The sequence below is a fragment of the Pogoniulus pusillus genome, chromosome 23 (genome assembly GCF_015220805.1).
Source record: "Pogoniulus pusillus isolate bPogPus1 chromosome 23, bPogPus1.pri, whole genome shotgun sequence".
NCBI classification, from domain to species: domain Eukaryota; kingdom Metazoa; phylum Chordata; class Aves; order Piciformes; family Lybiidae; genus Pogoniulus; species Pogoniulus pusillus.
This window is the reverse complement of record NC_087286.1, coordinates 19,350,765-20,171,195: the sequence shown is the minus strand read 5'-3', so window position 1 is coordinate 20,171,195 and position 820,431 is coordinate 19,350,765. Positions and strand designations below refer to the sequence as shown.

Below are 820,431 nucleotides of genomic sequence, written 5' to 3'. Positions count from 1 at the left end.
ACATGGTGAATTCTTCTGGTGATTGCTGCAGCAATGACTGCTTCATTTGCTGCCCTTGATGCAGGGACAATTGTCATCTCAAAGGGCTTTTTCCTTGCTTCCTATGAGATCTCCTGAATGTACCTGCTGTGAGATACTCCTCCTGTCCTTCCAGGCAGCTAAAAGCTGTTGCCATGTAGCAGTGCCACAGGTAACTGCCTCAGAGAGATCATACAGCCAGCTTTAAAACAAAACACCAAACCCAAACCAGCAAAGTGAAAGATAAACCCCAAATAAAACAGAATCATAGAATCAAGCAGGTTGGAAGAGACCTCCAAGCTCAGCCAGCCCAACCTAGCACCCAGCCCTGGCCAATCAACCAGACCATGGCACTAAGTGCCTCAGCCAGGCTTGGCTTCAACACCTCCAGGCACAGCAACTCCACCACCTGCCTGGGCAGCCCATTCCAATGCCAATCACTCTCTCTGGCAACAACTTCCTCCTAACATCCAGCCTAGACCTGCCCTGGCACAACTTCAGACTGTGTCCCCTTCTTCTGTTCCTGCTTGCCTGGCAAAAGAGACCAGTCCCACCTGGCTGCAGCCTCCCTTCAGGTAGCTGTAGACAGCAATGAGCTCTGCCCTGAGCCTCCTCTGCTGCAGGCTGCACACCCCCAGCTCCCTCAGCCTTTCCTCACAGGGCTGTGCTCCAGGCCCCTCACCAGCTTCATCGCCCTTCTCTGGGCACCTTCCAGCACCTCAGCATCTCTCTTGAATGGAGGAGCCCAGAACTGGACACAGCACTCAAGGTGTGGCCTGAGCAGTGCTGAGTACAGGGGCAGAATAAGTACAGGGGCAGAAGAACCTCCCTTGTCCTGCTGGCCCCTCTGCTCCTGAGCCAGGCCAGAGAACACACAAGGGCTGACATGCCCTGGTGAATGGGACATGTCATGCTGTGCCCTTTCACTATACTTTCTTTTGCAGGAGTCTGGCAGCCCTTGGCAGCAGGCTTTGTAGACACTGCTAACATGGAGTGAATTGGGAGGTGCTCGAAGGTCCCAGCTCACTGTTGATGGAAAGGTTTGCCTAAGGCACATACAATCTAAAGGACATTGCAGTCAAATGTTTTTGGATGGGCCACAGACTGGCCCAAATCACCAGGCCCTTCCCTGAGGCTGGTTGGGTTGCTCACAGGTGGGGTGAGATGGAGATTGCCCCTGAAGAGCAGAGGGAGGGAGGGGTAGTCAGGTTAGGTGAGTCTAAAGGATGAGCTCTGAATATGAGGTGAAGCAGAATGTGCTAAGAGCAGCATTTAACCAGACCGTAGCTACTATGCAGTTGAAACCAGGCTTTGGTCGGAAAACACAGACCATGAGCTGCACAAGAGAGCCTTGTTGAGTGGATGAACAGCCAAATCTTTCTACCACAGGCTGTCCTTCAACTCTTCTGAGGCTAGCCCTGAAACTCAAGCAGCAGAAAATCTTCTGAGAATTGAACATGAACCATATGGGACAAAAATAGTTTTGCTGGTGTGAAAATTGGCTCATCCCAGCTGCCTTGCAGAGCCTACCTTTGAGGTCCAGCATCACAATACAGAGCAGGAGCTGCAGTCCTCTGTTAGAAGCATCCCAATTCTATCTGCTTGCACAGTAGTCACCCATCAAAGATCACATTCTGTGATGCTGTCATCCACAGCCTCCCTGGGCAACCTGTGCCAGTGTCTCACCACCCTCACTGCAAACAACCCTTTCCTAACAGCTACTTTGAATCTCCCCTCTGCCAGTTCAAACCCATTACTTCTGCTTCTGTCATTACCAGACCTTGTCAATAGTCCCTCCCCAGCCTTCCTGTAGCCCCCTTCAGATACTGCAAGGCCGCTCTAAGGCCTCCTGGAAGCCTTCTCTTCTCAAATATTTGACTTTAAAATGTTTCAAGTTCTCTCTCTTCCCCCCTCCCCCCCTTTTCCCCCCTGCCTTGTGAAGGTTGAAAGCCAAGGAGCAGTCTTCACATGGACTTCACAGGGGGCTGTCACTGACTAACCAATGGGCAAGTGTACATGTGTGCAGTGTTGTTCTGATGGAGTCAAAAGAGTATTTGACATCAAATTGTATGATCTTAGAGCTTGGGGTTAAAAAAGCCTTTGAATCAGTTCATTTTTAAACCTGCTCTTCCAGGACAAGAACGGGAGGATAAATAGAGGGTGCCCAGGGAGGTGGTGGAGTCGCCGTCTCTGGAGGTGTTGAGGCAAAGCCTGGCTGGGGCACTGAGTGCCATGGTCTGGTTGATTGCACAGGGCTGGGTGCTAGGTTGGGCTGGCTGAGCTTGGAGATCTCTTCCAACCTGGTTGATTCTATGATTCTATGACAGCTCTGGGTGCTAGGTTGGACTGGATGAGCTTGGAGCTCTCTTCCAACCTGATTGATTCTATGATTCTATGACAGCTCTGGGTGCTAGGTTGGACTGGATGAGCTTGGAGCTCTCTTCCAACCTGATTGATTCTATGATTCTATGACAGCTCTGGGTGCTAGGTTGGACTGGATGAGCTTGGAGCTCTCTTCCAACCTGATTGATTCTATGATTCTATGACAGCTCTGGGTGCTAGGTTGGACTGGATGAGCTTGGAGCTCTCTTCCAACCTGATTGATTCTATGATTCTATGACAGCTCTGGGTGCTAGGTTGGGCTGGATGAGCTTGGAGCTCTCTTCCAACCTGATTGATTCTATGATTCTATGACAGCTCTGGGTGCTAGGTTGGACTGGCTGAGCTTGGAGCTTTCTTCCAACCTGATTGATTCTATGATTCTATGACAGCTCTGGGTGCTAGGTTGGACTGGATGAGCTTGGAGCTCTCTTCCAACCTGATTGATTCTATGATTCTATGACAGCTCTGGGTGCTAGGTTGGACTGGATGAGCTTGGAGCTCTCTTCCAACCTGGTTGATGATATGATTCTAAAGTCCCTTCAAACCAGAAGGGACTACCCAGAGAGAGGTATGGGGAACTCTGCTTCCTGGGGGACTGTGGTACAGACCACTGCATTAGTGCAGGCTGATAGATCATAGATTGCTCATCCTTCACTTGATTTCCACAGCAGGTTGACCAAATAAACACTTTAAATGTTTCAGAATTCAGAAGCTGCTGTTTGATGTCTTCACCACCCCAGTGCAAGTGTTCTTGACAGCACCTGTTTTTAGGGAGTGAGAGCTCAAGGCCCAGCACTTTGTGAAAATGAGGAAGGTCTTTCAAGTCAGCTGTCCAGTAACTGAAGCATTCAGAATAACTCATTTGGCTTCCAGAACCTTGGCCTAAAACATCTTCTTGCTATTACTTTTGCATCTAAGCACAGAGCTTAGTCGCCTCGGGGGTACTCTGTGTCTGTGTTGCACATCCTTCACGCTAAAAAGTAGTTCACACAGACCAAAAATGAGAGCTGAGTCTGCCTGGGAATTTTCCATCCCAACTGACCATCAAAAAAAGTACTGTGTTTTCAGTTCAATGAGGGCAGCATGGATTTCTTCACCTCCTCAAAGATAAAAGCAAACTTGTTTTCCTTAAGAGGGTGCAGGAAGACTTTAATGTGTTTTGCTGGGAAGTTTCAATGGTCTGGTTGCAAAATATTACTGTATTTACCAAAAAATCTGATCTGGTGGATCCAGGCCTCCTTATCACTGGGTGCTAGGTTGGGCTGGATGAGCTTGGAGGTCTCTTCCAACCTGGTTGATTCTATGTTTCCCCCTTTCTTTGATATTTAGGATCTGCAGAGGGGTTGAAGACTCCATGCTAGGTTTCCTGCTGCTTCTCCAAAAGACAACTGCTGTGAAGAGCAACTGGGAAGTCCATGGAAATGGATTTGAATTACTACTCCTGTGAGCAACTCTGTGGTAGCCTTTCCAACTACTATTAATTCTTTTTTTCTGAGATCCTACAGATCTTGAAATTTTCATGATTTAGAAAGAGAAAACCAAACTGATTTATTTTTCTATTTGTATTTTCCTCTTTGCACAAATCTTCCTTTCTGAGCAGAAAAATCTCCCTTTGGTTTGCTTGAAAGAAAAAATGTCTCTGAAGAATCATAGAATGGTTTAGTTTGGAAGGGAGCTCAAAGCTCAGCCAGTTATAACCCCCTGCCATAGGCAGGGACACCTCCCACTAGAAGAGGTCACTCAAAACCTCATCCAACCTGGCCTTGAACACCTCCAGGAAGGTTGTGGAGCACAGAAGCATCCAATGTGAGCAAAGAAACACCTCAGCAGTGACCAGTGGCATCCTGGTCTGGCTCAGGAGCAGTGTGGCCAGCAGGACAAGGGAGGTTCTTCTGCCCCTGTGCTCAGCACTGCTCAGGCCACACCTTGAGTGCTGTTCCAGTTCTGGGCTCCTCCATTCAAGAGAGATGTTGAGATGCTGGAAGGTGTCCAGGGAAGGACAATGAAGCTGGTGAGGGGCCTGGAGCAGAGCCCTGTGAGGAGAGGCTGAGGGAGCTGGGGGTGTGCAGCCTGCAGAAGAGGAGGCTCAGGGCAGAGCTCATTGATGCCTGCAGCTACCTGAAGGGAGGTTGTAGCCAGCTGGGGTTGGGCTCTTCTGCCAGGCAAGCAGCAAAAGAACAAGGGGACACAGTCTCAAGCTGTGCCAGGGGAGGTCTAGGCTGGATGTTAGGAGGAAGTTGTTGTCAGAGAGAGTGATTGGCATTGGAATAGGCTGCCCAGGGAGGTGGTGGAGTCTCTATGCCTGGAGGTGTTGAAGCCAAGCCTGGCTGGGGCACTCGGTGCCATGGTCTGGTTGCTTGGCCAGGGCTGGGTGCTAGGATGGCCTGGATGATCATGGAGTTCTCTTCCAACCTGGTTGATTCTATGACCAGTGATGCCCTTTGAAGGTATCACCCAACTTGTGCCTAGCCAGAATGTTTCACCACCTCGTGGTCAGCAGGGTTATGGTGCCGCTGCACTCCTGCTCAGAGGAGGAAGGCAGTGCTGGAGCTTTAGCTGGACAGACACCCTTCATTTTCAATACCTCTGCTTCGGCCAGCTTGCTTCTCCTGTAAAGGTGAGCTCTGCACACAGCTATCATTCCTTGATCCACTAAATGAAAAGGCCTCGTGTAGCTGCAGTCCAGGCTCAAGAACATCTGATGGGAGAGCTTATTGGATGATTTTCCTTCTGTTTGTATAAATTATGCAATGTTTTTGTAACATGTCAGGTTTCATGATGTGATTTAATATCTCATATATATTCTTGTGCCTGAAAGTAATGTGGAGAGATGTCTTTGAAAGGCCATTAAGTATAAATAAATTAGAGTCAGAGCTAGAGTGATACTGATGAATAACACTCCCCGATAAGGAGACCTCGTAGACTAAATGGAATGAGTAAATTATGACTTAATAATGTTATGCTTAAAGCATTCCTAATAGTTAGGGCATTCACCTGGGAGTGTTCATGCATCTGGCCAAAGATCTGTTTACCCAGAAGCTGTGGAACAGAAAACAGAATGCAGCTCTAGAAGCAGGTATGAGCCCCAGCAATACTAAGAGCCCTTATCAGCAGCCTGTAGATGCTGTGCACCTTGCACATATGCCCTCTAGCCTTATAAGCCCTGGTTTTCCTGATAAGGGTCAGAGACCCCAATGTGTGCCAGTGGGTTCCAACTTGTATTGCCACTATAGAGACTAAAAGATGCTGTGAACCTCCTCTGCATTGCTGTCATGAGAAGAAGTGTAACAATCAAGCCAAACTCTGCATTAACTGTGTCCACTTGAGTGGATACAAAAAGCTCAGCCAGGCTCCTGGCTATGACTAAATCATCTAATTATAGCCTCCCCGTGCTGTGCTCTTTGCATTCGTTCCCCATCCATCACTGCATTGATTTTCAGAATTGTGTTCTTTAGCACTCCATGGTCTCAGTTTTCACATCCTGTGTCTCCTGTGCTCTCAACTTCTCAGCACTCACTGCAGGTTGACTACTTGTCTTTCTAAGCCTTTTCCTTGAACCAAGCTTTTAATTACAGTTCTCTTCCAAGGTGAACCCTGATCATTGCTACAACTCTTTGACCTTTGTGGTTCACGCTGGACTTTCTGCAGCCCTGTAGTCTGGCTTCTGACCTGTACAAAATGGATATAGCTTTCTGTTTAGGTCACAAGTGATGTCAAACATTGCAGTGTGTTGGAGTATCTCAGTCAGCTTTCTTCTCTAAGGATTGGAAAAGGAAATCAGAAGTGTTGCATCTTTCATAGAATCATAGAACCAACCAGGTTGGAAGAGACCTCCAAGCTCAGCCAGCCCAACCTAGCACCCAGCCCTGGCCAGTCAACCAGACCATGGCACCAAGTACCTCATCCAGGCTTGGCTTCAACCCCTCCAGGGACAGAGACTCCACCACCTCCCTGGGCAGCCCATTCCAATGCCAATCACTCTCTCTGGCAACAACTTCCTCCTAACATCCAGCCTAGACCTCCCCTGGCACAGCTTGAGACTGTGTCCCCTTGTTCTGTTGCTGGTTGTCTGGGAGCAGAGCCCAACCCCACCTGGCTACAGCCTCCCTTCAGGTAGTTGTAGACAGCAATGAGCTCTGCCCTGAGCCTCCTCCTCTGCAGGCCGCACCCCAGAGCTCCCTCAGCCTCTCCTCACAGGGCTGTGCTCCAGGCCCCTCCCCAGCTTCGTTGCCCTTCTCTGGACACCTTCCAGCACCTCCACGTCTCTCTTGAATGGAGGAGCCCAGAACTGGACCCAGCACTCAAGGTACTTTGCCGTATTATCGTGAGAACCCCTGGAGTTCCCAGAGCAGTGATATCCTTCTGCAGACAGCTCAAATTCAGGACAAAACAGGCCTCTGGGAAGAAGTTCTAAACACAAGGAGAGAGTTGGAAGATCCTGGCCTAAGTCTGAGCTGCAACTTGAACCGAGCTGAGTCTAACAGCGTCAGCAGTTGCGAGCTTAGCCACGCTGGATGTTTCTCCAGAAGCCAAATATGCAAAGCTCTTGATTTTGGTTTCCCCTCGATTTCACAGACTTCACCTGTGAAGCATAGATTTGAAGACATGGGAAAAGAAAAGCACTCAACTTGTGGTTTGATTTTAGGGCACAACTTTGGCCTCTAATTTTTGCTTTGCTTTTACATCTCGTGTCACGGTTGCAGTCCTTCAGTGCTGGGCCCAGTCCTGTTCAATATCTTTATTGATGATCTGAACGAGGGCATTGAGTCCAGCATCAGTAAGTTTGCAGATGACACCAAGCTAGGAGCAGCTGTGGAGCTGTTGGAGGGGAGGAGAGCCCTGCAGAGGGACCTGGCCAGGCTGGATGGGTGGGCAGAGGCCAATGGGATGAGATTGAACAAGGCCAAGTGCAGGGTTCTGCACTTTGGCCACAACAACCCCAAGCAGCACTAGAGGCTGGGGACAGAGTGGCTGAGAGCAGCCAGGAGGAAAGGGACCTGGGGGTACTGATAGATAGTAAGCTGAAGATGAGGCAGCAGTGTGCCCAGGTGGCCAAGAGAGCCAATGGCATTCTTGGCTGGCTCAGGAGCAGTGTGGGCAGCAGGACAAGGGAGGTTCTTCTGCCCCTGTACTCAACACTGCTCAGGCCACACCTTGAGTGCTGTGTCCAGTTCTGGGCCCCTCAATTCAAGAGAGATGTTGAGGTGCTGGAAGGTGTCCAGAGAAGGCCAACGAAGCTGGTGAGGGGCCTGGAACACAAATCCTATGAGGAGAGGCTGAGGGAGCTGGGCCTGTTTAGCCTGGAGGAGGCTCAGGGGTGATCTTATTACTGTCTACAACTACCTGAAGGGGCATTGTAGCCAGGTGGGGGGTGGCCTCTTCTGCCAGGCAACCAGCAATAGAACAAGGGGACACAGTCTCAAGTTGTGCCAGGGTAGGTATAGGCTGGATGTTAGGAAGAAGTTCTTCACAGAGAGAGTGATTGGCATTGGAATGGGCTGCCCAGGGAGGTGGTGGAGGCACCGTCCCTGGGGGTCTTCAAGAAAAGACTGGATGGGGCACTTAGTGCCATGGTCTGGTTGATTGGCTAGGGCTGGGTGCTAGGTTGGACTGGATGATCTTGGAGGTCTCTTCCAACCTGGTTGATTCTATGATTCTATGACTTCCCTTGCATCCCTTCTGCATAGCTTTAGCTCAGCTCCAAAGGCAGATTAGCTCTCTTCCTAAATGTTCCCAAAAAGATGACTGAGATTCCTTTTTAATACTCTTCTCAGCTGAGCTTATGGATAATCCTTTTCAAAGTGTAAAATGCCAAGGGATGTTCCTATGGTACAGCTTATATGACAGTGTATTGTTGTCCCTTCACACTTCACTGAACAGCCTGCAGATGCTAATCTACAAATCACTTTTCTCACAGGCACTTGAGAACTTTGTGCTGGTTGTGGCATTGTCTGTTCTTTCTTGGAGCAGGAAAGGCACTGAAAAGCAAAGGAAGGTGGCAGTGGTTTTCCCCCTAAGATCCTATAGAGAGACCTTGGCACAGTTTGGAATTGAATCAAATTGAACCAAAATTGAACCAGATTTCAAGGACTGCACTTCCACTATACATTTAGCAGACTGCTTTCAAGGGCTGGTAGACTTCAATGTGCTTACTCATCTCTTTGGATGTGAAAAACTTGTCCTGCAAACCATCCATAGGCTGGATGTTAGGAGGAAGTTCTTCACAGAGACAGTGATTTCCCATTGGAATGGGCTGCCCAGGGAGGTGGTGGAGGCACTGTCCCTGAAGGTGTTGAAGCAAAGCCTGGATGAGGCACTTAGTGCCATGGTCTGGTTGACTGGCTAGGGCTGGGTGCTAGGTTGGCCTGGATGTGCTTGGAGGTCTCTTCCAATCTGATTGATTCTGTGATTCTATCCCCACTACCCCTGTTGGAAACTGCTCTTTCCTACACAGAAGAGAAGTCCAATGCCATAAGCTTTGCCTGGTTTAGGGGAGAATGGAGATTCCCATTAATGATGTGGACATTAAGTGGAAAGAGGACAGGAAGCAGGACATTTTCCCTGGCTCTTTCCTGCCAGAATAGAAGACAAAATGTGCCTGCTCTAACAGACTGACTGGAGAATGAAAAGGAGACTTCTCAGAAAGAGCAGTGAAATCCTGTCTTTCATGTTAGGGGAGGGTTCTTTGCAGTGACACTGGCACAGGTTGCCCAGGGAGGTTGTGGAGCACAGAAGCACCCAATGTGATCAAAGATCAAAGATCACACTGGGTGCTTCTGTGCTCCACAACTTCCCTGGAGGTGCTGAAGGCCAGGTTGGATGAGGCCTTAAGAAACCTGTTCCAGTGGGAGGTGTCCCTGCCCATGGCAGGGGGTTGGAACTGCCTGAGCTTTGAGCTCCCTTCCAACCTAAACCATTTTATGATTCTATAATTCCAAACCTAAGCCATGTTATGAGTCTATAATTCTACAATCTTCCTTTCTTCAGGACTAAACCTGTGATAAGGCAGCATGAAGCAGCATTCCCATGACCAGTCCAGGTAATGCAAAGAGTTTGTGGTGCAAGAAGAACAGAATGTGTAGGCAGGAGTACTTTTTTCCCCCTTTTTCCCCCTGAGGAATTTGCCTTTAGAGATGGAAAAAAAGTACAGACTTTTCACCCACTCCATGGAGTGCCCAGAAGGGTTTGCTATGGATTTTAAATCTCTTTGGGTGGTTTTGCTTGCCTACCTCTTTTTGGAGGGGAAAAAAATTTGTTCAGCATGTTTTTACAACTTGAAATAATTCCAGGGACTTTTGCATGCCTGGTTTCAACAAACCAGGCTGAGAGAATCTAATGCAGCCAGGGATGCTCATATCTGCAACTCAGAGTATGCTGCTGGATTTATTAGATATGAAAACCAAACCACTGAACAGAGTAGTTGAAGTAGGAAACTTCAAATCTTAATCAGTAAAAAAAAAAAGGTAAAAAGCATCAAAGGGCTGCAGCAAGGACTGGCAATAATGTGGTGTCTGGGGCTGTGTGTGCTTGATAGCTCAGTCAGAGTGCCAGCACTCTGCTCATGGAGGTTGCAGGGACACTCATGGCTGAGGGGGGCTTAGTGGCAGCGCTTCTGAGCTAAACACCTTGCTTTAGCCAGGCAAGGGGAGAAGACACTGCAAGGTTAAGGAGCAAAGGGTGGTCCTTACAACACGAGAGCTCCTTGGAGGAGGACTGCCCCTTTTACAAGACACATTTTTTTCCTCAGAGACCTCTTCTCAAAGCAGGCATTAGTTGTCTGCTCTTTCCTCAAAATCAGTGTGCCCTGCTACCAGCAAGGGATGTTTGACCACGAGGTGCAGCTTTGGGGTCCTCTCTCCTGTCTCAGAGGTAACAGGCCAGTAGCTCTAACCACATCTTTTCTGCTAACTGCCTACATGATGGGCCCTTGAAATCCATTGTAGCCAAAGGGCTGGAAGATGCAGTTCAGTTAAGTATGTGTAGGAGATGTACTCTTCAGAAATGAAGGAGCTGGGATTCTCCAAAGCCATGTTGGCATCATGAGCAATCAGAGCATTTCTGTTCTTACCTGGAAAAGGATCAACATCCAGAAAGGATTTTACTTATTTAAAGGTTCTAAAATATGCTGTGTAAATGTAGTAAAAACACTCAAAACAATCTGTTCTGACAGGCTAATCCCTAGGGAAAAAAAAACCAACACAATTTGATAAGACTTAGTGCCATGGTCTACTTGATGGGAGAGGGCTGGGTGATAAGGCTGGACTGGATGATCTTGGGGGTCTCTTCTGACCTGGTTGATTCTATGATTCTATGAAGTGTGGATGCTTGCAGCCTTAGCTACCTTGCCCTTCCCACTCAGACAGAGGTGATGTTGTATTTTTGGGGGGGGGGGATTGTGGCTTCTTTTGGCGACTCTGGCAATAGAATCTCACAGAGTCTGCAAGAACAGACGAGGCAGCCTCTGGTCTCACGGGGTGAAGTGGAGAGGTGGAACGGGGATAGGAGACAATATGTGAATAATGACTCATCATGTGGGGTTGTTGTTGTTGTTAAAAACCCAAATAAACTAAATCTTAAACACCATTGGTTTTTTTTTTATCAGCAGAGCACAGCCAGTTGTGCAGCCTTTATTTCAGCAAAGCAAACCCAAACCCAAAAGCCCTGGACTCCGGCACACCTGGAAGAACACTCACGCAAAAAGAGCGAGATGCGAGTGCTGCTGCAGCGCGGTGGTAAGTAAACATCTGTCAATCAGAACACAACCCAGCATCTATCTCACTGGAAACATCTGGGCTCAGCAGCCCAAGCGTCAGCGGGGCAAAACTCAGCCCTGGTAGAAGGCTTGAGGGGTTTAACGCTATTGCCACTGCCCACGCCGGGGGAGGCGGAGTGCGAACAAAAATACGGCTGGAGTAGTGAGAGCTCCCGGGGAGCGCAGGGCTCGCTGCGGGGCAGCCGGGGGCCAGCCCGGGCCGGCGTGGGACGGCAGGGCCCGCGGAGCGGCGCGGAGGGGCCGGCGCGGAACCGGAGGGAGCCGAGCCAGCCGTGCCAGCCCTCCCTGCTGCCGCGGCGGCCCCGGAGGGCGGGGGGCGGGCAGAACCGGGCTCGCCTCGCCTCCGCTCGGAAGGGCGGGGGAGGAAAGGCTGCCGCGGACAGGGGGTGGCGGTGGCGGGGTGCTCGGGATTTTGTTTTGGAGCCGGGCAGCCGGGAAAGTCGCCAGCGCGCAGACCCCGGCGGACGGGGGCGAAGTGGCCCCGGTGGAGCGGGGCCAGCTCGTCCTCTGCCTCCCTGCCCCCGTTCCGCCGCTCCGTGGGTGCGCGGCGAGGCTGCGCGGGGTGCCGCGCCTGGAGTCCAACTTTGCTGCCCGCTCGCCGGTCCCAGCATGAACCAGACGGCCGGGGTGAGCAACCACGTCCGCTGCTCCAGCGGCAAAGGCTCCAAGGTAAGAGCGGCCGCGGGGGCTCCGCGGAGCGCGCAGCCCGGTGGCAGGGGGCTCCGCGGGAACGGGGCTGCCCGGCTTCTCCCTCCTCTGCTCTCAGCCCCTAAACCTGTAGCTGAGAGCATCCTCCCCTGCCCCGGGCAGCAGCCTCTGCGCTCCCTCCTTGACCATCACTTCACGAAGTTCAGCATCTCTCGCTGGGTCTCTGCTGCCCCAGTCCCGGAGCTCCTCTTCGCAGCGCTCCTCGGGGACCTGTCCCCGCGCCCCTCCGCCCAGGGATGAACCTGTTTAGGCTGCGACTTGGGGGTTGCTGGACGAGGTGCTTTAGGGATGCAGAATGCTGTGGCCTCGCAGCCTCAAGTGCTGGAACGGGCCAAACTTGTGCTCCTGCTTCCAACGGGTTTAAATGAGTTGAAGATAAAGATTTGTATGTACGTACCATGGGGTCAGGTATATCTGTATCTGCTGCTTTTGCTTCTTTCCGTGGCAGCATTAAAAAAACAAACAAAAACACTCCTGAAGAAATTGTGCACTCTGCTGAATTCAACAGAAAGGTAATTGGGTGCTGGCACTTGCTCCAGATCACATTTTCATTAACCTTTTCTGCTTGGCATTGAACATGACCCTTGCATTTGCCTTTCCAACACTGATGGAGTGCAATATAGGGTCAGGTAAATGTATCTGCCCTTGTGTAGACAGTTGTGTTGATGCTTCTTCTGTGACTCTTTGAAGTGTTTCTCCATGTTTCTGTTTTGTGGTGGATGCCTCCTCCCCCCCACACCCCCAAGACTTCAAATTCCCTTTTGAGGTTAGCATTTTGTAATGTGACAGGTTTTCATATCAGCAGTGGGATACATGTTGAAGAAATGCAAGATACATATTTCACCACAAATAGTGCAGTGCTAACTTCTTTTTTATCCCACCTCTTGATATTGGCTTCATGTTGCATCTTCTGGGGTTGATGTTGTGTTGCTGTTTGAAATGCTGGTGCTGCTGCTCACCTGGTTGGGTTACTTCATGTCTAGTCAGTGCAGACCTGATTCTAGAAACTCAGGCACACAGATTTGCCTCCTCCCTCTACTTCTGCAAAGTGGACACAGTTATTCCTCCTTCTCTCATACGATCTTTTTAGCATTAAATCCACTCATCATAAAGCTGCGCGAGTATTAAAAGATGCAACACGATGAGGGCTGGGGAAGTACACAAACAGATTAGACGAGTCTGCTGAAATTATTAACTTAGCTCCATGACTAATCATATATTTGAAGTTAAACCCAGCCATAAGCTCTTTGCATAATTCAGGGGCCTTAAACTGAAGATCTTGCATGGATCTTGCCTGTGATCACAACGTTGGGCCTTCTTTCTTTGCACTTTCTGGCTTTCTTTGACTTTTGGGTTGAGCAGCTAAGGCTATGGCACAGCAGTAATAATTTATTACATCAGGCTGCTGACCTAACATTTTAATGCAGAGGGAAGAGATGAGGTTCAAACATGTATATCCTGAGCAGATGATAACTGGTACATTTGTATTTGTCTGGAATGCATCTTATTTTCAAATGCTGGAGGACATGGAGATTTTTTTCTCTTAGAAATTAATACCTTTTTTTTCCTTTTTCAAGTCATCAGATTGAAATGATTGATTGTTCTGGGGTTTTAATTACATATAGGGAAAGCTCCATGCATGACTGATTCAGCTGCAAGGAAATCTTACGGAGTTGAGAAATCAAATATGGCTGGAAAAACACTAACTGGTCTGTAAGAGCTCTGTGATGGGGTAAACAAGAGGCAGGACAGCCAAGATTTTGATGGTGCTGACTTGTAAAGCACAGAAATGCTTGTGAAGTGTTCAGTAATTTTCTCCTGAACAAAACACACCCCCCCAACAGCCAAACAGCAAACTCAAACAACAAACCCTCAGTCAAAACCAAATCAGCAAAGCCACAAATTTTGTTTGACTTCCCTAATCTAACTCCTGAATTCCCTGTTCTGTGCTAAGCAAAACTGACAGAACAAGAGGGGCATTCTGAATATCAACTTTCTACAGTTCTTGCAGAAATCTGTCACAGAATATAATATTGAATACCCAAGAAGAAGAAGCAAGGAGAAATCTGACCATAGCTGCTTCTCTTATCCCAGCAACCCAGTCAGGACATGGCTGTGCTTACATCATGGGCTGTTCTTTGCCCATCAAGGGCTGTGTAAAGATTGGGGGAGGGGGATGGGAGAAAGGAAGGAATATAGAAGGAATTTTCAAAAGAACTGGGAGTTTGTAGTGGAAAAGAGACAGCCATGGATGAGGGCTGAGGTATTTGCAAGAGGGAGAGGGTTGAGCAAGTAATCCAGGGGAAAAAATAAATGCTAAACCAGACACTGCTGCTTCTGCTGCTCATAAAACAACTTGTTTTGGTTTTTTTCTCCCCTCTCCCCCAAAAGTTAACACTTTGTGTTGGCTCAAAGTGTGGTAGTTGCCAACTGACTGGGGCAAGGTCGCTCATCTCCCTGGCTTCGCTCTGAGTTTTCCTCTACGCAGGCGATGGGCACTTAGACTTCACATCACCTGTGCCAGATTCACAGCTTTGCACGGCTGTGATGGGTGAAGGAGGTAACACTTCAAAGGAGGGATACAATTAAATCCCTGAAGTAGATAGCCTGGTAATAAATCCAAATTCTGGTAACTAAAACATGTTTTGGTATTTCTCTGCAATGCTTTTTAGCTGCTCTTAAGGAAGCTCCAGCTCCGAGTGACTCGTGAGTGCTACTGAAAGGCAGTGATTTATTGGCTAGAGAGAACTACTTTTGTTTCAGAAATAGTTTGTGTACACACAGCTTTGAATGCTCTTTTTTCCCCCCTGCCTGTGACTAATCCCATTGCCTTTCCCTAAGACAGTTTGTGGGAGGAAGGCAAGAGGATTCACCCCAGTGCCATAATGAAAAGCTGCACGGTGGGAACTTTCCTGATGTGCTGGGGATGAGAACCCTGCGGCCACTGGGTGTCTGTAGGAACCAGCCATCTCTATTGTGTGGGCTGGGAGCAGGCTTTGGCTGACCAGAATGTGTGCTTTATTGGGAAGTTGTGCAGATCCTGCTCTAAGAATCCAGGGTCAGTTCTGAGCTGTCACAGTTGGACAGGTTTCTTGAAGGCTTTAATGAGGGCTAACTTCATCTGGGGACTCAGGCTTTTCAGCACTGCTTGTTGCAGCTCCTGGCTTTTAGCTTTTATTCAGCAATCCAGAGCCCCATGGCAGCCAAGGCAAGGCATAGACATTTTGTCTTAGATTTCACTGATTTTATTAGATTAGTACCAGGGAAGATACTGTGAGGAAGCATTTTTGTTTCTTGTTGAGACTCACAATTTCATCTATCTTGTGGGAGGACAATCTACATAAACCATTGAGAGTAATTTCTCTCTTTACAAACAACTCTATTTGGGGTCCTATATCTGGGTATAATGAGCAAGAAGGTATCCCACAGAGCAGGATTTGTGGATCTGAAGTCCTTCTAAGTGTTCATGAGGACTCAGAGACCTACCAGCTCTCATCCTTTGGTGGACTGTACTATCCAACAGCAGACAGGTTGATCCACAAAAGGAGCCCACCTATCCTCTTGGAGAGGGGCCAGCACAGAGTGCAGGGCTGTTCTTCAGAGTGGGGAAGATGGAAAGCCACAGTGCCTCTTGGGAAGAGAGGGAAGCATGGTTTCTCTATGTGATATAGAAACCCATTTAGCCAAACCATTGGCTGACATGGACAGTCCAGAGGGTACAGTCTCAACTTCCAGCTTTGTACAGCAGCCTCAGCTGTACATTGATCCATACTGGTCAGCATAAGAGCATGCTGATTTGGTCTCTTCTGGCTTCTCTCTAGCCATGTTTTTCAGTGAATGTAGCTGTTGTAGCTGTTTCCTACGGAGCTCAGTCTTGGACATGGTTAGTGTGTATCTTCTGGACCAGCTTTCCTTACTCAGAGTCCCACTGTCCTGTGAGCGGCCACTACAGCTCCTTTGGCATATACTCACATGCCACCTATGGCCCCAGCAGTGCATCACTGATGAGTACCCAAACAACCTATGTGTGTTTTGAGGGTATTGCAGTCATTAGCTGCTGAAGTAATTTTGTGCATCTAAGCATTAAACTCCTCCTGATTCTGAAGCTAACGTGTGGGTAGGAGACAAGTGTTTTCCTGTCCCAGCAGGAGCGGTGAGAACTGCTCGGGCTGTATGGTAAAAGAAAACAATACTGAGCTAAGCCTGAGCAAAGGATGCAAGTTTCCATCATGGATTTGCTGGATGTGGTCTACAGGACACAGTTTGGACTAGAGCAGGTACTAGGCATCTACCCTTCGCCTCTCAGCTTTAAGTGTGGAAACATTAAGAAGAGCTTGTTGGGTCAGGATCCTGAGGTTAGGACATCTGCCTTTTAATCAGCAATAATTAATGCTTCATAGCAACAGCAAACCAGTTGGATAGAGTTTTATTTTTGTTTTCTCTTGTATGAGAGACAATTGTACTAATTAGCAATATTGGTATGTAAGAAAGTGGGTGTGAAAACAGCTCAAGTGTTTTTAAGTCTTTGTTAAAGGACACTTAATTAAGCTGAGCTGAAAATGCAGCTTTGATTGTGCCATTGTTTGCTCTCCATTGTTCTGAAATGGCAAAATGAACCTACAAGAAAAGCAAATTACTGGTGTGGAGTGTTCCTTCACAACTGGGTCATCGAGGGGATTGCCCTTGTCTAAAGGGGCAGTGCAGTGTTCATATAGCCATGGTCAACAGGTCAATAATGTCCTTCAAGCAGGAGAGGAGGGGGTTTGATTTGTATAGTGGTCTGTTCTTTAAATAAGGGATCAGTGCATCTAACACAGGGTGAATCTAATTGTCTTGCATTTTACATGAACTGTTCCCCTCATGTGGATTGCAGTGATTTTAGCTGAATTACTGCTTATTTATGTTGGTTTAATTGCAGTGAGTTTCAGAACCTCTAAAGTTATGGAAGCAACAGGGCCACAGTATTTCTAGCCCTCTTGGATGCAGAAAATGAAGATGAAGAAGCTATGGTTGCTCCTCTGTATTACCACTGAAGTGGAAATGAGTTCAATCTTACTGTTTGTGGTATATGGGCACAGCTAAGTAGTATATTTTGGAGTTGCCCAATTTTAATACTCTAATGGGAATGCAAGGTTGGCTTCCATGCCTAATAAGTATTAAAGTAGGACTTGTTGTAGCTGCCAGGGCTTTAAAACACGATCAGTCAGCTGTTGTTAAAACCCAGGGCAGGCCCTTAGAAATTGCACTTCCACCTCAGAACATTAACCTTTCAGGGTAGCCTAACACAGCATTGCATGAGAGACGCAGCCATCCTCAAGGCACAGTCTTGCTGGATGCTGCAGCCCCACAGAGGCAGAAATGGCTTTGCCTTCAGAGCGTTTGCAGTTCAAAGCTGACAGTAAGAGGCAAAAAGCTGGGAGAAGTGGAGACAGAAATGGCTGTGCCTTCAAGACTGTTTATGGTTTAAACTGACAGTAAGAGGCAAAAAGCTGGGAGAAGGGAAGAATTAGTCCAGTTTAATTGACAATGAAGTAAGGCGCTGCGTGTAAACCAGCAAACCTCCCAAGCTTAACAGAGCAACAATGACCTCATATTCTGTGAAGATTGCAGGCTAGGTAGAAAGGATAGACTGAAGTTGAGCTTCTCCACCATGGAAAATGAAGCCAATAGTAGCCATTGGCCATTTAACAGCCAGCTAGCTCATCAGCGTGTGCTTCTGACAGCCAACAAGCACAGCCTTCTCGGTGAACCATTTTACTTCTTGCTCACTGTAAGTGTCAGATAGGAAAAGTTGTGGTTGAAGGGCAAGGAAATTGTAGAGTTGGATGTTCTGTGCATTAGGAAGCCAGGTGTCAGTTTGGCTTCTTGGGAACACAGTTTTGATTTGACTAGAACTGTGTAGTGATGATTTACTGTGTGCAGTTCTGGAGCTCCCAGCACAAGCAGGACATGGAAGTGTTGGAGCCAGTGCAGAGGAGGCCACCAAGATGCTGAGAGGGCTGCAGCAGCTGTGCTATGAGGACAGGCTGAGAGAGTTGGGGCTGTGCAGCCTGGAGAAGAGAAGGCTTTGAGGAGACCTTGGAGTGGCCTTTCAGTATCTGAAGTGGGCTACAGGAAGGCTGGGGAGGGACTACTGAGAAGGTCTGGTAATGACAGGATGAGGAGGAAGGGGTTTAAAGTGGCAGAGGGGAGATTGAAAGTGGATGTTAGGAAAGGGTTGTTTGCAGTGAGGGTGGTGAGACACTGGCACAGGTTGCCCAGGGAGGTTGTGCAGCACAGAAGCACCCAATGTGATCTTTGATCTTTGATCACATTGGGTGCTTCTGTGCTGCACAACCTCCCTGGAGGTGTTGAAGGCCAGGTTTGAGTGACCTGTTCTAGTGGGAGGTGTCCCTGCCTATGATTCTGTCTAATCTAATTTCTCTCACCAGAATATTCCAGCTTGCCTCAAACCAGCACAGCCCTAAATCTGAATGAACGCTGGGGTCAGTGTTGCCAGAGCCATCCTGCTCCCTGTTCATTCATGGGTGCTGCTCCCTGCGGCTGTTTTTCATCTTTAATGAGAGCTGAACACACCATAAAATTTTATTGGGTGTTTGTGCTAACAAAATTAACTAACAGTTGGTGCTTCAAAGATGCAGCCAGAGCTCTGAGTGCTGTAACTGGAGTCTGCAATGGCTTTTTAACTGGTGTAGGACAGCAAACGTGTGAGTGCCGATGTCATTTAACAGCAAACCATTTCATATTAGCTTTTTATTGGCCAGAAGTGATTCATCAGAACTGGGGGAGGGGGAAATAATCTTAGAACAATATGTGCTTAAGCAAACCCATGTTTTCAGGTACTAAATAGCTAGAAGCTGTGTCAAAATTGTGGTGCTGATCTATAATACCAATACCAATGGGCTGATAATCCAAATAAATTGTTATAGCCAGTTCAATACTTAAGTCAAATAATAGGAATAAGAGTTATTTTTTTGCATCTCAGTTATATCTCCTTTTATCTGTGTCTATCTGATGTCATTCTGTGAATGCTGGATGGATCACCTGAGGCCATGACTTCAGTGACAGTACAAAGGGCTCTCTACTCCACTCTGGTCAGACCCCATCGGGAGTACTGCATCCAGTTCTGGAGCCCTCATTGCAAGAGACGTGGAGATGCTGGAGTGTGTCCAGAGCAGGGCCAGGAGGATGCTCAGAGGCTGCAGCAGCTCTGCTGTGAGCACAGACTGAAAGAGTTGGGGCTGTGCAGGCTGGAGAAGAGGAGGCTCCCAGGTGACCTTCTTGTGGCCTTCCAGCATCTGAAAGGGGCTACAAAAAAGCTGGGGAGGGACTTTTGAGGCTCTTGGGGAGTGACAGGAGTGGGGGGAATGGAGTAAAGCTGGAGGTGAGGAGATTGAGGCTGGAGGTGAGGAGGAAGTTGTTGAGCATGAGAGTGGTGAGAGGCTGGAATGGGTTGCCCAGGGAGGTGGTTGAGGCCCCATGGCTGGAGGTGTTTCAGGCCAGGCTGGCTGAGGCTGTGTGCAGCCTGCTCTAGGGTAGGGTGTCCCTGGGCATGGCAGGGGGATTGGGACTGGCTGATCCTTGTGGTCCCTTCCAACCTTGCCTGATGATGTGATTCTATAGAAAAAAAGAAAAAGGCTTAACTTTAGACTCAGTTTCTTGTTCACTTGAATGCATTTGGCTTATTTCTACATTAGTGCTGTTCAATAAACGCAGCAAAGTAATTTGCTTTCATTCATTTATTTATTTAGTGGTTTTATTTGTTTTCATGTGGTTTTCTCATGCATAGCCTGGACAGATTTTGCTGTTTATGGTCTTTATGTTATGCTGAGGACCTTTATGCTGGTTTTAAACCAAAAGAGGCAGATTGATGTGCTGGAGCATTCCTTTATTTCAGTCTAGTCACCTAGGTGTATGTAGAGCTGATTCCTGTTTCATGGCATTGCCAGAAACCAGGTTTGGCTAAAAGACTTGTGCTAGTGCTCAGAGGGAATGTTTTGATGCCTGCATTAAGCCCCCAGCCACAGTGGGATAGTGGCCAAGTGATTTAGGCTTTTCATTTGTCATGCTGTCACATTATGGTATCATAGAGTCCAGCTGATTTCCTAGGCCTTTGACTACATTCTCCACTCTGCTTTAGCCTCCTTGTGTAAACATGGTCTTGGAGGTCTAATGTGAACTCCCAGAATCATAGAATCAACCAGGCTGGAAGAGACCTCCAAGATCATCCAGTCCAACCAAGTCAGCAGTAGTTGCACATCACAGACTGGGGCAAATGTTGTGACCATGCTTTAGTTTTTTCTACTGGTTGCAGTCAGGATGAGTGCTCCTCTTGCATCATCTGTGAGCTCTTTGGTAGTGGGTGATAGCCTGGTAACCCATTAAGTGGGGCTCTTGTCCTTACTGTTGGCCTTACATTATTGTGCTTAAAATCTGAGAATTTAACAAATGTTCCTGTTAAGAACTTAATCTCATTAAGAATGAAGGATGAAAAATTCCAGGAGGGACAGAGATTATTGGAGGTTGCATAGAGCCTATAATGTGATGTGCAAACTCTTCTTCAGAAGAGAAGCATACCCAAAGGAGTGAGTTGTGTTGCAAGCACAGAGAATGTGGAGGTAGAGAGGAGAGCACACGAGTATTTCAGCTCCTTTGAAAGGAGGTTTGTACAGAAAAGCCCTGTGAGGAGAGGCTGAGGGAGCTGGGGGGGTGCAGCCTGCAGAAGAGGAGGCTCAGGGCAGAGCTCATTGCTGTCCACAACTACCTGAAGGGAGGTTGTAGCCAGGTGGAGTTGGGCTCTGCTGCCAGACAACCAGCAACAGAAGAAGGGGACACAGTCTCAAGCTGTGCCAGGGGAGGTCTAGGCTGGATGTCAGGAGGAAGTTGTTGCCAGAGAGAGTGACTGGCATTGGAATGAGCTGCCCAGGGAGGTGGTGGAGTCACTGTCCCTGGAGGTGTTGAAGCCAAGCCTGGCTGGGGCACTTAGTGCCATGGTCTGGTTGCTTGGCTAGGGCTGGGTGCTAGGTTGGACTGCATGATCTTGGAGGTCTCTTCCAACCTGGCTGATTCTATGCTCCTATGAAATTCTAAAGCCTTGGGCAATTTAAAGAGTGAGCAGGTGCATCACTCTTAGGTGCTGTGCCTTCAAGTAGGCAGAATGAAATATGCTGCAGCAAAGCCAAGGCTTGTCCTCAACGAGAGCCCCAGGGTTAGGTCTGGGGCCTGACAAAGGTTGAAAAGAGGCACAACATCAACTCTCTGAGGTCAGCTAACTTGCATGGTTGCAGATGGCATCTAAAATTGGAATGCCAGGAATAGGCTGAAATGATGGCAGACACATGTGTGCTGCTTGCAGTTTACTGCTGCTCAGGGCAGTGGATACACCATATGCTTTTTAACATTATTTTCCTTCCTTTTTAAAATTATAGTTTATACTTCTAGACTTTTGACTTTCCTTAGACCTCCTTAGCATCCCAACATCCTAATGTTTTGCAAGTTTTCAGTGCAGTTTTTATTCAAGTCAGGTTTTGCTGGATAATGACTTCACGCAGAGCCTTTGCCACTGCTTTAACTCTGTTCTCCTAAGTGGAGGATCAGATAGTTTTTCATAACTAACAAGTCCAGGAAAGGTCCAGCAGCAGGGGCTCACATCAGTGTTATTTCTATTGCTGCACTCTGTAGGAACCCTTGTTACATATTGGGATTCAATTGAACAAGAGGCTTTCCAGCCAGAGAGCATAATAATGCTCCCTGCATCAAAGAAGTTACACTTTAAATTTGTTCCCTGCTTTGTGGCCGTCCCTCGAACTATAGGATTTTGGTCTTCACTTTATGTTCCTGCCACTGGGCAATGATTTCTGTCTGCAATCCCATTGATTGCTGTGGGGCTTCCCTCACACTGCTGAACAGGGATCAGGACTGCAGGTGGGACCCACTGAAAGCACACAATGTAATCACATCTTCTTTGACAGGCTGCATCGCCTCGCTGCCAGACCTCCCATTGCACAACTCATCTACTAGCAGAGGCCACCAAAGTTTTTCAGTCACTCCCCCCAAGTTTAGCTATTCCTTATTGCCACTATGACCTCCAGCAGGTCAGGATTATCCATGAAGTCCTGAGGTTCTTCTCTCGGCATGTTTTTTGCACCTCCCTAATCTCTGATTTGCCCCAACAGGATGTTGTGGTTGGAAGAGACCACATTAGAGTCCTACCCTCCTGCCAGAGCAGGACCATAGAATCCAGCACATGTTGCAAGGTTGCTGTGGCCTGGCAGCTCCCTTGTGTTCCACTGGCTTTTTTTTTCACTAGATCCCTGTTGGCTATAAGAGGAGTTTAGACACCTGGCACTCATAAAAACACCTAAATCATAGGATGGGTTAGGTTGGAAGAGACCTAAAAGCTCATCCACTTCCAACCCCCTGCCATAGGCAGGGACATTTCCCACTAGAACAGGTCACTCAAGGCCTCATCCAACCTGGCCTTCAACACCTCAGGGAGGTTGTGGAGCACAGAAGCACCCAATGTGATCAAAGATCATATTGGGTGCTTCTGTGCTCCACAACCTCCCTGGGCAACCTGTGCCAGTGTCTCACCACCCTCACTGCAAACAACTCTTTCCTAACATCCACTTTGAATCTCCCCTCTGCCACTTCAAACCCATTTCTCCTCATCCTATCATTACAAGACCTTGTCAGTAGTCCCTCCCCAGCCTTCCTATAGCCCCCTTCAGATCCTGCAAGGCCACTCCAAGGTCTCCTCAAAGCCTTCTCTTCTCCAGGCTGCACAGCCCCAACTCTCTCAGCCTGTCCTCATAGCAGAGCTGCTGCAGCCCTCTCAGCATCTTGGTGGCCTCCTCTGGACTGGCTCCAACACTTCCATGTCCTTCTTGTGCTGGGGGCTCCAGAACTGCACCCAGAACTGCAGGTGGGGTCTGAGGAGAGCAGAGGAAAGAGGCAGAATCCCCTCCCTTGCCCTGCTGCCCACACTGCTCTTGCTGCAGCTCAGCACAGGGTAAAGCATCCTGATCTGAAATTGCATCCTTCTTTTAGCATCAGCCTTGTCAAATATGTTATTAGTTGTCAGTGTGGAGGAAAAAAAAAAACAAAGAAAGAATTATGGGATTAAATTCTTGCCTGCCATCTCCCAAGGGACAGGACATTTCTTGTGGGTCAGGACAGAGGACTGAATGCTGGAGTGTAATCAGTATACCTGAGACTGATTTGTCTGTAATAATAGAAAGCACAGCGGTCAGAGCTTGTGGGGAAAATGACCAGCTTTATTTTCCTAAGATTCAGGGTTCAGAAAAGCTTGGGTTATTCTGATCAGGGTAACTGTGGCAGCAAACTTAGGTTGATGAATCAGTCTTGATGAATCCTCGGGGAGGCAGCCTGCTATCTGGATCAAGAGAAAAAAGGATGCTTACATGGATTGGGAGATATCTTTCTTCCTTCTCTCTTAAAGGTTAGTCCAGTCAAGCCAATCCTTTTGAAATGGATGAATAAGGGTTGCAGAAATGCTGATATCAGTGTGCAGGAGATTTATGAATCTCTCTGTAGAGTGGAAGGCAGATGCAGATAAAGCAGACAAGATGAAATCATGCTTTGCCTGTAATTGTGAGTGCGATGCCAACCTCGGCGTCTTTTGCTGCCAGGTCCCTTGGGACCGCTGCGAGGCAGAGCACAAACCTTAGCTGGTCAGACACTGCTCAGGACATGTCTTGCTTTGTAAATGTTGCTTCAAATAAATGTAATCAATAATGAGATCTTGCATTGAAAAATGCACTGTTGCTGTTCACACCATCAGTTTTTGGTGTGAACAAATTCTCCTTCTCTTACTGCTCTAGGAACCAAAGTGCTCAAAATGAGGGCCAAGGCTTATTCTCCACACCCTCAACATGGATTTCATTGCTGGCTACAGCTACCTGAAGGGAGGCTGTAGTCAGGTGGGGTTGGGCTCTTCTGCCAGGCAACCAGCAACAGAACAAGGGGACACAGTCTCAAGTTGTTCTGGGGGAGGTCTAGGCTGGATGTTAGGAGAAAGGTCTTGACTGAGAGATGGTGATTGGCATTGGAATGGGCTGCCCAGGGAGGTGGTGGAGTCACCATCCCTGGAGGTGTTGAAGCCAAGCCTGGCTGAGGCACTTAGTGCCATGGTCTAGTTGCTTGGCTAGGGCTGGGTGCTAGGTTGGGCTGGCTGAGCTTGGAGGTCTCTTCCAAACTGGTTGCTTCTGTGATTTTCCTTATCTTGTCACAGGCTCAGTGGGCTTAATACAGCCCTTGGCTGATGGTAAAGAAAACTCAAGCTGTGTCAGTACAGCCAGGAGCTCTTGTCACATTTATGGTCTGCCTCTTACATATCTAGGAAATAAAACCTAAATTATTTAGGCCTTTGAGATGAGCAAATATTTGGAAGATAATTTTTGAGGAAATATAGCTGGGTTTGGGGTGTTTTTTTTCCCCTGGTAGCTAACTTTGGCTCGTAACATTCCGAGGGGGATGTTTATTTAGTTGTGCTTCTAAAGAAGATGTATGTTTCCATTTAGAAATAACTCTGTGGCTAAGTGACAGAATCATTTGTAATGATCAGTGGGGAAAACATCATCTCCTAGGGAAAACCACAGACATGTTAGAAAGTTATTCTCCAAACTCTGCCAGAATGTAGTAAACTGTGTTTTGGAGACATTCTGCTCAGAGGGGAGGAGATGAGGAGTGAAGGGAGAGGCAGCCATGGGCTAGGATGTTTCTGCAGACTCCATTGCTGTAGTGTTTCAGCTCCTCAAAACCTCTAATGAGATTTTCTTCAGATAACTACTGGTTGCTGTTAGATTGGATTGGATTACATGAGATTAGTGTTACTCAAGTCTTACAGACAGTAGAACTGAGAAGCAAGGCCAGCAGAGACTGGATTCTTCAAGACACTCATGTATTAAATGGCTTAATGGTTTAATGCTCATGTGTTAAACCATTACATGTGGTGGACTCTGCACAAGTGTCTGCTCTTCTGTGGGAGGTGGGACCTGCTTGGAGAGGTTTGGGTTCTTTCTATTTTGAGTGTCCCTAGAGTGCTTTCCTGGAACTTAGGTCATGTAATTTTGAAGCCCACCTAAGTCTCCTGGGTTCCTGTGGGCAGTCTGTGGAAGGGCAAAAGAAAGGAGTCAGAGCTCCACTGTTGTCTACCAATAATTCAACCACTCAATTACTTTACCTGGCAGGAGAAGGATATTTGTACTCAGGTGGTATAATGGCATCCCTGGAGGCAACTGGCCATTGCTAGTGGCCTGTGTACCTCTGGAAATGGAGGTTTCTAGCTGTCAGTGGTTTCAGTAGGCTTATGTGTCTAAATGCTTCAACTACTCTAGCCCTTAAAAGCTGTTCCAAGATGATGATTCTGATTTAGGAGTATCCACTGCCATCAGGAAAGAGTTTGAGGTGCAGTTACACAAGGGCACAGAATGGCAGGCACTGGAGGGGAGCTTTTGAGGTCGTCCATTCTGCTGCTGTCTTCTGACTACTAAAAATGAGCTCGTGCAAATGAAACACTTAGGCCATGGCTCTAGGTAAGGTTAAATTTGCCCTTTGAGTTCTTTTTGCCTTAACTCAGGCAAATGGATGGCATTGGTAAATGTTGATTTGGTGCGGTCAGAACTGGGGACCGCATACAGTAATGGGAGGATGCTCCACAGTGGCACTGAGGTGGAATTTTGCAAGCCAGGGCTAAAAGTACCATTAGCTTCACTGCCACTAGGTCTGGAAAGAACTGAGGTTCATCACCAATGAGCTATGAGACTTCAGTAATACACAGAGCTTTATAATCATAGATGCACAGAATCAGAATCATTGGGGTTGGAATCATAAGCAGTCATCCTGTGCTTCCTGTGTGACATAAAATGCTATTTATATCACCCAGGTAAGGAACACTGCTGCCCAGGACTCCTCTGGGCTGACTGCAGAATAGCAACCACTGTTTATTATTTATGAGGCAACAATCTTAGAAATGTTCTCTGGGATCTTCTCTTTCATCTGGTCAGGACTGATGGCTTTCTGCACTGCATGACCATGGTATGTGAAAAGAAGTACATCCTTCACTGGGCTTCTGCTGAGCAGAACTCCTCCACAGTGTTTAATTAGCTTCAGTTTGAAAAGCCTTGAGCAAAAGTCACTGTGAATCTCCCTCCTTCACTTTCTGCCAGTGCTTGCTGCATGCAGAGAACAGGAGCAGAGGACTGTGTAGTAGCTGCAGAGAGTTTTGAGCTACTTTTTTTTTGGGGGGTGGGCTGAATATTACTCGTCAGCTTTTGATCTGTGTTTCCCAAAACACACTATGGGTGAGGAAGCAGAGCTCCCTGTTTGGAGTGAAGCTTTGAGGTCTCCTCTTTCAAGCCTAGGTTCACACCATGCTAATCACCAGATTGTTCTGCTGCTCCTTCAAATATGTTGCTCATGAGATTTTGGCATTTCCCCCCTCCTTTTTTTTTTTTTGTAGCATCCCTGTGTTCCCATTTCCTTTCCATTACATGAAGGCAAAAGAGCAGTGAAAGCTTTTGGAATAGATGCTTGGTTCATTTTCTGTAAGATGGCTTACACCCTTCTGCCTTCTCAGTGGCTTGCAATGAATTTCAGGTTTTTTTAGAGCAGTGATCTACACCCTTAAAGAGTCTTCTTGTCTAACCAGGCACAGTGCTTCTGCAAAGCTGCCTCTTCCTCCAAGTAAAGAGCAGAAAGCAAGCAGACTGGGACTACCACACTGCTGAGGAAGGAAGAGCATGTTTTACTAACCAGAACAAGGGGGCTGCAGTGCTGTACCACTGCTGTGCATCATCTTCACTTGGGAGTTGCTTGCACTCATGGATGGACAGCTGGAAATGGTTGGTTGCTAGTTTAGGATCATGCCCAGTGCTTGAGGGTCAAGTTTCATTAGAAAGTGTGAGAGTTGTGTGAGCAGTTACAGCATATCCTGACTTTGATCTTCAGGTGTAGCTAGAACGATTCAGGCAAGCAGAGAGGACAGAGATGGCCTTTAGGCTGCTCAAGCAGGCACTAGCTTCCAGCATCCCAAGAAGCTATTGCAACAGAAGTAATGGACCAGAAAAACCCCAACGCTGCCCCGATGCTGACATGTCTAAGTTAGTTTGGGGCAGAGGGAACTTAACTCTGGCATGCCATTCCCAGGAGAAAGCTGTCCTCTCTCCTCTCCTCTGGGGTGACACTTGTGTGTGAAGCCTTGAGGCTGCAGAGCAATCACAGCGTTGTGTTTTTGTAGCCAACATGGTTCATCTCAGCAGACCCTGCTTGCTCTCTGGGTGACTGCCAAACAGTGCAATCCTCTCCTGCCACAGCACATTGCACAATGCATGTCTGTGCATGTCCAGTGTAGCAAGATCCCTTCTGCTCTTTGCCCTTCTCAGCACCCCAGTGACGGAGATCCTGATCTTGGGGGGGTCAAGTCAAGAATTCTTCACATGCCAGTGGCAAGTAGAGGCTGTTGCATCATGTGCAGTATTTAGCAGTCCTTCCACCTCCTATGCTACTTTCAAGGCACCTTCTTTCCACCTGCTCTGAGGAGATCTGAAGCCTGGCTCAGAATCAGGACTCTTCAGTCTAATTTGGGTTTGTCTCTCAGCTACAGCAGATTAACTGTTTTTAAATAAACCTGGGATGTTATTGTAAGTTGCATACTGAATTCTGTGCATAGAATCGTAGAATCAGAGAACCAACCAGGTTGGAAGAGACCTCCAAGCTCAGCCAGTCCAACCTAGCACCCAGCCCTATCCAGTCAACCAGACCATGGCACTAAGTGCCTCATCCAGGCTTTTCTTGAACACCTCCAGGGATGGTGACTCCACCACCTCCCTGGGCAGCCCATTCCAATGCAAATCACTCTCTTTGTGAAGAAACTCCTCCTAACATCCAGCCTATACTTTCCCCGGATCTGAGCTCTTGCTGCGTTAGGGAGAACCCACATGATGCTTTTCCCCTAGGGAAAACAAGCACTGATGATCCTGGCTCTTTCTTTTTTTGCTTGTCCCTTGATTTGTAGGCTGTGCCATCGCTTCAGGTCACTTTGTGCTGATGCATGAGCAAGAGAAGAACTGGTGTCAAGCTATATTGTTCTTTATTCTCTCCAGCTTCTCAACTCAGACCTTGGCTTTTCTTTGGTGGGTCAGATGGTCAAGATTTGCACTCACTGGCTGCTGTCTTGGCATCCAAGGGGCTTAGATGCCCATCCTGAGATTCCCTCTGTGAGAGAACTGTTTACAGAAGGGTGCCAGCCTCCTGCAGGAGAAGAATGAGGTCATTTATTCAGCAAGATTAGGTAGCTGCATATCACTTAAAAAAAAATCTAATCAAAGTATACATATTTTTTTTCACTGTGGAGTTCATCTACTTAGGCATTAAAAACAACTGCCTCTTCATAAGAGGAGAGATTTTATATGCTAAGAAGGCTGCTTCAGACAGAGGCAATTAACTGGTGTTGTACAGCTCACACAGGAGAATCAGGAGATGTGAACTGAAGTTTGGTCTTTGAAAGCCTGGCTAACAGGCAGAGCTTGAAAGACTCCTGCTGCAGCAGACCAGGCTAAGGGTGTAGTGATTTGATCCTGGGTCCTAAAAGGTTTCGTTACTGCAAATTGAGTTCAGAACCTTGGTTCCTTCCATCCTCAGATTGATAGCTATGGGGTCACTGGGATGCCCAGCAGGGTGGTGGAGTCGCTGTCCCTGAAGGTGTTGAAGCCAAGCCTGGCTTGGGCACTTAGTGCCATGGTCTGGTTCATTGGCTAGGGCTGGGTGCTAGGTTGGGCTGGATGAGCTTGGAGGTCTCTTCCAACCTGGGTGATTCTATGATCTTGCCCCGTGCTGGATCAAAGCAGCCCAGAAATCTCTTACATAAAGGTTGTCTGTTGCCCTACAGAATGCCTGCAGGTCAAGATCACAGTGGTCATCTCCAAGGGTAAATGTAAGAGTTACAAACCTCCAAACCACAGATAAACCTTGGGCTTCTCTGTCCTTTATCATGATGTATAGGCTCTATTGAAAATCAATAGCTGGGGTTCCCACTACTCTCTTCTCACTTTCCTAATTAGTATGGTTCTGCAGGTTAATTACAGAGACTTGTGGCTGTTAATTACATGAGTTACTTGTTCGGTAGTTGTTGACCTGGAGACTTAATTGGTAGAGACTGAGCCTTGTATTTTTTTGACAGCTGCCTTTTAATCTCTCCTGTATTACCTATGGGCTGCTGACAGGCTCAGCTCTGGTGATATCAAGGCTTGCTTCTCCTACTTCTGTTAGCCAACTTGCCCTCCTTGTTCCTAGAGATGGGCTCTGTGATTGGGAACTAAAGGCTGTGCTTTCAGAGCCACCTTTTCTAGAAGCTTCTCTAGTTTCTACTGTGTTTCAGTCAGATATTTAGATAGATTCAGGGATTGATTTCAGTGCCTGTTTGAAAGCCACAGAACAAAGTCAAGCATTGTGGCATTTGAACCTGTACTACAGGCTGGCCAAGAACAGAGGCTCTGCATCGCTCAGTAACGATGCAAGCATCACCCTGTGGTGCAGTGCTAAGATGGCACAGTTTGCTTGAAATCATAGAATGCTTTAGGCTGAAAGGGACCTCAAAGCTCAGCCAGTTCCAAGCCCCCTGCCATAGGCAGGGACACCTCCCACTAGAACAGGTCCCTCAATGCCTCATCCAACCTGGCCTTGAACACCTCCAGGGAGGGAGCAGCCACAACCTCCCTGGGCAACCTGTGCCAGTGTCTCACCACCCTCACTGCACACAACCCTTTCCTAACATCCACTTTCAATCTCCTCTCTGCCAGTTCAAACCCATTCCTCCTCACCCTGTCATTACCAGAGCTTGTCAATAGTCCCTCCCCAGCCTTCCTCTAGGTCTCCTTCAGATACTGGAAGGCCACTCCAAGGTCTCCTCAAAGCCTTCTCTTCTCCAGGCTGCACAGCCCCAACTCTCTCAGCCTGTCCTCAGAGCAGAGCTGCTGCAGCCCTCTCAGCATCTTGGTGGCCTCCTCTGGACTGGCTCCAACACTTCCATGTCCTGCTTGTGCTGGGGGCTTCAGAACTGCCCCCAGGACTGCAGGTGGGGTGTGAGGAGAGCAGAGCCAAGGGGCAGAATCCCCTCCCTTGCCCTGCTGCCCACACTGCTCTTGCTGCAGCCCAGCACAGGGTTGTGTCTGGGCTGCACTCACACTGCAGGCTCCTGTGGAGCTTTTCATCACCCCAGACCCCCAGGTCCTGTTCCTCAGGGCTGCTCTCAGCCATTCCCCACCCAGCCTGGAGTTGTGCTTGGGACTGCACCCACCCAGGTGCAGGACCTTACACTTGGCCTTGTTGAATGTCATGAGGTTGGCCTGGGCACACCTCTGCAGTCTGTGCAGGTCCCTCTGGATGGATCCCTGCCTTCTAGCAGGTTGACTGTCCCACACAGCTTGGTGCCACCTGCACACTTGCTGAGGGTGCACTGATTCCTTTGTCCATGTCACTGATTGGAATGGTTAAAGGTAGAGCTCTGTTGACTAATCTTGAACTCTCCTCCTGCCTTCATCAGGTTGATACACATGGAAGCAACCCATACCCCTGCCATACACACAACTGTAGTGCAGTCATAACCTAGGAGGGTTTTTGCCCTTGTCACATCCACAAAGACTCACTTCAAGTCTCCTACCAGCAGATTGCAGAAGTGATTCATGCTGTGATTGGATCCAGCTCTTTTTTTCTGCTCAACCAAGTTTTTCTATGTGAGGAGCCAGAATATATACAAACCGGGAAAGGTTGAGGTTTCAATTCTCTACTTTTTTTCAGGTGCTTGAGTCAAGTGCTGAGCCTGATTAAAACCAGAACTTCCCTTTCCTCCAAAATTTTCATCAAAATCCACTTGGATGTGTAAACAGAGTTGGTTTTCTCAGTCTGGCTTTTCCTGATGGAAATCTGTTGCAGTGGAAATCTTCTGCCAGGTCTTGTTCAAGAACATATGGATCCTAAGATTGCTGTGACTGAGGAATGAGGCAGTTGTCTGCTGCTGCATTAAAGATACATAAGTAAATAAGTAAATAAATGCCAAATCCATAACAACAACAGCACTGCTCAGGCCACCCCTTGAGTGCTGTGTCCAGTTCTGGGCTCCTCCATTCAAGAGAGATGTTGAGGTGCTGGAAGGTGTCCAGAGAAAGGCAACAAAGGCTGATGAGGGGCCTGGAGCACAGCCCTGTGAGGAGAGGCTGAGGGAGCTGGGGGTGTGCAGCCTGCAGAAGAGGAGGCTCAGGGCAGAGCTCATTGCTCTCTACAACTACCTGAAGGGAGGCTGTAGCCAGGTGGGGTTGGGCTCTGCTGCCAGGCAAGCAGCCACAGAACAAGGTGACACAGTCTCAAGCTGTGCCAGGGCAGGTCTAGGCTGGATGTTGTTAGGAAGTTGTTGTCAGAGAGAGTGATTGGCATTGGAATGGGCTGCCCAGGGAGGTGGTGGAGTTGCTGTGCCTGGAGGTGTTGAAGCCAAGCCTGGCTGGGACACTTAGTGCCATGGTCTGGTTGATTGTCTAGGGCTGGGTGCTAGGTTGGGCTGGATGATGTTGGAGGTCTCTTCCAACCTGGCTGATTCTATGATTCCGTGAACAGGAGGAACTGCTGTTCTGGAACATAACATCCCTCTCCAGTGTAGCTCTCAGTGTGAGCAGAAGTCCTGAGCAGTGGTATTTACTCTGGGAAAACAGCTTTAGCACGTTTGAAGCCACAAACCTCTCTCTGGAGCAAACAAAACAGTAGACAGGACTAGATAGAATAAAAAAGTAAAGTAAAACACGTATTTTGCATGTGATGGAAAGCTGTAGGTGTGTGACAGAGGCATATTCAATCTCAAGAGGCAAAGCCTGCTACCAGGGAGTGCTGTCAGGTAAACAGAGAACACTGCAGAAGGCAGAACATTCAGAGTAAACATTCAGAGAGGTAATAAACTCCAGGAAAGAAAGCAACCAACAAACCATAAAAAGCATCCTGATATATATGCTTGGATTGCCTAAGCCAGGTTAAATCATGGCAGTGTACTTATGCCAAATATGTATATATAGATGGATAGATAGATATCTAGACAGATAGATGGATGTCTTCTAACAGCAGTGCTGAGTTAGGGTTATCGTCTCCATTCCATTCTTACCTGTTCATAGAGATAACTGACTAAGCAGTTTAGAGTTTATGGACTTTCCCACTTTCTACAGCCTTTCTCCCACCACAAATGGTCTCTGGCTGACAATCCTGCAAGGAGGGCAAAGTGCTGGCAGGAAGAGGTCACAGTTCCCACGGATTCCTGACTAGAGCCTCAAGTTGAAATGGAACCAACCCTGTGCTGGGCTGCAGCAAGAGCTGTGTGGGCAGCAGGGCAAGATACTCCCCTTTTACTTTGCTCTCCTCAGACCCCACCTGCAGTCCTGGGGGCAGTTCTGGAGCCCTCAACACAAGCAGGACATGGAAGTGTTGGAGTCAGTCCAGAGGAGGCCACCAAGATGCTGAGAGGGCTGCAGCAGCTCTGCTGTGAGGACAGGCTGAGAGCGTTGGGGCTGTGCAGCCTGGAGAAGAGAAGGCTTTGAGGGGACCTCGTAGCAGGCTTTCATTATCTGAAAGAGGCTAGAGGAGGGCTGGAGAGGGACTATTGGGAAGGTCTTGTAATGACAGGATGAGGAGTAATGGGTTTAAAGTGGCAGAGGAGAGATTGAAAGTAGCTGTTAGGAAAGGGTTGTTTGCAGTGAGGGTGGTGAGACACTGGCACAGGTTGCCCAGGGAGGTGTTCAAGGCCAGGTTGGATGAGGCCTTGAGGAACCTGTTCTAGTGGGAGGTGTCCCTGCCTTTGGCAGGGGGTTGGAACTGGCTGAGCTTTGAGGTCCCTTCCAACCTAAACCATTCCATGCAATGTCATTGGTTTGCTGCATTAAAGAAGCAAAGATTCTTTTTTTCCCAATTCTGTCATCCCAGATGCACTTCCCACATTATTTGGCTTTCATGGAAATTAGGTATTTATAGCACCATGCTCATTAATTCAAATAGAAATGGATGCCCAAATAGCAAGCAAATGTTTTCAACTTCCATGAGCTCAGTTCATCAGCCTATTCTTAGCTTATTCATTCCAGGTTGTGATCTAACTAGATCAAGACATATGTTCCTTTGTAGTGACAAGGCTGACACAATGCCTTGAGAGCTGGAAGGATAGAACCAGGTTGGAAGAGTCCTCCAAGCTCATCCAGTCCAACCTAGCACCCAGCCCTAGCCAAGCAACCAGACCATGGCACTAAGTGCCCCAGCCAGGCTTGGCTTCAACACCTCCAGGGACAGTGACTCCACCATGTCGCTCTGCAGCCCATTCCAATGCCAATCACTCTCTCGGTGAAGAATTTCTTCCTAACATCCAGCTTAAATCTGCTCTAGCACAGCTTGAGACTGTGTCCCCTTGTTCTGTTGCTGGTTGCCTGGCAGAAGAGGCCAATCCCAGGTGGCTACAGCCTCCCTTCAGGATAGTTAGCTGATTTCCTTGTCCATCAGCCCCAAGCACAAGGAACATGTGAAATGAGGAATCAGAGAGGTGAAGTGTTTTGTTCAGTATCTTGTGCAGAAGGTGAAGGGAGAGTTGCAGATCTGCAGCTCACACTGCTTAGGTATCACTGGTTCTTCTCAGTAGCTGCTCCCTGGAAGTGAGTAGGCAGAGCCCCAGATGGCTTTCCTGGGGTGTTTTTGATCCCAAGAGCTCCTGGCAGTGAATGGCAGGGATGATCCAGGTGCAGTGCCTCTGGGTGCAGTGTCTGAACTCAGAAACGTCAGGGAGATGTAGCTTGGAGCATTTGAGCCTTCTTTTACAAGGGATGGACATGTGCTTTGTAGCCTGGAGGACAAGCTCCAGACAGCTCCTTAGGGCAGGTCTTACACAGCTGCCTGCTAATTGTGGTAGGAGGTTTTAGGGTGCCAGAAGAGGACTGTCTCCAGCTGACCATGAATAGGAGGGGGAGATGTCCACCTGAGTGTGCAGAGCAGATTTCAGCTGCACTCTGGAGAAACATGGATTCTGCTCCCAGCACTGGTGCAACTGAGGGCTCTGGCATGGGCCAGTAAGGTGGAGGGCCCTGCTTCGAGACTGCAGGGTATTGGGCAAGATGATGATCATCACCTTAAAAGAGTTCTGATCTCTCCTGGACCAAGTCTGCTCATTCTCTGTCAACAGAAGATGGAGCTGTCTGGTGTGGCCTGAAACTTGGGTGCCAGCAGCCGACTGTACCAGCATGGTACAACTTGTTCCTTTCCTTGCTGCATTCCTCAAGTTAAAGCACTCTTCAAATTACTACTCCGTAGTCTGCCAGCAGTAGCTTTTGGACCCAGTACTAGTAGGATGGATTCAATTGTCTGTGGTATCCTCAAGCACAGTGCTCCCTTCTTTGCCACTGCTTTGCTGTGTGGTCCAGTCCTTATGGAGTGGCAGCAGGAGAAGGGTATGTGATGTCCCCATGCAGAACAGCCTGCACATTCCTGTTCCCTTAGAGTGATAGGCTGCTGTGACTCCAGTAGATTGAATGTGCCTTGGACAGTTCTCAGACACTGAAGCCATCTGGCATCTCTGCTGCTAACCTCTTGGAGCCTCCCCAGAAAGATGCCAGTTGCTTCTCAGCGATGTGCCAGCACCCATGTGAGTTCCAAACTGCACCTAGGGGTTGCTCGGGGAAGCAGCAGGTGGCAAAGGTCAAACCCATGGTAACAATCTCAGTGATTTAACTCATAAAGACCTCTGTGTGAGTGACCATGGTGCCTGTCCTTGATGTATCAGAGTGACACATGGCCCTTTCCCTTGTTGCTTTCAAGGGACCAGCCCCACAGGCATGCCCAGGGCTGCACAAGGGGCGGGAAGATGCCAGCATCTCAAAGATAGAACTGGTAGAGAGGAGCTGAAGATGAGGCAGCAGTGTGCCCAGGTGGGCAGCAGAGCCAATGGCATCCTGGGCTGGCTCAGGAGCAGTGTGGGCAGCAGGACAAGGGAGGTTCTTCTGCCCCTGTGCTCAGCACTGCTCAGGCCACCCTTTGAGTGCTGTGTCCAGTTCTGGGCTCCTCCATTCAAGAGAGATGTTGAGATGCTGGAAGGTGTCCAGAGAAGGGCAGCAAGGCTGGGGAGGTACCTGGAGCAGAGCCCTGTGAGGAGAGGCTGAGGGAGCTGGGGGTGTGCAGCCTGCAGCAGAGGAGACTCAGGGCAGACCTCATTGCTGTCTACAGCTATCTGAAGGGAAGTTGTAGCCAGGTGGGGTTGGGCTCTGCTGCCAGGCAAGCAGCAATAGAACAAGGGGACACAGTCTCAAGTTGTGCCAGGGCAGGTCTAGGCTGGATGTTGTTAGGAAGTTGTTGTCAGAGAGAGTGATTGGCATTGGAATGGGCTGCCCAGGGAGGTGGTGGAGTCTCTGTGGCTGGAGGTGTTGAAGCCAAGCCTGGCTGGGGCACTTAGTGCCATGGTCTGGTTGACTGGATAGGGCTGGGTGCTAGGTTGGGCTGGCTGAGCTTGGAGGTCTCTTCCAAGCTGGTTAATTCTCTGATTCTATGAACACTGTGAGGCTGCAGTGAGGAGAACAATCTTTCCAATCTTTTCTTTCAGGAAATCATGCCAGTTCTTGATTTCCTTGTTTGACACTGAGCCAGAGGGAAAACTCTCCTGAAATGTTTGCCTTACTCTCACAAGTCAGTAAGTAGTTTCATGGCATCTTTAGGAAATGGCACAATGAAAGGAGTGAGGAGGAACAGCAGCATCCCAAAGGCACCTTGGCTTGTTTTCTGTGTGTTTTCAAAGTAGCCATTCTATTAGTCAGACACTGGAGGCACTTGGGCACAGCTTCTTCTTTAAAGACCCATGGATGTGTCAAAATGCAATTTAGAAATAAGAAAAGGCACACAATAAAAACAATCTCATTCCATAACTCTCAGTACCATTAAACCAGTCAGCAGGGGACTTAGAAGTCACCCAGGGAAGAAAAAAGCATGATCTTTTCTTTTTTCTTAAGGAGAACATAGGCTGCTAAATTACTTTGCAGCTTCCAACCATCTGGGGAGAAAAATAAAGTGTGTTCATCCCTGCTTGAACTGATGGATTGGAACTGCAAAAAAAGCCTGGGCTTTTGCATTGCTGGTCTGCATGTTAATGCAGAGCCTGGACCTGGTGGAGGCTGCACTGGCCAAGCAGAGCTAGCACAGTGTGCCTGTGGAGAGCTTACCTCTGCCACACAGTCTGAATGATTTCCTGCTGGAAAGGGATGCTCAGTGCCTTGTACAGAGAGCAAGGCCTTTAGTCCAGCATCCTGGAGGAATGAGATCAACCAGCTTGGAAGAGACCTCCAATCACATCCAGTCCAACCTAGCACCCAGTCCTATCCAGTCAACCAGACCATGGCACTAAGTGCCCCAGCCAGGCTTGGCTTCAACACCTCCAGAGATGGTGACTCCAGCACCCCCCTGGGCAGCCCACTCCAATGCCAATCACTATCTCTCGGTCAAGACCTTTCTCCTAACATCCAGCCTAGACCTCCCCCAGAACAACTTGAGACTGTGTCCCCTTGTTCTGTTGCTGGTTGCATGGGAGAAGAGCCCAACCCCACCTGGCTACAGCCTCCCTTCAGGTAGTTGTAGACAGCAATGAGCTCTGCCCTGAGCCTCCTCTTGTCCAGGCTGCACACACACCCAGCAACAGAACAAGGGGACAGAGTCTCAAGCTGTGCCAGGGGAGGTCTAGGCTGGATGTGAGGAGGAAGTTGTTGTCAGAGAGAGTGATTGGCATTGGAATGGGCTGCCCAGGGAGGTGGTGGAGTCGCTGTGCCTGGAGGTGTTGAAGCAAAGCCTGGATGAGGCACTTAGTGCCATGCTCTTGTTGACTAGATAGGGCTGGGTGCTAGGTTGGACTGGATGAGCTTGGAGGTCTCTTCCAACCTGCCTGATTCTATGACTCTATGATTCGTGCCCTACCAGGACAGTCTTCTGCTGTTTGTGGATTTCTCATGCCCACACTGTTTTGCAGTTAGCAGTTTAGGTTTTGCAGGCTTGCTGTTCACTTTGCTTCGCTCTGCACTGCATTCCTTGGAGAAGCGTGGGAGCTTTCCTCGCTGCCACAGCCAAGGCTAGGTATGATATACCCAGAGAGGGCTTAGCACTTCCTTCCAGTCTATTGCAATTGTAGGAGAGCTTTTCATTTATGTTATATCCCCCTAGCAACCACACATTTTGTTTCCTGTCTTCATTTCAGCTGCACATTGCACTAAAAGCGTTGGGATTTTCTTCCCACAGTAGAAAATCCTTAATCTACTAAACAGCTCCAAATCACTTTCCTGGTCACTGTGCTAAAACTTCCCATTTTTATCATGCTTTTTTATTTTCATGACTGTTACTGTTTTGTTGTGTGTAGGCTTTTTTTTCCCCTGCCCTGTTACTTTGTTATTCCCTTTTTGCATCAGCTTTAAGCTTGAATGCTTTAGTGATTTAATATCTGGCTGTACATTTTCTTTTAGATTTGAGAGGTTGCTATAGGTTTCCTCCAAATTGACATTGGTGAGGTGGAAGTTGTTCAGCATGAGAGTGGTGAGAGCCTGGAATGGGTTGCACAGGGAGGTGGTTGAGGTCCCATCCTTGGAAGTGTTTAAGGCCAGGCTGGATGAGGCTGTGGGCATCCTGCTCTAGGGTAGGGTGTCCCTGGGCATGGCAGGGGGGTTGGAACTGGCTGATCCTTCTGGTGCCTTCCAACCCTGACTGATCTATGATCCTGTGATTTGCAATCTTACCAACTCTATCTAAGCCTTTTGTGAAACTGTGAAGTATCTTCTCCATCCACAATACCTCCACTGTTCGTGCTGCTGTTGAACTTGCGCCGTGAATGCCTTCGAGGGAAAATAGCATCTTCTCCCTCCTGCTCTCCACTGGGAAGAGAAAAACCACTCTAAAGAGTTCATGTCTGTTGGGTGGGTGTTCATTTATGATGATGTTCTAAATTTATGTATAAACAACTGTGAATTTGAGACCAGGTGGCTTTTACAGCGACAGAGCCATCTGTAGGGGATTGATTCTAATTGAATTTCTTTACTTCTGTTTCTATTTCTAGACCACAGCTACCATTCCATCCCCAGGCAGTGCAAAGGCAGGTGGGAGCAGCCACAGGCAGGACCCAGGGAGTGCTGGGATGCAGCCTGGCTGGTGTTAATGTGGGAGCAGTTATCTCACATGAATTGCTCCAAACACACCTCTTCCAGTCCTCTGCACACTGTAGTTAATGTCCATAGGCTTAAACCCAAAGGTTCCATTGTGACAATATTATCTTTGGTCACATTGGGTGATTCTGTGCTCCACAACCTCCCTGGGCAACCTGTGCCAGTGTCTCACCACCCTCACTGCAAACAACCCTTTCCTGACATCTACTTTCAATCTCCTCTCTGCCATTTTAAACCCATTCCTCCTCCTTCTGTCATTACAAGACCTTGTCAATAGTCCCTCCCCAGCCTTCCTGTAGCCCCTTTCAGATACTGGAAGGCTTCTACCCATTTAGTCATTTCTGCTGCCCTGTTCCTCAATCATTAGGGAAAAAACATGGATTTCTTAAGCATTTGAGTATGCTCATCTCCAGAGTAAGTCAATGTCTCTCAAGGGCCAGGAGTCCTCAGGGCTTTTTAACTCATGCTGTGTCCTGGTGCATTGGAAGGATGATAACACAAGGTGATCACTGCTAGCAAGGCAGTGACTGTTAGGTAACTGAAGTGAGTTTGCCCTTGGCAAGAGCCACATCACATCAATGGTACTTTTGAAGATGCCACCCTCTGTCTGTGCAAGGCACAGCCTTCAGGTGTCCCTGTCACAGGCAGATAAAGATAATCCTGACTATTACAAAGCACAGATCATCTATGCTACCATGCATTTTTCATGTTCATCTTTATAATGTCTGTGTTTGGGTGGTTCCATGAAGTGTGAGCAGTTTGTGACAGTTGTGCTTGGTGAGTGCTGCTGGGAGGTTCCAAGCACATACTTGAGGAGAAGTTTGAGTTAGTCACATTGACTATATAAATTACCCAGTCAGACTTGAAGTCAGGAGATGGGCTGGAAGGAGCAATGATGGATGAACTCTCACCCCTGCTTTGGAAAGAAGCAGACTCATTCCCAGTTCTGGACCTTCTGCAATGCTCAGCAGAGCTGACACTGCTGTTTGCTGTCCTACTGGGGGATGGTGGCAGCAGGCCAGGAAAATACTTTGTAATGATTGATGCTTTTCTTTGAGCACTGTGCACAGCCTGCCCCTGCCCTCTCTGGATTTCCACAGCGCAGTGCTTTCATCCTCTCCCTGCAAAACTCAACTCAGTTGTCCCACGATGAGGCTGCTCCTTCCACTGGCAGCCTCGATGTCAGCTCTGAACTCTGTCTAGTTTGGGAGCTGGCTAAACACAGGCAGCAGCCTGGCAAAAATTAGACCTGTAGGAAACTTTCTGTTCTCCTTGGGAACTCTTCCGTGTTGTAGTGCTGATGAATTACCTGTCCTCCTCTCCATTTCCCCTAGGAGAAAACACCTTATCACTGTGACCTCTGCAAAACACTCCCTTCTGCTGCACAAGTGCAGACTGCTTTTTCTCTCAGAGGCTCTGACTGAGCAAGATAAATTCACCAACCTCTGAACAGCTGTTCTTACCTGGCATTTGCTTTGGAAGATTGCTGCTTCTGTGTCAGACCTGGAGAAGGTCTTTGTGTGTCCAAAAACCTGACAGTTTTTCCAACTCTATCAGTCAGTCTGCTAAAAGATAACCTCTCTCTGCAAACACAGAGACAGAAATGAAGCTGGTGGGAGGCCTGGAGCACAGCCCTGTGAGGAGAGGCTGAGGGAGCTGGGGATGTGCAGCCTGCAGAAGAGAAGACTCAGGGCTGACCTCATTGCTGTCTACAGCTGCCTGAAGGGAGGCTGTAGCCAGGTGGGGTTGGGCTCTTCTGCCAGGCAAGCAGCAACAGAAGAAGGGGACAGAGTCTCAAGTTGTGCCAGGGGAGGTCTAGGCTGGATGTTAGGAGGAAGTTGTTGGCAGAGAGAGTGATTGGCATTGGAATGGGCTGCCCAGGGAGGTGGTGGAGTTGCTGTGCCTGGAGGTGTTGAAGCCAAGCCTGGCTGGGGCACTTAGTGCTCGATTGCCTAGGGCTGGGTGCTAGGCTGGACTGGATGATCTTGGAGGCCTCTTCCAACCTTCTTGATTCTATGATTCTATGAAAACTGGAGGCTTGTAAATAACAGGTAGTCTTCTGCCCATGGCAATCTGCGAACAGTCTGCCACTTCAAGTCCCTTTCCTAAGCATTTTGCTAGGTGTAAATGGTGCAGTGCAATTTCTGACACACATCCAAAACAACCCTCTCTAAAAAAAAGAAAAAGCCATGCTTTCCCATCCCTTGGGAGGGCTGTGCCATCTTTGCTGCAAATGATGCAGGCTTGATGGCTTGATGTATTCAGTACTTCTCACCTCTTTTACTGCAACATACTTTATCTGACCTTCAAAAGAATTATGCTTTTAAGCCCGGGAAAAAAAAGTCATCTGGTTCAGAATGGAGCTGTGAGCCTCCTCAGCAACATGGATTACTGAAATCACATCACCTCTGTGCTCTGCTCACTCCACTGACTGCCTATATAGAGCAGCAAAAGGATTATGCAAGTCTCTAATAGATTGGCTGTCACAACAAGACCCCAAATCAGGTGAGTCTGGTCTAAATTTGGGTTGTTGTGAATGTTTTTCAGATAGCTCTGTATCCAGCTCCAGGTCCTTCAGGCTGAGAAAAAGGGAGATTCATTAAAACTCAGCATCAGGCTTTCTGATCTGTTTGTAGTGGTTACATTGCAGATAATTACTTTCAGACTTGAAATCCCTCACAGAGCCTCTTTTACAGTTTGTCTTAATTAGCATTGATTTGGACACTGAGCAAAAGCTAAAATTTGGTCTTTGCCTCGTTCCATTCTTCCCTTTACTGGAGTAGTTTAAAGGATCAACTTGTCAGAAAGAATCAAAGACTCCCTCATGTTGAGAGTTCTCATAAAAGCCCCTAAGAGCTTCCACAGAGCCATTACTGTCTATTGTGCACAGCAGATCTGTACAACACCGACATGGGGCTCTGTTTAATGCGCTGCTCTCCGTTAGCAAGATTGGGAATCAGCATGTTTTCCTGTGGAATTGGGCACCTTTAGCCCCTTGTCTCCAAGCATGCCCTGCTATTTTGTGCTTGCCGTTGCTTACTTTATTGCTTTGGGGATGAATAAAAGCATGTAAAGATGTGGGGGGAGGCAGGAGACACTGGCATTAAAAGTAGGAGCGAGCTTTGTGCTGTGACAGCGTACATATTAAAAAGGCAGCTTAAGGAAGATTCAGTTCTATTAAGAGTGAAAGAACTGACTGTGAAGAGACCTGGATGGGATGCACAAACCCACCAGAGATGCAGGAAATAGAGGGTGTCACAAAACTGCATCAGGCTGAAAGGAAATGCACAGAAGGGGATACTGAAACTTTGGAGAAAGACTGATGTGACAACAGCTGTAGTAAAATACTGCAGGAGAAAAGTCCTTTCTGCACAAGGCACTGCAACCCTCAGCTGTTAAATCAGTTTACAATAGCAGGAATATGTTGGGCTCTTCTGCCAGGCAACCAGCAGCAGAACAAGGGGACACAAGGGGTGTGCAGCCTGCAGAAGAGGAGGCTCAGGGCAGAGCTCATTGCTCTCTACAACTACCTGAAGGGAGGCTGTAGCCAGGTGGGGTTGGGCTCTGCTGCCAGGCTGCCAGCAATGGAACAAGGGGACAGAGTCTCAAGCTGTGCCAGGGCAGGTCTAGGCTGGATGTTAGGAGGAAGTTGTTGGCAGAGAGAGTGATTGACATTGGAATGGGCTGCCCAGGGAGGTGGTGGAGTTGCTGTGCCTGGAGGTGTTGAAGCCAAGCCTGTCTGGGGCACTTAGTGCCATGGTCTGGTTGCTTGGCCAGGGCTGGGTGCTAGGTTGGACTGGATGTGATTGGAGGTCTCTTCCAACCTGGTTGATTCTATGATTCTATGATTAAGAGTTTTGCCATTGCCAGTTTTTAAAGTTGTGTTCCAACATGGTGTGAAGGAAAAAAAAAAATTACTAAAATAGATAACTGGAACTAGTCAAGCTTAAAACAAGGAGTAGTTTTTTATGTGACTAATGGAAATATCCACTGTTAACACAGGAAACCTCAGAAGCATCTTGTTTGTTTCCCATTTCTTTGCTTGTTTAGGGTGCAATTAGTTTTTCCTAACTGAGAGCCACGAGAGTTAATTTCCATGAGCAAACAAACTACTTACCAAGGGGATGATATTCAGGAAGAGAGAGACACCTCTCAAGGACTACTTATCACTACCTGAGACATTTAGATGAAAGCTGCTGGAAATGCCCATTCCTCTCCATTGACAATGTCCAACATTGATGTCTGTGGTTAGCTTGTCAGAGGCAATGAGATGGATGCCAACATCAGCCTTCATATTTCATCTTAGCCATCAAAATGTGGCAATTATGAACATTTATGCTGCAATTTATACTGCTTTGTATGGACCTTACTCAAGCCAGGTTCATGCCTGCACAACACTGGCTAAACTTGAATGATTTGTAAACCTTCCCATTCATCCCTACAGCTTTTCTCATACCTTTATGCTTCCTTCTCATCTGCTTTGGATGCCACCATAGTGCTGTGCTGAGGACTTACTTCCAAAGGTGTACTTACATAGTGGGAGTGACACATGTTGCAGCTGATGTATGAACTGCCTGCCCTGCAGCCAGGCTGGCCAAAGGGAGATCCTGATTTAGCAAAGGCTGAAGAGGTGGAGGGAGTCAGGCAAATAGACTGACTGCAAAGGCAAGAGTGTGGGCATAGCTGCTAGTGCAGCATCTGTCCAGTGTCCAGAGGCAGGCACAGAATAGGAGAAGAGACCACAGCATGTCCCTAATGAAAACAAAAACCCATCAGGCTCTGCCATAATCATTTGGGTTTTTCTTTCACCAAAAGGGGAGCTGCATAAAACTCTTCCTTTGAGTTGTATTCCAGGACATTCCCTTCCCACTGTGTTCAGGGAAAAGTGATGTTTTATTCTGTGCCTAAGTAGAATTACATCAGGGAAATACCTGACTGTCATACAAAAAGGATCCAGAGAAACAGAACTCACCAAACCAACCAACCAACAAAACCCCCCAATAAACCCAGTCAGAGATTGTCTCAATAGCTGGATGAAGAATGATTTCAAATGTTTGGTCTTAAAAACTTTCCTAATTGGTTTCTGATGGGTTTTATCATTCTTACCTGAACTTCCCTCTTCTGCAGTCCTGTCATTTGTCTCCCTGGGTTGTTGAACTTGAAAATCAGGTGATAGCTCCTAGTGTAACAGCTCAGCTTTATTCATTTCATGCACCAGTCACTCTGTTGCTTGAATATGAGTGGGAAAGCAGCTCATGCTGTTTTCTGAACACACTCACCTATAGCATCAAGAATTTGTTCCTTATGCTTCTTTTAATATATGATCAATTTGTGTGTGTAAGTAAGTGCTTTCTGCCCTGCTCAGAAAACTTGGTCTGCTTACCTCATAGAATCAGAGAATCAACCAGGTTGGAAGAGACCTCCAAGATAATGCAGTCCAACCTGGCACCCAGCCCTAGGCAATCAACCAGACCATGGCACTAAGTGCCCCAGCCAGGCTTGGCTTCAACACCTCCAGGGATGGCAACTCCACCACCTCCCTGGGCAGCCCATTCCAATGCCAATCACTCTCTCTGCCAACAACTTCCTCCTAACATCCAGCCTAGACCTGCCCTGGCACAGCTTGAGACTGTGTCCCCTTCTTCTGTTGCTGGTAGCCTAGGAGAAGAGCCCAACCCCACCTGGCTACAGCCTCCCTTCAGGTAGCTGTAGAGAGCAATGAGCTCTGCCCTGAGCCTCCTCTTCTGCAGGCTCCCTCAGCCTCTCCTCACAGGTAGTAAAAGTATGAAGTAAGAAGGAAGTTAAGTGATAAGGGTATGCTACCATTTGCTTCCCTCAAAAAGGGCCATGGACTTTCACAAGGATGATGAGCTCACAGGCTCACAGGATGCCAGGGCTGGAAGGGACCCAAAGAGATCGTCGAGTCCAACCTCTCCTGCCCATGCAGGACCACACAATCAATCTAGCTCAGGTCACATAGGAACACATCCAGAAAGTCTCCAGAGAAGAAGTCTCCACAACCTCTCTGGGCAGCCTGTGCCAGTGCTCTGTGACTCTTACAGTAAAGAAGTTCCCTCTTGTGCTGAGCTGGAACCTTCTGTTCTGCAGCTTCCATCCATTGCTCCTTGTCCTATCCCAGGGAGCAGTGAGCAGAGCCTTTCCCCACCCTGTCCTGACCCCCAGCCCTCAGATAGTTATAAACATTTATTAAATCCCCTCTAGGGCTTCTCTTCTCAAGGGAAAACAGCCTCAGGTCCCTCAGCCTCTCCTCATCAGGCAGTGCTCAGTCCTCCAGTCCCCTAATCATCCTTGTAGCCCTCCAGTGGACCTTCTCCAGCAGATCCCTGTCCCTCTTAAACTGGGGAGCCCAAAACTGAACACAGTACTCAAAACAAAGTCTCACCAGGGCAGAGTAGAGGGCAAGGAGGAGAACCTCCCTTGTTCTGCTGGGCACACTCTTCCTAATACATCCTAGGGTCCCATTGGCCTTGGCTTTACTTTTGTCTTTCACCTCTGATCATCTCAGCACCACAGCACTTCGCTTGCTCTCATGAGCTCAGCTGTTTGTGTATAAAAGTATAGCTCCATGCAGGCAGCTTTTGTTGGTGCTTGGAAGGTAACAGGCACATCAGTGGCACCGCACCAAAAAAAGAGTGAGATTGGATTTGTCAACCACTGTTCAATAAGAAATTGAGTTAGCACCTCAGAACACCTAGGAGTGGGGAGCTGTAAAGGATATCTGAGGCTGAGGCCAGCTCCCTGCTATGGCCAGCCTCAGTCAGACAAACCCTTTCATAAACTAATTAACAGATCCGTCTTAGAGCAAATCAGGTCATTTGCCTCCATTACTCCCACTGGGAAACTGTTCAAGAGCCTCACTTACTTGTTGCTTTGAAATGTTCTTCTAATTTTCAGCCTCAATTTGTTCATGGCCAGTTTGGATCCATTTGTTCTCGTGCCAGTGTTGTCCTTTGGCTTAAATAGCTCTCCTTCCTCTCTGCTTGCGTTCCTTGATGTATTTATAGACAACATTCATGTCCCCTCTGAGATTTTGTTTTACTAGGCTGAACAAGGCAAGCTCGGTGCTGGTGTGCTCATCCTCATTGCTCTCCTCAGCACCTGCTCTTAGTTGAATTTGATTCACCTCTATGTGTTTGATAGCAAGTAAAAATAAGTGACAATAAAAGCAGGCATCTCCAGGCAAGGTTCAGTAATGGAGAAACAAATAGGACACGGTACCTGCCGTAGAGAAAGTGGCTGCATTTCTTCTTTGGTAGTGTTCATCAACTTTGGAGCTCATTTCAAACACAGAGGAAAACCAATAACATGCTCTAGGAACTTTACATTTTGCTTTCCTCCACTATCTGGTCTGGGTGATAGGTTGGACTGGATGATCTTGGAGGTCTCTTCCAACCTGGTCAATTCTATTCTATTCTACTCTATTCTGTTCTGTTCTACTCCACTCTACTCCTATTCTATTCTATTCTATTCTATTCTATTCTATTCTATTCTACTCCACTCTATTCTGTTCTGTTCTATTTTGTTCTACTCCACGCTATTCTATTCTACTCTATTCTATTCTACTCTATTCTACTCTATTCTGTTCTGTTCTGTTCTACTCCACTCTATTCTGTTCTGTTCTATTTTGTTCTATTCCACTCTATTCTGTTCTACTCTACTCTACTCTATTCTACTCTATTCTATTCTATTCTACTCTATTCTGTTCTGTTCTATTCTGTTCTACTCTATCCTGTTCTATTTTATTTTAGTCTATTCTATTCTGCTCTATTCTGTTCTGTTCTATTCTGTTCTACTCTATCCTGTTCTATTCTATTCTATTCTATTCTATTCTATTCTATTCTATTCTATTCTATTCTATTCTATTCTATTCTATTCTATTCTATTCTATCTGCATCTAATAGTATGGAATTCTTTAGCCACACTTGACTAATGATTTTTTTTCCCCTGCCAGGCACTTTTCCAGGACATGAATTTCTACTTAGTGTCTGAGGTAGATGCAAAGAGAGGACTGGGAGAACTGTGCATCTGTAAGGCCACTTGAGTAGATTTTGAGTATGGCCACTTGAGTAGACTTCTTATAGAAGCATAGAATGGTTTAGGTTGGAAGGGACTTCAAAGCTCATCCCAGTTCCAACCCCTCACCATAGGCAGGGACACCTCTGACTAGAACAGGTTGCTCACACGATCTCCTCTTTATAGTGAGAAATGTGACATTTAAGGGTCTCACTGGTGCAGTAGGACTCTATTTGGGACTTCAAACCTGGTGCTTCAGGGGTGGGAGATCATGTAATGTGTAGGAGCTGTAGGAGCACATACATGTGTTACTGCTTTCCATACTCCCCACAGATGCTGTCAGCACATGGCCAATTCCCATACCCAGCATCTACTCACACCTCTGTTTCTTATCTAAAATACTTTCTTGTGCTGAGCAGTTTCTAGCCTTTAAGAAGGCTCTCAATTAGAGATGATCAAAACCACTTCCAATTTAGCAACCATCAGAAATGCAGCTTAATCAAAGGAGGCAGATTTTTCAGGAGCAAACTGGGCTCAGTTTTGATACAATTTTAAATGAAGAATGAATGTCAATGAACCATGTCAGCTTTGTTTCATTTAAATATAGGAACCATTTCAGTTTTGCTTGACTGTTTTGATTCATTTTGCTTCAGCTGTCATCCTGTCAGTCAAAATACTGTTCATATTGCTGTTCACTGTGGACTCATTTATATTTAATAGCAAATTAAATTATGTGGAGTTGGAGCTTTGCTGGGTGGCGATGGGGTGTGCTAGTCTGAGCCTAGCTAGGATGTTTGGGTGAGAAGAATTGGATGCTAGGCTGTGAAAAGGAAACAGTGGTGATGGCTGCTGCACTCATAGACTTGCTGAGATGGATAAGAACAAGAACATAAATACAGATAAGGGAGTTGCTCTCTGGGCTCTGGGGCTGCATGAACTTCTCTCTCTAACCTAACTTGCTGCCTGACTAATCCATCTGCTTCCTAACTCCCCTGGCCAACCCTCCAAACTCACCTTGAACACAAGGCAAAGTCTGGGGTAAGGTAGAGGGGTGGGAAAAAGGTGGAAGGGTGGTTGGGAGCCCCTCCTGGGCACTCTGGTTTCTGGGAGGGCTGCTGTGTTTCTGCATTACTTTTGACTTGTATATTGCTGTCTGTACTGTAATTTAGACTTCCCTACTTCCAGCAGTGGACTTGCAGTGATTCCCTTCTTCATATTTCTTATGCTGTGTGGGGAATACAGCTTCCCTAGATTTTGATTTTATTACAGAACTATCCACATAAGTCCTGCTCAGACAGCTTTTTTTTTTTTTTTTTTTTTAACTAGAGGCTTCATCCAGATCTCAGTGAGTACTAAAAACTGGCTTGGCAGTTACACCTTCTCCAGATGATTCATTGCGTGGAGGACAGCAGAGGCTTTTGGAGAAGGCAGTTCAAAGGTTCTCTCCAAGAAGCAAAGGGTACAGAGACTGGAGGAGGGCATGCTGAAGGAGCTTAGATGAGCCACAATGAGGAGAGGCTGAGGGAGCTGGGGGTGTGCAGCCTGCAGAAGAGGAGGCTCAAGGCAGAGCTCATTGCTGTCTGCAGCTGCCTGCAGGGAGGCTGTAGCCAGCTGGGGTTGGGCTCTTCTGCCAGGCAACCAGCAACAGAACAAGGGGACACAGTCTGAAGTTGTGCCAGGGCAGGTCTAGACTGGATGTGAGGAGGAAGTTGTTGTCAGAGAGAGTGATTGGCATTGGAATGGGCTGCCCAGGGAGGTGGTGGAGTCGCCATGCCTGGAGGTGTTGAAGCCAAGCCTGGCTGGGGCACTTAGTGCCATGGTCTGGTTGATTGGCCAGGGCTGGGTGCTAGATTGGACTGGCTGAGCTTGGAGGTCTCTTCCAACCTGCCTAATTCTGATTCTATGATCAGACAGCACATTTAACAAGAAAAGCAGCTATTTTGGATCATAAGTTTTGTAGCCCAGACCACAGCATGGAAGGCTGGGACAGCACTACCCAGGTCTGGGTACTTAGAACATGGATTTAGCTATCTTTGTCATGCAGTGCCCTGTGAGCAGTTTATTATCTGGAAAGTTGGAGAGTCCTGTATTTCACTGGTGGCTATGCATCAAGTGTTGCCTTGTTCCCAGGCTGTGCTCAGACAGCTTTCAAAATTATGGTAAATATTGATGTAGTGCTCTGCTTAAACATGCATCTCTGGCAGAGACTCTTCAGCGAGCCTGCCTGTGTCAAAGAGAGGAGTTAAATTCACAGCCAGAGTTCACTGTAAGAGCTGCTTTATTCCTTCTTGGAAAGCACCACGCTGGCATGTGTGTCTATGAAGAATATGAATTAAAGAAATGTATTAACAAGTTAAAATGTTGACAGTGAAATGGTCCCAGCCCCTTAATCCTGGGAAAGTCACCTTGGAAAAGTGACTGCAGAAATGATGTGGTAGGGCTCTGTGTGTCTTGGCTTCTAAGGGAGAGGCTTGCAGCATCCCTTCCTCCATTCTCACTCCAGGAGAGTGGTGAGAGCCTGGAATGGGTTGCACATGGAAGTGGTTGAGGCCTCACCCCTGGGGGTGCTTAAGGCCAGACTGGATGAGTCTGTGGGCAGCCTGACCTAGGGTAGGGTGTCCCTGCCCATAGCAGGAGGGTTGGAACAGGATGATCCTTGTGGTCCCTTCCAACCCTGACTGATTCTATGTTTCTAAATTGTACTTTCTTTAGTTTCTAGTCCAGTACGTTCAGCTCAAGAAGTTTGGGTGTTACTCTTAAGTAAAATCACCCAGACTAGACTCAGCCAATGTGGAGATTAAAATGGAGCTTCATATTCACAGCTTAGCACAATATACAGGCAGAGGTTTACAATCCATACAGCTATAGACAGAAATGTACCAGTGCAAAAGTAATACAGAAGCACAGCAGCCCTCCCAGAAACCAGAGTGCCCAGGAGGGGCTCCCAACCACCCTTCCACCTTCTCCCCACCCCTCTGCCTTATCCCAGACTTTGCCTTACATGCAAGGTGAGTTTGGAGAATCAGCCAGGGGGGTTAGGAAGCAGAGGGATTAGTTACACAGACAGTAGGTTAGGGAGAGAAGGGAGGCAGCCAGAGCCAGAGAGCAACTCTGTTATCTATGACTGTGTTCTTGTTTTTACCCATCTCAGCAGACATCACCACTCTTTCCTTTTCACAGCCTATCATCTAATTCCTCTCATCAAAATATTCCAGCTAGCTTCAAACTAGCAGAAGACTGTTTCCTCTCACTCTGTATCAGAAGTAAAACAGACATCCTTAGAGGAAATGGTGTTCTTGGGTTCTCCATGATGTCCAGAGAATATGTGGTGGAATAAGTTGGATGTTCTCTGGTATGTGATGCCTAATGTGGAATGCTTTTCACCAGTGATGGGACAACATCTGATGGCAGCTAAGCTTTGCTGCTGAGATGGACAGAGCATTCTGCAGTGATTTATGTGAGTGGTGGTCTTCATGGAGAGCTTCTGCATGACCCCTTGAGAAGTGCTCTGATTTTACTAAACTAGGGTCTTTGCTAACTCAGTCCAACACTAAAATGAATCATAGAATCATAGAATCAAACAGCTTGGAAGAGACCTCCAAGATCATCTAGTCCAACCTAGCACCCAGCCCTGGCCAATCAACCAGACCATGGCACTAAGTGCCTCAGCCAAGCTTTGCTTGAACGCCTCCAGGGACGGCGACTCCACCACCTCCCTGGGCAGCCCATTCCAATGCCAATCACTCTCTCTGCCAACAACTTCCTCCTCACATCCAGCCTAGACCTCCTCCAGCACAACTTGAGACTTGTTCTGTTGATGCTTGCCTGGCAGAAGAGCCCAACCCCACCTGGCTACAGCCTCCCTTCAGGTAGCTGTAGACAGCAATGAAATCCATGTTAAGCTATTGTGCTGCTGTGTATTATTAAGAGCAGGGAGGTGACTTCTTTCTCTGTAGTACATATATGGGCAACCTCCAGAAACCACTGCTTAATCAAATATTGGAATTAATGGGCTCAAACAGTGCATTGATGGAAAATATTCCAATCTGACATGGTTCCTTATCAGTTTGTTGATTTTGTAATAGCTATTGATTAGGCTGGAGAGCCACTGGGTGATGTAGGACTGGTGCTGTTTAATCTGCGAGCTCTGCTGCTGTAGCTTGCTGCAGATCTTTATGGGTTATGGAATGAAAGATAAACATGTCCGAACATCTGCCTTGGCTGTCTTAGGAACACTTCGAGAATATATAGGCTAAGTTTGCCCTCTACTGGATTGCAGAATTACATCACTGCCTTTATGACCAGGCAGAGATGTTCTGTTCATGTCAGGCGCAAGGAGGCTTCCCCTTGGGTGACGTAGTGCATACATGCTTCTGCCTCATGACTCTAGTATCTTGTGTCATCTTGCCAGGCAATTACCTTTGCTGTGTGAGCTGTTCTCTGCATTATCTTGGTAAATCCTTTAAACACATTGCTGCATTTCCCCCTCTCCTTCCACCCCTTTTATTTTTCCTTTGGATGAAAAATGTCTGCAGTGGGAGTAAAATCTGAACATCAGGAATAGACTAAACAACTGATTGACAGGAGCCATCTGCACAAACAGATCTGACAGCTTGTTTCTAGCAAGGCCTGGGGTCTCCAGCAAGCTGTATTAACAGCCAGGGAAAGGCCTCTGAGGGTCTGCAGCTCCTGCTCTTTCTCTGCCAGTCAGGCTGCCTGCATAGATTTACTGAACTCTTTAAGTCTGGATATAGCCACCTGCAGTCAAGGCATGGAATGATGCTGCATCTTGTCTCAAAGTAGCTAGTGGGATTTTGAGGCTCATTTGGTTTCTTGCTTGTAATGCTAGCAACAAACATATACACCTGTGACAGGCTGCACTGACTTTAGCTCTACAAAACCGATCCCAGAGTTATGAGATCCTACCCACGAGAGCCAATTCTGCTGCAGTGCATCACAAGGTGCATGGGGCCAGATGCTTATCTAATGTAAATCAGTGGGAGTTCCCAGACCCAAACAGGGTTGTGTTCACTTGTCCTGGCTAAAGATTTGCCTCACTTTTAGTGTCATCTCTCATTTTCTCATTTTCCTCTGTTGGATGGGCTTGCAATGAGGGTGCATTTGCCACATCATGCCGCTTCATAGTGTTGTCCTTGGCCATCATGTTTTGGCCTGTCAGGTGCTGTGCACTGCCAGAAATGGTGTGTCAAACGTAAGAATGTCAGAAAGAAAAGCAATGATTGACTGGACAATGCTCAGTAGATCTTCATGTTGACCCTGCGCCCAGATTGTGTTGGTACTGAATAGTACTGTCCAGCTCAATAGGGCACTACTGTCATAGAATCATAGAATCAAGCAGGTTGGAAGAGATCTCCAAGCTCAGCCAGTCCAACCTAGCACCCAGCCCTAGACAATCAACCAGACCATGGCACTAAGTGCCCCAGACAGGCTTGGCTTCAACACCTCCAGGCACGGTGACTCCACCACCTCCCTGGGCAGCCCATTCCAATGCCAATCACTCTCTCTGCCAACAACTTCCTCCTAACATCCAGCCTGTACGTCCCCTGGCACAACTTCAGACTGTGTCCCCTTGTTCTATTGCTGCTTGCCTGGCAGCAGAGCCCAACCCCAGCTGGCTACAGCCTGCCTTCAGGTAGCTGCAGACAGCAATGAGCTCTGCCCTGAGCCTCCTCTTCTCCAGGCTAAAAAACCCCACTCAAAAAAGGACTGGATGAGGCACTTAGTGCCACGGTCTAGTTGACTGGACAGGGCTGAGTGCTGGGTTGGACTAGATGATCTTAGAGGTCTCTTCCAACCTGGTTGATTCTGTGATTCTCCAGGGCAGTGTCAATAACATATTATGAGTAGCTGGTGACAGTTTGTAAGGCTCCTTTTAACATTTTCCTCTAGTCTTCCTTCATGACCCCAACAGGAGAGTGAACCAGAAGGCCATGACAAGAGCTGCTGTGCGGACAGAGCTCAGCTATTTTTGCTGTGAAGTTGTGTATCTGCATCCTGGTACTCTGGAAGGTTATGGTGAAGAGCCCTGAAGCTGAAAAAGCTCTTTCCAATAGCAGTATAGATTTTTAAGAGGCAGCAGGTTGCACTTTTTTGTCATCAGATTTTTATATATTGGTAACCAGAAAGAGGCATGGAGATTTAATATTATCCAAGCTACCCACCAGTCAAGACTAAATCTGGAGGTGAGGGGGAAACCAGCATATCTTAGAGCATCAGGTAATAGAAGGGGAGATATTTCTGGCTGGCTGATTTATTTGTCTATTTATTTCACCATCAATTTTGGACTTAAAGTTAAGTCCCTGGGAAAATGAGGTAGGCAACAAATGATCAGTGGTGAAAGGTGTATGATAAATTAAGGCGCCTGTGGCTCTGCAGTTCATCTTGGGGGCAGTGCCTACAAAGCAGGCAGAGTCGAGTCAGCTTCTTGTCTTTGGGAAGAAATACATTTGAAAAAGAAGCCCAACAAAATCCCAAACCAACCAAAAAAATAAAAGGAAAGGGGCAAAAAACTCCTTTTTAACATTCAGATTCTCTCTAGGTAGAAAAAAGGAGGACCATCATACCAGTAATTGCTCTGACCAGGGAGGCACCTCAAAGTCTAGGGAGGGTCAACCACATCAGCCTTTGATTTCTGAATCTCCTTAGGAAAAGTCAAAGCTTGGCATTTGTCCCAGTAATTCAGGTCTTGTAGGTTGCAGCCACTCAGTCTCTCTGAGAACTTTCTCCTGTGGTTTCTTAGGCTGGACAAATTCTAATTGCATTGGAAAAATGTCTCTGAAAGCAGAAATGGGCCCAAACTCTTCAAATGAAGAGGTGTAACTGCACAAAGAATACCTCTGCTGAGCAAGGAGTTTCTGGGATTTAAGGACTGGGCTTTTTCCCAGTAATTCCCAACTAGCACCTCTGTGCTGAAGTGGAACTGCATGGAGGTCCCATTCAGTCCTGAAATTTGAGGTTCCAAGATTCTGAGTGGCACAGTGTGATGGTTTGGGAGTTACCCCACCCCCCCACACTTTTGTATTTGCCCCAGCTAACTCAGACGGACCCTGGGAATATAGATGAAGCAATTTATTTACAGCTAGCAGAATTTACAAGCAGCTATTTACAATATATACAGTTATATACAATTATATACAGAAATATACAAAGGATAAACAATACAAAAGCACAACTCCCCTCCCAGAAACCTAAGTCCCCAGGAGGGGCTCTCAAACCACCCCAACACCTCCCCCCGGCCCCTCTCAACCTTACCCCAGTTCTCAGGAAGAAAAGAGGTGCAGCCAAGAGGTTAGGGAGCAGGGTTAGTAGGAGCAGGGTTAATGAGATGTGACCAGGTCTAAGGCAAAAGCAAGAGTGAGAGACAAAATGGAGAAAGTTTTCTTCTTCTTCCCAGAGTTCTCAGCGAGACTATGAGAGAAGTTGACATCAATTGTTTTTCATTTCACTGCCCGTTATCTAGTTCTGTTACCAAAACATTCTAGCTTGCTTCAAACTAGCACAATCCACCCCTGTCTACTTCGCTCAGAGTATCGCTGAGAATTATCTAATCTAATCTAAACCAATATTTACACTAAAACAATATATACAAGTTCAGTTCACACTTCAATCAGATATAGGTGATTCAAAAGCTCAGAACAGGGACTCCCAGGTGATGTTGGGTTCGTGCTCACGTACTGTAGATTCTATTGTAGATTCTCTCAGTGTTGGGCGCCGATGTTACCTAGAACAGAAAACTCCTAACAGCTTGGATTTAAACTCTCTCAGCTAAGGTTAAATTTCTCTGTGGAATACACTGGATTTCACCATTCTCCTGCATTACCCAGTATGTATGACCAGGACCTTCAGCAGATACCACCCCTCGGACAGGTTTCCCTTCACCCGAAGGAGAAAATACCCAAACAGTTTTCCCTAACAGATTCTTTTCATGTACAACAGGAACTTTATCACCGTCTACTGTTTGGACCAAATCTGATTGTGCAGGTCCTGCTCTGTTTACTGAACCTCTACTATTTACCAACCAGGTAGCTTGTGCTAAATGTTTGTCCCAGTTTTTCAGAGTTCCACCCCCCATGGCTTTGAGGGTGGTTTTCAGCAAACCATTGTAGCGTTCAATCTTCCCTGAAGCTGGTGCATAGTAGGGTATGTGATAGATCCATTCAATACCATGCTCTTTGGCCCAGTTTTTTACAAGATTATTCTTGAAATGAGTGCCATTGTCTGACTCGATTCTTTCTGGAGTTCCATGTCTCCACAAGATCTGTCTCTCCAAACCAACAATGGTGTTACGTGCAGTAGCATGTGGAACTGGATAGGTTTCCAACCATCCAGTGCTGGCTTCTACCATCGTTAGCACATACTGCTTGCCAGAACGAGATCTAGGTAAAGTGATGTAGTCAATCTGCCAGGCTTCACCATACTTGTACTTTGACCATCTCTCACCATACCATAAGGGCTTGATTCGCTTAGCCTGCTTAATAGCAGCACAAATGTCACAGTCATAGATGACTTGGGTGATAGCGTCCATGGACAAGTCAATTGACCTATCGCGAGCCCATCGGTATGTTCCATCTCTGCCTTGATGTCCAGATGAATCATGGGCCCACCGAGCTAAGAACAGCTCACCTCGGTGTTTCCAATCAAGGTCAATGTCAAGATCAGAGTTGGTATCAACTTGAGCAATCTTAGCAGCTTGGTCTGCCTTCTGGTTATGTTGATGTTCCTCAGTTGCTCTGCTCTTAGGCATGTGTGCGTCTACGTGCCGCACCTTCACTGGAATTTTCTCCAGCCGTGCATCAATGTCCTGCCATAGATCAGCACACCAAATAGGCTTTCCTTTCCTCTGCCAACCATGCTTCTTCCAGTCCTTCAGCCAACCCCATAGAGCATTGGCTACCATCCACGAGTCGGTGTAGAGGTAAAGGATAGGCCAATTCTCACGTTCAGCCACATCAAGAGCAAGTTGAACAGCTTTTACCTCAGCGAACTGACTGGATTCTCCTTCTCCATCTTTCGTTTCGGTAACTCTCCTGGTTGGACTCCAAACTGCTGACTTCCATATTCGCTTGTTCCCAACAAGACGACAGGAACCGTCTGTGAACAAAGCATAATTCTTTTCCTGATCAGAGAGACTACCATAGGGAGGAGCTTCCTCAGCACGAGTTATTTTCTCCTCTGGAGGTTTGGAACAGTCTGTGCCTTCCGGCCAGTTGGTGATCACTTCCACCAGACCAGGTCGGTCAAGATTACCCATTCGTGCTCGTTGGGTTATCAAAGCCATCCATTTAGACCAGGTTGCATCTGTGGCATGATGTGGTGATGAACCTTTGCCCTTGAACATCCAGTTCAGAACTGGCAGTCTAGGAGCTAAAAGCAATTGTGACTCAGTTCCAATCACTTCAGAAGCTGCTTTCACTCCCTCATAGGCTGCTAGAATCTCTTTCTCAGTTGCAGTATAATTGGTCTCTGAACCTCTGTAACAACGTCCCCAGAAACCAAGTGGACGACCACGTGTCTCATTTGGAGCTCTCTGCCAGAGACTCCAAGTTGGACCATTATCACTGGCAGCCGTGTACAGAATGTTCTTAATGTCCGGACCAGATCTCACAGGTCCCAGGCCCACTGCATGGACTATTTCTCGCTTAATCTGATCAAAGGCTGCTTGTTGTTCAGGTCCCCACTCGAAATTGTTTCTCTTACGAGTCACATCATGCAGAGGTTTGACAATCTGACTGAAACCAGGAATGTGTAGTCTCCAAAATCCCACCACACCAAGAAAAGAAAGTGTGTCCTTCTTACTGGTGGGAACTGCCATGGTAGAGACTTTGTTGATCACATCCTGAGGAATGTAACGGCGACCATCTTGCCACCGCACTCCCAGAAACTGAATTTCTCTGGCAGGTCCTTTGACCTTGTCTCTCTTAATGGCAAAACCTGCTTGCAACAGAATGCCAATGATTTTGTTACCTTTCTCGAAGACTTCCTCAGCAGTTTGGCCCCACACAATGATGTCGTCGATGTACTGGATGTGCTCTGGAGCTTTACCTTTCTCCAGTGCATTGTGGATGACTGAGTGACAGATGGTTGAGCTGTGTTTCCACCCCTGAGGCAAACGATTGAACTGGTACTGGATTCCTCTCCAGGTGAATGCAAACTGAGGCCTGCACTCCTTTGCTATGGGAATAGAGAAGAAAGCATTAGCAATGTCTATGGTTGCATACCATTTAGCCTCCTTCGATTCCAGCTCGTACTGGAGTTCCAGCATGTCCGGCACAGCTGCACTCATGGGTGGCGTCACCTCGTTGAGGGCACGAAAGTCAACTGTCAGTCTCCAGTCGCCCGTAGGTTTGCGCACAGGCCAGATGGGACTGTTGAAAGGTGAATGAGCTTTCTCGATGACAGCCTGACTCTCCAGTTGACGAATCAGCTGATGAATGGGCAACAAAGAGTCACGGTTAGTTCTGTACTGCCTATGATGAACAGTTTGAGTTGCAATTGGCACTTCCAGGTCCTCTATGTCATGATGTCCCACAACTGCAGATTCATCAGAAAGTTCAGGTCTAATAGACAATTTCAATTTATCATCCTCAATCTCTACAGATGCTATTCCAAAAGCCCATTTATGACCCTTAGGATCTTTGAAACAACCTTGTCTCAAAAAGTCAATTCCCAGAATGCAAGGCGCATCAGGACCAGTTACAATAGTATGTGTCTTCCACTCTTTACCAGTTAAACTGATCTCAGCCTGCAACTTAGTTAACTCTTGAGATCCACCAGTGATTCCAAAAATAGAAATGGACTCTGTCCCTTTACAATTAGATGGCAATAAAGTACACTGAGCACCTGTGTCAACTAAAGCCCTGTATTTCCGAACTCTTGAACTGCCAGGCCACCTAATGAATACATTCCAATAGATTCGGTTCTCTCCACTATCCCTTTCCTCCTCCTGGCTGGAGACAGGACACCCCTAATGCTGAACATGGCATGTGGGGTGTACACAGTGATTGGTGTTGTTGTGAGAGGAACCGCAACTGTTGGAACAATTGCAGTTGCTCTCGGGAGCTGAAGAAGTGACAGCTACTTTCCTGGCATTATTGCCTCTGTTTCTGCCACTCTGCAGATCCCTGACCCTCTTTGAAAGAGCTGAAGTAGGTTTACCATCCCATTTGTTCATGTTCTCCCCGTATGTGTCACGCAGAAGTATCCACAGTGACGCACGTGATTGCTGCTGTCTGGGTGGAATTTGTCTCCTCCTAGGCTGGAATTGCCTTGCAGGAGGTGGGCGTCTGTTCCTGATGGCAGAAACATTCACCCATTCAGATGATGCAGGAACGGTATCTTTTACCAGATTGGTAATGTTTTTGAGATCCTCCTTCAGTTCTTTCATGCTCTCCTTAATGCCATCTCTAATACCATCTTTAAGCTCTGTAGTCATAGTCTTTATGGCACAGATTATACCAGAATGTGACAAGCTGTCCTCAATCTGCCTGAGCTGATCAGTGAATTCACCAACAGTGAAAGATCTTCCATTATCACTCCTTGCTAGAAATTTACTGGCCAAGATGTTAGCATAGGATGAAGGAGCAAGCTTAATAAGCTTCTTCATGAGACCTGTTCCCAAAGGAATATCATCGGGCTCATGAGTGCCATGATCTCCATAAAGCACTTCCTTCACAGCAAACTCCTTCAGAAGCTTAATTCCCTGCTCAACGGTGTTCCACTTCTTGGCAGCCCATGGCAAATCATCTCGGGAAGGATATCTCATAGCCACAGCCAACAGAAGGCGTGTCCACAAGCTAACCCTACCAAGAGGACTTGCCAGGTGTTTGTCCACTCCACTCTCCTTAGTGAGTGGTCCCAGCTGCTTGGCAGACTTGTCTCCTACCTGCAGGGCATTAGCACCAATGCCACGGCATCTCACTAGCCAGCTTAAGATTGGCTCACCTGATTCCCTTGTGTATTCCTTCCTAACTTCCCTGACCTCTCTGAGTGGATCCTTGGAGCCTTGGATGTCATCTTCCTCCTCCTCTTCCTGTTCTTCTGGTGGTGCCGGGCCTAACACAATTTTCCTCATAGCATTCCTAAACTCATTGGAACCATCCTCTCTCCTGGCAGCTAACCTCACAGCACTCCTCTCACTTGAGTATTGTTGTCTCAGCACATCTACAAGGTCTCGCAGACTAACTGCCTCCTCTTCCTCCTCTTGCTGCTGATCACCAGATGTCCCCTGTCTTACATCCTCCTGCGAACCACTCTTTGTCTTAGCTTTTGCCTTAGCAGGTGCCAGAAGGGCCTGAGCAGCAACAGACTTGGATGTGTCTGCTGGAGGGTTTGTATCCTTAGGGGTCTGACTTGGAGCATTTGTATCCTTAGGGGTCTGACCTGGAGCTTGTGAGTTCAAGTCTGCCTTGCTTTTAACAGGAGGATTTTGGTTCTGGTCTGCTGGCTGGGGGTTCGAATTGGCTGAGCTGGTGTCATTAGGATTTGGACTGACTGGGCTAGCGTTACCAGCACTAGTAGTATTATTAACATTAGTGGGATTATTTGCCTGTCCTCCTGGGATGCCTGCCAACCCTGATTTGTTTTCATTTTTACTAGGAACATTCTGATTTTGGGTACCTGCCTGTCCTCCTGAGGCTCCTGCTGAACTCTGTGGCTTGTTTTGGTTATCCTTATCATTGTTTACGTTAGTGGCGGGAACGCTGGCTGTGTTCCCAGAACCTATAGAGGAGGGTGGAGAGGCTGGCAAGGGGGAAGCCGATAACTGTGTTCCCTTGTTTTGCTGTGAAAGAGACTGCTTCTGAGACACAGAATTTTTCCTAGCTCTTACAGAAACTGGTTTTGAATTTTTCACCAATAATGCCAAAATTAATATGAATATTAAAATCATAAGAGCCAGATTACTGCAGACCAAACCCGTGACAATCTCTTTTCTGTAAAAATCCTTGCATGGACTTGGCATTTCAGTTTGGGGCTGGATGACCCTCATGAGAGCAGTAGATAAAGCAGCATTTTGACTGATCGTCACATTATTGACAAAAACTCTTGTAATATCACTAGTAATATTCTCAGTGACACTAAAACCAGCATAACCAAGAATGAAATCACCCCAGCTCCAGAACATGTTTGAAAGCTTAACTTTAGCCTTCTTAAAAACTACATGAAGCAAGAAATAACCAATTTGATCTTTGATCCAGTTGTACACAAAAAACCAGAAAACAGGCCACACAGCAATCCCCACCAAGTACAATAGCTGCTTGATTAGCTTCATCTTAATTCCCAGAGCTAATTTCCACTCACTGAAATATCTAGCCCCACGTTGGGAAAGCCAATTAAAAATGTGATGGTTTGGGAGTTACCCCACCCCCCCCACACTTTTGTATTTGCCCCAGCTAACTCAGACGGACCCTGGGAATATAGATGAAGCAATTTATTTACAGCTAGCAGAATTTACAAGCAGCTATTTACAATATATACAGTTATATACAATTATATACAGAAATATACAAAGGATAAACAATACAAAAGCACAACTCCCCTCCCAGAAACCTAAGTCCCCAGGAGGGGCTCTCAAACCACCCCAACACCTCCCCCCGGCCCCTCTCAACCTTACCCCAGTTCTCAGGAAGAAAAGAGGTGCAGCCAAGAGGTTAGGGAGCAGGGTTAGTAGGAGCAGGGTTAATGAGATGTGACCAGGTCTAAGGCAAAAGCAAGAGTGAGAGACAAAATGGAGAAAGTTTTCTTCTTCTTCCCAGAGTTCTCAGCGAGACTATGAGAGAAGTTGACATCAATTGTTTTTCATTTCACTGCCCGTTATCTAGTTCTGTTACCAAAACATTCTAGCTTGCTTCAAACTAGCACACACAGAACATCTCTGCAGGAATTGTAGAATCCTAGAATCAGTCAGGGTTGGAAGGGACCACAAGGATCAGCCAGTTCCAACCCCCTGCCTTGGGCAGGGGCACCCTACCCTAGAGCAGGCTGCCCACAGCCTCATCCAGCCTGGCCATGAACACCTCCAGGGATGGGGCCTCAACCACCTCCCTGTGCAACCCATTCCAGCCTCTCACCACTCTCACGGTGAAGAAAGCTGATTCAGCTCTGCTTTGTAAGCCTCGTGAGATCACATTGGGTGCTTCTGTGCTCCACAGCCTCCCTGGAGGTGTTCAAGGCCAGATTGGATGAGGCCTTGAGTGACCTGTTCTAGTGGGAGGTGTCCCTGCCTATTGCAGGAGGGCTGAACTGGCTGAGCTTTGAGGTCCCTTCCAACCTAAACCATTCCATGATTCTATGATTCTATCTGAAGAGAGTGAAAAGAGAAGAGGACCTGGATCATGAGTGCAACGCACAGAAATGGTCAAGGTGTTGTCCAGTGCCTCTCATACAGGACTCAGAACCACTCATTTTTCTGTGATCTGCTAGAAGGAAGCAGACACAACTACATTGCTTTTATTTATGCAGGGGTCTGGCTCTGAATTCAGTTCTCTGGGTGCCACAGAGCTAACTCAGCTGGGAGTCTTCCAGTTTTATGTTTAAAAACAGTAGCTATGGCATTAGAATGAAGAGGAAAGAAAAGAAAGTAATAAAGAGGAAAAAAAATAAAGAGAAAACAAAATAATTTCTCTTACTTTCTGTCATCTCAGCTCATACCTAATTTATTCACTTCATAGATGCATAAATTCACACAGAAGTCAGACTCAGCTGAAAACAAGAGTACATGGAGTATTTATTGCACAGGCAAAACTCAGCCTGACGAACAGCAGGGAAAAGAGAACACCAAAATACAGGCTCTGAACTGCTATCTCACAGCACCTTTGATTGCAGATTCTCTTATGAGGAGGACAACTGTACCAGGACAATTGCTTTAACAGCCTTTGTGGTGCAGCTGACTAGGGAACAGTGTCTCCTCTTGCACTAAGAAGTGCCTGCTTTGTGTTTAATTAAAAGGATGGCAGTGATTTTAAGAGGGAGGAAGGCAGAGCAACTCTAATGGTAAAGTCTCATGCAGCACCTGGAGTTGCAGCAGATTGCTCTGCTCTGACTTTTGCCCAGGTCTCTAGGACTTGCTTGCAGTTGAGCAGTTATTTTCTTTGCATGCTGTTTAATGGTAGCAAGCATTTGCACAGGGGTGAACGGGAGGCAGAAGCAAGAGTGAGGAGCTGCCCAAAGTAAGGCTCTCAATCCACTCTGAAATACAGTACCAGATGTAAGAAAATATCTTCTGTCTCTCAGTAAAGTTTTCACCCTAAAAACTGCTTCCAAACCCTCCTTCTCCCCAGCTTTTCAGGACATCTGTACACATCTTGCAGCTGTTGTCCCTAGCTGACTTTGGCACCCAGGTTGTCGGTTTGCAGGCAACTGCAGCACACAGGCAAGCTTTGGAGCACCAAGGCTACTCAAAACTAGGACACCTGTGTGTAGGAGCCTAGGTGTATATGAGCCCAGACCACCTTCCCAGACCACAGAGCTAAAGAGACTGGGATTGTTCAGCCTGGAAAAGAGATGGCTTTGGGGAGACCTTGCTGCAGTCTCTCAATACTTAGAAGTGGCCTGTAAGAAAGCTGAGGGCAGACTTTTTAATAGGGTCTGTAGTGATAAGAGGGTGGATTTAGCCAAGATATCAGGAAGAAACAGTGAGGGGGGTGTGTGTGAAACACTGGCACAAGTTGCCTAGAGAGGTAGTAGAAGCCCCATCCCTGGAAACACTCAAGATCTGGTTGGACAGAGCTCAGAGAATCCTGATCTACTGGAAGCTGTCCCTGCTTGCTGCAGGGACCTTGGTCTAGATGAACTTTAAAGGTCCCTTCCAACTCAAATCATTCTGATTCTGTGTTTCTGGTTAAGATTCTCTGAGAAAAGCACTTTGTCTGTATCCAAGATGGTAAAACATACTGCAGCTGTAAACAAATGTCATTTAGGAGCCAGGCTTATAGACAGAGTTAATGGTAACCAAACTCCCATGATGCAAACCAGTTTCACTTTGAAACCAAGTTTAATTTAGCCAGAATAATTTTTTTTAATGTAAAAAATTCAGAATAAAAATATATCCTTGGCTGTAAGAGAAGGCAAGAATCAGCTCTACTTCAGAATCAGAGAATCACAGAAGTTCCAACCCCCTGGCATAGGCAGGGGCACCTCCCACTAGAACAGGTCACTCAAGGCCTCATCCAACCTGTCCTTGAACACTTCAAGGGAGGTTGTGGAGCACAGAAGCACAGAATCTGATCAAAGATCACCTTGGGTGCTTCTGTGCTCCACAACCTCCCTGGGCAACCTGTGCCAGTGTCTCACCATCCTCACTGCAAACAACCCTTTCCTAACATGCACTTTCAGTCTCCCCTCTGCCAGTTCAAACCCATTCCTCCTCATCCTGTCATTACCAGACCTTGTCAATAGTCCCTCCACAGCCTTCCTGTAGCCCCCTTCAGATCCTGGAAGGCCACTCCAAGGTCTCCTCAAAGCCTTCTCTTCTCCAGGCTGCACAGCCCCAACTCTCTCAGCCTGTCCTCATGGCAGAGCTGCTGCAGCCCTCTCAGCATCTTGGTGGCCTCCTCTGGACTGGCTCCAACACTTCCATGTCCTTCTTGTGCTGGGGGCTCCAGAACTGCCCCCAGGACTGCAGGTGGGGTGTGAGGAGAGCAGAGCCAAGGGGCAGAATCCCCTCCCTTGCCCTGTGCCCACACTGCTCTTGCTGCAGCCCAGCACAGGGTTGCTGTCTGGGCTGCACTCACACTGCAGGCTCATGTTGAGCTTTTCATCACCCCAGACCCCCAGGTCCTTTCCTCATGGCTGCTCTCAGCCATTCCAGATACTGGAAGGCTACTCCAAAGTCTCCTCAAAACCTTCTCTTGTCCAGGCTGCAGACTCCCAACTCTTGTAGCCTGTCTTCATAGCAGAGCTGCTGCAGCCCTCTGAGCATCTGGACTGGCTCCAACAGTTCCATGTGTTTTCTCTTGCTGTGTTCCAGACACTGAACTTCATAGTTTCACTTGTACTGATACTTAACAAATTGGTTTTGTTTCTCAGCCATGGCAAGGCAAGATGAATTTGTGGAAAAGGACTGTCTGATGGAGAAGTGGTGTATAATTTGGATGATGAATTATCAGAGACACAGAGTAGCCTGTGTTGTGGTCATTTTATTGTTCAATGCAGTAACAGAGTCATGTTTACATTTTCTAATTATATTTTGTTATACAAGAAAAAAATTATTATATGTAAATATCCTCTTGCCAAATCAACCACTGAACTCTATTCCTCTCTCAGGAAAAAAAATGAAGGAAAAAAAAAAGGCATGAGAACAGTTAAGACTGAAATAGAAAAGAAAATAGATAATTAAAGCCTGCTGAAATTGCAGAGAGGCTCTGTACTGCATACCAGACAAGCCTCCTGCTTTTCATCACAGTCATGGCCTTCATTTGTCCACCAAGGCCACAGCTCAAAGTCTTGTCCTGCCAACAGCCTCGACCAGAATCCCTCACTCACTGCTGCTTTGGGAAACAGAGGCCCCACTCATGTTCCTGTAATGAGCTGGATTCCCAAACCCCATTACAGTCGATGGATTTGCTTTACCCATTTATACCTACAGGTCTCTGCAAGTGAAGGACACTACAATCCTTATTCTTCTTGATGGGACTCCCAGAGCTTGCTCTTTGCTGCTTTACAGGCATTTGTTGCAATGGCCATAATTTTTCTTAGTTAACTGTTTCCCCACATCTAAGTGACTGTGTTTAATTTAAACACAACAGGATGCATTCATAGAAAACAAATCACTAAGATGTATTAACTCCTGATTGATCAGGGAGTGTAGAGCTAGGATGGGGGATAACAGTTCCAACCTGCAAGAGAGCAGATTCAGATGAAGAGATTCTTTACTGAAAGGGTGGTGGGATACTGGAACAGGATGCCTAGAAAAATCATGGATGTCCCTTCCCTGGAAGTGGTCAAGGCCAGGTTGGATGGGGCTTTTGAGCATCCTGGTCTAGCAGGAGGTGTTACTGCCTGTAGCTGGGCAGTTGGAACTTGATGATCTTTAAGGTCAACACAAACCATTGTATGATTCCAAATAACTGGTTCACACCAGTAGACAATAGAGACTGTTCACTGGCATGATAGCCACTTCTGTGAGAAAACTTAGGCAGCTAACCTCAAATAACTGAGAATTTCATAGAATCAACCAGCCTGGGAGAGACCTCCAAGATCATCCAGCCAACCTATAGGGCTGGGTGCTGGGTTGGACTGGATGATCTCGGAGGTCTCTTCCAAGCTGGTTGATTCTATGATTCCATCACCCAGCCCTATCCAATCAACCAGACCATGGCACTAAGTGCCCCAGCCAGGCTTTTCTTCAACACCTCCCTGGGTAGCCCATTCCAATGCCAATCACTCTCTCTGCCAACAACTTCCTCCTCACATCCAGCCTAGGCCTGCCCCAACACAACTTGAGACTGTCCCCCCCTCATTCTGTTGCTGCTTGCCTGGGAGAAGAGACCAACCTCGACCTGGCTACAACCTCCCTTCAGGTAGTTCTAGACAGCAATGAGGTCTGCCCTGAGCCTCATCTTTTCCAGGCTAAATAACCCCATTTGAGTTTAATTTACTACATATATCTAGGAAGGAAAAAAAATGTGTGTAACAACACCTGTGTTGCATGATTGGGTCATGCACTACCATGAAATTCCACTGAAAAGTAGAGTGAAAAATATTTCCAGATGTGATAGGAACATCAAGAAGCATTAACATCGCCCTTAGGGTGGAGAAGTCAAAGTGAATTGCCAGGTTTATACAATCCTTCATCATCATCATCAAAAAAAAAGCAGCACAATGCAATTAAATGTAGTCTTATTTTGCTGAAATATTTTTGCCAGGCCCAGGGTGTTCTGAGGTGATACAGATAATTAGCAGGGAAATGTAATCATCCATATCACAATGAAAGAAAAAAAATCACAGTATCTTCAGGGTTGGAAGAGACCTCACAGATCATCAAGTCCAACCCTTTACCACAGAGCTCAAGGCCAGACCATGGCACCAAGTGCCACGTCCAATCCTGCCTTGAACAGCCCCAGGGACGGCGACTCCACCACCTCCCCGGGCAGCCCATTCCAGTGTCCAATGACTCTCTCAGTGAAGAACTTTCTCCTCACCTCGAGCCTAATGGCTCTTTAATCAAAACACAGACCCACCTAATCTGAAATGAGAATGTTTCAGTATGTCTTCTAGACTAGAAAGTCTAATTAAAAATGAATGGAAGTTGGCCAGCATTAAATTATCTACCTAAAAAAGCCTATACAATTTAATAAGTTCAATAGAAGTACATTGATATTCACAAAAATAAGTTACCTGCCAGAGTGAAAGAGCAGAGACCAAGGACAGAATGCCTTCTGAGCAACGTGCCACTGCTAGGGCATGGACTAGGGAGAAGGGTCGTTCATGAGTCCAGATTGTCTGCTTGGCTGAAGTGGAACTGTACTGGTTTACACCCTCATGGTGGTGTTCCACACTGAACCACAGAATCACAGAATTAGTGAGTCTGGAAGAGACCTCTGAGATCAACAACTCCAGCCTATGATCTAACACCACCACAGCAACCAAACTGTGGCACTAAGTGCCACGTCCAAGCTCGCCTTAAACACCTCCAGGGAGGGCGACTCCACCACTTTCCTGGGCACTCCACTCCAGTGCCTAATTACCCTTTCCATAAGGAAGTGCTTCCTAATGTCCAAACTAAACCTGCCCTGATGCAGCTTCAGGCCATGCCACAAGTTGCCACAAATTGCCACAAGTTGCCCAGGAGAAGAGCCTGACCTTACTACACCTTACTACAGCTTCCCTTAGATAGTTGTAGAGAGTGATAAGGCCCCCCACTGAGTCTCCTCTTCTCTAGGCTAACCCACCCCAGCTCCCTCAGCCCCTCCTTATCAGCTTTCCCCTCCAGTCCCTTTCCCAGTCTTCTTCAGTAGTTTCAACACAGAATTAATATTACAAAGAAAAGTTTGTCCTACTACTTCAGTCATGTATCAGCCTTTTTTGACTCCACTACTGGTTAAACTGGTCACTTTGCTCCCATCTTCACCTCTTTTCTTCCCCTTTCACATCCTGACTGAAACCCCAGCTACCAGAGCAAGCAAGCAATAGCACAATACGCCTCAGAAGTAGAAATGACAAATCCTTGTGCTGCACTGAAGGGACATTTATGGCTAGACCCTGGCTGTAGCTGTGGAATTCAATGGCAGGACTTCCCAGTTCAATGGGATGAGTTGCTTGGCTCTTAACACCTGGCATTTTTTTGGCACTGTGTGAGATTCTTCTTGGTTCCAGGGCTTGTGGTTTTGACATCTTTCCAAGTTGGCTGGAATCACTGTCAGGAGTGAACACTTGAGTGAAGGGGACTTTGACAGTTTTGCTTTCTCAACATAATTGGCATTTAAAAATGTAACTGTTGGAATGGCACCGAAACAAGATTGAAATTGCTGTAGAGGATAAAAATCTGTTGCATAACAAACTTTCAAATGTTTAACACAAGCCTGTCTATCTGTTCAATGCAGTGTTGATGAAAAACACTTAGCACATATGTTGCTTTCAGTATTGCTATCATTCAGTTATGCTTTTATGTATTTTTATGTCTGTCTTAGAGCTTCTCAGAACTCTGCTGTACCCACTTCTACTGGGAGAAGCTGGGTTGCACCTCACTGCTGTCTACAACTACCTGAAGGGACATTGTAGCCAGGTGGGGGTTGGTCTCTTCTGCCAGGCAAGCAGCAATAGAACAAGGGGACACAGGCTCAAGTTGTGCCAGGACAAGTCTAGGCTGGATGTTAGGAGGAAGTTGTTGTCAGAGAGAGTGATTGGCATTGGAATGGGCTGCCCAGGGAGGTGGTGGAGTCACCGTGCCTGGATGTGTTGAAGCAAAGACTGGATGAGGCACTTAGTGCCATGCTCTAGTTGACTAGATAGGGCTGGGTGCTAGGTTGGACTGGATGATCTTGGAGGTCTCTTCCAACCTGGTTGATTCTATGATTCTGTGAACACAGAGTACCCAATCTAGCACAGAGAAAGACTGGTTAGGCACTGCAGTTTGTGAAGCCCATCTGGAAACAGAAATTAGAGTCAAGGATGAGGAGTCTTGCTAGAAGAGATTAACAAGCTGTATGTCGTTTCTACTACAGGGCTTGTGGTTTTTCAAGTGTAAAAAAATATTAGCTCTTACTAAACACAAGCAGTGCCTGCCTGAAAAGTAAGCTCTGGTAGTGCTCCTTGTCTGTGTTTGGCTGTTGCAAGCAGTGAGTCTAGTTAGTGGTTTGCCCCAGATTTTGCTAACATTGCTGTATATTTAAATGTCATACACCTCACCATTATGCTGAGTGCTTTTCCTCCTACAGTGAATGCCTTAGCAACCTCTACTATTTCATTCATGGAAAAATAATTATTTGAATTCTGAGTATTTTTATCTTTTATTAATGGGAGTTTAGAAGCTTATGATGTAGTAAAACAGAAGCTTTAAGGAGGAAACTATACTTCTGGCAGGAGTCCTCCACATTTTACCCTCCTATTCTACCTGCAGCTGTCAACGTTGCCTTATGCCCAGGCTGCACTATGGAATATGTCTGTTACCTGGTTTATGAAGAAACCTCATGTACTTGGTGTGGACAGAGACTCTCAAGTTGTGCTGGGGTAGGTATAGGCTGGATGTTAGGAGGAAATTCTTCACAGAGGGAGTGATTTCCCATTGGAATGGGTTGCCCAGGGAGGTGGTGGAGGCACCGTCCCTTGAGGTCTTCAAGAAAAGCCTGGATGAGGCACTTAGTGCCATGGTCTAGTTGACTGGATAGGGCTGGGGGATAGGTTGGACTGGCTGAGCTTGGAGGTCTCTTCCAACCTGGTTGATTCTATGATTCATATGACACCCAGAATTTGACCATTCTACCTGCAGTGTGAAAATACAGCACAGACTTTAGTGCTATGGATCTTGGTATGAGACCTCCCATTTGATCAGCTTTTATGAGAGCAGAGTGGAAGTTTCTCTCCAGGCTAGTTGAGATTCCAGCATAATATGAAGCCAGTGCCCTTTTTGAGAGCTTGCAAGCTCTTGGGTTTCACATTGGCTACATGAAAACTGTTTGGGGATCCCTCTATCAGTTTTATGATCTATTTGCAGCTGAATAATTCACTCACAGATAATGGGGACTTGACTGCATTCCAGGTAGCTGTCCAGAGGTGATGTGCCTGAAGCCAAACTCCTGATGAATCCAACAAGTCACCATGTTTTGGAAGAACTCAATGTCCAAGCACGTGTATGGGCATTCCTTGACTAAGTAGTACCAGGAGAAATCAGATGTATTGAGATCCCCAATGCTTCCCCACCCCAGGATGAGCTGGCACATGACAAATTGTCCTGTTACACCTTTGGGAAAATGAATTCCTGTTTGTGCTAGTTTGAAGCTAGCTAGAATGTTTTGGTGAGAAGGAGTAGATCACAGGCTGTGAAAGGAGAACAGTGGTGATGTCTACTTCACTGATAGGCTTGCTGAGATGTGTGAGAACAAGGGACACATAGAACACAGATAAGGCATTTGGCACTGCCTGGGCTTTGAGCTGCATTTCTCTCTAACCTCACCTTCTGTCTCTCTGATTAATCCACTTTGCTTCCTAACTCCCCTGTCTGATCCTCCATTCTTTCTTGGGGCACGAGGCAATGTCTGGGGTAAGGTAGAGGGGTGGGAGAAGGTGGAAGGGCGGTTGGGAGCCCCTCCTGAGGACTCAGGTTTCTGGGAGGGCTGCTGTGTTTCTATATTACCTTTTACCTTGTCTATTCCTGTCTATAACTGTATCTACTGTAAATATCTGCTTGTATATTGTGCCAGCTGTAAATATAACTTCATTGAATTTCCAGAGCTGGCTGAGTCCAGTCTGGGTGATTTCCAAAGTGTGTGGGACAGGTAACACCCAAACCATCACACTGGTGGTATAATGGGAACACATCCTGAGGAAGGCAAGGCCTTTCTCAAAGGCAAAGCATGTCAGCTATGCCACTGCAAATTCCCTGGCTGTGTAAAGTTGCTAAGCCCTGCATTTGACTGAGGAGTGAACGGCCATGCTTGTAAGGTAAAAAGGTGAAGAACATGAGGAGAGGAGGAGAATGTCTCCATGGAGGGACAGGGTTGACAGAAAGCCACCCAAATGTAGGTAAGAGTTAAAAAAAGGAAATAAAAATTAATGGTCCCAAGACAAAATGAATCTAAAATTCAGTGATTCCTGTCATAGTCCTTTGTTCCTCAGGCAACAAAAGATGCTGTCTGAGATACTGAGATATTGCTCATGTAGTAAGTTAAGAGCAATTATTAACTTTTAGACAGCACTGCTCTGTCATTATTCTAATCTCTTGATGGATTGGTGATCCTCAGAAGGAATTCTAAACCTGTGCATTGGCTTTACCTCTCCATTTTCTTCTCTAGAAGACAAAGCTAGACTTCTCTGGAAGACAAGGCCAGGATTGCTCACTATAGGTGTAGGTTTTTCAGAACAGCCATGGAGCATGGCTTTAGTAGCAGAAGTCTTAAAATCTGTCCACTTCTTAGGAAGAAAGAAAGAAAGGAAGGAAGGAAGGAAGGAAGGAAGGAAGGAAGGAAGGAAGGAAGGAAGGAAGGAAGGAAGGAAGGAAGGAAGGAAGGAAGGAAGGAAGGAAGGAAGGAAGACAGGCTGCTTGCTCTAACTTTTTTTCCCCCCTGTGTTGTATTACTAAACTTCAGTATGCAATATAGTTCCTACTACTAAAGCTCTGCTCCTGACTTCCCTTAGGTGTGCACAATGCAACACTCAATTTAATTTGGGATTATCACCAAATCCATTCCTCCTGAGTACTATAAATTAATAACAAAGGAAGTGCTACAGATGACATCCATCAGGAATAGTCAGCATGGATTTACCAAGGGGAAGTTGTGCTTAACTGACCTGATAGCATTTTATGATGGCATAACTGAATGGGTAGATTCAGGGAAACCAGTGGATGTAGTCTACCTTGACCTTAGCAAGGCCTTAGGCTACGAGGATGATGAAGGGGACTGGAGGGCATGGCTTATGAGGAGAGGCTGAGGGACCTGGGGCTGCTTAGCCTGGGGAAGAGAAGACTTAGAGGGGATTTGATAAATGTTTATAAGTATCTGAGGGCTGCCAGGAGTGGGGGACAGGCTCTGCTCACTGCTCCCCAGGATAGGACAAGGAGCAATGGGTGTAAGTTGCAGGACAAGAGGTTCTGCCTCAACACAAGGGGGAATTTCTTTACTGTAAGTGTCCCAGAGCACTGGCACAGGCTGCCCAGAGAGGCTGTGGAGTCTCCTTCTCTGGAGCCTTTCAAGGCCTGTCTGGATGTGTTCCTCTGTGATCTGTGTTAGACAGGATTGTCCTGCTCTGGCAGGAGAGGTTGGACTGGATGATCTCCTTGGGGCCCTTCCAACCCTAATTAATATCCTGTGAGCCTGTGATCTCCCTCAGCAATAATATTCTTCTCTTGGTACTCATTAGACCACATATGTGGTCCAGTTTTAGGTCCTTGGTACAAGACTTTTCCCTGTGAGAACAGTCAATGAGCAGGACAGGCTACCTTGTGAGGCTGTGTGATCCCCGTTCTCAGAGGATTTCAAGACTTAGAATCACAGAATCACAGAATCAATCAGGTTGGAAGAGACCTCCAAGCTCATCCAGTCCAACCTAGCACCCAGCCCTAGCCAGTCAACCAGACCACGGCACTGAGTGCCTTATCCAGTCTTCAACACCTCTAGGGACAGTGACTCCACCACCTCCCTGGGCAGCCTGTGCTTGGCACGTGGCTTGGCAAAGCCCTAAATACTTTAGTCTAACATTGGAGCTGACCCTGCTTGAGCAGGAGGTTAGGCTAGAGACCTCCTGAGGTCCTCCCAATGAGATTGATCTTCTGATCTCAAGCATTTGGGTTGGGCTTCTCTTTGGCATTTCTACCAAAAAGCACTGGCCTTCTGGTTACTTGCCAGAAACTGCAAATCAGAGTCTGATGATGCTCAGCTGAACCCAATGACCCAGTGAAGGGAAGAAGATGTGGGCTACATGACAAAACAAAGTGCTATGGGGTTGGATTTGATGTGATGCATGTTATGGGGAGAATACAGAGTGAAGGTGTAGTATGACTCAGCCTGATATTTGAAAGCACAGTCAAAATCAGGCTGGAGAGAATCCTGAGCACAAGCTTGTGGCATGAGGCTGAAAGGAAAATAGATGAGATCCTCACAAAAGAGTCTGACTGAGAAGAAAAACCCATTTATTATATTTTGAAAACAAATTCTTTTGCTGGAGAGAATAAAATGTAACCTTAAATTAAGGAGAGGAAGTGAAATCTTGATACTCTTAGAGCTGTTAAATTTGTTTGTGGTCTTACATCCTTAAAATATTTCTCTTTCAAGATACTAAATAAATAAATCTTTGTGCAGGCAGCTAATCCTAGGTGAAATTAATTCTTTCCTTCTATTCAGGACTGTTCCCAGGCTTGTTTGGCTAGTGAGAAGGAGAGCCAGCATCAAATGCACTGAATGGGTTTTATTTGATAAAGTAAATTCTCCCACTCTCTTATCACCATAGCTTTAAATAAAGTATTGTGAATAGGATGTAAGCATTGTAGCCTGTGTTCCTTTACAGATAAAGAAAGTCAGCCTCAGAGTACTGCAACCCACAAAGAATACAATATCTAGGAGCCTTCCTGCTTCTTTTTTTCTTTCTCATCTATCTCATTCTGTGAGGGATGTGAGACGTGCATTTCCTTAAAACAGCCTATGAAAATGTTGGTGGATGAAGATGCCATGCTGGTTTTGTCATAGCACCTGAGATAGGGAGCATATCTCTAGATCTGATAGAAAATGAAGCCTGTCTGGGTCTTCCTCCTGCTGTGCTCCTTGGATACAAAGAGAGAGATTGCAGAAAAAACAAACAAAGAACAAAAAGCCCTTTCCTTATACAAAGGTTCAACTTAAAATCTTGCTGTTAAGATGCTGTGGGTGGGCAGAGGCCAATGGGATGAGATTGAACAAGGCCAAGTGCAGGGTTCTACACTTTGGCCACAACAATATTAGGCAGCACTACAGGCTGGGGACAGAGTGGCTGAGAGCAGCCAGGCAGAGAGGGAGCTGGGGGTGCTGGTAGAGAGTAGCTGAAGATGAGGCAGCAGTGTGCCCAGGTGGGCAGCAGAGCCAATGGCATCCTGGGCTGGCTCAGGAGCAGTGTGGGCAGCAGGACAAGAGAGGTTCTTCTGCCCCTGTACTCAGCACTGCTCAGGCCAACCCTTGAGTGCTGTGTCCAGTTCTGGGCTCCTCCATTCAAGAGAGATGTTGAGGTACTGGAAGGTGTCCAGAGAAGGGCAATGAAGCTGGTGAGGGGCCTGGAACACAAACCCTATCAGGAGAGGCTGAGGGAGCTGGGAGTGTGCAGCCTGCAGAAGAGAAGGCTCAGGGCAGAGCTCATTGCTGTCTACAACCACCTGAAGGGAGGCTGTAGCCAGCTGGGGTTGGTCTCTTCTGCCAGGCAAGCAGCAGCAGAACAAAGGGATACAGCCTCAAGCTGTGCCAGGGGAGGTCTAGGCTGGATGTTAAGAGGAAGTTGTTGGCAGAGAGAGTGATTGGCATTGGAATGGGCTGCCCAGGGAGGTGGTGGAGTCTGTGTGCCTGGAGATGTTGAAGCCAAGCCTGGCTGGGGCACTTAGTGCCATGGTCTGGTTGATTGTCTAGGGCTGGGTGCTAGGTTGGACTGGATGATCTTGGAGGTCTCTTCCAACCTGCTTGATTCTATGATTCTATGTAGTTGAACCTGGGCTGAACTTCCCCATGTTTATATCAAAAGTAACTCTACTGACAAAGGAGGTGCACTTAAGACTAAACCAGTGAGTGTAAAAGTAATGAATTTTGACAAATGCCTCTTATAAAAAAGCCTGAGACAATGAAGAAATATTCTGATGGTTTAGTGAGGTTTCCTGAGCAGATCTTTGTCCTTAACTACAGCATAACCACCAGCAAGCTTTTTAGTTACATGCATTATACTATCCTGGGTCCCAAGGTAGTCCATCTGTTCACATCTGATAGAGTTGGAGTTATTCGTCTTGGAGAAGCAGCAGCTCTGGGAAGACCTTATAGCAGCCTTCCAGTACCTGAAGGGGACCTACAGGAATGATGGAGATGGACTCTGTATAGGATGAGAAGTAACAGTTTCATAGAATCATAGAATCAGTCAGGGTTGGAAGGGACCACAAGGATCATCTAGTTCCAACCCTCCTGCCATGGGCAGGGACACCCTACCCTAGAGCAGGCTGGCTACAGCCTCATCCAGCTTAGCCCAACTTCCTGCTTAGAGCAGGATGAGCTTTGAAATCAGACCAGGTTGACTGAGGCTTTACTAAGCTGGCTTTTGGAACCCCCAAAAAAACCAACTCAAACCTAAACAACAACAAAACCCAACAGAATGGATGGAGTTTTTTTGCCCCGATGTAATTGTTTTGCACAGCACTGCAAAACACTGACTTTTGTTTCTTTTTTGCCTCCAAATCTTTGGATTGTGAAGATGGGAGCATAGTTCACAGCAGACATGGAAACACCTTAATGTACAAGCAGACCCTGGTTGGTGTTTAATAACAATGAAAACAACTAGACACCGTTGAAGGCGAAGCTAAGCATTTTGCCTGTAGTCTCAGCTTCAAACAAAGCTGTTTTAATCAAGGCAATTGCTACAGTTATGCCAATAGCACATAAATTAAACATTAAATAAATGTAAGCACACAAACCAAGTAACTGCATTATGACAAAGCTGAGGGGGAAAAAAACTCCAAAGCCCTGCTACTGCCAGAGTTCAGTATATGATAAGTAATTCTATCAGTGTATAAAGTAATGCAGGAGGCAAATGAGACTACTAACGGTGAAGCAGATAACAAATACTTTGTATTCATACATAATTAAAGCACCTGAGGGTAAAATAATGCGATGCAACAGGAACTGCCTGCTAAAATATCAAAACTGGAATAAAGCAAGCAAGAGATGAGAGTTTGAGGAACATCATGAAGAACTTCCTGCTCGATGCATCACGTGTGAGCAGTTCCCAAATGAAGGCAAGGGGAGGAAATAATCAAGGCCTGCAATCATAGAATCATAGAATCAAGCAGGTTGGAAGAGACCTCCAAGCTCATCCAGGCCAACCTAGCACCCAGCCCTGGCCAGTCAACCAGACCATGGCACCAAGTGCCTCAGCCAGGCTTTTCTTGAACACCTCCAGGGACAGCAACTCCACCACCTCCCTGGGCAGCCCATTCCAATGCCAATCACTCTCTCTGCCAACAACTTCCTCCTAACATCCAGCCTAGACTTGTCCTGGCACAACTTGAGCCTGTGTCCCCTTGTTCTATTGCTGGTTGCCTGGCAGAATAGACCAACCCCCACCTGGCTACAGCCTCCCTTCAGGTAGTTGTAGCCCCTGAGCCTCCTCTTCTCTAGGCCAAACAACCCCAGCTCCCTCAGCCTCTCCTCATAGGGTTTGTGTTCCATGACATTTCTGTAGCATTAAAGCTCCCACAGACAATCCTGAGGGGCACCAGCACCTTCTGTTGTGGGCACTTCCCACAAGTGTCTTGGGGGTCTTGCTTCCCCATTGCTGCTGGTTTCAAGATGCACACTTAGGTGAGAATTCTGTGCCTTTTTAATAGCTGGGTGGCTTAAAGAAAGGTGCAATGGGAGCAGCACTACGGGGTGGCTCATTGTTGTGTCCTATTATTAGTGAGTAGCCATGCTGCCGTGCTGCAGGCTGTGAAGGCGAAGCTCAAGGTGCTCCAGACAGACCTAAGAAAAGGAGCCATAGAAGGGTATTGCGCTTCTGCTGCTGACAAAGAGACAACTTTTGCCTTAGCCATTGGCTTAAACCTCTACTTTTTCTTCTTGCTTTCCCTTTCTCAGCTATTAAGCGAATTACTGCTTCTTCTCTCCTTTTGATTAGGCAACATCTGAAGCAGCCCAGCTCATGCCAAATAAAATCGATGGGCACCTAATTTTCCTGGAGATGGCTGTAATCACTTCTGGTGCATCATCAGAGGAGGACAAAAGAGCCAGCTCATTGCAAGGATATTGCTCATGCGTGCAGTCTGAGGTGTAAGCCTTCAGGATGGGTGACAAGGCTGTGTTCCTGGAACGCTGCACCAAGGCTAGGAGGGGCTGCGTTCTCAAAGGGTCATCAGGAGAGGCCACACCTTGAGTACTATGTCCAGTGCTGGGCTCCACAATTCAAGAGAGATATTGAGGTACTGGAATACCTGGATTGAGATGCTTGAACGTGTCCAGAGAAGGGCAACGAGGCTGGGGAGAGGCCTCAAGCACAGTCCTACGAGGAGAGGCTGAGGGAGCTGGGATTGGTTAGCCTGGAGAAGAGGAGGCTCAGGGGAGACCTTATTGCTGTCTACAAATACCTGAGGGGAGGTTGTGGCCAGGAGGAGGTTGCTCTCTTCTCTCAGGTGGCCAGCACCAGAACAAGAGGACACAGCCCCAAGCTACAGCAGGGGAAATTTAGGCTTGAGGTGAGGAGAAAGTTCTTCACTGAGAGAGTCATTGGGCACTGGAATGGGCTGCCCGGGGAGGTGGTGGAGTTGCTGTCCCTGCAGGTGTTGAAGCCAAGCCTGGCTGGGGCACTTAGTGCCATAAATTGGTTGATTGGCTACAGCTGGGTGCTAGGTTGGGCTGGCTGAGCTTGGAGGTTTCTTCCAACCTGGTTGATTCTAGAATATTCCAGCAGCTGCTCCAACCACCTGTGGGGCAGCTCAGCTGAGGGCGTGGAGCTCACAGTGCTGCAAGACCTCACAGACTACCTGCGGACACGGCAGGAAAGGAGCGCAGGGCACGGCCGCAGGTCACCCGCAGGCGCCCCCGGCCTGTGCCTTCGCGGGGCGAAGCTCGAGCGTTCACCTGCCCGGTCCTGCGGCGTGTGGAAGGCTTCACCCCAACATCCTGACGTCGGGGCAGAGCTCTGTAAGTGTCCCCTCCCCGCCACTTCACCCCGCTCATTCTGCGAGCAGCGGGGTCGGGGGCTGTGGGCAGAAGGGCTGTGGGCAGAGGGGCGGCGGGGCCGGGTGGCTGGGGCGGGCAGGCCGGGGCGCAGCCATGGAAACGCGGCGTAGGGCCCCGCAGCAGCGCGGTTCCCATTCCCGCCCTCCCTGCATCAGACGTGGCCTGGCCGGGGCCGCGCCGGCTCTAGCCGGTGAACGGTTAACGCCGGGAGGGGCGGCTCCTCTTCCCCCCACCCTCCCTGGCTCCCGTTTGTAAAAAGCGTGTGCATCCCCTTGAGAGAGCAACAAGGAAGCACAGCCAAGGGAGGGGGGCATCAGTGACGACCACCCCTCCGCCCTCTCCAGCTGCCTTTATTTATTACGCGCCCCCCGAGCCCCCATTTTGCTACTGCTTTCCTGAGGTGGCCTCAGGTCGGCGGGACCGCCGGGTCCGGGGCGGCGGCCGGGCATGGCCGGGGCAGGGGGCGTGTGTGCGGCTCCCTCCCGAGCGTTCCACCCTCCCTTGGCTTCTGCAGGGCAAAAACTGAATCTGGGTGGTGACTGAGCTTGGCTGCCCCCCGCAGCTCCTGCGTTCCCCCTCCTCCCCTCATTGACAGGGGCTCTTTTATTGTCTTTTGAGGTTTGAGGCTTTGGTTTTCTTGGGGGGCAAAAGGAAAATTGCATAGGGAAAGGCTGGGGAAGGAAAAAAAAAAAAGGAAGCCAAGCAGACACCCTCCCCCTCTGCTGCTCGTAGTCCCCTCCACTCCACACCAAAAAGAGCCATCGCAAGTGCACGCCGGTTCTTCACCGAAGTGATCCAGCTGCTGGATTAAGTAACTCCAGGGAGAGTAGCACACGCACACACACCGCAAAAATGAAGGAAAAGGCAATGTTTCAAACGGCTAAAATGCAAGGGAACGTGATGGTAAGTGGCTGCTGCTGGCGCCTCCGGTGACCGTGAGTAAGTGCGGGGCTCCCCGCCCGGGCTCGGTGCTCCCAGACCCCGCTTAGCGCCCGCACGGACGCTGCGGAGCCCCCGCTGCTGGGGTTGAGCTGCTCGGGGAAACAGGCGAGGCTGCATCTTTGTTTAGCGTCTGTCTCCCACCTCCTGAAGAGGGTCGCCGATGATGCGGAGGTTGCTGGGGCGTCCCCTTTTCCAAGGGGAGCTGAAGCGCAGCGGGGGCGGGGGGCGTTGGGGCTGAGGCTCGGTGGCGCTGGGGCGGGCACCGCGCTCTGGCACGGCCAACTTCGCCAAGTTGATGACCACGATGTGTGTGTGCGTGAGCTGCAGGGTGGGGTGGGGTGGGGGTACCGTACCTTGCCTTGCCGCCGCCGTGAATGCTGGAAACGTTTGCCTTGGTGCCGTTTTTTAACATGAAAAGCTACTCGGGATGCCTTTTGCATCACCCCCCGAGGGAAAAAAAGAACGAAAAGAGAGCTGCTTTCCGGGAAGAAGTGCTGGTTGCCATCTTGTGCTGATGGAAATACATTCGTGTGGTTTTTTCTGCTGCTTTAACCCGGTGAGGGTGGTGGGTGCGGGGTGCCCCGCATGCGGCTGCGAGGCAGCTCGGCGCAGGAGGTGGGCGAGTGTGCATCGTGGGGTGGGAAACGTGATGGCTTCAGGGCTCTCGGCTTTAGAAACAACTTCTTTCCGATAACGTGAAGCTCGGAAAGGGTACCTGTTGGTCTCCTATCCCCTCCCTCTTCTCCAGGGAAGCACTCGTATTTGTATTTTGCCTCCCCTGTGAGGGGAAATGCCCATATTGACTACAAAGGTAGTATCTGCCTCTCTCATACCTTGTGTTGATGTGTTCAAGAAGCAGTCGAAGTGTTCTCCATCCTTTAATTAAGTTCCATAGTAAAACGCTTTGGTGGCTTTTTAGGGAATGCCTCCTTTTCCAGTTCCAGCAGGAATTGCTTTTTCCAGCAGTAGTTTTTAGGAGAAGGTGCAATGCTATGTGACCTGTGAATTCAACTAAGGGAACTGAACAGGAACTTCTGCAAGCATGCTTCCAGGAGAGCTGCACAGCCTGTGTGACTGCATCACACTCCTTTCCCTCCTGCCTTTTAAATGCCTGAGAAATATCTACTGCTAGAGCTTTTGTAATATGGGGAAATTTAGGTTACTGTTCGCTCAAGCTACTGATCCTTGAGGTCATTATAGTCTTTGATTAAGATGTTCTCTCTCAATAAGAAAAATAATTAACCACCTGAGATGGCATTGGTAGATTAAACTATGGGATTTAAACTGATTTACATACACAATGTCATGGATTTAATAAAGCCCTCTTGTACAATTTCCTTGCTGGTCTCTGAAGTCTAGGGATGATGAGCAGGAAGGGATTCCCCCACTGCCACTCAGCAAAGGGCTAGAGCTGGGCTGGGATTTTTGTGTAGCGCTTCTGAGCGTGGCAAAATGGATCCATCCTCACATCCACACCTCTGCGAGATGAACAAAGGTTGGAGGGATCGATCTGCACACAGAGCTGTGTAGCAGGGGCTGTCTACAATTCAAAGCCTTCTGCTAGAGGCAAACAGTAGTTTTAGCCTCTGATTCAAATGGGAGCAGAATCTGCCCTCCCAGGCTGCTAAGTCACAGTTGTTATTTGGGGCAGTCTCCCTGGACCTGAATGCAAAGTCTGTCTGTGAAGGACTCTTGTTTGAGCCTCTGTCAATGGAATTTGAAGAGAAGGAAACTGTTAGCACAGGTGATTCTTATAATTACTGTCTGGTTTTATGGGGCACCTAAACCACACGCAGCTGGTTTCTGTGTTAACCTGCTCTCTGATTGCAACTGATCTGCAGGTGATTTATATTAGGTGTGTATTTGAACTTTCAGGTGTTTGGATGTATTTTTATATTCCTTCAGGATAATTAGTGAGCATAATCCTGAAACCTTGGATACTCTTTTGCTGGAAGTTCTAGCAAGTTAGGACTAGTACTTTCTCAATCCTTTCCCTTATCTATTGCCTAAAAAAAAATAGTGCTTTTATTTATTTCTTGCTTTCAATTAAAATTAGAATACTGAACTAGTGGCAGCAAAAGCTAATGCTATGAGTGTCCTCTCTCACATGGCTGGCAACCCTGGAGAATGCAGGCCTGGTGGTGTGTGGAGTCCCAAGAGGTGCCCTACAGTGTGCACTACATTAATTTGTTAGCAGGATGTGAAATACCATTGAAAATTCCAAGCCCCACTGTGGTTTATTTATTTCATTATTTGTTGATTTCCTGGCAGTTTTGCTGTTGCTTGCAACCCTGACAAGCTTCTAACTATGTATTGATTTTTCTTCTCTTTAAAAATCTTCTTTAAATTGAGCTATTTCATCCTTAAGATAATGTGACAGCAAGTGATAATACTGACACACTGGCCCCTGGCCATGCAGTGGGTGCTTTTTAAGTGCAGTGATAGCTCATGGAGTCACTGCACCTGTGATTTCTTTATTACCTAATTAGACCAGCAAAACCAAAGCCATTCTTGTGACACCGAGATAAATGTTTTCATCCCTGTAACAGTATTTCACCAGGGCTTTGTTCTGGCTTTTTTAAACAACAACATTTACCTGGAAAGGTGCCTAGTTTTGTTTTACTGCTCTATTTCCCATTCATCATGTGAGCTGAGGGAATGTAACTTAGAGAAATAGTTCAAGCTCTTACAATGGGATTTCTCCTGATCCTACATAAATACTCTAGGGAGTGATTAATATACAGTGGTTTCTTCTGGTAAAAACTGACATACCCTGTGAGTTTTCCAGGCTTTTTCACGTTAATAAGCAACAGTAGGATGTGGAGAGAGATGTTTATCACTTCTGGAGATAAATTCAATGCACTTAACACTGGATTCTAACCTTGGGGTTTTATTTCATTAAAACATTCCCGTCTTTTCCCTCACACATTCAGTTGTCAGGTCAAGGACATAATACACTATGTTCTGCTCTTGCCTGTGTCTTCCTAGGCACTGATCTATCATGTACATATTCATGGTTTTTTTTTATTATTATTTTTTTTCCTAATGGGTTTTCATCTAAATACATCCAAAAGAGCTGTTTTTGAAGAGGGCCTGATTCTTCTCTTGTGTACACCCATGGAAATTCTGAGAAGCCAATTTAGTAGAGATACAGGTAGAATAAAGATAAAAAGGAGGTGCTACCTTCAGATGTAGATAATGAGGTGAGTGGAACCAGTGGGCTTAGTAAGAGGGCATATGGCTATTGCAGGCAAAGTTTAATATGCTGTCTGTGAGCATGCTGTTATTTTGGCATGTATAGCTGTCAGTGGAAGGAGCAAGCACTGTGCTGTAGCCATCTCTCTTAGACACATACTGCTGTGGAACTCTTGTTCTGAATTCCAGTCTAGCCAGCAGCTGCTGCAACGTTTGGAAACTACCAAGCGAAGTTGTGCTGCATGTGTTACTTTTCTGCGTAAGTACTCTGATCAATAAGGTATGAATGGGGCAAAAGAGGCGGTTGTGGTTCATTAGAAGGACATGTAGATTGGTAGCAAGTGCTGTCCTCTAGTGCTTCTGAGACCTTGGAGACCTCAAGGGAACAGATAGAGTGAAGCCTAAGCTACCCTGTTGTCCTTGGAGTACTCCAGCCAGATACAAACTGGACAGGAGCAAGACTGGATCTTCTGTTTCTGGCACCTCTCGTGAGCGGTAAATTCATATCAAAACCATAAAAGGCTGAAGTTGCATTGTGATTTGCCTTATTTGCTGTAATTACATGTTGGGGTTGGTTTTGCTTGCACTGATCATTCACATTGCACGGAAGCTTGGTGTAGTGCTACTCAGCCAAGAATACAGCTGTCCTACTGTGGAATAAAGAAGCTGCATAAAGATTAAATTTCCTTGAAACTCTCACACCAAAGTAGGTGGTGGAGTTTCTCATCCAATGTAGGTAGGCTTCCTGCTACTTTATTTTTGCCTCTGTCTCAGATTCCTCTTGACTTAGAAGCCAAATGTACCCAAGCTTTTGTGTGCTATTCATTAGCTGCCTGTTGCCTCAGCTGAAACACAGGGATCTTCAGAGCTGAAGGTAGGGGAGCTGTGGTAGTAGTACCCAGAAGAGCTATCATGACTCCAGCTGCAGTTCAAAGCCAAGCAGAAATTTAATTGCCAAGCTATGGCAAGAGCTGCAGTAGAAGATCTTTAGTCTGCTGGTACTTAGTGAAAGGCAAGTTGTGTTTTTAAGGACTAACAGTCTGGTGTCCTTTCTGGGTCAGAAAGAGTTGCCCTTTGTTAGGATAATGCACATAGTAGGGGGTACACAACGCGAAGGAAGTAGTGGAAATGCTGCATTTTAACCCAGTGGGAAAGCTGTTAAGATGTGCTGAGGCGGTTCTAAATGTCGTGTTGCAAGTGATGGAAATGAAGAAGCTTTTGTGCATTTAAGGTGGGATGTCAGGGAGCTTCACAAGGAAATATCCAGTAGAATCTCAGCATTTTCCAGTTAGTGGAGAGGGTCTCTCTCGATTTAGTGGAGAGTGTCTCTGTGGATACATCCTTACTTGGGGCATAGAAGTGCAGAGTGCTCACAATGTATTGCAAAATGATAAGGGATCCACTGAAGTTGCAAATCACAGGAGAAATACATGGGGCCAGGCTGTCTCAGAGTAACTTTGGCAGTCATCTGAAGTAGTCCCCATTGCTAGCTCACTGTTTAGCAGTGTAGTGCTAGTAATTTGGAAGGTTCAAAATGTTAACTCTGGTGGTCTCCCACCTGCATCTCTCTTCAGTATTACCCTGCTGTTCCTCTGCTTCTTCTTGTTTACAAAGGAACACTGTCATGTTAATTTCTCCCTCATCTGGATCGTCTGACTATTCACAGGATAGTCTCTCACCTCCCTTCTTTCTCAATCTCTTCACTGCTTTCCCAGACAGTAAGAGATGAAAAGTTGAAGAGGCTATTACGATTTTACTGCTACCGACTCAGCTGTCTTTCAGTAGAGCCCTGAGCAGCAGCAGAGCCACAGTTTGTGCAGTCAGGAGGACAGCATTGCAGTATTTGAGCAGGTACTTCTATTCATAGATGAAGTCTGGATTTGCTTGGGGTTTTTTTTTCTGAAGATTAATGCCTAAAATAGAAGTTTGAAGGTGGGGCTGGCCTGAGTCTTTATTTGATGGGGAGAGCTCCCCTCTCTGCACTGTAGAACAAGTCTTTCCAGTGGTGGAGGATACTTCATAGCATGTTCCCTTGCATCCCATGTCAGTTCTGTGTATCTTGGAGGTTGTGTTTCTTGGCACAGCTTTGTGTTCTCTTGGTGTTGGTCTAGCTGACTATAAAGGGGACAGCAGTAGAGAATCAAGCTGAAGAACACCTGCAGTTGGTAGAAAATCTCTATGAACATCAGGCTCTTTAATGGAGCTGATAAAGGCAGAACAAAATTCAAAGCTGGAAGTTGGAGCGTTTTGGAGTAGAAGGTAAAGTGCCTGATTTTAGCACTGAAGGTGAGAGAGCTACTGGAGCAGTCTGTGGTATTGTGGTAGTTTCTCTGCATCTTGAAATTCTTCATTAGAACAAGATGGGGATAGACTGGCTAAATCTTGGCTGCTCCAAGATAGGAGCCATTTGTCTTCTTCAAAAGAAATTAGTTAGCCTGTGTTGTCTTTATAATATAGCCAGTGGAGTCTGGGGCATGACTCCTGCCATCCTAATGTTGAAGTGTAAAATGGGCCAGAGGCCCTGCACTTCTAGATACCAGTTTCTCTTAATTTCTTTCCACTTCAGGAAATATGGGATACTAACTGAACCATACCCATCTGTCCTGTGCATATCTAAGTCTTGAGTCTGTTGCCTAAACATAGTCACAGATATTCCAGAGCATCTCATACGACACTAGGTACACTACTGGGCCTCTGCTGTTGTGTGAGACATGTACTACTCTGCACATCTATCCAGGCTTTGTCAACCACGTCTGCAGTGGGATGTGAAGATGCATGAGTTCCCTGTTTGGAGCGTTACTCTTTCCAGGTGCCAGCATGCTTGTGCAGAAGCAGGTTGGGTCTCCTAGCACCACAATCCTTTTCTAGAAGAGGAGCTCCATCTCAGCTAGATGCCATCTTGCTGCAGCAATCACTTGGCCCATGCTTTGCATATATACAGAGCTGCCCCAGAACGTTACAGTGGACCTTCAGCTTTAAAAGGATTCAATCCAAACAGTTTAATGTCATATCAAGTGCAATATATGCATTTATTCTTCTAGTTCTGTGTGTTTGCATGTGTGTTGTCTCTGCAGTGTTGTACCGAACAGTGACCCGTGTGAGATTAACAAGCAAAACCTGTTCATTAAATTATGTGCTGTAAACCTTGTGTAATCCACCAATGCATAACTGTGTCACTTAGGAATCCTGGCATTCCCTCCCAATGGAGCATCACATTTAGCAGGCTCCCACAGTAGTCATTTGTAAAAGGCTGCAGTTGAGAATACAATTTAAAGAAGAAATCTGATTTACAGAGTAAATCCAAGTCATTAGAGCCTGAATGCTCACAAAACACTGATAACTCTCCTAGCCATAGCCTGAAGTAATCTCTAGATTTTCTACCCTCTACCAGGATGCTGTAGCATGCAGAGTTTGCATTTGTAGTGTCCTGGGTGCTCTTGACTTGGTTTAGCAAAGTTATGTTGAAATTCTGCTGTTGCAGCAGCTGCCTTTGTGCATCCATGGTAATATGGGTAAGGACTTGGGAATTCCTGGAGCACCTATGTTGTAACACTTCTGCTGTGCACTGGGAAGAAGAGTGTGCCTTACAGATAGCTTCCAAGCACAAACTGTTCCCTGCAGAATCTGTATGTCCAGTGATGTCCTCTTCATTACCACAGAAGCAACAGGTAGAATGAGGAGCAGTGGAATTGCCCGTGGTATTTGGTTGGAGGGAGGATTATTGCCTGTATAGCTGAGTCTGGGTTCAACATAGCTGCAAATAAGAGCTTACCAGCTTGTACACTTAGAAGGCAGAGTAGAGGAACTCCAAAACCAGTGCACATCCAGCAACCAGTACAGGAGTTTTTCTGATAAGGCTACTTTCCATGTGTGATTCAATGTTTATTTGCTTTATTACCAACTATGAAGTATTCCCACCATCTCATCCCTAAGTACTACTGAATATTTGCTTTAGAGGTTACTTCTGCAATGCACCCAAAGCAATTAGGAGAAAACCAACCATTCAAGACAACGGGATTAGCTGTTTGGGTGAATGTTGCATGACTGGGGGCAGCACTGGAGGCTAAGCAAGAGTGGTAGATGCTGGGAAGAATCCCTCAAGTTGAGGGGTATACTGGCCAGAGATTTTGCCAACTCAGGCATGTGCAGACACTTAGACCTGGCATGAATTCCAGTCACACATTAGGTGGCCTCATTCTGTAGTCATTATTCAGCGCTTACTCAAGCAAAACTTTTGCTGAACTTAACAGGTTTACTACGGCTGCTGAAATGAGTAAGAATTTTGTTGAGGCTCAGGTGCCTTCAGACCTGAGTCTCAACAAAAAACCCACCATGTTCTGTGTCACTAAGGACTTGAAGTGGAAAGAAAAGTAAGGCAGAGTAAGAAAGCAAGTAGAAGCAGAATGGTTATCCCAGAGGATGCTGAAGGTTAAGTACAATTCTTCCTCTCTGTGATGGTTTGGCAATTACCTGCCCCCCACCCCCCCCACCTTGTGAAATCACCCAGTCTAGACTCAGCTGGCTGGCAGTTAGGGAATGAAGCTTTATAGTCACAGTTTAGCACAAGAGACAAGCAGAGAGTTACAATGTATATATCTACAGCTCTAGACAGAAATAGACAAGTTAAAAGCAATACAGAAACACAGCAGCCCTCCCAGAAATCGGAGTGCCCAGGAGGGGCTCCCAACCACCCTTCCACCTTTTCACCCCTCTACCACCCAGAGGTGGGTGCAAGGTGAGTTTGGAGGATGGGTGATAGGGATGAGAAGCAGAATTAGTTGGGTTACACAACCAAAGCTCAGGGAGAAAAACACAAGCACTGACTCTGACAGATAGAGCCTCTCCTTCTGCCTTATCTCTGTTTGTGTCCTTGCTTTTATACCTCTCAGCAAGCCTGTGAGAGTGCAGCAGGCATCACCACTGTTTCCTTTTCACAGCCCAGAACCTAATTTCTCTCATTAAAATATTTCAATTAGCCTCAAACCAGCACACTCTCTTTTTAAAAGTTGTCCCCCACAGAGAGCCCCCTTCAGTCTTCTGGCAGATGTTTCACAGAGCATGATAAATACCTGCACATTTGCCTATGTTTTTCACTGATGATGGTAAAGTGGAAGAAATGCTGGAAATAACATTTTTTGTGTATCATTTGGGACTGAAGTTACTAAAAGTGAGGAGAAAAATGGATAGTTTGTCATGTTTTCTGTAAATACTGAATAGTTCTGCAGTGTATGATATAACCAAAGCAACTGAGAAATAAGCTTGTGCTGCTCTTTTCCTGTGCCTAATTACAAGGATGTGAGAAATAAGCTCATATTAATGCCTCCTCATCCGGCTGTGAGGGGGCTGGAAGTACCTCTTATGAGGATCTGGTTTGTAAAGTGAGTGATTGTAATGCAGGAGTGTTACTGTTCATGAACTCTATCAACTCTGTTAAAAACTGGATCTGTAGTCCACATGAAGGATATGGAAAATGCTGTGGGAAGAGCACAACTCCAGGTTGGGTGGCAAATGGCTGAGAGCAGCCTGGAGGAAAAGGACCTGGGGGTCTGGGGTGAGGAAAAGCTCAACAGGAGCCTGCAGTGTGAGTGCAGCCCAGACACAACCCTGTGCTGGGCTGCAGCAAGAGCATTGTGGGCAGCAGGGCAAGGGAGGGGATTCTGCCCCTTGGCTCTGCTCTCCTCAGACCCCACCTGCAGTCCTGGGTGCAGTTCTGGAGCCCCCAGCACAAGCAGGACATAGAAGTGTTGGAGTCAGTCCAGAGGAGGGCTATGAAGATGCTCAGAGGGTTGCAGCAGCTCTGCTATGAGGACAGGCTGCTGGGGCTGTGCAGCCTGGAGAAGAGAAGGCTTTGAGGAGACCTTGGAGTGGCCTTCCAGTATCTGAAGGGGGCTCCAGGAAGGCTGTGGGGAAGGACTATTGATAAGGCCTTGTAATGACAGGATGAGGAGGAATGGGTTTAAAGTGGCAGAGGGGAGATTTAAACTGAATGTTAGGAAGAAGTTGTTTGCAGTGAGGGTGGTGAGACACTGGTGCAGGTTGCCCAGTGTCTGCTCCCTCCCTGGAGGTGTTCAAGGCCAGGTTGGATGAGACTGTTCTAGTGGGAGGTGTCTCTGCCTGTGGCAGGGGGTTGAAATTGGATGATCCTTGAGGTCTCTCCCAACCTAAACCATTTTATGATATAGAAAGTAGTTGTAGTTCATATCAGTATGACTGAACCTTTCCTGCTCTCAGTTTTTCAAAGGGAAAGCAATGCTCATGCTACATATCCTGTTGCTTTTAGTTACTGTGTTAATTTTGTTTCACTTGCTTTGAGCATGTACACTTACATTTCATGAAAGAAGGAGCTAGTCAGTTGGATTTGGATGTTATTTTAGAAATCAATCTATAAAATATTCCATAAAGCAAAAAAAACCCAAACAAAACACTTGTCTCTGGTTTCGTTCCAGCATTTTGGGTCCTACAAAGAGTATTAGAGTCATAGAATCAACCAAATTCAAAGAGACCTTCAAGCTCATCCAGTCCAACCTAGCCCTAGCCAATCAACCAGGGCAGGGCAGAATGTGCCCCAGCCAGGCTTTTCATGAACACCTCCAGGCACAGCAACTCCACCACATCCCTGGGCAGCCCATTCCAATGCCAATCACTCTCTCTGACAACAACTTCCTTCTAACATCCAGCCTAGACCTTTCCTGGCACAACCTGAGACTGTGTCCCCTTGTTCTGTTGCTGGTTGCCTGGCAGAAGAGACCAACCCCACCTGGCTGCCACCTCCCTTTGGGTAGTTGTAGACAGCAATGAGGTCTGCCCTGAGGCTTCTATTCTGCAGGCTGCACACCCCCAGCTCCCTCAGCCTCTCTTCACAGGGCTGTGTTCCAGGATCCTCACCAGCTTCCTTGTCCTTGAGGTCCCTTCCAGCCTGGCACTCTGAATTCTGTGAATACACACCTTGTTTTCTTATGAGGATATAATCTCTCACAGTTTTCTGACTTGAGTTTTAACATAACTCTGGGTCAGGGTAGGAGAAGGAGGTGGATGGTGACACCTGAGGACAGCAAATAAACAAACCCTGCACATGTGCATGAGCAATCACAGCAAAACTCGCATACTCCAGAGGCATGCTCCTTATTTTGTTCCCTGTTCAGCAGTATACTTAAGCACCTGTTTAACATTAATGGTAAGCATATGCTTAAATGTTTCAGCTGACTTGGGAGTTATGAGGAGTCTGCCTTGCACACCCAGTAAACAGCCTGTTTTCCATCTGTGTGTCGGCCCAGAGCATGGTGCTAGCCGAGCATTTTCCAGGTTAATTAGACTGGCATAACGAGATCCCTGGCGGACTCTGCAGTCATCAGCTCTTCTGCACTCTCTGCCTGTGGGGAGCTCTGCTGAAAGATGTGTATCTTTTGCTGGGAACTGAAACAGTATATTGCACTGTATTTCACAAGTGTGTTCAAATGGAAAGAGAATTGAATGGATTCTGAGTACACCATAAATATCAATTTGGCTCCATATTGCTACCGTGAATACGGTGCATCCTTCAAATGCACAGTGTCTACCAGGGGCTATTTATTCTACAGAGCTACCAATAATGGCAGTGCTTTCATGAATTATGCATGTATTTGTCCCTAAACCTCACCTGAGTGTGATTTGGAGTGTTTAAGATTTGAAGCTGGCTGCAAGTATAAATTGCAGGTATTTTTCATAAAATAGAATGTCCTTACAAGACTCAATGTTAGCCTGAGTCCATCATGCCTGTGTCTACAATAAAAAATGAAAAAATACTGGAATCAAAAGAATTCTAATTCAGTAGAGAAAGAAAAAGCAAGCTCAATGCTCAGAAGTTTTGCAAGGAAAGGCAGAATAACGAAGTCACAGGTGATCTAGCCATCTATTCACCACAGCAAGTGAAATGAGATGGAGTCCCATTGTAGGAATAAGGGGGTTATTATTTACCAAATGAAGACAAGAAAATGACCCAGCAGTGTGCCTAGCAGCACTTGCTGAAGTGTAAGGACATAGCATTGAGAAGCATGCCAGCCATTCACTGCTTTTGATGAGTTAAAATGAGGAGGAAAAGCACACGCTTTTAGGAGAGATTAAAGAGATGAGGAGAAGTGGGATCATTTTGTCTGCATTCAGTGGCAACAAGGAAACTAGTTCTCTGCTATTTTCAGGGGGAGCCTCCCATGGTTTCTTAGAATCATAGAATCAACCAGATTCAAAGAGACCTCCAAGCTCATCCAATCCAACCTAGCACCAAGCCCTCGCCAGGCAACCAGACCATGGCACTAAGTGCCTCATCCAGGCTTTGCTTCAACACCTCCAGGCACAGAGACTCCACCACCTCCCCTGCCACAACTTCACACTGTGTCCCTTTGTTCTGTTGCTGGTTGCTTGGCAAAAGAGCCCAACCCCACCTGGCTACAGCCTCCCTTCAGGTAGTTGTAGACAGCAATGAGGTCTGCCCTGAGCCTCCTCTTCTGCAGGCTGCACACCCCCAGCTCCCTCAGCCTCTCCTCACAGGGCTGTGCTCCTGGCCCCTCACCAGCTTTGTTGCCCTTCTCTGGACACATTCTAGTGCCTCAACGTCTCTCTTGAATCGAGTAGCCCAGAACTGGACACAGCACTCGAGGTGGGGCCTGACCACTCAGCCAGCCCACCTGAGCTCACACCTCCTGGTGCCTGTGCCGTTGTGTGGAAGTGGACAGCACTAGCATGTTTACATTTTATTAGCAAGTATCTTCTTCTTTCCTAAGGTCTTGCACTGGGACTTGTTACACTCATCTCAGACACACTCATGAATTTGCCTTTCATGTGCTGCACGCTAGCAGCAAGCATCTCTGGGTTGTGATAGGCCACATGAGACATGAGAGTGGGGGAAGATCATATGTCCTCACCTCCCCAACCCTGCAATGGCAACCGTGCCAGTGAATCACTTAATGGAAAAGGTGTTGGCAGAGGGGCTGGGGACTGTCACAGTCTAGTGACAGAATCTGTTCAAATAATGAAGCCATGTGCATTTCCAAATGGTGAAGTCTATTACACTTAACACAATTACCTTTATCAATCAAGTCTGTAAGTTCATCAAGAAATGAGGTTTGACAAGACCTATTTCCCAGAAACATGTATAGACTGATATTAATTATCCTCTGATCTTTTAGGTCTGTGGTATTTGACTCCCATATCAGCTTAATTACTTTGCCATTCTTTAGAGGAGGCCTTTTTAGGGGAGACTGGCCCAGCTGTATTGTGTCTGTGGGGAAAGAAAACGTGAGTTGTGAAACTGCTGGTTGCAAACGCTGTAAGTCAGGAGAGTACAATCAGCAAGGGTGGAAAAGATGCAGGGAGCTTCTTTGTGATGCAAGACAAAGCACCGTTAGCCAGAGGGTCCATTCAAGATTCTGTAGCATCAGTAAAACGTATGCTGAAGGTGTGAGGAAAGGCAAAATTGATACAGATGATTCTGTAGAGAAACAACTTTATGATGAGAAGAAAGGCACTAACAATCCTCAGCTATAATGAGGACAGACTGAGGTGAGAAGCAGCAGAATACTGATGCAGTTCCATGTGTGCTGTGCTGGCGTGGCAGCATGTGCCACACAGTCTGACTGAAAAGTCTGTGCCACATTGCTATGATATGGCACAACTTAAGAAGTTGTTAATGCAAATGTGTCCTGCCATGGGGAGAAAAGCAAGTCTAGAGATTTGACTGTAAACCAGAGGAAGGACTAACCTATGGTAATGAAATGCAAAGTGTCTGATCAAAATTCAGCATGTTAATCTGAAGAGTAAATCTTTTATATAAATGTGTCACTTGAGCCCCATCGTCTGTGAGGTTTGCTTCTTGCAGGATGTGTTGCCCTAGATGTCCATTTTGATTGCAGACTGCAGTAACGTTTCACTGTTGTTGTTTCATTTACCTGCTGGAGCTGCGTGGGGTCAAATGGTTTCGTAGGTTTGCTGGCTACACAAGGCTCCAGGATGTGTAAGACAGCTGTGATTTGTTAAAATAGAAATTGTAGGGCCTTTGCATGTGGTGGGAAGAGTGTGATAGTTAACCTGTGGGTATTGCACCTGGTCCTGTCAAAAAGGGAAATTGAAATCAAACCCTGTGTTTAAATGCCAGTAAGTGTAGTGTTGCCGCGAAGCCACGCTGAGCAGCCGCTGTTGTGGTAGCCTCATCGCATCTCCTTCGCGCAGGCTTTGACAGGTTGTATGGTTTCTGAGAAGAAACACTGTCCTGCAGTGGATACATTTGGATTGGCATGCCACAGATTGGAATTCAGAGGAATATGGTACTGATTTCTTGCAAGACCTTTGGCAAATCTCATCATATAGGTAGCTGTGTCAGTGCAGGGCAGCTCCACCACCTCCTTCTGCGGCAACCACACTCTGTGTGGAGCTCCTCACTGCTGTGCTCCCTGCCTGTAAAGTAGGAATAACAATCTCCTCTTCTTTGTGTATTTTGATTGAGGCATTTTAAGCTCCTGTACTATTCACTTGTATTTGTTCAGTATGTAAACAATTTCTTCTTGTGCTGTGTTCAAGTACTTGTCTGTAAGTGGGGTCGTATTACGTGATGCAAAGGTGATCAATGTTTTGAAGATACAACATCAGAGAATCATAGAATCAAGGAGGTTGGAAGAGACTTCCAAGCTCATCCAGTCCAACCTAACACCCAGCCCTAGCCAGTCAACCAGACCATGGCACCAAGTGCCTTGTCCAGGCTTTGCTTCAACACCTCCAGGCACAGCAACTCCACTACCTCCCTGGGCAGCCCATTCCAATGCCAATCACTCTCTCTGCCAACAACTTCCTCCTAATATCCAGCCTAGACCTGCCCTACCACAGCTTGAGGCTGTGTCCTCTTGTTCTGTTGCTGCTTGCCTGGCAGCAGAGCCCAACCCCACCTGGCTACAGCCTCCCTTCAGGTAGTTGTGGACAGCAATGAGGTCTGCCCTGAGCCTCCTCTTCTGCAGGCTGCACACCCCCAGCTCCCTCAGCCTCTGCTCACAGGGCTGTGCTCCAGGCCCCTCACCAGCTTCATTGCCCTTCTCTGGACACATTCCCGTACCTAAACATCTCTCTTGATTTGAGTAGTCCAGAACTGGACACAGCACTCAAGGTAAGAAGTGATAGGAGAGTTTAGATCTATCCAATAGCAGTTGAGCTGCACTTTGAGAACAGGTTGATTCTCAGTTATTCTCAGTTTTCTTTGTAATGTCTTCTATTTGTATCCACTTTGGTGTTTGAATCAGGATTTCATTATGAATCTAAGTATTTGTCACGTAGGGTGCACAGGAAGTAACTTTTTGTACTTCATCAAGCAATATCCTGTGCATTAACAACTTTGGTAATATTTCACTTGGTGAGCAAGTTCTTACAGATAGTGGCATCTAGTAGAACATTTTTCAGATCAAATATTTCTTTCAGTATTTGCATCATTAACTTCATGTAAAAAGTCATGGGTTTGATAATGTTTTGTTTGGTAAAAGTGGAATTGAAGCTCTCTGCCAAAGTCTGACATCTGGGAGAAAAAACTGAAATATGATGCTTGATGGTGGCTTGCTTTTATGATATATAAATAATAATTATCTCTGTTTTAATAAAATGAAGGATTTTGATGATGGGAACTGAAATTTTGTTTACTGGGAAGTTTTCTGCCGTCCTTGTGTTTCATCTTGCTTGGGAAGGAAAACAAACATTGAAATAATTTTTCTGCCAAATGGAGATTTAATTTCCTTTCCTCACTTTGGTTTTTGCTTTTTAGCACATAATTTCCCCATCCATCTACAGCCTGTCAATACCATTACAAATGTATTGTAAATTGAACTGACTGAAGAAGGGTTATTTAGACATAACTGTTATTCAGTGCTTAATTAATACTTTGCTTCTCAAGTTGTGCTGGGGAAAGTATAGGCTGGATGTTAGGAGGAAGTTCTTCCCAGAGAGAGTGATTGGCATTGGAATGGGCTGCCCAGGGAGGTGGTGGAGCTGCCATCCCTGAAGGTCTTCAAGAAAAGCCTGGATGAGGCACTTAATGCCATGGTCTGGTTGACTGGCTAGGGCTGGGTGCTAGGTTGGACTGGATGAGCTTGGAGGTCTCTTCCAACCTGTTGATTCTATGATTCTGCAAGACCACAGGCTTCATGCACAACTCCTTTTTGAAATCCAGTATGAGTTTAAATTGGAATAGGGGAGATTCAAAGTAGATGTTAGGAAAGGGTTCTTTAGAGTTAGGATAGTGAGACACTGCCACAGGTTGCCCAGGGAGGTTGTGGATGCTCCCTCCCTGAAGATGTCCAAGGCCAGATTGGATGAGCCTTGAGTGACCTGTTCTAGTGGGAGGTGTCCCTGCCTATAGTGGGGGGTTGGACTGGCTGAGCTTTGAGGTCGCTTCCAACCCACACCATTCTATGATTCTATGATTTCAAATATGAATTGACTCAGTTTAGGTTGTGTAAATAAAGTGAGGAGGATTTGGTCTAGAACTGTCTACAGGATGGAACTCTTATATCTTGTTTCTCTGTTTTCATCAGAAAGACATCTGCTGCTTGAGATCTGTAATGGGTTTTGTTTTGTCTGAATGCCTCACTTGATCTGAGATGATTCTGTAGGAGTCATTTCAGTTTTTACAATCAGAATGAAGTAGCTGCTTTGCAGCCATGAGTGTAAAATCTTTCAAGGTGCTACATGTGCACTGCTGAATATTGAAGGGCATCCCAAAGTCCTTGGTGTATGGGTTGATTCCAGGCAGACCATCCTAAGACCTCAAACAGAAAACTTCCAACCCTCTAAATCTATACCATTTAGATCTTGGTTCTCCATGCATATCATGTGCACCTTTGTCTTTCAAGAGGAGCACTGGAAAAGAAATGCTGCCCAGGGTGAAACCGCAAGGCATTAGACACTTTTCATCCTGTTTTCAAGTAGTCAGTCTGGGTGAGGCAGCTGCTCCAAGCACTATGTTCCCATTAGTCTAATACCATCCCAGACCTGGCTGTACAGATCTATCAGAGTTGCTGTCACACCCTGCCTGCACTTAAGCTTGCCCTTGATCACAATCCTACCTCCATTCATTTGTTCCAAGTGCAGTTTATTCTGTTGCTGTTCATCTTGCCAAATTTGCTGAGATTCGTGTGTTGGCTTTAGACAAACAGCTCCTAGAGAAATGTTAGCACTTCAGGTAATCCTTGTTCTATAGCAGGTTTGCACAGCTGGTAGAGTGTAGTGTATTCTCAGGAGTGTGAGCCTCTGGCAAGAGATCCCAGTGTCCCAGAGTAGCTGGCAGCTATTTGTAAGAATGATGCTAAATGGCTCAGAAAAGTTATGCACAAAAGCTGGCTCGGTGGTTTTCATCGAATCGTAGAATCAGCCAGGTTGGAAGAGATTTCCAAGCTTATCCACTCCAGCCTAGCACCCAGCCCTAGCCAGCCAACCAGACCACGGCACTAAGTGCCCCAGCCAGGCTTTTCTTCCTGGCACCACTTGAGACTGTGTCCCCTTGTTCTGCTGCTGGGTGCCTGGCAGAAGAGACCAACCCCACCTGGCTACAGCCTCCCTTCAGGTAGTTGTGGACAGCAATGAGGTCAGCCCTGAGCCTCTTCTTCTGCAGGCTGCACACCCCCAGCTCCCTCAGCCTCTCCTCACAGGGCTGTGCTCCAGGCCCCTCACCAGCTTCGTTGCCCTTCTCTGGACACCTTCCAGTACCTCAACATCTCTCTGAGGAGCCCAGAACTGGACACAGCACTCAAGATGTGGCCTGAGCAGTGCTGAGCACAGGGGCAGAATAGCCTCCCTTGTCCTGCTGGCCACACTGCTTTGTTGGTTTTTACCTCAAAGGTTGCACTGCAAGTCTTGTGAGCTTTTTTGGAAGGAAGTAAAAGAAGAACACTGCCAAAGGATGGCAGTTAATGAATTCTTTGGGACTAATTTGCAAAATATTCAAAACATACCTTTTACAGTGTTGTTACTCCTCCCATGGACTGCATGATTCTGGATCAGTAACAGTTTCTAACTGCAGTGCTAAGCTGGTTGATGTTCTTTTCCAGCCTGGCAGAGCTAGCTACCACCCTCTCCACTTTCAGGCTTTCCTTGTGATTGCCTTGTGTGTGGTGTGATGGAAGCCATGCCTGCCTCAGAATTTATTCCTCTGTGCCTTCACAAGGTTATGGTGCAGATCTGGGTCATGCTCTTGTTTTGCTGTGATGTACAGGAGAGGCAGACGGTATTTGAGCTTCACCAGGAGTGTGTGGACATTACACTGCAGTCTTATTTCTTACTGTGTTTCCACTTGGCAATGTGGCAAGGAGCACTTTTATTTATGTAATGACTTCTTTTTCCCTTCCAAGAAGTAATTGATAAATATTGAATCTAAAGCACTGGGCTTGGCTGATGGTGGAATAGTTGCATATTTCTTTACACAAAAGCTGTCGTGGAGCTTGGATGCCAACTGCTATTGAGAATAAAGTGATGCAGCTTTTTAAAGCAAACCCAATACTTCACCCCAGAGCTGCAGGGCATCAGGACCATGTCTTTCTAGCCATGGCATCTGCTGTCTTCTATGTTGTAATGGTAAAAAAATGTGGTTGTTAGAAAACTGACCCAAATAGATCAAGGAACGTTTTGGTTGCAAGGGATATTTTTGTTTGCTTTCCACTTGCTCTGCCCCAACACTGCACAGCAGAGACTTGTGGAGCTCTTAGTAGGATGAAGTGATCCTGTAAATGACCCTGACTACCACTTTCAAAAATGGCTCTGCATTTTCTAACCAAATGACCAATGAAGCAAAAGACATTGAACAAGAATTCTGATGATAACAAATGGAATCTGTGGCCTCTAATCAGATTGTTGCATGGGTGACTGTTATTCATTGATCAAAGTTAAACTTCAAGTAGTCATTAGGCAGATCCTATCAAAGAATCACTTCATTTGAGGGTTTGGGTGGGTTTGGGTTTGTATTGGTTTGTTTAGCTATTTTCCTTAGTGGAAACTCATAGTATATTGAGGTTTTAAATCTGTCTAAAGGTGAGGTGTTGAGACAGCTGCTGCAGGCATTATGTTATAGACTTGCAAACCTGAACCAGTTTAATCCTGGTTCCCCATTTTGTGAGATAACAAAGACAGTAGAAGGTGGTTTAAGATTTTGTATTCTATTTAAATTTTCATCTTAGAGTGTCTTTCTTTATCTGCATTTCCTAACTCTGAGCTGACTTTACTATGACCTTTCCCTCTTTTTTTTCACATGTGTTAAAGCTGGCTGCTTCCCTGTCAGACAAGGTTGGAAGTGGGATCTGTTTTGGAGGCTAGAGTATTCTTGAGCAACACTGAGAGTGGATGTGGTCTACTTAGTTCAAGGTGCAGCTTGTTACTGATTCAGTATGATACTGTTTTGAAGACTAAGGCATAACATTAATGTGTAACATACTTGTGCCAGGGATTTGCACTGGTGCAGCTACTTTGGTGCAAAAAAAAGTCTGTCTCAGCAAACTGTAATGGGCCACATTATATCTGTGCTTGCCCATTTGTGAATTGGGCAACTTAACATTTGTCTGTCACATGGATTGCTGAGGAATAATTTTCAGAGCATTTGGAGGTCCTTAGATGACAGACACTGTAGAAAACCCCCACTGATTCTGTACACTATTTTGCTTTGTTTTTTTTCCATTTGAAGTCCAGCTCAGCACTTACAGCAGTGCTTCAGTGCTCTTCTCCTCTACAAAAGCAGGCTTGCTCACTTCTTGTTGAGAAGTGTTTGTATTCCTCATGCATGCACACACAATGCCTTCAGAAATTACAGTAAAGCCACCTAATTTCAAGTAGATTTAACTCACAGCAGGGCATGCCAGGAAGGTGCTTCTACACTGAAGTTGAATGTTGCCAGAATTCCTCAGCAGGATATAGTAACAGATGTTAGGAAGAAAATGGTCTGTAGGTTGATATCTGTTTCCTTCAGGCCTGGTCATTTGGAATCACAGAATTAGTTAGTTACTTAAGTGAGCTTTGAGTGATGTTAGGAACATCCTTCTTAGAGGATAAAAGTTAGAATCATAAACTCATAGAATTGTTGAAGTTGAAAAAGACCTTTGGGATCCTTGAGTCCAACCATAAATCTAACACTGTCACTAAATCATGTCCCTAAGTCCCACATCTACACATCTTTTAGATACCTCCAGGGGTAGCGACTCAGCCACTTCACTGGGGCAATCTGTTTGGGTGCTTTGCAACCCTCTTGGCGAAGAAGCTTCTCCTAATGTGTAATCTAAGGTTCTGATGGCACAATTTGAGGCCATTTTCTCTTATCCTATTTCTTGTCTCTTGGGAGAAGAGCTCAACACCCACCTTGCTGGAAGTGGACACTTTCCAGTGAGTTTTGAACGCCTGGTTCTCAGGAAACAGTCCTCTACGTGGCCTCAACCCCCCCCCCCCTGAGGACTGCACCTGCAAAATGACCTCTGCTTTGTTACCTCTAGCTTCCAGAACCCGTTTCAGAGGGATTTCTGTGGATGGGCTTTTTGCAGAGCTTAAAAGTGATGGCAGAGGGAGCAGGCTGAAGCTGCCTGCGGCTGGAGCTGTCCAGTCTGGAGCATCCATGATGCTGAACGCTGCATTGATTTGTCTCCTACAAAGGATTATTAAAAGATGAGAATCGTAGGATAAAAATGGCCTCTGCTTAAAATATGGTCACAGCCATTCAGGAGCCAGTCTGAAAATACAACACTAATGTTCTCTGCCTTAGAGGCATAGAATGGTAGGGGTTGGAGTTGACCTCTAGAAATCGAGTCCTGCCAAAGCAGGTGGAACACATCCAGACAGGTCTTGAAAGTCTCTAGAGGAGACTCCACAACCACTCTGGGCATCCTCTTCCAGTGCCCATTCAGCCATACAGTGAAGAAGTTTTTCCTCACATTGAGGTGGAGCTGCCTGTGTTCCAGTTCGTATCCATTGCCCCTTGTCTTATCACGGGGCACCACTGAAAAGAGACTAGCACCTTCTTTTTGACACCCACCCTTCAGATCTTTGCAAACATTGATAAGATCACCTCTGGATCTTCTGTTGTCCAGCTTCGGGTCTCTCAGGCTTTCTACTCATCAGGCAGTTCCTTAATCATCCTCAAAGCTCTCTCTTCAGCACTCTCTAGTATATCCCTGTCCCTCTTGAACTGGGGAGTCCAGAGTTGGACACAGTACTCCAGATGTGGTCTCACTAGGGCAGAGCAGAGTGAGAGAAGAACCTTCTTTGTCCCATAGCATCATGTTGAAGATGAGAGGTATATCTGTGCAAGAACACACCTGTTCTGATTTCTGTTTGGACATTGCCAGAACCCAGCTACTTGGGGGTGCTTTATCTGGGAGCCTTCAGCAGGGTTTACCTGCATTAACTAAATAGTTGTCAGTTGGCTGTTCAAGTTGAGAGAGTTAAGTGAGAGTTCCCATGGAACTCTCACTCAGAATTTAAGTAGCCCTCACTTAATTTTATTTATTTAACTCAGGAAGTGGATTAAGCTAAATTAAATGAAAGCTGTAATAATTCCATATGGGGCTATACTCTCAGATACTTAATGAGGCATAAGTCATCCATCTCCCAAGTAAATCTACATGTGTCTTTCTGTGAATCTCAGTATAAACAGGTCCCTAATCCTTACCAAGCAAACCTTTATTTGCTGTTAAAAAGTATACTTTGGAAACATTTAAAGTTCTCATGGACAAGGGCACCAAGTGTTCATGTGGGAAACTGGCATGGAACAGCAAGGGGACTATAAATTCACATTGGAATTCAATTCGTAGTACTTCTCTCTGTATAGACAGGACAGGCTCTGGTGAGGTCTATAAGCATTTTCCTGTGGAATTTATGACCTTAGATTCTAATTAGAAGCATGATAATCACAGATTCATAAAATGAAGTTGGAATCTGAGGCCTGATTCTGCAGGGAACAGTGTGCTCGTTCTCAGCTTTAAATACAGAGATAGTTTGATTGACTGGGGAAGAATTGTACTGAATTGGAGCCAAAGTGCTGTGGCTTTTTGTGACATTTATATGGCTTCAGGATATGGATGGTCAATGAAAACTTCAATGACAGCCTTCCTTAATAATTCAACAGTCCCAATTTGTCTTCAGAATTAATATCAGTCTGGATGGTACAATCATTCTGCAAATCTGAGTCCTGGCTGTATAGGGACTTGTTTGCAGGAAGCAGCTTCCTGGTTCCAGCTTTATTACAGGTAGCAGGAGCATTGGGCTGTAACCTCTTTTGCAGTTAAGGCTATTTATGAAGGCTTGATTTTATTAAGGCTATATTAAAACTATGTTTAAGTTTCCTGGGAAAACTGGTGGTATGCTTTCCAGCACTTTGCATTTAGTTACATTTCTATGTGCACAGCTTCATCATTAGGAGGTGCAAAAGATTACTTCATCCTAGTGTTACTATTAAAGTAAAGCTATGGATGTACTTTATTACAGTCAGAGATGAATATTCCCTGGAGAAATAATGATACAAAAGGAATCATTGGGAATGGCTATGGGAAATCATACAGTAGCTTGTAATTGCTATGAAATCCACACATTTTTGGCACTCTAAAGAAATCCTCTACAACTAATCCTTTTTATTTTCATTTTACAGCTAAAATTAACATTTTTAAATTAAAAAAGAACATCTTTAGAAATTAAGAAAAAAATAATTGAATGAGTAACTGTAAGAAGTTACCTTGGCAGCTCAAAATGTCTAATATGAATGTCTGCTTCTCTTCAGTGTCATTGGACTAGCACAGAAAACATCTGGTTTATAGAATCATAGAATCAACCAGGTTGGAAGAGACCTCCAACATCATCCAGGTCAACCTAGCACCCAGCCCTAGACAAGCAACCAGACCATGCCACTGAGTGCCTCGTCCAGTCTTTTCTTGAACACCTCCAGGGACGGTGACTCCACCACCTCCCTGGGCAGCCCATTCCAATGCCAATCACTCTCTCTGCCAACAACTTCCTCCTCACATCCAGCCTCGACCTCCCCTGGCACAGCTTGAGGTGTATTATATATTTATATATATATGTATAAAATCTATAAAAAGCAATTTGCTTGCTCACTGGAAAATTAAATATGCAGTTGAAAGAATTTGGCTCTCACCAGGCATTTTTTCTTCTCTGAGGCCTATGTGAGAGCCAGGGCATTGAATCTGCAAATGCTCAAGTACATGAGCAATCTGTGTTTGGCACTTGGAACTGACTGCAGAATGTGTCATGTTTAAAGGAGCCCATGTGGGTAAGCACTTGCAGTCCACCAGAGCAGGTCTTGCAATTGATCATAGAATGGTTTAGGTTGGAAGAGACCTCAAAGCTCATCCAGTTCAAATTCCCTGCCATAGGCAGGGACACCTCCCACTAGAACAGGTCACTCAAGGCCTTATCCAACCTGGCCTTGAACACCTCCAGGGAGGGAGCATCCACAATGATTTTTGGAGCCACACTACTGCAACTCAATCTCTCTTCTACCTTCAGGCATTGTGGATCTGCCACAACTGCCTGTGTTTAAGGTCTTACTCCAAAGTGCTTTGGGTGATTTATCAAATCACTTTTAATTGCTTGTAACCTTGTAAAAGTAGAGCAAGTGACTTCACTTATGGATTTCAAGAAGCAGGAAGCAAAGCAATAGAGATGGAGGTAAGGCAGGACCTCAAGGTGAGGCAGAGGTGAACTTGGGATTAATGTAGAATTGTGCCTGTAAATTTCACTTAATGCCCTGTAAGGTCAACCCTACCCCACAACCTCTTCTAGTATTTTAAGTAACTTGAGGAAACATCCTTCCTATAAAGAAAATTCTACCATGGGAACTGTAACAGCTTTTTTCCTTTAACTACTTTATTCTGTGTTTTAGTACAGGGATATTTTAAATTAATTATCCTCTAATTTGCAGCTGAGGCTCTCAGTGGCTCTGAGACTTACCTCTCCACAGTGTAGTTAATGTTATGCTTCTTTGTATATATAAATACTTCACAATTGCATTTTTTTTCTGATGTAAATTGAATTTTTATACATTAAACAGGGTAATTTCTGTATAGTGCTCAGCAATGAATTCCAGGTGCTTGAAAGCAATTTTAGAGAGGGGGAAAAAAACCATTTCCACAAATTGTTCATACATTAGAACTTGTCTCAGTTTATCCTGGAGATGTAACTCTCAGTTAATAGGACACATCAAAATGGGTTTTGGATATGAATTTAGCTGTTTGGGTGGAAAGACAGTGAAGTAATTTGGATTTTCTGGATTTTTGACTGAGATTTGTAATGCAGGTTCAGTTGAGAAACTCTGATGAAAGCCTTTTTAAAGGTAAGAAAAAATGAAGGCATGATTTTTTTTATGTTCTAATAGATGGCTTTTTGACTTAATGATGTAAGAGCAGTGAGAATACGGAGGGTCCTCTACTCCACTCTGCTGAGACCCCACCTGGAGTACTGCATCCAGTTCTGGAGGCCCCATTACAAGAAGGATGTGGAGATGCTGGACTGCGTCCAGAGCAGGGCCAGGAGGATGCTCAGAGGGCTGCAGCAGCTCTGCTGTGAGCACAGACTGAAAGAGTTGGGGCTGTGCAGGCGGGAGCAGAGGAGGCTCCCAGGTGACCTTCTTGTGGCCTTCCAGGATCTGAAGTGGGCTGCAAAAAATCTGGGGAGGGACTTCTGAGGCTGTCAGGGAGTGGCAGGACTGGGGGGAATGGAGCAAAGCTGGAGGTGGGGAGAGTCAGGCTGGAGGTGAGGAGGAAGTTGTTGAGCATGAGAGTGGTGAGAGGCTGGACTGGGTTGCCCAGGGAGGTGGTTGAGGCCCCATGGCTGGAGGTGTTTAAGGCCAGGCTGGCTGAGGCTGTGTGCAGCCTGCTCTAGGGTAGGGTGTCCCTGGGCATGGCAGGGGGGTTGGAACTGGCTGCTCCCTGTGGTCCCTTCCAACCCTGACTGATTCTATGAGTCTGCGAATTACAGGAGTGATTTCTGTAGGAGGCTTTTGTTTTTCTAGTGTTCCAAGAGCCATTTTAAAGTTTCTTTGTGGAGAATCTCTGCTTTTTTGGGAAATAGGCCCCAGTAAAGGGTGTTTTGTACTGGAGAAAAACATTATGAGATGTCTGGAAGTCTTGGTATTTGGATTTACAATCTTCCATTAGAAAATAAATAACAATAATAATAAAAGAATGGCAAAAGATTTAGCATTTACTGGGATTCAAAAGAGCTGTGTGTTAAACAAATACCAGAGAGTAAATAGGTATTTGTGCTGTTAGTACATTGTTCATCTTATTAATCCATCCACAAGGAGCAAAACCTAAATAAATATATGATTACTAGATGAGTTTTTGCTCTTTCAGATAACCCCCTAGATTTTAAACTCTCTCTGAGACATTTTCATGCATGTCTTGGTTGTTATCCCTCCATCATTTATTCTGTAATGCATTACTGGAAGATCTGGAGTAAATTTAATTTCCTTACCAGCTGCAGACTTTTCCTTTTGGCACAGTGATTATGTTTAGCTGTCTTTAGAATGAGAATAGGAAAATCTTTCTGTGGGGCTTCTCAGGTCCATGGTACTGTGCAAAGAAAGGAAGTAGGAACTTGTCATGGTAGTGACCCTGCAAGATGGGGAATTCTGCTGTAGCAGCAGAGGTCCTGTTCTCTAGTGATGGTGCAAGAACTCTGAAGGGAATAGCTTCTTTTTGCCAGTACTCAGAATAAAGAACATATTAATACTGCAGGCAAGATTGCTGAAACTTTACAAGTGGGAGGTGGATTTGGGATGTTTTTTATCAGGTCTTCATCCAGACTGATGTAGTTAAAAGGCAGCAAAAGGGCTGCTCAGCAGTTCAGTGTTATGGATGCAATTACCCAAGTGTCAGGCTTAGCAGTGCTCTTGTTGAAGTCAGCGGGCCTTTTCTCAATGACATTATGGCTGTGGGGAACTCATATGTTTTAAATAAGCAGTTTGCAAATGCATGTCCCATGGGTGCACTTCAGAATCTCATTGCATGAGCTTTATTATCTTGCCCTTCCCATAACACTGCGCTAATGTGGGCTCTTCTAATATGTGGGGTAGGTACCGCTCCAGCGTTGCTACTAAGTCTCTTTTGTTACTAGTAAGCATTTACTCCCCAGTATGACTGCATCTTCAGGAGTGACTTTGCACCAAGGATATTTGTTCCCCTGACCTTTAGATACTGTTAAAAAGGCAAAAAAAGCCTTAGAAAACAGGAAAATAGGAACCCAGCATGGCACCAGCAACAACTCAGCAAGCCTCAGTCTTTCCTAAATGCAAATCAGCACAAACTTGGACTAATTAAATTCTGCAGTTGATGACAGACTGTACAAGGCTGATTTGGCAAATCCTCTAATGAGACCCATGGGACTTTGAAAGTAGAAGAATGCTGCCCTTTGAGGTTATTAAGGCACAGCATCACCCTCACCTAAGATTATGGAGCTGCTGCCAGGAGTGGGAGGCCAGGGCATTCAAGATCACCAACTCAGATTTCCTAGAGCATATAAAAGCCAAAAAAAGAGTAGAAGGGAAGCACAGCACCTTGTTGCCTGTTACTCAGTCTGAGAGAAGGTCTTCAAGAAAGAGCAAAAGGGTTGAGCCTCTCACAGTATGTTGTGCAACAAGAGAGTCTTGCTTTCCACCTGTTTTCAGAAGGCCAAAACCAACTCTGGTTTCATTTGCATTTCTGGGCCCGATCTGGTTCTATACCTTTATTGATAACCTGGACCAGGGGATTGAGTCCAGCATCAGTAAGTTTGCTCATGACACCAAGCTAGGAGCAGCTGTGGAGCTGTTGGAGGGTAGGAGAGCCCTGCAGAGGGACCTTGACAGGCTGGATGGGAGGGCAGAGGCCAACGGGATGAGACTGAGCAAGGCCAAGTGCAGGGTTCTACACTTTGGCCACAACAATATTAGGCAGCACTACAGGCTGGGGAGAGAGTGGCTGGAGAGCAGCCAGGCAGAGAGGGACGTGGGGGTGATGGTAGAGAGGAGCTGAAGGTGAGGCAGCAGTGCCCAGGTGGACAGCAGAGCCAATGGCATCCTGGGCTGGCTCAGGAGCAGTGTGGCCAGCAGGACAAGGGAGGTTCTTCTGCCCCTGTGCTCAGCACTGCACAGGCCACACCTTGAGTTCTGTGTGCAGTTCTGGGCTCCTCAATTCGAGAGAGATGTTGAGGTGCTGGAAGGTGTCCAGAGAAGGGCAATGAGGCTGGTGAGGGGCCTGGAGCAGAGCCCTGTGAGGAGAGGCTGAGGGAGCTGGGGGTGTGCAGCCTGGAGAAAGGGATGCTCAGGGCAGACCTTATTGCTATCTACAGCTACCTGAAGGGAGGTTGTAGCCAGATGGGTTTTGTCTGTTCTACCAGGCAAACAGCACCAGAACAAGGGGACACAGTCTCAAGTTGTGCCAGGAGAGGTTCAGGCTGGATGTTAGGAGGAAGTTGTTGTCAGAGAGAGTGATTGGCATTGGAATGGGCTGCCCAGGGAGGTGGTGGAGTTGCTGTGCCTGGAGGTGTTGAAGCAATGCCTGGATGAGGCACTTAGTGCCATGGTCTGGTTGATTGTCTAGGGCTTGATGCTAGGTTGGACTGGGTGATCTTGGAGGTCTCTTCCAACCTCCTTGATTCTATGTTTCTATGAACTTTAAAAATGACTAAAGAAGGAATATAAATGTGAGTAAGACTCAGTAATTATTTAAGTACTTTCCTCTTTTACTCTGTGTGCTTCGTTTTGGAGGTCGGTTTAAGTAATGCTTTGTTCTGAAGTCCTAGAGTCATTTTAATCAACTTGCTGTTCAGATGTCCCCTGAGCGAAAGAGCTTTAAGATGTCAAATGCAGTTACTTTCCTTGTGTTAAGATGGCTCAAGATGGAGGTGCACAGAGAGGTAGTGTCTGATCCCAACGTGGTTGCAGCAGGTGGTTCTGCTCCAAATGTAGCAGAGAAATCCCAGTCTGTCATCTTAAATATAAATTACAGAAAGATTCCTGAGGCTCTCTGGCACAGGTCTCCTAGGGGCAGGGCACTGTCTGTGTCTAATAAAAGCCCGTCCCCAGCAGAGTGAGTGACAACTCATTTCCATGCTTTTTTATTAACTAGGCTCCCTTAGCCTGGTATCTTCGTTCATTAGAGGCTGCAGAATTTAGGGGAGGAACAAATCTGGGTTTTATTTTTACATCAGAAGTGACTAAAAGGTCATCAGGCTTCCCTTTGTGATTGCAGCAATTCAGAGATCTTGCTGAACTTTGCTGCTTTCCAGCAGGAGTTGCTCAGCTCTTGGAGTATGCTGATTACGGTAGAAACAACTCTGAAATGTGCTGTGGGCAAAAGGTCTCTGGACTCCCAATTTATGAAAGCCATTTAAATCATTCCTGTGAGGAATTCAGCTCAAATTTCACAAAATTAGTTTCTTCTGACTAGATACAATTAATTTTAGCCCCTTTAGTAAAACATAAAAGATAATTTCTTAAAAGCATTTAACTTCTGTGATATTTCTTGTCTGTAGATGTAGAACTGATTTTCAGAGGAGAATAAATAACTTCACTCCAGTTATTAAACAGGGAAGCTAAGTTGCCAAAGAGGTGACCTGAGCAAGACAAATACCAACGAGTCATCTGCAGTATGAATGTCTCAATTTGTGGTAGTTATTCTGGGCTACCTTTAAAGTCAGTGAAGAGACAGTGGCATGTTTAGGGTACAGTTCTTCTGACCTATTTTCGATATCTACATTAGGAAGAGCAGAATCATAGAATCAACCAGGTTGGAGAGACCTCTAAGATCATCCAGTCCAACCTAGCACCCAGCCTGATCCAGTCAACTGAACCATGGCACTAAGTGCCCCAGCCAAGCTTTGCTTCAACACCTCCAGGGACAGCAACTCCATCACCTCCCTGGGCAGCCCATTCCAATGCCAATCACTCTCTGCCAACAACTTCCTTCTAGCATCCAGCCTCGACCTCCCCCAGCACAACTTGAGACTCTGTCCTCTTGTTCTATTGCTGGGTGCCTGGCAGCAGAGCCCAACCCCATCTGGCTACAGCTTCCCTTCAGCTTCAGGTAGTTGTAGACAGCAGTGAGCTCTGCCCTGAGTCTCCTCTTCTCCAGGCTAAACAACCCCTGCTCCCTCAGCCTCTCCTCATAGGAGCCTATTGGCTGTCAAGGATGTTACGAAAGACCAGCTTGGAAGTCTCCAGTGTCTGCATTTGATCAGATAATTCCCACCCTTGATCAGTATTTAATTCTCTGGAGTGATTTGTTGCAGTGTCTTAGTTTCCTGTTGTGGATAGTGAGCACTCATCCAAGGCACACTGAAATCTCATGTGGAGGAGAGCTGAAAAGAATATGTGGTAAACAGGTACCTGCCAATTAGCTGTAAGCTGGGGAATGGTTCTACTGTCTGTCTCTGCTGCCCTTGGCTGTATCATGCAACTGTGATACAGCTGATCGCTGCATGAACTGTAAGGTGTCCCTCTGGCAGGAGCACTAGGCAGTAGCTGCTTTATCAGTTATCATTTTCACATGCAGTTGTCATTTGCCATTTTTATCCTCTTCAGAAGTGCCCATTCCCTGCAGCAGGACCTGACCATCTTTGTTTCATAGCCCTCTTGAAGGTTCTGTTCAGTGTTTGCTGCAAGACGGGGAACGCTGGGAGAAGCAGAGGTGGTGATGGTGACTGTGTGGTCATCTGTGTTCTCTGTTTCTGGTGCACCCACATGCTTTTCTTCCCTGCCACTTCTTCCCTCCTCCATCCCACATGTGAAGTTTGTTTCCTGAGAAGCTGTTTCAAGGACTGTACTCTCAGCAGGCAATTTTGCAGTCCAAGCCAGTCAAAAGCTATCACCCATGCTCCCGTCCCTGCTCCCATGCCTGCATGCCTCTTTGCCTTCCCTTACTCAGCTGTGGTGCTCATGCCTGGTGAGATCAGCTCATTGATCCAGTTGAAACTGGATCTTAGTTTCTTTTGCTGAGGCTGGCTGGTCGAATGACCTAATTTGATTCGTTGAGCCATAGCATGACATCTGGGCCAACAAGGAGCATGCAGCAAAGGGCATGAGGCAAGGACTTCTCTGTTTGGTGCTAGATTAACTTAAACATGTTTTACCAGAAAGAGAGAGAAACCTTATGGGTTTAAAGATACATTTTTGTTTGTTTTTCGACTGTACTTGACTAATGAACTAGTAGTTGTACTTGCAGTGTTAATATCAACAGACAGAACTGGTGCAGTTCATGGTAGCTCACCCTGCATGTATGCTGTAGAGTACTGCAGTGTGGCAGCAGCCTGGGGAGCTGTGTGTACTACCTGTGCACATGCCTCCATTTCCTGCCTGTTTCTCAGATAAAGGGTGTTCAACAGGAGAAGAAAATAGAAAGCAGGAGCTGCCAAATTAGTGAGTGGTGTGGCTGCCCTGGAACCAAGCACGGTGGAGTCTGACACATGCATCAGTTTTTAATTGGTCAGCGTAAGCAGTGCAGCAATGCTGCAAGAGCTTTCATTGCTTTGCAAAGGAAAAGCAATCTGACTATAAAAGTAATTATACTTCTGTTGCTGTGTAGGTTCTGTTGCTTGTAGGTCTGCAGCACAGCCCTATGAGGAGAGGCTGAGGGAGCTGGGGTTGTTCAGCCTGGAGAAGAGGAGGCTCAGGGGAGACCTCATTGCTGTCTACAACTACCAGAAAGGAAGTTGCAGCCAGGTGGGGTTGGTCTCTTCTCCCAGGCGTCCAGTGACAGAAGAGGACACAGTCTCAGACTGTGCCAGGGCAGGTTTAGGCTGGACATTAGGAAGAAATTCTTCATGGAAAGAGTGATTGGCATTGGAATGGGCTGCCTGGGGAGCTGGTGGAGTAACCATCCCTGGAGATGTTCAAGAGGAGGCTGGATGAGGCACTTAGTGCTGTGGTTTAGTTAATTAGAAGGGTTAGGTGATAGGTAGGACTCAGTGACCCTAGAGGTCTCTTCCAACCTGGTTAATTCTGTGATTCTGTCTTAATTTCAGAATCAGTATTATTTCAGAATATTTAATTCCAGATGAGAGTGCATGCACTGGAGCAATATTAACTTACCTGTAGCTATGTAGTCTTTTTTTTCCCCTGCTTCATAGCCACAGCAGTTAATTTCCTCACGTAGCTGAATATTTGAAGCCTGAATTCAGCTGTAAGTGAGATGTGATGCGGTGTGAAAATTGATCTGAATGTTACAGCTTGTAATGTAGAGGACACAGGTAGCTGTTAGTACCTGTAATGTCCTACTTCTCAGCCTTGGGCATGATGGAGTAATCACACTGAAAATTATCCAGAGTAGAGGGCCATCTCAATTTGCTGAAAATCAGTTCCTGTGTAGGTGTTGCTGCTAAGCAAGTACCTCATTTAAGCTTCATGCTGATTAAGGAGGTCTTTCTATATACCAAGATATTAAAATGAGGTTGTTTATTTTCTCCTTGTAGATTTAACACATATTTTGTCCCTGGGGAAGAACTTTATTATTGTCAGTTTCATTTCTTAGTGAGTAATAAAGTTGCATTTATTACTAGGTAACCAAGGAGAGAGCCCTGCTATCTTAGAGACTAGGCAGCTCCTTCCCTAAAAGCATGTGGGCTGTGGGAGAGAGATTGGTGGGGAATAGGTCAGGAGTCCACATTTTAGACCATGCAAGCATTAAGATAGTCTTACGTGCACAGAACAGGGCAGTGCACTTTGATAATAGCTTCTGGGACATTTTGCAGTGGTGCTGCTTGTTCAGCTGAGACTCAGCTAAAAGCAAAGCAATGGAGCAGGTGTGAAGTGAAGCCTGGGGGCACAAAATGTGAGAGGCAGAGGGGGAGAGAGATGGAGTGCAGAGAGTATTAAAACACTGTGGAGGAAGTCCGGACAGCACTGTGGATGGTTCTGTGAGCAGTCCAAGACTCCTCCTGTATTTGCTCCCACAATTGTTTCTGTTTTCTGGGGTGTCTGGAAGACTCTCTGCAGCTTTTCCAGACGTTCTCTGATGGAGCAGAGACACTGGAAGGACTACACAGCAAATAAAACATCCTCTGCTCAGTTTCTGGATCAGAGGAGAGGGAAGTTATCCTCACTGGACATCACATTACTGTCTGTATCCTTCTCTAATTCACTTGCTCACTTGAGGATAATCATCAGAAAGTCTCAAGTAGTGTTGCTGCTGGCTTACTGTAAAATAATCATTTGCTTCTTGTTCACTACAGGAGTATTTCTGTCATTTCAGCTTTCACTAGATGTTGCAGGGATTTTATGGAATATAAAGACATTGGTAATGTTGACAATATTAGTTCTATGGGCATCATCCTCTTTATAGGGATAGCAGATGAAAGAGGGATTTAGGAGAACACCTCCAGGGATGGGCACTCCACCACCTCCCTGGGCAGCCCATTCCAATCACTAATCACTCTCTCTGGCAACAACTTTCTCCTAACATCCAGCCTAGACCTCCCCTGGCACAGCTTGAGACTGTGTCCCCTTGTTCTGTTGCTGGGTGCCTGGCAGAAGAGACCAACCCCACCTGGCTACAGCTTCCTCTTCTGCAGGCTGCACACCCCCAGCTCCCTCAGCCTCTCCTCATAGGGTTTGTGTTCCAGGCCTCTCACCAGCTTTGTCTCCCTTCCCTGGACATGTTCTGATATCTCAACAGCACTCTTGAATTGAGGAGCCCAGAACTGGACACAGTACCCATGGTGTGGCCTGAGCAGTACTGAGTACAAGGGAAGAATAAGCTCCCTTGGCTTGCTTTCTTATTGTCGGGAGTCTATGATATAGAAGAGATGTTCCTTGTTCCTCTATACAGATGCTTCTTTGCTGAAGGGTGTAGGCCTGGGGTTGAATTTCACCATTTGTGTTTGAGAAAATTTGTCTGAAAAAAAAAGATGCAGTGGTCAAATATTTAGTCTTGTAATGAAACAGACCTCTCAGTGATAAACCTCTTTGCTGTTAACGAGGGATATCCTTTAGAAGAGTGTGTTGAGAATGAAGCAAACATTTGCTTAGCACAGCCTTCTACCACTGCCTTGGAAGTTCTTATTAAACTCTGCAATTTCTGTAGGCCAATTCAGAGACAATAGACATGTACATTTAGTGGTAATTATGGAGCTGGAGGTTTAGATAGACATTAGCTGGTAATTGGAAGGGATTAGAAATGAATATGTAAATGGCTTTTACATCAGTATTTTACTCTGAGAGTGTGTATAAGTAACCTCCGTGCTGAGGAGGCTGCACAAAGAGCAATTCCTCTTTTTTATGAGTGAATTTTAAATTTGTATTTTCTTAATTAGTACATACTGGCCAAATTATGACTGTCTTAGTTCTGCCTTGACAGGCTGCAGGGGTGGGCACAAGCCAACCTCATGAGGTTCAACAAGACCAAGTGCAGTGTCCTGCATATGGGTTGAGACAATTCCAAGCACAAATCCAGGCTGGGCAGTGAGTGGCTGGAGAGCAGCCCTGAGGAGAGGGACTTGGGGGTGCTGGTGGATGAGAAGCTCAACAGGAGCCAGCAGTGTGCACTGGCAGCCAGAAAGCCAAGCAGAGCCTGGGCTGCAGCAGGAGAAGTGTGGCCAGCAGGGCCAGGGAGGTGATTCTCCCCCTCTAGTCTGCTCTGGTGAGACCCCATCTAGAGTACTGCATCCAGTTCTGGAGCCCCCATTACAAGAGGGATGGAGATGCTGGAGCATGTCCAGAGCAGGGCCAGGAGGATGCTCAGAGGCTGCAGCAGCTCTGCTGTGAGCACAGACTGAAAGAGTTGGGGCTGTGCAGGCTGGAGAAGAGGAGGCTCCCAGGTGACCTTCTTGTGACCTTCCAGGATCTGAAGGGGGCTACAAAAATGTTGGGGAGGGACTTTGTAGGCTGTCAGGGAGTGGGGGGAATGGAGCAAAGCTGGAGGTGGGGAGGTTCAGCCTGGCTGTGAGGAGGAAGTTGTTCAGCATGAGAGTGGAGGTGGTTGAGCCCCCACGGCTGGAGGTGTTTAAGGCCAGGCTGGCTGAGGCTGTGTGCAGCCTACTCTAGGGTAGGGTGTCCCTGGGCATGGCAGGGGGGTTGGAACTGGCTGATCCTTGTGGTCCCTTTCAACACTGGCTGATTCTGTGACTGTGCCTCTTCAAGTACAAAATAATTGTGTCAATGCAAACCAGTTGTGACTCTTGACTTGACCAGTTTTCCCTAGGCAAGCTGGGAAAAAGAAGTATCTACATACTACACTTAGAACTCTTTATAAAGAACTCTTCATTTATCTGTTTGGTGCTGTAAGCAGATCCTATGCTACAGCCAATGGTAAAATTGCAATGGTTCCTCTTACAGAATGCAATGCTCAGTAAAACACAAATAGACAGGTCTGGCATGCCTGGGGTATTACAGAGTAAGTGGTTTGAACTTGAAGAGCTTAACAGTGCCTTTGAGTTGCACATGTGCTGAACAGAATAATTAGGTCAGTAATCAAGAGCTGAAACTCTGCTGATGGATAATAATCCATTCCTGGTAAGAGTTGACCCCTGTGAAGGGGCAGCATGGGTTGCAGTGATTAACAAGATGAGAGACCACAGCATGATAGCAACTTTCACTTATATAGACTTACTGTAACTTGCAGACTCCCAGGACCTTTTCCTCAGGGCTGCTCTCAGCCTTTCCCCACCCAGCCTGGAGCTGTGCTTGGGATTGCACCCATCCAGGTGGCCTTGTTGAATGTCATGAGGTTGGCCTGGGCACACCTCTGCAGTCTGTGCAGGTCCCTCTGGATGGATCCCTGCCTTCTAGCAGGTTGACTGTGCCACACAGCTTGGTGCCACCTGCACACTTGCTGAGGGTGCACTGATTCCTCTGTCTGTATCACTGAGAAAGATGTTTCACAGCACTGGTGCCAGCACTGACCCCTAAAGGAAGCTGTGATTGTCCATGGTACACATTAGTACCTAAGTTATTAGTCTACATAAATAATCTATGGCAAAGATCTGCAGTGGTGACACAAGACATAAGTAATGTGCTTGGTAAGCAATTGACCTCCAGAAGCAGATAAGAAAATCAATAAGCTGTAGCCAGTAATATTATATACATGCTTAGCTTATGAAAATTATATTCAGGGCCTCCTTCACATGAAGCCTTCTCTTTGAGAAGCTCCATGCTAGTTTCCCCTGTTCTCAGAGGTGTGCATTGTATCTGTTACTGTATATTGTAGCTGCTAGCAAAACCTGCCAGGAGGTTTGGAGCAGCCCTAAAGCTGTCAGGTCACTTCCCTGAGTGCTGCCTTGCATCATTGACCCTTTCCTAGCTACAACTGGATCACATCCCTGTGTCAAACATGTGCCAGAGGGGGCAGGGTCACACTACCTTGATGCTTTGATCCAGAGAAAGTTCTTTGGTGTAAGATGTGGGGTTGGAACCTCATACTTGTAATGACTTTTAGGGGGGAAAAAAGGTGTGGTTTTTTTTCCTCAGGCTCTATTTCTTGACTCTAATCATAGAGGAAATTTCAGAAGCAAACAAAATACTGATTATGGGGGAAAAAAAACCACATACATTACCCAACTTTGTACTGTTTTGTAATTGGAACAAGCCAATTCCAGGAGGGAAAATCCAATCAGGAAAGCACAACAACAGCAACAATTATAAACGAAAGCAAACAAGAATAAAAAATGTCAGAGAAAATTTTGCAACAAAGCAAAATGTTTGCATTCCTGATGGAAACCTCCTGCTGACTTCAGAGAAAGAGGGCTAGGAGCAAAGGCTGACAAAAGATCTTACTTAAACTGTCAAGGCAATTCTGATGAGCCTGTCAACACTGCCTGGATCCCTGGTCTCATATGTGATGCTAGGGCTATAAATGTGAGCTAATTTATTCATGGAGAATTAATCTGCTAGTGCCAAATGTTTGTTGTGAGAGCTCACTTAATGGTATGTGGCCTTAGAACAAAACACAGAAATCTACTCAGTGAAACTCTTTTTGGCAGAAAATGTCTACATTTGTTTCATTTGTTGTTATTCAAGTAGTAGCTCCTCAACAATTAGATGTCTAAGATACTGATCCATGATTCAAGTATAGATCAGCAGAATTAAGACACAGGGTTTACTACCCACTGAACTGCCCAGTTTCAAAAGCTTTCTGAAGTTGTCAAGTTAAAGAGGGGCCTCTGTTGCTTAGATAAGCAGTGTCAGCCCAGGATATTACAATGATTATTTGCTCTTAAAAAGTCTAAGGCAAAGAGAAGTAAATCTCAAAGCCTCAAGAAAACAACTGTTTCTCCTCTGTAAGGGTTCTGTATACTTTCTGTGGGGTTGGTCTCCCAGGCAAGCAGCAACAGAACAAGGGGACACAGTCTCAAGCTGTGCCAGGGGAGGTCTAGGCTGGATGTTAGGAGGAAGTTGTTGTCAGAGAGAGTGATTGGCATTGGAATGGGCTGCCCAGGGAGGTGGTGGAGTTGCTGTGCCTGGAGGTGTTGAAGCAATGCCTGGATGAGGCACTTAGTGCCACGGTCTGGTTGAATGTCTAAAGCTGGGTGCTAGGTTGGATGGGATAAGGTTGGAGATCTCTTCCAACCTGCTTGATTCTATGATTCAATGTTGCTTGCATATGTAGCACCTCCTTCAGTGTGTAGCTTAGGTGGGGTCCTGAGCCTGGATTGCCTTTCAGAGATAGAAGAGGCCATGTAACTCAATTAGTAATTGCAGAGTAGTGGTAGTCCATTATGCTACCTCTCAACACTCTTTGCATGGTTAGTTCTTTCTACTTTATAAGTAGCAAGAGATGCAGAAAGCTACCAGTATTTGCACAAGGTCACTGAGATGACTGCCAGAGAAGAGAAATCAGAGCACTTCACTAGAGGTTATTTGCTCTTTCTGAATAATGCTGAATTTGTGACTTCTCTCCAATTCCTATTTGGAACAGACTAAAGTGACAGAAATATGGTTAAGGATTCTTAAGTTAGATCAGGTGTGGAGAGATGGCTTTTAAAGTATATGCTGTGGATAAAGATTAAACAATGGAGGATTTTAGAGAGATGCTTAAAGAAGTAAATTGCTTTTGCATTTGTTCATCCCAAATTCATTTTTCTGCTATATAAAACTCCTCCAGAAGTTGAGCTGCTGCTTTTTCTGAGTGCTTTTATTGTTGCAAAAATAGCTCAGGTTAACTAAGAAGTTCCCTGGCCTGAGGGATGTTTACATTCATTTAGTTTTTCTTCTGGCAAGCACAGTTTATTACCTGGGTCTTTAGGACAGGTATGCTATTTAAAAAGACAATGAAACAAGGCACCCAATGTCAGTTTGAAGGACTCAGAGTTATAAGCAAGAACTGTTTAATTTAAAATACATAAACAGGCACAGAAGCAGCAGTAAGAACCCAAGACTGGCCAGTGGGTCTCGTGGTGTCCCTTGTCCCATGAATCCTAAATTGCATGCAAGGCAGCATTTTAAAGGATTGTGATGGTTTGGGTGTTCTACTCCCCCCCCCCCCCCCCCGAGAAAAATCACCCAGACTAGGCCCAGATAATCTGGAAAGTGAATGAAGCTTTATATTTACAGCTTAGCACAAGATACAAGCAGGTAGTTACAAGGGGACACAGTCTTAAGCTGTGCCAGGGGAGGTCTAGGCTGGATGTTGTTAGGAAGTTGTTGGCAGAGAGAGTGATTGGCATTGGAATGGGCTGCCCAGGGAGGTGGTGGAGTCTCTGTGCCTGGAGGTGTTCAAGCCTGGCTGGGGCACTTAGTGGCATGGTCTGGTTGACTGGATAGGGCTGGGTGCTAGATTGGCCTGGATGATCTTTGAGGTCTCTTCCAACCTGGTTGATTCTATGATAAGTTCTTAATATTTAAATTCTACCAATTCAGCTTGCATACATTGATTTTCCAGAAGTCCAGGGTTCATCTGGTGAGTCGTGTGATTGTGTGCTCAGTTCTTGGGCAAGAGCTGATATGCTCTGCAATATCACTAAAAGCTTTGTTTATTTATTTAAAAACACAACTTCAGGTCTGACATCACATCTCTGGTGAGTTTCTCTTACCTACAATGAAAAGTACTTGCCATCTCTTCATAGCAGTTGGAAACTGTAACTTTAAACACCTTTTCCTGGGCAGCACCTGTGACTTGGAACTACTATCTCCTTGTGCTTCTACACACTAATCAAACTCCCCCAGGGAACCAGGACTGGACCTCTTCCACTGCTGCTGCTGCCAAATGACCATAACATCCATGTGATGTGTTCCTCTGTGATCTGGGTTAGATAGTATTGCCCTGCTCTGGCAGGGGGGTTAGACTCCATGATCTCCTTGGGTCCTTTCTAACCCCTAACATACTGTGATCCACAAAGCTTTATTATGCCTGCAGTTACTCTCCCCAAACCATAACTGGGCGTTTATCTGTCACATTATCCTTTGCTTCATCTTTTGTCACAAAGATGCTCAGAGGGCTGGAGCACCTCTGCTATGAGGACAGGCTACTTCAAGGTCTGGCACTCTTCAGCCTGGAGAAGGCTTTGAAGAGACCTTATAGTGACCTTCCAGTGTCTGAAGGGGACCTACAGAAAGGCTGGGGAGGGGCTATTGACAAGGTCTTGTAATGACAGGACAAAGAGGAGTGGGTTTGAATTGGCAGAGGGGAGATTCAAAGTGGATGTTAGGAAAGGGTTGTTTGCAGTGAGGGTGGTGAGACACTGGCACAGGTTGCCCAGGGAGGTTGGGGATCACAGAAGCACCCAATGTGATCACACTGGGTGCTTCTGTGCTCCCCAACCTCCCTGGAGGTGTTCAAGGCCAGGTTGGATGAGGCCTTGAGCAACCTGTTCTAGTGGGAGGTGTCCCTGCCTATGGCAGGGGGCTGGAACTGGCTGAGCTTTGAGGTCCCTTCCAATCCAAACCATTCTATGTTTTCATTCATCTTTTGCCTCTTCTTGTCCATCAGGAATGTCCTGTCCAGTGTGTGTCTGCCACGCTGGACCCTTTCTTCTGCATGCAAAGCCCACAGGTGCTCCTGGAGTATAAACACATAAACCATCAGTTCTCAAACCTCAGCAGGACACATTATTCTGCTCTTGTCTGCAGCTCTTAATTTGCTTCTGCCTTTGCCATTACTTATGATTAAAAGCCCTGACTGTTACTTAACTCCATGGAGGTTGTACGAGATGGTGTGCAATGCGAGCTGAAGCTTACAGCTTGAGACACTTCATTATATTAAAAAGAGCATTATGATTAATTTTGGTTTCAAGCCACCACATGAAACAGTCTAAAGCCATCATAAACGTTTTTCTCGCAGTGGGAAACAGAATAAACCAACAAACCAAACTAAACATTATAATCAACCCAATTATTACTTTCTATTAGCCCAGTGTTTAAGGGATGAAAACCAGCAGCGTTTTCAGCCAGTGGAGCATGACTGAAGCATTATTCTGGGAAATGCTTTCCCCCCTACTTTGAGCCTAATCCTCAAAACAGATTTGCCGTTCTCTTAAGGGCATTCGGGTGATCGATCTTAGAGATGTGCAGGTGATGAATCTTATCTTGGGACTAGCTTTGGGTTCAGTGGTCTTCACACCTCTCCCAGAGGAGTGGCGGCAAGAAATATGAGGAATGATGCCTAACAGTTCTTTTAATGATAAAAAACTGCGCTCATAGACTAATTGAAATGCACGGAGCCAAAATCTGTCAACAGGATGGGACGGCTGAAAGGAGTGCGAGCCAAAACCAAGATCCATCCAGCACCTGAAGAACTAGCCGACCTTGCCTCGCACTGTGCGCAGCTCCAGGGCGCTGCCTGGGAACAAAACTGCCTCTTCCTCCTGCACGGGTTGTAGAGGAGTGTGCTTGTGTGAGAGCCGGGCGCAGCCCTGCACGCTGCTCGTCGGGAGAGCCGAGGGGTCGTGTAGCCTCAGCTCCCGCATCACCAGGCCCCGGGACCACGTCCTCCTCCTCCTCCTCGGGGCTTTTTCTTCCTTTTCACATGATGCTAGCGGGCAGCGGCGGCAGCCCCGCTGAGGGCGCAGCTCAGCCAGCCCTCCCCGCCCCTTTCCGCTGGCTCCGCTCTCCCGCCCGCCCTGAACCGGGAGGGATGGAGGCGAGCAGAACACTTCCCATGGTAATCTGTAGCTCGCTGAAAGAGTGAAATCGCACCGCGGGGATTAATCTACACCGTGCAGTTGGCGCCGGGCGCTGCCCGCGGCCGTATCTAAACGCGACTGCGCTTCACCTAACTGGAGCTGTGCGCCGCTGCTTCTGCCGCGGGGTCTCGCATGCCCCAGAGCCGCACCTGGAGCTTTCCCAAACTCAAAACGCTGTAGGTTTTTCTTTTGTGTGGTCAAACGAGAGGATTTTCTGTCGAAAAATCTCAGATAAGAAACCTCTCTGAAGTTTTGAGTTGAAAAATTGGTGTCTGTTGAACCGTTTAAAGGGCTGCAGTTGTTGAGCAGAGCATTTCCCTCCTACGTAGGTAGGAGTGAGAGGGTTAACCATGTCGGTCGAGAAGTCATCTGGCTGTGAGGCGTTTCCCCCTCTGGTGCCCAGTATGGTGCAGGAGCCGTAGCTAACAGTTGAGGATTAAGAACTCATCACACACTGATCCTACACACAGCAGTTTCCCAGAAGCATAGAATCATAGAATCAACCAGGTTGGAAGAGACTTCCAAGCTCATCCAGTCCAACCTAGCACCCAGCCCTAGCCAGTCAACCAGACCATGGCACTAATTGCCTCAGCCAGGCTTTTCTTGAAGACCTCCAGGCACACAGACTCCACCACCTCCCTGGGCAGCCCATTCCAATGCCAATCACCCTCTCTGACAACAGCTTCCTCCTCACATCCAGCCTAGACCTTCCCTGGCACAGCTTGAGACTGTGTCCCCTTGTTCTATTGGTGTGCTTTTGTTCACCCAGCGCTTCAGTTAGCCAGAGGTATGCAGAACAACATGGGCTATTTGCAAGCCAGTTTCAGTGGCTTGTTTTGAAGCAGTGCTTGGTGTCCACTGAAACTCTCCATGTGTTGGTCGTTGTCCTTCTGTCGGTAAAAGCAACTAGGGCTGGGTGCTGCTGCTTGTACTGAGCTAGGAGAGGGACTTGGGTGCTGTGCCAGAGAAGTATGCTGAGAGTAGGTTGTCAGGCTGAGACTAGATGCTTGATTTTAGCTGCTCCTCCTGTGTTGATGAGAAGGGGAAGGAGCTCTAGCTGGTCTCCTCTGGTCTATGTCTGAAAAAAAAAAGAGGTGACTTTTCTTTCTGGACTCTTTTTTCTTAATGGATGCTTTGGCCAAAAAAACAGCACTATGCAGTGCCTCACCCTCATTTACCTTCCAAGCCTGATGTGCTGAGGTGAGTCAGAAGAGATTGTCAAAGACATTTGTCCATGGTAAGGATCCTTATAGATGGACATTTAGAATAATCTAAGAGTAAAACTGAGATGAAGATTAAAATGTATCCTTAAATGAGTTGATAAAAGGAGTGGGTCAGGGAAAGCTGGTGTCTGTTCCTATGTTGGAGGAGGTTAAAGTACATCATAGAGGCTTTTCTCTTGGATTTGTTAATAAAGCAGTAAGGTTTTTAAGTGCAACTATTAGCTAATGGCAATTAGACCAAAGAAATCTCCCAGGAATTCAGCTGTTTGACTAAGCAAATAGACTGGATACTTTCCTGGAGTTCTGCAAATACTACAGTCTGTTACTGAGGCAGTAGGTACACATCAGGACTCTTAGGAACTGATTTTAGTGTTCAGAGCATTGACTGCAAAGTGATCTGAGTTTCTCTAATGTTGACATCAGTTTGCAGGATTGTTTCAGATAGTGTGCTAATTCAGACTATGGAAAGAACTGTGGGTTCTGTGGCCTAAAAGGGATCATTATGGGAACCTAATCAGAGCTTCCAAGCAACACAAGACCACAGGGGACCCAGTAGAGTTCTTTGCTAGTTTGTTTGACAGGCTTTACTCACAGAGGATAATGTCTCTTACCTTATATATGACTGGGATGTTTTCTGGCTGTGTGCTTGTACTGGGCTCCAATATATGACACACTCCCTGTTCATTCCAGTGGTTCAGGGAATCTCATGAGTAAAGAGAAGTAAGATTGCAGATGACACCAAGTAGGAGCAGGTGTGGATCTGTTGGAGGGTAGGAGAGCCCTGCAGAGGGACCTTGACAGGCTGGATGGGAGGGCAGAGGCCAACGGGATGAGACTGAGCAAGGCCAAGTGCAGAGTTCTACACCTTGGCCACAACAATATTAGGCAGCACTACAGGCTGGGGAGAGAGTGGCTGGAGAGCAGCCAGGCAGAGAGGGACCTGGGGGTGATGGTAGAGAGGAGCTGAAGATGAGGCAGCAGTGTGCCCAGGTGGACAGCAGAGCCAATGGCATCCTGGGCTGGCTCAGGAGCAGTGTGGCCAGCAGGACAAGGGAGGTTCTTGTGCCCCTGTGCTCAGCACTGGTCAGGCCACACCTTGAGTGCTGTGTGCAGTTCTGGGGTCCTCAATTCGAGAGAGATGTTGAGGTGCTGGAAGGTGTCCAGAGAAGGGCAATGAAGCTGGTGAGGGGCATGGAGCAGAGCCCTGTGAGGAGAGGCTGAGGGAGCTGGGGGTGTGCAGCCTGCAGAAGAGGAGGCTCAGGGCAGAGCTCATTGCTGTCTGCAGCTACTTGAAGGGAGGCTGTAGCCAGGTGGAGTTGGTCTCTTCTGCCAGGCACCCAGCAACAGAACAAGGGGACACAGTCTCAAGTTGTGGCAAGGGAGGTCTAGGCTGGATGTTAGGAGGAAGTTGTTGTCAGAGAGAGAGATTGGCATTGGAATGGGCTGCCTAGGGAGGTGGTGGAGTCTGTGTGCCTGGAGGTGTTGAAGCCAAGCCTGGATGGGCACTTAGTGCAAATTCCATGTCTGCTGTTTGAACAGTTTTGAGCACACCTTGAGTCCAGCAAGCAGGACACAGTTTTGTTAGTGAACACCTATCTAGCCAAAGCATGGGGTGATCTTGAGAAGATTAGTTCCCAGACCTAGCCAATAGGCAAGTTTATTTTGTCAGTTGATTTTGCCATGGCTTTGCTCTCCCAGTTTCAGTCCTGTGCCGTTTTCCCCAGTTTCCTGTGCAGGAAAGAGCTATGAACTTCTGATTGATGCCAACAGAAGTGGGTTTTACATTCTTTTCTGAGCAGCTTCTTGCAGCTCTAATTTGGAAATCGTTTCCAAGCTGTGGTTTTGCTGCACACACAGTTCCACTTACACTGCTTAAGGCAGCATAGCCTTCACGCATACCCAAACAGGTTTACTCAACAGCTACTTGCCAACAGCATTTCTCTTGCTCCAGGCTGTTATGAGTAGGATATGTCACTCAAACCCAGGTCGTTCTAGCAAGGGAGTTATGTGAATATCGTTAGTCATGCGTGCAGGACACCTCCCCATTAATTAGGTGCTTGTTTCTCTAAGGTGATTAACAAAATAATTTATTCTGCTAATTGCCCGAAGATTTGACCTGTGACCTGCAGAATTATCACAGGTCCGAGACAGGACAATGATCAAGAAGTCTTCTGTGACTAGCTGATGAGAGATCCCAGCTGTTGACATCTGCACAAGCAGGGTAACAGTACTCTTGAAATGACTTCCCATCAGTGGTGCACTGTGTGAGGAACAGCAGGAGCTCTTTCACGGGGAGGAGAAGCAAATCGTTTCCTCTGGAGTGCTTATCTTGATTGATGATCCACAGAAGTGTTCATGGCTCCCCAGTTAACCTCAGCTCTGGAGCTGAGATTGGTTTCGAAATGCTGGGGTTTATGGCCTTGCATCCTTTTTAGGCACTTTCTACTTCTCATTTAAGATTCCAGGATCTTCTGCTTATATTTTGTGCAAAAATCAGAAAGTCTCTTTCATAAAGGTCACCATAAGAACTTTTCTTATGAGAGTCTGGATGAGAGAGGATGATCTTGGAGGTCTCTTCCAACCTGGTTGATTCTGTGATTCTATGATCTAGTATTTTACTCTTGAATGTAATTTTGGAAGACACAGTAGAATGTAGTTTCAGAGTATTTTCAGTTCAGTTGAACTTGTAGGTTGTTACATTTTTTGTATGCTTCTATGAGCATTTCCTCAGATCCAACCTGTAGGTAAAATATTGAGTTGCTGAGGCTTTTGTCTAGAGGTGGACGGAGGTGTGGAAAGAGCCCCAGAGTCTCAGTATCCCTTACTTTGTGCTGCTGCATTCATGAGCTCAGAAATGCACCTTGCTGGCATGCACAGTCACAGTGGAAAAGGGAGCTGTTGGAGCAAGCTTGCCTTACTCTCTGAGCATTTTCTTACAATGAAATGAATATATTCAGTCACTCCCATTGTTTTTTAACCAGGCTGCTGTATTCAGCAACTTGCTGAAGAGCTTTTCATGTTACCTGTACTTAAGAGCCGCTGGATTGAGTTACAGATCAATCAAGCCCCAGCTGCAGGCTTCTGCAGGGGTTCATCTGTCTTTCCGTGCTTATGGAAGCAAGTGGTGTCTTAACCAAATAGATTCATGCCCCTGCCATCAAAGGGACACTTTATAGGCATAAATGAAGCCTGGAGGAGAGTAGTAAATTGCAAAAAAAGCCCCAGAACATTAAGATCTTGTAATCCCAAATCTATTTTACTACTTGAGGGCTGGGTCTATTCCCATTTAGTGTAGTGTTAAAACAGGAGGAATAATAGTATTGAAATCAGCAGGAGCGATGCCTGCTAAAGCAAGAATAGAATCAGAACATAATCAAGTGAGAGATATGTAGTATAATGAACAGCATCTTAAAAATAGCTGCTCTGACACAGAATGGTGTGAAGGCTCTGAAGATAAGACTTTTTGCAGAATTGTGTCATTTCAATCTAAAGATTTTCTTCCCTACATTTAAGCCCTGAAATCTCCCATGAGGATTTGAAACCCATACTTTGGACATTCTATCTTGTTCGTCCACGGGAGAACCAAAACAGACAAGGAACAAAGCTCACCACGAACAGCAACAACAAAAAGGAAACATGGGGCTAAAAGGGAATGGTTTTAGCTAGTTCATTGCCCAGCTCCAAGTAAAGGTCAGCTCTGCTTTAGTCACTCTTGGAATGAGCCTGTTTATGAGAAGTATCATGGGATAGATTTCACAGTCTTCCTGGGTGATACTTAAGCACTTGCCTATCCTTACAAAAGTTTTCTTACTTTCCTAACTTGTACTATATCCACAGACAGCAATTTTTGCCACTTCTTTTATAACTGGCTGTTTAAAAGCTGTTGACCTGTTTGGTTCTTTTAACCTCCCTCAATTAAAGAGCTACTTTTCCTTCTGTGCAAGTTTTTCTCCTTGGTTTCCTCCATGCTCTCCTCAAACCCATCCCTTTTTTGGTGGTTGTTTTGGTCGGTTTTGTTTCAAAATGAGCACAGACCCCCAAATGCTGAGCCAAGTGAAAATCTTACTGGACATGTATTAAAAGCTTTTCTTTCCTTCATTGGTCCCAGGATAATATTTGCATTACCCAAAAGCTTGATGGTTTTGTCTCATACCGAGTTTGAAATTGATTTTAATACAAGATCCTTTCCCTCAGAGCTTCCATCTGTGCTTTCCCCAGCTTCTGTTTGTGTACTTCATTTTTGTCACAGAAATGCAATTTCTTGCCCTTACTGAATCTAGATTATTTGTGCAGTTTTAAAGCTGTCTGAATTCTGGCAGCTCTGGTGTTGACCTGTGCAATAGTGTGTTGATCATCTTATCCAAATTAAGACATACCTGTGCACTGAAGTGATCTGTAGAGGTATATGTATGAAGAATGCACTCCAATCTGTTGACTTTGTGGTGAGTAGGAGTACAGTTGTACCCTTCTTATGACTAAGTAGATGCTAATTGCATAAGGGCTGTAGATCTATCTGCTCTGTGATGGTAACATCACCTTTCCAAGCCATACCTTAGAATCATAGAATGGTTTAGGTTGGAAGGGACCTCAAAGTTCATCCAATTCCAACCCTCTGCCATAGGCAGGGACACCTCCCACTAGAACAGGTCACTCAAGGCCTCATCCAGCCTGGCCTTCAACACCTCCCTTCAACACCAGGGAGGAAGCAGCCTCAACCTCCCTGGGCAACCTGTGCCAGTGTCTCACCACCCTCACTGCAAACAACCTTTTCCTAACATCCAGTTTCAATCTCCCCTCTGCCACTTCCAACCCATTAGCCTTTGTCCTGTCATCACAAGACCTTGTCAGTAGTCCCTCCCAGCCTTCCTATAGCCCCCTTTGGATACTGGCAGGCCACTCCAAGGTCTCCTCAAAGCCTTTTCTTCTCCAGGCTGCACAGCCCCAACTCTCTCAGCCTGTCTTCATAGCAGAGCTGCTGCAGCCCTCTCAGCATCTTGGTGCCCTCCTCTGGACTGGCTCAAACACTTCCATGTCCTTCTTGTGTTCGGGGCTGCAGAACTGCCCCCAGGACTGCAGGTGGGGTGTGAGGAGAGCAGAGCCAAGGGGCAGAATCCCCTCCCTTGCCCTGCTGCCCACACTGCTCTTGCTGCAGCCCAACCTTAGTGGTCCATGGATGTAAACTGCAGAGTGAGACAAGCAATCTGCTCAGCTCCTGATGTAGAGGAATTCATTGCTTTGCAGAGTTATCCCCAGTTATATTTTATAAATAATGAGATCCTACAGCATTTCCCAAACATCTATTAATATCCAGGAGATGTGAGTGCTGGTGATAAAAATCACTGCAGCATTACCAGTTTCTTCACAGGGAGAATGTTGCTGTCATTCTCAGGCTGAAAGCAAAGCAGAAGATATGTAGTTTTTCTGTAATGTTTTTACTCTCCAAAGGAAATCAAGGTGAAATTAAACCCATCATATCTATGCTAACAAATCTAATTTACAGGAGGAGAATATGACTGCAGTTTGTGACCAGACTGTTTTCTACCTCTAGGAAATACAAAGAAAATACTTCCCAGCTGGCTGAGCGTTGCGTTGTGAGTGTTTTTTTAAGGCTGTAGGCAGACCTGACAAGTCTCACACAAAGCAGATAATGCATTTGGCTTCCACCTCACACTCCAAGGCACTTGCCTTGTGCATCTTGCATTTGAAATATGCAGGGTTTCTCCTCTGTGCTATGACCCTGTAGGATGGGAGCTCTCCAACAGCAGCCTGGCTTCACAGGTCTTTTCTTTCATCAGGCTGTGATGCATGGGGACATAGCCACATCTGCCAGAAGAGAGACTCCACAGCTCAGTATCTCTACATTTAATCCTGGCTTCTCCATGCACTTGATTCTGAGTTGAGCAGACACTGCTGAGTGTTTTTCAGCAGGCTGCTGGTGGAAGTCTTAAGTACATAGATGCTTGCCTGTGCTTGGAGCAGTTTGGGGATAGGTGTACAGGGACTGTTCTTTGTGGCTTTTTCTTTATTAACTTAATCCACTGCAGCAGGGGGGTAAACTAGGCAACAGCACATACTAACTCAGAAGTGTTCTTTATATTCTGTTCTTTGTATTCTCTAAGGGTCTCTGCAGTTTTCACCACCCTCAAGTCAACTGGCCAGTACATCTCAGGTTCAAAAGAGAGGCAATGATGGAAGACCAAAGGCCTTTGTGCTCTGAAATCAGAATTTGAGCTGAGGCTAAGCAACCTAGATAGCCTGGGGCTTTGCAACCATTAAAAATGAGTATTTGTTCATGTGCTGGTTTGAGGCTAATTGGAATATTTTAATGAGAAAAATAGGTCCTAGGCTGTGAAGAGGAACCAATGGTGATGGCTGCTGCACTCATAGGCTTGCTGAGATGGATAAAAACAAGAACACAAACACAGATAAGACTCTGTGTGTGTGTCTCTGTCTCTTGGAGCCTGTGCTTTTCTCTCTGGGCTGTGGCTGTGTAACCCAGATAATTCTGCTTCTAACCTCCCTTGCCAATCCTGCAAACTCACTACTCATGTAAGGCAAACTCTGGGATAAGGTAGAGGGCTGGAAAGAAGGTGGAAGGGTGGTTGAGAGCCCCTCCTGGGGATTCTTGATTTCTGGGAGGGCTGTTGTGTTTCTGCATTACTTTTAACTTGTGTATTTCTGCACATAGCTGTAAATATTGTAACTCTCTGCTTGTCTGTTGTGCTAAGCTGTGAATATAAAGCTTCATTCCTTAACTTCCATATGGCTGAGTGTAGTCTGGGTGATTTTATAAGAGTGGGAGGGCAGGTAACTTCCAAACCATCACAGTTCACATTCTTAAGTGTTTGCAGTACCTTTATTTATGGAGTTTCCATATATACTACAGAAGTATTTATACATGCAGCTAAGAAACCTTTCTTGGTTTATTCTGGTTTTGATGTATTTTGAAGTGTTGTCATTCATGTAGAAGTGTTGCACAGAGCACTGGCTACATTCAGTTTGGGTTAGGGTCCAGAGTAGCCTTTGTTTAACAGCTGTGGTGTCTCCTTTGCTGTGCCTTAACGTTGGAAAAGCTTCTCTCCTTTACCTAAATTCTCCCCAAGAAGTTGTGAGACTCCATGGTTATTGAGGGCCATTTGGTGCCCTTCTGTGGCCACAGTGCCATAATAGCCACATAAAAGAGTCTTGAATGCCTTTTTCTTCACTGTATCTTTATGAGAGGGCAGTGTTATGGTTCACTTAGGAACCAGACAGAGGCCAGAATTAATTAATGATTGATTCAGGAGTCTTGATTAAATGTAGACATATTACCTCTGAGCTGGTCATGGCAGTTCCCTGCTGAGATTTGTGGGGATCTAGCGAGTGTATGTACTGAGGCTTGTGCAGGGCTCATTGCTGTATGAAGTAGATGCTGAAATGAAAGATCCCTAACCTAAAGCCATTCATACTTTTAAAGAGAGCTTAGGTATAAATATTTGAATTGAAGGTGCTTAAAGGTGTGAATGCAAGCTCAGCTTACACAGTGAGGGTGCAGAATGGCCAACAGCTCAGGTGAGAAGAAAAGGGTGGATGCCACCCTTGGGTTCTGGGGAAAGTATGCCCCACTGTTGGCTGGAGAACCTTCTCTATCGTTGTGTCATTGCAGATGTCACTGAAGAGGGAGGCTGAAAATGGTGCATTGGAGCTGTGTGACTGTGTGCACTCCTCTAAATGTCACAAATGGGAATCTTTGCTATCCAGGAGCAAATCCACAGAAGAGTGCGTGTCTGGGTAGCATGCTTTATGCTGGCCTGTCTGTCCTGCTTCCACAGCAGAGCACAACCTAGAAGGGGAACATTTGTGCTGCTGTATTGAAATGGAGGAATCCTGTGCTTGCAGAATGCTTTATTGCATTCCCTTAGTGGAGTTACATGAATAAGGAAGACTTAGTGTGTTGCTATCTGGAAACTCTGAGGCTGGGACTCAGTATTGATTTAGTCATTGTCCACAAGAACCGGAAGAGTTATGCCTGCTGTGATTGTTATGCTTTCGTTGTAAAGCCTTTATTGAGCAGCCTTGGCCTGTAATACTAATGGTGGAGCACTGTTAAGCTCCCTGCTCTTGTAGGTTAAATGAAGTCTCAGAATTTAGTAGATATTAAGTGTGTCCTTTCTCTGTCAGTGATCCTCTTCATAGGGTTTTTTTTTCTGTATGGAGCATACTGGAATGGGCTGCCCAGGGAGGTGGTGGAGTCACCATTCCAGGAGGTCTTCAAGAAAAGCCTGGCTGAGGCACTTAGTGCCATGGTCTGGTTGATTGGCCAGGGCTGGGTGCTAGGTTGGACTGGCTGAGCTTGGAGGTCTCTTCCAACCTGGTTGATTCTATGATTCTATGATATTGCAACAACTATATTTTGTGGAAAATCTGGTTCTTCAAATAGTGCTGCTTCAAAGACATGAGGAACCTGTTCTGCCAATTCCTTGGTGTCATTAGGAGCTCTCAGATACACTGAGAGAGGATCTTAACCTCTTCTCCTAACTCTGAGATAAGAACTGTGTTCCAGTCCCAGATATAATTGAAGTAGGGACTTGAGCAGAGTTTCTGCTATCAGCACTGTATTAGCAGCTACTCTATAGTAAATATTGTTTTTCATCAAAGTTTTCAGAGTGTGGAAAAACCATTTGCCAGCTGTTGTAAATTGCAAAATTAATGGGTCAGATAATTGCATAACTGTGTCATTTGGCATTATTAACAAGTGGTTTTAAGAGCTTGAAATTTCCTGTGGATCTCATACAAACTCCAGGTCAGCAAACCCTACAAAATACAGTTGAGTTGCCTTTGATTTCTGTGGAATCAGATCTCAGCATAGCTAGGTGCCTAATTCATCTTAGAATCATAGAATCAACCAGATTGGAAGAGACCTCTGAGCTCATCCAGTCCAACCTAGCACCCAGCCCTATCCAGTCAACCAGACCATGGCCCAGGGAGGTGGTGGAGTCCCCATCCCTGGAGGTGTTCCAGCAAAGCCTGGCTGGGGCACTTAGTGCCATGGTCTAGTTGATTGGCTTGGGCTGGGTGCTAGGTTGAACTGGATGAGCTTGGAGGTCTCTTCCAACCTGGTTGATTCTATGATTAATATTGAGTTGTCTTATGTGAAGAAATGTCCTGAGAAAAAGCATCTATTGTGGGTAACTTGTGATGGTGTGAACTGGGCCCTCTGGAATGATTGCAAAGAGAAAGCAGTTAAAAAGACACAAAATAAGAGTACCATTGGGGAAAAGGGAAAGTGCTTGATTTTGTTATCTGCAAAACCCTTTTATTATAGGTGTGTTCAGGATTTAAATTTCTGTCTGATTCACTAGTTGGGGCTTTTATGTTCTCAAGAGCAACTTATTAAAATGTAATCAAGCATCATATGTGAAGAATCATTGTGACTGAGAGCCCTTTAAGAGGTTAGCAAAGGCCAGACTGCCATGGTGCTTGTAAATCATGAGTTTGATATAAACATGTGCCTAAGAGCAGAGCGAGGTCTGAGGCAGGTAGAAAAGCACATTCATGGCCTTGTGTTAAGTCCAGTGAATTAAAATTCTTAAATGAAATTAGTCTCTGACCTTTTACCACCCTTGGACTATGCTGAAATGTTTTACTGGACAACTCACTGTCAAGAGTTCGTCTTTCTTCACTGTAGATTTCATCCTGCTTGCTTTTGAGATATGCCATAGAAGCCTAACAAAGGCATTTGTCTATTCTTAGAAGTCAGTGATGAACCTTGTAGTCATTCCCATACTTCTTTCAGTGGAGAGGATCATGCACACAGAGGAATAAATCTCCTTTATGCTTTCATAGTGTTATGGCTTCATACTTCAGGAGATGAGGTGACCTACTTAGGAAAAAGGAAAAAAAAAGGTAGTAAATGAGAAGTAAAGGACAAAGGAGCAATAACCTACTGTGGGTTCCTGAAGAGTTATAGCAGACAAACTGATCATTTGGGCTTCTGGAGTTGTGATTCAGCTTGCTTTCTGCTTGGGGCTCCTCTGAGCTTAGCATGCAGGGATCCTGTGGAAAGGGAATGCATTCAGGATGTCAGACTGGTTTGATTAGAAGGCAGTGTGACAGACGGGAGAGGGGAGAGGCTTCGACTGTTAGAGCGAGGCAGTTTTTCTCTTAGCTTTGTGGCTGATTTTGCTCTGTGTTAGTTCTCTCTGTTTCTTTTCTCACCTTCTGCCTGTCTTGCCTCTGAACGACTGTAAGCTCTTCAGAGCCAAATTTGGCTTCCACTCTGTGTTTGTATGTTGTCTGGCACACTGTGACTCGGATCACAGTTGAGGTTTCTACACGGTACCGTAGCATAAATAATAAACCTCCTCTTTCTTTGGCTCATTCTAGTTCTGCATCTCTGGATGTTTCCCCAGTTGTGCTCAGTTGTTTGACAAGATTGCTGAGACATTTCAGGGCATGCAGACAGCCTTTGCTTACCAGTTACCCTACTGCTGTCAGAACTGAACTCCAGTGATTGCAGGTGAGCTTGGGAAGGAGCATTACCAGAAATGAAGTACAAGATATGGTCCCAAATGGCCTTTCAGTAGTGACCTGAGCAGGAATGGGTGATGACTTTTCTGTACATGTGATGCAGTTAGGGTTTTGTGTTCATAGAACTGATACAGGAGAAGATTGTTTTGGCCCAGTGCAGCTTCCTTCTCTTGCTGAGACAGTACTCACATTACACCACATCTTAATAGGCTTTCATACCTATGCCACGACAGTCTCACAAAGCTCCATACCTTTGAAATCTTGCCTCTCCTTTAATCATAGAATCAACCAGGTTGGAAGAGACCTCCAAGATCATCCAGTCCAACATAAGCAACCCAGTTACTCCTTTCTCTTCAGAAAAATCCTTCAGAGGGATTTTCTTTCCAGAAAGGTCCTTCAGAATGATTTGCACCACATAGTGCTTGTGGGGCTGCTCACAGACAGGTTGATATTTGGAGGGCATTGAAACCTGACAATCACACTTCAAAGGAAGCTCTATTGATCCAGGAAGGGGAATGCTTTGGGGGATTTACCAGATCCACAGAGCTTTTTCTCTCAAATTTACCACCTTAAGACATAGTCATTCTGTTCAGGTGCCTTAGGGAGATATCTGGGTTCTCTGTAGTCAGTGGAGAGAAGGATGTTCAGTGCTTGTAAGTTTTAAGCATACTTAATGACAGGGGTTGAAAGCCCCTGCTGCAGGTAGTATTTTTTCCCTAAAGCACTGCCTTGGTTTTGGGTTGTCCTTTCTTTCTCCCAAGGCAAGGCATTCACAGTCATGCTTCTGTGTTTCTGTCTTACTTTCTCTTTTTTCAGTCATTTTGTGACCAGCTGTGGTAAAGCTGTGTGAAAGTAGGTCTGTATTGCCACAGTTTTCTTCAAGAACAGGCAGTCTGGTAAGAAAAGAGACAATTCATAGACCCTCGAAGGGAGAGGAGAGCTCAGTGTAATTTTCAGTCCTAGCAAGCACTGGAGGCTTTCTAAAAGCAGAGCTGTTCTGCAATGCCCCACCTGCAGGACGGACTTCAGCAGGAGCCGATACCTCATTAGACACCAGGAATCTAACCATTAGCTATGCCTCAGCAGAAAAGTTTGCTTTGCTGGTTCTGATGCTCTGCAAAAATTCCTGTAGGATCCTTATCCCCTGCTTTTATTGCTGCTTTTAGGCCAGTTGTTTGTTACGTGACTGACGAATCCAAGTGCTGCAGCACTGCAAAATACCATCTGCTGTGAATGGCTCATATTGCTGTGTACCCATTACAACACCACAAAAGACATATGTTAAGATGCAAGGGAAGGCTGCAGGAGACAGAAGTGCAACTGAAGCAACATTTTGCTCCATACATGATGCCACTGACGCCAGCAGGATTGTCTGAAGTGTTAAATACCATATAACCTGACCTCCAGTCCTTAACATTAAGCAGCAGGGACAAATCGATTTCCATGAATCATGGTGATGGTGGATGTAAAATGTCTGCATTAAGTCACTGAGCTAAGCTAAGAAGGCAGGGGTTGCTGTTCTGATTTGAGGCAGTGAGAACTAGTAAGGTCTTGTAATGACAGGACAAGGGGTAATGGGTTTAAAGTGGCAGAGGGGAGATTGACAGTGGATGTTAGGAAAGGGTTGTGTGCAGTGAGGGTGGTGAGACACTGGCGCTGGTTGCCCAGGGAGGTTGTGGCTGCTCCCTCCCTGGAGGTGTTGAAGGCCAGGTTGGATGAGGCCTTGAGTAACTTGTTCTGGTGGGAGGTGTCCCTGCCTATGGCAGGGGTTGGAACTGGCTGAGCTTTGAGGTCCCTTCCAACCTAAACCATTCCATGATTCTGTGATTGTATTCTATGAAACAGACCTGATGTCTGAGCCCTGGGAAAGCACTGCCATGGTCTTCAGTAGGCTTTGTGTCAAGCCTTGGTGCCAGCTTCATCCTGTCGAGAGTTTGGAAGTCCTGCATGTCTGCTGCCTGAGTTGAGGTTTCAGTCTTTGCCAAGCCAGTGCTTTGTGTGCATCTATGTGCACATGTCCCCACATGTGTGTGTCTAAGCACTGACATATTTGCTGGCATTCTCAAAGGCAATCTGTAGTGCTGGAGGTCAGCAAGTCAGTGACTCTCTGCAGGCATGTCTGGGTGTGGATGAAGGTGAGCCACTTGAACTTCATCTACAGCGACAGTGGAGGTCTGGAAGGTAGGATGAGACTGCAGGTATCACCTGTGCCCTGGAAGGAAATTGCATCTTATCCCCTTTGGACAATGCCTGCTGACAATGTCTCTGCTTGGTTATCTGTAGCCAGGCTATTGTCACACCCTCACAGGCCAACTACAGAGATTGTCTGTCAGAGGAAAACGTTTTTCTTGGCCTGGCCAGCCCAGAATGGCCATTTTCAGACCATGGGTGGTACAGAAGATGTTAGCTATGATCTACTGTGCTTGGAGCTGGTCCAGTACAAGGATCACACTTGCATCATCGGGCTGAGATCAGAAGGGAATCTGACCCATACTCTTGTTAAAGGCAATTAGCAGGATGTTCTCCAGGACACTGGAATGTGTTTCTAATCACAGATCTGCAATAGCCTGTATTGAAAGAATTGGGCTGTGTTGCAAAAGACAGAGAGGACTTTGGTTTTCTTTCTTCTTCAGTGAAGCCAGTGCTAGCTGTGAAAGAGCCTGGCTACTGGGTTTCTGTAAAACTGCTTTAAAGATGTTGAAATTTTATTGAGTGGTTAATGATGTTAGGGCACTGAGACTCAGAGAGAGGTAAATTTGTTTGTCGTTTTAAATCTAAATAAAGAAGTCACAGCACATGTAGGATTCCCATTCTGTTCTTTGGGAATTAGCTTTTCCTACAGAACTCCTCTTTGCTCAGTGCTGCAGACAGAAAACATCACATTGAGGCAATGGATTTAAAAATTGGGTGTGAGTCATTCCACCCTTCCTCAGCTCACTAGTAGTCCCAGAAACATGAAAGCAGCTGGGCATGGAAACACTGCTTCTGGGCTACTGCCTTGCTGTGCTGCATTGCCTGCATGCAGATAGAGCCTGGAAGCAAGAGTATGCCATGCTTCTTGTAGGAGAGAAATGAGAGGTGCCTCACTTGCTATTAGCTACAGAGCCTGCTCATCTGCTGCCTAAAGACCCAGAGAAGGGAAGCCTCCCTCCCCTCTGTCCTTGTGCTGATTGATACATGATAAATCAGAATCACTGTCTGTAAAGGTGAAGTACAGGCATCTTCCTCTGCTTTGCCCTGAAGCTTGGCACAGCTCTGGAAGAGATATGTAAATGGCAGGCAATGATGAGCAGCACTTTTTCCACACAGCATCAGCAGTGTGTAGGTTCTTGCCTAGCAAGCAGTACTCCCTGACACAGCAAACCACAATATTAGCAGCAAACTGTCTCAAAGCATAAGTAAGCCCTTGTGTATAAACAGGGGAGCACAGGGAGAATCCCTCCAGAGCATGGCAAGATGCTAAATGAGATGAGAAGAGAGATGATGTAGGGCAGTGCCTGGGGCAGCAAGGAAAGAAGGATGGATTAGCTTCAGCTTTTTTTTTTCTAGAGGTCCTGAATTAAAACACAGCATTGTTGATATGTCTTAATTCCATTCTGCATGCTTTTCACTCCCCCTGAGGAGCAGTGGAAGCTACTAAACAATGGGAAGGGAAGTGATGGAGTTGCTATCTCTGGAGGTGTTGAAGCAAAGCCTGGATGAGGCACTTAGTGCCATGGTCTGGTTGATTGGCCAGGGCTGGGTGCTAGGTTGGACTGGCTGAGCTTGGAGGTCTCTTCCAACCTGGTTGATTCTGTGATTCTAAGCAGTCAAGATTTATTCTTAACAGAAAGTGAATGACAGAGCTGGAGAGAGCAGGGAGTGAAAGAAGTGTTGTTGCTTCTCACAGAGTAAAGGTAAGGGTTCTGGTTCTGGAGGTGATTGCCCAGAGTGTTGCCACCACAATACAAAGTCATAGCCCTGCAGAGATTTCTGTGCAGACTGAGCTCCATGTCTCACAGGACTCGATCATCTGATCATGTTATTGGGATCAGTCATTTCTAAGAATGAGCATTTCAGATTTGGTGTGCAGTTCTACAACTACCTGGAGGAAGGCTGTAACCAGGTGAGGGGTGGCCTCTTCTGCCAGGCAAGCAGCAACAGAACAAGGGGACACAGTCTCAAGTTGTGCCGGGGAAAGTATAGGCTGGATGTTAGGAGGAAGTTGTTGTCAGAGAGAGTGATTGACATTGGAATGGGCTGCCCAGGGAGGTGGTGGAGTTGCTGTCCCTGGAGGTGTTGAAGTAAAGACTGGATGAGGCACTTAGTGCCATGGTCTGGTTGACTGGCTAGGGCTGGGTGCTAGGGCTAGGATGATCTTGGAAGTCTCTTCTAACCTGGTTGATTCTGTGATTCTATGATTTCATGATTCCTGATGTCTTTCCTCATGTAAGGTAGGTGCTTGAGCAAAGGGTATAATGCATGAGCATGTTTTCCTGTGAAAATTGGAAAGGAGATTGCAGTTCTGGAGTCTGTTCTAGCTCCTTGCTTCCCCTCCCCTCCAGCTGTTAATTATTCTTCTGCTGTAGATCTTACGGGAGGAATTATTTATCTTTTGCTATTTGTGTTTCAGAGAAACATTAACAATCTCTAACTAATTGCCTGTGCTAATCATCTCAACGGCAGCAGTATTCCTGCTCATCTAGTGAAGCATTTTCCTTCTGTGGACGGAAAATGCAAAGAAAGAATAACAAAATCACTTTGTTGTCCCTTTTCTGTGCATGCTGTACAGGAGTAAAGCCATGGGTAAATCATAGAATCAAGCAGGGTGGAAGAGACCTCCAAGATCAGCCAGTCCAACCTAGCACCCAGCCCTAGCCAAGCAACCAGACCATGGCACTAAGTGCCCCAGCCAGGCTTTGCTTCAACACCTCCAGGGACAGTGACTCCACCACCTCCCTGGGCAGCCCATTCCAATGCCAATCACTCTCTTTGGCAGGAACTTCCTACTAACATCCAGCCTAGACCTGCCCTGGCACAGCTTGAGACTGTGTCCCCTTGTTCTGTTGCTGGGTGCCTGGCAGAAAAGCCCAACCCCACCTGGCTACAGCCTCCCTTCAGGTAGTTGCAGACAGCAATGAGGTCTGCCCTGAGCCTCCTCTTCTCTAGGCTAAACCCCCCCTAGCTCCCTCAGCCTCTCCTCACAGGGCTGTGCTCCAGGCCTTTCATGAGCCTTGTTGCCCTTCTCTGGACACCTTCCAGCACCTCAACATCTCTCTTGAATGAAGGAGCCCAGAACTGGACACAGCACTCAAGGTGTGGCCTGAGCAGTGCTGAGCACAGGGGCAGAAGAACCTCCCTTGTCCTGCTGGTCACACTGCTCCTGATACCTGCTATGCACCAAACACAGATCTGGAGACCTGCCTGTAGGAGGGTGGATGTTTTGAAATGCTTCTATGGAGAAGTTGGGGATGGATTGCAGTATGCCATAATTCAGTGTTTACACAGCTGTCACTATCTCCTGTGTACACTGACACAAAGCAGCCACATGCTCCTCTGAATGAAATAGTTCAGCCCAAAGATTGGAATGGTTTAAAAACATTTGTGCAGAGCATACCACAGTGGCTTGATGAGAGTGACAAGCATTCCTCATTTGTAATGAGTGCTTACAGGCATTTGCTATGATACCAGTTATTTACAGGAGGAAAATTAGTGATGTTACCCAGAGCCTTGCTGGTGGAATTAAACAGAATGAAATATAAGGTAGGAGGGTGCAGTAAATAATAGAATTATTTATGGAAAACACTTAAGTGCCTCTAGAAGTTATGTAATAGAAAAGATGTTGCAGTGGCAGGGTTCATAAAGATGCCTTTTCCTTGGTGCTGTTTCCCACAGAACATAAATCCTTTTTGTTAAAGGAGATGACAGAAAGCAAGCAGAGAGCTGTGGAAGTACATGACTGATGAAGAGAAGGCAATGGGAGTTACTCTAATGCAAAAGGCTGTCTCACATCTCTAATGCTGACCTTTCCCCGGCGAAACACACTCCTGGTGTTAGACGCTGCTTGTTAATGATTCCAGCTATTCTGCTTGAGTTCACAACTCTTAGCTTGACTAGGGATTTTAAAGTAACTGGAGCCATATTCTGAGAGATGAAAGAGCCTGATCGTTTGTCATATGGAGACATAAGTAGGACAAATGTCTGTCCTTGGCATCCAGGTACTTTCCTACCATTAATCTTCACAGCCTCCTCTGGGGTAGATGGAGGTTAGTATGCACACATTTTAGTCCTGGGGTAACTTAAACAGAAGCAAAGCATCTTGCCCAGAATTTATTCCTAGTCTGACTAAAGTTAACAGGAGGTAAATGCATCACTTTTCTGGAGCCATAATCTCCCATGTAGTAAATAAGCAAGTCAATAATCAGGAGCTCCTGTCATAGAATCGTAGAATCAACCAGGTTGGAAGATAACTCCATGATCATCCAGCCCAACCTACCACCCAGCCCTGGCCAACCAGACCATGGCACTAAGTGCCCCAGCCAGGCTTGGCTTCAACACCTCCAGGGATGGCAACTCCACCATCTCCCTGGGCAGCCCATTCCAATGCCAATCACTCTCTCTGCCAACAACTTCCTCCTAACATCCAGCCTAGACCTCCCCTGCCACAACTTGAGACTGTGTCCCCTTGTTCTGTTGCTGCTTGCCTGGCAGAAGAGCCCAACCCCACCTGGCTACAGCCTCCCTGTTGGATGTGTCTGTGCATCCAGTGTCCAGAACACTTGGCTGTGGCCTGTTTGACTCTTCCCATAGGTACAGGCCTATCTGGAGCTCTGCATAAACCCGTGTGAGATGGACTTATGCTTTAAACAAGGCCAAGATGGTGTTCTACCTTCTTCTGTTATTTTTGTCTTTCAAAACTGCCCTCACAGCAGTTCTCAAACTTGTGTAATTGACACCTGTCTTTTCTTTGGCTCACTGGACTTGCTCTTCTGGTATTTGCAACCTTGGTATGGGGACGTTTGTAGGTCTTGTGCTAATGTTAATCACAAGTAAAGACATTTATAAAGGTGTTGAAAAGGTTACCATTCTCAGAGGAATAATCAGGGCACTGCCTGCAACATAATGAACATGTAAAAATAACTGGTTGAACAATGTGCTGCAGGAATGAATAGGCTGCAGAAAACCCCTTGCAATGCCAAGACTGTCTGCCTGTTTCTAACACAGTTTGTAAAGAAAGGGAATATTGAGAAGCAGGCTTGAATTTCAGGTGCCCTCATGCAATAATGTTTTGCTCCATAGGCTCAGGGATTGCCCCTGTCTCTGTAAAGCATCCACAGGAGCTTTTACTCTCTTTTATTTTTAGATGCAGAGTATTGTAATACAGAAGCCAAATGAGTCCTGTTTTTTGGAAGGCTAAAGCCAAAGAAGAAGTGTGTAGCTAGTAAAATAATACCCCAAAATGATTTTTTGGCTTGTGCACACATCTTCCTGGTGCTTTCACCCTCGTCTCATTGTTTTTTCTCTGTCATCTTTAGCTGGAAAAGTGAGTGCAAGCATCTGCTGAGCTGTGCATATATATTGCAGAAAGTTGTTCATTTACGAAATCACAGAATTAACCAGGTTGGAAAAGACCTCTGAGAGTGAGTCCAACCTATCACCTAACCCTTCTAATTAACTAAACCATGGCACTAAGTGCCTCATCCAGCCTCCTCAACACTTCCAGGGACGGGGAATCCACCGCCTCCCTGGGCAGCCTATTCCAATGCCAATCACTCTTGCTGTGAAGAACTTCTTTCTAACATCCAGCCTGAACCTGGCACTGCTTGAGGCTGTCCCCTCCTGTTCTGTTGCTGGTTGCCTGGGTGCAGAGCCCAACCCCACTTGGAAACAACCTCCCTTCAAGTAGTTGTAGAGAGCAATGAGGTCGGCCCTGAACCTCCTCCAGGCTGCACACTCCTAGCTCCCTCTACCTGAAGGGAGGTTAGCCAGATGGGGTTGGTCTCTTCTGCCAGGCAAGCAGCAACAGAACAAGGGAACACAGTCTCAAGTTGTGCTGGGGGAGGTCGAGGCTGGATGTGAGGAGGAAGTTGTTGTCAGAGAGAGTGATTGGCATTGGAATGGGCTGCCCAGGGAGGTGGTGGAGTTGCCATGCCTGGAGGTGTTGAAGCCAAACCTGGGGCACTTAGTGGCATGGTCTGGTTGCTTGTCTAGGGCTGGGTGCTAGGTTGGACTGGATGAGCTTGGAGGTCTCTTCCAACCTGGTTGATTCTATGATTCAATATGTATGTCCTGCAGAGACTAGTTCTGTGTGTTTCCTGTAGTGAAGACTATTCAGATGGAGTATAATCCTGTAACAGTTTATAGCCAAATCAATTTGCTATGCCTGGGAAAACATTTGCTCATGGTACAGTCAAAGCAAATCTGTGTGCAGAGCTGGGAGTTTGTACTCGTAATGAAGTTTTTGAAGCTGGAAATTCATGTGCTTGCATAATTGAGAGTCCTTTTGTTCTACTGTTTTTCTGTCTCTTTTTAAGGAGAATCCTCTTGCATCACCTTAGTTATCTAGGCAAGTTTTAGGATTTAAGCAGATGATCTCCTGTTCAGCTGTAGGGTTTGTTTGAGGATTTAGCTCTGAATGTTCCGAGTGCCTTCATGGAAGCAATTAGGTGAATCATTGCTGCGTAGCTCTGTGTACAATACCTGCCTGGTAGCACATCTTTGAGTTAATATTTAAGAACTACTGCAGCACCCTCAAGTGGTGATGTTGATCTGGATTTACAGTGGGTTTTAAAATGTTGTTTTTTTTCCCTATGGTTATGAATAATTTTAATGGTTTGGGTTAACCTGCTCAGATATAGTCAGACGTTGCAGTCCTTACTCAAGTAAAGCTCTCACTGAGTACAATTAATCACATTGGAATCTGAACCACAGTCTCAGGGAAGTTTTCCTTGGATTGTCAAATGATTTTATAGAGAGCATAAAGCATTCTCTGTGCCTGCAGTAACTCTGCCTTTTCTATCAGCTGGGCTGGAATAAATAACCTGAGAACCCTACAAAAAGCAAACCCAGCGCTTTAGGGTCATGACTGAAGCCACAAACACGACACAGCAGTGGCATAAGAAACACCATTGCTTGAGTGAACACACACCAGTGACATCTTTAGTAGTGACATAAGAAGAATGTTGTTTCTCAAGGAAGTTTTACTACCTTGAGTAGTGGTGTAGTTCTCTGACTTCAACTTTTTGTATCATGTTAGCTGAAGGGAAAAAAAAATGCCAGAGTGGCCATATTTTGGGGCTCCTTGCTTCCACAATTAGTAAGCAACATTTGTCCTGATGCTCCCCCTCCTCCTAATTCTGCTGATCTTTCCTAGTACTTGATGTAGAGAGAATTGTTGGAGGATAAATGGCCATGGGATGAATCTGTGCACTCCCCTACCCCCGGTACAGACCTGCATGAACAAATCACTTAACTCCACTAGTCTCATCTGTAAAACACCAACAGGAGTTTTATTTCAGAACTTTACTGTAAGTCCTAATGGATGTTATCTCCACTCTAAGGGCCTTAAGTGAAAACAGGTATAAAAATACTTAGCCTTTTGTCACGTCTAACAGCATGTGCTGGGCGGAGGGCATAGGCTGGTGGGAGTCGAAGTGCTTCCTCGCCACCAGTGCTGCTTTGTGCAGTGTGTGCTAATGCTGTAGGTCAGCAGAACAGCACAGCTGCTTGTTTACTACTGAAACTTCTAGCAGAGCCAGCATCTCTTCTGTACTGAATGCAGACAACAGGCTTGACACAATCATGGACTCATATAGCAACCAGGTTGGAAGAGACCTCCAAGCTCAGCCAGTCCAACCTATCCCCCAGCCCTAGCCAAGCAACCAGACCATGGCACCAAGTGCCCCAGCCAGGCTTTGCTGGAACACCTCCAGGGATGGTGACTCCTCAATAAACAAAACTATCTTACATATGAAGGACAGAAGCTGCTCCAGGTGAAAATCAATTATATTCAGATTGCCAAGACATTTAATTGGTGAAGAAAACCTTTAATTGTTAAGGAATCCTGATATTTAAATGTTAAGAAACCCTGCTATTTCCTAGGTTCTCTTTTTGTCCTCTCTCCCAGTTGTTTGACATAGGAGATAGGAATCATGAGCATTTTAGGCTTTGTCCTCGCATCTTTCCTTTTTCTTTTTGCCTCTCTTCCCATAAAAGACTCCTCTCATTTGAAGCTTGCCATTTAGGTTGTCATCTATATAACAGACTGCATTGTGTTCACAAGAGAAGCATGTCAGCAGAGGGCAGGGTCCAACAGTAGTCAGCTTCCAAAGGGATCTGATAAAGAAATGACAACTATTTTCTAATCCGAACTAGATAATAGCCAAAAATCATGTGTGATGGGGCATATTAAATATAATGTCTGTGCTCTCATCTTAAAGGCTTCCCGACAGCTTAGGAACCGCACTGTGAACGTAGCAGTAGCTCTTTTAGTTTTTTTTCCTGTGGAAAAGCACTATCAGTAACACAAAAGAGAGAGATTACTTTGTAAACTTGCCTTAGGCTGCTCCTAAAATAAGCAGCAAGATGCAATCAGAGCTCTCCTGCCATGCCTGCGGTGCTAAGCTGGGATGTGCTGGCAGCCCACACTGCGCCTGACCCACAAACCTACTTCAGAGTATTTTGGGGCACATGTGGGGCCGGCGAGGTGGCAGGACCCGCGGCTCCTGCTCTCTCTTAAACTAGGTGGCCTGGTTAGAGAATTGCCTGCGATGGAGGCAGCCAGGAAAAGCCATGAAGCTCAGCGTCAGAATCCCAACCAAGAGGCAGCCAGGAGAACAGGAGCCCCTCGGCCCTGGGTCATACACTCCACAGGCAGGGACACCTCCCACTAGAACAGGTCACTCAAGGTCTCACCCAACCTGGCCTTGAACACCTCCAGGCAGGGAGCAGCCACAACCTCCCTGGGCAACCTGTGCCAGTGTCTCACCACCCTCACTGCAAACAACCCTTTCCTAACATCCACTTTCAATCTCCCCTCTGCCACTTTAAACCCATTCCTCCTCGTCCTGTCATTACAGGACCTTGTCAGTAGTCCCTCCCCAGCCTTCCTGTAGCCCCCTTCAGATACTGGAAGGCCACTCCAAGGTCTCCTCAAAGCCTTCTCTTCTCCTGCTCTCGTAGCCTGTCCTCATAGCAGAGCTGCTGCAGCCCTCTCAGCATCTTGGTGGTCTCCTCTGCACTGTCTCAAACACTTCCATGTCCTGCTTGTGTTGGGGGCTGCAGAACTGCACCTAGGACTGCAGATGGGGTCTGAGCAGAGCCAAAGGGCAGAATCCCCTCCCTTGCCCTGCTGCCCACACTGCTCTTGCTGCAGCCCAGCACAGGGTTGCTGTCTGTGCTTCACTCACACTGCAGGCTCATGTTGAGGGATGGCTGTCCCACTTTCTGGTTATGTCATGCCTGTTTATCCAGGAAATGTTCCCACCTCTAACAAGCTGTTACCTTCATTTGTCATAATGTGCTGCAAATGTCAGTGCTGTGTGTGCTTTGTCTTGAAGGACCTGTATGTTTCTGGGTGACACAACTAGGCCATGCTAATCGATTCTGAGGTGTCATCCACTTTCAAAGATAGCAAGTAATACCAACACAAGGGCATGCTCCTTTGAATGGGGATAGTCTTTTCTCAGTAAAGGATGGTGTCAAGAAATGTATTATCCCCAGAATCAGTAGTGAATTCTGGTTTACTGAGTTACTGGATAGGCAAAGACACTTTTAAATTGGTGACTAATGGCTAAAATAAACAATTCTCACAGAAAAATGGTAAACTTTGCTTGGTCTCATGAAATTGAAGAAGGTTTTAGTGCAGTTATTTATATGGAATCGTTGAAGATGTAGTGTTGAGAAGCAATTTAATGATCATCCAGAACCTTAAATTCCAGATAAATTGTGGTGCTTGTTCTGTTTCCTCGCTGCCAGTACTGTTCCTGCAGGGGAGGCATCAGCTCTTGTAGCAAGGAGTGCTTCATAGGAAATTGTTACTGCCTTAAGTCAAGATGTCTTCATCTTTCCACAGTTGCTTTCAGTGCTGGTGCTTTTACAAAACACAGCCCTGGCTCTGTTCACGGCGTCACACAGGCTCACAGGATGTCAGGGGTTGGAAGGGACTCAAAGAGATCATTGAGTTCAACCCCCCCTGCCAGAGCAGGACCAGACAATCTAGCTCAGGGCACCCAGGAATACATCCAGACAGACCTTGAAAGTCTTCAGAGAAGGAGACTCCACAACCTCTCTGGGGGAGCCTGTGCCAGTGCTCTGGGACCCTTCCAGAAAAGAACTTCCCCCTTGTTTTGAGCTGGAACCTCCTGTGCTGCATCTTCCATCCATTGCTCCTTGTCCTACCCCAGGGAGCAAGTGAGCAAAGCCCGTGCCTCCACTCCTGACCCCCAGCCCTCAGATAGTTATAGACATTGATTAAATCCCCTCTCAGTCTTCTCTTCTCCAGACTAAGCAGCCCCAAGTCTCTCAGCCTCTCCTCAACAGGCAGTGCTTCAGTCCCCTCATCATCCTCATGTTACTCAAATGTTGTTGATGTCATCATTGCAGAACCAGTGATGGACTCAAAGGTTGGCTCTTAGAGTCCTGTTGTGACATTTTTAGCTGCGTAGTTGCTGCTTGCCTTCTTTGTGGAGAGGAACAAAAGGATCTGAATGCTGCTGTGTGCCTGCATAACTTGGAGGGAATTAGATTCTTTTTCTCTGGAAGAGCAAATCAGACTTCTTTCAGAGAGCTGAAATTATCAGTTACAGTCAAGATTTCACAGGATTGCCTTTGTTGCTGTGCTATTCAGATCACGATGAAGCAGCTTGCATTTTCCTGCCTAGTGGGGTATTGGATTGCTTTTGGCTCTGTGGTGAAATTATTGAACACCCTAAAGGTAGTTTTCAGACTTTGTTTGGTTTGCTTGGCATGTTTTTATGACTCCTTGGCATAGGCAAGTAAACATATCTAAAGATATATCCCTAAGTCAGGATGGGCTAGAAATATGCATATCTTTGTTTCACAATGCTGTGGGTTTGTCTTTTAAGGGTATTGCTCAGCATCCAATAAGATCTATATTGCCTTAACTAGTAATGAGAAATCAAATGCCCTTAAATTTAGGTACATCCAGTGAATGTGTCAATATGCTTGTGAATATCTCCTGGAATTTTCCAAAGCAGCAGTTTGTACAGATTATGTCATCACTGATCTGATTCTGATAATTCCAGTACCTCACATTGCCAAATGCCTTTGCAAATCTGGCCTTAGTGCTTCTGTTTGACGTGGTTTGAAAGTGTATGTTAAGGTTACAAGGAAGCACATATGTTGAGGAATTAAATCAAGGCACATCTTAAGAGGCATTTAAAATGGAAATATCTCTTTGGTTGGCTTGTTTGATCCTAAATAACTGTGCTCCTACACCTCTGTTAAATCATTAAACCCACAATTTATTCATCTCTCTGTATTCCATTCTTGTCTCTTGTGTTTCTCACCTCTTGAAAAACGAACACTCTGCTTGGACAGGCATTTATAATCCTGTGCATTTGCTGTTCCGTAGTGACAATTGACTGAAAGCATTAACAAACCTTTGGAATAGCTTCCCAGAGCCTGAGTCGTTTTAGGCCTTGTGTTACTAAGACAGGTGAATTGGATGGATGGGGTAATTTGCACTTAGGAAACTAGAAATGAACTGGTAGGCTTTTTTTCTAATCAGCCTATGAAGACAAACAGGCAGAAAAGAGCAGGCACCAGCACTGACAGTGACACAGCTCAAGCAGCTACCAATTCAAATTAGTGCCCAATACAACAAGGCATTCTTTACTTTTAGAGCATTTCAGGGGACTTCAGACAGCTAATCTAGAGCTGTTCCACTGAGTCCCTGCTTATAGCCCACTTACCTCCAAGGGACTGGAATTCATTAGATGCTTTTCTGTTTAGCCTAAAACTTTCTGAAATACCTACAGGGGCAGTTCTGTGCGTTCAAACCTGCCCTAAAATGACATCTCAAGACAACTCCTCACCTGTCTGTAGTTCTAGTGGGAGGCAGAATTGTACCTGCAGTCTCCAGGATTTCCAGGTGCAGTATTTGTTCCTAGAGAATACCCAACGTGCTCTCTCACAAGGTAGGTTATTTTATAGACCTCCATCATTGCTCCTTTCTTTGTAAAAGGCTACAAGTGAAGAATATTTAAACATGCTGAAGCTGTGCCAAATTGGATGAAGAAATGTGTGTTTGGCAGGGCCAGGAGAGCAAAGGAGTAGGAGGATATTTTTGTTATCTTGATGGCAGTTAGCCTTTTTTAGATGTCCATCTCTCTATGCTTTTTTTTTCTCTGCATATTCATATTCTCCCTAGAGTTTTCCTTCAGCTGTAGGGTTCCAAAACCTAAAATTGTGTCATTTTATCCCCTGGGTCTTTTATGAAATCTAGTTTTTAGCTCCCTTACAAGCGACATGAAAGCTGTCAATTTAGTGACAGCCAGTCCAAGGAGTCACAGAGTTGTTTAAAGAAAGCCTCTATGTTATAAAGAAGCCTTTAAATGAAACTACTTCATCTCGTCTGCTCCCTTTGAAGTCGGTGGCATGCATTTGGAATGCTGACTGGTTAAATCCCTTCTCTTTCTCTAAGGCTCTGCATGAGCAAGTTCTTTTCAGCAAGTGGAAATTCAGAGTTTCTCCAAGGTATGTTGCTTCTGTATGCCACCAGTTTTATAGTGCTGAGGGAGAGAGAAATCACATCTGCTCCTCTCAGTGTGGACAGTTAAGAATGTGCAGTTGTGGCTCAGACACTTAGGGTGGAGCAGGAGCCTTGCACGTCCCTCTTGCATACAGAGCTGAGCATAATCTCTTGCCTCAAGACAGAGTCCAACTGAAGTAGCTGACTGAAGTGCCAGTACAAGATGATTGCCTTTCCAACAGACCTGAAACAGCCTCCTTTGCTTTTCTGAACAAGAATTTATTTCCTCTTCTTGCTGAAAAGCCCCATGAGAGATCATATTAATCAGGCAAACTGGTTGTTGTCATGGCTTATCTGACTTGAGCATCAAATACTGGCAGGGTACAAAGCAGAGAAGAACACACATAGTGGAGAACAGTTCAGCAGCACTAGCCAAGTCTTACATGGCTGCCAACAGCTCCTGGCATCCATGGGAAAAAATATTTGCCTGTAACTCTAGTGCTTAACTTCCTGGCTTCTCTTGAAGACATGGAATTGGGATCTCATCCTAACTTCTCTCAGCTAAAGCTTCCAAATACAGAACATTAATTATGACAATAAGGACAGTCTTCAGTGCAAATTCCTGTTGACACGTGTGGCACTACTGGGTACAGCAGTAGGCCAGGACCTCATGTGGTCTACAGCTGTACAAACACATGTGCTCCTGCACCTCCTTTTGCTTGGGCTTTGCAGTTTTCAGGCAGCAAAATTGCACCGCTGTTGTTCCTGAGTGCTGTCATCTGTGTTGTTTTTTCCTGCCTTCAATCACTCCTGTGCCGGTTGCAAAATCATCAGAAATTATGTGGGGAAGACCTTCTTGGTCATGTGGTCTATCCTTTTGCCAGTTGGCAGGATTATGCCTTACAGCACAATTTCCAGTGCTTCATACAGGCTATTTATAAATGTCCTCAGCATTAGGACTTTCACACATTTCCTTTGGGAACAGTCCTGCTCAGACTGCTGAGAAGTACTTGCTGGTGTTTAGTTCTGTATTCTTGATTTCATTTAATTAGACCTAGGTGTGTATCAAGACTGGGGTGATAAAATCACCTGTCTGCTGACCACTGAGTGAGCATTTATCCACCAAGTGTGGGAAGTGCCTTCTGAAGCTGCTGACCTCCTTGGCTTTGAAAATCTTCCCCTTGTGTGGCTCCAATTAACCTTGTACCACTCCAGCCTGTCTCCCCTCTCTCCAAGCATGTTGGTGCTTTCCATCTCTGACAGTTTTGGGTCCATTTCTTCCCTGCCTTTTTCACCTCACTTGCCTTCATCTCCTTTCTCTCTCAACTCTCCTGATACTTCACCGAGTCCCTGCCTCTTCTATTATTTATTTATTTATTTACTTATTTATTCACTACTTCCTCTGGGTTCATTTCTTCCCCATAAGAAACTTTTTGTTCAGACTGTTTTCTTTCCTTCTCAGCAAACTTGTCTCCTTTGCCTATTATTCCAGTATCTCAGTATCACTGTTTTCCTTTCCTTCAAGAAGCCTTCATTCAGCTGTTATGGAAGATTGACTCATTCTTGCAATGCCCAGAAAACTAATTTTTCTGATGCCTCTCTCAGTCCAGCTGGGAAAGCCAGCTTGTTTGTTTAGAAGTTTGGGTTTCTTTGAATCATGGTGATGCCTGCAAGATTTCTTTTTGTTTTTTTTTTTTTTTTCTTCAGTAATATGTGTGATGCCAGAGAGAAATATGCCTCTCTTGGTCCCGTGCTCACTCACTGTCCAATGCTGCACTTGTACAGAATCTGCTCTGAGAGGCTGCTGGCACAAATAATGGCACAAGAAAGCGAACAGGTTGGCGTACCAATTCCACAGGATATAATACCCCTCAGTCTTCAGCAGCTCTACTGTCTCTGTCTTGACACAATGGTTATACTCCCCCCAATGCACACATTAGATCAAAGTGAACGATCAAGTCTATCCTGAGGGGCTGCTGAATCGGTGCATTTGACATAGGAAAGAGGATTTCTGTTCTCTTTTGGGTTTATTGGGGTTTTAGATGACACCAGGCAGCAGATGTACGGGTGGTGTAACCCTGGGGCCACAGGAGATTCATGAGCTGGACGTTTTTATCTCGGCTAACAATAGGAATAGGAGTTTTAGAAGTGTATCTTTGTTTCTGCAGATCCTGGAGAGTTGCTGTTATAAAAAAAAATCAGAGGGATTCTATTAACTACAGCTGTTGAGTTGCTATTATAAAAAAAATTAAAGGGATTCTATTAACTACAGCTGTTAGAAGAGCAAATATTAATTTGGGGGTTGTGGAGTAATGTGGAAAGATAACAAGGAATTTTAAGAACTTAGCAGTTCATTGGAAAAGAAAAATGCAGGAAGGCTGGACCAGATGATCTTTCGAGGTCCCTTCCAGCCCCTGACTTTGTATGATTGTATGATTTAAATAATGATAGGGGGGGGGGGGGGGGGGGGGGGGATTTATTGAAAAAAAATTAGGGTTTAGATAAAAAAAAAAATCCCTAATCAGCTGCTTGGAACTGTCACCACATGAAAAAACAGAAACATGTTTAGCTCTGCAACCAACTCTGTATTATTTAGGTGACAAGCTCAAAGTTTAGGCAAACATAAATTGCTTAGTCAGAACAGCAGAATGGAACATGAATAACAATGCATGAATTCCATGACAGAGGGGAGTAAATCTAAGAGAAATATTACTGGCTGGTTTCTTTGCCAGTGTTCCACTGACAAGTCTTGTCCAAAAAAGGAATCTTTGATGTATAGTTTTAAAGGCAGTAGGGCTTGAGTTTGACCTGCCTTTGGTGGTGTTGAATTAGTAGCAGCGAAATGCAAGGATGCTGTTTATTTATGCAGCATGGAAAAACCAAGTGTCATTTTTATCTGTATGCTTAAAAAATGTCAGTGAAACATAATTACTTGGCTGCTGCAGGGGAAATATCTGAAGCTAGCACACTTTATTTGGATGGAAATGTCACCTTCTTGTGAAACTTTGGGTACTGAATTAAATATACGACTAAGAGATGCTGGAGGGACACTGTTTTGAAATGCCTTGATTTTTATCTTGGGATCTGTTTGCAGGATTTAAGGAAAGGATCTTTCTTACATGTGTGTTTAAAGACAAAAATCTTACATTTGTATTTCTGAAATATTTTGCCTCTTTAAATATATCTGGTAGTGCAAGTTGCTTTTTTTGCCTTAAAGCTTGCTGTAGGCTGAGAAGGTCTTTTGCTGTGATGAAACGCTGGTTACTGATAGCAGTGTTTGTTTATTGCCACTTTGCTGTCATGTCTCAGTGATGCCTTTCATTTGACTCTATCCTGTTTTCTGTGCCCTGTTGCTGTGCATACTGTATGACAGAATCTGATCATAGAATTGAGACATTGTAGAGGACTCTGGGCTTCAAGCCTCACACGGGTGAACAGCAAATTAACCATGGGATTGCAAGCAGAGAGTGGAGGGTTTTCCAGCACTGAGCTGTGACTCAGGAGCACTGGGTTGTGTCCCTCCTTGAGAGGCAGACAGGGCTTCCCTAATATGAGCTTGTAGGGAACAGGCTACTTTATGAGCTAGCTTGTGCACAGGCAGACTGAAGTGCTCTCCATAGCCCCTGATAAGATCATTTAGGTCCCCTGTGACTCAGAAAAATCCTCCTGCTTTCAATAACGGCATCAACAAACCGACTCTGGCGAATCTTAGTGCAGGTGAGTATGCAAGACATTTCTGCCTCCAGCTGCCTGCTCAGCCCTTCTACACAAGGTCACTCTCACTGTGGCTACAGAAATGTACCTTGCAGTTCCTAACTGGTGCAAACCATCTCCCTTTGCCCACTGTGACACCCAGAGCATGACGTGATTCTGCTTCTGTCATTGTTGGTCTGTCATGGAGTAGAGCTGGAATCCGGGAGGCCTTTAAATAGCTGTAATTATTTATTTCAGGGCAAATGAATCACATCCTGAAGCTGCATGATCAGGGTTTTTTGGTGGATGAGGACCATTTGGCTGGTTGGTTTTCACTGAGCTTTAGAAGTATTTGACATTGCAATTTTGTGTTCCCTGAATAAAATATTCCGTGGAGTTGTGCACACACACACATGCACAATGTGCGTGTGCATCACTGGACAAACCTGATTATGTGAAGTCTTGGTTCCTAAGGATTAAAGCCACAAACTGAGTGTATTTGGAACTGAATTCATTCTTGGTGGTTCTTTCAGTTTTGAAATGAGCAAATTCTTTGTTTATCCCTGTGCTTTCCCTGAGACTTTTTAAATCAGACTTTTAATCTTTGGTGGATTTTTTTTCTGCGCTGTGGTTTTGGTTTTTTTGATGGCTTTCTTTGATTATTCCTTTGTACCCTAATGTGATGATTTGGGAGTTACCTGCACCCCCCCCCCCTTATGAAATCACCCAGACTAGACTCAGCCAGCTGGAAGTTAAGGAATGAAGCTTTATATTCACAGCTTAGCACCACAGACAAGCAGAGAGTTACAATATATATTACAAATATTTACAGCCATGGACAGCAATATACAAGTTAAAAGTAATACAGAAAAGCAACACCCTTTCCAGAAACCAGAGTCTTCAGGAAGGGTTCCCAACCACCCTTTCACCTTCTTTCCACCCCTCTACCTTACCCCAGAGTCTGCCTCACATGCAAGGTGAGTTTGGAGGATTGGCAAGGGGGGTTAGAAGCAGAAGTATTAGATACACGGGAGAAGCCAGGGAGAAACGCAGACTCCGACAGACAGACACACATGCTCTGTATTACCTGTGTTTGTGTCCTTGTTTTCATACAGCTCAGCAAGCCTATGAGTGAAGTAGACATCACCATTGTTTCCTTTTCACAGCCTATCATCTATTTTCTCTGGCCAGCCTGATCTAGGGAAGGGAGTCCCAACCCATGGCAGCGGGGTTGGAACTAGATGATGCTTGTGTTCCCTTCCAACCCTGACTGATTCTATGATTCTATGAATTTCTCTCATTAAAATAGTCCAGTTAGCCTCAAACCAGCACACCTAGTTTTTCTTAGCAGTCAAAACGGTATTATTTCTTTAATTTCATTATTTTCTTCCTTTTATACATTATTTTTTTTCAGAGCTAGTTTTCACTAATTCCAAACAATCATGAGGTCACTCTCAATGCAGTTCCAGACTGAATTTAGCTAAGCTAACTGTCTGGAGTTTTGGTTCTGTGTGGTCAGTTGTGTCCAGGACATGACTTAGGAGTGGTCCAGGTGGCTTCTGGAAAGTTACCTCTGTTATGATCTGTGTTGCTGTGGCTTAGAATATAGACCTTTGCTTCAGCACATGGTGTGCTCATCTCGTTTTGTGATTAAATGTCAGCATCTCAGTTGTGAAGATCAAAATGATTCCTTCTTTCAAGTTCCTTCAGGAAGGAGGCAGAGCAGTAGTTTTTGTTTTCTGTCTTGATAAGGTTCCCTTTTCATCTCAGAGTTATGACTTTTCATCCCTGACTTTGAAGACACAAATAAAAAGCAGCAGATGAAACTATTCAAATATGAGGAGATTTTTGATCAGAGAGTTGTTGAAATCATGGGGTGGAGGATAGCTGCACGTTAGAATATCATATGCATGATCTGTTGAGGTGTGGGTTTGTTTGTTTGTTTTTAAAGACTGATGGAATTATATATATCAAAGATAGCATTTTCTTAACAGACAAGGCTTCAAGCAAGAACTGTGATTAGAAATATCTCAGCGCATCAAATCCACTTTCTAAAGTAGAATCAAGTTTGTGAGCTCTTCAGCAGCATGTCCCTCAATGGGAACAGAAAATCTCTGATACGTTTGGTGTGTTTCCCTTAAGATGATGCCAGGTAATCCCAAGAGCCCTGGCAAACTTAGAGGTCAAAGAAGAGGACAGTTTCGGGGAACAGAGAAGGGGACAGCAAGTCTATCACTCTCCTTTAAACCTAAGCATCTGTTGCTATGGAAACCCCGGAGCTTGATGCTGAAGCAACACGAATCGTCCCCTCCTGTCCCAGTACAGCTCTGATGGGAGCGGCTGGTCACCCGCTAGCACCTACCCCGGTGCCTCCCCGAACGCAAGTCCGTGTTCTCCCCCGGGAGCGGGAATTAACGGCCGCGGGTCTCTGGGCCGAGGTAGCGCAGCCCCCCCAAGCCCAATGGGCAAAGGCCACTCAAGGGTGGCGGGTGGGCCCCGGGCACGGTTCCCGGACCGGCTCTTGCTTCGGCCTCAACCCTTCCCAGCCGGCCACCCCCGGCGCCGAGACCGCGTTTGTTTATCCCCGGCCGGTGCTAGCGGGAGCCACTTCGGGCGGATTTCCACGGAGGGGCGCTGGAGCACGTTTTAATGCAGCAAAAATGAATTAATACAAAAATAACAAGAGAGACAATTTACCGGATTCTTTTGAAAAGCCACAGCACCCGTCTCCGAAAACCCGGAACCCCTTCCCTTCTCCCCGGCCACGAGGAGGCAGGAGACGGAGGAGAAGGATGGGCAGGGGGCGGAGGACCGGGCACTTCCCCGCTGGCCGGGCAGAGGCGTGCCCGCGGCCGGCTGGGGCAGGGCAGGGCGGCGAAGAGGCTTCGCCCTCCCTCCTCCTGCCCCTTCCCCGAGACCAAGCCGCTCCGAGCACACCGGCATCCAGGCACCCCTCCAGTGCCGGTCCCGCCTCCCTCCTCCCCGCCTCTCCTTTCCCCTCCCCACCTCTCTTTCTCCCGGCTGACGATCAGGTGTCTGTTTTTTTTTCTTCTTCTTCTCCTTATTTTTTTTTTTCTCTTAAATTTTAAGTTTTGCCCCCGGGAAAAAAAAAAAATACTGGGAAGACAAAAAAAGGAGGCACAGAAAAGATGATTGTGGAAGAGCCCTCCCTCCCCAGAAGAGCAACGTGCTTTGAATGAGGTTTCCCAGCCGCTTCCACTCCGTCTCACACACTCTGTCACTCTGCTCTCGCTTGTGCACACTGTTGGTATGCGACCTCGGAGGCGACTGCTCCTCCACCTCTGCCTGGGGAGCCGCTGACAGCCAGCGACTGAGCTACACCCCCTTCCCTGCTTCCATTTCCCCCTCCCCTGCTTTTCCAAACACACATACACACCCCCAAAGCACATTTAATGCTGATCCACTCAGGCGCCATTATCGGGGGTACGTCTTCGTGGAGTGTTTTGGGTCTTTTTGGGTTTTTTGGTCTTTTTTTTTTTGTGTGTGTTTGTGGGTTTTTTTCCCCCTTATTTTTTTTCCTTCCCAGCACTGGATGGTGCAGCATTCCCGCGGCCTGCGGTGTTACGGCTCGATTGCGTTTTATTATTTATTTATCTATCTTCTTTCCTCTCCCCCCACCACTCCCCCCGTCTGCTCTCTCGATTTCCCCTCACTCCCCCCCCCCTTCCCCTTCTCTCCTGGTGCTGGTGCGGAGGAGCGGCAAGCAGGATCCCTCGCTCTCCCTTCCTCTGATGTGGGACTGAGCCTCATCCGCTTGTAGCATGCTGTAGCCAAAAGAGAAGAGAGGGAGAAAAAAAGAGAGGGAGAAGCATCTCTCTTTCCCTCCCTCCCCCTCGTTTCCCGCGGATTGACTTCATGGCTTCACTGTACCAGCGGTTCAGCGGGAAGATCAACACCTCCCGCTCTTTCCCGGTTCCTCCCGAAGCGAGTCACCTCCTGGGCGCCCAGAGCAGCGAGGAGGACGGAGCTGCCGGCAAGACCTCGCGTCCATTGCAACAGGAAAGCAGCCGGCCCCGGTTCCAGTACCAGCCGCGAAGTGACTGCGAGGAGGAGGATGTAAGCGCCTTGCCTTTCGCGTTGGGCTGGGTTTTGGGTGCCCCCCTCCTCCTTCGCCCCCCACCCCCTCGTCCTGTCGGATGCCCGTGTGCCCCTCTAGGCTGGCGTTGATTTCTTGCGGTTTTTCTGCTCTTCCAAGCGGGTCTTTGCACTCGCTTCTTCCCTCGAGGTGCCGGGGACAGGACGGGATAGAGTCCGCACGGAGCGGAGCCAGGACTCGGCCATCTCTGCGCTGCCCTCGTTCCTCTCCCCGTTACCTGGCTCCTTGCGTGGCTCTGCGCTGCCCGCGGAGCAGGGCTGAGGGGAGCGGATCAGCACGTTTGGAAACAGCAAGTGCATGCTCCTGTTGTCTTCCTCCAAGCGAGGCACAAGGCTTTCCTCCGCCTTTCGTTTTTTCTGCTTTTACGGTTATTCCATGTTTTACTCTTTAAGACTCCCTGGGGCAAAAGTCTTCACCTTGCCCCTCCCTCCTTGCCTTCCCGCCAGCCTCCCCCCAGCCTAGCAGCGGGGAAACTTTTTAACCCCTGAGCAGCTGTTTCTAAACCTCTCTTCCCTCCCCGCGGCCCCCGGGCGAGCCCCTGCGGTGAAGTCGCAAACTCGGGCCGCGCACCTTTCGCTCCCGCGCTGCCTCCGAGAGCAGCGACTTCAAAGGGTGCATCTGCATATTGCCGTAGTAACGAGTGACTCATCCAGGCCCGCGGCTCTCTGCTGCGCCTGATGGAGTTAAACCGGCTTGGGTCGATCGCGACTGATTCTTTCGTGTGAGAGCCAGGGTCGGGGGGGCTGAAGAGAGATTTGGAGAGCGAGGGAGACGAAGGAGGCTCGTTGATAAATCAAACCGGGTGGTTGCCCCTCGCTGGGTGATGCGAGGTTTGCAGAGGGATTTGAGTGTGTTTTGCCTCTGTGGAACCAGACACAAGGGGAGGCAAATGGCTGCAGTTGGGAATAATGGTTGTGTCAGTTAAAAATACTTCTTGCTCGGCTGGGACGCGGGAGCTTTGCGGCAGGGTTCGGCTCTGGCTCTGGGAGCTTCCCGGGGAAGGCAATGCTTCAAGCCGAGACAGCAGGTCTGCCTCAGTCGGAGGGAGCTGTGTTCACAGGCAAACTTTCTCGAGTTTTAATTCCTTATCGTTTACCCTGCCCCTTCATAAAGAACCCTCATGGTCTGTAGAGCCAGTGCCAAGTACACTTTGGTCAGCGAAGAGGCAAATTGACCTAAACCTCCCTGAGCTGATTGTCACCCTGGCAGTGCCCAGCGTCCGGCAGTGACAGGACCCTGAATTAACTCTTCCTTGTGACCGGCTCCCCGGCAACGGCGTCGGTGCTGCTCCTCCTTGGCCCTGGACAACTGCGGGAGAGGATGCGTCCCCGCGCCCGGTTGCCTGCACCCACCCGTGGCCCATCCCCGGCGTGGCTGAGGACACGGGGCCCTTGCCGGCGGCGTGCTGGGCTCTAGGTGTCGCTGCGGGACAGCGGAGAGCCGCTGGGGCTGCGCTCGGGCACTTTCCCCTCCGTACTTGACCAGCTTAATTTCACTTTCCTGGCTTTGGAGGCGGCAGATGTCTGGAGCCGCTTCTCTGGTCCCCAGAAGCGCTGAGGCCGAAAGCAAAGGGCACACTTTAACATATTCGAGTGATTTGTGCTGACAGACAGGCTCCTAAATAGTATTAGTAAGAGTAACATTAAACTACTGCTAAAAGGAGAGAGGTTATTTTCTTTTTGTCCCTCTCTTTATTTTTTTTCGCTGCCCTCAGGATCTGTGTGTGAGTGGAGAGCCGTGTTGGGCAATGCTGTCTGTGGAGGGAAGGGTGCCGGTCTAGGTGTCTCCTGCAGTGAGGTGCAAGAAGCGTGGCCAGAAACAGAAGTCTGGGGTGTCTTCTAAAGGCACATTGTGTAGGTGATTGTTAAAGGCGGCAACGCGTCTGAGAAAGTGCAGTGCATCAGGTCGGGTGGTTCAAAGCTGCTCTCTTCCGACAGACTGCTCTGGGGGTCTCTGGTGCAGGGTCTTTCGGGTCAGAGGGATGAAGTTGTAAGGAAGCCAGTGGAAACGGCCTTTACATCGTGGGGTGCAGGAGAAGGGCTCTGCCCGCGGGGAGGGCGGAGGCAGAGGACAAGAGGAGCAGGATCGGTGCAGCTGTCTGCGGTGCTGAAGCTCACGGAGGGGAGCACAGCGGAGCTGTCCGCGGCTCTGAACCCACGCCTATCCCAGTGCTTGGGAGAGCTGTCCGCCGTGCTGCTGTCGCTTGTCCCGGACCAGGGTGGGGCTGTCTGCGGTGCTGAACCCTCCGGGTACCGGCACCCTGGCGAGTTGGCCGTGGCGTCTTGCCCTTGGCCATGGCGACGTCTCGGTGGCGAGATGGAGATTTCAGTCCCGCCGCCGCTGGCAGCAGGCAGGCTTGCCCAGGACGAGGAACTGCCGCCCTGGGCATGAAATCCCCGAGGCAAAAGGAGAAGCGAGGCAGGCAGCCGGCAGGGACTGTGGGAGAAGTGCAAGGAGGGCGGTCTGTGCCTGCAGGGTGCCAGGAGCATGTACTGTTGTTTATCATGGGCAAGGGCTTAACGATACAGCATTGGAAGCCCCTTCTAAGATGACTTCTCTGTTCTGTTTCTCGCAGCTACTGTAAAGAGGCATTCATACCGTCTTCTGCCCTTCAGCATAGATCCGCTGTGAAAAGCCAGAGTTTAAACATATAAAAACAAAATTCTGTTGTCTGGCTGCACTTAGGAGTACCAAAACAAACCTAAGAATGAGGCTGGTCTGTCCCTAACTTAATCATTTGATTAATAGTTAGAAGAGAACTGTTTAGTTGTTGTTGTTGTTGTTAATAGGTTAGTTGCACTCAGTGTTACATCTTTAAGCACCGGTGCAGACCTCAATGCAGTACAAAACAGAAAGACAGGATCTTGCCTGTGAAGGTCAGAGTATTGTTAGTAAGTGTTTTGTCCACTGGAAGTACTACTTGTGGAAAAATAATAGGTAAAACCTATACAAGGCTGAAGAGAAAGCAGCAGTTTTGCAACAAATGACATTTAAAGCAATAACAAATACTATTTTCCACGTAACATAAAAGTGTTTTTCTTGTGACATGAAAGGTTAGCAAAGCAGAATTCACAATGTTCTTTAGTATTTGAACAACTTCTTACTACATTTTAACTTGTGGTAGCAACTGAGACTATATATGAGACACCAAATGTGGGAACACAAGCTGGGTTAAATATGGCAGCTTTTTCAAGCTAGTGAAGCAGTCCTATTCTTTATGGGAGGAGTAATGAGAAAACTATGTCCTGTATAAACGACCCCAGAAAGCCACTTCCCAATCAACTCCACAGAAGTATTGATAGCAAAGTTAATTATTGCAACAGCTGTAAGCAAAACTCTGGAGGCGTTTTTGCTTTGCTACAGGATTACCTTTTCACTGCATCCATTTAGATATGAGGAAATACATGTGAAAGACTCTTAGGGCAATCTAATGTAGGGGTGGTGGCATGGCAGATGATGAATTTTGGTCACATAGTTCTGCTGTTTTAAATGGATGAGGTTGATGTGTTCTGTATTGTAGCATGGAAGGGATTTTCTCCTAGGTGTTGACTTGAGAATTTTTTCCCCATAAAGTGCTGCTTCATCTTTTCCAAGCTTTTTCTTCTTTGGCATCACAGTGATTAATGAGTTTAATTTTTGCAGGCAACTGCCAGGAGGTGCTGAGTAAGATGTATCATGTTGATTGTGTATAACCCTGCTCCTTTTAATTACTGGGATGATAACAACACATTAATCAGGTACATACAAAATTCAGCACTTTTGTTGTAACACAGAATATTGATTTATTTTATAAGGCACTAGCCATAAAATGATGGTCACAGACTTCCTTTTAAAATCAAATTTTATATAATCAGTTCTGTGTTAAAAATATTGAATGTCCACTGAAACATCATAAAACTTTGCTCTGCAAAAAGCCATACGCTGCATTCTTACAGGTTCATTACTCAGCCAAAGCTCTATTTGCTTTCACAGGAAATCCAACCATGTAGAAATGAGTAAACTTAGAGCACAGGAGTTTTAATTATTGTGAATATCCTTTTCCACAACTGAATTCTGAGTATTTATTTCTTTCCTGGATCTATTTAAAGCTATTCTTGAGCCTCTATTATACTTTGCTACTTTTGCAATTGATTCTTCAGACTGATTTACATTTGGAGAAGTTTTTTGTTTAGATATTTTGGTGAGCTGGGGGTCAGTCTCTTCTGCCAGGCAAGCAGCAACAAAACAAAGGGACACAGTCTCAAGTTGTGCCAGGGAAAGTATAGGATGGATGTTAGGAGGAAGTTGTTGGCAGAGGGAGTGATTAGCATTGGAATGGGCTGCCCAGGGAGGTGGTGGAGTCACAATCCCTGGAGGTGTTGAAGCCAATCCTGTCTGGGGCACTTAGTGCCCTGGTCTGGTTGATTGGCCAGGGCTGGTTGCTAGGTTGGCCTGGATGATCTTAGAGTTCTCTTCCAATCAGGTTGATTCTATGATTCAATATAAACAGTGACCATTTTGAAATGCTTCAGCAAAACTGCATTTCCTGATGGAATAAATTAAGGATTAAGTATATCAAATATTGGTTGTTAATTGAGTGAGCCTGAGAATGTGAGAATTAAAGCCATAAGCAGTAAAAAGAAGAATGGTTATTTTGCATGTCAAAATTGCTGTTGCATGTAATTGAAAGTGTTAATTTTCACTTCATTATTTGTCTAATGGAAAGAGATTTTGCCTCCTAGGAATGTATGTCAAGGACAGTGTTTCAGAAAGGTTGAGGCCTGAGCTGCAGAGAAGAAGCATTTCAGAAGTGATGTGGGTCCTTCCCACAGGAAATGAGTGATTTGATTGTGTGGAAGGGTTTGTAGGACTTCAGAAGTCTTCACTGTGTTGCAAGATATGTAGTAATTTGGACTGTAACCAGAAGTCTGCCTACAGCTTCAAACTACTGTGCTTATTGAGAGAAACTGCTGGTCAGGTCTATACAAATCTATTCTTCTACCTCATTTTAGTGAGTTATTTGATGCTGAGCCCAGTTGTCCCACAGCCATTAGGATGTGAAGAGCTGGAACCATCTCTTTCATCAGTGGAAATAGACCCTACTGTGAGCTCACTTTTTGAAATGAGTAAGACTGCAGCCTAGTTCCTTCAAAGGAAATAGGCATAAACTTTATAGAGCCATAGAATCAACCAGGTTGGAAGAGACCTCCAGGCTCATCCAGGCCAACCTAGCACCCAGCCCTAGCCAGTCAACCAGACCATGCCATTAAGTGCCCCAGTCAGTCTTTTCTTCAACACCTCCAGGGACGGCGACTCCACCACCTCCCTGGGCAGCCCATTCCAGTGCCAATCACTCTCTCTGCCAACAACTTCCTCCTGACATCCAGCCTAGACCTCCCCTGGCACAGCTTGAGACTCTGTCCCCTTGTTGTATAAAAAGCCTCTCTTTTATTTGACGATTACTGAGTAGTGGACACTGATCTGGAGGTGATCTATTTATTGTACTTTATAACTGTGTTTAGAATTAACCTACCTTGTGATATTTGCTGCCAGCTTAAAATCAGCCTCTGTTTCTGCAGTTCTTACTAGCCATGGTGATGATGCATGAACTAAAAAGAAAAGTCTGCCAGAGAAAATGTATTTTTAACTATTCAGGAATAACAGTGTGAAGAGACTGAATCATCTTTCAAATAGTAGTGAATTGTGCCATAAGTTGGGATACCACACGTTGAGTACCCAGCTTGTGTTATTTCTCTTGAGCTAATAGCTCCAGTGCAGAAAGAAGACACTGAGGGCAGGGTTAGAGCAGCTCTGGTTGGTTTCTGAGGGACTTTCAAAGACACAGGAGGTGGGAAAGACATCTAGGAGTATTTGCTGCACTCTGGTTCTCTCTTTTGTGTCAGACAAGACCAGATACAAAACAGATCTCAGGATCTCCACCACAACTTTGAAAATGCTTTTTGGGTGTCAGAAGATTTTGTCCCTTGAAATAACACTGCCCTGCATTAATCTGGGCTAACATATGTATGCTTGTGGTTGTCCAGCAAAATCTCCCATTAAAGTTCGTTAACTGCAGGTTGATTTTCCTGGGATTTTTGCCTGGTGTGCTGGATGACTCCCAGCACGTTGTCATGATGTAGCTGCTTTTTCATCCTGTCACCAAGGGGTGGTAGCGTTTCTTGATTGCACTGTTGCTGTAGAGTCCTTGGCATTTCATGGCTTTTATAGCAAAGCACCAACCAAACATTTGTTTACAACCTTATACCTACTCATCAGGAGTACATTCAATTCTTTACTGCTTTTTGGGGTTTCATAGACTTGAGGATGGTTCTGTACCTCCCTTATGCTACCAGGGAGAACTACTTGTCAGAGCTCATAAAAAAAGGTTCAACAACAGTTTAAAATAATCCTGTTTTGAAGCATGGGGAATGAAGGGAGAAGAGAATCTTTCACCTATAGAAATGTAGGTCCTGCACCTGGATGGGTGTAGTCCCAAGCACAACTCCAGGCTGGGTGGAGAATGGCTGAGAGCAGCCCTGAGGAAACAGACCTGGGGGTCTGGGGTGATGAAAAGCTCAACAGGAGCCTGCAGTGTGAGTGCAGTCCAGACAGCAACCCTGTGCTGGGCTGCAGCAAGAGCAGTGTGGGCAGCAGGGCAAGGGAGGGGATTCTGCCCCTTGGCTCTGCTCTCCTCACACCCCACCTGCAGTCCTGGGGGCAGTTCTGGAGCCCCCAGCACAAGCAGGACATGGAAGTGTTGGAGCCAGTGCAGAGGAGGCCACAAAGATGCTGAGAGGGCTGCAGCAGCTCTGCTGTGAGGGCAGGCTACAAGAGTTGGGGCTGTGCAGCCTGGAGAAGAGAAGGCTTTGAAGAGACCTTGGAGTGGCCTTCCAATATCTGAAGGGGGCTACAGGAAGGCTATGGAGGGACTATTGACAAGGTCTTGTGATGACAGGACAAGGGGTAGTGGGTTTTAAGAGGCAGAGGGGAGACTGAAAGTAGATGTTAGGAAAGGGTTGTTTGCAGTGAGGGTGGTGAGACACTGGCACAGGTTGCCCAGGGAGGTTGTGTCTGCTCCCTCCCTGGAGGTGTTCAAGGCCAGATTGGATGAGGCCCTGAGCGACGTGTTCTAGTGGGAGGTGTCCCTGCCTATGGCAGGGGTTGGAACTGGCTGAGCTTTGAGGTCCCTTCCAACCTAAACCATTCTATGATTCTGTGAATTTTACTCTCTTCTCTCTCAAAGGAAAACAGAAAGAAAAGCTTTTCCCCCAAGTTCTTTTGTGCTCAGTCTGGGCTGTGATACAGTGCAGATTCGCAGAAGTACACACAGGTCATTCAGGTTTGTAAATTTAGGGTTCTTTGGAAAGAGATTTGTGGTCAAATGCAGAAGTAAGTATTGATTTCCTGGTTAGGTGCATAAGTACCCATTTTGGATCATGCTCATGCGCCTCTGAAAATGTTATCTGTATTCATTAAGCTGCGGGTGTGTGGTGATGATGAGGTTCTGTGTGGGTGAGTTAACTGAGTTAAAAACATATTTTGAGTCTGCATTAGTCTGTATGAAAAGATCTACTGTGCCATAGCCTTTATGCCAAGAAAAACAAGAGCAAGATGCAGGCATTCGGCATGGGTACGCTTTGCAGCACAGAGCACTGCAGAAGGGAGCAGAGGGAGAGAGCAGTGGTACAATCTGGTGAGGTGTGTTGAAGGGTGGATGGACTCTGGGGTGTGCATAGTGTAAACACAAGCCCTTCTCAGCTTTCTCTCAGGAAATGAGTGATTTGATTGTGTGGAAGGGTTTGTAGGACTTCAGAAATCTTCACTGTGTTGCAAGATATGTAGTAATTTGGACAGTAACCAGAAGTCTATTCTCAGGTTCAAACTACTGTGCTTATTGAGAGAAACTACAGGTTAGGTCTATACAAATCTCTTCTCTCTTTTAGTGAATTATTTGATGCTAAGCCCAGTTATCCCACAGCCATTAAGATGTGAAGAGCTGGGACTGTCTCTTTCATCAGTGGAAATAGTTAGACCCTACTGTGACACTCTATGAGCTCTCCTTTTGAAATGAATAAGACTGCAGCCTAGTTCCTTCAAAGGAAATTGTTACAAACCTTATAGAACCATAGAATCAACCAGGTTGGAAGAGACCTCCAAGATCATCCAGTCCAACCTAGCACCCAGCCCTAGCCAGTCAAGCAAACCATGGCACTGAGTGCCCCAGTCTTTTCTTCAACACCTCCAGGGACGGTGACTCCACCACCTCCCTGGGCAGCCTATTCCAATGCCAATCTCTCTCTGTGAAGAACTTCCTCCTAACATCCAACCCTGACCTCCCCTGGCACAGCTTGAGACTGTGTCCCCTTGTTGTATAAAATGCCTCTCTTTCATTTGATGATTACTGGATAGTGGACACTGATCTGGAGGTGATCTATTTATTGTACTTTATAACTGTATTTAGAATTAACCTACCTTGTGATATTTGCTGCTAGCTTTTCCCTTTGTAGAGTGCTGGGTAACCTTCATTTCCCACATTCCACCACAGCTTTAGTCACTTCTCATCTCTGAAACACTTCAATATAGGGATGTTTTAAACTTAATTTTGTTACAATAGCACTTGAAGGTCTTCTCAAAGACCAGAGCAATGATTAACACAGAGTTTAAGCCTCAGGGAACTTGTAACATGAAGCTAGGTAGAAAGGCAGAGAAGGGTCTGACACACATCCACACTGTAAGCAGTAAGTTTAAGCAAAGCTAATGCAGTGTGTGGGGTAAGGTGAAAGAAAGGCTGTTGTGGTGAGTCCCTGCTGGTGAAATCTTACCTGGTTTCTAATGAGTGTATTTTTTAATTGTTCATCACTTGCATTGTATAAATTAATTTCCTCTAAACAAGGTGCTTGTTCCTAGAATTCAGCTATTAGATGCATTCAAGGAGTTGCTGTCTCTGTGCCTTTTAGAACTGCATTTATGGTCATCTTCACTGTGCAGGTTGAAAATCTGAGGCTGAATACTTCTATAGACACTGCATCTGAGTGCTGTGGCGTTGTGAGCTAGAGCAGTTTCTGATCCTGGGCTGCAGGGATTTCAAGACTGGAAAATATTCCAGTTACCACCAAGGATTTTCTGAGAGGTGTAAAACTAATTGTGAAGTCTGGCAGATTTAATTCTTTGCTGTATCTAGCACTCGCTGCTGACAGTTTTCAGGTGACATTTCCAATGTCTGGTGTTTAGCTGCTCATGGGTTTGGAGCTTGCTTGGAGAGAAGGGAGATTTAAAGCATGCCAAAGGAAGTATAGGAGTATCTTACCACTTGCATTCTGTATTATTCTGGGTGTGTGTTGGGGTGGGTTATTTTCTATTTTCTTTTCTGTCTTTTGTCAGTAGTGTCTGCTGCAGCACTTTAAGTACATTTCACTCTAGGCAGACCTCAAAAAGCAAATGCATATTTCTCCCCAGGCTTGCTATCTTGGATGTACAGAGCTACACGAGGTGGAAAAGCAGCAGTGGGAAATGCCTGCTAACCTCAGCTCTAGTTGTAGCACAGTCACTGATTTTAAAGTGTTTATGACAAAAGTATGTGTGTGTTCTCTGTTTTCCATTAAAATGAGCTCCAGTTCTCTCTAAAAAGAAGTAGCTGTGGTATTTTGGTCAGAGGAGAAATGAAACTCATGGAGACTGAGTAATTACAGATGTTAGTGCAGTCTCCAAGCTGTAGATCTGAAGACATTTGGTGAGCATAGCCAGTAGCAGGTTTACAGAGGATCCTTGTGCCTGCTGCTTTCCTCTCATCCTAGCAGAGGGTAATGCCCAACGTCTGGGCAGCAACAGGAGGCTTGTTACTGCCTTCTCAAGGATATAAGCAGTGGTTTGCAGAGCCCAGTCATGTAGAGCTTGTGTCTGTGAAGGTGAGCTTGTGTCCTGCAATGTCTCTTGCTAAGGGGGACTAAAAAACGCTTTCAAAGGTGGCCTTGGCAAATGGAGAAGAAATGAAGTGCTGATGGTGGCAAACCAGACAGCTATGCTCGTGTCGTAGAAAAGCACTCTGGTGGCAGCTGCTGCTGCTCTCGGTGGATAGGGTGATGTGGGAGGTGGCTCTGGTTGGATGACTCTTCCCATTTGCTTCCAAGGCTTTCCAGTACCTTAAAAGAAGCTGCAAGCACAGCTCAGCTGTTTCTCCCTTCATATCCCCAGGCCTACCTCATGGAGAAAAACTCAGTTTCATTTGTGCTGCCGGGAAGCCATGAGTCAGTTCTTCCTCTCTAACAGGTGGCTGCTGGCAACCTTATCTCTCTGCCTTGGTGCCTAAAGATGAATCTCCCAGCAAAAACCTCAGCTGGCTTCTCTCTGTCTTCCTCACAGTGACATGCCCTCTGGCATTACAAAATGCAAGTTTCAGCTGCTGCCTCTCTGCTCTGCTCTGCTCTGCTCTGCTCTCCTCTCCTCTCCTCTCACGACAGGCAGGTCGGGTTATCTTGTGTTCCAGAGGGACACCAGGAGCCTTGAGCAGAGAGGGAAGAGGATGTTGGGATCTGATTTAAATAGTGCTTGACCTCTTGTGTAAGAGACTGTTTGTCCCAAGAAATGTTTATTGCATGCACAGCTCTGAGATTTGCACAGATTGCTCATGGGATTATCTTTCATGTGACTATCGAATCCTTCTTTATTTGTTTGTCCTTTATTGCAAAATCCCTCCCCATGTTTCTGAGTGATCTTTGTTAAATAGAGTTTGTCTTTGGTTTTGTTGTTCCTATTTCCTTTAGGTGCTAGAAAAGAAAGGTAACACTCAAAAGATCAAACATTTATCACGTGGTTGATGGGGAAGCTGTAGAAATCAACAGCAATGCTCCAATGAGACCTAACTACTTCTTAGTGAGCCAAGGGTTTCCCCTTTTGCTAGTCTTCCTGATAGGCACTTTATGGATACAATTCCTCTGCCTGTCCTGTAGCAATGTGATTTTTGTTGTTGTTTTTCTTTGTTTGCTTAATTTGGGTGTTTGTAATCCCCAGTACAAGAGGAGGCACTGGGGGAGAGCACCTAAGGTATGGTAGTGCTTCACAATAGCGTCTCTAATAACCTGGCTGCTGTTAAAGCAGCTTCCTCCTTCTGCTGCGAATTGCTGCACGAACACTTGTCAAAACACATACAATGGTTCATTGCAAACAAGAGTAATTAATGAAGACTGACATAGCTTTGGCTGAGGATCACAATAACCCCATCTATTGTACTTGCCTTGTTTGTACTCTCTGTGTTTGAGTTCAGTGGGCTTGGAAGAGGCTTCTTCAAGGAGCAGGTAATTCTCACTGATTTATGGACACGTTTCTTTGTCTTCTATTTGAGGTGGCAGGGATCTGTGGTAGAGCATTGGAGTGACAGTTAAGGAGCTCTTGCCATTCCTAGGTCTTCCAATGACCTGCTGCATTTGTTATTTACTTCTGTAGTAAGTCTTGCAGGGCAGGACCTGCATTTCTTGGATGCCATAGAGGAATCAAGGCCATGACTTCACCTGTGACTTTGCTGTCATGGTGCAGAATCACATAATTTCTGCTCTTGGCCTAAAGCTCTGGGCTAAAAGAACCCATAGAAACATGAGATTATTATTAATTAGCAATGTGGTCATTAGTTCTGACATTTGTGTGAGCATTGCTAATAACCCAAACAGACCTGATTGTGCTTGTTTGTGGTGGGCTAAAGGTCTCCCTCATTAGAATGCTTCACAGGCAGCTCCAGGAGCTGATAATCACTGTAATGTACATTTTTCTTTCAGCTAAGGAAAGCTAATAAGCATCTGTAGTTTGGAAAACGTCAGATTGAGCCAAAGTGCATGCAATTAGATAAGGATAATGTAGCACATAATAAGAAGATACATGGTGCTGGATGAGCAGTTATCAGAGTACTGTGCCTTGGCTGCTGAAGTGCTGTGTGTCATGAAAGAAAGTTGTTGTTGGGTGAGGGAAAACATGCCGCAAGTTGTCAAGAGATGGAGATGTCAGCCAATGCTGGGAAGTGACAAGGTTGGTCCTGGGGGAGTACAAGCATGCATGTCAGGCTCTTGATAGAAGGAGGGGTTGTCTGAGTGAAAAGCCATGCACTTGGGAAGGTGGGAAAGGCCACTGAGCAAAAAGAAAAACCAAAAAAAGAAGCAAATGTGGAAAGGAGGATGAGCAGAATGGAAGCAGTTGTGGTTGCTGTCTCTAAGGCTTCTTCTTTCCCTCCTTTCAAAGGCTCTGTGTGATCTCTGGGCTATTCCGTCTGGTTTTGTGTGTTGGAACCTTTCTGAGACAACTCCTTTGCCCAGAGGGAGATACAGCCACAATACACTGATTAAGAGGCTGAATCTGAATTTTCAAGCACTGTCCTCAGCTTAATTTGCCACTGGGGGAAAGAATAAGGCAGGCTCCAAAAGCAAGAGGTTGAAAAACAGACAAGGGAGAATGAAAGGCCAGAAGAAAGAGGAAAGCTGTTATGTGCAGAACTGGGTGCCAGTTCTGAGACTGGAAACAGAGACATTTTGGTTCTAAAATACTTTCTCCTTTAGGGCAACAGATTTCTGTGGCTGAGACAGAGTATTTCAAATCTGCCCTTTTCTCCTACTTAGCCTAATCCAGGAGCTAGCTCTGGGCAGGAGAACAGATTGTCCCTAATCTGGGAGAAGAGGATTTTTTGTCTCCTATTTTTCCAGCAATGCATTTCCCACCCTTTCCCCATCTCTGCTGAAGTGCTCTGATGTCCCCAGAGGGGAGAGATTGGAAGCCACTTCTCCCATATTTGGGTCCTATGATAGCTTCTACCAAGTCTATTTTTTTTCTCTTTATAATGTACTGAATATTTCACATCTTTATAAGCTACCTAACAGAAAAGCTGCTTGTGCAAAGTTCTTATCCTCTCCTCTTCTGTAATGCCTTTAGGCAGATATTCTGCAAGTACTTAATTAATGACCAATTATGTAGTCTTGCAGCTGCAATTCCAGGAAAAAAAATTAGCCTTATGAAATGTTTGCATTGTGGATAACAAATTCAGAGCACATTTTAGTACTTACAAAACATTTCCCCTTTCCTTTTTGATGTAGAGCAGAATATATCCCTGTTAGGTATGGCTTCAGCCTAGATTAAGTGTTTGTATTACAAGCATTTACTTGGTGCATGTATTTGGAGACCTCTGAAGGAGAATCTCTTTATATCTTCAGGCTTCCACTTACAGGTAAGAGTTGAGTTTCTCATGCTATCACCATCCAGTGCAGTTTGTATTCCTGCATCTTGTGACATGATTGCAGTTATGTGGCTTTTCAGGCTGAGTGAGCCTCATCTTTGCTGGCCCTTCACCATAATGCATGGCTGCTCAGCTAGGAGATTCTTCACTGAGAGAGTCATTGGACACTGGAATGGGCTGCCCAGAAAGGTGGTGGAGTCGCTGTCCCTGGAGCTGTTCAAGGCAGGATTGGACATGGCACTTGGTGCCATGGTCTAGCCTTGAGCTCTGTGGTAAAGGGTTGGACTTGATGATCTGTGATGTCTCTTCCAACCTTGGTGATACTGTGATCTGTCTGTGCAGACACTTGATCTGTACCTCTTTCTGTGACACTCTTACCCAGATCTTGGACTGTGGGTTCACAAGATGGAGTTGATGAACGTGGCCAAAAGGGTTAGTTTTGTGTTTGGTGTTACAGTTCAGCCAGTAGCAAATTATATGCTGCTCAATAAGCTGTTACTCTCCAGGAGCTGGGCAAGCTTTGTATTAGAAGAGAGGGAGAAGTGGAAATCAGATGTCTTCTCTCCTGTTGGGGCATAAGGGAACACTTGCTCTCTCTCCCGGTGGCAAGGAAGCTCATGCCAGCTGCACAGCTCCCTTGTGGCTCTTTCTTCTTTGGATGAGCTAGAAAGAAGTGCCTTATGGCCCTAGAGAGAGAAGGTGAAGGTTAAGAGCAAGGTGAAAGCCAATTTAATCCCACTCTGCAAACCTACTGTGAAATCCCTCCAATTACAACCATGTTCCTTCACTGTTTCTTCCTGTCTGTACTAAGCTGAAGCCCTTCTGGAAGAGGGCTTTTGGCAGCTAGCACAATGCTATTGGGCTGCAAAGATACGTGAGAATGCCACAGTCAGCTTTTTAACTGTGCAATTTAGTATCGAATGTAGGGAGCAGCAGTGTGAATCAGAGGACTGAATTTGCTCTAAAAGTTCCACAATAGGCTCCTCTTTTGCTAAAGACAGATTGTGCCAGTCCAACCTGAAAAACTGTAATTTAATGTGAAAGCACTGTTCTGCATTCCTTTCACCTGATCTCAAATGGTGACGAGCCATAAAATTCCTCTGTGGTCCACTGGAGTTGGATAGATGAGAATTTCCTAACTTCATAATATGATTAAAAGCACTCTAGATGTGTGTTATTGGCAAGGCTTCTGGGAGAAAACTCAATCCTGGGGCTTTTATGAAAGGTTTAGTGGGCATTATTTGAGACATAAAATCACAGAGTGGAGTTGGAAGAGATTTACAAAGGTCATCTAGTCCAACCTTCCTGCAACATCTTCAATTAGGAAAGAGTTCTTTGCAGTGAGGGTGGTGAGACACTGGCACAGGTTGCACAGGGAGGTTGTGGGGCACAGGAGCACCCAATGTGATATTCGATCACAACAAATGATCCACAGAGGAGCCCAGTTCTGGGCTCCTCAATTCAAGAGAGATGTTGAGGTGCTGGAAGGTGTCCAGAGAAGGGCAACGAAGCTGGTGAGGGGCCTGGAGCACAGCCCTGTGAGGAGAGGCTGAGGGAGCTGGGGGTGTGCAGCCTGCAGCAGAGGAGGCTCAGGGCTGACCTCATTGCTGTCTACAGCTATGTGAAAGGAGGCTGTAGCCAGGTGGGGTTGGTCTCTTCTCCCAGGCACCCAGCAACAGAGAAAGGGGACACAGTCTCAAGTTGTGGCAGGGGAGGTCTAGGCAGGACTTTAGGAGGAAGTTGTTGTCAGAGAGTGTGATTGGCATTGGAATGGGCTGCCCAGGGAGGTGGTGGAGTCACCATCCCTGGAGATGTTGAAGCCAAGCCTGGCTGGGGCACTTAGTACCATGGTCTAATTGATTGTCTAGGGCTGGGTGCTAGGTTGGACTGGATGATCCTGGAGATCTCTTCCAGTGTGGTTGATTCTATGATTCTCTGATCCCTCAAGAGCAGTGATGTTTGCATGACAGAATTGTCTAGCTGTAAGCATCCAAGTCTGTCAAAGTCTCTGTGTATCAGCAAGAGGCAGAGCAAGAGTTCACTTCATCTAGGAACATGCCTGCTGCTCTTCAGTGCCTCATTTCATGAGGTGGGCTCAGCCTGGGTTTAACATTCATTGGAAGGTTTTGACTCCATTTTAAAACATTTTTAGGAACTCTGCTTGGGAGAGGCAAAATTGCCCACTTGCTGCACGATGCTTTGGCACCTGAGGTATTCATCTAGTGAAAAGTCTGTCTTTGGTCCTCAGCTTTGTTCCAAACTTCATCTCCCAGCATGAGCTCCTGGCTGTTGCTGCAGATTCAGAAGGACTCTCCTCTGTCTTGTCCTTTTAAAACACAGGAGGGATGGATGGATTGGAAAGAAAACTGAGGGAAAGTGAGCATAGCTGAGTGGTGGCAGGGAGAGATCTGAGATGTAGGGCTGTGATCCTTAGCAGATGGTGAGTGTGAAAAATGCCCAAGAAGGGTTATGACACATAAAACGCTGTTGGTTTCTTTCCCTCAGCACCCCTAATGCTGATTTTTCAACCTTGTAGTGGGCTCAGAATGTTAAGAGCATAAGAAGGGCAGTGCCTGACTTGTAAGCAGCTGTGTTCCTTGTTGTATCTGGCCCTGGGCACTTCTGAAACTCTGACCTATGGCACAGACTTGTTTGGAACTATTGCAGCCACTTCACCTAACACAATTGGAGGCTTATGTACAGAGATGTTTGGCATAGCAAGAGTGCAGAAGAGAATTATTCCAGCACTGGCAGGTGAGAAGGACTCTGCCTTTTTGGACAGTGCAGGTGGGGAACAGCAGAATCAGTGCTTTCTGGAATGGGTGTTGAGGGAGAGGTGGTGATGCTGTATCAATGTGGCTAGAGGCAGGGGTGTAGATGGCAGCTTCTGACGAGTGTGAACAGAACAGTGGGGGTCTTTATGTGGTGCAGGCTGCCAAAACAATCTCCAGCTGCCTTAGAGCAGCAACAGAGGGAAGGCATGCTGTATGTGAACAGTCAGCCAGCAAGCACTGTGGCTCCAGCCTGTGACTGGGAGGTAGGAAACTGGCTTCTGCTCCTATAGCCTGTTTAATTTTTCAGGAGCTCTTAAATCCCTGTGCAGTATTGGGCAGCTTCTCCAGAAGATCTTGGTTATGCAGAAAAGCCAGCTGATACTGTTTCTACACTGCTGTTAAAATGAAGCATTCTTATTATATCCCATAATCTTGCTTGTGCTTACTATTCTTGATGGCTTTTCCAAGCCCTAGGCTAAAAGGCATAGTGATAAAAAATGATTCACCCAAGAAAATGTCCAAACCATGAGGCACTAAAACTCCTGCCTCTTTTTCTGCTGCTCAACACAGCGAAGATCACACAGTGCAGCTTACACTGCTTGAAATTGCTAATATACATTGAAGTGTCAGGATTTGCATGGTTGGTTGAGCTGAAGTTTCACATGCCACCAAACACACAGTTGATCTAAATTGGTACCTCCCCAGGGCCATGCCTGCCCAAGGGATGAGCTTCCCTTGTGCCAAAGCTATATGCTCATGGCCCACTGCTGAGGGCACTGCAAGCCCTGTGTTGTGCTGATGCACTGCCAGCTTTCAGCTCTGCTCAGTTGTGTTACTCAGACCTAGTTTATCTACTGATTGCTTACAGGGCTGTGAGCTTCCAGGCACTGGTAGAGGTTGTTCAGGGCTCCTTTAGGTGTCCCTTCATGGTATTACAATGTACATCAGAGAAATTATCACCACATCTGGCACTCCAAAAATGTCAGAAGTGATGGACTTGAAGTTGCTAGTGAGTCCCTTTTCTTGTTTTCATTACTCCAGTCTTTGTGTGTGCCTTGTGGTAGTCTTTAATTTGATTTCATGTCATTGTGGGGTTTAGTTCATTCGTTTGCTTATTTATTTATTTCTCCCCAGAACCCCTCTTCCCATACTCACAGTGATTTAATGAAAAGCTCTTCAGCATTTCATTTCCCCCCCATTGTTTAATGTATTGCCCTAGGCCTTCATCTGCACTTTGTTCAGCTGCTATTTAATTCTCTTACAGGCTCTCCACTAGCATTTATTGCTGCAGTGTTTGAATGAATCTCAGAACCTACTGAATTTGTTTTCACAGGACATCTGCCTCATTCCCATTCTATAGATAGCAAATTGAGGACAATTCTTGATGTATCAAGAACACCTTGATGTGGGGACTGGCCAAAACACAAGTCTGTGATCTCATTGACAATGCTGACCCTTCCCACTTCTATGAGTAGTACCAAGAGCCCCAGAGGTAAACTTTAGTGACATAAGTAACTGCAGTGCTCACTTAACAGAATTTGGCTTGCTTTTTTTTCCCAGCTTCACAGAATCTGGTTGTGTGAGAGACAGGAAAATGCCCATCTCCAGAGTGTCAGTCTTCTTGCTTAGTTGTAAAGTTGTGCTTCCTCCTCCTTTCCATCTCAGTGCTACGCATACTGCATTCTGTTCCTTCCCAGCTGTGCTTGTCACCATGGGCTCTGCTAACTGCCCCTCGAGAGGCAATGGCTTCTATAGTGGGAACCCCTCTGTGCTCAAAGACAGGGCTAAATTGAGTTTACATTAGTTTGTGTCACTTCTATATTGGTATTGAGCCATACTTAGTTTGAAAGCAAAGCTTTCAGAGAGAAGTAAAAGCTTAATTGACCTCAATCTAACTGACCTTGTGGGTAAACAAACGTTCAGGTTCATGAGACTTTCAGATGTGAAGCCTTTTCTCTTACATCAATTGACTTAGCATACTTCTGCTACAAACCCATGTCTTTTTATGTCCTCATACCACCAAGTCTGCAGAAGCAGTCCCAGCTTGAAAAAACAAGCAGAAAAATAAGAGATGACATTGAGAGAGACAGGGAAGTACTTGAGAGAGTCACAGAAGCACAGAATTAACCAGGTTGGAGGAAACCTCTAGGATCATCTAGTCCAACATATCACCTAACCCTTCTAATTAACAAACTATGGTACTAAGTGCCACATCCAGCCTACTTTTAAACACCTCCAGGGGTGGTGACTCCACCACCTCCCCAGGCAGCCCATTCTAATGCCAGTCACCCTTTCTGTGAAGAGTTTCTTCCTAATGTCCAGCCTAAACCTGCCCTGGTGCAGTCCAATGTGAGGATGATGCTTCACCTAAATACAAGGAGAAGCTTCTTTACTTTGGGGTTGATGGAGCAGTGGAGCAGGCTGCCCAGAGAGGTTATGCAGTCTCCTTCTCTGGGGATTTTCAAAACCTGTCTGTTTTGTTCTAGAAGACACACCATTAGGTAGAGATGATTAAACATTGCCTGAAGCAAAGTTTTAAACCCAGGTACCCAATTTCCCAAGAGACCATGTTCTCTCTCCATGGTGGAGAACTGTTACTGTTCTCTGACCTACATAATCATTTAGGTATTTCATGCAAAGTGGATCTGCTTAGATAGAAAAGAATGACAGTGTCCTCTCCCAGTGTATTTCCAAAGTCTTTAGCCTGGGATGTGCAAAAATACAATTGAAGGAGGTCAAGAAATAGAACAGAAAACAACTGAGCAGAGTCCTCAAAAACATAAGGTGCAACTATTTTGTCATGATCTTCCCTGTTCTCATGCATGTTCCTAGAATCATAGAGTCACAGAATCAAACAGGTTGGAAGAGACCTCCAAGCTCAGCCAGTCCAACCTAGCACCCAGCCCTAGCCAAGCAACCAGACCATGGCACTAAGTGCCCCAGCCAGGCTTTGCTTCAACACCTCCAGGGTCAGTGACTCCACCACCTCCCTGGGCAGCCCATTCCAATGCCAATCACTCTCTCTGGAATGTTCTTCTGGAATGTTAGCTTATCCAAGCTCCTACTGCACACAGTTTATTTCTACTGAAGCATTGCAAGAGATGTTTATCTTTTGTGTCTTCAGTGTTTTTTATTCCTGAGAAAGACTAATTGAAATCTGTCTCCTATTCATCTTCCTGCTCTGTGGGATATCACGTATGAGTTAAATTTAGGTAGAACTTCAGAGCTGATGTAATACACCTGGAGGATTTTCCTACTTTTAATAAAACAGAGCATCCTTTGGGTTTTAGAACTGTTCCTGGAGGAGTCAATAGAAAGAAATGTTCATCATTGCTTAATGGAAAACAGTAGTCCTCCTGCTAAGAGAGAAATGCAGCACCACAGGATTTTTTTCCGTTGCTTTATGTGACAAAAGACCTGCTTCCAAATTCTCTGAGGCTGTAGAAACTCCATGTACCTGGAAAATAGAAATGATCCTCCTCAAAGGACTAAGATTGAGGAGGAAAATGAAAAGAAACAAATGCAGGTTTATGTATGAACACAGAATAAATGATTCCTCTGAGGACATAAACAGCTTTGAGGAAAAAAGGGTGGGCCACAAAGAGGAAAGCAAGTTTGAAGTCTTCTCTGTTTGGCAGGAAAGCTCAGTTGAAGGTGAGGTTTCTGAGAATTTTAAGAAGTCTTTCTGGACATTATGGTCGGCTTCAGTTTGTGGTGTGTAAATATTTAGTTCCTTGTGTTCAGAAACAAGAAATTATAGATTTAACATCAAATAGAACAGTCCTTGGTGCTATGCCCTATGCTAAAAGGAGGAGTTCTGACTACCTGGAGGAATAGATTGGATCTATTGGTTTCCATTATTTCATTTAGTTTATCTGAGCTTCAGGCTACAAGATTCTGCTGCATTAGGGCTGTGGGTTTGGGTATGGATAATGAACCAGCCAGGAATTTGTAGCTCTGAGAGCATCAGACAACATTCAGTATTCCCCAGTCATCCTGAATCATAGAATCAAGCAGGTTGGAAGAGACCTCCAAGATCATCCAGTCCAACCTAGCATCCAGCCCTAGCCAAGCAACCAGACCATGGCACTAAGTGCCCCAGCCAGGCTTGGCTTCAACACCTCCAGGCACAGAGGCTCCACCACCTCCCTGGGCAGCCCATTCCAATGCCAATCACTCTCTCTGCCAACAACTTCCTCCTAACATCCAGCCTGGACCTGCCCTTGCACAGCTTGAGTCTGTGTCCCCTTCTTCTATTGCTGGTTGCCTGGTAGAAGAGCCCAACCCCACCTGGCTACAGCCTCTCTTCAGGTAGCTGTAGACAGCAGTGAGTTCTACCCTGAGCCTCCTCTTCTGCAGGCTGCACACCCCCTGCTCCCTCAGCCTCTCCTCACAGGGCTGTGCTCCAGGCCCTCACCAGCTTTGTCACCCTTCTCTGGACATGTTCCATGTGAGCTCTGGTATGGAGAAGAACAGCAGCTTGCTGCAGTGCAGGAACAGTTCTGGCATACTTCACATAGACAAGGGCAGCTCACATGCCTGCTGCATGCAACAGAGAGGAAGATGCTGAGGAAAAAATCACAGAGTTTAGTGAGAGGAGATGCTGCTGGCCAGGCTGTGGCAGATGGGGATGAAGCCAAAGCCATGTCTCATCCTGTCTAGCTGCAGCCCAGCAGTGTGCGGAGTGTTGCTGCTGGTTGTGGCTGAGAGGCATCTGTTTCAAACTGCAAAATGCTGCCTGAGGTTGGCTTGTTCTGAAGTTACCTGACTGACACCTTCCTTCTGCAGGTCATGAGCTTCCATGAATTATAGCTGCTTTGAGGTGAGGAGCTGTTTGAGATAGAGTGTAATCCAAGAGAAGTGTCCAGTTGGAGCTGAGCATGCCCCAGTGACAGGGAATCCATCGAGGTGTTTAAGCCATGCAGTCGTTGATCACTTTGCTCTTAACTATGTGCCTCATTTTTCACTTGAATTTGTCTGAATGTCTGGTGTCAAATTGCAAGCATTGATCTCTGCTGGAAGGCTGAAAAACATCCTACCATTCAACATGTGTGCTGGGGGAAAAACTCCTGCTTGATAAACACAGGTCTGTGCTAACGTCGCTTCCTTTTTGTTCTGCTATTCCTACCTTTGGCATTTAATGTCTGAAAAACAATTTGCCCTCCTGCTGCAGAGGTTTGGAATGGATTTACTGCTGCTCTGAAGGCAGAGCTTCTGTAGGTGTGGCTATGTCTGATAAAAAGGCTATTTTGACCGGGTGCCTCTAGGAGTTCAGTCCTGGCAGCGCTGCAGGCTCCTTGGCTGTCAGAGGCAGCAAGTTTGTGCTTGCATGGCTGACCTTGCTGAACTTGCTGTGGGGACTTAACTGCTTCAGGGATCTGAACCTACTAGAACAAAGCAAGTGTTGGCTGCAGTCTCTGATCACCAGCTATGAAGATATATTGTGTTTCTTAATTTAGTTTCCCCGATCCATATCTCTTGTCATGAAATTCAAATTCATTCTTACCACTTAGGAGCCAGCAAATTGCCTGTTTATTGTCTATGGAACTGATCAGAATGGCAGTTCTGTGGGGTGATAGTACTGAAGCTGGAATAAACAAGTTGACTTGGGGGAGTATCTGTCGTGGCTTTAACAGAAAAGCCAGGTGTAAAATGCACTCCTCTTTTAAATCATCATCATAAAGCATTAGAGAAAGTAAGGATCATCTGCTTGAACCTTAGAGTCTGGTTATGTGAAAGAACCGAGCTCTGCAGGGCTTTGGCATTTACCTGTCTCTGTGGAGCTGGCCTAGAATCCTGTACCTTGGGCACCAAAATGATGGATTAATGGCTTCTGTGTGCAGAGTCCAAATGAAATTCAAGGATAAAAGGAAGAAAAACTGAGAGGAGAACAAGTAAGGAGGGGAACAGGCAGTTCTGAAGGGAGGTTGTAGTCATGTGGGGTTGGTCTCTTCTCTCAGGCAACCACCCCTGGCACAGTCTCAAGTTGTGCCAGGGGATGTACAGCCTGGATGTTAGGAGGAAGTTCTTCACAGAGAGAGTGATTGGAATTGGAATGGGCTGCCCAGGGAGGTGGTGGAGTTGCTTTTGCTGGAGGTGTTGAAGCAAAGGCTGACTGAGGCACTTAGTGCCATGGTGTGGTTGATTGGCTAAGGCTGGGTGCTAGGTTGGGTTGGATGACCTTGTAGGTCTCTTCCAACCTCCTTGATTCTATGATTCGATGATTCTCTTGCTTAGAATATACTGTAGAAGTGTGATGAAACCAAACAGCCTATTGAGAGAAAAAACAGCAGCAAAAGTACAATTGTGGTGGCAAAAGGACAAAGAGAATAGACTGGGAATGTGTGCAGAAAAAACTGTGGCAGGAGCCACTAGTGATGCAGAGGGAGACTAATTCCTTCTTCATGTTGAGAGGTTATGAGGCTAGATGGTAAACTAACCTGGATCACTTTGGGTACAGTTAAATTTAAAGCCACAGCTGCTGGAGAAGTTGATTTGCAGAGATCTGCTGCTTCACCAGACACACCTGTGGGTCCTCAGCACTGCAGCTAAGTTGTTTTTCCTTTTGTGCTTAGGGCTTCTTTATGAACAGAAACATCACAGGATGATCCTAATGTTACTCCAGTGGGCAAAATGCTTTCCATCTTAAGTTCTTTGTATAGTGGGACTGATGAAGAGAGAAATGAGACTAAGGAGGCTGTCTCCAGTGCAGGCTTTTTTCCCGTAACAGTCTCATGTTTGTCCAGTTTGACTTTAAATTATTCCAAGTATGGGCATCTCCAAGGTATCCCAGCTTTGTAACTAGAATCTCAATGAGCCCTCAGTTCATGGACTAAAACCTGCTGCATGCCTCTGGGAGCTGTGTGTGCTGAATTGGGATAGGCCATGGACCATGGCATATAAATTGTTCATGGCCAGCCACAGAGATTGAGCATGACCCCGTGCTCTGAGCTGTGGATCTCAGCTTAAAGCAAGCCAGCTGCTGATGTGTGCTTTAGTTTTGAATTACCATTCTGTGAGGGCCACGGGGAGGATTGGTTTCAATGAAGCCAAGCTTATAGCTGCTGTATTTAGATACTGTTAATGGGATTATGCATGATCTGTGATTTGGCATTCCTCTCAAATGGCAGTTTCCAGATCAATGTAGAGAGTAGTGAACTCCTTCCCTTTAAGGAGCTAAGCCAATGGAAATCCCCAAAGAAGTATTGGACTCAGTACTGATCAGTTAGTGGTAACAGGTCATCAGGGCTGCTTTTGCAGCTTCAACTGTGTATGTCTGTTTTACCATCAAGAGCAGTCTTGCACAGCTTTCCTTCCCAGTTTTCTTCCCTTCCTAGAATCATAGAATGACCAGGTTGGAAGAGACCTCCAAGCTCAGCCAACTCAACCTAGCACCCAGCCCTAGCCAAGCAACCAGACCATGGCACTAAGTGCCCCAGCCAGGCTTGGCTGCAACACCTCCAGGGACAGTGACTCCACCACCTCCCTGGGCAGCCCATTCCAATGCCAATCACTCTCTCTGACAACAACTTCCTCCTAACATCCAGCCTAGACCTCCCCTGCCACAGCTTGACACTGTGTCCCCTTCCTCTGTTGCTGGATGCCTGGCAGAAGAGCCCAACCCCTACCTGGCTACAACCTCCCTTTAGGTAGTTGTAGACAGCAATGATCTGCCCTGAGACTCCTCTTCTCCAGGCTTTCTTTCCTCCCTGGGAGTGAACATGAAGTGTGGCTGAACTTTGCCAAATTGTACTTTTCTGCTCCTGTGTTGTTGCTGAGGAGCTGCACAGTTTGTGGAAGCCCTGGGAAGATTTGCATCATGATCCTTGCTGCCCCACAAGGTTTGTCATGTGGCAGGACATGCATGTCCTGTTCTATATTATGTATCACAAACACATGTGCTGGAAGGAGCTTTCAGAGCAATGTGTGGAATCATAGAACAGCCAAACCCCTCCATTGCTGGGGCCTCTCTGATTCTTCCTTTCACAGGACAGCAGAAGAAAATATCTGTAAGAGATGAGCAATTCGCTGTCCTGGAGAAGTGAAACAGGTGAGTACTGAAACAGATGTCCAGCACCAATACTGCTGACTCCCAGCATCTCTAAACTCAAGCTTCAACAGTCTGAGGTTTGCTGGAGATTATCAGTAGAGTAAACATTTCAAAGTGTCCTTAAGGCTTTTTAAGCTTTGCTTCTATGATTCTAGGCATTGGGGTTCTGCAAGAAAGCTGAAAGTAAATTCCAGTACTAAAACAGAACAAAAATGCATACTAGATCACACCAAAGGTCAAAATAGTTTCTTTTCTTTTCCATCATCCCTTTGCCAGTTGTCAGCAGCAGCTGCCTAGAGCAAGAGTGTGAGCAGTTTCATAGCTCCTCCTTCATGTCTTCCATCAGCCTGTGGCTGAGAGCATATCTGTGCTCAAGGCTGTGTCAGTGGACTTTCCATACAGACCTCTGGCACCCACAGTATCCTGGGGCAGTGAGCTTCACTCTTTAGCTGTCTGCTGTTAGGGAGAAGAAAGAACAAAATAAAGAGATTTCTTTGTAGGAAGAAGAGAGCATAACAGCAGCATTGCTGTTCCGGCACACTTGAGCCCTGGCATCGCCTGTCACTGCTTGCCTTACCCCTCTGCTGAAGCCATGAGTCTGTAATTCCACACAGGACCAGATCAGCCTCCTGTCCTCTGTCTTTCCAGTGCATCATTAAGTTACCCTTTTCTTTTCTTTTGCTTGTGTGTTTGTTTTGCTTTGTTTGTTTGTTTGACAGTGGAGTAGTTTCCCTTATGTCCTGTCTCAGTATAGCAAGAATCAGGGCTCCCCTCTGTGCTGTAAATCACTGCCTAGTACAGGGGGAGAAACAGGCTTTGACAGAGGCTGACCTTGTGTCCAAGCAGAGCAGTCCGTGGGCACAGGGCAACCAATTGGCTGAACTATTCTAAGCAAGAAGTGTATTATTATGCAGTAGTGAGGTGAAGAACTCAGTCTGTTTTGCGGTGAAGGTGAGCAGCAAATATTCTGGAAGTGTCTGGCTTGCATTAGCAGTGCATTTGAGATACCTGTCGTGAGAAGTAGAGCTGAGGAGGGCAGATGAGATTACTGTGAAGTTAAGGTGCTGCTTCCCTAGACTATGTATGTGAACCCAGCTTGGCTGCTTCTCTTGCCCTCATGCTGTGAGTTTCTGCTGGAGTGGAGAGAGCAGTCTCTCCAGAGCAGTGTGATGCAGACTTGACTTTGATTTTTAACTCCCAGGTGAGAATTGTGTAAAACTCGTTTGAATTTCAAGCTGCTGTAGAAGTTCTCCAAGTTTCCAGGAAGAGAGGAAGACAGAAGAAAGGCAGCACGAACAGAAAGAGAGAGGAAGTGACAGTGCACACAAAAAGGAAAACTGAATAGATGTCTGTCCCTGCTTTTCATCCAAGAGGTTTTGCCACCAGGCTGCCATGCTTGTGCATTGCAATGCAGTTATCAAGCTGTATGGTGGTTTGAAACCATGTCTGCTGTTGGAGACAAAGTGGTGTCACCTGGGTATCAGTGCTGAGCCTGGGCCTGTTCAGTATCTTTACTGATGATCTGGACCAGGAGATTGAGTCCAGCAGCAGTAAGTTTGCAGATGACACGAGGTAGGAGCAGCTCTGGAGCTGCTGGAGAGTAGGAGAGCCCTGCAGAGGGACCTCGACAGGCTGGATGGGTGGGCAGAGGCCAATGGGATGAGATTGAACAAGGCCAAGTGCAGGGTTCTGCACTTTAACTACAACAACCCCAAGCAGCACTACAGGATGGGGACAGAGTGGCTGAGAGCAGCCAGGCAGAGAGGGAGCTGAGGGTGCTGGTAGAGAGTAGCTGAAGATGAGGCAGCAGTGTGCCCAGGTGGGCAGCAGAGCCAATGGCATCCTGGGCTGGCTCAGGAGCAGTGTGGGCAGCAGGGAGGTTCTTGTGCCCCTGTGCTCAGCACTGGTCAGGCCAAACCTTGAGTGCTGTGTCCAGTTCTGGGCTCCTCAATTCGAGAGAGATGTTGAGGTGCTGGAAGGTGTCCAGAGAAGGGCAGCAAGGCTGGGGAGGGGCCTGGAACACAAACCCTGTGAGGAGAGGCTGAGGGAGCTGGGGGTGTGCAGCCTGCAGCAGAGGAGGCTCAGGGCAGAGCTCATTGCTGTCTGCAGCTACCTGAAGGGAGGCTGTAGCCAGGTGGGGTTGGGCTCTGCTACCAGGCAACCAAGACCAGAACAAGGGGACACAGTGTGAAGTTGTGGCAGGGGAGGTCTAAGCTGGATGTTAGGAGGAAGTTGTTGTCAGAGAGAGTGATTGGCATTGGAATGGGCTGCCCAGGGAGGTGGTGGAGTCGCTGTGCCTGGAGGTGTTGAAGCAAAGCCTGGCTGGGGCACTTAGTGCCATGGTCTGTTTGATTGTCTAGGGCTGGGTACTAGGTTGGGCTGGATGATCTTGGAGGTCTCTTCCAACCTGCTTGATTCTATGGTTCTTTGATTCATAGCAGACCTGAGCCTCTTCAGTATCAGACTGAGTTGAGTCAGTGCCTACATATTCCTTATGCATATGCCACTTGTGCCTACAGTTCCAGAGACCTACCTGATCTTGGTGTTGCATGTGCAGCTGCTGGCAGTCAGCTTACACTCTGTCCCCCAGGCTCAGGGGCAGGACCTCTGGTCACTCTTCATGGGACACTTGTCTCAGCAAAAGATCCTTATTCTCATACTGTAATGGCTTAAGCATGTGCTTAAAACTGAGCACATCTAAGGGCTCTGCTGAGTCAGGGAAAGTGAGAGCAAACTGTTGTGCCATGAATAACAATGAAAGCTAGAAAAGACTTTTAAGGACATCATCAGCTTGAAAATCACACTCTGCCTGAAAATTGTATCTGTTCTAATTAGCAGTAGCCCTGTGACTGAGGGAAAGTAGCAGAGCATAAAATGGCTCTCCTCTTGGGTGGATAATTGTTCTCTTGATTGTGCTTTGAGGTCTGTTGTTCTTACTGCTTTATTTGGTGGGGTTTGTGCCTGCTTTGCCTTCATCTGGTGCACTAACAAGATGGCCTTGTTCTTACTTGTGGCAGGCTCTTTGCCTTAGGCTGTGCAGAGAGCCACATCCCCAAGCGGCAGCAGGAGGGCTCACACTGCTCTTGCAGTGCTGGCTTTCTGCAGGTGTCTCACTTCCCTGGTGAGTTCTCTGAGGGCTGAGGAACTTGTGTGCCAGACAGGTAGCTCTGGCTTCCCTGAGCAGTGGTGGTTTTCTCTGTGTAGCCCATCCACTGGATGGGGGTGAAGAGATTTTGATTTTGTTCTGTCTCTCATGGCAATGATGGGGACCAAAATCAATGCACTCAGCTCTGGTTCTAGGCTGGGAGCAGAGGGCAAGTTCTGGTCTTCCATAGAGTCATAGAACTGTTTCAGTTGGAAAAGACCTCTGAGATCATAGAGCCCAAGCACCAATGGGGGCTGCTTCTGGGTTCCTTACCATATATTGTCATGTGGCCCCACAGGCATTTGTGTCACTGGCAGAGGATGGGTGAGGCAGGACATCTTTTGACTGTGGTGTCTGATTAATGCCTCTCAAGCATCTTTGTAGCTGCTGTGGTAGCACTTAGGGGCAAGTGGGTGGTGCTGTAATGAGCACAAAGGCAATGCAGTTAACCAGTTTGCTCAGCTGCTTCAAGTCTTTCAGCTACCTTCCAGCCCCAGGTGAGTGCTCTGTGGGTCTTGTGGAGCCTGTATTTAAGAGTCCTCTGTAACTTCATGCTCAACTCTGCCTCTATGATGCAGCTTCCAGCCTGGGACTGGAAGTTTGTGGCGTGGAGCCATTGGACAGGGAAGAAATCGTGATTTAGGGGTCTCTCCTCTACCTTTCTACCTGCCTGTGCAGATGTGCCTCAGCATGACAGGCTTTGTGCCAGGCCTTACTGCTGCCTAGCAATCTGCAGGGGAAAAGGAAAAAAAGCCTCACAACCCACTGAAAACTCTAATAACTCCTCAGCTTTCAAAGATAAATGCAGTGTGTGCACCCAGCAGCTCTTGGCAGTGTTGTCAGGACATCAACAATTTCTGGCCACTGCTCTGAAAATCTGGTGACCTGCTGGTTTCTGCCTCCCCAGTGCTGTCTTGGTTTTGGTGAATGCTTGGGTTTTGGGTTATAGCAGTTGTAAAGGCATATATGCTACAGCCATGTGAATGTTTGCAGGGTGGGAGGGAGGCATGCACTGTTTGTATAGTCCAGAGAGAAACTGATGTTTGTGCTAACCCCTTTGGGAAAATGGCTTTAGATGTAGCTGCTGAAAATGAAGGTTTTAAAAGGATGTTTTCTAAGGCCTGGAAAAGAGCAGGCTCAGGGCAGACCTCATTGCTGCCTACAACTACCTGAAGGGAGGCTGTAGCCAGGTGGGGCTGGGCTCTGCTGCCAGGCAACCAACAACAGAAGAAGGGGACACAGCCTCAAATTGTGCCAGGGCAGGTCTAGGCTGGATGTGAGGAGGAAGTTGTTGTCAGAGAGAGTGATTGGCATTGGAATGGGCTGCCCAGGGAGGTGGTGGAGTCTCTGTGCCTGGAGGTGTTGCAGCCAAGCCTGGCTGGGGCACCTAGTGCCATGGTCTGGTTGGTTGGCCAGGGCTGGGTGCTAGGTTGGGCTGGCTGATCTTGGAGGTCTCTTCCAACCTGGTTGATTCTATGATCAAGTGCCTGTCTGGATTGCAGTTTTCCCATTGTCTGAGGAAGATTTCAGTTGTACAAACATGGTAAGTTTAGGACCCTGATCATGCCAGTCATTTGCATATCTTTGCTTTTTGCCAGTATGGCCTGGTGAGTTCAGAGTAGCACAGCCCAGACTGTGACATGTGTATCTCAACTTTGCAGATATCTCTCTCTTTTTTCCCCCTCCCCCCAACAGCATAGGAGGTGTGATGGTTTGGGAGGTACCCACCCTCCTACTCCTATGAAATCACCCAGACTAGACTCAGCCAGCTGGAGGTTAAGGAATGAAGCTTTATAGTCACAACTTAGCACAATAGACAAGCAGAGAGTTACAGCTCTATGCAGAAATCTACAAGTTAAAGGTAATACTGAAACACAGCAGCCCTCCCAGGAATCAAAGTGCCCAGGAGGAGCTCCCAACCACCCTTCCACTTCTTTCCACCCCCCACTATTATCCCAGAATCGTGCAAGGTAAGGATTGGCAAGAGGGGTTAGAAGGAGATGAATAGTTGAGTTACACAGATCCAAGCAGAGCAGCAGAAGCCCAGGGAGTAAACACAGACACCAAACTCTGACAGATAGAGACTCTCTTATCTATGTTTATGTTCTTGCTTTTATCCATCTCAGCAAGCCTTTGAGTGCAGCAGACATCAGCATTGGTTCATTTCACAGCCTATAATCTAAATCCTCTCGCTAAAATATTCCAATTAGCTTCAAACCAGCACAGGAGGGAATAAATAAAGTTGAAAGCATGCAGAGGAATTGATCTTCACTTGCACTTTTTGTTGCAATCTATGTGCAAATAGGCGACCCCCCCATGTGCATATGTGTATGACACTAATGGCATTCAGTCAGCAGAGGGCAGGGTTTGCTGAGCAGAAATCCTTTCTACGAGAGATAAGACTCGGGAGAGCTACAGAGCCCCCGAAGGTGGGATCTGGAGATGTCAGTGCATCCATCCTTACGCTGCTATCACTCTGCCCTCCCCCTCCCCGCTTCGATTCAGCTCTTCTTAGTTTCACTGTTGCCTTTCTTACCTAAACCTCCTTGAAAGGAAAAAATCTTTCTGTGCCTCCACCTACAACACAGCACTAACTCTGCTTCAGGTAAGCTACTTGGGATGCATTTATAAGCATTGGACCTGCAGGGAATATGTTTTCTTTTTCCAAAACAGAGGTTTGGTAAATGGTTACTGACCATGTTATATCTGTGGCCAGCAGGACAGGGAGGCTCTTCTGCCCCTGTGCTCAGCACTGCTCAGGCCACACCTTGAGTGCTGTGTCCAGTTCTGGGCCCCTCAATTCAAGAGAGGTGTTGAGGTGCTGAAAGGTGTCCAGAGAAGGGCAGCAAGGCTGGGGAGGGGCCTGGAGCAGAGCCCTGTGAGGAGAGGCTGAGGGAGCTGGGGGTGTGCAGCCTGCAGAAGAGGAGGCTCAGGGCAGAGCTCATTGCTGTCTGCAGCTGCCTGCAGGGAGGCTGTAGCCAGGTGGGGTTGGGCTCTGCTGCCAGGCAGCCAGCAGCAGAAGAAGGGGACACAGCCTCAAGTTGTGCCAGGGGAGGTCTAGGCTGGATGTTAGGAGGAAGTTGTTGTCAGAGAGAGTGATTGGCATTGGAATGGGCTGCCCAGGGAGGTGGTGGAGTCACCGTCCCTGGAGGTGTTGAAGCAAAGCCTGGCTGAGGCACTTAGTGCCATGGTCTGGTTGCTTGGCTAGGGCTGGGTGCTAGGTTGGGCTGGCTGAGCTTGGAGGTCTCTTCCAACTTGGTTGATTCTGTGATTTTGTGATTCTGATTTGAGGAACTATTTAAGAAGTGGTGGAGTCCAAGAAAGTAAAATTGAGACACAGAGAGAACTGTGGGAAGTTCTTTCTGAGCTGTAGAAACTTGCAGGAAGGAGTTTCAATTCAGTGATCAAGAGTAAATTCTGGAATTTCTTGCTTTAGCATTGTAATAAGGACCAGACAAAGCAGGTTATGAAGTCTTCTTTGCTGGCAGCCTTTTATCTGAAGCAATGATCATAGAAGCATAGAATCACAAAGGCTTGGAATGGTTTAGGTTGGAAGAGACCTCAAAGATCATCCAGTTCAGGCACACCTCCTACTAGAACAGGTCATGATAAAGACATTTGAGGCTTTAAAATTCCCAGACTGTGTATGGCAAATTACTGAACTGTTTGTGTTACCTGACAGCAATAGGCAATATCAGTGAGCAGTGTTCTAGTGGGCAAGTTTGCTGAAGCACATAAACACTCTCCCTCCCCACAATGCTTCCCCTTCTTTTTAGCATTAAGATGAACAGCACGATGCAAGGACTCCCAGGCACTGAATGGGATGACTGATTCCTTTTACAAGTCCTAGAAAGAAAAGCTGATTATATATAAGAAGACTCAGATCTGGACCTGCTAGCTTTGAAAGTTTCCCTTTAGCTGCTCTCCTCTGTATCTGAATGTTGATCAGCTTTATATGTGATTGCATGTGTGAAATGCGTGCAAGGTGGTTTGGAGGAAAATGTCACTGGGGAAAAAAAAGTGACAGTGACCACTGGGAAGATGTTTGTAGTCTCTCAGGTAATTGAGAGTTTGTTTTTGTGTTAGCCTGGATCTGCATTCATTGCACTCTGGAGTTCCTCTTGCTGTTCAAAGGGCTTTGGCCAGTTGTTGAAGTGGTTAAGTGCTGCGGGAATGTAAGGATGCCTCATGCAGAAGGGAGGAGAGAATTAGCTGCTGGAGCTGACTCGGTTTTCTCTCTGGTTCTGATAAGAGCTGCTCCACTGAGGTGCCATTGCTCAGCTTCAAATAAATGACAAGAACTGTGGGAATAGGCAGATCCTTGGAAAGGAATGAGTGTTTAGGAGTAGTCACGTCCCCAGGGGCAATGAATATTTGGTGGGGGAGAGGCTAGTCGTTTTCAAAGAGCTTCTCAAAGTGAGACCTTCAGCCAATGAAGTTCTTTCACTCAACCCAAAAATACAGAAGAATCTGGGTAGGAAGATGTTAATGGAGTTGTCATTAATAGTTGTTTCTTTTGCTTCCTTAAAGCAAAACCAAAAGGGAGAGTCTGATGTCTCAGCAGAGAATTGGTCAGATGTGCCACATGGTGACAGTCTGGAGTTCTGAAAAGGCCCACAGCTCCTACCTCCCAACTGCCCTGGTGTGCCTTGTTACCTTAATGCCTGAGAAGATCACTGGAGAACTTAGTCTGTCAAATAGAGAGGGCTCCAAATACCATTGTATAGGTGGTGAATGGAGGGAAGAGGAGACTGAGAGCTTTGCCTGTGCTGGGTGTGGGAACCTGTCACAATGGATGGAATTACCCCCAAATTCAGGCTAATGCTTCCTGGCCATGCTCCCTCCTCCTTTCCTGCAGCTTTTACCATTTATTACAGCTTTACCTCTAATTATAGATAAAATTGTTTTGGTTTTTCATTCCCTGCCAGTCTCTCTAAGCAGTGAGACTCTTGCAGAGATCTGCTCTTGGCTTTGCTGTTCATCCCCACAGTATTTCAGAGAGATAGAAGTAGGTAAAATCTGAGCTAAAAAAATACACTATTTTTTTTTTCTTCTTTTAGAACCAAACTTTGCTGGAAAGTTGATTTCAGAAGTAAGTTGTGGATTTGTTAGACGTGTTCAGATTAATGTGCACTGCAGTGCAGTGAATATTAAAGGAACTGTCAAGAAGCAAAGTCTGTGTACAGGATAAATTAGGACTCTCTAGGGATTAAAAAGATGTAGGATTTTTTTTTTAAGTAGCTAGCCTACTATTGAAAAATAATGAGTAGTTCCCATAGCAACCTCACTTTCACATGGAGCACACATAGCAGAGCACCACAGAAAAGAACAGTATCAAAGAAGGAATAAAACTCAGCTGTGCTGTTTGGATTTAAAACAGAAAATATTCCTCCATCCTAACCTCTCTGTTTACAAATGCAAGGATCAGTAAACCAGCTATAAATTAGTGTAATTTTCCTGCAAGTGCTTGGAAGAAAAAGGAAACAAAGTGAGAAACACTGCAGAAAAGAGGACTGGGGAAGATTATGGTGCCCTCTTGGCCATGATGCACTTTGAACAAAGATAAAGGTATTTGAAGTGTTCAGCATCTTAGAATCATAGAATCCACCAGGTTGGAAGAGACCTCCAAGCTCATCCAGGCCAACCTAGCACCCAGCCCTGGCCAAGCAACCAGACCATGGCACTAAGTGCCCCAGCCAGGCTTGGCTTCAACACCTCCAGGCACAGCGACTCCACCACCTCCCTGGGCAGTCCATTCCAATGCCAGTCACTCTCTCTGACAACAACTTCCTCATAACATCCAGCCTAGACCTCCCCTGGCACAACCTGAGACTGTGCCCCCTTCTGTTGCTGGTTGCCTGGGAGAAGAGACCAACCCCACCTGGCTACAACCTCCCTTCAGGTAGCTGCAGACAGCAATGAGCTCTGCCCTGAGCCTCCTCTGCTGCAGGCTGCACACCCCCAGCTCCCTCAGCCTCTCCTCACAGGGCTGTGCTCCAGGCCCCTCCCCAGCCTTGCTGCCCTTCTCTGGACACCTTCCAGCACCTCAACATCTCTCTTGAATTGAGGGGCCCAGAACTGGACACAGCACTCAAGGTGTGGCCTGAGCAGTGCTGAGCACAGGGGCAGAATAACCTCCCTTGTCCTGCTGCCCACACCGCTCCTGATAAGACAAATTAGGCGCCTTAACCTTTTATTACTAGATACCCAATGCTTCTAGTTGTGCTGTTTGAGCTATGGAAGCCTTCTTGATAAAACACTTCTTAATGCCAGATGCTAATTATGCATGGGAATATGCTTTGCTGTAGCCCCAGGCCCTTGCACAAAATGACAGCTTTTGATATGACTAAATAAAATAACACATTGTTTCTGCTGTGGCATTTTAGTGAAAATGCAGATTTTTAAGGTCATTCCATTAGTAATGAACCCAAAATGGGTTTTTTTGGGTGTTGTATTTTCCTGTAGTAGGCTTGAAAACAAATTTCTGAGTATGTTTTCTTTACTGTGAAGTTCATTGGAGTTTCTTGAACTTTGAAAGTCTCTTTGCTGATGATAAAGTAAATCTCATATGCTCGCTAGGAGGAAACAGAAGAAGGGGACACAGTCTCAAGTTGGGCAGGTCTAGGCTGGATGTGAGGAGGAAGTTGTTGGCAGAGAGAGTGATTGGCATTGGAATGGGCTGCCCAGGGAGGTGGTGGAGTCTCCATCCATGGAGGTGTTGAAGAAAAGCCTGGCTGGGGCACTTAGTGCCATGGTCTGGTTGCTTGGCCAGGGCTGGGTGCTAGGTTGGGCTGGATGAGCTTGGAGGTCTCTTCCAACCTGGTTGATTCTGTGACTCTATGAAATCTGTGATGAGAAAGCCGAGAAAGATTTCAACTCCTTTTGTATCTGGGAAGATCTAAGTGCATTTACCCTTCGTTGGTTATGACTCTTCATCCCACATCACTTTTCAATTAACAGTGCTTTTTCCAATTCCATGCTCTTTGGGGAACATGTTTTTATTACTTCAGGAATTCTCTGCTGCTTTTTACAACTACTTAGATGATTTTAAATACTTGCCTTGTGAGTTGTGGAAACCTCTAGCCACTACAGCCTGACCTAATCTTCCCCAAAGAGTTATTTTAACTCACACCTGCAGGCCTGATCCTCACCCATGAGAATGAGCAGGGAATTTTGCCAGTGAAAAAATCAGTTTGCTTTAGGACATGGTTTAATGGCCATGGTGGTGTTAGCTCAATGGTTGGGCTCAAGGATCTATGAGGTAATAGAATCAACCAGGATGGAAGAGACCTCTAAGCTTATCCAGTCCAACCTAGCACCCAGCCCCGGCCAATCAACCAGACCATGGCACTAAATGCCCCAGCCAGGCTTGGCTTCAACACCTCCAGGCATGGCGACTCCACCACCTCCCTGGGCAGCCCATTCCAATGCCAATCACTCTCTCTGCCAACAACTTCCTCCTCACATCCAGCCTAGACCTCCCCTGGCACAACTTGAGACTGTGTCCCCTTGTTCTGTTGCTGGTTGCCTGGCAGAAGAGACCAACCCCACCTGGCTACAGCCTCCCTTCAGGTCTTTTTCATCCAAAGCAGTTTCATGTTTCTGTTATTCCATCACACTATGGAGATACATCCCAGCCACATGAGCTTAGCCTCTGGTGTTTGTGCAGATGAAGACAAGGCAGTGCTTGAAATTCTGATAGGTATTTCATCCCTTTGGACTAAGTTGAAGCCATTGACCTTTGCAGGGTTATGAATGCTGGAGCTTTTTAGTCTGGAGAAGACTGAGAGGATTTTTAATCAATGTCTATAACTATCTAAGTGCTGGGGTCAGGAAAGGGGCACAGGCACTGCTCCCTGGGATAGGATGAGGAGCAATGGATGGAAGCTGCAGTGCAGGAGGTTCCGCCTTAACACAAGGGGGAACTTTGTTACTGTAAGGGTCAGAGCACACTGGAACAGGCTGCCCAGAGAGGTTGTGTGGTCTCCTCCTCTAGAGCCTTCCAAGGAGGCCTGTCTGGATGTGTTCCTGTGTGCCCTGAGCTAGAATGTATGATCCTGCTCTGGCAGGGGGTTTGGACTCAGTGATCTCTTTGGGTCCCTTCCATCCCCTAATATCTTGTGATCCTGTGTTGGCCCAAGCTCAGCCTTTGCAAAGCCCGTCCTCATTTGATGTACCATTACAGGATGCCTCAGTCTTAGTTCTTCCGTTTCCTGTTGCTCCAGAGGAACATTTGCTCTCCCAACAGCTCCTCCAAATGCCACTAAAGCACCAAACCGGTTAAATACCAGCCCCTTTTTCGGTACCACTACTAGCAAAAAGCACCTCCTGCTCTTGGATTAGCTTCAAGCCAAAGCACATCCCCAGCTAGCTGCAGGTGTGTCTTCTTCAAGGGATGGCTGCCATCCTTGCTTACTTCTGTGCAGAGAGGAAGAGCCCTTTGGAAGTCCCTTCTGCCTCGCCTGAGTAGCGAGCGCTGGGCTAGGAAAGGGCAGCCGCAGCCTGGGCGCGAGACTCAGCTCAGCGGTGCTGAGTTCTGCCGGATCCTCTGTAATTAATTAAGCTCTTTTTGAGCGTTGGTTGCTCTGCCAGTCTGTGTATCTAGGTTGTGCCAGTTTCCAGGATTCCCCTCCACCCCCATCCCCGCCCCTCGCCCCGGTTCCTTGCACAGACGTGAGCAGCTGCAGCCATGGAAGACTTCTTTGTAGAGGAGGCAGCTCCAGTGGAACAGGTAGGCGGCTGGGGTGGGCGCTCAGCAGCCTGGGCATGCTGCTGTGCCTGGCACTATTTGAAGCCAGTAGACCTAAGCTCCGACCAGTTTGCAGGCTTTGCTACCTGCTAACAGGCAGGGATGATAAAGTCTTCCAACCCCTGACATCCTGGGATCTGTTGGAGGCACACCAGGTGTGGCTGAGAGCAGCCTCTAGTCCTGGCTGAAGACGCCCTAGTGTCTGCCAGGAGAAGATGAAAAACTTCCTCGGGTGACCAGAAACCTCCGTGCTGATCGGGTGGGCACTAGTGTAGGCAGAGCTTTCTCTTCCAGGGAGGTGGGAGTTCAGCAGAAGTAGTGCTGAGCAAAGGAGCTCTGAAGCCTTGTGGGACAGGCAAAGGAGAGCATGCTGGAGCTCTCCTGCTCAGGCCTGAGTGCTCTGAGTGTTTCAGGGCTCCCTGCTCAGGCAGGTCGGTTGGCATCATTCTTGCTTCTCTGACTTCTCCATTTCACCTTGTGTTGGAGCTGGATAACTGAGGACATTGTTGCAGCACAGCTTACTGCACTGAGTTGTCAGGACCTAACTTGCCTTTCCTGCCTTATCTTGCCATGCAGTGTTTTCTTTGTATGCCATTGTTTGCTGCTTCTCTTTGTGGTGTGTTGGTTAGGCTCCAGCTATTTCCACCTCTGCTAACACTCTTGCTTCACTTGTGCTGTAGGTGAGTGTATTCCTGGGCAAGAGATGCCCTTGGACAAAATGATTTATAGTGGTTGTTGTGTGAGGAAGAAATGTGAGGCTGGTTAATGTCACAGAGTTTGACCAAAAGGAAGCAGTGCAGCAGTTAATTTGCCACTGCTGCAGGTCCATTAGGTCAAACATGATCTGAGCAACATTTTCTTCATTAGGAGATATAACACAGCAGAAGTTACCCATTTTATTTCTCTCTTTCCACTACAGTGCTGGAAGAATTGTACACTGGTGGTGATCTGGGTTGTCTAATGTGTAACTCTACAAACTGAGGTTCCTAAGGTGGAACATAATGTTGAATAAATGCTAATTATTTCACCTAGCTCTATAAGTGAGGGGCATGCTTTGAAATGGGCTGTTCCCTTTGGCCACACTGGGAATGTGGTCTGACTTTTGCTGCTGTTTGAATAACTCCTAAAAGCCTTGTCTGCGTTAGCAGCATCAGAACTCATTGCACCTTCCTAGTGATCTTAATCCAGAAGGGAGCAGAGAGGAAATACTAGCTGAGAGCACACGATATTCTATGCTGACAGATACATCTTTAAATGTGGGAGAAGTCTCTACAGTGGATGGGAGTCACTGAACCCTGATCTAGGGTAGGGTGTCCCTGCCCATGGCAGGGGGGTTGGAACTAGATAATCCTTGTGGTCCCTTCCAACCCTGACTGATTCTCTGATTCTGTGACTCTATGACCCAGTGCTGCTGATGCATGCTGTGGTGGTGCAAGGCCTGGTTATCAATGCAGGATGCTGTGCTCAAGTGATGGTTGGCCCTGAAATGCATTTCTCAGCTGACTCCTGGGCAGGCTCAGGATGCACCAACATAGGAACTCATTATTCTGAAGGCTTTGAGGAGACCTTACAGTGGCCTGGATGATCTTGGAGGTCTCTTCCAACCTGGGTGATTCTATGATTCAATAATTCTATTATTGTGGCCTTCCAGTATCTGAAGGGATATACAGGAAGGCTGGGGAGGGACTATTGACAAGGTCTTGTAAAGACAGGATGAGGAGGAATGGATTTGAAGTGGCAGAGAGGAGATTGAAAGTGGATGTTAGGAAAGGGTTGTTTGCAGTGAGGGTGGTGAGACACTGGCACAGGTTGCCCAGGGAGGTTGTGTCTGCTCCCTGCCTGGAGGTGTTCAAGGCCAGGTTGGATGAGGTCTTGAGCGACCTGTTCTAGTGGGAGGTGTCCCTGCCTATGGCAGGGGGTTGGAACTGGCTGAGCTTTGAGGTCCTTTCCAACCTAAGCCATTCCATGTTTCTGCTGCATGGATACACAGCTATTCACCTGTTGGGCTTTCAGTCCTTCATCATGAAGGGCTGATAACTGCCTTCCTTACCTCCTGAGCATGTGGTGAGGCTTAATACTTCACAAGTCTCCCAGATGCTGTGGGTATGCTATGCTGGGTGGGTGTTAAATGGATAGCTTATGTTCAGTTCATGCCTAAAGTGGTGTTTTGGGCCTGATGAAGTCTGTGTCTCTGATTAGAGAAATTAAAGAATTGAAGCCTTCTCAGTAGCTTCAGAAGAACTGTTCAGGATATTATCACCCCATGATAATATTTTGAAGTGGAAGATGAATGTTTTTCAGAGTCATGTCATGTTTCATGACTTCTTTGGAGTGAAAGCCCATTGTTTCTGAACTAATTTGGCAAGTAAATGTACATTGAGCTTGGCATTTTTCTTTATGGATAGCTGATGGTATCTATGGGAAGAGTGAGGAGTTTTATTCCTGTGTTAAATAATGAAGTAGGCACATCAGTAATAGGCTACCACTCCTTTAAGCAGATTTATTTGAGTGATTTAGCTATAACTCACTCTGCATGGGCAGAATCAAGCAGATTGGAAGAGACCTCCAACATCATCCAGCCCAACCAAGCACCCAGCCCTATCCAGTCAATCAACCAGACCATGGCACTAAGTGCCCCAGCCAGGCTTTGCTTCAACACCTCCAGGCACAGCGACTCCACCACCTCCCTGGGCAGCCCATTCCAATGCCAATCACTCTCTGACAACAACTCCCTCCTAACATCCAGCCTACACTTCCCCTGGCACAGCTTGAGACTGTGTCCCCTTGTTCTGTTGCTTTATAAAACTAGATGACTTTAAGAAAGATTAAGGAGCACTTTGCTGTAAATGGAATGACTCAGGACAGAGAAGGCAAATGTCTGTCAGTGGTAGTTGGGAAACAAAGAGTGCTGAAAGAACCTGGAAGTTCTCCTGGGCTTTCTTCAACTGTCTTCCTATGGACTTTATTGCTGTGGGAAGTACATGCCATGTGCTGTGGAAGACAAACAACAGCTTTGTTGTGTGCTTCACTTAGGTCTTGCTATGGAGTATCTCTTCTATGCTTCTATCTGCATGCTACTGATAAGGTCCCATGGAGTCAGTTCCAGGGCACAGCGTATTGAGCTGCTCTTACTGTTTCTCTGAAGCCCCTTTGGGTTAAGTGCCAAGGAGGCATTCAGCTGCAGACAAACAGCTCATGGGCAAAACATGAGTTTATAACTGTCCTTTTGGTAGGAATTCTGGTTCTTTAAGTGATAAAAGTGATTGATTCTGCATTGCTTGGCACCATCCTCTATCGTCGTAACTACTCTTCCCTACTGCAAAATTGCCTGCTGAAGTGCCAGGGGAGGTGATTGTTATTTCAGAGCTCCCCCAGCTTTTGACCAAAAGGAGGATATTTCACTGTGGTTTATGTTAATACAAGAATAAGAGGGTGAGTTACAGAAAGTTTTGCTGGTAGCTGCTATGATTGCTTTCCCAGAAGAAGTCCATTTACTGCTTGGCTGGCAGAGGAAGACCTGAGCAGAAAATGTTTTCCCTGTGGGTTCCTGTAAACAAAATCAGAGATCAAGATCTGTTATCTGCCCAGCCACTTCTAGGAAAAGACCTATAGCTCCTGTGCAGAAGGGAAGAGGTTTTTCTGCTTGGTGAGTCAGTGTCTAACAAAACCTTTAAATGAAAAGAAGTAAATGAGGGTGCTGTTGATAGCTTCATGTTCTTGGATTTCTAAGTGGTGATATTTACCAAGATTATAATGCAAAACATGTACAACTCATAGTGCTGTCTGCTGGGGAAGGAGGTGGTTGCAGCTTAAGTATGATTTAACAGAGCTAACTGACATTTGAAGAAGCACACTGGTAAGTCATGCATGTTTTGATCACTTTGATGGACTTCTGGATAATCTGCTGCTGTGACAATCCAAAGCTTGAAAAGGTCTAAAGCTGTTAGAATATATTCAGCAAACTTCTTTTCCTGAAGTAAAAAAAGACCCCTCCAATCTTATCAACAACTCATTTCCTGGGTGATGATGATGACAGTGCATCAGACCATGTGAGTTTCCATGATAAATTGTGAGGACACAGGGGCTGCTGTACCATGGTATCACTAGAGTTGGATCAATGAGCAATTAAAAGAAATGTATCCAATTAACTTGACCCTTTCATCTGTTCTTAAGCCATTTGCAGCTCAGCCTTCTCTCCTGTGTATTTGCCTTTTCTGTTTGAGCACAAAACTCATTTCAGCATCTTAATCCTCTGCAAATTCTGATCATGGTGTTTTTCCTATTCTGGACCTCAATAACTAATACATTTTAAAAAGGATAATGTGGAAGCAACACAGTCCCTTCTGATTTGGTTCTTTAGCTAACCAAACAGCTTGAAATTCATAGATTTTCAGGATTCAGGAACAGCTTTTTAGCCTGCAGTGATTTAATGTGCCAGAGCACTCAGTGCATTTGGTAGTCCTAAATGATTTTATTTTCTATGAATGTATTCAATACCTTTTGAATCCATGGAATCTTTTAGGCCATTTTGTGTGATGTTGCATAGTTGTTCTGTTGGAATGTGGAATAAACAGGCATTGCTGCTCAACCTCTCCATTCCTCATTGTGCTGTAGTGACCCCTGTCTTGTCGCTCTTTAGGCTAAAGAGTCTGAGTTCATATAGTGATTCTTTGTCTAGAGGCCACTATCTTTTCTTACCCTTGTCTGTGTGTTACTCATTTCTGTGACATCCTTTTAGGGATGTGGGGCCAGCCTGGGAGCAGCACTCTGATTTCAGGATGAGCACCTCCCATAGATTTATACACTTCATAGAATCAGCCAGATTAGAAGAGACCTGCAAGCTCATCCACTCCAACCTTCTCTGGCCACAGTGTAGAACCCTGCACTTGGCCTTGTTCAGTCTCATCCCATTGGCCTTTGCCCACCCATCCAGCCTGGCAAGGTCTCTCTCCAGGGCTCTCCTACCCTCCAACAGATCCACAGCTGCTTGGTGTCATCAGCAAACTTACTGATGCTGGACTCAGTCCCCTGGTCCAGATTGTCAGTAAAGATATTGAACAGAACTGGGCCCATCCCTGGAGGACAGCACTAGTGCCAGCTGCCAGCTGGATGTGGCACCATTCACCACAGTTTTGGTTTTCTGGTTTGTTGCCTATTTCTTTCCTAATAATTCTCAGTATTTGGTTTGCATCCTTGACTGCTCCTGATTGCTCAAAATTCATCACTGTCTGTGTAAAACTTGAGTTTCTCCTTTGTGCATCACTTTACATTGGGCTTGTTGGCTCTTTTGTCACTCAGTGACCAGTGAGGGTTTGATCTCAAGATATTTGATAGCCACTTGAGCAAGTCTCAGTGTCATTCCTATCCCTCCTTGACATTTTGTCTCTTCTGTCTTGTTATTAGAGCCACTTATTGGCATTAATCCTACTTTCACTGAAGCTGCTGGACACATTCACAGGGATGTCACTGGGAGAGATGTGTCCCCCTGCACACTCCAGGCTAAATTCCCTTTCCTTGTGGTCTCTGAGGTCTTGGTTGGATTTAGCAGTTGATTCATTTTCTTCCTGGCAGCATGATCAGTGGTGCAGTCATTTTGGTCAGCAAGATGATAATTTTCTTAGAAATTCTATGATAAATGATAAAATAAACTAAGATTTAGGAGTTCATCTTGTGGTTCTTGCACTTTTGCCATTAGAACATGGGAGGTGATACTATCTAAAAAAACAGACACTCTGTTGGGATGATTTGTCAGTGGTTTGGCAATTTGACATGCTAGATTGATGGTTCTGGCAAACTAATGATCTCTTTTATTCAGCTCTCAGAGCCTGATGTGCTGCCCTTAAGCCCATCTAAGCCTTGGTGCCTGTAAGGGAATGTGTTTTGGTGGTTAATAAGGTCTCATTTGACACCTTGAGTGCTGTGTCCAGTTCTGGGCTCCTCAATTCAAGAGAGATGTTGAGGTGCTGGAAGGTGTCCAGAGAAGGGCACAAAGCTGGTGAGGGGCCTGGAGCACAGCCCTGTGAGGAGAGGCTGAGGGAGCTGGGGGTGTGCAGCCTGCAGAAGAGGAGGCTCTGGGCAGAGCTCATTGCTGTCTACAACTATCTGAAGGGAAGTTGTAACCAGCTGGGGTTGGTCTCTTCTGTCAGGCAGCCAGCAACAGGAGAAGGGGACAGTCTGAAGTCGTGCCAAGGGAGGTCTATGCTGGATGTGAGGAGGAAGTTGTTGTCAGAGAGAGTGATTGGCATTGGAATGGGCTGCCCAGGGAGGTGTGGAGTTGGTGTCCCTGGAGATGTTCAGGCAAAGCCTGGATGAGGCACTTAGTGCCAAGGTCTCTGCTTGGCTAGGGCTGGGTGCTAGGTTGGGCTGGATGATGTTGGAGGTCTCTTCCAACCTGGCTGATTCTATGATTCTATGATTTTCATCATATATTTATTGCACTGAATCTTGTCATATCAACTCTGATGCAACACGTTAATTAGACTGTGTGTCTTTATGCTGTTGATGCTCCTGTGATAGCCTCCTGAGTCTGGCAGCACTGAAATAATCCCAATCATAATAAAAACCCAGCTGAAGAGCAATGTATATATTTGCATAGCTTGCTGGGAAAGGTGTCAGGTAAAATATTGCTGTGTTTTTATGCCTTGAGTTGCAACCTTCTGCCAACTGATACATTCTCTAGGTCAGGTACGGCTGAATGAGTTTTTTACCTTGGTTAGTCAAAATAAAGATGTGTGAGTGGTTGTTTGGAGAATTCACAAGGTGAAAGGAATATGAGAGTTAATGGCTGTGGGAAATGAAGTGAAGGTGGGCGAGTGCACAGGCTTCCAGAGCTTGGAACCATTCACACTTGTTTAGGTTGCATCTGGGATGTGATGTGAACAGAGATTAATTTCTTGCTGAGAAGCACACAAGAAAGCTCCCTTTCTTTTAAGGCTTCAGTAACTCCAGGCCATAGCTGTGTTGCCTTTTCTGTGCATTTGATGCAAGTTGCATTAATGCTTATTGCTCACTTGATCTTGTTGCTAATAAATATGGCACCCCTGTAGAATGCTCTGCTAGGATTTAAAAGTACTTTAAGGGAGGATTTTCAGCAGCCTCATGGGCTTTGAAAGTCAGCAGAAATAGCACTTTGCCACATATAATCCCAGACCAAAAAGGCTTATGGTGCAGTGCCTGGTTCTGGGTTTGCACCACTGTGCTTTGGAAGCATCCCACTGCCACTCTGCACGTGAAACCGAATTCCTTCTAGCTTTGAATGAAAGCTTCGTTTCCTCCTTTGAGCATTACTGCCCCACATTGTGCTTTACCTGCCAGGACATGAGGCTTTGAGCACCTGAAGGGAGAATCAAAGTAGATGTTAGGAAAGGATTCTTTCCAGTGAGGGTGGTGAGACACTGGCACAGGTTGCCCAGGGAGGTTGTGGAGCGCAGAAGCACCCAATGTGATCTTTGATCACATTGGGTGCTTCTGCGCTCCACAACCTCCCTGGAGGTGTTGAAGGCCAGGTTGGATGGGACCTTGAGCGACCTGTTCTAGTGGGAGGTGTCCCTGCCTATTGCAGGGGTTTGGAACTGGCTGATCCTTGAGGTCCTTTCCAACTCAAACCATTCTATGACTTTCATAGAACGAATACATTTTTGTGTCATATACTCCCCTCCACCCCTGGCAGATCTTCTTGCCATTTTTTTGTGGTGCATCTGATAAACATGTTTGTCCTTCTGGCTCCCCAGTTATTTGCAGACTGCAAGTTTATTTAGCAATTAAAGCCCACTTGCTAATTGGGATCTAAGAAACTTTGCAGTCATTTCCTGAGCCCTTCAGAACAGAGAAGCACACAGTGTGTGAAAGGACACTGTTTTCTCTGGCTTCTTGGAGCACTTCCATACTACAAGAGCTTTATAACAAAGGTCTCTTGGAAGAATCCTGCTGCCTAGAACAGATTAAAATGCAGCAGGAGTTTTTTGCAAGTGTAGCTCGCTGACCTTTCCCATTAGCAGAGGATATACTGAGTCCTTACAGAAGGCACAGAGACTTGTGGGTGTAGGTATGTCAGCAGGAGGGGTGAGAAGGTCACCCTGAGGGGAAAAGTGGTGACTCCTTTATCTTGCCTTGCTGTGCCAGCAACAACCTTTGCCAGTGTATACCTTTGCCTTAGCAAAGGGCTGCAGTGTGGCCTCTGATGCACAAGGCACAGATGTGACTGGGTAATGTGTTTAAAGCTTCCCTTGATGCAGCTGAATGCTGGTGGAAATGGTGGAGGCTCGAAGCAGACTTCCTCGTGGTGGGAGGCTGCAGGAAGGTGAGTCTCAGTGAGGGCATGTATTGTACAATGACACAACTGTGGGATGAGTTGGGTGGGAAGAGATGGGAATCCTTGGGGTTTAATTCCAACCTCCCTCTCATGGGCAGAGACACTTTGCACTAGACCAGGCTGATCAAAACCCCATCCAACCTGATCTTGAACACTTCCAGGGAGGAGGCATCCACAGCCTTTGTGGGTGACCTGTTCCAGCATCTCACCACCCTCACAATAAAGAATTTTTGCTTTAAGGGAAATCTCTTTCAGTTTGAAACTGTTACCCTTCATCCTATCACTGTGCTCCCTCATAAGGAGTCACTGTCTGTCTTTCCAACTCTCTCAACCTGTCCTCAAAGGAGAAGTGCTCCAGACTCTTGACCATCTTTGTGTCCCTCCCCTGGACCCACTAAAGCAGGTTCATGTCTGTCTTCTGCTGGTCGATTGCACCTGCTGTAATCAAATTCAGGCACCTACTCCATGCTGTCCCTGCTGTGACACCCCTTCCCTTTCAAGTCTCAGTTTAATCCTAGGAGCTGATGCTTATTACTGTTTCACAAGCCAAAGGTTTCCTTTGAAGAGACATTTTTAAAGACTTGTGAAGACTAATGCAGTCTTCAAATCTTTCTCCTGCAATCAGCTCCTTGCCAGTGACCTCCTGCCTGTTCTTCTGAGGGAAGACTCTGTGTCCTCCATCAGCCTAGCACAGGCTCTACAGCATGTGGCAAGGCTCCCTGTCCTGTCTCCATTGTGTGCAAGGATTCATCTGGCTGTTGGAGTCCTGTAGCCATTAACACTGAACTCAAGATAGAGTAGGAGTTACCCGAGAGACATTTCAGGAGACAATGTATACCACTTAGCTTAGGGAGGAGTAATTCCTGGGATCAAGATTCATATGGCAATGAGGTAAATAGGAGTTTTAGGTACACACCATATGGAGTTTTAGGTACTCATGGCATGCAACTCAGCTGTAGGGTGGCACTGCAGGTAGTGACTGTTCCTTATTAAACAGCAAAGGCCAAGCAAGACCTCGAGCCCCATAGGTGTTTCTGTAGCATTCATGCTGGAGCGTGAGTTGTGGCTGTAGCTGTCAGGACAGGCTGTGCTCCTAAAAGCACTGCTACAGCTATTTATTCATTCAGCTTTGCAGAACTGTCAGGAAAATGTCTCAGCCCCACCACAAAGACTCCAGCAGGATGGAAATACTAATGACATTTTATTCGTCCATCAAAAAGAATTACTTGTCCCAGCTGAGTGGGCAAGGAGAATGGGGAAGACTCAATTACATACCAGTCCAACCTAGCACCCAGCCCTATCCAGTCAACCAGACCATGGCACTAAGTGCCCCAGACAGTCTTTTCTGGAACACCTCCAGGCACAGTGACTCCACCACCTCCCTGGGCAGCCCATTCCAATGCCAATCACTCTCTTTGTGAAGAACTTCCTCCTAAACATTTCCTTCTTAGAAAGTGAGAAAGCTTCCATTTATGTTTGAACCTATAGACCATCCACCAGGTAATTATGCCTACAGCAGCACAATGACCATTCAGCAGCACAGAGCCTCTGAATTAGGTTGCAGATTTGCTTAGCGAGTCAGTGGCATTAAATAGCCATACATACATAACCTCTGCTAGTCAATAAATCAAAGCTACACAAAATCATTACTCCCTTCCATGTTCTTTCTTCTCTGAGATTTCTGCTTCCTTTCCAACAACTGTGCACATTAAAGGCTTTCCCAGGGAGCCTGTTGGAAGGAGATCCAGCTAAGATGGATAAGGAGAGGAAACAAGTACTGAGACTCAAAGGAATGGTCTGTTCAGGATCCTTTCCTGCGAGAAGATGCTGACAGCTCAAATGTAACTAAATGCAATCATAGAACCAACCAGGTGGGAAGAGACCTCCAAGCTTATCCAATCCAACCTAGCACCCAGCCCTAGCCAATCAACCAGACCATGGCACTAAGTGCCCCAGCCAGTCTTGTTCTTCAACACCTCCAGGGACAGTGCCATATAGGAGTGCTCCTGGGGGCTGGGCAGCTGCTAGTTATGTTTGTTAGTACTTTGGTGCTTGTGCTCAATTGCAATGTTTTCATGGACATTTGCTCAATGCACTTAGTTTCTCATTGTCTTCTGCCTCCTGGGATGTGTATCACACTGAGGTCATCTTACTGTTCCTTGGTTTTCTGTGTCTTAAAGACTAGAAGTTGCCTTGTGTTGTCACAGGTTGTATAATGTAAATCTTTGTTGTCTGAGCATGTTTAGGTCATGCCTTCAGACCAGACAGTGAAGTTGCCACCATGGAAAACTAGGTTACTAACCAGATAGCTACTAGGAGGTGAGCTGTGGCCTGGAGAATTGTCTTTGCCAGGAGATTTTTTGTTCTCCATAAATCATGCGTTTACTCCTAAGCCTTTCCTTGAGCAGATGTCAGTGGAGGTTGTGTGCTGGTGTGTGAAGTGTGAGCTGACCATGTCTTACAATGTCCTCAGGGAAAAAAAGAAAACAAAACCAGGAGAATATTTCCAGACAGCTCTACTGAAACTCTGGAATGGACTCCTAGAACTAGTGACCTGTTCTAGCGGGAGGTGTCCCTGCCTATAGCAAGGGGTTAGAACTGGAAGATCCTTGAGGTCCCTTCCAACCTAAACCATTCTGTGATTCTAACTTCTGCTGATTTCTATGGGACTCTAAGATAGTAAGAACTGCAAAGAGCTCCGTTTTGGATGTTAGGTCCAAAGAACTGCAAAGTGCATCTCTCACTCAGGCTCCATCCAGCATCAGCTGGATTTGAGTCTCTGGCAAATCTCTTTAGGCAGGAGCGGTATCTGCACAGAACCCTGGCTGAACAGGTTTGCAGCACAGACCCAAAATGAGTTTGTCACTCTTTCAAATTTCCACATACACTGGTGGAAAATTGCTGGGGAATTAAATGAAGAAGTGGCAGAAGTAGTTTAGTTTTCTGTCAGCTACAAGGTGCAGACATCCCTCCGTGAACATGCTCTTGTCAGCGGCGCCTGGGCAGGCACACTGGCGTAAGGAGAAGGTGCTCAGGTATGAATAGACAATGGCTGAAGTTCTGTTCCTGAGTCTCAAAGGTCTCATCACAGCAGTGGGCCTCTCTTTTGGCTTTCCTCACCCTTTGCTTCTCAGGTAGGCTGAGTTCAAGCTGCTCGTCCTGTAGCTGACCATGCACATAGGAAACCAGCAGGAACCTGCCAGACTCCTGGAGAGGCATACCCATGCCAGCAGTGCAGTGCTGGAGCTCAGTTTCTCATGCCACACAATAGATGCTAAATCTAACTTTGTGTGCATGTGAGCCCAGCAGATTGTGGCAGTGACCTTTCCTGGGCCTCAGGGCACAGTCTAGGTTCTGGTTATGGATTTTGCAAAAGAAGAAGAGATGAATTGCAATCAGTCAGTCCTTTTTCTGCTTACTGTCCAGTTAGGTGGTGCTGTTCACTTTCAAAGGTAGTCCAGGAGCCTCACCTTGAGACATCCTTTGCATGTAGAAGACTTTGCCCATGGTGAATTATTTGGGATGGCTTCTCTAGAACTGCCATTTTAAGAGTAATTTCTCTTTTAAACAAGCCTGTGTTACTTGTTAGTTTAACTCTGCCAAGCCCACTCCTATCTTTCCTCTAGGCTGCTTCTAGAAGTCAGTTAGAGTTGTGGAGCCAATTAGAGATGAGGAGTCCAAAAGACATTGCAAATACTCAGTGTTAATGCTGAGCTGTGTTCTAGCCTTAGGTACTGGGGAAAAAACAGGGAGCAGAAAGTGTACAGAATGTGTTTGTGTATCAGAAGCTTCCTCCTGAGAAGTGCTGGTGTATTCTTTATTATTTAAATCCAGGGAATATACTGAGAGGCAAAAGATGGGAAGTTTCTTAAAAGATCAGGCCCTCAGTAAGTATCAGCAACCCCCCTGTGACCCCAAAGATCAGCAACCCCATTGTGACACACAAACTGGAGCAGGGTGTGGGGTCATGGCTGGGTATGGCAGCAAGAGGCTTATATAAGGAGACCCCTGTGATTACAAACAGGTGCCACATCACTTTTTCTATTAGAGGGATCAAATGGGTTGAAATCTCCAGAGCTGCTCTTATTGAGGTTTGTGCTTGGGGCTATGTAGCCCAATTGCCTGCAATCTCAGGGGAGGGGAAGCTTTGCTTGGGAAATGAACTCTGGTCAGCTGAAATGTCTTTAATAATTGCCTCAAAGTCTATTATGTGTGCACCACATCAAATAATTACAGGTCCCCTTCTTTCTTTTTAACCTGTCACCTAGAACTGTTTGGTTTGGAAAATCAAAGCCAGCTATCTGCTCCTTGAACTGTTTCTACCTCAGATTCAGGGGTTTAGCATTGGGCACAGTAAAACCTCCCGAAGGAATAGTAGTCTCAAAATCACAGTGATGCATGAATTGGCCAAACAGGGTAGAGAGCACTGATGCCAGGCTGCTGTGTCTTGCAGTTTCTTATTCCACTGATGTGGGGAACAAAGCAATTTTGGGTGTTCACAGAGATGACAGACTGTTTCTTTGAGCCACTTTCAAGCTCAGCTTTTGTTTTGCATAGGGCAAAGGTGTTTACTGAAAGCAAAGTAGTTTGTGTTTTGGTAATGAATTGTAACTCAGTGCTTTTGTCCTGTGCAACCAGCAGATATTGGTGATTTTTAGGGGATTTCTTTTACTTCTTCATGCTGTTCCTCTAGACCTCTCCTTCAACAGGCTTCCATCTGCCTTGTTATTGAAGGTCCTGGTTACGTGGTTTAATATTCTACTTATGGCTCAAAACTAATGGAACCCAGGAGGAATTTTAAAGGTAGGAGACGCCCTGCAAGGTGCCAGTGCCCTTGAGTGACCACACAGTTTTGTGAAAGCCCAGCTACTAAGCAAATGCTACCCTTGAAAGCAATTGTAGGCAGCAGCTTACATTAAGCAGTGGGTGGTAAATCAGGCGCTGATTCACAGCTCTCCTTGGTGCTATTGCTCTGGTACCAAAGGATGGGAAATAGCAGACAAGCACAGGATTTCCCTTTGCAATCAAACACTTTCTGACTCTCTCTCTGATGGGTACATGCAGGTGCAGTGAAGCACAGGGATACTTGGAGGGAGCTTTGAATTTCAGTTTCTCTTTCAGGCTGGGTGTTCGGTTGGAGCATCTAGCCCTGGTAGATTGAAAGCCATAGCCACCTGAATTGGTCAGAATGATTTCTTTTCCTTGGAGCAACACTCATCTTCCTGTGTCAGGTCACATCCCAGCTTTCCATGAATGCCCAGTCTTAATTCCCTTGTAATTAAGCTATTGCACTTCAGCTGTAAATACAGAATCTGGTATTTTGTAGCACTGCAGCCACTGGAGTACAGTCCTGCAGGTGTGCTGCAGTAAGCCATGGAAATGCAGCTGCCATGAAAGCCTCTGGGAAAGCAGGGCCCAAATGCCTCCTGCTGCATAGCAATCAGGCTCAATTGCTGTCAGTGTGATTGAAAGGACAAATAGGTTGACAATAACAGAGGATGGTATTGACAGGCAGCCTCTCACAAAAGCTGTATCAGCTGAATAGAAAAAAGGTAGGAGAGGACTTCAGTGTGCAGCACAACAATTAGATTGCCCATTTCTGTTTTATTTCTCTGCTAGATGCTATTGCATTTGACATTTGAGTGTGCTCATTGCTATAATTTTAAATTACATTACTGAAATAAAGAATAGTATGTAAAGGCTACAAATGACAGCTCTTTCACTGCTTTCCTTGTGGCTTTGCCTCAGCCTGGGTTTTGGCTTACAAAGGACTTGGCAACTGGACAAGTGGGGACACCAGGAAAAGGAATACACACATTTTGGAGCAGATTTTTAAATGAGTTGACTCTTCTTTTCCTGTGGTCTGGTAGGGCAGGTTTACAGGTGGAGTGTTTCTGGGGCTGCAGGTGCTTGTGCAGCCAAGCAGGCAGCTGGCAGTGTGCTGTGGGGGAAACTGTGTGACGTGAGCCTGCAGTGTGAGTGCAGCCCAGACACAACCCTGTGCTGGGCTGCAGCAAGAGCAGTGTGGGCAGCAGGGCAAGGGAGGGGATTCTGCCCCTTGGCTCTGCTCTCCTCAGATCCCACCTGCAGTCCTGGGAGCAGTTCTGGAGCCCCCAGCACAAGAAGGACATGGAAGTGTTGGAGCCAGTCCAGAGGAGGGCCATGAAGTTGCTGAGAGGGCTGCAGCAGCTCTGCTGTGAGGACAGGCTACATGAACTGGGGCTGTGCAGCCTGGAGAAGAGAAGGCTTTGAGGAGACCTTGGAGTGGCCTTCCAGTATCTGAAGGGATATACAGGAAGGCTGGGGAGGGACTATTGACAAGGTCTTGTAAAGACAGGATGAGGAGGAATGGATTTGAAGTGGCAGAGAGGAGATTGAAAATGGATGTTAGGAAAGGGTTGTTTGCAGTGAGGGTGGTGAGACACTGGCACAGGTTGCCCAGGGAGGTTGTGTCTGCTCCCTGCCTGGAGGTGTTCAAGGCCAGGTTGGATGAGGCCTTGAGTGACCTGTTCTAGTGGGAGGTGTCCCTGCCTATGGCAGGGGGTTGGAACTGGCTGAGCTTTGAGGTCACTTCCAACCTAAACCATTCTGTGATGATTTTCAGGTACATCCTAGTGTAGGCAACAAGTTGCATAAGGTTCAGCTCTCAGAGGCTTGACTGTTTCAAAGGGCTACTTAGAAAGCCAGACAGGAAGGGATAGCACAAGAAGTTGGAAAGAAAAGAAACAGAACTGAGGCACAGAATAACTTGAAGTGAGTGAGCCACTTAAAATACTATAAGGAAAGGTACTCTAAATACATTAGAAGATGTTTAAGGCAAAAGAAAGTAAAAGGCAATGACTTAATGTGGAAAGAAGACAAAACAAGTGGGCTGAGATAAATCTGAAATGTTTCATTTTCCTTGGATTTGTTTTTCTGAAAATAATTCAGAAATGTCCCTAGAGGTGTTTAAAAGGAGGCTAAATGAGGCACTTAATTTCATGGTTTAGTTAATTAGAAGGGTTAGGTGATAGCTTGGACTCAATGATCTCAAAGATGTTTTCCAACCTGGTTAATTCTATGATAATTTGTGACCTTAGAATTAATGTAACCTTAACAAGCAGAGGGCTGAGCACTTGGAAACAGAGAAGGAGAAAAGGCTACAAAAGATGTAGACAAACACATTTAATTCAAAACTGCCTAAAATTACCTCTGAGTGCTGGGAGAATGAACCTCAAGAAGGAGAGAAGCAGCCTGGGAAAATCATAGTCATAGAATCATCAAATCAAGCAGGTTGGAAGAGACCTCCAAGCTCAGCCAGCCCAACCTAGCACCCAACCCTGGCTAATCAACCAGACCATGGCACTAAGTGCCCCAGCCAGGCTTGGCTTCAACACCTCCAGGCACAGCCACTCCACCACCTCCCTGGGCAGCCCATTCCAATGCCAATCACTCTCTCTGACAACAACTTCCTCCTAACATCCAGCCTATACTTCCCCCAGCACAACTTGAGACTGTGTCCCCTTGTTCTGTTGCTGGTAGCCTGACAGAAGAGATCAACCCCACCTGGCTACAGCCTCCCTTCAGGTAGCTGTAGACAGCAATGAGCTCTGCCCTGAGCCTCCTCTTCTGCAGGCTGCACACCCCCAGCTCCCTCAGTGAGCTTTGTGCAAGTGAGGGAGTTTTAGGCATTTGAAAGAAAGGAAACTAATTCAATTTGTAGACTGTCACTTTTTAAACAGTCCTACTTATGAGCAAACAAATACCTAATGCAGCATAGGTCTTTGTGTGGTGCAAATTGTGGCTGAGATTGAAGTGCCTTCCAGTTCAGAAATTGTATGCTGTTCTGAAAAGTTAAATATGGGCTGGGAAATGTGGAAATAAATTAGGTCTTTTCATTTGCTGACTAGTAAACTTTAACAAATAAAATGTAATACCCTTGAAGGACAAATGATTCAGAGCACTGAAAGCAGAAAGCCTCCATGGATTTGGGTCATGCACTCAATCATTGCTTCTAAACTTAAGCACAGCTAAGAGAAACACCCTTAGTTCGTTATACATTAAAGCCTGGATCTAAACTCCCTACTGTTGTCAAAATCTGATGCTGAGATATAAATCACTAAACAGAAATCTCCATGAAGACTCATTATAGAAGGGGCTTCTGTCTGTAGCATTGATTGATCTGCTGATTTTCTGCATGCTCGTTGTTGATCAGATGAAGGAGAGTGTATTCCATGCACATCCAGTGAAACTGATGCTTATGAAATCAACCCCACTGCAACTCAGACAGTTCTGCCTTTCCCAAGTGTAGCTTGAGCTTGCTACATCATGACTTTGTGACGTGTACTTGTAATCATAAGCCCAATTAAGGCAATTATTTCTGGAAATGGGCTTCCATCCCATTGGAATCTGCAGGATTTAAGCTTCTGCTTAATTGTATTAGGTCTTGGCCTTTGGTTTTCCTGAATCATAGAATCAACCAGGTTGGAAGAGACCTCCAAGCTCATCCAGGCCAACCTAGCACCCAGCCCTAGCCAATCAACCAGACCATGGCACTAAGTGCCTCAGCCAGGAATGCTCCTCTTTTGCTTCTTGTAGGACAGGAAAGGATGAAGCTCAGCTGCCAACTTTTTAGGAACCAGCAGCCCAAGAGGCAGCAGGAATCCAGAGAGCTCTGCAGCATTCTCCAAGGCATGGCTGCAGCCTTGGGTCACTTCCCATGGACTGTAAATCCATAGGGTACATCTGGGAGGCAACAGTCTTCCCTGGGGAGAGATCCTAAAGAAGTTGAAGTTTTGCTGCCACTCAGCAAGGAAAGAATTTGTGCCCCAGGCTTAATATGTGTGGTTTGGTATCTAAAAAGGGTACTTGATTATGTTTAGTGCACACAGTTAAGCTTTTGGCTTCCCATTTATTAAGTAAATAATTACAACAAAGCTTTTCATTTAGATGCTTGGGGTTTATTATCATTACATTAGTAGTAGTAGTTGTGGAATTGGAGCTGTAGGCAAGTGGTTGGCCTTGGTGATCTCAGAGGTCACTTCCAACCTCAACAGTTCTGTATTTGCCATTGGCATGGGCTGCCCAGGGAGGTGGTGGAGTTGCCTGGGGGTGTTCAAGAGGAGACTGGATGAGGCACTTAGTGCCATGGTCTGGTTGATTGGCTAGCGCTGGGTGCTAGGTTGGCCTGGATGAGCTTGGGGGTCTCTTCCAACCTGGTTGGTTCTGTGATTCTGTGATTTCACAAGTTGGAAGCACTTTGGTCACAGTGATGGGTTTATTTCTGCTGAGGGTTGACTGTCCTAGTTCATATCTTTCAGTAGAAGCAAAATGGAGAAAGCTTAGGAAAAGGTGAAGGAGGAAAAGCCTATTGTGAGTTCAGACTTGGAGTCCTTTCTTCTGGCACAAAATTCTTACTGTGGTTTGGACAGGAGGAGTAGTTTGTGCCTTCTGCAAAATAAGGAGAGATTTTGTTTGTTTGTTTGCAATCACTTTTGTCACTTCAGGTTTGTCACTCTTGCCATAGAGGACGTTCTTAGATCATTTTTATGTAACACTTAACAGCCAACCTACTGAAGTGATTGCAGCACTACTAGAAAAACACAGCTCTGAATTCTGATGTTTGCATTCAGAGTATGAGCTCAACAAAAAGCCAAATGCAATCAAACCCACAGAATTTGGCAGATCCTTAATTTGGAGCACATACTTCATGCCTCATAGCTTAATGATGAGGACATATTTTGTCGGAAAGGTTATAGTGTAGTCTTGCTCCAGCAAGAATAAATAATTCCCTCTAGGGGAAGAAAACAGCTGGGAAAACCACAAGAAACTACATCAGATTTAACTTCAGAGAAGCAGGCATTCAGAAAAATCTCCTAAAACTTTTGCAGCAGACACTGATGTGGGTAACCAAAATACGTGTGATAGGCTCATCTTCATGCACTACACACCTAGCAGTTTGGTTAGCCTCCCTCCATCTGATGAAGTAATTACCCTGAGACACAGATGATGTGCTATTTTAAGCCTGCCATTGCTGATGGCTTATTATTTTGTCTACTTCAAGTTTAAAAGGTGCAAAGAATGTGAAACCAGATTGGCACTAACCTCTGGTCCCACTGGCAGGAAGTCTGAGTTACCAAATTTCCTCTAAGTATTGTGAGAAGTGATCTATTAAAAGCAGAACTACTCATTGCTTTACTGGAGAATCCTACAGCTTTATCCCTTGTGCCACGGGGCACAAGTGGGACTTGCACTGAGAAAGTGAAGGGGATGTTCAAGAGATAAAACCTTTAGTCCCAGTTCTGTGTAAGTGCTCTTGGTGAGTTCATCAAAAAAGCTGCAAAGTAGATAAAAGCATCTCGGACTATACAACCCTTTGGTTTTTCTTCTGTGATTCACAGATGTCAGATCTTGTTCCTTTGATGTTTTTCTTCTTGCTCTCTCCACCTCTGGTACTAACAGCTGAGAAAGATGAAATCTGCAGTTTGTTCATAGTCAATCAAGGTACTTAGGCATTGGTAGTTGAATTAGAATTAAAGGAGGCAATAACACCGTTGTGCTTTGGGTTGTATTGTTATGGAGCATTAAGGTCCCAGTAAATGGCACTTGCTTTGGTGAAATGCTGATGTTTCCAGGACAGGAAAATCTTGGCTGCCAGGACCATGAATTCATACTTCATTGGCATGCTAACTTAAAGCAGTGAAAGACCTGTCTGTATTCCCAAAATGCAGCCTCTGCATTCTCTTCAACTGAAAAAACAATGTTACTGTAAAAGATTGGGTTTAGACCTCACTCATCTTGGTTCTGTACTAATGCAGTGGAGACAGATGGTCCCTGTCCTAGCTTCCTGCTCTCTCTTAATAGACTGTAGAGAACCAAAGTGCAGAAAGACCATTCCACACTCCTGTGTGTGTCTGAATTAAATGCAGAGTGTCATTTCTCTGGGACAGGTGCTGCATCATTTGATTTATGTTGGTATCACACTCAACACAGTGGGATGAGTTAAAGCCACGATGGTGCTTGTCAGTCTTTTTCTTTATAACTCATTGCTCTTCTGAACTTTTGTGTCTCCCCTATCTTTCCCTAGTTTCTATTTCTCCAACACTGCCCACTTTTCTGAGTGCTTAGGTTTTCTCTCTGCCTGCTCACTTCTTCTGCACTTCTTGTATCTGCTGCCTCCTTTGATTCATCTGTCCCCAGAAGACAACTTCCTTCCATGCTTGACCTTCCCATCTTTCCTTCTAGCCTAAGTCACAGATCTGCCTGTGCTGTGGTGGCCTCCCCAGGGAGCAGCACGAATCATGGCTGTGGTGCTGAAGTCATCAGCACTTGTACACACCGATAATTAAAGAGTTAGTAAAATAAGGCAATGCTAAGTGTAAAAGATGTCAGAGTAAAGGTTATGTAATGAATGCAATTAAACTGACAGCAGAGAGCTGGGCAAGCAAAGGTTCAGTTTCTTATCCCAGCTGGCAGTTATTTTACTTCCCTAACTATCATTAAAAAAAGCTAAACCCTGGAAATATCCCTAACTGCCAGAGCAGATATCCTCATAAAAGCACAATAAAATCCTCAGCATGTTCATCTCCTTACATCTCCTAAGCAGTGTACTTGACAGCTCTTAATCCTGTTGACTTAAGGCATGCTCTGAATATTCTTTTTACATGTCTGTAAGTATGGCTGAAAAGTGGGCCAGGAGATTTTCTGTTAAAAATGGTATATAAGCATCAAATCCATTTGCTGCTTGCAGATGTAGATCATCCTGGAAGTAAACGGAGGGAGGGGGTTTGAAAATAACAGGAAGTGTCTTAGATCCAATTACATATAAGAAAGGGAATGCCAAAGTCAGCTGGTGTTGGTAGTCCCAAAACAGTGTACCACAGAATCACAGAAGTAATCAGGTTGGAAAAAACCTTCAAGACCATTGCTGTCTACAACTACCTGAAGGGAGGCTGTAGCCAGGTGGGGTTGGGCTCTTCTCCCAGGCAACCAGCAGCAGAACAAGGGGACACAGTCTCCAGTTGTTTTTGGGAAGGTCTAGGCTGGATGTGAGGAGGAAGTTGTTGGCAGAGAGAGTGATTGGCATTGGAATGGGCTGCCCAGGGAGGTGGTGGAGTCACTGTCCCTGAAGGTGTTGAAGCCAAGCCTGGCTGGGGCACTTAGTGCCATGGTCTGGTTGACTGGATAGGGCTGGGAGCTAGGTTGGCCTGGCTGAGCTTGGAGAACTCTTCCGACCTGGTTGATTGTATGATTCTAAGGAAGGTTCAGTAGGAATAGATTGTGCTTTAGGCTTCTGAAGAGTTAACAGAAATGCTGTTAGAAAGAAAGAAGTGTTATAAATCCAGCATGTTTATTTACATAGGGTAAGAAGAAAGGATATGGTGAAGACGAGCATTTGGGTTGCAGGAGTCATGTGGTCTGCAGCTGTCCTTGGGAAGTCATTTCATTCCATGTCCCTTTGGTCTTCTCCAGACCTTTGTATGGCTTTTATCTTTCTTTAATGGTGGTGCTTAATGGCAAGGAGTGTCTCCTGGTAGGTGTTTGCATGACAACTGGTCCTCAGGCTCTAATCTCAGAAAGGGCTGTGGGCAGAATTATAAGGGTCATTAATTTTCTCTTCTGTTGGTAATTGTGTTTTTTTGGATGAGTAGCTTGTTTGCAGAACTATCAGTCAGACAAATAATAGCACCTTTGCATATTAGCACATTTAAAGAACAAGAAGTGGCCCTGCCCTGAAGCTTCTGAGGGATGCAGTAGCTAATGTAAGACCCTCCTTGTTCTGTATTGCTGTTGCTACGTTTTTTAGGCACTGCTGACTCAAGTGGAAGCACAACATGTCCTCAGCTTGGTTCAGTTTCAGACTTGCAGCTCATGGTGATACTCATCTCCCTCATCCTAAATTCATTGCACCCCTTCAGGAAAGTGTGCAGGGAGTCTAGCAAAATGAGAGGGTTTCGGGAAGCCTGAGGCTCAGGGCAGAGCTCATTGCTGTCTACAACTAATTGAAGGGAAGCTGTAGCCAGGTGGGGTTGGGCTCTTCTGCCAGGCAAGCAGCAACAGAACAAGGGGACACAGTCTCAAGTTGTGCCAGGGGAGGTCTAGGCTGGATGTTAGGAGGAAGTTGTTGGCAGAGAGAGTGATTGGCATTGGAATGGGCTGCCCAGGGAGGTGGTGGAGTCACTGTGCCTGGAGGTGTTGAAGCCAAGCCTGTCTGGGGCACTTAGTGCCATGGTCTGGTTGCTTGGCCAGGGCTGGGTGCTAGGTTGGGCTGGCTGAGCTTGGAGGTCTCTTCCCACCTGGTTGATTGTATGATGCTATGAATCTAAGACATTTCCACATCTGCATGAAAAAGGCACATTCACAGCCACATTGTGTGGTGTCGACCCTCAGTGGTAGTGGTGGCTCCAGCCAGCTGAGAGGGATGCAGAGATCAACCTTTTTCTATTCTCCAAGTTAAAGACTTTAGGAAAGCAATGATATGCAGAATAAAAACTATGCTAGAAATGCAGACTTATTTTCTGATGAGCCTGTTATAAAAGCCTCAGTTGTTCACTGCAAAGTGAAACCTTTTCTTCTCTGCTTGGACAGGGAGAAATGAGAGGTGATATCAAGCTCAGGTTGTTCTGAACTGAAACAGGAAATCCTTCCTTGAAGTTCCCAGTGTTGCCTTTGTTGAGAGGGGCTGGAGTTGAGACAGAAGGCCTTTGTTTTTAGGTATTTTTGAATTCACAATGACTCTGTGCTGGCCTTTCTTACTCAACACAAACCATTGTGTCTGTGGAGGGGAGAAAAGAAACTGGAAAGTTCTGTGCTTCCAAGTAAGCTGCTGACAGTAGCAATGAATAGCAACAGAAAGTACTTTTCTTGTAGCACTGATAAGAAAGAGAAGCTTGGTATGGAGCTGACAGAGCTCCCCTCCTCAGTCTGGGAAGTCAGAGCTTGTAAGAACTTAGAAATGAGCATGAGAAAAGTGCTACCTGCAAGAAGAGGCAGAGGTTGCATGGGCAGCTGATGGCCAGGGAGTGGGGATGGCAGCTAATCCTCTCATCTTGGCCATGCCTCTGTCATTCTCTCTGCTCTTAGGACCAAGTGGGACAGCAAAGCAGTTGTCCCAGCTCTGGTCCTCCTGGAGCTGAGAGGATAGAGAAGAGGACAGGCCAGAGAGAAGCTTTTGCTTAACCATTTGAAAACACTAATGACAACAGCAAGCAGAGCTTGGCCTCAGGAGAACCTCAGCACAGTAACAGAGCAATGCTTTCTAGGCAGCTGAGCACTCTGCAGACCACCCCACCTTTTTCCTAGGGCTGAGCCATCAGACATACTCCATCAGGGCTTTCAGCTGGTGTGGCTTTGCAGCTGCTGGCAGGACACATGCCCAGAGCTCCCCAACAGCTAGCATAGGGGGCAAATGTAGGAGAAGAGAGGACATTTCCAAATCAGACTCCAAACTCTCAGAGAGATGTGCAGCTGTGCTGTTAGGAGAGTTTGCTCTATTAAGCTTAGCAAAGCTAAGGCTGGAAGAGATCTGAGTGCTGACTGTAGGAGCATTCCTAGGGTAAAACAAAAAGGAGAGAAGAGGACACTTTAAGCCAAAGATTACTGTTGGCTCCAAAACTAAAGAGAATATGAAAATCACAAGGATTTCCAGTAGCAGAAGAACTCAGAGAGCAGCAGAGAAAAGCAAGGGCAGACTTGCAGGATCAGAAACCAGATGATGCTTGCTGTATGTTTTCTACTGTAGGGTCAGGGGATCAATGAGGGTGTGCAAGAAAACAGCCACAGGGATGTGCTGCAGAGCTCTCAAGCTTGCTCTGCAGCCTTGCAGTGCAGGGTTATGGCTCGGACTCGGTGATCCCCAGAGTCTTTTCCAACCCCAACATTTCTGTGGCTCTGTGGTTCTGCAGAGAGCAGAGCAGTGCACAAACACTGTGTCAGGCTTCAGAATGACCACATCAGAACCATTGAACTGTTGTTAATGAATTAAGAGATTGTGCCATGGTCTAACAGTAAAACAGTCCCAACCCCTAGCTTGGCTTGGTGATTTTATGAGCGGTTTCTGGTTGGAGAGGATGATTGTAAGTAGCAGAGAACCAGGTAGCAGAGAAGGTAAGGTAGCTGGCCAGGAGCTCTCAGATTTGTGATCAGAGGTTGGAAGTCTTCTTACTGTGTCTGCAACCTGTCACCCTGGAACAGGCTGTTACGCTGTCAACCTTGTTAAAACCCCAGCGTAAGCAGTGTTGTGTTTGCAGGTTGTTTGCAAGTCATATTTGTCCTTATTTTGTATCTGCAAGGGTTTAGGAGCTCCTATTTTTGGTAGGATTTGAATTCATAATAGGCCATGGCATCATGTCACCTTTAAAAACAATTTACATCAGCTGTCTCTGGGGCAAAGCCTGCAATTTGTGCAGTTTGTCAGCCAGGAAGACATCCTGCTTCACCTGGAGGTAGGAAGACTGGAGAAACTTGCCACTCTTTCAGCAGCAACAGCAGGCTGACAAGTCAGAACCTCTGATAGCTCTGATTTGACATGCCAGATATTTTGTTTGGCTGAAAGGAAGTAGTCTCAGTGGCCTTAAACCAGTTTAAATTCAGATGCTTAAGTGAAATATGATGAGTGCACAAGAAGGGCATGGAAGTGTTGGAGCCAGTCCAGAGGAGGCCACCAAGATGCTGAGAGGGCTGCAGCAGCTCTGATATGAGAACAGGCTGAGAGACTTAGGGCTTTGCAGCCTGGAGAAGAGAAGGCTTCAAGGAGATCTTGGTGTGGCCTTCCAGTGTCTGAAGTGGGCTCCAGGAAGGCTGTGGAGGGACTATTGACAAGGTCTTGTAATGACAGGAAGAGGAGGAATGGGTTTGAACTGGCAGAGGGGAGATTCAAAGTGGATGTTAGGAAAGGGTTGTTTGCAGTGAGGGTGGTGAGACACTGGCACAGGTTGCCCAGGGAGGTTGTGTCTGCTCCCTCCCAGGCAACCAGCAATGGAATAAGGGGACACAGTCTCAAATTGTGCCAGGGGAGGTCTAGGCTGGATGTGAGGAGGAAGTTGTTGTCAGAGAGAGTGATTGGCATTGGAATGGGCTGCCCAGGGAGGTGGTGGAGTCTCTGTGCCTGGAGGTGTTGAAGCCAATCTGGCTGGGGCACTTAGTGCCATGGTCTGATTGGTTGGCCAGGGCTGGGTGCTAAGTTGGACTGGATGAGCTTGGAGGTCTCTTCCAACCTGGTTGATTCTATGATTCTATGATCCTGTGATTCTAAGACAAACAATGGTGTGCTTAACCCTCGTGAAGATGTTTACATTTTGACAAACAGAAACTTGTTTTTCAGTGGTGCTGCTGCAAAACTCTGAAGTGTGTGAGCTGAAGTCTTGTGTGGGAAATGTTAATTTTTCTGGAAATCATGTTTTCTACTGCAGGGAAAAAAGAAGAAGTTGAGTGGTGTATTCCCAACCCACTCCAACACAGAGTCTGTCTAAATCTTAGTATCGCCATCTGGCACCCAGTTGGAGAACCAAAACAGCATATGCTTCTTTTATGTTACTATTTGATATTTATGAGTAAGACAACTTGGTAATATATTTGCCTAATTACTTTTTAAAATTCCATGTCCAGAAAATTCATGGGAAATGTGGTGTAAAACTTGGTTGAACAGAAGTGAGCAGAAAACTGCTTTCAACCTGAAATAAAGAGGGAATCTAAAGCAAAGCTACAGCACAGAAGCACGCTGCAGAGGAGAGCTCTTCTTTATGGCATGCTGGGGGGATCGTGCAAGGTTTCAGTTCCCAGGTGTGAAGTGAGGAGCAGTCAGGCGACATCTTGGGCTCTCACATCAGAGAGGTCTGTGAGGAGAGGCTGAGGGAGCTGGGGTTGCTTAGTCTGGAAAAGAGGAGGCTCAGGGGTGATCTTGTTGCTGTCTACAACTACCTGAAGGGAGGCTGTAGCCAGGTGGGGTTGGGCTCTTCTGCCAGGCAAGCAGCAACAGAACAAGGGGACACTGTCTCCAGTTGTTTTTGGGGAGGTCTAGGCTGGATGTGAGGAGGAAGTTGTTGTCAGAGAGAGTGATTGGCATTGGAATGGGCTGCCCAGGGAGGTGGTGGAGTTGCTGTGCATGGAGGTGTTGAAGCCAAGCCTGTCTGGGGCACTTAGTGCCATGGTCTGGTTGACTGGCTAGGGCTGGGTGCTAGCTTGGACTGGATGAGCTTGGAGGTCTCTTCCAACCTGCTTTGATTCTATGATTGTATGATTCTAACCTCACTGTAAGCTGACTTGGATTCTGAGCAACTGCCTGAGACTATGCATTACTTTAATAGAGCCACATTTCACACTGCAACACAATTTAGCAGATTTAAATTGCCCAACAAAGGATGCACTATTTTCTAAGAGCAGTATAAAAAGCAGAGCTACCTTCAGCAGTGTGTGTGCAGAGAAAATGAGAAAGGAACAGATGGGGAAGCATTTCCATAGGAGATGGCAGGCTATTTCATTTTTTCCATTGGCATGCTAATTAATGATCTTTCCAAAGAAGGAATGCTGTATAAATCTCCTAAAGGAAGGATAATAGCAAGGTCAGATGTATCTACTAAACCATGCAGGGATTTGAATGCACAAGTATTGCAAAATCCTGTGTCAGATTAATAGTCTGTTAGAAAGGAAGAAATGAAGTGCTGGGTAAATACAATTTGAAATGCAGATAAGAGCTAGAAAGGGATTTCAAGCTGCAGAACGTGGACTACTGAGCTGTCCTGGATCCTGCAATTTGTTTGAATCTGTTGCACAAGTAAAATGTTGAAAAACTCAAATCTGTCATTTTTTTTTCTCCCCTTCCCTGGGTCTGTAGATGGCTTTGAAGGTCTGCATAGTTTTGCTGAGAAATAAGGATTCAAAGACTTCAAAGCATTCATTTCAGCTGAGATAAACATTTGAAGCAGGGAAAGCTTTTCTATAGCTTAGAATAATAACCATAGTATTTGCAGTGCTTGATGTAACTAAAAGCTGTGCAGTGCTGCTCTGTAGAACCACTGAGTTTTCAGTTATTCTCTGGGCCAGGAGGAGGACAGGTCACAACTCCCAGGTACTCTGCACTGCAGTGTCCGGGGTGCTGCTCAGCTCAGGAGTGTCACAGTGCTTTGTGCACACCACACCCGTGGCAGAGGAGGTGGTTTTTAATGAAATAAGTGGTGAAATTGTCTAAAGTCACTCAGACAAGGGATGGCAGAGAACACTAGCCCAGGACCTTCCATCCTCAGTGAGAGCAGTGAGGCTGCAGCACTTGAGTGTGTTTCTGCAGGCTCTCCAGCCTCATCTACAGCTACCTGAAGGGAGGCTGTAGCCAGATGGGGTTGGGTGATTCTGCCAGGCAACCAGCAACAGAAGAAGGGGACACAGTCTTTAATTGTGGCAGGGCAGGTCTAGGCTGGATGTTAGGAGGAAGTTGTTGTCAGAGAGAGTGATTGGCATTGGAATGGGCTGCCCAGGGAGGTGGTGGAGTCTCTGTGCCTGGAGGTGTTGAAGCCAAGCCTGGCTGGGGCACTTAGTGCCATGGTCTGGTTGCTTGGCTAGGGCTGGGTGCTAGGTTGGCCTGGATGATCTTGGAGGTTGCTTCCAACCTGGTTGATTCTATGATTCTATCTCTGTCCTTATCTCATAGTCTCTGACATTATTTGCTCTCTTCCTCTGTCATCTCTGCTGACTTTCTCTCCCTGCAGTCAAGTGCCTGAGAATTCAGGGTTTCAGCAGCTCTGGCTGTGCAGAATTATGTTTTTTTAACACCTGGAGATTATAAACCAAAATTACACTGTGGCTGGAGGCCACTTAGAAAATATTTTGAGTAGCATGATTGTGAGGGAAGCCAAAGGATGCCTTTCAGGGGAAGGACCACAGGGTCATGCTGTGCCTAACAGTCTTGCTCAGGACTGCAATTCTGGGAAGAGTTTGATCCTTAATGTGTGTAGGAAATCTCTGCTTGCTCAGCACCCAAAGTGCTGGCTGTTAAACTCAGCAAGGAACTGCTTGTTCAGAGCAAGCATTTGATCCTCACTTTGGATCAGTTCCACCTGTAAGTAGCTCCAGGCTAAATTCACAAGGAAGCCTGGGATAAGCTCCAGAGTCCAAAACGTTGAGTAGGAACAGCCCTCTGACAGCCTCCTTAGAAGCCCTGCTGCTAGGCTTGAGCAGAGTGATGGATGCCTTGGCAGCACAGAGCTACCTGGTCTGTGTACCTCACATTGCAGGGCTCCTTGGTTCTATCCATCCTGCTCCTTTTCTTGCTGTTTTCTAGCTGGTGCTTTTCTGCAGAGAGAAGTTTTATTGACTTTTCATCAGCCTTTCATGGGAAACTGAGGAAGTGGATTTCATATCCAGAAATCACCTTTGTAGCACTGGGGCAAAACTCCTTGGTACATCTGTGAGTAAACAGAAAGACTGAATGAGGCACTTAGTGCCATGGTCTGGTTGATTGGCTAGGGCTGGGTGCTAGGGTGGACTGGGTGAGCTTGGAGGTCTCTTCCAACCTGCTTAATTCTATGATTAGGGAAATAAAGAGAAAGAAAGGTACCGAGCTGAAAATAAAGACCCTGAAAAAGAGTAGCAGAAAAGTGATTGTCAGAAGTAGCAGTTGACAGAGTACTACAACAGACTCTGCTAATGAGTATTCACACAGCATCAGGTGGAAAATAGTCCCCATTTCAGCATTTACAGAGAAAGAATTAAGATGGAAGAAATTAGCATCATGATTTTGTTCTGTACTTTGAGATGCATTAACAGAATGCAACTTAGAGAACTTGACAGGAGGGTAGGATTCAGAGGAGTTTGCCTGCACTGCAGAGCTGAGTGGATGCAGTGACACATAGGGGAAGGCAACCAGGGAGAAATAACTTGGGATGGCAGAAAATGTTGCGGGTTGTATAGTGTTATATTTGCCTGGAAAGGTGTGAAGGTTACTCAGCACTGCTCAGGCCACACCTTGAGTGCTGTGTCCAGTTCTGGGCCCCTCAATTCAAGAGAGATGTTGAGGTGCTGGAAGGTGTCCAGAGAAGGGTGACAAAGCTGGTGAGGGGCCTGGAGCACAGCCCTGTGAGGAGAGGCTGAGGGAGCTGGGGGTGTGCAGCCTGCAGAAGAGGAGGCTCAGGGCAGACCTCATTGCTGTCTGCAGCTACTTGAAGGGAGGCTGTAGCCAGGTGGGGTTGGGCTCTGCTGCCAGGCAACCAGCAACAGAACAAGGGGACACAGTGTGAAGTTGTGCCAGGGGAGCTCTAGGCTGGATGTGAGGAGGAAGTTGTTGTCAGAGAGAGTGATTGACATTGGAATGGGCTGCCCAGGGAGGTGGTGGAGTCGCTGTGCCTGGAGGTGTTGAAGCCAAGCCTGGCTGGGGCACTTAGTGCCATGGTCTGGTTGATTGTCTAGGGCTGGGTGCTAGGTTGGACTGGATGAGCTTGAAGGTCTCTTCCAACCTGGTTGATTCTATGATTCTAAGAGGCTAAAATCAGGAGCAATAAAGTTTCTGCAAGAGTTTTTTGGGAAAAAAAATATTTAGAGGTAGGAGTGGCCATTAGCTGAGCTGGGTTAGCATCTAACTTAATAGAAAATGAGGCACTGGCAATAAAATAAATAATGCTGCTTAATTACACTCATGGCCTTTAGTAATTGCTTCATTATTACTTTGTATTCTAAGAGATTTATTGTATTTACTGAACAATTTGGGGTTTTTTCCTCTGCCAAAGCCATCAAGCATTGGAATTGGAAGGTATCTATTGGATTATCTGGGGTTTGTGTCCTCTGCTGCACAGTGTCTTGTCCTCTTCTGCTGCAAATATCTGGGGTTTTGGGTTGGGTTTTTTTTGGTGGGTGGGAAGGAAGCATAGAAGCATAGAATCAGGGTTGGAAGGGACCACCAGGATCATCCAGTTCCAACCCCTCTGCCATGGGCAGAGACACCTCACAGTAGATCAGTCTGTCTAGAGCCTCATCCAGCCTGGCCTTAAACACCCCCAAGGATGAGGCTGCCACCACGTCCCTGGGGATCCCCTTCTAGGATCTCACCACCCTCATGCTGAAGAACTTCCAGCCTGAATCTACCCATTCCTATTATAAAAACAAGGGTCAAAGGTCTGGGATGAATTTATTCTGCTTGAAGGCCAAGGCAGTATATAGATGCCAGCGAATTTCAATACTGAAATGGGAGCAGGTAGAACAAGAGGTTAATTGCCAGTTTTTGGAACACAAAAGTGTGCTCAAAAAGTCAGTATTGAAGGGACCTGCATAGCATAGAATCACAACACCAACCAGGTTGGAAGAGACCTCCAAGCTCATCCAGTCCAGCCTAGCACCCAGCCCTAGACAATCAACCAGACCATGGCACTAAGTGCCCCAGCCAGGCTTGGCTTCAACACCTCCAGGCACTGTGACTCCACCACCTCTCTGGGCAGCCTGTTGCTGATCTTTGAGGTGTTTTCCAACCATGCCAATTCCATGTGAATGGTTCCTCTGCACCCTCTGCTGTCATTCTTCTGCAGCTTGCTGTGCCTCAGTTTCCCTTCAGCTCTGCCTTCTCACTGAGTCCTTCTGAGGCCTGTGTGAATGAGTGAGGACAAGGGTCATTATCATTTGTAGAGCAGAAGCCATATCCTGGCCTTAGTGGAAGCTGAACATCGTGAAGGGACTTGAAATGAAGTAATTTACCCCTATGAATAAAACATTGAGTGCTATTTTTAGCAGCTTGACTGTTCTGACAGACCTGATAATTTTTCAGCTAATCTCACCACTGGTCCTCCTGAGCCTGTTCCCTCTTCTCCTGGATTCAGAAAGTGCCATCATTAATGACAGTGCTGTGATTTCGATGGGCTCTGCTGCCTTTTAGCCAAGCACCACTCCTCTGGGGCCTGGAGGCTCGTTTCAGGCTCCCTTAGATAAGCTACCTTGGCCAAACTTTCAGAAACTCATTCAGGTTATTTAATTGAACTTTTGCTCTCACAAAGAGGTATTGCTTAGACTCAAAGACTTAATAAGCCTCCTGGTCTAGGCAGTTCCCCCCTCTGACCATTCCAAGAGGCAAGATTGTTAGTATCAGCTTTTCAAGCCTTGCTGCCCTGGTGGATTTTCCTTCTTTTCATTTGACATGAAGTGTTATCCTAGCACAGTGATTCCAAAGATGGGGTTTTTTGCCTGATTTTCCTCCTGTTCATTAGCCCATTGTAGCAACAAGGCTTTTATTTCATTCTCAATGGATGGGGAACACAATTCAGCTATGGTAGCTGCCACTGGGGTCCAACCAATGTAGCCAGACCTGCAAATTCTTCTTGTGCCCCATTTCTTAAATCTAGGTCTTGTACTGATTCCTGCCACTGCACTGAGCTGAGCTTGGGAGATCACAGCACCACACCTCCAGGCTTCCTAAGGCCACGTTGCCATGAGGCAACTAACATCATCTTCCTGTACCTGAGTAGGGCATTTGACTCTGTCCCACAGGACATCCTGGTCACCAAACTGGAAGAACACAGACTGGGTGGGTGGAGCACTGCTGAGTAAGGAGCTGGCTGGATGGTGGCAGGCAGAGAGTGGTGATCAAGGGCACAAAGTCCACCTGCAGACCAGTGCCAAGTGGCACCCTCAGGGGTCAGTGCTGGCACCAGAGCTGTGTAACATCTTTCTCAGTGACATGGACAGAGGAATCAGTGCACCCTCAGCAAGTGTGCAGATGGCACCAAGCTGTGTGGCACAGTCGACTTGCTAGAGGGCAGGGATCCATCCAGAGGGAGCTGCACAGACTGCAGAGCTGTGCCCAGGCCAACCTCGGGACATTCAACAAGGCCAAGGGTAAGGTCCTGCACCTGGGTGGGAAATCCCAAGCACAAATACAGGCTGGACAGTGACTGGCTGAAGAGCAGCCCTGAGGAGAAGGACTTGGGGGTCTGGGGTGAGGAAAAGCTCAACAGGAGCCTGCAGTGTGAGTGCAGCCCAGACAGCAACCCTGTGCTGGGCTGCAGCAAGAGCAGTGTGGGCAGCAGGGCAAGGGAGGGGATTCTGCCCCTTGCCTCTGCTCTCCTCACACCCCACCTGCAGTCCTGGGGGCAGTTCTGGAGCCTCCAGCACAAGCAGGACATGGAAGTGTTGGAGCCAGTGCAGAGGAGGCCACCAAGATGCTGAGAGGGCTGCAGCAGCTGTGCTATGAGGACAGGCTGAGAGAGTTGGGGCTGTGCAGCCTGGAGAAGAGAAGGCTTGGAGGAGACCTTAGAGTGGCCTTGCAGTATCTGAAGGGGGCTACAGGAAGGCTGTGGAGGGACTATTGACAAGGTCTTGTAATGACAGGATGAGGAGGAATGGGTTTAAAGTGGCAAAGGGGAGACTGAAAGTGGATGTTAGGAAAGGGTTGTTTGCAGTGAGGGTGGTGAGACACTGGCACAGGTTAACTTTGCCAGCTGATGTTTGCTCCAGGTTTCTGCAGGTGAAAAAGGCCTTTGGAGAAGCCCATGTTACTTTCTCCTAACAGACTCCAGGATCTACCTGACAATCCAATCTGAGCACACATTTGCTTGTCCAGTGGGCTGTATGCAGTATGAGTTTGGAGTTTAAGTAGTACACATGACTCTTGCATCACCTTTTGAGTTGTTTTGAGAGTGCAGTGTGAGCTGTAGTTCCCAATGACAAAAATGATCTCCCTGTGATCCTCTTTCCCAGTGCTTGGATTAGTGATACCACTTGAATTTCATCTCTGGTGGACACATAAGAGGCTGCCAAAATCTTGTACTATCTGACTGAATTCCAGGGGCAGCAGAAGAGTGTCAGCTTTGAAGAAACAAACTGCCCAAGAGCTCTAACAAGGAAACTTTTTTGACTCATTCCACTTAGGTACTGAGTAGATTTGATCTGCCTTTTGGCACTTGGAAGGAAACAACAGAAGTGGTAAAAAGTGCCCAGCAATGCTTCTGATATTATCTCTTAAGAAAAATGCAGTCTCTGTCCTTTCAGCACACTCAGCAGGGTGTTGCTTTTGCTTTGTTCCCCTCATTCTTCGTTGCATTTGGGATGGAATTAATGATTTTCCTCTAAGGCTTATTCCCTTTCAGAAATCAGTTTAGAAAAACAATCTGCCTTGGCATGAGTCAGAAGCCTCCCAAAGCCAGGCCCTTCTGGCAAATGGATTGCTGCCTGAGCTTCAGTGCCCTTCACCTGCACTGCAGCGCTGAGGAGGAGGCTCTCACTGCCCAGCAGTGCACCCAGCGTGCAGGCGAGGCAGGCTTCCACGTGTGCCTCACCTCCTCGCAGAGGATGAGCTTTCACATCTGAGTGTTAGCACACTCTTGGAGTTGCTTATTGCAACTTCAAACAGCAGTGGAAGCAGCAGGGGGGGAAAGGGAAAAAAAGTGTTGAAACATAAGTGTAGATAGGAATCACCATCTCCTACTCTAACCAGGGGAGAGGATTCTGTTCTATTTTGAGAGCTGCTCTGTCCCAGATAACAACACTTCTTCTGCCTGTCCTCACTTTGTCAGGACTGGGTATCTTTCCTCTTGGCACCTCTCTTTGCTTTTCACCAACCTCCCCCTCCTCTAACCTTTGCTTATTCATAATCTTCTCACCAGGCTGCTTTATCACTGCTTCCTTGAGGTTCTGTATTTCTTTGTACCCTGCCCTTCAATCTCCTCAGATGTGCTCTAGGAGGATCTTTCTTATCCCATATCTTTCAACTCCAGGCTTGCCTACCTATTCCTCCTCATAAATTCCTTCTCACTCAGCCTTCCTTCCCTCCTCACTCTGTGGGAAGGCTCAGCTAGAGGCAGCCATTCACCATGTGGTCCTGTGCCCACAGAAGGCACTGAGCACATCCCAACCACCAACAATTTTGATCTCAGGAGCAGCACTTTTGGCAAGTCACTTTCTGCCCTCTGGCAGAGCAGCCCCATGCCACTGCCCTGATTGGCCTTCCCTGTGTGTTTGCAATTTGATGCTGCTGCAGTGATGATTTGGGGAAGGTGTGGGGCGGCCTGGCCAGGTGGGGTTGGTCTCTTCTGCCAGGCAACCAGCAGCAGAACAAGGGGACACAGTCTCAAGCTGTGCCAGGGCAGGTCTAGGCTGGATGTGAGGAGGAAGTTGTTGGCAGAGAGAGTGATTGGCATTGGAATGGGCTGCCCAGGGAGGTGGTGGAGTCTCTGTGCCTGGAGGTGTTGAAGCCAAGCCTGTCTGGGGCACTTAGTGCCATGGTCTGGTTGCTTGGCTAGGGCTGGGTGCTAGGTTGGGCTGGCTGAGCTTGGAGGTCTCTTCCAACCTGGCTGATTCTGTGACTGTATTGTGTTCTGTGGCAAGGGAGTGGACAGCTCATGTGCTGTTTTGAAGGAAGTCCTAGCACTGAATTTTCCATATCCCTCACTGGGAATGTTTCCTTTTGCCAAACACAGGCTCTGTGTCTGTGCATACTCTGCTCCTTCCCTGTCCCCAGGTGTTTCTACTGCTGCAGCAGCTGATTTGTGGGCTTGCTATGGAGTCTGTGCACCAACTGTGTGGGGCTACTTGTTCAGGCCTTTATCTCAAGCTGCTGTAATACTTTATGTGAAATAATGCAGTCAAAATATTCAATTCAGTGCAAATCAGAGACTTGGCTATTCAGGTAACACACAGGAAGTCTCCAAGTGACATTTCTGAGATAAACAGTCTCTTGGATGCCATTCCTCTGCCCACGACTGCCTGTGCAGATGCACTCTCACAAGACTGAGCTTAATCCAATTGGTCTCTATTGTGAAGCAGAAAAAACAATTCTGGCAAATGCTTATTCTGGAAGAGAGGCCAGACAGATGTGAGGGTTGGGCTGGAAGAGAGGCATTTCAGCAAGATAATATGCCCACTCTGAGCTCTCTTGGTAATCAGTCCCTCCTTCATGAGGTGTACAGAAATGGCAGGACTCTTGCTTGGCATCTCCAGGCTCTGGTTGTCAGTTGCAAGGGTAGGATTTGCCTCTAGTTGCTCCAGACTGCGCCCTGATGTACCTCTGCAGCACCAACTGGGAAGTACAGCTGCATGTCTGGCAGCCCTTGATAGTGCCAGGTGGGGTTGGGCTCTTCTGCCAGGCAACCAGCAACAGAACAAGGGGACACAGTCTCAAGTTGTGCCAGGGGAGGTCTAGGCTGGATGTCAGGAGGAAGTTGATGGCAGAGAGAGTGATTGGCATTGGAATGGGCTGCTCAGGGAGGTGGTGGAGTCTCTGTCCCTGTAGATGTTGAAGCCAAGCCTGGCTGGGACACTTAGTGCCATGGTCTGGTAGCTTGGCTAGGGCTGGGTGCTAGGTTGGACTGGATGATGTTGGAGGTCTCTTCCAGCCTGGCTGATTCTGTGATTCTATGATGCAGTTTTGTGTCTCTCCACTCCATGCACTGCCTTATTGCTATAAACCCACCCCAAAGTAAAGGAATGCAGCAAACTGCATTTACCTAGTGATGGATGCAGTTCCAGCACCTCAACATCTCTCTTGGATGGAGGAGCCCAGAACTGGACACAGCACTCAAGGGGTGGCCTGAGCAGTGCTGAGTACAGGGGCAGAATAACCTCACTTGCCCTGCTGGCCACACTGCTCCTGATACTGCCAGCACTTCAACATCCTGCATCCTCTGACCAGGTTTGGATGTCTGCCTTAGGAGGCAGTGACTCCCATGACTGAACTGCATTGCCTGCAGAAGGAGCCCAGGCTGAGCAGCTCAGATGAAGACATCTACACTGCTGCTGTCTGTTCCTCCTTTGGTAGCAGAGCTAATGTTTTTAGAATGATAAGGGCTGCTCAAGAACTGAGATCCAAACCAGTTAAGGCACCTGGGGACATATTTCAGTCCTCCCCTCTCCTTAGTCTCCCTTATCGCCTGGCAGTAATTGCATCTAAGAGTTTAGATGATAATGGGGGTGGGATAAGGAGATTTTTACTTCTAACCAGCAGCCCAGATGATCTGTCTTCATAATGACCAAAAGGTGTTAGCAGTAGAGGGCCATGAATGGGTTGATTGCATCACTAATGGTTGATCACACAAAATGCCCTCTGGATTAACATTAATTGGTCACCTTGGTGGAGGCTTCAGATGAAAGATCTGTCTGAACAGAGGTAGTGTTTGTCCTTTAAAGGAGGTAAAAAAGCCCTGGAGGGCTGTTTGCACAACCAGTGGATGTACAGAGTTACCTGCCTTCTCCAAATGTTGTATCTGCCAAAGTCACTACGTCCCTGTCTGTCCTAACTGCTCCCTGTTTCTGGTTAATAATGCAATATTTGGTTATCTAAAATGCAGGTTATGTTCTTAGGGGTAGGAACTAGCTTATTGTGTGTTTCCTTTAAGTCTGTTGTGTTGGTATTTCATTTTGTAAGTTTTTGACTCCCACCTGGAGTCCTGTGTGCAGTTCTGGAGCCCTCAGCACAAGAAAGACATGGAACTGTTGGGGCCAGTCCAGAGGAGGGCCATGAAGATGCTCAGAGGGCTGCAGCAGCTCTGCTATGAGGACAGGCTACAGGAGCTGGGGCTGTGCAGCCTGGAGAAGAGAAGGCTTTGAGGAGACCTTGGAGTGGCCTTCCAGTATCTGAAGGGGGCTACAGGGAGGCTGTGGAAGGACTATTGACAAGGTCTTGTGATGACAGGATGAGGAGGAATGGGTTTGAAGTGGCAGAGAGGAGATTGAATGTGGATGTTAGGAAAGGGTTGTTTGCAGTGAGAGTGGTGAGACACTGGCACAAGTTGCCCAGGGAGGTTGTGGAGCACAGGTTGTGCTCCACAACCTCTCTGGAGGTGTTCAAGGCCAGGTTGAATGAAGCCTTGAGCAACCTGTTCTAGTGGGAGGTGTCCCTGCCTATGGCAGGGGTTTGGAACTGTCTGAGCTTTGAGGTCCCTTCCAACCTAAACCATTCTAAGATTCTATAGTTGGAGACTCTAGGTGGCTTAGCAACTCTAATGGAAAGACTACCAGGACTGGAAACCCACTGTGGTTCCAAACAACCTAGGGCTACACAGGAGCTATAAGCAAAAGCAGAAAGCTGCACAAGGTTGTATCACCAGCCACTGACAGAGAGCAACATCATAGAGAAAGACAAAGCAGGCTCCTTCCAAGAGAATCACACCATTAAATCCCGTGTAGGAATTGTTATCTGCACTTAAGAAGGGAGAGAAACTAAAAGTGCCTCTATAAAAGAACACATTATGAGGTCGGAGAATGAATACTGCACCGTGAATGGGAAATTAATCTGTGAGGTGTAGAAGTCATTGTTTGATGCCTTCCCTCGCAAGGACATGCTGTGACAGCTTTTATTTATCTCAGGAGGAATTACAAGGAGGGAAAAATCTATCCTTAGGTCTTGTGCTGGCATAGCATAGGATATAATGGGCTTTAACAATTAGCTGTCTAGGTGTAGAAGCTGGCATAGACTGCCCAGTGATGATGTCATCAGCGAGAGTGATTGGCATTGGAATGGGCTGCCCAGGGAGGTGATGGAGTCACCGTGCCTGGAGGTGTTCAAACAAAGCCTGGCTGAGGCACTTAGTGCCATGGACTGGTTGATTGGCTAGGGCTGGGTGCTAAGTTAGCCTGGATGATCTTAGAGGTCTCTTCCAACCTGCTTGATTCTATGCTTCAATATATGCTGAGATGCAGAACATATGCAAAGCAGGGCAGGATGCCCTATTAAACGCCTCCTACTGGAGCTCTGCAATCTGTGTAGCTGCACTTGATGAAGACAGTGCTTGCAGAAAGGTGTAACATCTCTAACAAGTGGGGCATTTTGTGACAGACAGTGGTGATGGCAGGCTGTCTCAGAGTGTTTCGTTCCACCCAGAGCACATGCTGCTTTCAAGGCTTCTCTCCTACATCTCTTGCAGATTGGAAATCAGCCACTGAGCATGGCTTTGAATGACTAAACAATAGATGCTGCTTCCTCCAAAGGCTCTGTGCCTGTGAGTGTGCACACTCGTATATGAGGAAGGACTTTTCCCCTTCCCTTCATGTTTCTGTAGCACAGTGTGTGGATTGTAGAATCACAGAATGGTTTAGTTTTCTGGGTTTTGGCCAAAAGCTGCTGTCAACTTCTGGAACAAGAAGAAGCAACTCAGGGTGGAGGGATGGGAAAAGGTCTAGCTATGAAAATTTTTCACTTCAGGCTTCTAACCATGAGTCACAAGGGTCTGTTCACAAGGCTAGACACAACATCTAGCTGTCACTGCAGCATCAGGTGTTTGCACCGTAGTGCAAATGTGCTGGAAAACACTTTCAAGCACATGGCAATGTCAGAAGCCCTTAAATTAGTGAAAGCATTTTGAATTACTTTAGATTAGGTTTAATTCAGATGAAATATTTTTTCTTGGCTTCTAACTATGACAATGAAAACACAAAGAAGAAAGCCACAAGGTAGAGGTGTGTTTGGCTTGACCCCAAGGTTGTTTATGCAGTGTTATTTATAAGCCCTGATCATGCCAAGCAAAAGGAATGTCATGGACAGTCTCATTTATCATACTGTGCATCGTCAGCAGCTCATGTCCATTGTCTGAGGACAAAGAAAATACAAAGCAGATTCTTCTACTGCTTAGAGGAACCATTTCAAGGAATGGCTCCATTTTCTTTTGTGAAGCCCTGGGAAAATGCACCTTCAGTTGTAGGTGCATAGGCAAAGAGAGGAAAGAGGAGAGTGGCCTAAGATAGAATCATAGAATCAGTCAGGGTTGGAAGGGGCCACAAGCATTATCCAGTTCCAACTCCCCTGCCATGGGCAGGGAAACCCTACCCTAGAGCAGGCTGGCCAGAGCCTCATCCAGCCTGGCTTTAAACACCTCCAGGGACAGGCCCTCAGCCACCTTCCTGGGCAACCCATTCCAGGCTCTCCCCACTCTCATGCTGAACAACTTCCTCCTCACCTCCAGCCTGAACCTTCCCAACTCCAGCATCGCTCCATTCCCCCTAGTCCCTGCCACTCCCTGATAGCCTGAAAAGTCCTTCCCCAGCTTTTTTGTAGGCCCCCTTCAGATACTGACCCAGCACTTAGCAGGCAGGCATGTGTTAGCCTAAGGCTCTCAGTCTCATTTTGGTCAGAGGTACAGTGTGTGGGGTGGCAGGAATGGTACCTGCAGTCAGTGCGTTTGCTCCCGTTGCAGTCAGCGTGTTTGCTCCTATAACAGCTCTGGTCTCCATTTAACTTCACTCCAAGTGCTTGGTGCCCCAGTGCTAGTTCAGCATAGCATCAAGAAGTGTTTCTAGATGTTCTCTTCCATCTGACTAATCACAACCTGCTCTACCTTACAATAAACACTCAGGAATAGGAGATATTCTTCTGTCTTTTCCGTGGCAGGCAGATCAAGAGCACTCTGTCAGACTTAAAATTAAGTCTGAAAAATGAAAGCTTGGAATGCTGTTGTTAGTTAATTGAGAAGCTGATTAATAAGAGAGGATGAAGTGCTTGCAGAACTGTAATGAGGTAGAGCTAGTCCTGTTAGATAAAAATGAGACATGAGTCACTTTTTTTCCCCCCTTTATTAAACAAAGGACAGATTCTGCTGCCATTAAAATAGATGGGAATGCTCCTGGTGGAGCAGCTTTGCATTTACTGAACATCTCATAACCATTAGAAAGCTTGGGTCAGCTCTTCAGTTACTGGAGAGTGCACATCTCCAGAAGGATTTTGCTGTACTGTGTAAGTAATGAAACCTTGGATGAGCAGAACCTGGCACCTTCAGACCCACAGCACTTTTGTCTAGCAGAGAGAAAAGAGGGGGACTTCCATAAGGGCTGCCAAAGTATCTGTGATGGTTTGGGAGTTACCCACCCCCATGCACAATGAAATCACCCAGACTAGACTCAGCCAGCTGGAAGTTAAGGAATGAAGCTGTATTTACAGCTTAGCACAGTTTACCAGCAGATACATACACAAATATTTAGAGTCACATACAAGTTAAAAGTAATACAGAAACACAATACCCCTCCCAGAGCAGAGTGCCCAGGAGGCTCCAGACCCAAACCTCCTACCTCCTCTTTCCCTCCCTTCAGAAATAAGCAGATCAATCCCTTTATATCTCATAGAGTCGCAGAATCAACCAGGTTGGAAGAGACCTCCAAGCTCATCCAGTCCAACCTAGCACCCAGCCCTAGCCAAGCAACCAGACCATGGCACTAAGTGCCCCAGCCAGGCTTGGCTTCAACACCTCCAGGCACAGAGACTCCACCACCTCCCTGGGCAGCCCATTCCAATGCCAATCACTCTCTCTGACAACAACTTCCTCCTAACATCCAGCCTAGACCTCCCCTGGCACAGCTTGAGACTGTGTCCCCTGGTTTTGTTGCTGCTTGCCTGGGAGAAGAGACCAACCTCAGCTGGCTACAACTTCCCTTCTGGCAGTTGCAGACAGCAATGAGCTCTGCCCTGATCCTCCTCTTCTGCAGGCTGCTCACCCCCAGCTCCCTCAGCCTCTCCTCACAGGACTGTGCTCCAGGCCCCTCACCAGCTTCATTGCCCTTCTGCAGACCTCTTCCAGCACCTCAACATCTCTCTTGAATCGAGGGGCCCAGAACTGCACAGAATAACTAAAGCAGAAAAGACTGCATGAGGTATTTCTCAGCATCATCCCACTGCAGACATTTTTGCTGTGTGATGCAAACTTCCACGCTTCCTAAGTAGCTGCCAGGTTTTGTGATAGAGGATTAAAACAATCCCGTTGTAAAGACTCATCATGACAGTGCTTTAAAGTGCCATGGCTGTCAGCTCACAAGGCTTCTTAAAGTTGGATGGCTGACACAGTATCATCCTTTCTCTTTCTTTTTTTTTTCACTGACCTACATCAAGTATTGGATGGCTCAAGACTTCTCCCTCTATGCTCTCAAAGGAGGGATTCTGTTGGTTTTTTTTTGATGTCATGTTCAGCTATTGGTTACTTTATGCTGAGCTGTGAACTGTGTGGTTCTTGGGAGCAGCATTAAAAGCCAGAGAGTGCCTCTGTTTTCAAGAATCTCTATCACTCCACTGTTTTAGGCACTCGACTGGTTGTAGGATACATTTACAGCCACACAGGATACGTATCTGACCTGCAGACATCAGTGATGAACAAATCCAAATTGTCCACAGTGAAGAGATTAAAAAAATTCTGGAGGGTGAGTGAAAAATCTGCATTAGTCTGTGCTCTAGCAGAGAGATGACAAGCAGAGAGTGTTGGTGTTTGAGGAGTGAAAATCTGCATTAGGCTGTGCTCTAGCAGAGAGATGACAAGAAGAGAGTGTTGGTGTTTGAGGAGAGCCTGTCCTGCTGCATGCCTGGTATCTGGTCTGAGTTTTCATTGCAGGATGTCACTGTGTGTTTGTTGTTTTGCGTCTTAGTTGCATCTTTGCAGGTTTCTGGAGACTTTAAACATTCAGGTTAATGTGGCTTGGAGAAAAGTTGTGGGGAATTGGAAAGAAGACCAGCATCTATGCAGGAAAAACTCTTGAGGAAACTAAGCTATTTGATGGTGGAGGAACATAAAGAAAGTATTGCCAAAAACCCAAACCCAAAAGAAAAGAAAAGAAAAGAAAAGCCTCTTGTCCTCTTAGGCTGCATTTTCTTGTCCTCTTAGGCTGCATTTTCTTGTCCTCTTAGGCTGCATTTTCTTGTCCTCTTAGGCTGCATTTTCTTGTCCTCTTGGGCTGTATTTTCTTATCCTCTTAGGCTGTATTTTTCTTGTCCTCTTAGGCTGCATTTTCTTGTCCTCTTGGGCTGTATTTTCTTGTCCTCTTAGGCTGTATTTTTCTTGTCCTCTTAGGCTGTATTTTCTTGTCCTCTTAGGCTGCATTTTCTTGTCCTCTTAGGCTGTGTTTTCTTGTCCTCTTAGGCTGTATTTTCAAGCTATGATATATTGTAGAGCTGATCTGCATGGGACTTGCCCAAAGCCTGTGTAGCACTGGAATCTAATGTGGTGGTCAAATGAATTAAAGAGTAGTATCAGGGCATGTTTATTTATAAACAACTGCATCTGTTGTAGGTTGGAAATATGACCACAGAGAAACCGAACAGATGATTATGATTCTTTACCAAACATGGCATTAATTTGCTGCAACAAGTAAAAGGAGCATCTCTCTGACACCTCAGAGACTGGCTTTATTTTTTTTCCTCTGAGTTTTCTTGAGACATTTAGGGTCAGTTTTCCCTGACATTATATGATACCAGTAGCAGTCATTTGAGAGGCAGTTTTAAAGTTGTTGAATAGATTTGCTTGGATGCTTTCAGAAAATGGGGCTTTGGCAGCAGTTAATTAAGCAGCGTAGATTGGTTTGTGTTATCAGTTACAGGTGTTAGTAGTATACATAGATTGATTTGTGTTATCAGTTACAGGTGTTATTAGTATTATGTATTATTAGTATACATAGATTAGTTTGTGTTATCAGTTAAAGGTGTTAGTAGTATTGTGGATTATTAGTATACATAGACTGGTTTGTGTTATTAGTTAAATGTTATTAGTATTATGTATTATTAGTATATGTAGATTGGTTTGTGCTACTAGTTAAATGTGTTATTAGTTAAATGTGATATTAGTATATGTAGATTGATTTGTGTTATCAGTTAAATGTGTTATTAGTATTATTTATTATTATACATAGATTGGTTTCTATTATTAGTTAAATGTGTTATTAGTATACATAGATTGGTTTGTGCTACTAGTTAAATGTGTTATTAGTGTTATGTATTATTAGTCTACATAGATTGGTTTGTATTGTCAGTTAAATGTGTTATTAGTATATAGATTGGTTTGTGCTACTAGTTAAATGTGTTATTAGTGTTATGTATTATTAGTCCACATAGATTGGTTTGTGTTATTAGTTAAATGTGTTATTAGTATACATCAATTGGTTTGTGCTACTAGTTAAATGTGTTATTAGTATTATTTATTATTAGTCTACATAGATTGGTTTGTATTGTCAGTTAAATGTGTTATTAGTATACATAGATTGGTTTGTGCTACTAGTTAAATGTGTTATTAGTATTATTTATTATTAGTCTACATAAATTGGTTTGTGTAATCAGTTAAATGCGTTATTAGTATACATCAATTGGTTTGTGCTACTAGTTAAATGTGTTATTAGTCTACATAGATTGGTTTGTATTGTCAGTTAAATGTGTTATTAGTCTACATAGATTGGTTTGTGTTATTAGTTAAATGTGTTATTAGTATTATTTATTATTAGTCTACATAGATTGGTTTGTGTAATTAGTTAAATGTGTTATTAGTGTATGTAGATTGGTTTGTGCTACTGGTTAAATGTGTTGTTAGTATTATGTATTATTAGTATCCATGAATTGGTTTGTCTTGTCAGTTAATTGTGTTATTAGTGTGATGTATTATTAGTTAATGTGTGGTTTCCCCCTGATCTGTTAACTTGCTTTCTGGTAGTGTTGCCTTGAGTATTTAAAAGTAGCTGTGAGCCGCGATTGCATCGGCGATGAGAAGTGATTGATTCCCTCAATCCCAGCAACTTTCAGTCAGGGCATTGAACAGTAGAGGAGTTCCCTATCTTTGAGTCTGTCTTCAGATGGAGGCAATGTCTCTGCGTAGGGTTTTGTTTGCTGAGAAGTGTTATTGCCTGAGTGAAAATTGTGTTTTAATCATCACCCAAGTTTCATTTCTGCAAAGAGGCGCAGTTCCCTTAGAAATTAAAACATACCCATTAAGCCTAAGTAGATCTTCTATCACATTAAGTGACAGGAGATAATCACCACAGTCAAAGCGTGGTGCTTAAATGGACTTAGGGAGCAGTTTAGTTTTAAGAAGCAAAATGTCCTTCTTGGATAGGAATATTTTATTTGCATATAGCTGAGTGTTTCACCGTGCAGCTGAATGTTTTGTCCTTTACCTCCGGTTTGTAAAAGCGATTCTACTGCAGGCTGTTAAGCATCCTTTAATTGACAGGTTTTCTGTTGTATCCCTGAAGCATTTCCTTCTATTCCATCATTTGGGTACCTGATATTTCAGAGTAATATAGCTCAAAATCACATTTCTGCATAGAAGCATAGAATCATAGAATCAGCCAGGTTGGAAGAGACCTCCAAGATCATCCAGTCCAACCTATCCCCCACCCCTAGCCAGTCAACCAGACCATGGCACTAAGTGCCTCATCCAGTCTTTTCTTGAACACCTCCCTGGGCAGCCCATTCCAATGCCAATCACTCTCTCTGTGAAGAACTTCCTCCTAACATCCAGCCTATACTTCCCATGGCACAACTTGAGACTGTGTCCCCTTGTTCTATTGCTGGTTGCCTGGGAGAAGAGGCCACCCCCTACCTGGCTACAGTGTCCCTTCAGGTAGTTGTAGACAGCAATGAGGTCACCCCAAAGCCTCCTCTTCTCCAGGCTAAACAACCCCAGAATAGAATCCTAGATTCAGTCAGAGTTGGAAGGGACCACAAGGATCAGCCAGTTCCAACCCCCCTGCCATACCCAGGGACACCCTACCCTAGAGCAGGCTGTCCACAGCCTCAGCCAGCCTGGCCTTAAGCCCCTCCAGGGATGAGGCATCAACCACCTCCCTGGGAAACCATTCCAGCCTCTCCCCACTCTCATGCTGAAGAATGCTTTCAATGCTGCTGTTTCTTTTTTCCTGCTTCAAACTCATCTGTACAGAAGGATGTCAGAATCTCAAAGAGGGCTTTTATGACCGGAATTAAACCCAAAAGGGTAGACCTTTTATTGGGCAGAGTGTGCATTTCTAATAAGCCATAATATATTGATGCAGGAGATTATAAGTCTCTGATATGGCACACACTCCCTTCCTCCACTTAACTCTCAGCATTAACTTGCTCAGTATTTATGGATATATCAAAATGATGATTTACACTGTACTTATCATTAACATCCCTGGCAATATCTCTCCATAGTTCTCGCCATCCTTCAGAATCCAGTCATAAAATGAAGAGATTAACAGATAATTAAATTAAATCCTTAATTATTTGGGGATGATGAATTCACTTTGTGATTCCAGAAAGGTATAGAGAGCTTTTTTTTTCTTCACAGGCTGTATAAATTGAAACCAGTGGAGCTATGATGATCTATGCCTGCTTGAGGATCTGACTCATACTGTTAATTATCTACTCCTCTTTTAAAAACATATTAATAAGAACTGGATGTAGGAACTGTTTAGTAAATTATGAAGCTTTGAGGATATTTTTGCAACATTATATACATCTGAAGATAGCATTGCTGGAGAAGTGGCAGTATTTTTGAGTACAAAATGGAATGTCCTTCAGCAAAAGCTGGGGAAGCTTCACTTCTCTTTCTCCAGTGGTTTCTGACATCCATGGGAAACCTCTCATTGTTTTCAATTAATTCTTGAGCTGACCTCTGCTTCATGCAGCTCTCCAAAGTGGTGGCATATAGGGTGACAAAGCTGGTGAGGGGCCTGGAGCACAGCCCTGTGAGGAGAGGCTGAGGGAGCTGGGGGTGTGCAGCTGGAGAAGAGGAGGCTCAGGGCAGATCTCACTGCTGTCTACAGCTACCTGGTGGGAGGCTGTAGCCAGGTGGGATTGGGCTCTTCATCCAGGCAAGCAGCAACAGAACAAGGGGACACAGTCTCAAGCTGTGCCAGGGGAGGTTCAGGATGGATGTCAGGAGGAAGTTGTTGTCAGAGAGAGTGATTGGCATTGGAATGGGCTGCCCAGGGAGGTGGTGGAGTCTCTGTCCCTGGAGGTGTTGAAGCAAAGCCTGGCTGAGGCACTTAGTGCCATGGTCTGGTTGATTGTCTAGGGCTGGGTGCTAGGTTGGACTGGCTGAGCTTGGAGGTCTCTTCCAACCTGGCTGAGGCTATGATTCTGTGTTTAACTTACATACTGAGCTGTTCCGAGAGCTCATTAGTAACGGTTGTTAATGATGCAGAGGTGTTTGGTTAGCAGTTGCACCAAGCTGGGGAGGAAGGAACACTGTGCCAGGCTTTGTGAGTAATGGCAAAGTGAAGTGATCCTCATGGAGACACAAAAATTGATATGAAAGTGTATAATGGCTACTTGAAATGCAGCCAGTCTCTTGTGTAAACCTCTCTTTAGAAGCTACGTAGAGTGCACATTATTTACTCAATAGTGCACTCCATTGTGATCCATCATACCTGCAAGTATTTAAGCATCATATATTTTTAATGGATTTTTGGACCAATAGAGTATGACAACTGTAAAACCCTGTTGTAGTCTTCCATGCCAAGTATTTGAAGTGATGTATGGAGTAAGTGTGCCTTAACTGGAAAAAAATCTCTATAATATACTCTGGAAAATGCTTATGAAGGAGGGCTGAAGCAATTTGTTCTCTTTGGGAACAACAGCTGGAATTTTCACTGATTCCATCAGGAGGCTGTAGTTTCCTATTTCCTAATCTGTGTATTTTAAGCCATAAATTGGTATGGAAACACTGATCCTGGAGCATTTCTCCTTGTCTTGCTACTTCATAAGTAGTGGTTTAGGTGGCTTGTGTTAGTATGCACAGGGACTGAGGTGTAAAAAGAAAGTCTTATTGTAGTGCTTGTAAAATACATCCTCACTTTGAGGAATTGTAGGCTGACCTCCCAGCCCCCAAAGCAGCAAGGCTGAAATGTTTAAACTTGTTAACAAGGATGGATATCCACTCTTGCAATCCTAAGGCTTTCACCCTCCCTTGAGTGGCAGTTTCAGTGCTGAGGCACAGGCTATGAGTGCAAGTTCAAGACAGTGTATCCTCATGTATTCTCATTGCTCTCAGTAACACATCCATCAGGTAGCAATATGGTCTAGCTTTAAAGCTTTTTGAAGGATGCCATTTCTTCTTTGCAGTGTGCAGGGCTGAAACTCTGGGTCATGCTGTGTCCTAACAACGTGCAGGGGCTCTGCCTGTTCTGACCAAGAAAGCATAGGCACATAGTAAATGCTTATGGCACAAGTTCTGAATGAGTGAAGATGGATTTAGGAAGGGAGCATGCATCTCAGATAATTGCTCAATGGCTTCTTTTCTGCCTGTCTTTCTTGTAGCTTTTAACAGGAGACTAATGAGAGCAAAAGCCCATCAGTCAGCATCCCTTCCACCCTTTCATTTCTCATCCTGTGCAGCCAACACTAATGGGAGAAGGATGGCTGGGGGAACAGTGGGAAAGAGGGAGGAGGCATCTGAAAGTCTTCAGATGACCTTCAGCACAGGCTGGCAAGGAAGGGCTTGGGCAGCCTCTGGCCCCTGGGCTGAACACCTCCTCCTTCCTGCAGTGGAGAATGAGCCTGCAGCACCCTTGGATGCCTGCTCAGGGAGAGCTGGAACAGCCCTCCCACAACACGAGCAGCGGGGACCTGCCCGATGATGATCTGGTTAGTGCTGGCAGGTAGGAGTGGAGGACTGGGAGGCACAAGGTGACTGAGACCCCCGGATTCTGAGGTACAGAGGTGGGAGGTGAGTTGGGAGAACTGCATACTGAGTTGGCACAGGGCAGCAGAGGGTTTAGGATCTCTGGTTTTATTAGGTAGTCCTCCCTTTGCTTCTTCCTCTCCTAACCTTTGATGGCTTTTTGATCAGCTGGTGGAGGAAAGCAGGAGGAGGGAGGAATTTGGATAGCAGCTCACAAGACCACTACTTCAGGTGGGATTGACTCCTGCCCTTCAGTTCCCTTTGTTCTCAGGTAAGGAGCTGTAGTAATTTATGCATCTTGTAGTCCCCATGGTCGATGAAAGATTTGGCCATCTCCACCTCAACTCTCCTGATGTCAAAGACTTCCCATGGCTGAGTCAGGAGGTTCTGTTGTTTTACCCTCAAGAATGATGGCTCAGGTCTGAGCCACACTGAAAGGACTTGCTTGGGAAGGGCTCAAGCAGCAGAAACCAGAAAACTATTAAGCATCAACCACTATTAAGCATCAACCAACTGCGCTTTAAGTTGCATCAATCACATTACTTTTGGTTATGAAAGTGAAAACTTCCAAATGTCCATGTTGAGGAGGTGCTGCTGCTGTGTTTGTGATGCATGTTTCTGCTGAGGATGGCTGAAAACAAACTGCATTGATTGAGTCAGAATGGTAATAATGGGAAACATTTTAGTGGGTACTTAGGCATGGCAATTAGTGCTGCGGAGGTCTTCCTTGCTAAGCCAGGTTTGCTTCAGCTCATCTTGGTAATTGAGGGCCTGTCCTCTGTGTTGGGAAACAAACTGTAAATCAGTAGGAATGTAGATTGCAGGCATTGCTGTGTACTGCTCTAACTCTTGTGCTGTTTCTAATTGCACTGAACTGGTACTATCTGGTGTATTGGTTCAGAGTGGGAACTACTTCATTTACTACATGTGTAAGTGTCTGTCACTGCTTATTTGCCATGGTCAGTAAGGGACTCCCAGCTGCAGTAAAGCTGTTAAAGGTAAACTGGATGTAGGAATTTACACACACTTGCAAACCTTGCAACACTGCTCAGGCCACACCTTGAGTGCTGTATCCAGTTCTGGGCTCCTCCATTCAAGAGAGGTGTTGAGGTACTGGAACATGTCCAGAGAAGGGCAATGAAGCTGGTGAGGGTCCTGGAGCACAGCCCTGTGAGGAGAGGCTGAGGAAGCTGGGGGAGTGCAGCCTGCAGCAGAGGAAGCTCAGGGCAGAGCTCATTGCTGTCTGCAGCTACCTGAAGGGAGGCTGTAGCCAGGTGGGGTTGGGCTCTTCTGCCAGGCAGCCAGCAACAGAAGAAGGGGACACAGCCTCAAGCTGTGCTGGGGGAGGTCTAGACTGGATGTTAGGAGGAAGTTCCTGGCAGAGAAAGTGATTGGCATTGGAATGAGCTGCCCAGGGAGGTGGTGGAGTCTCTGTGGCTGGAGGTGTTGAAGCCTGGATGGGGCACCTGGACAGGGCAACCTGTGCCAGTGGCTCACCACCCTCACTGCAAAGAACTCTTTCCTAAGATCTAGTGTGAATCTCCTCTTGTCAATAGTCCCTTCCCAGCCTTCCTGTAGCCCCCTTCAGATATTGGAAGGCTACTATGAGGTCTCCTCGAAGCCTTCTCTTCTCCAGGCTGCAGAGCCCCAGCTCTTGTAGCCTGTCCTCATAGCAGAGCTGCTGCAGCCCTCTGAGCATCTTGTGTGTTTAAAACTTGTTTTGTTTCACTTGTCTGGGCAATGGCTTTTCACCTGTGACTCTCATTCCAGGGGCTGGCTGCAGCTCTGCCTGGAGGTCAGTCTTGCTGATGCTGTGCTAAGAGCTCTTTGTCATCACTGTTAGCATGCCCTGCAGAGTTCACTTTAGCATTTCTAGTTGGCATTTGCATCATGAATGATGAGATCTGTGGTTTCTGGAGTAAAACCTTGGCCCACTTAATGTCTCTGGAAGACCTCCATCAACTTTAATAGGTCAAGAGTGAGATGCTGAGGGTCTTCTGGGTGAAAGCATCTCATTTAACAAGGCATGTGGCACAGGGTCTTAGGTGCATTGCTTGTAGAGCTGCATATATTCAGTTCTTGTTTAAATGAGTTTCAGCTTGTTATTAAGTGACTAATGACAAAGAGAGGTGTTAGGAGAAGAACAGCACTGCAGTCCAGCTCGCCTGTTCAGGGACAACATGAGCAGCTTCTCTGATTTTGCATTATTTACCTCCAGGGTGCAGGGGTTTCTTCCTTCCACAGCCTAATCCTGTGTTATTTCCTGACAGTGCCCACATGAGCTTCACCAGCATGTGTTTGGCTCCCACAGAATGAACTTCTCAGCACTAACAAACCAATGACAGGGAGCCAGTGTTTTGCCTTTGACTGGTTTTATAAAATCACACTGATCTTCCTCCTGGAGTGCTGGGATTTGTTAAAGTACAGGGTCCAGATGCCCCTGTTGGATACAGGAACTGGAGTGTGGTCCCCCAGCTTAAGTTCCTAAATAGAATCTCAGCTTTTCCTTCCAAGCAGAAGAAAAAAAAGGAGGAAAGCTGTAAACAGTTTAGTGTTCCCAAAAGTATTAATGGGGAGAAGCTGAAATGCAGCTTGTATTCAGCAAAACCAGTTTCCTATGCCAAAAAAAGGTACTTTTTATTGCTTGTATTCAAAGCACTGACAAAATGCTAACAGAAAAGAAGAGCTCACATCTCACACGTTTTTAGTGCTACAAATCACTTCCTCACCAGTGGGATTTGAAGGTTTCTCTGCCTTCTACACTACCTGAAGGGAGGCTGTAGCCAGGTGGGGTTGGGCTCTTCTCCCAGGCAAGCAGCAACAGAACAAGGGGACACAGTCTCAGGTTGTGGCAGGGGAGGTCTAGGCTGGATGTTAGGAGGAAGTTGTTGGCAGAGAGAGTGATTGGCATTGGAATGGGCTGCCCAGGGAGGTGGTGGAGTTGCTGTGCCTGGAGGTGTTGAAGAAAAGCCTGGATCAGGCACTTAGTGCCATGGTCTGGTTGGTTGGCTAGGGCTGGGTGCTAGATTGAACTGGCTGAGCTTGGAGGTCTCTTCCAACCTGGTTGATTCTCCGGCTGTAATGGCTTGCTCCCTTTGCTATTAAGTGTTTCTCTAGGCACTCTGGGAGCAGAGGGGTTCTTTTCCTTGCAACAGTTCATATCTTCAGGCAGGAGGACTGGCTTTTGCCCATGCTTCATGACAGAAAGAGTGATCTCCAGCCTAGGCTAAAGACGTCCTAAAGTAGAGGACTGATCACTGAGGTGGTCAGGGAATTTTGGACAGTTTTATACAGGTTATTTGATCTCAATACTAGAGCAAGCAGATGCTTGAGACATAGCAATGTATTTATGCTCATTTTTCTCCTTCTGTTGCTCTTGGCTTTTCAGTAGCTCGTGTGTGAGGCAAGGGGGAGAAGTATTTCTGTGTGTTGACTCAGTTCTCCAATATGACCAAGGGGGAAGTAGGGGCTCTTGCACTGAGATCAGTCTTAATTTTGTCATTCTTGCCCACTGGTGAGAAGGAAGTACCCTTTCCATTTTCTGCACAAAGGACTATGTTGGGAGCTGAGTGATGCCAGCAGGCACCCTTGTGTTAGTAGAAAGCCTGAAGGCATATTTAACCAGAGGATGGATGGATATCTGCTAGGGCACATTTGAGAACGTGTAGCTTAATTCATTCAGCCTCGGGGGAGAAAAAAGGTCTTTGTTGATGTGCTGACTGTCTCAACTATCTGGGAAAGCCATTTCTGATACAGAGAGCTCTCTGTCATTCAGTGTACACATTTGTTTTGAGCATCTCTCTTGCGTTAATGTACTGAAGTAGCTGAGCTGTATTAAGCGTAGTAAAGCTGCATGTTCTCAGAGATGCACTCAGAGAATGAAGAGGCCAGTGCAGAAGAGGGTACACTGAGTTACCCCAAGGTAGTCCTTACATCCAGGCTTTGGACTTGTGCAGTGCTGTGGCCTTAGAGGCTACTTTGTTGGCCACTTGGGAATGTGGCCAGACTCCTAGGCTGTATAGTTGGTAGTGTGACAGAATTTATGATGCTGGTTTGAAGCAGGGATCTGATCTGTACAGAGTGTAATCAGGATTTTCAGTCAGCATTTCCTGCTGTTCCTTCTTGTGTCCTGTTGCTTTTCCTCTTAAAGCTCAGAGCAAGCACTTGCTGGACCACCTGAGTGAAGCAGGTTTATAGTTGCCTGCTGCATTTCACTGCTTTTATTGCTTCTGTGGAACTGTTTCTGAAACCTGAGCATCTCTCAAATAGTGACTTGATTGACAATAAGTGGATGGGACTCTCTTCAACGACTGCAACAGTTTGGGGCTATGTATAGCCATTGATAGGGCAAGAAGTCCTCTTGCAGAAGGATATCATTGCACTGCCTTTCTTGCGGTGAAGAGCAATCCCTCCTGCAGCATATCAAGACTGATAGATAGCTGCAAGTAAAAGCCACAGGCTGAAGGTTTTTGACACTTTGTTCTCCACAGAGGTACTGCAGAGAACTGTGACAGATTTCCAGCTCTCCACTTCGATTGTGTTCCCTGTCAGCTCTGCCAGAACCATTTGTTTGCTCAGCAACTGAAGCGGTAGTGGCATCTATTACTGAGAACAAACTCATCTTATTTTAAAAGCCATAAATTAATAAAGTGAAGCTGAGCTCTTTTTTTGGAAGACACATAGAAGTCTCCTCAGAAATCATAGAATTTGTGGTGACTCATAAATGCTTCATGGATTCTTCTTCAGCAGCCTTTTGCCTTTCAAACATGAACGAGCTTTTGTTGGTTTATTACTGTTTGGTTTAGTCATTTTGATACTACCAAAGATGATACACGAGTACTGTAGAGATGAAGTATGGCAAATGCCTCTGCTTTCCCAGTCCACTCCTCTAGGGCTTGATAATTGCCTCATAATTTGCATTTTAGGTATGTGTACACATTAATTCTGACCACTGCAGACTTGGTTTTGCAGTGGGATTGCATACAGGGTGTCCACTGAGCATATCTGTGATGCTCTCTGCGTGCAAAGTCTGTGCAGGTTGCTGTAGCTGTTCTGTGCATGGAGCTCCTCTGGGTGACAACCTCAACCAGACTCTAGTACCTGAATTTTGCAGCAGCTATGCCCTGTTGACAGAACTACCCACAACTCAGGGATCACAATTCCTTCAGCAAGACTCAGCCTGCTGCTCAGGCCAGCTATTAGATTCTGTGGAAGGTCCTCTTCTTGGACTCATTTCTTCTCTCTGCTTCTAGCTACGCCTCTGTATAAACTGATGATGGTTTTATTGTTTCTGTGTATAAGCACTTTAAAACCACTGATCTGTTCCAAGAGCCATGTCTGGATGTGAGGAGGAAGTTCTTCACAGAGAGGGTGATTTGCCATTGGAATGGGCTGCCCAGGGAGGTGGTGGAGTCACCGTCCTGGAAGTGTTCAAGAAAATACTGGATGAGGCACTTAATGCCATGGTCTGGTTGACTGGATAGGGCTGGGTGCTAGGTTGGACTGGATGAGCTTGGAGGTCTCTCTCTTCCAACCTGCTTGATTCTATGAGTAGCCAGATGTGGCTTGCAGAGGTTTTGAGCAATTCATTACTAAAACCTCTCGGGTTCTTTCTTTCTTTCCCTTGCTGTTGCATCTGTTCCCCATCACTGAGAGTGCAGGGACCCGTAGAAGTTCCCTGAGGAGTTTGCTCCTTGCCATGGCATGCAGAAAGTCTGGGCACAACCTCATGCCCAGGGTGCTCTGCCTCATAGGGGATGTGTGTGTGTTGCTCCTGCTGCCCTTCAGATCTGTGCAGACTGTGCCTATTTTCCTTCCTCATTCTCTCCACGCCTAATTTCATGTCTGCTTGTTGGACACAGGGCAGTGCAAAAGGTACTCTGCCTCCTTTTCATGATAAGAATATTTGTAAGAGTATCTTGAAGAGGTCCCTTTGACCTCTCCCTACCATACCAAATCCAGAAATCATATTTTCCTTGCCCTTATTTGTTTGGCCTCCTGCTAGGGATTGGTTTGTTGCCTTCAGCACTCTTTCACAAAGCAAGAGGAAATGCTCAAAGGATTGCAACAATTAGGGTAAAGATGAATGTTAAAACACGTATAAAGTGCTTTGATTCAATGATGAGTAATGTGGAGATGAGTTTATAGCAGTCTACATATTTATGAAGGATGTAAACATGAGGGAAATGAGAAAATATTTGTCATAACACTTTGGAGTTTAATTCATATGTAGGGAATGGAAGTTTAAATGGAATAATGTATGCTGAATCTAAAGCAAATCCTTCCTCCCTGCAGCATTTCTTCAGCTATGGAATAGTTCCCAGGGATGCAGCTAAATCCCTTTGCCATTACATGAAAATTTTCAACTGACCTAGAGGAAGCACTAAAATATTGATTTAGGAGAGCAGCCTTGCATCAGTAAAGAGGTGGTCTGAATGATCTAATGGTTGGGGTTGTTTTCCATCACTGATTCCCCAGATCAAATCATCTTCGGATTTGGCAAGATCTGCAGAGGGTAAACAACCTCAGAGACGTAGTTTCTAGTTTTTGTGCTATGCAGTGAGGATAAACAGCAACTGCTGCAGTAAGCCTTCATGAGGCTGTGATAGTATCACATCTAATTGTTCTGCAGACTCTGTTGTGTTTTAGCTTGATGCTGCTGAGAGGGGAAAGCAAAACTTTCTTACTTCCTTTTGAGCCAGCAGCGCTCAAAGTGAGGGTGCTGAAGTTGTTCTGGAAGCAGCAGTGCCTGTGAGCATGGTTGATATGGGTCCAGAGAAAACAATCTGTTAGGCTGCCTAGAGCAAAATTTATTCCTCAGCCCTGCTGCAGTACTTAGACATTTCACAGGACAACTCAAACAGTAATTAATTCCTGAGCAGCCCTCTGATGCAGGCAGACATCAGTCACCTCATTTTACAGGCTGGGTTCCTCAGGAAGGTGTAAATCTCTCACTGAATGTGAATATGTACTGGAGTTACTGGGCACTGTCAATACCAGCTTACTTAGCAGGGTCTACAGAGGAGTTGAGCTGCCTGGCACTGGTTGTCTGGATTAGAAAACTGTCTCTTTATGCAGCAGCTCACAGGAGTTGATGGCAAAGTCACCCTTACAAAGTTCTAGCTTTGTCATCTGCTCCAAATCTGTTCCTAGTTGCATCCCCCATTGCAGTGCTAGAGGTTGCTTCAGAGGGTTGTTAGCAGCATCTGCCCAGATGAAGCTCTCCTTGCTGGATGTGCACTGGGCAGATAAGGGAGATGGGCTGAATCTGGAGATCCGTGCAGCACCATCACACAGTCAGGAGCTGTCATGAGAGCTTCTGAGAGCTCAAGTCTGTCCCTTCCCAGAAGTCCAGCACTGGCAATCATTTGGAGTAGCATTTCAGTGTACAACTACCTGAAGGGAGGCTGTAGCCAGGTGGGGTTGGGCTCTTCTGCCAGGCAAGCAGCAACAGAACAAGGGGACACAGTCTCAAGTTGTGCTGGGGGAGGTCTAGGCTGGATGTTAGGAGGAAGTTGTTGCCAGAGAGAGTGATTGGCATTGGAATGGGCTGCCCAGGGAGGTGGTGGAGTTGCTGTGCCTGGAGGTGTTGAAGCCAAGCCTGTCTGGGGCACTTAGTGCCATGGTCTGGTTGACTGGCTGGGGCTGGGTGCTAGGTTGGACTGGATGATCTTGGAGGTCTCTTCCACTCTGGTTAGTTCTTTGATTGTGTAAGTTCTGTGATGGAAGCACAGAGATGTAACACCTGTGGAAGGCTTTCAGAACCTAACAATGTTTTTCTTTATCAAAGTACATACAGAATTATAGACTCATTGCATGGTTTGGGTTGGAAGGGATCTTAGAGATCATCTAGTTCCAGCCCCACTGCTATGGGGAGGGACACATTCCACTCAGATTGCTCAAAGCCCCTTCCAGCCTGGCTTTGAATACTTGCAATAATGGAGTATCCATAACCTGCAAGTGCTGGCACCAGTGCTGTGTAACATCTTTCTTAGTGACATGGACAGAGGAATTGGTACACCCTCAGCAAGTGTGCAGGTGGCACCAAGCTGTGTGGCACAGTTGACTGCTAGAGGGCAGGGATCCATTCAGAGGGAGCTGAACAGACTGCAGAGCTGTGCCCAGGCCAACCTCGGGACATTCAACAAGGCCAAGGGTAAGGTCCTGCATCTGTGTGGAAACAATCCAAAGTACAACTCCAGCCTGAGAACAGCCCTGAGGAAAACACCATGGGGGTCTGGGGTGATGAAAGTCAGAGTTCTGAAAAGACCTGGAGTCCTGTGTGCAGTTCTGGAGCCCCCAGCAAAAGAAGGACATGGAAGTGTTGGAGCCAGTGCAGAGGGGGCCACAAAGATGCTCAGAGGGCTGCAGCAGCTCTGCTGTGAGGACAGGCTGAGAGAGTTGGGGCTGTGCAGCCTGGAGAAGAGAAGGCTTTGAGGAGACCTTAGAGTGGCCTGACAGGATCTGAAGGGGACCTGCAGGAAGCCTGGGGAGGGACTATTGACAGGGGCTTGTGATGACAGGACAAGGGGTAATGGGTTTGAACCGGCAGAGTGGAGATTGAATGTGGATGTTAGGAAAGGGTTGTTTGCAGTGAGGGTGGTGAGACACTGGCACAGGTTGCCCAGGGAGGTTGTGTCTGCTCCCTGCCTGGAGGTGTTCAAGGCCAGGCTAGATGAGTCCTGGAGCAACCTGTTCTAGTGGGAGGTGTCCCCACCCATGTCAGGGGGTTGGAAGTGGCTGAGCTTCGAGGTCCCTTCCAACCTAAACCATTCTGTGGTTCTCTGTGGAGGTGAGTGTCTGGGAAGAGGCACCAGCTGGCGTAGCACACCCAGGTGCAGTTGTCTGTATAGACTGAGGATGTGGGTTGGGACACTGTTTCAAAGGAACACCATTTTCCAACTCCATCTCCAAAGAGATGGAGCTCTTATGGTGCTAAACACAAGCCATTTTACTCTGAATTTAGACACTTGGTCATACAGAGACAATGTGACATTAGTGCATTACAGTCACACAGGGTACATGAATGTTTGATTATGTGGACAGGAAGTGATGAAGAAAATAAGTCTTGCAAGGAAGAGAATTTGTTAAAATCAAGACAATAAAAGCACAGCAACTGGCAGGTAACCTAAGTGGGAAGAAAATCTTCCCTGACTTAGTTCAGAGATAAATATCAAGATTCAGGAGAGGTTTCAGGCCATCTGCTAATGTAAAGCAGGTTCAGTGCCAAGAAACACCATCTTGGTACAAAACTAATCTGCCTTTTATGATCCTGTAACTTGTAATAAGTCAGATGAATTTCTCTAAGGCAACTAAATATGGCATTGTTAAATTGTCTTAATATGAGCATGGTAAGCAAGCATCCAGGCAGCTTATCTTAGAGTGAAATAAGTTCATATATAATGAACATGGTTATTCACTTTGCCTTTCTGACTTCTGCCCATAGAAAGCTCCAGGCCACTTTGGAATCTCTTCTCTTGTTTTCTAGAGTTCCTTTGTTAGTAGCATAGCTAAAGAGAAGGGATGAAGCCTACAGTTGTTATCACCTGTGCTAAGCTCCTTCCTGCTTGCTGTGTTCTCCTGATTATCTTACATTTCCTCCTTATATTTCCTTCCCTCAGTAATGCCTATAGGACTACAGACAGACTCAAGATTAAATGATAGGACTGCACTTAGCTTAGTCTTTCTGACATTCTTCCCTGCTACTTAGGATTGAGGTCAGTCATCTAAGGATCCATCTCCTAATGAGCAGAAAGGTTTGCTTTGAATCATTAAGTCTCACAGGTCTCTTCTTCCTGCATCTCTGAAGCGGTTGACAAGAGGCCCTTTCATTTATAAGCTCCTGGCATGCTCAGATAACTTTCTTACATGGCTTGACTCAGTATCAAAGACCATTATTTACTTACCAAGTGTAATCCTTCTCTGGCCTCCCTGCAGTGGAATACAGCTGAGGTACCGGCCTGTCTGGGGCTCAGCTGAACGCTGGCTGAAGGGTGCTTCGTGCAGAAGAGCTTTTCATGACTGGCAAAATCCCCTCACCTGCAAGCCCAGTCCCAATGGCAACATTTTATCTTCACCTCTCCCTCCTTTCTTCTCCATCTTTTATTTCCCCTCATCTTCCTCTTTTCCTCTCCAGCTCCTCTTTCCCCATCTTCTTTCTTTCCTCTCCATCTTCTCTTTCCCCATCTTATCATAGAATCAACCAGGTTGGAAGAGACCTCCAAGATCATCCAGTCCAACCTAGCACCCAGCCCTATCCAGTCATCTAGACCATGGCACTAAATGCTTCATCCAGTCTTTTCTTCAGCATTTCCAGGGCCAGTGACTCCACCACCTCCCTGAGTAGTCATCTTCCTTCTTTTCTTTCCATCTCCTTACTTTCCCCCCTACCTTCCTCTTTTCCTTTCCCTCCTTACAGCACCACCTACCTCCCCTTTTCACCGTACTTGCTGCTTTCCCACCCCACACCACGTTTTGCCCTTTTATCCCCCAAACCCAACCCAGAGCACCTGGGTTCTATTGGAGTCTCCTCCCACCCCAGGTGTGGCCACTTTGCCCTCCCTGCCCACTCCCCTTTATAATGAGCCCCAGGACGGGCAGAAGCCTCAAGTTTGCCCAACTGGGCAGAGGGATCCTCCTCCCATCATCACTGGTGAGTCCCCAAGGGTGCATCACTGGGTGAATGGTGGAGGTGATCTAAAGGCCGGGGGGCCTGCTTGGCCCCCCGGCTAGGTAGGGTAGGGAGCTGCTCATTACTTGAACATCAACTCACTGGCACTGGCTGGGGCTCCTCACTTAGGCTGAGCTCTTCTGTGTTTGCTTGCAAGGAGACACAGAGATGAGAGCACCATGGATGCCATAGTCTCCCTACAGGTGGCTGTGGCTGTCCTTGGGAAGAAGAGAGGTATTGCTTCACCAGAAGAACTCAGAGCACCGCACTGGTAAAACCATTCCAGCAGTACAAACTTGGGGAAGATGAACCTCTCCTAACTTAAATGAACTCTGTGTAGGTTGGAAAACCTCTTTTCAACACTGCCAAATCTTTGAGGTGGAAATGTGCCTGTTGTGAGGGAATGATTGAAGTGTGAAAGCCACCTATCTGTGAGAAGCCTGTAACAGATACCCACCTGCACGGATCAGTGGGACTGTGTAACACCAGCTACTGCTGCATGCTGATCTCTTTTTAGAGCCTCTTTTCCTCCAGTCCCAGTGTCAGTCTACAGCTAATGCTGTAGCACCATGGAGTTGTCTATCAAATACCATCTCACAAGGCCATCCTGATAATGTAAAGGCCCATAGGATGTAGAACTGGAGCAGCCAGCTTTGCTGATGGGCTGAAGCAGGGTAAGAAGATAAAAAGCTTCAAAGGGATGCAAAGGAAAGTCTTGCAGTGAGCAGAGATTAGGCATCCTGGTTTGGGTTGCATGGAAAGGCCAAAATTCATAGGGGACTTAATTGGGAAGAAACATTGATTCAAATAAAGATTTCTTGGCTTTGAGTTTAAGGGACAGAAGCTCTCTTGTTCTGCTTTTCACTCGAGTGGGGCCCCTGCAATCCCTTCAACCAAGGGAACAGCACCTTCTTGCTTCCATCTCCATAGGCAAAAGACAGAATCATAGACTCAGGTAGTTTGGAAGAGAGCTCCAAGCTCATCCAGTCCAACCTAGCACCCAGCCCTATCCAGTCAACCAGACCATGGCACTAAGTGCCCCAGCCAGGCTTGGCTTCAACACCTCCAGGGATGGTGATTCCACCACCTCCCTGGGCAGCCTATTCCAATGACAGTGGCACTTAGAAGAGTTCCATACTAAAGCATCAAGGTTGTGCTTGGGACCTAAGGCTCCATTTCCTAGGATTGTGCAAACCTTGTCTTGTCCCTGGGATTTGTCTCAGCCTTTCATCTGTTCTGGACAGCAGTCACAAGGCAGAGCTCAGAAAATCTAAGGAAGATGGAAGGATGGTGGCAGGCTGCTCAAATTGTGTGGTGCCTGAGAAGACAGTAGAATAATACTTGGGTAGAGATCCTGTTAAGCACTTGTGGTAGACACATTTTTTTCTGTAGGAAGAATATAATCCTTCAATTTTACTTCTTCTTTTCTTTTTCAGTACCCTCATGCTTCAACTGTTGCAAGCACTGTGTATGTGTAAAATGCAAGGCACATTATGCTGGCTGTTTGGAGAGTCTGACAATGTGACTGGTTCAATGTCCTTTAACTTCTGAATGGTGAATGATCTATAAATATTTTAACACTCCTGCTTCAACTATAACCTCACTGAAATCCATACTGAGGTTTCATTTCCCTGACAGATGCCTTCAGAGCTGCAATTTCTTCTGGTCTTACTGTTGCAAATCTTCAGCAAGAAAAGCAAGGCACTGCTGGCTCAAGCCTACTCTTGAAGTCTTTGGCTTAAGATTGCATTGCAGTCATTGTCACCTTCTTGCATTTCCCCAGACCACTGGGCCCTAGCAAATCTTCACAACACCGATGGGTGCAGTCCCCAGCATAGCTCCAGGCTGGGTGGAGAATGCCTGAGAGCAGCCCTGAGGAACAGGCCCTGGGGGTCTGGGGTAATGCAAAGTTCAACAGGAGCCTGCAGGGTGAGTGCAGCCCAGACGCAACCCTGTGCTGGGCTGCAGCAAGAGCAGTGTGGGCAGCAGGGCAAGGGAAGGGATTCTGCCCCTTGGCTCTGCTCTCCTCAGACCCCCCCGGGGCACTGTGTGCAATTCTGGAGCCCCCAGCACAAGAAGGACATGGAAGTGTTGGAGCCAGTGCAGAGGAGGGACATGAAGTTGCTGAGAGGGCTGCAGCAGCTCTGCTCTGAGGACAGGCTGAGAGAGTTGGGGCTGTGCAGCCTGGAGAAGAGAAGGCTTTGAGGAGACCTTGGAGTGGCCTTCCAGTGTCTGAAGGGGGCTCTAGGAAGGCTGGGGAGGGACTGTGGACAAGGTCCTGTAATGACAGGACAAGAGATAATGGGTTTAAAGTGGCAGAGGGGAGATTGAAAGTGGATGTTAGGAAAGGGTTGTTTGCAGTGAGGGTGGTGAGACACTGGCACAGGTTGCCCAGGGAGGTTGTGTCTGCTCCCTGCCTGGAGGTGTTCAAGGCCAGGTTGGATGAGGCCTTGAGTGACCTGTTCTAGTGGGAGGTGTCCCTGCCTATGGCAGGGGGTTGGAAGTGGCTGAGCTTTGAGGTCCCTCCCAACCCAAACCTGTGACTCCGTATATTGTCAGGGATTAGCTGCACCCTGGCTTTGCTCTGAGGTGCAGTTACCTGGAGTTTACAGCCCCCTGCTATAAATGATGCCTCATCCACCCCTTCGTTTCTCTCGGGGTATGTTATCTGCAGTGTCCTCCTTGCCTCAGACCTCAGATTCTGTGGGAAGAGGTCAAGAAGGAAAGTCCCCTGCACAGGCTGTGGCTGGAGAGTCAGACCCAGTTCTCTCCATGGTCGGAGATGCTTTGACAAGAATTCCCTCTTACCTATTGAATAAAGCAATAAAACAATGTAGTGGTTGCAATACCATTTCCACACTGTGCAGGCATACTGGGAAGATAATATCTACTGAGGAGGGAGAAATGTTCAGACACAGCAGTGCTTAGGATTGCATTTGTGCATATATCAATGGCAGTGAAACATCCTTGAATAATCTCTGCCTCAAAGCAAAATTTGACTTGCCTAATGATCTCATTTTGTCTTGTTGGGTGACTAGAAGGTTATGATAATCTCAAGGGATCCTCTGCTGAAGACTATGTGCAGCAGTGCTGCTTTTTCTATGCAAGCATGAAGGAGATCAAAAAGGACCATGAAGATGCTCAGAAGGCTGCAGCAGCTCTGCTATGAGGACAGGCTACAAGAGTGTGGGCTCTGGAGCCTGGAGAAGACTTGGAGGGGACCTTGGAGTGGCCTTCAAGTGTCTGAAGGGGGCTACAGTAAGGCTGGGTGCAGGATGAGGAGTAATGGAGGTTTAAAGTGGCAGAGGGGAGATTCAAGTAGCTGTTAGGAAAGGGTTGTTGCAGTGAGGGTGGTGAGACACTGGCACAGGTTGCCCAGGGAGGTTGTGGAGGACAGAAGCACCCAATGTGATCTTCAGTCACATTGGGTGCTTCTGTGCTCCACAACCTCCCTGGAGGTGTTCAGGACCAGGCTGGATGAGTCCTTGAGCAACCTATTGTAGTGGGAGGTGTCCCTGCCTATGGCAGGGGTTTGGAACTGGCTGAGCTTTGAGGTCCCTTCCAACCTAAACCATTCTGTGATTGTAAATTTAGAGTTTCAGGGCTTGGTGGCTAAAGGAACTACCATATCAGGCTGGTGCCATGCTTGTCTTCCTCAGCAGCAGAGCAGGGAACCAGCATGACAGTGCCTCACATCAATATGATGTGTAGGGTCAGTGCTGTTTGTTGAAGCTAAGAGTGATGCTTACCTAGTGGCTAACACAAGGTGTTTAATCCTGTTAGGTTACATAGCAGAACATGGGCTGTCTACATGCATAGAGGCAGAGCTGACCAACTGACCCCTTCCTAAATCCCCCTCACGCAGCTAACTGCAGATAACAACTTCTCTGCTGGCCACCTTCAAGGATGCTCTTCTCCTGCAGCTGTGCCTCCTTATCAGAATGACCTAATGTTACCCTTCCTACTCTCCTTAGTTCAGACTGCTCAATTCTGCCCGAACCCTGCCAGGCTGAAGCACGAAAGGAAGATTGTCTTTTCAGTGAGGGTCACTGACAGGGAGGAGTGTAAAACCATCCCAGCCTGTGTAGCACATCAGTGGGTACCACTGTGTGCCACCACAGCAGGGTTGACAGAAAGGTGTTTCTCTAAGAAAACTACTCTGGCATTCAGTTTTCTGCTTGCCTTACTTGTGGTGCTCACACCTACCTATTAGTTATAAATACTCACTAAAAAGCTCCTAGACTAAGGCTGCAGACATATATTTTACTATTAACTGATGTTCTGAGCTATGCACCTGGCTTTTACTTCTGCAAACCCAGAGTCTTCCATCATCACCCAAAGGCTGCACCTTTCAAAAGAACCCTAGAGCCCTCCCTGACTGCCTCAATGAAACATACCAGAGAGTCACTCTGCTTGTGGCTTGTTTCCTGCACTCTCTAATGAATACTGAGCAATGAGTCTGTGGTTATGTAATTTGTAAAATTGATCTGCTCCCTACAAGTCTGATTCAGTGGCAAAGAAAAAGTGAAGGCAGATGAAATGTCTGCTGTAAAGGTTAAGTGCATCTTTTATTTTCCATAGAGGACTACATCTCTTCCTAGAGGAGTTTTGTGTATCTGAACGACCTTGTGGAAGTGAGTTTTCTTTATTCAAAATCCATAGTTCCATCAGGAATTTCTTCAATGATGTTATGGACACGTTCAGAGATTTAGGAGGTCAGGAAATAGAAAAGGCTAAGCTATAAGCACAGCTTTACCCCTGCTATCAAATCAGGCTGAGGAGGGAATTAAGGGAACAGCAGGTTTTACTCACGGAGGTGAGATAGGCATTTGGCAGTGATGTCTCGCTGGATTTCTCTGTTCTCAGCTGCCTCCTGACATTGCAAGCAGTATCCAATAATGGGATAGAAGCCCAAGGCGAGTGGCAAAGCTGCCACACTCAGAAATGCCTTGAGACACAGCTGGCACAAAACAGGGATTTGTGGAACTGATGCTGCTTTTGCAGTGGCAGGGGAGAGCCAAACTTGGTCTGAGCATAACCAGTTCCGGGTGCCACCAGCAGCCCTCCCTCAGCTGGACCCCAGGACTTGTCAGGCTTTCAAGTTTGCACTGAATGGTGTAAAAGTGGGGAGATCCTTCCAAAGGCAGGGATGGTGTGAAACTGAGAGCCACCCAAAAATGTAGGAGCTGTCCAAAAGTGAGGACAGTCCAAAAGGGGAATTCTGCCATGGCAGGAACCTCTCCTGTTGGGCACTCTGTCAAGGCAGGAGCTCTTTTCAAGGCAGGAACTTCTTTTGTTTTCTCTGTTGCTCTGTTTATCCTTTTCTAGGCAAAGTGTCCCTTTACCACTTTATGCTGGGTGTGAAACCCCAGCCAGCCACCAGCCTGACTCCAGGGAGGGCTGCCACACGGCTCAGCACATGTGCAGAAAGGTGCCTCCTGTGTTCCCCATTCAAGCCTGAAAGCATTTCTTCTCCCCATTCAAACCTGGGGGGGTAGGACAAGGAAAGAATTTGGAGTGCTCCAGAACAAAAACTTCTGGGACTTTTAATATGTTTGTTGAACTTTGCTGAATTTTGTTGAGTAACCCAAGTCCAAAAATGAACTGAGCACACACACACATGTAAAGCACAGTCACAGCAGAGCTGTTTCCTTAGCCAGCCAGCTTTACAACATCCCATTAAAAATAAGCAGCCAGGGAATCTTTGCAGTTAAAAGAAGTTGTTGTCCATGTCACCTGAGATTCTAGAGACAGGAATCCTGTTTTGAGCAGCCTTCTGCTTGGGAGCCAACCTGTAAACCAGCAGCACTAAATTAAGCATCATTCTAGAAGAAGATGGAGCAATGTTTAAGCCACCAGTTAATGGGTGATTAGTGCACACCATTGCTCATTACTCCATCAAGGAACTTGCTCTCAGTCAAATGACAAGCAATGAGAAATGCTTTAATTGTTCCTAAATTATTTGGTGGTAATTAGTCGGCCAAGGCAGTATTTCCTGAAGAAATATGTGTACCCAGCAGTGATTAACTAAAAGCATGTTGGTGTTTTTCTGGCCTCTGTGTGGCTGGGAGGATCTGTGCCTATGCCAGAGTGCTCAGGCTTTGCTGCATGATGACTGCTTGTCAGCTGAGCCAAATAAATGCAACCATTCTGCCTCACTTTACATCTTGGTTCATACCTCACACAGAATCTCTTAGATTGGAAAAGACCTTCAAGCTCCTCGAGTCCAATCATCAGTTTCACACTGACAAGTCCTTGACTAAACCAAAGCCCTCAGCACAGCATCTAATCACTGTGAATTGCTATGGCTGGAAAGGGCCACCAGGAGCATCCAGCCCAACCTTCATCACCAGACCGTAGCCTCAAGCACCACATCCACTCTCCTTTTAAACACCTCCAGGGGTGGCGACTCCACCACCTCCCTGGGCAGCCTGTTCCAGTGCCTGACCACCCGCTCAGGAAAGAACTTCCTCCCAACAGCCAACCTAAACCTCCCCTGGTGCAACTTGAGACCATTTCCTCTTGTCCTATCATTAGTAATTTGGGAGGAGAGACCAGCTTCAGCCTCACTACAACCTCCTTTCAAGTAGTTGTAGAGGGCAATAAGGTCTCCTCCCAGCCTCCTCTTCTCCAGACTAAACACCCCCAGCTCCCTCAGCTGCTCCTCATAGGCCATGTTTGCCAGACCTCTGCCCAGCCTTGTTGGCTTTCTCTGCCCCTGCTCCAACACTCTTTCTCCAGGACTTAATAATTACCAAAAGCATAAATGAGGGAACTTTATATATGTTTCAGGCTGTGTGACCTCGATCATCAGGTTTAGTGGTGTAACTGCTGTTGTCCACCTCCTTGCCCTCCATCTGTATTACTGACTTGGTCCTTCTGCCATGAGTGGTTGTTAACTGTTGCAGCATGGCTCTTGCTTGAAGGATTCTTGGCAAAAGTTGAAACCCACAGAAGCTGCTGTGATTTGTGGCTGCTGCCATTTAGGGATGGGTTTTAGCGCGGAAGTGAAAACCACCTTGAAAATTGGCTGTGTGCAGCTACCTCTGTGAACGAGAGAAGCTTTTTGTGCTTGTACATCTACAGACTTGTTCACACACTTGGATGTTATTTTGTTCATGGTGATGAGCCAGAAATTGGGAAAGGCATGACTCAGCAAATTGTTTAGAATCAGAGCAGTCCATAGCATCATAGAATCATAGAACGGTTTAGGTTGGAAGGGACCTTGAAGCTCAGCCAGTTCCAACCCCCTGCCATAGGCAGGGACACCTCCCACTGGAACAGATTGCTCAAGGCCTTGTTCAACCTGGCCTTGAACACCTCCAGGTAGGGAGCAGCCACAACCTCCCTGGGCAACCTGTGCCAGTGTCTCACCACCCTCACTGCAAACAACCCTTTCCTAACATCTACTTTCAATCTCCTTTCTGCTACTTCAAACCCATTCCTCCTCATCCTGCCATTACAAGACCTTGTCAATAGTCCCTCCCCAGCTTTGCTGTAGCCCCCTTCAGATACTGCAAGGCCACTCCAAGGTCTCCTCAAAGCCTTCTCTTCTCCAGGCTGCACAGCCCCAACTCTTGTAGCCTGTCCTCATAGCAGAGCTGCTGCAGCTCTCTGAGTACCTTTATGGCCCTCCTCTGCACTGGCTCCAACAGTTCCATGTCCTTCTTGTGCTGGGGGCTCCAGAACTACACACAGGACTCCAGGTCTTTTCAGAACTGTGACTTTCAACACCCTGGACCCCCATGACCTTTTCCTCAGAGCTGCTGCAGCCCTCTGAGCATCTTGGTGGCCTCCTCTGGACTGGCTCCAACAGTTCAAAGTCCTGCTGTGGATACTTCTCTCTCTCTTTCTCTCTTTGGTTTCTGTGGGTTTTAAATCTCCTTTTATTTCCCCATACAAGTGTGAAGTTTTGCTGCATGTTAATGAGAGTTATATTTGCCAACCAAGGGAGGAGTGACCCTCCCTAGCCCCCAGCTGCTGTAAGGACTTCTTCCTAACACCTACTTTGAATCTCCCTTTTAGTTTAAACCCATTACCCCTTGTCCTGTCATTACAAGACCTTGTCAGTAGTCCTTGCTGTAGGCCCCCTTCAGATACTGGAGCATCCTTGATAACTTCTGTATCTCTGGGCATGGAACATATAATTTCTCCTGTAAGCATCATTTTGGGCTACTTCCAGAACATCCATGTTAATGTAACACAGATGTGTTTGCTTTATCTAGTGCTGAATACTAGGTGAGTCAAACATACCTTTTTGGTGAGGAGTTTTAGAGCAGAGGTGTCAGTGAAAGAGAGTCTGTTCTGGACAGATAATTGAACAGCTGGCAATGAGTACAAAAGGCACCACAGAAGGAAAGCAGGCAGCTTTTCTTCTGTAGCTGTAACCTGCACAGTGCATCCTGGTTTTTCCTTCTGTCTAAAGCAGGCAGCTGTACAGCAATTAACATCAGCGTGAATTGAGCAAGCTTGCACATTGTCTTCAAAGTCATCCAAGAAAGCATCTGCATCCTTCAAAGTAGCTGAAACACCATCTTGATATGATGTGCAGTTATTCAGAGCATTTGTAAGTTTTCTTTGGGGCAAGTTAAGTGCACTTTATATGTTTTATCTGGGTGACTTCTAGTGCATGGGAATGTGAATTATTCATACCTTGCTTTTTGGGTCTGGGAGTCTTTATACAGCTTGTGTTTGCTAATGCATTTGATAGGCTGTTTTGTGCACTCATACTTTATATAGGTAATGGCAGCAATAAAATGTGTGCTAAATTATCCATTCTGTAGCAAGAGCTGGTACAGGCTGCTTCATCACTTCTCTCTTCTCCTTCACAAAGCTAAAGGTAGTTGACACGATGAAGCTATCATCTAACTCATCAGAACTGTTACTTGGTATGTTGATGTAGGACTGGGATTGTTGTCCAATTTGTTGAAGCAATGAAAACTCAGATATCTGCTCTGGAAGCTTCAGTACAATACCCAGAGTCCATTTGGGGCTTCTTAAATTTGTGGTATGAACAAACAGAATCAATAGTTGTCATCTGAAGATAATAACTGATAGTAGTCTTGAGTGCTTGTGTGTGACTGTAGCCTCTGGCTAAACTCATGTCCTGTTTTCACAAAGAAAAAGGAGAAGAGGGCAACCTCTGTAATTTCTCACCCCAAGTGACACAAGATCTGAAGGACTACGAAGGTCTCTTTCTTCCCCTTGTATTACAGAAGATTTCTTACAGGTGAAAACATTGCCAGGGCAATATCCATAAAAGTCTTTCATTGCATTCCATGGTGACTCTTCCCAGGGAAGCTGCTGGGTTTGGTCAGTATGGTTCCTTGAGGCTGCTGAGTAGACCAGAGCTTCATTTTGCTAGCATCAAAAGGTGGTTCCTGCTGGACATCACTTTCCTGTTCACAGTATGAACAAGCCAAGGTGATTTAAGGAAGGGTTTGCAAACAGAGTCTTAGATGTAGCTGGCTCCGACTACCTCCTGGAATTGGCAGCTACCTCCGGGAATTAGCATCTGCCTCATGATCTGGGGCACTTTGCAGTGTTGGATCTCCATGGCTCTTAGGCAGGGCTAAGTCCTTTGCTTTGGGTCGTTTGTGCTGTCCTTGGAAACAACTGCCAACAAGTTAACGTTGCTCAAGGTCATTTTTTCATGGGCAAGGTCTCCTTAACAGACTTCTGCAGTCTCTCAGGTCTTTAGTAGGATTTCTCTCCTCTCTCCTGGCCATCCTGATCTAGGATTGCTGTTGAATTGTAGGTCTGCACAGCTAGACTGAGTGTATCTCTCCCCTCAAAGGTTGGCATTCAAAAGAACTGTAGAATGACTTAAACCTCGCTGCAGTCTTCCTCTGCACTTGGCAGTGCTAACTGCTCCAGTGTATAAAGTGCACTCTCGTGGGTTTGAACACTTTAGGACCACATCATTCATTGCCCTGAAAGCTCCAATTATCAAAAGGTGGCTGCAGTGGCACATATGTATGCCTCAGATAGGCTGAAGACATCTTTTACTGGAAAAGGATATTTGAGCAGAGACAGAAAAACAAGCAGTAACCCCAGCAGACAAACACCAGACACAACCCTCCCTGAATTAACAACAGGCAGGTGCAGGAGCTGTCTTCTCAGGTAGTGAGATTGCCTCTTATATGGAACTTTAGCCCAGCACCTTGGACATTTCTGTAACCATTTGGATCCTCAAGTCAGACTTTGTCATGTAAGGAAAATTTCCTCACAGCTCTCTGAGCCCCTTGTAGTGCTAGTACCATATGCTGCCTTGGTGCTGCTGTCGAGGTGTCTGTCCTGTTGGATTTTATTGCAGGAGGAAACAGTCACCAATTGCATTATTACACAGCTTGTGTTCCCCTTGAGCCTGGCTCCAGATCCATGTTCCAACTCATAGAATCACAGAATCAATCAGTTTGGAAGAGATCTCCAAGCTCAGCCAGTCCAACCTAGCACCCAGCCCTGGCCAAGCAACCAGACCGTGGCACTAAGTGCCCCAGCCAGGCTTGGCTTCAACACCTCCAGGCACAGTGACTCCACCACCTCCTTGGGCAGCCCATTCCAATGCCAATCACTCTCTCTGCCAACAACTTCCTCCTAACATCCAGCCTAGACCTGCCCTGGCACAACTTGAGACTGTGTCCCCTTCTTCTGTTGCTGGTTCCCATCAGGTAGTTGTAGACCGCAATGAGCTTTGCTCTGAGCCTCCTCTTCTGCAGGCTGCACACCCCCAGCTCCCTCAGCCTCTCCTTGTAGGGTTTGTGTTCCAGGCCCCTCACCAGCTTTGTTGCCCTTCTCTGGACACCTTCCAGCACCTCAACCTCTCTCTTGAATTGAGTGGCCCAGAACTGAACACAGCACTCAAGGTGTGACCTGAGCAGTGCTGAGTACAGGGACACTATAACCTCCCTTGTCCTGCTGGCCACACTGCTCCTGAGCCAGGCCCAGTCTGAGTCCTGCTTAGTGTCTGGTTTGAGTATTCCTTTCAAAAAAGTGTTCATCTGTGAGGGTTTTGCCTTGCCTCTGGCAATGATCAATATGTAATGTTTCATAAAAGAGATTAAATGGGGGAAGAAAAAAACTACCCAAACCATTTTGCACTAAAGCAGTTGTACAGCACTGTTAATTCATTCTCAGTGCCCTGTAAGCATTTTGGGGAATTCTTAAGCCTAAACTGAGTCTGGCCTCAGGTTGCATGAATAAAAAATAATTACTGCTAATGAGCATTTTTATCATCTGGATTCAAAGCAGCCTGTCTTAATTAACTCAGAGCTGCTTTTACTTAGGGTTCTTTTTTAAAGGAGAAGGCTAAAACAACAAGTGAAAGCCAAAGAGGGTTTGCAGTGCATATTTCTCCAAGTTCCTACACATCACCTGAATTCTTATTCCATTGGCACTCTACAGCCTCATTTGTTAAACTTTTCCCATTCCTCTTGCATGGATTCCCATACTTCCCACTCTGATATGAACTAAATGAATCATAGAATCAGCCAGGTTGGAAGAGACCTCCAATATCATCCAGTCCAACCTAGCACCCAGCCCTGTCCAATCAACTAGAACATGGCACTAAGTGCCTCAGCCAGTCTTCTCTTCAACATCTCCAGGGATGGTGACTCCATCACCTCCCTGGTCGAACCTAGCACCCAGCCCTGTCAAATCAACCAGATTGTGCCCCAGCCAGGCTTTTCATGAACACCTCCAGGCACAGCAACTCCACCACCTCCCTGGGCAGCCCATTCCAATGCCAATCACTCTCTCTGACAACAACTTCCTCTTAACATCCAGCCTGAACCTGCCCTGGCACAGCTTGAGACTGTGTCCCCTTGTTCTGTTGCTGGGTGCCTGGCAGCAGAGCCCAACCCCACCTGGCTACAGCCTTCCTTAAGTTAGTTGTAGACATCACTGAGGTCTGCCCTGAGCCTCCTGTTCTCCAGGCCAGGTAGTTGTAGACAGCAATGAGCTCTGCCCTGAGCCTCCTCTGCTGCAGGCTGCACACCCCCAGCTCCCTCAGCCTCTCCTCACAGGGCTCTGCTCCAGGCCCCTCCCCAGCCTTGCTGCCCTTCTCTGGACACCTTCCAGCACCTCAACATCTCTCTTGAATTGAGGAGCTCAGAATTTGTATAAGTGGTTCTAGCATCCCTTAACTTAATAAAAGCACAAAATAAGTGTGGTCATCCTGAGGAGAAGAGAGAATATTAATGAGGCAATCATAAGGTCTGATTTCCAGAAATATGTGATTAGTTTTTAACAGGGCAATGAGAAGAGAAGGAATCACATCTTACTGATTTCATTTCCTGTAGCCTGTATAAGGACCTAAACATGATCAAAAGAAAAGGTCTATGTGGAATACTGATTCAGGTACATCTTCTTATGTCCCCTACTTAAATGTTGTGTTCATCATTACTCTCTGTGTATTGCAGTGCTTTACAGCTGAGATTTCTCAGCTACACACTTCCCACTGACGTTAATGGGAGTGGTAGATCAACATCCAGTAGGTGGCTTGCAAAATCTCAGCTATATTTTCACTGTGCTGTAGAAATAGTGCTGAATTTATCCTCACACCACACCTCAGAGACAGGTAAATATCTTTTAAACATATTTTATTGAAGTTGAAGTGTGCAGAACAGAGATGAGAGAGACATAATGGGCCTAATCCTATTGCCTTAATCTGGCATTGGAGGCCGTGATCAGGAGCCAAAACCATTAAGCATTCATCAGCAGAACTAGCCTGATGTTGTGTTTGCCTAATGGTGTTTGGAAGGATGAGCTGGGAGGAAAATCTGCCCTCGTGAGGAGGACAGGTAACACCCAAACCATCACAGCTGCCATCAGTGCTGCAGGTGTTGATCTGTTGGAGGGTAGAAGAGCCCTGCAGAGGGATCTAGACAGGCTGGATGGGTGGGCAGAGGCCAATGGGATGAGATTGAACAAGGCCAAGTGCAGGGTTCTGCACTTCAACTACAACAACCCCAAGCAGCACTACAGGCTGGGGCCTGAGTGGCTGAGAGCAGCCAGGGAGAAAGGGACCTGGGGGTGCTGGGAGAGAGTAGCTGGAGATGAGGCAGCAGTGCCCAGGTGGGCAGCAGAGCCAATGGCATCCTGGCCTGGCTCAGAAGCAGTGTGGGCAGCAGGACAAGGGAGGTTCTTCTGCCCCTGTGCTCAGCACTGCTCAGGCCACACCTTGAGTGCTGTGTCCAGTTCTGGGCTCCTCAATTCAAGAGAGATGTTGAGGTGCTGGAAGGTGTCCAGAGAAGGGCAACAAAGCTGGTGAGGGGCCTGGAGCAGAGCCCTGTGAGGAGAGGCTGAGGGAGCTGGGGGTGTGCAGCCTGCAGAAGAGGAGGCTCAGGGCAGAGCTCATTGCTGTCTGCAACTACCCAAAGGGAGGCTGTAGCCAGGTGGGGTTGGGCTCTGCTGCCAGGCAGCCACCAATAGAACAAGGGGACACAGCCTCAAGTTGTGCCAGGGCAGGTCTAGTCTGGACGTTAGGAGGAAGTTGTTGTCAGAGAGAGTGATTGGCATTGGAATGGGCTGCCCAGGGAGGTGGTGGAGTCGCTGTGCCTGGAGGTGTTGAAGCCAAGCCTGGCTGGGGCACTTAGTGCCATGGTCTGGTTGATTGGCTAGGGCTGGGTGCTAGGTTGGCCTGGATGATGTTGGAGGTCTCTTCCAGCCTGGTTGATTCTATGATCAGCACTGCTGCTTTATGCAGCAGTAGAGATGATCTCTGCAGCTCTGCTGGGTTTTGCAGGGTTTGCTGAGGCCTGAGGGCAAACCACATTATGTGACTTTTATATTAAAAAATCTAATATTTAATTCATCCAAGAAACCACAGGACAGGGCTGGAGAGTGCTTCACCTTCAGGTGAACGCTATTTTCTCTCAGCAAGTGAAGGCACACACAGGCAGTGAGTCAGGAGATGATTGTGCTGTTGGAACAGCCTGTCACAGGCTGATGCATGATGTCACGGCAGGACACTGTCTCCTAGCAACTGCCCAGAGTTGCTGTCTTTACATTTAACCCTTCCACATTCCCATGCATGCCAGGATGCCACCAGGATGTGCTTGCAGGGCAGCTGCTGCTGCAGTTTAATCAATACTGTTCTTCCACTCCTCTTGGAACAAAGCAGGGGCAGGGCAGAGGGCTCCGACAAATTGACTTGGCTAAATGGGGTGGATCAATCTGTGATGCCAAGGCAATGCCATGGAATTTATCCTCCTTCTTTTACCTTCCCATTCCTATTCCTTGTGCTTTTTAGAGGTGGGATTGTTTGTACTTTATCAAGTGTATGGTAACTCCTGTGTTCCTGCTGAAGCATGCTTCTCTGCAAGGCTCTGAGTTCGTGGTACCCAATCCAGAAACAGTCTGAACTTGAGCCAGCAGTGTGCCCAGGTGGGCAGCAGAGCCACTGGCATCCTGGGCTGGCTCAGGAGCAGTGTGGGCAGTAGGACAAGGGAGGATATTCTGCCCCTGTACTCAGCACTGCTCAGTCCACACCTTAAGTGCTGTGTCCAGTTCTGGGCTCCTCAGTTCAAGAGAGATGTTGAGGTGCTGGAAGGTGTCCAGAGAAGGGCAACAAAGCTGGTGAGGGGCCTGGAGCACAGCCCTGTGAGGAGAGGCTGAGGGAGCTGGGGGTGTGCAGCCTGCAGCAGAGAAGGCTCAGGGCAGAGCTCATTGCTGTCTACAACTACCTGAAGGGAGGCTGTAGCCAGGTGGGGTTGGGCTCTTCTGCCAGGCAACCAGCAACAGAACAAGGGGATACAGTGTGAAGTTGTGGCAGGGGAGGTTTAGGCTGGGTGTGAGGAGGAAGTTGTTGGCAGAGAGAGTGGTTGGCATTGGAATGGGCTGCCCAGGGAGGTGGTGGAGTCTCTGTGGCTGGAGGTGTTGAAGCCAAGCCTGGCTGGGGCACTTAGTGCCATGGTCTGGTTGCTTGGCTAGGGCTGGGTGCTAGGTTGGACTGGATGAGCTTGGAGATCTCTTCCAAGCTGGTTGATTCTGTGGCTTTTCACTTTGTTATGGACTTCTATACAGACAGTGCATCTCCATGGTGCAGCAGCTCTGCACCATTCCTGTTTCCTGCCATACATGACAGCAGGAAAGATGTCGCTATCTGGAGAGGGAAATTGGTGATGAAGCTCTCAGTAAAAGCTTTCCTTACAGTACTCTACACTAAGGAAAAAAGGGCTTAGAAGGATTTTCTGGACCTAATTCAATCTCAGCAAGCTAAGCAAAGGAAATCCTGGTGCCATTGATTTTGAGATACAGAAGAGTTAACAAGGTGAAGGAAGGTGCTTATTGGTTGTGTAATGGCTCATGCCCAAGTCACTGTATTTAGTGAGCTGCCTTTGGTCTCAGGTGGTGGCAGAAAGGAGCTAGGGGCTTTGTTTAGTTCCTTTTGTATCTCTGCATTTACCTTCAAAACCAGTTAGATGAACCAAAATAAGACTCATTTTTTTTGCCTTGGGTCTGCTTTTTGGTTCATTTAGGCATTCTTTTGAGCAGCATTAGGGAAGCTGGCTGAGCTCAGCTCTGTTGGAAGGGTGCTGTTTGTACCAGTGGGGAGCTGTTTGTATTGCTGTGCTCTGCTCTTAAGAATCCACGTGTTCCTTGGCTGTCCCAGCTCAACCCATACATGGCATTTTAGACCGTTGTAATCAGAGCTGGTGGGAGAAGAACAACAGGCACCTGCTGAGCACATGCAGCTTGGAGAAGCAATCTGAAATGTTCAGATTCAGACCAAATTGAATCCTCATCCCTCATGTTGTTTCCAAGAGCCCAGATGAGGTTGCAAATGAATGAGGGCGAGGTCGCAGAATCACAGAATATTAGAGGTTGGAAGGGACCTCCAGAGTCCAACCACCCTGCCAAAACAAAGTCACCTAGGATAGCCTGCACAGGAGCACATCCAGGAGGCTCTTGTAGGTCTCCAGAGAAGGAGATTCCACAGCTTCTCTGGGCAGCCTGTTCCAGTGCCATGTCACCCTCAATGCAAAGTGTTTTCTTCTCCTGGTGAGGTGAAACCTTCTATAGTCAAGTTTGTACCTGTTGCTCCTGGTGCACAGAGACAGGGTGCACAGGCTGCTTCTCTGCCCAGTGTAACCTCATGAAAGTCCTGTGATCAAAGGCCCTTAGAATCAGCCAGGTTGGAAGAGATCTCCAAGATCATCCAGTCCAACCCAGCACCCAGCCCTAGCCAAGCAACTAATACATGCAGTGCCCCATTCAGTCTTCTCTTGAACACCTCCAGGCACAGCCACTCCACCACCTCCTGGGCAGCCCATTCCAATGCCAATCACTCTCTCTGACAACAACTTCCTCCTAACACCCAGCCTAGACCTCCCCTGCCACAACTTCACACTGTGTCCCCTTTTTCCATTGCTGGTTGCCTGAAAGAAGAGCCCAACCCCACCTGGCTACAGCCTCCCTTTGGGTAGTTGCAGGCAGCAATGAGCTCTGCCCTGAGCCTCCTCTGCTGCAGGCTGCACACCCCCAGCTCCCTCAGCCTCTCCTCACAGGGCTGTGCTCCAGGCCCCTCCCCAGCCTTGCTGCCCTTCTCTGGACACCTTCCAGCACCTCAGCCTCTCTCTTGAATTGAGGAGCCCAGAACTGGACACAGCACTCAAGCTCCTTTGTCTCAGCTTAGCAGCACTACAATCCCTCTTGCCAATCACTTTGGTAGTAGCTGTCATTATTTCATGTGATGTCTGCCCCACCCCAGTGCAGCAGCAGCGCTGCTGAGCAGCAGTGCTTGGTGCTAGTGCAGTCTGTGTTCATTAAAGGGAAAAGTTTCAGGCTCCTCACAGGTCTCTAATATTGCAAATCTTTCAGCATCGATTAGAGCTGAAGCTTGGGGCTTGAACACTAATGGTAGTGGAGCTTAACACTAAGGTGATCTGACAAAGTCGCCTAAGGAGGTTTTCATAAACCTTTGGTACAATATCTCTGCTTCTTTGCCAGTGAGAATTAACCTCTCCTTCCACAAAAGGGAAACTTCACCTAACTCATTTAGAAATAGCAGAGGGAAAGAGAAAATCAATCCATAATGAACAGCATCACATTAAGAAAATCTAATTAGAAATGGCTTCTCTTTTATTGCAGTGGTAATGGTTAGCCTTAGCAATGACATCACTGCAGGAGCCAGGAGCTTGTAACTGAGTGAAGTATTTTAAAGGTGCTTGAACTACCAGATCAATAACTGCACACATAACACCATTCAATTGTACAGAGGCTCTCAATAAACACTGATGTTAGAAGTGTGGCACTCTTTGAAAATAAATTCTGTGTTATCTTGTGCCACCTGTGCTGCTGCAAGTTCTCCTGATGCTGCTGGAGACTGAGAGTCTCTCCACGCAGCACACAGAGGACAAAGTCTTCTCTACTGCACAATCCCAAACACAGCTCCAGGCTGGGTGGGGAACGGATGAGAGCAGCCCTGAGGAAAAGGACCTGGGGGTCTGGGGTGATGAAAAGCTCCACAGGAGCTGCAGTGTGAGTGTAGCCCAGACAGCAACCCTGTGCTGGGCTGCAGCAAGAGCAGTGTGGGCAGCAGGGCAAGGGAGGGGATTCTGCCCTTGACTCTGCTCTCCTCACACCCCACCTGCAGTCCTGGGGGCAGTTCTGGAGCCCCCAGCACAAGCAGGACATGGAAGTGTTGGAGCCAGTCCAGAGGAGGCCACCAAGATGCTGAGAGGGCTGCAGCAGCTCTGCTGTGAGGACAGGGCTGGGTGCTAGGTTGGCCTGACTGAGCTTGGAGATCTCTTCCAGCCTGGTTGATTCTATGAATTTGTGTGGCCAGATATTTGTCTATAACAACAGCAAGAGATAAATTAATACACTACATAGAGAGAACTTTAGCCATGAAAATAAAGAGGAACAAGATAAACATCAATCCTGTCTTCTTTTGAAGTAGTCAAGTGTTGCAGGAGTTTCAGAAAGAGCAGGGAAAAGGTTTCAAAGTTGCCCAAGAAAAGAATTTCTCTGGCATGGAACTTGCAGATAAGAAACAATGTGCTGCACATAATACTTCTGAGCTTTGAATTAGAGCTGCCAGGGATCTTGGCAGTGGAGATGAGCACTGTGATGCACTGTTCTGCAGAAGGAGTTCATTGCTGGTAACAGAATTTGAATTATGCTTTACTAGATTTCCTCAGTATGTCAAAAATAAGTAATTGCCAATTATCCTGCTCAAAAGAGCTGCTGGGATACAATCATTTCACTTAAGCAGAAGTGCAGAGCTGCAGAGCACTGAGGAAAAAAAGCTCTGCAGAGGGAAAGCTCCAAGAAGCAGCTGCTGATAAATGGAGATAACTTGAGCTAAGTGAAAGGCTAACTTTGACTGCATCCTAGCATACAGATGTTCAATAGTGCTTAACCTGCAAATCAGCCAACTAAAGCAATGGGTTAATTCCAACAGTGCACTTGCTCAGTAAAGCAGTACCTGACTCTTCAGGGAAGAAATAACCACAGAGTATGTGGCTTACACAAAGTAATTGTGAAGGACCGAGAATGAACCTGGATCTCTTAGGCGTATCAGAGAATCATGGAATCAACCAGATTGGAAGAGACTGGAGAAAAGACCAACCCCCTTCTGGCTACAGCCTCCCCTCAGGTAGTTGTGGACAGCAATGAGGTTACCTCTGAGCTTCCTCTGCTGCAGGCTGCACACCCCCAGCTCCCTCAGCCTCTCCTCACAGGGCTGTGCTCCAGGCCCCTCACCAGCTTTGCTGCCCTTCTCTGGACACCTTCCAGCATCTCAACATCTCTCCTGAACTGAGTGGCCCAGAACTGGACACAGCACTCAAGGTGTGGCCTGAGCAGTGCTGAGCACAGGGACACTATAACCTCCCTTGTCCTGCTGGCCACACTGCTCCTGAGCCAGGCCAGGATGCCATTGGCTCTGCTGCCCACCTGGGCACTCACCTGCCTCATCTTTAACTACTATCTGCCAGCACCCCCAGGTCCTTTTCTCCCTGGCTGCTTATTAGTCTATCCACTGGAGTCTGCCTTCTCTGGATGACCAAGAGTGACCTAATGAGAAAATGCAGGTCTTTATACAACAGACTTCCCCTCCACACCCCTTTCCTTCTGCAAAATTCGTTGAATCCATGTAAGAACAGGAATATTTAATGATTAGGTAAGAAATCAGAGTCAGAGCTCCAGATTTCTATTCCAGGCTCTTCTGCTCCTTCATTTTAGGCAGGTCACTTGTTACCATCCCTAGTGGCTGAAATGGAAGTAGTTATATGGACTTCATAGTAGTGCTGTGAAAGAAACTTGTTGCTTTAGCTTGCTTTGGGGTCTGTGCAAGAAAGTTTATGTATGTCAAGGGTTGAAGCACTGCAGTCTTTTCAGTGCCAGAAAAGATCCTTCTGAAGCTGCACACAGCAAAAAAAAAAAGGATAGAACAAAAAATATTCTATAACCATATCATAATTGTATAGGTTTGTCTATAAACAGACAATGCTTGGTATGACTAAACTCCTTCTGGCACAGGTGTGTGTGAGTTTGTCTCCAGATGTCAAGCACTTCTGGTTTTGCAGGGGTTTGGGTTTCTGGGGATGGCTGTGTGATAAATGTGTTGGATTAAGAAGAGATTTGATAAGTAAATTTAGGTGAGTCAGGCTTGATTGCAGCTTAGAAGTGTTGGTAAATCTCTCCAATATATCCCCCTGACCCTTGGTGCCCACACATAAATTCTTGAGGCCTGAGGATTGCAAATGGAACCCATAGTAATTGTGTGAGGACAGCCAGGGAATTCCACAGGAGCCTGGCAGATGGTGTCCTGGGGTAGCAACGTGGGTGTTGTCATCCTCTCAACAGGAGAAATTGTCACCCAAACCTCACCAAGCCTGCTGCAGGGATGATGCAGTTAAATTAGACATGATTAAATAGTGTCAGTAAAATACCTGTGCAGAGCACCAGATGGATCTACTCCAGGTGACCCTCTTTGGCAGCTCAGCATCCTGGGGTAGTTTTCTTTCTTCCCTGAGGGCAGAAGAACAGCTGTCAGCAGATTGTGTTGGTACCTTTAAGAATGGGATTTCTGACTTTGGTCTTCCCCTGGAATGTCCTGGCAGATAGCTGCTGACAAGAAAGCAGTTAATCATATAGGGAACTCAGGTGTTGACTATCTTCCTCTAGTCAGATGAAGCCCAGGCCCAGGAGCTTCATAGAATCAACCAGGGTGGAAGAAACCTCCAAGCTCATCCAGTCCAACCTGTCACTTAGCCCTGTCCAATCAACCAGACCATGGCACTGAGTGCCCCAGCCAGGCTTCGCTTCAACACCTCCAGGCACAGCGACTCCACCACCTCCCTGGGCAGCCCATTCCAATGGCTGAGGCAGCCCTCTCGTTTTAGGATCTTTGGCATCACCCTGCAGAGTGCCAAGAAGAAATGCACATCTAATACTTTGCTTTCTTTCTGAGAGTGTGACAGAAGTCTGCTCCCCTCCCTCCCAGGGTTATTCTCTGAGTATCAGCCTGAGGGCAGTCTGTTTGGAAAGTCCTTTTGGAAATCCACTCTTGTTCTTCAGCTTTGTTTTGGTAAAGCCTGTTCTGAGAAAGAGCAACACATTTGGAGGCTTGACCCCAGCTTCCCCTTCTCACCTTCTTTGGCTCAGTTGCTCAAGCAAAGACTACAGTGGTTTATGGACTTGGTCATATCTGCCTGTTCTTATAGCAAGCACTGAATTGCTTTTTCCCATCCTTTCCATTCAGTGTCCCCTCTGCCTTTTCCTGTTCCTGAGGCAAGATTGGATAACAAATAGCTCTGGGCCCTCTCTCACACTCTAGCATCTGTTTTAACAGCCAGAATTTGCTTTGGCCACCCCCTCCCACTCCAAAGCTGTGGTTCAAATGACACAATACTGTAACACACATTAACATTAGTCACTCACCTTCATTTCTTCTGCAGTCCCGGAATGATGCCAAGCAGCCTGAGTGATTTACTGCATTTTAATCCACTGCACTGTTCTTTCACCTCTTCCCTCAACACATCCATGCCTTTGCCACTGCCTCAGCTTCATTACCTGTAAATTGTCACCTTGGGATGGATATTTCCCCTTTGCTTTCTGAAGGGAAAGAGAACTGAAAAGAACTCCATTTAGTTACTCTGCTCTGGGATGGAATCATTTACCTGCTCATTCTTTTTGATCCACACTTTTACACCACGGTGCTGCTGCTGCTAAAGAACTTTTGTGTGGGCTCCCTGCTGCTGGCAAACTGGGAGCTGGCTTATTCTCCTCATCTTCAGAGTCTTGGTTAATTCATCTTCACCTCTCTATCAGCTCCTCTTTAGCAGGAGGTTTGCAGCAGACCTGGAAGATGAAGGTGTGCACATGTGTGAGTTGACTTTATTACTTGCCTCTCTTTGCCTAAATGTGTTTCTGGCCTGGTCTCATCTGTCTTGCTGGATAATTGCATTTGGGGGGGAAAAAAGGTGAGCTCCCTGGGAATTTGCTTCTCTGATTTCCTTCTTGGTGGACTTTCCAGGATTCTTCCAAGTTGGACATTGTTAAGCTGCACACAGATTTTGTGGGGTTTTTTTTCAAGGATGCCTGAGGGGGGAAAAAAGAAAGAAAAAAGAAAAAGGATTTGAAATAAGTTGCTATGACTTTGTCTGTTATTTAGAAGCACCTTAAAAGGAAAAAAAAACAAAAAGTATCTTAAGTCAGCATGGCAGTAGCTAAGGAACACCTTGCTGGAGTACCTGGAGGGGCAAGCTGATAAACAAAAGTAGAAGTTGTGCATGTGCAGAAATGGTGCAGCCCCTGCAGCCTGTGGCTTTAGACCACTTGGAAAAGATGGATGCTTGCAGGAGATCTTTGATCACATTGGATGCTTCTGTGCTCCACAACCTCCCTGGAGGTGTTCAAGGCCAGGTTGGACGAGTCCTTGAGCAACCTGTTCTAGTGAGAGGTGTGGTGTCCCTGCCTATTGCAGAGGGTTGGAACTGGCTGAGCTTTGAGATCCCTTCCAACCTAACCCATTCTATGATTCTACTTTCCCAGACACAAGAATGAATTATATCAAGAGCAGTATTTCTGCTGCTTCTAGCAGAATCTAACTTGAACACTGAACTGTTTAAGATGTGGCTGCTCTGACTTGTTGACTCAGTCATCTCTAATTGCAGAGGCAGTACTTGTATCATGCTGGAATTTATGTAATTTCCTCATTTTTGCTTTTACAGATTTTATTTATTCTCATTTTACATTCTATTCTTGGCAGCAAAATGCTCAGCTCCTTTCCATTCAGAAGAAATGGGTATTTATAGACATGGAGCAGTTTCTGATTTAAATTAAACATCTAATTTCTTCCATGGTTTAGACATCAGGATCAGCTACACTGTATTTAGCAGCACTAGGCTTCACTTTTCCTATCAGACTGCTCAGATTTGTCCTTGTTAGACTATGATTCCTTCCTCCTCCCTGCCAACATCTAAACCACCCTTATCTGATCCCTATAAATAGGGCAGCAAGGCTGGTGAAGGGCCTGGAACACAAACCCTATGAGGAGAGGCTGAGGGAGCTGGGGTTGGTTAGCCTAGAGAATGGCGTTCAATAAGTCCAAGTGCAGGGTGCTGCACTTTGGGCACAGCAACCCCATGCAGAGCTACAGGCTGGGGTTGGAGTGGCTGAGAGCAGCCAGACAGAGAGGGATCTGGGGGTGCTGATTGATACCTGCCTGAACATGAGCCAGCAGTGTGCCCAGGTGGCAAAGAGAGCCAGTGGCATCCTGGCCTGCATCAGGAATGGTGTGGTCAGCAGGAGCAGGGAGGTCATTCTGCCCCTGTACTCTGCACTGGTCAGACCACACCTTGAGTGCTGTGTTCAGTTCTGGGCCCCCCAGTTTAGGAGGGACATTGAGATGCTTGAGCGTGTCCAGAGAAGGGCGACGAGGCTGGGGAGAGGCCTCGAGCACAGCCCTACGAGGAGAGGCTTAGGGAGCTGGGATTGGGTAGCCTGGAGAAGAGGAGGCTCAGGGGAGACCTTATTGCTATCTACAACTACCTGAGAGGTGGTTGTGGCCAGGAGGAGGTTGCTCTCTTCTCTCAGGTGGCCAGCACCAGAACGAGAGGACACAGCCTCAGGCTGTGCCAGGGGAAATTTAGGCTTGAGGTGAGGAGAAAGTTCTTCACTGAGAGAGTCATTGGACACTGGAATGGGCTGCCCGGGGAGGTGGTGGAGTCGCCGTCCCTGGAGCTGTTCAAGGCAGGATTGGACGTGGCACTTGGTGCCATGGTCTGGCCTTGAGCTCTGTGCTAAAGGGTTGGACTTGATGATCTATGAGGTCTCTCCCAACCTTGGTGATACTGATACTGATAATCTAGTTGATTAGATAGGGCTGGGTGCTAGGTTGGACTGGATGATCTTGGAGGTCTCTTCCAACCTGGTTGATTCTATGATTCTGTGAGAAGAGGAGGCTCAGGGCAGAGCTCATTGCTGCCTACAACTACCTGAAGAGAGGCTGTAGCTAAGTGAGGTTGGTCTCTTCTGCCAGGCAAGCAGCAACAGAAGAAGGGGACACAGTCTCAAGATGTGCCAGGGGAGCTCTAGGCTGGATGTGAGGAGGAAGTTGTTGGCAGAGAGAGTGATTGGCATTGGAATGGGCTGCCCAGGGAGGTGGTGGAGTCACCGCAACGGAAACTGGGCAGTGTAGATGAGGCTGCAGAGCAAGGGCTGTAGCATCTGGGAACCAGCAGCAGGTGGGAAAGGAGGATTTTTTGCTTGCTAATGTGGATGTTGAAAGCTCTGCATTGAATTTGCCCTGCTTTTACTTCAAAGACTTGTCACTTTGAAGATCCTTGCAAAAGATAAACAGTTCACAATTGGAAGAGCTTTGATTCTTCCCCACTAGAAATGTCTTCCAATTCTCATTAGGAACAAAAAGAAAACCCCTGTTTCTGAATCACCTGGGTGCCCAGGATGCCTTGGAAGTGAAAAGAGCCTAAAGAACAGAACTTGCTCAAGAAAAGTTGCCATTTCAAAAGAAGATGAGAAGGGAAATGCCAGGTCTGGGTTTACACAGAAAATCTTCTGCAAGGCATAGATTAATGCAAACAATTCCAGATTCAACATCCAGTACCTCCTCCTGGGTATCTAAATGAGCAGATAAATAAATAACTAGAGCAAAGCCAATTGTTGCAGCTCTGAGAGCTTCACAATGGAGAACTAAACACTAGAGATGGGGATGAGGGGAGGTAATTAAAACAAATTAGAAATCTTAATAGGTGGAAATAAAAACAGGGAACTTTCTATCAATGAGGAACCTCAGTTGCTGAAGCACTTGCAGATGGCTTTCAGCCTGGAGGATTTCAGCTGGGAGGATCCTCAGCAGCAGAATGAGCTCTGTGAGTGCTGACCCATAGTAAGTATCAAAACTAATCTTCATTTAAGACAACTGGGGAATTGGGAAACAACTGACTTTTAGCCTAGCCCTTCTCTGGCGTGTTTTGCAGGAGGCTCCCAGCAGACAGAACGGAGCTGCTCACAAAGGCAGCAGTAATCTTCCCAGCCTCATCTGTTCTCCTACAGACTGGTATTAAAAATGAAAGAGCCAGGGTGAAATTAATGCAAAATACAGTTGGGAACATAATGAAAAACTCTTTTCTGACAGTCTTTAGGCTACTGCAAGCATCCCTCACTTCTCTGTTCCAAAAGGGATATTATAGTCCCCGTTAGTGCTTTGTTATATTTGAAAGAGGAGCACAGAAGTATTTTCTGCAGTTGATTTTAGTAACCTGGAATGCAAATTGGGTGAGGACAGCATATAATGTCCTCACTTAATGATGATGATGATTTTTTTTGGGTGGTTGTTTTTTTTTTCCTGCAGAAAAGATATGTTCAGTGTTTTTAATAGCACCATCTGTCAGAGTAGCAAGTGCCAAGCTGCAATATTGATCTTGTCACTTTGGGGAATGGTGTGATATTTAGGATTATAAATAACATTTTTCTTTGCTCTGTTCATATGTTTAGTTTTTATATAGAAGCCAAACTCAAGCACCCCCTGTCATCCCCTAATAAGACAAGTGCTTCCTCAGAATCCACAGCAGAATGTCAGTAGGACCTGGAGCAAGAGCTGTATTAAGAGCTGCTATAGCTCAGCATTCTGAATAACCTCACTGGGCTATGCAAGAGACAACTGCACTCACAAGTACTGATTTCTAGTGACCATAAGTTTGGCTGAGGGAGCTGGGGGTGTGCAGCCTGGAGGAGGCTCAGGGCAGACCTCATTGCTGTCTACAACTACCTGAAGGGAGGTTGTAGCCAAGTGGGGTTGGTCTCTTCTGCCAGGCAACCAACAACCAGATCTTTTAAGTCACAGTTTCCATGAACTGATGGGATATGTAATGGCAAAAATGCAGAAAGGCTTAAGAGGTCTGAGTTGTGGCTGCAAACAGAGTCTGTGAAAACTTGACCTGCTGTTGAGCTGTTCTTGAATCAAGGATAAAATTATCCCAGCTATAAGGAGGTGTTGCCTGTAGCAGTTGTGTGAACCTGATCTTGTGTAATAAATCTGTGCTGTAAAATAGAGGCTCAAATGGGGCATAATCACTTTGTTGTCAAATAAAGGCTCTGATGTTCCCTTTCTGTAGCTGGCTGCCTGCAGACTCAGCAGAGATCCCAGGAACGTGTGAGGGAGGAAGCAGGTAGCATCACACAGCTCTGCAGCACCTTAACAGAACAAGGGGACACAGTCTCAAGCTGTGCCAGGGGAGGTCTAGGCTGGATGTGAGGAGGAAGTTGTTGGCAGAGAGAGTGAATGGCATTGGAATGGGCTGCCCAGGGAGGTGGTGGAGTCACTGTCCCTGGAGGTCTTCAAGAAAAGCCTGGATGGGTCACTTAGTGCCATGGTCTGGTTGACTGGCTAGGGCTGGGTGCTAGGTTGGCCTGGCTGAGCTTGGAGGTCTCTTCCAACCTGTTTGATTCTATGATTCTATGTGGCTCGTTCCTTATCTTTAGAGGCTGGGTTGGTAGGATCAGGTCAAGGTTATCATGAACCTGGAGAGGTTTGGGTGTGCTGAGCTGCTTGATTCAGACAGACTTCTCGTGGCAGGTTGCTGGCAAAGGGGAGACAGTTACTCTGTTGTTGTAAAAGCAGAGGCAGTTACTCTGTTGATGTAAAAGCTGAGGGTGTTTCCTTCCCTGTTTGCATCCTGGGTGTAGGTGGATTTGTCAGCACATTGGGCAAAACTCCTAAGTCGTTGAACAAAAAGATGCTTGGGCAGAGGTAAAGGGTAATGAAGTTTCCAGAGTGATAATGAGAGCTTCCAGAATGTACAGGGTTGAGTATTTCTGCCTGTAGTACTTTGTTGGCTGTGATTAACATGTTAATAACATGGCAGCATATTTTCCTTCTTACCTCCATAAACTTCTTTCAGCTGGGTTGGATATTAGTTGAGTTTTATGCCTTATGGTAAATTTCATCTGAGATTGGTAGTGTTAAATTGTTAGAATGGAGACACTTTAATACTGTTTCTTCTCTTGGTAGTTCTCCTGCTGCTGAACATATATTTCTCCTCTGCATGCAGTTTCACTTACAACTTCAAGGCAGCACACGATGCTCCTAAGTACTGCATGTTACAGATTTGCAGCAGTTGTCATTAAACATCTCCCTTGGGAGGGGAAAAAAAAAGCATTTACACAAAGCATCAAAATCTTGTACTAAAATAATCCACTATAATCCTATTCTTCATTTCTCACAGCCTGTGCAAATTGATTGTAGCTCAGATATTGCCTGACTCTATTCAAGGTTGGAGTATCCTTTTATCTGTTTAATTCCCTTTAACTCACAGAGATTAACAAAGTGCAGTATTTTTACTGAAGAAAAAGATCTAGCAAATAGTTTTCTGGATGCTGGGATCTGGATAATCCATTCTCTAACCCATTGCTTGGGATTTTTTGGCTGTTTGATTTGCTCAGAGACTGGTTCAGCAGTTTCTGAGTGTTAGCGATAGCTGGTGCGGAGGACAGCCAGGCTGTGGCCAGGGATGCAGTAGATAGGGATGCAGATGACACACTGAGCTGCTTAGAGAAGCTGCTGTCTATAGGTTTACAAGCAGTTTGCAGTGGAAATCGAGCAACCACTGCAGGAAGTTTCCCTTAGAAGTGTCTGGGGGTGTGTGCGTTTATAAAACACGGGAGAAGGACAATTGCCAGTCTGCAGAGTGGGCTTAGCACTGCCTTTGGATACCAAATGTGATTCCTTTCCTAGTGGCTCTTTTGCAAAGCAAATGCGAGTTCTGGGCAGCCTTTAGCCCTTGTGTGAGGCTCTGGCAAGAGAGAATTGGCAGCTTTCAAAGCCATGGGAAGTCTGGTCAGGTGCTGTGCAGCCTGTGATTTGTGGGAACTCATCCTGCTCTCCACAGACCTTAGCAGTGCGCTCTGGCAGTGTGCAGGGTACTCCAGAAGGAAACTATTGATCAGAATAGGAATGGGCATTATCTGGCAGAGTGCAGTCACACATTGTACATTATTTTGCATATTACATATTTATAGAGATTTTTTTTTTTCTCTCCTGGAAAAAAATAGATGATTTCTTTCTTTTTTTCCCAAGCAAGAGGCAATATCTACCTCAGCTGCTTCCTGCGCTCTGGCAAAGAGCCACAGAGTGCTGCCTCCGTTACTGTGTGTCTGTAATTAGTCGGTGCTAGTGTGTCCCTATATGTGGGTCACTGCTTACAGGTGCCAATTGCTCAGCTGACCTCCTTTGCTGATGCCCCACAAGCTCTCAGAGCCAGCAGTGGCTGGCTGCAGGTGGGAAAGGAGACAGCATAGCTCTGAGCTTTTCCTCTGTCTTTTGGTGGCAGAGGGCAGCTGTGGAGCTGTTAGCAGGCAGCAGAGTGTTGCAGGGGATGGGTCTTCACAGTGCATCAGGAATGGTGTGGTCAGCAGGAGCAGGGAGGTCATTCTGCCCCTGTACCCTGCACTGGTTAGACCTCACCTTGAGTCCTGCGTTCAGTTCTGGGCCCCCCCAGTTTAGGAGGGACATTGAGATGCTTGAGCATGTCCAGAGAAGGGCAACGAGGCTGGGGAGAGGCCTTGAGCACAGCCCTACGAGGAGAGGCTGAGGGAGCTGGGATTGGTTAGCCTGGAGAAGAGGAGGCTCAGGGGAGACCTCATTGCTGTCTACAACTACCTGAGGGGTGGTTGTGGCCAGGAGGAGGTTGCTCTCTTCTCTCAGGTGGCCAGCACCAGAACGAGAGGACACAGCCTCAGGCTGTGCTGGGGGAAATTTAGGCTGGAGGTGAGGAGAAAGTTCTTCCCTGAGAGAGTCATTGGACACTGGAATGGGCTGCCCGGGGAGGTGGTGGAGTCGCCGTCCCTGGAGCTGTTCAAGGCAGGATTGGACGTGGCACTTGGTGCCATGGTCTGGCCTTGAGCTCTGTGGTAAAGGGTTGGACTTGATGATCTGTGAGGTCTCTTCCAACCCTGATGATACTGTGATACAGCAAGTTCAACTTCCCTGCTGCTTTCCCAGGTGAGGAATTGAAGGAGGCACTGGGATGTCTGGGCCAGCAGAAGCTGAGCTGTTGGGTAGAAAAGTGAAGTGGTGATAGTCCCTGCTGTTCCATGGAAATGTGAGGGGACCTGCCTGGCCAGGGGACTCCATAGGAACCAGCTCCTGCGGAGAGTGAAGGCCAGGGGGAGAGCTGCGAGAGGCTGCAGCCAGCCTGAGCTAGGGTAGGGTGTCCCTGCCCATGGCAGGGGGTTGGAACTGGCTGATCCTTGTGGTGCCGTCCAAGCCTGTGATTCTGTGATTCTGAGAGCTGAAGGGGATGGGGTGAGGTGTGATGGGTTCTAGGTAAATGAGAAGAGGGAATGGAGCACAGAGTTATGTGAAACTGTGACCAAAGAAAGGGATTTGTGCAGGTATTTCACCACAAGCAGTGTCTCCTTTCTGGCCTGGGTTACACAACTCCTTCTCAGAGAGTTTTAAAGCAAACTTAGGTAGATTTTCCTTTTTGATGGTCAAACAGGAGTTCCAACCCCCCTGCCATGGGCAGGGACACCCTACCCTAGAGCAGGCTGGCCAGAGCCTCATCCAGCCTGGCCTTAAACACCTCCAGCCATGGGGCCTCAACCACCTCCCTGGGCAACCCATTCCAGCCTCTCACCACTCTCATGGTGAAGAAGGGAATGGTTAGTAGTGTAAAAAATGGCAGTAACATAACTGCATCAGGACTTGAGGCATAGCCTGCCTCAGGCAAGGGCAAACAGAAGCAGGCATCACCACTGCAAAGAATTTTCCTGTCATTAGTGGGCCACTGAGCTCTACCTTTCCAGCAATGATTCACTGCCTGTTGGGTGCCTGCCTTCCCTGGCACAGGTGTCTCAGTGGTGCTCTCTGATGCTTACTCGAAGGACGTTCACCTTGTCCTTATTACAGTGCTTGTTGAATTTCCTGCCCTTGAAGTGCAGATTTGGCAGGGAACTGAGCACCTGCTGCCTCAGCCACCAGATCCAAGGGGAGATGCAATCGTCGAGCAGTGGTGGATGTGGTTTGGGTCTAAAATGGGAGGCTGAAGGCTGCAGGGATTCTGGCTGTGATGGCTGCTGCCTGTAAGAGAATTTTGGGCAGGCGACCTGTGCAATCACAGCATCAGAGAGAAGAGAAATGGAAAGGCTCTCTAAAGGTCATCTACTTGACTCTTCTGTCCAAAGGCAGGTTTAATTATACCCACGCTGCTCCTGAGAGATGTTACAGCTCCTCAGCCTCTGCCTCCCCAGATGAACCCATCTGAATTCTTTCCATTTCTCCCTCAGATATGATGTATTTTTGGAAATCTGTGAGCCTCTTTTGGACTCCCTCCAGCTGATTTGTGCCCTTCAACAGCTCAGAGTCGAATGCACCTGGTGCCTTATCCACAGCCTCTCTGACTCTGGGGACAATCAAACATGACCAATTTTGTTTCATGGCATTCAATAGATGTATTCAGCTTCTGTTACCAGTTTGGAGCAAACACCTGTAGATCAGTTGAATACCTTGAAGATCTCTTGGTTTTGTGTTACAGGCTTTTTTTCCCCCCTAACTTGTGAAGGTAAAATAAGGGGCCAAGCCTAAATCTGGAAACTTGTAGCAATTGCCTCCATGTCAACAATTTTGAGTGGACTGAGCATTAGCACAAAGGTTTTTGATGAATGGCAAAGACTCTGTGTACAAGGAAGTGCTTATTGCAGCTGTCTGTGTTAGGTCAGGTCCCATTTAGCATCTTCATTTAATGATCCCGAAGAGGGAGTAAATAACCTGCTAATGAAGTTGTGTGTGAAGCTATATAGGGAGGAGCTCTGAGTAATGGGCAGAAAAGAGACTTCAAGAGGACATCAAGATGATAAACACTCACAGCTAATGGAGTTAATTTCATCTCTGTGTAACACAAATTAATGTCTTTGGGTGGAGCCTGGGAATAGAATCATAGAATCAAGCAGGTTGGAAGAGACCTCCAAGCTCATCCAGTCCAATGTGATGGTGGAGTCACTGTCTCTGGAGGTGTTCAGGAAAAGCCTGCATGAGGCACTTAGTGCCATGGTCTAGTTGACTGGCTAGGGCTGGGTGCTAGGGTGGACTGGATGAGCTTGGAGATCTCTTCCAACCTGCTTGATTCTATGATTCTATGAAAATGTATTTCAGGATGGGGAAGCTGGCAGCAACAACAAGGCACTTGAGCTGACCATATGTGATGGGTAGTTTAGCCTGGTGCTCAGAAAAGTCTATGTGGTATATAGAGAAAACACAATAGGGAAAAGATTAATTGCTGGTTAAAAAAAGCATAGAGGATAAGGAGTGTCAGCCTCATTCTTGTTTAAATTTACCTCCCCCTCACCTTGCCCTGACAAGAGTATCCCAGCAGGAAGCTCACTGTGAATGAGAGCCTGTCCCAAAGATTCTCTGCTGAGAGCGGATTCCCTCCAGCACTTTAGCTCTTCGGCCCCTGCTGCAAAGAGAGGTGAACACAAGGAACACACACACTAGGGAGATTTGGATGTAAAGGCTCAGAGAGTTTCATTTCAAATGATGTCCTCTTTTACCTTTGTGACTGTCCCAATGTGCTGGAGGTCTGTGAAGAAAATTGCCTGTCCAAACTGGAACACATTGAAAACGAAGTCTCAAATGAACATAGAATCAAAGAATCAGGCAGGTTGGAAGAGACCTCCAAGCTCATCCAGTCCAACCTAGCACCCAGCCCTAGCCAATCAATTAGACCATGGCACTAGAGCAAGCATAGAAGCATAAAATCAGCCAGCTTGGAAGAGACCTCCAAGCTCATCCAGTCCAATCTATCACCCAGACCTATCCAATCAACTAGACCATAGTACTAGAGCAATCATAGAAGCATGAAATCAGCCAGCTTGGAAGGGACCTCCAAGCTCATCCAGTCCAACCTATCACCCAGCCCTATGCAGTCACCTAGACCATGGCACTAAGTGCCCTAGCCAGGCTTTTCTTGAGTGTGTGTGTGTGTGCACATGTGTATAAAGAGAGTGAGAGGATGTTTCATTGTAACTTTCCCTCAGTAAAAGAAACTGGAAGTCCTCTGTTCAATGCAGCTGTCATCTTGCCACATCATTAAAAAAGATAATGATTATCCAAAGGTATCCATAGATAAAAGAAAAAGCCATTAAAAATTAAGCTGGACTGGTTGGGCAGTAACAGGATTATGGTTAAACAGCAGCAAGGTCCTTAAATATCACAGAAAACAAGGTAGCAATGCAGAGGTCAGGGTCAGCACTAAGAAATGTGGGTAGGGAGTGACAAATGAAGTTGTCATTAGAGCTTTCAAGAGTTGTTTGCTATTAGTGTTAAGAAGAAAAGCTGAAGGTCACATCAGAGACTGGAACAGATTTTCCTGGGGGCAATAAGAATTGCTAAAAGGTTTTACAATTATGCCAGAACAGATCGTTAGGCAATTAGAGCTGTTAAAATCTGACATGGCACTGGCTCCAGATGAGTTACATCTGAGAACTGAGATGGAAGTAGCAAGTGGAAATGAAGGCTGATATTTTTTTGACCCATTTCCAAGAGCAGGGTGGTTCAAGAGAGCTGGGCAGAGGAGGTGAAGGCAGTTGCAATGTTCATGAGAAAGATCCATTGGCAGTGCAATTCTTTGGTAAGGTTATAACTGATAGGGGAGAAATATGTTGCACTGCTTCAAGCACATGATAGAGGATTGTTTGCTTGGACTCAACAAAAGGGAGTCCTTGGCTTACGAGTTTACTTGAGTTTCTGAAACACATTACTGCACCAAAAGGCAAATGTCAAGTGAAGTCCATAATTGATCTGACTTCTCTGAAAGCATAGCATGCAGAATATTGATCTGCTTCATAAACACAGATTATCTCCTGAAAATGATTAAAAAGTAGCTAAGGAAGAGGAAATAGTGTCAGTAACATTGCAGAGGATAATAGAGCTGGAGCAGAGCCCTGTGAGGAGAGGCTGAGGGAGCTGGGGGTGTGCAGCCTGCAGAAGAGGAGGCTCAGGGAAGACCTCATTGCTCTCTCTACAGCTACCTAAAGGGAGGCTGTAGCCAGGTGGTGCTGGTCTCTTCTTCCAGGCAGAAGAAGGGGACACAGTCTCAAGTTGTGCCAGGGGAGATCTAAACTGGATGTTAGGAGGAAGTTGTTGGCAGAGAGAGTGATTGGCATTGGAATGGGCTGCCCAGGCTGGTGGTGGAGTTGCCATCCCTGGAGGTGTTGAAGCCAAGCCTGGCTGGGGCACTTAGTGCCATGGTCTGGTTGCTTGGCTAGGGCTGGGTGCTAGGTTGGACTGGTCTTGGAGGTCTCTTCCAACCTGGTTGATTCTATGATTCTATGAGTGGTGTATTACCTACTAGTATTTGGTGGGCTTTTATATGTCCTTGAGCAAAACTGTCATTGTTTTGGGCAGCAGACTTGAAATAATGTAGAGGGAAAGGGAAAATGTTGTCCTTCCCTGTGCTGCAGCTCAGGTTGGATAAGGGGCAGAACCAGGACAAGCCATTCAAGGCTGTGCTTGATAACCTTCTGTCTGTGTGAGAGCTGCTGCCTGCCGCTGACAGAGGCTGCCCTTCAGGCACAATTCCGTATTCGAGGCAGCTCAGCTCTGTCGGGAGTGATGATTTGCCTTATAAGTATTAATGATGCCAAAGTAGATTGTTCCAAGCACAGCTGAATGTGATGTCAGGAGATATTTAACCCTAGCTGAAGAGTGCAGCAGGATAGTTTCTCTCTGCACTGGACTCCTTCCCCAGAAAGGATTCCCACTTGTTTGGAGACAGCAGCCTCCAGAAACAACAGCAATGGGCACTGCTCCTTCCATGTCTGGTGTGTGATGTTCTGCTTGTGTCCTCATGTCTCAAAGTGATCGAGTCTGTGTTGCAGCAATCCCACTGTGTCCCGAGGGAGGCATATAAATGGACTGGAGGGACAATCTTCTCTCCCCACCCTTTTGGCTATGTGCATTTCTTTCTCCAGACAGTTTATTTTCTCTTGCAGACAGAAAAGGCTGTAAAAGGTTGGGTTTTTTTGGTGTGGAAATAATTTCTTTGTTCAAAGCAGATGGAACTCCAGTGAGGTGATGAGGTGATGACAGTGTGGGATCTGTCCCATGGTGTAAAAGGAGCATGCTTTTCCTGCGTGCCTCTGCTGCAGTCTGCAATGCTGTGTTGCACTCTGCCATGCCAGAGTAGCCCTCTTGTACTGACCCACGAGGAATTTACATAGGAATTATTAGGTACTCAGCACCTTCAGAGATGTGGCATTGTGGTAATCTTCTCCTCTGGCATAATCTTCAGAGCTGAACCACTCTTAACATGTTTGCTATTTTTCTGGTCTAGTATATAAATAGTAATTATTAGTGGCATATTCTTTTGGGTGAGGAGCCTAAAGCTGCAGTGGCATAGTCTGACCTTGAGTTTTTCTGTAGACAATGGAAATTAGTTGATAATGGACAACAGTAATTGCTTGGATGACAGTGTACCTCTGGAGCTGCATCACCACAATACATCACTGAAGCCAGGAGCTTAATGGGATTTGGGGGGAAAAAAGAACTCAGGAAATGCCAACAAGATGTTAAAATGCATAAAAAATGGGATGGAGGATAATAGAGAGGGTAATCATCATGTAATTATACAAATCTAATTCTATAAGTAAGCACTGTAGCTTCCTTGGGAAGGAACACTGCCTGCAGGACTGGGCTCGGGGGGCCTAAGGAGAATGTTTTGAGGCTTGAGCCAGTCTGGCACGCAGGGAAATTGTTACAGTTTGGCACCAGTTAGTTTTGGAAAGAGAATCCACAAAGATGTCAGCAAACTGCACCACTGGGATCTCTCACAGCTGTCAGTCTGTGGGATAGAGCTGGTCCATGAAGGGCAAGTGTCATGCCAGGAACTGCCATCCTGAATTTTACCCCCTCTATGAGGAGAGCTGAAACTGGCAGATGAGGAGCACATTGGGTGTCTGTGCTCCACAGCCTCCCTGGGCAACCTGTGCCAGTGTCTCACCACCCTCACTGCAAACAACTTCTTCCTAATACCTAGTTTGAATCTTCCCTCTGCCAGTTCAAATCCATTCCTCCTCATCCTCTCATTACAGGACCTTGTCAATAGTCCCTCCCCAGCCTTCCTGTAGCCCCCTTCAGATCCTGGAAGGCCACACTAAGGTCTCCTCCAAGCCTTCTCTTCTCCAGGCTGCACAGCCCCAACTCTCTCAGCCTGTCCTCACAGCAGAGCTGCTGCAGCCCTCTCAGCATCTTGGTGGCCTCCTCTGCACTGGCTCCAAGACTTCCATGTCCTGCTTGTGCAGGGGGCTCCAGAACTGTCCCCAGGACTGCAGGTGGGGTCTGAGGAGAGCAGAGCAAAGAGGAGAATCATGAGAGTTGAAAATGGGTAATATTTCTGTGTATCTCCCATTCCATGGTTTTATTGCAGGGACAATGTTGTTTCTGTTATGGCTAGTGAGCAGTGCTTTGTATCTCCTCTTAAACACCCCTGATGCATGAAATGATGATGTTGCTGTGCTTTCACAGGCTTTGAAGGTGTTGGAGCTGAGTATTGTCAAGTTTGCTAAACATTTGGGTGGAGGAGCTGCTGTGCTGCCAGACCTGAGTGTTCAAGAAGTAATAATCCGTACTAAAAGGAGAGTATTGGCATTTAAGATAAGGAAAGAGAGTATTGACATTTCCAAAAGAATGGATTTTGGGGCCTCTTCAGCTCTGTTCTGGGTTTTGCACTTTTTGTGCTTGTGAAGTCAAGCTTTTCCTTCTCTTCAGGAGGGCCAGAAATTGGTTGTTTTCTTCTTTTTAATGGAGTGTGGGCTTCTCACAAGCCTCCCTGAGCGAGGAGCTTAGAGAAATCTCCATACATCATTCTTCACAGAAGATTCAGTTGCACCTCTTCCTGACCCCTCCAAACGTGCCTCTCTGCACTACCCTTTATCACAACACCTTCTCTCTTTGCAAATGTGTTTTTGCCCTGAGGAAAAGGCTGATAGCTGAGGGAAAACCTGGGGAGGGGGGGAAAAAAACCTGCCCAGTGCCATTGCTTAGTTGCTGACTAACTGGTCATTAGGGGCTGCTGTGATTTGGGAAGAGCTGCTTCACTTCAGCTCAGCACTGCCTGCATTTCTGTAGTGGGTGAAGCAATTATTGTCAGTTTGTCTTGTAAACGTTGAAAGGCATCTGCTGTTCCTCTGAGCTGAGTGGTGAAATGGAAACTGATGCTGATAATAAGCATAATTAGGAAGGAGACTGCTGGAAAGACTCCTGATCTGTAAGGGAAAAGGGACATTTTAAGAGCTGTGCTCTGGTACTGGCTTCTAAACCATCACAGTGAGGCTGGAATGATGTGTCTGATAGAGTCACACCCATTATCTCACAAAAAGGCCTTGATACATCAAATGTCCATAATGGCACAGTGAGTTAGGTTGGAAATTCTTTCCCCCTGTATCTCATCTTAAAAAAAATCTGAGTCTGGGTTTTGGTTGTGTTTTTAATATAGAAGGGAATGGAGCCAAAGGCATTCCCTTTGAAACCTTTCCTGTGATGGTTTGGGAGTTACTCACCCCACACACACAATGAATTCACCCAGATTAGTCTCAGATGGCTGGAAGTTAAGGAGTGAAGCTTTATGTTCACAGCTTAGCACAATAGACAAGCAGAGAGTTACAATATATATATACAGCTTTAGACAGCAATAGACAAGTTAAAAGTGATACAGAAACACAGCAGCCCTCCCAGAAACCAGAGCCCCCAGGAGGGGCTCCCAACCACCCTTCCACCTTCTTTCCACCCCTCTACCTTATCCCAGAGTCTGCCTTAGGTGCAAGGTGAACTGTGAGGTTCAGCAAGGTGGGTTAGAAGGAAATAATTAGTTGGGTTACATAGATCCAAGCAGAGCAGCAGCAGCCCAGGGAGAAAACACAGACACTAAACTCTGACAGAGACTCTCTTATGGTTCTATAATTCTATGATCTATGTTTATGTCCTTGTTTTTATACATTTCAGCAAGCCTGTGAGTGCAGCAGACATCAGCATTGGTTCCTTTTCACAGCCCAGCATCCAATTTCTCTCATTAAAATATTCCAATTAGCCTCAAACCAGCAGATTTTCTTAGTTCACTAAATCTTGGACTGGCGAATCCAGAGCAGTGTCAAGGACCTGCAGGGCTGCAAAATACAAAAGAAAAAACCCACAAATGTCTAAGTTTGGTAAAAAGCCTATGTAGGATCTAGTCTTGCACAGAGTGGAGTAAAATAGAATAGAATAGAATCAACCAGGTTGGAAGAGAGCTCCAAGCTCATCCAGTCCAACCTAGCACCCAGCCCTGGCCAACCAACCAGACCATGGCACTAAGTACCTCATCCAGGCTTGGCTTCAACACCTCCAGGGATGGCAACTCCACCACCTCCCTGGGCAGCCCATTCCAATGCCAATCACTCTCTTTGCCAACAACTTCCTCCTCACATCCAGCCTAGACCTGCCCTGGCACAACTTGAGGCTGTGTCCCCTTCTTCTGTTGCTGGGCTGCCCAGGGAGGTGGTGGAGTCACCGTCCCTGGAGCTGTTCAAGGCAGGATTGGACGTGGCACTTGGTGCCATGGTCTAGCCTTGAGCTCTGTGGTAAAGGGTTGGACTTGATGATCTGTGAGGTCTCTTCCAACCTTGGTGATACTGTGATACTGTGGTTGCCTGGAGAAGAGGCTGACCCCCACCTGGCTACAGCCTCCCTTCAGGTAGCTGTAGACAGCAATGAGGTCTGCCCTGAGCCTCCTCTTCTCCAGGCTGCACACTCCAGTAATGTTGAAGAGGAAGAGAATGAGACCTGTGATTACTCTAGAAGATCTGTTCTCCTTGGTAGTTAACACAGCAGGTATCTAGACCGAGCTTGCAAAGTACCAACCTTTAAGTCAGAGACAGCTTTGTGCAAATGTCAATAGCAAAAAGAGTCGAGTTGAAAATAACATCAAATAATTATTGTGAAATTAAAAGGCTGTTTTGAAGTTGTAATCGAGTTTGATGCATGATGATTGTGTTACTGGTAGCAGTCCATGGCTCATCCAATGTTATTATCCTACAGTCAATGCTTTCATTTAGTGTTTACTGGATCATTGTAATCTTCTGTGGTGCTTAATTGAATAAAATGCAGGATTCACTTTAAATAGATGCAGATACAAAGTAGTAAATTTCTCAGAGGAAGAATGTTTTCACTTTGTTTAACACAAAGCATTAGTTTATTTGCAAGTGTAATTGATACTGGCTTGAAGAGCATTCCTAGAGTGCATTAAATGGGAGAGGCACAACAGTGGTATGAGATTTATGGCAGATGAGTGCATATAGTGCAATATTAGCTGTAATGGATTCTGGACTCTCAATATGCTATCCTGGCCCACTGTGGATGGATCAGGAGTCTGGATGTGCATTGTATGGAAGCCAAAGAGCCCTGTGTGATTGAATTCTCAAGTTGTGCCAGGGGAACTATAGGCTGGATGTTGGGAGGAAGTTCTTCACAGAGTGATTGCCATTGGAATGGGCTGCCCAGGGAGGTGGTGGAGTCACCATCCCTGGGGGTGCTCAAGAAAAGCCTGGCTGGGGCACTTAGTGCCATGGTCTGGTTGACTGGGTAGGGCTGGGTGCTAGGTTGGGCTGGATGAGCTTGGAGCTCTCTTCCAACCTGCTTGATTCTGTGATTCTGTGAGTCTGTGAATTGTCTCCTGGTAGTTAACACCAAGCTGTGCATTTCTGTGACACTCAACTGCAGGGTAAATTTAAAGGTCCCAATCCTCCAGCAAGGCTTAGTCTTGGTGTCCAAACCCAACACTGCAAGCAAAAATGTGATGTTGAGTTCAGGGAAGAGTGTCTCAAACCCCTGGCTGACAGTGAAGGACTATCAGAGCCTGGAAACTTGGACAGGGAGCTGCACCTTTGAAGTCGTTGCTCAACCCAAACAGGGAGAGCATCAACGAAAGCCACTGAAGGGTGATGTGAACAGTTCCAGCTTTTTGTGTGTTGGAAGGGTACTTTGAAATAGTCTATGAAAGGATGGGGAGTGATGCAATGCTGCACACACAGAAAGAGCCTTTTAACAGGGTGCCTTAGAAGTGAGTGCTGGAAAAGAAAATGTCTGTCCTCTGTGGACAAGAGAACCTCACTAATAGTAAAAATGATCTCTTTAGGAGTAGGCAGCAGTGTGCTGGGCAGATGGCAGGCAGAGTACTCTTCTTGGGACTTTCAGAAGGGCCTTTTGTTCTGTTGCACTCATCTCTAGCCCAAAGCAGAGGGAACTCTGTGCTCTGCATCTCCTCGGACCTGGTGTAATACAAATAATTATGAAGAGATGTAGATTTAATCTCATTTCATTGTAATGAATTCCTAATATATGGACTACATTGACTGCATGCAACTGTACTAGAGAGCTCTCTTTTGAATAGGTGCCTTTTGGTTTTGACTTTAGCACACCAAAATGGATTTTCATTTTTACTGTACCCGCATCCCTCTCCTGTGACTGTGTGAGGAGGCTTTAAAATTGATGTGCATTGCACTTACAGCCACTTATAGCCACTTTACAGAACCAGAGTAATGTCAAGGAGCTTTAATGCCTGGGAGAAGAAGATGCACAGGATTTTGCCAGGATGGAAGCTCCAGCAGCCTTTTTAAGCAATTGAGTGTCTTTGATTACAGAAATTTAAACCTAATATAGAGGAATCTACTCACATGTCTGACTGCCATTAAAAGATTGGTCCCAGATTTGTTCCTTTTTCCTCTTGGAAGAAAAGTCCAAGAGAAGAAGCATTCTGGTACCTTGCTCCACTCTTTCAGCAGAGACCATCATATAGCATAAGGGTTTGTGGAGAGGATTTAAGTCCCTCTCTTGACATTTAGCGTGGCTACTCCTGCAGGATAACTGGCTGAGGCACTTAGTGCCATGGTCTGGTTGACTGGCTAGGGCTGGGTGCTAGGTTGGACTGGATGAGCTTGGAGGTCTCTTCTAACCTGGTTGTTTCTGTGATTTATTCTACCATCTGTGTTTGTGTTCACTTCTGTTAATATGCCATATTCATACTGGTGGGGGAAGTTGTATCACAGTATCACAGTTATCTTTAAAATAGTTTTTTTCTAAGGGGTCTGCTTGAATCCTCTAACTGTGTTGCTAAATTATTTATCTCTATCAAAGAAAATTATATTAGAGATTTTGTTTATCACTGAGATAGACAGGAGTTCATTTTTATTCGAATTCCTGGCATCCTAATGGACCAGCTGATAAAGAAGTGTTAAAATCTAGTGATAGGTAGGCTCTAAATAAATAGGAAAAGGGCCTGGGGGTCTGGGGTGAGGAAAAACTCAACCTGAGCCTGCAGTGTGAGCGCAGCCCAGACACAACCCTGTGCTGGGCTGCAGCAAGAGCAGTGTGGGCAGCAGGGCAAGGGAGGGGAATCTGCCCCTTGGCTCTGCTCTCCTCAGACCCCACCTGCAGTCCTGGGGGCAGTTCTGGAGCCCCCAGCACAAGCAGGACATGGAAGTGTTGGAGCCAGTGCAGAGGAGGCCACCAAGATGCTGAGAGGGCTGCAGCAGCTCTGCTGTGAGGACAGGCTGAGAGAGTTGGGGCTCTTCACCCTAGAGAGAGAAGGCTTTGAGGAGACCTTGGAGTGGCCTTGCAGTATCTGAAGGGGGCTACAGGAAGGCTGGGGAGGGACTATTGACAAGGTCTGGTAGTGACAGGACGAGGAGTAATGGGTTTGAACTGGCAGAGGGGAGATTGAAAGTGGATGTTAGGAAAGGGTTGTTTGCAGTGAGGGTGGTGAGACACTGGCACAGGTTGCCCAGGGAGGCTGTGGCTGCTCCCTCCCTGGAGGTGTTCAAGGTCAGGTTGGATGAGACATTGAGAGACCTGTTCTGGTGGGAGGTGTCCCTGCCACGAATGGAACTGAGGTCCCTCCCAACCTAAACCATTCTATGATTTGTTTGCCTGCTACAACTGTCACATGAGTACACAGCAATCTCAGGCTGGTAAGACAGAGCAGTGGGTCAGGGGTATGGCACTGTGCTGCCAATGCTGGCTGAACTGAGATCAGTTTGAAGAAAATACAGAGTTAAAATACCTCTTCAAGACTCCAGCTGATTGTTTGGCTGGTTTTGTAACTTTTAATCACATGCAGCCTGTCTCTGGCATCTATCAAGGGGGGAAATATTGAAAGCAGATTAATGTTTTGGAAAGCTTGTCTCCTGACTTCATTTCTGGACATAATTAAAAGCCTGATCTGTTGGCTAGAATTCTCTAATTTACTTTGACTGCTGGGAGGAGTGAAGCCACCAGGTGAAATGCTGCTGAACGATCCTGTCCATTAAAGCTCTGTACAATAGTTTCCCTTTCATCCTGAGCTCCAGTTAATGCAAGCATGAATGTGTGTACTTTCCTCATTGGTCTGCTGTGCCTTCTCCTCATAGTAATCCTTCCACAGAAACATTTAGGCTGGAAAAGCCCCCCAGAGCAGCTGTTGTTTGTTCTGATATCTCCAAACTGCAGCACAGAATCACAGAATTAACCAGGCTGGAAAAGATCTCTTAGATAATCAAGTCCAACCTGTCACCTAACACCTTCTAATTAACTAAACCGTGGCACTCAGTGTCTCATCCAGGCTCCTTTTAAACACCTCTGGGGATGGTGACTCCACCACCTCCCTGGGCAGCCCATTCCAATGCCAATCACTCTTGCTGTGATGACCTTCCTAAGGTCCAGCCTAAACCTGCCCTGGTGCAGTTTGAGTCTGTGTCCTCTTTTTCTATTGCTGGATACCTGGCAGCAGAGCCCAACCCCACCTGGTTGTTCAGCCTGCAGCAGAGGAGGCTCAGGGCAGAGCTCACTGCTGTCTGCAGCTACCTGAAAGGAGGCTGTAGCCAGGTGGGGTTGGGCTCTGCTGCCAGGCAAGCAGCCACCAATAGAACAAGGGGACACAGCCTCAATCTGTGCCAGGGGAGGTCTAGGCTGGATGTGAGGAGGAAGTCGTTGTCAGAGAGAGTGATTGGCATTGGAATGGGCTGCCCAGGGAGGTGGAGTTGCTGTGCCTGGAGGTGTTCAAGAGAAGACTGGCTGAGGCACTTAGTGCCATGGTCTGTTTGACTGGATAGGGCTGGATGCTAAGTTGGGCTGGATGATCTTTGAGGTCTCTTCCAACCTGGCTGATTCTATGAGTCTATGATTCTATATTACTTGATTTTTATTGCTAGCCAGCTTCTGTTTCCACCCTTGTAGCTCAAGCCTCTGAATGCCCTGTTCTGCAGCCACTTCCCACCCCAGCAGAAGTCTTGATCTATAGAGGAGAGCAGTAGAAATGAAGGCTGCTGGTTCCATGAATAAATAGAAGCCCTAAGCTGTGTTATTCTCCTTGGGAAATATGTCCAGAAGACTGCCTTTGAGTAATATTCACAGTAAAAGGCTGATAGTGTTCTCAAGTGTGATGAAAGCTGCCCCTTCTTGCTTTAAAAGGTCTGATTTGCTCAGCAGAGCATGCCATGATGGATGTTGCAGCTTTTTTCCTGTGTGAGTTCATGTATGAAGGTGAGGCTTTAGTTGCAGATATTTCACAGGTTGAGCTGGGCAATGACCTATTGTTTAGAGCAAAGCCTGACCTTAGCACATGGTACTGATGTGATATTGCCTCCTACTGCAGACATTTAGCTGATGGGTTTGAAGTCCTTCTGTATTTCTTGTATCTAGTCCAAAGGTTGGGGTGACAGAAGGTTTTGCTGACAAAAGGGATGTGTTTCACTGGGACAGAGTTGCAGCCCAGCCTTGGTCTGCAGGCTGTCAGCAGTCTGGAGTCAGCAGGGAGAGTTGCCCGGCCCTGGCTCACAGGTGTACCCTGCACCATAAATGCCAGGCTCAGTGTAAAGAGGGAAGCTTGCTGACTGTAGGATGGCCTCCTGCTCTTGCCTTCCATTTACCATGATTACTGTACAGATGCTGCTCTGGGTAGAGCTGTGCATGTTTGGTGTTGCCATTGCTATTAGTTTGTCTGGTTCATTGAATTAGTCTGGAGGTGAGGAAGCTGAGAGAAGACCTCATTGTCTGCTACAGGTACCTGAAAGGAGGTTGTAGTGAGGTGAGAGTCAGTCTCTGCCTTACCAGGTAGTAGAAGAAGAGGAAATAGCTGGAAATTGTGCCAGAGGAGGTTTAGGTTAGATGGTAGGGAAAGTTTATTTACTGAAAGAGTGATCAGGCATCGGAATAGGTTGCTCTGGAGTCACTGTCCCTGGAGATGTTCAAGAAACACATGGACATGTCAGACTGCTTGGAAACAGGGCATTATTTCTCTATTATATGTCATTACTGCAGAACATAGTGCACTGGAAATGTCACAGATACCATATCAGACAATAATTTGGTGCAAGCCATGGCACTGGAGGCAAACTCACTTGTGAGTGCTATGGAAAGGAAGCGTTTGTTGGCTGGGGCTGCGTGGGGGGAGGTAGGATCAACTGCATCACAGTGAGCAGCTGTCTAATGTTTTGGGGAAGCTGTAACATATTTGATTCATGTTTGCCAAGCCCAGTGAGTGAAGCCCTGCAAACTGTAGTGGGATGATCTCAAAGTCATACTGAGCTACTCTCTTATGCAGAGGTCCTTGGTCTCTTCGTGAGTGTTGCTCATGGCTCTTGAGACCCTATGGCAGCAGGTAGACACCCAGAGCAAGTACATGTGCCCATATAGCTGCTGCTTACTGTGACTGCTTCACCCTTCCTGTGCCTCCAAGGAACAAACATTTCAGATGGAAAGACACAGGGTGTAGCCTTGAACCCTGTCAAGAGACTTTTAGTGCTCCCAGTACGTTTTGGACATCCTATCACTGCTGCTGCTTTCTTGCCGCTGGCAGTTGCAGCCTTTTAAAACCTTCTTCTTGCTTCCAGTATGGACAGGTGGGGGCAAAGTTGAGGCACTCTTTGTCATTCCAAGCAGAGATATGAGGTCTTTCACACCTTCCCTGCTTGCAGCACATCGGGTGCTGTGCAAACTGTCCTCGTTCCAGCTCTGCCTGAGTGCCCGAGGTGGCGTTGCTGAATGCCTGCTATATCTCTGTAATTAATGAACATTATCAATGCTAAGTAAAGGGTGGCTTATCACCTTGTAGATGTCTTCTGCTGTGCTCAGAGCCCTACTCTTCTCCAGAAGGTTACAGTAAAATGTATAGGTCTTCTGCATCAATTCCCTTGTCTTACAAGCAGGTCAAATAAATGGATGGGAGCAGGACCTTGCTGCTCCAGTGCTTGAATTCCTTATGCTGAAGTTTGCATTTGGACAGCTGTGTATCGTGTACATGTGCACATCATGCACTTCCTTTGCTGTGTCCTCTGGTTTCAAGTGAGCTAGGAATCCAGTTTGGTGCAGTAGGGTTTTCCACTTGGCCCATTTTCCACGGGCAGTGCTTCACTAAAGGGCATACAGGGAAGTTGATAACAAGTTTTAGCTGTCCTCTTCGTGTATGTCTACCATGGAAGACCTTCAGTCCACAAAGGTGAATGCTGAGCAGGGGGAGAATGAGTGAAGGGACGTGCCCAAGTGTTGCTTTCTTCCTCTCCTTACACCTTCAAAGACTTGAGTACAGGGACATGGAGACCTTCTGAGTTTGCCTTCTCCAAAACTAAATACATGAAGCAGACAGGAGGCACTTTGGATCCCCTTGTGCCTCTTTTTAGAGAAGGCAAGCATCTGCAGTGCTTTCACTGTTCAGGCTACCAAAAAGGCTCTTTTAGGCTGGTGGAAAAGCTCATCTTCCACTCAGCTAGCAGGAATGGATCAACATGGTCACCTTAACAGATTTAATCTCAAGAGATCTAGAAAACCTTGAGCCAAACCACACCAGTATAGGAGCACTTGAGGCCACCACAGCCCCCTGTGTAATGGAGGGCAATGACCACCACAAGCCATCCCCCTCCAGTGAACGTTTTGGGGTGGTAGTACACACCAGTGAAAACACTACTGCAGCTGCCAGAGCTGACACCTTTGCCCATCTTGGTAGTGCTTGGGAGCACTTGTGAGATGTTTCCATGAGGCTGCCATGGTGTTCAGTGCGGGTGCTCACTGGGCTCTCACACCCTTTGCTGCAGGTGGTAGCAGTACCAAGGAGATCCTCTCCATTGTGTTAAGCTGGGCTCAGTCCTGACCAGCCTACAGGATCCAATGCAGAGGTTTTACATTCTTAGATTGAGGACATTCAGCCTTTATTCCTGCATCACTTGTGAGACCTCCTCAGTTGTCATTGGTATACCTGCCACCTAAATATGACATCTTCATGATGAATTTATGTTGTGTTCATCTACCTGCCTTAAAAGTGTCAGCATTTTGTATAGCTTCACTACTGAAAAGTGTACAGATCATGTTATAAATTCAAGGATGTTGCTGTTGTTAAATCTGATCTCAATGTAAATGAAAAATAACCACCACTGCTAAGAAAAGTGTACTTCATAAAACAAATGCTCTAAAAATCCACTTGCTCCAGCTGTGGCTTTTATGTGCAAGGATCTCTCAGGCAATTGTATGTGCTTACAGAAGAAGTCTTTCACAACATTTACATTTAAACCAGTCATCATCTTATATGCAGATCATTTACTCGTCCTATAAATCACTGTTACAGCTGAAAATGAAGATGAGGCTCTCCCTTTTCCAAGCAGTAGGCTGCTTAATAGCCTAATATGTTTGCAGCTGTTTTGAAGGTGGGAATTCTCTGTTTAACATTAATTTGAGGGGGTTATTTTGTTAGCTTTGTTTTCTTGTTAGGGGTGGCCTCTTATATTTTCTGTCCTAGATATTTGACTTTTACAAAGTGGATATTGTGGATAATTTCTGAAACTTACATTTAAGTAAAGGAGAAAGGAGGAGAGAAATAAATCCTAAAGCAACAGTCAGAAAGACCAAATACGGAGTCATTGGAATGGGCTGCCCAGGGAGGTGGTGGAGTCGCCGTGCCTGGAGGTGTTCAAGAACAGACTGGATGAGGCACTTAGTGCCATGGTCTGGTTGATTGGCCAGGGCTGGGTGCTAGGTTTGCCTGGATGATGTTGGAGATCTCTTCCAACCTGGTTGATTCTATGATTCTGTGATTAATGAGGAAGATATTCAGCTGCTACTCAGCGATAACCAGCAGTGTGCCCAGGTGGGCAAAAGAGCCAGTGGCATCCTGGCCTGCATCAGGAATGGTGTGGCCAGCAGGAGCAGGGAGGTCATTCTGCCCCTGTACTCTGCACTGGTTAGACCACACCTTGAGTACTGTGTTCAGTTCTGGGCCCCCCAGTTTAGGAGGGACATTGAGATGCTTGAGCGTGTCCAGAGAAGGGCGACGAGGCTGGGGAGAGGCCTTGAGCACAGCCCTACGAGGAGAGGCTGAGGGAGCTGGGATAGGCTTGAGGTGAGGAGAAAGTTCTTCACTGAGAGAGTCATTGGGCACTGGAATGGGCTGCCCGGGGAGGTGGTGGAGTCGCCGTCCCTGGGGCAGTTCAAGGCAAGGTTGGACGTGGCACTTGGTGCCATGGTCTAGTCTTGAGCTCTGTGGTAAAGGGTTGGACTTGATGATCTGTGAGGTCTCTTCCAACCCTGATGATACTGTGATACTGTGATAACCAGAGAGGCAGGGGGAAATACGTCAGTGACTCCTGAGATTGAGGGAAGCAGAAGTACTAAGCCAGACTGTGAGGAGGCAAACTTTGCAAAAGCAATTTGGAGACAATTCACAGCTGGCAGTGAAGCTGAGGCCTCAGAAGTCTCTCTTGCACAGATAAACAAGCAAGAAAGAGGCATCTGTTGCATTGCAGCTGCCAAGGTTACACCGGCAGGAACAGGCAGAGGCTGGGGAAAAATGCCAGCGGTATGGTCCACGTTCCTTGTGGAGCAAGCACAGCGCCAAACAACAATGGCACTGCTAATCATGTGCCTTTCAGGCTAGAATGATCTGTTAAAATATATATTTACTGACTGAAAAGAAAGGATCAGAGTGGATCAAATGTAGTGTTTTGGAAAAAAAAAATGTAATCCACTTAAATAGGAAAGGCTTTATTAGCATACACACTCGATCTTTAGGATAAGCAAACCAAAGTGGATGCATAATCCAGAAGTGAGAAGGGCACAAGTACCTCCTGTGTTCCCCAGAGTCATGCTCCAATTTAGGCAGGGAAGTGCTATGCAAAGCAGCTGTAGCCATGCATGAGCAAGCAGACTTCTTCACAGCTTGCAGCCCACTGTTGTCTTACTTGTTTACCGTGAACCGTGGGGTCCTGGAGCTTGGCGCAACAGTAAGAAACATTGCTGCAGTGAGCAGAGGGCTTGAAATATAACTCTTAAAATCACTTTGAACCACTTTCTCATGCTTGAGGTGTGAAATAAATAGATAAAACCCCAACTTCCTCCTAGCATCCAGCCTAGACCTCCCCTGGCACAGCTTGAGAGTGTCTCCCCTTCTGTTGCTGGTTGCCTGGTAGAAAAGAGCAACCCCACCTGGCTGCAGCCTCTTTTCAGGGCACTGTAGACAGCAATGAGCTCTGCCCTGAGCCTCCTCTTCTGCAGGCTGCACACCCCCAGCTCCCTCAGCCTGTCCTCATAGGGTTTGTGTTCACCCAACTCCCTCACCCTCTCCTCATAAGGTTTGTGTTCCAGGTCTTTCACCAACTCAGTTGCCCTTCTCTGGACACATTCCAGCATCTCCAGCAACTGGAACACTTTCCAGCACCTTAGTGAGGCTTGGGTAATGCACAAATAGCAGCAACACCATGGGGTTGTTGGACAGAGCTCCAGGTTGTTCTGCAGTGCCCCTATCTCTGCATCTCCTGCTGCACACCCCTGCTGTCCCAGAGAGTAGGAGTTCTCATGCCTGTAGAGCATTTTGAAGTGTATCCCCTGTAGGAACAGATAGTAGTGCAAACAACTAATTAATGGCATTGACTAAATAAAGTGGGTTTGATCTGTTAAATGAAAATATCACACCAAATTGCTTTCCTAATGAACTTGGTCATAGGCAATGGAAATGTGATTTATTTGCTTTTCCATCTGTATCTATATTCATAATCTATTATTGCCTCTAGAGTGTTCACAGAACCTTTGAAATACAGAAAATCATCTGAGTGGAACCCTAAGCCAATGAGGTCCCCAGTAGAGGTTCTGAGTCATTCATCTGGACTTAGGAGACTCCTCTGGGGCTGATCTGTGGTAGCACTAATGTGGTGGCCACAGCCAGGCAGGGGCAACAGTTCTGAGGGTGGTGCAAGATCAAGTCAGTTACTACATTCCCTAAAAGGTTTTTCCCCCTTTTGTAATACAGTTGTTTTAGGGATGCTGTTGGACAAGCTGAGAAGTCTTGCCAAAGACAGGAATTAATTTGAAGCGAGCTGAAGTGGTTTTGTGATCTCCTAAGAGGAAGGAGAAGGTTGAAAAGCAGTGCTGGGAGCGGTGTATAAGCAGTGGAGATGCTCTGCAGGCTTTGTAGAAGCCAGGCTGACGTCAGCTGATCTCCCACCCGAGTGTTCCCAATTCCAACTGGGGACATTGCTGTGCAGCAGTGTGATATTATTGTTGTCACATTCTTGGAAAGGGGCAGGGCACAAACTGTGCTTTCAGAACAAAGCAAAATGAAATTCTCCCTCTCCAGAGCTCATTCAGATGAGCATACAACAGGGATCTGTAGGATGAACAGCCACTATGTCTGGCTGCTTTTTCAGCATCAAAACTCATAAACTCCTAAAGAGAGAGGTTTTAACCATGCAGCCCTCACAGTCCTACAGCCCTCTGTTCTTTTCTGACCTCCCCTATATCAGAGGCAGGATCTGCAGTGGAGGAACACAGGTTCCTCTTGCTCACTGTGCATGTGCCATAGAGGCCTAGAGAGAAGAGATGCTGTGCAATTACTTTCTGAGTGGGTAAGATGTTGGCACTGGAAGAGTGAATGAGTCACCAGCACACCTTGACACCTCTGTAGGACAATGTTGGTGCCATGAACAGCCTGCTTTGTATAGACCCTTCCCTCGTGTTTCCCTCTGAATTTCTCTAGGAAGTATGGAATGGTGGGGAAATAAGGTAGCTGCAAGTGTATTAAATCTGAGTTGGGGATTGAATGGATTTATCTTTTTGGGAGTATGTCCCCAGCCTTAGAAAAGCACGGGTTAGGCAGACCCTCTTCTGAGATGGCTGCTGCAGGAGCTGTCAGCCTTGAGGCCCCACCCTGGAAGGGCAACACCAGTGCATAGTGCACTCTGGTCCTCTTGCATCCTATCGAGCTGTTAGGACCCAAGCATCACTCACCTTTCAAATGACTGAATGCTGAAAGCCATGGCTTTCATTTTTACAGGCTCCTCTCACCTGCCTTAGAGTGGATGTCTCTGTTGGTAGACTGTTCCTTTTCCTGAGTTACCTTACTAACATGGACTACCTACACAACAATGTATCCTAAAACAGAAGGTAGCCCTTGGAACTCTCTCTTTGTAACTGTGATGCTTTCAGAGTTACCTGCCTCCCCCCTCTTATGAAATCACCCAGACTAGACTCAGCCAGCTGGAAGTTAAGGAATGAAGCTTTACACTCACAGCTTAGCACAATAGATAAGTAGAGAGTTACAATATATACAGCTACATACAGCAATATACAAGTTAAAGGTAATACAGAAACACAGCAGCCCTCCCAGAAACCAGAGTCCCCAGGAGGGGCTCCCGACCACCCTTCCGCCTTCTTTCCACCCCTCTGCCTTACCCTAGAGTCTGCTTTACATGCAGGGTGAGTTGGGAGGATCAGCAAGGGTGGGTAGAAGCAGAAGGATTAGTTACACAGATCCAAGCAGAAGGGCAGCACACACTCCAAGAGACAGAGACGCACACTCTGTCTTCTCTATGTTCGTGTTCTTGCTTTTATCCATCTCAGCAAGCCTAGGAGTGCAGCAGCCATCAGCATTGTTTCCTTTTCACAGCTAATTTTTCTCATTAAAATATTGCAGTTAGCCTCAAACCAGCAGGGTAACTCACCTGTGAGGAGGGTTTCCCTGTTGTCACAGCTTGGCAGAGGCGGCGCTTGCCTGCGCCGTGTCTCATCCCCACGCTGACAGCAAACCAGCCCAACCGATGGGAGCTGTAGTGAGTGTGAGGCTCAGAGGGACTGGCTGTACCAAAGCAGACCATGTGGCGTGTTCTGCCAGAGGGAGCACATAACTGCACCCCAGGTGCTAATGGTTAGACCCACTGAAAATGTCAGATAAGTAGCTCTCCGTGGGATCTGGTCTTTATCTGGAGAGAGGTGAACATTAGCAGGCTGTGCAAAGGCAAAGTTAATCAAGTAGAATTAATTTCTACCCTCTCTGCCCACTGGCTTTGACTTCTTCATGTTGGATTCCCCCTAATAAAGGTGAATAAACAGCCCAATGTAGTACAGCCAGAACCCCAGCTGGCAAAGAAGCAGAAGGGTTCTGCATCCAGTGTCTACCTGCTGCTGCTGTAGGCTTTTTATTCTCACTGCTCAGTCTATACTCTCTTGAGCAGATGTGTGCAGCTGGAGGGCTCCTTGTGAGCACAGGCTGCTGTTGGATCTGGCCTCTGCAGCATGCAGGAGGTGGAAATGCTCTCCACTGATTCCTGGGAGCCCATAGCTGCTGCCCACTGCATCTACAGACAGCAGAGATCTCTGTCTACATAGAGAAAGAGAATCAAGAGCAATCTTGGTAAACTGCTCTGCTTAAAAATGTTTGGAAGCAATAACAAACTGCTGCTTTCCCCAGCACATGAGAGTTCTTGTGCTTTAGCCCCCTGGATTTGATAGGCCTTCATGGCAATGAGTCCTGAAGGTTCTAGTTCACCTTGTCCCCCAAAGCTTTGTGGTGGTGGTTAGAGATGCTCTCCAAGAATGCCACAGTCTGCTTTGAGAATGTTCCCAGAACACAATCCTGTTCCTACCAGGCTCTGGAAAATGAAGCACTTCCCTTCTAAGAGGAAGTGCTCTAGGATATGTGTGACTAATTTGTTAGGAGGTAATTAAACATTATCTGTCCAAGTGAAGCACTGCATGGTTTAGTTGAAACAAGCACTCTGAGTGAAGATGACTTGAGAAGCTAGGAACAGTTCCTTTCAGCTGTTGCCAGTTCCTCTCCTGATGGGAGGAAAATGTCTGCCTGTCCTGCCATGATGCTCAGGGAACTAATTGGTGTCAAGTGTGGGGATGCCATTCACGTGGCTGTAGCTGGCATGCTGAACATGCATCCTGGTTAACAGGGAGAGCTGTCTGTACTCGTAGCAATACTCGTCAGCTGCTCCAGTGGTGGCATGGCTGAACAGAGGATAGTTGTGATGGGAGCACAGTTTGTGTGGCAGGGCAAAGGCCTGAAATGCCCTGCACACAGCCTGAGCAGCCAGAGGAAACAAACATGCTTGAAATTATGAGTGACAGGGGATGCATTTTCAAACCTGGCAGAGAGGAGCAATGTGCTGCCTGTATCTCTGTGATCAGCTGAGATGGGTGGGAAGGTCGTATTCCCAGGGTCCTTATCTGCCAGTGCCCCCTGCAATGTCCTCAGTGATGCTCTCTGTGTTAAGTCCTTCTGCCTGGGCAGCTGCTGGGGTTGGCAGATACTTATTCATTTCCCATGATAGGGATATATTAATCTTTCATAAGTGATGACTCAGCCAAGAAATCAAGTTGGTACCCTAGCATAGCAAGAGTTCAGGATGGATGGTCTCAGCCCTGCTCATATGGGAGCAGATTATTCTGTGCCTGTTAGTAATGAGTATTTCTGAATGGCAACAGCCACTGTTCTGAATGGCAATGGCCTCTGGCACCAATTTGGGGGGTGTTTGGGAACCTCTGAGCCCCTTGTATCAAGGAAGGATGAAGGTTGAGAGCTGGAGGACATGGCTGTCCTCTGCTTCCACATCCTACTGGCAGTGAGCTGCAGCTCGTGGCCATCTGATGGGCTGAAGCCCTTGCACAGGAAAGGAGTGTCAGAGAGATACTGCTGGGTATCTCAGTGGCATCAGGGTGCCTGTGCCAAAGCACAAGGAGGTGCAGCAAGAACAGTCAGCATCATGATTCACCTTGTAATGAAGCTGAGCCATGAGCATTTGCAATTGACTTCTTGTGTCCAGCAACATGCTTCTTGGAAGACTACATTGTGAGGAAGAGCAGGGTCTATTTCCAGAGCTAGTAAAAACTGTGTCTTGTTTACTGTGAAACAGTTGAATGCACATGGGGAGGGCATGCAAGTGTAGTCAGAGAGGTACAAATGCATTTATTTTCACGAACAATTCAGTTAAGTTCAGTGACTGAGGGGTCAAGACACAGTGGATAGGATAGACACAGTGAGAGGGATCAACTTAGAATCAACCAGGTTGGAAGAGACATCCAAGCTCATCCAGTCCAATCTAACACCCAGCCCTATCCAGTCAAATAGACCATGGCACTAAGTGCCTCATCCAGGCTTTGCTTCAACACCTCCACGAAGTGAAAAAAAAACAAGAAAACCCACAAACAAACAAACAAACAAAAATAGGAAACCACCAAAGCCAAACAAAGCAACTAAAAAAAAACCCCAAACCACCAAACCCAAAACCCCAAGACAACAAATGAAACACACACACGAAACACACACACAGTAAACCCCAGAAAAAAAACCTCCACTAAACCCCACCAAAACCAACACACAAAACCCCACCAAAATCAGACAGAGTTTTGTTTCATTTGAATTCCTCTTGGAAAGCAAAGCAGCAGCAGTGTGGAGCAAAGCAAGCCCTCATTACTACCCACAACAGGTAGAAACTGAGAGCAAGCCAATTGGAGAATTCAGACTGCTCCACTTCTGTGAGACCTTGAGAACAACTCTGTTCTGATGGCTGGGGAGGAAATGTATGAGCAAGGGTAATGTCACTATGAACACACACAAAATATTGTGGCTAAAACTGTTGGAATTAGAGATGAAACTGCAGGGTAAGCTAGGGCTGTATCATAGTATAACCCAGCAAGAAGTTGACACAGGCTGTTAGATTTAAATGTTAATTACTGTTTCTGCCATTCACTTGCTTTTAATGACCTCTTTCCTGACTCCTGGCACCTGGGACAAGGCAAGGTTGCCCAGTTTTCTGCCAGCACAATTTCAGAGAATCATAGAATAGACCAGGTTGGAAGAGACCTCCAAGCTCATCCAGCCCAACCTAGCACCCAGCCCTATCCAGTCAACCAGACCATGGCACTAAGTGACCCATCCAGGCTTTTCTTGAACACCTCCAGGCACAGCAACTCCACCACCTCCCTGGGCAGCCCATTCCAATGCCAATCACTCTCTCTGCCAACAACTTCCTCCTCACATCCAGCCTAGACCTGCCCTGGCACAACTTGAGACTGTGTCCCCTTGTTCTGTGAAGGTGCTGCAGAGCTGTGTGATGCTACCTGCTTCCTCCCTCACACGCTCCTGGGATCTCTGCTGAGTCTGCAGGCAGCCAGCTACAGAAAGGGAACATCAGAGCCTTTATTTGACAACAAAGTGATTATGCCCCATTTGAGCCTCTATTTTACAGCACAGATTTATTACACAAGACCAGGTTCACACAACTGCTACAGGCAACACCTCCTTATAGCTGGGATAATGTTATCCTTGGTTCAGGAACAGCTCAACAGCAGGTTGAGTTTTCACAGACTCTGTTTGCAGCCACCACTCAGACCTCCTAAGCCTTTCTGCATTTTTGCCATTACATATCCCATCAGTTCATGGAAACTGTGACTTAAAAGATCTTCAAGACTTTGAGTGCTGTGCCCAGTTCTGGGCTCCTCAATTCAAGAGAGATGTTGAGGTGCTGGAAGGTGTCCAGAGAAGGGCAACAAAGGCTGGTGAGGGGCCTGGAGCACAGCCCTGTGAGGAGAGGCTGAGGAAGCTGGGGGTGTGCAGCCTGCAGCAGAGGAGGCTCAGGGCAGAGCTCATTGCTGTCTGCAGCTCCCTGAAGGGAGGCTGTAGCCAGGTGGGGTTGGGCTCTTCTGCCAGGCAATCAGCAACAGAAGAAGGGGACACAGTCTCAAGTTGTGCCAGGGGAGGTCTAGGCTGGATGTGAGGAGGAAGTTGTTGGCAGAGAGAGTGATTGGCATTGGAATGGGCTGCCCAGGGAGGTGGTGGAGTTGCTGTGCCTGGAGGTGTTCAAGAAAAGCCTGGCTGGGGCACTTAGTGCCAAGGTCTGGTTGATTGACTAGGGCTGGGTGCTAGGTTGGCCTGGCTGATCCTGGAGGTCTCTTCCAGCCTGCTTGATTCTATTCTATCCTATCCTATCCTAACCCAGACAAGCTTTGGGCCCAATCCAGCCCAGTATGTTAGGTGCACTGGGAAGCAGCTGAGGAGGGGGAAAGCATCAACGTGGCAGCTTTGTGCTGCCTGATGTTGAGGTGAGCCAGGGCTTGCATCAGTTCTGAGCAAACTGAGCTCCCTTCGTGCTGCTCTAAGTTTTGCCTGACTATGTGAGGTCTCCCGAGGGTTACTGGAGAGTGGTGCTTGCTTTATGCCTCGCACTCAGACACACTCCATGCTCCCCAGTCCTGGCAGCAGGGTGGGTGAGAGGGCTAGGAGGGCTCGTTTGACAGCTCTGCTGTGTTTGAGAGGTCTCCACTGCGGCGGGGAGTCTACTGGGAGTGAACTACAGCAGAGTGGGGCAGGCAGCACACACTGCTATGTCACCTCCAGCGTGGCAGCTGCAAGTGTGCAGGAGGCAGCCACGATTCCAGACATGCAAAGTGGTCTCTGTCACATCAGGGACGTGGAGAGAGCTGGGGGAGGCTGGAGGCTTGCCTTACCCCAGTGAACGTGCCACCCTTTGCAGTGAGGCAAGCGGCTCCCTGGGGAGCATCAATGCTCTCCTTGTCCCATCGGTGGGAACCGGCTTCCCTGGCATTGCACACTGCAGCCTCCAAACCCGCCCTGGCACAGCCTTCCTTCGTAGCCGGGGACCGCCAGGGCATGGAAAGCTCCGCAGGCTGGGAGGCGACACACGCCCGTCTGCCAGAAACTCGCCCTCCGCGGGGCTGCCTTGGCTGGCGTGGCAGGAGCGCAGGGCTCCATTCGGGAGCCGTCCGCGCTGCGGCCCCTCACCCGGCTGCGGGAGGGGAGCTGCCTGGCGAGCGGCTCTGCACATCAGCAGCCAGCGGCACTTCGTGCTCCCAGGCTGCCGGGGCATGCGCAGCGCAGCGGCTGCCGCCGTGGAGGTGGGGAGCCAGGACCACATCGCTGCCTCCCGGCTCGGAGCTGCCAGTTGCTGGTTGCCAAGCAGTTATCATTGTTTCTGTGACGATTGCAGAGGCTGTTGCTAATTGAAGAAGCCCCCACAGCATCCTTCTCTCTGCTCCTGCTCCTGCTTTTATTTTGGGGGCTCAGGCAGGAAGGCAGCTAGACTAGTGGCTTCTTACATTGCCTTTTTATTTCTTTTTGTGGGGGTGGGCAATTTCTCAGCTGATGATTTAGTGATGGACTAGTTACTCATCCTTATCCCTTTAGTCTTTGTGTGTGTATATGTCTGAACACACACAGACAAGCTTACACACACACACACACTGTAAAATCCTGTTTGCCACTGCAGTGGGCACAAATAGGTGAGCATGACTACAGCCAAGGAGCAAAATGCATCAGGGAAACAAGCCCAACAACAGGAACAGGTAATGCTTCTTTTCCTCAATTTCAGACAAATACAAATTTGCATTGTATAGCTCTGTGCTTCTTGTAGGATTTTTCCTTTCTCTCCCTCTCTCTCTCTCTCTCTCTCTCTTTCTCTTTCTTTCTTTCTTATTTTTAATCTTGGTGTGCGTTCCTAAAATTGACAACTGAGTCACCAGCCAGTGGCAGGAGGAGAGTGCTGTGTAGCTGGGTTCAAGGTCTGCTTTCTCTGTGTGTGTGGAGGCTGGAGGGGGAAGCTGAAATTGTGCTATTTTTAACAGCCTGCACCTCTCGCTGAAGGCTGTGGAGGTTTGCTCTCTAACTTGTTCCTTACCTAGTGGTGGTGGGGTGGGGGGAAGATGTTGGGACAGAAGCCCCCTCCTGCTGAAGGGAGAGGGTAAGGCTCTTTTGCAGCCCCTCTGCAGATGGAGGTAAAACCTGCAGAAGTGGATTTCAGCTTCTTACTTTGAAATGCACTTTTCAGGGATGTTTTTGGGTCTGGCGTTTTCTTGGGGGGACACTTTCTGGGACAGGGTTTGCTCAGGCTGTGCATGTGCAAGCAATGATTGGGGGGGTGGGCAAAAAGCATTTGTAAGTATCTCTAACTCCCACTGACTTGGGGGAAAATTGCAATGCTCACACCATATCTGAACTGGATTTGTTTATTTCTCTTGGTAAGTGCTTTATGTGTGCCAGTAGAGGTGGAACGTTAGAGTTAATTTTGGCTGTCATTCCTGGGTTTTGGAGGCTATTCTTATCTGGGTGCACTCACCAGGGCAGAATGAAGTCAAAACTTTCCCTGTCAAAAAAGCAGAGGGTGAAAAAAAAGAGGGCTGGGGGGCTGGGGTGTGTGTGTGTTTGGAGGCATTTCCTCAGCTGTAGATAGGCATAGGTAAAAAAGGATGGCATAAGGGAAAGTCTGGTTGCAACCTCTGAGCTCCAGCTGAGGATGCTACAGGCTCCTGGCACAGTGGCAGATCAGCAGCTCCATCCTCCTCAGCAGCAGCTTCCCCTCTCTGTGTCCTCCCCATGCCTGGGGGAACCACGGAGGAGCCTGTATGCTCCAGTTCTTCAGCTGTCATCATCTCCTTAAGACAGGGGAAGTTCAGCACTTCAATCTTTGGTTAGGACAGCGCAGGAGGATAATTTAAACAGATCTCTCAGGACAGAAATTAATTCTTAAAATAGTTCCTTCTGGCTTGATAGGCTGAGAGCCTCACCAGTTGTTTATCTTTCACCTCTTTATTTTTCCCCCTAGTCCTTCATTTTATAGAATTGGGGGAGGGAAAAGCAGGAGAAGGCAGCAGGCACCACAAGTAGCATCACATAATCTGCCTTTTCAGGGTGACATTTTACTAACGGCTGAAACAGGCTCAGTGGTTCAATGAAAACAAGAGGAAAGCAACTTTGACACTGAGGGTAAAGGAACTGTGCCTTTCTCTACCCTTCCATCTGCTGGGCTTCTGTGCTTCTCTGTCCACTGCTTTTGGAATAGGTATTTTTGTCACTGTGTGCTGCAGATTAAAATGAGCGTAGCTTTGTTTCTGGGCAGCAGGGGTGTGTGAGTGAACAAAGAGAGCTGGGGAGCTCTCCCATTCTTCTCCAAGCTGTGTGGAAGTGTTGGGGTTTGCAAGTCAAAGACGTGTAAGTCAGTTGCCTTTCGCAGAGGAGCAGTGGGTTTAAGTAGTGCTCCCTGCCTGGTGCCATTTTTGCTGCTGGCACACTCTGCCTTTGCTATTTTGCTTTTCCCATGTGAAGTAGAAAATGCCCAGAATAGCTCTTTTAGTACGCTGCAGAGTCTTGACTGAATGTGTGCTCTTACTGATGGAGTTGCAGCTATACCCGTATGGTATGCTTAAATACTCTCCAAGTACCTGCTCCCTCTGCTCTGCTCCAGTGTGACCATGGAACAGAAATATTGAGCATGTATCAGTGATATTGATGAATATTGCTCTCTGAGTCTGTGAGGAGTTTTGCTCACTCCCATGTTTTTTTCCAGTTTGGTTGGTTTGCTTTCACAATGCATTGTTAGTAAAATGGCTTGACACTGGAGGGTTGAATCCAGTCCATGGGTTTGAATGCACTTTCATCTTCCAACACCAAAAAGCAGATCTAAAACCTTGCTTAGAGCAGTCCCTCGATGAAAAAGGACTCAATCCAAGTTCTGTTTCCAGCTGAAGTTCTATTTCCAGGCTTGTGCATATTAAGAATTTCTGAGATTTATTTGTTTTTTTTTTTTCTTGCTTAAAATTGATCAAGAGACTGAAAATTGTAGCTGGGGGAACATCGAAGTCCAAGTGCTGCTCTGTCTGTAGAAGACTGAGTCTTTTTCAGATGCAGCAGCTGCTGCTGTCATAAGAGATTGTGACCGTTCCTTTTCCACGTTCCTTGCAGTGACATTCCCTGGATCCAGAGGCAGGCAAATGACACAGTTGGCTTAAGTCTATGCTGCCTCCTACCATGCTAACCCAAACAGAAGCTGGGCACAAAAAGACACTGCAGGAGGAGGGTGGGGAAAGTTTGCAAACATCTGCAGAAGCTTTGTGAGCATGAACTGAACAATCTCATTCAGAGCTGTGTGTCTGAAGTGAACTGAACATGCAAATGAAGGCATGTTCTGTCTTGAGACTTACAGAGATCATCATTAGCCAATGACTGGGACACGCAGGTAAGCAATTCACTGCTTACCTGCTTGAAGCCAGGCATCAGGTGTCCCTTTCTTCCCTTTTAAATCTGTTTCTAAGCAGTTTCCTTCTGATAGACCATGTTCACCTCCATGCCAGTTAAACTACTCTGAGTTTGAAGCCTTTATCTCCTTGCTTGTCTGTTTCATGAGTCTGAATGTTAACTCTTTTGGGCATCACGTGCAAAAAGCCTGCTGTCTCTCACTGTGCAGTTGTGACTGCTTGATCAAGATGTAAGTTGAATGTGGCTGCCTCTGTACCCTTAGCACACTGTGCTCTGGCACTTGTATGGTTTCTTGTTCTAATGGCTGGAGCTGGGTACCATGCAGTGAGTGTGCTGGTTTGAGCCTAGCTGGGATATTTGAGTGAGAAGAATTGGATGCTAGGCTGTGAAGAGGAAACAGTGGTGATGGCTGCTGCACTCATAGGCTTGCTGAGATGGCTAAGGACAAGAACATAAATGTAGGTAAGGGAGTTGCTCTCTGTCTCTGGACTGTATGAACTTCTCTTTCTAACCTGACTAATCCATCTGCTTCTTAACCCCCCTGGCTGACCCTCCAAACTACCTCGAGCATAAGGCAAAGTCTGGGGTAAGGCAGAGGGGTGGGAGAAGGTGGAAGGGTGGTTGGGAGCCCCTCCTGGGCACTCTGGTTTCTGGGAGGGCTGCTGTGCTTCTGTATCACTTTTGCACTGGTATGTTTCTGTCTGTAGCTGCAGAGATTGTAAATCTCTGCCTGTATCTTGAGCTAAGCTGTGAATATGAAGCTTCATTCAAAGGTCCAGAGACGCTGAGTCTACTCCGGGTGATTGTCTTAAATGGGGCAGGGGGCAGGTAACACCCAAACCATCACAGTGAGCAATGATTACAGTTGTCTTTTTGCTAGACTCGGGGCTCAGAATGCTGTAGAACATCCTGAAGACACTATTAGACTTGAGATCTTCCTTAAGAGGGCTGCTGAATCTTGTTCTCTGTCTTGGGGCTTGCTAGCTGCATGTGTGAATATGCCACTGAAACCACTCCCTTGAAAAAGGAGAAGAAAACAGCAGCAACAGGTCAAGTGCTGGGTCAACGTGCTTTAGTAATTTACACTGACTGAGTAGCTTTGTGTTTTAACATAAGCCTGACCATTTGTCATCTCAGTTTAGCCCAACTCTTGTTCCTGTTAATGGCCTTTGGAGTGCCAATAGCACTGCAGTCGTATGTGGAAATAAGGAGGCTGATTTCTTCACAAAGATGTGGTAATAGGCATAATCCTAAAATGAGACTTTTTAGCTATTCTGGAAAATGAGTCAGCACATGGAGGACAGCAGGATCACTGATTCTCAAAGAACACCTTTTATAAAGCATAGTTAAAGGGTTGATTGGTTAATTGGGTACTTGAGCGCTTAGAATAGATGATTGTTCCTCTTTCCTTTGCTGTGCAGAGAAGAACCATCATGGACTTACAGAGGGTGAGATGTGCAGGTGTCCTAGACAGGGTTGTTAGAGATTTTTCACATGTAAAAGACCACAAATTAAGTAAGGAGGCAAAAAAGCTCGAGGGCTGCCTTTTGTTCAGGTGGGCTCTGTGGGGGAGTGGAGTCAGAGCAGTAGGACAGTCCCACTTTTAACTGTCATTAAGGCAATACAGTTTGAATTTGGCAGAAGAGATGGAATTCCAAATAATAGGTGTCTTCAGGGGGAGAAAGAAGACATTTAACTTGGAAAACCTAGCTTGGACTCAGGAATAAAGTGATGGAAGGATGAATATTTCATGCTCCTAATGTTCCTCTACCAATCTACTTTGCACAAATAGGTTGTAGTACCTTGAAGAGTGGCTGAGAGCAGCCAGGAAGAAAGGGATCTGGGGCTGATGGTAGAGAGTAGCTGAACATGAGCCAGCAGTATGCCCAGGTGGGCAGGAGAGCCAGTGGCATCCTGGGCTGGCTCAGGAGCAGTGTGGCCAGCAGGACAAGGGAAGTTATTCTACCCCTGTGCTCAGGCCACACCTTGAGTACTGTGTCAGTTCTGGGCTCCTGAATTCAAGAGAGATGTTGAGGTGCTGGAAGGTGTCCAGAGAAGGGCAACAAAGCTGGTGAGGGGCCTGGAACACAGCCCTGTGAGGAGAGGCTGAGGGAGCTGGGGGTGTGCAGCCTGCAGAAGAGGAGGCTCAGGGCAGAGCTCATTGCTGTCTGCAACTACCTGAAGGGAGGCTGTAGCCAGGTGGGGTTGGGCTCTGCTGCCAGGCACCCAGCAATAGAACAAGGGGACACAGTCTCAAGTTTTGCCAGGGGAGGTCTAGGCTGGATGTTAGGAGGAAGTTGTTGTCAGAGAGAGTGATTTGCATTGGAATGGGCTGCCCAGGAAGGTGGTGGAGTGGCCGTGCCTGGAGGTGTTCAAAAAGAGCCTGGCTGGGGCAGTTAGTGCCATGGTCTGGTTGATTGGCTAGGGCTGGGGGATAGGTTGGGCTGGATGATGTTGGAGGTCCCTTCCAACCTGGTTGATTCCATGATTCTATGATAAGAGTGGGTGCTGTTGGAGTACCTAACATACCATCTGGAAGTGTGCCTCTGTTGGAGTAGATTTCTCCAAATAAGAGAAACAGGCTGCACTTCAGGCTCATTATGCTTACTCTCCCCCCACATGGGTGTAATTCTGGTAATTCTGGGATTCCTGTAGCAAAGCACATCAATCCCTGTGCTCTCTGCTGTCTGTATTCAAGGTCATAAATATCCTCAATCATTATGAGCTCAGTCCTGTGCTGTTATTTCATCCCCAGAGTAGATTAAACTAAAAAATACAGATGTGCTTAGAGTGGGAATTAGTGTGGGGCCACCCCATGAGGGTGAGATAGTTTTGAGGTCCCAAATATCCATTTTGAACAGAGAGTTATTTCAAACTGGTTCCAGATTGATGTAAATGTCCATTAATGCTTGAGCAGCATCTTCTCCCTTAGCTTCATCCAGAAGGAGAGCAGTCTGTGTGCTCTGAGGACAGCATGAAACATGAGCTGGAGCATGGTAGATAGGTGCAACTGAAGGATTTGGTCAGTAGTGCAGCTGTGAATTGAGCAGAGGTTCTGGAGGTGCATCACTTCTCTTGAGTAGGGCTGAGGGAGATGCAGTCAAATAAATGTAACTGAATGCAGGCTGGGTTCCTATACCTGAAGATGCTCTTAAATTGGTTTTATTGTCTTATCCTGTAAAATGTGACTCAAAGTCCTTGCAGGTCTGCTCTGCTTACCTGAGTGCTGCCCAGAAAATAATCATCTCTGTGTGCCAGATGTCATGGTTGGTTCAACATGCTTTACCCAGAGGATTGCAACAGTACTGTTTCTTTCTGACACTAAAGCCTGCTTACATCACAGGAGCATTACAAATTGGCTCCAAGTAGTGCAGGATCCCTTTCTGTTGTGAACAGGCTGTGGTGTACAGCAGGTTCAAGGTGCACTTTTTATCTGTTGAAATAGGGGAGGGATTTGCTTGTCAGTACCATTCCTGGTGTGTGCTGGAGCACAAAGAGCCTCTACTCTACATTTTCCTAGCAAGGTTTGAGATTACACTTTGGAGTTTTACATTCAGAAGCAGATTGAGCTGTTGATGTGCTACAAAAGATGCTCCTGATGTGTGGTGCCATAGGCTGGCACAGTCAGTCTCCCCACTGCAGTACCCCAGTGGCATCAAATCCACGCAGAGGAATTAAAGAGCGTTGTGTCATACCTCTGCAGTACCCAGACTGAGCAGTGGGCTGAAAGAAGCTTGGCCTGGAGCTGTTGAAGAGGTGGGAGGGAGTCTCCCAGGAGATGAACTAATTTAGCTTATTAACTCAGTGACTTGTGATAGCAGAGCTCCTACAGTCTTGGCTGGAGCTGAGAACTGTCATATCCCAAAGGTGAGTGCCTCCTGGTGAGAATCCCTTCTCCTCCCTGTTTTGCCACACTGTTCTGGCTCTCATCATTACAGCTGTGCAGAGATCAGGGAGCAATGTCCACTTCTGAAAGAGGAGAAATCTAACTCTGACTTGAATCAAAAGCAAAGGAATCCCAGAATCATAGAATCAGCGAGCTTGGAAGTAACCTCCAAGCTCATCCAGTGCAACCTAGCACCCAGCCCTGGCCAGTCAACCAGACCATGGCACTAAGTGCCTCATCCAGGCTTTGCTTCAACACCTCCAGGCATGACAACTCCACCACCTTCCTGGGCAGCCCATTCCAAAGGAGCTTTACTACTTTTCCTGGAGCTGTTTAGTGTTAGTTAATTCAGTGCATTTTGTTTTAAACAGAATTGTGCACACAAGGCAGTGCTGCTTTTTCTGGAGGACAGCTCTCTAAATTACCTCTTAGTGTAGGCTCAGCACAGGCTTTCCCCAGGAAGTCACAGGGAACATTTGTGCTTCGTTCTGTTAATGGTATCTGATCTGTTTCCCCAGAGATTAAATTTCCTTAATAGTGCTCCTGAGAACACTGTATTCAAGGACATGAAATTGCATCAAACTGTCAGTCTTTCCCAACTGCTAATTTGCCATGAGGAATGCAGGCAACTAAGCTACGGGAAGGGGTGATACATGGAGCATATGTGGCGTAGAAGTGGAATCACAAAAGCAGACTAGAAGAGCTCTTTTTGGTGGTCAGTTCTGGAATGGGAGTGCTTCTGTAAGACTTCAGATGTGTCAGGACTGTGTAATAGGAGATGAGCTTCTAAGCACACTGCTTCTAAGGATTGTTATCATGGAATCATAGAATCAGCCAGGTCTGAAGAGAGCTCCAAGCTCATCCAGTCCAACCTAGCACCCAGCCCTGGCCAAGCAACCAGACCATGGCACTAAGTGCCCCAGCCAGGCTTGGCTTCAACACCTCCAGGCACAGAGACTCCAGCACCTCCCTGGGCAGCCCATTGCAATGCCAATCACTCTCTCTGCCAACAGCTTCCTCCTAACATCCAGCCTAGACCTCCCCTGCCACAACCGCAGGCTGTGTCCCCTTCTTCTGGTGCTTGTTGGCTGACAACAGAGCCCAACCCCACTGGCTACAGCCTCTCTTCAGGTAGCTGCAGACAGCAATGAGCCTCCTCTTCTGCAGGCTGCACACCCCCAGCTCCCTCAGCCTCTCCTCACAGGGCTGTGCTCCAGGCCCCACAGGCTTCCACAGGATGCTCATTGAGATTGTGTACCCTTTACTCTTCACCTGCCCCTTTACTGGTGAGATGGGATGTGCTCTGCCTGCTGCTCCCTCCATTCCTAGCAGGGCTACTTTGTTTTGCCATCTTCCTTGTTGAGTCTTTACTTGGCTGGTGGAACAGAACAGAATAATTTGTCTCTGAAGCTCAGCAGTTATCTAGGAGTCATCAGTGTGCTTGAACTCCACAAGAAAAACATCTTTCTTTATTTACTTGATTTTTATGAAGGAACATTCCTCCTAAGCATCTTAGACCTTGTTGGAGGTGTGGGCCATTAGCAGTGCTCCGGCAGCTTTGTGAACAATGCTGTTCCCTGCCTTTGCTTCTTAGGCCTTTAGTGCTGCTGCTTTGTGATCTTTGTGGTGCAGTAAGCTGTGGTGAAGCATTGTCACTCTGGACGATGTGAGAGGAGGTTGCCCTTTTTAAACAGCGCAGAGTGCAGTGATATTTATTGCTGATGCAGTTTAGGCTCTATGCTTTGTGTTCAGGTCTTTTGTTCTTTTGCCCTTCCTTTTTATCCCCTTCTTTTCATCCTCTCTTTTATCCTTTTGTTCTGCCTTCTCTGATTCTTGAGTGGAATTTAAGTGAAATAAATTAAGAGAAAGGACTGTGCCAGCAGCAACAGCAGAGGAAAGCTGAGTGTGCTCCTTCTCTGAAAGGGTGCTGCAAATGGGGAGGTCTCCTCACTGCTGAAGTGAGAGGAGTTCCTTTATTAGTCAAATTTGGAGAGGGATCTATGCTTGAAAGCAATGAATGTGGGGAAGAATGGAGAGGTGAGCATCAATTTCTGATTGAAGAGGAAAGTTTGGGCTGGATTAGCAGGTAGGTTCCAGTAATACCTCAGCAGCTGGAGCGTGTGGTTTAGTGCTTCTTGTGCTGCAGACTTCCACTGTGGCTCTGAGCAAACGTATTGGATCCTCAGTGAGTAGCTGCTGTCCTGCTGAGGTAGCTCATTGTCACCTTAAAGTGGGGGGGCAGAGGGGGAAGGGAAGGTAGTGGTCTTCTGAGGACAAGTGCATGAAGTATGAAGTTCTGAGAGGCTGTGGTAACTCAGGCTGCACAGGTGCCTGAGATATCAGAGCGATGTACTGCTTGACATTAAGAGAAACGTAGGGAAAGGATTGCAGGAGAAAACCTCAGAGTTAAAACTCATTCTGAAGACTTAGATAGGACTAAAGAATTCCAGCAGAAAAAGATCAAGATACAGGGAAATCCTGGCAGGACTTCAGGTAGTTCTAAGCAAACTTGCAAATGAGAGGGAGATAATGTATAGAATATTGAGGCTTTATCTGATTCTAAGATTTGGGGAGCTTGAAGCAATTCTGTATTTTGAGGTGAGAGATTCATCTTTCAGCTCTCTTGCATAATGCAAAGAGACCTTTCCTGAGAAAGAGTCATTCTCTTTTTCTTTGTTTGTTATTTTTATTTCCCAGGAGGAATGCTGTGCTGTAATTGGGAGCCCTAGAATCATAGAATCAAACAGCTTGGAAGAGACCTCCAAGCTCATCCAGCCCAACCTAGCACCCAGCCCTATCCAGTCAACCAGACCATGGCACTAAGTGTCCCAGCCAGGCTTGGCTTCAACACCTCCAGGCACAGAGACTCCCCCACCTCCCTGGGCAGCCCATTCCAATGCCAATCACTCTGTCTGCCAGGAACTTCCTCCTAACATCCAGCTTAGACCTCCCCTGGCACAACTTGAGACTGTGTCCCCCTGTTCTGTTGCTGCTTGCCTGGCAGCAGAGCCCAACCCCAGCTGGCTACAGCCTCCCTTCAGGTAGCTGCAGACAGCAATGAGCTCTGCCCTGAGCCTCCTCTTCTGCAAGCTGCACACCCCCAGCTCCCTCAGCCTCTCCGCATAGGGCTGTGCTCCAGGCCCCTCCCCAGCTTTGTTGCCCTTCCCTGGATGCTTTCCAGCACCTCAACATCTCTCTTGAATTGAGGAGCCCACCGAGATGAAATAGAAAAGTAAATGGAGGGTTGGTGAGCCCAGGATAGGTGTGGTCAAGAGTAAAGCCAAAACCTTTCAGAAGTGCATGCCAAATGCTGAAGCTCAGGGCCCAGGAGGCTGATGAAAAACATCTTCCTGAAAATCAGTTTGGAGGCTCTGAGCCAAGGCTGAAGCCCAGAGCCTGCAGTTAGAGAGAAAGCCCTGACAGAAGGTGTGGAGAGATCTTTAAGTGTGATGGCAGTGGAGAAGTTCTGGCTATTTCCCACAGACATTTGCAGAAGTCCTTCATAGATTAAGAATAATGAGAGGAGAGTGGGACAGTGACTGTGAGCAGTCTGGGGAGTAATGGGAATTACAGCAGAAGTGTGATTTGATTTGGTGGTGAAAGGTGCTTGTGGAGGAAGCAGCAGCAGATAGGCAAGGCAAGGCAGGCAGGCATAAGGAAGCAGAGTACACATGGCAGCATCCTTCATCCTCCCACAGGGAGAAAGCAGCAGGAACAGTGAGGTGGGATGAGGAAGAAAATCACCTCTGGATGTGTTTACAGGGTTATGCTTGGCATGATGATCTGTACAGCAGCCAAGGTGTGCAGAGAAGCAATGACACTTGTCATTCCCAGGAATGCATTCAGTGCAACATCTCAGCAGGTCTTGCCACCTTCCTGAGGGCTCACAGTGAGAGAGTAGCTGCTCTCTGTGCAGCATGAGCATGCTGTGATGCCACCAACAGAGAAATAAGCTGCAAGGTGAGCACTTGCTGCAAGTCTTGTGTGGCAGAGGGACTTCAGGGCAAAGCTCATTGCTGTCTACAGCTACCTGAAGGGAGGCTGTAGCCAGGTGGGGTTGGGCTCTGCTGCCAGGAAAGCAGCAACAGAAGAAGGGGACACAGTCTCCAGTTGTTCTGGGGGAGGTCTAGGCTGGATGTTAGGAGGAAGTTGTTGTCAGAGAGAGTGATTGGCATTGGAATGGGCTGCCCAGGGGGTGATGGAGTCAGTATCCCTGTAGGTGTTGAAGCCAAGCCTGTCTGGGGCACTTAGTGCCATGGTCTGGTTGATTGGCTAGGGCTGGGTGCTAGGTTAGCCTGGATGAGCTTGGAGGTCTCTTCCATCCTGGCTGATTCTATGATTGCCTCTTCTCTTGCCTTTGCTGGGCAGTCGTGTTGTGGCCTTGGGCAATACACTGTCTCAGTATCTCTCTCCATCCTGCTGCACACTGCCTTGAGGGAAGCAGTGAAGATGACTGTTGTTGCCAGCACTCAGATATGCTGCCTTCAGAAATACTTTGTCTCCCAGAGAAGTGCTTAAATAATGCATTCACTACAGACACTGGCTTCTGTCCCCTGGCTTGTCATGAGAAAGAAACAACAGCTGTCTTTGCTGGAGTTCTCAGAGGAACAAGAGGAAATGAATTAAGGTCCTCTTCTTGCCCAGGAAAAGGTCTCTGTTTCCATCATTGTGCCTTGTGTTACCTATCCCTGAGTGCCCTGATTGCCTCTCTTTGAGACAGCCTGTGTGCTCTGCACAGGAGCTACACTCCCTGGCAAGGCATGGCTGTTTCTGTTAGGAGAGTCATAGAATGGTTTAGCTTGGAAGGGACCTCAAGGATCAGCCAGTTCCAAGCCCCTGCCATAGGCAGGGACACCTCCCAGTAGAACAGGTCGCTCAAGGCCTCATCCAACCTGGTCCTGAGCACCTCTAGGGAGGTTGTGGAGCACAGGAGCACCCAATGTGATCTTTGATCACATTGGGTGCTCCTGTGCTCCACGACCTCCCTGGGCAACCTGTGCCAGTGTCTCAGCACCCTCACTGCAAACAACCCTTTCCTAACATCCAGTTTCAGTCTGCCCTCTGCCAGTTTAAACCAGTTACCTCTCATCCTGTCATCACAAGACCTTGTCAATAGTCCCTCCCCAGCCTTCCTGTAGCCCCCTTCAGATGCTGGAAGGTCATCTTGGAGCCTCCTCTTCTCCAGACTCAACAGCCCCAACTCCTTCAGTCTGTGCTCACAGCAGAGATGCTGCAGCCCTCTGAGCATCCTCCTGGCCCTGCTCTGGACACACTCCAGCATCTCCACATCCCTCTTGTCCCAAGGCCTCCAGAACTGGATGCAGTAGTCCAGGTGGGGTCTCACCAGAGCAGACTAGATGGGGAGAATCACCTCCCTGGCCTTGCTGGCCACACTTCTCCTGCTGCAGCCCAGGCTCTGGTTGGCTTTCTGAGCTGCAAGTGCACACTGCTGGCTCCTGTTGAGCTTCTCATCCAGAAGCACCCCCAAGTCCCTCTCCTCAGGGCTGCTCTGCAGCCACTCTCTGCCCAGCCTGCATTGTGCTTGGCACTGCCTCGACCCAGCTGCAGGACCTTGTGCTTACTTCAGAAGAGTTAAACTTTAACATTCAGAAACCTGTTAGAAAGGGCAAGAGGAAGATTTTGAGTGAAACAGTAAAAAGAAACAAATCTGAAGGCTAAAGTGTTGGTTGCATTGGGTTTTTTTTCCCCCTCCAGCTTACTTCCTTACCTTTGTCAGTCTCAAAACAAATTGCTCTTGCTTTTGTGGTATGTATAAAACTAAGAGAGAGAGAAATAGAAGTCAGTTTGATATAAAGATTCACAGTGCTTTGAGTAAAGTAGTTCATATTACTGTTGAACTGCTGCAGAGCTTGAAATTGGAAGAGATAATAAGCTTTCATCTGGAGCAATTAGTCTGCAGTTTTTGACTCCATTACCTTCACTTGTATCTGTGGCTGAATAGTTACATGCAGGTACTTAAAGCTTAGTTGCAGTATATTATAGTCAAAAGTGAAATCACAACTTAGGCATTAATTCATTGTTAATTTAGCTTGTCAGAGGTGCCATAATAAACATATAATTGGCTGGGGGTGAAATACATACAGTAGCATATTACATGCAATGCATTTGTGTCTTTAATTTAGCTTAATAGCAGACCATGAGCAACCTCTGAACTCTTTTTTTGGTGTAGGGTTTAAAGGGCTCTGAAACTTAATGTGGTTGTCTTAATTAATGAATGGTACATTAAATTATAGCCATCCCCAAGCATGCTGACAGCTTTACACTTTGGGCTTTCTGTTTTCATGGCCAGGATCAAATGGGTTATTCTCAAGTGCATATACAACCTTTTGTGAGTACTGGGAGAGAGCTCAGGGATGGACAGAGAAAATGGATTGCAGCTGAGCCCGTGTTAAAATGAGAGGGAAAAGAGGCATAAAGCCCTGAGTTTTGGATTGCACAAAGTCTATAACAAAGCAGGTGGCAAAGCTTGAAGGACACAGTAAGCAAAAACTTGAGGTTTTCATTATTCTGAGACAGTGCTAATAGATAATAAGGGAGAAGTTGCTCAAGGTGGGGAAGGATCATAAAACTTATTTTTGTCATTGCCTAGCTTTCAGGTTCTGTAGATTGTACTGAGTGTAATAAGCACTGACTCATAGAATCCTAGAATCAGGCAGGGTTGGAAGGGACCACAAGGAGCAGCCAGTTCCAACCCCCCCTGCCATGCCCAGGGACACCTTACCCTAGATCAGGCTGCACACAGCCTCAGCCAGCCTGGCCTTAAACACCTCCAGCCATGGGGCCTCAACCACCTCCCTGGGCAACCCATTCCAGCCTCTCACCACTTTCATGCTCAACTTCCTCCTCATGGCCAGGCTGGTTTGCTCATCATTTGTTTCAAAATATCACTTTTTATGCCAGCAGGCTTCCAGCCTCTTGCTTGTGAGGGAATAATTTTTACCAGGAGGCCAGCAGGACAAGGGAGGTTCTTCTGCCCCTGTGCTCAGCAATGCTCAGGCCAACCCTTGAGTGCTGTGTCCAGTTCTGGGCTCCTCAATTCAAGAGAGATGTGAAGATGCTGGAAGGTGTCCAGAGAAGGGCAGCAAGGCTGGTGAGGGGCCTGGAGCAGAGCCCTGTGAGGAGAGGCTGAGGGAGCTGGGGGTGTGCAGCCTGCAGAAGAGGAGGCTCAGGGCAGAGCTCATTGCTGTCTGCAGCTCCCTGAAGGGAGGCTGTAGCCAGGTGGGGTTGGGCTCTGCTGCCAGACAACCAGCAACAGAACAAGGGGACACAGTGTGAAGTTGTGGCAGGGGAGGTCTAGGCTGGATGTGAGGAGGAAGTTGTTGTCAGAGAGAGTGATTGGCATTGGAATGGGCTGCCCAGGGAGGTGGTGGAGTCACTGTGCCTGGAGGTGTTGAAGCCAAGCCTGGCTGGGGCACTTAGTGCTGTGGTCTGGTTGCTTGGCCAGGGCTGGGTGCTAGGTTGGCTGGTCTTGGAGGTCTCTTCCAAGCTGACTGATTCTATGATTCTATGAATGTTCACACTGGTTGTCTCCTGCCCTTGAGGTGAGAAGTGCCTCGAATGGATCCAAGTCAGCCCAGTGGCAAACCTCATGCTAGGTAGTATTCTTCCTGTAAATTCCTCTTGCTTCATATAAATTCCTGTAAGTTCCTAGAACCTTTAGAACTTTTCCAGTCAGTTGCAAGGCTCTTAGCATCTAAGTAAATAAATTGTCATCTTGGGTGCCATGCCAGAAAGGAGCAATTTTGCTTTTTGCTCTTCAGCATCCTAATGTGAGTTCTAGAGACTACAGCAAAGAGTTGCTGTCACAAGCTAAGATCAGATTTGAGTTTTCACTCTTCACTCTGCTGTCAATTTGAGCTGTTTGATGCATTGGCTTTTTCTTTCTGCAAAATGCAGTTCACTCATGCAGGGATATTCCCACTAAATCTTCTAACTCCAAGTGTAGTTCATTTATGTGCATCTTCAGTAGAACAGAAAACCAAAAAGGATTTAAATCAAGATTTTAGGGGATAGAGAATTACAAAATGATGGTCAAAAAAAGCCTGGATGGAGCATTTAGTGTCATGGTCTAGTTGATTGGCTAGGGCTGAGTGCTAGGTTGGACTGGATGAGCTTGGAGGTCTCAGTGCCATGGTCTAGTTGATTGGCCAGGGCTGGGTGCTAGGTTGGACTGGATGAGCTTGGAGGTCTCAGTGCCATTGTCCAGTTGATTGGCCAGGGCTGGGTGCTAGGTTGGACTGGATGAGCTTGGAGGTCTCAGTGCCATTGTCCAGTTGATTGGCCAGGGCTGGGTGCTAGGTTGGACTGGATGAGCTTGGAGGTCTCTTCTAACCTGCTTGATTGATTCTGTGATTCTATGAAAACAAGCAGTGCCATTGTTCTCTAAGTTGTTTCTGCTGCTAAAATGTGCAATAAGCTTCTGGTTTAAGCCTTAAAGGTTTAAAATATCTGAAAGCTGAAACTTTTTGTCCCCATTTGTGATCCAACTGGAGGTAATTACTCCCCCAGTTAATATCAGAAAGCTCTTTCCTATCTTACCCTAGAAGGAGTTGGCTTGGCTGGTTGCACAGTCTGCAATAAAAGCTTCTGGAGATACTGGTTTATATACACAAAGAGATGAAGTAATTGAGCTCCACAGGCCATGTAAAATCCACATGAGAAATAACTCATGGATTTGAGGCTAAAAATACATGCCTAAATGAATCCTAGTGGGATGCTTGGTGCTAGTCCTGTCACTGAAACTAGAGTTTATTTCTCTTTGCTTTGTTTCCATAATAGCTGCTTTGTCATCTTGCCTTGACCTCTAGAATGAAGGTTTGAGCAAGAATCAGTCCCTTCTTTGGCTCTGTTGCTCTGGCATGATCTGCTGTAAGGCACAGTTGTGTGTAAATACTGCAGAGAAGAATAGAGGTGGCAGAGGTTTGGGGGGGCAGTTGATAGGAGAATGTAACAAAACTACACAAGAGTGCTCTGTCTCTGGGCAGCCCCTGTGTGGAAAGACAATGATATACATTCTTCATACCATGCTCCAGATAAGGTTTCATTCCATTCTATCCAGGCTCTCATATTTTTCATCACAAATGCCTATGGATTGCAAGAAACACAGACTCTAATATGCCCTGAGCCTATGTGGTGTCTTTCCTTGACCCATTTCATAGAATCAGTCAGCTTGGAAGAGACCTCCAAGCTCATCCAGCCCAACCTAGCACCCAGCCCTAGACAATCAGACCATGGCAGTAAGTGCCCCAGCCAGGCTTGGCTTCAACACCTCCAGGCACAGTGACACCACCACCTCCCTGGGCAGCCCATTCCAATGCCAATCACTCTCTCTGCCAACAACTTCCTCCTAACATCCAGCCTAGACCTCCCTTGGCACAGCTTGAGACTGTGTCCACTTGTTCTGTTGCTTCTTGCCTGGGAGAAGAGCCCAGTCCCAGATGGCTGCAGCCTTCCTTCAGGTAGCTGTAGACAGCAATGAGGTGGTGGAGTCGCTGTGCCTGGAGGTGTTGAAGCCAAGCCTGGCTGGGGCACTTAGTGCCATGGTCTGGTTGATTGGCTAGGGCTGGGTGCTAGGTTGGACTGGCTGAGCTTGGAGGTCTCTTCCAACCTGGTTGATTCTATGACTCTATGATGTCCAGGTCCATCTGAACACGTGAGTCTGAAAAGTTTCAGCTCTCTGTGTAGCATAGAGTTGGTAAATAATGCCCGGGGGGGAAATAGTTGAGTCATGATAAATTGTTGAGCATCCAAAAGCTATTGTGGTTCTCACTGGGGACCACTGAAAGCTCAGTGCTCTTGAAACCCCAGCCAATTATGTAGGTGCTTATGCACAGGCTGTGAAGGCTCATTTTCCTTGTGTATTGAAAATGATAGGCTTTCAAAAGCTTCCTCTTTTTCGTAGCCTTTTATGTATTCCCTCTCTTTTCTTCTGAAAACACCTAAAAAGGCTGCATACTTGAAGCAAACACACTTGAACTGCTGTGTCCTCTAATTATGGGGTTTAATTTCAGGAACCTGAGGGTGGCCTGCTGGTCAGTATTAAGGAGGAGGTAGCAGTTCCTCAGATTTTAGGGCAGTAGGTAATCCTGTTGAGTTTTGCCTCCTGCTTTGCATTCAAGAGATTACAGTGGAGCTGAGTGGTTGTGTGTAGTTTGGTTTCTGTTATAATTGGAATCTAACAGATCCTGAAAGACCTCAGGACAGCAGATACTCTAAAGTATCTCTTACTCTTTTGCTTTCTTTTTACTCTAAAGTAGCTATTTATTCTATTAACAGTAATGGAATGTAATTCTAGGGTGTGGTTATTTAAATACAGCCTCCTTGCAGAAGGCTGTGTGGTGCTAAACCATTGCTTTCCACCTGTAATATTAATACCCAGTGTGTTCTTTGTGCTTTGTGTCTTCAATTTCATGTTAAAAATGTTCTTCCTGACGTCTCAGTGATGTTTTAGCCTGCAGAAGAGGATGCTCAGGGCAGAGCTCATTGCTGTCTACAACTATCTGAATGGAGGCTGTAGCCAGGTGGGGTTGGGCTCTGCTGCCAGGCAACCAGCAACAGAACAAGGGGACACAGTCTCAAGTTGTGCCAGGAGAGGTTCAGGATGGATGTTAGGAGGAAGCTGTTGTCAGAGAGAGTGATTGGCATTGGAATGGGCTGCCCAGGGAGGTGGTGGAGTCACCATCCCTGGAGGTGTTGAAGCCAAGCCTGGCTGGGGCACTTAGTGCCATGGTCTGGTTGACTGGATAGGGCTGGGTGCTAGGTTGGAGTGGATGAGCTTGGAGGTCTCTTCCAACCTGGTTCATTCTTTGAAAGCAAACAAAAAGGCAGGCTGGTGCAGCACTCTCAAAACATGCCGTATCTGTAGAGCATAGAAGAGTGCCCTTCCCCTGCAGATGGGTTTAAATTGGAAGTGGTTTGCTGTTTGTTCCTGAAAGAAGGAGAATTTCATGATACCTGCTGCTTTGCATCAGAAAAACTTCTAAGTGCCCCAGATGCATGCTTTGCAGTGCCAGGAGGAAATGAACCCCAGAACTGCTGGTTGGGTGCACTGAGCTAACCTCCTCTCACACCCAAGTGCATCTCAACCCTTAATGAATTTAACCTCCATGGCAGGGATGCTGGCAGAGCTTCTGAAGCCTGCTTACTCTTCCTAACTATCACAGGCTACACACTTACCTTTAATTTGTGATTCTCCTTTCACAGAGAGAGGGTGCAGGCACAAGGAGATGGTCCAGCTCTGTTTCAGACCCAGTGCTTACTCCCTGCCTCCCAGGTCTTCAGTGCTTTCACCAATGAATCATAGAATCATGGAATCATAGAATCAGTCAGGGTTGGAAGGGACCACAAAGATCATCTAATTCCAGCCCCCCTGTCATGGGCAGGGACACCCTACCGTAGAGCAGTCTGTTCAGAGCCTCATAGAATCAGTCAGGGTTGGAAGGGACCACAAGGATCCTCTAATTCCAGCCCCCCTGTCATGGGCAGGGACACCCTACCCTAGAGCAGTCTGTTCAGAGCCTCATAGAATCAGTCAGGGTTGGAAGGGACCACAAGGATCATCTAATTCCAGCCCCCCTGTCATGGGCAGGGACACCCTACCCTAGAGCAGGCTGCCCACAGCCTCATCCAGCCTGGCCTTAAACACCTGGGAATTAGTCTTCCTCCTAGAAAATTCAGTATCTCCTGTGCTCACCCAGGAGTGACAGGAGTATTTTATCACCTACAAGGAGTATTTTATAACCTACAGATGTATTTGCTTCCCTTGAGGGGCAGAATGTATCTCATTCCTTAGTGGGCAGATGTGAGCAGGGCTGCCTTTAGATGTCCTGCTAGACAGATGATTCTGCAGCCACAAGTCACTGGTCTGGGAAAAAGATACATGAGAAGGCTTCCAGGAAAATCCCTGACATTTCTCTCTTCCTGGTCTTCATAGCATGGCAAAGCAACTGCACTTTCAGTGAGCTACAACTAATGAGGACAAGGAGGGCCTGGACAAAGCGTGGAGGCTGGAGGAAAGGGAGCCTGCCCTTGGAAATAGATGTGGTGTGTTAAGAATCTGCATGTGGAGGAGAGGAGAAATCATGAGTGAAATTATCCATCACCACCCCCTGTTCCTTGTTCTCTCTGGCAATCCTGCATCTGAAACCACAGGCAGCTTCTATCCTGCAGTACTCTGGGGGGTTCCTCTCCCCTGCAGCTCTAGCAGTGCTACCAGCACAGAGCAGGCTGGGCAGCCCTGCAGCTTCCAAAGGATGAGGATTCTGGCCCTTGGCTGCCTGCACTAAATGCTCCTTTGGAGAAATCTTTCCCAATTAAGTGAGATAATCCTTTGCTGTAATGATTCCAAAGGACTCTTCTTTCTTGGCTTAACAGTTCAGTTGTCCTGTAGGACAGTTCAGATGTAGCTGTAGGACAGCTGGTTTGGCTTCTCATTGACTAACTTTGAGTCCTTCATAAAGGTTCATCATGTGAAAAGCACACAAGATACCCTTTTGTTTTCAGTGCATCTAGGTAATGGCAACCAGTGCAGACCAACAGGCCCACATAAATGGACATACACACCTAAAATCATATAACTATAGAATAACCATAGAATCATAGAATCAACCAGGTTGGAAGAGACCTCCAGGATCAGCCAGTCCAACCTAGCACCCAGCCCTGGCCAGTCAACCAGACCATGGCACTAAGTGCCCCAGCCAGGCTTGGCTTCAACACCTCCATGCACAGTGACTCCACCACCTCCCTGGGCAGCCCATTCCAATGCCAATCACTCTCTCTGCCAGGAACTTCCTCCTAACATCCAGCCTAGACCTCCTCTGGCACAGCTTGAGACTGTGTCCCCTTCTTCTGTTGCTGGTTGGCTGACAGCAGAGCCCAACCCCACCTGGCCACAGCCTCCCTTCAGGGAGCTGAAGACAGCAATGAGCTCTGCCCTGAGCCTCCTCTTCTGCAGGCTGCACACCCCCAGCTCCCTCAGCCTCTCCTCACAGGGCTGTGCTCCAGGCCCCTCCCCATCTTTGTTGCCCTTCTCTGGACACCTTCCAGCACCTCAACATCTCTCTTGAATGGAGTGGCCCAGCACTCAAGGTGTGGCCTGAGCAGTGCTGAGCACAGGAGCAGAAGAACCTCCCTTGTCCTGCTGGCCACACTGCTGCTGAGCCAGCCCAGGATGCCATTGGCTCTCCTGGACAAAATAAGATTTGGGTCAAATTTTGAGGAAACCTGAGTAAAAACAAAGCCCACATATCTAATTCAGAGTTGCAGTGAAGCAGTCTGTGATATTCTGGTGGATTATGGATGAGAATGATTTTGAAGTGCAATACTGATGAGTTTGCCATCTAGGACTTGGTTTCAGTTGCAGAGGGTATCCAAAAGGGCATAAGCACTGAGAAAGTTTCTGTGTGCTGCTGAGTGAGCGCCTTAGCCAAAACTTCCCCAGGTTCCATAGTTCTCATTTGCCCCATGTCTCACCCCAGAGCCCAGCTGGGTGTATTTCCTCAGCATGGCTCTGAATTCTAGATTCCTTTACTCTTTGTTCTGCCTTTCAGAAGTGCTAGATATTTCTTGCTGCAGTTGAACTAGATAGGAGCTATACTTAACTATAGACAGTTATGATAATTACTCTGGAAAAAACCCTCTGATCTCAACTGTCTGAAATTGGGCATCTTAAATTAGCAAAATGTTTGACCTTAATCATTCCCTGACTCCTACTCCCCATCTGTGCAATGGGATCATTTCTTTTCACCACACAGAGGTGCTCTTCAAGGGGAGTAAAAAGTACTTGAAGCACTGACTTACTGAGTCTTGAGCTCCATGAAACCACTGGGAGCAGGTCAGTACCTCTGCCTTTAAAACATGCTGGGAGTCTGCACTCCAGGTAACTTCATAGATGCAATGGTGAGGACCAGATCAAATATTGTTCACTGTGAGGGTGACAGAGCACTGGAACAGGCTGCCCAGGGGCATTGTAGAGTCTCCCTCTCTGTGCCATTCAAAACCCAACTAGATGTATTCCTGTGTGATCTGGTCTAGGTGATCTTGCTCTGGCAGGGGGGGTTGGACTCGATGAGCTTTTGAGGTCCCTTCCAGCCCCTGACATTCCATGATTCTATGACTGATTCTGTGATTGATTCTATGATCCTATGGTTCCATGATTCCATGGTTCTATGGTTGATTCTATGATCCTATGGTTCTATGATTCCATGGTTCTGTGATTGATTCTATGATCCTATGGTTCTAGGATTCCATGGTTCTGTGATTGATTCTATGATCCTATGGTTCTATGATTCCATGGTTCTGTGATTGATTCTATGATCCTATGGTTCTATGATTCCATGGTTCTATGGTTGATTCTATGATCCTATGGTTCTATGATTCCATGGTTCTATGATTGATTCTATGATCCTATGGTTCTATGATTCCATGGTTCTGTGATTGATTCTATGATCCTATGGTTCTATGATTCCATGGTTCTGTGATTGATTCTATGATCCTATGGTTCTATGATTCCATGGTTCTGTGATTGATTCTATGATCCTATGGTTCTATGATTCCATGGTTCTATGATTGATTCTATGATACTATGTTTCTATGATCCTAAGATTCTAATATTGATTCTATGATTGATTTTATGGTTCTATGGTTCTATGATTGATTCCATAGTTCTATGATCCTATGATTCTATGATTGACTCTATGGTTCTATGATTCTATGATCCTATGAATGATTCTATGATCCTATGATTGATTCTATGATTCTACGATTGATTCTGTGGTTCTATGATTGATTTTGTGGTTCTATGATCCTATGATTGATTCTATGGTTCTGTAATTCTATGATTCTATGATTAATTCTATGGTTCTATGAATGATTCTATGATCCTATGCTTGATTCTATGATTAATTCTGTGCTTCTATAATTGATTCTATGAGTCTATGATTGATTCTGTGGTTCTATGATCCTATGATTGATTCTATGGTTCTATGATTGATTCTGTGGTTCTATGATTCTATGATAGATTCTATGATTCTATGATTGATTCTATGGTTCTGTAATTCTATGATTCTATGATTAATTCTATGGTTCTATGAATGATTCTATGATCCTATGCTTGATTCTATGATTAATTCTGTGCTTCTATAATTGATTCTATGAGTCTATGATTGATTCTGTGGTTCTATGATTCTATGATCCTATGATTGATTCTATGGTTCTATGATTCTATGATTGATTCTATGACTGAAGAGGCCTCATTATGTGTGAGCAGCAGCAGCTTGGTGCAATAGGAGGTGGCTGTAAGAGTGTGAGGGGTGTAACTAGTCTCCAGCACAACCCATATGCACAAAAGGCTGTGTTACACTTTATGGCCCCAAGGGCTTAAATCTGACGTTTCCCAATTAACTGCCTGTGGATGAACCATAACCTTAAGGGAGGGCTGGGTTTTTTTTCTGTTGTTGTTGTATAGAGGTGAGATATTCAAAGGCATTTGTCTCTTTCCTGTCTCTCTTGCCATTAATGAGAGCAGAATTGCCTGGATCGCTTTAGTGGGAGCAGAGTTAGAGCAGTATTGAATACTTCCCTCTTATAAATCATGATTTATGATGCTAATTGCTTGAAAAATACACTGGGAAAAATGCAGTACTTGAACTCAGCAAAGCTCTTGCCATTCCTTAGGGCTGCTAGCTTTCTCTGTTTAGAACAACCTTGTATGTCAGGTGCTAAAATGAGGTGTAGGCAGTGTGTATTGTTCTTTGCTAGTGCATAACATGAGTATGTACAAATTCTCTTCTTAACCTTGAATGGAGAATTTCACTGACCCAATTCTCAACAGCAGAAACCTTGAGGCAACCTAGAGAGGTTTCTTTTTAATCTGCTGTTCACTTAGTGGTATTGAAATGACCCAGAGTCAAGTTTTAGTATTATTTCTATCGCAGCAAGCAGCAGAGATCAAAACCTTATTGTGTCAGGGCTTTATCAGGCAGTGCCATGAAGATCTGGTAGTGTAAACTGACAGGTGGGAGTTTTCCCATTGCTGTGTCACACACAGGAGGCAGAATCTGGGCTGCAGGGAGCAGAACTTTTGTTTGCACTCAGGAAGAGGAGAGATTTTCTCAATCTCAGACCTAAGATCTTTAGTAGCCACTAGCAAAATCCAGAGCTATTGGGTCAGAGCTGTAATTTCAGCAGCATTCCCTCATTTCTCCTTTGCAGATACACATTTCTAGTTTGCATGCAGAGATCTGGCTTGGGTTTTTTCCCTTCATGACCCTTTTAAGACTACTTCTATCCCTTACATGTGCAATGTCTTATGTTAATAGCAGGGCTGTACTCCAGGCCCCTCACCAGCTTCATCACCCTTCTCTGGACACATTCTAGTATCTCAACATCTCTCTTGAATTGAGGAGCCCAGAACTGGACTCAGCACTCAAGTGGTGGCCTGAGCAGTGCTGAGCACAGGGGCAGAAGAACCTCCCTTGTCCTGCTGCCCACACTGCTCCTGTGTCAGCCCAGGATGCCATTGGCTCTGCTGCCCACCTGGGCACACTGCTGCCTCATCTTCAGCTCCTCTCTCCCAGCACCCCCAGGTCCCTCTCTGCCTGGCTGCTCTCAGCCACTCTGTCCCCAGCCTGTAGCACTGCTTGGGGTTGTTGTGGTCAAAGTGTAGAACCTTGCACTTAGCATCCAGGGTACTCCTGTCCTACTCAGATGTTTTATTGTAACACATTAATATGCATCTTGAAATACCACCTGAGGGTTGGGAGCAACTTAAGCTGTATTGTGCTGGGCAGAAATAGGAAATAACAGCAACAGTCATGTCCCCCAAAAACCTGTTGTCTGAAAGAAAATCTGGACCATGTGGAAGAAATGAGTAGGAGCTACTGGAAGAGAAGCAGATGACTACTTATGAGATAAATATAAGCAGAATGAAGACAAATGTGGAATAATTCCAGACAAAACTAGAATTTACTCAGTAACAAATATTATTATCTTGATGAGCTGCTCTCTCCAAAAAGAGAAGTGTGGTGGGGTGGAGAGAGCTGTTTTAATGTGCATCATTGTGAGTCTGTGTGCATGGCAGTGCTTCTGATTTCTTCCAACTGCAGCTGAGACAAAGGACTTACAGCTAGCTTGGAGCTAGATAAAAGTGCCACCAGAAAGCTCAGTTTCTCAAGGTGTCTTAAGGATAGGCATGATTTAAGTTGTAGACCATTGCACTGATCAAAGTGAAGCTGCTCTCTGCCCCCTTTTTCATCCATACCCTTTGTGTTTCTTCTCATCCCTACTAACATAAATGCATCAATTATGTATCTGTAATGAATAAGATATAAGTTGTTATTGCAGTTACTGCTTTCTCAAGGCTTTCTGTTGCTGGTCCTGTCAGATTTATAGGAAAATCCTGCACACCTGACTCATGCAAGAAGATCCATTGAGTTTAGGGGTGGTATAATTAAATACTGTTCATGTAATAATGACAGGTCACAGAATCATAGAATCATAGGATCAGCCAGGTTGGAAGAGAGCTCCAAGCTCATCCAGTCCAACCTAGCACCCAGCCCTAGCCAGTCATCTAGACCATGGCACTAAGTGCCTCATCCAGTCAAGTGTAATCTTCATGTAATAATGACAGGTCATAGAATCATAGAATCAACCAGGTTGGAAGAGACCTCCAAGCTCATTCAGTCCAACCTAGCACCCAGCCCTAGCCAGTCAACCAGACCATGGCACTAAGTGCCTCATTCAGTCAAATGTAATCCTCATGTAATAATGAGAGGGCTGCTCCTCAGCTGAGACTTTGTCCAGCAGCATTCACTCAATTTTAGCAGTACCCATAAAAGTGCATTGTGTTTTCTCTGCATTTCCTCCTTGTGTGAGAGAAGAGAGAGCCATAAAATGGTGGAACTTTTCAGTCCTGCATTACTGTTGGGATATCACAGTCTGCATTCTTTGTACAAGGATTCCCTGCTGTGTGCAACCCAAGGGAGGCAATTCACTGCAGGAAAGGCAAACCTAATTTGGAAGCATAAAAGATCATTTATTTTGTGCATATCTATGCTTGCATTGTTTGTAGTTTTAACAGATGCTTGAATTATAGAATCATAGAATCAACCAGGTTGGAAGAGACCTCCAACATCATCCAGGCTGACCTAGCACCCAGCCCTAGCCAATCAACCAGACCATGGCACTAAGTGCCCCAGCCAGGCTTGGCTTCAACACCTCCAGGCACAGAGACTCCACCACCTCCCTGGGCAGCCCATTCCAATGCCAATCACTCTCTCTGCCAACAACTTCCTCCTCACATCTAGCCTAGACCTCCCCTGGCACAGCTTGAGACTGTGTTCCCTTGTTCTATTGCTGCTTGCCTGGCAGAAGAGACCATTTTAAGCCTCTGTTTGTCAGAAAGGAGCATCACTGAAGCGTGGAGGTAAAATGACAATGCCTTGGTGTGTACAAGGCTTCAGGGCTGTGTGTCTGTGTCTGTGTATGGAGATCCATTTACCTGTATGTTTTGCATGGGGCATTATAGAAATCTTCTCTCTGATTTCCCCTCTATTATACACAAGACTTTCTTTTTCATTCTGCAGAGAGAATTTTCAGTCACATTAACACAGGTTATTATTTAAACTTGTTCTCAGTACTTTGCTCTGTGCTTGGGGCATCTGTTTGAAATGCTCTGCTACTAATTTGCTTCTTGTTCAATAGGTTTGTTTGGGGTAAAGTCCCTTTGTAAGCTGTATTTTGATTCAAGAGGGAAGCTCTTGGTAGCTTGGGTTTCCTTCACTGAGGCAGCAGGTGTTGGCTGCAGGGCACTCATGGAGCTGGTGGCAGCAAGTGGCTTGTGGTTAGGTATGGTAAGAATGGTAATTTGCAGCTCTGTGTGCAGAATTTAGTTGCAGATTGCTCCTTTCCTCCCAGCACATTTCAGAATCCCAGAATCAAGCAGGTTGGAAGAGACCTCCAAGATCATCCAATCCAATCTATCACCCAGCCCTGGCCAATTAACTAGACAGGACAGGGCTGGGTGATAAGTTGCATTGGATGATCTTGGAGGTCTCTTCCAACCTCAAAGGCACTTAGATAGGAGTCCCTTTTGTTTGTTTGGTTGGTTGTTTTGGGGTTTCTTTGTTAATCTAAGGCAGTGGTCTCCTTTCTCACTGCTGGCATTTTATTCTTCCCTTCTGCACAGTTGTGACTGTCCTATGCCATCTCTTAGCCAATCTATTCTCTGCTGTCACTCTCAGTTGCTGAATTATCTCTTGATCAAGCAAATCAACATTATGGAAGATGAAATTTTGTCCTAGTTTACCAAAAGCAAGCAAGGGGACAGCACATAGCCTTAAATTGCTGAACTGCTAACCTTCATACACAAAGATAAATACACATAACTGCAGAAGGGAGATTAATGAGGACACATCTCTGACCTGAGATAGTCCTTAACTTCCATCACACACTCAGAACTGAAATGATGGACATGGCCTAATGTGCTAGTTTGGGGCTAGCTGGCATATTTTGGTGAGAGGAATTAGAGGATAGGCTGTGAAAAGGAACCAATGGTCATGGCTGCTGCACTCATAGGCTTGCTGAGATGGATAAAAACAAGAACACCAACACAGATAACAGAGTTGCTCTCTGGCTCTGGCTGCCTCCCTTCTCTCCCTAACCTACTGTCTGTGTAACTAATCCTTCTGCTTCCCAACCCTCCTGGCTGATTTTCCAAACTCACCTTGAACATGAGGCAAAGTCTGGGATAAGGCAGAGGAGTGCAAAGGAGGTGGAAGGGTGGTTGGGAAGCCCCTCCTGGGCACTCTGGTTTCTGGGAGGGCTGCTGTGTTTCTGTCACTTTTAACTTGTATTTTGCTATCTATATTGTAACCATCTGCTTGTATCTTGTGCTAAACTGTAAATACAGCTTCATTCATTCATTCACTTTCCAGATCACCTGAGCCTAGTCTGGGTGATTTTCTTAAGGGAGGGTGAGGGGTGAAACACCCAAACCATCACAGCTTATCTGGTTCATATGAAGGATCAGGGATTTTGCTTCTACTTGCAGGTAGTTCTGCATTTGCAGACTCCTGATTCATTGCTCATGTTGATACATGGCATGAGCTGGTTGCTGAAATGTGTTTCAAATCCCATTACATTTGAAACATCTTCTAAGTACAGAGCTTAACGCAGGGTTTCATAGAGCTTCAGAATAGATGCAAGGGCCTCAGAATCAGGGATAAGTGACTAAATTATTTTGACTGCTCCTGAAGGCATTTCTGTCATAAGGAGATATTGGTGAAGGATGTGAATATTTCATCAGAAGGATACAAATTTAAGTCAGAGGAAAAGGGAGTGTGGCAATGAAGAGTATTGATGCTCTGGATCAGATGGAAGATAAGAAGCCTGTAGAAGAGATAAATGCCAGTGCTGGGTGTGCTCCAACAGACTGCTTGGAGAAATGGAAACTAAAACTTCAGAGTTTTTAAGGAATAAAGAATTTAGAGAGCAGGACTTATGAAGGAATTTTGATAGGGAAAGGCATTAATAGTTTGTCTGTGAGGACAGAAATAGCTCATTTGATAGAAACTCTTGCTGATTTTGAAGTTTATATAGCATGGATCAAGAACCTGTTTGATGTAAATTCGGTTCTGTGTCCTTTCTTAGCACTTGAAGTGTGGCATGAACTGTAACAATACTTTTAAAGTTGCCTCTTTTTCTTTTCACCTTTTTTTTTCCTTGTGTCCTCTTGATAAATTATTTCATTTTGAAGCAGAACTTCTGTTGAATTCTGGTGGAAGCCTCCACGAATGATGTTTAAGGTTGCACTTAATTGGTCCTTTGGTCTTTCCATTGTCTACTGAATTCACTTTATTTCCTGGCTGAATTTAATGAACTTGCTTTAAGGAACAAGGGGACACAGTCTCCAGTTGTGCCAGGGAAGGTCTAGGCTGGATGTTAGGAGGAAGTTGTTGGTAGAGAGAGTGATAGGCACTGGAATGGGCTGCCCAGGGAGGTGGTGGAGTCACTGTGCCTGGAGGTGTTGAAGCCAAGCCTGGCTGAGGCACTTAGTGCCATGGACTGGTTGATTGGCTAGGGCTGGGTGCTAGGTTGGACTGGATGATCTTGGAGGTCTCTTCCAACCTGCTTGTTTCTATGATTCCTCTGTCCATGTCACTGCAAAGATGTCAAACAGCACTGGTGCTGGCACTGACCCCTGAGGGAGCCACTTGGCACTGGTCTGCAGGTGGACACTGTGCCCTTGATCACCACTCTCTGCCTGCCACCATCCAGCCAATTCCTTGTCCAGCAGTGCTCCACCCAACAAGTCTGTGTTATTTCCAGTTTGGTGACCAGGATGTCCTGTGGGACAGAGTCAAATGCCCTACTCAGGTACAGGTAGATGATGTCAGTTGCCCTTTCCTTATCCACTGTTGCTGTGACTTCATCATAAAAAGACACTAAATTAGTCAGGCATCATCTGCCCTTGGTGAAGCCATTGCTGGGTACCAATCACCTCTGCTGTGTTTTCCACTTGCCTCAGCAGAGCCTTCATGAGGATCTGCTCCATGATCTTGCCAGGCACAGGGGTGAGACTGACTGGCCTGTAGTTTCCAGGTTCATCCTTCTCTCCCTTATGCTTGCCCTTTTCCAGTCAGCAGGAACTTCACCAGTCTACCATGACCTTTGATACTCCACCATTAGTTCTCTGGATGTATGATGAGTGAACAAAAGACCTCGCAGGATGCAATCAGGCAAACACAAAGATGGAACCGATCTGCAGGCAGAATTAATCTTCATTAAATGATTATTTTTAATGACAAATTAATTTTAATAGCATTGTTTCTATTAGGAGATCTGACTGCCACAGTCAGTCATTGTAATCACCTCTGCAACACAGCTGCAGAGAGAGAGAGGCACTCTGCCAAGATTAAGGCATGAAAATTGGGCCGTCAGTGTTCCCATTTCCACTTTCATCTCTGAGACTTGGAGACTTGCTGAAATCTCTTCTTCACCCTGCACCTTCTTGCACTTCTTTTTTTTCCCCTCTACAAGAACTCTGTAGAGGAGCTTATTGTTCACAGGGGTAATGTAGGTTAAGCTTTGCCAAGTATTATTAAGTGTTTTGAAATTACTGGATGGAAACAGGTTATCAGTGTAGGGTATTGTTCAATTAGTTCACTGCCAAATGACTCATCCTGAGCAGTTAAAAATAGAGTGCCAATGGCTCTTGTTTTTCAGTTGTGTCATGGATTTAGAGTTCTCTTATCACAGCTGCATGGTCAGCCCCAAGCCATGTCACCTTCCTGTAAAATAGACTTGATAAGCATCCTCCTGCAGGTGGAATCATAGAATCAGACAGGGTTGGAAAGGACCACAAGGATCAGCCAGTTCCAAACCCCCTGCCATGGGCAGGGACACCCTACCCTAGAGCAGGCTGCTCACAGCCTCATCCAGCCTGGCCTTAAACACCTCCAGCCATGGGGCCTCAACCACCTCCCTGGGCAACCCATTCCAGCCTCTCACCACTCTTCATGCTCAACAACTTCCTCCTCACCTCCAGGCTGAACCTCCCCACCTCCAGCTTTGCTCCATTCCCCCCAGTCCTCCCTGGTAGCCTAGAAAGTCCTTCCCCAGCTTTTTTGTAGCCCACTTCAGATCCTGGAAGACCACAAGAAGGTCACCTGGGAGCCTCCTCTTCTCTGGACTGCGCAGCCCCAACTCTTTCACTCTGTGCTCACAGCAGAGCTGCTTGAGTTGTGTCTGGGGTGGATATTTGCAAGAAACTTCCCACGTGAGTGTGAGGGAATTGATACAACAGACAGAAGTTTGCCATGCTGCTGGGGGAAAAGATCCCAAATTCCACCAGCTCTTGTCTTGCACACGAAAAGGCATTCTGTGACTCTGGGCACTGCAGCTGGAAGCTTCCCAGAGCACACTTTGCACACTTTGCAGTGCCTTTCTGCTTCCCTGCCTCAACGGATCAGATTGATTCCATCCAGGCTAAGCAGTTGCAGTGTGTTCCACACTCAGATGCACTAACAATGGTTATGGGAAATGGACAGCTCCTTTTTCATTTTTGATTGCTTCTTGTCTTTGGGTTGTTGAGGCAGATGAGAGCCACAGGAAGGCAAAAAGGGGAAGTGTCTGTGTGACTTCCCACTGTAATCTCTGTTGTTTGGTTTTGCTTATCTGAGGTCAGACAATGACATTTATCCCTTTTTGGTTTAGAGAGGGCTGTTAAAACCCATCAGTGAGTGTTTTCTCACTTGCCACCAGCACAAAGTTAGCTCAAGTTTCTGTGTGATGGGAGAGGTGAATGCAGCCTTTTCCTGCCCTTCCCTCCTCCGGATCACCGTGACATTGAGTCACCAGATTCATAGTCCTGGTGGGTGCCACCCACATCCTCGAATTTTCCATGCCTACAATGACTTAGGAGGTGCCAAGAAAGAAGTTCTAACTGTTTGGATCTGAAAGAGATCAAGTCTCTGTGGAACTTGTCCAAGGATGCTCCAGAGTGGCTTTCCAGTGAGCTTTGCTCAGGACCATCCTTTTCAATTGTGCAGAGGCAAAGTGACTCTCCTGGGAGCTGCTTGCTGATGCTTTCTATGCTTCAGCCTCTGTCTTTTATTTCCTGGGTCTTTTCTCAGTTCAGCATAAGTAGGATATACATAAAATACTCTTTTCAAATGTCCTGCTCCCAGGAAATGGGATCTTTAGAATGAAGCCCTTATGCTGTCTGAGGTTCTGGAGCCCACGAGCCTCTCCTGGGCTTTATGCCTGACCTTTACAGCTCACTTTCTGAACAGGTTTACAGAAGATGTGAGTTTTCTTTTCATGCTTTCTGGTTTTTCAGTGGCAGTTCTGATTGCTTACTATTTGTGATGAGGCCTAGAAACTAATTTCCCTTACTCTCAGTTTTCACATTCCTGACCAGTGACAGGTCAGGGAGTGCTTTGGTTCTATATAGAATAGCATCTGGAATGTGAGCTCTGTTATTTAATACAGTAGGGCTTGAAGTAAGGTGGGGACCTCACCCACCTCTGTAAGGTGGCCTGGGAGGGGCTGGCAACCAGTGGATTTATTCATTTGAGAATGAACTGTGGTCAGTCAGGTTGGTTCAGCCTTTTGGGCACTGAGTCTCCCTTAGGAGACTTCCGAGTAGCTACAACATGTGGATTGTGATGGGAGAGTGTAAACCAGACTGGAATAATAGACCTGTCTAAGTAGGAGCAAGGCAAGAGCATCTCAGCGTGGCACAACCTGGCTGCATGTCAGAAGTTACAGACTTCTCAAGGGCTCACCTGGCATTTTTGGAAAGCAGTTGTACTTTGAGTATTTTGTGGTCTTTCTCAGAGCCAGAGTTGGCCATAAATCTACAACCTGCTTCGTTATCCTGATGGCTGTAAGATCTCCAGCCTGCCCTGAATGCAGTTCTCAGGTGATAGCCCCAGGCTTGCCTGGGCATCTTTTTTTCCTTGCTGTGAGATACAAGAGGTGCTTGACTGAAGGGCTGTAATACTAAAACACAGCTGGAGAGCCTGCAAGGGAGCTGAGCTGCTCTGAACATGTGGCAGATCCTGTTGTGCCAGGGGAAGTATAGGCTGGATATTAGGAGCACAGCTCTGTGAGGAGAGGCTGAGGGAGCTGGGGGTGTGCAGCCTGCAGAAGAGGAGGCTCAGGGCAGAGCTCATTGCTGTCTGCAGCTCCCTGAAGGGAGGCTGTAGCCAGCTGGGGTTGGGCTCTGCTGTCTGCCAACCAGCACCAGAAGAAGGGGACACAGTCTGAAGTTGTGCCAGAGGAGGTCTAGGCTGGATGTTAGGAAGAAGTTGCTGGCAGAGAGAGTGATTGGCATTGGAATGGGCTGCCCAGGGAGGTGGTGGAGTTGCTGTGCCTGGAGGTGTTGAAGCCAAGCCTGGCTGGGGCACTTAGTGCCATGGTCTGGTTGCTTGGCCAGGGCTGGGTGCTAGGTTGGACTGACTGATCCTGGAGGTCTCTTCCAACCTTCTTCATTCTATGATTCTAAGAAGTGTGAGAGAGGATGCAGAGCTGCAAAAGGCTGTCAGCAGGGAAGTGTGAGGAAGGACACAATAATGTGGTCTCAGACTGAATGTGCTGAACTTAACAGGTCTGATAACCCTTTTGGCTACAGCTGAGTCATGCAGAAGAGTGGTTTGGTGGGACATTTTGCAGCTTCTGGGGACTCTTGGGTGGCTTGCTGGGCATTCTGAGTACCAGTCTGAAGACCAATTAGGTGCCTCACAGAAATGTGTATTTCTAAGCCAAGCAAGAGGTGTGTGGTGAACTGAAAATATGTTTGTGTAACCTTGACAGGTCTATGTAATAATTAGCTTTTACATCTGGCAAATAAAAGACTGTGTAAACTTTCTGTGACCAAAAGATGACATTAACACAAAATGAGTTGTAATTAATCTTAGTTGACTGTTAATTACCTGTAAAATCTGATTAAATGGAAAACTAAATTTGCCTGCAGTAATTAGGGTTTCAATATGAAGTCTGTGTCCATGTAAATATGCCTAGTTCTGTGTTAATTTATCACCACTGTTTATGAGCTGGTTTTTTTCCTTCCTGCAAAGGTTACAGAGAATGAAGGACAAAATTAGAGTAATGAATCTTTGTTTATTAACCCAGCAACAGAACAAATAATGTATAGACATTTTACAGACTCCAAGATTATGATGCTGTCAGAGAAGCAGTGATTCAAACCTATTAGCATAGAAATAAGTTCATTTCCTATTCATGGAATCATAGAATCAAGCAGGTTGGAAGAGACCTCCAAGCTCATCCAGCCCAACCTAGCACCCAGCCCTGGCCAATCAACCAGACCATGGCACTAAGTGCCCCAGCCAGGCTTGGCTTCAACACCTCTAGGCACAGCCACTCCACCACCTCCCTGGGCAGCCCATTCCAATGCCAATCACTCTCTCTGCCAACAACTTCCTCCTAACATCCAGCCTAGACCTCCCCTGGCACAGCTTGAGACTGTGTCCCCTTCTTCTGCTGCTGGTTGCCTGGAAGCAGAGCCCAACCCCACCTGGCATTTAGTGCCAAGGTCTGGTTGATTGGATAAGGCTGCACTGGAGGATCTTGGTTGGATAGGTTGGACTGGATGGATAGGTTGGATAGGGTGGATTGGATGATCTTGGTTGAATAGGTTGGACTGGAGGATCTTGGTTGGATAGGTTGGACTGGATGGATAGGTTGGATAGGGTGGATTGGATGATCTTGGTTGAATAGGTTGGACTGGAGGATCTTGGTTGGATAGGGTGGATTGGATGATCTTGGTTGGATAGGTTGGACTGGATGATCTTGGTTGGATAGTTTGGACAGGATGAATAGGTTGAATAGGGTGGCCTGGATGATCTTGATTGGATAGGTTGGACTGGATGGATAGGTTGGATAGTTTGGACAGGATGGATAGGTTGGATAGGGTGGCCTGGATGGATAGGTTGGATAGGGTGGATTGGATGATCTTGGTTGAATAGGTTGGACTGGAGGATCTTGGTTGGATAGGGTGGACTGGATGATCTTGGTTGGATAGTTTGGACAGGATGGATAGGTTGGATAGGGTGGCCTGGATGGATAGGTTGGATAGGGTGGCCTGGATGATCTTGGGTGTCTCTTCCAACCTGGTTGATTCTACAGCTCCATGGTTCTGCGATTCTACCCTGTCCCCCATCAAATCCTCTGACGAATATTCATGTAGCAGGGAAACTTTGCAGGTATCTTACTTGACAACAAAAAAAGAAGAGCAATCTATGAAGTATTCTCCATAGAAAACTCACAAACCTTCTCTCTTACTGCTACAGAAGCTGTTACTCAAACCACACCCCAGGCTTGTGATGCAGTTGGATGTTGCTGTGCCTGCACTGAAAGGAGAATGCACATAGCACATCTCTGCCATCTAAGTACAACTTCCACCCAGCAAGATCCTTTTCTCTGGAAGTAATTCCACCTTTGAATAAAGCCCCTGAGGAACACACTTCAGCACACTACTAGAAAATGCCTAGGGGCTTTATGCCACTGCCCTGTGTGGGATGCAGAACATCACTCCACGATTACCTCCTGCATTGGAACAATAACATAATCTGATCCTCTCCCTTCCATACTCTAAGCTCTCCTCCAAACCTAACCAAACTGATTTTCAGAGGTGTTACAGGGTCAGGTCGTGTGAGAACAACAAATATCAAAGCTGCCAAAATATTTCCAATACCTCCACCAGAAAACTGTGCTCAACAACCAAATCACCACACATGGGAACCTTAGAGCCTGAGGTACCAGAAGCCACAAAGGTGTTTCCATTGGCTGAGGCTGAGGAGGACAAGGCCATGCAGGACAGGTGGGAAAGCAGACCAGACCTGCCTGCTTCCTGCCTGCAGCCTTCATGCTTACCTCGAGTGTCTGAAGCCAGGGAACTGCTGCTCTTCAGCATGCCCCACACCCTCTGCAGCAGCCAGCACACTGCAGTACCCTCTGCCCGAGCATCAGGGCTGCTCCTGGGCTGCAGTGTCCAAAGCCCAGTGTTGAAGTGCACCCCTGAGGTGCACCCCCAAAGCAGCAGCAGTAGGAGTAGTCTCTCTAGCACACCAAATACTCTCTTGGAGTTATGCAAGTGAAACAGTGACTTTGCACCAAACTGCTTCTGCACTGCTAATGGGAATAGAAGAGAAAAGGCAGTTCTTAGAGAAGAACATTTCTTGCAAGCAACTACTTTGTCTCTGACTTGCTGAACCATCTTCTCAAGGGAGATGTACAAAATACCTTTGAGGGAAGCTGCTGGGGATAAAATGCACAACTCTGCTGGATACTAGAAATATAGGACATAACAGATTCATTTTTATTTGGAATGACAATTCTTTTTAAGCCTTTCTTCTTGATAACCCCTTTCTGTTCCACCCTCTGTCCAACCGATAAGGAAATGAGCTTTATCACCTCTCCCCTTGGCTGCCCTTCATGAGTCTCTTCCCTCAAGTTGTTTAGCTGATTAACATAACTAAATGAAGCTCAGAACAGTGTGCCCCATTTTGGGCTGAGGCTCTATGTGCTTCTACCCAAACTGTATCAATTGCCCTATAAAAGACAAGCTCTTCAATCTTTCCAGTCTGACACGGATCAAGTATGGTATGTAGGTGTTTACAGCAAGGCTACTGCTAACTCTGCCCTGAAGTTGCCCATTCCAATGCCAGTCACTCTCTCTGCCAACAGCTTCCTCCTAACATCCAGCCTAGACCTCCCCCAGCACAGCTTGAGACTGTGTCCCCTTCTTCTGTTGCTGCTTGCCTGGCAGCAGAGCCCAACCCCATCTGGCTACAGCCTCCCTTCAGGGAGCTGCAGGCAGCAGTGAGCTCTGCCCTGAGCCTCCTCTGCTGCAGGCTGCACACCCCCAGCTCCCTCAGCCTCTCCTCACAGGGCTGTGCTCCAGACCCCTCCCCAGCCTTGCTGCCCTTCTCTGGCCACATTTTTGTTTTGTCAGAAACTCTCTAACTCTCTCTGTTGTTGCTATTATTAACATAGTCTCTCAGGTGGCCAGCACCAGAACAAGAGGACACAGCCTCAGGCTGCGCCAGGGGAGATTTAGGCTGGAGGTGAGGAGAAAGTTCTTCCCTGAGAGAGTCATTGGACACTGGAATGGGCTGCCCGGGGAGGTGGTGGAGTCGCTGTCCCTGGAGCTGTTCAAGGCAGGACTGGACGTGGCACTTGGTGCCATGGTCTGGCCTTGAGCTCTGTGCTAAAGGGTTGGACTTGATGATCTATGAGGTCTCTTCCAACATTGGTGATACTGTGATACTGTGATACTGTCCCTCAAGTTTTGGTTGACTCAAGGTCCTCTTTGCTCTTATCCCCTGGGACTGGAGCTTTGGCCCACCCTAGTCAATGCCAAGGGTGCATTGGACTGGATGATCTTGGAGGTCTCTTCCAACCTGGTTGATTCTATGATAAGGGTTTGCAAGTGCCTGCACCATATAAAAGGGCAGGAGGCTTGGACAAGCTGCCTTGTTTATTTTCCCACCACAGCCTACAATTACAAGGTATTTAGGCTGCCTCTCATTAACAAAGGTTTCCTGCAGTCCTCCCTGTTGTTATTCCAGCAGCTTCATAAGCTGATGTTCTAGGTTAGAAAATGAAGTTACTGCAGTGTCAGATACCTGAGATCAAAGCTAAAATGCTGTTTGAATGCTTTTGTGTGGTGTTGTGAGTGTAGATGGGTTGAACAACCACATCTCTCTCTCTCTCTAATCACATACCTGCTGCTTGAATCAATAAAGTTAAGCACATGGAGATCTATTTCAAATACAAATCCAGGGAAAAGCAATTTTCTCTTATCTGGGACCAATACTTCTATAGAATTTGTTTCATTAGTATATTATCTCTGAAAGGTAACTGGGTTTGTCTGAGCTGGAATTAGATTAAATGGATCAGCTGTTGTAGTTCATCTGTTCAATCACAGCACTTTGCTCTCCATTTTTAGGAGAGCCTCCAGACTAATGAAGCAGGGTCAGTCAGATGTGGTTTTGCTGCAACCAAATTGCCATTAATTGTCACAGCTATGGAGAGGTCAGTAAATGCTGTCGTTGTGTGCTGACTGCTGCAGTGCCAGGGGAGAAGCCATTGCTTCGCTGTGTGCTGCAGTCAGTGTCCGAGCTCAGCACCATAGGAGCTCCCCACACAGCTTCTGCTTCCTGCAGAAGGAACTGGCTGGGTGGTGGCAGGCAGAGTGGTGACCAAGGGCACAATGTCCACCTAGACCTCCCCTGGCACAGCTTGAGACTGTGTCTCCTTCTGTTGCTGGTTGCCTGGCAGCAGAGCCCAACCCCACCTGGCTACAGCCTCCCTTCAGGCAGCTGCAGACAGCAATGAGCTCTGCCCTGAGCCTCCTCTTCTGCAGGCTGCACCCCCCCAGCTCTCTCAGCCTCTCCTCACAGGGCTCTGCTCCAGGCCCCTCCCCAGCCTTGCTGCCCTTCTCTGGACACCTTCCAGCACCTCAGCATCTCTCTTGAATGGAGGAGCCCAGAACTGGACACAGCACTCAAGGTGTGGCTGAGCAGTGCTGAGCACAGGGGCAGAAGAACCTCCCTTGTCCTGCTGCCCACACTGCTCCTGAGCCAGCCCAGGATGCCATTGGCTCTGCTGCCCACCTGGGCACACTGCTTCCTCCTCTTCAGCTTCTCTCTCCCAGCACCCCCAGGTTCCTTTCTTCCTGGCTGCTCTCAGCCACTATGTCTGCAGCCTGTAATGGTGCTTGGGGTTGTTGTAGCCAAAATGTAGACCCCTGCACTTGGCCTTGTTCAATCTCATCCCATTGGATGAGATTACATTCCCACTGCAGTGGAAACTACTTTAAGAGTATTGCTCAGAGGACTCTTGACTAATATTCTTATATTTCACTTGTTTTGAGCTTGAAATTTATCTCTTTGGGTCCCAAAACTTACAAATCAATTCTGATATTTTGGATGCTGTTGTGTCCTCAGTTTCTATCTCCTTCTTCTTCTGAAGAAGACTTAGCAGTGGTGCTCTCAATTGAGATGGCATGTTTTGAAAACCAGGATTAATTGTTCTCTGTTTCCTCTGCATCATCTTTGAAGTCAGCAGGGCTGGCGTGGGAAGAGCAGCATTTCACTCCTGCTTTTGCTGCCTGCTACAGCTCCTCTTAGAACTTTAAACTAAGGCACTAGGGAATTTCTTTGGAGATCCCAGTTGTGAAATGGGCATGAGACTCTCAGTAACTCTCAAAGAGCTTGGATTCATCTTCTTGTTGTTTTTGATGCCATTGCAAGAGTGTTCTGTATGTGTCTGTTGCATCAGCTTTGCATGTTGTTAAATACAGGCCAGCAGGCTTTGCTGGAAGTCATTACCCAGTGAGGCAAATAAAGTATTTGTGCTAGTTTGAGGCTAATTAGAGTATTTTAATGAGAAAAATTAGAGTGTAGGCTGTTAAAAGGAAACAATGCTGATGTCTACTGCACTCCTAGGCTTGCTGAGATGGATAAAAGCAAGGACACAAACATAGATAAGACTCAGTGTGTCTCTGTCTCTTGGAGGCTGTGCATTTCTCCCTGGGCTTTTTGCTGTGTAGCCCAACTAATTCTGCTTCTAACCCCCTTGCCCATCCTCCAGACTCACCTTGCATGTAAGGCAAAGTCTGGGATAAGGTAGAGGGGTGGAAAGGAGGTGGAAGGGTGGTTGGGAGCTCCTCCTGGGCACTCTGGTTTCTGGGAGGGCTGCTGTGTTTCTGTATTAGCTTTAACTTGTAGATTTCTGTATATAGTTGCATCTGAAAGGGGGCTACAAAAAAGCTGGGGAGGGACTTTGTCGGCTGTCAGGGAGTGACAGGCCTGGGGGGAATGGAGCAAAGCTGGAGGTGGAGAGAGTCAGCCTGGAGGTGAGGAGGAAGTTGTTGAGCATGAAAGTGGTGAGAGGCTGGAATGGGTTGCCCAGGGAGGTGGTTGAGGCCCCATGGCTGGAGGTGTTTAAGGCCAGGCTGGCTGAGGCTGTGTGCAACCTGCTCTAGCCTGGGCATGGCAGGGGGGTTGGAACTGGCTGCTCCTTGTGGTCCCTTCCAACCCTGACTGATTCTATGATTCTTTGATTCTAAGTTTTGTAAGTCCCTGCTTGTCTGTTGTGCTAAGCTGTGAATACAAAGCTTCATTCCTTAACCTCCAGCCAGCTGCATCTAGTCTGGGTGATTTCTTAAGAGTGGGGGTGCAGGTAACTCCCAAACCATCACAGTATGAGAGAGAGTGTGTTCTGTTTTGGTTTTCCTTCTTAACAAATCAAATGATTACAAGCCCAGCCACATAGGCTCCTGTTGGAGCTATTTCAGTCAGTAAACCTGCAGAAGCCAAGGTGTTACTGGGGCATCTGTTGCTGGAGGATGGAAATGATCGCAGAGGGGGTTGAGCTGTACAAGCAGGGATTTAAGGGGAAGGGGCAATCTGTTTCTCAAAGCTGTCAGTGTTCAGAGCTGCTTCCCAGCCCTGCATTTGGCTCTTGTCACTGGAGCTATATTAAAGGACACCAAGGCAAACTGTATTAGCTGGGGATCTGCTCTGATTTCGTCACCCTGCTGCTCTTTTGCATTAGGAGAGTGTGACTTTGCCAGCAGCACAGCATTAAGGACAAAGCCTCCAAAAGCTGCAAGTCATTCACATGCACACTTGTCTTTCCTTTGTCCTACTTGTGCTTATGAGCAGTGCATGACAATTTCCAGAGGGCTCCAAGGAAGTTCAGCTGCTGGGCTGGTGACCAGAGATGAGAGCTGATTTGAACGTTGTGCCTCGCGCTGCACTCAGCAGACCCACAGACTGCAGCAGTGCTGCTGGGAACTGATATTGTTGCATGTGAGGTTGCTTTTTTTCCCCCACGTTGTTGCCCCAGCAAAGAAAGGCAGCAGAGTATTCACTGGCAGGTGCCTTGAGGTATCACTGCATGTTTACTGTGCCAGTCAGCTACCGCAAGGCAGGGCTTTGGCTAGGGCTGGGTGCTAGGTTGGACTGGATGAGCTTGGAGGTCTCTTCCAACCTGGTTAATTCTATGATTCTTTGTTGACATCAGGGATTTAGAAAGCATGACCTGAGTTCTAAGGAAATTAATGATAGAGGTTGTGAGTTTTTAATTCAAGATAACATAACAGCTACTCTTTGGTTTTCTGAACCTCTAAGGGATCATGCCAGTCATGTTAACAAAATATCTCTGCACCATAAAAACCTTCCCCCCTGCACCCCCTAAAAGAAGCACTCTTATTAATATCGTGATAGCATGACTAAAGGAATGGAGTATTAAAGAACTATCATAGAATCAGCCAGCTTGGAAGAGACCTCCAAGCTCATCCAGTCCAACCTAGCACCCAGCCCTGGCCAATCAACCAGACCATGGCACTAAGTGCCCCAGCCAGGCTTGGCTTCAACACCTCCAGGCACAGAGACTCCACCACCTCCCTGGGCAGCCCATTCCAATGCCAATCACTCTCTCTGCCAACAACTTCCTCCTAACATCCAGCCTAGACATGCCCTGGCACAATTAAAGACTGTGTCCCCTTCTTCTGTTGGAGAATGAATGAAGCTATATTTACAGCTCAGCACAATATGCAAGCAGATAGTTACAGTATCTACAGCTATAGACAGCAATAGACAAGTTAAAGGTAGTACAGAAACACAGCAGCCCTACCAGAGTCCCCAGGAGGGGCTCCCAACCACCCTTCCACCTTCTCCCCCAGACTTTGCCTTATGCTCAAGGTGAGTTTGGAGGGTTGGCCAGGGGGCGTCAGGCAGCAAGTTAGGAAGAGAGAAGTTCATGCAGCTCCAGACGCAGAGAGAGACTCAACTCTGCTATCTGTGTTTATGTTCTCGTTCTTATCCAGCTCAGCAAGCCTATGAGTGCAGCATCCATCACCATTGGTTCCTTTTCACAGCCTATAACCTAATTCTTCTCACCAGAGTATCCCAGCTAGGCTCAAACTGGCACAATGGTAAAAAGTTGTAGTTTCACTGCTGTGGCCTCTTTCTTATCAATTCCCTGTTGCTCCTGGTCCTTACTCATCTCATTACAATCCTGACCACACACAGCTACTACAAATACTGCAGCCTCTCTCTCCTGCTGTCAAGGATGTTCTATAGCCACCAGTGTCTTCCCAGGTTTCAAGTGAGATTTGGAGAGAAGCAGATCTGAGACCCACTTGGCTTCCTCTAGCAAAAGATGGGTGGAGGGGGAGGCTTAGCTGGACTGTAAAGCACAAGTTTGATCACAGTTCTCACTGTATTTGGCAATTGTCTTAATGTCTCTACTTCAGGAGGCAGGTGGCTACATAGCAAGGCAAGGAAAAGAGCTGCAGTTGTACAAGTTACAAAGATAAGGTAGAAGGAGAAGAAAGACGGAAGAAGGAGAAGGTAGGAGAAGGTAGAAGGGAGAAGGAGAAGGTAGGAGAAAGAAGGGGAAGGTAGAAGGAAGAAGGAGAAGGTAGAAGGGAGAAGGAGAAGGAAGGAGAAGGTAGGAGAAAGAAGGAGAAGGTAGAAGGAAGAAGGAGAAGAAAGATGGAAGGAGAAGGTAGGAGAAGGTAGAAGGGAGAAGGAGAAGGTAGGAGAAAGAAGGAGAAGGTAGAAGGAAGAAGGAGAAGGTAGAAGAAAGAAGAACAAAGTAGAAGGGAGAAGGCAGAAGGCAGGAGGTAGAAGGAGAAGGTAGAAGAAAGAAGAACAAAGTAGAAGGGAGAAGGCAGAAGGCAGGAGGTAGAAGGAGAAGGTAGAAGAAAGAAGAACAAAGTAGAAGGGAGAAGGAGAAGGAGAAGGAGAAGATAGAAGAAAGAAGGAGAAAGTAGAAGGTAGAAGGAGAAGGTAGAAGGAGAAGGTAGAAGGAGAAAGAGAAGGTAGAATAAAGAAGAAGGTAGAAGGAAGAAGAAGGTAGAAGTAAGAAGGAGAAGGTAGAAGGAGAAGGTAGAATAAAGAAGAAGGTAGAAGGAAGAAGGAGAAGGTAGAAGCAGAAGGTAGAAGGTAGTTACAACGAGAAGGTAGAATCGCACAGCACAGCAGAGCTTCTCCCATACCATACAGCTAATGTTTTGGCTGTGCTCTGAGTAAAATCCCAGCCCAATCACTTCTCTGTGCTGGTGAATCAGTGGGAATGCTCTGTGCATACTCATTAGGCTTAAAAATCCTCCTGCATAAAGAAGAGCTCACAGCCTGGGCAAGTGATGGTGTTAAACCAGCTGCATTCTTACTGAATTTCTTTTGTGTCCAGTGATGAGAAATGTTGCACTTTAAACTGCAGTTTAGGTTGTTGTTGAGTTTGGGTTTTTTTTTCCTTGGGTGTTGTTTGTTGCTGGGTTTTTTTTTTGTTGTTGTTGCTGTTGTTGTTGTTGTTGCTTTTTTGTTGTGTTTTTTTTTCTCCCTCTTGGCATATGTTTTCCCACATGGGGAATCTTGCACTGCTTGGTTAGATGTTAAGCAATTAATAAAATGACATATTTTGCATCCTGTTATGTGGACAGAATGACAGAGCTCTTCTTGTGCATAGACATAATGGCAGCGACAACAAATGCTCAGTGCACTGCTAAAATGTGCCTGTTCTGTGCTAGACTGGCACTGTGCTGCTGTTGCAGGGTGGTGAGTTTGTGACTCTTCTGTTCACTGAAATAATCTGACACTGTGTGCTCTTGTAGAGGAATTCTGTGTCATTGTTCCCAGCTGGCAGCAAAGGATTTTTGCATGATGTCTCTTAGTTTTCTTTACAGTCTTAGAAATCTGATATCATGGAATCATAGAGTCATAGAATCATAGAACCAGGTTGGAAGAGACCTCCAAGATCATCCAGCCCAACCTAGCACCCAGCCCTAGCCAGTCAACTAGACCATGGCACTAAGTGCCTCAGCCAGGCTTGGCTTCAACACCTCCAGGCACAGCGACTCCACCACCTCCCTGGGCAGCCCATTCCAATGCCAATCACTCTCTCTGCCAACAACTTCCTCCTAACATCCAGCCTAGACCTCCCCTGGCACAACTTGAGGCTGTCCTCTTGTTCTGTTGCTGGCTGCCTGGCAGCAGAGCCCAACTCCACCTGCCTACAGCCTCCCTTCATGTAGTTGTAGACAGCAATGAGGTCTGCCCTGAGCCTCCTCTGCTGCAGGCTGCACACCCCCAGCTCCCTCAGCCTCTCCTCACAGGGCTGTGCTCCAGGCCCAGCTTTGTCACCCTTCTCTGGACACCTTCCAGCACCTCAACATCTCTCTTGAATGGAGGAGCCCAGAACTGGACACAGCACTCAAGGTGTGGCTGAGCAGCGCTGAGCACAGGGGCAGAAGAACCTCCCTTGCCCTGCTGCCCACACTGCTCCTGATCCAGCCCAGGATGCCACTGACATGATCTGATCCTCTCCTGAGATGATCTGCCCAGGACTTTTGTTGCACAGTAAACCACTAATCAAGCAAGCATATGCTGAAATTGATAATTAATCTGAAATAGCCCTCATTTCCCCTCACAAGAGTGGAATAGGAATGGGAATAATGTCATATTTTGCATTTAATTAGGAAAAATGAGCTGAGAGGATGTGTCATTTTCTTTCATATGACAATTATGGAAACGCCAAAACTTCCAGTCTGGAATTTATGTGCAGCTCTCCTTTGCAATTAGTCATCTCATTTACTGCCAAAGAAATGTGTTTTTATCAGAATTCCTGTGAAACTGCAATTACATCCAGAGAAGGAGTAGATGAATTCCATCTGGATGTTCCCTGTGGATCCGTCTGCAGTCGCTCTGCGTCTCATCCCCACATGCTCGGTTTGTGGGTGACTTTCTAAGTCTAATAAGATGGGAAGGAAAATATCTCCTCTCCCCTTTGCTCTTCTCAGACCCCACCTGGAGTGCAGTGTGCAGTTCTGGAGCCCCCAGCACAAGCAGGACATGGAAGTGTTGGAGCCAGTGCAGAGGAGGCCACCAAGATGCTCAGAGGGCTGCAGCAGCTCTGCTGTGAGGACAGTCTCAGAGAGTTGGGGCTGTGCAGCCTGGAGAAGAGAAGGCTTTGAGGAGACCTTGGAGTGGCCTTCCAGTATCTGAAGAGGGCTACAGGAAGGCTGTGGAGGGACTATTGACAAGGTCTTGGAATAAGAGTATGAGGAGGAATGGGTTTAAAGTGGCAGAGGGGAGACTGAAAGTAGCTGTTAGGAAAGGGTTGTTTGCAGTGAGGGTGGTGAGACACTGGCACAGGTTGCCCAGGGACGTTATGGAGCACAGAAGCACTGAATGAGCACAGAAGCACTGAATTTGATCTTTGATCACGTTGGGTGCTTCTGTGCTCCACAACCTCCCTGGAGGTGTTCAAGGCCAGGTTGGATGAGGCTTTGAGCAACCTGTTCTTGTGGGAGGTGTCTATGGCAGGGGGTTGGAACTGGCTGAGTTTGAGGTCCCTTCCAAGCTAAACCATTCTATGATTCTGTGAAATGAAAAACTGAAGCACTGAAACTTAACCTTCTTTGCCAATGAAGTATTAACATTTTCCTGTGCCACCTCCTGTGGCATTTCTGAGCAGACACTTAGTGCCATGGTCTGGTTGATTGGCCAGGGTTGGGTGCTAGGTTGGACTGGATGAGCTTGGAGGTCTCTTCCAACCTCATTGATCTATAATTCTATAGATGCTCTCAATCCAAAGTTGCAGACTTCTCCCTGTTGAGTTCTGTGAAGGTGATGTGGTCCTCAATTAATGCCTGTAGGATTAGGTTTGGGCTTCCTCCCTCCCCCCCCAGAATGATGATTCTATCATCATGTTGCTTTGAGGAGAATATTGTTTGGAGGTCAGGACCTAATCCTGCAGCTCTTCCCCCTTTGCTCAGCAGATCATTTTCTGATGCATGTGTTGGCCTCGTGTTTGCATACCCTGGAAGGGCTTCCCAGTGTCTCAAAGAGGAGTCATTAGAAAGAGTCACTATCAGTAGTGGTAAATCAGTTAACTCTGTAAGCTTTTTTGTTCAGCTACTGTCTGAAAAAGAGGAATATATGAAGCAAACCTCTGACATTTTCCTGCTGCCTTTCACTATCCCTGCCCAATCACAGGCTCCCTTTGCCTCTGCAGCTTAATATTTCTGCAGACATTGCTGTTTGAATGTGTCTTAGGAGTTAAACTGTGCCCATCTGATGATTACAGCTATTTGCTAGACCATCTGCCTTTCAGGGCTGTGGGAAGGTCTAGATGGATGAGACCAGAATTTGGAACAAGGCATTAGGTTCCCTTGAACTTAGTTCTGTCAGACAGAGTATAGCTCACTGCTGTTTCCAGTGATGGCAGCCTAATTGCCCCAGCCAAACTGTGGCATCTCACTGGGAATTTACACTCGTGATGCTTGCTCAGTCCTGGGGAGATAGATCATGCATAAATAACCTCTCAGACATGAGTATGGTCGTACAGTACTCAGTGGCAGTGGGGAGAAGTCTCTGTACCCCCCACACACTATTCAGTGAAACTGTGTAGAGACTCAGACTGGAGGGAGTGCTGCAGAGGCTGCAGCAGCTCTGCTGTGAGCACAGACTGCAAGAGTTGGGGCTGTGCAGTCCAGAGAAGAGGAGGCTCCCAGGTGACCTTCTTGTGGCCTTCCAGCATCTGAAAGGGGCTACAAAAAAGCTGGGGAGGGACTTTTCAGGGTATCAGGGAGTGACAGGACTGGGGAGAATGGAGCAAAGCTGGAGGTGGGGAGAGTCAGGCTGGAGGTGAGGAGGAAGTTGTTGAGCATGAGAGTGGTGAGAGGCTGGAATGGGTTGCCCAGGGAGGTGGTTGAGGCCCCATGGCTGGAGGTGTTTGAGGCTAGGCTGGCTGAGGCTTTGTGCAGCCTGCTCTAGGGTAGGGTGTCCCTGGGCATGGCAGGGGGGTTGGAACTGGCTGCTCCTTGTGGTCCCTTCCAACCCTGACTGATTCTATGATTGTACCTCCAGGAGGATGCTTATCAAGTCCTCTGCACTGGCTCCAACACTTCCATGTTCTGCTTGTGCTGGGGGCTCCAGAACTGCACCCAGGACTGCAGGTGGGGTCTGAGGAGAGCAGAGCCAAGGGGCAGAATCCCCTCCCTTGCCCTGCTGCCCACACTGCTCTTGCTGCAGCCCAGCACAGGATTGCTGTCTGGGCTGCACTCACACAGCTCAAGGCTTGGCTTTTTCTCCTTCACAAGACTTGACTTTGCACTCCAGCTCATTTAGGACATTCCCTTTAAAGCATTTAATATGATTTGTATTAAAGCATCCAAAATTGGGCCAGTGTTTTTAGAGGCTGGAGACATTAGCATTCATCTGTAACAAACATGTTGCCTATTCAGATTACTCACATGGTGCTTTGGAGTATCAGTGGGAATGGGTATTTTGTAGGACATGTGGAGATTTGTGATTTGTGGTGAAGGACAGCCCAGCCATGGGGGTGAGCAGATGGTGGTCATTACTTGTGCCAACATGTGGCTGCTTTTAATGATGGCAGAAGTGCTGAGGCAGATTCCTTTGCTGGGCTCTTTGCATATATCTTCTCTTACCAAAGGCTTTCGTTTGCTATTTGTCTCTTCATGTGAAATACCTTTTTATCAGCTGATATTCAACATTCTATTACCATGCTCTGCTCTCTGCCTGTAGTCTACTGTGCTTACATTTCAGAGGTATCATGACTGGCATACAGGCATGGGTGAAAACCAACAGGTATTCTCCCAGGCAGCCAGCAACAGAACAAGGGGACAATCTCAAGCTATGCCAGGGGAGGTCTAGGCTGGATGTTAGGAGGAAATTGTTGTCAGAGAGAGTGATTGGCATTGGAATGGGCTGCCCAGGGAGGTGGTGGAGTCACTGTGCCTGGAGGTGTTGAAGCCAAGCCTGTCTGGGGCACTTAGTGCCATGGTCTGGTTGATTGGCCAGGGCTGGGTGCTAGGTTGGACTGGCTGAGCTTGGAGGTCTCTTCCAACCTGGCTGGTTCTATGATTCATAGCAAAGGGAGGAAGCACTCAAGAAAACATTGGATGGGAAGGATCAGAACTGATCAGAACTGATCAGATTCATTTTAATCATTACTATATGACACAATGTCTCATATTAACAAACTCATGGTCTCAAATACGTTTCCAGGTAGACCTTGCACTTGCAAGCAGTAGACCACTTAATGCAGTTCAGTTGAATGGAAAGTACCTTTTGCCTTGAATTCATGAAGCAATAGGGGTAACCTGGCTGCAGATAACAAGTATTGTCTGTGCACCTTAAAATGCAACTCCAGCTTGCCATTTCAAACCACATTCTCTGGAGTTATCTGTAATGCAATATGATTCTGTCCTGGGGAACACACTCCTTGCTGTTTATGCACTCTGGCTGGGTCATATTCTCCAGTTTTATGGGTCATTTTATTATTGTTTTGCTAATGGCACTCAAACCTCTTTCTCCCTCATAATGCATCTCCAGCAACAGAGAGTGTGGTCTCTTGGCTGTGAGTTTGTGGTTGTGGAATCATTGTTAGCAATTAAACACTTTATTGATTAAACACTTCCTCCTGCTCCGTGATTCATGTCACCAGGCACTGCATGGAGAATAAAAAGCAGATGGAAAGAGAGCAAAGTATAGAGAGGAGGAGGAATCACAGAATGATTTAGGTTGGAAGGGACCTCAAGGATCAGCTGGTTCCAAACCCCTGCCATAGGCAGGGACACCTCCCACTAGAACAGGTTGCTCAAGATCCCATCCAAACTGGACTTGAACAGCTCCAGGGAGGTTGTGGAGCACAGAATCAAAGATCACATTGGGTGCTTCTGTGCCTCACAACCTCCCTGGGCAACCTGTGCCAGTGTCTCACCACCCTCACTGCAAACAACCCTTTCCTAGCATCCACTTTGAATCTCTTCTCTCTGCTACTTTAAACCCATTCCTCCTCATCCTGTTATTACAAGACCTTCTCAATAGTCCCTCCACAGCCTTCCTGTAGCCCCCTTCAGATCCTGTCAGGCCACTCCAAGGTCTCCTCAAAGCCTTCCCCTCTCCAGGCTGCACAGCCCCAACTCTCTCAGCCTGTCCTCACAGCAGAGCTGCTGCAGCCCTCTCAGCATCTTGGTGGCCTCCTGTGGGCTGGCTCCAACACTTCCATGTCCTGCTTGTGCTGGAGGCTCCAGAACTGCCCCCAGGACTGCAGGTGGGGTGTGAGGAGAGCAGAGCCAAGGGGCAGAATCCCCTCCCTTGCCCTGCTGCCCACACTGCTCTTGCTGCAGCCCAGCACAGGGTTGTGTCTGGGCTGCACTCACCCTGCAGGCTCCTGTTGAGCTTTCCCTCACCCCAGACCCCCAGGTCCTGTTCCTCAGGGCTGCTCTTCAGCCATTCCCCACCCAGCCTGTATGGGAGGAAGGTCGTTTAGGATTCTTCCTCATCAGCCCCAGCTTTTACAGCTGACTTTCAGCCTCAACAACATCTTGCAGCCAACAATCCACGCTGAAGTGCTCCAGTAGAATACCACATAGCACCTGCAGAAGTAGCAGGTAAGGCAGGTGTTGCTGGAAGCAATGCTGACATTGCCTACATGCTTTGGAACCTCCTCTGGAAGTGTGGCAAAGGGCTGGTTACAGCTTTAGCAGCCTTAGCTTAGCCCTTGTGTTGTCTACCCTGGCTTCTGCAGCTTGGGGATAGGCTTGCAGAAGCAGCTGTGTGGGGTTTTTTACCCCTTAGAGAAAGCCTTTTTCAGCTATCTCACCTTTACCTGTGTTTAGATCCCATATTGTCCTCATTTTATCCTCTGGCTTGAACTTCCCTGGAGCAGCAGCCAGTTTCAGTGTCAAAGGAATTGTGATGAAAATAGCTAAAAGCATTTGCACACATTTCTTTATGAGTGTAAAAAGCAGTGCAAATAAGCTTCTTTCTTCAGTCATAAAATCTTCTCTGTGCTGCCATATGGCTCAGTTTGCTGCCTGCAGTAGCTGGACCATCTCCTAAACCCAGCTCCTACCTGCCTGCTGGTATTGCTGCTGGTGCCCACTGCTGCTGTAGGCTCCTTTCTGTTCTTTTCAGTTGTTGCCATGTGTCTTTTGATGGGCTTCTAAATCAGCAGTTCTAAACTTGCCTGTACCAGCACCCTGCTTGTCACAGTAAACTTCTTAATATCCTGGGAGATATATGAGATATAAATGAGAGAGGTTTCTGCTTCATCCATCCTGTGACACAGAGGCCTTTTGAGGTTGGTTCTTAGAATCATAGAATTAACCATGTTGGAAGAGACCTCCAACATCATCCAGTCCAGCCTAGCACCCAGCCCTGTCCTGTCAACCAGACCATGGCACTAAGTGCCTTATCCAGGCTTGGCTTGAGCATGTCCAGGGATGGTGACTCCACCACCTCCCTGGGCAGCCCATTCCAATGCCAATCACTCTCTCTGACAACAACTTCCTCCTAACACCCAGCCTAGACCTGCCCTGGCTTAGCTTGAGGCTGTGTCCCCTTTTTCTGTTGCTGGTTGCCTGGCAGCAGAGCCCAACCCCAGCTGGCTACAGCCTCCCTTCAGGGAGTTGTAGACAGCAATGAGCTCTGCCCTGAGCCTCCTCTTCTGCAGGCTGCACACCCCCAGCTCCCTCAGCCTCTCCTCACAGGGTTTGTGTTCCAGGCCCTTCATCAGCCTTGTTGCCCTTCTCTGGGCACCTTCCAGCACCTCAACATCTCTCTTGAGCTGAGGGTTCTTGGGCTGTTCCTTTATATTTAGGGAATTTGAGTTGCTTGAGATTAGGGTCTCAGACACCTTTAGTGTATATGGGGTTGATGCAGAGTAAGGAATCAGAGAATCATGGAATGCTTTGGGTTGGAAAGGACATTTGATAGTCACCTAGTCCAAAACCCCTGCAGTGAGCAGGGACATCTGCAACTAGAGCAGGTTGCTCAGAGCCCAGTCCAACTTGACATGGAATGGTTCCAGGGATGAGGCATCTACCACTCCTCTGAGCAACCTGTGCCAGTGTTTCACCACCCTCAGTGCAAAAGCTTTCTTCTATGAAATCTACACCTGCCCTCCTTTAGTTTCAAAGATCACCCTTGTCCTGTCACAACAGGCTTTTAGCCCAGTGGTGGGGAGAGCCATGGTCTCCTGGAGAGATGGAGCTAGAGGCATGACAAAATCTTGCCATTCGTTCTGTGAAGCTTTGTATGCAGCTGACCTTCACTTAAGCTTTTTATGCTGTAGGAATATTCCAAGGGAGCCATGAATCAAGATTAATGCATTAGGTGACTACCAAATCATTAGCAGTGCAGGATGTAATAAAGTTGGTGCCAGGGCTTTATTAAACAGGGCGTGTAAGTCATTAAAGTAAAGTAATGGTGTTGTGTAAATGTGAGAGCAGAGCCCCATTTCCTCTGGGTGTCTTCTCTTCAACAGGTGGGAATGCTAGGAACAGCAAGCTAGGGACACTGGCAAGGTTTAAACAACATTGTGGTGACCAAATTCAGATTAACTTGTTTGCTGCATCTCTCCTCACACTGAGGGTGCTACAGTAGCTCATGCTCTGTTTGGCTGCAAAGGCATCATCTGAGCAGTGTGGAGAGAGCTGGTTTGTCAGAGTGAAGAACAAGTGCTGCAAAGAACACAGCTGGAGGGGAAGGCAAGGCTTGTACTTTACAGCAACTAGACAGATGTCATAGGATCATAGAATCAGCCAGGCTGGAAGAGACCTCCAAGCTCATCCAGCCCAACCTAGCACCCAGCCCTGGCCAATCAACCAGACCATGGCACTAAGTGCCCCAGCCAGGCTTGGCTGCAACACCTCCAGGGATGGCAACTCCACCACCTCCCTGGGCAGCCCATTCCAATGCCAATCACCCTCTCTGCCAACAATTTCCTCCTAACATCCAGCCTAGACCTGCCCTGGCACAGGTTGAGACTGTGTACCCTTCTTCTGTTACTGGTTGCCTGGCAGCAGAGTCCAACCCCACCTGGCTACAGCCTCTCTTCAGGGAGTTGCAGACAGCAATGAGCTCTGCCCTGAGCCTCCTCTTCTGCAGGCTGCACACCCCCAGCTCCCTCAGCCTCTCCTCACAGGGCTCTGCTCCAGGCCCCTCCCCAGCCTTGCTGCCCTTCTCTGGACACCTTCCAGTACCTCAACATCTCTCTTGAATGGAGGAGCCCAGAACTGGACACAGCACTCAAGGTGTGGCCTGAGAAGTGCTGAGCACAGGGGCAGAAGAACCTCCCTTGTCCTGCTGCCCACACTGCTCCTGATCCAGCCCAGGATGCCATTGGCTCTGCTGCCCACCTGGGCACTGCTGCCTCATCTTCAGCTACTCTCTACCAGTACCCCCAGGTCCGTTTCTGCCTGGCTGCTCTCAGCCACTCAGTCCCCAGCCTGCAGCACTGCTTGGGATTGTTGTGGGCCAAGTGCAGAACTCTGCACTTGGCCTTGTTAAATCTCATCCCATTGCTCACATATATATATATATATATATATAAAAAAAACCATCTTGTCCTTATCTGAAGTAAAGATATTTTTTGCATTCATCATTTCCATTGGTAACTAAAATGTGATTTACAGGATCAGTTTTTAGCTATTTGAGGTTTACACCTTATGGTGAATTTATTTTTGTGTAGACTGTGCCTTCCCCACAAGTGACTTCTCCATCATGTCCTGCAGTCTCTGGAGTCCTTGAAGCATTTCCAAGCAGTGATCCTGCTGGAGTTTAAGCTAGTTTGGATATCTGTCTGTTGGGTTGATGGATTACAGCCCATGTAGTGAGCACTCAGCCTCCACAAAGTTCATGGCTTCGTCACCTTTAAGTGTCTAATTTATGTAGAAATGCCAATCAATTATTTAGAAGGGCATCCTTGCTGATCTCAGCAGTTCTGGAGCAATTAAACATTACATGACTTTGAAAATCATTGGAAATGTTGGCAGATCTTCAACAATTCTTTATGGGCTGCAGTTGTTAATATCAGTGAAGAAAAAGACCTGTTTGGAGTCTTCTTCCCAAGATCTCCTTCTCATTTCTTTGTGAGTTGAAGAGGTTGTTCCTGGAATCAATTCCCACATTTATTGTAGAGAATTTGTGCATCCAAAAATGTGTGAGGGGAGAGCAGATGTTCACTATAACAGATGTATAACAGCCCTGCCTTTCTCCCTGGCTCATTAAGGATTTGTTCCTAAGTTTGGAGGAGCCTCACACCTATACCAATCAGCTAAACACTCTGATGGCTCATTCTGTGATGGCAAGACATGCTCTGACACTCCTCACTGTTCAGCTCTTCTGCACTGCAGATCAAGCTTGCCACGTGTTGCTCCTGGGCTGAACTGAGCCCTGTGGTATGGACAACTTAGCTGGTGAAAGGCCTGGAACATAAACCCTGTGAGGAGAGGCTGAGGGAGCTGGGGGTGTGCAGCCTGCAGCAGAGGAGGCTCAGGAGTGACCTCATGGCTGGCTACAAGTACCTGAAGGGAGGCTGTAGCCAGGTGGGGTTGGGCTCTTCTGCCAGGCACCCAGCAACAGAACAAGGGGACACAGTCTCAAGCTGTGCCAGGGGAGGTCTAGGCTGGATGTGAAGAGGAAGTTGTTGGCAGAGAGAGTGATTGGCATTGGAATGGGCTGCCCAGGCAGGTGGTGGAGTCTCTGTGCCTGGAGGTGTTGAAGTCAAGCCTGGCTGGGGCACTTAGTGCCATGGTCTGGTTGACTGGCTAGGGCTGGGTGCTAGGTTGGCCTGGATTATCTTGGAGGTCTCTTCCAACCTGCTTGATTCTATGATTCTCTGATTGAACAGAGTCCCACTGCACGGCCCAGGCCATGTTTAATTGGCACTTCCATAGAGACCAGGCAAAGATCCAAGTTAGCACAAAATGCAATGGATCTGGTAATGCAGAAGTTTGCCCTGAGTAATCCTGCTGGAGAACTGCAAATGTTGACTCTTCAGGTTAAATAGCTAAACCTGTCTGCAGGTGTCTGTCTACACAGCAGCCTTTCTGCCAGTGCTGAGCACCAAAGTCCTCTGTTGAATCAACAGCAGGTTGAAACCACCTTGTAGACACAGTGGGAGAAAATGAACATTTATGAATGTATGGACTTACAAGAGTCTGCTTTACAAGAGAGGGCAATTCCCAGTTGTGCCACCTCTACACTTGGTGGTTCTAAGATACCACCAGTCAGAGGAACGTTTGCCAGCTCTAATGCTCTCTCCTTCCCCTGCCCCAAACTTCTCTGCCCTCCCTGGGATACCCCTGAAAGCAAACCAGGTAGGGAAAGCAAAGACAGTAAGTCAAAAATAGCTTGACTAAGCTGTGCACAGTTGAAATGACAGTTGCTGTTGCACTGCTATGAGGTGTCCAGTGAGAGGCAGGTGCTGCTCTGCTACCTCTCCTTTCAGAGGCCGTTCAGACACAGAACTTCAGCCTCCTGAGACATTCCAAAGAGCCAGGGCATTACCTAGGCTGCTCTTACAGAAAGAAACATGCTTGTCTGGAAGGTGAATCACAGAATCATAGAATGGGTTAGCTTGGAAGGGACATCAAGGATCAGCCAGTTCCAACCCCATGCCATAGGCAGGGACACCTCCCACTAGAACAGGTTGCTCAAGGACTCATCCAACCTGGTCCTGAACAGCTCCAGAGAGGTTGTGGAGCACAGAAGCACCCAATGTGATCAAAGATCAAATTCAATGCTTCTGTGCTCCACAACCTCCCTGGGCAACCTGTGCCAGTGTCTCACCACCCTCACTCTTTCCTTATATCTACTTTCAATCTCCTCTCTGCCAGTTCAAACCCATTCCACCTCCTCCTGTCATTACAAGACCTTGTCAATAGTCCCTCCCCAGCCCTCCTGTAGCCCCCTTCAGGTCCTGGAAGGCCCCTCCAAGGTCTCCTCGAAGCCTTCCCCTCTCCAGGCTGCACAGCCCCAACTCTCTCAGCCTGTCCTCGGAGCAGAGCTGCTGCAGCCCTCTCAGCATCTTAGTGGCCTCCTCTGCACTGGCTCCAACACTTCCATGTGCTGCTTGTGCTGGGGGCTCCAGAACTGCCCCCAGGACTGCAGGTGGGGTGTGAGGAGAGCAGAGCCAAGGGGCAGAATCCCCTCCCTTGCCCTGCTGCCCACACTGCTCTTGCTGCAGCCCAGCACAGGGTTGTGTCTGGGCTGCACTCAACACTGCAGGCTCCTGTGGAGCTTTTCCTCAGCCCAGACTCCCAGGGCCTTTACCTCAGGGCTGCTCTTCAGCCATTCCCCACCCAGCCTGGAGCTGTGCTTGGGATTGCACTCACCCAGGTGCAGGACCTTACACTTGGCCTTGTTGAACTTCATGTTTCTGTGATAACAGGCACTGAAAACTGGGTTTACATATCAAGCTCATGCAGAAGTGAGGAACCAAGCTGCACTGCAGGTAGTGTGTTACAGCACTATGACACAGCACATCAGTTTTAATGCTGAGGTTCCCTGGAGTAGGAGTACAGCTTTGCTCTTAGCTTAGAACTCTTTATCTATAACTTAAATCACTAATTGTTTTTTTTTCCTGTGTGTTCTAATTGAATTTTACAAACAGGATTAGATCTTTAACCCCTGAAGTGTATCTGGGCATGATTATGGCAGACCAGAGCAAAGCAGGTTTCTGTCATTGGTGGTGACAGCATGGCAAGCTGCTCTCGAAGGGCATCATGTGCAAACAGCTGTTAGCTTAGCATGGATCTGGCATGTGGTCATAGCAATTGGGCAAGCTAGTGGCTTTGCACCTGAAGAAGTAACTTTGGGCCACAGAGCCTGATTTCTCTGTGTGAACACATGCTGCTAAGCTGAGGAGCAATGTGCATCAGCACAGTAGTTAGCAGGTAGTGCCACCTGCTTGGACTTTGGTGCTTGTGATGGTTTGGGAGTTACCTGCCCCCCACTCTCATGAAATCACCCAGACTAGACTCAGCAGCTGGAGGTTAAGGAATGAAGCTTTACATTCACATCTTAGCACAACAGACAAGCAGATGGTTGCAAAATGTACAGCTATGTACAGAAATCTACAAGTTGAAGGTAATACAGAAACACAGCAGCCCTCCCAGAAACCAGAGTGCCCAGGAGGGGCTCTCAATCACCCTTGCACCTTCTTTCCACCCCTCTGCCTTATCCCAGAGCCTGCCTTATGTGCAAAGTGAGTTTAGAGAATCAGCAAGGGGAGTTAGAAGCAGAATTAGTTGGGTCACACAGCCAAATCCCAAGGAGAAAAACACAGACACCTACCCCAACAGATAGAGATTCTCACACTGTCTAATCTCTGTATGTGTTCTTGTTTTTAAACACCTCAGCAAGCCTGTGAGTGCAGCAGACATCACCACTGTTGCCTTTTCACAGCCTAGAATCTAACTTTCTCCCATTAAAATATTCCAATTAACCTCAAACCAGCACAAAGCAGTACTTACTGCTACTAACTTCTGTGTCCGTGTGGTAGCTCATTGCCTGTGGCAGTGCACATCTGTGCAAGAGCCTTATTTTAACCAGTAAATAAATGGTGGAGATAAGTGGGTTTTACTGTGGCTAGAATAATGCAGGTTTAGGTGTCAGTCTGCTGCAGGACAGTGTTCTGAGACAGGATGCAATAGCAAAAGGTAGACCTTCAAATAGATCCTAATTCACATCAATTTGTTTCATAGTGGCAAAAGAACTCTCTGAAATTGTGTCAATACATAGAATCATTGAATCAGAGAATCAGAGTCAACCAGGCTGGAAGGGACCTCCAAGCTCATGCAGTCCAACCTAGCACCCAGCACTATCCAGTCAACCAGACCATGGCACTAAATGTCTCATCCAGGCTTTTCTTGTACACCTCCAGGGAGGGTGACTCCACCACCTCCCTGGGTAGTCCATTCCAATGGCAGCCCATTCCAATGGCAGCCCATTCCAGTGGCAGCCCATTCCAATGGCAGCCCATTCCAATGGCAGCCCATTCCAGTGGCAGCCCATTCCAATGGCAGCCCATTCCAGTGGCAGCCCATTCCAATGGCAGCCCATTCCAGTGGCAGCCCATTCCAGTGGCAGCCCATTCCAGTGGCAGCCCATTCCAATGGCAGCCCATTCCAATGGCAGCCCGTTCCAGTGGCAGCCCATTCCAATGGCAGCCCGTTCCAGTGGCAGCCCATTCCAATGGCAGCCCGTTCCAGTGGCAGCCCATTCCGGTGGCAGCCCGTTCCAGTGGCAGCCCGTTCCAGTGGCAGCCCATTCCAGTGGCAGCCCATTCCAGTGGCAGCCCATTCCAATGGCAGCCCATTCCAATGGCAGCCCGTTCCAGTGGCAGCCCATTCCAATGGCAGCCCGTTCCAGTGGCAGCCCATTCCAATGGCAGCCCGTTCCAGTGGCAGCCCATTCCGGTGGCAGCCCGTTCCAGTGGCAGCCCGTTCCAGTGGCAGCCCATTCCAATGGCAGCCCATTCCAGTGGCAGCCCATTCCAGTGGCAGCCCATTCCAATGGCAGCCCATTCCAGTGGCAGCCCATTCTGATGGCAGCCTATTCCAGTGGCAGCCCATTCCAGTGGCAGCCCATTCCAGTGGCAGCCCATTCCAATGGCAGCCCATTCCAGTGGCAGCCCATTCCAGTGGCAGCCCATTCCAATGGCAGCCCATTCCAGTGGCAGCCCATTCCAGTGGCAGCCCATTCCAGTGGCAGCCCATTCCAATGGCAGCCCATTCCAATGGCAGCCCATTCCAGTGGCAGCCCATTCCAGTGGCAGCCCATTCCAGTGGCAGCCCATTCCGATGGCAGCCCATTCCAGTGGCAGCCCATTCCAGTGGCAGCCCATTCCGATGGCAGCCCATTCCAGTGGCAGCCCATTCCAGTGGCAGCCCATTCCAGTGGCAGCCCATTCCAACAGAGTGTGGATTGCAGTGAAGAAGTCAGGAGGAAAACGAAAGGAGGAGGTTTAATTTTGAATCACTATCAAGTCCATTAGAGGATTGCAAACAGAGCTTGATCAGTTGATCTAAAAGTACTTTGCCCAAAGACATTACTGTTTTCATCCTGGAGCAGCACCTGCCACTGCATCAGAAGTTATTAAATTGTATGTGCATGAAGTAATATCCATAGAAGTTGGATGAATAACCCCTAATAAATCACACACCACAAGGGTATGCAGTTGATATCAAGATTAATGATGTGCTGATGTGTAAGTCATTATATCACAGATAGCCATGTGGAGATTTAATTTTTCTCTGAAAGCAGGTGAGTTCTGAAATAGCTCTTTAACTATTTATGAGCACCCTTGAGATGCAGGCTAAAGCAAGGCAGGAAAGCAGAACTGCTGTTTCATTGCCTTGCTGTGTAGAATGGAGTGGATGAATCCACACTGTCAGCCAGGCTGGGTGGGGAATGGCTCAGAGAAGCCCTGAGGAACAGGACCTGGGGGTCTGGGGTGATGGAAAGCTCAACAGGAGCCTGCAGGGTGAGTGCAGCCCAGACACAGCCCTGTGCTGGGCTGCAGCAAGAGCAGTGTGGGCAGCAGGGCAAGGGAGGGGATTCTGCCCCTTGGCTCTGCTCTCCTCACACCCCACCTGCAGTCCTGGGTGCAGTTCTGGAGCCCCCAGCACAAGCAGGACATGGAAGTGTTGGAGCCAGTGCAGAGGAGGCCACCAAGATGCTGAGAGGGCTGCAGCAGCTCTGCTCCAAGGACAGGCTGAGAGAGTTGGGGCTGTGCAGCCTGGAGAGGGGAAGGCTTTGAGGAGACCTTGGAGTGGCCTTCCAGTATCTGAAGTGGGCTACAGGAGGGCTGTGAAGGGACTATTGACAAGGTCTGGTAATGACAGGAGGAGGAGGAATGGGTTTGAAGCGACAGAGAGGAGATTCAAAGTGGATGTTAGGAAGAAGTTGTTTGCAGTGAGGGTGGTGAGACACTGGCACAGGTTGCCCAGGGAGGTCGTGGAGCACAGAAGCATTGAATTTGATCTTTGATCACATTGGGTGATTCTGTGCTCCACAACCTCCCTGGAGCTGTTCAAGGCCAGGTTGGATGGGACCTTGAGTGACCTGTTCTAGCGGGAGGTGTCTATGGCAGGGGGTTGGAACTGGCTGGGCTTTGAGATCCCTCCTAACTGAAACCATTCCTTGATTCTACCATTCTGTATAGAAACCTAATTAGAGTTTCTGTTTCCTGACCCAACTTTGTAAGCATCTTGTTGTGTTTTGTCTTTCAAAGTGTATAGTAGCAGGCTTCTTATGTTTCACACTCCTGGTAGTCTTTCCTTGCCATGGTTGCAGTGTGGCATAGATTTTATCTGATTTATTGAAGTTATTAAGAAGCAGGAAAACACAGGATGTGTTCTGCCATGCTGATGGAGTTTTATGAGATGTTCAATATGTTGTCTCAAGTATAATTTCTATCCTTGGCTGCTCAGAATATGAAACATTGTAACATTTATCTCCTTTTCCTGATTAGGGACCAAATCCACTTAGACACAGACACCTGAGAGCTGGGCATAGAGAGGGCTGAGTGCTGAAGTGATGTGATGCAGGAGTTTGTGCACAGAGCAGATAGAAGGATACCACTCTTATAGACACCCAGAGTGTATCTTAGGTCTTTCTCCTCAGAGTAAGCATCTCTGTTGGTAAATCACAACCCAAAATACCTGGGAAGTGCCTAGAGACTCCTGTCTCCATCCCACTGAAGTCCCTGGAACTCAAGCACACATCTTCCCAACACACCACAGACCATCTCTCTGAGCTCAGAGCTGAAATGCTGTTCAGAGGGTGATGGATAGGTGGGCAGAGGCCAACAGGATGAGATTTAACAAGGCCAAGTGCAGGGTTCTGCACTTTGGTCACAACAACCCCAATCAGTGCTACAGGCTGGGGTCAGAGTGGCTGAGAGCAGCCAGGAGGAAAGGGACCTGGGGGTGCTGATATATAGTAGGATGAAGATGAGGCAGCAGTGTGTCCAGATAGCCAAGAGAGCCAATGGCATCCTGGCCTGCACCAGGAGCAGTGTGGCCAGCAGGACAAGGGAGGTTATTCTGCCCCTGTACTCAGCACTGCTCAGGCCACACCTTGAGTGCTGTGTCCAGTTCTGGGCTCCTGAATTCAAGAGAGATGTTGAGGTGCTGGAAGGTGTCCAGAGAAGGGCAACAAAGCTGGTGAGGGGCCTGGAACACAAACCCTGTGAGGAGAGGCTGAGGGAGCTGGGGGTGTGCAGCCTGCAGCAGAGGAGGCTCAGGGCAGAGCTCATTGCTGTCTGCAACTCCCTGAAGGGAGGCTGTAGCCAGGTGGGATTGGTCTCTTCTGCCAGGCAACCAGCAACAGAACAAGGGGACACAGCCTCAGGTTCCTTCCTCCTAACATCCAGCCTAGACCTGTCCTGGCACAACTTGAGACTGTGTCCCCTTGTTCTGTTGCTGTTTGCCTGGCAGCAGAGCCCAACCCCACTTAGCTAATATGCCTTACATCCATGCAAAGTTCTGTTCACCGGAGGGAAGATGGAGATAGCTCCACAGGAAAACTTCATTCTCTGTTTCTGCCAAAGTTTACTTCATTGCCATTCTCTTGTGCCACAGCAAGTGAAGAAGGTAGCAGTAAAAGCCTCACTAAAATATCTCTTCCTTCATTAGAGCCATTGCCTGGCAGCAGATCCTAACCCCGCCTGGCTACAGCCTCCCTTCAGGGAGCTGCAGACAGCAATGAGCTCTGGCCTGAGCCTCCTCTGCTGCAGGCTGCACACCCCCAGCTCCCTCAGCCTCTCCTCACAGGGCTTGTGTTCAAGCTCTGCATGAGCTCAAGCATGGCTATTTTGTAGACTGATCTTTGAGTATATGGGCTCTGAAACCTTGTTGTCAAAGGATCAGGATTCTATCAAGACATCTTTCATTCCCATGGGGGATAATGGCTTCCTGCCTGGATGGCAAATGCTCTCATTTCCCATGACAAATGTTGGGACAAAGGTTAAGCACCTCCTGTAATTCCACAAAGAAATGTGATGCAAGCCTCTAGCTGCCTTTTCTCTCTGTGCCTGGCATTTTTGTGTTGTTCTAGAAGCTGACTGCACGGTACAGTTTGTAACACAGGGACTCATTAGGACCTTGTCAGATTGATTGTCTTACACTTCATGTCTGCAGCCTGTAAAGGGGATGTGCTGTGTGACTGCATGACTTGCACTGAGACTCTGAGCATCGCTGGAATTGTGTTACCATACCCCAGGGAACAAAGTGGAACTGAGCTTGTTCCCTGCAAGGGAATTATTTTTGTTAATGTGTTTTTTACAGGAGCCCAACAGGAGCAGACAGATTCCAGCTCCTTGTCCTATTACCCAGAAGAGTTTTTTCTTTCTCTCCCAGGAGGGGAAAAAAAAAGGCACTGAGATCACAAGTAGATAGTGATGAAGCCATTAAACAAAATGGAAATGAAGGGAAAAGTGGAAATGAGATTCTACTGATGTGAATTTAAAGTCTTTTGCAGAGAGTTATGTAAGAGAATGAACTAGATTCTGATTTTTTGTTTGAATTCATACCAAGAAAGAAAGAAAGAGAGAGTCCAAGGTTTGTAACACCCTATTAGTTTGCTGGGAGGTTTCCTGAATATGGTATGATTGATTTTCCATTCCAAGGCTGGGATGGGAATATTCTGCAAAGGCACAATACAAAACACAAGCCCCCAATGCTTTCACTTTCCTGCTTCACATCAGCAAACATTGGTGGGTACTAAGGCACAGCCTTACCATATTTCTTGCTAGCAGTGAGAGGACAGAACTCATACAGTTCTTCTTCATCCTCCTCCTCCTAAAAAAGTGAATGAGGTCATGTCTGCTTTGCAGTCACTGTTCCAAGTCCTAGCTTTAAATTTGCTCCTTCAGGTGCCAAGAGTGTGGGACTCCTGTGTGCAGTTCTGGAGCCCCCAGCACAAGCAGGACATGGAACTGTTAGAGCGGGACCAGAGGAGGCCACCAAGATGCTGAGAGGGCTGCAGCAGCTCTGCTATGAGGACAGGCTGAGAGAGTTGGGGCTGTGCAGCCTGGAGAAGAGAAGGCTTGGAGGAGACCTTGGAGTGGCCTTGCAGGATCTGAAGGGGGCTACAGGAAGGTTGTGGAGGGACTACTGACAAGGTCTTGTAATGACAGGATGAAGGGTAATGGGTTTAAACTGGCAGAGGGGAGACTGAAAGTGGATGTTAGGAAGAAGTTGTCTGCAGTGAGGGTGGTGAGACACTGGCACAGGTTGCCCAGGGAGGTTGTGGAGCACAGAAGCATTGAATTTGATCTTTGATCACATTGGGTGCTTCTGTGCTCCACAACCTCCCTGGAGCTGTTCAAAGCCAGGCCAACCTAAACCATTCTGTGATTCTATGACTACAAGAACCTGAAGCCTACATACTGACTGGCCCAACATTTATCCCAGCTTCCCAGGCAGGTACTGTAGAGCCATGTTTCAAGTGTAGCTTGGTTCAAGGTGCCCAGTGAGCTACTGGAGACAGAGGGTGGCTGCTGTGTTTTATCCTGGCAACTGAAAGATTAGCACTTGCCACTCCTTTCATTGATAGCTCAAACCAGCTGTAAGAGGAGGGAGTCATAGAATCACAGAATCAAGCAGGTTGGAAGAGACCTCCAAGCTCAGCCAGTCCAACCTAGCACCCAGCCCTATCCAGTCAACCAGACCATGGCACTAAGTGCCCCAGCCAGGCTTGGCTTCAACACCTCCAGGCACAGTGACTCCACCACCTCCCTGGGCAGCCCATTCCAATGCCAATCACTCTCTCTGCCAACAACTTCCTCCTGACATCTGGAAAGAGGTAGGAAATCTCACAGTATTGTGAAGGGGCAGACAGGGCTGTGCAGGGCCTGATCAACGATATGGGAGACATTGGAGGAGTAAAGAAATGCCATGAGCATTGGCCTCTTTTCCTGGAGGCAGCATTTGACAATGGTTGAAGGTTCATCTGTCTTGCTAAATGGGTGAGATTCTTCCCACTGACACTTACCTGTTCTCTGTGGAGGGAGGATTTAGTGATGGAGCAGATGAACTACACAACATGTATTCAGTACACAAGGGGAACAATCTGGCTATTTATGTCAATGAAGTGGATGGAAAACAGTGCAGCTGATCTACCTGGAGTAGCTCATAGGACCTGTCTGTGCCTTTGTTGTGCTGCTGCTATCTTTTTGGCAGTCAGTGTATGAGCAGTTGTGTCATATTCTTTCTTCACTGCACTGGCACAGAAAGTGTCATCAAATCTTCCTGTCCTCAGCATCACCCTGCAGTTCCTGAGTTTGGTGACAGCAAATGTCACTTGAGTAAAGCACAAGGGCTAGGACTGGTGAGAGGTTTTGGAACCATTGTGTGGAGCTGTGTCACTTGGAGGACATGTTCTCATTGTGGTTTGGAGTGTGAATGTCACTGTGCTGCTGGGTGTCATCTTCTTTTCATGTAAAGAGGTTGTCCTGTGTCTGGTTGTTGTGAGAGGGAGAGGAGCCTTTATCTTGCATATCAAATAATGGGGAATGCAGAGCCTGTGACAGTGCTGCAGTGTGAACTGGTTTAGCCCAAAAAAGCCTCCTGAAAAAGTAGGATTTCAGCAGAGGTTCACTCTCCAGACAGTGAAAGGTAGTTGAGACCTGAAAACTTTCTTTCAGGTCTTCTGTACAGGTACTGTGGGTCTAAAACATTCATGGGTTTTGCCCTTTATTTCCTTTATGTCTTCAGCTGCAGCTAACCCAATGTGAGATGTGGCTGAGTGGGAAATCTGGAGTGCAGAAACCAAAACTTGCTTTTCTGAGCATGCAGAAGTGTGTGCAGAGGCAGAGGAGTCAGTCTGGTGCACCAGAGGAGAGCTCACAAATGAGATTCCTGACCAAAGTTACTTCATACTGCACTACAGAAACTCTGCAGGCTGGCAGGAGGGAGAGTTCTGCTTCTAATTATGAGTCAACATTACCTTTGACTGATGAGAGCCTTTTTGTAATCAAAGAAGGTGAAAATTAATTTCATAGCATCACAGAATCAAGCAGCTTGGAAGAGACCTCCAAGCTCATCCAGTCCAACCTAGCACCCAGCCCTAGCCAGTCAACCAGACCATGGCACTAAGTGCCCCAGCCAGGCTTGGCTTCAGCACCTCCAGGGATGGCAACTCCACCACCTCCCTGGGCAGCCCATTCCAATGCCAATCACTCTCCCTGCCAACAACTTCCTCCTAACATCCAGCCTAGACCTCCCCCAGCACAGCTTCAGGCTCTGTCCCCTTGTTCTGTTGCTGCTTGCCTGGCAGCAGAGCCCAACCCCACCTGGCTACAGCCTCCCTTCAGGTAGTTGTAGACAGCAATGAGCTCTGCCCTGAGCCTCCTCTTGTGCAGGCTGCACACCCCCAGCTCCCTCAGCATCTCAAACTGCACCAGGGCAGGTTCAGGCTGGATGTTAGGAAGAAGTTCTTCACAACAAGAATGATTACCTGGATGCATTCCTATGTGAACTACCCTAGGGGATCCTGCCTTGGCAGGGAGGTTGGACTTGATGATCTCTGGAGGTCTCTTCCAACCACTAAGGTTCTATCATTCTGTAATTCTGAGTGGGCTGCCTGGGGAGGTGGTGGAGTCCCCATCTGTGAAGGTGTTTAAGAGGAGGCTGGATGAGGCACTTAGTGCCATGGGTTAGTTAATTAGAAGGGTTAGGTGATAGGTGGGACTGGATGATCCTAGAGGTGTTTTCCAGCCTGGTGAATCCTGTGAACACCTCAGAGAACATTGGCCTGGGCATGGTGCACTGTGCTGGTTGAGGCACCACATGACAGGGCTAAACAGGGGGCTTGGTGGGGAAATTGATCTTGGAAAGCTCTTTATAGCATCAGATGAGTTTATGATGTCTTTAAGTCTTTTAACGTGAGTGAAGTGGACAGAGACATGAAGACAGAGAATCTTTTGAAGTGTGCTTAGGTCAGGAGTTGATTTGAAGCTCCAGTGGGCTGTGTAGGGAAATATCAATGTCTTGCTCTCTCTGCTGGGTCTGTTAAGACTTCTTAATTTCAGAAGCCAACCCCTGCTTCTCAAGGGAATAACAGGTTGGTGAGGTGTGGAAAAGAATCTCCTTGCTTGGACACTTGCCTTTTTCTCTCCTGTCTCTGGAGCAGTTTTTCATGGCACACAGTGAAGCTGCCACACACAAGTCATTGTGTCTGCTTGGCTGCTTTTCCTCTTCAAACTCCTCATGTTTCAGCCAGTGTGACATCTCTACCTTTAAATGCAGTTTCAAATATGAAGGGGACCTTTCTAACACACTCCCTTACTTCATAGAGTCACAGAATCAGTCAGGGTTGGAAGGGAGCACAAGGAGCAGCCAGTTCCAACCCCCCTGCCATGCCCAGGGACACCCTACCCTAGAGCAGGCTGCACACAGCCACAGCCAGCCTGGCCTTAAACACCTCCAGGGATGGAGCCTCAACCACCTCCCTGGGCAACCCATTCCAGGCTCTCACCACTCTCATGCTCAACAACTTCCTCCTCACCTCCAGCCTGACTCTCCCCACCTCCAGCTTTGCTCCATTCCCCCCAGTCCTGGCACTCCCTCATAGCCTAAAAAGGGTATCCTAAAGGATAGCCTAAAAAGGGTATGGGGAAGAAGGTTTGCATCTTGCTTTCTCTAGGTAAACAAATCAAAGCTGGCTGTTTCCTGGTGGCCTTTGCTGCTGCTCAGAAAGCTTTGACAACACAAATAGATGACTTAGCAAAGCTCTTTCTAGTGTACTGTGAACACCCCTAGTAAAAATAGAAATCAATTAGAACAGACCAAGCATAAGACTTGGAAACCTTTGGAGACCTTGGAGTCACTTTGCCTGACAGCAGCACTTGGTGCTGAGCCAGCCTGGCTGGCATCTCACACCAAAGCCTGAGGACCCTTTTGAGAGCTGCAGTTCTTCATGCTATGGTTTTCCTAAACTAGATCTGGATTAAGGAGCAGGAGAGATCCTGTGGCTCCTTAACTGCACAAATATCAAATCAAGATTTCCATGTGTGATGGTTTGGGAGTTACCTGCCCCCCCTGCACCCATGAAATCACCCAGGCTAGACTCAGCCAGCTGGAGGTCAAGGAATGAAGCTTTCTATTCACAGCTTAGCACAAGAGACAAGCAGAGAGTTACAATATACAGAGCTATGGACAGCAATATACAAGTTAAAAGTAATACAGAACACAGCAGCCCTCCCAGAAATCAGTCCCCAGGAGGGGCTCCCAACCACCCATCCGCCTTCTTCCCACCCTTCTGCCTTATCCCAGAGTCTGCTGTACGTGCAAGGTGAGTGTAGAGGATCAGCAAGGGGGGCTAGAAGCAGAAGGATTAGTTACACAGATCCAGGCAGAGCAGCAAAAGCCCAGGGAGAAAAAAAGCAGACACCAACCCCAACAGATAGAGACTCTCACACTGTTTTATCTGTTTGTGTCCTTGGTTTTATCCATCTCAGCAAGGCTATGAGTGCAGCAGACATCAGCATTGTTTCCTTTTCATACCCTAGCATCTAATTTATCTCATTAAAGTATTCCACTTAGCCTCAAACCAGCACACCATGGATTGATTTATGGTTAAAAAAATATCTGAGGAAAGCCCAAGCAAATGGCACTATGAACTGAGATGTCTCCAAGATAGTCTCATAGCCTGTGGACTCTGCTCCTTGTGTCATCATGCAATCAACACTCTTGGAAGTCATCACAGGTTGTTGCTAGGCAGGAAAAATCATAGAATGGTTTAGCTTGGAAGGGACCTCAAGGATCAGCCAGATCCAACTCCCCCACCATGGGCAGGGACACCTCCCACTAGAACAGGTTGCTCAAAGACTCATCCAGCCTGGCCTTGAACACCTCCAGGGAGGTTGAGGATCACAGAATCACAGAATGTGATCAAAGATCATATTGGGTGCTTCTGTGCTCCACAACCTCCCTGGGCAACCTGTGCCAGTGTCTCACCACCCTCACTGCAAACAACCCTTTCCTAACATCCACTTTCAGTCTCCCCTCTGCCACTTTAAACCCATTACCCTTCATCCTGTCATCACAAGACCTTGTCAATAGTCCCTCCACAACCTTCCTGTAGGCCCCCTTCAGATCCTGGAAAGCCACTCCAAGGTCTCCTGGAAGCCTTCTCTTCTCCAGGCTGCACAGCCCCAACTCTCTCAGCCTGTCCTCAGAGCAGAGCTGCTGCAGCCCTCTGAGCATCTTGGTGGCCTCCTCTGCACTGGCTCCAACACTTCCATGTCCTGCTGAGGATACTTCTCTCTCTTTCTCTCTCTTTCTTTCTTTCTTTCTCTCTCTTTCTTTCTTTCTTTCTCTTTCTTTCTTTCTTTCTTTCTTTCTTTCTTTCTTTCTTTCTTTCTTTCTTTCTTTCTTTCTTTCTTTCTTTCTTTCTTTCTTTCTCTCTCTCTCTCTCTTTCTCTCTTTCTCTCTTTCTCTCTTTCTCTCTTTCTCTCTTTCTCTCTTTCTCTCTCTCTTTCTCTCTCTCTTTCTCTCTCTCTTTCTTTCTCTCTTTCTTTCTCTCTTCGGTTTCTGTGGGTTTTAAATCTCCTTTTATTTCCCCATACAAGTGTGAAGTTTTGCTTCATGTTAATGAGAGTTATGTTTGCCAACCAAGGGAGGAGTGACCCTCCCTAGCCCCCAGCTGCTGCAATTCACACATGGATTCATACAATAATTGCTGTATCACAGAAGCGTTTGCAAGCAACCTGGCAAGGTGATTTTTTTGCTTCCTTTAGCATGCAGTGCAATTTCTGCATCTTGAGCTTGATGGACACCTCAGGAGAGTGCAAAATGAAACTGATAAACCTGTTTTCTTCCCCCCTGCTGTACACTCCCTTTTGTTATTCCTCTTCCCACTGCCTCTGCAACGCAGCAGCCTCCAAATCCGCCTGCCTGCACGGCTCTTGCTCACTTTGTTGCCAAACAGATTATTTAGGGATTAAATATTATTCACCTCGTGTTTTCCTTCCTCTAGCATTCAGAAACAAATTATTTGCAAACTAGATTACAGAGAGGGAAAAAGAGAGGGAAATGCCAAGGAGTTAGCAAGATAATCATATTGCAGGGTTTCTGATGAGGTGTTTCTGCCCAGGGAGATTAAACACCTGGCCACTGCCCTGGCTGCAAATTCTTCCCTGGTGTTCAGGGTTGGAAATGGAATGATTTGGGGTTTTTTTGTTGTGTTGCTGAAATAGAGTTTCACTAAAAGTTGTAATTGCCTTATACAAATGGAAGCATCATGGCCACACCTTGAGTGCTGTGTCCAGTTCTGGGCTACTCAATTCAAGAGAGATGTGGAGGTGCTGGAAGGTGTCCAGAGAAGGGCAGCAAGGCTGGTGAGGAGCCTGGAGCACAGCCCTGTGAGGAGAGGCTGAGGGAGCTGGGGGTGTGCAGCCTGCAGAAGAGGAGGCTCAGGGCAGAGCTCATTGCTGTCTGCAGCTCCCTGAAGGGAGGCTGTAGCCAGCTGGGGTTGGGCTCTGCTGCCAGGCAAGCAGCAGCAGAACAAGGGGACGCAGCCTCAAGTAGTGCCAGGGGAGGTCTAGGCTGGATGTTAGGAGGAAGTTGTTGGCAGAGAGAGTGATTGGCATTGGAATGGGCTGCCCAGGGAGGTGGTGGAGTTGGTATCCCTGAAGGTGTTGAAGCCAAGCCTGGCTGGGGCACTTAGTGCCATGGTCTGGTTGATTGGCTAGGGCTGGGCGCTAGGTTGGCCTGGATGATGTTGGAGTTCTCTTCCAAGCTGTCTGGTTCTATGATTCTGTGTAAGCCTGAAAGCCCTATCAAAGCACAAAACACTCCTGGCTTGTTTTTTCAAAAGCTGGGTGTTTTTCCTTGCTCACTCTCCAACACACTATTAATGCCCAACCTCAAAGCATTTGCATACATGTAGTTGCAGAAAACTGTGAGAGGAGATGGAGCTACAGGGCCAGGAAGGAGAGGCTTTGGGGCATTTAGGAAAGAGGCTCCCAGAAAGGCAAGGCTTGTGGTGTGTGCAGGGTAAAAGGGGTTTCTCACAGTGCTGGGGGGTAAACAGGGATATTAATGGGACAGGGCTGGGTGCTAGGTTGGCCTCGATGATCTTGGAGGTCTCTTCCAACCTGGTTGATTCTGTGGTTCTGTTAAGTCACAGTTTCCTATTAGTAAATGTATCATCAACAGAAGATGAAGGTAAGCATGACCAACTTGTCTTTCACCACTGCAAGAGGCAGGACTGCTGCTTTTATCCCTCTCAATGTCTGTGTTGGGGTGTTTGCAGGAAAGCCTGCATCCATGCCATGCCTCACTGGGGGAAGCAGAGCAGTTTTTCATTCCTCTCACTCTTAAGTATTACCTTCAACAGCTGAGTTTACTGTAGCTTCAGTCTGAGGCTCTCAGAGTCTATCTGCAAACCCATTGGTATTCAGCATCATGCTTCAGCCAGAGCGCAGCTCAAGGGAGTCTGCAGCAGCAAGAAGGGAGGGATGCGAGTGGAGGGAAGAAAAGGAAAGGGAAAAAACCCAACCACCAAATAACCAACAACAATAAAAGCAAAAATAACCCAAACAAAAGCAACTCAGCTTGAATTCAGGGATGACAAGGATGAGGTTAGGTGCTTGTTATTGTTTGTTTGTATTATGATGCTGCCTAAGCTCTTTAGTGAGTGAGGTTTCCACTGTGCCAGGCAGGGTACCAAAGATTATTCCTGCCCACAAAACAAACCTCCATCCCAAATTGAAGCCAGGAGAGCAGCAGAGGATCCAGACAAGTGGAGGAGTACAATGAGACAGTAAGGCAGTATTGATCAGCAGTGTAAGCAGAGGTCTCAGCAAACCTCCTGCTGTAGCCACCACAATGAATCTATTTTACTGATGCTATCACTGCTATTGTTTCTTGCTTGCCACACAAGGTTAATGATCTAACTGCATGAGTTACTCCTTAGCTAATTTGTTGTACTGTTTAGCAGGTATAATCTGCAGCAATGTTGTATTATAAAGAGCTAATTAGCACCAAGAATACTTCTCCACTGAACATCACAGGTGGGTTTTTTCTTCCAGAGGTGACAGTTTTCCCATAACTTCATTCCTCAGCCAAGTTTTTAATGTGGGCCATGTTCTGAAGTTGGTGAGCTGAGTTACAAGAGACACTGCACTTGCTGTTAAGTCATCAGGCAGAAGGTTTTAATTCAGAACAGGGGAGCCCAGGGTGAAGGCAGGATGCACATTCCTCCATTAATTGTGTGCCAGCTAAAAGGTTTTTCATGGAGTCTGCTTATCAGTAGAGTAGTTCAGGTGGTTTGGTTAACATTGGCAAGCAAAACATTAAAAGCAAGCAAAAATGGCAAGTATGGATGGGACAGGGCTGGGTGCTAGGCTGGACTGGATGAGCTTGGAGGTCTCTCCCAACCTGGTTGAGTCTGTGATTCTATGATGGGATGAGGGATGAAGGTTGGACTGGATGAGCTTGGAGGTCTCTCCCAATCTGGTTGAGTCTGTGATTCTATGATGGGATGAGGGATGAAGGTTGGACTGGATGAGCTTGGAGGTCTCTCCCAACCTGGTTGAGTCTGTGATTCTGTGATGGGATGAAGGTTGGACTGGATGCTCCTGGTGGTCCTTTCCAACCATAGCGGTTCATAGTGATCAGATGTTGTGCTGAGGGATTTGGTTTAGTCAAGGACTTCTCAGTGTGAAACTGATGATTGGACTCAGTGATCTTGAAGGTGTTTTCCAATCTAAGAGATTCTGTGATTCTATGGAACCCATACAAAACCATAAGTCCTACTACCTCAGAAGCCAGTGAAACATCTTGCACCTGCTTTGGTTTCTTGCTATGAACTTTTGGACATTTCAGATGGTTTAGGTTGGAAGGGACCTCAAAGCTCAGCCAGTTCCAACCTTCTGTCATAGGCAGGGACACCTCCCACTAGAACAGGTTGCTCAAGTCCTTGTCCAACCTGGCCTTGAACAGCTCCAGGGAGGTTGTGGAGCACAGAAGCACCCAATGTGATCAAAGATCAAAGATCACATTGGGTGCTTCTGTGCTCCACAACTTCCCTGGGCAACCTGTGCCAGTGTCTCACCACCCTCACTGCAAACAACCCTTTCCTAGCATCCACTTTGAATCTCTCCTCTGCCACTTTAAACCCATTCCTCCTCATCCTGTCATTACAAGACCTTGTCAATAGTCCCTCCACAGCCTTCCTGTAGCCCCCTTCAGATACTGGAAGGCCACTCCAAGGTCTCCTCAAAGCCTTCTCTCTCAGCCCCAGCTCTCTCAGCCTGTCCTCAGAGCAGAGCTGCTGCAGCCCTCTCAGCATTTTGGTGGCCTCCTCTGCACTGGCTCCAACACTTCCATGTCCTGCTTTTGTTGGGGGCTCCAGAACTGCCCCCAGGACTGCAGGTGGGGTGTGAGGAGAGCAGAGCCAAGGGGCAGAATCCCCCCCCTTGCCCTGCTGCCCACACTGCCCTTGCTGCAGCCCAGTTTGTGAAATAACAGCAATGGTTTACAAGTGATTTGTATCTATACACATGACTATTTAAGGAAGAAGAAAAAAGAATCTGTAACTGACGAATTAGTGCTTTGAGAACCTGTTCCATCATTGTAGCATGGCCACTGTGCTGGCAGAGTTTGGGCACACTTCCTGCCAAACATGATGCTGTTGACAGCACCTTGGCTTAGAGCATATCCAGCCTCCATCCCTAATGTGACAGCACAGTGATTCTTTCAGAGGCAGGAAGCTATGTCATCACAGATCTGTGTTTTAGAGTCTTGAAGTGCTGTGGATGTCTGTATTTATGGCTTCAAAGTCAGCTCCACAGGTGGAAACTGCTGTTTTTCCATCATAAATTCCGATGAAGGTGATAACAGTTACAGTTTTCAGGAGGCAGCATCAGTGCAGTGTGCTTAGCTGAAAAGCTGTGGCAACATCTGTTTTACTTTGCTAACCAAAAACCAGTTTAGGTTTTGTGTAAGAGAGAGAGGAGAGTGGGAAACAAACAGCAAAGGAAGCTAGGAGAGAAAACAGGCTGCGAGGCTTTAGCTTGCCTTCAGAAGGTCACACAGGGACCTGCTGAGAGCAGGTGACTCCTACCCATGAGTGGCTTTGTTTTACTCTCTCCTTGTGTGCTGTTTTCAGTGGAGTCATTTGGTCAGAGCAGGAACAGTGCATGCTTGACTTATGTCCATTTGTTCACCAGACCCAGATTGCAGTAGCAAAACTGAAGGAGTATCTTTAGGCTTAGCAGCCATGGTTCATGAAGGGTATCTGCTGCTGGTGGGTTTAGATCTCTCTGTTCACAGGGGCAAGCTGAGACCTTGCAGGCAAAGGCAAATTATAGCTTAGTGCTGTGTGTTGGGAATCAACCCTTTGAGGTGCCACTTCAAGAACATTATTTGTGTGCTTGAATGTGTACCTGCCTGGGGCTTAATTAAACACCTTCCTGGCTTTGATCTCAAGAGCAGAGGCTTTCCTGAGCGTACAATCATGGAGTCATGGAATCATAGAATCAGTCAGGGTTGGAAGGGACCACAAGGATCATCTAGTTCCACCCCCCCTGCCATGGGCAGGGACACCTCACACTAGATCAGTCTGTCTAGAGCCTCATCCAGCCTGGACATAAACACCTCCAGGTATGAGGCTTCCACAACCTCCCTGGGCAACCCCTTCTGGGCTCTCACCAGCCTCATGCTGAAGAACTTCTTCCTAACATCCACTCTGAATCTACCCATTTCTACCTTTGTACCATTCACCTCAGTCCCTATCACTACCTGACAGCCTAAAAAAGTCCCTCCCCAGCTTTCTTGTAGCCCCCCTTAAGATAGTGAAAGGTCACAGTGCCAATGCGGACGGATGTTATATAGCTGCTTGTGGGAAGTCCTGCTGAAGGTTTGCTGCCAAGGGCATGAGGTATCATGGACCAGTGGTGAGGCTGTAATCTCCTGCATGTAAAAGCTGGCCACATCTCTGTCAAAGTAGCAGAAATGTGGATAGGGAGATCTGAGGCAGCAGTGCTGCTGCGTACGTGGTAGGATGTGCTCGCAGCAGCTCTTTCACTGTGACCCTCATTGAAAGAGACTTCAAACGACAGAGAGGAGCAAGAAAGCTGCTTTCCAGACCCGTGCTGAGTAAAGCTTACCTTGCTTTCAAATGTCATTTGTCTTTTCAGGGAAGTTTCCTGATGGAATTTTGCAGAGAAAGTGAAACCTTCTCCTTCTGCTTTCTTGGAACGTATCAACCCCCAAAGTTTTGTTTGTGTGCTCCTCCTCTTGGTGCTCTGGAAGTTCCCAGGGTTTCTGCTTGTGCTTTTGCTCAGATACAAAATGGGTGACTGGAGAATGAAGTTAATGGTGTGAGGATGTGATAATGGATACAGTGGATGTATTGATGTCCTGAAAGCTGAAGTGTGTGCATGGATTTCTGTCTCCCTGGGACTCATGTACAAAGAAACCTCACTTAATGCAAGGTTTTCTTCAGCTTTTAAGCTGCCTCTGGCTTTGTGGATCTAATTCAAGTTTTGTGTCCTTTTTTGTTTTTTAATTTATTTTAAAAGCCCTGACCATTCAGATGGGAGAGAGCTCTTAGAATGGACTCAGGACTCTGATTATTTCCTTCAGCCCTGTAGTGCCACCTCTGTCTTATCTCTGTGCAGCTCTTACAGCTTGGCTGTGGTCCTCAGCTCCTTCTCCCCAGTCCTGCTGTTATATCTCTCCAGGTCCCACTCTTGTGAAAGGAAGAATATTTCTGACACTTATTTAGAAGCCCTGGATTATTTTCCTGGCTGTATTTCTCAGTTTGCATGTCATGGAATCATAGAATGAACCAGATTGGAAGAGAGCTCCAAGCTCATCCAGTCCAACCTAGCACCCAGCCCTGGCCAATCAACCAGACCATGGCACTAAGTGCCTCAGCCAGGCTTGGCTTCAACACCTCCAGGCACAGCAACTCCACCAGCTCCCTGGGCAGCCCATTCCAATGCCAGTCACTCTCTCTGGCAGGAACTTCCTCCTGACATCCAGCCTAGACCTGCCCTGGCACTACTTGAGGCTGTGTCCCCTTGTTCTATTGGTGGCTGCTTGCCTGGCAGCAGAGCCCAACCCCACCTGGCTACAGCCTCCTTTCAGGTAGTTGTAGACAGCAATGAGCTCTGCCCTGAGCCTCTTCTTCTGCAGGCTGCACACCCCCAGCTCCCTCAGCCTGTCCTCACAGGGCTGTGCTCCAGGCCCCTCCCCAGCTTTGTTGCCCTTCTCTGGACACCTTCCAGCACCTCAACATCTCTCTTGAACTGAGGAGCCCAGAACTGGACACAACACACATGGTGTGGCCTGAGAAGTGCTGAGTACAGGGGCAGAAGAACCTCCTTGTCTGAGTGCTATGTTGGACTGGATGATCTGGGAGGTCTCCTCCAAGCTGGTTGATTCTATGTTTCTATACTTGTCTTAGACTCATCATCCCTCCTAACAAAGGGAATGAGGCAGAAATTCTAAAGCAGTGAGGCTGAGGAGGAGGAGCACCAGAGTTGTTCTGGCTGTAAGGCCAGATCACTTGAGTGAAATCAGTCTTCCAGCAAAGTGAAGTGCACTGATACTTCCCAAAGCTCCTGGGGAGATGCTTCACTGCATGCATGAAATCACCTTTAATGCACAGTGCTAAAGGGAATCCAACAAAAAGCATGGAAGAGATAAAGTGCAATAAATATTTAAGATCTTGTGAATGCCAACACAACACTTGATAAAAACCTGTCTTGTGAGCAGGGGTGCTGAGTGCATCACAGATAGAACCTATGGTACAGCCCCAGTGAGGTCAGAGCTAATCAGTGAACAGTGATGGAGCTTTTACTGTGAAATGTGATGGATGTGATTATATTTAATGGATTTACTGGGCACAGAATCATGGAATGGTTTAGGTTGGAAGGCATCTCAAAGATCAGCCAGTTCCAACCCCCTGCCAGGGACATCTCCCACTAGAACAGGTTGCTTAAGGCTTCATCCAGCCTGGTCTTGAGCACCTCCAGGGAGGTTGTGAAGCATAGAAGCACCCAATGTGATCTTCGATGTTTGATCACATTGGGTGCTTCTGTGCTCCACAACCTCCCTGGGCAACCTGTGCCAGTGTCTCACCACCTCACTGCAAACAACCCTTTCCTAACATCTGCTTTGAATCTCCTCTCTGCCACTCTTCCATGAATCCTGTCTTTGTATCCTTTGACCTGCCAACCTGGAAATGTGTGCAGGGTGACCTGAGGAGAGGAGATGTTTTCTGGGAAGACAGCAAAAGGAAAGTTCACCATGGGAATAGCTTTATTGATTTGTGTCTCCATACATCTCCCTGTGAATTATTTATCCTCTCTAGCATTTCATTAGAGAAGTCTCTTGAAAGCTACTGTACAGCTCTTTATTCCCAGCCTTAATGAGAATTGGTAGGAAGCTGGTTTTGATAAGTGAGTTTGTATGAGTGCTGGTGTGGGCAGCTGCTGTCTCTATGTGAGGAGGCAGTAGGAAGTCTGAGTTACACCACTGAGCATCCTATGGATGCATTGAATGTATTCATTATATACTCTGACTTGAAATGAGTTCAGTTAATACCCAATCCATTAGAATGGCAGGAATTGTGTTTGGATTACAGGCTTCACCTGCTGTGGTCGCAGGGGGCATGAGGTGGTTCTGCATTGCTGTTTGGATTCTGCTGCTTGCTTCCTTCTGCAAGAAACTTCTCTCAATGTTTGCTTTCCTTTGATGTTTCTAGGAGCTGGTGGGAAGTAATCCTCCACAAAGGAACTGGAAAGGAATTGCAATTGCCTTACTTGTTATCCTCGTGATCTGCTCCCTGATTGTCACCTCTGTAATACTCCTGACACCAGGTATTTATCACCTTTAACTCACTTCCATTTCAGTTCTCTTCTGTAATTTTACACTTCCAAGGGTAAAGGGATGCCAAACTGACTGCAAAGTCAACTTCAAAGGAATAATCCTTCTTGTCCTTTATCTTGATGTGAGGCTGAGTTCAAGGCCATTCTCAGGTAGACTATTTGAGAGTTTTACATTTCAATTCAAAGATCCAGGCTGCTGAGCTGAAGATAGAAGCCTGAAGCGTGGTTATCTGAACAGACCAGGAGTGGCACTGTAGATGTGCCAGGACATGAGAGACATCTGCACAGAGCAGTCAGTTGGAGGACAGGACCTATAGAATCATAGGATGGTTAAGGTTGAGGGAGCCCAAAGCTCATCCAGTTCCAACCCCTTGCCATAGGCAGGGACACCTCCCACTAGAACAGGTTGCTCAAGGCCTCATCCAACCTGGTCCTGAACACCTCCAGGGAGGTTGAGGATCAGAGAATATTATCAGGTTATAGGTAGTATAAAGTGGGAATGTGAAAGTGATTCTCTCTCTCTGCTCCACTCTGCTGAGACGCTACCTGGGGTACTGCATCCAGTTCTGGAGCCCTCATTACAAGAGGGATGTGGAGATGCTGGAGTGTGTCCAGAGCAGGGCCAGGAGGATGCTCAGAGGGCTGCAGCAGCTCTGCTGTGAGCACAGACTGAAAGAGTTGGGGCTGTGCAGTCTGGAGCAGAGGAGGCTCCCAGGTGACCTTCTTGTGGCCTTCCAGGATCTGAAGGGGGCTACAAAAAAGCTGGGGAGGGACTTTTTAGGATGTCAGGAAGTGACAGGACTGGGGGAAATGGAGCAAAGCTGGAGGTGGGGAGAGTCAGGCTGGCCGTGGGGAGGAAGTTGTTCATCATGAGAATGGTGAGAGCCTGGAATGGGTTGCCCAGGTTGAGGCTCCATCCTTGAAGGTGTTTGAGGCCAGGCTGGCTGAGGCTGTGTGCAGCCTGCTCTAGGGTAGGGTGTCCCTGGGCATGGCAGGGAGGTTGGAACTGGCTGCTCCTTGTGGTCCCTTCCAACCCTGCCTGATTCTATGAAATACCCTGATTCAATTATACATAAACCTCCCCGGGGTGTTTGTGTGCTGCTGCCTGTATGTGCATGCAGACAGAGATTCTGTGGCTGTGCACACACACCTGCAAACACAACAATCACACAGTTGTGGGTCTGCACTTAGCAGCAGTACCACACAGAGTGCTGAGAGAGTCTCTGTGCTTGAAACTTTGACATAGTAAAGTCACTGCCAATGCCAAGTCTCTCATTCACATGTTTGGAGACTTGCAGTTAGCTGATTTGCTGCTGAGCTGGGCCTGGCTTATTTCTTTTCCTTTGCTGATGTTTCAGAGCTGTGTCTTACATACAAATAAAGAGCTCTGAGCTCAGTACTGCTTCTGTTTTTATTATGGATTCAGGCTGCATCATGGTGAGGCTCTGCCAAGGGTAAAATCAGATAGCTTGGGTTGCTGCTGTGGCTTGGCAGCAGCTAGGTCTTCTCTTGGGCCACTGGCCCTGGAGCTCATTACAAGGATTCACCATGTCAGAGGGTAGCAGGAGGCTCATTTCACAGACATTTCCCACCAGCCAGTGCTAAGTGAGACATTGAGACTGGCTTGACAAATGTAGGAAGTGCTACCCTGGTAATTCTGCCTAGGGATAGCACTTCCCAGTAAGGTAGGAGTGGTGAAGATGGAGGAGCCTGTCCAAAATAAGAAGCAGAGTCTGCATTTTCCTGCCATAAAATAGTTCACTGGAAGGAGAAACATTTATGCTTTGGTAGCCAAACCTAAAAAGAAGTGACAGATTTTTGAACAAGAGGCAAGGAAGGGGCAGGAGAGTAGTGAAGGAAGCAGGCAAAGCAATCTTGTGGTTGTTCTTGGGAAGCTGCTGCCAAATGTGGGACTGGCATCTTCCCTGAAAGTGTGTCAAGTGGGTGATGCAGTCTGGCATGGACCTCTGTGCTTCTGAATGCTTCAAGTATGTTTAAGTCTCCCTCCTGATGATGAAATTGGAGGCCAGCCTGACTCTGCAATACTACTACAAAAGACCTTTTGCATTGTGCCTCTGAGTTCCTTACTTTTTCCTGTGTCTCTTGGCCCTTCTCTGGCTGCTGTTGGTTCAAAGGCTTCTTTTGCACTGCAGTACCAAGGCATGCAACGTGCAGAAGCTCTAAACCCAGTGCTGAATGTCCTGTGATGCTGTCAAGGTCCAGAGAACAGAGATCAACGTTATCTCTGTCCAGAGGAGCAAGATCTGTTCTGATAGATTTCCGTGTTGTGAAATTAAGGTGCAAGCGAGAGCAGAGAGCACCACAAAGCTATTTACTAAAGGATAAAGGCAAACAAAACAGAGGCAGAGGGAGAAGAGGACACAGAGAGCAATGGAGAAAAAGAGAAGCAGCAGGGAAAGAAAAGAGCAGGGATTGTATTACCATCAGCCACAGATGGGGGGAGAGAGAGATAGGTGTGTGGCCCAGGGATGGTCTTCTGTGGAGTTCATCAGGAACTCTGGTGGAGGTGTAGCTCTGGTGGTGCTCTGGTGGATGTGCTGCTCTGGTGCTGCTCTGGTGCTGCTCTGGTGGAGGTGTAGCTCTGGTGGTGCTCTGGTGGAGGTGTAGCTCTGGTGGTGCTCTGGTGGAGGTGTAGCTCTGGTGGTGCTCTGGTGGATGTGCTGCTCTGGTGGTGCTCTCGTGGAGGCGTAGCTCTGGTGGTGCTCTGGTGGAGGTGTAGCTCTGGTGGTGCTCTGGTGGAGGTGCTGCTCTGGTGGTGCTCTGGTGGATGTGCTGCTCTGGTGGTGCTCTGGTGGAGGTGTAGCTCTGGTGGTGCTCTGGTGGTGCTCTGGTGGAGGCGTAGCTCTGGTGGTACTCTGGTGGAGGTGTAGCTCTGGTGGTGCTCTGGTGGATGTGCTGCTCTGGTGCTGCTCTGGTGGTGCTCTGGTGGAGGCGTAGCTCTGGTGGTGCTCTGGTGGATGTGCTGCTCTGGTGGTGCTCTGGTGGAGGTGTAGCTCTGGTGGTGCTCTGGTGGATGTGCTGCTCTGGTGGTGCTCTGGTGGAGGCGTAGCTCTGGTGGTGCTCTGGTGGATGTGCTGCTCTGGTGGTGCTCTGGTGGAGGCGTAGCTCTGGTGGTGCTCTGGTGGAGGTGTAGCTCTGGTGGTGCTCTGGTGGAGGTGTAGCTCTGGTGGTGCTCTGGTGGAGGTGTAGCTCTGGTGGTGCTCTGGTGGATGTGCTGCTCTGGTGGTGCTCTGGTGGATGTGCTGCTCTGGTGGTGGTCTGGTGGATGTGCTGCTCTGGTGGAGGTCCACACCTTGGCAGGCATTGCTCATGTCTTTTTATACAGTTTTTTAGCTCGGTGTCCAGGTGCAGCTCTCCAGGAAATCTCTCTGTGTGTTCATGCCTTTGCAGGGATCCAGCAGCAGCCCCAGGGGAGAACCTCTGCCCCCTCCCTGCACTGCTTACCTGTCCATTCCCTGAATACACAGAAGCCTTTTCTCTTCAGAGTAGCTGACATAAGATGCACGCATCCTGAGCATTCAAGCCAGGCTGAGGGCCAGGAATTTCCTCCAAGGCACCCCCTGTGGATTTGCATCCCTGAGCTTTTGGCCAAGCACCTCCTCTGAGCCCAGGAGGTTAACAAAGGCAATCTTTATCTTTGTTGATTGTGGAGAGATGATGCAATCTTTGTCTTTGTTGATGAATGAGAGAGAGAGGATTTAGACTCTCACAGATGCCTACACAGAGTTCTTTGGGACATACATGGCATAGAATCATAGAATCAACCAGGTTGGAAGAGACCTCCAAGCTCATCCAGTCCAACCTAGCACCCAGCCCTATCCAGTCAACCAGACCATGGCACTAAGTGCCCCAGCCAGGCTTTGCTTGAACACCTCCAGGGACGGTGCCTCCACCACCTCCCTGGGCAGCCCATTCCAATGCCAATCACTCTCTCTGTGAAGAACTTCCTCCTAGAGTGTAGTTCATGTTGAAAGAGAAGTGGTCAGCTAGGCCCATGACTTGCATCATGATGCATTTCTCAGTATTTGGAAAATGGCAGCAGTGTGCTGGGTGGTCTCCTGCAAAACCAAGAGTGGTAGAGTGAGGAATGGGCTGCCCAGGGAGGTGGTGGAGTTGCTGTCCATGGAGGTGTCGAAGAAGAGACTGGATGAGGCACTTAGTGCCATGGTCTGGTTGACTGGCTAGGGCTGGGTGCTAGGTTGGACTGGCTGAGCTTGGAGGTCTCTTCCAACCTGCTTGATTCTGATTCCATAAATATATGTGTGGTGCCACAGAACTCTATAGTGGGTACTTAATTAAGATGAAAATGTATTTTAATTTGCTCCAAGATGAATTTTGTGTAGAGGCAAACTGAAGCCAGCACTTTTGATGAATATATTCCTTCTTTCCCCCCCCCCAGCTGTGGCTTTTTCCTTGCTGTGATAAGCAGTCACCTTCCATGAATAATTCGTTTCCAACATTCCATTTTGGCTGAAAAAATATTTGCATAGAAACCTTTCAGTGAGCTTTAAACACATTTGATCTTTAAAGGAACCTGTGAGAGCACACTCTGAGTTTTTCCACAGCAGGGATCTGCTTCAGCATCCCTCCTCACTACAGCATTCTCGTGCCTGGGGTCTGTTGGTATCGTAGAGTCTAAGCTGTCTCTAGTGTTATTTAGCACTGAACTTCCTAGGCTGAACACATTGGTGATTAGAAGCAGTGGAGTCAGACTCTGTGCCATTTATTAGAGGGGCAAAAAAAGTCTTTATTGCACTAAAAGTCTTCTTTATTGCACTAAATTGAAGCCTCTGAGGTACTTGGAACCATTGAAAGTTACCTAGGCAAATTCCCTGTGAAACACTCCGAGTTGTTTTGATGCCAACTCTCCTTTGTACCCAAGCAAATTATAGTCACCAATTTTCATCTTTTCCCAAGTCTGACTGAGGTTTCAATCACACTGCTCAGTGTGGTGGCTTCCAAGACACATTAATGCAAGTCCTCAGCCAAATCTCTGTGGGTGTTTTATGCCAAGGCTGGTTTTTTTTGCATGGTTTTATTTATTGCAGTGGGAAATGTAGGCCAGTGGAACTTCAGAGAAACGTTCCAGTTAGTCCTCACCATGGTGCAAGGTCCCAGCACAGGATACCTTGGTGTCAAGTTTGCTGATGACACCGAGCTGGGAGGCTTGGCTGATGCAGCTGCAGGCTGTGCAGCCATCCAGAGAGACCTGGACAGACAGAGCTGGGTACAGAGGAACCAGATGAAGTTCAACAAGGACAAGTGCAGAGTCCTGCATCTAGGGAGGGATAATAAACTGCAGCAGTACAGGCTGGGAGGTGATCTGCTGGAGAGCAGCCCGGTGCAGAGGGACCTGGGGGTCCTGGTGGATAACAGGTTACCCACAGCACAGCAATGTGCCCTTGGGAGTGAGTGGGTGTTAATGGCCACAGCCCTGGCCAGCACAACAGCAGCTCCCATCTCTGCTCAATCCTTGGGCAGACCTCATCCCCCTTCTGCCTCTGGCAGTCTTTCTGTACCCAAAAGACAGTGGCCAGACACAGCAAACAGGCAGCCTTCCTGCTCCACCTCTGTGTTGAAGCAAAGCCTGGATGAGGCACTTAGTGCCATGGTCTGGTTGATTGGCCAGGGCTGGGGGATAGGTTGGACTGGATGAGCTTGGAGGTCTCTTCCAACCTGATTGATTCTGTTCTATTCTATGATCTATAGGTATGTTCTCAGGCCTTTTTAATGCCTTTTTGATCAGGTTGTGTCTCAAAATGTATGTAGTTGCTGAATCCAGGCACAAGTAACCAGGAGGTTGCTGCTTATGAACCACTCACTAGGTGGTATCTTCATGGTGGTAGCAATGGGAAGAGGATTAAGTGTGGCAGAAGGCTTTATGTGCATTGTTTGTGAGTGAGGTGTGCTGTGGCAGCAGTCACAGCTGCTGTGCTTTCAGGTCTGTTTCAAAGCTGATGTAATGACAGGTTGTTTCCAAACGTTTTGCAGTTGAAGACAACAGCTTGTCTCAGAAGAAGAAGATAACAGTGGAAGATCTCTTCAGCAGTGACTTCAAAATTCATGACCCAGAGGCTAAGTGGATAACTGGTGAGTGAGGCATGAACATAACCTCTTTGCTTTCCTTCCCTGCTCCTTGGGCATCTCTGTTTTTAATTTCCATCTTTTTTTCCTTCCATTCTTGATTTTGCTCCTGAAACTGCAGATTCAAGGAGCATTTGGGGTTGGAAAGGGAGCTCAGGAGACTGGCTTGTCCAGGTCCCTGCTCAATTAAGGATAACCAGAGCTGGTTGCCCAGAACCATGCCCAAAACTTCAGGCCTCAAAATGTTGTTCCAGCTTTCCTTCTGATAAATATGCAAGCATCACTGCTCTGTTACTATATATTGTCTTAGTTAGGGCACTCCAATGGGCTCGTAGCTCACAGCTAGGCACTGAAAGTGACTGTCATTGCCTGATCATCTCCCAGCATTCAGTAAGTGCAGTACCACCTGGATAGAAGATGTGGCTGGAGCACTGTCAGTCATTATTTTACCACAAACAGACAGCCAGCAACAGGACAAGGGGACACAGTCTCAAGTTGTGCCAGGGGAGGTCTAGGCTGGATGTTAGGAGGAAGTTGTTGGCAGAGAGAGTGATTGGCATTGGAATGGGCTGCCCAGGGAGGTGGTGGAGTTGCCATCCCTGGAGGTGTTGAAGCCAAGCCTGGCTGGGGCACTTAGTGCCATGGTCTGGTTGATTGGCTAGGGCTGGGGGATAGGTTGGACTGGATGAGCTTGGAGATCTCTTCCAACCTGGTTGATTCTATGATGCTATGATTCTATCAGATTTATAATCCCCTTCTAACCTACTTTTTTTCCCCCAGCAGAGAGGTAGAGCATTGCAAGCCACAGGCAAGCCACAGGCTAGCAGCAGCTGGGCTGGTGCTTGCACACAAGCTCTGGGTTCTTTTTATCCTCTGCTGCTTTCTATTTTCTGGCCAAGGGAAAACCAAAGAATACTTGAATGAATGCACTGCCATGGTGTAACCCCACCCAGCCACTCACTCACTGTGCCCTGCTTGGGTGGGGTAGAGACTCAGGAGGATAAAAGTTAGAAAGCAAGACAGTGTAGTGGGTAAAGCAAAGCTGCACAAGCAAAAGAAAAGGCAAAACAAGGAATTCAGCCACCACTTCCCTTGGGCAGGCAGGTGTTCAGCCCTCCCCAAGAGAGCAGGCATCCAGCACATGTATCAGTTCCTGGGGAAGACAAGGCACTGTAGCATCCTTCCTCTCTTCTACCCCCAGCTTTATAGGCTAAGCATAACATCCTATAGTATGTAATGTCCTTCTGGTTAGTTGGGGTCAGCTGTGTCCCCTGCCAAGTCTTTGTGCACCTCCAGCCTGCTTGCTGGTAGGGTGATGTGAGGAGAAGAATAGGCCTTGACTCTGAGCAAGCACTGTAATGCTTCCAGTAATGGAAACATCCCTGTGTTGCCAACAGTGGTTCCAGCACAAATCCAACCCACAACCCCATGCCACCTACTATGAAGAAAATCAACTCTATCCCAACTAAAATCAGCACATGCATGCAGTGTTTGCTGGAGGAGAGCTGTTTTAGGGCAGGCTCTCACTGGAGACTGCTGCAATCTGAACCAGCTTTGGTGAAAATGAGCTGCTTTGTGGTGTGTTGTACAAGTAGGTTCCAGTCCAGCTCCTGTATTACCAGTGGAGTTAAGAGTTTTTCTTTTGCATTTAATGAGGAACTGGATTGAATCCCTCCTCATGTTTGGCTTTCCTTGTCTACTGTGCCTATTGGGAACAATCTTTATACCTATAATGAGAAGAGAGAAGTGTTAAAGGATAGTGCTGAATTAACATGTTCCCCAGCTGCCCTGAGCACAGCTGTCTCTGACTCCTTCTACCAATTCAGCTACAGAGGAAAGCAATTGCAGATGAAGGCACCTTCACAAACACATCTGCTGGTGGGCAGGAGATCTTTCTCAGGCTGTGTGCTCTGGGGGAATGCTGCTGCCCATAATGACTCTCTGGGAATAATAATAGTGGAAAATATTAGCTGTACTGCACTGCAGAATTGTTTGTCTAGTGTCCTTGTTTTAGCACTGGTATCCCTAATGGCTCTAATGAAGGAAGAGATATTTTAGTGAGACCTTTACTGCTATCTTCTTTGTTTGCTGTGGCACAAGAGAATGACAATGAAGTCAACTTTGGCAGGAACAGAGAATGAGGTTTTTCTGTGGAGCTATCTCCATCTTCCCTCTGGTGAATAGAGCTTTGCATGGATGTAAGGCATATTAGCTAAGTGAGGTTGGGCTCTGCTGCCAGGCACCCAGCAACAGAAGAAGGGGACACAGTCTCAAGTTGTGCCAGGGGAGGTCTAGGCTGGATGTTAGGAAGAAGTTGTTGTCAGAGAGAGTGATTGGCATTGGAATGGGCTGCCCAGGCAGGTTGTGGAGTTGCTGTGCCTGGAGGTGTTGCAGCCAAGCCTGGCTGGGGCACTTAGTGCCATGGTCTGGTTGATTGTCTAGGGCTGGGTGCTAGGTTGGCCTGGCTGAGCTTGGAGCTCTCTTCCAACCTGGTTGATTCTATGTTTCTAATATCCAAGCAGGTATTTACAATATATATACATCTACTTACAGAAATCTGTAAGCTAAAGGTAATACAGAAACACAGCAGCCCTCCCAGAAACCAGAGTGCCCAGGAGGGGCTCCCAACCACCCTTCCACCTCCTTCCCACCCTTCTACTGTATCTCAGATTTTGCCTTACATACAGGTGAGTTTGGAGGATTGGCCAGGGGGGGTTAGAAGCAGAAGGATTAGTTACAGAGAAGAAGCCCAACGCACCAACAGACACACACACACTGACACTGTCTTATCTGTGTTTGTGTCCTTGCTTTTGTGCATCTCAGCAAGCCTATGAGTGCAGCAGCCATCACCACTGTTTCCTTTTCACAGCCTAGCAACTAATTTCTCTCATTACATCATTCAAATTAGGCTCAAACCAGCACATCCTTCTGAAAAGTGCACTAATAACTAATAGCTAAATACAATAGAGTAATACTGAAGCCCATGTTTTGTTACATGTTTTACTAATAACATTACAGAAGCTCTGGGCTCTTTTAAAGTCCAATATTGAATTTAATGACCTGGAACTAATCAGTTTTATTTGCTTGTGCTGAAAAAAAAAATCATTGTGTAGTAACTGAGGTGATTTATTTCAGTTTACCTTTAGTAATGATGCTCAGATCAACAGTCCTTGGGCAGCCCACGTGCCCCCAAGCCTGTTCTGAGCAGAGCAAATGCATTGTCTGTACTGACAAAAGCAATGATGCATTGCAAATGATGCAGATGAGTGGGGAGGAAATGAATTATTTATGGTTTGCTTTGCAGAGATATTAAGAACTTTGTAACTTCTAATGTTTTTCATTGTGAGAAAGGTTTGCCTTATGATGATGCTTTGACAGTCCTTAAGACTAAAATTGTCTTGCTAGATGGCCACACCATGGGTGGATGGAGTGCAGGCTTCACTGGGCTGCTTGTCCATAGGACGAGAAGACAGGCTGCTTCCAGGCAGCTGCCTGAGTTGTAAGGAAGCAGGAGCCTCTCCCTTGTCATGGTTTGGCTGTCAGTGTGAAAGGAAAACTCATCTTTCTATTCCTGACTGGAGGAACAAAGTTGTCTTCCGTAGCCAGTGCAGTCTGCATTGTTGTGCTTGTTTGGAGTCTGCATCAGGAAGGAGCTGCACCTCCACACAGGCACTCTTGAGCCAGGTGCTGCCAGATGGGGCTCACATAGTTGCCTCAGTTCATAGAACATAGAATGGTTTAGGTTGGAAGGGACCTCAAAGCTCAGCCAGTTCCAACCCTCTGTCATAGGCAGGGACACCTCCCACTAGAACAGGTTGCTCAGGGCCTTATCCACCCCTGGCCTTGAACACCTCCAGGGAGGTTGTGGAGCACAGAAGCACAGAATCTGATCAAAGATCACACTGGGTGCTTCTGTGCTCCACAACCTCCCTGGGCAACCTGTGCCAGTGTCTCACCACCCTCACTGCAAAGAACCCTTTCCTAACATCTACTCTGAATCTCCCCTCTGCCACTTTAAACCCATTCCTCCTCATCCTCTCATTACCAGACCTTGTCAATAGTCCCTCCACAGCCTTCCTGTATCCCACTTCAGATCCTGGAAGGCCACTCCAAGGTCTCCTCCAAGCCTTCTCTTCTCCAGGCTGCAGAACCCCAACTCTCTCAGCCTGTCCTCATAGCAGAGCTGCTGCAGCCCTCTCAGCATCTTGGTGGCCTCCTCTGCACTGGCTCCAACACTTCCATGTCCTGCTTGTGTTGGGGGCTCCAGAACTGCCCCCAGGACTGCAGGTGGGGTGTGAGGAGAGCAGAGCCAAGGGGCAGAATCCCCTCCCTTGCCCTGCTGCCCACACTGCTCTTGCTGCAGCCCAGCACAGGGTTGTGTTTGGGCTGTACTCACCCTCAACAGGAGTTGAGCTTTTCATCAGCCCAGACCCCCAGGGCCCCTGCAGACTGCCCAATTCTGCTCAAACCCCAACACACCTACTCCTTACAATTGCCCAGTTATTTCCCTATGGCTTCCCCCTACAGGTAGAGTGATGGTCAGACTTACCTGTTGGATCCCTGAGCTGGCTTTCTGTACTTTTTATAGCCACCAGCAAATCCAGAATTCCCATCTCCCTGTCATGCCATCTCCACTCAAATGAGTGCTTTTCTTTCAAGCACACTCAGCAGCAAGGCAGTGCCTCCTGCCCTTATCATGTCTGCTAGCGAAAAGCAGCTTTGGGGAATCATTGGAAGATGGAACAGGTGCATGAAATTTAAGACCCCTTGGAGTTTCCTTGTGTGTTGTGTTTGTTTGCAGATCCATGGCACTCAGGTAGAAACTGCCTTCTTTGCTCCTCCCCATTGTCATGCTTTATGTCATACCAAGGTGCACGGTGGCGTTTCCACGCTCTGTATTGCTAGTGGCAATTGCAGAGCTGCTAAATTCAGTGCTGGGTGCTTGCAGCCAGCCAGCCAGGCTGGAACTGCACCCACTTCACTGTGGGGAAGCCTTTTGATTAATAAAAAGAGGAGGAGAACAGCAGGCACAGAAATGGGAAGGAAACAGCATGCTGCCATGGGGAGCAGCAGATATCCGTGGGGGGCTTTTGAAGGTGCAGCTCACATCTGTGGTGCTTCTGCTGCTGGAAATAAAGAAACACAGAGAGAGCAGTTCTGCCTACCTGCTTAACAGTTTGACTCCAGGTAATTTTTTAGGGTTGGTTTTTTTTTCCCTACCTGGTTCAAAGGGGGTTGAAATTAAACCCCACTGCTCTCAGAGCCAGAGGAAAAGCAGTGGGTTTGTGAGGGTTTAACTGGGAGAGGGATTAGATGCTCTCTCAGTAGGTGGTAGGGAGAGATCCAGGTGAAGGACTAATGGTACAGTATGCTGCTGATAGCTTCCCTAGCTGCTGCCTGCAAAGCAGATAACAGTGAGACCCCAGCCCCCAGGGAAGGATGAACTAACTGCTGTGCCAGTTGTCCTCGATGAGCCTTTAAAAGGATGGCTGCAATTACAGCCCCACTGCAGCATTTGGGGCCAAAATAGCATTGGCTTTTTTTCCATTGCCTCTTCCCAGGCACCCAGCAACAGAAGAAGGGGACACAGTCTCAAGTTGTGCCAGGGGATGTTAGGAAGAAGTTGTTGGCAGAGAGAGTGATTGGCATTGGAATGGGCTGCCCAGGGGGGTGGTGGAGTCTCTGTGCCTGGAGGTGTTGAAGCCAAGCCTGGCTGGGGCACTTAGTACCATGGTCTGGTTGATTGTCTATAGCTGGGTGCTAGGTTGGGCTGGATAGGTTTGGAGGCCTCTTCTAACATGGTTGATTCTATTCTGTTCTATTCTATTCATAGGAGTATAAAACAGGGGAGAAAAGGGAGAGAAAGAAACCATACTCCTCCTGGGTCGTGGAACTAGCTGCATTCAATAGAGCTCAGTGATCCCCCTTGCTCAAGAATTTGACAGTGTCTCACTAGAAGGAGGGTTGCTTTGGGAGGGAGCAAGAAATAGATCTGATTTAAATCCAGCACTGCTGAGTAGATCTGGTCAGATAGAGGGAACTCAGTTTTAAACTGTAGGTGAGGAGATCAAGAGTGAGGGCTGCATGAACTTGAAGATTTTCCTAACAGTCTAAGGGTGGGAAAGTTTTGAGAAAGGAGCACCTAGGAGATAATAAGGTAAAAAACAAAAAAGAGAGAAGAATCATAGAATCAAGCAGGTTGGAAGAGACCTCCAAGCTCATCCACTCCAACCTAGCACCCAGCCCTGGCCAGTCAGCTAGACCATGGCACTAAGTGCCCCAGCCTTCTTCAGCCCAGTTGCTCCAGGGACAGCAACTCCATTCCAAAGCCAATCACTCTCTCTGCCAACAACTTCCTCCTCACATCCAGCCTAGACCTCCCCTGCCACAACTTGAGGCTGTGTCCCCTTCTTGCTGCTTGCCTGGCAGCAGAGCCCAACCCCACCTGGCTACAGTCTCCCTTCAGGTAGCTGCAGGCAGCAATGAGGTCTGCCCTGAGCCTTCTCTGCTGCAGGCTGCACACCCCCAGCTCCCTCAGCCTCTCCTCACAGGGCTGTGCTCCAGGCCCCTCCCCAGCTTCGTTGCCCTTCTCTGGACACCTTCCAGCACCTCAACATCTCTCTTGAATTGAGGAGCCCAGAACTGGACACAGCACTCAAGCTGTGGCCTGGGCAGTGCTGAGCACAGGGGCAGAAGAACCTCCCTTGTCCTGCTGGCCACACTGCTCCTGAGCCAGCCCAGGATCCCTTGGGCATCCTGTAGGTGCTTTGTGACAGCACTCAGCATGACCTGTTCCACAAACTTGCCTGGCACTTAGGTCAGGCTGACAGCTTTGCAATTTCCCAGTTCCTCCTTCCAGCCCTTCTTGTAGATGGGCATCAGCCTGGCCAGCATGGTCAGTAAATCTATGCAGAGATACCACAGTGTAATGATTTGGAGTTAGGAACTGCTGGAGTTTCTGGTGATCCAACTGTGTGTCAGATATTTGTAATTGAAAATTGAGCAGGCAAAGATTTACTTATCTTAGAAAAAAGGTCTCTGGCGAGTTTGGATCTCCTGACTGCATTAAGCTGTTGAACATTTAAGAAGCAGCATTTTCCTCTTTCTTACAAGAAGTAGTACTGGACTTACATAATTCATGACATGAACTTTAGAATGAGATAATTACCACTGATCAAGGGACTATAATTAGACTTTAAAATGTAGATACATAAACCTCACATCAGGGAGAATTCAATTAAGAACCGGAAAGGACCAAAAGTTTGCCCCATCCAAAGTCCTGTTTTGTGCTGGTTTGAGGCTAATTAGAATATTTTAATGAGAGAAATTAGATGCTAGGCTGTGAAAAGGAAACAGTGATGATGCCTGCTGCACTTATAGGCTTGCTGAGATGGATAACAACAAGGACACAGATATAGTAAGACAGAGTGTGTGCCTCTATCTCCCAGTGTCTGGGTTTCTGCTTAGATCTGTGTAACTAATCCTTCTGCTTCTAACCCCCCTTGCTGATCCTCCAAGCTCACCTTGCACCTCTCCCACATCACTTACCAAGTGAGCCTCCTGCATCCACTATGTCCTTATCACAGAATGTTAGAATGGTTTAGGTTGGAAGTGACCGCAAAGCTCAGCCAGTCCCAACCCCCTGCCATAGGCAGGGACACTTTCCACTAGAACAGGTCACTCAAGGCCTCATCCAATCTGGCCTTGAACACCTCGAGGGATGGAGCAGCCACAGCCTCTCTGAGCAACCTGTGCCAGTGTCTCACCACCCTCACTGCAAACAACTTCCTCCTAACATTCAGTTTGAATCTCCCCTCTGCCAGTTCAAACCCATTCCTCCTCGTCCTGTCATTACAAGACCTTGTCAACAGTCCCTCCCCAGCCTTCCTGTAGGTCCCCTTCAGACACTGGAAGGTCACTATATGATCTCCTCAAAGCCTTCTCTTCTCCAGGCTGAAGAGCCCAAACTCTCTCAGCCTGGTCTCGTAGCAGAGCTGCTGCAGCCCTCTCAGCATCCTGGTGTCTGCCTCTGGACTGGCTTCAGCAGTTCTGTGTCCTTCTTGTGCTGGGGACACAGTCTCAAGTTGTGCCAGGGCAGGTCTAGGCTGGATGTTAGGAGGAAGTTGTTGTCAGAGAGAGTGATTGGCATTGGAATGGGCTGCCCAGGGAGGTGGTGGAGTCTCTGTGGCTGGAGGTGTTGAAGCCAAGCCTGGCTGGGGCACTTAGTGCCATGGTCTGGTTGATTGGCTAGAGCTGGGTGCTAGGTTGGACTGGATGAGCTTGGAGGTCTCTTCCAACCCGGTTGATTCTATGATTCTAAGTGAAAGAAAAACTCCCAGAATAATTTCTAGGCTGTGGAATGAGGCTTGCTGCAGGAGCTGGCCCAGTCACTGCAGGCAGACTGGGCTGGGATGATAAGGGGAAGCTGTCGCCTTAACTGTCACTGCCTTTTTCATCTCCTCATGCATTTCAAACCGATGTGACTGTCTGTAGAACTGCAAGCTGCTCCTCTGATCGCAGTCCCTCTGCAGCTGGGCATGGGCTGGCTCCTCCTAGTGCCATCCCTTGCCGGATCTGCTGCTCAGCATCACAAGTAATTATTTATGGAGGGTCCTTTCCAAGCGCTTCCATTGGCTCTGTAACGTGGTGCCCTCTTGTGACCAGTCCAAAGCCAGGAATCATGCACGGGCAGCCCAGATGGGTAGGATGCTGGATTTCATGCCTTACCTACCTTGCTTTTCAGAAGGATAGAATCAGGGTGATGGCCATGGCTCTGCCAAACCACTTTTATGGTTCAGCACAGTCATACTTCTCCAGGCACATCTGAAGTGATGCACTAATGTGAAAGATACAATGAACTATTGCAGAGAAAGACAGTTAGAACTTCATCCAACCCTCTGTACACAGCAAATCTGCTTGCTGATATCCTGCTATCTTGGACAGTTTGTACTGAGCTTCAGCCCATGATAATAAGCAGGGAAAAAAGTCACTTTATATGTTCTTTCTCTCCATTGTAGCTGCTAACAAGTGGGATTTGGTTGGGGGCAAAAGAAAGAGGCAAGAAGATGCACAAAGGAATTAAGGAGGCAAGCCATGAGGTCACATTTTAATGAGAATCTGTTCATGGATTGCTTTTTTTCCCCCCAGTGTCAAATGGATTATTGCATTTATCTGCAGCACTCTGGGTTATGCACTGCTCAGTGTGAAGATGTACTAAATGAGGCAGATAAGAACAGGTGCATGTGGCAGAGAAGAGAGAGAGAGGTCGCTGAGTGATGCTTCACGGGCCTGGGGAGCAACCAGGGGATGCTTGGAGTGAATGTACCTGCACAGAGCAGGCAGGGTGGGGGCAGCCAAGCAAGAATGGTAGCTTGGGCTCTCGTGAGCTATCAACTACTATGGCAAAAGCCCTGGAGGTTTTATTCTCTCAGTCTATGTATTTGGGGCTGTGTCTCCTGCAACATTCCAGTGAGGAGCTGGAATAAGCTGATACTTGCTACCTGTTGCCTGCACTTTGTTTTGCTGTTCAGACTCGTGGTAAGACCATGAGAAAGGGAGGTTGTAGCCAGGTGGGGTTGGGCTCTTCTGCCAGGCACCAGCAACAGAACAAGGGGGGACAGTCTCAAGTTGTGCCAGGGGAGGTCTAGGCTGGATGTGAGGAGGAAGTTGTTGGCAGAGAGAGTGATTGGCACTGGAATGGGCTGCCCAGGGAGGTGGTGGAGTGGCTGTGCCTGGAGGTGTTGAAGCCAAGCCTGGCTGGGGCACTTAGTGCCATGGTCTGATTGATTGGCCAGGGCTGGGTGCTAGGTTGGCCTGGCTGAGCTTGGAGCTCTCTTCCAGCCTGGCTGATTCTATGTCTTTGTCTATTCTGTGTCTAAATACATGGGGTCTGGATAAAGATATTGGCAAAGATTTCCTGGGGAGTTTGTTGATCAGAGTGGTATTGGTTTTGGCCTGTGCTGAATGTGGGAAGTCAGTGGCAGAGAATCCAAGGGGTAACTGTAACCTGGCATCTCCAGCTGGCCAGACCTGGCTAATCTAGCAGTCATCTCCGCTTTTCCTGCTCTAGCAGCCAGGGTTTGAAGAGCACATGGCAAGAGCACAACCCAACAGGAAGAGAGGGTGGCAGAGGATTCTTGAGACAGATTACTCAGCTCTGCAATAGGCTACAGCCAGCTCAGCATGCTGCAAAGTCCCCAGCTGCTCTCAGACACGACAGAGAGAGATAAATGGAGGGCAGCAAGAAACTGCACAGCTTTTCACTGTTGTTGTTAAGAATTTGCAGCAGTTTTGCAATTGGAATGATTTGGAGTCAAGAAGGATTTTTTTTCCAAAGGATTTCTCATTAACTTTTTTCCTCATTGTAGAGTCTCTCTTTTCCCTCTCCTGCAATGTGATATAAAAGCAGGCAGAGGAAGGGAAAAGAAGTTATTTGAAGTTGAAACGATCTCAGCTTTTCATGCCTGTGCCACTACACCATGATCTGAGCCTACAGAGTTCCCAATTGAGGCACTTTGAAGTGGAGTTCAGTCTCACAAAGGATAGGCAGCAGCAGAATTGTACCTGGTTTCAAATCTGGGACTGAAATTTCAAAGGTGTGCTCTGCCTTGGATTTCAGGGTTGGTGCTGAGGTTTTCTCTCAATGAGACTGAAAAACATCGGGTTTGTGGTGGTTGGGTTGGGTTTTGAGTTTGGATCTTGAAAGGTTTAATCATAGAACCATAGAATCAACCAGATTGGAAGAGACCTCCAAGCTCAGCCAGCCCAACCTAGCACCCAGCCCTGGCCAATCAACCAGACCATGGCACTAAGTGCCTCAGCCAGGCTTGGCTTCAACAGCTCCAGCCACAGCCACTCCACCACCTCCCTGGGCAGCCCATTCCAATGCCAATCACTCTCTCTGCCAACAACTTCCTCCTGACATCCAGCCTATACTTTAGGATGACACAAAAAGGGGAAACAGCTTGGACTTCCTGATTTTTATACTTTTAAGTTTTCCCAAGATTCAGCCTTGTCCAAACTTCTGACAAGTTAACTTAGAGTCCTGCCAGAGATGCATGCTGAGATGGGATTTATCCTGAGCTATAACTGGCACTACTGTAAAAGTGCTTCTACTGATGCAGCAACTGCAACTACATTGAGGTGATGAGCAATTCAAACCACTTCTTGCATAATAAAGCACATCCTATCATGCTGGATCTAAAATGCCAATGTAATGTGGTACACAGCATTTAGCTCAATTACAGTAAATCACCTATTTAAAGAAGTTTTCCTTTTGAGCTTCTCATGTGGAAAAAAAAATAATATGCTGCAAACAGTAAATGATAATGGCCCATAATGCCAGAAAGATAAAAATGGGATTTCAGTTGTCTCTCAGAATTAAAATCTGTAGTGATGTTGTTAAAGGCAAGCTGTTCTCTGTCCCCTGTTGCTCCCTTGCATCAGCATCACAAAGTATAACAGACTGATGGCCTGGATCAGGAGCAGTGTGGCCAGCAGGGCAAGGGAGGTTCTTGTGCCCCTGTGCTCAGCACTGCTCAGGCCACACCTTGAGTGCTGTGTCCAGTTCTGGGCTCCTCAATTGCAGAGAGATGTGGAGGTGCTGGAAGGTGTCCAGAGAAGGGCAGCAAGGCTGGGGAGGGTCCTGGAGCACAGCCCTGTGAGGAGAGGCTGAGGGAGCTGGGGGTGTGCAGTCTGCAGAAGAGGAGGCTCAGGGCAGACCTCATTGCTGTCTGCAACTCCCTGAAGAGAGGCTGTAGCCAGGTGGGGTTGGGCTCTGCTGCCAGGCAGCCAGCAACAGAAGAAGGGAACACAGTCTCAAGCTGTGGTGGGGGAGGTCTAGGCTGGATGTTAGGAGGAAGTTCCTGCCAGAGAGAGTGATTTGCTGCTGTGTCCCAGCTGCTGTTGCATCAGCAAAGGGGTCTCAGCCTGATTCTTGAAGGGCTTCTAACCTCATCAGATGCAGACTGCCTGTCGGATGCTGTGGATCACACTCAAGGTCGTGGCTACCAAGGACCTTCCTACTGCAGCAGGGATGACAAATAGCAGCCCAGTGCCCAGCCCTCTGCCAGTGGCTGCATGCTGGCAGCACAGGCAGCCAGGTGCAATGTGACCTGGGCTCCCTGGAGCCATGCAGGCTGTGTCCCACAGGGTGTGCTGCCTCTGCTCTCTTGACCTGCTGTAATTTGTTTTCCAGCCTTGCTGATTGTGCTGCTAACTGAAGGCTCATTTATTTGATATAGTTCAGAACAACCTGGGGACTTAAATCTCCTGTATTCACCAATCTTAGGGGTTGAGAATGAGCACTGGAAGGTGTGCAGAGAAGGGTGACGAAGCTGGAGAGGGGCCTGGAGCACAGCCCTGTGAGGAGAGGCTGAGGGAGCTGGGGGTGTGCAGCCTGCAGCAGAGGAGGCTCAGAGCAGAGCTCATTGCTGTCTGTAGCTACCTGAAGGGAGGATGTAGCCGGGTGGGGTTGGGCTCTGCTGCCTAGCAGCCATCAACGGAACAAGGGGACACAGTCTCAAGTTGTGGCAGGGGAGGTCTAGGCTGGATGTTAGGAGGAAGTTGTTGTCAGAGAGAGTGATTGGCATTGGAATGGGCTGCCCAGGGAGGTATTCTAGTGACCAATTTCAGTGCTCTAAGTGTGTCTGTGTCTGCACTGCCAGGCACATAAGGTATTCTAGTGACCAATTTCAGTGCTCTGAGTGTGTCTGTGTCTGCACTGCCAGGCACATAAGGTATTCTAGTGACCAATTTCAGTGCTCTGAGTGTGTCTGTGTCTGCACTGCCAGGCACATAAGGTATTCTAGTGACCAATTTCAGTGCTCTGAGTGTGTCTGTGTCTGCACTGCCAGGCACATAAGGTATTCTAGTGACCAATTTCAGTGCTCTGAGTGTGTCTGTGTCTGCACTGCCAGGCACATAAGGTATTCTAGTGACCAATTTCAGTGCTCTGAGTGTGTCTGTGTCTGCACTGCCAGGCACATGAGGTATTCTAGTGACCAATTTCAGTGCTCTAAGTGTGTCTGTGTCTGCACTGCCAGGCACATAAGGTATTCTAGTGACCAATTTCAGTGTTCTAAGTGTGTCTGTGTCTGCACTGCCAGGCACATAAGGTATTCTAGTGACCAATTTCAGTGCTCTGAGTGTGCCTGTGTCTGCACTGCCAGGCACATAAGGTATTCTAGTGACCAATTTCAGTGCTCTAAGTGTGTCTGTGTCTGCACTGCCAGGCACATAAGGTATTCTAGTGACCAATTTCAGTGCTCTGAGTGTGTCTGTGTCTGCACTGCCAGGCACATAAGGTATTCTAGTGACCAATTTCAGTGCTCTGAGTGTGTCTGTGTCTGCACTGCCAGGCACATAAGGTATTCTAGTAACCAATTTCAGTGCTCTAAGTGTGTCTGTGTCTGCACTGCCAGGCACATAAGGTATTCTAGTGACCAATTTCAGTGCTCTGAGTGTGTCTGTGTCTGCACTGCCAGGCACATAAGGTATTCTAGTGACCAATTTCAGTGCTCTGAGTGTGTCTGTGTCTGCACTGCCAGGCACATAAGGTATTCTAGTGACCAATTTCAGTGCTCTGAGTGTGTCTGTGTCTGCACTCCCAGGCACATAAGGTGTTCTAGTGACCAATTTCAGTGCTCTGAGTGTGTCTGTGTCTGCACTGCCAGGCACATAAGGTATTCTAGTGACCAATTTCAGTGCTCTGAGTGTGTCTGTGTCTGCACTGCCAGGCACATAATGTACTCTAGTGACCAATTTCAGTGCTCTGAGTGTGTCTGTGTCTGCACTGCCAGGCACATAAGGTATTCTAATGACCAGACAATTTCCTGGAAGTTGAAAGAGGGGGAGGAGTTGGCAAGTGAACTCTGCTCTTGAAGAAATGGAATAAATGGCTTCATGCCTGAAAGTTACCATTTTCAGCATCATTTGCACTGAGCAGCAGCCCCAAAGAAAGGCAGGTATAAAAAATGAGATGCAGAGATGACCTTTATCAGCTGCAGTGACAACTATAAATCAGGCTGCAAGTTCTCATCAGCTTGCTGGACAGAATTCATTACAGACAGAGGTTGCTGCACTGCTTTTTTGTCTTTGATTGAGGTATGTCCCCCTTAAATAAGTGCTTTTACACTGAAACAAATCACACACTTCAAAACAGAAGTCCAGGAATATTATTCATTGACTCTTTTGAGGCCAGAGATAATATGGCTTTACAGACCAGCTAAATCTCACAGTGTTTGGCTTGGAATGTAATGGAGATCAATTTGTTCTTCTCTTAAGCAGACCAATTTTCTGTTCATTAATTCAGAAGCTGTGTTGATGGCTTGTATTGAACATAATAGCAAGATTTACAGCCCTAACAAATCAGCACTGCTTCATTTATCCCTCCTTATTCACAGCAGAAATAGATGCAGCAGATTAGCACCTGATTTGAAACTGGTTCCACTTTAACCAATAACAAGGAGAAGTCTTTCATCTCCTGCTTCCAACTATGGAGCAGCTTTTATGTAATCATCTTGAAGTTTCATGGTTTATTAAAATGTGGTGTTTTTTTTCCCCCCCTGAGCACAGGGAGCAATAAAAGTTTAGCAGCAAAGTCATTATGGGCTGTAATGCAACTTCCATCAGTTCATGCAGTGCTCAGGAAAACAGCTCCCAGATATTAACAGCCTCACAGACTTATTAGATTAATAAGCTACTTTACCTGTGTACTGAACTTCGAGCTGAGTTTCATTGCTAGTTTTCTTCTGCAATTAGGAAGTACCCCTGAGAGGCTTAAAATCATCCAAGTGCCTTACTGGCTGTGTTTTGAATCTGTTATTTCTGTCACAGAATCACAGACTCACAGAATCTCTTAGATTGGAAAAGACCTCCAAGCTCAATGAGTCCAATCATCTGTTTCACACTGACAAGTCCTTGACTAATCCAAATCCCTCAGCACAACATCTAATCATAGAATCATAGAATCAACCAGGTTGGAAGAGACCTCCAAGATCATCCAGTCCAACCTAGCACCCAGCCCTAGCCAGTCAACTAGACCATTGCTATGGTTGGAAAGGACCACCAGGAGCATCCAGTTCAACCTTCATCCCAGCATCCTTCATCACCAGACCACAGCCTCAAGCACCACATCCACTCTCCCTTTAAACAGCTCCAGGGATGGAGACTCCACCACCTCCCCAGGCAGCCTGTTCCAGTGCCTGACCACTTGTTCAGAAAAGAACTTCCTCCAAATGTCCAACCTAAACCTCCCCTGGTGCAACTTGAGGCCATTTCCTCTTGTCCTAGCATTAGTAATTTGGGAGAAGAGACCAGCTCCAGCCTCACCACAGCCTCCTTTTAGGTAGCTGTAGAGGGCAATAAGGTCCCCTCTCAGCCTCCTCTCCTCCAGACTAAACACCCCCAGCTCCCTCAGCTGCTCCTCACAGGCCATGTTTGCCAGACCTCTCCCCAGCCTCGTTGCCCTTCTCTGCACTGCTCCAGCACTTCAATGTCCCTCCTGTGCTGTGGTGACCAAACTGGGCACAGTACTGGAGGTGTGGGTCAGGAGTGCTGAGCACAGGGGCATGAGCACCTCCCTATTCCTCTGGCCACACCATTGCTGACACAGGCCAGGACACAGGTCATTGAATGCCTCCTAATATTTCTATGGAAAAGGTAGGGAACAGGAGGTCATTATTTTCTCCATGCTGATTTTTTTCAACTCCTGCCCAATTAGTTCTTTCCCAGAGTTAAGGATCTTAGTTTGTTCAGTCAGAGATTGTATGAAGCAATATTTTAAGGCCCTGAATATAGCCAGGCACACTGATGAAAATGTCATGCCCTTGGACACCACTCCAGAACTAATGACAAAATGTTAATCCTGTCAAAACCAAACTGGAATTGTCTTCATTATCCTGGTCTCGAGTGCAAGTCTTAATTTAATTCACATCCTGCATGTTTTATTAAGAACTGAAGGTGCTGATAACATTTATTCCATAATTAAAAGGAAGAGATGCTTTGAGAACTGTGCCTGTTTCTCTGAAGGGCTGCTGCTGTGATTTGGAAATGAGACTGTTAAGACTTTCAAGTCATAGAATGGTTTGGGTTGGAATGCACCTCAAGCATCATCCAGTTCCAACTCCCCCTGCCAATGCCTTCCACTAGACCAGGTTGCTCAAAGCCACATCCAACCTGGCCTTGGGCACTTTCAGGGAGGAGGCATCCAGAACTTCTCTGGGGCAACCTGTTGTAGTTATTTGGAGGAGATCATCACTGCAGCAACAGTTTGGCTTCACAGAATCTGATTCATGCCAGACTCAGCAAAGATCTTTTTCTTCCTACACTTACATCTAAAGGTCGGGAGGGGTTTTTGTGCTAACAGTGTAGCAAGCTGAGTGTGTACACTCAAACAGCTCATCCCCTTGCTTTCAGCACTGAGAAGGTCACACAGACTCCAATCAGGTTGTTTAATGACTCCCTGATGTTACTTTAACATCACAGCTATGGCTACCTTGGAAGAAAATCCATGTTCTTTAGAGAGAAGCTTCCACCACTACTTTTGGTTCAAGTGGAGTGCTGGAGAGCAGCCAGGAAGAAAGAGGGGTACTGGTGGAGAGGAGCTGAACATGAGCCAGCAGTGTGCCCAGGTGGGCAGCAGAGCCAGTGGCATCCTGGCCTGGATCAGGAGCAGCAGGACAAGGGAGGTTCTTCTGCCCCTGTACTCAACACTGGTCAGGCAACACCTTGAGTGCTGTGTCCAGTTCTGGGCTCCTCAATTCAAGAGAGATGTTGAGGTGCTGGAAGGTGTCCAGAGAAGGGCAGCAAGGCTGGGGAGGGTCCTGGAGCACAGCCCTGTGAGGAGAGGCTGAGGGAGCTGGGGGTGTGCAGCCTGCAGCAGAGGAGGCTCAGGGCAGACCTCGTTGCTGTCCACAAAGACCTGAAAGGAACTTGTAGCCAGCTGGGGTTGGTCTTTTCTGCCAGGCAGCCAGCAACAGAAGAAGGGGACAGAGTCTCAAGCTGTGCCAAGGGAGGTCTAGGCTGGATGTTAGGAGGAAGTTGTTGTCAGAGAGAGTGATTGGCATTGGAATGGACTGTCCAGGGAGGTGGTGGAGTCACTGTGCCTGGAGGTGTTGAAGCAAAGCCTGGGTGAGGCACTTAGTGCCATGGTCTGGTTGATTGTCTAGGGCTGGGTGCTAGGTTGGGCTGGCTGAGCTTGGAACTCTCTTCCAACCTGCTTGATTCTATGATTCTAAGTTTATAACTAGTTTCTAACCAAACAGACAATTTCATCTTTCCTTAATGCTCTCTTCTTTTCCTTCTTGCAGATAAAGAATTCATTTATAGAAACCAGAATGGCACAGTAATTCTGAGGAATGTTGAAACTAATAATTCAACCATATTAATAGAAAACAAAAAAATTGTAAGTATTTTCTCTGATGAGCAGCAGAATTTCCTCCTTCTCTTGCAGCTGGGTCAGTAAAGCAGAAAATGACTTGAGTTCCAATGTTGTGTATTGTCAGGGAGAAGTGATACAGTGCTAATGCTGTGTGCTGTTCAGCAACTGATAATGTGGAATTGAGCTCCAGCTTTTGTCATTATTCTGCAAGCTCAGTTTCTTCCATGCTGTGGGATAGTATCATACAGATACTTGAAGCTGGCCTTGCATGTCATCTGTAATTGAAAGATGAGTAATTCTCCTCTTTGCATGCTCAATACAAAAGGCAATTGGCATCATTTGCTTTCTCTTGGAAGCTTTCCCCACATTCCTTCATGCAAATACTATTTTTTTCTCCTCACCTAATAGTTGCAATGTAATTTCAGTGCTGTTCATGAATGGAAGTTGCATTGGCTTAATGTGGAGGTGATGTTCTGCAGAGAGGAAACCCTAAGGAATCATGGGGAAAATGAATTAGTAGGTGGCTGTTAAAATGAATGAAAAGAAATTAAATTCACAGCTGATACAGAGCATTATTTATAATGATGAGAATGGTTTGCAGCATTGTGGGGTTTTTTGGTAGTGGTAGATGAAGCTGGTGTTATAGAGTTGAGTAGATTAAATGTCAGAGTGCTTTCAGCATTAAGAAGTTCATTTCCCAAAGTAAAATACGCTTCTGTTTGTTCCAACACTGAGGTATAAATCATGTCCCCTGGATGCAATTGTCACTTATGCATTGCCTGCCTCAGGTTTTTTTAGAATCATAGAATGGTTTAGGTTGGAAGGAACCCCAAAGCTCAGCCAGTTCCAACCCCTCTGCGCTGTAGGCAGGGACATCTCCCACTGGAAAGGTTGCTCAAAGCCTTATCCAATCTGGCCTTGAACAGCTCCAGGGAGGTTGTTTGATCACATTGGGTGCTTCTGTGCTCCACAACCTCCCTGGGCAACCTGTGCCAGTGTCTCACCACCCTCACTGCAAACAACCCTTTCCTAACATCCACTTTCAATCTCCCCTCTGCCAGTTCAAACCCATTCCTCCTCGTCCTGTCATCACAAGACCTTCTCAGTAGTCCCTCCCCAGCCTTCCTGTAGCCCCCTTCAGATACTGGAAGGCCACTCCAAGGTCTCCTCCAAGCCTTCTCCAGGCTGCAGAGTCCCAATTCTTGTAGCCTGTCATTGAATAGAATCAACCAACCAGGTTGGAAGAGACCTCCAAGCTCATCCAGTCCAACCTAGCACCCAGCCCTAGCCAAGCAACCAGACCATGTTTTGATTAACTCGAGGTGGTTTTGTTGTGCTCTATCATTGCAAACCTGCTAAAGCAGAGGTTGGCTAACAGATCTGTGTTAGTGATCCAAGAGCTGCAGAAAACATCTTTAGCAACTCCAAGGTCAATGTCAATCTCTAATAAAACAGCAAAAACACATCCCAGGGTGGTTTTATTTTACAGTATGAGTCTATGACTCATACAAAGCTTGATGTAGTATTAATTCTTCTTTAATGAGACAAAGAATTTATCACTGCATTGTTATGCCAGGACCCTATGTTAAACTTCACATGCTGCTGTTTAACCTTCAACCTTTGCTACACCACTCAAGCAATCCTCTTTCACCAGAGCCTTTCTTTACACTTCTGCTAGGGGTCAAGGAATGGAGGAGCTTCCTTTAAAATCCAGGTCTGTTGAAGTCAAATTTCTGCTGTTTGGCCTCTGTTTATTCCTCTGGTTTCTAATTTTTTGCTGTTTGTAGGAAAGTCAGTGTTCCAGGATGATCCTGCTGAATGCCATGGCCTCCCTGCTGCCTGCCCTATCCTTGTTTCCTTGCCTTCTCAGTAAATAAATCTGCAGAGCATCACCTCCACGTTTATCCAAAAGGTCCTGCTCCAAAGAGTCCCTGTCACATCTCATCCAGCCTTGATCTCTTTGCTCTTTTCTTTCTCAGACCTGGGTCAGAGAAGCTTTTGCTGACTTGGCATATTTTCCTTTCTTCCTGTTAATAAAACAAAGCATAAAATAAAATCTGTCTTCATGCTGACACTGCTGGCTCTCATACTGCCCTGGTTCCCTCCATGCCAGTTGGTGCTGACCCATCAGCTCAATAGGTTGCCCAGAGAGATGGTAGATGCCTTCAGGGTCAGGTTGGACAGGGCTCTGACCAACTTCACCTAGTTAAAGATGTCCCTGCTCACTGGAGAGGGATTGGACTAGATATGAACCTTCCAACATGAACCATTCTGTGATGCTATGACCAGTCCCCTCTGCCTGTCCTGGGGTCTCCCCATGCACCATCTGCAGCCTTGCTAGCCCTGGGGAGGATTGTTCCAGAGGGATGCTGTGCACATCTCTGCAGCCCAATTTTGCCCTTCCATTTTGCTTCCTGGGAATCTCTCAAGGACCTGCATCTAATTTCTTAGGTGAGATTTAAGAGGCCCTGGGGAGGGCTGTCCCAGAGGGATGCTGTGCACGTCTCTGCAGCCCAGTTTTGCCCTTCCATTTTGCTTCCTGGGAATCTCTCAAGGACCTGCATCTAATTTCTTAGGTGAGATTTAAGAGGCAATGGATGAGTGACATGTAAGTGGCATCTCTCTTTGACCTTGTTGCCATGTGTGCCAGCAATGTATTGTGCTGAAACACGCTGGAAAGAGGAAGTGTCTGCACTATCCAAATGATAAGTGGAGCAGGGAAAAGGTAACTCCTGACAGATCTGAGTTGTTCTGGCATCTCTTCTTGTCCGTATGGACTTACAGCGCAGCTTTTTACAGGACCCAGGCAAGGTACATCTGGAAAAATCTCTCACCATAGCAGCCCAATGACTTTTTTAATTGGGGAAAATGAGATAGTTTCCCTCACTGTTGTCTTAATTGGGAGAAGCAGTGGTGTCTCATTATACTAATTCTCTACAACAGGTATTTACTGTTGGGTATCTCCTGCGCTGAGTCCAGCGGCTGCAGGCAATGAGAAGCAGTGAATAATATTACATTTATCAGAGCTTTTTACTACCTGCTGCCCACAGCTGCTGCCTCACCATCATTTCTCTAGTAGGTTGGGAAGCAAACTCTGATTTTTGGGCTAAGTGCCTGCTGTGACTCACAATGCAGTTGCACTTTCACTAAGGGAAGTGCCCACGAAGCACCTCAGCGCTCTGAAAAGCGATGTGGTGTATCAAGTCATTTAGTCTGTGAGTAGTGCTCTTCATTGGAAGGGTGTTCACAACAATTGGTTCTGGAGGTCATTGAGGAAAAAAAACACTATTTCTTTGGGTTGATTTTGTTTGGTTTCTATTCCAGGTCTCCTTAAAGGCTATTCGATATGAAGTATCACCTGACCGGGAGTATGCCCTCTTTGCCTTCAATGTGGAACCTGTAAGTGCACAGATCTGATTTCACAATACACAGCCAGTGCTCAACTGGTCAGCAGGAGCAGGGAGGTCATTCTGCCCCTGTACTCTGCACTGCTCAGACCACACCTTGAGTACTGTGTTCAGTTCTGGGCCCCCCAGTTTAGGAGGGACATTGAGATGCTTGAGCGTGTCCAGAGAAGGGCAACGAGGCTGGGGAGAGGCCTTGAGCACAGCCCTACGAGGAGAGGCTGAGGGAGCTGGGATTGGTTAGCCTGGAGAAGAGGAGGCTCAGGGGTGACCTTATTGCTGTCTACAACTACCTGAGGGGTGGTTGTGGCCAGGAGGAGGTTGCTCTCTTCTCTCAGGTGGCCAGCACCAGAACAAGAGGACACAGCCTCAGGCTGTGCCAGGGGAGATTTAGGCTGGAGGTGAGGAGAAAGTTCTTCCCTGAGAGAGTCATTGGACACTGGAATGGGCTGCCCAGGGAGGTGGTGGAGTCGCCATCCCTGGAGCTGTTCAAGGCAGGATTGGACGTGGCACTTGGTGCCATGGTCTGGCCTTGAGCTCTGTGGTAAAGGGTTGGACTTGATGATCTGTGAGGTCTCTTCCAAACCTTAAGATGATGTTGTGATACTGTGATACTGTGATACTGTGGGTTGGGTTTTTTTTTTGGGGGGGGAGGGTTGTTGTTTGTTTTTTTTTCACTCCTATGCCATAGAGATGATATTTCACATTAATTGTTTGCTCTGAAACAAAGACAGAAGGCTCTCGTTTAGCTATTCTGAGAGCATGTCATGCTGCCATCTAGGAGAGGAGAAAGGTATAAATTACAGCAGAGAGGAAACACTGTCATTGCCAGCATTTTATAGTCTTTCAGAGGGGGAGTGCAAGGAGATGTCTTTGCTACAAGGATTTCTAGTCCTCTTCTGTGATTGCATTTTTTTCCCTGTGCTGCCTTTTTCAGCCACGCCATAAATTTCTTCCTCAGCACAAAAAGCAACTGTCAGTGTCTCCCACATCTGAAATAATGCATTAATTATGGGGCCTCTCTTCCCAGTGCTGCAGTTAGCGTTGAGCTATCACTTGCATTGTAAATCCTTTGCTTCAGAGGGTTAGGGATAAATCATTTGTTACAAATCACTGTTGGGTTACTGTTGGGGTGTGTCCAGTTGTGGGCCCCTCGATTCAAGAGAGATGTTGAGGTGCTGGAAGGTCTTTGGAGAAGGGCAGCAAGGCTGGTGAGGGGCCTGAAGCACAGCCCTGTGAGGAGAGGCTGAGGGAGCTGGGGGGGTGCAGCCTGCAGAAGAGGAGGCTCAGGGCAGAGCTCATTGCTGTCTGCAGCTGCCTGCAGGGAGGCTGTAGCCAGGTGGGGTTGGGCTCTTGTCCCAGGCACCCAGCAACAGAACAAGGGAACACAGTCTCAAGTTGTGGCAGGGGAGGTCTAAGCTGGATGTTAGGAGGAAGTTGTTGTCAGAGAGAGTGATTGGCATTGGAATGGGCTGCCCAGGGAGGTGGTGGAGTTGCTGTGCCTGGAGGTGTTGATGCAAAGCCTGGCTGGGGCACTTAGTGCCATGGTCTGGTTAGTTGGCTAGGGCTGGGTGCTAGGTTGGACTGGATGAGCTTGGAGGTTTCTTCCAACCTGGTTGATTCTATGAGTCTAATGGCTGCAAATGATTGTGTGTTAGTTAGCTTTTCACATTCTCTGCATTTCAAACTGCATTCTTGGACACAATTCAAATGATGCTGTTTTTCTGCCACACAAGCAATTGATTAGCAAAGCCTTGGGCAGCTGTCCTTGTTGCAAAGTCAAAAGGGAATTTCAGGGAATGTATTGTCAAAGGAGTTTAGTTTGGAGTTAAATTCTACACATGCTTTCTTGAAACTTCTTAAAACTATGATGTACTTACAGGCATCAGAAAGGGTTGGGGGTTTGCCACTTATCAGTGTGACATGGAGAAGAGAAGGCTTTGAGGAGACCTTGGAGTGGCCTTCCAGGATCTGAAGGGGACCTAAAGGAGGGCTGGGGAGGGACTATTGACAAGGTCTGGTAATGACAAGATGAGGAGGAATGGGTTTAAAGTGGCAGAGATTCAAAGTAGGAAAGGGTTGTTTGCAGTGAGGGTGGTGAGGCACTGGCACAGGTTGCCCAGGGAGGTTGTGGAGCACAGAAGCACCCAATGTGATCAAAGATCACATTGGGTGCTTCTGTGCTCCACAACCTCCCTGGAGGTGTTCAGGACCAGGCTGGATAAGGCCTCCAGCAACCTGTTCTAGTGGGAGTTGTCCCTGCTTATGGCATGAAGTTGAAACTGTCTGATCCTTGAGGTCCCTTCCAACCTAAACCATTCTATGATTCTATGCCACCTTTTGTTGTTGAGTGCAGATGTTTCCTTCCTTTTTCCACTGTACAGTCATACATATACATACAACATCCTAATAGGCATCACATGAATGGATCATTTGTCTGGATTTTAATGGGAATGGATCCAGCCTTTATTTTTAACACCAGACAGGAATAGGAATGAAAAGCAGGAAAGCTTAGTGTGTCACTCCAATGAAGTGAAAGTGAAGAGGCTACAAAGTCATTTCCTGCCAGCAGCAGGTTTCTTCTGAGCTTTTCCTATTGATTTGCACAGAAGCATTTCTGCTCAGTGTTGCTCTGGGTAGTGGCACTGACACCTCCATCACAGTAACACAGCCCTGCACTGGCAGACACCTGTTTTGCAAAGATATTGAGGCAACTAAATGTGTGTTTTCCTCTTGTATCACTTCATCATCTTAAATGGTGATGAATTAAAGCATGTTCCCTAAAATCCATTTCTCCCAGGGAGCTTGGCAAGGCAGTTTTGAGACTGACGTGGGCACATTGTGGCTACTCAGGCTGTCAGCTTTCATTCTAAATGCTTTTTTTGCAGTGCTTATATTTACAGAAGTTTAATCTTTCAGGCAGCAATATTCTGGGTAAGCCTTGTGCTAATAGGGAGCTTTTCTAACCTTGAACATAGAAGATTTGTTCTTTTTCTGGAAAGGTCACAGAGAAGGTGCCAGGCTTCTTTGTCCTTCAAATGCTCTTGCAGTTTTCCTGTTGTTTATTTGGGGGTTTGTTTCTTTGCCCTAGAGCAAGGTGGCTGAAAGCACAGGGTGGAATTTTGGGGAGGCACTGGGGAGTAAATGCATTCCATGGAGAAGCTTTGATTTCAAATCATCCTTGCACAAAACAAGTCCATGGGGCTCTGACTCTTGAGTTCAGTAACCTCAAAACACAAAGGCAAGTCAGCTGTTAGCCACAGCAGCTCAGCAGGAAGGATGTGGAGGGTCTCTGGTGGCGTCAGCCCAAAGCCACTCTTTCCCAACACATGGCTCCATGAGCACTGCTAGACAAGATTCACACTCCCTCCATGCCTCCTAGGGGTACACAGAGATCTCTATGCCTGTCTAGAGTGTTTGGGCTTGGAATCACTTTTCTGGATCTCTGTGGTCTCCAAAAGGGATCTTCTAAACCACTCAAGCAACATAACACTTCTTAAATTCAGTAGCATTTATGTGACTGAGGAGAGTGATGGTATAAACAATGATGAGTAACCAAACCCCACAAGCTTTCTGCTGTACTCAGAGGTAGGCACTGGAGTAGGTTTAATGGTGATTATAAAAGCACAGAGGAAAATAAATGAGAAGAAAAGGGATTTTCTGGAGGGACATGGGGAGACATTAAGTAGGGAATGTTTAATTGCCTTTATTATGAGTAACTGTCATAATGCAAGAGAGGAAATCAAGTGGCTAAGATTTTTCTTAAAGCTGTTTGTTCTTCCTTTCCAATTTACCAGCCCATTATTGTGTTTGAGCTTGCTAGGAGCAATTACACACAGGGAATTCTGCCTGATTCATATGGACCAAACTGCTAAGTCTTCTCAATGACAATTTGGGCTCAGAGATCTCTGTATCATAGAATCATAGAATCAACCAAGTTGGAAGGGACCTCCAAGCTCATCCAGTCCAACCTAGCACCCAGCCCTATCCAGTCAACCAGACCATGCCACCAAGTGCCTCATTCAGCCTTCTCTTGAGCACCTCCAGGCACAGCGACTCCACCACCTCCCTGGGCAGCCCATTCCAATGCCAATCACTCTCTCTGACAACAACTTCCTCCTAACATCCAGCCTAGACCTGCCCTGGCACAGCTTGATTCTGTGATTCTGTGACCAAAGAGACCTCAGAAAGGTCCAGTCCAAACTCTGGGCTTTGTGTTTAGAGCATGAATGAAGTGGCAAAGTGTTTAACTGAGGAGCTGTCGTCTGGGTGATGGAGTAGTGAGGTGGACTGGGAACTGGTTAAAGGAAAGAAGTCAGAGTTGTGGTCAGTGGGACAGAGTCTAGCTGGAGGCCTGTGACTAGTGGAGATCCTCAGAGGTTGGTACTGGGGCCAGTATTGTTCAGTGTATTCATGAATGACCTGACTGAGGGCATGGAGTGCACTGTCAGCAAGTTCACTGGTGCCACCAAGCTGGGTGGAGTGGCTGCCACACTGGAGAGTTGTGCTGCCATCCAGAGAGACTTAGGCTGAGAGCTGGGCAGGGAGAAATTGAATGAAATTCAACAGGGGCAAGTGTAGAGTGGTGCATCTGGGAAAGAAGAGCCCCAGGTGACAGGATAGGTTGGGGACTGACCTGCTGGAGAGCAGTGAAGGGGAGAGGGACTTGGGAGTCCTGCTGGATGGCAGGATGGCCATGAGCCAGCAGTGTGCTCTGATGGCCAGGAGGGCCAGTGCCATTCTGGGGTGGATTAGAAGGGCTGTGGTTAATAGGTTGAGGGAGGTTCTCCTGCCCCTCTGCTCTGCCCTACTGAGGCCTCATCTGAAGTATTGTGTCCAGAGCTGAGTCCCCCAGCTCAAGGACAAGAGCTGCTTGAGAGAGTCCTGTGCAGAGCCACAACAATGATTAAGGAAGTTGAACATCTTCCTTATGAGGAGAGCCTGAAGGAGCTGGGGCTGGGAGCTTGGAGAGGAGGAGACTAAGGGGTGACTTCATCCATGTTTGTAAGTATGTCAGGGGTGAGTGGCAGGAGGCTGGAGCCAGGCTCTGCTGGGTGATGCCCAGTGGCAGGGCAAGGGGCAGTGGGTGGAAGCTGGGGCACAGGAGGTTCCACATGAACCTGAGGAAGAATTTTTTTCCCTGTGAGGGTTGCAGAGCACTGGAACAGGCTGCCTGGAGGGGTTGTGGAGTCTCCCTCTCTGGAGATATTCAAGAGCCACTTGGATGCATTCCTCTGTGATCTGCTCTGGGTGATCCTGCCCTGGCAGGGGGGCTGGACCAGAGGATCTTTTGAGGTCCCTTCCAGCCCCTGCCATTCTATGCTTCTATGACAGAAAGAAGCATGTTATTATCATTGTTGTTACCATCATTCATTACTTGTCCAAGCCTAGTTGTTATGTGAAAAGAACAGCTTTGTTATGGTTTGTTTTGCTTTGGCTTATGGCTCCAATTACAACTTCAAACTGCTTTAATTAGTTGTTTCTTACAATTAAGAGAATATAATGCTCGTTATTTCCAAAATACTAATGGGCATAAATATTAATGAATCCTCCTAACATCATTCTGAGTTAGGTGAGCACTACTAGGATGCTAAATACACCTCTGAAAATCACACATTGTCATTATGATCATCAGGAAGACTGCTAATCTTGTAGCTATCATGTTTATTCCATAATTGAAATAGATTTGCCACTACTGGAAATAGGTTTGCATGAATCTGTTTTCTTTCTGTGGCAATAAATGTGTTTCAGAGCTGCTTTTCTTCTTTCATCCCCAGCCAGGGCTGTTTTTCAGGACTGGTGACAATGCATAATGATTGCACTCTGTGTAAGCCAGCATGCTTAGAGTATTTGTAGCATACAGTCATTCTACCTGGTTCAGTGATTTGCTTCACCTTCAGTGTTTGTTGTAAACCAGTAGAAGGTTTGAGTGGAGCATTCTGAGGGAAAAAGCTCATGCTTAGATTTTTCATACTCTCTCTTCATATGAAAGCAGTTTAGAGACTTTGCTGCTTGTAAGTGAGGAAGACTCCCCTGTCGCAGAAGTGCACGACACGAGGGCAGTGCTAACTGCTATCAAAGGATAGTGGCTGAAACCATTTCCCCAAGACTGAAACACTGTCACTGTGTTTACTTACAAGGGTTAGCTACCTGTTATTAGGATAAATAATTGTAGCTTCACTTCCTACATAACATAGAAGGGAAAAAAAAAACCACAGTCTTAATCACAGAATCATAGAATCAACCAGGTTGGAAGAGACCTCCAAGCTCATCCAGGCCAACCTAGCACCCAGCCCTATCCAATCAACCAGACCATGGCACTAAGTGCCTCATCCAGGTTTTTCTTTACATAGAATCATAGAATCAACCAGGTTGGAAGAGACCTCCAAGCTCATCCAGGCCAACCTAGCACCCACCCCTGGCCAACCAACCAGACCATGGCACTAAGTGCCCCAGCCAGGCTTGGCTTCAACACCTCCAGGCACAGAGACTCCACCACCTCCCTGGGCAGCCCATTCCAATGCCAATCACTCTCTCTGCCAGGAACTTCCTCCTAACATCCAGCCTAGACCTCCCCTGGCACAACTTGAGACTCTGTCCACTTGTTCTGTTGTTGATTGCCTGGCAGCAGAGACCAACCCCACCTGGGTACAGCCTCCCTTCAGGTAGCTGCAGACAGCAATGAGCTCTGCCCTGAGCCTCCTCTTCTGCAGGCTGCACACCCCCAGCTCCCTCAGCCTCTCCTCACAGGGCTGTGCTCCAGGCCCCTCACGTCCTTCTCTGGACACATTCCAGCACCTCAACATCTCTCTTGAGCTGAGGAGCCTTATATTAGTGGAAATGTTCTGTTGGAACATCTGTGCTTATATGTATATTCAAGCAAAATACCTTCTGTTTGGCTGTTTCACCAGAGGACTGCAGGCATTCAGTGTCTCTGTAATAAGCAGAAGTTATTCAATGAATTAGTAGAGCCACCTAGGTTAACCACTCCTCAGGTATTATGATTTGCTAAATATTGGGTCTTTTTCATTGAAAAAAAAAAAGTGTTTTCAATTGTTTTCCATAGAATGAATAGTAATAATGCCATCCAGCTAATATTTAATGTGTCAGCTAAACCAGAGGATCATAGAATGGTTTGGGTTGGAAGGGACCTCAAGGATCAGCCAGTTCCAAGCCCCTGCCATAGGCAGGGACACCTCCCACTAGAACAGGTCACTTATGGCCTCATCCAACCTGGTCCTGAACACCTCCAGGGAGATTGTGGAGCACAGCTTCTGCAGCCCTCTCAGCATCTTAGTGGCCTCCTGTGGACTGGCTCCAACACTTCCATGTCCTGCTTGTGCTGGGGGCTCCAGAACTGCCCCCAGGACTGCAGGTGGGGTGTGAGGAGAGCAGAGCCAAGGGGCAAAATCCCCTCCCTTGCCCTGCTGCCCACACTGCTCTTGCTGCAGCCCAGCACAGGGTTGTGTCTGGGCTGCACTCACACTGCAGGCTCCTGTTGAGCTTTTCCTCACCCCAGACCCCCAGGTCCTTTTCCTCAGGGCTGCTCTCAGCCATTCCCCACCCAGCCTGTACCTGTGCTGGGGATTCACTAAGATGGGTTTCCATACAAGTGCAAGAGAGAAGCCAGCAATGATTTTAGTGATGATATCTGATTTTTACTGCCTAGGAGACGTTGTACAATTACCTTTACCAATGTTGCATTCAATAATAAATTGCAGGTTGGTTTTGAGCTGTTTTGTGGCTTCTGTTAGGGCATTAATCTCTACCCATCTGCCTGTTCAAGTTAGCTCATCTATATCCTCAGAAAAGGAAGTAGAAAGAGAAATCTCATCTCATCCAAGCAAAGAAAAATTGGTTATTTTTGTATCCTAGTGTTTTGCCTTCAGTCTTCCTATTCCCCTTTCTCTGTTTGATGAAAATCTCATTTGGTAAAGAAAGCATTTACAGAGGAAGAGTGCTGATAACTGATACCAATACATAATATACCTGTGTAGTCTTGCATGACAGGCTAATTATTTCTCACTTTGGATATCCCTTTAGTCTTCCCTGGAACTGTGGATTTGCTTTTCAGTTCACTGCCATCTATCTGCATCTGTGAATAAATGGGGGATACACTCAGCTGGCCTCTGCTACATGAGCAAGGCTCTCCAACTTGGGTTGAAATATTATTTATCACTCAGTCATATCTGTCCAATTTGTGTTGAAATCTCCCAGATCAAATCAGAGGGCTTAAAGTTTAGTTCTAGCTTCATTTACCTGCATTATTAGAAAAACAGCAAGAGCTTAATCCTTTGATTTTAAGTAGAAAACAGAGCACAGAAGTGGCACAGCAGCTGAAGTCAGCACACTCAGGTTTTAATGGTCTCCATCTCAGGCAGGTAGTATTTCCTTGCAATAATTACACTAACCAACATCAAGTCCCCATTGCAGGGAGCAAAACATGAGACCTGGTGCAGTTTTACTGAAGCCACTGCCACAGAGGCAGTAGGCATTAGCAGAACTGGAATGTGGGCACTGAGGACTGCAGGACGACTGGCTAGACAGAGATCTGCCTCTCAGCTCAGGCAATCATTTGCATCATGTTCTATGAACAGCTCCAGATCACCAGATATGGAGCCCCTATTACAAGAGGGATGTGGAGATGCTGGAGCATGTCCAGAGCAGGGCCAGGAGGATGCTCAGAGGGCTGCAGCAGCTCTGCTGTGAGCACAGACTGAAAGAGTTGGGGCTGTGCAGGCTGGAGCAGAGGAGGCTCCCAGGGGACCTTCTTGTGGCCTTCCAGCATCTGAAGAGGGCTCATAAAAAAGCTGGGGAGGGACTTTTTAGGCTCTCAGGGAGTGACAGGACTGGGGGGAATGGAGCAAAGCTGGAGGTGGGGAGAGTCAGACTGGAGGTGAGGAGGAAGTTGTTGAGCATGAGAGTGGTGAGAGGCTGGAATGGGTTGCCCAGGGAGGTGGTTGAGGCCCCATGGCTGGAGGTGTTTAAGGCCAGGCTGGCTGAGGCTGTGTGCAGCCTGCTCTAGGGTAGGGTGTCCCTGGGCATGGCAGGGGGGTTGGAACTGGCTGCTCCTTGTGGTCCCTTCCAACCCTGACTGATTCTATGATTCTGTGTTTTCTGATGGTGCTCTGCAGGGATCTGAAATCAACCAGGAGGCTCTTCCAACACAACAAAAGTAAGCAATTAGTTTGCCCTCTTTTCTTCCCCTATGTTAGTCCAAAACTGATCCTGACAGTTACCAGCATGAAACTAGATCCTGTGGTTTCTCCTTCAAAGGGGAGCTCTAGGATTAGAGTCATCACTAGTTCTTGCCCCACCATTCTGTTTCAGTGTCCAAAAAATCATAGAATCATAGAATCAAGCAGCTTGGAAGAGACCTCCAAGATCATCCAGCCCAACCTAGCACCCAGCCCTGACCAATCAACCAGACCATGGCACTAAGTGCCCCAGCCAGGCTTGACTTCAACACTTCCAGGGACAGTGACTCCACCACCTCCCTGGGCAGCCCATTCCAATGCCAATCACTCTCTCTGACAACAACTTCCTCCTCACATCCAGCCTATACTTTCCCCAGCACAACTTGAGACTGTGTCCCCTTGTTCTGTTGCTGGTTGCCTGGCAGCAGAGCCCAACCCCACCTGGCTACAGCCTCCCTCCAGATAGTTGTAGACAGCAATGAGGTCTGCCCTGAGCCTCCTCTTCTCCAGGTTCTAAACACAGATGATGTCAGAAAGTGCACACAATGTGCAGAGCAGCAAGAAGGAGTATTCCCAGCACCTGATAACACACTTGCTCGAGTGAAGTGGGCACCCAGCCTCCCACAGCAAGCTCTGCCCCTTCTGAGAGCATGTGCAGCACAAAATACCAGCGGCACTGCAAAGGTTCCGCTGCCGAAAGCACGACTGAGGACACCTGAGCAGACAATGTTTGCACAACGCTCTAATAGAGTTTTGAAACTCAGAAATCCCTCTAGGGTTGTGTGGCAAACTTCCCTCTCTCTCTGTGCCACTGCAGACATGAAGTATTAATTAGGCTGAAGCAGCTACTGATAGCAACACACGACAGAAAGCTCAGCACGTTGGTGTGTCTGACAGAGATGTTGCTACTGCTGCCCAAGCTGAGAGCCATGGTGGGGAAATCTCCCACTGGCTCAAACCTTCTTTAGCAGCAGCTTTGGTTTATTTAATGCAAGGTGAGTGCAGTGTTGGTGTCCTGGGGGAGCTGCATACCTCTAAGTCTGGCAGAAAAGCAAATGGGTGTGTGGATGTGTTTCCGTTCCTATGCCAAAGTGCTGTGTCCAGTTCTGGGCTCAGAATGTTGGGGTTGATTTCTTCCCCAAGAATGAGAACTGGCTCCTCAATTTAAGAGAGATGTTGAGGTGCTGGAAGGTGTCCAGAGAAGGGCAAAGAAGCTGGTGAGGGGCCTGGAGCACAGCCCTGTGAGGAGAGGCTGAGGGAGCTGGGGGTGTGCAGCCTGCAGAAGAGGAGGCTCAGGGCAGAGCTCATTGCTGTCTGCAGCTGCCTGAAGGGAGGTTGTGGCCAGGTGGGGCAGCAACAGAACAAGGGGACACAGCCTGAAGCTGTGCCAGGGAAGGTCTAGGCTGGATGTGAGGAGGAAGTTGTTGTCAGAGAGAGTGATTGGCATTGGAATGGGCTGCCCAGGGAGGTGGTGGAGGCACCATCCCTGGAGGTCTTCAAGAAAAGCCTGAATGAGGCACTTAGTGCCATGGTCTGGTTGCTTGGCTAGGGCTGGGTACTAGGTTGGCCTGGATGAGCTTGGAGGTCTCTTCCAACCTGCTTGATTCTATGATTCTATGAAATGTTTTTGAATCAACCTTCTGGGGTGCCTTTGAAAATCCTTCTTTGTCTCTTGCTGCTGTTCAGGCTGCACTCAGTGCAGCAGATTAGGGAATTTATTCATGGTGGTTGTGAGATTAGAAAAGATAGGCAGTCACTGACAAAGGGTAGTTTAAAGAGACCAGATTTGTGATTAAAAATAACTCCACAGGTCTCTCCTTACAAACTAAATTATTGCCTCTAAATTTTGCCAAACAGCAGCTGCTGCTTCAGCTTTGGATCCAAAGTAAACTAGCACCCAGAAAATTAACCTCCCCTGTGTTCTCAGGACTTTCTCATTAATAGAATACTTCTGGACACACAAGCTTCAGTTTTTGTTATGTAAATGTATCTGGAGCACTTCTCCTTATCACTACAAATAGGATGAAAAGCTTATTATTACACAAGGATAGTCACTCGACTGATCTTGGCTGTTGAAATAATGTGACTCAAAACAGGGCACAGAAAGCTGTAAGGAGAAAAGGGCAGACCCCACTTTCAGCCCCGTAGCTCCAGCATCATATCACTAAAACTTCACATGGACATGATCACAGAAAGGGTAGCATTTCCAGAAGCTGTGAGCAAGAACACAAGAAGGACATGGAAATGCTGGAGCCAGTGCAGAGGAGGTCACCGAGATGCTGAAAGTGCTGCAGCAGCTCTGCTGTGAGGACAGGCTGAGAGAGTTGGGGCTGTGCAGCCTGGAGAAGAGAAAGGTTTGAGGAGACCTTGGAGTGGCCTTGCAGTATCTGAAGGGGGCTACAGCAAAGCTGGGGAGGGACTATTGACAAGGTCTTGTAATGACAGGGTGAGGAGGAATGGGATTGAACTGGCAGAGGGGAGATTCAAAGTGGATGTTAGGAAAGGGTTGTTTGCAGTGAGGGTGGTGAGACACTGGCACAGGTTGCCCAGGGAGGTTGTGGAGCACAGAAGCATTGAATTTGATCTTTGATCACATTGGGTGCTTCTGTACTCCACAACCTCCCTGGAGGTGTTCAAGGCCAGGTTGGACGAGGCTTTGAGTGACCTGTTCTAGTGGGAGGTGTCCCTGCCTATGGCAGGGGGTTGGAACTGGCTGAGCTTTGAGGTCCCTTCCAATCTAAACCATTCTGTGGTTCTGTGACACACAGGGGGACTTTCTTTGGAATAAATGTGGCTATATAAATTTCTTGGGGGAAACAGAATTAAAACTTAATAAAGAAGCAGGTTCCTTGCAGCATGCAGAGGCTTCAGAAGTGCATTCCAGCTGAGTTCCTGGGTTTTGCTTCATTTTGCCTTTTAGAGGCTAGGGACAATAAAAATCCAATTCAGTGCTGGATTGTGATGAGCATAGATAGTTACTTTAAAATGTTAAGGAAGTAAATATATTAAGACTGGGATTCAAATTGGGGGAATAACAGGGATTTAAAAGGCCTTAAAAAGTAAAATCAGAAATAGATGGATTCTGGTGTCTGTGCAGAAGCATAGGAAGCAGTCCCAGCCCTCAGGACTTTATCATCTCTAGTCTGATTCCCAGTCTCTTTTATTTATTTATTCTACATTGCTGAAATAGGAAAAACAACATATTTAGTGCCCTCTTCTGGAAATCTGCATCTTACTGTGCAGAGCACCCCAGTGGAGCTCCTGTACTCAGAAATGCAGATCTTCAGATGCAAACACTCTTCTCCTCAGCTGAGTTGCATGCCTGAATCCAAGGAGCACATCTCTGTGTTTACCCTGCACCAGTGCCTTAGAATTATAGAATCATAGAATCAGCCAGGTTGGAAGAGAGCTCCAAGCCCAGCCAGGCCAACCTAGCACCCAGCCCTATCCAGTCAACCAGACCATGGCACTAAGTGCCCCAGCCAGGCTTGGCTTCAACACCTCCGGCAAAAGCAACTCCACCACTTCCCTGAGCAGCCCATTCCAATGCCAATCACTCTCTCTGCCAACTACTTCCTCCTAACATCCAGCCTAGACCTGCCCTGGCACAACTTGAGACTGTGTCCCCTTGTTCTGTTGCTGCTTGCCTGGCAGCAGAGCCCAACCCCACCTGGCTACAACCTCCCTTCAGATAGCTGTAGACAGCAATGAGGTCTGCCCTGAGCCTCCTCTGCTGCAGGCTGCACACCCCCAGCTCCCTTTTATCTCTTTCACTGCCTACAGACGTCTGGTTTTGTCAGGGCTCTGTTAAAACCCAGAATTACCATTCCTCCTTGGGCAGCTAATGACCCAGATTTGAAAATGGCATCTTCTATTCTCTTTTCTTCTATTCTCTGCTCAAAATATAAAGCTCTTTCTTGAGAAAGGATGTGAATCACAGAGCTTTGGTCAGGCCTCTAAATGCCTCAGTATTCAGACTGTTACATGCAAGAGCAAGTGTCAGTACAACAGTGCTGGTGATGGTGATGCTCTGAAGGCTTGTGCAGGGAACATGAGATGCTGTGTTGGTTTGGGTGTTACCCTCCCCCCACACTTGAAAATCACCCAGACTGGACTCAGAGGCTGGTAATTACAGAGTGAAGCTTTATATTTACAGCCTAGCACAATATACAGGCAGGTATTTACAATATATCTACAGCTATAGACAAGTTGTCCTTTGCTGCAATCACTTGCTGGTGCTGCTGGTGCCAGTGGAGCACTGTGAGGGCCAGGTGGCTTGGGAGCAAAAGGAGGCTTTTGTAATTGCTTGGCAGGGCAGAGCTGTATTAGAGTGCAGCAGCAGTTGGCAGATTGGATTAACACTCTCCTAGGGGTGAGGTCTGGCACAGGAGCTGTATGTTAATACCTGTAGCCTAACTCGGATCTGAAGCTGCATTTGTAACAAAAAGAGCATTTGCTTTACCTCCACCATGTCATAAATCCTAAACCCAGCCTTGAAAGTCCCTTTTGGCATCAGCAGCAGCATAAGACTCTCCACAGTGTAATTTGGAAACAAGTCTTTTAATAAAGAATCATCATCATGGAACAACTGAGGTAGATAATCTCACACCCTGGTGAATGTTGCCATCACAGCTTATTTGTGCTTGTTCTGCAGGCTAGAGGAGACACTGTTTGCAAAAGAGTAACCTCTTGGCTTTGCTGGTTCAGAGACTTTGGGTTTGGTGGCTGGAAAATCAGCTTCTCATCCCAGCACTCCCCCTGTACGTTTGTGGGAGAGGTTTGCCTTTTAACCAGGCATGCTGCCTGCAGTGCATGACCCTATTGCAATAGACTTGAGCCTGAGCTACAAAAGCTTCTAAAATGCAAGTTCCTGTGGCATGAAAGTGCTTTTCCTTTCTGATGTCAGCTTGATGTCCTATTGCTGCTGCTGCAAGGAAGCCTGTCCAGTGTGGAGGACAGGGTATTCACAGCACTGCGTGGCTGGAGAGGACAAGCTGATTGAGAAAGGCTCCTACAGGCTCCTATTGCAATGATTTAATTCTTGGCAATGGAGCTTAAACTGTTAACAGACTTGAAAAACAGAATGATGCAAAGCATCTCCCTGGTGATGCTGTCTCTTATGGTTTTCAGCCCTCTGTCCCTTGTACATAGCATTTTATTTCTTTCTTTTAAATCAACTGCTCAGGTTTCTTTGTTGGTTCTGGAGGTGCTGATCCTTGGTTTCTTATGATAGTGGATAGCAGTGGAGCAGATGTGCTGGGGGCAGTATAGGCTGGATGTTAGGAGGAAGTTCTTCACAGAGAAAGTGATTTGCCAGTGGAATGGGCTGCCCAGGGAGGTGGTGGAGTCACTGTCCCTGGAGGTGTTCAAGAATAGACTGATTGAGGCACTTGGTGCTATGGTCTGGTTGACTGGATAGGGCTGGGTAATAGGGTTACACTGGATGATCTTGGAGGTCTCTTCCAACCTGCTTGATTCTATGATTCTATTAGCTCACAAAATAGTATCAGCACCCAAACCACATGGAGGGGTTGCTGTCAGTGGTCTCAAAGCCATTAGAGGCTTTGGAGTTTCCCAGGCTCTTTTCTCAGAAGCTGGGAGTCTATAGCATAGTCTCTGACCTGGTTCCTCTTGATCCCCAGCTCAGCAGAAGCCTTGCAGAGGGGCAGGCAGGATGCAATGCCATGGGCAGTCTTGGCACAATGTCTGGCTGGCTGTGCAGGCATTTAGAGCCTGTTCCTGGTGAACTCTAGGCAGTGGAGTTTCCAGGCAGTCCAGGATGCAATGAGGCAGCAGCAGCACTGTGCTACCTGCTCACCCCTTTTTAGCAATACAGACCGAGACTAATGGACCTTTGGGCATAGATTAGCCAATTAGAATGGCACTTTGCCAAGCTTGACCATAGTAGGTGAAGACAGGGCTTTTGTTTTCCTTTCCTGTGGTTGCTTCTCCTAATGCAGAAGGAGAGTGAGCAGAGGAACATGTCTGGGCAGGTCAGAGTCCTTAGATTCAGTGGCTCCAGGTTCTTTGTCCTCTTTCCCATGGTCACTTCTCCTACAGCAGAAGGGGGGAGAGCAGAAAAACATGGCTGGGCAAGCCAGAGCATGGATAAGTCCTTTTTTGGCCTGCCAGACAAGGTTGAACAAAACTTTGCCAAGAAGGTGATGGGCAGCTAGAGGAGTGAGCTGTTCATCCCTTTGGAGAGCCAGTTCTATATGTAATGGGAAAAGAAGGCTTTCTCTTCAGAAGAAGAGGAGGGTTCAAAGCCATTCATCAGTTTCCAGGTTGTGCAGCCCCAGCAAAAAGAATGGTGTTACAAAGAGCTTTGATCAAAGACAATTATGTTGAGTCATTAAGGGAACATTTAGTCTTTGATGTTGGCTTTCATGTGAAGCACAGAAAATTCTGCAAACAGGGACAGTGACCTGCTTTAATTCTCCATGGAACACATAAAGAAGAATGGCAGTGAGTTAGAATCATAGAATCATAGAATCAAGCAGGTTGGAAGAGACCTCCAAGATCATCCAGGCCAACCTATCCCCCAGCCCTACCCAGTCAAACAGACCATGGCACTAAGTGCCCCAGCCAGGCTTTTCCTGAACGCCTCCAGGGATGATGCCTCCACCACCTCCCTGAGCAACCCATTCCAATGCCAATCACTCTCTCTGCCAGGAACTTCCTCCTAACATCCAGCCTAGACCTCCCCTGGCACAACTTGAGACTGTGTCCCCTTGTTCTATTGGTGGTTACCTGGGAGAAGAGCCCAACCCCACCTGGCTACAACCTCCCTTCAGGTAGCTGTAGAGAGCAATGAGCTCTGCCCTGAGCCTCCTCTGCTGCAGGCTGCACACCCCCAGCTCCCTCAGCCTCTCCTCACAGGGCTGTGCTCCAGGCCCCTCCCCAGCCTTGCTGCCCTTCTCTGGACACCTTCCAGCACCTCCACATCTCTCCTGAATGGAGGAGCCCAGAACTGGACACAGCACTCAAGGTGTGGCCTGACCAGTACTGAGTACAGGGGAAGAAGTTTATTTTAGTCAGGTAATTCCCCTTTTCTGCACTGGAAGGTGTGTACTAGTGACATATCTAGCCTGCAGAGATAACCCAGTAGTTCCTTGGTGGTGACTGACTGGTAGAAGAACCAACACAACGGCATCATAGTGGCCTGGGCCATCCTTTACTGTGCAGAGTATCTGCATGTAGTAGGGAAAAACACAACTCTTGGCTAACATTTGCCTTCAGTTTGCCTTCTGAACCTGATTTCCCCCTCCCTTTGCTGCCATCCTCAGACATCAGGGTACCAGCTACCTGAGCCACTTGCCAATGCAGAGCAGTAGCCTCCCTGCGTTCTACTTCACTCTCTTTTCCCTCTTAATTTGTCAGCTTGAAAGCCTGGTTAAATATCACAGATATTAAAGGCCAAATGGCAAATCAGCTTTTACCTGCATGTTTTGGAGGAACAGCAGGAGCTGCCATGTAAGGGTGCCAGGATCATTGTGAGAGGTGGAATATGTAATTATATCAAATGTTTGGGCTTATCCAATCGATTTGACATTCGTGTGTGCTGCTGGGGATTTGTCTGCTCACAGCACAGCCAGGGGAGAGGGCTGTAAAAGTCACTTCCAGCACACAGCTTTTCAGAGCCTCTTCATGGGAAACCCTTTTAATGGATCTGGCAGTTCCTCTTCCACTGGCCACTTGTACTGTGTTTTTACTGCCTTACTATAGAGCATAGAATGGATTAGATTGCAAAGATAATTTGGGTCAGTTAAGGATCCTGATGGGATCTATTACTTGGAGATATATTTTATTGTCACAGAATAAAAAGTGATTCCTTTCACCCAGGTAACTGCTGAGGGGGTTATGATTAATTAGATTAAAATGTATTCCTGCTGCTTTCAGATGATCTGTGAGGTCTCTTCCAACACTGATGATACTGTGTGATACTGTGTGTGTGTGTGTGACTTCAGCCAACTGTTGCACAGCTTTATTTCCAATGACTCTTTAGTGTCCCCCAGGGATCAGTGCTGGGCCTGATCCTCTTCAATATCTTTATTGATGACCTGGACCAGGGGATTCAGTCCAGCATCAGTAAGTTTGCAGATGACACCAAGTTAGGAGCAGGTGTAGATCTGTGGGAGGGTAGGAGAGCACTGCAGAGGGACCTGGCCAGGCTGGATGGGTGGGCAGAGGCCAATGGCATGAGATTGAACAAGGCCAAGTGCAAGGTTCTACACTTTGGCCACAACAACCCCAAGCACCATTACAGGCTGGGGACAGAGTGGCTGAGAGCAGCCAGGCAGAGAGGGACCTGGAGGTGCTGGGAGAGAGGAGCTGAAGATGAGGCAGCAGTGCCCAGGTGGCCAAGAGAGCCAATGGCATCCTGGGCTGGATCAGGAGCAGTGTGGCCAGCAGGACAAGGGAGGTTCTTCTGCCCCTGTGCTCAGCACTGCTCAGGCCACACCTTGAGTGCTGTGTCCAGTTCTGGGCTCCTCAATTCAAGAGAGATGTTGAGGTGCTGGAAGGTGTCCAGAGAAGGGTAACAAGGCTGGTGAGGGTCCTGGAGCACAGCCCTGTGAGGAGAGGCTGAGGGAGCTGGGGGTGTGCAGCCTGCAGAAGAGGAGGCTCAGGGCAGAGCTCATTGCTGTCTGCAGCTCCCTGAAGGGAGGCTGTAGCCAGGTGGGGTTGGGCTCTTCTGCCAGGCAAGCAGCAACAGAACAAGGGGACACAGTCCCAAGTTGTGCTGGGGGAGGTACAGATTGGATGTTAGGAGGAAGTTGTTGGGAGAGAGAGTGATTGGCATTGGAATGGGCTGCCCAGGGAGGTGGTGGAGTCACTGTCCCTGGAGGTGTTGAAGCCAAGCCTGGCTGGGGCACTTAGTGCCATGGTCTGGTTGATTGGGTAGGGCTGGGTGCTAGGTTGCACTGGCTGAGCTTGGAGGTCTCTTCCAACCTGTTTCATTCTATGATTCTATGAGTGGACATTTTAATTCAGGAATACTGGGATGACTTTGGAGGGAATGTGTGACTCTTGAAAAAGAGGGCACTTAAATGCTAGGAATTTTATACTCAGCCTTGCATCTTTGCAGAGAAGTTTCTTTGTCCATTTCGGTTTTGTGGCTTGTAGGAACCACAGTTTGCTTTCTGTTGCAGAATTTGGGGAGGGGGGAGACAGATAATATCCTTTGCTACTGTACATGCTGCAGTGTTTGCATTTCTGCTGTCGTCTGGTTGGGTCCAGGACTGTTCTGCTGATTATAGAAAATGAGATCAGTGGCTCCACCACAAAGTGTTGTCATATAATTAGTCCTGTACTTATTATTTCATAAGTTTTAGAGAGATAATTGCCTTCCCAAGATTTAAGTGGAAACAGAGAGCTCTGTAGGTTTTCAGTGTAAACATGCACATGCTCCAGAGGATAATGTCAATTGAAATCAAGCCAGATCTGTGCTGTGACCTGGGATGAGAAGCCCAGTGGGAGAGTGTTTCTGGCACAGTGGGCTTAGTGTGGTGACTTTTACAGCACTCATGGGTTGCAGCTGACATGGGAGCTTTTGTGACACAATTTTGGCAGCACCTAGAACCCTTCAGAGCAGTCTCAAACCTGTTCTGACTGACATCGCTGGGACGGCTTGGCACACAGGTTGTACAGAGCAAAACGGTTGCCAAAAGCTCACCTACCTTCAAATATGCCTTTCTGCTCTGAGAGGAGCTGTGTGCTGCTGGGATCCAGCCAAAAATCAAGGCTAAGAGCATCAAATCACTGCAGTGGCTTTTGCCACACCCCTTGGATAGAGAAGGGGAGCGCAGAGAGTTGATACAGTTATTTTTGTTGGCTGAGGCTCAGAAACGGAGGTTAAATGAAATTAATACTAATTTTGAAGCACTGTCCAGGCTCTGAGGCTCAGCTTTGGATTTCAGAAGAGTGCTCATCTCCTTCCTGCACTTTTCCCTGCTGTGTGCTTTTCCTGCTGGCAGGCTAACAGCATAATTCAGCTTGACACCAGCAGAAATTTTAGTTGAGATGTTAAGCCAATGTAGTCATCTTCTCAACAAGTTGAAATAACTTCATCTGGTTTGTGTATCTAAGAGGACAGCAGCTGATTGATTTCTCAGACAGACATCAAGTGATGTTTCTCCTGGATGCCTGTCTGCTTAAGGGGGTTGCTTGCAGTGTGTTTTGCAAACAGGTTGGAACTAGTACTGATGAGCTGCATTTGCTCTTGTCCTTAACATCTGTAATAATAACTCTCTGCTCCTGAAGCCTTTGCTCATACAAGTAGTAGTTGTTTACATGAGCAAACCTACTGATTTTAAAGTTCCATTTCAGAAAGGATTGCTCCTGTAAATTAATACTGCCAGCTGCAAGCTTTTGTTGACCTCATGCTACAGACACAGCTGATGTGAGATAGCCCTCAAAAGATATAAGGTTGTTCTTATCATAGAATAGAATAGAATAGAATAGAATAGAATAGAATAGAATAGAATAGAATAGAATAGAATAGAATAGAATAGAATCACCCAGGTTGGAAGAGACCTCCAAGCTCATCCAGTCCAACCTAGCACCCAGCCCTAGCCAATCAACCAGATCATGGCACTAAGTGCCCCAGCCAGGCTTGGCTTCAACACCTCCAGGCACAGCGACTCCACCACCTCCCTGGGCAGCCCATTCCAATGCCAATCACTCTCTGCCAACAACTTCCTCCTAACATCCAGCCTAGACCTCCCCTGGCACAGCTTGAGACTGTGTCCCCTTCTTCCATTGCTGTTTACCTGGCAGAAGAGCCCAACCCCACCTGCCCACAGCCTCCATTGAGGTAGTTTTGGATGCCACTATGCAGGCTTGTCCTCAAAAGTGATGGACAGATGCTTACTTGTTTGTGATGCTGTGATGGTTTGGGAGTTACCTGCCCCCACACACAATGAAATCACCCAGACTAGACTCAGCCAGCTGGAAGTCAAGGAATGAAGCTTTCTATTCACAGCTTAGCACAATAGACAAGCAGAGAGTTACAATATACACAGCTACAGAGAGAAATGTGCAAGTTAAAGGTAATACAGAAACACAGCAGCCCTCCCAGAAACCAGAGTGCCCAGGAGGGGCTCCCAACCACCCTTCCACCTCCTTCCCACCCCTCTACCTTATCCCAGAGTCTGCCTTACAGTCAAGGCGAGTTTGGAGGATTGGCAAGGGAGGTTACAAGCAGAATTAGTTGAGTTAAACAGACACAAAAGCCCAAGGAGAAAAGCACAGACACTGACTCTGACAGATAGAGACCCTCACACTCTTATCTGTGTTTTGTGTTCTTGCTTTTAAACATCTCAGCCAGCCTAAGAGTGCAGCAGACACCAGCACTGTTTCCTTTTCACAGCCTAGAATCTAATTTCTCTCATTAAAATGTTCCAATTAGCCTCACACTGGCAGAGATGGTAGTGATGTGCTTGGGACAGCCACTTCTGAGGACAGTTCATGGTTTCTTGGCATAAGTGAAAAAGAAAAAAGAGGTACCTAAGAAAAACCATTTTGATCAGAAAAGCTTGATTGCTGCAGCAAGTATTCAAGGAGTTCTTCCTTTGCTGTCTGGACAGGATGCTGTGTAAGAGCTACTGGAGGGAAATGACTTAAAGATTTAAGCAGAAATCAAATGAAATGGTTATTAGGAGAGTTGCTTATTTAGTAACACACAGTAGCAGTGTAGAATTGCAGAAGTGAATGCCTGCATAGATGTGAATCAAGTCACTCATGTTGAGACTAAGATGATCAGAGGGCTGGAGCACCTCTCTTAAGACAGGCTGAAAGAATTTGGGCTGTTCAGCCTGCAAAAGAGAAGGCTTTGGGGAGAACTTACAGCTGCATTTCAAAAGCTGAAGGGGGAAGGCTGGGGAAGGACTGTTTGAAAGGTTTGTAGAGATAGGAGGAGGAGGAGCAGTGCTTTGACACTGGAGCAGGGTAGATTGAAGCTGACCATCAGGAGGAAGTGCTTTACAATGAGAGTGGTGAAATACTGCAACAGGCTGCCCGGGGATGGTGTTGATGCTCCATCCCTGGAGACATTCAAGATCAGACTTGGTGTGGCCCTGGGCAGCCTGATCTAGGTGGAGATGTTGTGGAGGGTTGGGCAAGATGACCTTTGAGAACCACTTCCAACCCAGTGCAATCTGTGAGGTATTTTGCCCTAATGCCATGACTTTTGTGTTGCTCAGCATTACTCACTTTGAGCAGCAACAGATCACTGTTAGGGGTTGCACTCAGTAGCAGAAAATCACCAACTCTTAAATTGCTGACCTTGACTCTGCTATCATTATTTACTACTTAGAAAACAAGCAATACACTCTCTCTTCTGTGATGACCTGCCATGCAAGCTGGCAAGCTCCTCCCCAAGGCCCAGAGAGTGCAAACTGATAAGAAGGTGCAACTTAGCAGGTCAAACAAATGTGAGGTCAGCTTTTCGCCCCAGGTCAATAAGATTTTATTTGCTGACTCCCAGAGGGCTTCAAACCCACCCTGAGATCACACAGCCTCACTCCCTCTTTCCTCTGTGTGGGAAGAAAGCAAGACACTGTGCATTATTTCCTTGTTTTGTCTAGCTGTAATGATGGAGACAGTCCCCAGCTGACCAAGGTGTCCTGGTTAATGATGGTTCTATATTTAGCCCTCGCAGAGCCCATGTGCCCCCAGTTTAATCAAAGACCTGGTAGTCATGGCAACGACAGAGAGCATCTGGATGTATATGATTTGCCAAACACTGCAATAAAGTGCAGGATGAAAAGAACCAGCAGCCTTAGGTGAATTCCTGCATTGCTCCTTTCCACAGCCACTATTTTAAGTGTTTATAAGAGCTCCAACTCCCTACCCATAAATGCTGGATTGTTTTTGCAGGGTTGGGGAAGAGCCTTCTTAATAGAGGTGAAAATTGCTAACCTCTTTCTCTGTCTTGTTTCTCCTTTGTGTTTTGTCTCTCACTTCCATTGTGCAGGTGTACCAGCACTCCTATACGGCGTACTACGTCCTCAGCAAAATACCTCACGGGTAAGCAGTTCTTCAATGCCTTCATTTGAAAGCTCTGCCATTAAGAATTCTGCAAAATAATGCCTATGGTGACAAATGGTTCCCTCCAACAGCCCTCTGCAGCTGCCTGACACTCGGCTGCAGTGTCTGCTGAGCTGTGTGTTGTAGCGGAGATGGCACAGTCTGCAAACTGAAGCGTTCGGCTTCCCTGCAGAGGCAGGCTACATGAATGGCATATTCCAGCTTTCAAGTTTTGGGCTAGAATATAGATATCATAGAATCATAGAATCAAGCAGGTTGGAAGAGACCTCCAAGAGCATCCAGTCCAACCTAGCACCCAGCCATAGACAATCAACCAGACCATGGCACTAAGTGCCCCAGACAGGCTTGGCTTCAACACCTCCAGGATTGGCAACTCCAACACTTCCCTGGGCAGCCCATTCCAATGCCAATCACTCTCTCTGGCAAAAGCTTCCTCCTAACATTCAGCCTGGACCTGCCCTGGCACAGCTTGAGACTGTGTCCCCTTGTTCTGTTGCTGCTTGCCTGGCAGAGGAGAACGACCCCACCTGGCTACAGCCTCCCTTCACTGCAAACAACCCTTTCCTAACACCTATTTTGGATGTCCCCTCTGCCAGTTCAAACCCATTCCTCCTCCTCCTGTCATTACAAGAGCTTATCAGTAGCCCCTCCCCAGCCTTCCTGTAGCCCTCTTCAGATACTGGAAGTCCACTCCAAGGTCTCCTCAAAACCTTCTCTTCTCCAGGCTGCAGAGCCCCAACTCTTGTAGCCTGTCTTCAGAGCAGAGCTGCTGCAGCCCTCTCAGCATCTTGGTGGCCTCCTCTGGACTGGCTCCAACACTTCCATGTCCTTCTTGTGCTGGGGGCTCCCAAACTGCAGACAGGACTGCAGGTGGGGTGTGAGGAGAGCAGAGCCAAGGGGCAGAATTAAACACCTCGTGTTTCAGAAACACTTCCACAGCACCATCAGAAATGCTGAAGTTGCACAGCAAAATCCCTTAAGTTCTTGTCAGTAACCACAGAGCTGAAAGCCAGGAAGCTGATGCTAGGTTTTGTGTTTTGATTATCATGCTGCTGCTCACTGTGCAGGAATGGTAGAAAGGGACAATGGAGTTATGCTCTGCCATGTCTGCAGAACACTACACATGGCTGGTTCGAAAAGATGTCATTTCAGTATCTGTTATGCTTCTGCACTAAGTTGTCATTTCTCTGTATCATGGCTAAATGAGTAGTCAGTGTTTTGGACCCTTGCAATAGCTGGCAAACCCTGCAAAGTCTGAGAGACTCTGCCTGGTTTATACACAGGGTGGCTGCTGGATCACCAGGTAACACTCTGGGAAGACTCCTCCAAGGTCCATTCTTCTGCTCAGAGCAATTTACTCAGAGCTCTATCCACTTGTGTTTTGGAGAACTGCAACAGCCTCACTTGTCCCACTGCTTAACTGTCCTTACAGGGAGAAAGCTTCTCCTTTCTGAGCCCCCCTTTTCCATCTGTATCTACTCTGTCTCACCCATAGCACCATATTATGCATTACTACATCTCTGCCTTAGGAAAACAGGTGGCCTGGAGTGACATGCTTCAGAACTCTTCAGTCTATTCACTTCCCTGCTTCAGTTTAATCTTCATTTTTTCTTTCCTTTTTTTTTTTTGGTGTGTTCCAGTAGCTTAGTGGATTAATTTAATTTCTTTAAACTCTGTCTTTCTGCAGTCTGTCTGAAATTAACTTGTGGGCTGAAAGGGTATTGAGCAGTAGGATGAACACGCAGCAGGAGCATATAAGCTCTGCACCTGCAGTATATGTGGCTAAGAGCAAAAGCACTAGATTGACAGCATAGCCCTTTTCCAGACAAAACAGGGGTGGAAAAAATAGAAGTATCATGCATAGTGTGGATTAGAACTGCTAAAAATTAACAGTACAATGATCCAGCCTGCTTTCTGCTACATGGCAGTCTAGCACTACTTTATCTCTGACAAGCAGCTTCTTGTTCCCCTCGGTGTTGCGCACTCGGCTGTGTTTCACCTCGCTTTGCATCTTTGGTTGAGCAGCATGCAGGCAGTTGGAGGTTGGATGTGTCAGAGGAAAAGTATCCAGTGTGTAAGGGGAAGGTGAGAGGGTGCTAGAAGGCTTTCAGGGGTGTCAGACATGAGTGTCCCCACAGCAGGGTATAGTGATGGGATAGGCGACCTCCGTCGGGAGGAGGGTTGGAGGCATTGCTGCGTTTCGTGTTGGGACAGGTGTGGTTTGCAGAGTGGTTTAGGCTGTAGGTACCTTAGAACCATAGAATCAACCAGGTTGGAAGAGACCTCCAAGCTCATCCAGTCCAACCTAGCACCCAGCCTCATCCAGTCAACCAGACCATGACACTAAGTGCCTCATCCAGGCTTTTCCTGAACACCTCCAGGGACGGTGACTCCACTGCCTCCCTGGGCACTGCAAACCATATTGTACAGTAACAGTTGCATTGATCTTTCAGGTGCTCATAGTGGTAGAAATGGTGGCACGTTGCCATTTCCCTGTGGGAATGGGGGCATTTATCATTCCTGTGGAGACTTGCATGTATCTTGGAGCAATGCACGAAGAGGGAGGTCAGACGTAGCAGATGTAGATATGATGTAACTGCTGGTCAAATGCATCAGCTGAAAAGTAGAGCCTTGCTTGGAGAAAGGGGTAAAGAATCTCTTCATCACAGGTTTCATATTTAACTGTGATGGTTTGGGAGTTACCTGCCCCCACACACTGTGAAATCACCCAGACTAGACTCAGCCAGCTGGAAGTCAAGGAATGAAGCTTTCTATTCACAGTTTAGCACAAGAGACAAGTAGTTATTTACAATGTATTACAAATATACACAACTCTATACAGAAATGTGCAAGCTAAAGGTAATACAGAAACACAGCAGCCCTCCCAAAAATCAGAGTGCCCAGGAGGGGCTCCCAACCACCCTTCCACCTCTTTTCCACCCCTCTACCTTTACCCAGAGTTTGCCTTGCAGTCAAGGATGATCTGCAGGGATTGGCAAGGGGGATTAGAAGCAGAATTAGTTGGGTTACACAGCCAAAGCCCAGGGAGAAAAGCACAGATGCTGACTCTGACAGATAGAGACTCTCACACTCTTATCCATGTTTGGGTTCTTTATACATCTCAGCAGCCTATGAGTGCAGCAGCCATCACCACTGTTTCCTTTTCCTAGCCTAGAATCTAATTTCTCTCATTAAAATATTCCAATTTGCCTCAAACTAGCACATTAACACAGGAATGTTGCTCTGATGGATGTGTGTAAAGGAAGACAGTTGAGGACAGGACCAAGCAGACTGACACATCACAATGCTCAGTTCAGCTTGATGTCCTTTGGTGACAACATTTGGAACCCACAGGCAGCATTCCTAGGCTCCATTTGGTGATAACATGAGTCACAAAAGCCTCAGGCACTGAACAACAACAACCCCTTTGCCATTTCTAAAAGCTGGTTTTGTGTATTAGTCCTCTTCTGCAAGTAGACACCAGCTTTGTATTCCCATTGCTCTGTGTGGTGTACCTCCAAATTAGCATCATAGAATCATAGAATCAACCAGGTTAGAAGAGACCTCCAAGATCATCCAGTCCAGCCTATCCCCCAGCCCTAGCCAGTCAACCAGACCATGGCACTGAGTGCCTCATCCAGGCTTTTCTTGGAGACCTCCAGGGATGGTGACTCCACCACCTCCTTGGGCAGCCCATTCCAATGCCAATCACTCTCTCTGTGAAGAACTTCCTCCTAACATCCAGCCCCTCCCCTGCTGCTCATTTCACACCTCTGCAGGCAGGCTGGGACAATGTGACTGTGCCTGTGCTCTGTCAACCCTGTTCCTCATCTTCTGTCTCATCAGGAAGGCCAGAGAGGTTTTAGACTTTGTACCCAGGCATGCCCTTGCTGCACCCCTGCTGAGGCTAATTAATAGGGAAGCAGTTAATCAGACCTGTGACATCACTTCTTAAATGAAGTGACATTCATCTAGCAGCAGAAATTGCATTTTAAAGCAATGTCTAATTACTTCTGCCACGTTCCACAGGCTGACCACATTCAGGCTGTGTCTGAAGGAAAAGGGGAGGGCTTGTACCAGCATTTTCCAGCTTTCATTCCAAGCTCTCTCTGACAAGCCAGTTTGGGCACATCCTTAGGACATGCATTCACAAGCTGAGTTCTGTACAGAACACAGACTGCAGTAGCTCTGCATGGGAGCTGTGGAAGTCAACTCCCCGCCTAGGAAACAGCAGCACGATTTGGCTCGCCATAGGGCAACTAATATCTGCCAACCACATAGACTCAAAGGATCTTATTTAAAACTGAAAGCAAGCCTGAGGTAGAAGAAAGATTTAATTAACTGCACAGATTTAATTTCTCTCTCTCTTTTTTTTTTTCCCCCTTCTTTTTTTCCCATCCTGCTTACAGCCTCTTGGGAAACCTGGGGTAGAAACTTCCCCTGGGTTTGCTGCCTTCTATTCCGAGTGGCCTGTGGGTTTTGGTTTTCACAGGGAGAGCTGGCTGAGGTCTGCAGGTTTTTTACTGGGCTGAGGCTGATAGTGAAGTTATGTTCAGTTCAGCTCCCCTGCCTGTCTCCCAGTCTTTCCCTGCCGCTCACCCGAAAATGAGATGCTGGCCCTGGGTGCCATCTAGTGGAGCAAACCTCTGCGCTGGCTGCTCATGCTGCCTGCTAGATCATCTCCATCCGCTCCCATCTGCTCTCCTCCGAACGCTGCTGCCTTTCAGATCTACCTGCAGGTAAACGCTTACAGCTGCCTGCATTATAAATGCTGTGCAAGGCTCCTCTCAGATCCCCGCAGCTGCATTTGCCGCACTGTAATTGCAGCTCATCACTCAGAGCTTCTGCAGGTCTGCATGCATGGGACAGGGAGCGAGGTGCTGGGGAGAAGTGCAACACAAATACCATATGCAGTTATGTCCTGGTATTATTTTTCCTGACTTTGGAAAAGAAAAGGTTATCAGCAACCTGTTGCTGAAATCCAGCTGCCAGAAATTGGTTTATTCCTTCCTGATTACTTTACTGAGTCAAATATGGATGCTCTTAGTCAGATCCTTTACTGAAGCAAGGTGGACAAGCTCAGTTGTCCAGGGCTTCCATGCTCAGACATGACTGGCCAGGATTCTGTCTCTAACCTTGTTGCAGGATTTCACCTTAGGCTTGAGGTGAGGAGAAAGTTCTTCACTGAGAGAGTCATTGGACACTGGAATGGGCTGCCCAGGGAGGTGGTGGAGTCGCTGTCCCTGGAGCTGTTCAAGGCAGGATTGGACGTGGCACTTGGTGCCATGGTCTGGCCTTGAGCTCTGTGGTAAAGGGTTGGACTTGATGATCTATGAGGTCTCTTCCAGCCTTGGTGATACTGTGATACTGTGATTCACCAGTGTTAAGGTCATGTCATACCAGTGCATGCTGCTGGGCCACTGGTTTGACCTGGCACTTCAGGTCCTAAGCAAGAGGTAATTTTGGATTGATACCCAAGGGTGTACCTCTGTCTGTGAGCTTTTGCTGGGGGCAGTAGAAACGTTACCACAGTTGACTATTGTGTCCCCAGAAGGAAGCCCAGCATAAAATGTACATTTCTACATTTCCTTTGTCCTCTTCATGCTCCTCCAGTCTGATATGAGCCAGCTCCCCCTGAGCACAGCTCCATGACAGAGCTTAGTAATGACCCACTCATTTCAACCCTCTAAGCCCAGATTTAGCACATCCAGCTGGGAAATGTCAATGGGGGCTGCCTGGGGAGGTGGTGGAGTCGTCATCCCTGGGGCAGTTCAAGGCAAGGTTGGATGTGGCACTTGGTGCCATGGTCTAGCCTTGGGCACTGTGGTAAAGGGTTGGACTTGATGATCTGTGAGGTCTCTTCCAACCTTGGTGATACTGTGATACTGTGATACTGTGAAATGTGCTTCTAGAGATCAGTGAGAACACCAGCAGTTCTTCCACTGGTTTTGTGTGGGAAGGAGGGAATTGTACACAGAATCCTTATTTCTTTCCAGATGTGTGTATGGTATAGCCAAAGGAGCATGGTAAGTAGATCACAGGAGCAACCATGGGCCTGAGTTCAGCTCTTGCCTACCCTGCTGAGGGTCTGTAAAATACTGCATGCATCCCCCTGAGCTCCCAGTAACTTCAAGAGACATCCCATGAGTGGAGTGAGTGCAAACCACGTAGTGGAGATACACAGAAGGGGTAGCAGGGGAAGGAACTGAGTCTGTGCTTCACTGTGAGTGAATTTTCAAAGTGATGGCTGTAGATCTCTCTGTGGAGCTCTCACTAATGCTGCTGTCTCCTCCTTTTATACAAACTACTGGCAGGAAAGAGGTTGAAGGTAATTAAAGACAACTTAATCAGACTTGAGCATACCCTATTGTGTAACATTTTACAAGGCAGTGAGGTTCTCCTCACACCTGCTCCCATTCCTGTGGTCACAGCAAAAGGAAAATGTGTTTCTTGATTTCAAATCATGGGGAAAAAAAAAACTTCAGACAGCTGGATCTGTTTGACCAAGACTATGCAGTTTTACTCTGTCCCATGCCTCAGTGTCCCCCTTGGCAAAGCAAGGAGACAAACTACAAGAGGAGGGATGTGGAGATGCTGGAGTGTGTCCAGAGCAGGGCCAGGAGGATGCTCAGAGGGCTGCAGCAGCTCTGCTGTGAGCACAGACTGAAAGAGTTGGGGCTGTGCAGGCTGCATAAGAGGAGGCTCCCAGGTGACCTTCTTGTGGCCTTCCAGCATCTGAGAAGGACCTACAAAAAAGCTGGGGAGGGACTTTTGAGGCTGTCAGGGAGTGCCAGGACTGGGGGGAATGGAGCCAAGCTGGAGGTGGGGAGAGTCAGGCTGGATGTGAGGAGGAAGTTGTTGAGCATGAGAGTGGTGAGAGGCTGGAATGGGTTGCCCAGGGAGGTGGCTGAGGCCCCATGGCTGGAGGTGTTTGAGGCCAGGCTGGCTGAGGCTGTGTGCAGCCTGCTCTAGGGTAGGGTGTCCCTGGGCATGGCAGGGGGGTTGGAACTGGCTGCTCCTTGTGGTCTTCCTTGTAAATACTGCTCACCTGACAGAGGTGCTAAGTGCTAGTTACTGTAGAGTGATGCACAGTTTTGCTCTTTAATAACATCTATAAACTTGCACTAGAGCCCACTTGTTATTTTAAGAGGAAAAGTTACTGTAATTAAGAGAGTCTGTTTTCAGCTGGAGGAGCTGAATATTTCCCCCAACAATGCTATGCAGAGGATGAAGTGAAGCCATTTGAGAAGAGATATAAAACCAAACAACAATGTGAAATCCACTAAGTAGAAAAATGTGTTCTGCACTTTGTGAGGAATCTTCTGTTGCTACGTCTCCCTCATTTCCAATTATCATTCCATAGTTTCTGTCATCTTTTTGAGCTGGTTTATATAGTTAAGGCATCTCAGCTGCACCGTGTGGTGGCTTTCATGCCCACCTATAAACAACAACCTCTTCATGATGTCATTTGATTGTGTTTTGAGAACAGAAGGCTGGCCCTTGGGACAGTTGAACTTCATGCCCACCTATAAACAACAACCTCTTCATGATGTCATTTGATTGTGTTTTGAGAACAGAAGGCTGGCCCTTGGGACAGTTGAACTTGATAGCTTCACTGTGCAGCCTGACCTTACATTCTCTGAAGTGGACAGGGACCTTTGTTTGAGTTTGCTGGCATTTGGTTCAAGTCCTGCTGGAGCTGTTTGCCTTCTTGCATCTTGATCTATTTCTCTGAATTAAGCCCTCAGTAAGTCACTGGAACAGTGCTTAAATCACATACCAGCTCGCTGCTCATGAATACATTTTGTACCAGAAGGAGCCAGCTTAGTATTAAGCAAAGCTGTTATTTGAGCATCACTCAGTTTCAAGCCATGGCAGGTTGAAAGCAGCTCACCCTCAGAAGGCAATTCAGGCAGGACTCTTGGCTGTGCTGGTGGGAGGAAATCGACCTCAGCAGCTCCACACCTTATCATTTCCCCAGAGGATTTGCCATTTGCTCACCCATGTTGGTCACACTGGAGTGTATTTTATGTCAAATACTCCTGTCCTGTGTAGGCAAAGCAATTCTTACCACATGCTTCCCTCTTCCAGAAGCCAGTTGTGATGTGGGTGGACACCTTAGAAACCAGGTATAATGATAATAATAATGAATAGTCCCCCGAGGGGAGGATTTGGTATTAAGAATTAGAGTAATGACTGCTGAGACTTGAGTAATTAATAGTTAGATGCAGATGTTAGCAGTTTAGCAGAGAAAAGCCCAGCAACCAACCTTCTTATTGTGACTGAAAAGGTCAAGAGATTAGCTCTCATCAGGAAAAAAGGGGAAAGAAGAAAGGTCTGAAGCAAACTCTCCTGTAGTGTTTCTCTGAGGCAGCATCTCCTGGAGTGGAGGCAGAGCTCCTATTACATTCTGTTAGTGAATAAAATATGCTTGGCTGGTGAGAAACCTTCCTGGATTTGGAAGTGTTTGTGAGCCTCAGTGCTAATGACCCTCTTCTGTGGTCAGCCCCCAAGCCATAGGCACTGCATCAGGGTACACTCACATCCCAGTGCTGAGCACCACCAAAACCTGTCGTCTTATCATGGGGGCTCTTCTTCTTCATACCTAACAAGGCTGAGTTCGTACACAGGGCCATGGCAAGGCCACTCCAAGGTCTCCTCAAAGTCTTCTCTTCTCCAGGCTGCACAGCCCCAGCTCTTGTAGCCTGTCCTCACAGCAGAGCTGCTGCAGCCCTCTGAGCATCTTGGTGGCCTCCTCTGCACTGGCTCCAACACTTCCATGTCCTGCTTGTGCTGGGGGCTCCAGAAGTGCCCCCAGGACTGCAGGTGGGGTGTGAGGAGAGCAGAGCCAAGGGGCAGAATCCCCTCCCTTGCCCTGCTGCCCACACTGCTCTGGCTGCAGCCCAGCACAGGGTTGCTGTCTGGGCTGCACTCACACTGCAGGCTCCTGTTGAGCTTTTCATCACCCCAGACTCCCAAGTCCCTCTCCTCAGGGCTGCTCTCAGCCTTTTGCCACCCAGCCTGTACCTGTGCTCAGGATTGCACTGGCCCAGGTGCAGGACTTTACACTTGGCCTTGTTGAATGCCATGAGGTTGGCCTGGGCACAGCTCTGCAGTCTGTGCAGGTCCCTCTGGATGGATCCCTGCCCTCTAGCAGTCGACTGTGCCACACAGCTTGGTGCCATCTGCACACTTGCTGAGAGTGCACTGATTGCTCTGTCCATGTCACTGACAAAGATGTTACACAGCTCTGGTGCCAGCACTGACCCCTGAGGGAGCCACTTGGCACTGGTCTGCAGGTGGACATTGTGCCCTTGATCACCACTCTCTGCCTGCCACCATCCAGCCAGCTCCTTACCCAGCAGTGCTCCACCCAGCAAGTCCATGTTTTTCCAGTGTGGTGAATCCATCCAAGGATCATTGTTTTTAAGACCTTGCAAGGTAATTCTTAAAGATCTCAGTGATTATGCTGCTGTTTCTCTTCCCCCTGTATTTCTTTGCCCACATTTTGGGCAGCTGATCTTTGGGTAGATGTGATGCTGAGTAGCCTTCTTGACAGCGTTCAAGCCTTTATGTTTTTGCTTTTCCATGCCTCTGTTGTGGATAAATAGACTTGAAGCACTGATAAATCCTCCAGCTTTGAGAATGCTCTGAGCTCAAAGCTGGCTGAGAAACTTCTTTAGAGTAAGAGGAAAATTACATGAGTAAGAGGAAATTACTTTTAGGTGGTGGTGTTTATCACCCCAGCGCTATCACCTCTCACTGTCTCTTTAGGGGACAAAATATGACTCCAGGACCAAAGGTCCTTTATGAAACATGCAGTAAAGCTTCCCCCTGTTGTTTGTGATTTAGAGGGGTCACATGAGCAACACGATAATGTCATCATTTTTTAAGCCATGCTAGCAGTTATCTGAGGACCATTTCCACTGTTTGCTTACTCAGGGAAAACTTAGAGGTGTTGATCAATGCCTTGGAGTTCTCCAGCCAGCAATGCCCTGACTCCTAGTCAGCTTGGCTGGGGGCCTCCTGCAAGGATCATAGAGTCAAGCAGGTTGGAAGAGATCTCCAAGCTCATCCAGTCCAACCTAGCACCCAGCCCTAGACAATCAACCAGACCATGGCACTAAGTGCCTCATCCAGGCTTTTCTTGAACACCTCCAAGGATGGTGCCTCCACCACCTCCCTGGGCAGCCCATTCCAGTGCCAATCACTCTCTCTGCCAACAACTTCCTCCTAACATCCAGCCTAGACCTCCCCTGGCACAACTTGAGATTGTGTCCCCTTCTTCTGTTGCTGGCTGTCTGGCAGCAGAGCCCAATGCCAGCTGGCTACAGCCTCCCTTCAGGTAGTTGTATTTTCATTCTCTCCACCAAATGGTTCATGCTCCCAACTTAGGAGCGAGACAGGTAACAATCCGGATGGAGGAGTGAGATAAAGAGACCTAAAGTGAGCCCTGAGCTGCTGTTGTCATCTTGAAGCAGACTGAATTGCAAAATGAGGGGCAAATGTTTTAGATTCCTTTGCTTTCTGTCTTTTCTGCTCTAAATCCATCGAATGCATTCATCTTGGGCAGAATGCTGGGTGAGCTCACTGCTTCTGAAGAGCAGCTGAGTATCTGATGATGGGAAGTTTATACATTTCAGCTGCTTGCATTACCTCTCTCTACTTTTGTTCATTGAAGAGCACTGTAAGTGAAATATGTGTATGTGTGCATCAGTATTTCACAGCCTAGTGGAGCCTACAGGTGGAAGACCTTTTGCCATCTCGTTAACCACGTCTCTGGAAATTCCAGGAGGGTTCTTTCAGTTGCCTCTCCTGGCAGTCTGATTTCTTGATTAGCTGTCCTGACAAGCCTTTGATTCTCAGTTCTAGTATATTCTGTCTCACTGTGAGTCTCTGCAGGCCTGTGTATCTCCTGGGAAGCAATTTTCTTAATGGCACCTGTCTCCTCCTCTCCTTGGTGAATACTGAAGTAGACAAGTCAGTTAATTGTTTAAGAGTCTGGGTTTGCTTCCCAGGCCAATGCCTTCTTCCTAGAAATCTTCACCTTTCTACAAGTACCTGAAGGGAGGCTGTAGCCAGCTGGGCTTGGGCTCTGCTGCCAGGCAGCCAGAAGCAGAAGAAGGGGACAGAGCCTCAAGTTGTGCCAGGAGAGGTCTAGGCTGGATGTTAGGACGAAATTGTTGGCAGAGAGAGTGATTGGCATTGGAATGGGCTGCCCAGGGAGGTGGTGGAGTTTCCATCCCTGGAGGTGTTGAAGCCAAGCCTGGCTGGGGCACTTAGTGCCATGGTCTGGTTGGTTGGCCAGGGCTGGGTGCTAGGTTGGGCTGGATGAGCTTGGAGGTCTCTTCCAACCTGGTTGATTCTATGATTCTATGATTGTATGGTCTGGTTGATTGGTTAGGGCTGGGTGCTTGGTTGCACTGGATGATCTTAGAGGTCTCTTCCAACCTGGTTGATTCTATGATTCTATGACTTCACTGCAAATTGTTGCATTTCTGCCTACTTTGGCAGCATGTGCAAAGAATTTGCATACAAATCCCTATTGTTCTGCATTTAAAATGAAAAGTAAGGGTTATTAAAACCCAAGAGCAGCCTGCACCTTACCCCAGACTTTGCTTTTTTGGTTTTTCTGTTTCAGACTTTTTCAATCTGGAATTGCAAAGTCTTTTTCTTGAAGGCAAAGAAGTCTCTTTCTCAGTAACAGTGCAAAACTGCAACTGGTTTTTTTTTTAGGTTGCTTTTGAAATGCTTAATAGAGAGCAGTTTGTCATGTTTGTGCTGAAGGGAGACTCAGTGCCATGAAGTCTCTGAGGGAAACTGTGCTTTGTAATAGGAGAAAATATGAGAAGAGCAAACATAGAGATGAACAAGTTTCAGCCCAAACAACACAGTCTCTTTAAAACTAATTCCTCATTAAGAAGAGTATTTTTTTAAGGTCAAAACCAGGCAATTTGATGTGATTGCTTAGTTTAGGAATCATAGAATCACAGAATCAGTCAGGGTTGGAAGGGACCACAAGGAGCAGCCAGTTCCAACCCCCCTGCCATGCCCAGGGACACCCTACCCTAGAGCAGGCTGCACACAGCCTCAGCCAGCCTGGCCTTAAACACCTCCAGCCATGAGGCCTCAACCACCTCCCAGGGCAACCCATTCCAGCCTCTCACCACTCTCCTGCTCAACAACTTCCTCCTCACATCCACTCTGACTCTCCCCACCTCCAGCTTTGCTCCATTACTCCCACTCCTGGCACTCCCTGACAGCCTACAAAGTTCCTCCCTGGATTTTTTGTAGCCTCTTTCAGATGCTGGGAGGCCACAAGGAGGTCACCTGGGAGCCTCCTCTGCTCCAGCCTGCACAGCCCCAACTCTTTCAGGCTGTGCTCACAGCAGAGCTGCTGCAGCCCTCTGAGCATCCTCCTGGCCCTGCTCTGGACACTCTCCAGCATCTCCACAGCCCTCTTGTCCCATGGGCTCCAGAGCTGGACGCAGTACTCTAGGAGGGGTCTCAGCAGAGTGGAGCAGAGGGGGAGAATCCCCTCCCTGGCCCTGCTGGCCACACTTCTCCTGATGCAGCTCAGGCTCTGCTTGGCTTTCTGAGCTGCAAGTGCACACTGCTGGCTCATGTTGAGCTTCTCATCCAGCAGCACCCCCAAGTCCCTCTCCTCAGGGCTGCTCTCCAGCCACTCACTCCCCAGCCTGGATTTGTGCTTGGGATTGCCTCGACTCATATGCAGGACACTTGAACCTTATAAGGTTGGTTTGTGCCCACCTCTCCAGCCTGTCCAGGTGCTGGATCCCTGCCCTCCAGCCTGGCTGCTGCACCACACAGCTTGGTGTCATCAGCAAACTCGCTGAGGCTGCACTCAGTGCCACTGTCCATGGCACCCACAAATAGCATCAGTTCAGCATCAGTTTGTTTTATTAAGCTCCCTGTACTCTCTGAGCTGAATAACAAAACCAAACTATTTGGCAGACAGCACACTAATTGCACTCAGGAATTTTCCTTATCCAGACGTTTTGATGGGAGACATTTTGGCAGAAAGCTTCACCTAAGCGAGCAACTTTCACAATCAGCAATTTCAGGACCATTGTGCTGAAATCACACCCGTGTCTGGGACAATGTAACAGCCTCTGGTCCAAACAATGGCATCTTAATGTGCAACAGTTTAGGTAGCACCTGCTCCATCCCCTGTCTGGCTGAGAAAAAACCAATTAGAATGTCCTTCTTTCCCAGGCTTTAAAGTCAGTTCTGTAAGAGGCAAGAGAAGGGGCACAGCCTTTTAAATAAGGCATTGCCATTTCTTTGATAATGAAGATTTAGGTGCTTTCCTGTAAGGAAATAGTGAGCCTAGCTCTTCATGCAGACCAATCACAGGAGATATACAGGCTGTCTCCACATCAGCCCATTGCCAAGCCAGCATCTTGCACAAATGAGCTCACAAGGGGAAGGCTCAGATCCAGAGAAGCCTTCATTATGAGGGTCTGTGAGGAGCAGTGGCTCTTTGGAGAAGCTGAGCTGACCCATAATATTGACTGATTTCAGCAAAAAAACAGAGGAATTTTAAGCAGGCTGTTTGGGGGGAAAAGCAAGGATGTAGCTCTGGAGGATAAGCTGCAGCTTATCTGCTGTAACAAACCTCCCAGAAGGAACTGATCAGCATGAGACTGCATTCATGCAGCGCTTGGAAAGTGGATGAGTGCTCTTGGGATAGGGATATGTGTTGGTCTGACTGCTTTAAGTGACTTTTAGCATGTAGAGCTAAAGGTCCAGAGTAGTGTGAGAGCATTGGGAATGTGTTTTGACAGCTGCTCTCCAAACAGGTTTTCCCTTCCTACCGTGGAGGGACAATACAGACTACACATGATTCAGTATGAATCCCACTGGAGACCTTTACTGTTGGTTAAGACCTTGTTTCTATAGTCTAGAGCACAGAGCACACACCTACACATGAGCATAATCTAGGAGAGTACAGCCCAGGCTTGTACATACATCACGCCCTGGTTTTCCCCGCAGCCAGGTGTCTCTCTGTCCTTCCTTCCCCATAGGAGGCATCCTGAAGCTGTGGTAATGAATCATAGAGTCATAGAATCATAGAATGGCTTGAGTTGCAAGGGACCTCAATGATCATCTAGTTCCAACCCTCTGCCATAGGCAGGGACACTCAAGGCCTCATCCAACCTGGCCTTGAACACCTCCAGGGAGGCAGCAGCCACAACCTCCCTGGGCAACCTGTGCCAGTGTCTCACCACCCTCACTGCAAACAACCCTTTCCTAACAGCTACTTTGAGTCTACTCCCCTCTGCCACTTTAAACCCATTCCTCCTCATCCTGTCATCACAAGACCTTGTCAATTGTCCCTCCACAGCCTTCCTAGAGCCCCCTTCAGATACTGGAAGGCCACTCCAAGGTCTCCTCAAAGCCTTCTCTTCTCCAGGCTGCACAGCCCCAACTCTCTCAGCCTGTCCTCATAGCAGAGCTGCTGCAGCCCTCTCAGCATCTTGGTGGCCTCCTCTGCACTGGCTCCAACAGTTCCATGTCCTGCTTGTGCTGGGGGCTCCCAAACTGCACACACTACCCCAGGTGGGGAAGGTCAAATGCTTATAGACTGCTTGCTGTTCTTCTGACTTGTATTGCATTCCCACACCTTCCCATGGCAGGAGACTGAAACTAGGTGATCCTAAAGATCCCTTCCACCCCAAACCATTCTGTGACTCTTTGATCTAGTTTTACTCCACAGGCAGCAGCTGCACATGAAATTTTGCTTGTAGTGCCAAAAGCTCTTTGTGCACTCTGCAGTATGTTCAGGCTTGAAGGCCTCAACAAGCAGCTCTTGCTCCACATTCTTAATGGATCCTGTCTGCATCAAACCTGTCATCTTGGGCACTTTAATTTTACTTGGCTCCACAGATCTCTTTTCAGGGGGGCTGGCAGATGTTATGGGCTCTGTGCACTGATTCACACCCTCTAGCAGGGGAGCAGAAGTTCCTGTTCCAACTGTAGGAGTTACAGAAAGGCACTGGTGTCCTTCTCCAGGGTCTGCTCTGATTCCAGCCAGCCTTTGAACAGGATTTCACAGGAAAAGGTAGGGCTTTTTCCCCTCAGAATGGCTGCACAGAATCAATTTCTAAAGATCCCTCTTGCTGCTGTCTCTGGACTTGCTGCAACAGCCTCAGTGCAGCAGGAATGTACTGTCTACAACTACCTGAAGGGGCATTGTAGCCAGGTGGGGGTTGGCCTCTTCTCCCAGGTAACCAGCAACAGAACAAGGGGACACAGTCTCAAGTTGTGCCAGGGGAGGTATAGGCTGGATGTTAGGAAGAAGTTCTTCACAGAGAGAGTGATTGGCATTGGAATGGGCTGCCCAGGGAGGTGGTGGAGGCACCGTCCCTGGGGGTCTTCAAGAAAAGACTGGATGAGGCACTCAGTGCCATGGTCTGGTTGACTGGCTAGGGCTGGGTGATAGGTTGGACTGGATGATCTTGGAGGTCTCTTCCAACCTGGTTGATTCTATGATTCTACAGCCGAGGGAGTTCTTGTCTGAAAGGGCAGAGCCCGAGTGTGGCTGGAGTTCCACACCAGGTCACCAAACAGGCCATAAAGAGAATTCAGTTAGTGTCTAATTACTGCATTCAGTTTTGTTCTGTTTTGAAAATAAAATACAGTCTGGCAACCATTGCCTTTAATGAAGCAATAAACTCTTTACAAGGAGAGAAGTCCTTCTGCTAAAGGGCTAGGCAAGCTCTGGCTCTTCCTCTGGTTTTTGGGTGATGCTGGCCTCGAATTACCTTTCTTTTCCTGTCTATAGACCTGTCATGATAATGCCTTTACTTCTTAAAGCAGTGTGAGATCTGCTAATGAGATATACCCTATACAAGCTCTATTAGTGTCCTTGCTTGGAGACTATACAACACACAGAGCTGCACCAATCTGACTTCAGAGCATGTAATGTAATTATTTGTGCTGTGTATAAATACAGGCAAGGCAGTGCTGTCTGTGCTGTGATAAAATGACATTATGCTGCTCTGACATTTACCACCAAAAAAACCCTCACCCAATCTCCTTTGTCTCTATTGCATTTGCTGTGTCTCACTGGTTTCTGCTCCAAAATGAAAGTAATGGATGAAGGAACAAGAAAAGCATTTTGATTTTATTTTCTTTTCAAAATGAGATCTTTGGTATTAATAGGAGCTTTTTTTTTTCTTCCCCTTGGAAGCCAGGCTGTATATCACTTGTTATACACTTGCTAAACTTCCCTGCTGTCATCTTCAAAGGAAAATATATTGGACAGAAAAGCCATGGGGTGAAGAAGATGATATTGTGGCTTTTTTTCTAGTGGCAGTATGGTTCAGAACTGGAGTTATTGTTAATCCTTTGTGGACATCACCAGCATTGATGAATGCAATTACTTTGTTTGCCAGCCCTTGACTAATTCCTGAGGCTTAGGCAAGTCAGGAGTGGAACTAATATGTTTTAACTTTGCACAAATAGGAAACAGAAATTGTCAATGGAATAGTTGGCACTACCAACCCTTGGTAATGACATTGTGCTTACATGTAGGTAAGAAATAAATACAGCAATCTGCCACTGAATATTAGATGATTGTAGCTGAAGGACACTTTCTGAGGTGGTGATGGGTTTCCAAAGCAGGCATGCAGCAGCTTAAATAAGGAGGCACCATCCCTGGAGGTCTTCAAGCAAAGCCTGGATGAGGCACTCAGTGCCATGGTCTGGTTGACTGGCTAGGGCTGGGGGATAGGTTGGCCTGGATGATCTTGGAGGTCTCTTCCAACCTGGTTGATTCTATGATTCTATGATTCTAAGGATGCTTCTGAAGCTGAAATCTTATTTTCTCTCTTTGCAGGGATCCCCAGAATTTATATCCTCCTGAGGTCAGCAATGCAAAGCTTCAGTATGCTGGTTGGGGTCCAAAAGGGCAACAGCTGGTAAGAGAAAGAAAAATAACTGTGCAAATGAATTTAGAGACATTGCTGCTGTTTTCTGGAAGAAAGAATAACTCTTTAGTAGCTGCTTTCATGAAACCTGTGTGGCAATGGGTTGCCCAGGGTGCTGGTTGAGGCCCCATCCCCTGGAGGTGTTTAAGGCCAGGCTGGCTAAGGCTGTGGGCAGCCTGATCTAGGGTAGGGTGTCCCTGCCCATGGCAGGGGGATTGGAACTAGATGGTCCCTGTGGTCCCTTCCAGCCCTGACTGATTCTGTGATTCTTTGTGGGGGTTGTTCTATCATGTAATTCATTTATAAAATTCACATCTATACATATCTGTGTTTTCTGCAAAGTAATTGTGCCTAAAAGTGCAGAGAAAGAAGAGATGATGGAAGCTATTCGAGAGGCTGCTTCTCCCAGTGTTGGACACAGAACAGATTAGACAACCATAGGATCATAGAATCAACCAGGTTGGAAGAGAGCTCCAAGCTCATCCAGCCCAACCTAGCACCCAGCCCTAGATAATCAACCAGACCATGGCACTAAGTGCCCCAGCCAGAATTGGCTTCAACACCTCCAGGCACAGAGACTCCACCACCCCCCTGGGCAGCCCATTCCAATGCCAATCACTCTCTCTGACAACAACTTCCTCCTAACATCCAGCCTAGACCTCCCCTGGCACAACTTGAGACTGTGTCCCCTTGTTCTGTTGCTGCTTGCCTGGCAGAAGAGCCCAACCCCAGCTGGCTCCAGCCTCCCTTCAGGGAGCTGCAGACAGCAGTATGCTTTAGTTAGCATGCCATTGCTTCAAGGCCATCTTCACACTTGCAAACTTGACCTTAGGGATATTTTAGTATTAGCAGCCCTGTTTGGATTAAACCTCTCTAGAACAGAGTTGCCCTGATTTGCCCTGTAGTTATTTGCAAGGCAGACAAAAGGAGAGTGTGCTGGAGAGTTTTCAGAGGTGGATTGTGACAAAACCCATGCTTATCAGAGATTTGTTGCATGGCATGCAGCCTCTGAGACTGCAACAGTCCTGTGTTTTGTCCCTCTGCCATCACTACCTTGGACTTGCTCATTGTTTGGAGCACAGATATCCTGGCCAGATCCTTTGGCTTCATTTCCTGGCATAAATTCAATATGAAGATTGTTCATATCCCAAATACTCTCTTTCTACTGTAACAAGAAAAGAAAAACTGGCAAATTCTTTTTTTGATATGGATTTTTTTTTACCTCAAGAAAGGTGCTTTAAAAGCTCATTATCTGAGAATATCTGGCAAATGTCTCCTGTCCCAAATCCTCTCTTGGGGATTTTCTTTTTGTCTGTGTCCTTAACTAGATTGTTTTCAAATGTTCTGATTTAAAAACAGCAATGGGAGCCTTTGTCACTGCCAGTCCACAAATGAGGTTGGAGGAGACATAGCAGACACAGCAACAGGGAAGTCTTTCTTCTGCTCCACTGGGAAAATCAGCTTTGAGATCCATCCAGCTCAAATCTGGTGCAAGTTGAAATGCAGCAACCTTTGCCTCTATGCAAAGTTACTTCTGATGAGTCACTTTTTTTATTGCACACACGTAGAAGATCCACTTTCATCCTCTGACATGTGCCACTTCAAATTCCTCAGTCTGCTACCAAACAGATTACTGCTGAGTGGTTTGTACTGATCCACATAGGTTGGGCTCTGATCATGACCAAATTCTTTCTGTTCTATGCATTGGTGAGGATCTCTGTGATGCCATCACTGGCTTCTGGCCAGCTGCTGATAATGTCATCAATTGATAACATAGAATCATAGAATCACAAAATCAGCCAGGTTGGAAGAGACCTCCAAGCTCATCCAGTCCAACCTAGCACCCAGCCCTGGCCAATCAACCAGACCATGGCACTAAGTGCCCCAGCCAGGCTTGGCTTCAACACCTCCAGGAATGGCAACTCCACCACCTCCCTGGGCAGCCCATTCCAATGCCAATCACTCTCTCTGCCAACAACTTCCTCCTCACATCCAGCCTAGACCTCCCCTGGCACAACTTGAGACTGTGTCTCCTTGTTCTGTTGCTGGTTGCCTGGGAGCAGAGCCCAACCCCACCTGGCTCCAGCCTCCCTTCAGGGAGTTGCAGCCAGCATATGAATATGACTCAGTAACCTGTTATGACTCCAGGTGCTGAAGGTACACAAGGTCACAGCATGGGGAATTCAGTTTTCCTTAAGTGTTTGTTAATAATGATTGTTGGGGAATGTCATTAATTATTTCAGCATTAAAGAACACATCTAGGCACTCCAGAATGCTTTTCTTCCCCTTAACTGTGTGTGCTGCAGTGTGGTGTACATTCTGTGTCCATTTTGATATGAGTATTTCCTCCTCTTTCCTTATGCTACCTTAGTAGAGAAGGTAAATGAGGCCAAAAATTGGTCACCCTGACTTGGCTATGAAAAGAAGTTAAATCTTCTTTCCAAGGTGGAAGTAAAATGCACCTCTTAAGCTTGGTAAAACTAATGAACATTGATCAGTAACCTGTTACAGGTCCAGGTGCTGAAGGCACACAAGTCCACAGCATTAAGAATACAAGAAGCCTGTGCAATGGAGAAAATCACTACCACAACTCAGTATCAGCTTTCTAAGAGATGTAGCTTTTGCTATAGGTTGACTGGCTCAGTTTCTTAGAGCTAAAGTTGGAAGAGATGGCAAACAGTGAACAAGCAGTCTGGTTTTGCTTTCTTTGCCATGCCCTAAGGGTAGTCTCTGATGTTGAGTGCAATCTGATTTGCTGGTTGATTCTGTGGTTCTCTTTGGGAGTGAGAATGAGCATACTGCACACTGATTGAATCATAGAATCATAGAATCAACCAGGTTGGAAGAGACCTCCAAGATCATCCAGTCCAACCTATCCCCCAGCCCTAGCCAATCAACCAGACCATGGCACTAATTGGAAGCTCCAAAGAGAAATGCTATTTATAAGAACATATATACAAAAGGCAACCAGGTAAAATGCCCCTGGGGTGGGCCTCTGTCCCTGTGGTTTTGTTTAAGAGGGACCTAGGATCCCTCAAACCACCAGAGGGGACAACATTGAGTCTAAATGCAGAGAAGAACTGAAGTGTGTTCAGACTTGGTAGTGTGAATGCTTGCTAAATGCAGGCTGGATTGTGTTGTAGGAGAAGGAAGAGCAAAATGTGGAGTGGGATGGAAAGGAGTAATGTGCTAGGAACTATGTGTCAGCTCCCCTGCTTTTAGGTGGTTATAAGGCCAAAGGTGTTAAAGACTTTGAGGGTGGTCCTCCAACTTCACTGAGGTACCTGAGCGTGTGCCAGCTCTGATGCTGCTGACAGCAGCACCCCTCTGGGCACCCCTGACTTCGTGCTGCACCTCCCAGGAGAGGTGGGAGGAAAGGCTGGGTTGGCTTTTCCATCACCTTGAAGTTTACCTGATTTTCAGGATATAAAAATCTTTCCCCTTGAAACCTCCTGGTTTGTTCTTCTTCAGCCACACAAAGGAGAGGCAGAGCAGGGAGAGTAAGAGGGTTTGATGCCAAAATTTCCTATTCCTTTTGTAGCTTCTGTTTGATCCTTCCTGGGGTAACTTTTGGGCACTGTGTCTGACCTCTTTCTCTCTCATGTGTCTAATCAGTCAGAAAAGAAACAAAGTCTGAAACAGAAGCAGCCTGAACGAGCTGCATCCTTTGTGATTAAAAATAAACAGTGGAACTTTCCCAGGAGCAGCTTTCTATTTATCTTGGTTTCTTTTGTTTTTACTCATTAAATTATATGCCAGTTTTTAGATGATGAACTCCTCAGAGCATGGTTCTTGACTTCTTGCTAGCCTGAGAATGCCACACATGCCAACAGAGCTGTTCTTCACAGAGAGAGTGATTGGCATTGGAATGGGCTGCCCAGGGAGGTGGTGGAGTCACTGTCCCTGGAGGCATTCAAGAAAAGCCTGGATGAGGCACTTAGTGCCATGGTCTGGTTGACTGGATAGGGCTGGGTGCTAGGTTGGTCTGGATGAGCTTGGAGATCTCTTCCAACCTGGTTGATTCTATGATCTGTGATCTATGATCTCATAAATAATGGCAGGTATTGGAGCTGAGGAAATCTATGTCAGAACATCCAAATGCAAAAAAAGCTTTCACTTCTGGGACCTCAGAAAATGGCTTCAGCATTTCTCACTTCTCAGCCACAGCCTTAGAATCATAGGATCAACCAGGTTGGAAGAGACCCCCAAGCTCATTCAGTCCATCCTCCTTGACTTGTTAAGACTTTATCATTTATGAGCATCATCTGGAGAACAGCCCTGTGAGGAGAGGCTGAGGGAGCTGGGGGTGTGCAGCTGGAGATGAGGAGGCTCAGGGCAGAGCTCATTGCTGTCTGCAGCTGCCTGAAGGGAGGCTGTAGCCAGGTGGGGTTGGTCTCTTCTGCCAGGCAAGCAGCAACAGAACAAGGGGACACAGTCTCAAGCTATGCCAGGGAAGGTCTAGGCTGGATGTGAGGAGGAAGTTCCTGGCAGAGGGAGTGATTGGCATTGGAATGGGCTGCCCAGGGAGGTGGTGGAGTTGCTGTGCCTGGAGGTGTTGAAGCCAAGCCTGGCTGGGGCACTTAGTGCCATGGTCTGGTTGATTGGCTAGGGCTCGGTGCTAGGTTGGACTGGATGATGTTGGAGGTCCCTTCCAACCTGCTTGATTCTATGATTCTTCCTGTTCTGTGTGTACAAATCTCTGTCCTTAGATTTCCTTTCCCTTTTTGCTGTTACCATTTGTGACTCAGCAGCTATCCATTGAGGAACTTTCAATTCTGCTCAAAAAACCCAGATTATATTGATTGATCTTATTGCCATATTTTACCAGTTTCACCACATTCCATCTTTCACAGTGAGGTTCTTACCACATGCAGAGGGCTCATGGGGGGTGATTGTTTTGCCCCAGTAGTATCTATGCAAGGATTAATTGTTACTATGAACCTGAAGTCAGTTTTCATAAAACTTATGTGTCTGCCAGGCTTGGACCCCTCTACTTATCCAGAAAAAAGTGCAATGTGATTTTCTTTGCTGGTTGCTTGGCATTGTGGATGAAGTCAAGGAGTGCTCCAAAGAGACTCACTGGTGCTGACTGTAGCAGAAGTACTTAAGGAATCAAAACAATCTGAAGTTTTCAGGAAGCATTCATCTGAGTTATCCCCAGATGAGCTCGTCCAGGTTCAAAATGCTTCCTTCAAGGACAAGCTAGTTATATAGATGGGTACTGCTGGCAAAAGGAAGGGGCAAGCAGTTGGATTGCTCTAATCATGTGCAGTGAATAGTTGCCTGCATTAAGACCAGAAGAGTGCAGTTCACAGGAGTTGTTAAGCTCTGATTTCAAAAGCAGAACTTCTGCTGTGCTGTTATTTTCTTCTCCTTCCCTTCCTTTCCCCTTTCCTTTCCCCTTCCCTTCCCTTCCCTTCCCTTCCCATTCCCCTTTCCTTTCCCCTTCTCTTTCCTTTCCTTTCCTTTCCTTTCCTTTCCTTTCCTTTCCTTTCCTTTCCTTTCCTTTCCTTTCCTTTCCTTTCCTTTCCTTTCCTTTCCTTTCCTTTCCTTTCCTTTCCTTTCCTTTCCTTTCCTTTCCTTTCCTTTCCTTTCCTTTCCTTTCCTTTCCTTTCCCCTTCCCTTTCCTTTCCTTTCCCCTTCCCTTTCCTTTCCTTTCCCCTTCCCTTTCCTTTCCTTTCCCCTTCCCTTTCCTTTCCTTTCCCCTTCCCTTTCCTTTCCTTTCCCCTTCCCTTTCCTTTCCTTTCCCCTTCCCTTTCCTTTCCTTTCCCCTTCCCTTTCCTTTCCTTTCCCCTTCCCTTTCCTTTCCTTTCCCCTTCCCTTTCCTTTCCTTTCCCCTTCCCTTTCCTTTCCTTTCCCCTTCCCTTTCCTTTCCTTTCCCCTTCCCTTTCCTTTCCTTTCCCCTTCCCTTTCCTTTCCTTTCCCCTTCCCTTTCCTTTCCTTTCCTTTCCTTTCCCCTTCCCTTTCCTTTCCTTTCCCCTTCCCTTTCTCCTTCCCTTTCTCCTTTCCTTTTCCCTTCCCCCTTCCCTTTCCCCTTTCTTTTCCCCTTCCCTTCCCCCTTTCCTTTCCTCTTTCTTGGTTAATAAGAATCTGTAACAGCCCTGGCAGATACTAACGGTCCTGGACACATCTGATGCTGTTGAAACAGTTCTGCACGAATTTAGAGGCAGAAGTTACAATTAAAATCTAGCTCATAGCCCATAATATTTATTCTACAGCAAAGAGGACTACTATTGCAAGGTTCTTCTGGGCAGTCTTTTGCTATTTCCGCTGTCTCTTTAAAGTCTCAAAAACAGATAGGAAGAGGATTATAGTTGCTGGGAGTTTTGTGTGCCCTTGCAGTTACTGCAACTGCACAGAACAGTCAGAGTTGGTTTCTCCTATGTTCTTAGTCAATAAACTTCTCACAGTGCCAACACTTCTGGAGCAGGAATCACCTTTCATTCTTGCAGGTTGTGCAGCAATTAAGTGTGTAATTGGTTCTAAAGCAATACAAGTTATGTTTCACAGCAGTTGCAGGAGTTGCATTGAGAGATCTCTTCTTTGGTGAGATGTGAATGCAAGGGGTAAGCAAAGGAGCAAATTTTTCAGCCCCTACCATGATAGGAGTTTGCAGATGCCCTCAAAGTCAGTGCTAATGCTGGCCAACAAGTTACTGTCAAGAACATATTACTGAGTTAAAAGTGCGATATAATGGAGAGAAATAGTAGGTTTCTTTCTTATGTGAATCAATTCAATGATAGATTCTGCTGCTCAGTGCCAAAGCCTTTCCATCTCATTTGTTGTTACCTTTTGGTTCATCACTGTAGCACAATGAAGATGTGCCAGCTAGGATGTCTAGTTGGAAAAAAAGCTGGTTAGGTGATGACACCTGGAACTAAACTGGAGTGACTCTTCTAATTAGCAAGTTTTGTCTTGCCTGAATTTATGCTTGTCATGCCAGCTTAGTTCCAGGCAGAAGGGCTGCACAGATACTGAGTAAGGGCCATTTTCACAGGAGGCACTGCCTCATCCTCTGCTGTCCCTAAGCCAACAGGGCTTTTGAACTGCTCTGTGTATAATTGCTGTAGCTCTATTTGTCCACACCACTGTTTCATAGATTTTAACATTGTTATTTTCAAGCTACTCTTCTCTCACCTTTTCTTTTTGCAATGATGCTGGAATCAATATTTAGCTGTGCTGTGCTGCGTGCAGTTATTCTGACTTGGTTATCTTGCTAGTTGCAAGGAGTCACACACACACACCCCTGTCCCCTTTTCCCTGCTTTCTAATGTCTACATGAGCCCTCTTTAAGCACAGTGAGGGGTATTCAGACAGGTTGTTTCATGGTCTCTGCATGCCAGGAAGACCAATAATCTCAGCATAATGATGTGAAGTCACCCCTCTGTCTGCTTCACCATGATCTATTTAGGGAGACCCAGTAAGATATATTAGGTGTACACTGAATGCCTGGGTAGGTTGCTCTGGGCAGGGGTTCCTCTTCCACTCTGTTCCCATTTTATTCTAATAATTCCCCTGGGAAAGTATTGTGTGGTTTTTTTGGTGCTGGTGGTGGAATGTTTTTTGGTTTGGTTTGGTTTGGTTTCTTTCCCCTTTAATGTTCTGCTTCTTTGGATACAGTGACAAAAGCATGGTCTTTTTATTTTGTGCATCCTTTGGCACCAATGGACTTGGTATCTTCATAGAATCATAGAATCAAGCAGGTTGGAAGAGACCTCCAAGCTCATCCAGCACAACCTAGCACCCAGCTCTATCCAGTCAACCAGACCATGGCACTAAGTGCCTCAGCCAGGCCTTGCTTCAACACCTCCAGGGATGGTGACTCCACCACCTCCCTGGGCAGCCCATTCCAATGCCAATCACTCTCTCTGTGAAGAACTTCCTCCTTACATCCAGCCTATACTTACCCTGGCACAACTTGAGACTGTGTCCTCCTGCTCTGTTGCTGCTTGCCTGGCAGAAGAGCCCAACCCCTACCTGGCTACAGCCTCCCTTCAGGGAGTTGTAGGCAGCAAATGTTTGATGTTCCTTTAGTTTCAGTTTGTGTGTTATGGATATTGAACATGTATCTTAAGTGCACTTTTCATCTGAGAGATCTAACAGTAAAAGTATCATCTTTAGATCTGTGCATAAGGGTTTCTGGCATCTGATGGAGCAAAGCTGAAGGTGGGGAGGTTCAGACTGGATGTGAGGAGGAAGTTGTTCAGCATGAAGAGTGGTGAGAGGCTGGAATGGGTTGCCCAGGGAGATGGTTGAGGCTCCATCCCTGGAAGTGTTTAAGGCCAGGCTGGCTGAGGCTGTGTGCAGCCTGCTCTAGGGTAGGGTGTCCCTGGCCATGGCAGGGGGTTGGAACTGGCTGCTCCTTGTGGTCCCTTCCAACCCTGACTGATGGTAGGATTCCATGATCTTACAAAGCCACAGTTGGTAGATGATGTCCATTGAAATAAGTACTGATGGGAAGTGTTGCTCTTGGGAAGCTGCTGTTTCATGCCATGGAAATAGTTACCTTTTGCTGTAGGTAGCAGCAGTCCTTGGTGAGAGTAAAATTAAGTGACAGCTGTTGGGACAGACAAGCAGGACTAAGCAGTGCCATTGGCAGAACAGTGCAGTTGCTCACTTTCATTTGTGGTGGTGGTGTCTCCTTCCCCACAAACTGCCAGTCATCAGAGCCATGGGAAAGCTTCAGGAGCAAGACTGTTAGCTCTGCTCCCCAGCTGCTGGGATAGATGTTGATCATTCCTATAGTTAAACACTGAATTAGAAAGGAATATTACACTGACCAGCTCAATGCCCAGGGTCAAATGCATACCTGGAGGGGTCCTAAATCCCAGGTGCCAGTTGCTGACCTGCAACTTCTCTGCTCTCCTTAGCCACATATAAATTCTACACCACAATAAAATATTTAAAAGGAAACACTATAGCATCTCACATTAAATAAGCTAATTCACAGTGGTGTCCTACATAACTCTCAGTGATGTTGGGTTACAGAATACAAAATAATCCATCAAGCAGAACTTAAAAGCAGAATTAGACTTCTGTTCTAAATGGTACATTTACTGATACCCTCTTTAATATACCAAGGCAGTTATAAATTAAAATAACCCCATTAGAATCCAGGGCAAGGAAATCCAAGTAGACATGGTTCTCTTTTTGTGGAGGTGAAATAAACCCTCTGTACTTCACTGAAGGACAGAAAATAGGGCAGCATTTATTTTTGTCCTTGAAACACTTATTTTTAAGTCTCCAGAGCCATGCTGATTGCTTATTTGCCTGGACTCTAGTAGACTCTAGGTATGATTAGAATCTGCACATGTTGTGGACTTGCCTACTCACAGAATGCAAATGGAAATCCACAGTATTTGTAAAGATTCAATGTCAAAAGTGTAGAGAAGCTCACAGGAACCTGAGAAGAATATTAAGGCCCTTAAGGCTTTAAGGTGGGAGAGACAAAGCATCACAGAATCAACCAGGTGGAATGTGGTGAAACTGGTAAAATATTGCAATAAGATCAATCAACATGATCTGGGGTTTTTGAGCAGAATTGAAAGTTCCTCAATGGATAGCTGTTGAGTCACAAATGGCAACAGCAAAAAGAGAAAGGAAAGCTAAGGGCTGAGATTTGTATACACAGAACAGGGAGAATCATAGAATCATAGAATCAAGCAGGTTGGAAGAGAACTCCAACATCATCCAGTCCCATCTAGCACCCAGCCCCAGACAATCAACCAGACCATGGCACTAAGTGCCCCAGCCAGGCTTTTCTTGAGCACCTCCAGGCACAGCAACTCCACCACCTCCCTGGGCAGCCCATTCCAATGCCAATCACTCTCTCTGCCAACAACTTCCTCCTCACATCCAGCCTAGACCTCCCCTGGCACAACTTGAGACTGTGTCCCAATCACTCTCTCTGTCCTCTGTGCCGAATTTAAAAGGAACAAAGTTTGGGATCTGGTCTGCAGATCATAGAATCCAGTCATTACTCTTACAGTGTGTTTTATGGGACTTCATCTCACATATTGATTTTGTGAGTTTTGGGTTGTCACCACAGACCTTCTGCCTTCCTGCAGAATCATTTTTAAACTGGCAGAGTCCTCACTTTGGTCTAAATGTCACCACTGCCCACCTCTGGGCATGGTAAAGTTGAATTAAAGTAAGCTTTATCTGTTTGTTGCATACCTTCAGCAACTGCTGTGTCTTCTAAACCCTTGGCTTGCTAAAGAGTTATCTTCTTCCTTTAAATTAAAGCAAAGATAAACCTCGGTATGAAAACCTGAAACTGGAGCCTTTTCTGTCAATAATTTATCAAGATGTCATTCTCTGCAGTGTTTTGACCTTGTGGACAAGTTCCATTGGTTCATCACTGGATTTAATAATGACATTTTGGTTTAGTAAAGAAAAAAAAGGTTGATTTAAAAACTCTTTATCTCACCCCTCCATCCTGATTGTTACTTGTCTCGTTCCTAAATTGTGAGCATGAAGCATTTGATGGAGAGAATGAAAATACAGCTACCTGATGGGAGGCTGTAGCCAGGTGGGGTTGGGCTCTGCTGCCAGGCAGCCAGCAACAGAAGAAGGGGACACAGTCTCAAGTTGTGCTGGGGGAGGTCTAGGCTGGATGTTAGGAGGAAGTTGTTGGCAGAGAGAGTGATTGGCATTGGAATGGGCTGCCCAGGGAGGTGGTGGAGTTGCTGTCCCTGGAGGTGTTGAAGCCAAGCCTGGCTGAGGCACTTAGTGCCATGGTCTGGTTGATTGGCTAGGGCTGGGTGCTAGGTTGGACTGGCTGATCCTGGAGGTCTCTTCCAACCTGCTTGATTCTATGATTCTACTTTGAGTTTTTTGCCTTATGCCTTTTTTCCCCACCTGCTATCAGACTACATTTAAATGGCAACAATAAAAATCTAATTAAAATACCAGCTCTTGTTATGTAAGCTCACTGGTGAGGAGCAATATGTGGCTTTATTACCTTGTTTGAAGAACTGATAAGAGTTGGTGTAATCATGTCATAGGCAATAAGAACAACACTCACGAGAGAACGCATTAATGGAAGCTATTTGAACATCAAAGTTTGCATTTTATGAGGTTCAGAAGAAGAAATTGTCAGAGTAGTCATTAAATAATGCACAGTCAATCAGCAACAAGCTTTAGAGCTGGTGCTGGGTTGATCCCACATTATTCTGCTGCAGTTGATGTAAGAATGGTAACAGGAACATGCCAAGACCTTTGTGGTGCAATGCTCATCAGATTCCCTTGATATCCCAGAGGGAAAGCACAATTATCATTGTCTGCTTCCAGATGCTGAGGGGACAAGGATGGGCATGCAAATTCTGTGTAGTAAGGACAAGTTTTACCTTGGATAAAAGCCTGGGGGAATCTTTCTCACTGCAGTGTTTCATTTTCACAGCCCACAGCTCCCACTTTGCAGCTCGCAGTGGAAAAACAGACAGGCTTTAGAGGGGTTCTCAGATAAAGACAGGAAGATCACTCAGCAATTACCATCGTGAGCAAACAGATTCTGCTTGGGGAAATTAGGTTCATTTATTGCCAATTAATTGTAACAGAGTGGGAGAGTGAGAAACAAAACCAAACTAAACCAAACACACCTTCCATTCTCCTCACCCCTCCCTTCTTCTCAGCCTCTTCACTCCTGATATCTCTCTGCCCTCCCTCTGAGCAGCTCAGGGGATGGGGAGTGGGGTGTGATCCATTCATTAGGCTTCATCTCTGCATTCTTTCCACCTCCTGCTCTTTGTCTGCTCCAACATGGGGTCCTACCTGCAGGAGACAGTCCTGCAGGACATTCAGGACCTTCTCATCCAGGTTGGATGAGGCCTTGAGCAACCCATTCCAGTAGGAAGTGTCCCTTCCAGAGCCAGACTTCACGGATGTTCTTGCTGACCAGATTTTCCATGCTAACCGATCAACCTTTTCACATCAACACTACTAGTTAAATCCTGAGAGCTAACCTTGCAACTCAAGCCTGCCTTCTCCTGTGCAGGAAACAGTCATGCTTCTACAATGTGCTAATCATTTAAAAGAATGAGCATCCAGGCATTAACTTTGTGCTGGGAGATGCTAAACGTGAGTGATAGCTCTCATTTAGTTGACAGGCTATACATGCTAGAAATGATAGGCTAAAGAGAACATAAACTTAGAATGGCACTCTACAGCTGAAAATAAATAGGAGCAGTAAAAAATGCAGATTAATGCATATGAATTTGTTTTTTTCTTACTCTGTGAAGAAATAGGAACTTCACTCACCTCTCTGGCTGGAAAGAAGATGGGTTGAACAACTGTAAAAGCAGGTGTGGTAATCACCTGCTCAAAATACATGGTCAATGTGACTTTTGCAGTGGTTTTAAGGAGATTGTTTTAATTAGATTACTGAAAGGGTCTATAAATGAGTCCATTTAAATGTATCGACATCTTCATTTACCTAGACCTGAGCAATGCCTTTGACACTGTCCCGCACCACATCCTGGTCCCCAAGCTGATGCCACATGGGTTTGATGGGTGGAGCACTGGATTGATAAAGAACTGGCTTGATGGCTGCACCCAAAGAGTGGCTGTCAATGGCTCCAGGGCCAAGTGGAGGCCAGTGACAAGTGGAGTCCCTCAGGGATCCGTTCTGGGTCCAGTCTTGTTCAACATCTTTGTGGGTGCCATGGACAGAGGCACTGAGCGCAGCCTCAGCAAGTTTGCTGATGACACCAAGCTGTGTGGTGCAGCAGCCAGGCTGGAGGGCAGGGATCCATCCAGAGGGACCTGGACAGGCTGGAGAGGTGGGCAGAAGCCAACCTCAGGAGGTTCAACAAGACCAAATGCAAGGTCCTGCAGCTGGGTCGAGGCAAGCCCAAGAACAAATCCAGGGTGGGTAGTGAGTGGCTGGAGAGCAGCCCTGAGGAGAGGGACCTGGGAGTTCTTGTCTTTTGTTACATTGTGTGGCAAGGAGTTCCACACACATTCTGATTTCATTAGGAAAACAATTTTTAGGCACAGTTAACTTTCTTTTAGGTTTCATTGGTTTCCCTTTTGTTTTAGAGAAATGAAAACATCTCTTTCCTCTTTTTTTTTTTTTTTTTGCCTGTGTCCTTTTCATTACCCATGGCAATTTCAGGTTTTTTTCAGCCTAGGTACAGATGTTTCCCTTCTTAGAATCATAGAATCAACCAGGTTGGAAGAGACCTCCAACATCATCCAGCCCAACCTAGCACCCAGCCCTGGCTAAGCAACCAGACCATGGCACTAAGTGCCCCAGCCAGGCTTGGCTTCAACACCTCCAGGCACAGCAACTCCACCACCTCCCTGGGCAGCCCATTCCAATGCCAATCACTCTCTCTGCCAACAACTTCCTCCTAACAGCCAGCCTAGACCTCCTCTGGCACAGCTTGAGACTCTGTCCCCTTCTTCTGTTGCTGGTTGCCTGGCAGCAGAACCCAACCCCACCTGGCTACAGCCTCCCTTCAGGTAGTTGCAGACAGCAATGAGCTCTGCCCTGAGCCTCCTCTTCTGCAGGCTGCACCCCCCCAGCTCCCTCAGCCTCTCCTCACAGGGCTGTGCTCCAGGCCCCTCACCAGCCTTGCTGCCCTTCTCTGGACACCTTCCAGCACCTCAACATCTCTCTTGAACTGAGGAGCCCAGAACTGGACACATCACTCAAGGTGTGGCCTGAGCAGTGCTGAGCACAGGGACAGAATAACCTCCCTTGTCCTGCTGCCCACACTGCTCCTGATGCAGGCCAGGATGCCATTGGCTCTGCTGCCCACCTGGGCACTGCTGCCTCATCTTCAGCTACTCTCTACCAGCACCCCCACCTTCCTTTCTTCCTGGCTGCTCTCAGCCACTCTTTCCCCATGAGTGAAACCAAAACAGTAGAAAATATCGCATAGGTAACTCATAATATCTTCAAATGAGTTTCTAACTGAGGATGCAAAGTAATGCAGAGCCATTTCTCTTGGATGTGTAAGAGGAGTTCAAAAGCTGTTTCTTAATTTATAAGATACATTACACAGAAGTCTTCCCTGTGCTGCTGCAGTTATCTTTTATCTTGATGATGGGTGACGTTTTTAGGGTACAAGGCACTGGAGTTAGCAGGATAATATTCAATTCTCTGTGAGGTGCTGCAGATTGGTTCAGAATTGTGTGGAAGACAGTTTGAAATCAGAGCACTAGATTATTTCTCCATTGCAGCTACCTGATAGCTCCTGCAGCCTGATCAGTGCAGTGAGGCTTTGAAAGGCAAAACGGCGAAGGCGGAAAACGTTGCGGTGCTTTCCAAAGCGCAGGGCAGGAGCAGGTTGTCAATCTGCCACCTTCTTCTTCCTCTCAACTCCTAGAGATCTAGCATACCCCTGGGAGTGTATGCATCTGCTCCTCACCCAAACACCAACCTCCCTGTGCCTTGTGGTCACAGGCTCACAGGATGTCAGGAGTACCAAGGGACACAAAGAGATCATCGAGTCCAACCCCCCTGCCACAGCAGGACCACAGAATCTAGCTCAGGTCACAGAGCATCCAGACAGGCCTTGAAAGGCTCCAGAGAAGGAGACTCCACAACCTCTCTGGGGAGCCTGTTCCAGTGCTCTGTGACCCTTGCAGTCAAGAAGTGCTTCCTTGTGTTGAGGTGCAACCTTCTATGCTGCAGCTTCCATCCATTGCTCCTTGTTCTATCCCAGGGAACAAGTGAGCAGAGCCTGTCCCCCTCCTGACCCCCAACCCTCAGACCTTTATGAACACTTACTAGATCCCCACTCAGTCTTCTCTTCTCCAGACCAAAAAGCCCCAGGTCCCTCAGCCTCGTCCAACGTGCTGCAGTCACAGCCCCTGTTTGATAGCAAATACTGTCTTGTTGGGGCCTCATTAAAAACCAGATTCAGATTTGTGTAATAGGTTGCCAGCTGTGTTTTAAGGGAAGAAGAGCAGCTGAGAACAAGCAAGAAGCAGTTTCCAGTAGCCAGTTCGCTCACCACGTGGCACCACCATCAGGTCTGCAAACTGCTACTGTGCCCTGGACTGCGTTCCCTAAACCCTGAGCAATGCCATTCTTCATTTCATATTCCCTAACAGCACTCTTCAATTTCTCAGATGAAGACAGGAGCAAGAAAAGGAAAGCTTTTTTCAGTGGACCAAGGCTTCAGTTTGCTGTAAATTAGCACCTTTGTGTTAGCTGATGGCACTGAAAGCAAGCTGCAGAAATTCTCTGTTTGACAAAGGATGCTATAAAAATGTGACGGGTGGGGTTGTGCTGCCAATTACTGCAACAGCAAAATGCAGCATCTTGTGAGGGAGCCACTGCTTAATGCTCTTTCCTTCTTCTTTTTCCCTTCAAATCAGATATTCATCTTTGAGAACAACATCTACTACTGTGCACACGTGGGGAAGCAAGCCATCCGAGTGGTCTCCACGGGAAAGGAAGGGGTGATTTTCAACGGGCTCAGCGACTGGCTCTATGAAGGTAGGACACAACAGAGAATCATGGAATGCTTTAGCTTGGAAGGGATCTCAAAGCTCAGCCAGTTCCAATCCTCCACCATAGGCAGGGACACCTCCCACTAGAGCAGGTCGCTCAAGACCTCATCCAACCTAGCCTTAGAAGCATAGAATCAAACAGGTTGGAAGAGACCTCCAAGGTTATCCAGTCCAACCTAGCATCCAGCCCTGTCTAATCAACTAGACCATGGCACTAAGTGCCTTGAACACCTCCAGGGAGGTTGAGGATCACAGAATCACAGAATGTGATCTTTGATCACATTCTGTGATTCTGTGATCCCCACCTCCCTGGGCAACCTGTGCCAGTGTCTCACCACCCTCACTGCAAACAACCCTTTCCTAACATCCACTTTCAATCTCCCCTGTGCCACTTTAAACCCCTTCCTCCTCCTCCTGTCATCACAAGACCTTGTCAGTAGTCCCTCCACAGCCTTCCTGTAGCCCCCTTCAGATACTGGAAGGCCACTCTAAGGTCTCCTCAAAGCCTTCTCTTCTCCAGGCTGCACAGCCCCAACTCTTGTAGCCTGTCCTCATAGCAGAGCTGCTGCAACCCTCTGAGCATCTTGGTGGCCTCCTGTGGACTGGCTCAAACACTTCCATGTCCTGCTTGTGCTGGGGGCTGCAGAACTGCACCCAGGATTGCAGGTGGGGTCTAGAAGAGCAGAGCCAAGGGGCAGATTCCCCTCCCTTGCCCTGCTGGCCATGCTTGAAACATTATCTCTCAAAACACATCCCTTGAAACATAAGCAGGAGGTGTGATAGTACCAGCTACAGTTTGCAGAGCTGTCTGGAGTGTGGTGTTCAGCATTGTGATTCTGGGCAGTGGTTTGCCACGAAACAAGAAGGTTGCTATTCTAACCATTGGTTGAAGTGCTGGAGTGCAAATGATGTGAAGTGATGTAAGAATTCTCTTTTCAGGCTGTTTTTCTTTCCCTTAGTCTGAAGGTAATAAATCACCACGCTTTAATGAACAGAACTGCTTCATCATTTAGTGGCACCTGCAATCACTCAGACATGCCAGTTTTCAAGTCACAGAAATGGGGAAGGGGAAAGGGTTTTCTTTTAAAGCAACTATTTCACAGGGTTGTTATCAACATCCCTAGGTGGGCTCTGGATCTAACTACCTAAAAGTCTTCTAAAAGCAGACATGTCCTCACACTAATTGGTTTATTTGTCTTGAAAATGGACCTGCTATGGCAGAAAGTCACCTCTGGGGCACTCTGCTTTACTCCTTTCAGCTGTCAAATGACCCTTCAGGTGTTTGTGAGACTCTGCTCTCAAGGTAACCTCAGCAGCTCATAAGCTCAGAAAAAGATCCCAGCTGTCACCAGTCCTCTTGGAGGGTCTTACAAACTTTTAACCTATTACTTCACTGGAATTGAAATCTAAATATACATATAGAGAGAGAGAGCACATCTATATAAATATATGCACCATGCCCACAACATGCAACCTTCTCTGTTGCTGGCTACTGCTGCCAACAGTTTCTTGTTGACAAGGCTCATGGATTTGGGAGTTGTCAGAGTCTCTCTCTTGTGACACATTTTCCATCTAAAGTCGTGCTTTCTCCTGCAGAGCCCAAATTAGTCCTGAGCTTTTCTTACCTCTGCAGAAAGAAGTGCCCAGATACATCAAGAAAAGCCTGGATGAGGCATTTAGTGCCATGGTCTTGATGACTGGATAGGGCTGGGTGCTGGTCGATTCTGTGATCTCATAACTGTGCCCCATTGGCTGCTCCTAGTCCTTTGAGGCTTAATGGAACAGAACAGGCTGTGAAATGCCACTCACCAATTAACTCATGTAAATCTATGAATCATTCCTTAAACCACTCTGTATCACAGCTCAGCTGGGGCTGTTGGACTCAAATGTGAGGGAATGAAAATTAATTGGTTTGTTTGTCCCTCTCAGAGAAGTTGGTCCCATAGATAAGTGCACAAAACTACCAAACACATCAGTGGGAAAATCTGAGAATGGTTTAGATCACTTTGAATATTTAAATGTGCACTTACATTGTGCCAGAGAATGTTTGCAAGTGAATGTCCTCCTAGTGAAGCACCTTGTAGGCAGAGGGCTGGCTAAAAAGCTACAACAGGCTCATTTTCTTGGTGTTTTACTTTGTGGGTGAAGCTGTGGGCAGGGCTGTGTGACTCTGTAGGTCAAGTGTGTGTACTGGCACTTGTGTTTTGCTGCTAAACATCATTCAGTGCATAAGGTCTTCTGGTAGAGTCTCACACACAGCAGCATGCTGAGGGGAGCTTGTGAACTCCAAGCATGTTGGTAAGCCTTGTTTTGCTGATGTGGTTTTTATTGCTCAGGCAATATCTGCCATTGACTTCCAGGTTTGGCCTTTGTAATGAACTATCTTGTTAGCTTTGCCTTAGCATCCTGGGATAAGGAATGTATGATCAAATATGGTCTGGTTTTTCCAAGCCAGGCTAGTAAGTGTGGATATGGCATGACTTTGGAACTGCCACTTCACATCCAGCCACAGTTTATATTGAAATCAAAGCTCCTCTTACTTCCCAAGCAAGATGCAGGAAGGAATACCTCAGATATAGAATCATAGAATGGTTCAGGCTGGTAGGGACCTCAAAGCTCAGCCAGTTCCAACCCCCTGCCATAGGCAGGGACACCTTCCACTAGAACAGGTCGCTCAAGGACTCATCCAACCTGGCCTTGAACACCTCCAGGGAGGTTGTGGAGCACAGAAGCACAGAATAGCCTGTCCTCATAGCAGAGCTGTTGCAGCCCTCTCAGCGTCCTCCTGGCCTCTTCTGAACTGGCTCCAACAGTTCCATATCCTTCTTGTGTTGGGGGCTCCAGAGCTGCACAGGTGTGGTCTGACAAGAGCAGTGCCTTGCCCTGCTGGGGGCACACTTCTCTTGATGCATTCCAAGTGAGGGAATGAAGAATCCAAAATCAAATCCAGAGCTGGCCTGTGAGTTGAGCTCCTTCTCTTGCTCTGTATTGCTCATGTAGTTCTCATGGAGGTGTATCTGTGACTGGAGTCAGGACTTCAGGATTCATGGCAGACATTTGAACACCTGAGGGGCCATGGGGTCAGATGTAGCTGCAGTGCTCAGCTGTCAGTTCTCTGCATTCATGGAAGGTTCTAGTAGAATCCCAGAAGAACGTGGGTACTGCATGGGGGTAAGGATCACTGGGAAACCATCAGCATCTCTCCACTAGAGCCCACAGCAATTTGGGCATTGTTATCAGTGAAGCTGAAGTTTTACCCTAGCAGCAGCTGAGATGCTCTGCCCACACACTCTTACTGACTCCTTTATTTTACAAACCATCTCCAATTCCTGGGTGCCTCCTCTGATGGGATGCAATATTTTACACCCAAACTTCCCATGCTGGAACCTGGGAAAAGTTTGAAATTTACCATCTCTAAGCTGGTTTTCCTCTTCCCCCATCCCCAGTGATGCTTATAGATGTGTCTTCACCTTCCCGAGGGAGCCGAGTGGGATGCTCAGCCCCGTGTTTGTTTGCACTGCTGCCATCTCAGCGAGCGACTGAGACGAACACTGAGCATATGTAGAAGTCTCCTTCCATCTGTGCAGCTCTCTCCAGCAGCTCATCTGATAGAGAAGCTGCGAGAGATGCTGAAACAGGATCACAGAAAGTTCAGCACACTTCTCTTCCCTCGCCTGTTCTTTTTGTTGCTGAGGTTCAGCACCTCCGGCAGCGGCAGCCAAACCTGCCGACGGTGCCCACGCTGTTTCTCCGACAGCTCACGACCTGCTTCTCACCTTCCCTAAAAGCAGTTTTAGAAAGAAAATGATGATGAAATCCTTCGTTTTCTGTTTGAGCAAGACAGTTTTTAAGGGCTCTTCGAACAAACAGCAAGAGCACATCAAGAAAGCTCTCCCCACCCGCTCCAAGAGCTGTTTGCACAGCGCTGCACAGATGGCAGTGCCAGCAGTGCCACTGCTGGGGTTGCTCCTGACACTTGGTGTGATTGGTAGGCCCAGAGGGAACTCTTTCCTTTGTAACATGATTGCTTTTGTCACGACAGAATAGATGCACTGTGCTGTTGGAGTGCGGTGTACTATTGGAGTGCAGTCTGGAGTACAGGCTGGGAGAGTTGGGGCTGTGCAGGCTGGAGAAGAGGAGGCTCCCAGGTGACCTCCTTGTGGCCTTCCAGCATCTGAAAGGGGCTACAAAAAAGCTGGGGAGGGACTTTTTAGGCTGTCAGGGAGTGACAGGACTGGGAGGGATGGAGCAAAGCTGGAAGTGGGGAGAGTCAGGCTGGATGTGAGGAGGAAGTTGTTGAGCTTGAGAGTGGTGAGAGGCTGGAATGGGTTGCCCAGGGAGGTGGTTGAGGTCCCATGGCTGGAGGTGTTTAAGGCCAGGCTGAGTGAGGCTGTGGGCAGCCTGCTCTAGGGTAGGGTGTCCCTGTGCCCATGGCAAGGAGGTTGGAACTGGCTGCTCCTTGTGGTCCCTTCCAACCCTGACTGATTCTATGATTCTATTAATCACAGGTTTTCACTAAGTCCAGAAGCAGAGCAGATCTGGAGTCGATTTGACAGGCTTTTTGCCCTGGAAAAATGCAGAAGTTCATTTCAATTCAAGTTAAGCTCTGCTTTTGTAAACCTGCCAAAGGGGAAAAAAGAATTTCTTCGAGGTATTTATGCTGATCTGTAGACTTTTGATAATATAGTGAAAAACATTTCAAATCAATCAAAGCTTAATCTACTTAGTGCATTTAGCTGGAGGGTTATGGATTGATACATAGATTACTGTAACATGAAAGCATAGATTAAACATGGCTTTTATTACTAAAATAAGCACTGACAATGTTTTCATAGTCTGACTTAACATTTTCAGAGCTCTGCATGATAGATGCTTATACTAAAATGGAGTGATAACCTATAAGAGAGAGTTTAAAGTTCTGCAGCTGAAACCTGCTAAGCATTTAAATGCACAGCATCAGCAAAGAGTGGTTTGTATTGCAGTTTGCTCAATGATTGTTGTTGGTTTGAGGATATGTAGCCTCAAACTGTATCAGGATATGTATCCTTTGCCTGGATCAGGGACAGTGTGGCCAGCAGGACAAGGGAGGTTATTCTTCCCTTGTGCTCAACACTGGTTAGGGCACACCTTGAGTGCTGTGTCCAGTTCTGGGCTCCTCAATTGCAGAGAGATGTTGAGGTGCTGGAAGGTGTCCAGAGAAGGGCAACAAAGCTGGTGAGGGGCCTGGAGCACAGCCCTGTGAGGAAAGGCTGAGGGAGCTGGGGGTGTGCAGCCTGCAGAAGAGGAGGCTCAGGGCAGAGCTCATTGCTGCCTGCAGCTGCCTGCAGAGAGGCTGTAGCCAGGTGCGGTTGGGCTCTTCTGCCAGGCACCCAGCAACAGAAGAAGGGGACACAGCCTCAAGCTGTGCCAGGGGAGGTCTAGGCTGGATGTGAGGAGGAAGTTGTTGTCAGAGAGAGTGATTGGCATTGGAATGGGCTGCCCAGGGAGGTGGTGGAGTTGCTGTGCCTGGAGGTGTTGAAGCCAAGCCTGGCTGGGGCACTTAGTGCCATGGTCTGGTTGCTTGGCCAGGGCTGGGTGCTAGGTTGGGCTGGATGATGTTGGAGGTCTCTTCCAACCTGGTTGATTCTATTATTCTATGTTTTGGCAGTAATGAACATTAAGGATAATTTTAAAACAATTGAAGGTAGAGCACAAAGTACTTTCAAAGTGATGGGATAAAAGTATTTACATGTTCTTTATGTGCATATGTATATAGGGAGAGAATAGCTGAATAAAAGCAATGTACATTTTTAAAGGTAAAGTGCAGGTAATACTAATTTTGTTTCAACACTTTGTCAGGGCACTCTTCAACAGGAGTGAATTCTGTCAAAGTGTTTTCATTTGTTGCCAAGGGAGGCTCTAGGATGCTGTGAGAGAGTTGACAGTGAGGGTACCTGCCAAGGGTCACTATGTGATATGCTGGCAAGTACCAAAGAGAAGTTGGTGGGATCTCTGTGTTGTAGTTTAGAAGCCCATTGAATGTGGGGTTGTGTGATGCTAAATCCTGGGGAATGAGGCAGGAGGACCTCCTAACATACCGCAGCTGCCAACCAGCAGGGTGATTCAGTGTCCCTTTACATGCCTGAGCAGGACAGAGGTCTTCTGGGCATGCCCATGTTCACCTACGGAGGTCCATGGCCTATGGAGAGCTACTTAACTTCTTGTTAGCTTAACTGCTTAGAAGTCCTGGAGGAGCAGGATGCCACTCTGCAGGAGGGGAAGGAAGGATTTTCACCTCTTGGTGGGGCTATCCCATCCAAAAAGTGTTAAACTGAGGGGTTTCCTTGTGTTTTGCTGCATGTGCCCTCAGATGTAAAAGCTGTTCTTGGGAAACCATTGGTCTGCAGATCACTCTGTTGGCATTTAGGGGCTCTGGTTGCAAAAGGAATAATTGCATGTGAGTTTCCCTCTCATCTCCTGTCACTGTCAGAATCAACCTAAGTCCCTAGAGACCATCTCAAAGTCTATTCCAGCTTTAGTCCTGCCACCATGTCTGTGAGAAGTCACAGAATCATAGAATCGACCAGGTTGGAAGAGACCTCCAAGCTCATCCAGCCCGACCTAGCACCCAGCCCTATTCAGTCAACCAGACCATGGCACTAAGTGCCTCATCCAGGCTTTTCTTGAAGACCTCAAGGGACGGTGCCTCCACCACCTCCCTGAGCAGCCCATTCCAATGCCAATCACTCTCTCTGACAACAACTTCCTCCTCACATCCAGCCTAGACCTCCCCTGGCACAACTTGAGACTCTCTCCCCTTGTTCTGTTGCTGCTTGCCTGGCAGCAGAGCCCAACCCCACCTGGCTACAGCCTCCCTTCAGGTAGCTGCAGACAGCAATGAGCTCTTCCCTGAGCCTCCTCTTCTGCAGGCTGCACACCCCCAGCTCCCTCAGCCTCTCCTCATAGGGTTTGTGTTCCAGGCCCCTCCTCAGCTTCGTTGCCCTTCTCTGGACACCTTCCAGCACCTCAGCATCTCTGGGCGCCGCAGGCTCACGTCAGCGCTAGCCACAGCTGGCGGCCAGGCAGCAGCCCCAGCTCGCCGGACGCGGTTACAGCTCTTACACAACACGACCTGTGTGTATCCGTCCTTTGAAACTGGTGCTCTGCTCTCTTGAGCCGCATGCACAGCGCTGTTACCGTGCCTTATTTTTAGCTGAGGATCAGGAGGAGGAGTAATGACTCCTGTGCCTTATTCATCTTCGTTCCGCCCGTGTTTGTGTTAGCGCTGGCAGATGCTCTTCCGTGACTTCGCAGTGACACCTGGTGGGAGAGCCCAGGATGTCATCATCGTCAAGACAAAGAAGCTGCAGAACATTCTGCTGCGACACCTAGTAAAGGCTCCCGATTTTCCCTCCTGTCACAGAATGTTAGGGGCTGGAAGAGACCTCGAAAAATCATCCAGTCCAGAGCAGGATCCCCTTGGTCGCATCACACAGCGATGCGTCCAGGCGAGTCTTGAATGTCTCCAGAGAGGGAGCCCCTTGGGCAGCCTCTTCCAGTGGTCTGTCACCAGTACACTGAAAAACTTTTCCCTCGTGTTTCTGTGGAGCTTCCTATGCCTCAGCTTCCACCCATTGCCCCTTATCCTGTCATTGGGAATCACTGAGAAGAGCCCCTGAAACTCCTCCTGAGGTTATGGGAATCACACATGCAAAGCCGTGGGCTGATTCGTGCTCATAGCAGTTCTGTTCCTTCCTGAGGCTTCAGAAGGAGAGGGAAGAGGACACAGTAATAAAGGAAAATCTTATCCATAATTTAATCATCATCTGACAAAAATCAGAAGGTATATTTAGGACATGTGTGGCTGATCTCTGAGGTTCACTGCCTGGAAGGAGTTGCCAAATCAAATAGTAGTTCATAGAATCGGTCGAGGTTGGAAGGCACCAGAAGGATCAGACAGTTCCAACCCCCCCTGCCATGCCCAGGGACACCCTACCCTAGAGCAGGCTGCACACAGCCTCAGCCAGCCTGGCCTCAAACACCTCCAGCCATGGGGCCTCAACCACCTCCCTGGGCAACCCATTCCAGCCTCTCACCACTGCCCAACAACTTCCTCCTCACCTCCAGCCTGACTCTCCCCACCTCCAGCTTTGCTCCATTCCCCCCAGTCCTGGCACTCCCTGACAGCCTACAAAGTCCCTCCCCAGATTTTTTGTAGCCCACTTCAGGCCACAAGAAGGTCACCTGGGAGCCTCCTCTGCTCCAGCCTGCACAGCCCCAACTCTTTCAATCTGTGCTCACAGCAGAGCTGATGCAGCCTTCAGAGCATCCTTCTCTGGACACACTCCAGCATCTCCACATCCTTCTTGTCATGGGGGCTCCAGAACTGGATGCAGTACTCCAGGTGGGGTCTCAGCAGAGCACAGCAGAGGGACAGAATCACCTCCCTGGCCTTGCTGGCCACACTTCTCCTGCTGGAACCCAGGCTCTGGTTGGCTTTCTGGGCTGCAAGTGCACATTGCTGGATCATGTCTGGTCCAGCAGCACCACCAAGTCTCTCTCCTCAGGGTTGCTCTCCAGCCACTCACTGCCCAGCCAGTTATTTGAGCAGTGTCAGTTTTGCTTATAGTATTGCCATCAAATGAAGTAGATACATTTCTTAAGTTTAGAATTATCAATCCTGGGACTCTGGAAACGGTCTTAATACCTAGAAATTGCTAGATAAGTCTGCTGTAACAGTGCCTTACCTAATCTGTCCATGTGCTCCATTTTTCATTGCATAATATGAGAACATTGAGCTTCTGCTTGGAAACAGGAACCTTGATGATCAAATTATACCTGAATTTGAAAAGCGACATTCATAATTAGGCTGGAAGCAAGGAACTCCTAATTCCTGTTTAGTGTCACCAGAGAAGAAGATCAGATATCCTAATATTTCAAAGTGTAGGGCTAACCTTTCCCAGTAATTAATAGCTCCAAGATCTGGCAGGGGAGGATGAGATGAAGAATTAGACTGAGTCATCGCTGGCTTGTTGGCTTTTTTTTTAAGACACTCTGGATAAAGAAATCTCTTACTCAAGAATGCTAAAGCCTGGGCTCCAGGCAGTGTAAGGGAACCAAATGATCCCTTTTTGAAGAATCACTGGGACAATGATTGCAGATTTTGGGTTGAAGATCTTTCCTCTTTTCAGTCACAAAGAATGTTTCACGGCTGTGGATGAAGTTGCGTTTCTGCGATGGGGTAAAAGGAGGTAGGGAGACATCTAGAATTGGGAGGTGACAGCAGATAAACCTGGAGTCTAAAAATCACCAGCTTGCCCTCAAGTATGTACCAGAGAGAAGGCTGTGTGGAACTTGTTGGCTCACTTCTGTGCCTGTTCATGTGAGGTAGCAAAGCCAGTATGGTGCTTCAGTGACAGAGCCTTTCCTCTGGCCAGCATTTTGGACGTCATTCAGTGTTGCCCATTCAGCACACACAGCTCTTGTGTAGCTGTTGGGGTCATGCAGTTCCCACTTAACCTTTATTTAGCTGCTTATTGAAAGTGTAGGTGACTTTTGTTGTTGTTCACCTTTATTTGCAGGCTCATTTCTGCCAAATATACATAAAATCTTGCTGCTTAAGTTACAGCCAAAGTAAGCATGAAGAGCAGCTCCTGGCCCTGTGCTTGAAGTAGGAGTAGTTCTGTTGCGAGGAAGATGAATGAGATGCAGCCTTACTTTTCCTTGTTCATGTTAAAGCAGAGGAAGAGACAGCCTTAAGTTTCACCAGATCATATCAGGAGAGGTTTGGTGGATGATCCCATATCTTGTTTTGGCAGAACTCCTGTCACAGGGAAGCTTACATTGTAGACTGCATCCTCAGGCTTCTGGCACTTCTCAGTTGGCTAATGTCAGGCAGAGTTGAGCCGTGTACAGTGCACATTGTGAATGCTTGCCTAGAAATCAGCAAGCTCCTGAAAACTTCAAAATGTGCTGTTGTCTGGACCAGCTTCAAACTCCAGCACCGCACCGTGACAAAGCTTGCCAGCTCTAGCCCAGTCTTTAACCTTCCCTGGCTGCAGAAGGTTGTTTGCAAAGGGGCTGCCAGCCAAACCCAACACCTGTCATCCTCTGATTTTTGCATCACCACCCTTCTGGCTTCAGGATGGCTTTGGGAAGAAAACCAGAATGTTATTTACTGTGGTCAGTGATCTTCTTGGGGTGATGGAAGGAAGCCAGCTGTCTGTCCTGGTGTTGCTGGTCAGCCAACAGCAGTGAGGTTCAGCAGTGGAGTTGTTCGTGTTTGCTCTGAAGCTGCTCTTTCACAGAGGCCCTGTTTTAAACTGTGTTTCTTCAGGAGAAGCTCTGAGTTTTGCTGCTTCTTTTGGCATTGTGCTTGGTGGCAGAACCTTGCTGTTAGCTCAACCCAGGCTGATAAGGGAAAAGGAAATTCTCCTTTCTAGAGTTGGATGCTGTGCTTCCAGGTATAATGCTTGCAGCCAGAGGGAAGCCTTTAAATAAGTCTGAACTGTTTTAATAATACTGTAGGTAGCTTTTATAGTTCCATGCAGTCCCTTGCAGTTCATTATTTGCTGGATGAAACTGTTTCTTTGTTGGACAAAATCATCCAATCACTACTGGGTGATTTCTATTGACTTTCAGTAATAGCAAAAGTAAATCATTCATACTCAGCTCTGGCCAGGATTTTAACCTTTCAAGTTAAGGCAACACTCATCTGCAGTGCAACAGGTTGTGAGTGGGTTCATAGGATCGTAGGATGTCAGGGGTGGGAAGGGACCCAAAGAGATCATCAAATCCAACCCCCCTGCCAGAGCAGGACAATCCTATCTAACACATATCACAGAGGAGCACATCCAGACAGGCCTTGAAAGCTCCACAGAAGGAGACTCCACAACCTCCCTGGGGAGCAAAGGTCTGCTTGGCTATGTGACTACAATTCTACAACTACCTGAAAGGAGGTTGTAGTGAGGCTGGAGCTGCTCTCTTCTCCTGAATTACTAATGCTAGGACAAGAGGAAATGGCCTCAAGTTGCACCAGGGGAGGTTTAAGTTTGATGTTGGGAGAAGTTCTTTCCTGAGCAGGTGGTCATGCACTGGAACAGGCTGTGCAGGGAGGTGGTGGAGTCACCACCCCTGGAGGTGTTTAAAAGTAGAGTGGATGTGGTGCTTGAGGCTATGGTCTGGTGATGAAGGCTGTTGGGATGAAGGTTGGACTGGATGCTCCTGGTGGTCCTTTCCAACCATAGTGATTCACAGTGATTAGATGTTGTGCTGAGGGATTTGGTTTAGTCGAGGACCTGTCAGTGTGAAACTGATGATTGGGCTCTATGAGCTTGAAGGTCTTTTCCAATCTAAGAAACTCTGTGGTTCTGTGATTCTGTGATTAAAGAGAATACTGAAATGTATATGAAGCTTTTCCTGAGAATAGATTTGCAGCAGCCAATATAGCAAACAGCAGAGCACAAATCGTGTTTGGTTGCAGCAGTTTAAATCCAGTCTAAGTCTTTTGATCTCTGCAGATTTAGGATGTGCAACTCTCCACAAAATGTAACCAGCTGCTGTGGTGAAATCTCTCCTCTTTTCCACTACTGTTTCATTCCCACTGCTTTGTCAGGGATGCAGTTAGCTCTTCAGTTAGCACATCAGAGAAAAGAGGTACCCATTTTGCAACCAAATTAGACCAAATTAGTTAGTTACTGCTCTGCTTAAGCAGGAGTACGTGAAGAAAAATGAGGCATTGATGAATGAAATAGGGAGAACAATATCAGAGTGTGAAAGTAGCACTTGGTAGGTGCCTGAAAATAATGTATCATCGAGTCAAATACTTCCCCATGTATATATATGTATGAACAGTTGTACAACAGAGCTGTTAGGAGCTTCTGCTTGTGCATGAGTTCAATTTCTCTGCACCGAATTCATTGCAGTGGCCTCAGGCTAAATACTCTGTTGGAGATCTGTGTCCCCATTTTCTGATGATGCTGGTGCTGTTAATAACTAATTAGTATCCTAGCACTTTAAATATGGCATAATACTTTTTGAACTACGCCATGAAGGTCTGGAATCACTCCACAAAAGCTCATAGTGATATTATGATCTGCAGCATGGTGCTGAATGCAAGAGTCTTGCTGTAAGTCTCGTGCTTTTGGTCCACTGTCAGAGTCATAAAGGAAGTACTTGAAGCTGACATTGCTCCCAGAAAAGAAAAAAACATGTTATAGACTACTTACAAATTCACTGAAAGGAAATAGCTATGATTTTCATCTGTAAGAGGGGAGGTTGTTCTGCTCCTCTGCTCAGCACTGCTCACACAGCTTGAGTGCTGTGTCCACTTCTGGGCTCCTCAATTCAAGAGAGCTGTTGAGGTGCTGGAACATGTCCTGTGAGGAGAGGCTGAGGGAGCTGGGGGTGTGTGGCCTGCAGAAGAGGAGGCTCAGGGCAGAGCTCATTGCTGTCTGCAGCTGCCTGAAGGGAGGCTGTAGCCAGGTGGGGTTGGTCCCTTCTGCCAGGCAACCAGCAACAAAACAAAAGGACACAGTCTCAATTTGTGCTGAGGGAGGTTCAATCTGGATGTTAGGAGGAAGTTGTTGTCAGAGAGAGTGATTGGCATTGGAATGGGCTGCCCAGGGAGGTGGTGGAGTTGCTGTGCCTGGAGGTGTTGAAGCCAAGCCTGGCTGGGACACTTAGTGCCATGGTCTGGTTGATTGGCTAGGGCTGGGTGCTAGGTTGGCCTGGATGAGCTTGGAGAACTCTTGCAACCTGGCTTGAATCTAGAACACAGAAAATGCATTTGAGGGATCAGGTTCACTGTGAAGAAAAGCAAAAGGCACAATTGCTGTGTTGGTAGAATTGAGCTTAGAGGCTGTAACACACATAAGTGTCTTCCAGGCTGTAGAGTGCTGTAGAAGATTAAAAGAAGTTGGGCTGATTTGCATGAAAGTTATGTACACAACTAGTAGGGGAAAATCCCTTAGGGCATGTTGCCCAGGGATGCTGCAGGGATCTCTATCCTGGGGGATTTCTGAGTGAATTAGGGAGATTTTTTTACATAGGTTTTTGAGATAAACATCAATCCTATTTCAGTGCAAGGAAAGGATTAGAAGACCCTTCTGGACCTATATTTATACAATTTTATCTATAGTTTTGATGGCTTTTTCTGATCTCTTTGCTGTTAGGCAGGTGGCTCTGAGATGACAAAGGCTCCGCCAGAGCTTTTGGAGTATGCTTACAGAACCTGCAGATGCCTGGCTTGGTGTACAAGAGGGCAAATACACATCATCTGCTGGTGATGTGATATGTGATAGAATCATAGAATCAACCAGGTTGGAAGAGACCTCCAAGATCATCCAGTCCAACCTAGCACCCAGCCCTGACAATCAACCAGACCATGGCACTAAGTGCCTCAGCCAGGCTTAGCTTCAACACCTCCAGGCACAGCAACTCCACCACCTCCCTGGGCAGCCCATTCCAATGCCAATCACTCTCTCTGCCAACAACTTCCTCCTAACATCCAGCCTAGACCTCCCCTGGCACAACTTGAAGCTCTGTCCCCTTGTTCTGTTGCTGGTTGTCTGGGAGAACAGACCAACCCCACCTGGCTACAGCCTCCCTTCAGGTAGTTGTAGACAGCAATGAGGTCTGCCCTGAGCCTCCTCTTCTCTAGGCTAAACAACCCCAGCTCCCTCAGCCTCTCCTCATAGGGTTTGTGCTCCAGGCTCTTCACCAGCCTTGCTGCCCTTCTCTGGACAACTTCCAGCAGCTCAACATCTCTCTTGAATTGAGGAGCCCAGAACTGGACACAGCACTCAAGGTGTGGCCTGAGCAGTGCTGAGCACAGAGGCAGAAGAACCTCCCTTGCCCTACTGGCCACACTGCTCCTGATGCAGGCCAGGATGCCATTGGCTGTCTTGGCCACCTGGACACACTGCTGCCTCATCTTCAGTCTACTATCCACCAGTGCCCCCAAGTCCTTTTCTTCCTGGCTTCCATGACAGATGTGGGTGTCACAGTGCAAGGTATTTTTTAAACTGAGAAGATGTAGTTGTGTACATTGCAGCTGCAGTGTCAATACCAACCAGGACGTGGAGGTGACTGTGTCTGGGTTTTGCTGTGGATCAGAGCTGAAGAACCAGGAGAGATCATTGCAGATTGGCATGCTGGCAGTTTCTAAAAGATAAAGCACTCAGGAATTATATTCCCCTCGACACTCAATTAGTTTATGTTGCTATAAGTAACTACCATATGGCATAGCTTCTGCACCAGCTGTTTTCCAGTCTTCAGTGGGTACAGGTCTACAGGGGAAGCTATTCCACAGAGTTACTGGTAATTAGGAAAGTGGAGGAAAGTAGTGTATTTTAAAGAGGATCCTAAAACTTTCAGGTGGTATGTAGTAAAATACATGTGGCCAGGGATGTGATGGCTGTTGTGTGGCAGGCTGAGGGCACCACGTTCCTGCAGACACCAAGTACCTGCAGTGGGGTGGGCTGCAAAGGCTGCAGCTGCTCCTGGTCTGCAGTAGTATTGACAGTCAGTGTGGGACAGCAGGAACTGAAGCCAGGTGCATGGTAGAAGCTTTTTATGATGTCCTGGTCTCCTGGAATGCAAGCTGAGGGCTGCAGGGGCTAACACTGTAGAGATGGAAGATGTTTTCCTTCAAACCCAAGGCAAAAAATGATAGACACAACTCTGGCCTGCATCCTGCTCCTACTGCACTGCAGCCTTTGCCACATGCACTGTGATTTGTTGGTGTCTGCATCGGGGTGGTACATCACCAGTCAGGTTTCATTGCACATCAAGACAGAGCCAGACCACAGCTACCACACTGAGAATACATGAGGAATAAACCAGTGTTTCTACAGCAGCTCAGGGCTGTTGCCTGAAGCAAGAACACTGCCAACTGCTTAGATTTTCCCTAGCCTCTTTGCATGCTTTCCACTCTACCCCATTGCAAACTCTGCTTCCTTCACAGCACAGTTGGGCTATGTGGAGCTGCATTTGAAGCTGTTCTTCCCTGCTTTTTTATTCTAAAGGGATCATGTTTTCACTGGGCTGTGCAGTCTGGAGAAGAGGATGCTCCCAGGTGACCTTCTTGTGGCCTTCCAGGATCTGAAGGGGGCCTCAAAAAAACTGGGGAGGGACTTTTTAGGTTCTCAGGGAGTGCCAGGACTGGGGGGAATGGAGCAAAGCTGGATGTAGGGAGAGTCAGGCTGGATGTGAGGATTAAGTTGTTGAGCATGAGAGTGGTGAGAGGCTGGAATGGGTTGCCCAGGGAGGTGGTTGAGGCTCCATGGCTGGAGGTGTTTAAGGCCAGGCTGGCTGAGGCTGTGTGCAGCCTGCTCTAAGGTAGGGTGTCCCTGCCCATGGCAGGGGGGTTGGAATTGGGTGATCCTTCTGTTCCCTTCCAACCCTGCCTGATTCTATGACTTCATGATTCTATGTCATCTCGATCTTGCTCCCTGCCAGCTTGTGCTTCCAGCTTGACAAGCTATTTTTTCCACCTCAGAAGACTGCCATCAGACTGCATTTCTCCCTTTTATTATTCTTTGTTTGTTTTCTGGGTAGTGATTGAAAAGTTGTTGTGTCTTTTATCTCCACCCATAAAAAGTGTTAAGACTATGAATGTTCTTGTATGTGACACTCATTGTTTGGAGTTGTGCCAAACAGCTTGACAGCACAAAGTGATGCTAAGAGCTAAATACTGTGACTTAGTTATCATTATGGAAGTTGTTTTCTTATTAACAGATTCCTTAATTGTGGATGCTGAAGGAGTCTCTTTTCACTTTAAAAATCTCCAAAATCCTCTAATGAGACTGGAAGCATCATGTAGTACCAAAGCAAACAAGTTGTCTCAAGTTGTGCCAGGGGAGGTGTGATGGTTTGAGTGTTATCTGCCCCCCACCCCACTTTGGAAATCACCCAGGCTAGACTCAGCAGCTCTGGAAATTGAATGAATCATAGAATCATAGAATCAACCAGAGAGAGGAGACCTCCAAGCTCATCCAGTCCAACCTAGCACCCATCCCTATCCAGTCAACTAGACCATGGCACCAAGTGCCTCATCCAGTCTTTTCTTGAAGCTTTATCTCTACACCTTAGCACAAGATACAAGCAGAGAATTACAGTAGATACAGTTATAGACAGAAATAGTCAAGGTAAAAGGTAATACAGAAACACAGCAGCCCTCCCAGAAACCTGAGTCCTCAGGAGGGGGTCCCAACCACCCTTCCACCTTCCTCCCACTCCCCTAACTTACCCCAGATCTTGCCTTATGTTTAAGGTAGTTTTGAGGGTTGGCCAGGGGGGTTAGGAAGCAGATGGATTAGTCACACAGACAGCAGGTTAGGTTAGAGAGAGAAGTGCAGCTCACAAAGCCCAGAGAGCAACTCTGTTGTCTGTATTTATGTTCTTGTTCTTATACATCTCAGCAAGCCTATGAGTGCAGCAGACATCACCATTGTTACCTTTCCACAGCCTGTGATCTAGTTCTCACCAAAACATTCCAGCTAGGCTCAAACTAGCACAGAAGGTCTAGGCTGGATGTTAGGAGGAAGTTGTTGTCAGAGAGAGTGATTGGCATTGCAATGGGCTGCCCAGGGAGGTGGTGGAGTTGCTGTGCCTGGAGGTGTTGAAGACTGGATGAGGCACTTAGTGCCATGGATTGGCCAGGGCTGGGTGCTAGGTTGGACTGGATGATCTTGGAGGTCTCTTCCAACCTGGTTGATTCTATGATTCTATATTAGGTGCTCTGTGTTTTTATCCATAAGAATCCCTGTCTTGTAGCTGGGTACCCTGGATGGGTTTGCAGCTGCAATGGCAGTATGGATGTTAAACTACATCAGGAAAACATTTACTCTTTGTCTCACTTGGTACTGATTATAGAGTGCAAGGCAGCCACTGCAGTCAGCTGGGCAGAGCATTTGAATTCCAATCTACTGGCAGAAAACCATTTCCCAACATTCAGACAAAGATGCCAGAAAAGCAGGTGCAAAATTCACAATGACAGTCTCACTTGTACATAGAGTGCAGGGGTTTGCAAAGCCCTGAGCTGTCTGCATTTGCCTTTTCTTACACCTCTGTATTTCATTTCCAGGCTGGGTCTTTTTCTTTTGCTTCTTTCTGTGTTTTTAGGTTGGTTGAGTTGGGTTTGGGTTGTTTTGGTTTGATTTTTTTTTGCTGTTGCTTTTTTGTTTTGTTTCCTTCAGGTTCTTTCTGCTGTTGTATTTGATATGTACTCATTCCTAGTCACAGAGTTTACCAGGTTGGAAGAGACCTCTAGGATCATCCAGTCCAATGTCTTTGTTCTGTTAAAACTACTTTAAATCATCTGAGACTTTTTGGGTGGTTGTTGGTTTTTGTTTTTTTTGGTTGGTTGGTTAGAAACACAGAATGGTGCAGGCTGGAAGGGACCTCAAAGCTCAGCCAGTTCCAACCCTCTGCCATAGGCAGGGACACCTCCCACTAGAACAGGTGGCTCAAGGCCTCATCCAACCTGGCCTTGAACACCTCCAGGGAGGCTGTGGAGCACAGAATCACCCAATGTGATCTTTGATCTTATATCACCTTGGGTGATTCTGTGCTCCACAACCTCCCTGGGCAACCTGTGCCAGTGTCTCACCACCCTCACTGCAAAGAACTTCTTCCTAACATCCAGTTCCAATCTCCCCTCTGCCACTTTAAACCCATTCCTCCTCATCCTCTCATTACAAGACCTTGTCAATAGTTACTCCCCAGCCTTCCTGTAGCCCCCTTCAGATACTGGATAAGGTCTTCTCAAAGCCTTCTCTTCTCCAGGCTGCACAGCCCCAACTCTCAGCCTGTCCTCAGAGCAGAGCTGCTGCAGCCCTCTCAGCATCTTTGTGGCCTCCTCTGCACTGGCTCCAACACTTCCATGTCCTGCTTGTGCTGGAGGCTCCAGAACTGCCCCCAGGACTGCAGGTGGGGTGTGAGGAGAGCAGAGCCAAGGGGCAGAATCCCCTCCCTTGCCCTGCTGCCCACACTGCTCTTGCTGCAGCCCAGCACAGGGTTGCTGTCTGGGCTGCACTCACACTGCAGGCTCCTGTTGAGCTTTTCCTCAGCCCAGACCCCCAGGTCCTGTTCCTCAGGGCTGCTCTCAGCCATTCCCCACTCAGCCTGGAACTGTGCTTGGGATTGTGCCCACCCAGGTGCAGGACTTTACACTTGGCCTTGTTGAATGTCATGAGCTTGGCCTGGGCACAGTTCTGCAGCCTGTCCAGCTCCCTCTGGATGGATCCCTGCCCTCTAGCAGTCGACTGTGCCACACAGCTTGGTGCCATCTGCACACTTGCTGAGGGTGCACTGATTGCTCTGTCCATGTCACTGACAAAGATGTTACACAGCACTGGTGCCAGCACTGACCCCTGAGGGAGCCAGTTGGCCCTGGTCTGCAGGTTGTTTGGTTGGCTGCTTTTTCCCCTATTCCATTGAGGCAATGAAAGCAGCAGAGACTCAAAGAGAGAAGGACTATCTTGGAGGGAAAGAGTTAATGCAGGAAGGCAAATGAACGCTTGCTGGCAAAAAGGAATGATTCCAGAGTGGTCCTCAAAGCATCATTAGAGATCAGAGAAACATTGTGTTAGCTGAAAGCAAAAACCCTCCTGTGACAAAGCCTTAATGTCCTTGGGAATGGTGCAGAGTTTATTTGAAAAATAAAGCCAGCAATACTCTATTAAATTTACGGAGGAAATGGAAAGCAGGAACCCAGAGGTCTGTAATTGCCACCTACAGACGGAATCATTGGAGGGAGCAAGAAGTGATGGAGGAGGAATTGGAGCAGCTCAGCTCCTTAGCGGCGCGGTGGCAGTTGTGCTGCCACCGTGTGGTGAGACGGCGGAGCTGCAGAAGCAGCTGCCCTGCTCTGGTTCGGTAGGAGAGCTGCAGGCGGAAACCTGCGGGATTTGCTGGGAATAAAACACAGTATGCAAACAGCGTTCTTGATTAGAACGAAGCAATGCGAAACGCAGTCCCCTCTTGCTTCTAGCGAGCGTGCAGAGTCGGCTCTCCAGCGGTTATGTTTGTGGGGCGTTGGTTTGTTTTCTTAGTGGGGTTTTAATCCAGAACTCTGCGCCGTGAAACGTGCAGCGGAAAAGAAAAGAGATTAGAGGGCAGAAAAGTATTGCCCAAAAGTTCTCGTTTTAAAATGAGGTCATTTCTAAGCTCTTATGAGTACAAAAATCCATCATTCTTCTGCAGGACTTCTGGAAATGGTCTCCAGAGCTTCTGTGTTAATTTTGACCTCGGATTCTTCTGCTAATCCTGGGATGCTTCCCAGTTCTGTCCCATTTAGAAATGGGAGCCTTGGTGTTTCACGGAGAGCTTCACAGAGGGTGCTGTAGAGAAACATGATTGCTTTCCAAACAGGAAATCCTCCAGATCTGCCTGCAGCAGGCTTTGGGAGTCACAGAAGTGTGTCAGCTTGTTCTTTCCCCTGCAACTTTAGATGGTAATTCTCCCTGGCATGACAACTGGCTGCTGTAGGAATTATTAGGATTCAGGAGCATGATTTCACAGCCTGAGTCGGATGAGCTTTTCACAATCCCCTTTCTGATCAGATTAATGCTGGCCCTTGAGCTGACCCTCAGCCAAGGGGAGCTGGGTAAGCCTCTCCTCCCATGCCCAGGGCTTGCTGGTGACCTCGCTCAGCTTCCCTTCAGAGTAGGCTGCCCTGCTCCATTTCTTGATTTCACTGGGGTGTGAATCTTTCTCTCTTCTCTAATATGTGTAGCCTTACTTCCACAGGGCTGTTCAGGTGTCAGTGTAACAGAGTGCTTCAATTCCATACTAAATGCAGCTGTCACCTCTGTGAGAGCAGCTCTCCTCCTTGGCACCCACACACTTGTAGCTGAAATACAAGAACGAGATTAAATGAGCATCACAAGTGGTGTTCAGCCACGTCTCTTGGTACATGTCTAGTAATGACCTTCACTAAGGCAATTATTCTGTCTTGATCTTAATGCCTTTCATAATCATCAATTAATAAAACTCCACATAATGTCCTGGTAGAACATGAATGACTGTCTTTTTAGAAACAGGAAAACCTAGGCACAATGACTGACCTGCTTTTGAGATGAGGTAAGAGAGAAACTGGGACACAAAACCGAGGTGAGAGTCTCACTTTGGCCCTTAGACACCAAATAAAATGCAGACCATCACAGGAAAACCCACAGCTGGCTGTTCTTAACACGTTCCTGGGATTGCCTCCAGCACTGACCCCTCACACAAACCCTATGAGGAGAGGCTGAGGGAGCTGGGGGTGTGCAGCCTGGAGAAGAGGAGGCTCAGGGGTAACCTCATTGCTGTCTGCAGCTGCCTGAAGGGAGGCTGTAGCCAGGTGGGGTTGGGCTCTTCTCCCAGACAACCAGCAATAGAACAAAGGGACAGAGTCTCAAGTTGTGCCAGGGGAGGTCTAGGCTGGATGTGAGGAGGAAGTTCCTGCCAGAGAGTGATTGGCATTGGAATGGGCTGCTCAAGGAGCTGGTGGAGTCACCGTGCCTGGAGGTCTTCAAGAAAAGACTGGATGAGGCACTCGGTGCCATGGTCCGGTTGACTGGAAAGGGCTGGGTGCTAGGTTGGGCTGGAGCTCTCTTCCAACCTGGTTGATTCTATGATTCTATGGTTCTCTTAGGTCCCCTCAAGGTTTGGTCACAGGGCATGAGAGCTGCAGGCCTGGAGTGATGTGTCTGTGTGAGTCACTGTGCCGAAGGGCTGGGCTGGTTCCACATGGTTTCAGCAGGAGCCTTTCCAACCCTTGGGGCAGCCTGCAAGCAGAAGGCAGATGCCTGCTGTTAGCTGCCCCAGCTCTGCCAGTTTGTTAGTGCACCCTGAAGGGGCTGATGGGCTTTTACCCAGCTTACAAAAGCAGACACAGATCACCTCAGTCCTTCCCTTATGGCACATATGACTCACAAGCATTTGCCTCCTACGTTAGTTTTGCTTCTCTCTGAAGTTGAGTCATTGTCTTGTATTTGATTTAACAATAGCAGGGGGGGGGGGTGGGTGTTAAAATCAAATCAACATCAATTGCTAATGCATAAAAGTAGCTCAAAAGCAGTCCTTTAAAGGAGACTTTCACTATTGTTAGATTGAACATTTGAGAAAGTGGGGAAGAAATAGAACTGAAGAAAAACAGCTGCTAAAAGCAAAACCATTCTGTTTTCATGCTATTGTGCTTTTAAAATTGAAGGCAGCAGCCTGGAAACAGACATGGAAATGGACCTTGCTGGGTGGGAATCATCTGGAGATCATTTTATTTATTGCATTTGTTTTGATTTTCCAGTCCCTGCCTCAGACTGTAGGCACAGAGATGGCTTAGATGATTCGATTTCTCTTCTTAAAAATTAAACTTCCCTTGATTATTGAGCTGACCTGTACTAACCCAGAGGCTTAACATATTATTCCAGAGCATCACCAGCAGGCTGGCAGTAGCCAGGGCAGGCGGGAAGGGCTTTGTCCCCAGTAGCTTAATGCTTTTGGATGCGATAACTGAGGCTGTGCTGCCCCTCGGAGGCATGCCACAATGTTACAGTGCCTGATGAGGGAAAGGATTCATTATGGTGCTCTTAAATTATCTTGGGGTTTGGGTTTTTTTCACTCCTTTCTGCTGGTACAGTGAAAGGAGCCAGAAGTTCCCTTTTGCCCACTCACAAGTTCAGGGCTCTTTTAAAAGCTGCCCTCTTGGGAATGCTGAAGTCAGTTCAAATGTGATGTTGCTCAAGGCAGAGTACCACAAGCCTGCATGTGGGACATCTGTGATCTGTGATCAATTTGGACTGGTTGCTGGCCTGGCAAACAGTGACCCAGGAAAGCCTGGCACGTCTCAGAAATGTTTCAGTGCTTTGGAGAGATAAAATGATGCAAGGCAGAATAATAACCTGGAATAGGAGAAGCGATAACTGTAATGGGATTGTTCTGGCTCTGTTGGCAGACAGCATGCTGTGCCAGATGAGAAGTGGGAGTGGTAAAACTGAAATGCAGGTGTAACAGCAATTTCCTTCTACTGTGAGCTGCTCTTTCAAAGTGTTGTAGTACATGATCTGCTCAGTGCCGAGGCCCAAGATTATCTTTAATGAGCGGATCACACAGGAGAGCCCTGCTGAATGGCACCTCAGCCTGAAGGGAAATTGCAGGAAAAGTGGAGAAGCCAAGTGGTTTGTTTTCCTTCACCCCGATGAGTCTTCAAAAGAGCCACTGCAGCTCCAGTCCTGGCACATTTCCTTTCCCTGGGAGAGGAAGAAAGCAGTGGCATGATGCGTGTAGCCATGTTGCTCAAAGCCCAAGCACTGTTCCTCACTGAATACACAGGGATTTAGCCAGCCAACCTTTCTGTTCCACTCCCAGGATTGGTGTTCCACTGCAGGAATGATTTGTTTGGACTGTGTGAAAGTTGCAAATGCAACCCCCACTGAGTGCTTGGCAGCAAACAGCAGCTCGCAAAGCATTTGGCTTTGGTGGCAGCGAAATAATGTCCCTGGGTCATGCGAGGACTGTCCCTGATCAGCACTGTCCCATGTTTGGCCTGAGAAAGTATCCATTTGAGAGCACATCTGAGATATGGTTCAGAGGAGAAATTAGCCTATACCTTCAATGCAGGAGCTAAAATGTGCCTGCAGATCAAGAGCCACTTCTCCTGTCTGACCTTACTTTAACGTAGAAGCTTAGATTAGTGGCAACAGTCTGCTTTGCTGGCCACTTGAAAAGGACAGCACAAAATAGTTGCTTGGCTGCACAGTTTTCCTTAGCAAATGTCTGATTTTGATTACAAGTAGGAGAAAAATTAATCACAAGTGGATTTGGCTGCTTGGAACACAGTAGTCATTAGTAGACAAGCACAACACTGCTATATTTCTTTCTGTTACACTGAAACCCAAAAGCTGGATCTTTAATTAGTATCTATCACTAGATCCATTAGTTAGGCCAGTTGTGGGCTTGTACTTAAGACTGCACTGCAGTTTCTTTAAGCACACAAGGTACAAGAAGATAATTTACCAGCAGGTGGTAAGTATGAAGCTTCATTCAACTTCCAACTGCCTGAGTCTAGTCTGGGTGATTTTTCTTCAGTGTAACACCCAAACCATAACAGAAAGGAAAGCAAAAGGGTGGTGGTTGGGGTTTTTTTTCCCCCCAAAGCCACCCTTAATAAGCAAAAAGCAGCAGACAAAATGGTCTTTGGCAGGTGGGGATTTGTGGGGTGTGGGTTACATTTCTTGTCTGTTGGGCTTTGTGGCTGCTGCATCCTCAGGAGCACGGCGAGCTGTGTCATTTACAGCTCTCTGCATGCCACTTGCATGGTAATGGAGGAGGTTCCCTCATCCCCAGTGATTTCTGTGAAATTCTACATGCTGGCTCTCAGCATATTCAGCTGACTCCAGAGTAAATTAAAATGCACATTCATGATCCTTGAACAAAGCAGGCCAGGGTAATTAGTCATTTGATACTGTTCTGTGCGATGCAATTCCAAGTAATACTTATAATTTGCAGTTAATTAATCAGGTTTGATTTCTTGGGTTGGTTTGTTGTTTTTTTTCCCCTTAAAATTCTTAATTGACTTCCTATGATATTCATCCCTCAGAGATCAGTCCTGGGACCAGTCTTGTTCAGCATTTTTGTCTGTGCCATGGACAGAGGCACTGAGTGCACCCTCAGAGAGTTTGCTGATGACACCAAGCTGTGTGGTGCAGCAGCCAGGCTGGAGGGTAGGGATGCCAGCCAGAGGGACCTGGACAGGCTGCAGAGGTGGGCACAAGCCAACCTCAGGAGGTTCAACAAGACCAAGTGAAGGGCCCTGCCTCTGGGTCCAGGCAATCCCAAACAAAACTACAGGCTGGGCAGTGAGTGGCTGGAGAGAAGCCCTGAGGAGAGGGACCTGGGGGTGCTGCTGGATGAGAGGCTCAACAGGAGCCAGCAGTGTGCACTTGCAGCCAGAAAGTCAACCAGAGCCTGGGCTGCAGCAGGAGAAGTGTGGCCAGCAGGGCCAGGGAGGTGATTCTCCCTCTCTGCTCTGCTTTGCTGAGACCCCACCTGGAGTACTGCAGCCACTTCTGGAGCCTCTATTACAAGAGGGCTGTGGAGATGCTGGAGTGTGTCCAGAGCAGGGCCAGGAGGATGCTCAGAGGGCTGCAGCAGCTCTGCTGTGAGCACAGACTGAAAGAGCTGGGGCTGTGCAGGCTGGAGCAGAGGAGGCTCCCAGGTGACCTTCTTGTGGCCTTCCAGGATCTGAAGTGGGCTACAAAAACGCTGGGGAGGGACTTTTGAGGCTGTCAGGGGGTGACAGGACTGGGGGGAATGGAGCAAAGCTGGAGGTGGGGAGAGTCAGCCAGGAGGTGAGGAGGAAGTTGTTGAGCATGAGAGTGGTGAGAGGCTGGAATGGGTTGCCCAGGGAGGTGGTTGAGGCCCCATGGCTGGAGGTGTTTAAGGCCAGGCTGGCTGAGGCTGTGTGCAGCCTGCTCTAGGGTAGGGTGTCCCTGGGCATGGCAGGGGAGTTGGAACTGGATGATCCTTGTGGTCCCTTCCAACCCTGACTGATTCTATGATTCTATGAGATTCATTTTTAATAAGTGGTTTTTTTCCTGGCAGTTTTAGTTCCTATCATGCAAAGACTTTGTTTTAGTTGTCACTGCATGACTCTGTGTGTGTGTGTTTTTATTTGTACATTTCTATGATTTTGGGGTGGGTTTTTTTTTTGCAGAAGTTTCTGTGTGCTGGTTTATGGATGAGGTTTTTTTGCTCAGCTGAAATGAAGAAGTTGAAAATAATGGAATCGCTGTGCAACTAACTACTAGCAGCAAGTTACAACAGGGAGTAGAAAACTCAAATTGTTACAACAAAATTTCAAAACAAAATAGTAGAAATCTTTGGAATTTCACTGCCAGTATGAATAGGTAGCTCCATCTGGTATTTAATTTATTATCCAATTAAAACTCTCATTAGAAAACCCTAATTATTGTGGCTTTAAAGTAAACCCAGCAGTCGTTAGAGAGACAAACTTTGGACTCTCCAAGGAAATTAAAATGGTCATGAATTAAAGAATAAAAATGTTAGCAAATAAAGACAGGTGTGGGGGTAGTGCCTGTGGTGAGGAACACGTCACAGGGCAAGGCACAGAGTACTCCATGGCTCTCAAACGCTGACAGCTCCCTGCTCATGAGCAAGACCTGGGGTGACCTACCTTGGTCGTCCCGTTGAATCACAGAATCAACCAGGTTGGAAGAGACCTCCAAGATCAGCCAGACCAACCTATCCTGTTCTGGGCCCCTCAATTCAAGAGAGATGTTGAGGTGCTGGAAGGTGTCCAGAGAAGGGCAGCAAGGCTGGGGAAAGGCCTGGAGCACAGCCCTGTGAGGAGAGGCTGAGGGAGCTGGGGGTGTGCAGCCTGCAGCAGAGGAGGCTCAGGGCAGAGCTCATTGCTGTCTGCAGCTCCCTGAAGGGAGGCTGTAGCCAGGTGGGGTTGGGCTCTTCTGCCAGGCAAGCAGCAACAGAACAAGGGGACACAGTCTCAAGTTGTGCCAGGGCAGGTCTAGGCTGGATGTGAGGAGGAAGCTGTTGGCAGAGAGAGTGATTGGCATTGGAATGGGCTGCCCAGGGAGGTGGTGGAGTCACTATCCCTGGAGGTGTTGAAGCCAAGCCTGGATGGGGCACTTAGTGCCATGGTCTGGTTGGTTGGCCAGGGCTGGGTGCTAGGTTGGGCTGGATGAGCTTGGAGTTCTCTTCCAACCTGGTTGATTCTATGACTCTCTCCTTTGATTCTACAACTCTCACCATAGCAGGGCAATATAAACTCTGAGTGGCTTTTTAATGTCTGTTCAGTGACTACAGCAGTTTAAGCTGGGTAAGAAATTTGGAGCTGAACTAACTTCAGTGTGCCACAGTTCCCACTTGCTAAAGCAGAACTGTATTTTGCAGTCTTAACTGAGGTCTATTAGCTCTGCTGCTAGGTGCCTAGCAGGTGCTGCTCAGGGTGTATCAATCATGCAAGCAATTTATGTGAGAGACAGGTTGCACCATGAGCTGATAGCAGTCCGTGGGGTGGAAGAATCAAGTTCTTCAAGTAGCAATGTCAGGCTGTTCAATCTTTTCCCCTCTGATATTTCTTTATTAAACATTAAAAGGCTTGCTTTGGGGCACTTGTGCTCTTGAACTAGTGCAATCATCTCATGAATTTTTGATAGCCAAATTCAGAGGGGTTTGTGATCGCTAACTTTCTAGCTATGTCTGTAGCTGTTGAAGTGGATCCCTTGTGTCAAGGCTGGCTGTCCATCTTCCTGCTATCACAAAAGCCATAGATTAGCTGGGAAGAATCTGTACATTTTAATTTAAATGAAAGGGGAAGTGGAAGCTACTTGAGCAGGTTTGAATAGAGGAATATTCAGCACATAATGAACGCCTCGGTTTGTCTCACTGCCTTGCACAGATGAGCCAGTTGTGTTTCCAGTCAGAGCAACCTGTTTGGTGACACAAGAGAGGAGGAAATAAAAAGAAGGCAAGGGGAAAAAAAAAAAGCTATGACTCTAAGAAACCCTTCTGCATTCAGTCAGTTGGGCAACATGAGTTCTCTCTTGTCTAGGTCCTTAGCAGCTGAAGAGGGACAGTATGTCCTCGCAGTGAACATTTACCCACAGCAATGAGATGCAGTGCAAATTGCTCAGCCTACTTTTGCCAGGCAAAGCTTCTCCAGATTTAGTGCCTCTAGCTAGCAGGCTTCCATGGAGAGCTGACAGCAGGCTGTGTTTATGCCAGATGATGGAAAAATAGGTTCTTAGGATGCTTTATACAGAAGTGTGCCACTGCTGTTGGGTGTTCTGCCTCTGTTTGCTCTCTGTCGTGTTAGGAACAGGAGTGTCTGACAATGTGGGCTCTGGGAAGTGTTTCTGCTGTCATAATTCAGTCATTATTACACCTCCTTTTGGGATCAGCTTACCTGCCTGGTGAATGTGGGGCAGGCTGTGGATGGAGTCTACCTGGGCTCCAGCAAAGCCTTTGACACTGTCTGCCACAACAAGCTCCTGGCACAGCTGGCAGCTCATGGCTTGGACAGATTCACTCTGATATGGATCAAGAACTGGCTGGAGAGCTGGGCCCAGAGAGTGGTGGTGAATGGTGCCACATCCAGCTGGCAGCTGGCACCAGTGGTGTGCCCCAGGGATCAGTGCTGGGCCCAGTCCTGTTCAACATCTTTATTGATGATCTGGACCAGGGGATTGAGTCCAGCATCAGTGAGTTTGCAGCTAACACCAAGCTAGGAGCAGGTGTGGAGCTGTTGGAAGGTAGGAGAGCCCTGCAGAGGGACCTGGCCAGGCTGGATGTGTGGGCAGAGGCCAGTGGGATGAGATTTAACAAGGCCAAGTGCAGGGTTCTACACTTTGGCCACAACAACTCCAAGCAGCACTACAGGCTGGGGGCAGAGTGGCTGAGAGCAGCCAGGAAGAAAAGGGATCTGGGGGTACTGGTACAGAATAGGCTGAAGATGAGGCAGCAGTGCCCAGGTGGCCAAGACAGCCAATGGCATCCTGGGCTGGCTCAGGAGCAGTGTGGGCAGCAGGACAAAGGAGGTTCTTCTGCCCCTGTGCTCAGCACTGCTCAGGCCACACCTTGAGTGCTGTGTCCAGTTCTGGGCTCCTCGATTCAAGAGAGATGTTGAGGTGCTGGAAGGTGTCCAGAGAAGGGCAGCAAGGCTGGGGAGGGGCCTGGAGCACAGCCCTGTGAGGAGAGGCTGAGGGAGCTGGGGGTGTGCAGCCTGCAGCAGAGGAGGCTCAGGGCAGAGCTCATTGCTGTCTACAACTACCTGGAGGGAGGCTGTAGCCAGGTGGGGTTGGGCTCTTCTGCCAGGCAGCCAGCAACAGAATAAAGGGGACACAGTCTCAAGTTGTGCCAGGGCAGGTCTAGGCTGGGTGTTAGGAGGAAGTTCCTGGCAGAGAGAGTGATTGGCATTGGAATGGGCTGCCCAGGGAGGTGGTGGAGTCACCATCCCTGGAGGTGTTCAAGAAAAGACTGGATGAGGCACTTAGTGCCATGGTCTGGTTGACTGGATAGGGCTGGGTGCTAGGTTGGACTGGATGAGCTCGGAGGTCTCTTCCAACGTGGTTGATTCTATGGTTCTATGATTCTATGAATCTGCCTGTGTTCCCAGATGACATCAAACACTTGTGTGCATCTGCTTGGTTGGGTGTTTACATTTCATCAAATGCCCCTGGGTGAGTGAGGGAGATTTTAAACACTCCTGGTTTCTCAGTTACTGCAGCCTCCTATGTGTATTCTGGTAGGAGCTGCTGGGATGCACCTGAAGACAAGATCAGGTTGGCAGTCAATACCACTAGCATTTTGAAGCCTCCAAGCACTCAGACACCAAAGAATATCTGGCAGTAACTTGTCAATAACCTTGTAAACAGCACCCCAGTGCCCTGACTCATACCACAACCACAGGATCCTTTAGTGTTGGAAACACAACAAATCAGAAGAATCAATGGACCAGGGGAAAAGCACAAAGCACAAGCATTAAACCAGCAGGTTTGATGTGGGTGAGATGAGCAGCCCCAGAAAGCCTCTTCTGTCTGTTAGCAGCTTGATGCCATCCTCACATGATCTTGGTCCTGCTCCTTGGGGAGAGGTGTCCTAAAGAGTGCCCTCAGGAAAAACAGTGGTGGCTACTGCTGGTAGTTGGAACTATGAGTCAGGAGTCCAAGTTGGAGTGGTCAGGATTTGGCCAGGCTGCTTTGCAGCATTCCCTCTGGTGTGCTCTGCTGGGTGTTGTTTATGCTTTATCCTTGTGTTTTTCCCTCTGGCAGCCTTACTTGGTTGGTATCAGAGAGCAACCAGCAGTGACATACCTTCTGCTGCAGCTTGTGCTCTTGTTACACAGAGCCACCTTCATCTTGCAGAAACAAAGATGGGCCACAGCCCATTTCCCTTCAGATGCTGTGGGGTTTGCCTGTTTGCCAAGCTTGGGCTTCACTCAGGCTATGCAACAGTTCTGGGGCCCACGTAAGAGATGTGGAGGCAAGGCACAACCTTGCCCACACGGAACACATGAAGAGTCCCACAGGGTTATCCTCAGTGCCTGGAGTGAACCATCCTGATGAAGTTAGCTTTTCTCCAGCTCCTCAGCACCTAGGCATGGGGAAGCAGAAGGCATTGGCCAAACCCTCACCCACTGACTCAACACCATGTGCTGCATGAGCAGGGGGCTGCAAGGCTGCACAGGCAGGAAGCAACACATGCTCAAGCAATTAAACTGCATGACTAAGGGGATATTAATGATGACACTTTCAGCCCACACCTTCCATGTGCTTGATGCAAATCTTCTGCCTGGGCTCCTTTCCCAAGGATGAGGGGCTGCCACCTTCTTGTGGCTGCCAGACACACGGGAGCTGCTTGCCTGCATCTCTTTGGCTCCACTGTGGCATAGTGCTGCTGCCATCAGCTGGTGAGCTCTATGGATGGAGGATTTGGTATTTAAATGTGCTGCCTAAAGCACACCCTCAAAAGCACTGTGAAACTGAGTAGTATTTTATTCTTCATAAGTTGTTGCTGACAGGGGCAGAGGAGGATCTGTATTTTGAGTGGAAATAAATGGATGAGCAATGCAAGCCAGCAGTGTGCTCAGGTGGCCAGGAGAGCCAGTGGCATCCTGGCTTATGTCAGGAGCAGTGTGGCCAGCAGGACAAGGGAGGTTATTCTGCCCCTGTGCTCAGCACTGCTCAGGCCACACCTTGAGTGCTGTATCCAGTTCTGGGCTCCTCCATTCAAGAGAGATGTTGAGGTGCTGGAAGGTGTCCAGAGAAGGGCAGCAAGGCTGGGGAGGGGCCTGGAGCACAGCCCTGTGAGGAGAGGCTGAGGGAGCTGGGGGTGTGCAGCCTGCAGCAGAGGAGGCTCAGGGCAGAGCTCATTGCTGTCTGCAACTACCTGGAGGGAGGCTGTAGCCAGGTGGGGTTGGGCTCTTCTGCCAGGCAATGGCTCTAATGAAGGAAGAGATATTTTAGTGAGACTTCTACTGCTATCTTCTTTATTTGCTGTGGCACAAGAGAATGACAATGAAGTAAACTTTGGCAGGAACAGAGAATGAGGTTTTCCTGTGGAGCTATCTCCATCTTCCCTCTGGTGAATAGAGCTTTGCATGGATGTAAGGCATATTAGCTAAGTGGGGTTGGGCTCTGCTGCCAGACAAACAGCAACAGAATAAGGGGACAGAGTCTCAAGTTGTGCCAGGGCAGGTCTAGGCTGGATGTTAGGAGGAAGTTGTTGTCAGAGAGAGTGATTGGCATTGGAATGGGCTGCCCAGGGAGGTGGTGGAGTTGCTGTGCCTGGAGATGTTGAAGCAAAGCCTGGCTGGGGCACTTAGTGCCTTGGTCTAACTGATGGATGGGGCTGGATGCTAGGTGGGACAGGATGATGTTGCAGGTCACGTCCAACCTGGTTGACTGTATGATTCCTTCAGGATCCTTTGGACAACTGCACAAACACCCTGAGAACAGTTGTCATCCTCACAGAGAGACTGTGGGATCAGGCTGAACCTGCAGGTTGAGGTCTGCCAAGAAATGCTTTCTTCTTCTACAAAAGGTTGTTGAATTGTTTCGTGGCCTTGCAAAAAGGCTTTTATTCCTCCCCCCCTCCCCCCCCCCCCCAACCTCAATTGCACAGCTGAGAAGGAGGATGAATTCCACTGAAATCAATAGTGCTGCAGGGCTGCTGCTGACATCAGCACAAAGTAATGTCAACACAGGAAAGTGTGGAAATAGTTTTCTGCCATTTGCATACACATCAATACTTTCACACCCATTTTATACCTATTAAAATGACTTGGTCTAAGGCAGAGGAGATGCACACTGCAGCAACTGAGAGAAAGATTTGCTTGGCTGGGTATGAAAGATGGAGTTCTTCTAAAGCCAGCCCTGAAACACATGTCAGTGGAGGCCAGTATGAAGAATGTGTTTTCCCTAACAGGGTGAAAAGAGTTGCCTTCAAACTATGCAGTAGTAATCGATTTGGACGTGTGGTTGGTGGTTTGAGATGATCTAGTAATTGATTTTAAAACAGATGGCAGCTGTCAAATAAGCATTTGTATTTATTTGATGTTTCCATGAGAACCCTTGGGGTTTCCTCTGTCTCAGAAGTCTTTGTTTTCTCCTTTCCTAGACCCCCCCTCCTCTGTTCTCTGATCTCTCTTCCTCTTATGTTTTTTTGATGCTTCCTACTGACAACTTCTTTTGAGTCTTCTTTCCTAATGCAAGCCATGGCCTTTATGTTGGGCTTTAATTTCATTTTGTTTCCAATTCCTTTTTATTACCAGCAGCACACCAGATACTTAATCATTTGAGCATCACCTACAAGACATGGCACAAAAAAACCCTCCTTTGATTGCGGTTCCTGGAATTGCTGCCATTTACCACATCAGCAATAAATAACACAGAAGGAGATGTTGCCCCTGGCAGACAAAATCTTGTAGCATTCTCTGGGTAAAAATTGAAATATCCTGAAATTAATGAGCCTATTGACAGAGAACTAGATATGTTTGTGTGTGTGTGTGTGTGTGTGTGCATGTATCTGCACCTACTGTGAGAAGAATCAATTTGCTTTCCATCTTTGTCTTCTGTGGGCACAACATTAACAATACTGTTTTGATTTTCTCCTCAAGAAGAAAATGCAATGTCTGGAACAAAGAGGGGATTTTAATAGTATGAAATAAATTGATCTATTTAATAGAGAAAACCTAAGTGCCTCTACCCATTACAGCCTCATTTTGGCTTCTTGAGCTGCAGAAAGCTTCTGCTTTTCCAGATGCAGTTAAAAACCCTTTCTGCTGGGTCTGCAAGTCCACCTCCTCAGCTGGCATAAATGGAAGTTATTTCTTTGGAGTTGATGACCTGCAGTTGTTAAGGGCAGCTCATTTGTCTAGCACAAGGAGTTTCACCAAAGGTGGACATAGCCATTCAGCTCTCCAGAGCATCTCCTGCTTCACTGCATGTCCTGGTAGGGCATAAATCCTGCCAGGCTGGTTTAACCCTTGCTCTCCTCCTCCTCTTGTGGGGTCTGGGAGTTGAGTTAGATGAGCAATCAATAAGGGTTTGACCCCAGCAAAGCCTTGAGGGCTAGAGGGCTTAACACCACCTGTCAGGTGTCTTATGCTGCCCTCAATGTGCCTGCATGGTCAAAGGAGGCAGGAAGCTTTGAATGCATTGGCCAGAACGATGGTGCTAGTGCCTATTGGCCAGTTGGGTTTTCAAAAGGAAGTATTTAAAGGGAGATGATTTGGAAACCACCTTTCTGCATCCAGCCTGTCTGCATCCTGCATTCAGCACGGAGCCTTCCTGCCTCTCATCGTGTGTGTCCCGTTAAAGGCAGCCACGTGTTGCAGCTAACACTAGTGGCTGAGCAGCAGCTCCTTCTCCTGCCTGGGACATTTTGTATGCTAGCCTGGGATCGTTAGCATGAGTCTGAACGTGTCTTTGATACAGGAGGCTTACTCAGGGACCAAAGCATCGTGAGTACCTCTGCTGGAGTGAACACCAAGACTCCACGAGCACAGCTAGAATTTGCCTGTTTTCATGTTCCTGTTCTCCAAGTCCTGATTGTTTAAACTGTTTAATTCTGTGCAGTTAATTCCTGTCAGCCTAAAAGCCTAAGAATCCCTGGGAATTTCCCTGATTTTTGAATACTAATTAAAAAAAAATACATTCATAATTTATACCAAGGATTAACTGCAGGATGGATCTGTGAGTCAATTTGTCTTGGAAAAGGTTAGATTTGGGTTTGCATTTATTGTTTTTTTTTTTCCTGAACCTTCTATATTGAGATGATGTTAGCAGTTAAAGGCTGAAGAGGAACAGTCTTTCACTGATTGCTTTCTCCTGAAGAAGGGGTTTATGTGCCCCCACATCTGGACAGGCAGTATCACTGTTAAGGCAACTACACATGCTATCTACATGCTATGTCATTGCTATCTACAACTACCTGAAAGGAGGCTGTAGCCAGGTGGGGTTGTTCTCTTCTGCCAGGCAACCAGCAACAGAAGAAGGGGACACAGCCTCAAGTTGTGCCAGGGGAGGTCTAGGCTGGATGTGAGGAGGAAGTTGTTGTCAGAGAGAGTGATTGGCATTGGAATGGGCTGCCCAGGCAGATGGTGAAGTCACTGTCCCAGCCTGGCTGGGGCACTTGGTGCCATGGTCTGGTCGCTTGGCTATGGATGGGTGCTAGGTTGGACTGAATGAGCTTGGAGGTCTTTTCCAACCTGGTTGATTCTGTGATTCTGAACTGACTCAAGAGCATTGAATGCAGCTCATGTTCTGCACAGGTGGTAAATGCAATTGCAAAGAGTCCCCAGGAGCAAAATGTCTGCAAACTTTTAGTTTCAGCTGAAACTTTCTGGTATTAAAGCATTTTATACTTCATAAGAATGTTCCCTGCTTTGTTAAAACTAACTGATCTCTCTCATAACGACAAGGTCCTGGCTTTGTTTCAAGGCAAAGGTTCATGCAATTAAATCTCATTAACAGAGGCCCACAAAACCTGTGCTAGAGCCTTTCCTGGCATGTGACTTTCATCAGAGCTGCTTCATTAAATCTGAGATCCTGGAGAAAATGTTTGCTGAATAAAGTCATTCCTAATTAATGTTAAAATGTCAGGGATTCTTCTGCCAACCATTTTTACTCCCTTTTTTTTTCTTTATACTCTTAATTAGCTCTTTAATGAGCATCCAATCTAAAAGTCAAAAGCAGTATCTTTTAAATGTGCACACAACAGGTGGGACCAAGCAGCAAAGCACTTTTGCCAGAGTTACTTTGTCCTGTCAGTATCTGAAATTTGCTAAGACATAGAATCAAGCAGGTTGGAAGAGACCTCCAAGCTCATCCTGCCCAACCTAGCACCCAGCCCTGGCCAATCAACCAGACCATGGCACCAAGTGCCCCAGCCAGGCTTTTCTTCAACATCTCCAGGCATAGTGACTCCACCACCTCCCTGGGCAGCCCATTCCAATTCCAATCACTCTCTCTGCCAACAACTTCTTCCTAACATCCAGCCTAGACCTCCCCTGGCACAACTTGAGACTGTGCCTTTATGAAACCTCACTTAGCACATTAATTCTTCATGGAAATGTCTGTTTGTAGAAGGTGTAACTACTGAGGGTGATTTTCTTTTGCTTCCTCTCTAATGGTAGGTTGAATTTTATCTCAAGCCATCACACAAATCCAGAGTAACAAAAGTGTCCATTTGATAAATATAATTGTCCAAGGATTGCTCCTCCAAGTTTGGTTTGTTGGGTGTTGGTTGGTTGGTTTGGTTTGTTTGTTCTTAAAGAAATAAAACACTTCCTTGGTGGTGCTTAATGCCAACCTGGATGAGGCTTTGAGTAACCTGGTCTAGTGAAAGGTGTCCCATGGCAGGGGGGTTGGAAGTAAATATTTGGGGTCCTTTCCAACCCAAACCATTCTAGGATTCTAGTTGTGCTGGAGGAGGTCTAAGCTGGATGTTAGGAGGAAGTTCTTCACAGAGAGAGTGATTGGCATTGGAATGGCCTGCCCAGGGAGGTGGTGGAGTTGCCATCCCTGGAAGTGTTCAAGAAAGGACTAGATGAGGCACTTAGTGCCATGGTCTGGTTGGTTGGCCAGGGCTGGGTGCTAGGTTGGACTGGATGAGCTTAGAGGTCTCTTCCAGCCTGGATGATTCTATGATTCTATGAAAACAGGTTTGGGGTTTGCTTGTTCTTAAAGAAATAAAACAGGTTTGGATGAGTTTCTGCTCATCAGACCAGAGGGACATGCTGGTTGGATCAAGAGGTCATCCCAGGGTAGTGTGCAAACATGGTGGATCTGAACTCTGCAAAGCCTCATTCCAATGATAACAGCAGAAGTTGGAGCTGCTTGAACTTGTACAGCAGGGCTTCAGTGGTGGGTGAAGGCTTGGGAACACTCTGCAGACTCTTTAATTCTTGTTCTCACATTAAAGTAATGGGACCTGTCTTCCTGCCCATCAATCTGTGCAGTGTATGTAAGCCCTTCTGCTGTGGTTTAAATAGGAATGACTCATGTGATATTCAGCCTCTTAATGAAAATGGATTACATTATTGCCTTTTGCAAAATGAGAGGTTTAAAAAGCCAACCTGGTGCCTTCCAAATGTCAGTAACTGGAGACACTTTGGACAAAGAGTGAATTTTATGGCTTCTCTGGATATCTATAAGCTGAAGTCATCTTTGCAATAAAGGCTGTTAAATGGTAAGAAAAAAGAGTGAGAAATTAAAAGTTTGAATTTGTGTTTAATGAGAATTAGGTTCTGCCAGTCTTCCAAATAGTTTCTTACTGTGGCAATCTGGTTTTCACCTTACCTCCTTGAACTGTGGCATGCTTGTGTTGGCATCTTTCACAGGATCACAGAATTAACCAGGTTGGAAAAGACCTCTGAGGTCATTGAGTCCAACCTTTCATCCAACACTATGTAATTAACTAAACCATAGCACTAAGTGCCTCATCCAGCCTCCTTTTTAACACCTCCAGGGATGGTGATGCCACCACCTCCCTGGGCAGCCCATTCCAATGCCAATCACTCTCTCTGGAAAGAGCTTCTTCCTAATATACAGCCTGAACCTGCCCTGGCACAGCTTGAGACTGTGTCCCCTTGTTCTGTTGCTGGTTGCACGGCAGAAACCCCAGCTGGCTACAACCTCCCTTCAGGTAGTTGTAGAGAGCATTGAGCTCTGCCCTGAGCCTCCTCTGCTGCAGGCTGCACACCCCCAGCTCCCTCAGCCTCTCCTTCACAGGGCTGTGCTCCAGAATGTTGTGGTTGATTTCTTCTCGAAGAATGACAACTGGCTCCTCAATTCAAGAGAGATGTTAAGGTGCTGGAAGGTGTCCAGAGAAGGGCAACAAAGCTGGGGAGGGGCCTGGAGCACAGCCCTGTGAGGAGAGGCTGAGGGAGCTGGGGGGGTGCAGCCTGCAGAAGAGGAGGCTCAGGGCAGAGCTCATTGCTGTCTACAGCTACATGAGGGGAGGCTGTAGCCAGGTGGGGTTGGGCTCTGCTGCCAGGCAAGCAGAAAGGGAACAAGGGGACACAGTCTCAAGTTGTGGCAGGGGAGGTCTAGGCTGGATGTGAGGAGGAAGTTGTTGGCAGAGAGAGTGATTGGCATTGGAATGGGCTGCCCAGGGAGGTGGTGGAGTCGCCGTGGCTGGAGGTGTTGAAGCCAAGCCTGGCTGAGGCACTTAGTGCCATGGTCTGGTTGCTTGGCTAGGGCTGGGTGCTAGGTTGGACTGGCTGAGCTTGGAGGTCTCTTCCAACCTGGTTGATTCTATGATGGTGTAGTCCAGCCTTTTGCCCAAAGCAGAGTCCCTCAGACCTGCAGTCTGCTCAGGACCTTTGCACAGACTTCAACATAAAAGGTTTCACCTCAGCATGAGGAGAAACTTCCTCACAGTGATGGTGACAGAGCCCTGGGACAGACTGCCTAGAGAGGCCATGGGATCTCCCTCCCAGGAGACTCTGAAAGCCAGTCTGGATGTGTTCACAGAAACAGGAGTACCCTTTCCAACTGCAGCTACATCTTTCAAGCAAAAACTCTGTAATCCCAAACTTCAGTGGTAAAAATCATCATCATCATAGAATCAACCAGATTGGAAGAGACCTCCAAGATCATCCAGTCCAACCTATCACCCAGCCCTATCCAGTCAACTAGAGCATGGCACTAAGTGCCTCATCCAGTTCTTTCTTGAACACCTCCAGGGACGGTGCCTCCACCACCTCCCTGGGCAGCCCATTCCAATGGGAAATCACTCCTCTGTGAAGAACTTCTTCCTAACATCCAGCCTATATGATCAGCCTCTGACCCTGGCTTGCTTTGCAAAAGTGATTTGGAAACTGAAATGGGGATAGCAGCCCAGGTGGTATCCAAGTCTCTGGTGTCTTGGAAAGTGTTTCAAACCCCCAGCATTGCATAACTGACAGCAAACTGCTGGGTCTGTTTATTTCCAAGTGGCAGCAGAGCTTAGGGGGATTTGCACTGTAGCTGAAGCACTCATATCTTAGTATTGTCCTGCTCTGGCAGGGGGTTGGACTTGATGGTCTCTCTGGGTCTCTTCCAACCCCTAACATGCTGTGATCCTGTACAAGTGCTGTTTGGATCCATTGATATGTGTCTGGCATGACTGTGGGACCTCTTTGTGGGGGGATCTGAAGCTCAGTCACTGCAGTTCTCTCTTAGCATGAGGGACTCCCAGCTCCCATCAGGCAGGTAGGCACTGCCTGCACATGCTCATGTGGCTGTCCACATGTCCTGCAGGACACACAGCAGGTGTAGCAGGGCCCTTTGTGCTCTCGTGAATATGTGTACTAATTGATGTTTCTTCAGCAAGATAATTATGCTCAATAACCTATATATTTAGAGTAATTGTTATCAGCTGTGTTCATTTGTGGCTGTGGTGTGATTTAATGAGTATTTTAAATTGATATTCCTGTGGCATCCTCCCTGTGCTGTGCTTAGCCTGGGATTGTCACACCTAGGCCATTCCATTTACTGCTAACTAATCAGTTATGTCCAATAACCTTTATTTCTGTTCTCTTTTTCTTTTTTAATTAGAGGAGATCTTGAAGACTCACATTGCTCATTGGTGGTCTCCTGATGGCACCAGGTTAGCATATGCAACGATTAATGCCTCCCGAGTGCCCACCATGGAGATCCCAGTATACACCAGCAGCCTCTACCCTACTGTTAAGACCTATCATTATCCAAAGGTAAGGGAAAGTAAAGCCTATAGTCCTGTTCTTCTGTCAACCACCTCTTTCTTTAGCCTGGAGAAGAGCAGGCTCAGGGCAGAGCTCATTGCTCTCTACAACTACCTGAAGGGAGGTTGTAGCCAGGTGGGGTTGGGCTCTTCTGCCAGGCAACCAGCAACAGAACAAGGGGACACAGTCTCAAGTTGTGCCAGGGCAGGTCTAGGCTGGATGTGAGGAGGAAGTTGTTGTCAGAGAGAGTGATTGGCATTGGAATGGGCTGCCCAGGGAGGTGGTGGAGTCACCATGCCTGGAGGTGTTGAAGCAAAGCCTGGATAGGGCACTTGGTGCCATGGTCTGGTTGATTGGCCAGGGCTGGGTGCTAGGTTGGCCTGGATGAGCTTGGAGGTCTCTTCCAATGTGCTTGATTCTATGATTCACTAGAACACAGTGCTAGATCTCTACTGGTATTTCTGCTGGTGTCACTGGGGTTTTCTCCTGTAAAGGATGCAGACTGTGCTGCAGTCAGCTCTAGGTGTCTGGGTCACCTGAGGCCTCACATGTTGGTCCAAACTGAACCATAATTTAACAGGAGAGTTATCCACAGACACAGGCTTTGTGAAGAGCTTTGGGCAGCAGGGGATGCCTTTTCTGCAACACAAAGTGAATCAATCTTTTATTATATCTACTACCATGCTGTTAGGCAGTACTTCTAGCTGCCATGAAAAACAGAGATTTTACCAAGGCTAAAGTTGTCCCAAGTAAAATTACCTCCTGATTGTGCCTCCTACCCAACCTATTCACAGCTCTGTGCTGCATCAATAAAGTTCCAGTCTCCCTGGGAATGATCACAGCAGGTCCAGTCCACAACCCCATAAAATGGAAATGCATTTTGTGTTGTATAAGGTGTGCTAATTTATTCTTGTTTTATAATCCAGGCTGGAATGGAAAATCCAACCATTTCTTTGCATGTGATTGGTCTGAATGGACCTACCCACGACCTGGAAATGACTCCCCCAGATGATCAGAGAATGAGGTAGGTGCTTTCTCACCTGGGGATACTGGCCCCCAGTTCTCTTAGACTCTGACCTTTTTCAACATCCTTTTATTGTGCCTTTCTCTGTTGCTGTCAGTGAGTTTCATTCTGTGTAAATCTGCTTAAAATTGTTCACATCATTTGTCTTAGTTGTTTTTGATGGAATATTGTTGGGTTTTTTTTACTCTGAGTGACTGTGATGCAGACTGGCCTCAAGGTGTGGTGATTTATAGAGAACCTGTCAGAATGCCCCCAGATTCCTAACAACACATCAGTGGGCATTATAGAGGGAATGTTGTCTGCACCCTAAGAACACATCTAGTGCACACTGTAGAGGGAATGTTGTCTGCACCCTAAGAACACATCAGGAAGAAGTTCTTCACAGAGAGAGTGATTTCCCATTGGAATGGGCTGCCCAGGGAGGTAGTGGAGGCACCATCCCTGGGGGTCTTCAAGAAAAGACTGGATGAGGCACTTGGTGCCATGGTCTAGTTGATTGGATAGGGCAGGGTGATAGGTTGGACTGGATGATCTTGGAGGTCTCTTCCAACCTGGTTGATTCTATGATCAATGCACACTGTAGAGGGAATGTTGTCTGCACCCTAAGAACACATCAGTGCACACTGTAGAGGGAATGTTGTCTGCACACTGTAGAGGGAATGTTGTCTGCACCCTAAGAACACATCAGTGCACACTGTAGAGGGAATATTGTCTGCACCCTAAGAACACATCAGTGCACACTGTAGAGGGAATGTTGTCTGCACCCTAAGAACACATCAGTGCACACTGTAGAGGGAATGTTATCTGCACCCTAAGAACACATCAGTGCACACTGTAGAGGGAATGTTGTCTGCACCCTAAGAACACATCAGTGCACACTGTAGAGGGAATGTTATCTGCACCCTAAGAACACATCAGTGCACACTGTAGAGGGAATGTTGTCTGCACCCTAAGAACACATCAGTGCACACTGTAGAGGGAATGTTGTCTGCACCCTAAGAACACATCAGTGCACACTGTGGAGAGAATGTTGTCTGCACCCTGAGAACACATCAGTGCACACTGTAGAGAGAATGTTGTCTGCACCCTGAGAACACATCAGTGCACACTGTAGAGAGAATGCTGTCTGCACCCTAAGAACACATCAGTGCACACTGTAGAGGGAATGTTGTCTGCACCCTAAGAACACATCTAGTGCACACTGTAGAGGGAATGTTGTCTGCACCCTAAGAACACATCAATGCACACTGTAGAGGGAATAGTGGCCTTCCAGTATCTGAAGGGGACCTACAAGAAGGCTGGGGAGGGACTATTGACAAGGTCTTGTAAGGACAGGACAATGGGTAATGGGAGATTCAAAGGATTGTTTGCAGTGAGGGTGGTGAGACACTGGCACAGGTTGCCCAGGGAGGTTGTGGAGCACAGAGGCACCCAACGTGATCAAAGATCACGTTGGGTGCCTCTGTGCTCCACAACCTCCCTGGAGATGTTCAAGGTCAGGTTGGATGAGTCCTTGACCAACCTGTTCTAGTGGGAGGTGTCCCTGCCTGTGGCAGGGGGTTGGAAGTGGCTGATCCTTGAGGTCCCCTTCCAACCTAAACCATTCTATGATTGTCTGCAGCCAATATGAAAGACCATGAAGCAGACAGGTGGCAACCCTGTAACACCTAAACACGAACTCTCTGCTTCATGGTGTGAACACAGGGATGAAACCAGGTGGACTTTGTGCAAATACACTGCCCAGTTTTCCTTAAAAAACAAAAGGGAAAGCTCTTTGCCAGTTTTGCAGCAAGTGGATATTAGAAGATGACCTACAATTCAGCCAGATACTTAGACACTGGGTTTTAATGAAGTGCTTAAGTCTGTGTTCAGCAATAGATTCACAGCTTGACTCGAATTTCAGCATGTGATTCAGTGAGCTTTCTGAACTTCTGAAAGGAAGATCATGATGATCAGGAGAAAAGGAGCTTTAGATAATGCATGGCACTCCCCCCTGCAAAGCCCAGAGATTAGAAACCACATCCAGATTTCCATCATTGTGATGTAAGCTCAAAATAGATTTATGGCAGGCCAGAAGTATCCACAGACACCCCTCCAAATGTAGTGCTACAGGGTGGCCCAGGCTCAGCACTTCTTAGTCTAGCAGCATCCAACCAACATCTGTGTTCAACCTGGCTCTTTTCCTGATGGCTCAGTTAGAGTTCTGGATCTCTAATTCCAGTACCAATAAAAACAAAGGTACAGCACACAGCTAATGGGGAAATTTAGGCTGGAGGTGAGGAGAAAGTTCTTCACTGAGAGAGTCATTGGACACTGGAATGGGCTGCCCGGGGAGGTGGTGGAGTCGCCGTCCCTGGAGCTGTTCAAGGCAGGACTGGACGTGGCACTTGGTGCCATGGTCTGGCCTTGAGCTGTGTGGTAAAGGGTTGGACTTGATGATCTATGAGGTCTCTTCCAACCTTGGTGATACTGTGATCTTAGAGGACAGGGGAGGGTGCAGGGGTGATCTTTGTTGTGCATGGTACATAGATACCATATATATGGTGGATAGGCTGTGCAGTCATCTGATGAGAGGATACAAAGCCATTTCTGGTGAGAGTTGTCATTCTTTGCTAGGAAAGCTAGTGTCAGCCTCAGAACATGTTTTTACTGAGTAACTCTAAAACACTCTAAATCCATTCTTTCAGCCAAGGCTGCAGGACTTCTGACCAAAGCTAATGGGCAGAAATTCACTTGCCCTTCAAAAATGCCACTTCATACCTGTACAAGACAGAGAGCAATTCAGGATCCCAGTATACTCATCTGTGATGGTTTGGGATGAAACCACTCAGACTAGACTCAGCCAGCTGGAAGTTAAGGAATGAAGCTGTATTTTCAGCTTAGCACAATTTACAAGCAGATATTATTATTGCCTCATTATTCATACCTCATTGCTGTCTACAACTACCTGAAGGGAGGCTGCAGCCAGGTGGGGTTGATCTCTTCTGCCAGGCAAGCAATGAAAGAACAAAGGGACAGCCCCAAGTTGTGCCAGGGGAAGTCTGGGCTGGATGTTAGGAGGAAGTTGTTGGCAGAGAGAGTGATTGGCATTGGAATGGGCTGCCCAGGGAGGTGGTGGAGTCTCTGTGCCTGGAGGTGTTGAAGCCAAGCCTGGCTGAGGCACTTAGTGCCATGGTCTGGTTGATTGACTAGGGCTGGGTGCTAGGTTGGACTGGATGCTCTTGGAGGCTTCTTCTAACCTTTTTGATTCTATGATTATATATATATAAAATTTACACAAATATTTACAGTTATATACAAGTTAAAAGTAATACAGAAACACAAAATCCCTCCCAGAACAAGTGTTGTTAATAGATTTTTCTATATGGTTATAGAGTCATAGAATCATAGAATCAGTCAGGGTTGGAAAGGACCACAAGGATCAGCCAGTTCCAGCCCCCCTGCCATGGCCAGGGACATTCTACCCTAGATCACCCTGGACACAGCCTCATCCAGCCTGGCCTTAAACACCTCCAGCCATGGGGCCTCAACCACCTCCCTGGGCAACCCATTCCAGCCTCTCACCACTCTCATGCTCAACAATTTCCTCCTCACATCCAGGCTGACTCTCCCCACCTCCAGCTCTGCTCCATAAGGCACTTACTGCCATGGTTTAGTTAATTAGAAGAGTTAGGTGATTGGTTGGGCTCAGTGATCCTAGAGGTCTTTTCCAGCTTGGTTAATTCTATGATTCTGTGAAACTCCTCTTCCCTTTGAACTTAGTTAAGTCTGCAGTGGCTGTCATTTATTTAGTTCAATCAATCCTGCAAAATGATGCAAAATAGATCATAATTAATTAGCCTCTGCCTATTTCATCATAACCATGGCAATTGGCATCCCTAGGGCATGATGTAAGCAGTGCTGCTAGAGCACTAGGGGGGCATTTTCACTCTGCATATGTTTGCTGAAAGGAGAGGATTAGTCTGATAACACTTCATTAAAGCAGGCAAGAAGGATGCACTGTTCAGTTACAGAAGGGAGTTCCAAAGGAGCAGGGGAAGCTGGTGATAAGGATCTTCACACAGAGCCATCCTATCTGAAGCATTACAATGTGCTCAATCTGTTCACACAGATGATATATGGACAGAATGGTACTTCTTGGTCTTCTTCTTATCTGGCACAAAGCAGTTTAGTACAATTAATTAAGCTGAAAATAAAGTGGAGATATGCCAAGGTCTTTTTTTTTCCTTTCAGAAGTGAAGTCAGTCAGAAATTTTCCATGGTAATTGGGATATTTTTTGGGGGGTTTAAAAAAAAAAGGAAAGCTGCTGACAGAAAAACATATATTTTTTTGGGGAAATAGACAATCTTGATAACTAATCCTTTTCAAAAGAGCTTTCATTCTGAACAACTTTGCCAAATTTTCTCCCATGCCATGCTTTTCTGTGAGGGGAGGTTGTGAAGGGAAGGAGTGGAAATTACAGGGAGGGAAAAAAGGAAATATTATAAAATGTAATGCCTGACAGACATCTTTTAGTTTAGTAAAGACTAAAAGAGAGTTAGAATCACAGAAGCAGTCAGGGTTGGAAGGGACCACAAGGATCAGACAGTTCCAACTCCCCTGCCATGCCCAGGGACACCCTACCCTAGAGCAGGCTGCACACAGCCTCAGCCAGCCTGGCCTCAAACACCTCCAGGGATGGAGCCTCAACCACCTCCCTGGGCAACCCATTCCAGCCTCTCACCACTCTCCTGCTCAACAACTTCCTCCTCACATCTGGGCTGACTCTCCCCACCTCCAGCTTGGCTCCATTCCCCCCAGTCCTGTCACCCCCTGACAGCCTCAAAAGTCCCTCCCCAGCTTTTTTGTAGCCCCCTTCAGATCCTGGCAGGCCACAAGAAGGTCACCTGGGAGCCTCCTCTGCTCCAGCCTGCACAGCCCCAACTCTTTCAGTCTGTGCTCACAGCAGAGCTGCTGCAGCCCTCTGAGCATCCTCCTGGCCCTGCTCTGGACACACTCCAGCATCTCCACAGCCCTCTTGTAATAGAGGCTCCAGAACTGGATGCAGTTACATCAAGTGGTCAGAAGTGAATGATCCAGCTGTGACCCAACTTATTTCTCATGTCATATTTGCATCCTAGATGCAAATAAACAAAAGATGCTATCCTCCCTGGGTGCAGAAATCCTCACTGGTCCTTGCACCAAGGTCATGAACAAATAAATAATGGAGACATTCAGACAAGTGAAGTCTGAATCAGAGGCAGGAGCTAACTGTGCCCCCAGGAACTGTGTGCTGGGCTGGCTGCCTGTCACTTGGCCACGTAATATATCATCCTCTCTTCTTTGTTTGTGGCTTTATTATTGATGGTGCTAGTTTGAGGCTAATTGGAATGATTTAATGAGAGAAATTAGATGATAGGCTGTGAGAAGGAAACAGTGGTGATGCCTGCTGCATTCATAGGCTTGCTGAGATGGATTAAAAACAAGGACACAGACATAGATAAGGCAGAGTGTGTGTCTGTCTCTCAGAGTCTGGGTTTCTGCTTGGATCTCTGAAACTAATCCTTCTGCTTCTAACTCCCCTTTCTGATCCTCCAAACTCACCTTGCATGTAAGGCAAACTCCAGGATAAGGTAGAGGGGCGGGAAGAAGGTGGAAGGGTGGTTGGGAGCACCTCCTGGGCACTCTGATTTCTGGGAGGTACTTCTGGTTATACTTCAGGTATTCATTTTTTAGCTTCATACTTCATATTTGCGATTCCTACCTCTAGAACTTAGGTAAGTAAAGTTAGGCTGTGAATAAGAGGGTGCAAGTAAGGTTAGGTTATGAATAAGAGGGTGCAGGTAAGTAAAGTTAGGCTGTGAATAAGAAGGTGCAAGTAAGGTTAAGTTATGAATAAGAGGGTGCAGGTAAGGTTAGGCTGTGAATAAGAGGGTGCAAGTAAAGTTAAGTTATGAATAAGAGGGTGCAGGTAAGGTTAGGCTGTGAATAAGAGGGTGCAGGTAAGGTTAGGTTATGAATAAGAGGGTGCAGGTAAGGTTAGGTTATGAATAAGAGGGTGCAAGTAAAGTTAAGTTATGAATAAGAGGGTGCAAGTAAAGTTAGGCTGTGAATGAGAGGGTGCAAGTAAAGTTAAGTTATGAATAAGAGGGTGCAGGTAAGGTTAGGTTATGAATAAGAGGGTGCAAGTAAGGTTAGGTTATGAATAAGAGGGTGCAGGTAAGGTTAGGTTATGAATAAGAGGGTGCAAGTAAGGTTAGGTTATGAATAAGAGGGTGCAGGTAAGGTTAGGTTATGAATAAGAGGGTGCAAGTAAAGTTAGGCTGTGAATAAGAGGGTGCAAGTAAGGTTAGGTTATGAATAAGAGGGTGCAAGTAAAGTTAGGCTGTGAATAAGAGGGTGCAGGTAAGGTTAGGTTATAAGAGGGTGCAGGTAAAGTTAGGCTGTGAATAAGAGGGTGTTGCACAGTAACCAGTCTCAGATGGCTGCAAACCCAGCCACCAATGTCTTTACTGGGATGGGGAGATAGATTGTAAAGCTCAGCACAGTTGCATAGTTCCTGAAGGGACTCAAAGAAGTTATTCCTTTCCCTCAGGTAAGTGTAACCTGCCCTGAGATGGGTGTCTGCAAAGTGGTTAGATATCAGCTGCTCTACAACTTACTCTTTGGGAAGAAATGGGTTCTCCTTTCACAGGCTCACAGGATGTTAAGGGGTTGGAAGGGACCTAAGATCATTGAGTCCAATCTCCCAGCCAGAGCAGGACAATGCTATCTAACACAGATCTAGAGCTGATCTAAATCAGCTCTCAATAAAATCTTGGACAGGTCTGGTGAAGAAGACTTGGCAAATGCAACTGAGATGAGTCACACTTTGTTGTCTCATTTTCCTCTGCAAAATGGGAAGCATAAAAGTTGGTTGTCCAACAGCAGAGATGTGAAGTAAACTAAAGACTGCATTATACTCAGAGAGCAGAGTAGCAATTGCACAAGTATCTGCAGTTGTTTGCTGGCTTGGATATCCATGGGCTTGATGGCTGGGAGAAGCTTCTGAGAGGAAGTGAGATTTTGTGCCCATCTCTGGGGTGGCAGAGAAGACAAAGTCTAACCTAAAATAGTAATTAACAGTTTCACTGCTCAGGCCACCCCTTGAGTGCTGTGTCCAGTTCTGGGCTCCTCAATTCAAGGGAGATGTTGAGGTGCTGGAAGGTGTCCAGAGAAGGGCAGCAAGGCTGGGGAGGGGCCTGGAACACAAACCCTATGAGGAGAGGCTGAGGGAGCTGGGGGTGTGCAGCCTGCAGAAGAGGAGGCTTAGGGCAGAGCTCATTGCTGTGTACAGCTACCTGAAGGGAAGCTAGTTAGCTAGCTCCCTTCCTCCCTTCCTCCCTTCCTCCCTTCCTCCCTTCCTCCCTTCCTCCCTTCCTCCCTTCCTCCCTTCCTCCCTTCCTCCCTTCCTCCCTTCCTCCCTTCCTCCCTTCCTCCCTTCCTCCCTTCCTCCCTTCCTCCCTTCCTCCCTTCCTCCCTTCCTCCCTTCCTCCCTTCCTCCCTTCCTCCCTTCCTCCCTTCCTCCCTTCCTCCCTTCCTCCCTTCCTCCCTTCCTCCCTTCCTCCCTCCCTCCCTCCCTCCTCCCTTCCTCCCTTCCTCCCTCCCTCCCTCCCTCCTCCCTTCCTCCCTTCCTCCCTCCCTCCCTCCTTCCTTCCCTCCTTTCTTCCTCCCTGTGCAGTGGATGCAATTGTTACTGTCTTTTGTTATTTCCCCCCTCCCCAGCCAAATTCAAACACTAAACATTACTGAAACCAGGAAAATCAATTTCCAGCTCGTTATTGTGCTAGACAAACAGGCTTTTGTTGCTCTTGCCCTTTCTCTTCGGTACATTCAGGAGTGCTTGCCAGCACACAAAGCACTCTCAAGTGACACAGCACATTAATTCCAATGAGAGCAACAATCCCTTATACATATTTTATAGCAAACAAATGAACTAATACATTTTTTATAGACTGTATGCTGTGAAAAGCCCTACTATAATTTCAGGATGTCTTTGTCCTGCGTTGCCCAGCAGTGTATTGTAACACCCCCAGCTTTGTCAGCTCAGCCAGCTTTACCCTGCAGACAAAGTGAAGCCCTGAACTGTTGCAGAGGTGCACATCTTTGAGCACCTTGACAGACTGCCTCTAAGAAGGTGATTGTGGATGTGTTTATTGACTCTGTTTTCCAGCCCCCTGTAAGTGGTTCCATAGTTCACTATGGCACAGGAGTATTGTTAAAGATATGTGTGCAGCCCACACTGGTGATTCACTTCAAGTGTTACTGCAGGCTGAATATGTCCAGCAATAGAATCATAGAATCAACCAGGTTGGAAGAGACCTCCAAGCTCAGCCAGTCCAACCTATCCCCCAGCCCTAGCCAATCAACTAGACCATGGCACTAAGTGCCTCAGAGGATGGTGCAGGGACTGTGGGATGATGGTTTTGCCAGCACAAACTGACACATCTCTGCTGATGTCTTTCTGTCAGCCAGCTGCATCTGCTTTACCAGAACCCTGGATGTCTCTAGACTATATCCTTCTTGCTATTTTCCTTTTAATGTAACACTCACAGATATCTCTTCTGTTAAGTAAGCATATTTAGTGGCCATTAACTCTTCATAACCATAAAGAATCCAACCATGGACAATGATGGCTCTGTCAAGCCAGTGAATGTGCTGAGATTGGGAACTTTTTGTGCTTTCTTTTCCACCTGTGCATACATTTGCAGCTCCAGGCACTTCACTCCTCCTTGGAAGACTGAATAGCTTGGAAGATTCTTTATCTCTGAATTCATCTCTCCTTTGAAAATGGCTTTCAGAAGTGGCAGATAAAATACCTGCATAGCCCTAAAAATTGTCATTTTCATTGGTTGAAATCCATGCATAAGGAAGCCTACAGACATCAAGACTCAGACTTCTTAATAACCAGAGATGAGGTCTCTCCTGGACCATTTGCCTGCAGCAACCTCTGACTGCCCTTCCACGGGACATTTCCTTAGGATGTGAGTGCTGTGATTTGTCATATGCCTGTCTGTGTTTGCAGGGACTACTACATAACCATGGTGAAATGGGCAACCAGCACCAAGGTGGCAGTAAACTGGCTGAACAGGGCCCAGAATGTGTCTATCCTGACGCTCTGCGATGCCACCACAGGAGTCTGCGTAAAGGTAGGTGGGAGGAAACAAGGAGTCATTTGCCATCAGTTTTCATAAGCTGAGCAAGGAGAAAATATGTCACTTATCTCACCTGGCACCAAGTCAACTGGCACACATTTGTTTAGGCAGAGCAAGAATAGAAAGTTGTTGGGTTTTTTTAGCATCATAGAATCAACCAGGTTGGAAGAGACCTCCAAGATCAACCAGTCCAACCTATCCCCCAGCCCTATCCAGTCAACCAGACCATGGCACTAAGTGCCTCATCCAGGCTCTTCCTGAACACCCCCACACCTTTTAAACAGCCAGGACCAACCTGTCCCTGCACACTCTGTGTGTGTGTCTCCTTGTACCTGCACAAACACACATCAGCAGTTTGTAAGCTGAATATCTGTGCATTATAGATAGTTAGCTAAAAGTGGCTACTGCCCACAATTTCGTTGTGATTAATCAATACACAGAATCACAGAAACATAGTGGGTAGAAGGGACCTGCAAAGCTCCTCTAGTTGAACCTCCCTGCCAGAGCAGGAGCACCTAGAGTAAGTCACACACCTCTATAGTAGTACTAATGTAAAAGGCATACTGATATAATCTGTGTAAGTACTACCAGATAGCATCTTTTAAACTCACTTAGATGTTTCCACAGTAGAAAAGTATTCTGGTATGTATTTCCCTTGGAAAATAAATGATGTGATGCTGTCCATAGCACACAGTGCAGAATCTTAACTGCTTTTAATTCAGCCTGTATTTGCATCTTAGACAAGCTTTATTTCTATGGGGAATAATAAGATCTTGTGTATGAAGTATTTTGTCTGAGTATAATATTCTCCTGAACAAGCACATACTTATTTATCAGAGAGGAACACTTAGAATCATAGAATCAGTCAGGGTTGGAATGGACCACAAGGACCATTCAGTTCCAAGCCCTGTGCCCTGGGCAGCGACACCCTACCCTAGATCAGGATTTTTAAGCAGTTTCTTGGTGCTTCTGCACAACTTTTCCCATTCAACCCAACTGCTTCTTGTACTGATAAGTGGAATGCAATACACAAGAGGAATGGTGTTTAATGCTCTTGTTTTGGTTTTAGAAACATGAAGATGAAAGTGAAGCCTGGCTGCACAGACAGGTAATAGCCCTTTTGTGGTCATGTCTTTGGTAGGGGGTTTTGTGGTCTTTGTTCCTCTCCCAAATGGAAAACCCAAATTTCCAGAGCAGGGAAAGACACTTGGAAGGTGGTGTGGATTGTGTTATGGAAAACAGTTTCCCAGAGAAAGACACTTGGAAGGTGGTGTGGATTGTATTATGGGAATCAGGTTCCCAGAGAAAGACACTTGGAAGGTGGTGTGGATTGTATTACAGACAACAGGTTCCCAGAGAAAGACACTTGGAAGGTGGTGTGGATTGTATTATGGGAATCAGGTTCCCAGAGAAAGACTCTTGGAAGGTGGTGTGGATTGTATTACAGACAACAGGTTCCCAGAGAAAGACTCTTGGAAGGTGGTGTGGATTTTATTATGGGGTTCCCAGATAAAGACTCTTGGAAGGTGGTGTGGATTTTATTATGGGGTTCCCAGATAAAGACACCTGGAAGGTGGTGTGGATTGTATTATGGGAAACAGGTTGCCAGAGAAAGACACTTGGAAGGTGGTGTGGTTTGTATTACAGACATCAGCTTCCCAGAGAAAGACACTTGGAAGGTGGTGTGGTTTGTATTACAGACATCAGCTTCCCAGAGAAAGACACTTGGAAGGTGGTGTGGTTTGTATTACAGACATCAGCTTCCCAGAGAAAGACACTTGGAAGGTGGTGTGGATTTTATTATGGGGTTCCCAGATAAAGACTCTTGGAAGGTGGTGTGGATTGTATTATGGGAAACAGGTTGCCAGCAATAACTTCCTCTTATTGAAGAGTCTGCCTCCCCTAGCAGGGGAATTTATTTGCATGTAAACCAGACAAAACATGGATGCTGGTGGGAATTCACCCACTGACAGTACCTGTGTAAGACTCATCAACCTCAGAGGTAGTCCTTCATACTGCTTGTTGAGACTGATGATGATTTGCAGCCGTGCAGTGTTTGTTTGCAGGTGTTGTGGCCAGGAGAACTGAAGTCCACTGCTGAGCATCACTAGGATTAGTCAGCTTAAGACATGTAAGAAAGGTGAGAAGTAAAGTTAGAGTCAGTAGGGCAACTGAAGCAATGACAGCTGGCATAGAGCACAGAAAGGGGGAAGGATACCTGATGCAGTTTAATACCCTGTTTCAGCAGCCAACTGTGTCACACTTGTGTGTAATCCTTCCTATGGCTGTGTGCTCCTAGCCCCCAGATGGAATAGGAACAGAAATCCTCTGAAGAAAGAAAGGGAAAAAGAAAGGAAAAAGCAGAGGAAATTTAAACCACCAGGAAAGTTTGATTTATGGGGTTTTGGAGGGTCTTTTTCCTGGTTTGGATCTTGGTTTGGGTTTTGGTTTGTGTTTTGCTATCCCAGAAAATGTGGTGGGGTTTTGGGGTGATTTGTTTCATCATTGTTGCTTTGTTTCATCATCGTTGCTGTTGTTGTTGTTGTTTTTCAAAGTATGTGTATAAAAAAAGGCTAAGTTTCCAGAGTGTAAATCTCTGGAAGAGAATTTACAGCACTTCCCCAGCATTCAGTTTGTGAAGTGACCTCAGATTTGATTAAGCTGTTCTTCAGGGAGAAGCCACAACACTGGACTGTTTTTCACAGGATATATGAACACCAGACAGGTAGTAGCATGGCACATAAAGATCTTGGGCTGTATTTTTTCCAGATTTAGAGCATTTCACACTTTTGTCACACTTTGTTCAGAGGTTCCAAGAACAGTACATCAGCTCACAGCAAGAACAATATGCCAGTGGCTGTCCTACAGCAACAGGCTATGTCTGATCCAGGTAAACAATTATTTTGCAGAGGAAATAGATTTTGGGCTATGAGCATTGCAAATAGTCTGCTAATTCAGCTCCCAGAAAGGCAAAGGGGATCAGGGACCCACACATTTCCTTAGCTTTATGCTTCAATTCAAACTGCTGTGAAATCTTACAAGAGTTACTCTGCTGGGTTCCCCCTTTATACTTGAGTCTGAGAGCACTGAGTTATTGCTGTGTGTAGCTGACATGAAGACAGCTTTGTCCTTCATCTGCACTAAACAGAGGGTTTCTGGAGGCTGGCATTGACTGTTTGGGAAGAATTCATTTGTCTAAATACAGAGATCTAGCTGAGCAAAAAGACAAGAATAGTCATAAAGACTTAAGAAGTGTCCTACTGAGTCTTGCTGCTGCTCCCTCAGCTCCACTGTTCTGTCTTCAGAGGAGAGCAGCTGCTGCTATGTAAGGACAGTGTGTGAGCTGGCTGCTTTCTGCAGTCCAGTCCTCTCCTATTTCCTAACCAGCACAATAAAAAGAGTGCAGACAGTTGAGAATGTCTCTTCCCTTTATGATCTGTTAATGAGTCATCATATTGTTCAATTCTTTGGACCTGATGCCAGCTACTTCCATAAGCCTCCTATGGCAAAAGCTTGCAAAAGCTCCCTACCTGCTGCACAGGGTAAGTATTTTCTTCAACCAGCATTAAACTGACCTCAAATAGAGCTCAACCATTGTGCTGCTATAAGATTCAGTCAGTAGCAGTCAACCAAAAGGCTCAAACTGCAGAATCTTTTAATTACCTGCCCAGTGTTGCTCCCTACAGTATCAAATCCTCATCCAAAAGCTTTTCAGCCTAACATTCCCCCATTTGCCATCTGTGGTAAGTCACCACCTCTATCAGGATCCTAAACAAAGCTCTGTCTGTATTAATGTGTTGTCTTTGCAGCAACAGGAACATGCAAACCAGCAGTCTCATTGCACCATCTGAGAGTTGAAGCCTGTTTTTTATCATCCAGGCCATCTACCTCCTTCCCCTGTAACTCTGAATGAACCTCCAGATAACCTGCACCATAGCTGCTCTTGCTGGCTGAGATGTATTGCTGGAATACATAATGCAACAGGCACAAACACAGAAACAGAGAGGGAACTCATTGCTGTTTACCTCAGTAAAGGAAAACCTGTCAAGCAGAAGGTTTGCCCAAGTAATCACAGTTGTTTTTCAGTGAGGTTTCTCCTGTCACAAAAGGCATTTGGAAATGATGCTGTTTCATGTTTTGGGTTCCAGAGCAATGTCAGAAACAAATGAAACCATTATTTCATACAGCTGCAACAAGCTGTAAATGGGCATGCTTTAAAATGTGGCAGAAAGCTAAGCAAGAGAAAATAAAAAGGAAAACAAATGCTTTGAACACCTAATTCAGGGTTGATAAAGCTGATAAATAGCAGAAAAAAATTAATCAGCCAGGAGCTGGGAGGAAAGGAGCATACAGTAAGAATAATGTATTGGTTTATGAGAAATAAAAGTGTTTGTTTCTTTGCTGTAGGTGTTTGCATTAGCCATAAGTCTCCCTGCGCAATCAATTTGTTCTTGCTTCAGTCTGGACACTTTCCAGAGTGCGAGATTAACACTAAAGGATGACCCAGAAGGGGCTGGGCAATGATTTTCCTGCTGATTGCTCTTGAAGAAGGGTCAGGGAAGTCAGGGCTCAGTTCCTGGAGAAGCCTCCTGTCACAGGAGAGGTTCAGCTTCTGTTTTATTCCCAACTCACAGTATCATCAAGGTTGGGAGAGACCTCATAGATCATGAAGTCCAAGCCTTTACCACAGAGCTCAAGGCCAGACCATGGCACCAAGTGCCACGTCCAACCTTGCCTTGAACAGCTCCAGGGACGGCGACTCCACCACCTCCCCGGGCAGCCCATTCCAGTGTCCAATGACTCTCTCAGGGAAGAACTTTCTCCTCACCTCCAGCCTAAATTTCCCCTGGCACAGCCTGAGGCTATGTCCTCTCGTTCTGGTTTAGAGTGGAGTAGTTTCTTCTAGCCGTTTCCCTTGGCACAGTGTTACTGTGTCACACCATATGGACCATCCTTCTGCTTTCCTTTGTCATTTGCTCTTCAACCATCTCCTGCAGTGGAGATTTCCTATGTGCTTTGGGGTTCCTCTGCAAAAAGGAGGGAAAGACCCTTCCAGGAAATGCTTGCTTGTCGTGTGTAGTGCTTGATTTCCTTCTGTTGAGTCTCCTCTGTCTCTGGTTGAAAGTTCTAGTCACTCAAAAGTCAATCACCACGGTCACCTGGGAGCTCCGTGTCAAAGGCAGTTTTGCAAGACAGTCTCCCCTTCCTCAATAATTCAGTGAAATAAGCATGTGTAAGAAAGCAGGGAGAGACAGCAGTTAGATGCTCTTGCTTGTGTTTCCTCAAGGAACAGAAGCAGATTAGCTCTTGCAGCAGGGTAATCAGGGTTTGTCAAACTTGTGCCAGCAAGATTCAAACCGCTGCTGAAGGCTGCGTTCCGAGCGCCCTGAGCAGTCAGCTTTGCAAATGGGACTTGACTGTATAGCTAAGGAGCTGTCCTTGCTGCCTGTCTCCCTATGTCCCCACAGCTGAAAGGTGTCTGCTTTCCCAAGAGCAAGAAGCAGCAATCTTCAAAACTTTCTCCACTTTTCAGTGAGATTTCTGTCTGCCTCAGGTTGCTGTTACAAAGCACTCTCTATGTCCCTGCGAATTTCACAGTATCACAGTATCACCAAGGTTGGAAGAGACCTCACAGATCATCAAGTCCAACCCTTTACCACTGTTCCCTGCCCCCCCCACACTTTAGATATCACCCAGACTAGACTCAGTCGGCTCTGGGAATATAAATGAAGCTATTTATTTACAGCTGGCACAATATACAAGCAGATATTCACAGTACATACAGTTATAGGCAGAAATATACAAGGTAAAAGGTAATACAGAAACACAACTCCCTTCCCAGAAACCTGAGTCCCCAGGAGTGGCTCTCAGCCACCTCTACACCTTCCTCCTACCCCTCTCCACCTAACCCCAGTCCCAAGGAAGAATAGAGGTTCGGCCAAGAGGTTAAGAAGCAAAGGTGGGTGGAAGGTGTTAGAGAGATGCAGCTCAGTCAGCAGCCCAAGCGAGAGAGAAAAATGGTGAGAGTGTTATCTAATGTTTTCATTTCTTCTTCCCATACTCCTTAGCAAGACTCTGAGGGCAGCAGACATCACCACTGTTTTCCCTTCACAGCCTGTAATCTACTTCTTCTCACCCAAACATTCCACCCTGCTTCAACCTAGCGCAGAATTCCCTGCGCGGGGTTTTGCGACGCTGAGCGCTTTTGAGTACAGCAAATGAAGCATAACACAGCTCTTCTGTTTGCCACTTTCAGAATGAAGAACCCATTTTCTCTAAGGATGGTCGGAAGTTTTTCTTTGTCAGGGCCATACCTCAGGGAGGACGTGGGAAATTCTACCACATCACCATGTCGTCGTCGCAGGTGACTCGCTCGCTCCTGCTGCTGCTGCTTTGGCTCTCGCCTGAAGCTGAAGGCAACACTAAGCAGTGTCTGTGCTTGTATCAGCAAGTGTAGAATGTGGGTCTTGTGCCTAAAAGGAAACCTTCAGTGATGCTTTATTGGGCATAAGTATGAGGAATTATGCACGGTTAATAATCTGTATTAATTTTGAGAGCCAGGCAAAGATTGTTAATAGCTATGAAAACTGCTCATGAGCATTAAGTCTCACCAGAAAACTTCTTCACAGGGTTCAAAATGCACAGTTTGGAAATTTGTACACGCAGGGAACAGGCAAAACTGGAACAGTTATTTCTTATAGTGGCAAATGCAGACATTATACTGGAGGAGAAGGTTCCTGTGGTTAATTAGACCACTTAGAGACTAGATGGATGCTGCTTAGCCACTAGATGGACACAGGAAGCTCCTTTCTGCTTGTGGCAGAAGGCAATTACTGAATTACAAGACGCTTTAAGTATTAACTCACAAAACAGTATCAGACAGTACCCAAAGCATGTGGAAAGGTTGCTGTCGGTGGTCTCAAAGCCCTTAGAGGCTTTGGAGTTTCCCAGGCTCTTTTCTCAGAAGCTGGGAGTCTATAGCATAGTCTCTGACCTGCTTCCTTTTGATTCCTGATTCAGCAGAAGCCTTGCAGAGGGTGTGATGGTTTGGGTGTTCCCTGCCCCCTCACACCTTGGAAATCACCCAGACTGGACTCAGCCAGCTCTGGAAATTGAATGAAGCTTTTTATCTACAGCTTAGCACAAGATACAAGCAGATATTTACAGTAGGTACAGTTACAGACAGGAATATACAAGGTAAAGGTAATATGGAAACACAGCAGCCCTCCTAGAAACCTGAGTCTCCAGGAGGGGCTCCCAACTGCCCTTCCACCTTCTCCTACCCCTCTCTACCTTACCCTAAACGTTGCCTTGTGCCCAAAGGAAGAATGGAGGGCTGGCCAGGGGGGTTAGGAAGCAAATGGGTTAATCAGAGAGACAGCAGGTTGGGTTAGAGAGAGAAAAATGCAGCCCAAAGCCCAAGCAGTGACTGAATGTCTTACCTAATATTTACATTCTTGTTCTTATACCTCTCAGCAAGCCTATGAGTGAAGTAGACAGCACCCTTGTTTCTCTTTCACAGCCTGTGATCTAGTTCTTCTCACCAAAACATTCTAGCACAGAGGGGCAGGCAGGATGCGATGCCATGTGCGTTCTTGGCACAATGTCTGGCTGACTGTGCAGGCATTTAGAGCCTGTTCCTGGTAAACTCGAGGCAGTGGAGTTTCTAGGCAGTTCAGGATGCAATGAGGCAGCAGCAGCACTGTGCTACCTGCTCACCCCTTTTTAGCAATACAGCCTGAGACTAATGGGCCTTTGGGCATAGATTAGCCAATCAGAATGGCACTTTGCCAAGCTTGATCATAGTAGGTGAAGACAGGGCTTTTGTTTTCCTTTCCTGCAGTTGCTTACCCCAGCACAGGAGGAAGGGGAGCAGGGGAACATGTCTGAGCAAGCCTGAGTCCTTAGACTTATTGGCTCCAGATTCTTTATCCTCTTTCCTGCAGTTGCTTCTCCCCACAGCAGAAGTGGGGGGGTGCAGAAAAACATGGCTGGGGAAACCAGGATATGGACCAGTCCATTTTTGGTCTATCAGACCTACCACGAGAATAAGATAACAGGAATTTCAAAATGAGAGACTTAGAAGCAAAAAAGTCACCAAATCATCTCTTTCCCAACAAAATCATTGCTTTGCTTTTAGTTTTTTGATGGCTTCTTAGTTGTATGTAAATTAGTAAATCCCTGCGTTGCCGGAAAGGAGTAAGCAGAAGCTCATGGGTGCACTGGACTAGAGGAAGGAGTGTGAAGCTGTTCTGTGCTGAATTCATCCCATTATCTTTAATGGAGTTATGGTCAAAATGATTTGGACTCTCTATTATTCCTGTGCCTGCAGAGTCACAGGAATAGCAGGAGCAGGGGAGGAAGTTGCATGCTTTGTTTTTAATAGGCAATGGAGTCAACAGAGCTCCCTTTCTCAGAAGAGGAGCTTTGCTGGGGTATCTCTTTTAAGAATAAAGAAATCTAGTTCTCTTTTCTTTCTGGCAGCCCAACAGTAGCAGTGACACCATTCAATCTATTACATCTGGTGACTGGGATGTGACAAAGATCCTGGCATATGATGAAAAGAGGCATAAAATGTAAGTAAACTATGGTCTGACAAATCGATCTTCCTTCGTTTAGCTCTGGACTGTAGGGTTGGCTGCAGTGGTGGTGTGGATGCATCTCAAACATACGAGCCTAAGGACGTGGAGAAAAGAGCTCAGGGGGACCTGTCTCTCTTTTGGCTTAGTCTGTTTTAGAAATCATCCTTTACTGGCCTGCAAAAACATTGAAGCATTAGGAAAAATAGACTGAGTTAGAAAACCAAAGGAACGCAGGAGAAAACCAAAGTCACTTCACACTGATTCTTTATGGTTGTCAAACAGCTTCTCTAAGTGCTTGAGGGTTTTCATGTCATGACATTACAGATGATTTTTATATGATATGTATTTTACAATTTAAATTGTAAAATTACAAAAAAAAAAAGTAGTTATTTTTATTTTATTTATTATTTTGCTGTTTATTTATTGTTTTATTTCATGAAATTACATAAGAAAATGTTTGGAAAGCTTTCTGGAATCAGATACCAGCTGGATTCCTTGCCAGGCAAAGTTTCAGGTGAATACAAGGTTCTCACTTTAAGTTCACTAAACAGCTGAGTCAAAAGTCTCTAGAATATGACAAGCTCTAAAATGGTCATGAAGATCCTTCAAAGCTTTGAATACTCTCAGTTACCTACAACTTCAGTACAACATAAGGGATTTTAGCACTTTGCTTGAGTGCTGTGTCCAGTTCTGGGCCCCTCAATTCAAGAGAGATGTTGAGGTCCTGGAACATGTCTAGAGAAGGGCAACAAAGCTGGTGAGGGGCCTGGAACACAAATCCTATGTGGAGAGGCTGAGGGAGCTGGGGGTGTGCAGCCTGCAGAAGAGGAGGCTCAGGGGTGACCTCATTGCTGTCTACAACCACCTGAAGGGACATTGTAGCCAGGTGGGGGTTGGCTTCTTCTCCCAGGCAACCAGCAATAGAACAAGGGGACACAGTCTCAAGTTGTGCCAGGGGTAGGTATAGGCTGGATGTTAGGAGGAATTTCTTCACAGAGAGATTGATTGGCATTGGAATGGGCTGCCCAGGGAGGTGGTGGAGGTACCATCCCTAGAGGTCTTCAAGAAAAGCCTGGCTGAGGCACTTAGTGCCATGGTCTGGTTGACTGGATAGGGCTGGGTGCTAGGTTGGACTGGATGAGCTTGGAGGTCTCTTCCAACCTGGTTGAATCTTTGATTCTTTGATTCTATGATTCTATATGGCAAATTAGCACTGGAGTCCTATTTGCATTTTAAGTGCCCAAGTCGAGCAGAAGATACCAGGTACAATTTGTGCTATCCAAATATACATTTCTGCAAGTGCAGCTTGTTAGAAGTACATCAGCAGGGCTCAGCATCCTGCCTGACACATTGTTCATCCCACGGATGCTGCCTTTGCTCCTTGCCATTACCCACATGAAATTCGTCTGGCTGAATCAATCAGAACCCTGCATGTTGGACACATCCAGCACCACCACTCTGTTACCTTCAGAAGCTGTCATCACACAATGGGGTTTTCACTGTTTAGCCAGAAAAGGGATTCTTCAGTTTCAGCAAAAAGCAAGGGGGATGAAGTGTTCTTCGACTTCATACTGTGTCTTCCCTGAAAGCCAAACTCCATTTTTCAAAGTGGCTATTTCAGTGGGTTTTGCATCAGACTCCAGTCAGAGAATAAAAAGTGATCTGAGAAGTAAAAACAGTTCTAGAGAAAGAAAAGAAAAAAAAAAGAAAAGAAAAAGAGAAAGGTGTTTCAATGAAAGTCTGAATCATAAAGATAAAAAATAAAGCCTTTCAATAATCATAGAGTCAGAGAATGGTTTAGGTTGGAAGGGAACTCAAAGCTAGGCCAGTTCCAACCCCTTGCCATAGGCAGGAACACCTCCCACTAGAACAGGTCACTTTAACCTTTTTGATCCACTGACAGAATCATAGGAGTAGGTTGGAAGAGACCTCCAAGCTCATCCAGTCCAACCTAGCACCCAGCCCTGGCCAATCAACCAGACCATGGCACTAAGTGCCCCAGCCAGTCTTGAACACATCCACGACAGCAACTCCACCACCTCCCTGGGCAGCCCATTCCAATGCCAATCACTCTCTCTGCCAGGAACTTCCTCCTAACATCCAGCCCAGACCTGCCCTGGCACAACTTGAGGCTGTGTGCCCTTGTTGCTGGTTGCCTGGGAGACATGATCATTATAGGACTCAAACATTTCCATGCCTGATTTGACTGCAGAGCAGCCTACACCATAGTTGCTCGATCCTCTGCAGCAATGTGTCCCTCTATATGTTCTACTTCCATTTAAACATTCCTTGCCTTTACAACATCAGGAAGATGGCAATGTCACTTAAGATGTTTTCTGAACGAGTTGTAACCACTCTTCTAATGAGACAATAACCTTTTGATTTTTTTCCCCCTCCAGCTATTTCCACAGCACAGAGGATTTGCCGAGGCGACGACATTTGTACAGGTGTGTGCTTTACTGTAACTTCATGTCCAGAATCTTCCATTTTTCAGTCTTAGGTGAATCATTACTTAAGCAATTTCAACAGAGACTGTTGTGTGTGTGCCTTTAAACAGCAACTGCAAGATGTTGCAGTGTGTCACCAGGGTAGGCAGAACAATGGTGAACAAAATGCTTGACATTTGGAAGTGTTCCATGTTTAGCAGTTCTCTCTTTTTATGGCAAATTTAAAGTTAGTGTCAGGATTGACAAACTGTCACAAAACTTTGCAGCAGAACACAGGAAAGAATTCATGATTGCATTAAGCTGATGCTATAAAACTGCTTTTTTTGCTTCCAGAAAGCAGGGTTCATGGAAATTTGATAGCACCTCACCTCCTCATGAGATTGAAAAGAAACAACAATGTTATGTTTGCAGATGGTTCTCTGTAATTCCAGATGACTTTTGTGGTCCTCCCTAATGATGTGATATGTAAAAGGCTGATCTGTGTTAAGCAGTTGGTAGTGCTATGGTGCCACAGGCTGAGATACATTGGTATCAGAAGAAGAGATGGGGAGATGGCTTAACATAAGTGAGTTCCAGTTTATTGCACCCAAGCATGGGCTTAGATACTTTCTATCAGAAGGCTACTGTGGTGGTTTGAGCTGTAACCTGCCCCCCCACACTTTTGGAAATTGCCCCAGCTAACTCAGACAGTCTCTGGGAATATAAATGAAGCTATTTATTTACAGCAGCACAATATACAAGCAGCTATTTACAATATATGCAGTTATATACAGAAATATACAAAGGATAAGTAATACAGAAGCACAACTCCCCTCCCAGAAACCTGAGTCCCCAGGAGGGGTTTTCTCAACCACCCCAGCACCTCCCCCTGCCCCTCTCAACCTTACCCCAATCCTGAGAAAGAATAGAGGTGCAGCCAAGAGGTTAAGGAGCAAGGTTAGTGGCAGTGAGGTTAAGGAGATGTGGCTCGGTCTGAAGGCAAAAGCAGAGTGAAGACAAAATGGAGAATGTTATCTAATGTTTACTTCTTGTTCCCACACTTCTCAGTGGGACTGATGAGGGAAGGAGACACAACCATGTTTTCCTTTTTCAGCCAATTATCTACTTTCTCTCACCAAAACATTTCAGCCTGCTTCAAACTAGCACAGCTACCTAACAGGATTACCAATCATGTTAGACTCTAATTGGCTACATACATTTGCATTAGGACTACGTTAGGGTCACATTCTTCATGTTCTCTCAACAACATGTACGTTGTGTCTAAGAGAGAAAGGAGAAAACCACAGACTCCAGCCTTACATTTGTTTACACTGGTTACACCATGCTCTAAGGTCATTCCAACCTTCCTCTTTATCTCTATTCAGCACTTCCTGAGCCTGTGCACTCTCGCCTGTCCATGGCTCATGTCCCACTGTTTAACATTCCAATAGCTGCACCACTGCCAGGCAATTCTGTAAAATCACTGCATTTAATATTACTGTATCCAACACTATGGTGAAGTTTGGGCACTAGATTAGAAAGGGGAGGGAGCCCACATTTTTAAGTGATTGTTTTGGAATCATTATTCCATTTGTTCTATTTGTCTTCTCCAGCCTGCTGTCATCTTGGGGAAGGGCAGAGCTGGTGACAGCATCAGTTGGCATGGGACAGGCAGTATGTTTTTCTTCTCCCACACGGTGTAAAACCTTTCTTTCTCTGTGGGAAGGAAACCAGAGCAAACTAAATTGCCTGTGAATTTCCTTTCAAGACCTCTGCACCTGGTCACTCCACAGGTTCTGAAGTACCTCAGTTCAGTGTTTTCCTTGAAGGAAAATAAATCCCAATGATATTGACCATCCATCGCTATTAAAATGGGAAGAACATTTGGGTTTAAAACCTAAGTCCAGGCACAGCTGCCTAATTGCTGCTGGCATGGGTCAACTCATGCTGGCATGGGTCAACCCCTTGCTATTCTAGGCATACTCCTCACTCTGGTGCCTCATAAACCTCACCTTCCCTCATTGGCAACACAGAGACACCCAAAATGCCAATGTCCTTGACCTTGCTTTGTGCAGTGATCTTGGCCTCACTTCAGCTATTTTATTTCCCATGCTGGATAGTTTGATTGTCCTCTCAACCCAGGCCAGGGCTGTCAGCTCAGCAACCTTGACATATGTTCATCATCAGAGCTCCACTGGAGTTCTGACAGCTTGCATCAGATGAAGATCTGTTTGAGGGGTTTGTTTTCTGTGTCTGGTTTTGTAGCTTCAAACAGAATTAAATCAGAGACACAATCTGAGCCTGAACAAGAGCCAAAGAGCTCTTCAGTTCAGTCTCTGTGGCCCTAAGAAGGCGTCTCAGCCTCATCTCCTCCTACCTTGAAATGACAGCAAAAAATCACTCACCTGCTCTACAGTAATACTGGAAAGAGCTGTTGGTTGAAGCATTTTAGAAGTGCCAAGTGTCACAAATTCATATTTGCTAATAATCCATCTCTATTCTTCAACATGTAGTAGGCACAGAGCGTTTCTGCAGACAGGTCATGTAGGCACAGAGCATTTCTGCAGACAGATCATGTAGGCACAGAGCATTTCTGTGGACAGGTCATGTAGGCACAGAGCATTTCTGTGGACAGGTCATGTAGGCACAAAGCATTTCTGCAGACAGGTCATGTAGGCACAGAGCATTTCTGCAGACAGGTCATGTAGGCACAGAGCATTTCTGCGGACAGGTCATGTAGGCACAGAGCATTTCTGTGGACAGGTCATGTAGGCACAGAGCATTTCTGCAGACAGGTCATGTAGGCACAGAGCATTTCTGTGGACAGGTCATGTAGGCACAAAGCATTTCTGCAGACAGGTAATGTTACCATGTTTTTTAAGGAACAAATCCCTAAATACATTGTTTTCCTTTCCCCTTGGATGTCATAGGAAGAACTCTTAACCCCCCCCAGAAAGGGCTTTGGCCCCTGAGGCAGCTGCTAGCAAATCAGGCCAGTGAGGCAACCAATAAGAAGCTTAAAGACAGCAATTCCAGCACTTTATTGTCTGTTATATTATAAGTAGGTGCAGAAATACTGCTCTGTTGTTTCATAGATTCATCTTCCAAGTTATGACTTCCACTTGAATTGCAACCATCATTTTCTTCTAAAACTATACTTTCCTCCATAAGCAACTGACCTTGCAAAACAGAGACATCCCTGCCCTCTTATACATTCTCTAATCAGGCAAAAAAAAGCCATGACTGCCATTTAAGCTCCACCAAATGGAAATGCTTTGTCTCTTACTAAGGTTGGACACATTCTATTTATGTTCTTGTTCTGCAATACAGCAAGGTTCAAGTAATGTGGTTTTCAGATAACTACTTAGTGACCTTCATGGGCTGATGTTAACTTTTTCAGTGCAAGCACAAATGGGAACTTCAACAGGCGGTGTCTGTCTTGTGATCTGATTGAAAACTGCACTTATTTCAGTGCATCCTTCAGCCACAACCTGGAATACTTCCTGCTGACATGTGAAGGTATGCTGAGCTTTGCTGTTGTGGTTGTCTTGCCTAAGGATGGGATTTGGAGCTAGGATTGATACCTTTAAATACCCTGTGTACCTGTAGACAGCTTTTAAAGACCAGCCATAAATATCTGAGTCACTTTTCTCTTACAGCTTTTCTCTTAACACTGTTTTGTTTCTATTTGTTTCTTTTTCTTTTGTGTATTTGGAATTTTAACTACAAAGTAGATGTCTGCAATCTTTTCCTGAGCATACTGTGGTGGTTTGGGTGTTACCTGCCCCCCCTGCTTAAGAAAATCACCCAGAGTAGACTCAGCTGAGCTGGAGATTAGAATGAAGCTTTATTTGTACAGAGAGCAGCCCTGAGGAAACAGACCTGGGGGTCTGGGGTGATGAGAAGCTCAACAGGAGCCTGCAGTGTGAGTGCAGCCCAGACAGCAACCCTGTGCTGGGCTCCAGCAAGAGCAGTGTGGGCAGCAGGGCAAGGGAGGGGATTCTGCCCCTTGGCTCTGCTCTCCTCACACCCCACCTGCAGTCCTGGGGGCAGTTCTGGAGCCCCCAGCACAAGCAGGACATGGAAGTGTTGGAGCCAGTGCAGAGGAGGCCACCAAGATGCTGAGAGGGCTGCAGCAGCTCTGCTATGAGGACAGGCTGAGAGAGTTGGGGCTGTGCAGCCTGGAGAAGAGAAGGCTTTGAGGAGACCTTGGAGTGGCCTTCCAGGATCTGAAGGGGGCTACAGGAAGGCTGGGAAGGGACTATTGACAAGGTCTTGTAGTGACAGGATGAGGAGGAATGGGTTTGAACTGGCAGAGGGGAGATTCAGAGTAGATGTTAGGAAAGGGTTGTTTGCAGTGAGGGTGGTGAGACACTGGCACAGGTTGCCCAGGGAGGTGTTGAAGGCCAGGTTGGACGAGGCTTTGAGTGACCTGTTCTAGTGGGAGGTGTCCCTGCCTATGGCAGGGGTTGAAACTGGCTGAGCTTTGAGGTCCCTTCCAACCTAACCCATTATGATCCTATTTCCCAATAAACATGGAGTTGTGTAATAAATGTTATTATATTGATGAAGCCTGCCTCCAAAACAAATTCCTTGGATATTTTTCTTCTTGTTTTAATCCCAAGGAAAGCTGGCAGTAGCTACCAGAGAAAATGCCCATCTCCTTGACACCAGAAGAACTGTTTTGTAGTAATTAAGAAGCATTTGTGAATAACAAGATTAAGGTTTCTAAAGGCTCTTATCAGCAGTTACAAAGTGATATGCTGGGATTTCTTTATATCTCATTCACAAAAACCTGCAGTGATACTTGAGGAGATTAATGAGTTTTATTATGTTATATGTGTATGTTAATTTAAGTACCCAGGGAATGATTTCACATAAGCTGTGGGCCAGATTCTCAGCTGCTGTAAGCAATGCTTCCATTGTAAGGCCATCAGAGTCTATATCTGCTGAATATGCTGTTGCAGTGGCCTCAAAGTACCTGTTGCTGTTTGGTGCTGTCTTCTCTATCTACATTGTATGAAGGAACCCAGAGCTCAGGTCTTACTCTGTGTGGCTGCCTACTGAAGTCTGTGTTTGTAGTAGTACCTGGTGTATGGCTTTATGTCAGACCCATAAGTGCCTTTTAAGGGAGCTGGACATTAGTTATTTTACTGTGATCACACCTGTAATCATTTAAAGTATTGTATTTTCTCAGCTGCCCACAGGACATGTGCAAGGGTAAGAGTGATTGGCATTGGAATGGGCTGCTCAGGGAGGTGGTGGAGTCACCATCCCTGGAGGTGTTCAAGCAAAGCCTGGATGAGGCACTTAGTGCCATGGTCTGGTTGATTGGCCAGGACTGGGTGCTAGGTTGTACTGGATGAGCTTGGAGGTCTCTTCCAACCTGGTTGATTCTCTGATATTTATAGCTAGAAAACAACTACTGTGCTGACATTGAAGAGTAACTCCCACCATACCTCAGTTTCACTCTGTCTCTTTTGCTTGAGACCTACAGTTGCAAACTTCACTGAGTTTGGACACACAGCCATGACTGTGGCTCGGCTGCTCTAAAACAGATCATACAATCAACCAGGTTGGAAGAGACCTCCAAGCTCAGCCAGGCCAAACTAGCACCCAGCCCTATCCAGTCAACCAGACCATGGCACTGAGTTCCTCATCCAGGCTTTTCTTGAAAACCCCCAGGGATGGTGACTCCAAGGTTTGTAAGATGTGATTAAGCAACTGATGATTAAATGAAAGGCAACGTAAAGGGAAAACACTTTTTATGTTAAAACAAACCCAAAAAGCAACAAGGACCAACCAAACAAAAAGACAGAAGAAATGTCTCTTTCATCCTGAAGTTCAATAGTCAGACTGTTTCTATTGCCTGTTTTTTTACCTTGGATGCAGCACATAATTGTCTTAAAGGGCTTTTGGCTGTCCTGCAGCCTGTGCTTAACAGCAGTGCTGCCTGGCACAGACTGACATGAGAGAAGTATGCTGTAATGAAGGGTAAGCTCTCTTTCAAGAGGGCAGTGTAATGCTCACTGTCAGGAGGCAACATTTCTTGCAATCACACAGTCCCAGCAGGCTAGTTACCTTCTTTTCCATCTAATTTTATATGCTTATGATTGAATTACTGTAGCAAGATCTGAGGAAACATGAGGCATTGCAGTCTGCTGTTAGATTATCTCCTCTAGACACTGCTGAAAAAGCAATATGTGCTGGAGCAAGGTCACTCCTACTGTCATTGTCATCACAAAATATGGGTTTACACTTCTGTCTCCTCCCATAAACCAGCACAGGCAGAGCGACTGATTCCCTCTAAGATACACAGGCTGAAGATCTGGGTGGAAAGGTGTTGTTACTTTCTACATAAATCTAATTGAGGATGGGGTTGTCTCTTCTGGAATGGGATGTAAAATTCAGTTGCCTAGAGAAAAGGGTAGGAAATTGCAAGACTGGGTTGCTGAAAGCAGTTTGTTCCTGTTTCTTTAGTGGGGCTCTGACATGTGCAGTGCAAGACTGAGTGACACTGAGCCAATAAATCACTGAACTCTGTTTTTAGGTGGTATCTCCTTCTCCTCTGAAGGATAAAGCCTAATCTGCAATTAGCATTTGTGATGGTTTGGGTGTCACCTGCCCTCCCAGACTTAAGAAAAGTCACCCAGACTAGCCTCAGCCGAGCTGGAAATTAAAGAATGAAGCTTTACATTCACAGCTTAGCACAATATACAGGCAGGCATTTACAATATCTACAGCTGTAGACAGAGATAGGCAAGTTAAAAAGTCATACAGAAACACAGCAGCCCTCCCAGAAACCAGAGTGCCCAGGAGGGGCTCCCAGCCACCCTTCCACCTCCTCTCCACCCCTCTACCTTATCCCAGACTTTGCCTTATGTTCAAGGTGAGTTTGGAGGGTCAGCCAGGGGGGGTAGGAAGCAGAAGAATTAGTTAGACAGCAGGTTAGAGAGAGAAGGGAAGCAGCCAGAGCCAGGAAGAGCAACTCCTTTATCTGTGTTTGTATTCTTGTTCTTATCCATCTCAGCAAGCCTATGAGTGCAGCAGACATCACCATTGGTTCCTTTTCACAGCCTATCCTCTAATTCTTCTCTGGTGATAGAGAAGCCTACTTGCCAATGCACTGTCTACTATCCTTACATTTGCTGACCACTTTGGGAAAAGTCAGCTTTTGTTCTGAGAAGGAGATAAGAGTGTGAGAGAGCAGAGAACACTGTCATCTTCTACAGGTCCCAACTCTTCCTTCCTTTCCAGAAACAGTTCTTTATCCTAACTCTTTGAAATTCTCTCTGCTGGAACCTGTGTTTGTAGCTGGCTGGTAGACTTCACTGCCACTTTTGTGCAGGCCAAGTGACTTTAATGGTGTCTCTCTTTGAAGGAAGCAAACCTGACTCTTCGAAGGAAAATATCACCACCTGCTTTAGATGTCCTCTCTAGCTCTGCAGTTTCCAGCAGCTTAGCCTAGATGCTATAGATCAGTAATCATGGACAGCAGGAATGAAGCCATTTCTGTCTTCCTTAGCAGGCCATTCTGTAGCTGTAGAGCAAAATGCTATCTTGTCACTGAGCTGTGCTGGATAAAATACCTAAAGAGCCAAGAGGGAAGGAATTCCTCTGCTTTTCCCCATGTATGCCCTCTGAGCCAGCAGCTGTGAGGACAACAGCTCTGTAACTACACTCCTGGCCCTGCAGTGCTGAAAGATGCCTACAGGGTTGGGAAATCTTTAAAAGGAGGATTTATAGGTCCTAGGTCCTGCCAGAGAAGATGCTGGTTGAGTCTCACAAAGAGAGAACCAGTGGTGCAAAGCAGAGAGCAGGGAACCTTGGCAATCTGAGAGTGATTCATACTAACGAAGAGGCAACGCGACCGAATTAGCCACAGTCTGAGTCAAGTTCCTCATACTGCTGTGAGTATAATTCATCCTCTCTGTCTATTTATGAGATTTAAAGACAAGTGCTGCACGTTCTCTTCTTTTTAGAGGCAGCATGTGGCTATAAACTTCTCAGCTCCTTAAACTGTTCCTTGAGAATGAAATTCTCTTCTTCCCTCTCTTTCGGTGGAAGATGGGAACACCATCTGGGCATGGCAACACTTAGGAGCAGTGCTTGCTGCTTCCACTTATTAGGTTTCTTCTGAGCATTAAAAAGTCATTTTGTTATCTTTAATTTCTATGATGTTCCAGATTTTTGTTAGAGTCAGCAAAGAATTTTGCTACCAAGTACCACAAAATCATCTGCCTTTGCTTTGGGGTAGGTTGTCCTGACCTCTTTTTTTTAATCTCATTTTAACACTGCAAAGTCCAAAGCACAATTTTAGCAAGGTTCAGCCTTCCAGGATGGAGAGGTCTAAAACCACACTTTGGAATAATTTTACAGATGCACTACTGTGTGGTCATGACACAAGCCCCTGCCCATGCAGAAAAGTCTGTCCTTCTAAAGGATTCCACATGCAGAGACTATTTCAATGCAGATGAGTCTAAGTTACAAAAGACATAAACTGAAATAATTCATAGAGTCATAGAATGGTTTAGGTTGGAAGGGACCTCAAAGCTCAGCCAGTTCCAACCCCCTGCCATGGGCAGGGACACCTCCCACTAGAACAGGTTGCTCAAGGCCTCATCCAACCTGACCTTGAACATCTCCAGGGAGGTTGTGGGGCACAGAAGCACCCAATGTGATCTTTGATCACATTGGGTGCTTCTGTGCCCCACAATCTCCCTGGACAATCTGTGCCAGTGTCTCAGCACTCTCACTGCAAACAGCCCATTCCCAGGGGCTTCTATTGGAATGGGCTGCCCAGGGAGGTGGTGGAGTCTCTGTGCCTGGAGGTGTTGAAGCCAAGCCTGGCTGGGGCACTTAGTGCCATGGTCTGGTTGATTGGTCAGAGCTGGGTGCTAGGTTGGACTGGCTGAGCTTGGAGGTCTCTTCCAACCTGCTTGATTCTATGATTCTTTGAACAGGAAGGTATTAATATTTAGTATGTGAAGACAATGCCATATTGAAATTGATCAGGAAAGGCAGAGGCAGTAGAGGTGCTGGTAAAATAAATACTGCACTGTTTAATTTGAGTTAGAGAAAGATATGTAAAACCTTTTGCAACCTTTCCCTAAATGATCATTTCCATGCTTTTATCAAGTGGGGAGCAAAGCAGCAGCAACAATTAGTGGTTTGCCTATGGCCACATTGGAAGTCAGGTATCATGACCCCTATTTCCTTCCTCATATTGCCAGACAGCACTCCAAGGAAAAGCACCATTGGCTACTGGAGCAGAGCAGAAATGTGTCTAGCTCTGTCAGTGTGGATGGTGCATAATTACTCTCTTCAGGATTTTTGCAATAATGTACCCATCAGGGACAAGCCTGCCTAGCTCCTGCAATAAAAGGTTGGCTCATGCCTCCAGGCAGGAGAGTAATGAACCTCTTTCTACATCTTTCTCAATTCCTTCATTTAATCAGACCTTTTAACCTGTGCCTTTTGAGCCAGATCTACCATCCCTGGAAAGCAGTGGAGAATCTGGAGACAAGAAGTTTTTATGCTATGGACAAGCAGACACCAGGAGCTATGTAAATTGATGGAAGATTTCTGTCATTCATAAAGCACAGATTCATAAAGCAACCTTTTCTCTGCAGAACTTACTTATGTTGCTCCTGTGTTGCCTTATGTATGATACAGAAACCTTGCCATGTCCCAGCCTTATCAATAGCATTCCTGGCACCAGATTGCTCTTGGTTCTGATGCAGAGGTAAAGTCAGTGCAAGCAATAAGGACAGTATGAAGCTTAACTCTTCCCTGAATATATTTAGCTATTTATGAACTCTTCAAACAACTCATGGAATCACAGAATGATAGGAGTTAGACCTCTGGAAATCATCTAGTCCAAGCCTCCTGCCAGAGCAGGTTCACCTGTAATAGGTTGCACAGGATGGCATCCAGGTGGGTTTTGAATGACTCTAGAGATAATCCACTGTGCCTCAGGGCAGCCTGTTCCAGTGCTCTACCACCCTCAAAGTAAAGAAGTTCCTCCTCATGTTTAGATGGATCTTCTTATGTTCAATTTTGTGCCTTTACCCCTTGTTCTATCACTGGGTACCACAGAAAAGAGACCAGCCCCATCCTCCTGTCACCCACTCTGTAAGTAAGTATAAGCAGTGATAAGATTCCCCCTCAGCCCTCTCTTCTCTAGGCTAGGAAGACCTCTCTTCAGCACTCAATAGTTAAGCAAATTTGTCTGCAAAACCTAAGTGGATTGCTTTCTTTTTCCCTTTCTGGAACAAATTAATCATGTTATATGTATAGTAGTGCTGGATTCTGTGTATCCTGAGTTGAATTCAGACACCTGTGATGTATATACCTACAGGCAAGTAGGGTTTATAGTAGCTGTTTTAATTTATTAGCCTGGATCTAGACACAGAGAGTTCAAAGACATGTTTGGTAACAGAGCTCTGAGAAGTCCTAGCTAAATACAACATGCAGGTTGAGACACAGGAGTTTGACTTCTTTCTCTGCCACAGTCTCTTTTGGAGAACTCAGGCAGATCTTGTAATTCCAGCTTGGTAGAGGTGGTGAGAAAATAAAATCCATTTCTGACTGCAATTCTCAGGTGTCTAAGGACAATAAGGGACATAGAGGCTCCTGGCCAATGGCACTTGGCTCCAGGAGCCAATGGCATCCTGGCCTGGCTCAGGAGCAGTGTGGCCAGCAGGACAAGGGAGGTTATTCTGCCCCTGCACTCAGCACTGCTCAGGTCACAACATGAGTGCTGTGTCCAGTTCTGGGCCCCTCAATTCAAGAGAGATGTTGAGATGCTGGAAGGTGTCCAGAGAAGGGCAGCAAGGCTGGGGAGGGGCCTGGAGCACAGCCCTGTGAGGAGAGGCTGAGGGAGCTGGGGGTGTGCAGCCTGCAGCAGAGGAGGCTCAGGGCAGAGCTCATTGCTGTCTGCAGCTGCCTGAAGGGAGGCTGTAGCCAGGTGGGGTTGGGCTCTTCTCCCAGGCAACCTCCAACAGAAGAAGGGGACACAGTCTCAAGCTGTGCCAGGGGAGGTCTAGGCTGGATGTGAGGAGGAAGTTGTTGGCAGAGAGAGTGATTGGCATTGGAATGGGCTGCCCAGGGAGGTGGTGGAGTTGCCGTGCCTGGAGGTGTTGAAGCCAAGCCTGGCTGGGGCACTTAGTGCCATGGTCTGGTTGATTGGCCAGGGCTGGGTGCTAGGTTGGGCTGGATGAGCTTGGAGGTCTCTTCCAACCTGCTTGATTCTATGATTCTAAACGGATACATGACCAAAGTGGTTTTGAAACATTCAGTGAATCCCCTGTCTGTTCACTGCAGAAAAAACTTCCCAGCAGAAACACAGCTATTGGTATGCAGGAGAGCACTCCTGTAGCAAAAGCAGCATGCAAAGTGATGAAGCAGTACTGGAGTGAGGAGTTAACAAGGCATGGCTGCACACGTTTGCTGTTAGCTCACAGCACCTCGCAAACTTCTGTCTCAACAGCAATTCAATAACTACTCTGTAATTACATTGCAGGCCTTAATAAGTGTGGGGACAGTCCTCCCAGATGCTGAATGCTCTTAATTCCCACCAGCCACAGCAGGAGCTGGAGGTACACAGAGCACCAGAATCACCCTTGACATGTGGCTAAGATGGGACTGGCCTCCTGTGCCACCACAGCTGTGCTCATTCCCTTCAGAGATAGACAATCATAGAATCAACCTGGTTGGAAGAGACCTCCAAGCTCATCCAGTCCAACCTAGCACCCAGCCCTGTCCAGACAGCCAGACCATGGCACTAAGTCCTCATCCAGGCTTTTTTTGAACACCTCCAGGGACGGTGACAATGGTCTCCTGAACAAGGGACTGGATTTTGGTTTATAGCAGTAGTGAAGTAGTTAGGAAAAATATTATAACCCATTTTGGCTTCAGCTCATCATTAGGTGTTAGATGTTTTTAGAGCACTGTGAGTGTGTCAGGAAGTGAGAGACTCAGAGCAGCTGCAAGGGGAAATATCCTCCTGTAGGTTTTTGCACTTGGAGCATCCTTAGACACGTGTTTGCATGCACCGCTGAGTGATGTGGAAGTATTGCTCTCCTAGGAGGGATCTGAACAGGGAAAAGAGTGATCATCAAATGCCACAGGAAGAGTGTTCCACTGGGAGGGTTCTCTGTTGGTAACATCCAGGTTAAATTAGTAGAAAGTCTTTTTCTTGCTTTTGAGAGGCAAAGAAGCTGAAGTTCCCATTTAACCTCTCCAGGTAACCACTCCGCTTGGCTTAGAACATCTCTAGTGGACATCTGAGGAGAGCTCGCTGCTGTGTCTACAAGTATCTCACTTCAGGGCCTGGAAGAAACATTAAATGGACACTTAATCCCTCTTTAAAGTTATTATGTAGGAAGCCTTCTGCCTGACAATATTTCTACAGGGTGTGAGCTTATTGTCAACTATTAGTATCACACAACTACCCATCATGGAAATGGCAAAGCCTCTTAGAGAGTCTCCAGAGCACTTCTTACTGAAATTCAAGTAAATGCTTTCTAAGTGCAGCTGGTCCTGCTCAGAGGGCCAGAGACTGGCATTCAAGTGATCCTTTGGAAAGGATCACAATAAATGATGCTACTGAGGCAGCCTAAAGAGACTTAATTAGATGCTGAAATAACTACTAGTGCTGGAAAGTTTTATTGACCAGGTCAAGAGGCTATGGATGGAGAAGCACAATAGGCACAAATGTGAAAGGCTGTTTCCCAGACTTCACTAATGGAGTACACACCAGCCGCCAATCACATTTTGGTGTAGTCATCTCAATAGCTCTGAAGACCCCAGCCAAGGCTAGGAGCCAACTATAAATACTTCCCATAGTGCAGATGCCATAAGTGATAGCTCCCAGGTGGTGCCTGGTAGGAGGACGCTCAGGGGAGGGTGTCTTCTGCTTGCCTTCCAACTGTGCCTTTCTATGCCTCAACCAGCAACAGAAGAAGGGGACACAGTCTCAAGTTGTGCCGGGGGAGGTCTAGGCTGGATGGTAGGAGGAAGTTGTTGTCAGAGAGAGTGATTGGCATTGGAATGGGCTGCCCAGGGAGGTGGTGGAGTCACCATCCCTGGAGGTGTTGAAGCCAAGCCTGGCTGAGGCACTTAGTGCCATGGTCTGGCACTTGGATAATATTCTGCCTCTGCACATCCTGGAGAACTGCAGTCCTGTATGTCCACAAGGGCCAGAAGCCAGATTAGGTCACTGGGTGACTGTTATCTGTTGTGACCAGGATGGTTTCCCCTACAAGGCTGATTAGGACAACACTTGGGTTTTTGTGTACTGGGTAGCAGGACGCAGTAATTAGTGCTTCCAGGCAAACTGTGACCTTTTAGAACTTTTCCTGGGGCTTAGAAAGCTTAAATGAGTTTCTGCTGTTTGAAAGCATGCACAGGCTTAATCTCTGGGCCCTATTTATATTCTAATTACTATAGCATTCACATTTGCATTCACTTGACTCCCTTTCTTACTTAACAGCCGAGGTTGGCTCTTGCATCTCAGCTCCTTTGTGTGCAGTTCATGGGTCAGAAATCCCCTGGGTAAAGGCAGGATGCAGTGGATAGAGCCCATTCTCTCTGCCTCACATCCTCGTGTGACTTCAACACAGCAAACTGATATGGACAGTCTCTATTCCACAAACTGAAGGGATCACAAGAGCTTTTCCTCCAGGGAAAGAGAAAATGCTGTTAGGGGTTCAGAATTTGGAAGAGAACTTCATTTCTATCAGCTCTTAATGATGTAGTTGTTACAGTAATCAAAAATTAATTTAGATGGTGGCTTTTGGGGATGTTCCAGTTGCATTTTTGTCTTCCTTCAAGTAGATCATTCTTCTATGTTATAAAATATTTCACTCTTTAATGAGGCATAAAGTAGCCCTAAATACTCACTGGCATAAAACAAGTGGGGGGAAAATTTTGCATTCATGTTTAAAAGTGAAATTAATAAAGAGCACCTGCAATTTCCAGTGCATGGAAGAAAAGAAAAAGAGGGAGAAAAAAGGGGATTGTGAATGTACTGTGTCCAGTTCTGGGCCCCTCAATTTAACAAAGATGTTGAGGTGCTTGAGCGTGCCCAGAGAAGGGCATTTGACATTGGAATAGGCTGCCCAGGGAGGTGGTGGAGTTGCTATCCCTGGAGGTATTCAGAAATAGCCTGGATGAGGCACTTAGTGCCATGGTCTGATTGATTGGACAGGCTGGGTGCTAGGTTGGGCTGGATGAACTTGGAGGTCTCTTCCAACCTGGTTGATTCTATGATTCTAAGGCTGATGAGGAGCCTGGAGCACAGCCCTATGAAGAGAGGCTGAGGAAGCTGGGGGTGTGCAGCCTGCAGAATCATAGAATCAACCAGGTTGGAAGAGACCTCCAAGCTCATCCAGTCCAACCTAGCACCCAGCCCTATCCAGTCAACCAGACCATGGCACTAAATGCCTCATCCAGGCTTTCCTTGAACACCTCCAGGGATGGTGACTCCACCACCTCCCTGGGCAGCCCACTCCAACAGCAGAAGAGGAGGCTCAGGGCAGAGCTCATTGCTGTCTGCAGCTCCCTGAAAGGAGGCTGTAGCCAGCTGGGGTTGGGCTCTTCTGCCAGGCAACCAGGGACAGAACAAGAGGACACAGCCTCAAGTTGTACCAGGGCAGGTTCAGGCTGGATGTTAGGAAGAAATTCTTGGCAGAAAGAGTGATTGGCATTGGAATGGGCTGCCCAGGGAGGTGGTGGAGTCACCACCCCTCGAGGTGTTTAAGAAGAGGCTGGATGAATCACAGAATCAGTCAGGGTTGGAAGAGACCACAAGGATCATCTAGTTCCAACCCCCTGCCATGGTCAGGGACACCCTACCCTAGATCACCCTGCCCACAGCCTCATCCAGCCTGGCCTTAAACACCTCCAGCCATGGGGACTCAACCACCTCCCTGGGCAACCCATTCCAGCCTCTCACCACTCTCATGCTCAACAACTTCCTCCTCACCTCCTGTCTGAATCTCCCCACCTCCAGCTTTGCTCCATAAGGCACTTATTGCCATGGTTTTCTTAATTAGGAGGGTAGGTGATAGGATGGACTCAATGATCCTGGAGGTCTTTTCCAACCTGGTTAAATCTGTGGTTGTGTGAAGCTCCTGTCCCCTGTAAACATAATTCTCCAAAGCACTACATGTTCCTTGCTTTTCCACACTCTGATCCTATTTTCTTCCTGGCTCTTGCTTGTAAATATCAGCTGCCTGATCTTGCCCAGAGGAAGGTGATCTATCATCTGCTTGCAGCCAGGGTTTTTGTCACTTGGCCATTCCATATATATAACATTTTATCTGAACTCCACTCATAGGAGATAAATGACCATGACAACAGGCTTCCTTCAATGCTTCAAATAAAGGAGCTTCACAAATCAGGCAGTGGCCTCCTGCATGTTGAGCCTAGGCTGCATGTGCAGTGTTTCCAGCTATATGAGCAACCTTGGTTGAGCTCATTATTCTACAGTGGATAGTACAGATGTTACCATCCCACAAGATTTAAAGCTTCCTCTAAGGAAAACTGCTTCTTTCACCTCTTCCTTTTTTGCCAGCTGGAGCAGCTGTAAGGTTTATTAATGGCTTTTGTTTCCTGTTTGCTCAATACTTGTTTAGTCCCTTATTAATATAATCAATACCTTAAGGATATATATTTAAACATGAGAACTCATGAGACAAAAAAGAGCATCATAACCCAAGGATGAAGAGCAATGCTATTATGAGTTCTTTGTGGGTTTGAAAGTTCATATTGGTTATTACTGAACTACCCAGGTTGTCTCTATTTGGTTGCAGGAGATAAAAGCATGAACTAAGATGATCTAAATCTCTTTCTGCTAAGCTTTTAATGGAATGAAGACAAAATATGCAGTGGGGGTTTTATTCTGTCAGTGTTAGTCAATTGTAAGGAGCCCTGAGAGGAGAGGATTTTCTTTCATGCTATGATTACAAGGAAGCATTTTTGCCTTCAATCTATCAGCCAAATGTTTATTAGAGATGCTGGGAGGAGTGACAGGGGCTGCAGCACTCTTCCTCCCTTTCCAGAGCCCAACCAGGACTTGGCTGCACAGTCTATCATGATGGCACTGCCATTTGTGATATGTTTTAATTATGGAATCACAAAATCATAGGACAGTTCATGTTGGAAGGACCTTTAGAAGGTCTGCAGTGCAACCTCCTACTCCAAACGGTGTCTAAAAGCTCAGACCAGGTTGCTCAGGGCTGTGTTTAGTGTTGTCTTCAAAGCCTCCAAATGTGGCCTTCCTAAGCATCCCAAATCATCCAGAGACTGTGAGCAAGGAATACAGAAGGTGCCAAGCATATTCCTTCACACATCCTATTTCTTTTAGGTTTAGCATGTACTAATCCAGCAGGAAATTTGTGTTTTAAGAAGAGGAACAAATGTTAAACTTTTTTGCATTCCTCTCTTCTCTAAGTTTGCAGAAAGCCTGGATTAAAGGCAAATTGAAAGAGGGTAAATTAATGAGGGATTTAATTAGAAGTAGCAAGAAATAGATGAGAAATTGGGAAAAGGAGAGTTGGGTGTGGGGATTTCTCTGTTAAGATTCATTCTTCTATCTGTAGATCTGAACCAGTGTACTGCAACAGAACCATAGAGTCAAGCAGGTTGGAAGGGACCTCCAAGCTCATCCAGTGCAACCTAGCTCCCAGCCCTATCCATTCAACTAGGCCATGGCACTAAGTGCCTCAGACTATCATAGCCTTTTGGGAAGTCAGTGATCCTCACATAAGCTGGAGTGCTTCCCTCTTCCCTGTGATACTTATATCTCCAGGCTTTGAGTCATGGTGCTCTGCTAGGTCTAGGAGTTCTGCAAGCAGATTCTCCTAACCTACCTCTTTTGTACTCCTGATTCCATCACTATAGTGTCTGAATGTGCCTGCAGTGTTTCTTGAAGGTTGTAGGTTTTCTGCCTTCCACTTTGGAACCAACCCCATGCATTGTTGCATTGTGGCTTTTGAAAACCTTAGCCAAAGCTTTGTGAAAGGAAGGAAATGCTTTCACTCAGCTCACTCTATGTGATAGCTCATTGGATGATCTTCATTAAGCAGCAGAGGATGGGGATTAGTGAAAGAGTTGTAAGAGAAGGTTAAGCACCAGCTAAATGAAAAAGGCAGTAGATTATGATGAAGAGAAATGTAAGGCTAATTAGAGATCAGCAGCAGGGTTCATTAGGACCTTACTCAGACTGTTCCCTGGAAGCCTGGGAATCTGAAGCTGGACACAGCTAATGGAATTTATTAAGGCCACAAAGCTGATAAACATCATCAGAAGGCAAAGAGAAACAGTGGAGAAGCTGGCTGTCTTGCAGGGCTGGAGTGCAAGAAATTAATAGTACAAAGGGCAAAATTAAGCACGTGGTCAGCCAGGGCAAGAATTTGTCTTGCAGGCTTCAAGCTCAACAGTTAGAAATGCCTCAGAAGAGCAGATGGGTGCCTGAGCATGCAGTGCTGATCGTTGGGTGTCTGCAAACTGCCTGCCTGCAGTGATCATGGGCAAGGCAAATGCTCTGTTAGGATGGGGCAGGCAAACAATGTTCCGTAGAACTGGGCAAGTTGGAGTTTCACTGCGTGAGGGCCAGTTAAGCTTTCTCTGCAGCAGAGTCCTGGTTATTTCTGTTTGGGAATCATAGGAAGTTTTGTGTTGGAAAGGACCTTTAAAGCTCATCCAGTCCTACCCCCAAATTCCCCAAGGAGGAAGTGAATATAAACCACTCGCATTAAAGATGAAGAGGAAAAGGAACTTCATCTTACAGAAGGAAGCTTTGCCATTGGAATGGGCTGCCAGGGAGGTGATGGAGTCACCATCCCTGGGGGTGTTCAGGAAGAGACTGGATGAGAGACTTGGTGCCATGGTCTGTTTGACTGGATGGAGCTGGGCAATGGGTTGGACTGGATGAGCTTGGAGGTCTCTCCCAACCTGGTTGATTCTATTCTATTTTAATAATCTAGTTTATCCTACTCAGTGAGAGCTTTCAGGACACATGGCTCCTCTGACTATAACAGGAACACTTGTGCTTAGGAGAAAACAGCTTATTAAAGCAAACCTTAGAAGATGAAGCAACAGCCAGTGCAGCTCCAAGTTAGAGGGCAGCTGCTACCAGAAAAGTGAGATGCCAGCAGGAATTAAGTGAGACACCAGTAGGAGTGAAAACAGTTATGTTTAGAGCGACTTGGTCAAGAATCATAGACCCCAAGGATCAGCCAGTTCCAACCCCCTGCCATGCCCAGGGACACCCTACCCTAGAGCAAGCTGCCCACAGCCTCATCCAGCCTGGCCTTAAACACCTCCAGCCATGGGGCCTCAACCACCTCCCTGGGCAGCCCATTCCAGCCTCTCACCACTCTCATGCTCAACAACTTCCTCCTCACCTCCAGCTTTGCTCCATTCCCCCCAGTCCTGTCACCCCCTGACAGCCTCAAAAGTCCCTCCCCAGCTTTTTTGTAGCCCCCTTCAGATCCTGGAAGGCCACATGAAGGTCACCTGGGAGCCTCCTCTGCTCCAGCCTGCACAGCCCCAACTCTTTCAGTCTGTGCTCACAGCAGAGCTGCTGCAGCCCTCTGAGCATCCTCCTGGTCCTGCTCTGGACACACTCCAGCATCTCCACATCACTTTTGTCATGGGGGCTCCAGAACTGGATGCAGTACTCCAGGTGGGGTCTCAGCAGAGCGGAGTAGAGGGGAAGAGTCTCCTCCCTCAACCTGCTGGCCACACTATAATACACTTTTCTAACACACTTTTACCTGAAGAATCAGGGGAGGGTCTTCTCAGGCCCAGGTCCCATGTTCTTCTGTGCTAAAGAGCAGAGAGTGGGATGGGGCCAGTTAGTGTCAGACCAGCTCCTCACAGCACTGTCTGCAGGCACCTCAAACAATGCTGTGGCATGGACTGAGGACCTGACTGTGCTGATTCACTTGCGCAACCTTTTGACGAACTTACCAGACCTACGCTGTGTAGTGTAATTAAGGGCAAATCCCTTGCTCAGTTGCCCTCTAGACACCGCTAACTGAAGCTGCCTGGGCATGAGCAGATTTATTTCTGCTCTACATAAGGCATTTAGCTAACACCAGAGGGGCAGAGGCAAGCAGCACCACGGGCGCGGCGTGCGCGGTCCTGCGTGTGGCCCGAGAGCGAGCAAGCCAGCACTGATTATTTCACCAGACAAGCTACGTGTGAAGAAGTAAAGATGAAATTAAAGAATCAAACGCCTTGGGGAGCACAAACAGCAGCACAGATCTGTCTGATGTTTGTGTCAACAAGGTTGCCAAAGCAAACAGCACAAACATCTGTCTGTAATGCTGTAAACGGGAAAGGCAGCGGTTCGCGGAGCTCCCCGTGCCCCTATTTATGAGGCTGATAATATCACCCCAACACATGAACTTTATGCAGGCAGGTATAAATAATTCATGGCTTAGCAAATAAAGAGATCTGGAATCTGTACACAGAGATGGCTGTTGCCAATTATCTCACTTGTGCAGAGCCAGACCTCGCAGCTCCCATCGCTTGCAGCTGCTCTTTTAAATCATTCATCAGCGCTTAAGAGATATGCTGGTGGCGTTGGCAGAGACTATTTGAATTTTCATTGTTTACACACTGTGAATTTAGCTTCTGGTCTGAAATTGTCTGCCACAGTGAAGCCTTTGAGAATATGGATGAGAAGAATAAGACAATTCCTTTTTCTTTTCCCATTTTTTTGGTCCGGTTTTACCTCCTATTCTTTTCTAGTCACTATTTTAATGTCAAAGCCGTAGCTGATGATCATTCCTTATGCTGTTTTGATGATGAAAACAACAGGAATGTTCTCTTCAAAGTCTTACAGAACAAATGATTGGTAAAAATGTTGCTAAAAGTTGTATGATTTTCCATTTTTATTCTAGAAAGGCTGTTGAAGGACCTGGAACACAAACCCTATGAGGAGAGGCTGAGGGAGTTGGGGGTGTGCAGCCTGCAGCAGAGGAGGCTCAGGGCAGAGCTCATTGCTGTCTACAACTACCTGCAGGGAGGCTGTAGCCAGCTGGGGTTGGTCTCTTCTCCCAACCAGCAACAGAAGAAGGGGACACAGTCTCAAATTGTGGCAGGGGAGGTCTAGGCTGGATGTTAGGAGGAAGTTGTTGTCAGAGAGAGTGATTGGCATTGGAATGGGCTGCCCAGGGAGGTTGTGGAGTCGCCGTGCCTGGAGGTGTGGAAGCTAAGCCTGGATGAGGCACTAAGTGCCATGGTCTAGTTGACTGGATAGGGCTGGGTGCTAGGTTGGACTGGCTGATCTTGGAAGTCTCTTCCAACCTGGTTGATTCTATGATTCTATGACAGCTTCTTTCTGATAGTGTTTAAGCAGAATCCTCTTGGAAATAATAAGGAAAGCTGCTTTAAAAATTGATGACAAGCCATGGCCATGCTTTTTCCTGTCAAATTACTGGGGAACAGACTTTCTGTGCACTTTCAGATCACAGCAAGAAGTGCTTCTTTGATGATAGATTTGCCCATGTCATTAGAGTGATATGGCTTAATTTAGTTCTGGCGTGGGTAATGGCAGCAGTGTTTTTAAAGTCAAAGGCCTTATGATGAAGTCAGACTTTTCACTGTATGAATTGAAAATCTCATTCCTGCAACTACAGATTTATGCTGTTTTATTAACTGTGTGTCTGTCTGCTATAGACTGTGTCTATGTACACATAGCCAGGTGGGGTTGGTTTCTTCTCCCAGTCAACCAGCAACAGAACAAGGGGACACAGCCTCAAGCTGTGCCAGGGGAGGTCTAGGCTGGATGTTAGGAGGAAGTTGTTGTCAGAGAGAGTGATTGGCATTGGAATGGGCTGCCCAGGGAGGTGGTGGAGTTGCTGTTCCTGGAGGTGTTGAAGCCAAGCCTGGCTGGGGCACTTAGTGCCATGGTCTGGTTGATTGGCCAGGGCTGGGTGCTAGGTTGGGCTGGATGATCTTGGAGGTCTCTTCCAACCTGGTTGATTCTATGATTCTCTGATCAGCATTCATTAAAGAACAGAAGCAGCAGAATGTGCCAGGGCACAGGAATCCCAGTCAAAAACCCATGTGGAAAGGCTCTGGAGAGAGGAGACATGGAGCAGAGGATGTCGTCGCTCTGCTTCTGTCAGCTCCCAGCAGCTCACTGAACAAATTAGGTTTCACTCTCAGATCTGCACATGACAGCGGATGGCATTTACCAGATGGCATGTGTAATGGGACTGTCACACTGATAGGGGTTTAACAACAAAGTAGAGGAGGCAGCTAATGAATATACACTTCCTTATTTCCAGAACTTTGTTCTATCCCTGCCAGGCATTAGCTACTTGACTCCTGAGTGCGGAAAAGCTTTGTATGTAAGCATGTACCAAGAGCCATGGTGCAGCATGCAACTAGGCTGTTTCACTTTAAAAACTGGCATTGAAGTAAGCAATTGGCATAATTCCTAAAATCAGTTCTTCTTGATGACTTTCAGCTCCCTCACAAGTCAAGTGTAGGCTGGCTGTCAGGAGGAAGTTCTTCACAGAGAGAGTGATTGGCATTGGAATGGGCTGCCCAGGGAGGTGGTGGAGTCACCATCCCTGGAGGTGTTGAAGCCAAGCCTGGCTGGGGCACTTAGTGCCATGGTCTGGTTGCTTGGCCAGGGCTGGGTGCTAGGTTGGACTGGATGAGCTTGGAGGTCTCTTCCAACCTGCTTGATTCTATGATTCTATGAGTGCACTGATTAACTGGGATGTCATTATTTGGGATAGTTCATAGAGATTAACTGGGATGTCATTATTTGGGATAGTTCATAGAGATTAACTGGGATGTCATTATTGGGGACAGTTCATAGAAATGTTTTAGAGTAGCTGAGCTGTGTGTCCAAACTCAGTGAACTTTGCTATTGAGGGTCTCATGCAAAAGAGACAGTAGTGAAACTGAGGTATGGTGGGAGTTAGTCTTCAGTGTCAGCACAGTAGTTGTTTTCTAGCTATGAATTGTCACAGGATCAGAGAATCATAGAATCAAGCAAGTTGGAAGAGACCTCCAAGCTCATCCAGCCCAACCTAGCACCCAGCCCTAGCCAATCAATCAGACCATGGCACTAAGTGCCCCAGCCAGGCTTGGCTTCAACACCTCCAGGGACAGAGACTCCACCACCTCCCTTGGCAGCCCATTCCAATATCAGGAATAATCTTCCTCAGAAAGCTGATGATTCTACTCCGTAGATTTTTATCTTTACCTACTTTTCTCCTTTGTTGAAACTCCAAATTGAGCAACTCAAAGTCTCCTTTTTCAAGGGTACTGATGCATACTTTAAAATGTGTTTTATTTGCCATTGCTTCAAACTGAACATCTTTATGTGGGACCTCACATTGAAACATTGGTTTGGGGAGATGACAGTAAGGCAGTGAAAGCCTAAAGAAACAAATATATAATGTAAAGAATTTTCTAAGCTACAAACTGGCTTTTTTTTTTGCTTTTAATCATTTATTTGTTTCTGACAGTTATTCTAGTGCCAAATAACAAGACCAAAAAATCAGAAGAGGAAAGGGTTGTGTGCATTGTAGTCTTCTCTTTATTCTTTTCCTTTTGTGTTAATTAAAGAAGGATTGCTCTGGCTCTGATTGGAGTCTTTTGGGAGGACTGCTTGTGTTTTCAGTGATGATTTTATCATGGCCACGATGAATTGTTTATTAGGGTTGTTGTTTTTCCAGTAGAGTGGCTTCTGAGACTGCAGGGGCAAAGCAAGGCAGTTTAGAATTAAATCTGATCAGCATACCTGGGTCTGATGGTAGTAGGAAAGTAAATGCAGCTAAATGCAGCATGATTTTCCTCTGTGTTCTATACTCAGCTGCATGTGAAGACAATCACAGAATGGTAGCATGGTTTGGGTTGGAAGGGACCTTGAAGATCATCCAGTTCCAACCTCCCTGATGATGGCAAGGGCACCTTCCACTAGACCAGATTACTCAAGGTCTCGTCCAACCTGCCCTTGAAGGACTCCAAGGAGGGAGCATCCATGGTCTCCTTGGGCAGCCTGTTTGTGTCTCGCAACCCTCGCTGTAAACAATGGAAAGGAATGAGATTGTTTGTGAAGAAGATTCTCAGTTGATAGGAGACAAAAGTCAGGCTGGGTGGGGGATGGCTGAGAGCAGCCCTGAGGAACAGGCCCTGGGGTCTGGGGTGAGGAAAAGATCAACAGGAGCCTGCAGTGTGAGTGCAGCCCAGACACAACCCTGTGCTGGGTTGCAGCAAGAGCAGTGTGGGCAGCAGGGCAAGGGAGGGGATTCTGCCCCTTGGCTCTGCTCTCCTCAGACCCCACCTGCAGTCCTGGGGGCAGTTCTGGAGCCTCCAGCAGAAGAAGGACATGGAAGTGTTGGAGCCAGTGCAGAGGAGGCCACCAAGATGCTCAGAGGGCTGCAGCAGCTCTGCTCTGAGGACAGGCTGAGAGAGTTGGGGCTGTGCAGGCTGGAGAAGAGAAGGCTTTGAGGAGACCTTGGAGTGGCCTTCCAGGATCTGAAGGGGGCTACAGGAAGGCTTGGGAGGGACTATTGACAAGGTCTTGTAATGACAGGACAAGGAGTAATGGGTTTGAACTGGCAGAGTGGACATTCAAAGTAGATGTTAGGAAAGGGTTATTTGCAGTGAGGGTGGTGAGACACTGGCACAGGTTGCCCAGGGAGCTTCTGGAGCACAGAAGCACCCAATGTGATCAAAGATCTTTGAATTCTGTGCTCCAGAACCTCCCTGGAGGTGTTCAAGGCCAGGTTGGATGAGGCCTTGAGTGACCTGTTCTAGTGGGAGGTGTCCCTGCCTATGGCAGGGGATTGGAACTGGATAAACCTTGAGGTCCCTCCCAACCTAAACTATTCTATGATTACTCCTCATCCTGTTGTTAGAAGACCTTGTAAGTAGTTTCTCCCCAGCCTTCCTGTAAGCCACTTCAGATACTGGAAGGCCACTTCAATGTCTCCTCAAAGCCTTCTCTTCTCCAGGCTGCAGAGCCCCAACTCTTGTAGCCTGTCCTCCGAGCAGAGCTGCTGCAGCCCTCTCAGCATCTTCCTGGTCCTAAGATCATCATGGCCCTGAATTCTGTGGTTCAGTGGTGCATTGCATAGTCATGATAATCCCCTTTCTATAATGCTAACTGATTTCAGTGCTCACAGGCTGCATTTTAAGACAGCACACGTGGTCTTTTCCAGTGCTGGAAGCCAAAGTGGTATTTAATTCACTTTAAACAAAATTAATTCCTTTAAGAAAAGAAAACTGCAAGACAAGTCAAAACATTTGCAAAGCAGCAACACTTCTCTGTAGCATACAAAATGTAAGTGCTTTGTGCTGTGCTGTTTTGGATGTCGTTAGGGTGATTTTGAAAGCAAGTGATTTAATTGTGTTTGTGCTAATTTTAATGTTTACAAATTAGAGAGAGATGCATTTAGTGGCCCGTAGGGAAAGGGCTTTGAAACCTCACATGTCTGGGAGTCTACAGTACTGTCATTTATCCACAGACTCTTTCTAATATCAGGGTGATTTGCTTTTTAGATTACTCTTGCGTGGAAAGTGAGTCTCAGGAGTGTTCAGCTCTGTGGAATTCACAGCCAGGTTCATGTGCATCTGTGTGTGCTGCCATAGATCTTTAACCGAGCTCTTCTCTTCTTCTTTCCAAGGTCCCCGGGTCCCGATGGTGACTGTTCACAACACAATCAATGCACAAAGTAAGAGTGGACTTGAACCTTCCAATTGGTCAGAGAAAAGTAGCCAGCAGGACACTGAATAGAGCTGCTTTTTGGTGAAGTTCAACTGCTGGGGAGCCCAGACTCTTCCTAAGTCTGAGTCTTCTGCAAGTCAGAGGGACTCGCAGAGCTGTCGTGCTGCTATCACTAAGAGCTTTCTGTTTGGGCTACAAAGGCAGTGGCTTGGCCATGATGTTATGCATAACTTTAGAGCAGCCCAGGTGATGCCCACAGCAAATGTTGCCACAGGGCCAGTAGAGTTTCTTAGCTCTGGCCTGCAGCTCCAAATTCACTTTCCTCCCCCCCCCCCCCCCCCCAATTTAAACACAGCACCTCAGTTTTCCCATAGGCATGGAGGTGGCTGACTGGCTGTGACAGCAGAGCAGGAGAGTCCTCTCATCAGCTCTCTTAATCAGCTCTGTTGCAGCCTATGATGTAGCTCTGAAATATTACTAGGTGAATGAAACGAGAGCTGCTATAACACAGAAAGAGCAAATGAAGGGCTTGGAAAAGTAACAAACCACACCAAAAATGAATGTTATTTGTGACAGATGCATATGCCTAGCAGTTTTTACACAGAGAACTTGAGCTAGTCATGCTGAGAACATAGCCCCCGCTGCAAGTCGTGATGGTCTGCATGTGATTAGCATTTCCCTTGGTTCCCTTCCCCCCCCCCCCCCCCCATCATTCTTTTTTTCTTTTGAATAAAGGCCAGGCATGTTACTGAATTTACTTATTTAATATGAGCCCATTACTCTATAAAGAGAGTTTGCCTCTGTATGCTGCAATAATCTGATAATAGGGAGTTGCACTGAATATTATAGCCTGCTTACATTTAATTAAGCAATGACCATTTGTACTCCACAGACTCAAGCTCCCTGTGGTCCTAAAGCAGAAAAGAAAGTCCTTTAGGAGATATGCCAATCTTTTTTATTTCCTCCACAGTCTTCCTGGCTTTCTGTGAATGCAATTATATGAACAAATAAACCAGCTTGACTAAATTCCCCTACGTGGCAAGCCCCTTTCTGCTGATAAAGCTACTTGTGTGTGCCATAATTAAATGGGAATCTTAATATTTAACTAAACATAATGAGCTCTTGCTTGGGCACTTTTGTGGGGGTTGTGGTTTCAATAGAGAGGAGCCAAGCTTTTCAGAAGCAGGGTGAATAGTCATTGAACCAATCTGGTAGTGCTGAAAGGTCTGTGCAATGTATTCACTGGGAAGGGCAGGTTTTTGTGCTGGGCTTGCCTGCTCAGCAGAGATGGGCAGAGAGAGCATGATAATCAGGTGCTGTGAGCTGCAGTTACACATCTATTTATCAGTGTGTCTCAACAGGGAAATTACAATCAATGAAACACATCATTTGGTGCAAAAGCTCAAATTCTCCTTGGATTCATATTGCAGAGAAAATGCCCTGAACCCCCTTGTTCAAATCCAGCCTGATGCCATGGGGATGAGCACAGGAAGGGGCTCTCCAGACTGGAATTCTTTGCCACCAGCATGGGATCCCCCAGGCCCTTGAACCCCTCTCCCATGGGGCTTGGGAGCCTCACCATCACCAGGAGACATTTCCCACAGCCTGATGAACTGTCTCCCAGAGATGGGCCCTTTCCTCAGTGGCTGGAAAGGACTTACTCCTTCTGCTGTTGGAAGTAGCTACTTTCTCTAGAACAACTTCAATGGTTAGTGCACATGGCCAGGATGTGGAGAATAAAGGTTAAATCCTGAGAAGGAGGAAATCATCCTTTATTTCAGGCCCAGAGAGTCTTTGGATAGGACTCACAAGCAAAGTAATTCTTGAAACACTATGAAAGCCAAGACCTCTCCAAAGCCTGACTTTGCAGGCTTGCATGGTCTTTGTTCCTCTCCCCTCTTCTCTTGTCCACTCTTCTCTCAAGGAAACCCATGGCTTTTCTTCCCATGGGTTTTCTCTTGTGGAGCTGCACAACCATGTCCTGAAACCCTCCATAGCCTCCTCCATTTCTCCATTTATTAGGTGTAACTTGGGCATGAGCTTGAGGACTTCTTCATTTGCTACCAAGCTTGGCATGGCAAGTATGCATGGTGGATAGATGTGTGCCTGGGACCCATAGGACTGCCTCAACACAGAATGTCATGTTCTTATTTGCTGTAAACCAGCTGGATGTCACTGATTTTAGGAATCTTAGGCTTTTTGCCCATGAAAAACCTGGAAAGGTTTTTAAAGACTTAACTGAGTTAGACGACTGTGAGGACTAGAAGGAAATTCTTCCATGAGGAAAGTTGTGTTGCAAGTATCAAAGAGGCTATAAAATGCTTTTTTTTTTCACAAACAATGCCAAAAGTTGGGGGTTTTTTTGTGATCTTGTCCTTCTTTCAGAAATGTTTGAGCTGGAGGTAAATGAAAATGTGCAGCTGGCTGTAAATGACAGGCAAATGCCTAAGGTGGAATACATGGAAATCAAGATAGATGATTACAGTAAGTAGCACCTTTCCTCTCTCTGATTCTTCTCTTTCTTTTGCCCTGCTGTTGCTGTGAAGTGATACAGTCATCTTGGATAGACAGGCAGGAGGAGAAATGACTTTGACTCTCAGTAAACCCACACACTTTGCAAAGCACTCTCTTAGGAGGATGCGCTACGTCAGGAGGTTATTACAGAGACAGGCTTTGATCAGGATGCAGCTGAAGAAAGACAAAATGATAGGGCTGGCTTGTGGGGTTGTTTTTTTTTCCTTTTAAAATGTTCTTTGTTGAACTCAAAAAACACTCTGGGAAACAATACAAAGTGGTGCCCTCATTGTTTGGGGCATTTGTCCTAGCAGGGCTGGGGTGTTATCTGAGGTGGATGTGAAGTGGGTGAGTGTGTGCACTTGCTGGCCACCTTTCAGCACACAGTACTGAAGGTGACTCAAGAACAAGAGTCCACGAGAGTCATTCAGGCTTCTTTGAGGAAGCTGCATCATTTGATAAGGTTGGGAGGGAAAAAACAGCTTCACAAGAAAAGCTAAGAAATTCCACCTGGAGTGAAGAGAGCAGAAACTTGGAGCAGTTCACCTGTGCAGCTGGTACATTGTTTGTATAATCGCTCCCCAAGTGCCTATATGCCAGAGAGAGGGGAAAGCCTAGTGGCAAACAGCCAAATGTAAGCATTTTCTGCCAGTCTCTCTAGTTTTACCTGAAACAACCTAAAAACCTCTCCTCTGGCTGTTAGCAGACCTTTAGGTGGAGAATCCACACAGGCATGCAATGGCTCCCCAAGATCCCAGTTTGTGTGCATGGTGGCAACTCTACAAAGCCAAAATCAAAACCAAACCAAAACAACAAACCCAAAACCTATCCAAGTGAAAGAACCTGGTTTCCTATTACAACCCACAAGGAGTGTACCTCTCAGATCAGATGCAGTGAAATCACTGTAGTGAGGTGTGATGGATAATGAGTTACTGATTTTCCTGGTGTTCTCAATGTGGAGCAAAGACTGAGAGACAGAATCATGGAATCACAGAATCAGCCAGGGTTGGGAGGGACCACAAGGATCATCTAGTTACAACCCCCCTGCCATGGACAGGGATACCCTAACCTAGATCAGGCTGCCCACAGCTTCATCCAGCCTGGCTTTAAACACCAGTTGCCATTTGAAAAGGCTCATAATGGCTCTAAAATGTTCTGTTCACCACGTGGGCATTAGAAACACACACCAATGCAGGAAATAATGAGAACAGATGTGTATTTCCAGGCCTTATGGGCAGAAAAAGGTAGGGAAAGGACCTGTCATAAAGATCACATCTATCTTCAACCTGAGCCAATTCATAGTGGCACTGGCAGCTTATTAGAAACAGCTTGATGCTAAATTTCTGAACTGCAGGTGCCACTGAAATGCAGTTCTGGTCACTTCACCTAAAATATGTGTGTGTGTGTGTGTAGTAAATATGAGCTGGCCACATCCACGTAGCCATTCTGTGCAGCTGCTCTTCTGTGCCCTCGCTGTGTTTTAAAAGCTTTGGGCTGGACAGCTTTGGGAGCGCTGCATGTAGTGCTCAGTTATATTTAAAGTCAAGTGATGGCCTTTTTGGCTGTCCCTGGGCCATTGATCCAATTTGCAGCCATTAGCATTCAGATGGAATAACTAATTAGGCAGAGTGTCAGACAATAATTGCAAAGCAAACCACTTAAACCGCACTGTTAATCTGTGTATTAATCTACTGACAACGCTCCTAATACTCATTTAATTGCTGGGCCTTTGCTAATCTGGATTGCAGTTAACATTGGGAAATAAATGTGCTGTCCTTAATGCAAAAAGCATTTGTGTGGCAGAGGTTTTGGCTACTGGAACAAAGCCACACAAAGCAGTTAAAGGCAGCTTTGGCGAGCATGTCCCTCAATTATTCTGAGTCACAGAACCACAGAATTGGAAAAGACCTTCAAGATCCTCCAGTCCAATCATCAGTTTCACACTGACAAGTCCTTGACCAAACCAAATCCCTCAGCACATCTAATCACTATGAATCACTATGGTTGGGAAGTGCCAGGGGAAGTACAGGCTGGATGTTAGGAGGAAGTTGTTGGCAGAGAGAGTGATTGGTATTGGAATGGGCTGCCCAGGGAGGTGGTGGAGTCACCATCCCTGGAGGTGTTGAAGCAAAGCCTGTTTGGGACCACACTTATCTGTGTCACCTGTTCAAAGCCTAGTTATTTTTAGCTCTGCAGAGTCACACAGCTACAGATAAGTAAGCTTGAAAATCAGCTCCTATATTCATTGTTTTGCTGGCCCAGTCAGTGGGGGGGGGGGAATCTTTAAGCCCTTAAACTATTTAAAACAGAACAAAGAGTGCAAAACCTTCAATTTCAATTCCTGTTGTCTTGTTAGATGTATTCAGCATCAGTTGTGCTGGGGAAAGTCTAGGCTGGATGTTAGGAGGAAGCTGTTGGCAGAGAGAGTGTTTGGCATTGGAATGGGCTGCCCAGGGAGGTGGTGGAGGCACCGCGCCTGGAGGTGTTGAAGCCAAGCCTGGATGAGGCACTTAGTGCCATGGTCTGGTTGATTGGCCAGGGCTGGGTGCTAGGTTGGACTGGCTGAGCTTGGAGGTCTCTTCCAACCTGCTTGATTCTATGATTCTATGAAAGGACCACCAGGGTCATCCAGTCCAACCTTCATCCCAGCATCCTTAATCACTAGACCATAGCCTAGTGATTAAGCCTAGTGATTCAGTACCAGTCTCACAACGTGAGCTTCAGCGTGGCTGCCTCCTGCTTTGGAGCAAAATTAAGCCCTCTGGAAGTTAGGATTAAACCCCATGTTTCTCTATCTGTCTTCACACCATCACAGCAAAATAATCCTATTCTCTCCTCCAGCCACCAGACTTAATTGGGTTTTAAATTATCGTTTTCATCGCTGATTTTCCCGCTCCTCGGCTAGCCTGAAATATTGATTTCTGGCTGCATCAGTCACCCAGCTGCCAAAAAGGAAAATTACAGCTCTTGCCAGATGTTAATTGAACGCTGTAGAAATGATGCATGACTGAAGAGCTCAGACTGTACTCCCGATTTACATTTCTTGTCACCGTGGCTATCATAACGTGGGTCTTTTCACTGGCAACATCTGCGCTCCTAAGGTGTTATTTACCAGTGCTTCTGATGAAGTGCTGTTTTCTTCCTACTCAGGGCTAAACTCCCTGAAAAGCCTTTAGAGTTACATCACCATTCCCACAGTAAAGACATGTTTGGGTTTCTTTTTTTCACCTAGAATTGCCAATGCAGATCTTAAAGCCGGCAACGTTCTCGGACGCCTCGCACTACCCCTTGCTTTTGGTTGTGTAAGTTCTCACTCCTCCTTTCTTTCTGTTCACATTATTAGGGCAGTGTGGAAACCTCAGCTGTGGTCAGAGCCTTTTAAATCTCTTTTGTATAATGGATGTCAGACCACTTTAGCGCCTACGTGCAGCACATCTATCCCTACTCAGAGCTGGGAGAGGCTGGCCATAGGACCCTTCTCTCCCGTGTCTGAGCTGAGGTTTCAGCTCTCAGGAGGATGCCCCAGTAAAATCCTGCAGAGTAAATAGTAGGATTTTATAGTTGTCCCACATACACTTGTAACTGCATCATTTTGAGGGCAGAAACAGAATAAGGGGGAATAAAAGATGGGTGTTGACTTTGTGTCCCAGTGCTCAGGTTGCTCACCCTGAACCTCACAGGCAGTTTTAGAGTGGGATGCAGTCAGCCTTACTACAGATTTATCTTCAGATGCCTTCATGCAGCAATCCTTCCCATGTAAGTGCCAGTGTCCCCTGAAGTGACAGTAAAGACAGAGCTGGAAACACTTGAAGATCTCCATGATGGAGATTTGTATTTATATGGGTGGGCAGGATTTCCTCCTGGCAGGCATTGCAGATGCATCTTTCTTTAGGCAACATTTAGTAATAACAATACACATTACTGAGGTTCTTTGCTGGCCATTTGGAAAGAAAGTGGAGAAGTCAAACCTTGGAGGAACCTGTTTGGCCCTAGCTGTGTCTCACTGCCTCACTTACTCTCTGCTAGGGAACACCCCACAACACTTAGTAATAACAGTACACATTACTGAGGTTCTTTACTGGCCATTTGGAAAGAAAGTGGAGGAGAGAAGTCAGACCTTGGAAGAACCTGTTTGGCCCTAGCTGTGTCCCACTGCCTCACTTACTCTCTGCTAGGGAGCACCCCACAACATTTAGTAATAACAGTACACATTACTGAGGTTCTTTACTGGCCATTTGGAAAGAAAGTGGAGGAGAGAAGTCAGACCTTGGAAGAACCTGTTTGGCCCTAGCTGTGTCCCACTGCCTCACTTACTCTCTGCCAGGGAACACCCCACAAAAGAGAAGGCTCATGCAGGAGTGGTGAATGCCACATAAGTGCTTGAACACCATCCTGCACATCCCTCCATGAAGGACAAAACCACTGCAATAAGCATGTCATTACATCACATAATTACTGCAGAGAAAATGCACTTCATTACAGGAGTGCTTGAGGAAGATTGGTACTCATCAAGCTAACAGCACTTGATTAGGCTGCCTCTGGAGCTGGATGTGCCTGGGTCTCGCCTGAATTAATGCAAATGCCTGAAGTCACATGCACATTTGAATCCTACCACGAGTTGTCTGATGTCTCCAAGAACCCCAGAAATGACAAGAAGTAGATGCAAGTGCCAGTGGCTCTACACTAATCCCACTCCTAAAATATTACTTGGAATCATCACCCAGTTCTTCATTTTTTCCAAGCTGTTTGGCTGAAGTGGGCTCAGTGTTTCAAGAGGAGTGGCCCTGCACAGGGTCAGGCCCTAAGCAGAAGGATGAAGAGGGAGTCTTGCCCCCCTCTCCCTCCTTCCCCACCAATTTTTGGGCCAACCTGGGCATTTTTAGACTGGTAGTGTCATCACTTTAGAAGTGTCCTTTCCCTCTGTATTTGTGGGCAGCAGCAGTGATAGAAGTGATTGCCAGCTCTGTCTGCAGCTGCTCTCAAGAGCCCTGTGGGAAAGTGTGGGCTGGGAAATGGGGGCAGCAAATGAACCCCCAGTGCTTACCAGGAAAGGAAAGACAATTAATGTTTGCAAGCTTCCTCCAACAGACTTTGGCAGTGCCAGTGCTCCCCAAAGCAGACTCTTGACAGAAACCCCTCCAACAGAAAAATAACATCCTTGGGGACTACAGAAAATAGATCTAGATTAGAGCAGGTGTGAAATAGCAAAACTCAGCTGACCTCAGCATCCTTGCCCTGCTTTACTCACAGGAGGAATCTGCCCAGTTAGCTGTGTGCTTGCTAGGTTTGTTCAAAGCCCAGCTTAGCACAGCAGCAGTAGTTGCTGTGCGAGGAGAGAGGCAGAAAACAACCTTCATCTTCCACCCCACCCCCAAAACTCATCCCACGTAACCATCCTGCTGCACATCACTGGTGCAGAGAGACTCCACTGCTTGAAATCTTCCCTGCCTTGTGATGCATGTGGGAGCTGCCAGCCCACGTTGCCACGGCAAGCTGAGCTGACAGCCTGGGGAAGGGTGTCTGGCCCTTTCTTGGTGCCACTGCCTTTGCTCAACACCTGTTTCTGCTCCAGAGATGGGACACCTGGCAGCCAGATCGTCACAGAGAGGTTTGAGGTGACGTGGGAGAGTGTCATGGTCAGCTCCCACAACGCCATCGTGCTCAAGTTCGACGGCCGCGGGAGCGGCTTCCAAGGCACCAAGCTCCTGCACGAGGTTAAGAGGAGGCTGGGCCTTTTGGAAGAGAAGGACCAGCTGGAAGCTGTCAGGTGAGTGACACTGTTCTTATGGTATCATAGAATGGTGGAGGTTGGAAGGGACCTCAAGGATCAGCCAGTTCAGGCAGGGACACCTCCCGCTAGAACAGGTCACTCAAAGCCTCATCCAACCTGGCCTTGAACATCTCCAGGGAGGTTGTGGAGCACAGAAGCACCCAATGTGATCAAAGATCAAAGATCACATTGGGTGCTTCTGTGCTCCACAACCTCCCTGGGCAACCTGTGCCAGTGTCTCACCACCCTCACTGCAAACAACCCTTTCCTAACAGCTACTTTCAATCTCCCCTCTGCCAGTTCAAACCCATTCCTCCTCATCCTCTCATTACAAGACCTTCTCAATAGTCCCTTCCCAGCCTTCCTGTAGCCCCCTTCAGATACTGGAAGGCCACTCCAAGGTCTCCTCAAAGCCTTCTCTTCTCCATGCTACAGAACCCCAACTCTTGTAGCCTGTCCTCATAGCAGAGCTGCTGCAGCCCTCTAGAGCATCTTCGTGGCCTTCCTCTGAACTCACTCTACTAGTTCATTAATTATAATTCATTAATTATAATTAACCAAAGACTGTCATTAGCCCTGGCTGCTTTAAAAGTCTGTAGAATAGAGCAAGGAGATGGCAGGGGAGGACAATGTAGTGGCAATGTAGTCATACAGTTGTGAGCAAGTGGTAGCATGTGAGAGAGGGGTCATGCCAGCGGGTGCAGAAGGAGAAAAACAAGCCTTAAACAGAGCTAAATTAGACCACACTTATCTGTGTCACCTGTTCAAAGCCTAGTTATTTTTAGCTCTGCAGAGTCACACAGCTACAGACAAGTAAGCTTGAATATCAGCTCCTATATTCATTATTTTGCTGGCCCAGTCAGTGGGGGGGGGGGGAATCTTTAAGCCCTTAAACTGTTTAAAACAGAACAAAGAGTGCAAAACCTTCAATATCAATTCCTGTTGTCTTGTTAGATGTATTCAGCATCAGTTGTGCTGGGGAAAGTCTAGGCTGGATGTTAGGAGGAAGCTGTTGGCAGAGAGAGTGACTGGCATTGGAATGGGCTGCCCAGGGAGGTGGTGGAGGCACTGTGCCTGGAGGTGTTGAAGCCAAGCCTGGATGAGGCACTTAGTGCCATGGTCTGGTTGACTGGACAGGGCTGGGTGCTAGGTTGGACTGGATGAGCTTGGAGGTCTCTTCCAAGCTGGCTGACTCTATGATTCAGCACATAGTCATGCCTAAAACACTATCAGCATAGTGCAGTAGCATCACAGAATCACTGATTAACCAGGTTGGAAGAGACCTCTAGGCCCATCCAGTTCCAACTTATCACCTAACCCTTCTAATTAACTAACCCATGGCACTAAGTGCCTCATGCAGCCTCCTCTTAAACACCTCCAGGGATGGGGACTCCACCACCTCCCCAGGCAGCCCGTTCCAATGCCAACCACTGATTCCATGAAGACTTTCTTCCTAACATCCAGCCTAAACCTGCCCTGGCACAGTTTGAGACTGTGTCTTCTTGTTCTGTCACTGGATGCCTGGGAGAAGAGACCAACCCCACCTGGCTACAACCTCATTTCAGCTTTATTCTGACTCTCAGAGGCAGGGCATTTGTTGCCCTTTCCTGGCCAAATCCAGCACAACAGGTTGCAAGCTTAAATCGAACTTTCACTCACGTGGAAGCTGCGTGTAACAACAGTGTGAGTTTAGATTGTCTGCATCATTTTGCTGCATCATTTAGATTATCTGCATCATTTTGCTAATTCAAGCTGATAAAAATCACACTTTGCTCTACCTAAGGGAAAACAAATATTTTTTTAACCCATTATTTCTCCTCTGTCACATTCTAGGACCATGCTGAAGGAGCACTACGTCGACAAGCTGCGAGTTGGCGTCTTTGGGAAGGTAGTGTTCTCCCATTGCTCCTCAGTGCTCTCATAGTTAGTCCATTGATGTGGCTCAGCAGCTGAGCTAAATCCTGATTTATTACCTGTGCCAGTGGTGATTTTCTTTGTTGTTACTTAGTTTTGAGGTAGGCTGCTTCTTCCTGAGAGATGCTCAAGATGAAAGCTCTCTTTTTATCAATGTATTTGTCACTTTTTCTTCTAAATTAACTTCCCAGAGCAGAAAGTGACTGCTTGGCAGAACAATGGTGTCAGAGAATTAATTAGGGTTCTTCCCCTTGCAAACCTTCATTTCATTTCAATCTTGCCCCTTAAGGCCTGTGGGAACGTGGATAGATCCAGCTCCTGTCTTAAAAATATACACCAACAGTATTGATTTCTGGGGCTAAGTCACACCCCAGTGTGTGTCTGGCTGGGAAGCAGCGATTGCCAAGTGCACAGAGGGTTTGAAATGTGAAGGGGGCTGGGAGAGGAATTGTTTATTGTGAGCGACAGAGGCTTGGAGCAGGCAAGGAGAGCTGTGCTGTGCAGCAGCATCTCTGCAGGGAATTGTTAGCAGGCTGGTGGCAGATGCTGTAATTGTGATGTCCGGTTTCAATAATGGAAGATTAAGGTAATATTTTGGAGAAGTGACATATCTGATCAGACTCCTGGCCATAATGTGAGATGAAAAGAGCCAAGCTCTGAAGCACACAACCTTCCTGCCTTTGGGAACCTGCAACAAGCAAAGAGCTCATGTCAGATGCATCTGCTGAAGCCAGGGAGCGGCCTCTTGGTTTGTGTTTTTAAAAGGCAGGATATTAAGGGCTGTATGATGGCTGAGAGTTTGCTGCAGGGTCTCAGCTGCCCTATTTCTGTATCAAAGGCAGCAATGCCTCATGGCTGGACCACTGACATGTCTGCCCTCTTGTGTTTCAGGATTACGGTGGCTACCTGAGCACTTATATGCTGCCAGCTGGTGAAGAGAACCAAGTGTTTGCCTGTGGAGCTGCTCTGTCCCCACTGACAGACTTCAAACTATATGGTAAACCTCTTCTCCGAGCCTGCAGACCCTCTTGCTGCCCTAACCCTTCCCAATTGTGTTCTCTTTCTTCCCCAGGATCCTGCCTGCTTTATATTGTGTGTCTTCTTAGGACCAGAGCTAAACCCCTTTTTCCCCACTCAAGAGCAACTCTGCAGTCCTCCGTGACACCAACCATGGTGGTCAGAGTAGTAACATAAATTGTATTGCTCACTCCTTTTTAAATAGCTGGTTCTATACCCCTCCAGCCTCTGACCCCAACAGGCATGCTTCCTTCTTTCCTGAGCCATCCATCCATGGCAGCTGTAATCCAGCCTGCCCACCTCCTCCTCTCTCTGACAGCAGTACTCCACTGCACATGCTACTTCCTCCCAGGGACACCAGTTCCCTTTGTGCTTAGCACCAGTGAAAATCATGGGACATCAAATTCAGTGATGTTAAGCCAGCCTTCAGGTCCCCCACAGTTATCCCTGAGCCCAACAGAAGCTTGCAGTAGACTGTTGGTGGAGGTGGCCCTGTGTGAAAGGAGAAAAGGACACATGATAGGAGCTCCCTGTGCCTCATTTGGGAACCCTGAGTACACAACGACAATGACAGACTCCAGTTCCAAGCATATTCTTGGTGCACTTTCAAAAGCTCTCAGCTCTATGTCCTGTGTAACTAAGGCAGTGCTAGGAAAGGAGATGCTTTGTTTAGCCTTTGCAATATTTGAGTGAGAAGCTGCAGTGTACTTGCTTGTGACTGAAAAGAGCTCTTTTCTTCTCTTCTCTTCAAGCTTCAGCCTTTTCTGAGCGATACTTGGGCTTGCACGGGATTGATAACAGAGCCTACGAGGTAACTGCACAAGCACTGCCTTCCCCTGGTGAAATGTGAACAGGCTGCTGACTCTTCCTCAGTGCTTGCTCTTTTGGGGAGGAAAAGGAACATGCAAGATGGGCTCTCTACTAAAACTCTGCATTTAAAAGGCATCAAGGGGTCCTTCATGCTGATTACTGCTTCTCTTGTCCTAAGAATAGTGATGGGTATGATCAGGTTACCTGCCTGGGGAATGTGGGGCAGGCTGTGGATGGAGTTTACCTGGACTCCAGCAAAGCCTTTAACACTGTCTGCCACAACAAGCTCCTGGCACAGCTGGCAGCTTATGGCTTGGACAGATTCACTCTGATATGGGTCAAGAACTGCCTGGAGGGCTGGGCCCAGAGAGTGGTGGTGAATGGTGCCACATCCAGCTGGCAGCTGGCACCGGTGGTGTGCCCTAGGGATCAGTGCTGGGCACAGTCCTGTTCAGTAGCTTAATTTATGATCTGGACCAGGACATTGAGTCTTGCATCAGTGGGTTTGCAGATGACACCAAGTAGGAGCAGGTGTGGATCTGTTGAGGGGTAGGAGAGCCCTGCAGAGGGACCTGGCCAGGCTGGATGGGTGGGCAGAGGCCAATGGGATGAGATTGAACAAGGCCAAGTGCAGGGTTCTGCACTTTGGCCACAACAATCCCAAGCAGCACTACAGGCTGGGGACAGAGTGGCTGAGAGCAGCCAGAGAGGGACCTGGAGGTGCTGGCAGATAGTAGCTGGAGATGAGGCAGCAGTGCCCAGGTGGGCAGCAGAGCCAATGGCATCCTGGGCTGGATCAGCAGGCCTGTGGCAGCAGGACAAGGGAGGTTCTTCTGCCCCCGTGCTCAGCACTGCTCAGGCCACCCCTTGAGTGCTGTGTCCAGTTCTGGGCCCCTCAATTCAAGAGAGATGTTGAGGTGCTGGAAGGTGTTTGGAGAAGGGCAGCAAGGCTGGGGAGGGGCCTGGAGCAGAGCCCTGTGAGGAGAGGCTGAGGGAGCTGGGGGTGTGCAGCCTGCAGAAGAGGAGGCTCAGGGCAGAGCTCATTGCTGTGTACAGCTACCTGAAGGGAGGTTGTAGCCAGGTGGGGTCGTCAGAAGACTTAGGCATCAAAGCCAGGAATCTGAGGATGAGTATTCCTTAAGTCCAACAGAAGAGGGAAGATCAGAGGACATCCTGGAAAAAATAATGCTAACACTTTCTATGTCCACATAGAGTGTGGAGGTGCAGCAAAGCCAGAACAGACCTGAATCCACACAAATCTCCAAAAACTTGCCACTACCATCAAGGAAATACACAGAGGCACTTCTAATGTTCAGGGGGTTTATCTTTTCAACCTTTACATTAACCCAGCATGTGAAATGACAGTGACCATATCTTAACAATGCATGCCAGTGTTTTCAATCAGCTCAATTGACCTCCATAGCCAGGCATGGAAAGTCTGTTGCTGGTTGGCATGTATTTCCTATCTCATGTGGGAAGCATAAGACACAAGACAGCAGGAGGATGACATCTTGTAAAAGATAGGATTGGTACAGTTAGGATGGATCCTGTCCCCTAAGTGAAGCAGAGCTAGGGCATGTGCATTTGGAGAGGAAACATGAGTTTAAGTTGAGGCAGGTACTCTTCCCTGCCCCTATAAAGCATTGCTATCTGTGATTCAAGATACATGTTCCTTTTGCCACCTGAAGACATTTTGTAGGCTTTTAGCTTCTCCTTCAGACCTGTATTCTTCTGAACAATGTAGAGAAAAGGGGAGTTGGCCTTCGTTTCTCTAAGTCTAACCCAATAGCATTTCAAGTCCCTCCGATGTGTATTTCCTCTATGCCTCTGAAAGACAGTCAGGGGCAAAGCCATTTTCATCAGTGAACACTTGAATTTGCTATCAGATCCTTCTTCTGGCTGTCCAAGATCCTTGAGGTTGGCCTTCAAACCATACCAAAGTCACTCCAGCTCTCTGAACAGTTCTTGGGCTCAGGCACACTTTTCATCACAGGCTCAGGGGTGACCTCTTGCTCTCTGCAACTCCCTGAAGGGAGGTTGTAGTCAGGTGAGGGTTGGTCTCTTCTCCCAGACAACCAGTAACAGAACGAGGGGACACAGTCTCAAGTTGTGCTGGGGGAAGTCTAGGCTGGATGTTAGGAGGAAGTTGTTGGCAGAGAGAGTGATTGGCATTGGAATGGGCTGCCCAGGGAGGTGGTGGAGTCACTGTGCCTGGAGGTGTTGAAGCCAAGCCTGGCTGTGGCATTTAGTGCCATGGTCTGGTTGCTTGGCTAGGGCTGGGTGCTAGGTTGGACTGGCTGAGCTTGGAGATCTCTTCCAACCTACTTGATTCTATGATTCTATGATCAGTGTTTTGTATTCACTGGAGCTTCACTTTGACATTTTTGATGTGTTCTGCAGCTCAGACTTTGGGTAAACATTATCAGAACAGATGACAGTCTCTGACCTCTTCCTGCTGCTGATTCTGAGGCTGGAAGGAGAGGGTGGGGGTCTGTTTTACCTACAGGCTGATTTAAGTAGCCAGTAGAACATGCTGTGCCAGTGCCTGCTTGTTATCCCAATGATAAAGTACCAAGTGGAATGAAGTGGTCCTATTTTCCCTATGTAAATGGCTAATTTCTAGCAAGATTTTTAATCTTCTGGCAACCTTTTCCTTTGCAGATCACCAAATTAGCACACAGAGTCTCATTACTGAAGGAGCAGACATTTTTGATCATTCATGCTACTGCTGATGGTAAGTGAGCCCATCATTTGAGCTCATTATGTGGTGGGATGCCTTTGATTTTTCTTAATTAAATTTACCTCGTTAATGACTGTAATTTGTTTTTGCAGAAAAAATCCATTTTCAGCATACTGCAGACCTTATCACACACCTAATTAGGGCAAAGGCTAATTACAGCTTGCAGGTAAAGTATGTTTTTCCTTTTCTCATATTTAATAGTTTGAACTCAAACTGGTGTTAGGAAGCAAGCTTTGGAAAGCCACTTGGAAACACAGCCTGGCTGCAGGAAGAGCAGCAGTGTCCAGTGTGTTCCTGTGCACTCTTGCTCCTGTGTGATACCACTGTTTTGGTTTGGAGAGTGGTAGCAGAGCCCTGCAGAGGGACCTGGACAGGCTGGATGGGTGGGCAGAGGCCAATGGGATGAGACTGAACCAAGTGCAGGGTTCTGCACTTTGGCTACAACAATCCCAAGCAGCACTACAGGCTGGGGACAGAGTGGCTGAGAGCAGCACCTAGAGGTACAGAGTAGCTGGAGATGAGGCAGCAGTGTGCCCAGGTGGGCAGCAGAGCCAATGGCATCCTGGGCTGGCTCAGGAGCAGTGTGGCCAGCTGGACAAGTGAGGTTCTTCTGCCCCTGTGCTCAGCACTGCTCAGGCCACCCCTTGAGTGCTGTGTCCAGTTCTGGGCTCCTCAATTCAAGAGAGATGTTGAGGTGCTGGAAGGTGTCCAGAGAAGGGCAGCAAGGCTGGGGAGGGGCCTGGAGCACAGCCCTGTGAGGAGAGGCTGAGGGAGCTGGGGGTGTGCAGCCTGCAGCAGAGGAGGCTCAGGGCAGAGCTCATTGCTGTCTGCAGCTCCCTGAAGGGAGGCTGTAGCCAGGTGGGGTTGGTCTCCCAGGCAGCCAGCAACAGAACAAGGGAACACAGTCTCTGCTTTAGAAAACCTCTCTTTCCACGGGCTTACATCTGTGATTTGCTCAGTGACCTGTGTCCGAGGCAGTACAGCTTCCAAAAAGAACCCATCCACACTGCTGGGGATAGTCGCTACCCTCTGCTACATCCTCACCCGCAGTCAGGGCAGCGCAGCCCGCCCGGGCTCAGCCTGCGCCGCGCACCGTGCCGCAGCTGCCGGCGCCTGCCGCTGTGCTGCGCTGGCCCAGGGCTTACCAGTGCCTGATTCACTGAATTCCAGCTCCCTCTGGCTGCGCTGCCGAGGAGCTTCACGCCATGGGTTTGCTCTCTCCATCGTACTCCCAAGGCAGATCGGATGGAGCAGAGACATCCGAGCGAAGCAGCAAGCCCAGCACGCCTCCGGTCAGCACTACAGCAGCTAAGCAGCCCCGACGCATTTTGCAGCGCAGAAGCATTAGTATGTTAGAGCTTGAAGGCACCAATGGGCTTGACACACATCCAAGATGAGTTGAGGGCTGAATGGAGAGATAAGGGATCTATCATGGATTGAGGGACTTGGAGCATCAAGACACCTCAGTCCTGCCTGCAAGCTTCCAGCCCTAGAAACTGCTTTTTTCCCTTTCAATACCCCAGTCTGGACAACCCATTATGATCCTCTCACATTTCTTCAACATGCACTGAAGTTACCTCTTCCATTTAAAAGGAAAGTTGCATTTAAACTATTTAGTTTCTATCTTCCAACATTGCTTTCTATTCAATCACTTCTCCAGCAACCTTGATTTTTGCTCAATGTCACTTTTCCCTTGAAAGCACTCATTTTGGTGAGTGGATCCTAATTCACAGCTCCACAGACTCTGGCTGGAGTTCTTTTTCAATTTTCACAAAGGAGCAAGAACTGTTATTTGCACTTGCAAGTGTGGTCAGACTGGTGTTACATGGAAAAGGCTCTTCCAACAGAGTTCCTTGCCAAGGATGATGCAGGTCTGCACTTGGAGGGCTGTGGTGCTTGGGTCACCCTGGACCTCCTGTGCATTTACAGGAAGACAAGTGGTGCTGAGGAGAAGCAGTGGGTTTGCAGGCCAGCTCAACCTGCAGATATAGGTGCTCAGTCCTGAGACTTTAAGCTCAATTCAAGAGAGATGTTGAGGTGCTGGAAGGTGTCCACAGGAGGGCGACAAAGCCGGTGAGGGGCCTGGAGCAAAGCCCTGTGAGGAGAGGCTGAGGGAGCTGGGGGTGTGCAGCCTGCAGAAGAGGAGGCTCAGGGCAGAGCTCGTTGCTGTCTGCAGCTGCCTGAAGGGAGGCTGTAGCCAGCTGGGGCTGGGCTCTTCTGCCAGGCAATCAGCAACAAAACAAGGGGACACAGTCTCAAGTTGTGCCAGCGGAGGTCTAGGCTGGATGTTAGGAGGAAGTTGTTGGCAGAGAGAGTGATTGGCATTGGAATGGGCTGCCCAGGGAGGTGGTGGAGTCACTGTCCCTGGAGATGTTGAAGCAATGCCTGGCTGAGGCACTTAGTGCCATGGTCTGGTTGACTGGCTAGGGCTGGGTGCTAGGTTGGCCTGGCTGATGTTGGAGGTCTCTTCCGACCTGTTTGATTCTATGATCCTTCGGTTCTGTGATTGGTGTGTATTTGCCTGTTTCTGCACAGATTTACCCTGATGAAAGCCATTACTTCACCAATGCAGTACTGGAGCAGCATTTGTACAACTCCATTGTCAACTTCTTTGCATCGTGTTTCCAAGTTCAGGACAAACTCCCAGTAGCTCCACTGAAAGAGGAGGAGGACGACGATTAACTCTACTTGCCCTTGCTAAGCACAAGGCAGATCTCTCTAACAATATGCAACTGGATCATTTTCCTGAAGAAAGAGATGTGACACTGTTAGCATGTATTGAAAGGAAACTGAAAGCAGCTCATCTGCTTTACTTGACAGCAACTCCTTCCTAAATGGAAGAGCATTAAGCATGGTGAACTCAGCAGAAACTGCTGTCTGAAATTAATCCATCACAACCAACATCTTCTTTTTCTTCCTTGGTTTGGGTTTGGTTTCTTTTGTGTTTGTGTGTCTCTCTTTTTTCCCTTTTTTTTTTTTTTCCTTTTGTGTTTTATTTGCCACAGAGTGAATTCTAGCTTGAAAGTGGTAAGAACTGAATGGAGTGAGATGGGACACCCCAAGAAACCACTTCGAGGACTGGAAGATTTAACTGTCTCTTTGCATTCAAGCAATCAAGCAGTTGCAGTGAAATCCACCATCCACATTGAGGTTTACTGTAGTCAGCATCACACTGTGCCAGATAAAAGTTCTAACCTAATACACAGAAAAAAAGAGGTTTCACCTCAACACAAAGGAGAGCTTCTTGACTGTGAGGATCACAGAGCACTGGAACAGGCTTCCCAGAGAGGTTGTGGGGTCTCCTTCTCTGGAGCCTTTCAAGGCTTGCCTGGATGTGTTCCTCTGTGATCTGTGTTAGATAGGATTGTCCTGCTCTGGCAGGGGGGGGGTTGGACTCAATGATCTACTTGGGTCCCTTCCAACCCCTAGCATCCTGTGAGCTGTGATCCTGTGAAAAGATTATAGCACAATTAATTTGAAGATTACTGATTCACAGATACTTGCCTGCTCCTTCCCATGTTCAGAAGGTTTGCCACTGCTACAGGACAGATTCAACTGTACTTAGATATCACAATGCTTGTATTGATCTTTACCTTCCTGTAATTAGTTCCTAATCTTGTATAGCTTTTATTTCTGTTGTCATTTGGTCTCATGTTTACTTTATTAACTTCTCAGCTTGTTCTGGACGGGGAAATAACAGTGAATTAGCCAACTCACTGACTTAGGGAAAATATGACCTCCCAACATGCAAAGGTTATTAGGTAGGCATGTTTAATCAGCGCTGTGTGGCAAGGGGAGGTCATCCCAGTTGCAGAGGGACAGGGATCTGCTGGAGTGGGTCCAGCGGAGGGCTACAAGGATGATGAGGGGACTGGAGGGCATGGCTGATGAGGAGAGGCTGAGGGACCTGGGGCTGCTAGTCTGGAGAAGAGAAGACTTAGAGGGGATTTGATAAATGTTTGTAAGTATCTGAGGGCTGCCAGGAGGGAGGGGACAGGCTCTGCTCACTGCTCCCTGGGATAGGACAAGGAGCAATGGGTGTAAGCTGCAGCAAAACAGGTTCTATCTGAACACAAGGGGGAACTTCTTTATTGTAAGGGTCACAGAGCACTGGCACAGGCTGCCCAGAGAGGTTGTGGAGTCTCCTTCTCTGGAGCCTTTCAAGGCCTGTCTGGATGTGTTCCTCTGTGATCTGTGTTAGATAGGATTGTCCTGCTCTGGCAGGGGGGTTGGACTAGATGATCTCCTTGGGTCCTTTCCAACCCCTAAAATCCTGTGGGCCTGTGATCCTCCAAAGCCCTTGCACACCTTCACCTTGTTCAGGCAAAATATTTATGCTACCAAATCACACCTATTCAGTACAGGGGTAGGGTTAGTACAATTAGTTCTGGGAATAGGTGGAGCTATTACAATCAGCTCCTGGAACTCATTTCCATACTGTCCCACCTCTTCAGGCATGCTCATTGCCATCTGGTGGTCACCTTTTGGGGTCTTTGGGAGGAAGGCTGACATCTCCCTCACTCTGACATCTCTACCTTTCATCCACCTGGCATCAGTTGTGGGTCACATTCTTGGCTGGAGTCTCCAATGTTCTCATCTTTGAATACAGCATTCTTCCTCTCCATGAGAGTGTTTGAAGACCCTCTCAAGCTGAACCCACCTCCTTCATGTGTATCAGGTTGGTGATGCTTTATATCAGTGCTCACATAATGATTTTACTAGGTTTCTACACTCAGTGTTCTTTATCCCATTTCCCACATCATCACTTTAGACCTTAGGGGTCTAAAAGAGGAAGCGAGGTCAAAGTACTCCGACATAAAAGTTACAACAAAGCAAAGGAAATCTCCCCTTAGTGTTAATCTCACCTTAATATTCCCAATGTATCCTTTGCTTGACTTATGGAGTATTTTCTTTGGCAGCCTTGGGAAGTATGCAGAGAAATAAAGCTACACACAGCACTGGTTTTGTGCCAATAGAGAAAATACATGGTGGTCACAGTTGTACTTTTTCTTCCTTTAGTATTGGAACAACTGGTTGGCAATCTGTTGGGGAGAGTCTAGATCACAGCATGTTAGGGGTTGGAAGGGACCCAAGGAGATCAATGGCAAGGTTATGGCAGCAGGAATTTGTACCAGGTAATTCAGAGATCATCTCCTGAAGCCACTTAAACAGAACCAAGGTGCAGAGATTTACTGCAGCTTCATTTCATTTCCAGGTCAACGATTAGCACACTTTAAACACATTTACTTACATCTTCTGCTCACACTAGGGTTTTTTCCAAGCATAAAAGAAAACAAGAAAGGGGAATAGTTATTTTTTCCCTTAATATCTAACACTTGATCATAGTGGTGCAAAGCAACTTTTAAACCTTCTTGTGCAAGCCTCCAGCTCTCAGAGAGAACCTTCATTCAGTTCGGCTCGCCAACCGCGCCGCAGGAATCTGGACTAGTGTCCCTCCTTGTAAAATACTCTGACCAAATGTACAGCCAGTATCAATACTGTATATTTCATTTTTTTTTTTTTTGTTGTATATAAAGGAATGTAAGTCAGTTCTTTGTCAGGTCCCCCATCCAATATTAGTCTTGTGTTCAGCATGCATGCGATACCACTCCTTTGCTGATCAGGACTCTTTAGACGTACTAGCTTGGAACTATAACAATCAATGTAATTCCTTTCCTTGTTTTGACAGCTCCAATATCAATGCCAAGTTTCTACTTTTTTTTTTTGCATAGTACTGTGGCTAAACTCACATCCTGGCAGCAATGATGATGTCTCCATTGTGTTCTTTAGTGTGTCTTTTTTTTTTTCCCTGGGTATCTTTGTTTTAAGCTTTGAATGTTGGTTGTACTTTGACCATCATGGGGAAAAACAAAAACCAGATAGATATATATATATTGATAAACTACAGAACTTACCTAGTTTGGTTTTAGTTACCTTCTTTCATTTACAGTGCATCAACATTGTGTGAACAAGAACTATGGTATAAATCTGCTTTATCTGGCAAAAAAAGAATGCCAAATAGACAATAAGAATGCTGCGTGTCCAGATTTTGCTACACCAAACAGGTTCAAGAGCCTGAAATGAACTTGACCCAAGAAAAAATGTAAAAATCTGCTCTGTCCACAATCTTTTTGTAGAGAGAACTTTAGGATGTGGCATGGTAGTGTTTGTTCATTCATGGAATAAAACATTATTTTACCACCCTGGTTGCTACTGCTTTTATTTAGCGTCAAGTACTTAAAATCTGCCATTGGAATGGGCTGCCAGGGAGTTGAGTGGATAGGGCTAGGTTGGACTGGATGAGTTTGGAGGTCTCTTCCAACCTGGTTGATTCTATGATCATCTGCAAAGTGAAAATCCACAAACCAAAATTTTCCTGGATAACAGGCAGAGGAATGAAGAGCTCAAACTCAAGAGCACTGGGGCTCAGCTATGAAGAAGTTCTTGCAATGAATGAGGCATCCTAGAGAAGACAGATATTTACCCACAGACCAGCTTGCAAAGTAGATTGGATTTTGTATCATTTTCAGTTTAATGCCAAGACTTGCTGCTAATTCTGCTAGTGCCTCTGTGATGGTTTGGGAGTTACCCCTCCACACTCTTATGAAGTCACCCAGACTAGATTCAGCTGGCTAGAAGTTAAGGAATGAAGCTTTATGTTCACAATACAGAACAAGGGGACACAGTCTCAAGTTGTGCCAGGGGAGGTCTAGGCTGGAAGTTAGGAAGAAGTTGCTGGCAGAGAGAGTGATTGGCATTGGAATGGGCTGCCCAGGGAGGTGGTGGAGTCACTGTGCCTGGAGGTGTTCAAGAAAAGCCTGGCTGAGGCACTTAGTGCCATGGTCTGGTTGACTGGCCAGGGCTGGGTGCTAGGTTGGACTGGATGATCTTGGAGGTCTCTTCCAACCTGCTTGATTCTATGATTCAGTAATATACAAGCAGATAGTTACAATATTTACAGCTCTATACAGAAATAGACAAGTTAAGAGCAATACAGAAGCACAGCAGCCCTCCCAGAAACCAGAGTGCCCAGGAGGGGCTCCCAACCACCCTTCCACCTTCTTTCCACCCCCTCACATTATCCCAGACTTTGCCTTATGTTCAAGGTGAGTCTGGAGAGTCAGCTAGGGGGGGTTAGGAAGCAGAAGGATTAGTTAGCAGCTTAGAGAGAGAAGGGAAGCAGCCAGAGCCAGGAAGAGCAACTCCTCTATCTATGTTTGTATTCTTGTTCTTATCCGTCTCAGCAAGCCTATGAGTGAAGCAGACATCACCACTGGTTCCTTTTCACAGCCTAGCATCTCTGCCTTATCCCAGAGTTTGCCTTACATGCAAGGTGAGTTTGGAGGCTCGGCCAGGGGAGTTAGGAAGCAGAGGGATTAGTTACACTGAAGCACCCCAGGGAGAAACACAGACTCTGAGAGACAGAGACACACACTCTGTCTTGTCTATGTGTCCTTGTTTTTATGCATCTCAGCAAGCCTATGAGTGCAGCAGCCATCACCATTGTTTTCACAGCCTATCACAGTATCACAGTATCATCTAATTCCTCTTACTAAGACATTCCAATTAGCCTCAAACCAGCACATGCCCCTTTCCATCACTGCAGAAACAATCATCTCCACATCTGTGGCCCTGAAGCATAGTCCCAGCATGTCTTCCTAAAATCTGTGGAGTGAAGGAGAAATTAAACCATGCTGTCACCTCTCAGGGACTAGAACTTAAACCTGTGAGCAAGCTCTATTAAGTCCAGTAATAGAGACCAGTCACACTCAGCCAAACAATGGAAGCAAACCGGGATGAATAGCAGCCCATCAGCTCCGCCGCTCCAGCAGTAATAAGCATCATGCTGGGCTCACTGCACTGTCTAATCCATAATTTATTGGGCTTCATAAATATCAAAACATACCACAGCTGTTAGTACTTCAGTGCAAAACCCCCAAATACTGCTTCAATTATTCAGCAGCTCATAGCAGGAGCCAGTCAACTGCTTCCAAGGTGCAATTTTAGAAGGTATCAATTAGGAGTTTTAGCAGTGCAGTTGCTGGCTGGGCCCCCGAGGCAGCTGGCACAGGGAGCACTGGGAGCACTAACAACAAGAAGAAAAATTGCCTCCTCCTCCTCCTCAAAAAAATAAGCCTAAAGCCTTGAGCCTCACACAGGGATGGATGCAGGTAGCTCCGCTGCAGTGCTCAGCGGGGCTATATGCGGTCCCCTACAGCTCTTGGAGGAGCATCTGCTTCAGCACTGACCTCTGAGGGGCTGCCAACATGATCATTCAATCAGCAAGCCTAAACTTACCCCCCCATGCAGAACATAAGCCAGACTTGTTCAAACTATGAAGCCCAGCAGCTGGAATCACATTTCCAGCAAGGAACTGCCATTTAAAGTCATCCTGGACTTTCCCTCCTGAAGACACTTCCCTCTCCTAACAGTGCCAGAGACTGTGGCCAACTACTTGGAGTATTGAGGTCAGGGATACAGCTGCTTACCTCCAGCAAACCCTGAATGTGTTTTTTAAGTCATCTACAGCCATGCCCGTGGACAGATACCTCAGTGCAATTGTCCCCTTAGCTTCTCTGTGTCAAATGGAGATCTGGCAGCAGCACTACAGGCTGAGGACAGAGTGGCTGAGAGCAGCCAGGCAGAGAGGGACCTGGGGGTGCTGGTAGTAGCTAAAGATAAGGCAGCAGTGCCCAAGTGGGCAGCAGAGCCAATGGCATCCTGGGCTGGCTCAGGAGCAGTGTGGGCAGCAGGACAAGGGAGTTTATTCTGTTCCTGTGCTCAGCACTGCTCAGGCCACACCTTGAGTGCTGTGTCCAGTTCTGGGCTCCTCAATGCAAGAGAGATGTTGAGGTGCTGGAAGGTGTCCAGAGAAGGGCAACAAGGCTGGGAGGGGCCTGGAGCAGAGCCCTGTGAGGAGAGGCTGAGGGAGCTGGGAGTGTGCAGCCTGCAGAAGAGGAGGCTCAGGGCAGAGCTCATTGCTGTCTACAACTACCTGCAGGGAGGTTGTAGCCAGGTGGAGTTGGTTTCTTCTGCCAGGCAATCAGCAACAGAACAAGGGGCCACAGTCTCAAGTTGTGCTGGGGGAGGTCCAGGCTGGATGTTAGGAGGAAGTTGTTGGCAGAGAGAGTGATTGGCATTGGAATGGGCTGCCCAGGGAGGTGGTGGAGTCTCTGTCCCTGGAGGTGTTCAAAAAGAGCCTGGCTGGGGCACTTAGTGCTATGATCTGGTTGCTTGTCCAGGGCTGGGTGCTAGGTTGGACTGGATGATCTTGGAGGTCTCTTCCAACCTGGCTGATTCTATGGTTCTCTGGTACCTATTTGGAGCACAGCTCTTGCTTTCCTTTCCAGGACAGGCAGGGTAAGGGGAGGAAGCAATCATCAACCACAGGCCAGCAACAATCACAGACTCAGCCCAGCATAGAGCAACGCAGACCCTGAATCCACACAGGGCTCTGAGGTCTCAGCATCATTCACAAACCAAACAAGGAATATTCTCTGGAATAGATGCTAGTGTGCCTCAGGAAGCAGACATGCCCTGGCCAATGCCTGCAGTGGTTTTTGCCAAGCAGGCAGGACCAAGTCAGACAAAACACAAGTATGACCAGACCCTCAGCAATCCCCATCTGAGAATCTAAATCAAACTCAAACTGCTTTCCATGCCCAGACAATGGACTCCTGCTAACCCAGCTTGGTCCACTCCTTTGTTCCAGGATTGAGAAGTCACTTCCCTGCCTCTCCAAAATTTGTAGGAGGTTAAGCTCAACCTTTAATGGCTGCAGAGAAAACTCCTGGTGGTTGAAAATGGCCAGAACTGTCAAAAGGGCCTCCCAGGTCTCCAAACTCCCTTTCTTTTTGGTTTAAAACAAACAACAGCTTCCTGTTCCCTTGAGCTTTGACAAACAAACCAACCACCTCTGCGTGCTTTAGTGCCATGAGATGCTTTGCCGAAGCCAAGTGGGGCAGCTCCCTGCAGCAAGGGGAAGGGCAGCACAGCAGGGAAGAGAACTCAGAGTCAGGCAGGGCTCCTGTGAGTGAACAGCATGAAATTTTCATGCAAATTTCCCACCAGGGCCCTTTGTATAAAGCTCCAGATTCCCCTGCCCTTAACATATAAATCACTCAGCCTCATTAGTTGAATCTCCAGCAGCAGGGCAGCAAATATCACCTTTGCTGCTGAGCTGACCGAAGAATTGATGTGAGCAGAGATAAATGTTGCCCTTCACCTTGCCCTGAAGAAGTCAGTCATGAAAAACAGGTCAGCTCATAACCCCATGCACAGCAATGCAATGTGGGGATAACAGAGATATAAATGCTGCTCAGGAACCTACTTCAGAAAGGGTGTGGGGTTTTTTCCGCCCTTAATAGGCTAACAAAACATTGCCAAGGCAGTGAAGATCTGTAATGTCTGGGGTTGGTTGGTTTGTTTGCTAGGATTAGTGTTCTCCAAGACTTTGGGAGATGCCTTTTTTTCTTCCAAACGCTAAAGAACAGTTCACAGAATCATAGAATCAGCCAGGTTGGAAGAGACCTCCAAGCTCAGCCAGTCCATCCTAGCACCCAGCCCTAGCCAAGCAACCAGACCATGGCACTAAGTGCCCCAGACAGGCTTGGCTTCAACACCTCCAGGCACAGCGACTCCACCACCTCCCTGGGCAGCCCATTCCAATGCCAATCACTCTCTCTGACAACAACTTCCTCCTAACATCCAGCCTAGACCTCCCCTGGCACAACTTGAGACTGTGTCCCCTTGTTCTGTTGCTGCTTGCCTGGCAGAAGAGCCCAACCCCACCTGGCTACAGCCTCCCTTCAGGGAGTTGTAGACAGCAATGAGCTCTGCCCTGAGCCTCCTCTTCTGCAGGCTGCACATCCCCAGCTCCCTCAGCCTCTCCTCGTAAGTCTTATGTCCCTTCACCAGCTTTGTCACCCTTCTCTGATCACATTGCAGTATCTCAACATCTCTCTTGTGTCACAATTCTGTTTGACAGGTAATGAGGCAGTTAGAACAATGAAGTTCTAAAAAACTACCAGGGTGAAGAAAGGAAGGTAGGAAAATTCTTCAGCTTTTGTGTTTGTTGTTGTCTTCTATTTCCCCCCCCCCGGAAATTTTTCAAGTGCCAATGATGCAGGAGCAAGAAGCTGGAGAGAAGGGAGGGAGGAGACAGAAGAAACACTGCTGTGAGCTGTAAGTTGTCTTGGGCAAGGCATACAAGAATGAACAGTTGTCCTTGTGAATTTAAGGTAGGATTGCCTGTGTGGTTGGTTTTGCTCATCAAAATCATCAATAAAAAAACCTACAGAGGACATTAATTGCACTTTATTTAGGCTTTGGGGCCATTAAGTGACTGTTTTGCAATCATATTTTGCTACTGTGGTAAGCCAGAGAAACCACTGAGAGCATAGCCCTGCCTCTGGGCAGCTCCCTGAGGAGCTGTGCTTCCTATCAGGCTGCAACAGCCTCTTCTTCTGAGGGATAAAATGTGCTTTGTCTGCCTGGGGTTCAGGAGCCTCTCGTGTCTCATGCACGGCTGACCAAACACATGCTCTTACCAGAGCTGGATACAACTGATCACAAAGTCAGTTGTGGGCTTTGCTTTTTATCTAGGCTGTTAATTTGCTCGCTCACACAGCAGCTTCAGGGTGAGCTTTGGCTTGTGACAAGCCTCAGCCTGTCGCATCAGGACAGTAGGTGTCTGCATGAGCCAGGTTGGCTCTGCTGGTTTGAGGCTAATTGGAATATTTTAGTGAGAGAAATTAGAAACATAGAATCATAGAATCAACCAGGTTGGAAGAGACCTCCAAGATCATCCAGTCCAACCTAGCACCCAGCCCTAGACAATCAACCAGACCATGGCACCAAGTGCCCCATCCAGTCTCTTCTTGAAGACCTCCAGGGACGATGTCTCCACCACCTCCCTGGGCAGCCCATTCCAATGCCAATCACTCTCTCTGCCAGGAACTTCCTCCTAACATCCAGCCTAGACTTCCCCCGGCACAACTTTAGACTGTGTCCCCTAAATTAGATGATAGACTGTGAAAAGGAAACAATGGTGATGGCTGCTGCACTCTATAGGCTCGCTGAGATTTATAAGAACAAGAACACAAACCCTATGAGGAGAGGCTGAGGGAGCTGGGATTGTCTAGCCTGGAGAAGAGAAGGTTCAGGGCAGAGCTCATTGCTGTCTACAACTCCCTGAAGGGAGGCTGTAGCCAGGTTGGGTTGGTCTCTTCTGCCAGGCAACCAGCAAAAGAACAGGGGGACACAGTCTCAAGCTGTGCCAGCGGAGGTCCAGGCTGGATGTTAGGAGGAAGTTGTTGGCAGAGAGAGTGATTGGCATTGGAATGGGCTGCCCAGGGACGTGGTGGAGTCACTGTCCCTGGAGGTGTTCAAGAAGAGACTGGATGAGGCACTTAGTGCCATGGTCTGGTTGACTGCAAAGGGCTGGGTGCTAGGTTGGACTGGCTGAGCTTGGAGGTCTCTTCCAACCTGCTTGAGTCTAGGATTCTGTGATTCTATCCAGATTAAATATGCAATGGCACTAAGACTTATTTTTTTCAATTAAAAAGTGGATGACATTTTGACCTTATTGAAGCCAGCAGCATTTCCATGACTGATGTCAGTCAAGCCAGGATTTCACCCAGAACATGAGTGAGGGAGCTGAGATGTGCCAATAATCACAACAAGGCAGCTGTGACTGCTGGATCTGCAATCTCAGCCTGAGCTCCCTCACCCTGCAAAGAGTAGAGTGTGGCCCTGCTGCTGCTGGCAGTCAGAACAGCTCTCCAATTGTCTTCTGCAGTTGCATTACAGGATGAAGGATTCTTCTGCTATAAATGATAGGGAAACAAAAGGGAAGAAAACCAAACAGCAAAGACTACACCTACTACCCCACCTATGTGCTTATGAAATTAAAAACTAATTACAGCAGAGAAGAATGAAGCTATGAGGCTGCTGCTCTGCCTGCTGAGGGTTTACAGAGGGGTAATTAAGAGATGCTCTTTCTGAGGAAGAGAGCTCTTCTGCTGCAGAGGAAGAAAAAACACTTCTGCTGGTTTTAATCAGGTATTGGTGGATGACATTAATCAGTTATGATAACACCTCAGCCTCTCCCTCACGCTACAGCTCTGCTAATCTCCCATAGCTGCTGGATAACTCCAACATGCTCACTTTCAGCCTGGACTACAGCCCAAGTCACTGGGGAGGCATGCAGAGGTTTCAGCAGGCACTGGCTAAGGCCCTTCTCAGATCTGCTGAGGCAGGGAACCTCCAACCCTGCTGCTTATTTATTTAAACATGGCTTTGAAACCTCTGCTGCCTCACAGGGCCTAAATCCCCATGTCATGGTGCACACATGAGCAAAGCTAAGCCTCTCTTCCCAGGTAGGCAGGAGCAGAAATCACTGGAGCAAGTGGCAAAGCAAGTCACACAAACTGGACACATAACTGCAGCAGAGCAGGGCAGGCAAAGCTGTGACAGGCTTGCTTTAAGTGTGCTGCTTGTCACCAAAGGCACCATCCAAAAGGACAGTTGGAGAGCACAGGCTGGGTGGTCCAGGGGAGTGCCAGCAGCCAGAATTGCCCCTCAAAGAGAGGCAAGATTATTTGGAAAGGACTGGGAATTTTGTAAGTAAAATGTTCCCATGCAAGAGCTATAGAAGCAGCAGTCTGGAAGCATGGGATGAGCTCAGAACAGCCCTTCCTTTTGGAAGTGTGAACATCTTGCTGGTAAAGTGTACACAGCAACAAAAATAACCTCTAAAGAAGCAGCAGCAAACAAGTCCAGGGCCAGTACAAGAAATTTAGGACCAGTACAAGAGGTTTAGGGGTAGTACAAGAAGTCTGAGGCCAGTACAAGAAGTTTAGGGGCAGTACAAGAAGTTTAGGGGCAATACAAGAATCCTAGGGCCAGTACAAGAAGTCCAGGGCAAGTACAAGAAGTTTGGGGGCAATACAAGAATCCTAGGGCCAGTACAAGAAGTTTGGGGGCAGTACAAGAAGTCTGGGGCCAGTACAAGAATTTTAGGGCCAGCACAAGAAGTTTGGGGGCAGTACAAGAAGTCAGGGGCCAGTACAAGAAGTTTGGGGGCAGTACAAGAAGTCTGAGGCCAGTACAAGAAGTTTGGGGGCAGTACAAGAAGTCTGAGGCCAGTACAAGAAGTTTAGGGCAAGTACAAGAAGTTTGGGGGCAGTACAAGAAGTCTGAGGCCAGTACAAGAAGTTTGGGGGCAGTACAAGAAGTCAGGGGCCAGTACAAGAAGTTTGGGGGCAGTACAAGAAGTTTAGGGGCAATACAAGAATCCTAGGGCCAGTACAAGAAGTCCAGGGCAAGTACAAGAAGTTTGGGGGCAATACAAGAATCCTAGGGCCAGTACAAGAAGTTTGGGGGCAGTACAAGAAGTCTGGGGCCAGTACAAGAAGTCCAGGGCCAGTACAAGAATTTTAGGGCCAGCACAAGAAGTTTGGGGGCAGTACAAGAAGTCAGGGGCCAGTACAAGAAGTTTGGGGGCAGTACAATAAGTCTGAGGCCAGTACAAGAAGTTTGGGGGCAGTACAAGAAGTCAGGGGCCAGTACAAGAAGTTATGGGCCAGTACAAGAACTTTGGGGCCAGTACAAGAAGTTAAGGGCCAGTACAAGAAATCTAGGGCCAGTACTAGAAGTCTGGTGCCGGTACAAGAAGTTATGGGCCAGTACAAGAACTTTGGGGCCAGTACAAGAAGTTAAGGGCCAGTACAAGAAGTCTGGGGCCAGTACAAGAAGTCCAGGTCCAACACAGGTGATTTCAAAGGCTGAACTTCTAAATATTTCTTTTTTTAAACCAAGGTTGACTTTCCCTTAGAGTTATTGTTTAGATTAGTCCTACCCTGAAAGCGAATATATCTCCCTCTGTGTGCCAGCAATGAGAACTGTTGCTATCCACTTCTCACTGAAGGTGCTAGAAGGAAGCGCTGCCTGTAAATAAGCTGCCTCAATAATGAATTGCCAGCACAGGGAGCACAACAGAAATAAGTTATTGCAAATACATTTTCAAACTAACAGGGCATGAACAGCTTTTGAAAATGCCTCCATAAAGCAGGCTCTGAGTTTCAGAGGGAGATAAAACACAGCCGATCAACCTGTCTTTGCTTTCTGAATGAGAAGTCCCAGCCTTTTCCACTTCAGATGAGGCAGCAGGCAGCCCAGAAATGAGCCCACATCACCAGCCCCTGGTTAGCAAGGGCAAAAAAAGCCAAATTCAGAGTAGCAGGGATGAGTGAACAGTGGCATGGTCACAGGGAGCAGAGAAGAGGAGAGAGGAAGAAAGGATGGATGGCTAGATGGGGACCATCGCGGACGGGAAGGGAAAGCCTGGAGACAACTCAATAGGAGTTAACTAGCCAAGCAATCCACTCTTTACTGAGAGCATCAGACTTCAAGTTACAAAGCACATACCTTGCAGTTAGGGTGAGAAAAGTGAGCACACCCAGCGTGCACTGTGGTACTGTTCACTAGCATTTGGTGCATCTAAATATTGGAATTTCCATATTCCTCCTATTTCCCTCCTAAGCTGGACACAGTCCCACAGAAGCTATTTAGCAGAAGGCTCAAGGACAAATTCCTTTTGAGCTTCTTCACACACAGCACTGTGGTTTACTGCAGTTCAAATAGACCTTACATCCAAGGCTTGATTGCACAAGCTTCTAGGGGCTCGTGCCCCCCATTCTTCAGGCAGTTCCCAACAGTCCATGAATGGAGTCAGTGAAAAAATGTCATCACACAGAGAGACAAACCACACAACAAGCACAAGCATCCTCTGCCCAGAGAAGTTCAATCAGCAGCAATGAGAAGAAGAGGAAGGTGAGGAAGGTAGGACCTGTTGAGGAGCTCAGATAATATCTGCACCATTAACTGAAAGGTGCAAACATGAAATACACAGAGAAGACAAAGTTTAATGAGCTTGGGCTGCCTCATGTTTGGTGCACTAGGGGAACATCTCAGCACACAACCACACAACCACAGATGCATCCTGAGCTGTGGGGAAAGAAGTCAGGCAAGAGCTTAGGATTGAGCTCTGTGGTAAAGGGTTGGACTTGATGATCTGTGAGGTCTCTTCCAACCCTGGTGATACTGTGATACTGTGTGATATACTTTGGCACCAACTTTATGCAGGGCAAGGCAGTGACATGGTCACCTACATGGTCTCCCTGCCCACCTGGAGTCAGGTTTCCATCCTCATGCTCAGGGTGGCTCTCTTAGTCTTAAAGCATGATGGACTTAAAGCATGATGGAAAGGTCATCCCAGTTTTCCAGGCATGTTCTTGTATCTGCCTGTGTGCATTGCATAGAAACGTCCTTCTCTGTGTCCAAAATGGTCACTTCTTTGTTACCCAATTATTGCTGAATAATCACCCTAAATGTATTGTTTTCCTGGTGCATGAAACAGCTCCCATCCATAAAAGCCATAAAAGGTCTTTGGGGCAAGAGCTGCAATGCCATCAAGCTTAAAGTCCCAAGAGTCAAAGCTCTGGCCCAATGAGTAGCTGCAGCATTGCAAAGCAAGAGTCATGGTCTCCAATTCCCACAGATCAATGTTCCTTCAGTCCCAACCCTTCAAGGTCAAAGTTTTCAAACCCTGTTTGACAAAAGTTGAGCAGCTTTAGCAAGCAGCCACCTCCCAGGGGCCCAGCTCATCTGAATAGTGTGCCATAACCTTCAGCCTCTCTTGATGTCTGATTCCCTGCTTGGATCCTATTATCATTACTCACTGGGGAGACCAGGTATGTTTGAAGGAAGCCAAATCTTCCAGCTTGTCAGCTCTGAAATATGTTGCCTCAGGCTGCCCAAGTTCTTGTTATTCCTTATTCTGTATGTGGGCTAAGGGTACCTACAGCTCTCACCCTCTTTACTGTGCAGATGGATTTATCTTTTGACCACTGCCATTTCTGGAGGGGGGAATTGTCTGCAGCATTGGACATATAAAGCCTTTAGCTTACGAAACCTGATGCTGCTCAGAATTGTAGTGCTCAAAGTGACAGAGCATTGCCCAAGGAAACCTGGCAGCAAAGCCAGCTCACTGCTGCTCTGCAGCTGGATGTGTCTCTCTAATCCACCCCAATTTACCTCTCATCTTCAGTCATCCATTTGCCACTCTCACAGTGCACCTCCTAAGAAAAGAAGAGTTTCTGTCAAAGAGGAGCACCACCATCTACACCCTCACTCCACACCAGCACGTCTCCTCCCGAGGGTGGGACAGCAGGTCTGGGATTCAGCAGCGTTAGGGCTGCCTCTTTGGCACAGACCACTGCTGAGGCGTACACTGCCTTGCACAAGAGCCTGACGCTGCAGCTCTTGCAGCATAGGCCCACACTGCAGGACACCTCTGCACGTGGACGTGTCAGGACTATACAGCACAAGCCGAGGTGCAGCTAGCAGCAGGGCAAGGAAACGCAGGGGCAGGGTCTCCCGGGTTGTTTCCAGCATAGGACACTCTGCTGCCGCTCTCCTCCAGAGTCACCAGCTACTTCAGAAGGGACAATGAGGGAGATGGACCCTGGGAAGAGCCCAGCTTGGAACCCCTGACCTGCAGCATGCGGCCACGCAGCTCAGAGCCGCCTGAGGTCATTGCACCCTGGCAAACGTATGCACAAATTCAGTGGCAACGAAGCCAGGAAGGGAGGATGTCCCTGATGCAAGGCAGCAGTGCCCCAAGGACGGTGCACCACAGTGGGGGCAACTGCCATGAAGGGGTCTCTGCGGAAAGCCATGGGGCCCGGGGACACAGTGTGAGGTTGTTCCCATCTTACGCCGTAAGGCCAGCGGTGACTCTGGCTACTGCACCCGCAGCAGCCGCGGCCAGGAGGGGCCCTCGTTCCAGGCTGGAGGAGGAAAGCTGCGTTTCCTTTCAGGGCAAGAGAGCTCGTCCTTTCATACCTCAGCTGTGGGGCGTTTCCTTTTGGAAAGAACTCGCAGGGAAAGACAAACCTCCAGCGCTGAGCAGCTGCGTGCCCCGGCTGCAACAGCGGCTGCGTCCCTCGGCTGCGTCCCCCGGCTGCAACGGCGGCTGCCAGCCGCTCCCCCGCTTCGCTGCAGCTCAGACATGGCTCCATCTAGTGGACGTCTGCGGCAAAGCGCCTCCGCCGGAACCCACGGACACCCGCAGCACCCGAGACGTGAAACACGAAGGACTTGGCACAGAGAAGGCTCCAGGCCCTCGCTCAGGCTTCATGTTAGAAGCAGAATGATTAGTTGAGGTGCACAGCAGCAGAAGCCCAAGGAGAAGATACAGACACCGACTGCAACAGATAGCGACTCTGCGTTATCTATGGGAGGAGGCAGCCCCGAGTCCCGCAGCGCGGCCGGGAGGAGCTGGCAGTTCCGTGTCCCCCCGCGGGGCCGGGAGGAGCTGGCAGTTCCGTGTCCCCCCGCGGGGCCGGGAGGAGCTGGCAGTTCGGTGTCCCCCCGCGGGGCCGGGAGCAGCGTCGTGTCCCCAGCGGGGCCGGAGCGGGGAGGAGCTGGCAGCAGGTGGCAGCAGAGGCCGCGCTGAGCGAAGCCGCCGCTTGCCCACCTGCCTGCTGCTGCGCTTCCAGCCGGGGTACGGCGCCCAAACGCACCCGCAGAGCAGAACACCTACCTCTTATAAGTGCTTAGGAAACGTTGTCGTGCTGGTAAACATGAGAAACGGAGTTTCAGGGGGGAAGTACTGATGTAACTCGGGGGTTGATGGCACTGCAGGAACGTCTCTCAGCTCCTGGTCTGATTCATACGAATGGTGAAGAAGGTTTGCTGCCTGGTGACCTGGGCATGTCCCCTGCTGGCCGCAGATGGACTTTGCTCTGGGCTGGCGTCGGGCTGAGGTGAAGGCGTGATGCAGGGAAAGGAAAGCCCTGCCAAGTGGCATCAGCTCTACCCACGAGGGACATGTTGACCTGGTCCTGCAGGTGACTGCTGCAGGTGAAAGCCACCCATGGCTGAGCCAGACACCAACTGCTGTCCCTTTGACTGCATGCTCCTTATAAACAAAGAGGTGACTTTCCAAGTGCTCCATTTCCAGGCTCAGAGGACACAATAAAACGGTGGGTTTGGCATTCTCCAGTGTTCCCAACTGAACAGAAGAGCAGATAAACGGGAAAAAAACAACCCTTCACATTCCAAATTCTACCCAGCCACCTGTATCTGGCTTTCCATCGGATCAGACTAAGCTGGATGCTGTTTTCTGGATCCTTGTCCGAATTGCTGCAGGCAACTCTGGGGTTAGCAATTGCAGCCCTGCCTGTGCTGTGGTCCCAGGCTGTCTAGATGCGCCCAGGCTGCTCCCCGCAGCTCCTGGGACAAGAGCAGCCAAACCACCCAGCACAAGGCGTCTCCTCAGCTGACATCACCTTTGCATAAGTTGATACTGCAAGACCAGTTTACAACAGGTATCATTTACAGGAAGAGGCAAAAGCTAAAAATGGCTGAATCGTACCAAAGTCTGAACCTAGACAACCTTTCACCCCACTACTCAGACTGCTAAATCCCTGTCTAGAAATCTGGAGCCCCCAAAAGAAAACCCTGAAGGTGAGAGTAGGAGGAGCCTGGTGTTGCAGCAAACAGCCTGAAGGACGCTGGCAGGTAGCACCCTCCCTCTGCTGTTTCTACAGAGCATCTGGATCTCACCAGCCTGCTTTGTGCCCATGAGCTGTAGACTTTGCTGTGCTGCAAGGTTTCTCCTGGAATGCTCTAGGACTTTGCTGGGGGCGGGGTGGGGGCAGGGCTGTGTTAACAGTGTTCGAGAACAGCTTGTCATTTTTTGCATCCTCAGGACAGTTGCAACAGTTAATCAGTATCATTTCCATGAGTGGAGGGAAAAAAATAGTGAGAACTATCTCTAGAGAAAGTTGCCATCCCTGAAGAGCAGTAAAAGTGGTTCTTGCCTCTTTGCAAGCAAGATCAGAAGGAAGATCTCTGAATTTTAATGCATGCTTCTGCGTGCGATGGAGCCTGTGCAAGATGGCAGTGGTGATGCTGCCTGTGTGGACAACTGAAGATTCTTGTTGGCAGGGGATGGAAAGGACAGGCAAAGCTTACAGTAAAATCCAGGGATGTCCTTTACAGCACTGCCCTTGCTTTCAACACCCAGGGAAGCAGCACCAGCTGAGCTTCATTCTGGGTTTTTGCAACAGCACACAGCCAGTGCAACCCCAGCACTGCTGCAGCAGCCCCTTTGACATGCTCTTTGGTGCTGATTTCTGAGTGAGGAAGAAGGAGCTGCTAAGAGCAGCCATCAAGTCCTTATTTTTGCTGAACTTTCATGCCTATAGTTCTTGTTTTCTTGCAAACATAGGTCAGGATAAGCAGCCTGGTGTGAAGCCTTCCTTCACCAGACACACCATCTCATATCTTGACTCCTCGCCTTTAAAAGCCGATCTGCTTAATTGGGCTCAAAAGCCACAGGTGTCTACCAGGTAGGTGCCAGCACCTGGAAGGGAGCCTCAGCTGGATACAAGTCAAGGCAAGGTGATCTGTGGGGTTATCCTCTAGTAGTGAAACACGGCAGCTGAGCTGTCCTTCACACTTGCAGGCAAAGCCCAATCTGTGCAGCTTGTCCCTGTGCGAAAGGATGCAAAGGGTCAGCAAGAAGGTGCAAGTAGATGGCAGCAGGGATTCATGCCCGGGGCCATCTGAAGGTAGGAATTAAGCCCAAAGAAAAGTGTTCTGGCAAACAGGGGTCATTTTGTATTATGATGATACCATATCCCCTGCAAGTTGCAGCTCATTTCACTTTGATTAACATTAAGCAGGAGGGGGAAAGTGTCTTTGTTACATTGCTGCCAAGCATATTAAAACCAGACCTGCAAAGTATCAGTATCTGTCCCTGCTTTTCCCAGGAGAGTTTTCCTAGGGCAAGGGGAATCCCACAGATCCCATAAGAGGAAGCTGCTTCTCAGCTCCCCATCTCCTACCCTGTGCTTCTGGTGTGAGGACACAGCTTTCCTGTCTCAATTTCCTCCTCTAACAGAGGGGCTGAAATCGATCACATTGAGCAAAGGGAGTCAAATGAGTGCAGTCAGAATTATCAGGCTGCTTATTAAACCAGGAGAAAAAGCTTCTCACAGCAACCTACGCAGGCACACACAGCCACAATTAGCTTTTTACATTCTAAAGCAAAGCAAATTAGGAGCTTGGTGCTGAGCAGTAAACATGATTTGATTAGGCATTTCATAGCCAAGATACAACAGGATTGGTTTTGAAGGGCTCAACTGCTCTCATGAATCCTGTTTTCTCAGTCTTATGAAGAGCTCACCGCTCAGCAGTGACAGCTAAGCACACACAGTCAGACTTTCAAAGCTTTCCCTCCAGCCTGGCACACTGAAGAGACACTAAGGCTGCAAAAGCTGGCATGTCCACAGCTCACTGTGGCTTTGGGGGAAGTTAAACTTTCAACTAAAGCTGAAGTCACCCAGCACAATGTCCTGCACCTGCACAGGGGCAATATGCAGTATCGAAAGGATGGGGAACCAGAGGCAAGAGCAGCAACATGGAGAACTACATGGGGACACCAGTGGCTGAAAAGTTTGTGGTGAGCTGACAATGTGTACTCACAACTTGGAAGGCCACTTGCATCCTGGCCTGCATCAGATGAAGTACAGCCAGCAGCTCAAAGCTTCTCCTCTCCTTTTCTACTCTGGTGAGACTCCACTGGGCGTGCTGGGGTCAGTTCTGGAATCCTCAGGACAAGAAAGAGAGATCTGTTAGAGTGGGTCCAGAGCAGGGCCATAGAGTCACTGAATCAAAGAATCAACCAGGTTGGAAGAGAGCTCCAAGCTCAGCCAGTCCAACCTAGCACCCAGCCATGTCCAATCAACCAGACCATGGCACTAAGTGCCTCATCCAGGAAGGTGACCAGAGAAGGGCAACAAGGCTGGGGAGGGGCCTGGAGCACAAACCCTATGAGGAGAGGCTGAGGGAGCTGGGGGTGTGCAGCCTGCAGAAGAGGAGGCTCAGGGCAGACCTCATTGCTGTCTACAACTCCCTGAAGGGAGGCTGTAGCCAGGTGGGGTTGGGCTCTTCTGCCAGGCAACCAGCAACAGAAGAAGGGGACACAGCCTCAAGTTGTGCCAGGGCAGGTCTAAGCTGGATGTTAGGAGGAAGTTGTTGTCAGAGAGAGTGATTGGCATTGGAATGGGCTGCCCAGGGAGGTGGTGGAGTCTCTGTGCCTGGAGGTGTTGAAGCCAAGCCTGGCTGGGGCACTTAGTGCCATGGTCTGGTTGCTTGGCCAGGGCTGGGTGCTAGGTTGGACTGAATGATCTTGGAGGTCTCTTCCAACCTGATTGATTCTATGATTCTATGATCAGCCAGAAACCAGAGATAAAGTGATAGAATCAGTCAGGGTTGGAAGGGACCACAAGGATCAGACAGTTCCAACCCCCCTGCCATGATCAGGGACACCCTACCCCAGAGCAGCCTGGCCTTAAGCCCCTGCAGCCATGGGGCCTCAACCACCTCCTTGGGCAACCCATTCCAGCCTCTCACCACTCTCGTGCTCCTCACCTCCAGGCTGACTCTCCCCATCTCCAGCTTTGCTCCATTCCCCCCAGTTCTGTCACTCCCCGAGAGCCTAAAAAGTCCCTCCCCAGCTTTGTTGAAGGCTCCCTTAACTCCCCTGCCTTAAACACCTTTTTATTCATTGTTAAAGTTTTTTCTTTTCACTGCCAAGACTACTTTATTGGGGTGCTTTACCCTTTTTTCCCCCTCTCTACATCTAATTCCTTTCCAAAAGGGAGGGGGGAGAGGGGAAGGCATCCTATTAATTGTATTGGTTCTGTTAGCTACATTTTGAGTCCCTGGGAAATTTCAACTAGAACCAAGCCACAGGATCCATTCTCTACAAAGATCACAAGCCTGTGGTTTGGACCTAACACTTCTGCAAGCTACTAAGGACCATGAAAGGTCTATTTTTTTCCCTGAGCACAAGAGACAGGATCAAATAGACACTTAGGTATGATAACCTTCTACTAAAGGAAAAGCTTGCTCATAATAGCAATCTAGCACCAGCATCCTTCATCTCTAGCACTAATCAGATGCACAGCAACATCTGTGCAAGCCAGTTGGCTACGGACAGCTCCTGTGGTTCTTGAAAGACTATTTCTTGGCAGCTTCTGTTTTTCACTCTAATTGAAAGGTTAATCAAATCAGTCATATTTGTATGTTGGCTAAATAAACACACTGTCTCCACTGATGATGAAGCAGATGCATTACCACTCACGTTTCCCACGGGGTTCATTTGTTCCATGATTGCATTCACTTTTCTTCAGGCTTCTCTATGTGGTAGCTGACAGCATTTTGGGTAGTAATTCATGAGGAAATTTACCTTTCAGATGCTATTGCTTTCACTTTTCTTCAAGCTTTCTCTATGTGGTAGCTGACAGCATTTTGGGATAGTAATTCATGAGGAAATTTACCTTTCAGATGCTACTGCATTCAAGTCTCTTTCCTCTAGTGGTCTTTGTCAAAAGTATTGTGTCTCCCCAGCACTGCTTTGTTGTGGAAAACATGAAGGACTTAATCTTAAAGGTGAGAACTCTTAAGAGGCATCAATGTGGTTTTTGAGTCTAGCAGTTGTGTTGCTGAGGCAGAATGTGCTAATGCATTCAGAACCAGTTCCTCTCTGACTCTCCCCCTCTTGGTGCTAAGTTCTGTTCTGCAGAAAGCTGTTTTGGGTCTGTTAACTTCTGCACCCAGTCCTGTCGATTCATACACTTTGTGTTTGATTTCAAGCAGCTGAACAGTGCTGCTGATTCACTCCGTGCATGTATCTCTTTCTGAAACCAGTATTTACATTTGATAGGGCAATACACAGCCTGAGGCATGCAGATGACCTACTGAATGTGGGAGAGGTAAAAAGCATTTATTCAAGTTAAGAGGTTTCGTGCATCACATTTGTTTCCAAAGTCCAAAAGCCACAAAAGCTGGGGCTTGTTTTAAAGGAGAAGGCATCCAAAACAACTTTTCTGCAATCAATGTTCAGAGGGCTGCAGCAGCTCTGCTATGAGGACAGGCTACAAGAGTTGGGGCTCTGCAGCCTGGAGAAGAGAAGGCTTCAAGCAGACCTTAGAGTGGCCTGCCACTATCTGATGGGGGCCTACAGGAGGGCTGGGGAGGGACTAATGACAAGGTATTGTAATGACAAGATGAGGAGGAATGGGTTTGAACTGGCAGAGGGGAGATTCAGACTGGATGTTAGGAAAGGGTTGTTTGCAGTGAGGGTGGTGAGACACTGGCACAGGTGGAGCTGGGGAGATTCAGGCTGGATGTGAGGAGGAAGTTGAACATGAGAGTGGTGAGAGGCTGGAATGGGTTCCCAGGGAGGTGGTTGAGGCCCCATCCTGGAGGTGTTTAAGACCAGGCTGGATGAGGCTGTGGGCAGCCTGATCTAGGGTAGGGTGTCCCTGCCCATGGCAGGGGAGTTGGAACTGGCTGATCCTTGTGGTCCCTTCCAACCCTGACTGATTCTCTGATTCTATTCTATGATTCTATAATATCCTCATTTATATGTTGTCACCTTAACAGATGACAGAAGTGTTACCATTCTTGTTATCATCATTCAGCCCATTACTGCTTACAGCAGAAACAACAAAATGAGGACTGCTGAGGCAGCCAGAGCCAGCACTAACAGGCACAGTACTGACCTCTGTGAGACTTCACCTATCTTCAAATTTACTACTGCTGTATTCTTACAGCTTAAATTTGCACTTTGCTTAAGCATTTTATAGAACTGAGGGACAGGAAAGAAAGGCAACAGAAATAATGGTCAAATTTCCAGGTGGATTTACACTGTGAGCCACAGCACAGAAGAGACTTGAAGTTGGCAATATCTCTGTAGAATGCTTTACATAAAGCTAAAAATAGCATCTTACCTCCGTTTAACAGCAGCACACTTGTTACAAGCTTCCCTGTCAAACAGTTCTGCAAAAAAACCACAAAGTGCTTGGAAAAATTAATGGGGTAAGGTCTTGTTTAAAAAGGATTTGTTGGTCTTGCACTTGGAGTTGTCCTGTGAATGGTTCATAAGTGTGGTACAGAAAAATCATGGGATAAGGTCTTGTTTGAAAAGGATTTGTTGATCTTGCACTTGGAGTTGTCCTGTGAATGGTTCGTAGGGAGTGGTACAGAAAAATCACAGGATAAGGTCTTGCTTAAGAAGGATTTGTTGATCTTGCAGCACAGGAGGTTCCCCCTCAACACAAGGAGAAACTTAATTACCGTAAGGGTCCCAGAGCACTGGCACAGGCTCCCCAGAGAGGTTGTGGAGTCTTCTCTGGAGACTTTCAAGGCCTGTCTGGATGTGCTCCTCTGTGATCTGTGCTAGGTTGTGTGGTTCTGCTCTGGCAGGGGGGTTGGACTTGATGATCTCTTTGGGTCCCTTCCAACTCCTAATATCCTGTGAATCTTGCAATTGGAGTTGTCCTGTGAATGGTTCACAAAGTGTGGAACAGACAAAGGGACATCTGCACTCTCTTGGCTTGATGATCTAAGGATAAATGCTTTTAGGATGGCTTCTTTTTACATCTACTAGAATCAAAACTGATTAAAATGGTTAAGTCAGATTATTAGAAATACAAACCACAGAATTTCTTAGATTGGAAAAGACCTTCAAGATCCTCCAGTCCAATCATCAATTTCACACTGACAAGTCCTTGACTAAACCAAATCCCTCCACACATCTAATCACTATGAATCACTATGGTTGGAAAGGACCACCAGGAGCATCCAGTCCAACCTTCATCCCAGCATCCATCATCACCAGACCACAGCCTCAAGCACCACATCCACTCTCCTTTTAAACACCTCTAGGGATGGTGACTCCACCACCTCCCAGGGCAGCCTGTTCCAGTGCTAGACCATAGCCTCAAGCACCACATCCACTCTCCTTTTAAACACCTCCAGGGATGGTGACTCTACCACCTCCCCGGGCAGCCCATTCCAATGCCTGACCACCCGCTCTGGAAAGAACTTCCTCCCAACAGCCAACCTAAACCTCTCCCGATGCAACTTGAGGCCATTTCCTCTGGTCCTATCATTAGTAACTGGGGAGAAGAGAGCAGCTCCAGCCTCACTACAACCTCCTTTTAGGTAGTTGTAGAGAGCAATAAGGTCCCCTCTCAGCCTCCTCTTCTCCAGACTAAACACCCCCAGCTCCCTCAGCTGCTCCCCATAGGTCCTATTTGCCAGACCTCTCCCCAGCCTCATCTTCCCTCTCTGCACCCACTCCAGCCCTCCTATATATATACAACTGAATATAGATTCAGGAGTCTGGGTTTTAATATTTATTTTAGGAAAACTCACTATACAAACAGAAGTTAGCACAACAGTGTAATAGGCAAGGTTAATAGGTGGTTTTTTTTCCCCCTTCCTTCAAGCTGCTTGTTTCAGTAAGAACACATAATACACATTTACAACAACTTCCCTAAAAAGCACTGGGATTCCATCTATGAAAAAACACACCTGGTGATGAAGCTTTTTACATTGCTAGGAAAAAAGATTCGAGTAATTTACTCTTACCAGAGTGCCAACTGTTGCACAGTATTCCAAAACCAAAAATGAACCACCACCACTAAAAAATAGAGTAAAACATTGCAAAGTACATTTATTTAAAAGGTGGGCAAAATAGCAATATAAAAGAAAATAGAGTATTAAGAAATAAAAATAAAGTACAAAACATTTTCATCTTCAACATCCATAATTTAATATAGCAAGCCCTTTTTCTTTCTTTTTTACACCCAAATGACCCTTTTGGCTGAAGTACCACCATCTCCTGTGAAAACATTTAAAAAGGGGCTAAATCCTGATACCTGAAGTGGGCTCTTTTAAAATGGTATAATACAAAACATAGTAAATTATGTTGCAGCGTAATAAAATTACACATCCTAAAAAAGATGCAGTTGAATTTTTTTGCTTTCCTGCTTTAAACTCCTCATCACCCCTAGGAAAACAGCTGGAAAACAGCATCCACAGGAAGATTTGTATGATGGCTGAACAGTTAAGATTTGGTGCTCCAAGGATTCCGAAGCAGTAAGGCATTGCACTGTCCATCAAGTAAATTTGTATGTGTGCTAAGTAAGAAAGAACAACTTGTGGATTGGAAAACAGAACTTACACAGAACCCTCACTGCTCCCCTCATTGCATTTATCAAACAGGGTCTATAATCAGAGGGCTGCAGCAGCTCTGCTATGAGGACAGGCCACAAGAGTTGGAGCTCTGCAGCCTGGAGAAGAGAAGGTTCGGAGCAGACCTTAGAGTGGCCTGCCAGTGTCTGAAGGGGGCCTACAGGAAGGCTGGGGAGGGACTATTGACAAGGTCTTGTAATGACAAGATGAGGAGGAATGGGTTTGAACTGTCAGAGGGGAGATTCAAAGTAGGGTTGTTTGTAGTGATGGTGGTGAGACACTGGCACAGGTTGCCCAGGGAGGCTGTGGAGCACAGAATCACCCAATGTGATCAAAGATCACATTCTGTGCTCCACAACCTCCCTGGAAGTGTTCAAAGCCAGGTTGGATGAGGCTTTGAGCAAGCTGTTCTAGTGGGAGGTGTCCCTGTCTATGGCCAGGGGTTGGAACTGGCTGAGCTTTGAGGTCCCTTCCAATCTAACCCATTCTATGATTCTATGATCAGTAAAATGCAGTTTTCCTCAGCTGCAAATACTGTCCTTGGTGGTATGGTTTTTCCTCTTGTTTAATAGTACATTTTTATCCATTTCTAACAACCCTACCTCCCACTTCCACCAGAGTTATTTCCTTTCAAGAACTAACTCCATTTGGAATTTCTTCTAAGTTTTTGGATGTTAAATTAGTATGTTCCTGTCAAGCAAATACTACACACAAACTAAGAAAATCTAAATAATTAGTTCCTAATTAAGAGAAACACCTTTCAGTAAACCACACTTCCCAAAGCAGCAGACAGTTTTTATACAGAAAGGATATGATTCATAATCCAGTGTTTGAGTGAGTACTCCAGTCAGGACAAACTCAGCATTGTGGACATCTGGAAAAACCAAAACCAGGCATTCAGTTTCCACCTTACAAAGACATTCTCCCTCATTCTGCATGTGTCTCAGGAGGGGCCACACTGTAGCCTTTTGCTCTTCACACAAAGGCATGAGGTATTACTGCCACTCTACTTCCAGCATCCTACTGTGAGCCATCACACATTTCACACTGCAAATGTGAGACCTTGCTCTGCATGTCTTAGTTAAAATACACAGCATGCTTTGGGGTTCTAGACTGAAATAAAAACAGCTAAAGGGAAACCTCCCAAATCCTTAAGTAACTTGATGAATACTGAGGTAGCAATCTTGCCTCACATTGAAGCTCCAAGTTGAAGCCTCTTGTTTCAGATATTTATGGTGACTTAGCTACCAAACACCTCTATTAGATACACCCATCAACCAGCTGTCTCAGGCTTCCTCATGGTTTGCAGGCTGTATTCCTCTATTACTATCTGAAAGCTTGAAAAGCTGTCTGTACTTGTAATATACTACTACTACTAATCAAACTACCAGCTCTGTGCTCCAATGACATTGTGTGCTAGTTTGAAGCAGGGTAGAATGTTTTGGTGAGAAGAACTAGATCATAGGCTGTGAAAGAAAACAATGGTGATGTCTACTCCCTTCAGAGTCTTGCTGAAGAAACAAAAACATTAGATAACACTCTTGGCATTTTGTCTCACTATCTGGCTGGGCTCTGACTGAGCTGCATCTCCATAACCTCACCTTCCACTCACCTTTGCTTCTTAACCTCTTGGCTGAACCTCTATTCTTCCTTAGGACTAGGGTAAGGTTGAGAGGGGCAGGGGGAAGGTGCAGGGGAGGTTGAGAGCCCCTCCTCGGGACTCAGGTTTCTGGGAGGGGAGTTGTGTTTCTGTATTACCTTTTACCTTGTATATTTCTGTATATAATTGTATATACTGTAAATATTTGCTAGTATATTGTGCTAGCTGTAAATAAATAGCTTCATTTATATTCCCAGAGCCGACTGAGACTAGTCTGGGTAATTTCTAAAGTGTGGGGGGGCAGGGAACACCCAAACCATCACACATTGGTAGCTTATACATACCTATGCCTCTTGCGAAATATTCTCGGCACAGATGAAGGTCATTTTCACAGGAAATCAAGATTATCTCTGGCAAACTCTAAATGAAACAAAACTCATTGTAAGCTCAGAGTTACACAGTAAAGTAGCAGCAGTAAAATTTAGAAAGCAATATTCTACACACTTTGTTCTGCTTGTGCTCCATGAGCTTTCGAAAAGAAGGTTGCTTAGAGAGCACTTTTCCTCCTGCGCATTCCACAATAGCTTTCATGGTGGAAAGACTAGGACAGATTCCAGGTGTAATGTAAAAGTACTTTCCCTAAAAAGAGAAAAGAATGAGTAAGAGAAAACATTTTGTTCACTGATTTCCACAACACACTAAGTTTTATTACTGTGTGACTCTTCTCATGCATACAATCACAGGGCAAGCTTGCTAGTTAGACTGCAAAACTGAGCAAAATGTAGCATTTACACTTAGTAACTAAGAAAATAGACTCTTACTCATCACAAGTTGTAAAAATCGCCTTTTTAGGTGGTTTGCCTCAAGAAAATACTCAGTTACACTGAAGAATCCCTACAAGCTTGGATCTTCAGGTACTGAAACACGATTTTAACCAGCGCCATGAAACCCACTTTGCACCATCCTGGCAAACAGCCGAGGCAAATCAGACTAGAACTGCCTTAGGCTAAAGTGCAAGCTCACTCACCCTCATTTTTAGAGGCTAATGTTTTGACTACCATTCTGGTGTTACAAATAAATGCACACATACACAATTTTTGAAAAGCAGCCCCTTCCCTAAGTGGCATTTTACAAATGATGGAGCAATGCTCTAAATTCTCTAAGGCCATAAATACCGGTAAGTGTACTGAGCATGTTTTGTTAACATCTACAGGATTCAGCTACTCTGAGGGCTTAGATTCACCCCAACAATTCTTAGGGAGAAAACAGGAATAAACTGAAAAACCTAAAATTGGAAACATGCTTCATGTTCTATCTAGTGTGTTTTACTGCTCTAGGCTACAGTAGTTGTGGTTCCATGCTTAAAAAACTAAGATCTCCAAGTATTTAAATGTCCTTTCAAACTGCATACCTTGAAGAGTGGAGCTACTTGTGCCCTCTTTAGAGACTCTTCTAGACTAAAGCAGAAAAGCACTTCAGCTTCAGCATCTCTGAGCACAAAGTTCTGCTCATCTGAAAAAGAAGGACTGATGATGTAACACACAAAACCCACAAACATCCACAAAACAAAGGTGGGAAATTGATGGTGAGAGGGTGAGTCTAAATGGCAAACACTCACTAATTTTAACAGGATTCTAATACTGCCTTTTATCAGGACCCATGATTCCTTGGAGAAAAGAGAAAAAAAAGGTGTATTTTACACCTAGCTGTCCTTTGCAGTTCCTTTCTGTAACTTACTGGAGGAACTTGCAAACCTTTCTTTGCTGATTCTCTATGAAGGAGCAGAATGACTAAGTGCAAATCACTGTGACAACTTATGGGAGCCAGAAACTATCTTCAACTCCTCACACAAGCTCATCAGATTAAATTTTCCATCTCTTTCACTTGTCCTGCTATTCAGCTGATTTTGTTTTTGTTTAATAGAACTCCAGTCTTAACTTCACCTTTCCAGAAAAAGCTGTGTCGAGGACATCTCTAAATCAGACCTAATTCAAAACAAGTTTAAAGAGACACACACAAAAAACACCTGTATGGAAACCAAGTTGGTCTTCCCAAGAACTCCAGCAACATGCAAGAGTTGCTGTGAACAACTTTCCATAAGGCAGAGAAAACCAGTAGCACCAGTTTTTTAAACTGTCCTATTTTCCATCACTGTGGAGTCTCCTTCTCTGGAGCCTTTCAAGGCCTGTCTGGATGTGTTCCTCTGTGATCTGCGTTAAATAGGATTGTCCTGCTCTGGCAGGGGGGTTGGACTCGATGATCTCCTTGGGTCCCTTCCAATCCCTAACATTCTGTGAGCCTGTGATTGTATGAGGTATCAAACTGAAGGCAGCCCATTAGCTACAAATAGACTACATTTCAGCAGACAAGTATTTCAAGCACTAGATCAAAAGTTATCCTTCTAAATCCCCAGACTTACTTTATCTAACAGCATTCAAATGGATTGATTTCTCAGTTCGGTGATGCTGAACCAAGGAAGTTGCCTTCTCCAGACTTATAAAAATATTTGCTCTTTTATTGGTAAATTATTCATAGATTTAAGTCTTTGTGATGATTAGCAGCAATGCTTTCTATTTGCTCCTTACAAATAAATTACATAAAAGGCATAAAACAATCATAAAATGCATAATTAGCCTATATGAAGATTTCTTTCAGATCCAACATCCTTGTCAAAAACCAAAACCATCAGCTTTGTTCTTTCCAGCTGTCAACAGAAAAGGAATATAAACACAAAGCTGATGGCTATTGAAGCCAGAAGTATTTGGAGCTTCAAATGTAATGCAACCATAAGGAAAAATCTGCAAGTGCCTAGCCCAAATGATAAAGAAATGCTTAACAATGTCCAACTATTTAATCACTGCACTTTCAATGTATGCTTTTTATTTCGTTTAGCAGAAAGAAACTGCAGTAAATCAAATGAAAACTAAATGAAACACAATTACATGTGGAAAGAAAACTTACTACAAAACCCACATCATTTCTACTTATGATAGCCTTATTTAGGAATTCCAACATAACCTTTTATCAAGTGAAACAGAATCACAGAATCAAACAGGTTGGAAGAGACCTCCAAGATCATCCAGGCCAACCTAGCACCCAGCCCTAGCCAGTCAACCAGACCATGGCACTAAGTGCCTCAGCCAGTCTTTTCCTGAACACCTCCAGGGATGGTGACTCCACCACCTCCCTGGGCAGCCCATTCCAATGCCAATCACTCTCTCTGTGAAGAACTTCCTCCTAACATCCAGCCTAGACCTTCCCCAGCACAACTTCAGACTGTGTCCCCTTGTTCTATTGTTTGTTGCCTGGGAGAAGAGGCCACCCCCCACCTGGCTACAGTGTCCCTTCAGGTAGTTGTAGACAGCAATGAAGTCACCCCTCATCCTCCTTTTCTCTAGACTAAACAACCCCAGCTTTCTCAGCCTCTCCTCATAGGGTTTGTGTTCCAGGCCTTTCACCAGCTGAGAGTAATTGTTTAAACACAACATTAGTTATGAACTGTGTCTGATTTGCTGCAGAGTTAAAATCTCTGCTTTTAAAACTGAACTCTTTAGAAACTGGCAAAAGTCAAAACAACAAAGTGCTATTTCCATACATATGCCACTTTGCATACCTACATCAAGGAACCTTAAGTTTACTACAGAAGTTGATACTGGTTTAACTTACCAACAAACTTCTGGCATTTGAAACATTCCTCTAACCACTCTGGAGTTACTATGTGCTTGACTACAGAAATTGCTGTCAGGAATTTGACGGTTCGGGTCACTTTGCTTGCAATTAGATGGGTACACTTCTGAGCAGATTCTGCTACTTCACCTCCAAGGATATACAGTTTCTGAAAGTTGTACAAAACACACATCAGAATGAAACAGTCCTTTAAAAACTGAAGGAAAAAAATGAAGCCTTACTAACATCACAATCAAACAAAAACCAAGCTCCTAAAGAAGCAATGAATACAAGATTCCTGCATTAGTCGGTGCTTTACCAAAGCTGATGAAAAGACAAACACTGAAAATCCAGGTGTTCCATCTGCCAAGACTGAAAGCTAAGTTTAGCTTAGAATCACAGAATCAAGCAGGTTGGAAAAGACCTCCAAGCTCACCCAGTCCAACCTAGCACCCAGCCTTGTCCAAGCAACCAGACCATGGCACTAAGTGCCTCATCCAGTCTTCTCTTGAACACCTCCAGGGACGGTGTCTCCACCACCTCCCTGGGCAGCCCATTCCAATGCCAATCACTCTCTCTGCCAACAACTTCCTCCTCACATCCAGCCTAGACCTCCCCTGGCACAACTTGAGACTGTGTCCCCTTGTTCTGTTGCTGCTTGCCTGGCAGAAGAGCCCAACCCCTACCTGGCTAAAAGTCAGGGTTCTTTGGTTTCTTTTTAATGCAAAGAAATACAGAATACAAATTAAAATCTTTTCTAAAGTGAAATATGTGACTAAAGTAAGCAGAAAATGTAACAATTTTGCTCTTTTCTAGGGAAGGTGTAATATACACTGTAGCTGCAGTGAACTTAGTTTTGCCAGTCTTCTCTTTGAAGAGAAAAGCACATCATGAAAACCATGTTCTCTTTAAATGCACTAGCTCCACATGTATTTTTGGTGATACTGCATAACTATCTCTGTTTCCTTTTGGCATTACAGATAGCAACTACGCTAGAAGAATCTTGGGTCTTACCCAGTACAACCATCACTACTTTTCTCAGGTAAATTTGGGCATGAAGTTTGTTGACTTGAAAACAAATGGAATGGGCCAACTTGCTAAAATAATCATATGGAAAGAAAAAACAAGTAGCAAAGAAGCATAAAGCAGAATGGTTACCAAAGAGAAACTCATTTCACCTAAACACACACTAACCCCATTAAGTACAGGGCTTTATCCACTAGATGTATGCTACTCAAGTCTTAGGCAGAAAATACACTTTGTGGATGTTGAATTCAGAAGATATTTCAATGTACTTCACAAGAGTTAAGTATTTAAGTCACCTTAATGTACTGTTGAACTTGCATAGGTTCAAATCCTGTGAAAAGCACCATCGGTGTCAATTCTGGGGTGAGTTTTTTAGTAGGTGGTGGGAGGTCTTCAATCCTACAAAACACATGTGAAGTTTTGGACCAAAGCTGTATTATTATTAAACCAGACAAGTACATTTGCAGTGAGGAGATACTGGAATAGAAGCATTCAGATGAATGTGAATTAGGCATAATCCATCTTTTTCTGAAGGAAAAATTGCTATGCTCAGAACAAGACATTTCCTCCTGTTTCTGTTCTCTCCCAGTTCTCTTAGTACTTCAGTCACTAGTTGTGATTTTATTCTTGCCACTTGAGTAACTGTCATTATGCAAAAAACCATGGATAGTTATTTCAATTAACAGGGCAAAGGATGCAATCAGATGGATTGGAGCTGACACTTCTGTGGAAAAGTAAAGGATTATAGGAAAAGTAAAGGATTATAGGCACTGACCGCTCCCTGTTCTTACCTTGCTCTTTTGGAAGATGGCTGAAGACTGGACTCATTTTGCTTTGGTTTCAAAGGCAACCTCACACCCTGAAATCAGATCATCTACATGTTTACAACTGCACTGAGCAGGAAAACAAAGTTATACTTGAAAGAGGAAAACTACATGCTGATATCTAAAACTGTATTAAAGAAAATAAAACACAAATCATAAAAGACACACTACAGAGTGTGCACTGAGGCACCTACTGCACCTTACACAACCAACTCCAGGCAAAGCTGAGCATTAACCAAAGCTTCTCCACAAACTGAGCTAACCATTTCAATGCACACCAACGAAAGGACAGTGGGATCCTTGTTTTCTTTTCAACAATGCTGATAATCATCAATGAAATCTTTCTTTTAAATAATGCTAATAATCATCAACAAATTCTCAAAGAGACTGAAACCTGTCCATTTGGTAGATAGATCTTCCAAGTGCTTAAATATCAACAGAAAATACTTGCACCTGTACTTCAAAACACTCAGGTTCCCTGACTGCTTAAAGGTAAGTTACAGTGGATGCTCAGGTGCTCACTGGACAGGCATTCCTGCTTCATCACTACTCTATCAGCCCCTAGAGCATTTCCCCATGGACTAAAGAAATGTAGCTTTTAGGCTCTGGCTAGCCTGATCAACTTGAAACCACTGCTCTCAGTTGCATGAGCATATGACATCTATTCCTTTCTCACCGACCTCTGGCACATCACTCACACCATGCATATGTGCTCACACATTAAAACATAGATATAATTACCACATAATACAAAAATAGCTGTAGATACACAATCATTTCACATACCATCAATAGTTCTGGTGATACCTTTAATGGGACTCTCCAAGCATCTAGGAAAAGAAGAACAAAACAAAACTGAAGCCATTGGGAAGCTATTTATAACAGAAGACAAATGGTTTTTATCAATTAAACGGGTACCTACATAAAAATGCTACACAACAAAGGGGGTTGAGACTGAAAATCTTACCCAGAAGGTTTAGGACTAGATGTTGACTTGGAGAAAGTGGGTCCTGAAGACTGAACACTGTGTACCGACTGTGCTGGATCTGCCGCAAAGCTTCAAAGTTCCCTAGCAGTATGTCACAGAGCCACTGCGCGTTTACACAGGGGATTCTCCACTCCTTAGCCTTCTCATACTTCAAGCCACTGGGCCTTATTGTTCAGAGAAGAAGAAAACAAATCTTTGGATAAAATAGGTATAATAGCAATTCCTAATAACAACTGTAAAAAGATCAGTATTTCTGTGCTGGCCTATTAACCATTTTAACTGTGACAAAACTGACGCCCTGAAAAACATGCTTGTGTTTTACATGCTAGAACAAGTCAATGAGGGGACAATTTTTGCCCCAAATGGAATCAAGCTAGATCTGGATTTAAATGAATTTTCCCTCCCTCAATGTTTTAAAATAATTAGTAAAAAAAAAGCCCTTTTGCTTTGCCTGTCTTCAGAATGCAAAATTTATCATGTAACAGCATGCAGTACTTAAGTTCAAGAAACTTCATCATTAGGCTTACTGCTATCAAATTGCTAAATTGATTCAAATGACCATTTTTCTAACGAGCTGTAACTGGCAGCTCACAGCAAGAAAAGCACTAACTGGCACCAGGGAACTGAGAAAGCAAGCACTGCAGAGAAACCACTTACTCTTTGCAGATGAGAACTGTATTGCTGCGGCACAGGTAGCCTGTGTATTTGGCACCTGCTAGGTAGGCCATTAGTTTGAGGTCATCTCTGTCACTATCAACAAATCCTGTCACAGAGATTATCTACAGACAGAAAGAGACAGAAATAACTGGATGTAGATGATACTTAAAAAACACTCCTGCTGGAAATGTCTTTCTCTTACTAACTTGAAACACATAGCCTTTCAGTATCTGAAGGGGGCCCAGAGGAAGGCTGGGGAGGGACTACTGACAAGGTCTTGTAATGACAGGATGAGGAGTAATGAGTTTAAACTGGCAGAGGGGAGATTCAAAGTAGATGTCAGGAAAGGGTTGTTTGCAGTGGGGGTGGTGAGACACTGGCACAGGTTGCCCAGGGAGGTTGTGGAGCACAGAAGCACCCAATGTGACTGAAGATCACATTGGGTGCTTCTGTGCTCCACAACCTCCCTGGAGGTGTTCAAGGCCAGGCTGGATGAGGCCTTGAGTGACCTGTTCTAGTGGGAGGTGTCCCCCACTACTGGAGGACTGGCTGAGATTTGAGGTCCCTTCCAACCTAAACCATTCTGTATGGTACAGTAACTATGGCATGTAGGCATTCAGTTAAACCATGACTTGTAGAATACATGAAGTACACTTTAAAATTGGTTTATTTATACCTTAAAACCTGAGGTTTCTAGCATGAGTGCTGACTCAGGAGGCATAATTTTCTTTCTGCTGGATGGTTTTCTCTCATCTACAATGACTACAGTTCTACTACAGAAGAGCTGGCAGTGAGTCTTCTCACAGGTCTTACCTCTTTCTTCTGCTGCTGGGTATATTCAGGGAGACAGAGAAACAGTTACTTGCCCTACTCTACTTTTAAAAGTAAAGAATCTCTTGAAAACTCTGCTATATTGTGCCATGAGGCCAAATAAACTGTGCCAGCTGATCTTAAGGGGTGAAGAGTAATTACACCTCTTCCATTCTTAGCCTCACCAAGCTTTCAGTTTTGCCCTTCTCTCCTTTTATTTAAGAAAAGGCAACAGCAATTCTCTTGCTGACAATAAAGTGTACTTACATATTACATTTACTACTAACCACTGTGTTCACATGCTACTGTTCTAAGTTTCCCAAACCTCCATTTCTTTTTCTGTCTTCTAGAACAATCTTGTAGCAAAGCTTTCAGCCTGTAAGTCTATATCCAGAACAAAAAATCATTAGAATCATAGAATCAAGCAGGTTGGAAGAGACCTCCAAGCTCATCCACTCCAACCTAGCACCCAGCCCTATCCAGTCATCTAGACCATGGCACTAAACACCTCATCCAGTCTTTTTCATCTTGTTTTATATTGTACAGAGTAATTCAAGGTGCATCTGATTCAACTGCAAGTTTATCTTTCAGCTTCCCCAAAGCTCCTTATTACATAGGCTGCTGGCACTGATTTCCTCATTACTGACTAAGGGCTTCCTTCTTTGAAATTTTCTAGGTATCAACCCAGAAACACTCTCAAAAAGAACCCCTCAAAATATTGGATATGGTAAAAGAAGAATATACTGTTAAACGTGCTGTTAGTGAAAAAACAGGTAGCTTGGATTCTGGCCACCTTTCTGAGTGTAGCTTATGAAATCTTTGCATCCCAGCACTCAGTAGGGACTTTCTGAGCACTCTGAATCACCCAGTACTAAGCACCACAAGAGAGGACCTTCAGATTAACAGAAGCTTTTCCAGCAAGACAAAAGAAATGTGTATTTTGCTTTCAGTAAGCATTTTATAGCTGTATTTTAATACTATTTCTATAAGGAAGTAAGAATTCTTTAACAGTAAGTTTTTTGCTTCTTACATGTTGAGAGCATGGCTTTCCTCCTGGTGGAAATGCCACTGGAAAATGCAGGGCTCGATGAGGTGGGACCATTTTCTTCTTCTTCAGGATTGAGTTCAGCCAATGTGCTGTGATACATCTCTTCCTTTCTCTTAAAGCCTAGGAATACACACACAAACAGCTTTTAAAACCCAAAATATCTATTTATTTGACTTCATTTTTTTTTCCTACAACACAGAATCACAGAATTTCTTAGATTGGAAAAGACCTTCAAGATCCTTGAGTCCAATCATCAGTTTCACACTGACAAGTCCTTGACTAAACCAAATCCCTCAGCACAACATCTAATCACTGTGAATCACTATGCTTGGAAAGGACCACCAGGAGCATCCAGTCCAACCTTCATCCCAGCATCCTTCATCACTAGACCACAGCCTCGAGCACCACATCCATTCTCCTTTTAAACACCTCCAGGGATGGTGACTCCACCACCTCCCTGGGCAGCCTGTCCCAGTGCCTGACCACCTGCTCAGGAAAGAACTTCTCCCAACAGCCATTTGGGAGCCTAAATCTCCCCTGATGCAGCTTGAGGCCATTTCCTCTTGTCCTAGCATTAATAATTTGGGATAAGAGACCAAGTCCAGCCTCACTACAACCTCCTTTTAGGTAGTTGTAGAGGCAATAAGGTCCCCTCTCAGCCTCCTCTTCTCCAGACTAAACACCCCCAGCTCCCTCAGCTGCTCCTCACAGGTCATGTTTGCCAGACCTCTCCCCAGCCTCATCGCCCTTCTCCGCCCCTGCTCCAGCACCTCAATGTCCCTCCTGTGCTGTGGTGACCAAACTGGGCACAGTACTGGAGGTGTGGTCTCAGGAGTGCTGAGCACCTCTCTACTCCTGCTGGTCACACCATTGCTGATCCAGGCCAGGATGCTGTCGACCATAACTCTTCCGTTTCAATCATTTGTTTTTCACTGCATTTTCAGGATCCTTCTTTTCACAGCATCTTTCCCAGTGTTCTCTACAATAAATCTACTATGTTCATTACTAAAGTTTGTTACACCATAAACCACAAATCATAAAAAACCCTTTGATTTCATTCAATCTAAGCATGAAATACATCACCCTGCCAGGAATAACAAGAAAGTATGCACAAATGCACATTGGTAGCTCACTTACCTGAGCATACATGTTACTGACTTGGCTTTCACAAAGAAGATGTGTACATCTGCTTGTAAGGGTAGGGTCCACTGTCCCACCATGTGCTTGAATGATCTGGTAAGAGAACAACCCCAAAGTTCTAATACATATAACAATACTAAAATTAAGGAAGAAGCAGTCTGAAATGAAAATCTAGTCTTAAGGACACTCCCACCATTAGCACCATTTCACTGAAGATTTACCTCCCTCCCCCCTCAGAAAAGGTTCTCTAGGTTAAGAATATTTGGGGGTGGGGGAGAAATTAAGAAAACAAATTGAAAAATGCACTTTTCCCTGAGCTATAAAAAGTAAATTTTTTTAGACCAAATTAAATATATATAAATAAAACTAAACCTCTCATTTTTATTTTTGTAGTACAACTATTAAACAATTCCATTCTATCTCAGCAATAAACACAAGTGCTGTTAAAAATGTCAACAGCTTACTTGATTATGTAAAACTGTAGGGAAAATTCAACTATAAAATCCATCAGAAGTTTCTGAAGAACATCAAAGTCCTCTCATTTAGGAAAGGATACAATCAGTTTTTTCTGAAAAATAGAAGTTGGCAAAAAATAGAAACACTCTATTCTTCCATCTTATTCACTCAGGTGGATACCTCACAAGCTACTCATTGCCAAAATTAGATTAAAAAGGGAAAAAGAAAAAAAAGAAGGAAAAAAAAGTCTTTTTATATAATCAAGTTAAAGATTGATAGCAATGCCATGTCACATTTGCTGCACTACACTTGCCTGATTAAAAGCATACATAGTTGTGAAATAGCTAAGGCTATAACTTAGTTGATGTTCTGACTAAAGACCTAATGCAACCAGGCTGTTCATCTAAAGGAGGGAGGTTATTCTTCCCCTGTACTCAGCACTGTGTACTCCCCTTGAGTACTGTGTCAAGTTCTGGGCCCCTCAATTCAAGAGAGATGTTGAGGTGCTGGAGCACGTCCAGAGAAGGGCAACAAAGCTGGTGAAGGGCCTGGAGCACAGCCCTGTGAGGAGAGGCTGAGGGAGCTGGGGTTGTTTAGCCTGCAGAAGAGGAGACTCAGGGGTGACCTCATTGCTGTCTACAACTACCTGAAGGGACATTGTAGCCAGGTGGGGGTTGGGCTCTTCTCCCAGGCAATCAGCAATACAACAAGGGTACACAGTCTCAAGTTGTGCCGGGGTAGGTACAGGCTGGATGTTAGGAGGAAGTTCTTCACAGAGAGAGTGATTGGCATTGGAATGGGCTGCCCAGGGGGGTGGTGGAGGCACCATCCCTGGAGGTGTTCAAGAAAAGACTGGATAAGGCACTTAGTGCCATGGTCTAGTTGACTGGATAGGGCTGGGTGCTAGGTTGGACTGGATGAGCTTGGAGGTCTCTTCCAACCTGGTTGATTCTATGATTCTATAATTCTAAAGCATTTTGATTACTGCTTCTGGTCAGTTGCAACTGAATGATGTTTTTTAGGTTGTAATTCAAACACTACACAAAAGGATGTTTAAAAGAGGATGTTAAAAAGAAAAGGGAGCAGTGCTGAAATACTTCCAATGATTTCTTTTACAATTCAGTTACTATGGCATCATGTTATCAAAAGGTTCTTAAAACCACAGAAGAATCTTACCCGTTTCCAGGTCGCTAAGAGCTGCTTGTCTGACATCTGTTCTGGGTAATCAGCAATTGCAAAGACACAGCCCAATAGGAAATAATCTTCTGGAACTGGAGTAGTTTGGCATATAAGAGAACAAAAGAACCTGAATACTTAGAAGTCTGAAGAGTTCATCTCAAGACATAGTTACTACACTAATCTCTCCTATTACCAGGTTACAAACATCATTCAATTTGGAAGGAAATCTTTCCTGGAAAACATAAAAGTCAAAATTTGAAAGCTAACAGCCACATCTAAGGCAAAGTTCAGCCTAAGATTTGGTACTGCTCTTCATAGTTTTTCATGCAGTAAGAGGGGCTAAAGGGGCCAAAGGAAGCAGCACCACTTCCTCTTTTATACAGATCAGCTATGAATAGTCAAAATAATTGCAAAGCATGGACAGAATTCACAGCAAGGTATGATAATTTTCATTCTGACACCAAATCTCCACTAATTTACCAGCATTTCCAAAATTTGAGTTGTGTTTCCAGTTTTTATACTGGTGAAAGCACTCCCCTCAATAAACAATTCTGGCATGCATAGACAACACTGCTGTTATAGTATAGTTTCTATGCCAGTGACATGAAGTCTGTATTTGAGAAGAGAAAGTTATCAGTGCTTTTCTGCTTTTCAGATTCCTAGATCACCCTCAGCTGTAATTTAAATCTCTTTGCCTATGAATGGTATTTCTAAGTCTTACAGCCCCATACAGTAAACACAACTTTAGTTTGTGATACTCTAACCCACATTATGTCATATCATTAGATACTTTTTTCCAGGGTCAGAAGGCAATAATTACTAACTTTCCACTGCTGGATCATGTCCATAAAGTGGCTGCTGTTGCAGTTGTTGCTGTTGCTGCTGGTGGTGTGGTGGCTGCTGGACAGCAACTTGATGCTGTAGTGCTTGAGGTGCCTGAGTTAAGTGCTGTGCTGCCTGATTCTGCATTTGCTGTTGTTGATGCTGTTGGTGTAATCGCTGTAAGTGCTGCTGCTGCAACTGCTGCTGCTGTATTTGTTGCTGATGATGTTGCAGCTGTTGTTGTTGTTGTTGCAGATTCTGTTGCTGTAGCTGCTGCAGTTGTTGCTGTTGTAGCTGCTGCTGCTGCAATTGATGAAGTTGCTGCTGTAAAGCATGCTGCTGTTGGAATTGGAGCTGTTGCTGAGGACGGTGTAGCTGCTGCTGAGCATGTAACTGCTGCTGTGGAAACTGAAGCTGCTGTTGTGCGAACTGGTGCTGCTGATGGACTTGCTGCTGCTGTTGTGAAAACTGATGAGGCTGCTGCTGTTGGAAAGACTGCTGAGAAATCTGGGGTTGTTGCTGCTGCTGCTGCTGTTGAAGCTGCATAAGTTGTTGAGGTTGAAGGTGTAGAAGAGGATGGTGCTGTTGCTGTTGTGCTTGATGTGACTGCTGTAACAAATGTGTCTCTGGTGTTAGTTTCACTTGACTAAACAGCACCGCATTTGGATGTCCCTGTTGGCTATGATTTACTTGTTGTTCTAAACTTTTTGTAGGTGCTGAAAGTGATTGTAATATCTAGAAAACAAAGATTAGTTTTTGTGACCTTTTTGTTGTCATTCAGTTTCAAAAATACTTAAAAAACTACTGGGAAAACACAATTCTCAAATGAAAAGAACCTTATGCTTAAATGCATGGTAAACGAAACAACTAACTGGTAGTAGCAAAAGGCAGGTGTGGAACTACACACCTAATATAACACAGTAGCACATTTTAGCAAAGTGTAAGATTAAACCCCATCCCTGTGTCATTAATGATATCACCAACAGCATTATGGCTATTAACACTATATTAGTAATAACATTGATCAGCTGTAATATTCACTTGACGGTCTATTGGCCCATTAAGTTCAAAGTTTTGTTCCACAGTCTTATTTCCTTTAACTTAAGAAATGCTAATAATGCCCCTACCAATCAGCTGCTTCAAACATGGGAACTTAATACAACCTGGCTTTCTTTTGAACCAGATTAGGAGTATTTAGCTCTATTTCTTAGACTGAATCTCAAAATACAACTTCAGAGTTTCTTGGGGAAAAAACTACATAAACCAATGCATACTTAAGAATAATAGAATCTGCAGTTTAATTTCTTTTTTTTTGGTGTATAACTCACTGTTAAGGGAAAAATCATTTCACTCTAAGAAGACTCGAGATAGCAAGGGAGTTTAAGCATCAGAGAAGGGAAAATTAGGCAAATTCCTAATAGATGAGTTCCCCATTAAGAATTAAAAGGATCAATAGGAAACTCAAGACTTTCCATTCATAAAGTCTTTAAACATGAAATCTGCTTTGATGAATCCTGTAAAGCTTCACCCATACTATATCATCACATACAGAGTAAACTTCATTTGTGTGTGTGCAAGAGGGGAATCCAAATACATCACTAAAACACAAAGCAAATTGACTGTATCTCTAAGATGTCAATCAACTCTTCATCAAAGGTGGCTCAAGTGGCTTTTTTACAAGGCACTTCAAAATGTCTCAGGTTTCATCTAAGTAATTTTGATGTTGGCAGAGCAAGATGTTTACAACCAGGACTATGAATTCATCACTCATGTCTAGGCATCACCACAGTATAAACATTCAGTAACTAAAAATGACACAGAAACAAGAAAGTTTCTGTGGCTCAGTGTGAGGAGATATCTTCATGCCACTCTCCACAAGAAGTCCCAGAAGTCAAAACTGCAGAAGCTTCAGGATGTATTTAAAATAAAATGACACAACTTCCAAAAATATCTTAGGGCTATATTCAGAAAGTAACTCTCTATCTGCAAAATGCCTTATTATTACAGATCTTACCATTCAATAGAAAAGTGAGGTTTAAATTAGACATTAACTTCCCAAGACTGTGCAATAAGACACAAAATCCACCCACAACTGGTATCCAAGAATGATATAAAATACATTGTAACCTAGCTAGAGGGAAGCTATAAGGAGATAGGAAGAATTGGCATTATTCATCCCTGCAGGAAGCAGATTCACAATTTTGAATGCAAAGCTTTCCTCCACATGCTGGAGCTGGCACAACAACCTACACAGCAGCCTGATATGGCACCTGAGAACAGTACTTGCACACCATAGTCAAGTCTCTGGTCTAACAGACTTCTGGAGTACAAAGTCTAGCCAATGCACAGTTTTACATACAGAAAAATACTTCCACAGGGACACCACTAAAAAGCATTTGATAGGTTGTGGAAGATCACAGAATGTCAGGGGCCAGAAGGGACTTCGAAAGATCATCTAGTCTGACCCCCCTGCCAGAGCAGGATCACCTGTGCCAGATCACACAGGAAGGCACCCAGGCAAGTGATGTTCAGACATGAAACCATCAGCAAACTTGCCAGCACTGGCCAAGCAACCAGCATGTTGGAAGTTCTGCTTAGTTGCTACCCAGAAGCCTCAGACCTTAAAAAATTCAAAGCACTGAGAAAAGGAATCGTAAGATTCTGTTATGCAATGAAGCCTGCATTTCCATTTCATATAGAGAAGTCAGACAAGACATTTCTGAGGCACTCTCACTTTTGTGTGCAGGTACCAGCTGCAAGCTTCAGTATTATTCAGGTACCTTTTTCACCATCAAATGAACATCCAAATAAATGCACCAGTGCAGTTAATTAAGTAAAACATATGTCTAACATGTCTAGTAAAATATGGCCACTTGTTTCTGTTCCTTTCCCATGGACATCTAAGAATGCCAGTGCTGCAAGTAATTTCAGTGCATGCTCACTCACTTCTTAAATCTCTTCTGAAGATAAATTCAGTACCAAAGCTGCAATTACTTCAACCACACGAGTGGCATAAACACTTGCATGTTAGGATTTCTGCATCATAATTCTGACTACACTATATAACAACTTAATGATGCCCAGCAGAACAACAGAGTATAGAACTGAACAATCAATTTCACAGTTTTATGTCTTTATAGCACAAATAATTCCCAGTGCTGAATATAAAGCTCGAAGGGTATGAAATCAGCTTTCCTGAACTAGCCAAGTAATTCTAAACTACTGAATTGCTGTCTTTTTTTTTATCTTACCAAGTAATAAATACTGAAACTCTAAACCATGCTAAACACAGCTTTACTCTTCCAAACATTATTTTACCAAGGCATTTCCATTTCTGTGAACCTGCTAGGAATGAAATTGCTTATGAGGAGGTTAGAAACATAATCACGAGGTCTAAGTATCACAGTATCACAGTATCACCAAGGTTGGAAGAGACCTCATAGATCATCAAGTCCAACCCTTTAGCACAGAGCTCAAGGCCAGACCGTGGCACCAAGTGCCACATCCAATCCTGCCTTGAACAGCTCCAGGGACAGCGACTCCACCACCTCCCCGGGCAGCCCATTCCAGTGTCCAATGACTCTCTCAGGGAAGAACTTTCTCCTCACCTCCAGCCTAAATTTCCCCTGGCATAGCTTGAGGCTGTGTCCTCTTGTTCTGGTGCTGGCCACCTGAGAGAAGAGAGCAACCTCCTCCTGGCCACAACCACCCTTCAGGTAGTTGTAGACAGCAATAAGGTCACTCCTGAGCCTCCTCTTCTCCAGGCTAACCAATCCCAGCTCCCTCAGCCTCTCCTCGTAGGGCTGTGCTCAAGGCCTCTCCCCAGCCTCGTCGCCCTTCTCTGGACACGCTCAAGCATCTCAATGTCCCTCCTAAACTGGGGGGCCCAGAACTGAACACAGTACTCAAGGTGTGGTCTAACCAGTGCAGAGTACAGGGGCAGAATGACCTCCCTGCTCCTGCTGACCACACCATTCCTGATGCAGGCCAGGATGCCACTGGCTCTCTTGGCCACCTGGGCACACTGCTGGCTCATGTTCAGGCAGGTATCCATCAGCACCCCCAGATCCCTTTCTGTTTGGCTTCTCTCCAGCCACTCCAACTCCAGTAATATGGGGAACTTTTACTCCTCTGTATATTACAAAAGAAAAATAAAAGGAAACTGAAGCTCTTGAATACAACAGGTTCCTAAGAGAAAGTCCAAGATCTTATAAATGAAAAGCCCAACACTTACATGTGCTACATTTGATGGTCTATTAATCTGCTGAATATCAGCACTATTAGTAATATTCCTTAACGTCCGCACAGCTGGACTCCACGTAGCCATCATCTCCTGTCGATCAGAACTTTGGGCACCTTGTACTGAAGCCATTAGATTGCCTCTCATGTCTGGAGGCAAAATATTACCTGGCACTGGTGGGACATTGGCACACAAATTAATTAACCCAGAGTCCTTCCCTTGGGGCAACCTGCGCTTTGCAGCAGATGCCTGTGGGACTTCAGCAGGTGTCCAATTCAAATTCCTTTCCTGCTTTTCTGGAGAGGAATCTGAAGAATCATCAAACATCAGTTCCCCTTTTGCCTTTTCAGCAGTAGTAGATTTTGGTGAAAAAACTTGATCACCCAAAGGTGATCCTTCTCTAGAAGATGCTGGGCTTGATAACTTCTCATCAGTACTAGCTTCATTTTGAGAATCTTGTTCTTCATTTTCTACTTCTTCCTCCTCTTCCTCCTCTTCCTCTTCTTCCTCTTCGTATATATTTAAACGAGGATGATAAGGAATCTCTTCTTTTTTAGTCTTATCAGCTACAGAATCCAGTACCCAGTCAGGTGTCACAATTTTAATGCTGTCCCGTTTACATGCACATTCATATTTTTCCTGGGGGAAAAGAAAGGGAAAAAAAAAGTATTTTATTTAAAGAAAGAAATTCCCAAGTAACTTCTTCTGGGGCAGGACATAACCACAGCTTCCAAGGGATTAAAACAAACTCCTCCACAATCAGAATATTAGCACAGACTGAAAGAGTTGGGGCTGTGCAGGCTGCACAAGAGGAGGCTCCCAGGTGACCTTCCAGGATCTGAAGGGGGCCTACAAAAAAGCTGGGGAGGGACTTTTTAGGCTGCCAGGGAGTGACAGGACTGGGGGGAATGGAGCAAAGTTGGAGATGGGTAGGCTCAGACTAGACGTGAGGAGGAAGTTGTTGAGCATGAGAGTGGTGAGAGGCTGGAATAGGTTGCTCAGGGATGCTGTTGAGGCCCTGTCCCTGAAGGTATTTGAGGCCAATCTGGATGGGGCTCTGGCCAGGCTGATCTAGGGTACGATGTCCCTGCCCATGGCAAGCGGGTTAGAACTGGCTGATCCTTGCAGTCCTTTCCAACCCTGACTCATTCTATGATTCTAATACATAAGATTCAGAAGGCACAACTGCAGCAGAGAAAGTCTTAACTTGCAAAAACACCACTAATCAAATTCTTCTCCAAGCCAGTCACCAAAGGATTAGAGAATCATGAACCTGGCTCTGAAAAAGCCTTTTGTAACCCTAGCAGCTAATACTAAGATACAGTCTAAACACAGTTTATACTGACATTTTCTCCACTGCAAGAAGTATTAAAGAAAAAACCACTAATGTGAAAAAGCATTCAGAGAAAAATCAGAACTTCCTAATACAGTGGAAACAAGTATTTACAAGGAGATCACTGAAAACACTCCAGCAGGAACACAATTCAGAAAGCAGGTGAAGTATTCTCCCATACACCACAGATGCTGCAAACTGCCATGTTGCCCTCAACTTGGAAGTTACACTCTTGTCCAAATAGAAGCTAACTTCATTTCTATGAGAATTCAGAATGCTGACAAAGTAGGAAATTTAACACTCTCTCCTTCCTTATCATTTCATCATTTGAAGATATGTACAGAAGGTAAATCTTCACTGTTTTCCTTCCTAAGAATTAGAAATAGACACAGAATCAGTGCTTTATTTATTCAAACATCCTCTTTCACCCTCACAAACATCAAGACTGGGACAAAAAAAAACCCTAAAATTACTTTTCTGAACTAACTTCAGGATCCAATATTTGAAAGTGATAGAACTGAGATTTTCTTTGTATGTCAAACAATATAAATTAACAACCAGCACATTCAGAGGAAATTAATTTCATTTAATGATCCTCTAGAGTTATTTCCTACAATGAAACTGTCACTCATAGGCAATAAAGAGATTACAGATGAAACTAAGTTTATTTGCAGATATTAGTTTTCACCCTTTCTTTGTGGTGAGAATTATTAAGGATCTTGTTTTATCACCTTCTGTCTAGCCAAAGCAATCATTTAAGTTTTCACCAGTGTCAAAACTGTGCTCATTAAACAGCGCTGGAGATTCTCTTTCAGTAGTATGTCAGAACAGGAGGATCAGAAGAATTTTAAGTAATCATCTTATAAATTTGTTCCTATGAAATGGTAACATGATTTAAACAATTCTTTTTCCCTACACATATGAAAAGCTAATGAGAATTTAAAACTCAGTGATGAAAATGCACTTGTGTTGTTAAATGACAAAAAGCAAAACACAAAAATTGCTCCACCCACCACAGTAACTGCAAGAATCCAAGCCATCATTTTGCAGGGAGCTTCATTTGTTTAAAGTACTTTCACCCTCTGAACAAACACACTAAATCAATTACAAACATTCTCCTTCAGGAAGAGGAGTACCTAAACATTTCATGAAGTTTCGGTGAATTATTAAAGCATTTATAGCAGAGGCCAAAGGGATGAGATTGAACAAGGCTAAGTGCAGGGTTCTGCACTTTGGCTACAGCAACCCCAAGCAGTGCTACAGGCTGGGGACAGAGTGGCTCAAGAACAAACAGGCAGAGGGGGACCTGGAGGTGCTGGGAGAGAGTAGCTGAAGATGAGGCAGCAGTGCCCAGGCGGGCAGCAGAGCCAATGGCATCCTGGCCTGGTTCAGGAAGAGTGTGGCCAGCAGGGCAAGGGAGGATATTCTGCCCCTGTGCTCAGCACTGCTCAGGCCACCCCTTGAGTGTTGTGTCCAGTTCTGGGCTACTCAATTCAAGAGAGATGTTGAAGTGCTGGAAGGTGTCCAGAGAAGGGCAATGAAGCTGGTGAGGGGCCTGGAACACAAACCCTATGAGGAGAGGCTGAAGGAGCTGGGGGTGTGCAGCCTGCAGAAGAGGAGGCTCAGGGCAGAGCTCATTGCTGTCTGCAACTACCTGAAGGGAGGCTGTAGCCAGGTGGGGTTGGTCTCTTTTGCCAGGCAAGCAGCAATAGAACAAGGGGACACAGCCTCAAGCTGTGCCAGGGGAGGTCTGGGCTGGATGTTAGGGGGAAGTTGTTGGCAGAGAGAGTGATTGGCATTGGAATGGGCTGCACAGGGAGGTGGTGGAGTCGCTGTGCCTGGAGGTGTTGAAGGAAATCCTGGCTGGGGCACTTAGTGCCATGGTCTGGTTGATTGGCTAGGGCTGGGTGCTAAGTTGGACTGGATGAGCTTGGAAGTCTCTTCCAACCTGGTTGATTCTATGATGGTAGAGGAGGCTATTCTGATGTGCTCAAACATTGCCTTTAGTCATTTCCATTATCCTTCTGATTCAGTTTTCTATTTGCATAAATACAGACAAAAGATATCAATTGATGCTATTAAATTATGAGGAGCTGTGGACCTCCCATGAGGGCAGAAAAGCCTTTTGGGAGAAAAGTGGATAGATCAGAGAGAGCTGGGCAACTGCCAGCTTCCTCAAGGAGGGCAGCAGAGGTCGGAGGTATCAGGGATGGGACATGAGGAAATGGAATGAGGCTTTATCAGAAGAAGTTCAGATTGGATATTAGGAAAAGGTTCTTCACTGAGGGAGAGGTCAGTCACTGAAGGTGTCCCAGTGAAGTCACGGCACCAAGCCTGTCAAAGAGTTTGGACAACTTTTTTAGTCATAGAGTTCAGTTTTAGGTAGTCCTGTGAAGAGCAGGGATTTGGACTCGATCCTTATGGGTCCCTTCCAGCAGGACATAGGACTATAACTCTACAAAGTGAGTAGAACAGGAATGCTGTGCACTTTTTATCCCACCATCTCTAAGAGGAATGAGTCAAAGGATCTTGACAGTTCTTTTTTTTAGAGTAAAAAAAAAACCAAACCAAAAAACTGTACCTCCATCTGCTCTCTTTCTTTCTTTCTCCCTTGGAACATCAAAGGGCATTTGACACAATTTCTCAATGCTGTTCTTCATTTTTCCTTCCTGATTCTGTAGCTATTGATTTACTAATCCTAACCACTAATGATTATGACATGTTAAAATTAGGCTGAGATGAACAGAATAAAGAATAGAATGCTTTATTCAACCAGAAATACAAATAGTGATATGAAATTGGACATCCTTTGAATTCAGCAGGCTTAAAATCACGCAGAAAACAAAGAGGAACTGAATAGCTGCGACGCATAATTGTGTTGAATTTAGCTGTTGAAGACTAAAGAACAGCCTTAAGAATCCTAACTTCAGGGAAGTGGAGACTTTTGGATTATTCAAAAACAAATGAGAGCTACAAGAAGAAGAATGGTCCATATAATAAACTCTTACCCCCTTTGGCTCAGGCACAATCAAATGAGTGCACTTATTATTGAGGCTCAGCCGGCAATTCCCTCCATAAAATGTAATCAAAGCCCACAGTGTATTTCGGTCCTCAGATGAAACCTAAAAGGAAGGTAAATAAGCCTTTTAGTTCCATACAAGCAGCTGCCTGCTGCTGGAAGAATTTCAGTGCAATATATGACACACCAGTTACAAGTTTAGTTTCATGGATTATCTGTCACTTTTAAATACCAAATTAGAATGGAAGTTGCTAAGAGAGTGACAAAGAGACACAAGAAATTAAAAACCAAGAATGAAACACAGAGAAGGATAAAATATTTTTCACTCTTGCAGAAGTCAAAACACAAGAAAAAAAAAGCTAGTGAGCAAGCAAACAAGAATTATTTATCTTAGGCAACCTGTTTAAATTCATTAAACAGTATTTAAACAAATAGCCCAAATTAATCACCTGTGTAAACACCTGAAATGTTTGTTTCTAACAATTCCTGTCGCAGCAATGTTCCCCTCCCCTGCCAAGAAAGCCACATGTATCTAAGCTATTACCAGCCAAAATTAGCAACAGGATTACAGGAATAATTTGTAAAAAGTCTAAAGCACATCTACACACAAGATCCATTAGCACCTTGGCCCTGATGCTCTTCTGTCTGTGCACACACTCACTGCTCACAGATCTGCAGAGCTGGCTAGGAACAAGAGCCACTGAAGTACTACGACCTTTCCAATTACTTTACCCACTGGTGCTCTTACTAATGTCCCACTCTCTAAGCAGGTAAAATATGTTGGGTGAATGGTGTGTTAAAACAGAAATGGCATCCTGGCCTGGATCAGGAACAGTGTGGCCAGTAGGACAAGGGAGGTTATTCTGCCCCTATGCTCAGCACTGCTCAGGCCACACCTGTCCAGTTCTGGGCCCCTCAGTTCAAGAGAGATGTTGAGGTGATGGAATGTGTCCAGAGAAGGGCAACCAGGCTGGTGAAGGGCCTGGAACACAAACCCTATGAGGAGAGGCTGAGGGAGCTGAGGTTGTTTAGCCTAGAGGAGGTTCGGGGGTGACCTCATTGCTGTCTACAACTACCTGAAGGGAGGCTGTAGCCAGCTGGGGTTGGGCTCTTCTCCCAGACAACCAGCAATAGAACAAGGGGACACAGTCTCACATTGTGCCAGGGGATGTACAGGCTGGATGCTAGGAGGAAGTTGTTGGCAGAGAGTGATTGGCATTGGAATGGGCTGCCCAGGGAGGTGGTGGAGTCACCATCCCTGGGGGTGTTCAAGACAAGCCTGGCTGAGGCACTTGGTGCCATGGTCTAGTTGACTGGCTAGGGCTGGGTGCTAGGCTGGACTGATCTTGGAGGTCTCTTCCAACCTGGTTGATTCTATGATTCTATGAAATAGAATAGGAGCACAGACGTTATATAGGGCAGTGTAGTCTGCATTTTGGAATCACCATAGGGCTGAACACAAGATAAATTACTGATTGGATGTCCACAGTTTGAAATGTTCACTGTTATTTACAGTGAAAAACTCTTGGGTGATTATTCACCAACACACAGAAAATAAGGAACAGTACAAGAGAAAAACTGGTAACTCTCCCCAAGATGCACATGCATCATATACATATGGTACACTGGAGTAATATGGTTCACTTCTTACCTGAGAGAGACAGGCAGTGACTCCAAAAAAGATCTGACACGATTCTGGAGAAAAGCCATTTACACTGGAAAGCAGGTGTCAAGGATGCAAATTAACTTAAATGAAAGTTTCCTGAGGGACATCAGAAGGCAATTAAATAATTTGCATAGTACTTGTCAGTTGTTATCAAGTATCTGACCATTCCAAAACTTCTACTTTTAAAAGCAGGGTGTCTGGTGCAAGTTATATGCACTTAAAAAAAAACAAACATACAAGATTAAAACAACACACTCAAAACAATCAGCAAACCCCTGTGGTGCAAACTGGATCAGGGCTCTTCTAATATTATGATCAATTTTGGTAACATTAGAAACTTGGCCCAGAACTTCTCCCCCAGCACATCATAGCAGGCTTAGTGTTAATCTTCCATGCCTAGAGATATAGGAGAACCTGAGGCAAAAAATTTCTGCTACAACAAGGAACACACACACCAGAAAAAGAAACAACAACAACAAGGCTAGAAAGCAATACAGAAGCCAGAGGTTTCAGAACAAGCACAACTGGTATCCAACTGGTAGAGTTGTTGACTGAAGATACCTTTTGGACCCTAACTTGGCCTTTGCAATTTCTCAGAGTGGACAAGTAGAACAATTTCCCTAACATACAGCATGGTTATTAAGGCCACAAAAAGCACTGAGCAACAAATATATCAGTGGACAAGACAAAGTATTACACAGATTGTCTGCAGACAGCAATAGGAAAGTCAGCCAAGCAAAGCCTGGGCTGCATCAGGTGAAGTGTGACCAGCAGGTCAGGGGAGGTGATTTTCCCCCTCTACTCCACTCTGTGGAGACTCCACCTGGAGTACTGCACACAGTTCTGGAGCCTCTCTTACAAGAGGGATGTGGAGATGCTGGAGCATGCCCAGAGAAGGGCCATGAGGATGCTCAGAGGGCTGCAGCAGCTCTGCTGTGAGGACAGACTGAAAGAGATAGGGCTGTGCAGGCTGGAGAAGAGGAGGCTCTGAGGTGACCTTCTTGTGGCCTTCCAGTAACTGAAGGGGGCCTACAATAAAGCTGGGGAGGGACTTTTTAGGCTATCAGGTAGTGATAGGACTGGGGGGAATGGAGCAAAGCTGGAGGTGGGGAGAGTCAGCCAGGAGGTGAGGAGGAAGTTGTTGAGCATGAGAGTGGTGAGAGCCTGGAATGGGTTGCCTAGGGAGGTGATTGAGGCCCCATGGCTGGAGGTGTTTAAGGCCAGACTGGATGAGGCTGTGTGATCTAGAGGTGATCTAGGGTAGGGTGTCCCTGGGCATGGCAGGGGGGTTGGAATGGGATGATTCTTGTGGTCCCTTCCAACCCTGACTGATTCTATGATTCTGTGATACACAAGTATCAAACCTTTCACAGATGAGCAACAGATATAGGGCAGGTGTGGTGGTGGAAATGTAGGAGCTACTGTGAGAAACAAACTGAGAAAAGACCAGACTGCGATGTAAAGCCTGGAACACAGCCTGAAACTAATAGAAAGTCTTCCATTATGCCTTTAAAATTCAATATCATCTCTGATAGCAATGTGTATTTGTTCCAGGGGCACGATGGAGACTGATAAATGAAGCAGCATGTGAAAAAGAGAAATGAGAATTTTTACAGACCTAGTAAACATGACTTAGAAGAGGAAAGTGACAAAACCAGAATCGATGTGTTTAAGAAGCTAAGAGGACACATCTTCAAATCCTATAAAGGCTGCCAAATGAAAAAATAAGTAATTGGTTCTCTCTGTTATGAGTGGCTCAGATAGATCAAAATCAGATTATGGTGCTGAACTCTTAACAACACAATCATGAGGCACTGCAAGTTGAGCAGGTCGACATTGAAACCTCCACTATGGGAGGAGTCATATGAAAACAGGAGAGAGAATGATTTAACATTCTGGGGAAGACAGGCCACCCAATGTCTGTAACTTGCCTCCCTTTTCTACACTCTCACACAGTTTTGTTTAAGGTACATGCACACCTTGCTGGAAAAAATGACTGCAGAAATATTATGCAATACATTGAAAGAGTTTTTTAAACTAAATACTCTTTTCCCCATGCTGTAGAGATGTGTGAGTGATACTTAGATTTTCAACTGAGACAACACACAACAAGCTGACAACAATGCCCAGGGCACTTTAAAACTTAAGAATAGATTATTGCCATTATCTAGAATACTCCAAGAAGTTCAATTCTGATGAACATTCTAAATTTCACTGTGTGGTGCTCAGTACCTCATCCAAGGTAGAGATACAGTACCGGATCTTTCAAAACTGTACAGTTGTTTATTCCCTGTCTTAACGTCTGCTCCTAGCAAATAAAAGCAGCAACAGCTCAGCATTCAACTTTTAAGAGGTCCATCAGCCCCACTGCAGCTGGCACTCTTTGAAGAATAGAAGCCAGAGACCCTCTTATAAGTTACAAGCAGCACAACAACAATATTCCAAGCAGATCTGGAAAACAAAAAAGAGGGAACGCAACAAAGCTCACTTTTTTCCCCTCCCAGCAACAAAGATCAGAGTGCTCTGACCCTCTTTCAACTATACAGAACCATGGAAAAGCAAACTTCCCACTTTCTTTCCCTTGTTGCTATCAAGAGAATTAAAAAACAAATCAGCAGTCCCCCTTACAACACTGTAACTGAGGTTCTCATACACTAACAATGCTGCCTTTGCTTAACCACTTTGAGTACCACATCTCCAAATTCAAACATAAACAAAAGACAAACCCGCAGAATCTCAAACCTCTACCTAAAGAGGGCTTAAACCAAATCAACTGGAAAAAGAAAGCTATTCCTATTAACTACTGTGTTCTTTTCATTAGGGTAGTACCCAAAACCTTAATGAAAGGCCAGATGCCACAGCACTAGAAGTTGTAAAGAGACTGACAGTTAAGACTTAATGACCCATTTTAGTGAGCACTGTAAGGCTAAGAATAAAATCTAAACCCATCAGGTTCTAAGGACATGAAGTGCTAGAAAGAATAAAGTCAGAGATCCAAGGACACATTTATTGCTGACAGGTCTACAAAACTTCCTTTTACATCGAATTCAAGAGCACCATACTACTGTGACTTGGCCTTTTCACTTGGCCATTCCCCTATATCCACAATAAAGACTTCCTGTTGCAGAAGCCATTGAAGGCTACATTCACACATTTATTGCTACAATTTAGTTAGCAACTGCATCATCACTCTGTGGGTTTACCTGTTAATTTCTCTTCTGGGTATGTAGCAAAGTCAGCTCTAGAGTACCCTTTTAAAAACTCCTAGTTTCAGAGACAAGACCAATTTTCCAACAGCACAAGTTCTCCACGGGAAGACCAATGCTAATGATACAATACCACATTAGCTACACCTAAAAATGTTGCTAATTCCAAGCTATTTTTTCAACCAGCCCTCAGAAACATGAAGAAGGTTTAGAGAGATGTAACCTAAGCAACTATACATCCCCATCCTGATGCTGAAAGACAAATGTATTTTCAGATGCAAAAGAGAAAAACCACCAGTCTAGATCACATCACAATAACCAGAGTGTTTTTAATACAGGAATAACTGCTACTTTGGGCTTTGCCAGGTAACATTCAGTGCATTTTTTCTCTTTGGAAGCCAAGTCTTTTATGGAAAAATGTGGATAGTAGTTAAGACTATCCACAAGTGGCAAGTGTTTCACACTACTGCTGAATCCTACTGACACCTTGATTATCATGATCAAAGCAGCTGCAAAGATCTCAGGATAACATTTTGCTTGGTAATTCAATGCTTCCCCTTCCTACAGTTCACTCCCTGTGCTCAATCCTCTCGGTGAAGCAGAGGATATACAAACTATTTCCCAAACAGTTGAGACACAGCTAGATCCAAAGCCATATAGCTTGAAATAATAGGTATAAAACATGAATTCTCCATCACTGAAGCACATTAAGACCTGAATTTCTGATGTGAACACCTGGATTTTTGCATCTACCACCTCTTGTTTTCCATTACAGACATGGCCACCTGCTAGCCTCATTCCAAAATGAGATCCCATGTCTCACAGCATACCTCCCTACTCCTGGCATTGTTTGTTGCAATCACTGTACTGAAATGTACTGTTTCAGCTTTTCTATACTTACCACCTTTACTGTCTGAGAAAGATGTGCTTGAATTTTTTTTCTGTAATAGCAGGCTTTGTCACCATGCCTATTGCCTGTCCCCCACCAAAAATCAAAACCAGAGAATACAGATAAAACAGTAATAGCTGACAAGATGAGGAAATAATATGCCATCCACATGCAAGGATGAGTGCTCTAAACAAGTCAGGAAACATGGATTCAGCCATACAAATACAAGCATCTACCAAAGGCAAGGATGGGTTGGATGAAGCCTTGAGTGACCTATTCTAGTGGGAGGTGTCCCTGCCTGTGGCAGGGGGTTGGATGATCTTTGAGGTCCCTTCCAACCTAAACCACTCTATGATTCTATGACAGACTACTCCAGAAATGGGAATACTGACACTACCTGTTTACAAAGTGTCACAGTGTTGATATGAATTATTGCATATTTCTTAATTCTGCCTCTAGAACAGGCCACTGTGTGCTGAACCATTGTTTGCCCCCTCACTTCAATGTTTTTTTCCTGAATCCTGACCATTAATTATCAACTTCCAGCTAAAATGTTTTAAGGCCATTTGATGATGGTTTTCTTACAAGTGCCTATTAAGCATCCAAAATAACCAGAGAGAGAGAAAAACTGAAGTAAAACAAAGAAGCTCCAAGCACACTGCAATCTTGGCAGGCAAAACACATCCTATCACTTTAAAAATTTAGGTTGTACATACTTGAAACAGTCTTTAATCCCTCGATGGTATCTATTTTAACTGATTCAAATTTGCACTTAAAGGATACGGCAGAAGAGCTCCACAGCGAACAGACAAGATCACCCAGGAAGGCTGAAAAATAAAAACCACAAGAGATTAAAAGCCTCAGTCTGTGTGAAACACAAACTACCTACCAATTTCAGACTACAGCTAGTTTCAGCATGTATCTTCCAGCTCTGAAAGCTTAAGTGTTTCACAGTTGTGGTACTCAGGCCTTTACAAAAAAAAAAAAAGACTGCTCTGATTCATTTGTAAAAGGTAACAGAGAAACTGCTCAAAGGTTGTGCACAATATGGGAGCAAGACTGCTCACCTTTGTCTTTTTATTGTGGCAGGAAAGACAGCTACAGTAGTTATTATTTCTTTAATTATTTTTTCCCTCCTCTAAAATGTTTTAAAAAAAACCACAAACCAAAATTCACAAGAACCAACACACACACACAAAAAAAACCAACCCCAAACTCAAACTTGGGTACTCATGACTTGAAGAGCGACAAATTCACATTTTCAATGATGAAGCCCAGAATCTTTTAATGGAAAAATAACTCAGTGTTGCAAGACAGTAACAAAATACAGGTTAATTCCAGTATGAGTAAGAAAACAAAAACCAAAATTAAAAAAAAAAAAAAAAACAAAAACCTCCCCAACAGAAATCAAAAACCAAAACCACCCCAAAAAGTCACAAAAAAAACCCCAAGAGAACCACACACACAAAAAAAAACCCCAAACCAAATGAAACCAAACCCATCCCAATCTGGAAAAACCAAAACCAAGGAAAAAAAAACCTCTATTTTTCTACAAGTTCCTATTGCTTAAAATTAGCAATATTACACATATGCACAATTGGCAAGATAATTCTGCATCTTGTCAACTGTATGTGTTTAAAAAAAATCCCTCAGCAGTTTACTACTTATTGTAAATTGTTTTCTATTGCCAGAAGCTTCAAGAACCTTCTGATCACAGACATTTCTGAAGTCCAGAGAAGGGCCAATGGGTTGATCAGAGGGCTGGAGAACCTCTCCTATGAGTATAGACTGAAAGAGTTGGGGCTGTTCAAGCTGGAGAAGAGGAGGTTCCCAGGTGACCTTCTTGTGGCCTTTCAGTAACTGAAGGGGGCCTACAAAAAAGCTGGGGAAGGACTTTTCAGGATATCAGGGAGTCACAGGACTAGGGGGAATGAAGTATAGCTGGAGGTGGGGAGCTTGAGCCTGGAGGTGAGGAGGAAGTTGTTGAGCATGAGAGTGGTGAGAGGCTGGAATGGGTTGCCCAGGGAGGTGGTTGAGGCCCCATGGCTGGAGGTATTTAAGGCCAGGCTGGATGGGGCTCTGGCCAGCCTGCTCTACGGTAGGATGTCCCTGGGCAGGGAGGTTTGAACTGGCTGATCCTTGTGGTCCTTTCCAACCCTGACTGATTCCATGATTCTAAGTACAGCTAAAACACTGTATCTGGAGGAAGAACCTGGAAAAAACCCACACAGACAGAGCAAGGAGAGAAAAAACAGAACAGAACTATAACAAAAACTTGTCAGTCAGAATGAACATTTGTGTAATGAGAAGAAAGATTTTTAAAGATATGTTTCATTTGGTCATTGTCTAAACAGGAATATTTTCTATTACAATACTGAAGTATCCATGCCAGGACTTCACAATATATGGATGAGCCATTCACCTTTACCACAGGGAGATCAAAAACTTCACGAGATTCTCCAACTTCTGGGTTGTCCCCATCTTCTGCAATAATATGTGAAGCCAGCGCATTGTAAGAGACTTCCTTTGCTTTTCCAGCTTTCAGAAGTTGAATAACCTAAACCCAAAAGAGAACAAGGAAAAGTCAACTATTTTTAATGTGTTTTATTTGAGAGAAGCATTAATACAAGAATACACTAACAGAAGACAAATGTATATGACCTACTCTCTTGGTTGTCCTCCTCTAAGTGGCTAGCACTCCTTCTGAAGTTGCCAAATGCAGCCATTTAAAACTGGACTTCAAATGCTTTTACACTTTGAATCATTCCAGTTGAAGATTTAATCTCCAAAGTAATTCAGGCTGGGACAGAAATTTGGAAAATGTGTTTTTTTTTCCAAAATATTTCTTCCTCAAGAAACATTTCCAAGCAATTTTCTCACAGGCAGGGTTTTAGAGCCCTTCTTCTCAGCGTTTGGTGCATATGGCAGCTTTGGAAGCGGCAGCTTTGGAAGTGTTTGTATTGACCTTAAAAGAGAAGCTTGAAGTTTAGAAAAAGTAACATCATAACAGTCCATGATGATGTCTTCAGTAGGGATTCTTCCAAATCTGGCTAACTATTTACTTAGATAAAGTAAAGAAAAGAACATTTAACAGCTAAGAAAAGAATTCCACCTTCACCAAACACATTTGATTTCACTATTTCTAAATCAAATCAATATACCTCATCCCTGAGCATAAAAGTAGCCTTAAAGAAGCCATTCAGCTGCTACAAAACAGTGCAGCCAGCCAGAAAAATGCATCCAATACCCTGTTGGTATGAGAAGGATTTGCAGGGAAAAAAAAAGTTGAAAGCAATGTCTCAAGAAAGCAATTTCTATTCAAATAAAGAGTGGACATGTTGGGAAAAGAAATGAAGGACTAAGTAATTTAGAGAATTATAGAAGAAAAAAAAAGCAGGATGCACAACTCCTAAGTTACTACCTTAAAGAGTTGGAATTGCAATGTCTTCATGGCTTTGTCTTCACAAATACCTCACAGCTCACAGAACACATCCTCCAAAACCTGCTAAGGACAGATGCCCATTCCTTAAAACCTACTGGGAAAATCCCTTCACAACAGGATGCTTACCCAAAACCAGGAACAGCAGAGAACAAGGCACTGCACTCAAATATACTGTTAAATAATTAGTCTTTAAGTAATTACCACCTACAGAACACAGAAGGCACTGAAGAAGACTCTCAAAACAAGGTATGGGGCCATTACAAAGCTTCTGCACTCAGCAGAAAAACTCACTGAGGACATGGTTTGGGCATTTCCTGACTGAATTTCTTGACTTTAAAACTCCATGAAGCTTTTTCTGCACTGGATAAATAAGTGATACTATCAAATCAGAAAATAATTACTCTAAGGAAATTGAACACAAGCTTGCTGTTCTTGCCACCACCCTGTCAGATATAGGAAGAAATGGTTTCATTTTGCACAGCAATCTCCTAAATCTCCATCCCTGGAGGTGTTTAAGGCCAGCCTGGATGTGGCTGTGGGCAGCCTGCTCTAGGGTAGGGTGTCCCTGCCCATGGCAGGGGGGTTAGAACTGGCTGATCCTTGTGTTCCCTTCCAACCCTGACTGATTCTATGATTCTAAATCACAGGGTATCCTCTGCATGAAATCCAGGTGACCACAAGACACTATAATTCCACTGGGAAAAGCTAAATCAAAAGAAAGCACTTCTGAAAATCAAGGATAGTTAAGCACAGCACCACCAAGCAAGTTCCCAGAGTCCCAAGCCCCATTCAACCATTTAAGAGAAGGCTATGCAAAGGTAGTGAAAACTGAGCACCCAAATTGAACAGGATAAAGAAGCTACTACCAATGAGCTACAAGTGTGAAAAATTTTCTATCAAAGCAATGTAAAGAGTTTGTGCAAAGAGACTGCTAACATAGAAAGTTACACTAGTTTAGGAAGTAAGTTTAAACACTATAAATATGGTAGATAGTAACTTTTTGAAGTGGTATGACAAAGGCTTTCCTAATTTAGCTCATGCCAACATCAAAACTCCTCTCAGAACACCAGACTTCTTCAGTTTAAGCAGACCCTGGAGAGAAAAGGTTTATAAGCACAACTAAAGAATTTCATTCATGTATGTGTAACTACAAAACAAAATGCTGAAAAGCCCCAATATAACCACTGCAAAAATGTTGCATTTTAGATGTTAATTTATATCCAGCAAATGAAATTTCCCTTTTGAGGGTATATACATTTTATCTTTTTTTTTTTTTCTCTCTCTCCCACTAGAATCTGTGGTGAAAGAAGAGGAATAGTTCAAAACTATGAAGTAAGACAATAGGCATATAAAAAAACCTGAAATAATAATAAACCAAGAGATAAGCAGAAACCAAATATCCGGCTCAAAGTCTTTATGCTGCCTTGCATTACTTTTTATCTCTTTCTGTATGAAATACTGATTTTTAACTGATGGCACCAGAGCACGATGGTTTGAGTTTTTATCTTTTAGGAAAGCAGAAAAATCATTTGTTAAAAAAGATAATAACTGCCATCTACTTATCAATCCTTCTAAGATGTGAGCAGCCAAGTGCACATCCCAATGGAATGGATTTCAAGTTGAGTGCCAGCAACCCAATTCTCCCCTGTTTGCCAAGGAACATCCAGGCACAATTCCAGGCTTTTGTTTCCCTTCTAGCTTGTGATGCATACGTTCTAACAGGTAGTGGGTACAGTTATTCACCTGAATATACAAATCCATTACCTTTCTCCCTTACTCTTGGATTTGTTTTGCTTAGTGCTCACTTGTGCTAGGTCTGTTTTAATATTTATTAAGATAACTGGTTTTCCATGAAGCCATCTGGAAATTTAAGCTGATCAAAATGTGTTCCTCCCCAGAAGAAGCAGCTAAAAAAAAAGGCATCTGTAATTCTAATATTTGTAATGAATCAACATTTAAGTATATGAATTGTTTGTAAAAGCTATTTGTGGAGTTCAGTTTAGGATCTCTGCTTTCTGTCTCAGTTCAAAACAGTGCTGGTAAAAATACTCCTCTTGTTCCAGTTGTTTTAAGGGTACCAGAGAGCACCTGCAGAGAGAGGCACAAAGGCACTAACCAAGAGCTGTCCCAAACTCAGCACAACACACTTCCTTACACTGAATCAGCTCTACAATCCGTCCCAGGCAGGACTCTGCCCTCTCTGATGCCCCATGCTCACCAGTGCAGGCACTAGCACAGACAGGAGTGAGCTCTGGCCTCCATGTAACGCTATGCCAGGTCAGCAAGCCACTTCAGAAACCAGAGCACCAGAGGGGACAGCGTTTAAACAAGCCAGCTGGCCGCAGAAACTCTTATCCACAGGACATCTCTCTAATTTGGGCATCACTCATGTCGAGGCTGTGGTTAAACAGCTCCCAGTACAACCTAACCATGGAAGCCATGCAGCCAATTCTGTACAGTTTCATGCCTGATCTTATCGACTCTACCAGAGTCACCTTTGCCCTTTGCCTGCAACCCAGAGGAGCTATGCACAGAGAATTTAGTGCCAATCAAAGCCTTAAGATAATGACACTAACTGCTAAGAATAAAAAACCTTAACATAAGAAAAAGCAGCTTAGGAGAATGCTTGTTTACTCACTGTATGGGAATACTGCTGAATGCCTTGCTGTGTCAATACAGAATTAATTACAGGCCTTTTGGGACACGATTTATATGACAAATGATATGCAAGAGTCCGATGGGGTTTCTGCAGTCAGCTTCATGCAGATAATAATACTACGGACACAGTGGTTTAAATACAGAAGTTCTTATCCGAGCTCCAAGACACTGTCAAAAAAATTAAGTCTCAAGACCTTGTGTTTTTTTTTCCTGTTCTTTTTAACTATGTTGCTAAACTGTATTTCTTCTAGCACATAATCCTTTTTCCTATGAATCAAACCCATTTCAGCAGTCCACTGCCTACATCTCGAGTTCACTTCAAAAGCCTGCAAGACTCAGTGAGTACCAGGATGTGACACTAAAGTAAGCCACTGCTGGACGAAGACTCAACTTCAGCAACTACCAAAGAAGCAGACTTGATTTGTGTGAAACGTGCAGTGAGTGCTCTCTCTGCAGGAAGGTGATGTTGTACACTTTTAACACCTGTCTCAGTGAACATGCCACAGAAACTTTCTCTAACCACCTTCCCCCAACGTGACTGGGTATCATTAACTGTAAGACCGACTTCAGCATCCAGGGTGCTGCCCTAGGCCATAACAGGCCAGCTCTGTCAGCCAGGTATTGCTCTACGCCAGACCGGCACCTTCCGCTCCTTGCCTCCTCTGGATGCGGGCAGGGAAAGCAAGGAGACGACACTTTCACCGCATCAGCGCCTCTGTGCACTCCACGGGTCCGAAAGCTCCTGGGTCTGTGTCCACCCCGTGGGGCGCACCCAGAGGCGACAGGGGAGCGCGCCGGCAGGCACGTCCGTGCGGTGCGGGACGAGCCCGCCAAGCCTTCCCTCTTGGACACCCCCGCGCAGACAGCGGCCTGTCACCGTCACCGTCCTGAATCCGAATACAGGGGCAGGGACGGGATGGGCTGCGTCTGGCACAGCGGGACAGCGCGGGAGCACTCTGACCACGGCCCCGCGGAGCACTCCGCAGCCGGGGCAGCGGAGCAGCACGCATAAAACGCTGTCCGCCCGGTCAGGGCTGGAACAGGAAGTCCCTTCGCCCGCCCCTCCTCCGCTCCGGCGCCTACGGGGCCTGCGCACCGGGGCCGCTGGCTCCCATGGCGGGTGGCGGTGCGCTGGCCGCGGACGTTACCGGCCGCTTACCCCGCACCCCCCCGCACCCCCCCAGGCGCGCGCTGCCCGCCCCCCACCCCCGAGCCTTCCCAGGGAGGCGGCAGGGCGCGTGCTGCCAAAGGCGTGAGGATGCCGCCAGCGCGGGAACTGCTGGGGTGGGGAGCAGCTGGGCCATCCCACAGTGCACCCCCGCCCCGGGAAGCGGGGAGAGGCAGGAACGAGCAGAGAGAAGGGGCGAGGGGAAAGGTGACCCGGTACCTTGGGGTCGATGTCTCCCACCACGAAGAACTTGACATCTTTGAACATATCCTCCGGGACTTTCAGCTCCTCCTCGTCCGCCGACATGGTCCCAGCCGCCGGCGCCACGGGCGGCCCCCCCCCCCACGCCCGCTCCCCACGCTCACTGTAGAAAGCCACCGGGGCCCGGGTCTCCCGTCCCCTCCCCCCGCCAAGCCGCCGAACCGCGCGAGCAAGGCGCGCGCTGCGGGACACACCATTCCCCGCCGGGACGCAGGGGGGGGTGAAAGGAGGTGGAGAGAGACGCCCTCACAAAGCAGCTCCTCCCGCTCTATCAGCCACCTCCGCTTCCGCAGAACAACAGCAGGTCCTGATCCATAGGCGCTATCTCTGATCCTTCCCTTCTCCCCGAACGGTATCGTGAGCCAGCACCCAAACTCAAAGCTCCCCCCCGTACGGAACGCAATGGACTCGCCTCGACCGACAGAGGCGGGCAGCGGGGATGCCCGGACCCGCCCATTGGCAAACAGGCGAGGGCCGGGGGAGGGGAGCGCCCCGCCCCCAGGCCCCGCCTCTCTGGACCGCTCCAGGCCCCGCCCCGCGCCCCGCCCCGCCCCTCGCACGCCGTTCGCGCCGTGTGGGATGTGACGACGCTAGCTACGAGTGCGCGTAGTTACCGCCGCATGCTGCGCGTCTGGTTCCTTCTTGTTTACCCGCGCCCTGCAGGCGAACGGGCTCTGACGGCGACCAGCGGAGCAGGGGGGGCGGGCCAGCAGCCCCCTCAGAGGAAGGTTTTAGTATCCCTCCCAGAGACCTCAGAATCATAGAAACATAGAATCAACCAGGTTGGAAGAGACCTCCAAGATCATCCAGTCCAACCTAGCACCCAGCCCTGGCCACTCAACCAGACCATGGCACTAAGTGCCTCATCCAGGCTTTTCTTGAACACCTCCAGGGACGGTGCCTCCTCCACCTCCCTGGGCAGCCCATTCCAATGCCAATCACTCTCTCTGCCAACAACTTCCTCCTAACATCCAGCCTAGACCTCCCCTGGCACAACTTCAGACTGTCCCCTTGCTCTGTTGCTGCTTGCCTGGGAGAAGAGCCCAACCCCACCTGGCTACAATGTCCCTTCAGCTGAGCCATGTGTGGCTTGGAGGGGCCCAAGCAAGGCTGAAGCTGCGCTCTTGGCACCAAAACCACGGTGACAGCGAGGTGTCAAAGCCCACAGTTCTCCTGGTTTTCCTCATTATTCCAGGCTGCTGGCTGTACTCGTTGGAGAAACCGAAGGGTGCCTACCACTGCGAGCTGTGACATTATACTACACACACGTTACAACAGTTTGCACTTGCTCCTTTCAAACTATCTTTGAAATTCATCAGGAACCTCTCAAAATTCAATCCTTTCTCCAAAAAAAAACCCCACGTTGGCCTTTCCAGCTGGGGCTGTCTGCAAACCCAATGGGCACTGCTTAGGACTGCTCAAATGGGATGTTACCCCTCAAAAGATTACTCAAAGCATCCTACTCTTCTACTGTTCCATATTTTCCATGAATTCTTTTCTCTTTGTGATGTCATTTATTACTTGGCTTCATTTTCTTTCTCAGTGTGATTCTATCCTTCTCACAAGAGTACTTCTCCTATGTCTAATCTTATGCTACTTCATCTTCCCACTCCTCACAAAGAAAACCAAAGTGATTTGTCCTCTAAATTTCCCTCCTCAGCCTATTTTCCTTGGTGCTCTAATGAGTGCCCCTGGCCTTCCTATCCTTTGGATTTTCCACAGCCATATGTTTTTGTAGTTATTCATACAGCTCCAAGATAAGTATTTCAAACCAGGTGCTATGCTAATACTGTAAAAGAAGCATGATGCAAGCAACCAGCACACCCTGAATATGTTTGCTAATTACAGCACCCCTTCCCAAACCTTCAGCTGAAGTGTTATTGCAGCAGCAGGTTGGGCTGCTTTGCACCTTCTAGTTGCCCAGCTAATCAAATCAGAACAATATGAGCTAAATCCATCATTTTAAATACCCCCAACTTGAAAATTCTCTACAGTGTATCTTAGGTTAGCAATACAGGCTGAAATCACTGCTTTAAAACACTGAAATACATTGATCAAGGGGACACAGTCTCAAGTTGTGCCAGGGGAGGTCTAAACTGGATGTTAGGAGGAAGTTGTTGTCAGAGAGAGTGATTGGCATTGGAATGGGCTACCCAGGGAGGTGGTGGAGTGGCTGTGCCTGGAGGTGTTGAAGCCAAGCCTGGCTGGGGCACTTAGTGCCATGGTCTGGTTGATTGGCTAGGGCTGGGTGCTAGGTTGGTCTGGATGGTTTTGGAGGTCTCTTCCAACCTGATTGATTTATGATCATCCTTTCACCAGTCCAGCCCTGAAAGCAGCTTCTGGACAGGGCTGTGTAACTGCGCTTGATGAATGAAGGACTTGGATAGTCTTATCTGTGACTGAGTAGATGCCAGGTAGGTAGCCAGCTACGTGGTACAGCCAAAGCAAAGATACTCCTCTCTGTGCCATGAAACAATGAGCAGCAACAGGTCTACAGAGAACTTGCCTAGTAGAAATTCAGACACCCAATAGCTTTAGTGGCCCCTGAAAATTGATGTTGTTAATCTCAGTGTACTGCATTCTGGGTCTGTTGTAGCAGTGGCTGTTGTAGCAGTGATAGTAGTCTTCTTACATAGAAGTACCTGATTTTTTTTATATACACAGTTTGTTAGCTTCAAGATGACCACTCCCAGGAGAAAAGACTACTCATGAGTCATAAATCCCTCCTCTTTAATTATGTTCTAAATCAGCAGTAGAGTTAAATTAATAATCAGGGTTTTTTTTGCTTCTTTTTGTACTTCATGAATCACCTGCCAACAAGTTATCTGAATTCTAGTAATTAGGCTGTTTCTATCAAAAATTAATAGCTCCAATTTCTGTATCATGTATGCCATCTAGTTTGTGAACATTAAGAACAGAAAACTAGCTTGAAAAGGCAGCTTATTGAACAAGAAAAATAGCCCCTCTATTTGCCAGAGAGAAATTCTGGGTTCTGCTCCCAGGTCAGTACACAGAACTAAGCCAAATCAGTGGGCTGGTCCGACTGCTGAGTTGTAGCAAGGTATAGAACAAAGTGCTCACCTATATCTGGCCTCAGTATGGATTTGGTAGGCTGTAAGATAAAATGCTCATCTGCTCCAGCTCAGAGTGACAACAGCAGGAGGAGGAGCCCAAATAATACTCTGCCAGGCTGCCCTCAGCCCAGACCAGGGGCCACCTCAGGCCTGTTTGCACAAGCCAGAGGAGCACGGGGGCACACTGGCAGGTGTGAACCCAACCCAAGGTACAGTCACCTCATCCAGGCACCTCCCAGGGCTGTCCCAGTGAAGGCATCAGATCAAGATGGAATAGGAAATGGATAGGAGGTTGCTCTCTTCTCTCAGGTGGCCAGCACCAGAACAAGAGGACACAGCCTCACGCTACACCAGGGGAAATTTAGGCTTGAGGTGAGGAGAAAGTTCTTCACTGAGAGAGTCATTGGACACTGGAATGGGCTGCCCGGGGAGGTGGTGGAGTCGCTGTCCCTGGAGCTGTTCAAGGCAGGATTGGACGTGGCACTTGGTGCCATGGTCTAGCCTTGAGCTCTGTGGTAAAGGCTTGGACTTGATGAACTATGAGGTCTCTTCCAACCTTGGTGATACTGTGATACTGTGAAATGGCCCAGGAACAAAGGGGTTGAGTGGCTCTCTAAGGGCCAGCTCTGGCTGTGAGAGCTCCTTTGTATCTCCAGGGTCAAAAGCACAGGGTGGTCATCTATGTGATATGAGAAGTCCTGGCCAACTGTGTGTGTATGATACTCTGTACCACCAACTGGAGCAGGGCTGCAACCTTGGAGTTCAGATGCCAGCAAGTGAGAAGGATGGGGTCAAGGGTCCAGCTACTGCACAGACTGGGTGTCCAAGAACAGCTGCTGGAGGGACCCACCTTGCATACATGTTTATGTATATTCTCACTAGTGGACTTGCATACTGTTCAGCCAGAGCAGGATAAGACCGTTCATCCTGCCTGTGTTGGTGTGAGTGCTCTGAGTGTGTCTGTGGTGTGTGTGGCTGGTCATGATGCATGTCTGTAGTGCACAGATATGCTTCTGTGTGTGTGCTGGCTGGGAATGCATGCTCAGCCTCTCCACTGGTTGCAGCCTTGTCTCTCTTGGGTTGTAGGACCCTGAATGATACATTTGCTCCTAACAGTACTTGTTCTCCCCATTCATGTTGGTCTTTTTCAGAAAGATTTTCAGTCTTTTCCTGTCACATCCCTGGGTTTGTGCCCACCATGTAACATGGGATGCCCAGTCACATGGTGGCATGCTTATGTGTCAAGCCCAGCAACTCTTGGTAGGTCTCATCACATGCACACACAGGGATGATACTAGTTCAATGGAACTTGAGTCTTGCAGAGTTCCTGAGCACATGGCAACAACTACCTGAAGGGACATTGTAGCCAGGTGGGGGGTGGCCTCTCTTCTCCCAGGCAACCAGCAATAGAACAAGGGGACACAGTCTCAAGTTGTGCCGGGGGAAGTCTAGGCTGGATGTTAGGAGGAAGTTGTTGCCAGAGAGAGTGATTGGCATTGGAATGGGCTGCACAGGGAGGTGGTGGAGGCACCGTCCCTGGAGGTGTTGAAGCAAAGCCTGGATGAGGCACTTAGTGCCATGGTCTGGTTGACTGGCTAGGGCTGGATGCTAGGTTGGACTGGATGATCTTGGAGATGTCTTCCAACCTGGTTGATTCTATGATTCTATGGCAGAATCTTAATCTACCCAGGAAACATCCAGTGCTGAACTCTTACTTTAGGTCTCTGCTCTAATGCAGCCACAACAGTGTAGTTGCATGCAAGCAAACAATCGCAGAGATCAATTATGTCTTAATACAACTTCAGTTCTGGGCTTGCTCTAGTCTGAACAGAGACTTTGCACATCACCACACTCCACAGTGATCTACCAACAGCACATTATATATATCACAAACACACTAAGCACAGTATCCAATATATCTTAACTATTCTGTACACAAAAGTTTGTGACCATGTTTCCAGGAAAGCTGTGAAGTGATCTTTATTTTGCACTGGGTGTTGCTTGCACTTACTGAAAGCCCACAGAGCTGACAAGATTTGTGCAGACAATTAGTCTTTGGTTACATAAATGCCTTATTTGTGTGTAGAGAGGATTATATGAAAAAAAAAATCATATGCACCTACAATATTGTATTTAGGCATAATTGCTAGTGAAAAAAAAACCCAACAGTTTGATTTTTTTTTCCTTGCAGTTAATTAAATTCAGAGCTTAGATTAAATTGTATATTTGTTTTACTCCATTGAACAGAAAGCTTTCTGAGTCCTTCATTAATAATACATCCTCATTTGGTAGCAGCTGGCTCTCTAGATGTTACTTTCCCAATTAAATTCATCTTCACAAAGTACCCAGTTTTTAACAGAAAGCTGCTGTTAGGTTCAGCGTGTCTGGAAAGTTACTACCTGGGGGTACTGATAGATAGTAGGCTGAACATGAGCCAGCAGTGTGCCCAGGTGGCCAAGAGAGCCAATGGCATCCTGGCCTGGCTCAGGAGCAGTGTGGCCAGTAGGACAAGGGAGGTTCTTCTTCCCCTGTACTCAGCACTGGTCAGGCCATACCTTGAGTGCTGTGTCCAGTTCTGGGCCCCTCAATTCAAGAGAGATGTTGAGGTGCTGGAAGGTGTCCAGAGAAGGGCAACAAAGCTGGTGAGGGGCCTGGAACACAAACCCTATGAGGAGAGCTGAGGGAGCTGGGGTTGTTTAGCCTGGAGAAGAGGAGGCTCAGGGGTGACCTCATTGATGCCTACAACTACCTGAAGGGAGGCTGTAGCCAGGTGGGGTTGGGCTCTTCTGCCAGGCAACCAGCAACAGAACAAGGGGACACAGTCTCAAGTTGTGCTAGAGGAGGTCTAGGCTGGATGTGAGGAGGAAGTTGTTGGCAGAGAGAGTGATTGGCATTGGAATGGGCTGCCCAGGGAGGTGATGGAGGCACCGTCCCTGGAGGTGTTCAAGAGAAGACTGGATGAGGCACTTAGTGCCATGGTCTGGTTGATTGGCCAGGGCTGGGTGCTAGGTTGGACTGGATGATCTTGGAGGTCTCTTCCAACCTGGTGCACAAAATGCTTCCTGCAGTATCCCCACACCAAAATCTTTGAGTGAATAACAAGCAGGGTTTATAATCTGAACCAAAATATGTAAAATAAGTCAACAGAAGGCTGGTGGTTGGCTTGGTCTGTCTGTGCATTCTCCCTTTTCCTTCAGTGGGGCTATGTGGAGTGGTAAATATGATTTATAATTTAAAACTTTCTTTTTGTCTGTGCTGCAACACTGAATCCTAAAAGGCTCTCTTGGAACTAAGTTCAATTTTCAATTCTCTGCCAGTCCACAGCTGCTCTGAGAATGCCTTGTCTTGTGCCTGACAGTTGCTGAGGAATGCATCTGCCCACAGGGAAAGGTGCATGAGCTGTAGCGTGTCACATTGTAAGGATAAAGAAACAGTTACGAGCTGATGAGCTGCAGCTGGGTATACCTTGATCAATATGTACCTAGCAGGATGGTACACAGTGTGATCACAGGACGAGGGAAGTTATTCTGCCCCTATACTCAACACTGCTCAGGCCACACCTTGAGTGCTGTGTCCAGTTCTGGGCCTCTCAACTCAAGAGAGATGTTGAGGTGCTGGAAGGTGTCCAGAGAAGGGCAACGAAGCTGGTGAGGGGCCTGGAACACAAACCCTATGAGGAGAGGCTGAGGGAGCTGGGGGTGTGCAGCCTGCAGAAGAGGAGGCTCAGGGCAGAGCTCATTGCTGTCTACAACTACCTGAAGGGATGCTGTAGCCAGGTGGGGTTGGGCTCTGCTGCCAGGCAACCAGCAACAGAACAAGGGGACACAGTCTCAAGCTGTGCCAGGGGAATTATAGGCTGGATGTTAGGAGGAAGTTGTTGTCAGAGAGAGTGATTGGCATTGGAATGGGCTGCCCAGGGAGGTGGTGGAGTCACTGTCCCTGGAGGTGTTGAAGCCAAGCCTGGCTGGGGCACTTAGTGCCATGGTCTGGTTGCTTGGCTAGGGCTGGGTGATAGGTTGGACTGGATGATCTTGGAGGTCTCTTCCAACCTGGCTGATTCTATGATTTGGCTAAAGCTGCTCCTGCACTCACTTTTCTCTAACAATTTGGAGCAAGCCCAGAGGAAGGCCACAGAAATGATCAGAGGGATGGAACCTCTCATGAAGAAAGTCTAGGAGTTGCCCAGTGTGAAGAAGAAAAGGTTCCAGAGAGACCCTTTAGCAGCTTTCTAGGACTCAAAGAGAGACTACAAGAAAGATGAGCACACTCTTTGTAGCAGAGCTGTAGTGACAGAGTGAGGAGTAGTGGGGTTTGAAGTAAAGTAGGGTAGATTTAGACCAGATACAACAAAGCTATTTTCACAGTAAGAGTGGTGAAACACTGAAACCCCAGCCATGGAAACATCCAAGGTCAGGCTGGCCTGGGCTCTGAGCATTCTGATATAGTTCAAGATGTCCCTGCTTGCTGCAGGGCAGTTGGACTAGATGACCTTTAAAGGTCCCTTCCAACCCAGAGCATCCTGTGATTCTGTGATAAGTGTAACACACCACCACGTTGTAACAAGACTTGCTTGAAGTAGGTCTGCTGGGAGAGTAACATAGAAATTTTTAGCTAATAAGGGAATTAATTATGCAGACTGATGCAGGGCTCTTTGAAATTGCAGATTCTCCACACGTACAGCAGAAAGGAGCTGCCAGCATGGATGAGGGAAGAGCAGGAGGAGCCCTTAGTTAATCTCCCTCCTTTAAACCTTTCAGAGATAACATCTATGTAACCTTCCCAATGGCTTGTTCTAGTGTCAGACAAATTCCTCAAGGTTAGGAGGTCTTCCCCTAATATCAGATCTATGTCTGCAAATGAGGCTGGTTCTGGAGCCCCCATTACAAAAGGGATATGGAGATGCTGGAGTGTGTCCAGAGAAGGGCCAGGAGGATGCTCAGAGGGCTGCAGCAGCTCTGCTGTGAGCACAGACTGAAAGAGTTGGGGCTGTGCAGGCTGGGGCAGAGGAGGCTCCCAGGGGACATTCTTGTGGCCTTCCAGGATCTGAAGGGGGCCTCAAAAAAGCTGGGGAGGGACTTTTTAGGCTGTCAGGGAGTGACAGGACAGGGGGAATGGAGCAAAGCTGGAGGTGGGGAGAGTCAGGCTGGATATGAGGAGGAAGTTGTTGAGCATGAGAGTGGTGAGAGGCTGGAATGGGCTGCCCAGGGAGGTGGTTGAGCCCCCATGGCTGGAGGTGTTTAAGGCCAGGCTGGCTGAGGCTGTGTGCAGCCTGCTCTAGGGTAGGGTGTCCCTGGGCATGGCAGGGGGGGTGGGACTGGCTGATCCTTGTGGTCCCTTCCAACCCTGCCTGATTCTATGATACTGTGATTTACTCTTTCCCTCAGACTACCAGTAACTCTATATATTTTTTCCTAGGCACACACACACACATATAAGTGTATAACATTGTAGTACTTCCTTAATGAGTTCTGAACCTGATGGTAGTGCATCAGGGAAGAAGAATGCAAATCCTCCCAGTGCTCTGAGCAAAAGGAAATAATAGCCACAAATAAAGCATGATACTGTAATTTATAGGCTCTGTCCTTTGCACCTCGAGTGAAGTCTTTGCTTCTGCTCCTATTAAGGTACCTACCAATTTCTGTGTATTTTCTGAGTTCAAGGAAAAAATGCTTGTGAAATGTGGTGGGTAATTAATTATCCCTGCAGCCCTTCTTTGCAGCTTGTCAAGATTTCCCCCATTCACAGGCTTTCCATTTGGGTAAAATTAGTACCAATCAAACAAGAGAGAATGGAAAATTCCCTGAGCTTTCATTCATGCAGGCTTGAAACAAACAAATAAAAAGATAATGAAACCTGAAGTTACTAAAATGATTCTTTTTTTTTTCCTGGAAAGGTACAAAAATTGTGCCAAATCTTTATTATGGGATACAAAAAATGCCAACTCATGTCATTTTTTAAACATAATTAATACAAAGTTAGGTGGTTTTCCTGAGCATGTTACAGAAGAGTGAGCCTGAGTTCTTCTCTGAGATGATGATGTCCTTCATTAATTTATGACTTTGTGTTTACAAGTAGTGTATGCAGAAAACATTATGGTGTAACACATTTGTTACTGAAGTCCCTAAATGTCTGCCACTTTTATATGCAGAGAAAACCCCTGGAATCATAGAATCAAGCAGATTGGAAGAGACTTCCAAGCTCATCCAGTCCAACCTAGCACCCAGCCCTAGCCAATCAACCAGACCATGGCACTAAGTGTCCCAGCCAGGCTTGGCTTCAACACCTCCAGGGATGGCAACTCCACCACCTCCCTGGGCAGCCCATTCCAATGGCAAATCACTCTCTCTGCCAACAACTTCCTCCTAACATCCAGCCTAGACCTCTCCTGGAATTATGGATTATCTAAGTAAGTCTTAGTTTTAACAATCTCAATTACCCAGTGCTAACCAGGAGCTGAGGTTCTAAGAAATAGCTCTCACTGTCAAGCTTCTCTCACTAGAGCTAAGCTCAAAACCAATGCAGACAAATTGCTCTCAAGCCACTCCTGGCTCTCTCTCAGTTTTTTGCTTCCTGGAGCATTTCACCTATTCCATATCCCTGATGCCTCTACAGCCTGGTCAGATATGGTTGAAACTGGCCAGGAATTGGGGAAAAGGGACAATTGCCATACTGCATGCAAGAAAACATGATCACACCGAACCTCTCCAAGACACCAACTATGAAGAAGTGTTTCATTTGATTCTGGCATACTACAGCTTGAACTTGTTAGCTCTCCTATGTGCCCAAAGGACCACCCTTGCTTTTAAAAGACTGTCACCCTCCTTTATCACCTGGGCTTCTGCCATATTCTTGCCAACTTTGCTCATTTTTAACCTCTGACACTTTGGTAGACACTCAGAGATACAGGTTTAACCTTCAAGGAAGCCACTGAAAACTTCTCTGGGTTTCAGCAGAGCTCACTGAGTTCCTTATATAAATTCGAGCAGCCACAGAGTCCCAGGACTTGCCAACTCTGAATTCTCAGTGTTGCCAGTGGAAGAAATCATGGCATGAGGCAGCAAGAACCAAAGCTGTAATGATCTTCCTTCAGGACATCAATTACATTTGCTGTTTGCCTTCTGGCACCTGTAGGTGATGACAGTGTGGAGACCAGGATACATGTGTTTAATGTATCCTTGAACTCTATTACGCTTTCCACTCATCTTGCTGGAGCCTTATCTTCGATGACACTCCTTTCCATATGCCTCAAGCTGTTATTTGGTACAAGACCAACCTGACCCTCTTGTATCCAAAATGGTAGGGAATTAAATCAATTTTTAATACTTTTCAACTTGAACAGTTATCTCACCATGCACAGAACAAACAGATAATGAGATCTGCATTCTATTAGACACAGCAGCTCTTAGCAGTGTTTAACTATTAGGCAGAACCATTTTGCTGCTTGCAGTTAGGATTACATTCTTATTTCTCTGTGGCTGGATAGCAGGCAATTGATTTAACTTATTCTATATGTCTAGTAGAGTATTTTCCTTTGTGCTGCTTGCACTAAGAGAACTGGAAACATTTCTTTCACTTTTTTTCCCTAAAAGAGGAGGGACATTTCCATAGCTACAGCTTCCTACAGGCTAGGCTTTTTGCCTTGTGCATTGTGTGACAATTTCCCCAACCTTTGTCTTTGAGGCAGGGATGCTCCAAAATCATAGAATCAACCAGGTTGGAAGAGACCTACAAGATCATCCACTCCAACCTAGCACCCAGCCCTAGCCAGTCAACTAGAACATGGCACTAAGTGCCTCAGCCAGGCTTTGCTTCAACACCTCCAGCAAAAGCAACTGCACCACCTCCCTGGGCAGCCCATTCCAATGCCAGTCACTCTCTCTGCCAACAACTTCCTCCTAACATCCAGCCTAGACCTCCCATGGCACAACTTGAGACTGTGTCCCCTTGTTCTATTGCTGGGTGCCTGGCAGAAGAGCCCAACCCCAGCTGGCTACAGCCTCCCTTCAGGTAGTTGTAGACAGCAATGAGCTCTGCCCTGAGCCTTCTCTTCTGCAGGCTGCACACCCCCAGCTCCCTCAGCCTCTCCTCACAGGGCTGTGTTCCAGGCCCCTCCCCAGCCTTGCTGCCCTTCTCTGGGCACATTCCAGCACCTCAACATCTCTCTTGAGTTGAGGAGCCCAGAACTGGACACAGCTCATGGGTTACTTTAAAAGCTGAATCTCATTTTGGAAACACAGAATCCATGGTGTTTTTTACAGGGACTCCTCATCACACCTGATACATCCTCAGGGCTTTTCAGGCAGATCATCAGTGTCCTTCCTCCTCCACACATTGCATCATCTTCAATATACAGCTGGTGCCCTTCCTTTATTCTTTCTGTATTGAACACTACAACAGTTGACATGGTCAGCTTTGGAAACATCACCACTAGCAACTGACCTGGCAGCAGGGTTTTAAATGCAACTTTAAAACCAAGATCAATAGTTCAATATAAACCAAGGGAAAAAAAGCAACAAACACTTAACATTGTTCTGACTGGATGAGCTTGGAGGTCTCTTCCAACCTGGTTGATTATATGATTCTATGATTTCATCCAACATTCAGATGTGCACCGTCTTCTGCCTCTGAGTTTTTGACTCCTAGCACTATTCCCAGTCTTGCCCAGCTGCCCACACACATGGGCTCCACATCCCTCCTGTTTTGGTCACACTGCAGTCAGTCTGTCTGCTGCTGCTTTCTCCTTCTCTTACTATCATCCCTTCTGCAGCATGGCCACACCTTGATGGCAGTCTGCTGCTGGAGTCCCAGGGCTTGATATGTGTGAGAAAGAATCATAGAATCAGTCGGGTTGGAAGGGACCTCCAAGATCCTCCAGTCCAACCTAGCACTTAGCCCTATCCAATCCACTAGACCATGGCACTAAGAGATGGAAATAGTCTCTGCTACAGTGCAGCTTCTCCATTTCAAGGTTTTCTTGCAGATTTTCTGAGTAGATGACAGTTGTGACTGCAAGGAATCATAAAGCCCAATGTCCTTGCCCCAGACAATCCCTCCTGCCCAGAGAGAGGCATGCCCCCTTAAAACACTGCATTGCACCCTCTGGTTCATGCCCAGCCTTACAAAAGAGCACTGTGGGTTGTGGAGGACAGCAGGGGGTTCATTAGGGTGCATCTTGCAAACAATTACTGATAAAACACTCAGCTGGTGTATTTTACATGGGTGAGGTTTAGTTCAAGGGCTTGGGTTGTATAAGCAGAGTTAGCCACCGACATGCCTAGCATGTATTATAAACACTTATGGCAGCTTCCTTCTGTGAGTGTCAGTGAAATGTGAGGAAACAGATTCCCTGAAGCAGTCTAGGGCTCTGGATGCTTCTGTTTCATTCCTTTCAGGGGGGGATTATTATTTTAAAATACAATAAGATCTTTCATACAACTGAAATTTTTCAAATGTAGCTATCTGAAGGTGCTGGACTGCTTAGTAAATCTCAGACAGACATCCTTATCTGAATCAATCTTTCAGTCCTTTTTCTGAGTAATAATACCCTTAGAGTAGCTTTTATATCCTCTGTGCTTCAGAGCAAAGAGAGACAGGGGTAAGGGTTGTTTTTTTTTTGCTGTACAAAAGCAAGACCAATCTCCAAGGTATGTTCAGTAAGCAATCAGGGCAGCCTATTATGAGAAATTACCCTCTGCAAATTGGTGCACTAAATGGTGACCTATGAGCTTCTGTTTGTGTTAGCTTAATGCAAAGAGAGCTAGGTTACCTCTCTGCTTAGCTCTCTTCCTTCCCTTGCCCTGAGCCAGGACAGGAATATGCACACCAAACCAGCACAGGAACATGCACACAAAAACCAGCACAGGAACATGCACACAAAAACCAGCTCAGGAGCATGCACACAAAAAACAGCACAGGAACATGCACACAAAAAGCAGCTCAGGAACATGCACACAAAGACCAGCTCAGGAACATGCACACAAAAAACAGCACAGGAACATGCACACAAAAAGCAGCTCAGGAACATGCACACAAAAACCAGCACAGGAACATGCACACAAAAAGCAGCTCAGGAACATGCACACAAAAAGCAGCTCAGGAACATGCACACAAAGACCAGCTCAGGAACATGCACACAAAGACCAGCTCAGGAACATGCACACAAAAAGCAGCTCAGGAACATGCACACAAAAAGCAGCTCAGGAACATGCACACAAAAAGCAGCTCAGGAACATGCACACAAAAAGCAGCTCAGGAACATGCACACAAAAAGCAGCTCAGGAACATGCACACAAAGACCAGCTGCCAGATTCTGAGATAAATGATACATGGGGTCCTTTTAAAAGAGCTGTCTGACATATAGTTGGAGAACTTTGCTGTCTCACCTGTGCTCAAGAGGTAAGATTTTTGTCAGCCTCTAGGAGACATCTACAATCACTTTTCTTGTACAGGCATGGGAGCAGCCTCATTTTAGTTGGAGAAAGAAAAAGTGTTGTCTTTCAGCTTTTTCCTGACTTGTAAATAATTCCTCTCATTTCTGTGAGCCTCTCTCTTGCTTAAGTAGCACCAGAGATATAAAATAGAAATAAGTAAAATTCCCACAGCTTTCCCACCTGCTGCATGGCTTGAAAATACTGGGGATTTACCTTACCTAAATTGACTGCAGTTTTGGTGATCTGCAAGACCTGGGCAGGCAGGGGCAGAGAAACAAAGAGGTGCAGTGAGTAATCTGGGCGAGGAGAGTATTCCACAGCTGGAAGGAAACAGCATGTGGATGTGAATCTAAGACACTGTGACAGTACACCCAACAGACACTCTTCAGCAATACCCAAGCTGAGAAAGCTGCACAGCTACCAATGCTGTGCATGGCAGGTAGAGACGTGGCTGTGGCTGTTCAGATATCTCCAGGGAAAGATCAGCAAGCAGAGACTTAGAATTAGGCTGCTGGACCTGCCTTTATGATGGACATCCATGGTCTTATTTTTGCACATGCTGCCACTTTGTTATGATTAGAAAACCAGTTTTGATTACTGAAGTTGATGCTGGTTTGGGGATAAGCTACTCTGGTCAAGGAAGACATGGACATGGGAACACACTGCTAAGGAGCCAACTGGATCAGAGTGGGGATGGAAAGAGATATAAGGGGGGAAAAATAGAGACCTGCTGACATGGAAAATTGCTTAGAAATATTTCTGTTCTTTGGCTAGTAAGTAGATCTCAAAACATTTTAGAATCATAGAATCAACTAGGTTGGAAGAGACCTCCAAGCTCATCCAGTCCAACCTAGCACCCAGCCCTATCCAGTCAACCAGACCATGGCACTAAGTGCCCCAGCCAGGCTTGGCTTCAACACCTCCAGGGACGGCAACTCCACCACCTCCCTGGGCAGCCCATTCCAATGGGAAATGTTTCCAGACTACAGATGGATATATGTAAATGCAGGATCAGATATCTAATACCTTCAAGGAGCAGCAAGGTAACCTGGAAGACAACACACATCACAAACACCTGTGTTCAGCCTAACACTGCCACAGCCATCCCTATAGCTTCCCACCTATGCAAATCATCTGCCAAAATGCATAAAGCTCAAGATAAACAAATCTCTTGCACCACTTGGCACACAGAAAGCAGGTCTGAACTGAAATGATAATTGAGTTTTAGAGACCCATCCATTTGCTGTCATCATGCCATCTGTCTCCTTGGCAGAGTCCTGAGAGCTTCCATTGGCAGCTTTGATTGCCAAGGCTCATGTATTAAGTTAGAGTTACCTAGTCTTCCCACACACACTTTCTTCTTGCTTTTCTACAGGCTTGCTATTCCAGATGACTGACAAAACTGCAGGATACCCTGTTCTCCCAGCAGCAGAAAAGATGTTGATGTTTTAAAACTCCTTCATTATTACTCTTGTTGTTATTGATGTTATTACTGCCATTGTTATGGATGTTATTATTATTGTTGTTATTGATGTTGTTATTATTAGTGTCATTGTTATTGATGTTATTGTTGTCATTGTTACTGATGTTAATATTGTCATTGTTACTGATGTTATTATTGTCATTGTTATTGATGCTACTATTGTTTTTGCAGAAATATAGACTATTAGGGAGCTGGGGTTGTTTAGCCTGCAGAAGAGGAGGCTCAGGGCAGAGCTCATTGCTGTCTACAACTACCTGAAGGGAGGCTGTAGCCAGGTGGGGTTGGTCTCTTCTGCCAGGCAACCAGCAATAGAACAAGGGGACACAGTCTCAAGTGGTGCCAGGGGAGGTCTAGGCTGGATGTTAGGAGGAAGTTGTTGGCAGAGAGAGTGATTGGCATTGGAATGGGCTGACCAGGGCGGTGGTGGAGTGGCTGTCCCTGGAGGTGTTGAAGCCAAGCCTGGCTGGGGCACCAAGTGCCATGGTTTAGTTGATTGGCTAGGGCTGGGTGCTAGGTTGGCCTGGATGAGCTTGGAGGTCTCTTCCAACCTGCTTGATTCTATCATCCTGTGGTTGTTATCCATAAGCAGTCTGCAGAGACCAAGTCCATAGGAGTCCAGAGAAAGACTTCTTTCTTAGGGACTGACAACAGGTAAAGAAGATTGCAGGTGCTAGTATCTATATGTGTAAGTATTTGCCATCACTGGAGTAACAAATAAAACCTGGGGATGCTTTATGAGGACAGTACCCCCTGAGGCAGGCTCCAAGTTATTGCATTACTGTCATAACTACTCACAGCAAAGCACCTCTGACTAAAAGCCAGGATGACACCTAGCATAGCCCTGCTGACTCTGAAATTACACTCAGGATTAATGTTATCCCTTAAGGTATGAAAGGAGCATTAAAGTTATTTACATTTCATTTATTTACTCTAAGTGCAACTTTAACTGCAGGGGGAGTTGCACTAAGACTTTATTTAACCTTAACCTTCCATCTGGTCCTTTGACCATGAATATGGTTTTGGCTACGCAAGAACGAAGGATGTAATTCCAGCAGAAGTTAATTCATGTTTGACAGGAGACAGCTAAACACTCCCAGCAGTCCATTTACTGACACACACATGGTAAGGCATGGAGTCTATCCTTTCTTTGGGATGGCAACCACATTCAAGAGGCACAAAGGCTGCAGTGCTTACCAGGAAGTTTGCATAAGAGGGGACTATACTTCAGGCAGGAGGGATAGCAAAGAGGCTGTTCCATTGAACAGCTTTTGTTCTTGTTCTGCTTTGTTCCTATTGCAGAATTAAACATTTTATTTATGTCACTGAGGCAATTCCTGAAGGAAAACTTTGCATGCCCTAAACCAAGTGAGACCTGCTGTTAGAGGCTGAATGAGAAAAAGTTTACCAGCCATATGAATAAAAAAAGCCCCAACTGTACACCAACTCGTTGTATTTCAACTCACTATTTTAATTTCTGCCCCAAGACAGAGGAGCTTTTCAAAGTTCCTCACGAGCAGCTGCAGCAAGAGATCCCAATGTAGCAAACAGGTCAGTCACTGGGACACTGTGGGGACTCAGGTCCTCCTTGTCCCTACTCCAGCACACTCCCACAAGGCCTGCTAACACACAGCAGCATTAATCTGTGCTTCTCAGTCAGTAGAAGTTGCTCCACTTTGCAGCAAGTAATTACATGTTACTGGGACAGAAAGGCAGACTCCATCTTTCCCCACTGTTGTGGCACTTGGCTGAGATGCTGGAAAGCCTCAGGTCAGGACATGCTCATGCTCCAGTAAACAGGTGTTTACTAAGCAGGTTCACTTTAAGAAACCTGAGAGATAGCTGCCCAGATTAGCTGGTTACTTGGTGTTTAAAATACTTACATGAGGTACAAAGTGTCATTTGGCCACAACAACCCCAAGCAGCGCTATAGGCTGGGGACTGAGTGGCTGGAGAGCAGCCAGGAGGAAAGGGACCTGGGGGTACTGATAGATAGTAAGCTGAAGATGAGGCAGCAGTGTGCCCAGGTGGCCAAGAGAGCCAATGGCATCCTGGGCTGGCTCAGGAGCAGTGTGGGCAGTAGGACAAGGGAGGTTATTCTGCCCCTGTGCTCAGCACTGCTCAGGCCACACCTTGAGTGCTGTGTCCAGTTCTGGGCTCCTCAATTCAAGAAAGATGTTGAGGTGCTGGAACATGTCCAGAGAAGGGCAACAAAGCTGGTGAGGGGCCTGGAGCACAAATCCTATGAGGAGAGGTTGAGAGAGCTGGGCCTGTTTAGCCCGGAGAAGAGGAGGCTCAGGGGTGATCTTATTACTGTCTACAACTACCTGAAGGGACACTGTAGCCAGGTGGGGGGTGGCCTCTTCTCCCAGGCAACCAGCAATAGAACAAGGGGACACAGTCTCAAGTTGTGCCAGGGTAGGTATAGGCTGGATATTAGGAAGAAGTTCTTCACAGAGAGAGTGATTGGCATTGGAATGGGCTGCCCAGGGAGGTGGTGGAGGCACCGTCCCTGGAGATGTTGAAGCAAAGCCTGGCTGGGGCACTTAGTGCCATGGTCTGGTTAACTGGCTAGGGCTGGGTGCTAGGTTGGACTGGATGATCTTGGAGGTCTCTTCCAACCTGGCTGACTCTATGATTCTATGATTTTAACCTGTGGCCCAAACTGAGATTTGCCTGTGCCTCGAATACATGCTTTAGCTCACAGACTACTGGAGATGGAGGGTATCATCCACCCTTCCTCCCAGTTAGAGCCACTACCCTGCACCTAACACAGCTTGTATGGGAATAACTAGACAAAGAGATGTCACATAAAAGCTGGTGTGTGGCCATGAAGAGCTCTGGTTCAGCATTCCTCCTCTCCACTCCTAAAACTACAGTCCTAACACCATGGGACACATGAAGTGGTGAGGGGGCACCCTGAATGGCTAACATACTGCTGATAGTGGTCATCTCTGAGGCACTTAGTGTTAAAGACCAGAGCAAGATCAGAAGTGTGGATGGGCTCTGAGAATGTGAGAAGAACCTCACAGTCTGTTCATTTTGCCTGTGTTTGTGTTTGAACAGTTTGTTGTTATACGAGAAGAGAGAGTGCTCTGCAAGTGCATTCAGACAGCATGTCTGGATGCAAAAAGTGGGAGCTGGGGTTGAAGAATGGTAAACAAAATTTAAGTGATGATGCCTGGACAGATGGGCAGAGTCCAATGGGATGGGGTTCAATAGCTCCAAGTGCAGGGTGCTGCACTTTGGCTACAACAACTCCATGGAGAGATACAGGCTGGGGTCGGAGTAGCTGGAGAGCAGCCAGACAGAGAGGGATCTGGGGGTGCTGATTGATACCCGCCTGAACATGAGCCAGCAGTGTGCCCAGGTGGCCAAGAGAGCCAGTGGCATCCTGGCCTGCATCAGGAATGGTGTGGCCAGCAGGAGCAGGGAGGTCATTCTGCCCCTGTACTCTGCACTGGTTAGACCACACCTTGAGTACTGTGTTCAGTTCTGGGCCCCCCAGTTTAGGAGGGACATTGAGATGCTTGAGCGTGTCCAGAGAAGGGCGACGAGGCTGGGGAGAGGCCTTGAGCACAGCCCTACGAGGAGAGGCTGAGGGAGCTGGGATTGGTTAGCCTGGAGAAGAGGAGGCTCAGGGGTGACCTTATTGCTGTCTACAACTACCTGAGGGGTGGTTGTGGCCAGGAGGAGGTTGCTCTCTTCTCTCAGGTGGCCAGCACCAGAACAAGAGGACACAGCCTCAAGCTGCACCAGGGGAGATTCAGGCTGGAGGTGAGGAGAAAGTTCTTCCCTGAGAGAGTCATTGGACACTGGAATGGGCTGCCCGGGGAGGTGGTGGAGTCGCCGTCCCTGGGGCAGTTCAAGGCAGGATTGGACGTGGCACTTGGTGCCATGGTCTGGCCTTGAGCTCTGTGGTGAAGGGTTGGACTTGATGATCTATGAGGTCTCTTCCAACCTTGGTGATACTGTGATTACCTGCGTTCTAGACGTTGCCTTGACAGGATGTACACTTGCTTGTGCAGACTGGCTGGCAGTGAGCAGAGCTTTCAGCGTTGGTGGAAGTATGCAGCAAGTTTATGAGTGCCTTTAAACGTTGTTTAAGCTAGCAGCTCCACCTACCCTGTAGACTGAAAGTCTCATTTGTTCATTCATTAAGTATGCTCAGCAAAAACATCTCCTTGTCCATCCCCTCTCCCTTTTCTGCCAGGTATTAAAGTGCAGAGGTTGAGAAGGTCTGCATGCAGATTTACAGTATTAGCCCATTTGCCCTGTGCCCCAGAGCAGCTACTGCACAGATGTGCACATCGGCAGTGACGCCGATCCTGTTGGGAATTCCCTCCCAACCTCCAACCACCATCTACAGCGTATGGGATGAGATTGAACAAGGCCAAGTGCAGGGTTCTGCACTCTGGCCACAACAACCCCAAGCAGCACTACAGGCTGGGGACTGAGTGGCTGAGAGCAGCCAGGAAGAAAGGGACCTGGGGGTGCTGGTAGAGAGGAGCTGAAGATGAGGCAGCAGTGTGCCCAGGTGGGCAGCAGAGCCAATGGCATCCTGGGCTGGCTCAGGAGCAGTGTGGGCAGCAGGACAAGGGAGGTTATTCTGCCCCTGCACTCAGCACTGCTCAGGCCACACCTTGAGTGCTGTGTCCAGTTCTGGGCTCCTCAATTCAAGAGAGATGTGGAGGTGCTGGAAGGTGTCCAGAGAAGGGCAGCAAGGCTGGGGAGGGTCCTGGAACACAAACCCTATGAGGAGAGGCTGAGGGAGCTGGGGGTGTGCAGCCTGCAGAACAGGAGGCTCAGAGCAGAGCTCATTGCTGTCTACAACTACCTGAAGGGAGGCTGTAGCCAGGTGGGGTTGGTCTCTTCCCCCAGGCAACCAGCGACAGAAGAAGGGGACACAGTCTCAAGTTGTGCCAGAGGAGGTCTAGGCTGGATGTTAGGAGGAAGTTGTTGTCAGAGAGAGTGATTGGCATTGGAATGGGCTGCCCAGGGAGGTGGTGGAGTTGCTGTGCCTGGAGGGTGTTCAAGCAAAGCCTGGATGAGGCACTTAGTGCCATGGTCTGGTTGACTGGATAGGGCTGGGTGCTAGTTTGGCCTGGATGATCTTGGAGGTCTCTTCCCACCTGGCTGATTCTATGATATGTAGAATTGGAAGGTAAATACCATCAATGGTACTCAGAAGCAAGCAGCAGTTAATGTCTCTCCTGGAGGGAACCCTGACCAATCTAGGGAGATCTGGCCACCTTAAATTCCTCTGAATCAATGCAGATGTGAGCTAACCCTGACCTTGTAGCATGGATTCTTTCCTCAGAGACTTTCACAGATGTGATCATTCCACTCACTACAGATCCCAGCTCTCCACTCGTTTGATATCCAGAGAAAACCAAAGGGCTCAATCTGTGTAAAGCATTTTGTCTTTAAACCTACCAACATTCAGCCACTCCCAGAATCTGGTGCATTCAGCCAAAGTACAGGAAGATTGCACAACAAGAACTGTAGAATGATCTAGGTTGGAAGAAACCTCTGGAGATCATCTAATCTGATCCCCTTGCCATCAGCAGGACCATCTTCTGCTGGATCATTCCTCAAAGCCCCATCCAACCTGTCCTTGAAGACTTTCAGGGTTTGGACATCCACAGCTTTTCCAGGCAACCTGTTTCAGTGTCTCACCACCCTCACAGTAAAGAATTTCTTCCTAATAGGTAATCTAAATCTCAAATAGCCCACTTTGAAATCCTTCTCCCCCCACCTTATTACTACATCCCCTAATAAAAAGTGCCTCCCTGTCTTTCCTGAAGGCCCTCTTTAATGAATTTAAGGTCTCAATAAAATCTCTCTGGAGCCTTCTCCAGCGTGAACAACTCCATCTCTCTCAGCCTATCCTGAAAAAAGGAGGTGCTCCAGCCTTTTGATTGTCCTCATGGCCCTCCTCTGGACCTTTTCAAGCTGTTCCATGCTTTTCTTGCACTGGGGGCCCCAGAGCTGGTCACAGGATGACAAGTGTGTCAGTGTTTTGTACTGAGAACCCCCAAACTGGACATAAAATTCCATGGTCTGTTGGATAGAGGGAAATAGCTACATCACTCAACCTAATGGCTGTGCTTTTGTTAGTAGAGGCCAGGATGCTCAACAGCACATTGCAAACTGCAGCTTCCTGCCCAAATCCAGGTCCTCTTCTGCACAATGCTGTTACCCAGTCAGTCTTAAGCCCGGGCTACTTCCACCCCATCCCAGGTACAAAGCATTGTATTTCCATATATTCTATCCATGTATGTATTTGTCTGCATTTTCTCTTCCCAGTTATTACTCAACTAAACCACTCAACTCCACATCCTGCTCATGGATGTTTATTAAAGTCCAGTAAGTAAGATAATAAAAATATTAATATTTGTTATTAGAACATAATCCAGCTCTATTTCTTCAAATTTAATAGACTTTATTTCTATTTTCCTTAATTTTCTAAAAACTCTATTTGTTCCTGAAGTAAATAATCCCCCATATCTTTTCAGGAGCACATATTCCATGATTTGTGGTTGATCCTGTCCATTTCTGGGCTTCATAGGCTTTTCTGGGAAAGGCCCAATCAGTGAAAAGCTGTCAGTCCTAGAAGTTGCTGAGTATTGGAGAATAGAATAGAATCAACCAGGCTGGAAGAGACTTCTAAGCTCATCCAGTCCAACCTAGCACCCAGCCCTAGCCAAGCAACCAGACCATGGCACTAAGTGCCCCAGCCAGGCTTGGCTTCAACACCTCCAGGGACAGTGGCTCCACCCTGGGCAGCCCATTCCAATGCCAATCACTCTCTCTGCCAACAACTTCCTCCTAACATCCAGCCTAGACCTCCCCTGCCACAACTTGAGACTGTGTCCCTCTTCTGGTGCTGGTTGGCTGGGAGAAGAGCCCAACCCCAGCTGGCTACAACCTCCCTTCAGGTAGTTGTAGACAGCAATGAGCTCTGCCCTGAGCCTCCTCTTCTGCAGGCTGCACACCCCCAGCTCCCTCAGCCTCTCCTCACAGGGCTGTGCTCCAGGCCCCTCACCAGCCTTGCTGCCCTTCTCTGGACACCTTCCAGCACCTCAACATCTCTCTTGAATTGAGGAGCCCAGATCTGGACACAGCACTCAAGGTGTGGCCTGACCAGTGCTGAGTAGGAGGGACATTGAGATGCTTGAGCGTGTCCAGAGAAGGGCGACAAGGCTGGGGAGAGGCCTTGAGCACAGCCCTACGAGGAGAGGCTGAGGGAGCTGGGATTGGTTAGCCTGGAGAAGAGGAGGCTCAGGGGAGACCTTATTGCTGCCTACAACTACCTGAGGGGTGGTTGTGGCCAGGAGGAGGTTGCTCTCTTCTCTCAGGTGGCCAGCACCAGAACGAGAGGACACAGCCTCAGGCTGCACCAGGGGAGATTTAGGCTGGAGGTGAGGAGAAAGTTCTTCCCTGAGAGAGTCATTGGACACTGGAATGGGCTGCCCGGGGAGGTGGTGGAGTCGTCGTCCCTGGAGCTGTTCAAGGCAGGATTGGACGTGGCACTTGGTGCCATGGTCTGGCCTTGAGCTCTCTGCTAAAGGGTTAGACTCAATGATATATGAAGTCTCTTCCAACCCTGTTGATACTGTGATACTGTGAGTACAGGGGCAGAAGAACCTCCTTTGTCCTGCTGGCCACACTGCTCCTGAGCCAGCCCAGGATGCCATTGGCTCTGCTGCCCACCTGGGCACACTCCTGGCTCATCTTCAGCTCCTGTCTACCAGCACCTCCAGGTGCGTGGCTGCTCTCAGCCACTCAGTCCCCAGCCTATAGCACTGCTTGGGGTTGTTGTGGCCAGAGTGCAGAACCTTGCACTTCGCCTTGTTCAATCTCATCCTAATGGCCTCTGCCCACCCATCCAGCCTGGCCAGGTCCCTCTGCAGGGCTCTCCTACCCCTCAACAGATCCACATCTGCACCTAATGAAGTCATCTACAAACTTACTGATGCTGGACTCAATCCCCTCATCCAGATCATAAATAAAGATGTTGAACAGGACTGGGCCCAGCACTGTTCCCTGGGGCACACCACTGGTGACAACTGCCAGCTGGATGTGGCACCATTCACCACCACTCTCTAGGCCTGGCTCTCCAGCCAGTTCTTGACCCATATCAGAGTGAATCTGTCCAAGCCATAAGCTGCCAGCTGTGCCAGGAGCTTGTTGTGCAGACAGTGTCAAAGGCTTTTCTGGAGTCCAGGTAGACTCCATCCACAGCCTGCCCCACATTCATCTGATGATAAAAGGAGATGAGGTTGGTCAGGCAGGACCTGCACCTCCTAAACCCATGCTGGCTGGGCATGATTCTTTGGTCATCCTGTAGGTGGTTCGTGATGGCACCGGTACCCTGCAAACCAGGAACTGTAAGTTTAGGAAAGCCTGTGAACTCTTTGAGTTGTGAGTATAAAATGTACTTTTCCCAAAATTGTCTGTACTCTTGTGCATAAAAGATCAAAATAATCTTCTCTCCTCCAAAAAGCTGGCAGTATGTTTCCAATATGGTGTTAGAGTCTGCAAGGCTACACCTGTTGTAGTAACTACAATAAGCAGGTTCTGTTCTCTTTCTGAGGATGAATACCACAGAGTCCAGAGCAGGGAACTCCCATCCCACTGAAACAAGTTTCCAGACCTGTTTTGCCTTGTGTTTCACTTGGTAGTGCAGAGAAAGAAGTAGCAGCACTAGAAAATGTCCTGTTTCATTAGCCCTCGTTATTGTTGCTTTGCTATTTCTCATTAAAATATCCAGAGAGATTCAAAGGAGAGCAGAAAGCACCACTTTGGTTTTATGCTCTGTACACACAAGTGCAGTATTCACCAGGTACTCCCCTGAACATTCTCCCCCAGCTCTGTAAAAGTGTAGCTCGCTGGCAAATGTCTTTGTCACTGATGCTCAGCACTAACGCCTGCCCTTACTTCTCCCCACAAGAGGTGCAGACTGTGAGCCTCGTGGTAGTGCCTACCAGCATATGTCATCTCCGACCCAAAAGCTCTCTGGACCCATTATCCCAAGGACTGTCCAGAGAAGCAGGTGCCAGCAGTGGCACATTCCTGCCTGAATGCATCCCTACAGCTGGCTGGCATCCCTACACGGAGCTGGTGCTCTGGAAACCTGCTCAGTGGGTTTAAATTCTGCCTTCCTCTGTGAGGCCCAGAATCTCACTTCTCATCACAAGCAGCGTGACAAAAACCAGGTGAAACGCTCACAGATTTCATGAATGGCTGATGCTAGTGAATTAGCGACCTATAACAGCAGCCAAGTGATGGATGATTGCTAACAAAATGCCTGCCAATTGCTAACAAGTTAGAAAACGCCAGAGCAGAAGTTCCCAAAGAAAGAATCCCCCTGCCACATTGTCCCTGCACAGAATAACCAGGATTGCTAAGGGGCTCGCTGGACACAGGCTCCAGCAGAGAGAGGAGCTGCAGAATTCCCATGGCACCTCGCTGAGGTGTTTTCAGAAGAGCCCAGGTACGATTCCTCAGGGTGAGAACTTTCTGCCTTTGATAGGGAATACGCCCCGCTGGGGCAAAGGCACCCCGAGGACGAGCGGCGCGGACAAAGCCGCGGCTGCAGCCTGCACGGTGCGGGCTGCGAGAAGCGGACGGCGGGGAGCGGCTGCCCGCGCTACCCTCGCCCCGCTGCGCCCGGCGCTGGTTCCGACGGACAATTCGCTGGCTGAAATGACTAAGCACGAAGTCGCCAGCCCCGAGCCGCCCCAGCCCCGAGCCCCTACTCGCTCCGCACCAGCGCACGGCGGGACACACACGCACACACTCACCTGCCCGCCCAAAGCCTCGCCAGCCACCAGCACCGACTCCTCCGCAGAGGCCGCCGCTCCCCTGCCTGCTTTCCTCTGCCTGGGTTCCGCTGCCGCGGCTGCAGACAGCACCGCCCCGCTCCGTTCCGCGCCGCCCCGCAGCCGCGCACCCCGCCGCGCCCGCGGAGCCGCCGCCTCCTGCCGCCGGGGCTGAAGCGCCGGGGCGGGCCGGGGGCTTCCGTCAGGAGGCGGCTGACGCAGGACTCTGCTTCCTCCGGGGCATGAAGACCCCGGCGGCGGGCAGCGCAGAGCTTGGGGCGTCCGGGGATCTTCCGCGCCCGCGGTAGGGCGGCGCCGCCCCCCCCCCCGTCCCTGTCCCTTCCTCGACCCGGAGCGGGGACTGCGCGGGGACTGCGCAGCGCCAGCACCGCCTCGCTCCGCGCAGCGCGGCTGCCCCGGAGCCCCCGGCATGGAGCGCCTGCTCAACCTCAGCTGCCTCGCCGAGGCGACGCCAGACGCCGGCAACCGGAGCGGGTCCTCCAGCGGCCCGGACGGCAGTCGGGTGCATCTCTCTGTCTTCAGCGTTCTGGTCCTCACTTTGTTGGCCATGCTGGTGGTGGCCACTTTCCTCTGGAACGGGCTGGTCCTGGCCACCATCCTTCGGGTTCGCAGTTTCCACCGGGTGCCCCATAACCTGGTGGCCTCCATGGCCATCTCTGACGTGATGGTAGCAGCCTTGGTCATGCCCCTCAGCCTGGTGCATGAGTTATCAGGGCGTCGGTGGCGGCTGGGCCGATTGCTCTGCCAGGTGTGGATCTCCTTTGATGTGCTGTGCTGCACCGCCAGCATCTGGAATGTCACAGCCATTGCCCTTGACCGCTACTGGTCCATCACCCGCCACCTAGAGTACACGCTCCGCACCCGGCGCCGCATCTCCAACATCATGATCGCCCTCACCTGGGCGCTCTCTGCCTTCATCTCCTTGGCCCCGTTGCTTTTTGGCTGGGGAGAGACTTACTCGGAGAACAGTGAAGAGTGCCAGGTCAGCCAGGAGCCTTCCTACACCATCTTCTCCACCTTTGGCGCCTTCTACCTACCCCTCTGTGTTGTGCTCTTTGTGTACTGGAAGATCTACAAGGCTGCCAAGTTTCGATTTGGGTCTCGGAAGAGCAACTCCATCACCCCCATTGCACCAGAAGCCATGGAGGTAGGTCGTCTCGGTTGTGGTTTGCTCTAGCCAACTGCTTGAAGTAGCCAAGCCCTTGCAGCAGTTGAGGGAGACTTTAGAGCTAAAGTCTGCATGCAAATAGCAGCCCTCCAAAGTCCTGGAAATCCTTGAGGCTTTCATGGGAGGATTGACTTCAAAGCTTTCAGGCCCAGTCTTTGGACTCCTCCTGAGTTCCCAGCTGTGAGCACACAAGGTGTAGCTAAAGCAGCTTTGGGCCAGCTGGTGAGCCTGGGCTTCACGTGGGTGTGCGGTGACTCACGGGCATCCCCCCGTGGAAAGCTGAATCAGTGATTGTGAGCATGAGTAAGGGGTCACCGTTCCTCCTGTGGGGAGGTGCGTGGGGGTGTGAATGGATGGGATCCCATCTCCACTGGGGACAATAACTTGGCCAGTAACTGTGGCTTTAGCTGTGGGTTTACCCAGACAGAAGACACAGGTGCAGAACATCCTTGCAAATCCTTCCTAACTGGCTGTACCAAGTCAGTTCATCCCAGGCATGGTGACTGCGCACTGTAAAGACTTCTTGAGGCGGGGGGGAAGGAAATGTGTGCCCATTTTCTTGCCTCTCCTGCTAAGAAGGACTCTTAAACTCAATGAGTTCAGGGAAACCAAGGAGACTTCTGTGCATGCCATGTGTGTGTGTGCTTGTTCTCCTGATCTGATTGTAAATGGGGAAATAATCCTATTGTGATGCTGCGTGAGCAATTCCATGTGCCCATATATCACTGCTCTCTTGAGCCTGACTTAAAAACAGTCTCTGCTCTCCAGAAGAGGGTCATGCAACCACTCTCCTCTCCATTAGAGTGTGATGTAGATGGCGGGCATTTCCCTGTCAGCTCTGCCCATCACTTGTCTAGATTGGTTGTGTACCTGCTGTGGGATCAGCTGACTTAAGGCACATATGGTGCAACTTGTGTTTGTGTTTGGCAGGCAAAAGAAGCTGCCCAGCAGCCACAGATGGTCTTCACTGTCCGTCATGCCACTGTTACATTCCAGACGGATGGAGACACATGGAGAGAGCAGAAGGAAAAGAAAGCTGCCCTCATGGTGGGCATCCTTATCGGGGTCTTCGTGCTCTGCTGGATCCCCTTCTTCATCACGGAGCTCATCAACCCCCTCTGCTCGTGCAACATCCCACCCATTTGGAAGAGTATTTTTCTATGGCTAGGCTACTCAAACTCCTTTTTTAATCCACTCATCTACACTGCCTTCAACAAAAACTACAACAATGCCTTCAGGAACCTATTCTTTAGACAGCACTGAGCAGAGCAAGATTTCCTGCTGTCCCAGGAAGCTGATTTCAACTGTCAGTGGATCCTACCAAGTTCTTGAGGAAGTTGGGAGCCACAGAAACCGAGGTGATGCTCAACACACATTCCCATGGGCTGTATGTCCCAGCAGCAGTCCTGGTTCCTTCGCAGATTCACCATCTCAGTCTCTAAGTCACCTGCTATTTTTACTGCAAATAGCATGTACAAGTTCCTCTGGCCAGCAGCATGGCATTCCTCTTGCAGTGTCCCACTGCTTTCCTCCTGCCTTCCTAGGGCCGACGTGTTTGGTGGCAGCAGTGGTGCAGAGGAGTCTTCTAGCAGGAGTAACAGCCTGGTTTGGCCACTGCTAGTGTCTCACAGCACTGCTCAGCTTTGTCCCTGTGCAAAGCTGAAACCTTTTTGTGTCAGGAGGTTTTGTGACTGTACCTGAAGTCAGATATTTTATGGCTTGACTGAAAAGGCCATTTGTCCTCTCTTTCACCAGGAGAGATTGTTCAGTGTTTGCATTTGGGGAACAAAACGCTCAGTAAGGGTTAAGGGCAGACTCCCAAGTACAAAGCCTTTTCTCACATACCTTGGCAACAAGGGATTGTGCTATTTACTACTGGATTCTGTGCAGTGAGTTTTTTAAAACAATACTTGTTGTGAAAGCTTAATGCATGGTGCACCCTGGGCAGGAGAGAGAGCATGGGAAATCCACCTCTTGGGCTCTGACCGATACATGTAAGCATCTGCCTCAGACCTTAAGTTTCAGAAACATCAGCTGTAAATACGTTAATCTTGTGTCTGTGCTTCCCATTCTAAACCATCAATGTGTTTTAAGGAGCCAAGGGGTAGGTTTCCTGTAGTTGCAGGAGATGGAAGGAGTGTATTTCAAATTGCTTGTCAATGAGGAGCTGTATTTTACTGTTTCTGAGTGCAATTCAGCTCTTCTTGAAACCAAAGGAAGCTTCCCACTCTGTTTCTGTGAGGACTGGACTGTTTGCAGAGGGCCTTTAATGACTGATGATGTTTCATTCTAGAAGCATAACCAAACCATAGAGACTCTTTGCGGTGAGGACCAGACTGAAATAGTTATTTTGCCCACTTCTCTTCCTTCCTCCTAAGGTGTAGGGCAGACAATGAGGAGGGAGTGTTGCCCTCTATGTCAATGAGCAGCTTGAATGCGTGGAGCTTCATCTTGTGAGTGATGGCGAAGAGACTGAGTGCCTATGGGCCAAGGTAAAGGGAATGGGACATTACAGTGGGGGTCTGCTGCAGACCACCAGACCAGGAAGAGCAAATGAATGAGGCACTTTATAGACAGATGGGGGTTGCTGCCCGTGCACAAGCCCTGTTCCTCATGGGGGACTTAACCACCCTGACATCTGTTGGAAAGATAATACAGCAGGGCATAGGCAATCCAGGAGATTCCTGGAATGCATCAATGATAACTTCCTCCTCCAAGTGACAGAAGAGCCAACAAGAAGGGGTGCCATGCTGGACCTTGTTTTCACCAACAGAGAGGGACTGGTGGGGAATGTTAAGCTCATGAGCAGCCTTGGCTGCAGCAACCATGAGATGTGGTGCTCGAGGCTGTGCTCTAGTGATGAAGGATGCTGGGATGAAGGTTGGACTGAATGCTCCTGGTGATCCTTTCCAACCATAGTGATTCACAGTGATTAGATGTTGTGCTGAGGGCTTTGGTTTAGTCAAGGACTTGTCAGTGTGAAACCAATGATTGGACTTGATGAGCTTGAAGGGCTTTTCCAGTCTAAGAAATTCTGTGGTTCTGTGTCAGTCCTGCCTGGTCATTATTGTTCTGCTGCCTCTCTGCTTTTCCATGTAGTCAATATAGTTACAGTAGTTGGCATGTTACTCCTAGAATTAAAATCATGCATTTCATGATGCCCACAAAAGAACATTAGTTTTAGATATTGCTTTTGTATGGGGCAGCCACTAAAATCAGATCAGAACTCAAATGGAGGAGAAAAAGACAAGATGGGAATTAGAACAACACAATTTCATTTCAGATATCTCAAGAAGAAATAAAAGGGGGAAAATGTTGATAAATGAGGGGAAAGCTTCCTCAGGGGGTGAGTAGGATTAGTTCCCATCATTAGCAGATTGTGAGCTTAGCAGATTGTGAGCAGCCAGGCAGAAAGTGACCTGGGGGTGCTGGTAGATAGTAGGCTGAACATGAGCCAACAGTGTGGCCATGAGAGCCAATGACATCCTGGCCTGTATAAGGAGCAGTGTGGCCAGCAGGACAAGGGAGGTTATTCTGCCTCTGTGCTCAGCACTGCTCAGGCCACACCTTGAGTGCTGTGTCCAGTTCTGGGCTACTCAATTCTAGAGAGATGTTGAGGTGCTGGAAGGTGCCCAAAGAATGGCAACAAAGCTGGTGAGGGGCCTGGAGCACAGCCCTGTGAGGAGAGGCTGAGGGAGCTGTGGGTGTGCAGCCTGGAGAAGAGGAGGCTCAGGGCAGAGCTCATTGCTGTCTACAACTCCCTGGAGGGAGGTTGTAGCCAGGTGGGGTTGGGCTCTTCTCCCAGCCAACCAGCACCAGAAGAGGGACACAGTCTCAAGTTGTGCCAGGGGAGGTCTAGGCAGGACATTAAGAGGAAGTTGTTGTCAGAGAGAGTGATTGGCATTGGAATGAGCTGCCCAAGGGGGTGTGGAGTCAATATCCCTGGAGGTGTTGAAGCCAAGCCTGGCTGGGGCACTTTGTGTCATGGTCTGGTTGACTGGCTAGGGCTGGGTGCTAGGTTGGGCTGGATGAGCTTGGAGGTCTCTTCCAACCTGTTTGATTCTATGATCAGATGTCAAAATTGTCACTGGTCTGTTAAATCCATCAAAAATCCTGGTAGAGTTACTTAAAGAGTCTTCTATTTTTGTTGGTTGGTTGGGGGGTTTGTTTGGTTTGGATTGGGTTTTTTTCCCTTTTTAGTGTCTCAAGACAGTGAAAACAGAAGCAGAGCTGAAGATGCTATCAAATATTTCAGTCCTTTTAGGACCAGTTAGAGAAACATCCATCAGGACTGCCAGAGCTGTAGCTGACCCTGCCTTGCAGCAAAAGAAGTGCCAGGGTGGCCCTTGGGATCCTTTTCAACACTATTTTATACCAATCTGTTAGAAATATTAGCTAAAGTCCTGCCCTTGTTGAAAGCAGTGGACAAACCTACAGTGACTTGAAGCAAATCGGACCTGTATGCAGCATGCCTTGTCTGGTCAAAGCATGGGCTTGGTGTTAAATGGTTCAAGGGAAAGCTGGGTGGAAATGGGAGCAATCTTCTAACTCCCCTGACAGAGTGTCTGAACTAACCAGGGACTCCTCTGTCTACAGAGAGTAAAGAGCACTCTGCATGTGTGACACATTTTAAAGTGTTATTAGTGACATCCCTGGCATCACCAAAACAGTGATAAACTTTAGTGCTACTGTGGTTTTTTTTTTCACTGGGGATATAAAGGTTGCATTGCTTTGTCTGGACAGTCCATCACCACTGCAGAGTTGTTATTGTTGAGAACTTTTGTTGTGTCAAAGGTTGTTTAGCCAAAAAAAAGAGTTGAAAAAACTGCTTCTTGACCCTGGGCAGAAGTTTGGCTAAGCCTGATAGTGCCTGAAAGGAGAAGGCTGCTTCTTAGCCCCCCCCCCCCATGGCAACACTTTAATCACTAAAGCCTGGATTAATCAGGAAGTTGGACTTCAGTCCATCATGTTAACAGAGGACCTCACGTCTACACAATCCCATTTCAGCCCTGGCTGCATCCATCCCTGTTTTTATTGGCACTGTGATGAGTGTTGCAGATTCTCTCTCTGTGTTCTATAGGATCTTTGCACGAGAATCAGCTGCAAAATCCAATTAGGATCCCATGTCAGCATGCAAAAAGTATACTGAAATCTGTGGGGAAAAAAAACCCTGCCTTTGCTGCAGCTCAGTGCTGGATGAAGCTGCTTTTCATTATATCCTGTGTTTATTCATGACAAGGAGACAGGAAAGGATCTCAAAATGTCACTAAATTCTAATTTGTCTGCGGTCATGCACAGCCCATAACCTCGTGAATTGCATCCTCATTGATTTGACAACCCACATCCCATACAATCCCTCTTGATCTTCTGCTAATAACAACTTTCACATGGTCATAAGTTTTGTTCCTTTAAATCCTGACTTAATTAGCAGCTACGTTATGGACTAATTCCTGCTGCTCTTGCTTGAGACTTAAGACCACTGATTTATCTAAATATCATTGCTGCAATGTAATGTGATCCTGTAGGAAAAGCATCAGTATTCTGGAGCTTGTGCTGAAGAGTCCTATCAAAACATGCCACAAAGGTCTGAGAGCAGTGGAGGGGCACAAAGAAACCCTGAGTGAGGGGCCTGGAGCAGAGCCCTGTGAGGAGAGGCTGAGGGAGCTGGGGGTGTGCAGCCTGCAGAAGAGGAGGCTCAGGGCAGAGCTCATTGCTGTCTGCAACTACCTGCAGGGAGGCTGTAGCCAGGTGGGGTTGGGCTCTTCTGCCAGGCAGCCAGCAACAGAACAAGGGGACAGAGTCTCAAGCTGTGCCAGGGGAGGTCTAGGCTGGATGTTAGGAGGAAGTTGTTGGCAGAGAGAGTGATTGGCATTGGAATGGGCTGCCCAGGGAGGTGGTGGAGTTGCTTTTGCTGGAGGTGTCGAAGCCAAGCCTGGCTGGGGCACTTAGTGCCATGGTCTGGTTGATTGGCCAGGGCTGGGTGCTAGTTTGGCCTGGATGAGCTTGGAGGTCTCTTCCAACCTGCTTGATTGTATGATTCTGTGAAATCTCTCAATATTCAAACAAAGATGCTGAGTGGGCTCCCAGAGCCCCAGATCGTGTTTGAAGACATGCACAACCCCTAGCTTCAAAGTCTGTGTGTTGTATCTCCTTGTTTCCATTTATTAAACAGAACCAGTGGTGTGAAGAGATCTGCCTCACTGAGGCTTTGTGAGGACTGATTAGTAAATGCTTATCCTCTACCAGGAAGGTGGAACACTCTACCCTGAATACCAAGCAGCATGGTGAATCCAGCTTCTATTTAATTCCCTGGAAAGACATCATTACCCATTACTATTGAGTTTCCCATACAATTTAATGGCTATATAATACTTCCAGAAAAGATTTAACTAACTTTCTTCCACTCACAAGTAATTTATTTTCCTCCCAATGCCCTGGCAGTTCAATGAACATCTGTATCAGAGCTTGATAGTTAGGGCAGCTACGGTGCACACTGAATGCTGTCTGCTGGACGTCTCCTTGCAGTGCTGAGTGCACACTGTCCAGGTTCAAGGAGCAGCAGCTCTCTAGGCAGTCTGCTTCTGCTTTTCTTTTGTTCTTTAGGAAGAAATAAAGGTCACAAAATAATGCCTTTGGATTACATAACAGGTTGGCTGACTGCTTTCCTCTTCCACCCCCATCCTTTCTTCTCAATGCAGGCAGGTCAGGCAGCTGGCTCCAGGACATATGCTGATCCTGCGCAGCCAGAGGTGGGCCTTGCATGGCTTCATCTCCTCTGAGCTTCCTTGGGCTCTTCTAAAAATTGCCACTGGGAAATGTGGCCTTTAAACTGGCAGAAGCAGCTCAAAGTGGGAGTTTCCTGGAAGTAAAGTTGCAGGCAATTAAAGACATTTCACATGGCAAAGTTAATTAATGACTTCGCTCCAGTGACTGCTGTGGTGAGATACAACTGTCAAAGTGATTCCCCCTTTACTCTGCTCTCATCAAACCCCTCCTGGAGTACTGTGTGCAGTTCTGAAGCCCCCAACACAAGAAGGACATTGAACTGGATGTGATGTCCAGAGGAAGCCACAAAGATGCTCAGAGGTCTGGAGCACCTCTGCTATGAGGACAGGCTACAAGAGTTGGGGCTCTGCAGCCTGCAGAAGAGAAGGCTTGGAGGACACCTCAGAGTGGCCTTCCAGTATCTGAAGGGGGCTCCAGGAAGGCTGGGAAGGGACTACTGACAAGGTCTTGTAATGACAGGATGAGGAGGAATGGGTTTAAAGTGGCAGAGGGGAGATTGAAAGTGGACGTTAGGAAAGGGTTGTTCGCAGTGAGGGTGCGACTGGCACAGGTTGCCCAGGGAGGTTGTGGAGCACAGAAGCACCCAATGTGATCAAAGATCACATTGGGTGCTTCTGTGCTCCACAACCTCCCTGGAGGTGTTCAGGGCCACTTTGGATGAAGTCTTCAGCAACCTGTTGTAGTGGGAGGTGTCCCTGTCTATGGCAGAGGGTTGGAACTGGCCGAGCTTTGAGGTCTCTTCCAACATAACCCATTCTATGATTCTATTTCTGTGCTGTAGTGATTTGGGCTGCTTTGTTCATGAGGTCCTCGTTGCCATTTTACTCCTGGATCCCTTATTTTACAGGCATTGGTACAGCAGCAGACAGGACCACCAGTAAAGTCACAGTGAACCCAGCAGGGGCATCATTAATGCTCCTGGTGGGAACAGTGGGGGAAACATCTGTGGCAAAATCTGCATCCCCACTGCTGAACACACTGCACTGACACACCCTGGCTGAACATCATGAAACTGCCAGGGTACTCGTGGAATTTAAGAGGTGGCCAAAGAGCTCTTTAAATCACTACTATATTCAATAACACTGAAGGTCTGAGGAAGTTGTAGGAGACTGGAAGAGAGCTGAAGTTGTGCCAGTATTTTAAAAGGGCAAATTGGGAGAGCCAAGTATTTATAAGGCTAATGCTGTTACTGATTTACAGCTTGAAATTGATCCTTGGCAAAAATGTGGAGCAGCTGATAAAGGACTCAATGAATAAAAAATTACAGGAAGTAAATATAATTAAAATCAATCCCATTGATGTCTGTCTCTGATTGCAGTGCATGGCTCATTGCTGATGGAGACATAAAGTGTTCACTCCTTGATAACAGATCTGACCTGACAGCATTCAACACTTCCATGAAGAAAAAGTGAAAGAAACCAATATGAGGTTCCAAGTGTCCAATCACTGCTAGTGACTCACGGTCTGGAAGAGGTGAAAATACAAAAAGTGAAGTCACCTGTACAGAGAAATGAGGATGCAGAGAGGCTGGGGGCAAAGTCATGAACCCAGGAGCAGTGGGACAGGGTCCTTGTTGCAGGTGAGGAGGCGTGGCTGCATCTGGAAGCATCGTGAGCTGAACATGTTCTGTGGACAAGTAGAATCACAGCTCACAGGATGTTAGGGGTTGGAAGGGACACAAAGAGATCATTGAGTCCAACCCCCCCTGCCAGGGCAGGACAGTACTAACACAGAGCACAGAGGATCACATCCAGACAGGCCTTGAAAGGCTCCAGAGAAGGAGACCCCACAGCCTCTCTGGGCAGCCTGTGCCAGTGCTCTGGGACCCTTCCAATAAAGAAGTTCCCCCTTGTGTTGAGGCAGAACTTCTTTTGCTGCAACTTACACCCATTGCTCCTTGTCCTGTCCCAGAGAGCAGTGAGCAGAGCCTGTCCCCCCACTCCTGGCAGCCCTCAGATACTTATAAACATTTATCAAATCCCCTCTAACTCTTCTCTTCTCCAGACTAAGCAGCCCCAGGTCCCTCAGCCTCTCCTCATAAGCCATGCCCTCCAGTCCCCTTATGTGTGCAGGGGCTGTGTCCAACTATGCATTTTATTCTAGACACTGGAGGGGAGAGTGCCATGATCTGGTTGATTGTCTAGGGCTGGGTGCTAGGTTGGACTGAATGATCTTGGGGGTCTCTTCCAGCCTGGCTGATTCTGTGATTCTATGATTTCAGTTCATTGCATTGTTGCAGTTCCCCCTCCATGCTGCTGCCAGGCAGTCAGTCTCACTGCAGGTCTCTCATCTGTGTGGGTTCCTATGCTAGCCAAGTCAAATGCTTGCCCTAATCATCCCCAAAAGTGAGACAGATGGGCTTTTTCTCTGCATCTCCCAGTGCAGTGCACTGCTGGCATTCCTCTGCCTAACTATCAGTTTCAGAGGTGGGAACAACAGTTTCTGCAGTGCCAAACCCCATTTGGTTTGCAGCTACCTGCTTGGTGGATGGGACCAAGCAAGGCTGAGTGCAGTTCCAGGGATGGGTGCCACTCACCCACCATTGTTCTCTGACATCAGCTAAGATGGGGGAAAAGAGAAGAGGGCCTATAGCATCACTGAAGCATCACTTCAGACCTCTGCTGAGGCCTTTCCAGTTCTACCTTACTTCTACCTGCCCTCCCTGCATCTGGTGACTCCAAGCCTGGCCAGGCTGCACCTGCCATGGAAGCAAAATGGAGCAGAAGAAATTTCTTCATCCTGTTTCAGCCCTAATCTCAGGGGAAAATTTCCCTCTCTGGGAAAGGACACATTTTTTGCATGGCTTAGGCATCCACCCTGCCTGGCTCAATCTCCTTTCTGCTGCTGCTTGCAGAGGGAGGAAATCTGTTTCATCCTCAGCTACCTGCTGCTGGCCAGGACCCTGAGTTTGTTTGAGCACTGGTGTGAAATGCTGTGTTTTTCATTCCTCATGCAACACCATGGCAATGCTTCTCACTTGTCCCTTTCCATCACTGCTTTGATGTTATGCACAGGTCCCACCTTGGCTGCTGGTGCAGAGGAGGGTAACCTTTCCAAATTATCACCTTTAATTGTCAGGAAAACCTCCTTGTCTCTGCACTCAAGGTGCCAAATCAACAGCTGAGGTGCCACAACATCCAGAAACCTGCTTCCTCTTGCCTGAGCTACACAGTTCAAGGTCTGAGTAGCCTGGCTCTTCATAAGACACCTGGCTGGGCAGTCCTCAGGGTTCAACCATGCCTGGTCTGGCCCATTTTACTAAGGCCCATCATGTGTCCCACCTTCCTGCTGCTCTCCTGTGATGCTGCATTGGATGTTGGGAAGCTGTTCACACGTTGGTCAGGGTGCTGCCTCTGTAACATCTTCCTGGCCTGGCACAACTGGCCCAAACAGGACTATTTCCAGCTCAAAAGAGTCTGTGGCACGGAGATTGTGGTGAAAATTAACATGATCACCTTTCAATCCCCTTCTCAATCTGCCTTGTGTCCTGCCCCACAGGTTGGCTGTGCTCCTGCCAGGCAGATTTTGTGAGGGCAAATCAGAGCTCAGGGTCGTGGAGCTTTGCAGTTCACATGGAGACCTGCTTACAAGGAGGGGGAAGAGTAATTCTGATACAGTGCCAAACTTGCCTCTTTCAGTGGGCACCAGAGCATATGGAGCCTCTCTCACAATTGCCTGGGAGTTGCAGGTCTGTGATGTTTTTTCTCCCCTCAGCTGCTCTCCTGGTGCCAAAGTGTGCAGGTGCATTAAGGCAGGATGCCCCTGCTGGGTGCCTTGGACCTTCCACCCAGACGTGGCAGCATTGGGGTGAATATTAAACAGACAGGAGAAGTAGAACAGATGCAAAGTGCAAGTACAGTGTGCTGGCACAGGGGGTTACTTGATATCTGGAACTGAACAGAAGAAGAATCTGCAAGTCCACAATAGTAAGCAACTAAGCTTTTCTGAGGTTTTCAAAAAGGAAGTGGGTAGGTGCTGAGGTGAGATGATGCAGCACTCAGCCACACTTTTCTGCCTCCCACAGGTTTGCAGCACAATCCTCAGCCTTACCAGGGACTTCAGAGCACATTACCCTGACTAAAACCCTAGGGCTGCTTTATAAACTGTTAATAGCTGCCAACCAAAATGAGTGTCAGGGCTGTTTCTTGTTCAAATGAGCCTTTAGAATGCCTGGAGAAGACTACAAGCAGCATAAACCCTTTAAATTTCTTCTGGAACCCCAGCAGTGGCCAGAGTTTGCATGCAGAACAAAGCACATTGAAATGAAACTCATTTCATAAAATCATAGAATCAAACAGGTTGCAAGAGAGCTCCAAGCTCAGACAGTCCAACCTAGCACCCAGCCCTGGCCAAGCAGCCAGACCATGGCACTAAGTGCCCCAGCCAGGCTTGGCTTCAACACCTCCGGGCACAGCAACTGCACCACCTCCCTGGGCAGCCCATTCCAATGCCAATCACTCTCTCTGACAACAACTTCCTCCTAACATCCAGCCTAGACCTCCCCTGCCACAACTTGAGACTGTGTCACCTTGTTCTGTTGCTGCTTGCCTCGCAAAAGAGACCACCCCCAGCTGGCTGCAGCCTCCCTTCAGGTAGTTGTAGACAGCAATGAGCTCTCCTCTGAGCCTCCTCTTCTGCAGGCTGCACACCCCCAGCTCCCTCAGCCTCTCCTCACAGGGCTGTGCTCCAGTCCCCTCCCCAGCCTTGCTGCCCTACTCTGGACACCTTCCAGCACCTCAACATCTCTCTTGACTTGAGAGGCCCAGAACTGGACACAGCCCTCAAGGTGTGGCCTGAGCAGTGCTGAGCACAGGGGCAGAAGAACCTCCCTTGTCCTGCTGGCCACATAAGCATGATTGTCACAGAGGGAGACTTCAAGAAGAGGGCTCTCTCACAGCCTCAGCCTTTCAGTGCTGGTAATGGGTGAGGCATTTGCTTGTTTTAGGACACTTTTTGCTGCAGAGAAGCTTGCATGCCCCCGTGCAAGCCAGCAGGACTCCCATCCAGCACAGGCACCCAGTGCTAAGGTGATGTGCTGTGCTTTTACCTGAAGTCTGGCAGGACCATGTGGACCTGCAGGCAGCCCAAAGCCTGCTAAAAGAGAAGAGGCAGCTCAGGAGGAAGGCAGCAGGGTAAGGAGAGAGTGTCTGGCTTCCCACAGGCTCCATGCCTTGGCTCTGCAGGCAGCCACCGAGGCAGCCGCAGCTTCAGGTGACAGCCTGCACACCCTGCTCACCTCTGCTGCCCTGCGGCTTGGCAGCGGGCAGGCAGCAGGATGACTCCGGGAACGCGCAGGGAAGGAGATGAGGTCAAAAGCACCATCTGGCCCACTCACCTTTCTGCTCCTTTGTGGCCAGATAAGATCCTGTTTGGCAAGACGTGAGGTCGAGGGCTGAGTGTGCTCTTATCTGCTCGCGGCTGGCAGCACAGGGCAGACAGAGACTGAATATATTTCACTTCCTTCTGCCAGTTGCTATGCAGGGTGGGGGGAGAGAGAGGAGCAATATCCCTTTTATTGTTCCCAGATGTGGACCTTGCAGGCAGTGAGCTGCTTAGATGCTTGGACTTTCCTTTTTTCTTTCTTTCTATTGTCTCATGGCAGTGGAGCACCTAAATAACCCAGACAACCTGAAGCTTAGTGCAGATGCTGGAAGGAGAGGAGAAGTGCACTCTCTGCTGCTGGGAAAGTATCCTCCCCAGCTTTGTGAGATGCCTCAATACTGTGCCAATTTAGCAGTGTGTACCTGTTGTTCAGCACGTGGATACTCAGCTCCATACAGCCCTCCATAAGTGGAAATATCTCTCTTACTTACTCTCCACAGCTGCTCTGGCAGCCCTCTGAACCGGATCAAATCCGTGGTCCTCTTTCCCCATTGAGTGCTCTGAACTTGGAGATGCTTTGAAGCAGGATTAGCACTGTACATTTCCAGCCTTCTTTATGCAGCTTTACTCTCTCTAACATGTTTATTCCATGCCAAGGTAGAGCACTCTGTCTTGCTCTTGCCAGCAGGAGTCCTAAGTGGTGCACGTTCCACAGAGCCAGGGACTTCAGGGCATCTGCAAGGAGAGAAGACAGCACTGAGTTACCTCAAGCCTCACTGCCCCAGATACTACATCCCACAGGTCTGAGTAAGCAAGGAAAGCAGTTACCCAGATTGTCTGGTGATACTGGCTCTGAAGAGTGGCTATTTTATTTTATGGGTAGGGATGCAATTTTTTAACACGTTGATGTCCTTAGAAGCCTTTAAAGACATGGATGACTACAGGAGTATCTTTTGTCCTGTGTGTTCTGAGCAGAGCAGGGTAGGAGTCACCTGAAGACATACACACAGCAGATCCCCAGATTCATTGCCTCGAGTGCTCCTGCCAAGCAAACAGAGCTGTGCACTTAAATATACCCAGGAAAATGTATTCTTCCTGGGCACAATGGCCAGCCCACAAGCACTGAAAAATCACAGGATCATAAAATGCTGGGGAACTGGAAGGGACCTTGAAAGATCATTCATTCCAAGCTCTCTGCCAGAGCAGGACCCTCCTCCCTCCCTTTATTTTTGCAGTCCAGTTTTCATTTACATTATTACTTTTATCTCTCTTCTCCCCCATCTCCCTCCTTTCCTTTCTATCTATTCCCCCATCTCTCTCCTTTTCTTTCCACCTCTACCCTTTCCTCTTTATCTTCCTCTTTTCCTTTCCATTTCCCTCTTTTCAGCACCACCTACCTCCCCTTTCCACCGTACTTGCTGCTTTCCCACCCCACACCACGTTTTGCCCTTTTATCCCCCAAACCCAACCCAGAGCACCTGGGTTCTATTGGAGTCTCCTCCCACCCCAGGTGTGACCACTTTGCCCTCCCTGCCCACTCCCCTTTATAATGAGCCCCAGGAAAGGCAGAAGCCCTAAGCTTGCCCAACTGGGCAGAGGGATCCTCCTCCCATCATCACTGGTGAGTCCCCAAGGGTGCATCACTGGGTGAATGGTGGAGGTGATCTAAAGGCCGGGGGGCCTGCTTGGCCCCCCGGCTTGGTAGGGTAGGGACTTGAACATCAGCTCATTACTTGAACATCAGCTCACGGGCACTGGCTGGGGCTCCTCACTTTAGGCTGAGCTTCTCTTTGTTTAGCTGCTTACTTGTGATGAGCTGAAGTACTTGGCTGAAATGGAAGCTCATGGGTAAGTAGGATTGTGTTGTCATAGAGTTAGTTTGGTTGCAAAAGCCTTCTAAGATCCTCCAGTCCAGCCACCATGGCTATTAAACCACATCCCAAAGTGCCATGGCCATGTGTTACTTGAACACCATGAAGTGTTTAATCATTTGGGTTGAAAATTGATGGAATTATTTTGTTTGAATCCACAAATCATTTGGGTTTAAGAAAAAAACACCTTTAAGATCATCCAGCCCAACTACTAAGGCTGGGGATAAACTGTGGTCCTCAGCACCACGTCTCTGTCTCTTTGAGACATCTCCAGGGATGAGGATTCAACCACCTCCCTGAGCAGCCTGTGGCAGGCTTGGAGAGCCCTTTCAGTCAGCAAGCTGCTTCTCCTATCCAGCTTAACCTTCCCTGGGGCAGCTTGAGGTCATTTCCTCTCCTATCACTTGATACTAAGGAGAAGAGGCCAACCTCCACCTCACTCCAACCTCTTTTTTTAGGAAGCTGTAGAGAGAAATGAGTCTTCCCCTCAGCCTCCTCCACACTAAACACTCCCAGGTCCCTCAGCTGCTCCTCCTCAGCCCTGTTCTCCAGACCCTTCTCCAGCTTTGTTGCTCTTCCAGCCCCTAAATGTTCTTCTTGCAGTAAGCAGCCTGGAACTGGGTGCAAGGTGTGGCTGCACCAGTGTTGAGGCCAGAGGGGCAATCCTTTCCTTGGTCCTGATGGTCACAGTATTGTTGATCCAGGCCAGGATGTTGGTGGCCTTCTTGGCCACCTGGACACACATTGGCTCATCTGCAGCTGAATGTCCATCAACATCCTCAGGTATTTTTCTACTGAGAAGTTTACAGCCACTGTGCCCCAAGCATGCAACTTTCATGGGGTTGGTGTGACCCAAAGAATATCTCTTTTCTTACAGGGATGGGGCCTCAACCACACCCCTGGGCAACCTGTTCCACTGTCTCACCACCCTCATTGTACAGAACTTCCTCCTGATGTCCAACCCACATCTCCCCTGCTCCAGTTTCCAACCATTGCCTCTCATCCTGTCCCTCTCTATGGTTACTCCTAATTCCAAACAGTGTTTCAAGAGAGATTTTTAAAGAGCAGAGCTCTTCATCTGAGAGCAAGAATAAGCAGAGGCTTCCCTCCTCTGAAGCAAGCTCTGCTGTTTGAGTGAATTCCAGCTAATGTGGCTTAGTGCTTGAGATGCAGCATTCAAAGCTTCTCACTCAGCTTTTAGCATAGTCATGCAACCTGAAGAGTGCATTGGAAAAGCAAGGATAGAAAGAGGTCAATGAGAAGCAGCTCTTCTAAATTCCATGGTTCCCTTCCCCCCCACCTTTCCCCCCCCCCCTTCTCACTATGTTCCCTGCCAGCAAGCAGTTAAGGAGGGGGAAATGGAGCTAAGGGAAAAGAAAATGTAGGGGGTTTACAGCATTAGCTGTAAAACCAAACAGTAAAGCTTCAGTTAAATGAAAGGGTGGGAAAATAATGTTGCAAACTCTTCAAACACAACAATGATTCAGTAGGTTTGGTGGATAAAAGAGGAATTAAATTAAGAGCATGGCACAAGGACAGAGGCACAACTTTTATCATCGAATCAAACAGGTTGGAAGAGACCTCCAAGATCAGCCAGGCCAACCTAGCACCCAGCCCTGGCCAATCAACCAGACCATGGCACTAAGTGCCTCATCCAGTCTTTTCCTGAACACCTCCAGGGAAAGCAACTCCACCACCTCCCTGGGCAGCCCATTCCAATGCCAATCACTCTCTCTGACAACAGCTTCCTCCTAACATCCAGCCTAGACCTCCCCTTGCACAGCTTGAGACTCTGTCCCCTTGTTCTGTTGCTGCTTGCCTGGCAGCAGAGCCCAACCCCACCTGACTACAGCCTCCATTCAGGTAGTTGCAGACAGCAGTGAGCCCTGCCCTGAGCCTCCTCTTCTGCAGGCTGCACACCCCCAGCTCCCTCAGCCTCTCCTCACAGGGCTCTGCTCCAGGCCCCTTGCCAGCTTCGTCTCCCTTCTCTACATCCACAGCTTGCCCCACATGCACCAGGCAGGAACTGATCATACAAGGTTGGGCTATTTATGCTGCACCTGTTTGAGCAATGGGTTTAGGTTAGGGTTCGGGGTTAGAGTTAAGGTATAGGTTAGGCTTGGGGTTAAGTGTCAGTGTTAGCATTAGTGTTATGGTTAGGGTTTAGGGTTAGGGGTTACAGGTTAGGAGTAGGGTTCGGTTTAGGGTTAGATTAGTGTTAGGGATAGGCTTTAGGTTTAGACCAACATACAGTAGGCTTTTCTCCCATTCTCCTTCTATGTCTTCTTTTAGGAAAGAGTGAGTTGTGTGGAAGGTGTTTGGCAATGTGTGGGTGCATTGGGTGTGTCAGACACATCACAGGGAAGCTTATGAACTCATGCATTTTGCCCACTGTTTAAAGCTCTCTTCCAATCATCCATTTCACTGCATTTCTGTGGCAAGGCAGTGCTTTGAAGGTTAAAGAAAAGTCAGAAACTTGAAGGCAATGATCAGCTGTGGCTGATGGTGCAAAGCTTGTCTGCAATTTCTGCTGAGGCTGCTCTGTCTGTGCCATTTTGCCAGCTTGGTTCTCTCTGTTCAGACTCTGCTTTCACTGCATCCTTTGTGGAACTCTATGGCATCCTCATCAGCAGTTGCTTGAGTCTTACAGCACTTCAGTGGTTAACTTAGACACAAAGAGCTTCTGCAAGCCCTTGGCTGTTCTTGTTGCATGGTGCTGTGGGCTTCAGAACCTGGGGCAGTTCAAAAGGACTCTGCAATGAGGCAGAGCTCGGGTGTATGAATTGATGATAACCCAGCACACCTCAGGTGTGAGAAAGCACTCCATACATCTGTTTGCATGAGGATCTGGGAAATACAAGTGAGGGGAGGCTGTGGAACCAGGTTTCTCACTTCCCCATGGGGCTAATGTATATTTTATAGGTAACTTCAAGTGCCAAGTGTCTTTGTACTCCATGAGCTATTCTGGGGCCATTGTTCTATATTTTACTCCATGCATTCCTCTAAACCCCACTCATTCAAGATGCCTTCAAAAGTGAGAAAAGATAGAAGAAAGCTGCTTTGAATCTTCCCTCTGCCACTTTAAACCCATTCCTCCTCATCCTCTCATTACAAGACCTTGTCAATAGTCCCTCCCCAGCCTTCCTGTAGCTCCCTTCAGATGCTGGAAAGCCACTACAAGGTCTCCTTGAAGCCTTCTCTTCTGCAGGTTGAAGAGCCTCAACTCTTGTAGCCTGTCCTCATAGAGCTGCTGCAGCCCTCTGAGCATCTTTGTGGCCCTCCTCTGGACTGGCTCAAACACTTCCATGTCCTGCTTGTGCTGGGGGCTCCAGAACAGCACTGAGGACTCCAGGTGGGGTTTAGTCCTATATATACACTGTGAATGGACACAGCTCTGTGAGTAGCCCTGCAGCATGGTCATAGCAAGTGGTGGAGGAGAGATGATGTACTGTGCTGGTCTTCCTTTGAGTCAGCTCTTGAGTGCAAAATCCCAAAGGGCTCTGGCATCAGAAGCCAAAATAAAAATGCAGCCAGAGTTGCCTGAATGGTCCACTGGCTTCTGAGGCTAAAAATAAGCAGCAGAGAGAGGAGCACTAACAAGTTGTTCTGAGTCCAATATTCAGCTTTTCAAAAAGCAGCAAAGGATGAAGCACCAAATAGAGAATTTGGGGCACTTAAACATCTGTGCTTGTGTTTTCAAAGTGTCTTCAAAAGGAGGCAACAGTTTTCAGAGGCATGTGAGCAAGAAAGCCTCCTCCTGTTGTTCTGTGAGTCCAAACAGAGAAGTGTTAGGCCAAGAAAACAGCCCCATGTGGCCAGTCAGACCAGAGAAGTATGCAGCAAGTAAAGCAACTGCAGATATTTCTGGTGCAAGGATCTTCTTAACAACACCTCCAGGATGAATTTAAAGACAAGTCAGCATAGAATCAGTCAGGGTTGGAAGGGACCACAAGGATCAGCCAGTTCCAACCTCCCTGCCATGGGCAGGGACATCCTACCCTAGAGCAGGCTGCACACAGCCTCATCCAGCCTGGCCTTAAACACCTTCAGCCATGGGGCCTCAACCACCTCCCTGGGCAACCCAGTCCAGCCTCTCACCACTCTCATGCTGAGCATCTTCCTCCTCACCTCCAGCTTTGCTCCATTCCCCCCAGTCCTGTCACTCCCTGAGAGCCTAAAAAGTCCCTCCCCAGCTTTTTTGTAGGCCCCCTTCAGACAGTGGAAGGTCACCTTGGAGCCTCTTCTGCATATTGAATAGCCTCAACTCTTTCAGTCTGTTCTCACAGCAGAGCTGCTGCAGCCCTCTGAGCATCCTCCTGGCCCTTCTCTGGACACACTCCAGCATCTCCACATCCCTCTTGTAATGGAGGCTGCAGCACTGGATGCAGTACTCCAGGTGGGGTCTCACCAGCTTAGTTGGCTCACAAGAGATTTTCTTAGGGGGGAAATATTTGAGAGGTCAATAGACTTCTGAGTTTCCAGAGTTTGAGTTCAGTGTTCTGTGCTGTATTCCTCTGGGCTGCTGCTGGGTTTCAGTGGGAAATGAGCCCAGCTCTTGGTGTAAAGACATATGCAAGATGTGCTTCATTGCAGCTGCTTTGAGCTTGAGCTGTTTATATCTTCTTGAATTGTGCTAAGTGGAATCACTTAATTCAGAGTTTCATCCCAGAAAGTAATAGTTCAGGGTAATACTGTGGAGCAACAGGACCCTTACCTCCTCGACTATCTTTATTGCCCTCCCTCATGTGTCTCCCACAGTTGTCTGCAAGCCAGAAGATCTGATTCTGAACAGCCACTTTGCTGCCATCCTGAGATTTGAAAACCCTGTTTGCATGTCAAGATGTGAGGTTGGTAGAGGGGGAAAAAAATTCAGCTTCTCTCAGTACAAAGTCCCTGAGGGTCTCTGTGAAGCTTCTGGCATCACTTTCCTGCGGCAAGCCACAGATCAGAGCTTCTCCTACTGCCTGCTTCTTCTCTCACACAAAGGCTGACAGTAGGCATTCTCCTCAATAGGAACTGAAATGAAATTTAGCCACATACAAAGAAGGCAAATTTTGCCAGGGCAGTTAACAAAAGAGCTAATCAAGCAGTCTGCTCTTTCTTGGAAGCAAGGTTCAACCCAGGAGAGACAGAAGGGCTGAGGCAGGTGAAGGAAATGTGAGGTGAGAACCTATAGAAATGACAATAAGAGGGGGTCTTGTGAGGCAATCCCAATAGCAATTTAGGGATCTGGGGTTACTGTTTGAGGGCTATCAAGTACTACTGGCCTTGGTAGTCAACATTCCTCGTGTTTAAAAATCACTGCCCTGAAGACTGAGTCTGAGAGATGCTCACATGAACATTAATGCAGCCTGGGACTCTTCAGCCACCTAATAAAAAAAACCCCAGCAATAAACCACTTGCTTGTCCAAATGGTCAAGCCTATATCACTCTGAAGAGACCCTCCAAGCCCCCACTTGACCTCTAAATTCAGCCACCCACTCATCCCATCCATTCCTTCCCCAGCCCACTCCACCTATGAGGATAACAAGAGGGCTACAAGAAAGCTGGGAAGAGTTTTTACATGGGCTTGCAGTGGTAAGACAAGAGGGAACAGACTGAATCCTGAGAAGAGCAGACAGGGACCTCTCAAGGCAGGAACCTTTTCCCATTCTCCCTTGCTCTATTTATGCTTTTGTGGACAAAGTGTCCATCTGCCATTTACACTGGGTGTGAAAACCCAGCCAACCACCAGCCTGATTCCAGCATGGGTCAGCCCATGTGCAGAAAGGTGCCTCCTGCTGTTCCCCTTTCAAGCCTGCAGGCCTGGGGGGAAAAGCAGTTTTCATGCCACCTTATCCCATTCAAACCCGTGGAGGGGGAGGGAGAAGAAAGGAATTTAGGGTAGCCCAAGACACTTATCTGCCAAAAAAACCCCACAGCTTCAAGGCCCATAGCAAGTCCTCAGTGTTCCACAAACTGTTCATCATCCTGGTGTGAAGGCTATGGAGGTGATACCAGCCTAAAACCAGAATCTGGATTGCTGCTTAAGTTTAGCTATGGGCAATGAATTATGTAAAACATCTTCCCCAAAAGTGGGGGAGTTTTCATCACTGAGCAGGTGTTGTGGTAGGCCTGAATAGGCCAAAATAAGCTTATCCATGTCCTGCCTTGCCCAGGCATGTTTTTCTGCTCTCCTCCTTCTGCTATGAGGAGAAGCAACTGCACGAAAGAGGACACAGAACCTGGAGCCACTGAGTCTAAGGACTCTGGATTCCCCAGACTTGTTTACACCCTGTGGTCAACAAGGTACATACTTGGCTTGTGTATGCCTTGTGCAAGGCCTATGTTTTCCCAAATTTGGGTAAAGCAAGCCTATGACTTCACCTGATATGGTCAAGCTCTGCTGACTGCTATTCTGATTGACTATTCTGTGTCCAAAGGTCCATTAGTCTTGGGCTGTATTGATAAAAGAGATAAGCAGGTAACACAATGTGCTCTGCCCTTGTATTTGTCCTTGCTTGCTGCTTGCTATTGCCTGCTGATGGTGATCACTGCCATTTTGTGTCCTGAAAACTCCACTGCCTCGAGTTTACCAGGAACAGGCTCTAAATGCCTGCACAGGATCAGCCTGCACAGCCAGCATGACATCTGTGCTGAGACTGCACATCACAAGACATCCTGCCTACACCTGCCAAGATGAGGAGCCCTGGAAGGGACACATACCATCCAGAGAGCCAGGACCAGGTCACAGATAGTCTGCCTCCTTCCTCCAGCACTCTGTGAAGCCTGGAAAGAATCAGAAGCCTCAGCAGCTGACAAGACAGTAACAGTATTCCCTGAAAGCATTTGAGTTCTGTTTGAAGCTGAGGCTAGCCCTGTGAGTTGGGAGATATACTGAGAGTAAATACTTAAAGCCTCTTGTAATTGAGCATTGCCTTCTGCCATAAGCAGAAAGAAGCTCATTGAATCCATCTAGTGGGCAAGTGGTGTATTGACTGCAGGAACCTTCTCTTCCAGTTCAATTAATGTTTATGTATTTTGCTAATTATTTCTAGATCTGCTTATTCCTTTGTAGACTGTTTCCATGACAGTGCAGAGAACTGATTATTACTAACATTAATGTTTGAGGGTGGTGAGTTCTGAATATCAAAATCAATAAACCATATTAATTTTGGAAAACTATGATCTTGCATTAATTAATTACCCTTCCCTTACAGCAGGGTCCAAGAAAATGTCTCTACAGCTCACCCTCTGTTTAGGAAAATTAATCACTAAGCCTTGGCTGCACATCACACAAATTGCCCAAAAGGATGCCTGCTAGGTTGTGTTAAGCCAAAGCTCTGTGATTGTCAGCTGCTGCTTGGGATAGGGATGGAAACTGGCAGTGTAGCTCACTGATAATAGGTGATTTCATAGAAGGGTTAAGGTTGGAAGGGATCTCAAGGGTCATCCAGTTCCAACCCCCTGCCATAGGTAGGGACACCTCCCACTAGAACAGGTCACTCAAGGCCTCATCCAACCTGGCCTTCAACACCTCCAGGGAGGGAGCAGCCACAACCTCCCTGGGCAACCAGTGCCAGTGTCTCACCACCCTCACTGCAAACAACCCTTTCCTAACGTCTAGTTTGAATCTCCCCTCTGCCAGTTTAAACCATTACCCTTTGTCCTGTCATCACAAGACCTTGTCAATAGTCCCTCCACAGCCTTCCTGTAGCCCACTCCAGATACTGGAAGGCCACTGTAAGGTCTCCTCAAAGCCTTCTCTTCTCCAGGCTGCAGAGCCCCAACTCCTTTCACTGTGAGAAATGTGCAGAGCAAGAGCAGCACAGAGCAATTTACAGCACAGGGGCTGAGGTCTACCCTCAGAAGGCAGCAGCATCCTCCTCCCCCTGCCTGCCCCAGGGGGCACTCCAGCTCCCATGCTGGCTGCAGGAAAGGGCTGGCAGGAGGCGGCAGGACAGACCTGTTGTGAGCACGATCAATGCCAGTGCGGCTCAGCTCCCACCTCTGCAGAAGATGTGCCTGACAGCCCTGTCTCCTGCTCTGCAGCATAACCCTCCAGGGGAAGCCCAGAATACAGCAGCAGGAAGGCTGAAGAGCAGCCAGTTTAGCTGGAAGGAGCCTTGCAGGCAGAGACTGTGGTTCTACATACCTACTGCCTGCCTCTGATGGCTGTGAAACCTGCACACACCTGCAGGTTCTGAGTTTTCATACTGGCTTGCTCGGATATTTTCAGCCCAGATGCTGTCACTTGCACACAAACCCTGGCTGGGTTGTTTAGTTTCCAGAAGAGGAGGCTGAGGACAGACCTCATTGCCCCCTGTAACTACCTCAGAGGAGGCTGCAGTGAGGTAGGGTTACATTTCTTCTTGCATTCAGCAAGAAACAGGACAAAAGGAAATGGCCTCAGGTTGTGCCAGGAGAGATTCAGGGTGGGTATTAGTAAAACATTCTTCACAGAAAGGGTTGTCAGGCACTGGAGCAGCCTGCCCATGGAAGTGGTTGGAGTCACCATCCCTGGAGCTATTTAAAAGGTCCATGGGTGGGGTGCTTAAGGACCTGGTTTAGTGGTAGTGGCTTGGCAGTGGTGGTGAGATTGAGAGCTCTAGGCAAGTGGTTTGACTTAAGAGACTCAAAGGTCTCTTCCAAGCTGTGGTTCTGTGGTGAAGCCCATGGACACTCAGGTGCTGTTTCCTTACGTGTTTGGCTTTTTAACTCCAAGATCTGTTTGTGTTTATAAACAGCACACAAAGCAGGGTACACATGGCTTACATCCTTCTCACCTGCTTGGTGCATGAGAAAGAATCATGTCACTGCAGCGTGCCTGAGACATCTACCCCAGGCACATGAAGTAGCCCTCATAGAATCAAGCAGGTTGGAAGAGACCTCCAAGCTCATCCAGTCCAACCTAGCACCCAGCCCTAGCCAATCAACCAGACCATGGCACTAAGTGCCCCAGACAGGCTTGGCTTCAACACCTCCAGCAAAAGCAACTGCACCACCTCCCTGGGCAGCCCATTCCAATGCCAATCACTCTCTCTGCCAGCAACTTCCTCCTAACATCCAGCCTAGACCTCTCCTGCCACAACTTCACACTGTGTCCCCTTGTTCTGTTGCTGGGTGCCTGGGAGAAGAGCCCAACCCCACCTGGCTACAGCCTCCCTTCAGGTAGCTGTAGCCAGCAATGATCTCTGCCCTGAGCCTCCTCTGCTGCAGGCTGCACACCCCCAGCTCCCTCAGCCTCCCCTCACAGGGCTGTGTTCCAGGCCCCTGCCATGGTCTGGTTGATTGGCTAGGTTGGACTGGCTGATCTTAGAGGTCTCTTCCAACCTGGTTGATTCTATGAGTCTATATATAAATTAGGAGTCCTTCAAAGCTTTCAGTTGCAAGGCAGAAAGAAAGGCACAAGCATCCATCCTTGCTGTCACTGTGCTCATGCACAGAGCTCCAGAGCTTCACTGCTTCACTGAGCACAGGAGTCCATCAGCAACCACAGAAGCTTTCATTACTTCCCAATCAGCCAGCACTGGCCCCAGATCCCAATCCCAAGGGCATGTGTGATCACAGGGAATATCACAGATTTCTTTGCTACCTGCATTGCTTCTCATCACCCACTCATCTTCCTTCCAGTACCACACTCTGCAAATCTCCTTCCAGACTGCTGCCACTCCTGAGTAGTTTCATGTTTTCATATGAGTACAAGCTCCTGCTTAATGGCCTGTAGCACTGCCTATCAGCAAAGGTGCTGATTAAACATCCCACTCCCAGCAAGGTTTATTCCACCTTAGCAAAAAATCACCCCTCAAGCACGTGCCCAAACCTCTGCTGCAGTCGGAGCACAGCACAGCACCAGTGACCTTGGCTTTCCTCCCTGGAGATGCTAATCTTCCATCATCCCTGTAACATCCTGCCTGGATTTATTCCTTTATTCAGCAGCCTTCTTCCAATCAAAGAATCATAGAATCAACCAGGTTGGAAGAGACCTCAAAGATCATCCAGTCCAACCTAACCCCCAGCCCTATCCAGTCAACTGGATCATGGCATTAAGCAATGAACCTTTCCAGCTGCTCTAATACCAGGAGAAAAATAACAACCACTTGAGTAGAAACCACCTTGCTTTTCTGGAGTTCATCTACATGTTGTCCCAAATAAATGGGATTATTCCTGCTGCCATCACTGTCTTGATGCAGGTATGGACAGTGGAACTTGTATCTGGAAGAGCTCTACTCCTGAGAGCTGCTTCTCAATCTAGCACCCTTCTTGTTCCTCCTACCAGCCCCATCTGGGAAAAGTTGAAGGTCTGGAGGGTGAAGTTATAGCTGCTACTCCTAAAATGACAGAGAAAATTGCATGCCATCCAATGTCACACATATCTGAGTATGTCATTACATGTACCCACCTACTGTGCAAGAAAAGGGCTGTGAAAAGGCTTTGCAGCTGTAAACCAGAGGAAACGAGAAATCTCATCACAGAGAAAATTGTTTGGGCCCCTGCACTCAGCAAATGATGCTAGACCTCTTCCCATGACAGCTGTCCTAAAGAAAAGGAAGATAAAAAAGCCTCAGTCATCTGCACATCACTCCCTTAATCCCAGCCCACATGCTGCTCCAAATGTGAAGAGGTACAGGCTCTTCGCTCAGAAACCCAGCTCCTCTTGCTAAATTCGTGCTGGCATCTAGTGGGTGCTGTAAATAAAGGCAGCACCCAGCCAGCTTGGGATGCAGGGATGGGATTTGCATTCCAATGTTTCTCAGGTGTTCCAAAGACTGGCTCGCTCAGCTGATGCTTTTGCCTGATAATTCCTGCATAGCAGTACCTGTGAAAGAGTGATCCTTGCTGGGTGGGTGACTTGATGCAGAAAGCTCGCTGCAAGAAGAAAACAGGAGAGGTGTCATGTTTGTTAATGTTCAGTGGCTGCTCCAGTAAGTGCTTTTGCAGACAATGCACACACACTTGCTCTGCAAGAATGTATAACAAATGCACTTCTGGAAAGGGTCTCAGGAAGCAGAAATCACAAAGCCAAGAACAGATGGGAACTAAGCTTTCATTCTCTGCTGCATTTTGAAAGTAGAAATCATTTCTAAGTGAGAATTCGGATGAACAAAGAGGTTGCAGAAGCAGAAATGCTCAGGATATTGCATTTCCAGTTTTCCCTTTGGAACAGTCACCTCTTCTCAGAAATGAATTTGCTTGCACTCATTCTCTCCCTTTAAAAGCTGAAAAGTGTAATTCTGAGAAAATAATTATAGTGGAGTGAATGTGATGTGCTCAGGGAATGATGCTGGGTGTCTTTAGCATCAAACAATCATAGAATCAACCAGGTTGGAAGAGGCCACCAAGGTCACTACAAAAACTCATGTGTCACACTGAAAGTGCATGAAGTGAAAGGTCACACCTGCCAGGAAGAGTGGACAGCACAGGTGACCCTAAACTGGCCAACAGTAATTCCATATGCATCACATTCAGTACCAAGCTGAGGCATGACAAGGGTCAAGCTCTGCTTCACTGGCCAGCATCCAAGGAGAACTCTGCCTTCTCTCAGGCAAGCAGCAACAGAACAAGGGGACACAGTCTCAAGCTGTGCCAGAGCAGGTCTAGGCTGGATGTTAGGAGGAAGTTGTTGTCAGAGAGAGTGATTGGCATTGGAATGGGCTGCCCAGGGAGGTGGTGGAGTCTCCATGCCTGGAGGTGTTGAAGCCAAGCCTGGCTGGGGCACTTAGTGCCATGGTCTGGTTGATTGGCCAGGGCTGGGTGCTAGGTTGGACTGGATGATCTTGGAGGTCTCTTCCAACCTGGTTGATTCTATGAACCCCAATCTATGCATCCTGAATCAGCTCCTGAATCCAGTTCCCATCTGCTGCTGACTGCAGTCTGCAACTTCCCCCAGTGCCTGCCCACAGCATCAGTGGTGAGAGTGATATACTCTAGTCCATAAATCTCTCTCCCTTATTTCCTTTCTCTTCCCCAGGAATGGAGAGGGGTTAACAGAAAGCATCTCTCATCTGGTGGCCAAGCCATCCCTAATGTTTGACGTGGGTTCATCTTGCTGATGAGAATCAGACCTTAAATTACAAATTCTAATTGCTAAAGCAAAGAGCTGTTGAATAATGTTGGTTCTGCCCTCCACAAAATTAATTCCTTGGGCAGCATGTCATTGTCTGAGTTGGAGGCAACCTGGACTTCAGCACAGACCATACAATCACTCTGGCTTCTGCTCTGACAGTTGTGGGCTACTGCTGAACCATGAGCATCTCAGAGGTGATCTGGAGTAGAAATACTGGACACTATCACACTGGTGGAAAATCACTCTCAGAGCAAGCAAGGGCCTGGTCTTTATGCAAACATGGAGATGAAAATGCCACTTCAGTACATCTCAGATGCACTACAGAGAACTGAAGCTGCCCAGGCTTTAAGAGGAGATTAGGACTCATCTTCTGGCTTGTCACTGAATGGTTGTAGACAGAGGAGATAATGGTAAAGGAATCGAAGTGAATGTGGGTTGAGTAATCAGGTAACAGCTGTAATGGAGATGGAAATGATGGAGACTAAAAGGGTTCATTGGTTGCTGGATTCTTTTCATTTGCTCCTTATTAAAAACACAAAGATGAAAGATGTGCTATACCTTTGAGAAGTGTGTGGCTGAAGTGCAGAGCCATGTGAACCACACATCATCTTCTCTAAAGAGAAGAGACTTCTGTGCAGAGCAACAGCCACACTTCATTTTCCTGAGTCCTCTCAGCACTTGCCTGCACCTCTCTCTGTCCGTGGAGGGGATGCTTCGAGTGGATCACCTGTATAGGCTGGATGTTAGGAGGAAGTTGTTGGCAGAGAGAGTGATTGGCATTGGAATGGGCTGCCCAGGGAGGTGGTGGAGTTTCTCTCCCTGGAGGTGTTGAAGCCAAGCCTGGCTGGGGCACTTAGTGCCATGGTCTGGTTGATTGGCTAGGGCTGGGTGCTAGGTTGGACTGGATGAGCTTGGAGGTCTCTTCCAACCTGGTTGATTCTATGATTTTATGATTCTGTGACTGAATTCTCCTGTTAGAGGCAATGTCTAAATCCCAACTGACTTCAGCAGAAGATGAATCAGGTCCCAAAGCTACAGGTTGTTTCTTCGTGACTCTAAACAAAGCACCCCCCAGACACACTAAGTATTTTCCCCACTGTTTTCAGAGCTGCACTTTGTGTCTCATCTCCCTTTTCTTCCACCTGCTTTCCACACAGGGAAAACTGTTCACATAAAAGTTGATTTCTTCTAGGAGTGATTGAGAGCAATAAAGGCAGCTGTGTCTTTGTTCACATTGCTGCAAGCATATCACCTACCACAGAATAGTTCTCCTCTATAGTTTACTGTGGAGCATCACATCTTTTGCCAAGCAACACAAAACCAGGAAGCTCAAGATAAAGTGCAAGATCTTACAGTCTTGAAATGCTGCATTTGAAAAGCTAAAATTCTTTTTCTTCTTCCTTTTTTGCCTTTCTTTTCTGGCTAGGAGAGGCAAATCCTGAATATTTGAGTGGGCTTAGCAGAACACTATACCTTTGATATGGTACAGTGCCTGCAGTGTGAGAAGAGCACTACCTGCTACTTTGCTGCACGAGTTCCTTCCTCTCTGCTTTGCATTGATTTCCCCCCGTGTGAATTCATTGACTTTAATATAGAAACTATTGATTTGTGCTAGTGAAAAGAAAGCAGAACCTCAAGCCCCATCTGTTGCAAACAAATAAGGCTCTTTTGGGGCTATAGCCAAGATTTTTACTTCAGTGCAATTAGAAATGAAACTACAATTTCCAACTGAAATCATAGAATCATAGCATCATAGAATCAAGCAGGTTGGAAGAGACCTCCAAGATCATCCACTCTAACCTAGCACCCAGCTCTAGCCAGTCAACCAGACCATGGCACTAAGTGCCCCAGCCAGGATTGGCTTCAACACCTCCAGACACAGCGACTCCACCACCTCCCTGGGCAGCCCATTCCAATGCCAATCACTCTCTCTGCCAACAACTTCCTCCACACATCCAGCCTAGACCTGCCCTGGCACAGCTTGAGACTGTGTCCCCTTCTTCTGTTGCTGGTTGCCTGGCAGAACTTGCTGTTGTTCTGACTGACCCAGCTATTGAGCTCACTATCTCCTTTAGCTGTTACACCATTCTTGGTTCCTAGACCATCCCTGGGTCTTCCCTTCATGTGATGTAAATGTTTCTGTAAACAGTTTCTCACTTGAAATGATCTGCAGAGATCTTTCTCCATCTAATCCCAGCGAAACTGCTCTGCCCTGGTTCACTGCCAAGCCAATCAGTAATGCAGTTTGTTGACCATCACAAAGACAGAAATGCACATCTCTGTGCATCGGGCACCAGGTCTGATCATTCCTTCCTCCCTGCTGCTTCGCTTTCAGCTTTGTCCTTGTGCAATTTGGAGCTGGTCAAATAAAATATTCCCAAGGTAAGAAACCCCAGGACTGCTGCCATCAAAAACATGCCAACAAATGCCCCTTGGTCTGGCAGGGCAGTGTGACTCATTTGGAGGTTTGAGGTCGTGAGTGACCCAGCCAGCCACAGCACTTAATGAGCTTCTCAATGAACACCAAGCCCGCCGCAGTGCTCAGGAGGGCATGCTGCCTTTTCAGCAGCCTTGATTCACTGAAAAATGAGGGGGGCTTCTAAAGCCTGAGACCATTATGAGCAGCTGTGAGGAATTCCAGATGGACCTGAGTCCTCCTAAATAGTGCTGCAATACCCAAACTAGTCCCCAGGTAAAGGGCAAGATCTCTGCATTCCTTTTGGCTTTTGGAGATGTGCTGGTTTGAGGCAAATTCCTCTGTGCTCAGCACTGCTCAGGCCACCCCTTGAGTGCTGTGTCCAGTTCTGGGCCTCTCAAGTCAAGAGAGATGTTGAGGTGCTGGAAGGTGTCCAGAGAAGTCTGATGAAGCTGGTGAGGGGCCTGGAGCACAGCCCTGTGAGGAGAGGCTGAGGGAGCTGGGGGTGTGCAGCCTGCAGAAGAGGAGGCTCAGGGCAGAGCTCATTGCTGTCTGCAGCTACCTGAAGGGAGGCTGTAGCCAGGTGGGGTTGGACTCTTCTGCCAGGCAAGCAGCAACAGAACAAGGGGACACAGTGTGAAGTTGTGCCAGGAGAGGTCTAGGCTGGATGTTGGGAGGAAGTTGTTGTCAGAGAGAGTGATTGGCATTGGAATGGGCTGCCCAGGGAGGTGATGGAGTCGCTGTGCCTGGAGGTGTTGAAGCCAAGCCTGGCTGGGGCACTTAGTGCCATGGTCTGGTTGATTGGCCAGGGCTGGGTGCTAGGTTGGACTGGCTGAGCTTGGAGCTCTCTTCCAACCTGCTTGATTCTATGAATCTATGATTCTATGACCTGCATCTGCTTTGGTGGATCATCTCTTAGGAAGGACGCAGGTAGATTTTCAGTGAACACTTCTCCAAGGTGGTTCCAGTGACTTATATTTCACACAACAGATAATTTCTGTACAGAACATCAATATGCACAAGTTGCTTTTTATGCAGACCATTTCAGGTGAATCTTCAATTGAATTGTCTTGAGAGGGTGCTTTAGTGTCTTAACTTGATCTCTTGTCGGCTGATCTGGGAACTAAGAACAGGGTTTCAAGGTCTGAGCCTAACCAGTAAGTGTCCTTTCCTCTCTTTAGAGGCAAGCACTTTTGCTGTGGGCTGGAGGACAAGTGGCTGGCTGGAAGGTACTGGCAATATTTCCAACTGAAATTAAAACTACATGGCTCAAATTGAAATGCAGGCAAGGCTTTGGCAGATATAAAACTGTAGTTATGCCCTGAGAATCACTGTTGAGGAGCCTCACTGGACTCCACCAGCAAGAGGTCGAGCAGAAGACCTCTTCTTCAACCCCTCAATCCCACCACTGCACTCTTCCTTCTAGTGCTGCTTGGCTTCATCACCTTGGGCATTATTTTTAGCTAACACTTCTAATGCTCTGATTTCACAGGTTCCTGGTGCATAATTAGAAGTCCTGACATCCTTGTCTTCTTGCTCCCTGATGTCGTGGGCCTGCCGAGAGGAGGAGAGAGGAATTATTCCCTTTCTTGCAGCAGAATCAGCAGCAGGCCCTTCATCAGGACAATACATCTGTCAGCCTCTGACAGCCTTCCTGTAATTAGCTCCAAAGTTAACTGCTTTCCATCTCCCAGAGAGGCCAACACCTTTGTGTTTACTTCTTGCTGGAAAAATTCCTGCTGCAGCCACCTGGAAGTGCCTGCAAGGAGCCTGTGAGCTGAGCACAGTGCAAACTCCAGTGGCATGCAGCTCTCCCCTCCATATCCCTGGCTCTGCTATCATGATGGGTCCTAACTGAAGCCCAGCTTTGGTGGGAGAGGCACCAAGCTGTGCAGCACTGCCAAGCCAAGGGGCAGTTAATGTGGATGAGTTTTCAAACACAGGGCACAGAGGGCTGTATTTTTAGACCTGCTGCCTTTCATCCTGCCAGCAGAAGGAACAATGGCAATGGTGTGCAGCTGTGAGTGCAATGAAAGATAATTGGGGAGTAGGAGGAAGTTTCACACCACAAACTGAGGCAGATTTTCAAGTGGAGCTGATCTCCAGGCATTGCACAGCCTTGGCCTGGAGCCCTCATTTTCTCTTCTGTTTTCTCTCCTTTCTGGGAATGGCATCGGTAGCAGTGACAGAGCAGCTGAGGAGTGTGCTGATGCTCAGGCTTCTGCTTATTTTCCTTCTGCCACCAACTGCAGGAGGTTGTAAACAATGATTGCAGTTTTCAGACATCCCTAGGATTTGCAAACAAAAGGCTGGAAGCCTCTTGCCTGTTTTCAAAAGCAGTTGCTACAAATGAGCTCCCACCCCAAGTGACTTGGATCACAGAATCATCAGGGCTGGAAGCACCCCAAGGATCACCTAGTTCCAACCTTCCTGCCATGGGCAGGGACACCTTCCACAAGGTCAGGTTGCTAAGACCCACATCCAGCCTGGCCTTAAAAACATCCAAGGATGGGGCTTCCAGCACCTCCCTGGACAACCTGTTCCAGTGTCTCATCACCACAATGGTGAGCCAGTGAGAGCCACTGGCATCCTGGGCTGGCTCAGGAGCAGTGTGGCAGCAGGACTAGGGAGGTTATTCTGCCCCTGTGCTCAGCACTGCTCAGGCCACACCTTGAGCCCTGTGTCCAGTTCTGGGCTCCTCAAACTCCCTGGAGGTGTTCAAGGCCAGGTTGGATGAGGCCTTGAGCAACCTGTTCTAGTGGGAGGTGTCCCTGCCTATGGCAGGGGGGTTGGAACTGGCTGAGCTTTGAGGTCCCTTCCAACCTGCACCATTCTATGATTCTCTGATGCTACCTGGGCCAGATGATAGTGCTGTGAGGGGACTGCAGTGACTGAAAACCAGGTCATATAAGGAAGATAGTAAAGTCTGGCTTTGGGATATGGAGTTTAGGGATGCTCAAGGATGGCTTTGAGATATAGAGTTTAGGGATGCTCAAGTCTGGCTTTGGGATTTAGAGTTTAGGGATGCTCAAGGATGGCTTTGAGATATAGAGTTTAGGGATACTCAAGGCTGGCTTTGGGATTTAGAGTTTAGGGATGCTCAAGTCTGGCTTTGGGATTTAGAGTTTAGGGATGCTCCCTCTGTCTTCTGCATAGGAACAGATCTCAGTTTGATGCTGAAGGTTTTCTGTGCCAGGTGCCTTACAGGACCAGCATAGCCATGAGGTTACAAAGCTTCTAGTGACTGTGGAAATGAATGACTCAGATAAAACAAAGTGTGGCTCTCTTCAACACCTTTTTTTGGGGTTGTTTTTTTTTTTAGCCTGGAGAATTAATAATCCTTCTAACTCTAAATCTGAGCAGTGCTGAGATTCTAGCAATGATGGAGATCCCATGGAAAGACCTGGTGTGCTGTATCTGAAAAAGACTCCTTTACTGTACTTGAATTAATGAAAGCTTTGTGGATGTGTCTTGTAATGATTGGGTTTGAGATTGACTTTCCACCATGCTTTGGAAGCCCTGAATACTGTGTTTACCTGTAACAGGATAGTGGGTGGTGGTGTGGGACCACATTCTAGTGTATGAGTGCCCAAGAGAGAGGGAAATGCAGTTTGGCTGTTGCTGGGTAACTTGACTTGGGGGTAATTTGTGGGCACATTGGTATTATTTCTCCCAGGATCATCAGGAATGTCAGCATGTTACATAGCAATTTCTTTATTCAAGTAACAAAATCAAAATAGCTGTGAGCTATTTAGCAGTGATTCATCATCAACTGTCTCACTTTTCCAAGGCTGGCTTATACTTCTACATACTTTCACAGGATCACAGCATCACAGGATGGCAGGGGTTGGAAGGGACCCAAAGAAATCACCCAGTCCAACCCCTCTGCCAGAGCAGGACCATGCAATCTAGCTCAGGTCACACAGGAACACATCCAGACAGGCCTGCAAAGGCTCCAGAGGCTCTCCAGAGAAGAAGACTGCACAACCTCTCTGGGGAGCCTGTTCCAGTGCTCTGGAAGCCTTACAGTAAAGAATTTCCCCCTTGTGTTGAGGTGGAACCTTTGTGCTGCAGCTTCCATCCATTGCTCCTTGTCCTGTCCCAGGGAGCAGTGAGCAGAGCCTGTCCCCTCCCTCCTGACCCCCAGCCCTCAGATATTGATAGCCACTTATTAATTCCCCTCTCAGACTTCTCTTCTCCAGACTAGCAGCCCCAGGTCCCTCAGCCTCTCCTCATAAGCCATGCCCTCCTGTCCCCTCATCATCCTCGTAGCCCTCCACTGGACCCTCTCCAGCAGATCCCTGTCTCTCTTCAACTGAGGAACCCAAAACTGAAGGCAGCACTCAAGATGAGGTCTCACCAGGGCAGAGTAGAGGTGGAGGAGAGCCTCCCTTAATCTGCTGGACACACTCTTCTTAATACAACCCCCAGATCACACTGCCCCCCTTGGCCACATTGCTGTCCCATGGATAACTTCTTATCCACCACCACTCCCAGATCCCTCTCCACAGGACTGCTTTTCCTTCCCTGTCTCTTGTAGAAATAGCCCTAGTAAAGTAATCTTTGGGGGAACTGTGATCATTAGAGATCTTTGTGGCAGAGAAATGCTGCTGTGCCCATAGAATCATTCTATGGTTCTATGAAATGGTTCTATGGGCACAGCAGCAGCAGCAGCCTGGCTTTATAACCTGAAATAACTCCTCTTCCATTTCTATTCATTCCTGGTGAAAACCAGCCAAACTCTCAAAGGCTTTTAGAGATAATTACTATTATTACTAGAATCTGTTCCACTGAAGGATTGATTAGTGCTTAGACAGATTCCTGGCCATGTTCATGTCATATCTTTAGAGGAAACCCTTGCCCAGAAGCCTACCTGAGTTCTCCAAAATGAGTGAATGAATGGAAAAGATGGAAAGATGGAAAATCTGGATTCCAGGAAGCTTTTGGTGGGACTTTGCCTATAAGAGTGTTAAGGAAGTTACACTAATCAAAAGGGGAAGTCCTCTGGGCAGGGCTGCTAATAGAGCCTGGAAGTATCTGGTGCCATCTCAGTGTCACAAGTGCTTTATTTTACACAAGGTGAGTATCACAAGGTCTTGATTTTACACAAGGTGAGTATCACAAGGTCTTGACTTTACACAAGGTCAGTATCACCAGGTCTTGATTTTACACAAGGTGAGTATCACAAGGTCTTGATTTTACACAAGGTCACTATCACAAGGTCTTGACTTCACACAAGGTGAGTATCACAAGGTCTTGACTTTACACAAGGTGAGTATCACAAGGTCTTGATTTTACACAAGGTGAGTATCACAAGGTCTTGACTTTACACAAGGTCACTATCACAAGGTCTTGATTTTACATGCAAGCACAGCAAAAGGAGCTGTTGTGCTGTGGGTACCTGCACAGCCTTGTACTGTGGTGTAATAATGTCCTTGAGTGTAATAATTGTCTTAGCAGGGGGCAAGGACTGATAGGAAGAAATAACTGCACTTCCTCATAAAGGGATGGCACTTGTGGGGTCATGTGTAAGGGATGTGTGGGACCAGTGCTGTGTACAAAACAGCACAACGCAGTGGGGAAAAGGAGCACAGGGTGAAGTGCTCATGCCAAGCTACTGGCACAGCTGAGCACGTTGCTCCGTGTCCCCCTGAGTGCCTAGGCAGCAAAGTTCAGCATCACTGAACAGATAGTAATAGACAGGGCAGGGAAAGGGCCTAAATATATGTACAGAGGTGGGTAAATATCAGTGTTAAGTAAGGCAGAGGAATTGCCACATAGGGGGGAGGCAGCCCAGTCTTGGGTTTGTGCTGTGAACAGTTATTGGTGCACCCCAGCCCAAGGCAAGTGGAAAACTGCCCACTTTGGACCCTGCCTGATCTGCTAGAACAGACCAATGTTCAAATGAGCTCTCACCTTCACATCTAGCCTCAGCCTAAGATCATTTCCCCCCCAGAGCACAGCCTTCATGTCCTCTTACCAGTCAAAATTGAGTCCTGCTCTGAGGAGCTCTGTAGTGAGAGAATCTAACTGGAATTTTCAAAAGAGCCTGGGTCAGTTTGGAGTCTGGATCTCATCCTATCTTCTGTGCTTTCCTTCTTGCAGTGGGGATGATCTTCCACAAGTAAAACAGAATCAATACTCCTTAGGTTGCTGCTTGGCAAACGCAGGCGCTTTGAATACCGCAACGAGTCCTTTGTGCCTGGCATGGGTTTGTTCATAATAAGGGTGCTGAAAAATTCTCTATTATCTTGAAGTTTTGCCTTCCACTCCTGTGATTCCATTGATTTCAAGGCTGTTGAGGCAAGGGTGAAAAAAAAAAACCTTACCCCATCAAGGTCGTTCTTGAACAACAAATGCACTGAATATGCCTAGGCAGAAGGCAGCTCCGCAAGGCTGTGCCTGCAGCGCTATCGATACTCAGCTCTTCTTTCAGGAGGGGATTGGTCTGCTGTTAAATTAACAAGGCATAAGGAGAAGTCTGCAAGGGAATTTCAAGGCACCCATGAGCTGATGGGTTTGGTGTGTGCCTTTGGAAGCAGGGCACTGAGAGGACCCTGACCTTTATTTCAGTGCTACTTGAATGTCCCATAGAATCATAGAATCAAGCAGGTTGGAAGAAACTTCCAAGCTCAGCCAGCCCAACCTAGCACCCAGCCCTGGCCAATCAACCAGACCATGGCACTAAGTGCCCCAGCCAGGCTTGGCTTCAACACCTCCAGGGACAGTGACTCCACCACCTCCCTGGGCAGCCCATTCCAATGCCAATCACTCTCTCTGCCAACAACTTCCTCCTCACATCCAGCCCAGACCTGCCCTGGCACACCTTGAGACTGTGTCCCCTTGTTCTGTTGCTGCTTGCCTGGCAGCAGAGCCCAGCCCCACCTGGCTACAGCCTCCCTTCAGGTAGTTGTAGACAGCAATGAGCTCTGCCCTAAGCCTCCTCTTCAGCAGGCTGCACACCCCCAGCTCCCTCAGCCTCTCCTCACAGGGCTGTGCTCCAGGCCCATCCCCAGCTTTGTTGCCCTTCTCTGGACACCTTCCAGCACCTCAACATCTCTCTTGAATGGAGGAGCCCAGAACTGGACATGTATATAACTATGATGGTTTGGGTGTTACCTGCACACACACACACCACCCCCCCACACCCCCCCCTCAAGAATATCACCCAGACTAGACTCAGCTGAGCTGGAAATTGGAATGAAGCTTATATTTACAGCTTAACACAATATACAAGCAGGCATTTACAATATCATAGAATCACAGAATCAACCAGGTTGGAAGAGACCTCCAAGCTCATCCAGTCCAACCTAGCACCCAACCCTGGCCAATCAACCAGACCATGGCACTAAGTGCCCCAGCCAGGCTTGGCTTCAACACCTCCAGGCACAATGACTCCACCACCTCCCTGGGCAGCCCATTCCAATTAGTTTGGGTTCTGAGGATGTGCAAGCACCTGAGTTGTTTTGCACCATCCACTTGGGGAGGCAGGTGAGAGGCTCCATCCTTCTCTCCCTGCTGTGAGGCTCCAAGTCCTTCTGTGTGCTTAGCCTCTGCATTCAAGACTACATTGAGGGCTTGTTTTGCAGGGACTCTGTGTCCTCCCCCACCGCAGTAACCATGCACTATCTCATCACTTACAGTGCTATTTGCATTCCACTCTGAACTTCCCAGAGCTCTCTGGAGGTCGAAAGGGTTCACAGTCCCTGCTTGGAAATGGTTTCTCCTTTTCATTAGAGACTGAACAGGCCATCTCTTTTGCTTCTGTTCATGTGGCACATTCAACTTGATAAATGACCCTGTCCATGCATAATGCAGCAAAATTCTCCCTCCTGCTGCTTAACACCGAGGCCAGCACTGCTCCAACACCCACCTTCAGCTGAGCTTGTGGCCAGCTACACCTGCAAAGTGGACTTAGTGTGCACACAGCAGTTCTTCAGGGCCAGACTTCATGCAGACATAGGAACACCTGCCTTCAGCAGGGGAAAAAAGCCAAAGCCACATCCCTGGGAGTGCAGTTCTGCCAGGGGGATGCATGCACAGCCACATTGCCCTGGCAGGTTGCTGCTGGTGGGGTGCCAGAAGAGTGCAATGGTGGGCTGACACAGCTGCCAGCAAGGATTGGTATGAAGACACAGACAGGTTTCAGTGTTGGTGTTACACATGGAAACCTTAGTGCAGTTCCAGTAGCTCAGGTCTGCTGCTGCACACTGCTTAGGTGTGGGAGGGCAGCCTCATATTTCCACATGAGTGGTGCCTAAATGAGGGATGCCTGCAGTAGCCAGGCAGCTGCTGCTTGCTCATCCTTCTCTCCTGTGATGGTTTGGGAGTTACCTGCTCCCCCACCCCCTCATGAAATCACCCAGACTAGATTCAGCCAGCTGAAAGTTAAGGAATGAAGCTTTATATTCACAGCTTAGAACAATAAACAAGCAGATAGGTACAATATTTACAGTTCTTGCCAGAGAGAGTGATTGGCATTGGAATGGGCTGCCCAGGGAGGTGGTGGAGTTGCTGTGCCTGGAGGTGTTGAAGCAAAGCCTGGCTGGGGCACTTAGTGCCATGGTCTGGTTGATTGGACAGGGCTGGGTGCTAGGTTGGACTGGATGAGCTTGGAGGTCTCTTCCAACTTGCTTGATTCTATGATTGTGTTGAAATGCTCAGTTGGTGGCCCCCAGGTGAAACCCCCTTCCCAGGGCATTGTCCATCTCTCAAGCAATGCCAGGTCCATCTCTATGCACACTGCATGCCTCACCATCACCACTACCACAGAGGTCAGTGGTGAGGCAAGGTATCTGGTGGAGTTTTGCACCCACTCTACACCAGTTCTAACCTCCTGAACTGGACAACTGAATACACTTGTGTTCAGTTTTGGGCTCCCCAGCTTAAGAGGGGCAGGGATCTGCTGGAGAGGGTCCAGTGGAGGGCTAAGAGGATGATGAGGGGATTGGAGGGCATGGCTTATGAGGAGAGGCTGAGGGACCTGGGACTGCTTAGTCTGGAGAAGAGAAGACTGAGAGGGGAATTAATAAGTGGCTATCAATATCTGAGGGCTGGGGGTCAGGAGGGAGGGGACAGGCTCTGCTCACTGCTTCCTGGGATAGGACAAGGAGCAATGGATGGAAGCTGCAGCACAGGAGGTTCCAGCTCAACACAAGGGGGAACTTCTTTACTGTAAGGCTTCCAGAGCACTGGAACAGGCTCCCCAGAGAGATTGTGGGGTCTCCTTCTCTGGAGACTTTCAAGGCCTGTCTGGATATGTTCCTGTGTGACCTGATTAGATTGGAAGGTCCTGCTCAGACAGGGGGGTTGGACTGGATGATCTCATTGTGTCCCTTCCAACCCCTGACATCCTGTGATGCTGTGATCCTGTGATTTCCACCTGGCATGGCATGGCTGATCACCTTACTGGTAGGTGCACAAAGGCTGAAACTTGCTGGCCTGCTGTTATTAGAGCAGCACATCCCAACATGAAAAAGTGCCCCTTCCATGTGTCTGGCTCCTGGTTTTATCAGCACCCAGAGCTCCAAGCCAAACCGAAGTATTAGGAGGTAAATCACCTCTGGATATTTCCCACAGGCACTTCAGAAGAGAAAGCAATTTTAAGGAGGACCACAAAGAATTCCTCTCCCTCAGTGGGGGAATTCTGTTATCTCTCTGTTCTCTAGCATAGCTTGTCAATATTAAACCAAATAAATAAGAGAGATGGGAAGACAGAAGCAGTTAGTGGCCTCAGATGGCACAGGAGCACAGCTCTCTGCTTTGGCACTGCAGCTAATGGCTCCATTTTCCTCTGCAGCAGTGTGGCTGTTGCCCCGATGGAGACAACAGCAGAACTCATCTCCTGTGATGGCTGTTGGGGCTTTTGAAGGTAATTAGTTTTATTTTCTTTGTTTTCCCCAGGGAATTGCCACCTTGTATCACCTTCCAGGGGTAGAAATGCAGCCCAAGTGGCACAGACATACCAACCTCTCACCTCCTGAGGGAAGGCATAAGCATCATCTTTGGTTTTGGTGTTCAGCCTGCTTGTAGTCATCACTTGGAGGAGCATAGAATTTGCACCATGAGTTTCTAGAGACAGCTTTGAAAAGGCAAAGAAAAGCTTGGATGAAGCACTTAGTGCCATGGTCTGGTTGACTGGCTAGGGCTGGGTGCTAGGTTGGACTGGATGAGCTTGGAGGTCTCTTCCAACCTGGTTGATTCTATGATTGAAAGTAGATGTTAGAAAAGGGTTGTTTGCAGTGAGGGTGGTGAGACACTGGCACAGGTTGCCCAGGGAGGTTGTGGAGCACAGAAGCACCCAATGTGATCAAAGATCACATTGGGTGCTTCTGTGCTCCACAACCTCCCTGAAGGTGCTCAATATCAGGTTGGATCAGATCTTGAGCAACCTGTTCTAGTGGGAGGTGTCCTTGCCTATGGTAGGAGACTGGAACTGGCTGAGCTTTGAGATCCTTTCCAACCTAAACCATTCTATGATTGCATGGTTGTGAGAGTGCAAACAGGTAATTTCTTGGGAGCACATTTGAATCCTCTATTTAGCTTCCCTTCTGGCTAAGCTGCTGCCATTGTGTTGCTGCCTGTTCCTTGAATTGTCATTTATGAATTGCTCTGGGTACAACAAACTCTGGCAGAGAAGGTTTCAACAAAGGCAATATACAGTCAAATGCACATAATTGCTTCTACAAAAGGGAAAGGAATCACATTGAGGAACATAAACCTCAGTGCCTGTGTACTGCAGTTTAAAATAGATTGTGCCCTATGGCTGGCAATGTACTTCAGTTATAATCATTATGAGTCTACTAAATAAGAAGCCAATTATTGTCCTAACAAGGCATTTGTTAGTAATCTAGTCAGAGATCATATGGATGGTATACAACAGCTGGAAGTGGCACAGAAAAGCAGAGATGGGAGGAAGGCACAGGTATAATAAGCAGAGCTGTAGCCCTTTTCAAAGACTTGGCTTTAATTAGGATGAACAGCAACCTGCCATCAGTGACTCACATTCCACCTTGCTGGGGGTTTGATGAGTGCTGTGCTTTCCCAAGCCTCAAACATGGGAGGAAACCAAACCCCATGGCTCCAGAAAAGCCACCACTGCAGCCAGAGCAGCCAGGGCTCTGTCCTTCAGTCCAGGCATGCTCCTGTTGGTGGCACTTGTGCAAGAGTAGCAAAAGGCTCTGGGACATGCTAGGATATTAGCACTGAGGGAGCTGAGGTTGTTTAGACTGGACAAGAGGAGGCTCAGGATAGACCTTATTGCTCTCTACAACTACCTGAATGGAGGCTGTAGCCAGGTGGGGTTGGGCTCATCTGCCAGGCAAGCAGCAACAGAACAAGGGGACACAGTCTCAAGTTGTGCCAGGAGAGGTCTAGGCTGGATGCTAGGAGGAAGTTGTTGTCAGAGAGAGTGATTGGCATTGGAATGGGCTGCCCAGGGAGGTGGTGGAGTTGCTTTTGCTGGAGGTGTTGAAGCCAAGCCTGGCTGGGGCACTTAGTGCCATGGTCTGGTTGATTGGACAGGGCTGGGTGCTAGGTTGGCCTGGATGAGCTTGGAGATCTCTTCCAACCTGGTTGCTTCTATGATTCTATGATTCACTCTATGCATGTAAGGACAGGCCATCTGAGCCTCATTTAAGCTAAGCAGCACTCTCATTTGTCCAGGTAACACCAAACTGAGCTTTAAGCTTCCTAAGCCCAGAGTGGTTCTTGAATGGCAGAGAAGCTACTGCCCTGTGGAGCTGTGTGGTGGCCACCACATGGATTCAGCTGACAAAATGATTCATTATGAGCTGAGTGCTGATGGATGCACACATGAGTCCCAAACCAGAGCAATTAGCCACTCTACTGCTGCAGGAGGGCGTTTTCCTGCCTGCCACAGCTGCTTCTAGGTGGCTGAGTTTTAAATTACCCTTTCCTCAGCACTTCAAGACACTGCCTTGGGAGCCATCCATGCCTTATTTTTCCCAAGTACACCTAAGCACTCAGTTACATGAAAGAGCTGTGCTCCTGCTGACCTTCCCACTCTGGATGTAGTTTATTCCTGTGGAAAAGAAACCGATTTTAGGAGAAGAAAGGATAAATGCTGGATGATTATAAAGCACCTCTGTACACAAGACCAGCAGCTACAGCAAGCACTGTGTGGGAGGTGCATGGGCACCCATCAGGTTTCTGCAGGAAAATCTGCTGTGTTTCTTGCAGCAGAGCCCACAGCAAAGCAAGAGTGTGACTTGCTGCCAAGAGTACCACAGCTACCCTGGCCACTTGCTGGCACAAGAGGCAGCATCTCTGACCAGGCTGCTGTAACTATTCCTGCTTGCTGAGGCAGGAGGAAAGTAAAAACACAGAATGGATGGGTGGAGCACTGCTGGGTAAGGAACTGGCTGGATGGTGGCAGGCAGAGTGGTGATCAAGGGCACAATGTCCACCTGCAGACCAGTGCCAAGTGGCACCCTCAGGGGTCAGTGCTGGCACCAGAGCTGTGTAACATCTTTGTCAGTGACATGAGCAGAGCAATCAGTGCACCCTCAGCAAGTGTGCAGATGGCACCAAGCTGTGTGGCACAGTCGACTGCTAGAGGGCAGGGATCCATCCAGAGGGACCTGGGCAGGCTGCAGAGCTGTGCCCAGGCCAACCTCATGACATTCAGCAAGGCCAAGTGTAAAGTCCTGCACCTGGGTGGGAAATCCCAAGCACAAATACAGGCTGGACAGTGACTGGCTGAAGAGCAGCCCTGAGGAGAGGGACTTGGGGGTCTGGGGTGAGGAAAAGCTCCACAGGAGCCTGCAGTGTGAGTGCAGCCCAGACACAACCCTGTGCTGGGTTGCAGCAAGAGCAGTGTGGGCAGCAGGGCAAGGGAGGGGATTCTGCCCCTTGGCTCTGCTCTCCTCAGACCCCACCTGCAGTCCTGGGGGCAGTTCTGGAGCCCCCAGCACAAGAAGGACGTGGAAGTGTTGGAGCCAGTGCAGAGGAGGCCACCAAGATGCTGAGAGGGCTGCAGCAGCTCTGCTGTGAGGACAGGCTGAGAGAGTTGGGGCTGTGCAGCCTGGAGAAGAGAAGGCTTTGAGGAGACCTTGGAGTGGCCATGCACTATCTGAAGGGGGCTCTAGGACTATGGACAAGGTCTTGGAATGAGAGGATGAGCTGTAATGGGTTTGAAGTGGCAGAGGGGAGATTGAAAGTAGCTGTCAGGAGAGGGTTGTTTGCAGTGAGGGTGGTGAGACACTGGCACAGGTTGCCCAGGGAGGTTGTGGAGCACAGAAGCACCCAATGTGATCGAAGATCAAAGATCATATTGAGTGCTTCTGTGCTCCACAACCTCCCTGGAGGTGTTCAAGGCCAGGTTGGATGAGGCCTTGAGTGCCCTGTTCTAGTGGGAGGTGTCCCTGCCTATGGCAGGAGGTTGGAACTGGCTGAGCTTTGAGGTCCCTTCCCATTCTATGATTCTATTCTGTAAGGTAGGACAGGCAAAGAAATCTCCAAAGCCTGTCAAGAGGCAGCAACAGGGCTCCTGGACTTGTGCAGTGAGTTGGCCTCATGCAGCTACCAGCAATGACTGCTTCAGGATACTGAATAAAACCAGGCAAAGAGCATAGCTTAGTTGGGAGCAAGTTTGGAGAACTCATAGGGTTAAAAACCAAAATCTTGTGAACCCTGCATTGGATGCTCCAAAGCCCTCAGTTGTCATCAGATTTTCCCACTTGTGGGTGTGGAGATGTCAGTATCCAGACAAGCCCAGCCCCAGGGGCTGAGGCAGGGTGTAATATCCAGAGGCACAAATCCCAGTCCTCAGTTCTGGTCTTTTGCCTGAGTATTTGCATTTCATGCACTTTGGGTCCACTTTGCATGTGTGAGAGCTGGGCACATGGCCCAGCTGGTGAGTGAGGCAGAAGAGCTTTGGGCATCTGGCTTGTTTTCATTGCAAGCCTGGCAAATGGCAGCTGGAGAGCAGAAACTGTTCTTTGATGCCATGTTAATCCTGAGGGCATGTCTCATAAACTTCTTTATGGCCCATGTAATGATTTCACTCACCAGTAATTAATGCCCTTTCTCTCCCTGCAAGCTGGGTCAGATGGATTTTACCATCCACAGCTATGTGTCTATAGCTCAGCAGAGCTGCTGTCCAGGCTGGGAATGGTTACCCTTGCCAGCAAATTGAGTGATGCTGCTGGGATCTCAGCCACAAGTGAATGGCAACCAGCTCATTTCAGCCTCTTTTTCTTGATTGGCTTCACCCTTTTTAAGCACTTACCTCAGTTTCTCATCATCAGCACCAGCGCTGGGAGCTTGCTGTGCTCAGAGATGTCCTGGTGCAGAGGTTTGCTGGGCAAGGGAAGGCAAGGATAGAATTTGGCCAGGCACCTCCAGAGCTATGGCTGTCCCTGACATGATTTCCTTAGGTTTACAGCTAGTTCAGCTGGGCACATCCAGCTATGTTTGCATTTCATCAACATAGAAGAGTTACTTCATCACCATGGAGACAGTTATGATTTGCATCTTTATTAAAGAGTGACAGAAGCCCTGCTGATAAAGGCAATCTTTAGCTATGGATCCCCACTGACTTCAAGTTCCAGCACTCCTATTCATTATTAGGTGCTTCTGAAAGCAAAATTTCACTGGCAACTGGCAGGGAGTTACATTTTAATGTTTTTGCTGTGCTAATGTTCTGGTGTGAATAAATATTTCCTACTGGTGAGACAGCCAAGTACTCTGGGCTGCAGCAGAAGGGGACTGGGCACCAAGGGTGTGATTCTACATGATATAAACCACATTCCCTAAAGTGAGAGCATCTGGGGAGCACAAAGTGATCAGTAAGAGAAAGCCCATGGACATGCATATGGTGGTGGCAGTGCAAATCCATAAGATCTCCAAAGCTGGGCACTCAGAGGGCAGGCAATGCCCCTGATGGATTTCCAGCCTTGGTAGCTTTTCCCCAGTAGTTGAGCACTGAAACTTCATTTCCACCTCTTCTGTGCTGAAGGGACACTGCAGAAATAGTGCTTTCCTGATGACTTGCCCACGTGGTAGCAAGCAGGGTGCAAGGAGACAGTTCTTGCCAGGCAGAGTGATTGGCATTGGAATGGGCTGCCCAGGGAGATGGTGGAGTTGCTGTGCCTGGAGGTGTTGAAGCAAAGCCTGGCTGGGGCACTTAGTGCCATGGTCTGGTTGACTGGGTAGGTCTGGGTGCTAGGTTGGGCTGGATGATCTTGGAGGTCTCTTCCACCCTGGTTGATTCTATGATTCTAAAGGTCACCTCCAACCCCTAACATTCCATAATTCCATGACTCTGTGATGCTTAATTGTGGACTGGGGTTAACCCATGAGAGATCTGAGGACATGTTGCACTCCCCATTTGGCAAAGGTCCACAATGCATCTTTGTCCTCTCTCTGGCCATGTTCCCCACAGTCAGACAAAACCCACTTTTTGCAACATTTGACCTGCAGAATTTGCTCAAACCTGGCACTACTGTGTGATACTTGGTGCCATGGTCTAGTTGACTGGATAGGGCTGGGTGCTAGGTTGGACTGGATGAGCTTGGAGGTCTCTTCCAACCTGGTTGATTCTATGATTCTATGATTCTATGATTCAAAAGGTCAGGAAGAAGAGTGGAAGTGAGGAAGGGCTGGCAGCAGGCTGGCAACTCTGCGTGTTACAGGAAGCCAGTACAGGTGTGTTGTCACAAAGTGCTTGTGGGATTTCAGTCCAAATGGTTCTGCCTCTGTGGGCATAGTTTGGAAATCCTGAATGCAATGCTCTGCCCTACAAAAGGCTGCTACACCAAGGGCATGGATTAGTCCAAGCAGATAACAGACCTGGGAAGAGAGGTCACTGCAGCTGATAGGAGAAAAGCTCTGCTTACCCACAGAGCTGCTTCACTGCAGCACTATCTCCACCTTTGTGGCAGAAAGTAGGGAGTGTTTCTTGTCCTGCCAAGGGAAACCAGAGTTAGCAGTCAGGTCAGGTGCCTTCTGGGAGGATTGTTTAGCCTGCTGTGCTCCTTCAGGCTTTGTGGCATGCTGAGCATCCCCTGCATTTGAAGGGCAATAGCCCCATGCCCGAGCACACCAAGAAGTTAATTGGAAAGAGCAGCCATGGAAAAAGCCTGACCTTTTGCTGAGCTGCAGCCCAATGTTGAGCAGCAGAGGGCAGCCAATTAGTGGGGAAAATGATGCTAGAAGAGAACTTTCCATCTTGAAGGAGTGATGTTGAGATTTGCAAGTGGGGCTCCATCACAGCATGCTCAGTTTCAAGGCAAGGTGGTCTTCACAGTGAGAAAGTAGGCACTCAAGCCCTCAGATATGGATGCCCAGAGAGGTTGTGGAGTCTCCTCCTCTGGAGACTTTGAAGCCCTGTCTGGATGTGTTTCTCTGTGAGCTGTGCTAGATTCTATGCTCCTGGAAGATCTCCAGAGGTCCCTTCCAACCCCTACCATCCTGTGATCCTGTAAAGTGTTGCATTTGTGTCTGAAAGGAGTCCCAGGTGTCCCAAGCCCAGTACCACCTATTGAGTAATCAGGCCAACAGCAGCTTAGCTGAAACCTCTGCATTCAGTTTGTGAGTGCCACCTATCACTTGCTGTATAATTCTGTGCTTTTCCTCTCTCTGAAATGAAACACACTTTAAATTCTGCTTGCACACAGTCAGCTCTACAAATAGCACCCAAGGAACTGGTGAGAGCTACCCCACAAGGAGTCAAACATCATGAATGTGGTCAGCACCAGCCCCTGGCTTTTAAAAAGCACATTTTATTATCTCTTAAAAAAAAACAAATAAGATAGAAGTGTCTTAAAACAAGTGCTCAGCAGAAGATTGGTCAGAACAACTTTAATTAGAGGCATGAGGCTATTTGCTTTGGCTTTTACTTTTCTAATTTAGCTTTAATTTTCATGCCTGAGTGTAACCAAGCAAACCAGAACCCATGTGGCAGAAACTTGTGCTGTTAATGAAAGCATCTCTCACCCTATGCAGCAAAATAGCAAAGGAGATGAGTAGGAAACAGCCACCCAGGTGCTGATACTTTTGGGAATGCCCCAAGCCTATCAAATCAAGTGGGATGGTGCCAGAGACACAAATCTCTCTCTCTGGACTCCTCCTCCTTTCTACTGGCTGAACAGGGAAATCAGAGTCCCTGTCTGAGCTTACCACGTCTTAGTCTCCTTCTTTGGGTCAGCTCAGAAATTCCTGCTTGGCCATGGAAGTCAACTGCTGGTCCAGCAGGAGGCAGGAACCTCACCAGGCAGAGGTGAGGTCAGCCCACAAGAATGGTTCCTGAGATGTATGATGGAAATCCAGCCTGGAAAGTTACAGCCACCATGCTTGCCTCTCCTCCTCTGTCTGTTTCTTCTTCTTACTCCCCTCAAATGCCTCTCCTCCTCTATCTACTTCTTCTTTCTTACCCCCCTCAAATGCCTCTCCTCCTCTATCTGTTTCTTCTTCTTACCCCCCTCAAATGCCTCTCCTCCTCTGTCTGTTTCTTCTTCTTCTCATCCCCCTCAAATGCCTCTCCTCCTCTGTCTGTTTCTTCTTCTTCTTACCCCCCTCAAATGCTCTGAAGTATTGTTCTGGCCATGCTGTGGGTGGGCTAAGAAAACCCCCAGTAGACACATAAATCATTTCAGAAGGTTTTGTCTTTTCCCCTTTAAAATTGCACTTCACTTCCAAGACAAAATTAAGAACATGGCAGAATGCTACTTGAGATTTTAGCTTCAAGCAGAAGCAGTGGCAAGAGTCAGGTAAACAGAGCTTGATTTGATCAAATACCAGCAAGCAACACATGCACTCTCCTAGTACAGCTCCTGCAACCTCTGCAGGAAGGACTGCCTGCATGACACAGCCCACATGTGCACAAGCTAAGCCTCTTACTTCAAGTGATAAAGGTTGATTAATAAATCATTTCGAGCCAAATGGTTGGTAAGCACTTAGACATTGCAGTAGTTGTCAGCTGGGCTGCAAGAACTGCATTAGAAATGAGCTTATACAGTAAGATTAGTGGAAGTGACTCTCTGTAGCAGGAGAGAGGACAAGGGCTTCCAGCACGAGAGCACAGCTGCATGGGAGGTGGGTGAATGTCACTTGTGGGAAAGGTTCATAGAGCTCTGAAGGAGACAAAAACCCAAAGAGTATTATCCAAGCCAATATCAAGAATATCATCCAGACCAAAACCCTGGAATGTCCTCAGTAAGTGTGCTGATGACACCAAGCTGTGTGGTGCAACAGCCAGGCTGGAGGGCAGGGTTGCAATCCAGAGAGCCCTTGACAAGCTGGAGAGGTGGGCACAAGCCAACCTCAGGAGGCTCAACAAGATCATGTGCAGTGTCCTGCATCTGGGTCAGGGCAATACTAAGCACAAATGCAGGCTGGGCAGTGAGTGGCTGGAGAGCAGCCCTGAGCAGAGGGGACTTGGGGGTGCTGCTGGATGAGAAGCTCAACAGAAGCCATCAGTGTGCACTTGCAGCTCAGAAAGCCAAGCAGAGCCTGGGCTGCAGCAGGAAAAGTGTGGCCAGCAGGGCCAGGGAGGTGATTCTCCTCTACTCCGCTCTGATGAGACCTCACCTGGAGTACTGCATCCAGCTCTGGAGCCCCTGGGACAAGAGGGATGTGGAGATGCTGGAGTGTGTCCAGAGCAGGGCCAGGAGGATGCTCAGAGGGCTGCAGCAGCTCTGCTGTGAGCACAGACTGCAAGAGTTGGGGCTGTGCAGGCTGGAGCAGAGGAGGCTCCCAGGTGACCTTCTTGTGGCCTTCCAGGATCTGAAGGGGGCTACGAAAACGCTGGGGAGGGACTTTTGAGTCTCTCAGGGAGTGCCAGGACTGGGGAGAATGGAGCAAAGCCTGGAGATGGGTAGGTTCAGGCTGGAAGTGAGGAGGAAGTTGTTGAGCATGAGAGTGGTGAGAGGCTGGCATGGGTTGCCCAGGTAGGTGGTTGAGGCCCCATGGCTGGAGGTGTTTAAGGCCAGGCTGGCTGAGGCTGTGGGCAGCCTGCTCTAGGGTAGAGTGTCCCTGGGCATGGCAGGAGGGTTTGGAACTGGCTGATCCTTGTGTTCCCTTCCAACCTGGTTGACTCTACGACACTATAATATCACTCCTGAAACCCCACCCCCCCTGGTCTGAGTGCTCATCTCTGTGAAGAAGGAGGTGCACTGAAGCACTGACTTCATTTTGGGAAAGGGAGGATGCAAAGCACAGATAATTCTGAAGGAGCTGCTTCATGCCCAAACGACAGCTACTGTGTCTTACCAATGAAACACAAAGGAGGTAAGCAGGGACCACAAAGCAGCAGCCAGGACCTGCTCCTCTTGGCTGTCTGCCACCCCAGTGGCTGACCCCTCCTGTAGGAATCAGTGGCAGAGAGGTGACGTTCAGACTTGTCCACAAACAAGTCCATAGCCAGCAGTGGAGATGCTTTGGCATCCAGTTCAAGTGAACACAGGCCTCTGTCTCCATGGAAGGACCAAGAGAACAAATAGCCCTTTAGCAAGGTCCAAACTGAAAAATCTCAGGTTGCTTTTCCCATTGCAAGGAAGAGGAGGTTTATTGCTTCAGTCTCACTAATGCTCTGAGCCTGGGGAGCAGTCAGGAAAACCTCTGTCTACTGTACACAGTAAAGATGATTGAGAGCATTTCAGACTGATAGAAAGCAGAGAAGGAAGGCAGAAATGCAGTGCTACATCAGCATGGACGTGGCACAAGTGAGCAGAGAGGGACTAATAAACTGGAGCCTGGAAAGCAAACCCTTATTAGCTATGTAACTTGGAGACACAAGAAGTCTTCTCCAATGAAATAAAGAGGACTCACTTCTTGTCTCTTCAAGCATCCCCCATAAAAGGCTGCACCTAGATTGCCTGGAGTTGTGTGGTGTTCATTTGTCATTCCCCCCTCCATAATCTTCTTGTTTTGAAGCATGAAAAATGTTTGTAATCAGCTTCAGAGATTCACTTGCCTCTTACTGAGAATGGACTTTGACAGAGTATCAAACATCATGGGGGGGGGGTTGGGATTTGGAAGTGATTTTGCAAAGAGTTTGTTCTGCTCAGAGTCTGGATACCACCTGGCAATCAAGCTGCCAGTGTTTGCAAAGACCTGACTCGTCACCTTCCATTAAAAGGGAAACACAAAACCCATAATACTTCAGTGCAAGCACTTTCAGCTTTCCCAGGGCGGGCAGCCACCTCTCTCTGCCCCTCCATCCCACATCCCATTCCCAGAGAGGATGAGGAGAAGCAAGTTATCCAGGATGAAGAAGAGATTAGAGCCTGCATTTATGGCACTAGCTGAAATCACCCCACCTGGCCCCAGGAGGATACCTCCCTGGAGACCTGAGTCCCACTGGGGCTCCTTGTGCAGAATGGCAACAGGCACCTGAACCTCAAACCTCTTTTTGGTTCATGCTGCTGCAGCATGAGGAGAGGCTGAGGGAGCTGGGGGTGTGCAGCCTGCAGAAGAGGAGGCTCAGAGCAGAGCTCATTGCTGTCTACAACTACCTGAAGGGAGGCTGTAGCCAGGTGGGGTTGGGCTCTTCTGCCAGGCAAGCAGCAACAGAAGAAGGGGACACAGTCTCAAGTTTTGCCAGGGCAGGTCTAGGCTGGATGTTAGGAGGAAGTTGTTGTCAGAGAGAGTGATTGGCATTGGAATGGGCTGCCCAGGGAGGTGCTTGAACACCTCCATCCCTGGAGGTGTTGAAGCCAAGCCTGGCTGGGGCACTTAGTGCCATGGTCTGGTTGACTGGATAGGGCTGGGTGCTAGGTTGGCCTGGATGATCTTGGAGGTCCAAGCTGGTTGATTTTGTGATTCTATGATTGTCTCTTTTCTGATGGATTCCCTCTCCCATGGAGTAACCATTATTCATGCTATCTACACATGGAGGCAGCTCTGTCTGGATGTGCCTGGATGTGGCCCCTCAGCCCAAAGGCAGGCTCCAGCTGAGGCAGCAGGTGTGTCCAGAACTGGCTGATGCTTTCCAGGGCTGTGCTGTACACCTCATTGGCCATCCAGGTCCAACAGCCCTCTAAATTCTCTCACAAATGCCTCCTGCTCTCTTCCCATATCTCTTTAATGGTTTCAGGGTTATTTAATTTAGCTCCTTGGAGTTTCATTTTCATTTTAATTTCCCCAAGGTTCTCTTGCCTTTTTTTCCCTCTTTCCCTCTGTCTCTATTTCAACATCTGCAATTAGCCCTATTGGAAGTTCTTTCTGGGCCAAGGCACGAGCTGTGTAGCTGGTGACACTGCTCTAAACCATCCCTCTGCTCTTTAATTCTGCACTTACAGATTCTGTGTCATAGAATCATAGAATCATAGAATCAACCAGCTTGGAAGAGACCTCCAAGAGCATCCAGCCCAACCTAGCACCCAGCCCTGGCCAATCAACCAGACCATGGCACTAAGTGCCTCATCCAGGCTTGGCTTCAACACTTCCAGGGACAGAGACTCCATCACCTCCCTGGGCAGCCCATTCCAATGCCAATCACTCTCTCTGACAACAACTTCCTAACAACATCCAGCCTGTACTTTTCCCAGCACAACTTGAGACTGTGTCCCCTTGTTCTATTGGTGGTTGCCTGGCAGAAGAGACCAACCCCACCTGGCTACACCTGGAGGTGTTCAAGGCCAGGCTGGATGAGTCCTTGAGTGACCTGTTCTAGTGGGAGATGTCCCTGCCTATGGCAAGGGGTTGGAACTGGATGATCCTTGAAGTCCCTTCCAACTTAAACCATTCTATGATTCTATCTAGATGCATCCTGGGACTAGATGACCTCCAGAGATCCTTTCCACCTGAAACCTCACCACAAGCCAGTGTTCCCACATTGCCAGTCTTCCCTGACCAAACCAACCAGAACAACAAACATACAGGAGCTGCAATAGCAGCCAACAGACAGCAACTGTTGGGAAGTCCACAAGAGAAACCCTAGCATCCTTTTGTACTGGAAAGTGACTGACAAGCAGTTCCATGTCCATCAAACAGCAGAAGAAACCCTCACCAACTTTACTTCTCACTGCATGCCAACATTTTGAGCTATTAAGTGTTGGAATACATAAATAAAGATTTCTCAGTTAGCAGCCCTGTTAAATCCTGGGGACTGGCTTAAGCTCCCAGTTTGGTCCATTATTAAGCTTGTCATTCATTATTAGATCAGTCTGAGTTTATTGTAGCTCTGAGCTACAGGCTGCTAAGTGCCAGAATTGGCATTTACACAATGCTCAGGCAGCACAGTCCAACAGAAAGTTGGAAGAGGCAAAGTCTGAGCTGGCAGTTAAAGCTTGTTGAAGAAGAACTTGGCCAGCAAGAATTCACACAGTGCCAGTGTGGTGAAGGACCTCTGGAGATCACCTAAGTCCAAACAAGAAAGGACCTCTGGGGATCATCTAAGTCCAACCAAGAAAGGACCTCTGGAGATCCTCTAAGTCCAACCTCTCTGTTAAAGCAAGGTCACAAACAGCAGGTTACCCAGGAGTAAAATGTCCAGGTAGATTTGGTATCTCTCCAGAGAAGGAGACTCCACAGCCTCTCTGGGCAGTCTGGTCCAGGGCTCTGGCAACCTCACAAGAAGGAACATTTTCCTTGTGTTCAGATGGAACTTTCTGTGTTCCAATCTGTGCTTACTGTCTGTTTTCCTCCCACTGGGCACCACTAAAAAGAGTCTAGCCTCAGCCTCTTGACCCCTGCACTTCAGATGCTGATAAGCATAGAGAAGATTCCCTCCCAGTCTTTCTCTTCTCCAGATTAAGCAGCCCCAAGATCATCGAATCATAGAATCAACCAGCTTGGAAGAGACCTCCAAGCTCATCCAGCCCAACCTAACACCCAGCCCTAGCCTAACTTCCAGCTGGCTGAGTCTAGTCTGGGAGATTTCACAAGAGTAGGGGGGCAGGTAACTCCCAAACCATCACATTCTCCAAACCAAACATGCATATGGAGAATGCCTCCCAGGCTCTGCTTGGCTTTCTGGGCTGCAAGTGCACACTGCTGGCTCATGCTGAGCTTTTCTCCCTGGGCCTCTGCTGTGTAACCCAACTAATTCTGTTTCTAACCTCCCTTGCCAATCCTCACGCAATACCCTATCCAGAAATCAGAGTCCCCAGGAGGGCCTCCTGATCTCTTTCCATCCCTCTGCCTTATCCCAGAGTCTGCCTTAGGGCCAAGGTGAGCTTGTAGGATCAGTAAGGGAGTTAGAAGCAGAATTAGTTGGGCTACTCAGCCACAGCCCAGGGAGAAAAGCACAGGCACTGACTCTGACAGAGACTCTCACACTCTCTTATCTACATTTGTGTCCTTGCTTTGATACATCTCAGCAAGCCTATAAGTGAAGCAGACATCACCATTGTTTCCTTTTCCCAGCCTATCACCTATTTTTCCTCATTAAATATTGCAATTAACCTCCAACCAGCACACTTCTGTGCCATCTTCCATGCCACCTCTGCAGGGCTGAAAGGCAGAAGCCCATGCTTCCCATTCCTGCACAGTGCACCATCACACTGCGAGGAGGCTCCCATGAGCCAAGCACACTGGTGTGTGATGGAAAGAGGTTAAGAACTGGTTTTTGTAAGACCTTGACTGCACTGAGTGAAGGGCTAGAGGCATCCTGGGCCACTATGGAGTGAGGGCAGAAGTGGAGGGGAAGGATGGAAATATGAGTCCAGAGCTAGGTTCTTCATTGCTGTTGGTAGGTCCATCACTAGAGGGAGACCAAGATCTACCCTCTGGTGGGCAGGCATCTCTGACTGGAATAGCAGAAAGAAAGCTTTGACTTGATGTTTTTCTCTTTATTTCCCCCAGAATGCTTAGAGGGCAGGTCAAGGAGATAGCTTGATGTGATTACTACCATTCTGTAGCACAACCTTCATGGGTGGTGCATCATACCTTCAGGATTTCCTCCCTGTTTAATGCCATGGTCCCAGTTCATAGAATCATAGAATAAATCATAGAATCAGTAAGGGTTGGAAGGGAGCACAAGGATCAGCCAGTTCCAACCCCCCTGCCATGCCCAGGGACACCCTACCCTAGAGCAGGCTGCACACAGCCTCAGCCAGCCTGGCCTTAAACACCTCCAGCCACGGGGCCTCAACCACCTCCCTGGGCAACCCATTCCAGCCTCTCACCACTCTCATGCTCAACAACTTCCTCCTCACATCCAGCCTGAACCTACCCATCTCCAGCTTTGCTCCATTCCCCCTGTCCTGTCACTTCCTGAGAGACTAAAAAGTCCCTCCCCAGCTTTTTTGTCAGCCCCCTTCAGATCCTGGAAGGCCACAAGAAGGTCACCTGGGAGCCTCCTCTGCTCCAGCCTGCACAGCCCCAACTCTTTCAGTCTGTGCTCACAGCAGAGCTGCTGCAGCCCTCTGAGCATCCTCCTGGCCCTGCTCTGGACACACTCCAGCATCTCCACATCCCTCTTGTCCCAGGGGCTCCAGAGCTGGATGCAGTACTCCAGGTGGGGTCTCAGCAGAGCAGAATAGAGGGGGAGAATCAGCTCCCTGGCCCTGCTGGCCACACTTTTCCTGCTGCAGCCCAGGCTCTGCTTGGCTCTCTGGGCTGCAAGTGCACACTGCTGGCTCATGTTGAGCTTCTCATCCAGCAGCACCCCCAAGTCCCTCTCCTCAGGGCTGCTCTCCAGCCACTCACTGCCCAGCCTGCACTTGTGCTTGGCATTCCCTCGACCCAGAGGCAGGACACTGCACTTGGTCTTGTTGAACCTCCTGAGGTTGGCTTGTGCCAAGTTCAGACTTACTAAGCACTATCACCTGCCTGGTTTTATTATGTAACACAGAGAGGAGGGTTTGGGCTGTTCTTGGGACAGAAATGTCTACATCTGAAGTACATCCCTGAGGCTTCCAAGAGCAGCTGGGACTTTGTCACTGGGGGAAAAATGGTTTTGCTACACTTCCATGCTTTAAAAAAGAAAAAAAAAAGGAATTAAAATTGTTTTCAGCTTCTGTTTGTTGGACACTCCTGGCCCCTGCACCACCTCACTCCTCCAGGAGCAGTTGCTGCAGGAATATTTGCATTGCAACCTGATGAGGCTGCTCACTGTCAATGTGAACATGATCAGATTTACAAAATCCTGTGTGTGTGACAGCAGTGGAGACAGTGACAGACACCATTTGTCCTTTGACAATAGGGTATAGCTCACATCTCAGTCCAGCCCTCCTCCTTATGCAGCCAGTAGGGTGCCAGTCCTGCTGGGATGCAGGGAATGGACTCTACTGGAGAGGCTCCACCAAGCTTTGCTCTGGCAGATTGGAGAAGCAGCAGAAGCTGGAGTCAGGCTGGAGAAGAGGAGGCTGAGAGGAGGCCTTATTACCCTGTACAACTACCTGAAAGGAGGTTGTAGTGAGGCTGAAGCTGGTCTCTCCTCCCAAATTACTAATGATAGGACAAGAGGAAATGGCCTCAAGTTGCACCAGGGGGGGTTTAGGTTGGCTGTTGGGAGAAGTTCTTTCCTGAGCAGGTGGTCAGGCACTGGGACAGGCTGCCCAGGGAGGTGATGGAGTCACCACCCCTGGAGGTGTTTAAAAGGAGAGTGGATGTGGTGCTTGAGGCTGTGGTCTGGTGATGAAGGCTGCTGGGATGAAGGTTGGACTGGATGCTCCTGGTGGTCCTTTCCAACCATAGCGATTCACAGTGATTAGATGTTGTGCTGAGGGATTTGGTTTAGTCAAGGACCTGTCAGTGTGAAACTGATGATTGGACTCGAGGAGCTTGAAGGTCTTTTCCAATCTAAGAAATTCTGTGGTTCTGTGGTTCTGTGAATCACTGTCCTGGCTCTGTCTTCAGTCTGGTGTACCAGCCCCTGGCAGCAAAAGGCATTGATTTATTAGCTTTAGCATCGAATTTCAGTGCTGCAGCTGGTCTCTGCTCTGTGCTCCCTGAGGTCTGTCCTCCCATGCACTTGGCTCCTGGCAGGGAGCTGCTGAACGTTTGTGCCCCTCACTTTTCCACACTTCTTCTGCAAGCTTTATGTGCTGAGCATGATGTCATACGTTATGGAATACCTCTTTGGTCAGCTGCAGTCAGCTGTCCCAGCTGTGTCCTCTCCCAGCTTCTCCTGCTTCCCTCATCTCCTTACTAGTGGGGTGGGGTAAGGAGCAGAAAAGGCCTTGACTCTGTGCCAGCACTGCTCAGCAGTAACTAAACTAACCCTGTGTTATCAGCACTGTTTCCAGCACAAACCCAAAACACAGCCTCCTGTCAGCTACTACGAAGAGAAATAACCCTACTCCAGCCAAAACCAGCACAGAGACACACAGGCACATGACTCTCCCTGACAGGTGGAGCATGCCTGAAGGCTTCTGCACTCATGCTGCACCGAAGCAGCTGTCTCCTGCACAGTGAAACTGGGAACCCAACCCAGTGCTGCGCTGTCGTGGTCAAGTGCTGGCCTGTTAGTGGGTTTGCTGTGCAGCCCTCAGGACAAGTTGTCAAGGGAGAGAGTAGAGAATTAAGAATTTAAAGCAAACCCAGGATTCCTGCACGGAATTCCCTGCTGTGATCTCCATGGAGCTCCTCACAAGCCGTGCAGAAAGCCAAGGCACATCCAGGCACGCACTGCCACGGCACAGCACACTGTAAACCACTGTCTCCTTTTAGATCCTTCACTTCAGAACTAGTAACATCAAAGCAATGTCTGTGAGCCTGGAGGAAGTGCAGAGCTTTCCTTGGTCTCAGTTTAAGATTTGTTTTCTAGACCAGGGAGGGCTTTCCTTGCTCCCAAACGTTCCTAGACCAAAGCACTGCCAGCAAGGTCTGACAGAGCATATACAAAAGACAGAGACGTTTTTGGGCAAGTAGAAAGGCTTATGAAGGACTGTAGTGAAGCAAAGGTAACATGGGGAGCAAGCCATGGTGAGCACAGAGCCAATTCATGGGGCAGCTCTGCTTCTTCTAGTCCACAGCATGGCAGCTCACCACACAAAGTTTGTTTCTTAGAGTCATATCATATCATAGAATCAACCAGGATGGAAGAGACCTCCAAGCTCAGCCAGTCCAACCTAGCACCCAGCCCTGGCCAATCAACCAGACCATGGCACTAAGTACCTCATCCAAGCTTTTCCTCAACACCTCCAGGGACAGCAACTCCACCACCTCCCTGGGCAGCCCATTCCAATGCCAATCACTCTCTCTGACAACAACTTCCTCCTAACATCCAGCCTAGACCTCCCCTGGCACAACTTGAGGCTGTGTCCCCTTGTTCTGTTGCTGCTTGCCTGGCAGAAGAGATCAACCCCAGCTGGCTACAGCCTCCCTTCAGGTAGTTGCACACAGCAGTGAGGTCACCTTTCAGCCTCCTCTTCTCCAGGCTCTTGTCTCCATCTGCTGTCAGGTCAAGTAACCCACATCATGCCCTGGCTTTGCTAGATAAGTTTGAGTATGTTTGCCTTCTCCTGAAAGAAGGAAGCAGTGTTAAGGGCCAATCTGGGAGATCTGACCTCAGAACCATGCAGAGATCATAGTGACAATGGCCAGCACACAAAGAGATTGAGCATTGACATTTTCAGGGCAGAAGCCTGTGGAATTTGGACTAAAGGACAACATAAAGATCAAGATCCAGAATGAAAAAACAAGACAGGACTTTGCTAAAAGTGACCACCTGTGTCACCCACCACAAGAAAAGTTCAGTGGCTTTGGATCTCTGACTGCAGATTCTTGTCTGTTTGCAGTGCCATGGGTCTGCTGACAAGTTATAACCTCAGACCAGAAGTAACAGAGTATGAAGACAAAGTTTGATGGCCAGAAAGATTGGCAAGGAAGAAGGCTGATCCAGACAGGCACTGCATGGAGGTCAGCAGCTCATCAGAAGAAATCTCATGGCAAATGGGCCAGGAAAAACCCCAGCCTGCCAAAGCTGGTGCTCTGGGAAGGAGTCAGGGTGGGGCCAGCAGATGATGCCTGTGGGAAGGAATGTGAAGAGTTGCAGTTTTGCTTGGAAAAAGCAGATGAATTGAAAAGCAATAGGGAAAGGCAACAGGTGGATGAAGAGGAGCCTGATGCTCTGTCCTGCCCTTTGGGGAAGGTTGCAGTATTTCAGGTGGCAGACACTGCCATTGCAGCAGCAGGGAGGCATAGGATGGGAAGCAGAAGTGAGCACAGCTCACCTTGTCATCACCTTGTCCTACCATAGCGTTGGAGCAATTCACGTGCTGGGACAGAGCATTGTTACTTAGCAACCTCAGCAGGCTTTGTAAATGAAGTGGCACCAAGGACCTTTCTGCAAGGGGAGGAGAGCAGTATCTGTAAGCAGGCTCCAGCTCTCTGCTCTTGCCTAGGCGTTTGCTGAAGCTGTTTACTATTTTCTCATCTACACATCAGTTTTTCCAAGACCACAGGCTGCTGGTAAATTCCACCAGCTCCGTGTATTCAGCAGCAAGAACTACACAGGGTTTGACAGAGGCTCCCAGGCACTTAGAATCATAGAATCAAGCAGGTTGGAAGAGACCTCCAAGATCATCCAGGCCAAACTAGCACCCTGCCCTGTCCAGTCAACCAGACCATGGCACTAAGTGCCCCAGCCAGGCTTTGCTTCAACGCCTCCAGGCACAGCAACTCCACCACCTCTCTGGGCAGCCCATTCCAATGCCAATCACTCTCTCTGACAACAACTTCTTCCTAACATCCAGCCTAGACCTCCCCTGGCACCACTTGAGACTGTGTCCCCTTGTTCTGTTGCTGCTTGTCTGGCAGAAGAGACCAACCCCACCTGGCTACAGCCTTCACTAACCACAGAGTAGTGCCAAGGCTGAGTTGCTGCAGGCAGTGCAATGCCAAGACTGAGCTGCTGCAGACAATGCTGCTGAAACCATGCAAGGACACCCAGCAGCAAATGAAGCTTTGGGAGATGCTCACCAGGAATCCAGACAAGACTCTATCTGCAGCCTACAGCAATGACTTCTCCAAAGAGAAAACCAAAACACTTCAAGCTTAACAAACCAGTGCAGCATCTTCCACCATCGTTTTGGATCTTGCCAAGCAGCCCTGGTGAGCAGTACAAGTGACAAGCCACTGGCCCTCTGCACAACACGAGAAACAGGAGATGTACCTTCAAGTGAGAGGCATGGCTGATGGATCTGATTAGTTCCACCGAGCCATAATCCCCCACCATGCTCTTCCCCTTGTACCTTGGAATTCACATCTCACCCTGCCTTTTTTCCATAACAAATCCCATTATTAGTTGGTGTACAAAGCAAAAGTGTATCCTGCTTTTGGAGATGCCTACACTCTACCTTCACAGCTGCCAAATTCACTGTCTGCAGAGCAGGTGCTATTTTTACCACATGCACTCAAGGAAACAGCTTACCCTAGCTCTGATTTTCAAGAACACAGCCATAATATTTCAAAAGTGAGTACTACCATCATGACAAGTCTGTCAGTCAGTCTGTCTTGGGAGCAGCTTTATTTTTCCTGCTTTAGCTGTGCTGTGATCAGACCTGAGAGCCTCAATGTGACAGACACTGTGTGAAAGAAAAAAAACCAGCAGTGAAAACCAACCCAGTTCCTGCCAAGGTTCCTTGCATTCATTGCAGATCCTTTGGGAAGGCTGCTGGAGAAGAGATAGAATCATACAATCATAGAATTTACCAGGTTGGAAGAGACCTCCAAGATCAGCCAGTCCAACCTAGCACCCAGCTCTGGCCAATCAAACAGACCATGGCACCAAGTGCCCCAGCCAGGCTTGGCTTCAACACCTCCAGGGATGGTGACTCCACCACTGCTGGCTCCTGTTCAGCTACTATCTACCAGCACCCTCAGGTCCCTGAGCAGTGTTGAGTACAGAGGCAGAATAACCTCCCTTGTCCTGCTGCCCACACTGCTCCTGAGCCAGCCCAGGATGTCACTGGCTCTCTTGGCTACCTGGGCACACTGCTGCCTGATCTTCAGCTACCATCTACCAGGTCCCTCTCTGCCTGGCTGCTCTCAGCCACTCTGTCCCCAGCCTGTAGCACTGCTTGGGATTATTGTGGCCAAAGTACAGAATCCTGCACTTGTTCAATCTCATCTCATTGGCCTCTGCCCACCCATCCAACCTGACCAGGTCCCTCTCCTGCTCTCCAGGAAATCCACACCTGCCAGGTCAGATAGGGCTTTGAGCAACCTGGTCTAGTAGGAGGTGTCCCTGCCTGTGACAGGAGGGTTGGAACCAGATGATCTCAAAGGTTCCTTCCAGCCCAAGCCATTCTGTGAATCTTGCATGGATAAATGAGGGAAGCAAAGGCATTTTATATGGATGTGATTGGAACATGCTTGCATGAGCAGGAAAATTGTAGGCATAAAACCACAGCCTCTCTAATGAAGTCATCCTTGCCATGTAAACAAAATGCAAGCTGCTACTCAATGAAATCATTACTGGTTTGCACCTATTTATTCATGTGACAATTCAAAGCCTGAGGGAGAGGACAGCAAGAGCCATCTCTCATTGAGTGTGACCTGAGAGCCTGAAGCAGTCTGGACTTCCCTTCCTTCTGCAGTGCCACAAGGTAAAGCATCCAGGCTGCAAACTGGTGGAAAAATAGCCAGAAAGCCTTTAGTGAGCTTTCAGCCTGGTCCCCATTTATCAGGATCCCATATTGTAGAGCAGGAGGGAAAACCTAGCTGAGATTAATAGATTTCTTTTCAGCCTAGGCACTTCTAATGAAAGTTGCTTCTCAAAAATCACTAAAAAATAGGTTGTGACTTGTTTCAGATTCTGGGAGACTGTGACAGACTCTGTTCAGCACTGGAATGCACAGCCTCTCCCCTGATCAATGTAGGATGCAGTACTCCATTAATTCTGCTCCTCTCCAGTGTCTGTATCTGGAGTTAGTGAGCCTTGCTGTTCTCTTCCAGGCATCACCCCAGTGCAAGCCCAGCAGAGCCATTCATCATGTACAGCACCAGGAGCAGCCAGGCAAAGATGGCAAAGTGGTATAAGCCTCAGTCCACAGCACAAATACATTGCTGCTGACAGGAGGACAAGCTACACTTGTCTCTGAGAGGGACTGGGCCAGCATGGAGAGGACCCTCAGGTCTGGCTGTAAGGAGAAGGGCACTGTTGATGACTGCTCTTGCACCCCCACAATCCATGGATTAGTGCCAAGCAGAACTCAATTACAGACCGCAGCAGCCCTTGTCATTCTCAAGGGTATGAACCATAGCTCTGCTCAAAACCCTGTTCACACAGCCCCCTGCCTATAAGGGAAGCTAACTGTTCCTGTCAGCACAAAGCAATCGCCTCAGCTTCTGATGGAGGCTCTCAGGTGTGTCAGACAACTCCCTTCAGGATGCCCAGAGGGACAGAGGAGCAGTGTCACCCCTACAGCACACAACTTTCTTATCCTGTTCAACTCTCCTTCAGAGGCATCAGCTCCACAGACACAGAAGCAAACGTTCCCATCACCTCAGGCTAATGTTTGTACCTACACAGAACCAAGTGTAGTGCAGGCATTCTGCAAACAAGAGCTGCAGGGTCCATGCCCTTCAATGCCAAAGTCTTCTGTCAGGGTCCCACATTAGCCTGGAAAACAGGAGGCTCAGGGCAGAGCTCATTGCTGTCTACAACTACCTGAAGGGAGGCTGTAGCCAGGTGGGGTTGGGCTCTTCTGCCAGGCAGCCAGCAACAGAAGAAGGGGACACAGTCTCAAGTGGTGCCAGGGGAGGTCTAGGCTGGATGCTAGGAGGAAGCTGTTGTCAGAGAGAGTGATTGGCATTGGAATGGGCTGCACAGGGAGGTGGTGGAGTCCCCATCCCTAGAGGCATTGAAGCCAAGCCTGGCTGGGGCACTTAGTGCCATGGTCTGGTTGATTGGCCAGGGCTGGGTGCTAGGTTGGCCTGGATGATCTTGGAGGTGTCTTCCAACCTGCTTGATTCTATGATTCCTTAGAGCTTGTGGTGGAGAACCTCTCTTAATCCTCACAGTTGCACCCATGCCACCCAGAGCCCAGGATGGATCCAGCCTAAGAGGGCAGCTCTGAGCTGGTAGCCTTGGCTGCCCAAGTGACAACTAGCTTGAATTCAGCTGTAGCCAGATTGATGGCAGCTCTGCTGTGCTGCCAGAGCAGGTGTTGCCTTTGCTTTGCAGCGCTGACTGGAATGGTGCCCAGGTCTCCACAAATGTAGGGGCTGGTGGAATCTCTGCCAGTGGTTCAGCTATTTTGGGAGCTTAGGGTTATCTCCTTCATGCTGCTGACACATGTATGTGGAGAACACAACAGTGTTATTAGGACACACTTGGAGGGGCAATGTACATCATCAGAGCTTCAGAGACACACATGAGTGCAAAACCTGCACTCAAGATCTTTTTCTTAGTAGTGACACTTTGTTAAATGGTGTCCAGTTCACAATGGTTTGTAGCCTCGAGGAGAAGCTTATATTGCATTTCAAGAGTTCTCTGCTCCAGATTCTTCTTTTCACCTTTCACAGATTTTGTTTTCCTCTCTCTCCTTCACTCTTTCCTCCAACAATGCCTGGCTTTAAGCAAGACCTGACCTAACCCATGAGAGGAACGATGTGATGAGCAGTTGATTCAGGAATCCCCTTCCAGTGTGTTATGACAGCTCAGCAGGCCTTAACCTACCTGCCTGCTAGGAGAGAAGGCTGTTTACTTCCCCAGTGCTTCTTGACTAACATCTCCAATCAACCTCCTCTCTTCTTTTTAATCTTGTTGCACCTCCTTCCAGATTAAAGCTATAATAAATCACAGCAGTAGGTGGTTATTAGCATCTCATTAGGCCACCAAACTTACACATTGCCTTCCCCTATTTCTTGCCCAGATCCCTCAGGCTGCTGGCAACAGTACACTGATAGGTGTTTTCACACCAAGTAGGGCTGGCCACAAGCAGTAAACAGAGAGCAAATGAAACACATGAGCCTAGATTGCAAGGACACAACAACTCTGGACCAAGAGCATCAAGCAGAATACAGTATCACAGTATCACCAAGGTTGGAAGAGACCTCATAGATCATCAAGTCCAACCCTTTACCACAGAGCTCAAGGCTAGACCATGGCACCAAGTGCCACATCCAATCCTGCCTTGAACAGCTCCAGGGACGGTGACTCCACATCCTTGACAGACATCTTTGATGATCTGGATGAGGGGATTGAGTCCAGCATCAGTAAGTTTGCAGATGACACCAAGCTAGGTCAGGTGTTGATCTGTTCAAGGTAGGAGAGCCCTACAGAGGGACCTAGACAGGCTGGATGGGTGGGCAGAGGCCAGTGGGATGAGTTTTAACAAGTCCAAGTGCAGGGTTCTGCACTTTGGCCACAACAACGCCAAGCAGTGCTACAGGCTGGGGACTGAGTGGCTGAGAGCAGCCAGGAACAAAGGGACCTGAGGGTACTGGTAGATAGTAGGCTGAAGATGAGGCAGCAGTGCCCAGGTAGCCAATGGCATCCTGGCCTGGATCAGGAGCAGTGTGGCCAGCAGGACAAGGGAGGTTATTCTGCCCCTGTGCTCAGCACTGCTCAGGCCACACCTTGAGTGCTGTGTCCAGTTCTGGGCCTCTCAATTCAAGAGAGATGTTGAGCTGCTGGAAGGTGTCCAGAGAAGGGCAGCAAAGCTGGTGAGGGGCCTGGAGCACAGCCCTGTGAGGAGAGGCTGAGGGAGCTGGGGGTGTGCAGCCTGCAGAAGAGGAGGCTCAGGGCAGAGCTCATTGCTGTCTGCAGCTACCTGAAGGGAGGCTGTAGCCAGGTGGGGTTGGGCTCTTCTGCCAGGCACCCAGCAACAGAATAAAGGGGCATAGTCTCAAGTTGTGCCAGGGGAGGTCTAGGCTGGATGTTAGGAGGAAGTTCCTGCCAGAGAGAGTGATTGGCATTGGAATGGGCTGCCCAGGGAGGTGGTGGAGTTGCTGTGCCTGGAGGTGTTGAAGCCAAACCTGGCTGGGGCACTTAGTGCCATGGTCTGGTTAACTGGCTAGGGCTGGGTGCTAGGTTGGACTGGATGAGCTTGGAGGTCTCCTCCAACCTGGTTGATTCTGTGATTCTATGACAGTGCACTATCAGAAGGAATGAAGAGCTGAAGTGTCCTTGCAAAGCAGAGACAGTGAGGACAGAGGGAGGAGGTTGCTAAGAGTAGTCAGATGATTTTATTCTTTCCATGGAGATTTGGTTTGTCAGGTAATAGTCCATAGCTTTATCTACCTTGGCAGCTGGCAGGCAGAGTATGTGTAGCAACATTACCCCCTACAGTTCAACGCCAGGTTCCCACTTTGTACAAGCTTCAACATAGCTCAGAGCTTATCTGAAGGCACCGTGGAAACTTCTTTCTTAAATCTATTAAACCTCCATGTGTGTGGAAAATCCTTGGAGGAGGCAAAAGAGGGAAGCTGGCAGCCTGTAAAGGCTAACTACTGCAAACCTTGAAGAGCACAACACATTAATTCAGCCCAAGTAACTTCCATTTGTGCTTTCTGACTATTTAGAGCTTTTGGTCATGAGCTTTCCTATGACCAAGGGGAAAAAACAATGACAAGTTTCCCCATAACATTTTGAACTGCTGTTTGAGGACACAAAACATCTGTCAAATGGGGAAAAAAAAAGTCTTTAACTCTCAAATCTGGGAACTTTCTTGGGAGAATAAGTACATGCTAACACAACAAAAGATGAATTATAGAATCAGTCAGGGACCACAAGGAGCAGCCAGTCCCAATCCCACTGCCATGCCCAGGGACACCCTACCCTAGAGCAGGCTGTACACAGCCTCAGCCAGCCTGGCCTCAAACACCTCCAGCCATGGGGCCTCAACCACCTCCCTGGGCAACCCATTCCAGCCTCTCACCACTCTCATGCTCAACAACTTCCTCCTCACATCTAGCCTGAACCTACCCACTTCCAGCTTTGCTCCATTCCCCCCAGTCCTGGCACTCCCTGAGAGACTAAAAAGTCCCTCCCCAGCTTTTTTGTAGGTCCCTTTCAGATGCTGGAAGGCCACAAGAAGGTCACCTGGGAGCCTCCTCTGCTGCAGCCTGCACAGCCCCAACTCTCTGAGTCCCTATTCCCAAAAGTCCACCCACATGCTCCAGTAATGCACAGTGGTGGGGGTTGGTGTCTTCTGCCAGTCAACCAGCAACAGAACAAGGGGACAGTCTCAAGTTGTGCCAGGGCAGGTCTAGGCTGGATATTAGGAGGAAGTTGTTGGCAGAGAGAGTGATTGGCATTGGAATGGGCTGCCCAGGGAGGTGGTGGAGTCACCATTTCTGGAGGTGTTGAAGCAAAGCCTGGATGAGGCACTTAGTGCCATGGTGTGGTGGATTGGCCAGGGCTGGGTGCTAGGTTGGACTGGCTGATCTTGGAGGTCTCCTCCAACCTGGCTGATTCTATGATTCTGTGATATCCTGTATGGAAACTTGCCCCAGCAAAGCCATTTTCTTTCCCATCCTGAGCAGTCAATTGACTTCATCACCTCTCCCATGGTGATGGAGAGGGGAAGCCACCCCTGTATGAGTACAGCTGGTGGTCTGCAGCATCGTCAGAGAAGAGCCAGTGCAGCATCTGATGCAAACTGCAGCTCATACAAACGCAGCTGAGCAAACTCCTCAGACGGCTGTGACAACTTGCATACACCTCACACAAAAAGAGGGCTGCAGAAAACGAGTGTAACAGAGACTCCAGTGTTGCAACAAATCTGAATGGAGTCTGGCTCAAGGGGAATAAATGTATCAGTGATCAGTCTGTGGCTTTGGCTCTGCCACCATTAAAAACGTATTTAAGAACCCAAAAGAATTTAGATCCCAGAATCATTCCCTGTGTCTTTCCCCTATTATCTTAGATTTTATCAGCACAGACCTGCTGATCTGTGTGAGCTGGGAGAAGAATGCTACAGGCAAATGCTCTTACAGGCACAGCTTTTAATGGATCTTGTTAGATCACTGCAACCCTTGGGGCTATCCGACTCTTGGTTTAAAAGTACCTTATCTGGACTTAGCAGTGAGGAATCAATTTTGCTTGCAGGTTCCTTTCAGCCATGGGGTGAAACTCTGAAGTATTTTGTTTGGAAGGAAAGGCATATTCCTTTTCCAAACCAGAGAACTATTTCTTACCAGATGCTGCACCTGGAGGCTTGCAGGGCAGACACCTGCAGTCACACCTCTGCTCTGCAAACAAAAGGGCAGGAACCAAGAGCTGCTTCTTCCCCAGCAAATTCAGGGAACGAATCTGGGTTCAAGATGTTGTTCAAATCCATCTTGGTTTCTCTTCCCTCAGAGGATCCAAAAGCAATGCTCAGTTGCAACCAATTAATCTGAACATATGGTTGCAAAGAATCCTTCAGTTCATCGCACTTTTAACTTCCTCAGAGAGCAGAGCTTGAAGGAGAAGTACACAGATTAGACCTCCATAGGCATATCTGTGGATTCAGAGATTAAGAAAAGCTCAGGGACAAGTCAGCCAAATGCTGGATCAGAAACCAGGACTTCCAGTCCCAGTACCAGCTCTGCAACGCAGGCTGCAAGCGTCCCACTGCCTGACTTGGGATGAATATCAACCCGCTCAGATCCCAGGATCAGTAGAAAGAAATCAGTGACCAGGTTCCAAACGAGCTGGTGTGTTAATTATTTTTCTCCCTGGCTCTGCTGTTATTATTGTTGCTGTTGTTTATGTTTCCTTTTCTACCTGAATTGCCATTATTCTCCATGTTGCTACGAGGACAGGAAGGTTGAAATGCCAGCATCCCCCAGGGCTGGAACTGAGCTTTTCAAGCAGCTGTTGCAAGGCTGGATGCTCTTCTGGAGCAAGACTCAGAACCAGCACTCAGAATAAGAACTGGATTTCTCTCTGGGTGGGCTGATAGTCTCCCAACAGACCAATGGGGGGTGAGTCACTCCTCGGTGTGCAGCTGATCCTCAAGTTACTCCCAATTCCAACCCACTTGCTTCCCAGTGAGGAAGGTGTAAGCACAAGGTTGAGCGAGGCTAAAGCATTCCATCCCTAAGACACCTCCTGCATATCAGCACTACCATTAATGATAAAAAACGAGGTATCAAGACAGCAGGGACAGTGAGAAATGTGTCTTGCCACAAACCTTCCAGAGGAACAGGAAACCACATGGTTTAAAGACAGCAAAGCCTCCAAGACCTTAGCTCCTGTGCAGCTCCACAACAAGACGTGTGAATAGAGAGCAATCAGAGCTCTCATCAAAACCAATTTTGTATGCTAAAGCCATGCCAAGTAATTATGGTAAGACACTGTGGTACAGCTGCCTCGAGCTCCTTTGTGAGCAGCATGTTTTAAGAAGAGTTTTGCAGTGCAGTTTCTGGATGTTGCAATTGCACAAGAGCCCTGGGGAAGCACAGCAGACTGCCTGGCATGCCTGGGCTCCACCATCTCCTTCTCAATGTGGGAGCCCACAGCAGCAGCAGCCCTTGGGATCCTTTAGGATCTGTTGCCTGCCTTTTTCCACTCTGCCTTAAACCAAGCACCTCACAGTGGGACTTCTTATCTGGGATATACTGGGATGGGCACTGCCCAAATCCAGTGCTGCAGTCATGTGGATCAACAACTTGGCCATAAACAGTTTCAGTGGTGCCTGAAAGCATCTGCTCAGACACAGCTGCCAAAATATGGAGCTGTAGAACCCTTTGAGAGACCCAACAGCAGACAAGATATTTTCCTAGGGCTTTTACATGGGACCCTACAGGAGATTTGCACATTTCTGGGTTACCATCTGAAAGTCAGGCAAGATACCTCTAAAATGGAACTGAACACGCAGCTTTAGGTGACTGAATTCTGTCCAAAGGATGGGATTCAGCTTGAAAATTAAGATGCCTGAGTCAAACACTCTTTATTGTAGGGGCTGAGGGGAGAAAGGTTTCTGTTTTCCATTGCGGTCAGAGGAGACCAGAGGCTTGATTCAGTTGCAGGAATCTGATGTACTCTGAAATGCTGTGAGGTATCCCACCTGGACTGCAGCAAACTCTCTGGTTCGTGGCCCTCACACACATGTGAATGTCTCTGACAAACTGAATGTCAACAGATGTCTGCATGTGGCCACCAAAGTGAGCCCTGGGTCCCCCTAGTCTGTAATGGCAAGTCAGCCTTTTCCTCATAGACATATACATAGCCACATCAAGGTATGTCTGCCTTCATCTGGGAGCCAAATCCCAGCCATAACTTTTTGTTGTGGTGCTATGGGCAAAGGGGATAGAGAACATAGAGTGTAGAAACCAAGCTAAATCATTAACTGTGTGAGCACCAATACAAAGCATCACCAATCAGACGAACACAAAGGAGGGGGGTTAAGCTTGAGAGGGTCTTGAAACACTCTCACAGAGAAGAAGAATGCTGTATTCAAAGATGAGAACACTGGAAACTCCAGCCAAGAATGTGACCCACAGCTGATGCCAGGTGGATGAAAGGTAGATCACAAGAAATTCACCATCACTGCTCATGCTCAGGGGTGACCTCATTGCTCTCTACAACTACCTGAAGGGAGGTTGCAGCCAGGTGGGGTGGGTCTCTTCTCCCAGACAACCAGCAATAGAACAAGGGGACACAGTCTCAAGTGGTGCCAGGGGAGGTCTAGGCTGGATGTTAGGAGGAAGTTGTTGGCAGAGAGAGTGATTGGCATTGGAATGGGCTGCCCAGGGAGGTGGTGGAGGCACCGTCCCTGGAGGCGTTGAAGCAAAGCCTGGCTGAGGCACTTAGTGCCATGGTCTGGTTGATTGGCTAGGGCTGGGTGCTAGGTTGGCCTGGATGATCTTGGAGGTCTCTTTCAACCTGGCTGATTCTGTGATTCTGTGCTGCTTCCTGTGATGTAATTTCCCCTTACAAACCCATGACAGGTCAGACCTCAGACTGGTGTGAAGCTTTCACGTTGATGTTAATATTATCAGGAACATGGCCTGAGCAAAGATCAAACACAAGCCTCTTATCTAAGCACCTAGAGGCAAAACAAGCATGAGGTGCTTTAGGAATGCAGATAAATTCTGTCCTGATATAATGGTGTCAAGAAAAGAGCAGAAAGAAAGACAGTTCTGCTGCCTGTTGGTTTGATTTACAGGCAACACTGCACAAGTGATCAGAAAATGCTACCAATTACATCTAAAATACGTGATGGGAATCCTTTTCTTCAGAAGCTACCTAGACACAAGAACAAAAAGCTTTTCTTCCTCAAACCAAACATAAAATGCTATCTAGTGTTGGCTCTCGGCTACTGCAGCCTCTGTTGCTCTGAGTTAAAGAAACCAAGCTGTGAGGCGTGAAGGTGAGCAGGGCAGCAGGCACAGCAGTGCCACACAACCCAGGGTCCTTGTCCTGTTTCAAAGTCTCTTCTCAATGTCAAAGATCAGACAGAGCCTGCACTTGTTTTCTGGTCATTTCAGAGCATTTTAGCACCTTTCCCCCTTAGGAAGCTCTGTCTTCTGCCTAGTTTTTGACTATGTGACTGGGTTATGTAAGCTTGTCAGCCATACACTGCATTGGAGAACTGAAAACCAAAGTGTGTTGTGGAAGCACTTGTGCAAGAAGGGTACAGTCCTACCTAAGTGTTTTAACTCCTTATTGCCTACCAAAACTGTAATGGTCTGAAGGCAGAAAGCAGCTTGGTCATAGGATCACAGGATGTTAGGGGTTGGAAGAGACACAAGGAGATCATCAAGTCCAACCCCCCTGCCAGAGCAGGACAATCCTATCTAACACAGAGCACAGAGGAACACATCCAGACAGGCCTTGAAAGGCTCCAGAGAAAGAGACTCCACAACCTCCCTGGAGAGCCTGTTCCAATGCTCTGTGACCCTTACAGTCAAGAAGTTCCTCCTTGTGTTGAGGCAGAACCTCTTTTGCTGCAACTTACACCCATTGCTCCTTGTCCTATCCCAGGGAGCAAGTGAGAAGAGCCTTTCCCCCTCTCCTGGTGGCTGCTCATATCTCTCATCCTGCTGCTCTTTGGGCACAGATTCTTTAACAGGGAAAAAAAATATCAGCAAAGCACAAAAGCTTGGGAAAGCAGCTATTCACCAAGAGAGAATGAGTCACTCTGTTTACTCTGCAGCCTGTGATGTGAAAAACAAGAAGCCACAAAAGGTCACAGAGGAGTTGTCTCCTTGCCACTTATGTCATCTGTTCCTCCGACAAAGGCAAAGCCATCTGCGGTACAAGCAATAAAGCAGTGATGACCAAAAAAGATTTCCAAAGGAGGCATGAGGAGTGCCAAAAGCTCTTCATAAAAGGTGAGTGAACAAGAGGAGTCACACAGCTCTTTGTGTAACCTTTACTCCACCGTTAAGTGCACCAGTTTGCAGCAATTATGGAAGAGCCACTGGCTGTATTAGAACCGTAATGACATTAGCAGGACTGTCACTGGGTTTGCAGCAACACTTGTGAAATTAATTTTTTTTTCTTCATTAAGGAGCTCCTTATTTGCATGATTAAAATGTCAGCCCAGCTAAATGCATGTGCTGGAGAATGAATCACTGAGCAAAAATGCCACCTGCCAAGTCTGGAGAATAGGACAAATAAACAAGCAGCGAGGAGCGGCTGAAAACTTGATCCAGCTCCCAGTGGGAGCTGTTCCATCATCCTCAGGAGCTGCAACAGGCTCCAAGCCAGTGCCAAAGCAAGGAGGCTCAGCCCAAATGCTTGGGATTTTTGCTTTGGCCACACTCAGCCATTTGGAAAGGGAAATCTTCAGCCTCATAAAACCAGAGGTTTGGAGGGCACAAAATTCTACTCGCATGGAAAGGTAGATAATATATAAGCTGGGCAACCTGTGCCAGTGTCTCACCACCCTCACTGCAAACAACCCTTTCCTAACATCCACTTACAATCTCCCCTCTGCCACTTTAAATCCATTCCTCCTCATCCTGTCATCACAAGACCTTGTCAATAGTTTCTCCTCAGCTTTCCTGTAACCCCCTTCAGATACTGAAGGGCTACTGTAAGGTCTCCTCAAAGCCTTCTCTTCTCCAGGCTGCAGAGCCCCAACTCTTGTATCCTGTCCTCGTAAGGTCACCTGAATCAGCTATTTCTTAAGACCTCAGAAATAAACTGGCTATTTTGGGTAACAGTCAGGAAAGAACTGGCAATTTCAGTGCCTGAATGCTAACTGGCAGCTACCATTTTGTTTATTAAAGCACATACTTCAGGCCACTATCCTGAAGCACTGCTGGTGGTATGGTATAAGAATAAGGAAGAAGGTTCTAACCAGAGGACAACAGACAACAGCACATAGTGCAGGTCCTTCAGATCTGTCTTAGATTGCAGGAGCAGAGCAGCACAGTGTGGGGAATGAGAGGATAAAACAGTGGGCAAGGATGAGGACCTGTATGTAGGCTGTCACAAGGAAAATACTCTACATACTGATAGTCACAAGGATGACAATGAGTGAGTCAAACGTTTTGCCAACCACATAGCTCAGTCTTGCAGGCAACAAAATGATTCAAAGTCAGAACTGAGATAATGGTTCTTTGTTTCCAAGATAATGAAGAGCTGAACAAGAAGATTTTGCCATAGAATCATCATAGAATCATAGAATCAACGAGGTTGGAAGAGACCTCCAAGATCATCCAGTCCAACCTATCCCCCATCTCTCTCTTCTGAGGACTTTGCCATCTCTCTTCTGTCGTCTCCTTCTATGCTACAGCTTTCCTCTCTGCACTCCTGCTGAGCTCAGATCTCATCCTCTGCTTCAAGCTCTCCTGCTGCTGCTGAACAGACTGCTGCTGCAACCAGGATCTCATTCTGTGATAAAGAGAAGTTTCTTCCCCCACAGGAAATTAAACCAGCTCCAGATGTGGACTTCAGCAGTGTCGGACTTGGTGTTACTCAATACCAGCATAGGGTCTCTGGAAGACTCTACCCTTGACCTACCAAAGTGAGCTTCTCTCAGCAAAATCAGATTGCAAAACTCACCACAGAGTACAAGACAAAAAGTTCCTGGGTCTGATGAGCATCTACTGACAGTACAAGCTTGACAAAAGGCTTGTTCTCCCTTCCCTGCCTTTCCCAGAAGAATTGATTTTTGGCCTTAGATCTCAACTCTGGTGTACCCTGCCAATGAAAACATCTGAATCCTCTGAAGCATGCCCCATGGCCCCACTTGGCATCCTGGATCATGCCTGCTGGAGATAGACATGAGCTCATCTTCTTCTGCATTCACATTGAGTTTCTGATAGCCACAGCCCAGTTTTCATTATCTCCTACTAAGATGACTCTCACTGGCATCCAGGGAACTGCTCTGTGTTGGCAAAGGTCCTCAGCCCAGACCCTGTCTGCAGGATCGTGGATGTACCTTTAACCACCACCATCACCACCACCAGTTACTTCTGCTCTGAATGTGATTTTTCAGCAGAGTGTGTGAGTTTTGATACTATCTCCTGCTGCTGTCACACACAGAGGTAGGGAAGCCAACAAATCCTTATTACTTATTGGTTTTCAGCTAAGTTCAAATCAATTTGTATTACAGCACACTGGACATATCTCTAACTCTTGCATCCCTCCTGACACCACAGAGCTGGAGAGGTTTGGCTACTGTTGTGCCACTTGTGCTGAAAAGTTGGGTTGTTTGTTTTTCTCTCTTTAGCAGTTGTGCAAAGGAGAAGAATGATAGAGCTGTGTGCAGGGAGTGAGAGGATGCAAAAGAAAGCCACGACGCAGAATAAAACCCAACTGGGTGAACAGCACCACGTAAGAGATCATGCAGGAGAAAGGCATAATTAAAACTCTTAATTTACAAATTATTAATGCTGCCAGGCCTGCCACTCTGGGAGAATGGGCTGAAGCTGAGAGATTATCTGCAAAACCCCAGTGAAGTCAGTCAGAATTCATCAAGCAATACCAGCATCTCTCCCAGGTGCATCTCTGCTGCCTGGGCTCCTTGGGAAGCTGTTGTTTCAGCTGCAGCCCCTACTTCTCTGGGCTCCAGGTGATGTCTTTTCTTCATCTTAAACTATGAACAAGCCACAGATTTCTTCCTCCACTGCTGCCATGATAAGAGGCACATGAGTATGTGCCCTAAAATTAGTTATGCTGGGGGGGGAGGGGAAGATGTGATAACATAAATGCTTTCCTTGACCTTGCTGCATAGTCAGATCAACTAATTGCTACAAGCTGCACATTTCCCTGAAGACAAAACAAAGATGAAGAAAAGCCACTGGGCTGGGAGGGCTGGCAAAGCTATCTGCCATCTGCAGAAATTCAGCTGGGCCTCCAGCAGATAATAATGGCAGACAATACCACGATTTTCCTTGCTTTTCTATCCTCTTACACAATGGCATATCTACTCCACTTAGAATTTGGACCCCCATTAGTCTGACTGTGGAAAGGTTTTCCTGGGACCCTGCTATTGTGAAATGCTGGAATGAATCTTCTCTGTGTGTTTGTGCTAAAAGTCAACAGCATCTTGAAATTCCAGATGAGAAAAATTGCCTCTGGTCCTAAAAATGATCCTCCTGCTACTTCAGCTTGAAAACCTGCTTGCAATGTTTGTGCTGCAGCACACAGTTGGAGAGGCCAGACATAGGCTATCTGCCTATATTGATTTTGTTTCATCTCCTGATTTGGGATTCTTGAGATTTAACAAGGCCAAGTGCAGGGTTCTACACTTTGGCCACAACAACCCCAAGCAGCACTACAGGCTGGGGACAGAGTGGCTGAGAGCAGCCAGGCAGAGAGGGACCTGGGGGTGCTGGTAGAGAGGAGCTGAAGATGAGGCAGCAGTGCCCAGGTGGGCAGCAGAGCCAATGGCATCCTGGGCTGGCTCAGGAGCAGTGTGGGCAGCAGGACAAGGGAGGTTATTCTGCCCCTGTGCTCAGCACTGCTCAGGCCACCCCTGGAGTGCTGTGTCCAGTTCTGGGCCTCTCAAGTCAAGAGAGATGTTGAGGTGCTGGAAGGTGTCTAGAGAAGGCCTGGAGCACAACCCTGTGAGGAGAGGCTGAGGGAGCTGGGGGTGTGCAGCCTGCAGAAGAGGAGGATCAGGGCAGAGCTCATTGCTGTCTACAGCTACCTGAAGGGAGGCTGTAGCCAGCTGGGGTTGGGCTCTTCTGCCAGGCAAGCAGCAACAGAACAAGGGGACACAGTCTCAGGTTGTGCCAGGGCAGGTCTAGGCTGGATGTGAGGAGGAGGTTGTTGTCAGAGAGAGTGATTGGCATTGGAATGGGCTGCCCAGGGAGGTGGTGGAGTCGCTGTGCCTGGAGGTGTTGAAGCAAAGCCTGGCTGGGGCACTTAGTGCCATGGTCTGGTTGATTGGCCAGGGCTGTGTGCTGGGTGTCAATAGTCCCTCCCCAGCCCTCCTGCAGGCCCCTTCAGATACTGGAAGGCCACTCCAAGGTCTCCTCAAAGCCTTCTCTTCTCCAGGCTGCACAGCCCCAACTCTCTCAGCCTGTCCTCACAGCAGAGCTGCTGCAGCCCTCTCAGCATCTTGGTAGCCTCCTCTGGACTGGTCCAACACTTCCATGTCCTGCTTGTGCTGGGGGCTCCAGAACTGCCCCCAGGACTGCAGGTGGGGTGTGAGGAGAGCACAGCCAAGGGGCAGAATCCCCTCCCTTGCCCTGCTGCCCACACTGCTCTTGCTGCAGCCCAGCACAGGGTTGCTGTCTGGGCTGCACTCACACTGCAGGCTCCTGTTGAGCTTTTCCTCACCCCAGACCCCCAAGTCCCTCTCCTCAGGGCTGCTCTCAGCCATCCCCCACCCATCTTGGAGCTGTGCTTGGGATTGCACTGACCTAGGTGCAGGACTTTACACTTGGCCTTGTTGAATGCCATGAGGTTTTCCTGGCCACACCTCTGCAGCCTGTGCAGGTCCCTCTGGATGGATCCCTGCCCTCTAGCAGTCGACTGTGCCACACAGCTTGGTGCCATCTGCACACTTGCTGAGGGTGCACTGATTGCTCTGTCCATGTCACTGACAAAGATGTTACACAGCACTGGTGCCAGCACTGACCCCTGAGGGTTCCACTTGGCACTGATCTGCAGGTGGACATTGTGCCCTTGATCACCACTCTCTGCCTGCCACCATCCAGCCAGCTCCTTACCCAGCAGTGCTCCACCCACCCAGTCTGTGTTGTTCCAGTTTGGTGACCAGGATGTCCTGCGGGACAGTCAAATGCCCTACTCAGGTCCAGGTAGATGATGTCACTTGCCCTTCCCTTGTCCACTCCTGGACATGGAGCAGACCTCACTGATCTTTGCCACGTTCCACCATGGGTAGCTACTTTTGTGGTCACTTGCTTTGCTTTTTTTTTTTTAATGTATGCCCCTAATTTTCTATCTAAATGAAAATAATTTACTTTCTACAGTCAAAGGCCAATATTTGAGGGCAATTCTTTTCAAACCAAGTAAAGTTTGGGTAAAGTCAGGTTGCTACTGTTTCAATGACATGTTTGTATTATGAAGATTTGATTCCCTTTGTGTCCTCCCCCAGGTTCTGTCAGATGGTGGTAATGGAGAATTTGCTGCTGTGCTATGCCTCAATATTTCCTGTGTTGGAAACTCACATGTGTCATGTATTCCCTTTTGGTAAATGTCCATGCTCTGGGGAAGTGCTCTCTTGCCCATGTGCTAATGAGAACTTCCTATCATTAGACCCAGGAATCATTGCTGCCTAATCATAAGTGGTTACAAAGCAATTAGCAGGGGAAAAGAAAATCTCTTAAGAAGAATGCTGATGGTGTCCAGGAGCAGATCCTGCTTTCCAGCTGCCACCTGACATGGGATTCACAGGGTAAAACACCCAAAGCCTGCCCTGCTCTCACACCTGGTCCCCAACCTGGGTAGGACACAAGGACTCACCTTAGACTCCTCACACACATGCTGGACAACACATGATCTAGGCTGAGCATCATCTGAGGCCTTGAGCAGCTGCTTCTAGTGGGAGGTGTCCCTGTCTATGGCAGGGGGTTGGAACTGGATGATCCTTGAGGTCTATGATTCCATGATCATTTTATTTCATAGAATCATAGAATCAACCAGGTTGGAAGAGACCTCCAAGCTCATCCAGGCCAAACTAGCACCCAGCCCTATCCAGTCAACCAGACCATGGCACTAAGTGCCCCAGCCAGGCTTTGCTTCAGCACCTCCAGGGACAGCAACTCCACCACCTCCCTGGGCAGCCCATTCCAATGCCAATCACTCTCTCTGCCAACAACTTCCTCCTAACATCCAGCCTAGACCTCCCCTGGCACAACTTGAGACTGTGTCCCCATGCTCTATTGCTGGTTGCCTGCAACCACTGAGCAGAACTGCCCATGCCCATCCCATTATTTCTCTGTCTCTGTTTCCCCTGCTCAGAGACATAATGACCATATTTTGGTTGTCTGCTCCTTCGGAAGGAGCTACTGCTGGGCAACTGTGATGAGACATCTTCAGATCCTTCAGGCTGCAAGTGCTTAGGTCCTCTCCAGGCAGAAATCAACATATGTGGGGTTAAGTAGAGCCAGGGAAGCAGGGCTTCAAGGGGCTTGCTCTAAGTCAGCAAAAGAGAAGTTATGAGAAAAACTGGCCTGAAACCTGGGCTAGCTCAGTTCCATATGTACACTGTACACCTCTGCCAAGCAACCATTTTTCTTTGGCCACCAGGCAGTACTGGATGCAAGATACCCTGTGGCTCAAGCAAGTCCTGCACACTGAACTGAAAGCCACCTCAGTCTGAGCCACAGCCCCTGGTAGATCTCTCCAGGAATTTGCATGTGTGTCTGTACAAACAACGTAGTTGTAATGCACACAGGGCATGTGGCATGATTCCTCCTTGCTCACTGACCTACATAGTCATTTATACCAGATTGGGATGGAAACAAAGCACTAATTTGGGAGCACAGCACTGCCTCTTTGCCCAGCTCTAACAGATGCTGCATGCCACAAGGAAGGGCTAGGCCAGATGCACACAAACATCCAGATACCATCCTTCCCCACGTGTGTTGATCTGAACTGCAGTACATTTTTCCTGTGTTTGAAGTCAAAAGGCCAGTGTTTTAAAGAGAAAAGCAAAGGAGCAGCTTAAAGCCACAAAATAACACATCACAGCAGAAGACTGACTAGCAGAGGAAGAACAGCAGTGCTGGAGGGCAGGACTGAAAGCCATTAGCAGAGCTTTGTGAGGATGCTGGCACAAGCAGTCACTCACATCACATATGACATCGCCAAGGCTTCCAGCCTGTTTGTTTAATGAAGGTTAAATTGCTCCCATAGGCTATAGCTACATGGAGGATTTTCTGAAATCCTCAGCAGCCTCACTGAAATGGAGCTCCACCAGCAGCAGCAAGACTGGCACTTTGTAACTAATCCTGCTTAAGCAAGGTCATAAAGAATGATGGTAAAACTCCCAGCTACAGCAGCATCCACACTGCCACGAAGCTCTGATGATCAGCAGAACCAGAGCTTGCAGGAAGACACAATGTTTGATAACAAACCTCTACTCTTTGTTAGTCACTCCTGGGGAAAAACCCAATCTGTAGGAGGACAAAACACTGGCAATGAAACCTATTAGATTAATAGAATCATAGAATAAACCAGGTTGGAAGAGACCTCCAAGATCATCCAGTCCAACCTAGCACCCAGCTCTAGCCAGTCAACCAGACCGTGGCACTAAGTGCCCCAGCCAGGCTTGGCTTCAACACCTCCAGGGACAGTGCCTCCACTACCTCCCTGGGCAGCCCATTCCAATGCCAATCACTCTCTCTGTGAAGAACTTCCTCCTAACATCCAGCCTATACTTCCCCTGGCACAACTTGAGACTGTGTCCCCCTGTTCTGTTGCTGGTTGCCTGGGAGAAGAGGCCACCCCCTGCCTGGCTACAGCCTCCCTTCAGGTAGTGCTCAAACTTAGCCTCTGTAAGAACAGGCTGAAGTGAGGAGTGCTGCTGCCTGCTCTAGGCAGGCAAGCAGCAGAATAAAAGCATTAAAAGAGGTAAGAGAAAGTGAGTATTCTGTTGAAGAAAGCAGTCACTATGCCAAGCAGAGATAGTGTGGAATGACATTATGAATAGAGGAACTGCTCCCCCAAGGTACCAAACATCCCTTAAGTCCTGCTCTGGTGAGTTAAGCCTGGCATCTCAAAGTCAGAGCCTGAGAAGTGAGTGAAAGGCCTTCTGATTTATTGATAGACTGGAAGATAGGGCACAGGGCCAGCTGACTGAAATCAGACAGACCTGCAGCTGCCAAGATGCTAAATCACAGGCAGTATCCAAACAGGGTGTACACGTGGAGAGAATATTTATCATTGCAAATACCTGGCAGCATTGTTTATTGAACCAGTCCTCTAAGAGTATCACATGCTGCCACGTTGTAACACTGATAGAGGAACAGGTTGCTGGACATTGGAATGGGCTGCCCAGGGAGGTGGTGGAGTCACCGCCCCTGGAGGTGTTGAAGCCAAGCCTGGATGAGGCACTTAGTGCCATGGTCTGGTTGATTGGCCAGAGCTGGGTGCTAGGTTGGACTGGATGAGCTTGGAGGTCTCTTCCAACCTGGCTGATTCTATGATTCTATGACAGTGCTGCTGTTGTAGGGGTGAGGCAGCCCAGCAAAGCATGCAGCACGCACCACACATACAGTGCCACTGGTTCCTGGCAGCAGCAGGGCAGACCGGAAAGCCACATGGTTGGCACTTTGCTCTCACTGAACTTTGAAAGAGTGAAAGAGTAGTAGCTATGAGCTCTCTGGCCAGAAGGTTATCTGCAAGGGGGTCATTTCATTCACTCTCTGCCCTTTCAGATGAGTGTTGCTGGCTTCTTTCAAACGTACATGCTAAGACAATCTGCCCCATTCAGTCTTAAGCTATTCCTCAAACTCAAAAAGAAAAAGTGCTCTCTAAAGTCCTTACTCTGAATTTTTGCTCTGGATAGGCTTTAGGATGATTAAACAGCTGTAGTTTAACTAGAGGAGTAAAATCTGTGTAACAGGTCCCTGGCAGTGTTGAATGTGCTGCAGCATTGGCATCTCTTCCCTGCTGAAGCATGGCACAGTGACTACACCAGAGTGCAAGTTATCACTACCTTAAAATGAGACTTAGAAGGGTTTGCTCTCCCAAATGTCACACCAAGCAATTTAATGTTGGAAAATACGTTCTGACACCTTGATCCTCTCCTTCCTATAGCTAAGATCCTCCTTCTAATATATTTTTGACCTAGGTTGGACAGAGGGAGAGATGACACCTCCACATCCCTGCCAGTGAGCAGCACCCTGCTCTCAGTGCTAAACCTGCTGCCATGAATCTGGCCAGGGGATCATTTGCAAACATAGATGATGCCAAGAGCAGGAGGTTTAGTGAGATTTTCATAGAATCAACCAGCTTAGAAAAGACCTCCAAGCTCAGCCAGTCCAACCTAGCCAATCAACCAGACCTTGGCACTAAGTGCCTCATCCAGGCTTTGCTTCAACACCTCCAGGGACGGTGACTCCACCACCTCCCTGGGCAGGATGATAAGGGGACAGGAGGGCATGGCTGATGAGGAGAGGCTGAGGGACCTGGGGCTGCTTAGTCTGGAGAAGAGAAGACTGAGATGGGACTTGATAAATGTTTATAAGTATCTGAGGGCTGCCAGGAGCGGGGGACAGGCTCTGCTCACTGCTCCCTGGGATAGGACAAGGAGCAATGGGTGTGAGTTGCAGGACAAGAGGTTCCAGCTCAACACAAGGGGGAACTTCTTTACTGTAAGGGTCCCAGAGCCGTGGCACAGGCTGCCCAGAGAGGTTGTGAGGTCTCCTTCTCTGGAGCCTTTCAAGGCCTGTCTGGATGTGTTCCTGTGTGATCTGATTAGATTGGATGGTCCTGCTCTGGCAGGCGAGTTGGACTGGATGATCTCTTTGGGTCCCTTCCAACTCCTAACATCCTGTGAGCTGTGATCCTGTGAGTACAGGGGCAGAATAATTTTGCTGAAAAAGTCACATTTTCTTTCAAAAGATCCACTTCCTGGACGAGTTTCTCTTCTCATCAACTTCTGCATAGCTTGCATTTTCTAGAGTTGGCAAGACAGTTTGCCCTGCTCTTTTTATGACCTAACCAAGTTAACTCTTTCCATCCTGTAACCAAACATATAAGCTCAAGGTTTATCATTTAACACCAGTCCAAACAGAAGGGCACTCATGTTGTTTGAAGAGATGAGCTGAAGTGAATTATAAGCAATTCCCTAGGACAGGACACTTTTTCCTGAGGGCTTTCTATATCCTTCAAAGTAGATTGCAAGGAATAAAATGATCTTAAAGTAAAGAAATCAACAGCAAATCATTGAAGCTGTCCCAGTTCTCAATCTGCAGCAGCAGACACCAGCAACTTTTCCCTGCACCTGAGTAACTGAAAGAAGTTGTGTCACTGACTTCAGGGTTTTGAGCTCTTAAATCATATCATCATAGAATGGGTTAGGTTGGAAGGGACCTCAAAGCTCAGCCAGTTCCAACCCCCCACCATAGGCAGGGACACCTCCCACTAGAACAGGTCATGATGAACAGAACCAGGGTGCCCACAAAAACACCAATGCAAGGAGCTGAGGTGAACCTTGTGCTACATCAGGAAAACAGCCATAGCTTGAGTCTTCTGACTGGTTTGAAGAACCTCAGGCAACACAGACACCAGCCACAGCTGTGCTACAAACCTGACTCTGATCCCAGCAGCAATAAGCTCGTCCCAGTCACGTTTTGGAAAGCTTCTCAAAGTGTTTTCTTGTTTTTTAATTAGCTTCTGCAAGAAGCTGTGATTTAATACACCCAGGGTCTGCTCCCTGGTGGGAAAGGGACAGGGCAGGCAGCTCCAGGCCTCTGGCTGCAGCCCCTCTGCCCAGCTTCCATAACCTTTAAATGGGTACAATACTTGCTGCTCAGGGGCGACACAAGACCTAATTAGATCTTTGCGAGGAGCCTGCTGCCCCTCCAATGAATTGTGCAAGAGAAATTAATAGTATTATCATATGGGTAATGAGCTCTCACAAGACAGGAACTCCTTTGTTCAAAGAAAGGCTTCTTTAGCAGCAGCCAGGTTCCAGCAGAAGTTTATTAGAGAGAAGTCAGCCTTGCTCATCTCTGTGTAACTGAGAATATATTGCTTTATATTAGGAGGATTTATCTGCAACGTATTGCATTCCTCGGAGTCTTTACCTTTAGGGAGAGCCTTAGGAATAACTCCTTAATGCCTAGTTTTGTTATGAAAATGAACTTTAGCTATCTTATGAATTGTTTATCTTAAAGCTGCACCATCACTCTGAATATAAAAGTCTAGTGTTAATCAAAAGACTGCAGAATCTCCAGTGAGTAGATGAATATGGAAAAGATATGAGGGACATTCTGCTTTTCTGATTCCTTTCCACTCGTGCCCCTTTCTCATATGAAGAAGAAGAAGAAGAGCATAATTGCATTGCAACCTGTTATTGTGATACAGAGGAAGCAATTACTGTATGTATACAGAAAGATCATTAAATACTCCTACCAGTAACCACAAATCATGGTAAAAACATATTACCACTGTAGAGTATTTTCATTACATGCCCCACAAGAAATTGAGTTAAGAATTAATTCTGGCAACAGCATAAAGAAGTGGAAGCAGGAGATAATTTTTCACCCTTATAAGTAGACAATGGAAAAGAAAGTGACCAAAAGCAACTGAAACTTTGTGAGTTGTTAGCTGGTAAAGTGATATATGCAGACTCGAGTGACAATAAGGTTTGCAGCCACACAAGTGAGAGGTGGAGCTGTGTTGGTGCAGCGATGACTTCCTGCATGCTGAAGAGGTGAAGCAATCAGCCCAACCCTCTGTTTTTCATAGCTGCACATTGCCACCTGCACTGGAAGTTGAGGTCAAAAGCTCTAACAGCTCCAGCGCCTTGGGTTAGAGCTCTGATTGCTCACAGTCCAGGCCAGGAGATGGCTGCCAGGGAAGCCTTGTGGCAAATGGCTCAGAGTCACTCACTGCTGCTTCTCTCCAAGTGCATAGACAAAGTGCATAAACTAGCAAGAGACTACAAGCTGCATCTCTACAGTGTTGCAGCCATAAGTGTAAATGGCACAAACAGAGCCAAGAGAAGGCATTTATGAATTATGTATGAACTTTCTGTTGCCACAGTGCCACAGTATCCACCAGACCAGTGACACCAGTCTCATGCCTTTCCTGCACCACTTTGCACTGCTGTCACTGAACTGCCTTGTCTTTCCACTCCCTCCCGCCTGGTGCCTGCTGCCAGTGCACTGTGGTCATGGAGAAGACATGGACTGGAAAGCACCTACACTGTCTCACCTCCCTTCCCCAAGGGGTAGAGCACCTCTGTCTCTCCAGAAATGTGCTAGTTCAGAGCAGAGCATCTGTAGGGTCATAGCTGCACCAGAGGGAAGTGGGAGTGGGACTCCCCAGCTTCAGAGTGGGTTAGTGGAGACAGAGGTTTTACAGCAAACAGAGCAGTGCCAGAGGAGAAACTCCTACGCCTCAGGAGGTGAGGAGGATCCTAAGCAGACCTGTAACAATGTCTTGCAGCATCCAAAAGGCAGCAGTGTCCCAGGCACAGGTCCCATCCTGCCAGTGAGGTCTGCTGCGGCTGAAGGGAGAGGTGGAGAGAAGACCTCCAGCTGCTTAAGAGGAGTTGTCATGTTTGTCAGTGGATATCCTGGGACAAAGCCCAGTTAGCAGGTAGGGGGCAAGATTTATGTCTCTGCCATTGTTATCACCCCAAAGGAGAAAAAGCTCAACTCCTTCTCCTCTGGAATATTAAGAGAAGTAGAACAGCTTTGTAACTGCTCACAGCCAGATTACTTAACCAGGAGCTCCAGGCAGTTATGAAACAGGTATAAAACCATGTTCTGGGGCTTCTGAGGTTCCAGATGCTTTAATCAAAGGTAAATCAGAAGGATAATAGCACCAGAGCCACCAACCTAGCTTCACTTGTAGTTGAAGACAGACATCACCACAAAGTGCTCTCCTTTCCACTGTTTATTTCCACCTGGTGTGTAATTTGCTATAGCTACAAACCTTATGGTTTTCCAGCTTTCCCAAGCAATGCAATCACTGCAGCAAGAGGATTAACAGGAGACCAGTTTCAGATCAGCATTTTAGCAGAGTTCAGCTGTGATCCTCCCTATTTTACTGTGTTTCTATAACTAAATTTAGCACCTGCAGCATGGCTGCTGTCCTCTACTCATGTATATGCACATCAGGTAAAGGGAAAGCTTGCCTGGATTGCTTCTTTACTATTCTTCTGGAAGGAATCAGCAACTGGAAGGAAGGTAAGTGAGCTTGGCACCACTGAGATGGTAAAGGCTGCCACTTCAATGTGGATAAGACCTAGCACTGGCAAGTCAATGGAACATCTTTCCTGGTGAGTTTTATAACTTGGAGGTGATAACCTCTGGACCCATCTCTTATTTTCCTACTTTCATCCCCCAGCAAGTGCTCTGATTTCACCAGAATTAAGACAGCAGTATTCAATTGGTATAGCAGAGAATACAACACACCTGTCTGGTACATCCAATACTTAAATTTCCAATAAACTTGCTTAAAATTAGATCAGTGTAATGGGAACTGCACCAGATTAACACAGACATAAGCATAGAACTGGAGTTAATGATCTTTTTTTTTTTTTCACTAGATCTCTATATGTGATGGTTTGGGAGTTCCCTGCCCCTCACTCATATGAAATCACCCAGGCTAGACTCATCCAGCTGGAAGTTGAGGAATGAAGCTTTACATTCACAGCTTAGCACAATAGACAAGCATATGTTTACAATATTTGCAGCTATAGACAGCAATAGACAAGTTAAAGGTAATACAGAAACACAGCAGCCCTCCCAGAAACCAGAGTGCCCAGGAGGGGCTCCCAACCACCCTTCCACCTTCTTTCCACCCCTCTACCTTATCCCAGAGTCTGCTTTATGTGCCAGGTGAGCTGCAAGGATCAACAAGGGGGGTTAGAAGCAGAATTTGTTGGATTACACAGCAAAGGCCCAGGCAGAAAGCACAGGCACTGACAGACACACAGACACACTCTCACACTGTTTTACTTGTATTTGTGTCCTTGCTTTCATCCATCTCAGCAAGCCTATGAGTGCAGCAGCCATCACCATTGTTTCCTTTTCACAGCATATCACCTAATTTCTCTCATTAAAATATTCCATTTAGCCTCAAACTAGCACATGATACTCTGTTATCCTCACTTCTCTGATTTGCTCCTTGTGGCATCATATTGAGCTTTCCACTGGGGCTGAGTCTTATCAGTAGCTGACCAGAACCTCTCCCTACCCAGAGCACTGAAAATAAGCTGTCACCAAGTGAGTTGCAATTATGGGCAGCAAGGGTAGCAAGTAGCTGAGAAATAATGTCAGATCAGTGTGGGGGTCTTCAAGAAAAGACTGGGTGGGGCACTTAGTGCCATGGTCTAGTTGATTGGATAGGGCTGGGTGATAGGTTGGACTGGATGATCTTGGAGGTCTCTTCCAACCTGGTTGATTCTATGATAACTATGGTGCAGCCCATGCCACACTCCAATCTGCTAACAAAACAGAGAAGTTCTTCAGATAAATGATTTGTTTAATTTCTCTCATTGAAATATTCCAGTTGGCCTCAAACCAGCACACTAGAGCTGTTTTGTGCCTCCATAGCTACTCTCAGTCTAGGAGACACAACAGAAGCAGCCAACATAGACAAAAAGGTGTTTTCATTTTTGCCAGCAGTTGCTGCCAACATTTAAGCAGGCAAATATTATGTAACACCTATGAGTGGCATATCTCTGCTTGGAAAACAGTCAGCACCTGAGCAGAACGATTTCTGCTGTTACCAAAAAGCAAACTTATTTGCCAAAGCAATTCTTCTGACACAGGTGGAAAAGAAAAGGTCAGTGGGGCAACAGCTGAAAATGTGAGAGCATTTCTTTTGCAGCATTTCCCAACCTCCTGCTCAGTCTGCTTTTGAAAGGAAGTTCATAAGCAGAAATGCTGTCTTCATATTTGGTAGTTATGCATACATTCCTTGTAGCTATTTGGTTTATCCCTGCCTAAATCCTTGTTGATAACATGTTGTTGTAGGCTGCAGAATTCAGATCCTACAGTAAGAAATTAGAGCAAAGGGTTTTTGTTGTTTTTTTTACTGCTATGTAAATGGAGTCTGATCTAGGGTAGAGTGTCCCTGCCCATGGCAGGGGGGGTTGGAACCAAATGATCCTTGTGGGCTCCTCAATTCAAGAGAGATGTTGAGGTGCTGGAACGTGTCCAGAGAAGGGTGACAAAGCTGGTGAGGGGCCTGGAACACAAACCCCATGAGGAGAGGCTGAGGGAGCTGGGGGTGTGCAGCCTGCAGAAGAGGAGGCTCAGAGCAGAGCTCATTGCTGTCTACAACTACCTGAAGAGAGGATGTAGCCAGGTGGGGTTGGCCTCTTCTCCCAGGCAACCACCAATAGAACAAGGGGACACAGTCTCAGGTTGTGCCAGGGGAGGTCTAGGCTGGATGTTAGGAGGAAGTTCCTGCCAGAGAGAGATTGACATTGGAATGGGCTGCCCAGGGAGGTGGTGGAGTCACCATCCCTGGAGGTGTCCAAGAAAAGACTGGATGAGGCACTTAGTGCCATGGTCTGGTTGATTGTCTAGGGCTGGGTGCTAGGTTGGCCTGGATGATCTTGGAGGTCTCTTCTAACCTGGCTGATTCTATGATTCTGTGATTCCAACCCTGACTGATTCTATGATTCTCATTATCTGTTTCTTTCACACCTAATGGAAAGAACAAGGCTGTGATTAGTTATATTCATATTTCCCAAAAAGCATTTAGGTTCCTCAGGATGGGATATTGGTCATTCAGTTGAGAGCTTCTGAGTCATTAAAACCATTGCCTCTGCATGTGCATACAGCTTGGAGGTAGCAGCTTTAATACTGAATCAAAACACAACGTTCTCAGCACTCTCAGACTAAAAAAAGAACCAATCCAGTTTGAGTATTTCTAGTTCTGCTTTCCTCAACCTGTATGGCTGAAGTGATCCTATTTATGATCACTTGAAGGCTTACATTTTTGTGTTCAGCTGACATGTATTTGATGACTGCACTGTTCCACCCAAGAGGAAGCTATAGAATTATAGAATTGTAGAATCAGCCAGCTTGCAAGAGACCTCCAAGCTCATCCAGTCCAACCTAGCACCCAGCCCTAGCCAAGCAACCAGACCATGGCACTAAGTGCCCCAGCCAGGCTTTGCTTCAACACCTCTAGGGATGGCGACTCCACCACCTCCCTGGGCAGCCCATTCCAATGCCAATCACTCTCTCTGACAACAACTTCCTCCTAACATCCAGCCTGAACCTCCCCTGGCACAACTTGAGACTCTGTCCCCTTGTTTTGTTGCTGGGTGCCTGGCAGAAAAGCCCAACCCCACCTGGTTACAGCCTCCCTTCAGGTAGTTGTGGACAGCAGGAAGAAGAGGAAGCTGTACAGAGAATTTTTGACTTGGAGTCAAATCACTATGTCCATTAAGATGTCACCCCACACTCAATTTTATGGCTTTGCTGCCAGCTTTAATTACTGAGTGGATTGAACAAACTAAGCACTCTAGCAACCTGTTATTAAGCTTACCTGAAGACACAGCCTACTAGCTATTAGAGGTGTGACCAACTGTGTTTTGGAAAAACATCTAAATGAGAGCAACTCCTCCCCTTCCAGCCAGTCTCACCTCACCTCTGCTGATCTGGCACACCCTTAAACTTCTAAGCTGAGTAAGATGAAACTACTAAGGAAACCATGAGTTATATGTGATTCAGCATCAGGTTGAAAGGGAAGAGGAGACTGTAGTTGTTCCTTTACAACTGTGATCTACACAGCAGCTCCTCTCTTCCCTCACTTGCCATGCTTGCTAGGTTAGCCTTGGAGTCCAGTTAATAGAAAACACACCCTGTATGAACCCACCTCCCTGAGTACATGCTGCTAGTAAGTGGTTGATACAGCAGCATCTGCAGAGTTGGTGGGAAGTGAGTTTACTTAGGCAGGACTTGCACTGTCATTGACCGTGAGCACTCTCACTGCAGTGGTGTTAGCACACCAGCCCAGCAAGGACCAATAGAAACCTCCTGCTGTGATAAGCATTTGATTCTTGCAAAAGTAGGTCACCCAGGAACACAGATTGCCAGAAGGGCAGACAGTCAAATAAACAAGCTCTGGATGTGTGTGGCAGAATGGAGCACTGCTTTCAGTTTGGGGCTCCCCAGTTGAAGAGGGACAGGGATCTGCTGGAGAGGGTCCAGCAGAGGGCTAAGAGGATGATGAGGGGACTGGAGGGCATGGCTGATGAGGAGAGGCTGAGGGACCTGGGACTGCTTACACTGGAGAAAGGAAGACTGAGAGGGGATTTAATGAATAGCTATCAATATCTGAGGGCTGGGGGTCAGGAGGGAGGGGACAGGCTCTGCTCTCTTGCTCCCTGGGATAGGACAAGGAGCAATGGATGTAAGCTGCAGCACAGGAGGTTCCACCTCAGCACAAAGGGGAACTTCTTTGCTGTAAGGGTCCCAGAGGTTCCACCTCAGCACAAGGGAGAACTTCTTTACTGTAAGGGTCCGAGAGCACTGGCACAGGCTCCCCAGAGAGGCTAAGGAGTCTCCTTCTCTGGAGCCTTTCAAGGCCTGTCTGGATGTGCTCCTGTGTGACCTGAGCTAGACTGTATGGTCCTGCTCTGGCAGGGGGGCTGGACTCGATGATCTCTTTGGGTTCCTTCCAACCCCTGACATCCTGTGAGCCTGCATAATAGGGAAACATCCTGATTTTTATCAGGAGCAGCAATTCAGTGGGAGAAGTAATCCTGCTACCTCAGGATTCCAATTGCCACCTTGAAATCACTGTGAACATGCTCAAGAACTTCAGTGCATACATAACTGAGCTGCCAAGGCTTAGCTCTGCAAGGCATCAAACACTCATGTCTGATGCTGCAAGCGTTGGCTTTCCTGTAGAAGCTCAGGTGTTTGGAAGAGTCTGAAATATAAACCAACCCTGCTAGTGCAGATACTTCCTGAAAATTACAGACCTGTAATACATGAGTTAATTACTTCTCACCTGCTTTCAACAGAAACATAAATTACTGGTGTGACTGATTGCAAGAGCACAGTTGAAGTTATATATCACATTGATTCACCATCCCTTTGGGATAATCAAAGATAATAAGGTAAACATATTTTCTCTATGTGTCTATGGATTTATTTAGTTATTGGCTAAACAAAAAAAATCTTCCCCTGTACTCAGCACTGCTCAGGCCACACCTTGAGTGCTGTGTCCAGTTCTGGGCTCCTCAAGTCAAGAGAGATGTTGAGGTACTGGAAGGTGTCCAGAGAAGGACATGGAAGCTGGGGAGGGGTCTGGAGCACAGCCCTGTGAGGAGAGGCTGAGGGAGCTGGGGGTGTGCAGCCTGCAGAAGAGGAGGCTCAGGGCAGAGCTCATTGCTGTCTACAGCTACCTGAAGGGAGGCTGTAGCCAGGTGGGGTTGGGCTCTGCTGCCAGGCAGAACAAGGGGACACAGTGTCAAGCTGTGCCAGGGGAGGTCTAGGCTGGATGTTAGGAGGAAGCTGTTGTCAGAGAGAGTGATTGGCATTGGAATGGGCTGCCCAGGGAGGTGGTGGAGTTGCTGTCCCTGGAGGTGTTGAAGCCAAGCCTGGCTGGGGCACTTAGTGCCATGGTCTGGTTGATTGTCTAGGTTGGACTGGTTGATCTTGGAGGTCTCTTCCAACCTGCTTGATTCTATGATTCTATGATTTTGGTTGATATTAAGATGGAGTTTATTATTTAAACACTTCAACACTTCCAGTTGAACCAATGGTTAAGCATTAAGGCTTAAACTCAACACATTCTATTACAGTACCTACAACTTACAGTCAAGCAGTCCCTGCTTGCTGCTGAAGGTGAAAAGGAAAACCACTTTGCTGGGGACACCATGAGGGAAACACATGGAAGTAGAGTTTGCTGTAGCCATGACAAGGTTCTGGAAACAGCAGCCTTGCCTGCAGATGTAGTGTATTCAGTCTACTCCAATTTAGTACCAGGTTAATTAAACTAACTAGGAACTAATTAGTTAAGTTTAAGTTGGACATTTCTCCTGTGCTGGTGTTTTAAGGTAGATTAAACTAACTAGGAACTAATTAGTTAATTTTAAGTTGGACATTTCTCCTGTGCTGGTGTTTTAAGGTAGATTAAACTAACTAGGAACTAATTAGTTAAGTTTAAGTTGGACATTTCTCCTGTGCTGGTGTTTTAAGGTAGATTAAACTAACTAGGAACTAATTAGTTAAGTTTAAGTTGGACATTTCTCCTGTGCTGGTGTTTTAAGGTAGATTAAACTATCTAGGAACTAATTAGTTAATTTTAAGTTGGACATTTCTCCTGTGCTGGTGTTTTAAGGTAGATTAAACTAACTAGGAACTAATTAGTTAATTTTAAGTTGGACATTTCTCCTGTGCTGGTGTTTTAAGGTAGATTTAACTAACTAGGAATTAATTAGTTAAGTTTAAGTTGGACATTTCTCCTGTGCTGGTGTTTTAAGGTAGATTAAACTAACTAGGAACTAATTAGTTAATTTTAAGTTGGACATTTCTCCTGTGCTGGTGTTTTAAGGAGCAAAGACAACTGATTTCTGAGCTTCAGACAGCCAAGGGGTTGCCACCATAGTTCCCAGAGCACAGATTTGAGTCCAGGTGGATTCAAGGTAAGAGTTGTGAAGTGTAGCATCTCTCCAGCGCTCCTTTAGGAATCTGACCGTGACAGCTGATCCTGCAGATGCTACTGGAGGCGCCCTCAGATCCGTGACTGCTGCTGCACTGGAGGGAGCCATGGATTTGACAGATGTTTGTGCAGCACTCTGCTCAAATCAATAAAGCCTGCTGGTCCAAAGTCAACTTTCCACACAGAAAACAGACCGAGGTCAGAGCATCCCTGGGCTGGTTAATCCGCAACCCAGCCAAGCCATGCGTAGATAACTGAGAATTGATTTCCACCCTGACATGGGAGACAAATGGCTACAAACTGTCCACTCAATTGATGATATACAAGGAAAGCCACGTGTTTGAAATTGCTATCAGTGTGATAATGATTACAAAGTGATAATGATTATAAAGAAACAAAACAGCAACCCAACCACAAGAAAACAGATATGTCCAAACTGAAAGATAATGAAGTGACTTATTTAAGGCATGGCTGCGTGTTTGCTGATTTGAAAAGCAAAGCACTGCTACCAAGACAGATAAAGAAGCCTGGGCTGTCTCTCAGAACACCATAGCCAGCACAAGTAGGCACAAATTAAGGAGAGAGCAGAGAAACAGAGCAACAGAACAAGGGGACACAGTCTCAAGTTGTGCCAGGGGAGGTCTAGGCTGGATGTTAGGAGGAAGTTCCTGCCAGAGAGAGTGATTGGCATTGGAATGGGCTGCCCAGGGAGGTGGTGGAGTTGCCATCTCTGGAGGTATTCAAGAAAAGCCTGGCTGGGGCACTTAGTGCCATGGTCTGGTTGATTGGCCAGGGCTGGGTACTAGGTTGGACTGGATGACCTTAGAGGTCTCTTCCAACCTGGTTGATTCTATGATTCTAGGTTAAAAGTGAGGTTACAGCAGCTTTGAATCCTCTCAATTCCATTTTCTCAGGACACAAAATAATGTCTGGTGGCTTTATCACATGGACTAAACAAAAAAAGGGCTGCAGCAGCTCTGCTCTGAGGACAGGCTGAGAGAGTTGGGGCTCTGCAGCCTGGAGAAGGGAAGGCTTTGAGGAGACCTTAGAGTGGCCTTCCAGTATCTCAAGGAGCCTACAGGAAGGCTGGGGAGGGACAATTGATAAGGTCTTGTAATGACAGGATGAGGAGGAATGGGTTTAAACTGGCAGAGGGGAGATTCAAACTAGATGTTAAGAAAGAGTTCTTTGCAGTGAAGATGGTGAGACACTGGCACAGGTTGAGGGTAGTGAGACACTAGCATAGGTTGCCCAGGGAGGTGTTCAAGGCCAGGCTGGATGAGACCTTGAGCAACCTGTTCTAGTGGGAGGTGTCCCTACCTATGGCAGGGGGTTGGAACTGGCTGAGCTTTGAGGTCCCTTCTAACCTAAACCATTCCATGATTCTATGAATTCTCATGGTGTTTATTGCCCTGTTATCTCAATCATCAGCTGAATTAACAGCTATCTGTAACATGTCCAATTAGTCTCCACTAAAACACCCACAGCAGATGCTGTAAGGCCTTTCAAAAGCTGCACATTTCCTTTTCATTCCACAGAATTTTTCATGAATGAATCTTTTGGCTCAAGCCCAGGTTGTTTTTTTTCTCTTTTCCCATTGAAATTTATTGACAAAGGCTATTTCCTAACACAAATGAACTCCCTCAGCAAATTAGATTGTGGACTTTAAACAAGTTAAACCATTCCAAGTGCAAGTTTAACTTATGCCTGTGAGGAAAGCAATTGGGCAGTTAGGCATTTCTGACTGGCTGGCAAGCCAAATACCTGGCATTCAGGACCAAAATTCTCTTGTGAATGGAAAAGAGTCAGCATTAGCATAGATCCAGGGAGGTGAGTGTATTTGTGAAAGGATACATTTCTTGCCCATCCTCCTGAAAGCACAGACTGAGCAACAGGGCAACCTCTTCCTGCTCACCTCAGATAAGCATTCACAATAGGGTCAGTGCAAACCATCTACCATCCAGGTTGGAAAGCTTTGTCCAAACCTTCAGGCAAAACCAGGTGAAGTATTCAGAAAACACAATAACAGTGGTATAAAGGTCTGATCGAGGGGGAGAAGTGTTCTAGGCTATTCACACACATGCCACCAGCTCCACTAAATGCTGCACCCAGAGAAAAGGCAAGACTTGAAGAAGGAACAAATCTCCATGCATGGCTGCCAGAGGATGAGGCTTAGTTGCCACTATGTTACTGGTACAGATTGTTTATCACAAGAAGCAGGAAAACACTGCAGAAAAAGACGATTGTTGGTAGTAATCTCAACATCACAAGGAATCACAGAATCAGTCAGGGCTGGAAGGGACCTCAAGGAGCAGCCAGTTCCAACCCCCCTGCCATGCCCAGGGACACTCTACCCTAGAGCAGGCTGCACACAGCCTCAGCCAGCCTGGCCTTAAACACCTCCAGCCATGGGGCCTCAGCCACCTCCCTGGGCAACCCATTCCAGCCTATCACCACTCTCATGCTCAACAACTTCCTCCTCACCTCCAGTCTCAATCTCCCCACCTCCAGTTTTGCTCCATTCCCCCCAGTCCTGGCACTCCCTGACAGCCTAAAAAGTCCCTCCCCAGCTTTTTTGTAGCCCACTTCAGATCCTGGAAGGCCACAAGAAGGTCACCTGGAAGCCTCCTCTGCTCCAGCCTGCACAGCCCCAACTCTTTCAGGCTGTGCTCACAGCAGAGCTCCTGCAGCCCTCTGAGCATCCTCCTGGCCCTGTTCTGGACACACTCCAGCATCTCCACATCCCTCTTGTAATGGGGACTCCAGAACTGGATGCAGTACTCCAGGTGAGGTCTCACCAGAGCAGGGTAGAGGAGGAGAATCAGCTCCCTGGCCCTGCTGGCCACACTCTTCCTCTGCTTGGCTTTCTGAGCTGCAAGTGCACACTGTTGGCTCCTGTTGAGCTTCTCATCCAGCAGCACCCCCAAGTCCCTCTCTTCAGGGTTGTATGTATTTAACATGTTAAGTGATATCAAGATAAGGAGGGAAGTGGTGCTATTTTCAGCTTGCTTTCTCGATGAAATGAAGATTTATTCAGCCTCACTGCTTCATCTAATATTCACTTTACTCGTTCTATACCTTTACATATTTTTTACCTGATTTTACAACCAGATAAAGGTCACCAAGGAAATAAAGTTCAAGATGGTTTCAGAACAAAGGTAACAAGGAGATACAGAGAAGCCTACATGCCTTGATATATTGCAGTTACCCATGACTCAGGGAAATACTCACCACGAGCTTGCAAGAATCCACAGAGGAGCTTACAAAGACCCGAACAACAGGAAAAGTTACAATCAGCTTGCCACCAGTTGACAGGTGTGAGCTCACAGGGAACTAGTCCACACCATCCTTGTGAAATGGTTTGGTGGTGAACTCAACTAAACCACTGTTCCAAGAAGGAGAGACAAAGCTGGCAGAGGTATGACTGATCTCAGCAGACTGTCCTGTAGCTGCTTATTCTCACTCTCCGTGCCATTCAAAGGGGTGGGCAAGAAGCTGATTAGATCAGAGGAGAAAACAGCAAGGCAATCTGTGTTACCTGTCTCACCTCCCCATTCTGCTTCCCAGAATGATCACAGAGGGAAATCTGAGCGCACAGTAGGGACTGATAACACGAATAACTATGCAGGAGTAGATACAGCTGACTAGCTGGTCAATGAATTCTGGCTCAGAGACAATCTGAGCTTGAATACACACATTGTAAAGGCAGACAAAAATCTGGGACCTGCAATAAGCAGAAGAGTGGATGGCCACACTGTGGTAATAAAAGACTTAAGACAGATTGAGAAGTCTTACTCAATCAGAAGAGATGCTTTGCACCACAATTAGTATCAGTGAACCCAGTGCAACTAATGGCAAAGTAAGCTATCAGGCAGTGCAAGAGCATCAGAGCTCTGCCCTATAAAAGCAAACCTGTAAATTATTCCTATTTATTTTTTGAAGACAAGAGTAAATAGGTGAATCTTGCAGAAACAGGAGAATTCCAAACAAGACAAGTAAAACACATATAAATTAAAGGTTTTTTAGATCTACAGACACTTGTTTCCTCCAGACATGTGTGAGGCAACAGCACAACGAGACTGTGCAATTCTTTCAAGACTAGGCAGGATAGATCTGCTCACAGTGAGTTCCAGGGTTGCATAGCCAGAGCTACACAGAAGCTGAAGTAGGGTTACATCTACACAACACCTGAAGTGTGGAGTTTGGTTTCACTTTTGCTCATGGCATAACTACTTTTATCAAAAGAAGTGCTGAATTGCCCACTGCCAGCCTCTTCAGTCATACATCTTCATTACAATCTCTTCCTTTGTGTGTGCCTCTTTTAGAGCACGCTTTGTAGCTTAGCTAGTGATAACACATGAAATAGTCACCTGGTAAGACTTATACAACGTATTTATCACAGCTACAAACACACCTTCCACAGGCAGCACAAGCTTGCAACTTTCCAAACAGCTTCAGGCATTTGGACCTAGTAATGTTCACTTAGGAAATCTCTGCCTCTGTGGAAAACTTACTCATGATGTCCAAAGACAAGTTGGTAAAGAAATAACTTGGTTTTCAACAGGGCTAAGCCCCAGTGGAAGTCAGAAACTTTTCAACATGAAGTCATAGAATCACAGAACCATTTTGGTTGGGAAAGACCTCTAAGATCATCAAGTCCAACTGTCAGCACCACCATGGTCATTAAATCATGCCTCAAGGTGCCAGGTCTACTCAGTTCCTTGAACACCTCAAGCAACTTTAACTCCGTGGGCAGCCTGTTCCAATGCCTGACCACTTTCAGTAAGGAACCTCTTCTTAATACCCAATCTAAACCTTCCCTGGTATAATTTGAAGCCATTTCCTCTCATTCTATCACTTGATATTAGGGAGAAGAGACCAACACCCACATTCACTTACAACCTCCTTTCAGGCAGTTGTAGACAGCTACAGTGAGTCCGTAAGGCAACTTCCCCCTTCCTGCTTGGCAATCACAGGACTTCCCAGCTGGAAAATAGAGTCCATTGGTAACTAGAAATGAATAGAGATGTGACAGTTAGTTATACTAGACCTACTTCATACAGGCTGACCATAAGAAGTGGCCTTGCAGTCACCAGTTTTATCTAAGCCTCTACATTTGCTGGGCTGGTTGTAAAAGCACATTTCCATCAACAGGAATCCTGCCCATTTTGTCTTCTCTGTATGCAAATATTTATCCAATTAGACAGTTAGTTCCACCCAAGTATGAACAAACACAAACAATTGCTCATAGCATTCCAGAGACACAACACAGAGCAAGAACAAAGATCTCCACATGCAAACATCAGCAACAAGCTAACCACAAAGCAGCAGAAGCAGCAGATTCTGAAATGTCAAAAAATAGGAGTAAGTTCTCTTTGACATCTTCACGCTGCTTATTCAGAAGTAAGAGAGAGATGCCTGTCTGACTTTTCTAGCTGAGATTGCTCCAGTGAATGTGAGAAAATTAAGCACATTTTCAGTTGAATAGGTGCCAGGGTAGGCTGATGAGAAGACCAATAGTCTCTCAGATGGGATGCAGAGGCTTTTTTAGCTTCTCAAATAGGCCACAAGGCCATCAGAACCATAGAATCAACCAGGTTGGATGAGACCTCCAACATCATCCAGTCCAACCTAGCACCCAGCCCTATCCAGTCATCTAGACCATGGCACTAAATGCCTCATCCAGTCTTATCATATAGAATCACAGAATCAACCACGTTGGAAGCGACCTCCAAGATCATCCAGGCCAACCTAGCACCCAGCCCTAGCCAGTCAACCAGACCATGGCACTAAGTGCCTCATCCAGGCTTTGCTTGAATACCCCCAGGGATGGTGACTCAAGCACCTCCCTGGGCAGCCCATTCCAATGCCAATCTGTGAAGAACTTCCTCCTAACATCCAGCCTAGACCTCCCCTGGCACAACTTGAGACTGTGTCCCCTTGTTCTGTTGCTGGTTGCCTTAGAGAAGAGACCAACCCCACCTGGCTACAACTCCAGCACCTCCCTGGGCAGCCCATTCCAATGGCACTTGGAAGCATTTTGCTCCTTCTGTTTCCTCTGGCAGGGTTATCATTCTTTATTCCCTTTGTTTCTCACTTGCTAGATGTGAGACAAAAGAAACAAGTAACACCCAAGAGGTTAATGCCTGTTTGCCACAAGACCTTTTTGCAATCTTGGTCTCTGCAATAGATGGGAAGGCACCAAACTCATCTTCACAGGTGTCATGAACACCTGACCTAGTGAGGCAATACACACACAACCCTGACCAAACAGTGGATCCTGGGTGAGTTCTGGACCTCTAAGCCATTCCATGTGGTAACAGGCTAGACACATACAGTTGATCTCTGACCATAGAGCTCCTTGGCTTATTTCTGAATGAAGAAAACAGAAGCTTTTGGTGCACTCAGAGGAGAGAAATGGGCATCTCCCAAGGCCAGTGCAGACAAACTGGGATCTCAGCAGCTATCTGGAGGTATTATTTCCCCTTGCTCTCTCCAAGGACAACTGAAAACAAAGACTAACTTCAGTGCCTCTACTAAATGCATTTATCTGAGCAAACAGAGAGGGTACAGTGCATGCTTCTAAACAGTGCATGCTTCTAAACCATCCACATCATTCTCCTTTGTGTTTTGAACTCCTTCAACATGAGTACCATCACAAAATAAGCCTGAACATGCAAGTGGAGTTGGTAGTGTGCAACACAGATCTTTAACAGAATTCTAGCCTAGGATTTGATTTAAAAGTAATCTGTCATCATGAGCTCTAAAATTTACTGTGGCACATCTGAAGCTGTTCTGTAAGGTCCAGTCCTGCATTACAATAACAGCAAGAATTACATTAGCCTACAACTAGTATGGTTTAGCACATAATTAGGCCCTTTGAGTTTGCATGCAAGTGGCCTGATCGCATTATTACAAGCGAAGTCTGTTCTTTTATGAGCAAAAGCTAAAGGCTTTGGCTTTAAGTAAACACATTTTTCAGCATAACCTAGTTTCAGCAGCTTCTAAAGTATTGCTACAGGCAAAGTCACAGGCTTCCCATATGCTGCACTTTTTTAGCTTTAAAGTTCAGCTTGGCAATCTGAAAACATACCTAACAGCAATCCTTACCACCTAGGTGCAGTGAACTGCATTTAAGAGTACTGATGTGATCAGTGAAATGGGAAACAAGATTTTGCCTGAGAAGTGGCAAACTTCACAGAACTAATCAATGGTGCCACATGAAAGCCATGCTTTCACACCACATCATGAACATGCACATGCTCTCTCTTCAATGTTTTTCCCTGCATTGGTCTTCCTGGATGCCTTGGGAGGTTTACACTGGAAAGCTTTTCTCAATGTCCTGGTTGAAACCAAAGCTATTCTCTGGGTACATATCTGCAGCATGATGGGAGGAAAAAAAGGTATTGCTTGCACTTCACAGTGAGGTGACCTTTATGTGTTCACACCCTCAAGGTGGCATCCTGGAAGAAGCACTGGTAGCACCCAGGTACCTCCTCTCACCTCTTTTGTGCAGTCATAACATTGTCCTGGAAAACGAACTGCAGATGTCTTCTTTTTAAAAGGACTTCTTTTTCAAAGCAATGTGAATTGGACAGAACCATCCCACGTGAAATGCTCTGGAAGAAACTGTTTCCAACATGACAGTAATAGTTCTAGAGCTCTCAGCCAGAATTTGAGATGAAGACGTACAGATACAACCAAAGTGTGTGTTACTGAATCTATTCTTGGTAGCCACAGCTCTGTTATTTATAGTTATTACCGTGGTAAGGGCATGGAATCAAAGGTCAGAGCAAAGAGATTTAGACCTTGGCTATCTCAGCAGACATAGAGGATGCAGCTGGCTCTCCTAGATGGGAATATTCCTTCTACCTGATATAGTGAAAAGGGTTTGGAAAATGAGGGTACTGTAAAGCTCCTTCCTCTCTTCTGTAACTGCACATTCCAAGGCAAATAGCTGCCAGGACAGTGTCACTGCAGGTCTCCCTACAGCAGCATGACAAAATCATGAGCCTTAAGCATGTATGGGGAGCAAGAGTAACTCCTTTGCAATGGCTTCAGAGTTAACTTGACAAGTTAGCATATGAATTCCAAAAGCATCTTTTTCAGGCACATATGACAACAGTAAGTGGGAAGGTTGCCATTGTGAGAGGACAAAAAGTGCTGGAACTGTGTACCAAAAGAAGAGAGCTGTGAGAAGAAGATGTCTCACACTGCAACCCTTGAGGCAATTCCATTTTTATCCTGCATGGAAACGACCAAGTGTCACATCACCAAACAAGTGAAACAACACTTGAGCTTACCATCAGCCATAGACACACTTGTACACACCTGGACACACTTGTACACACTTGAAGCCCTTTCAGAAAACCTAATGTTGTGCTAAGATCAATGACAAGCAATTTTTTTCTTCAAGTAAAGTTTCCACCAAGAAATAAATGCATATAAAAGACAATGTTCCTTCTAGGTTTGGGGTTTTTTTTACATACCTCTTTTTATTCACCTTCTCTTCAGACTATCATAATTTGGAGTACTACTATTAGAAGCAACTGGCCATCCCTACACATGACCACTGACTAGATAGTGACTGACAAAGGCATTGGAGACAGTAATTTTACTTTCAAGAAGCTCACCCCTTACATAGAATCAACCAGGTTGGAAGAGACCTCCAAGATCATCCAGGCCAACCTAGCACCCAGCCCTAGCCAGTCAACCAGACCATGGCACTAAGTGCCCCAGCCAGGCTTGGCTTCAACACCTCCAGGGACAGTGACTCCACCACCTCCCTGGGCAGCCCATTCCAATGCCAATCACTCTCTCTGACAACAACTTCCTCCTAACATCCAGCCTAGACCTCCCCTGGCACAACTTGAGACTGTGTCCTCTTGTTCTGTTGCTGATTGCCTGGCAGAAGAAACCAACCCCACCTGGCTACAACCTCCCTTCAGGTAGCTGTAGACAGCAATGAGCTCTGCCCTGAGCCTCCTCTTCTGCAGGCTGCACACCCCCAGCTCCCTCAGCCTCTCCTCACAGGGCTGTGCTCCAAGCCCCCCACCAGCTTTGTCACCCTTCTCTGGACACCTTCCAGCACCTCAACATCTCTCTTGAACTGAGTGGCCCAGAACTGGACACAGCACTCAAGGTGTGGCCTGACCATGTCTGGCTTTTTCCATCTTGCATAATGTATTTTTTTTTTTAAATTAAAAATATACAATTGCCTTCTAATTAGTCTCTTTAAAGATCTGGAGGTAACATAAATAAACATCTAAGTGTCAATATAGCAAGACCAAAATTGCATCCATTTTTAGCCACACCTGGGTAGAGCAGCTTGCCTTTAGTAACATTGCAATGTTTTTTTTCAGTGATCTAACCAGTAAATAGTATATTTTCATAATGAAGTTTAGATCACCTCACAGTCTTGAGTATCAAGTATGGATGCAATGAACTCACCGAGCTCAATGAACATGCAGAACATGGGCGATGAATGAAGTTGAAACCAAGGCAAAGACACTGTCTTTGTGTCAGGACAGAGGTCCATTGACAGCAAGTCAGGTCCCACAGCTGCATGGAGGATGTTGAATAGCTAATGATGTGACAGTTAGACAAATGTATAGACACTTGAAGATCACAGCCTACATATAATTGTTCTTTCTCTTTTGCTCTGGTTAAGAAAAAAAAACCAGCCACAGAAAGGTCAGAACTAAACAAGAAACCTTCAGCTAACATTTGTCATGTGCCCACTACGTTACTAGCAACACCACTAAGGCAGAGCTTTGTTCTGAGGTTTAATTTCCACACTCAGACTCCATCTATAGTTTCCCACCTTCAGCTCATGTAAAAGCAGCCAAGTTGAAAGTTCTGCTCACTGTGGATGACTCACATTGTTATATACTAACCACCAACACGATTTGTTTCACACCTTTGTTTTATGTGTTTGAAGTGTTCTGGCTAGGGTTTGCCTTGTTCAGAGACTCTGTGTTTTGCACACTGCTTATTGTACCATGTAATCACTCCCTGTCCTTCTTTTTTAGCTCTTAATGAGCTCCTGCACTGGAAATTGAGCAATTTCACAAAACTAACCTACAGGACTCACTAGACACCACCGTTTATTGTCAAGGTACCTCTGAGAAGGCACCGTGCAACCTGCAGGCTTCACTGCGTGATACTGAGGATTCACACACCTACACTGAAGGCCACTGGCAACGCAAAGAACTCAGACTGATAAACTGCTGCTGCTGTCAAAAGACTTGTTTTGAACCCTTGTAGTCAAGGTTAGCACCACGAATCAAACAATGCATGTCACTAAATCCTTTCACGGAGACATGAGAGATTAAGGCTTAGCTTATGGCTGGGAAGGTTTCTATTCTCTGTATCAATAGCAGAAATTCTTGAAGGTGACTACATTCTGAAAACGTCTCCAGTGAAGCAGAGGGAAAGCAGCTTTAGGCACAATACAGGTCTTGCTCTGTGATTCTCTACCACTGCCTTCTGAGACTGTATCAGCAGCCAGCTCCTTTTATATACAGTTTGAGTAGTGAGGAAAAAAAATGTCCAGATAGCCTAAGCTTCCCATGTAAGAGGCCTATGAAACAGTCTTTGTGAGACAAGCACATTGTCAGAGTCCAGGACACCACAGGTTAACACAGAAAGCAGGAAAGGAGAGGTGAAATTATGTGTGTGGCACAGTCGACTTGCTAGAGGGCAGGGATCCATGCAGAGGGACCTGCACAGGCTGCAGAGCTGTGCCCAGGCCAACCTCATGGCATTCAACAAGGCCAAGTGTAAGGTCCTGAACCTGGGTCAGTGCAATCCCAAGCACAGCTCCAGGCTGGGTGGGGAATGGCTGAGAGCAGCCCTGAGGAAAAGGCCCTGGGGGTCTGGGGTGAGGAAAAGCTCAACAGGAGCCTGCAGTGTGAGTGCAGCCCAGACACAACCCTGTGCTGGGCTGCAGCAAGAGCAGTGTGGGCAGCAGGGCAAGGGAGGGGATTCTGCCCCTTGGCTCTGCTCTCCTCACACCCCACCTGCAGTCCTGGGGGCAGTTCTGGAGCCCCAAACTAGAAGGATGTGGAACTGTTGGACTAGTCCAAAGGAGGCCACCAAGATGCTCAGAGGGCTGCAGCAGCTCTGCTAAGAGGGCAGGCTACAAGAGTTGGGGCTGTGCAGCCTGGAGAAGGCTTCGAGGAGACCTTAGAGTGGCCTTCCAGTATCTAAAGTGGGCTACAAGAAGGCCGGGGAGGAACTATTGATAAGGTCTTGGAATGAGAGGATGAGGAGGAATGGGTTTAAAGTGGCAGAGGGGAGATTCAAAGTAGCTGTCAGGAAAGGGTTGTTTGCAGTGAGGGTGGTGAGACACTGGCACAGGTTGCCCAGGGAGGTTGTGGCTGCTCCCTCCCTGGAGGTGTTCAAGGCCAGGCTGGATGAGGCCTTGAGTGACCTGTTCTAGTGGGAGGTGTCCCTGCCTATGGCAGGGGATTGGAACTGGCTGAGCTTTGAGGTGCCTTCCAACCTAAACCATTCCATGATTCTATGATTCTATCCTATTTATGTAACCAGCAGTGATGTAGAGTACTTCCAGATTTTGCTGTCTTTGCTAAGGAAAGAGACAAAAATAACCCTGTCATTAATGCTACAAAGACACATGAGCACTTCTTTCCAGAAATAACTGTTAAGCATAAAATTTCAGGCATTAACCAAAACATGCAGAGGCCTAGTCCTTTTCAGGATTCTAAAGCAGGTAACTTCATTCTAAGCAGATAACTTCAGGAGAACTTAGGGCCACTTTCTCAGCTGGTGTAGACCTGGTATAGGCCTCAAGTTGGTCAGGGGACATTTAGGTTGGATGTTGGAAGGAAGCTCTTTACTGAGTGGGTGGTCAAGCACTGGAACAGGCTGCCCAGGGAGGTGGTGGAATCCCCATCCCTGGAGGTGTTTAAAAGGGGAGTGGATGTGGTGCTTGAGGCTATGGTCTGGTGATGAAGGATGCTGGGTTGAAGGTCAGATTGGATGCTCCTGGTGGTCCTTTCCAACCATAGAGATTCCTAGTGATGAGATGTTGTGCTGAGGGATTTGATTTAGTCAAGGACTTGTCAGTGTGAAATTGATGATTGGACTCAAGGAGCTTGAAGGTCTTTTCCAATCTAGGAAATTCCGTGGTTCTGTGTTTCTGTATTGATTCAGTGATGCTGCAGCCGATTTTACTGTCCCAGAACTTTGTCTCTACTGTGTGAAAGAAGCCTGGAAGAAAGAAGGGCATCACCACATCTTATTATGAATATTGAAAAAAAAAAAAAAGGAATAAAAGATGCTGCAGGAAGTAGCAAAAGAGACATACCCATGAGGAAAGGGAAAACACAAGACTAAAAACAAAACTACTGAAGAAGTTCTTTCAGGAAATAAAACCAGCAGACACAGCAGAAGGGAACGTGAAGTCTGCCCAGATGCTGAGAATATGAGTAAGAGAGAAGAAAAAGATTTAGTCCAGAAAGGCATCTTCTCAAATAAAGTACAGATGTAGCAGAAGCAAGGATGAATTACATTTGTTTCCCAGAGGTCAACTCCAGAAAGAGATTTCTTACAAAGATGGGTTGTTTTATCTGTGATCCCCAGTCCTGCTGATAAATCTCCAAGTGATTCGACAAGGAAAAAGAAAATCCCGGGGAGTAAGTTCCAGCCCTTGTTTAGAGCTGCCAAAGGTATTGCTTAGCAGTCTGGGGACACAGATAAATTGCTTGTGTCAATTCAAAACCCCTACAACAGAAGGAAAATGTTATGTCTGCATGTGATTTCCTGGAACAAATCAAATGTCTCTGCAAAGGAACTCATACAATGTTGATAAGATATTAAGACTGTTTTCTCTGAAAATAGTTCAACTTACACAGCAGGTCCACTGGGTCACAGGGAGAAAAAGAGAGAGAGAATTAAATCAGGTCCTTACAAAGCCTGACAGCAGAATTCAAATTATTTTAGCATATAAAACTAAAACCAAAAGCTGTTTCAATGAACTATTGAGATAAAACAGCAATGGAAACGGAGTATTTACAACTCCACGTGCAGAGGACACCTACACAGCAGTCCTGCAGCAAAGTCTGCCAGACAGGGCTGGGCTGATCCCAAGCTAGTCAGTATCAAGAGAAAAATACTGGGCTCTTCTGTGGCTTCCAACAGTTGCACTGACAATTTGTCCATCACCAGGGCAGTTGACTATGTCATCCAAAGCCACATTGCTCAGCAGGCTCAGCTATCCTCTTTGTATCCCAGCAAGATAAGAGAAGGGGTGGCCATACCCAGGTTACTCTTCATAACATACAGAGAACCTACATCTTTCTATATGTTTGATTCCATAATTTTTTTTTCATAGAATCAACCAGGCTGGAAGAGATCTCCAAGATCATCCAGTCCAACCAATTTGTTACATTTAACTTTTCCTCTGGCCAGCCTGATCTAGGGTAGGGTGTCCCCTACCCTAGTAGCCTGATCTAGGGGGGTTGGAACTAGATGATCCCCGTGGTCCCTCCCAACTCTGACTAGATGATTCTAACTCATCAGTGGAAAACAAACAGAAGCATCACTGAACCTTGATGGTCCATCATGCTGTCTGTCATGGGCATGGCTAGAAACTACTCTTAAATCCTTAGCATTGTAGCTTGGGAAGCCAGTTAGTCCCATACTAGACCACACCTTGAGTAATGTGTTCAGTTATGGGCCCCCCAGTTTAGGAGGGACATTGAGATGCTTGAGCGTGTCCAGAGAAGGGCAACGAGGCTGGGGAGAGGCCTTGAGCACAGCCCTACGAGGAGAGGCTGAGGGAGCTGGGATTGGTTAGCCTGGAGAAGAGGAGGCTCAGGGGTGACCTTATTGCTGTCTGCAACTACCTGAGGGGTGGTTGTGGCCAGGAGGAGGTTGCTCTCTTCTCTCAGGTGGCCAGCACCAGAACGAGAGGACACAGCCTCAGGCTGTGCCAGGGGAGATTTAGGCTGGAGGTGAGGAGAAAGTTCTTCCCTGAGAGAGTCATTGGGCACTGGAATGGGCTGCCCGGGGAGGTGGTGGAGTCGCTGTCCCTGGGGCAGTTCAAGGCAGGATTGGACGTGGCACTTGGTGCCATGGTCTGGCCTTGAGCTCTGTGGTAAAGGGTTGGACTTGATGATCTGTGAGGTCTCTTCCAACCTTGGTGATACTGTGATGCTGTGATACTGTGATACTCTTTCAGAAGATGTTCTTTCCTCACATGAGAAAAGCCATGCTGGCTCCAGTGAGAAATCCATTCCTTCCTGCTGCATTAACAGGCAAGCCTCCAACGTGTGCTGAACAGTGAGCAGCCCAAAAACAGGAGCCATCTCCTCTAGGCCACTTTCCCAGCTCCGTGCAGCACCCAGAGGGTGAACTTGGTGTAACTGTATTTGATGACGCTACACTAGATTGGGAACACTGTGACCCAGACTCTGCCTCAGCCTGCTCAGGTTGGCACTCGGGAGCCTGGAATCTGCCAGGCACCCCACGGCTGGTGGCTTGATGCCGTGCCTGGGTTTGGCACCATCTCGGTAAGCAGTCATGGGTTTGGTGGGACCTCCTGAGACCATCATTTTAGAATTACAACAGCCAGCATCACCGATCCCTTGATCTTCAGGAGACGCCGCAGGAGACGCCTTCAACCTCCCCTATGACTAACTCCCCTTTCCCAAAGGGACAACGCTCCACGGTGGGCTCGGCAAGCAGGTCAGAGCTGGACTGTGCATGGCACCGCCACCTTCATCACCACCAATACCACTGCTATCACTCTCACCCCTACCTCCATCAGCATGGACACCATCACCATCATCCCCATCGCCTTCATCACCCCGAGGCGAGGCGGGGCGGGGCGGGTCACCCCCGGGCTCCCCTCAGGGCGCCTACATCGGCGAGGCTGCGACTACCGCGGCGCGTACCCCCTTTCCTTTCCTTTCCGCCCGGCCCTGGCCGGCGGCGCCGCGCGGCCCTGCCGCCGCCAGCCGCGGTGCGGGCGGGCGCGGGGCCGGCGGGTGGTGTGTCCCGCACGTCATATCAGCCGCCCGGGCGCGATTGGCTGCGCTGCCTCACCCGACTGGACGCGGGCGCCGGGGCTGGCGCGGCGGCTCCCGCGCTCGGCGCTCGCGCGCGGCCCCGCCCGGCGCGGCGCGGCCCGGCCCGAGGGGAGGGGCGGTGGAACGGAGCGGAGCGGCGGGACCGTCGCTGCCTCCGGCCGCGGGTAGGTCGGCGGCGGGTAACGTGACACCCGCGGCTGGGGGCTTATAAACCTTACGCGGAGCACAGGGCCTGCGGTGGTGAGCCAGCAGGGAAGTGGCAGAGCGGCAGCAGCCCTCTGAGGTGAGACGCCCGCGGTCCCGGTGCCCAGCGAGCAGAGGGTTGGGAACCCCGTTCCCGAGGGCGAGGAGGCGCGGGCAGACGATGCCTGCCTCTGTCATCCCCTGGGCCCGAGCCCGGGTCACTGGAGCCGGGGGTCTCGCAGCCGATGGGCCGGGGCAGGCGCGGCCTCTGGCCCTGTCATACTCAAGTGGGTCAGGTCACCTAGGGGCACCAGGGCTGCCGACGTGCCCCCGACCCTTTGGGCTGTAAGCTCTTCGCTCCGTGTCCCCAGACTGATGCTGGAGGAGGCAGTGTGTGTCGTGGATGTGAAAGCGGTTCTGCTGTTGGGGTTTTAACAGCCTGTCCCTGTATGTGTGTTTCAGGACGCCGGTGGAGCCAATGCCCAGATTGGAGAACTGCGCCTGGAGCTGTGCTTGCGCTGCCAGAGGAAGACACAAAACCCAGCTGGGGGACACGGCGGCTGGGCTGGCCGCCAAGGTGGGCGAGATGCTGAGCTCCTCGGTCTCCAGCCCTTCGCTGACATTGGTGGGTCATGGAGCACGCACCCCCGGCACCTCCAGTGCCAGCAGCACCAGCAGGAGCAGGAGCAGCAGCACTTTAAACTTAAGTCAACACCTAGTGCAGAGGAGCGTGGTCCTCTTCGTCGTCGGCGCTTTCATGGCCCTGGTTCTGAACTTGCTGCAGATCCAGAGAAATGTGACTCTGTTTCCTGACGAGGTGATTTCTACTCTCTTCTCCTCCGCCTGGTGGGTGCCCCCGTGCTGCGGGACTGCCGCTGGTGAGTTCTTGACCTCCGGGTGCGATCTGGTGTTTTTCTTCCCCATCCTCCCAGGTGAAGGAGAAGTGTTCGGGCTGGGTTTGTGACCCGTGCACACGGGAGCTTGGCCCTTCCATCACACAGCGAGTGATGTGAGCTCTCGCCTTCGGAAGGCGAGTTGTGCCCGCCCCAGCTTTACCCATGTGCAGGAGCCACCCGCGCGTTTCGCGTGTGCCCGGAGGCTGCTTTTTGAGCCGGTGCGCTCCGAGCGTGGCTGAAGCCTGTTTTCCCGTAGCGCGGTACGGCCTGGAAGCGTCCGAGAGCAACTTCAGCACCGTGGCGCGGGGGCTAGCGCGCAGACACGCTGCCGCCGTTTCTCCGGTGACAGGTCGATCTCCGCGCTGGGCTTCCCCGCTCTCCCCTTCCCCTCCGCCCTAGGACCGGGTACCGGTGGGCGCGGTAGGGCCGCGCCGTGCAGCGCCGCCGCCTGTCTCCGCCCCCCGCCGCCGCCCATTGGCTGCCGGTGAACTGGTGAGAGGCGGGCGGCGCTCGCCATTGGCTGCCGGCGTGAACTGGCCACGGGCTGGGCGGAAAACAAGGAAGTCACGTGCGCCGCGTGCTGCCGTCCCGGGCGCGCTGCCGTCGAGTCTCGCTGCTCCGCTGGCCTGCCGCTGCTCCGCTGGCCTGCCGCTGCTCCGCTGGCCTGCCGCTGCTCCGCTGGCCTGCCGCTGCTCCGCTGGCCTGCCGCTGCTCCGCTGGCCTGCCGCTGCTCCGCTGGCCTGCCGCTGCTCCGCTGGCCTGCCGCTGCTCCGCTTGCCACCCGCCCTCGGCAGTCGGTCCTCTCTCGCTGCCCGCGCCTGTCAGTGCGCTTCGCTAGCCCCTTTCCGTCCGCCGCTCGTTTTACTGACGCCTGCGCTGCTTTTGTCCGCGGCCCTCTCCTGCCAGCATCTGTCCTCCAGCCACTGCTGGCCCTCCCGCTGCTCGCACACTCCTGCCAGACCTTGACAGTCTTCAGACCGCCGGCTGCCCGATCGCGCCTGCTGGCCCCTACCTGCCGCTGTCCACCCCTGCCCACCCGTCTCCGGAGCTGCAGCGCAAAATGCGCCATAAAACAGTCTGCGGTGCCGTTGGCGCAGCATCCGGCATTCCCCTGATGCATTAGTAATCCCTTCTATCCTTGTCAAAACGAGATAAGGGCTTGGTGAAGGACCAGGGGGTTGAAAATGCATTACTGTCTTAGAAAATAAATTCACTTTAATCTTTTTAACTGGCACTATGCTTTAAATAACTCTCCCAGATGTTGTTTTTAATGCAGTGGTGTTCTCAAGTCTTGTTATATCACGTTCATGTTACCTCATAGTAAGGGAGTATGAATGATAAAACATGAACTACTGATAAACTGTGTAGTAAATGGATTGCCACAAGATATGATCCTATGAAAGTTTTCATAGTCCTGTCACAACTGGATTAAACTTTGAGATTTGGCTGTTACTGCAAAGTTAAAGTCTCATTATCTGGCATTAGGATAGGGAAGCTGTTTCAGTATCAGATCACATCTCGTGGCCTTAACATAGAAGTTACTCCTCTTAGGAGTATAAGAAGGAGGAAAGAAGAGAGCAGGTAAGGAAATAAACACAGACGTTATGTACAGCAGCACGTCTAACCTTGCAATTGATGATAACACACGGACTTGCAAGGCTTAGAGGAAGACTCATGTAGTGTTTGTGCTAGTAGCTCAGCTAACACCAGCCAGTGTTTTCCTTCTGCATCCAATCTGTAGGCTGGTAAGGCTGAGCAAATGCTATATGAGGACAAAAAACTTCAGTTAGTAGTATGAGTAGTTATTTTTTTCACTAACACAAATATGATTGATGACAGGTGCTTCTCAAAGCTCAGCTCTGTTTCTGTTCGGTATCAAAATTCATCTGACTTGGATGACAGCATAGGCTGACAGCCCAGTAGAGGGATAGAAAGTTATCTCTGCCAAGAAACTTAAGTCCAGGCAAATATTTAATTCAGGGCCTGATTCACAACTAATGAGTCAGGTTTGTAAAATTGTCCATCCAGCATATGAGCAACAAACACATACTTCATTCCTCTCTTTAATTAAGCTTTCATTATGCTTTATTGTTACAAAGCAAGCATCTGCTGTGGGAAGTAAAAAAAAACTTGAAGTCAAATATGTTAACATTGCAATAGATCAACTTTAAGAGTTCAAACAGAATATTCCTTGTTACAGTGAAGTTTTTTTTCTGAAGTAGAGGGATAATAATTGTCTTCTCTTCATCAGGCTTTCAGAAGCATGAATAGGACCTCACTGCTTTGTCAAGCACTTGCTTGCCAAGCTTATAGTTGGTAACATAACAGTAATCATTGTTTAACAGTTAGTACAAGCAGTGTTGCTTCTCTTGCAGCTGTTGTTGGCCTGCTGTATCCCTGCATTGACAGCCACCTTGGGGAACCACACAAGTTCAAGAGAGAGTGGGCCAGCGTGATGAGATGCATAGCAGTTTTTGTTGGCATTAACCATGCCAGTGCTGTATCCTTGAACTGGTTTACATTGTTGCTCAATATGCTTGGTCTCTTGTCATGAAATAGTCTTTCCCACTCACTTCTGGGAGGATTACAAAGGTAAGGATGGTGCTGGCAGGGACAAACTCCTGTGAGATCTGCAGTACACTGCAGTAGAGTCATAGAATCAACCAGGTTGGATCATCCAGTCCAACCTATCACCCAGCCCTAGCCAATCAACTAGACCATGGCACTAAGTTCACTTAGAAGTGGTTGTGGGTCATTCTGGAAGGAGGGAGGGATAGACACCATAGTATGTGTGGTTTAGCTGCAAGCACAGCAGTGTAATTTGTGTTACTTTAATCTGTATGTTGTCCGCACCTAATGGTTAACACAATTAGCCAGGAATGCTGAATTCTTCTTCGTGTTGGGTTTGAGCAGAAATCCTAAATCAGCAAGGATAACTTGAGACAAAAAATCATAGAAGTTAAATACATTACAGGGCAGTGTATCTTTAGGTGCTCAGTGTGACAAAATTTGATGTTGCTTTTGTTCTCTCACTCAAAGTCAAAAAGAATTACGGTTGCTAGGCAGGTCTGAAAGCCAGATCCATTGACATAGTGTGTTCAGAGACGCACAATCATGCTCACTTTCAGTTTGAGTTCTTCCTTGTTCAGTTTCAGCAGCAAGATGTCTGCAAACTTAGAAGGATTGTCCTTAACATTTTGTTTCCAGAAACTAGACTTTGCAAACAACATGCAGCTGTCCCTGACTCTGGCAGCCCTATCGCTGGGTCTCTGGTGGACATTCGATCGTTCAAGAAGCGGTCTCGGACTTGGAATTACAATAGCCTTTGTAGCAACTTTGATAACTCAGTTTCTTGTATATAATGGTGTTTATCAGTAAGTTATGCTTTTTATATGCTAATGTCTTTACTAAAAGCAGGAGTGCACCTGTGCTGAAAGTTAATTATTAACATTTTTGCCTGTTCTTATAATAAGATGTTTTGTCTAAGGCAGCTAATTGTCCAGTGTTCCAAATGATCAGATTGAGAACTGAGGATGGAGGGTGGGGAGCAGACAAATTGGGATGTATGTTGAAATGGTAGCAGCTCAGCAAACTGTTCTTCCACTGGCCTGGTAGGTTATGAATACATTCAGGAGAGAGAATTTCTAGATGTTGCTGGCTAGGACATTGGGGTTTCAAGGCTTTTTAAGTTAAGAGACTTCATTTGGTGTCACTGGTTTTTCCTTCTGTGTTACTGGGAGGAGGTGTGTGTGTTTGTTTGTTTTGTTGGGGTTTTTTGGGGGGCCCAGGGAGAGAAGTCTTAAGAAGGCTATAGCATCTTGTTAGCAACATAGGAGATAATGATAACTTGTCTCTAATTTACTTCCTTTTATTTCCTAGGTATACATCCCCAGATTTTCTTTACATCCGTTCTTGGCTCCCATGTATATTTTTCTCAGGAGGTGTGACTGTAGGAAACATAGGACGCCAACTGGCTATGGTAATTACAGTATATATAATTACAGCATTTCCTTTAACAATCCAAGTGCCTTCCATTGGTGGTAGTTCAAGAACAAACTATGCCTTTAAGGGTATGACTCACAAACTGACAGGATTAAACAGACACCTTCCCAAGAGTTGAAATGTAAGTGTACAACCTGTGTTGCATGTAGAGTGGGAAGTGTCTAAGTATTTCTGTGTTTTCTGTATTAAACTCTCCAGCAACAGCCTAAATAAGACTGAAATTAGCATGCTGCTTCTGCTATGGATCTCAACAACTCCTGCTCTGCTAGTACTTTGAGTTAACATCTAAGCTAGCTAGAAAAGAGACACACATGGTAGCTAGAAAAGAGACACAAATGGGCTTTCTCTAATTATTTACACAGCAAAACATTTTTGATATGTAGATTAAAGGAAATGTCCCTATATAGCATTAAATTTCAGCACTCTAGAGTCAGATATGCTCTTTGTGGTCACTTAAGATGTAGTTCAAGTATGACTCCATACATGGAATATAGTATAAATCATTATCTCATTTCCTAGCTTCTTAGTTCCTCACTTTAGAGTAAACCTGTCTGTATGCTTGCACATCAGCTAAAAGCTTGGTTGTGAAGAGTGTCCAGATACTGATGGTTAGTGCTAATTTGAGTTAAATTCTGTCTTCTTTGCTACATAGATCCTGGAAAACATCCTTCAAGTATTTAACATCTGGCAAACTAGGGTGGCATTCAGAACTTGGACCTCATAAATATCTGTTGTTTGCTCCTGCTAGAGTCTGCAGAACTGAGAACACATTCAATACTCACAAATACAGTTACATTTTGACTCTAGGATTAGAAAAACATACCTGGAAGCTCTCTTTTAAAGAAAAGCTGGTTAAATGGCTTACACTGACATATTGCAGGGTTTCATATTAGAAAAGTCATAGGATGAAATGAGTAAGCCTGATGCTAGGCTTGGTTGGCAGATGAAGTAACTGATAGAATACCACATTGAAGGGGACCTCAAGGATTGCCTGTTCCAACTTTTGGCAAAAGCACAGTTCAGCCAAGGTGGCCCAGCACTCTGTCCAGTTGAAACTTAATTGTCCAGGTGTCAGTTGTACAGTTTGAAAGAGGGCTATTAAAAAACATGAATGCTCATTAGTGGAAGTGCTGTGTACCTTTTGCTAAGAGCTAAACTGAGGTAGGGAGGAAAACTGACAAAAAATCTTAGAAAAATCAGTGCAATTGGTAATGAGTTTATCAGATGCACTAATTAAGGCAGCACAGACCCATAGTAATTTTGTGTGTGTGTGTGTGCTCATAGTTAAGGAGCATGTCATCATCGAGTTTTGTAAGTCATGTCTGCTAGGTCATTGTCAGCCTAACTTAAGTCAGTTGACTATTTAATCACTGAAAGTACTGCATAACGTAGTCACTTAACCAGATGGCATTAAAATATAACATGTTTGATGAGTTGCTTCTTTTTTATCCATAGGGTATCCCAGAGAAACCACACAATGACTAAACCTTCCCAGAAGACAGCACAGTGCCAGTCTGAAAGCAACATTACGAAGATGTGTTCCTGTTTGAAACTGAAGATTATTTAGAAAAGAAGAAAATAATCTCTTTATGGGCTCACTGCACAAATGACTTGTGGGAAAAAAAAAACAAAACCAACCCACCCAATTATTAATCCACTCTTAGAATAGCCAAGTGAAATTAACTGCTTATCTTGAAATCTTACCCTGATTTACTACATAAGCATTTTCGTACGGCTGTTCTCTAGAAGAGTTTAACACCAAGTTGCATACAATTGTTCAGGCTAAGTGGCAGTTTTCCAAGTATTAGATTCCAGTGTAAGTTACTGAAGCAGCTGCTGTGTTTTAAAGCCTTGAAACTGAAATTTAATTACAAGCTCTTGTATCAGTGCCCAAAGGAAGTAGATTGATGGTGCTTAACAATGATGAAGTGTGGTTTAATAGGAATAGTATTTATCCAAATCTTTACAAAAATAGGGTTGTTTAAAAACAAGAGTGGTCTAAACAGATTAAAGGCATTGCACTAATGCTTTTAGGAGTCTTATGAAGGAATCTTGCCCTTCCTTGTAATGCTGCATTAAGTTTCTCTGATGATGAAGGGAGTTGAAGGGACGAAAGTTTGGAAAGCACTTAGTTTGGAATTCCTAAATTCAGTACAGTAGGTGAGCACTGGAGACAATCTTATTCAAATGTGAGATATATCAAAAAATACCATCTGGAAATCTCATTGAGGTTAGCATTGTAAGAATCAAGTTTTGGCCCCAGTTCAGTCAGAAATTGAAGTGTGCATGAGTACTCCTTAATATTAAACATACGCTTCAGTATCTCACTGAAGGAGGACATCAGTATCTTAAGTGTCTGTGGTGTGGCTGAAAAAGCATGCATTGCAGGCCATTGGGTGTATGCCCCCAGCTCCTTAGATCTGCACTTTCCTCCTAGAGGTCTCCTTGATCTTGCTCCTGTTTGAGTCAGGATTTTGGCTGAAGTGATTTGGGAACAGAAGCAAGCCTCAAATGCAATTTAAACTCTGTGTGAAGAACAGCAAACAGCTTGTTTTCTCAGTTCAGTTTCTGAAAGAGATCACTACTTGGTTTTTGACTACCCTATAGACCTTGCAATCTGTGATTGCCTTCTTAAACAAAAACAAAAAAGTGCTTGTGTCACTACATTAAACATTTGGTGTTTCTTAATACTTAGTTCTGGTGAGCACAACATATTCATTTGATAGCTTAGACCACAGGAGACCTAAATAGCAAGTATTAGGTCTTGAAGTTGAAGTGCAATGTACAGTAAATCTGAGCCTCATGTTCTCTTCAATATCAATCATTTCTTATGAGAGATTAAAGAGAGAAGGGTTCTGAGTTCATTTCAATGCTGCATGGAGTCAAATGGAGCAATAATTTATTTAACTAGTCAGGTTAGTTTTGTTGTATCTTTCATTGAACCCAAATTTTTAGACATACTCCAAGTTTGTGATTATGGTGTACTTGTAAACTTTTATGCATTTGCCTTTTTTTTGGTTGTTGTTGTTGTTGTATTATGCAATTTGTTTTGTGTGTGTTCATTTCCAATCTTACATGGCTTCAGCTATAAAGGCATCAGTTACAGACTGATGGTGAGGCCAGGTAGCAGTGTTCTGCCTATTTTCACTCTTCTAAGGGAATGCTATAACTGCTGCTTGTGCTTTTATTTTTGTTGGTAGCAGGAGAGGTTTAGGACAAAGTCTGAATTACAGAGCAGACCTCAATTCTGATCTTGCTTTGGTGAAAATCAAGCATAATTTAATTGGTGTAATTCCTCAAAGGTTTCAAATTTTAAAGAATCAACATTTTGTAGGACTACTTGAAGAAATTAGGTCCTCAGATCAGATCAGGACTGGATCAGCTCAGCTGTTAGAAGAAGTATGCTACCTGTTGGGGAGAGAGTTTTGTAACCATCTTGAAACCAACTTCAAAATGTAAAACCAGATGTATGTAAAGAGGACAGGTCTCTAAGGATATTTGATCAGTGGAGAAGTATTTAAGACTTATTTTCCAGAGACTGAAACTGAATCTGTACGTGTTAGAGATAATGCAGCCAAAAATGTTAAGTCAAAAGTTCATTTTTTGCCAATATTTCTGAGTATCTTAACCAAAGTGATTTAAGTGTGGAAGAGGTGGGGAAAGGAGTCAAGAACATTTGCACTATTCTGAATTTGAACACTTAAAGTCTCATTCTTACTGATAAGTTTTCAGCAGTGTGTTTGGTTTTACACTTTTTTTACTATTAAAGTTTTAAGATCATGTTTGCCTCGGATTCTTTCTACTCACATTATGCAGGAATTTGTCATTAAAAGGACAGTTGTTATGGTTGCATAACAAATACTCAGTCATGCATACTTAGTGGTTTAGAAAAAATCATAAACTGAGCTTGGAGAGATGAACTTTCAGAAGGGGATTCCAGCCCGAGTTACACAGAAAGAAAAACAAGCAGCAAAACAATCTTGCAATTGTACCAAGAAAGCAGCATGAGTGTGTGTTATGTGACCTAAAGTCCAGAATCTTCTTCTCATTGCATTGGAACATGTTGAAATTCATCCCTTCAACCACAGCATGAAAGGAGCAGGGTAAATGTGCAGATTCTGTTGTGGCTTGGTTATCTGCAGCAGTGATTACTAAATCATAGAATCAACCAGGATGGAAGAGACCTCCAAGCTCATCCAGTCCAACCTAGCACCCAGCCCTATCCAGTCAACCAGACCATGGCACCAAGTGCCTCAGCCAGGCTTTGCTTCAACACCTCCGGGGACAGTGCCTCCACCACCTCCCCGGGCAGCCCATTCCAATGCCAGTCACTCTCTCTGCCAACACCTTCCTCCTAACATCCAGCCTAGACCTCCGCTGGCACAACTTGAGACTGTGTCCCCTTGTTCTATTGCTGGTTGCCTGGCAGCAGAGCCCAACCCCACCTGGCTACAGTGTCCCTTCAGGTAGTTGTAGACAGCAATGAGGTCACCCCTGAGCCTCCTAAAGTCTGAAACATCCTAAAAAGTGTAGACAACAATGAGCAGAGCTGATGGGGTTAAGCAATTCTGAAACTCTTGCATCATTTGGTGCAGGGAAGATAGCAGCTTGCAAATTTAAACAGTCTGCACTTTTACTGCACTTAAATAGCTACTTCAGAAGCTGCTGGTTTTGTGGTGGAAACAGTGGAAGGGTGTTTTGAGCAAATCACATCGATGCAGGAGAGGCTGAGGGAGCTGGGGGTGTGCAGCCTGCAGAAGAGGAGGCTCAGGGCAGAGCTCATTGCTGTCTGCAACTACCTGAAGGGAGGTTGCAGCCAGATGGGGTTGTTCTTTTCTCCCAGGCAAGCAGCAACAGAAGAAGGGGACACAGTCTCAAGCTGTGCCAGGGGAGGTCTAGGCACAGGAAGGAGGAAGTTGTTGGCAGAGAGAGTGATTGGCATTGGAATGGGTTGCCCAGGGAGGTGGTGGAGTCACCATCCCTGGAGGTGCTGAAGCCAAGCCTGGCTGGGGCACTTAGTGCCATGGTCTGGTTGATTGTCTAGGGCTTGGTGCTAGGTTGGACTGGCTGAGCTTGGAGATCTCTTCTAACTAGATCTATTCCATTCCCTTCCCTTCCATGCTATTAGTCTTGGCTTGGCTTTTAAGAAAAAGAATTAGGAGCTTACCTACTTTACCTTAAATAATTTGCCTGTGTTTGGCTAACTTCAGTGCATGCTCCATGGCATCTGAGGTAGCTGTTAACAGCTCCAGTCAAAACAATGGTATGTTGCCTTCCCTGAATCTCTGCTCAGGTTTTGTCAAAAACAGGTTTGGTTTTTTTAAACTATGTAACATATAAATGTAATATATATATATATGTGTGTGTGTTTGTCTAAAGTTGTGTGATACAGCCTGACCTGGAAGAACTGAGCTATGGTGGTCTGCTTTTGAGACAGGAAAGTGTGTACAGAGTTTCTGAATTGAAAAAAAAACCAGCCAGCCCCAGACACTTCGCAGCAAGTTGATGATTTAACCTCTGCATAGCTCCTGCAAGCTCCTTCGGTGAGTTATTCAGCGCTGGGCTTTAAACGTGGGGATTTGCAGGTGCTAAATTAGCCACAGGAGGGCCTATAGTCTGTTCTCTGAATGCAACAGGAGCATATTGAGATGAATAATGAAATTAAGTCTCAATTGCCTTTAACTGCAAATCAGAGTAGCTCCAAAATTCATGAGAACAAAGCATTACAGCCTGGACTAATTGAACAAAACATACTTTATATAGAGGCCACAGAGGGCACTGTCTTGGAAACCTCTGAGAGTGTGAGCAGGAACAGGTTCTTCCAGCTAAAAGGTCAGGAAAATTACTTAGAGCTGCTGGTGATTTCTCTGGGCAATGAAATACCACAAGCGTTGCCCTATACCTAGTTTGGAGTCCTCTCCCTGCATTTACATCCTCCTGTTGTTCAGTGTGACTGCTCTGTCTCTGTGGGCTACAGATGGGGACAGATGAATTACATATGCAATAAAACCACAGTCCTCCTGCTTATCTGTGTGAGAAGAGAATCTGTAGGTTGTCATGGTGCTTCTGGCCTGCTCTGGTTCACTTTCAAAGGCAGAATTCCAACTATGTATGATTAATTTCTATAAATAATGCATTGCTGGCCAGAAAGTAATAAAAGAGTCAGAGCATTACTGAGTTGTACTCAGGAAGGCTCTCCTGCAGCTGCACATCGTGTTTTCTCCATTGCACTAACTCATGTCTGTGCATTAAATAGCTTGAGTGCTGTTATATTGTTAGATTAAGTATCAGAGAAGTGCCACAGAGATTACACCAGCCTGCTGTGCTTCCTAGGAATTCAAATACCAGTTACAAGTCAGCATTTTTTGCACAGAAATCAAGCACAATTACATCATTTTTTTCCCCCCACTCAGCTTGGTAGCTCATCAGTGGTTCCAGCAGTGCCCTGTAGCAGCAGCCAGGCAAGTATCTCTCACACCAGCCTGCCATGGCTTGAGTTGGGCAAGGAGCTGCTAACAGGGGTGCTTCAAGCTTCCTCTTCCCCAGAACAATAAATGTTGAGTATTATTTGTGCTGATGCTGAGTATTTCTTTTCTGACTGCTCACAAAAGCAGCTGAATTGTTCAAAGAGCAAGAACTGGAATAGCCAGAGAATGAGTTACAACTAACCCACGTTTTTGGGGGTGAACAGAGAAGAGAAAAGGATTTTTTCACTCTCCCATTCTCACCAGATAGAGGAGCAAACAAACATTCCTGCATTGCAGAATCTGGCCAGGGACTGCATGGGGTGAATCCTGGAGGTAGTTGAATCTGTGTACAAAAAAGCTGGGGAGGGACTTTTGAGGCTGTCAGGGAGTGACAGGACTGGGGGGGAATGGAGCAAAGCTGGAGGTGAGAAGAGTCAATCTGGACATGAGGAGGAAGTTGTTGAGCATGGGAGTGGTGAGAGCCTGGAATGGGTTGCCCAGGGAGGTGGTTGAGGCCCCATGGCTGGAGGTGTTTAAGGCCAGGCTGGGTGAGGCTGTGGGCAGCCTGCTCTAGGGTAGGGTGTCCCTGGGCATGGCAGGGGGGTTGGAAGTTGTGATCCCTTCCAATCCTGACTGAGTCTATGATTGTATGGTTTTTCATACCATCATAGCAGCTGATGTTGCAGTATGAGCAGAAGCTGACTTCATGCAGGTCACATTTATCCACTCTGAATATCCTGAACCCCTTTCAGAGAGCCTTGAAGGCAGTATTAAGCTAAACTAGTCCCAGTAAAAAATCTATACATATCACAAAGTCCCGCTGAAGCCTCTGTGTGTCTCTTACCTGCATGTGAGTGCACAGGGAGTCCATTCTTGTCAAGGTATCTTACAGTTGGTGCCCAAAAACTGAAATAGAATAACCTGGAATCATGAGAGAGTTGAGGTCCTGTTCAACAAGGGCCTGTGGCAGAGAGGCTTGCTGAGGTGGTCCTGCAGAAATACCACTTGTTCACATGTGACTGTGGAGTTTAAGACTGGTGTGGTAGCTTTTTCTGTCTGTGTTCTGAATTACAGTGTACCAGAGGGACATCAGGTGGCTTGGGACAATCAGAGCTTGGAGAAGAGCTTGTCCTGCCATGTGGGGAGTCCCACAGCCAACTGGGAAGGGAACATGCCCAGCAATACCTACAGCCTTTCCTACTCATCACCAAAGAGCTGCTGAGACATGCAAGACAGAGCAAGAGAGGCATGATCTCTTTGGGGGATTTAACAGCATTTTGTCTTCCCAAGTCACCATCACATGTGATGGAGCCCTGCTTTCCTGAAGATGACTGAACATCTGCCTGCCCATGGGAAGTGGTGAGTTCATTCCTTGGGTTGTTTCTCTTGTGCATGCAGGTTTTGCTTTATCTCATCCCATAGCTTTTTCCACTTTCACTCTTCTGATTCTTTCCCCAGTCCCACAAGGGGCAGGTGAGCAGGTGGCAATATGGGCCTGAGCTGCTGACTCAGGTTGATCTATATCATGGGGAGTCTGTGCTGATGGATTCTTGCACCAGGACCCTACAGTGAAGGAGGCTGAACACTGCATGGAGCTGGTGGGCTGAGCAACAGGCTCTGGTTTCTCCAATAAACTTGCTCCTGCTGGGACAGTGGAAGAGGTAAAACAAACTGGTGTAGGAAGGAGATACAAGACATCCCAGCCAGCATCATGCAAGCCCACTCCAAATTCTGCCTTGCAAGGATCAGACAGCATAGCCCATAAATCTCTGTGACACTAAGAGAGATGCAGAGGCTGAGCTAAGGAGAAATTTACACAGCGCTGGCAAAGTAAACAGGACAAAAATCAGAACTTCAGGGGTCTCTTGTGCATCAGAAGCCTTGTCCAGACCAGCAGAGCTCTGTATGGAAATGGAAAGCTTTGCAGCAACGAACTTCCTTGCAAGCTCTGGTTTGAAACACTTTTCCTTGCTTTACTGGAGCACCCAGACAGTGCAGTCAGCAAAGTCCTGGTCCTAGAGAGCCTTCAAACACAGGCAATGTGAACTGTGTTGTAGGTGAAGTCAGTGGGACTAGAGATGTGCTGAGCATCAAAAGCAGCTCCAAATGGGGAGTTCTGCTCACAGAAAGCAGCAGCAACTGTTGTGGAGCAGCAGTGGCTGTCATGGCTCACAGCTGGACATCTCCTCCTGGTGGCCTTAGTCATTTTTAAAGCTTTGGTCAGCGATTGAGTAATCCTCCTCCCAGACCTCTAGTAGGTCACCTTTCAAGCACCTCACTTAAGGCTATTTTGAAACAAATTGAGTAAGAGCGAATAAAAGCATCAGGAAAAGAAACACGCAGTAAGCAGGCATGCTGTCAGCTGCAAATGGAGGAAGATACTACTGGGATCTAACAGGATAAGCAATCTCAGTTTCCTTTTCACTCAGATGTTTTTCTTTGCATGCAAAGAAAGCACTTGGTAGCACCCAAGCAGATCCTGAGATCATTGCTTGGTTTTTACTTCATCTTTACTTACACATCTGGGCTGAGAGTTCTATTATAGCACAAATGAGCCCTTACTGAACACAGTCTGGGCACTAGTGATTCTTTTGGTGGCACACAGCTACAAAACACAGCCGTTACCATCATCACTGTAGGCACCCCAGAGTGACCAAGGCATCCATATGGAGTGACAGATTTGACACAAGGGACACATAGCCTCCAAGGGTGGCAGCTGAAGGCCACACAGAAAATGTGGGACACCTCAGTTAGAATCATGCAATCATAGATTTATGGCATCATTTAGTTTGGAAAAGAACCTTAAGATCATTGCTAGAGGGCAGGGATCCATCCAGAGGGACCTGCAGAGCTGTGCCCAGGCCAACCTCATGACATCCAACAAGGCCAAGTGTAAGGTCCTGAACCTGGGTCAGTGCAATCCCAAGCACAGCTCCAGGCTGGGTGGGGAATGGATGAGAGCAGCCCTGAGGAACAGGACCTGGGGGTTTGGGGTGAGGAAAAGCTCAACAGGAGCCTGCAGTGTGAGTGCAGCCCAGACAGCAACTCTGTGCTGGGCTGCAGCAAGAGCAGTGTGGGCAGCAGGGCAAGGGAGGGGATTCTGCCCCTTGGCTCTGCTCTCCTCACACCCCACCTGCAGTCCTGGGGGCAGTTCTGGAGCCCCCAGCATAGGAAGGATGTGGAAGTGTTTGAGCCAGTGCAGAGGAGGCCACCAAGATGCTGAGAGGGCTGCAGCAGCTCTGCTATGAGCACTAAGTGCCTCATCCAGTCTTTTCTTTAACACCTCCAGGCACAGCGACTCCACCACCTTCCTGGGCAACCCATTCCAATGCCAATCACTCTCTCTGGCAGGAACTTCCTCCTAACACCCAGCCTAGACCTCCCCTGCCACAACTTAAGACTGTGTCCCCTCTTTCTTCTCAGAAGATGCAGCCAGGTGAGGGAAGTTTGAACACAACCTTAAGGAGCTGTTAGAACAAGTAGACTCATATAAGAACCAGTGAAATAGTCCTTCCCATCTGATGTGCAGTGGGACTTGGTCAAAGAACAACTGCATTTGCCTGCCTGCTCCTTGGGTGTGTTGACCTGCTTAATTGCAGACAGGTCCAAATGAGCCATCTGTTGACCTGGTTGAGGAATCAGATCTTTCCCACTAATTTAAAGATAGTTTTACAGGTTATTAAAGGCCTAGAAGAAAAGGAGAGATGGATAAAAAAGAGCAGTAGGAAGCTTTGCCTCAGAGGCACAGGTAATATCTGCAACAGCTGCTGCACCCTGTGCCTAAGCTAATTGTTAAATGAGTCACCCTGGCAAAAGAAGCATTAATAAAGGGAGGCAAAGACTGAACATCTGGAAAATAATATGAAAGGAAAGAATTTTCATATTTTGGAACTCCTTGCTGGGTGGAAACTGCTTGGGGAGACAGCTCTAATTGCTTGTCTGAGAGAATGAAAAGTGAATCTATTCCCAGTCTGAAATCAGCACAGTCATTGCATATTCCTCTCTGCTCTCCCACCCCAGTACCACAACAGCTACGTGGGGCCCTGACCTGCAAAGAGCAAAATATGTTCTTCTGCACTTTGGTCAGACAGTGATGTGGGTCCATAAAGCCAGTGGTATGTACCAGCATCCTCAGGATCTGGACCCAAGCTCAGAAGATGATCAACTGAATGCGAGGATGCTCTATCAAAACATGATTATTCTGGTGGCAGCTGTGTCTTGGTGCTGGTGGGTGGTAACCAGGATCCATTCTGATATACCTCCTTTCTGCATGGGGCTGTCTAACCTTCTTGACAGTGGCCATAGGGTAGAAAGCAAGAACATCAGCTCCTCTGCTGCCTTCTGCTGTGCCTGGCCCTGGGCATTGTGGTTCTTTGATGGATACAGGGAGCTAAAGACAAGGTTGAGTTTCTTCATCTACAGAGAAATGTCCTGGGCAGCATACAGCAAACTTCTCCCATCTACAGAGAAATGTCCTGGGCAGCATGCAGCAAACTTCTCCCATCTACAGAGAAATGTCCTGGGCAGCATACAGCAAACTTCTCCCATCTACAGAGAAATGTCCTGGGCAACATACAGCAAACTTCTCCCATCTACAGAGAAATGTCCTGGGCAACATACAGCAAACTTCTCCCATCTACAGAGAAATGTCCTGGGCAGCATACAGCAAACTTCTCCCACCTACAGAGAAATGTCCTGGGCAGCATACAGCAAACTTCTCCCATCTACAGAGAAATGTCCTGGGCAGCATACAGCAAACTTCTCCCATCTACAGAGAAATGTCCTGGGCAACATACAGCAAACTTCTCCCATCTACAGAGAAATGTCCTGGGCAACATGCAGCAAACTTCTCCCATCTACAGAGAAATGTCCTGGGCAACATACAGCAAACTTCTCCCATCTACAGAGAAATGTCCTGGGCAGCATACAGCAAACTTCTCCCATCTACAGAGAAATGTCCTGGGCAGCATACAGCACATACAGCAAACTTCTCCCATCTACAGAGAAATGTCCTGGGCAACATACAGCAAACTTCTCCGTGCTCTGGGGAGACCAGACCCACTTCAGCAAGGACCTCTGTGGAAACTGTCCACACCACACTCTGAGTCAGACTCTTCCCCCAGGAACTTTCTCAGGTCTTGTTCAGCTCCAGCAGGGAGAACCAAACCATAATGCAATGGATCCCTCTGATGGCAGGATGCTGGGATTTAGCACATACCTGGCAAACAGGTTGTGCTGCAGTGCCTGTGCTCTAGCTCTGTCTGACTGCACTTAGCTTTTCTGCTCACCATTTCTTCAGACAAGCAGCTAATGAATCTTCCACCTTCCCTTCGTTTGTTCTTCTTGTTCTTCTGCTATTTTGCATGTTCTCTCAGTCTCCTCTTTCTATCCTGCAGAAGAAGATTCTTCACTATATACCTTCACACCACACTGTGCAGCCAGGAGATATCCATCCAGCCCTGGCTTGGTTTCTGAACTAATGACTATCCAGTTCCTGGGCAGGGACTTCCCAGGGCATGTGTCCAGGAGGACCCTGTGTCTACAGCAGGCACATGATGAGGACAGAGGAGAGCAAAAGCACTGTACAAGGGGTCTGCAGCAAGACAAGAGTCATGGGTCTCTTGTTTCAGCAGAAATATGAGCAGTCTGCTCCAGTTCTCTAAATAGAGCCTAAAAGCAGCTCAACCACTATCCAAACACAGTGCCACTGCCAGCCCTAGTTTGCATGGCATCACCAGTGGCATGTCAAGCCCACTTGAGCTTTTAATTTCCACCTATGAAAGGAGTGGGAGAGTTTATCAGTATTTTACACGTACATTTCTGAAGGTGAAGATGCCACCCTGAACCCAGGCAGCACAGATACTGAGTTCTTCACTTCCAAGGTCCTCCTGCACTATCTGGCACACCCCAAATCTCACCCTTAGAATCATAGAATCACAGAACCAGCCGTGTTGGAAGAGACCTCCAAGCTCATCCAGGCCAACCTAGCACCCAGCCCTGGCCAATCAACCAGACCATGGCAGTAAGTGCCCCAGCCAGGCTTTACTGCAACACCTCCAGGGATGGTGACTCCACCACCTCCCTGGGCAGCCCATTCCAGTGCCAATCACTCTCTCTGACAACAACTTCCTCCTCACATCCAGCCTAGACCTCCCCTGGCACAACTTGAGACTGTGTCCCCTTGTTCTGTTGCTGCTTGCCTGGCAGAAGAGACCAACCCCACCTGGCTACAACCTCCCTTCAGGTAGCTGCAGACAGCAATGAGCTCTGCCCTGAGCCTCCTCTTCTGCAGGCTGCACACCCCCAGCTCCCTCAGCCTCTCCTCACAGGGCTGTGCTCCAGGCCCCTCACCAGCTTCATCGCCCTTCTCTGGGCACAGAATCATAGGATCAACCAGGTTGGAAGGGACCTCCAAGATCATCCAGCCCAACCTAGCACCCAGCCCTGGCCAATCAACTAAATCAACACGTTCCAGTACCTCAGCATCTCTCTTGAATTGAGGATCCCAGAACTGGACACAGCACTCAAGGTGTGGCCTGAGCAGTGCTGAGCACAGGGGCAGAAGAACCTCCCTTGTCCTGCTGCCCACACTGTTTCCTTCTGGTGCCACTGAAGGAAGGACAGCACTGGACACCCATTTCTAACTAGCTGAATGCAAAATTGTCAGGAGCTGGTGACTCTGATCCACTGCTTCTCGACTTTCTTCTACAGCAGATGTGTGTGGGAATCGATTTTGCAGGCAGGGAAATGAGAGGGGTTGAACAGGAGGTCTAACGTGGGGACCTGTCACCAGCCTGTTCACAGCACAGGGCTCAGTGCACGGAGCAGAGAGAGGAAGGCTCAACAGGCTGTGCCATGGGTGCTGGGGACAGGGATGTAGCGAGAGGGCACCTTGGGCACCCTTGGGAGCAGGAAGCAGGACGCCACCAAAGCACAGGCAGGGACGAGGTTGTGGAAAAGGAGGGTGCACACTAGGGGGCCAGGGCTGGGCAGGAGTGTTCCCAAACTTCCACGTAAGGATCCTCTAAACGTAATTATGAACTTTTAAAGAACAACTTGACGTTATAATTATAACAGCTCCTGGAGGAGCCACATAATTGAATTCTAGGGTGTTTCGCTCTCCTTGCAGGCGCTAACAAGAGGATGGCTCAGCTTCCCTCGCAGCCTTCCCGGAGCCCTGCAAAGCCCGGGAGACACCCAACAATTCAATTATTGTTTCCCTCTGGAAAGCAGATCATTTTAGACACACGGCCAGCTCTAATTACAAAGGAGAAGAGGGGGAAATTTCTCGTGTCCAAAATTATTTGACTCATTAGAAGGATTTACTTTCTGCCAGGCCTAAAGAGTTGAAGCGTTGGTGGAGGATGGGAAGGAGGGAAGGAACGGCAGTGTTGGCAGGGAGGGCAGGGACCTCAGCCCTGCAGCAGCGTCCCTGGAAGCCTGTGCTCAGGGCTGAAGCCCTTCTGGTTTCCCTTTCACTTTTCCACACGGAAGGAAAACCAGGGCTACCGCCAGGGGTGTCTGGGCAGATGGGTTTCATCACGGACCACAGGGCTTCTTCATCCAGACAGTGAGTAAGGAGAGCTGCTTTGGTGGCCAGGGCTTGGCAGGAGCAAGGACTGGGGCTAGCAGGACTTTGCACCTCCTCGCTCCCCCTTGCAGTAAAAAACACGAGGTCTTTTACTGAAATGGTTCATTGAAGTGATTGGGAGGGTTGGGTTTTTTTCCTCAGATTATTTTCAAATGGTCTTTTGTGGAGAAAGAACAATTTTATGTGGGGGAGGTCCTTCTTCCAATTACCATTAATTAACTCACCTCTAAAAGAATTATTTTATAGCACTTCATTTCCCGTGGCCAGGCAAAGGCAGCAAGCTGGAGTCAGAGCTGCTCTGCCCTGGAATGGATCAGGCAAGTTCCAACAGCCCACCCCACCACCTCCCCCCTCCCCAGACAATACTTTTGAAGGGCTTTGTATATTTTATATATATATATGTATATATTTTATTCTAATAATGCCTTCATAGCCTTTGCAGGGACTTCTGCCTGGTGTGCCTAACTTGGGCAAAAGGAAGGTGATGCTGAGCACAGAGATCCCAGAACCACGCTGTTCCCTCCTACCCAAATTCATCCCTTCCCTCCTTTCCAACGCAGCAAAATGAATTCCTGTGTGATGGTTGTGGTTAATTTGAAATGTAGCACTTGCTAGATAACCTTGTTAGTAGCTTGTGAAAACAAGGGACCCCTTGTATAAATCACTAATGCTAACAGGCGTTTTATGTTAAATTACAACTAAGAGGCAAGGCAAAAAGGGAAATGTGGATTTGGCTGGATCCTTCCTCGTTCAAAATGAAAAGTAAAGGGAGAAATCTTCTGGTGAGATGACATATCTGAGGCCGGGAGTGGCGGGATTAAAACAATAAAGTGATGGGAAAGCCAGAGCCGGGATATTAGGGAACAGGAATCAGGGTGATTTCACTCCCTGGAGAACCTGCAGGGAGCAGAACCTTGCCCCGGCCAGGCACCGTCGAAGGCTGCCTCGGGGGCTCAGTGCTCCTGCCCGGCTTCTGCTCCCGAAGACAGGAGAAGGAGGAGGAGGAAGAAAAGCAGGAGTACTCCAAGGCAGAACCATGCCTCCCTCAACCCTCGGACCCCGACGGGGCGGGCGGTGAGCCTCGCTTCCCTCACACCGCGCTCCACTGCCGCCTTTTCCCGGGGAGCGCAGCACGCTGGGCGAGGGGAGCAGGATGCGCGGCCGGGAGAGATCTTTCTGAGGAGGCAGGAGGAGAAATGTGAGGGGAAGGAGCGAACGAAACAGCGGAAGGGGGTGAGGGAGACGGACCCTAACGAAAAGCGGCGCCACGGAAAAAGAATAAGGAAAATAAGTAAACCCGGGGATGTAAATAACTAGAAATAGGACAAGTAACCGCCGGGCCGTGCTGGCTGCGGACGAGAAGGCGGCTTTGTGCTCCCCAGGGGAGCAAACCCCCCAGCCGGGGGTTAGACAGCGGCTCTCAACCTGCCCGCGGAGGGGCTGCGCCCACAGAGGCGGCAGCGGCCGAGCACGGCTCCGTGCCACTCTCTGCTTCCCCTTGCAAGGCGGCCGCGGTGCGATTGACCATGCGGGACGCGGGCGCGCATCCTCAGCCCCTGCTCCGCGCTGTCGGTTCGCGGGCCTGAGAGTTCCAGACCGTAGGGATCTCGGTGACAAAGATCCTTTTGTCTGACTCTAGGGCCACCGGCCCCGAGTGCTGTGGTTTCTTGGATGTAATGTCTGATTGATATGAAATAAAATAAGGTAAGGTAAAATGAGGGGGGAAAAATATATATAAAATAAGGTAAATAACATATTTTTAATTGAAAGTAATAAAATCAATAACGATAACAAGGTAAGCTTGGGGGATAGCCTGCAGCTCACGGTTTTCTGCAACTTTTCCCCGTCTTAAAATTATACTTTCATTAAATCGTCCCCTAAAATGTGACAATGTTTAACCACCGCAGTTATTGTAAATACGTTTAACCAAATAGACTCTGGAGGAAATCTCTCTCCAGAAACACGCAATCTTGTCTTTTAAACATGCTTATAATCAAAAAATCCAATTAAAAGGGGGAAGAGGGGGAAAAAAAAAAACCCTAATAGGAATGCCAGGTTCTGTTAATTTTGCGCGGTGCGCGGGCAGGGCTCCTCCAGCTTTTACACGAGATGAGAGATTGCTCCCGCCCTGCGCGGATCTCAAACACCATGTGTCAGGACGAGAAGCGAATGTTGTTTTAGCAGGGAAGTGGTAATAACAAAGCCATTTATGCAAGCACATTAGGGCGGTGGCAATCCTGACTGGTAGTTAAAATTTTTGAGCCAGAAAATTAAAAACAAATATTTAACTTCGCAATTTGGAAGCCCAGGCTGCTACCGCCGGTAAACTTTCCGCATGCATATGCAATGAGTTCAGGGCGAGCTCTCGCCCCGCAGAGGGAAATGGCTTTAATGTGCTTGGAAATAAATTAACCGGAGTTTGGATCGATTCCTGGCCGAGGCGCGGAGGGGACGCGCTGGGCGCAGGCGGGCCGGGGGGAACTTGGTCTGAGGCAGGCGAGTCCCCGGCAGCACCGCGGCGCAGATCGGGGTAGAAACCCTCCGCGTTTCCCACGGTTTTGGGGGCTGGGGGCGGGTGGGAGGCGGTGCCGTTCCTGGCGAGCAGCCGCGCTGCTTCCGCGGCCGGGGCTCCGCGCCAGCGCAGAAAGCTGCCGATCTCTACCGTCCCCGGTGTCTGGCTGGGAACAGGAGGAGATGTGCGGGTGTGAGGAGAGAGCGACAGGTCCACGGAGCACTGTGGAGTGGAGTGGGGAAGGCGCGGAACTGTAGCGGGGGGCAGGCTGAGCAAGGGGGAATTGGGGATGGGTCTTTGCAAGGGAAAAAGGAAGGGAATGGAAATGGGCTGAAAAGAATCAAGGAAGAGAGGAAGAGAAGGGGAGGAATGAAGGAGGAGATGGAGAAAGGCAAGGCAAGGCAAGGGCAAAACAGGAAAAAATACTCAAAAGCAAAAGCAAGTGAACATGACGAAAAGCAAAGGGAAAGAGCAGCAGCTGCCAAGTTAGCTGGAAAGGATTTGACCCCACCTCGGTAGAGCAGGGGGAGGTTGGGGCAGAGGGGCAGGATGAGGCAGCCCCACGTACCCCATCCTGATCCCCCTCCCGGGTTGCAGTGATCACCCTCCCTGCCTGGCATGCATACTCCTTGTCACCACAGCTCCTGCCCCGCATACGAAACCACTCATATTTCTCCTTCTCCTTTTCCCTTTCCTTTTTCCTCTACCGTCAATTTGTCAGGCCAGCATCATCGTTTCTTGCTAAAATGCAATTTAAGGGCTGCAGGATGCACGAGTATCTGAGATCCCGATGCAGCAGGATAGGGCATTTGTCCGAGCTGTTGGTAATTGCAGCTTTTCAGGGAACTCGGGCGATGCTCAGCACCGTGAGCCACCAAGTGTCATTTCCTCGTCTCACTGGGGGAAGTTTGTGGAAGTTATTTTTATTGATGTGCTTCTGGTAGATTTTTTTGGCAGTTGCAATTTCCGTCTGACATACCCAGCCTCTCCTCTGAAAATCACGGGGAAAAAAAGAAGAAGAAGGAGGGGGGAAAGCCTTGACATTTATCCCCAGCTACTGCTGCTGCTGAGTAACGTTTAATTACAAAACTCAGCTGTGATGCCAGCCTGCACCGGTCATTAGGAACCGTTCTTAAAATCTTGTCAGCCTGCAATGAGAAACAGATTTAATGGAGGCAACCACATACCTCCTGGTCTGCCAGCTGAAACTGAGACTATGCAAAAGAGGATAGAAATGCTAAATAAGCCACCACACTCTCTTCCTAGCAACCAAGTCTTTAAATTTACTCCTTCTTTCCTTGTTCTTTTTAATTTATTGCTTTCTCCCTTTTCCTGTCCTTCCCATCTCCCTTTGAGGAACTGGATAGGATTTTCTTTATTTCCACAAGGTGCTTTAGGGTTGTCGCTTGGGTCGAGTTGAATGAGTTTTTTGATTGTTGGTTTTTTTTTTCTTAGAGAAAGAGGTCATGAGAGGTGGACATAGCCGGTGTCATCCTCCTTCTCATCCCTCCAATCTCCTCTCCTGTCCACCGGGCCTCCCCGGCCCCCTCCGCACCCCCGCCTTCCTCGCCCCCGGCTTGTCCTTGCAGCAAGGGGACGCCAGGGGGCAAAAGGCGTTCACTAAGACTGCCTCTCTCCATCCCTCTATCGCTCCATCCCTCTATCCTCCCTTCCCTCCATCTCTCCTTCCCTCTATCTTCTCTTCCCTCCCGCAGAGGTTTCAGCATCTCACAACGGCAAAAGTCAGATTTCTTATTGAGAAGAAAAGAGAGGCAAGAACGCACAAAGCAGTACACATTTCCAGTCCCCCCCCCCAGCCTAATCTCCGCACGCACCTCTTGGGCACGGCACTGCGCTCTGCCTTGCACGCAGCACGACCAGGCAGAAACGGTATCAAGAAGCCTTGTAAAGCACGGCACAGTTTTTATAAGCCAGCCATTAATCCTACTTACCTTGCTGCTATTTGGACCTAATCCTACTTCCTCTGTGTATTAGAAGGAGAGTGAAACGACACATTTTTGTTCTCCTGGTGAAGGCTGGCCAAGAGAAGCGCACCGCCGCTGCCACCAGAGCCGGAGGAGCGGGATGCACTCCGCGGGCAGTGGCAGCTTCCAAAGGAAATCACTCAAGGGAAACTTCACCGGAGACAAAAAAAAAACCCCAACACCCACATTCAATTTCCTGACTACTGCTTTTCTCCTCGAGTTATTTATGTTGGCAATCTCACATTCACTAAATGAAATATTCACTCAGCTGCCCTTCTTGCCAGCTCAAATGATTCTTTCACAAGTCCCCTTTTTTTTTTCCAACGTTAAAAATATATATGTGTGTTTAAATAAACTACGAGGAGGGCTCTCAATATCCCAGCTTTGCTTGGCAACTGGTGCATTCTGTGGCTTATGAGTTTTGCAGACAATGAGCCCCAGCGTGGGTGAAGCAGACCATACACACGTATACACCTGCCATTTCCCAGGCACGTTGGACATCGGGGCAAAGGACTGTTTATTCTCCCTCTTTTTCACACCTTTCCCTTTTTTTCCAGACTTTGCCCCGAAATTCTGAGAGTTGGGATGTGAAGTTAATGCCAGAGATTTTGCTGCACAGGCAGAAACCTCTTAAAACAATCAGGTGGCAAAATACCAGGCTCACCCTCGAGAGCAACGCCTGCGATCTTCCTGCCTGGCATTTTATTCCCTGCTTTATCTGCCCGTATCACACAAATCCATATGCTGTGTATCATTTCTCTTTGAAATGCCATGAACTTGGTGTTTTAAATCGAACCAGCCTTTCTTTCTTTCTCCCCCTCCCCCCACCCCACCCCACCCCCCCCCCTTTATTTTTTTTTAGCTGCAAAACAATGGAGATTGTCAAAGGGCCCCGGGTTGAGCTTTTCTGCGTGGTCACAAAGCGTTAAAGCTTTATCGAACAAACCGGCTCTGTCTGACCCTTGCCAGACAAAAGGCAACTTCCATTTTCCTCTGCAGAGAGAGGAGAGGGGCAGAGGGGGACATGGAGGGGATGTACAGTAGGGCTGGGTGTGTCTGGGGACCCAGGGTGCTCTGAGGCAGCAGTGGGATGCCCTGTCGCCCAGCAAAGAGCCTGATGTTGCAGTTCTTGGTTCTTCTGGAGATGCTGCTGATGTGCTCGGCCTCATGCTGGTAGCAAACATGATGCCAATGCATCCAGGGGGGTGACAGTCTTACATGTGGGTACCTGGGGATCTTGGCCACAACTTGACGGTAATTCTGCACCGCTCTGAGCTGTGTTGCACCCACCTCAATCAGTGGTGTGTGCATGCCAGGCAGTGCCACATCCATGCCAAGCAGAGCTGCCTTCATCCTGGGCAGTGCTGCACCCACATGGAGCCAGGCAATGCTGCCTAGTGCCAGGTGCACCTCAATGCCACCCTCCCAAGATACAAGCCAATCCAACTGTGCCTTACCCACACACAACGTGAGTAGTCCTGGATGCTCTGTATTTCTCCTCAAGATTCTGCAGAGAGCAAAGCAATTCCCTTGCTCCTGAGGTCCATGCTGATGATTTAACATTTGTATGGGTGGGTTTTCTTAGTGGATTTTGAACAAGATAAGACCATTTTGGTTTGAAGCTGCACACCACCATGGTGACTGGCACCACTGACCAGGTGTTGACGTGACAAATGGTCAGAAATGAGCAGAATGGTCTTCTGTAAAACAACAAGGGCAGTGGAAAAACTGGCAGATGGAGAGATCTGTAAGTGCCAGTGTCTAGAAGTGGGCACCTACATGAACCTGGGCTCTGGGTTGCCTATACAGAGTCCCACAACCTCCAGTTGCTGTTCCAGAAGAACACTGGTGTTTTGTAGGTCCTTGGTGACATTTACCATCACTACTTGAGTGTCCCAGGCACATTTCCAGTGGCACCAGCCTCTGCTAGCCATCATTGCAGCTTGTGTATTTTGCTCACACACAGATCTCGTTGTGGAGGCACCAGCCTAAATCCTGCCCAGTATGTCTGCAGCTTTGACAAAAGTCTGAGCAACAGCCAGGTAGCAAATGAATCATTTTATTGATGCCTGTGGTGATCCCCATCAGCAGAGACATGTCTGGAGCACCATGATGCTGAGAAGTGTCAGCAGCTTATTACTGCATCTGCTGGCTCAGACCCCTTGTGCCACCTTCTGCTGCATAGGGATAAGCACAGGGACATCCCTTGTTGGCACCTGGGGCTGAAACAGGCTGCTCAGAAGTGGGTGCCTCCCATGATCTGTGTTTTGGGATTTGTTGGTGAAGTCCATGCTCTCTCTCCTTTGAGGCTGGTTATTTGCAGAGAACCTCATGCCCCATGCCCATCTCTACCCCATGGGTAGCAGAGTAACACCAGAGCTGCTGCTACGGCAAAGATCATCTTTCTGCAGGTAGATCAGTGACAAAAGCACCACGAATTTCCACTCCTGCTCACGAAAAGTTCATTCCATAAAATCATAGAATCAGTCAGAATTGGAAGGGACCACAAGGATCATCTAGTTCCAACCCCCTGCCATGGGCAAGGACACCCTACCCTAGAGCAGGCTGCCCACAGCCTGGCCTTAAACACCTCCAGCCATGGGGCCTCAACCACCTCCCTGGGCAGCTCATTCCAGCCTCTCACCACTCTCATGCTCAACAACTTCCTCCTCATGTCCAGGCTGACTCTCCCCACCTCCAGCTTTGCTCCATTCTCCCCACTCCTGTCACTCCCTGACAGCCTAAAAAGTCCCTCCCCAGCTTTTTTGTAGTCCCCCTTCAGAACCTGGAAGGCCACAAGAAGGTCACCTGGGAGCCTCCTCCAGCCTGCACAGCCCCAACTCCCTCAGTCTGTCCTCATAGGACCTCCTTTCCAAGGAAGAAGTTGGGATCATGCTCAGTTTTGTCCTTGTTGAGCTTTGAGGGTGGGCACAGGCTGATTCCCCCAGCCAGCAGTGCTTTTCATTGCTGGTTCAGGGAAGCTGGCACTCAGCTTTGCCCTCAGCAGAGATTTGTAAGCCTGATTATATTCCTAAGCATATGTTTGGAAATGAGAAGCAGCCCTCTGAAGTCAGTGGAATTGCTCTGATTGAAAATCTCAAGTCAAAAGAAGGAAAGCCTGGCTGCAGCTCTGAGCTTTTTCCCACTAGGAAAAGCCACAGGCAGCAACAGCTTTGGGCACTTCTGCCATAGGGAGAAGCTGAACAGAACCCAGAACAAACACCTTGGCTGTGAAAATCCCAGAGTGTCACAGAAGTGTTTGTGCTGGCATTTTTTAAGTGCATAAATGATGAACCACTTTACTTGAGTAGACAGGTAGTGCTGCTATCTTCTCCAGGCTATTTTACATGGTTTGGAGGACAACCCTAAGGGGAAAGGGAAGCTCGTTGAACTCATGATACACCAGATATTCCCACCAGCAGATGGCTGGTTCTGCGTGCTGAATCAAGTGGCCAAAGCTCAGCAGCGGCAGCAAAGGCTTTGCGTTGCCTTGCAAGGTTCAGCTCCTCGTGTTGCTGGGCTCAACCACTGCAAAAACAAAGCTCTTCGAGTAGAGGCCACAATTTCATTCCCCAAACCAAAAGATTCCAAGAGCACACTTATTTTGAGGCAGCACCACTTCCCTGGAGTCAGATGGATTCTCCTGGCATAAAACTGCAAGGGCTCCAACCTGTAAAGCTTAAAGCAGTGAGAGATTTGGAAGACTGGGGAGACAAATGGGTCCTTTGCTCCACATTAACACCAGTGGCAGATCAACATCATAAAACATTGCCCACACAGGGTTGTGACTGCAGCCAGCACACAAACACCTGCATTCTCTGCCTCCAAACAAGCTGATGCACAAAGCTTGACCAGAAAACATGCTTGGAAAAAATCTATTTGAATTGCACCTGTGGAAGTTTTCACAGCCAGGATGAAGATGCTGCTCACACAGTGAGGACTCGACCCACTGGGGCTGAGACCAGCTACCACGCAAGGCTTCCCAGAGCATCTGCTCTGGCTCTCCGCTCGCTCACAGGGCTGAGACTGGACCCTCTGGTGGGCAGTAAATCCCAGCCACATGTCTGGAATGACTCCCACTGCACACCACCAGGAGGGATGGGGGAATCAGGCTGACTTTGTGTAACTGGGACAAGAGAAAATGCTATTTAAATTCTGCCCCCCGCCAGTGGATCTTGCAGCAGCCTAATTTTCCTTTGAATAATGCCTTGGGCAAGGCTTGTGTGGCCCAGAAAAGAGAAAACAAGTTTGAATTTCCTCTGTCTTGCTTATCTGAAACCTCCTTCTAAATGACTGGTGGATCTTGGGAGATTTGGCCTGCTGGTGGCCAAATTGGGGCTGTGATGGTGGAGGAGGCTTCTGGGCAGGGGGCACTGGCACTCATGGGCACGAGGAGGGCAGGGAGACAGGCAGTCAAACACTTGTGCGATTAAGCCAGAGAGCAAGGATAAAAATAATAATAAAAAAAGAGGGAAATTAATTGAGTAACCTCAAATTACAAATCAATTTGAGGAAATCCCAATCTAGCTGCAGACACTCTGTGAGCAGCTAAAGCTAAATTCATTGAGCAGACAGCTCTAATTAGCACACGGTGCCAGCTCGCTCCGACAAGCTCCACGTGGCTTCCTCCATATCAGATGTGCTCAGACCTGAGCTGTGACACTCATCAGTTTAACCCAAAATGCATGGAAGGTGGAGATGTCATCCTGCTGAGATTGTTTAGGGGCTGAAGAAAGTCAACCTTCAAATTTCTCTGCTCCAACACCTCTGTGCTGCCTCGTCCCAGCCACCCCAGGCTGGTATCTGACCTCATTCGTGCCAGTGCAAATCTGCAATAACTTCAGGTTAGCCACAGGCTTTATTACAAATTGTCCTTGTGTAAAGAGACCAAAATCAGGCTTATAAAGTTGGTTTCTTTTCCCTCATTCCCATGCAAGAAATCCTTCTGCAGCTGGAGTCAGTGGGACAGCTTTCACCTCAACTTAAGGAGAATTGCTCCCAATTCACACCAATGCAAGCCAAGAGGTAAATCCTTTTCCCCTGCAACAGCAGCATTGCTTTGGTAGTGCAGAATTCAGCTCTTCCAACTGAGTGAGGATTGAACTTTCTTTCTGTGAGGAGCCCAAAAGAAGATAAATGCTCAGGACCCCACTGCAGTGAGGCAGGTCTAGTTGCTGGGAGAAGAGGACCAAATCCTGTGCCAAAACCCACTTTCAGCTTCAGCGAAAGATATGACCTCATTCTTTTCCTGGGGCTGTAGAGATGTGTGGCATTTTCCTTTTAGAGAAGTGTGGTTTTCCTTTGGGAAAGGCTGGAAGACTATTTGGGTAGTATATTATTTTAGACATATTTTGCATTCCTGCTGTCCCTCAGAGGAGGAAGCTGCTCTCTCCCACTTCTGCGACGCTCCTTTATTCCCCTCTACCAAACCACATCTAGTCAAGCACATGGGACTAGATCCTTGACTAATGCAAACACAAGCATTCAGAAAGCTGTGCTGATTTACACCTGGAGAGTTACATCTCCATTTCAAATTCCTGGTTTTTCTATAACATTTAACCATAGAATCGTAGAATCAACCAGGTTGGAAGAGACCTCCAAGAGCATCCAGGCCAACCTAGCACCCAGCCCTGGCCAATCAACCAGACCATGGCACTAAGTGCCCCAGCCAGGGTTTGCTTCAACACCTCCGGGGACAGTGACTCCACCACCTCCCTGGGCAGCCCATTCCAATGCCAATCACTCTCTCTGACAACAACTTCCTCCTATCATCCAGCCTATACTTCCCCTGGCACAGCTTGAGACTGTGTCCCCTTGTTCTGTTGCTGCTTGCCTGGGAGAAGAGACCAACCCCACCTGGCTGCAACCTCCCTTCAGGTAGCTGCAGACAGCAATGAGGTCTCCCTGAGCCTCCTCTTCTGCAGGCTGCACACCACCAGCTCCCTCAGCCTCTCCTCATAGAGTTTGTGTTCCAGGCCTTTCACCAGGTTGGAAGAGACCTCCAAGCTCATCCAGTTCAACCTAGCCCCCAGCTCTAGCCAATCAACCAGACCATGGCACTAAGTGCCCCACCCAGGTTGGTTTTTTTTGACACCTCCAGGGACAGCGACTCCACCACCTCCCTGGGCAGCCCATTCCCATGCCAATCACTCTCTCTGTGAAGAACCCCCTCCCAACATCCAGCCCATACCTCCCCCAGCACAACTCGAGACTGTGTCAATAGTCAAATATGTTCCAATATGAACAATGGTTCAATAGTCAATAGCTCAGATATGAACAAATCAACTCTGTGAAGGTTTATCTTAACCCCAACCTTCACCTCAAGCTTGTCATCATTTTCCAGTCTCCCCATTGTATCCTCTTGCTGGTATCTGGAGCCCAAATCACATATATCTCTGCTTGCATAGTGCCTCATGATGTTGTGGGAAAGCACAACAGCCTGGGAGAGAGGTGGCAGCCTGCAGAAGAGGAGGCTCAGGGCAGAGCTCATTGCTGTCCGCAGCTACCTGAAGGAAGGCTGTAGCCAGGTGGGGTTGGGCTCTGCTGCCACGCAGCCAAGGACAGAAGAAGAGGACACAACCTCAAGCTGTGCCAGGGCAGGTTCAGGCTGGATGTTAGGGAAAAGTTCTTCACAGCAGAAGTGATTGGCATTGGAGTGGGCTGCCCGAGGAGGTGGTGGAGTCACCATCCCTGAAGGTGTTTAACAGGAGGCTGGGTGAGGCACTTAGTGCCTTGGTCTGGTTGATTAGAAGGTGTTGGGTAATAGGTTGGACTCGATGATCTCAGAGGTCTTTTCCAACCTGCTTCATTCTGTGATCCTGTGATGTTGTCATGGTCTCATCACTCTTGGGCTACATTTCTTTAAGGATAGCTTGGAGTCTTCCCAATGTGTTGAAATCATCACTGCAGTGCACTTAAATAAAGCTTTTAAACGAAGTAACATTGGTGGGGAGAAACAGTGCCTTGCATTACATTAACTGGGACTACTGCATACAGCAGGTAGACTTTGGGATCTGCAGCTTACAGATCTGAAGGAAGGTGTGGATGCAATCTGCCTTTCCAGCTATCATACAACCTCCTCTACCTTTCCAGGTGCAATAGAAGGTGTTCCCCTACTTATAGCCACTGTCCCTGGAAAGGCTTTTGCTCACTGATAGTGCTGGGTTGCTACTGCAACTGAATTGTGAGCAGATGGCTGGGATGCATTGCCCAGGTGTGCACATGGGTGTTGCAAATGGCACACCCATCACTCCAGCTGCCTTTACGACTGTGGAGAGAGGTTGGGTGTTTCTAGGGGGTGAAGCCCTTCCCCAAAAATCCCTCAAGCAACTGACTCCTCAGAAATGCTATTTTCAGCCCAGCAATGGAGAATACCTCAAGTGAGGGACCCTTGCAATGTCCCAGGTGAAAGGTTGAACTCCATCCCCAGTGGCTCCTCAAAGGGGTTTAGAAGGCACCCAGGAGCTGATGTGTCCATTTCACAGTTGTTCCTACAGCTCACCAGGAAGCCACTTGCACCCAATTCCACCCTTACATGCCAGGTACAGCTCGAGTAGATTCAAGATGGGGTCCAAGCAAGTAGTGGCAGCTTGTAGAGCCATCATTTGCTTTTTGCTACCCAGGAAAAGGCTTCCCCAGGGAATGGCAAGCATTCTGCCAGCCTGCTATCTCTCAGGGTATAAGCTCTTCCATTCCCTAGGTGCCACTGCAATCATTTCTGCCCAGATTTATTTCATTTCATCAACGTCTCTTGGGTTTCATCTCTATTAAATCATTTGGACATTGGGAAGTGGGATTCACCCCACTTAGCTGTAGCTCTCTGCAGTGTATGTGCCTCCCTGTGAGCTTGTCATTCTGGTCCTCCACAGGGTTGGTGGAGAGAACTAAGCCCTCTTGGTGGCAGGTCAGATACCTAGAGGGAAATGAGCAGCACTGCAAACTTCATGCCACAGAGAAGACAGCCCAGGAGGACCAATTCCAGTGCATAAGATTACATGTGATGAAATTAATCCCAGCTCAAATGTTTAGCTTCCTATGCTGGTTATTTTATCTGTCTGGAAATTTTGGAGTGGAAAGCATAGAGCAAAGGTAAGCAAGTGTACATAAATGATGGAAACAGTTGTATGAAGTAGAGGAGACACTAAATTCAGGCTACTCCAGAAGGGTTCAGTGCTGTGCCTGGATATACCTCACTGATATCCTATGAGTCAAATTATTGGAGAATATTCCCAGCTTTTGCATCCTAAGAGGCATGTTTTGGGGAGAAAAATACAAAACTAAACTATGACACTCAAATTTGAACAAAGAGGAATCATCTCCCTTCAAGAGAGATGTTGAAGTACTGGAATGTGTCCAGAGAAGGGCAACAAAGCTGGTGAGAGGCCTAGAGCACAGCCCTGTGAGGAGAGGCTGAGGGAGCTGGGGGTGTGCAGCCTGCAGCAGAGGAGGCTCAGGGCAGAGCTCATTGCTGTCTACAACTACCTGAAGGGAGGCTGTAACCAGGTGGGGTTGGTCTCTTCTGCCAGGCAAGCAGCAACAGAACAAGGGCACACAGTCTCAAGTTGTGCCAGCGGAGGTCTAGGCTGGATGTTAGGAGGAAGTTGTTGGCAGAGAGAGTGATTGGCATTGGAATGGGCTGCCCAGGGAGGTGGTGGAGTCACCATCCCTGGAGGTGTTCAAGCAAAGCCTGGCTGAGGCACTTAGTGCCATGGTCTGGTTGACTGTGTAGGGCTGGGTGCTAGGTTGGACTGGATGATCTTGGAGGTCTCTTCCAATCTGGTTGACTCTATGATTCTAAGGGAGTGCACAAATCCCTTTACTACACCAGCCTTAGGTCTGAGAGGTGCTCCTCACCGAGGCATGTTTTGGGAATAGGAAGGGATGAAGCTGGATGTTATCCCCCTTGAAAACAGGGGCAATGGGGAGGGGATTTTACCTGTTCAGAGAGAAGACTCTGACATGTGTCTATATATTGCAATGTCTTTTCAAAGAGGTCATGTTACTGGGTGGTCCAACTCATATTCCCTGTGTTGGTGTGTACCCCAACTGGCTCCAAGAGCAACTGGAGGATGAGTTTTTCCTTAAGATCATTTCTTTGTCCAAATCTTTTTGGAGTCTGGCTTGTATTAAACTGAGTCATAATTAGGTAATGTGAGTGCTCCTATCTAATGCTTAGATTATTACAAGTGCCCCAGGCAATTCTTCAAGGTTGATAGCAGACATAGAAATCAATGTTTAATGTCAAAAGTGATCCTGGAAGGTGTTTACTGAGAGTTATTTTTTAATATAAAGTGTAAAGATTAGGGGGGAAAAAATGCTTTTATTCTTAGTTTGACTTCTAGTGGTGACTGGGGGGAAGTTATGGCATCATTAGGGAAAAGTATTACCATAAAAGATGGTGTCAAACCTTCTGTTAAGATTTTGGATGCAAAATACCAGTTTTAAACCAAACCAAGTCAGTATATTTGAAGTTAATATTCTCATGGTCACCCTTACACTTCACTTGGTGATGCTTCATTTTTAAGCTCTGTGAGAATCTGGCCTGTTAAAAGAAACTTTTTCAGGTTTGGGGTTACACTCATTAGAAAACATTGTGGTACAAAAGACTCTTTTCCTGATTCTGGAACAATACACTCAGGAGTATCTGGGACAGCAAAGCTGCTTCAGTATCCTCTGACATCTTTCACCCTCCTGTTCTACCTTTTACCCTGCCCTTTCACCACTCCTCCTCCTAGGAGGCTCCTGATCACCCTTTCCACCTTCTTTCCACCCCTCTACCTTATCCCAGAGTCTGCCTTACATGCAAGGTGGGTTTAGAGGATTGGCAAGGGGCGTTAGAAGCAGAAGGATTAGTTGGGTTACACAGCAGCTGAAGCCCAAGGAGAAAACACAGACACTGACTCCAACAGGTTAGGTTGGAAGGGATCTCAAAGCTCAGCCAATTCCAACCCCTTGCCGTAGGCAGGGACACCTCCCACTAGAACAGGTCGCTCAAGGTCTCATCCAATCTGGCCTTGAACACCTCCAGGGAGGTTGTGGAGCACAGAAGCACCCAATGTGATCAAAGATCACATTGGGTGCTTCTGTGCTCCACAACCTCCCTGGGCAACCTGTGCCAGTGTCTCACCACCCTCACTGCAAACAACCCTTTCCTAACAGCTACTTTGCATCTCCCCTCTGCCAGTTCAAACCCATTCCTTGTCCTCTCATTACAAGACCTTGTCAATAGTCCCTCCCCAGCCCTCCTGTAGGTCCTCTTCAGATACTGGAAGGCCACTCTAAGGTCTCCTCCAAGCCTTCTCTTCTCCAGGCTGAATCCTTGAAGCGCATCATGTTTCCAGAGCATCACTTTAAATAACACCAGGGTATGGGCCTGGGCTGTTTATTTTTAAGGTCACTGCACTAGAACCTTGTCTTTTTTGAATCTTCAAGGACTTTTGATTCTCATTTATACACCTCCCCACCCCCAGCATAAAATGCTGCAATATTATCAGGAAAAGCCTGAGCAGCAGTGTAATAGAGACTTGTTGCAGAAGGAAGGATGTATTTCTCCCTAAATTATGCCAGGGAAGAACTGAAACCAGTTTGTCTCTTGTGGTACTTTTGTCATAAATCCAACAGGCAATTAGAGCAGTTTGAATCTTGCCTGGAGTGACTTCTTGGTTTACAGATTTTCCTGCACAGCTGCAGACAGCTGAATCAAGTTTAAGATTCTCCAATGAGACTGTGAGGAAGTTCATTTTTGTCAAACTTGTTCATCTCCTTTTATGACCCTGTGTGGAGTTTGGATGTTCAATTTCTAGTTGACTGGCTAGGGCTGGGTGCTAGGTTGGACTGGATGAGCTTGGAGGTCTCTTCCAACCTGGTTGATTCTATGATTCTATGTGTTCAACAATCAGGCCACTCACTGTGCTTTAAAGTGGGGAATTAGATGTCCAGCTGGGGACACCAGGATGTCTGAAGAGCTGCTGTTCTCCTTTGCTTCCTACACAGACCCATCTGCCTCTGATGTCTGTGCAAGCAGGGGAATGGCTTCAGAATTTGGTCATCTCAAAGAGGTCAAGTGAGGATGGCAAGCAAAGATCACTAAAAGATGCCAACTTGGGTTCTGCCTGTTTAGGAATCAGGGACAACATTTTCTCTGGGGCAGGCAGCACTTCTTCCCTTGTCTGGCTTCCCCCCACAGCTGGTTCCAGCAGGACTTTCTGGTGCTGCTGTGGTGGTGCTCACCAACAGGCATGATATGAGCTAAGGGATCCTCTGCACAGACTTCCATCCACATCCTATTCAGAACAGAGCATTTGTCTCTGTCAGACAATAATCTTCACTGCCATAGCTTTTTTACATGATAGAATCAAAGAGTGGTTTAGGTTGGAAGGGACCTCAAGGATCAGTCAGTTCCAACCCCCCACCATAGGCAGGGACACCTCCCACTAGAACAGGTCACTCAAGGCCTCATCCAACCTGGCCTTGAACACCTCCAGGGAGGTTGTGGAGCACAGAGGCACCCAATGTGATCTTTGATCACATTGGGTGCCTCTGTGCTCCACAACCTCCCTGGGCAACCTGTGCCAGTGTCTCACTACCCTCACTGCAAAGAACTCTGTCCTAACATCCAGTTTCAATCTCCCCTCTGCCAGTTCAAACCCACTCCTCCTCCTCCTGTCATTACAAGACCTTGTCAATAGTTACTCCCCAGCCTTCCTGTAGGTCTTCTTCAGATACTGGAAGGTCTCCTCGAAGCCTTCTCTTCTCTGTGCTCCATTCTTGAAAGTATAACCTTTCCCTGTTCATTCCCAAGGCTTGCATGTCTACTGACTGCAAGCAATATTTGCCTCACAAGGTCCAGCAGTCAGGGAGCAGCCATACACTGAAGTCACAGGGCATTAAAGTTTGACCCAAAGTAGAATAGAATGAATCATAGAATGAATCATAGAATGTTAGGTGCTGGAAGAGACCTCAAAAGATCATCTAGTCCAACTCCCCTGCAAAGCAGGATCACATCTTGGGTTTTTACAGTCCAGTTTTCTTTTTTGTTATATTTTTATCCCCCTTCTCCCCCCTTTCCTCTACATATATTTCCTCCTGTTTCCCTCCTTTTCCTTCCTTTCCACCTTCCTGTTTCCCCCCACCTTCCTCCTTTCTTCTCCATCCCTTTCCTTTCCGCCATCTTCCTCTTTTCATCGCCATCTCTATCCTTTTCTTCTCCATCTTCCTCCTTTTAGCACTACCTCCCCTTTGCCACCACACCTGGCCCCACATCTTCCCCTTTTTTCCCCTAAACCCAGAGCACCTGTGTCTGTTGCAGTCTCCTCCCAGCCCAGGTGTGACCACTTTGCCCTCCCTGCTCACTCCCCTTTATAAGCAGCCCCAGGAAAGGCAGAAGCCCTAAGTTTGCCCATTTGGGCAGAGGGATCCTCCTCCTGTCACCACTGGTGAGTCCCCATGGTGCACTCTGGGTGAATGGTGGAGGGCATCCAAAGGCCGGGGGGCCTGCTTGGCCCCCCGGTTCCACAGGAATAGGCTTGATGGTTACTCTGATGCCACCCTTTCCTTACTTAGGCTGAGCTCCTCTCTGTTTCACTGCCTCTTTCTGCTCACTTACAATGAGCTTAAGTTCCTGGCTGAGCTGGGTGCTCGCAGGGGAGTAGCAGTGTGTGGGCATAGAACTGTTTGGTGGGAAAAGTGCTTCAGGATCAAGCTGAACCTTCCACCCAACAGCACCACGCCCAGCAAGAAGGATCTTGTACTTTGAGATAGACTACTGATTTTCTAGGCAACAGGAAAGTAAATTGGTTTGATCTAGCATACACTTACATTCTTTATTTCCCTGGTACAGCATGTGATCTCTCAGGATCAGCTGTGAGGTTTCATCTGCATTTGTTCATCCTCTTCAATCAGGGAATAGTTTCACAGCATAATAATCATAGAATCAACCAGGTTGGAAGAGACCTCCAAGCTCATCCAGTCCAACCTATCACCCAGCCCTATCCAGACAACTAGACCATGGCACTAAGTGCCTCATCCAGGCTTTTCTTGAAGACCTCAAGGGACCTCTCTGTGCCTCTTAAAGAAGCTGGGCTATCCGATGAAGATCTTGAGCCTGCTTATTTTACTGCTTCCTGACTCCACCTCCTTCCTTCTGTGCTTGAACCCATCCCCATGGTTTTGTCTATCATGTCACATTACTTCTACAGTATTCATCCCAGAGGTGTAGATGTTGAAACAACAGCACTGGCATCGGTGTGATCATTCTGAGTTTCTGTGAGTGGATAGAAAAGCCTCAGGATATGAGATGATGATGCACACTGAAAAAGCCCTTTCACTTAAAGAGAGTCTGTTGGAGCAGCACTGGAAAAAAAACACATCCTGGGCAAGGCTGGGCAATGGGTTCCTACTGCTGCCCTGCCTGAAGGACAGGAGAAGGAGGAAGTCTCCTGGGAAGCAAGACATTGTGAAAGAGACATTAAAGGAAACTGAAGATGCTGCAGCTCTGGTTTGCTCCAACAGCAGAACTACTCCCTGCTTTCATTGGTGCCAGGATGGAGACTCTTGTGCCGGGGCAGCAGAACGAGATACCACCACCAGTCTCTTGCTGCCAAGGAAGATGTGATACGCAGGAGGATGGAGGTCCACCTCTGCTGACTCCCCTTGCCCACAGCAGGTGGTGACAGCCTGGTCCACTGCGGGCTGGCTGCTCCCCGCACCCGGTGGCGCACGCGCCTGCTCTCTGGCACGTTTTGAAGACAGCAGAAAACTGATGGATCAAAAGTTTTGCCTGGAGGCTGCTGTCAGTTTGCTCAAGCAAATAACTTCATACAGTTTTCAGAGATCAGTGGGGTCTCCGTGGGCAGGATGGAAGTATAAATAAACAGGAAAGTGTTTTTTCTGCAAGAGGAAGGCTGGATCCCGTCCCCTGGTCCCACAGCTGAGTGCAAGTGGAGAAAAGGAAAGGATAAAGGGCTAGAAGGGAGAGAGAAGCAATGGGGCCCAGTGATGGGCTGGGGCAGGTAGGCAGGAGTAGACCCCCAAGGGCAGAAGGAAGGTCAGGACCTGCCCTGAGTACTGCAGAGGCAGACCCTAGTGTTGCTCAGGCTGCTGAACTGCACTAGTTCCCCTGTGCTGGCGATGCTCCTCCCCAGGGAGAAGGTCAGACACGATGTCAAATCTCAGTGAGTTATTGCCTCTGAGCCCTCAAATGCACAGGCCTGGCCTTAGTGACAGCTGCCTGGAGGCTTGATCCCACCAACAAAGCTGCAGAGGTCAGAAAGTGCAGCCCTAACATGCTGAAAGTGTCTATGCAGAAACCCCATGAAGTGACCTGTTGGTGCTTCAGGCCTTCTGCTGCTGGATGGAAGTCCAAGGATGTTCAGAAGTAGATGAAAACAGCAAAACATTGGATTCAGCTTTCACACTGATCCACTTTGCCCAGCACTCAGGTTTGGTGTCATTTAAGCAGGGCCAGTGCCTGATGTAGATCCCAACAGCAGTATGTGTTGGAAATAGACATTCACATCAACAGCAGGTGAGATGAGAATGGGGTGAACAGCCTTGGGCAGAGCCACTGGTGGCTCTCTGGCTTCTAGAGGCCACAAATCCATGGTTTCTGCAAAAAAACATTGTGAGAGAGACTTGCTCCTTTGGATTAATGACTGCTTACTCCATAGAAAACTGCAGACTTGCAGCAAAAGGCCACAGCTTCATATGTAGCTCAGTCACCTCAGCTTTGAAAGCAAGACAACTCCCCAGATGAAGAATACAGACAGGTGTTGGAGTGGTCTGAATGTTGCAGACTGTGGATGCATTTCTACACCTCTTTGTTGTGCAAGCAGCAGGTCTTACACTGTGACATCTTCCAGTGATGCTGCTGCTAGCCAGAAACTAAGTTCAGCACAGTCTTGCCTCCTGAAGGGAGGCTGTAGCCATGTGGGGTTGATCTCTTCTGCCAGGCAAGCAGCAACAGAAGAAGGGGACACAGCCTGAAGTTGTGTTGGGGGAGGCTTAGGCTGGATGTTAGGAGGAAGTTGTTGGCAGAGAGAGTGATTGGCATGGGCTGCCCAGGGAGGTGGTGCAGTTGCTGTCCCTGGAGGTGTTGAAGCCAAGCCTGGATGAGGCACTTAGTGCCATGGTCTGGTTGCTTGGGCAGGAATGGATGCGAAGTTGGACTGAATGAGCTTGGAGGTCTCTTCCAGCCTGGTTGACTCTATGATTCTAAAAGTGAGGCTGACAAGACTGTGTTTCCTGAGGAATGTGATCATGCTTTCAGGTCATGGACATGTCTCTTTGTGTCATGGGCCCCTGTAAAGACTTGGCCCAGAGGTAAACTCCTGGTAGGACCAAGCCAGCCGTTCTTCTTCCTACAAGTCCATTTTGTAGTTGATCCACACAAAGCTCTAAGACTTGTGCAGACAGATGCTGGTGCTGGACTTAGTGAAGAGCACTGAGAGCAAAGCCAGTTCCATGTAATTAAACCTAACAGATCTACGAAGATTTGCACAGTGCACATGTCCATCCACCTAGACACATTTATCCATAGACAGACACATCTTATTTTGCAACGTTACACCACCCAGCAAAAAACAAACCAGAGCCCTAAGTGTCTGCTGATGAGACCAGACCATTTGCAAGGCACCTGGCACCTAGGCACAAGAAGCTGTGTCTGAACACTTTATCCTGACAGTCAGCAACTCACTAAACCAAGACAAAGAGGTTTACACCAACTGTTTTGAAATGAACTTCGTTTCAATTCAGACTTTCCCTCTGCCAGGCCATGGGTTTAACAAACACCAGGCTTACCTCTGAGCTCACCGAGGATAACCTGTAAGCACCCTGTGGCAGGTTTGGCACTTTTGTTGAGACAGAGTAGAAATCCCAGTTGCTGGGACTGATGTCAGAGCTTTAGAGTTTTATTTGCAACCTCTCAAGTCCTCACCTTGGGAGTCAGGGCAGAAAAGGGAGAGAATGGCAGAGAAATTGCTTCTAATGATGCTGCGTTCTTGGGATGATTTGGAGCAATGTGAGATCTCAACATCTCTCTTTTCTTCCTTTCAATCTTGTGTTGTGTGGGTTCAGTTTAATTTCCTTCTTTCTCATTGTGCTTAACAAAAAGCAAGTGCTGGCTGGGACTTAAAGACATATTTCTGACATAAGACCTGGAGAACCTGAGAGCTGATGACTTCAGGCCTTTCACTTTGGAAGCTCAGACACAGCTTTTACAGTTCACCTGTGCTTCAGATGGGCTGAGATTGCAGTGGTTTGTAGCAGACTTTGGAAGGGAGGAGGATGCAAATGGGATCAAGTCCCAGCCCGTCCTTCCTCCCACACACTCCTGAGGAAACAGACTACTCCTGCCTCCAGGCAGCCAGCAAGCAGGATGCAATAGAGAGCATGGACAAAATGAAGCTCCTATTTCCACTTGTCCTGGGCTGGCTCTGCAGTTGAGGTCTCACAATTTGTGGACATTCACAAGCATGGATGAGAATCTTCTGAGGCCATGAGGTGGAGATAACACTGGGTTTGCTCCTGCCTTCCTTTGGTGCATGGCAGCAAACAGGAAAGGGTACTCCTCATCTTGAATGATGCCCTCAGACCTTGCCTTGACCTTAGTGTGTGCTTTGATACCACCTCAGGGCTGAGCCCAAGACAGAGAGATCTGCCAGGCAGGAGACAGGCAAGAGGGAGCTCTGGCTCCAAGCACTGATCTGGAGACTTGGCATCCTTAACTCAGTTCCAGGTTTGACCTGTAAGGACAAAGAGACCACATGCCTGGCAGCGACTGTGCTCTGCCTCCGTGCCAGGCTGCCGGTGGGGAGCTTGTTCTTTTCTGCTTAGGGTTTTATTTTTAGGTAGAGAACAGAGACATTGGAGAGCTGCAACCCTGCAAGGAGATGCAGGCAGAGCTTTCAGCCTCTAGAGCACAGACAGCATTGCAATATGTGATTTCACAAGAATTTGTCTTCCCTAAAGTTGTGTAGCTTACCAATTTCCAAGCAAATGATTGTTAGTTGCTCCATCACATTATGAACAATGATTTCACTGGTCAGCTGATTGGTGTTGCAGCCTTACCATCATCATTACCCCACTGCTCATGTAGCCCTGGCACATGCCAGCATCATCTCACCCGGTGTTTTCTATGCTTAAACCATAGCACTCCTCATCCCAAGGAGTTCTTCATCCACAGAGCCAGACTAATCAGAGAGGGGGGCTGTTAAATGATAAGGTTATAAATGACAGAAGGAGCCCCTGCTCTTTTCCAAGGTCACTTAGCAAGGTCACAGCAGCATCACTGTTCCACTAATTAGTTCCATACTTGAAAACTTAAATCCAGTGCTGACAGATCCCTGAATACATCATCTGAAGAGTCTAAGTGCTTCATTTTGTGCTAGAGTTCAGAGGACATCCATCATTCAGAAATTGGATTTACATTAGTTTGGTCTCACTCTGGGCAATGTGTCTCCTCCACAGCAATGTGTCTCCTCCACAGCACAGCCACTCACCAGAGCAGTGGAGGCTTCAGCAACTCCAGCTGCTGTGGTCCAGCTCTTCCCAGATCATTTAAACCTCTTGGTTTACACCTCCCCTGCCTGGAGCAGTTATGTTTAGCAGGTGATTGAATCATAGAATCAGCCAGGTTGGAAGAGACCTCCAAGCTCATGCAGTCCAACTTAGCACCCAGCCCTAGCCAGTCAACTAAACCATGGCACTAAGTGCCTCATCCAGGCTTTGATTCAACACCTCCAGCAACAGCAACTCCACCACCTCCCTGGGCAGCCCATTCCAATGCCAATCACTCTCTCTGACAACAACTTCCTCCTAACATCCAGCCTAGACCTGCCCCAACACAACTTGAGACTGTGTCCCCTTGTTCTGCTGCTGCTTGCCTGGCAGCAGAGCCCAACCCCACCTGGCTACAGCCTCCCTTCAGGTAGTTGTAGACAGCAATGAGCTCTGCCCTGAGCCTCCTCTCCTGCAGGCTGCACACCCCCAGCTCCCTCAGCCTCTCCTCACAGGGCTGTGCTCCAGGCCCCTCCCCAGCCTTGCTGCCCTTCTCTGGACACCTTCCAGCACCTCAACGTCTCTCTTGAACTGAGGAGCCCAGAACTGGACACAGTACTCAAGGTGTGGCCTGACCAGTGCTGAGTGCAGTGGCAGTCAAGATCTGCACTCTTTTCCATCAGGCAATCCTTTTTCTTCCACCTTGTGACTTCTTAAAAGGTATTTTTCAAGTGCAGGAGACTACAACATTGTAAAAATTGAACAAAATGAACCAAAATAAAATAAAACAAATAAGCATCTAAAATATCAGAAGAAAATAATCTCCTGCTGTGTGCCTATATGTACATATATATACACATACATAAACGGTCACACATATATGTACCTATAAAATACTGGCCTGAACCAGGACCCTGCATTATATGACAAGAGCCTCTCCCCTGGGTCAGCAATCAGGAACTCTCCTGATTATTAACCCTGTGATGCTTATTTCACGTTGCAGAACACCTAATCCCACATCAGATGTTTCTTTTCCTGTCGTACAGCTCACCTGAGGCTGCACAAACCTCGCTGAGCTGCCACCGTCTGTCTTAGCAAAGGGAATATAACTTAATACTTTGCTCCTCACCCAGACCAACGTGTCAGCCCCCCTGACTGCATGATCTGTGGAACCTCTGGGGAGTAGGAGCTGTGCTGACACCTGATGTGTTACATCAGCTATCAGAATGCAAGAGAGAGATCTGGCCACCCCATCTCCATAAATCCTTGATCTCTGTGGCAGGCCTGTCACTTCTCCCTGCAGAGGCAGCAACTTAGGATTTTCTTTGAGCTGGCTGCAGTGCACCCTGAGTTTGATATCTTCATTGGAAGTTGTAGTCTTTTTGCCAAGCCCAGCTGACAGGATGGTGTGGCTGATACTGCTCATGTTGGCATTGCAAGTTGTCCAGACTTCAGAGCCTTTGCAGGTGCTTTTTAATGAAGCCTGATAGCAGAGATAGGAAGTAAACTGGGATTGGTTAGCCTGGAGAAGAGGAGGCTCAGGGGTGACTTTATTGCTGTCTGCAACTACCTGAGGGGTGGTTGTGGCCAGGAGGAGGTTGCTCTCTTCTCTCAGGTGGCCAGCACCAGAACGAGAGGACACAGCCTCAGGCTGTGCCAGGGGAGATTTAGGCTGGAGGTGAGGAGAAAGTTCTTCACTGAGAGAGTCATTGGACACTGGAATGGGCTGCCCGGGGAGGTGGTGGAGTCGCCGTCCCTGAGGCAGTTCAAGGCAGGACTGGATGTGGCACTTGGTGCCATGGTCTAGCCTTGAGCTCTGTGGTAAAGGGTTGGACTTGATGATCTGTGAGGTCTCTTCCAGCCCTGATGATACTGTGATGCTGTGATACTGTGATCAACAAGCATTGTTACATGTCTACACAGACAGAGAGAAGCTGTCTACTCTGCCCTAGTGGAGTCTCATCGAGAGTGTTGCGCCCAGTTCACTTGGTGGTGCATGGTGCCACATCCAGTTGGCAGCTGTCACTAGTGGTGTGCCCCAGGGATCAGTGCTGGGCCTGATCCTGTCCAACATCTTTATTGATGATCTGGACCATCATCAGTAAGTTTGCAGATGACACCAAGCTAGGAGTAGGTATGAATCTGTTGGAGGGTAGGAGAGCCCTGCAGAGGGACCTGGCCAGGCTGGATGGGTGGGCAGAGGCCAATGGGATGAGACTGAACAAGGCCAAGTGCAGGGTTCTACACCTTGGCCACAACAATATTAGGCAGCACAACAGGCTGGGGACAGAGTGGCTGAGAGCAGCCAGGAAGAAAGGGACCTGAGGGTGCTGGTAGATAGTAGGCTGAAGATGAGGCAGCAGTGTGCCCAGGTGGCCAAGACAGCCAATGGCATCCTGGCCTGGCTCAGGAGCAGTGTGGCCAGCAGGACAAGGGAGGTTCTTGTGCCCCTGTGCTCAGCACTGCTCAGGCCACACCTTGAGTGCTGTGTCCAGTTCTGGGCTCCTCGGTTCAAGAGAGATGTTGAGATACTGGAAGGTGTCCAGAGAAGGGCAGCAAGGCTGGGGAGGGTCCTGGAGCACAGCCCTGTGAGGAGAGGCTGAGGGAGCTGGGGGTGTGCAGCCTGCAGCAGAGGAGGCTCAGGGCAGAGCTCATTGCTGTCTGCAGCTACCTGAAGGGAGGTTGCAACCAGTTGTGGTTGGGCTCTTCTGCAGGCAACCAGCAGCAGAACAAGGGGACACAGTTTCACGCTGTGCCAGGGGAGGTCTAGGCTGGATGTTAGGAGGAAGTTGTTGTCAGAGAGAGTGATTGGCATTGGAATGGGCTGCCCAAGGAGGTGGTGGAGTTGCTGTTGCTGGAGGTGTTGAAGCCAAGCCTGGCTGAGGCACTTAGTGCCATGGTCTGGTTGATGGCCAGGGCTGGGTGCTAGGTTGGACTGGATGATGTTGGAGGTCTCTTCCAAGCTGGCTGATTCTATTCTATTCTAAGAGAGACAGGAAACCACTGAGGAGTCCAATGAAGGGCTACAAAGATGATGAGGGGAATAGAACATCTCTCTTATGAGGAAAGGCTGAGAGACCTCAGGATGTTTAGCTTGGAGAAGAAAAGGCTGATCAATGTTTACAACTACATTAAGGGTGGGTGTCAAGAGGATGGGGACAGTCTGTTTTCACAGGTGCCCAGTGATAGTATGAGGAGCAATGTATGCAAGCTGGAACACAGGAAACATGTGAGGAGAAGCTTCCACACCGTGCGGGTGACAGAGCACTGGAACAAGCTGCACAGAGAAGTTGTGGAGTCTCCTTCTCTGGAGATTTTCAAAACCCATCTGGAAGCACTCCTGTGAAACCTGCTCTAGGTGAATCTGCTTTGGCAGGGCAGATGGACTCAACAATCTCCAGATGTCCCTTCCAACCCCTATCACTCTGTGATCTGATAGCTGAGACCATCTTTTGAGGTCATGCCATTGAGCAGGCTCAGCCAGGATGGGACAGACTTTGTGATCTTCCCCAGCTATTGGAAAACACTTTCTTTTAACCAAATTGACATGTCTATAGCAACAAAGTGGCCATAGATAATGATATGAAAGTCTCAGGGCTCCTGCTGCTGCTCTGAATGTAGCTAGCAACGAGAGTGACGCATTGCTGATCATCCATCTCCACACTGGGGCACAGTCCACCTCCTGCTCTCTTGGGAAAAAAGTCCTGGAAAAATATCCCAGCCAGGGAAGACCTCACCTTCCAAGCTGGGAAATGCCACCTGTCATAAGAACCTTTTTTCTCCTCTTTTCACCCATCCAGTTTTTGTTTCCATGGAAACACAGCCAGAGAATCAGTTGGCCAGAGGCAGCCAGGGAGCAGGGAACCCCCGTGGGAGATTTCTGTACCTGGAAACTACAAGAGGTGATTTGCAAAACATGGGCTTTTTGTTGCCTGGGGCTCCCAGGTTCCTCAAAATGCTTAAATGCATGGAAAAGATGAATGTGTTTCCTACACAGAATAATAAGCTCAAAGTTTAACAGCCAAAAGTTTCCACCTGAACCTGGGTGACGTTTTGGAGGGTGTCTGTCTTTCAGATGGTGATGGTGGAACATGCCTTGTGCACTGTGCATGGGCATACTTCAGGATTTTGAGGTAAAAGTAGCACCAAACTGTCCCCTGATCTTTGCCTGAGGCTTCTGGAGCAGCTCAGCATCGTTGCTTAGGCAAGGCGATGCTGCCTCTGTCTCCCACAGCCCTGGTGTGGGGTGGCTGCCCCACGGTGGGACTCAGCTCTGTCCTTAAAACAGCACAAAGGGACCCCAGGTCTCCAGCATCGTGCAGCCCAGTCTGCAAGGACTAAAGCAGTGCCAGTTCAAAGAGGATAGCCTATGGAGCTGCTGGCTTCCTTGGCACATAGACATGTGCATTGTCTCATAGATTTAGAGAGAGAGATGTATGGCATAAATAGAACCACAGAACTGTTGAGGTTGGAAAACACCTTTGAGACTGTCACTTCAGACTGCTCAACTAGAGCTCACAATCCCATGGCTGCTGCTAAAACACAGGCTCACAGGATATTAGGGGCTGGAAGGGACCCAAGGAGATCATCGAGTCCAGAGCACAGCATCACAGACAGGCCTTGAAGGTCTCCAGGGAAGGAGACCAACAGTACCAAGTCAGATGTGTCCAAGTATTAAAACAGAGAGCAGAAGAGATTATAGCTTGCAAAGCTGCAGATTTTAAGTCATTGAAATATTTTTAGTGACCCAAAGCACTGGTAAGTGCAGCTAGAGGCCATCTCTGGAAACCAGAAGCCACCTTCCATTCTTCAGTAAGAAGGTCCAGCCCCAAGCAGAAGAACCTCTATTTTGTGGCCATCACTCCACAGGGAAAACAGCCTAATGTGATGCCCATACAGACAATGCCACCATTTTGGCCCATCACCAAAATCATCCCCAAAAAGATTTGCTCAGGCAAGACACTTCCCCAGGAAAAAAAAATCATCTGAAATGGTCCCGAGTTAGACACTCAGGCAAGCAAGGCTGAGAAAACCTGAGCCCTGGAATAAAGTGCTGTGGCTAACCTCCCCTCTCGACGTGTTTAATTCAGGAATCCAATTATATCACTTTTAAATCCCCAAATCTTGTGCTCTTTCTTTAGTGCACATCTCTTCTCCAGCGCCAATCGATATTTCCAAGCCTGTACTAGGGAGCACACCGCAGCCGTGCTGCAGGATTTGCTCTCATGCCACTGAAGCAAAGCTCTTGCCTGACACTGCCAGTGAGCTGCTCTCACTCAGGGCCTGCCATGCCAATCAGGAAAAGTCATGAGGGGGGTGGATGGGGCCAGTCCACTTCTCTGCTCCTGGAAAATTAAACCCGGGAGTGGTATCTGGGTGAAAATCCTGCGGTGCCCAGCAGGCAGTGTCTTGTGCTCCCTCTGCCGTTGCTGCCACGCATGAAGGGCTCCTGGCAGGGCTTTGCAGCCAGGATGCACAGACTGGAGAAGGCACTCTAGCCAAGGACCCTATTTTCTGCCTTAAAGCAGGGGTCTGAAGAGGATGTTCTTTATGTGAGTAGGAACACCCAGCTGCAGTGCTCCTGGCAAGCAGAAAGGCAGGCTGGAGAAATTGGCTGTGAGCTGTAGGGAGTAAGGTGTGAAATGGAGCCCCTTGCTGATGTTAAAGCTGTGTTCCAGAGCAATATTTGGGTTCAAAGAACAAGTATTGGGAAAAGAGTAGAATCAACAAGTGCCTGGTGAAGGGAAGTTCTATTCTGGAGTATTTGCAGTGCACAAGGACTTGTATCACCATCACTGCTTCGTTTAGAGAGGTAGTGTCAGTAAGAAAGTGATTTTCATCCTCCTTAATTCCCTTGCAACATCAGCCATCCAGCTCCAAGGGTCCTTGCTCTTCCATGCAGGAGGTTTAACACAAACCAAACATTCTCCCAGGCAACCAGCAATAGAATGAGGGGACACAGTCTCAAATTGTGCCGGGGGAGGTCTAGGCTGGATGTTAGGAGGAAGTTGTTGCCAGAGAGAGTGATTGGCATTGGAATGGGCTGCCCAGGGAGGTGGTGGAGTCACCATCGCTGGAGGTGTTGAAGCAAAGCCTGGATGAGGCACTTAGTGCCATGGTCTGGTTGACTGTGTAGGGCTGGGTGCTAGGTTGGACTGGATGATCTTGGAGGTCTCTTCCAACCTGGTTGATTCTATGATTCTACGACTGTGCAAAAGGGCCAAATCTGTCACAAGATCCAACATGTTTTGGATGGAGGCAAAATCACAGACGTAGCCCTGCCCCTTTGATCACCTCCTAGGATTCATCTCAGAGAGGTTCCTATCCTGGAAGCATTGTCATTGGGCGGATGGGGAGAAGGCAGGTTTCTGCAAAGCCCCACAAGCCTTCAGCAGCAATTCTATCAGGAAGGACCCAGAGGGCAATGGCTAGGGATATACCCACATGTTTCCTCAAAGCAGGGAGGATGGCTAAATTGGCCAGGGGCCAGCAGGAAGTATTTGTAAACACTTTGTAAATGATCCAATTTTCCTGAGCATCTGTTCCTGCCTCACTTGCCAGCTCCGTGCGTCCGACGCAGGATGCTCAAACGGTGAAAGCTGGAAAAATCCCAGACTCACTGTGCCTTCAATCCCATCACTAAAAGCAATTAATTCACAATCATTTCGATCTTGCAATGCAGAATAATCAAACCCATTGTCACAAAGGTGCCCTCATCATTATTGCATTGCATTTTGGCACAATGTGCTCCAGCTCGCAGACGCTTTCCGTTCACCCTCCATCAGCACTGCTTGCCTGCTTTCCTCCAGGAAAGATGCCTGCAGCAGTTTCAGTTTGTGTCTTTACCACACCAGAGGCTAGGGCTAACCAGGACTAAACCCTAGTTTGGTCCTAGGTAAGCCAACAGCAGTGGAAACAAGTGTTTTCTGTAGGGGCTTAAACATGACCGTGAATCTCACACAGTTTCTAGGGCTTTGGACAAAAAATGAGCTCAGGAATTGGCCACAGCCTGTCAAGACAAAACGACCTCATATGATCTCTGTTTTCTGTGTCCTGCTTTGCCCTTTTCCCAGCTCTTTGAAACAGACAAACAAAAAAACAAACAGTAAAGACTTGATCCTTAATAAAGAAACTGGAAGGAAATCACACAAGGTCATCAGTCTCTGCAGACCTAAGCAAACAACAACCCAATAGGATATTTGATGTTATGGTCCCAGCTATGTATTCATCTGGTTTATTTCTTTTCTCTCCACGCTGGGTAGGAGTCACAGGACCAGGTCTGCATTTCCAGTGTACATTGGGAATCTTTATGAATAGTCTGGATCCACAGGTCAGACAGCTTAACACGTTTGGAGAGAAGGCAGACACAGGGAGAGATGTACAAGTTCATCCCATGTTGTTCTTCACCCAGCGAGCAGGAAATGCAGCACCACAGGCTGGGGACAGAGTGGCTGAGAGCAGCCAGGAAGAGAGGGACCTGAGGGTGCTGGTAGAGAGGAGCTGAAGATGAGCCACCAGTGTGCTCAGGTGGTCAGGAGAGCCAATGGCATCCTGGCCTGTATAAGGAACAGTGTGGCTAGCAGGACAAGGGACGTTATGCTGCCCCTGTGCTCAGTACCTTGAGTGCTGTGTCCAGTTCTGGGCTCCTCAGTTCAAGAGAGATGTTGAGGTGCTGGAAAGTGTCCAGAGAAGGGCAACAAAGCTGATGAGGGGCCTGGAGCACAGCCCTGTGAGGAGAGGCTGAGGGAGCTGGGGGTGTGCAGCCTGCAGAAGAGGAGGCTCAGGGCAGAGCTCATTGCTGTCTACAACTACTTGAAGGGAGGCTGTAGCCAGGTGGGGTTGGTCTCTTCTGCCAGGCAACGAGCACTAGAACAAGGGGACACAGTCTCAAGTTGTGCCAGGGGAGGTCTAGGCTGGATGTGAGGAGGAAGTTGCTGGCAGAGAGAGTAATTGGCATTGGAATGGGCTGCCCAGGGAGGTGGTGGAGTCTCTGTGGCTGGAGGTGTTGAAGCCAAGCCTGGCTGAGGCACTTAGTGCCATGGTCTGGTTGCTTGGGTAGGGCTGGGTGCTAGGTTGGACTGGCTGAGCTTGGAGGTCTCTTCCAACCTGGTTGATTCTATGATTCTATGATCCTATGATACTATCACCAGGGAATTTCACCAGGCTAATTACTCACTACTGAAGGACATGGTGACTCTGGGGATGCTTTTGAGCCTCACCTTCCCCTACCTCCAGCAAATCAATAGTCTTGTGGAAAGTGATCCTGGGCACCACAGCAGGGTCAGCAGCACTGTGCATCTGCCAGCATTTGGCCAGCTGGGCACTTCACCACTGTCCATCACACAATGCTTTCACATCTTGCAGTTTTCAGAGCTGATATAATAACTTATTTTATTCAGGTGGAGCCAGCCCCATTCATGACTCCTCATCTGTTTGTCCCCGTGCTAATAATTAGAGCAGTGAGAGGCTAGGGGAGCACGCCAGGCAAGCCTTCTGCCTGGGAAAGCAACATTCTTCTGCCTCAGGGAAGATTTCATCAGCCAAAGGAGAAATTGCCAGGGAGAAAAAAAAAAGAGAAAGAAAAGAAAGAGGGAAAAAAGAAGAAGAAGAACAGAAGCCTTTAGATAGCCTGTGTCTGTCACAAGGACACGATGTCTCTCTATGCACTTAGCAATCCAGAGAGGAAAGGTAACATCTCCATTAGGAAGCAACCACGGAACAGGCAGAGAGGGAAGAAGCTGCAGTATGTTGGGTCAATTATTTGGGATCTTCTGCTAAAGAGAGGAGGCTTTAGAGGTTCTGACTCCACTCTCCTACACTACCATCAGCAGAAAGCATTTGGTTGGGTGATTACAGACCAGACCATTACCATGGGTGAGTAGGAATGCATCACTTTGCAAGCAAGAAGTTCCCTAATCAAACATTCTAGCCCAGATAAAAACCATATGAGAACAAACAACGACAAAAAAATCAAACAAACAAAACAATGACCAAAAAACCAAAGCAAAACCAACCCTGCAAACTCCAGTTTCCAGAATCTAGCACATTGCTGGCAGTCCATGGGGGTGGATGCAGTGGGACAAGCCCTGCCTCAGCACGGAGATGGGCTTGCAGGGAAGATGATGCTTCACCTTTTCAGACATCTGCAGCCAGCATCAACTAGTACCACATCTGCTTGAACAGGCAGAGTGACCAGTGGAAAAGGATAAAGAGATGATTTCTTGTCCCTTGTCATTCTGGGCATGGATAAGCCCATGTTTGCCCCATCAAGCCTACCTCCACATGTAGCCAGGTGGGGTTGGGCTCTTCTGCCAGGCAACCAGCAACAGAACAAAGGGACACAGCCTCAAACTGTGCCAGGGGAGGTCTAGGCTGGATGTTAGGAGGAAGTTGTTGGCAGATAGAGTGATTGGCATTGGAATGGGCTGCCCAGGGAGGTGGTGGAGTCGCTGTGCCTGGAGGTGTTCAAAAAAAGCCTGGATAAGGCACTTAGTGCCATGGTCTATTCGATTGGACAGGGCTGGATGATAGGTTGGGCTGGATCGGACTGGATGATCATGGAGGTCTCTTCCAGCCTAGTTGATTCTATGATTCCATGATTCTATAGCTCATAGCTCTGATGGTCACTGAGCTCAGAAATGCAGTTTGTAAAGAGCCATCAGTGTGTCAGAGTGAACAGGACCTGAAAGATTACCTTGAACCAAAGAGGAACAGCTATTCCCATTCCTAAATTAACTGCCCAGCCAGGGTCCCTGCATTCAGCTGTGCTGAAACATGACTGACTCCAAGATGGAAATACCCCTTGCTTCACATGACCTAGCACAAAACTCCAGTGGCATCACCTCAACCAGTTTTAATTTCTTTTGGCAAGGCACAGCAACCCATCCTTGAGGTTCCCCACAGCTTTTTGAATGGTCAGGGTAGCTCCATGCCCCTCCAGCTACAGCAATTTCCATTAAGAAAAAAAAAGATATTTTTTTCTGGCTTTGGTAGAAGCCTGAGTAATTTATTCTGCCACAAAGAGGAACAAAGTAAATCATGTTTGTGTTGTGTATTTTAGGCACTCTGAAGGCTTTTGCTGAGAGATGCAATGCTGAAGGTTGAGGGGGAAAAAAAATCAGTCTTGTGATGAATGTACCTGGGGACCATTTGAGCTCATCAATACATTTTTTTTTCTTTTAGCCATCATTAACTTGCCCATAGTTGATTTGTGATCTTGATTTAAAACCAATGAAGTCTTGAGTGAAAAGCCTGGGTTAATTTTCTTGGCAGCCTGTAGACTTCAGCTTCCCAGTAGCATATTATAATGCAGGGAATTCACTGGGATTCTTTTTCCTTGTATCCTAGCAAGCAAAAGTCTATACTCAACTTAATGTGCAATAAAATCAGAATGATAGCTACAGGCAACACATACTTCGAACCAGCATGGTGAAATCATCTACACACACTTTGATTGATAGGAAAGGTTTCTTATGCATCAAACTGGGGGGAGGGACTGGCGCTGGATTAAGGAAACTGAGACCTTTGCTGGGCAGATTTCTGTACCACAGAAATAGAAAACTTGCATTATTTCCACTCTAAAGCTGCACAGGTTACTCTGATGGTTACACACAGCGAATCTTACCCACCTGTGAATGGAGATTTGGGGCTACTCTGTCAAACCTAACTCAATCCCAGAGCGCTTTTCATCTGCTCCAGCATAGAAGAGAGCTTGGCTATGAATATCCAAAGGGTGCAGGCTGTGGGCAGGAACTCCAGGATAAAGAGAGGGGCCAGGCTATATGGACACAGCAATACACCCTCCATCTTTCTGTCCATCATCCCTTTAATTCCTCCCTTCTCTCATATTTCCCTGCCTCTATCCATCCCTCCCTTGCTCTTTGACTCCCTCCCTCTGTTCTTTGTTCCATCCTTCCTTCAATCTGTATCTTTTCCTCCTCCTCTCCCTCCTTCCCTCTAACCCTTCCTCCTGCCTGCCTCCGATCCCAGCATCTCTCCCTCCTTCTCTCCGCTCCTCCTTTCTTTCCTCCCTCCCTGCACCCTTTCAGCCCTCCCTGGCCCTTTTCAAAGAGGCTGCCCCATTCAGAGAGGATTTCTCCACGCCAGGCCGATCAGGGGGATTAAAGAGCAATTAAACCCGATAAATTATCTGCCTGAAACATTTTTTCAAAGTGGCCACTGTGCTGGAGCAAAGTCCCTGTCGCTTCATTTCCCCTGTGAAGGGGGATCAGGGCAGATCAAACCCCGCTGACCTGCTGACCTCCGCCTCAGCCTGGGCATGCCGGCAGCGAGGGACCCCGCGGTGGCACCACACTCCCCTGGCCGCTCCCCGCAGCAGATGAAACTCAGCCTCTCCTCCTCTTCTGGCAGGGCTTTCGCCTTTAGGAAGCGTGAAGGATGTCTCCCAGGCTGAGGCAAGCAAAGCAGCAACGGGAGCAGCCTGCCTCCTTTAAGGCTAAACAAACAGCCTTTGCCTTCAGAGCTCCCAGAAACGATTGTCCTCATTTCTCTCCAACTCGAAATTCTGCAGCTGCTTTTGTCAAGGCTTCAGCTGCCTCTTGCCTCGAACCCGTTCTGGCTTCTGCTCAGTGGTAGCAGCCAGAGCAAGGGGCTTTAATGGCAATAATCTGGAGTGTCATCAGCCTAAACAAAACAAAACCTGCAGCTGTCCTCGGGGATGCTCCAGAGCACACTGGGTTTTCTAGCCAGGTGTTTTGAACTAGTGTCTGGTCTTGGGTGCTGTATTAGTCCTTCTCCTCTGCTCCAACACTGAAGGGTCCATAAAATTCACAGAATCATAGAATCTACCAGGTTGGAAGAGACCTCCAAGCTCATCCAGGCCAACCTAGCACCCAGCCCTAGCCAGTCAACCAGACCATGGCACTAAGTGCCTCAGCCAGGCTTGGCTTCAACACCTCCAGGCACGGCAACTCCACCACCACCCTGGGCAGCCCATTCCAGTGCCAATCACTCTTTCTGGCAACAACTTCCTCCTAACATCCAGACTAGACCTCCCCTGGCACAACTTGAGGCTGTGTCCCCTTATTCTGTTGCTGGTTGCCTGGCAGAAGAGACCAACCCCACCTGGCTGCAATCTTCCTTCAGGTCATTGTAGACAGCAATGAGGTCACCCCTGAGTCTCCCTCAGCCTCTCCTCACAGGGCTGTGCTCCAGGCCCCTCACCAGCTTCATTGACCTTCATTACCTCAATGTCTTTCTTGAATTGAGGGGCCCAGAACTCGACACAGCACTCAAGGTGTGGCCTGGTTTTATTTTCATCCCCATGCTATCACTTAGCTCAGTGGCTAGCCAGACCCATTTTCTCCCAACCCAGGTGATTACCCACTGTGCTCAGCTATGACAGACCTCTGCCCACTCCATCGCATGGGTTTATCAGTGAAATGGATTCAGCAGCTTCTCCAGATTTTGGAGGATGTAATAAGGAGCAGGATCCAGCCTGCAGGACACAGACATTGATTTCAACAAGGAGGCAGAACAATTGCTGGCTGCTGGTTTTCTTTCTCACAGCTTTGATCCATTAACTAGAAGAGGAAAGGATGGGCAATAGAAGAAAACCAAACTGATGATGTCTGTCTCATATTCATGGGTGCTAATGTGCCATGTTAATGCAAATGCAGTATCCTTCCAAGAGCTCATGAAAACAATGCTGCTCTGTGCAAGAGTGTGGAGCTGTGTATGGCCTTGTAAACCTGTGGGAGAGAGGAAAAGCAAGGAAAAGAATAATTTCTGGTAGACTAATTAATTGAAAATAGCTGTGAGGACAAGGATCAGACTGTCAGGAACACGCTTTTAAACATGCTAAATAGCTTTGGTTTCTACAGCCCTGCAAAACTGTACCCAGACTTGGTGTCCTTGCTGTAGAGCCCAGTGTGGAAGTCCTGGTCTTGCCTCTCAAGTCCAGTTAGTCAGAAAGCAGTCTGACCAAAGTGGGGTCACTCAGCACTTCAGACAACAAATCATCCCACTTCCTCTCACCTTTCTGCTCTACCAACAGCCTTGAAGTGGAGCTGAGTGGTCAAAATGCCCCTGACTTTGTAAACTCAAAATCAGCACATGGAAAAAATCTGCCTAGTGCATATCCAGCTAAAAAAAGATGATCCTTGCTCTGGAGCTAATGGACAGGTCAGAAGATATCCTGAAATGCTCACTTAAATAAAAAAGTCTGATTTGCTTTGGCCATGTTCTTGCTTCTTCTGCCTTCACTCTCCTTACATGACCTAATAAATTAATTACCTGATTGGAACACACATGCAAAGAGAGTAGTATAAACTAGTGTGGTGGTTTGGGTGCTACCCACCCCCCCCTACACACACACACACTTTGGAAATCACCCAGACTAGACTCAGCCAGCTCTGGAAGTTGAATGAAGCTTATATTTACAGCTCAGCACAATACACAAGCAGATATTTACAGTAGATACAGTTATAGACAGAAATAGACAAGGTAAAAGGTAATACAGAAACACAACAGCCCTCCCAGAAACCTGAGTCCTCAGGAGGGGCTCCCAACCACCCTTCCACCTTCTCCCACCCCTCTACCTTACCCCAGACTTTGCCATGTGCCCCAAGGAAGAATGGAGGTTGGCCAGGAGGGTTAGGAAGTAAGTGGATTAATCAGAGAGACAGAAGGTGAGGTTAGAGAGAAATGCAGCTCAGAGCTCAAAGAGTGGCTCTCTTATCTATGTTTGGATTCTTGTTCTTGTACATCTCAGCAAGCCTATGAGTGAAGTAGACATCACCATTGTTTCTCTTTCACAGACTGTGATCTAATCCTTCTCACCAAAACATTCTAGCTAGCTTCAGACTAGCACAACTAGAAAAGATCTGGTTCTGACAGTACCATCCATCCCCTGAGGGCAGATCAGCAGCCATGACCCATGTACCCAGCAGCACATGTCAATGCTGTCAACTAATGCATGGTCCCAGTGAATTGCTTATGAACAACCTGTGCTCTGAGAATGACCTCAGGAATATGCCCACAAACACTGAAATCCCTCTTATCTTCTGTGTTGTATCTCTGTGAGCTGCACACAGCATCCTTCAGCTTAGAGGCACCTGCAAGGTCCATATGCAGCTTGTTTGACCTTTCTGCTGGCCTCTTAAAGCACCATTGTTTTTACACAAACAAAGCCAAAGTGTGTGGATCTACTTGGTCCACATCTAGGAAAGAGCTGTGATCATCAGCTGGAGGCTGCTCTATGCTGTAGGGCTCCTGGAGTAACTCAGCCATAGTTGGAACACAGAAGAGATACCTGACCAGGAGAAAACACTCTGCTGCAGAGAACAGAAAGAGAAAGATGAAATGATTCCTCCAAAGGCATGGGGAAGCCTGTTGTGAGGATTCACCCTAGAACCCCACATCTGTTCCATGTTCTGACAGAGTTGCAAAACACAGGACATCGATGTCCTGGAAGGGCTTGAAATCATCAGCTGAGGATATAGATATTTAGCTGCCAAGATCATGTGAAAATAAACTTTCTTCTCAGAGGTATTTAATACTAGAGGGACCTAAATCATGTCTCATCTCTTCCCACCCAAGCCCATCCACTTGAGCTCATTCACTTCTTCCTCGTACAGCTCTCATTAAGCAAGTCATTCTGCCTAGAGTACCTCTCCTAGCCCAAACAACCTCCATCCCACCAAACATCACATTATCCTTGTGTGTAACAGCCAGGAAAGCCCAGCTCTTTCTCATTTCTGTCACCTGCACCCAGGTGTTTTTCATCTTCTTTGCATTCCTCTGCTGGGAAGCTTGTGGAGGGTCCCTTCTCTCCCTGTGACCATGCAGAGCCTTGCTGCATAGCCATCATTGCAACACTCCTGCTATTGGGCATAGCAATGTGGCTGGGATTATTTCCCTTCTACTCTGATTCATTAAATTGATTTCATGAGGAGCTGCTCCTGCTCCCAGCACTGTCATAGCATGTTAGGAGTGTTTGTCATTATTTATGTCCGTGTCTGTCCACACAAGGCTGACTGTTCCTCCATAAATATTTATAGCAACAGTGTGTATCTACAACACTCAGTCAACTCACAGGGAGTTGTGTGTGTCCTGTGGGTTTGTACAAAACTAGCAGTGCAGAAAGGGAAAGGGAAAGGGAAAGGGAAAGGGAAAGGGAAAGGGAAAGGGAAAGGGGAAAGGGAAAAGGGAAAAAGGAAGGAAAAAGGAAAGGAAAGGAAAGGAAAGGAAAGGAAAGGAAAGGAAAGGAAAGGAAAGGAAAGGGGAAAGGGGAAAGGGGAAAGGGGAAAGGGGAAAGGGGAAAGGGGAAAGGGGAAAGGGGAAAGGGGAAAGGGGAAAGGGGAAAGGGGAAAGGGGAAAGGGGAAAGGGGAAAGGGGAAAGGGGAAAGGGGAAAGGGGAAAGGGGAAAGGGGAAAGGGGAAAGGGGAAAGGGGAAAGGGGAAAGGGGAAAGGGGAAAGGGGAAAGGGGAAAGGGGAAAGGGGAAAGGGGAAAGGGGAAAGGGGAAAGGGGAAAGGGGAAAGGGGAAAGGGGAAAGGGGAAAGGGGAAAGGGGAAAGGGGAAAGGGGAAAGGGGAAAGGGGAAAGGGGAAAGGAAAGGGATACAAGTTCGTGGCCCACAGAAATCACTGGTATTTTCCATGAGAGCCCATGCTGTTAGGAGGGGTCCTGCAGGACAGGACAGTTTGCAGATGCTCCATAGCACATAGGTCTGTAAGTCAGGGGAGCTGTGACCCAGCCTCAGACTGGCACAGAAGCCACCTCTGCACAAGCTAATGCAGCCCACAAGCAAGAGTGTGAATGGATTTAATATCCTCAGGCAGTTTCTGTAGCAGGTGGAACACTGAGTGGCATCTCCAGTGAGCTGGGCATTCGCTACGTGGGTTGCAGGAGAGTGTTTACTGAATAACACTAATAAAACCCCAAACAAAGCAGGCTAATGTCAGTAATTCCCTCAAACAATTTAAATGCACATATTTTAGGAGTAGAGCAGCCTCTCACACATCAAAATTCTCCAAATACCAAGGACAATGCAGCTCCTGTACTTTGGAGAAAAAAAGTGAAAATAGAGATGGGGACTGGCAGTGCTGAGCAGAAGCTGAAGACTGCCAGCTGCATAGTGCCCAAATGTCACAGCGTCTTGGGGCTGCACACAAAAAAGGGTGAGAGAGGTGGTGGGGTGGTGTGTGAGCATCTTCTGCATACATGGAGGGTCCAGAGGGTCTGCTTGAGGTCATGGCAAAACCATGGCCATCTCACTAGCATGTGCTTCAAACACTGCATCTGGCAAACACTCTGCATCTTTGTGTGCAGTCTGACCTGAAATGTCCCTGCCCTTGGAAGCCTGATGGGTCAGTCAGACATGATCCCCTCTCCATTCTCATCCCAGGAGGAAACTTCACCCTCCCCAGATCTCTTTCTAAATGCTCTTCTTCCCTCATGTCTCCTCAGGGCTGTGGAGAAATGTCCCAAATGCTCCCTCTTGCTGGCAGCATGGCACATCCACTTGCCACAGAGGAGGTCACTTATTACCAGAGACTTCCTGAGCACAGAACATAGACAGTCCAGGGCCCAGATCCCAGCTAGAGCAAATACAGATGCTCTTAGGGATCATCTCTCCTAGTGGTGGAAAATACGTGTTCCATTCATAGTGAAATGGGCTGCACTTCCCCTCTCCTTGCGGCAGAAATGGCCCCAGGCTCCTCTGCAGAGCAGGGTTGGTCCAGTTTGGGACTGGTGAGGGGCATGGGTGGTTTCTGCGCAGAGGAGCAAGATAACGTAGAGAGGTGCAGGGAAGGCATCTGGCACACAGTGGTGTTGTAGTCACCTTTTTTGGTGCTGATCCCAGAGTTCCAGGCTGCTGCTCACACCTGAGAACAGGCAGGATGCTGCCTTCATAGGGAGGTGATGGAACATGTCCCCACTTCCCTCATGCTGACTTGCCTTTGCAAGAGACCATCATGCAGCAAACCACACAGCCAGCACAGATGGATGCAGAGTGGGAAAGAGAAGGATTAGGGGGGATCACTTGAATGGTTCTGTCCCCTTCCATCACTCAGGTTGGCTCCCTATGAGTAGACAGCCAGCCTCAGGGAGGTGACATCGCCTCATTCCCCCTTAACATTGGGGATTGGGGCTCTCTGTATTTGTCACCCTCTGCATCCCATGGCCCTCTGTATGCCATGACCCGCCTAAGCCGCAGCTGCAGAGTGGCTGCTTCCCCCCACCGTGATGTTTCCTGATGATGGCACAGAGGATGTGAGGTTTGGGGCGTTGAAGCAAGGGATTTCGCTTCTTTGCATCCGCTCCATTCTCTGACATCTGAAAGGTGTCTGTGTGGGAGCAGGGACTGCCTGGGGCCCAGAGGCCTCCTCCAGCCCTGGCCTCCAGCGTCACCCCCTCTGCCCACCCCCAGAGCCCTTCTCCCACATTTGGGGAGGCAACGGGGCTGCCTTCCCTGCGAGGTGGAAAGATCGCTCCTTTAATCTCACCCCTCACCCCGTGACCTTCCTCCCTTAAGGAGCTTTTCCCCTTCATGTCACTGCTTTTTAAAGCCTCCTTTTCAAATAAAAGCAATTTCCTTTTTGAACTGTAACTATGACACGAGGAGATGTGCCTCTTTTATTTTTTTTCCAGACAATAGAGGGGTAAGAATGGGGGGTTGGCTCCCTTTTGGTGTTTGTATTCACCCGGGTCTGTTTGTTTAGATACTTTACATAAGCCAGTAAACACCAGGCTAGCTAAAGGCTTTAATTAAAAAAAGATGCTGAGCTGGGGAGGGGAGGAAAAGGCGGGGGGGGGGGAGGGGGGGGGGGGCAGAGAGGTGGGGGAGAGTCTTTCAATTTACACAGTGACTTAGCAAAGCAGCCCCAGACAGACAAGATAAATATATCCCGGCAATTCAAGGAACTTAGAGGACAAAGATAAGCAATAAGGTGATATCTACCTGTGGATGCAGCAGCTCAGCGCCGCGGCCCCGCATGCTCCCGCAGCCCAGCAGAGGGGCTGCACCCGGCGCTTGCACCTTTTTGTCTTCTGTGAAAAAACCCCGCCAGGAAGGCAGGGGAGATCACCCCCTTTTCCCTGCACCCCCACAAACTGCCTTTGAAGTTCCCGAGGGGTTTTGTTATTCTCCGGAGCCTGTGTGCGGAACTGGCAGTTCCTCAATGGCCCCCGCCGCGTCCCCCGGGCAGCATTGGAGCGATGCACTGGAGCAGAGCCGGGCGCCGGGCTCTGATCTCTGGACTGGCAAAGCAGGCTGCTCACTCCCGGCCCTGCTCCCACTCCACCGGGAATATTGCGGGGATGCCTTTGGGGGCAGGCGCAGCCCCGCCGCCCGCGCAGCCCGCAGGCAAATCCCGGCCCATGGGACGGGTGCGCTCCCCGACGGCCGCCGGCGGAGGCGACGGGGGCAGACGGGAGGGGCCTGACACTGAGAACACGGCTGAAGGGGGGGGGGGGGGGGGGGGTCCTGCGAGCCCGGCTGGACCTCAGCGCTGACGGCTCCATCGCTTGAACCAGGAATAAGGGAACTGCGGGCAATAAGGGAAAGGGAGAGGGAGAGGAAAAGGGAGAGGGAAACGGAAAAGAAGGGAAAGATGAGAAAGAAGTGAGAGGGAGGAGCAAGAGGGAGATGGAAAAAGAAAAGGGAAAAGGCGAAAGAAGGGAAAGAAGAGGGGAAAGAGAAAAGGGAAAAGGCAACAGAAGGGAAAGAAGGGAAAGAAGAGGGGAAAGTGAAAACAAAATAAAGGGAGCAGGGAGGAAAAAAGGAATAGGAAGGAATTTGGAAGGAAGGAAGGAAGGAATCTGGAAGGAAGGAACTCGGAAGGAATTCTGGAAGGAATTTGGAAGGAAGAAAGGAATTCAGAATGAAGGAATTCAGAAGGGAGGAACTCAGGAGGAAGGAATTAAGGAATTCAAGGATTCAGGAAGGAAGAAAAGGAAGAAAAGGAGGGAAAGGAAGAAAAGGAAGAAATAGAGGAAAGGGAAGAAAAGGAAGGAGGAAGAAAATGAGAGAGGGCGATCAGGAAAAAAATACCCGAAAACAAAAGCTAGCTCACCCTGGGTCGTATCAGCCCACCCCACCGCCGTTTCCCCAGAAGTAGCTGGTGCTGGATGTGTGGGGTGGAGACCTCATCCCCACGGTCTCCTCCTGCTCTCCACTGTTCTCAAGACTTTGAGGGCCGGAGCCAGGGGGTGCAGAGTGGGCGTCGGTCTCCCTGCTGCGGGCAGGCGAGGCCGTGGAGAGCTGGGGGCAAAACGAGGGTCGAAGCTGTTCGCGTTACCCCAGAAACTTTTAGCAGCTCAAATTGAGGAGAGGACGAGCATACTCTCGGTCTCCCCTGCATCCAGCCTGAGCCTTGACCTTAGTGGACAGCACTCGTTTTTCACCGTTCAGGGAAGCCCCGCTGAGAACAACTGGTTTTGCTTGTTGGTTGGTTTCGGGGTGTGCTTTGCGGTTTGTTTTTTGTTGTTGCTGTTTTGGTGGATTTATTCGCCTGTTGGCTTGTTTGTCTGTGGTTTTATTTTTAATTTTTATTTGAGGAAGGAGAGGTGTTTGTTTGTTTTGTGGTTTGTCTTTTCTTTAATCCTGGAAACAGTGAGAAAAAGAAGATTACATGTGTGCTCCTAGCGTGTCCCCGCCGCTGCGGGCAGCCCCTCGGCCGAGCCCGGTGGCCAGGAAGGGGCAAAGGAGGCACGCGAGAAACTCGCATCCTTATCGAGAGCAGCAAATGGCCCCACAATCCAGTAGAACCCTACACCAGCACTGCCCTCGCCTTCTCTACTGCACAGGGACATTGCCCTTGACCGCACCTCACTCCAGGCCACCTTCCGTGAGCAGGGCCGACAGGACCCCCCCCCCCCCCCCCCCGCACCGTCTTCCTAGGAAACTTCGAGCCAGCTTCTCCTGGCCGAGAAGGATGGGGAAGGGGCAGGAACCTCCCCGCAGCTGGCTCGGGGCTTGTGGGACCCCCCCATCCCCGGCGGTGCGAGGTGAGGGCTGGGCTCCCGGTCAGCAACAGCTGGAAAATAGCCTTCGAGAGACCATAAAAGATGATTATCCGGTGGGGAGCTGGAGTGGAAATTACCTAGTTAATTAGAGCGGTGGCTTTATTGTAGCTGTGAGTAAATGCCGAGGTGTAAATCCAAAGGAGTTTAGGGGAATTAGCTGCCTGTGTGGAAAGTGCAGGAGCAGCGCCCAGCATCCCGCCCAAGCCCTTGCTAATGCTGGGCTCGGTGTAGAGTTGCTGAACTTTACCGTCACAACAGCTTCTGTTGTGTCTGTACGGATTAACTCCTCCGAGCCACGCGAGAAGTTGGGAAGCGTTTCCTAGTCTCCATACAGGCATGTGGGCACACTTGTGTGAGAGCCAGCTGCACGCCTCTGCAGTGTGTGTGTGTGTGTGTGTGTGTGTAAAACAGGGAGTGCAGCGCATTGGGAGAAGGAAATAAAAAAAAGTTTTCGGAAAAGTGGTTTTGTACTTATTTGAAGCTTTTTTCAATCTCCACAGCTCCAGGTGGGCGAGTGAATGGCGAGCCCGGCCGATCCTCTCCCGGAGAGACTCCGATGACGGCCGCAGCCCTAGCCAGGGGACGGGCACCCTGTCTGGGTCAGCGGCCGCAGCCCCAGCCGGAGAATGTCCATGAAAGGAGGACAGGAGGGTAGACCTGAAATGGGCACGCCTCACCCAGCTGCAGGTGGCAGAGGCTGAGGACCAGTTTTGTGCTTCTTTTCAAAGTGTCTGTAGATGTAACTCAAAGACATAGGCAGCAGGTTTCACTCCCGATTTTATTATTGCTATTAATTTAAATTTATTTATTTATTCTATGTTTTCTTTTGCTTTGCTTTTAAAATGGCACAAATATTTCCTTTCACAGGCCAAAAAAGCTTTCCCAGTGCTACAGGCTATGCTGCGGAATGGTGGGCTTGTAAAGTAGAAGCTGCAGAACAAAGTCCAGGCACTCGGGGGAGGGAGCCGGCACCTGGTGCCATCCAGTGCCACCCAGCATCCTGGCGAGGTCCTGCTGGCTCCGAGAGACTTGACCAACCCATTTGACTGAGAGCGCCGGGCCTCGCTATAGCAAGAACTGCCTCGGTTCTAGGAAACCATTTGGTGTTTTTCTTTTCCTTTTTCTTTTTCTTTTCCTTTTTATTTTTATTTTCATTTTCATTTTCATTTTTATTTTGATTTTCCCTTTCCCTTTCCTTTTCCTTTTTCTTTTAATTTCCCTTTTCTTTTTATTTTCCTTTCTTTTTCTTTCTTTTTTTCCCTCTCTCTCGTTCTTGCTCTTTCTCTTTTTTCTTCTTTTCCTTTTTCTTTTTTTCGTTTATCTGTTTTTATTGTGTTTTCTATCTTTATCTTTCTCTTTCTTTTTTCTTTTTCTTCTTTTTTTCTTTTCATATTCCCTTTTCCATTACCTTTATATTTTCCTTGCTTTTTTTCTTATTATTTTTCCTCTCCTCATCCCCCTCCTCCCCTTCTCCCTTCCCCTGATTTCCCCTCTCCCTTCCCCTTCCCTCTTTTCTTTTCTTTTCTTTTCCTTTATTTTCTTTTCTTTTCTTTTCTTTTCTTTTCTTTTCTTTTCTTTTCTTTTCTTTTCTTTTCTTTTCTTTTCTTTTCTTTTCTTTTCTTTTCTTGTCTTTTCTTTTCTTTATTTTATTTTATTTTTTTTTATTTTATTTTATTTTATTTTATTTTATTTTATTTTATTTTATTTTATTTTATTTTATTTTATTTTATTTTATTTTCTCTCCATATAATTTGTCACTGAGCGTTATTTTGATGACAGTCTAGTTTTGGTTGCAGTTCTTTGCTGCATGAGGGCCCGGAGGGCTCTCTCCCATACCAGCTGTCGACAGGAGGGGCCGATGTAAGCGGAGCATTCAGGGGGTAGGGGCAGGGCAAGGAAGGGGGCAGGGGGAGAGTAGAGGCAGCACGGGACAAGGACAGAAGCAGCGGGAGGGCAGAGGCAGGGCCAAGAACGGGGCGAGGCAGAAGCCAGCTCTCACACTCCACCCGCGCACCCTCCGTCCCATGGGAGGCGGGACTGGGAGTGTACCCCGGCCACTCCGTGCTGCAGGCGACAGCCGTGACCGTCAGCCTCTTACCGAGTCAAGACTCGGACATTCAACCTCACCCCTTCACTCCCGAGCATCTTCCCTGCTCCACGCCGGTGCCAACGGGCACTCCGCGGGGATCTCCTTCCCGGGCCAGTTTTGGCAGCAGTAAGCTCTGCCGTCGCCGCAAGCCGGTGACAAAATGCTCATGATCCTGCAAGAGCGCTGCCGGCCTCATGACAGGCTGCTGGAGTGGGAGCCCTTGGTGCCGCTGGGCACAGGGGTAGAGCTGGGAAAATCGGGCGGGTTTAGGGAGTTTTGTTGTCGTTGATGTCGGCGGTGCAGTGGAAACCCAGCAGCACTGGGGAAACAGGGCCGTCACGGCTGAGCTCTCCCGGACGGCTGGCTCCGGGAAAAGCCCGGCCGGGGCTGGGCGGGGGTCGCTGCTGGTTTTCCCCTCTTCCAAACTGATGCGAAACCCCGGGGAAGGCTGAGCCTAGAGACAGGGCAGCGCCTGGCAAACCGTCTGCTGCACGGTCAGTCTTGGCCGAGGCAAGGACGATGAACCGACCTCTCCTCTGTCCTCCGCCCTTAACTAGCAGCTCCAAAACGCAGCCAAAGCTGCCTGAAAATGAAGTCGATGCCATGAGGGAAACGGGGGCAGCCGTGGTGATGCGGCGGTGTGTCAGGGCTGTGCCCACCGAGGCAAGCGCCGCTGCCAAGCTTCATTCGGCAGCACGGCTGAAAATGTGGGGAATCGCCGAAAATTCGGCGAAATTTGGTGCGTGCCAACGTTTTGCAGGCAAGCTATCTTTGCGATGGAAGGACTGGGAGGGGTGCAGACCCTGCCTGGGCTTCACCACTGCTCTGGGCATTTGGCTGCCGAGCACCTCGGGGGTTGGGTATTTTTTCGAGTATTCGGGGAAGCTGGAAGGAAGGTTTGCTGGGAGGAGCGGCAGGAATGGCCTCGGAGCCTGCCCGCTGCCCGCAGGCGGGAGGCTGCCTGTCGGCCGCTCTCTTCCTCCCCAAGACCGGGCTCATGGGTTGTCATCTTGTTACGAACTTCTCAGAGCCAAACTCACCGAGGAAGGAGCGTGGTGGGGAAGGTCGGCAGGGATGCACGGGGCAGTGCCCGCGCTCTTGCCCGTTTGTGCGGGAAAAAGAGAAAAACAGTGAGTGGCAGTGCGGAATAAACCTCGGTCAAACTATGCAGAGAGCGTGGGGAAAATAAATACGGCTAGTGTGCGGAGAGGTGACTTTCACAAGCACCAGGACTGCGAGAAGAGGCCGAAGGAAAGAATCAAGGAAGCCCCAATCCTGTTTTCCATTCAGTTTTCCCCATGACCCGCAGCGGTTCCCGAGGAAAAGCCCCCGCATGCCTCGATGCCGCTGGAGGGGCGCGCTCAGACCGACGGGAAAACGTGCTGCTGCTGGAGAATGTTTCTACAGAGACTAGAGAACCCCCAGATAAAAATAACCTTGGAAGAAAATAAACAAATAAGATCATTCAGATTTCCTTGGTTAGGTATCAGATCACCCCTTCATCCTCCGCCACCTCGCCTCCCACCCCACCCCCCTCCGCCTCTGCCTCTGCATACCTGAGGTGCTGGATTATTGTCAGAGGACAGGCAGATGCAGTAATTGTTTTGTACAGCTTTGTTTATCTCCTGCTTTTGATTTTATCTCGGGAATTCTCCTCCCTGTCCTACACAGTGTATTAAAATCCCCGCGACGGAGCGGGATAACGAACGGGAAAGCTACCCTGGTACTGGCGGAGCGGACAGGTAACGCGGGGTTCAGGGAGGTTTGAAGTTTTTATGGGTAACTTGTGTCCGCCCGGGAGCGAAATATTTGAAGTGCAGCACCTCGAACACGTTTAATTATGGGGTAGTGGCAAAGCGAGAGTTTCCAAGTAATTAGAAAATACTTCTTGGGAGACAGGCTAATCGCTTTTCATGGGGCGCTTGAAGAAATTAACCTCTAGGTGCTTGTTTGAGCAAAACAACTTCGGATCAGCCAGCGTTGATCTCCTTTGATGGACCCGACCCGATGCGAGAGCCAGAGGAAAAAGGGAAATAAATTTACAGTGAAATAAAAATGGAAGATTAAAGGGAAGGGAAAAGGAAAAGAAAAAGAGAAATGAGGAGAGAAAGGTCTCGCTGTCCGTTTTCCTGCAAGGTGGAGAGAGGTCGATGTCATCCACAAGGAGCCCGCCTTCAAACAGCACTGTCACTTAGCGAGAAAAGACTAGGGTCAGGGCGTCACAGCCACCGGAGACGACACCACTCCGGCTCGGCCCTCTTCGGTCCTCGGCGGGGCCGTACAGCCCCTCACCGTGCGCCCCGTAGGGTCTCTGATATCCGCCGGGCCCCGTGGGTGAATAACGGGTCGGTGGCATATAAAGAACCCCACGCGCACCTTCTTATTCCTTCCTGAACGCCCCGACGAAGATTTGCGCCCCCGAAACCGGCCCAATCTCCCTGCCATCCAACCGCACTTTTCTCCTTAATGTTTTCGGGCGAAGAGGATTTCTGCTTAAGGACAAAAGACAGGACAGTAGTGCAGTTTTCCCTTCCCGAAAGAGCAGGGATGTTTCGGGGGTTCGAAGGGTAACGGGTTTTGAGGGGGAGCACTGCGCCCTACTGCCGTTTCGGGGCAGACAGGGGAGATGAAAGCCTGCTGTCCGGATGCGGAAAGGACGAGTCAATTACGGCCGCATCCGCGGATGCCGAACTGCGCCGCGGGGAGGGGCAGCACCGCAACCCCCTGGACAGCCCCGTAGGCACCGGGCCGGGCTCCGTTTCGCTGCCCCCGCTCCGTTCCCCGACCCCCTTTGTATCACCACCGCTCGCTTAATATTATTTATGCATTTCTGCAAGGAATTGTGGGATGCCGCCCCCGCTACCCCCCGGTAAACAGCGGGGCAATTAAAATCCCCAATAATCCACCGCTGGGGGATGATGATGAGGGTGGGGGGCTGCCTGAACACCCCTCGGCGGGACACCCCCACCTTCCATCCCACCCCCTCCCGCGCATCCCCGCGGCGTCCGGGTCCGGCTTATGGGGGAGGGGCGTGGGTGCTGTCACTTACCGGAGCTCCCCGCACCACGTGTGCGCATGTCCGCTCTGTCATTGGCCCGAGGCACGTGTCGAAGTGCCCGGGCCGGCGACGTCACCGGCGGGGCCCCCGTTAAAACCTAAAGGACAACAATCCAGAGTGGAAGTGTCCGGGCGCTGCGGTGGCGGTGGCGGCGGCGGCGGCAGCCGCCGGGGCGTAGCGCGGCAGCGCAGCAGCGGGGCGGGCGGCAGGGCGGGACCCCCCCCCCCCACCCGCGGCGGCCCCCGCATGTGCGGGTGCGGGGCGGCGCGGGGCGGCGCGGGGCCGGGCGCTGCCGGCCGGAGCCCCGCGGGGTGCGCCTCACCGCCCTGCCCTCCGCGGGACACCGGCTGCTGAGAGACCGCCTCCACCCCCGCCCCGGCACCGGCCCGGGGTTGGTGTTTTTCTTTTCTTTTTTTTTTCCTTTACCCACATCCCTCCTCTCCCTTTCTACCACCCCCAAATTATTATTTTTATTATTAAATTTTCCTCCGGATGAGGCTCGGCTGCAGCGGCGGTGGCCGGGGGAGAAGGCGGCAGCTCGCCGCGGGACCGAGAGGTTGAGCGGCGGCAGGAGACGGAGAGCGGCGGCAGGAGGACCGGAGCCTAGTGTATTTTTTATTTTTGGCAAAGTTGGAACTCGCGGAGGCTCGGCTGCTGGCTTTGGGGGTCTCCCTGGTTTTGTTTCTTTCATTATTTTTTTTTATCATTATTGCTATTCATTTTATTTTTTTTTTTCTCTGCAAACTCTGGATTTTGAATGCCGAGCACGGCCAGGAGAAACGAAAGCAAATAGACACCTGTGCGTGCGTGTACATATATATATATATATAAAATATATATATTAAAACAAAAAAAATATAATAAAGAACAACCGACTGCAACAGCAACAACAAAAAACGCTAGGCAGCCGCCCGGCCGGCGGCGGGGCGGGCAGCGGAGCCGTCGGCGGGGCCGGCCGCGCAGCATGGAGGAGGGCGGCCGGAGCCCCCGGGAGGAGGCGGCCGAGCCGCAGGAGTCCGGCGGCGACGCGGAGCCCGGCGGCGGACGGCGGGGGTTGCTGCTTCCCCCCGGTGATCCCCCGCACCCCCACCCGCACCCGCACCGCATCACCAACTTCTTCATCGACAACATCCTGCGGCCCGAGTTCGGGCGGAGGAAAGAGGCGGGCGGCCCCGGTGGAGAGCCCCGGCGGCCCGGCGCGGAAAGCCGCCGCAGCCCCGCCGCGGCGTCGGCCCCCGGGGCTCCGCTTCCCGGCGGCGGGGCGGGCTCGCCGGGCCGGGGGGAGGGCGGCCCCGCCGGGCTGGCCCTGCACGGCGCCGCCAAGAAAGGGGGGGACCCCGCGGCGCTGGAGGCGGCCCTGAAAGCGCGGGGGCTCAGCGGCGGCGACCTGTCGGTGAGCTCGGACTCGGACAGCTGCCAGGCCAGCTCCAACACCGGGAACCAGCCCATGCTCTGGCCCGCCTGGGTTTACTGCACGCGGTACTCGGACCGGCCCTCTTCAGGTAAGAGCTGCCCCTCCGGGTGGACCTGGTCCCCCCTGCCACACTCTCGGCCTCGAGATTCCCGGCTCGCCTCCTCCGCCCGCAGGGCCGGGAAGCCGGTAGGGAAAAGAGCCCGGTCCCTCCTTTCCCCTTCTTTGCCTTTTTTTTCGGGGAGGGATTTGTTTGGTTGTTTGGGTTTGGTTTTCGTTTTTGAGGGGGGAGTGGTGTCTTAAAATCTCTCGATTTTGCCCGGGGATGCGCGGATTCATCGAGAGAGGTAACACAAGGGTCTCTCTTTCCCCTCCACCGCGGAGAAACTGAAGCCGCCTGGGCTTGGGGCATTTCCCACCAACTGCCAGTTTTTATCAAAGAGGGAGGAAAAGAAGATCTGGCTTTGGGTTCCCCGCTCGTCCTCCTGGCAAGATGCCCTTCTCCCAGCCAGGAAAATACCCCCACGCCGTGTTTTGAGGAAGGGAGCACTGATTTTCATAGGCCTCCCCTTTCTTTGATTGTAATTTTTTTTTAGCCCAAACCAGCCCGCGATCGTTTAGTTCCCTCAGAGGGGCCTCGGAGCGGTCGCCGTTTCGTTTCTTTCTTTTAATTTTCTACCATGTGCTGCAACTTAGCTCTGTAGGGGCCGAGGGAGATTTCCGAGAGCCGGGGAACCTCTTTAGCAGGGTCTGTTTCTTGGCGAGCGCTTGATCAGAATCTTATGAAATTATTTATGAAAACATCTGGAAATACGTTAAAAATAAAAAGCCAGGGGCTAAAATGTCCTTCTGCTACCGCGGGGAGGGCAGGGCTGGCCCCGGCGGATTGGTAAAACCCTCCTTAAAAAAACGAGTAGAAACCATTGGGGGAAAGCATGGGAAGCACCACGCAGGAGATCCGCTCCGAAGAAGAAAAAAGGGGAGGGAAGAAATAAGGATTTTTCTCTTACAAAAGCAGCAAGCTTGTTTCCACCCGACAAGCCGGGCGGGAAGGAAGGATGGTAGGACGAGTTCAAAATTAGTTTGTAATGTCTGAAAACAAACTCTTAGTCGGAGGCAATATTCAGGGCTGGATTGGAATTTACTCCATTGTTCTCCAGTGCTCTCCTTTGTTAATATTTAATTAACATACATCCTCACAATGGCTCGGCCCGGGCAGAAAAGGCTCCTTGTGCTGCCGAGAATAATATTCCCGAGAATAATCCCGGCGATTCGGATAGGGCCATATGGGCACTGCAGCAGAGCGGCGGATTTCTGTCCGCACTGTGTACAGGCGACTGGTTGCCTTTTTTAATAGCGAGCCACCAAAAAAAAAAAAATCCACAACAAAACCAAAACAACAACAACAACAAAAAAAGGTCATGAAAAAAAAAAGAAGAGAAAGAAAAAAAAAGTAATGAGATTTCCTTGAAAAGAAAAATAGATCGGGGGAAAAAAAACAACCCCAAACAAAACAAACAAACAAAAATGTGTCCTTAAAAAAAAAATACTCTGTTCAGGAACTAAAATTTAGCTTCATGCGGCAGGCTCTGGTGCAAGCTTTCCTTGCTGGGCACCCTCGAGATGAAAAGGCTCAGTAGATGTGTTTCTGGATGGCTGGAACTGGGGTGAGGGGGGAGCCGCGCGGCCAGGCGGGCAGCGAACGGAGTCTGTGAGGGCGCCGGGGGCTGCGGTCCCGCAGCCTCCCGAGCATCCATTGGCAGCTGAGGCACAAAGCCAGGCTTATTTTCCTTTAGAATGGTTGTTTGAGGAGGGGTGGGGAGCATAGGATGCGGGTAGGAGCGTGGGCATCCCGTGTTCCTTGTCCCCCAACTCCACGCGGGATTGCACCCCGTGTGGGGACGCCCGCAGCAGAGCGTGGCGGTGTCGGTGCTTCTCTTCTCTCCCGGCCGTAGGTCCCCGGTCCCGCAAACCAAAGAAGAAGAACCCCAACAAGGAGGACAAGCGGCCGCGCACCGCCTTCACCGCGGAGCAGCTGCAGAGACTCAAGGCCGAGTTCCAGACGAACCGGTACCTGACGGAGCAGCGACGGCAGAGCCTGGCCCAGGAGCTCGGTCTGAACGAGTCCCAGATCAAAATCTGGTTCCAGAACAAACGAGCCAAGATCAAGAAGGCAACGGGCAGCAAGAACTCCCTGGCAGTACACCTCATGGCCCAGGGGCTCTACAACCACTCCACCACGGCGAAAGACGGCAAGTCGGACAGTGAATAGCCAAGGGCGAGGGGGGGGAGGGGGGGGGAGGAGGGGAAGAAGGGGAGGGGGGGGGCCGTTTGCAGTCAAAGTTTATACAATGCAATAATTTAATTAAAAAAAAATAAAAAGAAACATAAGGGCCAGTGTATAAAGATTATACCAGCATTAATAGCGAAAATATTGTGTATTAGATATAATTCTGCAATATTCTATGTATATATAATTTACAGGTAAGGTGGTGTAAAAATCCAAGATATCTGATTATATTTTTTTGGTTGGTTTTTTTTTGGTTGGTTTGTTTGATTGATTTTTTTTTCCTTTTTTTTTTTTGTTTGTTTGGTTTTGGTTTTGAGGGTTTAGGTTGGTTGGTTTTGTTTGTTGTTTTCGGTGGGTTTTTTGTTCTTTTTTTCGGTTGTATGGAGATTTTAGACACTATCTTTATGATTTTTTTTTAATGCTTAAGTTACATTTTTATAGACTTAAGCACTGTTTTAATGGACATTGGACTCTGTTTTTTTGAAATTAAAAAAGAAAAGAAAAGAAAAGAAAGAATTAAAAACAACTTGCTGAAGTCCAAAGATTTTTATTGCTGCATTTCACACGACTGTGAACCGAATAAATAGTTCTCCTATTTGTTCTATGAGTTTTACATTTTTTCCCCTTCTCATCTCTCCCCTTTTGCTTTTGTTTTTTTTTTTAATTTACTTTCTCTTTTTTCCCCTCTTTTTTTCTTTTCTTTTTTTTTTTGTTTCTTTTTATTTTGGGGAGGGCGACTGTGTCTAGGGTTGGCTTTGGGGGTAGATGTGGGGGAATGGATTTTAAAAAGGAAAAAAAAAAAAAAACCAAAGCAACAGTAGGGAAAGAAATCTCAAAGCACCGTCTTGAAACATGCCTGGCGTCTTTCTCTGAGTTCCCACTCCTTCATCACCCCCAGCAAGACCCACAAACGTGAGTGGATGCAGGATGCAGGCGTGGATGTGGGGTGCAAGGATGGGGTTAGCATCTCCCCACCAACAACTGATTGGGAAAACATTGGGACTCCCAGCGCCGAAAAGTGAGAGCCGCTCCGCTATGTGGATCCATCCCGATGCCGCCTTCTCGGACCCGCTCCCCTTGCGCGGGGGGCGGCCAAGGGATGGGACCTGGCTCCTCTCCGGCATCATCTCCCCTAAGCATTTGGGAGATTTTTATTACCCGTCTCAAATAAAGTAACGGTTTTAGTTTCCCCTTTCCCTCCACACTGACTCTCATGGCTTGGCACAGTGGGACTGGATGCTTCGCCACAATCCAACCCTCCCCATACAGACACCTCATTCTAGGGGGAGTTTTACTGGGGAGGTTCGAGGCGTTGTGCTGCGTTTAACCCGCTTTTCCCTGAGCATGGAGTCCCCCCTCCCCCACGGTACACGGGTTGGGGGTGCTGTGTCCCCCCGGGTACGGGAGTGCGCGGGTGGCTGCTCAGGAACAGGCTCTCCTGCGATACTGGGGGCTTTTTTTTTGGGGAAAAAACCTTCTCGCCTTGCCTTAAAACCTCTTTACGTAGCAGTTACAGTAGACACACATGGTACATAGTAGGATAAACTTATAAAAGAAGAAATAATTCAACTATAAACTAAAACCTGTAATTTAAAATTCTATGAGTAACCATCAGCTGCTTAGGGGGCAGGATGAAATGACACTGCTTTTTAGAAAGAAGGCAAAAAAACACTTTTTCATCTTTTCCATCTTTTTTTTTTCCCTCCTTCATCTCTTCAGTTTACAAAACATGGATTTTAGAATTGCAGTATCAAATACTTATCATTGGATCTAATATGAATGTTTCTATTTACAACTGTGCTCTCAACATTGTGAAATTCCCCTCTGCGTTTCCTGTGTTTCAATTATCGAGGACTGCATTTAATAATAATAATAATAATAATAATAATAATAATAATAATAATAAACCAAACCCACTTCATTACCGCATAGAAACGATATCAGTCAGACGTTGCAAGGGAGCAAAGCAGTTCGGGACTACCTTTGTGCAGGCTTTAGATAGGACTTGTGAGTGTGGGAGCTCGAATTGGAAGTATTTCGTAGTGTCAGCTGTCTACGGAGGGATAATTTCCGTGGCGATTTGTGAGATGGGTGATTTTGCAGCCAGGCGTTTCGTCAGCCTTTTGACTTCAAGAAGAAACTTTGAGCGATACATTGCTAGATGAAGGGGAGGGCAACGGCACTCGGCGTGTTAAAAAAGGTCCTGAAATCGGAAAAGAAAAATCTCTTTAATCTCACCTACTGTCAACAGGTTTCACCTTTTCAAGCCTTTAAGTAGCTGGTGGTGTGATGCTCTGGCAGGCTGCGTTTGGAAAACCTTTGCTAGATAACACGTATCCTGGAGCTCGGGAAGAGAGGTGATGGGAGTGCTGCCGATGCCACGCCACCAAACCAAGCACTCTGTAAAATACTTGGCATCCCCGAGAAATGACAGTACCACGATTTTAGGACGGGCTGGACAAAAATAAAACGATCACTCGTCTTGCTGCAACAAAGGGCACAACAGTTCCAAAATAGTTCTGCCTATTTTCTGCAGGCAGAAGCAGAGGGGAGTGAGGGGTAGAACCTCATCCTTCGGGCCGACTTCTGCTCATAAATTAAACCAAGGGGAGATGATTTTAAGAATAATTTTATTTCATTTCATTTCCTTTTAAAACTCCTGCTCTGGGATGTATTCTGCAAGGGGTAAAATTCTGCAGGAGCAGAGCTGCGGTTGGGATGATGCTCTAAGGGCTTCATCTGCCCGTAGCAGTGTGGGCCAGAGCTGAGCCGGCTCCCGAGCTGGTTTCCTAAACTAAGGTTTCTTTTTCCAGCCTTTCTAGTTTAGGTGCCTTTGAGGAGATCGAGGAGGGTTGGTTGTTTTTTTTTTTTTTTTTTTTTTTTTTTTCTTTGTTTTGTTTTGTTTTTTTTGGTCATCTCCACGAACGGAGACAGATGATTTATGTGGCGGAGGACACTAAGGAAGAGTTTTAAATCTGAACTGAAAAAAAAAGAGCTCCATTTTTCTGATGAGACAAACAGGAGCAGTCAGTGAGTTATGCACTGGCGGGTGAGTCCCACGGAGATTTTTTTTTATGTCTTTAAGAAGTCACTAAGCCTACACTGGGGGAAATTTTGGCCCCACTCTTTAAGTGTGCTACGATACAAAGTTTCCACCTGTCCCGCCCCGGCCTGCAAGAAGCGCTGGGGACAGAAGAGATGTGTGCGGCTCCCAGCAGGAATATGTATTTAGGTAAAAAGTAATAATTAAAAATAATATAATTAAGGGGATTTCTCTAAGTTAGTGCAGTGTATGGAGCAAGGACAGAAATGTCTCGCTGCTGCCTGGACTTTTTTATCCAGACCAGAGTACAAAATATTGGCAACTGGCAAGTTGCCTTTAGTTGGGAGCAGCGAATAGCTTCCGTGGGCTGAGCTCCTCACCTACCTCTCACATTTTTTGGTGGAAAGCTTTCATAGCAAGAGGTACGTGCTCGGATCCCCTTGCTCTGCTGCTCCTCTCGCCACCTTCCGAGCTGCTGCCGGTTCCCGTGCACCGCCTAGACAGCGCTCCCACGCCCGGGCAGTGGCTCCCCGCTGTCCCGGGGAAGGACAGCATAGCTAAATTGGCCCTCATTAATTTGAAATTTTAAGTTAATTTAACAGAAAGGGCTGCCTTACAAGCGCCTCTTGCAATTTTAGGAAAGCAATACCACCTTACTGAAGCAGCGTTGTATTTTGAGAAGGCAAAACCACAGCCCCAAACCACACCAAGCCCCGAAGCCAAGGCAAAGCCTCTCCCCAAAACCCAGTTGTGTCGGGGCAGGGGTAGGGGTAAAGGCAGGAGCAGAGGCCGGGGCAGCCCTAGGAGTCACCTATCGCCTTGTAGCATTATTTTCCTGGCAGGCAGCTCGCTGCTAGCTGGGCAGGCTCCCTTCCCTTCTGCCAAAGAACGAGTCTCATGAAAAAGAATAATAACAATAAAATATATAAAATAACCAACCCAGGCAAATATTTCACAGGCGAGCAAAAAATACATCTGCCCTTTTCGGGCTCCTATCAGTCCCTCCATGAAATTAATTAAGTGTATTTTCTGGCGAACTCTGTTCAGTAAGCATCTGAACGCTAAGGTTTAGTGAAGGTGTTCCTCCGCTCCACTATCTATTAATGCAGTATATCGCACATGCGATATACAGACCCGTACCCAGGCACTATATATGCAAATGCCGGCGCCATTTATTGTGAAATGCATATCAGAGTTAGAGGGAGAAACTATTCAGCTAGCTGGGGCTTGTGGGGGGGGGGGAGAAAGTAATTCTATATCCCGCTGATTTAATATCCGACCTTCGCATTCAATCCCCGCCCATGCAGCTATCAAAAGTACCCCTGGGATGTTTGGATATCATCTCCAAACTAACATCTGTGATTATGAAACGCTCAGAAGGGGAAGGTTAATAACAATTTGTTTCAAAGTGCCACGAGTCAATTTTATAAGCAAATTCGCGGTGCCTTAAAAACAAACAAACAAACAAACACAGTAGAAGCCCCACGGCGGGGTCGGTAACTGGGTGCTGAGGGCAGGATTTGTGCCCGCTTCCCGCAGGAATGTATCCGGAGCAGCCCGGGACGAGCATGGGAGCAGCAGCCGGGGATGGCAGGAAGGAGACATCTTCGTACTGTGCCAGCCCGGGGGATGCTCCCTGACACCAGTGGCTCCGGTAAAAAGGCAGCCGAGCACGTTTGGGGAGCCGAAGACAGTCCCGGGTTTCTGAGAAGAAAGTCGGGACGTCCTTGGCAACTGAGCTGAGCTTTTCAGAGCTGGGGAAGGAGCGGGTTTGGGCTTTGCAGCTCTGGGGTAGGGAGTAGTGTGTGGCATGGGCTTCCCCATAGACAGCGAGACCAGCCTTGCAGCTGAAAACAGCACTAGTCTGTCCTCAGTCTGCTCTGTCGCACATTTGGGACCCTTGGCAAACTCAGGCTTAGGCTGCGGGCCAAAACCTAGCCCCACCATTGAGAACGAACGGCCTGAATGATCCCAGGCAGAGAGGAGACTCGGGAGCCGCAGCTTCACCGCCACCCTCGCCCGGAACACGCTGGTAGCCCCCCGCCCGCTGCCCGCCCCTGCCTGCCCACGCTCAACAACGTTTACTCTCGCCACACCGTCTCCTCGACCTGGAAAGAAATTTAAATTTGGCATTTGACACATTTTAACGTCTTTTAAAAGAGAGAGAGAGAGAGAGAGAAAGAGAGAGAGACAGGGGCACACAGGCGCCGGCACGATCCGCCTCTGCTGCGGGGCCGTGCGTGGGAACCAGCGTGAGCTGGGAGTGGAGATGGGGGGTGTCAGCTCCACGTCCTGCGTGTCCTCGGGGCTTCCCTTGCCAGAGTGACTCAATTCTCGCCCCCTCTTATTCCTCTTCCAGGAGAGCAGGGTGAAAGGTGCCCGCGTACACGGCAGTGCTCCGGTGCCCGCTGCTTTGGCCGAGGGGGCTAGGAAGAGCCACCCAACTCAGACTGGGGCCTGAAGGGGACTGCGACCGGTTGCACTCGCCCTGTATTTCTCTGGGAAAAGAAAAAAAAAAATCAGTTTATTGTCTTAAAGGAGCTGCTGTTTTCGA

The 820,431-nt window shown here is 47.3% G+C and overlaps 5 protein-coding genes and 2 long non-coding RNA genes across 15 annotated transcripts; 5 read left to right on the top strand and 2 right to left on the bottom strand.

Moving 5' to 3' along the window:
* Positions 1–11,559: 11,559 nt before the first annotated feature.
* On the top strand, positions 11,560–558,815 carry DPP6 (dipeptidyl peptidase like 6). 6 transcript variants are annotated; one of them, XM_064162831.1, is made up of 27 exons: positions 75,905–76,148; positions 76,920–77,090; positions 372,568–372,682; positions 378,704–378,802; positions 396,106–396,200; positions 399,501–399,575; positions 421,751–421,803; positions 438,689–438,770; positions 454,110–454,230; positions 491,786–491,940; positions 492,858–492,955; positions 502,000–502,123; positions 503,199–503,237; positions 508,386–508,493; positions 510,614–510,705; positions 513,111–513,158; positions 516,538–516,656; positions 537,809–537,856; positions 540,235–540,333; positions 543,596–543,665; positions 545,936–546,130; positions 547,967–548,021; positions 548,939–549,044; positions 549,817–549,875; positions 552,536–552,608; positions 552,707–552,780; positions 555,150–558,815. In XM_064162831.1, exons 2-27 carry the CDS (start codon positions 77,040–77,042, stop codon positions 555,294–555,296), a joined length of 2,400 nt encoding a protein of 799 aa, XP_064018901.1. In that variant the 5' UTR covers positions 75,905–76,148; positions 76,920–77,039; the 3' UTR covers positions 555,297–558,815. The 6 variants fall into 6 exon arrangements, with proteins under 6 accessions (XP_064018899.1, XP_064018901.1, XP_064018903.1 ...); XM_064162829.1 differs by lacking the exons at positions 75,905–76,148; positions 76,920–77,090 and adding an exon at positions 11,560–11,842; XM_064162828.1 differs by lacking the exons at positions 75,905–76,148; positions 76,920–77,090 and adding an exon at positions 150,246–150,593.
* Positions 243,755–245,383, top strand: LOC135185843 (uncharacterized). Its single transcript, XR_010306654.1, has 2 exons — positions 243,755–244,470; positions 245,233–245,383. It is a non-coding gene; the product is annotated as an uncharacterized LOC135185843 (long non-coding RNA).
* Positions 558,816–578,887: 20,072 nt separating the features above from the next.
* Positions 578,888–615,969, bottom strand: PAXIP1 (PAX interacting protein 1). The gene is made up of 21 exons (XM_064162827.1): positions 615,794–615,969; positions 610,729–610,863; positions 609,090–609,133; positions 604,197–604,260; positions 602,535–602,648; positions 598,188–598,832; positions 593,956–594,688; positions 593,129–593,223; positions 591,494–591,589; positions 590,339–590,476; positions 588,499–588,620; positions 587,821–588,005; positions 587,640–587,683; positions 586,821–586,888; positions 586,326–586,428; positions 585,004–585,172; positions 582,749–582,849; positions 581,842–581,976; positions 581,682–581,757; positions 580,552–580,611; positions 578,888–579,678 (listed from the first exon to the last, which is right to left on the bottom strand). The coding sequence occupies exons 1-21, from the start codon at positions 615,878–615,880 to the stop codon at positions 579,662–579,664; spliced, it is 3,231 nt and encodes a 1,076-aa protein (XP_064018897.1). The 5' UTR covers positions 615,881–615,969; the 3' UTR covers positions 578,888–579,661.
* A 24,915-nt stretch (positions 615,970–640,884) lies between these two features.
* Positions 640,885–644,164, top strand: HTR5A (5-hydroxytryptamine receptor 5A). Its single transcript, XM_064162960.1, has 2 exons — positions 640,885–641,814; positions 642,766–644,164. Exons 1-2 carry the CDS (start codon positions 641,077–641,079, stop codon positions 643,096–643,098), a joined length of 1,071 nt encoding a protein of 356 aa, XP_064019030.1. The 5' UTR covers positions 640,885–641,076; the 3' UTR covers positions 643,099–644,164.
* A 3,806-nt stretch (positions 644,165–647,970) lies between these two features.
* Positions 647,971–654,997, bottom strand: LOC135185741 (uncharacterized). The gene is made up of 4 exons (XR_010306581.1): positions 654,772–654,997; positions 654,435–654,678; positions 650,120–650,247; positions 647,971–648,694 (listed from the first exon to the last, which is right to left on the bottom strand). It is a non-coding gene; the product is annotated as an uncharacterized LOC135185741 (long non-coding RNA).
* Positions 654,998–744,281: 89,284 nt separating this feature from the next.
* On the top strand, positions 744,282–753,729 carry INSIG1 (insulin induced gene 1). Of its 4 annotated transcripts, none has more exons than XM_064162823.1 (6): positions 744,282–744,524; positions 745,514–745,929; positions 748,323–748,447; positions 749,155–749,321; positions 749,827–749,926; positions 751,405–753,729. In XM_064162823.1, exons 1-6 carry the CDS (start codon positions 744,469–744,471, stop codon positions 751,432–751,434), a joined length of 894 nt encoding a protein of 297 aa, XP_064018893.1. In that variant the 5' UTR covers positions 744,282–744,468; the 3' UTR covers positions 751,435–753,729. The 4 variants fall into 4 exon arrangements, with proteins under 4 accessions (XP_064018893.1, XP_064018896.1, XP_064018895.1 ...); XM_064162826.1 differs by having other exon boundaries at positions 744,486–744,507; XM_064162825.1 differs by lacking the exon at positions 744,282–744,524 and adding an exon at positions 744,973–745,032.
* Positions 753,730–811,409: 57,680 nt separating this feature from the next.
* On the top strand, positions 811,410–814,828 carry EN2 (engrailed homeobox 2). Its single transcript, XM_064162822.1, has 2 exons — positions 811,410–812,635; positions 814,500–814,828. Exons 1-2 carry the CDS (start codon positions 812,098–812,100, stop codon positions 814,814–814,816), a joined length of 855 nt encoding a protein of 284 aa, XP_064018892.1. The 5' UTR covers positions 811,410–812,097; the 3' UTR covers positions 814,817–814,828.
* The last annotated feature ends 5,603 nt before the right edge of the window (positions 814,829–820,431 follow it).

Coding starts and splice junctions, on each gene's coding strand:
- EN2 (XM_064162822.1), top strand. CDS start 812,098: ATGGAGGAGGGCGGCCGGAGCCCCCGGGAGGAGGCGGCCGAGCCGCAG. Junction 812,636..814,499: donor CTCGGACCGGCCCTCTTCAG/GTAAGAGCTGCC, acceptor TCCCGGCCGTAG/GTCCCCGGTCCCGCAAACCA.
- PAXIP1 (XM_064162827.1), bottom strand. CDS start 615,880: ATGTCGGCGGACGAGGAGGAGCTGAAAGTCCCGGAGGATATGTTCAAA. Junction 591,590..593,128: donor TCTTAGCGACCTGGAAACGG/GTAAGATTCTTC, acceptor TTCTCTTACCAG/ATCATTCAAGCACATGGTGG. Junction 582,850..585,003: donor CAAATGCCAGAAGTTTGTTG/GTAAGTTAAACC, acceptor CTTCTTTTTCAG/ATGAGCAGAACTTTGTGCTC.
- HTR5A (XM_064162960.1), top strand. CDS start 641,077: ATGGAGCGCCTGCTCAACCTCAGCTGCCTCGCCGAGGCGACGCCAGAC. Junction 641,815..642,765: donor TTGCACCAGAAGCCATGGAG/GTAGGTCGTCTC, acceptor TGTGTTTGGCAG/GCAAAAGAAGCTGCCCAGCA.
- DPP6 (XM_064162828.1), top strand. CDS start 150,393: ATGGCTTCACTGTACCAGCGGTTCAGCGGGAAGATCAACACCTCCCGC. Junction 543,666..545,935: donor TACCCCTTGCTTTTGGTTGT/GTAAGTTCTCAC, acceptor TTTCTGCTCCAG/AGATGGGACACCTGGCAGCC. Junction 549,045..549,816: donor GACAGACTTCAAACTATATG/GTAAACCTCTTC, acceptor CTTCTCTTCAAG/CTTCAGCCTTTTCTGAGCGA.
- INSIG1 (XM_064162823.1), top strand. CDS start 744,469: ATGACTAACTCCCCTTTCCCAAAGGGACAACGCTCCACGGTGGGCTCG. Junction 744,525..745,513: donor ACGGTGGGCTCGGCAAGCAG/GTCAGAGCTGGA, acceptor TGTGTGTTTCAG/GACGCCGGTGGAGCCAATGC. Junction 749,927..751,404: donor TAGGACGCCAACTGGCTATG/GTAATTACAGTA, acceptor TTTTATCCATAG/GGTATCCCAGAGAAACCACA.